General features: G+C 44.5%; 1 protein-coding gene and 1 long non-coding RNA gene across 3 annotated transcripts in view; one reads left to right on the top strand and one right to left on the bottom strand.

The window, feature by feature from the left end:
- LOC137522479 (uncharacterized) overlaps positions 1–10,227 on the top strand; it is an 18,262-nt gene extending 8,035 nt beyond the window's left edge. Inside the window, exon 3 of the long non-coding RNA XR_011022306.1 lies at positions 9,965–10,227. This is a non-coding gene — a long non-coding RNA (uncharacterized lncRNA). The remainder of the gene's footprint in view (positions 1–9,964) is intronic.
- A 177,376-nt stretch (positions 10,228–187,603) lies between these two features.
- BRINP2 (BMP/retinoic acid inducible neural specific 2) lies at positions 187,604–687,643 on the bottom strand. 2 transcript variants are annotated; one of them, XM_068239642.1, is made up of 9 exons: positions 686,825–687,643; positions 681,302–681,393; positions 621,679–621,974; positions 547,557–547,741; positions 443,223–443,404; positions 280,793–280,898; positions 246,565–246,801; positions 220,111–220,333; positions 187,604–190,245 (listed from the first exon to the last, which is right to left on the bottom strand). In XM_068239642.1, the coding sequence occupies exons 3-9, from the start codon at positions 621,921–621,923 to the stop codon at positions 189,132–189,134; spliced, it is 2,292 nt and encodes a 763-aa protein (XP_068095743.1). In that variant the 5' UTR covers positions 621,924–621,974; positions 681,302–681,393; positions 686,825–687,643; the 3' UTR covers positions 187,604–189,131. The 2 variants fall into 2 exon arrangements, with proteins under 2 accessions (XP_068095743.1, XP_068095744.1); XM_068239643.1 differs by lacking the exon at positions 681,302–681,393.
- Between the last annotated feature and the right edge of the window lie 465,790 nt (positions 687,644–1,153,433).

The raw sequence follows: 1,153,433 nt of genomic DNA, 5'->3' as shown, positions 1-1,153,433 counted from the left end.
TCCCCCAGTAACAGACAGCCATTTCCCACATGTAGAGGTGACAGCGCTGATAGAGCTTAAAGAAAATCTGTAACGAAGAAAACTCCCCTAGGGGGTACTCTACTCGGGTGGGGGAAGCCTCCGGATCCTATTGCGGCTTCCCCCGTCCTCATCGGTCCCACGGCGGCGGCAACGTAAATATTTACCATTTGGCTCCAGCACCGGCGCAGTATCCGCTACTTCCCACGGAGATAGGTGGAAATAGTAAGTCTCCTCCACCTGCGCAGTAGAGCGGACCCGACGGAGATCGGCTATTTCCGCCTATGTCCATCAGAAGAGCCGCAACAGCGCCCCCGCTGGAGCCTGGAAAGGTAAATATTGAACAGGCTGTCGGGTCTGTTGGGCCGCTGTTTGGAGGGCTCCAGAGAGACCCCCGTGGGACAGAGGAGGATGGGGGAAGCCTCATTAGGATCCGGAGGCTTTCCCCCACCCGAGGTGAGTACCCCCAAGGGGACGTTTTTGGTTTTACAGTGTCTCTTTAAAGAAGAACTCAAGTGAAAATAATGTAATTAAAAAAGTGCTTTATTTTTACAATAATTATGTATAAATGATTTAGGCAGTGTTTTCCCATTGTAAAATCTTTCCTCTCCATGATTTACATTCTGACATTTATCACATGGTGACATTTTTACTGCTGGCAGGTGATGTCAGTGGAAGGAGATGCTGTTTGCTTTTTTGTCAGTCGGAAACAGCTGTAAACACAATGCAACAAGGCTCCCACAGTATGATGTCAGAACCATGGTCCTGACATCACACTGTGAGAGGCAGTGGCGTAGCTATGGAGATACGGACCCAGATGCGAGTTTTACATTGGGTCCTCCAGCACTCTATACATAACACTTGATACGGCGCAGCAAAACCTGCCAAGGTCATCCACAGTATTAGAGGCGCAAGAAGGGGATGGAGAACAGTTTGGTAATGATTGTTACTATTCAAAGCATCTATAGAAGTGGTTATTTCCAGCACAGGACCAATATAAACAGCTAATACTTTGGTTGAGGAAGGGCCCCATGGGGACCCTCTGGCCCAAGGGCCCCGATGCAGTCGCTACCTTTGCAACCCCTATTGCTACGCCACTGGTGGGAGGCAGTGGTGTAGCTAAGAAGCTATGGGCCCCAGTGCAAGCTTAGCATTGGGGCCCCCCATGAATGCTATAAATAACAATTGATACAACACACCAAAACCAATCAACAACAACCACAGTGTCAGAGGTGCAAGAAGGGGATGGGAAACTGTGTGTTAATGATCACTACTATTCAAATCAACTATAGAAGTGAATATTATCAGCACAGGACCAATAAAGAGTTAATACTGTGTTTGAGGGGTGGGCCCTTCAGGGCCCCTCTAGCCCAAGGGCCCCGATGCAGTCGCTACCTCTGCACCCCCTATTGGTACACCACTGGTGGGAGGGGTTTCACCACAATATCAGCCATACAGAGCCCCCTGATGATCCGTTTTTTTAAAAAGAAAAGATTTCTCATGGGAAAGGGGGTATCAGCTACTGATTGGGATGAAGTTCAATTCTTGGTTACGGTTTCTCATTAACTTTCTCCGTGCAGTCCATCATCAAGGCTTCCGCTCTCTGAACTGACCAGCACTTTTCTCTGCCCCTCACATTAAGTGATCCTGGAGAGAAGAGCTGCTGCATGGTCCCAGTTAGATGCTTAAAGGAATACTGTAGGGGGGTCGGGGGAAAATGAGTTGAACTTACCTGGGGTTTCGAATGGTCCCCCGCAGACATACTGTGCCCGCACAGCCACTCACTGATGCTCCGGTTCACTTTTGGAATTTCAGACTTTAAAGTCTGAAAACCACTGCTCCTGCATTGCCATGTCCTTGCTACCACTGATGTCACCAGGAGCGTACTGCGCAGGGCCAGTATGGTCTGTGCCTGTGCAGTACGCTCCTGGTGACATCAGCGGGAGCGAGGACACAGCAACGCAGGCGCCGTGGTTTTCAGACTTTACAGTCTGAAATTCCAGAAGTGAACCGGAGGCTGGGCCGGAGCATCGATGAATGGCTGCGCGGGCACAGGATGTCTGCGGGGGACCATTAGAAGCCCCAGGTAAGTACAATTCATTTTCCCCCGACCCCCCTACAGTATTTCTTTAACCTCTAAAGAAGATAGGGGGAATCTATATAAAGAACATCTTAGATGCTATGGAACAGTGCCCCGTAAACGTTACCTCCAGAGAACCCCCTAGTGAATTGCAAATGGTGGTGTGAATAGTTTGGTCTGCTTTAGACAGATAATGGGTACAGTTCAGCCTACACGTCTCTGGTCTCATCTGCTAACTGTACAGAGGATCTGAGAAAACAACGAAACAATGTCTTCCAGAGGTGCTGCTGAAACACAAATACTTTCTAATCCTGTCTGTCCTTTCATTCCGCTATTGATTTGTTCTTTTCCTACAGCGCACTACATTAACAAATCCTATTTGTTTCCAGATTACTTTATGTTTAGGAGCACAGCCTCGATAATTCTTACAACTTCAAAAGTTCTGAAATCTACAGCTTTGCGGTTAGCAGAGGAAATTAATAGTAAATATGAGCAATGTTTTCTAAAAGTCTACTGTAGATTTCTGATTGAGCGTAGACAGCTAATTTTATATATTGTCAGAATCAGTAGCTTCCGTCTTCATTGCACAGCAGTGATGGTCAATGAGATTAGGGATGGTCGGAAATGCCCATTTCTGATTGCATAGCAATCCTGTTTTCTGCCAGTGCCAATTACCAATTCTGCAGATTTCAAATTTCCGTTTCCGAATTCCGTTTTCCAAGAAGTCTTTTTTTGTGGTCATTTTTTTGCATTCTCTAATTCGCCAAATACTTCCTAGTTGACTCAAGAGTATTGGACCAGTCACAGAATGCATAATTTACCGTGGTAATCGGAATACCATGGAAATGCTCTGTAGTATCCAAGTCTTGTGATTGGTCTAAAATTACGGCGCGGCGGCACTTCCGGGTCTGCGGCTACACAGACGAATCTCATATGGGATTCGCAGCCTCTCGCACCATTTCGGATGCCAATGTCTGCCAAATCTCTAGCACGAGCGCACAATTTGCCTGTGGGGAAACTCTGCGGATTTGGCTCGGAAACTGCGCCAGTGGAAACGGGCCCTGAATGAACATCCCTGAATGAGATTCTATAAGTTCAGGCTTTGCATGCAAATGGTATGCATCTTGGAACTAAGCCTATTTAAATTGTCAGGATGTGCATTTGGTCCATTTCTAGGCCGCATAACATTTACATGCAAGAGAGGAGGGACCCAAATGAAGCCCCAGAAAAGGCCTCAGATAACTAAAGACAAAATGAATTGCTCGCCTTGCTTAACCTTGAAAAATATATCGATTAGGAATGCCCATTCCCCGGAATTGAAGTTTTTCGCATTTCCAATTAGAAATCGCATTTCCGCATCGGAATGCAGAGCAGAACGCAGAAATTTGCATGCAGAATGTGGATTTTTCGCTAACCGCTAAGAATAAATAAATAAACCATAAGAGAATGCATAGGACCGCAGAACGCAAAAAATGTTTTGCATTAACCGCCGCAGGGGATCACATGGCCCCGGGAGGATTTTTTAAAATAAAAAGTGTTGTATATTGTTAAGCTAGCACTTCGCTAGCTAACCATGTGCCCAACGTCCCTCCGGTCCCCACCGATCGTCGCCGTAATACGTACCCCCCAGGGATCCCGCGATGGTGCAGCCTCCCAATCAGCTCCAGAAATTTTCGAAACGGACTGTGGAATGTGACATTTTTCTCACATCTGAACGCAGAATTACGCAGAAATACGTAGTAGGAGGAACGTGGAAAGTGGTACCAGTAATCGGGATTGGTGGAAAATGGAATTTTGTCGGAAGCGGAAATCTGCATTTCCGGCCATCCCTAACAGACGCCTGCATCGGGTTGGGCACCGGCGGGTTACCTGAAATGCAGGCGGGTTTGGGTACCCATTTTGATTTAATCGGGTTGTGGGTCGGGTGCAGGTAGCGGTTCTGTGAATGCGGGCCGGGTGCGAGTACCAGATTCACCAGAAAGCGGGTTGTGGGTCGGGTGCGGCTAGCGGAGCTGCGGGTGCGGTTCTGGAAATTAGACCACCCCAGGCCTCTAAGATTCCCTAATATCTACAAATGAATTTTTTGCTAAGGTTTTCGTTTGCATTTTGTTTCCTACTTGAAACAGTCTGCACATGGCTACACTACTGCAAGTACTTTATAGGGAAAAACAGACATTTTTTCTTAGTGGTGCTTCAAAGAGATGGGATTGCAGGTTATCTTGGTACATTTTGCAAAACCAATAATAAAAGTCTCCTCTCCGAGCACAAAAGAGTCTGAAAAGTCAATGGCCAAAAGATTACTTAGGACAGAAAAAAAAGAGAATGCACCGTCAAGGTTCCACTTGCATTTTCACAGCTAAATTATATATTCTGAGCCGCAGTTTTATACCATGATCCATGAAGGAGAAAGCATTTCAGGGGCCGGTGATGCTGATGGAAGACAGAGAAATGATCACGGTGAAGAGTTTCGGCAACTAATAGAACAGATTGATGGAAAACTATCAGAAAAAGCCGTCACATTAGCAGCATTATGGCGTGCTCTGCATCACTTCTTTTAGAACACTTTCCCTGCTGTGATGGAATAAAATAACACACCAAAAGATGTTGCTTGAACACAAAGTTCATACAATTTTTTCAAACAGAACCCTAATTTTAAAGCAAACCTGAACTAGACCTTCTTCCACTGAACCAGAGCCATATTAACTGATAGGCAATACAGGCAGTAGCCGGGGGCACTGTAAGTTTTGAGGGGGCCCAATTTTAAGCACTTCCCCTCCCACGGGACGAATAACTTCTTCCCTGCAAAATGCCATAACTGCTTGCTGGGGCGTAGCTACTACGTCCCTCCCTGCCGCGTGGTCCTGCTTGCCCCCTCCTTCCCCCGATGCTGAGCGGATCGTTCAGAAACAGCCTTATCAGTCTGCCGACAGTGCGTACACATGCGCTACTGTCGCCTGAAAGTCCGCCCAGCGGGAGGGTCTGATGGACCCGTCGTTGGCGGCCATAGTGCGTGTGTACGCACCTTAAGTCCCTGTGTGAATGACTGTAGCCATCTATGAGTCAGCTCCGCCTTTCACAAAGATCGTCCAAGCGTTGCTTCCTGTTTGTGTATTAATAATAATAATAATCTGAACATTTATATAGCGCTTTTCTCCTGTCGGACTCAAAGAGCTCAAGAGCTGCAGCCACTGGGATGCGCTCAAGAGTCCACCCTGCAGTGTTAGGAAGTTTTGCCTTGAACTCCCATACTGAATAGGTACTTGACCTAGCCAGGATTCAAACCATGGTCTCCCATGTCAAAGGCAGAGCCCTTAACCAGTACACTATCCAGCCAGTACTGGATAGTGTACTTTAATACTATGCATGCGGAAGACAGCTATGACTCGGACCAAGCTACTAGGATCTTGTGGCCAAATAGTAAAATTACAGTCACATTTTTTTTCAATAAAGGACATATTTTTACCTTATTTTTCATTTGTTTACATTTAAAATTAACCCCTGACCTCTCACACTCCCCATAAGCTACCAAAACTTTTTTTTTAAACAAATTACAAATTAAAAAAAAATTCATAAATAGTTTCCTTAGGGACTGAACTTTTTTTTTAATGTGTATGTAAAGAGGGTATATTACTGTTACTTTATAAAGTATGGGCTTGTAATTAGGGATGGACCCAAAACTGAAAAAACACACCTTTATTTCCAAATAAAATATTGGCGCCATACATTGTACTAGGGAAATAATTGCAATAATTGGGACAAATGGGGAAATAAAATATGTGGGTTTTAATAATGGTAGCATGTATTATTTTAAAACTATAATGGCTAAAAACAGAAATAATACATTTTTTTCAATTTTTTTTTATTATTCCCATTAAAATGCAGTTAGAATAAAATAGTTCTTAGCAAAAATACCCCCCAAAGAAAGCCTAATTGGTGGCACCCCCCCCCCCCCTAAGATATAGATTGTTTTGTTGTGATATGTAGTAATAAAGTTACAGGCAAATTAATGGAAGGAGCGCCATGGAATTGAATTTTCCGTATTTCTCAGAAAACGCAAAAAATGGAACTCGGAAATCTGATTTAGGCAATTCAGTAATTTTAGCCCAATCACAGAACTCTGAAGCATTGGACCAATTGGAGAATGCAGAATTTTTCAGCAAAATTTGGATTACTGCAGTAATTTTAGACCAATCAAAAAACTCTGATACTACTGTGTATTCCTTGATTCTTGTGATTGGTCTAAAACTTCCATGGTATTCCAATTACCGCATTAAAGTATGCATTCTCTGATTGGTTAAAAAACTTCTGAGTCATCTTGGAAGTATTTATCAGAGAATGCAAAAAATAGCAAAAAAGACTTCTGGAAAGCCAACAAAATGGAAACCAGAAACTGGAAAATCGGAAATTTGTCATTCAGTATTGGCGGGAATCCAAATTTCCACGGAATCAGAAATTGGTGGCAAAGTCCACAGAATGGTGGATTTTTCTAATCAATTTTTATGATAATTGAATGGTGTGTGGTAGATTGTCAATTTATTAATATTTACACCCAGGCAATTTTCTCAGAGTTTCCAATCATTTTTATCATCATTTATCAAAATGGATTGCTGTTCTTGAATTGAACAGATATTTAAAAAAATGTATGGTGTGTGGCCAGCTTAAGAAATCCTTGAGTCTAATAAGATGCATTACTAGTACTGAGGGGTCAGCCCCCTATTGCAGGGCAGAGAATAATGCCCCAACTTCTTACCCTCTCTCCCCTATTGGAGCTCCATCTGTAGCCTCTGATTGCAGCTGTACATTCTCCTCTCATTAAAGTGGACCTGAACTCTTGCTCAGGACAGAAGGAAAACAGGGAGAAATACACCCTGTATGTATTTAGAGAGTTTACCATGTCTAATTCCCCCTTATCTGTGACTAAGCACAAGTTGTAATTTCATCCCTCTGCTGTGTCAGCTGGCTACCTCGGCAGAGCAGCTAATTTGTAAACACAGGATTTTAACTCTACGTCTGCTTTCATGAAAGCAAGAGGTAAACACACTGCAGATTTATTGCAGTTTTTGCGTCAGCTGTAACAATGAAATATTTTTCTTTAAAGAGAACCCGAGGTGTGTTTAAAGAATGTTATCTGCATACAGAGGCTGGATCTGCCTACACAGCCCAGCCTCTGTTGCTATCCCAAACCCCCCTAAGGTCCCCCTGCACTCTGCAATCCCTCATAAATCACAGCCATGCTGTGAGGCTGTGTTTACATCTGTAGTGTCAGTCTCAGCTGCTCCCCTGCCTCCTGCATAGCTCCGGTCCCTGCCCCCGTCCCTTCCCTCCAATCAGCAGAGAGGGAAGTGATGCAGGCGGGGACCGGAGTTCTGCAGGAGGCGGGGAGAGCAACAGACTGACACTATAGAGATAAACACAGCCAGCTCTGACAAGCTGTTTGTCAGCAGCGTGGCTGTGATTTATGAGGAATTGCAGAGTGCAGGGGGGCCTTAGGGGGGTTTGGGATAGCAACAGAGGCTGGGCTGTATAGGCAGATCCAGCCTTTGTATGCAGATAATATTCTTCAAACCCACCTCGGGTTCTCTTTAAAGGTTGTTATGCTGTTGCATATCTTTTAGAGTAGAGAGGAAGTTCTGAGTTTAGGTCTACTTGAGTCTTCTATCTACACTCTCTAATATCACAGAAGCAGTGACCACAAAACATGGAGTCTCAAGAAGACTGGAGCTACTACCCTCTTTCCCTGAAATTAAGCCATCCCCTGAAAGTAAGCCCTAGCAGGAATTTCGAGCATGCTCAGAATATAAGCTCTACCCCGAAAGTAAGCCCTAGCTGCAGTAAGGGGAAAAAGTATGGTAACTTGTGTTTCTACTCAACCCGATGGTCAGAACTAATGCGGTATCGATTCCCGCTCGTCCCTGCGGGCGCTGCTAATCAGCCGCTTGTTTCTTCCCATTGTTCTCTCCGCCGATATCGAGCGCAGTATCGATCCGGCGGGGTATCGGACAGGTTGGATCTTATCAATCGAGCCATCAGTGGCTCGATTATCTGACCGTGTATGCCCAGCATAAGGCTCCGTCACTGGGCCAATCACTGCACTCACTGCTACTCAGCGAGTGCAGTGATTGGCCCAATAAAAGAGCCATGGTCCCACCTACGAGAACATTGGCTCTAGTAGAAAAACAAGTTACCAAACTTCTTCCCCATAGGCTGAAGATCGGGGACACAGCAGCATGGAGCTGGGGGGAAGAAGATGATTAGGGTGACATTGCAGGACACGGGGGACAGCGGGACATGGAGATAGGGGGACATTGGAGGACACAGCAGGCACCAGGAGGACATAGGGTTACATGGCACACAGGAGTTTAGGGGATAGAGAGGAGGACACAGCTACAGAGGGGACACCAGAAGGACACTAAAGGTTTGTGGGAGACACAGGGGCACACAAGGTGGATACAGCAGAGGAAGAGTTGGCACAGTGGGGAAGGCAGGAGGACCCACAGCACAGGAACTTGTGTGTTCATAGAAATATAAGACATCCACTGAAAATAAGCCCTAGCACAACATTTGAAGCAAAAAGTAATAATTATTTTTGGGAAAACATGGTAAGAGGGTGATGAATGCAGGAGAATAATGACTGCAGTGTGCGAAGACAGATAGGTGTACAATACCTGAAATACAAGGTGTACAATACGGAAATGCAGATTTCCGAATCCGTAGAAATTCCTATTTACGTCAATGGTGATTACTGATTTCCAATTTGCGTTTGCTGATTTCCAAGTAGTATTTTTTGTTTTTCCTTTTTTGCATTCTCTAATTGGCCAAATACTTCTGAATTGACTCTGCATTCCCTGACTGTCTTGGCACCCGGTTGCAGCTAATAAACATTATACTTAATAGTAGGGCCCCAAATTGTCTGCTTCCGTTTATAAATGGATGGTCCCGGAGGTGGGGGTGAAGTAAGATAGGGGCATGTGTATATTTTACTATCGATAATTACAGGATATTGGGGGAGCCCACTCATTGTGCTTAGCCCATACACATTATATACAGGTTTGAGTGAAGTGTCATTTCTTGTTGAGCATTGCTGCAGGGTGCAGTGGCAGCCCGGATATACAGCGGCTATTTCAGCTTATCTTGTTCCTGACTATATAATGAACCCAGAGGCAAGGATAGGATGGCCTCAAGGTAAGTCCGCTCCAAATGGTTATCTGCTGTCGCGTATGTCCAAATGCATATGCTGTCATTGTTAAAAAACATCATTGGCAAAGCATTTTAGCATCCCATACGCCCAGGGCCGGATTTGTACTTTTTACCGCCCTAGGCCGACTTTACCGTCTGTATGTGCGTTATCTCTGTGTGCCCCAATGAGAATTCCCTTACTTCCCATCTTTGGTTTCACAGACAATAGCTATTTTAGTAATATGCATATAGATTAAAAGTTATGTTTTCCTTAAGAACTTTTATGTTATGCTTGCCATTTCATTAATGATGGACCCAGTTAGGCTGATGTGTACCTGCAGCATAGAGCTTACAGGTCTTGCTGGAATGACACAAGTACAGCACACAGAGTTCAAAGGTTAAAGCTGTCCTTGTAGATAGGGATGGCTGCATAGGACAGCTTTACTGCCCCTCAATGAGCCGCCCCTATATTTCTAGTGCCCTAGGCCATGGCCTATGTGGCCTTGCCAGAAATCCGGCTCTGCATACGCCTGCAGACATGTTGAACCAATAGGTCTGTGTTTAATTTATTTTAGAGACACTTTGTTGGGATTTAAACTTGAGTATGATTTCTGATAGCCATGTCTGATCTCTCCTGCAGAGATTTTAGCCTTTGTTGCTAAAAACAAATGTTTGTCTGGCTTCTTACAGGCAGGTATTTTTTGGCTTGGCAAAGCTGCGTGTTCTGTACTGTGGAGACGGGAGGCGAAGGAAAAGCAGGAGGCTTCCTAATGTGGGCAAGTGCAAACCTTTTGGATGAAAAAAAAATCAGTTTGGCTTGCTTCCTATTCACCCAAGTTATCTCAGGCACACAAGACAGGAGATATATGACCAGTTATTAGACTGTCGCCCTAAATAATCCCCAATGCTTGTTTTCCCCCAAAGAAAACTTTATTGTCTGTACAGCCCTCAGCTCTGACTTCCATTTTCTGATATGCCAAAAATAAACGTTCTTTATTGTTCACAGAACTTCTCATAAATGACTTATTTAACACCTAATTGATAGAAATAACCTTTCTGAAACTCAGAATCCTTTCTCTGCTCTAAAAGATTGATCACATCATAGAGCAGGCATGGGAAAACTTGGCCCTCCAGCTATTAAGGAACTACAAATCCCACAATGCATTTGCCTTTATGAGTCATGACTGTGGCTGTCAGACTCCTGCAATGCATTGTGGGACTTGTAGTTTCTCAACAGCTGGAGGGCCAAGTTTGCCTATGCCTGGCATAGAGCCTACTGGGAGAAAAAAAAATGTAGCAGAACAGAATTCAAACAGTTGAGCAGCAACTTCTTCAGTGGGAGGCTTAACAACCTATGCTGAGGAAGTGATTACATTATATTTTGATTATTTTTCCTTATCAGCCACAGTTAGCAAACATTTCTGTCAGGAGAAAACTAACTTAAAATATCTAGTGCCAGCTACACATAATACAAATCTGTGGCAGATTTACCTGCCAGATCGATTTTTTCCAACATGTCTGATCTGAATATCGATCGATTTTTCCGAATGATTTCCATAAAATTGAATGGAAATTAATAGAAAAATCGATCAGAAAATCGAGCGATATTCAGATCGGACATGTTGGGAAAAAAACGATCTGGCAGGTAAATCTACCAGAATATTGTATTGTGTGTACCTAGCATAAGTAATTTCTCTGCTCCAGATGATGTAGATAAAGCACTGGTTTATAAATCTGTGCTAAATTAAGCAGGGGTGCCCCCCTGGACCCTCCCCCAACATATTCAGCCCCAGGGCACTTGAGCCACCGTGCCCCCCAGATCTTCCCCTTTAACTTTACTGTGGCCCCCAGAGCCCCTGCACTGTTTATGTCAGAATAGCAACTCACCTATCCCAGCACGCTGTTCCATCCATGCTCCCCGTCTTCATCCCCACTGGCTGCCTCTTTCCCATCCATGCTCCCCATCTTCGTACCCGCTGGCTGCCTCTTCTCCATCCATACTCCCTGTCTCCATTTCCGCTAGCTACCTCTTCTCCATCCATGCTTCCTGTCTCCATCCCTGCTGGCTGCCTCTTCTCCATCCATGCGCCCCATATCCATCCCCGCTGGCTTCCTCTTCTCCATCTATGCTCCCCCTCTCCATTCCTGTTGGCTGCCTCTTCTCCATCCATGCTCCCCGTCCTCATCCCCATTGGCTGCCTCATCCCCGCTGGCTGCCCACTGGCTGCCTCCCCATCCTCATCCCTGCTGGCTACCTCTTCTACACCTATGCTCCCCATCCTCATCCCCACTGGCTGCCTCTTCTCCATCCATGCTCTCCGTCTCCATTCCCGCTGGCTGCCTCTTCTCCATCCATGCTCCCCATCTCCATCCTCGCTGGCTGCCTCTCCTCCATCCATGCTCCTCGTCTCCATTCCCGCTGGCTGCCTCTTCTCCCTCCATGCTCCCTGTCTCCATCCCCACTGGCTGCATCTTCTCCATCCATTTTTGTAGCACAAGGAAAGGCAAATTGCCACTAGATGTTAGATTGAGAGCTCGGGAGCCTCAGAATCAATGTATAACAAAAGGATAAGAGATCCGGGCACCAGTTGCTTTGCAAGTCACCTATTTATTGGCTCCCAATACCTTCAAAACATACAAGCAATAAATCCTGGCCTTAAAGCCATTTCGCAGAAAACCTGCTTCTTCAGAGGCAGCGGATTATATCTTCTCTATCCATGCTTCCTGTCTGTATCCCCGGTGGCTGCCTCTTCTCCACGACTCTGTGCTTGTTATTGTATAATGACTGGTCATGGAGAAGAGGCAGCCAGCGGGAATGGGAACATGACTAGAGCAGAGCACCGGGATAGGTGAGTTGCTATTCAGACAAATCCATGCAGGGGGCACAAGTCAGAGGGAGGCCTGGGGCCCTGCAGTACTCAGGGACCCTGGAACCTGTTAAGCTTGGGGGTGTAATCTCCACAGTCAGCATACAACACATAAGCTGACGTGAAGGAGGTACACACACCAGCACAAGGGATCAGGATATCCCCAGTTTAGTGGAGGAGAGGACTGACTCCAATAGGAGATTGTGGTGCACAGAGCCGGTGCAGATCTGAACAGCCACAAACACTTTCGTAATAACGTCTCAGCGCAAAGTAGCGCTGAGCGCATAAACCAGGACTGAGGAGATCAGGACAGGTAGACAGAATGAACGCTTGCCAGCTAGCGATTACTTAGCGACAGCAAGCGTCCAAAACCAGACAGACTGGAATGAGGCAGCCAATGCGTTGCGGCGATGGCGTGCCTCACAAAGACAGGACAGGAGAGACAGGAAATAGCAGGATCGAGATAGATGAACGTAACACAGATAAATATACAATAAGTATGTTTTCCTAGCGTATTACAATTACAGCTATCAATGAAACTATTCGTAACGTCTGACTAACATATGTATATATTGGCAATGAACCGATATATGACATAAGCAGGAACTCTGACTAAGACTGAAGTAATACAGGGAACAGGACTCAGAAGGATTCGCTATCTCTTCGCAGAGATGAACGCAATCCACAAACAGGACCAGGAACAGGATTCAGAAGGATTCGTTATCTCTTCGCAGAGATGAACGCAATCCACAAACAGGACCAGGAACAGGATAACTAGCTCAGCACGGGTGTTCACGATACGCGCAAACTACCAAAACGTGCTGGAAAACTGACTAACTGAACACAGGAAATAAACAGTTCGTGTACGTATATATCAGCGACACTGATATATTAACGTAACACGAATACAAGGAAAATAACAAAATGCGCAAGTATGCGTATATATTGGCGATGAACCAATATATGACACAAGACAAGCAAGTAGCAACTTCTAGAACAAGAGCAGAACTAGGAGGACTCGCTGACCCCTTCGCAGGAGTCAGCGCAGTCCACACGGACCAGGAACGAGGTGGGGCACGAGCAGAGTAACAGATAGAGTCTGAAACTATGATAGCCCATGAGACATTGCAGGAAGCAGTTCTTTATACTGAGGTCATCCAATGGGAGCAGACCTGCAGATTCCCACACAAGTGAATGGTAATTAATCACAGGCTGATAGCAGGAAAAGGCAGACAATGATATGCAGCCTGCAGGAAAGGGACCGCCCCTCCACTGCAGCAGACAATGTTTGTTTACACAAAAGCATATTAAACTGTCATAAACTTCAGAGCGACTGCAGATGGAATCAGCAACTAGTTTAAGTGCAAACCAAACTATGCAAGCAAATGCATGTAATGACATTAGAACTGCTTGGTTTGCAATACCAGTGCAGTCAGCAGTAAACGCTGCAGAAGCGATCATAACAGTACCCCCTCCCTTAAACGCGGCCTCTGGACGCCTATGAAAACTGACATATTTCTCCTGAACCACCCAAACCAAAAAATCAGAAGTGGGAAATCCAGCAAACTGATCTGACTGAAAATTCATGAAGGTCGGATCCGTCCGACAAAACCAAATTCCCGAATCAGTCTCACCAAAACTAGACCAATTGGAACCAGAACCTACCGAACCATGCCCGTCAGCACTACAAGCCTCAGTGTGACACCCATCAGAACCACGACTTCCAGAAAACAACCCCAAGAAACTCTCTGCGCGATACCCACCGCCTTCCAAGGACTGTCCAAAAACGCCAAAGCCTTTGCAATGCCCACCGGAACTGTCCCTACCAACACAAAACCCACCGTTGAACCAGTCCAAGGTACCAGGACAAGTTTCCTCAGAGATCTCCCAGAACACTTGGAAGCTCCAAAGAGATCCCCACAGGTCAGAACGCCCCTTAGGCTCACATGGAGAACTATCAAGAACCCCTATGGAACCCAGGGCAACTCCAGAGTCAGGGTCACAAGGACAAACATCAAGATCAGGGCTTTTAGGGACCAGAACCATCTCCGGGCATGCAGGCCAACCGGCAACATCAGAACATGTCTCCACTAGGGAAGCACGTGAGCACGCTAACACAGACACATCTGGGCAGTCTGGCATACGAAGCACATCTGGGCACACCGGCACAAGAGAAACCTCTGGGCATGTCAAGGAACTGCGAACCTCAAAGTCAGTCAAGACAGGACCGAAACCAGAACTGGGCAAAAAAAATTCATCATGACTAGACTTCATAGTTACTGGATTCTCACTAAAAACTGCAGGATCAGACTTAGATGTCGCTGATTCCAGCAGGGTTATTAACAAATCATGTTCAGGGGCATTTACAAGACAGGGCAAATCTTCTGATGTATGCACTGAACTAGACAGGGTTCCCATAGCTTCTTCTGGACTAGACAGAGACTCATCAAATACACTGGACTGGAGCTCATGAAGGGCTGCAAAACAAGTCAATATTGCAGCAATCCCCACTGAACTAGGCAAAACTGAGTAACCCACTGGACAGGAAGGGGGCTCTGGAACTTCTGCCACACCGGCCAGAGAACCAGAATTTTCCAGGATACAGGGCTGGGTTTCAGAAACACTCATTAACCCGGACTGAAATTCTGAGATTTCTATTATTTTTTCCAGCGAGTCAGAATTATCCATGTTACAGGGCAAGACTTTTGAAACATTCAGAGGACAGGGCTGGAGTTCCTCGGCTGTTACAACACTGGAGAGGGACTCAACAACATTGGTTAAATCAGACTGTGTACAGGGCAAGGTATCTAACACACTTGCTGACGAGGACAATATTTCAATGGCTTCTGCTTCGCTGGGCAGAAATTCATCAAGTTTTATTAGAGCAGACTGTAATTCCAAAACAGCTGCTAGACAAGTGAATATTACTGCAACACCAACTGAGGTAAGCAGTGCTTCAGCCTCCTCTGCTAAAGGGTTTAAAGTATCCAAAGTACTGGGTGAAGCATAAGACTCTGCGACCACAGCTTCACTGGACAGGATCACTGAACAGTCCATATTGCAGGGCAAAACCATGGAAGCACCTGCTGGACAGCATAATGATTCTGTGACCTGAGTTTCATTGGAGAGATCTACTGCACAATTCATGGTACAGGGCAAATTTATTGGAAAATTTTCTGAACAAGGTAATAATTCTGTGATTTCAGGTTCACATAGCAGATGCTCTGAGCTATTCACGAAACTAGAGCGAGGTGTAGAAACAGGAAGATCAAGACACAATGTTTGCGCATCTGAATCACCATTCATTTGTAAAATTGGAAAATTCAGATGCTGGGGTTCTGAGTTTACTAGACAGGATTGCTGGGACTCGGAAACTGATGTAGTGCATCTATTGGCATCTGCTGGATCAGACAGGAGTTGAACTTTATTAACACAGGTAATTTCTGCAGAAGTGTTTGCAGAGACAGGCAAGATTTTTCTGGTGTCTGTTTCACTAAACAAAGAGTCATGAGTACTGGCTAGGCTGGACTCGAAAGTCAGCAGGACCTCTGGGTCCTCTGCTGAGAAATTTGTGCAGGGCAAGATTAAGGAAGTATTAGTAATTTCTGTCTTACTGGGAAGTAACACTGAGTTATCCATGGTACAGGGTGGAATTACAGGAACTTCAATTTCACACAAAAGGAGCTCAGAATCACTCGCTGAATCAGCCAAAGGTGCTGAAGCAGGCGAGTCCTCAGGAACTGAGGAAGTGGAACAATCTCCACTTGACAGTGTGTCTTCCCTGGTATCAACTGATTGAATTGCATAAAAATCGTCCAGAATCATTCTCCACACATCGATCAATGGAGCCACAAAGTCATACCCACACACACCAGTTTTTATTAGGTTATAAGCAGACTTAATGCATGCATTCAATACTAATTCACTTTTTGCACTGTAAAACTGACAAAATGAACTTGCATCTTTCTTCCATTCATAGACCAGAGCTTCCATCTCTCCTTTCTCAAATGGAGGATCCCATGCATATTTAACAGCTGAGCATTCCGGCTGATCATAGTTTGCAAATGTGTTAGTGGCAGAAACATACATTGGGTTATTTAGCAGGTGATTGGCCGATTTCTTATTCCTAAGGATCTCCAATACCTGTAGCAAGTATTGAACTGTAGTGTATGCAAATTTCCCTTGCTGCACGAATAAATTGATCTGTTCAATACTCTGTAATATATCTTCATAATCATATTCAGATAATTCATTTAAACAAGAACCTTTATTTTCCCTGGCTAGCAATGAAAGTTCATTAGTAGTTTCATAGGTCCATTTGACTCCCCTGAATGGTGACTGAATTTCATTATCTGCTAATGGTGGAGTCTCGTTACAGATCTGATGCGCAGTCGCCAAGGGCAACGACTCCGCTGATTGTAACGCTTTTCTTTTGGAGCGTTTACGTTTGGCTTTAGACCCTGCTGCCTTAGCAGAAGAAAAGTTATCAGAACAATTATCTGCTTGTTGATTATTTTTGTAGGCAGTAGAAGGAGCAGCTGATTGACAAGCTGCCAGGAGCTTATCAAAAGGGCTAGGCAAATCGGTTTTGCGCAGCCAGTTATGGATCACAAACGCTAGAAATTCCAGTGGTCTTTCTTTTAAATTGGTATGATCCAAGACATCGTAGGCCCACTGAAACAATCTTCCCTTAAATAAAACATAAACTAGCTGGGGGGCCCACGTTGAAACAGGAGTAGCCTGGAGCTCAGGATTGGCCAGGAACCTGGCACATTCAGAAAAAAACTCATTTTCTGTTTCAGAATTGAGCTTCTCAAATTTCTTAAAGGAACAGGAACCAAAACAAACAGTGTCATTTTTGCTGGGAACCCCCCCCCACAATGGGGATTGGTAATGGGGCTATCATAATGTTAAGCTTGGGGGTGTAATCTCCACAGTCAGCATACAACACATAAGCTGACGTGAAGGAGGTACACACACCAGCACAAGGGATCAGGATATCCCCAGTTTAGTGGAGGAGAGGACTGACTCCAATAGGAGATTGTGGTGCACAGAGCCGGTGCAGATCTGAACAGCCACAAACACTTTCGTAATAACGTCTCAGCGCAAAGTAGCGCTGAGCGCATAAACCAGGACTGAGGAGATCAGGACAGGTAGACAGAATGAACGCTTGCCAGCTAGCGATTACTTAGCGACAGCAAGCGTCCAAAACCAGACAGACTGGAATGAGGCAGCCAATGCGTTGCGGCGATGGCGTGCCTCACAAAGACAGGACAGGAGAGACAGGAAATAGCAGGATCGAGATAGATGAACGTAACACAGATAAATATACAATAAGTATGTTTTCCTAGCGTATTACAATTACAGCTATCAATGAAACTATTCGTAACGTCTGACTAACATATGTATATATTGGCAATGAACCGATATATGACATAAGCAGGAACTCTGACTAAGACTGAAGTAATACAGGGAACAGGACTCAGAAGGATTCGCTATCTCTTCGCAGAGATGAACGCAATCCACAAACAGGACCAGGAACAGGATTCATTATCTCTTCGCAGAGATGAACGCAATCCACAAACAGGACCAGGAACAGGATAACTAGCTCAGCACGGGTGTTCACGATACGCGCAAACTACCAAAACGTGCTGGAAAACTGACTAACTGAACACAGGAAATAAACAGTTAGTGTACGTATATATCAGCGACACTGATATATTAACGTAACACGAATACAAGGAAAATAACAAAATGCGCAAGTATGCGTATATATTGGCGATGAACCAATATATGACACAAGACAAGCAAGTAGCAACTTCTAGAACAAGAGCAGAACTAGGAGGACTCGCTGACCCCTTCGCAGGAGTCAGCGCAGTCCACACGGACCAGGAACGAGGTGGGGCACGAGCAGAGTAACAGATAGAGTCTGAAACTATGATAGCCCATGAGACATTGCAGGAAGCAGTTCTTTATACTGAGGTCATCCAATGGGAGCAGACCTGCAGATTCCCACACAAGTGAATGGTAATTAATCACAGGCTGATAGCAGGAAAAGGCAGACAATGATATGCAGCCTGCAGGAAAGGGACCGCCCCTCCACTGCAGCAGACAATGTTTGTTTACACAAAAGCATATTAAACTGTCATAAACTTCAGAGCGACTGCAGATGGAATCAGCAACTAGTTTAAGTGCAAACCAAACTATGCAAGCAAATGCATGTAATGACATTAGAACTGCTTGGTTTGCAATACCAGTGCAGTCAGCAGTAAACGCTGCAGAAGCGATCATAACAGAACCATTGCCCCCTTTGCCTCTATAGTAGCGCTGGCCCTACTTGCAATAAACAAAATCTAGATAAAACAGAGACACAGACAGGTCCAGGGTTAGATTAGTGGTAAATGAACACCTATTTTTCTCATCATGCCCAATGTCACTTTAGGTACAGGGCTGCTCATCTGGATTCCGGGTACTCGAACTACCGTGATACTCGAACTTTTTTTGGTACTCGAATTCGGAATAGCAATTCCGGATCGCTGAGTGATTATCCGAGTTCTATCCGAGTGAACTCGAGTAGGCATTAGGTATCCGGCCGGATACTAGTTCGAGTAGCCGGATTCCGGATAGCATAACTATGGAAATGACGTCCATTGACGTCATTGAGCCAATCAGAGGGCTCCAAGCCGAGGCCCTAGCAACCAGTGACAGAGGGGAACCCTGGCCAGCCCCTCCTGTATATAAGGCGAGCGCCATGTTCAGAATCTCGTCCTTGCTTGTGACTGCTCACTGAGAGATATCTCCAATGCTGTTGGCCTAGAAAGTGCTTCTCAAACGGTGAAAACCTAGCGTTTTGAGTGCTAAACACCTTCACCTCACCACTGTTGTATTGTTTTTTAGTTAGCTAGCTTGTGTATTTTGATTTGAGTTAGTGACAGTGAGACTCAGTGCTGCAGCAGCTGCTAGTTAGGGCCTGTGTGTGCGCAGGCCAGGCCTGCTGCTGGTAGTGCTATAAGCCTTAGCTACAGTATAGGTTAGGGATTAGATTACTGTGTTATTGTGTAGTTAGTACTACTAGTTAGTTGTTAGAGTAGTACTGTGTTAGCTTACTACAGATTACTTCAGTGCTGCTGTGCTGAGTCAGTGTGACAGATAGACAGTTAGTGTGCACTATCTTCTACTCTGCTGTCTGTCACTCCATTAGGTGAAGTTCTATTACTGTGCTACTATCTACCACTGATTTTCTTTAAAGTACAAGTACCCCGATTTTAATAAAGTACAAGTACCCTACTTCATCTGGTCACATCATCACATATAAGTTGTACTATGTCTGCTGGCACTGGCAGCCGGGGGAGGGGCAGAAGAGCCAAGAGAAGAGGTTCTGGAGCATCAGTGTCCATTCCGCCGCTAGCCACAGGCCATCCAGCTGTTAGGGGGAGTCACGCTGCAGAGGTGCAGCAGCGTGTAGTGTCCATTTTTCAGCAGGGTCGTCGGCGCAAATTGGAGGAGAAAGACGCAGAGCCTGTGATGGATCTGATGGTGGATGAGCAGGCCACCACCTGCTCTACAACAGAGACCTCCACCCCACCACCACTCCTGTTCGCAGGAGCAGCAGCAGCCACCCAGCAGGGCCTGGGGACTCGGCCATCATCATGTCGACCCCAGCAGGCAGCCTACTCTCAGTTAGCACGCTTTTCACTCCAGGCACCGCAAGCGCAATCAGGGCTGTTACCAGCGAGTTTGAGGAGAATATTCTGGGCGCATTGGGCTATGTGGAGGAGTCACAGATGCAGACAGTGGGTTTTTTTTTTTGGGGGGGGGGGGGGTCCTTGCATGTGGCAGCAGAAGAGGAGTTTGGGGTGTCATCATCCCAGCAGCAGTCGTTTGAGGAGGGGGAGTATGATGTTGATAACGAGATTAAGGACCGTGACTACCATCCACAGGAGGGGGATGTCAGCTTTGAGGAGGAGGAGAATGCGTCGGTGGGTCTGGAACGGAGGATCAGCATTGCAGACGTTGGCAGTAGTGTTGGGCGAACAGTGTTCGCCACTGTTCGGGTTCTGCAGAACATCACCCTGTTCGGGTGATGTTCAAGTTCGGCCGAACACCTAATGGTGTTCGGCCAAACTGTTCGGCCATATGGCCGAACTAAGAGCGCATGGCTAGCGCTGTGATTGGCCGAACGGGTCACGTGTAGTGTTGGGCGAACATCTAGATGTTCGGGTTCGGGCCGAACATGGCCGCGATGTTCGGGTGTTCGAGCCGCACTCCGAACATAATGGAAGTCAATGGGGACCCGAACTTTTGTGCTTTGTAAAGCCTCCTTACATGCTACATACCCCAAATTTACAGGGTATGTGCACCTTGGGAGTGGGTACAAGAGGAAACAAAATTTAGCAAAAAGAGCTTATAGTTTTTGAGAAAATCGATTTTAAAGTTTCAAAGGGAAAACTGTCTTTTAAATGCGGGAAATGTCTGTTTTCTTTGCACAGGTAACATGTTTTTTGTCGGCATGCAGTCATAAATGTAATACATATAAGAGGTTCCAGGAAAAGGGACCGGTAACGCTAACCCAGCAGCAGCACACGTGATGGAACAGGAGGAGGGTGGCGCAGGAGGAGAAGGCCACGCTTTGAGACACAACAACCCAGGCCTTGCATGAGGACAAGAAGCGTGCGGATAGCAATTTGCATTTTGTCGCCATGCAGTCATAAATGTAATACAGATGAGAGGTTCAATAAACAGGGACCGGAAACGCTAACCCATCACAGATGTTCATTGTTCATGTTACTTGGTTGGGGTCCGGGAGTGTTGCGTAGTCGTTTCCAATCCAGGATTGATTCATTTTAATTTGAGTCAGACGGTCTGCATTTGCTGTGGAGAGGCGGATACGCCGATCTGTGACGATGCCTCCAGCAGCACTAAAACAGCGTTCCGACATAACGCTGGCTGCCGGGCAAACCAGCACCTCTATTGCGTACATTGCCAGTTTGTGCCAGGTGTCTAGCTTCGATACCCAATAGTTGAAGGGTGCAGATGGATTGTTCAACACAGCTATGCCATCTGACATGTAGTCCTTGACCATCTTCTCCAGGCGATCGGTGTTGGAGGTGGATCTGCACGCTTGCTGTTCTGTGTGCTGCTGCATGGGTGTCAGAAAATTTTCCCACTCCAAGGACACTGCCGATACCATTCCCTTTTGGGCACTAGCTGCGGCTTGTGTTGTTTGCTGCCCTCCTGGTCGTCCTGGGTTTGCGGAAGTCAGTCTGTCGGCGTACAACTGGCTAGAGGAGGGGGAGGATGTCAATCTCCTCTTTAAAGTCTCCACAAGGGCCTGCTGGTATTCTTCCATTTTGACCTCTGAATCTCACGAAATGTCTGAATCTCACGAAATGTCTCATGCAGGTAGAAAACATATTGTTAGACTTGGATTCCAAAGATGGGGTCCCTACATCTCTGCAAACCAGAGTTACAGGGGTCCAAAATTGGTAAAATCCCCCATAGGATTTCATTGCCTCCCTATTTCACTTTCCAAAATCTCACATCTTTTCAAAGGGCAATGGCTCAGCAGTACCAAATTTTCTAGCATTGTAGGGACCCTTAGGGGGAACATGACTGGTGAGTTTCGGGCCCCTAGGCCGAAGAGGTCATAGCCTAGGGTCACAAAAACCTGTTTATTTGGGCAATTTCAATGGTGGCGAGTCTGACGTACATAAATCGCAGCAATGGCCGTGAGCAACGTCTGAATCTCACGAAATGTCTGATGCAGGTAGAAGACATATTGTTAGACTTGGATTCCAAAGATGGGGTCCCTACATCTCTGCAAACCAGAGTTACAGGGCTCCAAATTTGGTAAAATCCCCCATAGGCTTTCATTGGGCCTCCTATTTACAGTTCCAAAATCTCACATCTTTTCAAAGGTCAATTGCTCAGCAGTACCAAATTTTCTAGCATTGTAGGGACCCTTAGGGGGATCATGACTGGTGAGTTTTGCCACTGCTGAGCCATTGCCCTTTGAAATGGTGTGAGATTTTGGAACGGTAAATAGGAGGCCCAATGAAAGCCTATGGGGGATTTTACCAATTTTGGAGCCCTGTAACTCTGGTTTGCAGAGATGTAGGGACCCCATCTTTGGAATCCAAGTCTAACAATATGTCTTCTACCTGCATGAGACATTTCGTGAAATTCAGACGTTGCTAACGGCCATGGCTGAGATTTATGTACGTCACCATCACTACCATTGAAATAGCCCAAATAAACAGGTTTTTGTGACCCTAGGCGATGACCTCTTCGGCCTAGGACTGCATTGAACGCGACCCACGCATTGTGCACATTCTGGACAACACCAATTACTGGGTTTATACCCATCTGGATCCACGGTACAAACACAATGTTCCAAAACTGCTTGAAGAAAGAGTCCGACAGGTCAAAATGGAAGAATACCAGCAGGCCCTTGTGGAGACTTTAAAGAGGAGATTGACATCCTCCCCCTCCTCTAGCCAGTTGTACGCCGACAGACTGACTTCCGCAAACCCAGGACGACCAGGAGGGCAGCAAACAACACAAGCCGCAGCTAGTGCCCAAAAGGGAATGGTATCGGCAGTGTCCTTGGAGTGGGAAAATTTTCTGACACCCATGCAGCAGCACACAGAACAGCAAGCGTGCAGATCCACCTCCAACACCGATCGCCTGGAGAAGATGGTCAAGGACTACATGTCAGATGGCATAGCTGTGTTGAACAATCCATCTGCACCCTTCAACTATTGGGTATCGAAGCTAGACACCTGGCACAAACTGGCAATGTACGCAATAGAGGTGCTGGCTTGCCCGGCAGCCAGCGTTATGTCGGAACGCTGTTTTAGTGCTGCCAGAGGCATCGTCACAGATCGGCGTATCCGCCTCTCCACAGAAAATGCAGACCGTCTCACTCAAATTAAAATGAATCAATCCTGGATTGGAAACGACTACGCAACACTCCCGGACCCCAACCAAGTAACATGAACAATGAACATCTGTGATGGGTTAGCGTTTCCGGTCCCTGTTTATTGAACCTCTCATCTGTATTACATTTATGACTGCATGGCGACAAAATGCAAATTGCTATCCGCACGCTTCTTGTCCTCATGCAAGGCCTGGGTTGTTGTGTCTCAAAGCGTGGCCTTCTCCTCCTGCGCCACCCTCCTCCTGTTCCATCACGTGTGCTGCTGCTGGGTTAGCGTTACCTGTCCCTTTTCCTGGAACCTCTTATATGTATTACATTTATGACTGCATGCCGACAAAAAGCATGTTACAAAGAAAACAGACATTTCCCGCATTTAAAAGACAGTTTTCCCTTTGAAACTTTAAAATCGATTTTCTCAAAAACTATAAGCTCTTTTTGCTATTTTTTTTCCTCTTGTACCCACTCCCAAGGTGCACATACCCTGTAAATTTGGGGTATGTAGCATGTAAGGAGGCTTTACAAAGCACAAAAGTTCGGGTCCCCATTGACTTCCATTATGTTCGGAGTTCGGCTCGAACACCCGAACATCGCGGCCATGTTCGGCCTGTTCGGCCCGAACCCGAACATCTAGATGTTCGCCCAACACTAGTTGGCAGGAGCAGCAGTGAGCGTGGAATGCGGGACCCACAGCCTGCTGCTTCATCTTCTGCCGCTACCACCATCCGCACCACTTAACCCGGGCCCCAACCACCACAGGGAGAAAAGCAGCAGCAGCATCCCATTCAGGGCGTAAGGGAAAGCTCTTATCCTCAAACTGGCAGTTCTTCACTCTGCCCACAGTGGACAGCAAGTTTGCCACATGCAATGTGTGCAATCTTAAGCTGAGCAGAGGTTGTGACCCCTCCAAATATGGCACCTCCAGTTTCATTACCCATCTGGTTGAGCATGAAGAGTTCAAGAGGCTGAAGGAAGTTGGGGCTGGCAGTGGTCAGCAGCAGAACCCCCTCTGCCACTCCTGCTGAGTCTGCTGACACTGAGGCCTGTTCAGGCAGCCAGTCCTCAGTGGCTTCCTCTGCTCCTTCCTCCGCTTCCCATGCAAGCCATAAACACCGCCAGACCCTTTTGAGCGAGTCCTCCTTCCTTGTCAGGGCTCAGCCTCTGGGCAGCCGTCGCATCCGCCAGCTGAACGGCTTGCTTGCACACACCATGTCCTCCCAGCTCCTGCCGTACTCGTTTGTGCAGGAGGGGAGCGACAAGCATGCACTCCTGCAGTGTGCAGCACCAGATTGGTTAATCCCCAGCACTGCACCGCTTTGCGATGGCCAATGTGGAACATGGGCTGGTTCATGCGGTGGGTGAGCGAGTCCATGTGACCATGGACTCATGGAGCAGCAGGTCCGGGACAGGCCGCTACCTGTCCTTCATGGCTCATTGGGTCAGTTTAGTTGAAGGGGGTAAAGAGGGGACAGCAGCATCGGGCATAACAGCAGCACCAGCAGTAACCCAGTGGGTGGTGCCACCCCACAGCAGGGTCAGGGGAAGTGCAGCAGGTCCAGCACACCCGCCGCCAAACACCCCGCCTAAGCAGCAGCGTTAAGCCTCGCCACTGCCAAGCGCTGCTGGAGATGGTCAGCCTGGGGAAGCACAAACTGACGGCAGCCAACATGCTTCGCTACCTCCGGGAGCAGGAGAAGAATTGACTGACCCCCAGAGGCCTGAGAGTCGGAGAGGTGGTCAACCTGGTTGCCGCCATCCACAGGGGAAACCTCACCCACATCCCCTGTCTGGCCCACGTCCTGAACCTGGTGGTGCAGAGATTTCTTTGCACCTACCAGGGGATGGACACTTTTTTGGGAGCGGCAAGGAAAACTGTGGGCCATTTCAATTGCTCGGGTGGTGCCACAGCATCCCTGGATGCCCTGCAACTGGAGCTGAAACTGCCACGGCACCGGCTGATCATTGACGTTCCAACACAATGGAACTCCACCCTGGCCATGTTGGAGCGGCTGGTTGAACAGAGGCAGGCTGTCAACCAGTACCTGGGCAATGCCACTGTGGCCGCCACCATCTCTGGGACCGGCACCACCAATCTTCCGCCCATCATCCCCAGAGCTGACTGGGGGCTCATGCAGCAGGTGTGCTGGCTCCCTTCCTGGAGGCCACCAACATGGTCAGCTTGGACCGTGCATTGGTGTGTGAGTGGGTGCCCCTGGTTTGCATGCTGGGCCCTCTTTGCTCTGCTGGAAGAGGCAGAGGCAGCCATGACCCAGCAGGAGCAGCAGCCAGCGGCACAGCCACAGTCCACCTCTGTGGGGGACAAGGAGGAGGGCTTGGAGTTGGAGGTCTCTGACCTTGATGATGAGGGGGCACAGCCGAGTACAGCTTCAGTGGTGCGGGGGTGGAGAGAGCAGGAGGAGGCTCAGGGATCAGAGAAGGAGGAGGACCGCACTGTCGACTCTGGGGGTGCAGATGATGTGTCAGCAGAGATGGCGTCCCTCTCCCCCATGGCAGTGCACATGTTCCAGCCAGCACAGCAGCAGGTGCCTGCGTCCAGCAGCAGCAGGCGCCCAACAAACCTGTTGTCTCTGACAAAGGCGCTTTACACCACGTTGGTACAGCTGCCTACAGAGGAGGTGCCTGCAGCAGCATCCTCCTCTAGTCAAAGCCAGCGCCTGACCCAGATGGTGGCAGAGTACAGCGGGCTTGACACCAACACCCCTGTGGACCCCTTGGAGTAGTGGGTCAAGCGCCTGGATATCTGGAGCAGTATGCCCTAGAAGTGCTGTCTTGCCCGCCTTCCAGAGTGCTGTCAAAGAGGTGCTTCAGTGTGGCCGGTGGAGTGCTCAACGAGAAGCGCTCTTGTCTGTCCACCCAGTCTGTGGACAGTCTGACGTTTTTCTGAAGATCAACCAGGCTTGCGTGGTTGGTGAGTTCCTGGCCCCTGTTGTTGGCAAGAGGGGGACATGAAGTGGCTGGGGATCACTATTCCTGCCTTACCACCCTTTACCACCACAACCTCCTGGCTCCGTCCTGATTAATAAGCCTGTTCACAATGGTGCCACATGTTACACTCCTCCTCCTCCTGTCTCCTGCTGCCTGTGCTGCTCCCACCGCCAGGGTGCTACAGGCCACTGCTGCTGCTACCACCTATATTATGCCCAAAACACAATTGCTGTGTAATTTTTTGGAGGTTTCTGGGATGAAAACTGTGCTGACCAAGTTGTGGGGAGGCCCCAACTGCGGTAGTAGGACCGCTTCCTGGAACCTCTCGGTTGTTATGGTTTAACTGTGCCATGGTACCAACACTAGGTGCCATGGTAGACTATATGTGCTGCATGCCAGCCACACGTTACACTCCTCCTCCTCCTCCTGTCTCCTGCTCTTGCCTCTTGCTGCCTGTGCTGCTCCCACCACCAGGGTGCATCTACCTCCTCCTCCTCCTGCTGCTGTCTGTGTTTCCCACTGCCAAGGACCACACAGAACAAATCTTCTGCTGCCACTGCCGGTCTGCCATCACCAGCTATTACGCCACTACAATAGCTGCATCTACCTCCTCCTGCTGCTGTCTCAGCCTGTGTTTCCCACTGCCAGGGTCCACACAGAACACATCTTCTGCTGCCAGTCTGCCACCAGCTATTACGCCACTACAATAGCTGTATATTGTTGGAAAAAAAACTGTGTCATTTTTTTGAGATGTCTGGGCTGAAAACTGAGATGTCCCAGTTGTATATTGGACACAATGTAGGCTTTACGACCGCTGCCTAGAACCTCCTGAGTCCTGATGTTAATTTACAGCCATTTCTTTTATTTATTTATTTTTATTATTATTATTATTATACCTCCCCACATAAACAATTGCTGTTTGTCTTTTTAAAAAAAAACATGATGCTTCATGCATCATTTACTATAAAAGACGTTTAGGAAGGAATTTAAAGGCCAGTTCCGGATTTCAGTTCGAATTCCGGATTTTCCGGATAATGGGTTCGGATATCCGGATCGACTCGAGTAGGTGAATAGTAAGAATTCAGATATACGGTCTTATTCGGTTTTCCGGCTATCCGGATTCGAACCCACCCGGATACGAAAAAGTGGTATCTGAGCAGCCCTGTTTAGGTACAGTTAAGCTGTTGCATAAGCCTATTACTACAGTATTACATTTACCCTTTAAAGAATTCCTGACCTATTCCTAAACTAGTTCTAGTTCTATTTCTTGCAGTGCTGATGGAAAGGGAAATAAAAGGATGAGTGGTTTTATGTTAATCCCATGTAACCTGCTATATGAACAGTGCAGATGTAACATATCAGAGACAGGTACAGTGCAGTAATGGGGGAGAGGTGGGAGTGTGTTTGCTTACAGGTATGAATGGACTGCCTGGGCTGGCTGACAAACTAATTCATAGCTGCTGCTGCAGTGTAACTACAGAGGGAGCAGATCAATAATGCAGTATATACTGCATTATTGATTTTAGGATATTTTAAAGCACAACCCCATTGATATAAAAGAAGCATCTGAGCTGCCCACCCTCATCAGAAGTTACATTTTTCAATATAATGTTAACAGCAATCATCCATTCTTTGTCCTCTGCGGACATTCACACTAGCAGGTTCCTGACATAAGGCATTGCTGAGCTGATGTTACTTCCACGCTTTCCGAGAACAAGGAAGAACAAACATTGCAAAGAATACTCTTTTCACTTCTGCAGTTTGATCCCTGACTTGTCTGTCTCAGCTTCGTATGTGGTGTATATATATATGTATATATATATATATATATATATATATATATATATATATATATATATGTATACATACATATATACTTTAGCTGTGGTGTGTCTGAATCGATTCCAGAAAATAGTGAATGCATTAACTGCTCTGGGATACACTAGCAATGGATGAGTCAGCCACTGTTTAGGCTGCATATATTCCAGAGATATCAATGCATGCATTCTCTTGCCTGTGCTGATTTTCAGCACACAACAGTCATGTACTGCTGCCAGGAGCAAGGCTGGGAGCGGGACTGTTTCTGGACATATTGGTGCCCTAGGCAAAGCACTCCTTGTTTGTTCAGTTTTTTTCTATGCGGGGTATGCAGTGCTGGTTCTCTCATGAAGCAAGGTAAAACATTTGCATCAGGCGCAAAGATTTCAGGGGCAGCATCTTTGTACTGTGTGTACCTTCGTGAGGAGGAATGGAGTGGCTGAGGGGAGCAGTTTGTTTGTCACAGACTCACAGCCAGCCAGTGTGCTATTGTGTTGAGCTGCAGAATGTGAGAACATTAAATGAAGCAGAGTTGTCAAGTGCACTGCGATCATTGCAAATCAGGGGGTTTGGGGGAGGCGTGCGCATCCTCACAAGTGGCAGCAAATAGTCTAGAACTGGCCCTGGGGGCAGGCCCGGATTTATGTTACAGGAGCCTATAGGCACAGATCTCTTGACACCCTAGGCTTCACCCTCCATGATCCTACAAACCCCCTTAGAACCACACGGCAAGTGAGCTGGTTAGTCCAGCTGTCACTTCTCCCTTACCTCTATAGGTGAAGCCACACTCTCGGGCCAGCCATCCAATGTGGAATGGCAGGTATGCAGGAAAAACTAATGCTAGGCACCACAGGATCAAAGGTTTGCAAAAGGATGTCTAGATCCGCACCACCTTCAGCAATGAATCTTCATTTATTGGTATAAAAAGACATACAATTAAAACATAGAATAATAGGGCAAGACAGTCCACTGTTTCAGGCTCCTGCCCAGTTCTAAGCGTTACACACGTCAATACAGACATATATATACACAGTGTGTCCAATCAGAAAAGACATGCAAATGTGAGGACCCGATGGGGAACTGCTAATAATTTAAATGTGTAAACCATGCCCACTACAGAAACAAACCTTGTGATTGGTGACATATATTACTATATTTACACTCAGCAAAAAACTTTCCCAAGACGATCAGGATGGTGTAATGATCTTAATAGATACCTGCATAGCATTCCAGGATATCAAAGGTCAGTAGGAGGCAGGGACCGGCGCCAAAAAATACATATCTACGCCACAATAAACTTACTCATTGGCAAAATAACTCCTCCCATCCCTAGACCACTCTTCAGCAGAGCATCACGGGAGAGGAAACCGCCGACCAATGAGCGCAGTCAGAGGCGGACGACGCCGAAAAACACTCAAATGCCGACCTATCACAGACGCAGCCACAGGAGGTAGACGCCACCCAATCAGCATTGTTGGAGGCAGACGCCGCCGTATAACAATAAGCCGCCAACCAATTACACGCGCCGCTACCCCTATAGGGGCAGAACAAAAATTATAATTAAATTGTATTAAGATCATTATACCATCCTGATCGTCTTGGGAAAGTTTTTTGCTGAGTGTGAATATAGTAATATATGTGACCAATCACAGGGTATGTGAAACGATATGTGTCAGCAAGAACAGAGTTCTGATTATTAGGTGATCTGCAGTATCACCTATAATACAGATATATACTTGATTATACGGTGATCTGCAGAATCACCTATAATACAGGTATATCAGACAGCTGATGTGACAACAAATAGCAATGTGTGATTGGTGCAACAGTAGTACTGATAGGTTTTGTAATATCTCACCAGAGGAGCTGGTGGATACTAACAGTACAGTGCCCCTCAACAGAGTCAAGGGCCCTCTGGTGAGAGTAGAGTGGTATGACAGATGGGGTTCGGCAACAGACAGACAGATGCAGTACAAAATCGGAAGGCAGAGACAGGAAGGTATAAACAGGCAGAGTCGGCAGCTAGATCAGATGGGCAGAAGTACAGAATCACTGAGCAGAAGAGTAGTCAGAACGAGCCAGATTCATGCACAAATAATAACACAGTAATGTATAATCTTTAAGGCTATCAAACAATTCCTATCTTGTGTGAAATCCCCGGTTTCCTCCCGGATCAAAGCACACCGGAACTATCTAAGAGTCTGAGCGCTAACACCAAGTATTTGCAACAGCAGACAAGTTGCGAGTAATTCAGATAGGCTTATGAAGCAGAGGAGACCCCTCTGGCACGCCCCCTCCTATAAGCCAATGAGGAGCGACAAGTGTCTCCTCTGACATCAGCCGATCCTCCGGTCAGCTGACGCGCCTCCTCCCCACATAAAGGTCCTGTCTGTGCGCTCGCACATGCGACAAAGCAACCCTATGTGCAACTGACAGACTCGTCCGCGGCGTGCTAGACGCCTGAGGCACGGATACATTGCTAGACAGGGAGCTGGAGGCAGCTGCGGTGGTAGCGCTGTTCACCGCGGCTGCCTCTCCAACGTTTGTTACAGTATGTTTCTGAAGTGGGCATGGTGTACACATTTAAATTAGCAGTTCCCCATTAGGTCCTCGCATTTGCATGTCTTTTCTGATTGGACACACTGTGTATATATAAGAGTGAACAGAGGCGCTAGCAGGATAAAAGGTACTAAAAAGTTTAAAATTCCTCAGGAGGTGGTGGTGGACTCGCCTCCTTGAAGTAGACAAGATACTGTCAGCTTTTTAACAACAACAGATTTATTTATATACTCCAGACAACCATGCAACGCGTTTCGCAGGTATATTCCTGCTTCCTCAGGCAATAACAAATAGGAGTACATGCAGTACAGTCTCAAGGTCACAATAAGCGCCTCGTGACCTTGAGACTGTACTGCGTGTACTCCTATTTGTTATTGCCTGAGGAAGCAGGAATATACCTGCGAAACGCGTTGCATGGTTGTCTGGAGTATATAAATAAACATGTTGTTGTTGTTAAAAAGCTGATAACATTAAGTAATTATACTTACAAATATGGGTCACCACTAAGGTAACCACTGTGAATGCAAGTGGGGAATATATAACCTGACCCCACTCAGGTTAGAAAGTCGCCCTCTTTAAAGAAACGAGGAAACACAACCCTCTTCCACGGGTGGACTTCAAATTAAAGAACAAATGGAACAAATGGAAAGAGTAAAAACAATACTTTTAAAAATGATAAACATGGGAGGTAGTGGTGGACTTACCTCCCCATAGAAGACACAGGTATATGTGAGTGTAGTTAAAAAAAGGCGTTAAAGGAATACTATCGAAGTTGAACAAATTCTAACAGCAGTATGAATCAATATACCAATAAAAGTTAGAGTAAACACGGCATATGATTTTGCTGCGCTGTGTGTCTTTTTTTTAATCTACCTTTCTGACGGCGTCCCCTGTGCAAACTGACGGCGTCGGATTTTGGAGCAGGTCATTATGCTAGAGGTGATTCTTCTAGCTGTGTACAATGTGGAATGACCCATTGTGATGTTCCCCCACAGCAGATTGAGTGGTGCAGCGCGCGACCCGCATCTACAAGTTAGGAGCGAGAGGAGAGACAACCGCTCTCGTTCCTAGTCTTTTCAGCCACTCTGATTGGTCTGCTGGGCTGCCCTGCTTCCGAGGCAGACTTCCGTGTTCAGCGCTGCCGCCGCGTCATTGATTGTTGCTACACGACGGCAAGCTAATAAGGCGGAGGAGCGAGCGTCATTGCTCCGAAGTTACAGGAGCCGAAGAGGAGGACTTACATATACCTGCATATACTTGTATATACCTGTGTCTTCTATGGGGAGGTAAGTCCACCTCTACCTCCCATTTTTATCATTTTTAAAATGATTGTTTTTACTCTTTTCGGGCCTCTGTTCCAGTTTTTCGTCTCACTACCATGTGTACGGGGATTTAGGCAAACAACCTACAAGAGTAGTTGTGTGCTGCAGAGGACAAAGGTAGCATAGCTACTTACAGCACTTTACACTGAAAATTTAGCAGCAGATGGTAAGCAGATTAGCATGCTTTGTACATTTTAAGTCATAAAAAAAAAAAAAAAAAGTGAAAAGGCAAAAGAAAAAAAAACAGGAGTTCAATTACCCTTAAAGCGTTACAATTTCCCTTGTAAACAGATGCAATCCTTCAAAATCACAAATACGATACCACAACACTAGAAAACACAACATAGAAGCATAATAAATAACTTTAAAACTCATTCTGCTTGTCAATAAAGCTTTCACACCTATTTACTCGGAACTGGTTTTGTGCCTGATCTAAGTTTATGCATCAGCCAATTAGCAGTTGTTCATTATATAAATGGGTCATTTACAGTAGCTGGAGGTATTGATTGTCGTCATGAATACATGAACCTGTTTATGCTATGTCTGCTTGCCAATATCTTCATAATATATTTCTGCATTCCCTGTTGTAGGACATTTTTAGCTGGGCGTGACATCCATACAAATAGAATACAGAGGCAAGTGATGTGTTGAGGAACCACAGGAAGGACACATGCAAGTTAATTTTTAAAGGGTACCCGAGCTGAAGCTTGGGTTCAAAAAGAGATATTTATCTAAACAGAGGGAAGCTTTAGAATTTTATTGAGACTTTCCTCCGTGCTCTGATGTCTCCCCCTCAGGGCTTGATTCACAAAGCGGCTCTAACTGTTAGTACGCCTGTGAAAAACCCCTTAGCACGTCTAAACGAGCTTTACGCGCGCAAAACTTTATGAGCGTAAAACTTTACGCGCACACTGCACAGAGCGCAGGGAGCTCTGCGCGAAGTGCCCATTAAAGCCTATGGGACTTAGCACGCGCATAGGACTTTGCGCTAACAAAACTTTGCACGCGGTACTTAGCGCGCGATCTGATTGAGAAAACCGGTGCTGACCTACTTAGCACCCTGGTTAGTGCGCCTAAAGACTTTAGCCGTGCTAAGTAGGTTAGCACTGCATCGTGAATCAAGCCCTTAGTCAGCACAGCCCCTCCACATTGGGGCCCCACTTCTCTCCTGCTATGAGTAGTACTAGCGCGAACACAGCGGCACATGCGCAGTGGAACGGAGCTGCTTGTACACGTGCTCACGTGACTTCTGCGCATGTGTGCCCACACTGATGGAGGAGGAGGTGCAAGGCCCTGATATGTTTGCCAACAATGACTTGTTGCCAGTCTTCTGGGGTGGCGCACTCAGCGAGGAGGGACTTTAGAGCACTGAGGGAAGCCTCAATAGGATCCTTAGGCTTCCTTCTCTTCAGATAAATATCTCATTTTGTACCCGAGCTTCGGCTCGGGTACATTTTAAGCAAAAGACATTTGTCATTAATTAGACTGGTTCTAACTGTCAAACAAAATCACACAACTGGGTTGATTATGGTGGTCAGGGGCAGAACAATTGCCCCCGCAATGGATGCAGCCATGCTGGGGCCCATGGGGGAGAGAAGCCTGAGGGTGCTCGCAGCTCTGGGACCCAACCAGGGCTGTTTTTAGTGGCAGGAGGGGGTGCAGCATAGGAGGAGGAGCAGCGGGCACACACAGCTCCCTCTACTCAGGTTTCCCCTTCAGTGCTCCTCCTCCAGAAAATACAGCAGCGGCTGGGCAGGGAACATGGACTCACCTCCTGCGTTCCATGCGACGAAGCTCGGGTCTTCTCTGCAGTGTCTGATTAACTCAGGAAATGGAGTGAGGTGCTGCAGAGAAGACTGGAGCTCCATCATATGGAACAAACATGGGGAGTTTGCATTCCCTTTCCAGTCGATGCTGTTATTTCTGGAGGGAGGAGCGTTAAAGGGGCAGCTAAAGGGGAGGAAGGGGGAGTTGGGTCCCCTCCCTGCCGTTGTGTGTGCCCGCTGCTCCCCATCATAACTCTGGGACACCTATAACTGGAGACCTATACTGTGGGCACCTATACCTGGCTATACTGGGGGCACCTATACCTGGCTATACTGGGGGCTCCTATAATTGGCTATCTATACTGGGGGCACCTATACCTGGCTATACTGAGGGCACCTAAACTAGGCTTCCTATACCGGGGCACCGATACCTGGCTACCTATACTGGGGTCACCTATAAATGGCTATCTATACTGGGGGCACCTATACCTGGCTATACTGGGGGCACCAATACTTTGCTACCTATACTGGGGGCACCGATACCTGGCTACCTATACTGGGGCACCTATAACTGGCTATACTGAGGCCACCTAAACTAGGCTTCCTATACTGGGGCACCTATACCTGGTTACCTATACTGGGGGCACCATTAACTGGCTATCTATACTGGAGGCACCTATACCTGGCTATACTGGGGGAACCTATTCCTGGCAATACTGGGGGAAACTATCCCTGGCTATCTATACTGGGGGAACCTATACCTGGCTATCTATACTACAGCACCTGTACCTGGCTACCTATACTGATATCTATACCAATTGCAATTGGTTTCAGTTTTTTTATCATTTTTTTGCATTCTCTGATGCAAACAATGACTAATAAAGTACTCCTCAAAAATCGGAAATCAGAAAAAAGGAAATCGGAAAATTGGAAAAACTGAGAATCAGAAAACGGAAAAACGGAAATTGTCATTAGCCAAAATCAGAATTTCCGCACAATTGGAAATAGGCATTTCAGACCATCCCTATTTAGCATGCCTGTTGATGGAATTAGCAGGCAGCAAAAAGCTTTGGCGAGGGCTAAAATCAGGTGACCTTTCATGCTTGATAGAGTGACTGTCACATGTTTATATTATATTTTCCATTGAATGACGATCGTCTTTTTTCTCCTCCGCGTTCTTTACCCGGCCAATGTATTACACGATAACAAGCATGAAGGAGAATTTCAAGTGCCTTTGCCGGCCTGTCATTTAGTGTAATTCAGTGTGAATAAAGCAGCCTACATGCTTTTCTTCATCCCCAGCCAGCTGACACAATAGCTCCCTCTCGTACAATGCATAAAATGACTAAAATAAATATACATGCTGCGCACAGCAAATACCAGCAGAGAAAAGAGCACGTGGCACACTGGCATAGTCCACATGCATGCATGCCTTGTGCTGCTAGGTCCAAGCATATTTCTTGTATTATACTCACAGGGAAACAAGATATCATTAAGATGAACATTTGGTGTTAGAATATGAAAATGAGCAGGATTATCCAATTCCCTTAGACCGGGGATAACCGCTGACTACAGGGTGATGCCTGGCACGGTACAAGTTAATTGGATGCTTTGAGTGAGAGAAAAGTCAGGGCCCAGCTTGGTTGGATCTGCAGTCTTACATTATTAAAGTTCACAGGCGGCTATGTGCGTCTAACTAGGAGGATGATAGGAGGACCTAGGTGGTGGGGTAAAGGTGAATTGAACAAGCTGACTCTGAGAAATCATTGGTACTCTGGAGAAAACTAGGCTTTGCGTTCTCTCTCTGGTTTTATAGATACAGTGGGATGGCAAAGTCTTCAGCATCTGTTGTGTATCAGGATTCAAGAATAGACTAACGAGCATCAGGCTAATCAGGCTCTTGCCTTAGGTTGCCTCGGAATATTTGGCCAGCATCGGGCTCGTGCGTGCCACGGCTAAATGCTAGAATGTCAATATGTTTCCAGTAAATGTCTCCAAAGCTGCGTGTTTGTGCAGATCTGGCCTGTATGACTGGGATATCACTGCTGGGGGAAGAAGTCTCAGATCTTAAAGCCAGACACCAGGCGCAGTTCTGAATATGCCATTTGATAACATGTAAGCAAAGTATCGAAATATAACATTTTTTTGCCAAACCAGGCTTCTTCAGCTAACAACACTGTTTAAAGAATTAAGTCGTGTTACTGAAAGCTGCCAAGCTGGAGGAGTCAATAGCAGACTTGAATGCTTGGGCAGGAATGCTAGTTTGCTTAGCCTCATCATGCGGCACGGACTAGAGTATAGACCGAGCACGCTGAGAAGTCGTGCTCTAGAACCTAGGTTCTCAACGTGTGGTACGCGTACCCCAGGGGGTACTTCTGATGGTTCCAGGGGGTACTCAGGCTTGATATACTTAACCGAGAATTACAAATTTAGAGTTTTAGAAAATGATAAATCTTATTTAAACAACATCAAATTAGTGTTTTAGCTAATTGAAAGCAATAGTAAATGCTTGGAAATTGTTTAGAACCAATTATCATGTAATACGATTAAATATATATTTGTCAAGGGGTACTTGTGATAATGTTTACTATGCCAAGGGGTACTTGGTGAGTACAGGGTTTTAAAAGGGGTACATACCAATAAAATGTTGAGAAACACTGCTCTAGAAGTCTGCACCATAGGAATTGACTGGTGGAAGCAAATTTGTTTGATAATAACTTATCAAAGGGCTTGTTATTATTATTTTTTAGTTATTTTGCACCAACTTCTTCCAAAGAGCTGTAAAAAATAGTAGGGAGCATAGATACATAAGAAGTTCAAAACTCTGTACACCCAGGACATTCAGCAATACAAATACATACATATTTGATGTGCGGTTTAAGACGTCACCAATAGGTACATGTTCATATGAAAAATTACAGCGGGAACAAGAATCACTAGGGGCAGATCCCTGCCCTTGTAAGTTTATATTCTCGAGTAAGGATGTCAAACTAAATCACATTAGGGGCCAAAATCTAAATCCTAGTCTAAGTCACACAATTTTTTATCAGGATTTAACGTTTATTGTACAGTCTGAAATTAAGTGGCATAACTATAGTGACCATGGGGGCAGCTCCTCCCCCTTCTGCAGAGTAGCGTAGTAAAGCAGTTTAATATTTACATGCTCCAGTGCTGCTTCAGGTCTCCTCTGGTTTTCCTGACAACCACATGCTCTATGCTGCATACCTCCGTCTCCTGAGGCATGTCACGTGATCGGGAAGAGAAGGTATGCAGCTTAGAGCATGTGACTTCCAGGAAGAACAGAAAATACACAATGCATCACTGGAGCAGTTTATGCATCACTGGAGCATATTACACAGCTTTGCTGCGATACTCTGCTGGGAGATGGTGTTGGGGGGGAGGTGTGCCCCTTCACTGCCTCTTTGGATACAGGAGCGGCAGGGGGTGGCTGTTCAGGTAATATGTGTTTTTTTTACAGTCATTGGTTGGCTCAGGTTCTCTTTAAGGATTACTTACGATTTATGGGAATAGAGAAAGGATTTCCTGATCCATTTTCCCACCTTTCATATAATCCCATGCTACTATCTGGAATGGTTAAATAACAATAACATTTGTAAAGTGCTTTTCTACAATAGGACCCAAGACGTTTGCAGATATCTTATTTCTAGTCATTGTCTCTGGCAGTGATAGTTATCAGGCTTGGATCACAAAAGGCGGAACTAAGCCAGACCGGGTAGTATATCCTATGTACTGTACCTGCTCTGGCAAACCATTAAGGTGTAATGACTGTACAGGACAAAAAAGTGCCATATATTGGGTGTATGGAAAAGAATCCGCTATCTGTAAAAAAAATGTGTAAGTCACAAAAGCTGTTTTGGCATTGTAACGGACAAGTCGGGATACTTTACAAACATACATTGTACATGGGCCCATAGGAACTTGGTCCTCCAGTCTGGGAAACGGTCCAGCAGATGACCTAGTGTGACCTGACCCTTAGGCTTTGTCTAGCTCTCCTCCTCTACATTTCTCCTCAGTAATAAAGCTCCTTAGTTTTAGAAATGGTCAATGAGAATTTCGAGCTGATGCAAATGTTATGTTAACTCTATGCAAATTTAAGATAACCTTTGCACCGCTGAGTTAGCACCGCTTTGTGCTGGTTATCGCACGCAATCGCGCGATTCCGCACGCAGCGCCCATAGGGTTTAATGGGCGCCTTCGCGCGCACCGCACAACTTTGCGTGCGGGAATTTCGCGCGAGTTTCTTCTTATCACGTCTAAACTGAGTTTAGGCGTGATAAAGGGCTTTTTTAACCGGCGTGCAAAATGTTTGCACCGCTTTGTGAATCAGGCCCATTGTGCCATAGCATAAAGTGTTGTGAGAGTGATATGGAGGCTGCTATATTTATTTCCTTGTAAACAATATTAGTTGCCTGGAAGCCCAGTTGGAGTCAAAAACCTGGAACAAGCATATGGCTATGGCTAATCCAGTAAAACCTGAGTTAGGTTATCTGATCTGCACAGGGCCGAATTTCTGAAAAGGCCACAAACGCCCGTGCCTTGGGCAGCTGTAGCCCAAGAGGGCAGCTGAACATGAAAGAGAAGTTGCTACATATAAAAGGGAGGATGCAAATTGGCAGCAACACATCAAAAAGGGAAACTGATCCCAAGGGAGGTGTTCATGAAAGAGAGGGGCTGTTGTAGATGAATGATACACAAGGAATAGTCAGCTGCACATGGAATGGGAGGGGTGGTGCTGCACATGAAAGGGGAGCCTCAACATACTTCACCTAGGGGCACACACAGGGTCTATGGCTAAAAGTACAAGAACAGGACAACTGCCATGCAACTGGTATTGTTTAAAATAGAGCTCCCCAACCCTGTCCTCAAGGCCCACTAAACAGTACATGTTTTGCAGAAAACCACAAACATGCACAGGTGAGGTAATAAGTGTCTCAGCAGAGCTGATTAAAGAGACACTGAAGCGGAAAAAAAAATATGCTATATGAATTGGTTGTGTACTATGAATAATTACTAGAAGATTAGCAGCAAAGAAAATATTCTCCTATTTTTATTTTCAGGTATATAGTGTTTTTTCTAACATTGCATCATTCTATAATATGTGCAGATTACACAACACTCAGCATTCAAAATGATTCTTTCAGAGCAGTCTGTGAACTAATGACCTCTCCTCTGGCAGAGAAAAAGAAAATTGTTCACTAACAGTTGAGATAATAAAAGTCAGAAGACAGCTCTCTCCACGACTTTGAAAGTCGTAGAGCTGAATGTCTTTTTTGCATAGAGATAACAACTGGAGTTTCTTAACTCTTCCTGTACTGGAAACAATTAGACTGATGTATCTGATCTTAATGTTTTATTTCTTCTTAACTGTACTTCACATACAAATCATAATATCATCATTTATTTTTTTCGCTTCAGTGTCTCTTTAACTACCTGTGTGGATTTCCACAAAACATGCACTGTTGGTGGGCCTTGAGGACAGGGTGGGGGAACACTGCTTTAAAAGGAAAAAAAATATGGCAGCCTCCACATCACTCTCACCTCGGTATTCCTTTAAGATTGTAGCAGAAGTGGGTAAAGTGCGGTCATGCATGAACTCCTGCTTCCGATACCTGCAGCAGTAGTTCATTTTACAATTAGATGGCGTTGGTCAAAAGGGGAAATCAATATTCAGGCAGGTCTGCTGATTGACCAGTTTTTCCTTTGGACATATTGATCAATTCACACAGATAGAAAACAAACACGAATGTATAAAACAGTTTTCATTTAAAAACAAAATTCATTCCAGCAGCGGCTGTGATTTTTACAAGCAAAGTCGCAAGATATTCACCTGATTGGTTCAGCAGATGGCGAAGCAAATTTACAATTGTTCGAGCAATAATTTTTTACCAGAAACTCTTTAGCAAATGAAAGCATATGGACAGTTTCCCACTTTTCTTCTCCCTCCATTTCCCTGTCCACCTGCATATGGCAAATAGAGCCTATCTGAGATATAAAAGCCGATCTAAATATCATTTGCTGTTTCTTAAAATCACTATTAGAATGATCTCAGCTCAGTCAGTCCTCATCACTGTTTCATTATACATAAGCAGACTCGGAGGATTTATCACTGCCAGGTAATGAGAATTAAAGACACATTCACACTGGAAGCACTGCAGAAATGCTGGTGCTGATTGGTGATTTTGTAGGAAGTGCTTAGTGCCATCTGATGCTTTCAGCTAGTGCTTAACTAGCACACAACCACTATTTTGTTAATATTTTGGAAGTTCTTGCCACAGTCTGATACGTCCCAGGTGTGAGTTGCAAATTGTTGCCCTCTAAGGGCCCATTTCCACTTGCGATGGAATGCGATGGGATCATCGCACCGCATCCCACCACATGTATTTCCGGTTTCGGCCTGGACGCGGCCACTAATCTGCACTAATGGGATCCGGATGCGTGCTGCTAGAATCTGTGGCACGTTGCAGATTCTCGTATCGCACCGCACCGGACAGCACAAACAGAATGCAATGGAAGCTGTTCCATTGCCGTGCATTCGTTTCAGATCTGGTGCAGTGCGATAACCACACCGCACTGCGCCGATGGAAATGGGCCCTAATAATAAAAAAAATATATATATTTTTAAATCATTCATGTTGAACAGGCTCCTTTATTTGTGTTGCTCGAAGACGTGCTTAACATGTTTAACTACCTAACGACCGCATCACGCCAAAGCCCTAAGACTGCCTAACGCCAATTGGTGTCAAGTCCTGGGGCCGGTTACTACAGAAGATCGCGCAGGCTGCATCTCCTGCTTGGGGGCTTGGGGGGCAGAGTTTTGGGGGGCGGGTTTTCAGGAAGGGGGAAAAAAAGTAAATACTAAATTTTATTTAAAAAAAAAAACATTTATAACCAAAAAAGATAAACAATGGGGGGGCGATCAGACCCCACCAACATAGAGCTCTGTTGGTGAGGAGAAAAAGGGGGATTCACTTGTGGGCTGTGTTGTGTGGCCCTGCAGTGAGCCCTTAAAGCTGCAGGGGCCAATTTAGTGAAAATTGGCCTGGTCTGTAGGGGGGTTTAACACTGCAGTCCTCAAGAGGTTAATTGATTGGCTTAAAGAACAAGTGACACCCATGCTAACCTAGAAATAAGAAACACATATATAAGTAGATAAATACTACTTCTACTTACATAAGAGATGTATTGCATTGTCCACATTATGATTCCTGTAAATTTTATAAAGGAAAAATAGAGAATCATATTCTAGACAGTTTCTATCCTGGTTACCTTTGAATGAAGCTAATCCTGACATCATTTCCTCTCTCACTCTTTTTTTCTCCTCTTGCTAATTGTGTATTTGTTACCCGCCCTCCTCCCAGAGTCTTCAGACACTCCCACTGAGGTCTATACTAGGAAGTGCACTGTCTTATGTCATTGGGGGGGGGGGGGGGGAATTAAGGGAAGAAGAGGAATATATTGTAGATAAAAAGACCCCCTAGCATGCAACTGTTTTGCTAGCCGATAGCAATGGCAATTAAAGGGCCAGTGCTCCTAAGGTATGTGATAACTCCAAACCATAACAGCAAAAAAAGTTTTGAAAGTTTTGAATGCAGGATTAGCATATTTATCACTTAATATACTCAGACCAGTTGCTGTTGAAATTTGATTTTTATGGTGACAATCCACCTTTAACAACTAAAAATATTCGAGCTCTACTATTTTCTGTTTTTCTCCACCAGTTTTTCTCCAATTAAGACATTTTTGGTAGGTGTAGTTTCACCACTAAAGGGCTGGTATGGCAGAAGATGGCACCAAAGTTGCAAGTGAAGAAAGCACTTTGGCAGGGCTGGCACATTGATTCATTAATAAAAACAAACACTTATATCGCGCTTTTCCAGAGCCAGAGCTGCAGCCACTAGGACACGCTCTATAGGCAGTAGCAGTGTTAGGGAGACTTTCCCAAGGTCTCCTGCTGAATAGGTACTGGCTTACAGAACAGGCAGAGCCAAGATTCGAACCCTGGTTTCCCGTGTCAGAGGCAGAGGCCTTAACCATTACACTATCCAGTCACTCAGAACTATCACATATAAGTTAAAGTGAGAGGAATATGGAAGCACCGTCAGCAGCACCAACCACCTATAGGGATGAGAGTGTGCTTCCACAATTTTTAAACATATGTGCCAAAGATGTACCAGTCAGTTCACATTGCCTGTTCAGGCAGATACGAATGAGCAATCACTTGTATGAACCATCCCTAAGACATTTGCAGCCAGGTAACAATTTGTAGTGAATATCCTACAACCTTCAGCCAGTAGTCCATATGAGAAACACATATTAGGTCCATGCTGTCTTTGTTTTGGAGGTTTCCAAGCTGGAGCTTAAAGAGGAACTCCAGTTAACCACTTGAGGACCACAGTCTTTTCGCCCTTTAAGGACCAGAGCCTTTTTTCCCATTCAGACCACTGCAGCTTTCATGGTTTATTGCTCGGTCATACAACCTACCACCTAAATGAATTTTACCTCCTTTTCTTGTCACTAATACAGCTTTCTTTTGGTGCTATTTGATTGCTGCTGCGAGTTTTAGTTTTTATTATATTCATCAAAAAACACATGAATTTTGACAAAAAAATGACTTTTTTAACTTTCTGTGCTGACATTTTTCAAATAAAGTAAAATTTCCTATACATTTGAGCGCGAAAGTTATTCTGCTACATGTCTTTGATTAAAAAAAAAAAACATTCAGTGTATATTTATTGGATTGGGTAAAAGTTATAGCGTTTACAAACTATGGTGCCATAAGTGAATTTTCCCATTTTGAAGCATCTCTGCCTTTTCTAACCACCTGTCATGTTTCATGAGGTGCTAAAATTCCAGGATAGTATAAATACCCCCCCAAATGACCCCATTTTGGAAAGAAGACATCCCAAAGTATTCAGTGAGAGGCATGGTGAGTTCATAGAAGATTTTATTTTTTGTCACAAGTTAGCGGAAAATGACACTTTGTGACAAAAAAAAAAAGTTTCCATTTCTTCTAACTTGCGACAAAAAAAAATGAAATCTGCCACGAACTCACTATGCTCCTCTCTGAATACCTTGAAGTGTCTACTTTCCAAAATGGGGTCATTTGTGGGGTGTGTTCACTGTCCTGGCATTTTGGGGGGGGCTAATTGTAAGCACCCCTGTAAAGCCTAAAGATGCTCATTGGACTTTGGGCCCCTTAGCCCCAAAAAATCTTCTATGAACTCACCATACTCCTAACAGAATACCTTGGGGTGTCTTCTTTCTAAAATGGGGTCACTTGTAGGGTTCCTACACTGCCCTGGCATTTTAGGGGCCCTAAACCGTGATGAGTAGTCTAGAATCCAAATGCCTCAAAATGACCTGTGAATAGGACGTTAGGCCCCTTAGCGCACCTAGGTTGCAAAAAAGTGTCACACATGTGGTATCGCCGTACTCAGAAGAAGTAGTATAATGTGTTTTGGGGTGTATTTTTATACATACCCATGCTGGGTGGGAGAAATCTCTCTGTAAATGGACAATTGTGTGTAAAAAAAAATCAAACAATTGTCATTTACAGAGATATTTCTCCCACCCAGCATCTGTATGTGCAAAAATACACCACAAAACACATTATTCTACTTCTTCTGAGTACGGCGGTACTACATGTGTGGCACTTTTTTGCACCCTAACTGCGCTAAGGGGCCCAAAGTCCAATGAGTACCTTTAGGATTTCACAGGTCACCCCACAAATGACCCCATTTTAGAAAGAAGACACCCAAAGGTATTCCGTTAGGAGTATGGTGAGTTCATAGAAGATTTTATTTTTTGTCACAAGTTAGCGGAAAATGACACTTTGTGAAAAAACACAATTAAAATCAATTTCCGCTAACTTGTGACAAAAAAAAAAATCTTCTATGAACTCACCATACTCCTAACGGAATACCTTGGGGTGTCTTCTTTCTAAAATGGGGTCATTTGTGGGGTTCCTATACTGTCCTGGAATTTTAGGGGCCCTAAACCGTGAGGAGTAGTCTTGAAACCAAATGTCGCAAAATGACCTGTGAAATCCTAAAGGTACTCATTGGACTTTGGGCCCCTTAGCGCAGTTAGGGTGCAAAAAAGTGCCACACAAGTGGTATCGCCGTACTCAGGAGAAGTAGTATAATGTGTTTTGGGGTGTATTTTTACACATACCCATGCTGAGTGGGAGAAATATCTCTGTGAATAGACAATTGTGTGTAAAAAAAATTAAAAATTGTCATTTACGGAGATATTTCTCCCACCCAGCATGGGTATGTGTAAAAATACACCCCAAAACACATTATACTACTTCTCCTGAGTACGGCAATACCACATGTGTGGCACAATGAGTACCTTTAGGATTTCAAGGGTCATTTTGAGGCATTTGTTTTCTAGACTACTCCTCACGGTTTAGGGCCCCTAAAATGCCAGGGCAGTATAGGAACCCCACAAGTGACCCCATTTTAGAAAGAAGACACCCCAAGGTATTCCATTAGGTGTATGGTGAGTTCATAGAAGATTTTATTTTTTGTCACAAGTTAGTGAAAAATGACACTTTGTGAAAAAAACAATAAAAATCAATTTCTGCTAACTTTTGATAAAAAAATAAAATCTTCTATGAACTCGTCATACACCTAACAGAATACCTTGGGGGGGTCTTTTTTCTAAAATGGGGTCACTTGTGGGGTTCCTATACTGCCCTGGCATTTTACGGGCCCAAAACCGTGAGTAGTCTGGAAACCAAATTTCTCAAAATGACTGTTCAGGGGTATAAGCATCTGCAAATTTTGATGACAGGTGGTCTATGAGGGGGCAAATTTTGTGGAACCGGTCATAAGCAGGGTGGCCTCTTAGATGACAGGTTGTATTGGGCATGATCTGATGGATAGGAATGCTAGGGGGGTGACAGGAGGTGATTGATGGGTGTCTCCAGGGGCGCCTTTACCTACTGACCACCCAGGCAGCGGCTTGGAGCGGCTTTGATGGGGAAGGCGCAATAAATTACTGTCAGTCCAAGGGGAAATAACAATTCCTGTCCTGAAAGACCATTGTAAGGGACTGGAGAGAAAAAGATTTCCTTCTGTTTTAAGAAGGCAAATTACACCAAGCTTTGCTGTTTTAGTAGGAGGGCATTTGGTTCCTTTTATCCCCCTATACATTCCTAGTAGGAGTAGCTTGGGTCACCCTGAGCTGCTTGGTTACTCTGCTCTTTTCACAAATAGCCTTCTGCTAAGTCACTAAAGAATCATTCAGAGTTCAGAATTATAGATACTCCCTAAGAAGAAGGTGTCTGGTTTATAGCTGTTCTCTGCCCCTCCACAGAGGTGACAGCGCCCTACCCCCAAATGTTACTGAGTCTGCAGAGGGAGTGAGACAAACAAACAAACAAACAGTAAACTCTGCAGACAGCTGTGTGCTCTGCTAGAATGTGTGATGATCCGCTCAGCTGGCTGCACAGGCAGACATCTGTTTGTCCATTCCTCTAGTCTGTGGGCTGCAGGTCTCTGGAACAGAGACCTGTCTTTTCATTGCAAGTTTCTGTTCTGTTCTCTTGCTGGGGAATTTGCATACATTCGTTATGCAAATCCTCTACCTGCCTTCTTTGATGACTGGCACTATAAGAGCTTTATGTTTCCCAGAATGCTTGGCTGGTCATTTCCCTTCCATGCTCAGTTCCTGATGGACACTGCTGGAGTGTCAGCCATTGCTATCTAGTATAGTTAATTCCTGGGGGTTGCTTTAGGCTCCCCTTCTAGCCCAGTCAGGTTGTATTATCTGTATTGCCTGTTCTGTCTTGTCTTGCCTGTTTGCCATTGTCCTGTCCCTATGGTGGTTGACAGGAAATGGTTCTGATCTATGTTCTTGGAGTATAGCTGGTGCAGCGGTTGCTACCAGCTATCTCTTCTGTTCTGTCTTCTGGGATCGCGCTAGCTACTTTGTGCTAGCGCTGGGGATCCTTCTGTTCTGTCTCCTGGGATCGCGCTAGCTACTTTGTGCGAGCGCTGGGGATCCTTCTGTTCTGTCTTGTCGGTCGCGATTGCGCTGTCACCAGCGGCGGTTGATAGCGAATCGTTCTGTCTTGCTGAGATCGCACTAGCCGCTAGCGTTAGCGGCTGTGGATCTTTCTGATCTGTGTTCCTGCTTGGATCACACTTGCTCTGGCGGAAGAGCGGTGGATCCTTCCTGCCTAGTTCTTGTTTTTCGTGTGTCTGTCTTGTCCGCTGCGCTTGCTACAGGCTTGGTGAGGTAACCGTTAAGCAAGCGCTCGCGTCCTCTGTTTCATGTTTGTCTGTTTATGGTTAGTTAGGCGTGCTTGTCTCTATTGTGCTTATCACGTGGAGATCGCGCATAACCGCGTGCACTGTTGCGAATGAGTGCGGTGTTCGCGGTTAGCTAGCGGTTGTTATTTTCCGTATCTCCTTATTGTATTTGCTGTGCCTTTGCTACCCTCGTATTCTATTCTGTTCTGCCTTGTGTCACGTCTCGCGATCGCACCTCTCGCGATCGCGTTCCTATTTCGTATCTGCTGTTGTGTGTGCGCGGTCGCGGAGTGGCGACTGGATTGGCGCACACACATACAACCTATCCCTTTTGCTCAATCTCATTCGCAATCGCCTCTCTTGCGATTGCGTTCTGCGCTTCGTACAATTCCTGTCTGGCACTTGTGGAGGTACAGAGGATTGGTTCCTCTGCACTCCCCAGCGCCATCTGCCGACAGGAATTTCCCTCTACAGGTGCGTAGCACCTTTTGCTGGGTTCCTGCAAATTATACGCTTGTGGAGGATCTCCGCCGTGTCAGCGCACGCGTTGTGCGCTGATCACGGGGAAAGTTCCACAATCGTGACAGAATGTCTGCATGTCTAGATGTCAGGACAATCGCCATGACTAGCTATGGAGTGGTAGGATCATCTGATCCTCTCCCCTACACAGCCTGCACTTCTCCCTGAATTCAACAGGACAGTGTTTGAAGTGTGTAATGGACACAGTGGGGGTTGCAGGTTTTGTCTTTTATTGTGCGTGAGTGAATAGGAGGGCAGCATCTAAATCTCAAACAATGATAATGGACATGTAAGCAATGTGTGTAATTACATCCATCACTACTTATAATTGAAGATGGCATAATAATGTATTTCCATTAATGCTGTCTGTTGGCCCTCTCTCTAATGCTATGTACCACCTCACGATTTTTCCAACGATTTTCCTGATGTTCATCAATTTATTTTTTTTGAGCGACAAGTAGTCATTTACACGATGTCATGACATCGCTTAGCGTTGTGTGGTGAAAAGTGACCGTCACTGAGGATCAAGTAAAGTACTGAGGTCGCTTGACTTCTCATTCGTGCCCGTCCTGTAATGTCACGTGACATCTCACATACCCGCTGGCAGGAAGATGAATCGCTGGACGCTTGTCATGAGGGACACCTCGCTGGATCCATCTTCCTGTGTTGTTGCAGTCACTGTGGTGAGTGTGGAGCTTAACTTTGCTTGCCCTCACCCTCTGCTCATGCTCCCTCTCCCACTGTCTCCCTGACCAAACAACTGCTACTTGGGGAACAATCTGCACAACTATGTACACTAGTCTGAGCACTCTTCAGGGGAGCCAGTAGCATTTGGAACTATTATTGTGTATTTATGTAGCACTGACATCTTCAGCACTTTACAGAGTACATAGTCATGTCACTGACTGCTCACTGGAGCTTACAATTTCATCCCTACCATAGTCAAACTGTAATGTCCGACCATATTATTATCATGTATTTACATAGCACTGACATCTTCTGCAGTACTTTATATAGCACTGACATCTTCTGCAGTACTTTACAGAGTACATAGTCATGTCACTGACTGTCCTCAGAGTAGCTCACAATCTAATCCTACCATAGTCACAGTCTAATGTCCTACCATATTATTATTATGTATTTATATAGCACTGACATCTTCTGCAGCACTTTACAGAGTACATAGTCATGTCACTGACTGTCCCCAGAGGAGCTCACAATCTAATCCTACCATAGTCATAGTCTAATGTCCTACCATATTATTATTATGTCTTTATATAGCACTGACATCTTCTGCAGCACTGTAGAGAGTACATAGTGATGTCACTGACTGTCCTCAGAGGAGCTCACAATCTAACCCTACCATAGTCATAGTATAATGTCCTACCATATTATTATTGTTTATTTATATAGCACTGACATCTCCTGAAGCACTTTACAGAGTACATAGTCATGTCACTGACTGTCCTCAGAGGAGCTCACAGTCTAATCCCTACCATAGTTATAGTCTAATATTTTCAATATAGGATTGTTTTGGGGTAAACCAGTTGACTTATTAGTATGTTTTTTAGGATGCAGGAAATGTCTGAAGTGTCTGAAGACAGAAACTCCATGCAGATTTTGCCCTGGCCAATGTTCAAGCCTAGGACTCAGCACTAAAATGCAGTAGTGGTACCCACTGAGCCTCTATTCTACTCATAGATATCTGCTCATCCATGTCATCAATTCTGACCCTCTACTACCCTTCCTCCCTCCATTCTACTTCTCTTCTCTTGTATCACTTACACTACAAACACACTGTGCTTATCTCCAGAATGGATTATGAATCAAACTATTAGGCCCAGTGCACACCAAAACTGCTAGCAGATCCTCAAAACGCTAGCGGTTTTGGAGCAGATTTCAGAGCGATTCTAGGCATGTTTAGAGACATTTTCTAAACATGCCGAGCGTTTTTGTGAAGCAGATTACAAATATTGTTACAGTAAGAGCTGTTACTGAACAGCTTCTGTAACAAATTCGCCTGGAAAACTGCTCTGATCTAGCGTTTTTCAGAGCGGTTTGCATTTTTCCTATACTTTACATTGAGGCAGAATCGCTTCTGCAAACCGCAAATGTGCAGCAGGAGCCACGTTTGCGGTTTGCTAAAAACCTCAAACAGCTGGTGTGCACCATCCCATGGAAATACATTAGCCAAGCGTTTTCACAGACAAATGCGGTTGGCGGATCGCTGCTAAAACCGCTCGGTGTGCACTGGGCCTTAAACCACCTTACCATATCAGCCCTTCAATGTCATGATATACCCACTCTAGTCCTACCCTAACAGGTGGTAACATATTTGCATATCTCATAATGTTTGTGAAAAATTATTTTGAAAGTAAGAATGTCTTGCTTGATAATCCAATCTTGCAATGTGACTGCCATTGGAACTTGTAGTGTGGATGCTGTATTTGAGGTGCATACTGGCAGCATGTGCTGTATGGCATACAATGCTGATCATCCACAAGGCAAACTTAGGCAGCTGCCTAGGGTCTAGAGAGAGTTTAGGGGCCTGGTGGTTGCTAGCCCCCACCAAATCTAACTAAATAAGCCAGGTGACCATCAGTGGAGGGCAAAGTGTTATCTTGCCTAGGGCCCCATTTCATAGTTATCCCTCTCTGATGCGTACGTACAAAAAGGGCGCCTGGACAAAAAGGGCGCGGGGTGTAAACTCTAAATAATAATTAATCATTAATAGGGTTTATAAAAATAGTGTGCTATATTTCGTTTACAAATAAAGTTTAACAAAATTATAAATCATTAAATAATGTTTATAAAATCGGAAATTGTGAAAACGTTAATCTTCCCTATTTCTAAAGTGAAACTTATAATTACGTTTATTAAAAAAACAATAATATATGTTTAATTGTTATAATTGTATATTATTGTGAATAACCTTCATTTATGGTTTGTTCTTATAATAAAATCTGAAAATATTCTTTATAACGATGATATAAATATAAGTACGTTCGTAATAAGTGTTGTAAAACATTAGTAATTATTACTAAAATTTGACTAAAACTATATCTAAGCCTACTCTTACACAGAACCCTCCCTGTACCTATCCCTAACCCCTAGACCCCCCTGTTGGTGCCTAAACCTAAGACCCCCCTGTTGGTGCCTGAGTAACCCTCCCTGTACCTACCCCTAACCCCTAGACCCCCCTGTTGGTGCCTAAACCTAAGACCCCCCTGTTGGTGCCTAAACCTAAGACCCCCCTGTTGGTGCCTAAACCTAAGACCCCCCTGTTGGTGCCTAAACCTAAGACCCCCCTGTTGGTGCCTAAACCTAAGACTCCCCTGTTGGTGCCTAAACCTAAGACCCCCCTGTTAGTGCCTAAACCTAAGACCCCCCTTTATTATGTGGATAATAATGTTTTACAAATTGTGACTCCAAAAAATATATTCCAATTTACATTACGTACTGATCACTTTATTTTGTGAATAATGTTTTAAAAACAGTAAGGGATAAAACTTTAAATAAAAAAGTATATTGCAATTTACATTACGTACTGATCGCTTTATTTTGTGAATAATGTTTTAAAAACAGTAAGGGATACAACTTTAAATAATGTTTTAATTATTTAAATAAGATAAATATATTTAGTATTTTCATAAACGTTATTCGGCACGGGTGCATTTTATAAACGTAAATCAACACAAGCTCAGTTATAAATCATTAAACAGCTCCGGGCGCCGTTTGTAAACTTTATTTAGCTCCGGGCGCCGTTTGTAAACTTTATTTAGCTCCGGCGCCCTTTTTTCCTGCTCGGCGCCCATTAAACGTTATTTATTATGGGAGTGAATGGCGGCGCCCTTTTTGTCCACTAGCTGCCTGCGCCCTTTTTTCCCAGCTCCCTCTCTGATGGCTTATATCATGTGTGAAGTGTTCTATAATGTATATGATTTTTGTTTTATTTTTTATGGGGGGGCGCCACAGGATTTCTTGCCTGGAGTGACAAGAAGGCTAGAGGCGCCCCTGGGTGTCTCAGGGGGTGGTTAGAGGGGAAAATAGATGCAATCAATGCACTGAGGAGGTGATCAGAAGGGGGTCTGAGGGGGGTCTGAGGGTTTGTCCGAGTGATCAAGAGCCCACACGGGGCAAATTAGGGCCTGATCTGATGGGTAGGTGTGCTAGGGGGTGACAGGTGGTGACAGGAGGTGATTGATGCGTGTCTCAAGGTGTGATTCGAGGGGGGAAATAGATGCAAGCAATGCACTGGCGAGGCGATCAGGGCTGGGGTCTGAGGGCGTTCTGAGGGTGTGGGTGGGTGATTGGGTGCCCTTGGGGCAGATAGGGATCTAATCTGATGGGTAACAGTGACAGGTGGTGATAGGGGGTGATTGATGGGTAATTAGTGGGTGTTTAGGGTAGAGAACAGATGTAAACACTGCACTTGGGAGGTGATCTGACGTCGGATCTGCGGGCGATCTATTGATGTGGGTGGGTGATCAGATTGCCCGCAAGGGGCAGGTTAGGGGCTGATTGATGGGTGGCAGTGACAGGGGGTGATTGATGGGTGATTGACAGGTGATTGGCAGGTGATCAGGGGGGATAGATGCATACAGTACACGGGGGGGGGGTCTGGGGAGAATCTGAGGGGTGGGGGGGTGATCAGGAGGGAGCAGGGGGCAGTTTAGGATTAAAAAAAAATAGCATTGACAGAAAGTGACAGGGAGTGATTGATGGGTGATTAGGCAGGTGATTGGGTGCTAACAGTGGTCTGGGGGGTGGGCAGGGGGGGGGGGGTCTGAGGGGTGCTGTGGGCGATCAGGGGGCAGGGGGGGGGGGGCAAATCAGTGTGCTTGGGAGCAGACTAGGGTGGCTGCAGCCTGCCCTGGTGGTCCCTCGGACACTGGGACCACCAGGGCAGGAGGCAGCCAGTATAATAGGCTTTGTATACATTACAAAGCCTATTATACATGTTACATGCGGCAATCCGGATGCTAGTAACCCACCGGCGCTTCTGAACGGCCGGCGGGTTACAGCACGAGGGGGGCGGAGCCTGTCGCCGACGGCTGATCGCGTCACGAATGACGCGATCGCCGCATAACCACGCCTGCCGCCGCCTCCGCCGATGGGCGTATTGCGGTCGTTTAAGCCCTGTCTTTGCCGCCGCCCATCGGCTGGGGGCAGTCGGCAAGTGGTTAAAATAACACAATAAAAAAGGTACTTCATTTTTACAATAATTATGTATAAATGATTTAGTCAGTGTTTGCCCATTGTAAAATCTTTTAAATCCCTGATTTACATTCTGACATTTATTACATGGTGACATTTTTTACTGTTGGCAGGTGATGAAGCTGCTGCATGCTTTTTTGGCAGCTGTAAACAGCTATTTCCCACAATGCAGCAAGGTTCACAGACAGGAAACTGCCAAGAGTACGTACTTTTCTTGTTTCTTGTGGGAGGGGTTTCACCACAATATCAGCCATACAGCGCCCCCTGATGGTCTGTTTGTGAAAAGGAATAGATTTCTCATGTAAAAGGGGGTATCAGCTACTGATTGGGATAAAGTTCAATTATTAGTCGAAGTTTCTCTTTAAAACTTACTGCCATGGACAAGAGATTCCTGTGAGGGCATCCTGAGGTCAGGCTTGCTCACAGAACAGAATTTGCAACACCAATGTCAGAAGTCCACAGCTGATGGTACCGCTGCTGCTGCGTGTTTCCCTGCTGTGGGTAGCAGATCTCTGACATGTAGAAGAAACATCTCTGCCAACATAAAAATGTACAAGCTTAAATGGCTGAATTATTCATTGGTTTAAAAAGCAATAACAAAAAAAGAGTGGCAAAGACTACAAGAAATGTTGCAGCATTATACAAATTCCACATGAATAAATACGGGGCTTTAAATTAACAAATAGTCTTTTATTCTTCTTCCTTCAAAGTTTCTTCAAGATTGCGGACAAACATGCGAACACAATTTCGGAATTCCAAATCTCAAAAAGACTGCCTGACACGTGTTTCACGGTCAAAGACCGCTTCCTCAGAGGCATACAGTATACACACACATCTGTTAAAAAACATATACAGTATAGGGTTGCCACCTTTAGGGTAAAAAAATACCGGCCTGTGGGTGTGGCCTGAGGGGTGTGGTCTAAAAGTGGGAGTGGTTTGTCGCGGACTTTTTAAAGGACAACTGACCTGAGAGGGATATGGAGGCTGCCATAATTTATTTACAAATGCACATTTCCTGGCTGTCCTGCTGATCCTCTGCCTCTAGCTATAGCCCCTGAACAAGCATGCAGATCAGATTTTTCTGACTAAAAGTCTGACAAGATTAGCTGCATGCTTGTTTCGGGTGTTTGATGCAGACATACTAATGCCAGAAAGCTTAGCTGGAGAGCCAGGCAACTGGCTTTGTTTAAAAGGAAATCAATATGGCAGCCTCCTTATCCCTCTCTCAGGTCAGTTGACCTTTAATGCTAGGTACACACTATACAATTTTCTGACTATTTCCAACAGGTCCGATCGATTTTCTGATTGATTTTCTGTTTATTTCTATGGAAAAAAATAGTCAGTCTGACAGTAAATCAGTCAGAAAATGGTATAGTATGTACCTAGCATTAGGCTAGATCTGGGTCTCTTAGAGGCAGCATTAAAGGGTACCTACACTAAGAAGGAAATGGCTTTTTCCTTTTAAAATAATACCAGTTGCCTGACTCTCCTGCTGATCCTGTGTCTCTAATACTTCTAGCCACAGCCCCTGAACAAGCATGCAGATCAGGTGCTCTGACTGAAGTCAGACTGGATTAGCTGCATGCTTGTTTCAGGCGTGTGATTCAGCCACTACTGCAGCCAAAGAGATCAGCAGGGTTGCCAGGCAACTGGTATTGTTTAAAAGGAAACATCCATATACATCTCAGTTTAGGTTCCCTTTAATGGGTGTATTTATATTTACCCGGGGAGCTTCCTCCAGCCCCATGAGGTGCCTGGGTTCCCTAGCCAGCTGCTTCATTCACTTGATATGCTCCCCCAGTAATATCTGGCTGGCCGCGCTCTTCTGTGTCATGCGTCTACCCCTGTAGTGCTCCCGCAGCGGAGAGCATTCTGCTCCTGTGCAGTAGCGGCCGGGTCGTGTATATGCAGAAGCACATGGCTGGCCGTGATTGTCCAGATTACCGGGGGAGGCGAGAATATCAAGTGAACAGAGAGGCTGCAAGCAAGCCCACACACCTCATGGGGCTGGAAAAAGCCCCCAGGTAAGTATAAATACACCCAATAATAACATTTCAAGCATCAAGTCCTGGGGGAGGACGCTGAATGATGGAGTGGAGTTCCGAGATTAGCCTGCCTGCTTGCGATCGTGGGCGGCAGGCTGTTACACATAAAAAAAAAAATTGTTTATTTACACAGGGGCGGGGGAAGCGGGAAGAGCAAAGTTTCAACTCACCTTCCTCATTCCCCACACACAGCCTCTATCTTCATCCTGTCCCGGCATCTGTTGCATTGGTAAGAGCTCCCCCTGTGATGACATGCTGTTACGTCATCACAGGGGGCACTGTTACCATCGCAAAAGATGCTGGGACAGGATGAAGATAGAGGCTGCTGTGCGGGGATCGAGGAAGGTGAGTTGAAGCTTCGCTCCGGCCGCTTCCCCCACCCCTCCTGCCCAGGGTCGGACTGGGACACTAAGGGTCCACCAGATAAGTTTAAGCCTGAGGCCCACATGCTCAGCCCCCTACCACCTCCCGATTTGGAGCTCACATACGGATTTTGAGCAGATGTCAGTGCTATATAAATACATAATTTGGTAGGACATCAGACTATGACAATGGTAGGGAATAGGTTGTGAGCTCTTCTGAGGACCGTCCATGACAAGGCTATGCAGGTGCTGGATTCACTGTCGTGGGATATGGTTACCTGCGGCGTGTGCATGTAACCATCAGATTCATACCTCAGATCAGCAGCGACCAGAGAGAGGCAGAGTAGGGTGCACACTACCCACCTGGACCTAGTGCACTTCACATGCAGAAAGTGACCAATTACGTCACTTCCACATTTGAAGTGTCCACGTCCTGCACATAGTGTGCGCCCTGCTCTGCCTCTATCTGGTCGCCTGAAGTATAAAGAGAGGCAGTGGGGATTGGGAGCCACACTACGCGGGGGATGGGGGGAGGCGCCATAAGAGAGCAGCGCTGGTGCTATGGCAACTGGCACCTGCACCATTTTTAAAGCATACCTCCCAACAGGACAGGAAAAAAGGGCCAAAAGTGCATACTAGCAGCAGTGACCGAGGGACTGGAGTCGCGCCGGCGGAGCAGGTAATGTGTGCCGCTCTATTGTGTCGGTCGTCGGGCACTCGAACGCCGCTAGCGACGTGTTCCCTACCCGCGGGGGATCGACGGTAATTTTCCGCACGGAGCGATCGGACGAAATGGATCGAAATTCGGCGTGTAGCGCGAACGATTGGCAGCAGATTCGATCCAAGTGATCGAATCTGCTGTCGAAACCGCGGCAAATTGGGCCAGTGTATGGCCAGCTTAAGGGGTGCTTTTCTTCTAAGTGAACAGCAGTGACCAGTTAAACAGCAAGTGGGATGGAATACTATAAATCAGGTCTTCCTTTTTCTTAGGGCCCTTTTCCACCAGCGCTGGCTGAATCGCAAAACCGCAAACCGCTAGCGATTTTACAATCGCTACGGTTTGCTTTTTAACATAGGAATTGCAGGAGGTCATTTCCACTACCGCGATTCGCTTTTGTCGGGAACGCGAACGCACGGCGGAGCGATAATTGCCACGATTTTGCTATGCAGTGCATAGCATAGCAAAATCGCGGCCGCAAACGTCGGGGGAATCGCCGGTTTTGCGATTCAGCAATCGCTAGCGTTCAGCATGAACGCTAGCGATTGCAGGTGGAAAAGGGCCCTTAGTGATAAAACAAGTTTGTGCCAGAGACATTGGAACACTTGATTAATGTGTATCCCATTCTCAAATTAGCTCACTGCAGGGGTTCCCTTTACAACAGGACCACAATGCTGATAACAAGCACTCTCCTCTCCATGCAACAACACATAATCTCACCCTGAAAAGCTATAAAAAAAACCGGCAAAGCTTATCAGCTGCTGTTAATGAAAGCACCAGCACTTTGAAGGACTTTACCTACTTCCAGGCTCTCTCTACTCCAGAGTGACAGCAGCACATTGAGCCAGGCCAGATCACAGCAGGGACTGTGAAGTCTCCATTCAGAAGTCGCTGCCCGGGCATGAAGGAGGGGAGAGGGGAGGGCCCTCCTGAATCTGCACTCACTCGCACAGCTCACTCTCTGTCCTCATGTGAGAGAACTACAAGCAGTGCAGGGCAGAGGTGATCCCAGCTGACTTCTCTGCAGTGCACATGATTTCTGTAGTGCAGAACTGCGCGGGCTTCTTTGAAATGCTGCCCCTCCCTCCACTTCTTATTGGACATTTGGAGCCACAACAGCAACAGCATTGGCTAGTCGTAAGCTGCTGCTGCTGCTGCTATTGGCCAAACTCCTGATCTGTGAGGAGAGGAGGGCGGGTCTAGTCTCTGCTCCGTGACAGGGAAAATGTGACATTCAGCGTCTCCCCCTCTGCACTTGTGGAAGTTGGAACAGTCTGTCCAAATTACCGGGCAGATACATTGCCGGTAATAACATTTTTCCGGCAGCGGCTTTTTAATTGATTTTACGGCTGGGCCGGGGAGATACCGGCTGGGTGGCAACCCTAATACAGTACGAATTGTACAAATTATTACATACCAGCCAAGGTCTATGTGTATGTCAGGATACAGGAACTAGATTAAGAAAACTTTATCTTACCAACTGTCGACCCTCAAAAGGTTTGTAACTGCAATCTGCAAAAATTGCTTAAATGCCATAAATGCTAATTCGAGAACTGAGCCTAAACAGGCAAAAAATAATATTAAAAATGATAATAAAAGGGAGAACAAGATTCCCAACCACCTTCAATAAGTTTATAGAAAGCCAGTGCTCCAAAGTGAAAAATAATAATAATCTATCACCATAGATGCTCCAAGCGCCAGGTTACACAAGCTGTACCCACCTGGACATGCAGGTGCACTAGTGCAAATCACTATTAAGTGCTACAGGGCATCAGAAAAAACTACAAGCTCACACTACCTATAATATAGCAATTAATGATTTTGTCAGCTATAAGATGTTTCTGTAAATTTAATGACCTTATACTGTACGGAATATGTGTATCACAGGGACAGACTTTGTCATTTTAGGAATTTGAGAATTTATATACTCTCTCCATACATTGTGTCTAAAACTGTCATTTAACATTATAGGATAATATTAGCTAGTTAATTTTTTTAACCCCCTCTCTTCCCCCCCCCCCTTCCCTGTTTTTCTATATATGCGTTAATTGTCATGAGTCACTTGCCCCCTGGTGAGAGGTATTTTTGTAGGACATAAAATACCTATTATATATGCATACACTATGCCATCTTATAATTTATCTGTAGATGGCGCTGTGGTCATAAAATAAGTGTGCTACTGCAGGTGTTGCCGTACTAGCGCAGGAGCGGTTCAGCCGCACTCGTGCACAGAGGAAAGGGTGACAATGAACCAAACTAAAGGAGGGCCCTAGCTAGTGCTGTTGAGGTCATGGAGGATGTGGAAAGCCTCTGAAGCAGGGGCGTGTACCATTAAATCACCCCCCCCCCCAGCAAAACTTTGATGGATCCCCACAATGTTTACACCCTTTCACTTGCCTACTCCTTGGGAGACTCACAACCAGGGGCCCATCTTGCAAGGGTCATAAAATAAGTGTGGACATTGTAATCTTCACACCCATAGAAAGTTTAGCCGCAAAAACACCTGATCTGAAAAATTGGACCCCTTCATCAGAGTGAGTGAATTAGCAGTGGGGACACCCTTAAAGCTCTGGCCCACTTGCAGTCGCAGGGGCTGCTCACCTGTAGTTATGCCCCCTGCTCTGAAGGATACAGAGGCTTCCCTATTCTTAGGTAAGTATCTAACTTTTTTCTAACCCCCTTTGGGTTTGCTTTAGAATTGACAGCAAGTTCCTTTCTCCCTAAATGCTGTGGACACAGACAGTATTTGTACAGTGACAGGGGATGATGAAAAACTATTTAGGACACTGTGGCAGCCCCTTCCTGGCTGTAAAATGGACAAAACTGAATAAGCTCCACACATCAGTGACAATGACCTCAATTCACTAAGATCATGCTGGAGATAATAAGGCAAGAGAGAACTTACCTCCACACAGAGAGAGAGAGAGTTATTTTATCTCTTTATTCCTTAAGTTACCTCCTCTGTAGTTGTTACCTCCTCTGTAGTTGTTACCTCCTCTGTAGTTGTTACCTCCTCTGTAGTTGTTACCTCCTCTGTAGTTAAAGCTGTTTAAAACTCGGGCACAATTTTCAACAAAAATGTGTTTTCCTACTTTTGATAACCCATACAATTATCATATTTACTTTTGTGCACAAGTATTATTATTATTCATTTAGTTATTATAACTTCCCAAAGTTCATTTAATTTACTTTGAAAGCTGCTGGTGCATTTTATTTAGAACTGTTGTCATTCTGTTGTAAATGCTGCCAGAAGTTATTTCTGATCTTTTTTTCACTTCAGGACTCATCAGCTGAAGTCCTGCACAGCCAGAGAATGTTTACATAAATGTATAAAGTAAAGAATGTGTACACAAGATAAGATTATAAGAAGTTTGGATGTGGGTTCTCCCTGCAAAAGAAAGAGTCAGCCCGGTGATGTAACCCTTTGAATGCTGTTTTATTTAAAAAAAACATTGTGTTAGCATAAAATGTTTCCTGAATACGACATGCCTCATCACCATGGTGATCACTATAGAAACGTTATTAAAGGCAGGGGATAAGCTTAGTGAATTGAGGCCATTGTCACAGTGAATGCAATGTTTTACAAAAAAAAATCCTTCAAGTCCTTTTCTGCCTCTTGTAATAACGTCTAAATGCTGTTGAATAAACCCCTTGAGCATCAAGATTAATGCAAATAGATGTTTTCCCTACAAAACATTTTGGTCAGTGGTGTAACTACATATTATGGAGGCCCTCTGCAAACCTTTGATGGGACCCCCAATATTCACATCCTTTCCCTTGTTGGCTCTCACAGCCTCGGGGCCAACCTTGCAAGGGCCATAAATCAATGTGGACATCAAAATCATCACACCCATAATGAGTGTAGCCACAAAAACATCCAACCTGAAGAATGGTGCCCTTTAGGCAGTAGTAAAGTAGGAGATAGTAAAGTAGTAGTTGGGGCCCCCTTACAGCTCAGGCCCCCCTGCAGGCACAGGGGTTGCCCCCTCTAGTGATGCCCCCTCTAGCTACGCCCCTGATTTTGGCTATCCCTGCCATACAGCTTTAACCTAACAGCTTGACTCCCAGGCTGCAAATGCTGATGCTTGCTAAATGGCTAGTATTAAAATTCCTTGGGTAGTGCACAGCTGTCCAATAGGATGCTTCTAACCACAAAAATGGTGGCGTCCACGTGGTTCTCCTTACATGGCCCTGCTTAGTGCTATCTTTTGCTTGGCAGCTGTGAGGCCTAGTTAACCTCTTGAGGACTGCAGTGCCAAGTAAACCCCCCTAGTGACCAGGCCATTTTTATTAAAATAGGCCACTGCAGCTTTAAGGCTAAGCTGCAGGGCCGCACAACACAGCACACAAGTGATTCCCCCCCCCCCCCTTTTCTCCCCACCAACAGAGCTCTCTGTTGGTGGGGTCTGATCGCCCCCAGATTTTTTTTTTTTTTTTTTTTTACAAATATTTTTGTTACTGTTTTTTATTAAAAACAGTATGTGTGATGATTTGCTCAGCTGCCTGTGCAGGCAGCCAGCCTTTTGACCATTGTTTTGATTTGCATGCTGCAGGACTCTGGAAAGAAGAGCTTCTGTCAGTTTTGCAGCTTGTGCTTGCAGAGGAATTTGCATATGTTGTCATGCAAATTGCCTGGCCACATTCATTGGAGGCGTGTACTATAAGTACTATGTCTTTCCCACAATGCTTCGCTGTTCATAAGGATTTCGTCCTATGTAACACTCCTGGTGGGGTGTCAGCCTTGCTCTCTGTTTGAACATCAGCTTAGAGTAATTCCTAAATCTGCGCTAGGCAGATTTCCCTAGTGCTGTTAGGATTGTATTATCTGTATTGCCTGTTCTGTCTTGTCTTGCCTGTTTGCCATTGTCCTGTCCCTATGGTGGTTGACAGGAAATGGTTCTGATCTCTGTTCTTGGAGTATAGCTGGTGCAGCGGTTGCTACCAGCTATCTCTTCTGTTCTGTCTCCTGGGATCGCACTAGCTACTTTTTGCTAGTGCCGGGGATCCTTCTGTTCTGTCTCCTGGGATCGCGCTAGCTACTTTTCGCTAGCGCTGGGGATCCTTCTGTTCTGTCTTCTGGGATCGCGCTGGCCACTTTTCGCTGGCGCTGGGGATCCTTCTGTTCTGCTACTCTGTACTTGGATCGCGCTAGCCACTTTTCGCTAGTGCTGTGGATCCTATCTCTCGCTTGTCCCTGTTTTCGTGTGTCTGTCTGCTACGCTTGCTGGAGGCTCGGTGAGGTAACCGTTAAGCAAGCGCTCGCATCCTCTGTTTCATGTTTGTCTGTTAATGGTTAGTTAGGCGTGCTTGTCTCTATTGTGCTTATCACGTGGAGACCGCGCATAACAGCGTGCACTGTTGTGAATGAGTGCGGTGTTCGCGGTTAGCTAGCATTTGTTATTTTCCGTATCTCCTCATTGTATTATTTGCTGTGCCTTTGCTAACCTCGTATTCTGTTCTGATCTGCCTTGTGTCTTGTCTGGCGATCGCACCTCTCGCGATCGCGTTCCTATTTCATATCTGCTGTTGTGTGTGTGCGGTTGCGGGGTGGCGACTGGATTGGCACACACACATACAACCTGTCCCTTTGCTCATTCTCATTCGCAATCGCCTCTCTTGCGATTGCGTCCTGCGTTTTGTACAATTCCTGTCTGGCATTTGTGGAGGTACAGAGGATTGGTTCCTCTGCACTCCCCAGCGCCATCTGCCAACAGGAATTTTCCCTCTACGGGTGCGTAGCACCTTTTGCTGGGTTCCTGCAAATTATACGCTTGTGGAGGATTTCCGCCGTGTCAGTGCACGCGTTGTGCGCTGATCACGGGGAAAGTTCCACAATCGTTACAGTATGTGTCTTTAAATCTATTCCCTCCCTCCCCACAGCCAGCCAATTATGGTGATTGGCTGTCATAGGCTTCTGCCTATGAGAGCCGATCACTCTCTTGTCCACCAGGGGGACAGCCGTGTCACATGCCTGTCCCCAGTACAGCGCTGCTGCCGATCGCAGCGCTGTACATGCAAATAGACAGCGATCACGCCTTCTAACAGTCTCCCGAGTGGCAATAGCCGCTCGGAGGCTGAAGGCGGGGCGGAGCCCTGCCCCCCCAAGCAGGAAATGCGTGCGCAGCCTGCGCGCGGTCTCCTGCATTAGCTGGCCCCAGGAATTTACGCTAATTGGCGTTAGGCGGTCCTGGGGCTGCTGCCGCGGCCACGCCCATCGGCATGACGTGGTCGGCAAGAGGTTAAAGCAAACCTGAAGCGAAAATGAACTTATGAGATAATGAATTGTATGTGCAGTACAGCTAAGAAATAGAGGATTAGTAGCAAAGAAAAGTCTCATATTTTTTCCAGTACAGGAAGAGTTAAAAAAAAGTTCAGTTATCTATGCAAAAGACCTTCTCTGAGCTATTCGACTCACTGGGTTGAATACAGTCCTGTTTTCTGAATCACTTAAGCATCCAAGAAACAGTGAAAGACAGCTTGGATAAGGTTTTACTGCTGATGGTCATTATTTCTGCTTTGTTTTATAGCTTAAAATACAACAGGCTTGATTCACTAAGACAAATAGCATGCCTTATCCAAGTTAACACGCCTTATCAGAGATAACACGCCTTATCCGAGTTAACACGCCTTATTAAAGTTAACACATCTTGGCCTTGATTCATCAAGACTTATCGAATTGGTTAACGACAGTTTGGTAAAATACCGAATTCGTTAAGTTGATTTCAGGATTCATCAAATTTATCTACAGCTGTTAGCGAGCATTCGGTAATAATTCGGTAATCATTCGTTAGTGATGCGTTAAAACGGAAGAAAGTGCAATTCATGACAATTAAAGTGGGCGTGGTTTAGCGTTACATTTAGGATTAGTTATCTCCTTCACTGCTCTGTCGTTATTCCTGTCAGATCATTGCTGACAGAGAAGATGGAGCCATTTGAAGTGATTATGTATCAGCTGAGAGTGATTCAAAGGTGCAGAAGGGCAAGAATAAGGTCTAGAACCATATCAATTTGCAAGAGAATAGATTTATTTGCTATAACAGGACATTATATTTGTGAAAATCGGCCCAGCGGGCCCTGTGAGCAATCCTCCTGCGCAGGTTACCCCGAGCTCAGCTCGGGATAACCGGCAAAGAGGTTAAACCAGAACATAAAGAGAACCTCCATTCTCCACTGTTTGACAGTCTTGGAGGACCTTGGTAAAGTTAAAGAAAACCTGTACTCAGAATGTCCTCTCTGCTCTAAAAGATACACAACAGCATAATAACCTTTAAACAAAAAACATTTCTTTGTTACAACTGATACAAATCCTAAAAAAAAAATCTGCACTGTTTCTAGTACTTCCTGCTTTCACTGAAGCAGACATATTGTTAACATCCTGTGCTTTCAAATGAGCTTATCTGCTAACTCTGCTGTCATGTGACACGGGGAGAGATCGAATTACAACTTGTGATTAGACACAAATGAAGAGGAATTAAACAGGCTAAACTCTTTAAATACATCCAAGGTGCATTCCTCTATGTTTTCCTTCTGTCCTGTGTAAGAGTGCAGGTCCACTTTAAGACCATTGTTTCCAAGCATGCTCCTAAAGCTTGGCCTTCCAAATATCTCCTCATTTTACCTCCATCCTATCAGGAGACCTCATTACATGACTTCATAGAAAGGTCATCACAGAATGCACAATGAGCCCTCATCACCTCCAGTCATTAACATCTCCCTGACCTAACTGGAGTTCTTTTTACTCTGCATGTTCATATTAAAATGAGCCTCTCTGTTTAATATAAACTACGTTTTATTCATTTTATTTATTTATTTATTTTTATAATTAAAGTTTTTATTAGAACAGGTTCAGCAATTGTACATACAAATCCAGTGTACATATAAAAAAGAATGCTTAACTGTAACGGCACAACAAGCAAGATAACAATAAAGCATATTGTGATTAGAGAGAACTGTTATCCAACATATGCTAATATATTCATTTTATTTTTTAATGTCATTTTATTGGTGTATAATATAATTATTGGTAGTGATTTTCTGAATTAAATTCATTTTCACTTAAAAAGAAAAAAAAAAAAAGTTACTGAATTTCACCCCATACTCACCTACAATCATGCAAAACAATGTTTTTTGTAAAAAAAAATACAGACTGCCCTGCTTTGTATTAGCAGAGGGAGCTTTATTTCACTATCTACAGATAACATCTTTAGTCGAGTGTAATTACTTCTTACCTTCTCTTGACCTAATGAACGGTGTTCCATTAGGATTCCCTTTAACACTTCTACGCGGTCTACCTCATATTTCATCGGCTGCTTTGCATTAAAGGGATCAAATTAATATTCCAGGACAATCTGCATTCCATTGCGGTGTAGGCTTAACCTTTAAAGGGATGTGATCCTTGCAAAATATGTGCTTACCCTGTATATAATAACGTTCTACTGTAGTACATCTCCACGTCTGCTTGGACTCTTAAAAATCTGATATATGAGAGTCCTGGGTCCGTTTTAATGAATTAGACTTCCCTGCCCCCACTGTTTGTTTTCTTCCTGGAATACTCCTCTTACCAAGTCAGCAGAGAAATTGAGAAGTAAAGTAAGACAGTTAAAGGGTATAGAAAGGCCTAAAGTTTAAAGGCCAAAGTTAAAGGGTATAGAAAAATCTGGAAGGTCTTCACCAGTGGTCCTCAAACTACGGCCCACAGGCCGAATGCGGCCCCCTGATGCTTTTTCACTGGCCCCCAAACACAAAATGTATAATATATAGATGTGGCCCACTGTACCTTTAAGTGTTGGTGGCTCGTACATGGAATAGCAGTGCTGGCACCACCCATCCACATACCGTAGAAGCCAGTGAGCAGTAAATCGCTGTCTTCCAATCCAATTCTGCATCAGGTGACACTGCTGGATGGCAGTTTGTCATCTGGGTATGCTTCACTGTCTGGTGCAAAAAGACATTCTTCGGGTGCCGCATGACTGAATGGCTGCAGCTGGGAGGTCTCCTCGGGGGCATGATTGGGGGAATCAATACCTAGATTGAATGAAATGTTTTTGAACATCACCTTATGTATGTCCCCCCAGCAGCCTTAAGTATTTTGACCCAGCCCTTGGCCAAAAAAGTTTGGGGACCCCTGATCTACACACTTGGTAGTATCCAGTGATGCTCGGATACCCCTTTTTATCATTCGAGTTAAGTCGAATTCGAATAGTAAATTATTCGAGTTAGGTTGAATATTCGAGTTGCATATTTTTTACTATTCGATTCGACCTCGGTATTCGAGCTCACTATTCGAGTCGGTATTCGAGCTCATTATTCGAGCTGACTATTCGAATTAGCCTTAAATAGCTTCCAACACTTGTTTTGGGGGTGAATGATGCAAGAAACATCCTTTTTTTCCAAGTAACATCAGCAAGTGATTATGTGGGGATGTTCCTTTAAAAAAAAAAAGTTTGAATGAGAAGGTGTGTCCAAAATTCTGTTCAATACTGTATATACTTCTTCTTCTTCTTCTTTATCTTCTATATCTTCTTTTTCTTCTTCTTCTTCTTCTTCTTCTTCTTCTTCTTCTTCTTCTTCTTCTTCTTCTTCCTCTTCTATTTCTTCTATTTCTTCTTCTTCTTCTATTTCTTCTATTTCTTCTATTTCTTCTTCTTCTTCTATTTTTTCTATATCTTCTTCTTCTTCTTCTTCTTCTTCTTCTTCTTCTTCTTCTTCTTCTATATCTTCTTCTTCTTCTTCTTCTATATCTTCTTCTATATCTTCTTCTTCTTCTTCTTCTTCTTCTTCTATATCTTCTTCTTCTTCTTCTTCTTCTTCTTCTTCATCTTCTTCATCTTCTTCTTCTATTTCTTCTATATCTTCTTCTTCTATTTCTTATATATCTTCTTCTTCTATTTCTTATATATCTTCTTCTTCTATTTCTTATATATCTTCTTCTTCTTCTTCTTCTATATCTTCTTATTCTTCTATATCTTCTTCTTCTATATCTTCTTTTTCTTCTTCTTTTTCTATATCTTCTTCTTATTATTATTTTTCTATATCTTCTTCTTCTTCTTTTTCTATATCTTCTTCTTCTTCTTGTTCTATATCTTCTTCTTCTTCTTGTTCTATATCTTCTTCTTCTTTTTCTATATCGTCTTCTTCTTCTATATCTTCTTCTTCTTTTTCTTCTTCACTTCTTTCTCTTCTATATCTTTTTTTTTAAAAGAAATGCAGCTATTTTTGAGCGTAATAAATAGCTGGTGGCGCATGGTGGAAGCGCCATTGTATGTGCTCCCTGGCAGTGGAAACACACAGACAGCAGGAGGTAAATTCAGCAGCAGGAGGAGGAGGATGAGTGTGTGGCAGCAGGCAGTCAATGAGGCAGGCAGCGAGACATAATAGCCCTGGTACCTAGCGGTGGTACCAGGCCGTAAATACACAGCATGAGGTTCCAGACAGCGGTCATGAAGCCCACATCGTGTCCAATACACAACTGGGACAACACATTGTTCAACCCGGACACCTCTAAAAATAATATCACAAAGTATTAAATAGTATATTTTTTTTTTTTAAAGAAATGCAGCTATTTTTGAGCGTAATAAATAGCTGGTGGCGCATGGTGGAAGCACCATTGTATGTGCTCCCTGGCAGTGGAAACACACAGACAGCAGGAGGTAAATTCAGCAGCAGCAGGAGGAGGAGGAGGATGAGTGTGTGGCAGTGGCAGCAGGCAGTCAATGAGGCAGGCAGCAAGACATAATAGGCTGTGGTACCTAGAGGTAATACCAGGCCGTAAATACACAGCATGAGGTTCCAGACAGCGGTCGTGAAGCCCACATTGTGTCCAATACACAACTGGAGCAACACAGTTTTCAACCCGGACACCTCTAAAAATAATATCACAAAGTATTAAAAAGTATATATTTTTTTTTTAAAGAAATGCAGCTATTTTTGAGCGTAATAAATAGCTGGTGGCGCATGGTGGAAGCGCCATTGTATGTGCTCCCTGGCAGTGGAAACATACAGACAGCAGGAGGTAAATTCAGCAGCAGGAGGAGGAGGAGGAGGAGGATGAGTGTGTGGCAGTGGCAGTCAATGAGGCAGGCAGCGAGACATAATAGGCTGTGGTACCTAGCGGTGATACCAGGTCGTAAATACACAGCATGAAGTCCCAGACAGCGGTCGTGCAGCCCACATCGTGTCCAATACACAACTGGGACAACACAGTTTTCAACCCGGGCACCTCCGAAAAATTAAACCTTTTTTTTTATTCAATTTTTTTTTTTTTTACAGCAAATTACACAGATATAGCTATTGTTGGACGTAATAGCTGGTGGCAGAGTGGCAGCAGAAGGTAATTCTGTGTACCCTGGCAGTGGGAAACACAGACAGACAGCAGCAGCAGGAGGAATGGAGGAGTAGTGTGAGTGTGGCAGCAGGCAGGCAGCGTGACATAATAGCCCTGGTACCTAGCGGTGATACCAGGGCTGTAAATAAACACAACAGGAGGTCCCAGGCAGCAGTCGTGCAGCCCACATCGTGTCCAATACACAACTGGGACAACACAGTTTTCAACCCGGGCACCTCAGAAAAATTAAACCTTTTTTTTTTATTTAATTTTTTTTTTTACAGCAAATTACACAGATATAGCTATTGTTGGACGTAATAGCAGGTGGCAGAGTGGCAGCAGAAGGTAATTCTGTGTACCCTGGCAGTGGGAAACACAGACAGACAGCAGCAGCAGGAGGAATGGAGGAGTAGTGTGAGTGTGGCAGCAGGCAGGCAGCGTGACATAATAGCCCTGGTACCTAGCGGTGATACCAGGGCTGTAAATAAACACAACAGGAGGTCCCAGACAGCGGTCATGCAGCCCACATCGTGCCCAATACACAACTGGGACAACACAGTTTTCAACCCGGGCACCTCCGAAAAATTAAACCTTTTTTTTTTATTTTTTTATTTTTTTTACAGCAAATTACACAGATATAGCTATTGTTGGATGTATCAGCTGGTGGCAGAGTGGCAGCAGAAGGTAATTCTGTGTACCCTGGCAGTGGGAAACACAGAAAGACAGCAGAAGGGCAGTACACAGCAGCCCACTGTTGGTGTAAAATGTGTGGCTGCAGGCGACGTAATAGTCAAAGTGAACCAGGCTGGCTTAGTGAGCAAGAGCCAGGAGATGGTAAAGGGTGGTAAGGCATATTAACGATGGTTCCGGCACCCACTTCATGTCCCCCTCTCGCCGACAACAGGGGCCAGGAACTCGCCTTCCACCCACGCCTGGTTCATCTTGAGAAACGTCAGTCTGTCCACAGACTTGTGGGACAGACGTGAGCGTTTCTCGGTGACCACGCCACCAGCTGCACTGAAGCAGCGCTCGGACAGCACGCTGGAAGGGGGACAGGACAGCACTTCCAGGGCGTACTGCGCCAGCTCGCTCCAGATCTCCAGGCGCTTGACCCAATACTCCATGGGATCAACAGGGGCATCGCTGTCAAGCCCGCTGTAGGACCCCATGTAGTCAGCCACCATGCGGGTCAGGCGCTGGCTGTGACCGGAGGAGGATGCTGCTGCATGCACCTCCTCGCTAGTCACTGCTGGAGCCTCTACAGTCCTGTAGAGCTCGTTGCTGAGAGACAGCAGGTCTGTGGTGCGCTTGCTGCTGGATGCAGGCACCTGCTGCTGCCTCTGTGCTGGCTGGACAGGGGGGGTGGATGGCTGGGGGAAGGCTTCCTCCAAGCGCTCAACAAGGGCCTGCTGCAAGCTCCTTATTTGTTGCGCTGGGTCTCCTCCTGCAGGAGGCAGGAACTGGCTCAACTTCCCCTTGAGGCGCGGGTCCAACATCATCCTGATCCAGATGTCCTCCCTCTGCTTCATCTGGATCACCATGGGGTCCTTGCGCAGGCACCTCAGCATGTGCGCTGCCATTGGGAAGAGGCGGGCCACGTGTGCTGGCACATCGACGGCAGTGCTGTCCTCATTCTCCTCCTCTGCCGCCTCATCCTCTCTCCACCCCCGCACCAACTCAGCTGCACTGTGCTGATCCCCCTCATCAGCAGCAAGGTCAGGGACCTCCACCAAGTCCTCCTCCTCCTCCCCCTCAGAGGTGGACTGTGCAGCTGCATGCCGCTCCTGCTGTCCAAGGCTGCCACTCCCTGTTCCAGGAAAGCATCGAGGGCCCTGTCCAGCAGACAAACCAGGGGCACCCACTCGCACACCATAGCATGGTCCCTGCTCACCATGTTGGTGGCCTGCAGAAAGGGAGCCAGCACTAAGCACACCTGCTGCATGTGCCCCCAGTCGTCATCGGGGACGATGGACGGGATGTTGCTGGTCTTGTCCCTTTTCTGAGCGGCAGACACAGTGGCCAGGGCAAGGTACTGGTTGACAGCGTGCTTCCGTTCAACCAGACGCTCCAACATCACCAGGGTGGAGTTCCAGCGAGTTGGAACGTCAAGGATCAGCCGATGGCGTGGAAGCTCCAGCTCCTTTTGCACGTCTTCCAGGCTCGCAGAGGCTGCAGACGAGCGCCGGAAGTGACGCACAACATTCCTTGCCATTTCCAGCAGTTCGCCCATCCCCTGGTAGGTGCGCAAGAACTTCTGCACCACCAGGTTCAGCACGTGGGCAAGACAGGGGATGTGGGTCAGGTTTCCCCTGTCGATTGCGGCAACCAGATTGGCCCCATTGTCGGCCACCACCTCTCCGACTCTGAGGCCTCTGGGGGTCAGCCAACTCCTCTCCTGCTCCAGGAGTTTGGCCAACACATGGGTTGCCATCAGTTTAGTCTTCCCAAGGCTGACCAACTGCAGCAGCGCTTAGCAGTGGTGTAGCTTCACGCTGCTGCTGAGGCGGGGGGTTTGGCCAGGTGTGCCGGAGGATGGCAGAGGATCGGAGGAACCTGCTGCAGTTCCCCTGACCCTGCGGGGTGGCACCACCCACTGTGTTGCTGCTGCTGCTGTGCCCGCTGCTGCTCTCCCATCATCACCCCCTTCCACCAAGCTGACCCAGTGGACAGTGAAGGACAGGTAGCGGCCTGTCCCGAAGCAGCTGCTCCAGGAGTCCATGGTGACGTGGACCCTTTTCCCAACCGCGTGCTCCAGTCCTCGCTCCACATTGGCCATCACAAAGCGGTGCAGTGCAGGCATGACCTGGCGGGCAAAGAAGTGTCTGCTGGGGAGCTGCCAGTCTGGGGCTGCACAAGCAAGCAGCGCACGCATGTCGCTCCCCTCCTGCACGAGCGTGTACGGCAGGAGTTGGGAGCACATCGCCCGTGCCAGCAAGCCGTTCAGCTGCCGCACGCGACGGCTGCTGGGAGGCAGAGCCCTAACCACCCCCTGGAAGGACTCGCTCAAAAGGCTCTGGCGTCGCCTTTTGCTGGCACGGGAATCACTGGAGGGAGCAGAGGAGGCCACTGAGGACTGGCTGCCAGAACAGGCCTAAGTGTCGGTGGCAGGAGTTGCAGAGGGGGGAGGAGCAATGCGTTTCCGCACTCCTGCTGATGGTGCTGGAGGAGCAGGAGGGCGGGTGGCTGCTGTTGCTGCTGCTGCTGCTGCTGCTGCTGAAGGCTGTGCAGTGGTGGGTGTGGTGCCACTGCCAGCGCCAGATGCCTTCACCCTCTTGAACTCCTCAAGCTGGTGGTAATGTTTAGCAGCAAGATGGTTCAGAAGAGAGCTGGTGCTGAACTTTAAGGTTCCGCTGACAGTGGTTGCAAGTGGCGTACTTGCTGTCGACTGGGGGCATGGTGAAAAATTGCCAGATTGGTGACGTGAAATACCCCCTACGGACTGGAGTCGCTGCTGCCTGTCTCCCTGTGGTGGTTGGGGGGGGGGGGGGCTTGGGTGCAGCTGGTGGTAGTACTGGCAGATGCTGCTGCTGCTGAGCCTGAGACACCAGCAGGCTGTGGGACCTGCCTACTGCTGCCAATGCTTGCAATGATGCGCCTCCTTGCAAGGCCCACAAGCGCATCCTCCTCCTCCTCCTCAGAGCTGCTGATCATGACATCCCCAGGAGCTGGTGGCACCCAGTCTTTGTCCGTCACAGTGTCATCATCATCCTCATCCTCCCCCTCCTGAAACATGTCCTGCTGGGATGATGACCCCCCAAACTCCTCTCCTGATGCCTGGATGGGCTGCTTGACTGTCGCCACAGTCTTGCTGTCCAATCCCTCCTCCCCCAAAGTGCCCATCAGCATCTCCTCCTCAAAATCGCCAACAACAGCAGACAATTTTCTCATGATGCCTGGGGTCAAAATACTGCTGAATGACAGGTCGCCAACTTGTGATGGTGAACTGGCCTCCTCCCCAGGCCCTGCTGGGTGGCTGCTACGAACAGGGGTGGTGGTGGTGGTGGTGGAGGCCTCGATGCAGAGCTAATGGCGGGCTGCTCATCCTCCATCATCAGTTGCACCACAGTGGCTGCATCCTTTTCCTCAATGGGACGTTTCCGACCCGGCTGGAGGAAAATAGGAGCAGGTACTACACGCTGCTGCTGCTGTGTCTCTGCAGCGTGAGTTGCAGATGATCCTGCTGGGTGCCCAAGGCGTCCATGGCCAGTGGCTATAGGCGGAATGTTAGCCACTGACGCAGCTGCTGCTGCTGCGGAAATGTGCATGGTGGCGCGGCTTGCCACAATGCTGCTCCCTCTCCTCCTGATTCCCTTGCTGCCCTTCCCCTTGCCCAAACCGCGCTGGCTGCCACTTCCAGACATCTTAGATGTTTTGGGAGTAAACAAAAAAGTTTTTTAAAAGGGCGGGTGAAAAAGTGGGGTACTTTAATGGAGTGGGTTGGTGGGTGAGGTGACACTAATCACTAAGTGATTAGATTGCTAAGTGATTACTAGTACAGTACAAATACAAAATACAATAATAAGTAATCAGTGAGTGTGAACAGTGAACAGTGAGTGTGTCCCCTAGTACACTAGTAAAACTAGAAAATGCAATAATCAGTAGTAGTAATCAGATGATTCAGTAGAAGGAAATAGAGTGTGTGTACTGTACACTACAGACAGTGCACGCACACACACACGCAGGAGCTATGAACAGTGACAGTGAGTGTCCCTAGTACAGTACAACTACAAAATACAATAATCAGTAGTAATTAAAGGACACACAGGGTAGAGTACACAACAGAAATAGATGAGAAATAAACAGAGTACAGTCAGGAGGACAGCTGCCCACACAGGCAAGGCCCTGAGGCCTAAAGCTGTGTAAGCTTGCCTGCAGCAGCAGCTGTCTCTATGTAACACACAAACTACTAACTAAAATACAATCTCTATCTAGCTAACAACAATATAGGTGTGTATAGCAGGTGTATGTGAGCAAAAACGCTAGGTGATTGACCACAATAGAGCACTTGGTAAGCCAAAGCACAAAGGAGCAGATCTCTCTCTGTACAAGTCTCAAGCATGGACGGAAAAACCGAACATGGCGGCCGCTATTTATAGGGTAGGGGCTGGCCAGGGTCCCCCTCTGTGATTGGCTGCCAACAGAGGGCCTGGGAGCCCTCTGATTGGCTCTAAGGACATCAATCTGGGCAATGACGCTATTCGAGCTCGGTATTCGAGCTCGAATACCGCTGTTTGCTCGAATAGCTCGAATAGTGAATGGGATATTCGAGTGAACTCGAATAGCCCATTCGAATTGCTGCAGCTATTCGAGCTCGAATACAGAGCTTGAATAGCTGAAAAAGAGCTCAAATATTCCAGCTACTCGAATATTCGAGCTCTGCTGAGCATCCCTGGTAGTATCTAATTTGAAGTTTATTCACATCATATACCAGATGTCCATTCATAAAATCAATGACTATTTTGGGGTCACAGCAGGTCCATTCTGTTTTGATACCTTGAAAAGCTGCTGCACTGAAATGGTCATTGTGAATGATGATGTGAATAAAACTTAAAATTAGATATTACTGAGTGTGCAGTCCCTCTGGATAAAAGGAAATTAATGCTCCATATCCCTTTTACTTTGGGTTCCCTTTAAAGGACAACTGAAGTGATGCATATATGGTGGCTCTCATTTTTAGTTCTTTTTCAGCAATACTAGTTGCTGGGCTGCCCTGCTTCTCCTCTGCTTCTAATATTTTCCACCATAGACCCTGAAGAAGCATGCAGCAGATCAGGTGTTTTTGACATTGTCAGATCTGACAAGATTGGCTGCATGCTTGTTTCTGGTGTTATTTAGTCACTACTGCAGCCAGTAGACCAGCAGGGCTGCCTAGCAGCAGGTATTGTTTTAAAGGAAATAATTATGGCAGCCTCCGTATTATTCCAACTACAGTTGTCCTTTAAAGAATTACAGAGTTAAGATCATTAACCACTAGACGACCGCGTCACACCGATGGGCGTGGCCGCAGCGGCAGCCCCAGGACTGCCTAACGCCGATTGCCGTAAAGTCCTGGGGCTTGCATTTGCAGGAGATTGCACGCAGGCTGCGTGCGCATCTCTTGCTTGGTGGGCGGAGCAAAGCTCTGCCTTCAGTCTCCGAGTGGCGATTGCCGCTTGGGAGACTGTAAAGGCAAAACTGACGCTTAATTGTAATTTACAGCGCTGCGATCTGCAGTACAGCGCTGTACTGGGGAAAGCCTTGTGACATGGCTGTCCCCCTGGGGCAATAGAGAACGATCGGCTCTCATAGGCTGAAGCCTATGCTTGCCGATCGCCGTTATTGGCTGCCTGGGGGGTGGGAGGGAGAGAGGGAAAAAAATATTCTAAAGAATACACAAATTTAATTAAAAAAAAAAAGAATAAAGCTCTGTTGTTGGGGACAGAAGGGGGGGGGGGGGATCACTTGTGTGCTGTGTTGTGCGGCCCTGCAGCTTGGCCTTAAAGCTGCAGTGACCCATTTTGCACAGAATGGCCTGGCCACTGGGGGGTTTAAGCCCATGGTCCTCAAGAGGTTAAAGTATTCTACAAGAATCCAAAACACGAAAAGAAAACAGCCATGCAGGGGCATATCTGGGCAATATTGTGCCTATGGCACACACTGAATTTGCGCCCCCACCCAGGTTAGAGCTCTCTACCCCTCTAAAAACAGCATCCTTTTTTACGTACCTTAGTTACGGTTGTGTTTTTTTTGGGCCAGGGATATTGCTGAAGTTACTTTTTTGGAAATGTCTCCCTCTTTGTACTCTATTCTATACTAACTAAATACTAACTTTCCCCTCTTTTAATCAAGTAGCAATAGGTGCATCAAGATAAAATAATTTTAGCCAAGTGCGCACTATATACGTAAATTAAGTAGCTATGTTCCCCAGATAACAGAATTAATCTGATCTGAGGCCTGAGTGATGGGGAGGTACAGCAGCAGGCATGGCACCCCTGACACTGTGGGGCCCATGGCAAAAGCCATGCTTGTACCCCTCTAGATACGTCCCTGCAACCATGCTTAATTTTAGCCTAAGTCCAGTTAACAGGCGTCTTCTACAATTGTTTACCACTGGAGGGGTGCACTGTCCTTAGATTACCCCAATGCGGTTCTTCAAATACCACTTTTATACAGTAGTTAGTAGAAAAGTGGTATTCTACAAGAATGGAAGGAATAAAAGTTTTACAGTTACAAAGTACATCTTATGCTTTTCACTTGCAATCTGCAGTAAGGCGTAGTTGAGTGCTCAACCCCAAGCTAAACCTTCAGCATTATACGTAGGGGAGAGGGGGACCACGATCATGAAATATTACAGGACCTAATGCACACAACCTAACATTACAGTACATTACAGTGCAGATCATGCAAAATGCTGAAACAAATGGGGAATTAAAGCTAGGCTGTGTTTCACAAAGGCGCAATCAAAGCCTTTGCGCACTGCAATGTGCCACAAAGCCATTTCCTGAGCGCCGCTCTTTGTTCGACAAATCAAAGGTTATCATGAATTTGTGCCATTGGAATTCTCTGCCAATCTACGATTAAGGTTTCTTTGATGGGAATATTGTGAGCGCCGAATGTCGTGAAGTCGGGTTATGGAAGGCAGTCCAGCAAAGCTGCATGCTTCTTCTTTTTATAATGGAAAATCAGAAAAAAATCCCACATATTTGTATCACGAGTGATGCCATAGCACTGCGGTTTTTTGTAAGGCATTTCGGCTTTGCTACTAAGTGCCGACAATCAGACTTTTATGCTAAAAGGTACAGTGAAAGCTTTTTTCTTTTCTTTGTAACAGTGATCTTGCATGCTAAATAATGTTTTAGTTGTGGGTTTCAAGGCAAATCAGCCTTAGCAATGCATGCTAGGTATCCATAATTCCTGTATAATATAAGAGTACTGTGACTACCTGCGTATAGTATAGGCTAAATACTAATTCAATAGGACTTTTGTGCATTTCAAGCTATACTGCAACTTATTGCTGAGAAAAAAACAATCCCTTGAAAGGAATCTGAAGCCTATTTAAAATAAAAAATAAAAAAAAGATACTCACTGAAGGAGAGAGAAGGCTCTGGGTCCCTATACAGCCTTCCCGTTCCTACTACAGTCCCTGCGTTCCACCGCTGGCTCCCCCACTAGCAGTTTCTGAAGTCTTCCGGAGCCCAAGTGCTCCTGAAGCTGGGCCACTGTGTGCTGTGCATGGGCGAGCATGCGCACTAAAGCATGCGCAATAGCACGAGCATGCACACGAGCACTGCGCACTCGGGCAGGGAGGAGCCAGTGGAGGAGCCAGTGGTGGAATAAGTGGACCATGAGAGGAACAGGAAGTCTCTATAGGGCCCAGAGCCTTCCCTCGCCTTAGGTGAATATCTGTATGTTTTGTTTTTGTTTTCAAATATGCTTCAGACTCACTTTGTAAGGCCTGACAGGTTATGTTCCCAATCAGTCTCTATGCCCCAATCTAGTGCCGCAGCTCTGAGCTCGGCCCACGTCTTCACCTATAGACAAGTCCCTGCTTGAACAGGACACTAAATACGTCTCCTGACTTCGGTTACCCTCAGGTCTTAACGTGCAAGGCATACAAACTGAAGGAGAGAGAACAACAACCTGCTAGGACCCCACTAAGGCTAGTAACACAGTTCAGATAGTTCACAAGTATCACACAGGGAAATTACCTTGATTCAGGAGGATGAGGCCCTCCATGTCGATTGCCAGTAATGACAGATGTATGAGGATCAGGCAGTGAGGGATCCAGACAGATTTGCGAGAGTTCATGCAAGTGCACATGCAACGTTATCCAACAGGCAGTGAATGCTCCAGGCAAGGAGAGAGTGCATGCAAGTCCACATGCAACGTTATTCAACAGGCAGTAAATGCTCCAGGCAAGGAGAGAGTTCATGCAAGGATCACATGCAAGATTATTCAGTATGCAAGGATTAGTTCAGGCTTACATAGAGTCAGTGTCCAGTAACTTAGCAAAGGTCAGTCCAGGCAGCAACACAATTACAAAGGGATTCCATGAAAGGTCTCTGTAAGGAGCGCCTTGTACATATAAAAAGTCTTCCAATACAGGAATATGATAACAATGTAGACTTAGTGCAATAATCAACAATATTCAGGCAACAACATGATCGTTTCGGGGACACAAGGCCCTTCGTCAGGCCAATGCACAAAGCATGTGGACAATGCATGACAGGAGCATCAGAGAGCAACGAACTTGGACATCTGCACCAACCAGAAGTATATTGCACAATCCTAATGGCGGGTGTACAGTTGACCCAGCTGCTAAAACTCCTGTTGGTGGTTGGTGCAGATGTCCAAGTTCATGTTCTCTGATGCTCCTGTCATGCATTGTCCACATGCTTTGTGCATTGTCCTGACGAAGGACCTTGTGTCCCCGAAACAATTGTGTTGTTGCCTGAATATTGTTGATTATTGCACTAAGTCTACATTGTTGTCATATTCCTGTATTGGAAGACTTTTTATATTTACAAGGAGCTCCTTACAGAGACCTTTTATGGAATCCCTTTGTAATTGTGTCAATAAAGATTTTTGATATTTTTTGTACCGTAAGACCTTGCAAGACTTCGTATGTTTTCACTTCATAGTCCTTTTTATCAACATAGAGCCCTGCACATTCCACACCTCCGATGGATCCAACTCGGGATTACTGCTCTGAGCTGCAGGTTTCCTTCCCGAGTCTGACTCAGATTACCGCTAAGGAGGTTAAAGTGGCTGTAGTGAGGGATTTGGAGGCTGCAAAATGTATTGATTGCCTGGCTGCCCTGCTGATCCTCTACTTCCAAAGCTTCAAGCCAGTAACCCAGAACAAGTATACAGATCAGGTGCAAAGTTTGACCACACTGGCTGCATGCTTATTTCTGGTGTGTGATCAACACAGTACAGGCAAGCTTGGTTCCAAATAAAATACATATGGCAGCCTCCATATCCCACCTGCTACAGGTACACTTTAAACTTAAAAGCTATTTGCTTTAGTCCAGGATCACCACATGGACAGACACCTAGGACTAGTTATCAGCTGTTACTTACCAACCAGCATCAGTGATCTAGAGCAGGAGTGTCAAACTCTTATTTTTGTCTCTGGCATCTCAGGGGGCAGAGTGCCACCATGAATAGGCAGAATATACCCCTGGGCATCCTACAGGAAAGAGTACTGCAATTCCATGTTGATTTTCGTTGTATCTGTTTCAAACACAGTGCAAAGTAATCTATTGTAACAAGTCAAAGCTGGCACTAAAGTATCCCGCTGTTGATCTTCTTGAGCTTCATACCAATATTTTCAAGAAATCTTCTGCAGCTGTGCACAATAAATTGTTATATTTTTGCAATGCTCTACAAGCTGGCATCCAACTTGGCTCTGCTGTAAGAAAACTCATTGTGTGATTTAGCAGTTTGCCCTTTCAAACCCTTTCATACCTACTAAGCCAACAATCCAACAGTCTCAGCATCATGTGTTTGGTCTGTAAACCTCAGAAATCATCTTTTGAAAGTGGTCTGTGTTCACTAGCTGTCTGGAAGCAACACTGAAGATGCAGGGGGTTACCTAGCAATGTTTTAATACAAATGGAAATTTGCTTTAAAGGATGAGAGAACTAAAAATAAAAGTATGGAAACTAGCTACCTCTGCCAGGAATCTAGTATATGTATGGCAACTGGCAATTTCCTCCTCCTCGATGGTTCAACCAGAGATCTGGATTGGTACATCATCTTGGTTGGGCGCATGCTGACTTTATTATTCTCTAACTAACTCCTCCTCAGTGGCATACCTAAGGTATTTGACTGATTATTTACAGACAAATCAACCCCCCTTCCCCATCAAACCATTTTTATTTTTTTTTGAGTGGGTGGTTGAGGGGATGGTGCGCTAAGTGCGTAGTGGCAAATTTTTTGGGGAAAAGGAGTTAGTTCAAAGCGCTGAAAAATAAATGTGGCCATGGCAGGATGTGCGCTGAGCTAACTGTAATGTAGAAATATATCTCAAAGGCAAAGGGTTCAAGTCTCCTCCCACACCCATAATAAGGCAGTGTAAAAAAAAAAAAAACACACACTCAAATTAGCATTTCCCCATGACATAGTGGAATGGGAGATTTGCATCATGGATGTGCAGATGATAAATCTACAGAAACTGTGTGATGCTAATGCTATTGTGTCAATGTGGACCAACATCTCTGAGGAATGCCATGAAGAATTAAGGCAGTTTTGGGGGGGAAAGGGGTCAAACTCAGTATTCGCAAGACACACCTAATAAAGTGGCAGCAAAACATATACATTTTCCTGTCGTGTTTCTCTTGGTTCATGCATTAGCATACCAGTATTCATGAGCCAAATGCTGTAACAATGACCCCAACGTGTCAAACACAGCCACAATGACATCATATATTAAACGCAGGATGTGTTATCTCCAACACATGAAATGCAGCAAACAATGCCTCTGACCCATGCAATGCAGCAAATGTTACCCGACACATGCATGCAGACAAAAGCTATCTCTGACACACTAAATGCAGCAAACATTACCTGCGACACATAATCCAGCAAATGTTACCTCTGATACATAAAATGCAGTAAACATTGGGCTTGATTCACTAACCGGCGCTAAGTGTTAGCGCCGGAGTAAAAAAGAGTTTTCCGGCTCTGAGCCGGTTAGTGAGCCTTATCTGAGGTTAGTGTGCCTTATCTGAGTTAGTGGGCCTTATCTGAACTTAGTGCCCCTTAAGTAGCTTTGTGTACACTAAATAGCTTTGTGCACACTAAAAGATGCACAAAGCTACATTGCACACTGCAGATAAGGCACACTAATCTCAGATAAGGCACACTAACTCAGATAAGGCACACTAACCTAAGATAACCTCAGATAAGGTTAGTGCTGTTGTTTGTGCCCACTAAGTGATAAGGCACACTAACCGGCTTAGCGCCGGTTAGTGAATTAAGCCCATTATCTCCTACACATGTAATGCAGCAAATGTTACCTCTGATAAATGAAATGCAGCAAACTTTATCTCATACAAATGTAATGCAGCAAATGTTACCTCCAATAGATGAAATGCAGCAAACTTTATCTCCGACACATGTAGTGCAGCAAACATTACCTCAGATACATGAAATGCAGCAGATATTATCTCCGCGTCAGAGATAAATGTGCAGCATTGTGGGTTATTGTGAGTCATCATGGATGACATGTCAGAGATGGATGCACACAGAGGAGCCTGGCTCTTCTACTGACCACATATGCTATTACTCCATTGTTACCTGATGAAGCGGTATCAAACTTGCGAAACGTGTTGCATTGTCCCCTGGAGTATGTAAATAAACTTGTTGTTAACAAACACACTGGCAATTGTTGTGTCTGCTTGGAGGAGATAAGTCTACCACTGCCTCCTCATTTTTTCAACTTTTTAGATACTTCTATCTTTTTGGCGCCTCTGTGTCCATACTATGTTATATCAAGTCCACCCCTAGTGGAGGGGTGTTACCCCCTTTTTTTCCTCATCTACGGATAACGACTTCTTAATCCTGAGTGGGATCAGGTCTAATCTCCCCACCTGCCTATACAGTGGTTGCCTTTGAGGTAACCCTGCTTTGTGAGTATAGCTAATTACTCTGTCTTACTTAATTTCAACTACCAGTACATCCTACACTATATTTGGCTATCATCGTAAGAGAACAGAGGCGCTTGCAGGATAAAAGGTAATAAAAGTTTTAAAATTTGCTGGGAGGCAGTGGTGGACTTACCTCCGGAAAGCAGACTCAAAATACTGTCTGAATTAAACAAATACATGTATTATTGGTACCCCAAAAGATTTAGCGCGTTTTGCAGGCACAGCCCGCTTCATTAGGCAATAAGATAGGGGACAAACTTTGGACAAAGACAAAAGACATAAAAGACATTGCTGTAGCGAGCCGCATGAAATAAACGAAGTATGTAGTATCATGTAATTTGTATGCAACATTTTCACAATATAAACACTGTATATGAGGTTACACAATTAAAACAAGGGTGACAGACTCTAGCAGTATAAACTATACTTGGCTATCGGTGTCCTTACTCTGTGTTCTATTTTTAGTAGAATACAGAGGCACCAAAATATAATAAAATAATTAAAAGCTGTTTAAAATGGGAGGTAATTGGTGGAATTACCTCCCCGTAGAAGACATACACTGGGATGTTCAGCAAAATTTTACACACAGAGGAGATCTTGCCCGCACTGATGACATTTTTTTGCTCTTTGTTGTATTTTTTCCTGAGGATGCAAGAAACGCGTTGCAGCTTGTATTTGGAGTACAAAATAAATGTTAAACTTTTGCTGAACTACTAAAAGTTGTTATCCACCTGGGTGGATGGGTGAATTTTTGCCCTAATTTCCTATTACTACAGAGAGTGACTTCTTCTTTACCAGCATCTGAGTCACAGCCCAGTAACAAGCAGCAGCCAGTGAAGTTGTGATCACCTGTTCTGCATACTCATTCTTCTTCAGTGATTCAGATATAGGGATGATCGGAAAGTGCAATTTCCGATTCTGCGGAATTCCGTACGCATTGAATTCCGTAACCGTTACATTCCTTCGGATTTTTGCGAATTTCCACGTTCCGACGAAAAAATTTCAGTAATCTTAATTTAAACCTCGTTTTTGATAAATCGTAATCCATGGGACCTAGTGGCTGTTCCACCAGTCTTTTTTTTTTTTTTTTGCAGCAGCAGGAGTTGTTGCATAGGCTATGGGACCTAGATGTGGTTCCACGGCGGTCATTATAAGTTTGGTTTGGAGCAGCAGGAGTTGTCGTGTAAGCCATGGGACCTAGAGGTGGTTCCACGGCGGTCATTATAAGTTTGATTTGGAGCAGCAGGAGTTGTTGCATAAGCCATGGGATCTAGAGGTGGTTCCACGGCGGTCATTATAAGTTTGGTTTGGAGCAGCAGGATTTGTCGCATAAGCCATGGGACCTAGAGGTGGTTCCGTGGCGGTCATTATAAGTTTAGTTTGGAGCAGCAGGTGTTGTTCGGTAGGCCATGGGACCTAGAGGTGGTTCCACGGCGGTCATTATAAGTTTGGTTTGGAGCAGCAGGATTTGTCGCGTAAGCCATGGGACCTAGAGGTGGTTCCGCGGCGGACATTATAAGTTTAGTTTGGAGCAGCAGGTGTTGTCGCGTAGGCCATGGGACTTAGAGGTGGTTCCAAGGCGGTCATTATAAGTTTGGTTTGAAGCAGCAGGTGTTGTCGCGTAGGCCATGGGACCTAGAGGTGGTTCCACGGCGGTCATTATAAGTTTGGTTTGGAGCAGCAGGAGTTGTCGCGTAAGCCATGGGACCTAGAGGTGGTTCCGTGGCGGTCATTATAAGTTTAGTTTGGAGCAGCAGGTGTTGTCGCGTAGGCCATGGAACCTAGAGGTGGTTCCAAGGCGGTCATTATAAGTTTGGTTTGGAGCAGCAGGAGTTGTTGCATAAGTCATGGGATCTAGAGGTGGTTCCACGGCGGTCATTATAAGTTTTGTTTGGAGCAGCAGGAGTTGTCGTGTAAGCCATGGGACCTAGAGGTGGTTCCAAGGCGGTCATTATAAGTTTGGTTTGGAGCAGCAGGAGTTGTTGCATAAGCCATGGGATCTAGAGGTGGTTCCACGGCGGTCATTATAAGTTTGGTTTGGAGCAGCAGGATTTGTCGCGTAAGCCATGTGACCTAGAGGTGGTTCCGCGGCGGTCATTATAAGTTTAGTTTGGAGCAGCAGGTGTTGTCGCGTAGGCCATGGGACCTAGAGGTGGTTCCAAGGCGGTCATTATAAGTTTGGTTTGGAGCAGCAGGAGTTGTCGCGTAAGCCATGGGACCTAGAGGTGGTTCCGCGGCGGTCATTATAAGTTTAGTTTGGAGCAGCAGGTGTTGTTGCGTAGGCCATGGGACCTAGAGGTGGTTCCAAGGCGGTCATTATAAGTTTGGTTTGGAGCAGCAGGAGTTGTCGCGTAAGCCATGGGACCTAGAGGTGGTTCCGCGGCGGTCATTATAAGTTTGGTTTGGAGCAGCAGGAGTTGTCGCATAGGCTATGGGACCTAGAGGTGGTTCCAAGGCGGTCATTACAATTACAATTGGTGCTGAAATAATTCAGATTTTCATGCAGAAATCCTGCTGGTTGGTTTTTGTTAAGCCTCTACTTGGTGCTGAAAATCCGATTTTCATGCAGAAATCTTGTTGTTTTCACGTTAAGCTTCTTCTAGGGTCTTCCTTGTGATTGGCGTTAAAAAATCCGCATTCCGACGGAATTACGCATAGCAATTCCGGAATTACGTCGGAACGGTATAGCAATTCCGTTCTGAATCGCGGAAAACGGAATTCCACGGAATGCGGTGAGCATCCCTATTCAGATAGTATGAAATGCAAAGGATCAGCACCACAGCCAGGCAAGTAGCATTCTTAATACATATCTACTTATTTAAAAGTTTTCTTCCCACTCTCCTTTCGAACTAACTCCAAAGCTGGCCTCCCCTCCCTGAAACCTCCCGCCCGCAACACCACCACCACCCTTTTAATCACCAATACGCCTGAAAGTTCCCAGCGATGGCAGCATTCTGGAGGTTCTGTTTAGATCTCTGATGGATTCTGGAGCCAGGTCACTGCATTAAAGTTATAGCTCTGACATCTAAAAGGATTGGTAGTGCTTAGCAGCCACAAACAGGTTATCTCACTTTACGATAATGCACTGCTTTTGTCTTCAGCAGGCAGAACTCGTTGTGCTGTAAATATTTGACTTGCTTTGATCTCCCTCTCCAAGCAGAGAAGATAGAAACTAAAAGCAGAAGTCCTCTTTTACTATCTCACACTGCCCCCTAGTGACAAGTGCCTATAAATACGCATTAAAGTAGTATTAATTAGAAGCTATGAAATCTAACAAAAATAAATAAAGAATTGTACTAAAATAAATTGGCCTGGAGCGCTTGCAAGCCTTTAAATAAATTGGCTGCTAAAGGGCTAAGTCACCCACCTCTTTCCTTTACAGGTAATTTGAGAGGGGCATAGCTGTCATAGCCACAGGTCTGCCATCAAGTATGTGCAGTAACTGGGGAGCATAGCTGGAGTGGAGGGGCAAAGGTCTCATTTTATATGTATGGGGGGTGCAACAATGTGGGAGCAATAAATGGCATTTTGGGATGCAGTTTGAGGGTTTGTGGGGTGAGGGTGGATTCGGGAAAGCGTTGGCTTAACTCCAGGGTCTGACTGACCAAATGGTGATGTCTACAGACCCCAAAGATTTTCACTCTTGTACATTTTTATAGAAGGGGGATGGGGTGTAAGTTGTGGGAGTGCTTTATAGCGGACCTGAACTCAGAACGTCCTCTCTGCTCTAAAATATAAGCAACAACGCACTAACCTTTAAAGAAAAAAATGTCGTTGTTACAGCTGATACAAATCCTGCAATAAATCTGCAGTGTGTCTACTTACTGCTTTCATGGAAGCAGACATACTGTTAACATCCCATGTCTACATATTAGCTTCTCTGCCGTGGCAGATTAGACAGGCTAAACTCTCTAAATACATACAGTGTGCATTTCTCTGTTTTCTTTCTGTTCTGTGCAAGAGTTCAGGTCCACTTTAAGGGTAGGTTAGTTAAAAAGAAAAGAAACAAGGCTGAAAAAGCAAGTAAGCAACATGACCTTCAATGCTAGTGTAGGTTTCCTTTAATATAAGCAAATTGTGAATTTGCATCACAATCATTATTTCTTCGAGGCGCTAAAGAAAGAGTCACAGGATCTTCAGATCTCTGCCAAGCCAGCTACTGCTTGATGACAAGTTGAGTTGTAAATCAGGAAAGAAAATATTCAATTGAAGGCGAGTACTGCACGTCGGTGTGGCTGGGGGAAGGGTAAAGGATAGCTTGACGGCTTGAATATACACATAAAGTAAAAGTTTTGTGGCCTTGCCAGAACTGTTCTCAAAGGGCTTGCATTAGTGATAGGTCAGAGAGGCAACATTCTGCAAAGCTCTCTAAAAGAAAAATGACTGGTGGGGTAATCAGTGTGTTTCACTTGCAGACGATATATCTTATTTTAGGGCACAATTCCAAGATGACAGGCAGCCAGAAAGTGCTAACTGGCCCTGCATAGTTAACCCTGTCCTTAGTTAAAGTGAAATTCTACCTTTGTTGAAAACAAATGCTGTCATACTTACAGCCATGTTCACAGTGCGTTGCGTTCCCTGCGACAGCATTAATGCAACGGATTAAGACAGTGGCGTCGCATGTTATGCTCGCGCTTTGCTGTGAAGCATACAATGAAAAGTATGCTTCACTTGTACTGTTAGCCATGGGAGGACTGGCCAGGGGGGAAGGGGGGAGATTTCCCCCCAGGCTACCTCTCACTTTATGATTAATAATAATGATTTATGATATTATGATTTAGGGCTGGTACAGTGCCTGGCACTTTCATGTTTGTGCATAAGGCAATGTGAACCACTGGGCTGTATGAGGGAAATAAAAGCCCAATTACAGAGCAATTAGAGGGCGGGCAAGCTGGTAAATATACACAGCATGATGCAGAGCAGCGGCTTGCCTGCAGGGTCCATGGGAAAAAAAATCTGTCTAGTCTCTCTAGCACTCTCCGGTAAACACAGGGGAGGCGGCATCTGCTTCTACATTAAGGCCTCTTGGTGCACAAACACATCCATCATAGACAACCGCTGTTCCCCAGACATTGAGCTCCTAGCCATCAACTGCAGACCGCAGTACTCTCCAAGAGAGTTCTCCTCCTACATTCTTGTGGGTGTTTACATCCCCCCTAGCGCAAACACCAAGATCGCGCTGGGCATGCTCAGCGACATCATCTCACGGTGGGAGACATCCCTCCCAGACTCCCTCTTCATCATCTGTGGGGACTTCAACAGCGCGAACCTCCGCACGGAGATGCCTCGCTACAAACAGCACATCACTTGCCCCACCAGGGATCAAAACACCCTGGACCATTGCTACACGGTCCTCAAAGACGCATACAAGCCCACTCGTCGGGCACCCCTAGGCAACTCTGACCACTGTCTAATCCACCTCATACCCACCTACAGGAGACACCTTGAGTCTTCCAAGCCAGTCTTCAAGACCGTAAGAAAGTGGACAGAGGATGCTAAGCTGCAGCTACAGGCCTGCTTTGATTGCACCGACTAGGAGGTCCTTCAAGCACCCTGCCTGGAAGAATGGACGGAGAACGTCATCTCCTACATCAGCTTCTGCGAGGAGTTGTGCATTCCCACAAAGACATTTAGGGTCTACCCTAACAACAAGCCTTGGTTTAATGGCAAGCTACGCCGGCTCCGGAAAATCAAGGAAGTAGCGCACAAGTCCGGCACACCGGAGGAGTTCAAGGCAGCCAGGTACACCCTTAAGCGCGAACTTGGTGCGGCAAAGAAGGACTCAGCCTTCGATCCAACAATGCACGGGAGGTCTGGCAAGGCCTCAGGGCAGCCACGAACTTCAAACCTCCTCCTCAACACGCTCCCCCGAGCCTTGCACTAGCTGAAAAACTAAACGAATTCTACTGTAGGTTTGAAAACCAACCCTCCACCATTGGCGACCACGGAGCCACCCCCAGGGCACCCCCCTCAACCACTTCCCCTAGCGAAGACAGGGCCCTCCCAGTACCGTTAGAAGTCCAAGCGACCGACGTTCTCGGGCACCTCCGGAAACTGAATCCAAGGAAAGCCTCTGGTCCAGACGGCGTGTCATCCATGTGCCTGAGAACATGCGCTAGCCAGCTAGCCCCTGTACTGACTGCCATTTTTCAGACCTCCTTGGCAAGGGGTAGAGTACCCTCCTGCCACAAAAGGTCCACCATCATCCCTGTACCAAAAAAAACAGGGGACACGGACCTCAACAACTACAGACCCGTTGCCCTGACCCCTACTGTCATGAAGATCTTTGAAAAACTGGTCCTCAGACATCTGAAAGCCTCCACCGATGCTCTCCTAGATCCACTTCAATTTGCATATAGAGCAAACAGGTCCACAGAGGATGCCATCAACATCAGCCTGGAATTCATCATGGAACATCTGGACAGACCCAACACCTACGCTAGGATCCTCTTCTTAGACTTCAGCTCTGCCTTTAATACAATCAGTCCGGTCATCCTGCACAACAACTTAGCGCAACTCGGACTTGATCGAACTCTCTGCGATTGGATCAAAGACTTTCTCACAAACAGGACGCAACAGGTCAAACTCGGCAGCTGCCTCTCCCGAGTGAGGACCACAAACACTGGTGCCCCCCAAGGCTGCGTACTGTCCCCGATCCTTTTTTCCCTATATACGAACGGATGCACCTCAACTGCCGACTGTGTAAAGGTCATCAAATTTGCGGATGACACCACCGTACTAGGACTCATCAGGGGAGGGGATGAACGCTCCTACCACAGTGAGATCGAGCGCATCTGCAACTGGTGCAAGGATAACATGCTCGTCCTTAATGCTGCAAAGACTGTCGAGCTGGTTGTGGATTTCAGGAAGCGCCCTCCCCCACTTAACCCGACCTTCATCGCAGGCACAGAGGTCACCAGAGTATCAAGTGTTCGGTTCTTGGGCACCACCATCACAAATGACTTGAGATGGAGAGAAAACACCACTAAATGCCAAAAGAAGGCTCAACAACGGCTGTTCTTCCTAAGACAGCTAAGGAAGTTTGGCATGCCGCAGGAGCTGATGTCAAGCTTCTACACTGCCACCATCGAGTCTATCCTGTGCTCCTCCATCATCGTGTGGTATGGCGGCGCCACCACAAGTGACAAGTACAGACTACATAGAGTTATCAAGGCCGCAGAAAGAATTATCGGTACACCCTTGCCACCACTGGACCTCCTCCATGCTTCCAGGCTGAGAACAAGGGCAAATAGGATCACGCAAGACCCCCTCCACCCCGGCGGTCGCTTTTTCAACCGCATGCGCTCCGACCACCGCTATAGAGCTATTTCCACCAAAACCTCCAGACATAGAAACTCCTTTTTCCCCCAAGCAGTGTGCCTTCTGAACTCGAGCCATGCACACAGCAAAGCCAAATAGCAGGTCTGACACCCAGACCTAAATAGCCTGTAGGTACTCAACCTGGGGCGATTCTTCATTTCATTGTACTTGCACCTAGGACTTATTAACCAAATTGCAGGACCAGCTGCTACGTTCTATGTATGTTCATTTTGCACATGGACTCGTACTACTACGTTTTTCAATGCCTGCATCTGTTCCTCAATGCATTTCTGTATTGCTACTTGCTAGTTATGTTCTGTTGTTGTTGTTGTTGTTGTTGTCGTACTATGCTCTATGCCAATGTGTACCACAAATAATTCCGGGTGCGGCAACCGCTGCACTTGGCGAAATAAATTGATTCTGATTCTGATTCTGATTTTTAAAATGACTGCATGTGTACAGCTAGGGTATTTTCTAGGTTGAAACGTTTTTAACAGTCACTAGACTCTAGAAGGGCTGCTAGCAGGTGAATTCTGATGATAAATTCTGAACGCAATGGAAACCCCGGCCGTTGTAACTCAAAATGTATTATGTACCCCCCTGGTGCCAGTGCATCATAGTTTACCTGTCACGCTGTCCCTCAAGGGTTCTTACTGTATTTCCCATGTGACTACTGGAATATAGCACGAGGGGCACATGTGTGATGTCATTTGGGCTTGGGCTACCGTGATAACGGGCCTCTAGTTTGTGTTTTCCCTCCAGGCCAAAAGGTCCCAGTCCTCCCCTGCTGTTAGCGCACGTGTAGCTGTAATGCACTACATGCATTGCCTTATGATGCCACAACCCATTAAACCGCAATGCTCCCGCCACACTGTGAACATCTCATAGGTGATGCATTGCAGTGCAGTGAACCATTTTACACCGCAAGCAACGCACCACTGTGGAGATTGCCTTATACACAGTGGCGTAGCAATAGGGGTTGCAGAGGTAGCGACCGCATCGGGGCCCTTGGGTCAGAGGGGCCCCTAGGGGCCCTCTCTCAAGCACAGTATTTGCTCTCTATTGGCCATGTGTTGGTAATAATCACTTCTATAGATGCTTTAAATAGTAGTAATCATTAACAAACTGTTTACTATCCCCTTCTTGCACCTCTGACACTGTTTTTGTCCTTTGCAGGTTGTGGTGCGCTCTATCAATTGTTATGTATAGAGTGCTTGGGGGGGTCCCATGTAAAACTTGCACCGGGGCCCATAGCTCCTTAGCTACGCCACTGCTTATACACCTGTATTTGTCAGCAGTGATGCTCGGATACCCCTTTTTATTATTCGAGTTGGTCGAATTCGAATAGTAAATTATTCGAATTCGGTCGAATATTCGAGTCGAATATTTTTTGCTATTCGATTCGACCTCGGACTTCGAGCTCACTATTCGAGTCGGTATTCGAGCTCATTATTCGAGCTGACTATTCGAATTGGCCTTAAATAGCTTCCAACACTTGTTTTGAGGGTGAATGATGCAAGAAACATCTTTTTTCCCAAGTAACAACAGCAAGTGATTATGTGGGGATGCTCCTTTAAAAAAAAAGGTGGAAAGAGAAGAGAAGTTGTGTCCAAAATTCTGTTCAGTAGTGTATATACTTCTTCTTCTTCTTCTTCTTCTTTATCTTCTATATCTTCTTCTTCTTCTTCTATATCTTCTTCTTCTTCTTCTATATCTTCTTCTTCTTCTTCATTTTCTTCTTCTTCTTCTATATCTTCTTCTTCTATATCTTCTTCTTCTTCTATATCTTCTTCTTCTTCTTCTTCTTCATCTTCTTCTTCTTCTTCATCTTCTGCATCTTCTTCTTCTTCATCTTCTTCTTCTTCATCTTCTTCATCTTCTTCATCTTCATCTTCTTCATCATCTTCTTCTTCATCGTCTTCTTCTTCATCGTCTTCTTCTTCTTCTTCTTCTTCATCTTCTTCATCATCTTCTTCATCTTCTTTATCATCTTCTTCTTCATCGTCTTCTTCTTCTTCTTCATCATATTCATCTTCTTCATCTTCTTCTTCATCTTCTTCATCTTCATCTTCTTCTTCATCTTCTTCATCTTCTTCATCTTCTTCTTCTATATCTATTTTCTATATCTTCTTTTTCTATATCCTCTTATTATTATTATTTTTCTATTTCGTCTTCTTCTTTTTCTATATCTTCTTCTTCTTCTATATCGTCTTCTTCTTCACTTATTTCTCTTTTATATATATATTTTTTAAAGAAATGCAGCTATTTTTGAGCGTAATAAATAGCTGGTGGTGCACGCATGTTGGAAGCGCCATTGTATGTGCTCCCTGGCAGTGGAAACACACAGACAGCATGAGGTAAATTCAGCAGCAGCAGCAGGAGGAGGAGGATGATTGTGTGGCAGCAGGCAGTCAATGAGGCAGGCAGCGAGACATAATAGGCTGTGTGGTACCTAGCGGTGGTACCAGGCCGTAAATACACAGCATGAGGTTCCAGACAGCGGTCGTGAAGCCCACATCATGTCCAATACACAACTGGGACAACACAGTTTTCAACCCGGACACCTCTAAAAATAATATCACAAAGTATTAATAAAAGAATATATATTTTTTTTGTTTTTTTAAAGAAATGCAGCTATTTTTGAGCATAATAAATAGCTGGTGGCGCACGCATGTTGGAAGCGCCATTGTATGTGCTCCCTGGCAGTGGAAACACACAGACAGCAGGAGGTAAATTCAGCAGCAGGAGGAGGAGGATGAGTGTGTGGCAGCAGGCAGTCAGGTAGGTAGGCAGCGTGACATAATAGCCCTGGTACCTAGCGTTGATACCAGGGCTGTAAATAAACACAACAGGAGGTCCCAGACAGCGGTCGTGCAGCCCACATCGTGTCCAATACACAACTGGGACAACACAGTTTTCAACCCGGGCACCTCAGAAAAATTAAACCTTTTTTTTTTTTTTTAATGGTTTACTTTTTTTTTTTTTTTTTACAGCAAATTACACAGATATAGCTATTGTTGGACGTAATAGCTGGTGGCAGAGCGGCAGCAGAAGGTAATTCTGTGTACCCTGGCAGTGGGAAACACAGACAGACAGACAGCAGAAGGGCAGTACACAGCAGCCCACTGTAGATGTAAAATGTGTGGCTGCAGGCGACGTAATAGTCAAAGTGAACCAGGCTGGCTTAGTGAGCAGGAGGCAGGAGGTGGTAAAGGGTGGTAAGGCACATTAATGATGGTTCTTCCGGCAGCCAGTTCATGTCCCCCTCTCGCCGACAACAGGGGCCAGGAACTCGCCTTCCACCCACGCCTGGTTCATCTTGGGAAACGTCAGTCTGTCCACAGACTTGTGAGACAGACGTGAGCATTTCTCAGTGACCACGCCACCAGCTGCACTGAAGCAGCGCTCGGACAGCACGCTGGAAGGGGGGCAGGACAGCACTTCCAGGACGTACTGCACCAGCTCGCTCCAGATCTCCAGGTGCTTGAGCCAATACTCCATGGGATCAACAGGGGCATCGCTGTCAAGCCCGCTGTAGGACCCCATGTAGTCAGCCACCATTCGGGTCAGGCGCTGGCTGTGACCGGAGGAGGATGCTGCTGCATGCACCTCCTCTCTAGTCACTGCTGCCGGAGCCTCTACAGTCCTGTAGAGCTCGTTGCTGAGAGACAGCAGGTCTGTGGGGCGCTTGCTGCTGGATGCAGGCACCTGCTGCTGCCTCTGTGCTGGCTGGACAGTGGGGGTGGAAGGCTGGGGAAGGCTTCCTCCAAGCGCTCAACAAGGGCCTGCTGCAAGCTCCTTATTTGTTGCGCTGGCTCTCCTCCTGCAGGCGGCAGGAAATGGCTCAACTTCCCCTTGAGGCGTGGGTCCAACATCATGCTGATCCAGATGTCCTCCCTCTGCTTCATCTGGATCACCCTGGGGTCCTTGCGCAGGCACGTCAGCATGTGCGCTGCCATTGGGAAGAGGCGGGCCACGTGTGCTGGCACATCGACGGCAGTGCTGCCCTCATCCTCCTCCTCTGCCTCCTCAGCCTCATCCTCTCTCCACCCCCGCACCAACTCAGCTGCACTGTGCTGATCCCCCTCATCAGCAGCAAGGTCAGGGACCTCCACCAAGTCCTCCTCCTCCTCCCCCTCAGAGGTGGACTGTGCAGCTGCTTGCCGCTCCTGCTGGTCCAAGGCTGCCGCTCCCTGTTCCAGCAAAGCATCAAGGGCCCTGTTCAGCAGACAAACCAGGGGCACCCACTCGCAGACCATAGCATGGTCCCTGCTCACCATGTTAGTGGCCTGCAGAAAGGGAGCCAGCACTAAGCACACCTGCTGCATGTGCCTCCAGTCATCATCGGGGACGATGGACGGGATGTTGCTGGTCTTGTCCCTTCTCTGAGCGGCGGAAACAGTGGCCTGGGCAAGGTACTGGTTGACAGCGTGCTTCTGTTCAACCAGACGCTCCAACATCGCCAGGGTGGAGTTCCAGCGAGTTGGAACGTCAAGGATCAGCCGATGGCGTGGCAGCTCCAGCTCCTTTTGCACGTCTTCCAGGCTCGCACAGGCTGCAGCCGAGCGCCGGAAGTGACGCACAATGTTCCTTGCCATTTCCAGCAGTTCGCCCATCCCCTGGTAGGTGCGCAAGAACTTCTGCACCACCAGGTTCAGCACGTGGGCAAGACAGGGGATGTGGGTCAGGTTTCCCCTGTCTATTGCGGCAACCAGATTGGCCCCATTGTCGGCCACCACCTCTCCGACTCTGAGGCCTCTGGGGGTCAGCCAAATCCTCTCCTGCTCCTGGAGTTTGGCCAACACATGGGTTGCCGTCAGTTTGGTCTTCCCAAGGCTGAAGAAGTGCAGCAGTGCTTGGCAGTGGCGGACTTTCACGCTGCTGCTGAGGCGGGGGGTTTGGCCAGGTGTGCCGGAGGATGGCAGAGGATCGGAGGAACCTGCTGCAGTTCCCCTGACCCTGCAGGGTGGCACCACCCACTGTGTTGCTGCTGCTGCTGTGCCCGCTGCTGCTCTCCCATCCTCACCCCCTTCCACCAAGCTGACCCAGTGGACAGTGAAGGACAGGTAGCGGCCTGTCCCGAAGCGGCTGCTCCAGGAGTCCATGGTGACGTGGACCCTTTCACCAACCGCGTGCTCCAGCCCTCGCTCCACATTGGCCATCACAAAGCAGTGCAGTGCAGGAATGGCCTTGCGGGCGAAGAAGTGTCTGCTGGGGAGCTGCCAGTCTGGGGCTGGACAAGCAAGCAGCGCACGCATGTCGCTCCCCTCCTGCACGAGCGTGTACGGCAGGAGTTGGGACTGGAGCACATGGCCCGTGCCAGCACGCGACGGCTGCTGGGAGGCAGAGCCCTAACCACCCCCTGGAAGGACTCGCTCAAAAGGCTCTGGCGTGGCCTTTTGCTGGCACGGGAATCAGCGGACACAGCAGAGGAGGCCACTGAGGACTGGCTGCCAGAACAGGCCTCAGTGTCGGCGGCAGGAGTTGCAGAGGGGGGAGGAGCAGTGCATTTCCGCACTCCTGCTGGTGCTGCTGGAGGAGCAGGAGGGCGGGTGGCTGCTGTTGCTGCTGCTGCTGCTGAAGGCTGTGCAGTGATGGGTGTGGTGCCACTGCCAGCACCAGATGCCTTCAGCCTCTGGAACTCCTCATGCTGGTGGAAATGTTTCGCAGCAAGGTGGTTGATGAGCAAGCTGGTGCTGAACTTTAAGGGGTCTGCACCTCTGCTCAACTTTCGCTGACAGTGGTTGCAAGTGGCGTACTTGCTGTACACTGTGGGCATGGTGAAAAATCGCCAGATTGGTGACAAAAACAACCCCCTACGGCCTGGAGCCGCTGCTGCCTGTCTCCCTGTGGTGGTTGGGGCGGGGGCTTGGGTGCAGCTGGTGGTGGTACTGGCAGATGCTGCTGCTGCTGCTGCTGCTGAGCCTGAGACACCAGCAGGCTGTGGGACCTGCCTACTGCTGCCAATGCTTGCAATGATGCGCCTCCTTGCAAGGCCCACAAGCGCATCCTCCTCCTCCTCCTCAGAGCTGCTGATGATGACATCCCCAGGTGCTGGTGGTGGCGGCACCCAGTCTTTGTCTGTCACCACATCATCATCATCATCATCATCCTCCCCCTCCTGAAACATGTCCTGCTGGGATGATGACCCCCCAAACTCCTCTCCTGATGCATGGATGGGCTGCTTGACTGTCGCCACAGTCTTGCTGTCCAATCCCTCATCCCCAAAGTGCCCATCAGCATCTCCTCCTCCAAATCGCCAACAACAGCAGACAATACCCTGATGGTGCCTGGGGTAAAAATACTGCTGAGTGACAGGTCGCCAACTTGTGACGGTGAACTGGCCTCCTCCCCAGGCCCTGCTGGGCGGCTGCTGCGAACAGGGGTGGTGGTGGTGGTGAGGGTGGAGGCCTCGGATGCAGAGCTGATGGCGGGCTGCTCATCCTCCGTCATCAGTTGCACCACAGTGTCTGCATCCTTTTCCTCAATGGGACGTTTCCGACCCGGCTGGAGGAAAATAGGAGCAGGTACTACACGCTGCTGCTGCTGCTGCTGTGTCTCTGCAGCGTGAGTTGCTCCTGCTGGGCGGCGCCCAAGGCGTCCACGGCCAGTGGCTATAGGAGGAATGTTAGCCACTGACGCAGCTGCTGCTGCTGCGGAACTGTGCATGGTGGCGCGGCCGCGGCTTGCCACAATGCTGCTCCCTCTCCTCTTGATTCCCTTGCTGCCCTTCCCCTTGCCCAAACCGCGCTGGCTGCCACTTCCAGACATCTTTGATGTTTTGGGCGTAAACAAAAAAGTTTTTTAAAAGGGCGGATGAAAAAGTGGGGTACTTTAATGGAGTGGGTTGGTGGGTGAGGTGACACTAATCACTAAGTGATTAGATCGCTAAGTGATTACTAGTACAGTACTAATACAAAATACAATAATTCAGTAATCAGTATAAGTGTGAACAGTGAACAGTGAGTGTGTCCCCTAGTACACTAACTAGAAAATACAATAATCAGTAGTAATCAGATTAAGTAGAAGGAAATAGAGTGTGTGTGTGTACTGAGTGCACGCACACACACACGCAGGAGCTAGTCTATGAACAGTGACTGAGTGTCCCTAGTAGTAAGTAGTAAGTAAGTGTACAACTAGAAATTACAATAATCAGTAGTAATCAGAAGGAAATAGAGTGTGTGTACTGACAGTGCACGCACACACACACGCAGCGTAGGAGCTAGCCTATGAACAGTGACTGAGTGTCCCTAGTAGTAAGTAGTTACTAGTAAGTACAACTAGAAATTACAATAATCAATAGTAATCAGAAGGAAATAGAGTGTGTGTACTGTACAGACAGTGCACGCACACACACACGCAGGAGCTAGCCTATGAACAGTGACTGAGTGTCCCTAGTAGTAAGTAGTAAGTAAATGTACAACTAGAAATTACAATAATCAATAGTAAAAAAAGTAGGGATGGGACGAATCCACAATTTCTTCGAATCCGAATCCGGATCCGAATCTAAAAAGGTTCTCGAATATCTCGAACCTTTCGAATCCCGAATCTAACGAATCCTGCACATACGAATTGTGCGATCCGTGGTATAGTTGCCCGCAGTATAGGTAGCGAGGTAAAGGTGCCTTCAGTATAGCTAGCTAGGTATGGGTGCCTTCAATATTGGTAGCTTTCAGTATAGGTAGCAAGGTATATGGGCCTTCAGTATAGGTAGAAAGGTATATGGGCCTTCAGTATAGGTAGCAGGGTATATAGGCCTTCAGTATAGGTAGCAGGGTATATGTGCCTTCAGTATAGGTAGCAGGGTATATGGGCCTTCAGTATAGGTAGCAGGGTATATGGGCCTTCAGTATAGGTAGCAGGGTATAGGGGCCTTCAGTATAGATAGCAGGGTATATGTGCCTTCAGTATAGGTAGCAGGGTATATGGGCCTTCAGTATAGGTAGCAGGGTATATGGGCCTTCAGTATAGGTAGCAGGGTATAGGGGCCTTCAGTATAGGTAGCAGGGTATAGGGGCCTTCAGTATAGATAGCAGGGTATATGTGCCTTCAGTATAGGTAGCAGGGTATATAGGCCTTCAGTATAGGTAGCAAGGTATATGTGCCTTCAGTATAGGTAGCAGGGTATATGGGCCTTCAGTATAGGTAGCAGGGTATATGGGCCTTCAGTATAGGTAGCAGGGTATATGGGCCTTCAGTATAGGTAGCAGGGTATATGAGCCTTCAGTATAGGTAGCAGGGTATAGGGGCCTTCAGTATAGATAGCAGGGTATATGTGCCTTCAGTATAGGTAGCAGGGTATATAGGCCTTCAGTATAGGTAGCAAGGTATATGTGCCTTCAGTATAGGTAGCAGGGTATATGGGCCTTCAGTATAGGTAGCAGGGTATATGGGCCTTCAGTATAGGTAGCAGGGTATATGGGCCTTCAGTATAGGTAGCAGGGTATATGGGCCTTCAGTATAGGTAGCAGGGTATAGGGGCCTTCAGTATAGGTAGCAGGGTATATGGGCCTTCAGTATAGGTAGCAGGGTATATAGAGGCCTTAAGTATAGGTAGGTATGTAGGTAGGTATAGGGGCCTTTAGGTAGGTAAAGGGACCTTCAGTATAGGTAGCAGGGTATAGGGCCTTCAGTATAGGTAACAGGGTATAGGGCCTTCAGTATAGGTAACAGGGTATATAGAGGCCTTAAGTATAGGTAGGTATGTAGGTAGGTATAGGGGCCTTTAGGTAGGTAAAGGGACCTTCAGTATAGGTAGCAGGGTATAGGGCCTTAAGTATAGGTAGGTATGTAGGTAGGTAGGTATAGGGGCCTTTAGGTAGGTAGGTATAGGGGCCTTTAGGTAGGTAGGTAGGTACGTATAGGGGGCCTTTAGGTAGGTAGGTAAGTATAGTGGCCGGTAGGTAGGTATAGTGTCCTGTAGGTAGGTAGGTAGTTAAAGGGACCTTCAGTATATGTAGCAGGGTATAGGGCCTTAAGTATAGGTAGGTATGTAGGTAGGTAGGTAGGTATAGGGGCCTTTAGGTAGGTAGGTATAGGGGCCTTTAGGTAGGTAGGCACGTATAGGGGGCCTTTAAGTAAGTAGGTAGGTATAGAGGCCTGTAGGTAGGTATAGGGGCCTTTAGGTAGGTAGGTAGTTAAAGGGACCTTCAGTATAGGTAGCAGGGTATAAGGCCTTAAGTATAGGTAGGTATGTAGGTAGGTAGGTATAGGGGCCTTTAGGTAGGTAGGTATAGGGGCCTTTAGGTAGGTAGGCACGTATAGGGGGCCTTTAGGTAGGTAGGTATAGAGGCCTTTAGGTAGGTATAGGGGCCTTTAGGTAGGTAGGTACATATAGGGGGCCTTTAGGTAGGTATAGGGGCCTTTAGGTAGGTAGGTATAGAGGCCTTTAGGTAGGTATAGGGGCCTTTAGGTAGGTAGGTACATATAGGGGGCCTTTAGGTAGGTATAGGGGCCTGTAGGTATAGTGGTAGGTAGGTAGTATAGGGGGCCTTTAGGTAGGTATAGGGGCCTGTAGGTAGGTAGGTATAGTGCCCGGTAGGTAGGTAGGTACGTATAGGGGGCCTTTAGGTAGGTATAGTGGCAGGTAGGTAGGTAAAGTGGTAGGTAGGTAGGTAGGTAGGTAGGTAGGTAGGTAGGTAGGTGTCGCTCCCCCCCCCCCCCCGTGCCTCCTCTGCTCACCCCCATGGCCTCCTCCGTCCCCCGTGCCTCCTCGCTCACCCCTGCATAAGTGTCAAGTCAACTCACATGTCCAGTGGAGCGCAGACAGAGCGGCAGACCTCGTCCTTACTTCTCGGTTCCCTCTAGTGGCCGGACCGGCTTTTACTGATGACGTCATTGTAAAAGCCGTCACTAGAGGGAACCAGGAAGTCAGCGAGAGGTCTGCCGCTCTGTCTGCGCTCCACTGGACGGGTGAGTTGATACAAAGTATGCGGGCGGCCGGGCGGAGGAGGCGCGGGTCGGTCGGAGGAGGCGCGGGTCGGAGGAAGACGAGTGCGAGCGGCGGATGCGCGGCGATGCAGCGTCGGGATTCGGCGGATTCGTAAAGTGGAAAATGGCGTCGGGATTCGAATCCACGAATCTCGAATATTTCCCAATATTCGAGGGATTCGTGGATTCGCCGGATTCGTCGTCCCATCTCTAAAAAAAAGAGATATCAGCAGCACCGCTACAGTGAAAAAGTTAGCTCTTTTATTAGTGCAGTAAAATCATGTGGCAAAGATAGAGCTGGAGGCAACTACAGCCCGCTGTTTCGAAGCGACATGCTTCTTCTTCAAGTTGCAAGCTCATAATGACAATTGACAAACAATGTTCTCATACCTTCTTAAATATGGCCACACATTCAAATGTCATCCAATCCACAAATGAGACTTGAGAAGTGACCAATCAGAGCAGACCAAAAGAATAGAGGACCTGATGGGGAACTTCAGTACACAGGAAGTACAACCCACAAGTGACCTCACTGCAAGAAAACACTCCCATGAGAAAAACGGCTGCTAAACCACACCCAAAACGGACCTGATGGGGAACTGCCATGTACGCGTAAAAATCACCTGATGCGTAAAAATGTACGCATAAACCCCAAACGCGAAAACGCATGAAAACAATATGCTAAAGGCATCCACACTGAATGCCAACAAGAAAAGACGCGTAAAAAGCGTAAAAATATATGCAAAAAATCTAGGAACGCGTGGAAGAATAACGCGTAAAAACCTCTGAATAAATGCTAACAAAGCGTACGCGTAAAAAGATGGGAGTGGCGTATAAACATACGCAAATAGTTAAAGTAAACTGTGCATAACACTACATGTAAAAAAATTACAAAAGACAAAAACCAGTAAAATATACATATGCAAAAATGTACAAATATTGATATGCTCTGATTGGTCACCGCTCATGCATAAACATAAAGAACCTTAATCACATAAGATATAGAAAAGTACAGGAACAACCTTAAGAAAATGTTATCTCAGAATTTAAATACTAGATGCATCCCATAAATTATTCCAAAAATTGCCTTGCAACTTGAAGAAGAAGCATGTCACTTCGAAACAGCGGGCTGTAGTTGCCTCCAGCTCTATCTTTGCCACATGATTTTACTGCACTAATAAAAGAGCTAACTTTTTCACTGTAGCGGTGCTGCTGATATCTCTTTTTTTGCTATTTTTGAACTTGATGAGCAACAAGTTCTGATCAGCTATAGCACGCTTGTCTCCATTGAGAGTGCTGGGTCAAACCACTTGTTTGCAATAGTCAATAGTAATCAGAAGGAAATAGAGTGTGTGTACTGAGTGCACGCACACACACACGCAGGAGCTAGCCTATGAACAGTGACTGAGTTTCCCTAGTAGTAAGTAGTTAGTAAGTACAACTAGAAATTACAATAATCAATAGTAATCAGAAGGAAATAAAGTGTGTGTACTGTACAGACAGTGCACGCACACACGCAGGAGCTATGAACAAACAGTGACAGTGAGTGTCCTAGTACAGTTACTACAAAATACAATCACTCAGTAGTAAAGGTAGGACAGCAGAAACACTGGTATAATAAACTAACAGAGGACAGTCACAGGAGGACAGCTGCCCACACAGGCAAGGCCCTGAGGCCTAAAGCAGTGTAAGCTTGCCTGCAGCAGCTGTGTCTGTCTCTATGTAACACACAAGCTACTAACTAAAATACAATGTCTATCTAACTAACAACAATATAGGTGTGTATAGGAGGTGTATGTGAGCAAAAACGCTAGGTAGTTGACCACAATAAAGCTCTTGCTAAGCCAAAGCACAAAGGAGCAGATCTCTCTCTGTACAAAGTCAGGCAAGGACGGAAAAACGGAACATGGCGGCCGCTATTTATAGGGTAGGGGCTGGCCAGGGTCCCCCTCTGTGATTGGCTGCCATCAGAGGGCCAGGGAGCCCTCTGATTGGCTCTAAGGATATCAATCTGGGCTATGACCCTATTCGAGCTCGGTATTTGAGCTCGAATAGCGCTGTTAACTCGAATAGCTCGAATAGTGAATGGGCTATTCGAGTTCACTCGAATAGCCCATTCGAGTAGCTGCTGAATAGCCCATTTCGAGCTCGAATAGCTGAAAAAAGAGCTCGAATATTCGAGCTACTCGAATATTCGAGCTCTGCTGAGCACCACTGTTTGTCAGTCATACACAAATAATTTCATGCTGGTTTTTTTTCAGTTTTTAAGCTGCTGTGCATGGCTTAACCTATTAGCAGCCCTGCACGCATTATCTCGAGATAAATAATGCATGCCAGGGCGTCTTCAAACAGCATATACTGTTCAGCTGCCTAATGCAGCATTGCATAGCGGTGTAGGGAGCGTCTTTATATTTACATGTTCCGGGCTGCTGGATAGACTTTTCCTCTTCATCTATCGGTGGCGTTGCACTCCCGGAGCTGTGTCCGATTTTGTGCTGCCCTAAAACTTACACTGCCCCGCATGTGCAGTACAATCCTGTGCTGCGAGATTTCCTATTCTTTTATTTTGAAGGTAATATCTCCACAGCCACGCCTACACACTTCACAAACTTTGAGGATATGGAGGGTACCCCCGAACTGTCTCTGTGCCAAATTGCAACACCCCAGTCCCACTGGTTCCTGAGATAGATTTGTTTACTCTATCTCAGGAACCAGTGGGTTTTGGGCACTGCAATTTGGCACAGAGGTAGTTCTGGGGGAGGTCCTCTCCATACCTTCAAAAGTTTTGGAGTGTAGGAGGTGTGGCTGCAGAGCTGGGCCGAGGCATAGGCGAGAGCGGCTCCAGCCTTAGGACGCAGTGTAGGAGGGGGCACACAACTCACTCAGCTATCATTCCCTATTGTGTTTGAAGCAGAGAGAAATAAGAAAAGGAGATGCATGGCAGTGACTGCAAGCCAGATAACTGGAGATTAAGGTAATGGGGGCCCTACAGCGCCTCTTAGATTAATAGAAATAAGTGTGTGACGGCTGGGGTGGGAGGGATGGTAGGGCACACTTTGGTGTCTCAGCCTTGGGTGCTGGAAGACCTTGTCCTAGCTCTGCGTGGCTGTGGAGATATTTGGGGTAATATGTTTCAATTTTCCACTGAGCATGTATGTTAGACCAGAAGGCAGCTCTAGGGTAGCACAATCAGACACGCCACTGGCATCCTCTGCGGACTTCCGATCACATGATATGACATGTGATGGTAACCCAGGGGATGGTGTCAGCATTCCAGTGCCATCCGTTGGTGGAAGGGGGGTGATGGAAGTGACTCTGCCCTCTTCATAATGAAACAAATCCTTTGGTTTCCTCCTGGTCCACTCTTCTGTGTTCCACTAAAATATCGCCAGTAGCGGGGTACTGCTCATGCACAGACTGGGCAGCACATGCGCAGGAGCATGTGCAGGTAAGTAAAATGGAAGGTTTACTTTAAAGTTGTATTACATTCTGATGGGACCATATTTGTCCTACAATGCAAAACGCACAAGAATGCGCTGTATCATTTACTAAGACTATAGTAGGATGGATGATATATTACACAAGAGGGACCCATTTATTATTGTTATCTGCCTGCAGTTTTGGGTAACAAGTTTGTCAGTTCTCCTCTTTCTTTATAATAAATCTAAAGTAACTATATATGTCATTCCCATTGATTTACTGGTCTGCAGAAGTTCACACGAACTCGAAGAGAAGAGCTTTCAAAAACTCTAAAATGCAAGTTTCAAGAAGTTAGCCAGCTTTTACATTCTTCTGTTTTAGGGAGGTAAATATTTGAAAATTCGTTCGATACCCAAAATTCAATAGTATAAACGCATAAATTCTGCACTTTACAAGCTGGTAAGTAGAGAAATTTAAGGCGAGTACCAACCTACAAGACTAAATTTGTCAGCAGTTACTTTCATATAGATAAAACATAACCACACATTATACAAGCTCTCTTCTTCCATACAAAAAAACCCCTAATAATCCCGTGCACAGGTGCATTTTAAAATTAGTTCAACCCTATAATAACTAGAGGGAAAGCTGGTTTGCACACAACTAAATCTGCAAAAAAAAAACCTTAAAGAGAAACCAAGGCGGGGTTCTGACAACTGCACACAGAGGCTGGGTCTGCCCATACTGCCCAGCCTCTGTTGCTATCTCAATCCCCCCTAAGTTCCCCCTACGCTCTGCTATGCCCCATAAATCACAGCCACGCTGTTGACACGCAGCGGGCTGTGTTTACATCTGCAGCTGTCACTCTCGCCGCTCCCCCCGCCTCCTCCATAGCTCCGGTCCCTGCCCGCGTCCCTTCCCTCCAATCAGCGGAAGGGACGCGGGCGGGGACCAGAGCTATGCAGGAGGCGGGGGTGTGAGAGTGACACTAATAGGTAAACACAGCCTGCTGCGACACGCTGCGTGTCGACAGCATGGCTGTGATTTATGGGGGCATAGCAGAGCGCAGGGGGGACCTGGGGGGATACTACATAGCAACAGAGCCTGGGCAATATAAGCAGACCCAGCCTCTGTGTGCAGATAGCATTGTCCGAACCCCACCTCGGGTTCTCTTTAAAGCAAACCGCCACTCAATGAACTATAAAAATACAAAAGCTTTATCGTTCAGCCAATCGGCTATTAGTAGCCAATTAGCTAGTACTTCCGCCACCACTTAAGAGTTAAAATTAGCCAATCAGCTATTAGTAGCTGAACAGCTAGTATTTCAGTCACTAGTTTGACACATTGGACTCTAGGGGTTAGTGCTAGGTATTAGAAAAGTGGTTAGTGGTAGGCATCAGGAGTGGGAGGATTAGTATTAGGCACTAGGAGGGTGGTTAGTGTTAGGCACGGGGGGGGGGGGGGGTATTAGTGTTAGGCATTAGGAGGGTAAGTGTTAAAATAGGGGACTGGGTAAGTCAAAAGGAAAATATTGGTAGTATTACATTACTGATATTTTCACTATTGACTTCACATGGTTAATGGGTGGCATCGTAATATGTACTTCAACTTTCCTGTGCTTGTTTATAAAATATTTATCATGTAGACAGAGATATTGTTACAGTATCAGAGACTATATGGCAATCTTTGCACTAAGAACCCCCTCACACGTCTATCTTCTGCTAACTGTTATCCCCTGCAGTTCCCTGTGCTGTCCCCATATTGCTGAAGTGCACTTTAGGTCTGAAACCCACTAGGAATTGCTGCAGTGCTTTTAAATTGCGGCAGTGCTGTGTGCAGCGATTTCTAGGACTCGCATTTCGCTCTGATTTGTGCTCACATTTCGCTCTGATTTGTAAGGGCTGTACAGTAAACTGTACATCGCTTCCAATTAGCATTTTTTGATTTTTGTTTTTAAATAAACTTTATTATTCTTATCAGGTGTCCCGATGTCTGGCTTCTGTCCATAGCCCCGCCCCCTAATAGATGAGGTCATAGGTAAGGGCTGGGCAAACCTTGCATGGCCCGGGCTACATGCTGCAGACCGCGGGCCTCACTCCTTAAATTTCTCCCCTCCTCCCTCTCTGTAGAGCTGCGGCTATACTGGGGGCTGGGGTGCCTACATATGTCCACTGTCTGTGAATTACACTGGTGCTAAGTTCATTTGGCTCTAGCCATGGTCCGTCATTTTTACCCTGGAGGAACCCTGCAAATAACTTTTGGATCTCAAGGAACCCCTGCAAACAATTTTTTAATCTCGAGGAACCCCTACACTTATTTTTCTGGAGGCATAGGCCTCAATTCACTTAATAACGTTTGTATAGTTATCACCATGGTGATGAGGCATGTAGAATCCAGGAAACATTTTACCTCAGGCAAACCTGAAGTTAACTCTTCTGTCTTTAAGTTAACTCTTCAATCCTTAAAATAACTCCAGAATTCTAAAGTTAAAGACAGGCTGTTAATTAATTGCGTGTGAAAATAACTACAGAGGAGGTAACTTAACTACAGAGGAGGTAACTTAAGGAATGAAGAGATAAGATAACTATCTCATTGTGTGGTGGTAAGTTTTATTTTGCCTTATTATCTCCAGCATGATCTTAGTGAATTGAGGCTAAAAGTAGGTGAGACTGTTTAACTGTTTATTTCACTAACTCCTATTACACTGCCACTCATTATACTGTGCTTATTATTATTCTGACCCCCAATTTAGTGATTATTTTTACAGTACCACCTATTATAATGTGCTCTATTATATTTCCCCAACGATGGGAGAAAATGCCAAGGAACCCCTGCAGAGTCCTCAAGGAACCTTGGTTGAGAAAGCCTGTTCTATGAAAATCTAATTTGTGTATTTCTCTATAGCCTTTGCCAATTGTATCTATTAATATAAAATCTCTGAATGTTGAAAACATTTTTAAAAAATTCCATGAAGAGTTGGTATTTACTTTCCCATTAGGTTTTCCAGAAGCTGCACTTGAGTGTGTTTAATCAGAGCAACTCAATTACTAAAGGCATAAAGCAGGTATAAACAACTTTATTCGTTTCTGACTACAGACAGACGAATACCTCGTATAAATAAATAATAATCATGGTTAATAATGGTTTTGTCATTTTTTACTTTGCTAGAATACAGCGCGAAAAACAAATCTTAAGCCTGTTGGTCCTTTAAAGAGCCCCTGTTGCATCCAACCCTCCAGCTGCCTTCATAATTAATGTTTGGATGGAGTGACCTATTAAGCATTAAAGTGCTGATCGAGTGAAATATTAGCGAGTCAAAGCACTGTATGGTGCATGATAAATATGTGAAGCCGGAACGTCGGGCTGGGCGGAGGGATGGATTTGGTTGGAAGCTGGAATTGATTGTGCAGTCAGGTGGGGAAATGAGACGGGTGAAGAAAAAAGCCCGGACAATTAGTGCATGACCTGCTATGCCGAGGTCTCATGGAGAGAAGAGTCAGAGGATCACTGAGCCCCAACCATCAGCAAACAAGCCAAGCAGGAGAGAGAGAAGGGAGGCAGGGGGTTGGCAGACAGCTCCGCTCTCGCTGTTACTGACGGCTTTTATCATCGAGGTTTTTTTTTTACAGGGAATAAGTTAATAAAATGATACAGCAGATGTCTCGAGGAGTGAAGCAAACAGTATTCTGCAGGCTTCTAACTACATCACAGGAATACAAGTTAATATTTTTTATTTACCTCTCACAATCCATTTTAAGATTATATGAGAAGCTTGAGGCTATCTAGGGTCATGTTTTTCTTAAAGTGTACCTGAGCTGAAGCTTGGGTCAAAAAGGAAATACTTAATGAAGGAGAGGGAAACCTCTGGATCATGTTGAGGAGTCCCATAGTATCCTCTGGTCCTCCGTTGTTGCTTGCGGACTCCCCAAAGATCTCAAACAAGGGCTCGGAAATCTGATCGGGGCTGTGCACTTCTTTAAGCACGAGTGTGGGTGTATTGCACCTGCACAAGTACAGCTATGACTGTGCAGTAAGCCGGAGCCATGGGCTCTGTGTTACTGCACAGGTTCGGCCGTGCTCATTCATGTTCAGCACGTCCGTGCTTGTGCCAGAAAAGGAGCGTGACCCCAATGTTAAGCAGGGTCCCGGTGAGCGATGACAGAAGAGAGGAGGACCCAGAATCCTCTGTAGGATCCAGATGCTTTCCTCTTCTTAGGTAAGTATTTCCTTTTTGACCCCAAATTTGGCTCAGGTACACTTTAAAGTGTAACTCCAGCCAAACTTTGCATTTTGATTTTGAATAGAATGGGGAAAAGGGAAAACAACCTCTGGTAAGTGATTCCTGATTCCCTCTCCCAATAAATGTTGTCATTGGGGGCACATGCACTGGTAGGAACACTTACACATATAGTACAGTATATATTGCAACCCACCCAGTCAATGAATATTTTTACAATATTATTTTAGAGCAATTTAGTCATTGTTTGCTCATTGTAAAATCTGATTGAAATTTTGTAATTAAATTTAACAGAGATGCTGGCATTATTACCACTGGCAAGGTGAATAACAGTAGAATAATATATCCTATGAAGTGAGCAGAAGCATCACATGATCTCTCAGAGTGCTGTGGGGGAGAAGGCTGCAGGACATCATAGCCTAGGCCAAACATCACTGGGAGGTGATACATACCAATATACAGCAATATATAGATATAAGAAGTGTTCATGATGCTGAAACTAGGATAAATAAGATACAATGAATATCCTGAAATACCTACAGTATATGTCATTAAATTTACTCTTATATTATTTTTAAAAACTGAAGGCGTTGACAACAAGCTCCATGGGCTGGGCTGCTTCTCCTTCTTGGCATCATCATACTGTTCAATCTATAAAATGGCGAGGTACACACTGAAGTGACTGAAAAGATTGTACTTTGCAGCTAGGAAAGTCTATGTTGCAGAACGTGGCTGGTGAGAGGGCTCCCTAGAATGTTTTTTTTTTTTTTTTTGTTACTACCAAATTTTTTTTTGTTAGCTGATGAAGGAGTGTATGAACTGTTCAAAACAGACTGTTACTGCTTCAATTGGGATTATACTCCCAAAACTAAAATTTAATTAACTACATAAAAGAATATTTAAAAGCATTCCCAAGCCTTCCCTGTGCGTAAAATCGTTTATTTCCACTGCAGAGAGCAGTAGACTCTTGCTTATCTCTGGCCATCTGTAAATGTAATCATTGCCGGCTGGAGCTCTGCATGTCTTCACTCTGCCCTGCTCACTCTGCTGAATAGATATATATAGAGCGACACAGACTCTGCAGTATGATACCGAGCAGTATGAGCATTACTGCTCAGTGCACAATTGCATTAGAGTCAATGGCACTGCAATGATCTATTATAGATTGTTGCGGTAGTGGTGTAGTGATCACCAAAACCCCAGTAACATACTTCCTGTCCAGCAAGAAGCATGTCACTGAGTGGGGAGCGGAGCTAGGGAAATTTCCCTGTCTGTGTTGTCTACCATAGAGTGTAAAAAATAAATAGCGTGGTTCGATGTGTGAAAGTAACCTTAAGGCTTGTACTCATGCATGTTCTTGGCTGAGGCGACCAGTTAGGTTCACCTCTGCTGAGAATCTAGTGTGTGTACATCAAGGGCGCGTGACCAAACTCCCTCAATGCGTTAGTAAGAGATAAGACTGCCTCCATAGCAACAGAATGCATCACTACATTGCAGGCTAGTGACCCATCTATACAACATTGGGCTCTGAACTGTGGCTCAAGGGATTGAGTCACAATCCCTGCGGACGACTTAAATTTAACGTGTATTCACTTTGGAGTGAACCAGAGTCGAAGCTCAGGTACAAAATCACATACTTACCTAAGAAAGTGATCATAACATGATATGGAGGAATGCAGGCAGTATCCCTGCGTAGTTTGTTAGGAACACAAGGTTATATAGAGGAAGGAAAACAGACCCATTATGGCATCAATTCACTAAGCGGTAATGCATTCGGTAATGCTGAAAAGAGCTGATTTTACAGAATACTTTCTCAAATTCCAATTCACTAAACCTATTATCGCAAAGAAAATTAGGATTACCAACTAGAGGGGTAAATTACCGACTTGCGCTTTAAAAACCTCAAGAAACTGCAATTTACAAAGATTTAGGCTTTCGGTAAACCGGGCAAAGTGTTCGATATTTTTCTCCAGCTGTTGCCAGCCGATAACTCACTCTCTCCATGCTCTCTCCATGAAAATCTGTATACTGTTATACAGAAGAGCTCCCCTTGGTGGCAGTAGAACATCTAAACCATGGGTCTACAAACTTTTTTGGTCAAGAGCCTGGTCAACATACTTTAAACTGCTGGGGGTGCCGGAAAATACATTAACGGATGTTAAAAAAACATTTAATTAAATCTAGGTATTGATTCCCCCCAATCATGCCGGGAGGGGAACTCCCAACAGCACTCGCCATTCAGTCATGCGGTGCCCGAAGAACGTCTTTGTGCACCATACAGTGAAGCATACCCAGGTGACAACCTGCCATCCAGTTTGACAGCAGTCTTACTTGATGCAGAATTGGATTGGAAGGCAGCGAATTACTGCTCGCTGGCTTCTATGGTATGTTGATGTGTGGTGCCAGCACTGCTATTCTATATGCAGGCTGCCAATATTTAAAGGTGCAGTGGGCCATATCTATAAGTTATACATTTTGTGTTTCGAGGCCAGTGAAAAAGGATTGGGGGGCCGCATTCGGCCTGCGGGCCTTATTTTGAGGACCACTGATCTAAAGGGATGTCAGAGATGCACTGGACAGAAAACCCAGACTCATACACCCAGCCAGGGATGGTCGTAGTCAGCCAACTTCGCTACGCTGGAACTACACATAGTTTTACGCAATTACGCTTTGCCGAACTCATTTGTAGTTCACTTCGCAATACACATGTTAACTACGTGTAGCATCCGTAAACTACGAGTAACGGTACTTCGCTATGCGTAAATTCGTAAGCGTAGTTTTGAAACTTCGCCTACGAACTACGATGCATAGATGTGAACTACGATGCATAAATTTGCACTGACGTAGTTTCTGCTCATCCCTGCACCCAGCTCCCTGCGTCACCGCTGACCTGCTCCACAGCTGGTAAGTGAGACTACCGAGAAAGGCTTAGTGAATTTAAGCATATTTGTTCAGTAAATTACTGAACTTCTACCGCATGGGAGGAAATCTTAATGAATTTGAAAAAAAAAGTGTAAGATACCGAATGCTTTATTTTTTCGACCTAAAGAATTTTACTGAACTGCCTTAAGTGAATTGAGGCCACAAGATGATAACCTGTACTGAGGAACGTCATATGGGTCTATGAACCGATGTGTAGAATCTCCACCTTATTTGTTGGACGCATGATGTGATATTTAGTAATGAAGACATAACATTGTGTTCCCAACTAATGAGGTGATGACACTGTACACCACATGAACGTTCCCGCTTTATTTCTCAATTTAATGTTATGTTCTCAACAAATTAGGTGGGAATAACATGCATCATGTGAAAGAACCATCTCCTCTCCGCCACATGACATGTTATCTACAAATTAGAGCTACCGTGCGCCGTGTGAAAAGTTCAACACGTTTCTTAATATAGCATTATGTTCCCAACAAATAAGGTGAAGATCACATACAGCATCTGATCTGACAGGTCCTTCTCCATCATTTCACATGACATTATGTTCTCAGCAAATTGGGAGGTTATTGTGTATACCATGTGAAAAGTATGTCTCCTGGGTATAATGTTATATGCCCCCCCCCCTCCCCCCGACACTCTATTGTCCCTTTGTAAAAATGTGGCCCTGCATTTCCCTCTGTGGAGACTGATGAAGAGATTCTCTCTCTTTGTTTTTTGTCACTGCCTTGCTTTGGCTTAGTAGTGAGTCAGACAGACATATTGGCCTCAATTCCTTAAAGTGGACCCAAATTAAAAATACAACACTTTAGAAATAAAATCTATTTTCTAAATTATAATAATAAATAGCAGCCTTTTTTCAGCTGCATGCAGACAAATATAAAATATTTTACATTTATTGGAGGAACCCCTCCCTTCCTTTCATACTGCCGGGACAGAATCCAGCAAACTGGTGGAGTAGCTGGTGTCCAGCAAAGGAGGGATTGCTAATGGCTGCCACCTGTATAACCCTAGTTATGAAAAGAGAAGGGTGAAAAGCATGCACTGAAATGCTCATAGGCTTGATGGAGTGTTTATTTATCTTTGTATGTGTCAGAGCGGTGCAACTAAATATTTTAAATTAAAAAAATTTTTTGGTTTTGGTCCACTTTAAGCATTACGTCATTTGGTAATGCAGAAAACAGCTTATTTTACCAATCACATTGCCAAATGCCAATTCACTAAACCTTTTACCGCACCGATAAGCAAAATTACCGACTGTTAGGTACCAACTTGTGCAGTAAATACCTGAAGAAATGTCAAGAAATTGCAATTCACAAAGATTAAGGCATTCGGTAAATCAAGAGAAAGTGTTTCGGTATTTACCTCCAGCTCTGACCAGCCCATAATGCACACTCTCTATGCGGTAACATATTGACAGATTAATCAGACAGTCAATAGCGAGAGCCTGGCAGCCAATAGGGAGGGCCATAGAGCCCTGCTTCTCACCTGATTTGGTCCGATACCCTGGAAGGCAGGACTTCAGTCCAGCAGAGCAGCAGAAGAAGACATTTTTCTGCACTCCTTTAGATGTGAATATCTGTATGTGCTTATACAGAAGAGCTCCCCCTGGTGGCTGCAGCACATCTAAAAGGATGTTGAGGATGCACTGGGCATAAAACCCAGACTCATGTACACAGAGTTAAAGCTTGCTGCCTGACCTGCTTCACAGCTGGTAAGGGAGACTTACCGCGCAGGGCTTAGTGAACTGAAGCATGTTTGTTTGGTAAATTACGGAACTTCTATCACATGAATTTGGGAAAAAAAGGTGTAAAATACCAAATGCTGCATTTTACCAACCTAAATTATTTCACCGAACTGCCCTTAGTGCATTGAGCCCATTATACAGGGTTGGCCGTTTATATGGATACACCTTAATAAAATGGGATTGGTTGGTGATTTTAACTTCCTGTTTGTGGCACATTAATATATGTGAGGGGGGAAACTTTTCAAGATGGGTGGTGACCATGGCAGTCATTTTGAAGTTGGCCATTTTGAATGCATTTTTTTTAATAGAAAGAGGGTCATGTGACACATCAAACTTATTGGGAATTTCAGAAGAAAAACAATGGTGTGCTTGGTTTTAACGTAACTTTATTCTTTCATGAGTTATTTACAAGTTTCTGACCACTTATAAAATGTGTTCAATGTGCTGCCCACATGCTAGCACAGACGTCCAGTATGCTAGCACAAATGCTAGCACAGGCTTCCATTATCCGTAGTTTTAGGTGCTGCACATCTCATATCTTCACAGCATAGACAATTGCCTTCAGATGACCCCCAAAGATAAAAGTCTAAGGGGGTCAGATCGGGAGACCTTGGGGACCATTCAACTGGCTCACGGCGACCATTCCACTTTCCAAAACAAAATACATATATCCAGGCACATCGCATCTAGTTAGGACATTAAATAAGTTAAGGAAAGGGAGGTGCTGAAGGGGGTGTGGCTAGAAAACAGCAAAAATCTATTAACCCTTCGCACTCTCACATGCAAATGTTCAAACAAATGCATTCACAGATTCACTCATCCAGGCACAACTGTTATCCCTACAGCTAAGTTAAAAGCCGGGATTTAGTTCACAGAAGAATGCATTCTTATGCTTAGTCACCTATACTGTGCAGAAGTACCCAGGTAAACATAGGTGTCCTAACTCTGGCCCTGTAACATGCATAGTGCAGATATGCAAACACATTCATTGCATCAAACCTATCAATGGATTAGGAGCACACATCCTGACGTCCTCTCCTGGGACAGACAGTGCATCTTACCAATCGCACAAGGGAGCTAACGTAATGTATCCATGTGCACCATGCACATACACCAGCATAAGCTGTGTGCATGCTGACAAACACCTACAGGGGAAGGAGGGAGTGCACCGAATTAGACCCTAGCCACAGGGGTCAGTAACAAGAACAAAATACATATATCCAGGCACATCGCATCTAGTTAGGACATTAAATAAGTTAAGGAAAGGGAGGTGCTGAAGGGGGTGTGGCTAGAAAACAGCAAAAATCTATTAACCCTTCGCACTCATATATATGTATTTTGTTCTTGTTACTGACCCCTGTGGCTAGGGTCTAATTCAGTGCACTCCCTCCTTCCCCTTGTGCGATTGGTAAGATGCACTATCTGTCCCAGGAGAGGACGTCAGGATGTGTGCTCCTAATCCATTGATAGGTTTGATGCAATGAATGTGTTTGCATGTCTGCACTATGCATGTTACAGGGCCAGAGTTAGGACACCTATGTTTACCTGGATACTTCTGCGCAGTATAGGTGACTAAGCACAGGGACGGATCTAGGGAGGGGGCAGACGGGTCTCTTGCCCCAGGCGCAGTTTGTTGAATTCTTAAAAAGGCGGCAAAATTTGGATGGGGAATGGCAGTTTAGGCATCAAAAAAATGATCTTTAGGCATCAAAACCGGACCTTTAGGCGCCAAAACTGGATGGGGAATGGCAGTTTAGGTGCCAAAACCTGACCTTTAGGCACCAAAACTAGATGGGGAGTGGCAGCTTAGGCGCCAAAACCTGACCTTTAGGCGCCAAAACCTGACCTTGCCCCAGGCGCAACTTGGTCTAGATCCATCCCTAAATAAGCATAAGAATGCATTCTTCTGTGAACTAAAACCCCGGCTGTTAACTTAGCTGTAGGGATAACAGTTGTGCCTGGATGAATGAATCTGTGAATGTATTTGTTTGAACATTTGCATGTGAGAGTGCGAAGGGTTAATAGATTTTTGCTGTTTTCTAGCCACACCCCCTTCAGCACCTACCTTTCCTTAACTTATTTAATGTCCTAACTAGATGCGATGTGCCTGGATATATGTATTTTGTTCTTTTTACTGACCCCTGTGGCTAGGGTCTAATTCAGTGCACTCCCTCCTTCCCCTGTATGTGTTTGTCAGCATGCACACAGCTTATGCTGGTGTATGTGCATGGTGCACATGGATACATTACGTTAGCTCCCTTGTGCGATTGGTAAGATGCACTATCTGTCCCAGGAGAGGACGTCAGGATGTGTGCTCCTAATCCATTGATAGGTTTGATGCAATGAATGTGTTTGCATGTCTGCACTATGCATGTTACAGGGCCAGAGTTAGGACACCTATGTTTACCTGGGTACTTCTGCGCAGTATAGGTGACTAAGCATAAGAATGCATTCTTCTGTGAACTAAATCCCGGCTTTTAACTTAGCTGTAGGGATAACAGTTGTGCTTGGATGAGTGAATCTGTGAATGCATTTGTTTGAACATTTGCATGTAAGAGTGCGAAGGATTAATAGATTTTTGCAATCCACTTTCCAGGAAACTGTTCATCTAGGAATGCTTGGACCTAACCTGACACCCATAATGTGGTGGTGCACCATCTTGCTGGAAAAACTCAGGGAACGTGCCAGCTTCAGTGCATAAAGAGGGAAACACATCATCATGTAGCGATTTGAATGGCCCCCAAGGTCTCCCGGTCTGACCCCCTTAGACTTTTATCTTTGGGGTCATATGAAACTACGGATACTGAAAGCCCGTGCTAGCATTTCTCCTGTGGTGTTGCTATCAGTGTGTGAAGAGTGGGAGAAGAGGGTTGCATTGATAATCCAACACAATGGGCAGCACATTGAACACATTTTATAAGTGGTCAGAAACTTGTAAATAACTGATGAAAGAATAAAGTTATGTTAAAACCAAGCACACCATTGTTTTTCTTGTGAAATTTCAAATAAGTTTGATGTGTCACATGATCCTCTTCCTATTGAAAAAACAAAAGTTGGATTCAAAATGGTCGACTTCAAAATGGCCGCCATGGTCACCACCCATCTTGAAAAGTTTACACCCCCCCACATATACTAATGTGCCACAAACAGGAAGTTAATATCACCAACCATTACCATTTTATTAAGGTGTTTCCATATAAATGGCCCACCCTGTATACTGTATAAGGCCCGGTTCACACTTGCGGTTCTCTGCCAAACGGACCGGATGACCTGACCGGATCCGGACCGGATCCAGATCGGAACCGTACGGTTCTGATCCGGATCCGATCCGGATCCGGTCAGATTGCATCAGGTGTGCATCAGGATGCGATCCGGATCCGTTTGGCAAAAGAGAGTAGAAATAAAATAAAAATGTTGGGGTCTGGGAGGTCAGCAGAAGGTGGACCTGTGGAATCAGACCCTCCGCTGTTTAGAACTCACCTCCACCTCCGACATACTGCCACATCTCCAGCACGTTAAACGTCACTGCTGCTCCACTCCAAAATGCTTGCCCATGTGTCCCCATCCAAATCGCCGTTACAATACGCATAGGAAGTGGGGTAGAACATCCGGATTTTATAGCCAGTGTGTTGTGCGCTCTCCGGTTCTCATTGGTTTGTATTGGTCGGATGGTGCAGTCCGGCTCCGCTCCGGATACGTCTGCCGGAGGAGCCGGACCAAAAAATAGAGCATGTTGGGTCTTACGCCGGAGTCCGGATCTGGTCCGGATCCGGTCCGGACGAAACGGACGCATGTGAACGGAGGCATAGACTTTCATTGCTATGCCGTGCGTCCGTTCCGTCCGTTCCGCATGCGGTCCGGCTCCGGCACGGCGATTCCGGACGGCGACCGCTAATGTGAACCGGGCCTAAGAGTCATCCAGAACAGTCATTTGCTTTTATCTGCTGCACAAGGTATTTTTTTTTTCAGTGTAATTTAACTTGTATGTGTTTAATCTCTTCTCTCCCTGCACCACTGTTATGTGACTGCAGAATGTTGGTAACCTGTTTGTTCAGCAGCATTAACATAACCCCCCTCCCCTGTCCCACCATCTCATAGAGGAAAATGCAATGTAGAGAGAGAATCAGAACCAGCACCAGAAGTCTGACTGTCAGTTTGAGAAACAGTGGGAGCAAAAGGCTGTGCCTTCAGAAAACAGATCCAATCGTATTCAAAAGAGTGGAGAGATCCAGGCACCAACCTGCATTCCAAGCGTCACCTTTATTAATTTGTCATACTAAACGACATCACAGGGCACAGAGATAGTCATAGAGCTGTTTCACAGGGAAACCCTGCTTCCTCAGCAGCAGTAAATTACATACAATTTGTCAAATAACAGAGTGTACACTTATATAACCTAGAAGGCTTACTGCTTCTGCAGACCGCCTCCCACTACCGAATGCACGCCGAAACTAGGCACCACCCCAAGCCACTCGTCCGGCTGCGGGCGTTATTATGCCCATCTCGGTAATGTGTAGAGGGAATCCCCGCTTCCACCTATGTCACGTGTGATGTCAGGCTGCTGCACCCGCCGGCCAATAGGAACTGCAGTATTAGCTGGAGGTGGAATTGGTTGCCGGGTACAAGGCAACCAGTTCAGGAACGTGGTATACCTGTATGGTGAGAGGCAAAGGAGATTACATTAAAATTACATTAGGAGATTATCTGTACAGCATACATTTAAACATTGGCAGAACTCCAGCATATTAAAGACAACTAGATCTAAATATATTGACCATGTCATACAGATTGCTTCAAACGTAGTGCACTTAGGATATTTCCCCATAATACCCAGCAGATTAGGCATTGGTGGGGTTAGGGGTCTTCATTGTTGGACAATGCCGGGAGGGGTCTTCATTATTGGACAATGCCGGGGGGGGGGGGGGGGTTCTTCAATGTTGGACAATGCTGGAAGGGAGGGTCTTCATTGTTTGACAATGGCGGGCGGAGGGGGGGGGGATCTTAGGGTTAGGCATTGGCAAGGGGGTTCTTAGGGTTAGGCAATGTCAGGGGGGTTAGGGTAAGGCATCAAGAGGGAGGACTCACAGGGCCGCCATCAGAAATTTTGGGGCCCCTCACAAATCATCAGTCCGCCCCCCCCCCCCCCCCCACAAACTGAGAAATGTGCGTAGCCATTACATGTTGGCAGAGCTAGTTGGAGGCTTAATCACGAATAACCACTGTGGATACTCGTGATTCAAGTTAGCCCTAATTGCCACAGCTGAGCGGCTAGATGCGGCGGGGTTAATTACCCAGAACGCCGCTCTCCGCCCAGCGTTTCAACGAGGTGCAAGTGTCCGAATGGACGCGTTGCAAGCCTCGATATCGAGCACTTCCTCCTTCAAGCCGGAAGGAGGAAGTGCTCCATCATTTTTTTTAGAACCTCCCAGTTTTATTTTCTGTTTAAAAAAAACTAAAAAAGTAGGTTTAATGCTATGTCTCATATGGTAATGATTCAGCTTTTCCCATAGTCTCGCAGTTAGCAATCATGCGACCCCCAACAAGACAAATTCAGCAATCATGAGGCCCCCAACAAACCATGAGGCCCCCAACAAGACAAATTCAGCAATCATGAGGCCCCCAACAAGACAAATTCAGCAATCATGAGGCCCCCAACAAGACAAATTAAGCAATCGTGAGACCCCCAACAAGACAAATTCAGCAATCATGAGGCCCCCAACAAATCATGAGGCCCCCAACAAGACAAATTCAGCAATCTTGAGGCTCCCAACAAATCATGAGGCCCCCAACAAGTAAAAATTCAATCATTAGGCCCCCAACAAGACAAATTCAGCAGTCATGAGGCACATAAATAGACAGCATTTCACATAAATAGGCAGAATGCCCCCTTATTATGGTAGACACCTCTCACCTGGATTCTGACAGGGACCCCCAGGTTAGGTAGTGAGTGACATGGAGCCCTTTAGGCAGTGAGTGACAGGGAGCCCTTTTAGGTAGTGAGTGAGTGACAGGGAGCCCCTTTAGGTAGTGAGTGAGTGACAGGGAGCCCCTTTAGGTAGTGAGTGAGTAACAGGGAGCCCCTTTAGGTAGTGAGTGAGTGCCAGGGAGCCCCTTTAGGTAGTGAGTGAGTGCCAGGGAGCCCCTTTAGGTAGTGAGTGAGTGCCAGGGAGCCCCTTTAGGTAGTGATTGCCACGGAGCCCCTTTAGGTAGTGAGTGAGTGCCAGGGAGCCCCTTTAGGTAGTGAGTGAGTGACAGGGAGCCCCTTTAGGTAGTGAGTGCCAGGGAGCCCCTTTAGGTAGTGAGTGAGTGCCAGGGAGCCCCTTTAGGTAGTGAGTGAGTGACAGGGAGCCCCTTTAGGTAGTGAGTGAGTGACAGGGAGCCCCTTTAGGTAGTGAGTGAGTGACAGGGAGCCCCTTTAGCTAGTGAGTGAGTGACAGGGAGCCCCTTTAGGCAGTGAGTGAGTGACAGGGAGCCCCTTTAGCTAGTGAGTGAGTGCCAGGGAACCCCTTTAGGTAGTGAGTGAGTGACAGGGAGCCCCTTTAGCTAGTGAGTGAGTGCCAGAGAGCCCCTTTAGGCAGTGAGTGAGTGACAGGGAGCCCCTTTAGCTAGTGAGTGAGTGCCAGGGAGCCCCTTTAGGCAGTGAGTGAGTGCCAGGGAGCCCCTTTAGGCAGTGAGTGAGTGACAGGGAGCCCCTTTAGCTAGTGAGTGAGTGCCAGGGAGCCCCTTTAGGCAATTAGTGAGTGCCAGGGAGCCCCTTTAGGCAGTGAGTGGGTGCCAGGGAGCCCCTTTAGGGAGTGAGTGAGTGACAGGGAGCCCCTTTAGCTAGTGAGTGAGTGACAGGGAGGCCCTTTAGCTAGTGAGTGACAGGGAGCCCCTTTAGGTAGTGAGTGAGTGCCAGGGAGCCCCTTTAGCTAGTGAGTGAGTGCCAGGGAGCCCCTTTAGGTAGTGAGTGCCAGGGAGCCCCTTTAGCTAGTGAGTGAGTGACAGGGAGGCCCTTTAGCTAGTGAGTGACAGGGAGCCCCCCCCCCCCCCAGCCGCCGCCGCTGCTTCCCCTACCTTGCCAGCAGCCCAGCGCCAGACCTCAAGATCAGCGGCGACCCGACCAGTAAGAGCGGGCGTCGGATGCACCCACTCTATATGCGGAAGTGATGTCACTTCCGCATATCAGTGCGGGCGCTGGGTCCTAGCGCCCGCACTATTGTCGCCGCCTGATCGGGGTCTGACGCGGCGGCGGCTAGAGGGATGGAGGGAGGGAGCAGCGGCCAGAGGGGTTGAGCGACGGCCGGGCGGCACCCGCAGCACCCGACAGGGCCTCGGCGGGGATGGGGCCCCCTTGCAGGCCCCGGGCCCGTGACGGGAGTCACGGATGTCCCCCCCTGATGGCGGGCCTGAGGACTCATGTGATATTAAGGCTTCGTTAGGCCTTAGAAAAATATCGGTAAACATTACCAACATTTTACTGAACATTTTTTCCAACATTCACCAACATTTTTTCTAACATTCACCAACATTTTTTCTGAATTACTCACTAATTCATAGTGCAATATTCATAATTTACCAATAGTCTACTTGCGGTTATCTCCTATGCCCAAATTCCCATGGCCCCCATTTTAAATGCATGTGTCCAAGTGATGGGCTTAATACCCAAAGAAATTACTTCTTGCCAACACCTGTTTGTCTTCATGACACTGATCTGCTATACAATGATGTGTCCGCCTTGACAGATGCCACAACATACGCTTTCATCTCACCTTGTGCAATGCAGCTCCTCATCTATTCATACTATTCTTTTGATGTTACAGTACCTGCCAAGCAAAGCCCATAAAGAGACAGAAAAGACCCTTTGAACAAAGGTTCCTCTCCAGGTGCACAGGTGAAGGGATGTACTGTAATTCTTACAGGGTGAATCATTTCTTTACAAATGAATTCCAAGTAACCACCAGTACTGAGAACTAATCCTTTGCTAATCCTATGTCTGTAATGCATTATGGGTCACTGAGAGCAAGCTTAAAGATCAGATGTTATAAAATCACCAAGAATCCACAGGGTTGCACGCTAAAAGATGTATGGGAACCCATTGAACAGCAGTGAATTCTTCTATCGAACAATCGATTTCCTGGTAGCTTGACAATTGGATTGCAAAACTTGAAAAGCAAATGCACACTCCCAGCTAGCACATTCCTACCTTATATCTGATCAGCAGATGCCTGTCAGCCAATCAGGTGCAATGGTATACACCCTTTGTCTGCCGTCTCAAAACTAGCAGGAATTTCATAAATTGCATAAATTTAGCAGCATTGGCAGCAGCCAACCCTGGGCATCACTCTGATCTTTCGGAATTGCTAGCAGTACTATGGAAAGGATAAGATCTACAGCAAGGCACCTAATAGACTCTAATAGACTGTGGGGTGGGGGGTGGTTGGAAGAAGCCCCAGGTAAATAACCCCCCCCCAAAAAAAAAAAAAAAAAACTTGGTATTTCTTTATAACCTATGGGCCTTGCTGGGAAATGAACAAAAGATTAAATAAAAAATCCAACATACATGTGTGTATGAGGGTTTGGCATTACTATTCAATTGTTAACCAGATGGGAAATCATCCAGAAAGACTTACCACAAGAAAGCAGTGATGCCCCAATCACGAATTTGAGTAAATCCGGCCAGGGCAGAATCGAAATCCGGATAGGTCGTGATCGTAATCCGGATTTGAATCGGAGCTCCGAATTCGACTCGGATTTTAGCCGTGATAATGATTACATGTAGAATCCGTGATCACGACCGTGATCACGGATTTGACTTTAACGTTAATAGCAAAGCCCCCATATGTGCTACAATCGCCAAAATTGCAGAGATTATAAAGGTTATCAGTGGCTACAACTTCAAAAAAAATGTCAAAAAGACTTTATAGTTTTTGAGAAAATCGAATTTAACGTTTCAAATGAAAAAAGTATTCGTGATTAAAAACCACCAAAACCAGCCGACTTTAGCGGTTAATAGCAAAGCCCCCTTACATGATTTAAACACCAAATTAGCAGGATATGCTAACTAGAACAGTGGGAACAAGGGGAATTTTTTTCGAAAAGACCTTATAGTTTTTGAGAAAATCGATTTGAAAGTTTCAAAGGAAAAAAGTAAACATGTAAATGCGGTAAATGACAGTTATGCTGGGTACACACAATGCGATTTCCCGCTCGATCAGCGGGATCGATCGATTATTTCCGACATGTTCAATCGGGTTTCGATTGATACAGCCGTCGATTTTGCATACTTAACAGCATAACTGTTATTTACCACATTTAAATGTATACTATTTCCCTTTGAAACTTTAAAATCAATTTTCTCAAAAACTATAAAGTCTTTTTTCCCTCTTGTTCCATAATTTTTTTCCTCTTGTTCCCACTGTTCTACTTAAAGGGGCACTCCAGCGAAAAATTTAAAGATTTAAAATATGTGCAAACATATACAAATAAGAAGTACCGGTACATTTTTTCCAGAGTAAAATGAGGCATAAATTACTTTTCTCCTATGTTGCTGTCACTTACAGTAGGCAGTAGAAATCTGACAGAAGTGACAGGTTTTGGACTAGTCCATCTCTTCATAGGGGATTCTCAGGGATTTATTTATTTTCAAAAGCACTTAGTGAATGTCAGTTGCTCTGTCTAACTGCCAAAAAGCTGTGTAGCGAGCAGGGAGGCTAGCCAGCATCATTGTTTAAATCTTTTTTTAGGGAATATCTTTATAAAGAATAAAAGAATCCCCTTTGAAGAGATGGACTAGTCCAAAACCTGTCACTTCTGTCAGATTTCTACTGAATACTGTAAGTGACAGGAACATAGGAGAAAAGTAATTTATGCCTCATTTTACTCTGGAAAAAATGTACTTCTTATTTGTATATGTTTGCACATATTTTAAATTTTACAATTTTTCGCTGTAGTGCCCCTTTGACATATCCTGCAAATTTGGTGTTTATATCATGTAAGGGGGCTTTGCTATTAAGCGTTAAAGTCGGCGTGTTTTCAGGTTATATAATCACGGCCGTGATCACTGCTAAATCCGTGATCACGAGCCGGATTTAGACCACGATCATGTGTGCATTCGGAACTGAATCCGTGATCGAGATGCAATCACGAATTCGGAATCGGACCTAGTGATCGGGAAAAAAAAGCTTGTGATCATGGGCAGAGATGTTGCGAACGGTTCCCGAACCGTTCGCCAGACGAACATCTCAAAATCTGTGGGGCTTCTACTACTTCCGGGTCGCAATGACGCCTGCGCTGCCCGACGGAGCGCGTCCTAGATCACACTCCTGTTGCCGGGCACTTTCTGCGCATGTGCGTGACGTCATGAGTGATGCCACGCTCATACGCAGAGAGTGCCTGGCAACAGGAGCGCAATCTAGGACGCGCTCCGTCGGGCAGCGCAGGCGTACTACTCCGGGTCATTGCGACCCGGAAGTAGTAGAAGGCCCAGAAAGATTTGCCCGTCGAATGGTTCGTCCATCTCTAATCACGGGAAAGCAACACTGCAAGAAAGGTTGGTCACAGATCCTCACCTGTGTCAGGTCTTCCGCTGGAAGTATATGTAACATATTGTATTGGATATTACGTAGATGTTGTTTAGCTTAGTCATTCATGATTCATAAGACATCAATTGATGTCAGCAGTGTAGGAGGAAGTGTGTGTCAGAATTTCCTCATTAATAAATGCAAATATCCCAAACAAATCTGAAATAACATACGCCATATGTTTTACTGATCTTTTAGAGAAAGACATGCTGAGATAACGTAAGAGTATAAATTCCTACACATTTCCATTAAAGTGACACTGAAGCGAAAAATAAATAACCATAATATAATGAATTGTATGTGTGGTACGGATAATTAACAGAACATTAGTAGCAAACAAAAGAGGCTCATGTTTTTATTTTCAGCTATATAGCTTTTTCCATAGCATTGCATCATTCTATCATGTTTGCAACTTACAAACCATGCTGGATTTTAAAATATGAAACAAAGCAGAGCTATTGATCCTTTAAAGGGTCACTGAGGAGTGCCCGAATTTAAAAGAATACACTTACCTGGGGCTTCTTCCAGCTCACCGTAGGTGGCGAGGTCACGCGGCTTCTCTCCTTCAGCCTCCGCCGGTCCCCCGTTACCGGCGACACCCGGGCAGGGTGTCGGGCCGGCTCTTCCTGGTTAATGACGCATGGCGTCATCACACCAGCTGCTGGAAAACCGTGCATGTGCAGACCTGTCACGTCAGCCACTGTGATGACGTGAAGCAGCTGGTGTGATGACGCCATGCGTCATTAACCAGGAAGAGCCGGCCCCACACCCTGCCCAGGTGTCGCTGGTTGTCGCCGCCGGTAACGGGGGCCAGTGGAGGCTGAACGAGAAGAGCCAGGAGGACGCCGCAGGACCTCGCCGCCTACGGTGAGCTGGAAGAAGCCCCAGGTAAGTGTATTCTTTTAAATTCGGGCACTCCTCAGTGTCCCTTTAAACTTCCCTGCAGTAAAAATATTATCAGAAGCTGTCTGTCACTGTTTCTTTGAAGTATAAAAAACAGCACTGTAGTGGACTAAACTGATCAGAGAGCTCAGAGATGCTCTTTTGCATAGATAACAAGTGAAGTTACTTAACTCTTTCTGTACTGGAAACAATATGAGACTGGTTTCTGTGTTACTAATGTTCTATTTTTAGGCTGTACTACACATACAAATCATTATCTCATAACTAAAGTTTATTTTCACTTCATATTCCCTTTCAAGGGGACCTAAACTCAGAACTTCTTCTACGCTCTAAACAATACACAACAGCACAATAACATTAAAAAAAAAAAAAACTTTCTTTGTTACAGTAGATACAAATCCTACAATAAATCTGCCTTTTTTCTACTTCCTACTTTAATGGAAGCAGACATATTGTTAACATCCATTGCTTTCACATGAGCTTATGGGGAACAAGAAAACAAGGGTGCGCTCCTATGGTGCATTAACTTTTTATTTAATCATTCCACGCTAAAAACAATTGCACTTACAATGTATGTGCAGGTTTTGCACATGTAGGGGGCTGCCAGCGAGTATCACCCACATCTTGAGCCTGGCCAGGGCTTCAAGGATCCGTTTGCGATGGAGACCGGAAGAAGGCGTGGCTAAGCGCCGAAACGCGTTGTGACGATCAGACGGCTAGCCGAGAAGTGTAGGCAGGGCCGGGCCGAGGCATAGGCTGGAGAGGCTCCAGCCTCAGGGCACAGTGTAGGAGGGGGCGCAGAATTCATTCAGCTGTCATTTCTGATTGTGTTTGAAGCAGAAAGAAATAAGAAAAGGGGACACATGGCAGTGACTGCAAAGCCAGATAACTAGATATTAAGGTGTTGGGGAGGTTGTGGGCCCTGTGGCGCCTCTTAGTCTAATAGCAATCAGTGTGTGACGGCTGGGGTGGGAGGGATGGAGGGGCGCACTTTGGTGTCTCAGCCTTGGGTGCTGGAGGACCTCGTACCGGCTCTGAGTGTAGGAGCCGGTGGTTGGTCCCCAGTTCCCTTGCTCTCCATCGCAAACGGATCCTTGAAGCCCTGGCCAGGCTCAAGATGTGGGTGATACTCGCTGGCGGCCCCCTACATGTGCAAAACCTGCACATACATTGCAAGTGCAATTGTTTTTAGTGTGGAATGATTAAATAAAAAGTTAATGCACCATAGGAGCGCACCCTTGTTTTCTTGTTCCCCATACGCTAGATTTCTGGCACCACCCAGTGGAGGGAGCAGCACCGTGGGCATTACACACTTTTAAAGGGCCATACCTAGCTGAAGCTAGCGCAGGATATACAACCTTTCTTTTCTTTTTCACATGAGCTTATCTCCTTATCTGCCGTGGCAGTCAACTGACACAGGGGAGGCATAAAATTACAACTTGTGATAAGACACAGATGAAGGGTCATTAGCCGCCTGGGCATTACGGACCAGCTCAGCTCGTTCAGTAATGCCGCAGTGCACTGCTCAGGCCCTGGTGGGCCGATTTGCACAATTTTTTTTCAAACACGCAGCTACCACTTTGCTTGCTGCATGTTTGTTCCGCTCACCGCCGCCGCTCGCCACGATCCGCCACTACCCGCCGCTACCCGCCGTGAAAGAGGCCCCACTGCAGACCCCTTGTGCAGCCTGGCCAATCACCGCCAGGCTGCGCTATGGGGTGGATCCGGACTCCCCCTGACGTCACGACGTTGATGACGTCATCACAATCGTCACCATGGCGACGAGGGAAGCCCATACAGGAGATCCCGTTCAGAACGGTTCCTGTTAGGTATTTGTGCCGGCGGTGATCGGAGGGGTGAGTGGCAAAGCGAAGGGAGGGGGGAAGCATGTAGCTAGCGCTAGGCTAGCTACATGTTAAAAAAAAATAGCTTCAAAAAACCCTCCCGCGGCCGTGCGCTGCAATAAATCAGAACACCAGGGAGGTTAAACAGACTCGCACACGTTTGTAGTGCAGTGTTAGGCTCACACTGCGCAAGTAGCAATTTTTCACGTTCACACATTTAAAAAAGCCTCTGCGTCAAAAAAATGTATTTTGGGGTGAAAATGTTGCCATTGCCATTCCGCCATGCCACTGCCCTTGTTGTGGACAGTTTTGGCACCTTTTTAAAATAAATTGTTGCTGCAAATATGCCCTGAAGGTTTCCAAAGTCCATCTGCCATTAAAGGGAACCAGACATGAACCTAGACGGGAAAATGAAAAAGCTTTTATACATACCTGGGGCTTCCTCCAGCCCCATACGCTCTGATCGATCCCATGCCGCCGTCCTCTGCTGCCCGCATTTACGAGAACCGGCTCCCGTCACTGACGTCATCGGAGCCAGCCACGCAGGAGAAGTGCGCCCTCTACGTATCTCTCCATACACTGCTGCAGAGATACGCAAAGAGCGCACTTCCCTTACACTTAGACTGGCTCCGACTGACGGAACAGCGGAGAGGCGGTTATCGTAGCTGCGGGCAGAGTAGGATGGCTCCGTGGGATCAATCAGAGCGTATGGGGCTGGAGGAAGCTCCAGGTATGTATAAAATCTTTTTGCTGTTCATCTATGGTTCCCTTTAAAGTCAACAGGGTCCGTCACAAACGTTTGGTTCGTCAACAATCACAGAAACATTTGTGAATGGTCTGTGAACAGTTGTTTTGGTAAAGTTTGTCCATAACTAGTCAGAAGTAAAGATGTTGACCTGCAGGCTCACACAGTGGCTCAAACAAAATGAAGGAACTAAACAGCAAGCATCACTAATTTCTTGAACTATCTTCTATTTTTTTTACTGTCTCACTTTGCGATGTCCTGGTCTATTTTTTCCCCTATGACTATCTTTGTGTAGTTCCCATTAAAGCAAACCTGAAACAAAGATAAACTTATGAGATAATGAATTGTACGTGTAGTACAGCTAAGAAATAGAACAGTAGTATCAAACAAAAGAGTCTCATATTGTTTTCCAGTACAAAGAGTACTGGAAGAGTTAAAGAGAATCTGTATTGTTAAAATCGCTCAAAAGTAAACATACCAGTGCGTTAGGGGACATCTCCTATTACCCTTTGTCACAATTTTGCCGCTCCCCGCCGCATTAAAAGTGGTTAAAAACAGTTTTTAAAAGTTTGTTTATAAACAAACAAAATGGCCACCAAAACAGAAAGTAGGTTGATGTACAGCATGTCCACACATAGAAAATACATCCATACACAAGCAGGCTGTATACACCCTTCCTTTTGTATCTCAAGAGATCATTGTGTGTGTTTATTTACCCCTTCTGCTCTCATGCACTGAAGTTTCAGGCTGGTCTTTTCTTCTTGCAAACAGCTTTGCCCTTGTCTGTAATCCTCAGTATGTGAAAGCCCAGCCAGCTCAGAGGACGATTTATCCAGCTTGTAAAAGATAAGAGAGAAGAGAGAATCTGCCATAATCTAAATAACACACAGGCAGTGTGCAGAGAGGGGCCTGGAGGGGGGAGATTCATCACAGAACCACAACACTGAAGAACTTGGCAGCCTTCCAGACACAGGCCGACAAGTCTGACAGGGGAAAGATACATTGATTTATTGCAGAGACTGTTATAGTAGAAAGTGCTGCAGTAAGCCAGAACACATTAGAATAGCTTTTGGAACTTGTAGGATGATAAAAAACAGGATGCAATTTTTGTTACGGAGTCACTTTAAGAAACTTCAGTTATTATCTATGCAATAGAGCATCTCTGAGCTCTTTGACCCAACTTTGGTCAAAGACAGTCCTGTTTGCTGAAGCACTTAAACAAACAAGAAACAGTGAGAGGCAACTTGAGATAAGGTTTTAGTGGGTCATTAGCTCTGCTCTGTTTTATAGCTTAAAATATAGAGTGTGGTTTGTAAACTGTAGATATGACATAATGATGCAATGTTATAAAAAAAAACTATAAAATGAAAATACAAATAAGAGATTATTTTCTTAGCTACTTATGTTCTATTCATTATCTGTACTACACATACAATTAATTATATTATACTTTTTTTTTCACTTCAACTTTGCTTTAAATTCTCTTTTTGTACCTTACAACGTCTTAGGGCTCGTTCAGACTATGCGCGCTGCTGTGCGCATTTTGCCAGTGCGCATAGTGTGTGACACGCAAGAACGGTAGACGGGCATAGACAGCCCTTCTACCGTTCCCATCATATGCGCTGTTGCATGCATTTTGGGGAATTGCAGCGCAGATCCCATTGATTGCATTGATTGAACTATGCAGCGCATAGTAGTGCAGATGGCATGCGATCGTATGCATTGCGTTCCGATCGCACAGCCATCTGCGCTAAATGATGTGAACAAGGCCTAACACTGTAAGAATGAAACACAGACTTTCGTTGGTTGTTTCTCCTTCAGACAGTTTGACGAATAAAGGAATCAGTGGTCTTTGCAGAGCTTAAAGCTAGAAATCTGTATTTACAAAATATGCTTGTAACAACATAAAACCCTGAATGTAATTCCTTATTGCTCTCTAATACTCAGGAGAGTCCCTGTAGACTCCGCAACAGGAACCATATCATCTCTCTAATTCTCTTCATCAGTTTTTTTCCTGGAACATTTACCATACATATATATGTGTTTCTATATACATCATGCACACCTTTACAACCATCAGCGTAAAATACATTCTCGCTGCTTCCACCATGTTCCCTCCGGGTGCCCGGAGAGCACGATAAACGAGGATTAAATTGTTTTTATAAAGCCTCACTTTTGTATTTATTGCATCTTACGTTTAGATGATAGAGCGCCTTATGCGATTGGACTGTTTCTGATTGTCAAAAGGATTCTGATCTATTCTCAGGCGGCTGTCTGTTCCCGTTCCTGCTACAGCGCTCAGCATTGCGATTTCTATTGTCTGGAACTCCGAACGTTCGGCTAATTAGAGCAGCCTGGAGATTGATGATGTATATATGCTATAGATAAATCACATCTGAACATAGTTGGTCTGATAAATGTTTTTATCACAAAGAATTTATCACAATCTGTTATTAGGGTGAGAGTATGCAGTAAACTGAGCAAGTCTGTATAAGGTGTGTGTGTGTGTGTGTGTGTGTGTGTGTGTGTGTGTGTGTGTGTGTGTGTGTGTGTATGGTTATGTGTGTGTGTGTGTATGTGTATGGTTGTGTGTGTGTGTGTATGTGTGTGTGTGTGTGTGTGTGTGTGTGTGTGTGGTTATGTGTGTGTGTATGGTTATGTGTGTGTGTGTGTGTGTGTGTATGGTTATGTGTGTGTGTGTGTGTGTATGGTTATGTGTGTGTGTGTGTGTGTGTGTGTGTGTGTGTGTGTGTGTGTGTGTGTGTGTGTGTATGGTTATGTGTGTGTGTGTGTGTGTGTATGGTTATGTGTGTGTGTGTGTGTGTGTGTGTGTGTATGGTTATGTGTGTGTGTGTGTGTGTGTGTATGGTTATGTGTGTGTGTGTATGTGTATGGTTATGTGTGTGTGCGTGTATGTGTATGGTTATGTGTGTGTGTGTGTGTGTGTGTGTGTGTGCACGCGCGCGCGCTCGCGCGCGTGTGTATGTGTATGGTTATGTGTGTGTCTGTGTGTGTGTATATATATATATTTATATTTATATATATATATATTTATATATATACAGTGCTGCCCATAATTATTCAAATGGCAAATTTTGATTTAACATTACTTTTATTCAACCAGCAATGGCCTTGTAGCCCTTCTCTGACTTCTCTGACTTGTGAGCAGCCACAATGCGCACCTGCAGGTCCTCCTTTGTCTTAGCCATAACTGTTCACAAACAAACTGCAGATAACTGCTGTTTTCATCTGTTGAGTTGATTAAAACAGCTGTTCCCAATTAATCAGGGTAATTAGGATGCTTTAGAACAGCTTGGACTATTTAGAATGGTATAGATTATAGAACTTTGGATTTTCCCACAGGCTGTGACAGTTTGTGGAGGGTATGAATAATTTTAGACTGGACACTTTTTGCTGAAATGCACATAACAGCTGAGAAATGTTTTTTTTTCCCTCCAATAATGCCTCTTGTTCATCGTCAAAAAATTACTTGCTGGTTAAGGGCTTTGGGCGTCCTAACTAGGGTGCTAACTAGGTTAGCATTGTTTTGTAAATCAGATCGCGCGCAAAATCCCGTGTGCAAAGCACAGTGCGGTGCGCGCAAAACGTCGTATCGTGGTACAATAAAAACCGAGCACCCGATGCGACCTTATAGACGCATCGGATGCACCGTTTTTATCGCAACGCGATGCAACGTTTCGCGCGCACGCAAAATTTTTTGCGCGGGACTTTGCAAGCGAGTGCTAGTTATCACGGCCAAACTGACTTTAGGAGTGAAGAGGAGCTTTTCACAAGCATGCTAACAGTTAGCACCGCTTTGTAAATCAAGCCCTAAAAGCAACTTTAAGTCAAAATTTGCTAGGGGTATGAATAATTATGGGAAACACTGTGTATGTATATATATACACACACATACACACAGTGGGATGCGAAAGTAAAATTAGGCAGGTGCGTACATTTGGGCACTGTTGTCATTTTATTGATTTCAAAACCTTTAGAACTAATTATTGGAACTCAAATTGGCTTGGTAAGCTCACTCAGTGACCCCTGACCTACATACACAGGTGAATCCAATTATGAGAAAGAGTATTTAAGGGGGTAATTTGCAAGTTTCCCATCATGGTTTAGGGGAAGGATACAGAAAGCTGTCTCATAGATTTCAGCTGTCTGTTTCCACAGTTAGGAGCATATTGAGGAAATGGAAGACCACAGGCTCAGTTCAAGTTAAGGCTCGAAGTGGCAGGCCAAGAAAAATCTCAGATAGACAGAAGCGTTGAATGGTGAGAACAGTCAGAGTCAACCCACAGACTGGTTTAGGGGAAGGATACAGAAAGCTGTCTCAGAGATTTCCGCTGTCTGTTTCCACAGTTAGGAACATATTGAGAAAATGGAAGAAGCACCAAAGACCTACAACATCACCTTGCTGCTGATGGAGTGCATCGTTCAACCATTTGGCGCACTTTACTCAAGAAGATGCTTTATGCGAGAGTGATGCAGAGGAAGCCACTTCTCCACCCACAGCACAAACAGAGCCGCTCGAGGTATGATAAAGCACATTTGGACAAGCCAGCTTCATTTTGGAATAAGGTGATGTGGACTGATGAAACTAAAATTGAGTTATTTGGGCATAACAAGGGGCGTTATGCATGGAGGAAAAAGAACACAGCATTCCAAGAAAAACACCTGCTACCTACAGTAAAATATAGTGGAGGTTCCATCATGCTGTGGGGCTGTGTGGCCAGTGCAGGGTCTGGGAATCTTGTCAAAGTTGAATGATGCATGGATTCCACTCAGTATCAGCAGATTCTGGAGACCAATGTCCAGGGATCAGAGACAAAGCTGAAGTTGCGCAGGGGCTGGATCTTTCAACAAGACAAAGACCCTAAACACTGCTCAAAATTCACTAAGCCATTCATGCAGAGGAACAAGTACAACATTCTGGATTGGCCATCTCCGTCCCCAGACCTGAATATAATTGAAAATCTGTGGTGTGAGTTAAAGAGAGCTGTCCATGCTCGGAAGCCATAAAACCTGAATGAATTAGAGATGTTTTGTAAAGAGGAATGGTCTGAAATACCTTCAACCAGAATCCAGACTCTCATTGGAACCTACAGGAAGTGTTTAGAGGCTGTAATTTCTGCAAAAGGAGGATCTACTTAATATTGATTTCATTTCTTTTTTGTGGTGCCCAAATTTATGCACCTGCCTAATTATGTTTAAACAATTATTGCGCACTTCATGTAAATCCAATAAACTTTATTTCACTTCTCAAATATCACTGTTTGGGTCTCCTATATGATATATTTAACTGACATTTTTTATAATAACAACCAACGATTTATACAGGAAAATCATGAAGATTAACAAGGTTGCCCAAACGTTTGCATTCCCACTGTATATATATATATTAAGTATAACTTGTCATTCATCACACACTGTTATTATGTCATTCGTCTGTGAATGTTGCCAAGCAATGACCAAGATTATATTATACTGCAGAATGGTATTATTCAGTGACATTAAGTGACATGCCAAACTATAACAATGTCCAACAGGACTTCCTTTACAACAGGACTTTTTTGAAGGCTAAACAACAAGATGTTGTACAAGGGGTGGTGGTTAAAGATGCTCAATCAGACTCCACGGAAATGACATTTTCGCATTTCCGATCGCAAAGAAATACAGAAATACTGTATTAATGCAACTCTGTGATTTTAGCCCAATTGCAGAACTCGAAAGCAATGGACCAATCAGAGAATGCAGAGTCAACTCGGAAGTATTTGGCTAATCAGAGAATGCAAAAAATGACCAAAAAAGAGACTCCTCAGTAATCAGAATTGGAAAACGGAAATTTGCATTAGCGTAAATCAGAATTTCTGCATAATCAGAAATCGGCATTTCCAACCATCCCTAGTAGTGGTGGTGGTGGTGGGGGGAGTGGGGGTGGGTGGTAGTGTTGCACATGAATGAAAATGGCATCTCCGGTTTAAAGGAAATGTCCGCCAGATTAACCTGTGCAAGCTCTACTTACCTGCTCTGCTTCCTCCAGCCCCATGCAGCTGACATGTCCCACGCCGCAGCTCTGCTCTCAGCTACCTGCCCGTGGTCCCCGCCTGTGCAGAGGCCGACCTCGCGAGGTTGTCCTCTACTGCGCCTGTATGAGCGCTGCTGTAAATCATTCACACGTGGTGTGGAGTGTACTGTGCAGAACTCCTTGCCTATTGTTTTGTTTTTCTATGTAAGGTTTACAAATTCACCATTGGCACTTTCAGTCTCACCGCCCCTTCCATATTAAAGATTAGTTAGTGCTTGTGACAGGCATTTGTTCATTTTTCATACTTTTATCTACATGATTGTGTAATAGTGACATCATCACTATATCTTTAGATCTTTAGTGTGACAGAGCTAAACATGCATGCATACTTTTTATGTATAAAGATGAAATGACATAGTATAAATTGTGTTCAACATTTTTATTCAATACATCACCTTAATAAAAGTAAATGAAAAATGAGTTTGTTTCAAGGTGTTAACATCCCAAAAAAAAGCCTCCCGTGATGTTCTTACCCAGGGCTTCCTCCAGCCCCTTGCAGCCGACATGTCCCGTGCCGCAGCTCCACTCCCAGCCGCAAGCCCGGGGTCCCCACCGGAGCAGAGGCCGACTTCGAGGATGTCCTCTACTGTGCCTGCGCAAGTGCCGATGTCAATGAAGTCCACATTGTCTGAAGTGTACTGCGCAGGCGCAGTAGTTCTGTAGTAGTACAAATCGCCACAAAAATAAAATATCAAAAATGTAATTTTTCATGCCGGCTTTGAGGGGTAATTTGGGCTTCTGCAGCGCCCGATAAACATAGCTGCCCAAATTTCCCCTCAATACCACTATTTCAATGGGCCCCTATGACGCAAAATTCTGCTGCAAGCGGGTGCCCAAATTTAACACTTCCCTTTTTTTAGACCCTTTTCAAACTCCTAAACTTCTGACATCTCACACCCCTTGGCCAGCTATCAATAGAATAAGAAGAAAATAAGGGCTGATTGCTAATGGGTTCCAATTACAGTTTGTAAAAGTACAAGCCTGCTCATCATATCAGCAGGTGCAACAGTGGTAAGACAGTAATTACACGCTAATGTTTTTAATAGAAGAGAAACAATAGTGGAGCATATGCAGAAGACATATTTCAGTGGAAATTATATTAAAACTGCACAGGTAATTATACAGTGACAGCAGCGCAACATGAGCCAGATCCTGAAATGGAGGTACCTTCATTCTCCCTGAACTTCTGTTGGCTGATCTCCGGGGAGCTGCAGCTTGCCAAGCCTGGGCCTCACGCGGAGAATTTGTAAGAAAAGAGACATCGAAATATTTTATCTGCAGCAAGAAATCTGATTTCAGCACATTTATGTGCAAAGGTGCTGCAAAGCTCAATGAAAAAGAGATCTGATATGACTACAATAAAGTGAAATTGGTTACCTTTCGGGTTCTATGCTTTCCATATCATCATCGCTTCTGTTTTGCACAGCCTTATTGAATATAGGTGCACCTGTTATCTTTCCTTAGCAAATCAATGCTGTGACTCGTTGGAATGTAAACATTATTTGTCATCTTCAAAGCCGTGCCTCCCATCTGTTCCTCCTGCTCAGAGTAGGAAGCATGTTAAAGGAAGGCGTGCATGAAATAGAGGAGCTAGGAAAAATAGGTATGGAGTGAAACCGATATACAGTAAGTCTAAACAATAAATACCGATATGAATTGGGCACCAGATAAAAATGAAAAAATATTTACAGTGAATGCCGAGAGTAAAACATTGATAATTGTTAAAGAGAATCTGTACTCTAATATTCTTACAATAAAAAGCATACCATTCTATTCATTCTTTTCTCCTGTGCCCCTCTGTGCTGTTTCTGTCACTCTCTGCTGCAATCCTGGCTTGTAATTAACAGTTTTAGGCAGTGTTTACAAACAAACTAACCAGCTTCTAATAGGCTCAGCTAAGCATAGTGTGTGAGTCATTCAGAGTATGCAGGGGGCCTGCAGAGGGTGTGTATCGCTTCTACCAATCACAAGCAGCCCTGCACATTCCACACAATCAAGCTTTAGCCCGACAAACAGGACAGAGGAAAGATACATTGATTTATTACAGAGACAGTGCAGTTAGGAAAGACTGCAGTAAGCCAGAGCAGATTAGAACAGGCATAGGAACTTATAGGATAGAAGAACTAAGGCTGAAAAATTTGTTACAGAGTCTCTTTAACGATATATTAGTACAACTAAACCTACCCTACTCTCAAACAGAGCCCTCCTCCCCAATGCTTAACCTAAAATCCCACTTCTTAAGGCTAACCCTAAACCCCCCTTCCTGACGCTAAACCCTATACCCTCCTTTCCTGATGCCTAACCCTAAAATCCCCCCTTTCTTAGGCCTAACCCTAACCCCCCCTCCTGATGCTGAACCCTAAACCTCCCTCTACCTGACACCTAACCCTAAAACCCCCTTTACTGACACAAAACCCTAAAACCCCTCATCTGACGCCTAACCTTAAAAGCTCCCTTTCTGATACACCCTTTTTATCAACTAACCCTAAAACCCTCCTTCCTGACGCCTAACCCTAAAACCCCAATTCCTGATGCCTAACACTAAAATACCCCTTCTTATCAACTAACCCTAAAACACCCCTTCCTGGTGCCTAACCCTTTAAAAAACCCTCTTCCTGGTGCCTAACCCTAAAACCCCTCTTCCTTACACCTAACCCTAAAACCCCCTTTCCTGATGCCTAACCATGCCTAACCCTAAAAACCCCCTTCCTTACAACTAACCCTAAAACCCCCTTTCCTGATGCCTAACCATGCCTAACCCTAAAAACCCTTCCTGACGCCTAACCCATAAACCCTAATTCCTGATGCCTAACCCTAAAATCCCCCTTCTTATCAACTAACCCTAAAACCCCCCTTCCTATCACACAACCTTAAAACCCACCTTTCTAACCTTATAATTTTCAAAATGATAAATTTCAAAATGATAACTTTCAAAAACAAAAAAATCAAGACAAAACATTTAAAAAACGATAGTGTTCTAATTTTCAAAAACAATGAATTTTGCTTAGACAGGCCCAGTGACCACTACTTATTGGGCGCCCAAATACCTGCTTTGGGTGTCCAATAGCCGATATTTGCATTAGTGCCTATGAGGCACCCAAATTGCCTATTAGCCGCAGTCACCCCAATTTCCTGCTTCCATAGGAATTCTCTAATTTTGTTGAGGCTGACCCAAGGCACAAACATCTTCCCAGCACTGGGATTCCTGGCAGAATTTGCTTTTGATCTCGGTATAATCTTCTTCGTTAGCTGTTGTCAAAGTATTTGCTCAGGAATAAAGATCAGTTCTCCTGCACACATTGCTCCTGCATGAAGGATGCATGTAGAAACACATGTTCAGTTTATTAGGTGATTGGTTTGTACTTTTGTAATTGGCTGCTCACGACCGGCATCCGCAGGAAGCAAAAGGAATACGAGATCTTGTGATCGTGACCAGCAAATCAGAGAAGTGCAAAACAATCACCTGGTAAACTGATTATTTTCTTGTTTATGAATTCACCTTGCAAATGAAATTTTTTTAAGACAATTAGCCAGTTTTAGGCAAGGGCCTCTTCAGCTAGCAGCAGGCAGCATGGTGGTGTAGGGTATAGCACTCTTGCCTTGCAGCAAGAGGGCCCCTGTTTCAAATCTGACCCAGGACACTATCTGCAGAGTTTGTAAGTTCTCCTTGTGTTTTCAAGGGTTTCCTTTGGGTACTCCGATTTTCTTCCACATCTCAAAAATATACAAATAGGTTATTTGGCTGCTTAGCACTCATTTAGGTGGTCCAGGCTGCACGAGGGTGGCTCCCTTGATGCTTCTGGGGTCAAGGGGATCATAAGGACTACAGTCGCTCTAATGTTCTAGCGGATCACAAGTTAACATACACTTCATTTACTATGCCCTTTAACTGCTGGGAAAATTCCAGAAAATGATGTGAAGCCTATGGGGAATTAGCTTCTGATAGTCAACTAGCCTAATCAGAGTCAACATGTGGATACTTGTTAAAGACACTAAAAACTAAAAGTTTAAGGCTAGCTGCACACATAACATAACATGAAAGGCCGCGTTTTATGTTTTTTGCTGCATTTTTACTGCACTTTTGGTGTGTTTGCGTTAGCGGGTTTTTTTTTTACCACAGATGGTTTTTCAAGCGTTTTGTGTGCGTTTTAATGCGTTTGCGGTTCCCATATACAAAACGCATATGCATTTTTCATGCGTTTTACAATTGTGTTTTATGCAAATTAATTGGAAGACAACTGGAAGCGGAAATACATAAAACCTTTTTTTAACGCATAGAAAAACGCATGGAAAATGCATAAGCGGTTTGTATATGCAAACCGCAAATGCAATAAAATGCATGCAAGACACTTTTTGCATAGTATGCAACAAAACCTGCGTTTTTAAAAATGCACGTTTCAAAACACATAGAAGTTTTTGATATAAGTTTTCCCCCGCGGCCCAAAGACTTCCATTAGCGGCAAAAACGCAGCGTTTTCCGCAACGCTTGCGTTTCTGCTAAGTGTGCACCCAGCCTCAATGGGAGAAAAATTTGATACTGTTTGGAAGAGGAAAGCCTTTTGCTCTTCCCACATCCTCCTCCAGAACACCACTTCTTGCAGTGACCCTTTGAAACTTTGTGGCTGTGCTCCCGTATGGGAACGAGCATGGCTGCACTGCGCAGGGTGGCTTGCCCCTGCGCAATATCATGGAGTCACTTGTGCTCAGCAGGAAAACCCAAGCCCGAGCAGCTCCTTGCTTCTGGGCAGGCGTGAGGCATCCTGCTCAGTGCAGACATGCTCATTCTCGGACGGGAGCACGACCGCACCCACTCTCCAACATGTCCTTTTCAAAGAGGCTCGGGGGGTTCCATTGCTGAAGTGGTTAGGTGGAGGAGGACAGTAGAAGCCTCTGGATTATCCAGAGACACTCCTCTACTCAGGTAGGTACCCATCAGGGGTGTAACTAGAGGGGAGCAGCCCCTGCCACTGCAGGGGGCAGAGCTGTAAGGGGGCTCTAACTACTACTACACTCCCTCTGATAAAGAGATACAGCTTTCAAATCAGGAGTTTTTGAGGCTACACTTGTTATGGGTGTGAAGATTATGATAGTTACACTTGTTTTATGACCCTTGCTAGACGGGCCACCAGGCTGTGAGGATCACCAGGAGTAGGCAATGGAAAGGGTGTAAACACTGGGGGCCCCATCAAAGTTTTGCTAGGGGGAGAAGCATGATTTGTACCGATTGGTACTGATTTAGGGCACCTTTTTCCCCTACAGGCAGGGGCATAGCAATAGGGGTTGCAGAGGTTGCGAACACATCGGGGCCCTTGGGCCAGAGGTGCCCCAAAGGGTCCTCCCTCATCTACAGTTTTAGCTCTCCATTGGTCCTGTGCTCATAATAGTCACTTCTATAGATACTTTGAATAGTGGTGATCATTAACAAACCGTTCCCCACCCCCTTCTTGCACCTCTGATACTGTAGTTGCCATTGGCAGGTTTTGGTGCACCATATCAATTGTTATGTATAGATTGCTTGGGGGGGCTCCATTGTAAAACTTGCATCGGGGCCCACAGCTCCTTAGCTACGCCACTGCCTACAGGTACACTTTAAGGCCTACCATCAAATTCATTGCCTGTTTTGCCTGATGTAATGGTACAATCAAAAGAAATCAGCCAAGACTAGAGAGATACCCAATTCTGACTTTGACAAAATTCCTTTGGCAGACCCTTTTTTTCCAAGATGGATTCCAACTTCATTAGCATTTTTGCTTTTTGTGCTGCCAGATTTGATAAATGCCAAATTTATAGCTTGTTAGTAGAAAATCTATAGAGGGTTGTAAAGCGAGCTTGAGAGATCACAGCCTGCAGCAGCGTTCTGTGCTGCCGAAAGTGGCTGGTGGGGAATCGGCCCTGGCCAGGTACTTGAAAAAAAAAAGTTATTTTTCCTAACTTCAGATGTTCCTTTTCACTGATAAAGATTTCTCTGCAACTGAGAAATTACACAGCGCTAGGAAAGTATGTCTTCCTGAACCTGGGATTCGTAACCAAGAAACAAAGTCAAAGAATCTAGAGAGATGTACTTTTGTGCCTCAGTAATCAGAACAAGTCAAAGCAAATAAGTTACAGATGAAAAATGCAGCAGGTTACATATGAAGAAAATAAATCGGAGGGGTGCTACAAGGGAAGGGCCCCACCGGAAAGGCCGTTACATTTTTCATGAGCTTTTCATCCAATTTTCATGCATTGGCTGCTTATAGATGCAAAGCCGGTATGAGCTGCAGTCACATGACTGGAGAAAATGGCCCGAGAACAAAGCATGACTTGTTTTCTTGTACATCTCTTTCTCTGTGTCCCAGAGGTCTGCCTTGTGCCTCTCCTCACTGTTTTGTTCTCAAGCAGCCGTGTAGAAGCAAGATGTGGAGTCAGCTGCTGACAGCAACTCACCTCTTCTCACTGACGCATTACAATATACATCATTATGCTAATGCGCTTTCACCACAGCCACCTGCATCAGGATGCACGCCGTTCCCTCTCCCATACATTGCCGTAATAAATTATGCTGTAATACATATATCTGTATTGGTTCTATTAGCATTTTAAGCCCTCGCAGCAAAGAGCTACACAGCTTTAAGTGAAAATCCTGAACAGTTATGTTGTTTTCAGCTGTGTAATGGCTGGTTCATATGGAGGATTTTGCTGGCAGCTACCAAGTGGTTGCTGCACACTTCAGACGCTGATCTGTTGTCATTCAGTTGTCTTACCATGCAACCAAATTGAGGCGTTCGTGTCTGCCACAGACAGCACTTTTGTGCCAGTGGTTGGGACAAGTGTGGTGAATAGATGTTGCATGCAGTGCACTACCTGTTCAGAGGCACATACACTTAGCTCCCAACTGTCCCACTTTTGCAGGGACAGTTCCTCTTTGGGAGCTCTGTCCATCTGTCCCTCTTTCCTCCTCATTTGTCCCTCTTTCTATGTAAATATATATATTTCTCTCTATATATATATATATATATATATATATATATATATATATATATATATATATATATATATATATATATATATATATATATATATACAGTGGTGTATTAGTCTTCTCAGACAGCACACCAAAACCGCCCGTAAGCCGTGCAGGGTCTAGTCGGTGCGGCTGACACCAACTTGATGCAATCCAATGAAAGATGACCAGCACCGGCTGTTTCTTAAGAAAGCAGGATTTTATTCACTCCAGACATCCGTGAATAAACATAGCTCCAGACATCCAGTGATATTCAAGATGTAATTATAGCTCTAGTATAGTAAGCTCTTTTCGAACGGGAACACCGTTCTTTGTCAAGTGAATAGCATATGCTCGTTCGAAACGGCGTCCGTTGTGTGGGCGGACCTGGCTGCAGGGGGGACATCTCCTACTGCCATGTAGGACCCTTTCCCTCTGTATGCATCTAAGAGCTTACTATACTAGAGCTATAATTACATCTTGAATATCACTGGATGTCTGGAGCTATGTTTATTCACGGATGTCTGGAGTGAATAAAATCCTGCTTTCTTAAGAAACAGCCGGTGCTGGTCATCTTTCATTGGATTATATACAGTGGTGTGAAAAACTATTTGCCCCCTTCCTGATTTCTTATTCTTTTGCATGTTTGTCACACTTAAATGTTTCTGCTCATCAAAAACCGTTAACTATTAGTCAAAGATAACATAATTGAACACAAAATGCAGTTTTAATTGATGGTTTTTATTATTTAGTGAGAAAAAAAACTCAAAACCTACATGGCCCTGTGTGAAAAAGTTATTGCCCCCCTTGTTAAAAAATAACCTAACTGTGGTTTATCACACCTGAGTTCAATTTCTGTAGTCAGCCCCAGACCTAATTACTGCCACACCTGTTTCAATCAAGAAATCACTTAAATAGGAGATATCTGAAACAGAGAAGTAGACCAAAAGCACCTCAAAAGCTAGACATCATGCCAAGATCCAAAGAAATTCATGAACAAATGAAAACAAAAGTACTGCAATTGAGATCTATCAGTCTGGTAAAGGTTATAAAGCCATTTCTAAAGCTTTGGGACTCCAGCGAACCACAGTGAGAGCCATTATCCACAAATGGCAAAAACATGGAACAGTGAAGAACCTTCCCAGGAGTGGCCAGCCGACCAACATTACCCCAAGAGCGCGGAGAAAACTCATCCGAGAGGCCGCAAAAGACCCCAGGACAACATCTAAAGAGCTGCAGGCCTCACTTGCCTCAATTAAGGTCAGTGTTCACGACTCCACCATAAGAAAGAGACGGGGCAAAAACGGCCTGAATGGCAGATATCCAAGGTGCAAACCACTTTTAAGCAAAAAGAACATTAAGGCTCGTCTCAATTTTGCTAAAAAACATCTCAATGATTGCCAAGACTTTTTGGAAAATACCTTGTGGACCGACGAGACAAAAGTTGAACTTTTTGGAAGGTGCGTGTCCCATTACATCTGGCGTAGAAGTAACACAGCATTTCAGCAAAAGAACATCATACCAACAGTAAAATATGGTGGTGGTAGTGTGATGGTCTGGGGTTGTTTTGCTGCTTCAGGACCTGGAAGGCTTGCTGTGATAGATGGAACCATGAATTCTACTGTCTACCAAAAAATCCTGAAGGAGAATGTCCGGCCATCTGTTTCTCAACTCAAGCTGAAGCGATCTTGGGTGCTGCAGCAGGACAATGACCCAAAACACACCAGCAAATACACCTCTGAATGGCTGAAGAAAAACAAAATGAAGACTTTGGAGTCGCCTAGTCAAAGTCCTGACCTGAATCCTATTGAGATGTTGTGGCATGACCTTAAAAAGGCGGTTCATGCTAGAAAACCCTCAAATAAAGCTCAATTACAACAATTCTGCAAAGATGAGTGGGCTAAAATTCCTCCAGAGTGCTGTAAAAGACTTGTTGCAAGTAATCGCAAACGCTTGATTGCAGTTATTGCTGCTAAGGGTGGCCCAACCAGTTATTAGGTTCAGGGGGCAATTTCTTTCTCACACAGGGCCATGTAGGTTTTGAGTTATTTTTCTCACTAAATAATAAAAACCATCATTTAAAATTGCATTTTGTGTTCAATTATGTTATCTTTGACTAATAGTTAACGGTTTTTGATGAGCAGAAACATTTAAGTGTGACAAACATGCAAAAGAATAAGAAATCAGGAAGGGGGCAAATAGTTTTTCACACCACTGTATATACTATATATTTCTCTACTAAAAATGTGTTTGATTGACTCTAAACTTTATTCATATCCTTTAAATGTATATGTTTCTATTTTAAAATGTTAATATGAAGGAAAATGAACCAGGATAGAAAGGACCAGTGTGGTTTGAATTATAAAACAACATATTTTTCTTATGAAATCTTTATGGTATGCATTACTATGGGTGTGATGGGAGCGTGATCAGGGGTGTGGCAGGGGTGTGGCTTAAGCGTCCCTCTTTCTCATCTTAAAAAGTTAAGAGGTATGCATACATATCGTATATGCAGCACTGTTTGAGCACTATTCCATATGGGCAGCATGGTGGGGAAGTGGATAGCACTCTCACCTTGTGGTGCTGGGTCCCTGGCTCAAATCTGCATGGAGTTTGTATGGTCTTCCTGTGTCTGTGTGGGTTTCCTCCAGGCACTCTGGTTTCCTTCCACATCCCAAAAACATATAAATAAGTTAATTGACTTCATCTTAAATTGGCCCTAGACTATGATGGACATATGACTTTGGTTGGAATTAGATTATGAGCACCTCTGAAGAACAATTAAAGGACAGCTGAAGTGAGGTATATGGAGGCTATACTGTGAGCCTGCAAGATGGCTGAACATCCCATCAGAGAGGAGAAAAGAGAAGCACTTTTACAGCATTCTACTTGTGACTCTTCATGTTGGGGGAACTGCCGAATACTGGTTGTACATCTAGCTATCTGACTTGGGAAGGGGGGAGGGGGTACTGGGGGCCCATCTGGCACGCTAACGTGTAGAAGGGACTACCCAATACTGGGGGACATCTGGCTATCTAAACTGAGCAAAGGGCTACCTAATACTGGGGGTACATGTGGCTATTGAACCTGGGTGGGGGGTACCTAATACTGGGGGAACATCTGGCTATCTACACTGAGGAGTGGTCTACCTAATACTAGGGGTACATATGGCTATCTACAATGAGGAGTGGTCCACCTAATATTAGACATTTTCTGTATCATTAGTGTCTTCAAACAAATCTTTCTTTATTCAAAATTGCTCATACAAAAGGTCCCTCATAACCAATAAAAAAGAGCAGATCTGCAGTATTCCACCTAGCTGTATCACAGGTGTAGCGGCGTAACACCGCTCGGGAGACGGAAGTGACGTCACTGCTCTGCTCTGCTCATCAGTAGTATCGGCCACCCACCTGCCTTCGTCAGATCATAGTGGGTGGCTGTTTACATCTCCATTTTAAAAGTCCTGGCAGTAAAATTAATTTGCATACTCCTCCCATTGTTAGCTTTGCCTCCTGGGCCAGACATTGTTCATAGATTGCACATAGTGCACGTCATGCAGCATTGTGGATTACTTAAAGGGCTCCTCTTCTTTTTTAGGAAAGATCATTAGTGGGTATTATTATTGAGGCAGTTCTATGCTCTATGAATTATCTTGAATGCTCTATGAATTCCTTGTTTATTATTCTATTACACTTTGCTATACTATTATATTTTGGCAGTTTCATTCAAAGTCCGCCCAAACTCTCGACAAGAAGCTATACCAAATTGAATCTAGTTGGATATTTAGCTTGGGAACTGTCATCCCCCAAGGTTTGAACTCTGACCTACCCCTAGCCCCATTCTTACCCACTTAGACGTCCTATTGTAACGATCGGTGTCAGCACACAGAGATAATCTGATTGTTGATGATCTGCAGAATCATCAACAATACAGATGTATACTCGATTATGGATGATCTGCAGAATCACCAATAATACAAGTATGACTAACCTCTGGACACCTTAATGAGATAAATGTATTGGATGAACTGGAGGCTATCTCCCAAGGAGCGGGAGATAAGAGACTCGGCCAAGATCCACCTGAGGGGCAGGTGACCCCTGGCAGTGCAGAAACTATCTCTTGATAGTGAGGACCTGGTAACCAGGGATAACAGTATTAAAGAGACACTGAAGCGAAAAAAAAATGATGATATTATGATTTGTATGTGTAGCACAGCTAAGAAATAAAACATTAAGATCAGATACATCAGTGTAATTGTTTCCAGTACAGGAAGAGTTGAGAAACTCCAGTTGTTATCTCTATGCAAACAAGCCATTAAGCTCTCTGACTAAGTTAGTCGTGGAGAGGGCTGTTATCTGACTTTTATTATCTCAACTGTTCCTGGACTATTTACTTTTCCTCTGCTAGAGGAGAGGTCATTACTTCACAGACTGCTCTGAAAGACTCATTTTGAATGCTGAGTGTTGTGTAATCTGCACATATTATAGAATGATGCAGCGTTAGAAAAAACACTATATACCTGAAAATAAAAGTATGAGAATATTTTCTTTGCTGCTAATCTTCTAGTAATTATTCATAGTACACAACCAATTCACTATATCATATTTTTTTTTCGCTTCAGTGTCTCTTTAAGTGGTGAACTGTACTGCAGCCAGAGGGAGGGACCACTGGCTGCTAACAGGCCGGACTCTCTGAGGAGCGGGAGTCCTGGTTGCAGCTGACACCTGACGGAATGGTGTCACTGCTAATACTGATAGACTGAGCACTCAGGGAGAGTGACAGCTAGGATAGTCGGGCAGGCCAGGTCGGCAACACACGAGCAGATGAGGTACAGAGACAGAAGACTGATTCGGCAACCGGTACAGGCAGGGTCTGGCAACAGGTAGACAGATATGCAGAGGTACCGAATCAAAAAGCGAGAGAAAGGTCGACAGAGCAAATAGTCATAACATATAAATATAACAGAGTCGTAGACTGGGGTGTGAGATCCTTGATCTCGACACCCGGAAACTAGTCTAGAGTAACACAGTAATGACACAGAGTCCCTAAGCTGGGTGTGAGGTCTTCGGTCACAACACCCTGGAACTGGTCTAAAGTATAACACAGCAATGACACAGTATCCCTAAGCTTGGGTGTGAGGTCCGTGGTCTCAACACCCTGGAACTGGTGTAAAGTATAACACAGCAATGACACAGTTTCCCTAAGCTTGGGTGTGAGGTCCGTGGTCTCAACACCCTGGAACTGGTTTAAAGTATAACACAGCAATGACACAGTTTCCCTAAGCTTGGGTGTGAGATCCGTGGTCTCAACACACTGGAACTGGTCTAAAGTATAACACAGTAATGACACAGTTTCCCTAAGCTTGGGTGTGAGGTCCGTGGTCTCAACACCCTGGAACTGGTCTAACATATAACACAAACGTATTTCACAGAGGTGCCAAGCAACTTCTAGACTACATGCTGTGTATTGCTCCTGTCCTTTATTGCCTGAGGAAGCGGGTCCATGCCTGCGAAACGCGTTGCGACTTTTTTGGGAGTAAATTAATAAATTGTATATTTTTTGAATTTCGACAGTACTTGTGTCTGTTTATGGTTGGCTGGTCCACCACCGCAACCGAAACAATTTTAAACTTTTTAGCATCTTTTATCCTACCGGCTACAGTAATGACACAGTTTCCCTAAGCTTGGGTGTGAGGTCCGTGGTCTCAACACCCTGGAACTGGTCTAACATATAACACAAACGTATTCTGGCTAAGTGTGAATTCCCAGGTCCTCCTGGTTCTAACACACTGTGGGATCTGACTGGTCTGAGTGCTCACACGTAAGTATTCGTAACGGCAGACAACCAGCAACTGACAGGCAAGAAGTATATATAGAGCAGCGCTCCTCAGCGCCGCCCAGCCCCACTTAGCCAATCACCTACTAAGCTTGGATCAGCTGATCGTCTTGATCAGCTGATCCCTCTCCTATTGGCATAAAGGTCCTGCGTAGCTCTCCATCTGTGTGCACTACTAGGCTCAGACACACCAGACGCACGCTGCTGTGCGGAAAACGCCGGCCTGAACGCGGAGACGCTGTCAGGCCGCGCGGCGGTGTCTCCGCAATCCATTACACCTATTCATGTAATTTTTATGACACACATCCCTGTGGACTAAAGCATTTTTATGTTTTGACACTGAGTTGGGAGAGATATAATAACAACTAATTAGTTAGAGTGTGTATGATTAGTTAGAGTGTGTATGATGGTAGTTTGGGTGATGTGTGATCCCTGTATATTTGATCATATTGTTATAGATCTTTGGCGGACTTTGAATGAAACTGCCAAAATATGATAGTATAGCAAAGTGTAATAGTATAATAAACAAGGTAAAATTCATAGAGCATAGAACTACCTCAATAATAATACCCACTAATGATCTTTCCTAAAAAAGAAGAGGAGCCCTTTAAGTAATCCACAATGCTGCATGACGTGCACTATGTGCAATCTGTGAACAATGTCTGGCCCAGGAGGCAAAGCTAACAATGGGAGGAGTATGCAAATTAATTTTACTGCCAGGAATGTTAAAATGGAGATGTAAACAGCCACCCACTATCATCTGACGAAGGCTGGTGGGCGGCCGATACTAGTGATGAGCAGAGCAGAGCAGTGACGTCACTTCCGTCTCCCGAGCGGTGTTACGCCGCTACACCTGAAGTAACACGCTTTGCAGGCAAATGGACATACTAGCAGGAGGATACAGTGTGGAGTGGCTGGAGCGGGGAAAAGAGGACAACTGCAAGGACTGTGTACACGGACCTAAGTGGAACAGAGCCAACACATTGAGGTGTTGAGAGCCCTCAGTGGCAACCCGTCCTTGCAGCTTTGTATGTGCAGTATGTGCTATCACACTTAAGCATTACCACAAGCGCTGGTTATTAGAATCCTGAAAGCCTATTGCCTGCTTGCTTATGGAACTTTATGGTGTCACACAGACAGCAACCACTGAGGACAGTGTTGTCATCCGGAATATCAGTGGGCAGATAATTTGCTGGCTGCAGACAGCTTATTGATACTCCCGGGAGTTACACAGAACTGTCAGTAATGGATGTGCATGTGTGAAGTGGGAGATTGGATGAGTGACACAGCCGGGTGTGATACAGCTAGGTGGAATACTGCAGATCTGCTCTTTTTAATGGGTTATGAATGGCCTTTTGTATGAGCTATTTTGAATAAAGAAAGATTTGTTTGAAGACACTAATGATACAGTAAATTTCTTGCAATCGATGAATTTCACTAGTGGTTCCCGGGTATACATATCATAACTATCAGTTTAGGCGCAGGATATTTTTTGGTGGTTTTCCACCTAATACTAGGGGTACATCTGGCTATCTAACATGGGGAAGGGGGCTGCCTAATACTAGGGGAACATCTGGCTAGCTAAACTGAGGAGGGGGCTACCTAATACTGGGAGAACATTTGGCTATTAAACCTGGGGAGGGGGGTATCTAATTACAGGGTATACATCTGGCTATCTAACCTGGGGAGGGGGGCTGGGCTGCCTAATGCTGGGGTTAGATCTGGCTACCTGTACTTGGACAGGCACATTCCTCTAGTGCTGAAGAACCTTATCCCAGGCCTGGCATGAACATACCCTTATGCTTAATGTGTGTAGAATGAGAAGGTTTCTGACTCAATGCAACCAATAGTTTTTAGGCTGTTTAGTCGCAAGAAGTTCCCTCCCTTACCAAGTAAATTTGAATCAATGCTCACTAGGAAACATAACTTTTAATCTATATCATAAAATTTAGAGAAAGCCAAGTAACATTCACATCCATCGTGTGTACTGCATAATTTATCAAGCTATCTCATATATTCAGTACAAATGCATGCAGCTAATATTGCATTCAGATAATGTCAGTATACAAAGCCCGACGTACATTTCCCAGCCAAAGGCTGCTTTTTCAGAGGGCAATAATGAGTGTTGTAAACATGTATATTTGATAGCCAAACATGCAGCTTGAATATAATAATAAATACAATTTACATATACTGAACCACAAATCATACATTTAGAGCATCGCAAGCGACAGACTTAAGACTCTCATCAATGTATAATAATGATTCCACCATACCTATGAGGAGAAATCTGTGTGGGAAACTGTGAGGTCATCCTGGGTAGTCTGAAATGCTTTACTCTTCATATATGCCTATTAACCACTTCACCACTGAGGGGGTTTACCCCCTGACCACCAGAGCAATTTTCACCTTTCAGCGCTCCTTCCATTTATTCGTCTATAACTTTATCATTACTTATCACAATTAAACGATCTATATCTTGTTTTTTCCACCACTAATTAGGCTTTCTTTAGGTGGGACATTATGCCAAGAATTATTTTATTCTAAATGTGTTTTAATGGGAAAATAGGAAAAATCTTGGAACACATTAATTATTTTTCAGTTTTCGGCCATTTTAGTTTTTAATTAATGCATGCTACTGTAATTAAAACCCATGAAATGTATTTGCCCTTTTGTCCCGGTTATAAAACCGTTTAAATTATGTCCCTATCACAATGTTTTATGCCAATATTTTATTTGGAAATAAAGGTGCATTTTTTTCAGTTTTGCGTCCATCCCTAATTACAAGCCCATAGTTTATAAAGTAACAGTGTTGTACCCTCCTGACATAAATATTTAAAAAGTTCAGTCCCTAAGGTAACTATTTATGTATTTTTTTTTTATTGTACATTTTTTTTATTTTTTTTTAATTACAAAAAAAAAAATTGGGAGTGTGGGAGGTAATAATTTTTTGTGTAAAAGTAATTTATTTGTATGTGAAAAATGTGTAGGGTGTAGTTTTACTATTTGGCCACAAGATGGCCACAGTAACTTTTTGTTTTAATGCAACCTCCAAGCGTCCTTCCGGAAGCTTGGAGGAAGTACTTGGAGGCTGGGTAAGTGTGTTTACTTTTCACAATGATCACGCTGCTCATCGGAGAGCAGCGGATCATTGCAGAGCTTAGATCAACAAACGGGAATGGATTTTCCCGTTCATTGATCTCCGGGCGAGCGGGCGGCGGCGTGTTTACTAGCGGCGGGCGGCGTGTTTACGAGCGGGAGCGCGGACAGCGGCGGGAACGCGGAAAGTACGGATTTCTCCGTCCCTGGGGGTTAAAGGATGGAAAAAGGGACGGAGAAATTCGTACGGGCGGGGGGAAAGTGGTTAATTTGTGCTGGAAAGGTAACAGAAGAAACAGGTTGGAGAGGAGGTGTAAGGTAGGAAAGAGAGTAGAAAGGTAACAAAAATTCTTCTTGCACCTCCCTCCTAACCCAGCTCATCTATTCCATGTCCTATTATTAGCTAAAGCAGGGGCCTGGTGGAACCCTAATGACTTAAAGGGAGAGACCTGGGAGGTCCATACAGCCAGCTCTGGCCCTATGGAAGCACCAGCCCTTATTATTTGTACTAAAACAGGGGTGGGGGCGTCCAATGCATAAAAAATAGGATAATAATGAAGCAATTCATTTTAAAAACAGAAGTAATCTTACCTCTCTTGAAGAATTTGGACCAGTTTATTGAAAAAAGGTATTTTATTTGAGCACACTCAACGCATTTCACGGGTGATTGCCCGATTCCTCTGGTCAGTAAAAAAATACAGGTGCCTTAACTGCTATGGCTGTGTTGTGAGCAAGATAGAGGTGTTCATGCTTGCTACACAGCCATAGCAGTTAAAGGACAACTGAAGTGAGAGGGATATAGAGGCTGCCATATGTATTCCTTTTAAAGGGAACCTGAGATGAAGAGGAAAAAAAATCTTACATACCTGGGGCTTCCTCCAGCCTGCTCCGGCCTGATCGCCCCCTTGGCACCATTCTCCGCTTTCTGTATTCTTTGTAGGGGGCTCTTGGTATTTTGGCCATCGGGCTTCCTGCGCATGCGTGGCATGGCTGCACACACCCACCCTGCCACGCTCCGGTCGCCTGGAGCTTTCTGCACCTGCAGTACTACCGCGCAGGTGCAGAACTCTTCTGCCCGCGGGAGTGAGACAGGAGAACGCACGCAGTCGCACTGTGCATGCGCCTACTAGGCCTGACTGGCTGAAGATACCGTGACCCCTTATGGAAGATCGAGGAGGCGGAGGACGGCGCAGAGGGAGCGAACAGGCCGGAGGGACCTGGTGAAAGCCCCAGGTATATATACATTTTTTTTCTATTCATCTCCGGTACACTTTAAGCCATCCCCCAGGTGAGAGCTGATTGATCCATTTTCAAGTTGCATACATTTGCATTCAGAATTTGCATGAATTGCATCAACTTATTTCCGTCTCAATGACCATATATAATGAAAACTATTAAATGCGTTTTATGATGAGCACAGGCCTTTAGTGAATCAGGTCATCGCTGTTTTGAAGCTTCATCCATGACCCAGTCATGCCAAATCATAACAAGTCATCTCTAATGCATTTCACTGTATGTGCAGTTTTCCTGAAAGGTAAAATTTGATTAGTTTCTTCTGATCATTAAAATGCACACCTGGTCATTGCTCTTTGCTCTTGTTGTGTCTTGTTTATGTGATGACTTCCATGGTTTTCCCACATCTGTTTCGTTCTCTTTGTGGATGGGATTATGTCTTTCTTCACAGCCTAGTCCTTACTATATTCTCCATGCCAGATATGAAAAGTCATCGCTAATTCATTTCCCTATATGTGCCGTTTTGAGATTACATCTTTGTCTATTATAACAATCATCTGCTGTTTAATAGCGAGCTCTCTGTCGTGCCATAAGGGACTGGCAGCCATTTCCTCTACAAAAATTTTTTTAATTAGCTGGTGAATAGAAACAAAAGCAGTAAACATACTTAGTTCAGGATGTTATGATGTAGACCTTTTGTATAATGTATCAATTATTTTGCTTTGTAAAAGACATAATTTTTGCTCATCCATTTCAGAACAATGGTTGAACAAACAGGCTTAGCTTCACACAGCCCTAGAAAAGGGAATATGTTGGATATGTGTGATCACAGTACAGTTATTTAACATAAACACTCACATTGTTATTGTAACCCCAATCTTTTGCTAACGACAACATTTCTTTCTATGTCCCAGCAATCCCTGTAATATAACTCCACCCATGCTCAGTTCCCCATCCTGATTTTCCTGTAATGTAAAATACTTTTCCATTGTATGTCCGAACCCCCACTGGCCCCCCACCCCTCCCCCCTGACCAAAAAAGAAATATTACCCAATTACTTAATGCCTAATGGTTCAAATGGTTCAAGTTAATACTGTTTTACTATGGTTGTTTTCTTTGGGTCTAGCATTAGGCTCCTACCTGGTAGAGTGGGTGTCTCAGTTTTAAGTTTGGTTGGTAGACCAACACCAGCATTTATTTGTGCTGTAGAAACAATGTATATTATATTTACACTATACTCCAATACCTGGGTGCAGTTATCTGTGTATTGTGTAAATATAGTATAGCATATAGTATACTGTAGTAATATATAGTATACAGTATATACAGTAGTATAACCAGTATAGTAATATAGTATAAATAGTTTATAAATAGTTAATAAATGTATACAATTTATAAATAGTTTATACACCACAAATGCTGGAGTTGTTGCATCACTAAGGACTTCAGACTTGCCTAAGGTCCTAGGAACACTGGTGTGTTGTGTTGCTGATTTTAGCAATGCGCGTATGTGTGCAATACACAAGGACATCAGACTACACTGTCTGATAGCAATGCTCAGCTCTACTAGCTGGATGGGACTGTGCTGCAACGCAGGTTACAGTTAACACAGCTATCTTTGTCAGCAACACAATGCATTACTGCGCCCAAGTCCATAGACAGAGCCTGTCCCAGATGCAAGATACACCTGTTACCTATCTATATATGTAAAGTAGTCACACAGCTATAGTATAGAAAACAAATATAAAGGGTTGCAGCACTCCTCATTGCTGTTCATCTGCACTTAAAGAGACACCGAAACGGGAAAAAATATATGATATAATGAATTGGCTGTGTAGTACGGATAATTACTAGAACATTAGTAGCAAATAAAATATTCTCATATTTTTATTTTCAGCTACATAGTTTTTTTTTTATAACATTGCATCATTCTCTAATATTTGCAGTTTACACACTACTCAGCATTCTAAATGATTTTACAGAGCAGGCCAGTGAACTTTTGAACTGTCCTCTGCAAAGAAAAAGAAAATACAGTGACTGACAGTTGAGATAACAAGCTTCAGAAGACAGAGCTCTCTGCAACTTTGAAACTTTGAAAGTCATGAAGCTCAATAGCTCTTTTGCATAGATAACAACTGGCGTTTCTTAACTCTTCCTGTACTGGAAACAATATTAGACTTATGTCTCTGCTCCTAATATTTTAAAAATCATTATATCATATTTTTTTTTTGCTTCAGTGTCTCTTTAAAGCACCACCTCTGCTCTAGCATTGAACTAACAGGAACACTGGAATTCTTGATGACCTGGTCCTGTTGTTAACATACAGCACTCCTTGGCGAATACGGCTATTTCAGCGCCTGGTGCTCAGCTCCGAGCGCCATCATTTCTCTAGGCGCAAGGGAAATTTAGGGACCTGGCGGTTGCCAGACCCCAAATTACACCTCCCTCCAAGTTGATACAATTTAGAGGGGGAATAGTATTTAGTGTCGCCAGGGATTTGAGTGGCAGCAGGGAGAGCTGTCCTTCAGCTCACCCTGCGCCCAGCTCACCAGCGGTGCCATAACACGTATGCCTCCTTGGAGCTCCAGGGTGGACTTCAAGCCTCCATTATTAATACAGCCCTCTGATGTTGTCCTCTGACCAGCAATGACTTTGGAGGTGGTTCTTCTGAAAATGACATCCATAGGAAATAATGACCATTGCATCACAAACCTCATCTCAAGAGGGGGGGTGACAGAGGGCTGAATTTTTATCTGTGAGATTGAGGCCAGGCAACAGGGCAGACTTTCAGGCCATACCAGGTGCCGCAAGTAAATAGCAGCTTAGATGGGGACTGGCTTTTTGCTGCAGTTATTGGGAAAATGGATTGATGAACTTATGTTTTTGCCTTTGCCTATCTTGTAATGCTAGTAGATTAAAAAATGCCTCCTTTCCAAACCAATTAGGTCTCGTCATTAATCATAAGCCTGGTAAACAAGCCATTTCACTAAACCTGCATTTCATGCAATCCTATTAACCCTCGTCCTTTCTGCAGTTATCTCTGCAGTTCACACTGCCATCAATTCTGCATACCGGGTCACAGAGAAATTTCTAAGACTGCCAATAAAACATCACTCCCAGGGTAAATGCCGGAGAGAAAGTGGTTTAATCTACAATCAACTCATGGCTGCCGTTGAGGGCATTGTGTGAATAAACAGGTTATTAAACAGCAACTGCAAACACGTGTTCCACTGAGTGGAGTGACAGCGCTCATTGTTCCAGTAATCAGTCACTGGCACTGGGACTGATGTTTTATTGGTTGCTGAGATGGAAGCGATATCCAGCTGTATGGATTCACATGCAGGCCTCGTAGCCAGGAAAGAAATCACTCGTCCAAAGAATGACTGAACACATGCATAAAACAGACAGCCTGCGATAACTATAGTTATGTAAAGCTGAAGATACATTACTCTGCCTCTGATAGCAGTACAGCATGTGCCATGGTGGGAGTTTAAAGGAGGTCTCCAGACAAGGATAAAAGAACAGCAAATATCATAGCTACATAGTTAGTTTGGTTGAAAAAAGACATCTGTTCATCAAATTCAACCCCCCCCCCCCCAAAAAAAAAAACAAAAAACAAACAAACACCATCCTGAACCCGCACATATCCCAGTTGATCCAGGGAAAGGTGAAAAACCTTACAAGGCCAATTAACCTTAAAAGGGAAAATTGCTTTCCCGAATCCAGATGGCAGCCAGATAAATCCCTGGATCAACTCTACCGAGAATTACCTAGTAAAACCATAGCCGTGGATGCCCTTCAATGCAAGGAACACATCCAAGCCCTCTTTAAATGCAGATATAGAGTTTGCCATACCTACTTCCTGAGGTAAGATATTCCAGTCTTAGTCCACATATATCCGCGTACTCTAATTTTCATCAGTTAAATACGGCATTTATTAAAATAAAATTAGGGAATAGAATGACCACATTATATTTTTGGTGAGTCAAATGAGATTCTGCAGCTAGAAATCCCGTTTTAAATATGTGGTCATGTGACATAAAGCAGTTCAGCTGGAAACCTTAAAGTAAGAGAACCTGTACTGAGTAAAAATATTTAAAATAAACACATGAGGTAACTTCAAATGAACATTACATAGTTACTTTGCCATCAGTTCCTTTCAGAAGCTCACCATTTTCTTCTGACAATAATCCCTTCCAGTTCTGACAATATTTTGTCAGATCTGAAATATATCAGTTGCTGTCAATAAAATATCAGTTGCTGTCAATAAAATATCAGTTGCTGTCAGTTATAGCTGAGAGGAAAACTGATGTACCAGGTAATGTCCATGTTTCCCTATAGCTCAAGTGGGCGATGTTACAGTTTAACTGTGTGCTGACCAGAAAGCTGTTATGGGTAATGGCCATTTCCAAAATGGAGGACGGAAAATTCCCTTGATCACAGTGAACAAACAGGACACGGGACAGGAGAAAGACACTGAGGAGTAGACTACATGGAAGGCAAGTATGACTTGTGTATGCTTATTTTGACTTTTAATTTTCAGTTCAGGTTTTCTTTAAAGTACCCCTGACCCGGTTCACCCCTCCCCTTAAACTTTTACCATTGTTTTAATGCTGGTGCTGCGACTAGCACACAGCCCCATTCTCCCCCTTCCTGTGCCGCCTATAAACCTGGCAAAACGTCGATTATAAGCTGGGAGAAAGTGACAGTTCTTCATCCACGCTGTGCGTCCATAACTCAGCCCCCTCCACCTGCCACTTTAGTTCCTATCTGATTAATTACAAACAGTGCGCAGGGGAGCTGCGCTGTGTGGGAGCTTGTGATGATTGAGATTGGATATCCTTCCAACCTCAATTACTACATGCCTGCACACAGTTCAACTCCCCTGCTGTGTGTAATAATTCAAATAGGAACTAAAGCGGCAGGAGGAGGGAGTGGAGTTATGGATGCACAGTGGGGTGGAACAGCTGTCACTTTCTTCCCGCTTATAATTATTGCCAGAACGGGGCCACAGGAGGCGTTAGAGGGGTGCTGTGTGCTGTAACAAAGTCACAGAACCAGTAATAAAACAATGCTAAAAGTATATTCGACCAGGTCGGGGGTACTTTAAGAACCGACTCTGTGGATAGAACTGTTTGGCTCGACATCGTCATCCTGTTCAAAATGCAACAGGCGGGGCACAGGCAGAATACAGACAGAAGGCTGCACTGTTAACCTGGCCAGCACTTCCATAGTGGCAAACTGAGCAACTGCCTAGGGTCTCCAAGCCAGCTGCCCCAAGTGTATAGTGCTTCCTGGGGTCCCTGGGGTCCCTGCTGAGAATTTGGCAGTGGTACAAGTCACTTGTCCATCCAGCGAGCTCCTCCATCAGTCTGTGTGCTCCCCATCTTCATCCCCATTGGCTGCATCTTCTCAGTGACCCGGCAGCATGTTATGTGCACCTGGTCACTGCGAAGAGTCACGGACGGGGATGAAGACAGGGAGCACACAGACTTATGGAGAAGAGCATGAAATAAATAAATAAAAAAATAAATAAAATAAGAGCACCGGCCAGCCGACAGTTGAGTTTCTCCCCTGCCAAATTATCTGCAGGCCCCACTACATACAGTGGAACCTTGGTTTGTGAGGACAATTCATTCCGGAAACATGCTTGTAATCCAAAGCACTCTTATATCAAAGCAAATTTCCCCATAAGGATTAATGGAAACCCAGTTGATTTGTTCCACAATCCAAAAACAGTTATAGTAAAATATTATAAAATAAAAATGTAAACAAGACTTTCACTATAACTAACAAAATCATTGCCATCTGTTGGCTCACCCCAATCTTTTTTGTGTGTCACTTTAACAAAATACTTTTGAGGACTTCATGGAAATGTGACTTTGCACAGTCTCTACATTCAGATTAAGTACAATTAAGTACAATCCTGCAGCACCAAAGGGAAAATAACTATCGGCTCAGTTGTGATGACGTGATGTATGTATACTTTTTGTTTTGCTGGCATATCAAGACGTTGCTTGTATATCAAGTCAACATTTTACAAACATTTTTGCTTGTATTGCAAAGTGTCTCAATTCAAGGTTTTTCTGTTCCTGGATATTGGGAAAACCACAAACAGGGGAGGGGTTAAGGGGCCCCATGTCATTGTTGCCCAGGGCCCCTTTGAGCCTAGAACTAGCCCTGCCTGTGGAAGTATGTAGCACAGAAAGTGACAGTCAGTGATAGTCAGTAGCTGATACCGTTTTTCCCATGATAAATATTTTCCTTTTCTCAAATAGAGCATCAGGGTGGTCTGTATGGCTGATATTATGGTGAAATCCCTCCCACAGTGTGATGTCATGAGTCATGACCAAGGTCCTGACAGTTTTCTATCAGTGAACCTCGTTGCATTGTGGGAAATAACAGGTTTTTTCAATTGCTAAGCAAGCAGAATTTCCCACCGTGCACAGAACTCTCAGAACTAAAGATGTCACCACCTGTGATACATTTCAGAATGTAAATCAGTGTGAAGAAAGATTTTACAATGGCCAAACATTGACTAAATAATCTATAAATGAACAATGTAAAACATAAGCAATTTTATTCATTATGTTATTTTTACTACAAGTCCTCTTTAACCTATTTTGGTTCCTGGACGTAGTTTCTACGTCCAGGAACCATGCGCGCTACCGCGCGCCCCCGCGGCCGATTGTGCGCGTGCACGCGCACTCCTGGCCGCGGATTCGGTAGCCAAGGAATCAATGTATCGGGCTACGGAGCCCGATCATTGATTCCTCTCCCCCGCTGAAAAAGCGACAGCTTCTCTCGGAAGCTGAGCTTTTTCTGGCCGTCTTCTTCCTGATGCGTCACTCTAAGCGCGTGCTACACTTAGAGTGACGTCATGTAAAAAAACTCATGGCCGCCATCTTGTGGCCAAAAAGTAATACTACACCTGAAAAAAAACAAAAAACAGAATTAACACACATTTACATTATAAATCTATTGTTTACCTCCCACCCTCCCAAAAGTACCCAAATAAAATGTTTAGTATAAAAAAAAAAAAACATTACAATAAAAAAAAAAAACATGTAAATATTTACCTAAGGGTCTAAACTTTTTAAATATCAATGTAAAGATGAAATATTTCTATATTTTTTTTATTTTAAACTTGTAAATAGTGATAGATGCAAAATGGAAAAAATGCACCTTTATTTTCAAATAAAATATTGTCGCCATACATTGTGATAGGGACATAATTTTAATGGTGTAATAACCGGGACATATGGACAAATACAATACGCGAGTTTTAATTATGGAGGCATGTATTATTTTAAAACTATAATGGCTGAAAACTGAGAAATAATGAATTTTTCCATTTTTTTCTTATTCTTCCTGTTGAAATGCATTTACAGTAAAGTGGCTCTTAGCAAAATGTACCCCCCAAAGAAAGCCTAATTGGTGGCGGAAAAAACAAGATATAGATCAGTGCATTGTGATAAGTAGTGATAAAGTCATAGGCTAATGAATGGGAGGTGAACATTTCGCACGTGAAAACGACGGAACCTGAATGGGTTAAATTGAGATTACATCATCTCACCAGCCATTCACCCCTACAAAGCTTGCATTTGATGCTTTGGAAACATTTAAATGTCAAACTATGGCACACATGCACAAAAATATCATTGTGCAGCATGTAGAGATTGACTTTTGGCCACTGGACTGATGGGTAATTCTACCCGGCCCTGTCAGTGCAGAAGCTGTACCCATATATAGTTATGTGGCAGAGTGCAGTTGTTGGGCTTCGGATAGGATGGGGTTAAAGAGCTAAGAAGAAATAAAAAAGATTATTTCATTAAATATGCTTCTTTTTAATATGAGGCTGTACACCAAAAGTCAGTGCCATAGCTGAATCTGTGTTGGAAACGATGCACACATGTATGCTTTAAATGATTTCTACTCTTATTCACTGTCTTTGCACAAATCTCATAGAATGAATGTGACTATTTATGAGAGCATTGAAAACTTTCCACATCATCTTATTCACCAATTGTAATCTGGAAAAATCTGGAAACATTCGCTGCAGGAGTACCACTGGGTGTGCTTAAGAGCATCTTAACAGCAACATGTGGGTGGCTGTTTTGCTCTGAGAGAAAAAAAATCATGTATACCGTGAATGCTGAGAGAAAGGACGAACCACATTTGTTACAAAAGGCTAGGTTGGCTTAAAGGAAGCCTCAAATCAAAAATTATTAAAACATTTATACTTACTTGGGGCTTCCTTCGGCCCCTTTATGTTGTTGGCTCCTCGCCGTCCTTCCAGGAAGCTCTGATCATCCTCTGGGCGGCACAGTCTCTTATTCCAGATGCTGCAAGTCCTGCTGTAAGGCACATGCATGGCCGTGGCCTACCCATCACACTCCTGTCACTGGGCGCATTCTGTGCAGGCGCAGAACACTCCAGGCAATGGGAGCACAATGGGGGCAAGTGCAGCCAGGCTACGCATGAGCAGTAGAGCATGACTAAGCCAACTGCAAGTAGAAACCGGGCTAGCCAGCGGATGATCGTAGTGGCCTGAGAGGAAAGTTAGAAAGCTAACGGCCTAAAAGGGGTGAAAGGAAGTTAAGTTAAGTATACAAATGCTTTAATAATGTTTCCTCAGGTACACTTTAATAACAATAACAATAATGTATAACAATATAACATTCAACTGCAAAACTAAAGCAAATGCAAACATAATTGGGCAGCACGGTGGCGTAGTGGTTAGCACTTTTGTCTTGCATCACTGGGTCCCCAATTCGAATCCCCCATGTCAAAAATCTGCAAGGAGTTTGTATGCACTCCCCGTGTCTGTGTGGGTTTCCTCTGGGTACTCAGGTTTCCTCCCCCCCCAAAAAAATACAGATAATTTAATTGGCTTCCCCCTAAATTGGCCCTAGACTACAATACATACTCTACACGACACATACATAGACATATTACTATGGTAGGGATTAGATTGTGAGCCCCTCTGAGGGACAGTTAACTGACAAAAACAATATACTTTGTACAGCGCTGCGGAAGATGTCGGTGCTATATAAATAATAAGTAATAATAATAATAATTGGATAAGTAATAAGTACAAAATGCTTATCTTTGGACTGAGGACCCTGTTGATCTTTCATGCATCAGAAGTGTCTGAATCACACACCTTAAACAAGCATGTGGCAAATGCAGTCAAAAGTAAAGTGTACCCAAGGCTAACCTAAAGACAAAAATGAGATACTTACCAAAGAAGAGGAAAGCTTTTGCATCCTCCAAAAACGTCCCACATCCTCCTGGCTCCCACTGTTTCTGCGCCTGGTTTCCGGCAAGAGCTTGTAAGATATGCTATGTGGGGCGCTTCTCTTCATGCATGAGTGCACGAGTACGGCCATGCCTGTGCAGTATGCCAAAGCCCCTCATACTTGAGTGGCTCCACGTTACTGGTGGGGCTGTTTCCCACAGGCGCAGTACGACCGTACTTGTGCATAAAGAGGAGCGTGGTCACAATCACCAAGGGGGTCGAGTGCAGCAGGAGGACTTGGGAAGGCGGAGCCAAAGGCTTCCCTCTTCTTTAGTATCTAATTTTTGTCTTTAGGTTCACCTTGGCTTTTCCTCAAGTCAAACCACTGATCTGCATTCTTGTTCAGAGTCTATGACTAAAATGATCAGAGGCAGAGGATCAGCAGGACTGCCAGACAATTTGCATTGCTTGAAAGGAAATAATAAATATGACAGGCTCCATAGCCTTCGTATGTCAGTTGTCCTTTAACCCGTTAGCATCTTCAAACAAAATATTTAGTTTAAAGATACACAAGTCAGCAGAACTTGTTGTGTCTAATGGGGGTCATGCAGAGTGGCGCACGGAGTGGTTCTAGAGTTACCTGTTGCGTACGCTGGACCGCCTTCTCCTCTTCATCCACTAGCGACATTGCACTACCGGCATGCTCCTCTGACTCCCAATCACGTTATTACATGCGATTGGGGCTCAGAAGATAGTGTCAGCCATGCAGCGCCACCCGGTGGTGGAAGAGGGTTGAAGGCACACTTCCACAGAGCCAGGAAAATGTTGGATCTGCAGCCAAATAAAGTTTTATTTTATTTAAAAGATTAAGGACAGTTGTGATTTAGGGGGTAGGTTTGGTGTCACCGTTAGCATCATTGTTATTTGACCAACACTTATAATCACATATCAAATGCAATGCGTTTATGCTGCAATCATACGGTCACAGTGACACGTTAGCAGCCCAGTGCAGTAGGATCTGTCACCATAACGCCAGGCATGCTGTGCATTGTGTGCGTTTACTGTTGTGGTGAGATATATACTTTTTATGCACTGTATGCTTCACAGTAAGCACTGCATCCAATATAGCATACCTACATACCCAGCAAAAGTTTGATGTTGCCCCACAATGTTCCTGCCCTTTCCCTTGCCTCCCCTTTATGTCCTTCATGGCCTTGGGGCCCATCTCACAAGGGTAATAAAACAAGTGCGTCCATCATGATCTTCACACCCATAACACGTGTAGCCACAGAAACATCTGATCTGAAGTATAGTCCCTTGTATCAAAGGGATGGAAGGTTAGTAGCTGGAGCCCCCAACAGCTCCAGGCCCCCCTGCGATTGAAGGAGCTGTTCTCCTCTAGTTACGCCTCTGAATGCATTGCATGCTTAAAGCTAATGGGAACCGTTTTTTTTTTTTAAAGTCAGATACTCACCTAAGGAGAGGGAGCCTCTGGGCCCCATAGAGCATTCCCTCTCCTCTCCCGGGGCCCACTGCTGTCCTGGCTCCCCCATAGCAGTCAAATACCGCTATCTCCCGGCCGAAGGGAGGCTTCAGAAATGCTTCGGGAGCCCGAGTGCTCCCGAAGACGGGCCGCTCTACACTGCGCACGCGCCCTCTATGATGCACTCGCGTGTGCACCGCCTGTCTTCGGGAGGACTCGGCTCCCGAAGACTTCCTAAGTCCCCTCGGCGGGGGATGCGAACGGAGGAGCCAGCGCAGCACCGGGGGCACCGGGGGTTACATTACGGGGGTTACGGGGTTACATTAGCTTTAATGCGCTGTGCGATGTTTCCTTTACACTGCATTGCAATCTTTTTTTTTTTTACAGGATATGTAACACATCTCCCCAGATTATTTTTAGTATGAATTTTAGTGAAAATGTTGCAGTTAGTGTTTACATTTTTTATTTTGGTGCAAAAAAAAAAAAAAAAAGTAAAATAACTCATGCTGAGTACTACAACTGTCAGAATCTAATTTACCATGTTGCAGTCGGACCCTGTAGGTTTCGGTTACATCTTTCAAAATACGTAATGTGGAAAATGTAAGTTTTTCCCTGTGTTGTGCGGCTTTGGAGAGCGCGCCCAGCTGTTCCAGGGAACTTCTCATGCAGAGGGTGAAGTCTATTTGCCTAGAGCAGAACACTCCACTAGACTGATGAGCCTCGGCTTACACCACTTTGATTTTCTGCCTCATGTTCTTGATGAAATTGATGCTGACACCTAGTAGTCCATCTAGTTTCCCTTTTCACATCTGCGCCATGGGACCAGTTACGGAACAAAATGAGCACCAGTTAAGGAGTGAAATGAATACATCCTTGCTAGTCTTCCTCTGTGCGTAGCTGAGACTGAAGGGGTTAAGGAAGTCTGGCAGTGTTGTACTGCTGTACTTCCCGAACTGAGGACAAGACAGAAGCAATACTTAAAGAGGACCTGTTACAAACATGCATTTGTGTAATAGCTAGATTCTTCACTCCACTCGTTTAACAGGGAGGCTGATTCACAAAACGTATGAATTATCTCAGCTTACTTGTTTTTCAGTTATCTATATAGAACCCTTTAAATTAAACCAGTAAGTTAAAAAAAAATAATTCTTATGTCAGTATGGGGAAGACTCTGGATGCTAATAGTCGATCTCAATAGGCTTCCCCGATCCTCTTTGACCCCTCTGTTTCCCCCTGGGACCCTCTTTATCTCCACAGATGTGCTCCCCTGCATGTATGAGCGTGGCCACACTACGCAGGCTTCAGTGAGTTCATACCTCGTAGTAACACTAAACCGTTCATGCACTGAGAAAAAATACATGCATGAGTGGCTTCGTGCTACTGCGCAGGCGCGGGCCGTACTTTGCTCCTGGTCTTCGCTCGTAAATGGAAGGGAGCGAAAGTGTGAGCAATCTTCAACTTCAACATCAAAGATTGTTCAGGGGTAGGAATGGTTGGAAATACCGATTTCCGATTCCGCAGAATTTCCAATTTACACCAACGCCCATTACCGATTCTGCGGATTTCCGATTCCGCAGGTTTCTAAGGAGTCTCTTTTTTGGTCATTTTTTTTTTTTTTTGCATTTTCTGATCAGCCAAGAGTTGCCTCTGCATTCTCTGATTGGTCCAATTGTTCCCAGTTCTGTGATTGGGCTAAAATTGACCGCGTCCCAGCAATGCAGTATTTCTGCAGAAATCCGTTTTCTATTTTCCGACTGATCAAAAATATGGAAATGTAATTTCTGCAGGATTCAAATGAGCATCCCTATTCAGATGGCCCCAGCACAGCACAGGAGGGTAAGCCCCCTCCTGAGGTTATAGTTAGACTTTAAAGTGTACTTGAGAAGAGAAGCATCTCAGCTTCCACACTAACCTGGGGCTTCCTTAAAGTGAACCTTAAGTCAAATAAAAAAAAAAGAGTTTTAATCACCTGGGGCTTCCCTCAGCCCCCTGCAGCTGATCGGTGCCCACGTAGAGTCGCTCCGATCCTCCTGGACCCGCTGGCGGCCACTTCTGGTTTCGCCGTCAGCTGCCGACAGGCTGGGAACGCGAGTTCCCAGCCACAATAGCACCCTCTATGCTGCTATTGCGGCAAGAAAGGCCGCAATAACAGCATAGTGGGTGCTATTGTGGCTGGGAACGCGAAGAATCACTCTCGTTCCCAGCCTGTCGGTGGCTGATGGCGAAACTGGAAGTGGCCGCCAGCGGGTCCAGGAGGATCGGAGCGACTCTCAGGGGCAAACGCAGGATTTTTAAGGGGGGGGGGGGTTCCTGAAAGGTCCAGAAGCACGTATGTCCCGAGTGCTTCCGAATACAGGTGGCTCCATACTGCCCATGCACAAAAGTGCGCTGGCGTATTACGGAGCTGCCTATCTTTGGAAGTACTCAAGGACACTAGTGTTTCTGAGGGCTTCTGGTAGCAGCAAATGTGAACGGGGTACAGCGCTGGAACATCTCCTCAACAGAGGAACAGGAGATAGACTTAGTTTGGACAATTCAGTGGAATATGCTACATAGTTTCACATAGCGCAAGCGATACCCATATGATGCAGGGATATATGCATCTGCGGAAGATGTCGGCGCTACATAAATACTAAATAATAATATTTTGCCTCACCAGGATTGCACTTTTATTTAGCTTTCCTGTAAGACAAGAACACACAGTCAGCTCTAGGGGAAGAGGGAAACAAAGGTGAATGAGGGAGGGCTGGTGCACACCAAGAGTGCTTCTGAGCGTTTTTCAAATCAACAGTGATTTGAAAAGCGCTTGGCTAATGTTACCCTATGTGGGTGTTCCCACAGCAGCGTTGTGATTTTTTCAAAATCGCAGGTATACTGCATGTAGCATGTTTTTGAGCAATTCATTCAAAAATCGCTCTGAAAATCACTTCACAAAATCACACTCACATATTGCTAGCGATTGCTATTGTCATTTTGGCGTTGCACTAGCCCAGAGAGAGGAGTGGAGAAATTGAGAATAGCCTGAGATGGAGCAGAGAACTTATCTGTATTGCAGTCCCACATCACACAGGCTACTTGCCTGTAATCGGACTCCTGTCCCTGTCAGTCTCTCACACAAGTCAGAAAGAAGCCCTCCTGGAGTCTAGGGACTGTCAAAAACTTTTCAGCTTGTTATCCACACCTTATCCACACATGCAGTCATTATAACAATGGGAGACCAGACAGATGTTTGCCCACAGACCCTGAGTCCAGGCAAGCTCTGCATCATGCTGTGCATATTTACCAGCTTGCCTGCACTCTAATTTCATCATGTCTGACACTTCTGTGCTGTGGAGAGTCCAGGACTCCATAATCAACATTCTCTCACTGCAGGCTGCATCTTCTTGTGAGGGTTGTGAGGGAAGCTCGGCTGCCTCTCTCATTCTATTAGCTGGAGGGAGGCACCAGAAGTAAGAAGGGAGGGAGAATGAAGCTGTTTATATTATGCAGGCTTCCCTGGCTGAATACACAGCTCAGTGCAGGGGGGAGGTTCCAGACACCCGGAATAGCCCCCTGAGTTCGCCAGTGACTCTACGTGGGCACCGATCAGCTGCAGGGGGCTGAGGGAAGCCCCAGGTGAGTAAAACTCATTTTTTTATTTGACTTAAGTGCCACTTTAAGCCCCTTAAGGCCACTCGCCACTCACCGTATCCCCGGGTGGCTCCTGTCACTTGCAATTCAGCCTGAAAGCCTGGCCGAGATGCACTTCAATGCGCATGCGTGAACCGGCCAGGCACGCTCCCCTATCAGGCTCACGTGGCTGCGAGGGTTCTCCCAGGCACGGGAGTGCAATGGGGGAGCGTGCCTGCCGCAACTCGGCCAGGCTTTTAGAGTGAATTATGAGGGAACGGAGCCACCCTGTTAGACAGCGAGGGATAAGCGGCCTTAAGGGGGCTTAAGGAAGCTCCAGGAAAGTATAGAACCTGAGACATTCCTCGTCTCAGGCTCCCTTTAAGCACCCAAGAAGCAAAAAAAAAAACAAAAACAAAAAACTTCAATATAAGGGTGAAAAATAATACTGCAGTGATGTGCCCAGAAAGAAGTGGTCAGCTGTCTGCTCATTATAAATCCACAGCCACAGATCCTAACGAAAGTCCAGACAAAGTCCCTACAGAGAGACTATAAATTGGCCCAATGCTTGAAAAATCCCCAGAACTCTAAGGCCTTATTCACGCCTAAAAACGTGAACTTTGTACCCTTTTTTTTCCCCTCCCGACGCTCCACTGCGCACTGCGTTTTTGTAAAACGCACTTTTTCAAAGCGGTTTTCTAATTCCCTGCTTGGGACCTGTTATCCCTTCTGATTTCATTGGCTCTTGACCCTGTGCTCATTGTGAGCCAATCACAGTATCACAGTGATCACAGGGTCAGCAGCCAAGAGCTCTGCTGTGTCATACTGACAGTAGAGCGAATGGGCTTCAGTGGCAGGCAGTGGCGTAGCTAAAAAACCGTGGGCCCCGGTGCAAGTTTAGAATTGGGCCCCCCCAAACATGCTATAAATAACAATTGATACAACACACCAAAACCAATCAAGGACAACCACAGTGTCAGAGGAGCAAGAAGGGGATGGGAAACTGTGTGTTAATGATCACTACTATTCAAATCAACTAAATAAATTAATATTATCAGCACAGGAACAATAAAGAGCTAATACAGTGTTTGAGGGGTGGGTCCCTCTGGGCCCCTCTAGCCCAAGGGCCCTGATGTGGTCGTTACCTCTGCACCCCCTATTGCTACACCACTGGCAGCAGGAGAGCACCGCGAAGGGGCAAGATAGACGTGTCTGTGCGGCATGACGATAGTGAGCGCGTTTTTTTCAGACAGAAGTGTCTGGTCCTTATGTGGCCAGAGACTTCTGGTACTGAAGTGATGAAAAATAGCCCTAAAACAACCTGTGATTAAGTGTTTTAGTTTTGCAGACTTATTATAGTTTTTATTTTGTATCAGTGATTGATTTTTGTATTACTTATAATATAATACAGTATTAGAAAAAGGAAAAGAAAAGTAGAAATAGTTGTTTGTTTATGCTTGTGTTGTATAGCACTGTGATTCCTGTCTTGAGGAGGAGCCTTTATCTATGTGACATACTCACTGCGGCTTGACCCCTTCCTAGCGCGGAAAGCTCTGTGATTCAATTGTTACTGAAGGATACAGAAAGCCCGTAATTTGTTACTGGTGACATTTGTCTTGGTGGCAGCTGGGCTTTAATGGCACCACATTGATTTATTAAGGTTTGATCACTTTTACCACTGGCCACTCATGCATACGGAGACACTCGGTGTCGAGCGTCCGCACTTCAGAGATCCAAGTGCTGCATCCAGCAGAGGCTTAAGTTATTTGTCTTCCATTTATTTTGATAGATAAGAGAACCTTTAGCGCCCCACTATATTCATATAATGGTTTCTGCAATACTGTAAGGTCAAGAGGAGCAAGGAATGTTGGGAGTCCTAAGAGAAGAAGTAACCTATTTCACCCAGATGGTTCTAGTGTGTCTCTCTTGACAAATCATTTTCATTAGCATCAGAATTAGAGAAGTCCCTGTAGCAAACACACAATGGCAGTAGACTATCTACTTTGATCATGAATAGGTGCTATTGTTGGAATACAGACATGTATGCTCTCCTGCTGAAATTTCTCCATTGTCTTGACCTTTTTCCAATCCTGATTCCCTCACCAAGGCTAACCCATCTCCTGCTTTATTCCTCACACTAGCCAGTGCCTTTTTTGCCCAACACTAACCTTAAAGCAAACCTGAACTGAAAATAAACAATTTCATCTATCCTCCTACTCTTAAATATGCCTTTCCTTTTTTTTTCCCACTTAGAATCCTACGGTTTTATTTTCTGTATCAAAGCTAAAAAAAAAACAGGTTTCATGTTTTATTGTTTCAGCTGAATAACAGTCTTTCAGTGTCTGAGAGCTGAAATCTATTATTACTACTATTATCATTATTACTACTGTTACTATTATCTACTATTGACTTTTTTACTTGCGGGAGTTTTTTGGCTGTAATTAGCAATCAGTGAGGGTTATGCTATAGTCCATCTAGGTCCAGTCTAAAGAGACCGTAATTTCCATATCTGAATGTTAACTCTCTCAGTGAAAAAATGGAAAGCATGAATACAGCCTAATTATATGCAGGAAGGGAACTGTACATACATAATTGTCTCATCATAGTGTATATTCAGAAAACATTGGTAAAGTTGCCAGGCACAGAGAATACACAGCAATTTTACCGCTGCTTCTGACAGTAAGGTAGTGTGTGTTGCGCAGTTAGCACAACCCACATTATATAGGCATTGCGCATATGGCCAGTGTATTGTATGCTCCGTATAGGGCATGGTGCTCTTGCATGCAATGATGCTAGGGTTAGCCTTGACAAGGGATTCAGGCTCAGGAAAGGTCAGGAAAAAAGATATACTTGTTTCCTTCCTACAAATAACCCATGTCCAGTTGTTTGCTGCTTGGATTCCAGCAGTGAAAGCATACATGCCTGTATTCCAACAGTGGCACCTATTCATGATGAAAGTAGATAGTCTACTGCCATTGTGTGTTTGCTACAGGGACTTCTCCAATTCTGATGTTAATGAAAATGATTCATAAAGAGGGACACACTTGAACCATCTGGGTTACTTTTTTGGGTCGCAGTGACAATGGTCACTACCTGTCAGAAGTAACTTTAAACTTGTGGTGCACTCCGTGTGCACTGAAATTTTGTCAACATTTAATGAATACACCCCTATGTTAAATCCCAGTTCAGGTACCCTTTAAAGCCCAACTTAACTCAAAAACAAAACGGGAAAATTCCAATGGCCTACAACTGAGCACTTCTTCATACAGATTTAGGACATCTAGAGCTTATTTTTTCTGTTAGGAGAATGGGGTCTTACACCTCCTTCCTATGAACAAAGTAACATATGATATTACCAATGTTTTCTTTATCAGATTGTTTTCTCGCCCAGAACAGATATCAAAAGTAATGTAATGGGCAACAACACAAGGTAAGCTGCATGCTTTAAGGTGTTGAGCGTCCCCATACAATTAAACACAAGGGCACACATGTAATTACCTTTTTCTCCTGAGTTTTCTCCTTGGTGATATTTTTTTTTATTCAAAATACATTTTCAGCACTTTGCAATTCAAAAAGTACCACAAAGAAGGTGAAACAGTACTATTAAAGTTATTTTAAGTATTTTCTCGCTTGCTTGCGGTTTCAAAGACATTTTATTGCTAAGGTGTACAAATATGAGCTAGATCTAGGACTGTTTCTTGTCCTTGTGACCCCTCTAATGGTGCATGTTTTGCAGGCAACTTCACCTATGTCCCAGCTACATGGAATCCACCTAGCTGAGACACTAACTACTCCACCTATACATAGGTGAGGTGGCCTGCAAAACATGCACCTCTGGGTGGTCATGAGGGCAGGTTTGAGAAACATTGTACTAAGAAAAACCGTAGGAGAAAAAGTTATTTGCATATGGGCTAAGGAACGCTTCTCTTTCTGTCAATGGCCTCAATTCACTAAGCTTATCTCCTGTCTTTAATAACATTTCTAGAGTGGTCACCATGGTGATGAGGCATGTCGTATTCAGGGAACATTTTATCTCAGGCAAACCTAAAGTTATCTCTTCTGTCTTTAAGTTAACTCTTCAATCCTTAAAATAACTCCACAGTAAAAGACAGGCTGTTTATTAACTGTGTGTGAAAATAACTACAGAGGAGGTAAATTAACTACAGAGGAGGTAACGTAACTACAGAGGAGGTAACTTAAGGAATGAAGAGATAAGATAACTCTCTTACTGTGTGGAGGTAAGTTTTCTCTTGCCTTATCTCCAACATGATCTTAGTGAATTGAGGCCATTCTCTCAAGTAAACATAATGGGAGATACGGGACAGACCCCCTTGTGTTACTGTAATGTATAATGGGGTACTTTATTACTAGCCGCCCAAAGCTGGGTGGGGTAGCCAAAGATTGTTGTCACATGTCTGAGAGATTAGTTGTGTACAGGTTCAATGTTGAATGAATGTGGGGGAACACTTTACTGCTTCTTGAATGATTAATGTTAGCTTAGTTCTGGATAATCAGTAGGACTTGAGGGAAATGTCTGTGACCTCTTTAAAAGTACCAAATTACAGAAGATTAAGACTGAGAGCAAATGACCAACAACAGCAATTTGGATTAAAATATAAGGTATTTCCAAGGGTTGTTTATTAGGCAAGAAGTGCAGGTTTTGCAATCGTTGTGCCTCCTTGTGCTCAGCTTGAAGAGGAATGGAAAGCAGGATATAAACTGGAATACAAATGAGTTCGTTAGTAAATCAGGCTCACAGTCTACCAAAGTAACTGAGCGAAAATACATAAAAATCACATTTTGTAAAACGTGGCCATTCATACAGGAAAAAACAGCTCTGTTTATCTTTCCGAGCCCAAATTATAGTATAACAATTTTCCTTCCTAATTGAACTTGTAACCCAGGTGAGTAAATTATGTAATTATGCAAATGGCATGGTCTGTGGCACAGCAGCTAATGTGCCTCTCGTCTGAGGTCAATTATGTCAAGGTAAGGTCAGTGTGGGATAGCCGAACGCTAGCAGGATGGATGGTGTTTATTCTGTGCTCCAGATATAGACTGGATCTGTGGAGGAGAGAATTTTCTAAATCCTGGCAGGACATTGTGTATACAGTTGTCTTTGTTCCTGATGGTCCTTATAGCTGGATGGTGCCCAGAATTTATCCTGGAGAAAAAGAGTTTAGCTTGGCCTTACACTACTCGATTTGTGGTATGGATGTCCAGCTGATTCGATCATAATGATAGCATCTGCCAGATTTCGATGCCACAAGGTCATCGCCCGATCGATAGATCCAATCAATTTTGATCAATCTGGCATGCTGCAAAGATCTTCCTTTAAAAAGTGCTCAGTTGGGTGGTGACATTCCAATGACTGATGGACCCCCAGCTGGTTTCCCCACCAAATAGTGATTGTCATCTCCAACGCTAAAACATATCTCACATCCAACATTTCTCACTTAGGACACAACTAAAATGTTAATACATGCTTATAATGTCTCGTCTGGACTATCGTAACATACTTCTCTGTGGACTACCAACTAACAGACTGCCACAGCTCCAATCTGTACTGAACTCAGCTGCTCAACTCATTCATCTCTGTTTTTGCTCTTCCTCTGCTGCTCCTCTCTGTCAAACTCTTCACTGGCTGTCAATTAAACAGAGGATACATTCCAAACTCTTAACCCTAACCTACAAAGCTCTTCACAATCTCTCTTCCCTGTACATCTCCTCACTAGTTTCCAGATACCAATCCAACTGCAATCTCAGATCTGCACAAAAGCTTATTTTGTCCTATAGAATCATCACCTCACATTTACATATACAAGACTTCTCGCGTTCTTCACCTCTACTCTGGAATCCCTTTCCACAACATGTCACTTTCCAACCTTTGATTTCTTTAACCGCTCCCACAAGACTCACTTTTTCCGACATGCATTCGCTCTACCTTAGGCCACTCCACATTTGACCTCTGACCAAGTTGTACTCCTTACTAGATGACCTAAAAACACACTGCCTCTAGGTATGAGCATTTTATACTACCCCACCTCTTGTTTTCCCACTATTCCTTTAGATTGAAAGCTCAAACGGGCAGGGCTCTCTCAACCTTGGAGTTTGTTGCACATTGTATTTATCATGTTACTTTTGTCACATCTGCATTTTGTACCACTTCTGCATTTTGTATATTGGTGTACACCATTGTTTGGCTGAGAGCACACTTTTCATAATTGCATGCGTTTTTCAGGAGTGCACTACAGGAACACATATGGAACTCTGCAAAGTGGGCTGCCAGCCTTTATGTTCTGATTCCCAGGTCCAGGGCCATTTTATTGCAGCAGAATTAACCTTTAACATTTACCTGAACCAAATGGCATGTGAATCTGTACTGTGGGGGAGAAGAGTCATTTAACGCAGCTTCAAGAACTTCATGGAAAAGATGCAAAATCTCCGTTTATAACTTTGTGAGGTTCTTTTAAGCTGGTGTTACAGAATCACTGCAGGCCATATCTGGACAAGACAGGTAGTTTGGGTGCAATGCATGGGTGATAAAGTGGCTGCCAACTTAGGCCCCAACTCTGTAGCCAAATTCCAGGTAGCAGCAATAACTCCAGGTAATGACGGTGACTGGGGGGATAGTGATGGTGGAGTTTATCTGTTGTGACTCTCGTTAGTAGTGGTGGATAGCAGCGGTGTTAGTGTGTTAGGTATAGATGGGGGAGTACAATTTCTGCAACATTACTGTTATTCTATCGGTAACATTTCGAGCCCATTTAAACTTGTGGTTGTGAAGAAACGCGGAAGAGCCGCCGCTATAAGTCAGCGGGAGGCGGCTCTTTCCGCGCATGGCATGGCGGAACGCGGAAAAACCGCTGCGCCTGACGCAGCGGTTAGCGCGCATGGGCCTGTTGCGAACAGTCTGACCCAGCGCAGGGAGGCCGCCGCCGGTGCTGATGGCGGTGCGACCAACCCCGCGCACAGGTCAGCGAGCACATTGCAAGACAGTACTGGTGTGGCTGGGACTGATAGTCCACCAAGGTTCAGAATGACGCGCGTGTGCGCAGAGAGGCAGAACTTATATGGCAGTCAGAAAAGGGTCAGCTGACCAAGCCGGTCAGCTGACAACCCTGCTTCGTTTCATTGGTCCAGCACTTAGGGAGGGGCTGGAGAGTGTTTTAGTATATATACTGCTGGCTGTTCAGTTGCTGGTTGTCTGGCGTTGCGATCACTATGTGGTAGCACACAGACCTGAGTCAGATCCTAGAGTGTGCTGGGACCAGCTGGAGCTGTTATCCTACACTTAGCTAGATTCTGTTGATAGTCTAAAGTAGTAGTTTGATTGTGATTATCTGTTATGACCTTTTGCTTGCCTGACTATTCTTCTGAACTCTGATCCTGTACCTTGCTATTCTGATACTCTGTTGCCGAACCCCGGCTCGCCCTAAGACTCCGCATCTGCCTCCTGATTCTGTACCTCGATATTTCTGATACCCTGTTGCCGAACCCTGCTTGTTTATTAGACCCCGCATCTGCCTTCTGAATCTGTACGGTATCTGTCTGTGTGGTTACGACCTGGTTTGTCCGACCTCGAGAACCGACCTTACTGTTAGAGGCGGTTCCCAGTCCTGATAGTGACACTCCCTCCTGAGTGTCACTCTTGGTTTGTCCTTCCTACTCTCAGCCTGACTCCTCCCCCCGGGAGAGTTCAGGTCTTTGGAAGGAATTTGTGCAGTACTCCTTACTGCTCTGAGGCCTAGTCCTCTAAGTATTACGGTTGCACCAAACACTCCTACTCTACTCAGGTGTCCAGAGGTTCGCTTATATATCTGATTATCGGTGATACTGCAGATCATCAATAATCTGGTATATATCTGTATTCCCAGTGATACTGCAGATCACCGGTAATCAGATCCTCTCTGTGTTACACTGATCGTTACAGTGGTGCTTTTAAATGTATGCTTTCTGGGAATAGAAAAACCCTACATGTACTTTTCTTTATATTTCAACATTTTTATAAATACCCTTGTTTGTACTCAACACCACCAGCCGAAATAGAACACTGGGACCATGTCACAGCCAACCTCAATGTCTAGCAGCCACCTCCCTCCCTTATACAATTCACTTGTGTCTTGTGCCCCCCTCCCTCCCTTATACAATTCCCTTGTGTTTTGTGCCCCCCTCCCTCCCCTATATAGATCCCTAATATCTACTGTAGTGATCCTCCCTCCCTAAAACAGTTCCCTGGTGTCTAGTGATCCTCCCTCCCCTATGGAGTCCCCTGGTGTTTAGTGATCCTCTCTCCCTACAGAGGTCCATGTTGTCTAATGATCCTCTCACCCCTATACAGTCCCCTGGTGTTTAGTGATCCGCCTCCCTACCCTACACAGTTCCCTATTGTCTAGTGGCCCCCTTCCTCCCCTATACAGTGCCCTGGTGTCTAGTAGCCTCTGCTCTCCACTATACAGTTCCCCAATGTCTAGTGCCCCTCCACCCCCGCTTCCTCCCCTATAACGTCCCCTAGTTTCTTGTGGTTCCCCTACCTCCCCTTAACAGTTTGCTGGTGTCTAGTGGTCATCCCTCATACCTACCTAGTTTCCTGGTGACTAGTAATACCCCCTCCCCCTCACTTTCCCCTATAGAGTTCACTGTAGTCTAGTGTTTCCCCCCTCTTTCCCCCATATGGCTTCCCTGGTGATCTAGATCTTCACCTCCAATATAGCTTTCCTGGTGGTCTAGAGTGGGCCAAAGTGGATCATAATGCAAAGGGGGAAAGCACTAGTAGGCCAAATTACACTGGCTCTGCACGCCAGAGTTTGACATGTATGTATTAGAGGCAGAGGATCAGCAGGACAGGCAAGCAATGTGCATTGTTTCAAAATGAAAAAAAATATGGCAGCCTCCAAATCCCTCTTACCTCATATTTCCTTCAATAAAGCAGTTCCGGACATACAGCGAGTAATTGTATACAATGTAATGACACAGGAATGGCTCTGATCCTGTCACAAGAAATGTGTAATATACTTCAGAAATTCAATGTGACAGAGCCAAGGTAATCACTTCTTGAACACTTTCCATGGTGTCTATTGTGAGTGGGATCTGACATCGGCCCAAACTCTCCGCTCCAACATTTACCTCAGCCGCAATTAACTCCTGTTAACCCCCCCATGTAAAGTTTACAGGCAAATAATGAAGGATGACATTTTAACGGGGGCTGGAATCTACTCAGCTGTGACATTTTCACCTTAATATTCATGTATCGCTGTGTCCATTTATCTCCATTTTTGATAAATGTCATTCGAAGTGCTCACTAGTGAAACTGACATCAATTGTAATTTGCACAGAAGCTGTATCAGAGGTATTCTTGTATTCTATAAAATGGAACAAAAAATTGTATAGGTTGCCTTTAGCAATCAGTCGGGTTCCAGATGTCATTTCCCAGCTGGTGTTTGAACTTGAAAGAGCAACGCTTTTTCCTTTCTTGTCCCGCAGCAGTACAAAAAAGCACTTTGATTTGGGAGAAAGGAGACAGGCAAGTATTGCTGTCTCATGTAATGCTCAATGTATCCGAACAACACCACAGGGCCGATTCATTAAGACAAAGGAAACCGTAGCAAAAGTGCAGCATATTGCAATCAATCAGAATGCTTGTTTCATTTAGCAGCTTAAATCTGATTGGTTGCTCCTGGCAACTAGTCCGCTTTACCCCACCTCTGTAAATCTGCCCTGGATGTATTCAGCTTGTACCAGTTTATTAAGGGCTCACTCACATTATGAAACACAGGTAGCCGTGCATTTGGACCACAACAAATGTGATCCCATGCTGTCTGCGTTGCCGTCCATTGCACTGTCTATCCCATTCAATACAGTGAATGAGCCAGTGCTGTGTTTTGACAAAACATGTGTGCAGAAGTGCGTTATTGCAAACCACTGCACTGCACAGCACAATAGTGAGAATGTCAGACAGTGATGTCTATGCACTTCTGAAGTTCTTGCGTATCGCGTATCACACATTATACGGGTAGACAAAATGCATATATTGTGAACAAGGCCTTACATGGAAATTGCACTTTAATTGAGAAAAACTCAATAAAGCTATATATGTCCCTCCTTCTCTCCCACCCTTCTCCCTCTGCAGAGTGCAAACGGAGCATATTAGAGGAGACTCATGGTTCCCAACTTGCAAGTGCTGATATCTCACTTCCCCAGCATGCCCCCAGAGTCCTCTCGTCGGCTACAGCATCATGTCCATGGCAGCAGTGACAGCACGTACCGACGCTGTTGCCAACGAGATGATGCCGTAACCGAGGAGAGGATGCCTGGGGCGCGCTGCAGAAGTGAGTTGTTAGCACTGGTATGTGGGGAGCCACCTCTTATACGCTCCACTCTCATTCTGCAGAGGAAGGGGACGGGGACATTTTGGGCAGAGGATTTACATTCCCCACCTACATGACAAGAACAAAGCGATTTTTTTTAAAAAATCCTCCTTCCCCTTCTGTGGCTATAGATCAGGGGTCCCCAAACGAGGGTCGTGTCAGCATACTTCCGACTGCTGGGGGGCCGGAGTATACATAAAACGATGTATTTGCAGGCCAGACAGTGAAGCATACCCAGGTGACAACCTGAAGTCCAATTGGACAGCAGTGTCACCTGATGTGGAATTTGATTGGAAGCCAGCGAATTACTGCTTTCTGGCTTCCATGTGGATGGGTGGTGCCAGCACTACTATTCTATATGGGGAACACCAATATTTAAAGATGTAGCTGACCACATCTATAAGTAATACATTTTGTGTCTGGGGGGCCGGTAATAAAGCTTCAGGGGGCCGCATTCGGCCTGCGGCCTTAGTTTGAGGACCAATGCTGTAGACAGACGCGTAGCTTGGGGGGGTCGGAGTAGGACAAGTGCCCCCGGGCGCATGGTTGCCAAGGGCGCCCAGCTGCAGTGTCCTTTTTTTTTCTCCTTTAAAATGTATTATTTCTTCAGCGCCAGCGGCGCCGGTCGAGTCTCCCCACTCAGTGACGTCACAAGTGACGTCACACGTCATCGCCGCACCGCCGCGCAGCGTCCATAGCAGTGGGACGCTGCGCAGAGCGGCAGAGAGCAGACAGAGGCGCCGCCAGCCAGAGCCAGCCCCATCCTTCCTAGACAGCGTGGTCGGAGGCTCGGAGCTGGACTGGATAAATCAGCCAGCCCAGGGCTGCCAGGCGGAGAGGAGGACGGTGACCAGAAGCAGAGCGCACCCGCACAGCACTGTCTGTATGGGGATATTGATGGTGAGTGAAGCGTGGCAGAGGGACTCTGGGGCGCTATACTGGGGCACTATACTACCTATATACTGGGCACTATACTAGCTATACTGGGGAACTGCCTACCTATACTGGGCATTTTACTAGCTATACTGGGGCACCACCTACCCATACTGAGCACTATACTAGCTATACTGGGGCCCTACCTACCTATACTGGGCACTATACGAGCTATACTGGGGCCCTACCTATACTGGGCATTTTACTAGCTATACTGGGGCACTACCTACCCATACTGAGCACTATACTAGCTATACTATACTAGCTCGTATAGTGCCCAGAATAGGTAGGTAGGGACCTACCTATTCTGGGCACTATACAAGCTATACTGGGGCCCTACCTACCTATACTGGGCATTTTAATAGCTATACTGGGGCACTACCTACCCATACTAGGCACTATACTAGCTATACTGGGGCACTACCTACCCATACTAGGCACTATACTAGCTATACTGGGGCCCTACCTACCTATACTGGGCACTATACTAGCTATACTGGGGCCCTACCTACCTATACTGGGCACTATACTAGCTATACTGGGGCCCTGTCTACCTATACTGGGCACTATACTAGCTATACTGGGGCCCTACCTACCTATACTGGGCACTATACTAGCTATACTGGGGCCCTACCTACCTATACTGGGCACTATACTAGCTATACTGGGGCCCTGCCTACCTATACTGGGCACTATACTAGCTATACTGGGGCACTACCTACCCATACTGGGAACTATACGCGGTGCAGTCTTCACCTTAGGGGGCGCATTAATAGTCTTTGTCCCCGGGCGCTGAAAGCCCTAGCTACGCGATGGGCTGTAGATGGTTCAGTGGAGAGAAGTGAGGTCAAGTCAGTGGCTGCGCTCCCTGATCGAGCTCCGCACAGCAATATGAATCTCAATACATGGTGGATATAATGACTGCTGTTTCAACATTAAAATCTTTACATGCATGGAATTCAGTTTAACACAACTGGAAAACCTACTCATACATTCCTCATATGTCCCCCCCCCCCTTTGCAGTCTGTACTAGCCTCTGGCACCTGAGGTTATCTACCCAAATCTTTTGATCAGATGCTGCTGTGTATGTTGGAGGCCCAGTGTAGCCTAATAGCCAGATCAATCTTAATTAATGCATGCTCTGGATACTCTCTCTAGCAAAAGTTTTGTTTGAGAACCTGCTTTGTGTGGATCATTTCTGTTAGCCCATATACACTTGCCAGCCACATAAGGTCATCCAAAGAGATTTTTTTAATACGTTTTCAGATACTTTTTTTAAGTGAATACAAGAGTCCCATGACTTGCGCCAATAAGCCACTGTTCTGTACTGCTGCAGATGCCAGCACCAAAGTTACACTCATCAAACCCTCCCCTAGTGAGCAGAATACACTGATTACCAGATATCTAAACAGAATATGTGTATGATGAAAGACTGCCCAAAATAATGAAGAATGTTTTTTTAGATGACCATTACACCCAGGCCTCTAGGATGAATGGACATCCATACACAAAGCAGTTTGTTTTTGCCAAGACACAGGCTCTAGAAGAACAAAGTATCAGCCAAGAAATACTGTAGATTAACAAACCTTCCCCATTCTCCAGGATTTTATGCCCCAGTCTTAATTCTAAACATTGGGTTACATTGGGTTCCAGAGTTTTAGAAGACATGGGCTAATGGGACACATAGAGGAACTTCTGGTTAAATTTACCTAGTCTTATTTAATAACAATGGGCATAAATCCACCCACCACATGATGCTGCAATTGAAATACTTGACATATTTATGCTGGTGTAATGTAAACTGTTATTTTGCTTCAGGTACCATGTTCAGAAAAACGATGTATCAAAATGTCAGTTGTCCACTTTGTGCCGACTGAAACAATAACCTACCATAACATCGCCTTAGTATGACATGTCTTCTGATCTTACTCCTAAAGTAGTTTAGGTACCGAGGAGAGTAAAGAGTGCTTTTTATCATCTTGACTAAGACTCATAGGTTGTTGCTATCTTCTAAGCTGTTTTAATTTGTAGTGTTCCAAGACCATGAGTGGAAATCTGGTGAGTTAGGTTGTCTTTGGCATGTTAAGTACTACCTAACTTTGACCAAATCTTCTAACCAAAGCCAAACATGGGCATAACATTAATTAGAAATGAAATGACTCATTCACACATGTGTGCTTTACATGCCATATTTACTCCTTCACCTACATCATGAAAACCAATGGTTTTGGTGTAAAGCACAGTTTTTTGTATCAAAAATAGACTTAAAATAAATGCAAAGCCCACCTAAATTAAACATGAATCTTTACCATCCTTACCCCTAACCTCACCTCCCTAGCTACCAAAATATCACCATCCTTATCTAGAGGTTTCAACAGCTTTGATGGTACCAAGATCCCAAAGTGCAAGGAATGATCATCTTAACCTACATACTCACCTACCAATCACCTGTCGAGGTCTCCTGGAACTCTGCCACCGAAGGGATCGGTTACTGATGACTGCAGTGCGACAGAGCACACGCGATGCTGTACATACACGTCATCAGCCTCTGGTGAAGGGACAGTGAGCACATGTGACAAACAGGCTTCCGGGGGCTTCAGCAATCGTCATGTGGCAGCTGTACCTACACTGGTCTGACCACCCCATTCTCAGCCATAGTGGTTACCATGGCCAAGTTCAGATTAGTGTGGGTATAGACCTTAACTCTCTCCAGCCATGTCTATCCTGTATATCCATACCATTAATGAAATATAGATCCTTTACATGTGTTACTGAGCTGTGCAGCTTAGTGCTTTATGTTCGCTGAAAAATAGACAGTTGGAAGGTTTCATCCAAAGGATTACTGGACAGGAAGACAGCTGTTGAGTTAAAGCTATTACTACATTCTCTACCACCCTCAGTATAAATATATTCGCTTGCTATAATCTCCTTAATCTTTCACATGTTCAAATGTTATTAAAGCATATTTACATAAACCAGTTTATGAAATGATGTAAATGTTTGCTTTGCAACTCTTCCATCTCATGTTGTGTTGGCAACTTTCCAATATCTTTGTTGCATGTGAAGCTTATTTGGAGACAAAGATAAGGAAAATATTTATACAGTAGAGTCCCAGTTATCCGGAACTCATCTATCCAGCTGTCTCTCAACCAACCAGCACAAATCCCCGGCAGTACTCACAGTGGTGAAGGCCAATTTTTGTGCGCTCTGCTGTGCGTAAAGACTGGGTGCCATGGCTCCACCAAGGTTTATTTAGCTTCAATTACTGTATTTTAACATTTAATACAGAGTTCATGGTATGTAAAGTATATAGAGTGGGGTATAGTACTTTATTTGCTGCAGGCCTATTTTTAACATTGAGTCTCAAGCAACCAGAATGCACACTCATCCAGCATCTGTTGATGTTGATCTGTCGGATAACCAAGACTCTACTGTGTTTGTGTTTTCAAATTTGTGCATCAAGAGGACAAAATGACCTGTGGCATTCTTGTGTGATCATGGCAGGGAAGCTAAGTTAAAGAGGAACTCCAGTGAAAATAATGTAATAAAAAAGTGCTCAATTTTTACAATTATGTATAAATGATTTAGTCAGTGTTTGCTCATTGTAAAATCTTTCCTCTCCCTGATTTACATTTGACATTTATCACATGGTGACATTTTTACTGCTGGCAGTTGATGTCACTGGAAGGAGATGCTGCTTGCTTTTTTGGCACATGTAAACAGCTGTTATTTCCCACAATGCAACAAGGATCTTACATTGTGATGTCAGTACCTCAGTGCTGTGAGGCGCTGACATCACATTGTGGGAGGGGTTTCACCACAAAATCAGCCATACAGTGCCCTCTGATGATCCGTTTGAGAAAATGAATAGACTTCTCATGGGAAAGGGGGTATCAGCTACTGATTGGGATGAAGTTCAATTCTTGGTTACGGTTTCTCTTTAAATGCTCCACCTTCATTCCAACTGAAACCATTTGTGGAATTCTACTTTAATTGAATACTTCTAGCAACCCTTTTACTTCCTGTGTCTGCCTTTGTCAGGTGTCTGCCTTTGTCAGTATACAGGAATCAAGTCTGAGGAAGGCTTCATAGCTGAAAGCTTACTCTTTTTTCTTTTATGTTAGCCAATAAATGGTATCATCCTTACCTTACCTTACCTTTCAGGTACAACAAAGAAGTGTTCTGTATATACCAGGAGCAGCCTTAGAAACGAGGACAAGTATGACTCATAGATTGTAAAAAAAGTATCTGGTTACTGTGTAATCAGTCACTTTAGATGGTACAATGTATGACTTCTGCAGATATAACAGTACACTGCAATCAAACACAAAGATGAGTCATTGAAATACATATGGGCGTAGATTTTCCCTGCCATTTTTCATCCCTAGGAGGCAGGTAGGTGTGATCATCCTCTTGGCTTACAGCTCCCAGAGTACAGGATGCTGGGGTGGAAATTTTAACCATGACATCTTAAAAAAATATCCCCTGCATCACATAACCTGATATCAACCCCCACTTTACTCTATTATCAACCGTGTCTTGTGATGGACCATGTCTTGTGTCTTGTGTGTCTATGTCTTATGATGGACCATGGGCACAGAGAGAGAACCATGAAAGCTTTTTGGAATCCAGATCAGTTCCTCTCCATAGGTGAGTATCAAACTTTTTTTTTCCAAGGGTCTTCAGTTACACTTTGAGCCTAGCCCTCACCTTCAAAGAATATTTTACTTAACAACCAATCTATCACTTATAATAACCTTTCCCCGTACTTCAATATGAACCACTAATGGAATATTTTCTCACTGTAAGAGGCACACTGATTTGACTATATGATCTCTCACACAGTGAGGGATACCACCGCCTCTAGTACAAGCTACAAAGATATCAAAGTGAGTGTGGGGAAAGTTTTTCTGTATTTTACTGGACAATGTCTTAGCCTTAAATCAACAGCATATCTTTGTGGCAGCTTTGGCCATTTCTAATAACCAAGATGGTACTCTGACACTGCCAAGATTTCAATATAGATACACCATTGATAAAAACTGGAAAATACCGCTGCCCTTTTATAAATAACAAAATATCAAACTTCCCTAACCTGCCCTGACCTACCCGACCTCCCTCAATACTTACCTATCATGATTCAGAGAAATGATAATAATGCTCTCTGTCAAAAATTGGGGAATTAGATAACTTGATGTATCCAGGATTCCCCAAATGTTTGGAAAGTGGAAGTGCATCTATGCTCTGGCTTTAAAGGGACACTGTAGGGAGGTCAGGGGAAAATGAGTTGAAGTTACCCGGGGCTTCTAATGGTCCCCCGCAGGCATCCTGAGCCCGCGCAGCCACTCCCCAATGCTCTGGCCCCGCCTCCGGTTCTTTTCTGGAATTTCAGACTTTAAAGTCTGAAAACCACTGCACCTGCGTTGCCGTGTCCTCACTCCCGCTGATGGCACCAGGAGCGTACTGCGCAGGCCCAGTACGGTCTGTGCCTGCGCCGTGCGCTCCTGGTAACATCAGGGGAAGCGAGGACACGGCAATGCAGTCTGAAATTCCAGAAGTGAACCGGAGGCGGGGCCGGAGCATCGGTGAGTGGCTGTGCGGGCGCAGGATGCCTGCGGGGGACCATTAGAAGCCCCGGGTAACTTCAACTCATTTTTACCCTGACCACTCCTACAGTATCCGTTTAAGATGGTCAGATGGAAGAAGGTCATCTGCAGAGGTCCAAGGAGTAACGGCGCACCACAGGAAATTGGCCAAGTAAGGGAATTCACCACCCATATCGCACTCTGCATAAAAAGAGGTTGCTCCACCAGACCGACCATACTTTCAGCTGATAAATGAGTGCTTTATTGCATGCTTTACAAAAGAAGGCTTCGCAGAGGAAAAAACACAACGTTTCCGGCACAGTGCCCTTTGTCAAGTGTCTGACACTTAACAAAGAGCACTGCACCTGAAACATTGTGTTTTCTGTACTGTGAAGTCTTCCTTTGTAAAGAATGCAATAAAGCATGAATTTATCAGCTGAAAGTCTGGTCTGGTGGAAAACCTCTTTTATGTGAGGTCAGTATCTACATAGAAAGTGTGATAGATACCACTGGATTGGGGGATGTTGGGGAAGTATATTGAGTGAATGGTGATACCTGGCGTCAGCTTTTGGTCCAAGCTCCAACACAGTAAGGTTAGTTTAGAACATTGGAGCTCATTACTGGTTTATTGTAAAACCCGCACAAATCTACGGCACCACTGTAAAACTCTGACATGTCTATTTTTATATTTTTCTTATGTAATTAAACTGTGCAAATAAAGTTGGTAGCTTGTACAGCTGTCTCGTTTTACAGAGCACAATATGCTCCAGAGCACTGGGAGGTTCAATAATATAACTAGCTAAAAAGTAAAAAAAACTGCTATTGTCAATAGGCAGTGATCATATGCTGGCTGTTGCTGTCTAAATCTACAGAAGACTGTTGGCAGACAAAATCTAATTGGGTTCTAAGGTCAGCACAGCAATCTTTATATGCTACAGATTTTACAAATGAGTTTGTAAGACAAAAACTTTTCATCTAGAAAAAACTCACATATTCTGTTAAAGTTTAACAATATTTCACGTACTTTGTAAGGTGGAAAGACATGATCCCTCTACTCATTCGCCATGACAATTAGCACACACGATACAATGAAATGATCCAATTTTACAGCAATTCGATAAAAACAATCGGATCTCCTGAAAAAAATCGAAAGCTTTTTTTTCATTTGACTGAAAAATCCGATCGGATTTCCCGGTTTTTATCTATCCGGAATGCCAGATATTTTTCTTCAATTTCTCTAAAGATTGCATGGTGTGTGTTAGATTGTCAATTTAATAATATACACACCCAAACAATTTTCTCAGAGTTTCCAATCATTTTTATCATAATTGGGGAAAAATTGAACATAGGTGTGTGATACATTGGTCATATTTTTGAAATGTTACAATCAGCCAGAAAAATTGATTGCAATTCTGACATTGAACAGATATTTAAAAATTGTATGGTGTGTGGCCACCTTAAGCTATCACAGTCTATACAACACTTTTTGATGCACAAAGTGTGTGCTCTAAACCAGTGTTTCACAAAAATGTTTACAGCATGTAGCACTTTATTGACAGCCATGGTGGCACAGAAGATATGTTTGTGGGGGTTTCTTCTGGGCACTCTGGTTTCCTCCACATCTCAAAAACAAAATAAGTTAACTGGTTTCTGCGAAATTGGCATATGACTATGGTAGGGATTAGACTCGGAGCTCCTGTGAGGGACAGTTAATAACATGACTATGTGATGTGGAAGATGGGGCTATATGCAACAACCTGTCTAATTCTCCTTTATCTGCTAGTAATAAGCCATTGTATTTTGAGCTCTCAGCTCTGTCTGATCTGTGCCAAGGTTTGTGCTGTTCTGAAAGGCTATATGTAAGCACAGGGGGTAAACTATTACTGTGCTCCTATGAACAGGAAGTAACCACTCTGCAGAATCTCGGTAGGAGTTCTGTGGGCTGTAGCAAATAATTTTTTTTCTGTAAGGTTATTATGCTGTTGCTTATCTTTTAAAGCAGAGAGGAAGTCCTGGGTTTAGGTCCCCTTTAAGAGCAGTTGGTGAAACAATGAGGGTGCATAACTTAACTGGGGGATAGCGGTGAAACAAGGGGACAGAGCAAGGACTGGAAAGTCTTTATGGGATCCCTCTCCATAGGTGATCAAACTCTTTTTGGGGAGCCATGTCACATTTACTTTATAAAGGTGCCCATTAACGGCACAATTTTTCACCAAATGCGATCTTTCGATGCAATTTGAATGATTGTAAGTAATTTGAAGGCAACTATCGATTGTTCACATTTACTGAACGATTCTTTCTTCAAATTCGATCATAAATTCCAACTTTCGGATCTACGTGGTTTTAAGTTTTTACATATGTTTGGAGCATACGTTTCCAGTCCGTGGAAATGTATGCCCGGGGGGGGTAGCGCCGAACTGGAGGTGGAAGCAGCCAGAACAGGGGTGGCAGCGGGCAGCGGGCTTGTCCTCCCCTCCCTCACCTGGGTCCCCCACCGCCTCTCCTCTCCAGCTACTTGCGTAAAAAAAATTTAATGTTCGCAGTGAGCGGGGATGCTTACCTTCTCTCTTTGCATTCCACCGCTCGCTGCTAGACTTCCTGCAATGTCACCCACCGGCATTGCAGGAAGTGACGCGGCGAGCCCAGGAAGTAGAGAGAAGGTAAGCGCTTCCATGCTCGCTGCGAACATTACATTTTAACAAGTTTTTGCACAAATAGCTGGAGGGGGAGCAAAGATGGGGGACCCAGGTGAGGGGGGGGGGGGTGCTGCCCGCTGCCACCCCCGTCATGGCTGCTTCCCCCTCTAGCATGGCAGCCCCCTCCCCACCCACAGGCTGTGACACAGAAATAGATCAGTTTCTGTGTCCAAAACTGCCTGTTTAGAGGGGGATCCATTTTTCTATTGCCTGCCACTACCCCTCCGTGTATCCGGATCCATGTGTGGTCCGTGAAGTCCCCACAAATCCGGACTGTCTGTTTAGTTTTTCAAAACGGATTCCCCTGAACGCAGACGGATCCGTTTTGAAACTGTGTAGAAGGCTGCTATTTTTAACACTGGTATCCGTGGCTCCCTTTTTGATGCAGGCCGAAAAACTGAGCCACGGATACGTTTTTTATGCAAGTGTGAACCTACTCTAAGGCGGTAACTTGCAATTTTCACAGTTATAATTAGGAAGGACATGATGGGTTTATTGTCATACAGGCACCTTCTTGTGGGCCCAGTAAAGATCCTCTCGAGTGGGGCACAATTGGCCATCGTTGCTAACAAAATGAAGGGGAGAGCATTGCTGTAATTCTCCATACACAAAAACTGCTGGAAAGGCTGTACTTACATGTGTAATTCCACTTGCTGTTTACATGAATATACTGTACAATTCACCTTGTGTATAAAGGCCTGATTAATCTGTTATTCATAGCCTTGCTAATATTCAGATTCCCATTCATGCAACAGATGCTCAGTTGCTCCTTTACACTTTAGGTCACCTCTCTTGTCTGGCCAGGCTTCCACTGCTCAGTCTGGGAGTAACACATAAACTGACAGGAGTGAGGCAGGCTTGTAGACAATATAAAACATAATGTTGGAGTCTGCTGGAAACCTTCATGGAATTGGGGATGAAGTGTAATACACTAAAAGGAAAAAACACACAAATAGTGCAGTATATCACGATAAATGGTGAATTGTTGGAGGACAGATGAGTAATGCTCACAAAAGTGGGTTGCAGATGGGCAACTGAACACTTCTGACAGGTGGAGATGCACAACCCCGACTCCACTCGGGTTGCCAGGGGACCTGGAGATGGTCGCTCTCTTGCAAAAGCCTCAATTGAGCCACATTTAAGGCACATTGAGAGGCACCACGAAATGCGTTGCCTGAGCTTTGTATTAATAAAAAAAAAATCATTCTATATGAATTTGTCATCATTGAGGCAAGCCACCTCATTTTTTTGTTCATTTTTATTTTGGTTTTAATGTATTTTATTCTTCCTGGGTGCCTCTTTTCCCATACCCGTCATGGAGTTGCACAGCACACCTTTCTTGTTAAAAAGCAGATTAATCTGAATTATTCTTGTACATTAATGGATACAGGTGAGCATTTAACCATATTCACAGTGCTCATCTCTAGACCTTCAGGACTGCATCAGTTACATTGTACAGCACATCCCATTACTTGTATTGTTGTTGACTCAGTCTTTGAAACAGTCTGTATGCATGTTAGATTAGTTTGGCTCTGTAATATTAACAAGCTGACACATCATTGCATTCCAGAAGTTCTGGAGGTGTGTTTAGCTAACAGGGACAACAAAGAGATGATTTGCATATTCAGCAGTGATGTATTGTGGGAGCTCATTCCCAGAGCTCACTCTAACCTGAATGATCACAAATACCTTGTTTTAAGAAGGCAACCTTCTATTTTGCATAGTATTTAGTAAGGAGGCTTTTTGATCTCTTTCAGTCCTTTATACACTCCTCGGACTCCTGGTTCACCATGAGCTTGCTGGACAATCTGTAACTCTGGGAGTTTCAACTCATGTCCATATTAATCCATGCCATGCACCGATGAGGATGTGTTTCTCTATCATGGACAACAAGAGATGATTTGCATAATCAGCAGTAATGAATTGTGGGAGACATCATATGCTCACTCCAATCTGAATAAATGCAAATACCTTTTGTTTTAAGAAGCTAAACTTCTGTTTTGTACAGCATTTCAGTAAGGAGGCTTTTTGGCCTCTTTCAGCCCCTTACACACTCCTAGAAGTTCTGGTTCATCATGAGCTTACTGGGCAATCTGTAACTCTTGTTGACCCAGCAAAGGCAAATACGTGTATTTCCTTGTAAATGTGATTAGATTCGGGCAAAATTGTGAGATTTTCTGGCTATGATTCTTGTGCTAAACATAGATCTAGTCATTGCTTCTAAATGTTATTAAAATGATTTTTAAAGTGAACCTCCGGACTAAAAATCGACTCAGCAGCACTGAAAAGGCGTGGTGTTTCTTTAACAGTTTCACAGCATCAGAACTTTGTTTCTCTTATACAAGCCTCCTTTTTAGCTGCACAGAAGAAAACTGCCCGGGCTTTTCCCCCCTGATGCTGTACAAAGCATGATGGGACTTCTGATTTTGTTGTTCTCGTTCTGCTGTTTTGGTGCAAATTTTTTTTTTATTACATTTTGACATTTGACATTTGAAGCATATCGTGTGCAGCTGGGAGGGGTAATCAGGACAGTTGGAACTGTGTCTCCTGCTTCTTGTCACCTCCTTTCAACCAAAAAGATGGCTGCCCCCATGACAAAGATGGCAGCCCCCATGAATCACAAACATTTGCCTGTTCTTTTAAAACAGGGTGGGTAAGAGATGATATTACCTATCTATTCTAATTAACATAACTAATGTAACTTGATGACAGTATGTTTGTTTAGGCTGAAGTTCCCCTTTAAGGAGATTCAACCTGCTTTAGATCACCACCAATTGGTGTCCATGAAATGCCAAGAATACAGTTTGTTACCTCTGTGCTTATTTTACTTGGAGTGAATTTAGCATTAGGCAAGGTAGATCTTCGTCTTCAGAGCTTGGAGATGTCTCAACAGCCTGGAGCAGAGCTCATCATTTTTACTTACCAAAGCTTAGGAGCCGAAGCTGAGATGTTGGAGATGCTGCAGACTTGGAATCAGAATGAAACTAAGCTCCAGAGCTTGTAGCTGAAACTAACATCCCACAGATGGTCTTATTGTTTTTTGCGAGCATTCAAGTTCTTTAAAAAAAAAGTTTAGTTTTTATTCCTCAGTATACAGTATGTGTACAAGGAGCACACAACAATTTTACCATTACTTACAGTAATGGAATTATTGTAAAGTCCTTCTGTTTTAAGAAGGCAAACCAAACTAAGCATTGCTTTTTAGTAGGAGGGCTTTTCGGTCTCTTTTAGTCCCCTATACTCTCCTTGTGGTTTTGGGTCACCCCGAGCTGCTTGGTTACTGTGTAGAGTGGAGGAGAATCAATTTATCTAAGCTCTATTTGTGGTGTCTAAGTAAGTGACTCCTTAGGGCTTGTCACAGAGGCAAATGGGTCACTAGAAACTAATAATAGCAACTAGTTGTAGTGCCTGAAAAATAATGCTAGTGACGAGGGTTGATGATTCATATCCCCCCCAACACCACACTCCAGCACTGAACCCATGGACAGGGTCAGGGGAAGTGCACTTATTTGCACTTCATAGCTTGTTTCCAGAGACTCTACATCTTTTCAGCTTAGGAAGGGTAAAGTGTGGAGTTACATGAAGTGCAAGAAAGTGAACTCTCCCTAGTCCTGTCCTGGAACTGTCCGCAGGTTCAGTGCTGAATGGTGCTGAAATGTGGTGTTCAGGTGAATTGGGAACGATGTTCAAATCTTAATACCAACACTAGTCACTAGCACTATTGTTCAACCCAGACAACTGATTTTACTGCTCTCTTCAGTCACTGCAAGATATAACCGAGCGATATACATCAGACCTACAGGGACAGAAGAGGTGACAGGCAGAAAGAGGTTGCACAGAAACAAAGGCATGATGTCCGTAAAAGGAAAAGAGCAGAACTGCTGATGGCATTATTTTGAAGTGGTCCATTGCTGATCATACTAGGTGGTCTGACAAATGCGTGTCTCATTCATCATACTTACATGTACATTACAATTTGCTGCTAATTGTTCTACACAGTTATTCTACAAAATAATTCATATTTATAAGTGCTTTTGAGTGCTGTGTTCTTTTACTGAAGCATGAATCTGAGTTCATTTTTATGCTTCTATAATAGCAAAATAGCCAAAATGTAAAACTAACCTGGACAGCCACTTAATTACTTGTCAAGCACTATGGAACCTGAAGATGAGTTTTACTGAGTCATTTGAAGCCACAGTCTAAAGGGTTTTAAAAGGTACCTGAGATGACATGTGACATGATGAGATAAACATGTGTATGTGCAGTGCAAAACATATTAATAACCAGGCTGTTTTACTTGTTTTATTTTGCTGCCTGAAAGAGCTAATTTTAGGCATGGAAGTGACAGCTTCTGTCTTGGTGGTACCTTGTTGGGAATATAGTAAACATCACTATAAGCAAAATTGCAGCCATTCAAGTTTTCCTGGCAGAATTCAACTCCTGAGAGCAGAGGGAGACTAAAAGGTCAATAGTTCATGCATTTTAATTTAGGACACTTAATAGGCTGCCACTAAACAGAGACAACAAAACATGCATTTAGTTTTGTAAATGTTTAAATATAAAATAAAACCATGGGATATCTAAAACAATCATTTTTAGGAGTAGGAGGATAAATACAATTGTTTATCTCATCAGTTTATTTTCACCTCGGGTTCACTTTAAAGAGTCCTGACTCCTTATATGTTCCAGCGCACAGCTGAAGGAGGCGCTCCTGAGCTGAGAAACATAGTGTAGTGCCAAGCCTTGGATTGGTATATTTTCTTTTTTCAATTTAATCAAAAATTCTCTCAGTCTATTTATTGTATAAAAAACAAAAAAAGTAGATAAATCAATATGTGCGTGGGCAGGAAATATTAAACAGAGGAGAAGGAGGTTGGTCCAGGAAATTTTGTGATTTCTGGAAAATTTCTGTAACCTGCACCTGAACCCAAAAACTGAGCACGGTTTTATTCTCCAAAGGGTCCAAAGGTTCTGCACTAGTGGGGTGGTCCTTAGTGGTGACAAGAGTAAATTGCATTAAAGGGAATGTATAGGTTATTTTTTCAACATGTTTCTTTTGTTTACTTAATTGTTGTGTTTAATACTAATATAATATATATTATATACTAATATAATACTAATATATATTATAGATATGATATCATATTTTCCACCGTATAAGACACACTTTTTCTCACAAAAAAATGGGAAGGATAAGTCCCAGCGCCTTATACAGCAAAGGCAGGGAATCCCCAACGAACGAACGCCCGCCAATACGAACCCGACTCGCTGCCACGGCGTGGATTCCCTGCCTGCTCCCCGGCGTATCTCTGCTCACCCCCTGTGTCTCCAGACACCCCCTCCCCCCTGGTGTTAATCGCGACATTAGTTCAAGCCGCTCACTAGAGTGAGCAGTGTAGGGGAGACGGCTGTCTGCATTCATCGTGGGCGCAAGGAGAAGGTAATCTCCTGCTATGCTACTCACTGCAACACCTGGGGGGGGGGGGGGGGCAGGAGACCCAGGGGGCGAGTGGAGGCACAAGAGGGAAGGGAAGGGGACACAGTAGGCACCCAGGGGGGGGACACAAGAGGCACCCATGAGGGGGACACAGGAGGCACCCATGAGGGGCCGTTTCCACTAGCGCGGAAACCGGACCGAATCCGCAGAGTTTCCCCACAGGCAAATCGCGTGGGGAAACTATGCCCCGTCGGCTGAATCGCTTGCGCTAGCGATTCGGCAGGCATCTCCATCCGAAAATATGCGAATCCCATAGCCGTGTGCAAGACACAGACCCGGAAGTGCCGCCGTCTTGCAGACGCATGCGACACAAGTGGAAACGGGCCCTGAGGGGGACACATGAGGCATCCATGAGAGGGTCAGGAGGACATGCGGTGGAATACAGGAGGACACTTGGGGAGATATGAGGGACACATGGGGGGACACAGAGAACACCATCTGGGGAAGAACATGTACAAGACGCTTCTGGAACATGGACGCATCAGGTTTAGTATATTTTTTCCCCGTTTTTTGCCCTCTAAACTTGGGTGTGTCTTATATTCCGGAGAGTCTTATACGGCTGAAAATACGGTATATACCATATGAAATATTACAAATAAACATTAATTTGGATTTAGAGCACCATTTGATTGTTTGTAAGGAGGAAAAGAGCTTGCGTTACTATTGCAGCACACAAGTTGCTGACCTTATAAAGCAGGTTTCTTGGCACGGTAAACCCTGTCATTCTCTATTAATCTTATTTTGAAGAAGACCTGAACTCAGAACTCTTTCTCTGCTCTAAAAGATAAGCAACAGTATAATAACTTTTAAAGGCAAACATTTCTTTGTTACAGCTTACAGAGCTCCTGCAATAAATCTGCAGTGTGTATACTTATTGCATTCACGGAAGCAGGCAAAGGGATAACATCCTGTGTTTACATATTAGCTGTGTCTGCTGACTGGCACATTTCTGTGCTGACACAGCTGAGAGATCAAATTACACTTGTGATTACTTGAAGATGAGAGGGAATTAGACATGCTCTTCTCTCTGTTTTCCTTGTGTCCTGTGCATGAGTTCAGGTCCACTTTAACTACACAACTATAACACATAAAATCATTCTGGTACTTACAAAGCTTGCCAGTCAAGCCAGCAGGTGGAGCTCTAAACAAATATTTATTTTTTATAATTTTTCCTGATTAAAAACATAAAGAAAAATACTGTTACAAAATGTATTTTAGTACCACATGGTAGAAATAAAAGAAAATTGACAAAAATATCACTATGCATTCCTTTTAAAAAATCAATCTCAGCCTCTCATAGTTGATGTGGGTTTAGATGATGCCCAGCTCATCAGTGATTGCCTACGTAAAGAGGAACTTTACTAAATAGAACTCAATTAATAAAATGGCTTATTTTTAACAGTATTACTTTATAAATTATTTAGTCAATGTTTTTCTTTCCTCACCGACTTACAGTCCTAAAGAGACACTAAAGCGAAAAAAATTTATGATATAATGAATTAATTGTGTAGTACGGATAATTACTAGAACATTAGTAGCAAAGAAAATATTCTTATATTTTTATTTTCAGTTATATAGTGTTTTTTATAACATTGCATCATTCTCTAATATTTGCAGTCTACACACTACTCAGCATTCTAAATGATTTTACAGAGCAGGCCAGAACTGTCCTCTGGAGAGAAAAAGAAGATACAATGACTGACACTTGAGATAACAAGCTTCAGTAGACAGAGCTCTCTGCGACTTTGAAAGTTGTGGAGCTCAATGGCTCTTTTGCATAGATAACTGGAGTTTCTTAACTCTTCCTGTACTGGAAACAATATTACACTTATGTCTCTGCTCCTAATGTTTTATTTCTTAGCTGTACTGTACTACACATACACCTTAATATATCCTATTTTTTATTTTCGCTTCAGTGTCTCTTTCAATGTATCACAGGTAATATCTTTACTACTGCAAGTTGCATAACTGCAGTGATGTTTGTTTGTTGTGTGTTCCAAAGTGGGCAGAAATAACACCTGTATCAGGATACTTAGTGGCTTTATTTCTCTTGTTTCATAGTGTTGTACTCCTGTCTATATCCTGATGAAGTGGGTTGAGCCCGCGAAATGCGTTGCATTTAATTGGAGTATGTGGTTAAACTTTTTTATGTGCTGAAAAATCAACATTTTCTTGTGTTTCCATTGGGGAGGTGAGTCCACCTACCGCCTTCCTATTTTTAAACTTTTTACCTATTTTTATACTACTGGCGCCTCTGTAACTTTGCTTACACACTGTGTCCTCCCCTGGTGGAGGGGATTTGGCCCCTTTTTCCGATCTACAAAGAGCGACTTCTTAATCCTGAATGGGGACAGGTCTAATCTCCCCATCTGCCTATACAGTGATTGCCTGGAAGGTAACCCACCTTTGTGAGTATAACTTCTATAATATTACTTTTTGTCCTAACCTCTCAGTACATACTGCACTATACTGAGCTCTCGGTGTCTCCCCACCCTTACTTAGAAATAACACCTGGTCTCCCAGAGTGCACTGGGAGGAGAAGGTAAACATCACTGGTGAGGTTGCATACCAATTTGCAGCAATACTGTATATAGATGTAGAAAGTGTTTCTGATGCTGAAACCAGGAAAATCAATGTAAAATTGGGTATCCTGAATAATATATTGCATTCTACTATATGTTTTTACAGTGCCTCTAAGGTTTATATCTTACACCACACCATCTAAAAATGAGAAATACATTTTTGTCAGAGCCCCACATTTGACACTATTGTGGAATGCATTTGGAAAGAAACAAGAAATGTCCAAAAAGCAAGTAGTAATCAGGACCTTGTAATAAACAAAGCCCAGAGATCGAGTATAGAGGAGGTAAATTGCTTCAAAACAGAGACGTCTACAAAGCTTTCTCGTCTTTATTGAGCCCTGTTTGAGATACAAATATCTGAAAACACATGGCCACAGGTAGGCTATAAATCACCTTATGGCACATTCAAACAAAATGGGACTTTCGTGCCGAATGGCTTAGAAAATAACCAATAATCTTTTGTCATGCTCAACAGTGCATAATTAGTTAAACCTGTGTCCATTGATAGAAAGTATTTACTAGATGCCAATACGATCTCCGTCTGACCTTGAAGAAGCCATATTATCTCTGCTAGGCTTACAGACACTTATTTCAGAATAGGCTGTATTCTCGAGACAGTCACTCAGTGAGCCTCTGTTTCCCTGGTACTGATCCGCATTCATTACCAGGCCTACGTACAAATTAAATATCACTAAATTGCATCAGGGACTACAGCGCTCCCTTCCCGTGTTGTCTTAAGCCCATACACACAAAAGACCTGGGTATTCGTAAACACACACTAAACCCTGTGTCCACACAGACACACGCAGAATGTGTACTTATTCAAAACATTGACACACACTAGTCACTGGAAAGTCTTGTATTTTTTGTTTTTCTTGTGCTTTTTTGCCAGTTTTTGCAAATTTCACAAACCTTTTACAAGCTCCATTAACCCCCTTTGTACCAGGTGACACCCGCACACACACACACACCTTTGCAGGTGTCACTGGTAGCAATAATAAGGCTTTAGGAGATAGTGTTATTCTGTTAGGTTCGGCTAACAGTAAGTTGGATAAATACCCAGTTCTGTAGAGTTTTGACTTCCAGATGCTTATGTACATTTAAATTTGACACTTTAAAATAATCCTGGTACTACATATTTATTTTTCTCTATTTACTTCACCTTTGCCCCATTGGACCATCTGGACATGTTCTACTGCAAACTCCTCAACTGTTCTTCCATATTAAAAGACAGAAAAATAATGCAGTGTCATTAGTGGGTTCCTTTCAATATGGCTTAAGCTGTGATAATGTCGAGTTCGGACATTGGTTTAATGTTCACAGCTTTGTCCTCCAGCTTGGGCACTCTTGGCTTGCCAAAATATACTGCACTAACCATGACATTCATGAACATATCACTGTAGGTTGGACATCATTCCGTTTGCACAATTAAATTTAGAAAGCATTGGACTATAATAACATATAACATTTCTCACTGCATCCTTTGTTTGGCAGATTTAACCATTTCGGGGTTCTGCTGCTCCTGTTGAAAGAAGGCGCAGACCCAGTGACTACTGAAGTGGTAAGAAGAACGGACTTCACAAAAGGAAGACACTGTACATAGATTTCAGGCCTGATTAGACCTTCTGTATATATCAAAGAGGTTAACAAATCAACTGACTTCTAGCTGCAGAGCTTTGTTGTCTCGTATGTAGAACCATTGGGAAGCTGACTGCTGAATATAGAAAGCTGGGCCTGTATTCTTCCCACCTCGTTGCTGCTCATTTTTAGTCGGTGTCTCAGCAAGCAATTAAACAGATCCAGCTTACGGGCACCAGGAGGGGACAAGAAATTGACCCGCTTCCTCAGCTCTTGCATTTCCATAAGTGCTGCTTCTCTGGATCCAGGTTGCTCAATTTTTTGAGCTAAGCCCCTGATTGCCTCTGGATCAAAGGGCACGCTATAGCCAAAGGCATGAAGGCCATCAACACGCACATACTCAGGATCTTCTAATTTGTCATCCAAAGTCTGTCTGTCAGTCCATTCTGCTGAGTCTTCCTCTCCTTCTTCTTCAAGAGGATTGCTTCTCATGTAAAAATGGACAGTCTCGAAAAATGATCGCCACCGGTGGCCTAAAGTCAAAGTCCAGTTCTGGCAGCGGTCTGCTCCTTCCATGTCCCAAGTTTTCTCCCAACTTGGGTAACCTTGTTCACCTGCAGGTAACAACCAGCTTTCAGAGTGGCTCCCTCCAAAGGGATTAACATACACTGTTACTTGTGGATCTCTGGTCCCATTTCCAGCAAGACAGAGGCGCATTGAAAGTCCAAGAAGCATATGCAACTGCCTTGGCCAGTGTTTGTTGCTCTTGCAGGTCAGGAGCATGCGCTTCCTGCCTCCCATCTGAAACCACATGCCAAGTCGTAGATCTCCAGAAATAAAGAATGCTGGGGCTCTCAAGCGTCCATCCTGTTTTAGGAGCAAATATTTAACCTCCAGATCCTGGAGACTACCTTCTGTCCCTAGGTAAGGTTCTGAGGACTCGGGTACTGAAGGCACACATAGGCCTTGAGCTGAGAGAGTGTATCCAGGGTTGCAGCTGGCACACTGGGTGTAGTGTACTGCTGAACAGAGGGAACACAGTAGACCTGGCCCCTGGATGCAGGGAATGTTCCCTTGGCAGTTGGGATGCTGGAAAGTGCAGGTACAGCTGTGGGACGCCTCTAGAAAACTGCCCGACACTAGAGAGGCACTGCAGTACAGGAGAGACTGTATTCGATGCCACCAATAAGAAACAGATCTGTAGATAAAAAAAAAAAAATGAATAATGTATACATCATGTATAAAGCACAACATAAAAGGAGGTATTTGGTAAAATAGTACATATAGCAACTATGATGCACAAACTATTGCAATAGCAAGCCAGCCAATTAAAATCCAGTTTGTGGAAGTTATTTCAGAAAAAGATTTATGTCTCTGATGTAGATTTTGTGAACCTGAGATATGGTAAGACCTCATATTATGTAGCTATGGTCCTTACAGACCCATTGCAGTTTCAAACAGGGCTCTGCTGTGCAGTCAGAGGCAAATCTAACTGGAACACAACAGAAGGTCCAGCCCTCCCATGGGCGTACGTTAAAAAGGGGCACTGGGAAAAAAGGGCGCAGGGTTTTAAACGATAAACATGGATAATGTTTAAAAATATAATGTACTATATTTCGTTTAAAAATAATGTTTTATAAAGTTATAAATCATTAAATAATGTGCATGAAATCGGCAATTGTGAAAACGTTAATCTTCCGTTTAAAAAGTGAAATGTATAATAACGTTAAAAAAAAAATTAGTAAGTAACCCTCCCTGTACCTACCCCTAACCCCTAGACCCCCGTATTGGTGCCTAAACCTAAGACCCCCCTGGTGGTGCCTAAACCTAAGACCCCCCTGGTGGTGCTTAAACTTAAGACCCCCCTGGTGGTGCCTACACCTAAGACCCCCCTGGTGGTGCCTAAACCTAAGACCCCCCCTGGTGGTGCCTAAACCTAAGACCCCCCTGGTGGTGCCTACACCTAAGACCCCCCCTGGTGGTGCCTAAACCTAAGACCCCCCTGGTGGTGCCTAAACCTAAGACCCCCCTAGTGGTGCCTAAACCTAAGACCCCCCTGGTGGTGCCTGAACCTAAGACTCCCCTGATGGTGCCTAACCCTAAGACCCCCCTGATGGTGCCTAAACCTAAGACCCTCCTTAGTGATCACTGTATTGTGTGTAGAATAATGTTATAAAAACAGTAAGGGATAAAATATATTACAATTTACGTTACGTACTGATCGCTTTATTTTGTGAATAATAATGTTTTACAAACAGTAAGGGATAACATTTAAAATAATGTTTTATTGAAATAGGAAACGTAAATCATCACAAGCAGTTATAAAACATTAAAAATCTTTGGGCGCCGTTGGAAAACGTTATTATTCTCGGGCGCCCTTTTTTCCTGTTCGGCGCCCAGTAAACGATATTTATTATGGGAGTGAATGGCGGCGCCCGATTTGTCCACTAGCCTCCTGCGCCCTTTTTTACTGTTTCCCTCCCATGGTGTCCAAGGTCAGGAATCTGTATTGTGGCTGGATAATGTAATGGTTAAAGGGACTCCGAGCAGTGCAGAAACTATGGAAAGATGCATATCATTTTAAAGCTCTCTTTCTCCTCTTTCCAATGATATATAAACCGCCACCCTACGCCTTTTAGTTTTCGCTATTTTCGTGATTGAAATTGCCGCGGCCGCAAATTCAATCGCGAAAATAGAGAAAACTAAAAGGCGTAGGGCGACGATTTAGGTGTCATCAGAAAGAGGAGAAAGAGAGCTTTAAAATGATATCCATCTTTCCATAGTTACATTGTATTACACAGGGCGACTTTTTCCTAAATTCAGCAGCTCCATTCTGCTGAATGGAGCTGCTGACACTGGGGAAAGTGTCGTCCTGTGTAATACAAGTAACTATGGAAAGATGGATATCATCAAGCTCTCTTTCTACTCTTTCTGGCGACACTTAAATCGTCATCCTACGCCTTTTAGTTTTCTCTATTTTCGCGATTGAAATCGCGGCCGTGGCAATTTCAATCGCGAAAATAGCGAAAACTAAAAGGCGTAGGGCGGCGGTTTATATATCATTGGAAAGAGGAGAAAGAGAGCTTTAAAATGATATGCATCTTTCCATAGTTTCTGCACTGCTCGGAGTCCCTTTAAGGGCTCTGCCTTTGGTACAGGAGACCTGGGTTAAAATCTTGGCTTTTCCTGTTCAGTAAGCCAGCACCTATTCAGCAAGGAGTACTTTGGCTAGACTCCCTAACACTGCTACAGCCCTTGGTCCTGTGCTTGTAATAATCACTTCTATAGATGCTTTGAATAGTAGTAACCATTCACAAGCTGTTCCCCATCCCCTTCTTGCACCTCTGACACTGTGGTTGTCCTTAGCAGGTTTTGGTGTGCCATATCAATTGTTATATATAGGGGGAGTAAAACTAACATTGGGGCTCAGAGCTCCTTGGCTACGCCACTGAGTCTTACCACCAACTTCTGAGCTCTTCAAACCTACTTCAGGTTTGCTTTGAATTTGAAGGGTTGTTATCTGTCTGAAGTGAGCCTAAGATAGAATATGAACTACCGGTAATCTATATAGGTTTGTTACATGGCTACAGCACATGACTGCAGAACCTTTTCAGAATAATTACTCTTTAAAATAAAAAAAAAACTGTTTATTTTGGCAGCCAAGGAGGAACATTGTGCTCTCATGATTAGTGCTTCTGTTTGTGTTCAGTCAAAAGTGAAATTCTCTTCCAATATTGAGAATTCAATTCAGGATCATTCAAACTCAACATCTGCAATATTTGGGGGAAGATTCAGTGGGCTGTGTGATAGTGCCTAGAGGTTTGTCTGTTTTATAAGGCATTCTGTCCTCCACTGACACTGTGAATTTGGATCACTCATCTCTAACCCCTCTTTGTTCTCTTTTCCAAGTATTTTTCCAGGGACACGCTTCTACTGAATTTTTATACCACAGCATACATGTAATTAAGGTGCTGGGAAATTTAAGAGCAAGGTAAAGCCAAAAAAAGTCTCACCCTGCTTCTGCAAAAGTCCTGGCGGCGTTAATTACTTTTCTCCCTCCAGGCCACCATTGACACTGGGGTAAGATGTAATTCAGCTTCTGACTATTGCTCTCAGCAGATTAGCAATGGAATCACCAGCCACACGGGAAGTCCTACTTCCTCTCTGACTTCAGCGGTTCTTCATGTGACCCGGCAGCATGTAACAGGCCACATGAGGCACCACTGTAGCCGTGGATGCAGGATGCTGGATGGCAATGCCATCGCTGGCGCACAGAGAGCAGGTGGGTGAAGCGCCACTATAAATCTAGGGAGGGGGAGACGGCAAGTGTGAGGAGGAGGGCATTTGGGAAGGGAAACTTGTTGCCGCCCTGAAGCAAGTGATTCATTTTGCTTCATGGAAGAGCTGTCCCTGGCTCTGAGGCCTGGGTAATAGCCCAGTTGCCCTAATAAAAGCTCGGGCCCTCATTGGTTTGCTTACTGCAATTCCGAAAGATTTGATTTCAAGTAATTTGTTTGTTTAGAAAGTAATACAAATAAATCAGAAAAATTTGCAAAGCCTTAATATCCTCAGCCTCCTCCAGGAATACTTCCTAAACCTGTTTCTACAGATTTACATCGTAGATATTTCTGAAATCCAGCAGAGCACGGTGTCAGTAGTCTGGAAATATCAATTGCGGTGCATAAAACAAATATCCAGTTAGAATAACACATGTGCCTGCGTTAATGCATTTTGTGCCTTAGGTTCTGTAATTAAGCAGAAATTGAGTTAGAGCAAGCGTGGATGCTGGTGAGAGCAGATGCTTGAGCTGAACTTCACTAGTACGGGCTTTATCTACAGTTATACAGTAACTCGTACCGAGAGAATGAAACTTCCTTGTTGCGAAGATGTACAGTGCCAGCCAAAGTGGATTTGTGTGTTTACTCTCATAATTAAAATGACTGCGCCTCCTTAAAGGTCATTCCTGAGATAAATATAGCAGCCTAACTAATTAAATATAACAATGTTAACACAAAAGGTTATATTTCTTTCATTTGTTGGCAGATGTGCCGTAGATTATTTTTTTGTTTTATTTCCGAGGGAGGCCTAAGTGTTTATTGTGTACTCATCAGTGCATAAACAACTTTGATTTAGACTGTGAATGTATGGATCACGCTCTAATATTGTTTAAAGCAGCACACTGGCATTAAAAGTAAATGTACTGTAACATGGACATTGCTCTCTCTCTTATTGTATCTTGCTGAATTTGCAGACCAAACCATTTAGGTTTACTTTTACAACATGTGCTCTACAACTGTGTTTTGATCCACAATGCCATTGGTTGTCTAAGGGGTATATTCAGTAAACAGTGCTAAAAGCAAGGTCTGTACTGATGAAGGGAACACATCTAGGGAGGGCCCAGCATGATAAGGCTGGCTGTAGGGTAATGGACATGATGGGGTTAAAGAGAAAGCTGGGATACATTTTTCCCGGGGTAGAGATGAGTGACAGGACCTGGGAGCCTGGAATATGAGAGGAAGGGGAGGGGTTTTTCCTACACAGGAGTGAGGAACTGGAAGTTGGAAGCCACGCCCACCCACCCCTTTTATTTTATGCTCATTCATGTGTGTTTGGGTGTTTTTTATGGTCTTTGCTATTGCAGCCATAGGGGTAAGGCCTCCGGAGGTTGGTCGGTAAATCTACTGGTGAGGTCTTTGCCTTGGTGCAGACACCTCAGTTAAAATATGGTCTGCTTCAAATTTAAAGGTTATGTGGTGGCAAGCAGCTGTGCCCAAGACAGAGCTTGTGTCTGGGGGCCAGTTTAATCAGGCTGCTTGCCAATATTGGTGTAAGTCTCCAGATCCCTTACCTCTGTGTGTTTTGGTTTAACAGTTTACAGTTTATAAAGTAATTTTATAAGGTTTATATTTTATTAATAAAATGGGCTGCTTTGGCCTGTAACTTCCAAAGAGCAAGCAGTACAAGTGTTCTTTTATAGGTTAAGTGGGGATTTGGGTCAACAGGCAGTACATTGGTCTATAAGACATGCCTCCTATCAGTATATGAAGCATAATGCACAGTATAATATCAATGTGCCTACCTAAGTAACAATATTTGCTCGTGCTATGTAACTTGCGTAGGTACTAGTAATTTTCATGCGTGTTACCTGCGCACAGCAATGTTACTGCTGTTTGTTTCTCCCTGTTCAACTTGGTGCTGTACAAATTAAAATTAACAACGATAATGCACTGACAAAAGATGTGCTATTGGCATGTCATCTAATAAAGTAATGTCTTTTACTACTTGAATGTTTGTTTGGAAATGGTGAACACATGATCTATGTCCCCTATGTGTTAGATTTAATGCCCTCTGGGTTGGCTCATGGCCAGAACTTCGAGCAAAGCCACAAAGGCCATGGACTAGGGTATAAGAAAACAAGGGGTGGGCTGCTGGCAGAGGGCTGGCACTAGCAGGTAACCTTCTGAACATTCACAGCAGTCAGGCTGGCTGCGTTCTGGTCTGATTTTCAGAATGCTGGCATTTTGACAATCCGAAAGTCATCACCTTTTCATTCTTCTCCCAAAAGCGATGCAGCTAAGCTAGTGGGTGCAACTGCAATCACACAACCACCAATTCACAAACTACTCAGCATCTCAAACTATAATCTAATTTGACACAGGTGACAGTAGCAAGTCCTAACCACATAGTGGATCATTTTCTATTTAACGTATTCCAATTTTGCTAGGCCTTTTAGGATATCCCCAGTGGAACTGCATGGAGATCTTTGAAAATGGCTTAGTACATCTGGCCTAAGGTCAGAGATGGATTAAGATATAATGAGGCCCTATGCAAGGTAGTAGATTTGGGCCCCCCCTTGCGGTCCCTTTTGGTAAGCTGAAGTGGGGAGCGGTCAAAGAAGGTGGCAGGTGGACCTCTTGAAGGCCCCAAACACCCGACTAGGTTGCCTGGTGGATGATCCTGCTCTGCCAGAGGTCTTTAGCTAGAATTACACACAGCAGCCTTAAAGGATACCCGAACTGAAATGTGACATAATGAGATAGACATATATAAAAACCGGTGCACGGCAGCTCGCTCCCATCCTTTCCTCCATCTACACCAGGTCCCTCCAGGAAAGCAAAGTCCCTGTGTGCTTCAAAAAGTCCACCATCATCCCTGTCCCCAAGAAGCAGGGAATCTCCGACCTGAACAACTACAGACCTGTGGCATTAACATCTGTCATCATGAAAACATTCGAGAGGGTGGTCCTGTCCCACCTTAAGCTTTCTACCTCGGCGCTACTGGACCCGCTACAGTTTGCGTATAGAGCGAACAGATCCACTGATGATGCCATCAACATCTGCCTGGAGCTTACAAACAACCACCTGGACAAACTGAACTCATATGTCAGAATCCTCCTGCTGGACTTCAGCTCAGCATTTAACACCATCTGCCCCTGCATACTCCAAAACAATCTCATGGCACTGAATGTCCACCCCACCCTTTACTTATGGATTACACACTTCCTGACCAACAGGTCCCAAGCTGTCAAACTGGGGGATATCTCGTCTCATCCGAGGACAACAAACACAGGGGCTCCACAAGGCTGTGTTCTGTCACCGATCCTGTTCTCCCTCTATACAAACAACTGCAGATCCACTGTGGACTCTGTAAAAGTCATAAAATTCGCTGATGATACCACCATTGTTGGCCTTATAACAAACAATGACGAGCAGGACTATCGTCGCGAGGTTGACAGAATTTGCCAGTGGTGTAAGGAGAACAGGCTGGTCCTCAACACAGCCAAGACCGTGGAGCTGATAGTGGACTTCAGGAAGAAGGCGCCCACTCCACCACCAATCTACATTGATGGCACAGAGGTGGCAAGAGTGGCTAGTGTCCGCCTTCTGGGCACTACCATCTCTAAAGACCTGAACTGGAAGGCAAACACCGCCTTGACCCAGAGGAAAGCACAACAGAGGCTGTTTTTCCTCCGCCAACTGAAGAAGTTTGGCATGGCTCAGGAGCTGCTGACGAACTTCTACACAGCTACCATTGAGTCCGTCCTCTGCTCATCCATCCTAGTCTGGTACACTGGCTCCACCAACAGCGACAGATACAAGCTCCAGAGGGTCATTAGATCGGCAGAGAGAATCATCGGTAGACCTCTCCCCTCACTCGACCTCCTCCACATCTCCAGATTACGATCTAGAGCACTGAGAATTGCCAGTGACCCCTCACACCCGGGCCACCGCTTTTTCAGCCGGCTCCATTCAGGCCGCAGGTTTCGAGCCATTTACACCAGAACTTCGAGGCACAGAGACTCCTTTTTCCCCTCTGCTGTCAACCTTCTAAACTCCCTTCATCTCTAACGCTTACCCCCCCCCCCCCCCTCCCAAATGCTGCAGTTGCCGGCCTGATGGACTGTCTAGTATAAAACTGTTTAAACTGCACCCTGCGAACTACCGCTATACCGCTGCTCGTCAAACTATTAATATGTACTACTGATTATACTGTATGTTTTGATATGTCTATGCCTTATACTGTACCATTGTATGACTATGCTTCTTTTCTTATGTTGATACTACTCTCACTCTCTCTCTGAGCAATTGTATGTGCCAAACCCAATTCCGGGCACGACCCAGTCTTGCTTGGCGATTAAAAAGATTTCTGATTCTGATTTCTGATTCTGATATATGTACAGAGCCAAGCACACAAATAACTATGCTGTGTTCCTTTTTTTCTTTCTCTGCCTGACAGAGTTAAATAACAGGTATGTAAGTGGCTGACTCAGTCCTGACTCAGACAGGAAGTGACTGCAGTGTGACCCTCACTGATAAGAAATTCCCCTTTTTTACCTCTTGCTCTCAGAAGCCATTTTCTGCCAGGAAAGTGTTTTATAGTTGGAATTTCTTATCAGTGAGGGTCACAGTGTAGTCACTTCCTGTCTGAGTCAGGACTGAGTCAGCCACTTGAATACCTTATATTTAACTCTTTCAGGCAGAGAAATAAAAAAAGGAACACAGCATAGTTCTTTGTGTGCTAGGCACTGTACATATACATGTCTATCTCATTATGTCACATTTCCGTTGGGGTATCCTATAAGCTGCAAGGCTAGGATGCTAACCACTTAGCTGTCATGCTGCCCTGTTTTGTATTTTTTTCTGAAGCCATGTTAGTAAGCTTGCATGTACAGCATATAGGTTCCAGGTTCTGTATTTCAGTGACCTCATGTGTTTTGCTTTCATTCTATTTTGTGTTTTGGGATTTTATTTCCTTTTCTGTGCCTTTATGGGTCTGTTCATTCCATTTTAAGCCTGATATTCTTTCTTCAATCTCTCAGGCTCAGCGTCCATGAAAATAATAATAAAAAAAGTAATATTTCTCAGACAGCTTTAAAGGGCATAAATTCGCCTCTTTTATCTTAGCCACAGAACGCCCGGAATTAGTGACCTCACTGCTGTCAGCACTTTCTACCGAAGCTTGCGTGTTAAACACTCTAAGCTGAAGAATCAAGCCGTGACTTTTAGCAGCGCAGAAAAATAACAGTGATGTACAGAGGGTTAGATGCTGTATTATCCATGGTAACAGACCTGGCCACAAAATATATTCTGCTGTGCAACACTGTATTTTCAAACATAAGCTGGTGTAAGTGCAGGTGAATCAGAGGTGGGCATGTTTGCTTTACCAGCACTACAGTTTTTGTCAGTGTTGTAGCTGCTTCTCCCCCAATGATTGCTTAAATAAATAAGCTTGATTGCTTAATATATAAATACATTGCAAAATGAGAAGTTGAAAGGTAGAAAAGGGATCAATAAATGATTGATATTCACCATGGCATTTGTTCATGTTGTTTGATCCTCAATCAGCCTGCAAGTCATCATCTTTACTACTGGCAGATATGAAAAAAAAAGACAGCACCAACTGCCATTATGTCTAACCACACCCCCAAACAATGCAATAGGCTAAAAGGTTTTAATATGGATATACATATGCACTGAGGAAGATAGTGGTTGCTTGGCAGTTCGAAGCAGTTGTTATTTCCCACAATGCAACAAGGCTCACAGACAGGAAACTGTCAGGACCTAGGTCCTGACATCACACTGTGGGAGGGGTTTCACCACAATATCATCTATACAGACCCCCCACCCTCCCCAATGATCTATTTGAGAAAAGGTAAAGATTTGTCATGGGAAAGGGGGTGTCAGCTATTGACTGGGATAAAGTTCGATCCTTGGTCACAGTTTAAGGATGAGTCCACACTATGTCAGATCGAAAAACCTGGCTGGTCACAGCAAACTGTACATCCACTACCATTTTGGTATCCAATGGTGTTCACTGTGGAACCAACAGAGAGCAAGAGACTTGTGTGAGACCTAGCCAAATGCGAAGGACAAATAGAGGCGGAGTTCTACTCAAGGTAGACTTTAAGAAATGGTATATTATCTGTATCTTGAAGTAACAGACCAGTTTATCACACTATGGGGCATAATAACTAGTTGCAAAATGGCTGTGCGCACAGCAGTTTTACGGGTACTTGCATTGTTTGTATAGTGCGCATTCAAGTAGCATAATGCACAGTAGCCTAGCAATACGTGTATTACCTGGGTAATGCAGGTTATGCTAACTGCGCAATATGTGCTACAGAAATGGTATAATGGTAAAATTGCCATGTGCTGTCTATCGGTGGCACTGCTGGTGGTGTAGTTATTGGGAGTGGATCATGCTTACTCATAGTTTTTTTTCCTTTTAGGTACCTTTAAACAAGATAAATCTAGACAAACATTCACCTCAATTCCTCTTACTGGTGCTTTACCAACAGTGCCTGTATTTGAACTACACTAGATTAGACTTGACAAAGAGCTATTATGAATGGAGACACGTAGAAACTTGTTACTTTTACCTCTGGACTTAATAATGTGTCTTTTGTACCTTGCGTAGTACTGATTGTCTGATGGAAAAGGACCTTAGAAAGGAAACTACGGGAGACAGACACAAAAGGCCTGGCTAAGTAAGGCTGTGCTGAGCAGGAAAACCCTGGAGAACAAAAGCCATCCTTCAAACATAGCATGGAGTGATGTATCCAAAACTGTCTGCAAACATTGCCAGTAATCACCTGGGTCATATTAGACCACAGAAAGGGTTCTTAAAGGGCAGCAGTACATTATTGTTTACGTGACCACAGCCATGTGCATTACACCTACAGAAATAGCTTATATAAATGAATTCAGCCTGGGATTATTGCAGTGAAAGGGAGCACACAGGTATAGTAGCACAAATGTAAATGTATTAACCATTCAGCATTCCCACTATGATCTGTTATGATCTTATATGACCCAAGACTGAGCCACTGTACACGCAGTGATTTTAAATAAAGATAGGCCTGGTTTGGTATGCTCTCCTTCTCAGTAAAGCCCTAAAGAACTGAATTGAACTCTTGCACAGGACAGAAAGAAAACTTAGAGAAATTAACCCTGTATGTATTTAGAGAGTTTAGCCTGTCTAATTCCCCCTCATCTGTGACTAATCACCATTGTAATGCCCTTCAACTGTGTCAGCTCAGGAATCTCCTCTGCCAAGGCAGAGATGCTAATTTGTAAACACAGCATGTTAACCCTATGTCTGCTTCCATAAAAGCAGGAAGCAGACACTCTGCAGATTTATTGCAGGATTTGTATCAGCTCTAACAAACAAATGTTTTTCTTTAAAGGTTATTACGTTGTTGTGTATCTTTTAGAGCAGGGAGGAAGTTCTGAGTTGAGGTCCACTTTAAGAAAGACCTATTAACAGCAGGTACATTGGGGGTTCTCAGGTCTCTAACAATAAAAAATGGATTGCAATTTGCTCTACTGATCAGAGAGTAATTTTGGACTGAGCACAGTTATTGTACATACTTTACTATAAGTAAAAAAATATAAAAATGTAGGGCCTTTTCTTCTATATGGACATAGGAAAAAAGTGGCTGACACTAGATGGCGCTGTCACTGATAAAATCTGACACAGTTTCATCATGTTCAGATCAAAGTTCCGGACTATGAGCCACACTCTGACCGCTGCCGGCCACATCCCCTGCTGCTGAGCTACATAATATAAATATTACAAGGGCGAATTAGGGCAGATCACAAGGATGGGAAGTGAGGCTGCAGATTGTTATATGCAATAAACAAGCCTTTATCCAGTAAGTGGAAACCCCCCTGCGTGGCTCCTTTAGCTTACAGTGTACACTATTGTTGCTCGTTTTATCCCCCAGCCAGGAAGTGTCGCTGCTGCCTTCACTGGCATTGGGACGGAGCTACTGTTGGAGCGCAAAGAAGCCAGGAACAGGAAGTCTGGGTATCAGCTGACCAGAGGACGTCATGGTCAGACCGAATCCACGCTGAGCTGAGCGGAGGTGCGCTCCTGGATATCGGGATTACAGCAAGATTTGTGCACAGAAAGAGGCATTAACCACCCGTATGGCCGGAAGAGGTACTGTATTGCTCCTTTTTTCCTACTGCATCAGCTGGTTTGGCCTGTTGTGGAGCGGCAGCACAATTGCAGGTTAACTTATCCAATTTGCTGATTCTGGTGCGCTGAGGTATTACTGTTTATTCAGATCACAAGGATGCTGCTACCAGATCTGGTCCGGCACAGTGTCCATCTATGAAGATCAAAGTGTCGGATAAAGTCAGACACTTTGATTCCCTCCAGCAGCTTGGAGCGCCACATAGTAGTAATAAAATTACGCTGCAGCTCATGCAAGGGGGGCAGAGCTACAGTACGCGAGCTGGCCCTGCATTGCCCTTCCGGGGGGAAGCCTAATTCAGGCCACAAGTGTAAAAAGGGCCTAAGGCGCCTTTTACACTTAATCAGGTGCTCTCAGTTACAACTGAAAGAAAACTGATGTTCAAAGTAATGCCCATGTTTTCCTATGGCACCTTTCACACTTAACACGTTTTACAATTAAACTTTCACACTTAAATCTTTTTTACAATGCACTGCTATGTAAAAAATGCATACTAACGCGTACCAACACGTACTAACGCACACCAACTGATTAAGTGTAAAGGGGGCCTGAAGGTAACGCGAAGCAAACCTCGGGTAACAAAAGGCATACTTACCAAAGAAGAGGGAAGCCTCTGGATCCTGTAGAGCCTTCCGTCACCTCCTCGCCGTTTGGCTATTAGAACCTTTTGGGACCTTTTGGAACATTGGGGGCATCACTCATCTTCTGGCATAAGTGTGGCTGGGCTGCACCCATGTGAGCACGGGCGCGCCTGCGCAGTAGCATGGAGCCACTCATGTACAGGTATCTCCGGCTTACTACGCAGGTGCAGCCGTACTGGCTAAGGTGCAGTATGGCAAAGCTCTTGACTGACGAGGAGCATAGCTCTAATCTTCGGGATGGGTGGGGGAGGGGATGGAGAGGGAGGTGTGTGCGCTCAGCAACAGAGGACTAGAGGACAGAGTGGGAAGCCTTTATAGGATCCAGAGACTTCCCTCTCCTTAAGTAATTGTGTCTTATTTAGCCGGTTGTTGGCCTCGGGTACATTTTAACAGTCAAAACCTTTGACACTCCTAATTCCCACTTTCTGTTACAAACAGTGTGTAATCACTGTTTTTATAGGCACATACAAATCAAGAAAGCAAGCCAAACTATTGTTTTCTATTATTCCTTTCGCTATACAGGTTCAAGGAAAAAGCTCTGCATTTTTCTCAACAACAGCGCAATTTCCCTTTAAGATGTAAATGGCGTCTTATGTTTTTCGAGCACACGGTAACTACAGGTTTCCTCTGCCATGAAGTCAATCTCTTTCACGTGTATATCTAAAGACAATAAAAAGATTAGAGTTCTGCTGTCAATGACCGCAATGTCACAGGAAATGGAGGCTCTCTACGCTGAATGCCTAATGCAATTTCTAGGAAATATGAAGACATCGCATTGAGGCTCGATGGCCCATAATCCTCCATGTGATACAATTTGCTGTGATTTTTTTTGCCTGGAGCTCACCAATAGCTTTAACCAGGCTAATTAAGATTGACAGCATGCACCTCGTACATCATTACATTTATACCCGATGTGATCTATTTCACAAAGCAAATTGAAAAATAAACTTTTGTTGTGCACAGTGTGCTGCAGTATCGGATTACAAAAATAAGGACAAAACAGTGAGAGGTGCTTATTGAGTTAGCGGTATTGACTGGCGCGCTGAATCATCACTCATCGGAGTGAGAACACCCGTGTGTTTGTTATATTGCTCTATTACTGTATGTGATCACAGAGTATGTCAGCGTGTTATGTGTAATGAATATGGTCACCAGGTGAACAAGCGTTAACTCTTTTCACGTCCATTAAGCTTGCCATTTACAGCACTACGGAGAGGCGCAGCGTGTGGAGAAATGTACCTGGCAGCAGCGAGACGCTCTCTGCGGGGGCTGCATAGCGTAGGAATAGTGTGACCTCACCTTTTGTTGTGGGTGTCCGCTGTCCTCAGCACTCTTGTACTGCCTGTCTTTGTACTAGATGATATTTTGCTCCCATCTCCAACTCATTCCAAAAACACACACACACACACACACCAGGCGTTATAGCTACTTCTTAAAGGATAAGTGAGGTGACAAATTAAATGTAATGTTACTTACCCGGGGCCGCAGCTGCGGTCGACCCCCGATGGGTTGGCGTCTTCTGCACATGCAGGGCACCAGCGAGCGCCCATGCACGAACGCGCACACGTCATCTGGAGCATAATGTGTGGGATTGTTCGTGCAGGCGCTCGCATGCCCAGAAGACGTCGACTCATCAGTAGTCAGTAATCCTTAGAGGCTGCCAGCGGAACCTTGGAGAAGACCGGAGCTGTGGTGAGGGGCACAAATGACTTCTAGGGCCTGGAAGAAGCCTTAGGTAAGCGAAACTGCAGTACATGTAATTTCATCTTTTCAAATAAATCTGTTCCTGAGAACTTATTACCAGTTCTCCTAGACACCCATACTTTCATTGTCATAATTATTACCAGTTTGCCTTGAGCCCAAGATACCATCCCTCCTCTAACACCACGCTAAGCAGGTTTTTTAACTTTTCTCGGGCTGCTGATCCATACCCAGTGTTGTAACAATAGCTCCCTCAACCCTTGCCATTGCAGGGGGCCGAGTACTAAGGAGGCCTGATACTGTGTGCAGAGCAGAGCAGCGGAAGTGGCATACATGACCTTGTTCCAGTGCAGTGACATGTCCTCTTTTCTCTGTAGTGCTGTACAGCATCTCTCCTTGTGGCTGTTTGTGCATGTCACGTGACATCCATCAAGGGCTGCTAGGAGAGATGCTGTACGGTGCTACAGTGAAAAAAGGAATGAGGGTATTTCACTCCACTGGAACAAGATCTGCACATTGAAGAGGACCAGGCCCCCTTAGCCTAACCCACTGCGGTCTTGTGGGGGAGGCAGGGGTAAGCAGTGTTGCCAACCTTGGAAATACATTTTTACTGACAAAGCACAAACAAATTACTGAAAGAACACTTTTTTTTTACTGACTTCTAATATTACTGAAATTAAATGGAAGATATCACACAAGCGCCCCAAGTGCAATACACCGGCAACCACGTGGGGCGTGAATGAGGAAGAAGAGTGCGGTGGTGGACTGTATTAATGCACTGCATCTGGGGGGGGGGGGGGAGTGAGGGACACTTTGATACATTTACATTTGGGGTATTTGACCGGGGGGTTTCCGTCACGTTTGTTCTCGATTATCGCAGCCCTTGCCGCTGCATGCACCCGATCGAGCATGCTAACCTGAGATTTTCCAGCATGTCCGATTGATACATGCGATCGATACATGCAACCAATTTTGGCCCGAAATTGGTTTGATTGTCAATAAGGCATGTTCTTGGTGGTACCGATTTTTATAATATCAATAATAATTGTCTTATCTGATGGTCGATCGGCCGCCAAGTCTACAGATGTATGGCCACCTTTAGCTAGAGCAGTGTACATTCCACAGTGATACGTGAACTGATAAGCAGTAAGTTCTGTGATCTTCTGAGAAAGAGAGAGGTTTTTTTTACTGACACCACAAAGTTTTTTATGGACTTTACTGACAGCCCAAATTTGTTGACTTTTTTACTGACTGTCAGTAAATTTACTGACGGTTGGCAACACTGGGGGTACTAAGCAGGGGGCCTGGCCATCTGAATTTTGCGGGGAGGCCCTCTAAGCTCATATTTCACCCCTGCTTCCCCTTCTCCCATCACTTACACGCCCCTCCACCCCTAACACTGACCTCCGGAGGCAGGAAATTTGGGCGCATGAGGCAGGTGGACAAAAAGGGCGCCGCCATTCACTCCTATAATAAATATCGTTTAATGGGCGCCCAACAGGAAAAAAGGGCGCCGGAGAAAAATAACGTTTTACAAGCGGCGCCTGGAGACTTTTAATGTTTTATAACTGTTTCTCATGATTACACATTATTTATTGATTTATAATTTTTTAAACATTATTTTTAAACGAAAAACAGTACAATATTTTTTTAAAACATTATTTTTAAACGAAAAACAGCACAATATTTTTTTAAAACGATATTAATGCTTAGCACAGGGGGGTCTTAGGTTTAGGCACCACCAGGGGGGTCTTAGGTTTAGGCACCACCAGGGGGTCTTAGGTTTAGGCACCACCAGGGAGGTCTTAGGTTTAGGCACCACCAGGGGGGTCTAGGGGTTAGGGATTGGTACAGGGAGGGTTCTGTGTGAGAGTAGGGTTAGGTATAGTTTTAGTAAAATTCTTATTAATCTTTTATAAAACGTTATTATACATTTCACTTTTTAAACAGGGAAGATTAACGTTTTTACAATTACCGATTTCATATACATTATTTAATGATTTATAACTTTATAAAACATTATTTTTAAACGAAATATAGCACATTTTTTTTTAAACGTTATTCATGCTTATCGTTTAAAACCCTGCGCCCTTTTTTCCCGATGCCCTTTTTTAACATACGCCTGACCTCCGCCCTCCTCAACTCCATACACTAACCTTCACTACCAACACTAATCTCCCCCCTCCATTCCCAATGCTAATTTTCCCCTCTCCATCCTAATAGTAACCTCCCCTCTCTCCACTCCTAACACTAACCTTCACTGTAACTACCACTAACTCTTTTTGAGTTTAAATACAGTGTAGTCAAATGCAGTCATAACTGATGCATTAACTTGTCTTGCCGCTAAATAAATTGAGCTACTGTATAGCTAAACTCATTACCGATGCACTCGCTTGTCCTGCTGCTACATATGAGTTTGGCTACCTGATAGCTGAACTCATTAACAATCATTTCTTTTATCCCTGCTACACCGTGCGCCTGGCTATATCAATGCTAAGCAGCCCATGCTGTCATGCCCACCCTATCGCAGAGCCCCCATGCCAAATCTAAGCATCCAACTTCCTCATTGCTTTAGATTATCATTGCTGTCTATGGTGAGCCGAAATATGACAGGTACCCCATGTGCCAAAACGCCCTATTTTGATCCCCTTTTCCTGTAATTTAGCTCCTGTAATACTCTCAGAAAAGATCAAATGAATAATGGTGTAATGGAGTAAAATAAAAGTACATAAGATGAGGCAATGGAGTAAAACCAAAATACAGTAGCATCCTGGTTATCTGGAACCCAACTAACCAGCAGTCTCAACCAACCAGCACAAATCACTGGTAGTACTCACAGTGCAGAAGGCCACCTTCTTAGGCGGTGTGGGGGCTCTGTTGTGCCTAAGGACTGGGTTCCACAGCTCCACCAAGGTTAATATAGTTATATAGTGTATTTTAACACTTAACACAGAGTTCATGGTACTTATATAGAGTGGGGTATAGTACTGTATGAGCTAGGCCTCAACAATTGGGGTTGATTTATTAAAGGAAATATCGTGAGCAATCTCCTGTTATTTGCACTATTGAACCAGCGCATCTTAATGTTAGGTCCCTGCGTGCTAAATGTGCTAGTGGCAGAGTAGCGTGCGTAAGTAAGAAACAGGGACTACTTACAATAGGCGCACAGTAGTGATGTATCCCCACCACGATACTTCACTAGCACACCTGATACTATGTTAGTAGCAGCCACACTAGTAAAGTATAGCAGTAGCAATACTTCACTACCGTGCAGCTATTATAAGTAGCCCCCGTTGCTTACTAACGCACGCTACGCTGCCACTAGCACGCTTAGCGCGCAGGGACCTAACATTAAGATGCGATCGTTCAATAGCGCAAATAACAGGCGATTGCTCACGCTATTTCCTTTAATGAATCAACCCCAATGAGTCTCAAGCAACTAGAAAGCATACTTATCTGGCATCAAGCAATCCCCCTTGGCGCCAGATTACTGAGATTCTACTGTAGTATAATGTACCTGGAAAAGACTTGACAATCATTAGTGCAAGAGTGGAGTAGACAAGTGTCGTCCTACCTCCGTACCGGGTTACAGGCTGCTCACTGTGGCAACAATTTGAGATTGAATTAACAAATTTAGAGACACTGAAGCGAAAAAAAAAATTATGATATTATGATTTGTATGTGTAGTACAGCTAAGAAAAAAACCATTAAGATCAGATACATCAGTCTAATTGTTTCCAGTACAGGGAGAGTTGAGAAACTCCAGTTGTTATCTCTATGCAAAAAAGCTATTAAGCTCTCCGACTAACTTACGGTAGTCATGGAGAGGGCTGTTATCTGACTTTTATTATCTCAACTGTAATTGAACTGTTTACTTTTCCTCTGCTAGAGGAGAGTTCATTACTTCACAGACTGCTCTGAAAGACTCATTTTGAATGCTGAGTGTTGTGTAATCTGCACATATTATAGAATGATGCAATGTTAGAAAAAACACTATATACCTGAAAATAAAAATATGAGAATATTTTCTTTTCTGCTAATCTTCTAGTAATTATTCATAGTACACAACCAATTCATTATATCATATATTTTTTTTCGCTTCAGTGTCTCTTTAAGTTACAAGTGCACTCATCCTTTATGTTACTGCCAATATTTGGTTTTCTGATGAAGATCGTTTTGGAAATTGCTTCTTCCCAGAATCCTCTTGTCATCTCACTCAGCTTCAGCTATTAACCATCTCCTTTTTAAAGGTGAGGGTGATTACATAATTAAGCTGTAATTAAACCTGAATCTAATTGTGTCTGCCATGATGATGTATCCCATACAGTAGGCGCTCCCTCTGGGGAATTGCTTCCTTCTTAGAAAGGTCAAAGGGATTTCTGTTTTTCTTGAAAAAAAAGCATTTGGAGAGCAATTAAGGCCTGAAAAAAAATATGTTGATGAGCAGCTAACCTACAATATGCCTTGCTTGACAGACTGTTTTGTAGTGAGCATATGCATAATGGATCAGCAGAAAGGTGAGATGCTGTTATTTGCATTTCTCTTCCCAGAAGCCTTTGCTTTTTGCTAATAAACAAGTATGGCACTTTCAGTGATGCATCTAGCTGTTCTGTGAGAAAATCACATCAGCGATCTTGAAAAAAAAAATCATTATGCTCGATCTAACATCTTAAAAAAAGGTCACTACTAACACAGTACTTATTACTTTGTAGTAACAGTGAACAATTTCCTTCAGAGTCTGTCTAACAACTGGAAATTGAAACGTGGGAGTGTTGTTTTTTTTTTTTTTTTTTGTTCTTTTCTCATACCACCCAAGTTTTTTTCTTCTCATTTTTTAGATTTGATTTTAATCGTGTTGAAGAACACTTTTTTCTACTCTCTATTCTTCTTTTCTGCACTACACTGTATACACAGAATACACTTTATCAGAAGTTCTGCATGCTTGAAAACTAGGTTACCCAACTGTGAAGGGCTATGTACACATACCCATAGACATCAGAGTCCAGTCAGTCAACGTTAAATCCACATAGACACACCCGGACAAGCACGTGACCAAGTGTCAACTGACCAAAAATGGCTGTAGTGCCTGTCCTACCATCCCCTCTGCACCCACCTGCTTCCACCTGTTACTTCCTCAGCTATATGTGGATTTGAATAAAGCAGCACCTTAGACAGTGCCCAGTTCTTGTCTTTCATCTGGTACTTTCTGATCTACTTTGTTTGCTAGTGCCATGAGTACGGCCAACTGGAGCACTTACCCATGGGAAGATAAGATAAGTGAGATTGTTATTTTTATTGCCATTTGGTATTGTTGCCTAGCAATTTCTTTGGATGCTGTTACTGAATAAACTTACATGATGTCCTCCTCATCATCAAAGAAAACGATGACTGGATTACAGCGTTTATAGAGCACCTTCCAATCTACCCGTAAAGCTACATTTGTTAGCTCAAAAATATGGTGTTCACAAGATCTTCCTGAGTCACAGAACTAAAATGGCCGTAACACAAAGCACCAAGATTGTGGAATTCAGTTTTTATCATTATTACAGCCTCATGGGATTGGGTGGCTGGTGTGTATAGAGGTCCTCAGCACTTTGCAGCTTGCACAAGGATACATTCCCTTCTTGGTACAAAACAGTCAGCAAATTGCTATATACCGGTATATATTATGATCGGCATGTGAGGCATAAGCTGTACACCTGCAGAACTCTGTGTTAGAAGCTAAAAGCTAAATCAAAACTAAGCGCTGTAGTTAATCCCGTCTTTGCAAGCCCCCACTTTCATAAATGTCCCCTTCTGACTTTCACAATGAGAAACTCTAATTTGAAAGCTGCAATTTTTTTTTTCAGTTCCAGAAACGGACTGCAATATAAGAGATAAAACCTGTGTTCCCGAGTGATTTGTCCTCACTAACATGCATAAATCTAATTTACTGTAAGCATACATCTCCATAGGATGTGGGACTCCCTGATCATGAATATAATAGCTGGATTAGTCAGCCTTTGCTCCAGTGAATTATTATTGGTCAGAGTTAGGTATGAGAGGTACATTACTTTCCATAGCTAAATTGGTTGTAATGACTTCTTCTTCTAAGTGTTAACACATATTTCAATATTAGCAGATGTTACGGACTATATTTTATGGGCATCCCAAGACCATTAACTCCATATCCTCGAAAATGAGAATTGGACCCGAGACCAATGGAGCATTGAAGGGAAGAAAGATTGTAAGTGCTCAAACTCATATGAAAATAATTAAAAATAATTATAACACTGATTTAGAAGAAATAAACATGAACATTAAACCACTTGACTGGTCTGCGTAAGATCTGTCGAACATACAACCATGTTTCTAATACTAAGGACTAAATGCTGAAGGAAAAACCGGAATATGTTCTCTACGTTTCCAAGCTCTTTGTTTCTGAATATACCCAGAACCAAGAATTGACAGGAAGACTAGCTTTCATGCATGCTGGCCCTTGTGTGAGTATATGGCTGTAGAATGGATGGTAGACTCAAAGTACTTTGGGGTTGACTTTCAAGATATATCCAAAGTTAAGTGGAACAAATATGGAGCATTTGCCTAGCGACTAGCGTAACCAATTAGGTTTCAGTTATTAATGAAAAAAAATTCTGATTGGTTGTTCTAGGCTAGTGTTGTTTAAAAAACTTTGTGTCCAATCCGGCGGCCAATTGGTCGAACAGAACGGGATCTTTGGGTTAATCGAACACTGACCAAATTCGAATTGTATTCGAAATCAATGTTGCCAGAATTCGTAGTTAATAGCAAAGCTCCCGTACATGCGAAAATCTCCAAATTTGTTTGGTATGTTATGGAGAACAGGGGGATCAAGGGGAACGTTTTTTTTTTTTTTTTGTTTGTTTTTTTAAACCTTAGAGATTTTTAGAAAATTGATTTTAAAGTTACGATAGGAAAAATTTATTTTTTTACTGTGAATGCGGTTAAATAACAGATAATGTAACTACCTATCGGTAATAAAATTTACATATATATCAACAGAAAGAGCAGTGATTTTCCAGCCGGGATTTCCAGGTGGTCAGTGTCCAGTTCCCACTGTTCTTCTTATCATACTCAGCACATTTGGTGATTCTTGCAAGTATGGGGATTTGCTATTAACTGCAAATGGCCCACTGGTCATCAGTGGTGCTCAAATACCCCTTTTCAAAATTCGAGTTAGGTCGAATTCGAATAGTAAATTATTCGAGGTCAGTCGAATATTCGAGTCGAATAATTTTTACTATTCGATTCGACCTCGGAATTCGAGCTCACTATTCGAGTCGGTATTCGAGCTCATTATTCGAGCTGACTATTCGAAATGGCTTTAAATAGCTTCCAACACTTGTTTTGAGGGTGAATGATGCAAGAAACCTCTTTTTTTCCAAGTAACAACAGCAAGTGATTATGTGGGGATGTTCCTTTAAAAAAAAAAAGTTGAAAAGAGAAGTTGTGTCCAGAAATTTGTTCAGTACTGTATATACTTCTTCTTCTTCTTCTTCTTTATCTTCTATATCTTCTTCTTCTTCTTCTTCTATATCTTCTTCTTCTATATCTTCTTCTTCTATATCTTCTTCTATATCTTCTTCTTCTTTTATATTGTCTTCTTCTTCTTCTTCATCTTCTTCATCATCATCTTCTTCTTCATCTTCTTTTTCTTCATCTTCTTCATCTTCTTCATCTTCTTCTTCATCTTCTTCATCTTCTTCTTCATCTTCTTCATCTTCTTCTTCTTCATCCTCTTCATCTTTTTCATCTTCATCTTCTTCATCTTCTTCTTCTTCTTCATCTTCTTCATCTTCTTCATCTTCTTCTTCATCTTCTTCTTCTTCATCTTCTTCATCTTCTTCTTCATCTTCATCTTCTTCTTCATCTTTTTCATCTTCTTCTTCTTCTTCATCTTCATCTTCTTCTTCTTCTTCATCATCTTCTTCTTCTTCATCTTCTTCATCTTCTTCATCATCTTCATCTTCTTCTTCTTCATCTTCTTCTTCTTCATCTTCTTCTTCATCTTCTTCTTCTTCATCTTCTTCTTCTTCATCTTCTTCATCTTCATCTTCTTCTTCATCTTCATCTTCATCTTCTTCTTCTTCTTCTTCTTCTTCTTCTTCTTCTTCTTCTTCTTCTTCTTCTTCTTCTTCTTCTTCTTCATCTTCTTCATCTTCTTCTATATCGTCTTCTTCTTCACTTATTTCTCTTTTCAAATTTTTTTTTTAAAGAAATGCAGCTATTTTTGAGCGTAACAAATAGCTGGTGGCGCACGCATGTTGGAAGCGCCATTGTATGTGCTCCCTGGCAGTGGAAACACACAGACAGCAGGAGGTAAATTCAGCAGCAGGAGGAGGAGGATGAGTGTGTGGCAGCAGGCAGTCAATGAGGCAGGCAGCGTGACATAATAGCCCTGGTACCTAGCGGTGATACCAGGGCTGTAAATAAACACAGCAGGCAGGAGGTCCCAGACAGCGGTCGTGCAGCCCACATTGTGTCCAATACACAACTGGGACAACACAGTTTTCAACCCGGGCACCTCAGAAAAATTAAACCTTTTTTTTTGTAATGGTTTTGTAGTTTTGGTTTTACAACCAATTACACAGATATAGCTATTTTTTGACGTAATAGCTGGTGGCAGAGTGGCAGCAGAAGGTAAATCTGTGTACCCTGGCGTTGGGAAACACAGACAGACAGACAGCAGCAGCAGCAGGAGGAATGGAGGAGTAATTATGTGTGCAGCTATTGTTTGACGTAATAGCTGGTGGCAGACTGGCAGCAGAAGGTAATTCTGTGTACCCTGGCAGTGGGAAACACAGACAGACAGCAGCAGCAGGAGGAATGGAGGAGTAGTGTGAGTGTGGCAGCAGGTAGGCAGCGTGACATAATAGCCCTGGTACCTAGCGGTGATACCAGGCCGTAAATGAACACAACAGGAGGTCCCAGACAACGGTCGTGCAGCCCACATCATGTCCAATACACAACTGGGACAACACAGTTTTCAACCCGGGCACCTCAGAAAAATTAAACCTTTTTTTTTTTTTTAATGGTTTTTTGGTTTTGTTTGTAAAACAAATTACACAGATATATAGCTATTGTTTGACGTAATAGCTGGTGGCAGAGTGGCAGCAGAAGGTAAATCTGTGTACCCTGGCAGTGGGAAACACAGACAGACAGCAGAAGGGCAGTACACAGCAGCCCACTGTAGGTGTAAAATGTGTGGCTGCAGGCGACGTAATAGTCAAAGTGAACCAGGCTGGCTTAGTGAGCAGGAGCCAGGAGGTGGTAAAGGGTGGTAAGGCACATTAACGATGGTTCTTAGCCAGTTCATGTCCCCCTCTCGCCGACAACAGGGGCCAGGAACTCGCCTTCCACCCACGCCTGGTTCATCTTGAGAAACGTCAGTCTGTCCACAGACTTGTGAGACAGACGTGAGCGTTTCTCGGTGACCACACCACCAGCTGCACTGAAGCAGCGCTCGGACAGCACGCTGGAAGGGGGGCAGGACAGCACTTCCAGGGCGTACTGCGCCAGCTCGCTCCAGATCTCCAGGCGCTTGACCCAATACTCCATGGGATCAACAGGGGCATCGCTGTCAAGCCCGCTGTAGGACCCCATGTAGTCAGCCACAATGCGGGTAAGGGCTTGGCTGTGACCGGAGGAGGATGCTGCTGCATCATGCACCTCCTCTCTAGTCACTGCTGCCGGAGCCTCTACAGTCCTGTAGAGCTCGTGGCTGAGAGACAGCAGGTCTGTGGGGCGCTTGCTGCTGGATGCAGGCACCTGCTGCTGCCTCTGTGCTGGCTGCTGGACAGTGGGGGTGGAAGGCTGGGGGAAGGCTTCCTCCAAGCGCTCAACAAGGGCCTGCTGCAAGCTCCTTATTTGTTGCGCTGGGTCTCCTCCTGCAGGCGGCAGGAACTGGCTCAACTTCCCCTTGAGGCGTGGGTCCAACATCATGCTGATCCAGATGTCCTCCCTCTGCTTCATCTGGATCACCCTGGGGTCTCTGCGCAGGCACGTCAGCATGTGCGCTGCCATTGGGAAGAGGCGGGCCACGTCTGCTGGCACATCGACGGCAGTGCTGCTGTCCTCATCCTCCTCCTCTGCCTCGTCAGCCTCATCCTCTCTCCACCCCCGCACCAACTCAGCTGCACTGTGCTGCTCCCCCTCATCAGCAGCAAGGTCAGGGACCTCCACCAAGTCCTCCTCCTCCTCCCCCTCAGAGGTGGACTGTGCAGCTGCTTGCCGCTCCTGCTGGTCCAAGGCTGCCGCTCCCTGTTCCAGCAAAGCATCGAGGGCCCTGTTCAGCAGACAAACCAGGGGCACCCACTCGCAGACCATAGCATGGTCCCTGCTCACCATGTTAGTGGCCTGCAGAAAGGGAGCCAGCACTAAGCACACCTGCTGCATGTGCCTCCAGTCATCATCGGGGACGATGGACGGGATGTTGCTGGTCTTGTCCCTTCTCTGAGCGGCGGAAACAGTGGCCAGGGCAAGGTACTGGTTGACAGCGTGCTTCTGTTCAACCAGACGCTCCAACATCGCCAGGGTGGAGTTCCAGCGAGTCGGAACGTCAAGGATCAGCCGATGGCGTGGCAGATCCATCTCCTTTTGCACGTCTTCCAGGCTCGCACAGGCTGCAGCCGAGCGCCGGAAGTGACGCACAACGTTCCTTGCCGTTTCCAGCAGTTCGCCCATCCCCTGGTAGGTGCGCAAGAACTTCTGCACCACCAGGTTCAGCACGTGGGCAAGACAGGGGATGTGGGTCAGGTTTCCCCTGTCTATTGCGGCAACCAGATTGGCCCCATTGTCGGCCACCACCTCTCCGACTCTGAGGCCTCTGGGGGTCAGCCAAATCCTCTCCTGCTCCTGGAGTTTGGCCAACACATGGGTTGCCGTCAGCTTGGTCTTCCCAAGGCTGACCAAGTGCAGCAGCGCTTGGCAGTGGCGGGCCTTCACGCTGCTGCTGAGACGGGGGGTTTGGCCAGGTGTGCCGGAGGATGGCAGAGGATCGGAGGAACCTGCTGCAGTTCCCCTGACCCTGCGGGGTGGCACCACCCACTGTGTTGCTGCTGCTGCTGTGCCCGCTGCTGCTCTCCCATCCTCACCCCCTTCCACCAAGCTGACCCAGTGGACAGTGAAGGACAGGTAGCGGCCTGTCCCGAAGCGGCTGCTCCAGGAGTCCATGGTGACGTGGACCCTTTCACCAACCGCGTGCTCCAGCCCTCGCTCCACATTGGCCATCACAAAGCGGTGCAGTGCAGGAATGGCCTTGCGGGAGAAAAAGTGTCTGCTGGGGAGCTGCCAGTCTGGGGCTGCGCAAGCAAGCAGCGCACGAATGTCGCTCCCCTCCTGCACGAGCGTGTACGGCAGGAGTTGGGAGCACATGGCCCGTGCCAGCAAGCCGTTCAGCTGCCGCACGCGACGGCTGCTGGGAGGCAGAGCCCTAACCACCCCCTGGAAGGACTCGCTCAAAAGGCTCTGGCGTGGCCTTTTGCTGGCACGGGAATCAGCAGACACAGCGGAGGAGGCCACTGAGGACTGGCTGCCAGAACAGGCCTCAGTGTCGGCGGCAGGAGTTGCAGAGGGGGGAGGAGCAGTGCGTTTCCGCACTCCTGCTGGTGCTGCTGGAGGAGCAGGAGGGCGGGTGGCTGCTGTTGCTGCTGCTGCTGCTGCTGAAGGCTGTGCAGTGATGGGTGTGGTGCCACTGCCAGCACCAGATGCCTTCAGCCTCTGGAACTCCTCATGCTGGTGGAAATGTTTCGCAGAAAGGTGGTTGATGAGCGAGCTGGTGCTGAACTTTAAGGGGTCTGCACCTCTGCTCAACTTCCGCTGACAGTGGTTGCAAGTGGCGTACTTGCTGTACACAGTGGGCATGGTGAAATATCGCCAGATTGGTGACAGAAACATCCCCCTACGGCATGGAAGCACTGCTGCCTGTCTCCCTGTGGTGGTTGGGGGGGGGGCTTGGGTGCGGCTGGTGGTGGTACTGGCAGATGCTGCTGCTGCTGCTGAGCCTGAGACACCAGCAGGCTGTGGGACCTGCCTACTGCTGCCAATGCTTGCAATGATGCGCCTCCTTGCAAGGCCCACAAGCGCATCCTCCTCCTCCTCCTCAGAGCTGCTGAGGACGACATCCCCTGGAGGTGGTGGCGCCCAGTCTCTGTCTGTCACCGGGTCATCATCATCCTCCCCCTCCTGAAACATGTCCTGCTGGGATGATGACCCCCCAAACTCCTCTCCTGATGCATGGATGGGCTGCTTGACTGCCGCCACAGTCTTGCTGTCCAATCCCTCATCCCCCAAAGTGCCCATCAGCATCTCCTCCTCAAAATCGCCAACAACAGCAGACAATACCCTGATGGTGCCTGGGGTAAAAAGACTGCTGAGTGACAGGTCGGCGACTGACGGTGAACTGGCCTCCTCCCCAGGCCCTGCTGGGCGGCTGCTGTGAACAGGGGTGGTGGTGGTGGTGGTGGTGAGGGTGGAGGCCTCGGATGCAGAGCTGATGGCGGGCTGCTCATCCTCCGTCATGAGTTGCACCACAGTGTCTGCATGCTTTTCCTCAATGGGACGTTTCCGACCCGGCTGGAGGAAAATCGGAGCAGGTGCTACACGCTGCTGCTGCTGTGTCTCTGCAGCGTGAGTTGCAGATGCTCCTGCTGGGCGGCGCCCAAGGCGTCCACGGCCAGTGGCTATGGGAGGAATGTTAGCCACTGACGCTGCTGCTGCTGCTGCGGAACTGTGCATGGTGGCGCGGCCGCGGCCTGCCACAATGCTGCTCCCTCTCCTCCTGATTCCCTTGCTGCCCTTCCCCTTGCCCAAACCGCGCTGGCTGCCACTTCCAGACATCTTCGATGTTTTGGGCGTATAGACAAAAGTTTTTTAAAAGGGCGGGTGAAAAGTGGGGTACTTTAATGGAGTGGGTTGGTGGGTGAGGTGACTGAGTGAGTGTCCCTAGTACAGTAAGTAAGTAGTAACAGTCAGGAAGTACAACTAGCAGTTACAATAATCAGTAGTAATCACAAGTAAATTTAGTGTGTGTACACTACAGACAGTGAGTGCACGCACGCGCAAACACGCGCAGGAGCTAGCCTATGAACAGTGACTGAGTGAGTGTCCCTAGTACAGTAAGTAAGTAAGTAGTAACAGTCAGTAAGTACAACTAACTAATTACAATAATCAATCAGTTATCAGAAGGAAATAGAGTGTGTGTAGTGTGTGTACACAGACAGTGAGTGCACACACGCAGGAGCTAGTAGCCTATGAACAGTGACTGAGTGTCCTAGACTCCTAGTACAGTAAGAGTAAGTAGTAACAGTAAGTACAACTAACTAATTACAATAATCAATCAGTTATCAGAAGGAAATAGAGTGTGTGACTGTGTGTAGTGTGTGTACACAGACAGTGAGTGCACACACGCAGGAGCTAGTAGCCTATGAACAGTGACTGAGTGTCCTAGACTCCTAGTACAGTAAGAGTAAGTAGTAACAGTAAGTACAAACAACTAACTAATTACAATAATCAATCAGTTATCAGAAGGAAATAGAGTGTGTGTAGTGTGTGTACACAGACAGTGAGTGCACACACGCAGGAGCTAGTAGACTATGAACAGTGACTGAGTGTCCTAGACTCCTAGTACAGTAAGAGTAAGTAGTAACAGTAAGTACAACTAACTAATTACAATAAGCAATCAGTTATCAGAAGGAAATAGAGTGTGTGTAGTGTGTGTACACAGACAGTGAGTGCACACACGCAGGAGCTAGTAGCCTATGAACAGTGACTGAGTGTCCTAGACTCCTAGTACAGTAAGAGTAAGTAGTAACAGTAAGTACAAACAACTAACTAATTACAATAATCAATCAGTTATCAGAAGGAAATAGAGTGTGTGTAGTGTGTGTACACAGACAGTGAGTGCACACACGCAGGAGCTAGTAGACTATGAACAGTGACTGAGTGTCCTAGACTCCTAGTACAGTAAGAGTAAGTAGTAACAGTAAGTACAACTAACTAATTACAATAAGCAATCAGTTATCAGAAGGAAATAGAGTGTGTGTAGTGTGTGTACACAGACAATGAGTGCACACACGCAGGAGCTAGTAGACTATGAACAGTGACTGAGTGTCCTAGACTCCTAGTACAGTAAGAGTAAGTAGTAACAGTAAGTACAACTAACTAATTACAATAATCAATCAGTTATCAGAAGGAAATAGAGTGTGTGTAGTGTGTGTACACAGACAGTGAGTGCACACACGCAGGAGCTAGTAGCCTATGAACAGTGACTGAGTGTCCTAGACTCCTAGTACAGTAAGAGTAAGTAGTAACAGTAAGTACAAACAACTAACTAATTACAATAATCAATCAGTTATCAGAAGATAATAGAGTGTGTGTAGTGTGTGTACACAGACAGTGAGTGCACACACGCAGGAGCTAGTAGCCTATGAACAGTGACTGAGTGTCCTAGACTCCTAGTACAGTAAGTAGTAACAGTAAGTACAACTAACTAATTACAATAATCAATCAGTTATCAGAAGGAAATAGAGTGAGTGTAGTGTGTACACAGACAGTGAGTGCACACACGCAGGAGCTAGTAGCCTATGAACAGTGACTGAGTGTCCTAGACTCCTAGTACAGTAAGTAGTAACAGTAAGTACAACTAACTAATTACAATAATCAATTACAATAATCAATCAGTTATCAGAAGGAAATAGAGTGTGTGTAGTGTGTACACAGAAAGTGAGTGCACACACGCAGGAGCAGCTAGTAGCCTATGAACAGTGACAGTGAGTGTCCTAGTACAGTTACAGTATATAACTACAATACTAATACAATCAGTAGTAAAGGACAGCAGAAATACTGGTATAGAATAGAGAGAAATAAACAGAGGACAGGAGGACAGCTGCCCACACAGGCAAGGCCCTGAGGCCTAAAGCTGTAAGCCTGCAGCAGCTGGCCTGTCTCTATGTAACACAAAAGCTACTAACTAAAATACAATGTCTAACTAACTAACAACAATATAGGTGTGTATAGGAGGTGTATGTGAGCAAAAACGCTAGGTAAATGACCACAATAGAGCTCTTGCTAAGCCAAAGCACAAAGGAGCAACTCTCTCCCTGTACAAGTCTCAGGCAAGCACGGAGAAACCTAACATGGCGGCCGCTATTTATAGGGTAGGGGCTGGCCAGGGTCCCCCTCTGTGATTGGCTGCCGTCAGAGGGCCTGGGAGCCCTCTGATTGGCTCTAAGGACATCAATCTGGGCTATGACGCTATTCGAGCTCGGTACCGAGCTCGAATAGCGCCGTTTTGCTCGAATAGCTCGAATAGTGAATGGGCTATTCGAGTGTACTCGAATAGCCCATTCGAATAGCTACAGCTATTCGGAGCTCGAATACCGAGCTCGAATAGCTGGAAAAGAGCTCGAATATTCGAGCTACTCGAATATTCGAGCTCTGCTGAGCACCACTGCTGGTCATACAGGTTGATTTGCAGAGCATCATAACGCTGTAGCACGAGTCTTTACACGCATGCTTGATCCAGGTGTGCATGGCCTGATTTGAAACAAGGCCACAAAAGCCATGGCCTAGGGCACCAGCGATCAAGGTATGGGCAGAGGGCTGGCACACTAAGGTAGTTTAGCTGCCAGGCATGTAAATCACAGCAGTCACCAACACAGTCTGCAGCTACCCTGCTTCCACGGGGCAAGCAGTGGAGCCCTGTGCTCCCCCCATCCTGTGCTGTGCTCCACCCAAACACAGCACAGGACCAGTTAAGTACAAAGAATTAGAGGAGCACAAAACAGGAGCACAGGACCAGGGCAACAAACAGGACAGGGGGAGCACACAGGACAAGGTGGTTGGAGGAGCCTGGGGGGCCTTGGGCGGTAAATTATCCAAATCTGGCCCTGCAGGTATGTGATTACTGAAGCCCAAAAATCAGCATTACAGCCATGCAATTTTATTTTTTTTTTCAATTAAATAAACATGGCTGTCTCCATGATACTCTCACCATAGGTTTTCTTTAATAATGCTGGATATAGGAAACACTGGACAATGTACCAGGTCTACGCACAACCTACACATTTCCGCATTTCGTCATAAGATCAGCAGAACATGAATTGTTGATCTGTACTGTTGCCATGATGACTGCATTTTGCACATAACTAAAACTCTGCATGCTGCCTAACCAACTGAACACAACTGCTCGTCCACCCCATGTAATAATATAAGCTTTTCTCACCTCTCTCTCAGTAACGTGTACTGAGGCTGACGTAGGCAGTGTTTACTCAGGTTAATCAGACGGCGCATCTGCCGCTGCGATTTGGTCAATAGTTGTTTGAAGCCCACCCTTAGCTGCTCGTAGCGCCGTGTGAGGTGAAGGTCTGCGTTCCACAGTCTGGAAATGGTTGTGATGTTGAGGAAACGATCTGTAGGCAGATTCTTCATGAATGTCCGAAATTCCACTGCAAAGAATAGCAAACAAAAAAAAACCGAAAACATCAGAACACAGAGCGTATCAATGGTTTATTTACTTCACTTTCAGCTGATGCATGATATTACTGGGCTCAGTTTTGTGTATTTTTATTACGTCTGTCACCTGCCTAAAACAGCACCAGGTGCATTTTATAAACCAAACTCCCCAGTGTATTTGAAATCTCAAAGTTGTTGTCCTGTGCTCATATTGCCCCATAATAAATGGAATTTGTTATTGAAGAGGGGGAAGTTGCTGGGTGGTGGTGTTTAGCCGTCTTTAGGTTACCCTAGTGATGCCCAGAGGGCCATCATTACTTCCCATAATGCACTGCGCCGGTTACTTGGGGACTTGTGCCAGGATGAAGGAAGCCAGAGTTCGGATATGAGTTGCTACAGGTGTCCTGAGAGACATGTAAAACAGCCATTACTGCTCCTGTGTGTTAACAAATCCTATTGATTTCTTGGTGACAGGCATAGTTTCCAACCACAGCACAGCAATATTAGACTTTGCCCTGAACTGTTTTTGTACTTATTCTTAGCTACTGTATGCGCTGGGAAAAAAGGGCGCATGCCGCTAGTGGACAAAAAGGGCGCCGCCATTCACTCCCATAATAAATAGCGTTTAATGGGCGCCGAGTAGGAAAAAAGGGCGCCGGAGCTAAATAAAGTTTATAAACGGCGCCAGGAGCTAAATAAAGTTTACAAACGGCGCCCGGCGATGTTTAATGATTTATAACTGAACTTGTGGTGATTTACGTTTATAAAATGCACCCGTGCCGAATAACGTTTATGAAAATACTAAACATATTTATCTTATTTAAATAATTAAAACATTATTTAAAGTTTTATCCCTTACTGTTTGTAAAACATTATTATTCACAAAATAAAGCGATCAGTACGTAACGTAAATTGCTAAATATTTTTTGAATCCACAATTAGTAAAACATTATTATCCACATAATAAAGGGGGGTCTTAGGTTTAGGCACCAACAGGGGGGTCTTAGGTTTAGGCACCAATAGGGGGTTCTAGGGGTTAGGGGTAGGTACAGGGAGGGGTACTTAGGCAACAACAGGGGGGGGTCTTAGGTTTAGGCACCAACAGGGGGGTCTTAGGTTTAGGCACCAACAGGGGGGTCTTAGGTTTAGGCATTAACAGGGGGGTCTTAGGTTTAGGCACCAACAGGGGGGTCTTAGGTTTAGGCACCAACAGGGGGGTCTTAGGTTTAGGCACCAAGAGGGGGGTCTAGGGGTTAGGGGTAGGTACAGGGAGGGTTACTTAGGCACCAACAGGGGGGTCTTAGGTTTAGGCACCAACAGGGGGTCTTAGGTTTAGGCACCAACAGGGGGGTCTTAGGTTTAGGCACCAACAGGGGGGTCTTAGGTTTAGGCACCAATAGGGGGGTCTTAGGTTTAGGCACCAACAGGGGAGTCTAGGGGTTAGGGATAGGTACAGGTAGGGTTCTGTGTAAGAGTAGGCTTAGGTATAGTTTTAGTAAAATTTTAGTAATAATTACTAATGTATTACAACACTTATTACGAACGTAGTTATATTTATATCATCTTTATAAACAATATTTTCAGATTTTATTATAAGAACAAACCATAAATGACGGTTATTCACAATAATATACAATTATAACAATTAAACATATATTATTGGTTTTTTATAAACGTAATTATAAGTTTAACTTTTGAAACAGGGAAGATTAACGTTTTCACAATTTCCGATTTCATAAACATTATTTAATGATTTATAATTTTGTTAAACATTATTTGTAAACGAAATATAGCACACTATATTTATAAACCCTATTAATGATTAATTATTATTTAGAGTTTACACCCCGCGCCCTTTTTGTCCAGGCGCCCTTTTTGTACGTACGCACTGTATGCTTCAAAAAAAACTTCAACTGAGGTCTTGCTCAATAATAAAATGCACCTGAATGATTTATTTTACACCATTTCACGTACAAGTGTGCCAGCTGCCGTATGCACTGTATACGTTACTACACTGTGTTTGAATTGATAGAAAGTAAGCTGCAGTCTGTACTGATCTCTAAATGAATGATGCCCTAAAACTTTCCTTAATGCTTCTGTGTGGTTAAAATTACTCTTTAAAATCATTTGCAAGTCCCTGTTGACATGCTCGAAATACAGTGGGATGCAAAAGTTTGGCCAACCTTGTTAATCGTCATGATTTTCCTGTAGAAATCGTTGGTTGCTACGATAAAACAACTCTCAAACGACCTGAAGAAAAAGACTCCACCATCATGGTTTAGGGGAAGGATACAGAAAGCTGTCTCAGACATTTCAGCTGTCTGTTTCCACAGTTAGGAACATTTTGAGGAAATGGAAGACCACAGGCTCAGTTCAAGTTAAGGCTCGAAGTGGCAGACCAAATAAAATCTCAGATAGACAGAAGCGACAAATCGTGAGAACAGTCAGAGTCAACCCACAGACCAGCACCAAAGACCTACAACATCATCTTGCTGCAGATGGAGTCACTGTGCATCGTTCAACCATTCGGCGCACTTTACACAAGGAGATGCTGTATGCAGAGGAAGCCTTTTCTCTGCCTACATCACAAACAGAGCCGCTTGAGGTATGCTAAAACACGTTTGGACAAGCCAGCTTCCTTTTGGAATAAGGTGCTGTGGACTGATGAAACTAAAATTCAGTTATTCCACAGCATTCCAAAAAAAACACCTGCTACTTACAGTAAAATATAGTGGTGGTTCCATCATGTTGTGGGGCTGTGTGGCCAGTGCAGGGACTAGGAATCTTGTCAAAGTTGATGGGCGCATAGATTCCACTCCGTATCAGCAGATTCTGGAGACCAATGTCCAGGAATCAGTGACAAAGCTGAAGCTGAAGCTAAACACTGCTCAAAATTCACATTCATGCAGAGGAACAAGTACAACGTTCTGGAATGGCCATCTCAGTCCCCAGACCTGAATATAATTGAAAATCTGTGGTTTGAGTTAAAGAGAGCTGTCCATGCTTGGAAGCCATCAAACCTGAATGGACTAGAGACCAGAGGAATGGTCCAAAATACCTTCAACCAGAATCCAGACTTTCCTTGGAACCTACAGGAAGCATTCGTTTTTGCAAAAGGAGTATCTACTAAATATTGATTTAATTTCTTTTTTTGTGGTGCCCAAATTTATGCACCTGCCTAATTTTGTTAAAACAATTATTGCACACTTTCTGTAAATCCAATAAACTTAATTTCACTTCTCAAGTATTACTGTGTGTGTCTCCTGTATGATATATTTAACTGACATTTTATTATCGTAACAACCAACGATTTAAACAGGAAAATCATGACAATTAACAAGGTTGCCCAAACTTTCGCATCCCACTGTATATTCCAACACCGATAACATGGCTGCTGTGGCCATATATTTAGGTAAACACCGGTAAAGATAAGCTTGAATTTCAAGAAAAAAGGCAAAATCCATAACTGCCACACTGCCCCTGCACAGTAACTCGGGCTGGACTTTGGTGGAAAGAAAACAAACCAAATTGGGTCTTTGCTCGCTCATGTACAGTAGCATGTACCCCATTGGGGGCTTGTCAACAGTTCGGTGGAGGGAATTTCTCCCCTACAATCACACTTTAATGCATGACTTATCTCTCCTACTGTTGTATGCAGACATCTTTTCCCCCAGTGTATACTGATCTCGGCTGCTCAACTCAACCACTTTTCTCACTCGTCAACTGCTTCCATCCATTTTAATTGCTTGCCGATTAACCAAAGGATCTACTTCAATCTCTAACCTAAAAAGCTTTCAACAATCTCCCCATAGAACTCCTCACTAGTTTCCAGATACCATTCCAACTGCAGTTTCTGCTATGCTCATGGTCTTCTTTTGTCCATCTCAAGAATCACCTCCCTAAATTCATACATACAGGACTTCTCATGAGCCTCTCCCTTTCTCTGGAATTCCCCAAAACACATCTCTTCAACACTTTAATTGCACCCTCAAAACTTCCCTTTTCAGTCAAGAATATGATCTAACCTTACTTATTTTCAGCCTCTGTACAAGCTATGCTTCTTGTTGAATATCATTGAGAAATGCACCAACACTGTAAACAGCTTGCAAGAGAAGGGATTTCTCCATTTCGTTTCTCGTACTTTTTTTGTACATTTTTTATAATCACAATATATTTCTGTCACTGTAACAATTGTGTTTACCAGTTCTGTATTTGTATGTACCCATGTTTGTTTCCTACTCTGTGCAGTACTACGTAAGATGATGGCATTAGTGATGAGTAAGCACAGTTTTGGGACATGTATTTGTGGTAGCAGGAAGTGTCAGGAGGATAGGTCTAGGTCCATTTCTAGGGGCGAGCAAGGCAGGTCCCTGTGTGCAGTGCAGTGCCATAAGGGGCAGCAGCATGGTCGCAGATGGAGAAAGGGGGACATCTGATCCTGGGCTCAGCATATGGGGGTGCAGCATGGGACGCATCAGTAGCAGTGCTTCTCTCATCTCTTTTGGCCATGCGCCTTCAGCACTCACCACTCACCTTTTGCTCTAGTGCCCAGCATCTTGATCTTCTCACATCATGAGTCAGAGGTGAGCGGTGAGAGGATGTATACACAATGCTGGAGGAGGATAGAGAAGCACTGCTACTGATGCTTGATACTTTACATAGACTGAGCTGAGGGAGCACAGGAGGGGGAGGCCACTAACACCACCAGGAAAGCTATATTGGAGAGGGGGCTACATCCAGCTACCTATATTATGGGGGTCATCTGGCTGCCTATACAGGAGGAGGGGGCTGCATCCAGCTACCTATACTGTGGAGGTCATCTGGCTGCTTATACTGGAGGGGGGGACAAAATCTAGCTTACTACACTGCAGAGGTCATCTGGCTGCCTATACTGGCGGAGGAGGCTACATCCAGCTACCTATACTGCGGAGGTCATCTGGCTGCCTATACTGGGGGGGGGGGCTACAATCTAGCTACCTATATTGCAGGGGTCATGTGGCTGCCTATTGTGAGGAAACATCCTGCTATCTATACTGGGGGGGTTCAACATCTGGCTATTTATGCTGCAGGAATCATCTGGAGTTGTATTGTGCTCAATAATTATTGTGAGGGGACATCTGGCTACCAATACTGGGGGCACCTCTGGCTATTTCCTCGCAACAGTGGACTTGAGTCTGCCAGGGTTGGGTATTTTTACACCCTTATTCTAGATGCTATAAGGTCTAGAAACTGCCCTGGATGAGAAATGAGCGCCACCAAGGCAAGAGGACACCATCCAGGTAAACTAACTCTCTCTGCCATTGCCCCTCCTTGGAAACAAGTGGAAACAATTTCACATTTCATGCTTGCTCATCCTTAGATGGTACTATATTATTATTATCATTTAGTATTTCTATAATGCTGACATCTTCCGCAGTGCTGACCTCTTCCACAGCGCTGTACAGAATATATAGTCATGTCACTAACTGTCCCTCAGAGGGGCTCACAATCTAATCCCTACCATAGTCATAGGTCTATGTATGTATTGTGTAGTTTATGTATTGTAGACTAGGGCCTATTTACGGAGGAAGCCTATGAACTTAATTGTATGTTTTTGGTGAAGTGGGAGGAAACCAGAGTGCCCGGAGGAAACCGCCGCAGACATGGGGAGAACATACAAACTCTGTGCAAAAAGTGTCCTGGCTGGGATTCAAACCGGGGATCCAGCGTTGCAAGGCGAGAGAGCTAGCCATTACGCAACCATGCACTATATAAACCATCACTAATCATCACCGTAATAGCCGGAGGTACCGACTCTGCTGTGTATGCAACCGGTGTGCTCATGCTACTGCAGCCTCCCCCTCTACACAGTGAACAAATCACAAACGTGACAGAATGTTTATGCCAATATTAATATTTCACCTTGACTTGCATGTAGCATTAATATTCTCAGCACATTACAAGACAGTATCAGTATAGTCAGTGTCTACATCTACCTGAACTTTGCACTCTTATGATATTTTCTAATAAGGCCGTAGACACATTTCGAGTAAGAAGATAACCCTGAGGGACGACATGGTAAATTGTCCTACTGTGAGTGTTTAAATAAGCTTTCCCCAGGATATAGGCCGGTCACCTTCACCATCACTTCGGGCAGATGGGAAGATATGCTAAGCGATAGTTTTTAGCCACTTATTTTATTCCTAGTGTCCCGTGCAGCACCGACATGTCTATTAGTCCGAGGCCTCTGGAACTGGAGCTGTCAGCTGTCTCCTCAGTATCCCAACGATTTGAGCATGCTGCTGTTGCCATGGCGACATCTTTCACATTATTAACGGGACAGATGCTACATGCAGAACCTGTCAGATGCTCTGGACTCTTTTGCTGAGCAGCAAGGAACTCTGCAGGAGATGGACTATCCCAAGAGGACTCCAACCAAAACACAAACTCTGCATAAGGGGTAAACGTGTACACTAAGGCACAGTGGCCCCTATTTATCAGAGATAAGGCCTGTAACCGATCAGCTGATAAGGAACTAGAAATTCAAATGCCTAACATAAATTCCTGTTTGCCCTGGACACTATTTCTCAATATTTGTGTAGCCTATACCTCTGAGTCTTTATGAAAGACAGTGTTTGCAAAGAGCCCCTGCTGTGAGATACATAATCTCAAGTGCATCTTGGTGACGTACATTTAAAAAGGGGGCTCTGTGATTTAGGCAGAAGATCATGCCGATAACTACAGCCAATAGTAGATCTGTACTGTTGCCGGTATTCCAATATTGGCTTCCCTACAATAAAACTAATCCCCCCACCCCACTTACGACTAACACTAACTAAGCCGATAACAAGTGCTGTGCCGAAGCCAATCTAGGCTTGAGCTACATGATAGCCAAGCCGCAGCACCTGATTACTTACCCCCACCACTATCCCATGTTCAGCTAAACAATAGACAAATTTGGGGTGCTTGATTACTCACCCCCACCACTATCCGGTGTTCGGCCACACTAAGAGACAAAGTTTGGGTACTCACCTCGTCGCTGTCTTCGTCAGTACCCAAGGTTCAGCTGTATGCTTGCCGCACCCTGGCACCCAAAGAACCCCATGCACAATTACTAATCCAACTGCCGCTATCTCCGCTAGTATTTGGAGTTTGGCTACATGATAGAACACATTAAATGGCTCCCACCTCTGCCTCCACCAGTAACTGAGTTCAGCTGCACAATAGCCAAGGCTGGATTTATACTTTTTGTGCACCTAGACAAAGTATGTTGTGGTTCCCCTTGCGCAGTAGTGCCCCTCCCATGCCATGTGTAGCCCCCTCTTCCATGTGTAACATCCGTGTACTGCAGACCATTTCTTTCATGAACAGCTCCCTTGAGCATCAGTTTCCCTTTTTCATGTGTTGCTCCCTATTTGAAGCCTCCTCTTTCATTTGTAGCAACTCCTCTTTCATGTCCTGGTGCCCCCTCGTGCTGCAGCCGCTCAAGGCCCAGTCCTTTGTGGCCTTTCCAGAAATTCTGACAATAGCCGAGCCTCAGTGCCCAAATTACTCAGTCCACACTGCTATAGCCGCGAATGGCATTGTGGTTTATGGCAGCGCCTGATTTACCGATTGGGTTATGCGCCCTGCTTCAACCTTGATACATATAGCCGAGACATAGGCCTCGGCGCTAAGCCGGTTAGGAGGCCTTAACAGTCAGTGGGTGCAAACCACAGTGTTAGGTGGTTTGCGCCCACAGGACCACCCACAACGGCGGGACAGTAATAGTGCGCAGTGCGACAATAACGTTGCAGTCGCTGACTTGTAAACGTTGCACCCGGTGCGACAAAAATGGCGCATCAGGTGCCCCAGAAATAGCACATCGATGCGCCGCTTCTGGGGCACCTGATGCACCGTTTTTGTTGCATCGGGTGCGACGTTTACAAGGCAGCAGACGTTATCGCGCACTGTTACTGTCCCGCCGTGCGATGTGGGTGGCCTTGTGCGCGATGTAGCTTTGCAGGACTATTAGTGCCCACAAAGCTATTTATGGGGCACTAAGCGGCTGTTCACTCCGGCGCTATCACTTAGCGCCGGTTAGTGAATCAAGCCTATAATCTATAACTGTATTAAGGTTTTACAAACATTCCTTTATGCTTTTAATTAGCTTACAATACTTATTCAGGTTTGTTTATAAATGCTTTATGAATTTTAATCTCAAAATGTACTTTAAAGAATTGACTGTGACAAGTTCAAGTACCCCCTGAGTCCAACATAAGTACCTCCTGGGGTAGATTCACTGCATGTTGAGACACTACACTATACAACCCACAGTAGCTGTTATTAAGAAACTGAGCGGTGGTTTTTACCTGTAGATTCAAGTTCTATAAGTCGGTTGCGTATCAATTCACCTATTCCAGTCTGCTTTTCACACAGATCATTAATGCAAATCACATAAATTGTATTAATTTTGGCTTTCCATTCATGTATTTATATTAGAAAACATTTCATCTTTGTGAACTCTTTCTTTTATATTACTAGAAATATTGTGTTTGCTGTGCAGATCTGTAAAATATTCCCATCACTAAAGCCCAACAGATCTTGGGCCTCATTCAATTCAAAGAGTAAGAAAAATGAACTTGTGTGCAGGGTCGGTTCTTAGATGCAGCAAGGTGTTGCATGTGTTACAGGGCATCAGCCAATAGAGGTCGGCACCACGGCAAACATGGAAGTATGTACTCACACACTGTACAGCCAGTGGCGGACATACATCTTCCTGTGCAGGCCGTGCAGCATCAGCCTCTCTTTATTCTGGAGCGTGCAACCCACAGAAAAAGCATAGGTAGAGCCGACAGCTCTAGAAGGGGAGGAGACGGAGGTGAGCCAGCAGCAGCACACACGCAGACAGTGTGCTCCTGCAACTGCTGAGAGGACCAGCCTAAGTCTAGAGGAAAGGCGGGCAGAGGGAGAGAGGAAGAAAGAAGCTTCAAAAGGGAGGGGGTGAGAACCTCAGTCCAGAAGAATGCCAGGCAGAAAATTATAGAAAGAAACAAACTTCAGAAGGAAGGGGTAGAAAGGGAGACTTGAGTCAGAAACATCTGCTCTGCAATGCTTGTTCAGGGTCTATGGCTAAAGGGATTTGAGTTCCGTAACCTTCTCACTTTCTGGTGTGCTTTAAGTTCTTCCAGAGTTTGCCAAAAATCTATGCCTTGTTGGGTGCTGCTATCCCTGCCAGCGCATAGATTTTCAATCAGCCACGCCACACAGTTTTGTTGCTCCTGCGGGTTTGCGAATTGCACAGTTGTTCTGTTGCTGCAGCCCACTCTTGATCTCTTGATTACTGTGAGCCATCCACAATAATCACGTCTATCTACACAGGTAAAACTTTGGTCCTTAAGGGGTCAAAGACGTCCAGTTCTGAAGCAAGGGCGTAGCAATAGCCCCTTTAAGGGATGCATCTGCAGGGGGGCCCAGAAGCAGCAGGTGGCCCCGTGGTGGAGAAGGTACTTTTCCCTGTCCTGAGAGACTGACAACTAAGGGCACGGAGAGAAAAAGCTTTCTGCTCTCTGCACAATTGTTTTAATGACTGCATATGCTCAGCCACTGATAAGGAATCATACAAAGTTTTGCAGACACAGATTTGTAGACAGTCCCTATTCAGTGTGCGGCAGGCCCTTGTGTACAGAGCCCAGCCCCCAACCCCTCTATCCCTCCCCAAGTGCTGTGTACTGTAGTGATGCTGGAGAGGTCTGTAGAGCCGGTTCTGCTCTATCAGAGATGGACAGAGTTAGTGTAATAAGCTGAGGCTAGGAGCACACTTGTCTGTCAGTTTTCTGTGTATAAATTCGTAATTGTCACTGCACCAATGGTAATTTGATGTGCTGCAATCGCCTCTGGAGTCACAAGTTGTCTGTCAATTACTCCATCAGATTCGCACCATCTAAAATACTTTTATTTATCAATCTTCTTTAAAACGTTACAACATGTTAAAAGTCCACATGTGGTTGTGCACCATACAATGACGCACAGGCGTTTCGGGCCGTCCTCGGTCCTTTATCAAATCATGACAGACCCACATATGCATTGCTTCACTGCTGTCAGTTTTTATCTTCATGGGGAAAACACACTGAAGTGTGCAGTAGCCAATTGAATAACGTTGGTTCTCAAGCAGCGGGGGGGGGGGGGGGGGTCCAAAGCTTCGCAGAGGGGCACAGTGAATTCTAGTTACTACCCTGTTATGGAGTGATTAAAATTGGATTTTTGCAAGGTGGGAGATGATTTCCCCCAAGTGTTTCATAGTTTCCCCAATGATAAGTAGCACATGGGCTGTTATTGTTAAAACCACCTTGGCGGTAATGACGAGCTCAGCTTGTCCATTACCACCGCGGTGGATTTCTCAGGCCCTACTGGGTCAATTTTCTTAATTTTTTTTTTGCTAGCTGCGTGCTATGTACTTCCGCCGCTACCCGACGTGTAACACGCCACTTCCCCCCCCCCCCCCCCCCCCGAGACCCCTGCGTAGCCTGGCCAATCAGTGCCAGGCAGCGCTGAGTGGTGGATCGGGACTCCCTCTGACGTCATGACATCGGTGACATCATCACGATCATCGCCAGGGCGACGGGGGAAGCCAAACAGGAAATCCCGTTCTGAACGGGATTTCCTGTTTGCTCTGATCACCGGAGGCAATCGGAAGGGGCGGGGGGGCTGCGCTGGGCTAGCTACATGATTTAACAAAAAATAAATAAAGATACCGCTGCGCCGCCACCCTGGTGCAATTAATAGAACGCCAGGGTGGTTAATGCTTGTTGGAACAAGCAAAATATGTTTACAGAGGGGATGAGGAGTTCAGAAGGATTGGCCATGCTGTTTTTTTAATTAATGACTAAATGAACAGTTGAAATGTAATTCTGAGATAAGCAAAATGGTTTGTTTTTTTTACCTAGATTGAAAAAGTACAAAAAAACCTTGTCCCTATTCAGTCTTAATTTTTGCTAAAAAATAAAAATTTTGTACATCTTAAAGCAAAATGAACATGATTTTTTTTTTAAAATGAACCTCACCATAATGTAGGTTCGTAATAGCGTGTCATTGGAGAGCTGAGCTGGGGGTTGGGTGAGAGCAATAACTTACCTATGGGGAAGCTGCTCCTGTACCTTGGAAAGGTCCTGTATATCAGGCATTTCAGCACCACCCAAGGGCTAGTAGAATTATTTTTTTAAGAATTGAGATTCAGTTGCGGTTTACAGTACTTAAAGTTTAAACCCCAACTATAGTACTTTAAACCCAGACTTGCACTCTTTCACATTCTAGGTAGCCTAAAAGTGCCCACTAATGATAAAATATTTCATGTCACATCTATGTAATATGAGGGACTACATAAAGTATCTGTACAAGGTACGGTATATTCAATGAGTTAACTGTTCTATTACATAGACTTAGTGACATTGTACAATCAAGATTGCATCATTGTACAAAAGAAAATGGAGAAACCGAGAGCCCACAATAGTGTAGTATGTTTGACTTAATGAGTAAACGTTTAAGGAGGATAAATGATACTCACAAACAAGGGTTACCACTGATAAGGCAGGTGGGGAGATTAAACCTGAGCCCACTCAAGTTAAGAAGTCACTCTCTGTAGAGAGAAAAAGTAGGAGATGACCCTCCTCCACCAAGGGAGGACTAGAAACATACACTGTAAATTTGAACAGAGGTGCCAACACAAGAAAACAATTATTAAAAGCCATTTAAAAAGGGATGTAGTGGTGGACTTACCTCCCCAAAAGTAGACAAGATTCTGTAGAATTTGGTCAACAATTTGCTTTATTTGAATGCTCCACAATGCAATGCGTTTCACAGGTATAATCCTGCTTCATCAGGTAGATATCAGAGCAAATGCAATATGTCCAGGAACTAGCCAAGCACTTCTGCTTTTAAACAGCTTTTAGCAAATGTTATTCTTGTGTTGGCCCCATTTTTATGGTTTTCCAAGACTGTATCATTAGTAGGCACTTTCACAAGTAAAAAAGCATACAGACATGATTGATTGGTATGCATTTCCAGTTTCACACTTCACACTTCAGCAAAGGATAATGGGAGTGGAGCACATAGCAAACAATCAAGTAGCAGCTTTCATTTTGTAACATTCAGTTTGCCGAGGCAGCAAAGCCTGGGAAAAAAGAACCAGCTCGTATGTCCATATTAAGACTAGTATGTCAACTGCATTAACTTCATTTGTTTCATCTCCCATTCGTCTACTCGTACACACAGCCAAATATGGTTGTTAACCGCTGAAGCAATGCATCTGATTAACAACAAACTTTTCCATTTAACAAGGATCATTTTTTTGACATCTGTACTTAAAGTACCTGTGGTAATGTTGAACGCATTAGATGAGTTTTCAGAAATGACTCATTAGCTCAAGATAATTTCCATTCCATTATAAACAGTACAGATCTGGTTAGTTAAAATCTCACAGAAGCAATATTTGATATCTCTCTTTATAAATGTGTTTTGATAAGTGAAATCTTGTCATACAGTATGTTTTGCAGCTCAGGGCCACGATCAGCTTGTCTCTCCTGATGGGGATCGATCACAGAATGGAATAAGATGAATGAGTCCCACGGCTTCACAGCCAGCCAACGCTGCAGGCAACGTCCAGAATTCTGCAGAAGCCACTCAGCACTCTCTTTTGGTGCTGGCGTCTGTAGTTCTCAGCAGGCATGCCGGTTTCATGCATGAGCTGCCTTTTGTGTGCCACCTCAGGCTAATCATGTAAATTACATTTTCAGAAGATGCAGCAGGACATTGAAGCCAAAAAGAGGCAATTCAGTTTTCCAGGCAAAATAATTCTTAGAAAAAAAACTGCTATATATCAAGCACAGTTAAGATGTACATCAATAAAGCAAACATGACAGATACGTCTATGCAGCCACATTGCCATGCCTGCAATGTTATTATGTCCAAACTGGGCCCATCTGAGCCCCAGTGGTGTCTCCACATTCAACTAGACCTCATGGTATGAAATACAGCCCACAACCCTCCTGACTTTTAGTGGTGTCTCCAAATGCATCAGAACCTTCAGGCATGAGGTCCAGCCACACCCCCTCTGACTACCAGTGTCTACAAATTCAACTGCAACTGTTGGTATGAAGTCCAGCCACAATCCCGGTGACTTCCAGAGATGCCTACAAATTCAATTGCATCTGCTGGTGTGAAATACAGCCACAATACCTCTGGCTGTCAATGGCATCTTCAAATCTAACTTTGCTTTCTGGCATGAAGTGCATCCACACCCCCTCTGATTCTCTGTCGTGTTTCCAAATTCAACTGGACCTCCTGGTGTGAAGTCCTCTGACTTGTAGTAGTGTCTCCAAATTCAAATGGACCTTCTGGTTTGAAGTCCATCTATAACCTCTCAGACTTCTAATGTTGTCTCCAAAGTCAAATGGGTGATTGAAGGAGTGCTGGTACACTAGAGTGAGAAGCTGACCTGGCATTAGCTCATGTGCTGTAGCTCTGCCCCCTTTGCATGCCCACCAGTGTAATAACGATATTACGTGGCTCAGCATGGTACCGAAGGGGATCAAAGTGTTGGACGTTGACATTTTGGCTGAGGCCATGCCAGAATAGATCTGGCAACGACACCCCTAACAGCGAGTCCGAATGCACTCTTGTAATATTTAAATTACATGGCACAGAGTGAGGGGCCCGTGGGGGCTTATATTGGAAAATAACAATGTTGGGCACAGTCCGACACAGGATTTCTCCAAACAACTCCACACTAGATTTGCGGGATCACTTACAATCTCCAATACACTTCAATGTAAACAGGGCTGTGAGTCATAGTTGGAACCATTTTTGGGCACCTGAAGTCAGAGTCGTTGGCTTCATAAACCAAGTAGTTGGAGTCGAATGATTTTTGTACCAACTCAACAGCCCTGGTAAGTATTAGACTAATGAGTCGGAGAAATTTTGGGTACCTGGAGTCAGAGTCAGGTAGTTTCATAAACTGAAGAGTCGGAGTTGGATGATTTTTGTACTGACTCCACAGCCCTGAATGTAAGAGTGCTCTAGTAATTCAGGCCCCCTTCAAAGTATCCTCAGGCCTTCTGCCTTTCAGGACTTCTGCCTATCAGGCCATGTTAGGAACAAGGTGGGATTTGCAACAGGGGTGGGTAATGAACCTGTGAATGCTGGACTTGCAGTAAGGTTCCTGAGACAGAAACCCTTGTAGATTGAAAAGTGGTTTCTTCCTTACTTTAAATGAAAAGCCAGGTATGTATGACAGCACAAGGCCTCTTGGATCCTCCCACTGCGCTAGTAAACCTGCATGCGCAGGTAAATATATTAGCACTGACAACACTAATATTCCGCTACAAACAAAATCACAGAAGCAAATTGTTATGGGAGAGTTTAAATCAAAGTATACGTCTTCAATTTTATGCTCCGGTGGTCCCTCCATCCTGCGTCTAACCGCCCAGATCAGCCCGATAGCAGTGCCCATTCTGCTTAAGACTTATTTATGACACGTTTTCCTATGTAACTAAGCACAGCTTGTTAATCATGCAGTGAAATATTTCTAGATGCCGGTAAAAATATCCCTTGGAAGAGCATGAAAGGATGTTTTTAAACGCTTGTCTCTTGTTGTGTGAAACAGAATTCCCCTGGTAAATATATGAAGTTTATCCACAGAAAAGGAACCAAATTGTAAATGAAACATTCGCAGATTGAATCAGAGTCATCTATATACAGAATATGTCTGTTTGCAATCAATCATCAAGTGGGATTACATTTGAAGATAAAGGTTATGGATTCATAAAAAAAAAAAGGTACGAGGTTGCTCTGTTTTTATCGCGAAGCTGATTTATTGGTGTCTAGAGAGGCATCTGTCTGTTATAAAGGAAAAATAAAGCTCAGTCGAATTAAATAAAAACAAAATATTATTTATTTAAGCAGATTTCTTTAATTCCGAGCCAGGTTTTTTTTCTGATAGACAGAAGACAAGATGCATATGAAATGTAAACATCAGAAAGTCGCTGTAATCAAAAGCACATTCGTTGTGGAGATGAAGATATCTTTGAAAATCCTCTCTTTTCAAATTGATCAGTGTGAATCAGCTTATTGAACTGCCTGGATCATACATACACCCAGTGATGTAACTATAAACCATTGGGGACCCCCAGCAAAACTTTGAGGGGCCCCCAATGTTCACACCCTTTCCCTTGCTTACCCCTTATGAGCCACACAGCTTGCACAGCCTGGGGGAAATCTTGCAAGGTACAAATAGTGTGGACATAATCTTCCCACCCATAACAAGTGTAGCCACAAAAACATCTGATCTGAAGGATGTACCCCTTTATCGGAGGAAGTGAAGTAGTAGTTGGAGATGGACCCCTTACAACTCTAGGCCAACCTATGGTCACAGAGGCTGCTCCCCTGTAGTTACGTCCCTGCTTACACCTCATTACTAAGGGCTGCAGGTTGGCTTGTGCTCAGCATTGCACTGCACTAAGACCTCATTTATATAAAAGTGAAGCATGAAACTGAGTGGGGATAGGTGGAGTAAACCATAACTTGGTTGGGCTCCCGATGATCAAAGGGTAATTAGACAGGGTGTTAGACAGGGTTAGTGTTCAGGTGGCCATACACTTATAGATTTGCAGCAGATTCGACCATCAGATACAATTCTGTCAGATGCCTATCAGGTCGAATCTGACAGGAATGTATCTGATGTGTGCCACACAGTAGGAATAGAATTTCAATAGATTTCAGAATGAAATCGATTAAAAATTTGATCGAAATGCAGTGTTCCACCATTCGATCCAATGCAACCGCCAGCAGCCGATCGACCCAGATTTTCAGTCTGGACCAATCGATCAAAATCGTCCGGAAATTAATCGATCTGCTGATCAATCATGCTTTCTGCTGCATTGAATTCTAGCTGATTCGATCAAAACGGTCGAATCGGCCTTCGATCGATGGCTAAAATCGACTAGAGTATGGCCTGCTTTGGGAGGTGGATTTATGGGGGTTCACTTAGGACTCAGCCAAACTATAAGCACTTTTATGAGCGCTTGTGATTGATTAGCACTTTCTGAGCGCTTTTTAACAATCGCTCCCATTCACTTTCATTAAAATTGCAGTAAAAATTGTGTAAAAATTGCTGCAATTTTTACAGGATTTTTACTGCAATTTTAATGAAAGTGAATGGGAGCGATTTTTAAAAAGCGCTCAGAAAGCACTAATCAATCACAAGCGCTCAGAAAAGCACTTATAGTATGGCTGAGCCCTGTGTGGGATCATTTAGGATGGCCATTCATGTTGGTAGAGTAAGTCAGCCCTTCCCATGGGTTTATATGAAAAGGGCGCCTGTAAAAAAGGGCGCCTGGTGGAGCCCATGTATACCAACTTCGGCTACAAAAAAGGCGCCTGGTGTAGCCCATATAAAAACTTCGGCTACAAAAAAAAAGACGCCTGGTGTAGCCCATATAAAAACTTCGGCTACAAAAAAATTCCGGGATGTGTCAATTACTATTCCCCCTCCAGGCCACCATGGATAGTGGAGGAATGAAATAAATCGGCTTCCAGCACTTGTAGCCCATATAAAAACTTCGACTAGAAAAAAAACTCCGGGATGTGTTAATTACTATTCCCCCTCCAGGCTGCCATGGATAGTGGGGTAATGAAATAATTCGGCATCCAGCACTTGTAGCCCATATAAAAACTTCGGCTAGAAAAAATACTCCGGGATGTGTTAATTACTATTCCCCCTCCAGGCCGCCATGGATAGTGGGGGAATGAAATAATTTGGCTTCCAGCGCTTGTAGCCCATATAAAAACGTAGGCTACAAAAAAGGCGCCTGGTGTAGCCCATATAAAAACTTCAGCTACAAAAAAAAAAGGGCAATAATATGGGCTACAAAGGTGCACCCTACTGTAGCCGAAAACCTTGTAGCCAAAAAAAATATGGGCTTCAAAGGGGCACCCTATTGTAGCCGAAAACCTTGTAGCCAGAAAAATATGGGCTACAAAGGGGAGCCCGCTTGTAGCCTATATCAAAACTCGGGCGCCCTTTTCTACACCTTGTAGCCCATATTTCCAGAAATAACATTGATGTCTATGGCGGCACCCTTTTCATACAGGCAGCTCAGGCGCCCTTTTCAACCGATACCCTTCCCACCCATTGGTAGTTGTTTTCTGTTAGCTACCTAAAATGTTGCATCTTTGGGCGGAGGGGTCCACAATGTTTAGTTACAGCAGATGTTCAGTGTTAGTGTAAGGGGTAGGAAGCATTTGAAGTTTTTTTCCTTTGTAAAAGGGGTGGGCGGGTTCTTGACAGTGTGTCATGGAAATTTGGCTGTCAAGTCCTTGGGAATGTTGTGATATTGGGACATATGCACAGTTTTAACATTACTTAAAGTGACAAGGTAGTACACATCGCACAGTTAGTACAGAGCCCACATTACCCAGGTAACACGAGCATTGCTAAGGTAACATGCATTACACTACTTGCATAGCGCACATTAGCCAATGCACACATTACCTGGCTAAAGCGGATTGTGCGAATTACACACTCTCTTGCCAACCTGCTCCCTGTGCATGGCAATTTTACCATCCTTCTGTGCATGGCCCAATTGTTGTACTTTATGGTCTGGTGATCTGTTTTATTCAGAGTTGTTGTCCCACATGGAATTTCATAGGGTACTACTACTCACTGAGCTGGTGCTTGAGGGTGGCTGGTTCCATAGACTTGTTTACTGTTGGATTATACAGGCATATTCAAAGACTTGCTTATATTGGTGGTTCTCATATTTAAATGTTAAAGTGATTGTCCGGCAAAAAAAAAAAATGAGTTTCACTTACCTGGGGCTTCTACCATCCCCATGCAGCCATCCTGTGCCCTCGTAGTCACTCACAGGGCCGGGCCAAGGCATAGGCTGGAGAGGCTCCAGCCTCAGGGCGCAGTGTAGGAGGGGGCGCAGAATTCATTCAGCTGTCATTTCTAATTGTGTTTGAAGCAGAAAGAAATAAGAAAAGGGGATACATGGCAGTGACTGCAAGCCAGATAATTAGATATTAAGGTGTTGGGGAGGTTGTGGGCCCTGTGGCGCCTCTTAGTCTAATAGCAATCAGTGTGTGACGGCTGGGGTGGGAGGGATGGAGGGGCGCACTTTGGTGTCTCAGCCTTGGGTGCTGGAGGACCTTGTCCCGGCTCTGGTCACTCACTGCTGCTCCGGTCCCCCTCCGCCAGCTAGTTTTATTTTTGCCGACCTCGGGGGTTGGCGGGCCGCATTGTGTAAATCTATACGCATTCCCGCTGGTGCTGGAACATTAACACATATGCTTTACGCGTTACTGGTTCAGTAATGCGTAAAAAGGTATGTGTTAATGTTTCTGCACCATCAGGAATGCGTAAAAATGTATGCAATGCGGCCCGCTAACCCTCGAGGTCGGCAAAAACAAAACTAGCTGGTGGCGGGGGACTGGAGCAGCAGTGAGTGACTACGGGGGCACAGGATGGCTGCATGGGGATGGTAGAAGCCCCAGGTTAGTGAAACTCTTTTTTTTTCTTTTTTTTTTGCTGGACGTTCCCTTTAACATTTTTTCTGCATTATTTACATTTGTAATTTTTTTGTTCTTTTTTTGTTTTATTGTATTAGAGTTATTTATAATAAAGCTGTGGCCTATTTACTTTCAACAGAATGTACCTTTTGTTGTTTCAGTTATCAATGACTGTCTAAACAAAATCTTAAAAAGAAAGTACAGATCTGATTTGTTGTTGTAAGCAACAGGCATATTGGTTTTATATCAGAAATTCTGGTAGGAGACTGGAAGCAGGTGATTTGGGCGCCCAGTGCTTAGCGTTGAGGGCCAAAGCTGGCCGCCAGCATAGCACTATTGCTATGCTACGCACCCCACGTAAGGGTAATTTTTGGGATCCCGCGATCACCAGACCCCAAATTACACCTCCCTCCAACTTGGAGGAGGTATAGGGCTTGATTCACTAACCGGCGCTAAGTGTTAGCGCCGGAGTAAAAAAGAGTTTTCCGGCGCTAAGCCGGTTAGTGTGCCTTATCTGAGGTTAGTGTGCCTTATCTGAGTTAGTGTGCCTTATCTGAGGTTAGTGTGCCTTATCTGAACTTAGTGCCCCTTAAAGAGACACTGAAGCGAAAAAAAAAATATGATATTATGATTTGTATGTGTAGTACAGCTAAGAAATAAAACATTAAGATCAGATACATCAGTCTAATTGTTTCCAGTACAGGAAGAGCTAAGAAACTCCAGTTGTTATCTCTATGCAAAAAAGCCATTAATCTCTACGACTAAGTTAGTCGTGGAGAGGGCTGTTATCTGACTTTTATTATCTCAACTGTAAGTGAACTGTTTTCTTTTTATCTGCTAGAGGTGAAGTCATTACTTCACAGACTGCTCTGAAAGACTCATTTTGAATGCTGAGTGTTGTGTAATCTGCACATATTAGAGAATGATGCAATGTTAGAAAACACACTATATACCTGAAAATAAAAGTATGAGAATATTTTCTTTGCTGCTAATCTTCTAGTAATTATTCATAGTACACAACCAATTCATTATATCATATTTTTTTTTCGCTTCAGTGTCTCTTTAACCTTCTTGGCGGTAACCCCGAACGTAGTTCGGGGTAAGCCGCCGGAGGGTGCCGCTCAGGCCCTGCTGGGCCGATTTGTTTAATTTTTTTTTTGCTGGACGCAGCTAGCACTTTGCTAGCTGCGCCAGCACCCTGATCGCCGCCGCCGCGCGCCCGATCGCCGCTATACGGTGCGGCGCGCGCCCCCCCCCCCAGACCCCGTGCGCTGCCTGGCCAATCAGTGCCAGGCAGCGCCGAGGGGTGGCCCGGGACTCCCAATGACGACCCGACGTCAGTGACGTCGGTGACGTCATTCCGCCCCGTCGCCATGGCGACGGGGGAAGCCCTCCAGGAAATCCCGTTCTTTGAACGGGATTTCCTGATCGGAGATCGCCGAAGGCGATCGAAGAGGGCGGGGGGATGCCGCTGAGCAGCGGCTATCATGTAGCGAGCCCTGGGCTCGCTACATGATATAGAAAAAAAAAAATTAAAAAAAAACTGCCGCGCTGCCTCCTGGCGTATTTTTTTATACCGCCAGGAGGGTTAAGTAGCTTTGTGCATACTAAGAGATGCACAAAGCTACATCGCGCACTGCACCGCGCACAGCATAATGCGCCGATCTTTGCTCACAGTGCAAAGCGATGCGACGGTGTAGTGCGCGATGTAGCTTTGTGCATCTTTTAGTGTGCACAAAGCTACTTAAGGGGCACTAAGTTCAGATAAGGCACACTAACCTCAGATAAGGTTAGCGCTGTAGTTTGTGCCCACTAAGTGATAAGGCACACTAACCGGCTTAGTGCCGGTTAGTGAATCAAGGCCATAGTATTTAACGCTGTGGATTATTTGAGCAGCAGCAGGGTAAGCCGTCATTTGGCTCACCCTGCGTCCAGCTCACCGGCAGCGGGACAATACGTATGCAGAAGACACGCTAATTTTCTGAGGTGATGCTAATTTTGTTGCAATTTGCAGTAACTGCATTTAACTGGCTCAATTCCTAACTACATACAGAGTGCTATAAAATGTGCATTACTAACTATAAAATGTGCATCAACTCAAAAAACAAGCATCTCATCGACCATCTGAGGTCCAATGTCTGTCTTGGCCTTTTGCAACAACTACCTTCTGTACAAGCAAGACTTTACAGCTGGCTTTTTCTGAAATAAAGGTGGTAACTAAATTCTGCAATTTCTGTAAAACACAAAATGATGTGCTCATAAAATAGGACCTGTAACTAAATTTCAATTCCTGCATCATCTTTTATATTAAGAGATAATTAAATCGACTGCTTTAATTATTATCCATTACTTAGCCGAGAGAAAACATGCTACATCCAATGAGGGAAGCTGGTTACAAACCTGAAATAAACAATTACACAGTCAGGGAGAGGAGGAGAGAAGCACCCTACCCCATAGAGCTCACAATCAAACTGGCAGCCCAAAGAGCTCACAGTCCAAGAGACAGGTAGGGATGTTCATTCAGATTCCGCAGAATTGAAATTTCCACATTTCCGATTGGAAATCAGCGTTTCCGAGCGGAAAACGGATTTCCATTGAAATAGCGCATTACCGCAACTCTGTAATTTTAACCCGATCACAGAACTCAGAAGCAATGGACCAATAAGAGAATGCAGAATTGTTCCACGAAAATCCGATTACCACAGTAATTTTACACCAATTACAAACCTCAGATCCTACAGAGTATTTCAGAGTCTTGTGATTGGCCTAAAATTTCTGTGGCATTCCAAGTACTGTGGTAAAATTCTACATTCTCTGATTGGTCCATAAGTGCATAAAGGTGAGAGAGGAAGTCACTGGGTCACTTCTGCTGCCCATAGAATATTTAATTCCTATATTTGTATTGCACTTTTCTCCTGTCGGACTCAAAGCGCTTGCAAGGCAGCCACTACAGTGCACTCAGTAGGCTGCAGCAGTTTTAGGGAGTCTTGCCCAGGGTCTCCTACTGAATAGGTGCTGGCTTACTGAACAGGAAGAGCTGTGATTTGAACCCTGGTTGACTAAATGAGAGGAAGAACACTAAGGGCTCTTTCACATCAGAGCTTGCGTTGGAGAACGCTCAAAGCATACGTTTTGTTGTATGCGTTTTATGCGTTTTGCACTGCAGTGCACTGCAGTGAGTGTGCGTTTTTAATCCGTTTTCAATGCGTTACAGGACATAGGAAAACGCAGGTAATTTTTTTTTCTTTTAGTTTTCAACTTTCTACATTGTTCCTCTGTTGCATTCTGGGACTGATTGCCTGCGTTAACGGATTAAAAACGCGCATAGTGTGCGTTTTACATTGACTAACATTGTAACGCATAAAGCTAGCGTTGGCCGAAAAACTGCGCCTGGGTGCAGTGTAACGCAACGCACAAAAAGGCTGCGTTATATGTGAAAGCTAAAATGAAAGTCTATGGACTTTCATTTCACCTTGGGTAACGCAAACTTTATCCTTTGCGTTGAAACGCAGAAAATCTGCCCTAATGTGAAAGAGCCCTTAACCAGTACACTATCCAGCCACAGCCAATTTACCAATATTTACCAATCATTGCTTCCACACATAATAAAAAATCCTCTTGGTCAGACATTTGCCACTTTCCTTACGTGTGCAAGCAATGGTCACCGAATCATAGATTGTGGAAGCCCAGCCTTTTATAATATGTGCTAGAAATTATTGGGTGTTTCCGCCTTTCATTGCTGGTTAATTTGGAATGGAATAGCAGCTCTGCTATCTCTATAGCTGTAAAAGTGCCATTAACATTAAATATTACTTGTGCTGGCTAGTAGACTGCAGTTGTAGAGGATAGATTTAATTATTTTTAATATCAAAGATAAAGTAGAAATCTGGACCTAATTCTAGTCTTTGCTTTACTGTGTATATATATCCTATACAACAAAATGCAAGTGTCCCTGCGTCATCAACTGAATGGTTGTGCGTCCCTGGCTTTTTTGTTCTGAGCATGTGCGCAGTTAGGACACAGGGCCGGATCATCTGACAGTTTGCTGTGTGTGGTTCACAGAGGTTCTTATTGCATTGTGGGAAATAACAGCTTTTTCCAACTGCCAAGCAAGCAGCTCCCTGTGTGCATATACTTCAGACAGTGGTGGGGAAGAAGCAAGCGGGATGCGTATGTGCGCGCACTGCGAGGGGTAGCGGCTGTGACCTAGCGCCCATTTTCTAACGTGCGGGCCTTTTTACTGGTATATATTTATATATATATAAATAACTAAATTTGGATAACACAACTATCACTATAGTGCTCGGGCAAAGACAGCTGGCGGAAGAAGTGAGGGATATAAGTACAAACTTTGAATCTTTCTACTGTTAAAAAAAATCATACCTTATCTATTTGAATATGACACATTATGCAACATTTGATGCTGGGAATTAATGAATAGTTCTTTTTACATGTATTCCAAGGTTTTGCATCATATACTAAACATGTTTGTTTCTTGAGAAGGACCAGAGGATGTGACACAGGAGCATATGTCACCTGTCTTAATTAAAGGGCAATTAAACTAAGTTTTCAGCATTTTCAGTCATGTAATCTATTGACATTTTTTTTTAATTAAGTACAATGTTAGAGATAGCTATATTCTCTATGGCATGCTGCTAGGAAGCTACAGAGGTACTAAGTGCAACCAGGTACTTGTTGTCACAGGTGGGTATGTTAGAGTTTGTGCTTCACTAAGGGGGAGAAGACAGAGACAGGAAGAGGAGTTATTGGCTCCAAATGACAATCACAGTGTGGAGATTTTCATTGGAAGACCACACTAAAGACAGGATACTCAGCTACAATACAGAAAAAATATATACTAGTAAGTAAAGAGGGTAAAGGTGTCCATCGATGATACATTCTTGAAGAACAAAAAGTTGGTAGAGACCTCTCACACTATTCCGGGAGCCAGGACCAGGATGGCCAATCCGACTGTAAACTTCAACAAGGAGATGCCCGCACAATGTCCGTAAAAACGCAAGTTTCTTTATTATGAACGTATCCAAGATCACCGTATCATACAACTGATCATACAACAAGTTGTATGATGTGGTGATATTGGTTACGTCCATAATAAAGAAACTTGCGTTTTTACGGACATTGTGCGGGCATCTCCTTGTTGAATGATACATTCTAGATTCTACAATCCGACCATATCTACGCAATATGAGGGACCACCTAAAGTATCATTTCAGAGTATAATCTCTCAGATTACCCTTCTAATACATAGATTTGGTGTGATTGTACCAACAAGATTGTATCATCGATGGGCACCTTTATACCACCTGATTATACAGGTGAGTGGCATTAAGCCAGAACAATTGATTTTTTTTCTCTCGCCATAATTCCACTGTAATTTGCAAATTGACTGCAGCTCTTGTGCCATCTAGAGGATGAATTCACTTGTTTCAGTTGGACAGGTTCCATTTTTAATTTTTCCCTCTGCTCGAAAAATTAACTCCCAAGTAAAAATATTTAAAGATTGTGAGTTGCATACATCAGCGGCTGTAAGCCATCAGCAGACAGGAACAATAGAAGCCGTGTACACACGATGGCAGTTCTTGGCAGAGGAGGCTGGTGGGGTTGCCTTCACTGGGTATTTAGCATGTGTACAGCAGCCATAGGGGATCAGCTCAGCCAAGTGCCCTCTCCCCGCCCATGAAGTCATGTGCCACTTCATTGCACCCCCCCCCCCTCAAAACATCTGTACAGAACTTGGCCCAAACTATCACCCAGCAGGCCAGGTGCCAAACCCTGATGGGCAACATTTGTTGTGTGTGAGCATCCAGGTTTAGGGTGTGTAGAGAAGTAACTGTTGTCCTTAACAATCATGCTTCGATCATTAGGGTGACAACTCAGAAAGTGAGTGTTATATAGACCTGCCATTTGGCTATAGACATGTGGCGTGTACTGCAATGGAGAAGGGAGGAGCTTCCAGGGCAGGGTAAGCACAACACTTGCAGCTGTATAACATGTCCGTGATTTTCCTTCAACAATACCGTGCATTTCATGCATGTTTTAATGTGTGCTTTATGAACCATAGTCCACTGGCACTTGACTGCAGTCTCTGGTAATTACATGTGATTTGTGGTTTTAAGCAGCAGAAACTCTTAAACGTACTCAAATTGCAGTAGAGTTCTAAACAAATGCGTGTGTCACTATTGGAAAGCATTACAAGTGATTCCACATTGTGAAAATAGGCAAATTTCCAAAATATTTCCAATATATCCAACATCTTACCTTGGGCATGCTATTAGGGAGTGCTATTAGGGCTAAACATGCATTGCTGTGGTAACACACAGTGCACTGTGCTAATTGGGTAGCACGCATCGCCCCCTGCCGTTACTACCAATACCACTGCCCTGCACCTCCTGCACACAATTTCACTCAAGTTGCTTTGTGCATCCGGCCCCTTGTCGGTACATTTCAAGATACAGCTCTCCTGAACACTGAGGTAATAAATAAGCAAGGTGTGATAATTCACGATAATTCATTGTAGATGAGCTTTACACAACTGGGAGCCGTACACGAAAGATGCCGGAAAGCCACCAGGGGTTACAGGAAGGTTAGGAGATGGCGCTGGAGGCTTGGGGAGTATTTTATGCTGCGCATGTGGTTTGCCAGGGTAGTGCACGTTACACTACTTGCATGGCAGGTGTTACACTACCAACACACACATTGCTTAGATAACGAGAGTTGCACTAATTAAACAACGCATGTTACCAGATTTACGTAGTATGCGTTGTGCAATTAGTGCAACTCTCGTTACCACAGAAAGCAGGTTGTGCTAACTGCACAGTACGAGTAAGATTGACATGCACTGCATTTGCAATTGTTTCCTAAATATGCCCTTTAGTTTTTTATGGAGTTTTTGACTGTAAACATGCTAATTCTGTAGGTAAGAAGTGTTTAACCCGGGGAAAAGAGGTAGACTCACAAAACATGAATCATCTCTACTTATCTGTTTTAACTTACGGTTTAGCTCTATCTGTCTTAACGCATGATTTATCTCCCCTTGGTTTGAATCACTAACTTGCATCTGCATCTGGTGGCACAATAAGCATAACCCACATGACCAAGTAGGGACGGTCAATGAGATGCAAATAATTTCGAGTTGATGCAGGATTATGCTAATCTTGTATGCAAATTTATCCAGCTGGGAAATGGACAAATCAAATTTTACTTTATTGGTTCATGTTCAAGCTACATAAATTTGCATACAAAATTTGCATAACGAGGCATCAACTTAAAATGATTTGCATTTCATTGACCATCCAGAGACCTAAGTTATAGGAGTGTTACTAGGGTAATGTGTGTTACGCTACTTGTGTACCTAAGGGATATTATAATTGCGGAACGCTTGCTACACTAATGGGAGAATTGCAGTGCGGTGTCTATGCACGGTAATCTCACCATTAGTTAGTAAATGAGGCCCCTTATCCGTCTTAACTAGTGACTGATTTATGTCCCCTTATCAGTTTATCGTATGAATCATCTCTTCCCATCTGTTTATTTCAAGATTTACAGTATCTCTCCTTAGTGTTGAGTTGGAAAATAAGTAAAGTAAGATAATTAGTAAGAAAGGTTTTGTGACCAAACTTCATCATAAAACGTTTCCTTTTTTAGTTTTCTTTTCCATCAAAACCTCTGCTTAGCAACTTACTAGATTCCTCAAACTCTTTGTTTTGGCCGACTGCCTGTTCCTGCGTCTGTGTCAGGCTCTTCTCCAGGATCTGGATGTCCTCCGCAGGGCAGTTGCATTGTGGGTAGGCAGGATCACAGTGGCACCAACATTCGCCTCCTTGGCACTCCATCCTTCCTTGGGAGTTGCATGAAATGTAGGACAGAGCAGCCCTCACGAATCTCACCCTCAAGTACTGGGGAAGCAGCACCTGCAGGCCTGGGAATGATAAGACAGACATAGTCCCAATTAGAAGCATAAGGAAATGAATTCCCTCTGAATCCTTGTATGAATACATCTCAACGCTAGCGCATTCATCTCTATAGTGCTGAAGGGGCATTCATCTCCATATAAACCCTGCTGGTCTCATGCTAGGAATTCTAGGAATAGACTATGAGCACGTTCCCCTTCCAAAGCTAATTAGCAGGCACTGTAACTATTATTTATGGGCATCACCTATTAAAACCAGGTGCACACTTTGTACCTATCTCAGTCTGCCTGCCAGAGCTACCGAAGAAAACTCCGTAGCTCACCTCCTATTGGCTGAGAGACCCAGAAGCTCTAGTTAATTACAGCAGCGTGAACATCAATGTCTGATCTAACAAAGGATCCCTGGGAATATAACCTTGCTTCTATTTTAAGTATAAATAATAAATGCAAAGGGGAAAAAAAAGTACAAGTATTTTATTGGTAAACATCTTTGCATACAATAAATTGGATGTGATTGTGCATTCATATCAGGTCCGCACTTGCCTGCAAGCGCCTCGCTGACAGAGAAGCTAAATTGTACTGTGCCTATTTCCGAGTGCCCAGTGCTGGAGCGAGCTAGCATAAAATAAACCCAGTGACTTAGAGAAGAAAAAACCAGGAGAGGAAATAAAAGAAGAGGAAAGTTTTTAGGCCGTTGTGTTTTGACTGATTTAAGACAGATGAGTTGAATTGTACCTAGCGTTGCAAGCATGGGTAGCTATGCAAGAAGTCCGAGTTCACTAACGGTTTCATTAATTTTTCAGGAAGTCTTGTATCCCGACAACACAGTTTGTTCTCTTTTATTTCACAAGAGAGGTCTGTGTTTGGGATCTTAAACAGTCTTTTCTTGTTTACAAGTCGCCAGAAAGCCTCTAGCAGCTTATCTCCAGACAGAAGGATAATGCGGAGGGGTGGAGGCGTCCTCTGATAAAAGCACAAACGGCAACTTTCTAGACTTCAGTGATGGTTTTAGGTAGGAAAGGGAACCTGTTACGGTACAAGTAGGGGAGCTTTTTTTTGCCTTTTTGTTTTAGCTCAATTACCGTAAACTTAAAGAGTACCTCCAGTTTAAATGACAGAGCTCTGCCTTAATGATCCAGGATTGGGGGTCTCTCAGGGTTAACTACTTATCTGATCAGCTGTAATTCGCTTGCAAGTGACAGTCCGGTGTTACTCCTCAGCAATGCAGTCGCCACCATGTTTCCAAAGTCTGACAAAGCTCTTCAGAAACCTCTCCCTGCATTGCCACAGCTTATCAGGAAAGTAATTAACACTAAGAACACCCAATCCTGAAGCATGACAGGCTCTGTCTTTTAGACTGAAGGTACTCTATTAGACAAGGCACATTTTGAAAGCTATGCTTGCCTGAAGCTCTGCACCTATTCATATGCATACACAGAGATCAACCATTCCAGAACATCCCCTTTATTATCTCACTAGTAGACATAAGCCCACCACCGCTGCATGTCACTGCGCATGCACCCGCCACCGCTCATGCACAAGCACCGCATGCGGGCACCAGTCCAGCTCCTTGGCCCCGTCCTCCTGTTCCAATGGCTGTCCATGCGGCACATGGGCAGTAGCGCAAACCCACGGATGCAGGGACACAGGGACATGAGTGTACGCAGGGACAGTTAGGTTTTATTGTATAGGATAGCTGCGGTGGCATAGCTAAGGAAATGGAGGCTTATTTGATAAGCAGTGAAACTGTGCCCTGGGTAGGAAGGGATGGAGCAAGCTTTTACATTTAGGGGTGTGGCCTACCTAAAGTAGGCAAATAAGAACCAGATGGTGCAAATGGCAGCCATACAGTAACATATAAATACGTCAGCAGTTACTTATCCACCCAAACAACATAACAGGACAGAATGTTACCACTGAAAGACAGTAACAGATAGACCCTTATGACAACCATATGCAATGGCTTTCTGTCCCTAGATCCTATCCAATCTCCCAGAGATGATAGATGCCCCATGGTAGTATGTCAGGTACAGAGACCATGCGTGCCACACCCTAGACACACCTATGCATAGCAGGAGTACACAGCAACAGATGCAAAGATAACCCTTTGTGCCCTGCACACTGACCTGTAAAACACTCTTACACAGCAGAGCACATACCGAGAATTGGTAAGGCACAGACTAAATTATCTAAGTCTCAAATGAGCAGACAGATTTATAGCTTACAAGTCTAGTGGCCCCTTTAGCTATTTTTGAAGTTTAAATGTAACGATCGGTGTAACACAGAGAGGGTCTGATTATTGGTGATCTGCAGTATCACCGATAATCAGATATATTACTAACCTCTGGATACCTGAGTGATATGAGTGTTTGGTGCAACAGTAATACTTTGAGGACAGTACCTGGAGAACAGGTACAAGGGCAGTAAGGAATACTGCACCAGAGAACAAGTACCTTCCAGTAGCCTGGGAATCTCCCAGAGGGAGGAGTCAGGCTGGGAGTAGGAAGGACCAGAACGTGAGTGACACCAATAGGAAGATGTCACTGACACATCTGTGAACTATCTCTTAACTGGAGAGATAGTTCTCAAGGTCGGGCAAGCCAGGTCGGCAACACACGGACAGATGAAGTACAAGGACAGGAGACTGATTCGGTAATCCTAAAGCACGCAGGGTTCAGCAACAGAATATCAGATATAGCGAAGTACCGAATCAGTGATCAGAAGAGTGGTCAGGAAAGCAGAAAGTCATAACAGATAATAAACAATGCCTAATCTCGGGTGTGAGCTCCTTGATCATCAACACCCTGGAACTAGTCTGACATATAACAGAATGGTAACACAAGTCCCTAGTCTTTGGTGTGAGGTCCTTGATCTTCAACACCCTGGAACTAGTCTGACATATAACAGAATGGTAACACCAGTCCCTAATCTTGGGTGTGAGCTCCGTGATCATCAACACCCTGGAACTAGTCTGAAGTATAACAGAATGGTAACACAGATTCTGACAAAAGGTCTGAGTGCTTCCACGTAGTGATCACAACGGCAGACAACCAGAGAATGACCAGCACCCAGTATATATAGTACAGCGCTCTCCAGCGCCTCCTCTAAGTGCTGGACCAATGGGAACTGGTTGCCTCGTCACAGCTGACTCCCTTCTGGCTGTCATAAAAGTTCTGCTTCTCAGCGCGCGCGCCTCCTTCTGAACCTGTGTGGACTATCAGTCCCAGCCACACCAGACATGTGTTGTGTACCACCCGCCAAGCTGGACACGGAACCAGCCGCACCGCCATCAGGGCATGCGGCGGTTTCTCCGCGTTCTGCCATACTAGCCGATGTAGGCCTACGCGTGCAAGCCGCTGCGTTAGACGCGGAATCAGCCGCCTTGTTCTGAGCACACGCGGCGGCTTTTCCGCGTTTTCTCACAGTACCCCCCCTCTGAGGAGTGGACTCCTGACAGCTCCTACCCGGTTTCTCAGGATGTACGGCGTGGAACTCCCTCTTTAATTCATCCGCATGCATGCGGCAATCAGGTACCCATGTTCTTTCCTCAATGCCATAACCCTTCCAGTGAACCAAATACTGTACTGAGTTCTGTACAATATGTGAGTCTAAAATCTTTTCCACTTCATACTCAGGTTGGTCATCCACCATAACAGGGGGAGGAGGAGTGGAATCTACATGCACTGCTGGCTTAAGCAGGGATACATGGAACGATCTCACACCACGCATGCTGGCAGGAAGATCAATGGCATAAGTAACATTGTTGATTTTCCTGGTTACTGGGAAAGGACCCACAAATCTGGGTCCTAGCTTGGGTGAAGGCTGTTTTAGAGCCAAATGACGAGTGGACACCCAGACCAAGTCTCCTGGCCGGAACTTCCACTCTATGGAACGTTTCTTGTCAGCTTGTCCTTTCTGACTCTGAAAAGCCTTCTCTAGATTCTTTTTCAAATTCCCCAAATGTTTTTAAATGACTTTTGCCAAGCCTCCAAAGCTGGAAACGGAGTAGAAGCTACTGGCAAAGGGGAGAACCTAGGCAACCTTCCTGTTACCACCTGGAATGGAGAGAATCCAGAAGAAGAGCTTTTCAAATTATTGTGTGCAAATTCTGCAAACGGCAAGAACTTGACCCAATCAGTCTGTGCATCCGCAACATAACACCTTAGAAACTGTTCCAGAGATTGATTAATTCTCTCGGTCTGACCATTGGTCTGTGGGTGGTAGCCCGACGAAAATGAAAGTTCCATGCCCAACTGATGACATAATGCCCTCCAAAATTTAGAAACAAATTGGACTCCCCGATCTGACACTATATTTTCTGGAATGCCATGCAGCCGGAAGATATGCAGGATGAAGAGATCGGCCAACTCCTGGGCCGAGGGGAGTCCTTTCAGGGGCACGAAATGGGCCATTTTACTGAATCTGTCGACTACCACCCAAATGACCGACATGCCCTCAGACTTCGGGAGTTCACCCACAAAATCCATGGACAAATGGGTCCATGGTTCACTTGGGGTGGGTAAAGGCTGCAATGTTCCCACAGGTGCCTGACGGGAGGGTTTACTTCTTGCACATTCTCTCACATACTCCTTGCAGTCAGTTGCCAATGAAGGCCACCATGCACACCTAGCAACAAGGTCCTGTGTTCTGGTGGCACCAGGATGTCCAGCATTTTTGTGGGAGTGGAACATCTGCAATATCTGGAAGCGAAATGGCAACGGTACAAACATGACCCCTTCAGGCTTTCCTTCAGGGACATCCTGCTGGAAGGGACTTAAAGTTTCAGTCCAGTTCCTCCAGGTTTCTGTGGCTGCCAATACCACTTTCTGTGGGATAATGGTCTCTGGGTCTGAGGGCTGTGCTGTCTCTGGTTCGAAACATCTGGATAAAGCGTCTGCTTTAATGTTTTTACTACCCGGGGTGTACGTAATTATAAATCTGAATCTCGAGAAAAACAGTGACCACCGAGCCTGTCGGGGACTCAATCTCTTAGTCCCCTCGATGTATTCCAAATTTTTGTGATCAGTGTAAACTGTAATCGTATGTTCTGCTCCTTCTAGCCAATTACGCCATTCTTCAAAGGCCAATTTAATGGCTAGGAGCTCCCTGTTGCCTATATCGTAGTTTTTCTCTGCGGGTGAAAATCTACGGGAGAAATAGGCACACGGGTGTAACCTTCCCTGCAACCCAGAACGCTGAGACAGCACAGCCCCTACCCCAACCTCTGAGGCATCTACCTCCACAATAAAGGGATAGGAGATGTCGACGTGTCACAAAATGGGTGCAGTACAAAACAATTCCTTCAGGGTGGAGAAAGCAGCAAGAGCTTTGGGGGACCAGTGGTTAGTATCTGCCCCTTTCTTTGTGAGGCTGGTGAGGGGTGCGATGACAGTGGAGTACCCCTTTATGAACCTTCTATAGTAGTTAGCGAACCCTAAGAATCTCTGGAGAGCCTTCAGTCCCACTGGCTGAGGCCACTCCAGAACAGCAGAGACTTTGGCAGGGTCCATAGAAAGGCCCGAGGTTGAAATTATGTACCCCAGAAAGGCGACAGATGTTACCTCAAAAATGCATTTCTCCAATTTGGCATATAACATGTTTTGTCTCAGCTTACGCAACACAAACCTGACATGATCCCTATGCTCTGAGAGGCTGGCTGAGAAGATTAGTATATCATCTAAGTATACCAGGACAAATTTTCCTCAAACCTCTCTGAACACCTCATTGATGAGCTCCTGAAAGACGGCCGGGGCGTTACATAACTCGAAAGGCATCACCAGGTACTCGTAATGCCCATCGGGTGTGTTAAAGGCCGTCTTCCACTCATCGCCCTCTCTGATCCGTACAAGGTTGTGTGCACCCCGCAAATCCAACTTTGAGAAAATCTTAGCATTGGTGACCTGCGTAAACAAATCGTCTATCAAAGGCAATGGATAGCGATTTTTTACTGTGATTTTATTCAGGCCCCGATAATCAATGCACGGCCGAAGGCCTACGTCTTTTTTCTTTACAAAAAAGAAACCTGCTCCAGCAGGCGACCGGGAAGGGCGAATGAACCCTTTAGCTAAGTTTTCATGGATATATTCCTGCATGGCCAATTTTTCGGGCCCAGATAAATTGTAGAGATGACCTCTAGGGGGTATACAACCAGACCGGAGATCAATAGGACAATCGAAAGGGCGGTGTGGAGGAAGTTTATCGGCTGACTTAGGACAAAACACGCCTGCAAACTCAGAATACTGATCTGACAATCCCTCCACGTGAATCTTGGTCTCACCCAAGGTTACCTTCGCTAAACAATGATGAAAACAATGGGAAGACCAGCTCGTTAGCTGACCAGTGGCCCAATTAATATGAGGTGAGTGAAGTTGTGACCAAGGCATGCCAAGAATGATCGTGGAGGTTGTCATTCGTAACACAAAGAAAAGCAAATTTTCTCTATGCAACACCCCGATTGTGACTCCCACTTCTGGAGTCTGTGACAGAGGACTGTTACCCTGCAGAGGGGAATCTTCTACTGCAGTAACCTGAATCGGTGGTTTTACCGGGGTGACCGGAATACCCAACTTTTTAGCAAATTCGTAATCCATAAAATTAGCCGCTGAGCCTAAGTTAATGAAGGCTTCAGTGACTTCAGACCTATCTTCCCACGAAATAGTACAGGGAAGAAGCAAACGTTTATCATCTAGGGGTAAAAACTGCACGCCCAGGGCATTACCCCCAACTACACCTAGGCAGTAGCGTTTCCCGACTTCTTAGGGCAATTCTGCACTCTATGACCCCCCTCTGCACAATAAAGACAGAGCTGCTCTGATTTTCTGCGTTTCCGCTCCACTTGAGTCAACTTTGACCGACCAATCTGTATTGGCTCTGGTGGAGTTGAAGCGGGTGGAGGTGGAGTCACTGATGGTGCAGCGTGGGACACCATTCTCACGTGGTTTTTACCCCGGGTCTGTCTCTGATAGCGCAGCCGGAGATCTATTCTGATGGCCGATGAAATGGCCTCATCAATGGACTTAGGTTCAGGCTGACTTAACATAAGATCGGAGACCTCGTCTGACAACACTGATAAAAAAACTATCTAAAAGGGCAAATGTGACCCACCTGGCCGATACTGACCATCTCCTAAATTCAGCAGCATAATCTTCAACCGGACTTTTGCCTTGACGTAACAGTTTGAGCTTCCGCTCAGAAGTCGAGGCAATGTCTGGATCATCGTAAATGATAGCCATAGCTTTAAAAAATTCCTCTACAGAGGTTAGGGCCTGGTGACCGATGGGAAGGCTATACGCCCAGGTCTGAGAATCGCCTGATAACAAAGTTTTAATAAAGGTAACCCTTTGGGCCATAGTTCCTGAAGAATTAGGTCTTAACTCAAAGTATGATAACACTCTACTTCTAAAATTTCGGAAGTCAGATCTGTGACCAGAACATTTTTCAGGTACAGGCATGCGTATGTCTGTGCTAGGAGGAGATCGCACTTCATTCACAGCCGTCTGTAGGGGTTTCTATAGATCCAGACAAAGCGTTAATAACCGTCTGGTGGCAGCCCAGCACTTGATTGATGTTTTCCACCGAAGGTGAGTGCGTCCATTTGTATTTGGTCTGCCGTTCTGTAACGATCGGTGTAACACAGAGAGGGTCTGATTATTGGTGATCTGCAGTATCACCAAAAATACAGATATATACACCTGATTATTGATGATCTGCAGTATCACCCATAATCAGATATATTACTAACCTCTGGACACCTGAGTGATATGAGTGTTTGGTGCAACAGTAATACTTTGAGGACAGTACCTGGAGAACAGGTACAAGGGCAGTAAGGAATACTGCACCAGAGAACAAGTACCTTCCAGGAGCCTGGGAATCTCCCAGAGGGAGGAGTCAGGCTGGGAGTAGGAAGGACCAGAATGTGAGTGACACCAATAGGAAGATGTCACTGACAGATCTGTGAACTATCTCTTAACTGGAGAGATAGTTCTCAAGGTCAGGCAAGCCAGGTCGGCAACACACGGACAGATGAAGTACAAGGACAGGAGACTAATTTGGTAATCCTAAAGCACACAGGGTTCAGCAACAGAATATCAGGTATAGCGAAGTACCGAATCAGTGATCAGAAGAGTGGTCAGGAAAGCAGAAGGTCATAACAGATAATAAACAATGCCTAGTCTCGAGCTCCTTGATCATCAACACCCTGGAACTAGTCTGGCATATAACAGAATGGTAACACAAGTCCCTAGTCTTGGGTGTGAGGTCCTTGATCTTCAACACCCTGGAACCAGTCTGAAGTATAACAGAATGGTAACTCAATTCCCTAGTCTTGGGTGTGAGGTCCTTGATCATCAACACCCTGGAACTAGTCTGACATATAACAGAATGGTAACACAAGTCCCTAATCTTGGGTGTGAGCTCCGTGATCATCAACACCTTGGAACTAGTCTGAAGTATAACAGAATGGTAACACAGATTCTGACGAAAGGTCTAAATGCTTCCACGTAGTGATCGCAATGGCAGACAACCAGAGAATGACCAGCACCCAGTATATATAGCACAGCGCTCTCCAGTGCCTCCTCTAAGTGCTGGACCAATGGGAACTGGTTGCCTCGTCAGCTGACCAGCTTGGTCAGCTGACTCCCTTCTGGCTGTCATAAAAGTTCTGCCTCTCAGCGCGCGCGCATCCTTCTGAACCTGTGTGGACTATCAGTCCCAGCCACACCAGACATGTGTTGTGTACTACCCGCCGCGCTGGACGCGGAACCAGCCGCACCGCCATCAGGGCATGCGGCGGTTTCTCCGCGTTCCACTATACTAGCCGATGTAGGCCTACGCGTGCAAGCCGCCGCGTTAGACGCGGAATAAGCCGCCTTGTTCTGAGCACACGCGGCGGCTTTTCCGCATTTTCTCACATTAAATAATTGAGTTCACGCAAGCAAGGGGAGCTGTGCTGTGGTAATCCTATGGAGGGCCCAGAATTTAAATGGAAGAGGAGGTGCTGAGGGAAATGGCCAATTCACATACAAACAACAATAAACACTCTGCACTCACTCACATCAAGCAGGAACTCTAGTAATGATAAAAACAACTTGCATGAAATTCGCACTCAGTTGCACTATTTTGCATGAAATTGCATTCAGTTGCATTAATGGAGGATGGTCGCTTCCTAAATGGTTTGCATGCAAAGGATTTTGTACTAGACCCTTATACTGCAATGAGGTCATCCTATCAAAAGGGACCCTACTCTTCGCTGACTGGTGTGGGTAGAGTAGAGTGTGAGTAGAGTAGGGTGTAAATGTTACAAACGTTTCCATTTGGCTGCATGAAATTACAGCCGGAAGGCGCTCATGGCCAGCATGCAATTCAATCTCTAGTGTGTTACTGTAGCAACAGTCACGGTACGCGAGTACCATGGGTCTCGCTAATCACGTAACTCGCAATACACTGCTGGTGGTAGTACCGGTAATGCAGTTGGGCGCTGTCTCCAAATAACAATATTACCGCTGGTTAGTGCATCAGTTCCCTTGTCTTTTAATTAGGTAGTTATTTCCGCATATCGTTTTTTAAGCTATAGGTGAAACAGACATAAATACATTCAGTTTGCAGTTTTCTTTAAAAGATTTTGTTCTCTTGAAATTGAAAAACTGAAATCTTCTATAACAAATTGGGCAGGCTGGCTTGACTTCAAATATTCATTGGAAATTCAAATATCGGTAGTAAAATGATTTACCCTAAAGAAAGACCTGGTTGGATCACCATTTTTTCAGTTCTAGAGTAATTCGTCTTTGCTACCTTCCACCTATTTACCCACCCTAACACTCCATTTCTCTTTCTTTCAGTGATTAACTTGTGTTAAAGGACAACTGAAGTGAGAAGTATATTTAAACAATACTAGTTGCCTGGCAGCCCTGCTGATCTATTTGGCTGTAGCAGTGTCTACATCACACACCTAAAACAAGCATGCAGCTTGTCAGATCTGACAATAATGTCAGAAACACCTGATCCGCTGCATGCTTGTTCAGGGTCTGTGGATGAAAGTATTAGAGGCGCAGGAAAAGCAGGCTAGCCAGTCAACTGGTATTGTTTAAAAGGAAATACATATGTCAGACTCCATATCCCTCTTGCATCAGTTGTCCTTTAAAGAGAACCCGAGGCGGGGTTCTGAGAATAAAATCCCCATACAGAGGCTGGGTCTGTCTATAGAGCCCAGCGTTTGTTGCTATTTAGATCGCCCCTAAGCCCCCCTGTGCTCTGCAATCCCCCCCGTAAATAACAGCCGCGCTGCTGACACACAGCTTGTCAGAGCGGGCTGTGTTTTTTTTTTGTAACGTCAGTCTCCGCTCTACCCCGCCTCCTGCATCGCTCCGGTTCCTGCCCGTGTCCCTTCCCTCCCCGCTGATTGGAGGGAAGGGACGTGGGCGGGGACCGGAGCTCTGCAGGAGGCGGGGAGAGCGGAGACTGACGTTACAAAGGTAAACACAGCCCGCGCAGCGCGGCTGTGATTTATGGGGTCTACCTGAGCGCAGGGGGGATTTAGGGGCGATCTAAATAGCAACAGAGGCTGGGCTCTATAGGCAGACCCAGCCTCTGTATGGGGATTTCGCTGTGAGAACCCCGCCTCTGGTTCTCTTTAATGAAGCTGTATCCACATATCATACCAAGACTCTTGCTCCTCTGTAACCCTTTTTTGTTGGATCACAGAAGCAATTCTATGTCGCTTTAGGGACATGTTCATTTACATTTGCAGGAAGCATACTGTCTTTTTCATATGTTCATAATGTCACTATATACTTTGTCAGTTGCCTTTTCCTTGTGACTACCTGTCTTTTTCTCTTTCTCCTTTAAAGTTAAAATAAAATAAAAATATTGTGAAGTTGAAAGAACACATGGAGTGAGATGAATATGGAAGATGTCGTTAGTGAATTTCATTTAGAAATAAAATGCTTCTTGTCTGTCTGTTGTCCTTATCCTTTACCCTTCAGATAGAACTGACAGCAGACTCTAGTAGCTCTGTGGAATGTCTCACATTTAGCTAAGCAGCCACTGGAAACAATGAGGGTGGACGGCTTTGAACCATTGCCTCAAAAAGCTGATTGAATGGCCATTTTCAGAAATAATAGCAATAAAAAAATACTTATGTGGAAGCTTTAATAAAGGGTTATTTAAAGGAACACTATCATGAAAATCATAAAATACATGTAAACACATACAAATAAGAAGTGCATTTCTTCCAGAGCTAGAAATTACTTTTCTCTTATGTTCCAGTCACTTACAGTAAGTAGTAGAATTCAGATATATCTGACAGGTTTTGGACTAGCCCATCTCCTCATGGGGGTGGGGGCCCATCTCTTCATGGGGGTGGGGTTCTCATGGTTTTCTTTATTTTTAAAAGCAGTTAGTGATTGGCAGTTGCTCTGTCCAACTGTTAAAATCGTGTGCAGCGTGCAAGGAGGCCAGCCTCTTTGTGTAAGGGCCCGTTTCCACTTCTTAGTGATGCGAAGACTAGTCCACAACCTGTCAGTTATGTGAGATTTCTGCTACCTACTGTAAGTGACAGCAACACAGGAGAAAAGTAATGAATGGCTTCTTTTACTCTGGAAGGAACGCACTTCTTAATTATATGGGTTTACATGTATTTTAAGTTTTACAATTTTTCAGGATAGTGGTCCTTTAAATAAAAAATCCTGGATGTGATCACAGCAAATCAGACCTTTGCAAATCTATCAGCTGATCAAACAAATCACATGATTTTCCATGCGTTCGCTAATTACTGACTACAGTATACAGAAAAGGATAGACGTACAGTGACAAGGTTGCCTCACACTGGCACAATCAGCCAGTCACATGACAATGTCAGTCAATCAGAAAGTACAATTCAGAGATTCAGGCCACCACTTCTTCAGTTGGCTCCCCTCAGGCCAGAGGTTTCAGTCCATTGCCACCAGGACCCCAAGACACAAGAGCAGCTTTGTCCCCGCAGCTGTCAACTTTCTGAACTCTCTCTACGTAATCTCCTCCCCTCCCCCCCCCCCCTCCACTTCGAGTCAAACAATATCATGCTTGCTGAAACACATGGTACATAAATGTGTTCAAGTTCTTGAATTTTAAATCAATGTGTTTCTGTGAGCTGTGCCAACCTGCTTTGCTCTGCATGTGAATTGGTGTTCTTCTGACGTATTCTGTGTGTCCTATCCTATAGTTGTATCTTGTACATGCCAAGCCCAATTCCAGGCACGACCCAGTCATGCTTTGCGAAATAAAGATTCTGATTTTGAGAGAGCAACTCTGAATTGCTGTTTGCCGAAACTCTGGGACTCAGTGCCCTTTCATACTGGCGCAAATTGCCGCACTGCTACCAGAGCCTAATGAAACCCTATGTGGAAGTTCATACTTCCCACCAAGCGGTAAAGTGGCAAATTTAACACTGGCGCAGAACTACCTTACCGCATGGGACCCGCTGCGATCGTCCAGGAAGTCATGTTAGTCTATGGCAACGCTTTTTTAAAACAAAGCTGACGTCACAGCACGCATGTGTGGAAGCGTATTTTTACTAGATGCTTCCGTGCACTTCCGCATACCCGAGGCAGGAAGTGACTGCAAGCGCGCATCACTTCCTACTTGGCTGATTGTCAGACAGTGAACACCGTGTACTAGTGTTTTTTGAAGGCCTGTTTTTGGCAGTGCGGCCGGCGCGATGCACCACATCACTGACACAAAAAAAAAGGGTGAAACCAGCCTTAGGCTACTAAGTAGTAGTGTAGACAAAAATGGAAGAAATGGCAATGGCAGAATAGGAATAGCAGTGGAAGCAGCGGGATATGGATTTATGGCCTCACAGCACAGGGCCCTGCCTGGGGGGCATCAATTTACATTTGACTACAATATGAATTTAGGTTTTTAAAAATAAAAAGTATAAAAAAAAATAAAAGTGTAATGGGAATGAATTATTTCTTAATCATAATCATAATTGAAGTCACATCAAAATGCACAACTCATTTTAGTGCTCAGAAGGGTAATTCTTTATGTATTTATATATGCATTTAAAAGTATTGTATATGTATTATGCATGCATGCATGCATTTATTTATTTTTGCTAAAGCAAGGTCCAGACTTCCCTAAACCGAAGGATGAAATCAGTTTTCAGTGAAAGCTGCTGAGTAGTTTCTGGGGACCATTAACCAAACTAGAGAATTTCAGAGAATTTCACAGCAATACATGACTTATTAACAAAAACAAAGGAAAGTACACTTTAGGCCTCTTTCGCACTGTATGCTGAAAAACTGACAGGAACACTCCAGGGAAAAAAAGTAAGCAGTTAAAATCTGGCTGAATCGGCAGGCTTTGGACTAGTCTATCTCCTCATGGGGGATTCTCAGAGTTTTCAAAAGCATTTCCTGGATGGCAGGTTGACCGCCAAAACAGTAAGATACCAGCCAGCCTCCCTACAATCTTGCACACCATTTTGTCAGTGAGACTTATAAACTGTCTTTCAGGAAATGGTTTTGAAAACAAAACCCTGAGAATCCTCCATGAATTAGTCCAAGACCTGTCACCTCTTTGAACTGCTTACTTTTTTGCTGAAGTGGTCCTTAACTAGTTAACCACTAAGGGTTTTTCCCTTTAAGGACTAGAGCAATTTTCACTTTCAGTGCTCCTCCCTTTCATTCGCCAATAACTTAATCACTACTTATCACAACAAAATGATTTACCAGTATTTCTGTGATGATTTGCTCAGCTGCCTGTGCAGACAGGCAGCCCTTTGACCATTGTGTAAGTTTGCATGCTGCAGGACTCTGGAAAGAAGAGTTTCTGTCAGTTTTGCAGCTTGTGCTTGCAGAGGAATTTGCATACGTTGTCATGCAAATTGCCTGGCCACATTCATTGGAGGCGTGTACTATAAGTACTATGTCTTTCCCACAATGCTTGGCTGGTCATTTCCCTTCCATGCTCAGTTCCTGATGGACACTGCTGGAGTGTCAGCCATTGCTATCTAGTATAGTTAATTCCTGGGGGTTGCTTTAGGCTCCCCTTCTAGCCCAGTCAGGTTGTATTATCTGTATTGCCTGTTCTGTCTTGTCTTGCCTGTTTGCCATTGTCCTGTCCCTATGGTGGTTGACAGGAAATGGTTCTGATCTATGTTCTTGGAGTATAGCTGGTGCAGCGGTTGCTGCCAGCTATCTCTTCTGTTCTGTTTCCTGGGATCGCGCTAGCTACTTTGTGCTAGCGCTGGGGATCCTTCTGTTCTGTTTCCTGGGATCGCGCTAGCTACTTTGTGCGAGCGCTGGGGATCCTTCTGTTCTGTCTTGTCGGTCGCGATTGCGCTGTCACCAACGGCGGTTGATAGCGAATCGTTCTGTCTTGCTGAGATCGCACTAGCCGCTAGCGTTAGCGGCTGTGGATCTTTCTGATCTGTGTTCCTGCTTGGATCACACTTGCTCTGGCGGAAGAGCGGTGGATCCTTCCTGCCTAGTTCTTGTTTTTCGTGTGTCTGTCTTGTCCGCTGCGCTTGCTACAGGCTCGGTGAGGTAACCGTTAAGCAAGCGCTCACGTCCCCTGTTTCATGTTTGTCTGTTTATGGTTAGTTAGGCGTGCTTGTCTCTATTGTGCTTATCACGTGGAGATCGCGCATAACCGCGTGCACTGTTGCGAATGAGTGCGGTGTTCGTGGTTAGCTAGCGGTTGTTATTTTCCGTATCTCCTTATTGTATTTGCTGTGCCTTTGCTACCCTCGTATTCTATTCTGTTCTGCCTTGTGTCACGTCTCGCGATCGCACCTCTCGCGATCGCGTTCCTATTTCGTATCTGCTGTTGTGTGTGCGCGGTCGCGGAGTGGCGTCTGGATTGGCGCACACACATACAACCTATCCCTTTTGCTCAATCTCATTCACAATCGCCTCTCTTGCGATTGCGTTCTACGCTTCGTACAATTCCTGTCTGGCACTTGTGGAGGTACAGAGGATTGGTTCCTCTGCACTCCCCAGCGCCATCTGGCGACAGGAATTTCCCTCTACAGGTGCGTAGCACCTTTTGCTGGGTTCCTGCAAATTATACGCTTGTGGAGGATCTCCGCCGTGTCAGCGCACGCGTTGTGCGCTGATCACGGGGAAAGTTCCACAATCGTGACAGAATGACCAGCCCAACCCAAAACCCCAGTGTAGACGGAATTTCCGATTTGTACGATTTTGTCGAATATGGCTCTTGTACCTTTAAGAGATTTAAAAAACTTGAACCTGAATCAGCAGACGAATTTTTGTCTGAGTGTACGAAACTGTTAGCGAACCCTGAATTCCAATGCACCCCAGTGTCTACCTGGGCCCCCCAAATGGTCTACATTCTGTTGGGGGGCGAAATGTCAATGTGGGGTTATGATGTGTTAGATCTCCTGAGTCAAAGACCCCTGGAATTCTTGGCCTTTTTAATTCACAATTGGCTGAGATTACCTCAATTACCATACCCCCTTAATGAGTTGTTGTCAGCAGCTCAATCAGCTGTTCCATCTACTCTTTCATCCATAAAGCAGCCATCCAAAGCCTCTAAGTCTAAACGTAAAAGATCTAGGAAGGCTTCCCAGTGGAAAGATCCATTGCCCCTAGCAACCACAGATAGAGAGGTTATTTCTGTCAAGTCTGAAATGGGCAAAACCATACAGTATGATAATGATGTTTATAATGCATCTGCTGATCAGTTTCCAGGTTTTCTGCCCCAATCCAAAGCTTATGTGGATCCTGCTATAGGTAGGATCGCACACTACATTAAAGCAGTTAAAAAATCTTTTCTTGTTCCTGAACTCCACCCCTATGGAGATTATTTGGATACTGGCCTGTTTGAACCCCCATTTGCTTCCTGGGATGTTGGGGCCCTGCTGGAGGAATTCGATTTTGATTGGAAAGCCTTTTGCGATTTTTACATCGCAAAAAGCGAAGATGTCTTGAATGCTTGTCTTGACTCTATGTACCTTCTGATTGATTCCGATGAATGTGACAAGGATGATGTGGATCTGGTGATCTATGTATGGCAAACGATTTTGGATGAGTTGCACACACACCAACCAATTGATTCCAATAAAGAGACATCGTTGTCGGATGATTGTTCCTGCCTTTCTGGGGTAAAGCATGTGAGTCTTGACTTTGTGCAATCTGAAATGAATGAGTGTGCCGCTGTGGTTGATTCCTGTGCGAATCCTGAAGGATTCGCTCCTGACAGTGTGCAGTTTGAATCTGTGCGATCTGATGCCTGTTTCTCGGATGTTCCTGCAGATTGTGATCGGCATGAGTCTGCCGGTTTCCTCAAGGATGTGTGGGATCCTTTGTCATTTAGAAACAGATCTTTGAGATCTTCCGTCTGTGACCCTGCTATGGGGAAAGTTTCTCGACTGTGCAGCGTCAAAAGTAAAATTAATATGCCTAATAAAGCTTGTCCTGTTGATGTCACTATTTCTTCTGCAGATGAGTCTTTGTCTCACCCTGTTCACACCTGTAAGGGCCCGTTGCCTGGGGACAGTTGCTCCAGCGTTTCGGTCCTAGATGCCTTGCAGTCTGCTCCGCAGATCGCGGAGGTTTGCGCTATAGAAGCGTCAGTTTCACAACCTAAAGTGAATTTTGATTCGCAGGTTTTGCGTTCTGATTCCTCGGATTCGACATTGTTAGCCGAATCTAAGAGTGAGACAGCGCTTCGGTTTTGCGAATCTGATGCTGAACCCTCTTTGCCTTATTCAGAGACGCTTTCTCTGAACCTGCCCTGTACCATGAATAACAATATGATGTCCAATCACACTGACATTTGTGAGTCCCTTTCTTGCTCTGAGGGAAGTTTTGACTCTCCACCCTGTACTCTGGATGAGTCAACATTGCCTTGTACAATATCTCCTGCCCTGCCCCTAGAGGCTCGTCTAGGTATTGCTGCTATTTTTACTTGTTTTTCTGCAGTTTTGGAGTTACAAGCTAGTTTGACTGCCACACAGAATTCTGGGTACAGTGAGAATGAAGTTAGGGAGTCAGTGTGTGTTCCAGTAAATATACCTGTACATTCCCCTCATGATGATGAGATCCAGTCTCAGGTTATGGTGGAACCATTCCTGGGACATCTGCCCTGTCCACAAAATAAAGTTCCAGTTTTGCCCTGTAACATGGATAGTTCAGAATCCTTTTTAGAAAACTTGAAAAATGATGCTCCTGAGGTCTTGTTGGATGTTCTGGAGGTCTCCGAGTTCCTCCCAAAGGGTGCAGAACTTGTAGGAGATGTCTCCTGCCCCCCAAGTTCTTCTGAGGGGTTACCCTCTTCCGTAGGCATTGCTGCCTTGCTGGCTACCTTTTCAGCTCTGATGGAGCTTCACTCATATGTAGTCAAAGATGATATTATTGTCACAGAAATTTCTGAATTTGTATCCGAGTTTTCTTTTGGAAGTCCAGTGCCTGTGACCTCCACTCATGATGATTCTCTGTCCGGTACTGGTTTTGGTCTTGTCGTGCTGGACTCTGAGGTTGGCAGTTCCCCGACATGTCCTGAGGGTTCTCCTGTGCTGGTGTACCCCAGTGTGCTCTGTGACCCAGAAAGCCCAAGTGTGTCTCGGTTACCAGCGTACTCAGATGCTTCCTCGGTGGAGACATGCTCTGATATGGCCTGCCTGCTTGCATGCCCAGAAGTGGTCCCTGAAAGTCTTGATCTTGATGGGTGTCCTAGTAATTCTGAATCCGGAATTGTCATTGGTTCCATGGGGGTTCTTGGTAATTCTCCATGTGAGCCTGGTGATTGTTCTGCCCTCTTGGGATCTCTGTGGAGCTTCAAAAGGTTCTGGGAGATTCCGGGAGAAATTTTGCTTGGTACACTGGATAAGATCAACGGTGGCTTTTGTGTTGTAAGGGACACTTCGAACAGGTATTGTGGCAGGTTTGGTATTTTCGGACGCTCCGTGGAAGGTGGTGGGTATTGTCTGGAGGGTGTCGATGGCTTCTTCTCTGGCGTTCACAGTCCTGATGGGTGTTATACTGAGACTGGTAGTACTGATGGGCATGTTTCGGTGGGTTCTGTTTCCGATGAGGTCGGTTTCGGGTGGACTGACTCTGGAATTGGACCTTGTCGGGCTGCCCCGACCTTCATGAGTCTTCAGTTTGAGTCTGTTGCTAATAGCAGTTTTGGGGGTCGTCTGGAATTCGACCCTGGAGGGGGGGGTACTGTGATGATTTGCTCAGCTGCCTGTGCAGACAGGCAGCCCTTTGACCATTGTGTAAGTTTGCATGCTGCAGGACTCTGGAAAGAAGAGTTTCTGTCAGTTTTGCAGCTTGTGCTTGCAGAGGAATTTGCATACGTTGTCATGCAAATTGCCTGGCCACATTCATTGGAGGCGTGTACTATAAGTACTATGTCTTTCCCACAATGCTTGGCTGGTCATTTCCCTTCCATGCTCAGTTCCTGATGGACACTGCTGGAGTGTCAGCCATTGCTATCTAGTATAGTTAATTCCTGGGGGTTGCTTTAGGCTCCCCTTCTAGCCCAGTCAGGTTGTATTATCTGTATTGCCTGTTCTGTCTTGTCTTGCCTGTTTGCCATTGTCCTGTCCCTATGGTGGTTGACAGGAAATGGTTCTGATCTATGTTCTTGGAGTATAGCTGGTGCAGCGGTTGCTGCCAGCTATCTCTTCTGTTCTGTTTCCTGGGATCGCGCTAGCTACTTTGTGCTAGCGCTGGGGATCCTTCTGTTCTGTTTCCTGGGATCGCGCTAGCTACTTTGTGCGAGCGCTGGGGATCCTTCTGTTCTGTCTTGTCGGTCGCGATTGCGCTGTCACCAACGGCGGTTGATAGCGAATCGTTCTGTCTTGCTGAGATCGCACTAGCCGCTAGCGTTAGCGGCTGTGGATCTTTCTGATCTGTGTTCCTGCTTGGATCACACTTGCTCTGGCGGAAGAGCGGTGGATCCTTCCTGCCTAGTTCTTGTTTTTCGTGTGTCTGTCTTGTCCGCTGCGCTTGCTACAGGCTCGGTGAGGTAACCGTTAAGCAAGCGCTCACGTCCCCTGTTTCATGTTTGTCTGTTTATGGTTAGTTAGGCGTGCTTGTCTCTATTGTGCTTATCACGTGGAGATCGCGCATAACCGCGTGCACTGTTGCGAATGAGTGCGGTGTTCGTGGTTAGCTAGCGGTTGTTATTTTCCGTATCTCCTTATTGTATTTGCTGTGCCTTTGCTACCCTCGTATTCTATTCTGTTCTGCCTTGTGTCACGTCTCGCGATCGCACCTCTCGCGATCGCGTTCCTATTTCGTATCTGCTGTTGTGTGTGCGCGGTCGCGGAGTGGCGTCTGGATTGGCGCACACACATACAACCTATCCCTTTTGCTCAATCTCATTCACAATCGCCTCTCTTGCGATTGCGTTCTACGCTTCGTACAATTCCTGTCTGGCACTTGTGGAGGTACAGAGGATTGGTTCCTCTGCACTCCCCAGCGCCATCTGGCGACAGGAATTTCCCTCTACAGGTGCGTAGCACCTTTTGCTGGGTTCCTGCAAATTATACGCTTGTGGAGGATCTCCGCCGTGTCAGCGCACGCGTTGTGCGCTGATCACGGGGAAAGTTCCACAATCGTGACAATTTCTTGGGATTTTTTGCCACCAATCAGTCTTTTTTGGGTGGTACATTTTGCTGAGAATTATTTTATTCTAAATGCATTTACTGGAAATAATAAAACAAATGGAAAAAACATTTCTCAGTTTTTGGCCATTATAGTTTTAAAATAAAATGTTCTACTATGGGTAAAACCCACATATTTTATTTGCCCATTTGACCTGGTTATTACAATGTTTAAAATATTTCCCTAGTACAATGTATGGTGACAATATTTTATTTGAAAATACTGGTGTATTTTTCTGTTTTGCATCCATAACTAATTACCAACCCATAATTGCAAAAATACAGTAATATACCCTTGTGACATACATACTAAAAAAGTTCAGTCCCTAAAGAAACTATTTATGTAATTTTTTTTATTGACTTTTTTTTTATATCCACATTTTATTTGGGTAACTATGGGAGAGTTGGGGAGGAATGGGGTTAACGTTAATGGTATATGTGTGTATTCTATTTAAAAAAAAATGTATGCAGGTTTAATTTTACTAGAAAGGTAATGTATTACATGCATGGGGCATCGGGGGACAGTGCCGGGGGTTTTGTTGCAATCGTCGTGAAATTTCACGCTGTTCCTGTCGCACACCCGATCGAGCAACATCTTGCAGCATGCATGATCGAGTATGCAACCAATTTCAGGGCCGAAATTGGTCGCTTTGTTGGTCGGGCATGTACTTGGCGGCACCAATCGGCCAAGTCGATGTATGGCCACCTTTATAGTCAAATGCTATGTGACTGGGACTCCAGCTCTCTTTTAGCCTGTAATATCAGTGACAAGCAGGTTATTTGATGGACTTTGGGGACCTATGGTTACCTATCTACTGCCTGTGGCTTGCACTGGTGTGCCACGATAAACCTTTTTGTACACTGTGAAACTCTTGCAATAAAAGAAAAAGGATATTTTTGCAAGATTAATCAGAGTTTGCTGGTTTCCTCTATATTGCTGCTTACGGTCCTGCCTGGTGTTCTACATTTCACTGTATGCTACGCAACACAGGGATAATGTGGAGTGCTGCTTTCCCAATCCATTGCACTGCATTCTTGCTGTTACAGGTAAAGCAATGCTTTGCCCACTGTGAATGTAGCATTAGGGGCCTTTTATACTTAATGCGGTTTAGTGCATTGTTGTGCATTTCATTTAAAAGAACACTAGAACACTATCAATTAACATTTTTTTTTTTCAATTGAGATAGGAACAGTTTGGAGAGTACTGGTGTATTCATTTGAATGACTATATCTTTGTTTACTGTTATCTAATTTCTTCCAAACTTCAGTGTCACCAAAACTGATGCTGAGTGAACCATGAGGGGAGGGGGATTCCCTCACAATACATCGGTTAACCCTAAATGAGAGAAAGCTCTCAGAGAGCTGTCTGCTGAGAGCAGAGGAAATGTATCTTATGTATAGCATAAACATTTGTAATAGTGTGTGAAACCGTAACTCACACAACTCTTCTTCAATATTACATTGTTCCTAGTATGTCAGAATGCTGAGATTCATACCTTTGCATATGAGACATTCCAAGCGCAGCTAAAATCTACACAAAATGGCAATTACAACTTTTGCCCCTGACATTTAACATGAAAAGTAGAAACATGTTTATACAGCTACTTAGACGTTATTTGTACACTAGTGACCTTAGCCCGTTTAAAAACAGGCTAGATCTGCCACTACTCCACTGTGCACATACGCGCCCGCCCGCACACGTCACGCGTGCATGCCCGCCGCACGCGCACACACCGGCCCTTTCTGGCCCCGTCCTCCCTCAGCTCTCCTCAGTGTCTCTGTCCCTCCCTGCACAGGCGCAGTAGTGCTAAACATGAGACACACACACACACACAGGAAGTGCAGGGCCGCAGAGACACTTGCACATTAATATATAGGATTGTCATTTTAGAACACTTATGGTGGCCATACATGGTACAATAAAAACGTTCGATTATCCCGTTTATTCGATCTAAATGATCAAATCAAATGAAAGTTGAACATTTTTTTTTTTCGATCAAAAAATTTGACCGATTATCCAGTTTTTTCGAGAAAAATCAGATCGGAGATGCTGGAAAAATCTTATATTAGATCTAACGGAATAATCAAACTAAATTATGTAATCGAAAACAAATGAAAAATTGTACCTTTAGTTTGATAATGTTCCTTTAATGCATTTTTTCCTCCATAGCAGTGCATTGTGAAAAAGCTTCAGTTTTCCGTTTTATAGTGTGCAAGAGGCCATAGGGAAACATTGACACTGGACTGCACATCAATTGTTCTTTCTGACAACAACTGACATAGTGTAAAATGATCTTTAGGGTCCTTTTACACTATATCAGTTGCTCTCAGTTATAACTTTCAAAGTAATGTCCATCTTTTCCTATAGCTCATTCACACTATACGCATTTCAACTGAAAGCTTTTTCACAATGCACTGCTATGCAAAGTTAAAATGCATCAGTTTTTTAGAATATAGTGTAAAAGAAGCATTAGGGTCCTTTTACACTATACCAGTTGCTGTCAGTTATAACTGAAAGGACAACTGATGTGCAAGGTAATGCCCATGTTTCTCCATGGCTCAGTTTACATTATATTCCTTTTAACGTAAAGCTTTTGCACAATACACAACTATGGGTAGTTAAAGAACATCAGTTTTTCAGTGTGTGGTGGAAAAGAGGTCTCAACGTTGGAAAAAAGGAATAGAAGGAAGGCTTTTTATTTACAGGTGAGTTGTTTGCAGGATCCCAGCATTGGTCCGCTAGGCAGGGCGACAAATTGCTTCTCTGTTTTGCCTCAGAGGCAGCACAATACTGAGATGGACTTGTTGCAGCAACAGGACCTCTATTCCCTGGTGCTGCCAAATGTTCATTTGTTTGCACCTGGGCTTTATTAGGGAACACCTGATATATTTCCTTGTCAGCCTTCATAAAGAAAAACATGATTTCAAAGCATCCTTCTTGCTGCAGAACCTCACTGAATCTCATTAGGATACACAATGCAGGCTTACATAGTGCAAACTAGAATTAATAACCTTGCTGTTGTATTTACTATTCTGACATGAATAGGAATGTGTGTACATGAACCGGACACCTGGGGCCTACCCTCCCTCTCGCTGCAGTCTTCATTAATTCATCAATTCCTCGACAGCCAGTGGGTGGTGCTTACAGTCTGAGGCCTCATTCACATTGTTAACGTAGAATGGACATGCGATCGGAACGCAACACACATGATCGCACGCCATCGGTGCTGCTGTGCACTGCTGATCACACGGCATCTGCGCTGCTGTGCACTGCTGATTACACGCCATCTGCACTGCTGTGCACTGCTGATCACACGGCATCTGCGCTGCTGTGCACTGCTGATCACATGCCATCTGCACTGCTGATCACACCCCATCTGCACTGCTGATCACACCCCACCTGCACTGCTGATCACACCACATCTGCACTGCTGTGCACTGCTGATCACACGCCATCTGCACTGCTGTGCACTGCTGATCACATGCCATCTGCACTGCTGATCACACCCCATCTGCACTGCTGTGCACTGCTGATCACACCCCACCTGCACTGCTGATCACACCACATCTGCACTGCTGTGCACTGCTGATCACACGCCATCTGCACTGCTGTGCACTGCTGATCACATGCCATCTGCACTGCTGTGCACTGCCGATCACATGCCATCTGCACTGCTGATCACACGCCATCTGCACTGCTGTGCACTGCTGATCACACACCATCTGCGCTGCTGTGCGCTGCTAATCACATGGCATCTGCACTGCTGTGCACTGCTGATCACTCGCCATCTGCACTGCTGTGCACTGCTGATCACACACCATCTGCACTGCTTTGCACTGCTGATCACACGCCATCTGCGCTGCTGTGCACTGCTGATCACACGCCATCTGCGCTGCTGTGCACTGCTGATCACACGCCATCTGCACTGCTGTGCACTGCTGATCACACGCCATCTGCGCTGCTGTGCACTGCTGATCACACGCCATCTGCACTGCTGATCACACTCCATCTGCACTGCTGTGCACTGCTGAACACACGCCATCTGCACTGCTGTGCACTGCTGATCACACTCCATCAGCACTGCTGATCACATGCCATCTGCACTTCTGTGCACTGCTGATCACACGCCATCTGCGCTGCTGTGCCCTGTGCTTGGCCGAAAAATGCATGCAGCAGTACAGTAGTGCATTTCACTGCTGCCCAGAGCACATGATCTGAAAGCCTGAAATGCTGTAAGTGAGGCTGTAGGCCAAATCTGAGTTCCAGTCACAGGTCTTCTTTCCTGGAGTTCTCACACAGAGAATAACCTGGTCCATAAAAGCACTAAGGGTTGGTTCACACTGGGGGGTGATTGGGTTACACTTAGGACCGGGGTTCACATTGGGCGCTTGCCCGCCACTTCCCAGAAATCGAGTTCGGGTCTTGCGTAATTTCATGCCGACTTTGGCAGTGATTAGCAAAGCCCCCATACATGGTAGTGACCACACATTGCTACATATGTTAAGGAGAATAGTGGGAACAGGTCCAAAAAAATAATTTTTCAAAAAGACTTTGTAGTTTAAGAGAAAATCGATTTTAAACATGCAAAGAAAAAAACATTTTTAAACAAAAAAATGCCAGTTTAAAAAACCATTTTCTTTGCATATTTAAAATCGATTTTCTCAAAAACTACAAGGTCTTTTTTTTTTAACTTGTACGCAATACTCTCCGAAAACATATGTAGCAATTTTGGTAGCAATAGAATGTATGGGGGCTTTGCTAGTAACCGCTAAAGTCGGCACAACATTTCGCGAAATTGTGCGAAAATTATGCAAAATTATTAAAGATTACTATTAGATACAAAATGAATTACAATTTTCTCAGAAATTTCGCATTATCATTACAATGCTTAACTGCAAATTTTGAAGCAAACTTTCGGGCCACTACTGTCCAACGCAGCCCACCGCAACGTGTCACTGTAAACGTAGTCATAGGCTAGCTCAAGTATTGAGTTATGCATAAACAGAGTTCAGCTTAGTTTAAAAAAATCCACTTCAATTCAGAAATAAGCAGTTACCTGAATTTAGTGATGGCTCGAACCTCTGATTTTAGGTTCGCCAACCTCGAACTTCCGCAAAAGTTCGGGTTCGCGCAAACTTTGCGAACCTCAATAGATTTCAATGGGCAGGCAAACTTTCAAAACTTCAAACACTAATTCTGGCCACAAAAGTGATGGAAAAGATGTTTCAAGGGGTCTACCACCTGGAGGGGGGCATGGTGGAGTGGGATACACACCAAAAGTCCCGGGGAAAATTACGGATTTGACGCAGAGCAGGGTTTTAAAGAGACACTGAAGCGAAAAAAAATTATGATAATATGATTTGTATGTGTAGTACAGCTAAGAAATAAAACATTAAGATCAGATACATCAGTCTAATTGTTTCCAGTACAGGAAGAGTTAAGAAACTCCAGTTGTTATCTCTATGCAAACAAGCCATTAACTCTCCTCTGACTAATGGTACGTACACACTTGCGATAACTATCGTTTGCAAGGAACGATAGTTACCAGACGAACGATATTGGAAAGATTGGAATGCAACGATGGGATGCAGCGATCATCATACACATTGTAATGATCGTTCTCGCAGAAAAGAACGATCAGAAGGAAATGTTGCGTATATATTTATATAAAATTTAAAAAAAAAACACTAACATGGAGTTACAATAGATACAAATATATGATTGTTAACTTGAAAACAAAGTTTAATTGAAATGAGCAATGTAACAATCTTTACGGCTGCGCTACAAAGGAAGTACTGAAGCTGGGCAGAATTCAAGGCAGGCGCATTGGCCCTTGTAACGATCGTTCTCGGCCGATGTCTGTACACACTATAGTTTTGTAACGATTGTCGGTAGATACGATCTGTCAGGTTGGATATCTTCATCTTCCCGATGTCGTTCTTTTGTCGTTCGTATTAATGATCGTTGGGTAAAGTTCTTTCCCCGATTGTCGGCCGAATGATCGTTAATTAGCTGTTTCAAGCGACCGTAGTCGCCAGTGTGTACGCAGCATAAGTCTTAGTCATGGAGAGGGCTGTTATCTGACTTTTATTATCTCAACTGTAAGTGAACTGTTTACTTTTCCTCTGCTAGAGAAGAGGTCATTACTTCACAGACTGCTCTGAAAGACTCATTTTGAATGCTGAGTGTTGTGTAATCTACACATATTAGAGAATGATGAAATGTTAGAAAAAACACTATATACCTGAAAATAAAAGTATGAGAATATTTTCTTTGCTGCCAATCTTCTAGTAATTATTCATAGTACACAACCAATTCACTATATCATATTTTTTTTTTTTTTCGCTTCAGTGTCTCTTTAAGGGCAGAGATCACATTGCATGCTAAATTGGAGGCATAAAATGCTTGAAAACATCTTGCATGTGTATACATCAATCAGGGAGTGTAATTAGAGTACTGCTTCACACTGACAGAATAAACTCACTGTGTAATACACCCCAAACAGCTGTTTGTGTAGTGATGGCCATGCTGGACTGGTGCCCACCATGCGAGAGTGCAGGCAATGACGGTTTTCAAGCCCATATGGTCGCCAGGCTGAGGTAGCTCAATGACAGAACAACCGTGACTGTCCAGCTGATCAAATTTGGTCTGTCCACAATGAAGCAACGACCTTATTATCTTGGCTCAGGTGTGCCCTCCAACACACTCATATAGCCGGCGGTCATTGCTTCATTGTGATACGCAAGCCCCTTCACCGCGGCAAGGTAACGATCATGAAGGGGAATTGACACATGTACATGCCTTTTGTTTTGTTGTTGCTGCCGCAGTGCAGCCAGAAAAATTAGGCAGACACGTACACACACCAGAAAAAATTGTTATTGTTTTTGTTAGCGGCTGCTGCTATCAGCGGCCCTAAAAATTCAGGAATCCACCTGGAGTCCTGGACCTTGTTGGTGGTGGCGGAGAAGGCAGTCAAGCAGCCTGCGGGGGACTGACTTAGTCTTCGGGCAGGCCTGACCGTGCTTTGTAGACCAGGCATGTGTAATTAGAGTACTGCTTCACACTGACAGAATAAACTCACTGTGTAATACACCCCAAACAGCTGTTTGTGTAGTGATGGCCATGCTGGACTGGTGCCCACCATGCGAGAGTGCAGGCAATGACGGTTTTCAAGCCCATATGGTCGCCAGGCTGAGGTAGCTCAATGACAGAACAACCGTGACTGTCCAGCTGATCAAATTTGGTCTGTCCACAATGAAGCAACGACCTTATTATCTTGGCTCAGGTGTGCCCTCCAACACACTCATATAGCCGGCGGTCATTGCTTCATTGTGATACGCAAGCCCCTTCACCGCGGCAAGGTAACGATCATGAAGGGGAATTGACACATGTACATGCCTTTTGTTTTGTTGTTGCTGCCGCAGTGCAGCCAGAAAAATTAGGCAGACACGTACACACACCAGAAAAAATTGTTATTGTTTTTGTTAGCGGCTGCTGCTATCAGCGGCCCTAAAAATTCAGGAATCCACCTGGAGTCCTGGACCTTGTTGGTGGTGGCGGAGAAGGCAGTCAAGCAGCCTGCGGGGGACTGACTTAGTCTTCGGGCAGGCCTGACCGTGCTTTGTAGACCAGGCATCCATGGTCAGATGGACCCTTGACCCAACGCTGTGTGCCAGAGATGACACCACTTGCCTTTCAACATCACAGTACAGTTTGGGTATCGCCTTTTTTGAGAAATGATTGCGGCCTGGCAGGTGCGTTTCTAGGTTCCTGGGAGAAAAGAGAGTGCGAATGGGGGTGGTCATGCCGTGGAAAGTGGGCGTGGTCATAGGTGGGGCCAAATGTACATGAATATAGCAGTGGCGTAACTTAAATATATTCAATAGGTAGTATTTCACATAAATAAGCCCCTCACCTGGCTTCTGTCTTGTCTTGTCTTCGGCTGGCTGGCCTGTGTGCTGTACTCAGCTGGCGGTTATGCTGGGCTGCCTGGCTGGTGGTTATGCTATGCTATGCTGTGCTGGCCTAGCTGGTGATGATGCTGTGCTGGCATTGCTGGTAGTGATGCTGTGCCGGCCTGGCTGACAGTGATGCTGTGCCAGCTTGGCTGGCAGTGATGTTGAGCCGGCCTGGCTTTGCTAGGTGACTTGCTGGGGGCTTTGCTGGGCTGGGCAATTTGCTGGGGGCATTTTGGGGGACTTTGTTGGGCTGGGGATTAGATAGGTAGCTTCCCCCAGTATACAGTAGTTAGGTATCTTACCCCAGTATAGATTAGATAGGTAGCTCCCCCAGTATAGATTAGATAGGTAGCTGTCCCCCAGTATAGATTAGATAGGTAGCTGTCCCCCAGTATCAGTGCTGATCGTAATGGAAAAAGCTACGCTTACGGATCATTACGCGTAATTTTACGCTATTACGCATTACGAAATTACGCTTACGGCATAGACATTCAATTTCGGTACATGTCTGTAATTACGCATTGCCCTTACGCAATTACGCGTAAGAATACCGTAATTCAAGTTGTTACGTTATAGGCTTACGCGTAAATTCCTACTAGCAATTAATGCGTAAGGTCATGCTGCCAAGCGGAAAAGTTGACGCATGGATCAATGTTAGGTAGCCGCCGACTTTAAGGGTTAATAGCAAAGCCCCCTTAAGTGCTAAGAGCCTCAAATTTGGAGAATATATTAAGGAGATCAGAAGGAATAAGAGGGAAAATTTTTTTTTCAAAAAGACCTTATAGTTTTTGAGAAAATCGATGTTAAAGTTTCAAAGGAAAAATAGATACATTTAAAAACCCGCCGACTTTAACGGTTAATAGCAAAGCCTGCTTAAAATTTAGAAACACCAAATTTACAGGGTATATTAAGGGGATCAGTGGGAATAAGAGGAAAAAATTTTTTTTCAAAAAGACCTTATAGTTTTTGAGAAAATCGATTTTTAAGTTTCAAGGGCAAAAATGTCTTTTAAATGCGGAAAATGTCAGTTTTTTTTGCACAGGTAACAATAGTGTTTTATTTTCATAGATTCCCCCAAGTGGGAAGAGTTTTACTTACTTCGTTCTGAGTGTGGGAAATATAAAAAAAAAACGACGTGGGGTCCCCCCTCCCAGACCTCTTTAACCCCTTGTCCCCCATGCAGACTGGGATAGCCAGAATGCGGAGCACCGGCCGCGTGGGGCTCCGCACCCTGACTATACCAGCCCGCATGGTCCATGGATTGGGGGGTCTCGGAAGGGGAGGGGCAGCCAAGCTTTCCCCTCCCCCTCCGAGCCCTTGTCCAATCCAAGGACAAGGGGCTCTTCTCCACCTCCGATGGGCGGTGGAGGTGGAGGCCGCGATTTCCTGGGGGGGAGGTTCATGGTGGCATCTGGGAGTCCCCTTTAAAAAGGGGTCCCCCAGATGCCCACCCCCCCTCCCAGGAGAAATGAGTATAGAGGTACTTGTACCCCTTACCCATTTCCTTTAAGAGTTAAAAGTAAATAAACACACAGACACTTTGAAAAAGTATTTTAATTGAACAAAAAACATAACCACGAAAAAAGTCCTTTAATATTCTTAATTAACCATTAATACTTACCTGTCCCTTTAAAAGCCAGTTCCCACGCAATATCCTCGGAAATATACTAATCAGTTACAATGTAACAAAGCTATTACAATGTAACAACTTTGTTACTTTGTAACACCACCGCACCCGACGTCACTCGCCGCCACCGCCGCGTCTGCGCTGACCCGACAGAGCTCTGAGCTATATAGCTCAGAGCTCCCTAAGCATCTTTGTATTTGGGCTCCAAGGAGCCCCATTGGTCCTTAGCAGACCAATGGGGTTCCTTTAAATCAGAAGGAACCCCATTGGTCTGCTAAGGACCAATGGGGCTCCTTGGAGCCCAAATACAAAGATGCTAAGAGAGCTCTGAGCTATATAGCTCAGAGCTCTGTCGGGTCCGTGCGGGACGCTAAGTCCCCGCCGCCTCCCGCTGTCCTCCCCGCCTCTTCCACATGTCACCCACATGTCACCCACATGTGGGTGACATGTGGGTGACAGATGTGGGCGGGGCTGACAGCGGGAGGCGGCGGGGACTTAGCGTCCCGCACTGACCCGACAGAGCTCTGAGCTATATAGCTCAGAGCTCTCTTAGCATCTTTGTATTTGGGCTCCAAGGAGCCCCATTGGTCCTTAGCAGACCAATGGGGTTCCTTCTGATTTAAAGGAACCCCATTGGTCTGCTAAGGACCAATGGGGCTCCTTGGAGCCCAAATACAAAGATGCTTAGGGAGCTCTGAGCTATATAGCTCAGAGCTCTGTCGGGTCAGCGCAGACGCGGCGGTGGCGGCGAGTGACGTCGGGTGCGGTGGTGTTACAAAGTAACAAAGTTGTTACATTGTAATAGCTTTGTTACATTGTAACTGATTAGTATATTTCCGAGGATATTGCGTGGGAACTGGCTTTTAAAGGGACAGGTAAGTATTAATGGTTAATTAAGAATATTAAAGGACTTTTTTCGTGGTTATGTTTTTTGTTCAATTAAAATACTTTTTCAAAGTGTCTGTGTGTTTATTTACTTTTAACTCTTAAAGGAAATGGGTAAGGGGTACAAGTACCTCTATACTCATTTCTCCTGGGAGGGGGGGTGGGCATCTGGGGGACCCCTTTTTAAAGGGGACTCCCAGATGCCACCATGAACCTCCCCCCCAGGAAATCGCGGCCTCCACCTCCACCGCCCATCGGAGGTGGAGAAGAGCCCCTTGTCCTTGGATTGGACAAGGGCTCGGAGGGGGAGGGGAAAGCTTGGCTGCCCCTCCCCTTCCGAGACCCCCCAATCCATGGACCATGCGGGCTGGTATAGTCAGGGTGCGGAGCCCCACGCGGCCGGTGCTCCGCATTCTGGCTATCCCAGTCTGCATGGGGGACAAGGGGTTAAAGAGGTCTGGGAAGGGGGACCCCACGTCGTTTTTTTTTTTAATATTTCCCACACTCAGAACGAAGTAAGTAAAACTCTTCCCACTTGGGGGAATCTATGAAAATAAAACACTATTGTTACCTGTGCAAAAAAAACTGACATTTTCCGCATTTAAAAGACATTTTTGCCCTTGAAACTTAAAAATCGATTTTCTCAAAAACTATAAGGTCTTTTTGAAAAAATTTTTTTTCCTCTTATTCCCACTGATCCCCTTAATATACCCTGTAAATTTGGTGTTTCTAAATTTTAAGCAGGCTTTGCTATTAACCGTTAAAGTCGGCGGGTTTTTAAATGTATCTAATTTTCCTTTGAAACTTTAACATCGATTTTCTCAAAAACTATAAAGTCTTTTTGAAAAAAATTTTTTTCCTCTTATTCCTTCTGATCTCCTTAATATATTCTCCAAATTTGAGGCTCTTAGCACTTAAGGGGGCTTTGCTATTAACCCTTAAAGTCGGCGGCTTTTTTATATTATACGGGAGCGTAATATTACGCGATTACGGCAGACTGTGTAATTTCAATGGGAGTTTACTGTCTTACGCGTAATTTGTTACGCGTAAAACGTAACCCACGGTCTACGCGTAATTAATTACGCGTAATACCGTAACCTTACACGTAACGCTTACGGTGCATTTGTAGTGAATTACGATGCGTAATTACGCTAATGCGTAATTTCGGCCCAGCACTGCCCAGTATAGATTAGATAGGTAGCTGTCCCCCAGTATAGATTAGATAGGCAGCTTCCCTCAGTATAGATTAGATAGGCAGCTTCCCCCAGTATAGATTAGATAGGCAGCTTCCCTCAGTATAGATTAGATAGGCAGCTTCTCCCAGTGTAGATTAGATAGGCAGCTTCCCCCAGTATAGATTAGATAAGCAGCTTCCCCCAGTATAGATTAGATAAACAGCTTCCCCTAGTATAGATTAAATAGGCAGTTTCCCCAAGTATAGATTAGATAGGCAGCTTCCCCTAGTATAGATTAGCTGGCAGCTTCCCCCAGTGTACATTGGATAGGCAGCTTCCCGCAGTGTAGGTTAGATAGGCGGGGTGCTGAGCGGCGGGGGGAGCAGGCAGTTCAAAACTCACCTTCCAATCGGATTGATGCATGCACAGCTTCCATGTGCTTCCGACTTCCGTCGCCTTGGTTACAGCGCCCTCTGTGATGACATTGGTCACGTCATCACAAGGGGCGCTGTAACCAAGGTGACGGACGCTGGTGGGAGGAAGTCGGAAACGGGAAGCACATGGAAGCTATGCTGGTATGGTATAACAATGTGCAGTCACACAGGTGCAGTGAAAGGTATGCAGTGACTGCGGGTATGGTATAACAATATGCAGTCACACAGGTGCAGTGAAAAGTTATGCAGTGACTGGTATTACAATACAACGTGCAGCTGTCACACACACAGGTGCAGTGAACAGGTATGCAGTGGCTGGTATATAAAACTGTGTGCTGTAACACAGGTGCAGTGAAAGGTATGCACGGACTGGTAACAATACAATGTGCAGCAGTCACACACACAGGTGCAGTGAACAGGTATGCAGTGACTGATATATAAAACTGTGTGCTGTCACACAGGTGCAGTGAAAGGTATGCACGGACTGGTATCAATACAATGTGTAGCTGTCACACACACATGTGCAGTGAAAAGGTAGGCACTGAATGTATAGCAATAGCAATAGCAGTATAGCAATTACAGTAGCAAGGGCCAGCTGCAACAGACAGGGCAGTATATGCAGGTGTCAGTGGGCCACCCAAAAAAAAATCCACATCACAAGAACATTAGCTCTCAAAAGAGCTGTTTTGGGGTGCTTTTCAGCAACAAATATCAGCAAGGAGCAAGCTAACAGACCTCCTAACTATCGCTTTCCCTCTCTCTCCAATGTCTCTCCCTTCTCTCACTAATACTGCAGCACACAGAGTGAGAACATGGCTGATGCTGCTGCCTTATATAAGGGGGGGGGGGGCTCCAGGAGGGAGTGCAGCTTGATTGGCTGCTATGTGTCTGCTGACTGTGATGTAGAGGGTCAAAGCTTAGCCCAATGATGTAGTATAGGGGGCGGGTCCAACTCGCATAAAGTTTGCATTCGATTGTGAACGCGAACCACCGATGTTCGCGCAAATAAGTTTGCATGCGAACAGTTTGGTCCATCTCTACCTGACTTATCTTGCTAGGAGAAAGGGCAATTATTATGTCAACTTGCTTACCTAAATATTGTGCACAGAAACACTTTTTCCACAGTGATCCTAACAAAGACTGGAGATGCTATTTTTTTTTTACTTTCATTGCAGCTTGGAATTAGGACAACCCAATAAGCAGTAAGTGCATTTCATTGGCATTATGAGTTTAATTAAATTTGCGGAAAAGTAGAAAGTATTACCATCACATTGACCATTTTGGAAGGTACACACACACAACCAATCTTGATTGGCTAATTTTACCACCTGCATGTAGCATGATGGCTGACAAATTTTGAATACTTTGAGCAGATTGTGTAGGTAAGCTCTCATACTACATGGAAGTGGTGACTTGGCCAATCAAGATTGGATGTGTCGACACATCTTAAAGGTGCCCAGTAACGGTACAAATTTCAGTGAAAAATCCCCAAATCAATCAGATAAATGTGACCAGATTAGCAGAAAATAAACCTCGTTATGTCCCAAATGGAGTGCAAACTATTCAAAATAAATGCGAAATAGCCTAGAGAAACAGGGGGAACAGGCATATACTGTTATCTGCCTTGATGCCTACCGCTCAACCTGTTCTCCTCTCTGCCCCCACAGTCTACCTAAATGCCCCTCCGGCAGCCTCTTCTGGGTCGCCGAAGTCGGGGCACTATTTTGCAGGCACTGGCTGGACTGCACGTGTCCTACAGCGCACACCCCTGAATGAACTGTGCATGCGTATGACATAGTGACATTACACGCATACGCAAAGTGCTCAAGAGCCTAACTCCGGCGACCCAGAGGAGGCTGCCGAAGGGGCATTTAGGTAGACTGCGGAGGCAGAGAGGTAACACTATATGCCTACGACCCTCATTTCTCTAGGTTATTTCACATTTGGTGGCCTTTAATAATAATTCAGTTGATCGGAAAAATGTTTTTTTATAATCGGTAGTGATGGATAGAAAGTATAAATTCGTTTGTTGATGGTGAAATAATCAATTTATAGCTGATCACTAGGGTAATTGTTCGCTGAAAATTGTTCCGTTAATTAGAGCCAGTGTAAAAAATAAGTAACAATTGTCCCTGCTCTGAGCACCAGGGCAGGGAATCCCCAACATTGCTTTGTGTAGTCATTCACAATCAGGATTCTGGGCGCGGTCCCACATTTTTGGTTGTCACCTTGGAAACGCTTGGTCAGCCACAGCTGCTATCATGCACGATGTATGAGTGCAAAGAAAAGAAAACATTATCCTTACCAAGAAGCTGCACTTTACTCTCAGGACCCATCACCAACACAGAGCTGACGGAATCCAGGTTGTCGTAGTTACTGCATCCGAGGGGACCAGTCCTCGTCTCGGTTACCTGTATAGAAACGACAGTGAGTTAAGAGCGGAAAATTATAAAATTCAATTATTTTTCTGCTGTTAAGGACATCAATTATTTGCTTCCAATTCAAATCCCTAACTACTTCACTTGTCTTATGCCATTGCCTGACATTGCCTTGACCTGAACACAAATTATGTATGCTTTTCCCAACAGATAAATCAGAGCTATGCACAGCAAATGACTAATTTCCTATTCATTTTCAGACTGTTCTGCAATGAAGCTTTTTAATGGGCCAGACAGTTTTTCTTTTTTTTCCACCACATGTTAAGAAATGCTAAATTTCCCTTTCTTTTGACAAAAGCCATTCTGCAGATTTCTACGTTCTGATCATAATAATTACAAATGTTAAAAAAAAACAGCATACAGCAATACACACCGATGCAAAAGGGTAAGACAAGACCTGCTTTTAAGAGGTCGCGAGGATGAAGAATTATATGAATTGTATGCTGCTTTTCAAAATGTTGACAAAACCTGCGCAGTGCTTACTGCTGTTATAATGGCATGACCTCGCTTCAGTCACATTCTAACAAAGTGCCTGTTAGGCTTCATTCTCTCTAACAACCCGAAGGCAGCGTCTCAGAACACAAACAATAGTCAGGGAAATTGCTTTGGTGAATTTAGCATAGGCACCGCAGCAACTTACATGCAGAGTAGTATGGATCCAGTGCAGACTGCTGGGCCTGCTTGGGGATTAAAGATTACCTTTTTTTTCTGTTGAAATACATTGATGCAAGTTATAAGGATTTATAATTAACTTCTTTGTCAATACAATTTTTTTTTTAAATTGATGGACATGCTCTCGACAGCCCCCTCCTACCCTTACCTTGTTACCAGTGGCGTAGCTAAGGAGCTGTGGGCCCCGATGCAGGTTTTACATTGGGGCCCCCAAGCACTCTATACATAACAATTGATACGGTGCACTAAAACCTGCCAATAGCAACGGCAGTGTCCGAGGTGCAAGAAAGGAGGGGGGAGCAGTTTGATAATGATTACCACAATTCAAAGTATTTATAGAAATGATTATTATGAGCACAGGACCAATAGAGAGCTAATATTGAAGTTGAGGGAGGGCCCCTCGGGCCCAAGGGCCCCGATGCGGTCGCAACCTCTGCACCCCCTATTGCTATGCTCCTGCTTGTTCCCCTTTTTAGGAAGGTCTCTCTCGGTTATAGTAATAGGTCAGGATACACTTGATTGAGTTTTGGGTAAAATGAATATTGATATTTTTATAGGCTCATGTTTACATGTAGGATCTATTGCAGCGGTGTAACTAGAGGGGAGCAGCCATTGCGATCGCAGGGGGGCCCAGAGCTGTGGGGGGCCCCAACTACTAACCATCCCTTCCTCCGATACAAGGGACTATCCTTCAGATAAGCTGTTTTTGTGGCTGCACTTGTTATGGGTGTGAAGATCATGATGGCCACACTTGTTATATGACCCTTGTGAGATGGGCCCCAAGGCAGTGAAGGGCATCAAGGGGAGGCAAGGGAAGGGGTGTGAGTATTGGGGGGGGCAATCAAAGTTTTGCTGGTGGGCCCCATGAATTGTAGTTATGCCGCTGATCTATTGGTATGTAGCTGATCTCTCTTTAGCCTTGGATAGGCAATGTGTGGCTATGGAGCCCTACGTCCACCAGCTAGCAAGACTTGTGTCCTTTTATTTCCACATTGAAGAGAAATAGTTTCTTGGCAACGTAATAGAAAAAATGGTAAAATGGAAAATCTACATGTGATTTGGTCATTCAGCATGACATAGATCTGCTGGAGTTGCACCAATCTTCGCTACCGCTGCCGTTGCCACAGAGATAGTAAACAATGATGCAGGGAAGTTATTTCCTTTGCATGGCGAGTTACAGAAGTTAGTGGGTGGGGCACCAGTGGCCGCACGCTGGGGCTTTGTTTACAGTTTCCAAGACAACAAGGGAGGAGTGTGAAACAGACGACTTAAAGTCCACCCACCCATCACCTGCCTGTGCTGTGATCAAGCCTACTGCATGCGAAATGGCCATTGTTACCGACCACTAGTCCCCCGCATCCACCCCTTGTAACCCTCACCGTAGCATACATCACAGCTTGAAGCATTAATCTGTGCTCTAACAGCTAGATGGATTATCGCATGACATGTAACTGTGTGAATTATGATTAAACAAGCTCCTTTGCAATTATTTCGGCTGGTGCACGTCTTTCATCCCATCAGAACAACATAGAGTTAACAGCAATGGCTCGAAAGTCTGTGATCAGCTAAAGACAGCTCTTGGCACTCTGAAATCTGAGGTCAGCAACAAGGTCACAGAAAGGTCTATAGAACAACCTAAAAAATAAAAAAAACAAACTAAAAACTGTCTGCAAACTCTGATTTTGTTTCCTTGTAGCTGACAAAGACGTCAGATTTTGTGTACATAGTCAATATGCGAAAAATCAAATAATGCATTTTTTGCTCACATTTACATAATAAATCATGATTAAATCCACTCTATTGTACATGAGTAAGAAGTATGAACATGTACAGGGATACCAGAATCCCGAATGCCTATTTACAGTCCATACACAAACACATCCACTTATAACTTCTTGGCAGACTCAGAGTACACCCACCTGTGCTTTCAGCTAAAATAGAGTAAATACAGACCTGGAGTTACAGTAAGGTTGCCATTACCAGGCACAGAGTGATAGAGGAGGAGCATACAAGGAATGAAGTATGTTTTTAAAATATACATGTTCCATATTTGTAGTGCTAAAACCCTTTTGTTTTGAAATTATTTTTAATATAAAACTGTAACAAATACAAACACATGTCCTATGTGTCTAGTATGCCATCTGCTGATGGAACCCCTTCCCCCATTAAAAGCAAGAAGTTTTAAATCAGGATGATACCATTTATTGGCTAACTAAAAATTAATAAAAATAAGTAAGCTTTCGGCCGTGCAGCCTTCGTCGGGATTACATCCTGTTAGTTTGCAGGCTGGTGGTACAGACAGCTATATACATCCAACATCACACGGTACAATACCCTACTGCTTCCCCCATTAAGACTCCGTGCTTGACTTGAAGCTCCAGTTCTCTTGATTGCAGGCTTGCAAGTTTAACGAGTGTACGGAGGAAAGTCCACCCTCTTCGAGATCTTCCACTCAACTAGCTTCCTGCCAGAAGCCCCATGACTTTTTATAAACTCAGTGACATGCTACAAGTCAAGGCCCCATTCACACTTGCGTTTTGCCTTGCAAACGGACCGGATCCTGATCGGATCCTGATCGGATCAGGACCTGATCCTGATCGGAACCGTACGGTTCCGATCAGGATCCGATCAGGATCCGGTCCGTTTGCATCAGGCATGCATCAGGCTGCCATCAGGATCCGTGGGCAAAAAATAGCGAAATTAAATAAAAAAATGTTGGGGTCAGCAGAAGGTGCACCTGGTGCACCTGTAGAATCAGGTTCCTCCGCTGTAGGCCTCACCTCCACCTCCGACATTCTGCCAAAACAGCTCCAGCATGTCTGTCACTGCTGCTCCACTCCAGACATGCTTGGCCCATGTGTCCCCATCCGAAATGGCCGCTTGGATACGCATAGGAAGTGGGGTAGAATGTCAGGTTTTTGTAGGCAGTGTGTTCTGTGCCTTCCGTTCCCCATTGGTTTCTGTATGCCTGATGGTGCTGTCAGGCTCCGGTCAGGCTCCGGTCAGGATGCGTGGGCAGGAGATCCGGACCCAAAAAATAGCGCATGTTGGAAAAGAGTCCGGAGTCCGGATCCGATCCGACTCCGGTACGTACGGAACGGACGCGTGTGAACGTCCGCATAGACTTTACATTGCTATGCGGAACGTACGTTCCGTTTGTACAGTATGCGTTCCGGATCCGATCCGGAAAATCCTGATAGCGAACGCTAATGTGAACCGGGCCTAACCCTGAAAATGGAAGGTACTATGGAAAATTAAAGTAAGCTCCTTAGGGGACACAGTTAGTTGAGCAAACAGGAACTTCAAGAGGCTGGTCCTTCTTCCAGCAAGCTGACAAGACTGCAATTGAGAGGACAGAAGCCAAACTGCAATCAAGCCTTCTTGGAGTTCCTCTTATTTGGGAAGGCTAAAAAAGCAGCAAGAAAGCCAGAACTCTTTGGATTAGCTCTGTGACCAGTAAGGGCCCGTTTCCACTAGTGCGGTGCAATTTCTTTGCGGAAAATGCATAAACAAATCTGCATGCGGATGCAAATTCGCATGCGTTTGTATGCAAATTTTCATGCGAATTCGCATGCGTTTTCGTGTATCTTTGTAAGTATGCGAATTTAGCCATATCAGTGCCTGTGTGCATTTACATTGATTTTACACAAAAACGTATGCAAATTTGCATGAAAATTCACAAAGCAAAAATGCATGTGAATTTCCTATTAATTACATTACATGCGAATTGCACACTAGCCTTGCGGTGTGCAAATTCTGATGGCTCTGTTGTGCAGATTTTTCCTGCACAGTGAAACGCTCAGTTTTCCTGACAAGTGGAAACAGGCCTATTGACTATAATTGGCTATGGGAATCTGCATGCAGATTCGCTTTAGTGGAAACGGGCCCTAAGTAAGATGGTATTAGTGTACATCTGGAGACTGGAGTGTTATTTATTTTTACTTTTGTCAAGGCCAGAGACTGAAAGTCCTGACAGGTTATTTAGACAGAGTTCTCTATAGCAGCTATGCATGGACAAAGGGCTTCTCCTCCTGTCTTCTTGTGTCTTTTTATGGAAGCAAAATCAATAATACAATTGTTTCATTCACCAGGGACAACTTTTAAAGTATTCTGTAAAGATCCTTTAAGAAGGAGCTAAGCCCAACTTCTTACCAGCATACTTAAATGCACAAGGAAAGAAGAAGTGCATAGTTGGAAATCGCCCACACCAGGGATCACAGCGCTATCAACATTAATAATTTATGGTTGACAATAAACACACAATGGAGAAATATAGTTACAGACGAAGCCAACATTAATAACTGTTACGGCAGAAGTTGGAGAGCACCGTATGAAAGGGTTGCTGCAGCCAGAAAAGTGATAACGGCTGAGAAGTGGGCTATTAGACTCACATTTAGCCTGGAGCTAAAGTAATCCCGGAAGTAACACAGTGAAGTGTGATAGGATTAAAGAACTTGAAAAGCTAAATTAAAGGAGAAATGCAGAAAAGAAAACCATTGGAAAATATAATACCATGCTGCGTGCACTATTCATGGAGTGGAACTCCAGTTAAACTTTCTTCTAGGAAAGTTTTGGATAGAGAGCGACAACTGCCTATAGTGACATTGCGTACCTCCAACTTGTTCAAGAGAAGCCACAGTAGCAGGGACAAAACAAAGTGAAATCTTGCTCAGCTGGGTCGGGGGAAATCAGCGGTCTGTTGGGGTCGTTCACACTCTAGCAGCTTAGAACCCGGCTGTGTAGTGGGCTTGGTCAGGAGAGCCAAAAGCAGAGAAAAGAAGCACTCCGTAGTGTAAAAACATTTTATTGAGAAATATGGGCAATACAAATACACTCAGTGTAGTGGTAAAAGCAGGTATGTAGATGGGCATATAGTCCTTCATTGTGTCCTGGGTGGTTGCAGTGGACCAGATAGAACGCATTTCAGTGTATCCACACCTTCATCAGGTAACAAAGGCGTGGATACACCTAAACGCGTTGTGGAGTCACCAGAGTGCAGTAGTGGGGCACCTAGGATCCCATTCCATCTGGTCTACAAACTGCTGATAGCCACGGAGGTTTGAGGCTGCACCTACCCAGCACACATTGAAGGGCTATTTGCCCATCTACATGCCTGCTTTTACCAATATACAGTAAGTGTATTTTCCTGTGCATATTGCTCAATAAAAGGTTGTTACACTATGGAGCGGTGCTATTGTCTCTCCGGCAGAAGCAGGAAGCTGGCTGAACAAATCTCTGAGTTAAATGTGGACAGTGAGGTGTTGCGCTTCTAAGTCATATACTGTCGCACAATACAGACCGACAAAGCATGCGCACTAGTGAATACTAGACCTTACATAAAAATGACATTCGTACAGTGGAAATGTCTCACCTGGGATTGTAGCTTATGCAAAAGCTCAGGAGAGTTGTCCTCAAAGCCTGGGAACATTTAGTTCCACAGCTGGAGAATCAATCTGTGATCGAGACACTTGCAGGTACCAGACCAGTTTCAGAAATGAGGGAGAACTATAGATAATGGGATTTGGTTCTAAAGCAGGGTCCTTCCTTAAACAGTATCAGTTGGCAGCTATATTTCAGGATATAAATTATTTAAATTGGCATTTAGTTCCGCAAAACAAACCTGGACTAAATTTACCTTCACTTGATCTCATTTTTCTCCCCTGCTCTGCCCAACTGAATAACTTTGTGTTATTTATGGACATTGCCAACTGGCTTGCCTGGCTAGATAATGGGGAATGCCATCTTGATCGCTACAAATTTTTAAAGTCACACTACAGGCAGTTCACACCCTTTTTGTGCCATTAAACAGGCGGTGTCTGTTTTTAAGTGTGCTTGACATAAATCTGTCACTTGGGGTAAGGATGGGTAAGGGTATCTCAAGACTGGGACACCACAGACTCTCAAAGGTATATAATCCTGGCTCAGAGGAGAACCTATAGATAAGTTTTACTTAAAAGACAAGTAATTTGGGTGCCGTGTGGCGCCTAGTAATTTGGCCGCTGCCATAGACTGCAATGTTAATTGCGGCGTAATTGCTCCAGCGTCACCTGGTGTATAATTTGGCTATCAAACATAGCCAACATTATGGTAAAGAATGGAGGGGTATTGTTAAGTGAAGGGTTAACAGTATGGATAGTTTTAGGAGTAGCTAGTGGAATGATTAGTTTTAAGAGAAGACAAAGACAAACATTTATATAGCACTTTTCTCCTGGCGGACTCAAAGTGCCAGAGCTGCAGCCACTAGGACGCGCTCTATAGGCAGTAGCAGTGTTAGGGAGACTTGCCTAAGGTCTCCTGCTGAATAGGTGCTGGCTTACTGAACAGGCAGAGTCGAGATTTGAACCCTGGTCTCCCATGTCAGAGGCAGAGCCCTTAACCATTACACTATCCAGCCATACTGGAGAAGGTAGAAGCCTTTATAGAATATTGGCAGCATTTCTGATATTCTACCAGCAACGTCACCTTTTTTCATGTATGTGTGTAGCTATTAAAACTGATGACCCTGTAAATGATGAAACAGAGCAGAGCTAATATACCTTTGAACTTCCTGGCAGAAAAACAAGAAACAGTGAGAGACAGGTTGAGATAAGTGCTTAAGAAAATAGCATTGCTCTCTGACTAAATTAGTCAGAGAGCTCAGAGGAGCTCTATTGCATAGATAGCTAACTCTTTTGCATAGATAACTGTAATGATCTGCGCTGCTGTCTGCACAGGCAGACAGCTGTTTGACCATTTGTTAGGTCTGAGTGCTGAAGGTCCTTGGAAAAGAGATCTGTCGCCACTCTGCAAGCTGCAGAGTTGCTGTTCTGGGGAGGAATTTGCATCCACTTGTCATGCAAATTGCCTAGCTGCGTCCTCTGATGGCTTGCAGTATAAAAAACATTTCCTCTCAGAATCCCTTGCTGGTCATGATGGTTTGTTCCTGCTAACTTACCTGGAGTCTCAGCCTTTGCTAATTGTTTGCTAAGATTATCTTATAGTAATTCCTTGGGAGTGCACTAGGCATTCCTTCTAGCGTAGTCAGGTTGTTGTATTATCTGTATTGCCTTGTACTGTCTATCTGTTGTGATTGTCTTGTCGCCAGGAAATCATTCTGTCTGTTGGGATCGCATTCGCCCTAGCGGTAGTGGCGGTGGTTCCTTCTGTACTCTGTCTTAGGGGTGCAAGCCAGAGCAGCGGTTGCTACTGGTAGTCCCATCTGTCTGTCTGTCTGGATCGCATTCGCTCTAGCGGTAGTGGCGGTGGTTCCTTCTGTACTCTGTCTGGGAGTGTAGGCCAGAGCTGCAGTTGCTACTGGTTACTCCTTCTGTCTGTCTTGTCTGGAACGAACGCTTGCTGTAGGCTCGGTGAGGTAACCGTTTAGCATCATTTGGGTTCTCTATTCATTTTCCTGTTACATTGGTTAGTTAGGGTTGGCGTGTTTTGTCTGTGTTGCGCTTTTCGTGCAGAGACCGCGCCATTAGCGTGCTTTGTCGCTGTTGTGCTTTTTGTGCGGCGACCACGTTTAGCGAGTGCGTTTGTTATTTTCCTTGGCGTTCTGATCATTGTCATTTGTTGTGTCCTTCTTGCTACACTTGTGCTCTGTCTTTATTCGGTCTTGTGTCACTGTTGGCAATCGCCACTCTTGCGATTGCGTTCCCACTTGGTTTCCGCTGTTGTGTGTTCACCGTCGCCGGGTGGCAACTAGATTGGTGGACACACATACATTCTGTCGCTGTGCTCACTCTCTCTCTCTGAGGGCTATCTTGACCTGCATTGTTGCAATTCACACAATTCCCAACTGGCATCTGTGGCAGTGCAGAGGGGTTGTTCCTCTGCACCCCACAGCTCCATCTGCCGGTGGGAATTTACCTCTACAAGTGCATTACACCAAAGCTGGGTTCTGTCGTTTTATACGCTTGTGGAGGACTTCCGCAGTGTCAGCGCACATCTTGTGTGCTGACCACAAAGATAATTCCACAATCGTTACAATAACTAACTCATCCTGTACTGGAAATAATATGGGACTCATTTCTGTGCTACTAATGTTCTATTCCTTAGCTGAACTACACATACAAATCATCATCTCATAAGTTTATTTTCACTTTATTTAAGCATCTATATAATACAGGCCATACTACACTATAGTGAGCTTCTGGTGTCCCTGTATTTTTTGGGAACCCTATTGGTACTCCTCTCCCAAATGTGTTATCCTGACATCCCTAACTAAAAATATAAGCAATACTCATCAGTAATGAGGGTTTTGTAATTGGCTTGGACTCGTCAGCTCTGTGCTAAGTCAAACAATGATGAAAAATATGTATGTATTTTATCCACTAAAAATTGATTATATGGCACTAAACTTTACATCCATCCTCTAAAAATATTATATTGCTTATATTCAAAAGCTGATATAAAGCAAACGAAGTGAGGAAGGAACGTGCCAACGCTAGAAAGCCAATAATGAAACAGCGCTTTTTGCTTACAGACTCTTCGCTGCCTGTGTGACATTGACGTGCGTCTTTTGCCCTCTTTCTCATTACAGGAAATTGAGACGTACTCGAAAATTCATTACAGCACGCTATGGGGAAGGGAAATAGTTAAATCTACTGTAAAGCCATTCACAAATATGGCATACTGGTAATAATCACGATCCCCGTATTGCACAATGTCGATGTGAAGACAGCAGATGGTATATGATGAGTATGATGGACTATTGTTGGGAGGACAACACATTTCAGCATGTTTGCGCGTGACGGCTTTCAAAGTGAGCAATATGGATGTGACGTATTGTCTGAGTGTAATCAGCCAGAGAGGACGGGGATGCTGAAGACGTTCTATGCTGGACCGCGGTGGGAGAAGTGGTGCTTGACGAATTGTCATCACAGATTCCAATAGAAGACCACCAAAGACAGAGGCCAAAGGATGTCACAAAAGAGAATCACGATGTGGGAGTATTTTGGCTGGTGACAATCAGCAGAAGATGTGGTGAGGAAAATCTGGGGAGGTCATGAATTAAACAGGTCAAGCAGCCATTAGAAAAGAAAAAAAACATACCATATATAGAAGTACAATCAAGATGCACAAATATAAAATGTTTTCTGGCTCCTGTGTCGATACAAACTGTCAGATTTTGCTTTTATCTGTGGGCAAACTACTGGACTAACTTATGGCAAATAAATCATGTTTATATTATCTGGTTAGGAGCCCCTTCTCCAGCCGTTTCCTGTAGCGCAGAGTTTGAGCAGAATATTGTTGAGATAGGCAGCTGGTCTGACCACAGAGCCTGCTATTAAGCTCATCAGCTTGGATGCTTTATGCTGGGCATAGACGGTTCGTTTTATATTATCAATCGAGCTGCTTATGGCTCGATCGATAATATTCAACCTGTCCGATCACCGCGGCGGGTCAATACCACGCTCGACCCCCGCAGGTGGACAATGGTAGAAACGAAACACTGATAAGGATGTGCCCGCTGAGACAAGCGAGGATCGATCCGCGCGCACGTGCGGACGAGCGGTGACGCACCGGCATCGAGCCGCTGGCTCGATACCGGTGCATAAACAAACCGTCTATGCCCAGCATTAGGTTGCAACTAGCCCAGCCCACAGTATCTGGATAATGCAAACCTAGCGTAACTCATTACCCAGGTACTGCAGAATTCATGAATTGTGCATCCTGCAGGGAATTGGAGAGGGGGCATTATCTAACTTTATCCAAACCAGGGCCAGATTTCTACTCTTTACTGCCCAAGGCCACTGTTACCAGCCACCCTTCAGTATAGGTAGCCTGATGACCCCCCCCCCCCCTCTCCAGTATTAGTTACCAGATGACTCCCTTATTCCACCCCTTTCCCCCTCCTCCTTCAGTATAGGTAGCCAGCTTGCCTCCACACTGCAGCAGCCATCAATGTCACCGACATCTCCACTCTTCTCCAGAGCAGAAACTCTGTCTCTATCAGCCACCACAGTCAGGCACTTGCCTAATCTCCCTGCTTGCAAATGCTGCACCAGTTTAGCTTGCTACCCACCCGCTCCTTGCTCCTGTGGTGCCCTAGGCCATGGCCTAGCGGCCTTGGCCTAAATCTGGCCCTACCAAACCTATTGCACTTGTGGTGCTATTTTATGCGAAATTGTTTTGATGGGTCCCTGCTATTCCGGACCCACAATGTGCGTATTACTGGTAATATCTCTGTGCTCGTATTTTACTGCTTTTTGAAGAACAAATATGGTAAGGGCCCGTTTCCACTTGTGCAGTGTGGAATCATCGCAGAAACTGCATTAACGAATGCGGATGCAAATTCGTTAGTATTTGTATGAAAATTTTACGGCAAATTTGCATACGATTTTGCATATGTTTGTATGTATGCGAATTTAAACCATGTCAGTGCCTGTGTGCTTTTATATTGGGTTTATGCGAAATCGTACGCTAATTTGCATAGAAAATTCACATAGTGAAACCGCATGCAAATTTCCTATTAAATACATTGTATGCAAATTTGCAGTGTGCAAATTCTGATGGCTCTGCTGTGCAGATTTTTCCTGCACACAAAACCGCTAAGAAATCCTGACAAGTGGAAACAGCCCCATCCACTTGTATTGCCTATGCGAATTTGCATGCGGGAAATGCATGCAAATTCGTGATAGTGGAGATGAGCCCTAATCTGCATTTCAAACACTTACTGCACTATCCCAGCAGTTTGTATCGCCTATGTGTGGAGTAGGATACCTCTGGCTGCAGCATAACATTGTTTAAAGAGAAACTCCAACCTAGAATTGAATTTTATCCCAATCAGTAGCTGATACCCCCTTTTACATGAAAAATATAATGTTTTTCACAAACAGACCATCAGGGGGCGCTGTATGACTGATTTTGTGCTGAAACCCCTCCCACAAGAAGCTCTGAGTACCGCAGTACTTTTGGCAGTTTGTTACAATGTAACAAGGTTCACAGACAGGAATTAGCTGTTTACAGCTGTCTCTAACAGCCAAAACAGCTAGGAGCAGCTACATAACCTGCCCACAATAAAAATGTCACCATGTAATAAATGTCAGAATGTAAATCGGGGAGAGGAAAGATTTTACAATGAGCAAACACTGACTAAATCATTTATACATAATTATGGTAAAAAATGAAGCACTTTTTTGACTACATTATTTTCACTGGAGTTCCTCTTTAATGCACAAGTAGAGAAGGGCTTGTACTTTTCATGCTATAATTGTGCAACACACACTACTCTTCTAGTGAAAGTACTGGTAAAACTGACATGAGCTATCTGCACACAGAAATTTTACTGACTTCAAGTAAATCAACCTCTATGTTACATTCCATAGCCCAAGTAAAACACTGATGGAAGATGCTCCAATAAAAGGGGAAAGAGGGTGTAAGAGGTGATGAAGAAGTCAGGGGGTCATCAAAAGCAAAAGAGGTAAAAAGGGTGCTGGAAGCTCCCTGGTAAAAACAGTGCCAAGGTGGCAATGTTAATAGTCATGATCAATGGATAGTGGGAGCCCATGGCTATTAGCTGTAATAGGCACCATGGCCACCTGCCAAACTGCAGCAATAAACAATGGGCGCAGTGATGGTGGTGGTGGGAGGGGGTTTGACTAGTGTTAGGGGGCTGTTGTAAGGATAGGCACTCCCAGGGGTGTTTTAGGGTTAGGCAGCTCCAGGGGTCCTTAGTGCTTGGCAGCGCCGCGGGGGGATACTAGTAGCAACTATCTCCAACTCCCTTTTTACAGAGAGTCCTTTTTACATATACACCATCATAAGACCTATGGGTGATAATTTGAAATTAGAGTTTCAGATGAATTAGTACAGAGTTTTGATATAATTTGTCTGTATAAAAGAGGAAAGCAATGTTACACACGCAAAAAAACAGGTGGATTATGTTACTACGTCAAAAATAATCTTACTCTATGAAATACTGCCAACACCACTGCTGTCTTATGTTTTGGCAATTTTTACTAGCCTGTAGTGTAGTGTTGTGTTAAGTGTGAGACTAGTGAGGTACTTGTCCTAATCTGCAAGCACTCAGAATCCCAGGACTTATTCTTGTGGGAAAATACAGTCACTGTCAGAAGCAGGCTTTAGAGGAGTCATTATGATTTAATCCACAGGCCAAAAGTGTCTAATTCATCCAAGCTCCCTTTAATTAATCACAAATATGAATTACGTTTTGCAGCTGGTAAAGAAATGAATGAGCTAAAACATGCACAAAACTGTATCATTTAGAAGCGCTAGTAGCTATAACAATTGAATAAATTCCATCTGGCATCCATTTTGTTGAGGACTTTGCAAGATTACCAGACAATGGCTGACCCAGGGAAATCTTTGGCAATGTTGGAATAGGGATTCTATATACTAACCACAAATTTTGCACGTATGCTTGGGACCTGTGGGCCGCAGCTTAGTGTGGGTGGCTTAAAGTGTACAGTGACTTAGTGTGAGTGGTGCAGTTGTGTGTGGGAGTTTAGTTTGGGCGGTGGCTTAGTGCGGCAGTTGTGGTGTGCACATGCAGCTGCTTCCGTGCATACTTAAGTATACATGGATGCATTTGCGGGTGACAGCTAAGGGTGGGCAGCACAGTTGGGGGCCATGGTTTAGTGGAGTAGTGACTTAGGCTGATTTTCCCCTTGGAAATGTGATTGAATGTAAAATTGCACTGCACTTCCATCTATTTCGACGTTGCCAGATTATCCACTGGGTACATGCAAAAAAGCGCTAAAAATCATCAAGGCCGGCAATTGCGATTCGAGGTAATGACCAGATGTGATTGGAGCCACATAATCACGTAGAGAGAAAAGTTGGGGTTAGGCATCGGTTTGGGGTTTGTTAGGGTTCAGCATCGGCAGAAGGGGTTGGCTAGGGTTAGTCATCGATAGAGGAAGGGCTCTGTGTGAAAATAGGGTTAGGTTTAGCTTTGGTAAAAATCTGCAACATTTAATTAGCACTGCACAATAATAGAATATTAGTTATTTTACCGATATTCTACTAGCGGCTTTTTCCGGTTCCAAAATTCCCTCATGCCCTTTTTTGCATGTACGTGATGAGACCATGCAGCAAAGTCTGACAGTAGAATCTGGAAGCCCTAGCAAGCTCGACTTTTCATAGTCAATCACCTCTTGGTTTTATCGTAAAATTGCCTCCTCCATGCCATGAAGGATAAAGTAGACTTGTAAAGTAGACTTGTGCAGCACTGCTATCTATTTAGGGCTATTTTACAATGATAGCAAGTTTCCTTTAATTAGTTAACCACAAAAGGTTTCTTCTCCATAGGGACCAGAGCAATTTTCACCTTTCAGCGCTCTTCCCATTCATTTGCCAACAACTAAATCAATAGTTCTCCAATTAGGTTTTCTTTGTATGATATTTTTGCTAAGAATTATTTTAATCTAGATGCATTTTAATAGAAATAATAACAAAAAAAAATGGAAAAAAAATCATTATTTCTATGTTTCCGGCTATTCCAGTCTTAAAATAAACGTTCTACTGTGAATAAAAGCTACACACTTTATTTGCCCATTTGTCCCAGTTACTACAAAATGTAAAATGTTTCCCTAGTACTAATAGTAGTAATATATGGCGACAATATTTTATTTGGAAATAAAGGTGTATTTTTTCTGTTTTGCGTCCATCCCTAATTACAAGCCCATATTTGCAAAAATAACAGTAATATACCCTAACGACATATATATTAAAAAATGTTAGTCCCTAAGGTAACTATTTATGTATTATTTTTAAATGTTACTTTTATGAAAATGTTTTATTTTGGTAACTATGGGAGAGTGGGGGAGATAAGGGGTTAATTTGAATGTACGTATTTAAATGTAATGTGTTAGGGTGTAATTCACTATTTGGCCACTAGATGCCTCTACTTCCTCTGTGTACTGAACAGTACACAGAGGAAGTAATGTGTATGTATTACATGTGTTACTTTCATTTTTGTCAATGACCGCAGGCATCTGAATGGTCCTGGCAGTCACTGACACAGGCACTTAGATTGCGCTCAGGAGAGTAGATGAAGTCCTGCAGGGTGTAGATATACTGCACGCTGTGCAGTAACTAGTAGTAAACAGTGTAACTAGTTGTGACAGCGGTAATTGGAAGCCCTAGCAAACAGCAGTCTTTATTGGCAGTGTTGGTTTTATCATAAAATGGCCGGCTCAATGCCAAGTACACTTATTTAAGTTTGAGCTACTAGAATGTCTTCAGAATCTGAGATGTCCTTTTGTCCTCCTGCAGTTTTTTTTTTCTTTAGTCACCTCTGGCATGACATTGTTGAATTCAGACAGTACACTTGAAATGATTGCGCCTGAGCATGGCCGGACACCCAAGCCAAACATCACTAAGATGGATGCTACGGGGCCAAATGGTCAAATGATGTAAATCAGAGCACTTAGTACCATGCAGATGGCACAGACTATGAAAGATGCAGAATCACCCTTTTTTCTGTGCTAGTTATCTGATTAAGAGATGATTAGAAAAAAAAAACATTATGCAGAGCCAGAATGGTGCAGTATATTAAAAAAGAAGAAGAAGAAGAAAAGAAATACCACATAATTAAACTCAGCAGATGATTGCTTTGGTATCAGCTTAATCAAAATCTAATGGAAGCACACATAAAAATACCACAGTCCCAGGCTGTCCCACATTTCTTTAAGGCTTCTTTTCTGGAACATTCTCCTGCTGATTCCAGAGATTCTAACGTATCTTCTTTCTCATCTCATAACATGAATAGGTACAACAATACGGAACACCTCCTTTACAATCTGTTTCAATCGCAATATTCACCTCAAAAGGCCGGTCCACCTAGAATTGATATTTTCCACTTTGGTAGGTGCTGAGTTATATCACCTATCTGTGGAAAGTCTTTCAGGGGTGGGATATTTGCGCTAAAAGCCGGATTAAACTCAAAATAAAAATCATATTAAAATGAAAAAGTGCCCTTAAAATATACATTTGATCTGTTTTACACTGTAATAAAGCATGATTCCAGCCTTACTTATAAATCTTTGATTCTCAAACTCCTTTGTAAACTCTATGGAGAGAATGAGCTGCTGTGCATTCTGGGGCAGTTTTTTTTTTCTATCCCTACAGCCTGAGAGATGCCGAAAGCTTCCTCTGAGTTTTAATGTATGATCTGCAGTACCGTCCATCTCTGCATCAATCAAACTTTCTGAGTGCTATCATAGACAGAGGCAGCTGCAGATCATTAGTTAAAAGTGCTGGAGGAAGCCTTGGAAATCTTCAGGGTCTCTCAGGCTGCAGGGATAGGAAAATAAACTTTCCCAGAATACACAGCAGCTTGTTTTTGGCATAGACTCATAAAGGGTTGAGAATTAAAGAGTTAGCAGTAAGGCTAGAATCATTCTTTATTTACCATGAAAACTGATAATATATGTTTGCAATAGCCACTTTTTTCATTGTGATATGATTTTTATTTTGCGTTTCATCCCACTTTAAGTGCTCAAGTCTAAAAGTCCATAACATCAGCTACTAGGGGGCTTCAAAATGGGATGGAGCATTAGAATCCAAAGCACTGGTGACCAATGCTGAGGAGCAGTGAGACTTTTACCACCTCAGTTACCCTCTGGGTGGGAGTTTATCTGTTAGGCTTACACTCCAATGTTAAAATGTGCACAGTATTTTCATAGCATGAACAATAGGCTAAGGAAAGTGCTTTAGGATAACATGCATTAGAGCAGAGAGATGTAAACATGTCCACACAACTATATGGGCAGATAGTTTCTAATGCGTGTAATGTGGTAATGCCTGTATAGTGCAAAACTTATAAGGTTGAAGACAAAGGGGGGGTTGAATCTGTGGAGGACATCCTTAATTGGATATTTAGATGTCTACAAAGCATGAGCCCACATTAAATTACATTTCAGATACTATGACTATACTGCTGCACAAATAATACGTTTTTTTTATATGCCTATTTAGATTTCAGTGGTACTTTTATGTTTATTTCAGTCAAACCTATCTCTCATTAGAGATGGCCCGAACGGTTCGCACACAAATTTATTTGTGCAAACAACGTGGATTCGCGTTCGCGGCTAAACGCGAACCTTTAGCGCGACCGGCCCGCCCTCTATACTACATCATTGGGCTAAACTTTGACCTTCTACATCACAGTCAGCTGCACTCCCTCCTTGAGCCCCCCCCCCCCCCTTATAAAAGGCAAAAAGGCAGCAGCATTGGCCATGTTCTCACTCTGTGTGCTGCTGTTTTAGTGAGAGAAGGGAGAGAGGTTGCTGCAGAGATAGGGAAAGCTTAGTCAGGCTCTTGTTAGCTTGCTCCTTGCTGATATTTGTTGCTGAAAAGCACCACCAAAACAGCTCTTTTGAGAGCTAATGTTCTTGTGATGTGGTTTTTTTGTGTGTGTGGCCCACTGACACTGCATATACAGCCCTGTCTGTCGCAGCTGGCCCTTGCTAATTGCTATACTGTGCCAGGCCCAGCACATTCAGCACACCTTTTCACTGCACCTGTGTGACTGCACATTGTATCATACCACCAGGAGTCACTGCATTCCTTTCACTGCACCTGTGACTGCACACTGTATCATACCACCAGCAGTCACTGCATACCTTTCACTGCACCTGTGTGACTGCACATTGTATTATACCAGCAGTCACTTCATACCTTTCACTGCACCTGTGTGACTGCACATTGTATTATAGCAGCAGTCAGTGCATACCTTTCACTGCACCTGTGTGACTGCACATTGTATCATACCATCAGCAGTCACTGCATACCTTTCACTGCACCTGTGTGGCTGCACATTGTATCATACCACCAGCAGTCAGTGCATTCCTTTCACTGCACCTGTGTGACTGCACATTGTATTATACTAGCAGTCAGTGCATACCTTTCACTGCACCTGTGTGACTGCACATTGTATTATACCAGCAGTCACTGCATACATTTTCACTGCACCTGTGTGACTGCACATTGTATCATACCACCAGCAGTCACTGCATACCTTTCACTGCACCTGTGTGACTGCACATTGTATCATATACCATCAGTCACTGCATACCTTTTCACTGCACCTGTGTGACTGCACATTGTATCATATCACCAGCAGTCAGTGCATACCTTTCACTGCACCTGTGTGACTGCACATTGTATTATAGCAGCAGTCAGTGCATACCTTTCACTGCACCTGTGTGACTGCACATTGTATTATACCACCAGCAGTCAGTGCATACCTTTCACTGCACCTGTGTGACTGAAAATGATATTATACCAGTAGTCAGTGCATACCTTTCACTGCACCTGTGTGACTGCACATTGTATTATACCAGCAGTCGGTGCATACCTTTCACTGCCATTTCTCAGGTTCCCATTCCGGACCCAAATTGAACCCTGATTCCCATACCTTTCACTGCATCTGTGTGACTGCACACTGTATTATACCAGCGGTTCCTACTCCTCTGCCCACAGCAGCCAGGTGTCCGTTAAGGAAATCTTTGGGTGGAAGAAGCCAATGTCTGCCAGTCACCCCCTTGCCTGGCATCTGACAGCTGGCTTGGCGAAACTGTTAGCTAGCCAGCTGTTGCCATACCAGCTGGTGGACTCTGAGGCCTACCGAAAATTTGTGGTGATTGGGACACTGCAGTGGAAGATACCAGGCAGCAATTATTTTTCAAAAAGGCGATACCCAAACTGTACCGTGATGTTGAAATGCAAGTGGTGTCATCTCTGGCACACAGCGTTGGGTCAAGGGTCAATCTGACTAAAGATGCCTGGTCTGCAAAGCACGGTCAGGGAAGGTACATTACTTATACAGCACATTGGGTCCTTCCTTGGATGTGTGGTGGTAGCCATTTCTCAGGCTCCCACTCCGCACCCCTGGACTAATGGGTGCGCAGGCTTGACCTGTGGCCAGAGCTGTCACAATTTGCCATCCAACTTCTGGCTTGCCCTGCCTTTAGGCGGAGACAATCGGCGCAGATGCAGTCCAGCCGCTCTCGCTCCCCCATCTCACTCCAGTGGCTGGTAGTGTACTGCACAGGCGCAGGATGTTCCAGGCTGGGCCGAGCATGCGCAGTGTGCCCCAAACCAAAGGACTTTCTGGGCCAAATGGCAGAGGATCCAGGCGGCGCAGGAGGACAGCGAGGGAACGATCAGTCTGGAGGAGGCTAATTTTTGTTATATCCCCCATCTTAGGTTCCCTTTTTAAACGCAAAAAAACTGTTAACCCCGCCGCTGCACTGAGCTCCATTATGATTTTGGTTGCCACTTGCCAGCATGCACTAATAAATATATAATTTTAGTACTCTGGATTTGCACTTCAGATGTTTTCTATTGGATTAAACCACTAAAGACTAAGTTGGTGGCAGGAATCTCAGCCGTTATATTTGGTCAATGCCCTAATTAAAAAAAAATGAAGCTGTACATTCTCATATAAATGTATTAGCAGCTGAGTTACAGTGAGCATCAGAGAGGACATCAATTGGTGAAGTGCTCTTCTGTTAAGACTCTGTGAAGACTTATAGATTACAGAGCAGGATCTGTCCTTTTCTCATTAAAAGGTTTCTCAAGGATTTTTTTGTTGTTGGCATTTTTTTAATTTATTTTTAACCCTTAATGGGAATTAGTAAGGACTACACCCTTGGTAAGAATTAGTACACGTTATTTTTTGAGATAGACGGCACACCTCCCCCAGTGCAAAGCACTCCCACCAATCTTGCAAGGCATGTGTGGCTGGTGTGATAAAATAAGTAAGGGGGTTGCCAAGCAGGGGCATTGCTGGTCCAAAAGATCAGTGGCACGTGCTCCTGATCTATTTGGGGTGCCCTGGATGTACCCCAGGCAGAGTCAGAGCTGTATAGCCTCTATGGGGGCATGCTAGGAGCTGTGGTGCCTCAGTTGGGAGTGTGCTGGGTGCTGTGGTGCCTCTATGTTGGCATATTCAGTGCTATGGTGTTGTGATGCCTTTGTGGGGGCATGCTGGGTGCTGTGATGCATCTATAGGGACATGCTGGGTACTGTGGCACCATGATGGTTGCTGTGGTGCCTCTATGTGGGCATGCTGAGTGCTGTGGTGCCATGCTGGGTGCTGCGATGCCTTTATGGGTGCATGCAGTGAGCTGTTATTCATCTATAAGGGCATGCTGGGAGTTGTGGTGCCTCAATGGGAGGCCCATGGGAGCATGGGAGGGGGTCCTCTAGAAGGTCAGGGAATTCTATGGGCGAACTGTCAGATAACCTGGCGGCAGGTCAGTCTGCACAGCATATTTATGCTGCATTTTTTTTTGTATTAATGGAGAGGAGGCATCATCTAAAATTTTGCTGGGCAGCCCTACTTAGACCACTGTTAAGTTCATGTAACTTTGTCTCCACCTGTGACCACACCCACATTCAGGTGCATGGCCACACCCATTTTAGGGCTGGAGTGCCCAAGAGTGCCCTGGATCTCTTAGGATGCTAGCAACACCCCTGTTGTCAAGGATACATGTCTGGAAGAGTAACTTTTATGCAATGTAGGCAGTATGGTGGGGTAGTGGATTGCACTCTCACCTCGTAGGGCTGTGTGCCTATTTTGCATCCCAGCCAGGGCACTAACTGCATGGAGTTTGTGTGTTTGCTCCGGGCACTCTGGTTTCCTCCCACATCCCCAAAACATGCAGATAAGTTAAATGGGTTCTCTCAAACCTGGCTCTAGATTACGATGGACCATGGCAGGGATAAGATTGTGAGCAGTTAGTGACAAGACTATATACTCTATACATTGCTGCGGAAGATGTTGGCACTTTATAAATACTAAATAATAATGCAGTACACATTTATTAAAGAAAAACAGGAAAAGTGGAAATGCCTACAGAGGGGAAGTGGGATAACCTGAAAAATGGTATTTCACAGAGAAAAGTTAAGGTCTATAGCTATTCATGCTTCTGAGAAAAAAAGCAAATACCTTAAAGGGACTCCGAGCTCTGGCTAAAATAAAAATGTTCACTTACCAGGGGCTTTCTGCAGCCCAGTGCTGGTCGGGACGTCCCACGCCGGCCTCCTGGCTCTTCTCCCCACGGCTGTCCATATAGGGCTGTCCGGCGGCTCCCCGGGCGACACTGGCCGAGTGTCGGGGCTCCTTCTTCCGCAAACCTCATCAATGACGTCGCACGCCGGCCGCCTCAAGTCATCACGGCGGCTTGCGTGACAGTACGGCACATGCGCGATTTAATCGCGCATGCGTCGTGCTGTCACGCCGGCCGCCGTGATGACGCGAGGCGGCCAGCGTGCGACGTCGTTGATGAGGTTTGCGGAAGAAGGAGCCCCGACACTAAGCCAGTGTCTCCTGGGGAGCCGCCGATCAGCCCTATATGGACAGCCGTGGGGAGAAGAGCCAGGAGGCCGGCGTGCGACATCATTGATGAGGTTTGCGGAAGAAGGAGCCCTGACACTCGGCCAGTGTCGCCCAGGGAGCCGCCGGACAGCCCTATATGGACAGCCGTGGGGAGAAGAGCCAGGAGGCCGGCGTGGGACGTCCCGACCAGCACTGGGCTGCAGAAAGCCCCTGGTAAGTGAACATTTTTATTTTAGCCAGAGACAAGTTACTTGTTATAGTTCGTTTTTCATCTCGGATCCGCTTTAACTTATCTGTATGTTTTGGGGATGTTCGAGGAAATCAGAGTGCCCAACAAAACCCACAAAGACACAGGGAGAACATACAAACTCTGTGCAGATAGTGCCCCGGCTTGGATTTAAACCAGGGACCCAGCGCTGCAAGGTGAGAGTGCTAACCACTATGCTACCGTGCTGCCCAGCGTACACCTTAATATAATTATCAGAACTACTGATTTGACAAGTACTTGGCACCCTTTATATCCTTTCGCAAGAGGATCCCTTTAATGTTGCCTGTTTATGAACCTCCCCTACTATGTCCTTTCCCTCTGTGTTTCCTAATGAACTCATCCTTTCTCAGAAAAACATGTGATATTAAGGTGAAACATATTAGCAAGAGAAAATTATCTACATTTCGCATTACAGCCAAACCAACAGCCTCCAGGAAAACATAGCACTATGATTAATACATACATCACTATTTTTTCCTACCGCTCCCTGAGGTGCCACAGAAAACCCCTTCAAAACAATACATTAAGAAAAATGATGGGGATTTTTCTTTTCTCCCTTCCTCCAGTTTATAAGTGCTTAAAAGTGTAAACACAAAACCAGACTCCCAGAGGAACCCTATCTCAGTGTCCTCAGTTCACCAGCCTAGCTTTATGGCCCGTTTCTGCAGTCTGCCTCAAAGACTAAAGGTCTCAGATCAAACATGGCGGGGCAATGTGCTCACATCGGAGGAGATATGTTCCTAGCTATGATCAAATTAGCCCACTCAGACATTAGTGTACTCACGCTACAGTCTCTTTTAAGAACTGCATGCTATTATTGATGATCCCCAACTGGAGTTCATTAGCCCGAGGCTTCATAAGTTTAACTGTTCTTTTCCGAGGAACCTTAATCAGCGCAGTGCTAATATCAACTACTTCAATGATTATTTTTTGCTAGGGCTGAATCGCTAATGACAGTCATTCATCCCATCTTCCCTGCGTGTTTCATTTCACATCAATGGGCGAAAGTGGCTTTGTAGTGCCGGTTCCAAGCAGAGCGGGAAGGGGCTAGGACCTCCAGCAGGGTTTTCCCTGTGTTTTCTTGGTGTAAGGCATTACTTCAAGAATCTAGGCTCCTACCTATGGTTCGGATTTTACATCTTTCCATTCAGCTGACATTGATCTCCTACAGGTACTGATTTCCCTTTTTTTTCTAGCTAATCAAGTTTGAAATGTTGGGGGAAACTTATAGAGCTGCACACAGCCATATGGCTGCATCTAACATAACAGTAGACCTGGATAATTAACCTTCCTAGCGGTATGATTACCTCCGGATTTTAGGATCTAAAAGCGGTGCAATTTTTTCAAAAATCATTTAGACCCTAAAAGCAGGGAAAAACATCATACCGCTACACAGATCTGTGGCAGCCTTGCACTGACTCACCTATCCTGGATCCAGCGCTGCAATTCTCCCTCCGTCTACCAGGTGGTGCTCTACCCCTATAGTGACATTGCCATCTATTGTCATGACGACAGACGACAATCTCACCAGTGGGATAGAGAGCTTCCAAGGACCGGTAGAACAATGGCTGCCAGCGACTTCATCTGGGGAGGGGAGTTAAGGTGGCCATTAACTGTCCAATTTGTAGCGAAAAATCGTTTGAGCGATCAGAAATTCTAATCGTATTGGTTGTAAACAATCTTTGTTGGTGGGCACAATCAATTACATATGATTATAAAATCAGTCGCCCAATTGGATTTTTTGTTGTTAGCTGTGATTGATAGGAAGCAATGATTGGTTCACTGATGGTTTAGTGAACAATTTAACTTCCGATCAGAATTTCTGATCGCTCAATTTTTCACTAGACATTGGCCAGTTAGTGGCCACCTTAAGAGTGCCACACTGCACTGTTCATCCATAACTCCTGTTGGCTACGACGAGTCAGGCTCAGGGTTACTGCTCTGAGCTGTGGAATTCCGGCTCGAGCCTGACTCGGGATTACCGCTAAGGAGGTTAGTGGGCAGAACAGTTTATTCACTTTTTTTCCTTTCAGTGGTGTCTCATCACACAAGGGATCTTTCCATTCTACACAATCTCCTACTTTTCCTTTAGGGTAGAAGAAACACACTAGGCAGAATCGCATATGCGTTTTCCACTATGTGCTATGGAAAATGCATATGCGATTCTGCCTAGTGTGTTCCTACACTTAGTAATATTATAGGTGATAGCAGCTTATTGCTTAATCCAGGCTTACAGCTTAAAGGATAATTGTACTTTTACATTTTTAAACACAGGAAGCTTTAGCATTCAAAGCGATGGTTTCTGCTGTTTAAGCACAGAGCCAAACCATAGCAGTTTTTGGGGAGTTTTCATCTATATAGCTAAGGGTACTATTCAGAAAAAAAAATGGCTACTAAATTGCAATTTTTTTCATTTTCAATTTGTAAAATATGATTGGTACTTTTATAGCACCATATTTATAAAAGAGTGAGCATATTTGACCAACTGGCGTGCAAGGTTCAATGAAAAATTGAGGCATTAAAAGCACAGTTAATAGTAGATTTGGCAAACATATGACATAGGAATTCTTCCTACTCAAAATCTACTAGGATGAAAAGAGGAGACGATCTTGAGAGGGATGATTTTAAGTGACCCTGAGTAGCAATATTATTTTTGGATGATATTTGTGACTTGGTCTTGGGGAGAGGACCTAGAGATGGGCCTGCCTATCTACCTTCCCTGTTCCTTTATCTTCCTATGACAACGTCCTGACTTCTGCAAGCGCCTGATATTTTTTACGGCGATGCATATATTCATGGGCTTTTGGCGGAGGGAGGGGGAGTTAAGGCTAGGCGGTTAGGGTTAGGTGTGGGGTCAGTTTGGGTTAAACATCGGTAGAAGGTTGGTTACGGTTAGGCATCAGCAGGGGATTTGGTTAGTGTTAGGCATCTGCAGGAGTGTTGATTAGGGCTAGGCATCTGCGGGGGGGGGGGGGGGGGGGGAGGGAGGCTGTGTTAGGGTTGGGCACAGGTAAAGGGAGGGCTCTGTTTGGAAATACAGTTAGGGTTATCTTTAGTAAAACATCAGTAATATTTAAAGATATTTTACTATCAGAGTTAGCCCTGCACAGTAGTAGAATATTGGTCATTTTATTGATACTCTAGTACCAGTGACTATTTCCAGTGCCTAAATTTCCCTCGTGCCTTTTTTGCATGTACGCCATTAGATGTAGCTCCAGACCAGTAAGGCCCGGTTCACACTGGCAATTTAGTGGCAAATGGCTTGGATCTGAATAGCGGTCGATCGGATCAGTTTTTACTCCGTTTCCGTTCCGCTGCTTCCATTTCGTTTCCCCACATCCCCCCAGACCCCAAAGTGGATTTTGCTCCTTAGAACGGTTCATTTCTTCACTAGTGTGTCTGTTTTTTAAATGTCCCCAATGCAGAGCTTCAGAATCCGTTTCCGTTCCGCTGGCCTCAGCGGTTCGGAAACATTTCTCCAGGAGGAAACTTGCTGATTACTGTTCAGCGGATCGTGCGGAATGGATTCGACAGATGTGAATGGATCCATAGGTTAACATTGGATCCATCCATTCTGATCCGTTCCCTTCAGATCCAGGAACAGACCATTTTTAAATGCTAATATGAATTGGGCATAATGCCAGTTCACTGCATGACTGATTTGTTTCTGTATGCAGATATGAGACACAACGGAAGTCTATAGCTTACAGAAGTCTGCAGCACAGAGCCTTTTCCTGCACTAAAGCCTATTTTGCCTGCAGGCATGCTTCCAGCTAGTTTCGGACTACAGGCCAGCTTCCATGGCACAGCTGGAGCAGCCTGATATACCATCAATTCAATATACTACAATTCAGAATACTACTGCCCTATTTCACTTCCTATTTACTTTGAATGACATAATTATGAAGAAACCAGACCTGGTCACATGACCATGATTTTCAGGCAAAAATGGTAACAGCATAATAATATGGCTTCTGAAATATGATTTCTACAAATTATAATCTAAATCAGGGGTCTCCAAACTTTTTTAGTCAAGGGCTGGGGTCAACTTACTTTAGACTGCTGGGGGGCCGGAGTATACATAAAATTATGTAGAAAAACATTACATTGAACCAAGTTAGTGTAAACAGTGCCTGAAACGCAATCCCACACAAGCAAAGCAATTAGTGTTCAAGATACATATTTTCAAAAGTCCCCCCCAAACAACCCTCTTTCTCCAGTAATTGCAAGGACCTCAAATTATCCACCCCTACACACATGCACACACACTGCTTTTATATTACCTCTAACCACCCAAACCCCCACCACCACAACCACAATGTTTTTGTGCACCAGAGACAGTGAAGCATACCCAGGTGACAACCTCCCATACAATTGGACAGCAGTGCCACCTAATGCGGAATTGGGTTGGAAGCCAGCAAATTACTTCTTGCTGGCTTCCATGAGGAAACGTGGTGCCAGCACTGCCTTCGCCTCTATAAGTAATACATTTTGTGTGCGGAGGGCCGGTAAAATAGCCTCAGGGGGCCGCATTCGGCCCGCGGGCCTTAGTTTGAGGACCACTGATCTAAATCATAGTCACTCACAAGACCCCCACGCAATGGCTTAGCTAAGGAGCTATGGGCCCCGAGGCAAGTTTTACATTGGGGTCCCCCATGCACTCTATACATAACAATTGATATGACGCACCAAAACCTGCCAATGGCAACTACAGTGCAGAGGTGCAAGAAGGGAATGGGAGCAGTTTTTTTAATGATTACCACTATTCAAAGTATCTATAGAAGTGTTTATTATGCGCACAGGACCAATAGAAAGCTAATACTGCAGCTGAGGGAGGGCCCCTCAAGGTTCCTCTGGCCCAAGGGCCCCGATGCGGTCACAACCTCTTGCGCCCCTGCCCCCACGCCTATGTGTGCAAAACCTTGGCATGTGTGCAAGTTAAAACTGTTAAAATATCTTTTCAAAGTTGCAAAGAAACAGATAAGGTCCTTAAACTGCTTTTTGTAATCTAACACTGATACTGGCATTTGATTTGATGGATGGGGGGGGGGGGGGGGGGAGGATATATTTTTCCTTTGAATTCAATCTTAGAATAGTATAAACACAGGGAGCTTATGCCATTAATATTCCGCAGATCTCATCACCTGCCACTTAGATGTAGAAATGTCAGGCAGGCTGATTTTCCCATGGATGCACAAAATTGAACTTGGGGCACAAATATTATTTAACATTTTAAAAGTGTCTGCTATCTGTACTATATAAAGAACAATCTACTTCCCCTGATTGATTTGGATTTGCATAATTGAGGGCGATTATTATGAAGTGCTATATTATAGAAGGATCACTTGTACAGCGTACTGAAAGGGTGGGATTTTTCCCCTTTATTTCAAAAATATACACAGAGCTAAAAATGAGGGTCACACACAACTTAAAGCAAACCTGAAGTTAATCCGAGATAAACTTTTACTCATTGCATAATTGTGTTCCTTTCATATAGTTTATAGGGCATTCCTCAAGCCAAATACTTTTTTTGTTTTGTTTTAATACTCTAATTCTCTATAAACTAAACAAGTCTCGCCCACCGCTCCTTTTGTGCCTAGGCACTATAGCAAGGGCTTATGGGAGCTCAGTCTGGGCAGGAGGAGAAGGAGGTTACTAGCCATTGATTTCAGAGGCAGAGGGCAGGAGGGAGGAGAGGGGACTGAATTTACACACAGGCAAGCTGATAGCATCTCCAACCCTCAGCCTGTGACAATGTGACAAACAGAACATGGTTGCCCTCATTGTATCACAGGAATAAATAATCATAAACTTTTGAAGGTGTTTGCAGCTAGATTTGCTGTGTAAACTAAATCTAAACTTTAGATAAGATATATAGACAATTTACTTGTTATCGTTAGTTTTTCATCTCGGATCCACTTTAAAGTGATTTTGTAGCGATTGCGGTTTTTTATTAAAAAGTGAACTCAAGATGGATTCTCCCCTGAGATAAATATGATAAATATCTGGCTCAGGCACTACTAATGCCAGAAGATCAACAGCACAGCCAGGCAACTGGTATTGTTTAAAAGTATATCAATATGGCAGCCTCCATATCACGCTCACCTCGGGTTCACTTAAAGGCACTTTACAGTGAAATTCCTGGGAGGAATGTCAGGGGTAATGTCTTCTGTACACATATTATGTGGTTACCAGTGAACAGAAACCTGTCAATCAGATAAGCATCAAGCTCATGTGTCTTAACTGCATTTTACTTCTCCGTCTAGAATGCAGCTTTATTTCTGACATTACTATTGAACTGCATGAGGAGGTGTAATTACCAGTGGCAATTGCTGGAGACAGTGAAAGGTCTGCCATTTAAGTGGATAGAAAGCCCACATGATGCTTTGCAGACTTCTATCCTCTTCATGTAACTCAACCACTTCTCCATTTAAAATCTGGCTTTGACTGACGACAGCCATGATTGTTTCCCAATGGCCGTAAATGATGCTCAAGTCAGACTCTGGAAGATATGCAGGCGTAAGGATTTAAGGTACTAGTTTCTACTTTTGCTATACTCTCTCTTTATGCACCTCCACCCAATAGTGTAAGATTGTATAGAGTCCAGGCTGTGTCCCAATGCCCTGCTAGGACAGGACCATGAAACCATACTGAGGAAACACATACAATTTACTCTCTCTCTCTCTCTCTCTCTCTCTCTCTCTCTCTCTCTCTCTCTCTCTCTCTCTCTCTCTCTCTCTCTCTCTCTCTCTCTCTATATATATATATATATATATATATATATAAAATCAATAGAGGGATTAAGATAGATGTCATGGAAAAGATGAGACATTTGTTAAATTAACAATTATGAGAGTCTTTAGTGAGTTATAATGGCCCTCCAATGCCTTCAAGTATTTTGTTCTGGATCTATGTATCGTCATATTGGAACAAGGTCATAAGAACGGCCTTGTACTTACACAGAGAGAAATTGAGGGGGAGAATGAAAAAAGAGAGAAAAAGAGTTAGCAGTAAACAGAGAGTCAGAAAGGAATATAGGGAGGAGGAGAAAGAGAGGGAAAAAAACTAAAACAGAGAAAAAAAAAATGTGTGTGTCTGTGTGTTGGGGGGGGGGGCATTTATTCTTTGACTATCACCAAGAATCACATTAACAGTCACTGTACAGATTGCAGGATTAGGGGTTGGGCTATACCTCACAGGGGAGCAACTAATTTAATAGTCAATCCCCTAAAAGACAGGATTAACAGTTCAAACATATACCTACTATAAGCACTGTAAAAGTACAAAGTGCAGTACCTACAGCAACCAATCCGATCTTACATCACCCCCCCCCCCCCCCACACGCATAGCAACAAAAAATGCATTGCTAGCCTGCAGACTAGTGAAGCGTCTTTATAGTGTTGGTCCTGCAAGAGTGCCATAGGGACCGAGCACTGGCATAACAATAGGGGATGCGACCCCTGCCATCGCGGGGGGGGGGGGGGGGGGCAGGGCCCCCCTAGGGCCCGCTCAGGGACTTTTGGGGGGCAGGAGGGGTCGCAGCATAAGAGGAGAGTGTGGCAGATTGGTGGGGAGGGGGGAACTTTCCCCCCCTCCCTCACTTCGGGCTCTCCTCTCAGCGCTCCCCTCCTGAAATCATGCAACGGAAGAGCTCCGGCGAGAAGGAGGTAATGAGTCATCCTGCCGCCACCGCCGCTGCTGCCACGAACACCACCAATGATTGCAGGAGGGGGAGAGCCCGAGGTGAGGGAGGGGGAAGGGGGATTTCCCCCCGCCCCACCGATCTGCAACACTCTCCTCTAATGCTCCTCTTGCTGAGTGACATGCCTCATACATGTGTATGAGGTTTAACCATTTAGAGTTTGAAAAAATGCCAACCCTGATGACACAAACACAATGAATTCTGCAGCTATAATCAGAACTGTGTTTTTTTTTTGTGCATTAATAAAACAATGCTATTTGGGTACTCTATGTAGAATATAGCAGAGATAAGATCACGTGAAGGAAAGTTTACTTTTTAACTACTGAAAACTAATGCTCAGTTTTGTATGACTGGGTGAAATAACTAACCAGGGACCACAACGGCCCTGGGCATTCATAACCCCCAGAAGGCATGAATACATTTCGGATCTCCGCTGAATACAATTACCATCTCTCCCGCTTTTGTGTGACGGCCAATGTTCCTGACTCCAGTCCTAACAGTAGCAGCATTGTGAAATGAGCTTTTCACCCTATAGTGGATAAATTAATGTTTTGCTCCATTAAGGAAGACATTTCTCAATTTAACACTTATGCATTGCAAGCCTCCACATGTTCTGTTCCACAGCACAATGGTGACAAGAGACTTTTTCTCCCAACACATTTGTAAGTAAGATAAATGTGACTAAGGAAATTCTCTTTCTACCTTCGCACGGAAACATATAATTAACAAATGCTTTCAGGGGCCCGCGTCTCACGGCACGGCGAGCTGACGGATTGAAAAGATCCGCAAGAACCGTCGTTGGAACGTGGATAAGGACAAAGTGGAGGGGAAGGCTGTTAATGTATTACAAATAATTAGTGCAGATGAATTAACAGCAGGCAATGAAATGCAGAGATGTGCAGGAAAAATGGGCTGTAAACATCTGAATACAATAAACTATGCACATTAGTTGCCTAAATAAGTAATTAAAACACAAAGCCTGTAAAGGAAGATGGAAACATTTGTGATGATGGGTCATACCCTTTGTTGGCAACACATTAAGATTTTCAAAACATTTTCTAGTATATTAGGCCCTTAAAGTGAACCCACGTTCAATCCTTTGAAGTAAACCAAACCTGTGAAAAAATATATCGTAGGCTGCCATCTAATGATTGCTTCATATCTGGTTTTAAGATATTTTTTCTTTCCCCTGAAATTACCATTTTTATTACAGGTATCAGGGCCAGATTTACCCTAAAGCACTGTAGACATGTGCCTACAGGCGCCTGATGATGGAAAGGCGGCTCACTCCCCTCTCTAAGTGCCTCCCATCCACCTTGCCTACACAGAGTCTTGAGCAGAACCTAAATGAGATAATACTCACCTGGGTCTCAGCATTCCACTGAGCAGATCTCTCTTCAGTTGAGGGTACCTCTAGGTACCTACTACTAAAGGGCACCTGTAGCTACCTATGACAGGCAAGGGAAGTAAGGTAGAAGAGTCAGCTGGGCCAGCCAGCACACTTTCGTTACGGTTCAGCGGGTGTAGGTTGATGGAGTGTGAAGTCTAGGGCGCTAGGACATCTGTGCCTATAGGCTCCTGTGATGTAAATCCGCGCCTAACAGGTATAGAGTCAAACTTCAGTTGTTCCCGCCCCTTCCACACTCATTAAGATGCTTCAATTGGCCGAATGTCACCATCTCTAATCATGTGATACTGCTGACAGGACTAGTGGTAACCAGGCTTCATTTAAAGAGAAACTCCGACCAAGAATTTAACTTTATCCCAATCAGTAGCTGATACCCCCTTTTACATGAAAAATATAATGATTTTCACAAACAGACCATCAGGGGGCGCTGTATGACTGATTTTGTGCTGAAACCCCTCCCACAAGAGGCTCTGGTACTGTACGGTACTCTGGGCAAACTGCCACAATGTAACAATGTTCACAGACAGGAAATGGCTGTTTACAACTGTCTGCAAGGCCAGAACAGCTAGGAGCAGCTTACATAACCTGCCCACAGTAAAAACGTCACCATGTAATACATGTCAGAATGTGAATCTGGGAGAGGAAAGATTTTACAATGAGCAAACACTGCCTAAATCATTTATACATAATTATGGTAAAAATGAAGCACTTTTTTTATTACATTATTTTCACTGGAGTTCCTCTTTAAGGTGTGTACAAACCGTTGATGGATGTGACCCGTCGGGGATTAGGACCCGCTCCCCTTGGGTGACATCACTGGGCTGAGCTGCACAGATGCTTGTCAGCTATGTAGCTGATGAAATGCTGTGCTGCTATGTGAGGAGGTGGAAAGACAATGTAGAGGCATGTGCGTGACGTCACACAGCAGGTGATGGAGTGGCGTGAACAATAGGATCAGGTAACTCGGGGGGGGGGGGGGGGGGGTGTTAATCTGCCAGGCTGACTGCTTTCGGCCACAGGGGCACAAGCCTCTGTACACATGCATGATTATCAGCTGAGATGGTCATTATCGCCCACCTCAGTCGACTTTAGTCAGGTGTGTGTATGAGCCTTTAGCCTAGAACAGTTGTTCCCGTAAGAGAGATAAAACTGCACCTCAATGGATTACTTCTTGATGGTGAAAGACATATAGTCCAAAGTGTTAAGGCTCATACACATGCTAGACTGTTTTCAGCCTAAGTGGCTGGATGAAGCCATTGTGGCTATAAGCAAATAACATTAGTACAGGTTTTCCTCAAGATGCTGGTGTTGCCTTATTTTCAGGGTGGGTGATTGGTGGGAGACAAAATCTGCAGGTAAATAGTGTGTGTGCAAGCACCTTATACCTTACAGGAGAAATCAATCAAAACAAGCTTAAAGGAACACTGAGATGAAAAAACAGGAGAAAGAGTCCATGCATAGGTGTCAGCACATTTGCAAACACTTACCAAGGTGTTGGCTCTCTCCCAAGAGGCTCTGTCTGCTTGTAAATCCACTCGATACAGGCTGAGTAAATCAGCAACCTTTGAACCAGATCTGGTTACGCAGTGTCACAGTGCCTTCCGATTAACTGCTCAATGTGATGTGCGTGCACATGGTGAGATTGCAGGGGGCGTGGACAGAGCAGTGACACTGCACATGCACGGCACAACTACATTTGATTCAAAGGTCGCTGACTTTCTTTTTTGCGGCCTACAGTATACCAGACCAATTTGCAAGCAGATGGAAGAAGACTGACACCTTGGTAAGTGTTTACAAACGTGCCAACACCTATGCAGAGCCTCTGTTCCACCTGTTTTTTCGTCTTTATATTCCTTTAAAAATTACCCTCAAACCGTAACCCAAAAAGATAAAAGTGAAAAATTACATAACAATGAACTTGTCATTGACATCATGGAAAAAGAGAGATTGCATTTGGAGGCGTCAATTTACATATCAACAGCAGATCCAAAAACAATGCCAGAGTCGCTTTCTCACAGCTATGACTAATCTAGGGACTGTATTTGCTCCAAATAAGAACTAGGATGAGTGACATACTTTCTGAAAAAACAAGTTCACTATTTTATGGCAGTGAGATATGGCCCATGACTAAAAATGGGAGGCTGTCAATACTTTTGTGCATTTGTGTAATTCCTACACTGTTCACCTGATTTGGATGTAAATACCCTGAAATTAAAGCTGACAGTCTGCAGTTAAAGCGCATCATGTTCGTTTCATTTCAAATCCATTGTGTTTGTGTATAGAGCCAAAAATGTTAGAATTGTGTCGATGTCTCAATATTTATGGACCTGACTGTATATGTCCTCAGTTGATTTTTGGTATTGATAGTATGAGGTGATCAAAATTTACTCTCCCCCAAAAAAATATTAAAAGAAAAAAACTGAGTACTGCTTTCAGTCTTGAGAAAATACCGCAGAGAAAGGCATGACAAAGGGAAGACCTGGAAGGAAGTAAAAGCATTTGGAAAGCAGTGCAGTAACTCAAGTCCAAAAGTCTTTGTATAGAAAGAATAGTATATAGGTGGCCATACACCTACCAACTTGGCAGCTGATCGACCATCCAATTTGATAATTATCAAATTTAATGAAAATGGCTGCCACTACAAGCATCAATTTGACTAATTTCATGCTGAAATTGGGCGAAGTATCAATGGGACATGTCGGGAAATCTCGGTCAATCGTGGTCAATACCCTTGCCACTGTCCCTTCAAAATGTTTTCTGTACCCCCGCATCTACAGTATACTTTACCTGTCATGCCATCAACCAAGAGTCTGGCTGTATTTCCACATTCAGTTCCCATGTGACCGGCATATAGCATGTGGGGCGCATGTGACATCACACACGCACTCCCCATACTTTATATCACTGTAACAGCAAGCATGACATTTCAGTTATCAAGACATTCAGCACGTGATGAAGGTCTTGACGACCAAAACATCATGCTTGCTGTTACTGTGATAAAAAGTAAAGCAAAGTTTGCAACTCATGCAGGTGGAGGTTTCTATACAGGGCTGGATTTACCATAAGGCACTGTAGGCACGCGCCTACAGGCGCCTGATGATGGAAAGGTGGGTCACTCCCCTCCCCAAGTACCTCCCTCCTTCCCTGTGCAGAGTCTCAAAAGCAGAGTGAAAATGAGAGGTTACTCTCTGCATTTCACTGACCAGATCTCCCTTCAGTCAGGGGCACCACTAAGTACTTAAAGAGAATCTGTATTGTTAAAATCGCACAAAAGTAAACATACCAGTGCGTTAGGGGACATCTCCTATTACCCTCTGTCACAATTTCGCCGCTCCCCGCCACATTAAAAGTGGTTAAAAACAGTTTTAAAAAGTTTGTTTATAAACAAACAAAATGGCCACCAAAACAGGAAGTAGGATGATGTACAGTATGTCTACACATAGAAAATACACCCATACACAAGCAGGCTGTATACACCCTTTCTTTTGAATCTCAAGAGATCAATTGTGTGTTTCTTTCCCGCTGCAGCTCTCATGCACTGAAGTGTTAGGCTGCTCGTTTCTTGCTGCAAACAGCTCTGCCCTTGTCTGTAATTCCTCAGTATGTGAAAGCCCAGCCAGCTCAGAGGACGATTTATCCAGCTTGTAAAAGATAAGAGAGAAGAGAGAAGCTGCCCTAATCTAAATAACACACAGGCAGTGTGCATAGAGGGGCCAGGAGGGGGGAGTGCATAGCAGAACCATAACACTGAAGAACTTGGCAGCCTTCCAGACACAGGGCGACAAGTCCGGCAGGGGAGAGATAAGCTGATTTATTACAGAGATGGTGATAGTAGAAAGTGCTGCAGTTAGCCAGAGCACATTAGAATAGGTTTTGGAACTTGTAGAATGATAAAAAACAGGATGCAATTTTTGTTACAGAGTCTCTTTAAAGAACACCTGAACTGAAAATTAAAAGTCAAAATAAGCATACACAAGCCATACTTACCTCCCATGTAGTCTACTCCTCAATCTCTTTCTCCTCTCCCACATCCTGTTTGTCCACTGTGATCAAGGGAATTCTCCATCCTCCATTTTGAAAATGGCCATTACCCCATAACGGCTTTCTGGTCAGCACACTGTTAAACTGTAACACCGTCCACTTGAGCCATAGGGAAACATGCACATTACCGGGCACATCAGTTGTCCACTCAGCTATAACTGACAGCAACTGATATATAACTGACAGCAACTGATATATTTCAGTTCTGACAAAATGTTGTCAGAACTGGAAGGAATCATTGTCATTTTTGTCAGAAGAAAATGGTGAGCTTCTGAGAGGAACTGATGGCAAGGTAACTATTTAATGTTCATTTGAAGTTACCTCATGTGTTTATTTTAAATAATTTTACTCAGTACCAGTTCCCTTTAAGGGTACTTCTGTCTACCTAATACTAAGGGGCACCTGTAGCTACCTATAATGGGCAAGGGAAGTATGGGAGAAGTGACAGCTAAGTCAGCAAGCACACTTTCAGTGCAGTTCGGCGGGTGTTTGTAGGTTTATGGAGGGTGAAGCCTAGGGTGCCAGGACATCTGTGCCTATAGGCTGCTTGCACACCAAGACGTTACAGGCGCACGTTAGTGCGCCTGTAACGCTCCCCCAACGCACAGCAATGTAACACAAGTGGGCTGTTCACACAGCCCACGTTGCGTTACATGTAACGCTGCACGTTCTGTGCAAAGTGCAGCATGCTACGGCGTTGGAGCGGCTATAGCCGCGTTAGACTGTTTGCACATGCGCAGTGGGGGGCGGAGGAGGCGGGGAGAGCCAGCTACAGTAGCCGCGCACATGGCTACTTAATATTCACTGCACTGGCGGGCGCTGATTGGCCGGCGGGACCACGTGATGCGGAGTGTCTCGCTCCGCATCACGTGGTCCCACTGGCCAATCAGCGCCACTCTGGGAGACATTATAGGACTCGAGCCGCCTAACGCGGCTCACTCTACCGTCGGCTCTTGCAGCACCATACGTTGTGTTAGGTGCACGTTATGCGACCTTAACGTGCCACCTAATGCAACGTCTTGGTGTGCAAGAAGCCATAGGCCCCTGTGATGTAAATCCGTGCCTGTTTCTATAACTTCTACTGTGCGGTGACTGAGTAAAGTAACACACTTTTTGGACTTCTAAGGGTGGGCTGTCATGTCATAACTAGGAACCTCTGCAGTGCCTTATGGGTAGGAGGCATGGACATACAGCACCCATTCTCCTCTGGCATATCTACAATCGGGTGGCTGTTACAGTTATTAAAACTCCTCATATTCTTCTCATTGAAGGGGTATGTGGCTATAGCACAGAGGGGACACAGCTGCATGTGTGCCATTGTAAGTGGCAGTGCAAAAGTTCACAGCATGTGTTGCAAAGCAACGCTGCCACCAGTTGGCAGTGTGAAACCGGCCTTAAAGGACAACCGAGGTGACATGTGACAAGATGAGATAGACGTGTATGTATAGTGCCTAGCACACAGATAACTATGCTGTGTTCCTTTTTTTTTCTTTCTCTGCCCGAAAGAATTAAACATCAGGTATGTAAGTGACAGTTTCTATCTGGGTTGAGACCAGGTTGGACCGGGTCAGACTATAGCATAACCCTCGCTGATAAGTAATTACAGCCATAAAAAAATGTTCCTGTCAGGAAATGGCTTCTGAGAGCAGGAAAGAGATAAAATGGGTCAATAATTATGATTTAAGCTCTAGCATACTTTAATGAATGTGTTATTGAGCAGGGACAATGAAACAATAAAAACTTAATAACCAGATTTAAAAATAAAATGAAATTTGTGGGATATTTAAAAAAAAGTCTTTTTAGGAGAAGGAGGATAGATACATTTGTTTTTCTCATCAGTTTATTTTCACCTCGGTTGTCCTTTAAAGTTTTCAAACTCCTTTTAAGTACAGCTGAAACTAGTTTTTAAAACTGAAGCGGTAACAAAAGTCTGGCCTAGTCATGGTTTGCATAAGCCTCATATAAATAACAGTTATGTAATACATTTGTATTCAGTGGCCAATTCATATAAGATGACTGTAAATGCTTTTTATGTAGAGTTTAATAGACGTGTATGAAGACGGCCATCCTTGCTCAGTAAACAGTGACAGAGCGGTCAGTTTTACAGCGGTCAGTTTTAACAGATCCATTAGCACTTCTGCAAGTGCCAATTAAAAGATGCAGGTTGGCACGTTTTTACTGAGTAACCGGGAAGCTTGACTGATAACGATATATTGGCTATATTACTGTATCTTCATGGCCTGATCTCCATTCAGCTCTGCAGCCATGTATACTGTCGGAGGCTGCTTTCAGACATTGCCAAGTATACCTTCATGCTTCATATATGACATTTTCAATTTGGGGGTTTATCTATTCTTTACATAATCCTGAATGTCTCATTAATGCAAATCTCTTGCAACACTATGACTAGAGTTGCTGGCTGACTTATTAAAAGGCAGCAAAGTTCTCAGGCTTGCCATTAAAATGATTAGTTTAGAAAAGCACTTTTCCATCCATTAAATAAAGCTACCGAATGCAAATGTTTGTCCACAAGTTTTGCAGCATTTCAGAGCTTATCATACACTCACTGTTAATAGACTCATGATTGGCTGCAACCCCAGAACCAAATTTGCATAGAAGGTCTCATGACTTTTGTATTCATAATGGTTTTCTTTTTGTTTGTTTTTTTTACTGTGGATTAAATATCAACTAACTTGATTTTTTTTTTAAATTTTGGAGAGAAGTGAATGTAGTGAAAAAAACCTAAAATATAGGGGTCAGCACTCTCGCCTGGGTCGGCTGGGTCCCCGGTTTGACTCCCAGCCAGGAACTATTTGCAAGGAGTTTGTATGTTCTCCTTGTGTCTGTGTGGGTTTCCTCCGGGCACTCTGGAGTTCTCCCACATCCCAAAAACATACAGATAAGTTAAGTGGCTTCTCCCTAATTTGGCCCTAGACTACAATACATACACTACATGATATAAGCATATGACTATGGTAGGGCTTAGATTGTGAGCTCCTCTGAGGGACAGTTAAGGGACGAGACAATATATTCTGTACAGCGCTGCAGAAGATGTCAGCGCTATATAAATACTAAATAATAATAATATTTGGTTATGGAGAGGTAAGGTTCTGGATCCCATAGAGCCTCCCCTGTCCTCTCTGTGTCCTGGTTCCAGCGCTGTCCCCTGTTTAAATCAGCTGCCTCCTTGAGCCCTCAGAAGGCTTCTAAAGCACTCGCATCCTTGAAGATGGTAAACTCCATACTGTGCATGTGCAAAGGCTTCTGAGGATCCCGGAAGGTTTACTCAACAAGATGGTAAAATACTTACAACAGGGGTGACAGCGCTGTACCGAGGACACAGGGAGAGGACTGGGCAGGCTTTTTTGTGCTTCAGTTTTATTTTAATGGTACAAAGTGAGGGAGATTCTTCCAGGTGGGGATAAAGATAGAAATGAAAATAAACCTGAAGTAAGAAAACCCACTTCATGTTTGATACTTACCTTAGTAGAGAAAAGGCTTTGGATAGTATACAGTGGCGTAGGGCCCGCGGTCGCAACGGTCGCCTTGGCGACCGGGCCCGGCTCCTGAAGAGGCGGGGGAGGGGCCCGGGGGGCCCATGTCCGTTTGAAGGGCCGTGCGGCCCGTGCGCACTATTGGGAGGGGGGAGCCGCAGCCGCGGGGAGGGCAGCCTGACCTCTCCCTCCCTTCCTCTCCCCGGGCCCCCCCCCCCCTCAGATGCAGAGTGAGCGCGCACGGAAGCGCTGTAGGCAGAACTCACCTCCCTGCGTTCCAATCGCCGCTGATCTCCTCTCTGCATAGAAGCTGATACACACACTGCTTCCGGCTAAACAGGAAGCAGTGTATGTATCAGCATCTATACAGAGCAGGAGGAGATCAGCGGCGATTGGAACCAGGGACGGAGGTGAGTTCTGCCTACAGCGCTTCCGTGCGTGCTCACTCTGCATCTGAGGGGGGGGGGGGGGGCCCGGGGAGAGGAAGGGAGGGAGAGGTCGGGCTGCCCTCCCCGCGGCTGCAGCTCTCCCCTCCATTATGGGGGGGGGGGGCGTACCTACTGTGACAAAGTCGATACCCAGGAGGTAATCGATTTGTCCCAGGTTGTGTTGGATGGGAGGTACATTCCACCTGGGATCAGACGCTACATCCAGTAGCAGCTCCGGAATAAAAAGGTTTTGGCTGTCTGTCACATGGACAGAGGTTAAAAACCTTACTTGGGTCCGGAGCTGACCAGATGCAGAGTGGGCGGGCGCATCTGGTCGCCAGATCCTGGGTGGATCGATTGCTCTGTGTATGTGGGCTTCTGCTGGAGAAGGCTCACACAGGGTTAACAGAGCAGCTTTGAAAGGCTGGAGTAGGAGGAGAGAGAGTGGGTGTGACCAGCAAGGTCTGGAAGTCTGCTGAGAAAGACTTCACGTTTGATTCCAGGAAGCTGGTTTTTGCTCTGGAGAGAAAGTGCAGGCTGCACATGGAGTTTGGTGTGTTCCTGATATTGAAAGCTGAATGTAAGCTGCTGGCCTGTACTGGCCTTTTTGTTTTCATTTGAACTGTACTTTACAAACTGCCAAAAGACTGCTGTTTAAGAAGCCTGCTGTCCAATAAACTATTGTTTGTTTTGGAAAATACACCTGTCTGTGCTGCTATCTCCCGCTGAGTACTCACCATTTGCAGCTGATCCCTCACAATTGGTGCTCGGATGCGGGCAACTTAGCATGCCTACAGCGACAGTGTGTTTGGCGCAAGAGTTAAAAATTTGAACAGCAGCATGGATGAAATGGTGAAGCAGCTGGTGTTGGCGAATGCGGCCTTGCAACAGGCTAATGCTGAGCAGCGGAAAACGAACACAGCCCTGCAACAACATACAGAGGCAGTACAGCAGCAAGCGGTTGCCCTGTGTGAGAGTCTGGCTGCAGCTGCGGAGGCCGATCGTCATACTGCTGAGGCTGACAGGAAAGCAGTGAGTGAGTTGGTGCAACAACTGGTGGCTCGGAACCAAGAGGGACAGCTGCTGGTACCTGGCAGTGGAGGCACGATCCGCGCAAGCCACTTCTTGCAGAAGCTGACTCCTCATGATGACGTCGAGGCGTTCCTCCATACCTTTGAGAGGACAGCGGAGAGGGAAGCCTGGCCTAAAACGCAATGGGCAGGATTGGTAGCGCCATTCCTGACTGGGGATGCTCAAAAGGCCTACTTCGACCTTGCCCTAGAGGATGCTAAAGACTACGACAAGCTGAAGGAGGAGATCCTGCGTAGACTTGGTGTCACCCCGGCGGTGCGAGCCCAGCGAGTTCACCAGTGGTCCTATTCAGCCGGATGCTCTCCAAGGTCCCAGATGCACGATCTAATCCACTTGGTAAAGAAGTGGTTGGAACCTGAGAAGTTAACAGCTCCGGAGGTCGTCGAAAGAGTTACCATTGACCGTTTCTTGCGCTCCCTACCGCCGGCTTTGCGAAGGTGGGTGAGTCATGCAGATCCACAGTCAGCTGATGAACTCATTGCGCTGCTGGAACGTTATCTGGCTGCAGAGGACTCTTTGGCTTGGGCCACAGGACAGCGCTCAGCTACCCGGAGACTGGCAGCACCCCAGGGAACTGGTAAGACAAAAGCTGACTTTGTGGGGGGTGTGGTCAGTGAGCCAAGCTCTGCAGGCCGAGGTCGACCAGGCACAATGGTAAGAAGTCGATCCCCGGTACAATGTTGGCAATGTAAAGAGTGGGGACATATTGCTGCTAACTGTCCTCAGGCAGTTGAACCCATGGAGTGCGATTACACTCGTCGCAGGTCCTTGTTTGCGCGACCTGTGTATATCGCAAGCTGTGACTCTCATTTGGCGGTGGTAAAAATTGCTGGAAAAACTGTCCAGGCTCTCTTAGACTCTGGTAGCTTGGTGACCCTGGTGCATTCCAGTTTAGTGGACCCGGCCTGGCTGGGGAATCGTCGGGTCACAGTACAATGTGTTCATGGGGACTCTAAACAATACCCCACCGCCCTTCTCACCATTGAAACAAACTGTGGACCGGCCACTCAGGAAATAGTGGTGAGCCCGAACTTGGCACATAGTGTCATCCTGGGGAGGGACTTTCCACTGTTCTGGAACTTGTGGGAAGGGGATAACTGTGGAGGCTCAAGAGAGCTGGAATCTAAAAATAATACAGAAATTGATGGTAATGAAATGTTTTCTCCCTTGGAGGTGTTTGCTGGGGACTCTGAGTTATCCCCAGAGACCTCTGAGGGCTCGGTCCTACCAGAGCTGGAGGTTTCTCGGGATAACTTTGGGACGGCCCAGCTAAGGGATCCTACGCTGGCAAAAGCGTGGGAAAATGTCAAGGTGTTGAACGGTGAACCCCAAGTGGTCGGGGCTGAGAAAGCATTTCCTCATTTGGCGGTACAATCAGACTTGCTGTACCAGGTTTGTAAAATTCAGGGTGAGGTTGTGGAACAACTCGTAGTGCCTAAGTCGTATCGCACAATGGTCCTAGACCTAGCGCACAAACATGCCCTGGGGGGACATTTGGGTACCGAAAAAACTAGGGACCGAGTCCTACAGCGATTCTTTTGGCCTGGGGTACATGGAGATGTAAAAGCTTACTGTGAATCCTGTCCCGAATGCCAAAGATGTGCTCCAGCTCCCCATTTTCGAAGTCCGCTCGTCCCCTTGCCCATTATCGAAGTTCCCTTCGAAAGGATAGCCATGGACCTAGTTGGGCCATTGGTTCGATCCGCACGCGGTCACCAATACATTCTGGTGGTAGTGGACTATGCCACTCGTTACCCAGAAGCGGTTCCCCTGAGAAATACGTCGTCTAAAGTGATTGCACGTGAGTTGTTCCACATGTTCACCAGAGTAGGTTTGCCAAAGGAAATTTTGACAGACCAGGGTACCCCATTTATGTCAAAATTGATGAAAGAAGTGTGTAAACTGATGAAGATCGATCAGATTCGTACTTCAGTGTACCACCCTCAAACGGACGGGCTTGTGGAAAGATTCAACAAAACCTTAAAAAATATGTTAAAGAAAGTAGTGGACAAGGACGGCAAAGATTGGGATTGCCTTTTGCCCTACTTAATGTTTGCAATTCGGGAGGTCCCTCAGTCTTCCACAGGTTTTTCGCCGTTTGAGTTGTTGTATGGGCGATGCCCACGGGGAATCTTGGATATAGCCAAAGAAACCTGGGAGCAAGAGGCCACCCCCTACAGAAGTATTGTTGAACATGTGTCTGGCATGCAAGATAGGATTGCAGCAGTGATGCCTTTAGTCAGAGAGCATTTGCAACATGCCCAGGAGGCGCAGTCTCGTGTTTATAATAAGTCAGCAAAGGTGCGAGCGTTCAGTCCTGGGGATCGGGTCCTGGTGTTGGTTCCCACGGTTGAAAGCAAGTTTTTGGCTAAGTGGCAAGGACCATATGAGATTATTGAGAAGGTAGGGGAGGTGAATTACCGAGTTTACCAACCTGGCCGGAGGAAGCCGGAACAGATTTACCATGTGAATTTACTGAAGCCCTGGAAAGAGAGGGTGGCTCTTGCAGCTTCCCAGGTTACTCAAGAATCCACCAAGGGTGGAATAGAGCTGGTACAGGTGGCTGAGGCGCTGTCTGTTTCACAGAAACGGGAGGTCCGAGAGTTCCTCTTACGGAATCGAGAGGTGTTCTTGGAACTTCCGGGTTGTACCCAAGTCATCAGGCATGATATTGTGACTGAGCCCCATGTACAGGTCCGCCTTAAACCTTATCGAATACCTGAAGCTCGCAGACAGGCCATAGCAGGGGAAGTAGAAAGAATGCTGGAACTGGGGGTTATTGAGGAGTCCAACAGCGAATGGAATAGCCCCATAGTTCTAGTTCCGAAGCCTGACGGATCCATTCGTTTCTGTAATGACTTCAGAAAATTGAATGAGGTGTCAAAATTTGATGCCTACCCTATGCCAAGGGTAGATGAGTTAGTCGAAAGGCTGGGCCCCGCAAGATATGTCACCACCTTAGATCTGACCCGGGGATATTGGCAGGTGCCCTTATCTGAATCAGCCAAGGAGAAGACAGCCTTCTCGACTCCCCAAGGGCTGTTTCAGTATGTCAGGATGCCGTTTGGGTTGCAAGGGGCCCCAGCCACCTTTCAAAGGATGATGGACAAGATCCTCAGGCCGCATCAGCGGTATGCTGCGGCTTATTTGGACGACGTTGTCGTCTTCAGTACAGATTGGGAAAGCCACCTTCCAAAAGTCCAGGCGGTCCTGGATGCCATTAGAAAGGCGGGGCTGACAGCGAACCCCAAGAAGTGTGCAGTAGGGTTGGAGGAGGCTCGTTACCTGGGGTACACAATTGGGAGAGGTCTGATTAAGCCCCAAGTGCAGAAAGTGGAGGCCATAAGGGACTGGCCTAGGCCTACCACGAAAAAGCAGGTCAGGACCTTCTTAGGCTTGGTGGGCTATTATAGGAGGTTCATTCCAAATTTTGCCACTTTGGCCACTCCCATTACAAACCTCACAAAAGGGAAAAGTTCCTCCATGGGTGCATGGGGACAGGAGGCTGAAGAAGCCTTTCAAGGTCTTAAGGAGACATTGTGCAGGGGTCCAGTCTTGATCACGCCTGATTTTAAAAAAGAGTTTCTGGTACAGACAGATGCTTCAGCTGTGGGGTTAGGAGCAGTCCTATCCCAAATCGTCAATGGAGAGGAGCACCCAGTTGTGTATCTGAGTCGAAGGCTGACCGCAGCCGAAGAAAGATATAGTATCGTGGAGCGGGAGTGTCTGGCCATCAAGTGGGCACTCGAGGCTCTGCGGTACTATCTCTTGGGCCGTCGCTTTCGCCTCATTACCGACCATGCTCCTCTCACATGGATGTCTCAAAACAAGGAGAAAAATGCAAGGGTAACGCGCTGGTTTCTGGCATTACAGCCCTTTAATTTTTCTGTGGAGCACAGAGCTGGAAGACTGCATGGCAATGCAGATGCTCTATCAAGGGCATTCTGTCTTGCCGCAGACTGTGTCCGATCCCACGGGATCGAACAGAGGGGGGGAGTATGTGACAAAGTCGATACCCAGGAGGTAATCGATTTGTCCCAGGTTGTGTTGGATGGGAGGTACATTCCACCTGGGATCAGACGCTACATCCAGTAGCAGCTCCGGAATAAAAAGGTTTTGGCTGTCTGTCACATGGACAGAGGTTAAAAAACCTTACTTGGGTCCGGAGCTGACCAGATGCAGAGTGGGCGGGCGCATCTGGTCGCCAGATCCTGGGTGGATCGATTGCTCTGTGTATGTGGGCTTCTGCTGGAGAAGGCTCACACAGGGTTAACAGAGCAGCTTTGAAAGGCTGGAGTAGGAGGAGAGAGAGTGGGTGTGACCAGCAAGGTCTGGAAGTCTGCTGAGAAAGACTTCACCTTTGATTCCAGGAAGCTGGTTTTTGCTCTGGAGAGAAAGTGCAGGCTGCACATGGAGTTTGGTGTGTTCCTGATATTGAAAGCTGAATGTAAGCTGCTGGCCTGTACTGGCCTTTTTGTTTTCATTTGAACTGTACTTTACAAACTGCCAAAAGACTGCTGTTTAAGAAGCCTGCTGTCCAATAAACTATTGTTTGTTTTGGAAAATACACCTGTCTGTGCTGCTATCTCCCGCTGAGTACTCACCATTTGCAGCTGATCCCTCACACTACCTACCTACCTACCCTATCCTAGGGGGCAGCTACCTACCTAACCTATCCTGAGGGGCAGCTACCTACTCTAACCTATCCTGGGGGGGCAGCTACCTACCTAACCTATCCTGGGGGGCAGCTACCTACCTAACCTATCCTGGGGGCAGCTACCTAATCTAACCTATCCTGGGGGGCAGCTACCTAATCTATTCTGGGGGGCAGCTACCTAATCTATCCTGGGGGCAGCTACCTAATCTATCCTGGGGGACAGCTACCTAATCTATCCTGGGGGGGGGGGGGCAGCTACCTAATCTATCCTGGGAGGCAGCTACCTACCTAACCTATCTTGGGGAGGCAGCTACCTACCTAACCTATCCTGGGGGGCAGCTACCTACCTAACCTATCCTGGGGGGCAGCTACCTAATCTAACCTATCCTGGGGGGCAGCTACCTAATCTAACCTATCCTGGGGGGCAGCTACCTAATCTAACCTATCCTGGGGGGCAGCTACCTAATCTATCCTGGGGGGCAGCTACCTAATCTATCCTGGGGGCAGCTACCTAATCTATCCTGGAGGGACAGCTACCTACCTAACCTATCCTGGGGGGGCAGCTACCTACCTATCCTGGGGGGCAGCTACCTACCTAACCTATCCTGGGGGGAAGCTACCTAATTTAACCTATCCTGGGGGGCAGATACCTAATCTATCCTGGGGGGCAGCTACCTAACCTATCCTGGGGGGCAGCTACCTACTCTAACCTATCCTGGGGGGCAGCTACCTACTCTAACCTATCCTGGGGGGCAGCTACCTAATCTAACCTATCCTGGGGGGCAGCTACCTAATCTATCCTGGGGGGGGGCAGCTACCTAATCTATCCTGGGGGGCAGCTACCTATTCTATCCTGGGGGGCAGCTACCTACTCTAACCTATCCTGGGGGGCAGCTACCTAATCTATCCTGGGGGGGCAGCTACCTAATCTATCCTGGGGGGCAGCTACCTATTCTATCCTGGGGGGCAGCTACCTACTCTAACCTATCCTGCGGGGCAGCCACCTACCCTAATCTGTCCTGGGGGGCAGCTACCTAATCTATCCTGGGGGGCAGCTACCTAATCTATCCTGGGGGGCAGCTACCTAATCTATCCTGGGGGGCAGCTACCTAATCTAACCTATACTGGGGGGCAGCTACCTAATCTAACCTATAATGGGGGGCAGCTACCTAATCTAACCTATACTGGGGGGAACCTACCTAATCTAACCTATACTGGGGGGGGGGCACCTACCTATCTAACCTATACTGGGGGGCAGCTACCTCATCTAACCTATACTGGGGGGCACCTACCTCATCTAACCTTATACTGGGGGGCACCTACCTCATCTAACCTATACTGGGGGGCAGCTACCTATCTAACCTATACTGGGGGCACTTACTTATCTAACCTGTATTCGGGGCACCTAGCTAGCCTATACAGGTGGCAACTATACTGGCTACCTATATTGGAGGCACCTACCTAACTAACCTATACTGGGGGCACCTACCTATCTAACCTATGCTGGGGGCAACTATTCTGGCTACTTATTTTAGAGGCACCCACCTAGCTAACCTGTACTGGGGGCACCTATCTATCTAACTTATACCGGCGGCGCCTGCCTATCTAACCTATACTGGGGGCAACTATACTGGCTACCTATGCCGGAGGCAACTATACTGGCTTACCTATGCCTGGCTACCTATACTGGGGGGACCTATAGCTGGCTATAGGGATTTGGATATGTGTGTGCGTCGGGTGTTGCCGGGGGAGGGGGGGCTGTTGTTGCCAGGGGGGGGGGGGGGGCACATCCAGATTCCGCATCGGGGCCCAGAGGTTTGTAGCTACCCCACTGATAGTATAGAACCTTCCTGTTCTTTTGTAGTTCTACTGCTGTCCACCAAATAGCACCTCGGAAATACTAGAGTCCACCAGTAGTTCCAAGGAGGAGTGCATTGCTATTATGCTTGTGCAATTCCAGACTTGCGCATGCGTGGTATTACTTCATTCGCTCTTAGAACTCCTCAGGGACATGATTAGTTCCAAAGAGCTATTCAACGAAGAAGGTTACACTACACAGGTACAACGGGTCAGAAGGTGGAATGGTAAGGCTCTATACTATTTAGAGCCTTCCCTCTACAAATTAAAGGGAAACTTCAGCCTAAACAAACATACTGTCATTAAGTTATATTAGTTATGTTAATTAAAATACATAGGTAATATAATCTCTTTCCCGTCCTGTTTTAAAAGTACAGGCAAATGTTTGTGATTTCACGGGGGCAGCCATCTTTTTGGTTGAAAGAAGGTGACAGGCAGCATGAGACACAGTTCCAACTGTCCTGTGTCCTGATCACCCCTCCCAGCTGCACGCTCTAGGCTTCAAATCCCCCCCCCCCCCCCCCCCAAAAAAAAATTGCACCAAAACAGCAGAAGGAGAACAACATCAGAAATCCCATCATGCTTTGCACAGCATCAGGGGAAAAATACCAGGGTAGTTTTCTTCTTTGCAGTTGAAAATGAGGCTTGAGTAAAAAAAAACAAAGTTCTGATGCTGTGAAACTGTTAAAGAAACACCAAGCCTTTTCAGCACTGCTGAGTAGATTTTTAGTCTGAAGGTTCACTTTGAGATTGGAACTGACATGTGGGAAGGGCATTACAATGAAATTCCTCCCAACCAATTACCTCATGAGGGTCAGTGAGTCCGTCAGTGTTTTCTGGAAATTGCTGCAACATAACTGTGCTAAATAAATGCTTATGCTTAAAGGACAACTGAAGTGAGAGGGATATGGAGGATGCCGAATGTAATATCTTTTAAGAAATACCAGTTGCCTGGCTGTGCTGCTGATCCTCTGCCTCTAATTCTTTTAGCCATAGACCCTGAATAAGCATGCAGCAGGTGTTTGTGCCAATGTTGTCAGATCTGACAAGATTAGCTGCATGCTTGTTTCTGGTTTGATTCAGAAAACTACTGAAGCCAAATAATGTAGATCAGCAGGATAGCCAGACAACTGGTATTGTTTAAAAGGAAATAAAAACGTCAGTCTCCATACTCTTATCAAGTTGTCCTTATAAATAATTAAATAATACAAATATATGCATATTATGATCCCTTTGGCCCACATGGGGTCAGGGCCGGGCCGAGGCATAGGCTGGAGAGGCTCCAGCCTCAGGGCGCAGTGTAGGAGGGGGCGCACAATTTATTCAGCTGTCATTCCTAATTGTGTTTGAAGCAGAAAGAAATAAGAAAAGTGGATACATGGCAGTGACTGCAAGCCAGATAACTAGATATTGAGGTGTTGGGGAGGTTGTGGGCCCTGTGGCCCTCTTAGTCTAATAGCAATCAGTGTGTGACGGCTGGGGTGGGAGGGATGGAGGGGCACACTTTGCTGTCTCAGCCTTGGGTGCTGGAGGACCTTGTCCCTGCTCTGCATGGGGTTAACAAAAATGGCAGCTGAAGGCTTATCCACTTGGGGCCGTGCAGCTCTGTCAGATGGTGAGAGACGGGATTAGCATTCCGGGTGAGAAACTCAAATTCCAAAGATTTGCTTTTTATAATTAGCATCTTGCTTGGCAGTTCGGAAGCCGCCAGTGCAGGCAGAGGAGGGTAAGCCATACAGTCTGAGTAATAAATATTAAATCAATACATACGTACTTAGAAGCTGAATAATTTTATGTACAATGCGCAATCTGTCTCTAAAGGAAATAGGTTTCGCCACGGCGAGAGCCTTACATCTTGCAAGGCTTGTGTATCGCGGACTGGACAGAAAAATAAGACAAATAAAATATTAAAGCCAACATAAATGGTTGTGTGAAAATTCAAATTCAGTAGATCAGAGGGCATAAATGTTGAAAATTTGCCATGCAGATCAAAAGACGGACTACGGGAAGGCAGACGTATATAGAATAATTTAGCTGTCGGCGCGGAGGGTTGAATGGCAGCCAAAGATCTAATAGAATAGGTGGTAAAGGGTGAGGAGGGAATTTACATCACAGAGAATCATGGCGTGGTGGACCTCATAGCCTTCAGCATCCTGCAGCAATGCATATGGAGGAAGTCACGCCAATGTCTTTCTGCTCCAAGGACTAAGGCGAAGCTCGGGCAGAGAATCCCCAATAGTGATAATAATCAGAGAAGCCATCTATAACCACTATAACCTGCTTCTTCAATTAGAGCCATGCGATACACCTGACTGCATCAACATTGCCAAGACTTCCTCATATGACAACCTTTGCTTAAAGGACCACTATCGCGAAAATCATAAAACTTATAGGGGCACTATGGCGAAAAATTTGAAAATGTAAAATATGTGCAAACATAGACAAATAAGAAGTACATTTTTACTAGAGTAAAATGAGCCATAAATTACTTTTCTCCTACGTTGCTGTCACTTACAGTAGGCAGTAAAAATCTGACAGAAGCGACAGGTTTTGGACTAGTCCATCTCTTCATAGGGGATTCTCAGCAAGGCTTTTATTCTTTATAAAGATATTCCCTAAAAAGGATTTAAACAATGATGCTGGCCAGCTTCCCTGCTCGCTACACAGTTTTTTGGGCAGTTGGACAGAGCAACCGCCATTCACTAAGTGCTTTTGAAAATAAATAAATGCCTGAGACTCCCCCCATGAAGAGATGGACTAGTCCAAAACCTGTCGGTTCTGTCAGATTTCTCCTACCTACTGTAAGTGACAGCAACATAGGAGAAAAGTAATTTATGGCTCATTTTACTCTGGAAAAAAACATACTTTTTATTTGGTTGTGTTTGCACATATTTTATATTTTACAATTTTTTGCCATAGTGCCCCATTGACATACAGGTAAACACATACAAATAAGAAGTACGTTTCTTCCAGAATAAAATAAGCCATAAATTACTTTTCTCCTATGTTGCTGTCACTTACAGTAGGTAGTAAAAATCTGATATTACCGATAGGTTTTGGACTAGCCCATCTCCTCATAGGGGATTCTCAGGGTTTTTTTTATTATTAAATTCACTATTTACTTAGTGAAAGGCAGTTTCTTAGTCCAACTGCCAGAATAGTGCGCAGTGAGCAGGGAAGCTGGCCAGCATTGTTGTATAAATCCCTTTCATGGACTGTCTTTACAAAGAATAAGAGTCTTGCTGAGAATCCCCCATGAAGAGATGGACTAGCCCAAAACCTGTCGGTTCTGTCAGATTTCTACTACCTACTGTAAGTGACAGCAACATATGAGAAAAGTAAATTATGGCTCATTTTATTCCGGAGGAAAAATACTTCTTATTTTTATGTTTACACTCATTTTATTTTTTTCATGATTGTGGTCCTTTAATACAGCATGCCTGCTTTCTTTCTTTAATTGCTCGACATCAGCAATGACTTATGCCTTCCTCTAGCACAAATAGGATGACAACAGGAGACAGAGGTAATTGCATCAAAAGATGCATTCTATAAATCAGCCAATTACTGTACGTATAAATGCCACCAAGAATGCCGAAAACGAGCACCCGGTCCCAAACCGTGAGGAATTTACATTAGAAACTGTAATATTAGGAGGTGAAAGGCGCACTCAATCGTCTCTGGAAGTAAATGTACACTACATTACAATCTCATTATATGTAATTTTGCAGCCTGCTTTTGTATCGGAGGCAGATCTTCTCTCAGCGAGGCTTTCCCAACAAAAACATGTTGTGCTGTAAAAATGTATTTATGGAATTACTTAACACCTGATATTAGAGGAAACGGCTGCTATGCATTCTTCTACTGTATAATACGAGTGCGCAAATCAGAAGCTGGTGGGGGGAGAGTTCTTTTCTTGCTGATAGGAAACAAAGAACTGGTGTTCTTTGAAAAACTTTAGAAAAGCTCACTTGCATCTGTTTTATGAAAAAAACATTTTGCTTCTATTATAATGTTACGCACTTAGAGGGAAAAGGCTTGCCTGCCGAAAACTCAGGGACAATGAATATTGTATACACAGAATTTATATCAAGCCTTATCAAACAACCGATCTGACCAGTGGCGGACAAAGCCAACAGTGGGCTCCTGTGTAGAATAAAGTGTAGGGGTCATCATGTGAGGGGGCGTGGTTATAACAGATAATGGTTGGAGCCAAAAAGTGACAAAACATAAACGTATCAGAACCTAATCTGCATTCTGCACTGTATCAATGCAGCACATATTTTAAACCTATTCATTATGTCTCATACACAAGTCGGCCACAAGTCTCTGCATGTGAAAATGTGTTAGACTGTAAATGGTCCAAAAACTACATAATAATAATAATAATAATAATAATAATCATCATCATCATCATCATCATCTCCTCTATGGGTGCGCGTGCGGCAAGAGGGTGCGCTCGCTTGCCGCGGACAGCGGTGAAAGACCTAGAGCCAGTTTTTAAACGGGCTTAGGTCAGCTAGTAATAATAATAATTATAAATTATTATTAATATTATTATTATGCACTTATATCTCCCACAGTCCATTTTACATAGTCATATCACTGATCATCCTCAGAGAAGCTGACAATCTAATCCTACCATAGTCATAGTCTAATGTCCTACCATACTATTATTATGTATTTATATAGTGGCGGAATCTTCTGCAGCATTTTACAGAGTACATAGTCATGTCACTGACTGTCTTCAGAGGAGCTCACAATCTGCATAGACATATACACAAACCTAGAGGATAATCTGGGCCTGACTGTGATGGAGCATGGGCCCCAGAGGCTATGGGCCTGCACGGGCATACGTCTGCCATGGTCTCACAACACACAAAATCAGTGTCGCCCGTAATGATCCTGGCTTGCTCATTAGGTTAACATTGTCGAAATGTATGCATCAAAACAGGAAAAAAAGGGCACCGCAGGCACCTTGGAAGAAGAGGCGCCGACATAGGCTCCCGTGATAAAAGCCGCGATTTGCTGCAATTTGTGGAAATTTTGGGGCATGGTATACATGTATCAGCTTACACAACAAGTGTAGTTAATTGCTGGTTTATTGGCAGTATGTACATACAATACGATAATTGTCGCGGAAGTCAATTGCCGATTTAGCGGCAGTGCTTCCTTTGTGCACAATATTCATTGTGTTAATTCTTGCAGCACTCAAATGCCGAATTAGCGTTAGTAGACGCTTTGATGACAATATTTATTATAGTAAAGCTTTGTGGTCCATGCACTGTTACACCGTGTAATAAAGCATTTATCCTTTCCTCAAACCCTCAAATGTTAACTAAGAGCAGTGATAAAACTATTCCATATAGCAGGCTAGTTTTTATAAAGATATTCGAGAGGGTGTGGGAAAGGTGAATGCTTTATTACATATGGAGCAGAATGTTACAGCATTGCAGCTGCAGTCCTGGCCACAAAGAGTTAATATCGCTCAGTAACTGAAGGAAGAGGCGGGACGACCTGGTGATGGCCTTTAGGTCTGTGGAGTCAGTGCAAAAATAACTCCTCAGTTTGGGATTCCATCAACTCAGACTCCTCTAATTTGCATATAACAATCTTGTTGAATGAAAGTATGTAACATAAAAGGCATTTCCTCATTTGTTTACATTTTGTGGACTAAGCAATGCTATTAATGTATATGTTACGGTCAGAACCCGAAGTGTGGCCACTTCGCGTTCTGGCCAGCCACTTCGGGTTCTGGCCGGCCAATGTGCGAAGTGGCCGCAGCGCAGCGGCCAATGTTAGAAATGGCATGATGACACATAAGTAACAATGTATTTTATGGCCGTCACGCTGCGGCCAAATGTATTAGAAGTCTTGCACTGCCTCCTCTCCTCCTCCCCCCGCCTCTCTCATCTCCCTGCCTCCTATACAATATACGGAGCAGCCGGCGGGGACACGCGTATCCCCGAGAGTCGTTCGTCGCGGCAGGGGAATCCTGCCGTTCCTGCAGAGCGGGTGCTGGCAGAAGCAATGTCTGCAGCCTCCCCGCTCTGCTGCCCTGCTGCAACAAACGACTCTTCGGGACACGCGTGTCCCCGCTGGCTGCTCCGTATGTGGTATAGGAGGCAGGGAGAGGAGAGAGGAAATTGACCAACTTCCGCGTGTGTCCCCGCCGGCTGCTCCGTATGTGGTATAGGAGGCAGGGAGAAGAGAGAGGCGGGGGGAGGAGGAGAGGAGGCAGTGCGAGACTTCTAATACATTTGGCCGCAGCGTGACGGCCATAAAATACATTGTACCTTATGTGTCATCATGCCATTTCTAACAGTGGCCGCTGCGCTGCGGCCACTTCGCACATTGGCCGGCCAGAACCCGAAGTGGCTGGCCAGAACGCGAAGTGGCCACACTTCGGGTTCTGGCCGTAACATATATAAAAGTTATTTATGATGACTATTATCAGAGAAATGGATACATCATTTTATCATATTTTCTCTTTTAATTGCAGTTTAAAGTTATTAAGAGGCGGAGTTGGTGCATTTTTCCCGACTCCAGGTAACCATGAATTGCTCCGACTCCACAGCCCTGTGTGTATAGCTGCATATTTTGTGAAGTGCTTTCTGGGTCATGTGTTATGTATTTCTCTGCAATGGATGCATCAAATACGAAAGCTATGTGATTAATGGCATAATGCCCTATTAGCCATTACTAACAATGAAATATTCGAAGGTGGTGAAATAAGGCTTTAAAAAGTCCCTTCGATAAGTAATAACCTGTGAATAAATGCCTTACTGACACCGCCAGACAAGTCAGCCACTTACAGTGGACTGTTTTGACCTTACCGCTGCTTATCAGTGCAAGATAATGGTTTCTAATAAATTCTTTGTACTCTCCCAGCATTACAGAGAAGCAGACAGTATTTTTTGCATGTAGTCTATAGAGTACAGAAGCACACCTAGGATGATTAATGAGATTGCTGTAGCTTATTATTATTTATCGTACAGCTAGAATTCCTGAAAAAAAAAAAAGTTCCCATACCTTCATCCCATTATACCCAGCGTGAGAGAACACTCTGCAAAATTAATGTTTTCTTTATTTTAATGAAGAAAAAGCCAGGAGCAAGAACCCTTGCCCAACCTTTTTATGCACGCTGTTAATGGAAATAATGAAAAATAACATTATGCAGTTTCAAGTGTGATTAGATTACCATAATTTGTTTGCAAATAAATGCAAAAAGCCTTGATTCGCCCTCAGTGTCATATTCCCTGGCATTAGCGACATATCTGCTGAATTCTTCTCCAGGGATAAAACAATTTACCAGAGGGACCCACACTGCGTGTCAGCTTCCGATCCTGCCCTGAAAGAAGGTTTTTAGTCAGCGTTGTGGAACCCCGCAGACAATAGGAGGTGGTACGTGCTGCCACACCTGACGTCATCAGGGCCTTATCCTGGATGACTGCCCTGTCAACACACCCACTTGCCTTAGTGGTATGCTCTTATCCCCCATATTTCAATCCTGCTCTGAAAGAAGGTGATCAGTCAGCGTTGTGGAACCCCGCAGACAATAGGAGGTGGTACGTGCTGCCACACCTGACGCCATCAGGGCCTTATCCTGGGTGACTGCCCTGTCAACACACCCACTTGCCTTAGTGGTATGCTCTTATCCCCCATATTTCAATCCTGCTCTGAAAGAAGGTGATCAGTCAGCGTTGTGGAACCCCGCAGACAATAGGAGGTGGTACGTGCTGCCACATCTGATGCCATCAGGGCCTATACTGGGTGACTGCCCTATCAACACACCTGCTTGCTTTAGTGGTATGCTCTTATGCCCCATATTGGGCTCTATTCATAAAACATTTGTGGGGAAAAAAAATCTTGGAGGGAAAACACTGCATTGGTATTTTAGACTTTTGTGTGCTAATTCATAAAATGTTTACACTTGCGATGAGAGGTCGGGGAATTCCCGCACTAAACTAGCGGTGCTGCCTGAGTTGATACATTTTCTCTGTGCAGAGAAAGGGTTACTATAAAGGAGGCAGCCCCAGCATCTCTTTAGATGTGCATTTTTTTTTAAACTGCCTCTCCTTGCCCTGAATCTTCTCTGAATCTGTCTATTAGTCTTTCTAAACAATCTATTTAATTGCCGCAGCTTAGAAGAACTTTAAGAAATTCTGTTGTGAAATTTATCTGAAAACAAGTACCCAAGGGGTTAAAAAACACAGCCTTGGTATTCTGGGATGCCTTGTTTGCTCTGCTCTCACTGCTGCTGCCTGGGAGGTCAGTCTCTCCATTAGCTTGCCTGTTATCAGCATGCTTATCGCATTATCTAAACAGCCGGTATTCTCCGTCCCAATTCCGCTTGCTCTAATCTTTATGAATTGACATGTAGTGACATGTGCTGTGATAATCACTGCATAAGGCGGTAATTTCCCCGCACTGCTCAGGAATGTCAGCTTTTCATGTGGAAACAGCTTTTATGAATGGACACTTTGCTAAATGGTCGGTAAAGTCAGCTGTTTTGAGCATTACCGCATGCAGGAATGCTTTCTGAATAGAGGCCATTGTGATCCTGCCCTGAAAGAAGGTTTTCAGTGTTGTGGATCCCCACAGACAATAGGAGATGGTACGCGCTTCCACACCTGATGCCATCAGGGCCTTATACTGGAAGACTTCCCTGCCAACACACCTGCTTGCCTTAGTGGTATGCTCTTATTCCCTGTATGCTGGTGTTCAGGGCTGGTTCTTCCATGAAGCAAAGTGAATCACGTGCTTCAGGGCAGCAACAATTAGAGGGCAGCAAGAGGTGACTTCCCTCCCCAAATGTCCCCCTCCTGGCACTCTGTCTCTCCCCCTCCCTAGATGCGAGGCGCTGCGTCAGTCACCTGCTCTCAGCATTCCAGCGATGGATTCTCCAGCTGTAATCCATATTTTTCAGCAAACGTATAATTCATTTGTCGCAATTCGTAGTGTCGCCTCATAATTTTGCACTAACTCATAATTTTGTGTGTAATTTTGTGGTTACTCGTAATTTTGCGTAATTCTTTGGAATTAGCGTAATTTATCGGAAAAAAAACCATAATTACAAAAAAATAATGTGATTCATTAAGTACGCATAAGCGAAATTTACCATTATCATCACTATACAATGCGATCTGAATAATCTGATCTAAATTTAATTGACCAAAAATTGTACAGTCACCTTTAGTGACAGCTTTAGTGACAGCGGCTTAAAAATCTACATTCAACCAGATTTCTGCGCTCAATATTTCCAGTCGATTTTCAATCAGGGGATTATTGTTTATCCCATAAAATCGCGTAGAGTATTCTTCTTAGTCTGAACGTAATTTGCATGAAGTATTGCAGCTCGCAATAACATATTGCTGACATTTTGTTTCCATAAACTTAATTCGGTGCATATAGGGAAATACGAAGAGACCTGACCCCGGTGCATCTCAAGCTGACATGTGCAATCAGCATGCCTGATAGAGAGTGATGTATTCTGAGCAGTATGCAGAGCACAGCTGCGGAGGCTGGGTTTCTTAACTGCCTTGTGCGCAGTGGAGATCTGTAGGAAAGTACTTATTTAAATGTACTCAAACTGATTATGGGCAGCACTTGCAGAACTGATTATAAACAGAGGTGCTATAGCAGCGGGGGCACTACGCGTTTCTTTAATCATGCCTTGAGGTGACCACTGTGTCAATTACAGCCTATCTCAGCAGTGCTACAGAGAAGAATTGGTGAAAATGAAACTAATGGAAGATGACCATTACTGGTGAACTAAGCGGGGAAGTGGTTCTCATTTCTCAAGCCTACATTTCACTGTAATAGGGTTTTCAGCAGCGGACAGATTGAAGCTATATAAAATGATAGCAAGTGAGTACAAAAGCTTGGCTGATGATGATTATTAGGTTCCCACCAGCCCATAACCTTACAGCTGTGTTTTGTAGTTATGGAGGCAGGATAACCAAAACTAAGTTTATTTACAGGATTCACCAACTCTTTACATAAACAGCATGGTCGTAACAATCACCCCTGCGATCTCTGCCATCGCAGGGGGGGGGGCAGAAGCTTTGGGGGACCTTCCACCTCCCTCTCCCTGACCACAAGTGCAGCCAATTAGCAAGAAAATCTCCCTGTTCACTCATAAAAAAGTGTACAGGAGCATGCATGATTTTTTTCCTGCTTTCAGACACTGCTTAACAGCAAGACACTCTCTGCTGCCATTCGCATTGTTGCGTTATCCTGCGGTAAAACAGGGTAATACAAAGCACACTTACAAGGCAAGTGTAAAAGGGGCCTAAAGGTGTCATAGTGTGACTTGGTAGATGACGGTGGCCACAGCCCTGAAGAATGGTGATAGATGTTAGCAAAATTAGAATCTGAAGAGGCAGGAGTAAGAACCATCCCTCCCCAATCCCATCATCCTTTGTTCAGACTCTCAACTGTGATGATATTTAAAGAAAGGATTTAATGTGAATTTAAGTCAACTTTGATTCAAATAGTCTCCAACGCAACCGCTTATAGCCCCAACTGTGAACACAGTGAACAGTAGCTAAAATATCTCACAAGTATATCTGAAGAATCTTGGCAACTACGTATATATGAATAGAAAGAACTCAAATTTATTCATATTCAGCTAAGATGCAAACAGATTATTCCGTTGAAATAGGGAGAGATGCTGTGCTCATTATGAACCGTGGGTTGTCAACAAGGACATTTAATCGATCTATGAATGAATATACTTATGTAAATAAAGATATGCTTGAGGAAAGAATGCAAAGTCTTAAGCGTGTCATTTGCATCTTTTATTGTTTCTACATCTATGTGTTTAATGTGCCACAATAATTTCCTGGCTGCAAGGTTAATGGTTGATGTGTTTTTTGGTTTTATTTGTTTACTACCCTCGTTGTTTACCAGTAAGTTCTTTGAATCTGAAAGCTCTAGGTCATTCATTCCTATTTTTTTTTTCTACCAATGTTTTTCATGGCTTTGACAGGAAAAATCATCATGCGCAATAATTAAGGGCTTGATTCACAAAGCATTGATAACCCAGTTAAAGACTTTAGGCGTGATAAGTTTACATAAGTTTAGATCACAACGTCCCGCGCGCAAAGAAGCGCCATTAAACTCTATGCGATGTTTCGTGCACCAGACTTTGCTAGCGCAAAACTTTTGATCAGCTGTGCACTGCGGTGCTAACCCAGTTGGTGCTATAGTTATCACGCCTAAACTTATCATGCCTAAACTTATCATGCCTAAACTTATCACGCCTAAACTTATCATGCCTAAACTTATCACGCCTAAACTTATCACGCCTAAACTTATCACGCCTAAACTTATCACGCCTAAACTTATTATGCCTAAACTTATCATGCCTAAACTGAGTTTAGGCGTGATAAGGTGCCTTTCACCAGCGTGCTAAAAGTTTGCACCGCTTTGTGAATCAGGCCCATAGTATTTGTCCATTTTTTTTTCAGTTTAATTCATTAAGTGAAACTTAAAATAGATACATTTTAATTAGATATATATAGAACATTGGTGTGTGTATGTTGGAATATATATTTCAAAATTCCTAGTATCTGGCAGCGGCGGGGATCGCCTGATGCCGGATACATGTGCTTGCCAGGGTTCGAGCAACCGGTCAAAAAAGCACCCCCTCCCAGCATGCAGGATAAAATATTTATCAAGCCTCCAGCGACGTCCTGTAGCACCAGACGGGCTCCTGGTGGCTTTCTGGCGTTCTTCACAGTGGGACGTTGCATTTGATGCAACGTTAAGGTCGCATAACGTGCCCCTAATGCAACGCATTGAAAGACTATAACTTGGACGTTATAGTACATTCTTTAGCCCTGTGTTTGGTGCGCCGTTTTCGTCGCACAGTGATGGAATGGAAATTGCGCATGCGTTACACTAAAGAAAAAAACACCTTACTGTACATGTGCAACACACATAACGCAGCAAACGTATTGCTAAACGCACAGCATTTTCTAAATATTGCTACACGTTACACAAAACGTAACGTGTGCACTGTGAATGTCGCACAGACTTTGTATTGCTGTGCGTTAATCTGTGTAATAAAATTTTCTAATGTGCGGCTTTAACGTCGCACTGTGAAAGAGGCGTAAAGGCAGTAGATCAACAGGACAGCCAGGCAATGTGCATTGTTTAAGACAAAAACAAGGCAAATAACGTTTATATTGCACTTTTCTCCTGGCGGACTCAAAGTGCCAGAACTGCAGCCACTAGACATGTTATATAGGCGGTATAAGTGGGCAATAAAAAGAGAAAATTATTTTGGCTTCAGAATGTCTTTAACTGATTTTTTTTTCTGCTAAGCAATACAAATGGCTTTCTATGATGAAGGATGAAACTTTCAAATTGCAAAAACTACGTCTCCTGATTTGATAACTGACAATTTTAGACTTGTTTATTTCGGCAGGAAAGTGAGATACCTTTTCTGCTTAAAAGCTTGTCAATCAAAGCAGCAGGTGAGGTGCAAAAATCAATCACTCACTTCATCCATTTCCTATGTTCCTAATATTTTTTAAGGCACGGTAAAAAATAACTGGGTATGTAAAAATACTTAACATTTCCTTTAGATTTCACTGAAAAAGCCTATTAACATTTATCTTCATGCAAATTGCATATTTCAGTGTGGGTGGCTGGGTGCTGGTTTCTTATATTTCGGACCATAATTATCAGGTTTGCGCACAGCATCCAAAGCAGGACAGGAGTTTTTCTTTTTAAATAAATACATTGAAAATCTATTAAAGGACCACTATCGCAAAAAATGAAAATTTAAAATACATGTAAACACATACAAATAAGAAGTATGTTTCTTCCAGAGTAAGATGAGCCATAGATTACTTTTCTCCGACACTTACAGTAAGAAGTAGAAATCTGACATTACCGACAGGTTTTGGGCTAGTCCATCTCTTCATGGGGGATTCTCAGCACGACCTTTATTTTTCACTCTCTGAAAAGCGTCTATACAAAGATGCTGGCCAGCCTCCCTACTCACCGTACACTTTTTTGGCAGTTAGTGAATAGTGCTATTCACTAAGTGAATTTAAAAATAATGAAAACCTTGAAAATGCCCCACGAGGACATGGGCTTGTCCAAAAACCTGTTGGTTCTGTCAGATTTGTATTACCTACTGTAAGTGACAACAACATAAGAGAGAAGTAATTTATGGCTCATTTTACTTTGGAAGAAATGTACTTTGTATTTGTATGTGTTTACATGTATTTAAAATTATATGATTTTTGCAAAAGTGGTCCTTTAAAGAAAATTCTTATTGTGGCCTCATGACTGCAAACAGACAACTTTTGATTTACAAGGTCTGAATATTGCGCTGTATGGCCCAGGTGAAGGCTACAATCATTGCAACCATTGACTACCTAATAGCTGACAATTTAACAAAGTCCACCTTTTCAGGATCATTTATGCCATCTTCACTGGAGATACTTGGGATTAAAGTGACACTGAAAAAAACCTAATGATATAATGAATTGCATGGGTAGTACAGATAATTCATAGAGCATTAGTAGCAAGAGTCTCAAAATTTTTTTTCAGTTATAGAGCTTTTGTTTTATAACATTACTTCATTCTCTAATATTTGCAGTTTACAAACAACCCTCTGTAGTTTAAACTATGATACAGCAGAGCTAATGACCCTTCAAACTTTCCTGCAGTAAAACCTTAAACAAACAAGAAACAATGAGAGACAGATTGAGATAAGGGCTTTAGAAAACAGCACTGTAGCCAACCAAATTTGGTCGGAGAGCTCGGAGAAGCTCTTTTGCTTAGATAACAACTGCCGTTTCTTAACTCTTACTGTACTGGAAACAATATGAGACTCATATCAAAGCTACTAATTCTCTATTTTGTTAGCTGTACTACACATACAATTCATTACATCATAAGTTTATTTTCACTTTAGATTCCCTTTAAATGGAACTGCCTATGGCCTCAATTCACTAAGATCATGCTGGAGATAATAAGGCAAGAGAAAACTTACCTCCACACAGTGAGATAGTTATCTTATCTCTTCATTCCTTAAGTTACCTCCTCTGTAGTTAATTTACCTCCTCTGTAGTTAATTTACCTCCTCTGTAGTTATTTTCACATGCAGTTAATAAACAGCCTGTCTTTAAGTCTGGAGTTATTTTAAGGATCGAAGAGTTAACTTAAAGACAGAAGAGTTAACTTTAGGTTTGCCTGAGGTAAAATATTTCCTGAATACTACATGCCTCGTCACCAAGGTGATAACTCTAGAAATGTTATTAAAGACAGGAGATAAGCTTAGTGAATTGAGGACTTTGTCTTTCAGTAATATGAATGCCTGAAGAAGGGGACTACAGATCATTGAAAGCTAGCATGATGATTTTTTTTAGTAAGTCACTGAAGGGTATCATTTTTAGATTTTTTTTCCCATGCATGTATGCATCTTAAATATTATGCTTTTGCGCTCTTTCATGTGCAGTGGAATAAAGAAGACTGTGCCGCCTTTTTAGCATGAAGGGTATTGTTGCTATTTTTGTCGTCTTTTGCTTTTAAACAGAAGGTGTGGGAACTGTGTTCTACACTCAGTGTATGTATTATTTCAATTACTCAGCAACATATGGGCTCTTCTCAGACTATGTGCACTGGAGGGAACCTCTAGCATATGTATAACCAAATTATGGGATACTCTTAAGAGCACGATAGAGATTAGCAGCTATTGGGTTCAGTGCAAATCTTGACACCGTGTTTATTGCGTAATTCTACATTTTCTGTACTTAATCGATTTCACACCGAGTTGGTTGGAATGTACGTCCTTCATGTGGCTGCGTGGCTCTGACAGGACGTAGATTTCAACAAATGTCACCGCACAGTCACGCCGCTCCTGCCAATTGCGCTGTTCTCTCCCCGCCGCAATATATAGACGAGTGTGTATATGATGGCCGAGCTGTGTGAGCCGGTCAGGAGCCAATTTCATTGGCCCCTGACTCTGTCATCACTGTAAGCCAATCCTAATGGCTTACACTAATTGACAGGGTCAGGAGCCAATGAAAGCGCCTCCTCATCATAGAGACAGCAGAGAGGGGAACCTGCGGTTTTGGGGCGAGCAGTGTGACCAACAAGAGCAGCGGGACTGCGCTGAGATTCATCGGTAAGCGCTGTCTTGCTGTACCAGCCGTCTCTGGTCTCCAATAAAAAAACTGCCGAAATCCAGTAAAGTAACCTTGAGTGCCATGTTTTTGCAGTAGGGGTGCCTCTGTTTATTTAGGCTTAAAGGTAACCTTACGTCTGATAAAAAAAGACATTTACTCACCTGGGGCTTCCCTCAGGCCCCTGCAGCCGATTGGTGCCCTCGCCGTGTCTCGGAGATCGTCCCGTCCTCGCCGGCGACCACTTCCGGTTTCGCCGTCAGGACCCGACAGGCATGGGAACGCGAGTAATTCTTCGCGTTTTCAGCCACAATATCGCCCCCTATGCTGCTATTGTGGCCAGGAGGCCGCAATAGCAGCATAGGGGGAGATGTTATGGCTGGGAACGCGAATAATCACTCGCGTTCCCATGCCGGTCGGCTGGTGACGGCCAAAACAGAAGTGGTCGCCGGCGAGGAAGGGAGGATCTCTGAGACACGGCGAGGGCACCGATCGGCTGCAGGGGGCTGAGGGAAGCCCCAGGTGAGTAAACGTCATTTTTTTTAATCAGACTTAAGGTTGTCTTTAACATGGGCATACATTAGTAGATTTTTTGCAATAATAACCTGCTGATTAGATGATTTGATCGAACCAGCTAGGAATCGATGCTGCAAACAATTCTTGATCAACTGACTTTCGGACAAAATCGATCGTTCTGATCATTTGTCTGGTAAATTGTGGTTGATCGGCAGTGGATAGGAAAAGCATCACTACTAGCAGGGTTTGATTTTGCAATGAGTGATGCAGCAGCAGGAGCTACTCTCACTTGTCCACCGTTCTGGTGTCTTCTCTCCCCACTGGCCACTTCCTCTTTCCACTTCTGTGTACCCAGGCGCCTATGATTTGTAACTAACACCAAAGGCCTCTAGTGGTCACCTAAGGTACATGCCATGTTTCCCCTAGCGCCTGTCCTCACGTCACACAGGTGCCCAGGACTTGGTAGTAAAGAGACAGTAGCCATCAGGGAAAGCAAAGACTGGGACCTGAAATGTATTACAGGTGGTGACATCATTAGTCCCGTCAGGTGATCTCTGCAGAGGCGCTGGGTATAATTCTGATCTGCAGATGTTATATGCTCCTACCTTATTGCCTGATGAGGCAGGGCCATACCTGTGAAACGTGTTGCACAAAATTCTGGAGTGTGTAAATTAATTTTTTCTTGACTGTCAAAATCAACAGTTCCCTGTGTCTGCTTGGAGGAGGTAAGTCCACGACTACCTCCTCTACATAGTAATTTTAAGCATTTTAGTCCTTTTAATTCTTTTGGCGCCTCTGTTTGCTTTATACAGTAATTGAGTCCACACTTGGTGGAGGGGTGTTCCCCTTTTTCCTTATCTACGGAGAGCGACTTCTTAATCCTGAGTGGGGATAGGTCTAATCTCCCCACCTGCATTGACAGTGGTCGCCTTTGAGGTGACCCTGGTTAGTGAGTATTATTTACTTGCTTTACATATTTCAGTATTTCCAGTACTTATTACTCTATATAGGGCTCTCGGCGTCCCGTTTTTGTATATCTGCAAAAAGTTTGTTTACTGAGAGTTCTAAAGCAAGTGCAAAAGATATGTGGTCTCCCAGAATGCTCTGGGGGAGAAAATTACACCTAGGCAGGCATCACTGGAAGGCAGGGCTACATAAGCATATACAGCAAAAAATATAGGCATAGGAAGTATTTCTGATGCTGAAACCAGGAAAATTACCATAAAAGTGTGTATCCTGAATAATTTACTGCATTCTAAAATATGTCACTATGGTGCCTCTGTAATGAATACAGGCACCCCATCCATGGATTATTGTAAATGGCATTATACAGTCAACCTCACCTCTGTGAATAATGCATAGATGTGGAGACCTCAACAGACTAACAATGTAAAGTTACCACCACTGCATCTAGAGAAGATATATAGGGCAGTGAACAGACTGAGGATATAAAGTGCCATTCCTAGCCCAGAGAGTCCCATATAGCTGATAGAGGCGCTATGGGAATTGCTGTCCTATAAAATGTCTGTACAGTCCTTGTGCTCTTCACATGTATTTATTTATTTGTGTAAACTGCAACTTCTCTACACTTAAAAGAGTCATCAGGCAATATAAACTATAAACTACAATATAAACTACTCCCCGATCAACTTACCTGGGGCTTCCTCCAGCCCCTTGCAGCTCACATGTCCCATGCCGCAACTCCGCTCCGGGGTCCCCGCCGGTGCAGAGGCTGACCTCAAGGTTGTCCTTACTGAGCCCGTGTGAAGCGCCGCTGTCTATCAAGTCCACATTGTCCGCAGCGTACTGCGCAGGCGCAGAAATACTGTGTCTGTGCAGTAAGCTGCGGACAACGTGAACCTGATCGACAGCTGCGCAGGCGCAGTAGAGGAGGTCAGCCTCTGCACACGTGCAGACCCCGGGCTGGCGGCTGCAATCGGATATGCGGTGTGGGACATGTCGGCTGCAATGGGCTGGAGGAAGTCCCAGGTAAGTATATCACGGGGCAGGAAATGTTGCTTTATGCTTCCTTTAAAGCAGAGGTCTACCCTGACTCATTATTACATAATACAATGCCCACTACCTACCTCTCATAGTGGGGGACTTTGGCACTGCAACTTGGAAAGTTTCTGTTCTTTGTCTTTGAGAAATTCTGTATTGATATAAGGCAGAATTCTTCTCTTTTCAGGTGGTGGTGGTGGTGGTGGGGGGGGGGGTGTCTTACCGTGGTTGTAACTGCCTAGAAAAGTCACAGAAATGCTAACAGCACATGGCTTGTCTGATGACTCAATTTGCTAATTACTGCAATGGCTTACTTTAGAGTTGCATTATTCAGCAGACCACTTATGTACAGGGCTGGAGTCACCAAGGCACTGTAGGCACATGCCTACAGGCGCCTGATGATGGAAAGGCGGCTCACTCCCCTCCCTGATTGCCTCCCTCTCTTCGCCCCCTGTGCAGAGGCCCAATTCGAGTTTAAATGAGAGGCTACTCACCTGACTCTCAGCATTCCACTGATGAGTTCCACCTTGAACTGGCGGGGAGGAACCTCTAGCTACCTAATACTTTGGGTCAACTCTAGCTATTTAATACTAAGAGAACCTCTGGCTACCTACTATTAAATGGCATCTGTAGCTTGCTAAGCCAGGAAAGGGAAGTAAGGGAGGAGGGAGAGCTGGGCCAGTTCGGTGGAGGTTTGTAGGTTCATGGAGGGCAAAGTCTAGGGTGCCAGGAGATCTGTGCCTATAGGCTCAAGTGATGTAAAACTGGGCATGCTTATGCAAGAAGATAGGAAACACTGCAAAGTTACAGAGCTGACCAAACTTTAGAGAGTGCACCAAAATGTATCGATTTCAGGCAAAAATAGTGGTGGCCAATCGACTATCCAATTTGATAATTATTATGCCACCAAGAGCATGCATGATTGACACTGGGACCAATTTTGGTCCAAAAATTGGACATGCTGCAAGATGTCGGGCCATCATGGTAGATCAGGTTTATGGAGGTATCAGGGTGAGCAACAAATGCAACAAAACCCCTAACACTGCTCCCCCAGTGTTTGCATTTATACATTACCATTTCTGTGTCGCCCACTGTGCGGTACCTGTCCGTCTTCGGAATCCCCCACTGTTCCGTTAGCGGCAGGGGGCTTGCGTGATGTCATGCACATGCCACGGGCTATATGCCAGCGGTGTGTCTAGCCCTAATGAAAGAGTGGGGGATTCAAAAGATTGATAGGCACTGCGTAGTGGGCATCACAAAACGGGTAATGTATGAATGCACAAATGGGGGCACATTTTCACACTAGGGAGGCAACGGCAAGGTGGTGGATGTGGCGGACGTGGCAGACTTTGACAACTCCCAAGAGATTTCATCTGAAATTGATCGGAATCGGTCTCCTGTGTACGGGAAGCCGACAGATCACTCTCTAATCAGGTTCGATCAGAGAGAAATTTGTCTATAGGTTAAATCTGCCCATCACAGCTAGATGTATGGGCAACTTTAGAGCTCACAGGCCCTATTAGACCTCTTAACGTAGGAGGCTAAACTGAAGGCTTGTAGGGTAGTTCAGCCTCTTATCTGCTGGCCACCGAATACCTTACAGCTACAATTAAATACAGCCAAATGGCAGAGTTGGAAACCCCACCTGTGCCAGTCTTTGGCACACAGTGTGATTGCCTGGCAGGAAAGAAAAGTGTGTGTCCATGCTCAGATATGACTCAATATGGTGACTACCTATACCATGCCCATGCTGACCCCTAGCAAGCACCCGGCTAGTGCACAGAAGCAGCTGACAGGTGCCGAATTTAACGTCTTCAGCCTCTCGTGTGAAAGAGACCTTAGACATTTACAGCTCCTCCCAAACTAAAATAAAACATATTCAATAATATTACTGTAAATGACAAGATTCCCAGGTATTTATGCTATATTAATGGCATATCATTTTGTTTTGGCAGCTTCCATGTAGATACTGTACAAGCCCACTTTAACCCATGGCATACTACGAAGAAAGATCTAAAATGCTTTTTTCCTACTGCACAGAATTTGTTTAGTTCTTTCTTATTACTGTATAAGTACGAGGCAATGCTCAGCTCTTCCTAGCCTTGCGGATCCAGGGAATCTGGCTCCTCTATGTCTGCAGTAGTTACGCCACCGCTCCTGCCTTGCGTAAACGGCCCTTCCCCCACTATCAAAAAGTCGGGAAAAGCAGATAGGAAATTGTCATCACAAACATCAGTAATATACTGCCTGAATAATCGTGACACTGTTTTGGTAGCAATTTTACAACCTCCATCCTCTGATTTACTGTTCCTGCAGATTTCCACTTCACTACTGTATTACTTGAGCACCACGCCGGAGTTCTATCTTATGTCTTCTTGAATTATTTTCTGTTTGAGTGCTGACTGCTGAGCTCTCCGGTTGAGTTCGGGAGGAGGGGAGGGCGCCGGCTCCATATGCATAAATCTGATTACTACGATCTTTGGGCCTTTTTCCATGTTCACGACGCCGTGAGACTTCTATACCTACTCTTGTACCACCTGTCCTATTACATTTTTGGTTGCCATCTGACCTGGCGCACTGACTTATTAATAATTCATTTGGTAATGTTTTTGTTCTTTGATGCTTTGGATTTTAAATCATGGCTTTTGAATATTTATGCACGTCCGACCTTGTGAATTTCCAATTTTACAAAAGCCTTTTATATTTTGCTTCAATTATAGGTTAACTAAATTACGGCACTTCCGACTTAAATTGCGGATTCAAAAAAATAACACGCCATTGGCTTGATATTTACAGACAGGTAATTATTTAAATTTTGGCTGCATTGTGCATTAAGGAAACGTGCCTTTAATTTTGGAGAATGCTCTGTACACGGCGAGATATGCCAATTTGTCATTTATCAATGGGCAATTGAGCTTAATCTATCAGGTAATGAGACTTCAGTGGTAGTATTGGAATGGCTGGATAACTGTAAAAGATAAAGACGGCTTTATTTAAGATGATATATGGATGCTAAGGTGTACATTGTCTTCTTATACGGATGTACTTTATCACAAATTTTATAAGAGTAATATTATTTGTGCGGCATAACACTATTCTACAGTCACATCAGGAAAAGACACACAATGTAATATCTGTACAGTACTAGAGTTCATTTGCTAAAGTAATAGTTGGAAAGGTGTAAATTGTACCTTAGGTGCCCTCCATGGAACAGCATCATATAAGGGGTCACATATATGTTGGTAGTAACAGCATTATTAGTTAAACTGCAATACAGTAAAGCAACCACAAGATGTCACAGTCTGTAAAGTGAGGTGATGAGCTCTATGGCATTTTGATTTTCCTGTATTCTTTCTGTGTTCCTCTCTATTCTAAGCAAGCTGCATTACCTGATGGTGGTGTATGAAATATCTCTGCATGTTTTTCTTCAGTATAGAGTTCTAACTTGTTATACTGGGCCTATCTGCGTGTACAGACCACTCTGCTCCATGAATTTGCAAACTATTGGTAAAGTTAGTATGTGCAGGAAGCTGATCATGTAGCTTGCACTGTACAATGTGTGTAATGTGCATCATCCTACTAAAATGGGCAATATCTAGTAATGCAGGTTGCGCTAAGTGCGCAACATGTGCAACATAGTCAGCATAAGTAACGGTAGATCTTCAAGCCAAAGATTACAGTGCTCACCCCTCATACCAGTCTCAAACAAGGAAGGATATTATAGCTCTTATTACCGGGAGCGTTTAGCGCACGCGTGGTTCATTCTTTTGAAAGCTGCGCATGTGAGGAGGTGCACGGAATGGGGCCACACATCTGCAGTAGCTTCCAGTCACAGATATTTCAGAGTTGGCAGTGGCACAATGAAGGGCACCCAGAAGATACCGAGGGACCTTACACACTGGGGGGCTGAAAGATGTTCCAGATAAGTAAAAATCCCCTTTTTAAAAAACTTTTTTAAAAGTTTACGCGTGCTTTAAAGTGAACCTCCAGACTAAAAATTGACTCCGCAGCACTGGAAAGGCCTGGTGTTTCTTTAACTGTTTCACAGCATCAGAACTTTTTTTCTCTTATACAAGCCTCATTTTTAGCTGCACAGAAAAAAACTGCCCGGGCATTTTTCCCCTATTGCTGTGCAAAGCATGATGGGATTTCTGATGTTGTTGTTCTCGTTCTGCTGTTTTGGTGCAATTTTTTTTTTTTTACATTTTGAATTTGACATTTGAAGCCTAGTGTGTGCAGCTGGGAGGGGTGATCAGGACACAGGACAGTTAGAACTGTGTCTCCTGCTCCCTGTCACCTCCTTTCAACCAAAAAGATGGCTGCCCCCATGACAAAGATGGCAGCCCCCATGAATCACAAACATTTGCCTGTTCTTTTAAAACAGGGTGGGTAAGAGATTATATTACCTATCTATTCTAATTAACATAACTAATGTAACTTAATGACAGTATGCTTGTTTAGGCTGAAGTTCCCCTTTAATGGGTAAAGTGGCAGTGCTCGTAAAAAATTAATAAATCTGGTGCACAAGTCCCTGATAAGACTAAGTTCACCTCGGGGGTCAGCCCAAGGGAAGGCAGGTTGAAAAAGGTTAACGTATTTAGATTAAGAACAACCGCCACTCACCTGAACTTTATATCAAATATGATATAAAGTCAGGTGAGTGACAGTTGTTCTTAATCTAAATAAAGTGGCAGTGTTCCCCTGTCATTATTAACAGTACAGTACTGCCTTTTAGTGTATCAAGTCATGCACACAATGCATACATTATTCTACAAAAATTCTCAAACGCATAAACGTATAAACACATATCACATTATTTTCGTAAGGCAAGTTACATGAACTACCGGTTTGTAACGTGTTAGGTTGGCTGTGTAACACGCAGTACAATAATTTACGTATGCTGTTGGCGCATATAAATGTTACCAAGCCTTATTAATACACCTCCATGTGAGGTAATTCATACGTTTTCTGATTTAACACTACAGTGCCTACTGCAAGGATGGCATGTTTGTATGGCACTTTTTTCCCTCAAATTACAGTATACACTTTCAAAAACAGCCACTATTGGAATGACTGGGGAGTAAATCATACCAGTAGCAACTTGGGCAATTTAATGGTAGGAGGAAAAAAGGGCGCCCCGTCTAAGGGTGGACGAAAAGGGTACCGCCATAGACTCTATTGTAATTATCATTAATATGGCGAAAAAAGCAGAAAAAAGGGTGCCGAGATAAACAACGTTAGAACATTAACCTCTTTAGCGGTAACCCCGAGTCAGGCTCGGGACAGAAATCCACAGCTCAGATTGGTAATCCCGAGTTGGATCCAGTGCGGGTGTGGAATGTGTAGGGCTGCCACAGAGCTATCTAGCGGTATGATTTTTAGGGTCTAAAAGCTTGTAAAAAAATTGCACTGCTTTTGAACAATAAAATCTGGAAATGATCATACCGCCACTGAGGTTAAAGTTTTTGAAGTATGTTATAGTTTTACAAGCTTGCAATGTTATAGTTTTTATCATATTATTTTGTCTGTATGTATAGATTTTACGTTATCAAAGATATTATCGTTTCTATGTGTAAAAGGGTGTTTCTGCAGAGGTAGTGGTTAGGGTTAGGCACCATCAGGGGGAGTGGTTAGGGTTACGCACCACCAGGGTGAGTGGTTAGCGTTAGGCGACACCCGGGCAGCGGTTAGTTTTAGGCAACACCAAGAGGGGTGGTTAGGGTTAGGCACCACCAGGGAGGTGGTTAGGGTTAGGCACCACTGGGAGGGGTTAGGCACCACCTGGGGGGTGGTTAAGGTTAGGCACCACCAGGCAAGTGGTTAGTTTTAGGCACCACCAGGGGAGAGTTCTGTGTGAGAGTAGGGTTGGGTTAAGCTGTAATGTTGAATTACATAACGATTTTTAACGTTAATATATTTTAGTTATTATTACCCATCAGTTTTTACAACTGTATTTATCGTTAACCAAGTTTGACAACAATGTTTATCGTTATCAGATTTCGTTATCTACCGGTGCCATTTCGTTATCCAGCCAGGCCCTTTTTTCACGATGCCCTTTTTTTCATGCATGCAATTTATTCCTTTTGTTACCAATGTCATGTATTAAAGGTTGTGGGGTTAAAAATAAACAGCTCGTAGGTCCAATAGCTGCCAAAAGCTTGTTTTTTTTTTTTTTTTTATTAAATTTTGCTGACCCTCCACTGTTTGTTGAAGTCATCCAAATAGCTGTACAGCCACCTGAGTATTTGTACAATGTTTTGTCCCAATCTCCACTCCTCTCTGTGCCCAGTCATTTTTTGGGGAAACACTCGAGGCATCACATATCTAATAACCCTCCTGAGCTCTCCATAAAAAAGAAATGTAATGTCCCCTGTGATAGTAATACGATAAAAGAAAAACTACAATGCAAGATACAAAAAAAGTTAATAAAATAATTCAATGTCTGCCCAGTTTAAGGTGACTGTGAACTCTGCAATAAAACTATAACCTGTAGACTACAAGGTGCTTGCTGTGACAGCAATGTAGGTGCTTATTTATGAAGATGCCTTTGCCTTAAAAATACATACTTGTGATTCTTTCATTGGTTAGCCAGATCCCATGATGTGAGTGAGCAGGAACATTGCATGATCTCCTAGAGTTCTCTGAGGGACAAGGCTGCATGACATGATAGCCTAGGGCTAAACATCACGAGGGGTGTGTGTGTGTGTGTGTGTGTGTGGGGGGGGGGGGTGTTACATACCAATATACATGGCTGGATTTAAGGCAAGGTCACAAAGGCCATGGCCTAGGGCACTAGGAAACAAGGGGAGGGCAGCAGACTGGCAAACATGTAAATCACAGTGGTCACAGACCACTAGTCTATTGCCCAGAATCTTCATCTGCTTATGCTGCGTGTAATCACGCTACCCATGAGGAGAGGCTGGGCACTAGAGCGAGAAGTGGGCAGTGACAATATGGACAACAAACATCTGTAGGAGGTGAGAGAAGCACAGTTACTGCTATACATATACTCAGCTGTATATACTGGGCTGGGAGGAGCACAGGATAGGGAAGGGGGGAACAGTGAAGCATAGGACAGGAGGGAACACAGAACAGAATTGGAGGTAGCACAGCACAGACAGGTCTAGCACACGGGATGGTTGGAGCACAGGGAGAGGGGGCTTTGGTAACAATGGGCCTTGGGCGGAAATATGTTTAAATCTGGCCCTGGTAATATATAGCTTTAAGAAGTGTTTTTGAAGTTTGAAACCAGGATACTTTAGTTTAAAATGGGTATCCTAAATAATTAAGTTCCCCTCAATGGGCTCTATTCACAAAGGGCAGGACGGTAAAATAATTGCCTTCGGTAAAATACCTCATCTGGTATTTTACACCTTTTCTCCAAATTCACTAAAGTTTTCCCTCATGAGGCAGAAGTTCTGTAATTTACCGAACAAACATGCCTTAATTCACGAATCCCTGCTCGGTAAGTGTTACTTACCATCATGTAGCAGGCAGGGAAGCTGTGTGTAGGACTCGGAGGTTTTCCCTACAGTGCAACCCTGTTATCCCTTTAGATGTGCTGCAGCCTTCAGGGGGAGCTCTTCTGTATGCCACACTACAAATAAGCACATCTAAAGGGATGCTTTCTGAAAATTGCCCTCCTCTGCTTTGCTACACTGAAAGCCCCACCCAATTACCCTTCGCTTCAAATCAGCATGAGAAGCAGGCTGTGTTGCTCTCCCTATTGGCTGCCTGGCTCTCCCCAAAGGCTGTCTGTCAAGTCCACCGCACAGAGACAGCATGGGGAGAGCCAGTTATCGGCTGCTGTGAGCTGGAGAAAAAAAAAATCTTTATGAATTGACATTTCTTGACATTTCTAAAGGCAATTATCGCACAAGTCGGTAATTTACTTTACTAGTCGGTAATGTTTATTTTCTGTGCGGTGATCGGTTTAGTGAATTGGAATGTGGCAAGCTGATCGGTAAAATCAGCTGTTTTCAGCATTACCAAATGCGGTAATGCTTTGTGAATAGAGCACTATGTCTTTACAGTTCCTCTACAAGCAAATATGGCTGCCCCATTGTATTCTACATTAAACTTTAGACAGAACCAGGCTTTTTTAAAGACAAGTTGAAATAAATGATTTATGTTAAGCTGGCTATTGTTATTCTGTAAGCAAAAAGAGTTTAGCGCCTTATGCTGACACCCTGTCTATCAGAATCTGCAAGTTTCAGCTCTTTCCGCGCTGAACTTTATTTGTGTTTCGCCGTCCTGTTCCAGGTACAGCTTCTGCCTAGGGGTGGAAGTAAACTATCCTCTAGTGATTTTCCATCTGCTCTCATGCAGGCTTTGGTTAGTTCTATTTCTGAATCTCTAGCAGGCTGTGGTGCTGCCCAGGAGCTGAGGAGACAGAGGTCAGGCGCCTGCCCTCCACAGCCACGAATCGATGGAGCACCTTTCCTAGAGCACGCCTGTTATGGAACTCCAGCCTGTACTGCTCAGGCTGCCAAAATGTAATAAGTGACATTCTTATCTCAGCATGGCAGCGTTTCAATATATTGAACAGCACACCCTGCTGCGGTGCCCTAGATTGCTCAGTTAGAGTCTTTAAGTCCCAGGGGGCCGTGGGAAGGTGACACCACCATGCACAGCATCATTATTGGCCTGTTGTGTGACAGCTTTGGAAACAGAACACTTGAAGGGAAACTATGCAGTGTTAGATAGGTAAACACCACAAAATCAATGCATGCAATTATGTATATAGTTAAACAAATGTCAGTTTTTACATGATTCATGGCTGTTTCTTGCATACAAATATTTAACCATGCAGGCAGCACCAAATTCACCTCTCATTATGCGATAGCTGTAGCCACTAATTCCAAGAGCGATACTGGCTCAAATGCAGTGATCACTCAATATCGTTAACACTACCACAATTTATGCATATCCGTTATGTGCCGCTTTGTATACTATGTATATTGCAGCTGGTGAAAAGCCTTTCCACTGCCTGAAGGCTGTAATCCGCTATCAAAAGCGTTAATTTTGATGCAAGCAATGTTAGAGCAATACATCTTATGCAAGTAATGTAATGCAGATCAGTGAATAATGGCGCACAGCGCCTATGCATACAAATGGCGATGCATTAAAAAGATATGCTTATCGCTATTTATCGTTATTACTGCATAATAACGGCGCACAGGGAAAAAAGATGAAAAACGGCACACAGTAACGTTATTTATCAATAGCTCACCTACATAAGCCAAACTGCAGACATTATTTAACTGCAAAACGGTGAATGGATTTAATGTAACAACACTGTCAAGGTTAGGGTTAGGCACCACCAGGGGAGATTTAGGGTTAGGCTCCACCAGGGAGGTCTTAGGGTTAGGCACCACCACAGGGTGCTTAGGATTAAGCACCACCAGGGGGGTCTTAGGGTTAGGCACCACCAAGAGGGTGGTTAGGGTTAGGCACCACCAGGGGGGTGGTTAGAGTTAGGCACCACCAGGGGGGTGGTTAGAAATAGGCACCACCAGGTGGGTGGTTAGGGTTAGGCACCACCAGGGGGGTGGTTAGGGTTAGGCACCACCAGGGGGGTGGTTAGGGTTAGGCACCACCAGGAGGGTGGTTAGGGTTAGGCACCACCAGGGGGTGGTTAGGGTTATGCACCACCAGGGGGTCTTAGGGTTAGGCACCACCAGGGGGGATTTAGGGGTTAGGGATAGTTACAGAGAGGGTTCTGAGTGTTAACGCTAAATAACAATAAGGCTTTAACGTTAAACAGCGATAAGCGACAAACGGATTAGCAGCAACACCGTGCGCCATTATTCACAGGCGCCATTTTCAGATGGATCCGTGTAATGTACATACTCTAGTAATCCTCACGTCACCTAGGTAATGTGAGTCATGCTAATTATGCAATGCAAGCTACCTTACCATGTGCTCCCTGTGCACACCAACTTTACTTTTGTGCTTATGCCAAGGCCGGATTTATACTTTTTATGCCCCCGGGCCAAGCATGGCGTGGCTCCCCTTTCATGTACAGCAGTGCCGCTCGCTTTCCATCTGCAGCCCCCTGTTCCATGTGTATCATGCATCTACTGTAGCCATTCTCTTCATGGACAGCTCATCAGTTTCCCTTTTCCCTGTATTGCTCCCCATTTGCAGCCTCCTCTTTTCAATGTGACAACTCCTCTTTTATGTTCAGGTGCCGCCTTGGGCTGCTGCCACCCAAGGCCCTGGGCTTTGTGGCCTTTCCAGTAATCCAGCCCTGGCTTATGCTCTGTTGGGATGGATCCAATGCATATAAGTATTTATTGTATTTATATTATCCTTCATTCATATTCTTGCTAGGTGCTTCGTATATATGCATATGGCAAAAATGTTTGCATTGATATTCAAGTGATTGAACTTAATAGTAATGTGGGGTAGGTAAAGCCACTCTGGTGTTGGCATGTACCTACTAGGCCTAATGGGAAATCCAGCCATTCGTGAGAATCACTCACAAGTCACAAATAGCAAAGCATAAATGGAGTGGAGTGGGGGAGTGAGTTAGGAGCTCTTTACTGTTTTAAAGCCGGTCTGTTCAAACACTAGAATTATGGAAGTACACATTTACTACAATAGTGCTTTTTTAATTTCATGAAAGTGCTGAAACATCATTTAAAAAAAAAACATTACATTCCCCAAATAAAGCTGATTTAAATCTTGTGATTGGAGTTCTGCTTTAAAGGAACCTAAAGTGAGATCAATGTGTAACATTGAACAAAAGCTTCTTCATCTTGTAAAATACTCGCTGCAACTGTTTAGTAGCTTTTTGCAGAGAATCTAGCAGACACGCCTTATTTTTACCCACATGCGCCAGCCTCTGCTCCAATGCATGATACATAGAGTATGGTATGTGGGTGGTTGTGGGCGTGGCTACACACCTGCCTTAGTAAGTACAAGTGAAGACTAGGAAGTGGTAGAACTGACACCTGCAGCCTCAATTTTAAAATCAAGCACCCCCAGGTAGCAAGTAAGGCAAGACACAATACAACCTTATTCTAAAGTCCTGTACACATGGTAGATTAAAGTCGTCTGATAAATAATGTCCACCTCTGCCGATAATGTGGCATGTGTACAGCAGCCCTCGAAGGCCACACGGCCAGCGATCTGCCAAGCAGGTCAATATGGCCCAAATGATAGCTGATAGCTTTGTTCCCCCACTCGCCCTGTCTGCCAAGTAAAGTTACATCTGCCCCGCTCCGTCCCTCAACCCTCCCGAAGAAAAACAGTGGTGCCGATCATCTGATTGTCCGTACTGAGCAAGTGCTTAACTTTTGCACCAGTGTTGCTCCAATTCCCCTTGGGTTTGATAAATCTGCTTCTGTGTCTGGCCCGTACACATGCTAGATGGATACCTCTCAATGATGATTAGGATCCGATCCCTTGTTCAATATCGCTGGGAATGTGTGTGTGTGTGTGTGTGTGTGCCCCCCCCCCCCTCGCCCCCCCCCCCCCCCCACACACACACACACATTCTAACAAAACATGTAGCTAGCCTGCAGGCTAACTATGGGTCTGTACAGCCTTGGCCCAGCGATATTGAACAAGGGGTCGGGTCCCAACCATCATTGAGAGGTATCCATCTAGCATGTGTACGGGCCAGACACAGAAGCAGATTTATCAAACGCAAGGGGAATTGGAGCAACACTGGTGCAAAAGTTAAGCACTTGCTCAGTACGGCCAATCATATGATGGGCACCACTGTTTTTCTTCGCACTTATTCTGCTAAATCTCCTCCACAGAGTCAAATATAAATCAGGTTTGCTTAGAACCATTCCTAATAGTGTCCACACATACAGACCTGCAATGTTCTAGTCAACTACATCATTCTATCAAATAGACTGGAAGTCTAGCGTTTTAATTACAATCTTTTCTGTTCAGTTCTATACACATCTTGATCTGTCGTTGAAATGATCAAAATGGATGGACATTTTTAATTTACTTTTGATCAAATTGCCTTGTTTGCCTTACGGCCGCTTTCAGTTTACTTTATTGAAAATAATCAAAATATTCTGAAATGTTGTCATTTGTATGGGCACCTATCACAGAGACGAGCAATTTCCCTCAATTATTTTGCCTGTCAGGAAAAATCTTGTTCAATAAAGGAAGCAGAAGAAGCCTCAATGCCTTCTTTATGAATGCGATTGCTCATTTCTGAAGGTTAGGCTTGTTAAAAGTGAATCAGAAGTGAAAGTAAAGTGATGAGATATGCAAGTGTATCTATAGCCCTAATCCTTCACAGGAGCCCCATATGGTTATTAAAAATAATGGAAGTTATTATTTGGAAATACTTTGCACCCTCCTATCACTGGCGTACACTTCATGGGGCCCCCTAGAAAAGCTTTGATAGGGGCCCCTAATGTCCACACCCTTTCCCTTACCTACCACTGGTGACCTTCACAGCCCGGGGGGCCATCTTACAAGGGTCATTAACAAGTGCGGTCATCAGGATCCTCACACCCATAACAAGCGTAGCCACAAAGTGGAGTTTGGTCCCCTGTATCAGAGGAAGTGAAGGTTAGTACTAGAGGGCTTCCCACAGTTTTGCCCCCCCCTGCAATCACAGGTGCTGCTCCCCTATAGTTATGCCCCTGCCTCATATTGGATCATAGGGGTGTATTCATTATACAGCAGTAAAATATTCTGCAGGGGACGCCTAGCAATTTTACCAGTACTTCCAACAGATACATAAGCTTCAATTCACTAAGCATTACTGCATTCAGCTGATTTTACCAAACATTGTGTAAATACCAATTCACTAAGGATGTTATTGCGTTAAAAAGTAAAAGTACCGCCTAGTGAGGAAAATTAATTAATTTTGCGAAAAAAGGTCAATTCACATAGAAGATAGGTGATTCGCATGCTCATACATGCACTACAACCAGCATTTTTATTGAGGGATGGACAAGGTCAAAACAAGATACATCCACTAAACAACTGATGCATATCAGGCTCTTAGTCTGCCCTTAGTCAACTATGACTAAGGGCGGAATGTGAGCCCGATACGCATCAATTGTTTTGACCTTGTCCATCCATCAATAACAATGATGGTTTTAGTGCAAATGTGAGCATGTGGATCACCTTTCTTCTCCTAATATACATATGTGCTTTCAAATCCTAATTATGGGTGCGCAGGTGCTGAATAATATGGATGGAGAATTAATCGATAATAAATGGATCAATATTTTATTATAAAAGTCAAAATTACATGCATAATCCACATGCATTACCCTCAATCACACTGTATCCACACATGCATGGGAGTCATATGGTGTCCATTAAAAAATGTGTAAATTACATATATACTTAGAGACTCTGCAGGGTTTTTCTTTAAAAATACTAAAAGACTGAAAGAGTATCTCTAATCAATCCCACAGTTCCATGGCTGTTATCAGCTTTCCCTGTATATGTATATGTCCCAAACAAATTGTTGTCCACAAATATGCACTATATATACTGTTTGGTGGGTTTTGAAAAAAAGGTTGATGTCACCTGACACTGTGGTATTCCTGATGCTTAGTTCGTTTTGAACTCCCGACCTGAGTAGCGGCGAGCTACGCTTTGATCTCCGTGGCTCCACGTAGGTACTGGACGGTGTCACCGGCCGAGTTCTCCTATAGTCTCGCGGGATGACATCTGAAGTTGATGCTAAAAAATCTGCTGTTTATTTCAACTCTTGCAATCCAGGAAGCGCTGTGGAACGCATCCAATCCAGGAAGCGCCGTGGAACGCAAAACAGCAAGGTGAAAACCCGGAGCTTAACACAAAATAGAGCGGACCAATACGCAGCTCCATACCACTGGGAAAAGACGTGACGTCACCGCGCAGGAGCGCTCTGAGTTGTATGACTGGAGAGTCCGGCGAGTTCCCGCGAGACTATAGGAGAACTCGGCCGGTGACACCGTCCAGTACCTACGTGGAGCCACGGAGATCAAAGCGTAGCTCGCCGCTACTCAGGTCGGGAGTTCAAAACGAACTAAGCATCAGGAATACCACAGTGTCAACAAATCAATGCAAAGCTGACCTCCAGTCTCAGATCCTCACCAGGCATACAACTGGCACAGCACCCTACAATCTCAGCTCACCACCTGTACAACAACAAGCACCTTAGCAAACAAGGAGTCAGCCTCCTTGCAAAGGAGTTTAAGGACATGGTACTTGATAGACCTCAGAGACCCCAAGATAGACCTAATCCAACACACAGATGGCAAACTCCAATAAAGCGTTACCAAAGAGAGCCGCCACAAACACAACAAATGCGGAGGAAACCGCCTGACCCACAATGGCAACACGGAACAAGGGAGGACAGAAACACGGTGGAAATCAGGACTTTGTGTAGCACTTTATATAGTATACTGATGCGACACCCCGAAAATATTGAGTCCTATGACAATCCCTGCTCATTACAAGGTATACAGACCTAAAATGACATCACTCATTATCAGTAGCTGGAACATTCAAGGGCTGAATGCCTCAGCTTTTGGATGCAAAACAAATGATCCAGACTTTAAAAAGAGACTTGAAAACATTGATATTCAAATCCTCCTGGAGACATGGACCCGGGCAGAGGATGAATCTCTTGCACCCATGGGATACAGGGAATTCTCTGTATCTTCACAGAAAAACAAGAACGTTAAACAGGGTCGTCGTTCAGGAGGCATACTAATCTGGTACAAGGAGGAGCTTACAGAGCACATTAAAGCTATCAAACGAGGAGACAGCCACATCTGGATCAAAATAAACAGCTCCATCCTCACCTCTCAGTCTGACATGTACCTGTGTGCAGCATATATCCCCCCAACAGAGTCCCCTTACTACAAACCTGATATTTATGAGGTCCTACAAAGAGAAGCCAGCCACTTCCAGTCTCAGGGCAGAGTACTCATCTATGGAGACCTCAATGCGAGAACAGGCACAGAGAAGGACTATCTGACCTCTGAGGGAAACGCATACATACTTGGAGGAGAGAGCTACTACCAGGAACCAATGCAGACAGCAAGAAACAGCTATGACAAGACAGTAAACAAAAGCGGGAAAGCCCTGTTGAACCTGTGTCGGAGCCTTGGCCTATACATAATGAATGGGCGAACCAGGGGTGACTCTCTTGGGAGATTCACTATGAACTCACACGTAGGCAGCAGTGTGGTAGATTATGCTGTCACAGACACAGATCCCATAAACATCAATGCCCTCATAGTCACCCCTGAAACACACCTGTCAGACCACAGCCAAATCCTGCTGTACCTGAAATCCACCGACAAACCAACCACACAGCAGCCTCATCAGACCGGTCTCTACAAGCTGCCACCACCCCTCAAATGGCCCAAACAGTCTGCCACCGAATACACCAACATGACCAAAACTGCCAAAATCCAAGAACTGCTGACAAACTTTTATAACAACCCATATGAACCAAACCAACAAGGTGTCAGCCATGCAGTGAAGGACTTCAGTAACATCCTACATACCATGGCAGTACAAGCAGGCCTCAAGCAGACCAACTTCAAGAGATCCACAAATAAACAGTCCCAAAAATGGTTTGACAGTGAATGCAAGGCTCTACGTAATTCGCTAAGGGCAGCCTCTAACCAAAAACACAGAGACCCCAACAACCGAGACCTAAGGGAAACCCATGACCACCTACAGAGACAATACAAAGACACCCTCAGGCAGAAAAAACAGAGCCACATCTCCCACAAACTCCAACAGCTGGAGGACTCCCTCCAAGACAACTCATTCTGGGAGACCTGGAACCATATCGGTGCAAAGCCTAAAAAAAGCCCTCTTCATATCCAAAATGGCCACATCTGGCTCCACTACTTCAGGAACCTCTACAAAGACATCCCAGAAAATGCCCAAACCCTGGAGCAGAAACAAATAGCCGCAAAACTGAAGGACATGGAGGAGACAATCAAGGACTTTCAAAACCCTCTGGATACACCAATCACGGTGCAGGAAATAAGAGAAAGAACAAAGCTGATAAAATGTAAGAAGGCTAGCGGTACCGATGGCATCCTGCCAGAGATGATCAAATACAGCCCCCCGGACATACATGAGGCACTCGCAAGACTATTCAACCTTATCCTGAGGGCGGGCTCCTTTCCTCAGGCCTGGAGTGAAGGCCTCATAACACCCATCTACAAGAATGGAGACAGATATGATCCAGCAAACTACAGAGGAATCTGTGTCAGCAGCACACTGGGGAAACTGTTTAACAGCATATTCAATAAGAGGATCCTCTCCTTCCTCACACAGCAGGACGTACTCAGCAAAAGCCAAGCCGGGTTCATGCCAAACCACCGCACAACCGACCACATCTACACACTGCACAGCCTCATCAAGACCCATGTCCACAACTCACGTGGCAAAATACACGCTTGCTTCGTTGATTTTAAGAAGGCGTTTGACTCAGTGTGGCACCCAGGCCTTTTCCTAAAACTCCTAGAGAGTGGAATAGGAGGAAAAACCTATGATGTCATCAAGAGTTCATATACTGGGAACCAATGCAGTGTGAAAGTAGATGGGAAGAGAAGTGCGTTCTTCAAGCAGGGTCGAGGAGTCAGGCAGGGCTGCAGTCTGAGCCCAACACTCTTTAACATATACATTAACCAACTGGCTGTAGCCCTGGAATCCTTCCCAGCTCCAGGCCTCCTCCTGCATGACCGTGAGGTGAAGTTCCTGCTGTATGCAGATGACCTTGTGCTGCTCTCCCCAACAGAGAAAGGACTACAGGACAGCCTGTCAGTATTGGAGACTTTCTGTACCACATGGGCACTGCCCATCAACCCAAAGAAGACAAAAGTGATGGTGTTCCAGAGGAAGAATGGAAATAAAACCCCTACCTCCTCATTTATATTAAATGGCTCCCCACTGGTGTCCACTAACAGCTGCACCTACCTGGGGCTGGAGATCAACCAATCAGGAAGCTTTAAACCAGCAGTACAGGCCCTGAAAGACAAAGCCCGCAGAACATTTTATGCCATCAGAAGACAGCTTTACCACCTAAAACCACCAGTGAGAGTGTGGGCAAAGATATTCGACAGCATCATCACCCCAATCTTGCTCTATAGCAGTGAGGTATGGGGCCCGGTCACCTACCCTGACCAATCAAAATGGGACTCCAGCCCAACAGAAATCTTCCATCTAGAGTTCTGCAAGTATCTCCTCCAAGTCCATCGAAGCACTTCAAACTCAGCTTGCCGGGCAGAGCTAGGCAGGTTCCCACTATGGCTTACTATCCAGCAGAGGGCACTCTCATACTGGGCGCATATACAGAGCAGCAACCCCAGCACTTACCACCATAAAGCCTCACTGAGCCAGGGGGGCGAGGCCATACCACGCGCTCTCAAGCAAAGCATCAGCAGCCAGCCCAGCCAAGGCCACCAACACAGGCTGACAAAAGCCCAAATAAAACAGACTATAGAAAGCTGCAAGGAACGATACATAGAGGAATGGAGAAGTGACATAAAGAATTCCAAGAAACTCGCTGTCTATCAATCACTACAGAGGGAGTACACAATGGCTCCATATCTGGGGAGGCTACATCACCACAAAGACAGACAGGTCTTGAGTTTGTACCGTCTGAGTGCCCACAGCCTGGAGATAGAGACAGGGCGGCACAGACAGACATGGAAGCCCCGGGAGGAGAGACTGTGCAGACAATGCGACCAGGAGGTCTTGGAGGATGAGGCCCACTTCCTGCTACACTGCAGCAAATATGCACCTGTGAGGACCGCCCACTTCCAGAGACTCTCCGCCCACATCCAGGATTTTACCTCCACAGATGAGGAGCGGAAACTCTACATCCTACTGGGGGAGGAGGAAACAACCGTGCAAATGGCTGCCCGATATGTCACAGCCTGCCACCAACTGAGAGGAACATGATACCACATGGACTGTATTCCCCCCCAATACCCCCCTATGGACTGTATATCCCAGTCCCCCATGCTGCCCCTTACATCATCCACACACCTATGGACTATATACCCCAACTCCCTATATCCTTCCCTATTCCCACAACCCCCCCCCCCCATGTTAATGTTTTGTCTTGTTTTGCTTTGGCAATGCTAAATGTATTTGGTCCTGCCAATAAAGCTTTTTGGATTTGGATTTGGATTTGGTGTCAGGTGACATCAACCTTTTTTTCAAAACCCACCAAACAGTATATATAGTGCATATTTGTGGACAACAATTTGTTTGGGACATATACATATACAGGGAAAGCTGATAACAGCCATGGAACTGTGGGATTGATTAGAGATACTCTTTCAGTCTTTTAGTATTTTTAAAGAAAAACCCTGCAGAGTCTCTAAGTATATATGTAATTTACACATTTTTTAATGGACACCATATGACTCCCATGCATGTGTGGATACAGTGTGATTGAGGGTAATGCATGTGGATTATGCATGTAATTTTGACTTTTATAATAAAATATTGATCCATTTATTATCGATTAATTCTCCATCCATATTATTCAGCACCTGCGCACCCATAATTAGGATTTGAAAGTAGTGTTTTTTAAGGTGGGAGGAGGGGGATACCCACCTCATCTGGGAAGCAGCAGGTGGGCAGTATCAGGATCTTTTTAGCTTTATTCAGGCAGCGCCATCTAACTTTTGTTGTGTAATATACATATGTGGCCTGCTTGATCCAACACCAGTGAGCAACTAACTCAGGGGTGGAGCGTTTGGACTTCTCTCTACTCACAAAGATTAGAGTATTTGGTAAAACAAGTGAGATGTTTGGTATTTAAAGACCAACCTAGAGCTGTTGGTAACAAACAATCAGTATTTGGTAAATTGGCAGACAAAGAGACAGCCAACTGGAAGAGCCACCTAGTCCTACTCCTCACTAGTGATGTAACGAACATCAAATTTTCGGTTACCGCAAATGTTTGTGAAACGTCCATTCGCTGTGGGACTTTAGCGGTTAATAGCAAAACCTCCTTACGTGCTAGAAACACCATATTTCCCACAGTCAGAACAAGAACTTTAAAATCGATTTTCACCAAAACATTAAGGTCTTTTTGATTTTTTTCCTCGTGTACCCATTTTTCTCCTCCATATAACCTGCAAATTTGGTGTTTCTAGCACGTAAGGGGGCCTTGCTATCAACCGCTAAAGTTGGCGGCCATTTAAACATTTCCCACACTCAGATTGAGAAGTTTGAAATCGATTTTCTCAAAAACTATAAGGTCTTTTTGAAAAGGTTTGATGTTTCTAGCATGTAAAGGGACTTTGCTATTAACCGCCAAATTTGGCGGCCATTGACTCAAATGTAAAATACTAACTCAAATAAAAAAAATATATATATGCGTTAAACGCGAATGACGAAAAGCCCAAGTTCACCGGCAACTGTCTGCCGGCAGACTGTTCAGGCCATCTCTACTCCTTACTCCACTGGTACCGATGTACTGCTGGGCGCGACTTCACAAAGCAAAAAAATAAAATAAAACAAGATGCAGGAGCCGGGCACATTCATGGAGGCTTATCTGTATCCCTTTAGACATGCAAATCTATGACTGATACACAGAAGAGGGCCCTATAGTGGCATACAATAAAAACCTGTCACCCAGCCCCTGTGTTCTACCTCCCTTCATCAAACTAATGCCACCTGTATCAAAGCAAATCACTTTCCTAGATCACAGCCCACTCTGTGCAGCCATTAAAAGGACCCTGAACTGTCAATAAAAATGAAATTGGTACTAACCTGGGGCTTCCTCCAGCCCACCGTCCTCCTGGCTCCTCTCCTGCTCCTGCTGGCGGCTCCATTACCGGCCAGCATGACAGTCCTGCGCATGCGCAGTTCATACGTAAAAAAAAACACACATGCACAGGACTGTCACGCTGGCCGGCGTGATGACGTGTAGTGGACGGCGTAATGACGTATACCGTGCCCATTCAGGAAGTGTTCTGCTGACCTTCAGCTCGAAAGTTGCCGGTAACGGAGCCGCTAGCGGGACCTGGAGAGGAGCCAGGGGGATCTCGCGCCCTACAGTGAGCTGGAGGATTTTTATTGACAGCTCAGGGGTCCTTTAAGCATAGTAACATCATATTCTGTTCAGTCAGAGGGAGCTGTACATGTTAGGGTAAAAAGCTATCTGCTGCTCAAGGTCAGTGCAGCTGTCAGACAGAATCTTATGCTTTTTTCTGCTCATACAAACAGAAGCTTATCTTCTTCACCTTTCCATACATCAAGAAAAGTGAGTGTGGTGCAGTCCTCTTTGTATAATCCAATTGAAAGGGCTCTAGGGGAAAGTGTAAGTAAATGTATTAACCACCGCAGGTACTTAAAAAAAAAAAAAGACTGCATTGTGTTCCTAGAAATTATACCGGTATTGCAAATCTACTGAAACAGTGGGGAACTGTTGATTGTAAGTCCATTATAAATATATATAGCCTGGATTTTATACAAAAAAAGTTATTTCAATGCTCAAAGGGGAAATATTTTCCTGGGTGTTAACAACTAAGCAATGCAATTCCTCTCTGCAGCACGGATTAATAACATGCTGTATATTCCAGACTCACAAAGAACAAGAAGGATTTTAAAATTATAACCATTTTTCTCCTTCTGCATCATAGTACAATGGCTTTGATTTCAAAAACAGTGGCAATGGCAGTTATTTTATCTCCAGATGGGGTGTAAAGTGCCGGAAAAGCAGTTGGGAATATGGAGGCATCTAAGATGTTCTATTTGAATTTAAGGCAATTACAAAGAGAAAAGCTGTTATAATTTCAAATAACTCACAAATTACTTCACATTCTTTATGAAGTGAGCTCATAGTCTACAAAGGCACACAATGCAACTGCCTCCACTTCTCTTGCCTTCACATAAAAGCGTAAAAACTGATAACAGCGATCAGACATCTGTTGATCTATAGCATTAGGTAGACAGACAGTCATATAGGGAAGCAGGAAAAAAGCTAATGGACGAAAAAGGCGCTGCCTTAGACTTTAATGCAAGTATCGGTTAAAAAAAAGCAGAATAAGGGCACCTGATAAATATCGTTAACAACATTAGAACATTAACCTTCTGCCGACCGCGTCACGCCAATTGGCGTAAAGTCCTGGGGCTCTGTTTTGCAGGAGATCGCGCGCAGGCTGCGCGCGCATCTCCTGCTTGGGGAGCGGAGCTCCGCCTTGCCTTCAGTCTCCGAGCTGCTATTGCCATTCGGGAGACTGTTAGACGGCGTGATCGCCGTCTATTTACAAGGTGCAGCGCTGCGATCAGCAGCAGCGCTGCACTGGGGACAGCCGTGTGACACGGCTGTCCCCCTGGGGGACAAGAGAGCAATCGGCTCTCATAGGCAGAAGCCTATGACAGCCGATCGCCATAATTGGATGGCTGTGGGGAGGGAGGGAAGAAATTTAAAGAAACAGGGGTTTAAAAAAAACAACAAACAAAACAATAATATTTATTATAAAAAAATAAACATGGGGGGAGCGATCAGACCCCACCAACAAAGAGCTCTGTTGGTGGGGAAAAAAGGGGGGGGGGGGGGAGGATCACGTGTGTGCTGTGTTGTGCGGCCCTGCAGCTTGGCCTTAAAGCTGCAGTGGCCAATTTTGCTAAAAATGGCCTGGTCACTAGGGGGGGGGGGGGGGGGGTTAGCACTGCAGTCCTCAAGTGGTTAAAGTTTTTAAAGTATGTTATCTTTTTAGAAGCTTGCAACGTTATAGTTTTTGTCATATTATTTTGTATGTACAGATTTTACGTTATCAAATATATTATCATTTCTATGTGTAAAAGGGTGTTTCTGCAGGGGGAGTGGTTAAGGTTAGGCACCAACCGGGGGGGGCGGTTGGGGTTAGGCAACACCGGAGGGTGATTAAGGTTAGGCAACACTGATGGTTAACACAAGGGGGGGGTGGTTAGGGTTAGGCAACATTGGGGGGATTAGGCACCACGGGGGGGGGTCTGTTGGTTAGGGTCAGGCACCACCAGGGGAGTGGTTAGTTTTAGGCTTCACCAGGGAAGGGTTCTGTGTAAGAGTAGGGTAGGGTTAAGCAATATTGTTGAATTACGTATCAATTTTTAACATTAATATATTTTTGTTATCAACTCTCGTCTGTTTTAAAACAGTTTTTATCGTTAACCAATTTCGTTAACAATGTTTATTGTTATTGAGATTGGGGGAACACCCCTCCACCAAGGGTGGATATGTGCAGTATAATGTAGTATGGATACAGAGGCGCCAGAAGGATAAAAAGATCTAAAACAGTTAAAAGTGAGAAGGTAGTGGTGGACTTACCTCCTCTGGGCAGACACAAGAAAATGCCGATTAATTTTCAGCAAAACTATTTATTTACATACTTCAGTAAAATACAATGTGTTTTGCGGGAGTAACCCGCTTCCTCAGGCAATAAGATGGAGCCTATACAAAACAGGTCTGGTACTATGCCATGCACCAGGTAATTGTAATGTTCATGGGCAGCACACATCAATTTTTCCAATACAGCAGGTACGTGACTCAGTCGCATAATTGCACAATGTGTGCATATCATCCCTGGAGTAAGTATTGGTATAACTGCTGTGCGCTGCTTGCCCACAGCAACCATGAAACTTTAGTGAATTAACCTCATAGATAGACAGGCAGATAAATAGTAGGGGCTTAACTATCATGGGGCTCCCAGTGGTCAAATAACAGTGCAGCCACCATGACTCCCCCCGCCAAAAATAGATCCATTGGCCTTCAGCCAAAACGTTACAGTGTTCAAAAACCAAACTTTTTTGCAATATAATTTTAAATGCACTTGCTGTTATAACTACGTTTCAGTTATTAAAAAAAATAAATCTGCCCAAGCGCCCACTTTAAAGAGGAACTATCAGCCATACTATCTCAGAAAAAACAACAACAATTATATAAGTAGATAAATACTTGCTCTACTTACATATCATATGTATTGCACTGTCCACATTTTGATTTTAGTGATTTTTCTATAGTAAAAAAAAGAAAAAATCCTTGCTAGGATTCTCCATTTTAACTGTATCTATTTTGAAGCCAATCCTGATGTCATTTCCTCCCTTAGTTAAGCCTGAAAGGAAAGGAAAGAAGCAACAAAAGACAACCCAGCATGCCCTGCAACTTCCTTTGTGCGGCAATGTACCAAATAAGAGTCAGGTAAACTGGGGAATGATCACTTATCAAAAAGAAAAGTAATAGTGATTTTTAACTTTTGGATTGCACGGTTAGCATATTTATTACTTGTTTACCAGATAAAAATGAAGAATTGATTTCTTATTTCATTTATTTATACTTTGATGAGATTTACCTGTAATGAGAGAATCTAGCATATGTACAGTGGCCCGGGATGCCCCATGTTGCATTGGTGAGCAATTTGTGGGGCAGATAAACTTACCCGAGCACTGGCCAAGGACATTGTCCTCTCCACTCTCTCCGCCCTCTCTTTGTGTGCTTCTCCCTCAGGCCTCCTACCCCCTCATAGCAACAGAAAGCATCTAGAGGCTAGCAACACTTTATATTAAACTGACAAAATCTTAATTTTGAAAACTACTGTAAAGGGTTTACTTAACTTAGATCTTTATGATCCTACTGTGCAACACTCTCATTTATAAGGGTTCAAGTAGTATAAGTTATATACCATACCTAGGTCCCCTGGCTTTTAATCTTGCCATTGCCAGTGATGGAGGAAGAGGCTAACTGCTGGTGTGAGGTAGCTGATCAGATAAGTTGCTGCTGAAACCTGATCTGTACAGCTCAGAAATCATGAGTTTTGTTCCAAACACAGTCTGCCTGAGCAGGGACCTTAGGGACAGTGTGAGAGAAGGTAAACCAGTATTTAGCTTTGTTTTACAAGGCATTGTTTGCTGTTTCACTGGTGCAGTTGAAGTGAGGGGGTGGCAGCAATGTTTACACTGTAAACTTAATGAATACAAGGAACGATCTTCCTCCAAGTTACCTCTTTTACTGCAGCACTGGTCACGGCCAATGACACACGCATGACCCACCCTCAGATTGGAGCGGGGTCCAAACTACTGGAACAGTTTGCAAGAAGAGCAATGTAAGTCCCCTCACATCATGCTGATGCTGCCCATGATAATACTGCCATAGTGCATATGACAGTATAAAGGGGACCAGGAATAGCAGCTGGGATGATTAGAGAAATGGAGGGGGTAGTTAGAGTGAAACTCTTACCTTAAAATAAACATTAGGTGAAAATAAATTGATGAAAAAACAATTGTATCTATCCTCCTTCTCCTTAAAAATGCATTTTTCTTTTTAGATATCCCACAGCTTTATTTTGTTTTTAAATCTACTTTTTAAGCTTTTACTGTTTCATTGGCTCTGCTCAATGACACATGCATTGAAGTATGCCAGAGCTACAATCTATGAACTTTTGACCCCTTTTATCTTTTTCCTGTGCTCAGAAGTTTATTTTCTGCCAGGAAAGTGTTTTATGGTTGTAATTTCTTATCAGTAAAGGTCACTCTGCAGTCCAACCCGGTCCCAACCCGGACAGAAACTGTCACTTGTCACATCTGATTTTTATTTCTTTGAGGCAGAGAAAGAAAAAAAGGAACGCCGCATAGTTTTTCTTGTGCTAGGCACTGTACATACACATTTCTTTCTCACGTCACATATCACCTCCTATATCCTTTAAAGTGCCAATTAACAATGTAATTTTTATCAAACTTACTTTCTATAAGGTCTTTCACATCAACAAAAAAAGATAATAAAAATAAATCCACAGCATTAAAGAATCCAACTTGCGACCATATGTAATCTAGTTATGGTCGTATCTATGAAAACAATCTTCTCTGTTTTGATACAATACGATCTGACTAATCTGATTGAAAATATTATAATTCAACATAAATTGTGCCATTAATGGGCGCATTTACGGAGTTAAAATGGGCAAAAGGGCAGTTCAGTCCAACTGTAAAACTGCACCGTTTGGGGGGCAGATTGCACACATTTTTCTAGCATGCATTATAGAGACTTTGGTGTGCTTTTATCCTCTGCATACAAGCTCTGCAGTAAATCCAAACTCCCGGAAGGGTACCGATGCATTATGCAAATAATTCTGTCACCTTTTCAGTTAGTCTGTTTGATCGACACGCATCAGAGATTCTGTGCTTCTCCCAAATGCATTAATGCAGTTTTTTATTTTTATTTTTTTGAGGGGAAAAACTGGTTTTAGGTTTATGTAAAGCAACACTTTCTTTACCAGCTGAAATCTCCAAGGTAAACAGTGAGAGGTGTGTACTAATAACATCCGGAAATACAGTACTAACAACTTATTTTAAACTTCTCCTAAGGCCTTGTTCACTTAATTAACGCAGAATGGCTGTGTGATGGGAACACAACGCGCACGATCACACACTATCCGCGCACCTGTGCGCTGCTGTTCCCATTTACTACTGTGAATAGGTCAACCCTGCGCTTGGCCGAAAAATGCATGCAGAAGTGCGATAGTGTTTTAACATACCTGCTATACAAACTGTGGCTACAAATAGCGGGCACTTTACCCCGACTTGGCCTTTGGTGCCCAAATTACCGGCCGCTAATTGCAGCTGTTGACATAATGATACTGTTTTTACCAGGTCGCCTCTAGTGGCCTTTTTACCTGTTTCGCTCCACACTAGAGCCGGATTTACAATAAGGCACTGTAGGCACGTGCCTACATGTGCCTGATGATAGAAAGGCGGCTCCCTCCCCTCCCCGAGTGCCTGCCTTACCTATGCAACAGTTTGAGCGGAGTGTAAATGAGAAGACACTCACCCGGATCTTGGCATTCCAGTGACCAGATCTCCCTTCAGTTGCGGGCACCTCTAGGTACTTAATACTGAGGATAGCTCTGGCTACCTAATACTAATGGGCACCTGTAACTTCCTATGATGGACAAGGGAAGTAAGGGAAAAGTGGGAGCTGGGCGGGTGTTTGAAGGTAATGGAGGGCTATGGTGCCAGGACATCTTTGCCTATATAGGCTCCTGTTATGTAAACTTGCTTCACACCTTTATTTCAGTTTTCTAGACTTCATTCTACTACGCGTAAGTGGACGTACCCGAGGCGGTCACAGACAGAGGTGACTAGAATAGAAGGCCACCAGCCCTACATAAAGTAGCTGGTGCAGATATTAATGAATGTGTGTAATAAATAAGAGCTACTATCAGTCAGCATGGGATAAATGAGATTGCTGGGCAAAGGAGCGCTGATAAATCAGAACAGAAGAGAAAATGAATATTCTTTGCGATCCCAGCACATGTTCACTCGCAGGCCGTAAATCTAAGCAGCCCTCATGCCAGAGATCAAAATGAAGCACATCTGATCCCACAAAGAGGTCTGTGGGAAGAACAAGGCTTTGATGACCTCTAATGAAGTGTTAACAAGGTGATGACACTGAATGCACTTCACGCTTGCTGCTGTGACTTATATCCCTGTTACTGGATAACTTCTCATTTGTAGGCACAAATTGCCCTATTTTGTCTCTCTTTTTACTTTCTTTTACTAGAACTGAATTACGTATATTTCTGGGGCTGACTGACACAGTAATTAAAGTATACCTGAAGTGAGAGTGCTATGGAGGCTGCCATATTGTTTTCCTTTCAGGCCCCTTGCACATATAGCCCGTCACGTTGCGGTACTTTCCTCTGCGGCTCCTCCACCACAGCTTGTCGCAGTGGCCATTTATCTCAATAAGACTGGCCACAGTATCCGCAGTGCGACGCAATGCAACAGAAGTGCTTCGGACAGGGACGCAGACTTTGCAGTGCGTTACCAAGCCATAAGAGCAGTACCGCTTGGCACACAATAGCACTGGAGTCAATGGCACTGCATCAATCTATTATCTAATTCAGTGAGGTACTTCCTGTCCAGCAGGGGGCACGTCACAGAGAGAGAGGGGGCGGAGCTACGCAAATCACCCTGTTGGCGCAGTCTGACGCAAGGTGTATGAAATAGGAAATGGTGCGGTGGGTTATACTGCCACAGGGCAATTACACTGCACCAAGGGATTGATTCACTAAACCGTGATAACTCAAATATCACACCTTATCAAAGATATCACACCTTATCAAAGATATCACACCTTATCAAAGATATCACACCTTATCAAAGATATCACACCTTGGGCTTGATTCACTAAACCGTGATAACTCATTTCACAGCAACGCTAGTGTTTTCGCGTGCAATTGCAATACACAAATTTCCACGATTGCGCATGTAAATTTGCTATTGTGTGCGGAAATTCGCGATTGCCCGTGAAAACGCACGCAAAACCGCTTCCGCGTCCGTGATATGGGTTATCACGGTTTAGTGAATCAAAACCCTTATCAAAGTTAACACACCTTATCAGAGTAGCATAGCGAGCGCTACAAACTTATGCCGGCTAATTGGCAATGGCACTCATCCTGCCCTGAGTCCCTGCGGGTTTGTAGCGCTTGCTATGCTACTCTGATAAGGCATGTTAACTCTGACAAGGTGTGATATATTTGATAAGGTGTGATATTTGAGTTATCACGGTTTAGTGAATCAAGCCCCAGGTGTGCAATTAGCCTTAAAGGAATACTATCAATTCACATATTTTTTTCAATTGACACAGGAATTGTTTGGGAAGTGCTGCTAAGTACTGGTGTATACATTTTAGTAGCAACTTTTTTGTTTACTGTTAGCAAAATACTTTCAAACTTTACTGACGCCAAAACTGACGGCTGACTGAGCCATGAGGAGAGGGGAAATTCCCCTCACACTTGATCAGTTAACTCTGTGTAGCTCTGTGTGTGACAGAGAAGAGAGCTCCCAACAGCTGCAGCTCCTGTGTCTTGTGTTTCTGACTGAAGTGTCTGAAGAGAGCAGAGGAAATGTAACTAATTGTCACAGCTTTTCATACTGTTTTTGATTTCAGCGTTTGATATGTTTTATATTTGCTTTCTGTAGTCTGATATGCAACACTGGCTGTGCATTGAAGCAGACACCCCTTCTGCAATTGATTTGTCACAATATAGCTAAATCCTACCCTCAATAAATTACAGTTTTTGCCTCTGATATTTAACATGAAAAGTAAGAAAATGTTTACACAGCTACTTAGACATTATTTGCACACTGTCATTTTAGAACACTTGGGTATCGATAGTATTCCTTTAAGCAATATCAGTTGCCTGGCACTCCTGTTGATCTATTTGGCTGCAGTAGTGTCTGAATCACACATCTGAAACAAGCATGCAGCTAATTCAGTCATTAGACAGATGCATCTGATCTGCATGGTTGTTCAGGGTCTATGGCTAATAGTATTAGAAACAGAGGCTCATCAGGACAGTTAGGCAATCTGCATTGTTTAAAGGGAAATAAAATAAATAATGTTTTTCACACTACCCAAAAGCTGTGTTTTACAGGACCATTATTACAGAAAAATGTAAAATAATTTATCCCAGAGTAGGATGCACTATAAACTACTTTTTCATATGTTGCTGTCACTTACAGTATATAGTAAAAATATGACTGGTTTTGGACTGATCAATCTCCTCATGGGGGATTCTCAGGGTTTTCTTCATTTTCAAAAGCACTTTCTGGATGGCAGTTGCTCCATCAAAGAGCTACAGTAGTGAGCAAACAAGTAGGGAGGCAAAATGGCATCTTTATATGCAAAACATAACCTTTCCAGGGAGTGCTTTTGTAAAAAATAAAAGAACCATTGAAAGCCCCCCCTATTAGTGATGATCATAATGTGCTAATTACAATTTAGCAAAACTTTGTGTAATGTTCGTAATTACGATGGAAAAATTGTAAGCACAAAAAATGATACCTGGTAAATTTACCAGAACGCCCAACATTGAGGTAGTGCGCATTGTGCAATTAGCACAACCCATAGTACCTAGGTATCAAGCAGGCAAGTTAGAAGCCTGCTAGCGGCAGAAGTTTCTGTGACACCATAGACGCCCATTGGGTGCTATTTGTAGCCGTATTGCCACAGGCACCCAAATTTCTACATATTGCTGATTCTTTGAGAGCCTTCGGTGGGACTGAAAATGTGCCTTTTTGCGGATTTGTTTCCCACAGATTGGCAGTGGGGTGATGGGGGGGTTAAGGTTAGTCATGAGATTGGGGTGGTTAAGGTTAGCTGTGGGGCGTGGGTGGTTAAGGTTAGCTGCAGTGGGTGGTTGTTAATGTTGGGGGGGGTTAAAGTTATCCATGGGTGGGTGGTGGTTATGCTTAGTCGGGGAAGGGGGTTAAGGTTAGGCATCGGTAGTCGGATGTTTCATTGTGAGAATGGGGTTATGTTTAGCGATATTAAAATATTGGTCTTCATTACTGGTATTTTACTATCAACATTTGCACGGTAACAATAGAATGTCAGTAAATTTACCAATATTCTACTATCGGCTTTTCTGGTTGACCAAATTGACAGGTTCCCCTTGTACGGCATTACCACGGTACTGCACTCTACTGTACGCTATGAAAGTATCATAGTGTGGGCTACCCTGCTAATGTGCATATTACCTAGGTAATGCGGATCACGCTAATTGCGCAATGCATACTACTTCGCTGTCCGTAGTACCGGTGATATTTCCATGAGCTCTCTGAGCTTGGCAGTTTCACATTTGCTGAACAACACAATTCATTGTCACTTGTTCTTTAGCTTGAGTAATTTAAATGCATTTCTAAAGCCTTGGCAAATCAGCTAAATTTAGTGAATTTGTTTAGTCTCCATCTACACAAAGCTGATTTGAAATTGCTACCTGGAGCTCTGATCTAAGCTAAAACCACTTTGCAAAAGCCAATAGCTGAAGGTTATATATTGTTAAGTGAGAATTCCGCCTAAAATGAGCGGTGCTACGGATCATAGTGTTGGCTGCACTAGGAGACGGTATAAATGTAAATACCTGGGAGATCGCTATACGGGATTGTCACCGCAAGAGTTCATGTGCTGTTCGGTAAGCCTGCGGACTATTATTGAGATGTTCCTGTGGAGATCCTGGAGTAAACAGGAGAAGTTCTATAAAGTGTGACCTGAAGAGAATGCCTGAATATGTCATTATTGGCACATTCTCCCAGCTTCACTGGCACAGTCAGCAAGGCTCGATATTCCAGACTGCAGCTTCAGAGGGGAGAGCTTCCCTCTGAACAGTTTGAAATGATAAATAAATAAGAACGCACTGCTCACATGTTGGTGACACACTCATGAATAATATATATGCACTGTGTGTATTTACTAAATTCTCATTTTTAGCAAGAAACACTGCCACCCTATGGTAAAATGGACTTGATTTAAACTCTGGGTATTTTTTTTCCAGCCTTGACTGTATTCTGAATATATGCCTGTTTTTATATTGCTGAATCTATTGTTATTCAACAGATTTCCTCTCATTTTCTGTTTCATTATTGATCAAAAACTATTAAGGAGCGGCGCAGGGATAAGAGTATGAAAGAGGAAAATTAGTGTACACGTGCATGAACAAAAATAAATTACATTTCCCCCCAACAACAAAATAACAAATCCTGTCACAAAGGCATGTAACTCTGACAGGGGAAGGCATTTGTGACAACCTTTGTTATTTTGTTGGTGGGGGAGTTTACTTATCGTTGTTCATGCACTGTGCACACTATTTGCCTCTGACAAAGCTCAACCTTCGTGCGAAACATGTTAGTCTAAGTCTAGTTGTGTCCTTGTATTGCACTTCTACCTTCTACCCACTTTTGTCTGTTGGGCCAGTGAACTCTCTGGCTGGCCATGTTTAACAGACCCAGGGGGGATTGAGGGTTATATCTTAATAATGCTTTATCCACACTTTATCAGCTGACGTGTCCACACTTAATCACGTCCTAACTGACAATAATTAGAGGAGCATGACTTACAAATGTGCTACCTAACCCTATCACTGTCCACTTTGCATGTTATGTATATTTTCTTTAATACTTTATCTGATTGAATATGATTTTAATGCACAGCCAATAAAAGTAAAATTTTAGGTACATTAGGACTTCCCCTTCCCCCTTGCAGGATACATGCTGCACACTGTTTCATTATTGGAAAAGTTGGGAAACATCACAAAGTACAGATTTCTACTTGCCTTCCCAATAATGCAATTTTATATAGTGTATGTAGTAAAAAGAAAAATCTCTAGTCATGTGACCTACACTGCTTTAGTGCTTTTTCTTGACCAGCTGATGGGCTGTCTACCAGCACTCACCAGAAACTTGTCTTCAGGACTGTGCAACCGTCTAATGCCACACCATTACCTCCCATTCATCCTGATAAGAGGGTAAGGAGTGGCAGGGCTTTCATATTATTCCTTTAGAATACTAAATAGAAGGGATGGTGAATGAATGCTCAGCCGTACCCTGTTAATATGAGGCACCTTTACTCATGGAGAAGAGGATCAATTGGCAACAGCACAAGTCACATGACCACACTACATAAACATGAAATTAAGTGATTTCCAGATTTTCTTTCAATATAAGGCATAATATAGGGGGGCAGTACATTTGAAGGTGGAATTGGGTTTTAGTAATAACACAAATTCATGACAGCTGACCACAAAGTTTGATTCCTTACCACAATAATTAAATAAAGATGTCCATATGAATTAAACCCAGTGGTCCCCAATTTATCTCTAGAGAAGATAAGGCATTGAAAAAAAAATCTTCTGGCACTATTCCCCTTTAGGTGGCTTTTCTACATAGTGACCAGCGAGTGTTGCAAAGTCCTGCCTTTCACTTCCAGTTAACTAGTGGTGCTTAAAAACCCTTCCTCTCACCCCTGCTATACAGTATTAACACCACTATTACCAGGGCTGGATTTACATCTTCGGCTCCTGTAGGCATAGAAATTCTGGATCCCTAACACTCTGCTCTCTGCCAAACTCTCAAAACCTGATGCAAACAATGGTTCACCTACCAAATAGAGTGTCAGCCTGGCCATCACATCTTCCCTTCATCATCGTAGAGCCATTCAACTGTAGCTGCACTGATGTCACTACCCCTGGAGCACAGAGAGCTGGGAAAGCAGGCTGGATGGCACTTGCCCATCCAACTCACCATCCAACTCTCTATGCTCCCTTGGTGGTGACCACTGACCAGCCCACCAAGGGATGCAAAGAGTGCTAGATGTCGACTGGATGGGCAGTACCATCCAGCCCACCCATTCAGTTCTCTATGCTACATGCACGGAGCAGGGCTGGTCAGGGCCGAAGAGGAATAGAGAGCTAGATGGGCCTCCCCATTCATCCCTGTATGCTTTGGGGGCAGTGATATTAGCATTACTCCAGGGTGGTGAGCCCCGTATTGCAAACCCGCGACAGATGCCTCTCAGCACACTGGCACCAAGCCAAGTGTGCCTAGTATTAAATCTGGCCCTGACTATGACCATGTGAAGGAACCTAGCATCGCTAGATAAACCCAACAACAATGAGCCTGAAACTTACTCCCTAAACCTACAAGCTTCTGGTCAGGTGATCAGATTTTAAGCTGCAGAACTCTTATTTCGCACAAAAAAGGACACTTTAACACTGTGTTTATTAATCTACTAGATATTGTCTTTAGATCTTTATTTGGAGATGCTATTTAAGGCATTGCCGTTGATCCTTTGCAGATTTCAGTATTCATTTCCGGTGAAGAGGATAATTAACTAGAAGGATAAGTGTTTGTTAGGCTGCCTGTAATTCAGTTTTAATAAACAGTAAAAAATAAGGTATCCATTGCTTAGCTTCAAGGTCAAGAGGCTGTTGGGAGCTACATCATCAGCGGCTGAAAGCCCCAGAAGTCTCATAGCTTATCCTAGTCTGATCTCACTAACAGTTTGTGTTATTTTAGAAATTCTGCTAGTGGGAATGTTGATGGTTTAGAGATCAGCATATTCACCTCACTGCTCTGAAGTCCTGTGTGTGATCTTTGTCTTTTCCCCTAAAACATACTCACGGTCGATTTAATCGGCATGAGGGCCCTGGGGCAAAGGTTACTTGGGGGCCTCCTACCTCCCGAGCATGGTCCCCAAAGCAAGCTGCCAGTCCCTCCACCCCAGTGGTCTCTCCCTGACTGCTCCCTGGGGTCGTGCACAATGTGTAGCTGCATTATAATAACACCTGTCTTGATGGCTGCTACTTATGTGCTCTGTTGTCAGCATTGTTTCCTGACTCTTCTCCATATGATGCATGTTAAGCGCAAATAACCAGTGCCCGGCAGTGGGATGAAGACAGAGCCTGCATAGAGCAGCTGCAGGGACAGGTGAGTTATCACAATGCAGCTACACATCGTGCAGGAGACTCGGGAGGAGATGATCTTGGGGGATCTGGTGGTTCGGGGGGCTTGGCAGGAATTGGGGGGCCTGGGGCAATTGCACCATTTGCCTCAATGACAGCGCCAACCCTGCAAATAATAGGTAAAATGGCTTTACCCAACATTGACCTAGAATGTCTTTGTGATTTTAGAATATAGAACAGTGAGTGGATGAGTTTTTTCATTCTTCTTTTGTAAAGCTCTGCATGATGCGTCAGAGCTATGAAAGTTCAGGAAATGAATAATAAAAGAGCACAGGTGAGTTAATCACTGATTCACCTAAGCTGATAGATTTCCCTGTGCTCTTGGCTGGTGATTTACATAACACACACCATCGATGACGCAAACAACAGGTTTTGGAACCCCAACTTCCTAAACTGGAGGCTGCTCCTCAGAGAGAAGGGTGATAAACATCACAAATCATGAGCTACTCAAGTCACATTATTATAGCAGGGATAGCCAATAAACTAGGCTCTTTACTCATAATACTTGTGGCAAAAAGGAGAAAAGGCCGGTACTGCTGGCAATAAACTTTTAATTAAATCAATGTGGAACTTTAAAACATCTTGCAATGCATAATACATTGTTCACATACCTGTGCGAATGTATAAGCAGTAAATGAAGGTGGGTGCAGGCTGCTGATAGCCTGATGGCCGTTTCACATGGGTGCACTTCTATAGAGGCAGTCTATGTGCGTGAAATGGCCATTAGACTATCAGTGCCCTAGACTACTGGTGTCACTAGGGGGGTGCGGTAGGTAAAGACCGCACCAGGTGTCACTAGCAGAGGGGGTGACACAAAGCTCCAGGCTTAGGGAGAGTGGAGTAAAACTATGTAAATATTTTTTTTTTAATACAAAAAAATATTATTTACATTTACTACAAAAAAAAACCTTTTATTAGTTTTGTTTAGCCTGGTGCAGTTGGAGGTTTGTGGGGTAAGAGAGGGGTGACAGTGAGTTTCCGCACTGAGTGAAACAAACCCTGGTGATGCCTCTGCCCTGGATGCACCTTCATTAGCTGCTTGTACACATGCACTGGTATGTGGACATTTGACTATGCATTGCACAATGTTTTGATGTTCCACGTTGATTGAATTAAAAGTTTATTGCCAGCAGTGTTGGCCTTTCCTCCTCTGTGCCACATTTGATCTGGTTTTCACATGGTCAGAGTATGCATACAACAATACATACAGAAAGATACAGCAAGCTGGTGACCCACCTCCCACTCTTATGCCAACATTTTTCTTTGATCATCTTTATACTATATAAGATGTCCTTCTGTATCCTAACACAGAAGGCTACACACGAGGGCACATTTATATTAACACATAACCAGCATGAGAGTGCCTTGGGCTGGCTAACCACAACACTTTTTCAGTAGCTTTTATTTAGAATTATACCCGTATGTGTAATGACTACACAAATTGTATCTCTAAGTCTAGTAATGTTGTTTGTAACTCCAACCACAGTGACACCGCCGAAGACAGTGACAATGCACTGCCTAAGGCCACCTGTACTCTGTGACATATTTACTGATTTGAACTTTGAACATTCATGCTGCAACATAAAAACATTTCTCTGTTCAGTACTAGGCCCAGAACGCGAAAGGATAACTGGTAATTTGCTCAGTGTGTTCTCTTGATATACCTCTGTACACATTTGGGAGAGTCATCCAATTTATAAAGCCATTTTGCCAGAGTATTTAGTCATTGGATAAGTGGCTGGCAAGGGGGAAGGGGTGACAGATAAGTAAATGTCATAGGAGGTGGGGGTATATAAATGGTTGGCACAGGAGTAGAGGGTTAATAAGTGGCTTGCAGAACTGTGGAAGTTAGGAAGCTAGCAGAGGAGTGGATGATTGACAAGTGACTTTCACAGGAGTGGGGTTAGACAAGTGGCTGGCAGATAAATGGAGGACAGATAAATGAGGATAGATGTGAGAGAACGCGGAAAAGCCGTCGCATGTGCTACTGAGGAGGCGGCTGATACCGCGTCCAATGCGGTGGTTTGCATGCGGAAGCGTGTGTCTGGTAGCAGGGCAGAACACGGAAAAGCCGCAGCATGCAACAACAGTAAGGCGGCTGGTTCCGCGTCCAGCGTGGCGGTTTGCACGCGGCAGCGTGTGTCTGGTGTGGCTGAGTCTGTTAGTGCACACAGGCTTAGGAATACGCGCGCGCGCTGAGAGGCAGAATTCTTATACTGGGCAGAGAGAGTCAGCTGATCACGCCGATCAGCTGACTCCAGAGCAGGATACTATTGGTTGATCAATTAGGGGTGGTGCTGGAGAGCACTACTCCATATATGGTTACTGCTGGCCAGTTGCGGGTTGTCTGCCGTTGCGAACACTACGTGGAAGCACTCAGACCTTAGTCAGATCCAACAGTGTGTTTGAACCAGGTGGACCTGGGAATTCACACTGAGCCAGATTACTTGAACTGTTATTCTGTTTATGCTTAAGCTAGTTCCAGGGTGTAGAGACCAAGGACCTCACACCCAGACTAGGGAACTGTATCATCATTTGTGTTTTACTCCAGACTAGTTCCAGGGTGCTGAGACCACGGACCTCGCACTCAGACTAGGGAACTGTATTATCATTTGTGTTATACTCCAGACTAGTTCCAGGGTGCTGAGACCACGGACCTCGCACCCAAGACTAGAGAACTTGTGCGATCATTTTGTTATACATCAGACTAGTTCCAGGGTGGAGAGACCACGGACCTCACACCCAGACTAGGCATTGTTGATATCTGTTATGACTTATTGCTTTCTTGACTACTCTTCTGTCCTCTGATTCGGTACCTCGGATATCTGATATTCCGTTGCCAGACCCTGCTTGCCTTGGATACCGAATCAGCCTTCTGTCTTTGTACTTTATCGGTCTGTGTGTTACCGACCAGGCGTGTCCGACCTCGAGAGCTATCTCTCCTCTTAAAAGTCTCCAGACCAGATAGTGACATCCACCTTCAGGTGTCACTCACTCTCTGGCCCTTCCTGTCTCCAGCCTGACTCCACCCCTTGGAGAGTCTCAGGCTGCTGGAAGGTTCCTGTACTCTCAGAGCAGTGTTCCTTTACTGCCTAATATCACCTGCCCAGCAGGTGCATTACTCAAAGTAATCACTGTTACACCAAACACTTACATACCTATAGGTGTCCAGAGGTTAGCAATATATCTGTATTATCTGTGATTCTGCAGATCATCAATAATCAGGTATATATCTGCATTCTTGGTGATACTGCAGATCACCAATGATCAGATTCTCTCTGCGTGCTGACACCCATCGTTACAATAGATAAGTGGCTTGTAGAGATTTGGAGGGTAGATAAATGGAAGTAAGGGGGGGGGGGTAGATATGTAGATTAACTTGCCTGACAGAGTGGCGGTTGATAATTGGCTGGCACAGGAGTGGGGGATGGGAGTTGATAAAGTGACTGGCACGGGAGTCGTAGATAGCTAGATATCTACAGTAGAGGGGTATTGAGGGTTCAGGGGTGTATTCACTAAACATGGTAAAGCAGAATGTATAAGCAGTAAATACATTATGAACAATATTTAAATATGTAAAACATTACCATGCGCAACTAAATAATGACAGTTACTAACATACAGCAATATATTGCACAAATACGTAATGCACAAAAGGTGACTTAACTTTTGTCTCGGTTAGGTGAGTTTACACTTGTGACACGTGATATACAGTACATACTGTAAGCATTACACACTATATCATCATTTCCCATGTTAAACTGTTTTAAAGGGTGTATGCGGTATTCCCATTAGGCTCTCCTTATTGTGACAACCACAGTTTAGTGAATATACCTCTAAATAGGCGACTGGCAAAGAAAAGTGAAAGTAGATAATTGGCTGGTAGATTTCCACACACAACCACCCCTAGGATTTATTGAGAATGCTCCAAAAAGAGTAGACATCTAATGAGTGGCAGTTGTGTGGGGAAAAAAAGTGTATTGTTTATGTCAGAGGAGGATGACCAGACTGGTTTCAGATGATAAAAAAGCAATAGTAGCTGAAATAACCACTTGTTAATACCAAAGGATGCAGAAAACCATATCTGAACACACAACACATCACACCTTAAAACAGATGAGCTCCAACAGCAGAATACCACATTACGTGCCACTCAGCTAATAACAGGAGAGTGAGGCTACACTTCCTTTCTTGGGTTCCTTAGTACCAACTGAGTATCAATTACATGGCACCACAACCTACCTGTGCATTGTTGCTGACCATGTCCACCCCTTTATGACCACCGAGCACCTGTCTTCTGGTGGCTACTTCCAGTAGGATAAAGCACCCTGTCACAAAAGCTCACATCATCTCAAATTGTTTTTTGTTTAACATGACATTGCTGAGTTCTCTGTACTTCCATGTTTTCCGCAGTCAGCAGGTTTCAATCCAACAGAGCAGCTTTGGGATGTGGTGAAACAGGAAATCAGCCAACAAATGTGCAACAACTGTGTGATGCCATCATGTCAGTATGGACCAAAAACCAGAGCACATGGACCTGAAATAGGGGTTGCTACATATGGAAGAGAAGGTTGCAAATGAGGAGCAATATATGAAAAAGGGAAGCTGTTGCCCAAGGGAGCTGCGCATGAAAGAAAGGGGTTGTCATACATGGATGTTACATGTGAAAGAGGGTGCTACATGTGGAATGGGAGGGGTGTTGCCACACGTGGAAGGGGACCCTAACATATATGGCCTAGGGGTGGAAAAGTATAAATCAGGCCTTGCTAAATTCTCTGAAGGATATTTCCAACATCTTGGCCATGCCATGAAGAATTAAGAGACAGTTCTGAAGGCAAAATGGGGTCTAACAAAGTATTAGTGGCCAGTGAACGTATATCTGAACAGGAAGTGATAGAAATTCTCACAGATGAGGGCAAAGAACAGCAATAAATATCCAACAGACGTGCTAGCTCCCCCAACCCCCCCTCCCTCTTCACCCCATCCCTCCCCTCCCCCCGGCCAAGACACATTTTTTCCAGAATTTCAGTCTTATGAAGAAAAAAATACATGATCTCCAAAGTGGAAAACAGAGAATATTAATTGGAATTAAATCTGAAACATAAATTCTTTGTGTTGCATTCTCTGCAATTCCCAGTGCTGTCACGTAAAATTAACAGGATGGAAGAGTCCAATCTCCCTGCCTCATTACAAATATAAAGACCCGATTTCAGCGGTGGGCTGAGTGTGAAGCCGGCGCCGGTGCCAGGAACAAGTCTTGCTGCAGCACTTCTCCTATAAACGGATGCCGAACACGGGCATAATTGTTAATGAGGTCATGGAATGTTGGCAGGCTGTGGCTTAAATCAGAATAATAGTCAAGATTTATTGAGAACCATTTACAGATTTAAAATCTGTTCTGTGCAACTGACATAAATTTAAGATTATGTGTATCCAGTTTCCAATTTTTCACAGTGGTGCAGCTTTTTAAAATTAAATTGGACACACAGGTGTTTGATCATTCCAAGTAAACAAAGCCACTTGCACAGTATATTAGGGCAGGCCAAGAAAGCGACACCTGAAAGTTTCTCTGCATCTTTTTAGCAAAGCAGCTTATTTTAATATATCAGTGATCGTCAAGGGTCACAGAGGCATGTTCTCTGCCTCATGACATGCCCCTGTGTCCCCCCACTGCCGATGTCTGCCCCCCACCGCTATAGCCCCCCCCCCCCCCCCCCGAAATTAGCAACAATATTTGTCGCTATCTGGGAGTGTTATGGGAGGAAAGGGATTCCCTGCTCAAATGCCCGGTGCCCACTAGGGGTGTTCCTGCAGGCTTCCCAGAGCTGTCATTGGGCAGCTTTCTCTCCCTGGCTGCACCTCCTGCCTCTCCCCCCGCCTCCCTGTATGCTGGGAGAGAGAGAGCTCTCTCCTTCCAGCGCCGTGACCCAGAGGTCACGAAAGTGGGCCCTAGCAGGCCAACGGAGAAGCAAAGAGTGGCGGTGGTGATTGGCTACCTGATCCACCCAGCACCCTGGATCAGGAGGCCTAGGGTTTTTTTTAATTATATGAGCCCACCTCGGGCTCTCTTTCAGAGATTATGGGTGGGGTCAGCTTGGCAGAAAAATTGGGATACAGAGCTATGTTAGATGGTAAATTACATACCTCTGTGTCCTTTTTTCTCTGCACTCCATCCCCCCTGGCCGCCGCACTTGCCAAAGGAAGGGGTGTTCTTTGCAGTAGAGGGAAGCCCTCTTCGGAGTCAAAAATGCCCCTTCCCCACCTCTCCCCGCCCATTCACTGGCACTCCCCACCCCACACCTTCCCCTTACTTTCCTCTCTGTGAGAGAAGCACAGAGTGGAGGTGTGGCTTTGTGAACCCAGGGTCTCGGGCATTTTTTTTTTTAGTCAGACATATTGTCACAAGTTCTTCTGCCTCTGAAGAAGTGGCCTATGAGAAGGCCGTGAAACGTGCGTCAGGCTGTCAGTTACAAAACACATTTAACTCGGGACAATACATGTTTTTTATTGAACTTGGTCTGTTTGAATTTTATGAATTGTTTCTTATTAAAAGTTATGTTTTATTTATATACATCACAGGCCATGAAACCCTCCTTCCACTGAAATTTCTTGATACATGTTTGTATTTACATTCATTATTTTTTCATTAACACATGCAAAAAAAAAGAATGAAAAAAATGAACTGTAGTGTTGCAGTCACTCTTTGAAGATGACACAATGATAAATATATTACTGCTGACTTTTTATATATAGCAAAAATTATTAAGTTATACAAAAGTACATTTATAAATCAACTGGGACTTGTAGTTCTATAGCATATATCATACCTCTAATAACGCACCAATATAACTGTCAGTGGTGCTCAAATACCCCTTTTTAAAATTCGAGTTTGGTCGAATTCGAATAGTAAATTATTCGAGGTCAGTCGAATATTCGAGTCGAATAAATTTTACTATTCGATTCGACCTCGGACTTCGAGCTCACTATTCGAGTCGGTATTCGAGCTCATTATTCGAGCTGACTATTCGAATTGGCCTTAAATAGCTTCCCAACACTTGTTTTGAGGGTTAATGATGCAAGAAACATATTTTTTTCCAAGTGACAACAGCAAGTGATTATGTGGGGATGTTCCTTTAAAAAAAAAAAAAGGTGAAAAGAGAAGTTGTGTCCAGAATTTTGTTCAGTACTGTATATACTTCTTCTTCTTCTTCTTCTTCTTTATCTTCTATATCTTCTTCTTCTTCTTCTATATCTTCTTCTTCTTCTTCATCTTCTTCTTCTTCTTCTTCATCTTCTTCATCTTCATCTTCTTCATCTTCATCTTCTTCATCTTCATCTTCTTCATCTTCTTCTTCATCTTCTTCATCTTCTTCATCTTCATCTTCTTCATCTTCTTCTTCATCTTCTTCATCTTCATCTTCTTCATCTTCTTCTTCTTCTTCTTCTTCTTCATCTTCTTCTTCATCTTCTTCATCTTCTTCTTCATCTTCTTCATCTTCATCTTCTTCATCTTCTTCTTCATCTTCTTCATCTTCTTCTTCTTCTTCTTCTTATTCATCTTCTTCATCTTCTTCTTCTTCTTCTTCATCTTCTTCATCTTCATCTTCTTCTATATCGTCTTCTTCGTCACTTATTTCTCTTTTCATTTTTTTTTTTTTTAAAGAAATGCAGCTATTTTTGAGCGTAACAACAAATAGCTGGTGGCGCACGCATGTTGGAAGCGCCATTGTATGTGCTCCCTGGCAGTGGAAACACACAGACAGCAGGAGGTAAATTTAGCAGCAGGAGGAGGAGGATGAGTGTGTGGCAGCATGCAGTCAATGAGGCAGGCAGCGTGACATAATAGCCCTGGTACCTAGCGGTGATACCATGGCTGTAAATAAACACAACAGGAGGTCCCAGACAGCGGTCGTGCAGCCCACATTGTGTCCAATACACAACTGGGACAACACAGTTTTCAACCCGGGCACCGCAGAAAAATTAAACCTTTTTTTGTAATGGTTTTGTAGTTTTGGTTTTACAACCAATTACACAGATATATAGCTATTTTTTGACGTAATAGCTGGTGGCAGAGTGGCAGCAGAAGGTAAATCTGTGTACCCTGGCGGTGGGAAACACAGACAGACAGCAGCAGCAGCAGGAGGAGGAATGGAGGAGAGTAATTATGTGAGCAGCTATTGTTTGACGTAATAGCTGGTGGCAGTGTGGCAGCAGAAGGTAATTCTGTGTACCCTGGCAGTGGGAAACACAGACAGACAGCAGCAGCAGGAGGAATGGAGGAGTAGTGTGAGTGTGGCAGCAGGTAGGCAGCGTGACATAATAGCCCTGGTACCTAGCGGTGATACCAGGGCCGTAAATAAACACAACAGGAGGTCCCAGACAGCGGTCGTGCAGCCCACATTGTGTCCAATACACAACTGGGACAACACAGTTTTCAACCCGGGCACCGCAGAAAAATTAAACCTTTTTTTGTAATGGTTTTGTAGTTTTGGTTTTACAACCAATTACACAGATATATAGCTATTTTTTGACGTAATAGCTGGTGGCAGAGTGGCAGCAGAAGGTAAATCTGTGTACCCTGGCGGTGGGAAACACAGACAGACAGCAGCAGCAGCAGGAGGAGGAATGGAGGAGAGTAATTATGTGAGCAGCTATTGTTTGACGTAATAGCTGGTGGCAGCAGAAGGTAATTCTGTGTACCCTGGCAGTGGGAAACACAGACAGACAGCAGCAGCAGGAGGAATGGAGGAGTAGTGTGAGTGTGGCAGCAGGTAGGCAGCGTGACATAATAGCCCTGGTACCTAGCGGTGATACCAGGGCCGTAAATAAACACAACAGGAGGTCCCAGACAGCGGTCGTGCAGCCCACATTGTGTCCAATACACAACTGGGACAACACAGTTTTCAACCCGGGCACCTCAGAAAAATTAAACCTTTTTTTTTTTTTAATGGTTTTTTGGTTTTTGGTTTTACAACCAATTTAGCTATTTTTGGACGTAATAGCTGGTGGCAGAGTGGCAGCAGAAGAAGGTAATTCTGTGTACCCTGGCAGTGGGAAACACAGACAGACAGCAGCAGCAGGAGGAGGAATGGAGGAGTAGGCGAGCAGCTATTGTTTGACGTAATAGCTGGTGGCAGAGTGGCAGCAGAAGGTAAATCATCTGTGTACCCTGGCAGTGGGAAACACAGACAGACAGCAGCAGCAGCAGCAGGAGGAGGTATGGAGGAGCAGTGTGAGTGTGGCAGCAGGTAGGCAGCGTGACATAATAGCCTTGGTACCTAGCGGTGATACCAGGGCCGTAAATAAACACAACAGGAGGTCCCAGACAGCGGTCGTGCAGCCCACATTGTGTCCAATACACAACTGGGACAACACAGTTTTCAACCCGGGCACCTCAGAAAAATTAAACCTTTTTTTTTTTTTAATGGTTTTTTGGTTTTTGGTTTTACAACCAATTTAGCTATTTTTGGACGTAATAGCTGGTGGCAGAGTGGCAGCAGAAGAAGGTAATTCTGTGTACCCTGGCAGTGGGAAACACAGACAGACAGCAGCAGCAGGAGGAGGAATGGAGGAGTAGGCGAGCAGCTATTGTTTGACGTAATAGCTGGTGGCAGAGTGGCAGCAGAAGGTAAATCATCTGTGTACCCTGGCAGTGGGAAACACAGACAGACAGCAGCAGCAGCAGCAGGAGGAGGTATGGAGGAGCAGTGTGAGTGTGGCAGCAGGTAGGCAGCGTGACATAATAGCCCTGGTACCTAGCGGTGATACCAGGGCCGTAAATAAACACAACAGGAGGTCCCAGACAGCGGTCGTGCAGCCCACATTGTGTCCAATACACAACTGGAACAACACAGTTTTCAACCCGGGCACCTCAGAAAAATTAAACCTTTTTTTTTTTTAATGGTTTGTTTGGTTTCGGTTTTGCAACCAATATAGCTATTGTTTGACGTAATAGCTGGTGGCAGAGTGGCAGCAGAAGAAGGTCATTCTGTGTACCCTGGCAGTGGGAAACACAGACAGACAGCAGAAGGGCAGTACACAGCAGCCCACTGTAGGTGTAAAATGTGTGGCTGCAGGCGACGTAATAGTCAAAGTGAACCAGGCTGGCTTAGTGAGCAGGAGCCAGGAGGTGGTAAAGGGTGGTAAGGCACATTAACGATGGTTCCGGCAGCCAGTTCATGTCCCCCTCTCGCCGACAACAGGGGCCAGGAACTCGCCTTCCACCCACGCCTGGTTCATCTTGAGAAACGTCAGTCTGTCCACAGACTTGTGAGACAGACGTGAGCGTTTCTCGGTGACCACGCCACCAGCTGCACTGAAGCAGCGCTCGGACAGCACGCTGGAAGGGGGGCAGGACAGCACTTCCAGGGCGTACTGCGCCAGCTCGCTCCAGATCTCCATGCGCTTGACCCAATACTCCATGGGATCAACAGGGGCATCGCTGTCAAGCCCGCTGTACGACCCCATGTAGTCAGCCACCATGCGGGTCAGGCGCTGGCTGTGACCGGAGGAGGATGCTGCTGCATGCATCTCCTCTCTAGTCACTGCTGCCGGAGCCTCTACAGTCCTGTAGAGCTCGTGGCTGAGAGACAGCAGGTCTGTGGGGCGCTTGCTGCTGCTGGATGCAGGCACCTGCTGCTGCCTCTGTGCTGGCTGCTGGACAGTGGGGGTGGAAGGCTGGGGGAAGGCTTCCTCCAAGCGCTCAACAAGGGCCTGCTGCAAGCTCCTTATTTGTTGCGCTGGGTCTCCTCCTGCAGGCGGCAGGAACTGGCTCAACTTCCCCTTGAGGCGTGGGTCCAACATCATGCTGATCCAGATGTCCTCCCTCTGCTTCATCTGGATCACCCTGGGGTCCCTGCGCAGGCACGCCAGCATGTGCGCTGCCATTGGGAAGAGGCGGGCCACGTCTGCTGGCACATCGACGTCAGTGCTGTCCTCATCCTCCTCCTCTGCCGCCTCATCCTCTCTCCACCCCCGCACCAACTCAGCTGCGCTGTGCTGATCCCCCTCATCAGCAGCCAGGTCAGGGACCTCCACCAAGTCCTCCTCCTCCTCCCCCTCAGAGGTGGACTGCGCAGCTGGTTGCCGCTCCTGCTGGTCCAAGGCTGCCGCTCCCTGTTCCAGCAAACCATCGAGGGCCCTGTTCAGCAGAGAAACCAGGGGCACCCACTCGCAGACCATAGCATGGTCCCTGCTCACCATGTTTGTGGCCTGCAGGAAGGGAGCCAGCACAAAGCACACCTGCTGCATGTGCCTCCAGTCATCATCGGGGACGATGGACGGGATGTTGCTGGTCTTGTCCCTTCTCCGAGCTGCGGAAACAGTGGCCAGGGCAAGGTACTGGTTGACAGCGTGCCTCTGTTCAACCAGACGCTCCAACATCGCCAGGGTGGAGTTCCAGCGAGTCGGAACGTCAATGATCAGCCGATGGCGTGGCAGATCCAGCTCCTTTTGCACGTCTTCCAGGCTCGCACAGGCTGCAGCCGAGCGCCGGAAGTGACGCACAACATTCCTTGCCGTTTCCAGCAGTTCGCCCATCCCCTGGTAGGTGCGCAGGAACTTCTGCACCACCAGGTTCAGCACGTGGGCAAGACAGGGGATGTGGGTCAGGTTTCCCCTGTCTATGGCAGCAACCAGATTGGCCCCATTGTCGGACACCACCTCTCCGACTCTGAGGCCTCTGGGGGTCAGCCAAATCCTCTCCTGCTCCTGGAGTTTGGCCAACACGTGGGCTGCCGTCAGCTTGGTCTTGCCAAGGCTGACCAAGTGCAGCAGCGCTTGGCAGTGGCGGGCCTTCACGCTGCTGCTGAGGCGGGGGGTTTGGCCAGGTGTGGCGGAGGATGGCAGAGGATCGGAGGAACCCGCTGCAGTTCCCCTGACCCTGCGGGGTGGCACCACCCACTGCGTTGCTGCTGCTGCTGCTGCTGTGCCCGCTGCTGCTCTCCCATCCTCACCCCCTTCCACCAAGCTGACCCAGTGGACAGTGAAGGACAGGTAGCGGCCTGTCCCGAAGCGGCTGCTCCAGGAGTCCATGGTGACGTGGACCCTTTCACCAACCGCGTGCTCCAGCCCTCGCTCCACATTGGCCATCACAAAGCGGTGCAGTGCTGGAATGGCCTTGCGGGAGAAAAAGTGTCTGCTGGGGAGCTGCCAGTCTGGGGCTGCACAAGCAAGCAGCGCCCGCATGTCGCTCCCCTCCTGCACGAGCGTGTACGGCAGGAGTTGGGAGCACATGGCCCGTGCCAGCAAGCCGTTCAGCTGCCGCACGCGACGGCTGCTGGGAGGCAGAGCCCTAACCACCCCCTGGAAGGACTCGCTCAAAAGGCTCTGGCGTGGCCTTTTGCTGACACGGGAATCACCAGACACAGCGGAGGAGGCCACTGAGGACTGGCTGCCAGAACAGGCCTCAGTGTCGGCGGCAGGAGTTGCAGAGGGGGGAGGAGCAGTGCGTTTCCGCACTCCTGCTGGTGCTGCTGGAGGAGCAGGAGGGCGGGTGGCTGCTGTTGCTGCTGCTGAAGGCTGTGCAGTGATAGGTGTGGTGCCACTGCCAGCACCAGATGCCTTCAGCCTCTGGAACTCCTCATGCTGGTGGAAATGTTTAGCCGCAAGGTGGTTGATCAGCGAGCTGGTGCTGAACTTTAAGGGGTCTGCACCTCTGCTCAACTTCCGCTGACAGTGGTTGCAAGTGGCGTACTTGCTGTACACAGTGGGCATGGTGAAAAAGCGCCAGATTGGTGACAGAAACATCCCCCTACGGCATGGAAGCGCTGCTGCCTGTCTCCCTGTGGTGGTTGGGGGGGGGGCTTGGGTGCGGCTGGTGGTGGTACTGGCTGATGCTGCTGCTGCTGCTGCTGAGCCTGAGACACCAGCAGGCTGTGGGTCGCTGCCAATGCTTGCAATGATGCGCCTCCTTGCAAGGCCCACAAGCGCATCCTCCTCCTCCTCCGAGCTGCTGAGGACGACATCCCCTGGAGGTGGTGGCACCCAGTCTCTGTCTGTCACCGGGTCATCAACATCATCCTCCCCCTCCTCAAACATGTCCTGCTGGGATGATGACCCCCCAAACTCCTCTCCTGATGCATGGATGGGCTGCTTGACTGTCGCCACAGTCTTGCTGTCCAATCCCTCATCCCCCAAAGTGCCCATCAGCATCTCCTCCTCAAAATCGCCAACAACAGCAGACAATTGACTCATCATGCCTGGGGTCAAAAGAGTGCTGAATGAGAGGTCGGCGACTGACGGTGAACTGGCCTCCTCCCCAGACCCTGCTGGGCGGCTGCTGCGAACAGGGGTGGTGGTGGTGGTGGTGGTGAGGGTGGAGGCCTCGGATGCAGAGCTGATGGCGGGCTGCTCATCCTCCGTCATGAGTTGCACCACAGTGTCTGCATCCTTTTCCTCAATGGGACGTTTCCGACCCGGCTGGAGGAAAATCGGAGCAGGTGCTACACGCTGCTGCTGCTGTGTCTCTGCAGCGTGAGTTGCAGATGCTCCTGCTGGGCGGCGCCCAAGGCGTCCACGGCCAGTGGCTATGGGAGGAATGTTAGCCACTGACGCTGCTGCTGCTGCTGCGGAACTGTGCATGGTGGCGCGCCCGCGGCCGCGGCTTGCCACAATGCTGCTCCCTCTCCTCCTGATTCCCTTGCTGCCCTTCCCCTTGCCCAAACCGCGCTGGCTGCCACTTCCAGACATCTTCAATGTTTTGGGCGTATAGACAAAAGTTTTTTAAAAGGGCGGGTGAAAAGTGGGGTACTTTAATGGAGTGGGTTGGTTGGTGAGGTGACTGAGTGAGTGTCCCCTAGTACAGTAAGTAAGTAGTAACAGTCAGGAAGTACAACTAGCAGTTACAATAATCAGTAGTAATCACAAGTAAATTTAGTGTGTGTACACTCAGACAGTGAGTGCACGCAGGCAGGAGCTAGTAGCCTATGAACACAGTGACTGAGTGTCCTAGACTCCTAGTACAGTAAGAGTAAGTAGTAGCAGTAAGAAGAACTAACTAATTACAATAATCAATCAGCGATCAGAAGGAAATGGAGTGTGGGTGTGTGTACACTCAGACACTGAGTGCACGCACGCAGGAGCTAGTAGCCTATGAACACAGTGACTGAGTGTCCTAGACTCCTAGTACAGTAAGAGTAAGTAATAACAGTAAGTAGAACTAACTAATTACAATAATCAATCAGCGATCAGAAGGAAATGGAGTGTGGGTGTGTGTACACTCAGACACTGAGTGCACGCACGCAGGAGCTAGTAGCCTATGAACACAGTGACTGAGTGTCCTAGACTCCTAGTACAGTAAGAGTAAGTAGTAACAGTAAGAAGAACTAACTAATTACAATAATCAATCAGCGATCAGAAGGAAATGGAGTGTGGGTGTGTGTACACTCAGACACTGAGTGCACGCACGCAGGAGCTAGTAGCCTATGAACACAGTGACTGAGTGTCCTAGACTCCTAGTACAGTAAGAGTAAGTAATAACAGTAAGTAGAACTAACTAATTACAATAATCAATCAGCGATCAGAAGGAAATGGAGTGTGGGTGTGTGTACACTCAGACACTGAGTGCACGCACGCAGGAGCTAGTAGCCTATGAACACAGTGACTGAGTGTCCTAGACTCCTAGTACAGTAAGAGTAAGTAATAACAGTAAGTAGAACTAACTAATTACAATAATCAATCAGCGATCAGAAGGAAATGGAGTGTGGGTGTGTGTACACTCAGACAGTGAGTGCACGCACGCAGGAGCTAGTAGCCTATGAACACAGTGACTGAGTGTCCTAGACTCCTAGTACAGTAAGAGTAAGTAATAATAGTAAGTAGAACTAACTAATTACAATAATCAGTCAGCGATCAGAAGGAAATGGAGTGTGGGTGTGTGTACACTCAGACAGTGAGTGCACGCACGCAGGAGCTAGTAGCCTATGAACACAGTGACTGAGTGTCCTAGACTCCTAGTACAGTAAGAGTAAGTAATAACAGTAAGTAGAACTAACTAATTACAATAATCAATCAGCGATCAGAAGGAAATGGAGTGTGGGTGTGTGTACACTCAGACAGTGAGTGCACGCACGCAGGAGCTAGTAGCCTATGAACACAGTGACTGAGTGTCCTAGACTCCTAGTACAGTAAGAGTAAGTAATAACAGTAAGTAGAACTAACTAATTACAATAATCAATCAGCGATCAGAAGGAAATGGAGTGTGGGTGTGTGTACACTCAGACAGTGAGTGCACGCACGCAGGAGCTAGTAGCCTATGAACACAGTGACTGAGTGTCCTAGACTCCTAGTACAGTAAGAGTAAGTAATAACAGTAAGTAGAACTAACTAATTACAATAATCAATCAGCGATCAGAAGGAAATGGAGTGTGGGTGTGTGTACACTCAGACAGTGAGTGCACGCACGCAGGAGCTAGTAGCCTATGAACACAGTGACTGAGTGTCCTAGACTCCTAGTACAGTAAGAGTAAGTAATAACAGTAAGTAGAACTAACTAATTACAATAATCAATCAGCGATCAGAAGGAAATGGAGTGTGGGTGTGTGTACACTCAGACAGTGAGTGCACGCACGCAGGAGCTAGTAGCCTATGAACACAGTGACTGAGTGTCCTAGACTCCTAGTACAGTAAGAGTAAGTAGTAACAGTAAGAAGAACTAACTAATTACAATAATCAATCAGCGATCAGAAGGAAATGGAGTGTGGGTGTGTGTACACTCAGACACTGAGTGCACGCACGCAGGAGCTAGTAGCCTATGAACACAGTGACTGAGTGTCCTAGACTCCTAGTACAGTAAGAGTAAGTAATAACAGTAAGTAGAACTAACTAATTACAATAATCAATCAGCGATCAGAAGGAAATGGAGTGTGGGTGTGTGTACACTCAGACAGTGAGTGCACGCACGCAGGAGCTAGTAGCCTATGAACACAGTGACTGAGTGTCCTAGACTCCTAGTACAGTAAGAGTAAGTAATAACAGTAAGTAGAACTAACTAATTACAATAATCAATCAGCGATCAGAAGGAAATGGAGTGTGGGTGTGTGTACACTCAGACAGTGAGTGCACGCACGCAGGAGCTAGTAGCCTATGAACACAGTGACTGAGTGTCCTAGACTCCTAGTACAGTAAGAGTAAGTAATAACAGTAAGTAGAACTAACTAATTACAATAATCAATCAGCGATCAGAAGGAAATGGAGTGTGGGTGTGTGTACACTCAGACAGTGAGTGCACGCACGCAGGAGCTAGTAGCCTATGAACACAGTGACTGAGTGTCCTAGACTCCTAGTACAGTAAGAGTAAGTAATAACAGTAAGTAGAACTAACTAATTACAATAATCAATCAGCGATCAGAAGGAAATGGAGTGTGGGTGTGTGTACACTCAGACAGTGAGTGCACGCACGCAGGAGCTAGTAGCCTATGAACACAGTGACTGAGTGTCCTAGACTCCTAGTACAGTAAGAGTAAGTAGTAACAGTAAGAAGAACTAACTAATTACAATAATCAATTAGCGATCAGAAGGAAATGGAGTGTGGGTGTGTGTACACTCAGACAGTGAGTGCACGCACGCAGCAGCTAGTAGCCTATGAACACAGTGACTGAGTGTCCTAGACTCCTAGTACAGTAAGAGTAAGTAATAACAGTAAGTAGAACTAACTAATTACAATAATCAATCAGCGATCAGAAGGAAATGGAGTGTGGGTGTGTGTACACTCAGACAGTGAGTGCACGCACGCAGGAGCTAGTAGCCTATGAACACAGTGACTGAGTGTCCTAGACTCCTAGTACAGTAAGAGTAAGTAGTAACAGTAAGAAGAACTAACTAATTACAATAATCAATCAGCGATCAGAAGGAAATGGAGTGTGGGTGTGTGAACACTCAGACAGTGAGTGCACGCAGGCAGGAGCTAGTAGCCTATGAACACAGTGACTGAGTGTCCTAGACTCCTAGTACAGTAAGAGTAAGTAGTAACACCAGTAAGTAGAACTAACTAATTACAATAATCAATCAGCGATCAGAAGGAAATGGAGTGTGGGTGTGTGTACACTCAGACAGTGAGTGCACGCAGGCAGGAGCTAGTAGCCTATGAACACAGTGACTCAGTGTCCTAGACTCCTAGTACAGTAAGAGTGAGTAAGTACAAGTAGTAACAGTAAGTAGAACTAACTAATTACAATAATCAATCAGCGATCAGAAGGAAATAGAGTGTGTGTTGTGTGTGTACACTCAGACAGTGAGTGCGCACACGCAGGAGGTAGTAGTAGCCTATATGAACAGTGACAGTGAGTGTCCCTACGGGTACAGTAAGAGTAAGTAGTAAGTAAGTACAACTAACAATAATCAAACAGTAATGAGAAGGAAATAGAGTGTGTGTACACACAGACAGTGAGTGAGTGCACACACGCAGGAGCTAGCTAGTAGCCTATAAACAGTGACAGTCAGTGAGTGTCCTACTCCTAGTACAGTATAACTACAATACTATTAGTAAAGGACAGCAGAAATACTGGTATAGAATATGAGAGAAATAAACAGAGGACAGCTGCCCACAGAGGCAAGGCCCCCCTGAGGCCTAAACCTGTAAGCTTGCAGCAGCTGCCTGTCTCTAATGTAACACACAAGCTACTAACTAAAATACAATGTCTATCTAACTAACAACAATATAGGTGTATATGGCAGGTGTAGGTGAGCAAAAACGCTAGGTAAATGACCACAATAGAGCACTTGCTAAGCCAAAGCACAAAGGAGCAACTCTCTCTCTGTACAAGTCTCAGGCAAGCATGGAGAAACGGAACATGGCGGCCGCTATTTATAGGGTAGGGGCTGGCCAGGGTCCCCCTCTGTGATTGGCTGCCGTCAGAGGGCCTGGGAGCCCTCTGATTGGCTCTAAGGACATCAATCTGGGCTATGACGCTATTCGAGCTCGGTACCGAGCTCGAATAGCGCCGGGTGGCTCGAATAGCTCGAATAGTGAATGGGCTATTCGAGTGTACTCGGATAGCCCATTCGAATAGCTCCAGCTATTCGGAGCTCGAATACCGAGCTCGAATAGCTGAAAAAGAGCTCGAATATTCGAACTACTCGAATATTCGAGCTCTGCTGAGCACCACTGATAACTGTATCCTCCGTAGTGCTGATCTCATTTCTGCATTTCACAAGTTAATATTCATAAAATGTAAAAACATTACCTTCCCAAAATGCAGGTCTGTGATTGCTGAACTTGTGGTAAAATGACACAAAATGTAAAAATGTGTTTGAAATGTTGTAATAGAGGTCAGTCTGCAATTTCTTATCTCCATTCTTCTTTATCTTGCTTGTAAGAGCAACCCTTTCTACTCAGCAAATCATTTATTAGTTGCTAATGGGATACAGAAACATTTCTGAGAAATTTGATCTCACGTATTGAGTCAAAGACACCAATTTTCATCATTATGGAAATGTCTCTGGTCTTGGCACATGCGGCACGAGGCCATGCTTACGGGGATAGCAAATTGGCTGTTTTCTAGTCAACCAGGTGCTAATGTCTGGGGGATGCATTCATTATACAGCGGGGTTGATTTACTTAGATTCATCCGAGCTAGAGAACATTAGTGATCTTACAAACGTGGACTACATTTTTTTTTTCAAGAAATTGTCATCTAATATGTTAATAACAATTTAGCAGCCTTTGCTTGGGTTACGTTGGACCATCCACCTCTTTGTGGTGAATGAGCAGTCCATAGTCAAACCTTCTCCCACATTGCTTGCTGGCAAGTGGAATGGCACTGTTCGGGGTGTAGGGGCCATGGTTGCAGCAGTCGCCTGTTTGACCGGGCCCCTGGTCCTCCCCACATGTTGCGTGGGGGAGTGCAGCGGCTCGCGCACCAGCAGCAGCCACTGAGGGGGCAATAATTACTCACTTTGCCATGATCCAAGCGCTACATCTACTTACTTCTTCCCGTCTTGCGTTCCAGCTCACAGTAACAGCGCCCCCTGGTAACAGCGCCCGGCTGCTGGTACACGTGCATTTGCCTTCCCCCTCCGCCTGACTAGTGACTACCTATGCCGAGCAACTTATCCCTGCCTATCTATACAAAGGCACCTATACCTGGCTATCTAACTTGAGGCACCTATACCTGGCTATCTAAATTGAGGCAGCTAATCCTATCTGTCTATATTGATGCAACTAATCCTGACTATCTATACCGCGGCACCTACCTATACTGGGGCACCTATTCCTGGCTACCTATGCTGAGGCACCTATTCCTGACTACCTATACTGAGGCACCTCTTTCTTGCTATCTATACAGTGAGCATCTATTCCTGGCTGCCTATACTGAGGCACCTATGCCTTGCTACCTTTACTGAGGCACCTAATACTGGTTACCTATACTGGGAGCACCTATTATTGGGTTACCTATACTGGAGAACCTATACCTGGTTACCAAAACTGGGGGCCTCTATTCCTGGCTACCTATACTGGGGGCACCTATTCCTAGCTACCTATACTGGGGCAAATATTCCTGGCTACCTATACTGGGGCACATATTCCTGGCAACCTATACTGTAGGTGCCTATACCTGGCTATCTAATGTAGGGTGGGGGGGACCCGGGTCCAAATTCCACATCAGGGCCCCGAGATCTGTAGCTATGCCACTAGCACTGCTGCCCATTCATTTTGCACTTATAAAGGTGGCCATACATCAGGCGACTTGGCGGCCAATCGACCATCCGATTCTATTATTATAATCAGATCGGATGAAAACCAGTGCCGCCAAGTGCATGACAGATCGACAATGCAACCAATTTTGGGCCAAAATTTGTCACATGAATCGGTCATACAGGCCGCAAGATAAAAGGACAACTTGCTCAATCAGGTGCATGTGGTAATGGCGAGCGATACCGGGACAAGCAACAAACATGACAAAACCCTCGATGCTGCCCTCCCTAATGTGCAATGTGCCCCCTCAGTGCACTATACATCATCTGTCCATGGCTGCTGCTTGTCCGCCGCCGGCTCCAGGCACAGCCCTTGGTCCATACATGCGGCCAAAATGGCTGCTGGATTAACGTGGGTACATGTTTGACATCACACATGTACCGACGTGTACGGCGGCAACCACGTGTGTATAGACCAAGGACTGCACTCAAAGCTGGCGGCGGCCATGGACAGGTGATGTATAGTGCACTGGGCACTGGGAGGCACATTGCACATTAGGGGGACAGTGTCGGGACGGCGAGTTGGCAGATGCGGCGTCAAGAGTCCGATTCCAGATTGACCTCAATATGAAACTGTTCGGGAATCGGTCTGCGGTGTATGGGCAGCCGACAGATCTCTCTAATCAGATTCGATTAGAGATAGATCTGTCTCCTGGTCGAATCTGTCCATCATCACTAGATGTATGGCTACCTTAAAACCTAATTGCCTTCAAGAAGCAACTTTTATGTCCTTAAACGGTGGCTAGTGTCTTCTGTATTGAGGTTGTATTTGTGGAAGAGCCAGCCTCCTCATGTTTCTTTTAGACAACTATCAGGGTGAGCTATTGAGATCTAATAGACATACAGGACAATCTCCACAAAATCCCAAGATAATAAATCTCTTGGAGATGCAACTGCAGAGGTTATTTGCTTCCTCAAAGTCATAGATGTGCAGTCACAAATGACAGGGCTATCCTTTGAGACACTGGAGACATTGTATCCCATCACCTAGAGTTTGTGGTATGTGATGTTTTAGCAAACAAGTGGTCTTATCTATTTGTCATAAATTAGCTAGCATCCCTGTGAGACCCTTCTGAGGTTGTAATTAAGGCTCTAATGAAAATTATTTATGTTTGCAAAACATTTTTTCTCCTCTGAATGTCCAGTATATATAAGCTGTTAAACAGAAACAAAGTCTGAAGAAGGCTTATTGACTGAACTTTTTGTTTACCTCTAAGTTACCTAATAAATGGTATTTTCCTGATTCAAAAATGTCTTGCTTTTACTGATGGCTAACACAGTACAATATTCCTCTGTTCCAACATTATGTAGATTTCCAAAGGGGAGAAAATATAAATTCACTAGATGGTATAATACACAAGTACCAGTAAGTCTTTTATAAGTAAACCTGCACAGTTATGCTAATTTAATGTATTAATTAGTATTCAAAGTCTTGCATAATTCAATTAGTGACTGGTTCTCATTAGCTAATCTAAAGGGGCATTTGCTGCCACTGACTTTCGTGTGTACATGTTTCTTGCCTCCGCAGCCAGCTTCTAAATCAAAAAATCAGCTTTATCTCAGATAAGCAAATATAATACAAGAAACCTATTATGCAAATAGGATTCTCCGGGAAAACATGACACCATCTCCCATCGCCAAATGTTATATTTGCTATGTTTGACATGTTTTGCTTTTTTTATTACAGAAAGTATGTTTTACAGTTTGCAATCCTGTGTATTTGCCCTGGAGATCCATCCGTTGTTCTATCATTGCCATATCATTTACATTTGGCTTACTACCTTCAGATAAATGCCATTACGTGTTTTAATATGCAGGAGAGAAATGAGAAATCTTCTGATATTTACTGGCAAAGTCAATAACTGCAGGGGGCTGTAACTATACTTTACTGAAGATCTCAATCAAACCAAGGTGTTCATTCTACAGATTCTGGTGAGCATACAAAAGAGGTCCTTGTGCTCATGAATGATAGCTTATAGTAATGATGGCTGTGCTCACAATATCAATTGCAAAGGGGATCTGTCACACCCAGAACCTCACGTCTATAAGCTGACTTATTCATTAGGCCTGACTCCTGGAGGCCAATTAGGCCAACAGAGACCATTCTAGGGCATCCCTCCTGTACAGTACTGATTTACATCTATTCTTCTAATGTTTTTCATTACACCTATCACAGCCCATCAGTGCAGCTCTGAAAATACAAGACACTGAACATTTATATTGTGGTGGACTCAAAGCGCCAAAGTTGCAAGCACTAGGGCATGCTCAGTAGGCAGTAGCAGTGTTAGGAGCAGGCCAGTTTCTAGGGCCGTGCGGCACGTGCGGCCACCCCAGGTCACTATTGGGTGGGGGGAAGCTACAGGTGCCGGTTTCACCTGCCTGGGATATTTGTTTGTAGCTTTATTTAATTGCCTTGTCTCTTCACACAGCAGCTCTGCGCTAGCAGGAAGGTAGCCACAATAACTGTCAATTTCACTTCAAGAGTCTCCCTGTTCTCCAATAAAGCCTTCTTCTTCCTTATTGTTTTTATATGTTCCTGTTACCACTAGTGGTATGTAACACAATAACAAATATATGCTATACATTGTGATCCAAGTATGCAGTTGAGGTTTGTATAGCGATGCACTGCATTGTGCAGTACAAAGCTAGTGATGGAGGCGGCACGATCAATACTAGAAAGGATTTCTGCTGAAATATTGTCTATTATCTGATTAACTAAACTGGTAGACTAGGTAAACAATCAATATCAAGAAGAATATTGGTAATTTACCACACATCTTCAAGAATATGGACAGATTAGCTGTAAGTACAACATAAAGTATAGTTTTAACATATAAACCCTGTTTATATAACATATAACGCTGCTTGTTCGTTACTACAGTTTCGGCTGTTTCACACTGTGGGTGATTTAGCAGCGATTGCACTGTGATTGCAGATGATTGGAAAATCAGTTTTGCAGTCTCCCCACAGAAGCATTCCCACTGCCGCATTTGCAATTGCATAGAGATCGCAAGTTCTGCATATTGCGCTTCGGTAGCACTCATGAAAAAAAGTGTCCAAATCGCAATTGTGATTTCACAGAGATCTTTGGTGTGAAATAGCCAATAGACTGGGTTTGTATCAATCACTGCGGACTGCATTAAAATGTGCGTTCATATGCAAGATGTAAGGTTTTATTTTTCAAACATGCGAAAACACAAACACTTTGGGAGCACTCGTGAAAAATCATGGCCAAATCGCAATTGCGATTCTACAGCTATTTTTGATGTGAAATAACCCATAGACAGGGTTCGTATTAATCACTGCACAAAAAGTTAACTTTTTTTGTGTTAAAATTTGCATTCAAATGCTAGATGTAAGGTTTTTTTTCCAAACAGGCAAAAAAACTGACGCAATTTTGCCAATTTTAGCATAAATGCGCTTCTCCATTGGCTTTCAAATACATTTTTCCACATTTGCAACTTTCATGTGAATTTTAAAAAGTGTGAATCCTGCTTTATTCTTTAAATTACAAAAAAAAAAAAAAAAAGTGTGAAGCAATGATACATGTTTATAGCATTTTTATTTCCTTTTATTCATTTTTTGTGAAACAGGAACTGCGCTTCAACTTTGATAACAAAGTCTTGTTTTGTTGGCAGAAACAGTTAATATCCTTTTCTTAGTTGTATGCAGCTTTCCTTACAAACCATCCTCAGGTGTATCCACGGCGATGTTTTTATGTGTCTGCCGCCTGTTGACGTTCCTCAGCTTCACGGTATTCAGCTTGTTCCCACTATTGTGTGTTCTGTCTTGCTAACACCACATGATCCATTGAGCTGCACAGACCGAACTAACAAAGACTCTGTGATAGATACTTACACACCCTGCTGTGCACCTGCCTTGTCTGGCTCCTGCACATAGCTGACCCTATACTGGATCCTCACCGGTGTCAACTGTTGTCCTTTTCTGCTACCTACGGAGGGGGCTGCTACTCAAGTTTGACAACCCATCCCGAATTCTCATTATTTTATGCATCTCGGCTCCTGCCAAGAAGTATCAGAAAGCTTATTTCCTGCTAAAGTTATATTCCGCTCTACCGTGAGGAGTAATATGCTGTGCTTCTTCTGAAGAGAACTGCGTAAAATCTAATTCTTAGCTTATAACAAGAATTTCATATATTTCTGCTTTTGTTGTGAGTTCCCATATGGTCTGCAGTTGCTGCTTTCTTGACAGTTCTCTTAGTTTAAACTACAGCTCTAGCTTGCCGCTAAGCTCCAGCAGACTTCTCTGTTCTGGGCCCTCCCAACCTGTCTCCATCACTTCAGAGATGTGCAAGTCTATTGAACCCATGCTGAGCATCTTAAAGTAGTTTTTTTTTTTTTTATCCATCACAAATGTATCCAGGACTTGTGTTCTACGGCCTTTGGGCTTCTAGAGCTACAGGATTTGAAGAGCTAATTCCTCACACAAACATATTCTATCAACGCAAAGCTACATTCTCTGAATTTATCTCTGACTGGAAGCATTGATTATTGGGTGCCAGACAGGTTTTCCAGAAAGCACCTCATGGATCTGACCTTTGTCTTATGAAGTATGGGAGGTGCAGTACTAATGCAATCTTAATGGACAACTGAACTGAGAGGAATACGGATGCTACCATATTTATTTATTTTTAAACCATACCAGTTGCCTGGCAGCGCTGCTGATCTCTTTGGCTACAGTAATTATCCAGAACTCAACTAACCAGCAGTCTCAACCAACCAGAATAAGTTGCCGGCAGTACTCCCAGTGGTGAAGGCCAACATCTTAGGATTTTTGTAGGCTCTACTGTGCTTAAAGCGGTATTGTCACCATAAAAATCAAATCATTTTATCTATAATATATTCCTCCTCTTCCATTCATTTCCCTGCCTAGCTTTCTTATCTGAAACACCTCTGCTCACTTGTGTTTGCAAGAAAGGCTGAGGTGACTCAGTGATTGGAGGATAAGACAGTGTAGTTCCTATTATACACCTCAGTGGGAGTGTCTGAAGACTCTGGGAGGAGGGCAGCTAATGAATACACAATGAGCAAGAGAAGGGGGGGGGGGGGGACAAGAGTCAGGGAGGATATGATGTCAGCATTAGCTTGGCTTTAGTATTGTATTAACTAGATCTATTTTTAACATTGAGCCTCAAGCAACCAGAAAACACACTTATCCAGCATCAGCCGACTACCGTGGATGTCGGATAACCGAGACTTCACTGTATCTTGATCCCACATCTGAAACAAGCATGGGGCTATTTCATACAGACTTCAGTCAGAAACATCTGAACTGAATGCTTGGTTAGGGTCTATGACTAATGAGGCGGATGATCAGTAGGGCAGCCAGGCAACTAGTATTGTTTAAAAAGAAATAATTATGGCAGTCTCCATATCCCTCTCAGTTCAGATGTCTTAAAGAAGATCTCTGGGAATTAACACCAATTTATGAATAAACCACGTTTTAGAAAACATTAAAAACATAAAGGATAGGACATGAAATTGACATTTTTATATAGTCATGGCAGCCAGCCAATCAAACTGGTAATTCGGTGGCTGGATAGTGTAATGGTTAGTGTAATGGTTAAGGGATCTGCCTCTGAGGTCGGAGACCTGGGTTCAAATCTCGGTTCTTCCTATTCAGTAAGCCAGCACCTAGTAGGAGACCTTGGGCAAGACTCCCTAACACTGCTACTACCTACTGAGTGCGCTCTAGTGGCTGCTTTGCAAGCGCTTTGAGTCCGACAGGAGAAAAGTGCTATGCAAAAATAGGAATTATCTACATATAGTTTTGAATTCCCTCCTTAATATTTTGTAATCCTTATGCTAGCTCTTAGTGCTCTCCAGCCTAGGAGAAGGAAGTCATCAGGCTGTATCGGGTCCCATGTGCCTGTAGTGTCCTCCACAGTAGTTCCCTGTGTTATAGTCTCCAATATTACAGTGACACTTGTTACAGTGTCCCCCATAACAGCCCTCTTCCACCCATTATAATAATGGAGAGAGAGACAGCAATGCTGTGGTTTGGGTGGACTAACCCATATATACTTAGTCTAGGTACATACAATACTCTAAGGTACTTGGATTTGTGACTATTTTTACAAATTTGTTGTGTGGGGACTATTAATTTGTGCAATGTAATAAGGGTCTATATACAATGGTCTCAATTCTAATAGGGTTATCAAACAAATGACCTAATGCAAGGTACTTTACCTCATGAGGTAATGACATTTAGCAATTCTGGCAGGTTTTAGTCATGTTTTACATCGTGAGGTAAATTATGAGGTAATTCATGAGGTAATTTGCATTAATTTTACCAAAAATAGCTATTCTCATGGAAATTAGGGGGAATGCTAGCACATAATTTATCAATCAGTTTAAAATCTGCCTGTACCTGGAGGTAAAGTCAATTTGTATGTATTTTGCAGTTTTTAGTGGCGTTCCTATTCAGGCTGGGTAATAGAAAAGAATAGTAGAAATACAACTCCAAATATTTACTGGATTTTTTATTTTATTTTTATAAGGGCCCGTTCACACTTCAAATTGCAGAACGCCAGTTGCGGGAGTGATTTTCCCGCGAATAGCGTGGAAAAATCATTGGACACTGCGGCGGTTTTGGAGCGATCGCGATTAGCATGCTATGCACGCTAATCACGATCGCTAATCGCGGAACGCCCGTCGCCGGCAAAGCACTGCATGCAGCGCGGTTGCGGTTATCGCTAACCGCAACCGCGGCAGTGAGAACACTGCCACTCGCTACATTGTGTAGCGGTTCTTGCAGAACAGCTAGCAGTTTGCCGTGAGTGGGAATTGCGCGATTCCCGCTCAGGTGAGAACGGGCCCTAAGGGATGCCTATAAATATACTTTACATAGGTTGCTACAGAATCAAATACACCTTCCCTCCTCAAAAAAAAAAAAATCTTCCAAAGACTATCCTAACTTATGGAAAACAATTAAAGACTACTATTATTTATTTACTGCATGCTTAACGCTGAAATGCCTCATGTTTCACCTCATTTTATGCATTTACCTCATGTTTTACCTCATGTTCTGAAATAGAGAAAAATCTTTCAGAATTGCTAAAAAAAAAAGAGGAAAATACCGCATGAAGTATTTTACCAACAAAAAAAATATTTACCTCACATAGCTACCAGAATTGAGGCCAATATGTCTATGCATACTAACAATATGTATGTGAATGTTATACTGTATTTATAAAAGTGCTTTATCTTTTGCTGTGTTTTTTTTTTTTTCTGTTTTTTTCCCTCTGTTTTATTTTATTTTTAATGACCATGTTTTTACTTTCTTTGTCACAAGGGGCTTACATCGCCTTTATGTGACAGTAGGTACTGGTGACAGGTTTTCAGGCCCTGTCACTTGAAAAGATCAGATAAAGACAGCTCCCAATCTCCGTCACTTAGCGGCAGCCACTGACCTACTGACTTGTGACTCAAAATGCCCTGGAAAGAACAACTGCGAGTTCACTGTGCGGACAGATCAATATGAACCGACAGAAAAGTTCAAAAGTTCACGGCTGCCTGTCTGCAGCCACTCTGACACACTGCTGTGGCTGTGACCATCCGGAAGGTAAGCCAGCTAGGGAAGGAGAGATAGGTGTTGGCAGGCTCCGGCAGCGCTGATTGTAGGTGGAGCAATAGTGGCAGGTGACAGATGTGACAAGACAGCTGGAGAACTGCACAAACGACCTCTAAACATTTTTCCGTGGCTGAACATTCCTGTTAGAGAAGTCAGTATTAACTGAATATGTATGAATAAGTTTATTTTAACCCCTTGCTGGCCATGAAAATGTAGCACGCTATTGGCCTTAAATTCAGATGCAGACATAACAATATATCTATGTCCTTGATATTTCCATAGCCATATATTTTCACGCCCTTGGTAGCAAAAGTGTTAAAGTGCATCTGAACTCATGCATCAGATATTGTTATACGCTAGATGGAACTGCACGAAAATATGAATATAATGGAAATATGTTCTCTGCTACCGTCTATGCCTGTTTCTGTTTTAATGATTTTGGTATCACTAGAGGCAAATGTATTTGTGGAGGCCAGCACAGTGTAGTGTGTATTTTGTGAGTTATGAATCCTGTGCATCGTTCCAACAGTTTGGTATGTCTACGGGGTGGCATTGTGATGAACTTTACGCCAGGAGGATGCACAAATTATGAACTTCTCCTTCCTAACTCTTGAGCTTCCAATACCATAAACCCTTCCCATAACTAGTGCAAGCTTCCATCTCCCTTTATTCCCCATGACAATGGCAAACACCCCCCCCCCCCCCCGTCAACATGTCAGCTATCCTATTAAAGAGGAGCTGCAACCGTTTAACATCATTCCAATCAGAAGTTGATGCCCCCTTTCCCGCAAGGCAAGACATCATTACCTTTTCTTAAATAGATCATCAGGGGGCTCTGTAAGGCTCATATTGTGGTGAGAACCCCTCCCACAGTGTGATGTCAGGACCCTAATCCTGACAGTTTCCTATCTGTGAGCCTTGTTGCATTGTGGGAAATAACAGGTGTTTACAGCTGCCAAGCAACCAGTATCTTCCTCAGTGCATATGTAGATGTACAAAAAACAAAACAAAACAAAACATTGCATTGTTAGGGGGTACGGCTATAGATAATGGCAGTTGGTTCTGTCTGTTTTTTTAATGCTTTCCAGTAGTAAAGATGATGACGTGCAAGCTGATTGTGAATTGCATGGCGAATATTAATCATTTCCCTTCAGTTTTTTATCTTTAACTAAGTTTGCAATGTATTGATTTATTTTTTTTCCTTTTTCGCTAAAGTTCCTTTTTAGAGATGTCCCCGGAAATCAACATCCTCACACAAAGGTCATCAAAGCAGTAATATCCGAAACCACCACTGAACAATGATTTGGCCCATGAGCTAGCACCACACTGAGACCTCCTTCTTGAACTCAAACATGGCACAATAAAAAAAAATAATGATGTTGATTTGATTGACCTTGACCATGCTTGGGGAACACAAGCCAAGACAAAGAATGTGTATATTGCGCTTTTCTCCTGGCTGACTCAAAGCCCCAGAGCTGCAGCCACTAGGACATGCTCTATAGGCTAGTGTTAGGGAGTCTTGCCCAAGGTCTCCTACTGAATAGGCGTTGGTTTACTAAACAGGAAGAGCCAAGATTCAAACCCAGGTTTCCCATGTCAGAGGCAGAGCCCTTAATCATTACACTATCCAAGACTTTAGTGCTGATAGCGTGCAATACAGACACACTTTTTTTTTCTACTGAATGTTCCATGTTTAATAACGTGTTATAGGGGGCAAAACTATATTCCACATTGCTTCTTAGTAGGAGGGCTTTTTGTTCTCTTTTAGCCACTTACACTTTCCCAGTGGTTCTAGGTCATCATGAGCTATCTGGGTATTCTGTAAGAAAGGGTTAAAAATCCCCCAGCAGAGATACGGTCTCAAGCCGTCCAGTTGTCTTGCCGGATGAGATATCTCTACTCCGGAATGTTGGCAGCAGCTGTCTGCTGTATGCAAACATTTAGTTCTATTAAATGTGATTGTCTCCTATTGTCTGCCAGTTATCCTCCATTCTCCTCACCAGTATTAGCTGTCTACCCCCAGTACAAGGCTCATTTCTGCGCTCCGCATCGCCGTGTATTAGATCTTGTGTATTCCGAGCCATCTGTTTGCAGCTGATGGAGGAAGGCTCAGTATACCATCTCCACACAGTAACTTCATTATCGGAGAATAAAGCTTGATCACAATGGAGCTCAGATGAAGCTTCCCCAGTTTGCACAGAGATTTTTCTTCTGAGCGTTCCGAAACGCCCTTGGGAATGTTTTTGGTTTAACCATTTCGCAGCAGTTACCCTCCTCATCAAACCTTCCCAAATAATCAGATTCCATTGCTCTCCCCTCTAACCGGCCCTCGGGGGACATATTTTGTGTCTCCAGGTAATTTTTCCATGAACCTTTGTAAGTGATAAAGAGTTTCTAAATGGTGCTCTATATTTTCACAGCATACTTCTCTTTCCTGTTGCTAGGATGCCACTCCACATTCACATCTACTTGAGGCTTTTGTAATTGTCCTTTAATCAGTCCATAGAATCCTTTCAATGTCACTTGTTGTGACTCACTACGTTTCAGTACTACAAGGTCGCAGGGATCTCTATTCAAGAATAGACATAACAAATATAACAATGTTCAAAAACAGGCATTTAAAAAAATCTAAAATCATTTTTCCATCGTTTCCCTGTCTCCCGGAAGCGTTCTGCGAATTGAATAGCATGTCACAGCGACACAAAAGTAAGAACATATGCCGCATACAAGAGAGGTACAATACTTCAGCCTACACAAGCTGGCATGCAGCAAGAGATCTTCAAATGTAAATATACGTATCTCTTTCAAGCAGAACTAAACTTTAAATCCCAGCTCAAGGCAAAGATCTGAATATGCTATGAGCAAAGTGCAATGTTACCATTTTTTTCAGGAGGAAATGAGGCCCTACACAGCTATACATTTTATTTTTAAAATGTGGTTGTCTGTTACTACTTGCCTCAGTATAATCATGCTATTCATACTGCAAAGGGGAGGAGTCAGAGGGAATTTTTTTCCTTTTTGGGGCTAATTGGACCATGCCTTGTAAGGGTTTTTCGCCTTCCTCTGGATCAACAGGGATATGTGAGGGAGCAGGCTGGTGTTGTACTTTGTTCTCTGGTTGAACTCGATGGACCATTATCTTTTTTCAACCCAAATAACTATTTAACTATGTAACAATAGCCCCTGCCCTTGCAGGGGAAGGAAGGCTAGGAGGACCCACTTCTGCACTTGAGACATAGAGCAGCCAGGGCTGGACTTACAGCTCTGAGGCCTGTAGGCACAGGCATTCTGGTGCCCTAAGCTCCACCCCTGAAAATAGACCACACCCCAAGTAAAAATATTCTGAACTCTAATTCCTGCTTTATGTCATTAACTGTCCTTTAGAATCTTACACTCTAACAACTGGTTCAGATCATCCTTAGTGACAAAGATTAGGGTGTACATGCCTGAGGTCAGTGATATGGGGCAGCATGCTCCTGAGGCCAGTGATCTGAGGGGGGGGGGCACCTCTCCCACATAAGGCACCTGTAGGCACGTGCCTACAGTGCCTATGGAAAATCCAGTCCCTAGTCGCAGCCACATAAATGACCTGCTTCTAGCGGTGGCACAGATCCCCTTCACTCCTCTTCAGTGTACAAGCGCCATACAGCCTATCACCATGGGTCTCCTGTCCTGTATGTTTGGAAATGGGCTTCAAGTAACCCTTTACTAAGAGGGATGGGATAGGGCTGCATTTTTTTCCTTTTAAACTATGCCCGTTTTCTGGCCGTCATACTAATCCTGTGTCTCTAATACTTTCAGCCACTGACCCCAAACAAATATGATCATAAGGTGCTGTGACTAATGTCTGGCCATGCTTGTTTCACTGAAGCCAAAAGGATGAGGTAGACTACTAGACTATTGACATTGTTTAAAAGGATATAATTATGGAAGCTACCATATACCTCTCTCTAGAGTGTCCCTTTAAGCTAAACACTCACGATAGGGTCAGCGTCTATTCTGACTGAATCTGCATATAAGTACCTGCTTCCCACAGAATGAATCTTGAGGCTACAAAATAATTCTGAAACAACGAAAATCCTATTTCCATAGGCAAAATGGGGGTTTTGAACCTCAACAAATAATACAAAACTGGATAACTGAATAAAACCTATCCTGATCCCCAAGTTCAATCAATCTAGCCCAAATTGTCCCTCTGATCTTCAAGTTAGCCACACCGTAAGAATTTCAAGGCACTATCGGCACTATCGGCTTAATAAACGTGCCAGTTACCTTGCCAATACCCAGTGAGCTTACAAATAGTACTTTGATCACTAATTGCCTAAGATAAAGATAAAGCAAATACAACAGAGAACTTCTCTATGCAAACTTCTATGATTGCAAGTAGGAGAGAGCAAATGTTCTTCACTGGAGAGATTTTTAGATGAACTGGTTATAACCCACTCACCTAATAGCAGCTACCAATACGTTAGAGAGGGAATGATCAATCAGGCACGTTAGATAACTTGTCCTGACTGATATTGTTCTCTTGGAGGTTAAAGCTGCTCCTACATTGGCTGATAAGGAAGCAGTTTTGGTCATCAGATAGATGCCTTTCTGACTGAATTTGATCATAGAGGGATCTATTGCTGACATATATCTGCATACAAAATGCCAATAGATTTCACCCCCCCCCTCCCTCCGGACCAGTGGTCAGTGTAGTTTTGGCTAATCTGTCCACTGGTGCGCCTCCTCCTCTGTGTCTTTCTCCATTGTACCCCGTGACCCCAAAGCATGTATGTAAAGTCAGTACATAGATGGGGTCACAGGGATACAGGCAACCCCAAAAACAATAAAGAGGAGACACGGACATAGGAGGAGTATGCAGCGCACAGGTGAGCCAAAGCTTCACTGCAACACTCGTCATGAATCGTGGGGATGCACAATACATATGGGGGAAGATCAGCCAGGGGTCCATTGGTCATCAAGAAATCGAATGGCGATAATTGAGATCATTCCAGCATGCCAGATCAATCATTTTGATTGATTTTGGACAGATATTGAACTAAACAATGACCAGGCAGCCACATTGCGGCATTGATCTCTGCCAGATTTGATCATTATGATTGAAACCTGTGGGATATAAATACTGTAACTATATTAATGTATGGGTACCTTAAAGAGAAACCATAACCAAAAATTTAACTTCATCCCAATCAGTAGCTGGGACCCCCTTTCCCATGAGAAATCTTTACCTTTTCTCAAACAGATCATCAGGGGGCTCTGTATGGATGATATTCTGGTTGAAACCTCTCCCACAGTGTGATGTCAGGACCATGGATCTGACATCACACTGTGTGAACCTTGTTGCAGTGTGAGAAATAATTGTTTACAGCTGTTTCCAACTGCCAAAAAAGCAAGCAGCCTCTCCTTCCACTGACATCAGCTGCCAGCAGTAAAAATGTTGGCATGTGATAAATGTTAGAATGTAAATCAGAGAAAGGAAAGAACACTGACTAAATCATTTATACATAATTATTGTAAAAATGAAGAACTTTTTCATTACATTATTTTCACTGGAGTTCCTCTTTAACAGCTCCAAAAGTATTGTCCGCTCGTTCTTGGCTACCCCCAACCATATTTGACAACAGGACTATACAAGAATGCTAGTCTGAGTGTTCATTTTTATGAATAAATCTGCCAGCAGGAAGCACTGAGCACATTAAAGCAATCTTATACTATTGACCACCTTACTATTCCCAAGAGCAGGCTATACTTAACAGATATCTCACTGGTTTTTATGGGCTAGCACACACTGCTCTTTGTACTGATCTGTTGAACAGGCCTGATCAGTAAGTCATAATGTGACTGGCTGTTTCACGTAACATCAGCATTCGTTTTATGTAGAATATAAAGCCTGTCTGTCTTAGCTGATCATCTGCATCCTCATGAAATCTCACTCTCCCAGTGGCTTCATCCACGGCGCATAGGCAGCAGATGTACTAAGAGGGTATTTATAACAACAAGAAAATTGCTAGAGATGGAAACCGAGGTGACCTAGGGATGTTCTCTTTACAGATGGAATAATCTCCCCACAGATGTGACAGGGCTTCGTACGGAAAAACAAACTAAAGCATGTCTGCCATTACCATATGGGCCTTGTAGCGAATCAGGAGAAATAGAGGAAAAATTACAACTCTATAAACAGATGCAAAACCATTAAAAATACGAACAAATCTACACATTAGGTATAACACGGTCTGCTGTTGGAACATGGCTAAAACACCCCAATTGTACCTTATTGGAGTGGAATCACACAGAGATTTAATTTACTAATGAAACTCAGATAAGATGGGTGCATTAACGAGTGAAGCCCATTATAGCTAAATGCAGCTGAAAACAACGCATGTATATGCATTTATCACAGGGAGCAGATAAAACGGTAAGGCAGTAAATGTACAACACAAAACAAACGGCTTCTCAAAGCTGTCCCTTCTAGTAAACAAAAAGAGCACTATACCGCTATTATTAGATGGTGTGCCATCTGTCTGTGTTTGCAGCTACCCCTTCAGTCCCTGATTTTAAACACTTGTAACAGGTCCTCTTTGCTGCCTTCCTATGATATGTCCCCACCCTGGAATACTGAAGTGGAGCGGGGCAGGGAAACCTCTGGATTTGCCTCTACTTAGTAAGTACCCATTTGGGGCACTTTTTCCCTTCAGGTACACTTTAATATATAAATATAGCATTTCCACTAAACTAATTAAATTGTACAGTACAGCTGTAGCACATGTAACCAAGCTGCTGCTGAAATTAGACACGCAAAGTATTATCAGAGTTTAAAATGTTACTCGACTAACCAAAAACCAAAAATCAGATCAGTGAACCAATGTCTGCACAGCAGAATGTCAAAAGTCACTGTTAAAACCCAAACAAGAAATAGTACTGAGTAAAACAAATTACACTATATGCAGTTCACATTATTAAAGGAGAGCTCCTTAAGAGTTTGAACTATAGCTTACAAGAGAATTCTAAAAGTATGTCTTACAACAGACATCAAGGAAACCCACTGACAGCTGTAGCTCAGAGGAGAGTCCAAATGATCAGCTAAACAGGTACTGGGAATTTAACTTTAACTCTGAAAGCAAAAGCTGATTGACTAGTTATTTTGAGACACAGCATGACAGATTTCACATATAAAAAAACATCTGGGCACTTCGAGTTCTGACTGGCCAATATGCGAATTCAAAAATCAATTCATTGATAATCAAGTACTTGTCAGAATTCTGATTGAGGAATTTTTCTGTTGAATAAATTGATCAGCTCTCATATTGCGTATGAGAGGAATCGGCGCGGGAGACTTGGGTGCAGAAAACAGCCGGTATATGGCTGATCCTGCTGCTGCACAAGTCCCAGCCATAATAAATACTATTCCCCCTCCAGGCCGCCATGGATGGCGGGGAATGAAATAATACGGCTTCCAGCAATTGCTGGAAGCCGAATTATTGTGTTTTAAAAGTAACTTCAGCTCTGTCTTCTGACGGCGCCGAAGTCACTCACTGCTGCGCCCAAGTCTCCTGTGCTGGAATAAAAGTGTTGGCTCATATTATATACTGCAAAGTCTACGGATTATGTATATAATGATGCCTTTCGGATAGAGTAACACTTTATGACTTCAACTTGGATTCCCTCTTCCAACCATTAGACTGGAATTTCTATTGCCTTCCAGTGGTGAAGTAAAGGGCGTCTATGCATTAAGAAGCGTATTCCTGCCAACGTGATCCCATTCTTCTATGCACAATACAAGATGCTGTATTCCACAAGAGTTATTCTGCATATAATGGACACATCCGGCACTTTCTAAAGTTTAATAATCAACTCCTCCAACAAAGGCAAGGTAGATTGATTGTGCTTTCTCACATCACATTTGATGTCTGTTCAAACACCGCCTCTTGTACTCTCATCTTGTTGCCTTTTAAGTTTGTTCTTCTAAAAGTATAGGGAGCAACCATACAAGACATATATAATACATCAAGGACAGCGCGTGACGGAGCTGGCCGTGATACTACAAAGCAATGTAATTAGGGCTGCTAAAATGGCATATGCAAATCTGGAATCAGATAATTATATCCCTATGTCTCTCGGCATGATCTTTACATGAGGTAAGGAGGCACATTAATCAAATTGTCCAAAGCGCCATGTGTGTGAACCATGTTATCTTGCCTTCTGGATAACCAGCAGCCACTGAAGTAAACACTTTCACAGAACTCCATCCAAGCATGAAAAGAACTGTTACTTTTTATGTGATTACATGAGTGGAAAACGCTTGACTTTGCAGCTCTCACGCTCCAAAAATGATTCCTACAGGACCGTTCTGTAATACTTGACTACTTCTTGGCTGTCCAATTTAAAGGATGACTTAAAGTTTGAATAGAATTTTTTTTTGTCCATACATCTATGTACATAGCAAGGATTTTGACAAACACCGTGTAAGTCCTGGCAGACCTCTTGCCTTCCTTGATCCTCTATACCCCCATCTAATATCACGATCTTCCCCTAAATAACAAGCCCCGCATGAACAGAAGACAAGTAGCATCTACCCGACTACAGTTACCCCGCAGGACTTCAGCGTGCAAGGTCTAGAAATTGAGGCCGGGAAGCCCAGAGTACCACCAGGACCCACAGGGCAGAAGTACAGGCAACAGGAGAATAGAGTTCAATGTAGTAAAACAGGCTTGGGTCCAGAGGTGTACCTACCATAAGACTGCAGGTGCTCACAGCACCGGGAGTAGCCATGGCTAAGGGTGCCGCTGTGGTACTCAGCCACTGTGTTCTTCCATAGTTTGGGCAACATTCAGGAAAATAGCAGCAGGCAGTGCAAGGGACTATACTACTTCCTGCACTAGATGTAGCACCCCCCCCCCCCTTTCCTGTCCCATAGGCCATGTGTCTCCTTGCTCTCCACACACAGCCTGCAGTGAGTGAATGTGCAGAGCAGCAGGGTGAGTGGAGAGAATGATAGCCGTGCTGCATCCGGTACATTAGCAGGGAGAGGTGGCAGGATGTGTTTAGTGCTTCAGAAGTTGCCTCTAATTAGAACCCATGTGCGCTGGCTGCTGTAATACTAGAGTGCAATAGACTATTGATTATTTATTCTGATCAGAGTAATTAATCAATAATGCAGGGCAGTCTGCTTTTGCAGAGGACTGGGATACAGGTGCTGATAGCCAACTTCTGTAGTGATCAGAGAAGCAAGCTCCTGGCAATTCAGATTAGCTTGATTGCAGGTAATCTTATCTCTTTTCCCAGCTCCCCCTCCCCCCCCCCCCTGTTGTCTTCCCCCATGACCCTTTTCTCTTTTCAGATTTGTCTGAAATGGGGTGTCTGTAAATAATCAGCACCGGGTGTGAAATTCCCTAGATACGCCACTGCTTGGGTCATACACATAAAATACTTAAAGAGGATCTGTAACATCAAAAGATCCCCTGGGGGGTACTCACCTCGGGTGGGGGAAGCCTCCGGATCCTAATGAGGCTTCCCACGCCGTCCTCTGTCCCACGGGGGTCTCGCTGCAGCCCTCCGTACAAGATGACGTCATTATTTACCTTCCCGGCTCCTGCGCAGGCGCTCTGACGGCTGTCGGCTCCGAACTACACGGAAATACCTGATCGCCGTCGGGTCTGCTCTACTGCGCAGGCGCAAGTTTCCGGCACCTGCGCAGTAGAGCGGACCCGACTGAGATTGGGTATTTCCGTGTAGTTCGGAGCGGAAAGCAGCCACAGCGCCCCCGCTGGAGCCTGCAAAGGTAAATATTGATTTTACAGTCGGCTCTGTCGCCGGCTGTTCGGAGGGCTGCAGCGAGACCCCCGTGGGACAGAGGACGGCGTGGGAAGCCTCATTAGGATCCGGAGGCTTCCCCCACCCGAGGTGAGTACCCCCAGGGGATCTTTTTGACGTTACAGACTCTCTTTAAAGGATACCAGAGCCCAAACACACATGAGAAACTGGGGTAGCAGGCATGTATGGTGAGCTGCCCTGATGCTCACTGCTCCCCCGTTCACCTTTCTGCCCAATCATTTACCTGCAATGGCCCCATGGTCCTGTCTTCTGGATGGCCGGGTTGGCAGCATTGCAGCTTTCTGGCCGAGCTGCACGTGCGCCATAGGATGCAACCTCTGCCGACACGCGTACATCAGTACGGAACCCCCGGCCGGGAGCGCTCTGCGCTTGCATGTGACGTATATCCACAAAGCAGTATATTATAATAGCCCAAAACAGATACTACAACGTTTTATACATAGAAGGTGGAAAGCAAGCCCACTTCTTATTGGTTGTTTAAAACATACGTGAAAGAAGACATCACTGCGAAGTAAACCATGACCAGCTGAATAGCCAATAGCAACACTGAGTGTGGAAAGGGTAGAGCCTTCACCTACGAAAGCAAATGATTTCCTTGTCAACTTTTAAAATGACCCAGTGGGTAGATTATACTCCTACAAAAATCTGGGCCATGACTAATATTTAAGCTCTAGCTCATACACCTTTTTCTAATTGCTTATCAAATATAATCAATAAAAAATGCCTTCATTAATTATCAAAATTAAAAAATTAAGTGCTGGCTGCAAACTATGAGTGGTAGGGATGGCAATGCTTAGGAGAACTCATGGAGAAGCATATGATCAGTTTGATCAGCTAATAGATTGATAAAGTTCTGATTTGCTGTGATGACTTCCTGGTTTAACTCATGATCATGACCAGCAAATCAAAGCATTACAAATCTGTCAGACTGATCACATGCTCCTCTATGGATTTTCCTAAGCATTGCCATCCCTAATGAATGGCCACAGGGACTACTGTATAAACAGCTGCAGTTCCTTCCACTCTCACTTACTTCCATGAACAATCCAGCCCCCTGCAGTCACTGACTTTCTATCCACTGGCAGTAAGTTCCTAAGGAGGAGTGGCTGCAAAAGGGATCAATCAGCTCCTTCATGCTAACCCTGTCACTGCTGGAAAATAGGGGAGTGGACAACTGAAAGAAGCAGGGCAGAGTGATGGGTGAAGGAAGTGGCAGGTTCACTTTATAGTCAGATGATGAAAACAAATGGCAGTAACCAGGGCCGGCCCTAGACTTTTTGCCGCCTGATGCAAGTTTTGAAAAATATCAAAAGTACCTATGTTTGAGACCCTTATAAAAAAAACAAAACAAAAAGCAAATTAGAGACTACAGCTTACAAAAAGGCATGAAAAATTCAATAATATAGTAAACGTGAGCACTACCAGAAGCTTATACTTTAGTGGTTGGGAAGAGAAAAGTTCCACATTATCAAAGTCCTAAACCTTTTCCCATTTTATTCAAAAGTACAATAAAATAGTTTTCTTTACTTTAGCTTCAAAATAATGTACCAAACATGGCCAAAAGCAAAAGAAAGAGCAACAAAAGAAAAAAAGAAAAGAACAAGATAACACCATAGCAAAAGATAATGGGAAGAATTATGAGAGCAGACTTTGCAGAAACAGCGTACCGAGTTGGCTTAGGTAAAGGTAAGTGGAACGTTTAAAGCTGTTTCAAGTTGGACACAACATTTCCAAGAAGACCAAACTGAAATTTTTTTGGCACAAGCCTCCATCAACATAGCAGAAAGCTCCTCATCGGCTAAGGCTATATTTGAACTCATTACTTTTTCCCTATTTTTTTCTCATAGTTTATTCCATGAAAACAATAATAGTGGCTGTTTTTTTGTTGGGTTTTGTTCAGAAATTCAATTCATAATACAACACAGCTACACAGACATCGTTCCCCCAAATTTTCTCAACCATTCACCTTATAAAACTGTTTATATAATGTCAAGCATTTACTTCAGCTATATCAGTTAATCCTTGACCTGGCTGGGATGCGAACCGAGGACCCAGCGCTGCAAGGCAAGAGTGCTAACCACTACGCCACCGTGCTGCCCATACATGACTTATTTATCACCTAATTGATAAAAATAACCTTTCAGCACATTTACAAGCAAAATAATCACCTAAAGTAAGTTTGTCCTTCACTTCATTTCAATATTTCTTCTCTTACCTTAATTATATTAGATTTTTGCTCTTTGGGAGCTTAAACACCCATAACATACATAAGGTGAAAACAGGAAAACAGGTGAAAAAGTTTTGTAAATCATGCCCAATGTGTTTATAGATGATAGTTAACTTCTGGAAACTAGTGATTAACAAGCCTTTATAAGTCAGTGTGACGGTAGCGAGAAACGGTTGAACCTGGAATTCAGCAGCTCTTAATCACTTCTCCTGCCACCTACACCCACATGGTGCAATGGTAAACCACCGAAGTCTACACAACCTATGCACACATACGTGGCTGAGGACAGTTATGACTCTCATGGTGCTACATATAGCAGTTTTTTTTACAGCCCTTAAAGAACAAGTGACACCCATGCTAACCTAGAAATAAGAAACACATATAAACATAGATAAATACTAGTTCTACTTACATAACAGATGTATTGCACTGTCCACCTTATGATTCCTGTGAATTTTATAAAAGAAAAGCAGAGAATCCTATTCTAGACAGTTTACATCTTAGTTACCTTTGACTGAAGCTAATCCTGACATAATTTCCTCCCTCACTCTTTTTTCTCCTCTTGCTGATTGTGTATCCGTTACCTACCCGCCTCCCAGAGTCTTCAGACACTCCCGCTGAGGTCTATACTAGAAAGTGCACTGTCTTATGTCATTAGAAGGAGTGGGAAATAAAGGGAAGAGGAGGAATATATTATAGATTTAAAAAAAAAACCCAGCATGCAATTGTTTTGCCAGCCGATGGCAATGGCAATTAAAGGGCCAGTGCTCCTAAGGTATGTGATAACTCCAGAAGAAACCTTTTTTTTTGAAAGTTTTGAATTCAGGATTAGCATCTTTTCGGGCATCCCCGAAAAATGTGCCAACAGGCTGGGCGCAGGTTCAGTAGCACCTGCAGCATGCGGTGATATTTGCCTTTGAGATCAAGCGCAGGCGCAGTACCATTTTCCCCCTAGGGCTTTAGCCGTGCCTGATCGGGAGCGCTCTATTGCACAGGCACAAGATGCCTGCGCGTACATCAAAAGAGGGCGTCGGGAAAAAAGGGCGCGTGGTGTAAACGATAAGCAGTATTATCGTTTATAAAAATATTGTGTAGAATTTCGTTTACAAATAGTGTTTTAAGAATTTATAAATCATTACATAATGTGTATGAGATCGGCAATTCTTAAAACGTTAATCTTCCCTGTTTCTAAACTGAAACTTATATTTACGTTTGTTAAAAACCCTCCCTGTACCTATCCCTAACCCCTAGACCCCCTGTTGGTGCCTAAACCTAAGACCCCCCTGGTGGTGCCTAAAAATAAGACCCCCCTGGTGGTGCCTAAACCTAAGACCCCCCTGGTGGTGCCTAAACCTAAGACCCCCCTGGTGGTGCCTAAACCTAAGACCCCCCTGGTGGTGCCTAAACCTAAGACCCCCCTGGTGGTGCCTAAACCTAAGACCCCCCTGGTGGTGCCTAAACCTAAGACCCCCCTGGGGGTGCCTAAACCTAAGACCCCCCTGGTGGTGCCTAAACCTAAGACCCCCTGGTGGTGCCTAAACCTAAGACCCCCCTGGTGGTGCCTAAACCTAAGACCCCCCTGGTGGTGCCTAAACCTAAGACCCCCCTGGTGGTGCCTAAACCTAAGACCCCCCTGGTGGTGCCTAAACCTAAGACCCCCCCTGGTGGTGCCTAAACCTAAGACCCCCCTGGTGGTGCCTAAACCTAAGACCCCTCTGGTGGTGCCTAAACCTAAGACCCCCCTGGTGGTGCCTAAACCTAAGACCCCCCTGGTGGTGCCTAAACCTAAGACCCCTCTGGTGGTGCCTAAACCTAAGACCCCTCTGGTGGTGCCTAAACCTAAGACCCCCCTGGTGGTGCCTAAACCTAAGACCCCTCTGGTGGTGCCTAAACCTAAGACCCCCCTGGTGGTGCCTAAACCTAAGACCCCTGTGGTGGTGCCTAAACCTAAGACCCCTCTGGTGGTGCCTAAACCTAAGACCCCCCTGGTGGTGCCTAAACCTAAGACCCCTCTGGTGGTGCCTAAACCTAAGACCCCCTATGGATAATAATGTTTTAGAAATGTTTTAGAAATAGTGATTTAGTATCTTTATAAACGTTATTCGTCACGGGCTCATTTTGTAAAGTTAAATCATCACAAGCACACTTATAAAACCTTAAAAATCTCCGGGCGCCGTTTGTAAAACGTTAATCTCCGGTGCCTTTTTTCCCTGTTCGACGCCCATTAAACGATATTTATAATGGGAGTGAATGGGGCGCCCTTTTTATCCATTTGTCTCATGCGCCCAAATCTCCTGCTTCCGATGCCTGCACCTCCTCAGTAGAATGGATCAGTAGGATGGATCTGATCGGGCTTGGCTATTTCTGCCAGAGCCTGAGGGGAAAAATGGTACTGCGCCAGTGCTGGATCTCAAAGGTAAATATTGCCATCTGCTGCTGATTGAGGGAGCCATCACTACCTGGATCAGTGCTGCACAGGAGAAAGGGGGAAGCCTCATTAGAAACCAAAGGCCCCCCCACCCGGGGTAAGTAACACGCCCTCCCACGGGAACTTTTGTTTATTACAGGTTGTCTTTAAATCCAACATCTCTTAGTTATAGAATTAGCATTTTTATGCTTAAAATTACATAAAACACTATCTTATTTACAATATATTCAAAATCTGTATTTTCATTTGGTTAGCCTGTAGCAGCCAGCATTACTCTGTTAAGTATTGCTTTATGTTTACAGCTTTATGCAGCAGATGTTTTAGAACAGAATAAACCTTGCACACAACCAACCCGTATCTAGATTTAATGTAGTTATTTTCAGAAGCTACTATCGTTCTTCAATTCTTACATCAACCCAGCTAGTATTAAATGATTGCACATCCTTTACTAATGGGGCGACACTGTATAATGTATTGTAAATGTTGGATGATTAAAGTAATGGAATAGGTTGAAATGAACAAGAACACAGACATGACCACAGATGCATTAGTGGACAGGACACAGTTTTTCTTAACTTATCCCCAATTATACTCTACTTAGACATTCTCTGCAGTCTGATTTCTGTTTTAGTATGCTCATATGGCCCACAATAGCAGAATGTTAGCTCTACCAAGGAAAAAAAAAGTCTGCTGGAAAAAAAAAATCTGTGTAGGCACAACAGATAAGATATAGACGAATGAGTCTTGTGCAAGCTATACACCACTTCTTTTAATGAAGCGTACGGGGAACGCAGACATAAGCCGAAAATGAGACGCTTGGAGCATTTTTGGCCAAAATGTTCCAGCTCTGACAAAAGAAGGCAAAAATATAAAGGGAAAGAAGTATTCGATGTTTAGACTACATATATAGGTTTTAATACTGTTTAGTAATATTTAAACAAGAAAGATTTACATGGCAAATGTCCACATTTAAGAATAACTTTATCTAACATTGGGTAGGGTTTTCATTATTTTAATCTGATATTTTAACCCATCTAAAGTACAAAGAAAATAAATAAATAAAAATATATACAATTAAATTGCATTCAGTATGTGACGGAATTCATGCCCTGACAAAGCCCAAGTGCTGTGGGCGAAACTAGTTGGGATTTCAGCAGTCATCACCCATCCCACTGCAATCACCAAGATGGCCTCTATTGTTCGATCAGTGCTGATTACTTATGCTTATGTGCCCTCACATGGATCCACTGAATGCTGTATACGTGCGGGTCTGTCTTGCTGTCCATGTTTGTGCCCATGGCTGATATTGTGCTGAAACTCCTCCCACAGTTTGACGTCAGGACCATGCTCCCGACAGTTTGCTGTCTGTGAGCCTCAAAAACGAACATTCCACACAGATCAACTGGCAGAACTAAATATGTTGCCATCTGTGATAAATTTCAGAACGTAAATCAGGTAGAGTCATTTTTTTTTACAAACACTGACTAAATAATCTATAAATGAATATTGTAAAACAATAAGCAATTTTATTCATGATGTCATTTTCACTAACGTTCATATTTAAGGTTAACATGGTGAGATAACACTGAACTATCCTCTGCAAGGTGAAGGTTGCAGATTTAGATTGTACCTGATTTCATGGATTGGTTGTTTTAAGCCAGAAATTTTCACTGTTTATTTAGTAAGGCTGACGGGTGCAGCTTAGCAGTAGACACAAGCAACTGAATAAAAACAATCATTTTGCCTGCCATTTTGTAAATATCACTTCCAACATGCACACATAATGGGTATACAAACTGCAAAACACCAATTACATCCATTACCTTAATAAAGAAAGAAAACATATATTTGCTACAGCAAAATCATTTTATTGAACATCTATTATGTTATCTTAGACTTGGCACACAAGCTCACTCGTCTCACTAAATGGCTGTAATTGACAAAGGCTAAAATACGTTTTTTTACATGAGAATAAAATAAAGGAAACTAACTGTGATGATTGGTTAGCATTGTTTGAGCGCGACCGTATTCGATTAGCCCTCAGTTTGGCCGCAAAGGCCAAAAATCCAGCATTAAAATTAAACCAAATCCAATTGCCTTTAAAGTCAACAGTGACATAAATCAGATGGGCTGTTTAGCAGTCTGGATGACAGCCTTGCCCTAGTGGGGGCTTTCAAGGGAGGGGCTGCTGTGATGTTATGGATCACAGCAGCCAGATTTTGAGAAGGAACATAATCGACTAAATTAGACCTCTTATAACTTTCCAAAATTAGCTAAACTCCTTCAGAGTAAAAAAAAAATCTGATTGGTCACATTAGCCCTATATCTTCCTACAGGACCTCCATTTATGGTTTGTCTTGATTTGTATATTTACACCTTACTGATAGCTAAGACACTGATAGTCCAGGATGCCTTGGTTAAGCAAGGGCTTTGCCGTGGCCAATCAAGGGCTTTGTTTTAGGGCAGGCGCAGATGGCCATCTGAACTAGCAGCTGCCCGGCACCTTCTTTAACCCTATTTGACTACCTTTGCCAGCATTCTCCATCATTTGCTCCGCGTGTCACGTTTTTTACTCCTCCCACCAGGCAATATGGAAGAGCTGCGTTTGGCAGGTTGCATACAGGGGAAAAAAATGAAACAGGAGAAATCAGGGTCAAAACACAGCTTTTACACAAACAACGGTAAGCAATAGTAAATGAAGGTACCAAGCGCTGTCCATTCATTTGAAAAGGAAGAGCGATGAGCGCCATGGCCATCATTTACCGCCCCACAAGCGTCCATGTGAACCAGCCCTTAAATGTCTACCTCTAGACTTAGAATCATATAATGGCCTAATGGCTTATAATGAAATTCCTCCAGGAGATTGCTGGAGGAGGAGACTGCTGTCAATCACTTTAAACACGCAGTTCTCTTGACCCATCTTGTGTGTGTTGGGGTATGGTGAAGTGGCATAACCTTTTTTCACCCCTAGAAAAAGATTAGTTAACGATAACGAATTTTAAAGAACTATCACCAGAGCAGTGGCAAATCCATAGTGATTAGTGCAATTTTTTATTTAAACTCAGAATACAGCGATGGAGAACGCTGTCCTGAAATATGTCATTGGACCAGCTATGCCCATATTAGTTGTTTAAACTCTAACTCTAGAGACTAGGTCTGGAGTTAGAATTTAGCTATATGGGGTGTGATTTAATGAACATGGGGGTTAAATTGAACATGATAAGTGCCCCCTGTCCTGTTATCTTTTAGATAAGTGCCCCCACCTATATTTGAAACCCCGGTCTCCTCCACACTAGTGTTACATAATTAATATGGCACAAGTTGCTACTATACTAGTTAACTACAAGTGCAGTGAGCGATGGGCCATCATTACTGGATGCTGGATTTACATTGTTGGGATATCATAGATACTAAATACAATGCCAGATAGCTTGCTTGATGGATAGATCACTGGAATAAGTGACTGAATTCCCTTTTTCAGAAGACAACAATAAGTAAAGAGGCGCTATTCGTGACCTTGAGACTATACTGTGTACTCCTATCTGTTTATTGCCTGAGGAATCGGGAACATACCCGTGAAACGCGTTGCACTGTTTGTTTTGGAGTATATTAATAAACCTGTTGTCATAAAACTGACGGTATCTTGTCTGCTTCGGGAAGGCGAGTCCACCACCACCTCCTGAGGGATTTTAAGCCTTTTAGAACCTTTTATCCGGCTGGCGCCTCTGTTCACTCCTACATTAACAATAAAGTTTGTTTAAAAGACAAAGACAAGTAGGAGTTTGTGTTTTTATTGTGTTAAAAGATTGTATTTCATAGTATGTGTGAATTTTTACTAATATTAACTATTTGTGAGGGAGGGGAAGGTGTACTATGTATCATCCTGGAAAGAGGTAGATATATGGTCAGTGCCAATAAAGGGGACATCCAGATTCCACCATAAGCATCTCAATGCCTCTATTACTCTCACATTATTTTTGGTGAAGAAGAACTCCTTGTTCTTCAACAATGAGACAAGCGGGTAAGGCTTTGCCACTCCCTTTTGCAAGGGACATCTCTAATGTGATGTAAAGACATCTGGTTTGGTTAGGGTACTGATGCATGTGTGCACTTCGCTTTCTTTTTTCCCCCCTCCATTACTTGCCTTTTATATGGGAAGCTTCATGGGTGATTTTGGCTATAACACTGAGACAATTATGTAACTATATTTCCATAGTAGCAACCACTATGTACACGCTAATTCAGAACGGGGACAGGCAAAAATGGCGCACAGCGCCAATAGTGTCAGAATGGCGCTGCACTTAAAACGATATTTATCGTTTTATATGTTAATTTTTTTTTGCAGTGATCGGGCTGGAGAGGCAGTGGGCTGGCAGCGGGGGTCGGGCTGGAGAGACAGCGGGGTGGAGGGAGGATTACGCAGCATGTGTATACATTACCTCGTCCCGGCTGGCGATCGCTCCTTCACTTCATAGCTTGCACGAGTCCTGCATCCAGCCAATCACCATGCGGAAACTGAAGCCGCATGGTGATTGGCTGGATGCAGGACTCGTGCAAGCTATGAAGTGAAGGAGCGATCGCTGGCCGGGAGGAGGTAATGTATACACATGCTGCGTAATCCTCCCTCCACCCCGCTGTCTCTCCAGCCCGACCCCCGCTGCCAGCCCACTGCCCACTGCCTCTCCACCCTGACCCCGCTGAAAGCCCGCTGCCTCTCCATCCTGACCTCGCTGCCAGCCTGCTGTCTCTCCAGCCCGACCTCCGCTGCCAGCCCGACCCCCTCTGCTAGCTCCCTGCATTGTTCAATGGCACACCGTTCTGCTGTTTTATAAAACGCTATTTACCATTTTAATGTATTTACATTAAAACGGTAAATAGCGTTTTATAATCGGCAGAACGGTGCGCCATTATTTCCTCCGCGCCATTTTTTACTGTATGCATTCAGAACTGCATGGCCTTTTGCAAATCAGTGGCTGAATCCATAAATGGCTAAAACAGCTAATCTAAACAAATCTAGAAAGTGGTTAGCTACATAATGTATGGAGTATGAGGAGTGCAGTCTATCTATTCTTTTATCGACAATTGAGCCCTGTGTATTATGAAGCAGTAGCATCGTTTGAAAAAAAAATGGAGGGAACTGAGTGGTGGTTGACAATGACCAAGAGAGAGAGCCATATACAATTTGGCTGGGGGCTGGATTGCGCCTCTAGTCTCTGTGCTGAACAAACCATCTACAGACATTTTCACATTTTTGTAGACCTGTCCTAAAAATGTTCCAAATATACAATTACCTAACTAACTGACTCCATGAGTACATAATTCAACTAAACAGAGGGGGGAAAAAAAACAGGGACTCCGGGAGCACACTATGGTGCAGTATGTCAGTAATATTGGTGAATTATTGTAGTTTTATGAGTGGATACTCACAAGCTTGGATTACTGAATTCAGCAACCACCAGTATAGTATGTGGGAAAGTACCATCCCCAATCGTCCTTCAGATTGGGGTCGCGACTCGCCAGTCCAAAAAGCGAAGTGTGAGGAACATAAAATTCAAACCCCCCATAAGTGGTGACTAAACATCAGAAGAAAAACAAAATGAGGTGACTATATAGGCCTCAATTCACGGAGCATTATCAAACGTTTATCAAACACTTTATCAAACGTTTGATAATTTACCTCATGGGTAAAATCGCATTTTGAATTCACTAAGGTGTTATATATTTGTTGAACGTTTTATCGGTAAAACATTCGATAAATATATAACACCTTAGTGAATTTAAAATGAGATTTTACCCATGAGGTAAATGATCAAACGTTTGATAAAGTGTTTGATAAACGTTTGATAATGCTCCGTGAATTGAGGCCAAAGGCACTCAGAGCTTTGCTAAAACAGCTGGCTGGGGCACTTATTTGACCTGAAGAAGTGGCATCACACCACACAACACATTGTCGTGTGTGCTGTTCTTTGAGAGAAATACATTTATGAAAAATTGTTCAGTTTTTCTACCAGAAGGCAGGTGAAAACTTGCCTTTTTTATCTGGATTTTAATTATTTTATCATCATTTTGGTGCCTCTGTTTGCTTTTCTTCTGACATAATGCAACTGAGCTATCCAGTGGCACTTTAGATTTTTTTTACATAAATAAAAAAATACAATCAAAGTACTTTCATCCCCATGCTCGTTGATGCACAAAAAGCTCCATTAGATTGGTGTAACTATTCTACATAAAGCAAATTCTTCATTCAGCAGTATAAATATAACTAAAAGTACACAGAGTTACGGATTACAGAAGTGCACTTGCTATTGAAATTACTTTGTCACTAAATTGTGGACTTATCTAAGTGATCACAAGCCAGGTGGCTCCATCATTAGCACATAGCGGCATCTGTTGTGAGGATTGATCAGTGTCTGTTGGTAATAGGTCTCCCTTGCGTACAACGCATAGATCCCAGCCATGGGTCTTCTTAGAGCACAAAGAGCTAGGAAGACTCCACTGTAAAGCAACCATTAGGTAACTGGAAACACGAGCGACAAGTGGTGAAACAGACAAATTGCCAGATCGGAACAAACACAATTAGAAAAAAAAAAACCTCTGAACTAGCTCATTTTCGGAACAGAAGGGAGCTGGCTGCTTTTTAATGAGTGGCAAGTTCATTAACAGGGCCAATGTTGCATTAATAATGTCGCTACAGCAGCTTTCCCTTTGCTGATACACTGCTCCATTAACCCCTTCCGCTCACAATGCAGTCACTTCTGCCCCATTAATTTTTTTTCATACTTAGGGCACCCAAAGGAAATCATCTTATGCATAACCATACAAAAATAAATATTTGTTGCCGCCTGTGTTGATTAAAGCCATCAGTTGATGTACTGCTCAGCAGAAAAGCTTAATTTTGCCGCGTGCATGTCTTGGTAATAGTTGTCTCCCGGTTCCCTTATACATTAAGTAATGGCATTTGTACGGAGCCATCCTCTGTACAATGACACCTCTCCCATGCCCCCACCTCTTGGTTTCCTTGTAGAGTATACTATGATGTACTCAAGGCCAGCCTATCCCCTATTCTCGCCATAATTATATTTTTGGAACCCAGAATGGAGAGTAAAAGCATAGCAGGCAGGGTTGTGCATGCAAAACAACATTGCACAATTTCTGTCCATGTGGCTACTGGAAAGACATAGATATTAGAAATATAATAGGACAAAGTCAGGCATGTCTTCTGGAATTTCTCTGTTCTCCACTTCTGTTCAGCAGTTTTCGGCACATGCCTCTCATCCATGTATAAAGTACAAATTCACTCTGTGAATGCACAAGCCTATTTAAAGCAGACGGAAACTATGAAAATTGCAGAAAGCATCTCTTTTAGTAGCATTAAAAAAATTGTAGGCAGGTCTGAATGACTTGTCTCTCTCGAAGTCCTTGAAGTTCTTTGTCCATCCAATAAAGGTAGCATGGTTTCTGCTGAAAAAGACTTGCCCAAGTTCAGCAAAAGGTGAAAGAACGAAATTTGGGCACCCTCAAGTGGCAGAAAGTTGGGCGCTTCTAATGAATAGTGGCTATGCTGTGAACTTTGGGCGAAAGCGGCACCTGATAAATAGCAGGCACCAGGGTCGCCCTCAATGCAAAAAATGGCAAAATATGGCTACCAATAGGTGGTGCATTTGTAGCTTTCATTTTTGCAGTGGATTGGTGGTGGGGGTCAGTTGAGGTTAGTCATGCGTGGGGGGAAGGTTGGGGTTATCCATGGGGAGGAGGTGGGGCTAAGGTTAAAAGTGTGGCAGTGGAAGGTTAAGATTAGGCGTGGATAGAGGGTGGTTAAGGTTAGCCATGGGAGGGTTAAGGTTAGGCATCGGGGTTGGGGGGGGGGGGTTAAGTTTAGGTATTCTAGAGGAAAGGTTCTGTGTGAGAGTGGGGTTAGATTTTGCTGTATTAAAATATTGGTACATTTTACTGATATTTATTTAATGAAGAATACCACTGTAAATAGTAGAATATCGATAAAATACTGATATTCGACTATCGGCTATTTCACAAATATCAATGAACCTCTATTTCATGCATGGGTGATTGGCTGCCTGTACTAGTGACTCAGTCCTTTTTGGTCCCCTTACCCATCTGGAGCCGTTTGTGTAAAATGGCATGCCGAGATAGCTGACACCTAACTGACTCGAAAGGTAGAAATTGCAATCAACAAAAAAGATAGGCAAGTTCTTCAGATTTATCTTCACCCTATTTAACATCACAGGGGATGATTTGACTTAAGAAATATTATTATTAGAGAATAGATTTGCATTAAAGACCAGTTCCAATGGCTCGCTTATTAGATCACTGAAGAGCTCCGACTGTGAGAAGTACTTTGTGTCGCCACAGCCTCGTTATATCATGAAAGGTTTTGTAGCTAGATTTCCAACCTCGTCATTTATTTTACATTACAGGTATTCATCTGAGGACATGTGATGCTATTATGTCAGCTGTGGTTGTACAGCCAGAATCTACAAGAGGCATTCCAGAAGAAGCCAACAAGTGATTCATCATTTAATCAACCAAAACTAAACATTGGTTTTGGCATAGATGACCTTTATGTTTTAGGTTCTGGGCAGAATATAAGGAACCTAAGCCCTGCTTGTGCTCTGGGAGCAGTGTTGCTCACAAATTTTCACCAAATTCATTTTCACAAAGGATTTTGAATTTTGAGAAAATTTTCGCAATATGGCAAAAATTTGCAAAAACTTGGAAATTCTTTATTTTTACAGGAGAAAATTATTATTCTTCCCACGAAAACTCATTTTACCACAAAAAAGTGAAAAATTATTTATTTTAGCACGAAAAATTGCAAACTTATTACAAAAATAATTTTCGATGGAATTTTTGCTCAAAGGTCGAATTTAACATTAGTTTTACAAAAATAAATGCGAAAAGAATATCTGCATTTTCAGTCATCACTGCCTGGAAGTCATGACTATCTGTCGAAGTTTGGCTTATAAGCACTGTGGCCTAAATTCACTAAGCAGTTTAGACTAGTTTACAGATGGTTTTTAGTCTACTGTTGGTTTGGTGTAATGTTTTAGACCTGTTTTTAGACCTGGTCTAACAGGGAGTAACCACGCCCACTTTTTCTGACAGAGATTAAACCAGCTGATTTCTTGTCGGTAAAGTAATTCTGTGAGGTATTTTAGATTTCAGGATGGAACCTTTTGAATTAATTATGCAGGAGTTTAATTGTATGCAGAGGAGAGCTAATCAAATGAGAAGGATGTCAGTCCTAGCTACTTGTTTGTGAATTGCATCTTTTGATCATTTCCCCTGCTTTACCCACCTAATTACCAAATGGTTTAGACCAGGTCTAAAAACAGGTCTAAAACAATTGGTAATAGTGAATTCCCCTTTGATGCAACTAACCAAATCATCAGTAGACTAAAAACCATCAGTAGACTAGTCTAAACTGCTTAGTGAATTGAGGCCTATGAAGCAGCGGTCTTGCATTTACTGTTTGATGGTTTCTCAAAGTAGAGTGTAATCTGAGAAATCATGGAGAAATGTGGTCAGTTTGATCATCATCACTGCTAGCTAAACCACGTGATCATCATCAGTCACATCTCTCACGTAAATAGTAATCAAATTGATCACATTCTTCTTTTACACTCAATCATTTCCTGTAGAAAGTTGGCTGCGTTGCAAGTTGGCAGGACCTGCTCTAATGTTTTCTAGATTATTCTTTCTAGCTTCTTTTCATTCTATTTGCAAAAACTGTCAACAGCAGAGTACCCTCTGGAAGTGCTTCTCAGTGGGTTCAGGCAGAGGCATAACTACAAATCATAGGGCAAAACGTTGATGGTGCCCACCAATGTTCACACCCTTTCCCGTGCTTACCCCTGGTGACCCTCACAGTATGGGAGCCCATCTTGCAAGGTATCATAAAACAAGTGTGACCATCATAATCTTCACAATCATAACAAGTGTAGCCACAAAAACACCTGGGCCCATAAGCAATTTATTTTTTATCCTGAGTATTCTCCTAGGAAATAATTTTTTATCCTCTATGTAGAATAATTTTTCAGAATTTTGCAATTGAAAAAGTACCAAAAGTAGGTGTAAAAGTACTATCAAAACTATTTCTGAGGAAATGTCAGGCAACCGCCCCCCCCTCCCCCAACCACCACCACCACTCTACTTACCCGAGCCTTCGCTCTCAGCCGTCGGCCCGGGATCCCCGCTGGTGCAGAGACCGACCTCGTGCAGGTGCAGTAGAGGACAACCTCGGCCTCTGCACCGGCGGGGACCCAGGGCCAGGGAATGAGAGCGGAGTTAGGGCATGGGACATGTTGGCTGCAAGGAGCTGGAGGAAACCCCGGGTAAGTAGAGCGGGGGGGGGGGTGTTTATTTGCCTGACACTTTCTTTAAGTATTTTCTTGCTCGCTGGTGAGTTAACCTCCCTGGCGTTCTGGGTAATGCGTACGTAAGTACCCATTACCCATTTTGTTAAAAAAAAAATTTCCGCTTGCTGTAGCTAGCGTATTGCTAGCTACAGCAGTACGCCACGCTGTCCGCATCCACCCTCCCAATCCCCGCCGGCCCTACTTACGCGTCCGAGATCCCGCTAGAAGCGTGACTTCCTATCGTCGCTTCTCCCGTCGCCATGGTGATGATCGGACATGACGTCATGACATCATGGGGAGCTCCGATCCTTGCCATTGTGGCGGTGATTCGGGGGGGGGGGCAGCCCCTTTAGCGGCGCATCGCGGCGGATCGGTGGGTAGCGGCGGCGATCGGACAGAACATTTAGCTAGCAAAGTGCTAGCTACATGTTCTAAAAAAAAGTAAGTAAAAAGACCCTCCAGGGGTTGAGCAATCCTCCTTGGCGTACATGGACGAGCTGAGCTCGTCCATACCGCCAAGGAGGTTAAAATGCATTTCATTGACAAGTTTGAAAATATCACCTAGGAGAAAACTCTGGAGTAAAAGTTACTTGCATATGGGCCCTGATCTGAAGGATGGACCCCCTTTATCAGAGGAGGCAGTGATGTAGTAGTTGGGTCCTCCTCACAGCTCTAGGCCTCCCTGCGGTTGCAGGTGCTGCTCCCGTGTAGTTACTCCCCTGTGTTCAGGAAACCCTAAAGACAATCTTGGTCAATCTGTGCTAAACATAGTCAACAACAAGCGAAGATCATTTGCTCTGTAAATCCATGTTTGCCTGTAGTCTTAGAACCCTTCCTCCTTGTTTTCTAGCCTAAAATAGTTGTTAAGAAATGAAAGTGTACATGAAGCATACTTACCTCTGTTGTCAATCCTTTTACAGCCCACCATTGCAGTGCTGGGTCCCTCTTGTGGCCGTGTTTCCACCGTGTATGAGCATCTCCAAACTGCACATAAGCAAGTAAGGTCTGCCCATACCCAGTAGAATGAAGGGCCTGTGCATGGAAAAAAAAGCCATGTATGAGCAAATTCTTTCTACTGGACATGTGTGACCATTACTTGTGTATGCCCAGTCCAGATGAACTTGCACACGGCCAAGAGGCCAGCCACAGCCCACAAGTAGAAGAGGATCCTATGCAGTAACAGTGAGCTGAGAACTTTCACTCCTTTATTTGCTCAGTAATTACTCAATTACAAGTCAATCAGATCATTTGCTCTGAAACTAACAATGTTAGCAATTAGCTTCAGTGTAGATATGCCATCAAATGATATTAAAGCAGTTATATATTGTTTCAGATTAATTTTTAATTGTGATTAATGCTTTAGGACAAAACTGTAATCTTGACTTTCTTCCCACTTTAAAATGATTTTTCTCTTTTGAATCTGAAGCCAGCTAAACATTTCCATAAGTGATAGTAGATTCAGGCCACCTTTCTTTAGCGAAATCTGTCTTCCCTCTGTGTAATCTGTTAATATTTAGCTGCACAGAGCTCTGGAGGCTTTGTTACTTATTGTCAACACCTGCACTAATCCATTAACAGTCAGAAACCCTGCATTGTGGAATGGTTGTGTTTGTGATGGTCATAGAAACAATGTAATCATGTTGACGGACAAACTGAGTAGCTCTCAATCACAGTGGAATTGTAGTGCCATTATAACTGTTCAACTGTGAGACAAAGGTTGCATGGAATGATCAGAGGCAGTAATGGCATTTTAATTTATAGATCTGATCCAGAAAAAAATCTATAAAAGCTCTTTAGCTCAGTTATGAATTTGGTCAGGTCAGTACACCATGTTTTAATGTCACACGTGTTATTAGTGGTCTCTGTGGAATGGCCACATGCTAGTTAGAAGATGGAATTGCATCACTACTTTAAACAAAACAAAGGCCCACATTAAAGCATCAGGATATGAAAGCCTGGTCAATAAGTTTATAGATAGCAACACAAAGAAAAGGCTCATACACACACCGCATTTTTCCAAACCTCCGGTCATTTGGACGTCAAATCGGGCGTGTGTACAGTCGGTTGTTCAGCTGATAACGCTGGTTTTGACGAATCCACTTGGCGGATTGGTAAAAACCAGCGTTATCAGCTGAACGACCGACTGCACACACGCCCGATTTGACGTCCAAATAACCAGAGGTTTGGAAAAATCCGATGTGTGTATGTCCCTCTAGAAAGAAGGTCTTATTATACAATGTTTACTTATATCAAGCAAAGCAGTGGTATAAACATTTGTGTAGTCCCCTGTAATCAGTGTGGCCCCTTAAGGTAGCCATACATCTAGTGATGATGGGCAGATTTGACCAAGAGACAAATCTCTTTGATTGAATCTGATTAGAGAGAGATCTGTCAGCTGCCCATACACCACAGGCCGATTTCTGATCAATTACATGATGAAATTGTGACACCGCATCTGTCCAACCTCGTCGCCCCATCCTGTGCCCCCTAATGTGCAATGTGCCCCCTTAGTTCCCAGTGCACTTTACATTACCTGTCCGTGGCTGCCACTTGCCTTGGCACAGCCTTTGCTCCATACACGTTCCCTACGTTGTTGCTGGGGTACACGTGGTCGTGTCTGTGATGTCACACATGCACCCACGTTACTCCGGCAACCACATGGTGTGCATGTATGGACCAAGGACTGCGCACTGAGCCAGCATTGGACAAACGGCATGCACAAACAGGTAATGCATAGTCCACGGGGGGTGGGGCACATTAGGGGGACAGCGTTGGGGGTTTCGTTGCGTTTCCTCGCTTGTCCCGATACTGCTCGCTGATACCGCCACACACCAGATCGAACAGGTCGGCCCTACATCTTTTAGCATGTCCGACTGATTCATGTGACCAATTTCGACCTGAAATTGGTCGCACCGTCGATCAGGCTTGCACTTCGCGGCACCGATTTTCATCCGATTTGATTATAATAATCGAATCAATGGTCAATTGGCTGCCAAGTCATCTGATGTATGTCCACCTTTAGTTTCACTGTACTCCTTAGCTTTGAGCTGCTGTCTCCCCTCTTTAAAAGCTGCCACTGGGCTTAGTCACAGCTACCGTGCATGCTCTGTTCTGTTTGCACACCTCCTCAATCATGCTTCTGAGTAGCAGTGCACAGAAGCCGTGTTCGGGGCGCATTCCCAAACAAGAAGCAGGACCGCCATTAGGAAACCATGCAGGCAGGACAGAGAATGTGCACGTGCCATGTTTGAGGCCAGTCACTGCTTTTAAAGTTAGAGACAGCAGAAAAATGGAGGGGGGATAAAGGAACTGAGAAACCACTTAGAATATAGAGGTCTGGAAGAAGCCCCAGATATGGTCACATCATGTTTTTTTGTTTCAGTTTAGGTGTGCTTTAAAGTGCCCTTTAAAAGGGCATTAGGGGCCACTGTACACATACTAGATTCTTGTCAGAGGCAGTCGTTATTGACCACCTCGGTCGAGTGTACAAGGCTTTAGCATCCTCATGCTGCTCGTTGTCTTTGGGGATCCCTCGCCATCCTCCGAGACTTCTCTGTTGTCCTGTGGAGACAGAGCGCAACTGGAAAATTTCAGATGCTGACCACAGAACAACTGGGAGAAGCCTGTGAAGAAGATGGCAAGGGAGCCCTTGGCCTGCATGGGGCTGACAGAAGCCCCAGGTAAGTATAAATGCTGCATTACTATTCACCTCAGGTGCACTTTAAGGCTGCACTCACACTATGCATATCTCCTGTACATTGCTAGCTATTCAGCATGCTTATATGGTATATTAATGAAAAAATGGGCTCTGGACATCGTATGTGATCCGTGCATACATGTGTGCATTTACATTCTCATGTTTCTGTAACTACATATGCAAGCAGAAACACAACATTAAATGATTTTATGATTTGCTTGCTTTAAGCTGAGGATTAAAATTCAAAGATAAGCACTATAATAAGTTAATAAAAGAGTACCTAAAGTGAAAATAGACAGAGCCTGTAATGACTGGCTCTGTCTGTATAATGGAGGATCAGGAGGCGGCTGCAGGGCAAAATACTCACCTGTCCTGACGTCATCCATCCAGGCAGGTGATTGCGTCACCCCCCTGTCCGAATGGGCCCAGGCACTTTTTTTTTCAATCGCCGCCAGGGCTCTGTGCACAACCACCTGCCACGGCTGATTGGTGGCTACCAAGCGGCCATGCAGGTAGAGGTTTCCGCACGCTATTTGCAGTCTTCGGAAAAATGGCCACAATCACAATGCCAAGGAGGGGGTCGGAGCATCTCTTTCTGCCTGAAGACTTTAGGACACATTATGTATATAACCCCACACCCCCACCCATCCGTCCTCATGCAGCCAGAGCTTGTCATTACAAGCATTCATTTCACTGGAAGTATTCTTTAACCATTTATGCCGCCCGGAGGTGATTGTCACGTCCAGTCGGCTGCTTTACAGCTGGTGCACGCTTCTGCGTGCCGTGCCGCACGCCCCCCCCCCCCCCCCGGTAGCCCGGAGATCAATAATTGATGTTCCCTTTCATTGATCTAAGTCCCCGGCAGAAAACCAACGGCTTCTCATCAGAGGCCGCAGTCTTTCGGACATAAAAAAAATATGCTTCCTGAAAGTGATCAGTACGCTTCCAGGGCTTAAAAAAAAATCTCACTGAAAACTACAAAAAAAACTACATCTACATATATTTTAATAAAATAAACCCACATTATTACATTTAAAATTAACTGTTTACCTCCCACACCAAAATTGTAATAAAAAAAAAATTATAATAAAAAAAACAAACAACCCCCCCCCAATAAATAGTTACCTAAGGGTCTGAACTTTTTTAATATGCATGTGAAGAGGGTATATTGCGAACATTAAAATTATAAGCTTGTAAATAGTGATGGATGCAAAACTAAAAAAAATGCACCTATATTTCCAAATAAAATATTGGCGCCATACAATTGTGATAGGGACATAATTTAAAAGGTGTAGTAACCGGGACAAATGGGAAAATAAAGTACATAGGTTTTAATTATGGTAGCATGTATTATTTTAAAGCTATAATCTCCGAAAACTGAGAAATAATGCATTTTTAAAAATGTTTTCTTAATATTCCTGTTGAAAGGCATTTAGAGATAATAATTCTTAGCAAAATGTACCACCCAAAGAAAGCCTTATTGGAGGTGGAAAAAACAAGATATAGGTCAATGCATTGTGATAATTAGTGATAAAGTTATTGGCGAATGAATGGGAGGTGAAAACTGCTCTGATACATAAAGTGAAAAATACCTGTGGGCTGAAATGGTAAACAATAAGAATAAAAAAAATAGTGTTAAATCACAAATAAGATCTATGTATTTATTCTATACATGTTAATTGAACTAAAATAAAAACAAGCATTTGCTTTTAAAATTCAAAAGCTAATAAAAACTAAAATGATGATTTAGAATTGCCAATAACAGTGGTGTAGTTACTGAGTGTCGAGTCTCTGTGAGGATTTTACACTGATCTTCCCTAGCACTGTATATATTAATGGCATGATACAGAGTGCCAAAACCAGATTTCCAAGGACAGTCCCACTATGAGAAAGGTCTGAGCAGGAAGCCAGAACAGCTTTTATTGAGTGACTACCACTATTCAAAGGACATATAAAAGTGAACAATACTACTATAGCAGCACCAATAAAGAGCTAATGCAAAAGGGGCCCAGATGCAGCAACTGCCTTTGCATCGCCTACTGCCTTAAAGTGAACCTCCAGACTAAAAATCTACTCAGCAGCACTGAAGAGGCTTGGTGTTTCTTTATCAGTTTCACAGCATCAAAACTTTGTTTTTCTTGCCCGATCCTCATTTTTAGCTGCACAGAAGAAAACTGCCCAGGCATTTTCCCCTGTTGCTGTGCAAAGCATGATGGGATTTCTGATGTTGTTGTTCTCCTTCTGCTGTTTTGACACAAATTTGTTTTTTTTTCTATTTTTAATTTGAGATTTGAAGCCTAGCGTGCGCACAGCTGGGAGGGGTGATCAGGACACAGGACATTTGGAACTGTGTCTCATGCTCCTTGTCACCTCCTTTTAACCAAAGAGATGGCTGTCCCCATGAAAAAGATGGCTGCCCCCATGAAATCACAGGGTGGGTAAGAGATTATATTACCTATCTATTTAATTAGCATAGCTAACAGTATGTTTGTTTAGGCTGAAGTTCCCCTTTAAAATATGAAAATGAAAATTACTACTTAAAGTGGAACTCTAAGTACCACTACAAAACTAACTTTCAAGGTTGCTATTTGCCTCCTCGGAAGGTTGCCTCCTCTTCCTGCTGCTCTTTTTAAAGGGGAACTTTAGCCTAAACAAACATACTGTCATTAAGGGCCCTTTTCCACTAGAGCGATTGTGATTGCTGAATCGCAAAATCGCAAATCGCTAGTGATTTTTAAATCGCTAGGGTTGTTACTTTATCATAGAAATCATGAGAAGTATTTTCCACTATAGTGATTCGATTTGGAAATCGCTAATCGCAAATCGCAATCGCTTGCTGGAGCGATTTTTACAATGATAATGCAATGCAAATGAAAATCGCAAATCGCAATCGCATAACAGAATTAATGAAAAATCGCAATCGCAATCACTGGCGTTTGTGATTTGTGATTGCGATTGCTAGTGGAAAAGGGCCCTAAGTTACATTAGTTATGTTAATTAGAATAGATAGGTAATATAATTTTTTACCCACCCTGTTTTAAAAGAACAGGCAAATGTTTGTGATTCATGGGGGCTGCCATCTTTGTCATGGGGGCAGCCATCTTTTTGGTTGAAAGGAGGTGACAAGGAGCAGGAGACACAGTTACAACTGTCCTGTGTCCTGATTACCCCTCGCTAGGCTTCAAATGTCAAATTCAAAATGTAAAAAAAAAAAAAAAAATTGCACCAAAACAGCAGAACGAGAGCAACAACATCAGAAATCCCATCATGCTTTGCACAGCATCAGGGGAAAAAAGCCCGGGCAGTTTTCTTCTGTGCAGCTAAAAATGAGGCTTGGATAAGAGAAACAAAGTTCTGATGCTGTGAAACTGTTAAAGAAACACCAGGCCTTTTCAGTGCTGCTGAGTCGATTTTTATTTCGGAGGTTCACTTTAAGCCTTTTACATGTGACTTGATTCCTCATGCAAAAGTGCAGGCTAAGGCTGAGGGACACAGAGCATCACAGAGTTTGCAGTGTGAGTGGGGAGGACAATGCCCTTGGCCATCACTTGTCAGTGATCAGTCTGCCAGGTGCAGAACTTGCCAAAGTGTTGAGTGGAATTGGGGGCCACTGTACACACTGTACACCACTCCATTCTTGTAAAGTGTTCTGTTGCTATGCAGGAGGGACACACCAATGAAGCAATGCAAAATTGATGTCAGGTGGTGGGCGTGGTGAGTGTGGAGGACAATGCCCTTGGATGACACTCAGCCGAAGCAATCTGCCAGGCTGATTGTTGACCGAGATGTTGGGGGGCTTTGATTGGCCACTGTACACGTGGTTGTAAACGTGGTTGTTATTGGCAGTTTTGGCCGAGTTTCATCTATTGTGTATGAGAATTTATTCTTTCTTCATCAGGCCCTTTGTCTCTCGGCACCACTGTGTGAAGATACTGCAGTGTGCTTTTCCAAAAAGATCCCCACTACTGCTTTTTCCGGTACTCAGTGGTAAAGTCTTGGATTGACAGGCTGCTTCCCCCTTACCAGAGTGCTTACCAGAAGGAGCAGGACAAATGGACTTTGCAGAACAGATAAGAGCGGCCGACTTCCCTGTCGGACAGAGTAACAAGGAACCTGCAAAACGAGTGCAGGGATCAGAAAGAGTCTTCCTGAAGCTATTAGTATCCTCTTTTCTCCCCACAAGTAATTTTATATTCCTGCACAGAGATGAACATCTTCACATTCCATTATTAAAATAATTGAAGCCTACAGCACTGCGTAAAGGAAGATCTCCTCAATAAAATACATGGTTATACCACAGCTTTGCCTGTTATTTGCGGGTGATCACTGCGGCTATCTGCTGCATGCTATCATTGCATAGCGATGACTTGTGAATAGTTAAATCCAATTAAAATTATATTCCACCTTTATTGAGAAATAAGCAATCCCATCAGTTCAGATCTACATTATCAGGACTCATGGCACATATTATTTTCAAATGGCCTTACCTTGTGTATTTGCATTCGGATGCTCAGCTGTACCACATTTGCTCGTACAAATTCTATCAAAACTGGGATTGTCAGAACTTCCTGCCAGTCACTCAAAAGGCCCATACACACGCCGGGCAGATCGCTCAAACTCCCCCTTATCAAGCGAACGACAGCCTGTACACACGCCCGATTTAGCGGGCGAGCGACGGAACGACGGGACGTTCAAACGACCCGTCGTTCGCGAAAATCCGACGTGTGTATGGGCCTAAACTGTGCAGGTGTGGAAAACAAGAAACAATTGTTCCTGGCCTGTGCAGCTCATTACTTATGCAAGAAGGCAAAGCTAAACTGGGGCAGCGCAAGGTACAGACTTCAGATTAGATTGTTCCCCAACCCTGTCCTCAAGGCCCACCAACAGTGCATGTTTTGTGGAAATCCACAGAGGCAGTTAATCAGCTCTGCTGAGACACTAATTACCTCACCTGTGCATGTTTGTGGTTTTCTGCAAAATATGTACTGTTGGTGGGCCTTGAGGACAGGGTTGGGGAACTCTGGATTAGAAGATACATTTAGTTTGGGCAGTGAATTGTGGAAATTCATAGCTGGCGGCAGACTGAAAAAAAAATGTAATTTTGCTAAAGAGCCAAAACATTTGTGAACCCTGATATGCATTTATAGCAAATGTTTTCAGCATATGAGATATATACGTATGTATGTATGTATGTATGTATCTATCTACTGTATCTACACACACACACACACAATTGCACTGTAGATGACGTTATTTACATATAGCTGTCACTTACTGTATGTGTTTTTAAAAAAGATGGTTCTTAGCTGTTACCAAAGCATTTTGGACCAGTTCGTCTTATCGTGGGGGGCCTAACAGTTTCCTTTATTCTTTTAAAAGCACTCCCTGGCAAGGATCTCTGCAGATACTGTATGTCAGACATTCAGACCTCTTGCTCACACGCTTTTGGACTGGGCAACTGTCATTCAGTAAGTGCTTTTAAAAATAAAGAAAACTCTAAGATATCCCCCCAATCTCCATTAGAAAATAGACTATTCCAAAACCTGTCTGTAAAAGATCAGAACCATCAGATTAGAAACAATCACTGTAGGTGACAGCTACTTAGAAAGAAATTCATTTGCAGTGCATTTTACTTTGGAGCAAATATACTTTTTATGCATACAGTTTTTCATCATAGTGCCCCTTTAAAGGCTGAATGAAGAATCAGACAGTAGGGATATTGGTGACTAGCTCAGCACTGTCTTGCATGTTGTACCTCTCAGGGCAGTTGAACATGTACAGAGTTCTGACGGTGGACCCTCTGCTGCCTCTGCACAACCAGACTCCCCACACAGATCAACACTAGTTGGCATTGCCACCTAGCATTCGTAGATGGGAAGCAACAAAACAGATACATTGGCCTCAATTCATAAAGCATTACCTCATGCGGTAATGCTGAAAACAGCAGACTTTGCCGAGCACTTAGCAAGTGTCAATTCATAGAGGCTGTTACTAGAGTTGGGCCGAACCTCCGATTTTAGGTTCGCGAACCGGGTTCGCGAACTTTCGCGGAAGGTTCGGTTCGCGTTAAAGTTCGCGAACCGCAATAGACTTCAATGGGGATGCGAACTTTGAAAAAAAAAAAAATTATGCTGGCCACAAAAGTGATGGAAAAGATGTTTCAAGGGGTCTAACACCTGGAGGGGGGCATGGCGGAGTGGGATACACGCCAAAAGTCACCGGGAAAAATCTGGATTTGACGCAAAGCAGCGTTTTAAGGGCAGAAATCACATTGAATGCTAAATGACAGGCCTAAAGTGCTTTAAAACATCTTGCATGTGTATACATCAATCAGGGAGTGTAATTAAGGTACTGCTTCACACTGACACACCAAACTCCACTGAACAGAACAGGTATGCAGTGGCGGGTTCACTGAACAGAACAGGTATGCAGTGGCGGGTCCACTGAACAGGTATACAGTGGCGGGTCCACTGAACAGAACAGGTATGCAGTGGCGGGTTCACTAAACAGGTATACAGTGGCGGGTCCACTGAACAGAACAGGTATGCAGTGGCGGGTTCACTGAACAGAACAGGTATGCAGTGGCGGGTCCACTGAACAGGTATACAGTGGCGGGTCCACTGAACAGAACAGGTATGCAGTGGCGGGTTCACTAAACAGGTATACAGTGGCGGGTCCACTGAACAGAACAGGTATGCAGTGGTGGGTTCACAGAACAGGTATGCAGTGGCAGGATCAATGAACAGGTATGCAGTGGCAGGATCACTGAACAGGTATGCAGTGGCAGGATCAATGAACAGGTATGCAGTGGCAGGATCAATGAACAGGTATGCAGTGGCAGGATCAATGAACAGGTATGCAGTGGCAGGATCACTGAACAGGTATGCAGTGGCAGGATCAATGAACAGGTATGCAGTGGCAGGATCAATGAACAGGTATGCAGTGGCAGGATCAATGAACAGGTATGCAGTGGCAGGATCACTGAACAGGTATGCAGTGGCAGGATCAATGAACAGGTATGCAGTGGCAGGATCAATGAACAGGTATGCAGTGGCAGGATCAATGAACAGGTATGCAGTGGCAGGATCAATGAACAGGTATGCAGTGGCAGGATCAATGAACAGGTATGCAGTGGCAGGATCAATGAACAGGTATGCAGTGGCAGGATCACTGAACAGGTATGCAGTGGCAGGATCAATGAACAGGTATGCAGTGGCAGGATCAATGAACAGGTATGCAGTGGCAGGATCAATGAACAGGTATGCAGCCAGGGACAAGCTAAGGCTAACTAATCTTTCCCTATGAGAGACTGCAGTAGCTCGCCCTACTCTAACTAATGCAGGCACACGAGTGGCCACGGCCGCCGCTGCCTGCCTATATAAGGGGGGGTGGGGCTCCAGGGGCTAGTGTAGCCTAATTGGCTACACTGGGCCTGCTGACTGTGATGTAGAGGGTCAAAGTTGACCCTCAGTGCATTATGGGGCGAACCGCAATGGGGCGAACTTTTCCGCAATAAAGTTCGCGTGCGGTACCCGCACGCGAACCACCTAGGTTCGCGCGAACCAGGTTCGCCGGCGAACCGTTCGGCCCAACTCTAGCTGTTACCGCATGAAAAACTGAAATTACCGAGCAGTGAGGTAAATTACCGACTTGGCTGTAATTACCTCCAACGCATGTCAGTAAATTGTCAGCAGATGTCAATTCATAAAGCCTTCAACAAGCGGTAAGTCAGACTATAATTACCGACACCTCTGGTGAGGTCTTTACAATGGAAGTCTCCTTCTGTGCAGGGAGCCGAAGTCTCTGTGAGTCAAAGTCTCTGTGAGTCTGTGCAGGGAACCGGAGTCTCTATGAGTCTGTGCAGGGAGCCTCTCTGTGAGTCTGTGCAGGGAGCCAAAGTCTCTGTGAGTCTGTGCAGGGAGCCGAAGTCTCTGTGAGTCTGTGCAGGAAACGGTAATCACAGCTTGTAACAAAAGAGAGATATCGCCACTCTTCTACTGTACCGCTCAATAGGCTGCAGTAATTTAAGGAACTTCAAAGGCAGCAGTGAAAATCTTTATGAATTAGCACACAAAGGTCTAAAATATCGAATGCAGTATTTTCCCTCTGCAAAGCCTTTTATGAATTAAGGCCATTATCTTAGAGGGGAGCAGGCTGTACACTTATATCATGTAGTACACTAATATCATGTAGCTCTGGTGTGGTAAGACATACAGGGCAGTGCTGAACTAGCCAGAACACGCCCTAGTTTTTTTTTTAGGACCACTATCGCGCAAATTGTAAAATTTTAAATGCATTTAATCACATAAAAATAAGAAGTACATTTCTTCCAGAGTAAAATAAGCCATAAATTACTTTTCTCCTATGTTGCTATCACTTACAGTAGGTAGTAGAAATTTGACATTACCGACAGGTTTTGGACTAGCCCATCACCTCATGGGGGATTCTCATGGTTTTGTTTAGTTTCAAAAGCACTTAGCGAAGGGCAGTTTCTCCGTCCAACTGCCAAAAAAAGTTTGCAGCGAACAGGGAGGCTGTCCAGCATCTTTGTATACATTTTTGCTTCAAGGAGTGTCTTTATAGAGAATAATGGCCATGCTTAGAATCCCCTATGGAGAGATGGACTAGTCCAAAACCTGTCGGTAATGTCAGATTTCTACTACTTGCTGTAAGTGACAGCAACATAGGAGAAAAGTAATTCATGGCTCATTTTACTCTGAAAGAAAAGTAATTCTTATTTGTATACGTTTACTTATATTTTACATTTTACAATTTTTGCGATAGTGGTCCTTTAATAAAGACTTTTGGGGTTATAATAAGCAATGTGTGATTGGCTTTTATTCTTCATATATAGTGCAACATGATTTTTCTAGCACAGCAGTGGATTGCCGCTCAATGCGGATTTCATAAAGTAGGCCCGTTGTGTATTACGTCTGGTAGATATACAATTCCTGCACATTAATACAGCTTTCACTTTTCATTTAGCTTCGGCTTAAGCTGGGCTTGATACACATTTTCTCGTTCCTCATGTAGCAACCTAAAATAGCAGAGCAGCCCCCTTTCCGCCTCCACCTCACGGTAGGTAGACTTTTGAAATCTGATCCGCGGCGAACATCATGGAACTGCTGCATATCTAGCTCTTCTGTCAAAGTCCTGCTTTATCTTTCCTCAAGCCCCAGGCAACAAAACTAGTTTGCTGGGCCTACGAGGCAGGAGACGCGCACCTGAAAGTATTCTGAGGGAGCATCACTTTTATAATCATCACATCTGAAGAATATTGCATTCCATTACATTAACTTCCTGATTCTATCTAAAAATACCATCAGGGGATTGGTAGGATAATGAACTTCCTTCAGATAATCAACCACAAGGCAATTTTCCTACCGAGAAACCCCTTGCAGAGCAAACAGATCAAACAGCTTTCCATTGACAGGCCCGTTTGATTCGGCCCTGTAAATCCTTGCCTTGTTGCATCCTGGGAATTATGCCGCTGTCCCACAAAACATCTCCTAATAAAACTCTGCGCTGAAACTCCCGGCTCCTCACGCAGCAGAGGTGTTAATCACTGCTATCTAACAGACTTACGGAGGCTATTGCTTCATTAACCCCTGCTCTGTGTACCTTAATGGCTCCCGTGGTGATCTGAATGTGGTGCAGCTGCCTCAGCGCACTCTCCCGGTCCATGAAATATGAAGCTGCCAGCTGGTGTAGAGTGTCCAGCGTAGGGGCCGAATTGTTCCCACGCACACCCGCTTCTCTTTTCAGTCTTCCCTTATCCACAAACATGGTGAGGGATTCTTCGCCTGAAATTACAAACAAAAAAAATATTCACATGATTACTTGCTTGTGAGAAGAGACAAACTATTACATGTTTCCCTGTGAATTCTCCTTGCACAAGAATGTCTTCTAGTCAAACAGATCGTTTCTACTCTTGCTACATTTCAAGGTGGCCTTTTCTACAAATCTTAGTGGATCTAAACTCAGAATTTCCTCTTGGGTTTTAAAAAAAATGCCACAGCATGATAACCTTTATGGAAAAAATGTATTTATTACGATTTATAGAAATTCTAACTGCAATTTTACTTGGTTTCACATTAGCAGAAGGTACTGAAAGAGTTAAAAAGAACCCGAGGTGGGATTTAATTATGTTAGTGGGGCACAGAGGCTGGTTGTGCACACTAACACCAGCCTCTGTTGCCCCATGGTGTGCCTCCAGGATCCCCCTGGGCGCCGCTATACCCCCTGCAGTGCTAGCGACACACAGTGTGTTCCCAGCACAATGTTTACCTATGCCTGTCTGTTAGCGCCGCTCCCCCGCCTCCTCCGTATCGGCGCTACCCGCCAGCGTCACTTCCCTCCCATCAGCGGGAGGGAAGGGACGCGGGAGGGTAGCGCCGATACGGAGGAGGCAGGGGAACGGCGCTAACAGACAGGCATAGGTAAACATTGTGCTGGCGACACGCTGTGTGTCGCTAGCACTGCGGGGGTATAGCGGCGCGCAGGGGGATCCTGGAGGCACACCATGGGGCAACAGAGGCTGGTGTTAGTGTGCACAACCAGCCTCTGTGCCCTACTAACATAATTAAATCCCACCTCGGGTTCTCTTTAAACCTCAGTGGTTATCTTATGGAGAGCTGCTTAGGCAGAGCTCTCCTGCAGTCTATTCACAGTTGCTGATAAGAATTAATTAGGCATGTTTATCTGTCTAAACAAATGGGGAAAAAGGAGCAGTGGGTTTCTTCAGCAGCTATAAGGCTCCCTGCACACTGCAAATCTGTTTTTCGATTCGGATTCAGGTTCCGTTTCCGATTTTCAATTCCGATTTTCCCTGAATACATTCAACAGAAAAACGGATCAGAAAACGCAGTATGCAGTAAAGATTAAAAATTGGAATTGGAAGTAAAAACCAATTAAAAAGCGGAATCTGAATCGGAAATGCATGCAGTGTGCAAGAGGCCTAAGTGGAATGAAGACTTTTGATTGTGTGCTGTGCAAGAGTTCGGGTCCACTTTAAGAAAAATTGGGGCTATTGCCAAGCCAGCCAAGTACACTTACATTTTTAGAGTTCTTCCAAAAACTAATTACACATGGATTACTAACATGGGTTTCTATCTGTTTCAAAAAATGTCCAATTATTTTATAGCAAATTATATATAAATCAATTATGTATACAAATGTTATTAACATTTTTTTCAAAATAAATAATACAACTTTCTGCTCTATCAATTCACAGATTCTTATGAATTTAAAACTGTTCGTCAGGATTACCTGAGGAAGCCCAGTGGGCAGGCGATACTAGTGGTGACATGGGTAGTGCGGTGACGTCAAAACCAGTGTCAACCCAGAAGCATACCTGCGTGCGTCAGCAGGAGCCGTTGATTACAGCGTGGAGTGGACAGAGTGAGCCTGCATAATGTGCAAAGTGCCCAGTGACGTTGTAAGCCAGCACAGTGGCATATGGACAACCCGCACAAGGAGGTGAGGGCCCTGACGGGCGTCCTAGACAAGCACTACATTTCGTTATGGATAGAATCTCCACTAGTATTGATAATGCTGACTAACAGAATATAAGTTGTTTCAACATATGAACTGGCTCAAGAGCTCACACTACGGTAGCCTATTCTGGTATCAGCACACCAAGATGTCTGCATATTAAACTTGGAGAACAGTTGATACAGCAGCTAGTTGCAAACAACTTGTTGAACTCCCAGGAGTATATTGGATATTTGAGCATGTGTTGGGTAAATGTGTTGGAGTGTGACACAGCCGGCTGTGATTTAGTTAGGCCCCGTTCACACTTGCGTTTCTGTAAAGAACGGACCGGATGACCAGATCCGATCCGGATCCGGTCCGTTTGCATACGTATTGATACGGCTGCGATCCGGATCCGTTCGGTAAAAGAGATACAAACTATATAAATATTGTTGGGGTCTGGGAGGTCAGCAGAAGGTGCACATGTAGAATCAGGTCCTCCGCTGTGTAGAGCCTCACCTCCACGTCCGACATATAATGCCAAACAGCTCCAGCACAAAGTCACTGCTGCTCCACTCCAGAAATGCTGGGCCCATGTGTCCTCATCCAAAATGGCCGCTAGAAAACGCATAGGAAATGGAGTAGAACGTCAGGTTTTTATAGCCAGTGTGTTCTGTGCTTTCCGTTTCCCATTGGTTTCTATGCACGGATGGTGCAGTCAGGCTCCGGTCCGGGTGTGTCGGCCGGATGATCCAGACCCAAAAATAGAGCATGTTGGAAAAGTGTCCGGAGTCCGGATCCGATCCGGCTCCGTTCCTTACGGAACGGACGCGTGTGAACGGCCGCATAGACTTTGCATTGCTACGCGGAACGTCTGTTCCATTTGTACAGTATACGGTCCGGATCCGATCAGGCGAATCCGGACAGCGGACGCTAATGTGAACCGACCTTAGGCTGGGGAAAATTGCAACGTTACCCACGTTTAGAGAAGTTGGGGGTGTTTATGTTTAACAGGCATTAATAAAACTTGACAAGTGTTTATGAGCAGGGGCTCAGGGCAGGACGAGTGGAGCTCTCGTCATTGCCAATTAGCAGGCATAAGTTTGTAGTGCGCACTATGCTACTCTGATAAGGCATGTTATCTCTGATAAGGCGTGTTAACTCGGATAAGGCATGCTATTTGTCTTAGTGAATCAAGCCCTTTGGGAGGGGGTTCACCAGAGTTTCAGCCACACACACCCCCCTCATAATTTATTCAAGAAAAAGGTAAAGATTTCTCGTTGGAAAGGAGGTATCAGCTACTGATTGTAATGAAGTTTAATCCTTGGTTAGAGCTTCTCTTTAAGTTCCCAGGCCAATTTCTTTATAATAGCAATGATGACAGGCCTTCCTTTTCCTTCTTGGAATTAATTTTATATTACAGAGAATGCATTAGATGTGTAGGATCACTCTGATGCAGCAGCAAAGATGACCTCAAAGAATATAAATCGGCAGCAAGTAACTCTGCCCACCATAATCTACTTCTAACCAACGTATATGTGTTAGGGTCACTGACCCATAAAAGGGATACATGAATAAACTGCGTGCTTGCAAACTGCAGACGTGGCCATCATGAGTTTAGATCAAATCTGTTTGAAATTTAAGCAAGTATTGATCACATGGGTCAGTCCTATGAGGCCCAATACATCGCTTACTTATCTACAAAGTAGGTCTGAGCAAGCCTGACCTCCAACTGGTTGCTTTACCGTGCTTTATTGATATTTACACTAAAAAAGCTACTCTTTCTTCATAAGCATAGCTGGACAGCACACTGCAAAACCGGCGTGGCGCTTAAGTCATTATAGAACTCTCTATGACGATGCTTAGCAACACAATTGCTTTTCAGCATATGTCACTCGCTGGATACACATTCAATGTATTGTATGCTGTTCCAGGAAGACACAGCAGCCTCCTAGAAACCATACTTGTGTTAGCAGCGTGTCAAGTGCTCTGCGTTTAGAGGTCACTTATTTCTAATCTCCATACTATTCTTCCTAGAGACTGCTACCTCTCCCACCCCTGCTGTAATTGCACTGAACTCCGACGATACACAAACAAATTAGGCAGGTAAATAATCATTGAAAAGATCTTTCTTTTCCTCCCTAGCGAGCATCCTGCTCTGTCTCGTCCCATATAATAATAGCCACGGAGACAGGATGTCTGAGTGTCACCTCCTCTGCTGAGGGGACGTTTCTGACAAGTGCGGTGGATGTAACCGCGTTGATGATATGTTATCCGCGTAGCTGCATGTGCACGTTATCCGAACAGGCGCCGTCTCTCTGGGAGGGAGGAGGGAGGGGGCGGCAAGAGGTTAAGAAGGTGTGAGAGAGGAGAGGGATGGTGGGAGGCAGATGAATGACAGGAGGAAGGTGACTGGAAGATGAGGATGACAGCTATAGAGAAATGGAAAGACATCAAGTGCAAACACTGCAGATATTCATTATCCTCGAGGCGCAACTCCACTCAAAACATAACGACCCATTCATATCTCAGAACGTGTCCATTTGAAAAGGGCGCCTGGAAAAAAGGGCACCAGGTGTAGCCCATATATGCCAAATTCGGCTATAGAAAGGGTGCCGCATTTGCGACTGAGCGATCAGTTAAATTGGCTATGGACCATGCGTACTGTAGTAAATAGCTTGGCGTTTTTCTCTGTGGAGAGAAAGGAGGCCGGGCCAGGTGCCGGAAGTCGGGTGATGCAGGGACTTAGGGACGGCAGTGCGGGAAAAGGCTTCTCAGGTAAATATAACTTTTAGTACCAGCGGGGACATGCAATCGCATCACCTTTGACATAGCCGGTGTACAGGGGCGGTGCTACCATAAAGGCAAAGAGGGCAATTGCCCCGGAGCCCCTGAGCGATTGCTGGGGCCCCTCAGGTCTCTGTCTGACTTGTTTTTGTTTGACTCGTGCCCCATGGATCCCCTGCAAAGTTTGGTCAGCAAAGCAACTCACCTGTCCTGGCTTGCTGCTCCGTTTGCGCTTCCTGTACTCATCCCTGCTGGATTCCACTACTCCATGGCACACAGGGGCGCCTCTAGCCATTTTGTCACTCCAGGCGAGAAAACCTGTGGCGCCCCCCCCCCCCTTCAGCCACATGAAACCCCCCCCCCCCCCCCCCCCACACACACACACAATATTATACTATAATGATAAAGGCTGCTCGTCCCTCGCCATCTCCCTGGGTGACTTCTGTCACCTGCAGTTGTCCGAGAAAGCCTGGCTGCACTCCATCACGCATGTGTGGCTCGCCAGGCGTGCTCCCGTCCCTGTACTTGTACTGCGCAAGCACAGATCATGCCCAGGGACAGAAGCGCACCTGGAAGGGCCGCACATGTGTGACTGAGCGCAACTCGGCCAGGCTTTCGGGGACAATTATGGGTGACTGGAGTCACCCAGGGAAATGGCAAGGAACGAGCAGCCCTAACGTGTTTAAGGAAGCCTACGGTAAGTATTGTACCAAAGACGCTGCTTGTCTCTGGACTTTAAACAACAACATTTCTTTGTTACAGCTGATACAAATCTTAAAATAAATCATCACTTGTTCTACTTCCTGCTTTCATGGAGGCATACATATTGTTAACATCCTGTGCTTTCTAATGAGCTTATCTGCTGTGGTGGCATGGCAGTCAGGTAACACAGGGAGGATCAAATTACAACTTGCGATTACTAATAAATGAGGGGGAATGAAACAGGCTAAATCTAAATACATACAGGGTGCATTTCTCCACATGTTCCTTCTGTCCTGTGTAAGAGTTCAGGTCCACTTTTTTTATTGATACAGCAGTGATCACATCATCACAACTGTCTTTAGCCTACTAGTATGGGCTCGCTTACCTTAGCTGCCTCAGCATGCAGCCACTTGTTTGGGGGTCCGGGAGGAGAAGGGGGAGAGAGAGAGCAGAACACATGCCAAGGGGGGGCTCAGCAGGGGGCACAGACACAGTAGTCGTGCTCGTGGTGCAAGCTCCCTGTCCCCTCAGGCATGCAGCGCCGGCGCCAGCCAGGAGAGTCACGCTGGCTTCAGGTGGGGGGCGGAGTTAGAGGCGGCGGTCGGACACGCAGTAAACAAACTGCGACTGCTGCTAGGGAGAGGAGCGGTGGGCGGGCAAGGAGATTTGGAGGAGGTGGAGTGCAGTGGGCGGGAGTCGGGACTCTCCACCGAGATTCTATTGGCTGGGCCTGGGCGGGGGGGGCGTCATAGAAGCGGCAGAGGCAGAGAGAGCACCACGTGGTGTAAATAAACCACGAGCGCCGCCGCCGACAAGCGCAGCTGATTTTAAGAGCGGCGACCAGCCGCACGCAGCCCCCTCCACAGCAGCGCGCCCCCCTCCCTTCATGCCGCTCCAAGCACCTGCTTGTAATGACAGCAGGTAAAGGCGCCCCTGATGGCACAGTAAGCTTGAGGGGGGAGATCTGAAGGGACAGCACCGACTCATGGGCTCTGGGGGGTGAATATGCTGGGTGGGAGAGGGGGGGGGGGGCTAGGTTAATTTTGCCCTGGGATCCCATTGGAGCTTGAACCGGCCCTGCCAGTGTAGTAGTAAAAACTATGCCGCATCAGGTTTAAGTAGCCACAAGTGTGGCATATATTTTACTATGGGTTGTCCCAAAGTAGTTAATTACAATGGTAATATATGGTTTGAATACAGGCCTGGATTTACATCATAGGATCCTATAGGCACAGATGTCCTGGCACCCTAGACTTCACCCTCCATGGATCTACAAACCCCCGCTGAAGCGCACTACAAGTATGCTGGCTGGCCCAACTGTCACTTCTCTCTTACTTCTCTTACCCGTCATAGGTAGCAGCTACAGGTGTCCTTCAGTATTAAGAAGCTAGAGGTGCCCCCGACTGAAGGGAGATCTCATCAATGGAAAGCCGAGAGCTGGGTGACTAACCTCATTTACAATCAACTCAAGACTCTGTTTAAGGAGGGGATTAAGCTGCCTTTCCATTACCAGGCTCCTGTAGGCACATGCCTACAGTGCCTTATGGTAAATCCGGCCCTGTTTGAATACTTATCTCTACCACCCTACAGTGATGATTCACAGCTCCATGCAAAAAGAGCCTCAGATCACATTTGCAAAATGGCAAAGAATTGCATGAAAATCACAGACACAGTCAGGGCCTTGTGTAGTTCTGCAACCTTTAAACAAAAAAAATGTTCTTCATTCAGTTTCAATACAACCAGAGGCATTCTCCACTTTCAAAGTGGCAAACACTCTTTGGTTAGATGATTGGGTCAGAGCACATTTAAAATGCCAGTGAGTGTGGGGTATTTCTGGTATGCAGCGGTTACTGCCTACTGAAAGTGCTCAAAGGTAAGAACATGGTCATAGGTGCCCAAGGTTCATTGATGAAGAGGAAAAGCTAGTCCTGCTGGGCAGATGCCACAGGAATAACTGCTGTAGCACTAATTGCGGAAATATAGTATTTTGTCCATAAGTGCACTGTAGCCTGATGCATAGAGACCACTCAGAAAGCCCATGATGAACTCCTGTCCACTGCCAGCACTGCCTACAATGGAACTGCCCTTTAAAGGGTACCTCAAGTCAGTAACACTTCTGCTAACAAAAACTATGGGCAATGTTCGAAAAGAACTCTAAATATACATATTGTTTACACATTTTATATTGCATTCTAGTGACAATGACTTTTTCACTGTTTACTTCTATAACAACGAGCTGTTATAACAGTACTGACTCCCTGCTTGACCTAGCTGTGCCCCTCTAGCGTAAACACATAGGAGCTCTGAGGCAGATATATCCCTTCAATGATTTAAAGGGAACCTGAAATGAGAGGTATATGGACGCTGCCATATTTATTTCCTTTTTAAACAATACTAGATGCCTGGCAGCCATGCTGATCTATTTGACTGCAGTAGTGTCTGACTCACACCAGAAATAAGCATGCAGTTAATCTTGTCAGATTTGACAAAAATGTCAGAAACAACTGATCTGCTGCATGCTTGTTCAGGGTCTATGGCTAAAAGTATTAGAGGCAGATAATCAGCAGGATAGCCAGGCAACTGGAATTGCTTAAATAGAAATAAATTTGGCAATCTTCATATAACTCTCACTTCAGGTGTCAACTTTTACTTTGAATAATATACTCTGCAGGAAAAAAGATATTTTCAGGAATTTCAGAAAGAAAATGGCAGCCTCCGTGAAGACAGCACCTTCAGAAATATGACTGCAGGATGAGATGACATTGTTCACAAGTGAGAGATGAACTCAAGTAAAGGAAAGTTCAGTGCAGGTTTGCTTTAAAATATTGATATGAGATGTTATTAAATATATTGTACACAGATTATAGTAAATATATTCAATTTACGGACATCACTTGAAAAAAGAAAGAAAGGTAGCTCAAGAAATAATAAGATCTGCCAGGCTTGCATGACAAACACTGAGTACAACAACAAACACGATATTGAACTAAAAGGAAATGATGCAGCTACGAGTAGATTACAAATGACAGACACAGGGGGATCCATTTGTCAAGGCCAGGAAAGCATGTTAATTCTCATCGCAACCGCACGGAAATATTTCTTACCTTTTACCACATTCGTCAAAGCCCTCATGAGAAGCTTGTGAACATTTGTCTGAAAATCAATGTGCAAAATAATCAGGGTTTATACTGAATCAATGCTTTATTCCGACTTGTGAACATATCCGTTCAGCGCTAAGGAAGGGACATCCTGGTCCTTAATAACCTGGAAGGGTTAAGATGCCACCCCCCTGCAACCCCCTCCACCCCTCCCCCCCGAAAGCAGACCTACAGTACACTCATAACGTTATATCAATAGAACAGCTGTCCAAGAAAAGGTTTAGAGTGACGTCTTGAAGAATTGCATGCTGTGTTGCAGCGCAGTACCCTTCCCGGCTGCATCCTTGCTGCAAGCTCATGCAAGTCTATGGAGACTTGCACAGTTTGCGCGAAGTGACGCAGAGCACCAGAAGTATCAAAATTGCTGCAATCCTGATACAAAGATCTGCAGTGCATTACCGTATGATCCATGCAGTAATGCAAGTCAATCTGAGACGCAGTAAGCAGAGCCAGGCCGAGACAGAGGCGAGAGAGGTGAGAGAGGCTCCAGTCTCAGGGCGCAGTGTAGGAGGGGGCGCACAACTCACTCAGCTATCATTCTTCTATTGTGTTTGAAGCAGAGAGAAATAAGAAAAGGGGATACTGTAGATGGCAGTGACTGCTACCTAGATAACTAGAGATTAAGGTGTTCGGGGCCCTGGGGAGCCTCTTAGTCTAATAGGAAGCAGTGTGTGATGGCTGGGGTGGGAGGGATTGAGGGGCGCAATTTGGTATCTCAGCCTTGGGTGCTGGAGGACCTTGTCCCAGCTGTGGTAGTGTGTGCGATGGGAGTGCAGTGCGATGCGGCGCACATGTGTGGACTGACTGGAATCACAGTGACTTACTTTCTGTCCAGCAGCGCTCAGTCAGTAATTTGGACACCGTCAAAAGACAAAGCTAAAATTACGATAAAAATGGTGTATTTCAGCAGCCAGCGATAGCTGACAGACGAATTACACCTTATCCCTGAGTCAACAGCAACCTGAAGGGGGAATAATAATTACCGCCGCCAGGAAATTTACATGAGCAAGGTGAGACATTTTTTTGCTTTACCCTGAACCCAAATTTACAGGCACCTTAATTACATAAATACCCCCGGCGACTGCCTATCGCCGTGTCCCACCCCCTTTCAAGCAAGCTCTTCCATACGGACCCATCGATCATTTTGATCAATTTCAGCTGGAAATCAATTGAAATTTTGATAAAGAGGCCACGCTGAGACGTCATCTTAAACTGATTAGTGTATGGGCGCCTTAATTTACACAATTTTGAAATAATGCCGGATTAGCCATTTCGTATGGTTTACAAAATTAAAAAAAAAATAGGATTAGTTATGTAGGTAGTATAAATGTATCTCCTTAAATTACTCTTGTTTAGTCTGATGTGGTAGATAGATGTGGCGCCCCTTATTTATTGCTTCAATAATGCCACGTTTGAGCTGTATATATGCTACATTCCAGAAGACTGCCGTCCTGCTCTCAGCTGACATCTCGCGGTTTTGATTAGTGTGCAGAGGGGCTCCATGTTTCATTCACCAAAATATGCATACAGAACACAACTACGAAATCTAGACATTACTATGAATTTCAAATGGCAAAGCATTGCTTATTTCATGTGAAATGTGATTTACACCAGCTCCTCTTCGAACACAATTCTTGTGTAAATTGAAAAACGGCTGTAAGCAGATTTTCCTTACTTTGCCAGGTTGAATCCAACACTGGTCTGTTGTTGCCTGTCTAAACATAAACCCTAAATCAGACATGCAACTATAGGGTGGATAACTGCGAGGGGAGTCAGATCTGTGAGAGGACCCAAACTACTTATTCTTCCTCCCTGTGTTGTACTGTAGCCGTTCCTGAATCCAGGCCAGTTACTGTTGTGGCCACACATGTTATTGGTGGGGAAATCAGTGGCCACACTTGTTGACCCCGGATGGATTGGCCCTAAGGGGCCATGGCCATCACTAGAGAAGGTAGTGAAAATTTGGTGGCCCAATCAAAGTGTTGCTAGGGTGCCCAGTTCTTTGTAGTTACTTTCACGACGAAACTGGACCTTCTGACTCAGTGAATCAGGTGGATCCAGTGATAAACTGGATCTGTTGCTACTTACGAGTGTTCCATTCACTTGTGATCAAAAACTTCTTCAACAAAGAAGAGAGAAGAGATAATTCAGTCATGTGATCTTGGCTCTGTTTAGCTAAGTGGTTTCAGCTCACATTTTGGACATGCCTGCCACCGCAGATTTTAGTGATGGACTTTTTCATTAGCTTAGTATTTTGGAGGTTTTTGATTAATTTTTGAGAATGGTTAGACGTTACAGTTAAATGCCAGGTGGGGAGGATGATTTCTGGGAGGGGGCGCTGCTAGGGTATAGAAGGGTAACAGTGGTATATGATAGTGGGAGGAAATGGCTGGGGCAGGGGATATTCTTCATCTTTTTTTCGGCTAAACACAGCGCTGCACTGACAGCTCCTCTTCTGAAACTAACAGCGCCAAGTAACGAGAAAACAAACTTACACGTATTGGGATTGACTCCCTAATAGCCTGGAATCCGTGTGAAGACTTGTTCACAGCACTTGCATGACTATTAGCATTCTATCCCCAACACTGATAGCTACAGACAGTTACGGACCACACCAGGAACAGCAGACTATTTCCCAATAGGTACAAAGGATGCTTCACAAGCTACGGAAAACATTACGGAGCAAAACAGCCGGTACATTCCACTTACAATATTAATATCTCTCTGCCCTGCCGTATAAATTGTCAGAAAATAAAAACTACTCTGTAAAACCTCATCTTGGAATAGCAACGCATGAGACCTCACACAAAGCTAACAGCTCGTTTGTACATTTTCTCTGAAATTCACAACTGTCAACTGGCTGGGCAGATACAGGTGAGAAAATGTGCTCTTGTATGCGCATAATTATACTCATTTTCCTGCAACGTGACTTTGATGTATAAACCAGCATTATGGATTACCATACCATAAATGGAGGAAGAAAAATGTAAAACAAATTATTCACTGGATCCTGCCGCGTGCCGAGTGACTAGCAAAGACATGTGAGGATGGAACTGAGCATGCAGGCAGTGCCTGGGATATGTCATGTGTAGTGACGTGGTAGATGCTTAGGTTAATCCCACCAGGAATCTAAAACTAACCTGATGAATATCTGTAAACTGGATCACATGCTGGATTCTTGACTGATGCCCTGGCCTGCAAAGGTAGAGAACAGTAGAAAGCAGTGGAGACATTGGCCTCAATTCACTAAGCTTATCTCCTGTCTTTAATAATGTTTCTTGAGTTATCACTATGGTGATAAGGAATGTAGTATTCAAGAAACATTTTACCTCAGGCAAACCTAAAGTTAATTCTTCTGTCTTTGAGTTAAGGTGAGATCTCTAAAGTTAACTCTTCAATCCTTAAAATAACTCCAGAATTCTAAAGTTTATTAACCTCCTGAGCGGTATGGACGAGCTCAGCTCGTCCATCACCGCCGGAGGCTGCCGCTCAGGCCCTGCTGGGCCGATTTTTATCAAATAAAGTGCAGCACACGCAGCCGGCACTTTGCCAGCCGCGTGTGCTGCCTGATCGCCGCCGCTCTGCGGCGATTCACCGCGAGCAGCGGCGAAAGAGGGCCCCCCTAGCCGCCTGAGCCCTGCGCAGCCGGAACAAAAAGTTCCGGCCAGCGCTAAGGGCTGGATCGGAGGCGGCTGACGTCAGGACGTCGGCTGACGTCCATGACGTCACTCCGCTCGTCGCCATGGCGACGATCTAAGCAAAACAAGGAAGGCCGCTCATTGCGGCCTTCCTTGTTTATTATGGGCGCCGGAGGCGATCGGAAGAACGCCTCCGGAGCGCCCTCTAGTGGGCTTTCATGCAGCCAACTTTCAGTTGGCTGCATGAAATAGTTTTTTTTAATTAAAAAAAAACCCTCCCGCAGCCTCCCTGGCGATCTCAATAGAACGCCGAGGAGGTTAAGGCCTCAATTCACTAAGCTTAACTCCTGTCTTTAATAACTCTTCTGAGCTGTTTTACAGTTATCACAATTATATCACCATGGTGATAACTGTAAAACAGCTCAGAAGAGTTATTAAAGACAGGAGTTAAAGAGAACCCGAGGTGTGTTTAAAGAATGTTATCTGCATACAGAGGCTGGATCTGCTTATACAGCCCAGCCTCTGTTGCTATCCCAAACCCCACTAAGGTCCCCCTGCACTCTGCAATCCCTCATAAATCACAGCCGTGCTGTGAGGCTGTGTTTACATCTGTAGTGTCAGTCTCAGCTGCTCCCCCGCCTTTTGCATAGCTCCGGTCCCTACCCCCGTCCCTTCCCTCCAATCAGCAGGGAGGGAAGGGATGCAGGCGGGGACTGGAGTTCTGCAGGAGGCGGGGAGAGCAGCAGACTGACACTATAGAGATAAACACAGCCAGCTCTGACAAGCTGTTTGTCAGCAGCATGGCTGTGATTTGTGAGGGATTGCAGAGTGCAGGGGGACCTTAGGGGGGTTTGGGATAGCAATAGAGGCTGGGCTGTATAGGCAGATCCAGCCTCTGTATGCAGATAATATTCTTCAAACCCACCTCGGGTTCTCTTTAAGCTTAGTGAATTGAGGCCTTTAAAGACAGGCTGTTAATTAACTGCATGTGAAAATAACTACAGAGGAGGTGACTAAACTACAGAGGAGGCAGCTTAAGGAATGAAGAGATAAGATAGCTCTCTCACTGGGCCATATGTAATTAACTTTTTCACCTGAGTTTTCTCCTAGGAGATAATTTTCCATCTTCGATTTAAAATAACTTTCCTGTACTTTTCTACTAAAAAAGTACCAAAAAGTAGGTGAAAAGGTGATATCAAAATTATTTTGAGTATTTTCTTGCTTACTGGTGGCTTAAAAGGCATTTTATTAACAAGTTAAAAAATGTCACCAAGGAGGAAACTCAGAAGAAAAAGGGAATTGCGTATGGCCCACTGTGTGGTGGCAAGTTATCTCTTGCCTTATTATCTCCAGCATGATCTTAGTGAATTGAGGCCAATGGTGTAATTATAGCCTCTGACTTATGTGACTGTAGACAGACCCGGGGCAAAGCAGGATTATCCACCTGGGAACCTAGGCAGTTGCTTGGGTCCCAGTGGGTGTCAAGGGGTAAACCTGTCACCTTCTTTGACCTTGCTCCACTTTAGCTTACCAAAATGACCACAAGGAGGCCCCAAATTGACTACCTTGTCTAGGGCCCCATTACTTCTTAATCCATCTCTGACCCAAGGACACACTGGAGCCCATCCTTATAACGTCTGAGCTACCTGCATGAGTGTTTGACTTTGCATTGGCCAAAAATTGTCACAGCGTAAATAATGTATGCGTTAAAATTGTATACGTTATAATTGCTTTGACCTGGTCAACCTCTTTATATACTCTCCCATTGGGGCAATTTAACTTATTAGTATAGAGTTTGTCCTCTGTTTTTGTTGTTTCTAGTTAAAATACCATAAGTCATTTTGATTTTTTTTTTACTTTTATGTTGATATTATACAAAACTAGCTAAAGCAAATACAGGTGGAAAATGAAAAGAAGAGAGAGTTATTAGGAGATGCAAGAGTCTGCTGCTCTCTTCTTCTGCGTACGTTATTGCTGTCTGTGGTATGTAAGGGATTTTATAAGTTTGGTGGGTACACATTGTATGGAGTATAGTAAGGAGATGAGTGTGCAGTTTTCTTAAGCGTCTGTGTATGTATGAGTGTATACTGTATGTGCATTTTTTATAATAAGAATGTAAAGTTGATGTTGGAGGCATTACACATGAATGTCTCGTATAAATACTTACTGGAAAGGGTTGTCTGCAGAATTCAGAACAGAGAATGTATGATGGAAAATATTCCAGCACTCCAGGGCCACATGTCAGATATATGTTTTATTAAATGCCCTAGTTGTTATTTAATGAATGTTGTGTGGAACATGTCATACTTTGCAATGCACAATGTTTTGTGCTTTAGTGCAGCACAAACCATTTTTGCATTACTCATTTGTATTACTTGACTATGTGGATTTACAGTGCTGCTGACTTCCTCAGCTACCATTGATTATTGCTTGAATGGACTAAGCCAGTGACGTAACAATACCCACCACAGGGAGCACTGTTATATTTACCTAGCCTCCTCATCCCTCATGCCTCTGTGTGCTGTATGCTGAGATCCTCCGGCTCCCAAAGCATGTAATGTCATCAGGAGCCTCAGGGGGGCAGCATATAGCATGTGGCTCTGGGGAGGATAAGGAGGCCAGAAGAAGCTTGGACTAGGTGAATGAAATATAACACTGCTCTCTGCACTTTTTTTCTGCATGGTGCGGGGTGGGAGTGGGTAAGGAAAATGGAGCAGTTCACCACTACTGTGGTCTCTGTCTGCCCATGAGGTGTGTGTGTGTGTGTGTGTGGGGGGGGGGGGGGGGGGGCACTCCCACTCTGCTGGTATCTACCTACCCTTAATGCACAGATCTGAATGATGTGACTGACTTTTCCAAAGGTACTGGCAGAATCATATATGACAATTTTGTGAGTGATGGCATGGTCTCCTATTCACATCTGATAAAAATAAAAAAGGGTAAACTTGGGCTTTACAAGTTTTGTGAGGGACTTTCTTCAGTGGTTGGTCCCAGATAAAGCAGAGATGATTATTAGATGATATTCTTGAAAAAAAAATATATAAAATAATGACCTATTTTTTTTTTCAGAATTACAGAAGAAAACAAAATAAAAACAAATCTTTGTTTTCTTCTATAATTCTTCAAAAATTAGACTGCTGTTAGTGCTATTTAAAGATTATTATTATTATTATTTAGTATTTATATAGCGCCGACATATTACGCAGCGCTGTACAGTGTATATATATATATATCTTGTCACTAACTGTCCCTCAAAGGAGCTCACAATCTAATCCCTACCATTGCCATATGTCTATATTATGTAGTGTAAGTACTGTAGTCTAGGGTAAATTTTAGAGGGAGCCAATTAACGTATCTGTATGTTTTTGGAATGTGGGAGATAACCGGAGTGCCCGGAGGAAACCCACGCAGACACGGAGAGAACATACAAACTCTTTGCAGATAGTGCCCTGGCTGGGATTCGAACCAGGGACCCAGCACTGCAAGGTGAGAGAGCTAACCACTACGCCACCGTGCTGCCCGATCATTATTAAGATCATTATTTTATATAATTTGTACTCATCTTCCTCAATGCTCACACTTTATAAATAAAGCAACCATCACCATCTACAACCCTCCCTCCATACCATAGTATGAGAGTGTGGCAACTATAACCCCCTACTTCTACCCTGTAACAAGTGTAGCCATCACCCTCCCCTCTTAAAAAGTGCTGCCTATGGGGATAAGAATAAGAAATTGGGGAGGGTGGAGAAGGTATTGGCAGGAAGAGATTTGGGTAGTGCTTTCTGGCTTCCTGGGAGATATAGAGGACTGCCCCCTAAGGTAACGGTTTGGGTGCAGAATACGTTGAAATTTTGAGTTCGGATAAAGGGTAAGATGGGATGGGTTAAAGAGTGGTCTCCTCTGGCTCCTTTTCTTTTATTTTTCAAACCAGGTTTGGAATATAATTTTTTTGGGGTACTTGGAATAGGGAGGGTGGATTAAGATTACATCAAGTACTGAATGGTAGGTCCTTTAAATATTACCCCCCCCCCCTTCCTTTTTTCGTTATCTACAGAGAGCGACTTCTTAATCCTGAGTGGGGACAGATCTAATCTCCCCACCTGCATTTACAGTGGTTGCCTTTGGGGTGACCCTTGTTTGTGAGTATTGCTTACTTACTTTACATAATTCACCTAATCCACTACGCACTACACTTTATTGGGCTCTCGGTGTCCCATCTTTGTATTTGTTCAAAATGGATGGGCTGGATTGAATTGATGGTTTCTGATAAATAAAAGGAGTTTGTGGACTCTGGTGGGAGAGGTGCTTGATGGGAGGATTTGGTTTGAAGGAGGGTGGTTGGGTTGAAGTTGCTTTTGTTTTCTTTTTATTTTATTTATTTTTATTTGAGGTATAATTTATTCTTTGGGCAAATGTTATGTTCTTGTACTCTGGTTGGTTGAGTTGTGATCTTTTTGATCTTTTGTATAAGTAAAATTGAATTATATGAAAAAAAAAAAAAGTGCTGCCATGATTCTCCTCTTCTATAGCAAGTGCCACCACCTCATCCCTATAACAAGTTTGGCCAGCATAACTCTCCCCCCTCCCCATAATAAGTAGTGCAGCTAGCAGAACTTACTCCCACCTCAATCACAATTGCGGCCTGTAGCCTTTTCACCCAAAAACATATATGAAGCCTTCCGCCATTCATCCATAAAGCCACTTTCCTGCCATCCCCTTCGCCTGACTCCCAGGCAGGGAAAGTTCCCCAGACATCCCCTTCCCTCCCTTGGGTTCCTCTCCTGTGCTCCACAACAGCCACTAGGGATGGTTGAAAATGCCCATTTCCGATTCCATTGTTCTGATTTCGTTTTTTTTTTCTTTTTTTTAATTTTCCCATTTTTGAAGAGTATTTTATTTGTCATTTTTTTTTTTTTTTTTGCATCATACAATGGAAAAAATGCCAAAAGAATCGGAAAACAGAAAATTGGAATCTTGTGCTTCTGCGGTAATATGATTTTTGCAGAAAAATTATGCATTCCCTGATTGGTCCAATACTGCCGAGATCTGTGATTGGGCCAAAATGACCCATTTTTTGCAGAATTCTGATTTCCGAATTATGATCGGAAAAGCTGATTTCCAAATGGAAATGCAGAAATTTCAATTTCACAGAATCCGAATGAACACCCCTAGCAGCCACCTCCTTACTCCATTACAGAGAGCGGGAGCAGCAACGGGTAGTCGCAACAGAGGGTGGGAAGTCCCAGGGCCCCTCCCCACCACGCCAACCAGCAGTTGCAGTTGCTGCTTTCCTGGTATTAACACCAGTTTTTCATTCTCCAATATCCATTCAAATGTGATTTCTTTGCCACCGTACAAGGCTAGAATGCATGTGATGGAACGATATGTTACTCTTGGCAAACACAAGCTTCACTACAAAATTACATAGACTGGAATTTTTTACAGTTCTCTTAAAGAATATTGCCGTGGTAATATTCAAGGAGTCTGTTTAATTTCTGTTGAGTTTCTTGTCTTAGAGAAAACCCTTGATAAGTGTTATGACAACTTTAAGAAGTTGACAGGAATAAGTTAGAAACACTGCATTATTCCTATGCTGGTGGATAACAAAAACAACCTCAGTATCTTCTAACTTTACAGAACACAGAGTGAGATCCAAACCATCTGTTCTGACTGACAGACAAAAGGATGATGTTGCCCACATCTCCGACTTTCAGGATTGGATGTGTACGGGAAACAACAGAAGTGAATTGTATATAGACTCTTACAATCTACCTGGTCCTGTCACATCAATTCATACTATCAGATACTGAAAGAACATCAATTTTGACAACACACGTTAGCTTCCGAATGCTAAAAATTGTAATGGCAATTACCTCTGAAATGTGCTGGTGGGAGACAAAGGAGTGGAATATTTTTATTATTATTATTTTTGGCCATCAGTCAAGCATTTGAATGAAAAAAGCAAAGTTTAAAATCTCCAGAAAACTATGCAGCAGCATTCTTGTTCCCCACTGTGGGAATCTTAATGGATTGACCACAATCATATGATCATGCGGCAGAGTGCAGCACTGCCAAGGTCATATGCATAGCGCCACCCCCTCTACCCGCACACCATTTGCCCCCCCCCCCCTCACTCAGTGACATACTTCCTGCTGGACCGGAAGTACATCACTGGGATTCCCGGTTCCCCCATTGTATTTATGTTATTGTTCGCATGCGTGCCGCCAACATATTCAACCCCTCCCGACTGCCTAACGCTGATCGGATGGCAGCCCCAGGACCGCTTAACGCCAAAAGGCGTCAAATCCTGGGACAGAGTTTTGCAGGGGATCACGCGCGCATGCTCCGTCATTAGTCTAATAGCGGCGATCGCTGTATATTACACAGCGAAACTGCCATCTATTTACATTGTACAAAGGCTGCGATCTTTGGGAGCGCTGTACTGGGGACAGCCGTGTCATTCGGTTGTCCCTGGGGAGGCTCAGAAAGAGATCAGCTCTCATAGGCTGATGCCTATGAGAGCTGATCGCTGGGATTGGCTGTCGGGGGGAGGGAAGGAGGCAGGAAAAACAAAATAAAGACAAAATAGACAAATGTATTAAAAATAAAAGTACTAAATAAGCAAAAAAATGAATAAACATCACAGCATCGATCAGAGCCCACCAACAGAAAGCTCTGTTGGTGGGCAGAAAAGGGGGGGGGATTCATATGTGTGCTAAGTTGTGTGGCTCTGCAGCGAGCTCTCAAAGCTGCAGAGCACTGAAGAGCTAGGAATACCCTAGCGCCACCCGTTGACTTACATTAGCTGCTGCTACGTCGCCCCGGAAGTCCAACAATAATGCGATGTTGACTTAGTGGCGGGCCAGCGGCCGATCAGGCACTTCCAGTGCAACGCGACACAGTAAGTGTGCCTTGTCATTGTGTTACTCTGCGGCAAAACAGGGCACCGAAACGCACACTTGCACACTTAGGCCACACTTGCTGGCCTAAAACGAATCTGAAACAATGAAAAAAACAGATCAAGAAGAACAATGAAAAAAAGTCAGATGTTTTCCTATGCGGAATGAAGGCTCTGGATCCCATAGAGCCTTCCTGGTCCTCTCCCCGTGTCTTCGGTCCACCACTGTTCCCCATTAAAATGATACATCTTCAGGACTTCTCAGAAGGCTTCAGAAATACGTGCGTCCCCAAGTGCTAATGAAGAGGGGCACATCTGTAGACATCCCCAGACGGGACTTGCCTGTGTGCAGTACGGACCCACTTGTCCGTGGAAGTACTCAAAGACGCAAATACTTTTGAAGCCTTCATGAGGACTCCTGAAGGTGCATTAGACCATTTGGTTGAATAACTTCACCAAGGGACAGCGGTGGAAAGAGGACTCGGAGAGAGTATCGGGAAGTCTCTATGAGATCCAAAGCCTTCCCTCTACATAGGTGAATATTTAACTTTTCTCTTTAGCGTTACTTCAGTATTGTTTTAAACTCCCCTTTTCCACATTTCCTTTCTGTTGCTGCTGATCCCTGGCGGCACTAGACTAGACTATATAAACTCTACCCTCTTTGCTCTAAGCAATTCTCTTTCCAACTCTGCTGGCTCTCTGAGACATGCAGGCCCTGATTCAATAAACTTGATGTTATCTTATCTACAAAACACATTTTCAGCTGCTAGCAAGTGAAAATGTACTAAAAAGTAGGTAGGAAAAGTAAACTTAAATAAATGTGTAGCACTTTTGTGCTTGCTGGAGGTTGCAATGTTGTTTTATTGATGAGATGTGGATATATCTCCTGTGGAAACAACAATTTATTGAATTAGGGTCACACACTGCTTCAATGGATGAATCCACCTTATATTACCAGAGGCAGTTTTAGCTGTTTTCTGCATTACTATGCCTGCTCTCCAGTCCCCTTTTGCTATCACTAAAGGTGTACTATACAAATAACAGTACAAACTGTATGTGTATGAACAAGTTATAAATATAAGATAAATGCTGGTGAAGTTGCCATGCCCACATGGCAATTTTACTGCTGCTTATGCTAACAAGAGATAAATGCTGGTGAAGTTGCCATGCACACATGGCAATTTTATTGTTGCTTATGCTAACAAGGTAGTGTGCATTGTGCAATAAGCGCAGTACGCATTACCTAACTAACATAGGTGTTGCTAGGGAAACTGTAACGAACAGCAACTTTACTGGTGTTTTCTGAATATGCCACAAAAGTAATAGCTTTACATTTCATATATTCCTTTGGTGCAATACTTTTTAAATGTTTTCTCTACCTGTTGCCCACCTAAGCAGGCATGACTGCCATGTCTTATATTTACAGGGGCTAATATATGCAATCATCTGTGTTAGTACATATGTTAGTACTTCTGTCTTAGGATAATTCGCTCCCTTTAAGTAGTGGTGTAACAGAGAGGTGGTGTCTGTACACGTGATTGGCTCAGCAGTTTTCAAATCCTGGTCGTATGATTGGCCATTGTTATGAGGCATTGATAAATAAGCATGGCTCATGCTATTATGGGCTGATAAAGGCAACTTAAAGAGGATCTATAACCAAGGATTGAACTTGATCCCAATCAGTAGCTGATACCCCTTTCCCATGAGAAATATTTTCCTTTTGTCAAACAGATCATTCAGGGGGCTCTGTATGCTTGATATAAATTTGGGCCTGGACCAATCTGCCTGAATAAAATAACTGTAAAATGGTGACTCCTTCATTGTGGCTTCTGTAGGGGGGGGGAGGGGGGGGGACAGAAACATAAACTGCTGCGGGGAAATCATCTCATTGGTGTCCATTAAAACTATAAGAAGGAAGTGTATAAATCAACCCATTACATGCCCGAAAATTAAAGTTTTGGTGAAGCTGTCACTTCTAAAGCAAATGGCGTCCTCTGACATAGAGACATGCATGGAATGCTGCACGATGTGCCACAACCTCGCTGAAAGTCTCATTCCCTTTTATCCGCAGAAAGCAGATGATCATCTCACGGCTGAGCAGAGACTTTCCAACAAGCCGGAAAATATGCATGTGATAACAAGTGCTTCCAACATACAAATGGGCTTGTTATGGCTCTGATCTTAAAGTGCACCCGTCTGGGCTTCCAACATTCGTGAACTGCCAATGCAGCTGAAAACTCCCAGAATTAACACAACAGGCTATCCTCCCTTTACTCCCTGCTAAGAAGACAAGACGCTATTTTAATGTTGGAAATGTCTCTGTTTACTTTACTTTGCAGCAGAAATCCAGCAGTCATGTGGTCATTTACTGGAGCATCCCTTATTAGGAGATACTAGGCTCCACCCTGTTCCAGGAGACTTGTTGTCTGGACAGCGATGGCCTAAATAGGCACACATCCTTGTCAGTTGATATAGGAGGGAGTATAGTGATAGCCTATCTATGCCCTCCTAGCTCATGCTTCCCATACAGAAAACAATGAGAAGGAGGGTTATTGGTAGCACAAGTCATGCCCTCTACCAAAACGCAGATCCATAATTCTAACAAGGAGGAAGTAGTGTTGGGCGAACATCTAGATGTTCGGGTTCGGGCCGAACAGGCCGAACATGGCCGCGATGTTCGGGTGTTCGACCCGAACTCCGAACATAATGGAAGTCAATGGGGACCCGAACTTTTGTGGTTTGTAAAGCCTCCTTACATGCTACATACCCCAAATTTACAGGGTATGTGCACCTTGGGAGTGGGTACAAGAGGAAAAAAAAAATTTGCAAAAAGAGCTTATAGTTTTTGAGAAAATCGATTTTAAAGTTTCAAAGGGAAAACTGTCTTTTAAATGCGGGAAATGTCTGTTTTCTTTGCACAGGTAACATGTTTTTTGTCGGCATGCAGTCATAAATGTAATACATATAAGAGGTTCCAGGAAAAGGGACCGGTAACGCTAACCCAGCAGCAGCACACGTGATGGAACAGGAGGAGGCGCAGGAGGAGAAGGCCACGCTTTGTGAGACACAACAACCCCGGCCTTGCATGAGGGCAAGAAGCGTGCGGATAGCATGCTTTGTACCGCCATGCAGTCATAAATGTAATAAAGATAAGAGGTTCCATAAACAGGGACCGGCAACGCTAACCCAGCAGCAGCAGCAGCAGCAGCAGACGTGATGGAACAGGAGCAGGTGCAGGAGGAGAAGGCCACGCTTTGTGAGACACAACAACCCAGGCCTTGCATGAGGGCAAGAAGCGTGCGGATAGCATGCTTTGTACCGCCATGCAGTCATAAATGTAATAAAGATAAGAGGTTCCATAAACAGGGAGCGGCAACGCTAACCCAGCAGCAGCAGCAGACGTGATGGAACAGGAGCAGGCGCAGGAGGAGAAGGCCACGCTTTTTGAGACGCAACCCAGGCCTTGCATGAGGACAAAAAGCGTGCGGATATAGCAATGCTTTTTGCCGCCATGCAGTCATAAATGTAATACAGATGAGAGGTTCAATAAACAGGGACTGGAAATGCTAACCCAGCAGCAGCAGACGTGATGGAACAGGACTAGGAGCAGGCGCAGGAGGAGAAGGCCAAGCTTTTTGAGACACAACAACACAGGCCTTGCATGAGGACAAAAAGCGTGCGGATATAGCAATGCTTTTTGCCGCCATGCAGTCATAAGTGTAATACAGATGAGAGGTTCAATAAACAGGGACCGGAAACGCTAAACCATCCCAGATGTTCATTGGTCATGTTACTTGGTTGGGGTCCTGGAGTGTTGCGTAGTCGTTTCCAATCCAGGATTGATTCATTTTAATTTGAGTCAGACGGTCTGCATTTTCTGTGGAGAGGCGGATACGCCGATCTGTGACGATGCCTCCGGCAGCACTGAAACAGCGTTCCGACATAACGCTGGCTGCCGGGCAAGCCAGCACCTCTATTGCGTACATTGCCAGTTCGTGCCAGGTGTCTAGCTTCGATACCCAATAGTTGAAGGGTGCAGATGGATTGTTAGACACAGCTACGTCATCTGACATGTAGTCCTTGACCATCTTCTCCAGGCGATCGGTGTTGGAGGTGGATCTGCACGCTTGCTGTTCTGTGGGCTGCTGCTGCATGGGTGTCAGAAAATTTTCCCACTCCAAGGACACTGCCGATACCATTCCCTTTTGGGTACTAGCTGCGGCTTGCGTTGTTTGCTGCCCTCCTGGTCGTCCTGGGTTTGCGGAAGTCAGTCTGTCTGCGTACAACTGGCTAGAGGAGGGGGAGGATGTCAATCTCCTCTCTAAAGTCTCCACAAGGGCCTGCTGGTATTCTTCCATTTTGACCTGTCTGACTCTTTCTTCAAGCAGTTTTGGAACATTGTGTTTGTACCGTGGATCCAGAAGGGTATAAACCCAGTAATTGGTGTTGTCCAGAATGCGCACAATGCGTGGGTCACGTTCAATGCAGTCTAGCATGAATTGAGCCATGTGTGCCAGAGTCCTACCAGAATCCTCATCATCCTCTTGTGAGCGTTGTGATAGTTGTTGTGATGCATCATAGTCGTCACCTTCCTCCTGGTCTGCTTCTGCTGACCATTCGCGTTGAATTGTGGAAGTCCAACGTGCACCGCTCTGGCCCTCGTCAGTGGTGGCATGAAATTCCTGCTCCAACTCCAGCTGTTCCTCCTCCTCTTCTTCGTCATAGCTGCTGGGGCCAGCGTTCCCTGAGGCGGATGGCCTGATGTTGGTACCATCACGCTGATCGTTTTCTCCTTCAGATTCCCCCAGTTGCATCATGACAGCTGTTTCCTTGATTTTTAACATCGACCTCTTCAGTAAACACAGCAGTGGTATGGTAATGCTGACTGAAGAGTTGTCACTGCTCACAAGCAACGTGGATTGCTCAAAATTTTGGAGGACTTGGCAGAGGTCCAACATGTTGGCCCAATCGGATCCACAGAAGCTTGGCAGCTGGCCGGATGCGCCTCGGTACTGCGCCGTCATGTACTGGACCACTGCACTCTTCTGCTCGCAAAAGCGGGCTAGCATGTGCAGCGTAGAATTCCAGCGCGTAGGGACATCACACAGCAAGCGATGGTGGGGGAGATTGAAGCGCTCCTGCATCTTGGCGAGTGCCCCCGAAGCAGTACTGGAAGTTCTACAATGTTTGGCCACTCGACGCACCTTCAACAGAAGATCGGCCACGCCTGGGTATGTCCTCAGGAACCGCTGAACTACTAGGTTCATCACGTGCGCCAGGCAAGGGATGTGTGTCAGCTTAGCCAACCTTAAAGCGCGAATGAGATTACTCCCATTATCACACACAACCATGCCCGGTTTCAGGTCCAGCGGTGCCAGCCACAAATCCGTCTGTTCCTTTATTCCCTTCCAAATTTCCTCCCCTGTGTGCTGCTTATCCCCAAGGCAGATTAGCTTCAGCAACGCTTGCTGACGCATGCCAACAGCTGTGCTGCACTGCTTCCACGATCCTACTGCTGCTGGGTTAGCGTTTCCGGATGAGGTACAGCTTTGAGATGCGTTGGAGGAGAAGGAGTCAGAGAGGTAGGTGCTGCTGTTATCCAGTGGGAGGGACGGCGGTGCAGCTGTTTGTGGCGTGGGCAACACCCGTGCCGTAGCAGGTGAGGAATCGCTGCCAGGCTCCACAAGGTTCACCCAGTGCGCGGTAAGGGAGATGTATCGACCCTGGCCGAACGCACTCGTCCAGGTGTCAGTGGTGAGGTGAACCTTGCAGGCAACGGCATTCTTCAAGCTTCGGGTTATTTTGCTGACCACGTGCTCATGCAACTCAGGCACTGCAGAGCGTGCAAAGTGGTAGCGGCTGGGAACCACGTAACGTGGGATGGCCACTGACATCATGCCCTTGAAGCTGTTTGTCTCCACCAATCGATATGGCAGCATTTCGCAGGCCAGAAGCTTGGCTATGCTGGCTGTTACTGCCACGGCCCGGGGGTCATTTGCTGGCAATTTCCTCTTGCGCTCAAACATCTCCGACACAGACAACTGAACCGTAGCGCTGCACACGGAAGGGCTGTTGGTTGTTGTGTTTGAAGAACACTGGGAGACCTCAAGAGCACTACTCCGGAAAGTGACAGTGTCAGCGTCGTCTGATGTTTGTGAATGTTGTGAACCACGCAATGGCTGGGCTACTGCTGCTGCTGAGGCGGGTCTGGTGAACCCAAGGGAGGCAGTGTTGTTTCTGGTACCCTGTCCTGACGCGTTTGCCCAAAGAGTGGGATGTTTGGATAGCATGTGACGGCTCATGCTGGTGGTGGAGAGGTTGTTAATACTTTTCCCCCTGCTCAGGCGGGTCTTGCACACCTTGCAAATCGCCATGGTAACATCCTCAGTGCAGTCTTCAAAGAAAGCCCAGACTTTGGAGCACCTGCCTCCTTGCTGGCGATTTCTGTTTGCTCCTCTTTTGCCTCTCACTTGAACTTCCACGCTTGTGGTGCCTGAAATTGCGCGCCGCCTACCTTGTGGCACAAGGCGAGCTCGTGCAGCAGTGGGTTCTTCAACAGACTCATCTGTGCTGCTGCTACGACGGCGATGTTCTCGTTCACAAACAAAATCTGGGTCTCTGTCCACATTGTCCATACCCTCCTCTTCCATCTCCTCAAACTCGTCATATGTCATTGTGGGCCGCCGCCGTGGAGTAGAGCTCCCCACAACAACCTCTGCGCAGCACACTCCAACGTCGTCTTCCAGATCTTGTCGGCCGACCTCCTGCAATTGCAACCCCTCCTGCCCAAATTGCTCTGGGATTTGGGTTTCCGAGTCCTCTTCGGACTCGCCTTGTATTTCAGTGCGCGGTGCATTTCCCACAGTTAACGGTTGTGAATCCAGGCACAACATTTCTGGCTGTTCCTCCATTGACCTTTGAAAGGTGGAAGTTTGTTGGGCTGGGAATAGCTCCTGCGAATACCCCATTGTGTCCTGAGGTAATTCATCGGACTGGTTATCTGGCAGTTGTGTGCGTGGTGTCGCTGCCGGTTGTGTCAGCTTTGTGCCCACTGGCTCCTTGTAACTGGCTGAGGACTCGGACCTCGTGCGTGATGTGCTGGTGCTGCTTAACCCACTGCTGGACGCTTGAGAGGTCATCCAAGTAATTATCTGGTCCTGTTCTTTTGGATTTGTGAGGGTTGTTGTCCTGGACAACATGGGCGGTATTGAGTGGGTTTTCTTGGGTGCTCCCCTGTGGCCTGTACGTGAACCGTCAGGGGAAACACCTCTTCCCTTGCCCCTCCCTCTTTCACCGGATTTCTTCCTCATTTCACTTATCCTTACAGTACACGCTGACTGGCAGCAGTACAGTGGCAGTACAGAAATGCTATACAGTACCACTATTCCCAGCAGCGACACAGAGCACAATGCTATACAGTGACGGGTGAGCGGTGTACCACTATTCCCAGCAGCGACACAGAGCACAATGCTATACAGTGGCGGGTGAGCGGTGTACCACTATTCCCAGCAGACACAGAACAGTACACAGAATGCTATATAGTGTGGCTGAACGAGCGGTGTACCACTATTCCCAGCAGACACAGAACAGTACACAGAATGCTATATAGTGTGGCTGAACGAGCGGTGTACTACTGTTCCCAGCAGACACAGAACAGTACACAGAATGCTATATAGTGTGGCTGAACGAGCGGTGTACTACTGTTCCCAGCAGACACAGAACAGTACACAGAATGCTATATAGTGTGGCTGAGCGAGCGGTGTACCACTATTCCCAGCAGACACAGAACAGTACACAGAATGCTATATAGTGTGGCTGAACGAGCGTTGTACCACTATTCCCAGCAGACACAGAACAGTACACAGAATGCTATATAGTGTGGCTGAACGAGCGGTGTACCACTATTCCCAGCAGACACAGAACAGTACACAGAATGCTATATAGTGTGGCTGAACGAGCGGTGTACTACTGTTCCCAGCAGACACAGAACAGTACACAGAATGCTATATAGTGTGGCTGAACGAGCGGTGTACTACTGTTCCCAGCAGACACAGAACAGTACACAGAATGCTATATAGTGTGGCTGAACGAGCGGTGTACTACTGTTCCCAGCAGACACAGAACAGTACACAGAATGCTATATAGTGTGGCTGAAAGAGCGGTGTACTACTGTTCCCAGCAGACACAGAACAGTACACAGAATGCTATATAGTGTGGCTGAACGAGCGGTGTACCACTATCCCCAGCAGACACAGAACAGTACACAGAATGCTATATAGTGTGGCTGAACGAGCGGTGTACTACTGTTCCCAGCAGACACAGAACAGTACACAGAATGCTATATAGTGTGGCTGAACGAGCGGTGTACTACTGTTCCCAGCAGACACAGAACAGTACACAGAATGCTATATAGTGTGGCTGAACGAGCGGTGTACTACTGTTCCCAGCAGACACAGAACAGTACACAGAATGCTATATAGTGTGGCTGAAAGAGCGGTGTACTACTGTTCCCAGCAGACACAGAACAGTACACAGAATGCTATATAGTGTGGCTGAACGAGCGGTGTACCACTATCCCCAGCAGACACAGAACAGTACACAGAATGCTATATAGTGTGGCTGAACGAGCGGTGTACTACTGTTCCCAGCAGACACAGAACAGTACACAGAATGCTATATAGTGTGGCTGAACGAGCGGTGTACTACTGTTCCCAGCAGACACAGAACAGTACACAGAATGCTATATAGTGTGGCTGAACGAGCGGTGTACTACTGTTCCCAGCAGACACAGAACAGTACACAGAATGCTATATAGTGTGGCTGAACGAGCGGTGTACCACTATTCCCAGCAGACACAGAACAGTACACAGAATGCTATATAGTGTGGCTGAACGAGCGGTGTACTACTGTTCCCAGCAGTGACACACAATGACTGGGGGGGACCCTGGCTAGCGTGGCTGGAGCGCGAACTACCCTGCCTGCCTACCCAAAGCTAAACCCACAGACAAATGGCGGAGATATGACGTGGTTCGGGTATTTATTTACCCGAACCACGTGACCGTTCGGCCAATCAGAGCGCGTTCGGGTCCGAACCACGTGACCCGTTCGGCCAATCACAGCGCTAGCCGAACGTTCGGGGAACGTTCGGCCATGCGCTCTTAGTTCGGCCATGTGGCCGAACGGTTTGGCCGAGCACCGTCAGGTGTTCGGCCGAACTCGAACATCACCCGAACAGGGTGATGTTCTGCAGAACCCGAACAGTGGCGAACACTGTTCGCCCAACACTAGGAGGAAGTAACACCATAGTAGGCAGCCAGTTGACCATAAAATGTCGACCTAAACGCAGGTCAAGTAGACACCTTTCACTAAAACAAATACTTATCTATAAAACAAATACTCTGGCCTCCGCTTCAGACCCATCTCCACCAGAACCACAGGGGACAGGAACTCCTTCTTCCCTCAGACTGTCTTTCTCCTGAACTCAACCCCCTCTCCTGCAAAATTCCCTTGTTTCCCTTTCCTGCCCTCAACCATTCTCTGCATGCCGTTTCTGTCTTGTATGCCCCCTCTCTGTAATGCCTAAATCCTGTTGCAAACATCTGCTAATTGCACTGTTGTCCAATGCCGTGTGTACCATAAATAATTCCAGGTGCAACTTCGGTCACACTTGGTAAATAGAGCTGAATCTGATTCTGATCTTAGCTGGTCATCAGGACATATTTTGTGAAATCCTTGAAAAGAGGTATAAAGAAATTCTGTCATAAAAGAGAAATTGAGGTTGACATTGTTGACCTACTTCTGAACAAGCTTTTTTTTTTATTTTTGCCTGGATGTAATGCCATACCTCCCAACTTTTTGAGATGAGAACGAGGGACACTTAAGCCATGCCCCTGTCACACTCCTAGTCACGCATACCATAAAGATTTCATTAGGAAAATATTTTGTTTTATAATTCAAACCACCCTGGTCCTTTATTTCCTGGTCCATTTTCCTTAATACTAACATTTTAAAATTACTAATATATCAATTTAAAGGATGGGAATAAAGTTTAGAGTCAATCAAACACATTTTTTAGTAGAGAAATATATATATTTACATAGAAAGAGGAACAAAGTCCTGAAAGAGGGACAAATGAGGAGGAAAGAGGGACAGGGCTCCCAAAGAGGGACTGGATGGGACTCTGAAGGCCCGCACCCACTATGCAATCTTCCCAACAATTTTTCCAACAACCGGCAATTTTTTGAGCGACGAGCTAGCATTTCCGCGATCTCATGACATGGGTACAGGCTCGCGATCATGTGAACGTTTAGCGATCAGTAGTTATAACGACTGTCCTGGTGGATCAGATCTGTGAGATCCCCATCAAGAACTGCGGTCGCTTGACTTCTCACTCATCCCTGTCGTGTGACGCCGCCTGCGTAAACCTGCCGGCCGGAGGATGGATCGTGGAACGCTCGTCATCAGGGGGACATTACTGGATTCATCTTTTCCATCAGGTGGTATTTCACTTAATCCTCTCCCAACCACCTAACGCTGATGGGCGGTGGGAGGGTGGCGCCGCCAGGACCGCCTAACGCCAACTGGCATCAACTCCTGGAGGTGGAGATTAGCAGGGAATGCATGCACATGCCGCGTTACCTGCTGTGACGTAAGTGGGGATCCGTGATCAGCCTGCCAGCCGATCAAGTGCAGCGCTGTACAGGGGACTTCAGTGTCACTTAACTGTCCCCAGGAGTGTCTCACAATTGAATCCCTCTCATAGGTTGAGGCCTATGAGAGGTGATTGTAGTGGTGGGATCTCGGGGGAGGTAATAGCTTTTTTTATTTAAAAAAAAAATAAAAATTGATTTAAAAAAAATTGACATTACAGCTGCAATCAGATACCAACAGGAAGCTCTGTTGGTGGGAAGAAAAGGAAGTAAGATTCATTTGGCTGCTAAGTTGTATGACCGAGCAATAAACTGTTAAAGCTGGACAGTGCTAAATTGTAAAAAAAAAAATGGCCTGGTCACTGGGGGGGGGGGGGGGGGGGGGTGTAAACCTCTGGTCCTCAAGAGTTAAGTCAAATAAGTCAAAGAAAGTCAAAGTATCTATTCATCTATTTAGAGTGATATTCTGATCACGTGTCAGTGCATTAAATACCATGCTTGCAGATTGCTCCACTGCCTCTGCATACACTGGCACTGTAGATTATACATGCTTATTACCAGTAGTTATTGTAGTATTCTAGGGCTCAACACAAACATGTTAAACAGCTGAGAGACATTCTGGGGGAGATAGAAAACTAAGGCACTGGAAAGCTGGAGTAGACTTTAGAGGAACCTGGAAAGTTTGAAGGCAACACAGGGAACACCAGAAGGCATGGATACACTAAAGAGCAACAGCAAAACTGTAGTACATACCAGAGGCGTAGCTAGGGGTTTCAGCACCCAGGGACAAAGTCAGTTTGTGCGCCCCCTCGTGACAAGGTGTAAACCATAAGGGGGTCCATCTTGCTTTCCCAGAAATGTTTGAGTTCAAGAATAATTTCCTACATGTCCGATCTGCTCCTGATTAAGAACAGGATCAATTTTCAGATCAGCACTGGACAAAATCGATCTGGTTCTTGATCAGTAGCAGATCGGACATGCCAGAAATGATCGATTTGACCCACTGATCTGGCAGGATATTGCATCGTGTGTACCAGGCATTAGTAAGTTGGGAGATATGCAGAAATACACATGAGCTACTTTGCTGATGCAAACATGGAAAGTGCTTATTACAGCAGGGAGATAAAATAGAACAAAACTCCAGGGCAGAGAGCAGGAAGAAGCAGGGGAGAAGATTGGATCCTTCTTTCCCACCTTCTTTCATAGACTATTAGACGGTGACACATAAGGGAAAGTAAAACCTGTAACCCGCCGATACAGATCTACCCCTGAACCCCCCCCCCCCCCTTCTCCCAGCTACTCCTCTGGTACATAATACAGGGATATACAAGAGGCAGCAGAGAGATCCCTATCCTCTATGAAAAGCTCTTGCCTGCAGTTTTTATTGTACAGGATGCCAGCAGAACAAGTAATAACCAAACAAAACAGTTGCTCAGCTGAGGCTCTGCTTTACTTGCTGCAATTCCCTGAATAACTAAAGCAAGATACAACAAAACAGCCTTTTCTCAGGAACACAACACAGCAATGTACAGATTTGCTGGTTTTCAAAGAGGTCTGTTCACTTGCAGCTCTGGGAACCAACTGAGCTGCTGCCATAGAGATGGTCAGGGAGATGCAGATGATTCCAGTTCGCACAGTTTGTGCAAATTGTATGCAGATTAAAATTGGGACACTGAAAATCATCAAGAAGTTCAATCAATTGGCCCATTGCCAAGTTGTATTACATTTACATGGAAGCTGGAATTATTTGCATGTCATTCATTATCTCTATTCTTCCCCATTAACCAGTTTGCCACTAAGGGGTCTTTCCCCTTATGGACCAGAGCAATTTTAACCTTTCAGTGCCCCTCCCATTCATTTGTCAATAACTTTATCACTACTTATCACATATTTTATTTATTTATTTATTGTATTTATAAAGAACCAACATATTACGCAGCGCTGACATATACAGGGAGTGCAGAATTATTAGGCAAATGAGTATTTTAACCACATCATCCTCTTTATGCATGTTGTCTTACTCCAAGCTGTATAGGCTCGAAAGCCTACTACCAATTAAGCATATTAGGTGATGTGCATCTCTGTAATGAGAAGGGGTGTGGTCTAATCACATCAACGCCCTATATCAGATGTGCATAATTATTAGGCAACTTCCTTTCCTTTGGCAAAATGGGTCAAAAGAAGGACTTGACAGGCTCAGAAAAGTCAAAAATAGTGAGATATCTTGCAGAGGGATGCAGCACTCTTAAAATTGCAAATTTTCTGAAGCGTGATCATCGAACAATCAAGCGTTTCATTCAAAATAGTCAACAGGGTCGCAAGGAGCAAAATAACTGCCCATGAACTGAGAAAAGTCAAGCGTGCAGCTGCCAAGATGCCACTTGCCACCAGTTTGGCCATATTTCAGAGCTGCAACATCACTGGAGTGCCCAAAAGCACAAGGTGTGCAATACTCAGAGACATGGCCAAGGTAAGAAAGGCTGAAAGACGACCACCACTGAACAAGACACACAAGTTGAAACGTCAAGACTGGGCCAAGAAATATCTCAAGACTGATTTTTCTAAGGTTTTATGGACTGAAGAAATGAGAGTGAGTCTTGATGGGCCAGATGGATGGGCCCATGGCTGGATTGGTAAAGGGCAGAAAGGTTCAGTCCGACTCAGACGCCAGCAAGGTGGAGGTGGAGTACTGGTTTGGGCTGGTATCATCAAAGATGAGCTTGTGGGGCCTTTTCGGGTTGAGGATGGAGTCAAGCTCAACTCCTAGTCCTACTTCCAGTTTCTGGAAGACATCTTCTTCAAGCAGTGGTACAGGAAGAAGTCTGCATCCTTCAAGAAAAACATGATTTTTATGCAGGACAATGCTCCATCACACGCGTCCAAGTACTCCACAGCGTGGCTGGCAAGAAAGGGTATAAAAGAAGAAAAACTAATGACATGGCCTCCTTGTTCACCTGATCTGAACCCCATTGAGCACCTGAGGTCCATCATAAAATGTGAGATTTACAAGGAGGGAAAACAGTACACCTCTCTGAACAGTGTCTGGGAGGCTGTGGTTGCTGCTGCACGCAATGTTGATGGTGAACAGATCAAAACACTGACAGAATCCATGGATGGCAGGCTTTTGAGTGTCCTTGCAAAGAAAGGTGGCTATATTGGTCACTGATTTGTTTTTGTTTTGTTTTTGAATGTCAGAAATGTATATTTGTGAATGTTGAGATGTTATATTGGTTTCACTGGTAAAAATAAATAATTGAAATGGGTATATATTTGTTTTTTGTTAAGTTGCCTAATAATTATGCACAGTAATGGTCACCTGCACATACAGATATCCCCCTAACATCACTCAAACTAAAAACAAACTAAAAACTACTTTCAAAAATATTCAGCTTTGATATTAATGAGTTTTTTGGGTCCATTGAGGACATGGTTGTTGTTCAATAATAAAATTATTCCTCAAAGATACAACTTGTCTAATAATTCTGCATGCCCTGTAAATTATCTATACCTTGTTTTGTTTTTGTCACAAATTGGGCTTTGTTTGGGTGGCAAGTTTTGCTAAGAATGATTTTATTTCATATGCATTTTTTCCATCAGATGCGATCTTTCAACGCAATTTTTCCGATCGAAAGTAATGGGAAGGCAATTATCGATTAGTGCATTTTCTTTCTTCCATTTCAATTGTAAAATCCAACTTTTGTATTGATTACATTTTCTGATCCAGTCAACCATAGCCTTTTACATTGATTTTTGAAACACACTGCATTTTTCAGTACATTTGATTGTAAAAGTCGCATCAAAAAAAAAAATCGCATCTGATGGAAAATTGTACCTTTAATGGGCACCTTTAGGCTGACTGGTTTTATATGCTATCTGTGCTCCACTCGCACAGATGTAAAATCCAGAATTGGAGCTATCCTGCCAGACTCCAGGGCCCAAACCCACATTTTTGCAAGACCAACATATCTTTTCTTTTGCTGGAGTCTTGATACATAAAGTATTAAAAACCAATATTTTTCCTGCATGTACAAGGACACCGTTACAATATATTTTATTTATCAATTAACCACCTACCAAGTTTTTAAGTAGAAAAAACTAAAATAAACAAATAATTGTAGTGACCGCCCTTTGTCTTTAAAGTGAACCTCCAGACTAAAAATCTACTAAGCAGAACTGAAAAGGCTTGATGTTTCTTTAACAGTTTCACAGCATCAGAACTTTGCTTTTCTTATAGAAGTCTAATTTTTAGCTGCATTTTTAGCTAAGTTCCGCCCCATCAAAGAAAACTGCCCAGGCTTTTTTCCCCCTGATGCTGTGCAAAGCATGATGGGATTTTTTATGTTGTTATTCACGTTGTCTAGCAACTGGGAGGGGTGATCAGGACACAGGACAGTTGGAAATGTGTCTCATGCTCCCCGTCACCTCCTTTCAAACAGAAAGATGGCTGCCCTCATGAAATCACAAACCTTTGCCTGTTCATTTAAAACAGGGTGGGTAAGAGATTATATTTCCTATTTTAATTAACATAACTAATGTAACTTATTGACAGTGTGTTTGTTTAGGCTGAAGTTCCTCTTTAACAGAGCATCAATTAAAGAAGCACTGTCATGACACACAGAATATAATACATTATTCAGAATACCCAATTTTACTTTAATTATCCTGATCTCAGCATCAGAAAAAACACTTCCTGTATCTACACTCACCTACAGGATTATTAGGAACACCATATTAATATTTGACCCCCTTTCGCCTTCAGAACTGCTTTAATTCTATGTGGAATTGATTCAACAAGGTGCTGAAAGCATTCTTTAGAAATGTTGGCCCATATTGATAGGATAGCATCTTGCAGTTGATGGAGATTTGTGGGATGCACATCCAGGGCTCGAAGCTCCCGTTCCATCATATCCCAAAGATGCTCTATTGGGTGACTGTGGGGGTCATTTTAGTACAGTGAACTCATTGTCATGTTCAAGAAACCAATTTGAAATGATTCGAGCTTTGTGACATGGTGCATTATCCTGCTGGAAGTAGCCATCAGAGGATGGGTACATGGTGGTCATGAAGGGATGGACGTGGTCAGAAACAATGTTTAGGTAGCTCGTGGCATTTAAACAATGCCCAATTGGCACTAAGGAGCCTGAAGTGTGCCAAGAAAACATCCCCCACACCATTACACCACCACCACCAGCCTGCACAGTGGTAAAAAAGCATGATGGATCCATGTTCTCATTCTGTTTACGCCAAATTCTGACTCTATCGAGACTCATCAGACCAGGCAACATTTTTCCAGTCTTCAACTGTCCAATTTTGGTGAGCTTGTGCAAATTGTAGCCTCTTTTTCCTATTTGTAGTGGAGATGAGCGTTAGCCGGTGGAGTCTTCTGCTGTTGTAGCCCATCCACCTCAAGGTTGTGCGTGTTGTGGCTTCACAAATGCTTCGCTGCATACCTTGGTTGTAATGAGTGGTTATTTCAGTCATTGTTGCTCTTCTTTCAGCTTGCATCAGTCGGCCCATTCTCCTCTGACCTCTAGCATCAACAAGGCATTTCCGCCCACAGGACTGCCGCATACTGGATGTTTTTTCTCTTTTCACACCATTCTTTGTAAACCCTCGAAATGGCTGTGCGTGAAAATCCCAGTAACTGAGCAAATTGTTAAATACTCAGACCGGCCCATCTGGCACCAACAACCATGCCACGCTCAAAATTGCTTAAATCACCTTTCTTTCCCATTCTGACATTCAGTTTGGAGTTCAGGAGATGGTCTTGACCAGGACCACACCCCTAAAAGCATTGAAGCAACTGCCATGTGACTGGTTGATTAGATAATTGCATTAATGAGAAATTGAACAGGTGTTCCTAATAATCCTTTAGGTGAGTGTATATATTGCTGTGTATTGATATGCAAACCCGCCCTTCCAGTGATGTTTAACCTAGGCTATTTACTTATGTAGTCTTCTCCTCCCAGAGAATTCTGGGCGACCAGATGTTGTAGTGTAATGCTGTAGATTTTTCATAGTGGCTAAACACTGACTAAATAATTTATAAAGTAATACTGTAAAAAAATAAGTAATTTTCATTAAGTTATGTTCACTAATGTTTCTCAGTAACTTCTTCCATGTGCAATCACAACGCCGGAGTACTGCGTGTGCACATTTGTTCCCTTTATTCTATGGAATATAGTGGTTAAGGAGCTTAGAAGGTAGACCAAGCCATATTCACTGAACATCAGTAAAGCTGCCATATGCAGAGATCATCTTACCATTTCTTATGCCAACTACAGCTACCAGCTAGGTTGTAAAGTGCTTTGAGTCAGGAGTTGCTAGGGTAGTGCATGCTACGCTACTTGCGCAATGGGTGCTACTTTGTCCCATAAGCAATGGTAAAAATCCCATCCGTTCTTGCCACTTTACCATTCTCTTGTGCATATACCCCCATGTTAAATGTCACTTTAGGTATCCTATAAAGAGGAACTTTAGCAAACAGAGGGAACAAATAAATCAATATATTGCAAACTGAGAAGTAAAAAAATAGAAAAGAGATCAGGAAATGATTTATATTTACCATGATATTTGTTCATATTGTTTGATCTGCAATCACCCTGCATGTAATCATCTTTACTACTGACAGACAAGAAAAAGGAACAGACAGCATCACTGCCATACTCTGTAACCACACCCACTAACAAAGGGGTAGGCTAAAAGGTTGGTTTTTTATAGATATACATATGCACAGAGGGAGATACTGGTTGCTTGGCAGTTGGAAACAGCCATTATTTCCCAAGGCAACAAGGCTAACAGACAGGAAACGTAGGTCATGACATCACACTGTGGGAGGGTTTTCATCCCAATATCAACCATACAGTCCTCCTGATGATCTTTTTGAGAAAAGGTAAAGATTTCTCATGAGAAGGTGGGTATCAGCTACTGATTGGGATGGAGTTCAATACATGGTTACAGAAACTGTTTAAAATATAAAAGGTGTCTGTAACATGAAGTTATTATGTTCTGTGCAGTACAGATCTTTTGTTTGCTTTAGAGAAGGAAGCCTAGACACACCTTATTGAGTTACTCAGCCTGCGTGTGTACTGTGAACATCGAGCATCCCAGCAAACAATAAACTCTGATAGTGCAAACATGAGTTATTTTCTAAAGCGACAGGCTCTGCAACGCCGCTGCACATCACAAATGGCTGCTCTGACTGTGAAGACGGCAGGTACACTTTATTTTCAGCACCGTATCTGGCTGGTGGAAGAAAATCTAAGTCTGGAGAGAAGGTAATGCAGTCAGGGAGAAAACAAACAAAGCATGACATATTAAGGTGAGATTCATGGAGCATCGGTAACAGCAGGATCCTGTCAATGATCTGAAAGCAGCCAAGAGGAAAACACTGCTCTATACTTTCTAATAAAAAGTAACAGCCCAATTAGATTATTTTCTGCTGAATTTAGAAACGCTTATTAGACATCAGCTCCGGATCCATCTTTTAAAATATTTATTTGCGATTTAAAGGGCAAATTTCCTCCGCACTGCAGAAATCATCCTCTGAAACCAGATAACAAACTGTCTCTATTATTAAACGCGATGACACGAAAATGAAAGTTTATATTCACAAATAAAGGCGAGAAAGAAATGTATTTCAACTCGCTGGCAATCAGACTCTACATTAAAACCCGTTGTTAAAGTGGACCTATACTGTGCGGGGACGCGGCTGAAAGCTACACTTATTAAAAAACTCCAACTGAAAACCAAATTATCCATGAAGTAATATCTGTGAATGCGCGTTGCTCACATCTGTGGCTCTACTGGCATGGGAGCAGCCATACTGATCTGTTCCCAGGATTTGGGTAACAGCTTTCTCCTAGCGGTAGGTAATACTAATGCTCCTCTCCCCCTCTGTGAGGGTGGTTACATAGTACAGATAACATCATTCTCCCAAAATGCAAATAAATTGTACAGTCACTCATACATACATTCAAACTTAGCATACACACGTCTGATTTTTTTACAGACTGTAGTTTGGATCAGACGTCTGAACGACTTTTCCAGCAAAAAGTCGTTGGACCGTCACATACACAGGGACGATAAGACGAACGACAAACTGAGAGGACAGTCGCTCAACAGACTGAAAAGCGGAGTCCGTCGTTCGTTGAGAAGCGTACACACGAAAGGATTAATTAACGACAATACAGTGTACGTCACAAAGTGCTCTGCGTGATGACGGTAAACGTCTAGACGTTCAGACGCTGTGACGTTTGAACGTCATGTCGCAAACCTTTCATAATAAAAGGCAAGACTGTTTGCCAGATCTGCACGTGTGTATTAGCTTATCAGATTGTTAGAGGGAGTGTTTATAAATAATGGCAATTGGTGCTGTCTCCTTCCCCCTCCCCCCTCGTCTGATAGCAGTAAAGAAGATCACCTGCAAGCTCACAGTAAACAAGTTGTAAGGGCTGGTTCACATTGGGACGATTCTTCAGCGCTTTGCTGATTGCCGGCGATCCGCGAAGCGCTGCTACAATGTATGGCTATGGATACATTTACACTGCAGCGGTTGTGATTTCGATTAATCGCAAACGCGCTGCATGCAGCATTTTGGGGGCGATTGCTCTGTGATTCTTGTTCTATTGAATGGAAATCACAAGCGCAAATCGTGCTGAATCGCAAGATTTTGCCCGCAAATCGCGATCACAGAGCCGAACGCAATCGCAGGCTAAGCGCCAAGTGTGAACCCTTACAGCAAGTGAATGAATCATTTCTCGGTCTACTTTTTTTAACTTCTCACTTTGCAGTGTGTTGATTTACTTTCCCCTCTACTATCTTTCAGTCAAGTATATCTATAAGTTGAATTTGTAGGTAAGTCAGAACATTGTGATCCCCTCCTATCTATGTCTCCAGTCTCCCCCTCAGTCCTCTTGTGCCTCCACTGTACCTTCAGCGTCCCCCTCTGCCCTCTGTGTCTGCACTGTGCCTCCTTTGTTACCGTATTTACTTACTGCTGAAACTGTCCCATGGAGCTCCAACAGGCTTTCTGTGCTCTCCTTCTTCTTTGGAGTTGTTGCAACAGGCATTCCATGTGTATCAACAGGTTGTTTTTAACTATGGATGTTTATAACCCAGGAGGTACAGTTTTGTTTATGAACTGGCTCAACTGGGATATGTGAGAGTGCAGGAGACAAAGATACCTAATGCTTGTTTATTTGAATTTTTTTTGTTTTTGTTTTTTAATCTGGTTGAACGTCTTTTTTTCAACCAAACTATGTAACTTATACTGTAACACCAGACGTTAGTTTCTGGAAAGTGTCTGCAACACCTCAACCAAATAACTGTGTGTGCTAGGGCTCAAAACAAGAGCAATTATATGGTAGAAGAAGAAAGCCCTTAAAAAATAGCACCTCCCACCGCCGTGGGAGGTGCTTTTTTAAGGGCTTTCTTCTTCTACCATATAGTAACACCAGACGTTAACAATTTAAATAGACCCATAAGGTGCAAATGGGGAGATCACTCTCTGTTAATCATCGGCCACAGCAGCATGACCACACAACCGACCACCCATACAAAGAATGAATGAGCTCTGGGCATTGGACAGCGTTTTCTTAACCTCTTGACGACCAGCTAACGCCGATTGGCGTAAACTGGTCGTCTGCAAGTTTCCATGGAAACGGCCGCTCGTTCGAGCGGCCTTTCCATGTCCATTCACGGAGGCTGTCTCCGTGAACAGCCGGAGAGCCGCCGATCGCGGCTCTCCGGCAAAATGTAAACACGCGGGGAAGAAATCCCCGCTGTTTACATCATACGGCGCTGCTGCGCAGCAGCGCCGTAAGCCAGATCGGCGATCCCCGGCCTCTGATTGGCCGGGGATCGCCGGCATATGATAGGCTGAAGCCTATCCTTCAATGCGCAGGACGGATAACCGTCCTGCGCAGGCCATGGAGGGAGAGGGAGGGACGGGAAGCCAGGGAGCGCCGAAAACGCTGCGGAGGGGGTCTTTGAAGAGCCCCCCCCGCAAAGCGCAGAGAGCCGGCGGCGATCAGACCCCCCCAGCAGGACATCCCCCTAGTGGGGAAAAAAGGGGGTAAGTCTGATCGCCCTGGCTAAAACCTGATCTGTGCTGCGGGCTGGAGAGCCTACGCAGCACAGATCAGCCAGAAAGCCACTGGTCGGCAAGTGGTTAAGGAATAATCATGGGCTTTCCACACATACATCAGATTCTCGCCCTAAGTAGTCTTTATCGACTGTCCCTTATTCCAGTGTGTGTATGTATGATCTTAAAGAGAACCCGAGGTGGGTTTGAAGAATATTATCTGCATACAGAGGCTGGATCTGCCTATACAGCCCAGCCTCTGTTGCTATCCCAAACCCCCCTAAGGTCCCCCTGCACTCTGCAATCCCTCATAAATCACAGCCACTCTGCTGACAAACAGCTTGTCAGAGCTGGCTGTGTTTATCTCTATAGTGTCAGTCTGCTGCTCGTCCCGCCTCCTGCAGAACTCCAGTCCCCGCCTGCATCCCTTCCCTCCCTGCTGATTGGAGGGAAGGGACGGGGGCAGGGACTGGAGCTATGCAGGAGGCGGGGGAGCAGCTGAGACTGACACTACAGATGTAAACACAGCCTCACAGCACGGCTGTGATTTATGAGGGATTGCAGAGTGCAGGGGGACCTTAGTGGGATTTGGGATAGCAACAGAGGCTGGGCTGTATAGGCAGATCCAGCCTCTGTATGCAGATAACATTCTTTAAACACACCTCGGGTTCTCTTTAACACAGGGGTGCTGCTAAGGTTTTTGTGGCCTCTAGTGCCACATCATTTGTGCTCCCCCCTCATCAGAGGCCCCTTTCCCCATTATAATAGGAATCCAAAGGAGCCCCCCATATAGGGCATTAGTGTAAAGTGGGGCGTATGTAGCATGATCCTTCTGGCTCCCCATCCACAACATTCACTCACCTGCAGGTTGTCAGCGACACAAAAAGTAGAGAGCAGCACATAGTAACTGTGCAGCACACCTTACATGCAGGAAATGAGCAATGACCTCACTTCCGCATCTGACGTGTACTCTGTGGTTGCTGAGTCGCTCTCCCCTCTGTTCACATTTGTCACTGATCTGAGGTCTGTGCATGAGTGACGAGGAGGCAGGGATGGTCGTACAAGTCCCAATCAGAGCAGCCTTGCAGCACGGGAGGCCCCTGCTGTGGGTGAGGCCCCAAGTAGCCGTTTGATTCGTCTATCCCTAGCTACCAGTGTTGCTTGCGAATTTTCGCCAAAGTAATTTTCGCATCGAAAATCCCATTTTCGAATTTAGCGAAGTTTCGTGAAAATCTTCAGAAATATTTGCGTTTTTGAACAGCATCGAAAATTGAAGAAACTTCACTGTATGCAGACGTTTATGCCCTTATGCGGAAAAATGTCCGCAATAATCCGCAAGAAACTTCGCTGTATGCGGAAGCTTATGCCCTTATGCGGAAAAATGTCCGCAATAAGCCGCAAGAAACTTCGCTGTATGCGGAAGCTTATGCCCTTATGCGGAAAAATGTCCGCAATAAGCCGCAAGAAACTTCGCTTTATGCGGACGCTTATGCCTTTATGCGGAAAAATTTCCGCAATAATCCTCAAGAAACGTCACTGTATGCGGATGCTTATGCCCTTATGTGGAAAAATGTCCGCAATAATCCGCTAACACATGCGTATAGACGCAGTTACCGCACGCGTACGATACTACGACTACGCGGAAATACGTACGCGATGAACTACAAATTAAACATGAAAATAACGGGCATTAGGCGAAAATTAACGCGAAAATATTTGATCGAAAATTCGCCTGTCGAAACGAAATTAGGTGAACATTTGGCGAAAAGAATTTTTGCATTTTCGCTCATCACTGCTAGCTACATCTCTGTCTCAATACAATCCACCTGGTTGAGAGTGTTCATGTTGTAGCCAGTCACTCAGTTGCAGCAAGCATGGAAAACAAGATCTCTTGCCTTGCCACTCATACAGGAACAGGAAATACCGGGGCTGCTTTACTGGATAAAAGAGTACAAAGAAGATGCATTTTGTGCTTATGGTCAGTCTTGGAAAGTTATAACTTATAACTGCAAATTCAAATGAAAAGGTGGCTTTTAGTGACATTAAAACACAATAACAGAAGTCAAAAACTAATGATGCTCTACTCTTGACACGAGCTATCAGCAATTACATTTTTAGATTGCTTTCCACGGTAATGATGCATCACCTCTCATTTTTTTGCAGTGCCCTATAGGATGGGGGCATCGTTCAGACTGCCAGGATGCTGCTGAACCTTGATGAGCATTGCCTGGCAGTCTGGGGCCAGCTTTACAGAAGGGCAGCAGTCACATGACCCCTCGATACGGAGATATTAAAGCACAGTTTATAATTAGTATAGTATTGTTTTGCATTGCTGGTCACGGGGCCTGCTATCTGTAAAACGTACATGACACTGAGCCTGCTATCTGTAAAATCTACATTTTACTAAATTCTACTTTAAAGGGAATCTGAAGTGAAAATAAACCTATTGTATGTGTCAGGGGAGGACTGGGGCCTTTTGGCCTGGGGGGGGAAACACAAACTAGAGGCCCGTTTTCATGGCAGCCCTAGCCCAAATGATGTCAAACATGCTCCCCACATGCTATATGCCGACGGTCACGTGGGGCGCCAATGCAGAAATACAGCAAGGACACTTGAGGGACAGCGTGACAGGTAAAGTATAATGCACAGGCATCGGGGGGGGGGGGGGGGCACATAATATATTTTGAGGGACAGTGGCCCAGGTTTCCGTCACATTCATCGTTTGTGATTGCTGCACTTGATCGAACACATCGACCTGAGATTTCCCAGCATCTCAGATCAATACATTCAACTAACTTCCACCCCAAATCAGTCAAATTGTTGATTGGGCATGCGCAGCACAGGTTTTCATCTGATTCAATAATAATTATCGAAAAGATTGGTGGATCGGCCAGCCCTAAATCATTACATGAGAGGCAGCCTGGGGGGAAATCTCCCCCCTTCCCCCCTGGCCAGTCCTTGCCTGGTATGTGTAGTACAGCAAAGAATTAGAACATTAGTAGCACAGATATGAGTATCATATTGTTTCCAGTTAGGAAGAGTTAGGACACTTTGGTTGTTATCTATGCAAAAGAGCTTCTCTGAGCTCTCCGACCCAACTTGGGTCGGCTACAGTGCTGTTTTCTGAAGCACTTATATCAACCTGTCTCTCACTGTTTCTTTTTTGTTTTACTGCCAGGAAGTTCAAAGGGTCATTAGCTCTGCTCTGTTTCATCATTTAAAGAGACTCTGTAACGAAACAAAGTTCCTCTGGAGGGTACTCACCTCGGTAGGGGGAAGCCTCTGGACCCTATCAAGGCATCCCCCGTCCTCCTGTGTCCCACGGCAGTCTCGCTGCAGCCCACGGGACACACAGCCGACAATTTGTCAGGCGGTGCAATATTTACCGTTCCTGGTTCCAGCAGGGGCACTGTTGCGGCTCTTCTGACGGAGATAGGCGAAAAAAGCTGATCTCCGTCGAGTCCGCTGTACTGCGCAAGCGCAGGAGACTTGCGACTGCGCAGCAGAGCTGCCTGACAGCGATCTGCTATTTCCGCCTATCTGTGAGGCGGAGAGCCGATACTGCGCCTGCGCTGAAGCCCGGGAGGTAAATATTTACATCCCCGCCGTTCCAGGAGGATTGCCGCCGTGGGACCGAGGAGGACGGGGGAAGCCTCAATAGGATCCGGAGGCTTCCCCCACCCGAGGTGAGTACCCCCCAGGGGAACTTTCTTCGTTACAGATTTTCTTTAACCACTTGAGGACCACAGTGGTAAACCCCCCTAAAGACCAAGCTATTTTTTTCATAACTGGCCACTGCAGCTTTAAGGCCAAGCACAGCACACTAGTGATTCCCCCCCTTTTCTCCCCACCAACAGAGCTCTCTGTTTGTGGGGTCTGATTCCTGGTTTTCCCCATCTTATTCCTGTTGTTCCGTACATGGGCGCCACACTGCCACCGCCAGCTGTTGAATTTGCGGTAGCTCGGAGATGGATCAGGCACTTCTGGCTCAACTCGACGCAGTAAATGTGCTAGGCCCCATTGCCATTGCATTACCCTGTGGTAAAACGGGGTAACGCAGCACAGGTTTGCAAGGCAAGTGTAAAAGAGACCTAACTTCCCATTGTAGAATGTATAAACTGAACTCTCTATTGTCATTTTTCGGCTGCACATGATTGGTTGTTGTTACAGGTAAAACATTAGGTCCTCCTATTTCTTCCGGTGTCTAGGCATAGACCTTTCATGATAAAACGCCGTATTCCTAGCCTGCGTGTTCCCTGACTACAATAGCTATTTCCTGACACCGTCTATAACTCAGGCAATTTTGTCAATTTGTAGCATTTTATCTTGTCCTATTATCATTATTTTTCTCCATTTTAACCTCCATCAAGGCTGAATTGAGACAACTATCCTGGACTCCTGTGAAGAAAATCCATCTATCTCTCTTGACTACATACTAAGGCAATAAGTTATTTAGAAAACAAGGGGTCCTTGATCATAAATACTCTGCTTTCAGTCTCAGGTGCCGTACTAATCTCTCAGCGTGACAAGCAAGCCCTGATGCTGGCTTCATAGCAGCAAAACAAAACACATGTGACTCTTCAGCCTCGCGGGAGACCCTCCACTTTTCTCATGACAGCAAACTGAAAAATGTACCTGAACTTCATATACAAAATATCCACAAAGGCCTGGGCCTTGGGCAGCTGCAGCCCAAGGGAGCACCTGAACATGAAAGAGGGGCTGCTACATATGAAAGGGAGGCTGAAAATGGGGAGCAGCACATGAAAAAGAGAAGCTGATGCCCAAGTGGGCTGTTCATGAAAGAAAGAGGCATGGATGATATACATAGAAGAGGAAGTTGCACATGGAATGGGAGCGGCGTTGCTGCACATGAGAGGGAATCCACAACATACTCGAAATAGGGGCACAAAAAGTATAAATCCAGCCTTGTTAATATATCTTTAAAGTGAACCCGGGGTGAGAGTGATATGGAGGCTGCCATATTTATTTTCTTACAATACTAGTTGCCAGGCAGCCCTGCTGATCTATTTGGCTGCAGTAGTGAACTGAATTACACCAGAAACAAGCATGCAGCTAATCTTGTCAGTTCTGACAATATTGTCAGAAACCCCCGACCTGCTGCATGCTTGTTCAGGGTCTGTGGTTGAAAGTATTAGAGGCAGAGGACCAGCAGGGCAGCCAGGCAACTGGTATTGCTTAAAAGGATATACATATGTAAGCCTCCATATTATTCTCACCTCGGGTTCCCTTTAAAAAAAATAGTTGTTGTATGTTCTCTTCTGGAGCTTGATTAGCTGCATACCTTTACTTTATTTCTGTGAAGTCCAATTGCTCAGATGTTACCCTGTAACCTGCCAGCAAGAGTGCTGGCAGTGAGTGGGAGTATTGGAAGAATGGGCATTCACAGTTACAAAATAAAGGAATGCAGTTCAACGTGTTTCAGAGAGGAACATAAAAATAGTTTTTAAAACCACATCCTGGGAAAAGCAAACTAATAAGTCCACTAATGATCTGCACAGTATAGAAAATATAGTGAATATATTGCACTCACAGAAATATTAATGGAAAGTACAATGGTACTACCTAGCTAATCCTCACCCACTGCTGACATTTTCTGATAAGTGGGTTCCTGTATCAAATCAAGGCTGCCACCATCTAAAAAACATGAACCGCAAAAGCAACGGCAAAAATGCAAATGCAAACAATGCAGGATTTTTTTTGCATTTGCAATTCTGGGAGAGATGCTCTCAATAGCACTTGCGATTTTGGAACCAGGAGCAGAGAGCCGAGTCTGCAGTGTAATGACCCCAGGGACACGGCTTTTTTTTAATTTTATTTTTTTTATAAAACTGAAACTAAAGCATCAAACTATACAGAAGTGGCAGGGAACGGTGGTGGGAAGGAACCCCTGGATCAGGTAGTATGTTTTTTTTTTTTATATACTACCGTATTATGCTGACACGGGTTCTCTTTAAAGAGACTCTGTAACAATAAAAACGTCCCCTGGGGGTACTCACCTCGGGAGGGGGAAGACTCCGGATCCTAATGAGGCTTCCCCCGTCCTCCTCTGGACCACGGGGTCTCGCTGCAGCCCTCCGAACAGTGGCCCGACAGACTCAACAGCCTGTTCAATATTTGCCTTTCCAGGCTCCAGCGGGGGCGCTGTTGCAGCTCTTCTGACGGAGAGAGGCGGAAATAGCTGATCTCCGTCGGGTCCGCTCTACTGTACAGGCGCAGGAGACTTGCACCTGCGCAGTAGAGTGGCCCGACGGAGATCGGCTATTTCCGCCTCTCTCCGTCAGAAGAGCGGATACTGTGCCTGCGCTGGAGCCACGGAGGTAAATATTTACATCGCCGCCGCTCTGGGAGGATTTTCGCCGCCACCGTGGGACCGAGGAGGACGGGGGAAGCCTCAATAGGATCCGGAGGCTTCCCCCACCCGAGGTGAGTACCCCCCAGGGGACTTTTTTTTTTGTCACAGATTTTCTTTAACTAAAAAATAATAATAAATAAATAAATAAATCATCCAATAAGAAATGTCTTATTTAACTTACCTATCCTGTTGTTTTTAGTCTTCACTGTCAGATGTATGAGAAATGTGATATGAAAAAAGGAAGAATATTTCCACTCCTTTCCATCCTTACTGTTTCACTGATGTCAAAAATGACAAAAGTTTTTTTTCACCCCAGCTCATTGTTAATTTTCCCTCCCTACTGCCACAGCTTACTGTCCCTCCCACAGCAAATATCACTTATGCTGGGAATAAACAGTTCGTTCTTGAGGTGGTTAGATGGTTCGATAGATAATTTCCGACATGTCCGATCTCCCTTTCCATCCTTTTGCCGCGCAAATTCTGACAGTTGTGAATTGAAAAAGATAAGAAAAACGAGCAGAATATAATCGACTGCAGAATCGAGCAGCCAAAACGATTGAGAGGAGAATCGAGAGCCAGAAACGAACCGTGTATTCCCGGCAATAGACAACAGGCTTGCAACACTGTGTAAACACTTAAAGGCTGGGGGGGGGGGGGGGGGGGGGAGCTTAAATTAACTTCTGCTCATAGTGTCCTTATCTTATCTGCAATATGAAGCTTTCTGTTATTTGCATGCTGAGATATGCTTTTTAATGTAGTTAATGAAATAATGAAAATAAAAACCTTCCCACAATCCCACTGGCACTGCACAGCAGCTGCAGTTGGGCAAAGGCACCCAGACCAGGTGAAAAAAAAAAAAAAAAAAAAAAGAAAACAGGATACATATAGGAACCTATTTTAGAAAAAAAGGAGGTTATATATATTTTTGGGCACTCACTATTTTTTGGCATTTTTTTATTTTATTATGTTTATTACACCATCTTTAAAAGAAGTCCAGTACTTGGCTAAATGATGAGTTCTACTCTATTCTACTGTAGTATGAAAAAGTGTTTTGCTTCAGAAAGGGAGTCAAACAGGACACTGCACAGAGCAGTCTGCTGCAGTGACATCAGCTTCCACCTGCCTTCACAGGGATACCTAATACAAGTGAATAGGAGCTGCACTGCTCTGCAGCCAGGTGGTAGCTGCTGTCTCTGCAGCACACTGTTCTGTTGTGCAGAGACCTCCATCCAGCACCCTCACTGAACAAAGGGGGAAACAAATCAGTCTGTTAATGGTTAATAAGGACAAACTCTAGCAGTTATTTTGCTACCAGGGTTTGGTTGTGCTTTAAATCATTTTAATTACACTTAAATATAAGTATACTAATATGTGAATGATTTATTTATGAATGGCAGCTACTGTAACTTCAAGGGCTTGGGAGCAGGATTATGATGACATTTTTTAGCCAATTAATACGCAGCAGGAAATTGGAATGGTGTTTGATGTGGCTGCAGTAAGAATAACAAAAATATCATTGCTACCAGATATATTCTAATAAAGAACTAACCATTCTGCGACACATAACAATGAGTAAGAAGAAGCTTAGAGCACCTGTGCCTCCTCATTTTCTTGGCATTCTATTTATCATTGTCCATTTTCTGGGACTTCAGGGTGACTTTCAAGCCTGATTTCAGGATCTTTTTATTCTGTTTTTTTTATTTATTTTTTCATTATTTTACTTTTCAATAACATGTGAATAGACCTTTTACTGCTTTCTGTGTCCCCATTGGAGAGAATATCCATCAATTGCTATACCTGGCACAAGTTTTCCTTGTTTATATATTTGTCTGCTTTGTCTGTACAGTTTTAACATTTGGGCCTCGATTCATAAACAGCAGTGTGATGAAAAAAATCTTGTCGGGAAAATACCGCACTCGGTATTTTACCGGTCTGTGTGCTAATTCATAAAGATTTCCCCAGCTGCCCTTGGAGGTCGGTAAATTACCGCAGCCCATTGAGCGGTAGAGTAGAGCAGTGTCCCGATTCCCTCTTTACCCTGCAGAAATGAATCACACAGACGGCTCTCTCTGGCTCTCCCACTGATGACTCAGACAGATGAGTCACACAGTCTTTCCCTGCCTGCAGAAATTACTCACACAGACGGCTCTTTCCACTGATGACTCAGACAGATGAGTCACACAGTCTTTCCCTGCCTGCTGAAATGATTCACATAGAGGGCTCTCTGGCTCTCTCCACAGATGAATCAAACAGACTTCGGCTCTCTGCATTTTGCATTAATCAGAGCTGTCAGAGCTGTCGGTAACTTGTTAAGACCTCACCAGAGTTGTCGGTAACTACCGCCAGGCTTACCGCTTGTTGAAGGCTTTATGAATTGACACTTGCTGACGATTTACTGACATGTGTTGTCGGTAACTGCAGCCAAGTCGGTAATTTATCTCCCTGGTCGGTAATGTCAGCTTTTCATGCGGTAACAGCCTTTATGAATTGACATTTTGCTAAGTGGTCGGTAAAGTCTGCTGTTTTCAGCAGTACAGCATGAGGTAATGCTTTATGAATCGAGGCCTTAGTGTGGGGCTGCCAGGTAAATTAAATATCAAAGGTGCTGTCAGGAATACATGAAAAAAACAGTAATTTCATGGGTCCTTTCACAAATAATCAGATACACTTAACCACTTAAGTACCAGTGGTCTCTGCCCCTTAAAGTAGTATAAAACCCTGACATAATATTCAATAAAAACCTGTTTTCCTACTTGTTATATGCCATACGGTTATCATATTTGCTTTTGTGCGTGTACATAAGTATTATTATTGATTTAGAAAATACAAGTTTCCAAAGTACACTTTTTTTGCTTTGAGAGCTGACTTTGCATTTTATTCATAACTGTTTTTTTTCATGTTGAAATATAAGCAGAAATACTTTCTGACTGTCTGTCTGGCCCGGAGCACACCAAAAACCGCTAGCAGATCCGCAAAATGCTAGCAGATTTTGAAACGCTTTTTCTTATTTTTCTGTAGAGTTTCAGCTAGCATTTTGCGGTTTTGGGAAGCGGTTTTGGTGTAGTAGATTTCATATATTGTTACAGTAAAGCTGTTACTGAACAGCTTCTGTAACAAAAACACCTGCAAAACCGCTCTGAACTGCCGTTTTTCAGAGCGGTTTGCGTTTTTCCTATACTTTACATTGGAGGCAGAAACGCCTCCGCAATCCAAAATCTGCAGCAGCCCGGGAGTATGCGTTTCTGCAAAACGCCTCCCGCTCTGGTGTGCACCAGCCCATTGAAATACATTACCCAAGCGTATCCGCAGCCGCAAGTGGATCGCAAAACGCAGCCAAACCGCTCTGGTGTGCACTAGGCCTCTTTGTTCAGGAAACTGCAGTTTCAGAGAAGTGTTTGCTTACATTCCTCACTTGATACAAGTAAACACAAGATAACAGATTCAGAATCGTCCAGCTTTCCCGGCACTGAGCTTTTCTGTCCTGTGTTTAACCCTTTGAATGCTGTTCTAGTAAAAAAAAAATTGCTGGTAGTATATAATATGCTGTAAATAATGTTTTAGAGCCAAGAAGAATTGCTGGGTTTCCTTCCGCTTTAAGGACCAGAGACCGCTGGTGCAAGAAACGGCGGAATAGCAACCAATACCGACGAATCGCCACACATACCCGCCGCAATCGCCGTTATCGCCACACATCGGGAACCTGGGCCACCTGCTCTGCTGTCTCTATGACAGCAGAATTCCTGTGAGCCGGTGAGGAGCCTGCCTATCAGGGCCGGGCCGAGGCATAGGCTGGAGAGGCTCCAGCCTCAGGGCGCAGTGTAGGAGGGGGCGCACAATTCATTCAGCTGTCATTCCTAATTGTGTTTGAAGCAGAAAGAAATAAGAAAAGGGGATACATAGCAGTGACTGCAAGCCAGATAACTAGATATTAATGTGTTGGGGAGGTTGTGGGCCCTGTGGCCCTCTTAGTCTAATAGCAATCAGTGTGTGACGGCTGGGGTGGGAGGGATGGAGGGGCGCACTTTGTTGTCTCAGCCTTGGGTGCTGGAGGACCTTGTCCCAGCTCTGCTGCCTATCAATGTAAGCCAATGGGAGCCGGTTACATTAATAGACAGGGTCAGGAGCCCATGAAATGGGCGCCTGACCCGCTCGCAGGGCTCTGCCATTATAGAGAGACAGCAGCGAGATCATCGGGAGTGACGAAAGCGAAGAGAACACGCAGCGTTTGGTGGATTGAAATCTACGCCCTGCCAGCCAGGTATCCATCGAAACAGGGAGTAGATTTCAATCATCAAGGTCCTAAAGTAGTTAAGCAAAATAGTTCTGTCACTGTACAAAGGAAGCGGTTGTAACTTTGGGGTAGATTCATTAAACTGCAGTAAGCAAAATAACGTGTAAAATTGTACACATCGATGAGTACAGTGTAACGCATTGCATGTAATGGATTGCATTCTGCTCTACTCATCATGAGGTAAGAAGTTTACGCACAATATTTTGCTTACAGCAGTCTAGTGAATACACCCCTTTTTGTCTTACCAGGGTTAGACACCTGGCAAAATAAATAACAGTTTGTGTTAGGGATTTTCTTCACTAGGAAATGCGAGTGCAGTTCTGTGGCGATCCGATCGCATTCCTCCTAATTTTCACTACTGCAATTTTAACTGCAGTTGGGCTACTATGTTCAGTTTTAAGATGCCCATTAGCGATACAATTCTTTAATCAGATGCAATCTTTTGACGCACTTTTTGTGATTGAAAGTAATTGGAAGGTAATTACCGATTATTCCCATAAATGAGCCGATTAGGACATTTTCTCTCTTCAAATACAATCATAAAATCCAACTTTTGGATTGACGGAATTTCAGTTCCAATCGACCAAGGAATGTTTTCACATCGATTTTTACAAAACACTGCGCTGTGATGAAAGTATTGTACCGTTCATGGGCACCTTAAGAGCTCAACCGCACCCAATATGCCGTAGGACGACAATTGTGCTCAGGACATAATTACGCTGCAAATGGATGGCATTACTTGAAACGGTGTCCGCCAATTCCATCGGTTTAACTGTACCGTGAGTTTTCCGATCCATTAGCGATCAGAATCAGATGGCAAAACTCAAGGTAGAGGAAAAGAGCCCTTAGCGTTTAAGAAATATGGGATATGCTAATATCCTGTGTAACTCACACCTATTCCATGTAAAGCCCACCTTTTTCTATGTATTCCGCACTAAATGGGATGGTTTTGCTCTAGTCTTGTACTCATTCACGGGACCATCCAAACTTGCACTAAAAAATACACTGTAACATGCTGGATGGCCATGAGTTTATCGTAGCGCCACTGCAATTAGTTGATCCGGAGGGGGCAGCAGGAGCCTCCAGCCAAATGAAATGAAGCCACTGATCCAGCTGAGTAGTTTCACTTCTTAATACCATCTTATAATTGTAAGCCTATGTCAGCAGGTGTTTCTTGTAACTGTTACTAAGTAATCTTCCATGTAATCTCTCCACAATAAATATCCCACACTTCTCATTTTGAACGATTGATCTTCTGATTACTGCCGGCTGTGAACCCAGAAAACATGGGAAGGGATGAGGAAGGTTGGAAAATGCGTAAGGTCTCCACACTTATGTGTGCTGAATAAACCTATTTGTTGTTCTTAGCCTACCAGACCTGATAAGGCGAGCGCTGGAAAAACAGTGCAGGAGATTTGGGTGCAGCCGGGGCCACCATAGGCCGTAATAAGAATTATGCAGGAGCAGGGTAAGACGTATATCGGCTGTATCCTGCGCCCAAATTTCCCGGCGGCTGAATTATATGTATGCTGATATGGTAAGACTAACACATGTTTATTCACTCGCAAACAAATGTTAAGAGTTGTGTTAAGTGGTGCCAGTGCTCATCTTTTAGTCCAAGTTTATTAGAAAGTGCAGATATGTTTGACATAAAAATACTGCAGGTAAATTAAAACATATGCCTTGCGTCACACACCTGAATTTATGTCATTATGTGTGAAAACTTAAAAAGGTCACTTGAAAGACACAGAACTACCAAGAAGGGAACATTGATAATAGCACTAAGCTCTAGCAGCAGAACAAACTGTTTTACTGGAGGCTTTCAAATGACACTTAGGGCTCGATTCCATATGAGCGCTTTCAGCCAGGCTTATGGAAACGTGATCGCAGGGACATCAGAGAGCGCATAGACTGCACTGTGTGATGTTTCCATACATGCACTGCACTTCACTGCTGAATCGCAGCGCAGGGTTGCCTGCATTTTGGCCCATTTGCGCCCGCAGTCCCATTCATTACAATGAATGGGTTCACAAGCTCTGCCCCCCGGGGAATCAAGTGCAATGCAGATCCGCAATATATATATATATTAGTATTTATATAGCACTGACCATCTTCCACAGCGCTGTACAGTGTATAGTCTTGTCACTTAACTGTCCCTCACTGTAACTCACATTCCAGTCCCTATCAAAGTCATATGTACATCATAGTCCATGGCCAATTTAGGGGGAAGCCAATGAATATATGCATGTATACTGTGAGGTTCAGGGCAGATGTCTGCATGTTTCTGGTGTGAATTTGGAGGAAAAGGTACCGGATAGTGAATGTTGCAGGTTAGCAGCACCAATATCATGCAGATTAGTTTAGGATCTAGGACTGGCGTGTATTGGGAGAAGGGTGGTCCTTACATGCCACTCCTCCAAGTCCAGGCCTGCGTCTGGCAGAGGGAGCATAGCTCCCAACTGTCCCTTTTTTGGAGGGACAGTCCCTCTTTGGGAGCTCTGTCCCCTTTTCCTCCTCATTTGTCCCTCTTTCAGGACGGTGTCTCTCTTTCTATGTAAATATATACATTTCTCTACTAAAATGTGTTTGATTGACTCAAAACTTTATTCCCATCCTTTAAATTGATATATTACTAATTTTAAAATGTTACTATAAAGGAAAATGAATCAGGATAGAAAGAACCAGTGTGGTTTGAGCTATAAAACAACATATTTTTCTTATGAAATCGTTATGGTATGCGTGACTAGGGGTGTGGTGGGGCGTGATCAGGGGTGTGGCAGGGGTGTGGCTTAAGTGACCCTCTTTCTCATCTCTAAAGGTTGGGAGGTATGAGAGGGAGGGTTAACCAGCTCACTTGCTGCAGTTGCATCATTTGCATAAGAAGCTGCATTCCTCAGTATGCAGTGGGCTGTGTGTGGAGCAAGGAAGCTCCTGAAAGGCTGTGCAGCAAAGAGGGCTGCCAGGCCTGGTGCAGCAAAGGGGGCTGCCAGGCCTGGTGCAGCAGAGAAGTTGCTGAAGTGCTGGAGGGAGTTGGACTCCAGTACTTGTAATCCAGGAGAAGCCTGGAAAGGTGAGTGGCTGAGGACTGCCATTAGGCCTGTGACAGGGTGTCACTTAAGAGTAGGGATGCTTATTCTGATTTCACTGAATAGAAATTTCCGAATCTCCAACTGGAAATCTGACTTTCCGATCGGAAAACGGAACTTGGAAATCGGATTTCTACAGAAATACTGCATTACCACAACTCGGTAATTTTAGGTCAATTGCTGAACTCAAAATTAATGGACCAATCAGAGAATGCAGAATCAACTCAAAAGTATTTGGCCAATGCAAAAAATGACAAAAAACAAAACACTACTCGGAAATCAGAAACCGATTGGAAATTGGATTGGGGGGGGGGAGCAGCGCGGTACGGCGGGTAGCGGCGAATCAGCGCGGAGCGGCGGCGATCGGTATATACACGCAGCTAGCAAAGTGCTAGCTGCGTGCAACAAAAAAAAAATTATGCAAATCGGCCCACCAGGGCCTGAGAAATCCTCTGTGGCGGCTTACCCCGAGCTCAGCTCGGGATTATCCCCCAGAGGGTTAATAAGAACTCTACACTCATAACATGAAACGGAGAGCAGTGAGAAGTACTGGAAAGCTGTAGCTGACACATATTAGAGGCAGGGGGTGTTGCTAGGATTCCAGACGATCTGTGGCTCCTCTGGGAACTAACCAGGGATGAGCAGAAACTACGGCAGTGCAAATTTTCGCATCGTAGTTCGCATCTACGCATCGTAGTTCGTAGGCGAAGTCTCAAAACTACGCATACGAATTTACGCGCAGCGAAGTACCGTTACGCGTAGTTTACGCCCCTACATGTAGTTCCCATGTGTATTGCGAAGTAAACTACGAATGCATTATTTGCGTCTATTTTTCCGCGTACGATTGTATGCATACAAAATTACGCATTGGAAAGGGTAATGTACGCATAGAAAAGTTACTGTTGCAAACCTTTGCAGAGGAATTCATGCGTACATTTTCATGCATACTGGCATAAGCGTCCGCATGTACTATGCTACGCACTACGCATAATTGCGTATTTTAATGCGTATTCTACGAAATGCATACAAAGCAATTATTTGGTTTTGAAGCCGTAGTTTGGCGAAGCGTAATTGCGTAAAACTACGCGTAGTTCCAGCGTAGCGAAGTTGGCTGACTACGACCATCCCTGGAACTAACAGAAGGAAATGAGAGGAGCACACTTTGCAGCATGATAATAATGGAAACTTGTTATGACAGATTGCAGGCACGAGTATATAAAGGGTATAACATAAGCTTGTGAACGTAGGCTATATGCTTAACCCTTACCCATATAATATGCCTAATAAGTCACTGGGCCACAAGCAAGCATTATAGGCAAGCTGCCCATGACACAGTGGCACACATCCTTTTAAGGGGGAAAGATTTTTACTTCTAAAATTTCAAAATTTACAAAGAAAAAAAATAAAAACAGAATTTGTGCAGTAACCTACCAACCAAGCAGTGTCTGTGAAAACTCAATACTATATTGAGTTTATTAACCAAGATATATAGCTCTTTGCTCAAAACATCTTAGGACCAAGTATGAAACACACAAGAATAATATCAGTGACAGATGAACTCATAACTTGTGCGGTGCTAACCTTATGTCCTTCCTCTAATAACCATTGTCTGCACCACATTGGGGCCAGTGGGTCCCTTTCCCTAGCTGGCGCTTACTGTGACCACCTGAATGCCCCCCACATTCATGCTCAATTCTAGAGCAGCCCAGTTCCAGCAGCAATCAACCTTTCAAATTTCCCTGCCTGTGTCCCTCTGACAGGCACATTTAGGAAAGGCCCCTGGAAATTTGTAAGCTGGATGTAGCCGCTACAAGCAGAATTGTATAACCAGTTGAAATTTCAAATTAAAAAAAAAAAGTAATCGGTTTTACTGTCGGTCTACTAATTTCTTATCGTATGTACCAACGACTTGGCTGTTGTAATGTAAAACCTTCTATTGGACCTTTAGTGGAACATCAGGTTCGGTTAAATTTGAGCTGGTGATGAAGCCACTATACCCAACCAGTAGAAGTGGCTGTAAGATTTGGACGCTCGTTTTAATCATCCGTGCCACAATAATGTGTCTTCCGCTATCAGTCATTCATTGCAGTAGTGGCTATAGGAAACTGAATTGATTCTTGCGGTAAGATCTGGTCTGTCTAACAAACCTCCGCTGCTATTTTAACCACCTCCATTATTTTAACCTTTGCCGCGATCTTAACCACCCCCGCTTTCTGCTGCTTGAAGTCCTGAACTCTGTGTGGCAACACTTCCTCCTCCTGAATGATAGCCATAGCTCAGCTATATAACAGCCAAACTTTGGCACCCAAAATGTCCAGTTTGTCCTGCCTTAGGCAGAATTTTACATTGCATTCTATGACGGTGCCCAAGTTCCCAGGCCCACTATGCACCCACAGTGGGTGGGACACTTGAGGAAGGGTCAGTAGACTCGTAACATGTAGTGTGTCTTGCTCAATAAACTACAAACGCAAGTTTGGAGCCTGTGGAGTGCCTTTTTCTATATATGCACCCACATTGCCTGCATTGCTTCAGAGTCTCACGCTTCTCACATTTTCTCTGCTCTTCCCGGCGGAAGTGCCATAAGTGGGTAATGGACAGAGCAGATTGTGAACAGTGGGGCAAAACTATGAGCAAGAATGAGTGAGTCAATATACTGATCAGTTATTAATACCATATACTGCAATATGTGCTCTGCAGCAAGGAGAAAGAGACTTGGAGCAGTCTAACAACAACTCTAAAGCCAATGCACCAGACTAAATAGTCCAACAAGTATACAGAATACCAGAGAACCAGGACCAAGAGGAATTTAAATTTAACTCCAGACAGACATGTTTTTCTAGTTCTAGAAAGTCTCTCAATAGAAGACCATGTTTTCATCATTGCAAAAGCCCCTTCATAAGATCATATGAAGTAAATTACTGTTAAAGTATTTGTTCAGTTAAAGCTATAATCTCAAACAGCTCAGTCTGTGCTCTTTGAGACCCACGCCTTTTAAAAATGAACTGAAGTGAAAACAACACATCACATCATCATTGGCCACCCACCACATCTTTTTCATATGATTGTTGCTTCATCTGTGGTTATCATCTGTTAGTGTTGCCCCATCTTCGCTTGTGGCTAAATAAGCCAATAGCAGTAAGGCATTTCTTGCCACATTTGTCGCAGATAAAATGTGAATCTGACGCCGCGGCCGAAGTGATGCAAAGTCTTTCTGCTTTAGAAAGAAAGCCAGATTTTGTTGTGTCTTTTAGAGCTGATACTTAGGTCTTGACGCCATAAGGATCTAATTTCAGCACGTTTCTCCCAGCCTCCAGTATTGATGCCAAAGCAATCCATATCATGCTTGCAAGAATTGATGCACAGTTCATCCAACTAGTCTTTTTGCATGCGCAATTTGACCCAACAGAACCTGTTGAGGTAATCTTTCTGAGTCCATTATATATACGTGACCCAGCCAGCGGCGTCTTCTCTGCCATTATTGCCATGATACTGGTACAGTGTGTATTCGAGAGAACAGCCTCATTGCTCATTTTGTCCTTCCATGTGACTCCCAAAATAGATTAGACAGCACATTTGGAAATCATTTAGTTGGTGTTCTTGTTTGCTGTATGTTGTTCATGTCTCTGCTGCATACAAAAGAGTGTTCAGGATGCAAGTCTGGTACACAAGGTTTTTTTGTTTTTCCTTAACCATTTCGGGACCGGCTGCCTAACCCCCCTTAAGGACCAGGCATTTTGCGGCGTGAGGGGGGTGTGCACGTTTGGGGGGAGTCAGGTGGATGGATCCCCTCTGTGGCTGGCTGGGCAGTGTCACCCCATGGTGGCAGGTGTCCCCCCTTTTGCCAGCAGCCATCACTCACCTTCCAGGCTTCAGCAATGAGCCGCAGTAGCCCCCTCTTCTCCGGCCGGCATCTCTGCTCCTAATGCCGCTCAGTTCCGGGTTGTGGCTTGATGACGTCATCAAGTCGGGACCCAGAACTGAGCGGCATTAGGAGCATAGATGCTGGTCAGAGCAGAGGGGGGTGCCGATCGTAGCAGGATTGGCAGGGAGGTGAGTGGATTCTCTTCCCTCCCCCCCCCCCCCCCCGCCGGCGCCGCTGTCAAAGTGATCACTACGATCCGCCGGCGATTGTAGTGATCACGTGATCAGCAGCCATACGCAATTGCTGCTGATCACTGAGGGGAGATGTCACCTGTCATATGACAGCTTAATCTCCCCTCTCCGGTGCTCACGATCGGGCGGTTCATTAGGGTGGACGTTGAATCAACGTCCAGTCAGGGCGGCAGCACCACGTGCTGGACGTAGATTCAACCTACGTCAGTCCCCAAAAGGTTAAATGCGAGCATGAAGCATCCCAAACGTTGTTGATGCCTTGCTGATGTGAGAGTCTATTTCTTTGCTATTGGATAGTGCAGATGTTGTTGTGGAGCCAGGATAACAAAAATGTTCAACAACTTCAAAAGTAGCACCATCCAACATGATGTTGGGCTGCTGGTCTGTTCCTTGAACCATAACAACGGTCTTTCTGGCGTTGACACATAGAAAATAGTTGCCAGGCACAACAAAATCCTGTAATAAGTTGCTGCAGCTCCTTTTCTTAGTTTGCGACAAGTGCTGAAGCCTATGACAGCCGATCACCGTGATTGGCTGGCGGCGGGTGGGCGGGAGGGAGAGGGAGAATAAATAAAAAAATATGTACATTTAATAAAAATAAATAATAATAAATATTTGCAAAAAAAACAAACAACTGGGGGGGGGCGATCAGACCCCACCAACAGAGAGCTCTGTTGGTGGGGAGCAAGGGGGGGGGGGGAATTACTTGTGTGCTGTGTTGTGGGGCCCTGCAGCTTGGCCTTAAAGCTGCAGGGCTGTATAGAAAAAAGATTTTATACATACCTGGGGCTTCTTTCAGCCCCATAAGCCTGGTTTGCTCCCACTCCGCCATTCTCCGTTTCCTGGATCCGCCGGTACCGGGCCCATCACTTCCGGCGGACACGGCCAATTGTCCGCATCACAGGGGCTCCCTCCATACCCGTACGCATGCGGCTGCGCAGTAAGCAGCCACACGCGTACCTGTATGGAGGGAGCCCCCTGTGATGCAGAGAATTGGCCGCGCCCGCCGGCCGACTGGCCGACTCGCGGCAATGGCGGGACCCGGTACCGGTGGATCCAGGCAGCGGAGGACGGCAGCGTGGGAGCGATCCAGGCATATGGGGCTGGAGGAAGCCCCAGGTATGTATAAAAGCGTTTCTTCGTCCTCTCTGGTTCCCTTTAAGCCATCCGGGGCCACCAAAATATGTGCTGGTGGGAAGACTGCCATTACACCCCCCTCCCCTTCCATATGATAGCCGCCTGGCCTCTACACTGCTGTATGTGGTCAGGAAGGCATGAGAAGAGATGTGGCTAAACAAGGTAGTCCAGTTGTCCTCAGGGCACACCAGAGCTCAGGAGAGCCCCATTATGGGGAATAAAACTGCAATAGTGAAAAGGTTGCTTATTATACAGTTGTACTATAGATGTTCATTATACAAATAGCTTTCGTCTTTCTACTGGGCTGTTGTCAGATCACCTGGTGAAATCCTTAAAAAGGTTTTTCTTCTCAAGCTTGAGAAGCTGCTTTTCAAGTAAAAATAGTATCATTTGCTATAATTTGCGTACTCTGCTAATTGAGCCATCAGATGGCGTATTAAGCTCTGCATTTGGAGCCAGGCTCTAATGAAAGTGCGGAAGCTAGCAACTTCAGGCAGCAACAGCAGCTGTCCTACTTTTTTATCGTGACAGGTTCACTTTAAGATATGAGCAATAATGAGCTTGTCCAAGCCTGGGAAGCCTCATTATCACTGCAGAGATCTTCTCCCGGTAGCTCGGTGATCAGGAAGACGGCAGGCAGTTGTCTCATCTCACCGTCATCTGCAGCCGTCCCAAGACTCAAACTTTTCATAAAACCAGCTTGAAAAAAAACACATTTTTTGAAAGGCTCGCCATACTTGATGATGCACGCAATCCATAGCCTCTTATTCCCACCGCGATGTGTCACACAGGCAAAATAATATAGCAACCGCACATACATAAAACATCTCGAAAGAATACGTTAACACAAACTTAGCGGATTATTTATCACTCCTAGATTAGGTAAATACTTAATGAAGCTTCTTTTTTTTTTTTTCAACCAGAAAATGCACTAATTAGCTAACAATATTATTTCACATCCCATGCTGCTAAGATTTTAGTAATATCATTTGAACTAACGGAGCACAAACAAGCTAATAGAAAAAAAATACATATTCACAAATAAAATATAATTAGAATATAAGTCTAATGCAGGGAATGTAAATGTAATGCTCCGCAATGTAAACTGCTTGACACCAGAGGAGATCTGAAGAAATAATGTTTAAATTATACCCCTGGTGGGCCTGATTCAATTAAAATAATTATGTCACACCACAATGATTATGGAGTTGTCACAAACACTGAGAGAGCCGTGAAAAGTCTCCTGGTCCCTCCACCTCTAGCTGAGCTCATCCTGATTTATACTTGTTGCTCAGACAGAAGAAGCCATTTTGCCTGTCTGTGGTGTCACAGGTTGCCACTGACTGGATGAGATGAGTTTAATGCTGTGAATACACGGTACGTTTCTGTACCGTGTATCGAGCCGCTGGCTCGATTACGGTGCGTCCCCGCGCGCCTGGATTGATTCCCGTTCGTCCCCGCGGGCGCTTCCTTATCTTCTGCTTCGTTTATTCTTTTGTCCTGCCTGCCGGTATCGAGCGCGGAATCGATCCGGCGGGGTATCGGACACGTCGGATATTATCAATCGAGCCATCAGAGGCCCGATTGATAATAAAAAAAACGTACCATGTATTCACAGCATCAAGCAGCAGGAACAGCCATACTATCTGAAAAAAAAAACAACAACATATATATATATATATATATATATATATAGTAAGTAGATAAACACTTGTTCTACTTACATAACATATGTATTGTACTGTCCTTGTTTTGATTTCAGTGAATTTAACCACTTTACCCCCATGCGTACGAATTTCTCCATCCCTTTTTCCATCCTTTCACCCCCAGGGATGGAGAAATCCGTACTTTCCGCGCTCCCGCCGCTGCCTGCGCTCCCGCTTGCTCTAGCTAGCACTCCCGCTCGTAAACATGCCGCTGGCCGCTCGCCCGGAGATCAATGAACAGGAAAATCCATTCCCGTTCGTTGATCTAAGCCCTGTGATGATCCGCTGCTTCTCCGATAAGCAGCGCGATCATTGTGGAAAAAAAAAACTTTCACAGCCTCCTAGTTTTCCTGCAAGCGTCCGGAAGGACGCTTGCAGGTCGCATTATACAAAAGGTTACTGTTGCCATCTTGTGGCCAAATAGTAAAACTACACCCTAAAGCATTTTTCACATACAAATAAATTAGTTCTACACAAAAAATTAACTCCTTACCTCCCACACTCCCCAATTTTTTTTTTTTTTTGTACTAAAAAAAAAAAAAATTACAATAAAAAAAACAAAACACATAAATAGTTACCTTAGGGACTGAACTTTTTAAATATTTATGTCAAAAGGGTATAACACTGCTACTTTATAAACTATGGGCTTGTAATTAGGGATGGATGCAAAACTGAAAAAAAAAATCACCTTTATTTCCAAATAAAATATTGGCGCCAAACATTGTGATAGGGACATAAGTTAAACGGTTTTATAACCGGGACAAATGGGCAAATACATTTCATATGTTTTAATTACAGTAGCATGCATTATTTAAAAACTATAAAGGCCGAAAACTGAAAAATAATACATTTTCCCCACATTTTATCCTATTTTCCCATTAAAACACATTTAGAATAAAATAATTCTTGGCATAATGTCCCACCTAAAGAAAGCCTAATTGGTGGCGAAAAAAACAAGATATAGTTCATTTCATTGCGATACGTAATAATAAAGTTATAGACGAATGTATGGAAGAAGCGCTGAAAGGTGAAAATTGCTCTGGTGGTCAAGGGGTAAAACCCCTCATGTGGGAAATGGTTAATGTAGTGAATAAATAGAAAACCGTTTCAGGCATTTCCCATCTTTACTGTTACTGACTGAATCTTGATATCATCTCCTCCCTTATTCTTTTCTTCTAGAAACCTCACTGTCATATCTAGCTTGCTTTGTAAACATGTGAGCACAGCATAGATGGTATTTCAGCAGCTACTGCAAAGAGCTGAGGTGCATTTCCCTTCTCAGCCTCCTGTCACACTAAACTGCCCTCAGCCAATTAGCAAGGAGTAGGAATGCGGGAGGAGAGATAACAAGCTTGCTTGTCCCTTAAGCCGCATCTACACGAGTAGATGCGGCCGCGATGCTCCTTATCAATCGAGCCGCTGATGCGGCTCGATTGATAAGATCCGACAGGACGGATCTTCTCACCGCCGATTCCCTGCTCGATCCCCGAGAGGGGACAATGGCAGGGAATCGTGTGGGAGATAAGCGGCGCCGGCGGGGACGAGCGGGCACGAGCGGGGAATCGAATGCGGCGCACGCGCGGCGAGCGGGGACGCGGCGGGCACGCGGAAGAGGCGATCCGGCGGCTAATCGAGCCGCCGGATCGCTTCAATGTCCCATGGTGTAGATGGGGCTTTACAATGTACCAGAATAGAGCCAGGCTGACTGAGATAAGATTCCTTACATTAGAATGCTTGCAATGCAGACTGCATGTAGCCTGCATAATAAACACAAAGCAGTATATAAATGGAATCTGAAGTAACTGAGTCAAGTGCAAAACTGCAGAGGTGTGGATTTGTTGCTGGTGTCTCTGTGTTTCAGGTTTATAGGAAGTTTTGGCGTCACAACATTGTCCTGCAGATGGTTTAAGCATTTTTTTGGCTCTGTTCACAATCATGTGACTAAACCTAACTCACCCCTCCATGCCTAAAACATTTTTTTACCTCTGATGAAAACCTTTTTTCTAACCTTAAAGTGAACCTCCGGACTAAAAATCTACTCAGCAGAACTGAAAAGGCTTGGTGTTTCTTTGACAGTTTCACAGCATCAGAACTTTGTTTTTCTTACCAAAGCATCATTTTAGCTGCATTTTTAGCTAAGCTCCACCCATCAAAGAAAACTGCCCGGGCTTTTTTCCCCTGATGCTGTGCAAAGCATGATGGGTTTTCCTATGTTGTTATTCACGATGCCTAGAAACTGGGAGGGGTGATCAGCACACAGGACAGTTGGAACTGTGTCTCATGCTCCCTGTCACCTCCTTTCAACCAAAAAGATGGCTGCCCTCATGAAATCAAACATTTGCCTGTTCTTTTAAAACAGGGTATGTAAGAGATTATATTACCTATCTATTTTGATTAACATAACTAATGTAACTTAATGACAGTATGTTTGTTTAGGCTGAAGATCCTCTTTAAAGAGACTCTGTCACAAAAATGTCACCGGGCAGAGCTGTCTGCAGGAAGAAACAATCAGCCTGTCACTCTTCAGTGGATGAGAGCTGCAGGGGATAAACACATAAATAATCTATTGAGATTCAAAAGGAAGGCTGTATACAGCCTGCTTGTGTATGGATGTATTTTCTATGTGTGGACATACTGTACATCAACCTACTTCCGGCTTTGGTAGCCATTTTGTTTGTTTATAAACAAACTTTTTAAAACTGTTTTTGACCACTTTTAGGGCTTGATTCACCAAAGAGTTCGTGATCGCGAATTTTCGCGCTAATTGATAATGGTTTCACGCGCAAATGCGAATTTTTTTAGTTAAAACAATATCGATTTTGCGCAAAAATTTGCGTTTGCGCGCTAAAACGTTATCGTTTCACATGAACATTCGCGATCGCGCGCAATGCGAAAATTCGCACGAAAACGGCCGTGCTAAGAGTTAGCACTCTTTCGTGAATCAAGCCCTTAATGTGGCGGGGAGTGGCGAAATTGTGACAGAGGGGAATAGGAGATGTCCCCTAACGCACTGGTATGTTTACTTCTGTGCGATTTTAACAATACAGATTCTCTTTAAGGCCCCTTCTACACACTTGTTTTTTGCCAGGATTTGCGTCAGTGCAATGAGATCAGCGGGGACATCTGAATTGCATAGCCTGCACTGTCTGATGTTCCCATACATGTGTTGGGATTCATTGTGATTTACTACAAACGCATTGCGATTTCCATTTATTGCAATGAACTAATCACAATCGAATCAAAAATGGCACTGGAACTGGAATGCTGGACTAACACCGTCACCATACCTTTCTTGTGTCCCCCTTCCTATTGCCTAGCTTGAACCTCCACTTCTTCATGAAAGTTTCCTTCCTGCTAAAAAAACCCATCCTGACACCTAACCCTAACCTTACCCTTAACAAAAATGTCCTTCCTGATGTGTAACCTTAATGTCCTAATTAATAAAGAAAATCTCCTTGTACCCTACTAGCCTACTACCCTTGGCCCAAACAGAGGTTATATTTAAATACCAGCACCAAATCACCTTGTTTCTCTCCCTCAAGACTCATGCAGGAATCCACAGTGAAACCATGCAAATGGAATTGAGAACCTTCAATGTATATGAGAGCTGGCAACACTGAATGTATTTCTTGCAATATGCTGCATGCTTGGAAACCATTCCATCTGGTAAGCTTGGGTCCACTTAAACAAATCCATTGCAATGGTGTTTAGCTACAAAGCAAGCACAGACTTAAAGTACCATCTCAGATGAAGAATGGTTTTCCTCCACGTTGCCTCTAGTTAAGCTCTTGGAAAATCCCAGTGTGAATTGACTAGTAGATCTAGCCAATCAGCATGCAAAGACTAGTCTCGTGTGTGTCTGAGCAGTTCCAACCGGCCAGAACGATAGCATCTAGAAGATTTCCCACTGTTGTTTAGCCACTAGCAAAGGAATCCCCCATGTGCCTAAGTTCAAAGCTCTTCATCCTGGCTTGTAGTAGCTATTCTTAGCCAAAGCCATGTAGAAACACGACAAGAACATGAGCCTCACAGATAACCAGGGCACATTAAAGAAGACATCTTATCAGAGTTCTGAGGATGGGCATTAAATATTTCAGGAGTATTGAACAGTTCTGCTATACTCTATAGGGTGATGGAAGCACTCAGAAAAGGCACTGTGGGAGATTCAATCTGTATAAATGCTGTAAGATTTCTTTTATCTTGTTTGCTTACATCTTCAGCAACGTTGGTATCACGTGATTTACGGATCCCATCTGTGCACTGAGTGGAAACTACTACAGGAATACAATGAATTTATTCATTGCTCTTAAAAATATCTGCTAACATATGGCCAGCTGCATGCACATAAATTTCATCAGAAATTGCATATGTGATACAAATCTAGGCGTGGATGCCACAGATGTTGTCTGTTGGGTACTTGTAACACACTATCTGCATGGTGAATCAGTAAAGTAGTCTTTTGGGTCATTTATCAGTTCACTAATGTTCTGCTCACTCAGTGGTTGCACACTCGGCAGTCATGCTTTCGTAGCATGATGTTAAAGGCCTCGGTAATGGCATGTAGGGGATTTGTGTCATAATATAAAAGCATTGCCCCATGGAGGATCCATAATAATCCCATACCAGCTCACAATTAAATTGAAGCTGTAGTTACCGTATATGGTAATGGAACTGCCATACTTATTCTCTATTAAAAAAAAAATGAAACACTCCATATGCCTGGCAGTTGCATTGTTGAACAACATATTTCTTTAATGTGTGAGTCACATAACCAGAACCATAATGACATACAATAGACTGTAATAAATAATTAATTCAGCATAGCCATTTTACCTTTATCATCTTGGTTTTAGCATCATAAGCACTTTTTACCTAATATCTACATATTGATATAAATTGGTATGTAACCCCATTGTCCCATTAATGCTTAGTTTCGGTTATGATGTCACACAGCCTTCTGCCCCAGAGCACTCTGGGAGATCAGGTGATGTTCTTGCTGTGTATATAACTTAATTAATAAAATTGTTTATTTTCATATATTCATTTATAAATGTATTAAGTCGCTGTTTCTTAATTGTCAAATCTTACCTCAGCCTTCTTTATATTATTAAAGTGTATCTAAGATAAATGGATATAAAAGTTTTAACATACCTAGGGCTTCCTCCAGCCCCCTCCGCACCATTTGCTCCCACGCCGTCTTCCTCCGCCTTCTCGTTTGCCCAGTAGAAGCCCCAATAGCTTAGCCAGTCAGAGCCAGTGAGTGCAGGCCCAGTTTGCTCATGTGCGCACCCTCATCTCGCTCCCGTGGCTGAGAGCATTCTGTGCCTGAGCAATAGTACTGTACAGGCGCACACGTGGCCAGTGATGCGCATGCACAGTACACCACAAATGGTGAAGCTGACTGGCTTCTACTGGCCAAGCGTGGAGGCGGAAGAAGATGGTGTGGGAGTGATCGGTGCAGAGGGGGCTGGAGGAAACTCCAGGTATCTATAAAACTTTTATATCCATTTGCCCCAGGTTTCCTTTAAATGTCTAAGAAATGCTGGCAGCTTTACCGCTGGCAATGTGAATCATTGCAGAATGCATTTGTGAAGTGAGCAGGATAATGACATGATCTTGCAGAGTGCTCTGGGGGAAAGGGCTGCATGACATCATAGCCTAGGCTAAACATCACTGGGGGGAGGGTTACATACCAATATATACATAAGAAGTGTTTTGGAAACCAGGATTACTAAGGTTAATATAGGTATGCTGAATAATTGATTACATTTTACTATATGTCATCATGGTTCCTCTTTAATGCTGGCTTACTTAAGTCCATTCTTTGTACAGGTCACCAAAAATGCCTAAACATCAGAAAGACACCAAGACAATGATTAATTTTAAGGAAATAGGACATTCCACATTCTTCATTCTGTAAGGTTTCCTTTAAACTGGAAGTATAAGAGAAAAATGTAGATGAAATTTACCATTGAACTTCCTCCCAATCAGTAGCCAAAACCCCCTTTCCCATGAGAAATTTTTGCCTTTTCTCCAATAGATCATCAGGGTGATCTGTGTGGCTGATATTGTGGTGGAACCCCTCCCACAGTGTGATGTCACTGCAGTTCCTCTTAAACACTATGCCCACCCATTGGAGTGAACTGTAAGCTGTGAAATTAATTTCACAGAAAAAAATAGTGGTTATTTGTCTGTTTCTTTTTTTATGAAAAGCTGTGCTTTATATAGGTTTTCAAAGAAGACATACATACATCAGGTCATGGGTCGTGCTCACTTTTTCTCCCTTGCATCTGTACTAGCACAGATGATACTATGTTCGGAACAAGCACAACTATCCCCCCACTCAAGATTAACTATGAATTGCCACTGTAGCTGATCCCTGGCTCTTTACAGGAAGATGTAGATCATCAAGGATGGAAAGTCTCTGTTGGCAATGGTGATCTCATTGGCCAATCGAAGGCTAGTTTCACACAATGCTTCCTCTTTACATAAACATGTGGTGTTTGGCTACATCGTGTGTTGCAATATTATGGTGAAATTTTCTAGTGCCCCCTCCAGCAGCTCTGTAGGGCGCCCATGGTGTGCATGAGAATTCCAGGCAGAGAATCAGGGCTTCCTTTGATTTCTGGTAGGTATTTTGGACCACCTGTGGCTAATGGCAGTGAATAAAAGGTACTGTGACTTCCTCGGTAGAGTGAGTACAACTTGTGAGTTCTGAGGGTGATTTAGTGAAGCAAGTGGTTTCATCAAAAGCAGGCACCCCATAGCAGCAATGTTATGGTGTGCGAGGCGCGTAAAAGTAATTTGGGGCTCCAGCAATCGCTGGACCACGAATTACACCTCTCTCCAAGTTGCGACGACTTGGAGGGGGTATAGTACTTAATGCCTTCGGGGAGTTTAGCAGCAGCAAGTAGAACCATCATTCAGCTCTCCCGCCGCCCAACTCAACAGAGGAGTACTAATATGTACGCTGTTTTAAGGCCCACTGCGACTTCTATAAGAGATATGGCTTCCTGTTACTGCTAGGACAGACTTAGGCCTATAAAAGGCAAAATAGGGACCTACATTGTCTCCCACCTGATTCCAACTAGTGTTGGGCGAACAGTGTTAGCCACTGTTCGGGTGATGTTCGAGTTCAGCCGAACACCTGATGGTGTTCGGCCTTTTAGTTCGGGTTCGCCCGAACTGCTCAATGCCCGGCCGAACAGGGCCCCTGTAACTTTACGCAAACTTTTTTATGGGGAAGCAGGCAGAGGGGGGAGCGCTAGCGCCTAGCAGAGGGGGTGGGGGGAATTTCCGACCCCCCCCCCCCCGCGATCGGGGCATGCTCCCCCCTTATGCCTGCGACCCCATAGGGGGGCCGTATTGCGGCATGTTCGGGTCCCCATTGACTTGCATTGAGTTCGGGGTTCGGGCCGAACATGCCGAACATCTGGCCCATGTTCGGCCTGTTCGGCCCGAACCCGAACATCCAGGTGTTCGCCCAACACTAATTCCAACCATCCTACTGAAATTTCACTCCTGTATGCTGGCCACAAACTAAGCACAGTTTCAACTGCTGTCCACCACTATTCAGAAGAGGACTGGGAACATGGAAGTAGGGATCAGTGGAAACTGCAACTTTGTGTAGATGGTAGACTGGATCAAGAGGAGCAGTGGTGCATAAAGGGTCAGGTGAGTATCACAGTGTAGCCCCATATTTCTACCAGCACAGTGGCGTAGTGGTTAGCGCTCTCGCCTTGCAACGCTGAGTCTCTGGTTCGAATCCCAGCCAGGTCAACATCTGCAAGAAGTTTGTATGTTCTCCCCTTGTATGCGTGGGTTTCCTCCAGGCACTCTGGTTTCATACCACATCCCAAAAACATACAGATCATTTAATTGGCTTCCCCCTAAATTGGCCGTAGACTACAATACATGCACTGACTACATGATACATACATAGACATGTGACTATGGTAGGGATTAGATTGTGAGCCTCTCTAAGGGACAGTTAGTGACAAGACAATATACTCTGTACAGCTCTGCGGAAGATGTCGGTGCTATAAATAATAACTATAAATAATACCAGCAGTCATCTTAAGAAGAGAGCCACCAAGATTATTATTTAATAATAACAAATACCAGCAGTCATAAATGGCTCTGAAGAAGCCCAATTTATGTTCAAAGTAGCTGGACTGCCAATTGCCTCCCTTCAGTTCAGTCCTCCTCTTGACCTAACCCCTAAGATCAGCATGGAGAATATCAGCTTTAGGACCCGCAGTAAAGGAGCCATTTAGAAGGAGATAAATGAAGCAAAAGGAGCTAAGACCTTTTTTTTTTTTTTTTTTTTTTTTGCTTTTTACAAACGTGCATTATTTCTTCATGCCTTGTGCAACTCATTTCATATGCAGAAAACCCAGGTGTCCAAAACCAGGGCCATGCAGAGGATCCTCAAGGAGTGGTGCTCAAATTTGAAAAAGGGGCCCTAATCAATCAATCAATAATTTGTGCTAAATTGTGTATGTAATACCCCTCTCCAGAAAGCAGTATTAGGCAGTCTTAGCTCCCCCCCCCCCCTCCTTTATAGCAGTATCAGGTAGACTTTTGTGTCTCCTTCCAACCAAGTCTTTTGGCTCCACCACCTTCAAATCAGCAGTGATAGTAGATGCCCACTATTAAATTGGGCAGCCTGATGTAGACATGGACTCACCTATCATGACTGAAATCTCTGTCCCTCCTGATCAGCACCCAAGCTCATTTAGGCTCATTTTAGGCAAAGAAAAAGCAGGTGCAAAACTGCAGTAAATGCAAAGGTGCAGTGGGGGCTCAGATGCAGTGGGTGGTAAAATACAAAGGTCAAGTTTGTGCTAACTTGCAGTGGGTGCTGAAGTGCCAAAGTACAGTCTGTGTCAAGCCGCAGTGGGTACCAAGGTGTTTATTTTCAGTGGGCCCAAAACCACACACTTTTATTCTGTATTTCCGTGCAGCTAAATTTCTCAAACATCCCTCAAACATTCATGCAAAGTGTTAATGATAATTATGTCTAGAACAGGCACGCCACCAGTAAATAAACACGTCTTATATACTGGCTATATGCCGCTCTATAGAATGCCCCATTAGGAACATACAGCGCCAGTGTGCTTCTTGTCCTTCTTATGCAGGTCACACTCTGGCATTTCTGTTCATCTTTAATAAGCACATGTTTACATATAAATGCCTTCAACTATGCTTAGAAAAAAGATACATGAAAACGCCTGATCAAAGCTAGAGGTGAAGAAAACACAATCCTCAGTTAAAAAAAAATAACATAAACCAGTTTTCACCTGTGAAAGAACTGGAATTATTCCCCCACTTCCTTTGTATATGTTCATGTACCATGGGAGTAGCTGCTATGAAATCATTATGATAAAATGTGCCGGAATGTCACAGCCTATGCTAAAAATATCCCAAACACACAAAGGGAAGTTAAACTGAAAGATATTTTACAGCCACAAGCATGGAGGCAAAGCACAAACACATCGGGTACACTGCAATCCAGGGTATACAGCCAGCACAGCCAGAACTAATCTGAACATTGGTTAGTCAAGCCTAGACTCTGCAAAAAGAGCTAATAAGTCAATGTCAGGGAGAGAGAATAGCAGAGCGGGGACACATCTTGCTAACCTTGCTGTAAGTGCACACCATATTCAGGAAAGAAAGCTGATATCTATACACTGAAATAAAGTAATCATAACTGAGATGACAGCTATGCATTGTGATACTGCCGTATTTATACAGAACGGATGTGATCTCCATGCACAAGTGGGGAAAATATGTCAAATACATGCAGAGGCATGACAATAGCCATACAGGATACAGTAAATTGATTTTTTTTCTTTTTCTACATTTTTGATTGATCTTTTTATGATATTATCTTTAATGAGAATCTATATAAAATAGAAGGAAATACAGTATTAACAATAATTTACCATACAACTCTGATGCTATCTAAATTATACAAATAAAATTGTCAGCCCTAAGGTCATTGTTGCATGGAAAGTATAGATGGCTGTCACCAGGTCAGTTTCTTTCTGGCCATTTTGGTGCCCCAGGCGAGGCACATTTTGCCTTTCCTTCCTTATATATTATTGGTTTTCCTGACACCAATAATGAATTAATAGGTTATTTGCAGATTAAATTATGTTATCTCTCAAAACATATCTAGAAAGCTTACGTAAATTATTACTGGGCTAGAGACACTGGCCCTCCTTCAACCCACGTAACAAACCATTCCTATCATTATGAGGGGTGGGAAGTCACAAATAATACTGTTTATACACAGCCTATATCTTTACAGGTCAGAATAATGTTGTGGAAATCCATTAGAGTTGTAAAACTCAATACAGACCAAATCTAAAACATGTACAAATTAGTAGGTTAATAGCACCTCCCATATCATTGTTGTGTTATTCAGGCATCTTTTGCTATGTTAATTAGCAGTCCCTATTTGGGTGTTAAAATTAATTGCTATCCATCTCTTATTGGAACTAACAGTAGGGATAGCTCTGTGGTGCCCCCTCTAGCAGGTGTCACCCCAGGCATCTGCCTAGTTTTCTTATGTCTAAAAACGTCCCACCCTGTCACCGTGGAGATGGCTAGTTTTATCAGAGCTGTTAGTTATGTGTGTCAAGTGCAGTCTAGACGAGGCCACCACCATGATAGGAAAAAACAATCCCTAAATAATTTTTACATACATAGGCATCTATGCAATTACTCTGGTGTTTGTGCAGGCCACTGCTCAATAGATCTACCTGTTTCACTGTGATAGCTATGTCAGCCGTTGCTCACATGGGAGTGGATACTACCAACTGTACTCCCTGTGGATATGTACGATCCCTCCTTTCTGTAAAATGAACATGTTCTTGCAGTAGACTACGTTTTAAGAATGTGAACGGTGCAATACATTTTGGCTATTTCTTTGTGCACACCTATGAATCGATGAACCAAACAGAGAAAGGGGGTTTCTGGGTATCTTTAATATCAAACCATATACTGCTGCTATGGTTTCCAGCAACTTTCATAAGAGAAAAAAAAGCGTATACCAGCTGCAGCCCGCAGTTGTAAGATAATGGCATTTAGTTACAAAATGAGTCATATAGTGATGATTAGGGATAGTCAATGAGATGCTAATCATTTTGAGTTGATGTAAAGCATATGCAAATTTAAAAAGCTTAAAAATGGAGCAATGAAATATAACAATATTGAATATGATTGGTTCGTTTTTAAGATGCATAAAATCTGCATTAATTCAGAATTATTAACATTAATTGGGCAGCCCTAGTGATGATAGATGTGACATACATATTGATACTAATGTGGATTAACATGTTAGAGTCTTAAACTACAAACACATGCATGATTAAAGTCTGCTAATGACTGGCTCAGCTAATTATCAGGCATGTGTACGGTAGTCCCCAACCCCCGCCCTGCAAGTGATCCACCAATTGTTCATCCGCCTCCCCGCACAGGAACAGAGCACATCAACAGCTACTGTATACAGCTCAGTTTTGTACGCACCTTTAGTCTATGTATGAGGCTATTTAGAAGGCTAAAAAAATAACTTATCTGAGGCTGTGATAAATGATGAAGTGTAATTGTATTACTCATTTTTCTTCTATTTTACAGCACAGTCTTGTCTCCTACCACCATTTACACAGAAATAGGTAATCAGAAACCAGTTCTCTTTATTTAGTGTTTTAACAGTAGAGTGTTGTTCCGTGTTAGCCATCAGTAAAAGGAAGAAGTTGTGAATCCAGATGATACAATTTATTGGCTAACTTAGAGATAAATAAAAAGTAAGCTTTTTGCTAATAAGCCTTCATCTGACTTAGTTGAGTATATTCAGGAACTAAGGGTGCGTACAGACATGCTACTATAGTCGTTTGAAACGATCGTTACCGACGGCATTGCCCGACGATCATTCGTAAAAAGTGCACAAGCGATCATTAAAACGACCGACCAACGAGATATGTCATTGGTAAAGAACGATCCATTCTGCCAGATCTTTTCCAACGACCATAGTTCAAAAAGTAATGTCTGTACAACGATCGGTCGTTGATCGTTCGTTCTCAAAGCTTTGCACATGCTCAAACAGTTCTTTTTGACACTTGTGTTTGAAATCAGTTTATACATCATGTTGACCCTCAGTCGGATGAAGGCTTATTAGCCGAAAGGTTACTTTTTATTTATCTCTAAGTTAGCCAATAAATGGTATATTATTGATTCAAAACTTCTTAATGTTTGCAACAGTTGAATAGAACTTTGTACAGTGCCACGAAATATATGTGGCGCTTTATAAATCAACAATAATGATAATGGTAGAAGGATAATTATGAGTGTAGAGAGTAATTTTAACTCTGTAGAAACAGTTAGGAAAGATATAGGCAGAGATCAGCACATGTTGTAGCCTGTTTACTATTTTAAGTAGTAACCACTTCAGCCTACAGGGTTAAGATTTTTTTTTTACATCTGAGCAACTTTCACCTCCCATTCATTTGCCAATAACTTTATCACTACTCATCACAATGAATTGATCTATAGCTTGTTTTTTCCGCCACCAATTAGGCTTTCTGTGGGTGATACATTTTGCTGAGAATTAATTTATTCTAAATTCATTTTAACAGGAATATTAAGAAAGAAATGGAAAAAAAATCATTATTGCTCAGTTTTTGGCCATTATAGTTTGAAATTAATACATGCTACCATAATTAAAACCTATGTACTTTATTTACCAATTTCTCCAGCTTATTACACCATTTAAATTATGCCCCTATCACAATGTATGCCGCCTTTTTTTCAATTTGCGTCCATCACTATTTAGAAGCCCATAATTTAATAAATCATATTGATATACTCCTTTGACATGAATATTTAAAAAGTTCAGACCCTTAGGTAACTATTTATGTTTTTTTTTTATTATTGTAATTTTTTATTTTATTTTTTATTAAAACTTGTATGTGGGTATTTTTGGTGTGGGAGGTAAACAGGGGATTTTAAATGTGTAAAAATGTATTTCTTTAATAAAATGTGGTTTGGGGTGTCGTTTTACTATTTGGCCACAAGATGGCCACAGTCAAAAAGTCCTGAGAGCAATCGATCTTGCTCCCAGGAAGAAGAAAGAAGACCAGAGCTCAGAAAAACCGCAGCGTCTGAAGAGACGCTGTCGGCTTTTCTCCGGGGGGTCCGATCAATGAAAGGGATCTATAATCCCTTTCATTGATGGCTGGGCTAACGGCCGGCGGCGGGAGCGCGCACAGGGGGGGGGGGCCCGGGAGCGCGCGCGACCCACGGGAGTGCGTGCAGCCTAACTGGACGAAAATTTTCGTCCAGTTAGGGTGAAGGCACAGAGTAATAGCTTATGCTTAACCTAATCGAGTTGACATGTCTGTGTCTTTTGAATGGGCTAAACGAATAATGCAAAATCCAAACCAGTGACTCCCTTTTCCTCTCTCCTAGCAGAGTAAATTAAAGGGACCTATCTTGTTTACTCGCCTATACTCCTGGGGAATGCATTGAATGCCACTGATGCTTATTTGTATAAAAAAGACAAGAATGATGTTCATGATCTTTATGGATGAATAACATTTTCTTTGGAAACATTTTCTTTGGGAAAAAAAAAAGTTTTTTAGATATGATAAATTGTTTGAAAACCACATCAGCAATTGTTTGCAAACTATATAAAAATCAATTTGTGCAAACGTAATACATAAAGTTTAAAATAATATTCTTTTCCTCTTTGGGCAAGTCCGGTAGACTGAAAATGCCAGAATATAAGGCTCACTAGAGAACTCTGGTAGCCGTGTACATTTTCAGGATAGACAAACTGACAGCTGGACTTCAATAAAGTGGCTTTAAAACTCAATCATACAGTGCATCTCCCACTGACTCTCCTGTTGAGATAAAACTGAGATTTTCACTTAAAGATAGCAAGCATGAAAAGGTCGGTGCGTGATTGTTCTTTCCAACTAGTGGTAGATTTAAAAAAAAAAAAAAAAATCATGTAAGGTTCTAATTTAGTAAAGTGGGAGAAAAGTGGAAAGCTTAGAAGGTGATTTTACTTTGGTTAAGAAAAACCTCAATGATTTCACTTTAGCTCTGAATTTGGCTTTATATATTGCAAGGATTAACCCTTTATCAGCCAATTTATTAAGAAGCTTACAAGAGCTCCTGGCCAAATTATATTAGCACATTTTTTTTCTTTCGTATTTGTTACATCCCCTGCTTCTAATTGGTAATGCTGTAATGTGTATGTATGGCCACTTGTCACTAGGGGGCAGGGTGAGACAATACCAGATGACTTCTGCTTTCAGTTTCTATATTTTCTGCTAGAGAGAGAGATCAAAGCATTCCAAGAATTTACATCACAAGTTCTGCTGACTGAGGTCAAAAGCAGTGCACTTATCTCAAACAAGATAACTCTATTGAAGCTGCTAATGGGTTAATGGCAAACATTGTTTCAAGGAGGCATGCAGCTAGGACCTTGCATGCGCAGTAGGGGACTAAACTGTAGCTAACTGTGGTAAAATTATGCAGGAGAACAGAGGCGCCAAAAGGATACAAGGAAGCTAAATGAGCTTAAAAACCAAATTCTTGAAAGAGGTGCCTGGCTCTTCTACTGACCACATGCTATTGCTCCATTGTTATCGCCTGATGAAGCGGGATCAAACCTGTGAAATGCGTTGCATATTTGGAGTTCATAAATAAAATATATTGACTGTCTTCACTACAGTCGTTGTGTGTCTACTTGGAGGAGGTAAGCCCACCACTACCTCCTCTATTTACCAAGAATTTGGTTTTTAAGCTCATTTAGCTTCCTTTTATCCTTTTGGCGCCTCTGTTCTCCTGCATAACATTGAGTCCACCCTGGGTGGAGGGTTGAACCCCCTTTTTCTCATCTACAGAGAGCGACTTCTTATTCCTGAGTGGGGTCAGGAAAATCTCCCCACCTGCCTTTACAGTGGTTGCCTAATGGTAACCCTGGTTTGTGAGTATTATTATTTACCCTATCTAATAACCATTTACCAGTACATATTACACTATTGGGGCTCTTGGTGTTCCTTGTTTTTAACTGTGGTAAAATGAATGGGACCGGAGGGGAGCCCACATTAGTATAAATCCTTTTGTTTGTTTGGTATACGGTACATTTGAAAACACTTTTTTTTCTCCCGAATAAAATGGAATTTCTCCATAAGAGGGAAACTTCAGCATATCTGATATTAAGTTTCATCTCAGCACAGTTATAAACGAGGATGATTTTCTCTGTTTTGCAGAAGGTTGAAGAAGAGGTCAAAATCACTATACTGACTGGACCGTGTTAGTCTGTCCTCCATGCAGCAAGCTCCCTATTTCAAACTGACAGCATTGTGCACTGCAAAAGAGGACCCCCCCCCTCTCTTCTAGAATAATGAAGAAAATGGGCGGTTGTGAAACAACAAACGTGGGTACTTCTAAAAGATGCAATTAAAAATATCTGGCTGGATTGCAGCATTAGCAATATGTTTCAACAGCATGAGCTGAGAGAACAGAAGTAAAACAGTTGTATTAACATCAACTATTCTAAAACAAGCACATAACCTCAGATAACACCTGTTGTCATATGCTTTATTTAAGTCTCCATATGGCAGTTTTTGTAAGTGGAAAGTACTTACTTTTTTTGTGATTAAAGAAAGAGAACAAATATTATTGATAAAAAGTCAAAAAGCCACCATGATCTATGATGTAGGGGCTCTGGAAGAGAGAGGCGGAAAAGTTGCAGAATGTTTGTTTGTTGTGCGCACCGAAGTAAGCAGAAACAACACCTGGCCTCCCAGAATGCACTGGGGCAGAAGGCTGCATAACTAAACAGCTTAGGCTAAAGATCAGCGGGAGGACAGGGTTTCATACAATTATACAGCAGTGTATTAATATAGGAAGTGATTCGGATGCTGAAACCAGGGCAAACGAAATAGCCCAGGATAAATATCAGTTGCGGAGCGTGGCAATATACAAATATACAGTAATATATTAATATGGGAAGTGTTTCTGATGCTGAAACCAGGGCTAACTAAATAGCCTAAGCTAAATATAAGTGTGGGGGGGGGGGGGCGTGGTTATGAACAAATATACAGCAATATATTAATATAGGAAGTGTTTCTCTTGATGAAACCAGGAAAATTAGCATAAAATTGGTTATCATGGATAATATATTTTTACTAGAATTGTAATTGTGCCTCTTTAAGTTTCCTGTATGCAGTGTTACATAGTTACATAGTTATTTTGGTTGAAAAAAGACATACGTCCATCGAGTTCAACCAGTATAAAGTACAACACCAGCCTGCTCCCTCACATATCCCTGTTGATCCAGAGGAAGGCGAAAAAACCCTTACAAGGCATGGTCCAATTAGCCCCTAAAGGGAAAGATTCCTTCCCGACTCCAGATGGCAATCAGATAAAATCCCTGGATCAACATCATTAGGCATTACCTAGTAATTGTAGCCATGGATGTCTTTCAACGCAAGGAAAGCATCTAAGCCCCCTTTAAATGCAGGTATAGAGTTTGCCATAACGACTTCCTGTGGCAATGCATTCCACATCTTAATCACTCTTACTGTAAAGAACCCTTTCCTAAATAAATGGTTAAAAAGTTTTTCCTCCATGCGCAGATCATGTCCTCTAGTCCTTTGAGAAGGCCTAGGGACAAAAAGCTCATCCGCCAAGGTATTATATTGCCCTCTGATGTATTTATACATGTTAATTCGATCCCCTCTAAGGCGTCTTTTCTCTAGACTAAATAAACCCAGTTTATCTAACCTTTCTCGATAAGTGAGACCTTCCATCCCACGTATCAATTTTGTTGCTCGTCTCTGCACCTGCTCTAAAACTGCAATATCTTTTTTGTAATGTGGTGCCCAGAACTGAATTCCATATTCCAGATGTGGCCTTACTAGAGAGTTAAACAGGGGCAATATTATGCTAGCATCTCGAGTTTTTATTTCCCTTTTAATGCATCCCAAAATTTTGTTAGCTTTAGCTGCAGCTGCTTGGCATTGAGTACGATTATTTGACTTGTTGTCAATGAGTACTCCTAAGTCCTTCTCCAAGTTTGATGTCCCCAACTGTATCCCATTTATTTTGTATGGTGCTAGACCATTAGTACGTCCAAAATGCATGACCTTACATTTGTCAACATTGAATTTCATCTGCCATGTATGTGCCCATATAGCCACCCTATCCAGATCCTGTTGCAATATGACACTATCTTCCTGAGAGTTGATGATTCTGCACAATTTTGTATCATCTGCAAAAATAGCAACATTGCTCACTACTGCATCTACTAGGTCATTAATAAATAAATTGAAGAGCACTGGACCCAGAACAGACCCCTGTGGGACCCCACTGCTAACAGTCTCCCATTTTGAGTACGATCCATTGTGTTATTGATGGTGATAGTGTGTGCATTTGGTGCATGCGGTTAATATGCATGGATACGTTGGATGTGTGCTAAGGCCAAATATTAGAATACACTGGTAAAGTAAAATTACTAGGATTTTACAATTGGCTTTGCGACTTAAATTTCAGCAGGGATTTTTACGTTACTCTATTCTTTAAAGTGAACCTGAACTGTAAAATTATTAAAATTGTAAAATTATTTAAAACAAACACATGGTGTACCTGCAAATGAATAGTACATACTTACCTCGCCAGCAGTTCATCATTTTCTTCTTACAATGATTCCTAACAGTTCTGACAAGATTTTGTCAGAACTGAAATATATCAGTTGTTGTCAGTTAAAACTGAAAAGACCCCTGATGAGCAAGGCAATGTCCATGTTTCCCTTGGTTCAAGTGGGATATTACAGAGGACAGAGAATTCCATTGATCAAAGTGAACAAACAGGACACAGGAGAGGAGACTAAACGGGAGGTAAGTGTGACATGTGTATGTTTAATCTGACTTTTAATTTACGTTTGCTTTAAGGGTCTCTTTCTGACTATGACTTTGTTAATGGCAACAGGATGTTTTGATGCATCGCTTTCCACTGCTGCCAACGTGCTTGCGTGTGCATCCGTGTGTTTTATTTAGAGTAGATTTATTTATTTTACAACTATAGGGGATATAATTGGAGAAATAGTGTATTTTTCATGTTTTTTTCCCATTAAAATGCATAGAAAGTAAAGTAATTACTGAAAACAAAATATCACCCCCAAAAAGCCTAATTTGTGGTGTAAAAAAGCAAGATATCATTAATTTTGGTGTGATAAGTAGTGATAAAGTTATTTGTAAATGAAAGGTAAGAAGCACTGAAATGTGAAAATTGATCTGGTCCACAAGGGAAAAAAAACCTTTGTTGTGAAGTGGTTAAGCCATATACAGCAATCTCAGTTTTCTAAACTAAACGGATTCTGAATTACCGTATTTTTAGGACTATCAGATGCTCCGGACTATAAGATGCACCAAGGTTTAGGCAAAAATCAGGGAAAAAATACTAAACTTGGTGCATCTATGGTGCAGGGGCCTCTTATGGACCTTTTCCCCCCAAGCTGTCTGTAAGCTAGTCTATATAAGCTACACTGCCTACCTACACTACACTAACCCCTGCTGCACCCACCAGTTACACTACATTACCCTACACTTTACTAACCCCTGCTGCTCCACCAGTTAAGCTACACAGCCCTGCACTACACTAACACTCCTCTACGTTGAACTTACACTACACACTACACTGTATTTAACCACTTCAGGATTCTGCGTAGGCTTAAGTACGCCCCTGAATCCTGAAGTGGTTTCCATGGAAACGGCCGCTCGTATGAGCGGCCGTTCCATGTCAGTTCACGGAGGGTGTCTCTGTGAACACCCTGCGAGCCTCCGATCGCAACTCGCAGGGTAAATGTAAACACACGGGGAAGATCTTCCCCGGTGTTTACGTATATACGGCGCTGCTGCGCAGCAGCGCCGTAGAGGAGATCGGCGATCCCCGGCCTCTTATTGGCCGGGGATCGCTGGCATCTGATAGGCTAAAGCCTATCCCATCAGGCACAGGACGGCAATCCGTCCTGCGCCGCTCAGAGGGGGAGGGAGAGGGAGGGAAGGGGAAGGAGGCCAGGAAGCGCTGAGGAGGGGGGCTTTGAAGAGCCCCCGCAAGCGCAAGCAGCCGACGGCGATCAGACCCCCCCAGCAGGACATCCCCCTAGTGGGGAAAAAAGGGGGGAAGTCTGATCGGCCTGGCTGCTATCTGATCGGTGCTGCGGGCTGGAGAGCCTACGCAGCACCGATCAGCAAAACCACCCGAAACCCGGAAGTGGTTAACTAATACTACACTAACACTTCACTACACTAACACTTCACTACAATAACACTTCACTACAATAACACTTCACTACAATAACACTTCACTACAATAACACTTCACTACAATAACACTTCAACTCTCACCTGATCCTTCGCTGCGCTCCTCTCCCCCTCGCTCCGGTGCTGTTAAGCAGATGTACTCCTCTTCTCCTCCTACTGCTCTACAACTCCGGGTCTTCCATACTTCCTGATTCTGTACTCCCTCATTAGTGGTTGTTAGTGTAACCTCAGCAGCGCACGCACGCCGTATGTCATGCTTAACCCCGGCGCACATGCACCACTGAGGGTACAGTAATAACCACTAATGAGAAAGTACGGCACCAGGAAGTACGGAGGACCCGGAACTGTATATCACCAGGCGGCTGCAGTATACTGGGATATCACCAGCAGCTGCAGGAAGAGATGAGGAGCACATCTGCATCAAAAGGACCAGAGCGAGGGGGAGAGGAGCGTGGCGGCAGGATCAGGTAAGTGCTTTCCTGTGCACTCTGCACCACATTTTACCATATCTGCAGAATATATGGCACACCAACTCCCCTCTCCCCCCCTCGTCTTATATTCCGAAAACCACTGTAACTTTTATGGCTCCTGAATATATTAAGTAACATTTAATACATTTTGTACAGGATTCTTGAAAACAGCCATGTACATAATATATCAAAAGCAGCAGAGTTTAACTTATAAATAAATAGCAGTCTGTAATCAATGACGGCTCTGTTATAATTTTTTTTCTGCCTGTCGCCTTGTTCAGTCGGGACTACATTTCATGTAATTACTTTTTGTATTGTAGGAAGTTTGTAATAATGTACTGCTGTTTACCAAATAGAAGTTTTTCAACTTGTTTCAAAATGTTGATCGATTCAGTACTGTATGAAACATTGGTCAATTATGCTGAGGTTATGTCTTTGTTGTTTTTTCCTTCTTTCCGCCTTGAATTGAAATGTACCATGGCATACGTTAGACTTTTATGACTAGCGAAAGTGACCTGTTTGTTGTTTGGGATTGTGTAATTAGTTGACGTACATCTGCGTGAAAGGTGATGATTTATGTTGCGGAAAGAGTGTAATTACAAGGTGTAATGAGGTGGGTTGGCCTGGAAAGTTAATAATAAGTCAGATCACTTCTCTCACAGGAAGAGACTTCCTCTCTGTTCCAAAAATAAGGGTTATTATTATGAGGAGGAAACATCACATTATATATTTATTTATTTGGTATTGTATTGCGTCATGGAAAAGGAAGGATCCGTTGTTCGTTGTATTCTTGTGTGATTTTTTATACCGAGGGTACAAGGGTTTAGGAACTATAGTTCCCTAACAAATGAGCATTGCTTTGTAGTTATCGCTGTTTAGCCTAAAAGTAAATCGAGAATATTTATACTGAAAAATGTTTTACTCAGTCTACCTTATATGTACTGGTTAAAAGTGGGAAGGGGGGAGGGGGAGTTGGAGTTAAGGTTAAGTGTAGGGATGATCGGAAAGTGCAATTTCTGATTCCACGGAAATCCGGAATTCTGTCAGAACGAAATTCCGTTACATTCCGGCGGTATTTCGGCGGTACAATTTTAGTAATCTCACTTGAAACCTCTTTTTTTAAACATCGTAGGCCATGGGACCTAGTGGCTGTTACACTGGTGATTTTTTTTTTTTTGGAGCAGCAGGAGTTGTCGTAGGCCATGGGACCTAGAGGTGGTTCCACGACAGTCATAAAAAAATGTAGTTTGCAGCAGCAGGAGTTGTCGTAGGCCATGGGACCTAGAGGAGGTTCCACGGCAGTCATACAATTTTTTTGTTTGCAGCAGCAGGAGTTGTCGTAGGCCAATTATTGTAATGTAGTCATCTTATTATTGTATTGTATAATTATCTTATGAATCAATGAGAGGGGCCTTGTAATTGTCACTGATCCTCCATGACTCGTTCATTTTTATGAACGCTAGTATGTCCACATTGTCTGTGGACAGACGGGTCCGTTGGTCGGTGACCACTTCACCTGCAGCGCTAAATACTCGCTCAGAAATAACACTGGCGGCGGGGCATGCAAGAACCTCCAGTGCATACTGAGAGAGTTCAGGCCAGGAGGTATCCAGTTGCTTTGTCCAATACTCCATGCGGTCATCCATGGGGTCATCAATACTCTCCATATTGTCTGGAGCACTGGCCGACCCCAAGTTCACCATACGGGCCAGCCGCTGGCAGTGACCACTTTGTCCGCTGGTGGTGCTGCTGCTAGAAGAAGTATCTGGCATTGGCTGATAAAATTCCTTCAGCATACTCAGCAGGTTCACAGATTGGCTATTGGTGCTGCTGCTGGGCGTGGGACCACCAAACCTTTGCTGAGTGTGATGAGGCTTGGTAGCTTGGGCCCGGGATACAGGTGCAGGAAACGCATCTTCTACCCAACAAAGAAGGGCATCCTGAATGTTGCTAATCCTGGCGTCTGCTTGGGAGGGGGGTATGAACTGGCGCATTTTCCCCTTGCACCGGGGATCTAAGATGGTGGCCATTCACATGTCGAGCCTTGATTTTAGAGTTTTAATCCGGGGGTCCTTACGGAGGCACTGGAGCATATGTGCAGCCATAGGTAAGAGATGTCTGCCATTTATCACCTCTTCCTGGCTGTCAGAACTGTTGTCATGCTCCAGCTCCACATCATCTGAATATTCTTCTCACCCCCGGACAATGGGCTCTTCCGCTTCCACAAGCTCTGCCTCCTCATCCCGGACTGGAGCATGCTCACTCATTCCCCCACTTGACTGACCACTGTTCAGTAGGGCTTCCTCCCCCTGTTCGAGCAGTTTGTCAAGAGCCTTGTCTAGCATGAAGACAAGAGGGAGCACCTCTGATATGCTGCAGTGCTCCTCACTGACCACTTTTTTGCGTGCACGTGGAAACAGTGGTGCGACCTGTTCTAGCACCTCGATTCTCAGCATTGGACTGACAGACGGGAAAGCACTTGCAGGCTGCTGGTTCCTGATCTAAATAATCCACAGCACTCTTCGCCTCCTGCTCTGTCAATATTTTCCTGCGTGTGAACACAGGGAAGACATCTCTGACCAGGGGGGAATACTTCCTGCTGCTACTGCCACCCTCAACCTGATCACGTACTTGACGTGATCCACCAACACCATCAACACTCCCATTTCCTTTTAGGAGTGGCAGGAAATTGCTGCTGCTCTCGCTCCATTATTTTGGGGCCATAAACTTTATTGGGGAAGGGGTATGAGCGACAGAACAGATCAGAAAATAAGGGGGTGAAATAAAGAAAATAAATCAAAAAAACAAAATAAAGAAAACAAAAAACAAAAACAAAATGAACTTAGAAAACAAAAAGAAAACTTGCACTACACTCAACTAATCAATCACCTAACTCACTCTCACTCTGTCAAACACTAAGCCTGCGGCCTGGCTGGCTCTGTCTAACCCTCTCCACACAGCAACTAGTACTAGCACACTATACTACAATCTATCACTCAAACTAACTATCTACTGTCACTCTCTCAGTCACAAAAACACCGAGCTACTACTACTTCTAATATAGCTCACACTCTATCTAACTTTCTCTCACAGAGTCTTCAAAAAGACTTTTGGTTTATATACAGTCTTTAAAAAGACTTTTGTTTTATGTTAAAACAACTAAAATGGGTCTGTCTCTCCTCTTTCTGTAACACCAGACTGAAACCCACAAGCTTCGTGACTGCACAGCTCTCTTATATACAAAATGGGTGGGGTAGCTGCTGATAGGTAGCTAGGGAGCTGGTTGATAACGTAGGATTGGTTGGTTTTTCTTAAGACTCTAATTGGTGCAGAAATTCCTATTTTCATGCAGAAATCGTGTTGTTTTCACTTAGAAGCTTCTGTCTAGGGTCTTCCTTCTGATTGGCTGAAAAAATCCGCATTCCAACGGAATTCCCCATAGCAATTCTGGAATTTCCGCTTAGCGCTATAGCAATTCAGTTCTGATGCGACGGAACGGAATTGCCAATTTCCGACCGGAATCGCGGAAAACGGAATTCAGCGGAATGCGGTGAGCACCCTTAGTTAAGTATGTGTGTTGGTAGCCCTGGCGTGAGGTGTTAAGGTTAGTCTCTGACACAGGAGCTTCGAATCTTGGCTCTTCCTGTGCAGTAATCCAGCACTTATTCAGTGAGGAGACCTTGGGCAAGACTCCCTAACACTGCTACTGCCTATAGAGTGCGTCCTAGTGGCAGCAACTCTGGTGATTTGAGTTCGCCAGAATATAATTGTTCAGTTAAAGTGGAAACAGCGGGTAGTATCGCCAGAAATTTGCGCGCCCATAATTATCATTTGTGCATGTGTATTAATTATCATTGCAGGGTTTTTTTTCTTCATTTTGTGGCAGGAAAAGGGGAGGGGGGTTAAGATTAAGTGTGTGTGTGGGGTGTTAAGGTTAAGTGTGTGTGTGTGGGGGGGGGGGGATGGGGGTTGAGGGTAGCCCTGGGGTTGGGTGTAAGGTTAGCCATGGGGTGCGTGGTTAAGGTTAGCCATGGGGGGGTTAAAATGAGGCATCAGTAGTGGGAGGGTTCAGTGTCAGAACGGGGTCAGGTTTAGTTGTAGTAAAATATGAGTATTATTTACCAAAATTTTACTATCGTAATCTACACTTTGAAAAGGTAGAATATCTGTAAATTTGCCAATATTCTTCTTGCCGAAATTGAGTGCCCAATTTTCCCCACGCCTCTTTTTCATGTACGCGTTAAAGTGGCCTTCATACTGCTTTTCACATATTTGGTTAAAGTGGATCCGAGGTGAACTTTTACTCATTGCATAATCGTGTTCCTTTCCTATTGTTTATAGGGCGTTCCTCAAGCCAAATATGTTTTTGTTTTTGTTTTAATACTCTAATTCCCTGTAAACTAAATAAACCACGCCCACAGGTTATCAGAGAGCATTGGCAGTAGCAAGGGCTCATGGGAGCTCAGTCTTGGCAGGAGGAGGTGTTACTAGCCATTGATTTCAGAGGCAGAGGGGAGGAGCGAGGAGGGGGGATTTGGTTTTTTCACAGGCTTAGTGATCAAGATACAGATAAGCCTGCCTCTGTGTAATGTTTACAAACAACATGGCTGCTGTCATTGTATCACAGGAAGAAATAATAATTTTCTATTAAAGCTGTTTGCAGCTATATTTGCTGTGTAAACTATCTAAACTTCAGATAAGATATATCGACAAGTTACTTGTTATAGTTAGTTTTTCATCTCGGATCCGCTTTAAGTTGCATCATATTTCTGGCAATGTTTCAAAGCTTTTCACTAGTTACTGTATATTTCATATTGTGACCATTCTTTGCAATAAAAATATATATTAACAGCTCAATAAAAAGTACTGCAAGAATTGAAAAAAAAAAAAAGTACTTGTCTAAAACTTTCGTTCTGAATCCACTGTTCCGGGACACCAAAAAAGTATGAGACTTTGCAGGAAAAACTCTTATCTTCAACTCAAACTTCTGAAACACCTCATAACTCTCCTATGCATACAATTATTTTTATCATATTACCCTGCATAGCAAACAGCACAAACAAAATAAAAAATCCGTTCTAATACTTGACTCCAGTTTAATCAAATACACAGTTATGTTAAATCTAACTTACCAACTAGTATAAATTAAATACTAGAATCTGATTTATACATGTCATTATCTAAAACTGCTAAACCGGGCATCTCCTACTAGGCAAAATTATTCAGACAAACATTTTACTAGTCAAGACAACATTTATATTCTGCTTTTCTCTTTGCTGACTCAAAGCGCTTGAGCTGTAGCCACCAGGGTGCGCTCTATAGGCAGTTAAGAAGTTAAAAAATATAAGAAAGTTCAAGAAATGATTGATATTTGCCATGTAAATTGTTCATGTTATTTGATCCAGAATGAACGTGCATGTCATCGTCTTTACTACTGGCAGACATGAAAAAAAACAGACAGCTCCAACTGCCATTATTTATTACCCCACCCACTAACATGTTGATAGGCTAAAAGGATGTTGTTTTATAGATATACATACTGTATGCACAGAGGGAAATACTGCTTGCTTGGCACTTACAAACAGCCACAGTTCAACAAGTTTCACAGACAGGAAACTGCCCTGACATCACACTGTGGGAGGGGTTTTACCACAATATCAGCCGTAAAGATCCCCCTGATGATCTACTCGAGAAACGGTAAAGATTTCTCATGGGAAAGGGGGTATCAGCTACTAATTGGAATTAAGTTCAAGTCTTGATAAGAGTTCCTCTTTAACATTTGTCACTCCTCAAAAACAGCTAGCTATGATTAAGAAGCCATGTTTCTGCTCCGATACGCGGGAGATATTTTACTGTGTTGTCCACTAAAGCTGCAATAAAGATTGGACTTTTACTTCACCACCGGAGCAGCAGGATTCCTTCTTTGGATTGACTCCTCAAAAACAATTAAGAACGAATTTAGAATAAAGTAGCTCATTTTTTTCCCTTGCTGAAAACTGCAGATAGAGATAAGATTGATTACCAGACCGAAACAAACTAAAACCATTTTTCTGTTTTCTGTCCTGTACTTATACCCTTTTTTCCCCCCTTTCTTTCTCCTCCCTTTTTATTTTTCTGTTCCTGTAACCTTTTGTCTTTCAATTCTCCACAGATCCTCTCTGTACCTCCCTATCAAACCGCTACCTTCGTTAATTAGCTTTCTTTGCCTCTTCTTTGTATTGTTTTTTCTCCTCAAGCTATGATGTAAGTCTACCGATCTAAATTTAAGTTAGAGACAGTCAGGGAGCTCTTGGTGGGTCAGAGAGCTTCTGAGCTCAAGGAAAAAAGGAAAAAAAATGCCTCAGTGATTTTCATTTTTAGTTCCCCTTATTGTAAGCGTTACACTGTGTTCTTCAGATAACTTCACATGGAACAGGTCTGGACTTGCTAGGTCAGACCACGAACCTTTAGAAATCATTCAGTTTCCAGAAAACTCTTTAAGTATGGCCAAAGTGGTCAAAGCAAAAGACAAGAAATGCCATTGCACTGCATGTAGCTCAAACATTTTTAAGTTCACAGCAAAATGTTCAGAGCTTACTTCACAGTTAAATATCTTTTTAGACTGGTTGGGAATATAGTCATTATTACTGAAATGTCACTATACATTTCCAGCAAAAGCTCTTCATTCTGTCAAATCTTCTCTAAGCCTAAAACTGAACCAGTTTCACAGAATTTTGTCCAAAGTCTAAAAAAATAGATAATATGAGCACTAGCAAAAACTTGTTTATGCCAGCCACACCGCACTCACCGAGTAAGTAGAGTAAAGGTGGGTATTCGTTTGGGTGCTGAGTATTGTGGTTGAAGGTTCTAGGAAGTTGTATTGGAATGGCTTGAAATATATACAGAATAATCTCGTTATAACATACTCAAAATTATTCAACCCCCACTGAAATTGAGTGTTTTGGCCATTTTGACATTGATTTTAATTACTTCAGTCATCTTGTTTACAATTAAATCAAAGAGGCACTTGTAAGTCAGACAAATATAACATAACATTTATAATGAAATAACCACAAATGTCTTTTCTGTGCTCACATCATTATCAGTTTTATTCAACCCCCAAGTGACATTCATTCTTAGTGCTTAGTACAACATCCTTTTCCAGCTTTTAAACGTGAAACATAGCTTGACACAAGTGTTTTGCAGCGATCTACGGGTATCTTAGCCCATTCTTCATGGGAAAAAGCCTCCAGTTCAGTCACATTCTTTGGCTTGCGCGCTGCAACTGCTTTCTTTAAGTCCCACCAGAGGTTCTCAATCGGATTTAAGTCTGGTGACTGTGATGGCCACTCCAAAATGTTCCAGCCTTTAATCTGCAACCATGCTCTAGTGGACTTGGAAGTATGCTTGGGATCATTGTCCTGTTGAAAGGTCCAATGTCTCCCAAACATCAGGTTTGCGATGGACTGCATCGCATTTTCATCCAATATTTCCTGGTACTACTGAAGAGAATTCATGGTACCTTGCACACGCTGACGCTTCCCTGTACCTGCAGAAGCAAAACAGTCCCAAAGCATGATTGACCCTCCACCATGCTACTGACATTCTGACGACAGTTTCACGTGAGAACAAGCTGTCATCAGACTGATAAGACGGATTTTGACTGATCCGCTCAGTGGGACAATATATGAGACAATACCACATGAAACATTATTTTCTTAGCTGATACACGGAAAATTAAATGGCAGGATTCTAAAAAAGTTATTTTTCGGATTTGGAGAATAAATACAGTTGTTTATCTCATCAGTTTATTTTTACTTTGGGTTTCCTTTAAGTTTCTATCTATAAGTAGATACGCTTAATAATATATTTAATAGCCTGAGGAGTACCGGAAGAGAATTTGCTTACAAGGAACAGATCTGTTCTTGGGTTAAAGTTATATAAAAATGTCAGATTTATTATTATTCACCAGGAAATAATACATTTCCCAAATCACCTAAACTCTCTCACAATGTTAATAAGGCCGATCCTTGGAGACCATACATGAATTGGGAGATTGTCGGCATAAAGAGCTAGTTTGTAATGAGATTAGCCCACATGAATCCAGTGAATAGAAAGGTTAGCTCTCATGATAACCTCACCCAAGTGCTCCATTGTGTGGATGAATAATGGGGGGGACAAGGGGCATTCTCGTCATGTGTCATTTGTTATTTAAAGAACACCATTGATAGTCTCTTTGACACTTGGGTGGCTGTAGAAAGCTATATATATATCTATATATATTTTTTTATTAAGTCTTCTAATAGATACATTTGGGCAAAGGTTGTTTTTAGAAATTGCCAGTTGACCCAATCAAATGCCTACTCTATATTAATGGTGAAAATACAGGCTGAAAAGACTTCTAGTCCCTCCCCTCTTGCTGTAGCCCACTTAATCGGTGCAGATAAGAAACGAATCAGGTTGCCTCAATCTGAGAGTGATAATCGTTGCCTATATTTTGGCATTTAGACTTTATGCGTGAGATGGGACATTAAACTGCTCCTTGTATCACATGAATATGTGCTTGAAGATATGTTTTCAGCAAATGGGCAAGTTAAGGGAACTAAATTACAAATCCTACAAAAGGAAGAAAACACTGAGAGCCCAATATAGTGTAGTATGTATTGGAGAAGGTAGAAGATGTAGGTAAGTAAAATAATACTCACAAACCAGGGTTACCCGATTAGGCAACCACTATAAATGCAGGTGGGGAGATTAAGACCTGTCCCCACTCAGGATTAAGAAGTCGCGCTCTGTAGATCGGAAAGAAGGGGGTATATCCGCCCTCCACCAGGGGTGGGCACAAGTATCGCAGGAAGTGAACAGAGGCGCCAACAGGATAAAATATGTTAAAAACTCTAAAAATGCTAGGGAGGCAGTGGTGGACTTACCTCCCTGAAGCAGACATTTTTCAAAAGTTTAAATTTATTGACATACTCCAGAAAACAAAGCTGCAACGCGTTTCGCAGGTATTTCCCACTTCCTCGGGCAATAACACAAAGAAGTATCTAACAGTAATATGTCATGATAACGCCTAGCGCCTCTGTCTTACAAATCCTGGTGAAGAACGGTGTTAAAAAGGTTATGTAAGTTATATAGAACGAGGGTGTCAACCCAATTGGATCGGCTGCCTTTCTAACAGGCAATGAGGAGATTGCTGAGACAATCCCAATCTCAGTAAATTGTGCATTTAAAGTGACACTAAAGCAAAAATAAACTTATGATATAATGAACTGTATGTGTAGTACAGCTTAGAAATAGAACATTAGTAGCAAAGAAAAGAGTCTCAAATTGTTTCCAGTACAGGAAGAGTTAAGAAACTTCAGATGTTATTTATGCAAAAGAGCTTCTCTAAGCTCTCTGACCCAACTTGGGTCCTACAGTGTTTTCTGAAGCACTTATCTCAACCTGTCTCTCACTGTTTCTTGTTTGTTTAAGGTTTCACTGCAGTAAAGTTCCAAGGGGCATTAGCTTTGCTCTGTTTTATAGTTTAAAATACAGTGTGTGGTTTGTAAGCTGCAAATATGACAGAATGATGCAATGTTTTAAAAAAAGCTAAATAACTAAAGAAAAAAATATGAGACCTTTTCTTTGCTACTAATGTTCTACATTATCCATATTACATATATGATTCATTATATCATAAGTTTTTTCGCTTCAGGTTTGCTTTGAATAGCTTCTTTAAAGTGGACTGAAAGGTAGCATTTCTACTTTGCTCTTAAAGATTCCTCACAGCTTGAAAGCTACTATCCATGCCCCAAAAAAATCTAGCAGAACATCACTGAAATGGTTAAACAAAGCACTTTCTCCTGCTATTCGGCTTCAAATCTGCATCCAAACTGTAGATAACAGTATATTTTTTACTTGTTAAACACAAATGTATCAACACTGGAATGTAAACAACCACTCTCTGAGAAACTGTCTCTGCTTCAGGCACACACAGAGTTCAGAATAGCTCATTAGAAGATTTTAATATATAATAAAAAGCAGTTATAATAGAAAAAAAATAAAATGCAATGCCAACTTTCAGGGTAAGAAAACATAAACAGACAATATTACGGGTGCACAAAAGCAAATATGGTAACTGTATGAGTAATAAAAAGTAGGAAAACACATTTTTATAGAATATTATGTCAGAGTTTCAGACAACTTTAAAATACACCCCTGCCACCATGACCCAGGGCCACCACAATTCCCCAAGGGGCACCTGGGGCATCGAGCAACAGTGTAATCTTTACTTTACACAAAAAAAAAAAAACAACATACAGATAAACAGTAGTGCTCTACAGTCCTCCCACACCAGGTAATTGAAATGGCTAGCAGCTGACAGCAAAGCTCTAAACCTAAAATATTCCTTCTACTAGATGGCGAGAAAATATACAAATTCTTATATATAGAGGAGAAGGGTAGAAATGTCCTCTGTGTTTTAAAAGGATTTAAATTACTTCTCAGTAAGGTGCTCTGCAGATATATGTGAGTGCTCCATTAATTAGGGACGTGTCATTACTCGATAAAGCTCGAGAAAAATCATGTAAAATTATAGACTTTCAGACCAGATTGGAGGAATTTAAGAAGTAGAAAGGGCTCTTAGAGGTTCAAGTTATTTATAAAGCGTAAATACATCCAGTAAACAGCTGTAGAGCGAATAAACAACACTCTGCATGAAAACACATTTCTCCCGCTACACTACGATACTAGCAGTAGGAGAAAAAAAGAAATGGAACTTCGTATTCTCTCTCATCTCCCACAGCATGTAGAATTATAATAGTTAAAAAAGCATAATGCTGCAGGCAACTTATTCCACCACTTTTACCCCAAGTGTATGTGTCCCAGTTAATGTTTTAATGTTTATACTAGTTTAGTTTTTACTTCTATAAGGTTTATACTGCTGCCTATGTCTAAGGTGGGTTGATTTTTCCTCACTTCCTGTTTTTTTTTAATCTGAGGACTCTGCTAGAACCTGAACATATTTTTCATATTCGAAGTGTCTCTGCCAAGTATCAGCATGCAATGCACTAAAGGCTGGTGAAGGTGGCACTGGGCGAATTAGGTCATTTGGGCACAGGGATCGCCAGGAATCTAATAAATGCCTGTGTTATTTATCGGTTATTGGCGACGGGCGCCCAATCAGTGAGTTGGGCGCCCAATGTGGGTTGTGGGCAATAGACTACCACACTGGAATGAATGGTAGTAGCTGATCTGCTACATCAAGCAGTTTGAGAGTGTGGTTAACAAGGTTCGGTTTAGGCACTTAGAGGTGGGGGTTAAGCATGAGTTGGGATGGATGCATGCATGGATCTGCATTAAATGCTGATGTGGCCAGTTAAAAAGGAACTATCTGAACAGTCTCCTAACATTAACCCTACCCTGACCCTACTCTCCTAATACTACCACTAAATGTCATTTCATTCAAGGGCACCCCAAAGGTTTGAACCAAAAGCCTTGTCCTAGTATGTGATTGCTGTTACTGGACATTTGATTCTCAGGCAGAGGAATCTTTGACTAAAAACAGGGAAAGCCACAGTGGTATAAGGATCACTGTAGCAGCTGCTATGGGGCCTGTAGCCAAGGGGGGGGGGGGGGGGGGTCCAGCAGTTTCGGGCAGGGATAAGGGGGTCCACTATTGACCCTCTGAATTGTAAATAGTGGAGTGCTGAAGAGAAATGTCATACCTCTCTGGGCTCCACCGCGGAGCTACTTTACCCATAGTGCCCTCATATCAATGACTACAGTGCACTACAGAGCACTATAATCATAGAAACTTGGATGCATAGAGAAGGTACATCAGGAGTGGAGCCTGGAGAGGTATGTTACTTCTATCCTGATATCTCTCTATACTTCTATACTGAGGGGTTACCTGGGGCACAAAGGTAACTTATACATTTTCTTTTTTTTGGAGGGGGGGGGGGGGGGGCAATCACAATTTTTGCTATGGGGCTCCTTGATTTTTAGCTAAGCCCAGTGGGGTAGTGTAACGAGTGCAGCTGCGGCGAACGGCATCGCCGTCGCAGCTGCCTCTGTTCCCCTGCCCGTCCCGCCGGTGTCTAGGACGCCGAGGACGGGGCTGTTATTTACCCATAGGGTCGCTGTCTCGCGCGGGCGCACGCACAGACAGGACCTTTATGCTAGGAGAAGACTCGTCAGCTGACCGGCTGGTCAGCTGACCTCAGAGGAGACTCACAGCGCCCCAGATTGGCTGTGAGCAGGGGGCTTGCCAGTGAGGTCTCCTCTGCTTCTTAAGCCTCCGGGCTTCAGTCTGGCGCTGTCTGCTGTCGTGAATACTTCAGTGTTAGCGCTCAGACCTTAGACTAGATCCCAGGTGTTGAAACCAAGGACTTCATACCTAGACTAGGATATTGCTATGTTATTGATTATCTGTGTTTGATTCTGGCTATATTCTGACCTTGCATCTGCTCATTGATTCTGTACTTCTGCCTATCTGACTTGTTGCTGAACCTCTGCCTGTTTACCCGTTATCCTTTGCCTCACGATTCTGTTTCGATACTTCCTCTCTGTTGCCGAACTTAGCCTGTCTGACCACTCTGTCCTCACCAGTGGGTCTAGCCTCTGGTGAGGAATTTCTAGTATAGAATCATCTGCTCCTCAGGTGATCATTAGTTGCAGTACTGTTTGTAACTCCTGCTCCTCAGGTGTTTACTAGGCTGCAGTACAGTCTGAATCACCCGCTCCTCGGGAGATTCTATCTCTTCCTTAAAGTGACTAATAGTACCTTGCCAGCTCCACTGGTAAGGTCTAGCTAAACTATTTGGTCACGAGCTCTGCTCCTAGTAGATTGTCACCTAAACTGATAGTACCTTACCAGCTCCTCTGGTAAGGTTTTGCCAAACTATACAGTTGTCGTGACTGATGGTACCTTACCAGCCTCTCTGGTAAGGTCTGACCAAATTATACGGTTTCTGTAGCTGATAGTACCTTGCCAGCCCCTCTGGGAAGGTTTAGCCAAGTTATACAGTTACCGTATCTGATAGTACGTAGCCATCCCCTCTGGAAGGTCTGGCTGTACATATCAGTGCTCTCGCAGCTAGGGCCCACCAGCACCTCTGGAGAGGCCTAGCCTTATTGATTCTGAGGCTCATCAGCTCCACTGATGAGCACTCGTTATTTATTCGTCAGTAGTCCCTAGCCAGCTCCTCTGGTAAGGACTAGTTAGCCTATTTTCTGTATTCTCGCTGTTAGTACCTTCTCCAGTCCTCTGGGAAGGTCTGTTCAAAGCTGTACAGTCAGTGTACTGATAGTACCTTACCAGCCCCTCTGGTAAGGCTTTGCAAACTATTAAAGTTACGGTTGCACCAAGCACTACACTCATATCATCCTTGAAGCTATACTAGTATTATTGGTTATTCTGCAAATCACCACATAATCACCATATGATCAGACATCTGAGTTGCTACGCCCAACCGTTACACGTAGGAGCTATGGGCCCCGGTGCAAATTTTACATGGGGCTCCCCAAGCACTCTTTACATAACAATTGATATGGTGCACCAGAACCTGCCAAGGACAACCACAGTGTCAGAGGTGCAAGTAGGGGATGGGAAACAGCTTGTTAATGATTACAACTATTTAGAGCATCTATAGAAGTGATTATTACCAGCACAGGACCAATAGAGAGCTAATACTGTGTTTGAGGAAGGCCCCTTAGGACCAAGGGGCCCAATGCGGTCGCAACCTCTGCAACCCCCATTGCTACGCCCCTGGAAAGGTGCACACATATTTGTGTAAATGGAGAAGGCATGTAAGCTGGATCATCCCTGCATAGATGATGAATTGATTTGATCTTGGCTGCATTTGGCTGGCAGATACATTTATTCATCTGTTATTGCTGCACATCGTTATCCACTGTACATAGCTTGTAAATAAATCTAAGCAGTAGCTGGCCAATATCTCTCCAGTCTCTGTCAAACAGCGAGTCCCAGAAAGTTCAGCATATGTATATTGCTGCAAGTGGAGGAGCCAAAGGCTAAACTAATCTAGACCAAAGTCTAGTCCACAGAGTAACATCAATTGATGCCAGCTTCATTCATTATATATGCGATAATTGTGCACCCCAGCAGCCTCCTGTGTGCATTAATATTAATGACGCAGTAAGTTATCATACTGCGATAGCAGATATATGATGGTGCGAGGCTCAGGCTGCATTTTTCGATATAAAGCATAAACTCGTGATATAAATGAACTCCAGTAATGTGCGGAAGTGTGAATGATGATGTCACGCAGGGCCGGGCCGAGGCATAGGCTGGAGAGGCTCCAGCCTCAGGGCGCAGGGTAGGAGGGGGCGCAGAATTCATTCAGCTGTCATTCCTAATTGTGTTTGAAGCAGAAAAAAATAAGAAAAGGGGATACAAGGCAGTGACTGCAAGCCAGATAACTAGATATTAAGGTGTTGGGGAGGTTGTGTGCCCTGTGGCGCCTCTTAGTCTAATAGCAATCACTGTGTGGTGGTTGGGGTGGGAGGGATGGAGGGGCGCACTTTGGTGTCTCAGCCTTGGGTGCTGGAGGACCTTGTCCCGGGTCACGGATGCCTCGCGCTCGCTCCCTTCCTCTCTCGTTTTCCTTGCACAAAATGGGAAGTATTATTCCAGTCGCAGAAATGGAGCAGCATAGTTTTCAATGTGGAATGGCTGAATTTCAATAATCTACTATTACAGCTAATTGTTTTTATTATAACCAGCAATTGTTGTTACAAAAAAAGCTTCATTACACTTTTTGTTCTGCTCTCTGATTCTGACAGAGTTTAGTAGTATTTAAATGTGAAGTTCACATGAATATTGTGCGCGTACAGTGTCATGTGTGCGAGGGTGCAGTGTCATATGCCCTGGTGTAATGTGGGGGTGCAGAGTCATATGTGAGAGGGTGCAGTGTCATATGCCTTGGTGTAATGTGGGGGTGCAGAGTCATATGCCCTGGTGTAATGTGGGGGTGCAGAGTCATATGCCCTGGTGTAATGTGGGGGTGTGGTGTCATGTGTCCTGGTGTAATGTGGGGGTGCAGTGTTATACATGCTGGTGTAATAATGTGAGAGTACAGTGTCATATGGGAGAGGGTGCAGTGTCATATGTCCTGGTGTAATGTTGAGGTACAGTGTTATATGTGCTGGTGTAATGTGCACGTACAGTGTCATGTGTGAGAGGGTGCAGAGTCATATGCCCTGGTGTAATGTTGGGGTACACTGTTATATGTGCGTACAGTGTAATGTGCGCGTACAGTGTCATGTGTGAGAGGGTGCAGTCATATGTCCTGGTGTAATGTTGGGGTACAGTGTTATATGTGCTGGTGTAATGTGCGCGTACAGTGTCATGTGTGAGAGGGTGCAGTCATATGTCCTGGTGTAATGTTGGGGTACAGTGTTATATGTGCTGGTGTAATGTGTGCGTACAGTGTGATGTGTGAGAGGGTGCAGTCATATGTCCTGGTGTAATGTTGGGGTACAGTGTTATATGTGCTGGTGTAATGTGCGCGTACAGTGTCATGTGTGAGAGGGTGCAGTCATATGTCCTGGTGTAATGTTGGGGTACAGTGTTATATGTGCTGGTGTAATGTGCGCATACAGTGTCATGTGTGAGAGGGTGCAGTCATATGTCCTGGTGTAATGTTGGGGTACAGTGTTATATGTGCTGGTGTAATGTGCGCGTACAGTGTCATGTGTGAGATGGTGCAGAGTCATATGTCCTGGTGTAATGTTGGGGTACACTGTTATATGTGCGTACAGTGTCATGTGTGAGAAGAAGCAGTGTCATATGCCCTGGTATAATATGGGGGTGCAGTGGTATACAAGCAGGTGTAATGTGGGGGTGCAGTGGTATACAAGCGGATGTAATGTTGGGGTACAGTGGTATATGCGCGTACAGTGTCATGTGTGAGAGGGTGCAGTCATATGTCCTGGTGTACTGTTGGGGTACAGTGTTATATGTGCTGGTGTAATGTGCGCGTACAGTGTCATGTGTGAGAGGGTGCAGTCATATGTCCTGGTGTAATGTTGGGGTACAGTGGTATATGCGCGTACAGTGTCATGTGTGAGAGGGTGCAGTCATATGTCCTGGTGTAATGTTGGGGTACAGTGTTATATGTGCTGGTGTAATGTGCGCGTACAGTGTCATGTGTGAGAGGGTGCAGTCATATGTCCTGGTGTAATGTTGGGGTACAGTGTTATATGTTCTGGTGTAATGTGCGCATACAGTGTCATGTGTGAGAGGGTGCAGTCATATGTCCTGGTGTAATGTTGGGGTACAGTGTTATATGTGCTGGTGTAATGTGTGCGTACTGTGTCATGTGTGAGAGGGTGCAGAGTCATATGTCCTGGTGTAATGTTGGGGTACACTGTTATATGTGCGTACAGTGTAATGTGTGAGAATAAGCAGTGTCATATGCCCTGGTATAATATGGGGGTGCAGTGGTATACAAGCAGGTGTAATGTGGGGGTGCAGTGGTATACATGTGGGTGTAATGTGGGGGTGCAATGTTATACATGCGGGTGTAATAATGTGAGGGTACAGTGTCATGTGTGAGAGTGTGCAGAGTCATATGTCCTGGTGTAATGTTGAGGTACAGTGTTATATGTGCTGGTGTAATGTGCGCGTACAGTGTCATGTGTGAGAGGGTGCAGAGTCATATGTCCTGGTGTAATGTTGGGGTACGGTGTTATATGTGCTGGTGTAATGTGCGCGTACAGTGTCATGTGTGAGAGGGTGCAGAGTCATATGTCCTGGTGTAATGTTGGGGTACAGTGTTATATGTGCTGGTGTAATGTGCGCGTACAGTGTCATGTGTGAGAGGGTGCAGAGTCATATGTCCTGGTGTAATGTGGGGGTGCAGTGTCATACGTCCTGGTGTAATGTGGGGGTGCAGTGTTATACATGCTGGTGTAATAATGTGAGAATACAGTGTCATATGGGAGAGGGTGCAGTGTCATATGTCCTGGTGTACTGTTGGGGTACGGTGTTATATGTGCTGGTGTAATGTGCGCGTACAGTGTCATGTGTGAGAGGGTGCAGTCATATGTCCTGGTGTAATGCTGGGGTACAGTGTTATATGTGCTGGTGTAATGTGCGCGTACAGTGTCATGTGTGAGAGGGTGCAGTCATATGTCCTGGTGTAATGTTGGGGTACAGTGTTATATGTGCTGGTGTAATGTGCGCATACAGTGTCATGTGTGAGAGGGTGCAGTCATATGTCCTGGTGTAATGTTGGGGTACAGTGTTATATGTGCTGGTGTAATGTGCGCGTACAGTGTCATGTGTGAGATGGCGCAGAGTCATATGTCCTGGTGTAATGTTGGGGTACACTGTTATATGTGCGTACAGTGTCATGTGTGAGAAGAAGCAGTGTCATATGCCCTGGTATAATATGGGGGTGCAGTGGTATACAAGCGGGTGTAATGTGGGGGTGCAGTGGTATACAAGCGGGTGTAATGTTGGGGTACAGTGGTATATGCGCGTACAGTGTCATGTGTGAGAGGGTGCAGTCATATGTCCTGGTGTACTGTTGGGGTACAGTGTTATATGTGCTGGTGTAATGTGCGCGTACAGTGTCATGTGTGAGAGGGTGCAGTCATATGTCCTGGTGTAATGTTGGGGTACAGTGTTATATGTGCTGGTGTAATGTGTGCGTACTGTGTCGTGTGTGAGAGGGTGCAGAGTCATATGTCCTGGTGTAATGTTGGGGTACACTGTTATATGTGCGTACAGTGTAATGTGTGAGAAGAAGCAGTGTCATATGCCCTGGTATAATATGAAGGGTGCAGTGGTATACAAGCGGGTGTAATGTGGGGGTGCAGTGGTATACATGTGGGTGTAATGTGGGGGTGCAATGTTATACATGCGGGTGTAATAATGTGAGGGTACAGTGTCATGTGTGAGAGTGTGCAGAGTCATATGTCCTGGTGTAATGTTGAGGTACAGTGTTATATGTGCTGGTGTAATGTGCGCGTACAGTGTCATGTGTGAGAGGGTGCAGAGTCATATGTCCTGGTGTAATATTGGGGTACGGTGTTATATGTGCTGGTGTAATGTGCGCGTACAGTGTCATGTGTGAGAGGGTGCAGAGTCATATGTCCTGGTGTAATGTTGGGGTACAGTGTTATATGTGCTGGTGTAATGTGCGCGTACAGTGTCATGTGTGAGAGGGTGCAGAGTCATATGTCCTGGTCTAATGTGGGGGTGCGGTGTCATACGTCCTGGTGTAATGTGGGGGTGCAGTGTTATACATGCTGATGTAATAATGTGAGAATACAGTGTCATATGGGAGAGGGTGCAGTGTCATATGTCCTGGTGTAATGTTGGGGTACGGTGTTATATGTGCTGGTGTAATGTGCGCGTACAGTGTCATGTGTGAGGGGGTGCAGAGTCATATGTCCTGGTGTAATGTGGGGGTGCGGTGTCATACGTCCTGGTGTAATGTGGGGGTGCGGTGTCATACGTCCTCGTGTAATGTGGGGGTGCAGTGTTATACATGCTGGTGTAATAATGTGAGAATACAGTGTCATGTGTGAGAGGGTGCAGTGTCATATGTCCTGGTGTAATGTTGGGGTACGGTGTTATATGTGCTGGTGTAATGTGCGTGTACAGTGTCATGTGTGAGGGGGTGCAGAGTCATATGTCCTGGTGTAATGTTGGGGTACGGTGTTATATGTGCTGGTGTAATGTGCGCGTACAGTGTCATGTGTGAGAGGGTGCAGAGTCATATGTCCTGGTGTAATGTTGGGGTACACTGTTATATGTGCGTACAGTGTCATGTGTGAGAAGAAGCAGTGTCATATGCCCTGGTATAATATGGGGGTGCAGTGGTATACAAGCGGGTGTAATGTGGGGGTGCAGTGGTATACATGCGGGTGTAATGTGGGGGTGCAATGTTATACATGCGGGTGTAATAATGTGTGGGTACAGTGTCATATGGGAGAAGGTGCGGTGTTATATGTCCTGGTGTAATGTGGGGGTGCGGTGTCATACGTCCTGGTGTAATGTGGGGGTGCAGTGTTATACATGCTGGTGTAATAATGTGAGGGTACAGTGTCATATGGGAGAGGGTGTGGTGTCATTTGTCCTGGTGTAACGTGGCAGTACGGTGTCAGTGTCATATGCCATGGTATAATGTGGGGTTGCAGTGCTCCCTGGGTCACAAGGGTGGATAAATTAAGGCAGTGATGCTCCTAATTATTGTATACCAGATTGACATATGCATTAACTTGGTAGAGTGGGTTGCGCTAATTGCGCAATGCGCACAACATGTCGGTAGTACCGGTAAAACTACTGTGTGCAGTTTCACCAACATTTGCTAAATACACCCCCATGTTTAGAATTAGTAACTGCTTTGTAAGCAGGTAGGTGAAAAGACTAGGCCTTTAGGTGGGTTAAAGCATATTTTGGGCTAAGCCAAGGTTGTCCCTTTTTAGTCCACTTCACATTTTACGTGCTGAACCAAACCTCGTCTCATTAATTTCCATTTGTTAATTAGAGCAATGATATTACGTGTGAGGTTCCTGGCTCTTGACGACTGGAGTTAGATAACCCTGGGTTAATTCCAGGGTTCACTTGTAACCCCCAGGAGCGGATACAAATTGGAGCAGCGGCACAAAGACTGCATAATTCCACTAACTGAAAAGTTCTATTACACAGCCTTATGCTGGCCACACATTTCAGCTGTGATTGTTCAATGGCACTTTTGATTTGATGAAACTATTACATCTATGCATCATCAGACTGGCAAAGTATTACTGTGTGATTAAATGCAAGTATTTTACCGAATGGGAAAGCTGAGGAATCTTGACAGCCTTGAATGGTATTGATCACTGTAAAGCATTGCAGCATTTTAGATTCTTTTGCGATTGTTTTAAAATTGATAATGTAAGGAGATTGGTTTAAAATCAACTATTTTCAAAAGAATTGTGCGCTTAGCACGGACACCACAATGGCTGCATTAAACCGTTGTTCACTTTACAGGACAACTGTAGCGAGAAGCATACAGAGGCTGCCATATTTATTTCCTGTTAAACAATACCAGTTGCCTGGCAACCCTGCTGATCTGTTTGGCTGCAGTAGTGTCTGAATTACACCAGAAACAAGCATTCCGCTAATCTTGTCAGATCTGACAATAATGTCAGAAACTCATGATATGTTGCATGCTTATTCAGGGTCTATGGCTAAAAGTTTTAGAGGCAGAGGGACAGCAGGATAGCCAGGCAACTGGTATTGCTTAAAAAGAAATAAATATGGCAGCCCCATATACCTCTCGCTACAGACTTGGATTCCATGGCTACCCCAAGGTTAAAGTGTACCAGAGTTAAAAAAATTTTCTGCGATTTAACAACACTGCTGCGATTTTTCCCGCGATCGCATTTAGCGCTTCTATAGCACTGAAACGCAATCGCCAGGAAATCGCCTGAAAATGGTGCAGGCTACACGTTTGCGTTTGGCGATTTGCATTAGTCGCCGGTGATTAACGCAAATCGCTCAAGTAAGAATGGGCCCATAGGGTACCGTATTATAGCACTAGCGCTTTAAAAAGCGCTAGCGCTTGAGCGTTTTTTGCCGAAATCGCCAGCAAAACACTCAAGTGTGAATGGGTCCTTATACATACCTGGGGCTTTCTTCAGCCCCATCCGCACACATTGCTCCCACGCCGCCGTTCTCAGTCCTCTGTAGCGCCGATACCGGGTCCCATCACTTCAGCCAGTCGCAGCCAGTCTGACGTAAGAGAAGTGCACTCTTTGCGTATCTCTCCAGCAGCCGCTGGAGAGATACGTAGAGGGCCCACTTTTCCTGCGTAGACTGGCCCAGACTGGCTGAAGTTCCGGGACCAGGTACCGGCGCTGCAGAAGACTGAGGACGGTGGCGAGGGAGAGATCTGTGCGGATGGGGTTGGAGAAAGCGGAAGTGCATGGAAGCGTATTGTTAAAATACACTTCCACGCATGTGCGCCGCAACACCAATAATTTAAAAATCCCCGCGTCGCCATAGAGTAACATGACTTCCGACCTGACGGAGAGCGACGCAAGTACACATGCTAACGTAGTTTTGTCCTAGAGTCGGGGATGTGGCGAAAAAACATCACTTCCATCGTATCACGCCGTACCGTAGCAGTATCAAAGTCTCCATAGACTTTCATTGCCCGGCGGTGGGGTGCGGTAAACATACCGCCCTGCCCCAGTGTGAAAGGGCCCTAAAAGTATTAAAGGAAGAGGATCAGCAGGACATCCAGGCAACCGGTATCACTAGGACCTTTTTCCACTACACAGCTGAATCGCTAGTGATTTTTAAATCACTACAGTTGCTACTTTATCACAGAAATCATGAGAAGTATTTTCCACTATAGTGATTCGATTTGAATCTGGAACGATTTTAAGAGGAATAATGCAATGCAAATGAAAAATCGCGATCGCATAACAAAATTAATGAAAAATCGCAATCTTTGGCGTTTGTGATTGTGATTGCTAGTGGAAAAGGGCCCTTAAAATGAAATAAATATGGCAGTCTCCATATACCCCTAGCTTCAGTTGTCCTTTAAGCTGCCAAACCCACCATGACAGCAAGTAGCAGTGCTGGATGGTGTGTACCTCTAGGACCTTTTCTAGTGTTAATAGGTTCTTATAGTTTCACAGTGCCATAAGATAGCCTGGGTACAGATGTGTTTCATCACCGGGTTCTGATGGTCTGCAGAAATCTCCCTTTGAAACAGCTCAGTCCAGGTTTCCTGCTACCATTGAGTACACAACTATTGCACTTACTGTATTATTCTCCTCTACCTTCAATTGGACAAATCTACCCCAGAAACTGATAATTGTCATCCAAAACAGAAATAAAGTATGGAAAAAGGGTTCCCAACAGCCAATAAAGAGTTGCAAACTTGTGTAAACCTGAAGTGAAAATAAACTGATGAGATAAACACTTGTATCTGTAGTAATGATCCTACAAAGGACTTTCCTAGAATCCCGTAATTTATTCGAGAGAGTTAAAAAAATCTATGTTTGATGATCTCGCCTATCCACTCCTTTACTTTATGTGTATTTGTTCATTCAGCTACCATACAGAGTAACGAAGACCTGTGAACACTGGCGTAACAATAGGGGATGTGACCCCGACGTGGGGGGGGGGGGGGAGCCCGCTCAGGGACTTTTGTGGGGCAGGAGGGGTCGCAGCATAAGAGGAGAGCGTGGGCGCAGATCGGTGGGGAGGGGGGGACACATTCCCCGACCCCCTCCCTCACCTCGGGCTCTCCTCTCAGTACTTTCCCTCCTGCAATCATTGGTGGCAGCAGCGGCGGCAGGCAGGCTGAACACATACCTCCTTAGCGGCGGAGGTCTTCCGATCTCTAAGAGCTTCATGCTACTTCCTGTTTACACAGGAAGTTAAATAAAGCACTTAGTGATCGGAAGACCTCCGGCGAGAAGGAGGTATGTGCTCAGCCTGCCTGCCGCAGCCCGCTGCCACCAATGATTGCAGGAGGAGGGAAAGCACTGAGAGGAGAGCATGAGGTGAGGGAGGGGGTTGGGGAATGTGTCCCCCCCTCCTCACCGATCTGCGGCCACGCTCTCCCCTTATGCTGCGGCCCCTCCCGCCCCACAAAAGTCCCTGAGCGGGCCCTAGGGGTGGGGGAAGCCCTTTTTTTTTTTGCAGGGGGGCCAGGGGATTTCTAGGTATGCCCCTGCCTGTGAAAGTACTTTTCCGCTTCCCTGCTGCCAGGAGTGTTTGTTACACCCACACACAAGTTTTATGACCTCTTATTAGTTTTCAGAGAGAATTGTGCTGAAGTCTAATTTCAATTAACTGGAGAGAGACTAAGATGTATTACGCACGATTGTTAAGCTACAGACAAAATAAGAGAAAGGGAAAACAGCCACATTGCTATTGTAATTAGGGTTGGCATGTATATACATTCCTTATCCCATCATGCTCATTGTCACTACAGGAAACCATTTGAGCAAAAGACTTCTAAGAACCTGAACCTGAGTTGCATGAAACACCAACCACAACTCAACTCACCTTTATCCATACTATGGCACATCACTAAAGCTACGTACCCAGATAAGGGCAGATAGATTGGGGATCTCCGCCAAACGAACAATAATTTCCCTGATCCATTTGGCCGAATCTGCAAGTGACGTTTGTGGCAGCGAAAGTGAAAAATCATATGAATGATCGTTGACACGATTGCTGTAAAACCCACGCAAGTCAATGAAGATCTAAATAATACTCAACAACTTAATTAGACATATCAGTCAATCAAAAACAAATTATTGCCATGAGCGGAGTGCGCCGTTAATCATTGTTTAACACATTTTTGTTAAAAGATGTTGCACGATAATGTACAAAAAATAATTTGTTGTGCAAAATCATTAGTAAAAATCGCTAAGTGGATATGGGCCTTTAGTGGGGTTCTTATATAATAATCGCTAAGTGGGTATGGGCCTTTAGTGGAGTTCTTATATAATAATCACTAAGTGGGTATGGGCCTTTAGTGGAGTTCTTATATAATAATCGCTAAGTGGGTATGGGCCTTTAGTGGAGTTCTTATATAATAATCGCTAAGTGGGTATGGGCCTTTAGTGGAGTTCTTATATAATAGGGCCATCAATGTTTTCCTAAGGTAGTGCTTCAAGTTCACATTTTCGATTCTAAATACTATTATATTATCATTTTGTATTATAATTAAAACTTAATTACTCCTTCTTTTAAAGATTAGATTGTATGTTAGTGTGCTGGAATTATTCTCTGAATTGACAAAAAAAGCCCCTGGCTATGTAAAGATAAAGCACAAACATGATAAAGAAAGACACATTGTCACACATCTGTCCTTGCGGGATGTTGTCACCTGTGTGATCTGTTGCCATGGTGAAAGGGCGAAGTGCTTTTGATCTCACCGATATCAGGTACGGAATAAACACAGTCGGTGACATTATCTCTAGTTCTTTGCATCCCCAAGAAAGTTTCCTGTGTTAAGTGCGTGTGTAAAGCCTCAGGATCATTTCAAGCACATAAAGCCGGGGTTTTTGCATTGTGCAGGTTGTTAGACTCACCTCCGAGCACAGCAGACAGCAGAATATGCGTGCCATACTTCTTTATCAGGTTCTCTGTAATCTGAGCTGCAGAGGGTCTCCTCCCCAGCTGTCGGATGGTGCGCACAAACTCTGGAGCCAGCGTGAGATTGGGAAACTCCTTACTCTCCAACGCCATGTTCTTTACCTTCCAGCGACCAAACTCCCTGCCAAACAGACAACACAACACAAAAACATTAAAGAGGAACTGTAGATAAAATAACGTAATTAATAAAATAGCTTATTTTTTTTACTACTTTTGTTTATAAATTATGTAGTCAGTGTTTGTCCATTGGAAGATCAATCTTCACCCTGATTCAATTAATTACAATAATGAAAATTATCACACATCGTGACATCTTTAGTCCTGTCAGGTGCAGCTCTGTGGAATGTTTGTTTACAGATATTCTGAAGCCAATGAAAAAAATGCCTGGTCTGTCAGAATCTTCTGGGATTGGGAGGAGAATTCCACATAGCTAAACAGCCTAGGCTAGACATACCAGTATGCAGCAATAAAATAGGAGGAGTTTCTGATGCTAAAACCAGGAAAAGTACTGTGACAGTGGGAATCCTGAATAATTTACTGCATTCTACTTTATGCCACTACAGGGCGTCTTTAAAACTAACAGCCTACCAATCCAGGTGGGCATTATACAGAACATGGGATTCTGGGATGCATAAAACAGGACATGAAATCACAAGCTGCTGGTCTACTACTCCTTCTGTATACATCCCGTGAGGCCACCTAATTTAGGGCACTACACTGAAGTAAGGGCATACTAGTATTTATGCCACTGACATAGCGTGCCTTGTGCAAGTAGCCCAACTTACTGTATATATTCGCGTATAAGCCTAATTTTTCAACATAAAAAATGTGCTTAAAAGTTACCCCCTCGGCTTATATGTGAGTCAATGGAGCAAAACAGATGATGCAGCAGGTTTTTTTTACAGGCAGAGGAGTGTAAGGATTGTGCACTAGTGATCCTGCTCTTGCCAGCTGGCTCCCTGCTGTGTCCGTGCCCTCCATTCCCTGTAACATGGTGTGCAGAGTCTGCTGCTCAAGACTACCTGTGTCTCCTGGCTTGTGGATCAGAGCATGCAAGCAACATGTCAGCGGTGCAATGATCAGGGATTCTTCCTGTGTGGCAATCGCTGTGTCTAATATCTATGACACCATCTAGTGGCCTCTTCAGACACAGCTGTATCATCCTTGGGGCACATCTGGCTATGGGTAAGGAGGGATGACTGGTACTGGGGGAACATCTGGCTACTGTGGATGGGGCTATACTGGGGGGGGGGGGCTTATACACGAGCCAATAACTTTTTCTTGGTTTCTGAGGGAAAAGTGGGTGCTTCAGCTTATACATGGGTCGGCTTATTTGCGAGTATATACAGGTATGCTTCCTAGCAGGGGCATAACTACAAATCATGGGCCCCCCCAGCAAAACTGATGGGGCCCCAATGTTCCCACCCTTTATCTTATCTCTCTCATGTGACACAGCCTGTGGGCCCATCTTGCAAGGGTCATAAAACAAGTGTGGCTATCATAATTTTTACACCCATAACAAGTGTAACCACAAAAACACCTGATCTGAACTATGGACCCCTTTATCGGAGGGAGTGAAGTAGTAGTTGGGCCCCCCAGCAGTCGCAGTGGGTGCTCCGTTAGTTACGCCCATGTTCCCTAGGTAACATTTGGTTTGCTACTATAGCACATGCTGCGCTACTTGAGTAACAGGCATTACACTGGTAATACAAGCATTATGTAGGTAATGTAAGTTATGTAGGTTAAGCTATCGTGCAACTTGGGCCATATCAGTGGCACAAGTACATGGTAATTTTACAGCTATTTAGTGGACATGCATCTATCTAATAGGGTATAAATAAACATATGTATACATACACTGAGCAGCCTTAACTTTAAACTCACTAACAGGTGGCACAAATAACTTTAATTATCTCATTACAATGGCACCTGTCAATGAGTGGGATAAATTAGGCACAGAGTAAATAGTCTGTTTATAAAGCCTCATTTATACTATGTCAGTTTCTTGTTTTTGCATGTTACTGCAATGCAGAAAGGCATTAGAACTGACAGGCCGAGTTAATCATTGGGCTCAATCACATCTAACATATTTTCATGTTTGTAATGAAGAAGAAAAAATAAATTAACCTAAAAGTGTACTGCTCTTTTCCACAGACCATGCACATTTTTTTTTGTATTTAATGTATTACAAGTAGCCATGGACATATACATTCTAACACATATGAACGCGCATTTGTCACAAATCACCTGTGCAAAAATGCATGCATATTAATAAGTGTGAATGAGGTGGTTACTAATGTGTGGGAAGCGGGAAAAATTAAGGCACCTAAAGATCTTAACAACTCTAACGACAGTCAAACTGTGACGGCTAGATGAAAGATTTATCCTTGGGTGTAATTAGAGGGGAGCAGCACCTGTGAATGCAGAGGGCCCAGAGCTGTGGGGGCCACTACTCCTAACCTTCCATTCTTCCAATACAAGGTACTATACTTCAGATCTGGTGTTTCTGTGGCTACACCCATTAGGGGTATGAAGATCATGATGGCCACACTAGTTTTATGACCTTGGGCTTGATTCACAAAGCGGTGCTAACCTACTTAGCACGTCTAAAGTCTTTAGACGCGCTAACCAGGGTGCTAAGTAGGTTAGCACCGGATTTCTCAATCAGATCGCGCGGTAACTTTGCGCGCGCAAAGTTTTACGCGCGCAAAGTTTTATGCGCGCTAAGTCCCATAGGCTTTAATGGGCACTTCGCGCGGAGCGCCCTGCGCTCTGTGCAGTACGCGCGTAAAGTTTTACGCGCATAAAGTTTTGCGCGCGTAAAGTTTTATGCGCGAAAAGTTTGTTTAGACGTGCTAAGGGGGTTTTCACAGGCGTGCTAACAGTTAGCACCGCTTTGTGAATCAAGCCCCTTGTGAGATGGGCCCCAAGGGGTTAAAGAGAATCTGTACTGTCCGATTTGTAGAATAAAAAAACGTACCAATGGAGTCACTGTGATCTCCTGGATCCTACTTTGCCATTTCTGCCGCTCCTTGCCGTGATCCTGGCTTTTAATCGCCAGTTTTAGGCAGTGTTTACAAACGAAAAACATGGCCGCTAACCAGGAAGTGATGTGTGTGTGTGTGTGTGTGTGTGTGTATATATATATATATATATATATATATATATACATATATATATATATATATATATATATATATATATATATATATATATATACAGTGGGTTGCATAAGTATTCGGCCCCCTTGAAGTTTTCCACATTTTGTCACATTACTGCCACAAACATGAATCAATTTTATTGGAATTCCACATGAAAGACCAGCACAAAGTGGTGTACATGTGAGAAGTGGAATGAAAATCATACATGATTCCAAATATTTTTTACAAATAAACTGGTGTGTGCATAATTATTCGGCCCCCTTTGATCTGAGTGCACCTGTGTGTAATCTAATGTCAGTACAAATACAGCTGCTCTGTGAGGGCCTCAGAGGTTGTCTAAGAGAATATTGGGAGCAACAACACCGTGAAGTCCAAAGAACACACAACACAGGTCAGGGATCAAGTTATTGAGAAATTTAAAGCAGGCTTAGGCTACAAAAATTTTTCCAAAGCCTTGAACATCCCACGGAGCTCTGTTCAAGCGATCATTCAGAAACGGAAGGAGTAAGGCACAAATGTAAACCTACCAAGACAAGGCCATTCACCTAAACTCACAGGCCGAACAAGGAGAGCGCTGATCAGAAATACAGTCAAGAGGCCCATGGTGACTCTGGATGAGCTGCAGAGATCTACAGCTCAGGTGGGAGACTCTGCCCATAGGACAACTATTAGTCATGCACTGTACAAAGTTGTCCTTTATGGAAGAGTGGCAAGAAGAAAGGCATTGTTAACAGAAAGCATAAGAAGTCCTGTTTGCAGTTTGCCACAAGCCATGTGGGGGACACAGCAACCATGTGGAAGAAGATGCTCTGGTCAGATGAGACCAAAATTGAACTTTTTGGCCAAAATGCAAAAAGCTATGTGTGGTGAAAAACTAACACTGCACATCACTCTGAACACACAACCCCCATTGTCAAATATGGTGGTGGCAGCATCATGCTCGGGGTGCATCTCTTCAGCAGGGACAGGGAAGCTGGTTAGAGTTGATGGGAAGATGGATGGAGCCAAATACAGGGCAAACTTGGAAGAAAACCTCTTGGAGACTGCAAAAGACTTGAGACTGGGGCGGAGGTTCACCTTCCAGCAGGACAATAACCCTAAACATAAAGCCAGGGCAACAATGGAATGGTTTAAAACAAAACATATCTATGTGTTAGAATGCAGGTTTTATGCATCATAAGTAATATTGTATTTCTGCCAGTCACGGGGGATTTTGAGGGTGGGAGTACAGGAGTACATATGCATACATATGCATGAGGGGTGGGTATTTGAGCACTGCTAGCCAATCCTGACCCATAGCCCCTGATGAGTCAAGAGACGAAACGTGTAGGGCGTGGCTTAAACGGGCAGGAAGCGGCAGTGCATAAGGAGACGTCCTGAACTTTTAATATTGATATGCTGAATTGTATCTTCGTTTGTGAGTAGCGCTACTTATCTTTTTATACCTGAATAAAAGGGTTTTATGCTATATTAAGCTTTTAGTTGCAGTGAGCTGTATCTTTTGGCTGGAAGCTGGGAAAGTTTATCCACGAGTGGGCTGAAGTTGCTGGGTAGCACGAGATCGTGCACACACGTTGTGGAGCTGTCTGTGATCTGGGCAGCCTATTTATCAGGTGAGCACGGTCCCGGAAGGTGGGGGTGACACGGTGTGCTATTGGTGGCCCCCATAATTTAGAACACGGTGATACATCCCGGCAAGGGGCTACTTCCCAATACCAGTCATACAGCCTGCGCAATGATTTTTTTAACTGTGTTTTTTTGGGAGATCTACCTATGAACCGCATTTGAAGATAAGTGAATGATCGTTTGGAATCACATGCTGTGTTAGCTGTCTGTGGGTCTGGGCAGCCATAGCGTAAGGTGAGAGCAATCACCGCGGGTGGTGGTGTGCACAACGAGTGGTGATATCGTGTAAAACTGTGCACGGGCCATAGTTGGTGGAAGATTGCTTGATTGTTTTGGCAACCTATGCGATGAAGATTTTTTGTCTTTTTGTTTCCTTTTCTGCATGAGATGCATTGGGTTGAAGATTGAAGAGGATTATATCATTTTTGAGTACTGTGGGATTTGGGACTTCCACACCTTTAGTGGACTGTGAGGCAGCGCATAGTGTGTTATAGAAGTTACAAACATTTCTGTTGCCAACTGATTCATTGCTTCAATTTCATTGAGCAGACACAGGTTTGAGCGGTCCGTGCATGATAACTCCCGATACTGCATACGCTGCATATGCTGACGGAATCAATGAAAGTCTATGGGATAGGACAGTGTTTGTTCTCACTAGGCTGTTTGCCATACAATATATGTTTATCTGCTTCTTCTGTTCATCTGTCACATTCACCTTCTGCAGTCACATTCTGCCTCCTCCTATTACCTCCTACCTTGTCACCTTATATCTTCTTTTGTCACCTCCAGCCTTGTCACCTTCTTCCTTGACAGTTTTGTCAACTGACTTGCTACCTTCTGCCTTGTCAAGATATATATGTGACGTCAACTGTCAAACCACGGAGGAAGTCATGTGATGGTCTGGGGCTGTTTTGCTGGATCCAGGGTCGGGGACAAGTACAGAGTGAGAGGCACCCAGAACCATCATGGTATCACAGTAACCTGCAATGTTATGCAGCATCCTCTGGTATGCGTCTAGTTGATCAGGGACTCGTCCTTCAGTAAGATAATGACCCACAACATTCAAGTTCAAGCTATGTCAGAACTACCTTAGGAAAAAAGGAGAATATGGTGGGCTTGTAAACATGAAGGGGCTTGCACAGTTTCCAAAATTAAACCTTATTTAGCTGGTTAGTGATGAGCTGGACAGAAGACTGCCCCATATTTGTGGGAACCTCTGCAACAAAGTTGAGAAGACATTTATAAAGAATATTTGATTTTCAGTGCAGAAAGAATGAGTGTGTTTAGCTGTTAAATCGATCTAAAGTGTCTACTTTGATGAGTGAATAATTTAGAATATGCTTTGGTTCATTCATGGATTCCATAATTTGTCAACTTCAAATGTGTACTTGTTCTATCCTTTCTTTTCAGAGTTACATCCTCACAGCCTGGAAGCCCATCTTGCGATGGTCATTAAACATGTGTGGACATCATAATGTATAATTGTGAACTGGACACTTTTTGTTCAAATGTAAATAAAAGCTTTGAAATGTTTTTTTTCCCTCAATAATGCCTCTTGTACATCATCTTATTATCTTTTGGGAGACACCTATGTCATTTCCTATCAAAAAATAACTTGCTGGTTGAACAAAAGTAACTTTTACAGGCTGCTTTCACAGTGGGACGTTACAGGCGCACGTTAGAGCAGCCTGTAACGCAGCCCAACTCACAGTAATGAAGAAACAATGGGCTGTTCACAGTGCCCACGCTCCGTTACAGTGTAACGCTGGACGTTTAAAGAAGGTGCAGCATGCTGTGCGTTACACGTGGTTTTAGCCGCGTTAGACTGTTTGCACATGCTCAGTAATGTGTGTTTTTTTTATTTTTTCGTGCAGGAGAAGAGGAGGGGAGAGTCTGTTATTGTGGCCAGCCACATGGCTAATTAATATGCACTGCACTGGCCGCTTATTGGCTGGCGGGACCACGTGATGCGGAGTGTTCTGATCACGTGGTCTCCACAGTCTTTTGTCGCATGCGTATCCGATAGTGTGCATCAAAAAGTATGCATCACGGACGCTTCAAGAGACGCATAACGCGACTCTATATAATGTCCAACTTCAAAGCTCACATGCGTTGCATTAGGGGCACGTTATGCGACCTTAACGTCGCATCTAACGCAACGTCTTAGTGGGAAAGAGCCCTAAGTCATAATTTGCCCAATTTGCCAGGGGTATGAATAATTACGTGCAGCACTATATATATATATACAGTGGGTTGCAAAAGTATTCGGCCCCCTTGAAATGTTCCACATTTTGTCATATTACTGCCACAAACATGAATACATTTTATTGGAATGCCACATGAAAGACAAACACAAAGTGGTGTACAAATGAGATGTGGAGCGAAAATCATACATGATTTCAAACATTTTTTCCAAATAAATAACTGCAAAGTGGTGTGTGCATAATTATTCGGCCCCCTTTGATCTGAGTGCAGTCAGTTGAATATAGTCATTGCCTGATGAGTGCTAATGACTAAATAGAATGCACCTGTGTGTAATCTAATGTCAGTACAAATGCAGCTGCTCTGTGAGGGCTTTAGAGGTTGTCTAAGAGAATATTGGGAGCAACAACACCGTGAAGTCCAAAGAACAGACAAGACAGGTCCAAGACAGGTCATGGATCAAGTTATTGAGAAAGTTAAAGCAGGCTTAGGCTACAAAAAGATTTCCAAAGCCTTGAACATCCCACGGAGCACTGTTCAAGCGATCATTCAGAAATGGAAGGAGTATGGCACAACTGTAAACCTACCAAGACAAAGCCGTTCACCTAAACTCACAGGCCGAACAAGTAGAGCGCTGATCGGAAATGCTGTCAAGAGGCCTATGGTGACTCTGGACGAGCTGCAGAGATCTACAGCTCAGGTGGGAGACTCTGTCCATAGGACAACTATTAGTCATGCACTGTACAAAGTTGGCCTTTATGGAAGAGTGGCAAGAAGAAAGGCATTGTTAACAGAAAGTATAAGAAGTCCCGTTTGCAGTTTGCCACAAGCCATGTGAGGGACACAGCAACCATGTGGAAGAAGGTGCTCTGGTCAGATGAGACCAAAATGGAACTTTTTGGCCAAAATGCAAAACGCTATGTGTGGCAGAAAACTAACACTGCACATCACTCTGAACACACCAACCCCCACCTGTCAAATATGGTGGTGGCAGCATCATGCTCGGGGTGTGCATCTCTTCAGCAGGGACAGGGAAGCTGGTCAGAGTTGATGGGAAGATGGATGGAGCCAAATACAGGGCAAACTTGGAAGAAAACTGTAAAGAAACGCGGAAAAGCCGCTGCTTCTCAGGGTGAGGCGGCTGTTTCCGCGTTCAGCATGGCGTCACAACGCAGAAAAACCGCCGCATGCCGCATAGGCAGAGCGGCGGAATCCGCCGCTGGTGTAGGGAGCGGTGCGGCGGCTCCCACGCTCGGTCCGATGGATACATTACAAGACAGTACTGGTGTGGCGGGGACTGATAGTCCACCAAGATTCAGAGTGACGCGCGCGCGCAGAGGCAGAGCTTATATAACAGCCAGAAGTTAGTCAGCTGACCAGGCTGGTCAGCTGACATTTTCTACAACTCTCATTGGTCCAGCAATTAGGGAGGGGCCTGGAGAGTGTCTGTGTATATATACTGCTGGCTGTTCAGTTGCTGGTGGTCTGGCGTTGCGATCACTACGTGGTAGCACGCAGACCTGAGTCGGATCCGAAAGTGTGCCGGGACCAGCTGGAGCTGTAATCCTACACTTAGCTAGAGATTGTTGATAGTTTAAAGTACTAGTTTGATTGTGATTATCTGTTATGACCTTCTGCCTGCCTGACCATTCTCCTGAACTCTGATCCTGTACTTTGCCTTTCTGATACTCTGTTGCCGAACCCCGGCTCGTCCTTAGTCTCTGCATCTGAATTCCGATTTTGTACCTCGATATTTCTGATACCCTGTTGCCGAACCCTGCCTGTGCTTTAGACTCCGCCTTTGCCTTCTGATTCTGTACCTTGTCTGTCCGTGTGGTTACGACCTGATCTGTCCGACCTCGAGAACCGACCTTACTGTTAGAGGCGGTTCCCAGTCCTGAAAATGACACTTCCTCTTGAGTGTCACTCCCGTTCTGACATTCCTTCTCTCAGCCTGACTCCTCCCTCCGGGAGAGTCCAGAAGGAATTGTGCAGTACTCCTTACTGCGCTGAGGCAGAGTCCTCTCAATATTACTGTTTGCACCAAACACTCTACTCAGGTGTCCAGAGGTTAGCTTGTATATCTGATTATCGGTGATACTGCAGATCATCAATAATCGGGTATATATCTGTATTGCCAGTGATACTGCAGATCACCGGTAATCAGATCCTCTCTGTGTTACACCGATCGTTACAGAACGCCAGACCCAAAAAACAGATGGACGCACGCACTGACCCTCTGGGTGTGCTTGCCACTTCGGTGGATAACATCCATCAAGCACTGGGCCAGCACAAAGCATTAATTGATGCCCTATCAGGCTCTGTGCGAACCCTCTAGACGTCAGTTGATGAGGTGCGATCCCCTCCTAGTGATGACATACGTATGCCCGTACCTGATAAATTTTCCGGCCACAAGTCTGACTTCCGGAATTTTAAGAGTAGAGTGTTATCATATTTCGATCCTCAGGGACTGAGGCCCAACGGGTCATATTTATTAAAACCTTGCTATCTGGTGACTCCCAGACCTGGGCGTACAATTTGCCTGCCGGTGACTTAGCCCTTACCTCTGTGGAGGAGTTCTTTAAAGCCATGGCAGTAATTTACAACGATCCAGGCCTTGCCTCGACTTCTAAGCGGAAGCTCAAGCTTTTGCGTCAAGGCAAAGGTCCGGTCGAAGATTATGCGGCTGAATTTAGAAGGTGGTCAGTTACAGCTAGGTGGGACACCTATGCCCTGTTGGACTGCTTTTTGTCAGGCCTATCTGATGAGGTCTCTGATCTAATGTTGAGTCAGCCCGAGCCCAGAACCATTGATGAGGCCATTTCATCGGCCATTCGCATTGACCGCAGGCTGCGCTACCAAAAGCAGACCAGGGGTAGTTCCCGTGTCAGAACGATGTCTTACGCCACAGCTCCAGTGACTCCACCTCCTACTCCGGTCTTGCCTCCACCCGAGCCGATGCAGATTGGTCGGTCAAAACTGACCCAGGTGGAGCGAAGACGGAGAATGACCGAACAGCTGTGTCTGTATTGTGCTGAAGGGGGGCATAGAGTACGAGGCTGTCCCAATAAACCGGGAAACGCTACCGCCTAGGAGTTGTAGGGGGTAACACCCTAGGCGTACGACTTTTACCCCTAGAAGAAAAACGGTTGCTTCTTCCCTGTACCGTCACGTGGGAAGATAAGACCGAGGTCATGGAAGCCTTTATCGATTCAGGCTCCGCGGCAAATTTTATGGATTTTGAGTTTGCTAAGAGATTGTGTTTTCCGCTCACACCAGTACAACCACCCATGCAGGTTACGGCAGTGGATGACTCTCCTCTGCAAGGGAATCACCCACTGTCTCAGACACCAGAGGTGGGAGTCACCATAGGGGTACTGCACTGGGAAAAGTTACAGTTCTTTGTATTGCATATGACAACCTCCACCATTATACTCGGCATGCCGTGGTTGCACCTACATTCTCCACACATTGATTGGGCCACCGGCCAACTAATTTCTTGGTCAGCACACTGCTTTCAGCAATGTTTAGGGAAGGTGACATTGGGCCAAACCAGGGTTCATGTACAGGGGGTACCTGAGCAATATTTGGAATACTCTGATGTATTCTGTACCAAGGCAGAAGACAAATTACCCCCACATCGTTCTTTCGATTGCCCCATTGATATCCTTTCAGGTTGTATGCCCCCTCGGGGTCATTTGTACAATTTATCTGGGCCAGAAAAGTTGGCTATGCAAGAATATATCCGTGAGAATTTGGCCAAGGGCTTCATTCGCCCGTCCCGATCGCCTGCTGGAGCAGGTTTCTTTTTTGTTAAAAAGAAAGACGGGGGCCTGTGGCCCTGTATTGATTACCGGGGACTAAATAAAATCACGGTGAAGAATCGCTATCCGTTGCCCCTGATAGACGATTTATTTACACAGGTCACCGACGCTAAGATCTTCTCAAAGCTGGATTTGCAGGGCGCGTACAACCTGGTACGCATAAGAAAGGGCGATGAGTGGAAAACGGCCTTTAACACGCCAGATGGGCATTACGAGTACCTGGTGATGCCCTTTGGGTTATGTAATGCCCCGGCCGTTTTCCAGGAACTCATCAACAAGGTCTTCAGAGAGGTGTTGGGGAGATTTGTTCTAGTCTATCTAGACGATATACTTGTTTTCTCCAACAACCTCGCTGAGCACAGAACGTATGTAAAATTTGTATTAAACAAACTAAGGCAAAACTCACTTTACGCTAAACTTGAGAAGTGTATTTTTGAAGTAACATCTGTCGCCTTTCTGGGGTACATAATTTCCACCACGGGCCTGTCTATGGACCCCGCCAAAGTCTCCGCTGTTTTGGAATGGCCTCAGCCGGTTGGGTTGAAGTCTTTACAGCGGTTTTTAGGCTTTGCGAATTATTATAGAAGGTTCATAAAGGGGTATTCCACGGTCATTGCACCCCTCACCTGTCTTATGAAAAAAGGGGCAGATACCACCCACTGGTCTCCTGAAGCATTAAGTGCTTTCTCCACTTTAAAAGATTTGTTTTGTTCCGCACCCATCCTGAGACATGTAGACACCTCTTATCCTTTTATTGTTGAGGTAGATGCCTCGGAGGTTGGGGTAGGGGCTGTGCTGTCTCAGCGGTCAGGGTTGCAGGGAAGGCTACACCCTTGTGCTTATTTCTCTCGTAGGTTCTCTCCGGCAGAGAGAAACTACGATATAGGCAACAGAGAGCTTCTTGCCATTAAACTTGCTTTTGAGGAGTGGCGTCACTGGCTGGAAGGAGCAAAACATATGATTACTGTATACATGGATCACAAGAATTTAGAATACATCAAGGGGGCTAAGAGATTAAGTCCCCGTCAGGCTCGATGGTCTTTATTTTTTTCGAGGTTGAGGTTCGTAATTACGTATACCCCGGGTAGCAAGAACATTAAGGCAGATGCCCTGTCCAGATGCTTTGAGTTGGAGACAGCACAGCCCTCTGCCCCAGAGACCATTATCCCACAGAATTTGGTGCTAGCAGTAACGGAGACTTGGGAAGACTGGACAGAGACCTTGAGTCCTTTTCAGCAGGATGTCCCTGAGGGGAAGCCTGAGGGGGTTTTATTTGTGCCTCTGCCATTCCATCTCCGGGTGCTACAGATGTTCCATTCACACAAGAATGCGGGACATCCTGGGGCATCTAGAACGCAGGATCTTGTGGCCAGGTGTGCTTGGTGGCCTTCTCTGGCAGCTGACTGCAAAGAATTTGTTAAGGAATGTGCAGTATGTGCTAAAAGCAAACCCTCCCGGCTGGCACCTGTAGGTACGTTGCAGCCTTTACCCACCCCGAGTGAGCCATGGACCCACTTATCCATGGATTTTGTGGGTGAGCTTCCCAGGTCAGAGGGCATGTCGGTCATTTGGGTGGTAGTCGACCGCTTCAGCAAGAAGGCCCATTTTGTGCCCTTGAAAGGACTCCCCTCGGCCCAGAAATTGGCCAACTTGTTTATCATACACGTGTTCCGGCTGCACGGCATTCCGGAAAACATAGTGTCCGATCGGGGAGTCCAATTCGTGTCTAGATTCTGGAGGGCATTCTACCACCAAATGGGCATGAAGCTGTCTTTTTCATCAGGCTACCACCCACAGACCAATGGTCAGACGGAGAGGGTCAACCAGTCATTAGAGCAGTTTTTGAGATGCTACGTTGCAGAGGCGCAGAATGACTGGGTAAAATTTTTGCCCTTTGCAGAATTTGCACAAAATAATTTGAAAAGTTCTTCCACCGGATTTTCTCCGTTCCAGGTAGTGTCTGGAAGATTGCCCAAATTTTCACCATTACCAGTGGCCCCCACTCCGTTTCCAGCTCTGGAGGCCTGGCAAAGGTCTTTTAAAGACATTTGGCGGACGGTGAGAGACAGTTTGGAAAAGGCGTTTCTGAGTCAGAAGGGTCAAGCTGACAAGAAACGGTCTTTGGAGTGGAGATTCCAACCAGGAGACTTGGTTTGGGTATTCACACGTCACTTGACCCTGAAACAGCCCTCAGACAAGTTGGGTCCCAGGTTTGTCGGTCCTTTCCCGATAGCCAGAAAGATCAACAATGTCACTTATGCTGTGGATCTTCCGGCCAGCATGCGGGGCGTAAGATCTTTCCACGTTTCCCTGCTTAAACCTGCAGTCCATGTGGGTCCCACTCCTCCTCCTCCTGTGATGGTGGATGAGAAACCTGAGTATGAGGTAGAGAAAATATTAGACTCACGCATGGTCCAGAATTCGGTACAATATCTGGTGCATTGGAGAGGGTATGGCATTGAGGAGTGACAATGGGTACCGGGGACTCGCATGCATGCGGACGAGTTAAGGAAGGAGTTTCATGCCTTACATCCCGAGAAACCTGGGAGGAGTTGTCCGGAGTCCACTCCTCAGGGGGGGGTACTGTGAAGAAACGCGGAAAAGCCGCCGCTTCTCAGGGTGAGGCGGCTGTTTCCGCGTCCAGCATGGCGTCACAACGCGGAAAAACCGTCGCATGCCGCATTGGCAGAGCGGCGGAATCCGCATTGGGAGCAGCGGAATCCGCATTGGGAGCGGCGGAATCCGCATTGGAGGCTGCGGACTTGCCGCAGGGCAGTGTCCCTGACAAGGGGGCTGAGCGTGGGGAAGCCGCCGCTGGTGTAGGGAGCAGTGCGGCGGCTCCCACGCTCGGTCCGATGGATACATTGCAAGACAGTACTGGTGTGGCGGGGACTGATAGTGCACCAAGATTCAGAGTGACACGCGCGCGCAGAGGCAGAGCTTATATAACAGCCAGAAGTTAGTCAGCTGACCAGGCTGGTCAGCTGACATTTTCTACAACTCTCATTGGTCCAGCAATTAGGGAGGGGCCTGGAGAGTGTCTGTGTATATATACTGCTGGCTGTTCAGTTGCTGGTGGTCTGGCGTTGCGATCACTACGTGGTAGCACGCAGACCTGAGTCAAATCCGAAAGTGTGCCGGGACCAGCTGGAGCTGTAATCCTACACTTAGCTAGAGATTGTTGATAGTTTAAAGTACTAGTTTGATTGTGATTATCTGTTATGACCTTCTGCCTGCCTGACCATTCTCCTGAACTCTGATCCTGTACTTTGCCTTTCTGATACTCTGTTGCCGAACCCCGGCTCGTCCTTAGACTCTGCATCTGCCTTCCGATTTTGTACCTCGATATTTCTGATACCCTGTTGCCGAACCCTGCCTGTGCTTTAGACTCCGCCTTTGCCTTCTGATTCTGTACCTTGTCTGTCCGTGTGGTTACGACCTGATCTGTCCGACCTCGAGAACCGACCTTACTGTTATAGGCGGTTCCCAGTCCTGATAGTGACACTTCCTCTTGAGTGTCACTCTCGTTCTGACATTCCTTCTCTCAGCCTGACTCCTCCCTTCGGGAGAGTCCAGAAGGAATTGTGCAGTACTCCTTACTGCGCTGAGGCACAGTCCTCTCAATATTACTGTTTGCACCAAACACTCTACTCAGGTGTCCAGAGGTTAGCTTGTATATCTGATTATCGGTGATACTGCAGATCATCAATAATCGGGTATATATCTGTATTGCCAGTGATACTGCAGATCACCGGTAATCAGATCCTCTCTGTGTTACACCGATCGTTACAAAAACCTCTTGGAGACTGCAAAAGACTAGAGACTGGGGCGGAGGTTCCAGCAGGACAATGACCCTAAACATAAAGCCAGGGCAACAATGGAATGGTTTAAAACAAAACATATCTATGTGTTAGAATGGCCCAGTCAAAGTCCAGATCTAAATCCAATCGAGAATCTGTGGCGAGATCTGAAAACTGCTGTTCAGTCCATCTAATCAGACTTAGCTGGAGCTGTCTTGCAAAGAAAAATTGCAAAGAAGAATGGGCAAGGATTTCAGTCTCTAGATGTGCAAAGCTGGTAGAGACATACCCTAAAAGACTGGCAGCTGTAATTGCAGCAAAAGGTTCTACAAAGTATTGACTCAGGGGGCCAAATAATTACGCACACCCCACTTTGCAGTTATTTATTTGTAAAAAATGTTTGGAATCATGTATGATTTTCGATCCACTTCTCACATGTACACCACTTTGTATTGGTCTTTCATGTGGAATTCCAATAAAATTGATGCATGTTTGTGGCAGTAATGTGACAAAATGTTAAAAACTTCAAGGGGGTCTGAATACTTTTGCAACCCACTGTATATACACTATATATATATATATATATATATATATATATATATATATATATATATATATATATATATATATATCACCTGACATCCCTTTTCTGAAGCTCACAGTGTTCCTGCTTAAGATGAAAAAGTGGCATTTTACTTTTTTTCAAATAACAATGACTTGGTAATGCTGACTTATAAACTATTAATTCAAAGGAAGCCTGGATTTTCCTAGGCCCACATTACATTTTATTTCTGGATAACTTGTTCCTCAATGCAACAAAGCTGGATAGGTATGAATCAGGCATTATGCAGATGGGTAATTCAGTCACAGAGTGAAAAGACGAAGAATAGCTGTGTTATGAGGATGTTAGATACCAAACTCATGTTAGATTTTTCACTGATGCAAAGATATTGCTAAAAACCAGTGCACCTGAGACTAGATCTAAACTGAGGCCGCCTCATCTTATACAGTAACACTGTATGTCCCTCTGTATTATACAAGCGACACAGTCTCAGATATTTTTATTTATCTTGCCTAGTTTTAACATGCAGGCCCTCTACCCGAGGGTTCTATTGAGAAGTGCTTCCAGTGTATTTCAGTATCTATTATTAGATAGACCTTTAAAACGTGTATTCAGAGGGTTGAGCTGACAAGTCAAGAGTATGTGGAATGGCGTTATAAAAGAGACAGTTCTTGAAAAATAACATGCAGGCAAGTCCTTGAGCTATGAAATATACAGAACCTTCGTGGTACAAAACCTGCCGGCTGAGAGTACTTTGACAATGGTAGAAAAGCCAGAGAGACGGAGAGCAATAGGTGCCAAAATAATTTCATGAAGTAAAAAAAAATACTATTTATGTAATAGATTTGCAAAATAAATGACAAAGCTTACGTTATTTTCCTCATTTTTTGTAACTAACCTCTCCTTAGTCCTCCAACAAACCCAATACTTAACCCCCCATAACTTCAATGTCCCCCATACTGACCTCTTAGAGCCACTTAGAGCCACCAAATGTAATACGGAGCTAACAATGTTCTACAGACTCCTCTTTCTACTAAACCTATCCTTACACAATCCTAGAAACCTCTTAGCTGCACTACTCCCAGATTTATGCATTCTCAGCCCAATACGTTTATAAATGCCGCAATGGAATTCGGGCATGGATTGTGAGGGGAGTTCAAATACTGAAAACATACTGTTATCACATATTCACATCGTTACCCTTCTCTTACCTCCCCCTACCCTATCCTCTATCACAAAACCTTCTACCGGTGTGATACACCTTACACTAACCTTCTTACCGATTTTCTTAACAATAACCTCCTTATCAATGAGCATAATACACTAACCCTCTAACTAGGTGAAACTTATCGATTACTATTACATCTTACAAAACAGTTGTTGAAGCCGGCGCTGTTTACTGATCATTTCCCAAACAGTTGCCAGGGCCAATGCCACCAACCGATCATTTTCTGTCGCAAGCCAAACCTTCTAACAAACTCAAGCACCCTGAAACCACATGGCCTCAATTTAAAATCGCAGTCTATGGTACTGCCTTAACACACCCCTACCCATCATGGCAAAATTGACAAATGTATTCTCAAACACATTCACAACATTCTCAAACACATTCACATTCTCAAACACCCCATGCACATCTCATGCAATAGCCAACTATTAGACTGCAGCAACATTTTAAATCTTTTCAAGTACCACTTTTAACTACGAAATCAATTGTGGGAAAAATTAACATTTCAATCAGCTTTGGCTAGTTTATGAGCAGATGCTTTGCAAATCATTTTGTAAGACCATTTAGCATTCTTTCTCTTTATTCTTTATTTTTGTTATTTTTTACTTAGACCGATGCATTTCAGCAAGTATCATTTTCACATGGCTCGTTAACAGTTGTAATGAAAATGTATGGAATATTGAGCAGTATGTCTGGAAAAAAGGATTACAGCCTGTGAAAAGCAACACTCAAGATGTGTGAACAAGCGGTTTCTTTTGACATAATTGAAGAATTTGTTCCAAAGAAGCCACGTGAGTCATTTTGCCTACAATTAGTAAATGATCATCAGAAGGTTACGACTATCGTGAGTACTGATGTCATGCTGACCTCCACGCTCAGCATTCAGCTTGTTACGGGTCTCATTTATAGAAAAATAAATGTGGTGGTTCAAACCCTGCTTCGTGCACCTGAACTCCCCCCTTCCCACCCCACTATAGACCCTACTTGGTGCCCCTGTAGCCCCCTCTGCTGAAGCCCACTCTGTGCAGAATTTTAGGTCTGGTTCACTTTCATTTAAGCTCACGGCTGTAAACAAATTTCAAAACGAAAATATATAAATTGAGATTCAAATATACATAATTAGGAAGTCTAGAAACTGATGTGTTCTTTGTTCTCATAGCCAATTAGAGTACAGCTACAACTGTAGAAATCGCACTCCTTATCACTGCTTCTTGGCAGCACTATTTTGTCTTGATCAAAGCCTTAATGTATTTAATGGGTGCTTCGGGGGATGTTGTTTTTGTTATGTGTTCTGTCACTTAACATTTTAAAACTTTTACAAATTGACTCAGGACAGAAAAAAAACCTATTATAGACTGAAGCATGAAGATGCTAATAAAATAAAAATCAAAACACAATTTCTCAACAAAACTCAAATTCTGATTTACAGAAAAACAACAAGGTGACATATTTGCAAAAGTTTGATAAAGTTGCAATGCGTAGATAGCAGCAATTTCAGTTACTTACGCTGACAAGTTAGTAAGCATTGCGCAATTAGCGCAATCTTGTTTAGTTTGGGATGTTGTGTTAACCGCTGATGATCTGTGAGTTTTTAGCCCAGGTGCCTTAAAATTTTTCTTTGTATATTCGCCCAGCCTTGTGAGCTTCTCATGTGATGGTTGTCAGCCTGATTGAGTTACTACTAACTTTTTGCTGTGTATTGTTTGGTGTGTGCAGAGGCAGAGGGGGATCTGCTGGTGGTTCCCCCCAATATCAGCCTACATCCTATGAGTTAGGGGCTCAAGGCCCTGTGTGTAACCTCAGATAAGTTTGCTCTCAGGCTTTTTATTCCATATCGGATGTGTCCAATTGTGTGTACGTTCATACTATGTGTAGGATGCAGATGCATCCAGCATTACCGTAGGGACCCCGCTAGGATACAGGCCTTGACACCAGCAGAGGCGGGTCAGAGAATAATGGCGCACAGCGCCTATGCTTTAAAATGGCACCGCATTGAAAACATACGCTTAACTCTATTTAACAATAGTACTGCATAATAATGGCACGCGGAGAAAAATGAAGAAAAACAGTGTACAGTGACGTTATTTATCAATAGCGCCGTACATAAGTCAAACAGCAGATGTTATTTAACTGCAAAACGGCGAATGGATTTAATGTAACACTGGTAAAAATTCTAAAGATGTCCCAGATTGAGGATTTAAAGAACACATATTAACGTTATTAACGTTATCAACTTGGTTCAAGTAATGTGCAGTACTGTAAACGTTAACTAACTTTAATACACTGTGACTGTGCAGGATTGGAGGTTTTAAATTAAAAAAAATCTTAACGTTAACAACGTTAGCTAATTTGTACCTGTAATGTACAGTACTCTTATCATTAATTAACTCTAATACACTTTGACTTTGCAGGATCGGACTGCGCACTGCATTACATTTTAAATATAGCTAAAAATTTATATACTTGGATGTGTTTATATGTAAATATCAATTTTTATAATTAAATTAAAATTTACCCCCTGTGATTGTGTATCGGTGAGCAATTTTTTTTCCTCTTTAATAACGAAATACATTGTGACATAACTTAGACTAACTTTAGTGCAAGTACTTTAAATGAATTCGAATCTAATGTAATATTTAATAAAACATTATATTTTATTTTATATAAATACATATATATATATATATATATATATATATATATATATATATATATTCCTCCTCCTACTCTTTATTTTATTAAAAACAAATTGTGAAAAAATGGTGTCCTTGGTTTTTTAGAAGACGCTTTTAAAACGGTAATTAACAATTTAGTGTTATTGTTAATTAACAATAAGCGAAAGACGGATTAGTGGCATTACCATGCACCATTATTCCCAGGCGCCATTTTTGTATGTACCCAGCTGAGGGACTTAACCCATATGCTATTGTGAATGCTGTGTTAGCCGCTGGCGATCTGTGAGTTTTGAGCCCACGGCCCATATGCAAATAACTTTTCTCCTAGGTAATGTTTTCACATCTTGTCAACTAAATGCTTTTTAAACCACCGCAAGCAGGAAACTATTCAAAATAATTTTGATAGTACTTTTGCACCTCCTTTTTGGTGGTTTCTCAATTGTGAAATGCTGAAAAATTATTTTAAAAGATGGAAAATTATCTCTTAGGAGAAAACTTGGGAGAAAAACGTAATTGCATAGGGGCCTAGGTCTCTTTAAATTTTGTTAGTGTGACCCAGATTATCTATGTAACACAATTTGTTTTAGGACAACATGCGCTACGCTCCCTGCAATTCTTTTTTAACTTTGTACATAACCCTGCTGGCGTCCCTCACCTTTACAGCAACCACATTAACCATAACAGGAGAATTGCAACGGCGGCAACAAGGAATTCAGTGCAAAAGAGAAAGCAAGGCCTCTTCAAGAAGCAGGAGTTTCACACAATGTGCACCAAGGCGGGTGAGTCCCTGTGGGGCCCTGTGTCTGCGATTATAGCTGGCGCCAGGGCTGGTTCTAGACTTTTTACTGCCTAAGGCAAACTTGTTGAGGATGCACCCCCTGATTTGGAATGATCGCACAGCATTTGACAATTTACTCTGCCACATTTATTGTTCTCACATGACACGCTGCCGCTCAACACAATAGCACGCTGGCTGGCTGTAAGTCTGTGACAAACAAACTGCTCACCCTCAGCCATTTTATTCCTCCTCATTCAAGACAGCAGTGCCGCCACCTCCCTTCTGCTGTGAAAGTCAAATGAAACAGTTCTGCTCTCCTGCCATCCCACCTCCTCACTCACTGTTAGACTCCCTACACAGCACAAGCTGATGATGACCTCTTCACCTTGCTTGCTCTCCTCTCACTTCTCCTCCTACTCTGACTGCATGCTGTAAGTGTAAACACAAAGTACAAATATGCTGCCCCTGTAATCTCTGTGCCTGATGCAAGCGTTTCACCTTGCTTCATGAGGGAACGGGCCCTGGCTTGCGCCCTTTTCAACAGCTCCTGGACAAGTTGGGCACATTAGCAAGCCTAAAGACATACTGGAGACCATCCTTACTGTATATATATAAAAATGGCTTACATACAAGCTGGAATTCTTGGCATCTCATTCACCGCCTCTAGAGACTGAAGGGAGAACTTCACACTTCTACAATTCGTACCTTTCATGTTTCCCAGGTCCTTTTTGTCCGCAGTTACTTAACGCAACCGTAATTATTCCCAAACCTGAAAATCAATACCTTACACAAAAAAACAGACACCCTGTGGTGCCAGAATAAACCTTAACTTTTATCTATCGACCCATTCTGAGTGCTCTACAATCCAAAGAGCAGGCTTTGTTCCTAAGTGACCCATCAACAGGCCTCAGCATTGTCATAAAGGAAGTTGCAGGCATGTCAGAGAGTTGACATAGCGTAGACAATTTACCCAGCTCTGGAAGCAAGGGAAGTTCTCATACAGTAATCAGCGAAGTAAACAGGCCTGTTGTTGTGTAAGACTTTTCATTCACAGGTTGCTGTAGGAGTACAGGTTAAAGCCCAGCTAAACCCAAAATTAAACTAAGGCTGTTCTAGCCACAATCATGCTGATAAGCAGTTATTAATGAAGTCACAAGGTTGCCAAAATTACTTATTCATTACTGAAATGTGCGTCTCAAGTACAACTTGCTTGCTGTTCTCTCTAGATTTATCTGTGGACTGGGTCATTGGTTATGGGCTGACACTTGAGACCACAGCCCAAACCATTAATACTATTTCTATTACATTAAAATATAAATGCTTAAATTGTGACCTAAAACATGTTGGCTTTTATTTGAAGTTAACCTCAAAACATAACAATAAATGTGAACCTACCTCAACACATGCCAACCAACCACCTGAACATACCTGTATGTCCATCAGAAACAGGAAATTTGGGCATCCGCTAGCGAAGAAAGCTTGGGTGCCACCACTGAAATATCGTCAATGACTGGAATTTTGGGCACCCTTGGTGTCCAATAAATATCAAGAGTTGGGGATGCCCACACAATACAAAATAGAACTACAAATAGCGGGCGCTTGAATATTGCCAGTGGCAAGGACCGGTTAAGGTTAGATACATTTACAGGTGCCTTTTTTGATGTACACATGTTCATCTGACAAAGCTGGATGACCATTCCTCAACTAAACAAAACTATGGCTAAAGACAATAAAGTGGATGATCCTCTCTGCTAAAATAGCTGCCCTCTTTTCTAGAGCAACAGACACCTGCCCGAATAGGCCAGGTTATAGCCATGCAGAAGGGTAATCAGGGATTGGACACCTGTGCAGTCACTAAGCCACTGTCACCAGGGAGAAAAGAAGTACAGCGTATAGTTGTATGAAACTCAAAATAACATCATTATCATCTGCCACTGCTACACACACCAGCGTGTGTACATGTGGATTGTCAGCCACAAAATCAAATTCCATTTAAACACTGCACTGTGTTAATAATGCTGCCAGGAATCTCACCCTGCAGTGCAAGCTCTCCTATCTATTCAGGAATGTCTCTGCTGTAATTATCTTATCTCAAGGCATTGAGAGCGGGAAGCTTGTCATTTCTCCTCCCACATTCCTGCTTCTCATTGATTGGGCTGAGCACACTGCAGTGTGATAGGCTTGGCTCTTGTGCTCACATGTGGTTAGAAAGCAAGCCAGAATGACACAGCAGATTGAAGGAGAACTAAGAAAAGAAATGACATCAGGATTTAGCTTCAGCTTGTGCGGAAAAGGCATAACAAACTGCCAGGAAAATAATTATTTTCATTTACTACATAAAATTCACTGAAATCAAAACGTGGACAGTACAATACATCTGTTTTGTAAGTAGATCAAGTATTTATCTACTTATATATGTGTTTTTTTTCATGGCATAGTACGGCTGACTCTCTTGCTTTAATACTATGCCATTGGAAAGCATATTTAGATTTCACTGAAGATAATTAAAAACATTGCTGTTGTATGTAGGACAAAGAATCATATTGTCTTGTAATTAAATAATTGCTGATCTATTTTTCAGCTGCCCCAGTGTGCAAGTAGACTAAATGTAACATTCGACTTCTGCTGTATTTTATTACTTGAAAGCCCAAAACTTCACAAAATAAACTAAATAAATACCATATAAATTAAATATTAAATAAACCACATTATCTCATTTCAAAAGAAAGTTTTGGCCTAAATAATAAAATAATGTATTATGCAAAATTCTAGGCACTCAACCCAACCCCCCCCCCCCCCCCCCAAACTAATCTAATTGATTAAAAAGAGCAATATAGCTTTCCTTTAAACAGTAGTATCGGCAAAATGATTTAATGTAAAAGGTCTGCTTAAACAGTAGAGAAACAGGCAGAGAACATGAGCCGTATCTTTGACAATATCAAAAGAATAGATGAAGAGGTTCATAAGAATGATTGATGAGGCAGACGGCTAAACCAGATTGATCAGACAAACAAATAAATTACAGTCACAGAATATATAAACGAGGCATATGCCAGAAAGATATACTAGGCAAACAAGATTTCAGGATAAATAAGGATTTGTATGTAATTATGTTCAAATATTGGTTACTATGCCGCATCTGTATCAGATGAAGAGCTCAATACTATCATTTCCGGCTAATCTGTAAGTATGCTTTAAAAGCGTACATTTAGAACAAGCACGGATGAATCCTGCACAAGATATTACTGGTATTGAAAATATTGGTAATATCTACACTTTCTCCCTTCCTCACACAAAGCTGTCCTCCCACTCCCTAACACTAACCTCCCCTCTCGATGTCTGACACTAACCTCTCCTCTCCATGCCTAACACTCACCTCCCCTCTCCATGCCTGACACTAACCTCTCCTCTCCATGCCTAACACTAACCTCCTCCTCTTCTCTGCCTAATACTAATTTCTCTATGTCTAACATTAAGCTCCCCTTAAACCTCCCCTATCTATGCCTAACACCAATCTAATCTCTCCATGCCTAACACTAACCTCCTCTCTCTACAGTATTCCTAACACTAACCTCCCCCTCTTCTCTGCCTAATACGAGCCTCTTCTCTCCTCTGCCTGTCCCTGACACTACCCTCCCCCCCCCCCATGCCTAACAATAACCTCTCATCTGCCTAACACTAGCCTCCTCTCTCCTCTGCCTGACACTAACCTCCCCTCTCCATGCCTACTGCTTAACACTAACCTTCCCTTTTCATGCCTAACACAAACCTCCACTATCTATGCCTGACACTAGCCTCCTCCTCTTATCTACCTAATACTAACTTTTATATGCCCAACACTAAGCTCCCCTCAAACCTCCCCTCTCTATGCCTAACACTAATCTCCTCTCTCTATGCCTAACAATATCCTCCTCTCTCTATGCCTAACACTAACCTCCCCTCTCTATGCCTAACACTAACCCCCCTCTTTATGCCTAACACTAACTTCCTCTCTCTATGCCTAACACTAACCTCCCCTCTCCATGCCTAAATCTAACCTTCTTTCTCTATGCCTAACACTAATCTCCCCCACTTTTCTGCCAAACACTAACCTCTCTATGCCTAACACTAACCTCCCCTCTCTTTGCCTAACACTAACCCCCCCTCTCTATATCTAACATTAACCTCCTCTCTCTATGCCTAACACTAACCTCCTAACCATAGCTGAAATTTGCACTGTGGTCTATGGAACTGCTGTAGCATGCCTGTCGCCTTTGTGTCCAAAAACTCTGTTTCTACTTTACTCAATGGAAGAACATAAGATGAAAATTCCAAAAGAACATAGAAGTATACAAAAGATGAAGTCAATACTAGTATAGAAACGAAGAAATGACATGAAAGAGAAAATAAAAGTATAAACAAGCAGAAGTATAAACAAAGAGAATAAGTATAAAGAAAAAGAAGGATAAAGACACAAACTGAAAAGTACAGATGACAATAATAGGCCAAAAATATATGTATACACTCACCAAAAGAATTATTAGGAACACCTGTTCAATTTCTCATTAATGCAATTATCTAATCAACCAATCACATGGCAGTTGCTTCAATGCATTTAGGGGTGTGGTCCTGGTCAAGAATCTCCTGAACTCCAAACTGAATGTCAGAATGGGAAAGTAAGGTGATTTAATCAATTTTGAGCGTGGCATGGTTGTTGGTGCCAGATGGGCCGGTCTGAGTATTTCCCAATCTGCTCAGTTACTGGAATTTTCATGCACAACCATTTCTAGGGTTTACAAATAATGGTGTGAACAGGGAAAAACATCCAGCATGCGGCAGTCCTGTGGGCAAAAATGCCTTGTTGATGCTAGAAGTCAGAGGAGAATGGGCCGACTGATTCAAGCTGAAAGAAGAGCAACGTTGACTGAAATAACCACTCGTTACAACCAAGGTATGCAGCAAAGCATTTGTGAAGCCACAACATGCACAACCTTGAGGCGGATGATGCTACAACAGCAGAAGACCCCACTGGGTACCACTCATCTCCACTACAAATAGGAAAAAGAGGCTACAATTTGCATGAGCTCAACAAAATTTGACAGTTGAAGACTGGAAAAATGTTGCCTGGTCTGAAGAGTCTTGATAGAGTCAGAATTTGGCATAAACAGAATGAGAACATGGATCCATCATGCCTTGTTACCACTGTTCAGGCTGGTGGTGGTGTAATGGTGTGGGGGATGTTTTCTTGGCACACTTTAGGCCCCTTAGTGCCAACTGGGCATCGTTTAAATGCCACTGACTACCTGGGCATTGTTTCTGACAATGTCCATCCCTTAATGACCACCATGTACCCATCCTCTGATAGCTACTTCCAGTAGGATAATGCACCATGTCACAAAGCTCGAACCATTTCAAATTGGTTTCTTGAACATGAGTTCACTGTACTAAAATGGCCCCCACAGTCACCAAATCTCAACCCAATAGAGCAGTGGTCCTCAAACTAAGGCCTGCGGGCCGAATGCGGTCCCCTGAGGCTTTTTCACTGGCCCCCTACTCACAAAATATATTACTTATAGATGCAGTCCACTGCATCCTTAAATATTGGTATCTCGCATATAGAATAGCAGTGCTGGTACCATCAATCCACAGGGAAGCCAGCGAGCAGTCATTCGCTGGCTTCCAATCCAATTCCGCATCAGGTAACACTGCTGTCCAATTGGAAGACAGGTTGCTCCCTGAGTATGTTTCACTGTCTGGCGAAAAGAGTTTTTTACTATCTGCACATGCTGTATTGGGGGCATAATATCTGTTTTGGTTAAATGGGAGACAAAAGGGCTGCACGTGTAAAGAGGTAATAGTTTACACTACCTAGGTTCAATGTAATGTTTTCTACATCTTATCATGTATACTCCGGCCCCCCATTAGTTTGAAGTATGTTGAACCGGCCCTTGACGGAAAAAGTTTGGTGACCCCTGCAATAGAGCATCTTTGGGATGTGATGGAACGGGAGCTTCGTGCCCTGAATGTGAATCCCACAAATCTCCATCAACTGCAAGATGCTATGCTATCAATATGGGCCAACATTTCTAAAGAATGCTTTCAACACCATGTTGAATCAATGCCACGTAGAATTAAGGCAGAGCTGAAAAAACGTATTAGTATGGTGTTCCTAATAATCCTTTAGGTGAGTGTATATTTATATTATATACTATAATATTTATATTAAAATACAATATTTGTCTTTTTAATACATATGCATTTTTACATTTAACGCTTTTTTATAAACAAAAAAGAGTATATATTGCAGAATCGCAATCGATGTGATGCAGTCATATTCCATTCGATTTCCACTACTGCGATTTGCGATTGTGATTCTGCATTTGCGCCATGATCTATGGTGATGTACAGTATGACTGCGCTATCGCTATGCACTTTTTCTGCTCTCCTAAACAAAGAATAGGGATGCAAATGCACCAAAGATTTTGCAGACCAGCAATTGCGATTTTTAAATACTCCATTTTAAGTGTGGCTATTTTGAAGCCAATCCTGAAGTCATTTCCTGCCCTACTCTCCTTTGCCTGATTTGCCCACTCTTCACTATAGAAAGTGCATTGTTTCAGCCTGAGAAATATTGGCCAATCAAAGAGGAACAGGGGTGTGGGAGGGGAAAACAGGAGGGAAAGAGGCTTCAACCAATCAGGCTGCATTAGTTACGTCTGAGGGGAAATAGAGAAGCAAAAAAGGACAACCCAGCATGCCCTGCAACTTCCTTTTTGTGTACCAAATGTTGTGTGTACCAAATAAGAGCCAAGTAAACTGGGGGATGATCATTTATCAACAAGAAAAGTAATAGTGATTTTAACTTTTGGATTGCCTGGTTAGCATCCTTATTACTTGTTTACCAGATAACAATAAAGAATTGATTTTTTATTTCATGCCCGATAATTACCACATCCCACGTGCAGTGGCTGTTTATGAGAACTCCTTCCTGCACTAATAACAGCATATAAATGTCCCATAAACGCGGCGTCACACCAGTGCAGTGGTTGCAGGTGACAGAGGTCTATGCACACGACATAATATAGATATATGGAAATGGTAGGGATTAGATTGTGAGCTCCTTTGAGGGACAGTTAGTAACAAGACAATATATATATACACTGTACAGCGCTGCGTAATATGTCGGCGCTATATAAATACTAAATAATAATAATAATAATAATAATAATAACTGTATCGGACACTCACAATGATATTTTTATTACGCCAGTTGCTTCTAGTAACGTAACAAGCAAAGGCATACAGCGTGTTGGAAATGTAAAATATGTGCATGAAATGATTTGGGCGAGGGGACGTTATTACACTCGGGCTCAGATATTCATTCTCCCACCGTTAACATGATTACAGAAAGGTGAACCTCTATTATGTTACCTATTAAAACAGGGACAAGTAAGAGGAGCTCTAATAAAAAATCCAGCCTTTTTTTTCTCATTCTGATAAAAGTTTAAAGCCTAAAGGCATCGGAATCAGTGCCACTAATGTTGCCATGGCAACCTTTAATATGATAGGAAATGAAAATAGCCGGGGAAAAAATATATATTTTCCCCTCCTTGTGTCGCTTTCACTGGTAAAGTTCTAAAATGTAAAAAGGAAAGGGGGGGGGGGGGGGGGGAGAAGGGGGGGGGGAAAGTTTGTCTTCCATAGACTTGCTTACATATTTATGCAACACATAAAAGCCGGTATGAGAAAACGCGGCTCTCAGGGTATATTTATTTTCTTAATACGAATAATGAGAAGCTGGAGCTCAGGAAGAAAGTCAGAGAATGTGATTTTAATAATGTATTGTGGCTGAGTAAGATGTACTTCTGCAATATTGCTCTCTCTTAGTCTGCCTTTCATCTGCATTTTCTCCGCACCCCCTGATCTATTCTGCTTTTTTATGACCATTTATCTTCTTCCTTTCACTTAAAGACATATCATAGGTAGGAGAAAAAAAATTCTATGTTCAAGAACTGCTGATTTGTGAAGAGACCCTGTCACGAATAGGGATCAGGGATGGTCAATTAGATTATTTGTATTAGTATTGTGTAATTAAAGCAGACCTGAACTCAGAACTTCCTCTCTGCTCTAAAAGATATGAAACAGTATTATAACCTTTTAAGAAAAACATTTCTTTGTTACAGCGGATACAAACCCTACAATGAATCTGCACTGTTTCTACTTCCTGCTTTCATGGAAGCAGACATATTGTTAACATCCTGTGCGATCAAATGAGCTAATCTACTGTGGCAGTCATCTGACACGGGGAGAGATCAAATTACAACATGCGATTAGACAAAAATGAAGGGGAATTAGCAGGCCCGGATTTATATCTCAGGAGCCTATAGGCACAGATGTCCTGGTTCTTTAGACCACGCTCTCCATAAACCTACAAACAACCGCTGAACCGCACCACAACTGTGCAGGCTGGCCCAGCTGTCACTCCTCCCTTACTTCGCCTGCCTGTCATAGGTAGCTACAGGTGCTCCTCAGTATTAGGTAACCTGAAGTACCCTCAGTATTAAGTAGCTAGAGGAGCCCCTGAATGTAGGGAGATTTAGTCAGTGGAATGCTGAGAGCAGGGTGAGTAACCTCTCATGTACACTCTCATCAGGACTCTGCATAGGGAAGGAGGCACTCCGGCAGGGGAGTGAGACGCCTTTCCATCATCAGGCGCCTGTAGGCAGGTGCGTACAGTGCCTTATGGTAAATCCGGCACTGGGAATTAGACATGCCAAACTCTCTAAATACATACAGGGTGCGTTTCTCTATGTTTTCATTCAGTCCTGTGCAAGAGTTCAGGTCCACTTTAAATAGTGATGACATCTTCAGCAGGCCTTCACATAGTGTATATAGGCATGTCACTAACTGTACATCGGTAGAGGGAAGTCTTAGAGTTAGGCATCAGCAGAGGGAGGTCTTAGGGCTAGACATCGGATTTGGTAGAAGAAGGTCTTAGGGTTAGGCATCGGTAGAGAGAAGTCTTAGAGTTAGGCATCTGTAGAGGGAGGTCTTAGGGTTAGGCATCGGTAGAGGGAGGTCTTATGGTTAGGCATCGGTAGAGGGAGGTCTTAGGGTTAGGCATCAGTCATGGAGATCTTAGGTTTAGGCATCGGTAGAGGGAGGTCTTATGGTTAGGCATCGGTAGAGGGAGGTCTTAGGTTTAGGCATCGGTAGAGGGAGGTCTTAGGGTTAGGCATCGGTAGAGGGAATCCTTAGGGTGGGCATTGGTAGAGGGAGGTCTTAAGTTTAGGCATCGGTAGAGGGAGGTCTTAGGTTTAGGCATCGGTAGAGGAAGGTCTTAGGGTTAGGCATCGGTAGAGGGAGGTCTTAGGGTTAGGCATCAGTCGTGGAGATCTTAGGTTTAGGCATCGGTAGAGGAAGGTCTTAGGGTTAGACATCGGTAGAGGGAGGTCTTAGGGTTAGGCATCAGTAGAGGGAAGTCTTAGGGTTAGACATTGGTAGAGGGAGGTCTTAGGGTTAGGCATCGGTAGAGGGAGGTCTTTGAGTTAGGCATTAGTAGAGGGAGGTCTTAGGTTTAGGCATTGGTAGAGGGAGGTCTTAGGGTTAGGCATCGGTAGAGGGAGGTCTTAGGATTAGGCATTGGAAGAGGGAGGGTTCTGTGTGAGAGTACGGTTAGGTTAAGACATAGTAAAATATCAGTAAATATATTTTTGCTATTGGAATTGAGTAGTAGAATATCCCTGATTTACTGATATTCTAGTAGCAGCGATTCTCAGTGACCTTTTTTCCAGGCGCCTTTTTACAGGAATGCCAGAGAGATAGCAGTTCTCCTTGATCCAGTAATGTGCTGCTTATATAGGTGTTCTGCTCCTTGCAGTTCACCTGCCAGGGACCCCAATAGTGCTTTGGAGGACTGATCCTTCTGCTATTGTTTTTGTTGCGGTTTGTGGTGTGAAAAGGAGAGTGTTGGCTAGATTTGGGCATCAACGAGGAGGGTTAGTATTAGGGTAAAGGGTTGGAAGCAATTTAGATTTAAAAGGTATAACTAGGAGATCAAGGTTAATGGAGGGGGGGGGGAGGGGTTAGCAATAGGCTTTAGAAAGTTGCTAAGAATATGGATGAAGGAGAAGTAATCACTGGCGTAACAATAGGCGAAGCAGCCACTGCCCCCCTGGGGTCCGCTCATGGACGTTTTGGGGGGGCAGGAGGGGTCGCAGCATGAGGGGAGAGCAGGCGCGGAGCTAGGGGGGGGTCGGGGTAGGACACGTGCCCCGGGGCGCTAGGTCCCCAAGGGCGCCCAGCTGACTCTGAGCTGCGTGTGCTTTTTTGTTTTTTTTGGGACAGCTCTGCCGCCCCCGCTCCACATCCGGCCCTGCTGTGCATCGGATACTACATCGCGTCCGCTTATCCCAACTGCGATGCCACCCCACTCTGCTCTACATCTCTCCGACTCTGTCGGCATTACAACCCCTGTGACAGGGGGAAGGGGCGGTGTGCGTAAACTTCCGTCGGGGCTCTCTAGGTAAAGTGTAGCCGCTCAAGCATGAGCTTTATCTTCGGAGAGGTGTGACGGAGCAGGCTTCAGCTGGAGAGAGAGTGTGGGATGTCCCCCAGGCCCCCACCTCAGGAGGAAACTTCAAAGGCTGCCTGCGCTGGTAAAGTATTTTTTTTTCTTCTTTGGGCTGTTGGATTGTCCGGAGGTTAGAGAGGGGGCATTGTACAATGTGTGTACATTGTGGTGTGTGCCAGAGTATGTGTGTGTACAGTGTGTACAGTGTGTGTATGTGTGTGTACAGTGTGTGCCAGAGTGTGTGTGTCCACAGTGTGTGTGTCCACGGTGTGTGCGTACAGAGTGTGTGCGTACAGAGTGTGTGCGTACAGAGTGTGTGCGTACAGAGTGTGTGTGTCCACAGTGTGTGTGTCCACAGTGTGTGTGTCCACAGTGTGTGTGTCCACAGTGTGTGGGTGTACCAAAGTGTTTGTGTGTGTGTGTGTGTGTGTGTGTGTGTACCCACAGTGTGAGCGTGCGTGTCTTTGTGTCCACAATTTGTGTGCCAGAGCTTGTGTACCTACAGTGTGTCTCAAAGTGTGTGTATGTGTGTATTTGTGTCAGAGTATGTATGTGTGTGTGTGTTTTGTTTTTTTTAAAAGGCATGCTTTCTGGGGAAAGGAAGGGGGTTGTTGTGGGTTGAGGAGGTGTTGTCCAGGCCATTGGCTGCTTAGGAGAAGCACCCCTGGGGAAAAGAAAGGGTAGTCGGGTGCCGCAGCCGCTGCTCTGGTCTGGACCAGACCAGAGTAGCGGCAAATCCATTGCGCGCTGCGACGAGACGGAGGTAAGTTTCGCCCGCCGCTGCCAGCCACCCGGACATTACTTCTGGAGGGGACAGCGAGTGAGGGAGAGCCCCCTAAGGTGAGGGAAGGGGGGAGATGGCCCCCCTTCCTCACCACTGCTCACAGCTCCCTCCACTGCGCTGGTCTCCTCCGGCTGGGGGGCACACCTCACTACCTATTTTGGGGACATATACCCCCCGGCTACATATACTGGGCACATATACCCCTGGCTACATATACTGGGCACATATACCCCTGGCTACATATATACTGGGCACATATACCCCCTGACTACATATACTGGGCACATATACCCCTGGCTACATATACTGGGCACATATACCCCTGGCTACCTGTTCTGTGGACATTTCTACCCCTGGCTACCTGTTCTGGGGACATTATACCGCTGGCCACCTATTCTGGGGACATCTATACTGCTGGCCACCTATTCTGGGGACACCTATAGACCTGGGGCTACCTATTTTTGGGGAACCACTGCTGTCAGATTGAGTGTATTTTGGGGAACTGCTGCCAGGTGAGAGGTGTCTACCATATTAAGGGGGCATCTGCCTATTTATGTGAAATGCTGTCTATTTATGTGCCTCATGACTGCTGAATTTGTCTTGTTGGGGGCCTCATGGTTACTGAATTTGTCTTGTTGGGGGCCTCATGATTTGTTGGGGGTTCTCAAGATTGCTGAATTTGTCTTGTTGGGGGCCTCATGATTGCTAAATTTGTCTTGTTGGGGGCCTCATGATTGCTGAGTTGGTCATGTTGGGGGCCTCATGATTGCTCATTTTGTCTTGATGGGAGGGGGGGGGGGGGCTCATGATTGCTGAATTTGTCTTGGAACATGCTGGAAGGTACATACTGAGGGAGGGTGGGTGAGCGTGAGCCTGCTAACTTCCTGTACATTTGGCTCCACCCATAACCACGCCCACAATTAATGTGGTCACGCCCCTTTTGGTGCGGCGCACCCTTCACCTTAGGGGGCGCATTAATAGTCTTTGTCCCCGGGCGCTGAAAGCCCTAGCTACGCCTCAGGGGGAGAGCTGTGCACATCAGCGGGGAGGGGGCAGTCCCCCCCTCACCTCGGGCCCTCCCCTCTGTGCTCCCCTCCTGCATCTATCTAAAGGGCAGCAGCGGCGCGGCAGCAGTTATAATTACCTCCATTCACCACTGGTGGAGTTTTAACAGGAAGTAATGTGAAGCCCTTGCAGATCAGTGACCTCTGGTGGTGAATGGAGGTAATTATAGCTGCCGCCGTTGCTGCTGCCCGTTAGATAGATGCAGGAGGGGAGTGCAGAGGGAAGAGCCCAAAGTGAGGGAGGGGGGACTGTCCCTACCCTCCCCGCTGATGTGCAAAGCTCTCCCCTCAAGCTGCGACCCCTCCTGCCCCCCCCCCCAAAATGGCCACGAGCGGGCCCCAGGGGGGAGGGCGCTCAAATTCTTGCAGGGGGGCCCGGGGACTTCTAGTTACGCCCCTGGAAGTAATGATAAGTATAACACCACCAATAACTATGTTGCATACTTGAATTATACAAGTGTTGGAAATTATTTTTGGTATTTCATTTTGGGAATCATTCATGATAAATGGATCAATGCTGACTCTATATGTACCTTCTTGAGGAACTCTGCTCTTAATATGCTATGAAGTGTTTGCACGACAATAACAAAAAAAAATGTGTTGATTCACTGGCCATTTGCTGGCATTAATAAAAGTGCGACAAGAAGAATTCACAAAGCCTGCCCTGTAGCAGTGTCTGCATGGACAGAAAACCTTATGTAGCGTAATCTTGGGATTCTAGCTATAGAGCCTATATTGTTTGTTAAATAGACAACAAACATCCTACACTAAGGTGTTTGGAAAGCTACGTATTTCATGGTGGATAAATCAGAGACAATCCTGCCTATCTCTGACCTTAATCCAACAAGCTGTCTTGCACTATGCTCTCCCTCCCAGGTGAGCTGCAGAATGAGGCAAGCTGGGAGAAAGCTTCTTTTTATACTAGCAGGACGGGAACAATGTTCAGGCCACATTCTGCATGGTTGATTAGCTCTGGGCAGGTCACATTGGTTTACACGGAAGGTACATTGTGTTACAAACCAGCTCTGAACTCCACAAATTCAGATTTATTCTGCGAATTCCAAACCTGTGAAACTCAGACTGAACTTAAAGGATTTCAGCCTTCAGTCGTTTTCACTTTATGCATCCGAGCATTGTTCACCTCCCATTCATTAGCCTATAACTTTATCACTACTTATCACAATGAACTGATCTATATCTTGTTTTTTCCGCCACCAATTAGGCTTTCTTTGGGTGGTACATTTTGCTAAGAGCCACTTTACTGTAAATGCATTCTAACAGGAAGAATAAGAAAAAAAACGGAATAAAATGCATTATTTCTCAGTTTTAGCCATTATAGTTTTAAAATAATATATGCCTCCATAATTAAAACTCACGTATTGTATGTGCCCATTTGTCCCGGTTTTTACACCGTTTAAATTATGTCCATATCACAATGTATGGCGACAATATTTTATTTGGAAATTAAGGTGCATTTTTTCCATTTTGCATCCATCACTATTTACAAGTTTAAAATTGAAAAAAATAAAAAATAGAAATATTTCATCTTTACATTGATATTTACAAAGTTTAGACCCTTAGGTAAATATTTACTTTTTTTTTTTTTTATTGTAATTTTTTTTTTTTTTTATATATTAAACATTTTATTTGCGTATTTTTGGGAGGGTGGGATGTAAACAGTAATTTTTTTCTGTAAATATGTGTTGATTTGTATTTTTTTTTACATTTAGTTGTAGTTTTACTAGCCATGAGTTTGTTTACATGACGTCACTCTAAGCGTAACATATACGCTTAAAGGGGCGCATGGGGACGCGAGAGCTTCCGAGAGAAGCTGTCGCTTTTTCTGTGGGGGAGAGCAATCAGTGATCGGGCACCATAGCCCGATTCATTGATTCCTGGGGTAACGATCCGCGACTGGGCGTGCGTACACGCGTGCGATCGGCCGCGGGAGCGGGCGGACGCGCACATGGTCTTCTGGATTTAGCTACTATGTCCAGGAGGCAAAAGTGGTTAAAGAAAACATGAGGTGACGTGACATAAGGAGATAGACATGTGCAAGTACAGTGCCTAGCACACAAACAACTATGCTGTGTTACTTTTTTTTATTTCTGCCAGAAAGAGTTACACATCAGGAATGCAAGTGATAGTTTCTGTCCAGTCGGAACCTGACTATAGCGTAACCCTCACTGATAAGGAATGACAGCCATAAAACAATTTCCTGGCAGAGAATGGCTTCTGAGAGCAGGAAAAAGATTAAAAGGGTCAATAGTGTATAGATTTTAGCTCTGGCATTCTTCAATGAATGTGTCATTAAGCGGAGACAATGAAACGGAGCAGAGACAATGAAACAAAAACTTAAAACGTTGATTTATATACAGTGGGTTGCAAAAGTATTTGGCCCCCTTGACGGTTTCCACATTTTGTCATATTACTGCCACAAACATGAATCAATTTTATTGGAATTCTACGTGCAAGACCAATACAAAGTGGTGTACATGTGAGAAGTGGAATGAAAATCATACATCATTCCAAATATTTTTTACAAATAAATAACTGCAAAGTGGTGTGTGCATAATTATTCGGCCCCCTTTGATCTGAGTGCAGTCAGTTGCCTATAGACATTGCCTGATGAGTGCTAATTACTAACTAGAGTGCACCTGTGTGTAATCTAATGCCAGTACAAATACAGCTGCTCTGTGAGGGCCTCAGAGGTTGTCTAAGAGAATATTGGGAGCAACAACACCGTGAAGTCCAAAGAACACACCAGACAGGTCAGGGATCAAGTTATTGAGGAATTTAAAGCAGGCTTAGGCTACAAAAAGATTTCCAAAGCCTTGAACATCCCACGGAGCACTGTTCAAGCGATCATTCAGAGATGGGAGTATGGCTCAACTGTAAACCTACCAAGACAAGGCCATACACCTAAACTCACAGGCCGAACAAGGAGAGCGCTGATCAGAAATGCAGTCAAGAGGCCCATGGTGACTCTGGACGAGCTGCAGAGATCTACAGCTTAGATGGGAGACTCTGTCCATAGGACAACTATTAGTCGTGCACTGCACAAAGTTGGCCTTTATGGAAGAGTGGCAAGAAGAAAGGCACTGTTAACTAGGGATGCTCATTCGGATTCCGCGGAAATGCAATTTCCGAAATTCCGATCGGAAATTGCATATCCGCATCGGAATACGGAAATCGGTAATGCAAGTGCGTTAGGTGGATTTCCGCTGGAAATTAATCGTGGAATTTCGGCCCGACTTTAACATTGATTTTATCAAAAACTATAAGGTCTTTTTGAAAACTCTTTTTTTGCATCTTGTTCAGAAGATTCTGTTTAATAAAGCCTGAAAATGTGGTGTTTCTAGGACTTACGGGGGCTTTGCTATTAACCGCTAAATTCGGCGGATTTTTACTGTAATGTAAAATGCAGAAAATCTGCTTCTGCCTATTTTCTGCATTTACATTACTGGAAAAATCCGCCGACTTTAACGGTTAATAGCAAAGTCCCCGTACGTCCTAGAAACAACAAATTTTCAGAGTTTATTAAACAGAATCTTCTGAACAAGATGCAAAAAAAGTTTTCAAAAAGACCTTATAGTTTTTAAGAAAATCAATGTTAAAATCGGGCGGAATTTCCGCGATTTCTGGCGGAAATTCCGCATTGGAATGTGGAAATTGGTAGCGGAAAGCGGAATCGGTATTTGGCAATGGCGGAATGCGGCATTACCGTGGAATCAGAAATTGGCATTCCCTATTGTTAACAGAAAGCATAAGAAGTCCCGTTTGCAGTTTGCCACAAGCCATGTGGGGGACACAGCAACCATGTGGAAGAAGGTGCTCTGGTCAGTTGAGACCAAAATGGAACTTTTTGACCAAAATGCAAAACGCTATGTGTGGCGGAAAACTATGGTGGTGGCAGCATCATGCTCGGGGGGTGCATCTCTTCAGCAGGGACAGGGAAGCTGGTCAGAGTTGATGGGAAGATGGATGGAGCAAAATACAGGGCAAACTTGGAAGAAAACCTCTTGGAGTCTGAAAAAGACTTGAGATTGGGGCGGAGGTTCACCTTCCAGCAGGACAATGACCCTAAACATAAAGCTAGGGCAACAATGGAATGGTTTAAAACAAAACATATCTACAGTGGTGTGAAAAACTATTTGCCCCCTTCCTGATTTCTTATTCTTTTGCATGTTTGTCACACTTAAATGTTTCTGCTCATCAAAAACCGTTAACTATTAGTCAAAGATAACATAATTGAACACAAAATGCAATTTTAAATGATGGTTTTTATTATTTAGTGAGAAAAAAACCTCAAAACCTACATGGCCCTGTGTGAAAAAGAAATTGCCCCCTGAACCTAATAACTGGTTGGGCCACCCTTAGCAGCAATAACTGCAATCAAGCGTTTGCGATAACTTGCAACAAGTCTTTTACAGCGCTCTGGAGGAATTTTGGTCCACTCATCTTTGCAGAATTGTTGTAATTCAGCTTTATTTGAGGGTTTTCTAGCATGAACCTCCTTTTTAAGGTCATGCCACAACATCTCAATAGGATTCAGGTCAGGACTTTGACTAGGCCACTCCAAAGTCTTCGTTTTGTTTTTCTTCAGCCATTCAGAGGTGGATTTGCTGGTGTGTTTTGGGTCATTGTCCTGCTGCAGCACCCAAGATCGCTTCAGCTTGAGTTGACGAACAGATGGCCGGACATTCTCCTTCAGGATTTTTTGGTAGACAGTAGAATTCATGGTTCCATCTATCACAGCAAGCCTTCCAGGTCCTGAAGCAGCAAAACAACCCCAGACCATCACACTAGCACCACCATATTTTACTGTTGGTATGATGTTCTTTTGCTGAAATGTTGTGTTACTTCTACGCCAGATGTTACGGGACACGCACCTTCCAAAAAGTTCAACTTTTGTCTCGTCGGTCCACAAGGTATTTTCCCAAAAGTCTTGGCAATCATTGAGATGTTTTTTTTAGCAAAATTGAGACGAGCCTTAATGTTCTTTTTGCTTAAAAGTGGTTTGCGCCTTGGATATCTGCCATGCAGGCCGTTTTTGCCCAGTCTCTTTCTTATGGTGGAGTCGTGAACACTGACCTTAATTTAGTCAAGAGAGGCCTGCAGTTCTTTAGATGTTGTCCTGGGGTCTTTTGTGGCCTCTCGGATGAGTTTTCTCTGCGCTCTTGGGGTAATTTTGGACGGCCGGCCACTCCTGGGAAGGTTCATCACTGTTACATGTTTTTGCCATTTGTGGATAATGGCTCTCACTGTGGTTCGCTGGAGTCCCAAAGCTTTAGAAATGGCTTTATAACCTTTACCAGACTGATAGATCTCAATTACAGTACTTTTGTTCTCATTTGTTCCTGAATTTCTTTGGATCTTGGCATGATGTCTAGCTTTTGAGGTGCTTTTGGTCTACTTCTCTGTGTCAGATAGCTTCTATTTAAGTGATTTCTTGATTGAAACAGGTGTGGCAGTAATCAGGCCTGGGGGTAACTACAGAAATTGAACTCAGGTGTGATAAACCACAGTTATTTTTTAACAAGGGGGGCAATCACTTTTTCACAAGGGGCCATGTAGATTTGGAGTTATTTTTCTCACTAAATAATAAAAACCATCATTTAAAAGTGCATTTTGTGTTCAATTATGTTATCTTTGACTAATAGTTAACGGTTTTTGATGAGCAGAAACATTTAAGTGTGACAAACATGCAAAAGAATAAGAAATCAGGAAGGGGGCAAATAGTTTTTCACACCACTGTATGTGTTAGAATATCCCAGTCAAAGTCCAGATCTAAATCCAATCGAGAATCTGTGGCAAGATCTAAAAACTGCTGTTCACAAACACTGTCCATCTAATCTGACTGAGCTGGAGCTGTTTTGCAAAGAAGAATGGGCAAGGATTTCAGTCTCTAGATGTGCAAAGCTGGTAGAGACATACCCTAAAAGACTGGCAGCTGTAGTTGCAGCAAAAGGTGGTTCTACAAAGTATTGACTCAGGGGGCCAAATAATTACGCACACCTCACTTTGCAGTTATTTATTTGTAAAAAATGTTTGGAATCATGTATGATTTTCTATCCACTTCTCACGGGTACACCACTTTGTATTGGTCTGTCACGTGGAATTCCAATAAAATTGATGCATGTTTGTGGCAGTAATGTGACAAAATGTGGAAAACTTCAAGGGGGCCGAATACTTTTGCAACCCACTGTATAAAATAAAACAGTGGGATATCTAAAAAGTATTTTTTTAGGAGGAGGACAGATACAATTGGTTATCTCATTAGTTTATTTTTACCTTGTGTATCCTTTAAGCCTCATATACACGTACAAGGACTATTGCCTGGGCGGGATCGTGACTCAATCACTCAGGCAACAGTTTTGGGGCGGGGCTGTACAGATGTGTCACTAGCTTCCTGCCCAGCAAAGCACTCTGTTGCTATGGAGGGGAGAGCCAGCCAGTGATCGGCCAGGCTGGCAAAGTCATCGAGAGGTACACATGTTAGATGTCCAACAGGGGATGCCCACCTTGGCTAAAAACCATCTAGTGTATGTACAACTTACAAGGCTTAAAGGACACCTGAGGTGAAAATAAACTAATGAAATCAACAATTGTATCTATCCTCCTTTTCCTGAAAATGACTTTTTAAAATATTCCACAGTTTTATTTTTTATTTTGAAATTTACTTTTTAAGTTTTTACTGATTTATTGTTTTTGCTCAATGACACATTCATTGAAGTATGCCAGACCTAAAATCTATGAACTATTAACTCTTTTTATCTCTTTCCTGCTCTCAGAAGCCATCTTCTGCTAGGAAAGTGTTTTTTAGTTGGAATTTCTTATCAGTGATGGTCACACTGTTGTCTGACCCAGTCCTGACTCAGACAGCAACTGCCACTTACATACCTGATGTTTAACTCTTTCAGGCAGAGAAAGAAAAAAGGAACACACCATAGTTATTTGTGTGCTTGGCACTGTACATACATGTCTCATCTTATCATGTCACATGTCATCCTTTAAGTTGCTTTCAAATTTTGCAATCAATTGTTTTGTTCCATTCTTCCCTCTTATGAACCCATGAAGGCTGATATAGCCAGAAAAAACAAAGCTGGACAGTGGGGATCCTGCCACATGGAGAATATCAGCCTGCATAGTCTATGACATGGAAAGAGCTCCTCAAGTGAGCGGCAAAGTGCTATTGTCCTTGTCAAGGACTAGAAGCTCAGCCCCACCTCGTATGATGCATCTTAGCCTGTTTAATCCACTTCCACAAAATCTGTAATATACCACAAATGGGTGACAAATGTAATGCTGGCCATGAGAGAAAGGTGTCAGGACACACTGAGCATTGCAGCTTGCTACATATGAAGTTGTGCAGCCTCAGACCAGCCAGAGTGCCCATGCTGATCCAATCCACCATCAAAAGTGCATACAATGTGCATGTGAACACCGGGGGTGGACTATGAAGCAGTGGTTGAACGTGGCTTGGTGTGATAAATCACATATTTTGGGCTTGATTCACTAAGCATAGCGCCAAGTAACAGAGCGAGTTAGCTACTGTTATGCGCACTAGTGAATCAGTGAGCCTTATTTCTGTCTCCCTGCGTGCTAATGGCAGTGTAGCAAGCGTAATCAGGGGAGCTGAAACTCAGAGCACGCTATGCTGCTGAACTGCAGCCAGTGGCGTAGCTAAGGCGCTGCGGACCCCGATGCAAAACTTGCATCGGGGCCCCCCACAAGCACTCTACACATAATTGATACGGCCCACCAAAACCTGCCAATAGCTACTACAGTGTCAGAGGTGCAAGAAGGGAATGCGGAGCTGTTTTTTCATGATTACCACTATTCAAAGTATCTATAGAAGTGATTATTATGAGCACAGGACCAATAGAAAGCTAATACTACAGATGAGGAAGGGATAGTAACTTAAAGGAAACCAGAGACCCTGGAAAGTAAAGACCCAGGGTTTCCTCCCATGTGCAGGCAAGTCTGCCATGTGCCTGTGCCAGTCTGCAACGATCCTCCATTCCCCCGCAGCGGATACGTTTTTTTTTTGCCGACTCATAGTCGGCGGGCGACTATGCCCGCGCAGCCCTGGCCACACCTATCCTTTTTCGGGTTCCCGTCCCCAATAGCGTCCGGCGCGGGCACAGGACAGCTGCAGGGGGCTGCTAGAAGCCCCAGGTAAGTTAAACTTTTTTTTTTAGGTGGCTTAAGTATCCTTTTAATTATAATCTTTCATATGCACTGATCAACCCAAACATGAATACCATCTATTGAAAGAACAACTGAAGCAAGAGGGATATGGCAGCTGCCATATTTATTTCCTTTTAAGCAATACCAGTTGCCCGGCTTTCCTGCTGATTCTCTTCCTCTAATACTGGTTTGAGTATCCCTTTAAGTGTTAGTTATCCTTTACAGTCAAGCTGTGGTCATAAAAGTAGATTTCAGACCTTGCTCCTAGACTGTACTCTTAATCCTAAATCGATCAGCTTTCACTAAGAAAATGAATTGAAATACATTTCTAATATCCCTTCCCAAGAAATAAGGTATTGACAACCATCATCACATTTGTATGTGCAACAATTACTTTTACATTGAATCATATATTGATTGTTTTCATATGAGTAGCTAAAAACACCATTTCTCTTCTTTAATTGTACATCCCCGCTGCAGACTCAGCAGCAACTTGCTGTTGTATGTGTGGAAGTAACTATGGCCCCCTCGAGAAATCTCCTTCCTGTCCCTCCTCCGTCACTACAAGGCCCCAAGAGAGGCATAGAGGCCCCGCTGGCACAGAGGTGGAAACAATACAACACCTCCACCCTCCCTCTTTCTCTCCATGGCACCAGGGTACCATGGCAACAGGTGTGGCAGAACTGATGGCACCAGATGCTCAGTGTGCCCACTTCTCAGCTGGCAGTATCTGAGTTTTACTGGCTGCTCCAATAAGAAGGTACCTGCCATAAAGCTTATGGAGAATAAAAACAGCACATTGTCAGTCTGTTTATTGCTGAGATTATAATAGATTTTGGGCACATCGTCTTTGCTGGCACAGGCGCACTGGTTTATTTTGTCCTTTGCTCCAGGACTTCTAGTTCAGCTTGCTTTGAAATCTGGCTGTCAAGAACCTGTGTGCAGCGTTGTGTGACTCGGAGAGCAGCGCGCAGGAAGCTGTGACCCCCATCTGCAGAGAGCTCTTTGGCTATAGACACATCTATACCGTCCTCTCGTGTTGTCTTTGCGCTTATCTGCAACCAGCGGCATGTGACAGCTCGGTGATGGATAACACTCAGTTTCACATTGAGAGACACATCTTCTTGCGTCCGCTGATCTATGATAATGTGCTCACTGTGTGCTGGTGTGAGACTGTGAGCTCCCTTTGAGCTGTGATCTGATTATCCGATCCCTATGTGTACAGCTCGCTGCATGTACTCATTTACCACCATAGGCTTGCTGTGGGCAGCATGATGTTAGTTTTCTGTGAATATTCACACTATAAGATTTGTTTTCCCCCTTTCCTGATGGCTGATTATCTGCTCCTCTGAGTAGTAAAGCCTTCAACAATTTTTATCAAACTAGTCAAGCAATCAAATGAAAACCAGTCAAACCTAAGTTGATACGTGTATGATTAGCTTCATGGTAATTAAGATTCATGGCAAACAATTTAACGCATTAAACTATGCATATCGATCTAGGCATAAATTGCTATTGTCAAATAAAGCTGTTGTTCGAATTCTTCTTCTCCATGTGCTTTTGAACCTGAACAGCCACGTTCAGCGCCATTTCAGCACTGGACAGGTGGACTGGGTGTGTTCCATTTAGCTCTGATATTTCCTCTTTCCAGCTTGGAATCAGAAAGAATCAGAGCTAAACGAAACTCACCCCACCCTGCTGTCCGGTGCTGAAATAATGCTGAATGTGGCTGTTCAGGTTCCGAACCCCGTGGTCACTGGTCACGAAATCAGACAACAATACTACTGTCAAAATTAGAAATAACAAGGTATTTAAAAAGGAACTATAACCAAGGATTGAACGTCATCCCAATCAATAACCAATACCCCCTTTCCCATGAGAAATCTTTTTTTTCTCGAATAGATCATCATGCCATATGTAATTAAAATTAGTTAAAGTGATCCAGAGCCAAAGCTTGGGATCAAATTCAGATACGTACCTGAAGAGAGGGAAGCCTCAGGATCCTACCAAGGATTCCCTTTTTACTCTGTGATCCCCCGTTGCTGAGCTCCTCTTCCTATAGCTTGGCCGCGCAGTAGCCGCGCGAGCCCACTCATGCATGTGCAGTAGCACGGAGCCCACGGCTCGGCTTACTGTGCATGCGCGGGGAGGCTCAGCTGGCTATTACATGACCATGCTATAGAAAGAGGAGCTGCACCACCTCGATGTGATTAGGGACATTGCCTTGCCGCTAATCTTTCGGGGTCCGCGCTCTGCAACAGGGGGCAATAGAGTAGTGAGGGAAGCCTCAATAAGGTCCCTCTCTTTAGGTAAGTATCTAATTGTGCACCCAATCTTTGGCTCGGGTACTCTTTAACCACTTGCCGACCGCGCACTCATACCGCGCGTCGGCAAAGTGGCAGCTGCAGGACCAGCGACGCAGTTCTGCGTCACCGGCTGCAGGCTAATTAATCAGGAAGCAGCTGCTCGCGCGAGCGGCTGCTTCCTGTCAATTCACGGCGGGGGGCTCCGTGAATAGCCTGCGGGCCGCCGATCGCGGCTCGCAGGCTAAATGTAAACACAAGCGGAAATAATCCGGCAGATCAGCAATCCCTGGCCAATCAGCGGCCGGGGATCGCCACCATGTGACAGGGGACACACACAGGCTGCACAGGACGGATAGCGTCCTGTGCAGCCCCGATCACCAGGGGGCCAGGTAGGAGAGGGGGAAGCGGAATTTCGCCACGGAGGGGGGCTTTGAGGTGCCCCCCGCCAGCCACACGCAGGCAGGAGAGATCGGACCCCCCCAGCACATCATCCCCCTAGTGGGGAAAAAAGGGGGGTGATCTGATCTCTCTGCCTGGTGTTTGATCTGTGCTGGGGGCTGTAGAGCCCACCCAGCACAGATCACTCAACACAGCGCTGGTCCTTAAGGGGGGGTAAAGGGGGGGTCCTCAAGTGGTTAATAGGAAACTAATGGTTTAGATCTGATACAAATTTTACTTGTCAGTATAATAAAACAAAATGCTATCTGCATCACACCTTTCATCCATTTTTCCCTGTATTGTAATAATCCTTCAAATGTCAAATTAAATACTGCATGATTCCTTAAAATACTGAATGAGGTTAAACGCTTACTAAATTGTCATACAGCTTTTTTGGTAAATTAAAGAAATATTGCTGAATGTTTGAAAGTCTTGATACCGCACAAAGCAGAACTTCGCAGCTCTAAAAGATAAGCAGCAGCATAATAACCTTATGCTGTATGATGTAAACATTTCTTTGTTACAGCTGATAGAAATCCTGCAATAAATCTGCAGTGCATCTACTTCCTGCTTTCATGGAAGCAGACATATTGTTAACATCCTGTGTTTACAAATGAGCTTTCTGCCGTGGCAGTCATCAGACACGGGGAGAGATCAAATTACAACTTGAGCTTAGTCACAGATAAGGGGGAATTAGACAGGTTAAACTCTCTAAGTACCTATAGGGTGCATTTCTCTATGTTTTCCTTCTGTCCAGTGCAAGAGTTCAGGTCTACTTTAAAGGGAACCAGAACTGAGTATAATTATTTAAAATAAACACATGATGTAGCTGCAAATGAATATTACATACTTATCTCGCCATCAGTTCCTTTCAGAAGCTCACCATTTTCTTCTAGCAGTGATCCCTTCCAGTTCTGACACGATTTTGTCAGAACTGAAATATACCAGTTGACCAGTTGCTGTCAGTTATATATCAGTTGCTATCAGTTAATGTCCATGTTTTCCTATGGCTCAAGTGGGCGATATAACAGTTTAACCGTGTACTGACCAGGAAGCTGTTATGGGGTATTGGCCATTTTCAATATGGAGGACGGAGAATTCCATCAATCACAGTGGACAAACAGGACGCAGGAGAGGAGAAAGAGATTGCTGAGCAGACTACATTGGAGGCAAGTATGACCTGTGTATTGTTATTTTGAATTTTTATTTTCAGTTCAGGTTCTCTTTAAAGCCCTCTGTGTCACTGGGACCCCGCCCCCCCACCTTTCACTGAAACAGCTAGGCTACATATAATTTTGCCTTCTTGCAAACATCAACTTTAAATAAACAAGTACTCCTGTAAATCATATTGGGCTGTATCCTACTTATTTTTCTCCTGAGTTCTCTCCAAGTTAATATTTTCAAACCTTGCCAATAAAATACTTTTAAAGTTCCCAGCAGGCAACACGTTACTGAAAATAGGTTTGATATGAACTTTTTACCTACTTTTTAGTACCTTTTCAATTGCTGAATACTGAAAAAATTACTTTTTAGATAAGATAAAAAAAATAAGTTTTTAAATGAGTTCAAGGAATGTAATTGTGCAATAAAGTGCATTACCTTGTAGCTGCTGGCATACTTATATTTATTTGGAACTTGCATGTGTTTTACCAGCGTGCTCCTACTGAGTAGTGGTAATTGACAGAAGGGCTCCCTTAATTGACATTATATTTACATGAAAAATTATCTCCTAGGAGAAAACTCAGGAGAAAAGTTAATATGAATGATGTTGTCCAGTTTCTGCTCAGTTGGTGAATATGTAAATTATTCCATTATGACCTTTAAAAGCAAGGCATACAGCCATAGCCATTGCTAATGCTATATAGTATTTTTATTTACCGTACTATTAATTTGTTAAAGCCATATAACCTAACCTAACTCACAGCCAGCTGTTTCAGGCTAAGTTTGTCTTCATCAGTGGCAGGCATAGGTTGATGTAGCTCTATGAATAGGACTTGGAAGACATAAGTTCTGTAAATAAACAGGCTATACTGCAGATTACACTCCAGAGGCTCTGAGCATTTTGCGGACTTTGTGTGTGTGTGTGTGTGTGGGGGGGGGGGGGGGGGACACCCACTCCTGAAGGCATGGTAAAGTAACTCCAACTGGGGGGACAGTTAAGGACTGAGGGCACACAGAGGACCAGGAAGCCTCTATGGGATCCAGAGCCTTCCCTTTCCATAGGTGAATATCTAACTTTTTTTCTTTCAAGGCACACAGGGGTTACTTGTACTTGTCATAGTCAATTTATTATAGTAAGCTTTTAAAGACCAAAAAATGATAAGTCCTATAAAAGAATCTGAGCAATTATGTATATAGTTAAGTAGAAGAATCAAGCAGTGTGTGAAAAAGATTTATATCCAATTAGCGGGGACTTGAGATGATGTAGATCCCGAAAGGAAGTACTAGTCCAATGTGGTCAATAATAAAGAGGTCTATTCCATAATAATGTTAAGGAACACTGGACTAGAACATCATAGTGGCACCAAAAATAATAAAACATTAAAAACAGAGAATAAGTATTAGCTTGCCCGTCAAGATCAACTGCAAATTATACAACAACTTTATTTAGCAGCTCAAGAAGAAATGTTTTGTGGTTTGTTCATCTAACTTTGTTAAGTGCTAAACTGATGAGGGCACTAGTGAGCTAAGCACCCAGCTGACAAATGCCATCACCTTGGCAATTAATAGCATGAAGAAGTAGAGTGATCAACCAAGGAAATGTGTTGTCTCGAGGTGCTAAATAAAGTTGTGACTTAATTAAAGTTTTGTGTCTTCTTGAGAAGTAATCCAACACTTAATATCCCCTTGTAAACTGATTTCATTAATTAATGTGGTAATCAGTGCTTTGACTCTCTAATATAATTACCCAAATGTAGCAATCCACAGCTTCATCCACTTGAATGGGGTCTCAGACTGCATTTGGTGATTGGCTGTTTTCCTTCAAAACTTGGTTACCATTGACTTCTGTTCCCTCTGCCCGTTGCCACTTTTTAAAGTGCCAAAAGTGGCAGCAGGGTGTCTGGAAGAACACTGTTCTCCACTATGCTCCTCCTCACATTCTCTACTTTCAAAAACAAGCTCCTACATCTCATTTTCTAAGGGTACAATGGTTAATTTGCAAATATTCAGCAGTGATGCACTGGCAGACATCTCAAGCTCACTCCAACCTGAATAATCGCAAATTCTTTCTGTTTTAAGAAAGCAAACTTTTGTTTTTTCTTAACATCTTAGTAATGGGGCTTTTAGGACCATTGTAGTCCCTTACACACTCCAATGAGTTCTGGGTCACCATGGGCTTGCTGGTTAGTCTGTACATCTCTTTAGGGGAGACTTGTCCTCTTTTTGTCAGAGCTGAAAGTGAAGGGAATTATATCAAGAGAAAGATCCAGAGAATATTTACTCAATGAGGTTCTAACCCTTTTCTTCTCTATCTAAAACAAATATATAAAAACGTGAACTCTGTACAACCTGTCAAGTATCAGCCACAAATGTACCTTCCATGTTCCTCCAAGCTTTATTTTTCCAGTGAAGGCCAGTTCTTATAGCAGCATTACGCTGCAGCACAAGGATTTATGCACATTATAGTTTATGGGTATACAAGTCTTACCACTCAACACTTAACATGTGTTAATTATTAAACACATAACATAATGGGTGAGCAAGCAAATAACAGGTGCAATGTTTTTGCTTTGCCATGTATTATATGATGGCTTGATATATTTATGCATCATATAGCTAATGGCTGTTAAGTTTTGAGCAGTAAGACTATATTTGCGTAAATTGTTACATAGCATAATGTGTAAACCCATGCCTTACAGAGTAATATTGCTTTGTGAAAAGTGACTTGGATAAGGGCCATTGTATCAATGAGGTACTGATAGGCATGCATCTAAAAATTGTGTGAGGAACTTTGGGGGGCAGGGTGAGTCGGGAGATGGCTCAACCTGCTCTAGCTAATCTCCTATTCCCACCCTGACTACCAAATATTTTAGTTCCTCATGTAATTTGGGCTCCAGGTGGTTTTGGTGCCCAAATTACACAGTTTTTCTTGTATGGTAATTTGTGTGCCAACTATTGCCAGCACCCAAGATACTCAGTCAAAGCGGCTATAGCCATAATTCACATTATGGTCTATGGCAGCATCCGAATTGCAATTTACCTGTCTCAACCTATGGACCATACCACACATAACAGCTGCTAGGGGGTCCAGAATTGGCAGTAAGCCCAGGTTGTCCCTAACCTGTTCACTAAACCAATATATTTTTTCTTTATTTTGCAATCTTCCACCCTTTGGTGACGAATACCTTGTATGTACATAGCCCACTAGAGCTATTGGAGTGAGTTGGGATGTACTGGTGTTATCAGTAGTAAACGGAGGTGACAGGCTGCCAAGCACAGCTTTTCTGCAGGTTTTGTATCTGTGGAGGCACTGTATGGTAATTTGTGCTCCAGCTACAGCCATAGCCCAAAATATGCGTTGAGTGCTGCTACAGCCGTAATTCATATTATGGTCTAAGGCGGCACCAAAATTGCAGGCACTGCAAAGACAGGGCCGGATTCAAGCAAACGCCACATAGGCCATGGCCTAGGGCACCACAGAATCAAGGGCGGGTGGGCAGCAGACTATACTAGGGTGATGGGAAGGTCATCTGGCTACCTATACTGGAGGGAGGGGGTCATCAGGATATCTATATGAAAGGGAGGGGAGGGTCATCTGGATTCTTATACTAGTGGAAAGGGGAAGGGGTCATCAGGATACCTATACTGGAGGGAAGGGGGGGGGTCATCAGGTTATCTTAACTGGAGGGGGGGGGAGAGTCATATGGCTATCTATACTGAAGGGTCATCAGGATATATATACTGGGGAGGGGGCGGCTGCTTTGGGTAGTAAAGAGTACAAATCCGGCCCTGTGCACAGTGCCCAATTAACCTGTCTAGACCTATGGACCATACCACACATAACGGCTGCTAGGGGGTCCAGAATAGGCAGCAAGCCCAGTTGTCCCTGACCTGTTCAATATATATATATATATATATATATATATATACACACACACACACACACACACACACACACACACACACACACACATATATATATATTGCAATCTTCCACTCTTTGGCGAGCTTGTATTCAAATAGTTCACTATAGCTAATGGAGTAGGTTTGGGATGCACTGGTATCGCAGTAGTAAACTGAGGTGATGGGCTGCCAAGCACAGCTTTTCAGCAGGTTTGGTATCTGTGGAGGTACTTATTATGGCTCTCTGTGTGCACACACTGTATGCACCAAACACTGTATGTGACTATACATTGCCATGTTCACTTATGTCTTTAGAGAAAGGGAAAAGAAAATCATCATCACTCAAGTGTGCCTAAAGCCAGGGCTGTTGCAATATTTCTCCGTGGGGCCCCACAATTACTAGCTATGCCTCTGCAAGTTATGTCTACGGAATTCAATATAAACGTCTGGCTGAGGAAACAGAGGAATGCCAACCTGTGCCTTGAATGAAAATCAGAAAATAAGGTATAGTTCTCCTAATAAGGGGCTGCTAACAATGTGTGCTACTTTGCTGCACACTGGCTTTGTCCTTTGCATTCCCTTCCTGAATAACCCTGAACATGTTCTTGGCAGACCCGGGACTGCTGATCTGATGATGAAATCGCGCAGGCATCACATTCACTGATTCCGGGGTCCTGACACCTCTGCCGGTCAGGCAAGCCGCTCTCGGCTGCGCGCTGCCGTAATCCTGAATATGCATGATTTTCTGCCATTAAGACTCGCTGAGACAAGTGCTCGGAGGGCGTTTAGTCAGGATTTGTTCGAGCGAAGCTCCAGGCAGAACACCACCTGAGCTAACTGCTTGGAAAATCATGAATGTTCCATATGAAGGCATTCTGCCGCATATAATGCTGCTATGAACAAAGAGACATTTCCCTGAATGTTTTTTTCCTCACACCACATGCTGCTCTGAGACGACGCGGGCAAGTAGCGTGTGTGTGCTCCAGTGCGCGGCTGTAAGCAGCGTTGTGCACTGATCTGTGCATGCAGCTATCTCTGACATCATCCCGTGTGCGGTGATCTACATCAGCTTCCCACTGCACATCGTGTGTGTCCCCTGATCTGTGTCACTGTCATGTGTGTTCTCATTCAGTTCCCCTTCCTAGGCTAAATCCCTTAGGTGTATATCTTTCATGTGTATAGCTCTATGTACACAGAGACAAGTCATTTATCCTCAGATCTGGAAAGACTTCCCCTGTGTGCATATTGGTCTGTCACAACTTCCTCTATATTCGCTGAGCTATGACTATCACACCTTGTGTGCGCTGATCTGGAACTGTCACATTGATGTGTGCACTGATAAGCATTATTAAAAGAATGATGGCTACATTTTTATAGGAGTGTTACAGCTGCATTGTTATGGGATATATTACAGTTGCTCTAATTAGATAAGGGAAATACAGGTTGCTGTTGTTATGGGGACTGGTACTATCACTATGTCAACACTTAAGAGGACATTATAGCTGCACTTGTTATATGGGAGAAATGAGAGAAATTATGATTGCACTTGTTACGGGGAAAGTGCATTATTGTTGTGATGAGTAATAACGGATGCAGATTAAATAACTGTAACTAAATGTATTAACAAGCTTCGGCAGCTCTCTACATAAAGCAGCAGTTTCCTCCATGTGTCCAGCATACATACAAACAGGAACCAACAACCAGTGCTGCTCATCCAGATTCCAACTTTTTTCAGCTATCCGATTCGGATTCCGGATTTATGTGCAAATCCGGATAGCTATCTGCGGATATTTGGTCGCATACCCAGATATCCGCGGATATCCGGCGGATATCCGTATCCGAATACTGTAACTAAGGAGATTACATCATTGAACCAATCAGAGGGTTCCCAGCAGAAGCCCTAGCAACCAATCACAGAGGGGAACCCTGGCCAGTCCCACCTGACCTCATTGAGCCAATCAGAGGGCTCCCAGCCTAAGCCCTGGCACCCAATCACAGAAAGGAACCCTGGCCAGGCCCCCCCTGTATAATAAGGAGGGCTGCCATGATGAGAAATATCGTCCTTGCTTGTGAATGCTCACTGAGAGACATGCTCCAGTGCTGCTGGCCTAGCAAGTGCTGTACACAGTGATAAACCTAAAGCTGTTCAGTGATTAACCCCTTCACTATCACTACACTATTGATGTATTGTTAATTAGCTTGATTTCATTGTGTGACAGTCAGAGTGTGTGCTGCAGGGCTGCTGCAGCTGCTCTGTGTCTGTGTGTGTGCTGTGCACAGACCAGGCCAGCTGCTGCCTGCTGGCCAGCTATTAGCCTTAGCTAGCTACAGTATAGGTTAGGTTAGGGATTAGGGAATAGGATTACTGTGTTATTGTGTAGTTAGTACTGTAGTACTGCAGTCAGTGCTAGTAGTTGTTAGAGTAGTAGTACTACTGTGTTAGCTTACTACAGAACTGCTGTGCTGCTGAGCAGTGCCAGTGTATTTATTTATTTATTGTATTTATAAAGCGCCAACATAATATGCAGCGCTGACAGTTAGTGTCTCCTCTGCTGTCTGACTGTCACTCGGCACATGGCACTTGGCAGGTGGCCCTTGGCACTTGGCCCTTGAAACTTGTCACTTTGCACGTAGCCCTTGGCACTTTTCACGTGGCCCTTGGCACTTTGCACGTGGCACTTTGCATGTGGCACTTGGCACGTGGCCCTTGGCACTTTGCACGTGGCCCTTGGCACTTTGCACATGGCACTTGGCACATGGCCCTTGGCACTTTGCATGTCGCACTTTGCACGTGGCACTTGGCACGTAGCCACTGGCACTTTGCACGTGGCACTTTGCACGTGGCACTTTGCATGTGGCAAGTGGCACTTGGCCCGTGTCACGTGCAAAGTGCCAAGTGCCACGTGCCAAGTGCAAGGTGCCACGTGCCAAGTGTTAAGTGCCACGTGCCAAGTGCAAAGTGCCATGTGCAAAGTGCCAAGTGCAAAGTGCAAAGTGCCATGTGCCAAATGCAAAGTGCCAAGTGCCACATGTCAAGTGCCACTGCCAAGTGCCATGTCCGGCATGCTCCTGGCAGACGTCACACCTGCTGCTGCTGCATTGCCCTGTTCCTGCTGCCTTTGCTGCTCCCACCACCAGGGTGCCACAGGCCACTGCTGCTGTGCTGATAAAAACCTATATTTACCCCAAAACACAATTGCTGCGTAATTTTTTGGAGGTGTCTGGGCTGAAAACTGCCATGTCCCAGTTGTGCAGTTGGACTTTGGACACAATGTGGGCTGCACGACCCCTGTCTGGAACCTAGTCCTGATGTTAATTGACAGCCATTTTTTTTGGGAGGGGGGGATTTTAAGTCCCCACATCATCAATTAGTGTTTCCCTTTAAAAAATAATGATTCTACATGCCTCATTTACCCTAAAAAACGTTTTTAAAACAATTTAAAGGCCACTTCCGGTTTTTCTATCCAGATGACCGATACCCCGGATACTGAGGTCGGATATCTGATTCGGATTCGGATCAGAAAAGTTTGAACTCGGATATCTGACCCGGATTGAAAAGGGGTATCCGAGCAGCACTACTAACAACACACAGCAGTACAGATCATCTTATCAACAATGCAAGTAGAACAGTGTAATCTGTAGACCAGATGTAAGAACACCACAATTATGGCTACACTTGTTAGATGGATAAAATGTTGACTGCACTTGTTATTGTGAACATTACAGCTGCTCTTTTTACATTGGGGAAATAATGGCAGGACATCTTATGGGAGGGTATGATGAGAGCTCTTGTAAGATTGGAGAAATGGCTGCTCATTACACAATATAAATGGATGCTACACATTGGCCTCAATTCACAAAGCCTTATTGCATGTGGTCATGCAGAAAACAGGTGATTTTACCCAACATTTAGTGAAATGTCAATTTACTAACGCTGTTACTGAAAGGACACTTAAATTACCGACCAGTGAGGTAAGTTAACGATTCTACTGACACCCAGCTATGTTGCTCCCCTGCCGATCCCATTGTTCGCGCCCCCCCCCCCCCCCCCACTGCTCTTCGACCCTCCGTAGCCCCTCGCATAGCAACATAGCGCTTCATCAGCTACATAGCTGACACGTGTGTGTGCAGCCTGGCCCAGCATTGTTCTCCAAGGTTCTGATCCCCAACGAGTGACATCCGTCAAAAGGTGTGTACGCCCCTTTAGACGGGAGACTGCACATGGAAGAGATGGCCTTCTCTATGTATCAGAAAGAGGTGCTGTACATGGAAGATGCACATGTAAAGATGACTGTATGTGGAATGGAAGGGGATAAAACATAGAATGGGCAGGCTGCTTCCCAAGGGGCCTTCACATGGGAGAGAAGGGCCTCAGTACAAGGAGAAAGGGGCTGCTGCACATGGAGGCTGCACATGTAAGAGGAGGCTGCACATAGAAAGGGAGCAAGATGTAAGGGGAAGGAGGGATTGGTACACACAGAAAGATGACTACAACAAAAATGGTCAAAAGGCCTGGCCCTGTATGACCTCTTTGTGTGCATCATATTAGCTTCCTGTGTGCAGTGACCTATACCTATCACTTCAGGTGTGCAGTGATGTGTGACTATCACCTGTGCACGTACTGACCTGTGAGTATCAGCTCCCTGTGTGCACTGATCTGTGACTATCACCTCTATGTGTGCACCGATCTGTAAGCCTGAGCTGCCTGTGTGCATTGATCTGTGACTACCAGCTCTTTATGCACATTAACATTTGATCCCAACCCTGTTTGCGCACTGCGCTGCCCCGGAGCCTGCACTGTGCCGTTAATTGAAGAAGATCCTGTTCTCGTCACTGCCAGTTTCCTCATTTCAGCCTTTCATTGTTCACCTCTCAACATCACCCCCACGTCTGCAGCTGCACATCCTCCATGTTTACAGTTCTATAAATACCTTATTCTTGTACACACTGCCTTACTTTCATGCTGTCCGCGAACTTGCTAATCAAAATGCAGCGCATGACTCATGATTCAAAGCCTAGTGTAATTCTGACAGCCAACCGGGAGTGCTGCACTGAGATTCCCAGCTTCCTAACAGGCACTGCTCACTAACACTGCATTGTACACTAACACCTGTCTATACTGCTGACAGTTGTGTCGTCACCTATTCATAGCCCTGTATCTATAATCCTTATTGAAGCGGTGTGTGTGGTATGTAAGGGTTAACAGCCAAGTGATAATTAGCTGGGGATAGACACTGCTCTTTCTGCCACCTGATACAGGAAATGACATGTGGTGTGTATCCAAGATAACTACCTCAATATCTCACCTCCCGCCCCTCTGTGCCAAAGAGCCTTCCACTTATCTTGCCTCGTTGTTTCTGATACCATTGATCTTTCTTGGAAAAAAAAAACGGAAAGTGTCAGTACAGATTAACCATGTCTTGCCACGTGATGCCATTGCTACCTGTGGATTCTATGGCAGGTCATGAAATATTGCTCCAAGGTCACAGCAACTGCGACCTCTAAATTCTGTTCACATCCGACAGAACGTCTAAAGATCAAGCGGGGAGGCTTTATCCAACACTGCTCCCTAAGCTGCTCTGCCTTCTTCATCCGCCTCATTTTCTCGTACACGCATTCACAGCGCGGTCTGCGTAGAACCAAAGCCAGTGCAAACTTGGGGATTTTTTTCAGATCCTACATTTCAAGGTATTTTAAAAACAAGTGCAAATTCCTTCTTTGCTCTCTCATTTTAATGCTCTTTGATACTTTGCCAGTGAAGCTGCAATTTCCACCACTGACCATCCGGGCGCAGAGCCAAGCCAAAGCAAAGCCATCTTAAAGTGGACCTGAACTCAGGACTTCCTCTCTTCTCTAAAAGATACGCAACAGCATAATATCCTTTACCAAGTTCACAACCGCGTCACGCTGATGGGCATGATCATGGCGGCAGCCCCAGAACAGCCTAACGCTGATCAGTGTGCAGTCCTGGGGGCGTGTTTTGCAGGAGATCGCGTGTGCCGTCTATTTAGTCTGTACAGCGCTGCAATCTACGGCAGCGCTGTACTGGGGACAGCCGTGGGACGCAGGAGAGCAATCAGCTGTCATAGGCTGGCAGAGGGAGGGAGGGGTGTAAAATAATAAAAAAAATAGCTTTTTTAATTAAAAAATAATAATAATATATATTTATTTAAAAAAAACAGACATCCTGGGAGCCATCACAGCCCACCAACAGAAAGCAATGTTGGTGGGCAGAAAAGAGGGGGAGGAATCACTTGTGTGCTAGTTGTACGGCCCAGCTGCAGTGGCCTATTTTGTAAAAAAAAAATGGCCTGGTCACTGGGGGGGAGTTAAGCCCTGGGTCCTCAAGTGGTTAAAGAAAAACATTTCTTTGTTACAGTTGATAGTGTGGTTTGCCTTCTTAAAACAGAGGGAATTTGCGATAATTCAGCTTTAAGTGAACATCTGTAGTTACCTACAATGCACCACCACAATTTTTTCAGATTTCTCACACTTAGAACATTCCCCAAAAACAAAATGTTTAATATTTTTTTTAAATATTGTTTCCCACTATCTTTTTAACATATCCTGCAAATTTGGTATTGCTAGGATGTAAGGGGCCTTTGCTATTAACTGCTGGAAAATATTTCCCATGATCTGTCATTGACTGGCATTTAAATGTATCGTTTTTTCCTTCGAACTTTTAAAATCGATTTTCTTAAAAAGTATAAGGTCTTTTTGAAAAAAAAAATTTCCCCTTGCTCCCACTTTTCTTCTTAACATAACCTGCAAATTTGGTGATTCTGGCATTTAAGGGGTTTTTCTATTAACCCTTAAAGTTGTCGGGTTTTGGGCGACGGTAGTTGAATCCGAATTTGTGATCACGGGTTTAACACCCGTGATCACGGCCCAATTCGAGAGTAAAATTCGGATACATTCAAATTCGTGATCGGTATCGATCTTTGAATTCGACTTCTGGATTCATAAAAAACTGGGTAACGGGTAAATTAGAAATTTGCAAATTTGGAGAGCAACCCTGGATGGGAAGGTCTAGAACACTAAGGCCTGGTGCACACCAGAGGAGTTTTTCTGAGCGTTTTTAGTTTTTGAAACCTCTTGCTAATGTTATCCTATGTGTCTGTGCACACTGGAGTGATGAGGTTTTGTAAAAAAAAAACATAGCATTACATTGGGAAGAGGTTTTGAAACCTCTAGCGTTTGGGGAGCTTTCCTGGTGTGTCTCAGCCCTAAGGGCTGGAAGAGTTAATGCTAAAGTGGTCATACATAATCAAATTTCTGGCAGGTGTGGTTACTTTGATTAAATCTGCCAGCAGGGGTGTAGCAATAGGGGTAGCAGAGGTAGCAACTGCATCGGGGCCCTGAGCCAGAGGGGCCCCGAAGGGCACTCCCTCAACTGCAATATTGGTCCTGTGCTCATAATAATCTATTCTATAGATATTTGAATAGTGGCAATCATTAACAAACTGTTCCCCATCCCCTTCTTTTCACCTCAGACACTGTAGTTGCCATTGGCAGGTTTTGGTGCACCGTATCAATTGTTATGTATAGAATGCTTGGGGGGCCCCATTGTAAAACTTGCATCGGGGCACAAGGCTCCTTAGCTACGCCATTGGCTGCCAGTGATTGATAGACCCCGGCAAACTGCCTGAAAATCTTTTTATCAGTTTCAGGAGTTTAGTGATAGAAAGCATGATCTGTATTGACTGTAAATGTTTTTCGGTTAGGCGGGGGGAGGGTGGCACGGCATTGATGGCCACATAAGTTTGTACACAATGTGCAACGCCAGTGGTGGTAGTGGTTTCATTGATTCTAGAAATGAATAGTGCATGGATGTAAATTGATTGCTTCTCCCGTTTACAGGCAGGGGTCGATCAATCTTTTGCTGGATTATTCTGCTACTGAACTGTGTGTGGCTAGATGGAAGTTCCACGTAAGTGTAGGTTTTGTTTAGGCCAGGGCAGAAGTGGTTAGCTTCAGTGGCGTAGCTAAGAAGCCGTGGGCCCCGGTGCAAGTTTAGCATTGGGGCCCCCCAAGCACACTATACATAACAATTGATGCGGCGCACCAAAACCAGTCAAGGACAACCAGAGGTGCAAGATGGAGATGGGAAAATGTGTGTTAATGATCACTACTATTCAAATCAACTATAGAAGTGAATATTATCAGCACAGGATCAATAAAGAGCTAATACTATGTTTGAGGGGTGGGCCTCAATGTGGTTGCTACCTCTGCACCCCCTATTGCTACGCCACTGGTTAGCTGGCTAGACAAAACTGTAGTCTCTGACAACATCAGTGATCTGTACATGATTCAGCATCACCATGGGAGAAATGTACTACTGAATACAATGAATAAGTTCATCCTGTGAAGCAAGTAGCAGGACCTAGAGGTAGCTGCAATACATTCATAGCCAGGGACAGACTTGCCTTCAGACTAGTCAAGGATGCTGCCACAGGTGGTACAAAAACATCTATAATTCAATGTATTCTATTTTTTTTTAAGCTGCGATTGTGCGTGTTCTGCCGCAGACTGTAAAATGCATACAGTTCCACAGGCTAAGTCAATAGCCTCGTTCTGAAACGCTCGCTCATTCACATTTTTCAGCTTTCTGCTTTTTCCCACGTGATGTGCTCATTCCTAATTACAGTATATGCCACCGCAAACAACAAAATCACAGAATGATCGCTGCAAAACTTTTGCGGAAAACATGATAGCAAAAGCCGATGGAGACCCACGAATCGCAGGAGAAGATGGCCCTGCAAGTGTCTTCCCTTAATCATCCTGACTATATCTGAGCTTCTAGGAATGGCAACTATACAGCAGAGAAGGGCACTTCCTGTAGTGGTTAACGTTAAAATGTAATAGTGTGTGGGTAAAGCCATGTTAACAGTGGTGTGTTGCAGTGGAGCATAATGGGCGCTTTGCAAAATTGCTTGCCAAACTGCACCACCTATGCAACCTATTCATAGTGCGGCAGGTGCATTACGGTATAACAGAGTGCGGCATGGTAATGCATTGTAAAACATGTCAGTTAACGGTTACAGTGAAGCATACTTTTCTTTGACTGCATGCTTCGCTGTATGCAATGCAGCGATTGGATAATTTGCAGCTCCGCTTTTTCTCGATCCATTGCATTCCTGCTGTTACAGGGAATACAACGCACACTGTGAATGTTGCCTTATGTATATATACACAATATAGTATTGTTATTATTATATTTATACAGAGTATATTGTCTTGTCACTTAACTGTCCCTCAGAGGGGCTCACAATCTAATCCCTACCATAGTCTTATGTCTATGTATACTGTATATCGTGTAATGTATGTATCGTGGTCTAGGGCCAATTTAGGGGGAAGCTAATAAACTTCTCTGTATGTCTTTGGGATGAGGGAGGAAACCGGAGTGCCCGAAGGAAACTCACACAGACGCGGGGAGAACATACAAACTCCATGCAGATAGTGCCCTGGCTGGGTTTCAAACCCGGGGACCCAGTGCTGCAAGGCATCAGTGCTAACCACTATGCTACACTAAAATGACAGACACAGAACATGTATGTAGATCAGGTGCTGTGACTAAAGTATGACGACAGTGGCCACATGCACATATGCATATGACATCATGTTTCATTACCACTAATTAGTGAACGGCACCTCTGGTTGACCTATGGAAGTAAACTGCCAGACAATAGAGAGATAACCTTTCACGAAGCTGAACTATAGTACTGTAGTGCTTATCGGCTCACAAAGCCATGCACATGCAGCACTAAAAACTGTGTTTGACAAAAGTTCCAGCTGAAAGAGATTTGCCAAACGCCAGAGAGTGTAGGCAGGCTGTCGCTCAGTTCAAACCTGCTCTACTGTTTACAAAGACGACAGCCAGAACAATTCATTGCACTCCTCCACGGTGCTTAGCATTGGCAAGAATAGTGATGAGCAAAAAACTGAAATTTTTTTTCTCATGATTTTTTTTACGTTTCTTTCTTCCTGTCAAAGGAAGTTTGATCGTTTCAAGAGAAACTCCGACGAAGAATTGAACTTTATCCCGATCAGTAGCTGGTACCCCCCTTTTACATGAGAAATCTATTCCTTTTCACAAACAGACCATCAGGGGGTGCTGTATGGCTGATATTGTGGTGAAACCCCTCCCACAAGAAACCCCTCCCAAAAGAAATTCTGAGTACTACTCCTGGCAGTTTCCTGTCTGTGAAACTTGCTGCATTGTGGGAAACAGCTGTTTACAGCTGTTTCCAACTGCCAAAAAACCATGCAGCAGCTACATCACCTGCCAGCAGTAAAAATGTCACCATGTGATAAATGTCAAATGTAAGTCAGGGATTTAAAAGATTTTACAGTGGGCAAACACTGACTAAATCATTTATACATAATTATTGTAAAAATGAAGCACTTTTTTAATTACATTATTTTCACTGGAGTTCCTCTTTAAGAAAAATATTATGAATTCGTATTTTTTTTTTTCTATTGCTTAAAGAGGAACTCCAGTGAAAATAATGTAATAAAAAAGTGCTTCATTTTTACAATAATTATGTATAAATGATTTAGTCAGTGTTTGCTCATTGTAAAATCTTTCCTCTCCCTGATTTACATTCTGACATTTATTACATGGTGACATTTTTACTCTGGGCAGGATATGTAGCTGCTGCTAGCTGTTTACAGCTATTTCCTGTCTCTGAACATTGTTACATTGTGGCAGTTTGCCAGGAGCACCGGGGTCCTCAGAGTTTCTTGTGGGAGGGGTTTCACCACAATATCAGTCATACAGCGCCCCCTGATGGTCTGTTTGTGAAAAGCAATATATTTCTCATGTAAAAGGGGGTATAAGCTACTGATTGGGATAAAGTAAAATTCTTGGTTGGAGTTCCTCTATAAGTGGGGTGGAGCGAGCATGTGACAAATAAGAAAAACAAACTTCTCAAAATGTACACTAATAATTGTGTCAGCAAAGTATGTTAAAATAGGGGAGGAAGGGGGAGGAGAAGTGTGCCACTTTTTCTCGACTGATGCAGAACGTTTAACCTAAAATAATGCAAAAGGGTGTCATCCTGCTGTCCAACTCCAAATAAGTGTACCCAGGGGGGGACATCTGAAGTGTCCAGGGGGTACTTGGGGCCATGGGAGTAGCAATCACCACGCGACCCCTGCCACCGTAGGGGGGCCCAGAGGCTTTGGGGGCTCCTCCTCCTTTCTTTCCACAACCACAAGTGCTGCCAATTAGCAAAGAAACTTCCCCATTCACTCAAAAAAAACGGATGCAGGAGCGTGTGTAATGTTTTCCTGCTTCTAGAGACAGAAACGCTCTCTGCTGCCATTCACTGGCTCCCAATCACGTGGTGTTCGGGGAACAAGGGAGCCCCATGCTATCATTTTGCAGGGGGGCCCTATTAAGTCTAGTTACGCCCCTGCTTGTGGCTTGATGTTGTTAATTAAATATAACAAATTTAGTTGATAAAATGATAAAACATACAGTATGTAGACAACTCCAAATTAGCTAATTAAAAGCAATGGACCACTTTTTTTGTTATTATTTTTTTAATTATATAGCTCCAAAATCTTCCTTACATAGTGCAAAACAAATATTGGGAAATATATATATATATATATATATATATATATATATATATATATATATATATATATATATATATATATATATATATATAATTGAAGTTGAAGACAGTGGACTTGATTCACAAAAGAGTGCTAACTGTTAGCACGGCCGTTTTCGCATGAATTTTCGCGTTTGCGCGCGATCGCGAAACGATAACGATTTTGCGGGAAAATTCATGTTTGCGCGCACAAACGTTTAATTGCACTCTTTTGTCACTCAAGCCCAGTGTATGATAATTACATCCAGCAATACAAGCGAAAATACATACTGTGCATAGGTAATATGTTTTTTTGTGATACCGTCTTTCCCCGAAAATAAGACACTGTCTTATATTAATTTTTGCTCTAAAAGATGTGCTGGGGCTTATTTTCAGGGGATGTCTCATATTTCTATTAGGAAGTGTCTCAGCAGAACATTTCCTGCTCTTTTGTATTGTGATGTTTATGGATTTGAAAGTATGCTACTGTACTGATCAGGCACCTGCCCTGTCTCCTCTGCACACAGCTGATAACCTTGCTGTGTGCTGGGATGACAGGATCAGTGTCCGATTGGCACTGTACTGCTGTGTTCCCACTTACTGGCTGCCTCTTCCTCCTCTAACTTCTGCTAGGGCTTATTTTCGGGGTAGGGCTTATATTTCAAGCATGTTCAAAATTCCAGGTAGGGCTTATTTTCAGGGTAGGTCTTATTTTCAGAGAAAGAGGGTATCACTAAAATTGGTACAGGTACAGTTGATAAGATAAATTACTGTAAAATAAGGAACAATAGGAGGAGGTCCCTGCCCTTGCAAGCTTACAATCTAGAGCAGGCTTTCTCAACCAGGGTTCCTTGAGTGCTCTGCAGGGGTCCCCTGGCATTTTCCCCCATTGTGGGGAAAGTATAATAGAGCACATTATAATAGGGAGTACTGTAAAAAGAAGCACTAAATTGGAGGTTAAAATAATAATGAGCACATTAATAAAAAGCACTAGGAAAAGGAGACAGTATAATGAAGGGAACTGTAATAGGGGGTCATGAAATAAACAGCCACACCTACTTTTAAAGACCACGCCTCCTGCAAAATAAATGCAGGGGTTCCTTGAGACCCAAAATTATTTGCAGGGTTCCTCCAGGGTAGAAAGGTTGAGATAAGCTGCTCTAGAGGGTAATTTTATCTGTGTTACGGGGTACCTGAGATAATATTTGCCATACCAGATGGTACTTTGTGAGCACATTCAGTGATGATTGTGACGTGCTAATTACAATTTTGAGAACTCTCACTTCATTTTCGTAATTACTATTATGATTGTAATGGAAAAATTGTAATCACAAAAAATTACGCAAAATTTTGCATAATTACGACCATACACACATTTTTCATAATTACAATCATTTTTGGAATTACGATCATTTTTTAGATTGCATTTTTATAATTACTAAAATGTTCATAATTACAGGTATTCTTTGGGATGAATTGTCTTGTAAAACACAGAACTATGATTTTGTGCTGCCTTTAATCTTGTTATTTTGTGTTATCTTCTTGTTTTACAAGAAATTATGAGTAACTCGAAATTAAACACAAAATTACATTTTAATGCGAAATTATGACACAAAATTAAGAATTACGAATTTTTTGATAATTACGAATTACAATTTTATGTCGTAACTGCAAACTTTGTGTTGTTATTATAAAAACACAAACTTTTGGCTTATCACTAGAGCACAGGCTTTCAGAAGCGGTACATAATAATGCAATGTTGAGAAACACTGGTCTAGCCAACACAAACCGGTGGTCTGCAGGAAAAGGTGACTGTGGGAATGTAGCCCGTTCCAAGCTTATCAGCCCACATGGCTTTCAATGGCCCATCAGTAATTCAGGTAGCACAATTTTTTTTTGCCATAAAATGGTCATTTATTGTAAATGTTGTCACCCAGTGATCTCTTAGTATGAACCAGCCAGGGTTAAATATTTACAATTGTCATAACACACATTCTTATTATATTATTATTATTATAGATTATAGAACCACCAGCTCTAGATGAGTAAAAACTGGTGAGCAACATCCTGGATTTGAGAGGGTGTGGCTGACATGGACTTACACAGTTGCTGGATTTACCATAAGGCACTGTAGGCACGTGCCTTCAGGCGGCTGATGATATAAAGGTGGCTTACTCCTTTTCCCGAGCGCCTCCTTCCCTATGCAGAGTCACGAGCAGAGTGTAAATGAGAGGCTCCTCACTCATTTCTCAGCATTCCACAGACAAGATCTCTCTACAGTCAGGGGTACCTATTTAATACTGAGGTTACTGTGGCTACCCACTACTAAGATGCATCTGTAGTTACCTATGATGGGCAAGAGAAGTAAGGGAAAAGTGACAGCTGGGACAGCCAGCACGTTTGTGGTGCAGTTTGGCGGGGGTTTGTAGGTTTTGTGAAGGGCAAAGTCTAAGGTGCCAGGACATCTGTGCCTATAGGCTCCCTTGATATAAATCCGGGCCTGGTTGTAATACATTCTAAGTATATTTTAAAACCTATTTTACTTCACAATTTCGCAAATGCTATTGATGTTTATTTATTTATTTTTTTACTTCTAACCCCGTGTGAATCAGAGGTCAACAAAGACACTATCACCTATTTACCTGGTTATAGGACAGTTAACTCTTCAGAAGGGTGTGGGGAGGGGTGGTCTCTGCCTGGCTATCTAGAAGGCAATAAACCTCTATGTTGCCACATGTCCTTTTATGGCCCATACTCACGGGCTACATTTGTGGCCTGTCGCTAGCACACGGGAGCGTGTGCGCGACAGGCCGGCGACAGCTCGTTGCCAGGTCCCTCCGCATACACACGGCGGAGGGACCTGGCAACTGACGCGAAGGAAGCTGTCGCTGATGTTCCTCCCCCTGCCGGAAGCTCAGGGTATTCCCTGCTGGTTGCTGTCGCTAGTCCGCATACACACGCGGACTAGTGACAGTTGCGGCGAAGTTGAGGCGGCAACTGTCGCCGGGCGATTGACTGTGCCAATCGCCTGGCGACAGCAGCGACGAGCGATGGTTCAGGGTGCGTGCCCGTGTTGTGCCTCATACTCACGGGCGGCCTGTCGCCGCAACACGCGCGTGCCGCGTAGCCTGTGAGTATGGGCCATTAGGGTGAGCAGATGTGGGGAAGGGTTTATTGCCTCTGAGCAATGGGCCGAGGGAGGGTTCAGACGAAGAGCCTCTTCTCGGCACATACCACCGGCCTCAAAGTGCCTGACTTAGGCCACATACAGACATCAGACCATAGTCTTTGGAAAATGAAAGATCACAGACCAATCTTACCACCCTTCCTGTAGTATAAGAGCCATACCTTCACAGTCTTTTCTATGGAGCTGAACTCCCCATCAGGAAAAATCTTGGCAAGATGCTGCACACAAAGATGCTGTACAGACACAAAAGATCAGTATCTGCAAAAGATCTGTTCCTGCCAAAAATCCATTCCTGCAAATTGCAATGATAGTCTATGAGATCTGCAGATCATCATACACACATGATTTAACTGACATTCATCTGCAGATCAGATCCACCAGGATGGATTTTCAGATCTGCAGATCTGCAGATGAATGTCAGTTAAATCATGTGTGTATGATGATCTGCAGATCTCATAGACTCTCATTGCAATTTGCAGGAATGGATTTTTGGCAGGAACAGATCTTTTGCAGATACTGATCTTTTGTGTCTGTACAGCATCTGTGTGTGCAGCATCTTGCAATGATTTTTTTCTGATGTGGAGTTCAGCTCCATAGAAAAGACTGTGTAGAGTATAGCTCTCATACTACATGAAGGGTGGTAAGATTGGTCTGTGATCTTTCATTTTCCAAAGACTATGGTCTGATGTCTGTATGTGGCCTAAAGGTGGCCACACACAATACAATAAAAAGATCTGATTTTACGGCAATTTGATAAAAAAGGAAAATCAGATTTCCTGAAGAATTGAAAGCTTCTTTTTTTAATTATTATTATTCACGCAAGAAATCTGATTGGATTTCTCGTTTTTATTTGATAAAAGTTAATCAGGAATGGTGGATTTTCATGATTAATTTTTATTAAATTGAATGGGGTGTGGTGGTAGAATGGCAATTTATTAATGTATACACTCAATTTTCTCAGAGTTTCAAATCATTTCTTTCAAAATTGGGTAAAAAATTTAACAAACGTGTCTGTAGTACATTGGTCAGATTTTTATAATATTACAATCAGTCAGAAAAATTGATTGCAATTCTTAAATTGAACAGATATTTAAAACATATGGTGTGTGACCAGCTTTAGGATCCACTTAAGCAGCAATGGTTAGTCCATGGCTCGGCGATCTCCAGACCCTGCAGTACTTCCCCCTCTGAGTTGCTACGACCCGGAGGGGGAATAGTATTTAGCGCCGCCGGGAATTTCAGCAGCAGCAGGATAATTCCGCTCGCCCTGCGCCAAGCTGACGGGCGGAGTACTGACAGGTATGCGGGTTCAGAACTTACTAGGGAGATGTTTTTCCTCCAGACATGTTGGGTGCATGAAAAAAAGGGCGCCAGGAAAAAGAGCCCGACTGGATAACAAATTGGAGCCGGTGGATAACGAAATCTCAATAACGATAGACATCGTTAAGGAAATTGGTTAACGATTAATACTATTTTAAAACAGATGGGAAATGATAACGAAAGTATATTAGTTAAAAATTGTTACGTAATGCAACAATACAGCTTAACCCAACCCTACTCTCACACTGAACCCTCCCCTAGTGGTGCTTAAAACTAACCACCCCTCCCCAGTGGTGCCTAACCCTAACCACCCACCCTGGTGGTGCCTAACCCCAACCAACCCCCGGCTGTTGCCTAACCCTAACCACAATCGCTGGGGGTGCCTAACCCTAACCACTCCCCCTGCACATAGAAAATATCTTTGATAACCTAAAATCTGTACATACAAAAAAAAATAATATGACGAAAACTATAACGTTGCTAGCTTCTAAAACGATAACATATTTCAAAAGCTTTAATGTTCTAAAATTGTTAACGATATTTCTCGGGTGCCCTTTTTTTCTGCTTTTTTTTTGCTGTATTAACAATAAATACATTTCATTCACTAGTCGCCGGCGACCTTTTTGTCCTGCTTTCGCCATGTTGCTTGCAACCATAGCCTGTAGATGGGCTTTAAAGCAGGCCTATTACCTGCATTCAGTTTAGTGTCTGACTATATAAATGTTTTTTTTTCACCATATATACTAATAATATTCTTTTGCCAAAAGCAGTAGCCTGATTTATAAAGACAGGTGCACAAATAATGGAAGTAAATGTGACATGGTTGCTCAGGGCAACCAGAGACAATTCAGCTGTAAAATGAAACTTGATTCCGATTGGTTGCTGTGAGCATTTGCCCCAGGGCTTCTTTGACTCTCTCTTGGTAAATCAGCCCCAGTATGCTATATTTGTAAAATATTACCGTGGAGCTCTTATCAGAAAACTTTGCCTAGATGGTAATTTCAAAGTCTCCCTCACAGGGGCATTGTGAGGGAGTGACGTCATCTGCAAATCAGTTTATTAAGGCATAGATCGGGGCCTGATAATTTGGGCACCACCATAGGTCACTGTAGAAATTGCGGCTATTAAAGCAGCAAGGCAGTAATTTGGATGCCGGCTAAATAGTGACATTGGCAGGTGCTGGAGTCCCTATACTACAGTGGAACTCCAGCTTTGAAATTCAGCAGCGGGTTCCAGCACGGGTATCGTAATCTGCGTGCTGGATCAGCTGCGGCTATGGCGGATGCCCTTAAAATGTGGCTATGGCAGGCACCAGAGTTCCACTATAAATAGCGTAACTTCAGCTTTCAAATTTTACAGCAGGAGCAGCCCCAGGAAGGTAATTTGGGCATTGGTAGAATAGCAGCTACAGCGTCAAATCAAGTCCATAGATACCCCACAGATTCTTTTCCTTTGATAACTGGTCCAAATGCACAGGGAGGAAGTAATAATGACCAAAATAGAGGCATCAGAGTAGCACTTTGCAAGCAGTACTATGAATCCTAAGGGTGGGCCTGGATGACACTATTGCTGCTGCCCCTTCAACATCTGACTGCACCAATTAAGCAGTTACCTCCTCCCTAGTACCTAAGCCTCCCATTCCACCATAAGTCTCCTTACCTGCGTGTACCATCTGTTTACACCATCTGTACACCCACATTTTGAAGTAATAGGAATATTAGTTGTATATACAGTGTAGCAGGTTGGTTGTATCCTTTTAGTGTGCATTCTTACTCCTGATTGGGTGTTCACTTTACTGGAGAAAAAAATATTCCTATTGCATGATGGGTAGATGGGGGATATTATGATTACTTGCCTTTTAACCACTTAATGACATGCTGACTTATAAAAACATCCTGCTAGAGCCTCTTAATGGCTCCAGGATGTTTTTATAAGTCAGACAGTGCTGCTGCCGCTGTGCGCGTGCATGTGCGCGCTCCCGCGGATGTGCTTGCACGCTCCTGCGGGTGCACGTGCATTCCCGTGCATGTGAAAATTGTGAAACTCCCCCCCCAAAAAAAATACACCTTTATTTACAAACGATGTATTGTCACCATACTTGTACTAGAGACATAATTAAAATCTTGTAATAACCTAGACAAATAGGCAGATAAAATGTGTGGGTTTTATGCACAGTAGCAGTGTTTATATTAAAACCATGGGGGATGAAATTGGGAGAAATAGTGTATTTTTTTATTTTTTTCCTTGTTTTCCCTTTAAAATGCATGGAAAATAAACTAATTACTGAAAACAAATATCAACCCCAAAAAGCCCAATTGGTGGTGAAAAAAAACAAGATATAAATCATTTCATTGTGATTAGTAGTGATTAAGCTATTGGCAAATGAAAGGGATGAGCACTGAAAGGTGAAAAGTGGTTAAAGGACAAATGGAATATTGTGTTGGGCATTAGCACTGAATGCGGAATATGTAGAATTATTAGAGTTAATTGCTGCTGGGGAGAGACCTGTTATAATTAACTACGGCTGTCCATAGAGACTTGGGATCTTTCGTGCTTGTCAGTATGTGTGCAGCTGAAGAGTGTGCATTTTACTAAACTGTAATGTATTTTGATGAAGCAGATAGTACAAATACGGACAGGTGTGAACAAGCCCATGCCATTATAGTCAGATAAGGCTAAAGTACATTTAATGCAAACCTGAAGAAAAAAAATCAGCTTATGATATAATGAATTGTATGTGTAGTAAAGCTAAGAAATAGAACATTAGTGGCAAAGAAATAAGTCAACACAGGAAGAGTTAAAAAAAACTTTTTTGAGCTCTTCCACCCATACAGGCCTGTTTTTCTGAAGCACTTAAACAGAAGAGAAACAGTGAGAGACAGCTTGTGATAAGGTTTTACTGCAGGAGAGTTCAAAGGGTCATTATTTCTGTTTTTGTTTTATAGCTTGAAAGGGCCATATCCTATTCCAGGTGAAAAGTTGCAGATGCAAGCTACTTATCACCTTGTCATCGCACGAGATTTACTGGAAAATCCTATTGCCAGTTTCCTTTGTCCGATTGCTGATCGTTAGAGAGCATTATTAAGGCGAAAGCGTGAGCGATGCTCTCATGTCCTGGGTGATAGAGAGCGAGGGCTTGCGCTGTGGTGCTGTCCTTCAGAACCATGGCACTGCTCCCTCACTCCCCAGAGATGCACGAACAACCATTGAACATCCGCTGCCATCTTCTGCCACTGCATGCTCCCCATTTTTTATTTATGTTGCAGTAAATTTGCATTAGTTAAGCAATATACAGAACTTTGTGCATTGCTGATTACCGGTAATGCAAATTTACTATCCTTTGAATGAAACAGTGCAATAAATATATTGAAAGTACTTTGTGGCTTCTGGTAACCCCTTATTGCCAGCAGAGTAGTAACTCCTCTTCCAGCAAAAAGCAGGCCACATAACCCGTCCCACCTTCTCCAACTGCTAATAGAGATGAATTGTTTATGGGCAGCACAACTTAAAGTTCCTCTGAACCAGGGACAGAACCATAAATAAAGTTAATTTTCTAGGGTTTTCTATCCTTAGTCCACTTCATATTCAAAAGGATCCTCTAGTCAAATACAAAACCCAGGAAGCTCCACCTAACGGCTGCACAAGACTCAGAACTAAGCAGACGCAAGTTCCAAGTTGCGCAAGAATAGCGAATGTATGCATTCGTCCATGAGTGCTTTTTTTCACTGTGCAGGTGTAGTTTGAAACGCACAATGTTTTTGGGGTGCCTAAATTATGCCTCCATGCCTCGTGGCCTTGATGCCACTATTGGTTTTTTAATTCAATGGGTGCTTATGGTTGCACTGGAAAAATAGCGTTTGATTTTTGTGTGTGTGTGCCAATTGACGGTGGGGGTGTGGGGATTGGTTAAGGTTAGGCGTGTGAAGTGTGGTTAAGGTAAACATGGGGTGGTTAAGGTTAGGCGTGGGGGGGTGGTTAAGGTTAGGTGTGGAGGGGTGGGTGGTTAATGTTAGGCGTGGGGGAGTGGTTAAGGTTAGGCGTCAGGTAGGGTGTTTGTGAAAGGAGCAGGGATGGGTGATTGGGTTTTGGCATCAGAAAGGGTATTTGTGCGGGGGGGCATTAAATGTTAGGCATCAAGAAGGGTGTCTGTGCGTGGGGGGGGGGGTGGAACGAATAGGGTTAGACGTCAAAGGGGGAGAGTTCTCTGTGAGCGTAGGATTAGGTCTAGCTATAGTAAAATATTGGTGTTTAATACCCGTATTTTATGGACTTTCTTTACATTTTTAATAGTAGAATATCTGTAAATTTACCAATATTCTACTATCAACTTTTCTGAGCGCCCAAATTTCCAGACGCCCTTTTATTACGTATGCAGAGAGAATAACCATATGATTAGGCGCTGTCCTTGCATTGAAGGTGCGTAGACCTGAGCCCAGTACCTAACACAGTAGAAAGTGGTCCGTACACTCTATCATTTAACCAATTTAGTGTCTTCCAGAGAGTCTATACACATATACGTCTGTAACACACTAATGCAGTTTATTCCAGAGAGTCCATACAAATATAGGTCTGTAATCTGTGTTACAGATGTATATGTGTATGGACTCCGTGGAATACACCAAATAGGTTGAATTTATAGAGTATGCGGACCATTGTCTACTGGGTACACTTTAAAGAGCCAGGATTTTATGACTAGGCTTCTGAGATGGGAGAGCGATTTACTTCATAGCTACAGATGTGTATAGACACCTTAGCTCTCCCTTACTAAAAATAAAATCAAGCTGTCAGTTCTATCACAGGCAAACTTTGACCATTCACTGTGTGGTGTAGCTGAGCCTCAGGCTGGATGGAGATATGCAGCTGCTTACACACAACTCCTCCACTCTCATCAATTTTGTTTTGATGCTGCTCTCAAAAAGACGACATCAAACTCTATTTAGATCACGATGATTTATGAATCGCATCTGTTCGCAATCTGTGCAGCCGACAACTTTTTCGATTTCCAGGGACAGTTGTAGGATCTGAACATTTGTCCGTTAAAATGCCTATTTTTCAGCTTTGATTAACCATATGATAAGAGCTTGTGCTTCATAATCTTTGTATGTTAAAGTGCACCTGTCACAAGCTTAAAAGGTTGATGTGTGTGTACTGATGCACTATACGCAGCTTCACTTGCCAGATACTCTCAACAGTGGGACAATAATAGTGGCTATTTAAAGTGAACCTCCGGACTAAAAATCTACTCAGCAGAACTGAAAAGGCTTGTTGTTTCTTTAACAGTTTCACAGCATCAGAACAGACCACAGCATTGGTATTTTCTTACCAAAGCATCATTTTTAGCTGCATTTTTAGCTAAACTCCACCCATCAAAGAAAACTGCCCGGGCTTTTTTTCCCTGATGCTGTGCAAAGCATGATGGGATTTCCTATGTTGATGTTCAAATTGCCTAGCAACTGGGAGGGTTGCTCAGGACACAGGACAATTGGAACGGTGTCTCATGCTCCCTGTCACCTCCTTTCAACCAAAAAGATGGCTGCCCTCATGAAATCAAACATTTGCCTGTTCTTTTAAAACAGGGTGGGTAAGAGATTATATTACCTATCTATTTTAATTGACATAACTAATGTAACTTAATGACAGTTTGTTTGTTTAGGCTGAAGTTCCTCTTTAACCCAAGAGAGTCCTGGAGTACAAAGTATAGGCAGCCTTCACACTTACTGTATACCTGTGATTTTGGGCATCGTTATTCTTTCTGCGTTCTCATTTTTTTGTTTGTGCACATTTTTAAAGCGAATTTCCAGAATGTAATTTTTTTGTGCATACCAATGAAGTTGACTTACATGAAACATGTATGTATGTGTATGTGAAGTATGTGAGTGCACATTTTTACACTGAAATACGCAAATCCCAATAACTTGCACTGTATGTAATTCGTATGTCCGGTGTGAAAGAAAAGCATACATGCTCGCCACATTTTTTTCTGCAGAAAATTTGCATCCAAAATTTGCACAGCAACATAAGTTAAATGTGATGCCATTGACTTGCATCAAATATGCGTGTTTTATCAAAAAAGGAAGTCACACGTATTTTATTATACAGTAAGTGAAAGGGGTCTTATTCTAGCTGTGAAGTTCCCAGGCCTTGGAGTTCTGATGTCAAAATTTGAGCAGCGCCATTCTTAATGGACACAGGGAAGGTCAAAATGGTCTGAAACACGGAACCCAGTTTATCTTTTCAGGGGCTCACTACACAGGTGTTACTGTAAAGGTTCATACACACCTACCTTTATCTGTCCAACTATCTGCCAAACTTGTCTGTTAAAGAGACACTGAAGCGAGAATAATTCTCGCTTCAGAGCTCATAGTTAGCAGGGGCATGTGTGCCCGCTATCCCGCGGCTAAACGGGGGTCTCTTCAGCCCCAACCCCCCCCCCCCCCCGCAAAATCAATGACCAAATTGGTCGTAGATTTTGCTGCTCCTAGAGGCAGGGCTAACGGCTGCAGCCCTGCCTCTAGTCGCGTCTATCAGCGGCGCATCGCCGCCTCTCCCCCGCCCCTCTCAGTGAAGGAAGACTGAGAGGGGCGGGGGAGAGGCGGAGATACGCGCTGACAGACGCGCGTGGGGCAGGGCTGCGGCGGTTAGCCCTGCCTCAATCCGGAAGAGATCCCCCACTGCTCGGAGGGGATTTCGGGGGGTCAGGGACCCTTGTTTAGCCGCAGGATATCGGCGGTTTAGCAGGGGCACACATGCCCCTGCTAACTATGAGCTCTGAAGCGAGATTTATTCTCGCTTCAGAGTCTCTTTAAGCCCCATTCACACGCTCAACAGCGGTCAATTGTCAAACAGCTTTTGTTGTGAAACAAGTTGAAACATCTAAACAAAGTATTTTGCCATTGTTCAAAAAGCTGATAAGACTGATAAGAAGTCAATACAACAGTTGGATTGACTTCTTATCAGTCTTACCAGCTGTTTGAATAATGGCAAAATACTTTTTTTTAGTTGTCTCAACTTGTTTCACAACAAAAGTTGTATGGGGCTTAAAGGGAAGGTTCAGGGACAATAAAAAAAAAAAATCCAAATCCACTTACCTGGGGCTTCCTCCAGCCCGTGGCAAGCAGGAGGTGCCCTCGGCGCCGCTCCGCAGGCTCCCGGTGGTCTCTGGTGGCCGACTCGACCTGGCCAGGTCGGGCTTCTTCTGCGCTCCATTATGCGTTTCACGCCGGCACGCTGACGTCATCGGACGTCCTCCGGGCTGTACTGCGCAGGCTCAGAACTACTGAGCCTGCGCAGTACAGCCCGGAGGACGTCCGATGACGTCAGCGCACCGGCGTGAAACGCATAATGGAGCGCAGAAGAAGCCCGACCTGGCCAGGTCGAGTCGGCCACCAGAGACCACCAGGAGCCTGCGGAGCAGCGCCGAGGGCACCTCCTGCCTGCCACGGGCTGGAGGAAGCCCCAGGTAAGTGGATTTGGAATTTTTTTTATTGTCCCTGAATCTTCCCATTAACAGATAAGTTTGGCAGATAGTTGGACAGATAGTTGGTAGGTGTGTATGAACCCTAACTGTTTAAGTGTCTGGTTGAAGGTGTCTTTACAATTTCTAGGTAAAGATGGTAGAATAGCCTTGTGTGTTGATCATTATCTACCCACCTGCTGTGGAATTAATAAATGTTCTCCCCAATGGGGCCACAAACAGCAAAAGAAACTCAAACAAGTTTGGAAGACTTTTCTAATTTTTCGAAATAACCCCTTACCTATATGTATAATCACATTCAGTGAGCACATAATCTATTTTGAGTAACATTACTGGGTGCTAAAACCTAAAAGCAGCTCACTACATTCCATTGGATCCAAAGAATCTATTCATGGTGTTGGGTTTCCAGCACACACTCCCATTTCCTCCAACCTCTCAAAAACATACAGGTAGGTTAACTGGCATACCATCAAGTTGTCCATAGGGTATACCGTAGTAGGGACATTAGACCATGACTATAGGAGCAATAGTTGTAAGCTCCCCTGAAGCATAAGGGGCATGTATTCTATAAAGTGTTCAGGAAAATATTAAAGCTATTTAAATGCACAATAGTGATAATGAAATAATAAACAGTTAAGGCGCTGGAACTTGCTTGGAACCAAAAATTGGACAGAAGAGCCATCATACATATGTGGAACATGTTTTATTTTGTATGACTGGCAGTAGCTACCTACTGGCCATCAGAAAATGGATTAAATCCATTGTTTGCCTATATGATTGGCCGGCCAGAGATCAGACTGTGGCCTAAGGAGTGAGAGGCAGTCTGGAATGGAGTTATTTACATAAAATGTCGCATTTTCGAGCAGCTGTATGCCCAGTTGGAGCTCTTTCTGAGGCCTAGGCAGAACAGCTTTTGTTCCAGCACTGCAGAGTTGCTGCATCTACACTGCTGTGAGGTGAGAGGTGATTTGCAGAATGAGCCTTGTCAGTAGTGTCCACGCTTCACTTCTCACCAGTCAGTCTGTAGGCACAAGGCACAGATGATCTGACAGTTATATTCTCCTCATCTCCTGCTTTCTCTCTCTTCCTCATTCCTCACAGCTAAATCCGTTTTAAAGCATAAATGATCATTCACTGCTGTAAACTTCTAGAGCTACAAGAACCAGCAAGCCCAGAGTCTGAATAAGTGATGGGAAAACATAAACTTGTTTTTATGGCACAGAAAGGGATGTACTCATAAATATCTGTAAATTTGCCACGCCCAGAGAATGCACAGCAATTTTACTAGCACTTCCAACAGTACATAGTTTATATTGCGCAATTAGCGCAACAGATGTTACTTAGGTAGCACATATGTTGCCAGGGTAACAAATGCTTTGCTATTTGCATTTCATTTTTTTTTGGGGGGGGGGGGGGGGGGTATGGGCCACAGAAATCTTTTTTTTCTTTTTTTAGTAAAATGGAACAATCAATCAGTTTGTTTGCATCATATATGGTCACCTTGCCAGTGACCTAATATACAGTCACCTTAACACTGACTAATGACTAACAGGAAGGTCCTGGACTATGACTTTCCCTGTCCTTCAAAACTTTTGAGACTATATGTAACTGAATACCAGGGTAGGCAGTTACAATCAAATAGGCAGCAGCTTAATTGTTTTCTTGGGGCAATGGCACACAGACAATTTCAACACCAGTACAGTTATAGGTCCTCTACTGGAGATGAGGTGGGGGTAAAAGTGGCGGACCAACATTACCAGTGCGCTGGGTTGGGGAGTAACGGATGTCTTGAGCCATAATGGTTACAAGCAGCCCTGACATATTGGATCCCAGTGGCCTGTGTCCAAATCCAGCACTTACAAGAGACACTCATCGACAACAATATCCACATAGTCCCTTTTAACTACTTTACTGATTCGCAAGGCTTCACATAGCATCATCAAACTGTGAGCGATAGGTCCAGTTATCATTATAGGAGTTAAAATAGTGACAGGGGTACTTAAACCATTATTTAAACCAGTAATTAAAGTGCAAAATAACTAATCTATAGTCTAATTAATGAACATGCTGCAATCAGTCATGTAATGATCTTTGTTTTCTCAAAGGCAATAAAACGTGTGATTCATTCAAATACATCAGCTCTGTAGCATCGAAGATGTCATATATGTACTTATTTCATTGCTTGCATGTAGAATAAAAGTAATGATAGACTCTTACCTGTGCACTCGATACCTGGTGGTATACCCTTGTTGGTAGCGCTCAGCAAAGTCCACATACTGTTGGGACCCATGGAATGGACCCCTGTTACTGAGCAACCAGTCCAGTGATGCTTGCCCGGGTGAAGCGGCCAAGCCATGCTGCCTAGAAATCGTGGCTGTGGCAGATGCCAAACACAGCATTACAGACAGCCAAGTCAGCACCAGCCATGCCCAGTCAGAGCGGGTGTACAGGTGCCACCTCATGCTTCTCGTACGCAGCCAAATGCTTCATTCTCCCCCTCACAGCCTCTCTCCCTAAAACAAAAGAAAAGAAACATTAGTTTCAGGCAGGACACCCCTTAAAAAATAATGTCAAATACTATTCAAAGCCCATTTCCAGTTTTTAGAAAAATGTTTTAGAGTTTTATCTCCTGAGTTCTCTGCTAGGTGATATTTTCAAACTTGTCAATAAAATGCATTTTTAAGCCACCAGCAAGCAAGAAAATACTCAAAATAATTTTCATAGTCATTTTTCATCCATTTTTTGGGTACTTTTTTTTATTATAAAATGCTGAAAAGTTATTTTAAAACGAAGTTGAAAAATTATCTAGAAAGAGAAATTTTGCATATAGGAATGCGTCTCTAACATTATTAGAGTGATTTTCTCTCACTTCCTGTTCGTGAGACCCCAACGGAGGTTTCTGGCTTTAATATAAAAACAGACAGTTCCAGAAACAGGAGATGAGGGACAACAACGGAACTAGTCAAGGATTATGACACTTTGTACTTGTTGCTGCCCCTGTTACATTCAGTGAGAGCTTTCAGTTTCCTGTCTGAAGAGAATGAAAGAATTCAAACAGACGTTGACAGCAATACAAATCCAAATGTGGTTCTAACCCTTTATCACACTATGCAAAATAAAAACAGAACATTTTCTGGAGTTGAGATGTAAATTGTGTAACATTTGATAGGATAAAAATGTCAACAGCATTCAGCACTGTTTCAGTTACAATGCATAGTTACTATGCAAATTGCACATATAAAGTACAGCTGAGTTTAAACTTGAGGGACATCTTAAGTGAGCGGAATATGGTGGCTGACACATTTATTTCCCTTGAAACAATACCAGTTGCTTGTAAATCAGGGAGAGGAAAGATTTTACAATGGGCAAACTATGACTAAATAATGTATAAATCAATATTGTAAAAAATAAGCAATTTTATTGATTACTTCCTATTTAAATGTCACCCCCCCAAAAAATCACAGAAATATTTGGTTATGGCTCATATTCAGTGAACCTGGTTGTCACGTAGTATCAGTACTGGCAAACTGACTGCTTCTTCTGCATCTACAATAAGGTAGGTGGCAGCCTATACAGGAAAATACCACAAGTGGTCAGCTATTGCCTTCGTTTTGCTTTATATCCTGTGTGCCCAGGAAGTGACATAAATTTAGGAACTCGCTAATCAATATTCAGTATTCAGGCTTACAGTTCCACCATACTGCTTTCTATAGTCTACAAATGTTGAAAAAAAAAACATTGTTTGGCAATGAAGGTTTGTGAATGGCAGAATGGGACAGAAAGGAGTGACAGGATAAGTTATAGAGCAAAATAAGGCTGGCTAAATCTTAAAGTCAAACAGTTATGTAATCCTGAAGTTAAGAAAGCGTATGTATTTGCAATTCATTTAGGATGCATTTAGGTGTTCGCATTGTGTTTGGCCTGAGCCAGCCACCCACTGACTTCAAAGCAATCATGAAAAAAACTTCAAACACAATATAACAGAGCAGCCAGTATTTAAAAAATGCAACATAAGCCAAACAACTCTGAATGTATGTAAACGCAAGTTTACCTTCTTTAATAAGAATTTGTTAAAAAGTTGAATCCCACGTTTATGGTGTGCTCAAGGTGCTTGGGAATTGCAGTTCTATTGGAGCTATTTGTACCAGAAGGCTATCTGAAGTAGGACAGGCATGTTAAGATTAGTGTGTGTTATGGAAAGTGTGTAGTGAATTGGGTTCACAATGAAGTAATTATGTGTATGTGCAGTTCCAGACCTACATACTGTACAACTAGGCTATGTTTCTTTTTCTCACTGTGAGGGTTAAAGCAGCAGGGACAGCCATACTAACCCAGGGAAAAAACAACAACACAAATATAAGTAGATAAATACTTGTTCTACTTACATAATATATGTATTGTACTGTCCACGTTTTCAATTCAGTAAATTGTATATAGTAAATAGAGAGAAAACTAGTCCTGGCACTTTTCATTTTTACTTCTTGTGACTGAAGCCTATCCTGATGTAATTTCCTCCCTTACTCTTTTTTTCCCCCTAGAAACTGCACTGTCATATTTAGCTAGCTTTGTAAACACCTGTTAGCGCAGCATAGCTCATATTTTAGCAGCTTCTCCCCTTCTCAGCCTTAAAGTGAATGTTTACCGTTCAAAAAAAGGAAAAGTCAGATACTCACCTAAGGAGAGGGAAGGCTCGGTCCTAATGAGCCTTCCCTCTCCTCTCCCGGTGCCCGGTCCCGCGCAGGATCCCCCGTGGCAGTATTCGACCAGTTTGGTCAAATACTGCCACTTCCGCATGCCGAAGGGAGAATTCTGAAGCTTTCAGGAGCACTCGGGATCCCGATGACGTGGCCGCTCCATACTACGCATGCGCAAGCGCCCTCTATGACGCGCTCGCGCGTACGTAGTATGGAGCGGCCCGTCTTCGGAAGCCCGAGTGCTCCCTAAGACCTCCGAAGTCCCTGCGGCGGCGGACGCGAACGGGGGAGCCTGCGCAGCACCGAGGGCACCGGGAGAGGAGAGGGAAGGCTCATTAGGACTGAGCCTTCCCTCGCCTTAGGTGAATATCTGACTTTTCCTTTTTTTAAACGGTACCCATTGGCTTTAAGTCACACTGAACAGCCATTCAGTGAGGAGCAGAAATCTGGGTGGGGAGATAACAAGCTTCCTTTTTGTCGGCAATGTACCAAATAGAGCCAGGCTGACTGAGATGAGATTTATTACTGCAGAAACACATATGATTAGATTGGAATGCTTGCAGTGCAGCAGGGTAAGGTTGCAGGCTGCATAATAAACAAAGCAGTGGGTAACTGGAATTTAATTTTTTGGCTGATAATCCAGCTTTAAGAATCCAGGGCTGTAAATGAAACTTTCTCTGCAGTCGGACAGTGACCAAACCGCAGTGGAATGCTCACTGTTAACCAATTAGGGTTAGACATAGAATACCTAAAGGTAGCTGCAGACAGTTGAGGTACTTGCACCTAAGAAGCATCTGTTTTCAAACATCTATAACTAGCGCCCGCTTTTATTAGCATACATGACACAGGTGTGCACATATCTTTCATGTGAGTTGAGAGCTCTTCATGCACTCAGATACTGACTAGGGATGGTCGGAAATGCCAATTTCCAATTCCGCGGTAAATCCGCATTCCGCCATTGCCAATTACTGATTCCGCTTTCCGCTACCAATTTCCGCATTCCAATGCGGAATTTCCACCGGAAATCGCGGAAATTCCGCCCCACTTTAACATCGATTTTCTCAAAAACTATAAGGTCTTTTTGAAAACTGTTTTTTGCATCTTGTTCACAAGATTCTGTTTAATAAAAATTTGGTGTTTCTAGGACTTACGGGGGTTTTGCTATTAACCGCTAAAGTCGGCGGATTTTTACTGTAATGTAAAATGCAGAAAATGGGCAGATGCAGATTTTCTGCATTTTACATTACAGTAAAAATCTGCGGTTAATAGCAAAGCCCCCGTAAGTCCTAGAAACACCAAATTTTCAGGGTTTATTAAACTGAATCTTGTGAACAATATGCAAAAAAAGCTTTCAAAAAGACCTTATAGTTTTTGAGAAAATCGATGTTAAAGTCAGCAGAAATTTCCGTGATTTCCGGCGGAAATCCGCCTACCGCACTTGCATTACCGATTTCCGCATTCCAATGCGGAAATGCAATTTCCGATTGGAATTTCGGAAATTGCATTTCCGCGGAATCCGAATGAGCATCCCTAATACTGACTGTTATTGATGGTCGTGGTTTAGACCACAAGCCATGTGCAGTAGATCTACCTCTTCCTGCTTCCTGAGCTTGGCCATTGACCCTGTTCCACGATGAAAAGTTGGGTTAACCGGTCATACAGTTTAAGAAGGCATAAAGGGGTGGGGTTTACTGCAGAAGGAGCAGGGTAAACGATAAACAGTAGATAGTTGACCGTTCATGAACTATGTGCTCCTGGGTCACATACATGAAGGTACATGTAGAAGTCTGCAGACACCTGGCAGTACTTGCTTATGATATTTTTAAGCAGGTTAAAGAAAAAGACATACGTTCATCTTTAGCCATGGCACTGGTACTATTGGACTATGGAAATATCAGTACACATAGCACAGCATATGTGACTTTAATATGCCAGCTTAGGTCACATGATGTTGAATCAGAGTGCTATGGGATAGCTTAGCTATATTTTTACTTCGGTTTTCTAACCTAAAAAAATGTAAATACCGTATTTACCATCCATGAGGATTAGGCCATTGCTGACTCCTATTTGAAAATGCTACTTGCATGGCTTTTGGGGTATTTTGTGCTTTTAAGATATAAGGGTGCTTGTAGCAATAAAATGCAATATACATTACTGATTCATTCTGCTGAATTAATCTGAGAACTTCCTAGCTGCTTATTTCTCAGAAACGCTTGACTCCAATCATTTCAATTTTGATATCTAAATTATTTTTTTGTTGTCTTCTGAAAAGCAGAGAGAATGTCCCGCCAGCCACAAAAACAACTCTGTAATAGCAGTAAAGGGTCTGCTTGGATAATCTTACAGAAGTAAGGGGAACCTGCACCTACTACAATACCTGTAGGTCATATCTTATCAGGGTACTTATAGTAAAGTGGTCTTATGCACATTTTATACATAAGTGTTTGTTTTTAGATATTGCAGTTTGTTTGAAAGGGCTGCTTGCTGTTGCATTAAAGCTGTATAAAACCCTGACATAATATTCAACAAAAACATGTTTTCCTACTTTTTATATGCCATACGGTTATCATATTTGCATTTGTGCATAAGTATTATTATTCATTTAGAAATTAAAAGTTCCCAAAAGTACAGTTTTTTGCTTTGAGAGCTGACTTTGTATTTTATTAATAACTGATTTTATTCATTATGTATTGAAGGCATAAATGCTTTGAGCTACTGTCTGTGTCCAGGAGCTTCTCCACAGTCAGAGAATGTGTCACATTATCTAAACTTTGGATGCCTCCAGATTTCTCTGCACTGAACTTTGAAGTCCTGTGTGTAACCCTTTGAGTGCTGTTCTAGTAAAAAAAAATGCTGGTTGTATATAATATGCTGTAAAAAATTTTTTAGAGTAAAGAAGAAATGCTGGGTTTCATTCCGCTTTAAGAAGAACTGGACCATTTAGATTTATATATGTGTGTGTGTGTGTGTGTGTGTGTGTGTGTGTGTGTGTGTGTGTGCGTGCGTGCGTGCGTGCGTGCGTGCGTGTGTGTGTATGTATATATATATATACTGTATTTGTGTGAGTGTTCTTTTAATCACCAACAAACATTTCAAGCACTGGTTCCAAATTGTGGTTTTTTTTATGTGGTTTTTTTTTTTAAAGTAGGACTTGCCAACAGGTGTGGCATATCATAAACACCATGCACCTTTAAAAACAGGCTATGAGCTAATGAAACACATTGCTTCCAATCCAATTCACTTGTTCTAAGTTTTATCCTAATATTTCATCTTCTGTTTAAAGAGTAACTGTAGTGAGATAAAAAAAAATGCCCCTACGTGGTATTTACCTGTTGAGGGGGAAGACTTTGGATACTAATGAAGATTCCTTCATAGTCCTTAGCACCCCTGATCCAGCTTTGGCCCCATGGAAAGTCAGCCGGCAAGGGCTTGTCAACAGATTTTGCAGGTGCATTACGGTTTCCATTACTGGATCCTCTAAACACGAGTGCAAGGCGCCGATGGGGATCGGCAATTTTCTGCCAGACCCCGAGCCACAAGCAGCTACTGTGCCTGCGCGAGTCTCACAGATGTCAATATTGTGGTGGACATTTCTCTGGGGGAGCCAGTGCTAGTCGGGGCTGCTGAGAAGCCTTGTTAGGATCCAGTGGATTCCCCCTCCCGGAGCAAGTACCCCCCTATTTCCCAACAGGTTTCCTTAAAAGTAACTTTTGCACTCTGCAAATGAAAAAATACCAAACTAGTAGGTAAAAAAGTACTGTCAAAATTATTCAGGGTATTTTGTCGCTTTAACCACTTGAGGACCCACCCTTTACCCCCCTTAAGGACCAGCGCTGTTTTAGCTGATCTGTGCTGGGTGGGCTGTGCAGCCCCCAGCACAGATCAAACACCAGGCAGAGCGATCAGATGGCCCCCCTTTTTTCCCCACTAGGGGGATGATGTGCTGGGGGGGTCTGATCGCTCCTGCCTGATGGGTGTTGCGGGGGGGGGGCACCTCAAAGCCCCCCTCCGCGGCGAGATTCCCCCCCTTCCTCTCCTCCCTTCCCCGGAGATCCGAGGCTGCACAGGAACAGATCTGTCCTGTGCAGCCTCTAACAGGCTGTCATGTGACAGCGATCCCCGGCCGCTGATTGGCCGGGGATCGCTGATCTGGTACAACGCTGCTACTGTTAGCAGCGTTGTACAAATGTAAACAAAGCGGATTATTTCCGCTTGTGTTTACATTTAGCCTGCGAGCCGCGATCGGCGGCCCGCAGGCTATTCACGGAGCCCCCCGTCGTGAATTGACAGGAAGCAGCCGCTCGCGCGAGCGGCTGCTTCCTGATTAATTAGCCTGCAGCCGGCGACGCAGTACTGCGTCGCTGGTCCTGCAGCTGCCACTTTGCCGACGCGCGTTATGAGTGCGTGGTCGGCAAGTGGTTAAAGAGAACCCGAGGTGGGTTTTAAGAATGCCATTAGGACACAGAGGCTGGTTCTGCATACAATGACCAGCCTCCGTTACTATACTGTGTACCTCTGAGTGTCTGTCACCACCGCTCCCCTGCCTCCTCTACAGCGCCGCTCCCCACCTGCGTTCCTTCCCTCCAATGAGCGGGGAGGGAAGGGACGTGGGCGCTATAGAGGCGGGGGAGCGGTGGTGACAGACACTCAGAGGTAAACAGCCTGCTAGCGACACACTGCATGTTGCTAGCATGGCGGTTTTATTTATGGGGGACAGCAGTGTGCGGGGGTGGGGGGGGGGCCACAGTAATGTAACAGAGGCTGGTCATTGTATGCAGAACCAGCCTCTGTGTCCTAATGGCATTCTTAAAACCCATTTAAATAATATTGTGATAATATTACCTAGGAGAAACTTTGGAGAAAAAGTGAATTGGATTGGGCCCATGGATTGGCCAATGATGTGTTTGGAGTTAATTCTGCCTCTCATTATGTTTTTTTACTATAAATGTCTAATCTTATCTAAATGTCTTGTGCCTGTGGGTGGCTCTTAAAACCATAGTAGAATTATATTTTTGGAAATATATGTTTGGAAATATTTCCAAAACATGTAATTATAGATTTTTTTGGTTCTTTTTTTATATATATATTGTGAAATATATGTGTGATATTTACAAATAAAGTCATTGCTTGAAAACAACCTGTCCATTGTAAGTCCATTTTACAGTATTTATGTATGAATTGGAAACCTATTAACAGCATAAATGAATCTTTGTAACTGTCAGAGATTGGGCACAAATGCATGCAGGCTCTGAAATGTCACTTTATAGCTTCCATACATTGTTTGCATTTTTATTTTGTAGGGGTAAGGAAGGTCACAATGAAGCATGAACAGAATGTACTACAACTGAATCATGCTTGAACAGATACAAATTCCAAATAGTTTCTATGGAAAAACACATTCCAGTTTCACTTAAACCCCTTACTTAGCCTTCCACGGTTTAAATGATATGAGAGTACATTTACAACATTTTCTACATTGTGCATCTGCACTTTTTGCAATAAATATATTGAAAGTACTGCATCTGACTGGTTGGTTCCGGTAGCTTCTTACAGTCAGGAGATTGGGAGCATATAGAAGATCACCTGATCCCATCCAAGCCCACCCACTGTTAAAATGTATGAACTCTTTGTGGTCAGCACTGCAGCCTTCTTATCTTCCTGTATAGTTTCTACCTGCTCAGCAAGTAATAAGATTATGTTAAGCTCTGGCTTTAGTGCTGGCCACAAAGAGTTTATCTCTCCGCAGCAAAGGGAGGAAGAGGGAAAAACTGTCTGCTGTCCCCTCCCAGCTGCTCCCTGACTACCTCCTGTGGGAAATGATGGGAAATAATTTTAACCATTGCCAACTGCTATCTATATCATATTTACTCCTCGTCAGATATCTAATTCACCCATAGCAAATACAGCCATAATTGTTATGCTGGAGGTTGGGTCTGGCAAGGGTCGTATGCAAGGTTTGCTATATACAATTTGTTTTCACAACCACAGCAGGGTTTCATGTCTTTTAAACACTTTTTTGATACGAGTACAATACTTCTAATGTTGTGACTTCTGAGATTTGGCACTGTATATGATCACACTTTTGGTCAATAAACAGTCCAAAATACATTAGAGTTTGAAACCCAAAGATTGGTATGACAACACCAGCCAACATAAAAATATATATACACACACACACACACATTTTTTTTTCTTTTTTTAAGATCACAATGGCGGCCTCTATATTACATTAACTTTAAGTAATTCTGGGAATTATGCCACACATTGAAACATTGTTATTTAAGAGGAACTGTAACCAAAAATGTAACTTCATTCCAATCGGTAGTTGATACCCCCTTTCCCACAAGGTATCTTTACCTTTCCTCAAATAGATCATCGTGGTTTCTGTGTGCTTGATATTGTGGTGAAACCCCTCCCACAGTGTGATGTCATGACCGTGGTCCTGACAGTTTGCAGCCTGTGAGCCTCACTGCACTGTGGGAAATAACGGCTTTTTCCAACTGCCAAGCAAGCAGTAATTCCCTCTCTGCATAGAACGCTCAATAACAAATATTCCGTACAGATCACCTGGCAGAACTAAAGATGTCACCACCAGTGATACATTTCAGAATGCAAATCAGGGAGAGGAAAGCTTTTACAATGGGCAAACACTGACTAAAAGATCTATAAATGAATATTGTACACAATAATACATTTGTAACGAGTACTGACTTGGCGGCTGCTGACACACAGGGGGTGTCTGCAGCAGCCTTTCTCCCTGGCTCTCAAGTGTCATCCGTTCCCTCGGCGTCTAGTACGCCGGGAACGGTGCTATCTCCAGCTCATAGGGTTTCTGTCTCGCGCGGGTGCACGCGGAGACAGGACCTTTATGCGGGCAGAAGGCGCGTCAGCTGACCTGCCGGTCGGCTGATGTCACGGGTGACTCTCGCCGCTCGGATTGGCTGATTCCGAGGTGGGAGTGGCTGGGAGTCTCCCTCTGCTTCATAAGCCTTCATGCGCCATTCACTCACTGTCTGCTGTCGTGAATACTTTGCGTTAGCGCTCAGACCTTAGACTAGTATCCGGTGTGCTTTGATCTGGGAGGAAACCAGGGATTTCACACAAGACTAGGACTATTGTCATATTATTGTTATTGATTACCTGTGTATGATTCTGGCTATTCTCTGACCTTGCCTCTGCTTAACGTTTCTGTACTTCTGCCTATCTGACTAGTTGCTGAACCTCTGCCTGATTACTCGTTACTCTTCTGCCTCACGATTCTGATATATAATTACTCACCAGCTCTTCTGGTGAGGTTTATCTTCATTGCTCTGATAGTGATTGATAGTACCTTTCCAGCTCCTCTGGGAAGGTTTGGCTAAACTATACAGTCACCTTCTTTGCTAGTACCTTGCCAGCTCCTCTGGTAAAGGACTAGTTATACTATTTCTGTACTCTCACTGTAGTACCTTTCCAAGCTCCTCTGGAAAGGTCTGCTCAAACTATACAGTTTGTGTACCGATAGTACCTTACCAGCTCCTTTGGTAAGGTCTCGCAAAACTATTAAAGTTACGGTTGCACCAAGCACTACTCTCACAGTATCTTGCCCGCTATACTTGTATTATTGGTGATTCTGCAGATCACCACATAATCAGGTATAGGGCCTGATTCACAAAGCGGTGCTAACCCAGTTAGAGACTTTGGGCCTGATTCACAAAGCGGTGCAAACAGTTAGCACGCTGGTAAAAAGCCCTTTATCATGCCTAAACTCAGTTTAGGCATGATACGTTTAGGTGTGATAAGTTTAGGTGTGATAAGTTTAGGCATGATAAGTTTAGGTGTGATAAGTTTAAGCACCAACTGGGTTAGCACCGCAGTGCACAACTGATCAAAAGTTTTGCGCTAGCAAAGTCTGGTGCACTTCGCATAGAATTTAATGGCGCTGCTTTGCGTGCGGGACTTTGCGCACGATCTAAACTTATCTAAACTTATCATGCCTAAACTTATCACGCCTAAACTTATCATGCCTAAGCTGGCTTTTCACCAACGTGGTGCAATGGTTATCATGCCTAAAGTCTCTAACTGGGTTAGCACCGCTTTGTGAATCGAGCCCTTTGGGCGTGATAACCAAAAGCCAGTTTAGGCGTGATAAGTTTAAGCATGATAAGTTTAGGCATGATAAGTTTAGATAAGTTTAGATCGCGCACAAAGTCCCGCACGCAAAGCAGCGCCATTAAACTCTATGCGAAGTGCACCAGACTTTGCTAGCACAAAACTTTTGATCAGCTGTGCACTGCGGTGCTAACCCAGTTGGTGCTTAAACTTATCACACCTAAATTTATCGCACCTAAACTTATCACACCTAAACTTATCATGCCTAAACTTATCACACCTAAACTGTGTTTAGACGTGATAAAGGGCTTTTCACCAGCGTGCTAACTGTTAGCACCACTTTGTAAATCAGGCCCTTAGTGTCTGTATTATTGGTGATACTGCAAAACACCTAATAATCAGACGTCTGAGTTATAACACCCAACCGTTACAACATTTTACTAATTATGTTATTTTCACTACAGTTCCTTTTTAAGAAGGGCATAGATCTTTAAATAAAGTACAATATATCAGTGGATTATTGAGTTAATAGAAGATCACATGACCCTTTTTATTTAATTCTCCGACTCAACTTCTAACTGCTGCTGATTGGTCGAATAAGTCGCGGAGGTACATAGAAACAACAGAACACGGCAACCTGACCACATAAAGCATATTTATTCCATTATGTGAAACACTTGCAAGCACTCAAACCCGCTTACAATTTCCGTCTTTATATACTGCGAGTTCTTCTGTGTTTACTTTGTGTAATCACTCCTGACAATACCAATAGTTCAGTATTTCTCTCCGCGAGAAGTTAAAATAGCCGCCATTAACATTCATTAAAATAGCTGCGGTTACCATAGAGACTGCCGGTGGGAGCAGCCAAATAAGTTTGAAGAAGTGAAAAGGCTTCATCTTTTTTTTTCTTCTTACTTTTTTTTTTTTTAAGTAAAAACCTATTAATGTAATTACTTTTCTTACGAACACTCAGTCACCTTTAATTTAAAAATTTCACTTAATTACTTTTTGCATACATCAAAAATGAGTGTTTTAGTGTAGGATCCGGGCTTATTAAATTTCTCTTCTATCAAAGTACGTAAAAGGCCTTGGCGCCGCATTAAACCTTTAAAATTGAATAAGTATCCTCCACAGCGCTATTTATATCAAGCACTCCCACATTACATAACCCAGTTATACTTTTAGATAAACAGCAATCCCTCCTCGCAGAAAAAAAAGAAACACAAAAATTCCCACGGCAACAGATTTACCAAAAGAGATGAAATTGTAGCAAAAGTGAAGCAGGTGGCCAGATTGAGGGCTGTGATTGGTTGCTCTGAGCTCCACCCTCGTGTTTACCCTTCACTTGTTTTGCTAATCATAATTTAAAAAAAGGCCCCTATTGGAGCATGAAGTATAAAATGTGTTTAGGATGAAACATACAATAACTTGTTGCCCTTAGCAATTACTAAGAATACCTGCTTTAGTTTAAAATTGCATAAAAGATGGAGCCCGGAGGATAGGTAAGTTATTTCTGCCCTGCAAACTGCCAATGTTTCGCCCCTGTTAACCCCCTTAGGCAGGCCAGTTAGTTGAGACTTCTGGATGCCTGAGTTTCGAATAATGGGGACTTTGCTGTATGTTCTCAGGACATATCTCATCAGGACTGTAGATGCAGATACATGACTTTGTCCCTAAAACATGTTTGTGTCATGGATAGGTACATAAGCTAGATGACACGTAGCCAAGGCAGACACTAAGAACTGTCTCAGCTGATAATCTAGCAGAGGACTTAAAAGAAAAAAATGTGTTTATTTGTTAAACCCCACCTTTCCTGATTTAGTCCCATCAATTCATTTCAACTGTGCCAACAATGTGTGAGGACCTCATCCCCGAGAACCGGAGTTGGACATCCCTTTTCTAGCACGTATTCAGAAGCCTCCCAGCATCACCTAAAGGGCACACAGAGCGTACGCAAACTTGTCACAGCTCAATCTATTTAATGACGATTTAAAGAGACACTTAAGCCAGAAAAAAAAATAGTTTTACTCACCTGGGGCTTCTACCAGCCCCTTGCAGCAGTCCTGTGCCCTCGCAGCCACTCACTAATCCTCTGGTCCCCCGCTGCCAGCTAGTTTCGTTTTTGCCGACAGGTCCGTCAGGACTGGCCACGCATAGCTTTTTTCCGCATTACCGACTGTAATTAGCGCTATTGCGGGCCGCAACGCGTACAAAAATACGCGTTGCCGCATTACGCACGCATAGAAATGCAGCAAGGCATATTTTTGTAAGCGTTGCGGCCCACAATAGCGCTAATTACAGTCGGGAATGCGGAAAAGGTTACGCGTGGCCAGTCCTGACGGGCCTGTCGGCAAAAACGAAACTAGCTGGCAGCGGGGGACCAGAGGATTAGTGAGTGGCTGCGAGGGCACAGGACTGCTGCAGGGGGCTGGTAGAAGCCCCAGGTGAGTAAAACTCATTTTTTTTCTGACTTAAGGTTCACTTTAAGATAAAAAAAAAATAGAAATCATGTCTAAAATAAACCCAGTATTTATAGTTAATTAAAAGCATCAGGGAATGCTTGAAAAGTATTCATACACAATTATGCATTATTTCTAAGACATATATTTTCCGGCGTATAAGACACACTTTTATGCAACAAAAAATTGGGAGAAAAAGGAGGGGGGCAGAAGACACAAGGGTTAGGGAAAGGGGGCAAGCGCGGGGGGGGGGAGCGGGCACACACTGGGACACAGGAGGACACATGGGGAAACATAAGCCACACAGGAGGACACATGGGGAGACATAAGCCACACAGGAGGACACATGGGGAAACATAAGCCACACAGGAGGACACAGGGGGAGACATAAGCCACACAGGAGGACACATGGGGAGACATAAGCCACACAGGAGGACACATGGGGAAACATAAGCCACACAGGAGGACACAGGGGGAGACATAAGCCACACAGGAGGACACATGGCGGAGACATAAGCCAAAAAGGAGGACACAGGGGAAGACATAACCCACACAGGAGGACACATGGGGGCAGGGTTGCCAAGCGTCCGTCAAAGTACGGGCAGTCCGTACTGAAGACAGGAAATTTCCCTTGTCCGTAGTTGCCCATATTTTCAATTAGGCGTCCGTACAAAACAGTTAACACGCCGCAATCTTGTGTGCGCACCACGGCTACAGGCAACCTGGTCCCCGAGCAGCACGCCGGGCAGCTCTGTATTTCCTACTTCTCTCTGGCCCTCCAATCAGCTTTGCTCTTTCTGGTGCTTCTGCCACTCTCCAGCCAATGAGAGAGAGAGAGCAAGAGAAGCAGTCTATAGAGCCCCCCCGCCCTCCCTGTGTAGGGGGCAGAGAGAGCTGGGTCCGCTCCGACAGAGCCTTTCTGTCCCTTCCTGAGCCTGCCACAACTGTGACCTCCTGTCCTGACTGCCAGCCTACCACCACAGCATGCAGGAGCAGTGCAAGTACTGGACCGAGTGAGGGAGAGTCACCACTCAGAGCCTGCTGCCTCCCTGGACCCTACCTGAGAGATGACCGGCGGTAAGGAATAACCTCCAGGGCCAGCTCCATCATGCCTGCCTGGGCCCAGTGCCTGAACGTTGAATGCTATGTGGAGGGAGGGCTGCCCGGGGGTTGGGGTGCTAAGCAGCACAGCAGCACAGGTGTTAGACCTGCCATTGTGTGTGTAAAATATATATATATATATATATATATATATATATATATATATATATATATATATATATATATATATATATAAATATATATATATATATATATATATATACTGTATATATATACAGTATATATGTACACAGAAGGGATAGGTTAATTTTTCAGAGAGGGGGCAGCTATGTTTCTCTCCTCCTAAAAAGCACAAGATGTTTCCTTTTAAACCTCGCTGCTGACTCCGCCCCGCCATCCATCCAAAACTCTTGGGGTGTCCAGATTTTTTGACGATTTTGTCCTGGAAAAATAAGAAATTGGGTTGGCAACCCTGCATGGGGGAGACATGGGCCACACAGGAGGACACATGGCGGAGACATGGGCCACACAGGAGGACACATGGTGGAGACATGGGCCACACAGGAGGATACATGGGGCACACAGCAGGACACAGGAGCCCACAGGAGAGGAGACATGGGAAGAGTTGAGCTGAAATTTTCGTAATTTCGCATTACTATAATTACGCATGCGAAATTTGCGATTACGATGCGAAATTAGCGTAGCGAAATTGCCATTAAAATCGTAATTGAAAATACCGTAAGCGTAATTTTCAACGCGAAATTTCGCGTTTCGTTCATGCCGTAATTTCGCATTAAACGCTACCGTAATTTCGCGTTAAACCGTAATGCTCCGTATAATATAAAAAAGCCGCCGACTTTAAGGGTTAATAGCAAAGCCCCCTTAAATGCTAAGAGCCTCAAATTTGGAGAATATATTAAGGAGATCAGGAGGAATAAGAGGAAATTTTTTTTTTTCAAAAAGACCTTATAGTTTTTGAGAAAATCGATGTTAAAGTTTCAAAGTAAAAATGTATACATTTAAAAACCCGCCGACTTTAACGGTTAATAGCAAAGCCTGCTTAAAGTTTAGGAACACCAAATTCCTAGGGTATATTAAGGGGATCAGTGGGAATAAGAGGAAAAAAATTTTTTCAAAAAGACCTTATAGTTTTTGAGAAAATCGATTTTTAAGTTTCAAGGACAAAAATGTCTTTTAAATGCGGAAAATGTCAGTTTTTTTTGCACAGGTAACAATAGTGTATTATTTTCATAGATTCCCCCAAGTGGGAAGAGTTTTACTTACTTCGTTCTGAGTGTGGGAAATATAAAAAAAAAACGACGTGGGGTCCCCCCTCCCAGACCTCTTTAACCCCTTGTCCCCCATGCAGGCTGGGATAGCCAGAATGCGGAGCACCGGCCGCGTGGGGCTCTGCACCCTGACTATACCAGCCCGCATGGTCCATGGATTGGGGGGTCTCGGAAGGGGAGGGGCAGCCAAGCTTTCCCCTCCCCCTCTGAGCCCTTGTCCAATCCAAGGACAAGGGGCTCTTCTCCACCTCCGATGGGCGGTGGAGGTGGAGGCCGCGATTTCCTGGGTGGGGGTTCATGGTGGAATCTGGGAGTCCCCTTTAAAAAGGGGTCCCCCAGATGCCCACCCCCCCTCCCAGGAGAAATGAGTATAGAGGTACTTGTACCCCTTACCCATTTCCTTTAAGAGTTAAAAGTAAATAAACACACAAACACATAGAAAAAGTATTTTAATTGAACAAAAAACATAACCACGAAAAAAGTCCTTTAATATTCTTAATTAACCATTAATACTTACCTGTCCCTTTAAATAAATGATCCCACGCAATATCCTCGGAAATGTTCTATCAGTTACAATGTAACAAAGTTATTACAATGTAACAACTTTGTTACATTGTAACTACGCCGCACCCGACGTCACTCACCGCCGCCGCCGCCACCGCGTCTGTGCTGCAGGACCCGACAGAAGGGTCCTCGAAAGCATCTTTGTATTTGGGCTCCAAGGAGCCCCATTGGTCCTTAGCAGACCAATGGGGTTCCTTCTGATTTGAAGGAACCCCATTGGTCTGCTAAGGACCAATGGGGCTCCTTGGAGCCCAAATACAAAGATGCTTTAGAGAGCTCTGAGCTATATAGCTCAGAGCTCTGTCGGGTCCGTGCAGGACGCTAAGTCCCCGCCGGCTCCGCTGCCCTCCCCGCCTCTCCCACATGTCACCCACATGTCACCCACATGTGGGTGACATGTGGGTGACAGATGTGGGCGGGGTGGACAGCGGGAGCTGCGGGGACTTAGCGTCCTGCACGGACGCGTATGCGGCAGCTGAGCGGCGAGTGGCGTCGGGTGCGGCGTAGTTACAATGTAACAAAGTTGTTACATTGTAATAACTTTGTTACATTGTAACTGATAGAACATTTCCGAGGATATTGCGTGGGATCATTTATTTAAAGGGACAGGTAAGTATTAATGGTTAATTAAGAATATTAAAGGACTTTTTTGGTGGTTATGTTTTTTGTTCAATTAAAATACTTTTTCTATGTGTTTGTGTGTTTATTTACTTTTAACTCTTAAAGGAAATGGGTAAGGGGTACAAGTACCTTTATACTCATTTCTCCTGGGAGGGGGGGTGGGCATCTGGGGGACCCCTTTTTAAAGGGGACTCCCAGATTCCACCATGAACCCCCCACCCAGGAAATCGCGGCCTCCACCTCCACCGCCCATCGGAGGTGGAGAAGAGCCCCTTGTCCTCGGATTGGACAAGGGCTCGGAGGGGGAGGGGAAAGCTTGGCTGCCCCTCCCCTTCCGAGACCCCCCAATCCATGGACCATGCGGGCTGGTATAGTCAGGGTGCGGAGCCCCACGCGGCCGGTGCTCCGCATTCTGGCTACCCCAGCCTGCATGGGGGACAAGGGGTTAAAGAGGTCTGGGAGGGGGGACCCCACGTCGTTTTTTTTTATATTTCCCACACTCAGAACGAAGTAAGTAAAACTCTTCCCACTTGGGGGAATCTATAAAAATAATACACTATTGTTACCTGTGCAAAAAAAACTGACATTTTCCGCATTTAAAAGACATTTTTGTCCTTGAAACTTAAAAATCGATTTTCTCAAAAACTATAAGGTCTTTTTGAAAAAAAAAATTTTCCTCTTATTCCCACTGATCCCCTTAATATACCCTAGGAATTTGGTGTTCCTAAACTTTAAGCAGGCTTTGCTATTAACCGTTAAAGTCGGCGGGTTTTTAAATGTATACATTTTTACTTTGAAACTTTAACATCGATTTTCTCAAAAACTATAACGTCTTTTTGAAAAAAAATTTGTTTCCTCTTATTCCTCCTGATCTCCTTAATATATTCTCCAAATTTGAGGCTCTTAGCATTTAAGGGGGCTTTGCTATTAACCCTTAAAGTCGGCGGCTTTTTTATATTATACGGAGCGTTACGGTTTAACGCGAAATTACGGTAGCGTTTAATGCGAATTTACGGCATGAACAAATAACCATTGTAATGCGAAAATTACGCGAAAATTACGCTTACGCGAAATTTCGCGAAATCCTTCTTCATTACGATTATGTACTTACGGCCATAATCGTAATTACACTAATTACGCGAAATTTCGCGAAATCGTAATTAGGTCATTACGCTCATCTCTAGACATGGGTCACACAGGAGGACACATGGCGGAGACATGGGCCACACAGGAGGACACATGGGAGAGACATGGGCCACACAGGAGCACACATGGGGCACACAGCAGGACACAGGAGACATGGGGGAGACATACGGCACACAGGAGCTTATATATTTTTTACCTTGTTTTTTTGGCCCTCTAAACCTGGGTGCATCTTATATTCCGGAGTTTCATATATTGCAGAAAATATGGTAATAAAGTAGTACTTGAGATGATGTTACCCACTGAAGGGGGTATTTAGCCAACACTGTCATTAATGAAGGAATATATGTTCCAATAATGTTGATCACTAATAATGTTAATCACTGTTTATCCATCACTAAGTTAGCCAATAAATGGTATCATCCTGATTCAAAACTTCTTGCTTTTACTCATGGCTAACACGGTACAACACTTTACTGCTTCCAATAATGTTGAGAAACACTTCTATACAACATGCACTCTGGTAAGCATGTTACTTGCTGCTCATGACACATTGATTGATTGAAGTATATTTTAAGTAAATCCAAGATTGCTTTAAGTATGTATATTTAAAAAAAAAATCCTATTTGCATGAAAATATTTGAAGGAAGAGCTTTACGGTGACAGGCTTTTCAAGCCTATAGACTCCTGAGATGTGACCCCCGTCACTGTAAGAGGAGTTGTAACTTGTGGTAAGGCTTTGTTTCCACTAATAGTCTGAAAACACAATTTTTGGCACACTACATACGAGTCCGATTTTTTATACGTCCGATTTTTTTATTCCGATTAAAAGACGTTGCAACATGTACTTTTTTAAATCAGAATCAAAAATCGGACGTATAAAAAAATCAGAATTGCATGTAGTGTGCAAGAGGCCTACCTGTGCACTATTGTGGTGTTCATACTGTACATCTGTAAAGGCATCTACACCAGATTATCTAGACTGTTGTGGATTGTTAGCTCTCAAGCCAATAGTGGTAGGATGGGGATCTAAAGACTTGCTCCTCAGTTTAGAGGAGATAGTGTACTCTGTTCAGCCCTTGCATACTCTATTACTGTTGATTTGAGTGCAAGTTGCTGTGCCTTATAATTTTACTGCCAGGCTTCACTGTAGACCATTTTAAATTGGAAATGAGTGCTTACTAATCTGTGTTTTGAATGTTATAATTTGATAATTAACAAACTGAACATGTTGTTCTTGTTTAAAGAAGCTTTTGTAACAAGAGGGGAATACAGTAGGTGGTGCTCCGTAGGGATGGCCCTGCAGATGCTTTACAAGAATACTAGAGATGGCCCTACCTAGGAGAACTCATGGAGAAGCATGTGATCACTTTGATCAGCTGATAGATTTGTAAAGTTCTAATTTGCTTTGATGACTTCTTGGTGTAACACGTGATTATGACCAGAAGATCGGATCCTTCTAAATCTATCAGCTGATCACATGCTTCTTCATGAGTTCTCCTAGGTAGGGCCATTCCTAGTGTTCATGGATAAGCATCTGCATAACATTATCTAGACTGTTATGGATCGTTGGCTCCTGTTTACTGCCTGGCTAGGGACACGGAATGAAAGTGCTGCTTATGTAGAGAGTTGGTGAATCTTGTAAATAAACTACATTTCAATTATACTGCGTCAGTGACTACTGAACACAACAACTACCAATTTTGGTTGGTCTTGTTTAGTCCCTCTGAATTGTATGGAACAGGACACAATTGTGCTTATGCATGCTCTGTGTTTGTGGTTCAGTAATAAAGGCATCAGAAATATGGACTTTATAGGGACAAACCTGTGTCCTGATTTCTCAAAAAGTTGAAAAAGAAAACTGTTGGAGGCGCCCTAAAATTCTTATAGTGCAATTACAAAATAGAAGTAGGAGTAGTTCGGTCTTACCTCCTTCAAGGAACAAACCACATGAGGTAGATATAATGTTTATTGATACACATAGGACAACGCATTTCACGGGTACTATCCTGCTTCCTCAAAGTGCCTAAGCTGCAGCAGTCATGAGTGTGGGCGCCTCTATCTTCTTGAAAAGTGGATCAGAGTGAATGTAGTGAGAAGAGTGGTGCAGATCTGGATTGAGGGATACTGAATTTTTACACCGCGATTCTCAACACAATACACTCAAAATATAAAGTATACAAATCTGATAGCTTAATGGGCTATAATTCTGAGTATGAAGTACCTTATTTTCATCTAGTGTTATTGCATTTATCCCTTTGTGTCTATACCATATAATTAGGCAATTACACACAAAAGAAAAAAAAAGGGCCGAAAACAAAAAATCAATTTACCTGCAGGTATGTCGCTTTTCAATGAAATGGATATTAGGTAAACAAAATTATACTATTAGTTTAAAAAAACACTTTTGAATACTGAGTGTTTTGTTTGGAATCCTCTTGTTGAAACCCATTAATAGGTCAAAGTTATTAGCACATCTAAGAAGGTACTTTAAAAGGCAAAACATTCCAATTTTTAAATTGAACGTATTTTCTTCCTGATTTGAGAGCAGAAACTGAAGCTCATTATCTAGTTTAAAAGATGCAATTGAAACAACACACCATGTGCTTAGGAAGCAAGCGAATTAATTACATTTTATTAGACTATGACTATACTAGGGACTACTGGATTGTGAGATTCTCCGAAGGACACTTAGTACCAGGACAAATAATAATCATAATACTATACGTACATTCATCTATATTAAATTCATAATCAAAGACTCATTTTAAGTTATCCAAAATATATCTTGGCTTGCAGCACTGAGTCCCCATTTCGAATCTCAAAAGCACGGAGTTTGTATGTTCTCCTCATGTCTGTGTGGGTTTCCTCTGAGCACTATGGTTTCCTCCCACACCCCAAAAACATACAGATAAGTTAACTGTTACCATCCTAAATTGACCCTAGACTATGATACATACATTACACAGGAGGATACATATATAGGTATAGGACTATGGTAGGCATTAGATTGTGAGCCCCTTTAAAGGAACAGATAAGTGACAAGACCATATTTTCTGTACAGCGCTGAAGAAGATGTTGGCACAAAATAAAGTACTAAAATAATGAAAATAACACTATCCCATTAAATCCCTTTTTTTATCAAGAGTGGAGAGAATGTAAGGATCTTGATCACCACCAGGAGATGTCTTGTTGCCACCACCAGGAGATGTCACCAATGGACCTCCTACACCACAGGTATCAAAATCAAGGCCCCCGTTCCAAACTGAAACACATCACCATTTTATGTGACTTGCAGGAGCTTTAAGTGTGCACGGTTGTCTCAAATAAGTTATCAGCTAATTTAAACCCATAAACTACATCTCCTGCAATGCACTTCAATGTCATGACCCTCAAAGTGACAGCCTGTCACTAAAGTGAGGTGTTTATACTTCAGCGTCTCACAGCTGGTTTTTCAACGAGATTAGAGTTATCAACAGTCAATCTCAGAATGTCCAAGAGAAGAAACAATGACGTAGAAGGAAGATAATTTAATGAAAGATGGAAAGAGTATACATGGTCATGCTTCGACAAGACAAACCAGTATTTTTGTGTTTTAATGGTGGTGTCTGTGTCGGCTGCGAAGGAGTACAATATATGCTGTCATTTTAAAACCAACATGGAGTGACGTATGTTAAATATACAGTACTCTTCAAGAAAAACATTGAATTGTCCAACAGTCAATGTAGTTGGAAACCAAAACAAATGATTATATTGCGTTAACAAAATATCCTACTTTGTAATTGTAACAATAATATTATTTTGCTTGATGCTAATGTTGATAATATGGTTAAAGAGAAACAAATAAAATAAAACAATATATACTTATATATTCATATTTCGATTATTAAGGGAAAAATGTGTTGCACTCCGATCACTTTCTCATTTGCTTGAACAATTGTTAGTTTGAGACTGATCAGTACATTTTAAATCTTAAACAATTAACATTTTGGCCCACAATGTAGTATGTGTTTTAGATTTTGGCTCCTTATGTAACTGAATTCAACACCCCTGGCCTATGTAAATGTGAAAAATAACTGATTTACACACACATATATACATATTTCCCACTCCCATGTGCATCTGCAGGATTTCTCAAGAGTCGCCCCCATCCTCTGGTGCTCCCTTCCACCACCCATCTCAGTTTTACCCCATCCTTCAACACATTCAAGCAAGCCCTCAAAACTCACCTCTTCAAGGTGGCCAACCTACCCCCATCGCACAGTAAGCCTTTGGCAGGATGCTCCCTTCCCTGGTGTATTCTACGCGATCATGTGCTCCTTTCCTATGACCACCCCGTACTTGTATTACTGGACCTACCTAACCAGCCCAAAATCACATGATCATGTATTTTGTACTGTTTGCCTTATATAGCTTTATCCTATGTTGTATAACATTGTTATATCTGCCATCCTTTGTATCATTGTATGTATTTGTTGTCCATCTATTGATAAAATAAATAATAATAATATACTGTAATGTGAAATGAAGAGATCCTTTAAATAAAGCCAACTGTACTACTGTCTACTTGATACACAAGGTGGAAATAAAAAAATAAAGACAAAAAAACACCTCTTTCAGAGGAAAGAAGGCATGCAAATTGTCCAGAAGTTTTACATGTGCGACAAGCAGAGACGAGCATGACAGATGAGCAGAAGATAACTATTCATCAGGGAAAGAGGCATGATGGAGCAGTTAGAGACATTTTTTTGCAGACTGCATAAAGGAACAATGACTCTAAACCTGCCGTCAGATAGAGAAGAGAAATGAATTGGCATCTGCTGTATGATATGCCAGGAAACACGTATAAGTGATTCATTTCACAATAGCGACATTCATCAGTATTACAGCAGGTTGTTCCCTCTGCAAAATATCAGATCAGGTGTTTAAGTGTTTGCCATACAGGTGGAGACATAGCAGAAGATGGTGCCAATCCTGATAAGTACTGCTGGCCTGGGCTGAGTGTACATTATATTTTCTGCTCACTTTATATACAGTATGTTACGGCCAGAACCCGGGATCTGGCCGGCCAATGTGCGAACTGGCCGCTGCGCTGCGGCCAATGTTAGAAATGGAATGTTTCCCTCTGAACTTCAATGTGTTTTCTGGCCGTCTCTGGCCAAATGTATCAAAAGTTACTTATTTAATGAAATGAAGCCGGCGGCTTCCGTTCTCTCTCCTCCCCCCTGCCTCCTCTCCTCCCCAATACTAGCAGCAGGGGGAGGGGGGGGACATGTGTCCCCCAGAGTCGTTTGTCGCGGCAGGCAATCCTGCCGTTCCTGCAGAGCGGGTGCTGGCAGAAGCGATGTCTGCAGCCTCCCCGCTCTGCTTCCCTGCAGCCACAAACGACTCTGGGGGGACACGCATGTGTGTCTCCCCCCCCCGCAGCGCCCATAGGAGAGATAGAGAGACAAGGGGAGGAGAGATAGCTGAAACCGGCGGCTTCATCCGTTAATTGCCGTCGGCTTCATTTCATTAAATGAAGTAACTTTTGATACATTTGGGCAGAGACGGCCAGAAAACACATTAAACTTCAGAAGGAAACATTCCATTTCTAACATTGGCCGCAGCGCAGCGGCCAGTTCGCACATTGACCGGCCAGAACGCGAAGTGGCCGGCCAGAACGGGAAGTGGTCACACTTCGGGTTCTGGCCGTAACATATATAATACATGCCACCAGGGCAGTGCCTGACCTATTTGGTGCCCCAGTCACAACAACCTAGTGACGCCTCCCCCCCCCCCCCTTCCCTGCATTCACAGGCACACTCTATGGAGAATGAAGGAAGAGGTAAGTGGGGTAAAATCAGCCAAGGATTACACTACAGGGAACACTGGGAAGCTAAATGATATCATAGGTACCACAAAAAGCTGTACAATAGAACGCTTTGCACTGTAGACTGTTTAAAACAGAATTGTATTACTACAGGGGGTATAGTATTGTACCCTACTCACTAGTGGGTGTGCCAGACTTTTGCCTAGACTGCCTGTACCCAGAAACAGCTCTGCATACCACTCCATATTCCCACCCTCTATGTTAAAGTTATAATGTGCAAACTAGCAGCAGTTCTGCTCAAAGCATGGTATAATATGCTGCATTTGCAAATATAGCACAATAAGCCTAACAGTGCAAGGAAATGATTCTGATGAAATCCCACTCTCACTAGACATTTGCTAGGAATATGAAGCAGTGCTGCAAAAACATTTTTGCAGTTTAATATTATCGGAAATAACCTCTCTATTTCAATTTACAGCCAGCTATCAATTTCAAAACCAACTGTAAGCACAAACTGTATTTATTTGCTACCTTGGAAATTGTGCACTAATCTGTGTTTCAGTTCAGCCAGTGCAGCTATTTCCTTTCATTGCATGAGCTGCATAAAGCGTGAACTCTTGATAGTTATTTTCTACACCTGTGCTAATTGACTGACTGGCAGCAACATTAATATTTGCAAGCCGATAGACTGTTAGGATCATGATGGAGGAGATAGGTTAATGTGTCCTCAGATAGATGCACGGCAAGGTATTCCATTTGAAATATTAAGTGGCATTAATCCTAACTATTTGTAGAGTTGAACTGAGGGCATGGCTTGTTTCTCAACCCAGGTACAATTTCACTTTAAAGTAGTAAGGTCTGTGCTGCGCAGACAGAAGCAGTGCTGCTCAGTGCTTGGGGTAATAAACTGCAATTGCAAAACTACCGTAGTGGTCCCTACAGACAGCACAGGTTAGTGAGGATGATGAGTGGTTTACAATACAGCCTTATACTATCACGAGACGTCTCTGCTTAAAGGTGACCTGAGATGTCAGGTACTGCAGTATGTATACTTACCTGGGGCTTCCTCCAGCCCCATGTAGCGTGTGGGCTCCCTCACCCTCCTCCCTGACCGCTTCATTCTCCCTGAGTCACCTAGGCTAATTTGGCTAGTTGTTCTTATCTGCACTTCATGGTAGGTCTGTGTGCGTGCCCCTGATGCCTTCCAGTGGCCAGAAGCGCAACGTGCACACTTGCAAGCGCAGAAGAGCACAACTGGCGGAGGTGACCACGGGAGAACAGAGCAGACGGGGAGAATGGCAAGAGAGTCTACGGACCACATGGGGCTGAAGAGCATGACTGGCCAAATTAGCAGAGATGACTGCGGAAGAATGGAGCGGCCGGGGAGAAATGCAAGGGAGCAGGGGCGTAGCAATAGCCATAGCAGCCATAGCAGGTGCTATGGGGCCCTGGAGCATAAGGGGCCCACGTGGTGCTTAATGTATTCACCATTAACTCTGGTGTTTCTCTACCCTCTGACTTTGTGTCAGTGCCCATGATACCATGTAACTATGTCCAGTGTTGTTTGCATGAGAATGTAAATTGCCCAGTGAACTCATATCCATAGGGTTGGGGCAGGTGGCATTGTTTAAGAGTGCCTACATCCGAGGGCCTCATGAAAGTTTTGCTTTGGGGCCCCATGATGTCTGCAAGGGTCGCCCATGAACCCCATAGGGTTGGAGGAAGCCCCAGGTAAGTATAAATACTGCTGCACCTGCAATCTCAGGTACACTTTAACAGGTTGACACAGTCCCTGCCTTTTCTAAGATCTAATACAGGATCCTATAAATGCTGTTCTTTCACTCTGTATTGCCTCAGCATCACTGAGATGAAGAAGGAGAAGTCAAATATTTTTTAAATGAAAGTGGAAGTTATTTTTAGTGATATTATTATTTATTTATATAGTGCTGACATAGCAGTTCCACAGAGTACATAATCACACAGCTAAAGGCTTTCTTACACTAAACGTGATTTGCTGCATTTTGCAATCCGTTTCCAATTACATGCAAATCACAAAACGCAAGGTCATCTTCAAGGTAATAAAAATCGTGTGAACTCTTTTATACCATTGCGATCCAATTTGCAAACCTCCTTCAGGCCTCTTTTACACTGTGTGCATATTTGGGGCTCGATTTATTAAAGCGTGTTAATGCTTATCACGGTAATAAGCGCTTTTGCGTTCGATTTCAAGTGTGCAAACCTTTACGCGCGATAACTAATGACTTCCTTTGCAAAGACGGGATATCACGTGATAAACATCAGTATCACGTGATATCACTGCACACAGCACATCACGCGATCCGCTTGAAACTTTGTGCGCGATCAGCGTAGCACCACTGCTGATTTCAGTACCAGTTCTGCTTAACACGCGAAGCGCCGTAATTATCACGTGAAAAGCGTGTGAAGCGCAACGGCGTACATGCGATAAAAATGATCACGCGATCGCTAAACTTTTCACAATGGTTTGCGCGTGAAAAGCTTTAACACGTGATAACTGTGTTATCACACTTTAGTAAATCGAGCCCTTGGTGTTACTTGTGATGGTATTCTGATTGCATGCAAATGTGACTCACAAAATGCAAGAATAGTGTAGAAATAAAGAAAATCGCATATAGTAATTTATATTAGTGCATTTGCAATTTTTTAAAATTGCAATCGCATGGTATGCTGCCTTTTGCCTGCAATTCCTGCTGCCCAAGCAAAATCGCCAACAAATCGCATTGCAAAATTGTAAACGCAATTGCATTGCATTTGCATTTTGCAATGCTACATTTCTTCTGCCTTCCTAACATCCAGAGAAAACTGCAAATGCAACCGTGGAAAAATAGCATTAAAATAGTGTTGGTATTCAAATTTGGCATAATTAATTTTGGGCACTCAAATACTGCTGAACACCACACTTCAGCACCATTTCAGTACAGAACAAGTGTACAGGGTCAGGGGGAGGTCACAATGGGCTTGATTCACTAAGACAAATAGCATGCCCTTTCAGAGTTATGCGCCTTATCAGAGTTAACACGCCTTATCAGAGCCTACACGCCTTATCAGCGTAGCATAGCGAGTGCTACGGCTAAGGGCAGGACGAGTGGAGCTCTCGTCATTGCCAATTAGCAGGCATAAGTTTGTATAGCTCGTTATGCTACTCTGATAAGGTGTGTTGACTCTGATAAGGCATGTTAACTCTGAAATGCACTGTGAAGTGAAAGTAGTGACCTCCCCCTGACCCTGTCCACTTGTTCGGTACTGAAATAGTACTAAAGGTAAAGGGTGGTGTTTAGCAGTACCAAGGTGATCTGAATATGTTATGCCAAATTCAAACACCAACACAAATTTCAAAATCACAAGAAAAATGCAATGCAATTGCATTTGTGATGTGCAGTATAAAAGATCCTTCACTGACAGAACATAGTTAAAGGACCACTACAGTGAATAAAGTAAGCAGTTAAAATAAGACAAAACCAACAAGTTTTTGACTAGTCCATCTCCTCAGGGTTTTCTTTGTTTTTAAATGCATTCCTTGAGCGGCAGTTGCCAAGTCTAACTGCCCAAATAGTGTGCAAGTAAGTAGGGAGGCTGGTATCTTACTATGTTGGCAGTTAGACTTAGGCCCGGTTCACACTGGCAATTAAGTGGCAAACAGATGCGTGAAAATGGATCTGATTACCGGTCGATCGGATCAATTTTCACTCCATTGCCATTCAGCTGCTTCTGTTCCCTTTCCCCATATCCCCCCAGATCCCCATCACCAACCTGGATTTTGCTGTTTAGAACGGTCCATTTCTTTACTATTGTGTAGAAAAATTCCGTTTTCTCACTGCCCCCAATTTTATTCAGCTTCCTTTTCTGTTCCGTTGGGCTCAGGGGTCCGGAAAAATTGCTGCAGAATCAATTTTGCAGTTCATTCAGTAGATCGTGCAGAACAGATCCGTTTTAACAGACCAATGAGAACGGATCCATAGGTTCCATAGGTTAACATCGGACCCATTCGCAACCTTTAGGATCCGTTCCGTTATGATCTGCAAACAGGTTTTTTCCACCAGGGTGAACTGTGCCTTGGCAACTGCTGTTTAGGAATTTTATTGAAAACAAAGAAAACCCTGAGAATCCCCCATAAGGAGACGGACTAGTCCCAAACCTGGCTGTTCGTCAGATTTTAAGTGCTTACTTTTTCTGCTATAGTGGTTCTTTAATTCTCTGGCTTGGGCCATATACTAGGTGAATAAGGCATCGGAGAAGATACCTGCGACTACAAACATCCTGTGCTCATTCCTGCCTGCTGACTGAGTGCTTCAGTTGATCAGGGTATTAGGGGATAGCATGCTGAATTCTTCCACAAACATTGCTGTTCTTCTGGTCTGACTTTCCAAATCGAATGACAAAGCTTTGAGGAAGAATTAATTTTAACCCTAATCCAAACACCAGTGCTATCTGTTGGAGCAGTAGAATCCCTTTATAGTAAACTTCAAGGGACCAGGAAAAGAAGTTTACTATATCAGAGGTTTACTATATCAGAATTGGTCATACATTGTATATTTATACAGACACATTTGCTGGGACCTGAGTGAGGACTGAGTTTACTATATCCATAGGTTTACTTTATCGATATTCTACTGCATATGGGCTTAAAAATAAGTAAGGACCGGGAATAAAGTCTGATGAAATCATTGTAACTATGCAGCAAATTTGCACAGTAATATATATATATATATATATATATATACACAGTATATATATATATATATATATATATATATATATATATATATATATATATATATATATATTCTAACCAAACGTGGAGATTAGATTTAAAAAGAACTACTTAGTGGGTTTATGGAAGAGAATTGTTACCAGAAAGGGATTGATATTAAAGGGACCACGAGCAGTACATTATAACAGGCAGACTAACTTACCTGGGGCTTCCTCCAGCCCCTCGTAGTTAATGAAATCCCCCGGTGTCCTCTGGGCTCCCTCTGTTCTGCTCCCAGTGACTCTGTTAGAGTGGTGACTTTGGCCGCTCAGCGCCCATTTTGCTTGCACATCTGTCACCGTAAGCATCCTGCGCACACGCAGTTCATTCTTTCAAGAACTGAGCATGTGCAGGACACTTATGGCGAAGGGTGTGTGAACGAGATGGGCACACGGAGGGGAGACATTACGGAGGGGAAAACACATTCAAGTGTGCACTAGCCAATTGAATAACATAGGTTCTCAGTCTACCTGTGCAGAAAGTTTCGCAGGGTGGCCCAGTGATTTCTAGTTACGCCTCTGATGGTCAAAGTTAAGCATCAGGATTTCAGCCTCCATTAGTGGAGGGATGGGGGAACACGGTGAAATTAAACACCAAAAACGGACAAAAATGGCATCACAAAGATGTTCGGCAATTGCACAGCTGAAACCTGGCACCTAATCCTCCTACACCAAAGGCGAGCGCACCTTTCTCAGTGACAGATGAGGTCCTGCTGAGTATGCAGCCTTAGCAGCGCTATTTAGGTGTGCAGCCATCCAGGACAGCATTGCTTTAACTTGTGATCTCGGACCACGGCTTTAACATTCATTCTCCTTTTAGGAAGAGCCCATGTGACTCATTCTTTTTGGCATCAACCATCAATGTTACCAGAGCCAGAATAGGTGTTGACTGTAATAAACAGAAACTTGGCACGAGTCTGAATGAACCTTCTTTTCTAAAGACGTATCCATTCCCCAGCAAGACACATAAAACTAATCTCAGAGAAAAAAAAAGAAAAAAACAATCATTTTTCCACTGTCGTCTCACAGATTATTGTGCTTTAAGTGCTCGTCCTAATGCTTTCAGCACTGGCAGCATCACCGCTACTAAATGACATTTTCTAAGCTGAAAAAAAAACCTCAAATCAAAAGCTGCAAACACTTTCTGATTGATCTGCAGTGCTGAAAACACTTAAAAATAATATTCTAAACTGTCGGTTGGCTCGAAGTTTTCCATTGTACCAGCACAGAACTGAACTTCAGGCCGACAGCTAAACAAACTGCTTAAATAAAGAATACTGTTTACATGCCATGTCTCTCTCGACAGCCGTTCTTTTGTAATAAAATCCCTTCTCCCTTTCTCTTAAAAAAAGGCCTGATATACGGTTGTGTGTGTGGTGAGTGTATTTATCTATTAAAGGGCCTGATATACTGATTTACTAAACCAAAGGAATAAAAACGGCAATGCTTCGGCTAAGCAATAGCCAGGAAATGCAAGACTGGTGAAACGCGATCGTGCCCTACTCAGCCTTTGATGCGGCTGCGATGTCCTGTGGACTCTCTGCCTGTGGAGCTGTCATCATTTCCACTGAAATAAACAGAAAATATTCATAATCAGGGCTGGATATACCATAAGGCACTGTAGGCAAGTGCCTAGAAGCACCTGATGATGGAAAGGCAGCTCACTGCCCTCCTTTTATGGCCTCCCTTCCTCCTTCCCTATGCAGAGTTCAGAGCTGAGCATAAATGAGAGGTTACTCACCCAGCTCTTGAGATTCCACTGATGAGTTCTCCTTACAGTCGGGGGCACCACTAGCTACTTAAAGAGGAACTCCAGTGAAAATCGTAATAAAAAAAGTGCTTCATTTTTACAATAATGATGTATAAATGATTTAGTCAGTGTTTGCCCATTGTAAAATCTTTTAAATCCCTGATTCACATTTTGACATTTATCACATGGTGACATTTTTACTGTTGGCAGGTGATGTAGCTGCTGCATGCTTTTTTGGCAGTTGGAAACAGCTGTAAACAACTATTTCCCACAATGCAACAAGGTTCACAGACAGAAAACTGCCAAAAGCACCACGGTACTCAGAGCTTCTTGTAGGAGGGATTTCACCACAATATCAGTCATACAGCGCCCCCTGGTGGTCTGTTTGTGAAAAGGAATAGATTACTCATGTAAAAGGGGGTATCAGCTACTGATTGGGATAAAGTTCAATTCTTGGTCGGAGTTTCTCTTTAATACTGGGGGCACCTCTGGCTACCTAATGCTAAGGGACACCAGTAGCTACCTATGACGGGCAAGGGACGTAAGGGAGAAGTGACAGCTGAGACACCCAGCACACTTGCGGTGCAGTTTGACAGGTGTTTGCAGGGCCAAGTCTTGGGTGTCAAGACATCCATGCCTTTTGGCTCCTGGGATGTAAATCCAGGCCTGATCTGCATGCTTGTTCAGGGTCTATGGCTAAAAGTCTTAAAGAGCAACTGACCTGAGGGGGGTGCGGAGGCTGAGTATGTATTACCCCTTCGTCATTCAGTTGGGCGCATGTTGAGCCAAAAGATGGCTCACCTTGCTACTGCTGAAAGTCGAGGGTAATGTTAAAAACTATTCCCCCTCCGAGTTGTAGCAATTCGGGGGAGACAAGTAATTTGTTGTTAGGCTGTTGCCAATACACAAAATACAGAGTTTTCTTGAGAAACCCCCCTGCGCCACTGTAGAACGTTTAACATTACGGTCTATGCCAACACCACAATTACAGTGATTTGAGGCAGATGCTTTTGGTGCAGTGCTCGCCGACCGTTTTGGTGCCAGGGCTGCATGTCTGATTTGAGCACCCAGAGTTATAGCCAGGCGCCACACAGTTTACTAAAAAAAAGGTGTGTGCCTCTGAGTTGCTATAATAACCAGTGTGGCTTGGAGTTTGTGCAGGAGCAGGGTAAGCCAATTTTCAGCTTCACCCTGTGCCGAAATGTCCCACGCTGATAATAAATGTACTCGATTTGAGGAGTCTCCCTGTGCCACTATATCCATAATTTACATTACGGTCTACGGCGGCACCGTAGTCAGGCGCTACGTGGTGCCGTTCAGGCGTCGAGATGACCTGACTCGCTTCAGGTGTGCTTTACGTTTGAACTAACCTTACTATGAAAGAAAAGCAACTATGAAATAAAGAAGCAGTGTTTTTTGACAAATGAAAATGTATATTTTGTTCATAAATTCTTTAAGGAGTGCATGACTGGAGGTGTGTCAGGGAGGTGTCCGGAGGTGGGTGGGGCTGTTTTTCATATTTATGTGCTCGCCCCCTCCTATCATGGCAAAGTTTGCTTTGGTAGGTTTGTCATTTGCACCTGCTATTTACTGTAGTGCTGTATAATAGTGCGTCATAAGATGTTCCAATATTAATAATAAGTGCTTCCTCCTCTCAGAATGTTTGGGGGTGGAGAAATCTTATTCTCCAAAATATCTGTTGCCAGTCCTATGATTCTCAAGCCAGACAGCTCCTTGGCCTCATCATAGCTCCCAACTGTCCCTCTTTTGGAGGGACAGTCCCTCTTGGGGAGCTTTTTCCCTCTGTCCCTCTTTCCTCCTCATTAGTCCCTCTTTCAGGACTTTGTCCCTCTTTCAATGTAAGTATATATATTTCTCTACTAAAAAATGTGTTTGATTGACTCTAAACTTTATTCCCATCCTTTAAATTGATGTATTACTAATTGCAAAATGTTACAATGAAGGAAAATGAAGCAGGATAGAAAGGACCAGTGTGGTTTGAATTATAAAACAACATATTTTTCTTATAAAATCTTTATGGTATGCGTGACTAGGGGGTGTGGTGGGGGCGTGATCAGGGGTGTGGCATGGGGTGTGGCTTAAGTGTCCCTCTTTCTCATCTCAAAAAGTTGGGAGGTATGGCCTCATGTATCTTGCCTAGACTGTAAATAAATACAAAGTGGTCAGGGCAGGTCCAACTTGCTGATTGGACAGTCAAAGCAGCTGAGTACTGATGACATCATCACTGTTGTCTCTCATTCTGTAATCAAGCTTCCTGTGTACTGTGCTGTCCTTCCTTCTCTCAGTATGAGTGGTACTGTGCAAAGCACTACAAGAGGCTGGTAAACGGAAAGTTGCAGGTACTTACAGAAGCTGTATATATAAAAAAAATATTTCATAGCTTTTCAGTCAGTGCCTAATTGGAATAAATGGCGCTTTAATATTTGCCTCGAGTTAAGCTTTAAAATTCAAGAGAACTAGATTACACAAAGGTAAAGAGAATAAAAAGAAAGTAGAAAGGTCACACTCTAACTTGTGCTCTTTTGAATATTTATCAAAGCACTTCAGAAATCTGCATTCTTCCATGTTTCCTCATTAATAAAAGCTTCAGGCTGGAGTAAGGTAATGTTGAAGAACTTAGACATCACAGAAGTAGGATGCATAAGCAGCACTGAGGCCTGCATCTCCCAGCCTTCCAGGATAAAGTGTCACAGAGTAAGAGCAATGCAGGTGGGTTCTTTATCAAGTGACCATCACTACATGACCGAAGGCATCAAACACAGATGGGCTGGTGGTATCAGCAGTGGTAAAGTTCCCAATAATCAAGTCCGGTACTTCCAGGTACTTCTTTGCTGTTGCCCCATTACTCCTTGCACTCCCGTCTTTCTCTCCGCTGGGTGCATCTTGTCAGTGACTCGGCTGGCGCTATATTATTATGTAATAACATGGGCGGGTCACAGAGGAGAAGCACCCCTGCAAGGATAAAGCTAAGCGTGCACAGAGTAATGGAGGAGCTTGCCGGCCAGATAGGTGAGTCGCTATCCTGACGGAAACTGCAAGGACCCTGGGGACCACTATATAGTGGGGAAAAAGGCCTGGAGTGGCCTGGAAGCCAACTTGGGGGCATACATTTCAAAATTATGCGTGTTAATTTGGCTAGAATATACCGATATTCTTTTACTTAATTGATATAGTGAAATATTAGTAATATTTGTTGATATCTCAATATGGCTTAACCTCTCCCTACTGTCAGAACCCTCCTCCAGTGGGCAACTAATATCCTCCCCGGACAACTAATCACTCTCCCGACAACTAATAACCCCCCCTCGGATGAATAATAACACCCCCCCCCCCCCCAGGACAACTATTAACTTTCCATGGTGCCTAACCGTAAGCCCCCCAAGAGGACAAAAACGGTCGCCCGCTCAGTAGTGGGGGCCAGGATGGCCCACAATGCAAACTGCAACTGCTAATAGTGGATGCTTTGCATCACAGAGATGCACAGTGGCACTAATGGAAATGGGACCTTATATAAGACATTATCAGGGGAAGGCGCAGGGAGAGCTTCTAAAATACACAAGTTACTTGTAATATTTGATGTTACTAGCTAAAGACACATTTACAGTATATCAAGCCTTTCTCCTGGGAGACTCAAAGTGCTACAGGGCTGCAGCTAATTAGGGCGTGCAGCCAGGTGACAAAGATTATTAGGGAGCTTTGCCCAAAGACTCCTTACTACATTTTGCTTTTACACACTGGCTTGAGCCGGGATTTGAACCCTGGTCAAAGGCTCAAATCTCACATCAAAGGCAACAACTTTACCAGTATACTATCCGGCTGACAGACAGACAAACAAAACAAAACAAAACAAAAACTACAGCACATATGCAATGAACTTTTTCTCCTGTGTTTTCTCTGAGGAGATAATTTTTCATCTTCTATTTAAAATAACTTTCCAGCACAGAATTCAACTGAAAAAGTACCTAAAAGTAGGTGTCAAAGTACTATCAAAATTATTTTGAGTATTTTTTTTGCTTTTTGTTGACTTTGAAGGACAACTGTAACAAGAGGGATATGAAGGTTGCCATATTAACTTCCTTTTAAGCAATACCAATTGCCTGGCTGTCCTGCTGATGCTCTGCCCCTAATACTTTTACCCACAGCCCCTGAACAAGCATGCAGCAGATCAGGTGTTTTTGACATTATTGACAGCTCTGACAAGATTAGCTGCATGCTTGTTTCTGGTGTTATTCAGAGACTACTGCAGCCAAATAGACCAGCAGGGGTTCCAGGCAACTGGTATTGCTTAAGAGGAAATAAACATGGCAGCCTCCATATACTTCTCACTTCAGTTGTCCTTTAATGGCATTTTATTAGCAAGTTTGAAAATATCACCTAGGAGAAAACTCAGGACAAAAAGGTAATTTCATATGGGCCTACATGTCCAAAGTCAGCTTCCACTGTGTGGACCAATGATCAGTAGAAATGGCCCAAACAGTTTACCGGTGACTTAAGCAGTATTCTGCAAACATCAGCTGTTCGCATTCACGGCGAATAGCGAACATTTGGTGTGTTCGATTCGCCACCTATACATCATCATTGAGCTAAACTTTGACCTCTTACCTCACAGTCAGCAGACACATGGCAGCCAATCAGCTTGCACCCCTTCCTGGACCCCCCACCTTCCTATCAAAAAAAGCAGTTGCGGTGGCCATATTGGATTAATTGTCTGCTGGCTGCTGACTGTTAGTGAGAGCAGGGACAGACTTGCTGCAAATAGGTAGGGAAAGCATTAGCTAGGCCTGTGTTCTTGTTCCTCACTTGCTGTGAAAGCACTTCAAACAACCCTATTGAGGGCTAGCACATCAGTCTCCTGTGTTTTTTTGTGTGTGTGACTCTCCACAGCCCACTGACCCCCAGAGCTGTGTGCACACTACTGCTGTTGCTACATTAATTTACAGGCACAGTACCACTCCAGTGCATTATTATTTCACTGTATTCTGATAGTACTATTGTATCTCTCCATATATGAAACACCACAGCCCACTAACACCCAGAGCTGTGCATAATGTGATTTCTGCCCTTTAGGGATTAAAAACCGACACTTTGCGTCATGGACCCCCCTCTTTTGGCATGGACCCCCCCTCTGGCATGCCACAGTCCAGGTGTTAGACCCCTTGAAACAATTTTTTCATCACTGTTGTGGCCAGAAACTGTCTTTGCAGGTTTTAAAATTCGCCTGCCCATTGAAGTCTATAGCGGTTCGCCATATTCGCGAACATTTGCAGAAGTTTGCGTTCGCCAACAGAAAATTCTATGTTCGCGACATCTCTAATGATCAGGGCCATTCAGGTATCACCATACCAGCCCCTCTACCTAATGAGGCTTTTTTAGCCTATTGTTCCGATTTACTGAGGCCTCTCCAGATATCTTCATGCACATGCAGCAGGGGATTCAGATCATAGTCAGGGTTCCTGAGAGGTGTGGGAATTAGTAGCTGTGTGGCTTCCAGTGGTTGCAGCATCCACATTAAAAGCCTTTCCCCGGCTAATACATCCAGGACGGCTTATTTCTCACTGTGCATGCCCCCGTGAGACCGCAATCACACAGCTGCTAATGATCTAACCTTCAGTAACCCTCTCTGGGTTTCAGTGGGTGTGACCTGTGGGTTATAGATTTTACCACATATTAGCCAACAATTTATGAAAAAACACCCATAGCTGTTAAGAAAAAACTACTATAGGCTTTAAAGTGGACTAAATCCATTTGAAGTAAAGATTTACATATACTATCTGATAGTAACCACAGTTTTATCAAACGAGGTTTCTTCAACCAAAAGTCCTGATTTGGACATGCGAGTTGAAGCAGCACAGGTAAAGGAGTTAAAGTCATGTTTTTCAGGGGGGGACCTCTGACTACCTAATACAGGGGGGGCTCTGACGACCTAATACTTAAGGGTCCTCTGACTACCTAATACTGGGGGGACCTCTGACTACCTAATACTTAAAGGTCCTCTGACTACCTAATACTTACGGGTCCTCTGACTACCTAATACTGGGGGGGGGGGGGACCTCTGACCACCTAATACTGAGGGTTCCTCTGACTACCTAATATTGGGGGACCTTTGACTACCTAATACTGGGGGGGGGGGACTTCTGACTACCTAATCCTGGGGGGACCTCTGACTACCTAATACTGGGGGACCTCTGACTACCTAATACTGGGGGAATTTCTGACTACCTAATACTGAGGGGTCCTCTGACTACCTAATACTGGGGGGACCTCTGACTACCTAATACTTAAGGGTCCTCTGACTACCTAATACTGGGGGACCTTTGACTACCTAATACTGGGGGACCTTTGACTACCTAATACTGGGGGACCTCTGACTACCTAATACTGGGGGACCTCTGACTACCTAATACTGGGGGGTCCTCTGACTACCTAAAACTGGGGGACCTCTGACTACCTAATACTGCCGGGGGGGGGGGGGGGGCACCACTGATTGCCTAATACTGGGGTGCACCTCTGACTCCCTAATACTGGGGGACACCTCTAGCTACCTAGTACAGGAGGGACCACCGGCTATCTAATACTGGGGAAAACCCAAGCTTATACTGGCAAAGGCCTCTAGCTACCTAATACTGGGGGGACCTCTGACTACCTAATACTGTTGTACACCTCTGTCTACCTAATAGTGGGGTACACCTCTGCCTACCTAATACTGGGGTGACCTCTGATTACATAATACTGTAGGAAACCTCTAGCTAAATACTGGGGGGGGGGGAACTTATTAACTTATTAACTAATATAGTATTGGGGGGGCACCTCCAAATACCTAATACTGGGGAGAACCTCTGGCTACCAAATAGTCTGAAAATACTACAATATATCCTCTGTATATTTCATTTTAAGCCATGTCTTTTAAATTGCATGTATTTACATCCACCTTTCACGCCACTCGTTACATGCTCGACTCACTCTGTCCCTCCTGGTGTGTCTGTCCCTCTTTCTCCTTTTGAAATTATTATTATTATTTTATTATTATTTAGTATTTATATAGCGCCGACATCTTACGCAGCGCTGTACAGTACATATATATTAAGAGGTATGATTTTCTCCTGCTCCCCACTGTTCTGTCTGCCTCAGTGTCTTTCTGTAGCTGTACTTACAACAGTGTGCCTGTGTCATCGCAGCATCCAGCAGGTGCACTGCACACAAGGAGCAGCAGCCTGTGAGTTGCCAGTGCCAAGCAACCACAATAACTAGAACAGTTCTCTGACTCCAGCCACGCAAAAGCATGCATGCATCTTACTTCCTGTGATTATTGTAGCCCCACCCCCTGACTCACTCTGTCATCATCAGTACTGTGCCTCTTCTCTGCGCCCACTCTTCAGCCCTGCAGCAGCCAGTAACTCCCAGCAGTCCAGAGAGCACAGTGCAAGTGCAGTGCACTGCAGCGCCAGGGAGGGAGCAGCAAGACAGAGCAGAGCAGCTATTACAGCTCTGTGCAGCCATCACATCACTGTGTATGTGACTGAATTCACTCCACTGAATAAAACCAGTAAGTATTAACAACTTGAGGGCCATAGGCTTAACCTCCCCCCCCCCCCCCCCCCCTCCCCTGGTGACAAGCACACTTCAGTTTTAACAGTGTGCTGCATGGCAATACAACTAAGCACACAAATGAATCTGCCCTCCTCTTCTTGCCACCAACAATCAATACTTTCCCCGTCCTCTCATAGGCATCAGTGAGCCGCTCAGAGGGCCAGCTAAGTGTCCCTTGTACAGCGCCTCGCAGCACTGTACAGATGTAAACAAAGAGGATATCATTTTTTTTTTTCACTTTAATGGCCGGCCAACCGCGATCCCGGGCTGGCAAGCCGATGGCAGAGCTCCGTATCTCTGCAGGGAAGGATCATTCATGCACCTTCCCTGCTAATCCCCACCCACCACTCTTGAAGCCGATCTGCATTAGGCAGTCCTGGGGCTGCCACCCTCCCGCCGCCGATCGGCGTTAGACGGTTGGGAGGCGTTCAAGTGTCATGGGTGACACTGACATGTTGTACGACTATACAGAAATCCCATTTTTCATTTTTGGTCAAATCTTCTTAAGTTGATTGTACGAACTCCAGCTATTCCAAACCGATCAATCCACATACCGGTAGACTTTCTTCCGACATTCCCATAAAATAGATCTGATCAGAGAGGGATCTACTGCTGTCACACACTGCACATCGATTTGTGGGGCCCCTTTCACACTTGCCTTGCAAGTGTGCATTGCGTTACCCTGTTTTACCCCTGGGTAATGCAACAATAATGCAAGGCAATGGGGTCTAGCACACTTACGACATTGCTTTGCGCTGGAAGTGCTCGATTTGCCTGCTGCAAAGTCAACAACGCATTATCGTCAAACTTCCGTGGCGACGCAGAAATGTTAAATATGTTGGCAGCGGTGGTGCGGAGCGATGGGAGCAGGACAGAGAATCCCAGTGAAGTACTTCCTGTCCAGCAGGGAATGCGTGGGGGCCGGTGCAATGCATATGACCCTGTCAGCGCACTCTGCCGCAGGTTCATATGAATGATGTTTTGTGCGTTGCGATGGGGGCACAGCATTGCACCATGAACGCAACGGCCAGGTATAAATCCGGCCTAATAGATTTTAGCAAAAATCTATTAAGAAATCAATAGTACTGCTGCTCCCCCTGGTGCTTCCCCTGGTTATCATGCTAACCAGGGCCCCTGCAGTGTACCGTAGCGATGTAACTCTCACCTGTCCGTCCGATGTGCTGCCTCCTGTGTGCTTCTGACATCCCCTAGCGCCCGTACTTTCAGTCCCGGCAGCATGTATATACTCACTCTGGGTCAAGGAGAATTGGCACCTGGTGATGAGTACTCTGGAGGTAGACTGCCAGCCAGACAGGTGAGTGTGACTTCTGCCCCAGGGAGAAGTATTAGCAAGGGGACATTCGGGGAGCTGTCACAGCTCCAGGCCCCTCTCATAGATACCACTGCGCACCGCCCTTCCCAACCTTTCAACCACCAAAAAAGGTCCTGACCGATCTGAAATGTAAGTAGATTTCGGCCAATAACTAATCTAAACTAGGAACAGAAGGCAATTTTGAATCATCAGTTCTCAGCAGATTTGATCACAGTGATCAAATCTGCCAGGGTATATCGGCTGACCAGTGTATGGGCACTTCCGATTGGAATTCAATCAGATCATGATCGATGCTTTCCCTACACAGGTCAGTCAGTTCAACAGAAATCGAACACGAATCAAAATGCAAGGGTAGTGAAATGCTATGGGACATCAATTCTGCCCCCCACCCCCACCCCACCCCCAGCATGGGTATTTACCAATATGTCTAATCAGATTTTTGATCTATAAACAGGTTTGATTCAATAAAAAAAAACAGTTAATTTGATATCTCAGGGCAATAGAATACAGCTTTGATAAAAGTACTGACCATAAAAATTTACATTCTTAACATTTATCACAGGTGACAACATCTTAAGGCCCCATTCACGCTTGAGCGTTTTGCCGGCGATTTCGTCAAAACGCTCAAACACTAGCGCTTTTGAAAGCACTAGTGTAATAAAACCCTATGGGCCCGTTCTGACTTGGGGGATTTGCGCTAATCGCCGCAAATCGCCCAAAATCGTGAAACGCAAACGCGTAGCCGGCACTATTTTCAGGCGATTTCCCGGCGATCGCGTTTCAGTGCTATAGAAGCGCTAAACGCGATCGCGGAGAAATCGCTGCACAGTCCAGTGATTTTTCCATGTAAAATCATGGAAAAATCACTCCCGCAAAACGCCGCCAAAAGTCGCCGGCGTTTTGCGCTTTTAAGTGTGAATGGGGCCTTACTGCTGGCAAGGAGCATCACTGCGGATGGAACATTTGTTTACTGTGTTCTGAAGCCAGTAGAAATAATACCTGGTCTCCCAGAATCCTCTGGGAGCAGACATATCTAAACAGCCTAGGCTAGGCTATGACATCACTGAATGGGCAGAGCTGCATACCAATATACAGCAACCTATACATACAGGAAGGCTTTGTTCACGTCTAAAATCGATGACGCCAGAGATTTTCGATTTTGTGAGTGATTTTTTTTCCTCTCCCGGCGCTTACCTGCGTGCTTTTGATTTTTTTTTTTAAAGCGCTCTTCTAATTTTCGATTTGTTTATTCACTTCCTAACGCAAATCAGGAAGTGAACTCTTTGACCCGGAAAAGAATAAATACAATGCATTTATTTTTAAAAGTGCTGGGGAAATCACTATACCAAGCGCTTTATCAAGCGTTTTGCGATTTCCCTATACCTGCCATTATAGGGAAATCGCCCCAAAAATGGTACAGGCAGCGCTTTGCTGAGCGGATCAGAAACGAACCGCTCAGATGTGAACACTCTCAAAGGGAATCATTGCACAAGCGTTTTTAGGGCGATTTTGAAAATGCACAATGCCCTAGGCGTGAACAAGCTCGAAGCGTTTCTGATGCTGAAACCAGGATAATTAATGTAAAATTGGGTATCCTGAATCATTTTCTTCATTCTGCTATATGTCACTACAGTGCTTCTTTAAAAACGTAATGTGCTTCTTTCAATCTATCCAGCACCGTAGAAGATACCATATGAAGCTAGCCGTACACTGGCCGATTATGACCTGATATGGCAAACAAACCCATCAATCTCTATTAGAATTTGATTGGATAGTGATTGGTTGATCTTAATAGATTTCAACAGAAATCAATGGAACACTGATCAAAATGTAACCCTTGTACTGCTTGATACAGTGTAAAGCCTGGTACACACATCCATTTTTCATTGGCCAATTTTACCACTTCCATGTAACATGAGGGCTTACCTATACAATCTGTTCATGGTATTCAAAGTCTGTTAGGCCTCATACTACATGGAGGTGCTAACATTGATCAGTGATTGGCTGATCAAAATTGGATGTGTGTATGCACCTGTAAGTTGGCCACTAACGATGCAATTTCTATCAAAAAATCGTTCGAATGATCAGATAATTCTGAAATATCATAAAACATTGTTCACTACACCATCAATGAACCAATCTTTGCTTCTTATCTCTCACAACCGACAGGAAAGTCTAAATCTTGGTTCGACGGAAATCCAATCGGTGGACTGTTTTTATAATCATTCGTAATCGATAGTGCCCATCAATGGAGATCATTTACAACCAATCCGATCACATCCAATCAGAATTACCTGATCACTTGAATAATTTTTTGCTAGTAATTGGACCATTAGTGGCCACCTTTAGGCTATTAAAGATCAACACCGGCACCAATTTTAATTACCAATTAAAACCTGTAGCAGTCCTATATTTTATATAGCACAGTATTTTTCCACAATATTAAAGGATACCCGAACTGACATGTGACATGATGAGATAGACATGTGTATGTACAGTGCCTAGCACACAAATAACTATGCTGTGTTCCATTTTTTCTTTCTCTGTCTGAAAGAGGTAAATGTCAGGTATGTAAGTGGCTGACTCAGTCCTGACTCAGACAGGAAGTGACTACAGTGTGACCCTTACTGATAAGAAATTCCAACTATAAAACACTTTCCTAGCACAAAATGGCTTCTGAGAGCAAGAAAGAAGTAAAAAGGGGAATTTTCTTATCAGTGAGGGTCACACTGTAGTCACTTCCTGTCTGAGTCAGGACTAAGTCAGCCACTTACATACCTGAAATTTAACTCTTTCAGGCAAAGAAAGAAAAAAATGAACACAGCATAGTTATTTGTGTGCTAGGCACTGTGTATACCCATGTCTATTTCATCATGTCACATGTCAGTTCGGGTATCCTTCAAGTAATCCATACATAGCAAGCATCAGCTTTGTCAACTTTGTAGTTTTCATGTAGTGCTATAATTTATTAATTAAAAGAATAACAACATTCCCTTCCTTCCTTTCTTAGCTAACATTTTCTAAAAGTTAGGTGTCATAGGGGGGGGGGGCACACAATATCAGTGTTTATCGTCGGTGCCATTTTTCCTTCCATACTGATATCCATGTGCCACTACTTACTGCTGCAGTATGCACAGTTTCTAAGGCAACAGTACTCCAAACAGAGAACACTGACTGCTGTTGGCAGAGTTGCCTAGAAGAACGATCGAATCCTCCTGTCATTTCTGGAGGCCGTTAGCTAGCTAGAAATGTTTTAATAACATTAAATGGCAATAAAAAAGTGTGAAGTACCCATCTATATTTACAGCATCTTTATAAAGGCAGTGAAATATTCCCTGTAATGATACAATTCACTAGAAAAACAGGAAATGCAAATCACCAGTGCTCCATTTTGGAAATAACACGCTGCTGCTATTTTATAGGAACGCCTCACAGCTGTAATATATTGTTATCTCTTAAAAAACAAACCGCGCAGTTTAATAGATGGAGCTGTGCGAAGGTCTCCTTTGAACCTCTTGTAAACAGCCCAGGAACGGTTTAGGCGCCCACATTTCACAGTGTAATCTGTTCACATGAACGCAAGCCAGGTGCTAACTTTAATGTATGAAGAAGGTACTTTTGTTTTATGAGTCTCTGAAAGCATTCTTATGTACAAATGGAGCATCTGCCAATACTGTATGCCACGGCGGAGGGGTGAGTGCTTTTAAAAAAGCACAAGGTGAGGGCAAAAACAAGCATTGCATCCCTCTCATGGCTAGAGGATACATTTTTAATCTGGTTGCGGCCTGCAGTGATTTACAATGCATTAGACTGCTGACCCCTGTGGCGCAGAAACAGATAACAGCGCGAGCCCCTACTTGGAGACACAGTCATATATTTAGCTGCATCGCTCCCCACCTGAGGCGGCTGCCTTCCTATGGATGTAGGGGACAGGGACAGTCACTGTGTCAGAGGCGCCTCTCTATATGGGCAGTTTAGTGTCAGAGGCACCAGGTAGCGATGGAAAATTTAATGGATTGTGAAATAGACATTTTCACTGTCCTCTTATTGCTACTGAGGGAATTGTTCCGAAGTGTTCTGCTGCTGCAAACCTATGTACAGTATATATAGACACACACACACACACACACACACACACACACACACACACACACACACACACACTATACACACACACACACACACACTATACACACACTACACACACACACACACACACACACACACACTATACTACAGGTGGAATAGGGGTTCTGTAACAGCGTTTCACTGGGGTCTATTCTATTATGCCCCGATGCCGCGTGTCCTCGTTTACCAAGATGGCCAATGACATGCTAATTCGAGTCAGAATTGATCTTATCTCGCCAAGCATGACTGGGTCGTGCCCAGAACTGGATTTGGCAACAGCAGGGCACAGTGAAAGTAATACAACAGTGTAAGTAAAACGATGCAGATTTACAGAAAACACCAACTTGTTACAGATGTTAAAAACAGTAATAGTAGAGCAACCTGTAGCAAGAAGGTAACAATTGGAACAGCTACAGACTAGGGATGGGGGGAGGGGGGGCTAGGATTAGCGATTGCAGAGGTAATAGGGGCGTGGACAGAATTCAAGAGTCTACCGACTGCAGGGAAAAAAGTGATCCTACGCCTTGTGGTCATGGCAGAGATGGCCCAGTACCTCTGGCCTGATTGGAGCTTGCTGAGGAAGGTATGGCCTAGGTAGGAGTGGTCACCTGCACTTTAAGTTGCTCTAGAGCAGTGGTCCCCAACCTTTTTTGACCCAAGGACCGCTTCGACATCAGGCAGTTTTTCAAAGGACCGGTGTGTGCGTGCGCGTGTGGTACCGCGGAGGGGGGGTGTCTGGGGTGCTGTTCTATGGACAGTGTCAGCACATAAGCAAGCCCTGGAAGCCCCAGCCCCTAGCCACCAACCTAAATCACCCTCAGCACTTTGGATTTTATTTTATTTGCTGATGGGGCAGTGCTCACTGGTGGAGTATGGAGCAATGCACAAGATACATTTGGTGTGCAGGTAGAGAAGGTGAGGGGGTACTGCCTGGGCTTCCCTATCTACTGGTGCAGTCACCTCCAGCCTTTCCTGCCCTCATCTGCCTCCCCACATTCACTTATACACTTTCCTCCTCTTCACATTTGTTTTTACCCTTACCTCCTCCACTCACTCACGTCTACCCTTCCCTTCCATTCTATTTACATTAACTTTTTGCCTCAGCTGCTTACCTCTGTGCATACTCTGTGGCTGGCAAGAAACCAGAGCGTCATTCGCACTGCTGCCACCCAGTGTCCATTTAGACAAAAAACATTCTGCTTTACAAATTACTGACACCAGGTGGCAGCAGTAAGAAAGGCTACAGACAGCTTTGTTTCTCTTCAGCATCCTGGTTCCTGCAGAGACTAGCGTCTCTGTGAATTCAAGTCAGACGGCCCAGGTCACCGCAGTCGGCGGCCCAGTAGTGGGCCACGGACCGGGGGTTGGGGACCCCTGCAAGCACAGTCTGGTGTTTTAGATGAGGTCTATAAGGTGAAATTGGATAATTCTCTCTGCTGAGCTGATGACCCTCTGAATTTTGATGAAGGAGCCAGCATACCAGACCAGGATGGACGAACAAAGACTTGACTCGGTTGTGGAGTAAAATGTTAAAGTGCATGGAAGATGAAGATGGAGGTCGGCACTGCTGCTATTGGCTTTTAATGGGGCTTTACAACATCAAAAAGGTGTACAGCTTGTGCATACAAAATGATGGATAGGATAAGTGCACATACCCGGGGCTTGACACTTAGCACGACAGTGATAAGCAGCTTTGCACGTGATATCATGCACGTGTAAAGGTATGACTTCGCGCGAACGGCGTTACGCTTCGCACGCAAAGTACCATTATCACGTGCTAAGTATCATTATCACGTGAAGTCCCTGCAGATCACGCGAACGGTATATAGATAATGAATTATTACTGTATACAGTACATTACGCGGCGCGCGTTAAAAACTTTGCATGCGCCTTATTACATTAATTCACATGTTAAGCACCATTGCTGATTTCATTGCCAAACTTTATCCTATGATTGCGTGAAGCGCCATAGCTTTCAATGGCATTCTGCACTTAGCGCGCAAAGCGTAACGCCGTTCGCACGATAAAACTTAACGCGCAAACTGTTCGCACGCATAATGCTTTGCATGCTCATTTGCAAAGCCTTTACACATGATAACTGAGTTATCATGCTTTAGTGAATCAAGCCCTAGTCATAACGCGACGAACGGTGGCAGTGGGTGCAGGGCACTGCGTTGCCTGACAGCCGTTTCGCGCACTCGGCGCTTTTACGGAGGCATGAAGAACAATGTTAACTGTATGCAGCTAAGAGTAGGGCCAAACTGGTGCACTTCCTGTTTATTCTGATTGGCCAAATTCAGATTTTAAATTTAGGTACAACTATCTGGGAGTTACAGACAAGACAAATAACATTTATATCGCGCTTTTCTCCTGGCAGACTCAAAGCACCAGAGCAGCAGCCACTAGGGTGCGCTCTATAGGCAGTAGCAGTGGTAGGGAGACTTGCCAAAGGTCTCCTACTGAATAGGTGCTAGCAGGGCCGGATTTCTGGCAAGGCCACGTAGGCCATGGCCTAGGGCACCAGAAATTTAGGGGCGGCTCAGTGAGGGGCAGTAAAGCTATTCTATGGAGCCATCCCTATCTACAAGGACAGCTTTAACCTTTGAACTATCTGTCCTGTACTTTTGTCATCCCTGCAAGACCTGTAAGCTCTGTCCTGCAGGTACACATCAGCCTAACTCTCATGGTGACACAATGGGTACATCATTAAAGAGATGGCAAACATAACATAAAAGTTCTTAAAGTGAACCTCCGGACTAAAAATCGACTCAGCAGCACTGAAAAGGCCTGGTGTTTCTTTAACAGTTTCACAGCATCAGAACTTTGTTTCTCTTATCCAAGCCTCATTTTTAGCTGCACAGAAGAAAACTGCCCGGGCTTTTTTTCCCTGATGCTGTGCAAAGCATGATGGTATTTCTGATGTTGTTGCTCTCGTTCTGCTGTTTTGGTGCAAATTTTTTTTTTTTACATTTTGAATTTGACATTTGAAGCCTAGCGTGTGCAGCTGGGAGGGGTTATCAGGACACAGGACAGTTGGACCTGTGTCTCCTGCTCCTTGTCACCTCTTTTCAACCAAAAAGATGGCTGCCCCCATGACAAAGATGGCAGCCCCCATGAATCACAAACATTTGCCCGTTCTTTTAAAACAGGATGGGTAAAAAATTATATTACCTATCTATTCTAATTAACATAACTAATGTCACTTAATGACGGTATGTTTGTTTAGGCTGAAATTCCCCTTTAAGGAAAACATAACTTATCTACACGCATATTACTAAAATAGTTATTGTCTGTGGCATCCAATGATGGAGAGTAAGGAGAATTCTCATTGGGACACACAGAGATAACAACCAAACAGACGGTATAGTTGGCCTTGGGCAGTAAAAAGTACAAATCCGGCCCTGGGTGCTAGCTTAATGAACAGGCAGAGCTGAGATTCGAACCCTGGTCTCCCATGTCAGAGGCAGAGCCCTTAACCATTCCAGCCACACGCAGGATTACAGGATGTTACAGGATGTGCACAATGACAGACATGAAAAAACTCCAAGTATCATTGGGGTCTAATTTTCCCACGGAGTATCATTATTGGCACACTGAAACAGGATATATATGTTGATTACATCACGATACTGTTCAAGGCCACAAAGAGGATGACACAGACTTAATTTCTCTGAGAATATTTCAGCCTGCAGCAATGACAGCTACTTCCTGCACCACGGGCTATTTTTGAGCCCCTGATCAGGTACTTCAACAGGGATTTAGTTGACACCAGCTAATCAAACGACTTATAAAAAAAAAATAAGCTACACAACTTTTGAGATTTTAGGAGGATGATCTTTCAAGTGCATCTTGTTCATCATCTCCATCTCTACCAGGCGCCAGGCCCTGGTGCCTGGTACAGGGTTACCTAACATGTAGGTATCAAAAGGGTGGATTGAAATGCCGCAGGCTGCAGCTGTGGTTTAACACTGCTAAGGCAGGTTGTACAATTTCCTTGATATGCAGAAAGCACGTAGGGATGTTCTGCTACAACGGTGGGCACTTAGTGCTGTGACATTGTTCCCATCTGTGCCCTGCGGGAACTGAAATGACTGGTTACACGGCAGCACAGGGGACTCGTAAGAACACATCACTCCGCTCAGCTCACGCAGCTTCATGCTGTTGTCCTGTACATTTCAAAACGCGGTGATGTTAGACTCAGCAGTATATCTTCTGCCCCTTATGTAATACATTGTAGCAGTTTAAGAGTCTTAGCAATATCTTCGCAATATAATGTGCTATAAAGCATCTCAGTTAGGAGCCGCACAGATCTTCACCTTTAAAATTCGAATTGCTGACATGCGAGCGCCCCCGTGCAATCCCATTCTGTTCTTTCATTGACACAATTCTTGCAGTTTGTAAAGTGGTTGACACCTCTTTGGTCCATGCGTCCGTTGACAATGTACAACCATCATCATCAGTAGAGAAGGTGGAGACACAACATTTGAAAATTCTGCTTCTTGGTCCCTGATCTGATTTCAAAGGGTAGCTTATGTCAATGGTTCCTGTGATTGTAAGAACCCCTGTGATTGTAACAACCGGAGGCTTATCTAAAAGACAAAAGAAGACCAGGAGCCCAATGGGGCAGAATCGTGCAAGATTCCGAAAAGCAAAATGCTAAGGATGTGTATACTCACAAAGGTGGGTTGCAAATCCTTGCAACCACCATCAGAGCAGACCGAAAATGAAGCATCCCCGCTCGGTTTTATAGGTCTGTAACAGGAACTGGTCAGTCGCAATCCAAATGTTCTTTAGGACTAACTAAAAAAAGTCACCTCTAAAGAGGTATGACAAACAACTAAAACGGGTGGAGGTGCCCAATGCATAAAAGATAGGCTAATAAAGCTGTTGATCTTATAAACAGAGATGAAGAATTTTGACCAGTCTCTTGAAAAAAAAAGGTCTTTTATTTGAGCATATAAAATTGACAATGTTTTCGTGGGTGCTTGCCCGCTTACTCAGGTCAGCAAAATACAGGTGCCCTAACTGCTTCGGCTGTGTAGCAAGCAATAGGGTCAGGTTAGGAGACAGTAAAATATCTGAAAAAGTTCCAGTATTTTACTGTCATTATTACATACTGTAGAACCTAATAGTAGAATATCGTTAATTTCACCTGCTTAAAGGGGCACTATTGCTAATTTGATCTTTTTCAGACCCTTTAACATACATATGTCTCTTTGTAGTAATGTTATGGCACAGTAAATAGTCCAATATAAATGTAATTGTTCACTGCCACTAATGATATATAGCCAGGCAGTCACGTCAGTAGCTTTCCCTTCCCGACGCCAATGCAGGACTATACCATTGTATAGTAGGGAGGCATCTGTTATTGATGGTAAGAGCTGCCGTTATTTGAATCCCCTCTGGGCAGCTTATTTGCCTCTCTCCGCCTTGTAACTGCACTAATGTGCAGTTACTCTGCTCACAGCAGCTGCCGTAAAGCTTAGGACGCAGCCTCCTCCGTACAGCGCTGGCTGTGTGCGCTGTGTGGCGATTCGCTGCCCGGCCGACAAGGACTACGCAGTGCAGAAGCCGATCGGGTTGCCATAGAAACGGACAACAATAGGTGTTCGTTTCATTGCCAGCTTAGTGAAAGGGGTCCTTAGCGGCTGGGCAGCGAATCACCACACAGCGCACACAGCCAGCGCTGTACGGAGGAGGCTGCGTCCTACGATTTACGGCAGCTGCTGTGAGCAGAGTAACTGCACATTAGTGCAGTTACAAGGCGGAGAAAAGTAAATAAGCTGCCCAGAGGGGATTCAAATAACGGCAGCTCTTACCATCAATGACAGATGCCTCCCTACTATACAATGGTATAGTCCTGCATTGGCGTCGGAAAGGGAAAGCTACTGACGTGACTGCCTGGCTATAAATCATTAGTGGCAGTGAACAATTACATTTATATTGGACTATATACTGTGCCATAACATTACTACAAAGAGACATGTATGTTAAAGGGTCTGAAAAAGATCAAATTAGCAATAGTGCCCCTTTAATTTTAGCGGCTATTTCCAGAGCCAAAATGACCTTTGCACCCTTTTTACATATATGCTTAATGAATGGGAGTATTTGTGATTTAGAGTAGGAGGGAACTCTTTGCCTGTTCTTTTGGTTTGTATAAATTATGCTTTGATAGATTAGACCAGTGGTCCTCAAACTAAGGCCCGTGGGCCGAATGCGGCCCCCTGAGGCTTTTTTACCGGCCCCCATACACAAAATGTATTACTTATAGATGCGGTCAGCTACATCTTTAAATATTGGTGGTCCACAAATAGATAATTTTATGTACCGTACACTCTGGCCCCTCAGCAGTCTGAAATATGTTAACCCGGCCTTCGATCCAAAACGTTTGGGAACCCCTGGATTCACAACACAAGAGAGTTTCAGTGAAGCCTCATGTATTGGTTGAAGGTGTTGCGCAAATATGCTAAGTTGTAAAAAAAAATGTTGCTAAATGTAAAAAAAAGGATCCTTACACCTGGCTATTTTTTCCATGGGTTGAAGACATTACCTACCGAAATAAAACTATTTACTTGCTACCTAATAATCAGACTAACCAGCAAGCTCATGGTGACCCAGAACTCATTGGGGTGTGTAAGGGACTACAATGGTCCTAAAAGCCCCCTTACTAAGATGTTAAGAAAAACAAAAGTTTGCTTTCTTAAAACAGAAAGAATTTGCGATAATTCAGGTTGGAGCGAGCTTGGGATGTCTCCCAGTGCATCACTGCTGAATATATGCAAATTAACCATTGTACCCTTAGAAGCTAAACACACCTCCAGAACTGCTGGAATGCAATGATGTGTCAGTTTGTTAATTTGTACAGAGCCATAATAATCCAACATGCACACAGGCTGTTTCGGATTGTTTGATCCTCATCATGCCATGCACTGATGAGGATCAAACAATCCGAAACAGCCTGTATGCATGTTGGATTATTATGGCTCTGTACAAATTAACAAGCTGACACATCATTGCATTCCAGCGGTTCTGGAGGTGTGTTTAGCTTCTAAGGGTACAATGGTTAATTTGCATATATTCAGCAGTGGTGCCCTGAGAGACATCTCAAGCTCGCTCCAGCCTGAATTATCGCAAATTCTACCTAATAATCCATAGGGACAATAGTAAAAAAAGATCAAATGCTTCTAGCTTGATTGGGTATTATGAGATAGTTTAATCACAGGCGAATGCCCATCTCTCCTGACACTTGAAAGATCATATTACCTCCTGCAGTTCAGGCTCCCATCTATGGCTCAGCAGACATAGTGTGACCTAAGTCCTGTGGCAGCTATTACATTGCTGAAAGTAAACAGCCATTGTTATTAGGGTGAATGGGTCAGTGTTGCTGGATTAATCACAGTGTAGACAAAGCTGAAATACAGGTTTGATGTTGTGCTAAGAAAGTGAACCATAAAAATTATGTAATGTCTATATTCTGTCTGGCTTGTTAGGCCTATTATAAGATCTGTAATCTTTGTTGTAATGATGCATGAAACATCGACATTATTTTCTGCCATAACTGCATTTTAAATCAAACCTGACTGAAAATAAACTGAGGGAATAAACAATGGTATTTTTCTATGGTCCTACTATTAATAGCACCTTTCTAAAATCCAACTGTTTTATTTTGTGTTTAAAAGTTAAAAACATATGTTTTGTATTTATTGTCTCAACTGAATGACAGTCTTTTATAGTCCCACAGCTCCCATCTTGACCTATTGACCTGCACTCAGAAATACACTGAGAAGTGTTTATGTGGCACTCAAGAGTTTTATGGCTTGTAATTAGTTATCTGTGAGCATTACTTAAAGAGACACTGAAGCGAAAAAAAAATGATGATATTATGATTTGTATGTGTAGTACAGCTAAGAAAAAAACCATTAAGATCAGATACATCAGTCTAATTGTTTCCAGTGCAGGAAGAGTTGAGAAACTCCAGTTGTTATCTCTATGCAAAAAAAGCTATTAAGCTCTCCGACCAACTTGGTCGTGGAGAGGGCTGTTATCTGACTTTTATTATCTCAACTGTAATTGAACTGTTTACTTTTCCTCTAGCAAAGGAGAGTTTATTACTTCACAGACTGCTCTGAAAGACTCATTTTGAATGCTGAGTGTTGTGTAATCTGGACATATTATAGAGTGATGCAATGTTAGAAAAAAACACTATATACCTGAAAATAAAAATATGAGAATATTTTCTTTGCTGCTAATCTTCTAGTAATTATTCATAGTACACAACCAATTCATTATATCATATATTTTTTTCGCTTCAGTGTCTCTTTAAGGCCTGGGACCCACAGGCAGTGTTGCTTGCGAATTTTAGCCAAATTCATGTTTACATCGAAATTGCCATTTTCGATTTTGAGAAAATATTCACAAAAATACATTGTATTTTTACAATAAGGTCAAGGAAAATAAATTTTTCTTTCCAATGTAGAAAACAGCACATTTTACATTATTTTCGTGAAAGTGAATACGAAAAGAATATTGGAATTTTTGCTCATCGCTGCCCACAAGAGGTCATTTGCGGGAAATTGCAAAGTGTCTGGGATCACTCCTAGTGCTTGGAAGAACAAAGAGAAATCGAGAGCCCAATATGGTGTAGTATTGTTAAGTTGGTTGTGGTTTAAAGCAAAATATTAAGAAATACTCACAAACATGGGTTACCCATAGGCAACCACTTCAAATGCAGGTGGGGAGTATTAGAACCTGACCCCACTCAGGTTATTAAGATGTCGCTCTCTGTAGATAGGAAACGGGGTAGCACCCCTCCACCGAGGGTGGAATCAAGATTTCAGCAAGGCTTGGTGTACAGAGGCGCCAGAGTAGAATAAAAATGTTTAAAAACCGTCTAAAAGAGGGGGATGTTCAGGTGGACTTACCTCCCTCAAAAATATAGAACTCAATTGAGTCACAATATATCAATACAAAAATCGTTTTATTTAACTCCACTTAGTGCAACGCGTTTCGCAGGTGTGGTCCTGCTTCATCAGGCAAACAGGAGTATAACTCAATGGGTCTAGATGCAGAAGTGAGCGCCTCTGTGCAGGCACAGGATGTCTGCGGGGGACCATTAGAAGCCCCGGGTAAGTTCAACTCATTTTCCCCCAACCCCCCTACAGTATTCCTTTAATCCTTACAGTGAGAAAAAGGAATGCAGTCTAGTTCTATGTAGGCTTGGGACTTTACATACACATTTTTATCTCATCATGTCACATATGAGTTCAGGTACCCTTTACAAATGTCTGTATTCATTTTATCAAGCTGTTGATGGCCTATCATAGATAAAGCTGAAATCAAAACAAACAAATACGTTTTCTGCTAAAATACGGTATAATTGAAATAGCTCACCTACTAAATAGGTTCACGAGTCTTTCCAGCCAGTCCTGTGTCTAACCCCTTTCTCTTGTAAGCCCGCTAACCGATAAAATGTGAATAAACATCACAGTGATGATAAGCCCCCAAATTAAGCACATAACACATGAGATAACGTTTTAAAAGGGAAATTCACTTTTGCTAAGAAAGAAATAAAAATGTGTTTAATGAATAAGCGCCAAGCATTATTTCAGGCAGCTTGATTATTTTGTTTTTAAAACAATTTTGTTTTAAAATAATATTTTGCTACTAGTCAAGAAGTTAAAATAATTAGTAAGACCCGGTACACACTTTCAATTATGATTGGCCAATCACTGACCAATGTTACCACCTCTATGTAGTTTGAGGGTTTACCTGCAGACTCTGCTCATAATATGCAATATCAGTTGATTCTCATACTGCATAGACGTGGCAAAATCGGTCAGTGATTGGCCAATCATAATTGAAAGTGTGTACCAGGCTTTACAATGGCTCCTGCAACTTATTGCCCTCATGGTAGGATAGAAGTTTACAGACAGCTTTATGGCAACAGTGCTCCAAACAGCCTACACAGAATAATCCTGCCAAAGTTACAAAGAAGAAGAATTGGAGTTACCGTAACGGTCAGTTTTGGAGTTGGCTGTAGATCAAAAAAGAAATATAATTTTAATGACACCAAAGAGCAAAAAATAAATAAATGGAAAACGTGTGTGTCACACATCTACATTATTGGCAGTTTTATGATAAAAAGTGGATTTTCCATTTCCAAAGGGTCACTACTTTTTCCCCAATCATTTTTTATATTATGCATTTTCAATACAAATGAAGGGTAAAAATAAATAAATAAAAAATATACTGTTTTCTCAGTTTATATCCACTATAGTTTTAAAAGACACCTGAACTGAAAGGGATATGGAGGCAGACATATTTATTTTCTTTTAAACAATACCAGTTGCCTGGCTCTGCTGCTGATCTCTTTAGCTGCTCCTGAAACAAGCATGCAGCTAAACCAGTGAGGCTGCATTTCCACTTGTGCGGTGCGGAATCGCCGGGAAATCACCGCAGACGAAATCGCATGCGGGTGCGATTTTGCATGCGTTTTTTCCCGCAATTTCGCATGCGATTTCGCATAGGGTAGTAGGTGGGCGATTTTAACCATGTCACTGCCTGTGTAAATTAACATCACCTCCTATGCGAAATCGCATGCGAAATCGCGGGGAAAAACGCATGCCAAAATCGCATGCGATTTCCCTATTAGATACATTGTATGCGATTCGCTTTGCGGTGTGCGGGGAGCGAATTCTGACGGCTCTGCCATGCAGATTTTCCCCGCACACAAAAACGCTCCGTACAACGCACAAGTGGAAACAGGCCCATGCACTTGTATTGGCTGTGCGAATCCGCATGCGGACAACGCATGCGGATTCGCTATAGTGGAAATGAGCCCTAAGACTTCACTCAGAAACATCAGATCTGCATGCTTGTTCTGGGTCTATGGCTAAACGTATTAGAGGCAGAGGATCAGCAGGACAACCAGGCAACTGGTATTTTTTGAAAGGAAATAAATATGGCAGCCGCCACATTCCTTTCAGTTTAGGTGTACTTTGAAATATATGCAGTGCTAGTGTAGATAAAACACATATTGTAATTGGCTATTTATTATCACACACACCAATAATAAATAGAAAATACCGCTAGAATGAAGCAGAATTAGAGGAAACTAACAACAATTTTTATTATAATCCCAGGGGAAAACCCAGGATTTTCAAGGGGGGGATTCCTGAAAGGTCTCCCTCAGTGATGCACAGCATCATGCTGGGTACACACAATGCAATTTCCCATCCGACTGACAGGACCTGACAATTACTTCCCAAATGTCCAATCTGCTCCTGATCAACAACAGGATTGATCAGAAGCAGTTTGGATACAGATAATAATGAGGACAGCCGAAACATTGGTAAGGAAGTGTCCACTGATCCCCAGACACGGCACCAGCCCTGGTCTGAGGGGGGATTCTGGGCAGCTGTAATCCCTCCCTGCGTTTGCCTATGAATCCACCCTATGTTTAGATCCCATTCTCTGTATAAAGGTGCCTCACTCCACGTGTCACCCTTTGTCCCTAATTAGTGCTCCCTGTTAGTCTACCCCTATTACAGAACCTCCAGATATAATGCACCCTACAAAGTTGCTTTCTGTTCCTCCTCCTCTCTCCACAGAACAGGACTAGCTACTTGGAATTAGGCAAACAGCAATTCTTCCAAAATTGTCAAACAAAATAATCACTAATTATTGTTTCAGATGATTTTTATTGACGTTGTGCATGTCGCTTAAGCCGCAAAGATGTGTCTACTCATCAGTTCATTGTTTACAGATAGGAGAACAAGTTCCTTTGTAAAGAAACAAAATACTATAAGGGCTATGGCCCACTAAAGTGATTTTAGCAGCATGTGGGACCGCAAACTATCGCTGGCGTTTATAAAAGCACTATGCTAATGAAAGTCATTTGGGGCAAACCGACAGGAGCATTTGCGATTAAACAAATCGCAATCGCTGGAGCCTGCAGCATTTTTGGAGCGATTGCGCTCCAATACGAAAGATAGGAACGCTGCAAAAATGCTTTTCATTTACTGTACAAAAGCGATTTTGCAGCAATTTTACTACACAAACCCCCCAAAAAGGGATATTGCCAATTGCGATGGCAAATCACTCTGCAAACACAAGCACTAAAATAAAATAGTTTTAAAAATTGCCAGATATTGCTCTTAAAGGGACTCAGAGCTGGATATTTAAAAAGATTTTATACATACCTGGGCCTTCCCTCAGCCCCATCCGCTCCGATCGCTCCCACGCCGCCGTCTTCCGCTGCCCGCAGCTTCGGGAACTGGGTCCCGTCACTGACGTCAGTCACGGCCAGCTATGCAGGAGAAGTGCGCCCTCTATGTATCTCTCCAGCAGCTGTTGGAGAGATGAGCAAACAGCGCACTTTTCTTATGTTAGACTGGCTCCGACTGATGGAAGTGCGGGGACCCGGTTCCCGAAGCTGCTGGCAGCGGAGGACGGCGACGTGGGAGCGATCGGAGTGAATGGGGTTGGAGGAAGCTACAGGTATGTATAAAATCTTTACAATTATTCAGCTCTGGTACACTTTAAATCTCTGTACAAAATGCTAGCAAAAGCGCTAAGCGACTGCAATTAATGATCTGGCAGTGGGTGCCTAGCCTTAAACTATGACCAGTAAATGGTTGTACCTCCAGACCAGCTAATCACTCCTGCACAGAGTTTCTAAGCAATAGTAAGACACAAATCTGTGTTTACAGTCTGCTGTCTTATTTTTTACAAAAAGGTTTGCTCCAGTAAAGATGATTAAGATTACTTACAATAAAACAAGCAGGAAACACTGTGTTGCATCTCTATATATATAATGAGGGGTGTTGCTAGGATCCTAAGAGATCCGGGGCACTTTTGGCCACTCCAGATGGAAAATGGGTGTGGCCACGCACCAGAATGTGGGTGTGATCATGGGTGGAGCTAAAATTACATGAACTTAACAGTGGTCTTAGTAGGCCTGCCCAGGAAAATATTGGGTGAGAGCTCCCTCTCCATTAATACAAAAAAATGCAGCACATCACATACTGTAAATAGGCAGTATCACTTAAACCTAACTAGCCACAGTTACCTGGCTTCTGTGCTGAATAGTCTGGTCTGCTGCAAGGTTATCTGGCAGCTCCACCATAGTATTCCCTGACCTTTTAGTGGACCCTCCCTCATCCTCCCACTGGCCTCCCATTGAGGCACCACAACGTCCAGCATTCCTCTATAGAAGACACACAGCTCCCTGCATGCCCCCTTAAAAGCATAACCGCGCCCAGCACAGCACCCAATAGGCACACAGAGGCACCACATCACCTCGTATACACCCGTTTGATGCACCACAGCTCCCAGCATGCCCAACATTGAGACACCACACCTGACTCTGCCTGGGGGACATCCCCGAATAAATCCAGGGCATGTTTTCAATAACTGAAACATTGTGCCGCAGTGTCTCCAAGCATTATAAAAGTCAGTGTTTACCACCGGCTTAGAGATCAATTTAAACGTGCAGATACTGTATAGGTTTTAATTGTGACATTGGAAAACTGGAGTACCAATGAAATTCCCAGATAAGAGTTAAGAACTCCAACATAGTATTGATGGTGGCAGCCGTACAAAGTACCCCCGTGGGGTGTGGCCCAGCAGTACCGCTGCTCTGCTTCTAAGACAGATATAGTGGGCAAACTGTTGTCTCTGGTAACCAGAAAAAGATGAAATGGGGTCTTAGGCAAGATAGTACTTTTTGCCCGGTGCTGATGGTCACCTGGCTTTTTTAGTTGGATTTGTGGGGGCTAGCATTCACTGGGCCCCTAGACTCACTCCAGGCCCTAGGCAGCCGTTGTTGTTTATCTAGCTCTGCTGGTAACTGCTGCCTGTTTTATCAACATTAAAGGACCACTAAAATTAAAACATGTATCATTTAAAATGCATGTATACATATACAGGCTCATGCACATGTGAAACTTAATGCATGACCAACTGCATGTCATGATCAGCTGCACACCTTGTTGTTTACATACCAAGGGCTTGATTCACAAAGCGGTGCTAACAGTTAGCACGCTGGTGAAAAGTCCTTTATCACGCCTAAGCTCAGTTTAGGCGTGATAAGTTTAGGTGTGATAAGTTTAGGTGTGATAAGTTTAGGTGTGATAAGTTTAGGCGTGATAACGATAGCACCAACTGGGTTAGCACCGCAGTGCACAGCTGATCAAAAGTTTTGCGCTAGCAAAGTCTGGTGCACTTCGCATAGAGTTTAATGGTGCTGATTTGCATGCAGGACTTTGCGCGCGATCTAAACTTATCTAAACTTATCACGCTTAAACTTATCACGCCTAAACTTATCACGCCTAAACTGACTTTTCACCCGCATGGTGCAATGGTTATCATGCCTAAAGTCTTTTAGGCGTGCTAACTGGGTTAGCACCGCTTTGTGAATCAAGCCCCAAGTATGTACACACGCGCTGATCAACTAGACAACCATCTCGTTGAAATATCTAAATACTGTGCGCACCAACATGTCCGTATTCAAAACCAACAAGTTATTCAAACTACTTGTACACACGTGCCCAACCTGCACAATAGTTGGTCAGTTGATCATTCATTTGGATTGGGCAATCCGCCTGTTATCAGTTGGATGTCTTGTCTTTTGCCAGGGTACACACACCCAACTATCATCCAACAGACCAAGTTTAGATGATAGTTGGATGGAATATTTGCACGTGTGTATGAGCCTCAAGAGATACATTTGTCTCAGAGTAAAATGCATTGTAAATTACTTTTTTCATATGCAGCTCTCACTTACAATAGGTATTATTATTCTCATGGCTGAACCCAACAGGTTTTAGGCTAGTCCACCTCCTCATGGGGTGTTCTGAAAGTTTGCTCTATTCTTTTTCAAAGTGCACTCTGAAAAGGACGGACACAAATATGCCAACTGGCCATCCTGTTCATGTGCACTCTATTCTGCGAGTGACCATGCCATTGCTATTCCTGGACTGCTATTGAAAATAAAGGAAGCATTGATGATCCCCCATGAAGAGATGGACTAGTTGAAAACCTGTCAGTAAGAGTGTCATTGCTTTCATATTGATACTACCTACCGTAGGTGGCAACTAAACTGGAAAACAGACTATTACAATGTTTTTTGTTCTGGGACCAGCATACCTATTATATGTATGTGAACACAATATTTCATATATCAAACTTCTGCCATATCTGGCCTGATGGTTGACCAATAACACTGCTACTCTGAAATAAAAGTACTAAGAATCTTAAGTTCCCAGCTGTAATTGTCTAGCCTTAAATAAAACCAAAGGAACAAGGGGGTGATTCCTAGAAGTATTTTAGAGTTTTGTCCTGGGCCGGAGTATGCAAGCCCTGCAGTGTGGTGGCAGAGAGGCGGGGCATTCATCAGTGATGGGCTACTGGCCAAGATCATTGCAAGCGGGCCATCTGATCACCTCCAATCATGGCAGTGTTCCTATTGTGTTACTTTTGGTATAATAAATCTTTTCACATGAGAATCTGTGCCCCCTTCATACTCAACACCTCCCCCCGCCCTTGTGTTTTACAATCCAGATCAAGACTGCTACACCTGGTCTGCATGATGATCACCAGCAGTGGTCGAACATGAGGTCTGCTGGATAGAAGTTGCAGAGGTTCAGAATGCTGCTAATCTCCTGCATCAGCCACTGTAATGGCTCTTTACCGGTAATACAATGTACAATACTTGGAGGAAGGCCAGGATCTGCACAGGGACTCATGGCCCTTCAGTTATGTTACATATCCCCACTGTGACATCCAGCATGCTGATATAACTGTAGCACAGCTCTAACACTGCTATCAGCAGTTTTTCATGCTAGGTGCACACGATGCAATTTCCCATCAGATGGACAGGTAATTGTGCAGGAAGTTGCATCATGTGTACATGCTCAAACTGCACTCAAACGATAACGGGATGGATTTTCAGATGATTGCATCAGAAAGTTATCAAAGAAGTAAGAAATAATCGGTTCGTCCCATCGGTCTGACGGGAATCAGCGTTACTGATTTTACTGCCCTGATGAGATCCTCCTAAACATACTGTATAATCTGTACACCAGCTCTACTGTGTCTGCATCCTTGTGCGTTAGCTTTACCTACATGACTTGTAGATCATGTCTGAGCATCCCTCATCCTGTATAATCTGTACATCAGCTCTACTGTCTCTGCATCCCTATGCGATAGCTTTACTCATATGACTTGTAGACCAGGTCTGAGCATCTCTCAGCCAGTATAATCTGTACACCAGCTCTAATGTCTGCATCCCCGTGTGATAGCTTTACTTACATTACTTTTAGATCAGTTTGAGCATGGCTCGGTCTGTATATCTTCTACACCAGCTCTACTGTCTCTGTGGTCCTAATTGACAGCTTTACTTACATGACTTGTAGATCATGTCTGAGCATCATTTAGCCTGTATAATCTGTACAACAGCACTAATGTCTCTGCATCCCTGTGTGATAGCTTTACTTACATGACTTGTAGATCAGGTCTGAGCATCGCTCTGTACTCTCCTTTCTGTTCCCTCCTGCTTCTCGGCCACACACAGACAGAAGAAGGGATATTCTATGTAGAAAGCAATGATCAGAGATTGTTACAGATCGTGGATACGTAAGTGAAGCTTCCACACAGAAATGGGCATCAGTGGAGGATTTGCAAGGGGAGAAGTGCACAAAGCCACCAGATCCCAACCTGTATTAATATTCAATTTTTATTTAAAACTTTAAAGAGAACCCGAGGTGTGTTTAAAGAATGTTATCTGCATACAGAGGCTGGATCTGCCTATACAGCCCAGCCTCTGTTGCTATCCCAAACCCCACTAAGGTCCCCCTGCACTCTGCAATCCCTCATAAATCACAGCTGTGCTGTGAGGCTGTGTTTACATCTGTAGTGTCAGTCTCAGATGCTTCCCCGCCTCCTGCATAGCTCCGGTCCCTGCCCCCGTCCCTTCCCTCCAATCAGCAGGGAGGGAAGGGATGCAGGCGGGGACTGGAGTTCTGCAGGAGGCGGGGAGAGCAGCAGACTGACACTATAGAGATAAACACAGCCAGCTCTGACAAGCTGTTTGTCAGCAGCGTGGCTGTGATTTATGAGGGATTGCAGAGTGCAGGGGGACCTTAGGGGGGTTTGGGATAGCAACAGAGGCTGGGCTGTATAGGCAGATCCAGCCTCTGTATGCAGATAATATTCTTCAAATCCACCTCGGGTTCTCTTTAAAGGCATTTCACATAGCCAGGGCAAGCAATATGTCTCAGGCCTATGAGCTTTCTATAGGTTTGTGCATTTCTGGACTATGAAGCTGGGTTGTTGGACGCTCGCTAAAATATAGAATGGCCTGCAGGAGCTTACTGTTTGTTTGAAAGTCATGGCGGAGCAAACACAGTGCAGAAATAAAAGTGCTGGTGTACAGTGTATACAACATACGGAAGGGGGAACACTTGTAAACAATAAGCAGCTAATCGGGTTCTCAAGCTCATCAGGTAGCAAATTCTGCAGGGTTTTGTGCTGCATCAATATGTTATTTGGGGGGAAAGTTAATACAGTTATTAGTGCGCTTATCTTATAATAAGTATCTTATTGCCTTTTGCATTAGAATCTAAACACATAATCACTGCTTATGGTGGCCACTAATAATCCAATCTTTTTTTTATCCAATCTTACTTTTTCTATGTAATATGTAAAAGGGAACTGGCTAAATTATCAATTCGATATATTCACTCAATTTACTTTTATACTAAATAGCTTTGGTAAAATTGGATGAAAAAGATGTGATCATTAGTGGCCACTTTTAGACTTTCACTGGCCCATCTGTGGGAATCACTGACCCAAAGCATATTTGCAGTAAGATTTATAGAGCACCGATAGTGGCAACTATTCTATAGAGAGAAAAAAGACAATTTGAAAAGTTCACAACACTTTTTGTTTTCTTATTACAGTATTCCATCTTCCAACACACTCATTTCTTTGTTGAAAACCTAATGACACCACAATAATTGTTTAAGCAAATGAGTACACCAAGAAATAAAAGGGGCATTTTCTTAAATGCTTAATAAGTATTTAACTCCAGCTACAGAAACCGTTTACATGTGAGCACAAAAAGCGCTGGTAGTTTGATAATGTGCTTATAAATTGATTGTTGGTCCTTAACTTGACAATTGCTATCAATGTCAATGAAATGCCCTCTTCCCTGGTTCTGCTAGAGTGCAGATTAAAGTCCAGCACTTCCTCTAACTATGGCCTGAGCTTACTAAGATACTGGCATCAGAAACAAGGTGTTTGTTTTGCACTGAGAGGCGTTTCCTCTTGGCATAGGATACAGTCAAACTGCCAAATGTAGCCATCCTTGTGCTACAAACAGAAACAAATACAGAAAGAAGGGGAGCAGGTTGATGATCACACCAAACACAAAGCAAGAACGTCAAGAGAAAACTGCAGGGGGCAAAGACAATGTCATCTGGCTGGTAGGTACCTCTGTAATAAACACCAGAGCGCAGGGACTATAAAACAAAAGCACTAAAGATGGCTAAATTGCTTTAAATGGAAAGAACACAGTAATAGTTAAATATACCTTAGTGCCCTGTAACCATGAAGATTTTGTTTTAATTATTGAAAAAGCAGTACTTCCAAGTGTTCACACAATTTTTTCGTTAAGACTTTCAAAAAGTCTTGTTCAATGACTAGACATGAAAAGAGTTTGATCACCTCAAAGTTGTGCACCAAGAAACCTCAACAGCTCCCTCATTGCCTCCTGTAGACTGTAGCGGGCAAATCTGTAAATATCGGGGGACCCCTTCAAAGTTTTGCTGGAAGGCCCCCTTAATTGTAGTTACGCCACTGTCCTTTGCCTTTAATATCTTGTGAATCACTGGCCCCGAGTAAGACGCAGATCAGGTGATGTGACTCTTCTCTAACTCAACTGGTTGTGTATTTGTTCCAGGTGCGTGGCTCAGAAACTGCTGAAGATCAGTGTACCAGCTAAGTAACATTTCAAAAACAGGATAGCAACATGGCAGCCTCCATATTCTCAATTCAAATTTCACTGAAACTTAACTTATTGCTAAAAACAACTGCTTATTGCTGCAGTTAACTTAAATGTGCATTTTTTGGTCAGTTGAGTACAGTCCTCAAAAAATGTAACCTTCCCTCTCAAAAAAAAAAAATGGGGAAAAACTCTTATCATACTAGCTTATTCAGTAAAAGTGGGTAATGAATGGCTAGCATCCAACCCGAAACCAAAGTTCAAAAATGAACTAAACTCTGATTGGGTATTTTGGACCACTACTCCTGGTCCACTGCTCTTTGTACAACTGATCAACCCTACTAAAAGTGTTTTACCAAATGATGAAAACAAAATTCTCCAATACCATCCACTCATCAAAGAAAAAATATCAATATATTTTGAGAAATTATAGCGTTGCCAATGCCAGCCTTTCATTTGTTGAGTACTTCAAAACTCCAGTCCAGACCAGCACAAATACCACCATGTTCTGCAAACATTACAATCCCAGAATAACTCCCTATCATAGAGTGCCCTCGGGTGGAGGCGTGCAATCCACTAGGCACTGAGGAACTACAAACCTCAGCATGACCACCTCTACAGCTGAAGAGTCTCTGTTGCTCATAACGCTCCTTAGCCTTGCTCTTATTCTGCTGCTTGAGAAGCTCAAAGAATATCTCAGCAGTAGGATGGAAATCTTGTATTGTGTCACTGGCATACGGCTCAGCCTTTTACTGGAAAGGCGAGGGTTAGTGAAAGCATGTGAGCTGCTATCAATCACTTCCCCCGAGTCAAGAAGATGACACCCAATGTATAATAACGACTGCTAGGAAAAAGCTGCGACTCCGCTCCCTGCCGCTCACAATGCTTTCTGCTCCAGGATAAATGGAGGTTTTCCCTGGCAGATACATCATTGTTTTAATGTAATCAATACACCAAAGGAAGTCTAGAACTGATTGTGCCTACACTGCACCGCCACAGCCAGCCTCCCCTGCTTAGAAGGCTGTGTGGGTACCAAGTGACTGCAAGAGTCCTTTCTCATGCAAAATGTGACAAGAACTAGCCTGCCCTAACTCACTAACGCTGCCCAGAATGTACCAGCCAGCCATCAGATGATATTGCAGCTGCTCTGTACACCAATGGAAATTCTCAATGAATTTATAACCGGGAAAAAAAAAAGAAATCCTACAATGGAACTGAAATGAGACTACCATCCCAGAATGTATAAAAAGGGTATTAAGCTTATCAACCTATAGACAGCAGCGCCGTCCAGTCCTCAGCTGCATGGCGGGATGTCACTTAGCTAAAGCATTTAAACAGGCCTTGGTGCCTTTATAATTTTCCATAAACAACCTGTTATGTGGCCAGAGGGCACAGGGGGGAACTCTAATTTGCCTACAGGAGCGTGACAGCACAGCTGTGGCTCCATACAGGATGCCATTCATCAAGAACATTAAGTCATCTCCATGCTCATTCATTTTTTTCCTTTTATTTTTCCAAAAACGGCCTGCAGTGCCCTCAGAGACCTTGAGCTAGAGCAGATTCAGGTGTTACAAAAAGCATATACTCGTATATAGAAGCAATATCTATGAAGAGCCTTAGCTGATGCTGGTGAACCTCTGATATGTTTACATTCCTCACTGAATCTCTCCTTTTTCCATTACTGAACAACACTGGTTGCCCAGGACTGAAGCAGCTGTCTATTAAAATGGAGATTGACATGGTAGAGCTCTCATACCTGTCCTCAAGCTTCTGCTTGGTAGATCTCTTCAAAGGAGCACACTAATAGATAGCTAATTGGTTTAATCAGTGCTTAACCCACCTGTGTCCTGGAGAGGGAATCCACAGAACATGCCCAGTTAGTAAGGCGTGGGGACAGTTTTAAGAGCCCTTAGTCTAGACCTTGCCCCACCTTGAGAAGACTTAGAAACTTGCCTGTGGTTATTATGGAACTGGAGACTCTTATTAGCTAAAGTAATTATAGACAACTGAATTCTGCTGGTTGTTTAGGATGTCCAAAGACTTGTTCTGGAGTTGGCAAACCTCCTAAATCTTTGAGGGACACATGAATCTGAGCTAATCAGGAGGACAAGGCCAGTTTGCTATGTGAAACAACAAAGCTGCTGCAGGAGCTCTTTAAGGAGTTCACAATAGTGTTCCTCAGAACATCCTTCCTCTTTGTGCACCAACACTCTGTGACTGACAGCCGCACTAACAAAAGAGGTCCTGTTTTGGCGATGGGCTTGGGTCCCTCAAGTCATTCTGGCCAACAGGAGAAGTGCATCCCCCCCTGCACTGCCTATGTCTAAATACCCAAGCAGGAGGAACGGTTAATGGCCTGCTAGTTAAGACTCTGAGATGAATCTAAAGCAAGTCTAAAAATACCCCTGCGCTGCCACAGAAGACGGATTCAGCAGCACTGGACCCTCTAGCAGTTATGGGGGGTAACACAACCTCTGTTCTGGAGGGTTATTAGATTTTCTGCAGTGCATTGAGACCGTAAAACCCAGCGATAAAGTGATTAATGGAGCAATGCCTTGTGGGTCTCTTTAGCAAGGAACAGGTCAATGGACTCGTGCCCTACAGCATTATTGCAGGGAAAAAAGTTTAACCCATTCATGGGTCTTTGTGGCTTCCTAGGAAACCACCAAAGCAAAGGTGAAGTGGAAGCCAGGGTGCCAGCTCTACACCCTTTCCCCTTCCCAAGAATGACTTCAGTATTCTATAAATAATGCCATGCAGTGTTGCCCAAACATAATGAACACGTACACTCCTGTGTCATCCTATGGAGCATCTATGCAACACCATTTGTTTGTGCTACAACTGGAAACTATCCACTTCTAACCTCCAGCCATTCCAGCTCTTTACAGCTGATGGGAATCCTATCTCCTTTGCAGACTTAAATGCTAACCCTGCCAGCCTATTCAGCTGCCTTTGTTGTTTCAAACACTAGAACAAGATAAAGCTTTTAGCATGCAAACCATTCAAGCAGCAACTTACCCAAAGGGCAATATCAAAGGGGGCCCCCTCACCACCTTGGCACTGCCAATCAAATGTCCGCTGCAGCTTTGCCCACATAGAGACGAAAATGAATAAAAAAATAAGATACAAATTGAGGAAATGATCCAGCGACAGCTCTCTGTAGATACTGGCTGGTCCTCGATTCTTTCTACTTTCCCAGATACCAGATTGAAAGTTCAGGAACTGCAGATCAGCTGAACATCATCAATCCTCTTCTTTTCTTGCCAATGTCAGAGGAAAAATCCAAGAGCACAGAGCAGGAGAATCCTGGGGGGCCAACAACAAGCTGGATGTCCGGGTCAAAAAGTCACCTGGGGACAGAGGAGGATGAGGAGCACGGCACCCCGGCACCCCCTGCAAGGCAATCAGCTGTGTGCTTGCGAATGTGTGCCTGGATGTTGGCATGTCCTGGGCTCTGCTAGATGTCAATCATGGTGGGGAATGTGTGGAGGAGCACGGCATACATCCCTCCTATAAGGTCACTGCTAGGAGCCTCCAGCATCTCTTTTTACAACGGATCAAGATCTGTCTGTTCCCCATTGTCTTGGCATGAAGCTGATGATCATCCAGCCAGACGATCTACAAGAGTCTGTGTAATCATCATAGTGAGATTTATATAACTGTGCTTCTTCCTCCCATTTCTCCTCCTTCTTGCCTCCTTTTCTTTCTCCCCCTTCAATAAAATCCCCCTGAGTTTTTTCCTCTGTGTGTGTGTCTCTCCCTCTCTCTCGGCTCCTAAGTGTGTTACCTGCAGGATTCACTCGCGAGCACCAGCTCAGCATCAGCACCAGTTCAGCTCCAGCATCAGCACCAAGTCAGTGTGAAAACTCTCTCTCTCCATCCATCGCATGCCTGTCCCGCTGCAGCCAATGGCACAGAAAGGCACGCCCCCGCCGCACGACCATTGGCCCAATCCCTCCCTGGGGCGACACTTGATTGGATGACTTCAGGCTCCGAGCTTTAACCCACTCTGAGCTCTTTTTTTTTTCTGGAGCATCAGCTCTGAACAATATCTTACAGAGAATTGCAGCAGGGGAGGGGTGGAAGGGGGGGTGCTGCAGCTGCCTTTGGATTTACAAATCTATTACGTCTCTTATTTCCACTTAAAGTAGCTGAGTTTGAAACCAATTGTTCTACTATCCCTGTTCCTTAATGTAGTAGGACGCCCAGGAGATAATAGATCATGCAATAACAATTCAGAACAGCTATTCCTCCTCGGCGCAGGTTGTGGTGCTGTTAAAAGGGACGGAGCTGTAAAGTGGAATGACAATTATTTTTCTTTGATGCCAATCTGGATGAAATATTGATGCAAGAACTCAGTTACGTTTGATCACTTTCTTAGCTGGCATGCTTTGAGATTAGGAAGTTATTGCTTAGCACACCTTAAAGAGAATCTGTATTGTTAAAATCACACAAAAGTAAACATACCAGTGTGTTAGGGGACATCTCCTATTACCCTCTGTCACAATTTCGCCGCTCCCCGCCGCATTAAAAGTGGTTAAAAACAGTTTTAAAAAGTTTGTTTATAAACAAACAAAATGGCCACCAAAACAGGAAGTAGGTAGATGTACAGTATGTCCACACATAGAAAATACATCCATACACAAGCAGGCTGTATACAGCCTTCCTTTTGAATCTCAAGAGATCATTTGTGTGTTTCTTTCCCCCTGCATCTCTCATGCACTGAAGTTTCAGGCTGCTCTTTTCTTCCTGCAAACAGCTTTGCCCTTGTCTGTAATTCCTCACTATGTCAAAGCCCAGCCAGCTAAGAGGACAATTTATCCAGCTTGTAAAAGATAAGAGAGAAGAGAGAAGCTGCTCTAATCTAAATAACACACAGGCAGTGTGCATAGAGGGGCCTGGAAGGGGGAGTTCATAGCAGAACCACAACACTGAAGAACTTGGCAGCCTTCCAGACACAGGCTGACAAGTCTGACAAGAGAGAGATAAGTTGATTTATTACAGAGACTGTGATAGTACAAAGTGCTGCAGTAAGCCAGAACACATTAGAATAGCTTTTGGAACTTGTAGGATGATAAAAAACAGGATGCAATTTTTGTTACGGAGTCTCTTTAAGTTGCACTGATCAGAACTGCAGAGGTGATAGGAAGGTGCCTCTGGCAGACCACATTCTGCCTTCTAAGGACATCTGAGATGCTGCTTGTTGATCAGTGCTTGTGTAATCAGCCCTAATTGCTTGTAACATGCTGGAGACATGAGAGCCAGCTTTCAGGGCTGCATAGCTCTCGTGATGTGCTGGGAATACTTGTGAACGTTCTAATGATTTCCAACGGTGTTCATTCAGGGCAGATTCAGGTCAACTCATTATTCACACCCCTTCATCTTCCTTCTTGCTCTTCCTACCTCTTGGCTGCCTTAAACATCTGATTGTTTACAAATAATACTTTAGCCACTCCTGACTTCTCCAAAATCTTCTGATGTCTGCCTCACTGACTCACAACTTCTGCCCCTGTTCAGTTTCAAGAATTTTGGAAGGCTGCCTGTTCTTACTTTCTGGAACTCCCTCCTTTCTGCTTTTAAAGTGAACCCAAGGTGAGAGTGAAATGGGGCTGCCATATGTGTTTCCTTTTAAACAGTATCATAGCTAAGGAGCTCTGAAAGCCCTGCTGATATATTTGGCTGCAGCAGTGTCTGAATAACACCAGAAACAAGCATGTAGCTCAGTTCTGACAGTATTGTCAGAAACACCTGATCTGCTGTATGCTTGTTCCAGGTCTATCGCTGGAAGTATTAGAGGCGGAGGATCAGCAGGACAGCCAGGTAACTAGTGTTGCTTAAAGGGTAATAAATATGGCAGCCGCCATATAACTCTCACCTCGGGTTCACTTTAAAGTAACCCAGAGACAATTTGGAGGAAAGGATTTTTACTTAAAGCGGACCTGAACTCAGAACTTCCTGTCTGCGCTAAAAGATAAGCAACAGCATAATAAACTTTAAATAATAATATTTATTTTGTTACAGCTTATACAAATCCTGCAATAAATCTACAGTGTGTCTTCCTGCTTTCATGGAAGCAGACATAGTGTTAACATACTTTGCTTGCAAATTAGTTGCTCTGCCAAGTTGGCTGAGAGATCAAATTACAGCTGTGATTGAGGACAGATGAAAGGGAATTATACAGGTTAAACTCAATACAGGGTGCATTTCTATGTTTTCCTTCTGTCTTGTGCAAGAGTTCAGTTCCACTTTAACTGGGGCTTCCTCCAGCCCACTTTAGTTCATCTACATCTTTGGTGTCCCCTTATTTGCACCACTACCACCATCCACTACCACTCCACCACTACCACCATCCTCCATCATCTAGACAGTCTGTCATTACATTTTGACCTCAAGTACTCTTTAACCGCTTCCGGTCCACGTTGGTAGAAATCTTCATCCTAGAGGTGGCTGTGGGGCTCTGACAGGAGGTAGATTTCTCCTTCCCCACTGCGTGCTTCCGCCGCTACCGCTGTTCTCCCCGCTCTGCACCCGCCACAGGTTCACTTGTCCTGCCGTCTATAAGTCACTTTCATTGGCGCCTGACCGTATGATCACAGTGAGCCAATCACATTGGCTTACATTGATAGACAGGGTCAGGAGCCAAAGAAAGCGGCTCCTGACCAGCTGACAGCGCTTATAGCAGTGAGAGGGGCCTGCAGCGATGGGAGAGCATTATCACCAGCGAGAGCGACAGGTATGTGCGGCGATTCATCGGGAGGCGCCATTTTCTGGTACCAGCAGCCTCTGATCCTTAAGGGACCAGAGACTGCTGGTATGCAAAGGGTTAACGAAAGTGGCGTAATTGACTTTACAGGGCTGATATGGAGAGAACATACCAACTCCTTGCAAATAGTGTACTGGCTGGGATTTGATCTGGGGACCCAGAGCTGCAAGGTAAGAGTGCTATCCACTACACCACTGTGCTCATTAAAAGGTGCTAGTGCACGGCTCTTGCTATCTTTAGGCTTGGCCAGTAGAGAGCTTACACATGCCCAGTTCACAGGTGCTAAGACTGGGGTGACTAGGGTTCAGTTGGAGGATCCAGTATTTAGTATAAAGGACAACTGAAATTAGAGGTATATGGAGGCTGCCATATTAATTTTATTTTAAACAATACCAGTTTCCTCGCTGTCCTGCTGGTCTATTTGGCTGCAGTAGTGTCTGAATCACACCAGAAACATGCATGCAGCTAATCTTGTCAGATCTGACAAAATTGTTTCAAACACCTGATCTGCTGCATGCTTGTTCAAGGTCTATGGCTAAAAGCTTTAGAGGCAGAGGATCATCAGCACCGTCAGGCAACTTAAAAGGAAATAAATATGGCAGCGTCCATATACCGGTATCTCTCACTTCAGTTGTCCTTTAAGCAGTGTACATGTTTTCAATAATTGTCGCCTGGCTGCTTGGTTGCCTTTTCTTGTCTATGGACAGGGGAGGGTGGAGAATGAATGAGAAGTGTCCTGCTGATGGCACTTCATTAGGAATACAATAATAGTTGTTTTTTTAGTGATGTTACCTGACAGATTATTAATTACATTGTCAATGATGGTGGAGCACATTAGATATATGAATACCATTTCCACAAATGATCTGTCTGGCTACCAATAAACTGAAGAAATGCTAATGTGTATGTAGCTTTAGGCTAGTTTCACACCAGTGTTGCTTGGATACCCCCGATCACGAATTCGAGTAATTCAAAATCCAGATATGCTGTGATCGTGATTTGAAACAGAATTCCGAATTCGACTTGGATTTTAGCCGTGGTTGCATGTAGAATCCCTGATCACGGCCAAGGCAGTGATTGACAGCGCCGCTCGCGCAGGCGCAGTACAGGCCGACCTGGAGGTCGCTCTGACGTCTTTGTCGGGGACCTGGACGGAGCTGCGGCGAACGGCTAACTGCAGAGCTGCGGCGAGGGACATGCTGGGAGCTTGGGGCTGGAGGAAGCCCCCAGTAAGTACCACTTATTTTATCCATTTTCGCCTGATGACGCCTTTAAGAAGAACAGTGGGAACAAGAAGAAGAAAATGTTTTCGAAAAGTTCTTATAGTTTTTGAGAAAATTGATTTTGAAGTTTCAAAGGAAAAAAGTATACATTTAAATGTGGTAAATACATTAACTGTCATTTACCGCATTTAAATGTATACTTTTTTCCTTTGAAACTTTGAAATTGATTTTCTCAAAAACTTTAAGGTCTTTTTGAAAAAAAAAATCCCCTTGTTTCCCACTGTTCTACTTAACATACAGTATCCTGCAAATTTGGTGTGTTTAGCATGTAAGGGGGCTTTGCTATAAACCGCTAAAGTTGGCGGGTTTTCAGGTAATAATCATGGCCGTGATCATGAGCCGGATTTGGACCACGTTAACGGGTGAATTTGGAACTGACTCCGTGATCGAGAGGCGATCCTGAGCTCGTGATGAGCAACACTGTTTCACGCTGGTGCATTACATTATACAGTACATATAACTAATTTGCTGTGGCATGCGATGTAACGTAGGCAACTGACCAATGTGCACCTTCATTGACTAACATTGCGTGTCAACGTTTGCGCTTGTAGCAATGCATGTTCTGTACTGTAACAGCTGGGTCCGGTACACAACAGCGGAACTGATTAATTGTTCATAGACTTTTAATTGCACCCTGGGCCGCCATCAAAAATTTTGGGGCCCCTCACACATCATCAGGCCTGGGCCCCCCTCCCTGGGCCCACCCACTGTTTTCTGTGCTTGCCCACTTACTACCACCCCTCCCTGTGTCCGTGGGCGAAGTGCGCTGCGGCAAAAAATGTGCATGGCTCTGACACTGCAGAATGCGTCATGCACAGCATGATGCGGCAAAAAGTGGGCATGACCATGGCATATTGTGGGTGGAGCCAACTATAGGTGGTGCCCCGGTATAGGTAGCCTGGTATAGTTGCCCCCAGTATAGGTAGCCTGGTATGGGTGGTGCACCAGTATAGGTTAGCCAGGTACAAGTGCCCCAGTATAGGTAGCAAGATATAGGCGCCCCAGGATAAGTAGCCAAGTATAGGTGGTGTCCCAGTATAAGTAGTCAGGTATAGGTGGTGCCCCAGTATAGGTAGCTAGGTATAGGTGGTTCCAGCCCTAGTATAGGTAGCCAGGTATAGGTGTTGGCCCAGTATAGGTAGCCTGTAGCCAGATATAGGTGGTGCTCCAGTATAGAAAGTCCGCTGTAGCGGGCTCACTCATCTGCTCCTCACATTCAAGCGCTGATGTCACTCTTCTCTTAGTGCTGGAACGCAGTTTGCTGGTTAGTGAGCCACAGGCCCGCAGCCAGCACATGCAGCCCTTACAGCGCTTTGGGAGGGGCCCAGGGCCCCCAGAAGTACTGGGCCCCTCACTGCAGTGTCTGTTATCCCCCCCTGATGGCTGCCCTGATTGCACCACATTGCAGTGCGTTAAACAGTGTCCACTGCAATGCACCGCCTTAGTATGAAAGTACCATTAGTCTTGCCTCTGCGTTTCAAACAAGTTCTTGCAATGTAGACTGTTGGAAATACCTATTCCGATTAGTTTTTTTTTTGTCATATTTTGCATTCTTTTATTGGCCAAATACTTCTGAGTTGACTCTGCATTCTCTGATTGGACCAGTGCTTCCGAGCTTTGTGTTTGGGCTAATATTATCGAGTTGCAGTAATGTGGTTCCACAGAAATCTGATTTCCGAGTCCTGATCGGAAATGTGGACATTTCCTTTCCGCGGAATCCAAACTAGCATCCCTACTAGTGTTGGGCGAACAGTGTTCGCCACTGTTCGGGTTCTGCAGAACATCACCCTGTTCGGGTGATGTTCGAGTTCGGCCGAACACCTGACGGTGCTCGGCCAAACCGTTCGGCCACATGGCCGAACTAAGAGCGCATGGCCGAACGTTCCCCGAACGTTCGGCTAGCGCTGTGATTGGCCGAACGGGTCACGTGGTTCGGACCCGAACGCGCTCTGATTGGCCGAACGGTCACGTGGTTCGGGTAAATAAATACCCGAACCACGTCATATCTCCGCCATTTGTCTGTGGGTTTAGCTTTGGGTAGGCAGGCAGGGTAGTTCGCGCTCCAGCCACGCTAGCCAGGGTCCCCCCCAGTCATTGTGTGTCACTGCTGGGAACAGTAGTACACCGCTCGTTCAGCCACACTATATAGCATTCTGTGTACTGTTCTGTGTCTGCTGGGAATAGTGGTACACCGCTCGTTCAGCCACACTATATAGCATTCTGTGTACTGTTCTGTGTCTGCTGGGAACAGTAGTACACCGCTCGTTCAGCCACACTATATAGCATTCTGTGTACTGTTCTGTGTCTGCTGGGAACAGTAGTACACCGCTCGTTCAGCCACACTATATAGCATTCTGTGTACTGTTCTGTGTCTGCTGGGAACAGTAGTACACCGCTCGTTCAGCCACACTATATAGCATTCTGTGTACTGTTCTGTGTCTGCTGGGGATAGTGGTACACCGCTCGTTCAGCCACACTATATAGCATTCTGTGTACTGTTCTGTGTCTGCTGGGAACAGTAGTACACCGCTCTTTCAGCCACACTATATAGCATTCTGTGTACTGTTCTGTGTCTGCTGGGAACAGTAGTACACCGCTCGTTCAGCCACACTATATAGCATTCTGTGTACTGTTCTGTGTCTGCTGGGAACAGTAGTACACCGCTCGTTCAGCCACACTATATAGCATTCTGTGTACTGTTCTGTGTCTGCTGGGAACAGTAGTACACCGCTCGTTCAGCCACACTATATAGCATTCTGTGTACTGTTCTGTGTCTGCTGGGAATAGTGGTACACCGCTCGTTCAGCCACACTATATAGCATTCTGTGTACTGTTCTGTGTCTGCTGGGAATAGTGGTACAACGCTCGTTCAGCCACACTATATAGCATTCTGTGTACTGTTCTGTGTCTGCTGGGAATAGTGGTACACCGCTCGCTCAGCCACACTATATAGCATTCTGTGTACTGTTCTGTGTCTGCTGGGAACAGTAGTACACCGCTCGTTCAGCCACACTATATAGCATTCTGTGTACTGTTCTGTGTCTGCTGGGAACAGTAGTACACCGCTCGTTCAGCCACACTATATAGCATTCTGTGTACTGTTCTGTGTCTGCTGGGAATAGTGGTACACCGCTCGTTCAGCCACACTATATAGCATTCTGTGTACTGTTCTGTGTCTGCTGGGAATAGTGGTACACCGCTCACCCGCCACTGTATAGCATTGTGCTCTGTGTCGCTGCTGGGAATAGTGGTACACCGCTCACCCGTCACTGTATAGCATTGTGCTCTGTGTCGCTGCTGGGAATAGTGGTACTGTATAGCATTTCTGTACTGCCACTGTACTGCTGCCAGTCAGCGTGTACTGTAAGGATAAGTGAAATGAGGAAGAAATCCGGTGAAAGAGGGAGGGGCAAGGGAAGAGGTGTTTCCCCTGACGGTTCACGTACAGGCCACAGGGGAGCACCCAAGAAAACCCACTCAATACCGCCCATGTTGTCCAGGACAACAACCCTCACAAATCCAAAAGAACAGGACCAGATAATTACTTGGATGACCTCTCAAGCGTCCAGCAGTGGGTTAAGCAGCACCAGCACATCACGCACGAGGTCCGAGTCCTCAGCCAGTTACAAGGAGCCAGTGGGCACAAAGCTGACACAACCGGCAGCGACACCACGCACACAACTGCCAGATAACCAGTCCGATGAATTACCTCAGGACACAATGGGGTATTCGCAGGAGCTATTCCCAGCCCAACAAACTTCCACCTTTCAAAGGTCAATGGAGGAACAGCCAGAAATGTTGTGCCTGGATTCACAACCGTTAACTGTGGGAAATGCACCGCGCACTGAAATACAAGGCGAGTCCGAAGAGGACTCGGAAACCCAAATCCCAGAGCAATTTGGGCAGGAGGGGTTGCAATTGCAGGAGGTCGGCCGACAAGATCTGGAAGACGACGTTGGAGTGTGCTGCGCAGAGGTTGTTGTGGGGAGCTCTACTCCACGGCGGCGGCCCACAATGACATATGACGAGTTTGAGGAGATGGAAGAGGAGGGTATGGACAATGTGGACAGAGACCCAGATTTTGTTTGTGAACGAGAACATCGCCGTCGTAGCAGCAGCACAGATGAGTCTGTTGAAGAACCCACTGCTGCACGAGCTCGCCTTGTGCCACAAGGTAGGCGGCGCGCAATTTCAGGCACCACAAGCGTGGAAGTTCAAGTGAGAGGCAAAAGAGGAGCAAACAGAAATCGCCAGCAAGGAGGCAGGTGCTCCAAAGTCTGGGCTTTCTTTGAAGACTGCACTGAGGATGTTACCATGGCGATTTGCAAGGTGTGCAAGACCCGCCTGAGCAGGGGGAAAAGTATTAACAACCTCTCCACCACCAGCATGAGCCGTCACATGCTATCCAAACATCCCACTCTTTGGGCAAACGCGTCAGGACAGGGTACCAGAAACAACACTGCCTCCCTTGGGTTCACCAGACCCGCCTCAGCAGCAGCAGTAGCCCAGCCATTGCGTGGTTCACAACATTCACAAACATCAGACGACGCTGACACTGTCACTTTCCGGAGTAGTGCTCTTGAGGTCTCCCAGTGTTCTTCAAACACAACAACCAACAGCCCTTCCGTGTGCAGCGCTACGGTTCAGTTGTCTGTGTCGGAGATGTTTGAGCGCAAGAGGAAATTGCCAGCAAATGACCCCCGGGCCGTGGCAGTAACAGCCAGCATAGCCAAGCTTCTGGCCTGCGAAATGCTGCCATATCGATTGGTGGAGACAAACAGCTTCAAGGGCATGATGTCAGTGGCCATCCCACGTTACGTGGTTCCCAGCCGCTACCACTTTGCACGCTCTGCAGTGCCTGAGTTGCATGAGCACGTGGTCAGCAAAATAACCCGAAGCTTGAAGAATGCCGTTGCCTGCAAGGTTCACCTCACCACTGACACCTGGACGAGTGCGTTCGGCCAGGGTCGATACATCTCCCTTACCGCGCACTGGGTGAACCTTGTGGAGCCTGGCAGCGATTCCTCACCTGCTACGGCACGGGTGTTGCCCACGCCACAAACAGCTGCACCGCCGTCCCTCCCACTGGATAACAGCAGCACCTACCTCTCTGACTCCTTCTCCTCCAACGCATCTCAAAGCTGTACCTCATCCGGAAACGCTAACCCAGCAGCAGTAGGATCGTGGAAGCAGTGCAGCACAGCTGTTGGCATGCGTCAGCAAGCGTTGCTGAAGCTAATCTGCCTTGGGGATAAGCAGCACACAGGGGAGGAAATTTGGAAGGGAATAAAGGAACAGACGGATTTGTGGCTGGCACCGCTGGACCTGAAACCGGGCATGGTTGTGTGTGATAATGGGAGTAATCTCATTCGCGCTTTAAGGTTGGCTAAGCTGACACACATCCCTTGCCTGGCGCACGTGATGAACCTAGTAGTTCAGCGGTTCCTGAGGACATACCCAGGCGTGGCCGATCTTCTGTTGAAGGTGCGTCGAGTGGCCAAACATTGTAGAACTTCCAGTACTGCTTCGGGGGCACTCGCCAAGATGCAGGAGCGCTTCAATCTCCCCCACCATCGCTTGCTGTGTGATGTCCCTACGCGCTGGAATTCTACGCTGCACATGCTAGCCCGCTTTTGCGAGCAGAAGAGTGCAGTGGTCCAGTACATGACGGCGCAGTACCGAGGCGCATCCGGCCAGCTGCCAAGCTTCTGTGGATCCGATTGGGCCAACATGTTGGACCTCTGCCAAGTCCTCCAAAATTTTGAGCAATCCACGTTGCTTGTGAGCAGTGACAACTCTTCAGTCAGCATTACCATACCACTGCTGTGTTTACTGAAGAGGTCGATGTTAAAAATCAAGGAAACAGCTGTCATGATGCAACTGGGGGAATCTGAAGGAGAAAACGATCAGCGTGATGGTACCAACATCAGGCCATCCGCCTCAGGGAACGCTGGCCCCAGCAGCTATGACGAAGAAGAGGAGGAGGAACAGCTGGAGTTGGAGCAGGAATTTCATGCCACCACTGACGAGGGCCAGAGCGGTGCACGTTGGACTTCCACAATTCAACGCGAATGGTCAGCAGAAGCAGACCAGGAGGAAGGTGACGACTATGATGCATCACAACAACTATCACAACGCTCACAAGAGGATGATGAGGATTCTGGTAGGACTCTGGCACACATGGCTCAATTCATGCTAGACTGCATTGAACGTGACCCACGCATTGTGCGCATTCTGGACAACACCAATTACTGGGTTTATACCCTTCTGGATCCACGGTACAAACACAATGTTCCAAAACTGCTTGAAGAAAGAGTCAGACAGGTCAAAATGGAAGAATACCAGCAGGCCCTTGTGGAGACTTTAGAGAGGAGATTGACATCCTCCCCCTCCTCTAGCCAGTTGTACGCAGACAGACTGACTTCCGCAAACCCAGGACGACCAGGAGGGCAGCAAACAACGCAAGCCGCAGCTAGTACCCAAAAGGGAATGGTATCGGCAGTGTCCTTGGAGTGGGAAAATTTTCTGACACCCATGCAGCAGCAGCCCACAGAACAGCAAGCGTGCAGATCCACCTCCAACACCGATCGCCTGGAGAAGATGGTCAAGGACTACATGTCAGATGACGTAGCTGTGTCTAACAATCCATCTGCACCCTTCAACTATTGGGTATCGAAGCTAGACACCTGGCACGAACTGGCAATGTACGCAATAGAGGTGCTGGCTTGCCCGGCAGCCAGCGTTATGTCGGAACGCTGTTTCAGTGCTGCCGGAGGCATCGTCACAGATCGGCGTATCCGCCTCTCCACAGAAAATGCAGACCGTCTGACTCAAATTAAAATGAATCAATCCTGGATTGGAAACGACTACGCAATACTCCAGGACCCCAACCAAGTAACATGACCAATGAACATCTGGGATGGTTTAGCGTTTCCGGTCCCTGTTTATTGAACCTCTCATCTGTATTACACTTATGACTGCATGGCGGCAAAAAGCATTGCTATATCCGCACGCTTTTTGTCCTCATGCAAGGCCTGTGTTGTTGTGTCTCAAAAAGCTTGGCCTTCTCCTCCTGCGCCTGCTCCTAGTCCTGTTCCATCACGTCTGCTGCTGCTGGGTTAGCATTTCCAGTCCCTGTTTATTGAACCTCTCATCTGTATTACATTTATGACTGCATGGCGGCAAAAAGCATTGCTATATCCGCACGCTTTTTGTCCTCATGCAAGGCCTGGGTTGCGTCTCAAAAAGCGTGGCCTTCTCCTCCTGCGCCTGCTCCTGTTCCATCACGTCTGCTGCTGCTGCTGGGTTAGCGTTGCCGCTCCCTGTTTATGGAACCTCTTATCTTTATTACATTTATGACTGCATGGCGGTACAAAGCATGCTATCCGCACGCTTCTTGCCCTCATGCAAGGCCTGGGTTGTTGTGTCTCACAAAGCGTGGCCTTCTCCTCCTGCACCTGCTCCTGTTCCATCACGTCTGCTGCTGCTGCTGCTGCTGCTGGGTTAGCGTTGCCGGTCCCTGTTTATGGAACCTCTTATCTTTATTACATTTATGACTGCATGGCGGTACAAAGCATGCTATCCGCACGCTTCTTGCCCTCATGCAAGGCCGGGGTTGTTGTGTCTCACAAAGCGTGGCCTTCTCCTCCTGCGCCTCCTCCTGTTCCATCACGTGTGCTGCTGCTGGGTTAGCGTTACCGGTCCCTTTTCCTGGAACCTCTTATATGTATTACATTTATGACTGCATGCCGACAAAAAACATGTTACCTGTGCAAAGAAAACAGACATTTCCCGCATTTAAAAGACAGTTTTCCCTTTGAAACTTTAAAATCGATTTTCTCAAAAACTATAAGCTCTTTTTGCAAATTTTTTTTTTCCTCTTGTACCCACTCCCAAGGTGCACATACCCTGTAAATTTGGGGTATGTAGCATGTAAGGAGGCTTTACAAACCACAAAAGTTCGGGTCCCCATTGACTTCCATTATGTTCGGAGTTCGGGTCGAACACCCGAACATCGCGGCCATGTTCGGCCTGTTCGGCCCGAACCCGAACATCTAGATGTTCGCCCAACACTAATCCCTACCCACCTCTTCAAATTCGTCTTTCCAACTCCCGCTATGCCTCTCTTAGGCCTAGAACCCACTACAAATCACAACTTTGAACTAGCGTTTGTTAGCCATTTCATGAGCGTTTTCCATCAATTTTGGTAGCGAATTTAAAAAGTGTAAGCTTTTGCCAGTGATTGTGATATCGATTAGCGATTTTAATTCTGATTGGTCCTTTCAAATTATTATACTTTATTGTAATTTAAAATCGCACACAAATCACTATGTGTAGTGATTTGCCAGCGCTTATATACCTTATATTGGAGTGCCAACGCTCCCAAAATGCTGCATGTTCTGCGAATTGTGGAATTTGTTACATTCATTTTCATTGGCAGAGCATTTAGTGAAATCGCTAGCCATTTAGAGCGATCCCTAAATGCTCAAAAAAGCGCTCTAGTGGGTTCCAGGCCTTACACACGTCCACCAATGTTCAAGATCAACTCCACAACTTGACCGACCCCATGTCAAACTGCTTACATGACTTGTATTTTCTGCCCACCAACCAACAGAACGACCATCTGCATACTGCGTGTGCAAGTGGAATGATGGACTGCACGATATGGTCGCATTCAAAACTAGCTCATGTCGCTCAAACGGCTTGTACACACATGACCAACTGCATGATGGCAGCCCAACAGTCGTGTGAGTTTATTGGAGCACCCGCCTGTTATCAGTCGCTCGTCTAGTCTTTTGCCACGCATACACACACCTGATTATCATCCAATGGAGCAAAATCAGACGATTTGTTGGACGTTTGTACGGGCCTTTATACCTACCCTGGTAATTAACCAGTAGCCACACAGTCCCATTTCCCTTGCCTGTTTTGTATCTTGTGTTACCTTCCTGTTATGCTGTAAACTTCATTATACCTCTTTTCCTTTTGTGACACAGTTGTCATTAAGCATGAAAGCCATATTCATTCCCTTTTTTTCAAAAAATCCCTGTTGCCTGGTTGAACTGTTTGTCTTTTATCTTCAATCATGTCTGAGCTGGAACAATCATGCAGCCTGGGCCAGATTTCTAGAAAGGCCATAGCGGCTCGGGTCTTAGGTGACTGGACCTCTAGGGGGAACCTGAACATGAAAGTTGTTACATATGAAAGAGGAGGCTGAAAATGGGGAGCAACACATGAAAAGTGGAAACCAATGCCCAAAGGAGCTGTTCATGAAGCAGAGGGACTGCAATACATGGATGATATGCATGGAAGAGGGGGCTGCACAGGATTGGGAGCAGCGCTGCTGTACATGAAAGGGTAGCCACAGCATACTTGGCCTAGGGGCACAAAGAGTATAAATCCGGCCTTGCAGCCAACAGAGTTACAGTTGGGATTGGCCACATCTTTTGCATGCCTATCAGTCAGTCAGTGGTTCTGAACATTCTCCGGTGTGCCAGGACCCTTAGGCTGCTTTCATATGTATACTTTGCACCGGCTCACACATTCAATGCAATATATGCAAGCCTCCAGCACACTGTCCGCTGCAGCCATGTATGGTGGAGGCGTGACATTCATTTGATGAATGGTAATGCACTCCACTGTCTGGATAAATGTGCCCGGCAGTACATCAGCACAGTAGGCAGTGCCACAATGCATATACAGTATGGGAACAGGTCCATGCAAATGCATGGGCACCTTATACATTGTTTGTTATCTGCTGTCCAAAGTAAAAAAAAAAAAATCTGACAAAGAGCATGCAGTGCTAGCAGAGACTACTGAAATCAAAAGATCTGAATGACAACCAGAGAGGTATTTTTTAGAAGATGTGAGCCTCCAAAATCCTATTACTACAAGCTTCCTTTAATCCTTTCTGTACCCACACAGATGAAATTTATTGTTGAGAAATGTAAGATTATGTGTCTTAGATGTCCCATTGGCAGAGCACCATGTAAAATAAATGGCATTCAGCTGGGAACATCAGACTAGAGCCTGGTACACACTTTCAATTATGATTGGGCAATCACTGACCAATTTTGCCACCTCCATGTAGTATTAGGATCAACAGATATTGAATACTATAAACAGATTGTGTCAGTAAATAATCATGCTACATGGAGGTGGTAAAATTGGTCAGTGAGTGCTGCAGTGGCAGAAGCCCAGAGGGTCTCCACCTCCCTGCATTGAAGCTAGGAGGCGACCCTGCATTAGAGGGAGGGGTGTTCAGTAGTCTTGCCCCCATTGCACATGCGCCAGCATAATGACGCAGTGCAGCATGATGCCAGACACTTAGATTGTCACAGGGTGATGCCGGACTAGATCCATATATATATAGCGCCCCTAGTGATGAGCCCAAATGCACCAACATAATATATAAATTATGTGGCAAAGTGGTGACCAATGTAATATTTATATTATGTGGCACAGCGGTGGAGGATGGGGCTGGAAGCATTCAAAGTGTAGAACCTTGATATAAAGAAGCTGAGGCTGTGACCGATTTTATTCAGCAACAGTGCCACCTAGCGTAAGACATTTTTGGTATGTCCGACATTGGACCTATGTTGGGAAAGGCCAACGTCAAACATAGTCTGACATAGGATTGGAAAAGGTTAACATGTAAAAACACCCACAAGGTCCATCTTAAAGCTTGGAAAATAAGCCTTTTGTCACATGATTTGTACAAAGGACAAGAGAACATGGTCTACCGAGTGTTGAAGAATGGAGAGTTTACCACCTGTGTGGAAAGGTGTGTGATTAAAACGTGAAATATCTTATCACAGGAAGAAATTACCGTGAATTCTGTATACGTATATAAAAAAAATTAAAGAAATGAGTTGGACGCGTTCTTAAAGTGTACCTGAGAAAGGGGACTAAAAAAATGATAGCGAACTGGAGCTCCCTCCAGCTGCCTTCAGGTTGTTCACTCCCTCGCCATCCTCTTGGGCCGCCTGCATCCTTCGCTACCCAGCCCAGTAATACCTTCAGTCGAGGCACATGTGCAGTCCTCCCACCACCTCTCCTGTCGCTGGCATGAGTGTGCAGGTGCTGAACACTCCCGGCCATGGGAGCACAAAGGGGGCACCCGGCTAGGCTGCACATGTGCCGACTGCCTCTGACTATAGGAATTACCCGGGAAGCTAGCGGAGGAACCATGCGGTCGGGAGGATGATGAGGGAGCAAACAGCCTGAAGGGGGCTGGAGAAAGCCTAAGTTCTTTATACATTTTTTTTTAGTTCCCCTTTTCAGGTTTCCTTTAACTTTGGTGAGCACCCACAGCTATGAGTGCTGGATGTAGGAAGATGATACCTTGAACCAGTCAGAGAGATAATTTGTGAAGTTGAACATTATGAACATGTTTTTCAAACTTAGTCAGGCCCGGTTTTACATCACAGGAGCCTATAGGCACAGATGTCCCGGCACCCTAGATTTCACCCTCCATGAACTTACAAACAACCGAACCACACCGTAAGGGCGCTGGCTGGCCCAGCTGTCACTTCTCCCTTAGTTCCCTTTCCCATCATAGGTCTCTACAGGTCTTCCTTAGTATTAGGAAGCCAGAGCTATCCTCACTATTATGTAACTAGAGGTGACCAAAGTATTAGGTCGCTAGAGGTGTTCCAGACAGAAAGGAGATCAGGTCACTGGAATGCCAAGAGGCAGGTGAGTAACTTCTCATTTACACTCTGCTCTGGACTCTGCATAGGTAGGGGAGACACCTGGGGAAGGGAGTGAGACGCCTTTTCATCATCAGGTGCCTGTAGGCACGTGCCTACAGTGCCTTATGGTACATCCGGCCCAGAACATAGATAACTATGTAACTATATGTGACTCCAGTTCAGCACAGCTTTATTTCATGCTGTAACTGTAGTACTAAGGAGTTGTTCTTTAGGTGAGTCCTCATGCACTCATCGTGATGTTACTGCCTCTGTAGAGGTCAGGAGCCCTTGTGCAATTGCCCCCCTTTGCCTGTGCGCCGGCCCTGGGTGGGAGCCAACAGGACATGGGAAGACTGCAGGATCAAGAGGCTTTCCTCTTCTTAGGTAAGTATCTGGGTTTTTCAATTCTCTTTGCCTCTGGTACACTTTAACGGCAAGCTCAGTCTCGTATAGTCCCTCCCCCGTGCTCCAGGTACATAGCGGTGACTGCAGCCCACCCTTTCCAGTCCCTTGTGCAACGCATAATAAGAAATAAACACTCTTTGCTGTGATAGTTACAGTACATTTCCTTTAACGTCCGCTTCAGAAGTGCCTTTCCTAACAGTATGCAAAATATTAGTCATTTAATTCTAGCTGTTGAATTGCAGTGCTTCTTTATAGAAAAATATTTAAGCTGCGAGGAACAGAACAGACAATGAGCATTTCCGTTGGGTTTAAGACAGCTGCTTCCATTATGTAGTTTTCCTGCTCCATTCTGTCTTGTTTCTGTGCATGGTAAACATGCAGTTTGGCGATAATTATGCTGCCCATCATGTAATGCCTGGAAATGAGGTGGCCTCCCTATTTTCTGCAAGCTGGTAATGGGCCGAGGACATGCTTATCATGGGAAAGGTGTAGCCTCTCTTATAGCGATGTGCTTTAGAGATTCTGGAGCGACATTAATAACGCCTGGCACATGGGCTCATTCAATGCCCTTTAATTGTCAACAGACAATCTTCAATGAGGATAATTGTATTAACCCCTTTACAGGAGATGATGTAGTGAAGTATGTTTAACTTAGGAAGGTCACCTTGACACATGAAGAAAGAAGCGTAATTCCAAGAAACGCACTTATTATGGGATAATTACAGCATAAAAGCACTTTAAAGAGAGCCTGTCATTGCAAAATGGGATCAGATTACTGTTGCATCCCAGCTTGAAGCACGGCAGTCTTCATAATAACCTGTGGACAATCATGACGGTACTTAACCTCCTGAGCATTACGCCGCTCAGAAGGTTTTGTTACTTTTTGCCTGATTATTAAAGAATTGTGCCAAATGACTGTAAACGCTCTAGCTAGCACTAGGCTAGCTAGCAAAAGTGTCCGGCACCCTCCACTCCCCGCCGCTTTCCCGTTTATACATTACCCAGCCTGGATCCAGCGATCGGCGCAGCCTTCTCGGACAGCTCCGGTCTTCTCTATGGGGAGGATCGCACATGACGTCATGCGCAAACCCGATCCACCCCATAGAGAGACCGGAGCTGTGCCGGGAGGCTGCGCGATCGCTGGATCGGGGGGGGGGGGGGGTATTGTATAAACGGAGGGATCGGGGGGATCGCAGGGGAGCGGTGGGTGCCCAACACTTTTACTAGCTAGCCTAGTGCTAGCTAGAGCATTTACAGTCATTTGGCACAATTATTTAATTATGGGGGACTCCTGGGGCCACAGAGCCAGGGGCGTCTCACCCACCAGGCAAGTATAGGCGGTTGCCTGGGGCGCCATGAGGTGGTGAGGTGCCATGAGGTGGTGAGGCGCATTCCCCCGCCGCTGCTACCGTGACCATGTTTTTTTTTTTTTTATATATATTATATTACCTCCCGACTCAGTCCCCGGTGCTCGGCACGCTACCATGTGCTCAGCAGTGCCTCCACCTCCACTTCTCCCCAGCCAATAGAGCAATCAATACTGCTCTTCTCTGCCAGGCCCCTTCTTTAAAGCCGTGCCCCTTCTTCTCAGTAGCCACACAGGTAAAGTGTTTACCCCGTGTGGCCCAGCCTTTAACTCCGCCCCACGCCAGTCAAACCAGGAGCCAGCGGCCAGCCAGCTTATGCCCCCGACAGTCTAACCCCCCACCTGTGTCACTGGCTGCACACAGACACTGGAGCGAGACAGCCAGGGGACAGATGCAGTCACAGAGAGAAGAATGTGATGTGTCCGTGTTGGAGCCCCGCCCCCGCACAAGACAGCAACACAGCCCGGGAGAAGGGAAGTTTCTGCTCCAGAGTAGTGATGGGATTTCCGGCTCTTTTCAGAGAATCGACTCTTCTGAATCGGCTCCCATTAAAGAGCCGGCTCTCACGGCTCTGAATCGGCTCTTCATTAAATATCACTAAACACCACTCAGAATCGGAGTAAAAGCCCCGCCCCCATCTCCATGACAATTCCAGACTGCTTCTCCGACTGGGGCAATCCCTCCTGCTACTGCTCTGCTCCGCCCCATACACTCCTACAAGCTGCAAGAGGAGGACTACATCTCCCAACATGCCTCAGCGCCCTTTAGCGCAGAGCAAAGCAGAGCTCTGTGGGGCAGCTGAGGCATCGGCTCTTTCAAAACTGAGAACCGGCTCTTGTCGTTCACAGCAAAGAGCCGGCTCTTAGAGCCGGCTTGTTGGCGAACGACCCATCACTACTCCAGAAATGATAAGCTGCATGCACAGGCAGAAGAGAAGGTATGCAGGCAGGCTGCTAAGAACACTTCCTGTCCTGTGTGCAGACTCCCAGTACTGTTATAACTGCTAGAATGTGCCCTGCTCTTTTGATACTAGAGTTTTCTTTGAAAGCTGGTTAGGCTGTAGGCTGGTAAAGCTGTAAACCTGTGCTTTAGTGCTGTGCTGTCTCTCCCTCTCCCCTCTCTGTTCCTCTGCCCCCTCTTCCATCTTATGCTGACTCTACCCCTCTCTGTTCCTCTGCACTCTCTTCCATTGTATGCTCGGCTTTATGTTTGTTTACGTGTATTTTCTGGTGAAACGCTTCCACATTACGATTATTTTCTGACAACGCTGCCCCATTACGATTATTTTCTGGTTAAACGCTGCTGCCCTATGATTAATTTCTGGTGAAATGCTGCTGCAATAAGTGTATTTTCTGGTGAAACGCTGCCACCTTACGAATATTTTCCGGTGAACTGCTGCTGCAATAAGTGTATTTTCTGGTGAAACACTGCCACATTACGATTATTTTCTGGTGAATTACGATTCTGAATTTATGATAATTACTATTATTTTCTGATGAAACACTGCCGCATTATGATTATTTTCTGGTGAAACGATGCTGCATTATGATTATTTTCCTGGGGGGGGAGGGACTTGGGGGGGACACCACAGGTTTTCTCGCCTGGAGTGACAAAATGACTAGAGGCACCCCTGCACAGAGCGGTATGCCCGACATAGGGCATACCACTAAGGAGGTTAAAGTGGTATGAAACTCACAGTTCTTCTTTGCTCTTAAAGATTATTTACAGCATAAAATTTACTAACACACAAAAAAAATAAATAAAAGAAAATTAGCAGAACCCCATTCAAGTGGTTTAACACAGCCCTTTCTTCTGCTACAGAAAGCTTGCTGCAGCATCTGAAGAAGGTGATAACATCATCTTCTGTTTACATTCCTTTGTCTGCCACAATTAGTATACATTTCTAGCTCTGCTGAAAAGGAGCTCTCTCTCCCGTAGAAGCAGAGAGCAGAGAAGCGATCACTAGAAAGCAGTTATGCAATAAAATGCAATGGCAGCTTTCAGAACAGATAGACTGTACTTTGGTAGCTTGTAATTTGTAAACAAACAATATTACTTGTATACAAAAGCAAATATGGTAACTGTATGGGTAATAAAAAGTAGGAAAACACATGACAGAGTTTTATCCCACTTTTAAAGGAAATCTGAAACCCATTCAATAGAATCATTTCCCATCCTCCCAGGCAGCTCTGTTTTTCTTCAGTCCCATTACAAAGTCTTCAGTCATACCAGCTGGGCTGGACGTCCACTGGCGTATCCAGACGGGGGTTCTGGATGTATGGAACACCCCCCTGAGACTCCTGTACCTTTTAAAAAAAATTCCCTGAAATCGCTGAATTAGACAAACTGGTAAATGTACAGAGGCTGCATCTTGTTAAACAAGGTGAACATTTTTTGACAGTCCCTAGACTCCAGGAGGTCTGCTTTCTGACTTGTGTGAGAGACTGGCAGGGACAGAAGTCCTATTACAGGCAAGTAGCCTCTGTGTGATGTGGGACTGCAATACAGATAATGCTCCATCTCAGGCTATTCTCAATTTCTCTCCACTCCTCTTCTCTCTGGGCTAGTGCACGCCAAAATCACAATAGCAATCGCTAGCAATTAGTAAGTGCGATTTTCAGAGCGATTTCTGAATAAATCACCCAAAAAAATGCTGCATGCGGTATACCTGCGATTTTGAAAAAATCACAACGCTGCTGTGGGAACACCCACAAAGGGTAACATTAGCCAAGCGCTTTTCAAATCAATGTTGATTTGAAAAACGCTCAGAAGCCCTCTTGGTGTGCACCAGCCCTCCCTCATTCACCTTTGTTTCCCTCTTCCCCTAGTGCTGGCTGGCTGTGTCTTCTTGTCATACAGGAAAGCTAAATAAAAGTGCAACCCTGGTGAGGCAAATTATTATTATTTAGTATTTATATAGCGCCGCCATCTTCCGCAGATGCATATATCCCTGCATCATATGGGTATCGCTTGCGCTATGTGACATGTGACATATTCCACTGAATTGTCCAAACTAAGTCTATCTCCCGTTCCTCTCTCGGGGAGTTGTTCCAGCGCTGTCCCCTGTTCAAATTTGCTGCTTCCAGAAACCCTCAGAAACACTAGTGTCCTTGAGTACTTCCAAAGATAGGCAGCTCCGTAATACGCCAGCGCACTTTTGTGCATGGGCAGTATGGAGCCACCTGTATTCGGAAGCACTCGGGGACATAAGTGCTTCTGGACCTTTCAGGAATCCCCCCCTTAAAAATCCTGCGTTTGCCCCTGGACGTCCCCCCCCCCCCCCCCCTTCCACACACACACACACACACGTAATGCTCCTGTGGCAGGAGAGTTCTGTGCTTGCGCAGGTAGTACTGGAGGCAGTGTCGCGAGCAGTCTCAATCTATTTTGATTGCAGGCAGAGCTGGGACAAGGTCCTTCAGCACCCAAGGCTGAGACACCAAAGTGCGCCCCTCCATCCCTCCGCCCCAGCCGTCACACACTGATTGCTACTAGACTAAGAGGCGCCCCAGGGCCCCCAACCTCCCCAATACCTTAATCTCTAGTTATCTGACTTGCAGTCACTGCCATGTATCCCCTTTTCCTATTTATTTCTGCATCAAACACAATTGGGAATGACAACTGAATGAATTGTGCGCCCCCTCCTACACTGCGCCCTGAGGCTGGAGCCTCTCCAGCCTCTGCCTCGGCCCAGCCCTGATTGCAGGGTTGGGATTCGGGAGCTACCTGACACTGCTAACTGTGGCTGTATGACAGAACTGTTTGAATCTAACTTGATCATGCTGTTCTAACTCCAGCAATGCTGCATCTCTGTCCAAACATACAGGCTGCATCTGAAAGTGGTGCCTCCAGGCCCAGATTTACCTCACAGGAGCCCGTAGGCACAGATTAGTGTTGATCGAACAGTGTTCGACACTGTTAGTCATTCCCCGAATATCGAGGTGTTCAGGTCCGGCTCGAGCTCAGCCAAGTACCGCATGGTGCTCGGCCGCGCTGTTCGGGGACCCACAAGGGCCCGTTTTGGGGGGCTGGAGGGATGCAGGCTGCGTCCCCTCCAGCAGGCATGCTCGGGTCCCCATTGACTACAATTAGGCTCGGTGTTCAGCCGAATATCCCGAACATGGACCATGTTCGGCCAATGCCGACCCAATCCCGAATATCTGGGTGTTCGATCAACACTAGCACAGATGTCCTGGCACCTTAGACTTTGCCCTCCATAAACCTGCAAACCCCCACCAAACTGCACCGCAAGTGTGCTGGCTGTCCTAGCTCTCACTTCTCCTTTACTTCCGCTGCCTGTCATAGGTAGCTAAAGATGCACCTTAGTATTAGGTAGCCAGGGGTACCCTCCATATTAAATTGCTAGAGGTGCCCCCAAGTATTAAGTGGCTAGAGGAACTGCAGTAATAAGTAGCTAGAGGTGCCCCAGACTGAAGGGAGATCCTGTCAGTGGAATGCCAAGAGCAGGGTGAGTAAACTCTCATTTACTGTCTCATTAGGACTCTGCATAGGGAAGGAGGGAGGGAGGCGCTTGAGGAGGGGAGTGAGCCACCTTTTCATCATCTGGCGCCTGTAGGCATGTGCCTACAGTGCCTTATGGTAAATCTGGCCCTGGGCACCTCCCTCAGTTGTATCTGGTTACATATTATCTTGGTAAATATAGAATTTTGTCAACTGTTTTTATAGCAGCTGCCAGCTTTGGCTCAAAAGTTTTTCTTGAGGGCTCAGTCATTTCTTGTTGTTACATCCCGGCCTCTGGCCATCTTTTCTATCCCTACCCATTGGTAAGCACAGGAGACATTATGGTATTGAGTATTTCTACAATGAAGTGTTTCTCCTGTATACATCCTATATATGTTCAAGGTTTATCAAAGTATTGTGATGAACAGAAACGGGGGTTGGGCGGCGAGATACACAATGTATTATGTCTTTACAATGTGGTATCTTAGTAAATAAATCTGCATGAAGCTAGGTACTGTATACACTGTGCTATTTTTAAATAGATTAGACATTGCCTTATACAATGTTGCATTATTATTTTTTTCAGATTCAAAATCCATCAGAATGATCTCCTTATTGTCTGAGCAGCGATGCCATTGTGTTCCTCTGTGTAGAGTTCCTATACAGGTTCACACTGTTTACGTGTTCATGTCTTGGCTAATCCCCGGCTCTTAAGTGGCATACCTCCTGCATGTTCACATTCCTAGAGCTGCTTATCCCCAGAGTGTGCTAACTGACTGCTGGGAGAACAGAAGTGGGCTCTATAACAGAGGTTTGTATTGTCTCCAGTAATGTCACCGTAGGCGGAACAATTCATTATCATCACTGGATATTCACTTCTTTTCTATACAGCTGAAAAAAGGAGAAAGACGATCCAGTCAAATTTCAAAACTTGCAATTTAGAACTTAGAATAAAGTTATTTAGTGAAAGGTGAACATGGTCTAAAGTATGTGTGCACACCAGGCATGGTCGGAATAGCCCATTTCCGTTTCCGGCACAATTCCGAATTCCGCCATATAGAAATTCCAGAAATTCCGTTACCTTTCCATTCCGACGGTATACCGGGTCAGTTCCGCGGAATTCCGACTTATACGGAATTCTGTCGGAAAAATTTTAATCTCTCTCTCTCTCTCTCTCTCTCTCTCTCTCTCTCTCTCTCTCTCTCTCTCTCTCTCTCTCTCTCTCTCTCTCTCTCTCTCTCTCTCTCTCTCTCTCTCTCTCTCTCTCTCTCTCTCTCTCTCTCTCTCTCTCTCTCTCTCTTCTCTCTCTCTCTCTCTCTCTCTCTCTCTCTCTCTCTCTCTCTCTCTCTCTCTCTCTCTCTCTCTCTCTCTCTCTCTCTCTCTCTCTCTCTCTCTCTCTCTCTCTCTCTCTCTCTCTCTCTCTCTCTCTCTCTCTCTCTCTCTCTAATGCAGTAGGGAATTGCAGATTTTCAAAACAGCTTATATACCATAAACCATATATGCTATATATACCATATATATAGCAGCTTATATAGCATAGCATAAACCATACTTCCATTATGATCAATTCGATAGAAAAAGTAGCATGATTAAGGATTTGTACTTTTTGAAAAGCATGCTTATATACCATAGCTGGGATTTGAACCCAGGACCTAGTGTGTAGCAGGTATCTATCTTAACCTCTAGACCATGACCCACACTACATGCTAAAGCTGGCGGTAGCATAAACCATACTTCCATTATGATCAATTCGATAGAAAAAGTAGCATGATTAAGGATTTTTACTTTTTGAAAAACAGCTTATATACCATAGCTGGGATTTGAACCCAGGACCTAGTGTGTAGCAGGTATCTGTCTTAACCTCTAGACCATGACCCACACTACATGCTAAAGCTGGCGGTAGCATAAACCATACTTCCATTATGATCAATTCGATAGAAAAAGTAGCATGATTAAGGATTTGTACTTTTTGAAAAGCATGCTTATATACCATAGCTGGGATTTGAACCCAGGACCTAGTGTGTAGCAGGTATCTATCTTAACCTCTAGACCATGACCCACACTACATGCTAAAGCTGGCGGTAGCATAAACCATACTTCCATTATGATCAATTCGATAGAAAAAGTAGCATGATTAAGGATTTTTACTTTTTGAAAAACAGCTTATATACCATAGCTGGGATTTGAACCCAGGACCTAGTGTGTAGCAGGTATCTGTCTTAACCTCTAGACCATGACCCACACTACATGCTAAAGCTGGCGGTAGCATAAACCATACTTCCATTATGATCAATTCGATAGAAAAAGTAGCATGATTAAGGATTTGTACTTTTTGAAAAGCATGCTTATATACCATAGCTGGGATTTGAACCCAGGACCTAGTGTGTAGCAGGTATCTATCTTAACCTCTAGACCATGACCCACACTACATGCTAAAGCTGGCGGTAGCATAAACCATACTTCCATTATGATCAATTCGATAGAAAAAAGTAGCATGATTAAGGATTTTTACTTTTTGAAAAACAGCTTATATACCATAGCTGGGATTTGAACCCAGGACCTAGTGTGTAGCAGGTATCTGTCTTAACCTCTAGACCATGACCCACACTACATGCTAAAGCTGGCGGTAGCATAAACCATACTTCCATTATGATCAATTCGATAGAAAAAGTAGCATGATTAAGGATTTGTACTTTTTGAAAAGCATGCTTATATGCCATAGCTGGGATTTGAACCCAGGACCTAGTGTGTAGCAGTTATCTGTCTTAACCTCTAGACCATGAACCACACTGCATGGTAGTAGGTATCTGTCTTACCCTCTAGACCAGGGGTCCCCAAACGTTTTGGGTTGAGGGCCAGGTCAACATACTTCAGACCGCTGGTGGGCCGGAGTAAACATAAAATGATGTAGAAGTCTTTGCGGACCAGACAGTGAAGCATACCCAGGTGACAATCTGCAAGCCAATTGGACAGCAGTGTCACCTGATGTGGAATTTGATTGGAAACCAGCAAAATTTCTGCTTTCTGGCTTCCATGTGGATGGGGGGTGCTGCACTGCTATTCCATATGTGGACCACCAATATTTAAAGATGTAGCTGACTGCATTTATAAGCAATACATTTTCTGTGTGGGGGGCCGGTAAGAAAGCCTTAGGGGGCCACATTCGGCCCGCGGGCCTTAGTTTGAGGACCACTGCTCTTGACCATCAACCACACTCAGGGCCAGGCTTTAGCATGTAGTGTGGTCAGAGGTGGGACAAGGTCCTTCAGCACCCAAGGCTGAGACAGCAAAGTGCGCCCCCCCATCCCTCCCACCCCAGCTGTCACACACTGATTGCTATTACACTAAGAGGTGCCCCAGGGCCCCCACCCCCAACACCTTAATCTCTACTTATCTGGCTTGCAGTCGCTGCTATGTATCCCCTTTTATTATTTCTTTCTGCTTCAAACACAATTGGGAATGACAGCTGAATGAATTGTGCACCCCCTCCTACACTGCGCCCTGAGGCTGCAGCCTCTCCAGCCTCAGCCTTACTAGTGGGTAAGACAGATACCTACTAACATGCAGTGTGGTTCATGGTCTAGAGGATAAGACAGATACCTGCTACACACTAGGTCCTGGGTTCAAATCCCAGCTATGGCATATAAGTATGCTTTTCAAAAAGTACAAATCCTTAATCATGCTACTTTTTCTATCGAATTGATCATAATGGAAGTATGGTTTATGCTACCCGCCAGCTTTAGCATGGGGGGAGAGAGAGAGAGAGAGAGAGAGAGAGAGAGAGAGAGAGAGAGAGAGAGAGAGAGAGAGAGAGAGAGAGAGAGAGAGAGAGAGAGAGAGAGAGAGAGAGAGAGAGAGAGAGAGAGAGAGAGAGAGAGAGAGAGAGAGAGAGAGAGAGAGAGAGAGAGAGAGAGAGAGAGAGAGAGAGAGAGAGAGAGAGAGAGAGAGAGAGAGAGAGAGAGAGAGAGAGAGAGAGAGAGAGAGAGAGAGAGAGAGAGAGAGAGAGAGAGAGAGAGAGAGAGAGAGATTTTTTTTTGTGCTTATTCGGAAAATTCCGACGGAATATAACATTTCCGCGGAATTCCGTTTGAGAGGCAAAGGAATTCCGATTTAACTACTGGAATCGGAATTAACCTAATTCCGGCCGGAATCACGGAATTAATAATTCAACGGAATTTTCCGAGCATCCCTAGTGCACACGAATGCTACATCCATATCTGCCTGTAAAGTGTACCTGTAGGGGAAAAAAAAGTTCCTCCAAGGGGTAACCGTCTCATTAGAGACCGTGGCTGGATAGTGTAATGGTTAAAGGGTAGGTTCAGGGACTATGAAAAAAAAAAATCCACATCTACTTACCCGGGACTTCCTCCAGCCCGTGGCAGGCAGGAGGTGCCCTCGGCGCCGCTCCGAAGACTCCCGGTGGTCTCTGGTGGCGCACCAGACCTGGCCAGGCCGGCGGCCAGGTCGGGCTTCTTCTGCGCTCCAATCTGCGTTTCACGCGGGCACGCTGACGCCATCGGACGTCCTCCGGGCTGTACTGCGCAGGCTCAGAACTACTGAGCATGCGCAGTACAGCCCGGAGGACGTCCGATGATGTCAGCGTGCACCAGTGAGACGCAGATTGGAGCGCAGAAGAAGCCCGACCTGGTCGCCGGCCTGGCCAGGTCGGGCGCGCCACCGGAGACCACCGGGAGCCTGCGGAGAGGCGCCGAGGGCACCGCCTGCCTGCCACGGGCTGGAGGAAGTCCCAGGTAAGTGGATGTGGATTTTTATTTTTTTTTCATAGTCCCTGAACCTACCCTTTAAGGGCTCTGCTTCTAACTCAGGAGACCTGGGTTCGAACTTTGTATCACCGTAGGCGGAACAATTCATTATCATCACTGGATATTCACTTCTTTTCTATACAGCTGAAAAAAGGAGAAAGACGATCAAGTCAAATTTCAAAACTTGCAATTTAGAACTTAGAATAAAGTTATTTAGTGAAAGGTGAACATGGTCTAAAGTATGTGTGCACACGAATGCTACATCCATATCTGCCTGTAAAGTGTACCTGTAGGGGAAAAAAAAGTTCCTCCAAGGGGTAACCGTCTCATTAGAGACCGTGGCTGGATAGTATAATGGTTAAAGGGAAGGTTCAGGGACTATGAAAAAAAAAATCCACATCTACTTACCTGGGGCTTCCTCCAGCCCGTGGCAGGCAGGAGGTGCCCTCGGCGCCGCTCCGAAGACTCCCGGTGGTCTCTGGTGGCGCACAAGGCCGGCGGCCAGGTCGGGCTTCTTCTGCGCTCGAATCTGCGTTTCACGCGGGCGCGCTGACGCCATCGGACGTCCGATGACGTCAGCGTGCACCAGTGAGACGCAGATTGGAGCGCAGAAGAAGCCCGACCTGGTCGCCGGCCTGGCCAGGTCGGGCGCGCCACCGGAGACCACCGGGAGCCTGCGGAGAGGCGCCGAGGGCACCGCCTGCCTGCCACGGGCTGGAGGAAGTCCCAGGTAAGTGGATGTGGATTTTTATTTTTTTTTCATAGTCCCTGAACCTACCCTTTAAGGGCTCTGCTTCTAACTCAGGAGACCTGGGTTCGAACTTTGTATCTTCCTGTTCAGTAAGCCAGCACCTATTTAGTAAGGAGTCATTGGGCTAGACTCCTTAACACTGCTACTGCCTACTGAGTGTGCCCTAGTGGCTGCAGCTTAAGCACTTGGAGTCCGCTAGGAGTCATTTCTTGTCTCTAGATCCGCCATAGGCCTCCACCAGACTGTTCCATCACTATTCACTCTGAAAGGGGTTTGCCAATGGCTCGTGCCTGCTCAGAAGCACGGACCTGCTTGGGTTACAGTGGAAAAAGCAGAGCCCAATCAGGTCTGTGATACTGCGCATGCGTTAGCTGTCTGAGCCTGCACAGTAGCATGGAACCGAATGGGCTTGGGTTTTTCAACGAAAGCCAGAGTGGATCTATGCCACTGCAGAGGTGCAGTGCAGGTGCAAGCTTCACTAATCTCATCGCTGGAACAGCCTGGTGGAGAGGAAAGGAGGAAGAATCCCTTTTCTCTGGTAAGGATCAGATTAAAAGCTCACAGGTTTCCTTTAAAAACAGAAAGCATTTAACATGAGGTGGAAACTCTTTCCTGTTATTATACCCTCTACCCTTTCATGAAGACTTTCCCAGTGTAGTAGCAAAAAGGGATGCAGACAGAGGTTGCGACTACAGCAGAGCATCTTGACCTGAGGAGCCCACTAAGAGCTCTCATTCAACCACTGTATTTGGTTTTTATTGGCACTATGCTGGTTAGGGATGGAGGCTTGTGCCTGGTTTATGTTGGGATTCAGAGGTTCTCGAGCCTGGTGTCTGCCATCACTTACTCATGTGCTTGCTATTCTCCCACTATTCCGCACCACAAAAAGTTTGCCCATTATAGAGCTGGGCCTCCTGATCCCGGGCCAGCACTCTTCTACCACTTCCCTTGCCCACTCATTCACCTTGCACAGGAGACAGGCTGTTGTCACCACCAGTGCAGAGGGAGAAGAGAGAGCTGAATGGGCAGCTAGATGGGCGATGTGTAGAAGATCAGTCCTTTGTTTGGCTACGTTCACTGAGCACACAGCCAAATAGAAGGCTGCCCCCCTATAGGTATTCAGTGGGGTTCAGGTTTTGGCTCTCTGCCAGCTATACAAGGACAGACATGCAACCCACAAATATCAGAGTGATATTGGACGTCAACACATGATCTAATCATACTAATGGCTATGCCACTTTGGTGATTCCTAGCTTGGCAACACAGTCACAATTAGGGAAAGCGAGGGAGACCACTTCACAATTAGGGAAAGCGAGGGAGACCACTTCACAATTAGGGAAAGCGAGGGAGACCACTTCTCATTTCAAAATGTGAACAGTTTAGATCCCTGATTTCACATTTTTGGGGAGCCCACACCACAGGAAGTGGCAATTTCTTCTGCCCAATCTACCAAACTGCCAATCTCTATTTTTGTATTTATGAATTGCCTTCAACCTCTAAATAATCCCAGGGTCTCGGGTTATAAGTAGAGTGTCACTGTTCTTGACCAGTCAGAGTACTAAACTTGCTGGCATTACAAAGTAAAATCATACCTGAGCTTAAATATTCTTAGATAAATAATTGTTTATGTAGCAGTAATGATACTTGGACCTTTCCTGGGGTCTCATTTTCTTATTTTCAGTTAATTTGCTGAAATTGTAAGTCTGAAGCGTTAACAGCACCCATGTCACTGTGGTGTAAAATCGGTATCATGCTGTTGCTTTCGCATCAGATACAACACTTCTGGCGTATTGCATTGCACCGCGGCAGATATGAAATGTCCCTTACACTTTCATTGCTTTAGCGTTACCCTGCGGTAAAATAGGGTAATGCAAAGAAATGAAAATGCCCTGGAGTGAAAGGGGCCTTAATTTTATTAGAGATGGCCCGAACCTCCGATTTTATGTTCGCAAACCGGGTCCACGAAAAATGTTCGATTCGCGTGAACTTTCCCAAACCGCAATAGACTTCAATGGGGAGGCGAACTTTGAAAACTAGAAACATTTATGCTGGCCACAAAAGTGATGGAAAAGATGTTTCAAGGGGTCTAACACCTGGAGGGGGCATGGCGGAGAGGGATGGACGCCAAAAGTCCCGGGTAAAAATCTGGATTTGACGCAAAGCAGCGTTTTAAGGGCAGAAATCACATTGAATGCTAAATTGCAGGCCTAAAGTGCTTTAAAACATCTTGCATGTGTATACATCAATCGGGGAGTGTAATTAGAGTACTGCTTCACACTGACACATCAAACTCACTGTGTAACGCACCGCAAACCGCTGTTTGTGTAGTGATGACCGTGCTGGACTGGTGCGCACCATGGCCAGAGTGCAGGCTATGGCGGTTTTCAAGCCCAAATGGTCGCCGGGCTGTGGTAGCTCAACAGTGACTGTCCAGCTGATCAAATTTGGTCCACAATGAGACCTTATTATCTTAGGTGTGCCAGAAAAATTAGGCAGGCATGTACACGCGCCAGAAAAATTATTATAGCGGTTGCTGCTAGCAACGGCCTTAAAAAATTCAGGAATCCACCTGGAGTCCTGGACCCTGTTGGTGATGGCGAAGAAGGCAGTCAAGAGGCCTGCAGGCAGAGATGCTGTGTGGGGAGCGACTTAGTCTTGGGGCAGGCAGTCACACGGCGTGCAGGCAGAGATGCTGTGTGGGGACTGACTTAGTCTTCGGGTGGGCAGTAGCCCTCCGGGATCCATGCCTCATTCATTTTGATAAAGGTGAGGTACTGAACACTTTTGTGACTTAAGCGACTTCTCTTCTCTGTGAAAATGCCTCTAGCTGCGCTGAAGGTCCTTTCTGACAGGACGCTTGAGGCAGGACAAGACAGAAGTTAGATGGCAAATTGGGACAGCTCTGGCCACAGGTCAAGCCTGCGCACCAAGTAGTCCAAGGGTTCATTGCGGCTCACAGTGTCTACATCCACACTTAAGGCCAGGCAGTCGCCTACCTGCTGGTCGAGGCGTTGGTGGAGGGTGGATCCCAAGGCGAGGCTTTGGACTAAAGAATGTCCGCATGTTCGACATCACCGTGAGATCGCTGGAGCGTCCTGTCTTTGCCTGCGTGGACATGGGAGGAGGATTACTGGCAGTGGTACCTTTATTCCGTTGTGTTGTGACATCACCCTTAAATACATTGTAAAGCATAGTTGCCAGCTTGTTCTGCATGTGCATCCGTTCTGCCTTCAGGTGAGTTGGTAACATGTCCGCCACTTTGTGCCTATACCGAGAGTCTAGTAGCATGGCCACCCACGTCTAGCAGCACAAGCCCCTTGCAACGCCTACTGCGGTTGTTCTTCTGCCGCCGCCTCCTCCTCCTTCTCCAAAGAAACACCTTCCTCATCATCCGAGTCTGACTCCTCTTCCCCACATGACTCTTCCTCCTCTTCCTCCTCCCCCCTCTGTGCTGCCGCAGGTGTTGAGGAAACACCTGGTTCTGATGAGAATTTATCCCACAACGCTTCTTCTCGTAACTGTTCCTGTTCATGCTCCTCCACAGCTTGTTCCACCACTCTACGCACGGCCGGCTCCAGGAAGTAAGCGTACGGGATCAAGTCGCTGATGGTGCCTTCACTGCGACTCACCAGGTTGGTCACCTCCTCAAATGGCCGCATGAGCCTGCATGCATTTCGCATCAGTGTCCAGTTGTTGGGCCAGAACATCCCCATTTCCCCAGATTGTGTCCTTTTACTGTAATTGTAGAGGTACTGGGTGACGGCTTTCTCCTGTTCTAGCAGGTGAGAGAACATGACCAGAGTCGAATTCCAGCGAGTCGGGCTATCACAAATCAAGTGTCTCACTGGCAAGTTGTTTCTCTGCTGAATGTCCGCAAAGCGTGCCATGGCCGTGTAAGACCGCCTTAAATGCCCACACAACTTCCTGGCCTGCTTCAGGACGTCCTCTAAGCCTGGGTACTTTGACACAATTCTTTGAATGACTAGATTCAGCACATGTGCCATGCAGGATACATGTGTCAGCTTTCCCAAATTCAAGGCGGAAATAAGATTGCTGTCGTTGTCACACACCACGTTGCCGATCTCAAGCTGGTGCGGGGTCAGCCACTGATCCACCTGTTTGTTAAGAGCAGCCAGAAGAGCTGGTCCAGTGTGACTCTCTGCTTTGAGGCAAGACATGTCTAAGATGGCGTGACACCGTCATACCTGGCATGCAGCATAGGCCCTGGGGAGATGGGGCTGTGTAGCTGGAGAGGAGATTGCAGCACCTGTAGAGTTGAACTGCCACTCAGCCAAGGAGGAGGATGATAGCGAAGAGGAAGTAGCAGGAGGAGTAGGAGGAGAAGGAGAGGAGGTGGCAGGAGGCCTGCCTGCAAGCCGTGGAGGTGTCACAAGTTGGTCCGCTGCACAGCCACGTACTCGCTGCTAGCCATCGGTCACCAGGTTGACCCAATGGGCTGTGTAAGTAATGTATCTGCCCTGACCATGCTTGACAGACCAGGCATCCGTGGTCAGATGGACCCTTGACCCAACGCTGTGTGCCAGAGATGATGCCACTTGCCTCTCAACTTCACGGTACAGTTTGGGTATCGCCTTTTTAGAGAAATAATTGCGGCCTGGTATCTTCCACTGCGGTGTCCCAATGGCCACAAATTTACAGGAAGGCCTCTGATTCCACCAGCTTGTATGGTAACAGCTGGCGAGCTAACAGTTCCGCCAAGCCAGCTGTCAGACGCCGGGCAAGGGGGTGACCGATCAAAGATTTCCTTTGCGGACACCTGGCTGCTGTGGGCAGAGGAGCAGGAACCGCTCAAGGGCAGAGGCGGAGTGGAGTAGGGTGGCTGTGAAGGTGCAAGGGAGAAAGCGGCTGAAGATGCTGCACCTGAAGAAGGAAGAGGAGAAGGAGGGTGGCTTTGCTTTTGTGTGCTGCTTTTGCTCAGGTGCTCTTCCCATTGCAGTTTGTGCCTTTTCTGCAGGTGACTTCGTAAGGCACTTGTCCCTACGTGGGTGTTGGCCTCTCCACGGCTCAATTTTTGGAGGCAGAGAGAACAGATGGCATTGCTCTGATCTGAGGCAGACACATTAAAACATTTCCAAACCGCTGAGGCCCCCTGGGGTGATGGCACTATGGTGGCATCGGCAGCTGACGTTGAAGGGCATGTTGGCTGGTGCCGGACACTGCCACCAGCTGTTTCTGACGACAAGCTCCTCCTGCTTCTTTCAGCAACTCATCTCCTCCTACTCCTCACTGGCTCCCCCTCTGAACTGTCCCCTTGGTCATCTTGTCTCTTAGGATCCCACGTGGTATCCATGTCATAGTCATCATCATAATCATCCTGCCCAGCTTCGCTTGCCTCAGACACCTCCAAAACTGCACCAACAGCAGGTACTTCATCATCCTCATCCTCACAGGTTACGTCCATAGTGTCGCCGCCTAACTCAGACATATGAGGTGGTGTAACTTGCTTAACGCCTTCATCTGGTTGTAACAATAATGGCTGTGAATCAGTTAATTCCCCACCAATTAACTCCTGTGAAGTGTCAAATGCAGCGTCTGTGGTGCTTGTAGTTGCGCTGATGGCTGTGGAAGATGAGGTGTTCTGTGTTAAATAGTCAACCACGTCCTGACAATCTTGGGAGTTGTTGGGACGTGCCTTCTTCTGAGCACTGTACTTTGGGCCAGGGCCACACAAAATCACATCAACACGACCTCGCACACACCTGCCGGATGGCCTTCCTCTGGGTCTGCCTCTACCTCTGCCTCTACCTGTTTTGTCCGTTTTGTCCATATCGGTATATCACACTGCGTGTGCTCACGTAGGTAGGTGGGTGCACTGAACACAACAGGTAGGTATATGCAGTGATGGGTATTACAATGTGCACCTGTCACACACAGACAGGTACCGGACAGGCACCTGAAGTGAACAACAGGTAGGTATATGCAGTGATGGGTATTACAATGTGCACCTGTCACACACAGACTGGTACCGGACAGGGACAGTGACACTGCGTGCACTGACATAGGTGGGTGGGTGTACTGAAGTTAACAACAGCAGGTAGAAAGGTAGAAGACCGAGAGCCCAATATGGTGTAGTATGTATTAGACGGGAATGGGGTGCAGTATGAAGTGTAAGTAATATACTCACAAACCCGGGTTGCCTACGGAGCAACCACTGTTCAGGCAGGTGGGGAGAACAAGCCTGTCCCCACTCAGGATTAAGACGTCGCTCTCTGTAGATAGGAGGAAATGTTAGGGTAGATCACCCTTCCACCAAGGGTGGACTTCTGGATGCGCAAAGGTGTACAGAGGCGCCGGTAGGATAAAAGTTGCTAAAAGGTTTAAAATTGTTTCGGTTGTGGTGGTGGACCAGCCAACCATAAACAGACAAAGTGCTGTTGATATTCAAAAATTATGCAATTTATTCAATTACTCCCAATGGAATAATCGCAACGCGTTTCACGGGCATGGACCCGCTTCTTCAGGCAATAAAGGACAGGAGCAATACACAGCGTGTAGTCTAGGGGTTGCTTGGCACCTCTGTGACAGAGGTGCCAAGCAACCCCTAGACTACACGCACACACACAGGTTGTCACTGAATGTGCTGGGCCTGGCAGTGGCACACACAGTAGGAATTACCAAGGCTGTCTATGCAACACAAGTGTCAGTGGGACACACACACAAAAAAAAAAAAACGGATCACAAGAACAAGATTAGCTCTCAAAAGAGCTGTTGAGGGGTGCTTTTTTAGCAATAAGAATCAGCAAGGAGCAAGCTAACAAGCCTACAAGAGCCTAACTAATCTTTTCCTATGAGAGTCTGCAGCAGCTTTCCCTTCTCTAATTACTGCAGGCACACGAGTGAGTAAAAAAGGGGGGGGGGGGGGGGGCTCCAGGAGGGAGTTTTGCCTAATTGGCTACAATGTGTCTGCCGACTGTGATGTAGAGGGTCAATCGACGTTCCGGTAAAGTTCACAGTTCTCTGCGATTACGAACCCCGGAAGTTCGCCGGGAACCATTCACCGGCGAACCGTTTGGGCCATCTCGAAATTTTATGCGCCATGCGTGCTGATCTTGCTCAGAGTAGCAGTGCTCCCACTCATGGTTTTTTTAACTTAATATTATTTATTTGAAAACAAAAAAAAGCTGAGTTATATTTATTAAAAGGACTCAAAGCGCTCAAGAGCTGCAGCCACTGGGACGCGCTCAAGAGGCCACCCTGCAGTGTTAGGAAGTCTTGCCTTGAACTCCTTTCTGATAGATACTTGACCTAGCCAGGATTCTAACCCTGGTCTCCCATGTCAAAGGCAGAGCCCTTAACCAGTACACTATCCAGCCAGACTTGCCTCTGTGTCCCCTATGCACGGCTCTCAACCCACCCACGCTGTGCTTTCGCACCCTGAAATTGGCAGCAAGCTGCTTGTCAGCAGTCTTGAGGGAAAGGGGCAATCCTTGTAGGTGAGACACTCCTGCAAAACGCCCACTTGGGCATTAGGAACACCCCTTCTCCAGCTCTGATTGGGTAGCTCTGCTTCTCCCCTGCCTCTCCCACACTGCTCCCCTGTCTCGCTGCTCTGTGTTGTGACTAGTGTTGGGCGAACAGTGTTCGCCACTGTTCGGGGTTCTGCAGAACATCACCCTGTTCGGGTGATGTTCGCGTTCGGCCGAACACCTGATGGTGTTCGGCCTTTTAAGTTCGGGTTCGCCCCGAACTTCTAATGGCCGCCGAACAGGGCCGAACAGGGCCCTGTTCGGCCGAATACTGCCCCCCTATGGGGTCGCAGGCATAAGGGGGGAGCATGCCCCGATCGCGGGGGGGGGGTCGGAAATTCCCCCCACCCCCTCCGCTAGCGCTCCCCCCTCTGCCCGCTTCCCCATTCAAAAGTTTAAGCAAAGTACCTGTAGTGGATGGCCTGGCAGTGGGCGGCACTGTGGAGTGAGGAGGAGGAGTCCGGAGAGTGACGAGTTGAGGGAGGCCGGGCAGCGGGCGTGAGGTCAGAGAAAGGGCGGAAGTACCACAAGGGTACTTCCGCTGAACCGCCCGCTGCCCGGCCTCCCTCAACTCGTCACTCTCCGGACTCCTCCTCCTCACTCCACAGTGCCGCCCACTGCCAGGCCATCCACTACAGGTACTTTGCTTAAACTTTTGAATGGGGAAGCGGGCAGAGGGGGGAGCGCTAGCGGAGGGGGTGGGGGGAATTTCCGACCCCCCCCCCCGCGATCGGGGCATGCTCCCCCCTTATGCCTGCGACCCCATATGGCCCCCAAAAGCTGGATGTTCGGAAAGTTCGGGGTTCGGCCCGAACATGCCGAACATCTCGGCCATGTTCGGCGAACTTTCCCGAACCCGAACATCCAGGTGTTCGCCCATCACTAGTTGTGACACACACAACCAGAGCTGCAGCAGGGGTCAAGCCCATGTTTTTTTTTGTTCTTTCAACCAAGAATGGTTTTAATATACGGTAACTTATTAGCACTCTGCAACTGTAAAAGTAACAAAAATTAGGTAAGAACAAGTACTGTCAAAAATATTGGTATTTTCTTGCTTGCTGGCAGCTTAAAGAAAACATGTAACTAAAAAAAGTTCCCCTGGTGGGTACTCCCCTCAAGTGGGGGAAGCCTCCGGATCCTATCGAGGCTTTCCCCGTCCTCCTGTGTCCCACGGCGGTCTCGCTGTGCCCCTCCGAATAGCGGGATGTAAATATTTACCTTCCCGGCTCAAACGCAGGCGCAGTATCGGCTCTCCGCTCGGAGATAGGCGGAAATAGCCGATTGCTGTCGGTCTGCTCTACTGCCTGCGTAGTAGAGCGGACCCGGCAGAGATCGGCTATTTCTGCCTATCTCTGTGCTGAGAGCCACAACAGCGCCCCCGCTGAAACAGGTAAAGGTGAACATATCAAGCCTTGTCAGGCTTGTCGAGCCAGGATTTCGGTCCGCTTCAGGGGAGCCAGCGCTGGATTGCCTGCAGCTACAGTAATGAGGGAAGCCCCATTAGGACCCTGAGGCTTCACCTCTTATTGTCATTTGCCTAATGGTTTGCTGTCTGCTCATTGTACAATCCCTCTCGGCATTAATATTGTATATATATGGCAAGTTTTCTCCTCTTCCCCCCCTTTTTTTTTTTTTTTTTTTTTTTTTTTATCTGTATTGGGTTTATTTTCATTGCCTGTCACATTATTTATTTACACGCATCTATGCTTGCTGATGTTCTATAGGCGATTGTGCTATATTTGTGCACTATTAGCACATTAGGTTTGTTTGTATTTTTTATATTTCTCTGTATATTTTTTCACATTTCATTTTTTAAGGGGTTCATATTCGTGTAGTTGGTTTTGCCAGGGAGATCCAGATCTCTCTCTCTTTTATTGTTTTGTTTTTTTGCTGTGTATTGCACAGGAACTTCCCGTGGTAGGTCATTTAGATGCAGTTCAGCATGGTCTGTACTATATATCCTTATACATTACATATTTGTGTGTGTTGTTCAGCTTTATGGTATTCATAAACGTCATTGTTTTATAATATTCTTGATTAGTTTGGTTAGGTCCTAGTCATGGGAATTCCTTTGGTGTGTCTTATCGTCTTACTGATATACCTGCTTATCGGATTAATTTTCTTTCCTTATCTGTCCTATGAATTTTCTCTCCTTATAACGGAGGTGTACAATAACTAAGATACTGTATGTTTAGTGAATCAACCTAAAGGTAAGATTATTCATAAGTTAAAGAGAAACTCCGACCAAAAATTGAACTTTATCCCAATCAGTAGAAAGTGAGGTCCGCACAATGTCGGTAGGATCAAACTGGCTTTATTAAATCAATCACATAAAGGCTAAAATCCAACACCACACGCTGACATGTTTCGGACGTTACACATCCTTAATCAAAGCATAGGTGCAAGTGAACAAGGGTGGTCTTTAGGTAAAGTGGCACCACACCCGGTAACACATGCTCAAGACTCCACCCTCACAAAGAAGTGTATCATAAAAAATTGGGGAATGCCCCAATCACTATAATTAGAATAAAAACATATACAAAGTATAAATACATATGATTGAATATGTTGGAAGAAAACCACAGCAATAAATATGGCATGAAATAACACAGTACTGTATGTATTATATAGGACAAACCAAAGTAAAAAATTAAAGCAAAACACAAACAGTACCGCTATCAGGTAACTGAGTGTAGGTCCCATCTAGCATTAAGGCCTCTTGATGAACGCGTTCCTAACTGGAGAGCCAATATGCTTCTCGAGTGAGGAGACGTTTGTAGACGTCACCTCCTCTCAAGTGTCTGCTGACACGCTCTATGCCCTGAAATGAAAAAGAGGACATATCCCCTGAGTGGACCGATCTAAAATGCTTGGCCACATTGGATATCTCCAAAGTAAGCCAGCCAGCCCCCCTATAGTGTTCACCTATCCGTTGTCTGAGGTGTCGAGTGGTACACCCCACATATTGTAATTGGCATAAAGAACATGAAATGAGGTAGACAACGGACTTTGTATGACAATTTATGTATTGTTTGATAGGAAACGTTTTCCCATTGGAAAAGGAAATAACAGAACGAGTGGAATTGTGGACACCACAGTAGTTACAAGTGGAAAAATGACATCTATAGGAGCCAAGGGTAGTTAACCAACACGGTCGCTGAGCAAACTGGGGGACAAATAGCTCCACAATGTAGGGGCCTTTCTGCTAGCAAAACTGACCCCCTGTTTGAGAATCACATTAAGAGTATCATCAGCCTGCAATACTGGCAGACATCTTTTGACAATCTGTGTAACCTGTCTGTACTCCTGACTATATGTGGTTACAAATACTGTGTCCTTATTGGATCATAAATGTATCCCACGAGAACTGGGATGTAAAAGTTCATCCCTAGTTCTCATAAGGGCTTGTCTTCTCCCCCTCTGTATCATCGAATTAGAGTACCCACGTTCTGCAAGACGGAAGCCTACAGTGTCCAACTCCACCCCAAGAACCGAGACATCAGAGCAATTTCTGCGAATCCGAACGGACTCGCCCACCGGAACCGCCCAGATAGTATAAAACGGATGGCAGCTATTTGCTTCAGGGTGGAGTTGCCACCGCAGGGTTTGCAGTATGTACTGGAGACCACAGAGGCTAGAACGGAGTCACCCCTAAGGGTAAGGTCGAGGTAATTGACCTCTATGGACGACCATTGAAAGGTGAAAACAAGATTCAGAGTGTTAATGTTAAGGAAGTCAACAAACTTCACGGCCTCGTCGTGCGTGCCGTCCCAAACGACCAACAGGTCATCTATGTACCTGCTGTACCACACAATATGACTCGAAAAAATGTTGGAATCACTAAACAAGTGGAGCTCCTCCCACCAACCCATGTATAGGTTGGCAAGTGAGGGAGAAAACTTTGCACCCATCGATGCTCCACAGCGCTGCAAATAAAAATCAGAGTCAAAAAGAAAATAATTGTGGGTAAGCAGATAATGGACAGCACGCCCGACGAAAAACTGAAGGTCATCCGAGAAAGCAGAATATCTAGCCATATGAAAATCTAAAGCATCTAGTGCTAAAGAATGAGGGATGCATGAATATAAAGATTTTACATCAATAGCGATCCAACTGTAATTATCACGCCATTGAAAATGCTGTAGACTACTAAGCACATGCTTAGGGCCTGATTCACAAAGCGGTGCTAACAGTTAGCACCCTGGTGAAAAGCCCTTTATCACGCCTAAACTCAGTTTAGGCATGATAAGTTTAGGTGTGATAAGTTTAGGTGTGATAAGTTTAGGCATGATAAGTTAAGGTGTGATAAGTTTAGGCATGATAAGTTTAAGCACCAACTGCGTTGGCACCGCAGTGCACAGCTGATCAAAAGTTTTGCGCTAGCAAAGTCTGGTGCACTTTGCATAGAGTTTAATGGCGCTGCTTTGCGTGCGGGACTTTGCACGCTATCTACACTTATCTAAACTTAGCATGCCTAAACTTATCACACCTAAACTTATCACACCTAAACTTATCACGCCTAAACTGGCTTTTCACCAGTGTGGTGCAAAGGTTATCATGCCTAAAGTCTTTTAGGCGTGATAACTGAGTTATCACCGCTTTGTGAATCAGGCCCTTAGTGTCTCGTATGTAACTGGGAAAACGTCGCACTAGGGGTTGTAGATGTTCATCTACCCAATTTCCCAGGCGTTCCGCCAGAGAACCAATGCCGGCAACAATCGGCCTTCCCTCCGGGGGAAAGCCCTGTTTGTGGATCTTGGGCAGATGATGAAACACTGGTATAATGGGAGATGGAACGGCCAGATATTGTGCTAAACGCTTGGAAATCACTCCCAGGCATTCACCAAAAGACAAAAGAGAACGCAACTGATTATCAAATTCGGAGGTAGGGTCGCCTTTCAGAGGAGAGTAGGTGGCCGCATCATGGAGCTGTCTAAGTGCCTCAGCACGATAAACCTCAGCATCCAATACGACCACCGCTCCCCCCTTGTCGGCGCTCCTAATAACTATACGTGCGTTCTCCTTGAGGGAGGAAAGAGCCTGCTTCTCAGCAGAGGAAAGATTACCATGAGAATTAGTATTGCCAGAGGTGGCAAGCTCAAGTAATTCCATCTCTATAGTGTCTTGAAAAGCATCCACGGGAGGGCTACGAGCAGCCGAAGGATAGAAATCTGGGTTGAGGATGGAAATAGGCCTGACATCCCCTTCAGAAACCAGGGGTACCGTCTCAGTGAGCAATTGTTCCAAGGACAACTGAGACTTAGTGTCCCTAAAGTCTCTTATATCAGACAAGGCCGCATCCCTATTACTATTTCACCAGAGTCCCCATCCGCTGTCTGCCCATCCCTAAAGTGCTTCCTAAGAAGAATGGACCTCACAAATCTATTAACATCCAAAAGTGTTGCGAACAGGGCCGGCCCGCTCATGAGGCGGGGGTGAAACATTTGCCTCAGCCGGCAAACTTCTAGGGGCGGCACCCGCCCGTCCGTGGGTGCGGGGCGGCCGCCGAGCCGGAGGGGTAGCGGGCAGGGCCGGCCCTGGTTGCGAACACATCAAAATGTGTGGTGGGGGCAAAAGAAAGCCCCCGTGAAAGTAATGTGATCTCAGAGGTTGTCAGAATGGTAGCAGAAAGGTTAACAACAGTGTGGTCATGTGGGACTATGGGCCTATGTCTCCTATGTTTCACACTGCCTCTCCTCGACCTTTTTTCCTTCTGTATCTGTGGAATTTTTTGTGTTGAAGGGGCAAGGGGAGAAGGGGCTTCTGGTTTTTTGATACAGGATAATTAGATGGTATAGTTGGGGTAGGATGTGCACCAGAGTTCGGACCTCCCAGAGCTCCCAGCGCAGGAACTGCAGAGCCATCCGATAGTTCAGACTGAGAGTCTGAAGTCTCGATTGAGCTGAAAGTGACTTTCTTAAAAGGTTTAGTTTTAGGGCGCCGAGTGGTAGGTCTGGGGGACCGAAAAGAAGTCTCCCACCTACCCCACTCATAAACGACGCCCTTCTTGTAATCATTAATGTCACGGAGATATTTCACTCGTTTGGTATCGGTGATCAAAGACTCCAAGCGCGACACGTTATCTATAAGTTTTTTATTTAATTCATCATACTGCTGTAAGTTCGTGTCGAGCCTTGCGAGAGTCTGTTTGACCTCCGAGTAGCTGATGCCCCCTTTTACATGAGAGATCTATTCCTTTTCACAAACAGACCAACAGGCGCTGTATGACTGATATTGTGGTGAAACCCCTCCCACAAGTAACCCCTCCCACAAGAAAAGTTTGAACTTTTGTGGGAAATAGTTGTTTACAGCTGTGTCCAACTGCCAAAAACCATGCAGCAGCTACATCACCTGCCAACAGTAAAATGTTCACTGGAGTTCCTCTTTAAAGAGGAACTGTAACCAAGGATTGAACTTCATTCCAATCAGTATCTGATACCCCCATTCCCATGAGAAATCTTAACCTTTTCTAGAATAGATCATCAGAGGGGGTCTGTATGGCTGACATTGTGGTGAAACCCCTCCCACAGAGTGATGTCATGAATGACCATAGTCGTGACAGTTTGCTCTCTGTGAACCTTATTGCATTGTGGGAAATAATGGCTTTTTCCAATTGCCAAGCAAGCAACATCTCACTCTATGCATAAAACTCTCAGTAAATGAACATTCTGTACAGATCACCTGGCAGAACTAAAGATGTCACCACCAGTGATACATTTCAGAATGTAAATCAGGGAGAGGAAAGATACAATGGGCAAACACTGACTAAATAATCTATAAATGAATATTATAAACAATAAGCAATTTTATTAATTAGGTTATTTTCACCACAGTTCCTCTTTAACCACTTTCCCTCCCCTGGGATGAGTATCTACGTCCCTGCTTTACCCTCCTCCCCCCCCCCCCCCGGGACAAGGAACGATGTCCCTTGCTGCGCGCTCCCGCTGGCCCCCCTCGTGCTCACACGCTTGTTACCGCCACGGATCGCTAGATGGGAGATCAATGAATGGAAAAGCAGTTCCCAATCACTGATCTAAGTCCCCGTGTGAATGGCCATGGCCAGCAATGAGATGGTGCCATCATACACCAAAAACGATACTTACACGTCCACGTATTACTTCCTGTTTGCGTAGTAATACTACGCATGGGAAAGGTATGCGCAAAAACATCTTGTGGCCAAATAGTAAAATTACATGTACAAACATTTTTTTTTAATGAAAAGATTTTTTTTTACATTTTAAACTAACCTCTTACCTCCCACACTCCCCATTAGTTACCCCCCAAAATAAATAAATACATATACAATAAAAAAAATACATAAATAGTTCCTTAGGGACTGACCTTTTTTTAATATGTATGTCAAGAAGGTATATTACTGTTACTTTTTAAATTACGGGCTTATAATTAGTGATGGACACAAAACTGAAAAAATGCACCTTTATTTCCAAATAAAATATTGGCGCCATACATTGTGATAGGGAAATATTTTAAACTTTGCAATAACAGGGACAAATGGGCAAATAAAATGTGTGAGTTTTAATTACAGTAGCATGTATTATTTTAAAGATATAATGGCCGAAATTTGAGAAATAATGCATGTTTTCAATTTTTTTTTCTTATTATTCCTTCTTATTAAAACGCTGTTAGAATAAAATAATTAGCATGGAATGGAAGGAGCGCTAACAGGTGAAAATTGCTCTGTTTTTTTTTAAGGGGAGAAACCCTTGGAGGTAAAGTGGTTAACAGTGATGAGAAAGGTAAATTCATAAGATCAAAATAAATTAAGAGGAGCTAATTCAAGAGATAAAACAGATAAGGAGAGAGTAAAGGTGGCCATACACAGGTAGATGGCCGCCCAATGTGCCCAAAAGATAGATCCCTCTCTGATCGAAATCTGATCAGGGAGAGGTCTATTCCTGCCACACACTGCAAATGGATTTTTAATAGATTTAGTCTGGAAGTCTATAGAAAATCTATGGAACTGCTGCAGCAGGGTTGGTTGACAGGTCCCCCAGATCTCCCCCATCTAATAGTGATCCCTGGGAGCCCCTGCAGTGTGCTCACTCCCGTTCTTCCTCCTTCATTCCCGCTGGCCAGTGGCCACTTGTTCTATGTGAACTGGCAGCATGGTACGTGACTAAGTACATGTAGCCAGGTCACACATGCGTGCAACACTGCCACCGCCAACATATTTAAAATGTATGAGTTGTTCATTGACTTTCATTACTTCCACTGTATCACTCTGGAAGTCGGCTGGTAACGCGCTGTTGACTTTGTGGCAGGACGGCCTAAAGGCTAAACAAATGTCATTAGTGTGGATAGTATTTAAGCATCTTTTAGACTGAAACTATAAAGGCCCATAGACACATCCAATTTGTATCTGCAGATGACTGGCCAATTTTGCCACTTCCATGTAATATGAGAGCATATCTATACTTTATGTTCAGTCAATTCATAGTATTCAAACTATATGGCACTGGTAAAATTGGCCAGTCATCTGCAAATTAAAATTGGATGTGTGTACGGAGTCTTATGCTTGGTACACACTTTCAATCATGGTTGGCCAATCACTGACTAACTTTACCACCTCAACAAAGGGTCAACCGATATTGAACACTGTACTATGAGCAAATTGTGTAGGTAAACCCCCATGCTACATGGATATGGTAAAATCGGTCAGTGATTGGCCGATCTTAATTGAAAGTATGTACCAGGCTTTAGTCTGAAGACTAAAACTACTGCATAGGAAACAATTACAATTATGATTGGCCAATCACTTACCAATTTTAACACCTCCATGTAGTGTGAGGGTCAAAAGATACAGAATACCATGAGCAGATTGTGTAGGTAAACTGTCATACTACATGGATGTGGTAAAATTGGTCAGTGATTGGCCAATTATAATTGATTGTGTTTACCATGCTTATGAAACTGAAACTGCTAGTGTCTGGAGATCCTATCATCTTCTTTTTATTCAGCCACAGCTATGAAGCTGGTAAATCCACACATCGGCTACAACTAGTGGTGCAAGGTGGAAAACACTTTTATCTTGGATGGGTTTAAATAAGGAACCTGCATTCTTCCAAGATGGAGTCAAGCTTTCGATCTGTCCGCTGCCAGCTATGACCCACAGTAACCTCCAATCATATCTGGCAACAGAATAACTATAATTAGAAGCTGCAAGGTAAGTGAGTGTGACATAGTGACATCATATAGGCAGAATAATGTACCAGCACTCCGAGTGTAAGTATACTATGAGCTGAAGAATCACTAGTGGAGCAAAAATTGAGGCAAATAATAATGTCAGTGATGCTGTGCTATGAGCCCATGTCTTTTTTTTTTACCTATAATACTACTAGGGTGTTCCCAAGATATCTCAGTAACTCATGGTTGACGGGGCACACAGAAACTTGCCATTTCCCCTTTATTATCTGCAGAATGGATCATCTTTGCAGCTGGGCTTCGGCAGAGCTGTTTCAGCATCGGCTGTTGGAGTAAGTCTTTGGTCAGGACTTCTCATAACAGAATGCTATGCAAGTAGATGCAGGTGCTGGTCCATGTGCTGTTTGTTTTTCAGTTATAGAAGACCTGCATAGCTGGGTCAAGGTTGTCATAGTATACCATATGCTTAGAGTCTATGTGACCCTTCTTTGTGGTTCTGCAGTGCGGAGAAAAGTACATAGCAGCAGCACTCGGCTATGGTTCAAACAAAGCCGTCCAGCCACATTTTAGAAATTCACCAGTCAGTCCTTTAGTGAAGTTGCAGGATTGTGCCACACAACAGCGGTGTAACTACAATTCATGGGGCCCTCGAAACTTTGATGGGGCCCTCCAATGTTCACACCCTTTCCTATCGTCCCTTGGTCTCTTCCATGGCCTGGAGGCCCATCTCACAAGGTCATAAAACAAGTGTTGCTATCATGTTCTTCACACCCATAACAAGTGTAGCCACAAAAACACCAGATCTGAAGGATAGTCCCCTGTATCAGAGGGAGGGCACATCAACAACAAAACATTTATAAAGTGCTTCTCTCCCAAAGGACCCAAGTGGGAAGGATAGTAGTTAGGGCACCCCACAGCTCTGCCCCCCTATCCCCCCACTCCACCCCGATAGCGGGGGCTGCTCCCCTCTAATTACACCCCTGCCACAAATGTTCTGTGCCTCTCTGCATTCTGCTCCTGTCTAATTATCACACTGCAGGTCAGAGAAATGAAAACGATCTGGTATGTGTTCCTAACCTGTATACAGGAGAGCAACAATAGCTCCAATGACCATTGCTGTCGTGAGGGGCCCAAGGGCTAAAGCCTCGTACACACGATTGATTAAAGTCGGTTTGATTAAAGTTAGCTGAGGCGGCTGATAATGACTGCCTCACCCTATAATCAGGCGGATCAGCTTAGCCAAGCAACGTCCGATAGCATAGTGCACTACGCTCCCAGCCCGCAATGCCGTCTGTGTCGAGGTGCAGACGGGAGTGGAAAATACTTTTCCTATCAGCAGAGTGCCTCTCTTCACTGTAGCCGCCATACAGCCTTGCAGCACCTGATGAATGTCACATGACATGCAGAGACTACGACAGTCTCACGGCAAGGCAGTCCCACTGAAGAGAGGAGGACCTGTGACTCCGCTCAAAGAATTTAAAGTTTAACACTCCGCTCTGCTCCCAGATTACCAGAACCATTGCATTTTACAGATTACCAAAGCCAGCTTTCCAGAGATGACCACTGTGTGAGAGAGAGCTGCAAGCATAGGAGATGGAATGCTTTAGATTGCTATAAATTATATTCAACGCATATAGTACTAAGACTGCACCAATAAAATGCTAATGTAGCAACTGGAGGAGGGCCTTAGCCCAAGTGGGTTCATCAGGTGTAGCCATGATGTGGGCCTGATGTGGTCACAACCTTTGCATCCCCTGTTGATAGTGCTACATGTCTGTGGGAAACTTACCTAAATCTATCGCTGATTCTGTGGACCAGGCTAATTCATTCTGAAAAATGCTAAGGTTCTCAATTATGTGATCTCTGGAAATTCCATAGCCTCCATTTTCTTTTTTGATACTACCGGCCCTGTAATTACAATGCATGTGCAGACCTGGGTGGTACATGCATCTTTGAAAGGTTGCCATGGATTGCTGCTTTTTATAGCCCATGTTCTGTATCCACAACAACCTGTTTGTTGTTTTCAAATTTGTCTTGTTGCTTACTTGCATGCTTGGCTTAATTTGTAACCTTTTACTCTGCTTATTTTTATGACTCTTACTCTGGTTCTCAATTTACTGGTCATAGTCTATGAAACAACACCCAAATACCTTTCTTTCTCATCCTTGGCTTCTTCCACAAGCCTCTGGTTTCGACGTAGTGTATAAACATGTGATCCTAATTTACAGACACACATACATAGATGGAGTAGATAGATAGATAGATAGATAGATAGATAGATAGATAGATAGATAGATAGATAGATAGATAGATAGATAGATAGATAGATAGATCGATAGATAGATAGATAGACAGATCCTGAAATAATGCACTACGCATGTGATGTGAGCCAGAAGCGGTATTGTTGTACACGCCAGATCTAGTGTTTAACCTTTTGGCCGGAGTTACCTTGGCCACTGCACACATTTAGACACATCATCCAGTGAATCTGGCCATCTGCAAGCTCTAGGCTGTATGAGAAGTTCAGCCCGTGTTTGGCATTGCTTTTTATTTTTAGCATTTTAAACAGTGTAAACCAAAGCACTTTTACGCTATGAGAGCAGCATATCTTTCTCTTCTGGAAGTGTAAACTACCAGTTGAATACCTGAGGAAGCGGGCTGAGACCCACGGAACGCATCACAATTTTTTGGATTAAATAATAAAAGAAATGTTGATGAAAATATTTTCCTGACCCTTTCATGGGGAGGTAAGGTCTACTCCCTTATGTTTTTGCCATTTTAGTGCATTTTATCCTGATTGGCGCCTCTGTGTTACCTGTATTTATTACTGATTGAATAGGTAACCCACGGAGGAGCCCAGCAGATTGCCAGACTGGCAGGGCGTGGCCTGCACCCACTTGCGAAGACGGGCCCAGGGCAACCGCCGGCATTTTTGAGTCGTGAATCTGAAGAGGGGATATAGTACATAAATTAACCCCGATATCCAGCTGAAGGACTACTTTTGAAAGTTGTCATGGGTGTAACAATCACCCCTGTGACCCCTGCCATTGCAGGGGGGCCCAGAGGCTTTGGGGCACCTCCTCCTCCCTCTCCCCAACTGCAAGTGCCGCCTCCCTGTTCACTCACAGAAACAAAGAGCATATGTAATTTTTCCTGCTTCTAGATGTGGAACACTCTGCTGCCATTCGCAAGCTCCTGGTCATGTGACCCACATTGGGTTCGGGGACCAAGGGGGTCCCATGCTATAATTTTTGCAGGGGGGGCCTATTAAGTCTAGTTGAAAGTTATAATTTATAGAATCGTCCTGCCAGTGACTGAGCGCTTTTTTCCCTAATAGAGACTTTAGAAGATGTAATCACTTAAAACAATAACGTCCAACTTTGGCTATAGCTCTAACAACGCCATTTGAAAGCAGACTGCTCAAATGCTGCGTTTTGGCTCTGACTAAGCTTTTGTGGCAAAACATTGTTGTAAAGGGTAAATAAAGCCTTCAGTAGAGTTAGCAGCTTACTCTATGGCAGCGGTGGCGAACCTATGGCTCGCGTGTCGGGCCTGGCACGCGTAGCCTAATCTGCTGGCACGCCACTGCTGCTTATGAACTGGCCGCAGCGTCTATTAGGCGCCGCCGTGCCAGTTCATAGCCCGCAGCCCCGCAGTCTCCCGGGAGGCAGACCAGGGCTACGGCAAGATGGCCGCCGAAACCCGGTACTGGAGACTATTTGCAGGTGAAATGCGGCCCACTGTGTTATTTTCTGCTAAATGCTATGTTCCCCACATTGTGTTTATTTACTGTGAAATGCTGCCCACTGCGTTTGTTTTCTGGGGAATTGTGGCCCACTGCGTTTGTTTTCTGGTGAAATGCTGCCCGCTGCGTTTGTTTTCTGGTGAAATGCTGCCCGCTGCATTTGTTTTCTGGTGAAATGCTGCCCGCTGCGTTTGTCTTCTGGTGAAATGCTGCCCGCTGCGTTTGTCTTCTGGTGAAATGTGGCCCACTGCGTTTGTTTTCTGGTGAAATGCTGCCCGCTGCGTTTGTCTTCTGGTGAAATGCTGCCCGTTGCGTTTGTTTTCTGGTGAAATGTGGCCCACTGCGTTTGTTTTCTGGTGAATTGTGGCCCACTGCGTTTGTTTTCTGGTGAATTGTGGCCCACTGCGTTTGTTTTCTGGTGAAATGCTGCCCGCTGCGTTTGTTTTCTGGTGAAATGCTGCCCGCTGCGTTTGTTTTCTGGTGAAATGTGGCCCACTGCGTTTGTTTTCTGGTGAATTGTGGCCCACTGCGTTTATTTTCTGGTGAAATGTGGCCCACTGCGTTTGTTTTCTGGAGAATTGTGGCCCACTGCGTTGGTTTTCTAGTGAAATGCTGCCCGCTGCGTTTGTCTTCTGGTGAAATGTGGCCCACTACGTCTGTTTTCTGGTGAAATGCTGCCTGCTGCGTTTATTTTCCACTGAAATGTGACCCACTGCGTTTATTTTCTGGTGAAATGTGGCCCACTGCGTTTGTTTTCTGGTGAAATGCTGTCCGCTGCGTTTATTTTCTGGTGAAATGCTGCCCGCTGCGTTTGTTTTCTGGTGAAATGTGGCCCACTGCGTTTGTTTTCTGGTGAAATGCTGCCCGTTGCGTTTGTTTTCTGGGAAAATGCTGCCCGCTGCGTTTGTTTTCTGGGGAAATGCTGCCCGTTGCGTTTGTTTTCTGGTGAAATGGGGCCCACTGCGTTTATTTTCTGGAGAAATGCTGCCCGTTGTGTTTGTTTTCTGGTGAAATGTGGCCCACTGCGTTTATTTTCTGGTGAAATGCTGCCCGCTGCGTTTGTTTTCTGGTGAATTGTGGCCCACTGCGTTTATTTTCTGGTGAAATGCTGCCCACTACGTCTGTTTTCTGGTGAAATGCTGCCTGCTGCGTTTATTTTCTGGTGAAATGTGGCCCACTGCGTTTATTTTCTGGTGAAATGTGGCCCACTGCGTCTGTTTTCTGGTGAAATGTGGCCCACTGCGTTTATTTTCTGGAGAAATGCTGCCCGCTGCGTTTGTTTTCTGGTGAAATGTGGTCCACTGCGTTTATTTTCTCTTGAAATGTGGCCCACTGCGTCTATTTTCTGGTGAAATGTGGCCCACTGCGTTTGTTTTCTGGTGAAATGTGGCCCACATTGCAAGATTTTCTGCTGAAATGTTGCACACATTGCGTTTATTTTCTGGTATCTGGGGTAACTGTTGCTGCATTTATTATTAAGGGCTAATTCACACTACAGAACGTATGCACGAATGCGATTTCATGCATGCGCTGCCAACGCACAGGGATCGCACGGAATGCACGTTGTGGTGCGCTAAAGCGTGGACGTCGGCAGCTGTACCCATCGGGGAAACATATGCGTTGTGCGTTAAAATGTTCCCAGATGCGTTACAACGAAACGCATGGGAACGCACACCTGTAGTGTGAATGGTAACATGGAAGTCTATTGACTTTCATGTTACCATATGAATCTTACATTATGTGCGTTGCGTCAAAACTGACAGCACATAGTGTGAATGAGCCCTTAATGGTCATAGTTGGCTATATTTGCTGCTTTGGTGGTTACGGCGGGTATAAATAGCATCATACAGTTTCTGCACACCCATGATGCAAATCCTCGTTTCACCACATCATGGCGGAAACACTGCTTTCTTATGCCCCGCTGTTTCATCATTACGTTAGCTCCCCCCATACAATATCATGACCACTCCCATTTTTCAGCGCGCGCCGCATCCCCGCCCCCCATTGGCACTCGGAGGTAAATAAGTCGGTGTTAGGTCGCAGTTTGGGCACTCGGCCTCTGAAAGGTTAGCCATCACTGCTCTATGGCAAGCTTTCTGCTGTGTTTGTGTCATCATGTATTTTCCTAAATGAAAGTCTGCAATCTCCAGAGCGCATGAAAATCTAAAAAGCTTAATTTAGGAAACAGGTACAGCATAAAAATGCCTAACGTGTTTGGACTGTACGTAATCATAGGGCTGATGATTAAGGACGCACAGTCCAAAACACGTTAGCCCTTATGGGGCTTGACTGCAGCCTGATTTCTTGCACTTCCAGTTGAAGTGAGTAAGGTTGAGCAGCGGCTGTGGACACACAAATGCATCATTATGTAATTGAGAGATTGCAAGAGACAGAACAGCCCAGAGTAGCTGACAGATCTGAAAGTCTGTTCTCCTGGACATTGCTGAAGAAGGGGCTCCTAATCATTACTTTAAAGGAAAACTTATTAAAATGCAAAAAATGGATACTTACCGGTAACCTCAGGAGAGGAAAGCCTCTGAATCTTCCAGATTCCAAATCCTCCTCCATCACGCCATTCCAGTGCTGAGGCTGCCAAAGTGCCTTCGCAGTAGCACGGACCTATTTGGGCTTCGGCAAAAAATGCGGAGCCTTGTTGGGTCCTTGGCACTGTGCAGGTGGCTTGCGTATGCATAGTAGCACGGACCCAATCAAGTCAAGCCCGTGCACGTCCTTGCTACTGCGCAATCTCTTGTTGACAGTTTTGCAGTGTGGACAGCTTTAGAATGGCGGAGGAGGATGGGGTAGCATCTGGAGGACCAAGAGGCTTCCCTCTCCCAAGGTAAGTACCCGTTTGGGGCAGGTTTTTTTCTCCCAGGTTCCCTTTAAGGGTGAAAGGGTAATTTCTGAAATGTTCTTCAAACAGTGGAGCCTGTATATGGATGAAAACCAGCTCCACCGCTGAATGTCTACACAAATTTCATTCAGACAAACTTTTGTGCCTGGAGTTGTCCTTTAAGTATACCATTATATCCTAATAACATTAAAGTTTATTGATTGTTAATTACTTTTTCCCAGCCTTCTTTAAAAGACCGAGATTATGTGTTCCTAAATGCAAGGTAGAGCAATAAGCTCCTGTTAAAGTGTGCTAATGTGCCCCCTTCAGGGTAATGGCACAGAGTGGAGGTGCGTGTTTTACTCTGGAGTTGGTCCATTAAAGGCACCAGGAATTTTTAATGTGCTTCCTATGTAATTGTACTGCTAGGCAGCACAGTGGGAAAAGTGGCTTATCAAGGGCAAATGAAAAAAGTCAGCTTGGTGTAAATCTCTTCATTTTCTACATGCTGGTAAGGCTGTATCTGACTATATTACATCTAATGGGAATGGAAATATTGGCTAACACTAAGTACAGATGCGTACATACAAAAAAGGTGCCTGGAAATTTGGGCACCCAGTAATGCCAGTAGTAAAATGTTGGTATTTAATACCGATATTTTACTATTTAAAGAGACTCTGTAACAAAATGTTGAGCCTTATTTCTTCTATCCTATAAGTTCCTATGCCTGTTCTAATGTGCTCTGGCATACTGCAGCCTTTTCTAGTTGCACTGTCTCTGTAATAAATCTTATCTTCTTTCCTCTGTCGGCTCTGTCGGGCTCAGGCTGGAATGTGTGGAATGTGCAGCACTGCTTGTGATAGGCAGAAGCTTTACACACCCTTTCCAAGCTCTCCTCTCAGCCTATCACATGCTGGTTATCAGCCATGTCTTTTGTTTGTAAACACTGCCTAAAACTGGCAATTACAAGCCAGGACTACAGCAGGGAGTGGCAGAAACAGCACAGAGGGGCCCAGGAGAACATAATGAATAGAATGGTATGCTTTTTATTGTAAGAATTTTAGAGTAAAGATTCTCATTAAGTGTTCTTTCCATGCCGTAGCTCAAAATGATCAAAATCATGTATATACCTTAAACGAGGTGAATCTTCAGTATTCTAATGAGGCTTCTCTCATTGATGTGAAACCTGAGCATGCCCCCTCCTTCACATCGGGACTGCGCAGCTCTTCTTCCTGAAATGTTGCGGAGCTGTAGCTGCGTGAGTCTTCCGCCACATGTGCTGTACCATCGAGCCCGCGGCTCCGGCTTACTGCGTATGCACGAGTGGGCTAGGTCGGCTATTGCATGGCCACACTGGAGGAAGAAGACATTGTGACTAATCTTCTTAGGGGGCCACGCTCAGCAACAGTGGACTTCGGAGCAGGGAGGAAAGGTTCAATAGGAACCTGAGCCTCCACTCTCTTAAGGTAAGTATCTAATTTTCTACGTGAATCACAGAATCCTCCCAACCGATGCCTAACCTTAACCTCCCCACACACAAACACACACATACACATACACTACCTGCTTGTTAACCTAAACACACACAACGCCGCAGACTCTATCTACCCATTGCCTGATGTCTAAATCTCACCCAACCCCCCCCCCCCCCCCCCACACACACACACACTACCTGCCTAATGCCTACCCCCCCCCCCCCCACACACACACACACACACACACACACGCAGTACCTGCCTTTTGCCTAAACCTAACACCCCCTTCCAGCACACACTACCTGCCTAATGCCTAACCACCCCCTCCAACACACACACACTACCTGCCTAATACCTAACACCGTCACCCACCCCATGCACACACTTCCACAAAGAAAAAATAAACGCTAATTTACCAGGCACCCAAATTTCCGCTCCAGGGCCCAAATACCTATAAAATACATTGGCACCTATGATGTCGCCCAATTAGTTCACTTGCTGCATGTGCTTAAATTAACTGGTTCGAAGTATAGATATGCTAACTAAGCTTTAGCTAAGTAGACATGTGTATGTGTAATGGCCTTTATGACGTTGTCTGCTATTTTCTACGCATTTTCTTTTATTTGGTAATGATTTGCATGTAAATCATAGGAAGGGCATTAATGCAGTTATCAATAAAATATATTGTGATTTTATAAGGTAAGTAAGGTACGCATGCCATAATTGCCTTACCAGGTGCTGCAAAAACTGTGAAAGGTTGTGTTGCTGTTGTGATTAGGATTATAGTTGAAGTCACTTTCTTTACAAATATTGCTCATTCCATCCAGTTTGGTGAGAAAAAGAAAACAAGTTACAGAGATGTTTGAGGAAAACTCAGGGAACCTGACTGGCCGTCCCTAAATGCCCTTGACATTTAGAACTTACTTCAGATAAGTCTTTGTTGGTGTAAGCACAAAACTTCAGCACTTCTCCCATGGAATACAATTGAATTCACTTTTTTGAAACATCCATGAAAAAACAGCACAAAGCTGGTGAGGAAGTCTTAAAGTGAAATCGCCTAATATTGAGTGAGTGTGAATCCACATCATCTTATAAAAAACACACATATTCGTAGAAAATATAAAATACATTATACCCTGGATGTCTCTGTTATCAACTAATATATTGACTATTTATGGTATTTGTGGACAAGAAAGATGGTTGAGGGGAAAGGTTCGTAAGAGAAAACCTAGCAGCAAAAGAGATCTACTTACCTCGGGCTTCCTCCAGCCCCTGGCAGCTGACCTGTGCCCTCACCACAGCTCCGTTGGCTCCCGGTTCCCTGTGGTGCAGATGCCGACCTGGCGAGGTCCTCCATCTTCTTGCGTTCTACTGTGTGGCTCATTGAGTCGCACTGAATTCATCCAGGCTGTTCTGCACAGGCGCAGAACTACTGCGCATGCGCAGCACAGTCCGGATGACGTCAGCACAACTCTGACTCTGAGAGCCGCTCGCGCAGGGGCAGTCGACTTTTTGCACCAGAGGGGACCCTGGACCACCAGCGGGGAGCGAAGATGCTGCGTGGGCACAGGACAACTGACAGAGGCTGGAGAAAGCCCCAGGTAAGTGGATTTTTTTATTTATTAACTCCTTTAAGGCAAGTTATGAAGAATGATTTGTGACCCAATCTGTTGCTATGGAGAGGTAGAGGCGCACAATAGAGAGGTTTCTGACAGAAGGGCTGAGGAGAAGAACAATACACTCAACTGCCAATCCAAAACTCTCATCTATGTATCAGGATAGTGTACTGGTTAAGGGCTCTGCCTTTGACATGGGAGACCAGGGTTCGAATCCTGGCCAGGTCAAGTACCTATTCAGTAGGGAGTTCAAGGCAAGACTCCTTAACACTGCAGGGTGGCCTCTTGAGCGTGTCCCAGTGGCTGCAGCTCTTGAGCACTTTGAGTCCGACAGGAGAAAAGCGCTATACAAATGTTCGGATTATTATAGGAAGAAAGTACACATGCTGGATTTTTGCCAGAGAGAGTTACAACCAGCAGTCACAGGGGGCCCAGTGCTGTGGGGGTCCCAGCTACCAACCTTCCCTTCCTCTGATACAGGGGACTATACTTCAGATCAGGCGTTTTAGTGGCTACACTTGATGTGGGTGTGAAGCTCATGCTGGTCATAATTGTTTTATGACCCTCGTAAGATGGGCCCCAAGGGGAGGCAAGGGAAGGGGTGTGAACAATAGAGGGGGCCTCATTAAAGCTTTACTGGGAACCCCATTAATTGTAGTTAACCTGCTTGGCGTTCTGATTCCCGCGGGAACGTTTTTTGCACATTTTTTTTTATCATGTAGCTAGCCTAGCGCTCGCTACATGATTCCCCTCTCCCTGCGGCGTCCTTCCCTGCCCTCTGATCGCTGCCGGTGCAATCACCCATCCGGAAATCCCGTTCTGAACGGGATTTTCTGGAGGGCTTCCCCCGTTGCCATGGCGACGAACATCGTAACGTCATCGACGTCATGACGTCACAGGGAGTCCCGATCCACCCCTCAGCGCTGCCTGGCACTGATTGTCCAGGCAGCACACGGGGTTTCGGGGGGGGGGGGGGGACTGTATCACGGCGGGTAGCGGCGGATCGGCGGGTAGCGGCGGTGATCAGGTAGGACACGTATTTAAAAAAAAAATATTCAAACCGGCCCAGCGGGGCCTGAGCGGTGACCTCCGGCGTCTCTGGACGAGCGTAGCTTTAGCCACAACTATCTCTCTAGCATGTGTATGACACTTTAGGAATGGGGTAATCAAAGTTGTCAGGAAGGGCATTTAATTAGCCCAATACCTAGCTGCCTACCATTGACATTAGAATATCAGCATCTTATTGACAATGGTTGTTCTTTTTTCAGTCTGTTCTAGAAATCCTTATGGAAAATATAAAGTAGAGATGAAAAAAAAAAAAACTCAAAAATAAAAATGGTCTATAAAATTGGATAGCAAAATGGCTAATTTAATTAATAAAAAAATTGCACATAAAGAAGCCTTGAGAATCAATGTGCCCTGCTGCAAGCCAAACCTGTTTATTTTATTTTTCATCCGTCAGATAGATCAGAAAACAGAAAACAGGCTCAGCTATTATGTAGTGGCTCTAAGAAATACCAATCTAATTAGCTCTATTGAGCGAGTGGGTATTTATTAAAACACTATTAAGTATATTTATATATTTAATTAGAAAGTCTTTTTATAGTACGGAGAAGAAGCATATGCGAATGCAGCTATTGACCTTTTTGTTCCCTTGCCAACCTCCCCTTTATTTGTTTTTGTGTTACTTATACGTTCAGCCGTAAAAATACATGAATCCAGCGTGCGGAAATCACAAAGCATTACGGGGAAGGGTGTAATTTATGCTTTGTATATACATTGCCACTGCGCATTTAAAGGCCACAGCATGTCATACCTCGCTATCTTGATGATTCCTGAGTTAAGATTCAGATGCAAGGTTATTTTGTATCTTGCAAGACCAGAAATTGAATGTTAGTGTGGCAAATTGAAAACATTAGGCACCTAAAAACAACGTTACATCCAAACATTTCATGAGTGCTGTTCGGTTGGATGACCTTGACCGATGGCAGTCAGACTGGGCAACATCTGTACTTAGAACTGTATATAACCTTGAAGGCCAAAGCCAAGAGATATATCAGAAGATGCTGCAGGGATTATACTACAGAAAAAGTACATACAAAATGCCAGAAAAGGTATGCAAATTTGGATACTCAGTGGTCGTCTGAGTTGCAAACACCCACAAGCAGGGCAAGATTTATCATAAGGGACTGTAGGCACAGGCACCAGCCTATAGACATCTGGTGATGGAAAGGGGGCTCACTCACCTCCCCTAGTGCATCCCTACCTCCTTCCCTATGCAGAGTCCTGAGTGAGTATACATGAGAGTTACTCACCCCAGCTCTCAGCATTCCAGGGCTTTGTAGATTCATGGAGGTTGATGTCTAGGGTGCCAGGACATCTGTGCCTATAGACTCCTGCAATGTAAATCAGGACCTGCCCACAAGTGAGGGGCACAAGCCTATCCCCATTTGGACCAGTAGGTTCCAGAAAAAATCTCACTTCAATATGAAAATAAAAAAGAGGTGGACAGTAAAAAAAACGAAAAAAAAAAAAAACACCCAACCTGGAATTATCTCCAGTAAAACACCAAGCTTATTAAGATATGGTAGTGTTTATTGGAAACTGAAATGGGCTATACATTTTTTCAGGTCAGGTTTGTCATGAATTTTTCATGAAAATGGATGTGAAAAGAATATCGGCATTTTTGCTCGCTTATCACTGCTATGGAATACGCTGGGCGCTATCACCTAGCATCTGCCCCCGTATCTGGATGAATCTCCGGAGGTGACACCTTTTTGGGAGAAATCAGTGATCACTTCTGTGACTTCATATTTCTTCTCCCCTTTTTAACTTAGTCACTTCCTTATAAACAGTGATGTAAGAAAAAAATAATAATTCTTTTTTAAATATGGATCACAATGACAAACTGCATATTTTGTGTAAGTTTAGTTATTTGCCATTGTCTTATAAACAAATTGATTGCACATTGTATGCAGCTTGGAATTGGACTTATCAAATGGACTTGGGGCAAAATTCAGTAAAGATCAGTAAAGTTGTGCCCCACGCATTGCCATTTTATAATTTCATTCATCTACTGCATAGCGCCAGTTGAGCAAGTAAGGTGATGCAAGTTACCCAGGTAACATAAGCATTGTTATAGTAATGCATTTTACCCTAGCAATGTTCAAGTTATCTACAGTAGGTACCACAAGTCATCCCAATAACCCAACTCGGCTTATGTAGTCAGAGTACGTAAAAGTAAAATTGCTTCCTGCGCATGGCAACTTTACCCAGCTTTGATCTAATGAAAGGTTTGGATTCTTTTCCATTTTATGACCTGATTAAGGGCCTTTTTCCACTAGCAATCGCTAGTGTTTGCGCTAAACGCTAGCAATTCCGATTCAGCAAAGTACCACATTTTCCCGGCGAATGCGATCGCGATTTTGCTGTGCAATGAACTGCATAGCAAAATCGTGGCAAAAATCATTCTGCGGCGTGGTCGCGCTTAAGTAAAAAAGGAATCGCGTTAGTGGAAATTACCTACCGCGATTCCTATGTTATTACGCAAACCGCAGCGATTTAAAAATCACTAGCGATTTGCGATTTTGCGATTCAGCATCGCAATTGCCGCTAGTGAAAAAGGGCCCTGTGGGCCTATTTCCACTACACGTAGATTCTGGATGCAGAAAACTGACTCCAATGAATGCCTATGGGAAATCTGCATCGGAAAAATTGTTTTTAGTCGAAACAGGCTCATAGGCTTACATTGGAGTCAGTTTTTCTGCATCTAGAATCAGCATGTAGTGGAAACAGGCCCTAAAGACCTCCCAGCTAAATCCAAAGCATCACTAGAAAACTGCAAAAAAGTTGTATGTTCTCACAATGAGATTGGAGATTGGAGTTAGATATTAGTAAGAAGAAGGGAAAGATGTAGTCATAGCTCATCTATTTGCCATACGTATTAGTAGGCCCCGGTGGGCTGGGCGCAGGGTGAGCTGAATAACGACTCTCCCTGCGGCCTCTCAAATCCCCGGTTGCGTTAAATACTATTCTCCTCCAAATCATCACAACTCGGAGGGATGATTAATTTGGGGTCCACAAAATTCCCCATATTACATGCCTTGCGCACTATAGCATTACTGCTATAACGGCGCCTAGTTTTGGCACACCGCGCTTTGATCCATCGGGTGAAGCACCGCATACACTGAAAAAGCAATCAATACAAAACTGCTAGTTGAATATCGGTAATATCACTTTACCCATCTTAAAGCGGTATAAAACCCTGACATAATATTCAATAAAAACATGTTTTCCTACTTTTTATATGCCATACAGTTAGCATATTTGCTTTTGTGCATAAGTATTATTATTCATTTAGAAATTATAGGTTTCCAAAGTACACTTTTTTTACTCTGAGAGCTTACTTTGCATTTTATTCATAACTGCATTATTCATGGTCCAACTTAAGCATAAAGGCTTTCTGATTGTCTCACTGTCTTTAGGAGACCCAGCAGTGTCAGAGAAGGCTTTGTTTACATTCCTCACTTGATACAGTTAAACACAAGATAACATTATCTACAACTTTGGATGAGTCCAGCTCTGCTGGCAGGGAAGCTTCTAAAGCCTGTGTTAACCCTTTGAATGCTGTTCTAGTAGAAAAAAATTATGGCTGTATATAATATGCTGTAAATAATCTATTAGAGCAAAGTAGGTATGCTGGGTTTCATTCCGCTTTAAAGCTTATGGCTTACCTAGCATCATAGTTACATAGTATATAGTTATTTGGGTTGAAAAAAGACATACGTCGATCGAGTTCAACCAGAAAATAAAGTACAACAACAGCCTGAATCCTCACATATGCCTATTGATCCAGGGGAAGGCGAAAAACCAGGCATGGTCCGATTAGTCCCAAAAAGGGAAAAAAAATCTTCCTGACTCCAGATGGCAATCAGATAAAATCCCTGGATCAACACCACTGGGCATTTCCTAGTAATTATAGCCATGGATGTCTTTCAATACAAAGAAAGCATCTAAGCCCCCTTTAAACGCAGATATAAAATTTGCAATAACTACTTCCTGTGGCAATGCATTCCACATTTTAATCACTATTGCTGTAAAGAACCCCTTCCTAAATCCAACATTGGCAATAGTTAACATAGGCAATAGAAAAGTGACAGGTGTACTTTAAATAACTATGGTTTTTAATAAGTCTTTCAACTTTTACATCTAGGAATTAGCAATGTTTTCCACTCGGAAACCTCTCCTTGTGTTGTCTGTAAGGTACCCAGTCAAGAATGAACACTCCTTTCCATTGTGTCAGGAGTTGGCAAACAAGCATTTCAGTAGATCTGACTACTTTCTTGGGAGGTAGTTGGGAAATACTTTAGGGACATTTAAAACATTTGTCGTTGAATTGTAAAGCTGTCTGGAAGGTACCGTTACTGTATAATCCCTTCTTCAGTGCTTCCATGACAAGTCAAGTATGTGGACTCCATGCAAGTTTGAATTGTGTAAGATCCTTAAACAGACCCGTTTCTAGGGCCGTGCGGCCCGTGCGGGCGCCCTGGGCGCCGAAGGACTGTGGGTGCAGTAATGGAGGGGGGAGCCGCCGCCGCGGGGAGGGCAGCCCTCCCTCTCCCTCCCTCTCCTCTCCGGGCGCCCTCCGTGCTCCCCCCTCCGAGTCTGACTGCACAGGAAGCGCTGTATACAGAGCGCATTAGCGCAACTCACCTCCCTCCCTGGTTCCAATCGCCGCCGGTCTACTCTTCTCTTCATAGCCGCTCATACACAAGCTGCTTCCTGTTTACCCGGAAGCAGCGTGTCAGCGGCTATGAGGAGAAGACAGAAGAGGAGACCGGCGGCGATTGGAACCAGGGAGGTAGGTGAGTTGGGCTAATGCGCTCTGTATACAGCGCTTCCTGTGCAGTCAGACTCAGAGGGGGGAGCACGGAGGGCGCCTGGAGAGGAAGGGAGGGAGAGGTCGGGCTTCCCTCCCCGCGGCTGCGGCTCCCCCCTCCATTATGGGGGGGCAGCTTCCTATCTAACCTATACTGGGGGGCACCTACCTAATCTAACCTATACTGGGGGGCACCTACCTAATCTAACCTATACTGGGGGGCAGCTACCTATCCTATACTGGGGGGGGGCACCTACCTAATCTAACCTATACTGGGGGGCAGCTACCTAATCTAACCTATACTGGGGGGCACCTACCTAATCTAACCTATACTGGGGGGCAGCTACCTATCTAACATATACTGGGGGGGGCACCTACCTAATCTAACCTATACTGGGGGGCACCTACCTAATCTAACCTATACTGGGGGGCACCTACCTAATCTAACCACACTGGGAGGGCACCTACCTAATCTAACCTATACTGGGGGGCACCTACCTAATCTAACCTATATTGGGAGGAAGCTACCTATCTAACCTATACTGGGGGGCACCTACCTAATCTAACCTATACTGGGGGGCACCTACCTAATCTAACCTATACTGGGGGGCACCTACCTAATCTTACCACACTGGGGGGCACCTACCTAATCTAACCACACTGGGGGGCACCTACCTAATCTAACCTATACTGGAGGGCCCCTACCTATCTAACCTGTATTGGGGGCACCTACCTACCTAGCTTATACTGGTGGCAACTATACTGGCTACCTATATTGGAGGCACCTACCTAACTAACCTATACTGGGGGCACCTACCTATCTAACCTAGGATGGGGGCAACTATTCTGACTCCCTATATTAGGGGCACCTACCTATCTAACCTATACCGGGGGCACCTGCCTATCTAACCTATACTGGGGGCGACTATACCGGCTACCTATACTGGAGGCACCTACCTGGCTAGCCTATACTGGGGCACCTATGCCTGGCTACCTATACTATGCCTAGCTACCTATACTGAGGGGGCCTATGGCTGGCTACCTATACTGAGTGCAACTAGACCTGGCTAACCTACACTGCGGACATGTATACCTGGCTTTGTGGGGGGGGGGGGGGGGGCACAATTTTAACCCTCGCCCTGGGTGTACTTTAGCCTAGAAACTGCCCTGTCCTTAAACTTAGGAACAAAGAGATCATAGAGGTGTGCTAAGCCAAAGCACCCGGTACATAAACAGTCAAGTATAGGTTCAGGCTAGCACACCAACTTCGGGATGCAAACAATTCTGTTTATTGCTTCATCAGCACATATACATAGCAATTGTTTCGGGCCATGGCGGGTCCCCTTCTTCAGAAAGTACAGACAAATAATTCACCTAAATGTAGACATCTTAGACATGATTAAAAGAACCCTGCAACCACGTCATCATTGTTATTATTACTATTATTATTTAGTATTTAAAGAGTGCCGACATCTTCAGCAGCGCTGTACAGAGTATACTGTCTTGTTTCGTAACCGTCCCTCAGAGGGGCTCACAATCTAATCCCTATCATAGTCATATGTCTATGTATGTATCACAGTCTAATGCTGGGAACACACTTTTCGTTTTTGCAGCAGCATCGTTCCGATAGATGCCTTCGATAGATACATTCCGTCATGTCCGATTCTCTGTTCGATTGAAAAACGAGCGGAAGATAACAGAATCGAGGAGAGAATCGATCGCATGGAGAATCGACCGCAAAAAACGTATTGCGTGTTTCTAGCATAAGGTCAATTTAGGGGAAAGCCAATTAACTTATCTGTATGTTTTTGGGATGTGGGAGCAAACGTGATTGTCCAGAGGAAATCCATGCAGACACAGGGAGAACATACAAACTCTGTGCAGTTAGTACACTGGATGGGTTTCGAACCAAGAACCCAGCACTGCAAGGTGAGAATGCTAATCGTTGCGCCACTGTGCTGCCCTGTGTTATAAACTTGAATTTGATTTTGGGTGTTCATTACAGTTATTTTAAGTTTCCAATTTTACATTTTAATCTTAATCATGTTTTAGTTCTGTTTTGAGCAAGCAACTCATTATCCAAAAGCTGTTTTAGTAGAAAACAATATAATTAATGTTTAACCAAGAGTAAAGTTATTAAAAAGTAATTTATTATTAATTAGAGGTAAAATTATATGTTCAGAAGAGAAAAACCCAAGTCACTTAGGGCAACATTTTAGCAACAGAATTTGAAAAAAGTATTGGACCTGTGACACCCAGGATCTGCTGCACTAATGTAATCTTGGATTGGGATTCATGAAAGGTCAGACGTCATGCTGAACAACTAGCCTGGAAAAGTGTGTAATTATCTATTGCAAGGGTTTGCAACACACCTCTGGTTTGTATCAAGTGAAATATTGGTTGTGTAATTGCCATAATGTGAACACATGCAGATTAACCACTTGCGTACCAGCAGTCTCTGGGGTGGCCCCTTAAAGATCAAAAACTGCTGGTACCAAAACATGACTCTTATGGATGAATTGCCACACGGACCCGCCACTTTTGCCATTGACGACAGTCACCCATCGTCGGCTCCTCTGTCATCATAGCCACAGCAGAACGAGTGGCCTGGGGCTATAAGTGAGCGGTGCGATTATCAGTAGCAGCGGGGCCATGTGAGCGTGGTAATTGAAATCTACGCCCTTGCAGAAATAAGCAGCCACAAACAGGGCGTAGATTTCAATTACCACAGTCCGGAAGCAGTTAAAAAGGTTTTTTTGTTTGTTTGTATCTTCCAATGAAATCCAAAACTCTGAAGTTGTGCAAAAAAGAATTACTCTGTCCCTTTCAAGCAAAATGGACATTTATAACCTCCTATGTGTACACCTTTAATGCAAATAGGACTTCTATAAAAGTCCTGCTATTCTGCTAAAGCACGTAAGCATGTTCAGTGGGAGCATGGACTGAAGTGCTTAAAGTGGTATGAAACTCAGCAGCATTTCTTCTTTGCCCTAAAAGTTTATTTACAGCATAATACATACTAGCACAAAACAAATGTTAGCAGAACAGCATGCAAACAGTTAAACACAGCACTTTCTTCTTCAGTGGAAAGCATCTGAGGAGCTGATAACATCATCTTTTGTTTACCTTCCTTTCTCAGCTACAATTAGTATACAATCCTGGCAGAGCTGAAACTGACGGCACACGTAGTAGAAGCAGGGAGAGCTGAGAAGTGATTACTGATTACATTATAATATTTAAATATAGCAATTATGCAGCAAAATGCAATGGTAGCTTTCAGTGCAGATAAACTGTATTTTGGTAACTTGTAATTTTTAAATGGACAATAATACTTGTGCACAAAAGCAAATATGATAACTGTATGGCATATAAAAAGTAGGAAAGACGTTGTTATTAAATATTATGTTTATGAGTTTAATCCTGCTTTAAAAAGTCACACAACTAAAATTACACAACCAACCGCTAATTTTTTAACCTTTGATGCAAACTTAAAATAAAAATAAACAAATATAAAATATCGTAATCCAACAGAGGATTTTCATTGAATCCCATATTCTTATTTCTTATTCCCTGACTAAACTAGACCTTTTAAAGCTCTTTCTGTCGCAGGCACACAACTCCCACACAGACAAGTCTTGATAAGACATGCTAACTCTGATAAGGCATGTTAACTCTGATAAGGCATGCTAGTTGTCTTAGTGGAACAAGCTCGTTGTGACTAATATTTTAGAGCAGAGATGTAGTTCTAAGTTTAGTACCACTTCTAAGGCAATGTTGTTTCCAGTAGTAAATTATGGTTGTGAGAATTGGGCTATACATAAGGCTATGCACTCAAAAATGGATTCCTTAAAATTGCAGTGTGATTAGTATCTTGACAGAACTGTAAGAAAATCAAATTAATCGGTTCTTAAAGAGAATCTGTAAAGAAAAAAGTGCCCCTATGGGGTACTTACCTCAGGAGGGGAAAGCCTCTGGATCCCCACCCTCCTGTGGATTGGGGGATCCACCGGCACTGACTCGGCTCTTCCTGAAAATCCGCTGCCAAACCTGGCGGCAGATGCAAATTTTTCCCTTTGAGATCCAGCACCGTGGCAGTACTATCTTCCCCCTCAGGCTCCAGCAGAAATAGCTGAGCCCAAACAGTCCTTTTTACTGTTCAGGAGCAAGATGCCTGCACAGTAGAGTGGACCGAATCGGGCCCAGCTATTTCCGCCAGAGCCCGAGGGTGAGGCGCCTGCACTGGATCCCAAACGTAAATATTGCCGTCTGCTGCTGTCCAGGGGTCCCAGTGCTGGATCCATGCTGCACAGGAGCAAGGGAGAAGCCTCACTTGGATCCAAAAGTTCTCCAAAGGCTCTTTTTTTTCTTACAGGTTCTCTTTAAAGCTCAACTAAACCCTGGTAGTAACATTGCTGCCAGGGTTTGCCCCCAAAATCTATGTATGCTAAAGCACGTCTTACCTGCTAAGTAATGCCCTTTATTCATTAGAGTGCTCTGATCAGTCTCTCCACAGAACAGCAGAACGGAGCCATGAGAGCTGCGTCCTCTTGCCTTACAGCAGTCTGCCTCCCAATCACTTGCATTAGGATGCATTAGAAGGCTTTAGCATACATAGTTTATGGGGGCAAACCCTAGCAAGGACCTTGCTGCCAGGCTTTAGTTAGGCTTTAGAGAAATAAAAGTAGATTGCCTACAAGAAGGATTTATAGTTAAGTTAAAGCACAAGTACTCTGGCCACGTAATGCAGAAAGCAGGTTCTCTAAAGAAGACCTTGATGCTGGGAATTGCTGGAAAGCATCTCTAGCAAATAGCAGGCAGTGCTGCTTTATAAATATGGATTTTGTGTAAAAGGTCTCTCTTTACATATTGCTGTAGCCGCTTATAGTTTTCCCAATAATATTTGAATATTTTTAAGCTGTAATAGCGTCAGAGGAAAAAAAAATAATTATGGTCAGGGATGCTCATCCGGATTCCAGATATCCGGGTAACTTGGATATCCGAACTTTTTTATGCTATCTGATTCGGATCCCAGATTTTTTACAAAATCTGGCTAGCTATCTGCGGATATTTGGCCACATAACGCCGATATCCGGGGATATTGCGGATATCCGGATCCGAAATACTGTAACTAAGGAGATGACGTCCTGGAGCCAATCAAAGGGCTCCCAGCAGAAGCCCTAGCAACCAATCACAGAGGGGAACCATGGCCAGCCCCACCTGACCTCATTGAGCCAATCAGAGGGCTCCCAGCCTAAACCCTGGCACCCAATCACAGAAAGGAACACTGGCCAGCCCCCCTGTATAATAAGGAGGGCTGCCATGATGAGACATATCGTCTTAGCTTGCTGAATGCTCACTGAGAGACATGCTCCAGTGCTGGTGGCCGGGCAACTAAGGGCTGTACACAGTTATAAACCTAAAGCTGTTCAGTGATTAACCCCTTCACTACTATCACTAAACTATTGTTAAATCGTTAATTAGCTTGATTGATGTCATAGTGTGACAGTCAGAATGTGTGCTCCAGTGCTGCTGGGCCTAGTAGCAAGGGCTGTACACAGTGATACGCTGTTCAGTGATTAACCCCTTCACTACTATCACTAAACTATTGTTAAATTGTTAATTAGCTTTATTGATGTCATTGTATGACAGTCAGAGTGTGTGCTCCAGTGCTGCTGGCCTAGCAGTGATAAACCGAAAGTTGTTCAGTGATTAACCCCTTCACTATCACTACACTATTGTTAAATCATTAATTAGCTTGATGTCATTTGTGTGACAGTCAGAGTGTGTGCTGCAGGCAGCTGCTATGTGTCTTTGTGTGTGCTGTGCACAGGCCAGGCCAGCTGCTGCCTGCTGGCCAGCTATTAGCCTTAGGTATAGGTTAGGCTAGGGATTAGTGGATAGAATTACTGTGTTATTGTGTAGTTAGTACTGTAGTACTGCAGTCATGTGCCAAGTGCCACATGACATGTGCCAAGTGACACGTGCCACGTGACACATGCTAAGTGCCAATTGCCACGTGCCCTGTCCGGCATGCTCCTGGCACACGTTACACCTGCTGCTGCTGCATTACCCTGCTCCTGCTGCCTGTGCAGCTCCCTCCGCCAGGCCAGGGTGCCACGGGCCACTGATACCACCTATATTTTACCCAAAACACAATTGCAGCGTAATTTTTTGGAGGTGTCTTGGCTGAAAACTGTCATGTCCCAGTTGTGCGGTTGGACTTTGGACACAATGTGGGCTGCAAGACCGCTGTCTGGAACCTAGGCCTAATGTTAATTGACAGCCATTTTTTTTGGGGGGGGGGGGGGGGGATTTTAAGTCCTCACATCATTAATTAGTGTTCCCCTTTAAAAAATAATGATGCTACATGCCTCATTTACCCTAAAAAACGTTTTTAAAGCAATTTAAAGGGCACTTCCGTTTTTTCTATCCGGATATCTGAATCCACCCGGATAGCCCGGATAATGCGTTCGGATATCCACATGAACGCAGATATGTGAACGATCAGATTCGGATATCCGATCCGGATATCTGGGTATCCGGATCCGAATCAATTCAGATTTTGAAAAGGGGTATCTGAACACCCCTGATTATGGTGTCTTTTGTCACAATCTGCAAGTCTTTTTTTACAGCAGTACTTAACCCTTTCGGGACCGGCCGCCTTAAGGACCAGGTGTTTTTGCTGAAAGGGGGGGGGGGCGCATTTGGGGGGTTAGGGCAGCCGTATCCCTGCAGGGTCTTGCTGGGCAGTGTCCTCCCATGGTGGCCAGGTGTCCCCCGTTCTTGCAGACCACATCACTCACCTTCCAGGCTCCAGCGACGAGCCGCAACGGACCCCTCTGCTCTGACCGGCATCTCTGCTCCTACTGCTGCTCAGCTCCGGGACGCGGCTTGATGACGTCATCAAGCCGGGACCCGGCGCTGACGTCAAAAGGAGCAGAGATGCCTGCAAGAGCGGTGGGGAGCGCCGATTGTCGCGGGAACGACAGGGAGGTGAGTGGATCCTCTTTTTTCCCCCCTACCCCGGCAGCTGTCAAATTGATCACTACGATCCGCCGGCGATCGTAGTGATCACGTGATCAGCAGCCATACGCGATGGCTGCTGATCACTGAGGGGAGATGTCAGCTATCATATAACAGCTTAATCTCCCCTCTCCGGTGCACACGATCGCGTCGGGACAGTTCGTTAGCGCGGATGTTGAGTCAATGGCCAGTCAGGGTGGCAGCACCACCTGCTGGACGTATATTCAACCTACGTCGGTCCCAAAAAGGTTAATCACTAAAAGTGTGCTTTTTGGAAATATTCTGTTTTTTTTTTTTTTTTTTTTAGTGGGGAGTGGACCAATGGAGTAAAAAACTAAACATGGACACCAGGAGCCCCTGATAGTGGCAATGAGCCAAATAAGGGCTTGTACACACCAAGAGCGGTTCTGAGCATTTTAAAAAAACGATAGCGCTTTGAAAAGCGCTTGGCTAACGTATTTCAACGAGATGGAGCACACCAGAGCGATTTGTTTTTTCCCCAAATGCAAACTCGGGTCCTGCAGCATTTTTGCCAATTTCAGCCTCAATGTTAAGTATAGTATAGGAAAGTGGAAAATCGCTCTGAAAAGCACTAGATAAGATTTTCCAAGCGTTTTTTGTTACAGAAGCTGTTCAAATACAGCTCTACTGTAACAAAATATGAAAAACCCGCCTCCAGAACACTCCAAAAATCGCTAGGCATGTTTAGAAAATCACTCTGCACATGTCTAGATTCACTCTGAAAAATCAATTCAAAAAGAGCTGAGCGTTTGCGATTACGCTAGCGCTTTTTGGTGTGCACTGGGCCTAACAGTATGAAATATACTCACAAATATGGGTTGCTGCAAGACACAACCACAGTATGAAAGCCAGTGAGGAAAACCCGTCCTCACTCTGGCTCTTGTCTCTATGATGTCACGGGTCGCACTCCAGAAGAAGATAGGTTCTAGAGGTGCAAGGCCCCGTAACACTATCCCACTCCAGTATATGGGGGCTGGCAGGGATTTGTACTTTTTACCGCCCAAGGCCACTGGCACTAGTGACAAACTGCAAACCCCCTACCACAGACACACACTTTTATTGGTCCCAGTAATCAATGTATTTAAAGATGCTTATTAACGATGCAATTTATACTGAACGATCAGTCCTCCGATTGATTGGGTTGGACAGTGTTGATGTTGCCAATTGACTACAAACGACCAATTTGTCAATCGTTTGTCTATCGTTTTATCAATCTGTTTTGTGGATCAATTTCTTCTGAAATGATAGGAATTCTTATCATTTTTATTACATTTATAGAATGTATGTGCCAAATCGATGCTTTCTGCTCTGATAGGTTGGAGCTGGATTCAAAGATTGGCCGACTGTGAGGATCACTGACTGCTCAGGTCACAGACAATAAGCTGCCCAAGTTTGCTGCTCCCGACTGCTGCAGTTCACTTTTAGCAGCTTGACTGCGGGCCCGTAGCCCGCCCCTTCCTTCTTGGTGCCCTAGGCTATGACGCTTGTGGCCTTGCCTGAAATCCGGCCATGGGGCCTGGTGTAATTAACACTTGGAGGGATGAGGCGCCCCAAAAAAATAAAATGAATGGCATGTAAAAGAAATACAAAGAGTTGACTTAAAACAAGTGTTTATCCTTCTGGGAGCGCCTCCTAGCAGGATAAAAACTCGTTTTAAGACACTTTTCTTACTGATCTTATGAAATGGGCTGTGATTCACAAAACCTTGTGTACTTCCCTAAGAGTAAGATCCACTGACCCAAAACAGGCCAGGCAGCACATGCAGGGCCAGTGCTGCCATTCAGGAAAAGGGGACAATTGCCCCAGGGTCCCTGCACATTCAGACGCTGCCAAATTGTATCTTGCACTGCTTCCCGAGCCCCTGCACATGTAGCTGCAGATGAATAAGCCACCCGTCCAAGCACTGCTCCGCCTGTGCCTTCTCCAGCCATGCTCCCTACCTTTTATCTTTCACCCAGCACATGTTACACAGAGCATTCACTGGTTGGAGAAGAGACAGGCAGCATGACTGGAGAAGGCACAGATGGAGCAGTGCCAGAGTGATGGGTTATTCATCTGCAGCTACATGTGCAGGGGCCCGGGATCAGTGAGGGAGACAACTTTGGGGGGGGGGGGGGTCTGGTGGTGCTGGGCCCCTGCAGCGGTCAGGGGAGACCATGGGGGGTGGGCGACCCCAGCTTAAGTTTGCCCTGAGCCCCCTTAATCCGGCCATGAGCACCAGTGGGTTGTAAGACCACCTCCAAGCCTCTCTGGCAATCTGCTACCCCCGCTGTGTATTTTTCCCTCGTCCTACCTTCAGCACACCTACAGGCAGAGATGCATAGCAAGAATGTCAGAGCAGCCTGAAACACATCATTGTGCTGGCATGCAACTTTCCCAGTTGCAGAAATGTCTGGCCTCTCTGATTGCCAACCAGGGTTTTCCCACTTGTACTAAGTCATCTTTTGATAGGGGATCAGATACTTATTTCACTCATTACATTGTACATCAAGCTCTTACTTTGGTGCTCTTGGTTTTTGAGGTTTCTTATGTTGTTATCCTGTCTCTCACAGCTACAATGAACATTCCATTACAATTATAGGCTAGTCATTTATTGGTAAGAGGGCAAACAACCAAAATCAGCGGAGAATCAGCAGAGAATCAAATACTCCTTTCTCTCATTGTACTGTATGTTAATTGGTCATTCACACTTGCGGGAATCTGAGTTTTGCTATTTTTTATTTTTTTTTTACGTGTGCAGTTTTCCAGTATTTGTCTGAATTCATATGTGAGTATACATTTGTGATTTTTCTGTGAATGTAAAAATTTTTTATGAAAGGCTAACTTCAAAATCATGCCAGATTGTTTGTGCAAAACTCTTTTATTTATTTATTTATTTATTTTAATTTTGCAATCCCATTGACTTGCATAGAAACACAAATTGCACATTTAAAAAAGCATCTAAATTTTAAATGCAGAAAAATCACAGAGCACAATTTATATATGAATGTATGAATCATTGCGATGCCATTGAAATACAATATATGAGTGTCGATTGCCAGTTTGCAAAAATGCAAAACGTATGCTAAATCTGATGATAAGTGTGCATTATTATTGAGAAGGAGGAAATGGGAAGATATTGTCAAGGCAGAGAACATATATTTGCAGATGGCAAATCACACATGGCTGTACTGCTCATTGAAGTCAATGACCCCACCCGGAAACACCCATTGTTGGCGTTTCCTCAAATTTAGCATTTGCGTTTTTGAAACACAGCTTTCAGCTTTTAACCACAATTACAACGTATTCAGCTGCATTCAAAAAATTGTCGAATGAATGTGAAAAATTGCAGGTGGAAAACACAGTTGCTAATTACAGTACGATGGAAGTCTGGGAATGATAGGGAAAAACATCCCTGCAAGTGTTTTCCCTGCCTAAAGGTCCGTACACACGCCGGACTTTTGGCAACGACGGGTCCGTCGTTGCCTCCCGCTGGGTGGGCGTGCCAGCGACAGTCCGGCGTGTGTACGCTCTGTCGTCAGACTGACACGGCTGTTTCTGAGCGATCCGCCGGGCGGATCGCTCAGAAACAGCCGTATCAGTCTGACGACAGAGCGTACACACGCCGGACTGTCGCTGGCACGCCCACCCAGCGGGAGGCAACGACGGACCCGTCGTTGCCAAAAGTCCGGCGTGTGTACGGACCTTAAGAGAAACAGAATCCAGGTCATTCATTGTAACTCTGAACTGTGCATAGAATGTCAATAATAATTTGAGGCATTCAGTTTGAGATGGGTTTATTTGTATGCATACATATTTGTATAACTTTACCCAACACTCCTTAAGGCCTCATTCACATCATACGCGCTTTTGTGCACATTTGGAAGCGCGTATGACGTGGTGATGACATGCAAGAATGGTAGAAGGGCATAGACAGCCCTTCTGCCGTTCACATCAAATGCGCTGTACGATGCACTATGATGCACTTGCGTACTGCTGCCTGCATTTTGCCCACAAGTGCAGAGCAGACCCATCACTGTCAATGGATGGAACAAGCAGTGCAGCGGATAGCGGCACAGATGGCGTGCGAACGTATGCGTTGCGTTCTGATTGCACAGCCATCTGCGCTGTGTAGATGCAAACGAGGCCTTTATGTTGCTCTGACTAGAAGTTCAGGCTGATAGCTAGTAGAATTCAGCAGTATGCTTTGAACGGGTCGGTTGTGGGTAAAGTTATACATATTTGTATAACTTTACCCAACACTCCTTAACCTCCTTGCCGGTTATCCCGAGCTCAGCTCGGGGTAACCTGCGCAGGAGGATTTCTCAGGCCCCGCTGGGCAGATTTGCATAATTTTTTGTTTGTTACAAGCAGCTAGCACTTTGCTAGCTGCTTATAACTTCCGATCGCCGCCGCTCACCGCCGATCCGCCGCAATCCGCCGCGCCGAGCCGCCTCCCCCCCCCAGACCCCTGCGCAGCCTGGCCAATCAGGGCCAGGCAGCGCTGAGGGGTGGATTGGGATTCCCTATGACGTCCTGACGTCGATGACGTTGGTGACTTCATCCCGCCCCGTCGCCATGGCGACCGCAGAAGCCCAGCAGGAAATCCCGTTCTGAACGGGATTTCCTGCTTACTCCAATCGCCGGAAGCGATCGGAGTGGCTGCAGAGCTGCCGCTGCTCAGCGGCTATCATGTAGCGAGCCCTGGGCTCGCTACATGATTTAAAAAAAAAAATATTAAAAAAAAAGTGCTGCGCACCCTTCTTGCCGGGGGAATTAGACCGGCAAGGAGGTTAAAGAGAACCCGAGGCGGGGTTCTAACAATGCAATCCACATACAGAGGCTGGGTCTGCCTATACAGCCCAGCCTCTGTTGCTATTTCAATCCCCCCTAACTTCCCCCTGCACTCTGTAATCAGCCATAAATAACAGCCGCGCTGCTGACAAACAGCGTGTCAGAGCGGGCTGTGTTTACATCTGTCCTGTCAGTCTGCCGCTCCCCCCGCCTCCTGCAGAGCTCCGGTCCCCGCCCGCTGATTGGAGGGAAGGGACGCGAGCGGGGACGGAGCTCTGCAGGAGGCGGGGGGAGCAGCAAACTGACAGGACAGATGTAAACACAGTCCGCTCTGACACGCTGTCGGCTGTGATTTATGGCTGATTGCAGAGTGCAGGGAGAAGTTAGGGGGGATTGAAATAGCAACAGAGGCTGGGCAGTATAGGCAGACCCAGCCTCTGTATGTGGATTGCAATGTTAGAACCCCACCTTGGGTTCTCTTTAAACATTGCTGTGACTAGAAGTTCAGGCTGATAGCTAGTAGAATTCAGCAGCATGCTTTGAACGGGTCAGTTGTGGCTTTGTTCCTGAACAGATTTAGCAAGTTAGCCAAACAAGTTTACTGTAAGCTGCAGTGATTAAATGATACCAGTACACTAAAGCAAGTTTATCAGCCACAACATCAAATTCCATTTACCCACTGCTTTGTGTTTAATATGTAGTACACATGCAATCTGCATTGCAAGCATTCCAATATAATCATAAATGTGTGTGCTGTAATTAATCTTATCTCAGTCAGCCTGGCTCTATTTGGGTACATTGCTGAGGAGAGGGAAGCTTGTTATCTCCCCTTCCACATTCCTGCTCCTCACTGATTGGCTGAAGGCAGTTCAGCGTGACAGGCTGAGAAGGAAAATACACCTCACCCCTCTGCAGAAACTGCTGAAATATGATCTACAGTATGTTGTGCTCACATGTGTTTACAACGAAAGCTAGATATGACAGTGCAGTTTCTAGGGGAAAAAAGAGTGAGGGAGGAAATGACATCAGGATTGGCTTCAGTCAGAGGCAGTAAAGATGGCACATGCCTGGAATAGTTTTCTCTTCATTTACTATATTCAATTCACTGAAATCAAAATGTGGAAATTACACAATACATGTGTTATGTAAGTAAAAAAAGGTATTTATCTACTTATTATATATATGTGTTTTTCCTGGGATAGTATGGCTGTCCCTGAAAGGTACCTTAGAAGGCAATCTACAAACATACAAAATGCCAATTCAGCTTTGAATCTGCGCAAAGCAAATCTTATCTTCATCAGATACTTCTTTGTTCTGGATCAGCTATCTGTTAAAGTATTTATAAATGTTTTAAAAGAAAGTAAAACAATGTATATTAACTAAACCAGAAGCAAAATGTAATTTATTTATTATAACTATAGCAAACAAATAATGTGCCAGTAATTTGCAATATGAAATTCCACGTCTCGGGTGCGGCACAGCAGTAATAACCGCTAAAGCGGAGGAACAGTAAAATTACCTTTACAACAAAAATGAAAAAAAGGAAATAGATGCAGTCAGCTGAAGATGAAATAAATCAATAAAAAGGAATTAAAGTATATCAGGTGGTGCTTGAAAACAGAAGTTTATAATTTAAAACACACATTAACTGCCAACCATAAAATGGGCTAAAATGAAGCAAAATTTATTTTATCATTGTAAATATATTCTGACTTAATTATTTATTGATTTGGGTAACTTATTACGGTGAAATAGTTAATTGTGTAGCTGTAGTTAATGGGAGTCCGGGCATTTTGTGTGAGTGTCAGTGATGTTTTGAAATGTTTGTCTTCACTTTTCACTCAAAAGTTGCCCGAGGTGAGAAAACCATCAAGGATAACATTTCCCTGTTATAAAATGAGAGTTGCCTGGCTCATTTAATGTTCCATAAAACATTAAATAAAATAAAAGTATTTCCTAAGTGTATCAATTACTGCAATTCAAATATGTTTTTTCCCCCACACATACAGTTGCTGCTAAGGATCCATTAATATGCTTTTTCTATCCTTCAAAAGTTTGTCTATTGTTCGTCAAGGGGACACATTATTATCTGTGGATCTGTTGACCTGGACTCTTGCACAGGATTGAAGAAATACTTAGAGAAATGCTCCTAATTTGTATTTGGAGTTTGGCCTGTTTAATTGCCCCTCATTGGTGTATCACAAGCTGTAATTTGATCTCTCCCCTGTGTCACATGACTGCCTATGGCAATAAGGACATTTGAAGGCATAGGAGGTTAACAATATGTCTGCTGCCATGAATCAGGAAGTAGAAACAGTGCTGATTTATTTTAGGATTTGTATCAGATGTAACAAAAATGTTTTTTTGTTTAAAGGTTATTATGCTGTTGCGTATCTTTTAGAGCAGAGAGGACGTTCTGAGTTCAGGTCCGCTTTAAGATGGTCGTACATATATTGATTTGATAGCCGATCAACCATCCGATTCCATAATTATTATGGAATTGGATGAAAATTGATGCCGCCAAGGGTTTGCCCGATTGACAATAGGACCAATTTTGAGCAAAAATGGGTCAAATGTATAAATTGGACATGCTGCAAGATGTGAGGCCTTCATGGTAGATCGAGCGGGATTTATTGCCTCCTTTGACAGAATAACACTTAATATTATGAGTCATGTGGCATAGCGTTGCTCATAGGGTAGAGTACCATACTGGCACCACAAGTGAGGGTGACTGGAAGAATACCCAAAAAGAAAAAAAAAAACAGACAACGGGAGCCCAAATGGTGCAATGCATCACAAAGAACGGAATAATGATAAAAGTACCGTATTTTTCGGAATATAAGACGCACTTTTTCTTCCCCAAAACTGGGGGGAAAAAGTGGGTGCGTCTTATATTCCAAAGGTACGGTATTTTCGCCCCATAACATACTTACCGGATCCTGCCGCCGCGATCCTCGCCTCCTTCGTCTGTCCGCCGTCATCCAATGTCGCAGCAGCCGTCATCAGAGGGTCCAGCAATCCCATCCAGTATCCCCGCTCTTTAAGTGTCCAAGTCGCCGGCTCCTCTTCACTGCAGTCATGCTTGTATGCAGGCTCGCGGTGATCACGCGCTGCCTGGGCCGCCTTCCTCCATAGTTACGGCGTCCTCTTCTTAGATACAGTGCCCTCTTCTGTGTGACGAGCGGCGCACGTGCGCCGCTCGTCACGCAGAAGGGGGCACTGTAACTAAGAAGAGGACGCCGTAACGATGGAGGAAGTCGGCCCCGGCAGCGCGTAATCACCGCGTGATTACCACGAGGCTGCATCAGGGCCGGATTTCTGGGCAGGCCTCCAAGGCCGGTTCCTAGGGCGGAGAATTCTTAGGGCGACTGAGAAGTAACTTGTGTGTCCCACCGTCACCTCAGTTCCTTCTGTATGTAGCCGCCCGCATTGCTTAGCACATTGCAGCATGTTGTGTGTGTGCACAGCGGGCGGCTAGGCGGAAGCCAGGGAAGTTAGCAGGATCAGCTGATTAGAGCAGGCAGCGACAGCATAGAGGAGTGCTGCACGGAGGTCTCACCACGCTGCTGAGGCAGTCAGAAATCCCAGAGCGCTGGCAGAGAAGGAGACAGACCTCTGTGCATAGCCACAGCAACTTTGTGTATACACTCCCCCCTCCCTCCTTTCAGTACCGACAGCAAAGCACGGGGGAGGGAGAGAGTGCTGAAATCATCCAAACTGCACGTCGGGAGAAGCTGAAGCAGGACTCTGACTGTACAGATAGAATAGATCAGGAAGCTGAAGGATCGGGTGTCTGGATTTTAGAATAACTTCTTCTGCTGCAGACACAGTGACTTCAAGCCTGTGTGAGTACCTACCTGATCCTGACCTCCCATCCAGGAAGCAGCATTAGATGGTGACCCCTTTGTCCCCTCCACCCACCATAGAGGCACTACAGCTCATAGCATGCTCCCCTGTATAGATGCACTACAGCTCCTAGCAAGCCCCCTCTATAGAGGCACTACAGCTCCCAGCATGCCCCCCCTAATGGAGGGACTATAGCTCCCAGCATGCCCACCTATACAGAGGCACTACAGGTCCCAGCATGCCCCCTCTATAGAGGCACTACAGCTCCCAGCATGCCCACCTATACAGAGGCACTACAGCTTCTAGCATGCCCCCTCTGCAGAGGCACTACAGCTCCCAGCATGCCCCCTCTATAGAGGCACTATAGCTCCCAGCATGCCTACCTATACAGAGGCATTACAGCTCCTAGCATGCCCCCTCTACAGAGGCACTACAGCTCCCAGCATGCCACCCTCTATAGAGGCACTACAGCTCCCAGCATGCCTACCTATACAGAGGCAGTACAGCTCCCAGCATGCCACCCTCTATAGAGGTACTACATCTCCCAGAATGTCCACCTATATAGAGGTACTACAGCTCCTAGCATGCACCTCCTCATAGTACTGGGGTGTCCCCCATGTCACCAGAGCCAGCTGGTAGACCCCTTCCCTCTATGTGTATAGTCATCCATGATGCTTTTGCAGAGTATTCGCAGTGGAGTGCCCTCATCTGTCCCTCTGATGCACTCTTCTGGGTGCCTCAGTCTTCATCAACGCAGACGCCTTATCTCCATGACCCAGGTGCACATGAGTAATGTACATGCCGCCAGGTCATGGAGATGAGGCATCCACAAGGATGAGGCACACAGACGGAAGGAGGAGCATGCCGATTGGACAGGTGAGTGCTCCCCACTGCGAATACTGTGCAGGGCACCGCGGACCACTATACACATAGGGGGGTTAGGGTCGGCAGCCTGCTCTTGGGCCCTGGGGACACCCCAATACTATATGGAGGGGAATGCTGGGAGCTGTGGTGCCTCTATGGAGAGGTGGACCATGCTGGGAACTGTAGTGCTTCTATGGAGGGGCAAACTGGAAGCTGTGGCGCTTCTATAGGTGGGGGGGGGGGGGCGCATGCTGGGAGCTGTTTGCCCCTATGGAAACAGGGGCCCTGGCTAGCCCTTCAATTGTTGCCATCCCCTACCCTGGCTGACTTATTTACCCTGAACACCCCCTCAGTTCTGACCGTCCTTCTCTATCTTCTCTATCCTTTCTTACCTCACCCCAGCCTGACTGATCTCTCCTCACCATGACCACCTCTTCAGTTTTAACTGCCCCTTACCTACCTTACACCAGCCTTTCTGTCCCTAATGCCTGGTACACACAATGAGATTTTCTGGCAGATTTACTGTCAGATCGATTATTTCCAACATGTCCAATCTGATTTCCGATCGATGTTCCATAGAAGTAAACGGAAAATCGATCAGAAATCATATTGGACATATTGGAAATAATCAGTCTGACAGGAAATCTGCCAGAAAATCTCATTGTGTCTGCCAGGCATTAGTTCTGTCCCTCTGCATGCATACAGCTCCTCTAGTTGACCTTCCTCAGTTCTAACTGCCTTATTCCATACACATGCACACACACACATACACTGTGGCCAAGTGTATCTGTACTGCGCACGTGCAAATAAGGTTTGCATATGCTCAGTAAAATGAAATGCTTGTGCATGGAGGAAAAAAAACAGTACACAAGTGCCTTAGTTCTACTGAGCATGTACCAACTTTACTTGTACATGCCCAGTATGGACACACTCGCCTACAGCCAAGCTTGAACACTGCAGAATCCCATTTGACCAGAGAGGGACCCAGTGCTGAAACGGTGGGGTGTAAGATGATTTCTACAGTTGTTTCAGTTAAAGTTTTGTGTTTGCTGGGAGGAGAAAAGTGTGTGTGTGGTTGATGAGGATGCTGTTAGGAGGGGGGGGGGCGGCCAGTTACAGCGGGCCTTGGGCGGCAAAAAGTAGAAATCCGGCCCTGGGCTGCATACAAGCATGACTGCAGCGAAGAGGAGCCGGCACCCTGGACACTTAAAGAGCCGGGATACTGGATGGGAATGCTGGACCCTCTGATGACACCTAATGGGACCCTCAGATGATGGCTGCTGCGAGTCTCGGGTGATGGCAGGCAGATGGAGGAGGGGGAGGATCGCGGTGACAGGGTCAGGTGAGATGCAGCAGGGGTGTAGTGTAGTTTGGGTTGGCTGGAGGGGTTAGTTAGTGAAGTGTAGTGTAGTTTGGGTTGGCTGGAGGGGTTACTTAGTGAAGTGTAGTTTCGGTTGGCTGCAGGTGTTAGTGAGGGAAGTGTAGTATACTGTAGTGTAGTGTAGTGTAGTGTAGTTGTAGTAGGGGTTAGTGAAGTAATGTGTAGTTGGTGGGGGCAGCAGGGGTAAGGGAAGTGTAGTGTAGCAGGTGTTAGTATAGATGGGCAGTGTAGCTTAGATAAAGACAGTTTTGGGGGAGTTAGAGGTCCATAAGAAGCCCCTACACCATAGACGCACCTAGGTTTAGTTTATTTTTTTTTCCTGATTTTTGCCCTCTAAATCTAGGTGCGTCTTATATGCCGGAGCGTCTTATATTCCGAAAAATACGGTAACATTATGTGTTGTGACATAAGGTTTCACGAGGAGCAACCAAACAGTAGATGTAGGTGGAAATTGTATACAGTAAACCCAGATTTCAACAGAGCAAGAGTACGTAAGTGTGGCACATCCCATAGAAATAGTGAGCTATTGTGAAAAGTCACACTGGCAAAGATGCTTTCTGACCATCTGGCTGCACTTATTATGCGTACCTGCTGTAGTTGGACGTGTGCTCCGCAAACAATATGCAAGAAGAAACAGTTCAAATCAAACCACAAAGATCACAGAGGCGTGCACCTTCCATCCAAGGATTTAAAGAAAACTTGAACTGAAAATTAAAAGTCAAAATAAGCATACACGAGTCATACTTACCTCCCGTGTAGTCTACTCCTCAATCGTTTTCTCCTCTCCCGCGTCCTGTTTTGTCCACTGTGATCAAGGGAATTCTCCGTCCTCCATTTTGAAAATGGCCATTACCCCATAACAGCTTTCTGGTCAGCACACTGTAACATCGTCCACTTGAGCCATAGGAACACATGGGATATTACTGGGCACATCAGTTGTCCAATCAGCTATAACTGACAGCAACTGATATATAACTGACAGCAACTGATATATTTCAGTTCTGACAAAATGTTGTCAGAACTGGAAGGGATTATTGTCAGAAGAAAATGGTGAGCTTCTGAGAGGAACTGATGGCAAAGTAACTATTTAATGTTCATTTGAAGTTACCTCATGTGTTTATTTTAAATAATTTTACTCAGTACAGGTTCCCTTTAAGCACTTCACAACTGAGAGGTTTTATCCCTTGAGCACCAGAGCAATTTTTACCTTTCAGCGCTCCTTCCATTCATTCGTCTATAACTTTATCATTACTTATCGCAATGAAATTAACTATATCTTGTTTTTTTCGCCACCAATTAGGCTTTCTTTAGGTGGGACATTATGCCAAGAATTATTTTATTCTAAATGTGTTTTAATGGGAAAATAGGAAAAAATGTGGGAAAAAAATCATTATTTTTCAGTTTTCTGCCATTATAGTTTTTAAATAATGCATGCTACTGTAATTCAAACCCATGAAATGTAGTTGCCCATTTGTCCCGGTTATAAAACCGTTTAAATTATGTCCCTATCACAATGTTTGGCGCCAATATTTTATTTGGAAATAAAGGTGCATGTTTTTCAGTTTTGCGTCCATCCCTAATTACAAGCCCATAGTTTCTAAAGTAACAGTGTTATACCCTCTTGACATAAATATTTAAAAAGTTCAGTCCCTAAGGTAACTATGTATTTTTTTTTATTGTAATTTTTTATTTTTTATTACCAAAAAATAAAAAAATTGGGGAGTGTGGGAGGTAATGAGTTAATTTTGTGTAAACCTATTGTATTTGTATATGAAAAATGCTTTAGGGTGTAGTTTTACTATTTGTCCACAAGATGGCCACAGTAACTTTTTGTTTATGCGACCTGCAAGCGTACAGGAAGTACGCTTGCAGGAAGTGTTATGAGGCTAGGAAACTGTTTTTTTTTTTTCACAATGATCGCTGCTTCTCATAGAAGCAGCTGATCATTGCGGGGGCTTAGATCAATGAACGGGAATGGTTTTTCCTGTTCATTGATCTCCGGGCGAACGGGCGGCGGCGTGCACGAGAGCGGGAGCACACGCACGAGCGAGTGGGAGCACGGGCAGCGGCGAGAGCACAGGAGGGGCGGATATCTCCGTCCCTGGGGATGAAAGGATGGAAAAAGGGACGGAGATATCCACACCGCTAGGGGTAAAGTGGTTAATTCCACAATGGTGATAGTGTTACAGTATAATCTGCTTCATTTCATCTAAGTGCTAAGCCTTACAACATTTGTGCAAACATGGGTGGGTCTTACATGTCCATAGTGTAACTGGTCATCAGGTAGGAGGTGGGTGGTGGGCACAGAAGGTGGCGAGCGATGGCCGTTTCGCGTCTCCTGACGCTTGGTCACCCTGCGTACCACAATAACATATATTTATTTTGGTCGGTTTGGGTAATACCCATTAAAAGTATTGCAGTTATTTTGATACACAGGCAGCTAGTTAAAGAGACGCTGAAGTCTCCTTAAAATCACGTTTTTATTTTAAAAACCTATTAAGTATGATTTCCCTAACTAAAACGCTGCATCCCCGCGGCTGAAATCTAACTAAATCCCCCCAAACTCCCCGGGGCACACTGCGGTGAGCACTTCCGTGAGAGGCAGAGCTTTCAGCTGCAGCTCTGCCTCTACACCCATCTATCAGCGCATATCTCCGCCTCCGCCCACCCCTCTCAGTCTTCCTTCAATGAGAGGGGCAGAGGATGGGATGGCGGAGATACTCGCTGATAGAAGCGTGTAGAGGCAGAGCTCCAGCTGAAAGCTCTGCCTCTCACGGAAGCGCACAGGGTAGAAAAATCCATGACCAAGAAAGTCGGGGATTTTGCGAGGGGAGTTTGGGGGGATTTAGTTAGATTTCAGCCGCAGGGATGCGGTGTTTTAGTTAGGGCAAACATACTTAAGAGGTTTTTTTAAATAAACCAAAGGATGGTGACCTTTATTAATCGATAGGAACACTATCGATTAACATTTTTTTTTTTTCAATTGAGATAGGAAATGTTTGGGAAGTGCTGCTAATTACTGCTGTAAACATTTTAATTATTATTTCTTTGTTTACTGTTATCTAATTCCTTTAACACTTTTCTGATGGCAGTCTTTTCTAATTTGAAACCAGAGTGAGCCATGGGGGCATGGGGGGGAATTCCCTCACAGTGCATCTGTTAACCTCCTGCAGTGAGCTCAGTCAGCAGCAGGCAGAGCGTTCTCTCACAGAGAGCAGAGGAAATGTATCTTATGTGCAACATAAACATTTGTTTATACAGCTTTTCTCTCTGATATTTAACATGAAAAGTAGGAAAATGTTTACACAGCTACTTAGACATTATTTGTACATTGTCATTGTAGAACACTTGGGTATTGATAATGTTCCTTTAACATCATTCAGACAAGAAGGAATAAGTACGACTGCTTTGTTTTGCCCACCTCATATTGTGAACCCCCCGATGTTGCTCATCACTGTCCAATCAGCATATGGAAGTCTGTATTTGTTTGACATTTATGTCCAAGTCTATTGTCTGTTTATGTTTCCCAGGAGATAGGCCAGTCAGGTTGATGGCCTAGCTTGGCTGAGCTAAATTTCACATCTTTGGCAGGTAAGATACAGTACAGTGTTTGGTTATCGGACACCAGCAGGAGCAGTTGATGCCGGGTAAGTGTGCTTTCTGTTTGCTTGACTCAATGTTATAAATAGTATAATACTACACCTGACCCCACTATGAATACATACCCTGAGCTCTGTGTTAAATGGTAAAATATAGTGATTGAAAGTGTAGTGTAATAACCTTGGGGGAGCCATAAAACCCAATCTTTCAGCACAGCATAAGAAGTTGTCCTTCACCACTGTAAATACTGCTGGAGATTTGTGTCAGTTGGTTGAGACTGCCGGTTAGTTGCGTTCCAGATAACAGGACTCTTCTGTACCTAACTGTGCATTCAACAGTTTGTCTGAAGTTTTTGTAAGGATCTTTATCATACATGTGCTCTGAAGACACAAGGCCATTTCTGTCTGTTTTGATGCAGAAGGCGAGGCACTCCCTATCAACCTCCTCCCTCCCCAGGCTACTTATATCACATTACAAAAATTGCAATAAAATCTCATCTTTTGCAAGATTTACAAAGAACATTTGAATTTGTTTTGTTTGTTTACCAAATTCTGCTATTTCATTGCATTGCATTGGAACAATCAATAAAGAAGAAATCTAAAGCAATTAAAATGTTAATTATCACATTATTGGTACCTGCTAATGAGGTTGCCATTGGTATACTAATCAAGAGTGCCAAAAGATGTAATTGGTCCCTAGGCAAGGCAGTAGATTTGGGGCCCCCTTGTGGTTCTTTTTTTGGAAAGCTGAAGTGGAGAGAGGTCAGAGAAGGAGGCTGTTGCTGATGGGCCCCTTGAAATCCACTGGGCCCCAGGCACCTGCCTAGGTTGCCTGGTGGATGATCCTGCTGTGCAGAAGACGCTGTGTTTCACTGCGTTTGTACAGTATGTGTTCCGCAAATGCTGGTAGTGTTGCGTAATATGCAGGCTGGCTGCCAAAACGCACATAATGAAAGTCTATGGTAACACATATGCATTGCGTTTTTCATTTTTTTAATGCATTTTTAATTAAGAAAGTCAAGATCTCTGATGCGTTTCCACTTCCTGATGTTTTCCTAGTGATTTGCATATGCGTTTTTCCATTAGCGAACCGCAAATGCATTAAAGCACATGAAAAACGCATCTGCGTAAAAAAACATGAATGCAAAATGCACCAAAAATGCGGTAAAAACGCAATCGCAAATGCACCATCTGAAAACGCTACTTTTTCACACCATGTCATATGTGAACCCAGCCTCGCTCTCCAGCGTCCTCTTCAGCAGGTGGTGCCTTAGGTAAGTGCTTAGTTCACTTGTACCTTCTCATACAATCAACAATTAGCATTATACTAAAACATTACTGCAGAAAGAAGCTTCTGAGATGGATCATTGCCTTCTTCAGCTTTTGTCAGATCCATTCAGGGGTTGGTGTTACAGCTAAGTGTGAAGGGGTAGTTCAGTGGTATTTTACAAACTAGAAAACCTATTGGCTGTTCACAAAGGTCCATGTGGCTCTTGGGTAGAAAGACTTGAGCAACTTTTTAACCAGAAGACGGCCCAGTGCACACCAACAACCTCTAGCAGATCTGCAAAACGCTAGAGGTTTTTGAAGCAGATTTCAGAACGATTCTAGGCATGTTTAGAGAGGTTTTCTAAACATGCCTAGTGTTGTTTGGAGCGTTTTTGTGTAGCAGATTTCAAATATTGTTACAGTAAAGCTGTTACTTAACAGCTACTGTAACCAAAACGCCAGGAAAACCGCTCTGATCTAGCGTTTTTCAGAGCTGTTTTGTGTTTTCCACTCTCCTATACTTAACATTGAGGCAGAAACGCCTCAGAAATCTAAAAAATGCTGCAGCCCCCGAGTTTGCGTTTGTGGAAAAAAACAAACTGCTCTGGTGTGCACCATCCTATTCACTTTCATTAGCCAAGCGGTTTTCCCCCTGCAAGCGTTTTAAAAACCGCCCCAAACCTCTCTGGTGTGCACTGTGCACCAGCCCTATGAGTGGTTTTTTTTTTAAAAAATTCAAATAAGAAATTTTATTAGGCATACATAAAAAGAAGAGAAAATACAGATCTGCCAGTATAAAATGTGAAAACATCAAATACATGTAAACAGGTATAGTTTATGCACAAGGAGATGTGAAATCTTGCTCTACTTGGTCAAAGGAAGAACAGCAGGGGTGGTTGTTGCTCACACTCTAGCAGCATTTGTGAAACCCGGCTGTGTAGTGGGCTTTGGCAGGGGAGACAAAAGGCAGAGAGGAAGAGCACTCCTAGTGTGACGTTTTATTTGAAAAAGGCGCATTAACAGTTACATTTACTGTGTAGAAATAAAAAACTAGGTCGGCATGAAGCCCTTGAAAATGTCCTGGGTGGGTGCAGCCTCGAACCACCGTGGCCAATGGCAGTGGGTGAACCAGATGGAGAGTGGTGCCTGGGTGCCCCGCTGTTGGACTTTCGTGACCTTGAGACTATACTGTGTACTCCTATCTGTTTATTGCCTGAGGAAGCGGGAACATACCCGTGAAACGCATTGCACTGTTTGTTTTGGAGTTGTGAGACAACGCGGAAGAGCCGCCGCCATAAGCCAGCGGCAGGCGGCTCTTTCCGCACACAGTGACGCTGCACACAGAGAGGCAGCCGCCTCCTCTCAGTATGAGGCGGCTGTCCCCGTGCAGGTCTCAGCAGAGCGCGGAGAAACCGCCGCGTTAGCGCGCATGCCCCCGCTGCGGAGGCACCGCAGAGCGGGGCTGGTGTGGCTGGGACACGTAGTTCCTCTGGATTTAGAGTGACGCGCGCGTGTGCACTCAGGCAGGCTTTTTGTGGAAGCCAGAGGTAGTCAGCTGACCAGGCTGGTTAGCTGACTCTGGTTCCACTCCTCATTGGTCCAGCACTTAGGGAGGTGCTGGAGAGGTGCCTGTGTATATATACTGCAGGCTGTTCAGTTGCTGATTGTCTGGCGTTGCGATCACATACGTGGGAGCACCCAGATCCGTAGTCAGATCCGCAAGTGTGCCGGGACCAGCTGGAGCTGTAATCCTACACTTAGCTAGATTCTGTTGATAGCTAAAGTACTAGTTTGATTGTGATTATCTGTTATGACTTTTGCCTGCCTGACTATCCTCCTGAACTCTGATCTTGTACCTTGATATTTCTGATACTATGTTGCCGAACCCCGGCTCGTCCTTAGACTCCGCTTCTGCCTCCTGATCTTGTACCTCGATATTTCAGATACCCTGTTGCCGAACCCTGCCTGTACCTCGACTCCGCCTTTGCCTCCTGATCTTGTACCTCGATATTTCTGATACCCTGTTGCCGAACCCTGCCTGTACCTCGACTCCGCCTTTGCCTCCTGATACTGTACTTTATCTGTCCGTGTGTGTACAACCTGGCTTGTCCGACCTCGAGAACCGACCTTACTGTTAGAGGCGGTTCCTCGTTCTGTTAGTGACACTTCCTTCAAAGTGTTACTGTCAGACAATCCTTCCTACTCTTAGCCTGACTCCTCCCGTCTTGGAGAGTTCAGGTCTTCGGAAGGAATTGGTGCAGTACTCCTTACTGCGCTGAGGCTTAGTCCTCAAAGTGTTACTGTTACACCCAACACTACACTCTACTCAGGTGAACAGAGGTTAGCTGGTATATCGGATTATCGGTGATACTGCAGATTACTTATAATCTGGTATACATCTGTATTCCCAGTGATTCTGCAGATCACCGGTAATCAGATCCTCTCTGTGCTTCACCGATCGTTACAGGAGTATATTAATAAACCTGTTGTCATAAAACTGACGGTATCTTGTCTGCTTCGGGGAGGCGAGTCCACCACCACCTCCTGAGGGATTTTAAGCCTTTTAGAACCTTTTATCCTGCTGGTGCCTCTGTTCACTCTTACATTATAAATATCCACCACTGGTGGAGGGGTTGATCCCCATTTTTCCTTATCTACAGAGAGCGACTTTTAATCCTGAGTGAGGACAGGTCTAATCTCCTCACCTGCCTATACAGTGGATACCTAGGCGGTAACCCACGTTTGTGAGTATATACATTATATACTTTTCATTTCCAACCCCTTGTTTTGCATACTACACTATATTGGGCTCTCGGTATTTCTTTTGTCTTTTTCGTGTGTTGGTGATGTCATGCGATTTGGAGTATCCATGCCTTCATCAGACCTGACCTGGATTCATATGTTAGTCACTGAGGAATTGATGACCTTTGCTTAGTTATCAGTGAGCAGAGAACAGGCTAATTGTATGTAATTTTGGGACTGTACCAGTGGCGTAGCTAAGAAGCTGTGGGCCCCGGTGCAAGTTTAGCATTGGGGCCCCCCAAGCACTCTATACATAACAATTGATACTGCGCACCAAAACCAATTAAGGAAAACCACAGTGTCAGAGGTGCAAGAAGGGGATGGAAAACTGTGTATTAATGATCACTACTATTCAAATCAACTATAGAAGTGAATATTATCAGCACAGGACCAATAAAGAGCTAATACTGTGTTTAAGAGGTGAGCCTCTCGGGGCCCCTCTAGCCCAAGGGCCCCGATGCGGTTGCTACCTCTGCACCCCCTATTGCTACACTACTGGACTGTACATATACATGTTTATTTTATCATGCCACTACAGGTACTTTTAATTGCAAATCAGCATCTGATGAGAACAGATTGCTCCATTTGCTGTCTCGCTTTTGCGCAACTTCCAACTTGCTTTAAACAGGCAGTTGAGAATGTAGATACTCCTGCAGAGTTCAGACAATTTCCATATAACTGCACATGATGGCAACAGCAAGAATTCAGTCTGTTCTATCAAACACCTAAAAAACGTTAGATATGGCATAAATGTGAGCAAGGGCAGCCTTTTTTACGGCTAAGGAAATTGTGAATTGTGATCTTTCCTTTAGTTTAGCTCCTCTCTAATCTCCGGTTATCACAAAAGCATTCATCCGTAGTATAGAGCCAATTATTGTCTATACTCCATTTTCCTATGCAATTATTTCTGAATTCATTCTAGAAACATTAGAATATTCATTTGCAGTATCGAATGAATTCTTTTAGATGCGGAGATACTCGGCCGCGTTACAGAATCACTTTCTAAGGAGAGCTGAATCTTCACGTTTGGTATTTCATTCCTGGAAATGTCAGAATATTTACCTGGGCTTTAGAATTAAAATCCTGCTGACCCCGGAACATTTATCTGTGGGCCGGAATACATTGCTGGAGACACTGGAGGATTTATTTCCGCAATACAATTAATTCTTAAAGATGCTGAAATATTCCTCCGTGCTAGAAAAAGGATTTTCTGGAAACTCCCCAATACTAATCTGTGCAAGGGAGGAGGGCTGAGAGACAGCCGAATATTTATGATTGCCATTGAATTAATTTCTGGATGGAAAGATCCACCCTAGAAAAAAATACATATAGAGGGTTTTAAAAAGATCTCAGAATCAGCCCTCAAATCATGCAATGTCTAAAAATTAATACTCCTAGTATCCGAAAACTAGCTCAGATCACATGACGCTTTCTTGTAACAACACTATGACACTTCCAGTGATCTGTGAGTGGACATTGCTGGGAACAGGGCCAAATTTTCAATAAGGCACTGTAGGCATGTGCCTACAGGCACATTATGTGGGAGAGGTGGCACCCCTCCTCAGATCACTGGCCTAAAGAGCTTACAGTCTGATTCCTGCCTCATATCACTAACCGCAGGTATTTAGACCCTAATCCTTGTCTCATGTCACTAAGGATGATATGAGACAGTGATTAGCGTTTAAGATTCTAAGGACAGTTAGTGACATAAGGAAGGGATTAGAGTTCTGAATGTTTTTACTTGGGGGTGTGGCCTGTGTTCAGGGGTGGAGTTTAGGGCACCAGAACGCCTGTGCCTACAGGCCTTTGAGTTGTAAATCTGGCCCTGGCTGGGAGTAATAAACTATAAATGATAGGTATCAAGTGTCATCGCAAACATATATAACTTTATTGTATCAAAAATAGGGATAACATTTGGACATACATTTAAAAAGGGAAGGAAAAGTGTTGCAGAGTTTGCAAATAACACATTCCTGGCCGGCCAATAAATCATGCATGCCAGGTCACTCAGCTCATCCAACTGTACATAATAGTCACTTCCTAAAATTCAAAAAAAGTGCCAGTAGATCAAACACGCTGGATGGAAAAAGATGGTTGGATCTCACCCGCAATGTCGATCACTTTGCAGCTCTGCAGATTTCCTCCGACAAGTCATGGGGATGTGTTGGGGTCCTTTCTGATTTGCCGCTGTGGGATGGTTAGCCAGCTTAGCGTTGCATGGACCGAAGGCTGACTGGCATCCCAGTTCAGCACATACTGCGCTCTCCACTCTCGTCTGTACGCCGGCCCAATTACCCGCAGAGGCTTTTGGGTGTCCTTTTCCGGCTGAGAGCAGACAGAGCGGCCTAGCGTGTAGCAAACTCCGCCCACCAACGCGTTTTACGCCCTGAAGAAACGCCCACGGCATGAAACGCGTTGGTGGAGTTTGCTACACGCCAGGCCGCCCTATCTGCTCTCAGCCAGAAAAGGACACCCAAAAGCCTCTGTGGGTAATAGGGCCGGCGTCCAGATGAGAGAAGCGTGGAGAGCGCAGTATGTGCTGAACTGGGACGCCAGTCAGCCTTCGGTTCACGCAACGCTAAGCTGGCTAACCATCCCACAGCAGCAAATCAGAAAGGGCCCCAACACATCCCCATGACCTGTCGGAGGAAATCTGCAGCGCTGCAAAGTGATCGACATTGCAGGTGAGATTCAGCCATCTTTTTCATTCAGCCTGTTTGATCTACTGGCACTTCTTTCTGAATTCTAGGAAGTGACTATTATGTACAGTTGGATATCTGATCTGCAGTCTGAGAATATATTTCTGGATGCAGTGCTATAGCCATCCATTCGGACATTCTAGATACATCAACTTATTTCCATATATATTATTGGTAGCACTGTTATATGATTAGTCAGACTGGGGGTGCTAGTATGAGCTGAGTGAGCTGGCATGCATGATTTATTGGCCGGACAGGAATGTGTTATTTGCAAACTCTGCAACACTTATCCTTCCCTTTTTAAATGTATGTCCCAATTTAGTCCCTATTTTTTTTTTTTAAGTCTTTTTATTGTTTTCCAACAACACAACACAAACCGCATGACAATCGACAGTGCAAAATGATTAGAAGTATACATCAAAAATATCAGTACATAACTTTCATATGAACAATATCAATAAAGACAGTGAGATACAGAGGTACGTTATTACATTCCCATCAGTACAGTGACAGTCAGTGCAGAATGAAGGAATAACTATAAAATATCAATAATATGAGGCGTAATATCCATATTGTCACTGGTTGAGCCAATGCATCGAGTCCACACACCCCATACTTTATCAAATTTAGAACTAGATCCTCTAATCATCCATGTTAATTGATAGAACGGTAGAACTGAATTTATCAATTGTTTCCAGACCGATAAAGAGGGTTCAGAAGGTTTTTTCCAGTCTATAGCTATTGTTTTCCTGGCATAAAAACACAGCAGACGGACTAGGGTTTTTTTCTTGTTGCTTAATAGAACATCCTCCAACATTCCTAAAATGCAGTGTTTATAAGAGGAGACCACATGAATACCGAGCTCATCATTTATAAATTGTAAGGCTTTATTCCAAAAGGACTGTATCAGTGAGCAGTCCCAAGTCATATGCTTAAAATTACCGGGGCAGTGCCCACATCTCCAGCAAGCGTCACTGGAGTCTGGCGAAAATTTAGAAATCTTTTGAGGAGTATAGTAGGTTTGATGGAGCCAACGCATCTGTATGAGTTTGTCTCTAGAGCTTATTACAGTCTTCATATAGGTCTCCTCAAAATCTGCCCATTCTAAAGGAGTGATTCCTTCCCCCCAGTCCTCCCACTTAGTTCTAACAGTGGCCAGTTTAGATCTGTATATTGAAGTGAGTAGATTAGAGTAAAATTTGGTTATTAGTTTACTGGAATCCTTATTCAATAGCCCCGATTCAACAATGCCCGGGCGCAGCACCACATTAAGACTACCAAATTGGGATTTAGTTGCATGGCGGAGTTGGAAATATTGAAGACGGGCTGATATTGGTAAGTGAAATTCACTCGCAAATTGAGGCCAGGACTTAAATTTATCATTAGTGAAGAGGTGATTAAGGTATTTTACCCCTCTTTTAATCCAAAAACCTATATTCTCCATAGACTGAAATTCTGGTAAATTAGGGTTGCACCAGAGAGGAGCACTAGGGGAGTATGGCGTCCTACCTTCACCCACTAACTTCTGGCATTTATAGAAGATGTTAAGGGAATATTTTAATATTTCCACCCCCGAAGAGGAAAATCCCTCCCCTCTATAGATGAAGCTACATAAGGTCTCATATGAATATGCAATGTCAGCCTCCGTGTCTAAGGATGCATCATCTCTAATGAAGTGTAGCCACCTATACACATACGTTAACTGGGCCGCAAAATAATATATCTGAAAATGAGGTAGCGCAAGACCGCCTTTGCTTACTGGTAGGCGTAACGTATTCAACGACAATCTAGGAGCTCTATTGGCCCAGAGAAAGTTTTTTACCATAGAGTTTATTTTTGCGAATATCTGATTCTGAACCCAAATGGGAGACATAAGCAAAACATAAAGAAGTTTAGGGGCCACTATCATCTTTATAGTGTTGACTCTACCCATAAGGTCCAGGGGCAGAGAAGACCATCTGTTTAATTTATCCTCTATATTTTGTATAACTGGGAGTAAGTTCAATTTAATATAATCATTATTACAGGGTGTAATGCAGATACCTAAGTACTTGAAGGAAAGGCTGACTTGCAGTGGAAAATCTTTTGGTAGAGAGTTTGGGGGTAGTGAATCCACCGGACACAGAATAGATTTGGCCCAGTTTACTTTTAGACCGGAGATATTCCCAAACCTCTCATACACCTCCAGCACTCTGTTTGATGACAACCCAGGTCCATCTAAATATAAGAGAACGTCATCCGCGTATAGCGAAATTTTTTCGTGAACATTTTTAATAACCCAACCACCTATACCCGGATCCTCTCTAATATAGGCGGCCAAAGGCTCCATAGCCAACGCAAACAGCAGGGGTGACAGAGGACACCCCTGCCTGGTGCCCCTCCCGATATCAAATGCAGTGGATAAGTGGCCATTAACCCGGACCCGGGCACAAGGTTTTGTGTATAGTATTTTCACCCACTTCTTAAATGTATCCCCAAATCGAAATGCTGTAAGAACCTCCAGTAAATATTGCCACGAAACAGTATCAAATGCCTTGTTAGTATCCAAAGCAAGGAGAATTCTAGAGCCTGAGTTATTATGAGAGTACTGGAGGTTAGTAAAGAGTCGTCTAAGATTCAATTTAGTAGAGCGGGAGGGAATAAATCCGGACTGGTCCTGGAAAACTAGTTTCTCAATCACCAGCTTTAGTCTACTGGCTAAAATTTTTGCTAAAATTTTTATATCTGAATTTAACAAAGAAATGGGACGATAGGAGTCACAATGGTCTGGGTTTTTCCCGGGTTTAAAGAGTAATGTAATATGTGCTTCTCGCATAGAGTCTGGCAGAATATCCGTCGCCAGGGCATTGTTGAACGTTTGAAGTAAGGCAGGGGCAGATGAAGAAGAGCTTTTTAGGTACCACTCAGATGGGATGCCATCTGGGCCTGGTGCTTTATATGGTTTTAGCTCTTTTATTGCTGCAATGATTTCTTCTAGGGTCAAGGGGGCGTCTAAGAGCTGTCTATCTTCAGCATTCACACTTGGCAGATGACATTCAAGCAAAAAACCGCGCAAAGACCGCTGGTCACACATTGAGGATTGTTTATATAAATTGCTATAAAATAGCCTAAATTCTTCCAGTATACTCTCGGAAGTACAACATTCAAGTCCATTCGCTGAGATGATTCTAGGAATGGCAGTGGATGAGTATTGGGCTCTAAGCATAGAGGCCAAGAGTCTACTGGATTTGTTTCCACATTCAAACATTCTTTGGTGAGTGAGAAACTCACGTCTTTTGGCCCTTTTTAGCAAGGTTAGTTCATGGTCCCTTCTTGCTTTGGCCCAGCGTAAATAATTATCGGTAGTAGGGGATTGTTCATATTCCGACTTTACAGAGGTCATAATGTTTTCAGTTTTGCCTATATAGGCTTCATCATTCTTCAGCGTAATCCCTTTAATATGGGAAAAATGACCTCTGAGAGCCGCCTTAGAAGCATCCCAGATAATAGCCTGAGAGGCAGTGCCCTCATTCAGGTGCCAATATTCAGTCATCCTGGATAGACAGTGGTTGACCACAGTTTCATCCTGTAACCAAACATGACCCATTTTCCAGGAGCCAGCATGTGACTGGGACAAGGAGCCAACTATGCAGAGGACGGGAGTGTGATCAGAGATTCCATGGGGTTTATACTCTAATGTTTTGACTTTTTTTTTTCACATTAGAAATTTTTATTGATTTTTGAGATAAAGGTGGTACACTTATATCAAAGCATTTGAAATATAAACCAACATTCTGTACATATATAAAAGATACGTGGATAGTGACAGTCATATGAACCAAATTTGGTTATCCTCATTGCACAAAAAACCTGAATGTACTTTTCAGAGGACAGGTAGATCCATAAAAAAAAAAAAAAAAAGGTTCGAGCTGACTGCTCGCATATCCATCGTTTTCAGAAAGAGAATAGGAGAGAAATTGAGAAAGGAGAGGAGTGAAGCAAGTCATCAACATAGAGATAAAAGAACAGTAAGAGCAGTATTAAAGTCACTAATCTTATGGTCTAAGCTTGCCAATCACCTGTTTGTAATCATCCGAATCTTTAAATAGGAACCAGCAAGCCCAGGTATGAACAAATTGGTCAGCTTTGTCTTGTGAAGACAGAATAATTTCTTCCATCTGGGCAATGCCATCCACCCTCGCCCACCACTGGGCTACAGAGGGGGCTGCAGGGTCTTTCCAAAGTAAGGGAATTAATGCTCTGGCAGCATTGAGAAGATGGGGTACAATCGTTTTTTTGTACGACCTATGTGGAGTTGGACAGCAGTGGAGCAATAAAGCTTCAGGAGAGAAGGGCAGTTCTATTGAAGAGATTGCCACTGTCCATTTGTGGACCTTTTTCCAGTAGGAGGAAAGGTGAGGACAAGACCAAAAAATGTGCAGTAAGTTTGCTTTGGGGGCATTACACCTCCAGCATGTGTCTGGAATCTCTGGAGCAAATTTACTGAGAAGAGCAGGCGTTCTATACCAAAAAGTAAGGATTTTAAACCCTTGTTCTTGGGTTGATACATTGAGAGTGGACATGTGGGTCAGTAAGATGATGGAATTCCATTGCTCCTCTGACAGGGGTTTCCCCAAAGCCTCCTCCCATTTTGCCTGGTAGGGGAGGGTGGACGGCATGCCCATAGTGACCAACAAATCATATAGTAGTGAAATGGTGTGTCTGTGGGGTCCAGGTTGCATCAAAGATTGCTCAAGGGGAGTTAACGGTCTGCTTGCCCCACATTTGTGTTTTGGATCTCTCAAAAAGCTATTAATTTGAAGGTAAGCCCAAAAGGGGAATTTGCCTGAGGTCATTGCTTGACTGACAGTGGATATGTCCTTGATTTCCTTGTTATGTACAAAATCTCTAAGTCTGGGGATGTTAGATGAAGCCCAGTTGTGGGCAAAAGACGAGAACTGCCCTGGTGGGAATGCTGGGTTGTCTCTGACTGGTGTTAAAGGGCCAATGAGGGAAGATCCCTCCTCTTTAGAAAACAGGTTTCTAAAGACCCTAGTGGAGGCTAGGATAAAGGGGTGGGATTGTTCACATATTTTAACCCTTGGGCCGTTGATCCATGGCAGGGCCTGCAAAGAGACTGGGGAGAATGTTCTTTCAATGGCGACCCATTGTTTAGTCGAGTTGGGGTTGCACCATTCGAAAAGTCTGCTGAGGACAGCCGCCTGGTGGTACGTCATCAAATCTGGGAGCCCCGCTCCCCCCTGAATTTTAGGGAGCTTAAGGATGCTATGGCGTAGTCGTGGGGTTTTATTGCCCCAGATAAATGCCGAAATCTTAGCTTGAAGAGATTTCAAAAATGGTTTGGTAAGAGCAATAGGGAGAACTTGGCAGACATATAAAAATTTTGGGAGTAGAGTCATCTTTACTGATGCTATCCGTCCAAACCATGACAGGTATGGTTTGTTCCCCCACGCAGCGATCTCAGCAGACAGTTTGGAGTGCAGGGGTTCAAAGTTTAATTTGAAAATAAGGTTAAGATCTCTAGGGATGTAAACCCCAAGGTATTTAATGGCCTGGCTGGCCCAGCGAAAAGGGAAGGCATTTTTACATTGGCCAAAAGAGTTTGGGGGCAGAGAGATATTCATTGCTTCTGATTTTTGAAAATGTATTTTGAAGTTGGATAGGATTTGGAATTCTTTAAAACGGTTCATAAGGGTGGGCAGAGAGATTGCTGGATTGGTTATGAAAAATAAAAGGTCGTCCGCAAAGGCTGCAACCTTGAACTCCCCCTGAGCAACCCTAACACCACCAATATCCGGGTCTTGCCTAATCATGTTCAGGAAAAGTTCCAGGGTGATTATGAAGAGGAGGGGGGATAGGGGGCACCCCTGCCTTGTGCCATTGGCAATCTCAAATGGGTCTGAGAGGAAGCCGTTAACCTTTACCCTTGCGGAGGGTTTGAAATAGAGAGAATGAAGCCAGTGTAGGAATTGAGGGCGAATCCCCAGGCCCCTAAGTACCGAAAACATGTAATCCCAGGCAATCCGATCAAAAGCTTTTTCCGCGTCTGTTGAAAGCAACATGCCTGGGATTCCATGTCTTCTGAGGTAGGCTATGAGCCCCACCGCTTTCATAGTGTTGTCTTTTCCTTCTCTGTCTGGAACAAAACCTGACTGATCTAGGTGTATTAGACTTGGAATGAATTCAATGAGACGGTTAGCTAAAATTTTTGCAAAAAGCTTTGCGTCCACATTGAGCAGTGATATGGGGCGGTAACTTGAACATTGCCCAGGATCCTTCCCCTCTTTAGGAATGACGGCTATGTGGGCACTCAGAAAGTGAATAGAAGGGTTAGTGTCTTGGTCTATGTCATTGAATGCATCAACAAAGCGTCTAGCTAGTATTCGTTTAAAGAGTTTGTAGTAGGCGACCGTGAAGCCGTCAGGGCCTGGGGATTTGCCTGGTTGCATAGTTTTTAGAGCATCCCAGAATTCCTCTTTAGTGATAGGGGCTTCCAGGCTGACTGTGTCTTCCTCAGAGAGCTTCTTTAAGCCAAACTTAGTAACAAAATCAGATAATATGGATTCCCTGTGAGGTGTGGTAAGAGAAGGGTTGTAGGCAGGAGGGAGATTGTAAAGATCTTTGTAGTATTTACGAAATTCCTCTGCAATCTTGTCAGTTGAGTGAAGCTTACTTTGAGGCGTTGGGCAAATAACTTTAACTCGTGTCTGGGCTGACTGCTTACGAAGGGCCCTTGCAAGCAATCTCCCACATTTGTTGCCTGCTTCATAAAACACCTTTCTCGTCATCAAGAACTTACGTTTAGCAATAATATTAAGCTCGGAAAGTAATGAAGATCTGACTTGGGTAAGCTCTTGAAGGGTTTGGGCCGCTAACGTCTGCTTGTGGGCTGCCTCCAACTTCTTGATTTGAGACATAAATCCCTCTATTCTGGCATTTCGCTCCTTTTTAAGTCTGGAGCCCAGACTGATAAGGTGACCCCTCAGCACTGGTTTGTGGGCTTCCCATAAGACCATTTTGCTGGGTGCAGTGGCAGCGTTTAGATTAAAGTATGATTTGATTTCTTGCGCTATACCTGGCTGGTGTTCCAGATTAGTAAGGAGGTATGGGTTTAGACGCCAGTTCCACGAATTGTGAATTGTGTCTGGTAGTTGCAGAGTTAGGAAAATCGGATTGTGGTCAGTGAAAGTTTTGACTCCTATCTCAGCAGATTTCAAGAGAGGAAGATCCCTTTGTTGCAAAAAGAAGTAGTCAATACGGGTGTGTTTATTATGTAAACCCGAGAAAAACGTGTAGTCTTTGACTGTGGGATGGGATAGCCTCCAGACATCTAACAGTGTCAGGTCATCCAACTTTTTTCTAATAAAACGCAAATGTTTGTAATTGATGGATGATGAGCCATTAGAAGTGTCAAGTAATGGCTCCAAAGAAATATTGAGGTCACCACCAACAATTAGAATGCCTTCCTGAAATTGTTGTAGATCGTTGAGTACTTTAGCAAGGAAGGAAGGTTGTTTCTGGTTGGGCGCATACAAGTTGGCTAAGGTGACACTTCTATTCCCAGCCTTCCCTTTAAGAAAAAGGAATCTTCCCTCTGGGTCTGCCTTGGTTTCACTGACCTCCAATTCCAGAGACTTGTGGACTATAATAGCCACTCCTTTCTTTTTGCCCTCAGGGGCTGTAGCATGGAAGATTTGTGTGTATCTATGATTCTTAATTGCGGGTATATAGTTTTGCTTAAGGTGGGTTTCCTGAAGGAAACCTATCTGCACCTTTTCTTTTTGGAGGAAGCCCAACAGGTGTGACCTCTTCTCAGGGGTATTCAGCCCATTTACATTGATAGACACAAATCTCCATTCCAGGGGGATTGGACGTGTAGCATCTATGTGGATTGGCATATGCTCAGACATATTCAATATCTCTTTAAGGACCTAGGGCCTCTACAGAGAGAAGTAAGAGGGAGGGGAGAGAGAAACAAAGAAGGAAAAATAAAAGAGTGAGAGGAGAGAGTAGCTAAGCTAGAGAGCTCAAGAAACGAGAAAAAGCCACCACACAGGGAAGTCCTAGAAGAAGATCCCTGTGGAGAATTTATGGAGGTATTTAGTGGTGTTGATCAATGTCAACTTGGGGGGAATTGAGGTCAGCAGAGGAGATTAAATGGGTCACAACAGGTTTGTACTCACTCCCCCCCGGCCACCTATATCACGAACTATAACAAAAGATTAATCAGACCAGGTTCCTCGTCCCAAGCCACCCCCAAGGACGGCAGGAACCCCTAAACAGGATCAACTTTTTAAACATATTAAACACATTATTTAGTAACCAACTTCGCTTTCAACAAAGTACACTCGGGAAATTAAGGCACTTGCATGAAGAGCATGAAGAACATATCAGCCTTTAACAGAATCCGCCCCAGGAGAACGACCAGGGGGGGAGACGTCCCGCCATGTCCGACCCATAAAACTGGGCCAAGGACAATTGGCGCGACATCCCCCCAGCCGTCGATCCCCCAACTTCCAACCCTCCTCCCCCACAACTCCATGTGTTTTTTTTGTGATCCCAAGGGACGTAGAGTAGATGTTAAACTAAAACTTAAATATAACATTTGTGTGCTGACATATAATGATAATAACAAGCAAGGCCTGGCGTTTCTGCATACTACAGGCTGTCTTTTAGCCACATTACACTTAGAGAGGGTGAGGCTAGGGGGTCACATCAGAATCCCGTTCTGTGGCACTGACTTTCAACGGGGGGTCAATATGTGGGCGAGTGAGGGAGAGGGGGGCCCCCATGGGGGAGTCTTCTGCAAGAAAAAGAGGGGTAATTCAGGTATCTTAAGCAAGTCTAAGTTCACTTATCCATCTAGGGCTTGATTCACAAAGCGGTGCTAACTGTTAGCACGCCTGTGAAAACCCCCTTAGCACGTCTAAACAAACTTTTCGCGCATAAAACTTTACGCGCGCAAAACTTTATGCGCGTAAAACTTTACGCGCGTACTGCACAGAGCGCAGGGCGCACCGCGCGAAGTGCCCATTAAAGCCTATGGGACTTAGCGCGCGTAAAACTTTGCGCGCGTAAAACTTTACGCGCGCAAAGTTAGCGCACGATCTGATTGAGAAATCCGGTGCTAACCTACTTAGCACCCTGGTTAGCGCCTCTAAAGACTTTAGACGTGCTAAGTAGGTTAGCACCGCTTTGTGAATCAAGCCCCTTGTGTCTTCTGCGTGTAGAACGGCATCGGGAGTCTTCAGAGGAGGAGGAGGAATTAGATTTAGATCTCTTGGGTGCCTGTGGGCTCACATTAGTACTTGCGAAGAAAGAGTCTCTTTCCTTGTAAATCTCTTCTGGCAGAAGGAAGTCTGCGTACCATTCTGGCACCTCCGGGCACTGGATTCCAAGAACCTGGCAGAAAGCATAGAGTTCATCCGGGAATCTAAGAGTTGCCGCTTTGTTGCCCACCGATGCCACAAGCGCAAAGGGGAACTTCCAGCGATATTGAATTTTCTTGTCCTGAAGGAACTTCAGCAGTGGTTTTAGTGCCCGTCTATTAGTTAAGGTAATCGGGGATAGGTCTTGATAAATCCCAACAGATGTTTCATTGAAGATTATGTCCTCTTGGTTTCTCGCAGCTCGCATTATGGATTCTTTGAGGGGGAAAGATTGCAGACAACAAATAACATCTCTGGGTGCGTCATTATCACTTCCCCTCGGTTTCAGGGCTCTGTGCGCTCTCACAAAATCTATGTGTTCCTCTTTAGGTTTCTCCAAGACCCCATTAAAGATGGCCGTCAGGGCTGGGACGATGTCGTTAGGTGAAACCGTCTCAGGCAGGCCTTTCACCCTAATGTTGCATCTCCTCCCCCTGTTGTCCAAGTCCTCAATCTGCCGGTTAGCTTCTATGAGTTTGGCGTTGTGCATACAAATAGCTCTGGCTGCTGCGTTTGAGGTTCGGGCCTGGTATCTGCTCTCTCTTTCCAGCCCGTCCACACGTCCCGCAATGGCCGCCATCTCCTCCCTGATTTCTAGCGTGGCTGCAGCTAGCGCGGACTTAATCTCCGTTGCTAAGTCTCTCATGTCCCTTACCGTGAGGGAGCGGTTGAGAAGATCCTCTGTGGGGGGGTCCTCTGCTCGGGAGCTGGACTCGGAGCCTGGTCCCGGAGCGGGCGCCATCTTGGGTGTAGGCCGCGGTGCGCAGTGGACGGTCGGATCAGGTCCAGGTCAGCGTTTGGGTGGTCCGATGTGGGTAAAGCCAGCTCCAGGGGCTGTCCGGGGTGGCTAGAATTGCAAGTGTCTAGTCCGGTTGGTCTGTAGAGGCAGCGAAGGTGACCGTTGGGGGAGAGTCAGAGCGGAGCTCTAGCAATGTGCGTCCATTCTTCTCCGGCGCTAAGCCACGCCCCCTAATGTTTTGACTTTGTTTAATGAATCGTGTGAGCCCATGACTAAATCCAACCGGGCCATGGAACCCGAGGAGTCAGAAAAACAGGAGTATATGGTCTTATCTGGGTTACGCCATCTCCAAATATCGAGCAGATTATGTTTTTTTACCCAATCCCCAAAAGAGGATTGGCCTCTATGCTTGCCTGGGCTAGACTTATCCATAGTGTGATCTAAGACAGCGTTGAAATCACCACATAATAAAATAGGGCTGGATGGTAGGCCATGTATGACTGAAATTAACTTATCCAAAACGGAAACATGGAATGGAGGGGGAACATACACTTAAGCCACAGTTAGAGGGTGACCCTCATATAGTAACTGTATAACAACATATCGCCCTAGTTGATCATGAAGTACTGACAGGATCTTGATAGGGGCATTTTTAGCAATTAGGATAACTGTGCCTCGGGAATATGTGGAGAATTGAGATGCATACACATTAGCGATCCAGGGTTTCTTCAACGCTGCCAGCCTAGAACCCACCAAGTGTGTCTCCTGCAAACACATGATATGAGGGCTAAACTTCTTTAAATGATCAAAAACTAATCGTCTCTTAATGGGATGGTTCATACCTCTGACATTCCATGAAATCAGACGGAGATCAGCCATTGTCTAAAATCAAGCATGTTACGTTACTAAACTGTAAAGTAAGTAATAGCAGAAAGGGATTCATATCATATGCACTGTCAATTGTACCCAGATCCCACCCCCCAACCAGTTCCCAACAAACCCTAACCCACCCCGCAAGTTGTCCCCAACCACAACCCGCTTTACTACCCAACTTGTGCAGCATTAGTGAGGCGTGAGACTAGAGTCGAAACTCCAGATCTCCACTGAGTTACACAATTAAATTCCCCATGTCAGCATTTCTTTTGAATCATAAATCTAGCATTTAAAGGCCTTATCAATAAAAGTGCAGGTGAACAGTTGCATAGTACAAGAAAGATATCCATTGATCCATAATATCACCCGTTTAAGCGCAGAGCCCTCCCCCTGCAATACCCACCAGAACTAACAGAGCTACGCAGCTAAATTGTTTATACTGCAAATTTCCGCTTAGTAATTAAACGCATATTTATTAACTACACTCCTATAAGGAAAAAGAGTATTAGGTATCGCATGTCTGCATTTCAAACACAGCAGTATATAACAATATTGTTTTAGAAGAGAAACCCATAACATATTGAACCTGAGAGTTTAACTGCTAAAAGAGGCAGCAATGGCATAGCAAAGGGTCCCATTCTTAGAGAGCAAAAATGAACGGTTCATAGGGAGAAAAAGAGAAGCAGCATAATAGCGTGAGTCAAATCCATTAGCGGTTTTGTTGGCGCCTACGCTGTCGGTCAGTTCCTTTACCCTCAAGCCAGCGTGTGGCTTCATCAGGAGAGGCAAAAAATAGGACTTTATCCTCAGAGATAATTCTCAACTTCGCCGGAAACATCATACTGTAGGAAATTTGCTTTTCACGCAGCAACTTTTTCACGTCAAAAAAGGCAAGCCTCTGCTTTTGTATTTCGACTGAAAAGTCTTGGTAAATATGAATCTGGACATCATTATACTTCAGTGGGTCTTGTAACTGCCTAGTGGCTTTCAGGATGTCATTTTTATCCCTGTAGTTTAGGAATTTGGCTATCAGTGGACGCGGTTGCGCTCCTGGCTTGGGCGGGCCGCCAGGGATCCTATGCGCCCGCTCAATTGAGAACATTCTAGAAGGTTGAAAATCAGGCAAAGCAGAAGTAATCCAATTTTCCAGAAAAACTTCAGGAGATAACCCTTCCGACCAGGGCTGGATTTACAGCTCCGGAGCCTATAGGCACATACCCTCCGGCGCCCTAATCTCCGCCCCTTAACAGGCCACACCCCCACTGTTTTGAAATGTAGGCTGATACTAGCAGGAGTCAGTGGTGGTAGGTGGGTGGAAGAGTGCGGCAGGTAGGTATAGAGTGCACAGTAAATAGTCAGTGGGGGTAGAAAGGTGGGAGAGTGCAGTGGGTAGGTACAGAGATCTCAGAGGGAAGTCAATGGGGGTAGGTAAGTGGGAGAGTGCAGCAAGTAAGCATAGAGAGCAGAGAAAGGAGTCAGTGGGATTAGGGAAGTGGGAGAGTGCAGCAGGTAGGTGTAGAGGGCACAGAGAGGAGTCAGTGGGGGTAGGCAGGTGGGAGAGTGCAGCAGGTAGTTACAGAGAGCAGAGAGAGGAGTCAGTGGGGGTAGGTAGGTGGGAGAGCACAACATGTAGGTGTAGAGGGCACAGAGAGGAGTCACTGGGGGTAGGTAGGTGGGAGAGTGCAGCAGGTAGCTACAGAGAGCAGAGAGACGATGCAGTGGGAGTAGGCAGGTGGAAGAGTGCAGCAGGTAGCTACAGAGAGCAGAGAGAGGAGTCAGTGGAGGTAGGTAGGTGGGAGAGTGCAGCAGGTAGCTACAGAGAGCAGAGAGAGGAGTCAGTGGGGGTAGGTAGGTGGGAGAGTGCTACAGGTCGGTGTAGAAGGCACAGAGAGGAGTCAGTGGGGGTAGGTAGGTGGGAGAGTGCAGTAGGTAGGTACAGAGAGAGGATGTAGTGGGAGTAGGTAGGTGGGAGAGTACAGTAGGTGGGTGTAGAGGGCACAGAGAGGAGATAGTGGGGGTAGGTAGCTGGGAGAGTGTAGTAGGTAGGTATAAAGATCAGAGAGAGGAGTCAGTGGGGGTAGGTAAGTGGGAGAACACAGCAGGTAGGTATAAAGCAGAGAGAGGAGTCAGTGGGGGTAGGTCGGTAGGTAGGTGGGAGAGCAAAATAGCAACAGCATAATAACCTTTAAAAAAACATTTTGTAACAGCTGATACAAATCCTGCAATAAATCTGCAGTTTGTCTACTTCCTGCTTTCATGGAAGTAGACATATTGTTATCTCTGCCATGGCACCCAGCTGAGACAGAGGAGAGATCAATTTACTATTAAGCACAGATGACAGGGAATTAGACAGGCTAAACTCTCTTAACACTTACAGGGTCCTTCTGTCCTGTAAGAGTTCAGGTCACTGTGCAGGAGTTCATTCAGGTCCACTGACGGCGGTGTTGGAGTGGGCGGGGTTCCCGGTGGAGGGGCGGACTTGCGGCAGATTCAAATTCTTCTTCTCCCAATTGCCCCGAGGATCCAGATAGCGGCTGAGGGGGACTCGGTGGGCAGAAGAAGGACTCAGAGGATGGAGAAGGACAGCCGGATCTGAAGGAGCGGTGGCGGCAGGTTCCAGCGGCGGCGGCATCAGCAGCGAGCAGCACATTTAATAGGATGCTCACCGGGGTTGACGTCACTCAGCAGCGCCCGCTGCGTCCCCTCCACGGTCACACACTGTAACCATGGCGAGGACGCAGGGGGCGCTGCTGAGTGACGTCAATGCTAAACACCAGGAGCCGATAAGCATCCTTTCATCCGTGCCGCTTGCTGCTGCCGGGCGATGGAGCCACCCGCCATCGCTGCCGCTGGTATAGAGGGTGGGAAGGAGGGAGGGAGAAAGAGAAGGAAGCACTTTTGGTGGCCAGTGCGGCACCCGCCCCTTACAAATGGCTCCGCCTCTAGGCACGTGCCTATAGTGCCTATTGGTAAATCCGGCCCTGCTTCCGACTTTTCGGGAAAGCCTACAAATCTTAAGTTACTCCTCCTGGATCTGTTCTCCAGATCTGTAAGTTTGGCAGTATGAGCATCTGCTAGTTTGCCTTGATATGCCAGGTCTGTGTGCATAGGCCTGACTTCGTTTTCTAACTCCCCAATCCTCCTTTCTGTCTCCTTTGCACGATCTCTCATTTTAGACATATCTGCTTTAACAAATGACAGTTCTGTTTGCACTGTGTCAAATTTGCCAGTGATGAAAGATTTGAGTTCAGATATAGCTTCTAATAGCTGCAATCTGGATGGCTCTTCTGCTGCGTCAGAGCTTATATCAGCAATGGCCGTTGGTGAGGCTGTGCCTTCTCCAGCTCCAGACTCAGACATGTACTCACTGCGATCCTCATTGGGAGAGACAGGGTAGGAGGCCGGGCAGATTTCTAAGTCCAGCGGCAGGGTGTCATCCAGAGCGGACCGTTCGGAGGCTCCAGGGAGCGGACTGCCGCCATCTTGTGCAGCTCCGTGGGCAAACTTAGCCAGCCGCTCAGTGACGGGTCGCGGCGCTTTGGCAGCAGATTTCTGCATTTCTGGAGGCAGCCCAGCAGCAGCAGGTCACGGCCGGGCAGTGAGGAGTGGAAACGCCGACAAAAGGTGCAGGATTTTCGGCAGGATCAGTGAAGATATGAGGAGCTAAGAGCCGCGCGTCCTCACAGCTCCATAGCCAGGCCACGCCCTCTAGTCCCTATTTTTGATACAATAAAGTTATATATGTTTGCGATGACACTTGATACCTATCATTTATAGTTTATTAGTTCCACGAACTGTTGTGTTGGTACCAGTAGGATTGGAGTGATCCTAATTTTGTGACAGGGAGGTCTGCATCCTGACCCCTGGTCATAAAAAACAAGTTACACCTGCTGTTTTGGATCAGAGTCAAGGGCGTAGCAATAGTCATAGTAGCCATAGCAGTTGCTATAGGGCCCTGGAGTAGAGGGGGCCCAGGTGGTACTTGATGTATTTACCAATTTTATTGTGTTCCTCCACCCCATGATTTTATCTAAGTGCCCATGGACTATATGCATTGTAGATCACATGAGAATGCAAATCTCCCAGTTAACTCATATACATAGGTAGGTGGCATTTCTCTAGAATGCCTACATTTTATCACCCCATGAAAGTTTTGCTATGGGGCCCCGTACTGTCCAGCTACACCACTGATCAGAGTCTTCTTGACTTCTTTTGAATCACCTGGCTGGGAGTAACCTAAATTACACAAAACAATAAGTGATATAATAAAGAACAGTGTACGGGACTTGGAGCATCTCATCAACATTTAAAGGGAACATGAAGCAAGAAGCATATGGAGGCTGCCATATATAGGCTGCCATATTTATACCAGTTGCCTGGCAGCCCTGCTGATCTATTTGGCTGCAGTAGTGTCTGAATCACATCAGAAACAAACATGCAGCTGATCTTCTCAATCGATTTTGACAAAATCAATTGATTAGTTCGACAAAAATATCAAAAACACCTGATCTGATGTATGGTTGTTCAGGGTCTACAGCTGAAGGCAGAGGATCAGCTGGACACTGGACAGCCAGGCAACTGGTATTGCTTGAAATGAATTAAATATGGCAGCCTACATATTCTTCTCACTTTAGGTGTCCTTTAAAGAGACTGCCCTGTGCATCATCCTCCGGATGCTGGAGGAAAAAAAATAGCAGTTTTCATGTTTCTTCCAATATAGGTTTCACTTTAATTACCAATGTAGAACTTAGAAGAAACTCTGTGAACTCATGCTGAAAATTGGAAGTACATTACATATGGAGATGGCCCAAACGGATCGAACTGATCGCTGGCGGACAGTATTCTGCAAACTTCCGCTGTTCACATTCGAACATGCGAACAGCGAACATTTGGCGTGTTTGACCCGCCCCCTATATATCATCAGTGATCTAAACTTTAACCCCTTACCTCACAGTCAGCAACACATGACAGCCAATCAGCAAGCCCCCCCTCCTGGACCCCCCCACCCCCTTTTAAAATGCACTTGAGGTAGCCATATTGGATTCATTCTCTGCTGGTTGCTGACTGTCAGTAAGAGCACGGTCAGACTTGCTACAGATAGGAAGGGAAAGCATTAGCTAGGCCTGTGTTCTTGTTCCTTACTTGCTGTGAAAGCACCCCAAACAACCCTTTTGAGGGCTAGCACCTCGGTCTCCTGTGTTTTTTGTGTGTGTGACACTCCACAGCCCACTGACACCCATGGCTGTTCACACTACTGCTATTTGTTGCCACATTAAGTTTCAGGCAAATAGTACCACTCCAGTGCAGTATTTTGTACTGTATTCTTATAATACTGTACATTTCTCTGTGTGTGACACTCCACACCCCACTGACACGCAGAGCTGTGCACAATACTTCTATTGTGGCCATATTACGTTTCAGGCACAGAGTACCACTCAAGTGTATTATTTGTAGGTATGTAATGTGATTTCTGCCCTTTAGCGATCAACTACTTAAAGACCGCCCCACGCCAATGGACGTGGTCACGGTGGCAAACCCAGGACCGCCTAACGCTAATTGGAGTCAAGTCCTGGGGCTGCATTTTGCAGGAGACCGCGCACAGGCTGCGCGCACATCTCCTGATAGGGGGGGCGGAGCTCCGCCCCCTCTTCAGTCTCCGATCGCCGCTCGGAAGACTGTTATACAGCGTGATAGCCGTCTATTTACATGTACATCGCTGCGATCGGCAGCAGTGCTGTACTGTGGACAGCCGTGTGACACGGCTGTCCCCTCCTGAGACTGGGGAGTGATCGGCTGTCATAGGCTGAAGCCTATTACAGCTGATCACCCTGATAGGGGAGCACAAATTTAAAAAAAAAGCAAAATGTATAAAAAATAAATAAAATAAATATTTATAAAAAAAATAATAAAAAACTGTGCAGCGATCAGACCCCACCAACAGAGAGCTCTGTTGGTGGGAAGAAAAGGGGGGAGGATAACTTGTGTGCTGTGTTGTGCGGCCCTGCAGCTTGGCCTTAAAGCTGCAGTGGCCAATTAATACTAAAAAGGCCTGGTCTTTAGGGGGATTTAACACTGCGTTCATCAAGTGGTTACAACACGACTGCGTAAACTCCATAATTTTTGGTGGGACTTTTGGCATGGACCCCCTCCGGCATGCCACAGATGTTAGACCCCTTGAAACAACTTTTCACTTCTGTGACCAGAAACAGTCTGTGAAGGATTTAAAAATTGCCCGCCAATTGAAGTCTATGGTGGTTCACCGAATTCGCATGTTCGCGAACATTTGCGGAAGTGCCATTCTCCTCCAGCTCCTGCCATGTGCGGTTCCCGTGTTTGAAAATTGGATGAGTGGTTATACCTGGCTTCATGTTGTCTAGATGTTTATTAAGAACATGCGTTAACTATACAGATTTGTCTCTATTTGTGGAGGCCTGATGAAGGGTCTATCCCGAAACAAGTCGGCGTTGTCGCCTCAATGTGTACAACTGCACTAATCTTGATGTTAACAACTGATGCATTTTTGCCATTCTTTGCTATGGAAAATGTTACCTGAAGGATATTTTTTATGAACATTTTTGCACAAGTGTTGTCTTCAATAAAAATCTTTTGTATTTTTGCATATAAATTCTTCAAGTTTCTTCAGTTTTTTTGCTATATATATCCATTTACTGGTATTAAGTCTATGTAGGTGTTGTGGCACACCTGAAAGGATGTTATCATTTTTTGTTTCCCTGCATACGGATTAATATGATAACAGGCAGGGCCAGGCCTCAGAGGGCGAGAGAGGCCCCAGCCTCAGGGCGCAGTGTAGGAGGGGGCACACAACTCACTCAGCTATCATTCCCCTATTGTGTTTGAAGCAGAGAGAAATAAGAAAAGGGGATACATGGCATTGACTTCAAGCCAGATAACTAGAGATTAAGGTGTTGCAGGGGTTGGGGGCTCTGGAGTGCCTCTTAGTCTAATAGCAACCTGTGTGAAGGCTGGGGTGGGAGGGATGGAGGATAGTACATTGGTGTCTCAGCCTTGGGTGCTGGAGGACCTTGTCCTGGGTCTGATAACAGGCACTTGTTCATTTAAAATATCTAGGAGAAGAGCGGGGAAGGGGGAAACCCTACCCTTGTGTGCTTATAATCTAGTGCACAGGTGTTGAACTCAAGTCCTCCAGGGCCGTATCCATGCCATATTCTTGCCATATCCATGCCAGTGTTTAGGATGGACTGAGAAATGTATTCGACTTGATGAACTGCACCTTTCCTGATTCAGTCCCATCAATTCATTTGAGCTGTGCCAAAAATGTGGGAGGACCTCGGCCCTTGAGGAGTGGAGTTTGAGATCCCTGATTGTAGAGTGAAATATGCATTAAGATTGTACAAGACTTAATAATGGAACATTGGAACATATGTGCTAAATGTCCATAAAACTGAACGCGTGGCGCTAATAGAGTAACGAGTGGTGCTCCCCTGACATGATGGGCAGTAGAATTGCCATGCACTGCCTGGCAAAATGACTGACCTTTCATGAATCAGGCCCATATTACTTGAGCTCACAAGCTCTGAGGCCCCTTTCACACTCTTGTGGTGCGATTGTTAGAAGATCACACCGCAACGGTCACGACAAGTCACACAGTGCGTTATAGTTCCAGTGCCACCAAATGCTTTCCATTGAAAGTTTGCTTCACTTCCGGGGTTACCATGCACGACACTCTGAAGCTCTTGCGGTGCCACCACGGGACCCAGCGCAACGTGATCAATGTGCTAGCCCCGTAGGGCTATCACTACTTCTGGAACAGGATGCAGAAGTTTTGAATGATGTACCACAATAAGTGTAAAGGGATTCTTATTGGTCAATATTATAAGCTGAGGACCTAATTATTCAGAATGAAATTTAAAATCAGAATTGGAGAAGTATTCTAAACTGTTTTCAAGTATTTATTTTTAAATAAGTTTTAAACTGAGAAGGAGACCTGGAAAAGGGTAGGTAAAAAAGGGTGACTGTCATTTTGGCATTTCTATAGACTGTAACGTGAATGACGACTATATCGGTGCTTCGAGGGTAATTTGGGCACTGGCAACAGATGGAGCCCAAATTAGGGAATAAAACTGTGCAATTCAGCCACCAGCAATAGCCAGAAGCCGAAATGCATCTTACCCCGCTTCCATGGCGGCTTGGAGGGGGAAAAGTAATCTACGCCGCAGGGAAATTTGCAATAGTAGAGTGAGCCGTTTTTCGGCTTCACCCTCCGCCTTAAATTTTCCGGGTGCCCTTTTTACATATACGTGGCCTGGAAGGCATATGGAGGATTTTGTAGGAGCCTGTAACGATTGGTGTCAGCACACAGAGTGAATCTGATTATTGATGATCTGCAGTATCACCAATAATACAGATGTTATACTTGATTATATGGTGATCTGCAGAATCACCAATAATGCAAGTATAGCTTGACACAGGACACCTAATGTAGTGTGAGTGTTTGGTGCAACAGTAAGAAAGGTTTTCTCCCGAGGAGCAGGAGATACAGACACCGCTGCAGCCAAGGCTTACCCGAAGAGCAGGGAATTGGGCTGCGTTGCAGCCAGTGGACACCTGAGGTGCAGGTGGCCTCTGACTGTGTAAATACTAACCTCCTTAATAGGAGAAGATGGAGATTGTACTGCAGCCAGGGATTCCCTGATGGATCGGGAATCAGACTGTACTGCAGCCAAGGATTCCCTGATGGGCTGGGAATCAGACTGTACTGCAGCCAGTGGACTCTATAGGTAAAGTCCCCTGACTGGGCTGTAAGAAGGACTTCCTGAGGAGCAGTCAGCCTTTACAGCTAATGGACACCTATAGAATTGGTGTCACGAGGAGTACAGTGAGGCTGCTCACCCAAGAGATGAGTGACAGCCAGAAGGGTCATACAGGCCAGGTCGACAACACACGAGCAGATCAGGTACAGAGACAGAAGACTGATACGGTATCCGGGTACAAGCAAGGTTGGCAACAGAAAGACAGATAGGCAAGGTACCGAATCAGTAAGCAGGAGAGTGGTTAGCAAAGCCAGGGATCATAACAGATATCGATATAGCACAACCCTAGTCTGAGGTGTGAGGTCCTTGGTCTCAACACCGGGAACTAGTCTGAAGTATAACAGTAATAACACAGTAATCTCCTAGACTTGGGTGTGAGGTCCTTGGTCTCAACACCTGGGAACTAGTCTAAAGTATAACAGTAATTTCCTAAAGCGTAATCTGGCTAAGTGTGAATTCCCAGTTCCTACTGGTTCTAACACACTGTAAGATCTGACTGGGGTCTGAGTGCTCACACGTGAGTATTCGCAACGGCAGACAACCTGCAACTGACAAGCAAGCCCTATATATACCCACAGCGCTCCACAGCGCCGCCCTAGACACTCAGCCAATCCAGAGTCCAGCTGGGATCAGCTGATTGGCCTGATCAGCTGAATCCCCCTCTGCCGGCACAAATGTCCTGTCGCCTGGCGCGCAACTCTCCATCTGTGTGCACCAGAAGGACCAGGCGAACCAGAGACATGTTGCTGCACGGAAAACGCCGCCGGCTTGAACGCGGAGACGGCCGCCTTGCCGCTTGTCCGCGCAGCGGCAGTTCCGCTATTCATTACAGGGCCTAATGAGACTCACAGGGTGGTTTAACTATTAGAAAAACACAGTGGAGTGTGGTGACTCTCATCCTACCCACTTGAAATACCCAATTGTGCGGAGAAGTTACCTTGTAAAGCAAAAAAATCTGATTGAACATTTGAAGTGTATGGAGATTGGAGTTCATTATTCTTCACTGCACATCTCTTTTCCTGAAGCATCCCAAAGTGTTGAAATATACAAAGGTTCAAATAATACAACAAGCCAATATCTCATGCTAGCGAGTTGTCATTGTTAGAGTACTTAGAGTCAGAATATTACAAATTCCTGATTCTAACTGCCTCTCTTTAAGAATTTTCCCTTTTGAGAGTTCATAATGAAGACAGTCATGAAGAAAAAAGAGGCTGTTGGGAGATATGAAGAGAGGGTGCTGGAGTTGTTAGAGAAGAAGACATTATTTTGCAGGAGCATTATATTATATGCCTGGATATTGTGTATTGCTATGGTGAGGGTTGCTAGTCAACATGCCAAGAAAATACTGCTTGTGATTTGTGGCCTTGCACTTCTTTCTGTTCCATTGTTTGCATTTTTCTTCCATAGTCTACTTTTTGAATTACAGTAGCTCTGTTTTCTTTCTCTGAATGCAGAAACTTTGTTCCTAGACCTTGCTGTACATGAAATGGCAGTGAGGGTCATCTATAGAGTGACTGGATCTCTGACTTTTTAGTTTTCTGCTTTACCAACAACACTTATTTGGTGTTTTATATACCCTCACTCCTATAGGCCCTTGTAATGGATTGCGGAGACACCACCGCGCGGTCTGACAGCGAGGCGGCTGGTTCCACGTTCAGACCGGCGGTTTCTCCGCAGCAGCATGCGTCTGGTTTGTCTGAGCCTAGTAGTGCACACAGATGGAGAGCTACGCGCGCGCACGCTAACAGGCAGGCCCTTTATGCCAATAGGAGAGGGATCAGCTGATCAGGACGATCAGCTGATCCCAGCAGAGTAGGTGATTGGCTGAATGGGACTGGGTGGCGCTGAGGAGCGCTCTGCTATATATACTTCTTGCTTGTCAGTTGCTGGTTGTCTGCCGTTGCGAATGCTTATGTGTTAGCACTCAGACCTTAGTCAGATCCTTCAGTGTGTTAGAACCAGGTGGACCTGGGAATTTACACTTAGCCAGATTACTGTGTTATTACTGGGTTATACTTTAGACCAGTTCCAGGGTGTAGAGACCACGGACCTCACACCCAAGACTAGGGATACTGTGTCATTGCTGTGTTATACTTTAGACCAGTTCCAGGGTGTAGAGACCACAGACCTCACACCCAAGATTAGGGATACTGTGTCATTGCTGTGTTATTCTGTAGATCGGTCCCTGAGTGTTGAGACCATGGACCTCACACTCTAGACTAGGCCTCTGCTTGATTTCTGTTATGACCTATTGCCTTCTTGACTCTGCTCCTGCTCTCTGATTTGGTACCTTTGCATATCTGATTACCTGTTGCCAACCCTGCCTGTCCCTGGTTACCGAATCAGCCTTCTGTCTCTGTACTTTATCTGCTCGTGTGTTGCCGACCCGGCCTGACCGATCCTTCTACCTGTGACACCCCCCGGTGGGGTGTCCAGTAGCTGCAGGGACTCCCTGTCTCTTTGAGGGACCTCCCTGCAATCCAGTCAGGGACTCAATCTCATAGAAGTCCTTTGACTGCAGTTGAGTCTGATTCACAGCTGTTCAGGGAATCACTGACTCTCCGTGTATATCCAACCTACCAGGAGATACTCATTATACGGTCTAGGGTCACCTGCTCCTCAGGTGATCCAGGCTCATATACTGTTGCACCAAACACTTACACTTATCAGGTGTTATACTTATTATTGGTGATTCTGCAGATCATCAATAATCAGGTATAAATCTGTATTCTTGGTGATACTGCAGATCACCAATAATCAGATTCTCTCTGTGTGCCGACACTGATCATTACAGCCCTCCTGCCATGAGGCAAAGTAAAATGCTCGTGATTGAAAAGAATCCAAATCCACTGAAGTCAATGAGGTCAGAATTTGGGATGGCCGTTTGGATTCCTGAGAGTTTTACATTCTAGCCTTCATATTTGGTCTTCTATAACATATTACGTTAGTCCTTCAAAAAAACTGACCACCTCAATAACATATAAGCCATGGGTTGGCAAGGAAAGGCCAGAAAAAAGAGAACAATGACTGTACAGCCCCACCTATGAGAACCCTACCATACTGCTTGACTGACAACATAAAGAGGGAGGGATAACTGCAGGGACCTATCAGCAGTCCACAATACCATATACATATGAGCAAATTTTTTGGAGGAAGGGCTAGTTTTGGAGGGAGGGAAAGAAGCCTCTCCACTCCATTGTTCCTAAGGTGTGCTGAGCCATTGAGTGTGGTCTTATGCTTCCTGAACAATACCAACAATACCAGTGCATTTTTAAAACTTTAAACTTCTAGTGGGAATGGATATCGGGTTCACTGCTTGCCTTCTGGGTGCAAGATGATGCTGTAGCCCCGTTTTTGTCAGTGTTTGACTCATGGTACGGTTACAGGATACCAAAGACCCACCTCATGTCAGCCACATCTAAGTGCAGCTGTGCATATGTGGAGTGTCAACACGTAACATACCTAACAAGCTCTTTTTGGATATGTTTTGGTGGCCCATGTATGGCAGCGGTGAGGGCCAGGGCGGTGTGGTAAGCCTCTGCAGGACACAGAGGCTTCCCTCTTCATCTAAGTTATTTTTTTTTTTTGCCTCACCTCGGATACACACTATAGCACTAATATTGGTTCAGGGGAACACAAAGGCTACCTAGTACTAATATCTTAAGGGGGCACAAAGGCAATCGATACTACTGATATTTGAAGACTCAAAGGCTACCTAATACCAATGTCTTGGTCTGAGGCTCTAGCCAGAAGCTCTGAATTGGTATATCTCAGGAAATAGCTGGCACAGAGGCTCAAGACCTGGGACTGAAGTCAGTTATTGGATATATCTAATGAAGGAGCTCACACAAAGAATAAAACAAGCTCTGCCCACAAGTGCTTACAGTGCTGCAAACCACAGACCCAGATCATGTATACATATCCAACTACTCCTTGACCTCTCTAACCACATGCTGGTTTCATGTATGTGACACAGATAATGTAATACTAGAGGCAGAAGTGTAGCAGGACAGCTAATCAACTGGCATTGCTTTCAAGGGAAATAAGTATGGCAGCCTCCACAACCCTCCCACTACAGGGTCACTTTAACCACTTCAGCCTACAGGGTTGACATTTTTTTGCATCTGAGCAACTTTCACCTCCCAATCATTTGCCAATAACTTTATCACTACTCTGCACAATTATTGGATCTATATCTTGTTTTTTCCGCCACCAATTAGGCTTTCTGTAGGTGATACATTTTGCTGAAAATTAATTTATTCTAAATCAATTTTAACAGGAATGTTAAGAAAGAATTGGAAAAAATTATTATTTCTCAGCTTTTGGCCATTATAGTTTGAAATTCATACATGCTACCATAATTAAAACCCATGTACTTTATTTGCCAATTTGTCCTGCTTATTACACCATTTAAATTATGTCCCTATCACAATGTATGGCGCCGATATTTTATTTGGAAGTAAAGGTGCAATTTTTCAATTTGCGTCCATCACTATTTACAAGCCCATAATTTTTAAAAAATATATTTATACACTCCTTTGACATGCATATTTATAAAGTTCAGACCCTTAGGTAACTATTTATGTTTTTTTTTTAATTATTATTAATGTAAATAGTTTTTTTTTTAATTAAAAATTGTATGTGGGTAATTTTTGGGGAAGCGGGAAAAAAGGGCGCAGGCCGCTAGTGGACAAAAAGGGCGCCGCCATTCACTCTCATAATAAATAACGTTTAATGGGCGCCGAGCAGGAAAAAAGGGCGCAGGACATAAATAACGTTTACGAACGGCGCCAGGAGATTTTTAATGATTTATAAGTGTGCTTGTGGTGATTTACGTTTATAAAATGCACCCGTGCCGAATAACGTTTATAAAAATACTAAACATATTTATTTTATTTAACTAATTAAAACATTATTTAAAGTTTTATCCCTTACTGTTTGTAAAACATTATTATTCACAAAATAAAGCGATCAGTACGTAACGTAAATTGCAAAATATTTTTTGCATCCACAATTAGTAAAACATTATTATCCACATAATAAAGGGGGGTCTTAGGTTTAGGCACCACCAGGGGGGTCTTAGGTTTAGGCACCAACAGGGGGGTTTAGGTTTAGGCACCAACAGGGGGGTCTTAGGTTTAGGCACCAACAGGGGGGTCTTAGGTTTAGGCACCAACAGGGGGGTCTTAGGTTTAGGCACCAACAGGGGGGTCTTAGGTTTAGGCACTAACAGGGGGGTCTTAGGTTTAGGCACCAACAGGGGGGTCTTAGGTTTAGGCACCACCAGGGGGGTCTTAGGTTTAGGCACCAACAGGGGGTCTTAGGTTTAGGCACCAACAGGGGGGTCTTAGGTTTAGGCACCACCTGGGGGGTCTTAGGTTTAGGCACCACCAGGGGGGTCTTAGGTTTAGGCACCAACAGGGGGGTCTAGGGGTTAGGTATAGGTACAGGGAGGGTTCTGTGTAAGAGTAGGCTTAGGTATAGTTTTAGTAAAATTTTAGTAATAATTACTAATGTTTTACAACACTTATTACGAATGTAGTTATATTTATATCATTGTTATAAAGAATATTTTCAGATTTTATTATAAGAACAAACCATAAATGAAGGTTATTCACAATAATATACAATTATAACAATTAAACACATATTATTGTTTTTTTAATAAACGTAATTATAAGTTTACCTTTTGAAACAGGAAAGAATAACGTTTTCACAATTTCCGATTTCATAAACATTATTTAATGATTTATAATTTTGTTAAACATTATTTGTAAACGAAATATAGCACACTATTTTTATAAACCCTATTAATGATTAATTATTATTTAGAGTTTACACCCCGCGCCCTTTTTGTCCGGGCGCCCTTTTTGTACGTACGCATTTTTGGTGTGGGAGGTAAACAGTTATTTTTTAATGTAAAAAAGTGTATTTGTGTAATGTAAAATGTATGTGGGTGTAATTTACTATTTGGCCACAAGATGGCCACAGTCAAATAGTCCTGGGAGCGATCGAGCTCACTCCCAGGAAGAAGATTGAAGCAGGGGAACTTTTTGGAACGCAGAAAAGCTGCAGCGTCTGGAGAGACGCTGTCGGCTTTTCTCCGAGGGGATCCGATCAGTGAAAGGGATCTATAATCCCGTCTACGGGAGCATGATTAGGAGGCGTACAGATCAGGGCCACGCAACAGAATGAAACTATGTGGGGGACCAGAGGATCGGTTTGTCCCGGCGCGTGCACAGAGCGGCTGCAAGGGGCTGATAAAAGCCCAGGTAAGTAAAACTGTTTGTTTGTATTTTTACTTTTTTTTTTAATACAAAAGGGTATTACTGTATACTAATGCGGTAATCCTCAAAGGCGTGTTTTTGGTTATGCGGCCCGCACCGCTGCCACCAGTGCACAAGCAGCGGGCCTTAAAGCCCTGTATACAAGCTAGAGGGCACTTAGCCAGGGCAAGTCGTCAAGGTGATAGCTGCCTAGAATCTAGCATGTGTACATCCTCCCCAGTGTGGAGTGCTGGGTCATCTTGGCCAAGCACATTGTTCTCCTTTACCCTTCCCGCTGGAAGCCACTCTGTTGTGTATATCGCGCCGTCAACCTCTATCCCCTTCAATAGCAACAGAACATCTGTACAGCACTCTGCCCCAATCACTGAAGTTGACATTCTTCTTGCATTAAAAAAAAAAACCTTTTAAAAACTTGTCAAATTGAGTTACCTATTGGGGGGCTGCTCCATAGCCCCCAGCCTATATGGACCCCTCCGCTTTCTATTCCCCAGATTCACAGGTTCCTGCAATTTTGTCCAATGTGCCAGGCAGCTGCGATGCATGCCAGGGATCAGGGCTGGGCCGAGGCGAAAAGGCTCCAGCCTAGGCGCAGTGCAGGAGGGGGCGCACAACTCACTCAGCTATCATTCTACTATTGTGTTTAGTTAAAGCAGAGAGAAATAAGAAAAAGGGATACATGGCAGTGACTACAAGCCATATAACTAGAGTTTAACCTCCTTAGCAGTATGCCCAACACTGTGTCGGGCAAGCCACTCGCTAACCTCAGGAGTCCCTAGGTATAAATCTAATAGATTGCATGCCTGCAAAGAAAGGGATTAGCTAGCACTAGGCTAGCTAGTATAGGTGGCCAGCACCCCCTGATCGCCCCCGATCCAGCTGCTTATACATTACCCAGCCTGGTTCCAGCGATCGGCGCAGCCTCCCCGCACAGCTCTGGTCTTCTCTGTGGGGAGGATCGTGACTATGCATGACGTCATGACGTTGGTGCTGGCCACCTATACTAGCTAGCCTAGTGCAAACTAAACCTTTTGCAGGCATGCAATCTATTAGATTTATACGGGGGGACTCTGAGGCTGCAAAACCTCCTGAGCGGCGTAATGCTCAGGAGGTTAAGGTGTTGGGGGTCTCAACAAAACTTTAACTTTAACTGTTTTGAGGCACCAACAACATACACTGATTAGGATAGAGTCTGTAAAGAACTCTCCATGTCAGCCTGAGTCTATGTAGGTGTTAAGTAAACCAAGAGACTTATCTATTTGCAGTAAAGAACTCACAATCCTTGCAAGACCCCTTGTAATTAATATATCTGGGTGACACTTAAATTTGCAAAAAAAATCTCTCTACCGCCTCCTCCTTCTGATTGTATGTTCTAACAGTCTGAAGAATGCTTACTGGCTGAAATCTTACTGTTTTTCTTTTAAAGTATCCAATCAATGTTAATATACTGATTCAAAACTACAAGCTCTATTCTGCAGCAATGCTTATCGACTAAGATAAGGATTTACACACACAGTTTTTCTCTCCCTCTCCCTTATGCCTCTTCCCCTTCCACTTGCTTGTCAGACACAGGCTGGGGGCTGGAAAATGTGTTTGTGATCTGTCCACACAGGAGCAGCTTGCTAGCATGTAAGGATTAAAGCATGCCAACAAACTAGCCAAGTACATTTGTAGGTAACTTTTCTTATAATAGCACCATCACTTGGACAATGTGCTCTGCTCAAAAGCCTCTGAGTTCTGTTTGTGATATGTAGAAGCTTTCCAGAGGCGCTCAGTGTGGTTTTGATGCTGTTAAGCTGTATGATCCTTTTTGATTGGCCTGATGAAGCGGGATTGAGCCTGTGAAACGCGTTGCCTATTTTTACTGTGGAGTGTAAATAAATTGTTGTTTGACTGTTGATGCCACAGTCCTTTCTTTGTTTGCTTTGTCCGCATGGATGGGATAGGTCCACCACTGCCCCATCGGTTTTAAGCTTGTTTAAGTGACTTTTATTCTATTGGCGCCTCTGGAAAGCTTCTACATATTGCTAAGTCCACCCTTGGCGGAGGGTTGTACGCATCTTTTTTCCATCTACAGAGAGCGACTTTTAATCCTGAGTGCGGTCAGGTTAATCTCCCCACCTGCCTTCACAGTGGTTGCCTAATGGTAACCCTGGTTTGTGAGTATTAAATAGTTATATTACTCATTATTAACCCTCCTGGCGGTTAATTTTTTTCTGCCACATAGGCAGAAATCCCTTTTTTTTTTCGTTTCATTTAAAGCTACCAGAGTGGTAGCTACATGAAACACCACTAGAGGGCGCATGTGTCCCTCTAGTGCGATCGTTGCCGCCATCAATATCAAACAGGGGAACGCGTATATAACGCGTTCCCCTGTTTGGCTTCTCCTGTCGCCATGGCGACGATCGGAATGACGTCATGGACGTCAGCCGACGTACTGACGTTAGATGCCTCCGATCCAGCCCATAGCGCTGCCTGGAACTCATTGGTCAGGGCAGTGCAGGGCTTTGGCGGGGGGGGGGCCCTCTTCAGCCACTGCGTGCGGGCAATCGCCGTAGAGCGGCTGCTATCAAGCTGTGCGCGCAGCTAGCAAAGTGCTAGCTGCGCGCACAGCACTTTAAATGGGGCAAATCGCCCCACCAGGGGCAGAGATATCCTCCTACCGCCAGAAAGGTTAAGTTTCATCTATACAATATCACACTATTGGGCTCCCCCTCCCTTTATTCTGTTTGTGATGTTTACATTTGCTTCCCACCATTGCTGGAACTAGCTAGCCTTAATTTTATCACCTGAGTTAGGTAAAAACCATCTAAGGCTTACCATACAAAAATTGACTTTCATCACTCATCTGAAGCTGGAGTCACCACCACAACTCCTACCGTGTTTCCCCAAATATATGACACTGGCCCATATGCAATTCACTTTTTCTCCTAAGTTTTTTCCAAGGTGATATTTTCACACCTTAGGGTTGATTCACAAAAGCGAGATCACTGCTATCACAGCAGTTATCGCGTGATAGCAGTTATCACGCTTTTGTGAATCAACCCCTCGTCATAAAATTACTTTTACACCGCCAGAAAGCAAGAAAATACTCCAAATAATTTTGATAGTACCTTTTTACAAACTTTTGGGAACTTTTTCAGTTGTAAAATGCTGAAAAGTTAATATAAAGAGGAGATAAAAATTATCTCTTAGGAGATAACTCTGGAGAAAAAGGGAATTACATATGGGCCACTGTGTTATATTCTTCTTGGGAGAAAAACAAGTACTAGGGCTTATTTATTGGCGAATCTCTTACTGCACCTCCAGTGTGGCTGCATCCCCCTCCATTCACTTATAATTACTCCGGTATCATAGCATGTCAGTGCTGTGACCTCCGCACAGGAACATGACCATGCTCACCTATGTCACAATCAATGTGGAGCGTGGTCAAGTTCCTGTGGGGAGGTCACAGGACTGACATGCTATGATACCGGAGTAACTATATGCGAACGGAGGGGCACGCAGCTACAAGCAAGGTGCAGTAAGAGACTGCATACCTCCCCATACACATAGCATCCTTAGCTAGGGCTTATTTTTTTTTGGGGGGGGGGGGGGGGGGTTTGAATTATATTTCAAGTCTGCTTGAAATATAAGCTAGGGCTTATTTTTAGGGGAGGTCTTTGTGCGGTAGGTAAGTAAATGCTGCACACAATCACCACTCCCCCACCCCAAAGCCAGAGATTTTAAAATCCTACGTTTTCAGAAGCTTTAATGGGGCCCAATTTAAGCGGCTTGCTAGCAAGTCAAATTCCATTTACCCACTGCTCTGTGTTTATTATGCAGTCTACAATCTGCTGTAATGAATCTTATCTCAGTTAGCCTGGCTTTATTTTGTACATTGTACAAGGCTAAGAAGGGAAATATACCTCACCCCTCTGCAGAAGCTGCTGAAATACGATCTATGCTGTGCTCACATGTGATTACAAAGCAAGTTAGATATGACAATACAGTTTCTAAGAGGAAAAAAAGAGTAAGGGAGGAAATGAAATCAGGATTGGCTTCAGTCAGAGGCAGTAAAGATGGAAAATGCTTGAAACTGTTTTCTCTTTACTTACTATATAACATTCACTGAAATCAAAAGGTTAGGCGGTATAATACATATGTTATGTAAGTAGAACTAGTATTTATCTACTTATATGTGTGGTTTTTTTTGTGTCCTGGGATAGTATGGCTGTCCCTGCTGATTTAATATTACAAATTACAGAGATATTACAGACAAAGGGGACACAAAGGCTGCTTTCATAGAGACAGGTACTCTTCAACAGCAAACCCTTTGCAAATAACAAGGACCAGACAAGCATTTGGCTTTCAGAAAACTGCACTGAGTTACAGCACTCGTTCCCTACCCCAAATATTACCCATTGATTTTCAACAGCTCCACCGCTTGAGATTCAGGAAAATAAATGTAGGGAGATGATATATTGTATTTTAGTGTAGTTCAAGCTCTGAATGTTTTCCTTCTTTCGTCTCATCCATTCGTTAATCCTGTCCCTTGGAATAAGTAAATCTCCTACAGAAGCCATGCAGCATTTCACAGCAATGAAGGAATAATACAAAAGGCATAATACAATTTACAATAGGTGACATGGCCTGGTAAATCTGAAGCCGCTTATGCCATAGAAAAAAGTAAAAGGAACCCAGAATTAATGGTGTTGTCATCAGCATAATTAAAGAAACACTAATTCACGAGAAATACTGTTGCCTTAGGAATAACAGTGTACTTAAAATTCTCTCGTTTCTCTTTTTTTATATCTGTGTATCTGTGGGCGCAATCAGGACGTTTTTTTTTTAATAATCAGGAAAACACAGATGTGTGCCTGGGGGGCCTGACGCTACGGGGAGCGCAACAGGAATAACATTTATCATTTTTTGCCTCATGATTTTCCTGTTTTATGGTAGCTTTTGGAAACTTGTTGATAAATCCAATGTTTGTTGATGCTGAGCAATGGTTAGAATGGTTAGAAGATTCTCTCTGTAGAGAAGTGATGACGTGTGGCCGGTCACTTCCTCTGCCTCATGGGGCAGATCATTCACAAGGCACCCATGGCTGCAAAGCCGGCACTACCATATCGGCAACCTGGGCATGCCCCCGGGGCCTTGAGATGGCCAGAACACTATCTGCACAGAGCATGTATGTTTTCCCTGTGTTTGCATAGGTTTTCTCCAGTTGCCTCAAAACTTTATAGGTAAATTGGTAAGTTAATTGTCTTCTCCCAAAACTGGCCTAAAGGTGTCCATTAACGGTCCAATTTCTAGCAAAAAATCGTTTGAGCGATCAGAAATTCTTCAGAAAATTATCTCAGTTGGTGGGCACAATTGATTATGAACGATTATAAATATAGTCGTCCGATTGGATTTTTGTCAAACCAAAATTTGGATTTTTCTTGATTGGTTATGATAGATAGGAAGCAAAGATTGGTTTGTTGACGGTGTAGTGTACGATTTTTCTTCCAATCAGAATTTTTGATCAATCAAATGTTTTTTCGCTAGAAATTGGACCATTAGTGGCCACCTTTATGCAAGTAGTAGTACAAAAGATGCAATGTATCATCTGAATGACGGGATTGGACAATCATTTTTGACATGTCCGATCTGCTTCCAACCAATAACAGGATAGCTTTTGCTAAATTATCCTGGGAAAATCGATCCCTTTATCGATCGGGAGCAGTTTACACAAGATACAACTTTCTGTCAGATTACCTGACGACCAGACAGGAAGTTGAATCGTGTGTACCTATCATTAGACTATAACAAACGTACTGTGTGACTATTAGGGTTTTTATTGTGAACCCCTCAAAGGGACAGACAATAATAAAGATTATATGCTGTGTAAAGCACTGCGAAAGATGTCAGTGCTGTATAAATACATTTTTTTGCATGAGACTGGAAATAAAGATAAAGTAAAGTGATTTAAAGAAAACCTGTAATAATATATTGTATAGTAGAACGGGCAGCACGGTGACGTAGTGGTTAGCGTTCTTGCCTTGCAACGCTGGATCCCCGGTTCAAATCCCAGCCAGGTCAATATATGCAAGGAGTTTGTATGTTCTCCCTGTATCTACGTGGGTTTCCTCCGGGTATTCCGGTTTCCTCCCACATCCCAAAAACATACAGATAAGTTAATTGGCTTCCCCTAAAAAAATTGGCCCTAGACTACGATACATACACTACACAATACATACATAGATAATGGACTATGGTAGGGATTAGATTGTGAGCCCCTCAGAGGGACAGTTAAGTGACAAGACAATATATACTCTGTACAGCGCTGCGGAAGATGTTGGTGCTATAAAAATACTAAATAATAATAATAATAAATTATTCAGGATACCCACTTTTAAGGTCATTTTCCGGGTTTCAGCATCAGATACACTTCCTATTTCTATATATTGCTGTATATTGGTATGTAGCCCCAACCTCCCAGTTACACTTAGCCTAGGCTAATTAATTATGCGGAATTCTCCCCCAGAATATTCTGGGAGATTAGGTATATTTTCTACTGACTTTAGAACACTCAGTATCCAAACATTCCACAGAGATCACCTGCCAGTATTAAAGATGCTGCCACCTGTAATACATTTTCACTACACATACTGTATATACTCGAGTATAAGTCTAGAAATGTAGGTCTAATTCACTTCATAAAAGTATAGGGGTCGACTTATACACGAGTCACCGGCAACATTGAGCACACTGAGTAATGTGCGTACTAATAGTGACATTCCCTTTTGCAGCAATTTTCTCAGTGGTACGTGATACGTTGAGGAAAGGAAATGCCAAGAAAACACAGGTCTGTAAATCCTGGCCACAACAATTAACAAGGAAAGAGGCAGGGGGGTGATACTGGGCTGCATAAAAGGGAGTGAATAATTGAAACACTGGGGGGCCTGGAGGAGGTATTGGCTGCACTTAGGGGACAGGAGGGGTTAATGGCTGCAATACTGTATGCAGTGCAGTCATTAACCCCTCCTGAGCCCCAAGTGCAGCCATTAACTTTGCTGGGTAGACTTATACTTGAGTAAATAAAGCATTCCAGCTTTAGAGGGTTGAATATTGGAATCAACTTATACACAAGGTCGACTTGTATTCTAGTATATATGGTAGTAAAGGTTGTGCCCTGAATGCACCTGCACAAGAAATCTGTTCTGACCCTGAGTACTAGTCCAGCTGCAGAGAGCATACACTATCAGTGGGGATTGGTTACTAGAACAAATCACCACTGCAATGCTGCATACATGTCAGAGTTTTCGTTCTGCTACACTATGACAGCCAAAGGCTCGGCTCATGTTCGCTACCCTTCTTGGCACATTCGAAATGTCAAGCAACATTTCATGAAAGCGCTAAGTACCACTTCTGTTCTTTTCACAGCTGCAAAACACTGTCCTGCCAAAACACACATATGGTTTAAGAACTGCTGTTATCATTTAATATCATCTGCCCTGAAGTGGCTTTTCCACTTGGAGGGGGTGACTTAGTAAGGGAGATGCAGCAATGCGAGCTGAAGGGAAGCCCGGCTTAACTGAAATGTACTATTATGCAGAGAAGTCCCTAGATTTTCTAAATCCCATGCAAAGCTCAGCTTTGCTGCCCTTCACTGCACATCAACTGTGTTCCCAGTATAACTGATTTATAAAGCAGGAGACGTGCCCAACAAATCAATCCCAGACATTGTATTTTTTTTTTTTTTTTGGTATTGTAAGGCCATCCTGAGGAAAACAGGGCGTCCTTCCCTATGAGATATGTTGCAGAACATTGACAACGAAAGTCTTTTTTTTTTGTTACCTGTTTAAAGTAGGATTAAACTCCCAAACGAAAATGTCAGTAACTACTCTTACAAAGAACATTTGAAAGCATTTCCAAGCAATCCGTGTGTGTAAAAACTTTTACTTTCACTGCAATTCAGGTTTGCTTATCTGTGGCTAATTGGCAAATGTAATCATTGCCGGCCAGGAGACACTTTCTGCCTGTGTCTCCACTCTGCTCCTTCCTCCCTCCCTCTGCTAAATAGACACATTGCCCTGGTAACAGCTGAGTTACTTCAGCAGAAAAGGAAGTGGGCAGACTGAAGATACAGGCCAACAATGTATACATTTGTTGATTATCCAGAGATAAGCCAGACTGTACTGCTCTCTGGATGGATGGACATGAAGAGAGTTCAAGAGTTTTACTGCCGAGGGGAAAAACTGTTTCTATGTCTTGAGGTCCCTGGTGGAGATGACACATTCTCATATATACCCAATCCCTGGACCTTGTTCTGCTGATAATTGTTATAGTTGTCTCTGCCTTCCTATTAATGACTCCCTAACTTTATTGTCTGTTGTGTAATATTTGTGATTGGCAGTGATCATCTGCCACCTGCCTTAGTTCTCGTCCTGTATTAAACTATGCTTCTGATCAATGGCATAGCTAAGGAGCTACAGGTCCAAGAGTTTTACACTGGCTCCCCAGTCGCACAAGCTCTCTCTATATAACAATTGATATAGAGCATCAAAACCTGCCAAGGACAGTCATCGTGAGAGGTCACCAAATGTTATAGTGGCTTATCTTGATCCTATGTCCTCTGAATTTCTGTGGTAAATTTTTATTATTCATTCAATAACATATATTGAAACAGAAAGCCTGGGTGGGAAAGGGGTTAATACATTGGTTGAAGGAGGGCACTTGGTGGGACCATCTGATCCTGGGGCACCAGTGTAGTCACAACCTCTGCTAGTGAGGACAAGAAGTTCTCCTATACGGGATATTTCCACTGGTCCAAGGAAAAAAAGAAGTTGAGACCACCAAAGCCATCAGCTTCTGACCAACCTGGAGAATGTTTATGAAAAGTTCACCAATTCTTAGTGTGTACTTTGGTGAAGTTCAGTGGATGTCTTTAGGCTCTTCACTATTTCTTTTAATCTTCACGCCTAACTGGTGCCACAGACGAGCAGCCTGAGAGATATCTCCTAGTTTCCATTTTAATTTCTGTTACATTATGCAGAATGCGGGCGGCGGCAGGAATGGAGGGGCAGGGTCAGGAATCTCCGAGAGACAAATGATGTTGGTGAGTGATTCATCCTGCACGCCATCCATTCCCTGGGTGGGAAAGGGGTTAATACATTGGTTGAAGGAGGGCACTTGGTGGGACCATCTGATCCTGGGGCACCAGTGTAGTCACAACCTCTGCTAGTAAGGACAAGAAGTTCTCCTATACGGGATATTTCCACTGGTCCAAGGAAAAAAAGAAGTTGAGACCACCAAAGCCATCAGCTTCTGACCAACCTGGAGAATGTTTATGAAAAGTTCACCAATTCTTAGTGTGTACTTTGGTGAAGTTCAGTGGATGTCTTTAGGCTCTTCACTATTTCTTTTAATCTTCACGCCTCACAGACGAGCAGCCTGAGAGATATCTCCTAGTTTCCATTTTAATTTCTGTTACATTATGCAGAATTCGGGCGGCGGCAGGAATGGAGGGGCAGGGTCAGGAATCTCCGAGAGACAAATGATGTTGGTGAGTGATTCATCCTGCACGCCATCCATTCAAAGTTTAAGTATCAGCTTTGGTTGATCTAACCTTCAAAATAAAGATTATTATTATTATATGTAAAATACAGTGCGATCCAAAGTACACCACTCATTTCATTCTTGAGGAATACCGTCCTTAAAAAAGGAGCACGTCCTTGTCTAGATGATATCAGTATCGCTTGTGGGCATGACTATAGATGAGAACACGGTCCTAGCTAGGCGTTGAATGCCCATTTTTTTTAATATAGATTTTGTGTAATGGAGATTTATAATATTCATGATGGCCGCACCAACAGAGACCCCTTGTGCATTCCTACAAGCTCCTTTCAATTATTCCGGGGCTGCGGCGGCTGCTTCTCTCTAGCCGATGACAGCAGCCCGGACGAGGCAAGAGAGTTTCGTCAGAGTGGCCAGGCATGAAAGAGCCTCCTTGTGAATTTAAGTGGGGATGTCAGAGAAGGCAACCTCTAGTCCATGACTGAAATGACAGATGAATCGAGGCGTAGGCTGCTAAATACTGCAATATTTATTCCTTGGGAAAGGGGGGGGGGGGGGGAGGAGAAATAAGAGATGGTTGGATCAATCTTCTGTTGATAATGGATTCTTAGCACAACCGTTTCATCATCTGTGGTCGTAGCTCCACTCACAACCAATAGCGGGTCACATGGGTGAGGGAGAAACATTACACGTTTTCATTTTACCTTTTAATAATATAACTGGGTAGCTAGGAGAGCGCTAACTGGCCTGGAGCCAACTTGCAAGGTGAAAGGTTGCGGCAAGTAAAAGGGACAAGTTGATGCCTGTCAGCTTTTATTTCTGCTTTATTTCCAGCTTCTCCTGGGATTTGTAGATTCTTTTGTTCTGCATAAAAAGGACATGAAATTAGAATGGATGAACACATTCCGACAACCTTGGTTTAGTGAGCTGTACAAAACTGCACCGTGTTTAAAAAGAAAAAAAAAAGTAGGGGAAGATGGGAGGGAATTTAATGTGAAGCTTTGCTTAAATGGCAACTCCAATTAAAAATGAAATACTTCTCTTCAAGCAGTTTAATGCTCATCACCTTACAGTAAAGTCTTTTTTCATTTTCTTTGCAGCTGAAACTTGTCATTGTCCTCCAAGATATGCAGACTCTTTAACATAAAGAATGCGATCACTTTTTTGAGCTTGCAGTTATTTTTTGTGTGTGCCACAATTCCCCCCCCCCCTCCCCCCTGCAATAAATCACACATAAACCTAGGATAGCCGTCAACCAAAATCAACATTCCTGATTATTTTGAGTAACTGTTTATAAACAATCATTAGACAGTTATTCTGTGATGAGTTGCCTGTCCTGTTTTATGGAGAGGTTGAATGGAGGCAGGACGCACAATGGGTGTGTCCTCCAAGGTGTCATCCAAGGATTTTCCAGTCAAAGGATAGGTGAACATTGATATCTAGAGACTCCTGTACAAACACACAGCCAAAAAAATCTCAAACATTTAAAAGACTACTATCATGAAAAAAAAAAGTATAAAAGTTAAAATACATATGTACACATACTTAGAAAAAGTATTTTTTTCCAAGAGTAAAATACTATATAATTTTTTTTTTATATTTCCTATGTTGCTTTCTTTAACATTAGGCAGTACAAAATGTGAGAGATCTGACAAGTGCATCTCCTCATGGGGAATTCTCAGCATTTTCTTTAATCTTCACAAAAGCACTCTATGGAAAGGATCCATACAACGGTGCTGAACAGTCTCCCTACTCGCTTGCGTGATATTTTGGCGGTTAGACTTAGACTGAACAACTGCAATTCAGTAGAGGCTTTTGGAAATAAAGAATACCCTGAGAATCCCCATGAGGGGATGGTTTAGTCCAAAACCTGTCAAATGAGTCAGATTTGTACAACCTATTATAACCATTAACAATGCAATCCCATGTACTATTAATAGCAGAAACGATCAGACATGCCCACTAACAGACAAAATACTGCTTTTCGGATCTATCTCATCAATCTGATGGAAACTGTTCAGCAGTTTTTCGTACTTTAGTGGACACAACACATTGGTTCCTATCAATCATAATATTCAAATTGAACAATAGATTGTATGTAGGATTGTACTGTATCATTAATGGACACCTTAAGTGACTGCGACATAGGAAAAATACATTTAAAGTGTAAAGTACATTGTTGAAAGATCTGGTGTACTGAACCCCTGCTGGAAGCAAGCCCGTTGTGTGTTGCAGCATCATCCCTGTTCCCTGGCAACAGAATGCTTTGCGTGGCTGTAGCCTAGTACAGTACTCAGCTCTGAACCGTCATCCAAGGGATCGAATACTAGCCCTTAGGGACCACAGTCATTGTATGTGCGTATGCATTGCACCCTAAGGGCTTGATTCACAAAAGGGTTCTAACTTAGCACGCCTAAAAGCCCCTTAGCACGCCTAACTCCCTTTAGGATGCGCAAAGTTTCCCGCGTAACGTTTAGCACTGCCCGGTGTCCGCAAAATGACACACCAGGTGCGATCAAAATGTTGTACCGGGTGCGCCTAAAACATCGCACCGGGTGCGCCCGAAACGTTGCACGGTGCGATGTTTTGGGCGCAACCGGTGCAGCGTTTTGCGCAAACCAGGCAGCGCTAAACTTTGCGCGCAGTCAATAAAAGCTTTAGGGCATGCTAACTGAAGTGCTTAGCACCCTAGTTAGCCCGCCCAAAGCTTTTAGGCGCGCTAACTGAGTTAGCACCCGTGAATCGAGACCTAAGAGTTAAAACATAAACCCCAAAGCACTCATCTGTGATGTGTCAAAAACAGTGAAGTAAAGTTATAAGCAGGGTGCTGGTTAAATACCAATATCTGCTGATCCAGAACCAAGGTAGTTTCAGTCTAACAAAAGCAGCACCTCACAATAAGAGACTGCTGAAATAGCCCAGGGCTGGTTCTGTCTGCTTCCTTTGCACAAACACATTTTCTTCCATAGAGATATACCCTTGATTAGAGCTTCAATTGTACATGGTCAGGCGCTCCTATCCCAGCCACTTCCTGCATCATAGCCACCCATCAGTGTAGACCGTACTTGTCTTATCTGCCCCACCCACCACCCCACTGTAGACTGTACTTGTCTTATATGCCCCCCCACCACCCCACTGTAGACCATACTTGTCTTATATGCCCCACCCACCACCCCGCTGTAGACCATACTTGTCTTATCTGCCCCACCCACCACCCCACTGTAGACCATACTTGTCTTATCTGCCCCACCCACCACCCCACTGTAGACCGTACTTGTCTTATCTGCCCCACCCACCCACCACTCCACTGTAGACTGTACTTGTCTTGTCTGCCCCAGGCACTACCCCACTGTAGACTATACTTGTATTATCTGCCCCACTCACCACCCCACTGTAGACCGTACTTGTCTTGTCTGCCCCACGCACTACCCCACTGTAGACCATACTTGTATTATCTGCCCCACCCACCACCCCACTGTAGACCATACTTGTATTATCTGCCCCACCCACCACCCCACTGTAAACCATACTTGTATTATCTGCCCCACTCACCACCCCACTGTAGACTGTAATTGTCTTATCTGCCCCACCCACCACCGCGCTGTAGACCGTACTTGTCTTATCTGCCCCACCCACCACTCCAGTGTAGACTGTACTTGTCTTATCTGCCCCATCCACCACCTCACTGTAGACTGTACTTGTCTTATCTGCCCTACCCACCACCCCGCTGTAGACCATACTTGTCTTATCTGCCTCACTCACCACCCCGCTGTAGACCGTACTTGTCTTATCTGCCCCATCCACCACCCCACTGTAGACCGTACTTGTCTTATCTGCCTCACTCATCACCCCGCTGTAGGCCATACTTGTCTTATCTGCCCCATCCACCACCCCACTGTAGACCATACTTGTCTTATCTGCCCCACTACCACCCCACTGTAGACTGTACTTGTCTTTTCTGCCCCACCCACCACCCCGCTGTAGACCATACTTGTCTTATCTGCCCCACTCACCACCCCACTGTAGACTGTACTTGTCTTATCTGCCCTACCCACCACCCCGCTGTAGACCATACTTGTCTTATCTGCCCCACTCAGCACCCCACTGTAGACTGTACTTGTCTTATCTGCCCTACCCACCAACCCGCTGTAGACCATACTTGTCTTATCTGCCTCACTCACCACCCCACTGTAGACTGTAATTGTCTTATCTGCCCCACCCACCACCCTGCTGTAGACCATACTTGTCTTATCTGCCTCACTCACCACCCCAATGTAAACTGTAATTGTCTTATCTGCCCTACCCACCACCCCGCTGTAGACCATACTTGTCTTATCTGCCTCACTCACCACCCCACTGTAGACTGTAATTGTCTTATCTGCCCCACCCACCACCCTGCTGTAGACCATACTTGTCTTATCTGCCCCATCCACCACTCTGTTGTAGACCGTACTTGTCTTATCTGCCCCACCCACCACCCCACTGTAGACAATACTTGTCTTATCTGCCCCACCCACCACCCCACTGCAGACTGTACTTGTCTTATCTGCCCCACCGACTACCCCACTGTAGACCATACGTGTCTTATCTGCCCCACCCACCACCCCGCTGTAGACCGTATTTGTCTTATCTGCGCCACTCATCAACCCGCTATAGACCGTACTTGTCTTATCTGCCCCACCCACCCCCTTTGAAAAGCATGATGATGTATGCCCAGCAGCACCCCTATCCACAATATCAAAATATTATTTGTTTACCTTGTTTTATCTACTCGTCACCAACATTTTTAGACTGCTATAAATACTGACAGTTTTATGTCTTTAAACTTTAAACAAATATACAAAAAACTGCATTATGAGTTATATGTGATTTTTTTGTAAAGCAGCAGGGGATGTTGAACTTTATGTTTCCTCCGCAATTTTAATAAGCTCAGAAGAAGGGTACAGTATGTATAGTGTAGCACAGGTGGATTAATCTCAGTCTCAGTAATGGTATTGATTTACACGTTCAGGCATGTTTGTTATTAATTCCCGGCCTGGTAACAGCTCCCTGTAGACACATAGCAGCAACATCGCTTTAAATATTTAATTTTAGAGGCAGGTGGGATCCAACTCTTTTCATTAATAACAGCCATTATGTACACTTTCCAAAATTTCTGATGACCAAAGAGGGATGTTTAAAAAGTGAACTTCTTCTGGAAGCCAAGAAAATATATATTATTGTAAAAGTGTTAGTTGGGATTGAAAACTCTGATTATACCCACTCACTGCCTGGTCCTTCAGTAACAACAGCAGGTACCAGGATCTGTAAAATGAAATAAAAGGATAATGTTAAATAGCATTAAATCACAGAATGACTGTTGTAGCTTCCAAATAAACAGGGCTTAATTTATAAAAAAAAAAAAAAAAACCCTGTGATTGCTAAAAAATAATGTTTTCATAAACAAGAACGCCATGTGCATTTTCGATAATGTGCGTATATGCAGTGCTCACTGCTCATAAGCAGCATTGGTTTTTGAATTAAGAACATTGTTCTGAATTAATCTGAACACACTTTAGCACCATTCAGCACTGAACCTGTGGACAGGGTCAGGGGACGTTTACTTACTTGTTCTTAAAGTGTAACTGTCGGGCATAAAATTAAAAATCACTTTATTTTTATCTGGTAAACAAGTAATATGGATGCTCACCAGGCAATCCAAAAGTTAAAAATCACTATTACTTTTCTTGTTGATAAATGAACGATCAATCCTCAGTTTACCTGACTCTTATTTGGTACATTGCCACACAAAAGAAGTTGCAGGGCATGCTGGGTTGTCCTTTTTTGCTTCTCTACTTTCCCCTCAGACTTAACTAATGCAGTCTGATTGGCTGAAGCCTCTTTCCCTCCTGTTGTCCCCTCCCACACCTCTGTTCCTTTCCAACTGGCCATTATTTCTTATGCTGAGAAAATGCACTTTCTATTGCAGAGCTGGGTGGGAGTGCCTGATGATTGGGAGGAGAGCGGGCAATGCATACACAATCAGGCAGAGGAGAGGAGAGTAAGGGAGGAATTACATCAGGATTGGCTTAAAAAAATGGAGAGTCCTAAAGGTGGCCATACATGGTACAATTTTTCATTTTTTTTCGATTAGATAATTTGGTTCGATTATTCCGTGAGATCAAATATAAAGATTTTTCCAGCATGTCCGATCAGATTTTTCTAGAAAAAACGGGATAATCGTTCAAATTTCTTGATCGAAAAAAAAATATTTTCAACTTTCATTCAATTCGATCATTTAGATCGAATAAATGGGAAAAACGAACGTTTTTATTGTATCGTGTATGGGCGCCATAAGAAGGATTTTCTCTTTTTTTATTACAAAAAAAACAAAACACTAAAATCAAAATGTGGACAGTGCAATACATATGTTATGTAACTAGAGCAAGTATTTATCTACTTACAGTATATATGTGTTTTTTTTTTTCTGAGATAGTATGACTGACAGCTCCAATACTTCCATTCTTTCAGAAGGAGGAAGTATAGAGTCACATGACATGACCCTTTCCGCAGGTTCAGTGCTGAAATGTTCTGAATTTGATCAACAACACTGCTTGTAAGCCAGCTGACGATAGCTGGAGATGCTGCTGCATATTAAAGATGTAAGGAAGAGTTATACACATTTTCCATGACATCTTTAGCAACTTTAAGTTTTCTGTTCCTCTGTACTATGTTAAAGGGATACTGTAAGGGGGTCGGGGGAAAATGAGTTGAACTTACCCGGGGCTTGTAATGGTCCCCTGAAGGCATCCTGTGCCCGCGCAGCCACTCACCGATGCTCCGGCCCCGCCTCCGGTTCACTTCTGTAATTTCTAACTTTAAAGTCAGAAAACCCCTGCGCCTGCGTTGCCGTGTCCTCGCTTCCCCTGATGTCACCAGGAGCGTACTGCGCAGGCACAGACCATACTGGGCTTGTGCTATACACTCCTGGTGACATCAGCGGGAACGAGGACACAGTAACGCAGGCGCAGGGGTTTTCTGACTTTAAAGTCGGAAATTCCAGAAGTGAGCCAGTGGTGGGGCCGGAGCATCGGTGAGTGGCTGCGCGGGCACAGGATGTCTGCGGGGGACCATTACAAGCCACGGGTAAGTTCAACTCATTTTCCCCTGACCCCCCTACAGTATTCCTTTAAGTTCAGGAAGATGGAGTCTGTGAGTCTAGTGCTCCACTACCTTAGTAATACCAGCTTGCATGAAAGAAAACAAAATCCACGTACCTGGGGCTTCCTCCAGCCCCTGGCTGCCATCCTGTGCCCTCGCCACAGTTCAAGTGGCTCCCGGTGTCCTGCACTGCAGAAGCCGACCTGTAGTTCTGCGCCTGCGCAGTACAGACCTGATGACGTCAGCCGGACCACGTGACCCGCACCATAGAGTGCACAGGAAGCCGACCAAGATGCCGACCTGGGGAGGAGCCACTTGAGCTGAGGTGAGGGCACAGGACGGCAGCCAGGGGCGGGAGGAAGCCTCAGGTAAGTGGATTTTGTTTTTATTTTTAGAGCTTGGACCTTCCCTTTAACAGTGAGAGGTACAGTGCAGGGTCATGTGTAGAACCTGGCCTAGAAAAATTCACCTGCAATTTTTATGTTCATCTGTAACTGTTCAAGAGGAACTGTAGTGAAAATAACGTAGTTCATAAATTTTTTTTTTTTTTTTTTTTTTTTTTTTACCATTATCAAATTATTTATTCAGTGTCTGCCTACTGTAAATTTTCCCCATCTTGATTTACATTCTAAAATTTAGCACCGATGGATCTAATTGTTAGTTGCTGCTCTGGGGAATGTTTGTTTCTGAGAATTCCGAAGCCAGTGAAAATAACGCCTAGTCTTCCAGAATGTTCTGGGAGGAGATTTCTGCATAGCTAAACAGCCTAGGCTATGTATCACTGATAGTAAGGTTACATATCAATATACCTCAATATAAAGAAAATAGGAAGTGTTTCTGTTAGGGATGGTCTGCAGAAATTTTGATTTCCGCCAATGCTGATTACCGATTTTCGCGGATTTCCGATTGGTTTCGGATTTCCAAGTTCGGATTTCCGAGTACTGTTTTTTTGTCATTTTTTGCATTCTCTGATTGGCGAAATACTTTCGAGTTGTTTCTGCATTCTCTGATTGGTCCAATGTTTCCAAGTTCTGTGATTGGCCTAAAATTACCGAATTGCAGTAATGCAGTATTTCTTCAGAAATCCGATTTACAAGTTCCGTTTTCCGATTTCCGAGTTCAGCTCGGAAATTCAGATTAACGATCGGAAATTCGGAAATTTCAATTCCGCGAAATCCAAATGAGCATCCCTATTTCTGATGCTGAAACCAGGAAAATTACTGTAAAAGTGTCCTGAATAATTCACTGTATTCTAGTACATATACAGTGCCTCTTTAAGTTCTGAAGGGGCATATTCACTAAAATGCGGGTATCAGAAAAATGTGCATTATGTCTTACCGCATGATTAGTAGAGTATAATGCATTACATTACATGCAGTGCACTGCGCTCTATTCACCGTGCGGTAAGACTATACAAACATTAAGCTGCTTACTGTAGTTTAGTGAATATACCCCTTCATCTCTAAATCTATTTTTTGCATATTTTTTATGCTTATCATTTGCATCCTTCATTTGCATTCTTCCTTGCTTCAACTGTAATGCTTTTATTAGCTCATTTGAATTAGTAATAATAATTTAGAGTAATAATAATAGAGCACCTTTAATTCACTATACACTTTTGCACACGGTGTGTGTGTGTGTATGTGTGTTTTTTTCTTTTCTTTTTTTTTAGCTTTTTAAACCTTTAAGGCAGTTTATCAGTGACCTCTTTTACCCATTTACCTGCATGGGAGCAGATTTTTGGCCTATCCTTATTATTAAATGGGAGCTTCCAGATTCCATATAAATCCCATTCTATTACCTTATCTCCTTCTTGGCATCAGCGGAGTGGGTAAGACCCCATGTCCTTAATGTTGGATTAGAATGCTGTGGTGTAATGATCCACTCAGCTGTCTGCACAGACAGACAGCTGTTTGACCATTCCTTAAGTCTGAGGGCTGCAGGTCTCTGGAAAAGAGACCCGTCTTTACTTTGCAAGTTTCAGACTTGCTCTGCTACTGAGGAATTTGCATACACTTGTCATGCAAATTGCCTAGCTGCCTCCTTTGAAGGCTTGCAGTATAAATACCATGTTCTCCCAGGATCCTTTTCTGGTCATGATGGTTTATTCCTGCTAACACCTGGAGTGTCAGCCTTTGCTATTGGTTGCTAAAGATTATCTTAGAGTAATTCCTTGGGACTGCACTAGGCATCCCTTCTAGTGCAGTCAGGTTGCATTATTTGTATTGCCTTGTTCTGTTTCTCTGCCTCGATTGTCTTGTCGCCAGCGGCGGTCGACAGGAGGTCGTTCTGTCTATCTGGGAGTGTAGGCCAGAGCTGCGGTTGCTGCTGGCTGCTCCATCTGTTTGTCTGTCTGGATCGCATCCGCTCTAGCGGTAGCAGCGATGGTTCCTTCCGTGTTCTGCCTTAGGGGTGCTGGCCAGAGCAGCGGTTGCTACTGGTAGCCCCATCTGTTTGTCTGTCTTGTCTGGTACGAACGCTTGCTGTAGGCTCAGTGAGGTAACCGTTTAGCAAGCGTTCGCGTTCTCTATTTTCGTGTTTGTGTACTTTGGTTAGTTAGGGTGGCACGCTTATCACTGGGCGCCTATCGCGCGGTGATTGTGCTTAAACGCGTTCGCTGTTGCGAATGAGTGCGGTGTTCGCGGTTAGCTAGCGTTTGTTATTTTCCTTGTTGTTCTATTGTTGTTGCTTGCTGTGCCTTTCTTGCTACTCTCGTGCTCTGTCCTGCTCGGTCTTGTGTCACTATTGGCAATCGCCACTCTTGCGATTGCGTTCCCACTTCGTTTCTGCTGTTGTGTGTTCACTGTCACTGGGTGGCGACTAGATTGGTGGACACACATACATTCTGTCCCTGTGCTCATTCTCATTAGCAATCGTCATCTCTTGCGATTGCGTTCTCACTTGGTTTCCGCTGTTGTGTGTTCGCCATCGCTGGGTGGCGACCAGATTGGTGGACATACATACACCCCATCTCTGTGCTTATTCTGTCTTGTGTCACTGTTAGCAATCGCCATCTCTTGCGATTGCATTCTCACTTGGTTTCCACTGTTGTGTGTTCGCCGTCGCTGGGTGGCGACCAGATTGGTGAACATGCATACATCCCATCTCTGTGCTTATTCTGTCTTGTGTCGCTGTTGGCAATAGCCATCCCTTGCGATTGCTTTCCCACTTGGTCTTCACTGTTGTGTGTTCGCCGTCGCGGGGTGGCAACCAGATTGGTGGACACACATACATTCTGTCTCTGTGCTCTCTCTCTCTTTAAGGGCTATCTTGACCTGCATTGCTTCCCCTCGTACAATTCCTATCTGGCATCTGTGACAGTACAGAGAGGTTGTTCCTCTGTTCTCCACAGCTCCATCTGCTGGCAGGAATTCCCCTCTACTGGTGCATTGCACCATTGCTGGGTTCTCTCAGATTATACGCTTGTGGAGGATTTCCGCAGTGTCAGCGCGCTGACCACGGAAATAATTCCACAATCGTTACAGTATGACCAGCCAAACCGAAATTCCCAGTGTAGAGGGAATTTCCAATTTGTACGATTTTGTCGAATATGGTTCTTGTATCTTTAAGAGGTTTAAGATACTGAACTCTGAAACCAGAGATGACTTTATATCAGAGTGTTCTAGATTCTTGGCAAATTCAGAATTCCAGGCCACCAAAATTTCCACTTGGAGTGCTCAGATTGCGTACAATCTTCTCCAAGGAGATCTGTTTGTTTGGGCTGCGGAGTATGCCAGACACAAGAATCTGAGACATAACCCTCGCAGATTTCTTGCTTACTTGTTTTCTCGTAAGCTTGGAATTCCCATGCCATGCTATTTCTATGAGTTTTTTTCCTGCAGTGCAAGATGATGATCAGATTGGTTTATAAAATACCTCTCAGTCATTACCATATGCTAATGAGTTGTTGGTTGTAGCCCAGTCTGATGATTCAGTAATTCCCTGTAGATCTATTCAGCTCCAAGGTTCTTTTTCATCTGATCAGCTGCAATCCAATGCGTGAAGATGAACAGGAAAGAATCTAGGAAGGTTTCCAAGCTGAAAGATCCGTTGCCCATAGCAACTACAAATAAAGAAATTATTTCTGTAAAGTCTGAAATGTGGAAAACCCTTGAATGTGATGAATCCAGAGAGACTTCTCAGTCTCAGGTTTTCTTGCCCCAAGCTAAAGCATATGTGGAGCCTATGATAGGCAGAATTATTTGGTATATTAAAGGTGTAAGAAAATCTATGCATATTCCTGATCCCAACCCATATGAATCTTACCTTGATACAGGCTTGTTTGAGCCTCCATTTGCTTCATGGGAGATTGGGGCTTTGATTGGGGAGTTTGAGTTTGATTGGAAGGCATTTTGCAATTTTTACCCGAGGGGGGTGTCTAGCAGGTTCTGTCAGTCTGCACGGAAAGGGAATCATTTGTTTCCAGGAAGTAGCTCTGCTGAGAAGCTGCTGCACGTGACTGCATGTGTTTGAACTGATGATTTTGTGTTAATGCCGAAAATCCTTCATCCTTCGATATTTGAAAACGGATCCGTTGACTGGATTGGGCCATGTGTACAGGTTGTAAAATTGTTCTGACGTCACACGAAGCAATGAGGACTATCGCTTGGAGGAAAGTTTGAAGTTCAAGCGGGAGAGCCGCAGCGGAAACGGGACGCCGTCACCGCAGCAGGAGGAACACCGCTGGGTGTTGAACCCGATAGGCATATTTACAACTTGGATAACGTGAGTGCGCATTCAGCGCAGGGCATCTTTTTATGTGTTAAAGATTTTATGCTATGTTCAATTTTATTATATTTTATGAGGCATTGGATTAAAACCTATGGAATTCAACTATCACTGAGTCGTTGGCTGATATATACCTGAGATCTAGACCCACCTGGATTTGAGGTGGTGTGGATCTGGTGAGCGTGTAATTCTTAAGGGGATTTCGTGGATTTTTGCACCTGCAGTGGAGCACAAGTGGAGCACTTTGGCACTTTGAGTGTTTAAGATACGTTGCTATTATAACAGGAATACACTATGTGCAGTTTGTTTAATTTTATAGGTGGCACGTTATAAGAAGAGGAGCGCTGACTCATTAAAATAATTTTGAAGGAGATTGTTGCTGACTGTACAGGAAAGCAAATTTTTTTTTAAATAATTAGGATCATGCCAGGTGTATCTTTGTCGAAGCGATTAGTAGCTACTACATTTTTACAGTAATTTAAACACAGTATCATTGTGCTGTTAAATTTATGTAGCGATGTCCATTCACAGAGTCACAGAAGACTGTCAGCAATGCCATTGCTGGCACCAGATACTCCCCATACCAGTCCATTGTTAGCTACAGATCACTGTCCATTAGCAATCTGTAGATGCTATTTCATCAGCTGCCAAAAGTCACTTCCTCACTAGCAATTTCTTAGCAACATGTTGCAGCAATATGTCACAGCCTTTTGAAGGCATGTCACAACAGAAAAGACACCTACAGACTGATTTATTAACCTGGCATAAATACAGAAGTTCAGAAAAACAGCGACTGCATATTTGCTAAACTAAAATAGCCCCTTATGTGCACGCTAAAGTGCAGGCATGTGGCCTCTGCGCTCGCACATCAGGAATCCTATATAATAATCCCCCTGTGTCCCTGTCTCCTCCTTTGTCCCTGTGTCCATGCTTTTTTGCCCATGCGGACGTATGGGCGCGTCGGGAGGACGTGTGTGCATGCGGGCACGTAGGTGCTCGAGCACTGCGGGCGATGTGTGCGCGCTTGGAGCTGACATGCGGCCGTTGCTGGCGGTTTCGGGGGGGGGGGGGGTGTGAGAGTGGCCTAGAGCCCAATTTTAAACAGGCTTAGGTCTACTAGTTTACAATATAAGTCCTGGCCATGGCTATGCTCCCTATGATGGCTGCAGTTATTGCCAGCTGGCAAAGTTGTTGCTGCAGTATATTAAAACACACAGAGTTGTTTTAATAAACATTTTGCCAGTGATGATGATAACACATACCTAATAGTTATAACAGGTTAAAAATACATTTTTATGTTAAAATAAATAAATAAAATCAACAAAGCACCCCCCTTTCCTTCCAACCTTGCTGCGTACGAAGATTGCAGGGTGGAATATCTACAGAAGGTGGAGTCTGTGAGCAAAGGGCTCTATCCCTGACCAAAATAATCCCACATGGATTTTAAAAATGGGTGTACCTTCCTGGGGGGAGAATTCCCACTCCCCTTACATAGCATCACTCTCCCCCAAATGTTAAGGAAAATGGGCTACTCCCTTTCCTGATACTCAGTAAGAGGTGGGGGTAATACCAAGCATGAGACTTCTAGTGCTATCTGTTCTCTCCCTTAAAGGGAACCACAAAGGAATGCTTTGGTAAAATAGAAAAAAGATTTTATACATACCTGGGGCTTCTTCCAGCCCCATAAGCCTGGATCGCTCTCACGCCGCCATCCTCCGCTTCCTGGATCCGCCTGTACAGGGCCTTCACTACCGGCAGACATGGCCAATTGTCCGCATCACAGGGGCTCTCTCCATACCCGTATGCATGTGGCTGCACAGTAAGCAGCCACACGCGTACCTCTATGGAGGGAGCCCCCTGTGATGAAGAGAATTGGCCGCGTCCGCCGGCCGACTGGCCGACTCGCGGCAATGACGGGACCCGGTACCGGCGGGTCCAGGCAGCGGAGGACGGCGGCGTGGGAGCGATCCAGGCGTATGGGGCTGGAGGAAGCCCCAGGTATGTATAAAAGCTTTCTTCATCCGCCAGGAGGCAGCGCAGCAGTTTTTTTTTTATTATTATATCATGTAGCGAGCCCAGGGCTCGCTACATGATAGCCGCTGCTCAGCGGCATCCCCCCGCCCGCTTCGATCACCTTCGGCGATCTCCGATCAGGAAATCCCGTACAAAGAACGGGATTTCCTGGAGGGCTTCCGTTCGGGGTTACCGCCAAGGAGGTTAAAGAGAATCTGTATTGTTAAAATCACACAAAAGTAAACATACCAGTGTGTTAGGGGACATCTCCTATTACCCTCTGTCACAATTTCGCCGCTCCCCGCCGCATTAAAAGTGGTTAAAAACAGTTTTAAAAAGTTTGTTTATAAACAAACAAAATGGCCACCAAAACAGGAAGTAGGTAGATGTACAGTATGTCCACACATAGAAAATACATCCATACACAAGCAGGCTGTATACAGCCTTCCTTTTGAATCTCAAGAGATCATTTGTGTGTTTCTTTCCCCCTGCATCTCTCATGCACTGAAGTTTCAGGCTGCTCTTTTCTTCCTGCAAACAGCTTTGCCCTTGTCTGTAATTCCTCACTATGTCAAAGCCCAGCCAGCTAAGAGGACAATTTATCCAGCTTGTAAAAGATAAGAGAGAAGAGAGAAGCTGCTCTAATCTAAATAACACACAGGCAGTGTGCATAGAGGGGCCTGGAAGGGGGAGTTCATAGCAGAACCACAACACTGAAGAACTTGGCAGCCTTCCAGACACAGGCTGACAAGTCTGACAAGAAAGAGATAAGTTGATTTATTACAGAGACTGTGATAGTACAAAGTGCTGCAGTAAGCCAGAACACATTAGAATAGCTTTTGGAACTTGTAGGATGATAAAAAACAGGATGCAATTTTTGTTACGGAGTCTCTTTAAAGGACCAATATTGCGAATTCAAGGTTCATTTTATAATGGCATTATAAGAAAAGCAATATTTTACTATGCATGGCTGTATCTTTTTTCAGAGAGAAAACAACCTTCCAGTCACTACTCACTTGCTTGTGGGGTTTAGAAGAAACCATGTTTAGCATAGGTAAACAGAAGACAGATTAACTCCTTTATGCTCAGAACAGGAAAGAAGCTGTTCCCCTGTTTTTGTAAACAAACCCACATAGAGATGTCAGGAATTACCCCAGCTTTGTTTTTTTGGTTTTTTTTATCATCTAATTGTTTTACTGCCTTCTGATAGTGGAGCAAAACAGGTCTCTGTGTAAATTACAACTGAGAGGAATATAGAGGAGAGGAATGTGATTTGTAGCACTCCACTTTGGCTACTGAGGGACTTACTGATTAGAGAGGAAATAAAAACATTATTTTTTTTCATTATTTAAAAAATGTATTACAGTATGTTGAGATAAAATAATATACCCTCAAAAACCCAAGCAAGGGCAAAAACATGAAACATCTAAAAAATGTGAATACTAAAGCAGATCAATAAATAAATATAGGCACATAGAACTTGTCATAAAATGTTTAGCCTTTTTAGCAGATAAATAAAGAATGACGTATAATAACAAGTATCCAATATCAACAAATCTGCTAGCCTGAAGAAAAGAAGGGGCCACATCTATCAAACCTCTTAAACAAAAAATAATATTAGCCAACTTCTCTTGCCGGAAATTATATGGAAAAAGAAAACAAACAACTAAGAGCAAAGGAGAGAATACAAATATAATACATTAGAAAATAAAACATGAAATAAAGAAGAAATAAGAAAAAAAAGAGAAATCATCAAACATCACTACCTCTAGAAACAGTAAGTAGAATCATTGGCCCATATGCTTTTTCTCCTGTGTTTTCTCCTAGGAGATCATTTTTCAACTTGTATTTAAAATAATTTTTCAGCACTTTGCAATTGAAAAAGTACCAAAAAGTAGGTGAAGAAGTACTCTCAAAATTATTTTGAGTATTTTCTTGCTTGCTGATGGCTTAAAAAATATTTTATTGACAAGTTGTGAAAATATCACCGAGGAGAAAACTCTGGAGAAACAGTGAATTGCATATGGGCCATAGACTCATAGTGGTAGAGTGATCATCTGAGTATTTGAACTCAAACCAGAGTGATCAGGTGAGAATATATTTGCTCTATACGATCCTGAGATTCTATTCGTCCTGCAGCTTCTGTTCAGCCCAATTCCCACATTCCTTCCTATACACTGTTCCTGAATGCCCTTGATGCATATTTATTATAGTGATGTGTACATCAGAAGTTGTGGTATCCTACCTAATAAAACCTCTCTGTCGCTGCATTCAGCAGTTTGCAGCGTCCCTGTGTCCCTGGTAATTTGTTACTGCGCATGTGCGCAGTAGCGTACATCTGGAGGGACCAGGGAGGGAGGTTGGTGGGCGGGCAGTTGCGTGCGCGCGGCAGGTGTGCGCGCATGCCCAGTGACTGGTGGCAGCGTTAAAAAAAAGACCTAGAGCCTGTTTTTGTACGGGCTTGGGTCTACTAGTTGTAAATAAATTAGTACTTTAAGGAAATTAAAAATGCACTCAAAGCTGCCAATTTTGATCCAGAAGTTTGAACCACTAACAATTGCCAATATTCTACGCAGATCCCTCAAGTTCCCAGACATTTGGCTGAAAAATTCCAGGACAACAAAGACATACACCACTCACAGAAGTGGGGAGAATCCTCAAGCTCCCAGGCCTTTGGCCAAAGACAGCAAGGATAATAAAGATATACCTCACTCACAGGAGTGGGAAGAACCCTCAAACTGCCAGGTTTTTAGCCGAAGACCTCAAGGACAATAAAAACATATACCACTCACAGAAATGGGAAGAGAATTATGTATATGTACATATATGTATATATAGTAAATATAATCTATATATGATCTCCAATACTTTGCTACTTTGTGGAATTCTTCTTTGAACTGCTCAGCAAAGTTCAGGTAGTCAGCAATTCCTTGGGGAGCAGTCTTCCCTAATAATAGGATCTTTCGATATGCTAAGTACTCAATAAATGTCTCGTATATTTTGCTACATATCATACAGAATATTTAAGCAATGGGAAAGACAACTTTCCAGCAAAGAAAACATTATCAGGAATCCCAGTAGTGTTTATGCAAATGATTGCTAATGAGATATTGCACATTCATTTGTCCTCTACTTAACGTGCAGATCATTAAATGACACTTAAACGTGCTTTTATCATCTTATACATTCTGATAGAATGCGTTTGGCCCGGATTCTTAGCAGCAATCAGTGGCCACAAGTGAGAAGACACAACAGACTGCTGAATGATGCAAAAGTTGGCATAATATACTTCTGCATGCAGCGGAGGTAAATTATCAAATTAGATCCTTTCTGCTTGAATGTACTGTCTAAACTTTGATCAATACTTGGTTAGAAGGTGTGAGATCAAAACTGTTTTTAAGTCCTTTAGATTAATAACTTCCCTTCCCTAAGTCTTTTTCATATATTAAGCGAGGTAGTAAACTAAAGGTTAAACAGTATCTTATTATTATGAAATGTAGGCAGGTGGTAATGAGCGTAGCAGGTAAAAACGACACAGGAGCAGTGCTGAAAAAAAGAGTGCCACCATCAGAGGCAATAGTAAAAGCCATGATTAGTGGCAATAAATGACAATTATGGCGCCCATTAAATAACACCCATAATTATTATTCATTACCGCTAATTGCAGCTTTTACTATTGCCGCCTATGGCGGCAGTTGGGCGGTTAAGGTGGGTTAATATTAAGCACCAGGCGGGTGGGTTAAGGTTAGGCACCAGGGGGGAGTGGTTAAGGTTAGGCACCAAGATCAGTATCGGGGAGGGGGGGGAGGGGGCTTAGGGATAGGGATAGGTAGAGTAGAATTAGGTTAGGTCAGGTCGTAGTAAAATATCGCTAAAGATTACCAATATTTTACAATAAGAATCATGTAAAAAAAGGTTGGTAATTTTCAAATAGCTTCAGTCTCTGGGCGCTATTTTTATAGGTATACGGCAATATGATATTAACTCTTTAACACCCACTGACCCTATTTGTTTGTTTAGTACTGATATAGCGATGAAATGTGCTGTTCGGGAGAATTTGGGTGTTCAGAATTCTATAACATTAATTCAAACACCAGCACTATCTATAAGAACAACCCATGGAGAAGCATGTGCTGAGTTTGAACAGGTGATCTGTTTGAAAGCTCTAATTTGCTGTGATCACATCCTGCTTTAGCACATGATCATGACTAGCAAATCAGAGACTAACAAATCTATCACCTGATCAAACTGATCATGTTCTTTATACTTTTGCAAAGATGGGTTTTTCTATTCCTTTTCATTTGATCATGTTCTCCGTAGGTTCTCATAGACATGATCATCACTACTGCCAGTCACAGAAACTTGCACAAACTGATCACATGCTTTTCTGTGGGTTCTCATAGACATGACCATCACTAATGCCAGTCACAGAAACTTGCACAAACTGACAAACTGATCACATGCTTCTTCGTGGGAATTTATAGACATAACCATCACTACTGCAAGTCACAGAAACTTGCACAACCTGATTACATGCTTCTCTGTGGGTTCTCATAGACATGACCATCACTAATGCCAGTCACAGAAACTTGCACAAACTGACAAACTGATCACATGCTTCTTCGTGGGAATTTATAGACATAACCATCACTACTGCAAGTCACAGAAACTTGCACAACCTGATTACATGCTTCTCTGTGGGTTCTCATAGACATGACCATCACTAATGCCAGTCACAGAAACTTGCACAAACTGACAAACTGATCACATGCTTCTTCGTGGGAATTTATAGACATAACCATCACTACTGCAAGTCACAGAAACTTGCACAACCTGATTACATGCTTCTCCGTGGGTTCTCATAGACATGACCACCACTTCTGCCAGTCACAGAAACTTGCAATCAGCCTAATCTGCAGTCTCAGCTCTGTCACTGATTGGCTGATGAGCTTATCATCAACAGTCACACAATTGTTGGCAATATTTTACCAGCTGCACCTTTCTGGTTACCAGTTTCTACATTTCCAGTCAGCTTCCTCAGCAATCCAAAGGAGTGATTTCTGAATGGATTTTGCAAACATAACTTTCTTTCCCATCCTCATTGCAGCCAGAAATGTTCCATAAAAGGCTCATTAACCCCAGTTCATTGTATAATAAAACAGAAATGTATGGAAACTGGCACCGTGATAAAACAGTAAGCTACAATGCATTACCAAAGTTGTGCTCAAAGGCAGATTAGATATTTAAAAGAAAAATATGATATTCAATGTAGCATCGTCATCAAGCATTAAAATGCATGCTGTGTTGTCTAGCGCAAGTGCCATCTATCTGTCTAAACATTCATAAGCCTTATTCTCCTCTCTTGTTGTTAATCCTATAGAATCCATACTGAAGCTGTCATCTAATGGCTATGAAATGCATGTTAATTGCAAGGCGCTGCCAATAACCATGTCAATATTTAGAAGATGTATTTTAGGAATGGACTATGTTTCCAGAATAAACACAGTGGGATGCGGTGTTGCTACAAAAGCAATGTACACAGGAGGTTCTATCTGCAATGCAATGTGCAGCTTATAAAACCTAAGACCCTTGCCGCCAAAAAAGTTATATACACTATAATACGCATGAGCGTGTCTACGAGGGTAATAGAAAAGAATTACAGCCGTCAAATATTCACATTTTGTTACTTTGCAGCTATGCTGGAAACACACGTACAAAATATTTTGTTTCCAGCTGTAGTAGCTCAGTGCATTATCTAATAGCCAAGGAAGGGATATACTTGCAATACCTCCGATTTTTTTTTAATACAACTATGGATACAGAGATGACTAAATGATTATCTATCTCACTAAAAATGCTTATAAACTCACCTTTCCATTGCACACCAAGCTAGCTGGCTTCCACCTATAATCAACTATATCTGGAGCATTCCAGTGCTTGGCAGTGCAAATGAAAGCAAACAATCAGCTATGGGCAGCAAGGCTTTGTCAGAAGCTCTCAAGGAGACAGGCACAAGCCAGAAGATAGATTCAAATGATTCATTACCCATTAAGAAATTAAAATGATTTATGAACTCATAGGACCACAGTGAAGTCTATAATTAAAAAGTGGGACGTTTTTGATACTATTCAGACCATTCAGGGATCAGGCCCTTCCTCAAAACTGGATGTTAGAGCAAAGCTTAAACTGGTCAGAAAGTTTACCAAGAGATCTGTGACTGCTTTGAAGACGTTACTGGAATTTACTGGCACATAAGAGTGGTCATTGTGTGCATGTAACAAAAGTATCATAAGTGCTTCTTAAATGTCGCTTGCATGGAAGGGTTGCAAGAAAGACAACAATTCTTAGGAAAGGACAAATTAAAGGACAACTGTAACTGCCTAAAAAAAAAGTTAAATACTCACCTAAGAGGAGGAAAGGTTCTGGATCCCTTAGAGCCTTCCCTTTCCTCTATGTGCCCCCTCCTTTCACCGTGGGACCCCTCATCAAATCTCCCATCAGCTGTGTCTCCAGGTCTCCTTGGAAGAACTTGGGTCTCCAAGTACTTCTGAAGATGAACGACACTGTACTGTGCACGCAAGAGTCTGTGTTCGCTTGTGCGCTGTACAGAGCTGCTCATGTTTGAAAGTACTTGGAGTTCCAAATACTTCCTGGGCCTTCCAAGAAGACCCAAAGGCCTCTTCAACATTAAAATCTGAAGAGTTGTGAATACTATTGTTGCCCCAGTGCCTTTTAATGTCACAATGTCTTGAAGGGTGGAGGAAAACTGGTAAATGTTCTTCCTTGCCTGCCCTGGATAGACCCCGCACTTCCAATTTATGGAAAATTTTCAGAAAGACTTGAAGATTGAAATCTTCAGAATTACTTGAATAATGCAGTCCACTAATGGTCACCATCCAATCCAATTGACCTTCAACAGTTTTCTAATTAAGAGAGGGCAAATACATCACGGTAAAATTTAGCAACGCTGGTAAGGTAATGCCCCAACATGCTCAATTCTGCAATCAAAGCAAAAAGTGGTTCCACAAAGTTCTGACATGGGGGTAATCCTTTATCCATCTCAGTGATTTTTTCAGTTTTTTTAATGTGTTTATTTATCTTCCTGGATTTTTGTTATTATATTTTTCATTTGGACGCTATAAGTTGCATTGAATAAATGCTGCTGGGCAAATTGATTATTTTTGTGTGTCTTCATTGTTTTTTTTTTTTTTTTTGCAGTGAACATAGAAATTGAAACATAGAAGGTTAAACTTACACTGTAGCTTTTATTGCAGCCTTTGGGCCTAGCATAAAATAATTTGATAAGCACAAGAACTCAACAATGAAATACATGTTCTGTTGGCCTTGCTAGGTTTTATAGAGTGTCTTTGTATTGGCATATTGTCACTGTCCGCTATTGAACAACCAACAATAGGAAAATGTGATGATGGAACAAATTGAAGGATATACTGTTCTTTTATATTTTTTGCGTAATACGTTTTAAAGGTAGGAAGCATGGCAGGTAAAGGATTAGACATGGTCTTTTAGGGCACTGAGTTCCACTACCACCAAGGACACTATGTTCATGGAGTTTGTTGTTTGCTCTTACAGCCTTTTATACAGTTGCACAATATTTGCATGCATGGCGTTTTGCCACCCCAGTCTTTTTAGGGCAGGGTGAGATGAATGACGCCCCCCACTGCTGCCGCACAAATTGTGGGCGGTGTTAACTACTAATCCGCCTCCGAGTTGTAGCAACTCAGAGGGAGAAGCCATTCATGGTCCGGTTATCACTGGATTCCCAAATTACCCTTGCGCGGCCAAACATTATGTCTATGACGGCTCCCAGGTCAGGCTCAGCGTGGTGCAGTGTGCACACCAAATACGATCTGCTTTGCAATTTTTCCCGCAACCCAAAAACATACCAAACTTCTAAATGGCTTCCTCCTGGCTTACCCTGGACTAAGGCATAGATATCAGTCCCATTTTGCAACAGATGTGCTTTGCATCCACCCAGAGTACGTAGTATCTCTTCCTCATGCTCCTCCATGCTAAAGGTGATGAGTGACCCTCCTCAGTTCCATTTCACCTGCATTTTCATGAAATATTGATTGCTTTAAAAATCTGAAAATTGTAGTTAACAGGGGGTGGAATTGGAGGAAAAAGGAACCCAAAGTAGGGATTAGGAGGCTGATATATGTATTTATTTTTAAGCAACACAACCTGCCTGGCAGTCCTGCTGACCCTTTGCCTTTAATGCTGGGAACACACAATGAGATTTTTAAATTGATTTACTGTCCGATCTTATTTCCGATCGATTTTCTTACCTTTTCTTATCAATTTCCATTCACTTCTATGAGAAATCAACCAGAAAAACGATCGAAAATAAGATCAAACTTGTCGGAAATAATCTATCTGCTGACTAAACTTATGGTGTATTTCCGGCATAATACTTTTAGCCATATACCCTGAACAAGCATGCAGATCAGATGTTTCTGATAAAAATCTGAGAAGATTAGCTGCATTCTTGTTTTTAGGTGTGTGGTTCAGACACTGCTTACCTGAAAGACCAACAGGACTGCTAGGCAACTAGTACTGTTTAAAAAGAAATAAATATGGCAGCCTTCATAGACTTCTCACTTCAGGTTACCTTTAAACTGATACTTAAAGAGAAACCGAGGCGTGTTTGAAGAATTTGATCTGAATACAGAGGCTGGATCTGCCTATACAGCCCATCCTCTGTTGGTATTCTAAAACCCCCTAATGTCCCCCTGCACTCTGAAATCAGATATAGATCACAGCTGCGCTGTGCGGCTGTGTGTATATCTGTAGTGTCAGTCTCGGCTGCTCCCCCGCCTCCTGCAGAGCTCCGGTCCCTGCTCCCCTCCCTTCCCTCTAATCAGCGAGGAGGGAAGGGAGGCAGGCGGGGACCGGAGTTCTGCAAGAGGTGGGGAGAGCAGCAGACTGACACTATAGAGAAAAACACAGCCGCTGCGACACGCTGTGTGTCGACAGCACGGCTGTGATTTATGAGGGATTGCAGCGTGCAGGGGGACCTTAGGGGGGTTTGGAATATCAACAGAGGCTGGGCTGTATAGGCAGATCCAGCCTCACTATGCAGATCAAATTCTTCAAACCCACCTCGGGTTCTCTTTAAAGGACATCTGAGGCGAAAAAATAAAATAAAAAGAGAGATAAATTATATCTATCCTCCTCCTCCTAAAAATACTTTTTTGTAGTTATTCCACAGTTTTATTTTATATTTAAATTAAATGTAATTTTTAAGTTTTTACTGTTTCATGGCCTCTTATCAATAACAAATTCATTGAAGTATGCCAGAGCTAAAATCTATGAACTATTGTCTTTTTTTATCTCTTTTCTACCATCAGAAGCCATTTTCTGCTAAAGTGTTTTATGGCTGTAATTCCTTATCAATGAGGGTTACGCTAATGTCCGACCCAGTGGCGAACTTGACAGAAACGGTCACTTGAATACCTGATGTTTAACTCTTTCAGGCAGCTGCCTCCGTTCCCCTGCCCGTCCCTCTGTCGTCTAGGACGCCGAAGTCGAGTCGTTCGTTTGAAGATAGGGTCCCTGTCTCGCGCGGGGGCGCGCACAGATGGGACCTTTATGCGAGGAGGAGGCTCGTCAGCTGACCGGCTGACCTCAGAGGAGACTCACGGCGCCCAGGATTGGCTGAGTGCAGGGGGCATGCCAGTGAGGTCTCCTCTGCTTCTTAAGCCTCCGAGCTTCAGTCTGGCGCTGTCTGCTGTCGTGAATACCTCTCGTGTTAGCGCTCAGACCTTAGACTAGATCCCAGGTGTTGAAACCAAGGACTTCACACCTAGACTAGGATATTATTACATTGTTATTGATTATTCTGTGTATGATTCTGGCTATCCTCTGACTTCACTCTAAGCATACTGATTCTGTACCTCTGCCCATCTGATTAGTTGCTGAACCTCTACCTGATTACTGTGTACTCTTCTGCCTTACGATTATATTCTGATTCTGTCCTCTCTGTTGCCAACCCTTGCCTGTCTGACCATTCTACCCACCAGTGGGCCCTTGCCACTGGTGAGGTGTTAGCTTCTCCAGCTCCTCTGGTGAAGTTATTTGCTAGTGACCGGTGGCTCCTGCTCCTAGGCTGCAGTACAGTCTGAAATGCCTGCTCCTCAGGGTGATCACTAGTTACAGTACTGTTTGTACCTCCTTCTCCTAGGCTGCAGTACAGTCTGAATCGCCTGCTCCTCAGGTGATCACTAGGCTGCAGTACAGTCTTGTTATCCTGCCCCTCAGGTGATCACTAGGCTGCAGTACTGTCTGAATCCCCCGCTCCTCGGGAGGTTCTATCGCTTCAGTGTTAGTATCTCCAGCTTGCTGGATTGGTACTTTATTATACGGTCAGGGTACCGATAGTACCTCACCAGCCCCTCTGGTGAGGCCTCGCCAAACTATTAAAGTTACTGTACTCTAGTACCCAGTCAGTGTACTGATAGTACCTCACCAGCCCCTCTGGTGAGGCCTCGCCAAACTATTAAAGTTACTGTACTCTAGTACACAGTCAGTGTACTGATAGTACCTCACCAGCCCCTCGGGTGAGGTCTCGTCAAACTATTAAGTTACGGTTGCACCAAGCACTACTCACTCAGCTCCTTGTGCTGCTATACTGGTATTGGTGATTCTGCAGATCACACATAATCAGGTATAGTGTCTGCATTTTTGGTGATTCTGCAGAGCACCAAATAATCAGACATCTGAGCTGCGACACCCTACTGTTACACCAGGGAGGTGAGTGAGAGCAGGGGCCTGGAAACATGATTGGTTCCTGATTTTAGGGTCTGAAATGTTCAGAAAAGAACCTAAAATCTGGGAATAATCATACAGCCAGGGAGGTTAATCACCCCTAATGCTCATATGCGCTGAAGCTGTCAAACTATTAATATTTTTCAGGAAAAAAAGTTACACAAAATATAACACCATCATTACCCCTCACCAGCACCACCACCAAGCAATATCCACTCCTTAATTCACTATGGAGGTTACCGTATTTTTCGGAATATAAGACGCACTTTTTCTTCCCCAAAACTAGGGGGAAAAAGTGGGTGCGTCTTATATTCTAAAGGTACGGTATTTGGGCCCCAAAACATACTTACCGGTTCCTGCAGCCGCGATCCTGTCCTCCTCCGTCTGACTGCCGCCATCCAAGGGTCATCCGAGGGTCCCAGCTGTGGTCATCTGAGGGTCCCAGCCATCCCATCCAGAATCCCGGCTCTTCAGTGTCCCAGTCGCCAGATCGTCTTCACTGCAGACAGCAGCCATGCGGTAATCACGCGCTGCTGCCTCGCCGACATCCTCCATGGTAACGGCGTCCTCTTCCTAGTTACGGTGCCCCCTTCTGTGTGACGAGCGGCGCATGTGCGCCGGGTCACGCATGACTTCAGGCGCACGTGCGCCGGGGTCACGCATGACGTCAGGCGCACATGCGCTGCTCGTCACACAGAAGGAGGCACCGTAACTAGGAAGAGGACGCCATTACCATGGAGGATGTCGGCGAGGCAGCAGCGCGTGATTACCGCATGGCTGCTGTCTGCAGTGAAGACGATCTGGCGACTGGGACACTGAAGAGACGGGATTCTGGATGGGATGGCTGGGACCCTCAGATGACCACAGTTGGGACCCTCAGATGACCCTTGGAAGTCGGCAGTCAGGCGGAGGAGGACAGGATCGCGGCAGCAGGATCAGGTGAGATGCTGCAGGGGCAAAGTGTAGTGTAGTTTGTGTTGGGTGCAGGATTTAGTTAGTGTAGTGTAGTTTGGGTTGGCTGCAGGGGTTAGTTAGTGAAGTGTAGTGTAGTGTAGTTTGGGTTTCTACAGGGGTTACTTAGTGAAGTGTAGTGTAGTTTGGGTTGGCTGCAGGGGTTAGTTCGTGTAGTGTAGTGTAGTTTAGTTGGTGGGGGCAGCAGGGGTAAGTGAAGTGTAGTGTAGCAGGATTTAGTGTAGATGAGCAGTTCAGCTTAGATAGAGACAGTTTTGGGGGGTTTAAAGGTCCATAAGACACCCCTGCAACATAGACGCACCTAGGTTTAGTTTTTTTTTTTTTTCCTGATTTTTACCTTCTAAATCTAGGTGCGTCTTATATGCCGGAGCGTCTTATATTCCGCAAAATACGGTAAGTGGCAAAAAAAAGTGGAGTCAGCAAGCATGGGGCTCCACTTCCAGCCAAAATAGTGTTTAGCATTGATGGAAGATACCTTGCACAGCAGGGGCAGAAAAACCTCCAACCCCCTTAACAAGAAGCTCTTAGCCATCTTTTGTTCCCAACAGAAGGTTAAAATAATAAAATTTAGGCTTCCTGTTCCCTTAATAACAGGACAACTGTAATGATCGCTGCTGCAGCAGGCATTGCTGGAAGTAGTAGTGCTGCAGCTCAGGTAGTTCTGATCTCTTTTCATGCAAGCTGCATAGCTTTGTCTGCCTTTCCCTGCTGTCAGCTTGTGACTGATTATCATTCACCTGTGTGGGAATCTGCATGTCTGCTCCCATTGGATGACCTCAGTATAAAGATCTGCTTCCTGCAGGACTCCTCGGGTTTTCATAGCTTCAGTTTAAGCCTGTCTTGCTGTCGCTTCAGCCCCGATCGTGTTTCTTGTTCTAAAGATACTTTGCTGTTTTTGCATCATATATTGGTTCATTGCCCATATATATGCATACCAGCACGTTTATTATTTTCCTTGTATTCGTGTTACGTTGATACATCAGTGTCGCTGATGTATACGTACACGAACTGTTTATATCCTGTGTGCAGTTAGTCAGCTTTCCAGCACGTTTTGGTAGTTTGCGCGTATCGTGAGCACCCGTGCTGAGCTAGTATCCTGCTCCTGGTCCTGTTCGTGGATTGCGTTCATCTCTGCGAGGAGATAACGAATCCTTCTGAATCCTGTCCTGTTACCGTTTGTGGATTGCGTTCATCTCTGCGAAGAGATAACGAATCCTTCTGAATCCTGTTCTGTTACTGTTTGTGGATTGCGTTCATCTCTGCGAAGAGATAACGAATCCTTCTGAATCCTGTCCTGTTACCGTTTGTGGATTGCGTTCATCTCTGCGAAGAGATAGCGAATCCTTCTGAGTCCTGTTCCCTGTATTTCTCCAGTCCTAGTCAGCGTTCCTGCTTATGTCATATATCGGTTCATTGCCGATATATACATATGTTAGTCAGACGTTACAAATAGTTTCATTGATAGCTGTAATTGTAATACGCTAGGAAAACATACTTATTGTATATTTGTCTGTGTTACGTTCATCTATCTTGATCCTGCTATTCTGTCCTGTCTTTGTGAGGCACGCCATCGCTGCAATCGCATTGGCTGCCTCATTCCAGTCTGTCTTGTTTTGGACGCTTGCTGTCGCTAAGTAGCCGCTAGCTAGCAAGCGTTCATTCTGTCTACCTGTCCTGATCTCCTCAGTTCTGGTTTATGCGCTCAGCGCTACTTTGCGCTGAGACGTTATAACGAAAGCATTGTTTGTGGCTGTCAGATCTGCACCTGCTCTGTGCGCCACAATCTCCTATTGGAGTCAGTCCTCCCCTCCACTATACTAGGGATAGCCTGTTTCCTTGTCCTGGTGTGTGTACCTCCTCCACGCCAGCTCATGCGTTGCATGCTGACTGTGGAGAATACACCACCAAGCCTTACATTATGAAAACCCCATTACCAATCCCCATTGTGGGGGGGATTCCCAGAAAGTATGACACTGTTAATTATGGTTTCTGTTCCTTTAAGAAATTTGAAGAACTTAACTCTGAAACAGAAAATGAGTTTTTCTCTGAATGTGCCAGGTTCCTGGCCAATCCCGATCTCCAAGCGACTCCTGTTTCAACCTGGGCACTCCAACTAAGTTATATTTTGTTTAAAGGGGAATTATTCCAGTGGGCATTTGATGTTCTCAATCATTCCGATTTGAAAGAGAGACCACTGGAATTTCTAGCGTTTGTGATCCATAACTGGTTGCGCATAGATCCATTGCCTTTTCCTCTTAATTAACTCCTGGCAGCAGGCCAATCAGCTTCTCCTTCAATTGCTTGCAATTCAAAGTGATCGTGCAGCACTCTCCTTTTGCTTCCGATTGGATGTGCCTCGGTCTAACTGCCAGCACTGCAGCGATATCCAAAGATATAAGAAATGACCGGCACCATCCGTATTCTTTGCTCTTTTATTGTATAAGGTTAGCCATCAGCAAACATAGCCATCAGCAGCAACGTTTCGGAGGAGAACCTCCTTTGTCAAGCAAGGCATAGTATAAACACATAGATAAATGACATCACTTATATACTCACATGTCAGAATGAACGACCTATCAAGAGCAGCAACACTACTGCCCAATCGCTCAGGTCTATATTAAACACGGACCTGATGGAAGACTCTATGTCCGTTCACCCATTGGACGCCAAGTCTCTCCCCCCCCACCCTCTCTACATCACCAAGCAGTGCGCGTCTCTCCTTCCCAACGCATGCGCAATACCACTCGCACAGCGTCACCGCAGCCCGCCCTTGGCGGACCTGACGGAGAACTGTGCCGGGTGACGTGGTGCGTAGGCGGCATCTATGCCGCATACGCCCCCATCATTGCGCAGCCAGTGGGATCTAAGCCGGAACATCGGGGCTCCTCCCCTAGAGGTCGAGCTCCAAGTCCAGCCGGTCCCACCTCGTTGTTGCTATAGCGATGGTTACGGAGAAACGCCACCAGCATTATTCATGCGTGTATACATTCCATAACACGTATTTTATTACTAAATAGAACCAGACATGTATCTATAAGAACATTTTGATACACAGGGAAGTTATAGCGTATAGTAGGTTCCCAATCAAGACCTAGAATTAATTGACAATAGAAGTCATATCAAAACAAATAAAATAATGAAAATACAAAAATGAATAATTAAATAAAAAAATAATAAAATAATAAAATAATAAATAAAAATAAAAAATAAAAAAATAAAAAATAAAAAATAAACCAATACTAATACAAATAAAATAAAAATAAAAAATAAAAAATGAAATAAATAAAACTAAACTAAAACATAAAATGAAATGTATAAAATAAAATAAAAATATTTTTTTTTAAATTATTTTTATCATTATTCATTTTATATTTTTATTTTATTTTATATATTTCATTTTATGTTTTAGTTTAGCTTTATTTATTTCATTTTTTTTTTATTTTTTTTTTATTTTATTTGTATTAGTATTGGTTTATTTTTTATTTTTTATTGTTTAATTTTTATTTTTTTTATTTTTTATTTTTATTTTTTATTTTTTTATTTATTATTTTATTATTTTATTATTTTTTTATTTAATTATTCATTTTTGTATTTTCATTATTTTATTTGTTTTGATATGACTTCTATTGTCAATTAATTCTAGGTCTTGATTGGGAACCTACTATACGCTATAACTTCCCTGTGTATCAAAATGTTCTTATAGATACATGTCTGGTTCTATTTAGTAATAAAATACGTGTTATGGAATGTATACACGCATGTGTAATGCTGGTGGCGTTTCTCCGTAACCATCGCTATAGCAACAACGAGGTGGGACCGGCTGGACTTGGAGCTCGGCCTCTAGGGGAGGAGCCCCGATGTTCCGGCTTAGATCCCACTGGCTGCGCAATGATGGGGGCGTATGCGGCATAGATGCCACCTACGCACCACGTCACCCGGCACAGTTCTCCGTCAGGTCCGCCAAGGGCGGGCTGCGGTGACGCTGTGCGAGTGGTATTGCGCATGCGTTGGGAAGGAGAGACGCGCACTGCTTGGTGATGTAGAGAGGGTGGGAGGGGAGAGACTTGGCGTCCAATGGGTGAACGGACATAGAGTCTTCCATCAGGTCCGTGTTTAATATAGACCTGAGCGATTGGGCAGTAGTGTTGCTGCTCTTGATAGGTCGTTCATTCTGACATGTGAGTATATAAGTGATGTCATTTATCTATGTGTTTATACTATGCCTTGCTTGACAAAGGAGGTTCTCCTCCGAAACGTTGCTGCTAATGGCTATGTTTGCTGATGGCTAACCTTATACAATAAAAGAGCAAAGAATACGGATGGTGCCGGTCATTTCTTATATCTTTGGATATCGCTGCAGTGCTGGCAGTTAGACCGAGGCACATCCAATCGGAAGCAAAAGGAGAGTGCTGCACGATCACTTTGAATTGGATTGATTGACAGCACAACGTGCTTACACCTTCAGCTGTTATCAACATGGAGGACGCTGATCTAGATACCCTCACATTCTCCTACACACCAGAGGAAACTTCTAAGATTATTTCGTAAGTTTCACATGAAGTTGCATTCTTAAATGCGTCTGATGAAGCTATTCGTCGACAGATACAAAAAGTTGCCAAACTACACATCACGTTTGAGCTGCATGCCAAAACCTTGGCTGAATATCGTAGAGTTGGACGCATACCGAGAGGCATGCGGGCACATGTGGCTCCGATCATGTTCCCTTCTGATAAAAATTTTTGTGATACCTGGTCACACATCTGGAACAGGGCATCATTTGATGCCATGGTTCTCACCATACAGAGAATCCAAGAGGAATTGCCTAAACTTACACAAACGAGAATTGAGTTGAAAGACAAGCTAAAACAGGCAATCTCGGTGGAAGCTTATGCCCAGTTCGAAGATGAACTAGTGACCTACCTTGATGCTCACCAAAAGAACGTGGAAACTATCAAGCGTGATAAATATCAGCGGGATGAATATGACTATACAGTTGGTTATGTGTATGCTTGGCAGCGACCTGGAGGTAAACCAAGGGTACCACGTAGACCCAGGGTGGGCAAGGTCCCTGTTACTGGTCAAGATGAGCAACAATCTCAATCTACTGATTTTTTGACCAGCTCTTCACAAGAAGCACTGTCAGACGTTCCAGGAAGTGCAGGGGAGGGCGCAGGAGGAGGAACCATAAAGGCCAGGTTAAGATCCAGACAGACCCGTCCATACCAGAGGAGAATGTAGTGGTAAACATATCCTCTGTTCAGCTGACGCCGACACAAATGGCTGCTCTCAATCATGGATTATCATTTTCTCCGACGTATAGGCCGGATCCCCTAGAGATCGACATAGAGCTACAGCGGTTCTTTAGGAATATTAAGTTAAAGTATTATTTCTCTATACCAAGGGATTTCATGATGACGGCTGCCCCACGGAGTGAAGAAGAAATACTCAGTTTGGACAATTTGGGGCTGAGGACTAAATCAAGCTTTCAACCACCTTCCTGTCAGATTATAGATTTATTCATACAGAAAGTACAGGGAGAAATAGATACCTTGTTGCGGAGGACGGATAAGATGGCATGTAGAGTATTTAATAATCTGAGCAGGAATGAAAACGAGGCTCTTAAAGAATTGATGGAAAATCCACAGCTGACTATTAAGCCAGCAGATAAAGGAGGGGCAGTCGTCGTCATGGATACTGTCAGTTATAAAAATGAGATTAGGAGACAACTTGCTGATCGGGGAACTTATCGACCACTGAATGGAGATCCCTTAAGAGACATCCAACGTAGGATACAGGACATTGTATCTAGGGCATCAGAAGATGGTCTTATCAATGTCAAACTGGCCAATTATTTAGTACAGATAGATATTATCACTCCTGTTCTGTATACATGTCCTAAAATTCATAAGACATTGGACAATCCTCCCGGCCGCCCTATAGTGGCTGGTGTAGAGTCAGTATTCTCACCTATAGCAAAATATCTTGATAAGGTTTTGAGACCCTATGTGGCAGGGCAGAAGTCATACCTTAGGGACACCCAGATGTTTCTAAATGTGATTAGGGATATTGAGCCCATATAGGGAGACTGTTTATTGGTTACGATGGATGTGGAGAGCCTCTACACCTCCATCCCACATGATGGAGGTGTAGAGGCTGTCAAATATATGTTGGAGGTGGCCTCTGATTTTAATCAGCAACATATTAGATTTGTCTGTGATTTATTGGAACTAGTTTTGAGTTATAATTATTTTCGTTTTGAAGATGATTTCTTTATGCAAATTAAGGGGACGGCAATGGGGTCGAACGTGGCCCCTACCTATGCAAACATTTTTATGGGTGTATATGAGGAGATGCACATATACACTAATACTCTGTTTAAACGGTATGCCACTCAGTGGCTCAGATACATAGATGATGTGTTTTGCATGTGGGCGGGGCCACGTTCGACCCTGGATGTCTTTATGGCAGAGATAGTGTCCTGTAACACGGACATACGGTTTACAGTACATAGTTCTGAAAAACAGATACCTTTCTTGGATGTTATGGGGATTAGAGAAGGAGATAGTTTAGTCACCGACCTTTATACTAAGCCAACGGATGTCAACTCCCTATTGCAATTTGGGAGTTTCCATCCCTTGGCCACTAAGAGAGCAATTCCTTTGAGTCAGTTTAAGAGAGTACATACCATAGTGTCGGATCAGAGACAGAGAGAAGTTAGGATGAAGGAAATGTCTGTTAAATTTTTGAGGAGAGGATATCCAGGTGCAATAGTAGAAGGGGCAGCGGCAAGAATCGGTGGTGGAGCGGGAGGTCGACAATGTGGGAGACTCTCTGATAGGGTGCCTTTTGTATCTAAATTCAATACAGAAAGCTATAATATAGCTAAAATTATTAAGCAACATTGGCACCTTCTATCGGACAGTTTCCCTCATATTAATGAGTTCAATAATGTTCCCATTTTTTCCTATAAAAAGGCACCGTCCCTGCGGGACAAATTGGTACATGCAGATATAGAGAAAACTAGAGCTGACCGATGTGGGCTGACCCGCAGGGGCACCTATCCGTGTTTAAATTGTGTTCACTGTAGCTCTGTTATCAAGGGGGATACCATTGTACACCCCCACAGGGGTACTAAATTTAAGATTAAAGGTTGTTATTCATGTGATTCCACGTTTGTGGTACATGCCCTAAAGTGTCCCTGTGGGTTAGTCTACGTTGGTCAGACTACACAAAAAATTAAGATTAGACTTTCGTCTCATAAACACGCTATACGAGAAAAACTTATGGATCAGGCAGCGGCATATCATTTTGCCCAGGCCTCACACACTGTAAGTCAATTGAGATACATGATCCTTGAACAGGTACTGCCCCCTAGGAGAGGTGGGAATAGGGTTAAAAAACTTCTATACAGAGAGGCGTATTGGATTAAAAAATTAGATTCCATGGAACCTAGGGGCCTCAATAGAGAGTTGGACTTGATTCCCTTTATATAAATTGTCGGCCTACCTGCTCTACCCCATGATGTCCTTGTAGCTGATTCCAGTATTATTATTTTTATCATTATTCATTTTTTTATATTTTTATTTTATTTTATATATTTCATTTTATGTTTTAGTTTAGTTTTATTTATTTCATTTTTTATTTTTTATTTTTTATTTTTATTTTATTTGTATTAGTATTGGTTTATTTTTTTTTTTTTTTTTAATTTTTTTTTTTTTTTAATTTTTTTTTTTTTTTTATTTAATTATATATATTAAATAAAAATTTAAAATATTTTTTATTATTTTATTATTTTTTTATTTAATTATTCATTTTTGTATTTTCATTATTTTATTTGTTTTGATATGACTTCTATTGTCAATTAATTCTAGGTCTTGATTGGGAACCTACTATACGCTATAACTTCCCTGTGTATCAAAATGTTCTTATAGATACATGTCTGGTTCTATTTAGTAATAAAATACGTGTTATGGAATGTATACACGCATGTGTAATGCTGGTGGCGTTTCTCCGTAACCATCGCTATAGCAACAACGAGGTGGGACCGGCTGGACTTGGAGCTCGGCCTCTAGGGGAGGAGCCCCGATGTTCCGGCTTAGATCCCACTGGCTGCGCAATGATGGGGGCGTATGCGGCATAGATGCCGCCTACGCACCACGTCACCCGGCACAGTTCTCCGTCAGGTCCGCCAAGGGCGGGCTGCGGTGACGCTGTGCGAGTGGTATTGCGCATGCGTTGGGAAGGAGAGACGCGCACTGCTTGGTGATGTAGAGAGGGTGGGAGGGGAGAGACTTGGCGTCCAATGGGTGAACGGACATAGAGTCTTCCATCAGGTCCGTGTTTAATATAGACCTGAGCGATTGGGCAGTAGTGTTGCTGCTCTTGATAGGTCGTTCATTCTGACATGTGAGTATATAAGTGATGTCATTTATCTATGTGTTTATACTATGCCTTGCTTGACAAAGGAGGTTCTCCTCCGAAACGTTGCTGCTGATGGCTATGTTTGCTGATGGTTAACCTTATACAATAAAAGAGCAAAGAATACGGATGGTGCCGGTCATTTCTTATACCTTCAATTGCTTGCAAAAATGTTCAGCAAGCAGAAAGTGTTACTGATAATTTTCCTGCAGCCTTGAATAAATCACCAAAAACAGCAGGGTCTAAGGCAAAACGCAAACGTTCTAAGAAACGTGTCCGATCTGCAGAGTCGTTATCCTTAGCGACTTAGACCTATAATGAGATTCTGCCATTAACAGAAAATGAAATGCAATTGTCTTTCAGGGGAGTTAAATGGACTTATGAAACTACTAATGAACTTTCCTCCCTGGCTAGGGAAAATAAAGATTTTTGTTTAAAAGAATTATCTGAGTATGATTATGAGGAGATAATACAGAGTATTGAACAAATCAACTTATTTGTGAAGCAAGGAAAGTTTGCATACACTACAGTTCAGCACTTGCTACAGGTATTGGAGATTCTTAGAAATAAGGAATCTGCCAATCACCTGCTAATTAACCCAATATATGTCCCTGCTACAATCATATCTGCAAACCATGATCTGCCTGTTAAGTATGCTTGGAATCCTCCATTTGAGAAAGGAGAGATGGAAGCTCTGGTCAATGAATGGAAGAATGATTCAAGTTCATTTTGTCAATTTTACAGTGCAAAAAGTGAATTAGTATTGAATGCATGCATTAAGTCTGCCTATAACCTAATAAAAACTGGTGTGTGTGGGTATGACTTTGTGGCTCCATTGATTGATGTGTGGGAACTGATTTTGGATGATTTTTATGTGACTCCGAATTCGCAAATTTGGCGTTCTGACCCGCCTGCTTCAGCACCTTTGGCTGATTCAGCAGGTGATTCGGAGCTCTTTTTGTGTGAAATTGAAGTTCCTGCAATTCCACCCTGTACCATGGATAACTCAGTGTTACTTACCAGTAAAACAGAAGCCACTGATACATTCTTAACCTTGCCCTGCGCAAATTTCTCAGCAGAGAATCCAGAGGTCCTGCTGACTTCCGAGTCCAGCCTAGCCAGTACTCATGACTCTTTGTTCAGTGAAACAGACACCAGAAAAATCTTGCCTGCCTCTGCAAACACTTCTGCAGAAATTACCTGTGTTAATAAAGTTCAACTCCTGTCTGATCCAGCAGATGCCAATAGATGCACTACATCAGTTTCCGAGTCCCAGCAATCCTGTCTAGAAACCTCAGAACCCCAGCATCTGAATTTTCCAATTTTATAAATGAATGGTGATTCAGATGCGCAAACATTGTGTCTTGATCTTCCTGTTTCTACACCTCGCTCTAGTTTCGTGAATAGCTCAGAGCATCTGCTATGTGAACCTGAAATCGCAGAATTATTACCTTGTTCAGAAAATGTTCCAATAAATTTGCCCTGTATCGTGAATAGCTCAGAGCATCTGCTATGTGGACCTGAAATCGTAGAATTATTACCTTGTTCAGAAAATGTTCCAGTAAATTTGCCCTGTACCATGAATTGTGCAGTAGATCTCTCCAATGAAACTCAGGTCACAGAATCATTATGCTGTCCAGCAGGTGCTTCCATGGTTTTGCCCTGCAATATGGACTGTTCAGTGATCCTGTCCAGTGAAGCTGTGGTCGCAGAGTCTTATGCTTCACCCATTACTTTGGATACTTCAAACCCTCTAGCAGAGGAGTCTGAGGCACTGCTTACCTCAGTTGGTGTTGCAGTAATATTCACTTGTCTAGCAGCTGTTTTGGAATTACAGTCTACTCTAATAAAACTTGATGAATTTCTGCCCAGCAAAGCAGAAGCCATTGAAATATTGTCCTCGTCAGCAAGTGTGTTAGATACCTTGCCCTGTACACAGTCTGATTTAACCAATGTTGTTGAGTCCCTCTCCAGTGTTGTAACAGCCGAGGAACTCCAGCCCTGTCCTCTGAATGTTTCAAAAGTCTTGCCCTGTAACATGGATAATTCTGATTCTCTGGTCAAAATAATAGAAATCTCAGAATTTCAGTCCGGTCTGATGAGTGTTCCTGAAACCCAGCCCTGTATCCTGAAAGATTCTGGTTCTCTGGCCGCTGTTGCAGAGGTTCCAGAGTCCCATTCCTGTCCAGGTAATTCCTCAGTTTTGCCTAGTCCAGTGGGGGCTGCTGCAATACTGACTTGTTCTGCAGCACCTCATGAGCTCCAATCCAGTGTATTAGATGAGTCTCTGTCCAGTCCAGAGGTAGTTGTGGAGTCCCTATCTGGTTCAGTGCATACATCAGAAGATTTGTCCTGTCTTGTTAGTGCCCCTGAATCTGATTTGTTACTGACTTTGCTGGAATCAGCGACATCTAAGTCTGATCCTGCATTCTCGTGTAAAAGTCCAGTAGTTGCGAAGTCTAGTCATGATGATTTTTTTTGGGCCAGTCCTGGTTTTGGTCCTGTCTTGGCTGACCCTGAGGCTCACAGTTCCTTGACATGCCCAGAGGTTTCTCTTGTGCCGGTGTGCCCAGATGTTCTTTGTGTGCCAGAATGCCCAAGTGTGTCTAAGGTGTTAGCGTGCTCTGATGCTTCCTTAGTGGGAACATGTTCTGATGTTGCCAGTCTGCCTGCATGCCCAGAGATGGTTCTGGTCCCTGAAAGAACTGATCTTGATGTTTGTCCTTGTGGCCCTGACTCGGGAATTGCCCTAGGTTCCATAGGGGTTCTTGATAGTTCTCCATGTGAGCCTAAGGGGCGTTCTGACCTATGGAGATCTCTTTGGAGCTTCAAGGTGTTCTGGGAGGTCTCTGAGAAAACTTGTCCTGGTGCCTTGGACTGGTTCAACAGTGGGTTTTGTGTTGGTAAAGACAGTCCCGGTGGGCATTGCAAAGGCTTTGGCGTTTTTGAACGGTTCCTGGAAGGCGGTGGGTATCGCTCAGGGAGTTTCGGAGAGCTTTCTTCTGGAAATCATGGTTCTGATGGGTGTCACACTGGGGCTTGTAGTACTGATGGGCATGGTTCTGTAGGTTCTGGTTTTGATGGGTCCAGTCTTGTGGGGACTGATTCTGGAATTCGGTCTTGCCGGGCTGTCCCGGTCATCATGAATTATCAGTCAGACTGTTTTGTTGGGAATTTCAGTTTTGAAAAGCGTCTGGAATCCGCTTTTAAGGGCGGGGGTACTGTAATGATCGCTGCTGCAGCAGGCATTGCTGGAAGTAGTAGTGCTGCAGCTCAGGTAGTTCTGATCTCTTTTCATGCAAGCTGCATAGCTTTGTCTGCCTTTCCCTGCTGTCAGCTTGTGACTGATTATCATTCACCTGTGTGGGAATCTGCATGTCTGCTCCCATTGGATGACCTCAGTATAAAGATCTGCTTCCTGCAGGACTCCTCGGGTTTTCATAGCTTCAGTTTAAGCCTGTCTTGCTGTCGCTTCAGCCCCCGATCGTGTTTCTTGTTCTAAAGATACTTTGCTGGTTTTGCATCATATATCGGTTCATTGCCCATATATATGCATACTAGCACGTTTATTATTTTCCTTGTATTCGTGTTACGTTGATACATCAGTGTCGCTGATGTATACGTACACGAACTGTTTATATCCTGTGTGCAGTTAGTCAGCTTTCTAGCACGTTTTGGTAGTTTGCGCGTATCGTGAGCACCCGTGCTGAGCTAGTATCCTGCTCCTGGTCCTGTTCGTGGATTGCGTTCATCTCTGCGAGGAGATAACGAATCCTTCTGAATCCTGTCCTGTTACCGTTTGTGGATTGCGTTCATCTCTGCGAAGAGATAACGAATCCTTCTGAATCCTGTTCTGTTACTGTTTGTGGATTGCGTTCATCTCTGCGAAGAGATAGCGAATCCTTCTGAGTCCTGTTCCCTGTATTTCTCCAGTCCTAGTCAGCGTTCCTGCTTATGTCATATATCGGTTTATTGCCGATATATACATATGTTAGTCAGACGTTACAAATAGTTTCATTGATAGCTGTAATTGTAATACGCTAGGAAAACATACTTATTGTATATTTGTCTGTGTTACGTTCATCTATCTTGATCCTGCTGTTTCCTGACTATCATGTCCTGTCTTTGTGAGGCACGCCATCGCTGCAATCGCATTGGCTGCCTCATTCCAGTCTGTCTTGTTTTGGACGCTTGCTGTCGCTAAGTAGCCGCTAGCTAGCAAGCGTTCATTCTGTCTACCTGTCCTGATCTCCTCAGTTCTGGTTTATGCGCTCAGCGCTACTTTGCGCTGAGACGTTATAACGAAAGCATTGTTTGTGGCTGTCAGATCTCTGCACCTGCTCTGTGCGCCACAATCTCCTATTGGAGTCAGTCCTCCCCTCCACTATACTAGGGATAGCCTGTTTCCTTGTGCTGGTGTGTGTACCTCCTCCACGCCAGCTCATGCGTTGCATGCTGACTGTGGAGAATACACCACCAAGCCTTACAACAACCAAATAGGCACCTCTACTCTGGTAATTAATATATAAAAGGAATCTTTTATCAAACCCTTCTACTATTTTCTTTAAAGTTGTTAGTTTCCTTGTTGCTTGAAATTGTCTTTTATGTGGCTTGATAAAATGTCATAGCCAACATCCTCTGGTGGGTTGTCTGCTTGATTGCAAACGCCTTTGTTGACTACAACGATGCTACCAGCAGTGTCTGTCCTGTTTGAACTCTGGAGCTCAGCTGATGTAATCCCACCCGACCTGCCTACATTGATAGACTCAGCAGATCGATGCAGCAGGTGATGCCACTATGTCCTGTCAGTGGCAGCTGGAAATTCAAAGCTGCTTAATAATAAGGAAAAATATTAAATATTAATATCATACTTATTAGAGCTAGCTGAGACATGTTAGAAATGTTCCCCGGACTTTTTGATTTTTCAAATCTACATTCTACAGGATGTTTTTTTCACTAAATGCACTGCATGGACCTGAAGCTGTGAATCAGGCCTACCTGATGGTAGCAGCGTGGTCTGTCTGCAGGCTGTAGTATTATACTTTTATATTCCTGCATTTTTGGGCAGTGGGCAGCTGGCTGCTACTGCAGCCATGCACAATTCAGTTGAGGACCTAATATGGAGGCTGCCATATTTATTTCCTTTTAATCAGTACCAGTTGCCTGGCAGTCCTGCTGATCTTTCTAGCATCAGTGGTGTCTGAATCACACACCAGAAACAAGCATGTGGCAAATCCAGTCAAACTTAAGGGGATACCTAAAGAGACACTGTAGCGAAAAAAATATATATGATATTATGATTTGTATGTGTAGTACAGCTAAGAAATAAAACATTAAGATCAAATACATCAGTCTAATTGTTTCCAGTACAGGAAGAGTTAAGAAACGCCAGTTGTTATCTCTATGCAAAAAAGCCATTAAGTTCTAAGACTTTCAAAGTTGTGGAGAGGGCTGTTATCTGACTGTTATTATCTCAACTGTTAGTGAACACATTTCTTTTTCTCTGCCAGAGGAGAGGTCATTAGTTCACAGACTGCTCTGAAAGAATCATTTTGAATGCTGAGTGTTGTGTAATCTGCACATATTATAAAATGATGCAATGTTAGAAAAAACACTATATACCTGAAAATAAAAGTATGAGAATATTTTCTTTGCTGCCAATCTTCTAGTAATTATTCATAGTACACAACCAATTCATTATATCATATTTTTTTTTTCGCTTCAGTGGGATAGAAAAAAATAGATTCACTTATCAGGGGCTTCTACCAGCCACCTGCAGCCGTCCTGTGCCCGTGCAGCCACTCACTGATGCTCCGGTCTCCCGCCGTGGGCTTGTTTTTGCCAACTGGGAGTCAGCAGGCAACTATGCTTGCGCAGCTCAGGTTACGCATACCCTTATTGTCCGCAATAGCGTCCTGCACCTGGGCAGGGTGCTATTGCGGAAGGCAATGCGAAGAAGGATAGGCGTGGCCAGAGCTGCGCAGGTGCAGTGGCCTGCCAACTCCCAGCTGGTGAAAGCGAAACTAAAGGTGGCCATACATGGCACAATTTTTCAATTAGATAATTTAGTTCGATTATTCTGTTAGATCGAATATAAAGATTTTTCCAGCATGTCCGATCATTTTTCCCGAAAAAACGGGATAATCGTTCGAATTTCTTGATCGAAAAAAAAAATATTTTCAACTTTCATTCAATTCGATCATTTAGATCGAATAAACGGGAAAATCGAACGTTTTTATTGTACCGTGTATGGCCACCATAAGATCAGAGACCGGAGCATCGGTGAGTGGCTGCACGGGCGCAGGACGGCTGCAGGGGGTATCTGACATTTGATCTGCATGCTTGTTCAGGGTCTATGACTAATGGTGGCCATACATGGTACAATAAAAACATTTGATTATCCCGTTTATTCGATCTAAATGATCAAATCGAATGAAAGTTGAAAATATTTTTTTTTTCGATCAAGAAATTCGAACGATTATCCCGTTTTTTTTGAGAAAAATCAGATCAGACATGCTGGAAAAAATCTTTATATTCGATGTAACGGAATAATCAAACTAAATTATCGAATAAAAAAAATGAAAAATTGTACCATGTATGGGCACCCTTAAAGTATTAGAGGCAGAGGATCAGCAGAAAAGCCAGGCAATATGCATTGTTTTGAAAAGAAAGCAATGTGGCAGCCTCCATATCCCTCTTAGCAGTGGTGTAGCTGAGGAGCTTGGCGTTTAGGAGTTTTACATGGCGGTGTTCTTGGAGTTTTACATGGGGTCCCAAGTACTATATGAAATTATATTGACCCAAACCAAACATTTTTTTAATTCAAAATATTTAGTTGCACCACTCTGACACATACAAAGATAAATAAACACTCCTTCAAGCCTATGAGTATTTCAGTGCATGCTTTTCACCCTTCTCTTTTCATAACCGGGGTTACACAGGTGGCAGCCATTAGCAATTCCTCCTTTGCTGGACACCATCTACTCCATCAGTTTGCCGGATTCTATCCTGGCAACATGAAAGGAAGGGAGGGGTTTCTCCAATAAATGTAAAATATTTTATATTTTTCATCGTGCAGCTGAAAAAAAGGCTGCTATTTATTATTATAATTTAGAAAATAGATTTTATTTCTGAAATCTTGTATTTTTAATTTGGGTCCACTTTAATATGAAGCCCCAAAACCTACCAAAGTCACTTTGGGCCTGATTCACAAAGCGGTGATAACTCAGTTATCACGCCTAAAAGACTTTAGGCATGATAACCTTTGCACCACACTGGTGAAAAGCCAGTTTAGGCATGATAAGTTTAGGTGTGATAAGTTTAGGTGTGATAAGTTTAGGCATGCTAAGTTTAGATAAGTGTAGATAGCGTGCAAAGTCCCGCACGCAAAGCAGCGCCATTAAACTCTATCATAGAGGTGTAATCAGAGTAAGGAAACAGTTAAAGAGAACCTGTACTGAGTAAAAATATTTAAAATAAACACATGAGGTAACTTTAAATGAACATTACATAGTTACCTTGCCATCAGTTCCTCTCAGAAGCTCACCATTTTCTTCTGACAATAACCCCTTCCAGTTCTGACAATATTTTGTCAGATCTGAAATATATCAGTTGCTGTCAGTAAAATATCAGTTGCTGTCAGTTACAGCTGAGAGGAAAACTGATGTACCAGGTAAATGTCCATGTTTCCCTATGGCTCAAGTGGGCAATGTTACAGTTTTAACTGTGTGCTGACCAGAAAGCTGTTATGGGTAATGACCATTTTCAAAAAGGAAGGATGGAAAATTCCCTTGATCACAGTGGACAAACAGGATGCGGGACAGGAGAAAGACACTGAGGAGTAGACTACATGGAAGGTAAGTATGACTTGTGTATGCTTATTTTGACTTTTAATTTTCAATTCAGGTTTTCTTTAACCTCCCTGGCGGTCTATTAAAAACCGCCAGGGGGCAGCAGAGTAGTTTTTTTTTATTTATTTTTTTTTAAATCATGTAGCGAGCCCAGGGCTATACATGATAGACGCTGTGCAGCGGCATCCCCCCGCCCTCTTTGATCGCCTCTGGCGATCTCCGATCAGGAAATCGCGTTCAAAGAAGAGGGTTTCCTGGAGGGCTTTCCCCGTCGCCATGGCGACAGGCGGCATGACGTCACCGACATCATCGACGTCGTGACGTCATTGGGAGTCCTGATCTACCCCTCAGCGCTGCCTGGCACTGATCAGAGTGCACATGCAGCTAGCAAAGTGCTAGCTGCGTGTTGCAAAGGAAAAAGTGTGCAAATCGGCCCACCAGGGCCTGAGAAATCCTCCTGCTCGGCATAGCGGCATAGCCTGGAGGTTAAAGAATACTACTACTCATTGCACATATAGAGGTGTTCATTACCAGCTTAACACTAATGAAAAGTTAATAAGATGAATGAAGAATGGCCCCTAATGAGCCCTTTTAGTCCAGGGACCCCAGTGTAGTCACTACCCCTGCATCCTCTATTGCTACGCCACTGCCTCTCAGCTCAGTTGTCTTTTAAGTTGAAAAGTACTGAAAAAGGAAACAGTGCAAGCACATTTCCCTGCACACTGTTGGCCACCATAGAGGCCAGTTTGCAGCCCACCAGTGCATTTTTGGAATAAGTGAGAATTGTGATGCCCAGTGGTGTCACTTGTAACAGCACTGTTAATGTAAAGGCATGCAGTGTGTCAAAAGCATGACGTACAAAAAAACTTAAATTCTCTCTCTCAAAAAAAAAAAAAAAAAAAAAGAGTTTGTAATTTTGACTCATTACTGATTTATAGGAAAGAGATAAAAGTAATGTCTATTACTGGTGTTATTCAACTTCAATTCAATTTGCCTCATCACAAACAAGTTCACAGGTATGAATTTTTTAAACCTGTGGACTTGAAACATAGTGCATTATAATTTATTTTGCAACTGATGCATAACACTTGCACAAATGTTTACCCCCTAGCCAAACAAGTACAAATCACAAAACATAATTGCAGACACAAAAAACAGCAACAAACCACATGCTGGGAAATGTTTTTGCAAATTGCAGTGGAAAAAAGGCTGTTTAGCATTTGGCGATGTAAGATGTTGCATAAGCTCACTGGCTCCAGCCTGCTGATCACCTGACATCTAACTGCTAAACCGCAACCAGCACAACTGCCATCTTCATGTTTGCTATTTCCCTGCATCAGTGTTTTACTACAGCTAACATCTGGAAATATGCCTGAAGAAGGGGACTAGATCCCAGAAAGCTTGCATTAAAGAGACTCTGAAGCGACAATAAATCTCGCTTCAGAGCTCATAGTTAGCAGGGGCATGTGTGCCCCTGCTAAACCGCCGCCATCGCGCCGCTAAATGGGGGTTCCTTCACCCCCAAACCCACCCCCGCAAGACTTGGTCGCAAAGTTGGTCGTTCGTGGAGGCAGGGCTAACAGCTGCAGCCCTGCCTCCAGTCGCGTCTATCAGCGGCGCATCGCCGCCTCTCCCCCGCCCCTCTCAGTGAAGGAAGACTGAGAGGGGCGGGGGAGAGGTGGAGATACGCGCTGACAGACGCGCGTGGGGCAGGGCTGCGGCGGTTAGCCCTGCCCCAACCAGGAAGCGCTTCCCCGCTGCACCGAGGGTATTTGGGGGTGAAGGGACCCCCGTTAAGCCGCGGGATAGCGGCGTTTTAGCAGGGGCACACATGCCCCTGCTATCTATGAGGTCTAAAGCGAGATTTATTCTCGCTTCAGACTCTCTTTAAAAGGTATTACTTTTACAAGACTTTGTTTTTTTCTACCTACATATATTGTTTGGCTAACACTGTACAGAAACATTTTTACTACTATCGGCGATGTAAGATGAAATGCTAAAGGATGAACAAAATATGAAAAAAGGCATTTTTTTGCTGACTTCTAGAACACTAAAACAGTCAAATATTCTGTATTTTTCCCAGTTTAAATGATACATTAATTGTCTGTTGGCGGTGAAGAAATAACAAAACACAAAAAATGGCTTTTTTTGTTATATCTCCCTAAAGAACTAAAATATTACCATACATGTATTAGAGGAAATGGCAGAGAAATAGACTGTTGGCTTTGCAGGAATTACAAACATGAAAAAAGACTACTTATATACTAAATTGCTAGAATTATATATATATATTTCTTACAGAGGTAAGGACGGAAGTATGGCTGTACATAAGCAAGAAAACACGAACTGCAATTATATTGGGTACATTAGTGTTTATGATGCACACTAACAACCATTGTAATTCTGTTAAGTACATTTAGACTGCTGCCAATCACTATACTGCTGCTGATTATTACTTCAAACTTCTGGAAAAGCAACAAGTAGAAAAATCACACTCAAATGCAATTTAGTAATGCTACAGCCCTGTCTATGATAACCAAATCCTTCCTTTGTTGTCCCTAAGGGTCGGTTCACACTTGTATCAAAACCATAACTGTGGCTGTTTTTTTTCCCTGGACAAAAACAGGAGCACGGATACCAATGTTAAAAACAGCGGGCGTCTTTACACACTGCAAAAAACGGATCCGTCGGCTCTGTTTTAGTAAACTGAACGGATTTTGCAGATTTTCACGGAGCCCGGGTACCCGCAGAGGCAATGAAAGGCAATCTATATATATAAAATTGTGTGTGTGTGTGTGTGTGTGTGTGTGTGTGTGTGTGTGTGTGTGTGTGTGTGTGTGTGTGTGTGTGTGTGTGTGTGTGTGTGTGTGTGTGTGTGTGTGTGTGTGTGTGTGTGTGTGTGTGTGTGTGCAGTGCAGTTTCTAGGCTAAAATTCACCCAGGGCGAGTGTGTAAAAATTGCGCCCCCCCCCCCCCAAGCAAGGTATGGGTGCCCGCAGTATAGGTTAGCCAGGTCTAGTTGCACTTAGTATAGGTCCCCCCAGTATAGGTAGCCAAGAATAGGTATCCCAGTATAGGTAGCCAGGCATAGGTGAGCCAGTATATTTGCCCCGCTATAGGTTAGCCAGGTAGGTGCCTCCAGTATAGGTAGCCAGTATAGTTGCCCCCAGTATAGGTTAGATAGGCAGGCGCCCCCGGTATAAGTTAGTTAGGTAGGTGCCCCAGTAAAGGTTAGCTAGGTGGGTGCCTCTAATATAGGTAGCCAGAATAGTTGCCCCCAGCATAGGTTAGATAGGTAGGTTCCCCCCAGTATAGGTTAGATGGGTAGCTGTCCCCCAGTATAGGTTAGATTAGGTAGGTGCCCCCCAGTATAGGTTAGATTAGGTAGCTGCTCCCCAGTATAGGTTAGATTAGGTAGCTGCCCCCCAGCGTAGGTTAGATTAAGTAGGTGCCCCCAGTGTAGGTTAGATTAGGTAGGTGCCCCCCAGTGTAGGTTAGATTAGGTAGCTGCCCCCCAGTATAGGTTAGATTAGGTAGCTGCCCCCAGCATAGGTTAGATTAAGTAGGTGCCCCCCAGTGTAGGTTAGATTAGGTAGGTGCCCCCCAGTGTAGGTTAGATTAGGTAGGTGCCCCCCAGTGTAGGTTAGATTAGGTAGGTGCCCCCCAGTGTAGGTTAGATTAGGTAGGTGCCCCCCAGTGTAGGTTAGATAGGTAGGTGCCCCCCAGCGTAGGTTTGATTAGGTAGCTGCCCCCCAGTATAGGTTAGATTAGGTTGGTGCCCCCCAGGGTAGGTTACATTAGGTAGGTGCCCCCCAGGGTAGGTTACATTAGGTAGGTGCCCCCCAATAGGATAGATAGGTAGGTGCCCCCCAGCGTAGGTTAGATTAGGTAGGTGCCCCCCAGGGTAGGTTAGATAGGTAGCTGTCCCCCATAATGGAGGGGGGAGCCGGAGCCGCGGGGAGGGCAACCCGACCTCTCCCTCCCTCTCCTGGGCCGCCCTCCGTGCTCCCCCCTCAGATATTGAGCGCAGCAGCAGCAGCAGCCAGGGAGGAAGCGCTGTAAACAACATACCTCCCTGCGTTCCAAGCGCTGCTCTCTCGCCGCCGGTCTCTTCCTCTCTGCCGCCTATACGATGATGCACACACTAGTTCCGGCTAACAGGAACCAGCGTGTGCATCATCGTATAGGCGGCAGAGAGGAAGAGACCGGCGGCGAGAGAGCAGCGCTTGGAACGCAGGGAGGTATGTTGTTTACAGTGCTTCCTCCCTGGCTGCTGCTGCTGCTGCGCTCAACATCTGAGGGGGGAGCACGGAGGGCGGCCCGGGGAGAGGGAGGGAGGGAGAGGTCGGGCTGCCCTCCCAGCGGCTCCGGCTCCCCCCTCCATTTCAGCGCCCACCTCCCAACAGCGCCCCGGGCGGCGGCACGGGCCGCACGGCGCTAAAAACGGGCCTGTGTGTGTGTGTGCGTGCGTGCGTGCGTGTGTGTGTGTGTGTATGTGCCGCGATCACTCGAAAACGGCTTGACCAATTTGAACGAAACTTGGTATACAGATCCCTTACTACCTGGGATGATAGGTTCTGGGGGTCTCGTGCCCCCCCTGCACACCTGGGCGGAGCTACAAGCAGCAAATCAGATTTCAACCATTCATGTCAATGGAAAAAATGTAAAAGGCTGCCATTCTCACAGTAATCAAGCCAGAGTCCCCACACTTGGCACAGTTGGTATAGAAAAAAGTGACTGTGTGTTCAGTTTACAAAAAGTGGGTGGAGCCAAAAACAAATTTTACTGGGAAAATATAAACTGCAGCTATTCTTACACCGTTAATGGCAGGGAGCTCAAACTTTGCACAGTTGGTCACTGGGTGGATGAGATTAAGATTTTGGAAGGTGGGTGGAGCCTACAACAGCCAATTAAAATTCACCTTTTGATTTTCAAAGGGAATATTTAAGCTGCTACCATTCTTATACTGTTAATAGCACATCCCTCAAACCTGGTACAGTTGGTCACTGAGTGACTAGGGTTCAAACTCAGAAAGAGGCGGAGCCACAAACAGCCAATCAGATTTGTTTATTTTTCAATGGGAATATACAAAGTATTGATACCAAGGACCCCAAGCTCATAAACTTGATAACTGAGTGACTGTATGTCAAGGTTAGAAAAAGTGGGCAGTGCCAACAACTACATTTTTGACATGGGAAAATATAAACTCCAACCATTTTTACACTGTTAATTGCAGGGTTCCCAAACTTGACACAGTTGGCCACTGGGAGACTGGGATTAAAATTCAGAAATGTAGGTGGAGCCTACAACAGCCACTCAAAATTCACCAATTGATTTTCAAGGGGAATATTTACATTGCTACCATTCTTACACGGTTAATGGCAGAGGCCTCAAACCTGATACAGTCAGTCATTGGGTGACTGGGGTCCAAATTCACTAAAGAGGGTGGAGCCAGAAACAGCCAATCATATTTGTTAGATTGATTTCAGCCATTCTGTCATTGGCAGGGTTCTCAAAATTGACACAGTTGGCCACTGGGTGACTGTGACTAATATTCAGGAAAGTGGGTGAAGCCTACAACAGCTAATCATAATTCACCTATTGTGAATTACACTGTTAATGGCAGGCAGGGGCGGCGCTACACTGGGGCTTGCCGGGGCTAAAGCCCCAGCTGACAAACTGTAAGCCTCCCCCAAAGCCCCCCCAGAGCTGAGTGGACTTAAAAAAAAAACCTTTCCCTCATGCTGCTGCTGCTTAAATGTTCTGCCCTCATCAGTGTGGTTGTTAGCTCAATTTATTTGTAGCATGTGCAGTGCCGGTATCAGCCCCATTGTGCCCCGAACGGGCATTTCTACTGTACAAAATAGTCCCGATTGCTGCATATTTACACTAGCTGAGTCAAAGGCGTAAAGATACAGGATTTTGCAGCTGCAAGGCGGAAGGATACAGTTTCAGCTGACAGCGCGAGTGTTTGAAAAGCTTTTAGGAAGGAAGAATTGAAGAAGAGAGGAGGAGAAGCAGGAGGCTGGAGGAATGTCTGATGCTGGAGTCAGAAATCAGCGGTGTCTGTGAGTGTTTCTCCTCCACGACTTCACTCACACCACCAGTGGACAAAAGGGCAGATCATGGATGTCTGATAGCTGACACCAGGGAGAGAAGCAGACATGGAGGGATTACTAGTGACTAGTGTGAGTCTGACATCCAGGGAGAAGCAGCAGCAGGATATACACTGTGAAAGCAAGCAGGGATTCTGGGCATACATTAGAATAGATGACAGATCACCAAGTAAATTTCTCTTAGCATGCGGTGAACTTGGTTATTCTGCTGTGCAGGGAATGCAGTCACACATCCTCACCATACACTGAAAATAATGCACTTTACCTGACTGCTTAATTGCTAACTTGTTGCCTATTATATGAATGATATGGTGCAAAATCATTTTGTGGGGCACAGGGTGCCTAATTGCTATATGGGAAACGTCTACTTATTAAGTGGTATGTGTCACTAATTGCTGTGTGCTCTGCTACCTTACTACTTCCTACTATCCATCTGCTACCTTACTACTGTGCAGAGGGATACGCTGCCTAACTGCCATGCAGGGGTATAAATGGGGGATATATGCAGTCCTATTGCTATGTGATGGATGCATAATTACTGTACTATGTGGGACATATGCAGCTGTATTACTATGTGGTAGATGTAGTGCCTAACTGCTAACTGGGGGATTTGCTGCCTAGAAATTGCTATGTGTGAGATATTTTGGCTGTTATGTGGGAAGATTCTATAGGAGACTTCGGAGCTGGTCTACTTTAGGGGGCCCAGCAGGAAAACTAGCTAACGTGATTGGGTGGATGGCATGCTCTTGAACTTATAGGTTTCAGATAGGTTGTAATAAACTACACCCACGTTGTTCAGCCAGTCACAATGCTCGGTGCGGTAAAGGGTGCTGTGATTGGAGAGCTGTTCCCTATGACGTTTCCTGCTGGGTCCCCTAAAGTAGACTAGCTCTGAGACTTCTAGCCTTATTTTTTTTGTTGTGGTGACATATAACCTGTCATTGCCATGCCCAAAAACACCACAGCATGTTGCACGGTTTCCTTTTATTGGTGCCCAGAAGTGCCCCGAATCTTTTGAGATGCTGGCAACGCACTTGCCCCTCATTCTCCCCTGTGGTGGTGCTGCTGCCACCGCTAACTCACCTCAGATCGGCGGAGAGCAGTAGACAGGAATCAGCCAGATCAGCGCATAGCAGCCGCACGGTGGACTTTAAATGCTGGACGTGACCAATGTCACTTCCTGCATTTGAATTCACCGCGTGGCTGCAATGCGCTGTTCTGGCTGACTCCTATCTCCTGCTCGCCGCCGATCTGAGGTGTGTTAGCGTCAGCAGCAGCACCACCATAGGGGAGAATGAGGGGGGGGGGGATATATTTAAGCAGCCACGGGCGATGCAACGGTAGATGGCTTCTTCCTCCTCCACGCCCCCAGACGGACCCAGGACCATGGGAGCCACATACTTCTCTTGCTGCCACTCAAGTACCAGCTGCTTTGGGGTCCTGGGCTGAAGGATGAGGTCAGTGCTAGAGGCAGGAATGAGATGTGCTGCTGGGGTTACAGAGGGACATGGGTGTGATATGCTGGGGGAGGGGGGGGTGGCTGGAGTGTGATGTTTTTGGGGGGACAGATGTGTGATGTACTGAAGGGGACAGGTGTGTGATGTACTGTAGGGGACAGTGAAGTGATGTGCTGGAGGGGACTGGGGTGTGATGTGCTGGAGGGGACTGGGGTGTGATGTGCTGAGGGGGGCAGTATTGGCATGTTCTGGAGAGGACAGGGGTGTGATTTTCTGGGAGTACAGGGGTTTTGTGCTGGAGGGGACATAGGTGTCGTGTGCTTGGGAGACAGGGGTGTCATGACACCCCTGTCCCCCCAGCTCACAATACCCCCTGTCCTCCCAGCATGACACCCCTGTCCCTCTGTTTCCTCAGCATACATTTACTGGTGAAAGGCTGTCTGTCATTATGTGCATTTACTGGTGAAAAGCTGTCTCTTATGTGCATTTACTGGTGAAACGCTGTCTCTCATTACGTGCATTTACTGGTGAAATGCTGTCTGGGGAAACGCTGTCCCTCATTACATGCATTTACTGGTGAAACGCTGTCTCTCATTATGTGCATTTGCTGGTGAAATGCTGTCTGGGGAAATGCTGTCCCTCATTACATGCATTTACTGGTGAAAGGCTGTCTGTCATCATGTGCATTTACTGGTGAAAAGCTGTCTCTTATGTGCATTTACTGGTGAAACTCTGTCTCTCATTACGTGCATTTACTGGTGAAATGCTGTCTCTCATTACATGCATTTACTGGGGAAACGCTGTCTGTCATAATGTGCATTTACTGGTGAAAGGCTGTCTGTCATTGCGTGCATTAACTGGTGAAAAGCTGTCTCTCATTACATGATTGTTGATTGATGCTTTTACAGGTGAAACACTGTGTCTTACGTGCATTTACTGGAGAAACGCTGTCTATCATTACGTGCATTTGCTGGGGAAACGCTGTCTGTCATTATGTGCATTTACTTTATATTTTTTTTTATGCAACTACATTAGCTGGTACAAATACATTACAGTTAGCCCCTCCCACACGATGTCATGATCACACCCACAGGTTCGCTGCGGCACGCTTCGAGCGTCGCAAATTCCCCCCATGAGCCCCACCTGCCAGCCATTGTGCCCCTCTTGAGCCCCCCCAGAAATCTGAAGCTGGAGCCGCCACTGATGGCAGGGTTCTTAAACTTTGCACAGTTGGTCACTGGGTGACTGGGATTATTATTTAGAAAAGTTGGTGAAGCCTACAAAAGTGAATCAAACTTCACCTATTGCTTGTCAAGGGGAATATTTAATTGCTACCATTCTTGCGCTGTTAATGGCACAGGCCTCAAACCTGGTACAGTTGGTTATTGGGTAACTGGGGTTAAAATTCAGAAAAGGGGGTGGAGTCACAAACAGCCAATCAGATTTTTTTCATTTCAATGCAAATTATTGATGCCAAAGACGGCAAAGCTCACAAACTTGGTCATTGAGTAATTGTGTGTTAGGGTTTGACAAAGTGGGCGGAGCCAACACCAGCCAAATACATACCTGGGCAACGCCGGACAATCAGCTAGTGAAAGATAAAAACGGATTTCCCTCTACACAGAGAGCCTTGCAGACAAAACGGATGCCAAAGCAGATTGCCTACTGCCTGCTCCTCCCCTCAGTGTCATCTTTGTGGACCTCTTTATCCGATAGAAAACACACAGGAAGGAAGGACACGTTTTTTTCACATATGTTTAAATGGACTGTAAATGTATGCTGCAAAAGCACAACATTTTGAAAAACGGATCAGTTTTTAGAAAAACGGATCCGTTTAAAAAGTATTTCGATCTGCAGCCTGACAAGTGTGGACCGACCCTTACTGGCCAATACAGCTGACTATCACATAAATTCATAAAGCATTACCGCATGCGTTATCGCCCAAGTGGTAAATTACCGCATGGTATGATGTTGATAGTGGATTCATAAAATGTAACGCATGTTTTACCGCATGCGGTAATAGTGCGGTAATGAAAACGTTGTTTGTGTCGTAAATTGAATGAAGTGTATTAATGAAAAAAAAGGGGGAGTAAGGAAGCGATAAATAACATGTTGTTATCGCCAACAAAGACCTGGCGAGTTTGCTCTACACAGTAGCATTTTAGGTGACAAATGGAGCCCTTGCAGCTTAATGTTATGGAATTTTTAAGGATACAGAGGAGGAAGGGTGGTTGTAATATCATCCAGGCTCTTAGAAATCGTACAGAGTTAGGTAATTTATAAGAATGATTATATATATTATACATATCTAAAAATATATATATATAATAATGTATACCCTCCTTGGGGGGAGGGTTAAAATTAGCAGTGTGTATTTGTGTGTATTTGTGTGTGTGTGTGTGTGTGGGGGGGGGGGGGGGTGATTAACCACTGAAGTACCAGCGGTCTCTGCCCCCTTAATTGTCAGGCAAAAAAAAAAAAATGAGTTTCACTTACCTGGGGCTTCTACCAGCCAAATGCAGCCATCCTATGCCCTCGTAGTCACTCACTGCTGCTCCAGTCCCCCACTGCCAGCTAGTTTCGTTTTTGCCAACCTCGGGGTCGGCAGGCTGCATTGCTTACATTTTTTAGCATTCCCACTGGTGCAGGAACATTAACGTATACATTGTTTCGCGTTAGCGGTGCAACACTAACAAATTTTAGCGTTGCATCACTAAAGCACTACTAATGTATGCGTTAATGTTCCTGCACCAGCGGGAATGCTACGAGGGCACAGGATGGCTGCATGGGGCTAGTAGAAGCCCCAGGTAAGTGAAACTCATTTTTTTTGCATGATAATTCCTTTAAAGAGAACCCGAGGTGTGTTTAAAGAATGTTATCTGCATACAGAGGCTGGATCTGCCTATACAGCCCAGCCTCTGTTGCTATCCCAAACCCCACTAAGGTCCCCCTGCAATCCCTCATAAATCACAGCCATGCTGTGAGGCTGTGTTTACATCTGTAGTGTCAGTCTCAGCTGCTCCCCCGCCTCCTGCATAGCTCCGGTCCCTGCCCCGTCCCTTCCCTCCAATTAGCAGGGAGGGAAGGGATGCAGGCGGGGACTGGAGTTCTGCAGGAGGCGGGGAGAGCAGCAGACTGACACTATAGAGATAAACACAGCCAGCTCTGACAAGCTGTTTGTCAGCAGCGTGGCTGTGATTTATGAGGGATTGCAGAGTGCAGGGGGACCTTAGTGGGGTTTGGGATAGCAACAGAGGCTGGGCTGTATAGGCACATCCAGCCTCTGTATGCAGATAATATTCTTCAAACCCACCTCGGGTTCTCTTTAAGGACCAGAGGCCGCTGGTACCGGAAACGGCGGAACACCGACGCATAACGACGAATCGGTGAACATACCCGCTGCAATTGCTGTCACCAACGCACATTGGGAACCTGGGCCTCCCACTCTACCGTCTCTATCATGGCAGAGTTCCTTTGAGCCGCCCAGGAGCCGCTTTCATTGGCTCCTGACCCTGTCTTTCAATGTAAGCCAATGGGAGTTCCTCACATGAAATGGGCTCCTGACCTGCTCACAGGGCTCTGGGGTCATAGAGATAGGCAGAGCAAGTGAGCTGCGGCAAGAGACGGCGGGGATTCAGCGCCGAGATTGACAAGAACGGTGGATGCACGCAGCAGCATTAAAATCTACACCCTGGTAGTCAGACATCAAAACAGGGCATAGATTTCAATCATCAAAATCTGGAAGTAGTTAAAATAAACCTGAGACCCCCCCCCCCATAAAAGTTTTATACATACCTGGGGCTTCCTCCAGCCCCCTTCAGGCTGATTGGTCCCTCACCGCCCACCTACGCTGCCTGGATCCTCCGCTACGTGGCCCAGTTACTTCGCAAGTCAGGCGTGCTACGCATGCTCGGCCTGGCCATGCGCGCGTACACGTGCCACATCGAGCTCCTGTTTCTGGAAGATTTCTGCGCCTCTCTGTATATGTAGAGAGACAAAGAAAAAAAAAGTATGTATGAAATGACACTTTTAATACCTTCGGTGCAGCCTTTGTAACCAACGACACAAAAAATACAGGGGGAATTTAGAAGACCTTACAATACAGTAAAATCATATACTGTTGCCATGGCTTCCATAAAGCTTACAGGAAAATTGAAAGCAGCTGCAAACCAAAATTAAAAGGTCATGTTTAACAATGTACCGTTACAAAATGATTTGTGTAGTGTTGATGACATATGCTACATACATTTTTATACTAAACTTTATTTTTATCCTCAAAGTGAACTCAAGGTGAAAATAAACTGATACGATTTGTATCTATCCAGCTTCTAAAATGCACTTTTTTTTTAGATATGACACAGTTATTGAAGGTTTAAAAACGGAAAAGAAGTAGATTTAGATTTAAAACGTAGTTTCATTGCCTCTGCTCAATGACACAGTCTTCCAAGTGCCCCAAAGTTAAAATATATGAACTTTTTTTTAACTATACCCCGGCACTCAGAAGCTGTTCTCTTCCAAGTGTTTTATGGCTGTAATTCCCAATCGGTGAGGGTTACACTATAATCTGACTAGAAAAGAAACACATATATATCCAGGCACATCACCTCTAGTTAGGACATTTAAATGTCTGCACTATGCATGTTACAGGGATAGAGTTAGGACACCTATGATTACCTAGGTACTTCTGCGCAGTGTAGGCGAATAAGCAAGGGAATGCATTCTTTTGTGAACTAAAGGTGGCCATACACTTATAGATTTGCAGCGGATTCGACCATCAGATAGCTTTCTGTCAGATGCCTCTCAAGTCGAATCTGACAGGAATCTATCTGATGTGTGCTGCACACTAGGAACAGATTTCCAATAGGTTTCAGAATCAAATCTATTGGAAATATATTGGAAATTGATCTAAATGCATTATTGGTCCAGTAGATCCAATGCAACTCTATGGGCCATCGATCTGCTGCCAGCAGCAGATCGACCTAGATTTTCCATCCTGTCAGATAGATCAAATCGAAATGGATCGATCAATAGATTTGATAGAATCGATTTCTGATAGATTCCATAGATTCGATCGATGGCTGAAATCGACCAATGTATGGGCCCCTTAATACTGCGGCTTTTAACTTAGCTGTAGGGAGAACAGTGGTGCCTGGATGAGTGAATCTGTGAATGCATTTGTTTGAACATTTTCATGCAAATGTGCAAAGGGTTAATTTGTTTTGCTATAATCTGAATAGGTCCTGACTGGAGAGACACTGTCACTTGCAAAACCTGGAGGTTAGCTCTTTCAGGTAGAAAAAAAAGAGAAGGAATAAAGCCTAGTTATTTGTATGCTTGACACTGTACATGTGTGTATTTCTCATCATGTCACATCTCCTTGGTCAGGTACACTTTAAAGGCCAAGTCAAGGCAAATGGTTTTCTAGTTTTATGCAGGTAGGTTGTGGCAGCGCCTGTTTCTACGTGTGTAAATGGGACATGATTACCTAAATAATTGTAAAGTATCTGGCCAGAAGCCCCTTCAGTAGCCACTTCCTGAATCATAGACTTCCACAGTCATAAGCTGCAGTCTTCTAAGAGAGCTCTGTCTGTGCCCACCTACTCACAGTTTAAGCAGCATGATGATGAACCACACAAAAGCAGCCTATCCCCTCTTCCTGTTAACTTATTGTGGAAGTATACTACCAAATTTTGCTACTAAATTTTTAGCTTCAGCAGGCTCTGAAATGGTCACATAATGCTTCCTGAGCTTTCTGAATAGCATATACACAGTAGATCTGTGTTGCGTTGGGCTTTAACCAAAGCAGATGTCTTCCTGGTTTATGGTGTGTGCTGCAGAACCAGCCCTACCTTGCAGTGTAATGAACTTTACTGAAAAATTTAGACTATTTAAAATTAATGAACAGATAACAATAATGTGAGCAGAGCAAACAGATACAACGAGCAGAAGACGGGAATTGATGTAGATACTGCTATCCCCACAGTGTACTTCGCTTGAGACTGCAAAACTACAGTCACATAAAGCGTCGTAACATATAGCAAAATTACTGTTATAATAACTGTTTTAACCCCTTCCCATCACTGAGCAGAATGCTTATATTTCTACAGCACATTAGCCGTGATCACGGTGACTGCTGAAACAAACGTCTCTTTGTCGTTCAAACTTCAAACTGGGTAGGAAAGGGTTAAAGCCTCGTGACTTAAAGTGTACCAGAGCTGTCGTAAAAAGAAGATTTAATACTCACCTACTGCTTCCTCCAGCAGCATAAACACTTCTGAGTCCCATGCTGTCCTCCTGCGGGCCGGAGCTACCAAAGGAAAAAATAGGCAACTGCCCTAGGGACCCAGAGCCTGTAGGGGCCACCAAGGTGTCCCTCCCCCATCTTAACTGTTGCTCCCCAGGGTCTCTGCAGAGTCTTTCAAGTTGGGAGGTGATTGGGGGACCCCTGAGCAGCCAGCGCAGGGGTCCAGGAAGGAAGTTTGGCTGCAACAAAGGGCCTTTAATGACGCTTTTTGGTCGGGGGGTGTCTGTTGGGGGGCCCCCAGGCTATTTTTGCCCTAGGGCCCAACTGTTACTTGAACCGGCCCTGGCCGCAATCAGCGCCGGTAACTGGCTTAGTCGGGTCCAGTTTGGGTCTTCTGCGCATGCACAGTAGATCTAGACTGACGCGACTGAGCCAGTTACAGGGGCTGATCGCGGCTGAATGGCAGACTGCAGGAGGACAACATGGGACTCAGAAGTGTTTATGCTGCTGGAGGAAGCAGTGGGTGAGTATCAAATTTTCCTTTTTACGACAGCTCTGGTTTACTTTAAATAAGGCTGCTTTAACCACCTTACGACCACCTAACGGCAACTGGTGGCCGCAAGGTGGCTCCTCCAGGACCACCTAACGCGGATTGGCATCAAGTCCTGCGGGAGGAGATTAGAAGGGATCGCAAGCGCGTAGTAGTTAAAAAAAGTTATAAATAGAATATAATCAAATAAACATATAAGCAAATTGCAAACAAGTTTTTTCATCTGTCCTCCATTTGAACAGTTTTTAGCATGCCTGTAATTTACTTTTATAGAGTGCGTGGCTCCTTTCAACAGTTCTACATTGGTAGTTTTTATGATCTCCTCTTTTTTATCTAGACCTTTTATTGATAACATGTTAATACAGTAGTCATGATCTCCAGCAGCAGTCATAACAAGTAGCGGCACTGACAGAAGCTAGTGATCAGCAGCAACAACCGGACATATTGCACAGGGATAGCAGGAGAAGAAAAGAATAGACAGCAAGAGGTGCACTTGTTGGACCTCTCACTGCAGCCTGTTTGGCTCGTTACATCCTTTTGCTGCATTGCAGAGTGTTAACCATTCACAGGATTGTGGATCAATTTCACCATTAGTTAGTGATTATGCCTCTTGGTTAGCTTGAGGCACCACAACAACAAATTTCGTTGTACAATTTCGGTTGTTACAATGACAATAAAGATTTTCTATTCTATTCTATTCTACCAGTAGTAGAATGAAGTAGACTATTGAGATGCCGGGCTCACTAACTAATCATTTGAGATCTTTCTCTCTGTATTTTCCTGATGAAGCCAGAACCTAGTCCCGAGAAACGCGTTTCATTTTATGAGAGTGGTTTATTGGAGTATTACAGTTACCGGCAATTATCTTATCTTTGAGCTTTCCTTGGGAGGAGACCAGATTTACCTTCTATTTTTTAAACTGCTCTTAAAAATGACATTTGTTCGGCTCCTCTGAAAATATAAGTATTAGTAAAATATTTAGGATACCCAATTTTACATTAGGGTTTCAGCTTCAGAAACACAATATCTACATATTGCTGTATATTTGGATGTAACCCCTCCCTCCCAGTGATTCTTAGCATAGGCTAGAATGTCACAAAGCCTTCACCTCCCAGTGCACTCTGGGAGGCCAGGTGTTGTTTCTGCACACTTCAGAACACACTACAAACATTCTGCTGTGCTACACCTTGCCAGCAGTAAAAATGTCCCCACCTGTGATCAAATTCAGAACGTAGTTCAGGGAGAGGAAAATTATACAATGGGAAGCACTGATTAAATAATTTATAACTGAATATTGCAAAATATAAGAAATTGTAATTATTACGTTACATTCAGTAAAGTTCTTCTTTAATATTTAGCTAAAGCAGAGTGCCCAAACTTTTTAGGCCAAGGGCCATATCACCATACTTGAGAGTGCTGGGAAGCTGAACTAGCGAAACACAATTTTGTCTGATTGCCATTAGGTACACTATGCCTGTGACATTGGGTCAAATAAAACATTTACATGGGAAACAACCCATATACTGTATACAGTTAGCATGTCCCTTTCAGTATGCAGGCATAGTGCTAGCCTACTGGCACAGTGGCAGCTGCTATTCAGTGGCTGCTACTGCTACAGTGGAGGCTGATTACCTACAGATGAGCAAATGAAGAGGCAGAGTGTCGGTACAGGGCGACAACTGCATGCAACACTGCAGCTATGGCCTATGGCAGGGGCGCCTCTAGCCTTTTTGTCACTCCAGGTGAGAAAAACTCTGGCATCCCCCACCCCCATGGCGCCCCCCCCCCCCCAGAAAATAATTGTAATGCGGCAGCGTTTCAGCAGAAATTACACTTATTGCAGCAGCATTTCAGCAGAAAATACATGTAAGGAAGAAGGCACACAGGGGGACATAGGGAGGCACAAGGGGACAGAAGGAGGCACAATGGGGGGGCAGAATGAGACTCAAAGGAGGACAGAAGAAGGCACAGGTGGACAAAAGGAGGTACACAGAGGGGCAGCGGGAGATACAGGGGGACAGAAAAAGGCATGAGGGCCAGAACGAGGCACAAAAGAGGACAGAAGGAGGAACAGGGGGACAGAAGGAGGCACAAGGTGGGGCAGGAAGCGGCACAATGGGGACAGATTGAGGCACAGGAGGAAAGAAGGAAGCACATAAGGGACAGAAGGAGGCACAAATGGGACAGAAGAAGGCACAATGGGGGACAGAAAAAAAACAAAGGTGGGGGGGCAGAAGGAAGCACAGGGAGATAGTAAAAGGCACAAAGGGGGACAGAAGATGGCAGAGGGGAATGTAAGGAGGCACAGGGAGACAGAAGGAGGCAGAGCCACAGGGAGACAGAAGAAGGCACAAATGGACACAGAAGGAGACATAGGGGGACAAAGGAAGGCGCAGGGTACAGAGGTAGCACATGGGGACTGAAGAGGCACATGAAAAACAGAAGGAGGCACAAAGGGAGACAGAAGGAGGCACATGAGGACAGAAGGAGGCAGAGTGGGACTGAAGGAGGAACAGGGGGCAGAGGTAGCACAGGGGGACACATAAGGCAAAGGGGACATAAGGAGGCACAAAGGGGCACAGAAGGAGGCAGAGGTGGCACAGGGGGACTGAAGGAGGCACATTGAGACAGAAGAAGACGAACAGGGGTTCAGACATGGCACAAAAGACAGTAGGAGGCACAAAAGGGACAGAAGGAGGCACAAAGAGGGGAAGAAGGATGCACAAGGCACAGAGGTGGCAGCTGCCTGCAACTTACGCTAAGTAGATGCAGCAGAAGCAAGTAATAGAACAGCCAAGAGGTGGGGCTTAGTTTGGAGGCAGGGCTTAATCCAGCAACATGGCGCCCCCAGGACCAATGGCACTCCAGGCAATGGCCTGTACTGCCTATGCCTAGAGGCGCCCCTGGCCTACGGGACACATGGAATTAAACTGTAAAGAGCTTTGGGGGCCAACAGAAAAGGCTTGGCTAGCCGCAAAACATGTTAGGATATACTCATCTTAAAGAGGACCTAAACTCAAAACTTCCTCTCTGCTCTAAAAGATAAGCAAACGCTTAATAACCTTTAAGAAAAAAACATTTCTTTGTTACAACTTATAGAAATGCTACAAAAAGCCAGCAGTGTTTACTTACTGGACTTCCTGGGAGCTGAGAAAGGGTTAACCTTTAGTAGTTAAATATTAGCACAGAATCTCGGCACATGGCGGCACAGCTGACAGCCTTGATTTACACTTGCTGGTTACTGGCTAATATCAGTTACTGTAATTTGACAGAGGATCTCTCTAAACGCACACAGAGTGAACTTCTTAGCAAATATATGTGCTTTGATCATTGTTGTGCAATATTTATTTACTCCCATGAATCTATTAGTTTATCTGGGTAATTTGGCCTCCTCTTTAAACATACCATTAAAGAGACTCTGAAGTCTCATAAAATTCAGCTTTTTATTGCAAAAATCTCTTTAACATTATTGCCCTAACTAAAATGCTGCATCCCCGCGGCTGAACACTAACTAAATCCCCCCAAACTCCCCAGGGAGCGCTTCCGTGAGAGGCAGAGCTTTCAGTTGCAGCTCTGCCTCTACACGCGTCTTTCAGCGCGGATCAACGCCTCCGCCCACCCCTCTCAGTCTTCCTTTTTTTAAAGGGGAGGAGGAGAGGCGGAGATACGCGCTGATTGCCGCGTATGGAGGCAGAGCTGCAGCTAAAAGCTCTGCCTCCCAGGGCAGCAAAATCCACAGCCAAGAAAGTCGTGGATTTTGCGAGGGGAGTTAGGGGGGGTTTAGTTAGAGTTCAGCTGCAGGGAGGCGGCGTTTTAGTTGGGGCAATAATGTTAAAGAGATTTTTGCAATAAAAAGCTGAATTTTATGAGACTTCAGAGTCTCTTTAAGTAATGTGTTTACTGACCAGCTTAGCTGCAGACTAGTGTGAGTCTTTGGTAGGGACAGATATTTTGGGGACAGATGTGAATGGTTATGTGTGTTTTATAAAGCGCTGTGTTGATGCTTTAAAATAGCAGGACATTATATTAAATGCTGCTGGTCCATACCACCTGCTCCTGGGACACAAGGTCACCTCAAGTGGTGTCTCCATTCTAAGTGGGCCTAATGGTGCATTTCTCTGGTGATGGTGTGATTAATGATATGGGCCTTGAGGGTTGTTCACACAGCCAAAGCTTTCACTGTTGTAGCTGCAGCTATTTCCTCTGTCCTTTTATGCTGCTGGTTACTGCCTCATGGTAGACTCAGTGCAGCCTTTTATATAAGTAAGAGGATAATACATTGATGCTGCATTACAGGTGAGGAAACATTTCTGATTGGTATTTTGTTAAATGTTGCTGATTGTATTTCCCAGGCAGTTACAGTTATGCTCAACAGGAGGAGATGGCAGCGCTTCCAAATGCAGGCTGCACCCGAATTGACCAACTGCATAGATGTCCAGAGCCCAATACACAGGCAGATTACACAACTTGCATTGAAAGCAGATGCAACCAATGGAGGGCGTTAGCTTCCAATAAACAGTTTGCGAGCAGATTGTTCAGTACTAGACTCTTCCACGTTGAGGGGTCCTCACAAAAGAGACCTAACCTCTAACTAAAAATTAAAAACACAGAACATAAACCTGGGGCAGCTAGCCATAAAATGGTGTACACATTTTCCAAAAATTGGCAGCACTCCTAATCAGGTTGCAACTGAATTAAAACCAACAGAGGTGTTTGCCCCCTAGAGACTTAAATACACACATTGAATACAAATCAAATGCAAACTATGCACTAAGCCCTAAACTAGAAAAATTGAATGCAAACTGATGCACATGAATGTAGCTAGCCACAAGTAGGCTTACATTTTCGGAATCTGTGCGCAAACTGTTTATTGGAAGCTAACGTCCCCCATTGGTTGCATCTGTTTTGAATGCAAGTTGTGTAATCTGCCCGTGTATTGGGCTCTGCACATGTATGCAGCTGGTATATTCAGGTGCAGCCTGAATTTGGAAGCACTGCCATTTTCTCCTGTTGTACAAAAATGTAAGTCTACTTGTAGCTAACTGCATTCATGTGCATCAGTTTGCATTCAAGTTATCTAGTTTAGGTTATATTTTGCATCTGATTTGTATTCAATCACCTCTGTTGGATTGTTAATGCAACCCTCTTCTCCCACTCTTCACACACTGAAGATACGAGATGTGCAGCACCTGAAACTACGAATACTGGAAGCTAGTGCCTGCATTTCTCCTGTGGTGTTGCTATCAGTGTATGAAGAGTGGGATAAGAGGGTTGCATTGACAATCCAACACAATGGGCAGCACATTGAACACATTTTCTAAGTGATCAGTGACTTGTAAATAACTCATGAAAGAATAAAGTTACGATAAAACCAAGCACACCATTGTTTTTCTTGTGAAATTCCCAATTAGTTTGATGTGTCACATGACCCTCTTCCTATTGAAAAAACTAAAGTTGGATTCATAACGGCCGACTTCAAAAGGCCACCATGGTCACCACCCATCTTGAAAAGTTTCCCCCTCACATATACTAATGTGCCACAAACAGGAAGTTAATATCACCAACCATTCCCATTTTATTAAGGCATATCCATATAAATGCCCCCTTCCCCCTGTACTTTGAAAAAAGACAGATGTGAGTGGAGTCTCAGATCTGCATATGACCTTCCTTATGGCTCCTCTAGAATTACATCCTCGCATTCACGTATGCAAGACTTTGCACGTGCTTCACCCCTATTCTGGGTTGCCCTTCCACAATACATCCATCACTCTCCAACCTTTGATATCGTTAAACGCTCCCCTTAAAACTCACTTTTCTGACAAGCATACGCTTTACCTTATGCCGTTCCCCCTTTGATCTAAGGCCAAGTTGCACTCCTACTAGATATCCTAAAAACACACTGCCTCTGGCTGGGTTCACATATGCGTAAAATGTAGCGTTTTTGGCATGTGCGTTGCATTTGTGTGTTTTTGTTGCGTTTTATTGTGTTTTTGATGCATTTTGCTGCATTTGTACACGCTTGCGGTTAGCTAATAGAAAACGCATATGCGTTTTGTATGCATTTTTCATGTGTTTTTCTATCGCGTTTTATGCAAATCACAAGAAAGTCAACAGGAAGAGAAAATGCATCACGAAATAATTTTTAAGCAAAACGCATGAAAAAACACATGAAATACGCATACCATGCATTCCCAATGACTTTCATTATGTGCATTTTGGCAGCCATCCTGCATATTATACAACACTGCTGCAGGGTTGCTCTCCAGGACTCCCGAATGCGAATCTACCCGAAAATTCGGGTAGATTTTCCGCGTTGCCGAAGTCGAACCTGAAGGTTTCCGCGCCATGCCGAATCTGAATGGGAAGGTTCCCGAATATGCGCACTCGAATTCGGCCAGATGACGCTGTGGGTTCGGCTTCGGGATTCGGGAGTGACGTGGGCCAATGAGAAGTCCTCCAGCCGAGGCCCTGGCAACCCTAGCAACCAATCAGAGGAGGGGAGCCTGGCCCTCCCCTCCACTATATAAGGTGGCGGCTGTCTTGCGGAGCCACGTACTTGCTGTGTGACTTGTGTGGTACTGAGAGTAACTCCAGTGCTGCTGCGTCTGAGCAAGTGCATTCTTGTGCTAAACCTAGCATTTGCTTCCTATTCACCTCCTAAACACATTGATTGTACTCATACATAGATAGATAGTAATTTGATTGTTTGTAGTCAGCTTAGTGTATAGTGTACTGTGCTAGGCTAGTGTTAGTCTGTGTGCAGGCTAGGCCTGCTAGCCTAGGGCAGCCTTAGCCTACTACTATCTTAGGTAGATTAGGGATTATAGTTAGTTGTGTACAGTACTAGTACTAGTTTAGTTAATTTGTACTGCTGTAGTCTGTTAGTTTATAGCTTCAGTACTGTGTTAGTTAATAGTTAGTTACTGACTGTGTACAGGCCAGCAAGTATCTGTTGTGATCTGTGACAGACAGTCATCTGCCCGACCCTATTGATTGATTGCGTCCGACCGTGTGTGACTGACTTTAATTGTCACCCACTGTCTGTCACATGACTTAGTTATTGTGTAGTACACTAGCGATTTATAGTTAGTTGCCTACTACTACCCGTTCAGTTAATTTCTATTTTATACTGTTAGTCTGTGAGTTTATTAGCTTCTGTACTGTGTGATAAATAATAGTTACATCACAGGCCAGCATCCGTTGTGACCTGTGATTGTCATCTGCCTGACCCTATTGATTGATTGCGTCTGACCGTGTGTGACCGACTTTAATTGTCACTCACTGTCTGGCACACAACTTAGTTATTGTGTAGTACACTATTCAGGTACCATTAAAATTTGTTTTTCGATATAACAATCAGCACAAAGCTAATCAGAGGCGTAGTGATAGTGGCTGGATGGTGTGATGGTTAAGGGCTCTGCGACTTACCAAACACACAGGAGATACTCACTTCCCAAACAGTTCTCTGCTGCTTATATAAAGCCTGCAGGCTGCTTGTAAGCCAATCAAGAAGTGCACATACACATGACACCTAGTCTGCAGTGATTAATTCAAACAGAAGCTGAGCTACTCAGCTAGTAATTGGAGAGGGTTTCAGTTGCATATAGACAATGGCTATATGGCCAGCAGGGGGCACCAGCGTGCAGGATATACCCTCTCATCTGCCCCCCTCCTAACTAAACTGCATGGGAATCTACAATAAAATTAAAAACAATAATGGTGCACAAGCCAGCCTGGGGCCCCAGGAACTCTCACTGCCCGGGGCCCCAGAACCAGCATGCAACACCATATGTGAGCGCAGCCAAGCCCTGGATCTGCCACACCCAGGAGCTTGTCCCCAACTGCTCTGAGACTTACCAAACACACAGGAGATACTCACTTCCCAAACAGTTCTCTGCTGCTTATATAAAGCCTGCAGGCTGCTTGTAAGCCAATCAAGAAGTGCACATACACATGACACCTAGTCTGCAGTGATTAATTCAAACAGAAGCTGAGCTACTCAGCTAGTAATTGGAGAGGGTTTCAGTTGCATATAGACAATGGCTATATGGCCAGCAGGGGGCACCAGTGTGCAGGATATACCCTCTCATCTGCCCCCCTCCTAACTAAACTGCATGGGAATCTACAATAAAATTAAAAACAATAATGGTGCACAAGCCAGCCTGGGTGTGGCAGATCCAGGGCTTGGCTGCGCTCACATATGGTGTTGCATGCTGGTTCTGGGGCCCCGGGCAGTGAGAGTTCCTGGGGCCCCAGGCTGGCTTGTGCACCATTATTGTTCTTAATTTTATTGTAGATTCCCATGCAGTTTAGTTAGGAGGGGGGCAGATGAGAGGGTATATCCTGCACGCTGGTGCCCCCTGCTGGCCATATAGCCATTGTCTATATGCAACTGAAACCCTCTCCAATTACTAGCTGAGTAGCTCAGCTTCTGTTTGAATTAATCACTGCAGACTAGGTGTCATGTGTATGTGCACTTCTTGATTGGCTTACAAGCAGCCTGCAGGCTTTATATAAGCAGCAGAGAACTGTTTGGGAAGTGAGTATCTCCTGTGTGTTTGGTAAGTCTCAGAGCAGTTGGGGACAAGCTCCTGGGTGTGGCAGATCCAGGGCTTGGCTGCGCTCACATATGGTGTTGCATGCTGGTTCTGGGGCCCCGGGCAGTGAGAGTTCCTGGGGCCCCAGGCTGGCTTGTGCACCATTATTGTTTTTAGGTTAAGGGCTCTGCCTCTGACACAGGAGACCAGGGTTCGAATCTCGGCTCTGCCTGTTCAGTAAGCCTGCACCTATTCAGCAGGAGACCTTAGGCAAGTCTCCCTAACACTGCTTCTGCCTATAGAGTGCATCCTAGTGGCTGCAGCTCTCGCGCTTTGAGTCCGCCAGGAGAAAAGCACTATATAAGTGTTTGTCTTTGATAGGGGATGCAGTGACTGCATCGAGCTCTTGGGCCAGAGGGGTCCTGAGACGTTCTGCTTCAAGCACAGTATTAGCTCTTTATTGGTCCTGTGCTGGTAATGATTGCCTCTATAGATGCTTTGAATAGTAGTAATCATCAACAAACTGTACCCCATCCCCTTCTTGCACCTTCTTGCACCTCTGACACTGTGGTTGTCCTGGTTGTCCTTGGCAGGTTTTAGTAGGGCGGGGGGGGGGGGTCTGTACCAGATGACTGCTGTCTTCTGAAGTGCTCCTGGGGTATGCTCATTGCTCCTCCTCCCCTCTCCATAGAGCAGACATGTGAAGCCAGCCTCACTGCATAGAATACTCTTCCATATCTGTGGCCAGCTTTAGCTTTTCTGCATAGAAATAGCTCACTGATTACTTCTTTTCCACAGAACTCCTCTGTTCGCAAACACCTTCTGTGCAACATCAACCTGGATTGATTGATTGTATTTTGTCCCGTTGCTCTAGGGAGTCATGTCTAGCTCTCTCTCTCTCTCTCTCTCTGTACCTGAGAATCACACCATCAATGACAAAACTACAATGTCCTTCTCGGAGCACAAAAATGCCTCATTCAAATCAGCCATGACTTATTTTGTACTCTTTCACCACAAAAGGAGAACAATGTCATTGTTTACACAAACTGTTCTGTCAAAAAGCTATATTTATGTTTTTTGCAAGCATGCTGGTTTGAAATGGTTCGAGTGCAAAACTGCACTGTTAGGTCAGCTTTTACAAAACATTTCCGCAATTTACTAACACTATAAATAAACTAGGGGGTTTTATCTATAATGGGGCTTGCTAAATGTTTTTGTTGAAAAGAGGTTGGTGAGCATGGGCAGCGCCAGGGGGGTGCTTTGGGGTGCTGAAGCACCCCCTAAAATATTCAAAGCACCCCCTTAGCACCCCTGCGTCGCCGCTCCGCTCTTCCTCCCTGCTCCGTCAGAGCTACAAGAAAATGGCCACCAACCTCCACAAATGCAGACATCGGCGGCCATTTTCTTGTAGCTATCTAACTACAGAGGGAGAGGAGGCGGGGAGAAGAGCCTGGCTGTGACGCAGGAGAGGAGTTGGCAGCGGAAATAGAGGTCGCGGCCGCCAGCTTAGAAGAATACATGAGCGACGGTCGCAGCAATGGAGGGGGGAGCAGGCTGGGGCAGCTATACTACCTATACTGGGGCAGCTATACCATCCATACTGGGGCAGCTATACTATTCATACTGGGGCAGCTATACTATTCATACTGGGGCATCTATACTATTCATACTGGGGCAGCTATACTATTCATACTGGGGCATCTATACTATTCATACTGGGGCAGCTATACTATTTATACTGGTGCAGCTATACTATTCATACTGGGGCAGCTATGCTATTCATACTGGGGCAGCTATACTATTCATACTGGGACATCTATACCACCCATACTGGGGCAGCTATAATATTCATACTGGGGCATCTATACCACCCATACTGGGACAGCTATACTATTCATACTGGTGCAGCTATACTATTCATACTGGTGCAGCTATACTATTCATACTGGGGCAGCTATACTATTCATACTGGGACATCTATACCACCCATACTGGGGCAGCTACACTATTCATACTGGGGCATCTATACCACCCATACTGGGGCAGTGATACTATTCATACTGGGGCAGCTATACCACCCATTCTGGGGCAGCTATACTATTCATACTAGGGCATCTATACTACCCATACTGGGGCAGCTATACTCCTTATACTTGGGCATCATACCAACCATATTGGGGCAGCTATACTATTCATACTGGGGCAGCTATACTACCTATACTGGGGCAGCTGTAATCCTTATACTTGGGCAGCTATACCACCCATACTGGGGCATCTATACTATTCATACTGGGGCAGCTATATTACCCCTACTGGGGCAGCTATACTACCTATACTGGTGCAGCTATATTACCTATACTGAGGAATCTATACTACCTAGACTGGGGCAGCTATACTACCTATACTGGGGCAGCTATACTTCCTATACTGGGGCAGCTATATTACCTATACTGGGGCATCTATACTACCCATACTGGGGCAGCTATACTACTTATACTGGGGAGCTATACTGGGGCAGCTATAGTACCTATACTGGGGCAGCTATAGTACCTATACTGGGGCAGCTATAGTACCTATACTGGGGCATCTATAGTACCTATACTGGGGCAGCTATATTACCTATACTGAGGCATCTATACTACCCATACTGGGGCAGCTATACTTCTTATACTGGGTAGCTATACTACCTATACTGGGCCAACTTTATTACCTATACACGCCCACTTTCCAGTGCACAGACACGCCCCTTTTTTGACCATGCCCCCTTTTTGGCCATGCCGCAGCTACCCCTAGAAAAGATCCAGCACCTGCATAGCACCCCCTAAAAAAATGTCCTGTTGGTAAAGCACACGGTGTCAAAATCATCCACTCCTCGAGTTATCATAACAAATCTCTCTGCACATGCCTAGTTTGGTCCCCGGTAAATCACCTCATATCCCTCTGTGGCTTGTCACTGAAAGCATATTGGACAGGTGCCAGATGCAGGTGTGTGTGTGTATGTGTGTGGGGGGGGGGGCATGGTGACAGCCGACAGGGAAGGTGCATCACTAGAAAACCAGAGAAGCCTCTCAGGGGGAAAAAGTATCCCCTATTGGTGCAACACAAGTCCCAGCCAGCCCTCCTATACCCTGTATTGTGGCACTACATGCCCCAACAGCACTTATTAGTGCAACATGAGTCCCAGTCGGCCCTCCTATACCCTCTATGGTGGCACTACATGCCCCAGCAGCCCCTATTACTGACCACTACAATACCATGAACACCTGTATGGGCTGCTAATACAACCTGATAATTTTTCGACTTACTACCCTATTGATTGACCCTACCAGCTTAGACCGGGTAGCATAACTTGACAAAGCATGCCAAATAGACACTGCAACGGCACCCAAGGGTGAAATGGATTGAGTCTACCTCTTCATTATGCAGTAATGTGCTTCTGGTGCCTTTGTGGTTAAACTAATTTTCAGTCTCCGCTAAGTCTTCTTGAAGGACTCTAAAGTCACACACTGTAGTGACATCCATTCTTGAACTGGAGGGGTTAATCCACATTCGGCTATAAGAGAAAGAGATGGCATTAAGAGGGACTTGAAGGTAAAACAAACAGAGTCCTCATTTGCATGTCTGCACCCAGAATCTCACTACGGTACATGAATTTTATGTTCCGTTTGATGTTCAGGATTAAAATAGGCTGACGTTCGCTTTGTGAGGACGGCGGATTTTTTTTTTTTGCCTTTTGTCCTTCCGTTTATCATTAAGCAGATGGGCACTTACAATCCCCTTTTGACCGCTTTACAAAATCATGATCGCCATTCCAATTTACAACGCAAATAAAAGATTCCTCATCCCGTTTCTGAAAGCAACAGTTGACCACAGGGAGATGTTTGTTTTCTAAGGTTTATTTGATTTTGTTATTTCTTTTTAATGTGCCGCATCCCAGACATGGGCATGATGCAAATACTTACATCAGATGGCCGTTAAATAAAATGGAAATGGGGATCAAAGTTAAGCAAGACAAATTATAATAATTGCAGACATAAGAAACCAATAAGTAAAAGTTGAACTCATGCCAAACGGATGAATGCACAAAAAAATAAATTTATTTATGAGAACTGTTAAGTTATTGGTTATTCTGATTATCCGTTCATATCATTCACACACCGCTGCTGCACTGCATTATAAGGTTGGTGACCTCACTTTTCTTAGTGGCATTGGAGTAATGAAACCTGGTCTTCTTCACTGTCCCACCTTAAAGGGAATCTGAAGTGAAAATAAACTTATGAGATAGTGAATTGTAGGTGTAGTACAGCTAAGAAATAAAACATTAGTAGCACAGATATGAATCTCATATTGTTTCCAGCACAGGAAGTGTTAAGAAACTTCACTTGTTATCTATGCAAAGAGCTTCTCTGAGCTCTCCGACCCAACTTGGGTCGAAGACAATGCTGTTTTCAGAAGCACTTATACATCAAAGAAACAATGCAAGACAGCTTCTCATAAGATTTTACTGCAGGGAAGTTCAAAGGGTCTTTAGCTCTGCTCTGTTTCATATAACAGATATAAAATACAGAGCGTACTTTGTAAACTGCATTTATGACAGAATGATGCAATGTTGTAAAAAAGAAGCTATATAACTGAAAATAAAAATATGACATTCTTTTCTTTGCTACTAATGTCCTATTAAGTATCCGTACTACACCTACAATTCATTATATCATTTTTTTATTTTTTTTTGCTTTAGTGTTACTTTAATCAATAAACAATGAAGGTGCATCATCTCTACTTCTTGCTGGCTTTCCATATGCAGCAGACTTTGTGGCACCTGAAAACACAACAAAGCTCAGTTTCATTGTAGAGAAGTTCTCCCATCTTTTTTCCTTTACTGCTTCCTAGCTATAAGATGAAAATAAGTTAAAAGCAACATAGTAGTGCACTCACAATAGTAAAACTTCAATGCGCATATAAAAAATAGGATGTCCTCACCGCCGCCTTCCTCCACCAGCGTCTCCACACTCCGCACCTGAGGCCCCGCCCTACCGTTTTTCGTCAAAGACTCATCAGGGGCATGCCATTGGTCGGCCAATGGCATGCCCCTGACCAATGGCATGCCCCTGATGAGTCTTTGACGAAACCGGTAGGTAAGATCTTTTTGAAATTTTTTGACTTGTTTCCAGTATTCCCCTTAACATATGTAGCAAGTTTGGTGATGATAGCATGTATGGAGACTACTAACTGCCAAAGTCGGCACGAAACTACGCAAAACTTTGCAGAATTACGTGAAATTATGGATGGATTATGTTTACATTTATTATTAATTTTCCCAAAATTTTGTATTCAAATTTTGCATCGTACTTGCAAATTACAATGTGAAATTACAACTATGCGAAACTTGTGTTCATCACTACCCAAAACCCAACAGCATGCCAGTAAGATCACTGGTTTCCATCCAAATATTTGCAATAGACTTTATAACTATAACTATAGTAGGAATTAAATGGAGATCTCCTCTGGGGATTGTTGTTGACATGATGTGTTCATTTTAAAGTGTTGCAGAAAATGTCAGTGCTATATAAAAGCTTAATAACAATACTCAATCCAGGTCAAGGCCGTCACCTGCAATCTCTCATTGAACTCGACGAGATTGGGCTTCCTGCACGCTCCTGCCACACTTTCTCTTGCATGTTGCCTGTAATTTAATTAGACACGTCTACCACAGAGGCATCTAATTAAAGTACAGGTAATGCATTAGGAGAAAAGTGATGAGAGAGCACACAATGCCTGCAGGAACTTCAGATTTGATGAGGTCAAAGATAACTTGCAATGGCCACAGCCTGGACTGAGAAGTGAGAACATGAAACACATACCCCCTCACAGGTGATAGCTTCTGCACTTGACTGCAGTAATTATGCTTTATAAATAAGGTAAGGAGTTTAATAGTTAGACAATAACAAAAAAAAAAAGCTTAAATGATGGTAAGGTGAAGTCTGGGGAGATGGGGGCATACATGTAAAAAAGGCGCCTGAAAAACAGGGGGCTGGATGTAGTAGATAATCGTGATTTGGTTTATGAAAGGACAACGTATGTAGCTGATAAATGGGAATTTGTTTATAAAAGGGCACTGGATGTAGCCGATAAACGTGATTTTGTTTATAAAAGGGCACCCTCCATGGTGGTGCCTAACATTACCCCCCCCCCCCCCTCTTATGGTTGTGTCTAACCTTAACCCCCTTCATTGGCACCTAACCTTAACCTACCCAAGCAGAGGAGAAAATAGCAGAAGAATGATGAATACAGCTTTTAAAGGTGAACCCGTATGCTCAATATGTAATCATTCTGGACACTTTCTATTTTCAGGCACGTCTGTTGGTCTCTAGAGATGGCCCAACTATTTCGCTGATTAGCACTATTCGGCGAAGATCGTGTATTCGCGCTTGCCGTCAGCAGTGAGCACATGGCGTCATTGGCCTAAACTTTGACCCTTCACAGTCAGCAGGCACATGGCAGCCAATCAGCCTGAACTCCCTCACGGACCCACCCACCCCCTATAAAAATGCTGCTGCGACCGCCATGTTCCAGTCTGTCTTCAGCTGGATCAGAGAGAGGAAGAGAGCTTGCTGGAGATAGAGAAAGCGTTAGCTAGGCTTGTTTATTTTGATCCCCGCTGGCTAATGGCTGTTTAATCACACCAAACAGCCCTTCTGAGGGCTACTTCATCCTTCTGCTGTTTTTTTTTCGTGTGTGTGTGCGCGACACTCCACAGCCCACAGGCACCCACGATTGTGCCCAGGGCCCACTACAAGCACAAAAGTGCTCCAGGGCCTCTGTTATTATCACTAAATTGTGTTTGAACTGTTGAAGCATATTCTCAGTGTTTGTCCAGAGCACACTGGCACTGACCCACAGCTGTGCCCACTTCTAGTGATATTATTTAATCGTGTTTGTGTGCCACACATTTGATCTGTCAGTGTGAAGCAGGCATAACCCTTACATTACCACTCTGGACATTTAAAAGCAGTATTTTATTCCTCAAATGTAGGAATGTACTGTGATTTCTGCCGTTTATGGATTAATACCCGACACTGCATCTGCGTCAACTCCGTAATTTGTGGTGGGACTTTTGGCATGGATCCCCCTCCGGCATGCCCCTATCTAGGTGTTAAACCCTTTGAACAAGTTTTCCATCACTTTTGTGGCCAGAAACGTTGTTTTTGTAGGTTTTTTAATTCGTCTGCCCATTGAAGTCTATGGAGATTCGCCTGTTCGTGAACATTTGCGGAAGTTCACGTTCATCGTTTGCGAATGGAAAATTTGATGATTGTGACATCTCTATTGGTCTCCACTTCTCCAGCTGCCACAAATGCTCTATACAATTTGCTGTATAGTAGGCTAATATCTTCCCTGCATGTTCTGGCAGCTCTAGGCAGTAGACTAGCCTTTGGGCAAGTTAGCCCTCAACTGCATTAGGAGGTGGATCTACTCTATGATTACTCAAGGATCTGTAACGCATATGGGCATAACTATAGGGGAGCAGCCCCTACGATCACAAGGGGGGCTCAGAGCTGGGGGAAGACCCCAACAACTAACCTTCCCTTCCTCTGATACAGGGGACTATACTTCAGATCAGATGTTGCTGTGGTTACGGCTATGGTTATGGGTGTGGAGATCATGATGGCCACACTTGATGAATGACCCTTGTAAGATGGAATCGCAGGCCAGGAAGGGAGGCAAGGGAAGTTGTGTGAGCATTGGTGGCCCTTACTAAAGTGGCTCCATGAATTGTAGTTATGCCACTGGGTGTGCAGGTTGATATCTTACCTCATTTCGAGTAACAAGGATGGTTGCAGGTGACAAAAGTTTTTTCAAGCTGATGTACAAAAAATATGCCCAAGCAGCAAGGATTTTCTCAAAAGAAATTGTGCTTAAAGAGAATCTGTATTGTTAAAATCGCACAAAAGTAAACATACCAGTGCGTTAGAGGACATCTCCTATTACCCTCTGTCACAATGTCGCCGCTCCCCGCCGCATTAAAAGTAGTCAAAAACAGTTTTAAAAAGTTTGTTTATACACAAACAAAATGGCCACCAAAGCAGGAAGTAGGTTGATGTACAGTATGTCCACACATAGAAAATGCATCCATACACAAGCAGGCTGTATACATTTGTGTGTTTACCTTCTGTCCCCCTGCAGCTCTCATCCACTGAATACTAGTGACAGGCTGTGAGGCTTAATGGTTCTCCCTGCAGACAGCTCTGCCCTGTCTGTAATTCCTCAGTATGTGTCAGCCCAGCTGCTTTCACAGCCTAACAGAGGAGGATTTTTATCCACCTCTCTTCTGTCACCGATAAGAGAGCAGAGACGCTGCTGGCTTATGTAAATAACACATACACTGAAGTGTGCATAGAGGGGCCTGGAGAGGGGTGTGCATAACAGATCAGCACGGAAGAGTTGGCAGCCTTCCAGACACAGGGCGACAAGTCCGACAGGGGAAAGATACATTGATTTATTACAGAGATGGTAATAGTAGAAAGTGCTGCAGTAATCCAGAGCACATTAGAATAGGTTTAGGAACTTGTAGGATGGTAGAAAAAAGGATGACATTTTTGTTACAGAGTCTCTTTAAAGAAACTATTACTGCATGTATCTGCTGACACGTGAGTATGGACTGACATGGTTGCTTGCTGATGGCCTCTGCAATGGAACCCTGTTGGTTTTGTTCCCTCTACCAGGATGTTGCTGCTATAACAATGTTTTTGCATAAGCCTTAGAATATGATAGTGAGCTGAACAGTAACCAGCAGTCCTGCTAATACAAATCATCTACTGAACCCTCTGACCATATTAGGAGATAGGTTATTTCTACTTCTGAATGTACAGTTGGTCTCCCACATACAAAAAGTGACCTTAGTGGCTCGGTGGAGCAGGAGCTGACGTTTGTCAATAAGAGTGGCAGTTATTGCAGAGCCCACACAAAGGAACAATGGGATTTCTGTAAATAGTTGCAGTCCTACTGCTATTCTTATTTTATTTTTTTATAATTGTACAGCCATGCTTCTAAAGAGAAGTCAACTTAAAGCATAAAAACCAAAATGATTCAAACCAAAAATGCCTTTGATTACACTGAATTACTTGTTTTGCTTCCCGATTACCAACAGTCACCAAAGCTTCTGCATTTACTGTCTGTTGCAACAGAATCCTTAAAGTGGCCATACACTAATAGATGGGCACCAGATCGGCCATCTGATAAATCCCGCTCTGACTGAAAATGATCTATTAGCTGCCCACACACTGTACATACATTTTCAATAGATTCCAGCATGAACGCTATTGAAAATCTGTGAAGCTGCCACTTGCGAGGCCCCAGGTCTGCCCCATCTAATGTGTACCATTCAGATGTAGTCAGCAGAGCTCTCACCTGTCCACTGATGTCTACCTCCCCACCTCCCCCATTTTCCCTTGTCTTCTCTCCATACCATGGCACTACACCCTGTGTCTTTTCCCCCTGGGGGCCTGTGTCATCTGACAGATGCTAGAAGCCAAACACTAGGGGTTCTGGGATAAACGCCATAACATGGAGAGAAGACACAGGAGAACAGGCATGGATTTACCTCACAGGAGCCTATAGGCACACATGTCCTGGCAATCCCCACCAAATTATAGCTGAAAGTCAATTGATGAAGCATATTTTGTGGCATTTGTAGCAGATTTGATCAGAGTGATTTAATCTGCTGGATATGGACAAGGAAAAGTGACAAAATCATGGCCACCTTTATGCCACCTCATGCACCCTGCAAAGGCTCCATCATTAGTTATAGCTAAATGTGTATGTCACTGCTCACACATTTGAGAGTGTAATAGACTGATTTTTGTGTAGAAAAATCTGTAAAGCAGTAACTTCCCAATAAGCTATTTGAAAATAATCCTATTCTTTGAAATATCTATGTAAATAACAGGCTGAAATACAGAATCAGGATTTGGGCTATCTATTGCCTGAGTCTGTTTAAGTTTAGCAACTTGTTGACCTGGGGAAAGTACCTAAGGGGAGGCTCATGGCTTGGCTGCCTCATTCTCATCAGACATGATGCAGGCAGAGGAAGCATGCTCATGGAGTTCTTCTTTATAATTCCCTTTTTCAGGTATTTTATCCATACTTTGAGCTCAAAGTGAATTCAGTGATTGCTAGACAGTTATTGTATGTTATATGAACAACTTATGAACATGGTGAATGTATGTGAAGTAGATATTTGCTGTGGTTAAACTGAGCAGTGCTGTATGTGTTATATATCAGGCAGCTAGCCATTCAGCCATTTTAGTGTATAGGTGTTATCTATCAGGGAGTTATACTGTATATTAGAAAGCTAGCTAATTCAGTCATTTCAGTACTATATGTGCTATATATTAAGCTACCAGCACTCAGCCATGTTAGTGATTTGCAGAAGAAGAGCAGATCAGGCCTCACAGCCAGTATGTAATGTGTGTGTTCACATGAAGCCTTATAACTCACAGATCTGTAGGAATAATGTGTTTATTGTAAATGCATTAGAGCTAGTGTGCAGCCACATGTGTGTTTAGTGACTCCCTGCAGTCAGCCATGCTGGAACCACGTGTCACAGGGAATCTATGCAGTTATGAAGATCAGCCAGCAAAGTTAATGCATCTTTATCAGCAAGAATTGCTTTTGTATTTGCACTTTTATATGACTGTTAAATGGACGAGAACTGGATGTTATTGTGGAAAAGTTCTTATTGAAAACCTTTTTCTATGCTATATAAGATTTTATTTGAATAAACATTCTCATCAGACATGATGCAGGCAGAGGAAGCATGCTCATGGAGTCCTTATTTATAATTCCCTTTTTCAGGGTGTAACATTTTGGAGGTCCCACCGAGATGAATGTGATGAGGATTAGCTGCCCAGACAGACATCCCTAATCATCATTCAACTTCACACACACTGATTGCCAGAGAGAACAGAGTGGTCGTGGTGGTTCAACAGCTGTGGAAGGAGAGACTTGCATGTGATCTGAGGTTAACGAATAGTGCCAGGAGAGCTGCGCTGTCTATCCTACAGGAAAAGGTTGAACATCAGACTAAATTTGTCCCAGGGCTAGGAATCGCGATGAAATCATCAGGTGTTGAGGACTTGAAAGTACAAGTGGGCGGTGCCTTGTATGCATTATCCAAAGATGCTTTGCTGGAAATATGTGACTTTTTATCTATTGCTGGTCCATCATCTAAAAATGTAGTAGATAAAAGTCGGTCATTTATAATCTTGCATATTATGAGTTATCTGGAGAGGGAAGAGTTATGTGAACTAGAAGATCAGGGCATGTCTGAGTTACTCATGCTACAGGATAAAGTGAAAGAGCTTCAACAATCTTATGGGGATAGTGTACAAAAGCAGGCAGCTTCAGAGGAGACACAGGCAGATGTGGTACAGGGACAGATTGTTCCTCTCTCAGAAGCTGAACAGTTGAAAAAAGAGATAGAAGCACTACAATTGAAATTAACATTATCACTGCAGGAGCAGAGAAATCAGATCAGTGAAGCAAAAAAGTCAGTGAGGGGAGGAGATAACCGTTTGAATGAAGGCCATGTTCCCGCTCAGCAGATTTTTCAGCATCATGTTCCTTTGCAGTGGGGTAGAGAATTTAAAATATCAGGTCAGATAGGTCAGCCAGGCCAAAAGGACAAACTGACTTTTTCTAGCTTAGCCCACCAAATTGAGCAGGGAATCAGTAAGAGGTTTCCTGAAATAGAAATTGTTGATGCAGTGATTAGGGCAATAGCACCAGATTTGCAGCTGCGCAGCTACCTGGAGGGTAAGACCAACCTTACTTTGCCCACTTTGAGGAGAATTCTCAGATCTCATTACCAAGAGAAGGGTGCAACAGAATTGTACAAGCAACTGACATCAGAGGTACAAAGTAGTAAAGAAGACCCACAGACTTTCTTGATCCGTGCCTTTGATTTAAGACAAAAAATCCTGTTTGCTTCCCAGGAGGCAGAATCTGGTCTAAGATATGATCCTGTACTGGTACAGAGTATGTTTCTTCATACTGTCTTAACAGGTTTGCAAAATGACAACATCAGAAGTGACCTTCAACCATTCCTGCAGCAAACAACAACAAGTGATGAACTGTTTCTGGAGAAACTCAACATTGCCTGTGCAAATGAAGCAGAGAGACAGAACAAAAAGAAGCTACTCACCCCACAACGACCAGCCACAGTGCACTCAGTCCAATCAGAGACACCTACAGCTACAAAAGGTAAAAGCACTCACATGTGCCAAACTAGTAACACTCAATCTGAGGTACTAAGTGAACTGAAAGAAATGCGTTCTGACCTAGCTTTATTAAAAAACCTGGGTGCGGAAGTTGCACAGATCAGAGAATCGATTCAACAACCTACCACTGTACAGACACAGTATCAGACACCACCTGCAGTAAAGGAGTGTATACCCCCTCAACAGTTACAGTATTCTCCAGAAAGCTGTTTGTTTCCCCAAGAACCGAGACAGATGGCCACTACCCCCTATCAACAAAGGTTTAGACCTCAACGCCTATATCCTTCTTCAGCATATGCCCCTCTGAGAAAGTGTATTTGGTGTCAGCAAAATGGAAATGAATATTGCAGTCATTGTTACCGATGTGGAAGTAGTGAGCACTTCCTTGCAGGATGCAAAGCGAGAGGTACAAGACTAAACAAAGATGATCGTTTAAATGGGAGATGGTTACTTCCACGGGACAGGGAGTAACCAATAGGAGAAGAATGTCCCAACCATATTGTTTCCACTGTGGTGTTCAGGGGAGAGATCAGAAGCTCAGCCGATGTACATCTTGTAAGAAAGCTACCTATTGTTCAAAAATCTGTCAAGCTGAACATTGGCCTCAACACAGGAAATCGTGTGGACAGTATCATGGTCCACCAGTGCATGCCAGCAGCCCTAGAAAGGAGGATAGTCATTCCCGCCTTGTCACTCTGGTAGGGAAACAGTGTATAGCTGAGTGCTACATACAGGGGCATAGAACACGAGCATTATGGGATACGGGCTCCCAAGTATCCATTGTTGATGAAGAATGGAAAAAGAGATATTTGCCAGATGTGAAGTTAAGAGACATTTATGAGTTACTTGATGCTTCTGAGGATTTGAAGATCACAGCTGCTAATGGACAGAGCATCCCTTATTTAGGATTCATCGAAGTTACATTTGGATTAGCTACAGATAACGATGACCTCACTGAACTTGTTGTCCCCATCTTAGTGATGAAGGGTGGAAAGCTCTCCAAACCTATTATAGGCTTTAATGTTATTGAGCGATAGTTAAATCTAGCGCCACAGCACAAGTATCGGCAACAAAAAGAGAGCAACTGCATGAGACACTAAGAGCCACCTTCCCAAACCTTGAGAGAGAAAGTGTCACTGCCTTCATAGATATGGTGACAACTGAGCAACCATGCGACTATGTAGTGAGAACGACCAAAGAGAAAGTCATCGTGCCAAGGCACACCTCTGTTCAGATAGATTGTAAAGTGCAAACCCAATCATTAACTAAGGACACTACAGTTCTCTTTGAGCCAGATATCAGTCCCCAGTGGCCTGAAGGACTTGAGTTTTGTGAGACGTTAGTAACGCTGAGAAGTGGTGTGTTGCCTTATATTGTCCTTACTGTACAAAACCCAACTAACCATGACATTGAGTTATTAGGAAGAACTGTAATAGGTACTGTACAGCATGTTCAAGCTGTGTATCCAGATACCATCTTGGAGAAACCCAATAAAAGCCTTCCAGTGTCAGTGAGTCAAGTAAAAGCAGGAAGCGAGCAAGTTGCTGATACTCCATGGGATCCCCCAATTGACCTGAGCCACTTGGGTGAATTCGAAAAAGAGGTGGTACGGAAACTACTTCGTGAAGAATGTTCTTCTTTCTCCAAATCAGATGACGATATTGGAAGCATTGGGAAGCTAAAGTTAAGAATCTCCTTGAGTGATATGAATCCTGTAGCGCGCACATACATATCCACACCGAAGCCACTCTACAAAGAAATGAAAGACTATCTTCACAACCTTATTATGCAAGGATGGGTACAAAAATCCTGCTCATCTTATGCTTCACCAGTTGTCTGCGTAAGAAAAAAAGATGGTAGCCTACGCTTGTGCATAGATTTCAGAGAACTGAATAAGAAGACTCACCCTGATAGACAACCAATTCCTCGAGTACAAGACATCCTGGATAGCCTTGGTGGCCACTCATGGTTTTCATTACTGGATCAGGGAAAAGCCTACCATCAAGGGTTTATGGAAGAAGACAGCAGACACTTGACTGCATTTGTGACCCCATGGGGCCTGTATGAATGGATAAGAATTCCTTTCGGGTTAATGAATGCGCCTGCAGCTTTCCAACGTTGTATGGAAGAATGTTTGGAAGATGTACGAGACAACATATGTATACCCTACTTGGACGATACATTGGTGTACAGTCAGTCATTTGAGGAACATGTGAATCATGTCAGAGAAGTACTTCAGAGGTTGAGGAAGTATGGAATAAAGCTGAAGCCTAAGAAGTGTGAACTGTTTAAACGTGAGGTGCGCTATTTAGGAAGAATTGTTTCATCTGAAGGTAGCAAGATGGATCCAGCTGACACTATTGCAGTAAGAGCTTTAAAGGAGAAGAGACCAAGCACTGTGGGAGAATTACGTGCCATCATGGGCTTGTTAAGCTATTACGGACAGTACATACCAAACTTTTCTCGTATTGCTGGACCACTTTATGATTTGTTGAAAGGGACCACAGAAGACCATATACCACAAAGCGGCATGAGTACACGAAAAGTTCCAACGAAGAGAAAAGGAGTGTCATCACATAAATTGATTAACTGGACGGAAAAACATCAATGTACCTTGGAAGAATTGATAGACTGTCTAGTTGAGCCACCAGTCCTTGGTTTTCCAGATTTTTCCCAGCCGTTTATCCTCCACACAGATGCCTCCAATCAAGGCCTCGGTGCAGTTCTATATCAACAACAAGAGGGAAGACTTCGTGTGATAGCCTATGGCTCCCGGACTTTAACTGCAGCTGAACGGAATTACCATCTCCACTCTGGAAAATTGGAATTCCTTGCTTTGAAGTGGGCCATTACAGAAAAATTTAGAGACTACCTGTATTATGCACCAACGTTCACAGTGTACACTGATAACAATCCACTCACATATGTGCTATCGAGTGCCAAGCTAAACGCCACTGGATACAGATGGGTAGCAGAACTTGCAGATTTCCATTTCACCATTCGTTACCGACCTGGTAAAGAAAATGTGGATGCAGATTCGTTGTCAAGAATGCCATTGAGAGGGTGATGGAACAATGTACTGAAGAATTATCATCTGATTGTGTGGCAGCAACAATCCAAGCTATTGAGGCTCAAGACTCTAATCTACCGTGGGTTTGCCTAGCAGTTACAGATACCCAAAGTACAGGAGTGATTGATGAAATAGGTAAACCATTTTCAGTTGATGAAATTCGACGAGCACAGCAAGATGACAAGCACATTGGCCCAATAATACAGTGCAAGGTGAAGAACCATAAGCCATCAGGTTACGAACTGAATTCTCTTAGCAAGCAAAGCAAGTGTCTACTTCGCAACTGGGAAAGACTATATATTGATGAAAAAGGAATTCTCCAAAGAAGAACATTGAACAAGACACAACTTGTATTACCTGAAGAATACAAGGTTACCGTGTTAAAGGAATTACATGATGAGATGGGCCATCAAGGTATTGACAGAACACTATCATTGATCCGGGATAGATTCTTTTGGCCTTACATGCAGAAGGAAGTTGAACATTATGTGGCAAGAACGTGTACCTGTTTGAAACAAAAGACGCCATGCAAAGAAACACGAGCACCTCTTACAAGTATTGTGACAACACAGCCATTTGAACTTGTGTCAATAGATTTTCTCCACTTAGACAAATGTAAAGGTGGATATGAATATATCCTGATAATCATCGATCACTTTACTCGTTTTGCTCAAGCTTATGCCACCACCTCAAAGTCTGCTAAAACAGTTGCTGATCGAATCTTCAACGATTATGCTCTAAAGTATGGAATGCCTATGCGAATACATCATGATCAAGGCGGTGAATTTGAAAATCAGCTTTTTGCTCAGTTGAAAAAGAACTGTGGTGTACTAGGATCAAGGACAACACCGTATCACCCCCAAGGAAATGGACAAGTGGAACGGTTCAACAGAACATTGTTACAGATGCTTAGGACTCTTACTGAGAAACAGAAGACAAACTGGAAAGAATCTTTGAATAAGCTTGTCTATGCATATAATTGCACACGATGTGAAGTAACAGGCTTTTCCCCTTTTTACCTCCTTTTTGGAAGATCTCCAAGATTGCCTATTGACCTCTTGTTTGGACTTACCTCAGAGACAGGAAAACCTGATCATCGAGCATACATGGAAAAATGGAAACAAGAAATGCAGGATGCATATGAAATAGTGCGAGAGAATATGAAAAAGTCAACAGAGAGAAGTAAGAAACATTATAATGGAAGAATAAGAAGCTCAGTCTTGTGTCCAGGTGACCGTGTCCTAGTCAAAAACCTGACGCCTAGAGGAGGTACTGGAAAGCTCCGTAGTCATTGGGAAGAGAACATTCATGTTGTGATTCGTCAAGTTGGAAAAGATCTCCCAGTCTATGAAATCAAACCTGAGCAGGGTAGAGGAAGATCAAGGATCATGCATCGCAATCTCTTGTTACCATGTGATTATTTACCACTGGAAGTTCAACCAAAACCACCAGTTAAACAGAAGGAAAGAAAGAAAGAGCTAGATCACAAAGACACAAATCAAGAGGAAGAAGATGAGGAAGAAGAATATGTGTACTATTACCATCCGGTAACGCAGCCTCAAGAGCTCAATGATGATAGAATTAGTGAGACTACTAATGCACACGTGGATAGTGAGCAAGAGACATCTGCACTTAACAATGAACTGAATGAGCTGGATGAAGAAGCTCCTTTGACCAATACAAGTGAGCCTGAGATACTACAAGAGACTGTTGAGCAAGAAGATAATCCAAGGGAGGATGAACAATCAGTTGAGATGCAGGGTGAGGTTCTAGTATCCCAATCTCCAAATTCAGTTGAAGATCACACACAAGTCCATAGCTTACCCAGGAGAGAAAGGCGAGCTCCTAAAGTCTTTACTTATGACCAACTGGGAACGCCAACATGCTATAATGTAGTGAATGCCAATGAAATGCTTTACCAATATTATCCCATGCCAATTAGAGGGGTTGAACCAATGACAATGTGGTCTAATCCATTTCAGATCTACCAACCAACATTTCTACAGGCATACTAGAAGTCAAACTGTGTTCGTTATGAAGCATAGTTAGAGATTTCAGACCCTAAAGAAGAGTTCTAAGAATATGTATGAGGCGTAGCTGTGTGCTGTTGATATAGCTAACCAAATTGATCACTGTATAGTGCAGATAAGTTACCAGAATGCCTGGGGTTGAGAAATTGTCTATTTAAAGTATGTGTAGATGTCGGGACGCCATCTAATTTTGCAGGGGAGAGTGTAATAGACTGATTTTTGTGTAGAAAAATCTGTAAAGCAGTAACTTCCCAATAAGCTATTTGAAAATAATCCTATTCTTTGAAATATCTATGTAAATAACAGGCTGAAATACAGAATCAGGATTTGGGCTATCTATTGCCTGAGTCTGTTTAAGTTTAGCAACTTGTTGACCTGGGGAAAGTACCTAAGGGGAGGCTCATGGCTTGGCTGCCTCATTCTCATCAGACATGATGCAGGCAGAGGAAGCATGCTCATGGAGTTCTTCTTTATAATTCCCTTTTTCAGGTATTTTATCCATACTTTGAGCTCAAAGTGAATTCAGTGATTGCTAGACAGTTATTGTATGTTATATGAACAACTTATGAACATGTTGAATGTATGTGAAGTAGATATTTGCTGTGGTTAAACTGAGCAGTGCTGTATGTGTTATATATCAGGCAGCTAGCCATTCAGCCATTTTAGTGTATAGGTGTTATCTATCGGGGAGTTATACTGTATATTAGAAAGCTAGCTAATTCAGTCATTTCAGTACTATATGTGCTATATATTAAGCTACCAGCACTCAGCCATGTTAGTGATTTGCAGAAGAAGAGCAGATCAGGCCTCACAGCCAGTATGTAATGTGTGTGTTCACATGAAGCCTTATAACTCACAGATCTGTAGGAATAATGTGTTTATTGTAAATGCATTAGAGCTAGTGTGCAGCCACATGTGTGTTTAGTGACTCCCTGCAGTCAGCCATGCTGGAACCACGTGTCACAGGGAATCTATGCAGTTATGAAGATCAGCCAGCAAAGTTAATGCATCTTTATCAGCAAGAATTGCTTTTGTATTTGCACTTTTATATGACTGTTAAATGGACGAGAACTGGATGTTATTGTGGAAAAGTTCTTATTGAAAACCTTTTTCTATGCTATATAAGATTTTATTTGAATAAACATTCTCATCAGACATGATGCAGGCAGAGGAAGCATGCTCATGGAGTCCTTATTTATAATTCCCTTTTTCAGGGTGTAACAAGAGCTTGCAAACATATCTTTGTTCTTTTATCTGCACATCACATCTGATCTTTGATCAGACAGGAATTCCATGGACTTCAAACCTCAATAATTATTTCAGACACAATGCATAGATAGCAGATATGTGAATTGGATCACTCATTAGTAAGTAATAGATATGGAGTAGCTATCAGACCAGCATTACTAATATATACACTCACTGAGCACTTAATTAGCAACATTCATTTGGAATACTAATATTGGGTAGCCAGGGCCTCCCTTTCCTCCCTTCGCTATCAAACCAACTTCATTCCACAAATTCCATGAAAATATATTTTAGATTCTAATGCATCTACTTTTCTACCACATCACTAACCATCACCAGCCTGAACTGTTGACACATAGCAGGTTGGGACCATGATTTCATGTTTTTGACCCCATATTTTGTGCACCAGTTTGTCCTAATAATACGTTTTGTGCTGTCCAATTGTTTTATGCCTGTGCCCACTGCAACTACAGCTTTCTGTTCTTGGCAGACAGAAATTGGTCCCAACATGGGCTAACTTGTTTTGCACTATGAGCTGCTTCTGTACTGGTCAAAGTTGGGAAAAGTGGTCATCTGAACTACCGTAAAACTGTTTGACCATTGTCCTCTGGTGCCTTTTGTAAACAAGGTGTTTTGAGCCCCCAAACTGCATACATTTGAAGTTACTGCTTGGAAGTTTGGATGAGGATATTACCTATAGTTAGTGTATCAGTAATAACTCTACACATTTTCATCTCTTATTCTCACACTAACCTCCCCATTAGCTCCTAACACTCATAACATCATAACATTAACCTCCAGGGCCGGATTTGTACTCTTTACCACCCAAGGCCACTGTCATCAGCCGCTCCCCTCCAGTATAAGTAGCGAGATGACCCCCTCCCCTTCCCTCCAGTATAGGTAGCCAGATGTCCCCTCCCCCCTTCCCTCCAGTATAGGTAGCGAGATGACCCCTCTCCCCTTTCCTTCACTATAGGTAGCCAGATGACTCCCTTAATCCCTCCTGTTCCCACCCCCTTTCAGTTTAGGTAGCCAACTTGCCTTCACACCGCAGCAGCCATCAGTTATCACTAATTTCTCCTCTCGTCTCCAGTGCAGAAGCTTCCTCTTCCTTTCCATCTAAAATGCTGCCCAAGTCCATAGCTGCCGGCCGCAATGCAAACGTGCACAGAGAGCAAGGTGGCTGCTGCACAGGCAGCTGGCAGCAGAGTACTCCGGTCAGGCGCTCACCTGATCTCTTTGCATTGCAGCATTTGCAAGCTTGCACTTGTTTAGCCTGCTGCTTTGGTGCCTTGCTCCTGTGGTGCCCTAGGCAATTGCCTAGGTTGCCTTGCCCTAAATCCGGCCCTGTTAACCTCACTCTAAACTCCTATAACCTTATCTCTCTCCATACCTAATACTAGGTTTATATCCCCTGGAGCTATTTTCTAGCCGCATCACATTCCCATTTCCTCACACTGAGTTACCGGCTGCTATCTGCCTTTGGCTACATTGAAATTGAACTTCTTACTGATCTGCGCACTATCTCGCTGCTATCTGAGTTTGACTGCAGTGTAGCTGAACTTATTATAAAAACATGCGCCATCACAGCCGCTCCCCCTTAGAGATGGTGGGAACCTCCGATTTTAGGTTCTCAAACCGAGTTGGCAAACTTCTGGAAACGTTTGGTTCGCGTGAACTTTCGCGAACCGCAATAGACTTCAATGGGGAGGCGAACTTTGAAAACTAGAAACACTTATGCTGGCCAGAGAAGTGATGGAAAAGATGTTTCAAGGGGTCTAACATCTGAGTTTTTGCATGGATGAGTGGGATAGATGCCAAAAGTCCCCGGGAAAAATCTGGATTTGACACAAAGCAGCGTGTTAAGGGCAGAAATCACATTGCATGCTAAATTGGAGGCCTAAAGTGCTTTAAAACATCTTGCATGTGCATACATCAATCAGGGAGTGTAATTAGAGTACTGCTTCACACTGACACACCAAACCCACTGTGTAACGCACCGCAAACAGCTGTTTGTGTTGTGACGGCCGTGCTGGACTGGTGTGCACCATGGCGAGAGTGCAGGCGATAGCGGTTTTCAAGCCCATATGGTCGCCAGGCTGAGGTAGCTCAATTACAGAACAACAGTGATTGTCCAGCTGATCGAATTTGGTCTGTCCACAATGAAGCAACGACCTTATTATCTTTGGTGTGCCACCCCCCGAGCCACTCATATAGCCGGCGGTCATTGCTTCATTGTGATACGCAAGCCCCTTCACCGCGGCAAGGTAACGATCACGAAGGGGCAGGGGCGTAACAAGGTCCCGCCGGGCCCCTCTGCAGAAATACTGAGCGGGCCCCCCCCCCGGGTCCTGCTTGGGGCCATTTTGGGGGGCTGGAGGGGTCGCAGCATGAGGGGAAAGCCAGGCCTCACCTCGGGCTCTACCCTCTGCATTGTTAGGCTTGGTGGGCTTATTCTCCACAGTCAGCATGCAACACATAAGCTGACGTGAAGGAGGTACACCCACCAGCACAAGGAATCAGGATATCCCCAGTTTAGTGGAGGAGAGGACTGACTCCAATAGGAGATTGTGGTGCACAGAGCCGGTGCAGATCCAAACAGCCACAAACAATACCTTCGTGATAATGTCTCAGCGCAAAGTAGCGCTGAGCGCATAAACCAGGACTGAGGAGATCAGGACAGGTAGACAGAATGAACGCTTGCTTAACTAGCCACTACTCAGTGACAGCAAGCGTCCACAACAAGACAGACTGGAATGAGGCAGCCAATGCGTTGCAGCGATGGCGTGCCTCACAAAGACAGGCCAGGATAGTCAGGAAATAGGAGGATCAAGATAGATGAACGTAACACAGACAAATATACAATACGCATGTTTTCCTAGCGTATTACAATTACAGCTATCAATGAAACTATTTGTAACGTCTGACTAACATATGTATATATCGGCAATGAACCGATATATGACATAAGCAGGAACACTGACTAGGACTGGAGCAATTCCAGGGAACAGGACTCAGAAGGATTCGCTATCTCTTCGCAGAGATGAACGCAATCCACAAACAGAACCAGGAGCAGGATACTAACTCAGCACGAGTGATCACGATACGCACAAACTACCAAAACGTGCTGGAAGGCTGACTAACTGAACACAGGAAATAAACAGTTCGTGTACGTATATATCAGCGACACTGATGTATCAACGTAACACGAATACAAGGAAAATAACAAAATGTGCAAGTATGCGTATATATTGGCGATGAACCAATATATGACACAAGACAAGCAGAGTAACAACTTCTAGAACAAGAGCAGAACTAGGAGGACTCGCTGACCCCTTCGCAGGAGTCAGCGCAGTCCACACGGACTAGGAACGAGGTGGGGCACGAGCAGAGTAACAGACAGAATCTGAGACTATGGTAGCCCATGGAGCATTGCAGGAAGCAGTTCTTTATACTGAGGTCATCCAATGGGAGCAGACCTGCAGATTCCCACACAAGTGAATGGTAATTAATCACAGGCTGACAGCAGGAAAAGGCAGACAATGATATGCAGCCTGCAGGAAAGGGATTGCCACTCCATTGCAGCAGACAATGTTTGTTTACACAAAAGCATATTAAACTGTCATTAACTTCAGAGCGACTGCAGATGGAATCAGCAACTAGTTTAAGTGCAAACCAAACTATACAAGCAAATGCATGTAATGACATCAGAACTGCTTGGGTTGCAATACCACTGCAGCCAGCAGTAAACGCTGCAGAAGCGATCGTAACATGCATGCTGTGACCCCTCCAGCCCCCCAAAACGGCCCCAAGCAGGGCCCAGGGGGGGGCCCGGGCCTTCCGCGGGGGCAGGGGCTGCAGGCCCTATTGTTACACCAGTGTGAAGGGGAATTGACACATGGACATGCCTTTTGTTTTGTTGTTGCAGCCACAGTGCAGCTAGAACAATTAGGCAAGCATGTACACGCACCAGAAAAATTACTATAGCGGCCGCTGCTAGCAGCGGCCTTAAAAATTCAGGAATCCGCTTGGAGTCCTAGTGGACCCTGTTGGTGGTGAGGAAGAAGGCAGTCAAGCGACCTGCAGGCAGAGATGCTGTGTGGGGACTGAATTAGTCTTCGGGCAGGCCTGAGCGTGCTTTGCAGACCAGGCATCCGTGGTCAGATGGACCCTTGACCCAATGCAGTGTGCCAGAGATGTCACCACTTGCCTTTCAACATCACGGTACAGTTTAGGTATCGCCTTTTTTGAGAAAAAATTGCGGCCTGGTATCTTCCACTGTGGTGTGTGGCTTTGCTTCAGGCATGGTCGGAAGAGCCAATTTCCGATTCTGCATACTGCCACTACCGATATTCCGCTACCGTTTCATTCCGATGGAATTCCTGAGCTGTCGGAAAAATTTTTAAATCTCTCTCCTTCCTCCTCCTCCTTCTCCTCCTCCTCCTCCTCCATGCTTTTCAAAAAGTACCAATCCTTAATCATGCTACTTTTTCTATTGAATTGATCATAATGGTAGTATGGTTTATGCTAGGCCAGCTTTACCATGTAGTGTGGTTCATGGTCTAGAGCTTAAGACAGATACCTACTAGCTACTACACACTGCATCCTGGGTTCAAATCCCAGCTATGGTATATAAGCATGCTTTTCAAAAAGTACCAATCCTTAATCATGCTATTTTTTCTATTGAATTGATCATAATGGTAGTATGGTTTATGCTAGGACAGCTTTGCCATGTAGTGTGGTTCATGGTCTAGAGGTTAAGACAGATACCTACTAGCTACTACACACTGCATCCTGGGTTCAAATCCCAGCTATGGTATATAAGCATGCTTTTCAAAAAGTACCAATCCTTAATCATGCTACTTTTTCTATTGAATTGATCATAATGGTAGTATGGTTTATGCTAGGACAGCTTTACCATGTAGTGTGGTTCATGGTCTAGAGGTTAAGACAAATACCTACTAGCTACTACACACTGCATCCTGGGTTCAAATCCCAGCTATGGTATATAAGCTTTTTTGAAAATCTGCAATTCCCTACTGGATGATATAAGAGGATGGATGGATGGATGGGAGACAGAGAGAGACAGAGAGAGACAGAGATTTTTGATGTTATTCCGGAAATTTCCGTCGGAATTATAAAATTTCCGCGGAATTCCGTTTGAGATATATAGAAATTCCGTTCCGACTAACAAAATCGGAATTATTAATTCCGACCGGAATCACGGAATTAATAATTCCGCTGAATTTTTCGACCATCCCTACTTTGCTTTTGTGTGCTGTTTTTCCTCAGGTGGTCATCCCATTGCAGTTTGTGCTTTGTAATCATGTGCCTTCGTAAGGTAGTTATCCCTACACGGGTCTTGGTCTTTCCACAGCTCAATTTTCGGTGGCAGAGAGTACAGATGGCATTGCTCTCATCTGAGGCAGACACACAAAAACATTTCCACACTGCTGAGCCCTTGGGTGATGGCACTTTGGTGGTGACTAGTGTTGGGCGAACAGTGTTCGCCACTGTTCGGGTTCTGCAGAACATCACTCTGTTCGGGTGATGTTCGAGTTCGGCCGAACATCTGATGGTGTTCGGCCAAACCGTTCGGCCACATGGCCGAACTAAGAGCGCATGGCCGAACGTTCCCCGAACGTTCGGCTAGCGCTGTGATTGGCCGAACGGGTCACGTGGTTCGGACCCGAACGCGCTCTGATTGGCCGAACTGTCACGTGGTTCGGGTAAATAAATACCCGAACCACGTCATATCTCCGCCATTTGTCTGTGGGTTTAGCTTTGGGTAGGCAGGCAGGGTAGTTCGCGCTCCAGCCACGCTAGCCAGGGTCCCCCCAGTCATTGTGTTGCTGCTGGGAATAGTAGTACACCGCTCGCTCAGCCACACTATATAGCATTCTGTTTACTGCCACTCTGTGTACCTCGCTCAGCCACACTATATAGCATTCTGTTTACTGTTCTGTCTGCTGGGAATAGTAGTACACCGCTCGCTCAGCCACACTATATAGCATTGTGTTTACTGCCACTCTGTGTACCTCGCTCAGCCACACTATATAGCATTCTGTTTACTGCCACTCTGTGTCTGCTGGGAATAGTAGTACACCGCTCGCTCAGCCACACTATATAGCATTCTGTTTACTGCCACTCTGTGTACCTCGCTCAGCCACACTATATAGCATTCTGTTTACTGCCACTCTGTGTCTGCTGGGAATAGTAGTACACCGCTCACCCGCCACTGTATAGCATTGTGCTCTGTGTCGCTGCTGGGAATAGTGGTACACCGCTCAGCTACACTATATAGCATTCTGTTTACTGTTCTGTGTCTGCTGGGAATAGTAGTACACCGCTCGCTCAGCCACACTATATAGCATTCTGTTTACTGCCAATCTGTGTACCTCGCTCAGCCACACTATATAGCATTCTGTTTACTGTTCTGTGTCTGCTGGGAATAGTAGTACACCGCTCGCTCAGCCACACTATATAGCATTCTGTTTACTGCCACTCTGTGTCTGCTGGGAATAGTAGTACACCGCTCGCTCAGCCACACTATATAGCATTCTGTTTACTGCCACTCTGTGTACCTCGCTCAGCCACACTATATAGCATTCTGTTTACTGCCACTCTGTGTCTGCTGGGAATAGTAGTACACCGCTCACCCGCCACTGTATAGCATTGTGCTCTGTGTCGCTGCTGGAAATAGTGGTACACCGCTCACCCGCTACTGTATAGCATTGTGCTCTGTGTCGCTGCTGGGAATAGTGGTACACCGCTCAGCCACACAATATAGCATTCTGTTTACTGTTCTGTGTCTGCTGGGAATAGTAGTACACCGCTCGCTCAGCCACACTATATAGCATTCTGTTTACTGCCACTCTGTGTCTGCTGGGAATAGTAGTACACTGCTCGCTCAGCCACACTATATAGCATTGTGTTTACTGTCACTCTGTGTACCTCGCTCAGCCACACTATATAGCATTGTGTTTACTGCCACTCTGTGTCTGCTGGGAACAGTACTACACCACTCGCTCAGCCACACTATATAGCATTGTGTTTACTGCCACTCTGTGTACCTCGCTCAGCCACACTATATAGCATTGTGTTTACTGCCACTCTCTGTCTGCTGGGAACAGTAGTACACCGCTCGCTCAGCCACACTATATAGCATTGTGTTTACTGCCACTCTGTGTCTGCTGGGAACAGTAGTACACTGCCGCTCACTCAGTCACCCCATTACTATACAGCATTGCTGGGATCTGTAGTACTCTGCTCACCCACCCATACCATTGTACTGCCAGTCACTGTGTATATTGCTGGGATCTGTAGTACTTCACTCACCGTCAACCACTATATAGCATTGCGTACTCTGCCAGTCAGTGTGTATATTGCTGGGATCAGTAATACTCCACTCAACGTCAACCACTATATGAGCTCACCATGAGTTCCTCAGAGACCTCCGCTGTGAGCAGCACTCCCAACAACAGCAACAGCCAACGTCCCACACAAGCTATAACATCCACCCCAGCAGCCAGTGGTCAGCAGCAGCCCTCCCCGGAGGAGAACGTTGTGTCCATCGGTCCGGCGCCAGAGCGATTATTGAGGGCTGCCATTGAGGAGATGATGGGGCCTGATGTGGAGGAGGAGGTCGGGCTCAGGCCAGCATCCCAAGTTAATGTTGAGGACGATGAGGGGTCTGTGTCTGGGGATGTTGGGGTGGCAGAGGTGGTGGGTGGGTCAGACTCAGGAGAAGAGTTGTATGATGAGGATGATGATCGGGACCATCTGTATGTGCCTCAGAGTCCGACCCCGGAAAACATGTTGTATCGTGTGTTAAGGTACTAAAATCTGCGTTCCCACTTCCCAGTACTGCCCGGGTCCACGGATCCATATAATTTTTTGGGCAGCACTATCAAACTGTGGTACTATGAGTGAGTTGCCATGGTCCTTCTGTGCTGTCACACTCACCGTCTGTCTGCAAATGGATTGTTCAACACAGCTACGCCATCTGACATGTAGTCCTTGACCATCTTCTCCAGGCGATTGGTGTTGAAGGACGTGGAACTGCCCGATTGCTGTTCTGTGGGCTGCTGCATGGGTGTCAGAAAATGTTCCCACTCCAAGGACACTGCCAATACCATTCCCTTTTGGGCACTAGCAGCAGCTTGTGTTCTTTGCTGCCCTCCTGGTCCTCCTGGGTTTGCTGAAGTCAGTCTGTCGGCGTACAACTGGCTAGAGAAGGAGGAGGATGTCAATCTCCTCTCTAAAGTCTCCATCCTCAAGGGCCTGCTGGAATTGTTCCATTTTTGACCTGTCTGACACTTTCTTCAATCAGTTTTTTAACATTGTGTTTGTATAAACTGGGTATAAACCCAGTAATTGGTGTTGTCCAGAATAATGAATAATAATGAATAGTGAATAATGCGCGGGCCGCGTTCAATGCAGTCTAGCATGAATTGAGCCATGTGTGCCAGAGAATCCTGCCAGACTCCTCTGTCTTCATCTTCTTGTGAGCGTTGTGATTGTTGTGATGCACCATATTCGTCACCAGCATCACTTTCTTCCTCTGCTGCTGTCCATTCCCGCTAAATTGTGGAAGTACAACGTGCACCGCTCTGTCCCTCGGCAGTGGGGGCATCCAATTCCTGCTCCAACTCCAGCTGTTCCTCGTCCTGTTCTTTGTCATAGCTGGGACCAGCGTTTCCTGAGGCAGGTTGCCTGATGTTGGTATCATCACGCTGATCGTTTTCATCTTCAGATTCCCCCACTTGCATCATGCCAGCGGTTTCCATCTTCAACATTGATTTCTTCAGTAAACACAGCAGTGGTATTGTAATGCTGACTGTAGAGTTGTCACTGCTCAGTCACAAGCAACGTGGATTGCTCAAAATTTTGGAGGACTTGGCAGAGATCCAACATGGTGGCCCAATCAGATCCACAGAAGCTTGGTAGCTAGCTGCTGGAATGCGCCTCGGCACTGCACAAAAGCGTGCTGCCATGTGCAGCGTAGAATTCCAGCGCGTAGGGAGGGACATCACCCAGCGAGCGATGGTGCGCTAGATTAAAGCGCTCCTGCATCTCTTGGTGAGTCCTTCAGAAGCGGTACTGGACTTTTAAAAATGTTTTTTTTCCCTTCAACAGAAGATCTGCCACGTTGGAGTGAGGAGGACGCCGCCGACCCCGACACCAAGCTGAACCCCGGCGAACTCCAAGCAGAGGATCTTCAGGAACCCTCAAGGCTTTGAGCAAGCTGAGGAGGATCAGCAGTCCCGACGAGACCTCTCCTCATATGTGACTGTGTGCAGTGGAGTAGAGCTCCCCAGAACAACCTCTCACTTGTCACTTTGTCACTGGTCACTTTGTCATTTTGTCACTTTGTCACTTTGTCACTTGTCACTTTGTCATTTTGTCATTTTGTCACTTTGTCAGTCACTTTGTCACTTTGTCACTTGTCACTTGGTCACTTGTCACTTGGTCACTTGGTCACTTGTCCAGATGATCTTGGTACACCTCCTGCGATTCAAATTCCTGCACACATTGCTCTGGGATTTGGGTGTGATGAATGATGCATCTAACTGGCCACCGGAGGCATTTAAGGCCTTCAAAACATTGAAAGCAGCTTTCTGTTCCGCCCCCATTTTGCGTCATGTTGAGTTGTTGACGTCATGTTCATCCTCGGCCTCGCCTTGCATTTCAGTGCGAGGTGCATTTTCCACAGAAAAAGGTTGTGAATCCGGGCACAACATTTGTGGCTGTTCCATTGACCTTTCACAGGTAGAAGATTGTGGGGGTGGGAATAGCTCCTCCGAATAGCCCATTGTGTCCTGAAAACTACTCATTGCATTGCTTTGCGCACGCATTTTTTTGTCCTCATGCAAGGCCTGAGTTGCGCCTGAAAGCGTGGCCTTCTCCTCCTGCGCCTCCTCCTGTTCCATCACGTCTGCTGCTGCTGGGTTAGCGTTGCCGCCCGGTCCCTGTTTATTGAACCTCTTATCTTTATTACATTTATGACTGCATGGCGGTACAAAGCATGCTATCCGCACGCTTCTTGTCCTCATGCAAGGCCTGGGTTGTTGTGTCTCAAAGCGTGGCCTTCTCCTCCTGCGCCTCCTCCTGTTCCATCACGTGTGCTGCTGCTGCTGCTGGGTTAGCGTTGCCGGTCCCTGTTTATGGAACCTCTCATCTTTATTACATTTATGACTGCATAGCGGTAAAAAGCATGCTATCCGCACGCTTCTTGTCCTCATGCAAGGCCTGGGTTGTTGTGTCTCAAAAAGCGTGGCCTTCTCCTCCTGCGCCTCCTCCTCCTGTTCCATCACGTGTGCTGCTGCTGGTGCTGGGTTAGCGTTACCGGTGCCTTTTCCTGGAACCTCTTCTCTGTATTACATTTATGACTGCATGGCGACAAAAAGCACGTTACCTGTGCAAAGAAACATGACATTTTCCACATTTAAAAGACAGTTTTTCCTTTGAAACTTTACAATCAATTTTCTCAAAAACTATAAGCTCTTTTTCAAATATTTTTTTCCTCTTGTACCCACTCCCAATGTGCACATACCCTGCAAATTTGGGGTATGTAGCATGTAAGGAAGCTTTACAAAGCACGAAAGTTCGGGTCCCCATTGACTTCCATTATGTTCGGAGTTCGGCGCGAACACCCGAACATCGCGGCGATGTTCGGCGAACGTTCGCGAATCCGAACATCTAGGTGTTCGCCCAACACTAGTGGTGACGGCCGACTGAGTGTTAAGTGGGGTGCCAGAATCAGAGCAGGAGGAGGAAGATATGTCACACTTCCGTGCGGAGGTGCTCTGTGTTAAAACTACGTCCTCCTGACAATATTGGGGGTTGATGGCACGTCCCTTCTTCTGAACACTGTACTTTGGTCGAGGGCCGCACGAAATCACAATGACCTCGAACAGACCTGCCAGGTGGCCTGCCTCTGGCTCTGCCTTTTGTTTTGTCCATATTGGGGGGGATGAAGTGAAAGGTATGCACTGACTTGTACGGTTAAACAGGTGCAGTGAACAGGTATGCACGGAGTGGTATATCACACTGCGTGTGCTCACGTGGGTTGGTGGGTGCACTGAACAACAGGTAGGTAGGTATATGCAGTGCTGCTGGGTAGTACAAATGTGCACTTGTCACACACATGTACCCTGAACAGGTACAGTGACTGGTGGTATTAAATATATCACACTACGTGCGCTCACGTGGGTAGGTGGGTGCACTGAACAACAGGTAGGTAGGTATTAGTGTTGGGCGAACATCTAGATGTTCGGGTTCGGGCCGAACAGGCCGAACATGGCCGCGATGTTCGGGTGTTCGAGCCGAACTCCGAACATAATGGAAGTCAATGTGGACCCGAACTTTCGTGCTTTGTAAAGCCTCCTTACATGCTACATACCCCAAATTTACAGGGTATGTGCACATTGGGAATGGGTACAAGAGGAAAAAAAATTAGCAAAAAGAGCTTATAGTTTTTGAGAAAATCGATTTTAAAGTTTCAAAGGGAAAACTGTCTTTTAAATGCGGGAAATGTCTGTTTTCTTTGCACAGGTAACATGCTTTTTGTCGGCATGCAGTCATAAATGTAATACATATAAGAGGTTCCAGGAAAAGGGACCGGTAACGCTAACCCAGCAGCAGCACACGTGATGGAACAGGAGGAGGACGGCGCAGGAGGAGAAGGCCACGCTTTGAGACACAACAACCCAGGCCTTGCATGAGGACAAGAAGCGTGCGGATAGCAATTTGCATTTTGTCGCCATGCAGTCATAAATGAAATACAGATGAGTGGTTCAATAAACAGGGACCGGAAACGCTAACCCATCACAGATGTTCATTGTTCATGTTACTTGGTTGGGGTCAGGGAGTGTTGCGTAGTCGTTTCGAATCCAGGATTGATTCATTTTAATTTGAGTCAGACGGACTGCATTTTCTGTGGAGAGGCGGATACGCCGATCTGTGACGATGCCTCCGGCAGCACTGAAACAGCGTTCCGACATAACGCTGGCTGCCGGGCAAGCCAGCACCTCTATTGCGTACATTGCCAGTTCGTGCCAGGTGTCTAGCTTCGATACCCAATAGTTGAAGGGTGCAGATGGATTGTTCAACACAGCTATGCCATCTGACATGTAGTCCTTGACCATCTTCTCCAGGCGATCGGTGTTGGAGGTGGATCTGCACGCTTGCTGTTCTGTGTGCTGCTGCATGGGTGTCAGAAAATTTTCCCACTCCAAGGACACTGCCGATACCATTCCCTTTTGGGCACTAGCTGCGGCTTGTGTTGTTTGCTGCCCTCCTGGTCGTCCTGGGTTTGCGGAAGTCAGTCTGTTGGCGTACAACTGGCTAGAGGAGGGGGAGGATGTCAATCTCCTCTCTAAAGTCTCCACAAGGGCCTGCTGGTATTCTTCCATTTTGACCTGTCTGACTCTTTCTTCAAGCAGTTTTGGAACATTGTGTTTGTACCGTGGATCCAGAAGGGTATAAACCCAGTAATTGGTGTTGTCCAGAATGCGCACAATGCGTGGGTCGCGTTCAATGCAGTCCTAGGCCGAAGAGGTCATAGCCTAGGGTCACAAAAACCTGTTTATTTGGGCAATTTCAATGGTAGTGATGCTGACGTACATAAATCTCAGCCATGGCCGTTAGCAACGTCTGAATTTCACGAAATGTCTCATGCAGGTAGAAGACATATTGTTAGACTTGGATTCCAAAGATGGGGTCCCTACATCTCTGCAAACCAGAGTTACAGGGGTCCAAAATTGGTAAAATCCCCCATAGGCTTTCATTGCCTCCCTATTTCACTTTCCAAAATCTCACATCTTTTCAAAGGGCAATTGCTCAGCAGTGGCAAATTTTCTTGCATTGTAGGGACCCTTAGGGGGAACATGACTGGTGAGTTTCGGGCCCCTAGGCCGAAGAGGTCATAGCCTAGGGTCACAAAAACCTGTTTATTTGGGCTATTTCAATGGTAGTGATGCTGACGTACATAAATCTCAGCCATGGCCGTTAGCAACGTCTGAATTTCACGAAATGTCTCATGCAGGTAGAAGACATATTGTTAGACTTGGATTCCAAAGATGGGGTCCCTACATATCTGCAAACCAGAGTTACAGGGGTCCAAAATTGGTAAAATCCCCCATAGGCTTTCATTGCCTCCCTATTTCACTTTCCAAAATCTCACATCTTTTCAAAGGGCAATTGCTCAGCAGTGGCAAATTTTCTAGCATTGTAGGGACCCTTAGGGGGAACATGACTGGTGAGTTTCGGGCCCCTAGGCCAAAGAGGTCATAGCCTAGGGTCACAAAATCCTGTTTATTTGGTCAATTTCAATGGTAGTGTCACGATCGGTGTAGCAGAGAGGGTCTGATTCTCGGTGATCTGCAGTATCACTGGGAATACAGATATATATCCGATTATTGATGATCTGCAGTATCACCGATAAACCGATATAACGCTAACCTCTGAACACCTGAGTAGTGTGAGTGCTTGGTGCAACAGTAATACCGTGAGGACTAAGCCTCAGAAACAAGTGCCGTACTGTATGAAGTACTGCAGCAATACAGATTCCTTCCGAAGGCCTGGACTCTCCCAGGGGAGGAGTCAGGCGGAGCGTAGGAAGGACAGAACGTGAGTGACACCTAGGAGAGGGCGTCACGAACAGATCTGGGAACTGCCTCTAACAGCAAGGTCAGTTCTCGAAGTCGGGCAAGCCAGGTCGTAACACACGGACAGATACAGTACAGATACAGAAAGCAGAGGCGGAGTCTAATAAACAGGCAGGGTTCGGCAACAGGGTATCAGAAATATCAGGGTACAAGATCAGAATACAGAAGAATAGTAACAAGCATGGGGAACCTGAGGAGCGAGTTCCCAATGAATACAGGATGGGCCCCGAGGCAGCAAATACAAAGCTGGCCCTGTGGAGCAGGTGCCCAACAAATACAGAGCTGGCCCTATGGGGCAGGTGCCCAGCAAATACAGAGCTGGCCCTGTGGAGTAGGTGCCCAGAACATACAAAGCTGGCCCTGTGGAGCAGGTGCCCAGAACATACAAGGCATGAACTATCTCCTAGTGATAGAGATAGTTTTCAGGGTCAGGAAGGCCCTGGGGCGCAGGTGCCCAGCGAATACAGAGCTGGCCCTGTGGAGCAGGTGCCCAGCGAATACAGAGCTGGCCCTGTGAAGCAGGTGCCCAGTACATACAGAACTGGCCCTGTGGAGCAGGTGCCCAGAACATACAAAGCATGAACTATCTCCTAGTGATAGAGATAGTTCTCAGGGTCAGGAAGGCCCTGGGGCGCAGGTGCCCAGCGAATACAGAGCTGGCCCTGTGGAGCAGGTGCCCAGCGAATACAGAGCTGGCCCTGTGGAGCAGGTGCCCAGCGAATACAAAGCTGGCCCTGTGAAGCAGATGCCCAGCACATACAAGGCATGAACTATCTCCTAGTGATAGAGATAGTTCTCAGGGTCGGGAAGGCCAGGTCGGCAACTCACAGACAAACAAAGTACAGGATCAGAAGACAGAGGCAGAGTCAGGGGCAAGCGGAGGTTGGCAACGGAGTATCAGAAAGGCAAGGTGCAGAATCAGATATCAGGAGAGTAGTCAGACAGGCAGAAAGTCATAACAGATAATCACAATCAAACTAGTACTTTAAGCTATCAACAGAATCTAGCTAAGTGTAGGATTACAGCTCCAGCTGGTCCCGGCACACTTAAGGATCTGACTAAGGGTCTGCGTGCTCCCACATTGTGATCGCAACGACAGGCAACCAGCAACTGACCAAGCAGCAGAATATATAGTTGATGGACACTGCCGCCCCGCCCGAACCATTCAGCCAATCATGAGACCTGCAGGAATCAGCTGACCTTCCTGATCAGCTGACACTTCCCTTGCTTGTATAAAGGTCCTGGATTCAGGCCCGCGCGTGCATAGCTCTCCATCTGCCTAAGTGCACTAACAGACCCAGCCACACCAAGCACACGCTGCTGCATGCAAACAGCCGCTTTGCTGTCAGGACATGCGGCGGCTTTTCTGCGTTCCACCACACACCCAGACGCGAGCAAACCGCCGCATAGGACGCGGAGTCAGCCGCCTAGCTCTTGGCACACGCGGCGGCTTTCCGCGTTTCCTCACAGGTAGTGATGCTGACGTACATAAATCTCAGCCATGGCCGTTAGCAACGTCTGAATTTCACGAAATGTCTCATGCAGGTAGAAGACATATTGTTAGACTTGGATTCCAAAGATGGGGTCCCTACATCTCTGCAAACCAGAGTTACAGGGGTGCAAAATTGGTAAAATCCCCCATAGGCTTTCATTGCCTCCCTATTTCACTTTCCAAAATCTCATATATTTTCAAAGGGCAATGGCTCAGCAGTACCAAATTTTCTAGCATTGTAGGGACTCTTAGGGGGATCATGACTGGTGAGTTTTGCCACTGCTGAGCCATTGCCCTTTGAAATGGTGTGAGATTTTGGAACGGTAAATAGTAGGCCCAATGAAAGCCTAAAGGGGATTTTACCAATTTTGGAGCCCTGTAACTCTGGTTTGCAGAGATGTAGAGACCCCATCTTTGGAATCCAAGTCTAACAATATGTCTTCTACCTGCATGAGACATTTCGTGAGATTCAGACGTTGCTAACGGCCATTGCTGCGATTTATGTACGTCAGACTCGCCACCATTGAAATTGCCCAAATAAACAGGTTTTTGTGACCCTAGGCTATGACCTCTTCGGCCTAGGGGCCCGAAACTCACCAGTCATGTTCCCCCTAAGGGTCCCTACAATGCTAGAAAATTTGCCACTGCTGAGCAATTGCCCTTTGAAAAGATGTGAGATTTTGGAAAGTGAAATAGGGAGGCAATGAAAGCCTATGGGGGATTTTACCAATTTTGGACCCCTGTAACTCTGGTTTGCAGAGATGTAGGGACCCCATCTTTGGAATCCAAGTCTAACAATATGTCTTCTACCTGCATGAGACATTTCGTGAAATTCAGACGTTGCTAACGGCCATGGCTGAGATTTATGTACGTCAGCATCACTACCATTGAAATAGCCCAAATAAACAGGTTTTTGTGACCCTAGGCTATGACCTCTTCGGCCTAGGGGCCCGAAACTCACCAGTTATGATCCCCCTAACAGTTCCTACAATGCTAGAAAATTTGCCACTGCTGAGCAATTGCCCTTTGAAAAGATGTGAGATTTTGGAACTGTAAATAGGAGGCCCAATGAAAGCCTATGGGGGATTTTACCAAATTTGGAGCCCTGTAACTCTGGTTTGCAGAGATGTAGGGAACCCATCTTTGGAGCCCAAGTCTAACAATATGTCTTCTACATGCATGAGACATTTCGTGAGATTCAGACGTTGCTAACGGCCATTGCTGCGATTTATGTACGTCAGACTCGCCACTATTGAAATTGCCCAAATAAACAGGTTTTTGTGACCCTAGGCTATGACCTCTTCGGCCTAGGGGCCCGAAACTCACCAGTCATGTTCCCCCTAAGGGTCCCTACAATGCTATAAAATTTGCCACTGCTGAGCCATTGCCCTTTGAAAAGATGTGAGATTTTGGAAAGTGAAATAGGGAGGCAATGAAAGCCTATAGGGGATTTTACCAATTTTGGACCCCTGTAACTCTGGTTTGCAGAGATGTAGGGACCCCATCTTTGGAATCCAAGTCTAACAATATGTCTTCTACCTGCATGAGACATTTCGTGAAATTCAGACGTTGCTAACGGCCATGGCTGAGATTTATGTACGTCAGCATCACTACCATTGAAATTGCCCAAATAAACAGGTTTTTGTGACCCTAGGCTATGACCTCTTCGGCCTAGGACTGCATTGAACGCGACCCACGCATTGTGCGCATTCTGGACAACACCAATTACTGGGTTTATACCCTTCTGGATCCACGGTACAAACACAATGTTCCAAAACTGCTTGAAGAAAGAGTCAGACAGGTCAAAATGGAAGAATACCAGCAGGCCCTTGTGGAGACTTTAGAGAGGAGATTGACATCCTCCCCCTCCTCTAGCCAGTTGTACGCCGACAGACTGACTTCCGCAAACCCAGGACGACCAGGAGGGCAGCAAACGACACAAGCCGCAGCTAGTGCCCAAAAGGGAATGGTATCGGCAGTGTCCTTTTTTCTGACACCCATGCAGCAGCACACAGAACAGCAAGCGTGCAGATCCACCTCCAACACCGATCGCCTGGAGAAGATGGTCAAGGACTACATGTCAGATGGCATAGCTGTGTTGAACAATCCATCTGCACCCTTCAACTATTGGGTATCGAAGCTAGACACCTGGCACGAACTGGCAATGTACGCAATAGAGGTGCTGGCTTGCCCGGCAGCCAGCGTTATGTCGGAACGCTGTTTCAGTGCTGCCGGAGGCATCGTCACAGATCGGCGTATCCGCCTCCCCACAGAAAATGCAGACCGTCTGACTCAAATTAAAATGAATCAATCCTGGATTGGAAACGACTACGCAACACTCCCGGACCCCAACCAAGTAACATGAACAATGAACATCTGTGATGGGTTAGCGTTTCCGGTCCCTGTTTATTGAACCTCTCATCTGTATTACATTTATGACTGCATGGCGACAAAATGCAAATTGCTATCCGCACGCTTCTTGTCCTCATGCAAGGCCTGGGTTGTTGTGTCTCAAAGCGTGGCCTTCTCCTCCTGCGCCGCCCTCCTCCTGTTCCATCACGTGTGCTGCTGCTGGGTTAGTGTTACCGGTCCCTTTTCCTGGAACCTCTCATCTGTATTACATTTATGACTGCATGCCGACAAAATGCAAATTGCTATCCGCACGCTTCTTGTCCTCATGCAAGGCCTGGGTTGTTGTGTCTCAAAGCGTGGCCTTCTCCTCCTGCGCCGCCCTTCTCCTGTTCCATCACGTGTGCTGCTGCTGGGTTAGCGTTACCGGTCCCGTTTCCTGGAACCTCTCATCTGTATTACATTTATGACTGCATGCCGACAAAATGCAAATTGCTATCCGCATGCTTCTTGTCCTCATGCAAGGCCTGGGTTGTTGTGTCTCAAAGCGTGGCCTTCTCCTCCTGCGCCGCCCTCCTCCTGTTCCATCACGTGTGCTGCTGCTGGGTTAGCGTTACCGGTCCCTTTTCCTGGAACCTCTTATCTGTATTACATTTATGACTGCATGCCGACAAAAAGCATGTTACCTGTGCAAAGAAAACAGACATTTCCCGCATTTAAAAGACAGTTTTCCCTTTGAAACTTTGAAATCGATTTTCTCAAAAACTATAAGCTCTTTTTGGTAATTTTTTTTCCTCTTGTACCCACTCCCAAGGTGCACATACCCTGTAAATTTGGGGTATGTAGCATGTAAGGAGGCTTTACAAAGTACGAAAGTTCGGGTCCCTATTGACTTCCATTATGTTCGGAGTTCGGCTCGAACACCCGAACATCGCGGCCATGTTCGGCCCGAACCCGAACATCTAGATGTTCGCCCAACACTACACGTGGCCCGTTCGGCCAATCACAGCGCTAGCTGAACGTTCGGGTAACGTTCGGCCATGCGCTCTTAGTTCGGCCATATGGCCGAACAGTTTGGCCGAACACCATCAGGTGTTCGGCCGAACTCGAACATCACCCAAACAGGGTGATGTTCTGCAGAACCCGAACAGTGGCGAACACTGTTCGCCCAACACTAGTAGGTATATGCAGTGCTGCTGGGTAGCACAAATGTGTGCCTGTCACACACATACCGTGAACAGGTACAGTGACTGGTGGTATTAAATAGCACACTGCGTGCGCTCACGTAGGTACGTGGGTGCACTGAACAACAGGTAGGTATATGTAGTGCTGCTGGGTAGTACAAATGTCCACCTGTCACACACACGTACCGTGAACAGGTGGTAAGTAGGTGACAAAGCAGCTGCTTTGGAAACACATCCCGATTCTTAAATTAGGTGCTGCCATAGACCACAATGTAATCTGGGGCTATGGCAGCATTGACTGAGTAAATTGGTTGCTGGGGATACTAGCACAGCAGGTAGCGGGGGTGGATTATTGGCACCTAGGGTTCGGTTGCTATATACCTGATGTTTTTATACCGCTGCAGGGTTCAGCTACTATACAGCCAAAATCAAGATATAGGCTTATAAAGCCAAACTATAGATATTGGCAATCACAAGAAACCTCCTTAGCGGTAAACCCAAGTCAGGCTCGGGACGGAAATCCGCAGCTCAGAGTGGTAATCCTGAGTTGGATGCATCTGAGGGTTGGAATGTGCAGGGTTGCCACAGATCTATCTAGCAGTATGATTTTTAGGGTCTAAAAGCTTAAGGAAAACATTGCACCGCTTTTGGGCAATACAATCTGGAAATAATCATACCGCCAGGGAGGTTAATTAGTGCCAGAGTATGTCTATCATATAGCCAAACACTGGACTGACTGTGGTGCACCACTTAGCTACACAGGTTAGTGTTAGGCATCAGTAGCGGGAAAGTAATATAAGGCATAGGTAGATGGGAGGTAGGTGTAAGTGGGGGTTAGTGTTAGGCATAGCTGAGGGTTAGTGTGAGGTATAGGTTCTGGGTTAGTGTGAGGTATAGGCAACAGAAGCTGATAGTAGAATATTATTATAGTATTGCGTTACAGTTATTAAAGTCATTGGCAACAGCAGTTATTCCTGTGAGTTTATCTGCATACCGCCAGCAAAATGTTCTCACTCAGATCCCTTCACTGGGCAAAACCAGAAACGTTTTATAATTCCATTGTTCATCAAAAGGCAAAATGGTCATTATTTTGCATATTGTATTTATGTTACTGATTCCATTATCTTTTTTATACTGCCCTTCCGAAACAGCCAAAAACCTTCATAAGAAGTAAAAAAAACTGTGATTTGTTTTTCTTTCTCAGCCATCATCTCACTTTCTGCAAGGCTACAGGCGCACAATAAATATTTGAGTTCCCGAGCCTTGACGCATTCTATTGTACAAGCAGCAAACCGCCATAAAAGCCGAAGAAACAAACACAAGTAAGTCAATTGTTCATCCGTGATCTGGAAATACCACCCTCCCTGCAGGTCAATGGCTCCCGTGAAACCTCTGATGGAGGAGAGGATGGCTTGCGTTTGACACAAAGGCTGTTTTGCAGAGAGGGCGAGAGAATGACGGTCCTCTGGAGCTAATTGTTGAATTTCTCTGAAAGAAGTGCTGATGAATTACCAGAACATTTATGTGTAAATTGTCCTAGTGTTCCGTTCCGAGGGCAAAGCCACATAATGAAAGCCAAGGAATAATTTTTATTTGATTTTAATGTGGCCACCTTAAGCTGTATAAAAGCAGGAGCAGCTGCAATAATTCTCCCATCTCTAAGTGCATGTACTTATGAGTGCAGACGTATGAATACAGCATCCAACTTCAATTAGTCTGCCTTACGCTACACTAATCCTGTTTTAAAACACCTTTGCATCTCGGCCATAATCTTTATTTTTAGATTCAATTTTCACAGGGAATCTTGTGGGCACAATTTACTTGCCCAATTTACTTGCCCAATCAAGCTTGCAATCTAATTTTTAGAACCCTGAATACAGGAAAATACGTGGCTTTTCATAGACCAGCTTTCTTAATCCAGCTTTGACTGTCTCCATCAGTAGCTTATAGACTGATTTGTTTTGGTTTTGCTCTAACTTGTCTTTCTTTCTCCTTTTTTATTCACGTTTTAAAGGAAACATTTTTGCATAGGTTATCTGTTTAATCTGTTTGACCATCCCCTTTGATGATGTATTGCTCAGGTGCTCCCAAAGACAGGCAGCTCTGTACTGCACTTGCGTGAGTGTGCCAAAGAGCGTGCTCGCGCAGGTGCAGTACGGAGCCGCCCATCTTTTGGGAGCACTCGGGATCCCGAAGACATCCAAAGCCTCCAGTGGTGGCAAAGAGAGGTATTTAACCGATTGGTCGAATACTGCTAACAGGGGTGACAGCGCTAGAACAAGGGGACCAAGAGAATATGGAGGCTCTATAGGACCCAGAGCCTTACCTCTCCAGAGGTAAGTATCTATTTGTTTGTTTTTTTAATTTCAGTTTACATTCTCTTTAAAGCACACTTGACTCGAGGCAAAGCTACCTAAGGTAAAAACTGAAGTATGTGGATCTAAATACCTCTGTGCACTGTCTGTTCCTCTCCTTGTTGCCCCCTAGCACTGTAATCATTACTTGAAAATGTAAAATTTTTGCTCTGATGTCATGCTTCAATCACGGCATGAATGCGGTGGTGGGAGTATTGTCATGTTATGCCATTTCCTCATGTCTCTGGGGAACTACTGGACGTCACTTCTTGGACAGAAGCTGGAGAAAGACCTTACATTGAAGTGTGCTACTACTCAGAAATGCAGGAAAGAAGTGGGCACTGGTGAGATTCATAGTATGAATATTTTTACAAGCCAGCAGCACATAAAGATACTGTAGTCTGAATAAAATAAAGCCTGACTATGTTTTTTATTGTATTTAAATTATTTTCCACAAGTTTAAAAGAGACGCTAATAATTAAAGAAGTTGGTGTGTACTCACGAAACATGTTGTTTACAAAGCATAATAAATGGGGATCTGGAAGTCAAGAAAACAGGGCAAGTCCTGACCCTGATAACTCAGTGCAACAGATGAGAGAGGATACCTGGACTGGACGTAGATAACAGTAATCTAAGCAATTGAGCACAGCCCCAGTAGCAGATAGAGCAGTGAGAAGACACTCATAAAGGTCCGTACACACGCCGGACTGGAGGCAACGACGGGTCCGTCCTCACCTCCCGCTGGGTGGACATTCCAACGACAGTCCGGCGGGAGGTGACGACGGACCCGTCGTTGCCTCCAGTCCGGCGTGTGTATGGAGCTTAAGGCAACAGAACAGCAAGCTGACCAAACACACATACCGACTGGTAACACTCAGTACTCAAGCCTTAAAGTGCAAAAGGAGATGGTGAGGCACAGCTTACATAAAAAGCCCTTTATTGCAACCAGGGTAGATACAGTGGCATAAGCGGTGAGGGTGACAAACAAGCCTGACAGCTGTTTCGTGCTAGATGCGCTACATCAGAGGCTAAACTGTTACTCAAGCCTCTTCTGATTAAACATAGGTACAGTATTCCTTAGAATAGCTGCAGCCTCTTAACAATGAAACAAACAGGGAAAAGACAGCATGCATATCCAGGCCTTTAAACCTAAAAAACAGCTTCCTCACACCTTCTATGTCAGTGACACCAATAACAGAACACCCAAAGCAGAAACACTTGTTTTAAATGAAATATTGAAAGAAAGTGAGTGAAGGAAGTAGCAAAGATTCAAGATCTGTGTAAGACCACTCATCTGCAAGTTCCACAAGGGATCCCCAGCTTTCTGCCAGTGGCTAGAGGCGCATGTAATACTGCTATTAAAGGAATTCCCCCACTGAACCTTATCTGATTCACAAACAGAAATGGAAGGTAAATTATTCAGGCTTGCTCAAGACTGTATGCTACCAAAGCAGATTTGAAATCATTACTATCTGAAGTAAGAGATGTCCGTCAATCAGAAACAGCCTCCTCCAGAGTATGCTTTCAGCTCATGGGTAAACTCCAAAGAAGATGATCTACAAGCCATCAAACCTAAAATAAACAAGGTCCAAAACAAAGTTATAGTGCAAGCCTCAGCTCTTTAGGATTTTTGATCAAGAGTATCTCAGTAACAGAGATCACAAAAACACTGAGTCAGAGGCCTAGCAGCCATTGAAGAAAAGGACTTGAAAGTCACCCTACGAGTTACTCTGTATTCGGTGATATGCTTGCCTGACATCTCACAGCATATGGAGATGGAGAGAGCTCACAGAGCCCTTAGGCTAAACAAAGCTCCAACCAGACTAAGAGATGTAATTTGCTGGGTGTCAGATTATGCTTTTAAGGAACAAATAATGCGCAAGACAAGAAAACTAAAATATACAAATGTTTAAGAAATGCAGATACAGATATCTTCAGACCTTATTTGCATCCAAAATAGGTGCTTTAGGGCGTGGAAATCAGCAAGTGTCTAGTACATGCCTGTAGAATGTATCAATACGGTGCCCATATCACTGCCAGTGCCTGGTTAATTCTGTATTAATAGTAACTGATTGGCTACAAAAGTAGAAAGTAGCCGACTGAATATTAGGTAGGGATTGTTTTTTTAATATTAGGTAGCCGATTGTTTATTTTGAAGCCGGTCGGTTACAATAGTGGTTGTTTCAGCGCTGGGGGCAGGTTAGTGTTAGGAACTTGGAGGGGGTGGGGGTTAGTATCAGGCATTACGTGTGTGTGTGTGGGGGGGGGGGGGGGGTTAGTGTGCGGCACTAGGAGGGGAGGGTTCAAGTGAAAATAGGTGCCGGATATGTGCATGGACTTTCCTGGTCAATGGAATTTGGAGAACTGGGCGGGTTTGGTCCCGCTCCACTTTTATAGGACCTGAGTTTTGGGCTCTCACTACCTGGAAAGTAGGTGTGTTTAAGGCGGGGTTACCTCCTAATCAGCAGGTTGCCGCCCCCAGACTCAGAGCAAAAAATGTAACATTTATGAATTCTCTGTGTGACTCCGTCCCAGATTGGCGCATCGCAAATCCCAGGCTATATTCATAAGCGGCCTGCGACCCTGTATCAAATGAGGCTACACATGCCTATTCTATCGCATTCGCTCTACGCAGGCCGGATAAAGTGGTTTTCCTACGGATTCCTGACAGTTAGAAAATTGTAGTTCAGGTGAATGATATAACTGCGCTATGGGTATCCGAAAATGTAATTTTTGTGTTTCTGCGACAAACCTATTCTGAATTATTAATACATTAAAGTTTCCTTTGTTTGAGTCTATGAGTTTGGAGGGAGCTCTTATCTGGCCAGTTCGAGCTGGCTTTCTTTTGGGAGAGGGCTGAAGCAGGAAATGGTCCTCAGCAGGAGGTCAGCCAGGTGTGAAATTCCTTTCCATGTTATCAGGACACTGGATATGGGGTGAGGGGCTTTTGCTTTCAGTGAGAAGAGAGCAAAAGGAAAGGTATTTGTTTTTATCTACACAGGACTGACAGTAATGGGCTGGACCATTACGCAAGTCTTTGGCGATTGCGCACGACTTTCTGTAATGTTCGCCACACCTCCCCCCATAAATTGGGTGCACGGAATAGGTCTGCCAGACCTGATCCACGCGCCTACTGAAAGTGTTCTCGAGTTTCTTACTTGACCGTACTTTGGACAACTCACCAGAGGCATAAGGCCTCATGGTCCGGTGTGTCCCAGTGTCCGCTTCGCGGACGGTGCGATGCACACCAACAGGCTTACCTCTAAAGGCCTGGCTGGGTTTGCGTAGCGCTTCCTGTAAGGGAGAGAGTCGGTGGCTGACATCCGGGTCACTTCCTGACTCTCGGGTGTCAGCCTGCGAATCTGGAAGCAGCGTGGCATACCCCTGTTTTAACTGACTACACCTTGGCACAACATTTTGGTCAGCACAACCTAGATGGACATTAGAGCACATTTTAAAAAACGAATTAGCCTTCACCTGGGTGGCGAGGCTTGTCCCTTCTCCAGGAAGGATAGAGGGTGGACCTCTGGGCAGTTTTGCACTGGGTTGCTTCTGCAAGGGGAAGACATGCAAGGGGGAGACAGGGAAGGCACTGCCTGTCTCCACCAGCTGTTTGGTAACAGCAGGCAATAGTGGAGCACTCTGGCTGTCATAGCAGGAGGGGGCAGCACGGTGGTGTAGTGGTTAGCGCTCTTGCCTTGCAGCGCTGGGTCCCTGGTTCGAATCCCAGCCAGGGCACTATCTGCAAAGAGTGTGTATGTTCTCTCCGTGTCTGCGTGGGTTTCCTCCGGGCACTCCGGTTTCCCCCCACATTCCAAAAACATACAGATAAGTTAATTGGCTCCCCCTAAAAAATTGGCCCCAGACTACAGTACTTACAGTACATAATATAGATATATGGCAATGGTAGGGATTAGATTGTGAGCTCCTTTGAGGGACAGTTAGTGACAAGACAATATATATATACACTGTACAGCGCTGCGTAATATGATGGCGCTATATAAATACTAAATAATAATAATAATAATAAATTACCAATTTGTTTCACTAGCAGCAATGCCAGATGACTACCTCAGTGCCGCAATATGTACTGTACATGTTTGCATCATCCTACAACCAAAAAAAGAATCCTACAATCATTTGAGACTCAAATCTTTTATACTTGGAAAATGCATTTAAACAATATTTTGTACAAAAGCAAAATGAGTTACAAAGCAACAAAGTATGCTGCCATGGATACATTGATTCAATTATTACTCAAATCAGACATCCATGACAAGCTAAGCAAATGAATAAGAATTAAAAAGAGCACATAACAAACTTTATTTGTGGATGTGTCAATTTAAATTCAAACCAATTAAAAATGAATAAAACCAGCGGGACGGAGCTGACAAGAAATAAATAAATCAGACTGATAATAATCAACAAGTAACCTGGGTCAAGGTTTACACAAAGTTTAAGAACCAGTATCACAAATGTCAAAAATACCTGTGCAATGAGCATACAACTTTGATAAAGAAAGTGTTTACCTTGAAGTTCAATGTAATACTGTGTCGCAGACCTACATCTCCAGACCTCCTGTATCTCACCCGTATCGCAGGAAACAACCGCTTCGTCGGAGCCTCACATTGGACTTCACAGTGAACACTTTATCACGTCCTTGATTGACATTGTGTGTGTGTTAGTCATTCATTTTCATACTGCACTTTATTCAAGTGACTTGTGGAGATTTACATATCAATTATATTACCACATGCAAAGTTGTATGCTCATGCTGCAAAGGTATTTTTATTCTTTGGACATTTGTGAATGTGATACTGTTTTTTTTAATTTTGTGGATACCCCAGGTTATCTTGTAGATTGATTATTGTTCATGGGTATATTTCTTGTCAGCTCTGTCCCGATGTTTTTTTTTCTTCCATTTTTTAATTGGTTTTCATTTTAAAGGAATTGTCAGCCAAATAATGCTGCCCCATGATATACTTACCCAGGGATTCCTCCAGTCCTTGCAGCCGACATGCCCCTCGCAGCATCTCCGCTCACAGCCACCGGCCCAGGGTCCCCGCTGGTGCAGAGGCCGACTTCCTCTACTGCGCCTGCACGAGCACCGCTATCCGTCAAGTCCACATTGTCCGCAGTGTACTGCGCAGACACAGAACTACTGCGCCTGTGCAGTACACTGTGGCCAATGTGGACTTGATTGACAGCGGTGGTCATGTAGGCGCTATCGAGGAATGACCTAGAGGTCGGTCCTCTGCCCCGGCGGCGTCCCCAAGCCGGCAGCTCGGAGCGAAGCTGCAGCGAGGGACATGTCAGCTGCAAGGGGCTGGAGGAAGCACCAGGTAAGTGTATCATGGGGCAGCATTATTTGGCTGACAATTCCTTTAAGGGACATAAAGTTCATGAAGTAGGACTCTCTTTTTTATTCTTATTTATTTGTGTAGCTTTGACATGGATGTCTGATTTGAGTGATAATTGAAACAATAATCTAACACAAATATGTCATCGGTCTCTATTGTATCCACCGTGTGGGGACAGAGAAGGCCATAATTCATGGGTAGTGGCTGTTTATCATTTTTGATAATTATATTAAACAGCAGCTGGCTAAAGAAAAAAAATAACTAACTCAGTTGGAGAGGAAATTGATGATTAACCCAACAGTATGTAATTAATTTACAGAAAATAGCAACTATATGATCTAGATTAAAATAACTAGCTGTGTGCAAACTTAAAAAGGGACTGATAAAGCTGAGACAATTATTATAATGAAAAAAAAAAAGAAATAAATGTTACGCAGCCCTAATTAATGAACGTGTACAAAAGTAAAATAATGAACGACAGCAAGTACAGTACACTGATTAAAAATACTGTAGGGAAGGAAAATAAGCAAAATCAGATTTTCAACATATGTAATACTTACTTGTATTCCTGGGTAGTACAAACTCCTTTACAGGTAGAGATGGCCGAACTGCGAACATATAGCGTGTTTGACCCGGCCCCTATACATCATCATGGAGCCACACTTTGACCCCCTACCTCACAGTAAACAGATACATGGCAGTTAATCAGCTAGAACCCCCATCTGGACCCCCCTATTAAAAAGCAGCTGTGGTGGCCATATTGGATTCATTCTCTGCTAGCTACTGACTGTTAGTGAGGGCAGGGTCAGACTTGCTGCAGTTAGGTAGGGAAAGCATTAGCTAGGCCTGTGCTCTTGTTCCTCACTTGCTGTGAAAGCACCCCAAACAGCCCTACTGAGGACTAGCACATCAGTCTCCTGTGGGTTTTTTTGTGTGTGACATGCCACTGCCCACTGACACCCATGGCTGTGTGCACATTATTGCTGTTGCTACATTAAGTTGCAGTTCTCTGTGTGTCTCTATTGCATTTCTCTGTGTGTGAGAGTCCACAGCTCACACCCAGAGCTGTGTGCACATTACTGCTTTTGTTGTTGCCTCATTAAGTTGCATGCACAGAGCCCCTCCAGGGCAGTATTATTTCACTGCATTCTGATAGTACTGTTGCATTTTTCTGTGTGTGACACTCCACAGCCCACTGACACTCAGAGCTATGCACACTACTACTATTATTGCTACATTAAGTTGCATGCACAGTACCACTCCAGTGGATTATTTGTAGGAATGTAATGTTACTTCTGCCCTTTAGGGATTAAAACCCAACTTTGCGTCAAATCCGTAATTTTTGGTGGGACTTTTGGCATGGACCCCCCTCTGGCATGCCACAGCCCTGGTGTTAGACCCCTTGAAACAACTTTTCAATTACTTTTGTGGCCAGAAACATCTTTGAAGGTTTTTAAAATTTGCCTGCCCAATGAAGTCTATGGCAGTTCGCCAGGTTCGCATGTTTGCAAACATTTGCAGAAGTTCGCATTCACTGTTCCCAAATGAAAAATTCTATGTTCGTGACATCTCTATTTACAGGGCAGAAAATAGGCCTAGATGAGCTGTAACACCAAATCAATTTACACCTACAATGTCTTTGCTAAATTTAAAGGGACTCATTTATACATACCTTCCTCCAGCCCCATCCGCTCAGATCGCTCCCACGCCCCGCCATCTTCTGCTGTCTACAGCTTCGGGAACCAGGTCCCGTCACTGCTGTCAGTCGGCTCCAGTCTACGCACGAGAAGTGCGCCCTCTACGTATCTCTCCAGCAGCTGCTGTACAAAGAATATATTGTCTGGTCATTACCTATCCTTCGGAGGAGCTCACAATCTAACCCCTACCATAGTCGTATGTCTATGTGTGTATCATGTTGTGTATTTATTGTAGTCTAGGGCCAATTTAGAGGGAAGGCAATTAGCTTATCTTTAAGTTCCAGGAAACTGGAATGCCTGGAGGAAACCCACACAGACAAGAGGAAATAAATACTCTGTGCAGATGTTGACCTGGCTGGGATTGGAACCGGGACCCAACGCTGCAAGGCAAGAGCGCTAACCACTACGCCACCATGCTGCCCATTAGTGCCTCACACCCGATCATCCCCTTTTAATTGATTTAGGCCAGAAATCCATTGAAATTATGATTGATCTCTGGCAGATTCAATCATAATGACTGAATCTAAATTTAGATTTATAGAATATATCTTAATAATCTGGTCAACAAGTGAGGAGGATGTTCTTCAATTCCACAGGAACTTCAATGCCTTTCCTTCTATTCTTACGTTCTTTATTTTTTTACAAATTAGTAGGTTTGGTTTGAGTAAATGAGAATAGGTGCGGATAAAAGGTTTATCTACCATCCAGTGGAGGTATTAATGAAAGGCGCAGAATAAATTACTGTATGTCTTTTGTACTCTTAGATTATTATTATTATTATTATTAAGTATTTATATAGCGCCGACATATTACGCAGCGCTGTACAGTGTATATATATATCTTGTCACTAACTGTCCCTCAAAGGAGCTCACAATCTAATCCCTACCATTGCCATATGTCTATATTATGTATTGTAAGTACTGTAGTCTAGGGACAATTTTTTTTTTATGGGGAGCCAATTAACTTATCCGTATGTTTTTGGAATGTGGGAGGAAACCGGAGTGCCCGGAGGAAACCCACGCAGACACGGAGAGAACATACACACTCTTTGCAGATAGTGCCCTGGCTGGGATTCGAACCAGGGACCCAGCGCTGCAAGGCAAGAGCGCTAACCACTACGCCACCGTGCTGCCCTAGATGACTGGATGTAAGGATACATAAAGCATTACATAAAGCATTACATAAAGGAAAGAGAAACCCTACGTCTGAAAAATAGAAGTTAAAAAATGTAGAACTTTCTGTAACTAAAGACTAAATAAAGAATACAATTTAACATTTTTTGACTTGTCTCTAATGTTTGAAAATATTGAGAAAACACACGGTTAAGATGTGTCTAGCAGGTCTTCGGCTGAAAGCTGGCGGTGGGTGTGATAGTTTGCTGTTTTTTTTCTCTGTTTTGAAAATTAGTTTATTTTGGAAATAAAAAAGAATGTTATTTAATGAAAAGTCAGAGACTGCTTCCATCACACATCAAATGGTCAGCAGATCAGAAGCGTGTAACAAGCTATCCTATATAATAATTGACAGTTGTAATTATGCACGCCATGGACGCCGCTGCTGCGTGCCTGCCCATAATTAACACAGCTGTACCTGCATGCACAACAGCTGAGCCCATCTCATGCATAAGCCTGCACTAAGCTTTTGCCCACCCCCAAAGCCATAGAACTAAGCCACAACCCACAAGCATGCACTGTACTGCCACCCACCTGCCCAAAGCCAGAGCACTAAGTCACTGCTCACAAACCTGGACTATGCCGGCCCCCCCCCCTGGCCAAAGCGACAGCACTAAGCCACCACCCACAAGCCCAGACTATGCCACCACTTATTCGCCCAAAGCCAGAACACTAAGCCACCACCCACAAGCCCGCACTGTACTGCCACCCACCCGGCCAAAGCCAGAGCACTAAGCCAAGCCACTCCTCACAAGCCTGGACTATGCCGCTGCCCACTCTCCCAAAGCCAGAGCACTAAGCCACTGCTCATAAGCCTGGACTATGCCACCGCCCACTCTCCCAAAGCCAGAGCACTAAGCTACTGCTCACAAGTCTGGACTATGCCGCCGCCCACTCTCCCAAAGCCAGAGCACTAAGCCAAGCCACTCCTCACAAGCCTGGACTATGCCGCTGCCCACTCTCCCAAAGCCAGAGCACTAAGCCACTGCTCATAAGCCTGGACTATGCCGCCGCCCACTCTCCCAAAGCCAGAGCCCTAAGCCACTGCTCACAAGTCTGGACTATGCTGCCGCCCACCCTCCCAAAGCCAGAGCACTAAGCCACTGCTCACAAGCCTGGACTAGACTATGCCGCCGCCCACCCTCCCAAAATGCCAGAGCACTAGGTTACCACCCCCAAGCCAGGACTATTTCACCGCCCACCATCCCAAGGTAAGATCACTAAGCCACCGAGATAAAAAGAGGGCAAGAGAGGAGAAGACAGAAAGGTTAAAAGAGGGAAGAAGAGAGAGTGGAAGCATTGAAGCATTGTGGTGTGCGTGCAGGTTCATCTGTGCATGTGAATATGTGGTGTGCGAACAGGTTCATCTGTGCATGTGATTCTGTGATGTGTGCACAGGTGCATCCATGCATGTGATTGTGTGGTATGTGTGCAGGTGCGTCTGTGCATGTGATTCTGAGTTGTGAGTGCAGATGTGTCCTTTCATGTGATTGTGTGGTATGTGTGCAGGTGCGTCCTTGCATGTGATTCTGAGTTGTGAGTGCAGGTGTGTCCATGCATGTGTTTCTGTGATGTGTGCACAGGTGCATCCATGCATGTGATTGTGTGTTATGTGTGCAGGTGCGTCCATGCATGTGATTGTGTGTTGTGAGTGCAGGTGTGTCCGTGCATGTGATCCTGTAGTGTGTGTAGGTGCATCCATGCATGTGATTGTGTGGTATGTGTGCAGGTGCGTCCAACCATGTGATTGTGTGTTGTAAGTGCAGATGTGTCCGTGCATGTGATCCTGTGGTGTGTGTAGGTGCATCCATGCATGTGATTGTGTGGTATGTGTGCAGGTGCGTCCATGCATGTGATTGTGTGTTGTGAGTGCAGGTGTGTCCATGCATGTGATCCTGTGGTGTGTGTAGGTGCATCCATGCATGTGATTGTGTGGTATGTGTGCAGGTGCGTCCATGCATGTGATTGTGTGTTGTGACTGCAGGTGTGTCCGTCCATGCGATCCTGTGGTGTGTGTAGGTGCATCCATGCATGTGATTGTGTGGTATGTGTGCAGGTGCGTCCATGCATGTGATCCTGTGTTGTGTGTGCAGATGCATCCGTGCATTTGTTTCTGTGATGTGTGCACAGGTGCTTCTATGCATGCAATTCCGTGATGAGCACGCAGGATCATCCAAGCATGCGATTTTCAGAGAATCGGGGCTTTATTGGTGTTATATAATCAGTTAAAGCGGAGCCAAACCTAACTTTTTTAATTCAAAATATTTAGTTGCACCACTCTGACACATACAAAGATAAATAAACACTCCTTCAAGCCTATGAGCATTTCAGTGCAAGCTTTTCACCCTTCTCTTTTCATAACTAGGGTTATACAGGTGGCAGCCATTAGCAATTCTTCCTTTGCCAGACACCTGCTACTCCACCAGTTTGCCGGATTCTGTCCCAGCAATATGAAAGGAAGGGAGGGGTTCCTCCATTAAATGTAAAATATTTTATATTTGTCATCATGCAGCTGAAAAAAGGCTGCTATTTATTATTATAATTTAGAAAATAGATTTTATTTCTGAAATCTTGTATTTTTAATTTGGGTCCACTTTAAGCATCATTTGAACGACATGCAAAATCAGACAGCAAGGTGAAGCGTTTGACAAAAACATAAAGAATAAATAATAATAACTATTACTATTAAATAGGCAGTTTTTTCTTTAAATTTTCCTTTAACAAAGAAAAAAAAATAAAAAATGAACAGCAACGTTACTTACTAGGTTAGAATATCATCTTTTTTCCCCCAATGCAAGGATAATTACATATCTCGATTTTCATATATCAATGGACAAAACAGTCATATTATTTGCAAACATTGTGCTAAGCATGGAACAATTCCACTGATACCTGTGTATTCTCCTGCTCCTATTAGATATTTTCCTCTCTTACATTCTCCTGACGTGTGACATTATTGTGAAATACTTTGGGGCCTGAGCAAAAACCTGGTGTTTTTGAATGTCACAGTCTTTTGTCCTCTGATATTTACTGAGCTTCTTAGCTGGGAACAATTCTTTCTAAAAGCATCAAACTGACAAGCTGTGACTTTTTCTGTTCTTTTCACCGTTTCAATACTTCTGCTATGTGTGTTTTATATTTATTATATTATTGGCTGCCTGATTTTATTCATTGTGTTCTTTAAAGCTCGGCTCTGTTGTACTTTATTATTTTCCCGTCAGACCTGTAAAAGTGTGTTAAATCTGAACAAAAGAAGTTCCTACAGAATTAAGTGGAGTTTGCTAAAATAGTACGGTATTAATATTTAATTGGTAATAAAGTGGTTTTAATAGCTATTAATTAAATATGCTTTGCTGAGATACATTTTAATAATACAAAACCTTAATAAAATTAAAGTAGAACATATTCCCTAGGTGGGTTTTTTTTGTATTTTGTAAAATAATTGAAACAGTGCTATCATAATATTTTAATATTAATGTGTTTTTTTTATATGTAAGAGGCGGAAAACTTGACATATTTAATGCCTTGAGTGTTGCTTGCAAGTTTTGATCCTCTGGTGTGAACTATTGAGAATCATGTCGAAATGGCCGGTCTGCTGACCCACCAGTGGATTTTCTCATTTAATTAATAAGAATGATCTCTGAAATGAAATCTATCAGAATTAAGTTTGTACACATACATGTATTTCTTATAGGAGCAAATTCACTAACTAATGGTAACTTTGCCATGCACAATCTGGTACTTTCTGCATTTACATAGAGCCCATTGCGCAATTCGTGTTACCCACATTACCTAGGTGATGCTCAGTATGCAACTAGCATAGCGCATGGTACCCTAGCAAAGTGCACATTACCTAGGTAACACGGATTGTGCTAACTGCGCAATGTGCATTACATAAATGGTGTAACAGTAAGGTTGCTGTAATATGTTTGCACACAGCAATTAGTTAATGAATATGCCACATCGTTTTCTGCTGGCAAGTGTTTACTCTATTTCACTGAGATGTATATATGTATAAAAAGTCTATAATGCAGCAGCACGGCACCCAGTGCAGTATGAATGCCAGAAAACCCTCTGTATAACTCAGTGTGACTCACCCTAGATTCAACAGGCATAGCTTTCTTGCTCTATTTCATTTGTTAGGTTTTTTCATAATTATTTATCAAGATACTAATATCTGGTTTAGGTGTCTTCTGCAGCGCTTTACGTATAGTCTTGTCACTAACTGTCCCTCAGAGGGACGTACAATCTAATCCCTGCCTGCAGTCATTTGTGCATTATAGTCTAGTGTCAATTTAAGGAGGTGTGGGAGAAAACTGGAGGCCTTGGAATAAACCCATGTAGACACGGAGAGAACATACAAACTCCATGCAGATACAGTATGTACCCTGGCAGGGGTTTGAACCAGGGAGGGATCCAGTGCTATCCACTGTGCCACATTGCCACCTATTTATAGGTATGTTTTTGTGATTTTACAGTCCCTTGCCAATTATGGTTGGCGTCCATTAGATCACATCCCCTTTACAGCCTAGTCCACAGAAAAGATAGCATAGACAGGTAACAACTTTATTAGTTTGTTTGTAGTAGAACTAAACCATCGAGTAGTGAGAAAATTATTGTACATTTTCATTTGATTATTTCCAGTATAGTCCAGTATAGTCTAAGATACCCAAGTGGTGTTACACTGGGGTGAGCAGTTAAGAGAAAGTGTAGGATGAATCATTCTAGTCTCAATGGGAGAATGGCAACTAGAAAGAAACTAAATCAAAAATGGCTAAAGAGGGTAGATTGAGCAGAAAGGCAGATGGGCAAGGAGGCGGTGGGTGAAGGAGTTATAGGGCCTTATGTCACCATAGTGGTACAGCTACAGAGCCACAGGCCCCTATGCAGTTTTTTTATGGTGACACTTATATTTTTCCCAGCACTGTATACATTATATTGCCATGATACCTATCAAGTACCAAAATCTAGTAAATAATAAGCACCAGGCATCAAATACCATAGGTATGCCACTGAGTCATGGCAACCTCTGCATCCCTTGTTGCCATGCTACTGGGTTGGTGATAGGTAGGCATAAGCTTCCAAATTTCCAAATGTATCGGAACAGAAATAGATGTGGCTCCCAGCAGAGGGGGTTAGCGCTCCCTGGTTGTCCCCCCCCGGCCACAGTGCTCCACGACACGTTCCATCTCTCCTACACTTCCTCCTTCTGGCTCCCGATTTCCGAATTCGGAAGCTTATCCCTCGTTATAGGTTGAGAAGCAGCACAGTTTTCTTTTTATACAGTAAAAAATATTAGCTCACCGTGCACAATCTGCTGCATAGGAATGAAATTACAAGGAGTTCATGGACATTCATGTATCTAACTGTTCTGTGCTCCCACTTTGAAAGGTGAAAAATGTTTGCATAACGCGTATTGATTGCTAGACTTGTAGGTCATGTTGGCTTCTTAGTAAGAAGCAAGCTGGAGAAAGAAGAGCATGTTCAGTAATATCCATCTATCAACTAATTAAAACACACATTGCAAAACATAGAAGCAAGGCTTAAAAACTGATTGAGTTACAATGAGGCTATAGGATACAAAATAAGCAGTAGATAAATCATTCAAAAACGCTACTGGACAATGGCTTCTGTAACCCCACCTGATGGTAACATACAACCACAAATTTGGTGTTCCAAGGTGATTTGTCATTTTACTAAATGACCCAAATGTGCAAGTGATGCTAATTGCATAAGCCCTTGAAAACACAACCCCCCCCCCCCTCACTTACCATAACAGAGAAAGTAATTTGAGTTTTAGGAAAGGGAAGTTAGTTGATAAACATCATCCCAGGGGAAATCAATTGAAATTTCTACATAAAACAAAAGCAGCTAGAGATCATTAGTAAATGTAAAGATGTAGACTACAAAGTCCTTTATACTACCTTCCCAATAACTCATTTCATCAATATCGAGTTGGGAGGTAAGACTGACACCGACCCTAGCTTGACCTTGGAAATTAGTCCAAATGATTTTCTTGGATATGTTGAAGACACGGCTAATGAAACGGTTGTGCGGATTTACATTTTTACCAGTGAATTTTTATGGATTATGTTAACCACTATTAGAATCATAATAATAAAGTTCTTATGGGTTTAGAATTTCCTATCCTAGTTGACCACTATTGGAAAATTGGAGAAACAGAAATCAGTAAAACGGAAAATTGGAAAAATAGAAAATCGTAAAAATAGGAAAAATGGGAATCGGAAATTTGAATTTCCACTAAATCAGAAATGGGTATTTCTGACCATTCGCAATCCTATAACTTTACCCTTTTGTGTCTTGGAATTGTATTTATTTAATAGCTTGCTCTCTGTTATACATTTTATTCATCATGTTAAATCTGTCATTGTAATCACCAGGTCTGTATTTTGTACCAGTGTCCATATTTGATATATTATCGTTGTCTGTATCATTATGTACCCCTTGTTTGTTTTACTATTTTGTATAGCGCCACGGAATATGTTGGCGCTATATACACTCGCCTAAAGGATTATTAGGAACACCTGTTCAATTTCTCATTAATGCTATTATCTAATCAACCAATCACATGGCACTTGCTTCAATGCATTTAGGGGGGTGGGCCTGGTCAAGACAATCTCCTGAACTTCAAATTGAATGTCAGAATGGGAAAGAAAGGTGATTTAAGCAATTTTGAGCGTGGCATGGTTGTTGGTGCCAGATGGGCCGGTCTGAGTATTTCACAATCTGCTCAGTTACTGGGATTTTCACACACAACCATTACTAGGGTTTACAAAGAATGGTGTGAAAAGGGTAAAACATCCAGTATGCAGAAGTCCTGTGGGTGAAAATGCCTTGTTGATGCTAGAGGTCAGAGGAGAATGGGCCGACTGATTCAAGCTGATAGAAGAGCAACGTTGACTGAAATAACCACTCATTACAACCGAGGTATGCAGCAAAGCATTTGTGAAGCCACATCTTTGGGATGTGATGGAACGGGAGTTTCGTGCCCTGGATGTGCATCTCACAAATCTCCATCAACTGCAAGATGCTCTCCTATCAATATGGGCCAACATTTTTTAAAGAATGTTTTCAGCACCTTGTTGAATCAATGCCATGTAGAATTAAGGCAGTTCTGAAGGTGAAAGGGGGTCAAACACTGTATTAGTATGGTGTTCCTAATAATCCATTAGGTGAGTGTAAATAAATAATAATATAACTTTAACCACTACTGGATAATATGTCATTTTAAAACTTCCTGTTGGTCATTCTTAATGGATCAACAGATGTTTTAAAACGTCCTCCACCACCGCTGCCATGCAGGCGCGCATGCTGCTCATATGTGTAGGAACACGGAGAGCCACGATTGGTGAAAGGGAACAAGTATTCCCTGAACCAATCAAAGTACCTGCAAGCCAAAGATCATGGCTTCAACAAGAAGCCAGTGATCTTTTCTGTAACAACACTGTCTGTGTGCTTGTCCACTTGCCGACCAGGGCTTTCTGCACTGATCGGTGCTGCGTGGGCTCTCCAGCCCGCAGCACCGATCAGGAGTGAGCCAGGGTGATCAGAACCCCTCTTTTTCCCCCACTAGGGGGATGTCCTGCTGGGGGGGTCTGATCTCTGCCGGCTGCAGTTGCTTAGCGGGGGGGCTCTTCAATGCCCTCCTCCGCAGCGTTCTCCGCCGTCTCTCCCACTCCCTCCCTTTCCTTCCCCCTGTGAGCTGCGCAGGACGGATTTCCGTCCTGCGCATTGAAGGATAGGCTTCAGCCTATCATATGCCGGCGATCCCCGGCCAATCAGAGGCCGGGGATCGCCGATCTGCCTTACGGCGCTGCTGCGCAGCAGCACCGCATGATGTAAACAGCGGGGATTTCTTCCCCGCCTGTTTACATTTTGCCGGCGAGCCGCGATCGGCGGCTCTCCGGCTGTTCACGGAGACACCCTCCGTGAACTGACATGGAAAGGCCGTTTCCATGGTAACCCGCAGACGACCAGTTTACGCCAATCGGCGTTAGCTGGTCGTCAAGAGGTTAAAGCGCACAGAGTAGTGAGTGTGAGGAAATCTAGTGGTAAATAAAATCATAAAAAGGTAAAAATACACATTTTACACTTTTTAAATTAAATAAAAATAAATGAATACCTCTCTCCCCCCTCCCCTGCCCCCACAATTACCAAAATCAAGCACTTGTATAAAACATATGACAGTATTTTAAAAAAAGAAAATCATAAATTGTTACATTAGGGACTACAGTACTCTTTTTTACACTTGGTAAAAGTCAAGAAAAAAAAAAACAAATACACCTTTAATTCAAAATAATATATTGTCACCATACTACATTGTACTGGGAACATAATTTATGCATTGTAATAACTGGGACAAATAATCAAATGAAAAATGTGTGTTTTATTTGCAGTAGCATTGTTTATTTTAAAAGTATAGGGGATGGAATTGGAGAAATAGCATCTTTTCTCATTTTTCCCCAAGTCTTCCCTTTAAATTGAATAGAAAATAAAGTAATTACTGAAAACAAATCTCACCCCTAAAAAAGGCCTAATTTGTGGTGAAAAACACAAGATATATTCGTTTCGGTGTGATAAGAAGTGATACAATTATTAGCGAATGAAAGGGAGGAGCGTTGACGGGTGAAAATTGCTCTTGTCTATTAGGGTGAAAACTCTTGGTGGTGAAGTGGTTGAAGAATAATCACCATCTGCAGTATTTTGTGTCCCAGTGTTCACCATTTCAGTGGCCATTACCTGTAATATACCCAGAATTGCTTTATTTTTATTTTAAAGGGATACTGTAGGGGGGTCGGGGGAAAATGAGCTGAACTTACCCAGGGCTTCTAATGGTCCCCCACAGACGTCCTGTGCCCGCACAGCCACTCACCGATGCTCCGGCCCCGCCTCCAGTTCACTTCTGGAATTTCTGACTTTAAAGTCAGAAAACCACTGCGCCTGCACGGACGCGCCCTCGCTCCCGCTGATGTCACCAGGAGTGTACTGCGCAGACACAGACCATACTGGGCCTGCGCTGTGCGCTCTTGATGACATCAGCGGGATCGAGGACACGGCAACGCAGGCGCAGTGGTTTCCAGACTTTAAAGTCTGAAATTCCAGAAGTGAACCGGATGCGGGGCCGGAGCATCGGTGAGTGGCTGCGCCAACACAGGATGTCTGCGGGGGACCGTTAGAAGCCCCGGGTAAGTTCAACTCATTTTCCCCTGACCCCCCTACAGTATCCCTTTAAGTTAGAACCCACTTCAGGTTTGCTTTTAAAGGTTAATTAGGGAAATACAAACATAAGGGGAAAAGCTATTGGTCACTCGCAGCAAGTCTACACAAATAATTGTCTCTAATTATCATTAAAAAAAAACATGATAAGCACAACAAGAATACTAAAGCAGGGTGTGGATTGCAATAAACATGCCAGAGACTTACATAAAGGTTGCCAATCACCTCCACATTGGAAATTAACACTGCCAATTTACTGTAATGTGTGCTTTCACTGATCGAGCCTCTGGAACTCAAATTACTTCCATTTCATGTTCATTTTCTCAAGATTATAATTGTGATCTTTGAGAGATGAAGAGTGGTTTCCTGATGGACAGTACAAGTGCATTAAGTTATGCAAACTGCAGAAAACATGAGCCCTCATTTCATGATCTAGACACAGCAGTCATAAGGCTAATATAACATAACAAGGCTAAAATACCATTCATGTACTAACAATGGATGCAGCACAGATCTAGTAAAAGATCTATCACCTCAACTTATATCAAACCAGTAGCCAGCACTCTAAGGCAAGATGTGCCATTAGTGATGATGATGAATGTAATCTAATTACAATTACACAAAATTTCACATCATTTTTTGCAATTATACCCATACGTTATTACAATTTGGACTTTCAATTCATTTTGCATAATCCATTCGTAATTTTGCGTAATGAAGTGAAATTTCACTTGATTTTTTCCGAGTTTAGCGGTTAATTGCTACGTACATTAAGAGAAATAGCGGAAAGAAGACCTTGTAGTTCTTGAGTAAATTAATAGTAAATGCAAAGGATAAATGGTTTTGAAGTTGTCTTTTTCTAAGTTAAAAAAACATTTTTTCTTTGCATTTTCAAATTCGATTTTCTCAAAAACTACAAGGTCTTTTTGGGAACTTTTCACTTTGGGAACTTTTTGGGAAAATTTCACTTGATTTTTTCCGAGTTTAGCGGTTAATTGCTACGTACATTAAGAGAAATAGCGGAAAGAAGACCTTGTAGTTCTTGAGTAAATTAATAGTAAATGCAAAGGATAAATGGTTTTGAAGTTGTCTTTTTCTAAGTTAAAAAAACATTTTTTCTTTGCATTTTCAAATTCGATTTTCTCAAAAACTACAAGGTCTTTTTGGGAACTTTTTTGCCTTATTCCCACTATTCCCCTTAACAAATCTAACAACTTTGGTGGTGATAGCATGTATGGAGGCGAGTCAGAATGAAATGATGCAACACTGCAATTTATGTTTACAAATGGAATTAATTATGACTTGTCCCATAATTTGCATTATGACTTTGCATTGTAATTGCAAATTATGATGCAAAATTACGATTATGCAAAATTCACGCTCATCACTACATGCAATGGCTTTACTTCAGAGGTGGAACATCCACTCCAAAATAGAATCTTTTGTATCATTTGTAGTCAGTGGTGAAAGGGAACCACCACCATCTGTAGTCATCATTGCTGGCAGTGGTGATATAGTAAATATCGGTCTCTTGGCCAATTTGCTGAATGCACTCCCAGAGGTGGGAGTCAATGTTGGACAATGTAAATAAATAAACAAAAAGGGCGATTTCGCTGTCTATTTACCTACACAGCGCTGCGATCTACAGCAGCGCTGTACTGGGGACAGCCGTGTGCTGAAGCCTATCACAGCCGATCGCTGTGACAGGCTGGCTGGGGGAGGGACGGAGGGAATGTAAATAAAAAAATATGATTTTTAATTAAAAAAAAACCACATCAATGTTTATAAACAATCAAACAACTTACAGAGAGCTCTGTTAGTGGGGGAAAAAAGGGGGGGGGGGAGAATCACTTGTGTGCTGTGCCGTGTGGCCCTGCAGCTTGGCCTTAAAGCTGCAGTGGCCAATTACACAAAAAACGGCCTGGTCTTTAGGGGGGGGGGGGGGGTTACCACTGTGGTCCTCAAGAGGTTAAAATAGACTGCACTTAGATAAGTTCAATCTGTCCAATCTGGAGACGACTTTTGTATAACTCTGGCCTGTCTGTGGGTGATGTATTGTGATGCCATTTCTGGTCTCTTCATGCAGCAGTTGTGTCTTCTCTATTTAAGAGCCCTACAAGTCCTCAGCAATGCCAGAGCTTTGTGCTGCTTGACCTGAGTCTCTGGTTATCCCTGATCTGTCCCTGTGTGCTGCTGATCTGTTACCGAACCTTGTATTCTGTCCTGACCTTGCCTGCTGCTTTCTGCATTGTGCCTGGTTATATATGTGTATATTCTCATATATTTTTGGTGTGTTTAGTTAGTTAGGCTCTAGAGTTTGGTGTGCACACTGTATTTTGGTACCTTTGCATGCATTTTGTATATAGAGCTCTTTACAATACACATTATTGCACAATATTTCCTATCTCAGTCTCAGTGTTTGCTGCAAACTGTAGTCATTCCCTGGTCACCTGTCCAGTTTCATGACAGCACCTCTGAATGGGAAAACAGTGTGCTGTCATCTGCAGTAAAAGGAGGAAATGAAGAGCACCAATCTGTGCTCTATTCTTTATCCTATGAACTTATTCAAAGAAAAATTGAAAGTTAAATAGTTACATTTGTATTGTAGGATACCGAGTCATGTACGTAATAGGAGTGGCAGCTGCAAACAGCTAACACCTGTATTTGTGTAAAAAATAAGGCATGTTTGCAGCTGTGGGAGGTATGGACAGGAAGGGCACATAAAAAGGCAAGGCAGTCCTTAATCGGCCCTTGTATACAGATGAAAAAGGTGCCAAAACGATTAAAATAAATTAAAACCATAAAAACAATGAAGTAGATCTTACCTCCCCATAAACAATTTAGCAAAATACTGTCATCAAAATTCTTTGATGAAGCAGCTGCTGTTAGTGTGACGCCTCCATGCTTGTTACGAGCTAACAGCAGATGCTCCTGTTTTCTCTGCCTGAGAAAGTGGGTTGAGTCTTACGAAATGCATCACAATTTTTAGAGTACAAAATAAAGAATTTTGATTTTAGTATTTTGCTGAATCGTTTATGGGGAGGTGAAATCTACTTCACTCTGTTTTTACGTTTTTCATTATTTTATTTATTTTTGGCACCTCTGTTTTATCTGTATACATTGTATCAAGTCCACCGCTGGTGGAGGGGTCTACCCCATTTTCTTCTACTTCTACAGAGAGCGAGAACTTAACCCTTTGGGGAAGGAGTTCAAGTTCTCTCCTTGCCTGAAAAGTGGTTACCTATTGGTAGCCCAAACTAGTGAGTATATCTCCATACACATTCTGCAAAAACATTTTTGGTCTTGAATTACTACACCAATGCTTCTAAAACCTGTCCTCGTGACTCCCAAACGGTGCATGTTTTGCAGGCAACCTCACCTATGCACAGTTGGGGTAATAATTGTCTCAGCTATATGGAATCCGCCTAGCTGAGACACTAATTACCCCACCTGTGCATGGGTGAGGTTGCCTGCAAAACATCCAGCATTGAGGAGTCACGAGGACAGGTTTGAGAAACAATGTAATACACCATAGAGGGCTCTCAGTTTTCTCCTTGTATCTCCAGAATCGGCTCTTGTTCCTTGAGTTTCACATATGTGCTGTAAAGGTTAATCTTGTGCACATTTTATATTATTGTGCTATTGCAAAGGTTTATTTATTTATTTTTTTTAAAAAGGCCAATCCCATTTGTTTTCAGATTTGCGAAGCTAAGTGAAGATGGGGCAGAGTAGCAACCCGTTTGTCAAATCTGTTTTTGGAAAATTTGCTCATCCCTACTGTCTAGATGGGCTATCATGAGGGGAGAAGGATGAGAACCAATGTATAATTCAGGCCTAAGTCTGCCTCTATAAGCAGTTGGACTGAGGGTTACTCTAAAAGTTCTACCTCAGCAGTTGCTTTAAGGTGTTAATTGAAGCCCCGGTTCCTATTTGCATTATCCGCTTAGGTCAGGCTGTATCAGAATAATAGAAAGGTCACACGTTTCCTACAAGGCACACAAAAATCATCTTTGTATGCAGGCCTAATGAGGTGTTTGGTTGGAAATTTACACATATTTTTTATTCTTGCTCCCAATATCAGACATATTATTAAATATATATATTATAGCTCGACAGCTGGAGGCAAAACAAGTAGCAGCTTTACACAAACAGGCGAGCAAAGACCTGAATAAATGATCCTTGTGAATAACATCTGCAAGTAGCAATAATTCATTGCTTATCCAGTGGAGGAGAGAACTTCTACCAGCTCTTTATTCCCAAAGCCAATCTCTTTTTTTGCCGTCATTGTCAAATATCTGGACTTTAATTAGCTTGGGTCTAATTATATCTGTGCTGTGGTGGCCTGCTCAATATCCAGTAAGTCCTCCTTGTTTGTATAGGTGATCCCTCACCCATCTGCTCTTGCATTCATCATTCGGAAACATTTATTATTGCTAATGATTCGGTGTTATTGTGAACAGTGCTTTCTCTGGCTCTGCTCTGAAGTGAGTTCTGCCCACTCAGGAACTCATTTGCTGTTTGCAAGTTTACTGAACTCCAAAGGGGAAAACCTTGAGCGAAGTAAACGAACAAGAGTAAAAAGCTTAAAGGACTACTATTGCAAAAAAATGTAAAGTTTGAAATTCATACATGTAAAATGTACTTTTCTCCTAGAGTAAAATTCACTATACAGTATTTTTCCTATGTTGCTGTCACTTACAGTAGGCAGTAAGTCCTACTAGTCCATTTCCTTATGGGGGATTCTCAGTACCTGCTTTATTTTTTACAAAAGAACCCACTGGAAAGGATCTATCCAAAATGTCAGCTAGCTTCCCTACTTGTTTGCACACTATTTTCCCATTTGGGTTGAGCAACTGCAGTTTAATAGGTGCTTTTATAAATAAAGAAATAACTGAGAATCCCCCGAGAGGAGATGGACTAGTCCAAAACCTGCCAGATCAATCAGATTTCCACTGCCTATTGTAAATTACTGCAACATAGGAAAAACAGTAATGTATGGTGTGTTTTACTGTAGGAGAAATATACATTTTATATGTAGGTATTTTACATTTTACATTTTTTGTGATAATTGTCCTTTAAAGCGGAATGAAACCCAGCATTTCTTCTTTGCTCTAATAGATTATTTACAGCATATTACATACAACCAGCAATTTTTTTTTTACTAGAACAGCATTCAAAGGGTTACACACAGGACTTCAATGTTCAGTGCAGAGAAATCTAGACTCATCCGAAGTTGTAGATAATGTTATGTTATATGTTTAATTGTATCGAGAGAGGAATGTAAATAAACACTTCTCCTACACTGCTGGGTCCCCTGAACAAAGTCAGACAATTTAAAAAGCATTTCTGCTTGTTAGAACAAGAATAAAGCTGTTATAAATAAAATGAAAAGTCAGTTCACAGTTCAAAAAAAGTGTACTTTGGGAACGTATAACTTCTAAATGAATACTAAAGCAAATATGATAACCGTATGGCATATAAAAAGTAGGAAAACATGTTTTTATTGAATATTATTTTATTTATTTATTTATTGTATTTATAAAGTGCCAACATATTACGCAGCGCTGGACATTAGTTTAGGTTACAGACAATATTTAGGGGTGACATACAGCAATAAGACAATACAAGAATACATGCAAACTAGATCACACAGCACAGTATGAGTACAAGGTAATGCTTAGTCAGTCACTGGTTGGGAGCATGGAGATTAGGCAAGTTGAGTTCACTCAAATGCATAGCATGGGTGTACAGTAATGGAGGTGCATGATCAGGTAGGATACAAAAGGAGGAGGACCCTGCCCAAAGGCTTACAATCTAGAGACAGAGGTAGGGACACGAAAGGTAGGAGAATATTATGTCATGGGTTTTAGACCGCTTTAAGTACAGAAGGCAATAGAATAAGCAACACCAAAGCAAAAGATGCAGCAGAGACTGCAGTTATTACAGGTCCCTTTTTGGGGCAGCCAGAGCACGCTTTTCTACCTATGGCAACAGAATTGTACTGACCCACCCCTTCCACATGCAGCTTCTATCTGGCCAGTCCCCTGTTCCATCATACCCCTTTCCCAAAGCCACCTTCCTCTTGCATGTGTAGTTCACCCTCTTTGATACTCAACAACACCACCCCAGCACTCTTCCATGTGGGGTTCCTTTGGAGCTGTAATGATCCGCTCAGCTGGATGCACTGGCAGACAGCTGTTTGACCATTCCTCTAGTCTGTGGGCTGCAGGTCTCTGCACGAGAGACCTGTCTTTCCATTACAAGTTTCTGGTCTGTTCTGCTGCTGAGGAATTTGCATACACTCGTTATGCAAATCCCCTACCTGCATCCGTTGATGACTGGCAATATAAAGAGCTATGTTTCCCAGAGTCCTTGGCTGGTCATAAGGGTTAGTCCTGTGGGACACTCTTGGAGTGTCAGCCTTGCTCATTGTTTGAAGATTAGTTTAGAGTAATTCCTGGAACTGCACTAGGCAGATTCCCTAGTGCAGTTAGGATTGCATATCTGTTTTGTTTGTCTGTTGCGATTGTCCTGTCCCAGCGGTGGTCGACAGGAAGTCGTTCTGATCTTTGTTCTTGGAGTATAGCTGGAGCAGCGGTTGCTACCAGCTATCTCATCTGATCTGTCTTGCCAGGATCGCACTCGCCTTGCGCTAGTGCTGTGGATCCGTCTGATCTCCATCTCTCTTTCTATACTTGGATCGCACTAGCCGCTTGCGCTAGTGCTGTGGATCCTTCTGTTCTGTCTTCCTGGATCACACTAGCCTCTTGCGCTAGTGCTGTGGATCCTATCTCTCGCTTATTCCTGTTTTCGTGTATCTGTCTTGTCTGCTACGAACGCTTGCTGGAGGCTCGGTGAGGTAACCGTTAAGCAAGCGCTCGCGTCCTCTGTTTCATGTTTGTCTGTCGGTGGTTAGTTAGGCGTGCTTGTCTCTGTTGTGCTTATCACGCGGAGACTGCGCATAAACGCGTGCACTGTTGCGAATGAGTGCGGTGTTCGCGTTTAGCTAGCGTTTGTTATTTTCCTTATCTTCTCATTGTATGATTTGCTGTGCCTTTGCTACTCTCGTGCTCTGCCTTGCTGTAGCCTTGTGTCACCTCTGGCAATCGCCTCTCTCGATTGCGTTCCTGCTTCATATCTGCTGTTGTGTATGCACCGTCGTGGGTTGGCGACTAGTTTGGTGCACACACATACAATCTGTCCCTTTGCTCAATCTCATTTGCAATCGCTTCTCAGGCGATTGCGTTCTCACTCGGTTTCCTTTGTTGTGTGTCCGCCATCGCAAGTGGCGGCTAGATTGGTGGACATACATACATTCATCATCTGTGCTTATTCGATCTTGTGTCGCTGTTAGCAATCGCCATCTCTGGCGATTGCTTTCTCACTTTGTCTTCATGGTTGTGTGTTCATCGTCGCAGGGTGGCGACTAGTTTGGTGAACACGCATACCCCTGATGATTTGTAATCATCAAATTACGATTTCGCGAAATGTCGTGTACATCAGTTACGCTTAGAATAGTGGGTACAAGTCAAAAAAAAATTGTGCAAAAAGACCTTACAGTTTTTGAGAAACTCAATTTTAAAAATGCAGGTAAAAAATGGTTTTAAAACTTTAAAAAAATGACAGTTTAAAAACCATTTTTCTTTGTATTTTTAAAATCGAGTTTCTCAAAAACTACAAGGTCTTTTTGAAAAATCATTTTTGTGACTTATACCCACTATCCTGCTTAGCATATGTAGCAATAGCAAGTATGGGGACTTTGCTATTAACCTCTAAAATTGTCACAAATTTACTCTAAATGTTGAAATACTACTATTACATATGAAATTAATTATGAGTTTCTCTGAAATTTCGCATTACAATTACGACGCGTATTGCGAATTTCGGCCCACCACTGCTCCTTAGTTTTCTCCAAGTTGATATTTTCACACGTTGTCAATAAAACATTTTAAGCCCCCAGCAAGTAAGAAAATACACAAATTAACGTTAACAGTATTTTTATACTACTTTTGGTACTTTTTCAATTGCAAAATGTGGAAAAGTTGTTTTAAAAAGAAAATGAAAAATTGTCTCCTAGGAGAAAACTTAGGAGAAAAAGTGAATTGCATATGGGCCAATGAGTCCTAACGTAGAACTGTTGGCAAATCAGCGTTGCCTGGAGTCTGCAATCCACCCTCGTATAAAGCTTAGCAACAGTTTTAAGAAGTGGCTGCAAGTACCTTTCTGGAACGCATTAATGCTCGGTTCACAGTGGTCAGTTGTATAACTCACGCGTTATAATGACTGTGAACTTCAATGGAGACTGACCGTAGACTTTAATGCAAAGCCTGCATGTAGCGAGTTAGGATAACGCGATCAGTTACTGTGAACAGGCCCATAGGATTGTATGGGCAGTGAGTTGACATACAGAATTTTCCTGCAACGCAACTGACCACTGTGAATCGCCTCCCATAACTGTTAAATATGTAGGTTTCCTATAACTGAAATTTTGGGAAGAGGTCACATGCAGTTTGTAAATCATTAAAAAGGTAGTTATATCCTTATTTATTTGGAGTCTTATATTGGGTTGTACAAAGGATCAAAGTCAGCAATGATTTGTCCCTTTAAGAGATAGCATACGCAGACCTTTGACTTCAGCTTCATGTCAATTTAACTTTAGGTTGTCTTCAGTTTAACTTCAGGTTGACCTCAGGTCGACCCCAATTTCCCTTTTGCTAGCATAGCCGGAACATGAACTAATGTCAAACTGAATGTGAACAGCAATCAAACTGAAATGAAAGGGCCATGTACACCAGCCCTTTGTAATATTGGGTAAAGCGGTTGTAGAGGCAAGGATTATTAGTGCTGCTAAGGTCAGGCAGCTATAAGACCAAACAAGATGCTAAGGATAAAAACAGTGGTAACATTAGATTGTGACAATGAGTTGAATCAGAATTTCTAAGGAAAGAGGTTACTGAAGCTATAGAAGACCATCATCAGCTGCAGAGTCAAGGGTGAAACTATGGTCAGATCAGCAGATCAGATGACAGCTACAGAGCCCAGCAACATGGAAGCCCAGCATTGCCTGGCTATATAATTACTTATGTATTAAGTGCTTCCCTGTTTCTCTGAAAATAAGACCCAGCAAGATTTTTGCAGGATTTTTGAGGATTCTCAAAATGTAAGCGCTACTTCAAAAATAACTACTAATTATAGTTAATAAAAATGTAAACAGTGTCCAGGCAGCTTCGGTATACACCTAAAAAAGTAAAATCAGTGGGCAATTGAATGCAGCACAGATAGACCATTCACGAAGGAATGCAGATAACGCCAAATGAATTACACTCTAAAGACCCCACTAGACCCAAAGCCTTAAAGAGACTCCGTAACAAAAATTGCATCCTGTTTTTTATCATCCTACAAGTTCCAAAAGCTATTCTAATGTGTTCTGGCTTACTGCAGCACTTTCTACTATCACAGTCTCTGTAATAAATCAATGTATCTTTCCCCTGTCAGACTTGTCAGCCTGTGTCTGGAAGGCTGCCAAGTTCTTCAGTGTTGTGGTTCTGCTATGAACTCCCCCTTCCAGGCCCCTCTATGCACACTGCCTGTGTATTATTTAGATTAGGGCAGCTTCTCTCTTCTCTCTTATCTTTTACAAGTTGGATAAATCGTCCTCTGAGCTGGCTGGGCTTTCACATACTGAAGAATTACAGACAAGGGCAAAGCTGTTTGCAGGAAGAAACAAGCAGCCTGAAACTTCAGTGCATGAGAACAGGGGAAAGAAACACACACATGATCTCTTGAGATTCAAAAGGAAGGCTGTATACAGCCTGCTTGTGTATGGATGTATTTTCTATGTGTGGACATACTGTACATCAACCTACTTCCTGTTTTGGTGGCCATTTTGTTTGTTTACAAACAAACTTTTTAAAACTGTTTTTAACCACTTTTAATGCGGTGAGGAGCGGCGAAATTGTGACAGAGGGTAATAGGAGATGTCCCCTGACGCACTGGTATGTTTACTTTTGTGCGATTTTAACAATACAGATTCTCTTTAAAGGTTAGCAAGTGTCAGGCCCTCTGTAAATGTAAATTGCTGTGCATGGAAAAAGGAAATAGTCACAAATAATTCATGATGGAATTCAGGCCGGATCTACACCTGGCTATAGCGTTGCAGTGCAATGCTCTAACACAATCGCATCACACTGCAACGCCGAAAAATATCTTTCCTATGACCCTGTGGCAGAGTACAACGACAGGGTCATATGCATAGCGCCGATCCCCCACCTCCGCCCCGCACGCCATTTGCTTCCCCTCGCCCAATGACTTACTTCCTGCTGGATAGGAAGCATGCCATTTGGATTCCCGGGTTTCCCTGTCAAAATCAAGTCATTCCACGCATATGTGCCGAACTGCCAACGTATTTACATTTTCTGCATTGCCCATTGACTTGCATGCATTCCACCTCTGCTACGTTGCCGCAGAGGTTTGATGGTAACATGCTGTTGACTTTGCGGCAGGTCGGCAGCTGATCGGGAACTTCCGGTGCAACGCAAAGTGTGCATGGCCTTGCATTGTCATTGTGTTACGCTTACGCGTGGATTCACGACCATTTTGACGCATTCCGCCTCGGACACACTAAGCAGTGAATAGATTTTCAACCACGAAAATCTACTTCGGCTTCGCGTGAATGCGAACAGAAATCCGCATTCACGCTCGTGAAACCCGGCGCTGAAGTCGTGGTTTGCGGAAATGTGTCAAACTATGCGGAAGTGACACATTGCAGGCCAATCAGAGTGCCCCAGCCAGGCCCTAGCAACCAATCACAGGAGGGGAGCTATGCCCTCCCCTCCTGAATATAAAGCGGCGGCCATGATGGAAAAGCTCTGTCCTTGCTAGACTGTGGTGCTGAGAGGATTATCTCCAGGCCATTGTTGTTTGAGCAAGTGCATTTATTGTGTTAAAAACAAAGCGGTTTTTTTTGCTAACACTGCTCTTATACTGTACACAGTTAGCTAGTCAGTGAGTGATTGCTGTAGTTAGTTGTAGTCAGTGTAGTGTAGTGGGAGTGTGGGAGTCTAGTGATTATTTAACTGTGTGTAGTGCAGGCAGGTTCAGTGCTGCAGTGTAGTCAGTGTAGTGGGAGTGGGGATTATCTGTGTGTAGTGCAGGCAGGCAGGTTAGTGCAACTGCAGTGTTCACTTGTATATTCCAGTGACAGTTATACACTTGTACTATTTGCAGGCAGCCAGTCACACCACCGGCGCCGCCACTCTCTGCCAGCGCTGTTCATTCATTCTGTCAGTGACCTTGTGCCGTGCCCAGTGCCCACTGCTCGCTCGCTGGCATATGAGCATCTCATTACACAGTGTGACATCCTTGTGTGCCCACTGCATCCTTCAGTGACCTAGTTGTATATCCAGTGCCCACTGCTGTGCCCACTGCATCCTTCAGTGACCTTGTGCTTTGCCCACTGCATCCTTCAGTGATCTAGTTGTATATCCAGTGCCCACTGCTGTGCCCACTGCATCCTTCAGTGACCTTGTACTGTGCCCACTGCATCCTTCGGTGACCTAGTTGTATATCCAGTGCCCACTGCTGTGCCCACTGCATCCTTCAGTGACCTTGTACTGTGCCCACTGCATCCTTCAGTGACCTTGTACTGTGCCCACTGCATCCTTCAGTGACCTAGTTGTATATCCAGTGCTCACTGCTGTGCCCACTGCATCCTTCAGTGACCTTGTACTGTGCCCACTGCATCCTTCAGTGACCTAGGTGTATATCCAGTGCCCACTGCTGTGCCCACTGCATCCTTCAGTGACCTTGTACTGTGCCCACTGCATCCTTCAGTGACATTGTGCTGTGCCCACTGCATCCTTCAGTGACCTAGTTGTATATCCAGTGCCCACTGCTGTGCCCACTGCATCCTTCAGTGACCTTGTACTGTGCCCACTGCATCCTTCAGTGACCTAGTTGTATATCCAGTGCCCACTGCTGTGCCCACTGCATCCTTCAGTGACCTTGTACTGTGCCCACTGCATCCTTCAGTGACCTAGTTGTATATCCAGTGCCCACTGCTGTGCCCACTGCATCCTTCAGTGACCTTATACTGTGCCCACTGCATCCTTCAGTGACCTAGTTGTATATCCAGTGCCCACTGCTGTGCCCACTGCATCCTTCAGTGACCTTGTACTGTGCCCACTGCATCCTTCAGTGCCGTTGTACTGTGCCTGGTGCATCCTTCAGTGACCTTGTACTGTGCCCACTGCATCCAGTGATTCATTACTAGCAACATGTCTGGCAGGGTTTCGCGGGGTGAGAGGAAAGGGAGTTCAATTGCCTCAGCCACTTCTGGGACTGCTCCACGTCCAGGGAGAGGACGCCCAGCTGTACGTGGTCGTGATGCAGCAGAAAGGGGGGCAGCAAAGCCTGGGCCAAGTCAGCGGACGCCATTGTCCAAATATTTTAAAGTTTCTGGTCCCCGTGTGGTGGTTGAGCAAATGGAACCTGACGTACTCATGGACATCATGACTTCCTCCCAGACCTCTACTGTGAGCACCATTCCAAGCAGCAGCAGCAGCCAACGTCCCACGCTTGTTGTGACATCCACCCCAGCACCCACTGGTCAGCAGCCCTCCCAGGATGACAGCGTTCTGTCCCTCAGTCCGGCTTCTGGGAACCTGCTGATGCAAGAAGCTCAGGACTTACTGGGGACTGATGTGGCAGAGATTGAGATCGGGCCACAATCACAAGCGTTGTTGAGTTCTGGTGATGAAGAAGAGGGGTCTGTGTCTGGGGATGTAGGGACAGAAGAGGAGGCGGTGGAGTCAGAGGAAGAGCTGGATTATGAAGATGCTGCTGATGATGACGACGTTGTGGACCCTAACTATGTGCAGCCTGCTGAGTCCATGGAAGAATGGTCAGAGGCAGAGCAGGATGACGAGTCACCTCGGCCTAGGCAAGGATATCGCCATATGTCAGGCAGGGGCAGGGGCATCGGCAGCAGTGGGCGTGGAGGAAGTAGACAGGACACTGCTTCAGCCGGCACCACCACCATGCAACCCCCGGCAACTACTACCACACATTGTTCCGCTGCACCCTCTGCTAGTGGGGGCCGCAGTAAATTAAAGTCACCAGTGTGGGATTGCTTTGAGGAATGCACTGATGACAAAAGGTATGCGGTGTGCAGGTTATGCAGCAAAAGATTGAGCCGTGGGAAAAGTCTGAGCAAGATGGGTACCTCATCCCTCCAGGGCCACCTGAGAAGCCACCACTGCCGCGAGTATGCGGAGTTTAAGAGGAAGCAGGCACTGCTGGCAGGGGTTCCTGAGAGCATAAGGCCCACCAGCGCAGCAGCATCATCCCTCCGTCAGGGTCGTGAATCCCCCACAGCAGCAGCAGTAGTAGCACGCAAGCGCTCTTCCACCTCGGCGACTCAGGACACAGACATTGAGGCTGGCAGCCAGTGTTCGTCTCTCTCCTCTGTCTCCCCTGCATCCCAGCGTCGTCAGACCCTGCTGAGTGACACCTTTCAGGGTCTGACCAAGCCTCTGCCTCCAAGCCACAGGCGGATCTGCAAACTAAATGGCTTGCTGGCCCGGGCCATGGCATCACAGCTGCTTCCCTACTCCCTGGTGCAGGAGGGGAGCGCCATGCGGACGCTGCTCCAATTTGGCATCCCAGAGTGGCAAGTCCCCAGTCACCACTATTTCAGCAGGAGCGCGATCCCAGCACTCCACAAGTTTGCGGTGGAAAACGTGGCCCGTTCCCTGGACTACTCTGTGGGCAAGCGGGTCCACGTGACCATGGACTCGTGGAGTAGCAGATTTGGGACAGGTCGCTACCTGTCCTTTACGGCCCACTGGGTGACACTGATGGAAGGGAGGGAGGACAAGAGCGCATCAGCCCAGCTAGTGGTGCCACCACGCGGGATCAGGGGGGATGCAGAAGGGTCCTGTCACGACACTCCCTCTGCACCCGGAAAGCAAGCCCGCCTCGGCAGCAGCAGCGCCAAGCCTCGGCACTGCCAAGCCCTTTTAAAATTGGTGACCCTGGGGAAGGAGAGGCTTACGGCCACCAACGTCCTGGCCGCCCTCAGGAAGCAGGAGCGGAGGTGGCTGACCCCCAGAGGCCTGGAAGTGGGGTATGTGGCAGCCGATAACGGGGCCAACCTGGTGGCAGCAGTGCAGCAGGGAAACCTCCAGCACATCCCCTGCTTGGCCCACGTGCTCAATCTTGTGGTGCAGCGCTTCTTGCGCACCTACCAGGGGATGAGCGAGCTGCTGCAGGATGCCCGGGCGGTGGTACGCTTTTTCCGCCTGTCAGCCACTGCCTCTGCACTCTTGTCCACCTTACAGCAGCAGTATGGAAGGCCACAACACCGGATGATCATCGACATGCCAGTTCGCTGGAATTCGACTCTGGCCATGTTGGAGCGGCTGTGTCAGCACAGGCTGGCTCTTAGGGCCTACATGCTAGACCCAAGTGTCCCCAGCAACCAGCAAGTCCCCATGATTACTGCCACTCAGTGGACACTGATGCAGCAAGTATGCCTGGTGCTGAGTCCCTTCCTGGAGGCAACCAAGATGGTCAGTGAGGAGCGGGCCTCTGTGTGCCAGTGGGTGCCCTTGGTTTGTCTACTGGAGCAGGCAATGGACAATTTAATTGAGCGTGGGGATGAAGCCCTGAGGCAGTTGGAAGAACAGGAGCAGATGGCAGCACAGTCCAGCTCAGAGGAGGGCTCACAGCAGGTAGTGGAAGAGTTGGAGGTCCCTAACCTGAATGAGGAGGAGGAGCAGAGTGCAGCAGGCGTTGTACGTGGATGGCGGTTTGAGGAGGACAACGACATGGCACAGGAAGAGGACAGGCATGCGTTATGGGACAATGGCGAGGACGAGGAAGATCTTGCTGGCAGGGCCCACTTGTTTCCCATGGCTGTGCACATGTTGCGCTGCCTTCGTAGGGACCCCCGGGTGATCCAGATGCGTTCAAGGGAGGACATCTGGATTACCTTGATGCTTGATCCCCGTCTGAAAGGGAAGCTGGGAGACTTAATGACGCCATCCACCACCGAGCAACGCACAAGGGAGTTGAAGGAGGCCCTTGTGCGCAGACTACTGGAAGCATTCCCCCAGCCTTCCACCCCCACTGTAACTGCTCTGCCAAGCCAGCAAGAGGTGCCTGCCATTGCCACTAGCAGCACAACAACAACCACCAGCAGCAGCAGCAGCAGCAACTGGCGCCCCGGAGACCTGAAGAGCCTAAGCAAGAGCCTGTATGCAGTGCAGCAGCCCAGAACAGAGGTGCCCGCCACAGCATCCACCACCAACCAGCACAAGCAACGACTGACCACCATGGTGTCTGACTATATGGGGTCATCCAGCGGGCTCAATGACACCGACAGCCCCGTGGACCCCTTGGAGTACTGGGTCAAGAGACTGGACATCTGGAGCGAGCTTTCGCAGTACGCCCTGGAACTCCTATCCTGCCCTCCTTCCAGTGTCCTCTCAGAGAGATGCTTTAGTGCGGCCGGTGGCGTGGTCACAGAGAAGTGCTCTCGGCTCTCCCACGCCTCTGTGGACAAACTCACCTTCCTGAAAATCAACCAGGCTTGGGTGGAAGGTGAGTTCCTGGCCCCTATTGTCGGACACAGGGGGACATGAAGTGGCTGCTGCATGTGCTGTTGTTAACTATGCCTGCCTTTATAAAGACAGTTACTACCTGCCTAGTGCCTACCTTGGTTAATTTTTTGGTGTTATGGTACTACTACCAGTAAGTTGCCATGGTCCTCCTTCTGAGCTGCTGAACTGACCGCCCGCTTTGTCCTCCTGACTCAGTCGCTACTACACTCTGCGTTCACACTGCCCGGGTCACTGGGTGCATTTAATTTTTTGGCCAGCACTATGACGCTGTGCTGCTACTACTAGAACCAGTATGTTGCCATGGTCCTTCTGTGCTGCTGAATTGACCGCCGGCATTGTCCTCCTCCTCCTGACTCACTCGCTTCCACCAATGTACTCTGTCTGCGTTCACACTGCCCGGGTCACCGGGTGCATTTAATTTTTTGGCCAGCACTGTGACGCTGTGCTGCTACTGCTACTACTACCACCAGTATGTTGGCATGGTCCTTCTGTGCTGCTGCTGCTGAACTGACCGCCCGCATTGTCCTCCTTCTCCTGACTCAGTCGCTTCCCGCTGCTGCACTCTGCGTTCACACTGCCCGGGTCACCAGGTGCATTTAATTTTTTGGCCAGCACTATGACGCTGTGCTGCTACTACTAGCACCAGTATGTTGCCATGGTCCTTCTGTGCTGCTGCTGCTGAACTGAACGCCCGCTTTGTCCTCCTCCTGACTCAGTCGCTACCACGGTACCACCAATGTACTCTGTCTGCGTTATCACGGCCCGGGTCACCCGGGTGCATTTAATTTTTTGGCCAGCACTATGACGCTGTGCTGCTACTACTAGCACCAGTATGTTGCCATGGTCCTTCTGTGCTGCTGCTGCTGCTGCTGAACTGAACGCCCGCTTTGTCCTCCTCCTCCTCCTCCTCCTGACTCAGTCGCTTCCACCAATGTACTCTGTCTGCGTTCACACTGCCCGGGTCACCGGGTGCATTTAATTTTTTGGCCAGCACTATGACGCTGTGCTGCTACTACTAGCACCAGTATGTTGCCATGGTCCTTCTGTGCTGCTGAATTGACCGCCGGCATTGTCCTCCTCCTCCTGACTCACTCGCTTCCACCAATGTACTCTGTCTGCGTTCACACTGCCCGGGTCACCGGGTGCATTTAATTTTTTGGCCAGCACTATGACGCTGTGCTGCTACTACTACTACCAGTATGTTGCCGTGGTCCTTCTATGCTGCTGAACTGACCGCCCGCATAGTCCTTCTCCTGACTCAGTCGCTACCACCACTGCACTCTGGGTTCACACTGCCCGTGTCCACTGACAACTCTGCTGCGATGTCATTGCTAATTGCTGCAAAAAAAACAAAAAAAAATTACAAAAACCTCTCTGGGGCCTTTTTGGCGTCAGCCACTCATCCTCCTCCAGCGGTACCTTCGCCGCCAAGTGCCATTGGAACTCGCCTTCACCTCTTTGACTGCTTAACGCGTATATCCCTTTTTAAAACCACTTATTACCAATTAATAGCCCCATTTAAAGTGTTGATTTCACTTTAAAATCCATTTTCTCTAGAAAAAAAAATTTGGGGGGAATTTTTTATGTTGAAGTTATGTTGCCCCTTATCACCTCGATAATCCATGCAATTTGGGGGATTGTAGCATGTATGGGGGCTTTGTTATTAACGTTAAAAGAAAATCCGCCTCCGGGCGGGAATCCACGCGTGATTACGCCATTCACGGCAGAAAATCCGCGTGGTTGCGTGGACGCGGACGAAAATCCGCATGCGGCGGGGCCGAACACGGATTTTTTTTTGCAACCACGCGGATTGCCGAATTCATGGATGAGGCACATCCGAGCATCCCTGAGTAAGAAAACACCTGAAATTAAGCTCTAACATATCTTCTGGGGACAAAAATGAATATAAAACCTTATTTTCATGGAAACAACGTAGTATTTGTTTAAAAAAAAAAATGCAGTTAAAATATGGAAAATTCTATATAACTATTTTATAAGCAATAAAAATATGCATTATTCTGCAGTGTTTTTTTCATTTGTTTTATAGGAGGTGCAGGTCCAGGGGTGTAACTATAGATCAAGCCTCCCAGCAAAACTTTGATGGTGCCCTCCAATATTTACACCATTTCCCTTGCCAACCACGTGTGATCCTCACAGCCTATCTGACAAGGGCCATAAAACAAGTGTGGACATCGCAATCATCATACCCATAACAAGTGTAGGCACAAAAACACCTGAAGGATGGTCCCCTTTATTGGAGGCAGTGAAGTAGTAGTTGGGGCCCCCTTACAGCTCTGGGCCCCCCATGACCACAGGGGCTGCTCCTCTGTAGTTACACTCCTGTGCAGGTCTCCCTACAACAATCAACTTTAAAGATGGATAATCAGGTGATGCAGAGGTTGCGATCCATCTTATTAGCTTTTTATTGGTACTATGCTGATAATGAACACCTCTATATATGCATTGCATAGTGGTAATCCTTAACCCTTTCAGGACCGGCCTCCTAACCCCTCCTAAGGACCAGGCAATTTTGCATGGGGGGGGTGCGTTTGGGAGGGTCAGGCAGCTTGATCCCTGTTAGGGCTAGCTGGGCATGGTGTCCCTCTTGTAGACAGGTGTTCCCCCTGTAGCCAGCAGTCTTCACTCACCTCCCGGGTTCATCCCGGTTCGTACTGACACTAAGTTCCAGGTCGTGGCTTGATGACGTCATCAAGCCTGGAACTGACACTTACAGAGCGGAAATGGCAGGCGGTGTAAATCCTACTCCGCATCAGGCTTAGACAGCCACAAGTGCAGCGTAAGATTTACCTACGGTGGTCCCCAAAAGGTTAACAAGCTATTTTCTTACTCTGATTACACCTTTTTGACACTGTAGCTTTCCTTGATAAGTTATGGGCTCCCTATCAATAGAGTGCCTGGGGCCCCATGTAAAACTTGCACCAGGGCCTCAAGCTCTTTAGTTACACCACTGATCAGGGATGCTGCATTTATTTTGCTATAAGAACACTGTTGTATGGAGCTCCAGTAGTGTATGCTATGCGGCTTAGTATCAGTCACTTAATATGTATTAAGAAATGAATTTGCACATTTATAATAAATATAATCTTCATCAAACTAATATATACGCGGTTCCAGCTCATCTTTCAGACTGCAGCGAACATTATGCTTATTCTGTTTATATAGCGCTGACACTTTTGCAATGGTGGTTTACAAGGAGTGCTGAACCAATCATATTACAATTTACTCTCCTCACCTCAGTCTAGGATGAGGTTGGAGGGATGACAGCCAAGTTAACAGTGTGCTCTTCTCGTGTGGGAGGAAAGTGAGGAAACCCCACAAGAACTTTAAGAAGTAAGAACATACAAACTCCATGCAGATAGTACCCCTGACAGTAGTCAAGCATGGAATCCTAGAGCTATTTGGTGTTATTGTTAGATTGTCCCTACACAATTTGAACCCTGGATGTAAAAAGGACTTGCTGAAACTGCACCACACCTTTCACCACCTCAGATCAGCAGGATCCATAAACTTGGTCACTACCAGAGAGCACCTCAAAACCTTTGGAGCTAGAACTTTCTGCCATGCTGCCCCTACCCTTTGGAACTCCCTACCACACCCAGTAAAGGCAGCTCCATCCCAGCCACCTGCTTAGCCTGGCATTTGCAGACTAATCGCATTCTCCCTCTGTACCACACAATTTACCAATCAACCAATTACTGGTCTGAGCCATGCTTATGTGCTTTGAGTCCTAAGGAAGAAACATGGTTTACAAATGTTGTTTGTTGTTGATGTTGTTATTACTAACCACTTCGGAACCTAGCTGCCCACAGCAAACAATGACACAGCTATAGAGCAGTGGGTGCCAGTGCAAATTTTACACTCCACCCCCCTCCCCTCCCCACCATGTGTATATAATTATGTATAATTATCACCTGAACAGGCCACCAAAACAAGCTTTCTGTGGATAGTTACTGTGAGAGTGATTATCAGAGGAAGATTGTTAATATTACTGCTAGTCAAAGAATATACAGAGGTGACCATTACAACACCAATCAATGAAAAGCTAACGAAGTAACTGGAGGATGGTCCTATGTGGACCCCTCATGTTTTGGGGCGCCAGTGTGTCTGCAGGCACCGGATCACCTATTACTATGCCATCCACAACAAATCCTTTGCAATGTTATTGCTTTAGAAACGCTCATCTGAAACCAGAGCTAAGAGAAAGTGAACATTTAAAGCTAACTAAGGCGCCATTCACCCGCCTCAAATACTACTCTGGCACTTTTATTCGGCCTGAGGAAGTGGGCATACACTCACAAAACGTGTTGCCAGTGCATAAGGGCCCTTTTCCACCAGCGCAAACTGGCTGAATCGGAAAGACGCAAACTGCTAGCGATTTTACAATCGCTATGGTTTGCTTTTTAACATAGGAATCGCGGTAGGTCATTTCCACTACCGCGATTCGTTTTTTACGGGAACGCGAATGCGCGGCTGAGCGATATTTGCCGCGATTTTGCTATGCAGTGCATAGCATAGCAAAATCGCGGTCGCAAACGTTGTGGAATCGCCGGTAATTGCGATTCAGCAATCGCTAGCGTTCAGCGTGAACGCTAGCGACTGCTAGTGGAAAAGGGCCCTAATAGCTTGTTGTTCTTTACACTGATTTGTCTTAATTAAGGTAAGCCACCTCATTTTTTTCTTTTCATTTTTTAACATAGTTTCATCATGTCTTGAGTGCCTCTCCCGCCCCTTCCCCTCCCCCCCCTTGTATCTCAAGCTAATAGGTTATTTTGAAGCCTATGGCTAAATTTTTTGCAGAGAAGTGCTGTCAAATAGACTTCTCTAAAGCTTGGTAATTGTGGCTCTTCAGTTGCTTTCCACTGCTGGTCAACTCACTGTCGGAGAGACACATAGAGAGCGCACTTCTCTTGCCTCAGACTGGCCGTGACTGGACGAGGTTACGGGACCTGGTAACGGTGATACAGAAGGATGAGGATGGCGGCATGGGGCTGGATGAAGCCCCAGGTATGCATACAATTTGTATTTTTTATTGTCTCTGGTTTCCTTTAAAGTCCAGCACCAAACCTAAGATTATGCATGGCATACTGTAGGATACAAGACATTATATAAAACTCTGCTGGGGTTGTTAAGTAAAGTAGTCTGCACAATGGCTTCAATTCACTAGCATTAGCAAGGAAATGAACAGCGCTACTTAAAAACAGGCAAGTGCCTACCTGCAAAAGAGTGCAAGCCCCACTTGTGGGATATAATACACACCGAGCATACACATGACCTGTCTACCACTGGAGGAGGATGTTAGTTTCCTGTAACAGCTTGCATGCAACCTATTAAGTACTAGTCCCTCCCACTGCGAAGAAGTCGATCCTCCATGGGAGGGGCCTAACACTAACTAAATCCTAACCTATGTATATGCATAGCCTGGGTGCGGCTAATCAAATAGCCAGGCTATGTACTTAATAGGTTGCATGCAAGCTGTTACAGGAAACTAACATCCTCCTCCAGTGGTAGACAGGTCATGTGTATGCTCGGTGTGTATTATATCCCACAAGTGGGGCTTGCACTCTTTTGCAGGTAGGCACTTGCCTGTTTTTAAGTAGCGCTGTTCATTTCCTTGCTATGTACTAATTTATTTCGTTTTTGGTCAGCTGCTCCCACTTAACAGCCATGCTTTTGGTGTATATGCAGAGCTTCTGTTTGGGTTCAAGGTGCGTTTGTAGTTTCTGAGGGGGGCTCAGCGCACCTCTGATTGGAGGCCATTCGGAGGCGGCCTGGTGTTGCGCTGATCCACATTTTGCGCAATTCACTAGCATTGCCCCATTCAGTAAAGAAGAAAACAGATGATTTTACTGGGCATCCTGCAAAATATCAATTCACTAAGGCTATTAACCAGCCTGGCGGTATGAATGAGCTCAGCTCGCCCATCACCGCCAAAGGCTGCCGCTCAGGCCCTGCTGGGCCGATTTTCATGAAATAAAAAGGTGCACACGCAGCCAGCACTTTGCCAGCCGCGTGTGCTACCTGATCGCCGCCGCAGCGTGATGATGCGCCGCGTGCAGCGGCGAAAGAGGGTCCCCCCAGCCGCCCGAGCCCAGTGCAGCTGGACCAAACAGTTCCGGCCAGTGCTAAGGGCTGGATCGGAGGCGGCTGACGTCAGGACGTCGGCTGACGTCCATGACGTCACTCCGCTCGTCGCCATGGCAATGAGGAAAGCAAAACAAAAAACAAAACGTTGCGGCCTCTCTTGTTACTTCTGATCGCCGGAGGCGATCAGAAGTACGCATCAGGAGTGCCCTCTAGTGGGCTTTCATGCAGCCAACTTTCAGTTGGCGGCATGCAATAGTTTTTTTAAAAGCGGAATATAACCCTGTATTTCAACTTTGCTCTAAAACATTATTTACAGCATATTATATGCAAAAAGCATTTTTTTTTTTTTACTAGACCAGCATTGGAAGGGTTAAACACAGAGGTTTTAAGTTCCGTGCAGACGTTCAGGTAGTTACATTCTATTTAGTTATATGTATATATTTAGAAATGTTACACACTCTTTGACTGTCCTCCAACTCCTTCTCAGTGAGAGAGATGAGTCACAATAAACACTTAGATACATTTTATGTAAACAAAAAGTATCTAACTCAAGATCGGATGCGTCTGCAAAAATCTCCAGGGACTTTAAAGCCCTGTGTAACCCTTCCAATGCTGGTCTAGTAAAAAAAAAATGCTGGTTGCATATAATATACTGTAAATAATGTTTTAGAGCAAAGTTGAAATGCAGGGTTATATTCCGCTTTAAGTAAAAAAAAAACGGCCGGTCGCCAGCCTGGCGATCTTAATAGAACGCCAGGCTGGTTAATGTGCTAAAAAGTATTATTGACTAGTGAGGTAAATTACTGATTTGTATGGTAAATATCTCAATTCATGTTTATTCACAAACATTAGAGCATGCTAAAATGTTTGGCATTTAAGACCAGCCTGGACTTGCCGATAACTAGCAGTCTGCATTCAGTAAACTGGACAAAAGAGACAGCCAATAAGAAGAGCCACCTGGTCCTGCTACTCATTGGTCCTGCTACTACCCCATTTGATCTGATGCACTGCAGGGTGGGACATCACTAGAGATGGCTCAAACCTCCGATTTTAAGTTCGTGAACCTCAAACGCGAACTTCCGCAAAAGTTCGCGAACTGGCGAACTTCGCAAATCGCAATAGACTTCAATGGGGAGGTGAACTTTTAAAACTACAAACACTAATTCTAGCCACAAAAGGGATGGAAAAGACGTTTCAAGGGGTCTAACACCTGGAGGGGGGCATGGCGGAGTGGGATACACACCAAAAGTCAGGGGGAAAATTACGGGTTTGATGCACAGCAGGGTTTTAAGGGCAGAAATCTTATTGCATTGCTAAATTGGAGGCATAAAATGCTTTAAAACATCTTGCATGTGTATACATCAATCAGGTAATGTTATTAGTGTACTGCTTCACACTGACGCACCAAACTCACTGGGTAATGCCCTGCAAACAGATTTTTGTGTAGTGATGGACTGGTGCTCACAATGGCGAAAATTGCTCTTCCTCAGTGATGTCAGGTAATGTCTGTCTGCCTTATCAACTTTCGAATGTTCTTTCTCTACCATTATTAAAGCTTACATCTATTTTTTTAAATTACTTTTTCTGCTGTCTGTTCAGTTTCTTCAACGAGAATCTGTTATGGAGGACAAGTCTGCCATTCATTAAACTGTGTGATAAACTTTCCATATTTCATTTCTCAGTACCATGGTGACCACGGGTAACAGCCAGGGAATCAGCGTTCGATTTCAGTCCGGAGTGGGAGCCTGAGAAAATGGCTACCACCACACATCCAAGGAAGGACCCAATGTGCTGTATAAGTAATGTACCTGCCCTGACCGTGCTGTGCAGACCAGGAATCTGTGTTCAGATGGACCCTTGACCCAACGCTGTGTGCCAGAGATGACACCACTTGCCTTTCAACATCACGGTACAGTTTGGGTATCACCTTTTTTGAAAAAAAATTTGCGGCCTGGTTAACTGCTGGTATAATACAATGTGCAGTCACACAGGTGCAGTGAAAGGTATGCACTGACTGCTGGTATAATACAATGTGCAGTCAAAGATGCAGTGAAAGATATGCACTGACTGGTATATAAAACAGTTTGCAGTCACAAAGGTGCAGTGAAAGGTATGCAGTGACTGCTGGTATAACAATGTGCAGTTACACAGTTGCAGTGAAAAGGTTGCAATGACTGCTGGTACAACAATGTGCAGTAACACAGGTGCAGTGAAAATGGATGCACTGACTGCTGGTATATAAAACAGTGACCGGTATATAAAACAATGTGCAGTCACACAGATGCAGTGAAAGGTTTGCAGTGATTGGTATTATAATACAATGTACAGCAGTCACACAGGTGCAATGAAAAGGTATGTAGTGACTGCTGGTATAACAATGTGCAGTCACACAGTTGCAGGGAAAAGGTTGCAGTGACTGCTGGAATAGCAATGTGCAGTAACACAGGTGCAGTGAAAGGTATGCAGTGACTGCTGGTATAACAATGTGCAGTCACACAGGTGCAGTGAATGTGCTGAATGTGCTGGGCCTGGCACAGTATAGCTGCGACAGACAGGGCTGTATATGCAGTGTCAGTGGACCACACAAAAAAATAAAGAGACAAGAACATTAGCTCTCAAAAGAGCTGTTTTGGGGTGCTTTTCAGCAACAAATATCAGCAAGAGGCAAGCTAACAGACCTCCTAGCTAGCACTTTCCCTGTCTCTCCAATGTCTCTCCCTTCTCTCACTAATACGGCAGCACACAGAGTGAGAAAATGGCCAACGCTGCTGCCTTATATAAGGGGGGGGGGGGGCTCCAGGAGGGAGTGCAGCCTGATTGGCTGCCATGTGTCTGCTGACTGTGATGTAGAGGGGCAACATTTAGCCCAATGATGTAGTATAGATGGCGGGTCGAACTTGCATAAAGTTTGCGATTCGACGTGAATGCGAACCCGCGTTGTTCACGCGAACAAGTTCACATGTGAACCGTTCGCGCCATCCCTAGACATCACAGAGAAAGAAAAAACAAGAAAAAAAAAACAACAAGAGAAAGAGAATCAGCTGGTGAAACTTTAACATTACCAAGCAGGTCTTAATGAATTAAAGCAACATTTATGGTCTAAAATACTGAATGCATATTTTTTACCGACCTGTTTTTTTTTTTTTACCGAACAGCCTTAGTGAATTGAGGCTAGAGAGCAAAGTAACTTGTGGCAACCAATCACATTTTTATGTTTTTCCCATTTGTCTGAAGCAAGTGCTGATCCCTGCACGTGTCCCCTTATCTCAAATGTCTGCAATGCATGTAAACAAATTTTCAGACCCCCTTTTATAAATAAACGCGATAGGTATTCTTTCTTTGCATGTATTCCCTTGGCCAAAATTGTTCTGCTGACTAATATCTAGTGTGAGTACAAGACATGGAATTACACACTGCAGGATATGTCATTAATTTTAATGCTTATTTACTCTGTTCCTAGTGGACACTCGCGACTCATGTCTCATTCTAACAGCAGCAAATTCACACCCTATCAACCTTCTGCTTACCGCGTTGAACTATTTCGGATTATTAATGTGCCGTTTTTGTGAAGACACGCTGGTGATGCCCATATTAAGCATCATGAACACTTTTTGCTGTAGGTTTATTGAGGTTCCATAGAGGCTGTATTTCCAGAGACTGGAATACTGTTTTTCCCAGTACAAATATGTTCACCCTCTGGCCCGAGAACATTGAGTTTACAAGGTCATGCACTCATTAAAAGAACCGTAGATAGCAGCAGAACAGAGGGTTCCATGAGGATTTTTCAGCGGGAGTTTACGGATGAAAACATAATTCCTTTTCTGAAGACAAATTCTCAACTGAATAACAATTATTCTCATTTCTAACAAGGAAGATGTTTAAATTAGCAAAACTGATGCATTTTATACCCTGTAACATAATGTTTTTAATCTGTTTCCTAGTACTGCAGTTGTGACAGCCCCAGAAATAGGTTAAGGTGAAATGGAAGGCATAGGCCTTCACTGCTGTCCACCATGCCTCTTGGCACCCTTAAAGTCCTAGGACTTTGCCTTGGCTGACTTGGGGATGATCTAGCTTTGAACAACCCGAAAAAATGTCATATATTAAGTCTCTAGGCCTGAACCTCTTGAAATGCTGAGGAAGAAATGTAGTGACCTATCTATTACTCACACCTTAATCAGAGCTCTCACATACAGTATGCCCGCAGTATTGTAGAACAGATATTCCCGATTTGTTATTTGGAAGAAAACATTTTTTTTCTGCTATATTTCACATAGCTGAAAGGATGTAGGCCAAGGAATTGAAGAATCTGTGGGTCGAGAAACCCAAGGGAGACACATCCCAACAGCCAATAGTGTAATAAGTCAAAACACCCGAATATGTAGGAAATAAGAAATAAACTCACAAATTTCAGGTTGCAGCAATTTTGCAACCACCAATAAGGCTTACAAAGGATTTTCCAATTTCCCACCCTGTTCAGGTTTGCGAAGCTTGTAAGATAGTCGCACTCCTGGTAGTTAGGTATGTCTTGGCTTAAAAGTAAGAACTACTCTAAGAATCTAAGAACTATTAAAAAGAGAGAGTTGTAGTTGGCTTACCTATCCTCAAGATCTAACACCCCCCCCCCCCCCAATATGACCGTTTTCTTTCAGATGTTTATTGCACATAGTAAGGTCAGATGACAACGTGTTTTGCTGGTATTTCCCACTTCCTCAGGTCAATTAACAACCACCAAAAGTGTGCCATTGGCCCCAAGCGTTGTGAGGGGGGGCAGAGAGTGCTCCACCCATGTGATGTCATGGCCACACCCATTTTTTGCCAGGTGGGATAGCCTCATACTGGCTATTTTTGAGATTTTCAGGAGAGGTAAGCCAACTATAGCTCTAATTTTTAAACCTGTTTTATTATTTTGGGTGCCTGCACCCATCAGTATGTTCCTTGGGTACTCTGCTGACAAGTTTACATTATGTGATTATGTGAGGCCAATGAGATGCAAAAAAATCTGTCTTGCATGCAAGTTTCATGCATTTTGTGTGCAGCTTGTAATTGGGCCAATCAAACATAGTAGGACCAGAATTACATAAGGCCCCAAAGTGGCACACCTTTCCTCAGGTTTTGGAATGCTATGACTTGGGTGGCTAGCAGCACCACCATACCATATACAGAAGTAGTAGAAAGCCAGGTCAGCACACCAGTGAAGTTTCAAAAGTTACATAAACATTACTGCATATAGTAAGAATCCACATCCAATGACAATCTGCGGCAATATGGAAAGTGATTGCCAATTGCCATACATGTAAGTGATCCTTACTATAGCATATCCAGTAATGTTTATGGCAGGGGTGCCCATTAGGTAGATTGCGATCTACCGGTAGATCACAAGGACTTCATGGTAGATCCTGTCCCTACTACATTTTCTATTCCGTATATGCAAGTGTGCTCCTAAAATTGTACAGAGGTAGATCATTTTGACTTGCTAATTTTTAAAGTATCTCACAAGCTACTTTACGAAAAGGTGTACGAAGGGGTGTCTTTATTACAGCAATTGAGCGTTGCATATTTAGGATTGATCACTGTATCTGCCTACATTGTGCTTTGAGAAAGGGGACCCCACGGGGCCCCAAAACAATTGTCAGCTGTATATTTGAGCGTCAATCATTACAGATTATTATTACCAGCATCTCATTGACCCTCTCTTCTATTTTGCTAGAGGGGAACTCTACTGACCTTCTTGTGACAGATCTACGAAAGCAGTAGTAAGCATCAGACCGCAGCACAATACATTTTATACAGCCGTTTGTTGATAACGATGGCAGGATATGATAACACCAATTTAACCTCCTTAGCGGTAACCCCGTGCTGGACACGGGGTAAGCCACCGGAAGGTGCCGCTCAGGCCCTGCTGGGCCGATTTACATAATTTTTTTTTCAAACACGCAGCTAGCACTTTGCTAGCTGCGTGTTTGGTCTGATCACTGCCGCCCGCCGCTGATGCGCCGCTACCCGCTGCAGATGCCGGGCCCCCCCCGCATACCCCTTGCGCAGCCTGGCCAATCGGAGCCAGGCTGCGCTCTGGGGTGGATCGGGACTCCCTGTGATGTCACGACGTCCATGACGTCGATGACGTCACTCCGTTCGTCGCCATGGCAACGGGGGAAGCCCTCAAGGAAATCCCGTTCAGAACGGGATTTCCTTATGGGCAAGCGGCGCCGGCGGCGATCGGGGCATACGGGGGGACGCCGCAGGGAGGGGGGAAGCATGTAGCTAGCGCTAGGCTAGCTACATGCTAAAAAAAAGGTGAAAAAAAACCTCCTGCGGCCACGCAGCCGCGGGAGTCATACCGCCAGGGGGGTTAACGTGATAGAGGGCTATTGAAATTTGTACTGCCCAATTTCTATAAAATCTGTGCGCACAACATATATGTCTTCTTATTCTGGCTATTCAGGGCCGGCGCTACCATTAAGGCGAGGGGGGCAATTGCCCCCGCACCACAGAGCCCAGGGGGGCCCCCCAACCCTGACTCATCTTCACAATTTAACATTTTTAATTTCTCTGGCTGGGCTGCCACGGCCATTAGCTGGGCAGGCAGTGGAAGGAGAAAAGGCCTCCCCGAGTGCTCCCCCCCCCTCTCCCCAATATGCAGAGTGATGCCAGCGGAAGTGAAACTCACCTGTCAGTGCAGTCGGGAACTTCTGCAAGTCTTCTCCTCATCCCACAGTTCTGTGTCTACTCTCTGCTGCCCCCTAATGGCACCTCTTATTACTGCGCCACTGGATTAGAGGATATATGGACTGTGGGAGAAGACTTGCAGAAGTTTCCAGCAGTGCTGACAGGTGAGTTTTACTATCACTTCCGCCGACATCACTCTGCATTTTGGGGGGGGTGACTACCTAAAACAGGGGGGCAGCTGGCTATCTGAACTAGGGGGAGGCTACCTAATACTTGTGAGCACATCTAGTACTGGGAGAGGCTTGTGGGCACATTTCGCTATATGTACTGTAGGGGACAATGTAATCCTTAGGGGGGGGGGGCATCTAGCTATAATGGGGGGAGGCTTTCTAGTCCTGGGGACACATCTTATTATATATACTGGGGGGTGGGGCTGTGCCTAATTCTGGGGACAAAACTATCTATACTGGTGGGGGGGCTACCTAATCCTTGGAGGCGCATCTAACTATCTATACTGGGGGGGGGGGGGCTACCTAACCCTGGGGCCAGATCTGGCTATCTATACCTGGGGTGGAGCAACCTATGGCAGTACAGTGATTGGGGGGGTCAGGAGGGCCCCCAAGTTACTTTTGCCCCGGGGCCCCATAGGAGTTACAACCGGCCATTCAGGGAGCAGCCCTTTCCAGGAAAAACTATAACAAGCCTGTAAACTCATCTGCATATTTGCTCCAAGTTACATAGCTATATAGTTAATTTGGTTAAAAAAAAAAACATCCATCAAGTTCAACCAGAGGAAAAAAAATACATAATAATAATAATAAAAAACCCATCTGCACATGGGTCAGCTTTGAAAGGCTTGGCCACTTAGCCACTTAGCCTTAAAAGGGAAAAAAAACTCCCAGACTCTAGATGGCAGTCAGATAAATCCCTGGATCAACTCTCCCAGGAATGACCTAGTAATTATATGCCCTTCAATGCAAGGAAAGCATCCAAGCCTTCTTTAAATGCAGATATAGAGTTTGCCTTAACTACTTCTTGAGGTAAGAGTTAATGATTCATAATATATTGCAGACAGAGGATCAGAAACACTGGTCCACATGACAGCCCAGGGGCCCCAGGTCTCTCTCACTCACTGGGGCCCCCAAACCACCATGCGACACCTAGAGGGAAGTGCGGGCAAGCCCTGGACCTCTCACCTCCAGGGAACTCACCCCGCCACCTCTAAACTGAATGCCAACTGCAACAAACACAATTGCTAACTTCCAGTCAGAGCAATATCCTGCCTCTATCTGGCCAGCAGACGCTAGTCAGCCAATCAGGTGCACTGTCATACACCCTTTGCCTGCTGTACCATACCTAGCAGGAATTACATAGATTAGCATTCAGGTGGGAGGCTTCGGTTGGACGCTATCGTGAATTGCGTCGTTTACAGGGACGCCCCGTGTAGGCACATCTCCCACACGGTCCCCTCCCTAACCACTCACCTGTCAACCGCATCCTAGAAGCTGCAAAAAATAAATTTAAAATCACAAACACTGGTCCACATGACAGCCCAGGGGCCCCAGGTCTCTCTCACTCACTGGGGCCCCCAAACCACCATGCGACACCTAGAGGGAAGTGCGGGCAAGCCCTGGACCTCTCACCTCCAGGGAACTCACCCCACCACCTCTAAACTGAATGCCAACTGCAACAAACACAATTGCTAACTTCCAGTCAGAGCAATATCCTGCCTCTATCTGGCCAGCAGACGCTAGTCAGCCAATCAGGTGCACTGTCATACACCCTTTGCCTGCTGTACCATACTGTGATGATTTGCTCAGCTGCCTGTGCAGGCAGCCAGCCTTTTGACCATTGTGTAGGTTTGCATGCTGCAGGACTCTGGAAAGAAGAACTTCTGTCAGTTTTGCAGCTTGTGCTTGCAGAGGAATTTGCATACGTTGTCATGCAAATTGCCTGGCCACATTCATTGGAGGCGTGTACTATAAGTACTATGTCTTTCCCACAATGCTTCGCTGTTCATAAGGATTTTTTCCTGTGTAACACTCCTGCCGGGAGTGTCAGCCATGCTCTTTGTTTGAAGTTCAGCTTAGAGTAATTCCTGAATCTGCGCTAGGCAGGTTTTCCCTAGTGCAGTTAGGATTGTATTATCTGTTTGTATGTTCTGTTGCCATTGTCCTGTCCCAACGGTGGTCGAGAGGAAATGGTTCTGATCTCTGTTCTTGGAGTATAGCTGGTGCAGAGGTTGCTATCAGCTATCTCTTCTGTTCTGTCTCCTGGGATCGCGCTAGCTACTTTTTGCTAGCACTGGGAATCCTTCTGTTCTGCAACTCTGTCTCCTGGGATCACGCTAGCCACTTTTCGCTGGCGCTGGGGATCCTTCTGTTCTGTCTCCTGGGATCGCGCTAGCCACTTTTCGCTAGCGCTGGGGATCCTTCTGTTCTGTCTCCTGGGATCGCGCTAGCCACTTTTCGCTAGCGCTGGGGATCCTATCGCTCGCTTGTCCCTGTTTTCGTGTGTCTGTCTTGTCTGCTACGCTTGCTGGAGGCTCGGAGAGGTAACCGTTAAGCAAGTGTAGGCGTCCTCTGTTTCATGTTTGTCTGTCAATGGTTAGTTAGGCGTGCTTGTCTCTATTGTGCTTATCACGTGGAGACCGCGCATAACTGCGTGCACTGTTGCGAATGAGTGCGGTGTCCGCGGTTAGCTAGCGTTTGTTATTTTCCTTGTTATTCTCATTGTATTATTTGCTGTGCCTTTGCTAACCTCGTATTCTGTTCTGATCTGCCTTGTGTCACGTCTGCCGATCGCACCTCTCGCAATGGCGTTCCTATTTCATATCTGCTGTTGTGTGTGCACGGTCGCGGGGTGGCGACTAGATTGCCGCACACACATACAATCTGTCCCTTTGCTCGTTCTCATTCGCAATCGCCTCTCTTGCGATTGCGTTCTGCGCTTCGTACAAATTCCTGTCTGGCATTTGTGGAGGTACAGAGGATTGGTTCCTCTGCACTCCCCAGCGCCATCTGCTGACAGGAATTTTCCCTCTACGGGTGCGTAGCACCTTTTGCTGGGTGCCTGCAATTACACGCTTGTGGAGGATTTCCGCCGTGATCAGCGCACGCGTTGTGCGCTGATCACGGAGAAAGTTCCACAACCGTTACACATACCTAGCAGGAATTACATAGATTAGCATTCAGGTGGGAGGCTTCAGTTGGACACAATCGTGAATTGCGTCGTTTACAGGGACGCCCCGTGTAGGCACATCTCCCACACGGTCCCCTCCCTAACCACTCACCTGTCAACCGCATCCTAGAAGCTGCAAAAAATAAATTTAAAATCACAAACACTGGTCCACATGACAGCCCAGGAGCCCCAGGTCTCTCTCACTCACTGGGGCCCCCAAACCACCATGTGACACCTAGAGGGAAGTGCAGGCAAGCCCTGGACCTCTCACCTCCAGGGAACTCACCCCACCACTTCTAAACTGAATGCCAACTGCAACAAACACAATTGCTAACTTCCAGTCAGAGCAATATCCTGCCTCTATCTGGTCAGCAGACGCTAGTCAGCCAATCAGGTGCACTGTCATATACCCTTTGCCTGCTGTACCATACCTAGCAGGAATTACATAGATTAGCATTCAGGTGGGAGGCTTCGGTTGGACACAATCGTGAATTGCGTCGTTTACAGGGACGCCCCGTGTAGGCATATCTCCCACACGGTCCCCTCCCTAACCACTCACCTGTCAACCGCATCCTAGAAGCTGCAAAAAATAAATTTAAAATCACAAACACTGGTCCACATGACAGCCCAGGGGCCCCAGGTCTCTCTCACTCACTGGGGCCCCCAAACCACCATGCGACACCTAGAGGGAAGTGCGGGCAAGCCCTGGACCTCTCACCTCCAGGGAACTCACCCCACCACCTCTAAACTGAATGCCAACTGCAACAAACACAATTGCTAACTTCCAGTCAGAGCAATATCCTGCCTCTATCTGGCCAGCAGACGCTAGTCAGCCAATCAGGTGCACGGTCATATACCCTTTGCCTGCTGTACCATACCTAGCAGGAATTACATAGATTAGCATTCCCTCTAGGTGTTGCATGGTGGTTTGGGGGCCCCAGTGAGTGAGAGAGACCTGGGGCCCCTGGGCTGTCATGTGGACCAGTGTTTGTGATTTTAAATTTATTTTTTGCAGCTTCTAGGATGCGGTTGGTTAGGGAGGGGACCGTGTGGGAGATGTGCCTACATGGGGCGTCCCTGTAAACGACGCAATTCACGATTGCGTCCAACTGAAGCCTCCCACCTGAATGCTAATCTATGTAATTCCTGCTAGGTATGGTACAGCAGGCAAAGGGTATATGACAGTGCACCTGATTGGCTGACTAGCGTCTGCTGGCCAGATAGAGGCAGGATATTGCTCTGACTGGAAGGTAGCAATTGTGTTTGAGACAGAGGATCAGCTCAACCTAAGTAAATAACAGATTTTTTTTGTTGTGACACATTTTTTTTTTTGGGGGGGGGGGGGGGGATGATCAAATATCCCAAGCACTAGTTGCTGTGAATGATGATAGTAGTTGACAAGGCTGTTTCTAGGCACAGGCTGTCTAGGCAACGCCCTGAAGTGCGCTTCTAATGTTCATGGTGTCATACTGCAAACTCTGTACTGAAGAAAGTCTGTTTCAGATAGTTGCCTTGCACAGCACAATATGTTCCAGCTTCTATAGCGTTATAGTGTCAGGTCTTGCAGCTTTCCAGTGTCCTCTCCTATGTAATCTAATCCTTGACTGTTGCCACCCCACTTATACTGTCTCCTCCCCTCTCCAAAAAGTGTGCATATGTATATGGGGGCAAGGCCAGGTTTATACTTTTTGTGCCCCAGGCCAAGTATGTTGCTGCTCCCCTTTCTTGTGCAGCAGCGCCCCACCCATTCCATGTGCAGCCCCCTCTTCCATGTGTGATATCAAAATATAGCAGCCCCTCTCTTTCATGTACTGCTACCCTGAGCATCAGTTTCCCTATTTCATGTGTTGTTCTCCATGTTCAGCCTCCTCTTTTATTTGTAATATACCCCCTTGCATGCCCAGGTGTCCTTTTGACTGCAGCGGCCGATAGCACAGGCCTTTGTGGCCTTTCTAGAAATCCGGCCCTGCATATATGTGTGTGTGTGCGGGGGGGGGGGGGGGGGGGGGCGGTGGGTCAGAGGTTTAATTAACTCAAAGTGCACAGATGATATAGATAGCAGTCTACAGATAACAGTTCCAATTATATATGAAATCTTATTATCCCTTGGAAATATCTTCAAAAAAAAAAGTCCACGACACAAGTATGCCTTGCTAAATGAGCCACCACACCCAGAAGATGGAGCACTCACCCTTAAGATGTGACCCTCTATAAGATTGGGTCGTCAGCGCCTGCAGGGCAATCAAGGCCTCCCCCTGCCTGTCACGGACTCTCCAATCAGATTATCTCCCTGTCACTGTAGAGCAATCTTGATTCACCTTTCACCTCAAAGTATAAGCCAATAATAAGTATAAATTTATAAAAAAAATTCTGATAGAACACTCACATGTAAGTAGCTTTTAAAATCAGCACAGAGTTTTAACAGGCTCTACCCCGATCGTGGGCCATCTGGCTGGCTCCTGGTGCGCTGTGTGCCCACTGTTGCTCCAGAGACGGTGTGCCACATTTTATCCCATGCGTTCCACGTTGGTGCGTCTTAGGCCCTACCGGGGGTCAGAGGTTGTTATGTGCGGGGCACCCGTTACATCAGGAATGGCCCTGCTAATTGGCATTATTAAAAGTTTGTTTAGATAAGTAGGTAAGGCTGTCTAGAAGGCTGCCCTACCACCACTTTCTGTATTTTAGCACCATATCAAGCTTCCTTTAACAAAATAGAGCACAGTAATTATATATTAGGGATTATTTTATAGAACAGTGGGAACCAGAGGAGATGTTCCTATAAGTGGCGGAGAGAGAACATTTTAACCATAGGGAGACGTTCCCATATAGGCAGCATCTCAGTTATTATTTTTTTCCGCAAAGGCTATCATTGAGGCTCCGAGACTTTCTGTTCATAAGGGAAGTGATGAAATAACAGGAATTATTTCTTTAGGGAACATTGCTGTTTCATTTCACACCCCTCCCCCCCCCCCCCTTTTATAGAGAAGGATTATTAATGCGGTGATTTTTTTTTGAAGATGGCGCACTGTGACTATGAGGATACAGTCTAGAAAAGTAAGCATTTTAATAACAGTAATTACTCCTTAGGTGAAAGCGCATTAGAGCTCAGAGGATACGTTCTCATACAGACAGACTTTCTCTAATTGTGATGATTTTTTTTCTTAGTCATAATAGCAAAGCGCTTTCAAGGTCCAACCCCATTTGGCCAACAGTTTTTCTTTTTCATCTTTATAACACATTTAATATTTTAATTTCAAATAATTCTCTTCATTTTTTCCCCCTTTATTTTCTAAAGCTGTGCAGTTACCGCACAAATCTTTTTTTTTTTTTAACCCTCTCTCTGTCTCTCTATGTCTCTCTCTGAAATACTCTGACACTGTCCAGGTTGTCTACATAGTATTTATAACTCAGTAGGGCATAAGCTTCTAGCTAATCTCTTACAAAAGGCCAAACAGATTAGGAGTTCTGTACAAGAAAGGTAGTCATATATCAGTCAACTTGGCAGCCGATCGACCATCCGATTTGATAATAATAATTAATCATTGAATCGGATAAAAATCGGTGCCGCCAAGAGAATGCCCAATCAACGATGCAACCAATTTTAGACCAAAATTGGTAGCATTCATCAATCTGCTGCTAGATGTCGGGCCATTGTGGTTGATCTGGTACGCGGCGGTAACTGCGAGCAATTTCGGGATGAAGGACAAACGTGACATTCATTAGGATAAAAGGATAAAAGCATATAATTAAAAGTTTTACAATTCTTCAGGAGGCGGTGGTGGACTCACCTCCCTAAAGCAGACAAAATACCGTGGATAAGGTACAAGCAAATGTATTCATATACTCCAACAAATAATGCAACGCGTTTCACAGGTATATTCCCGCTTCTTCAGGCAATAACAACAAGGGAGTATGCACAGTATATACTGTAGACCTTGAGACTATACTGTGCATACTGCGTTGTTGTTATCATGTGTAAAATGCTTTAGGGTGTAGTTTACTATTTGGCCACAAGATGGCCACAGTGAGTCTGTTTACAAGCGACCTGTAAGTGTCCGGAAGGACGCTTACAGGAAGCAGTAGGAGGCTGGGAGAATCACAATGATCACGCTGTTTCTAATAGAAGCAGCGGATCATTGTGGGGGCTCATTCCCATTCATTGATCTCCGGGCGAGTGGGCGGCGGCATGCACGAGCTGCGGGTGCGCGCGCACAAGCGGCGGTAGTGCGGACAGCGGCGGTAGTGCGGAAGGTATGGATTTCTCCGTCCCTGGGGGTGAAAGGATGGAAAAAGGGACGGAGAAATTCGTACCGCCGGGGGTAAAGTGGTTAATCGTGCTTAATAAATAATTTAATCCTTTTACATAACATTAACCCTGTGGTTTAGGTTCTTCCATCTGGAGTGGTAAAGACACTTCCCTCCCCCTATTATTATCTTTTGTTTAAGTAATTTTGAGTGTGGAGTCGCACTTACTTGGCTTCCTTCCATCAATCTCAGATGGTCAGGTGTGCAGATCCAATAGTCCGGGACACCATGGGACTCAAACTGTAGCAAATGAAGAGAAAGATCCGCACCACCTTCAGAAAAGCTTAGTCTATTTTATTGGAAAAAGACATACACAAGTTTAAAAATAACTTTAACCACTTTCCCCACCACTACAGTATATCTACGTCAGCTGTGGCGCCCTCCAAGCCACAGCGACGTAGATATACTGACCTGGCTGCAGCCCAGCTGTGCACGGTCGGGTGCTCTTTAGGTGGAAGGGAACATGCTCCCTTTTGGCCAATTAGTATACCCTCCTCCCATGAATGATCGCTGCAGTAGTGAACTGCAGCGATCCTTCATCTGTCCCCCTCGGCGCACAAATAGTTAATAAAAAGGCACAAGCAAGCAGCCACACTCACCTACCTCAGTCCTGCGACAATCCTGAAGCCTGATCCTCCGATCACTGCTCTACAGTCAGCCGCATATTGCCGGAAACCCGGGTCCCGGCTTGATGACATCATCATGCCGGGACCCGGGTTACCGGCAATATGCGGCTGACTGCAGAGCGGGGATCAGAGGATCAGGCTTCAGGATAATCGCAGGACCGAGGTAAGGTGAGTGAGACTGCCTGCTTGTGCATTTTTATTTACTATCTCTGCACGGAGGGGGCTGCCTGATGGGGGGGGGGGGCAACTGGCTATAGATTCTTGGGGGGAGGGGGATTTGCAAAGGGGGGTATACATGTTTACAGTAGGCCATCTGAGTAACCAAGGGGAGGGGGGGTTTTACAAATGTTGTACATCTGGGCACCTGGGGGGGAGGGGGGGGGGCATACCTTAATACTGGGGGCATGTTTGGCTATAATGGGGGGCAGCGCTAATCCTGGGGGTACATCTGGCCATAATGGGGGTAATCCTGATCTGGGGACACATCTGGCTATAAAGAGGGGCACTATTCCTGGGGGTGCATCTGTCAATCTATTCTGGGGGTGGCAAACTCGGGACACATCTGGCTATGCTGGGGGGGGCTGATATTGGGGACACATCTGGCTATACTGGGGGGTGGGGTGATACTGGGGACACATCTGGATATCTATACTGGGGCGACTTTAACTGGTGGCACAGTTTTTATGTCAATCACACTTTTTATTTTTAAACAGAAATTGGTCAAAATTGAGAAATAGTAAAAATGTTTTTATTTTCCCCCCCTTTTTCCCATTAACATGCATAGAGAGGAACATTTTACTTGGGACCAAATACCCCCCAATGAAAGCTTAGTTTGTCTTGAAAAAAAAGATATATAGATCATTTATGTGGCACGATTACAGATTAAGTTATTGGTGATTAAACAGGGACACCGCTAAAGCATCAAAACTGCTCTGGTCAATAAGGGGAAGACAAGGTCTGGATGGGAAGTGGTTAAGGCAGGACAGTCCACTGTTTCGGGCTCCTGCCCATCTTCATGCTGCTGCAGAACTAGGCAGCATGAAGATGGGCAGGAGCCCGAAACAGTGGACTGTCCTGCCTTAAAGTTCTTTTTAAACTTGTGTATGTCTTTTTCCAATAAAATAGACTAAGCTTTTCTGAAGGTGGTGCGAATCTTTCTCTTCATTTGCTATCTTTTGTTTAAGCACATTACCTATCTTTGGGCACTTCAACCCCCCCCCCCCCCCCGTACTAGACTGCTGTTAAGTTCATGTAAATGTGGCCCCACCCATGACCACACCCACATTCTGTTGAATGGCCACACCCATTTTCTGTCTGGAGTACCTAAGGATCCTAGCAATGCCCCTGATCATAGCCCTGCATGGGGTATTGCAAGGATTAAACACCTAAAACACCTAATTCCTTCAGAGGATCTTCCAACCCTAGTTCATGCCTTCGTCACATCAAGGTTAGACTACTGCAACGTCCTCTACACAGGCCTGCATAAGAAAGACTTACGCCGCCTGCAATTAGTACAGAATGCCGCCGCAAGGCTGTTAACGAGCCAACCCCGCCATTGCCACATAACACCAACCCTGAGCTCACTCCACTGGCTACCGATAAAATGGAGAATTCTGTTTAAGATTGGCTTACTGACATTCAAATCCTTGCACAATCTGGGCCCTGGATACCTGAAGGACTTGTTGCAACTACTTCACACCCCCCACAATCTTAGATCAAAAGGACGTAACACCTTGGTCACCCCCAGAGTCCACCTCAAAACCTTTGGAGACATAGCCTTTTGTCATGCTGCCCCTACACTTTGGAACTCCCTGCCACACCCAATCAGGACAGCCCCATCCCTGGAAACATTTAAGTCTAAACTGAAAACCTACCTTTTCAGTCTGGCATTCATGAACATCTGACTATCTCCTCTGTAACACAACCCAGCCTGAAACCCTGTATTAATCTGAGACACAGCTATGCGCTTTGAGTCCTATGGGAGAAAAGCGCTTTACAAATGTTATTGTATTATTATTATTGTATTGTATTACTATGGACACACACAGTTGTTCACAGAAGAGGTCTGTTCATGGCAGACACATCTGTTACTTGTAAACCATCAACAATCTAAGGACAGCATTTCCACCAGTCTAAAAAGTACCAAAAATTCATATGGTACCCAGAGATGGATTAGGATGTAATGGGGCCCAAGCAAGTTAGTAGATATGCCTTTGTGGTCCTTTGGGTAAGCTGAAGTGAAGAGAGGTCAAATAAGGCAGCAGAAGGGCCCCTTAACACCTACTAGGCCCCAAGCACCTACCTAGGTTGCCTGGTGGGTAATTCTGCTCTAACTGTACTGGCAGGTCAGGCTGAATACACAGGAATTTTGACTTCCCCAGCAGCTTTATAAATTATTTATTCCAATGGGACTGAACATCAAATTCTTCAGTTGTTATGTAAGGAATTTTTTTTAGCTTTTTTTTTTATCCAATGTATGTTTTTCTCTGTCATGATTTATTTAGATTGGGTGGATTATGTTTCATAAACCTTCCAGGAATACACGGCAGTGTCTCCTATCAATTTTATATAAGCAGTGATAATAATCCCTGAGACTGGAGAGAGGGTATCAGCGGTGAGGCTCTCGCTTCCTTACTAGAATCTCTCTCCACCAGCGACTTTACGCTTAACATTTGGGAAGGGAAGGTTGTTACAACAATTATTACATTCAGAAGCACATTGATGCCATTGGGTGATAAGGTTGTTTTTCCTGTAAGAATTGTCCTCGTTGCAAAGCATTGCCATCTGTCATGTGTGACAGCCAGGTGTAGCAAGCGGCAGAGAGTCTTCTATTTGTTCGGATGTGAAAATACACCAGGAGGTGATAGAAGCACGAAGGCTTGGTGTTACTTTAAAGCTTAAAAGGAAGAAACCGTGATTAACCGAGTTACTTTGTGTGCCTCGCACAGATTTTTGCCACAAAAAATTGCATTTCTTTTAAATGCCAGCGAGAAAGATGCCTTTGTCTGCTCTCTCGAAACAATAAATCACGGGAGGGAAAAAAAGTGCACAAATGAGAATAGGAATAAAAAACTCAACTTCAGCAATGGATTGTGGAAGTTGGGCAGAGGTGGTCAGTACTCCTGTGGGAAATGGTGGCATAGTGATTAGCACTCTTACCTTGCAGAACTAGGTAATAGGTTTGAATCCCAATCAGGACAATATCTGTAAGGAGTTTGTATGTTCTCTCTGGGTTTGCGTGGGTTTCCTCTGGGTCCGGGCACTCAGGTTTCCTCCCACATCCCCCCAAAAATACAGATTTTGTATTACAAAATTGGCAGGTAGGCTTCCCCTAAATTGGCCCTCGACTATGATGGATGTATAAATATATGGTAGGGATTGGATTGTGAGTCCCTTCTAAGGGACAGTTAGTGACAAGTGTACTGTGTAAAACTCACACTTCCTGGGAGTAGACATATTAGCATAACAATTTACCATAATATACAGTATAAAGCCCCATACCAATAGTTGGATTGACGTCTTATCAGTTGTTCGAACAATAACAAACAACTTTTTTGTTGTTGTTTCAACTTGTTTCACAACAAACGTTGTTTGATAATTGTGCTGCATAAAAGACCAATGCTGAGTGTGTGTATGGGGCTTAAGACTACACACCCACAAACTACTCAGTCAAGCTACCACCACACTTTTAGTTACACACGCAACACACCTCCAGTTGAGATCCCACCAGGCTTCCATTCATGCTACCACGACAACTCCTTTAATACTACATCATACTTAAATATAGGGCCTGATTAGAACTCCAGTGGTGCATCAGTCAAGCTTCCAGTCACACCTCTGCCACACCCTTCAGTCAATTTTCACTATACTTCCAGACATACTTCCACCACAACTCCTTTTATGCTCCACCAACCACCACACCTCTGGCCAGGCTCCCATTACAGCTTCAGTGATGCATCCATAAAGCGTCCAATCACACCTCTGCCACACCTCCAGTTATGTTTCACCAGACTTCCAGATATACTGCCACCACAACTCTTTTAACCCTTTACCACATATCTGGACAGGCAGCCATTGCAGATTCAGTGACGCACCCATTAAGCATCCAGTCACAGCTCTGTCAAACCTCCAGTCATGTTTCACCAGACTTCCAGACATAATTTGAGTCACTGGCCCAGAATAAGCATACAGATTAGATGCTTTGACCATGGTCTGACTCCACTGGTTGCATGTTTGTTGCAAGTGTGTGACTCAAAAGTAACTAAAGCCAAAAGCTTAGCTAGACAACCAGGCAACTGGCACTGATTATAAAGGAATAAAAATGGCAGACTCCATATCCCCCTCACTTTAGGTTCCCTTCAAAGGTTATATGTATAAAGTGTCTGTTTTTTGGACCATAGTGGTGAAGATACATTTGTATGTTAGATTGTAAACCTATGTTGCAGGGTCCTCTTTGCCAATACTTGGCATTTTGCCACCAAATCACTTTGGTGCAGGGTGAGCTGAATAACGGCTCACTCAGCTGCTGCTGAAATACCGGGTGGAGTTAATTACTATTCCCCCTCCATATCGTAGCAACTTGGAGGGAGAAGTAATTCAGGGTCCAGCAATCACCAGCACCTGAATTACACTGCTGTGTAGCCATAGACATAACGTTATGTCTATGGCAGCGCCTAGGTCAGGCACAGCACAGGGAAGAGTGCGCACCAAAATGACAGGCCTTGTTCTGTGACGCATGCTCTTCTCCGCCATCATATGGACCGAGTGACTCGACTTCTTTATTGCACACCCTTGTTTAACCACTTCAGCCCGCAGGTGTTTTCACCTTCAGGTTGGAAGCAATTTTCCCCTGCCAGCATTCCTCCCATTCATTCGCCAATAACTTTATCACTACTCATCACACCAGCCAAACATCATGGGGCCCCATAGCAAAACTTTCATGGGGCCCTCGGATGTAGGCACTCTTAAGCAATGCCACATGCCCCTACCCTATGGACATAAATTCATTGGGCAATTTACATTCTCTTCCAATCAACACTGGACATAGTTTATGAGCAGTAAGGCAAAGTCAGAGGGTGGAGAAACACAAGAAAGTTAATGGTGAATACATTAAATATCACCTGGGCCCCTTATGCTCCAGGGCCCCACAACACCTGCTATGGCTGTTATGGCTATTACTATGCCCCTGCATCACGCGTAAATTATCTATATCTTGTTTTTTTTTTTGCCACAAATTAAGCTTTTTGTGAGCGATACTTGTTTTCAGTTATTACTTTATTTTCTATGCATTTTATAAGCAAATACACAAAAAATACACAATTTCTCCAATCCCATCCCCTATAGTTTTAAAATGAACAATGCTACTATAAATAAAACCCACCGATTTTATTTGCCCATTAGTCCCGACTATCACAACATTTAAATTATGTTCCTAGTACAATGTATGGCGTCATTATATTACTTGGTATTAACCACTTTACCCCCGGCGGTACGAATTTCTCCGTCCTTTTTTCCATCCTTTCACCCCCAGGGACGGAGAAATCCGTACCTTCCGCGCTACCGCCGCTGTCCGCGCTCCCGCTGCTCGTGCGCGCGCACCCGCCGCTCGTGCACGGCGCCGCCCGCTCGCCTGGAGATCAATGAACAGGAAAATCCATTCCCGTTCGTTGATCTAAGCCCCCGCAATGATCCGCTGCTTCTATTAGAAACAGTGCGATCATTGTGATTCTCCCAGCCTCCTACTGCTTCCTGTAAGCGTCCTTCCGGACACTTACAGGTCGCATGTAAACAGACTCACTGTCGCCATCTTGTGGACAAATAGTAAACTACACCCTAAAGCATTTTACACATACAATTACATTGGATTACACAATAAATTAACTCATTACCTCCCACACTCCCCAATTTTTTTTTTTTTTTTTTTAGTAATTAAAAAAAAAAAAAATACAATAAAAAAAAACATAACTAGTTACCTTAGGGACTGAACTTTTTAAATATTTATGTCAAGAGGGTATAACACTGTTACTTTATAAACTATGGGCTTGTAATTAGGGATGGACGCAAAACTGAAAAAAATGCACCTTTATTTCCAAATAAAATATTGGCGCCAAACATTGTGATAGGGACATAATTTAAACGGTTTTATAACCGGGACAAATGGGCAAATACAATTCATGGGTTTTAATTACAGTAGCATGCATTATGTAAAAACTATAATGGCCCAAAACTGAAAAATAATAATTTTTTCCCACATTTTTTCCTATTTTCCCATTAAAACACATTTAGAATAAAATAATTCTTGGCATAATGTCCCACCTAAAGAAAGCCTAATTGGTGGTGAAAAAAACAAGATATAGTTAATTTCATTGCGATAAGTAATAATAAAGTTATAGACGAATGAATGGATGGAGCGTTGAAAGGTGCAAATTGCTCTGGTGTTCAAGGGGTAAAACCCCTCAGTGGTGAAGTGGTTAAAGGTGTAATTTTTTTCCCATCAATTGTCAGCCCTTAATGTATGTACTAAAATAATAGTAATATACCCTCATGACATACATGTTAATGAAAAGCTAAGTCCCTAAGACAACTATTTATGGATGTTTTTTTAAAGTGATTTAATTATATTAATTTTTTTCATAAAAAAAAAAAAAATCTGTGGTGTGTAATTCAGCTTTTCGCTGCTGGATGGTACTAGAAACACTCCCTGGTTTACCAGGAAGTGTTTTGTTTGTTTGTTTTTTTCACTTTCATTCATGTTCATTCTTATGAATGGGCATGGCCCCTGATCGGGGTCATGTCCATTCATTACAGGCACTGCAATTGGTTCAGGGAAGTCTTGCTTCCCTTCCTCAATGGCCGAAATGGAAAACTGCCAGGGTGCGCAGGGCCGCAGCCCCGCGCATGTAACCACCGCTTAAACACTGGATGAGAATACTCATCCAGTTTGCCTTTAGCTGCGCCTATCTGGACGAGATTACTCGTAAATGTTGCATCACTGTTTTGTGTACCATTGTGTAACACTATAATGGCGCTGTGTAGCATTGTTTAACATTGCATTGTCTTCCCTATCTATTGTACAGCACTGCATAATATGTTAGCGCTTTATAAACAAAGTTTAATAATATGTTTGGTTCTATGGGTTATTAATTACTGGTAGTTTTACATTTTCTGTAAAGCAATGCTTCGTTTCCAAACTCTCCAACCTTTGTAATCTTTAAGCGCTGCCTCAAAATTCACTTTTTTGAAAAGCATATGCTTTAACTTAGGCCATTCCCCTTCAGCCTCTGGCCAAATTGTACTCCCTCATAAAAATAACCTTAACATACACTGCCTTTAGGTATACACATTGTATAATACCTATTGTATATTAAACCACCTCCCTATTCCTTTAGATTGTAAGCTCACAAGGGCAGGGCTCTCTCACCCTTTTGTGTCTTGGAGTTTGTAACACAGTTTTCTCATCATGTTAAACTGGACACTGTAATTACTGTCTACCAATTCTGTATTATAAGCATCAGTGTATATTTTTGTGTATACAATTGTCTGTATTATTATGTACCTCATGTTTGTTTTGGTACAGACTAACCAGTAAGCTCATGGTGACCCAGAACTCATTGGAGTGTGTGAGGGGCTACAATGGTCCTAAAAGCCCCCTTACTAAAATGCTAACAAAAACAAAAGTTTGCTTTCTTAAAACAGAAAGAATTTGCGATAATTCAGGTTGGAGTGAGCTTGAGATGTCTCCCAGTGCATCACTGCTGAATATATGCAAATTAACCATTGTTACCCTTAGAAGCCAAACACACCTCCAGAACCGCTGGAATGCAATGATGTGTCAGCTTGTTAATTTGTACAGAGCCATAATAATCCAACATGCATACAGACTATTTCGGATTGTTTGTTCCTCATCAGTGCATGCCATGGATTCATTTGGCTCTATGGAGTAGGGCTTGTAACACTGAGAGGTACAGACTAACCAGCAAGCTCATGGTGAACCAGAACTCATTGGAGTGTGTGAGGGGCTACAATGGTCCTAAACGCCCCCTTACTAAAATGCTAAGAAAAACAAAATTAACAAGCTGACACATCATTGCATTCCAGCGGTTCTGGAGGCGTGCTTAGCTTCTAAGGGTAACAGTGGTTAATTTGCATATATTCAGCAGTGATGCACTGGGAGACTGTAACGATCGGTGTCAGCACACAGAGAGAATCTGATTATTGGTGATCTGCAGTATCACCAAGAATACAGATATATACCTGATTATTGATGATCTGCAGAATCACCAATAATACAGATATAGTACTAACAGTGGTGTAGCTAAGGAGCTGTGGGCCCCGATGCAAGTTTTACATGGGGGCCCCCCAAGCACTCTATACTTAACAATTGATACGGCGCACCAAAATCTTCCAATGGCAACTACAGTGTCAGAGGTGCAAGAAGGGGGTGGGAAATAGCTTGTTAATGATTACCACTATTCAAAGTATCTATAGAAGTGATTATTATGAGCACAGGACCACTAGAGAGCTAATACTGCAGTTGAGGGAGGGCCCTTCAGGGCCCCTCTGGCCCAAGGGCCCCGAGGCGGTCGCAACCTCTGCAACCCCTATTGCTACGCCCCTGAGTACTAACCTCTGGACACCTGTATATATCGTGAGTGTTTGGTGCAACATTATTTACTTTGAGTAATCCACCTGATGAGCAGGTGGTCCTTGGCAGCGTGGGCAACACTGCTCTTTTGAGAAGCACGAGAACCTTCCAGCAGCCTGAGATCATCCAAGGGGTGGAGTCTCAGGCTGAAGGTAGGAAGGACCAGTGAGTGAGTGACACCTATAGTTTGATGCCACTAGCTGATCTGGAGGCTATCTCCTAAAGGAGAGAGATAGCTCTCGAGGTCGGGCAAGCCAGGTCGGCAACACACAGACAGACAAAGTACAAAGACAGAAGGCTGATTCGGTATCCAAGGAAGGCAGGGTTGGCAACGGATGATCAGATATGCGTGGTACCGAATCAGCGAGCGGAGAGGTAGTCAGGAAAGCAATAGGTCATAACAGATATCAAACAATGCCTAGTCTTGGGTGTGAGGTCCGTGGTCTCTACACCCTGGAACTAGTCTGATGTATAACAGAATGATACACAAGTTCCCTAATCTTGGGTGTGAGGTCCGTGGTCTCTACACTCTGGAACTAGTCTGAAGTATAACAGAATGATACACAAGTTCCCTAATCTTGGGTGTGAGGTCCGTGGTCTCAACACCCTGGAACTAGTCTGAAGTATAACAGAATGATACACAAGTTCCCTAATCTTGGATGTGAGGTCCGTGATCTCAACACCCTGGAACTAGTCTGAAGTATAACACAATAATAACACAGTAGTAATCTGGCTCAGTGTGAATTCCCAGGTCTTCCTGGTTCAAACACACTGTTGGATCTGACTAAGGTCTGAGTGCTTCCACGTAGTGTTCGCAACGGCAGACAACTTGCGACTGTCCAGCAGTAACTATATATAGAGTAGCGCTCTCTGGCGCCACCCCTAAGTGATAGACTAATAGCCACTTGCTCTGAGGTCAGCTGACCAGCCTGGTCAGCTGATCCCCCCTTGACCGTCATAAAAGTTCTGCCTCTCAGCGCGCGCGCGCGTGCGTATTCCTGAATCTGTGTGAACTAACAGACCCAGCCACACCAGATGCATGCTGCTTCGTACAAACCGCCGCACTGGACGCGGAACCAGCCGCCTTGCTATCAGTACACGCGGCGGCTTTTCCGCGTTCTCTCACAGTACCAGACACATGCTTCTGCGTGCAAACCGCCGTGCTGGACGCGGAATTAGCCGCCTTGCTGTCAGCACACGCGGCGGCTTTTCCGCCTTTTCTCACAGAGACATCTCAAGCTCACTCCAACCTGAAGTATCGCAAATTCTTTCTGTTTTAAGAAAGCAAACTTTTGTTTTTCATGCTTGTTTTATTACTCTGTATAGAATATGTTGGCGCTTTATCAATCAACAATAATAATCATTTTGAATACAAATAAAATGCTAAGCTATCTCCGTTCCAGTATAAAGTATATTTTTGTATAACAATATATATTAAAGTAGAACTTAAACCAAGGATTAAACTTCATTCCAATCAGGAACGGATCTCCCCTTTCTCACAAGAAATATTTACCTTTTCTCAAATAGATCATCAGGGGAGTCTGTAGGGCTGATATTGTAGTAAAACCCCTCCCACAGTGTGATGCAGTGGCGTAGCAATAGGAGGTGCAGAGGTTGCAGCCGCATCTGGGCCCTTGGGCCAGAGGGGCCCCGAGGGACCCATCGTGAACCACAGTATTAGCTCTTTATTGGTCCTGTGCTGATAATATTCACTTCTATAGATGCTAACAAACTGTTTTACAGTTTAACAACTGTTTCCTATCCCCTTCTTGCACCTCTGGCACTGTAGTTGTCCTTGGCAGGTTTTGCTGCGCCAAATCAATTGTTATGTATAGAGTGTTTGGGTGGCCCCAACGTAAAACTTGCACCGGGGCCCACAGCTCACAGCTTCTTAGCTACGCAACTGACCTAGGCCCTGATAGTCTGCTGTCTCTGAACCTCGTTGCATTGTGGGAAATGGCTTTTTCCAACTTCCAAGCAAGAAAAGTCTCCCTCTGTGCATAGAACTCTCAGTAACTAACATTCCGAACAAATCACCTGACAGAACTAAAAATGTCACCTCCAGTGATACATTTCAAAATGCAAATCAGGGAGAGGAAAGATTTTACAATGAGCAACCACTGACCAAATAGTCTATAAATGAATGTTGTAAAAAATAAGCAATTTTATTCATGTTATTTTCAGTTCCTTTTTGAGGATCACATGTTGTAGTCTGTAACTCCATGTACAAGAGGAAGAGGATCAGGATATATGATGAAGTTAAGCTTTTGTCAAGTCCTTTTTGAGTCATTTTTTTAACAAAAATATGTAATGGAGCTTCATAAGATGCACATCACATATCTAAAAAATAGGAATTTTCATAAAAATAAGTTGCTCGTGAATGTAAAACATTTGGCAGAAATGTGTTTTCTCATGCTATGTACTGTGGCAAATATTCTCAGCTTTGCTAAAATAAGACACTTATATAAAAATGATGGCAAAATGAAAATACCCATGTTTGGTCATCACATCATCCAGGCAAGTAGTAGGAAGACAGTGATGGCAGCCTCTACGTTCTCCTCACTTCATGCCATTTTGCAGATACAGAAACCAGATGAAGTTACTTTGCTATATCCCTGCATGGCACATTGTCCCCCTAAAGTTGCTTATATTTCATTTTACAAATCCCTTGTCATGCCCATCTAAATGTCATTTCTCTATGCTTACAGGAATAGGCAGATCTTCCCCTGGGGCAGTTAACTACCAGGGAGAGAAGTCCTCACAAAAATAAATTTCAGCTGAAAGTGCAAATATATACGTAGGATGAAAATGTCAAACTCAAATACAGTTTTACAACCGATGATTAAGTTCCTTTCTGAGAAGACGCAGACTTGTTTGGCTTGACGTCTTTCTGCAGTATTTTGTGATGCTTCTTTTTCTGGAGAAATAATGTCGGAAACACTGGCTGGATGCATCAAAAATGGCACAGCGGTATCACACTTTCATGGATGAACTTTAAGGTTTTTTATAATAAAGGCATTTTATCAGTGGCGTAGCTAAGGAGCTGTGGGCCCCGATGCAAGTTTTACATTGGGGCCCCCCAAGCACTCTATACATAATCTGCCAATGGCAACTACAGTGTCAGAGGTGCAGTTTGTTAATGATTATCACAATTCAAAGTATCTATAGAAGTGATTATAATGAGCACAGGAGCAATAGAGAGTGAATACTGTAGTTGAGGAAGGGCCCTTCGGGGCCCCTCTGGCCCAAGGGCCCCAATGCGGTCGCTACCTCTGCACCCCCTATTGCTACGCCCCTGCATTTTATATGTGGAAGTGCGATGAGTCACTAGTCTCATGCACCATTTCTACAACTACATCAAAAACGGGGCCTGGAAATTCGGGCGCCCAGAAAAGTGGATAGTAGAATATCGGTAAATTTACCGATATTCTACTATTACAGTAAAAAAAAAACAATACTAAAATATCGCATACGTATTATTCCACAATGGTGTAAAATACTATTCCCCCCTCTGAGTCATCGCAACGACACCTACTTTCGGTACTCGGCACTGAGCACCGTGCACCATCATACCCTGATTCGTAAAATATCGGTAATAAATATTGATATTTTTCGACAGCTAAACATATCCTGTTCTCACACTGAACTCTCACTCTACCGCTCTACCTATAACTAACCTTATCCAACACAATTCCCCCTCCCTCCCCCCCCCCCCCAATGGGGGCCAAACTTCCACCGCTAGCGGTTACCCAAATGTCCTGCTTCCAGTTTCTACTTGGTAGAAGAACTGGCTGGGCATATAGTGTTTAGCTTTAAAATGACCATTCAATGTCCCAGTTACAGAATGCCTTTTTATTGACTATAACAATATTTATGTAAATACCAATAGGTAACAGGTTTTAGGGGCAATCTGATGTCTTTCGGTACAATGAGTAGAAGACTCCCCACTAACGTATTCTGCATCCATGCCCACCCTTTTCTTTCTATTTTTTATCATTGCATCTCATGTCCATGGTTGGAGACACATCCAAAACACATAGGTTGGGTAGGCATGGGAGGAAATGGTGTCCCAACACACAACTCTGCTCAGCAAATTTTGTCTGGCAACACCCTCCCAAAGCCCCTCCCACTGCCTAATCCCTAAGCATGAACTGGATGGACCCATCACATTCTTTATTTTTCAGTTGTTAGTGTATTCTCATAACAATGGCAGCCATGGACAGCATTCAAGGGGTTCTATCCCAATGATCACCTTACACCTGACACAATGTATAACAGTACAGATGCTTGGATTAAGGACACATGCTGGGACAGAATTCAGAGAACTCTATTGCTTGCCGTTTGTTCCATCTGGATTAAAGCTTGCAAGAATTTATTAAATCATCAGAGACTGTCATAAATGTATTTTAGTCCTCCCAAAAATGTTTAACCCCCCCCCCCCACACCCCACAATAAATCATTTGCGGATATCAAACAATGAATTTTACCTTTCAATATTGTTTGTTCTTAGAACTTCTTTCATGATTCAACAATGGAGTATAAGCTTCATCTACCTATCTGCCAACCCTGATTTATCCAGTGTGAAACAGATTTCAAAGAAACAGGTTTCAAATGAGGAAACTCTATTTAAGATTCTCACTTGCCCTTCCTACCCCAAAGCATGCTGCAATTTACTGCAGGAAAAAAATCTTGAGTACTTCCATCACTGTATTGATTCCTGGAGTCTAAGAAGGTTACTGTCAAGAACTTCACCCACCTCCCCTTATTTTGAAGTAGGTTCAAAGGCTGTGCTTGGTCAAAGACTCCTCTTGAGCCCATCAGAGGCCCAGCAATAATCTATGTTACTATGTATTTTATTTTTTTGACCTTTCTCTCTTGCAGGGCATTAACACAATACCTGTTTGTGTATAGATTTTATTTCCACTCAAAGGGCCAACTTTTAATCAACTTTACCTCCCCGCTGAATTAACTACTGCTCATAATTTTTCTTCAAGTTATAGGCCTCTCTGTTTAAATCATTTAACATCCAGACATTTACCTTTTAGGCTTATCAACCAAAATCTAACATACAGTCAAAATGAAACAACCAGACCCTGAAACAATAAATTCACACATTTACCATTTGCCTTCAAAAATATCCTTTGTGGAACTCTCTTATAACAAATCCCTATCTGCATTTGTCAACTTGCTGGACTACCTTCCAGATGAATTATGGTTTCTACCCTTGTCTGTATCCTGTGTTTCCTGAGGTATCTAGGTCAATTGTATCTCAAGACTTTACTAACCAGATTTACCAAGGAGCCGACTACTCTGTACCAATTAAGAGGCTGCTCTGGCCAGTTATAAAGAAAGAACACAATCTGGTGGCCAAGAGTGTTTTTTAACAACCATTATCAAAGTACATTTAATTTCTAAAAAGCTAAGACCCACATTTTTAGGACTCTTCAATGTTGTCAAAAAAGTCAAAGAAATAGTCCACCTTCCAAATGCCTACATGATTAATCTCATCTTCTATGTTTCCTTGCTCCAACTATTCCACCCTTAGATTCCTCAACTAGCCAAGAATTGCTTTCATTGTCAACTTAAAAATGCTCACTTAAAGAGAATGCTGCTGCAATCCTGGCTTGTAATTGCCAGATTTAGGCAGTGTTTACAAATAAAAAACATGGCTGCTAACCAACATGTGATAGGCTGAGAGAAGCTCAGTCTGTGACTCATACAGAGCCTGGAGGGGGCATGGAGAGGGTGTGTATAACTTCTACCCATCACAGCAGAGCAGCACATTCCTGCCTGAGCCGACAAAGGAAAGAAGATTAGATTATATAACAGAGATAATACAGCCACTGTGCAACTGGGAAAGGCTGCAGTAAGACAGACCACATTAGAACAAGTATAGGAACTTAAAGGATAGAAGAAATAAGGCTGAAAATTTTGTTACAGACTCTCTTTAAAGTCTTTCCAGAAACCTAGGGAGAGATGGTGTGGTCCTTTTTCAGTTTTAACATGTGCACATGCTGACCTGTGCATTGTTCTGCCCATTGATATTGGTGGATGTCCACGGTGGAATGGGAGACATGCTGGGCAGTAAGGAGAACCTAGCACAGACCATCTTAGCTGGAAAATCCCTGTACCAACTCCAGTTTACTATTGGTTGTTCCTTTGTTTATAAATACATTTTGAATTAGCTAAAAAATAGCTAAAATAAAGTAAAACAGTTAAAAAGAGTAGGTTCACTGGCCTCTTCACAACCTTTATAGAACAACTTTTATTCATATTCCATAATTCCTTTTGAAATGGATTTACATTCCTAATAGGTTGCCAAGAGAAAATAAAAGACAAATTAGTTTGACTTCAAATACGAATGTATTAAAAGATACAGAAGGCTAATAAAGCACCCTAGATCTCCTAGAAGAGCATGCATATATATGTCATGATTCATCTGTATTAGCTCATAATTTTATTTTCATTAGGTAAAAGTGTGTGTAAAAATCCAACATGGCATAAAAGAAGCCAGCAAATCTGGACTGGATTTTTGTGATAAAATAATCTATTATGTGGCAAATGTTTACAATGCTCATCTTAGATCTATCCTAAAAGGCCAGTGAATTAGAATTCGTGCTACTGCAGTCACTTGCATGTATAGTACCTACAACAAGCTATTGGGCCTAATCCAATTCATTTTTTCTCCTAAGCTTCCTCCCAGGAGACATTTTTTCATCTTCTGTTTAAATACATTTTCAGCACTCTGCTCAATAAATGGGAAAGTTCCCTGAGGTTTAGCAGGGGTACATTTTTGGAACGCAAGGGTGCAACCATTTTCCACCTTTTCTTTAATAATTTTTATTTTAATTTGGCCCAGGATAGCTGGCTCTCTTACTTTCTTCTTGCTTACTCCAACCTTAGCAAGTCAACTCAAATGTCTCTCTACCTTTAAAAAACAAGCGACACCCATGCTAACCCAAAAATAAAAAACACATATATAAGTAGATAAATACCACTTCTACTTACATAACAGATGTATTGTGCTATCCACGTAATGATTCCTGTGAATTTTATAAAGAAAAAGCAGAAAATCCTATTCTAGGCAGTGGCCATCTTGCCAAGCTAATGCTGACATCATATCCTCCCTAACTCTTGTTCCCCCCTCCTCCCTTCTCTTGCTTGTTGTGTATTGATTAGCTGCCCTCCTCCCAGAGTCTTCAGACACTCCCACTGAGGTGTATACTAGGAAGTGCACTGTCTTTATTTTATTTACACATCCAATCACTGAGTCACCTCAGCCTTGCTTGTAAACACAAATAATCAGAGGGTGTTTCTGATAAGCAGCTAGGCAGGGAAATAAATGGAAGAGGAGGAATATACAGGGCCGGATTTCCGCACCGGCCACCTAGGCCAGTTCCTAGGGCGGAAACCTGCCGACAGGAGAGATGGGGCGGGTGTCGCATGCTAGCCGCAGATCAGTTGTTGTTTGGTAACCTGCTCTGCTGCCGCGTTGTCCCCCCAGTCTCTCCTGCATTCTGCACGCAGGAAATCGCCCTCCCCTCCTCTGCACTCTGACACTGAGGGAGGAGGGGCTGAGCAGAGAAGCCAAGCCGGGAGATTCAGTTGTTTCAGGAAGATGGGCGGCTACTCTCTATGCTTGATGGCAGCACTGTGAGAGGGAAGGGAGGGAGAGAGCCTAGAGAGAAGTGTCCGCAGAATAGAAAGCATTTTTCAGACTAGAAACACGTGGTGCCTGCCTGGTCCTGTGGAATGACTGACCAGCTGGAATGTCTCTCTCCCCCCTCCCCCTCCTCTTTCCCGAGAGCCTGTGACTCCCGATGCTGCTAAAACAGGGCTGCCTGGTGCTCCCTTCCGTCCTCCTGTAGCCTGGCTTCAATCTCTTCGCTCCATGCTGCCCTGTCACTCTTTTCACTTTTCATCACTTTAAACAGGTAGAATAGTTTCCCCTTCTCCTCCTCCCACAGTCATTTGTCTTGCTATGCATAGCACAGCTATTCTCACTTCACAGTCACACCTGGGTTTATTTCCTAGGTTGTTCTTTTTGTTATTGCACTTTTAGTATTGTGAGATCAGTGGTTCACTCTGTTATTTTATTAAGTATATTGAGGTTGATTCATGAAATGTTAACGCGCTAAACCGCAAGGGTTAAACCAGTGAGCGCACGCTACTATCAGCGTAGCGTGTGGCTTAAAGGAAAAGTCCTGCGCAGTACCGTCTTTTTGATGTCAGCGAGCCCATGTGTCCAGCGCCGTGGAACGCAGCAGCAGGCGACCCAGAACCCGACCTGGCGAGGTCTGCTTTGCCAGCGCAGGAGACCGGGAGCCATCGGAGCTGCGGCGAGGGCACAGGACGGCTGCAGGACCATCGCACTGTACTTCAAAAGGAACACGCGTAGCTTAAGCCGCCACTGGTTTGACCCATGCGGCTTAGCACGTTAACATTTCATTAATCAGTCTAATTATATCTATTTTTGAGCACCAGCACTTTCTCCCTGCAGCTAGTGTATATGCATAAGAGCACTTTTTAAAGTTGACTACAAATGTATTATTACACTTGTTTTTATCTAATTGACCCCACCTGATTAGTTTGCAGAGCTCTTAGTACTTATGGGTTGTTGTTAAGGTGCGTATACACCTGTGACTGATGTCGCCTGTCCAGGATCAAGACCCAATCCTCTCAGGCAATATCGCTGGGCTGGACTGTATAGATGCGTGTCAGCTGTGTAGGCATTCTGTTGCCATACAGGGGGGCAGAGGGAAAACAGAGCGGCATGTGAGTGACGTCACACAGCAGGTGGGGGAGTGGCATGCATCTAATCCTACCATAGTCATAGTCTAATGTCCTACATTATTATTATGTATTTGTATAGTGCTAACATCTTCTGCAGCACTTTACAGAGTACATAGTCATGTCACTGACTGTCCTCAGAGGAGCTCACACTCTAATCCCACCATAGTCATAGTCTAATGTCCTGCCATATTATTATTATGTATTTATATAGCACTGGCATCTTCTGCAGCACATTACAGAGTACATAGTCATGTTACTAACTGCCCCTCAGAGGAGCTCACAATCTAATCCTACCCAGTGGTGCTCAGCAGAGCTCGAATATTCGAGTAGCTCGAATATTCGAACTCCTTTTTCAGCTATTCGAGCTCGAATACCGAGCTCGAATAGCTGCAGCTACTCGAATGGGCTATTCGAGTGAACTCGAATAGCCCATTCACTATTCGAGCTATTCGATCAAACAGCGCTATTCGAGCTCGAATACCGAGCTCGAATAGCATCATAGCCCAGATTGATGTCCTTAGAGCCAATCAGAGGGCTCCCAGGCCCTCTGACGGCAGCCAATCACAGAGGGGGACCCTGGCCAGCATCTACCCTATAAATAGCGGCCGCCATCTTCCGTGTTTCCGTCCTTGCCTGACTTTGTACAGAGAGAGATCTGCTCCTTTGTGCTTTGGCTTAGCAAGAGCTTTATTGTGGTCAACTACCTAGCGTTTTTGCTCACATACACCTCCTATACACACCTATATTGTTGTTAGTTAGTTAGATAGACATTGTATTTTAGTTAGTAGCTTGTGTGTTACATAGAGACAGACACAGCTGCTGCAGGCAAACTTACACTGCTTTAGGCCTCAGGGCCTTGCCTGTGTGGGCAGCTGTCCTCCTGTCCTCTGTTAGTTTATTATACCAGTGTTTCTGCTGTCCTACCTTTACTACTGAGTGATTGTATTTTGTAGTAACTGTACTAGGACACTCACTGTCACTGTTTGTTCATAGCTCCTGCGTGTGTGCGTGCACAGTACACACACTCTATTTCCTTCTGATTACTATTGATTATTGTAATTTCTAGTTGTACTTACTAACTACTTACTACTAGGGACACTCAGTCACTGTTCATAGGCTAGCTCCTGCGCTGCGTGTGTATGTGCGTGCACTGTCAGTACACACACTCTATTTCCTTCTGATTACTACTGATTATTGTAATTTCTCATTGTACACTTACTTACTACTTACTACTAGGGACACTCAGTCACTGTTCATAGGCTAGCTCCTGCGTGTGTGTGTGCGTGCACTCAGTACACACACACACTCTATTTCCTTCTACTTAATCTGATTACTACTGATTATTGTATTTTCTAGTTAGTGTACTAGGGGACACACTCACTGTTCACTGTTCACACTTATACTGATTACTGAATTATTGTATTTTGTATTAGTACTGTACTAGTAATCACTTAGCGATCTAATCACTTAGTGATTAGTGTCACCTCACCCACCAACCCACTCCATTAAAGTACCCCACTTTTTCACCCGCCCTTTTAAAAAACTTTTTTGTTTACGCCCAAAACATCAAAGATGTCTGGAAGTGGCAGCCAGCGCGGTTTGGGCAAGGGGAAGGGCAGCAAGGGAATCAAGAGGAGAGGAAGCAGCATTGTGGCAAGCCGCGGCCGCGCCACCATGCACAGTTCCGCAGCAGCAGCAGCTGCGTCAGTGGCTAACATTCCTCCTATAGCCACTGGCCGTGGACGCCTTGGGCGCCGCCCAGCAGGAGCAACTCACGCTGCAGAGACACAGCAGCAGCAGCAGCAGCGTGTAGTACCTGCTCCTATTTTCCTCTAGCCGGGTCTGAAACGTCCCATTGAGGAAAAGGATGCAGACACTGTGGTGCAACTGATGACGGAGGATGAGCAGCCCGCCATCAGCTCTGAATCCGAGGCCTCCACCCTCACCACCACCACCCCTGTTCGCAATCACAGCAGCCGCCCAGCAGGGCCTGGGGAGGAGGCCAGTTCACCGTCAGTCGCCGACCTGTCATTTAGCAGTCTTTTGACCCCAGGCATCATGAGTAAATTGTCTGCTGTTGTTGGCGATCTTGAGGAGGAGATGCTGATGGGCACTTTAGGGGAGGAGGGATTGGACAGCAAGACTGTGGCGACAGTCAAGCAGCCCATCCATGCATCAGGAGAGGAGTTTGGGGGGTCATCATCCCAGCAGGACATGTTTCAGGAGGGGGATGATGATGATGATGACACGGTGACAGACAAAGACTGGGTGCCACCAGCTTCAGGGGATGTCGTCATCAGCAGCTCTGAGGAGGAGGAGGAGGATGCGCTTGAGGGGCCTTGCAAGGAGGCGCATCATTGCAAGCATTGGCAGCAGTAGGCAGGTCCCACAGCCTGCTGGTGTCTCAGGCTCAGCAGCAGCAGCAGCAGCATCTGCCAGTACCACCACCAGCCGCACCCAAGCCCCCGCCCCAACCACCACAGGGAGACAGGCAGCAGCGGCTCCAGGCCGTAGGGGGTTGTTTTTGTCACCAATCTGGCGATTTTTCACCATGCCCACAGTGTACAGCAAGCACACCACTTGCAACCACTGTCAGCGGAAGTTGAGCAGAGGTGCAGACCCCTTAAAGTTCAGCACCAGCTCACTCATCAACCACCTTGCTGCGAAACATTTCCACCAGCATGAGGAGTTCCAGAGGCTGAAGGCATCTGGTGCTGGCAGTGGCACCACACCCATCACTGCACAGCTTTCAGCAGCAGCAGCAGCAACAGCAGCCACCCACCCTCCTGCTCCTCCAGCAGCACCAGCAGGAGTGCAGAAACGCATTGCTCCTCCCCCCTCTGCAACTCCTGCCGCCGACACTGAGGCCTGTTCTGGCAGCCAGTCCTCAGTGGCCTCCTCTGCTGTGTCCGCTGATTCCCGTGCCAGCAAAAGGCCACGCCAGAGCCTTTTGAGCGAGTCCTTCCAGGGGGTGGTTAGGGCTCTGCCTCCCAGCAGCCGTCGCGTGCGTCAGCTGAACGGCTTGCTGGCACGGGCCATGTGCTCCCAACTCCTGCCGTAGACGCTCGTGCAGGAGGGGAGCGACATGCGTGCGCTGCTTGCTTGTGCAGCCCCAGACTGGCAGCTCCCCAGCAGACACTTTTTTGCCCGCAAGGCCATTCCTGCACTGCACCGCTTTGTGATGGCCAATGTGGAGCGAGGGCTGGAGCATGCGGTTGGTAAAAGGGTCCATGTCACCATGGACTCCTGGAGCACCCGCTTCGGGACAGGCCGCTACCTGTCCTTCACTGTCCACTGGGTCAGCTTGGTGGAAGGGGGTGAGAATGGGAGAGCAGCAGCGGGCACAGCAGCAGCAGCAACACAGTGGGTGGTGCCACCCCGCAGGGTCAGGGGAACTGCAGCAGGTTCCTCCGGATCTCTGCCATCCTCCAGGACACTTGGCCAAACCCCCCGCCTCAGCAGCAGCGTGAAGGCCCGCCACTGCCAAGCGCTGCTGCAGTTGGTCAGCCTTGGGAAGACCAAACTGACGGAAACCCTTGTGTTGGCCAAACTCCAGGAGCAGGAGAGGATTTGGCTGACTCCCAGAGGCCTCAGAGTCGGAGAGGTGGTGGCCGACAATGGGGCCAATCTGGTTGCACGCAATTGACAGGGGAAACCTGACCCACATCCCCTGTCTTGCCCACGTGCTGAACCTGGTGGTGCAGAAGTTCTTGCACACCTACCAGGGGATGGGCGAACTGCTGGAAACGGCAAGGAACGTTGTGCGTCACTTCCGGCGCTCGGCTGCAGCCTGTGCGAGCCTGGAAGACGTGCAAAAGGAGCTGGAGCTGCCACGCCATCGGCTGATCCTTGACGTTCCAACTCGCTGGAACTCCACCCTGGCGATGTTGGAGCGTCTGGTTGAACAGAAGCACGCTGTCAACCAGTACCTTGCCCAGGCCACTGTTTCCGCCGCTCAGAGAAGGGACAAGACCAGCAACATCCCGTCCATCATCCCCGATGATGACTGGAGGCACATGCAGCAGGTGTGCTTAGTGCTAGCTCCCTTTCTGCAGGCCACTAACATGGTGAGCAGGGACTAGTGTTGGGCGAACAGTGTTCGCCACTGTTCGGGTTCTGCAGAACATCACCCTGTTCGGGTGATGTTCGAGTTCGGCCGAACACCTGGTGGTTGGCCGAACGGGTCACGTGGTTCGGACCCCGAACGCGCTCTGATTGGCCGAACGGGTCACGTGGTTCGGCCCGAACGCGCTCTGATTGGCCGAACGGTCACGTGGTTCGGGTAAATAAATACCCGAACCACGTCATATCTCTGCCATTTGTCTGTGGGTTTAGCTTTGGGTAGGCAGGCAGGGTAGTTCGCGCTCCAGCCACGCTAGCCAGGGTCCCCCCAGTCATTGTGTGTCGCTGCTGGGAACAGTAGTACACCGCTCGCTCAGCCACACTATATAGCATTGTGTGTACTGCCACTGTGTACCTCGCTCAGCCACGCTATATATAGCATTGTTTACTGCCACTGTGTGTACACGGCTCAGCCAGACTATATAGCATTGTGTGTACTGCCACTCTGTGTACACCGCTCAGCCAGACTATATAGCATTGTTTACTGCCACTCTGTGTACACCGCTCAGCCAGACTATATAGCATTGTGTGTACTGCCACTCTGTGTACACCGCTCAGCCAGACTATAAAGCATTGTGTGTACTGCCACTCTGTGTACACCGCTCAGCCAGACTATATAGCATTGTGTGTACTGCCACTCTGTGTACACCGCTCAGCCAGACTATGTAGCATTGTTTACTGCCACTCTGTATACACCGCTCAGCCAGACTATATAGCATAGTGTACACCGCTCAGCCAGACTATATAGCATTGTTTACTGCCACTCTGTGTACACTGCTCAGCCAGACTATATAGCATTGTGTGTACTGCCACTCTGTGTACACCGCTCAGCCAGACTATATAGCATTGTGTGTACTGCCACTGTGTGTACACCGCTCAGCCAGACTATATAGCATTGTGTGTACTGCCACTCTGTGTACACCGCTCAGCCAGACTATATAGCATTGTTTACTGCCACTGTGTGTACACGGCTCAGCCAGACTATATAGCATTGTGTGTACTGCCACTCTGTGTACACCGCTCAGCCAGACTATATAGCATTGTTTACTGCCACTCTGTGTACACCGCTCAGCCAGACTATATAGCATTGTGTGTACTGCCACTCTGTGTACACGGCTCAGCCAGACTATATAGCATTGTGTGTACTGCCACTCTGTGTACACCGCTCAGCTAGACTATATAGCATTGTGTGTACTGCCACTCTGTGTACACCGCTCAGCCAGACTATATAGCATTGTGTGTACTGCCACTGTGTGTACACCGCTCAGCCAGACTATATAGCATTGTGTGTACTGCCACTCTGTGTACACCGCTCAGCCAGACTATATAGCATTGTGTGTACTGCCACTCTGTGTACACCGCTCAGCCATACTATATAGCATTGTTTACTGCCACTCTGTATACACCGCTCAGCCAGACTATATAGCATTGTGGACACCGCTCAGCCAGACTATATAGCATTGTTTACTGCCACTCTGTGTACACCGCTCAGCCAGACTATATAGCATTGTGTGTACTGCCACTGTGTGTACACCGCTCAGCCAGACTATATAGCATTGTGTGTACTGCCACTCTGTGTACACGGCTCAGCCAGACTATATAGCATTGTGTGTACTGCCACTCTGTGTACACCGCTCAGCCAGACTATATAGCATTGTGTGTACTGCCACTGTGTGTACACCGCTCAGCCAGACTATATAGCATTGTGTGTACTGCCACTCTGTGTACACCGCTCAGCCAGACTATATAGCATTGTGTTTACTGCCACTCTGTGTACACCGCTCAGCCAGACTATATAGCATTGTGTGTACTGCCACTCTGTGTACACCGCTCAGCCAGACTATATAGCATTGTTTACTGCCACTCTGTATACACCGCTCAGCCAGACTATATAGCATTGTGTACACCGCTCAGCCAGACTATATAGCATTGTTTACTGCCACTCTGTGTACACCGCTTAGCCAGACTATATAGCATTGTGTGTACTGCCACTGTGTGTACACCGCTCAGCCAGACTATATAGCATTGTGTGTACTGCCACTCTGTGTACACGGCTCAGCCAGACTATATAACATTGTGTGTACTGCCACTCTGTGTACACCGCTCAGCCAGACTATATAGCATTGTGTGTACTGCCACTCTGTGTACACCGCCCAGCCAGACTATATAGAATTGTGTGTACTGCCACTGTGTGTACACCGCTCAGCCAGACTATATAGCATTGTGTGTACTGCCACTCTGTGTACACCGCTCAGCCAGACTATATAGCGTTGTGTTTACTGCCACTCTGTGTACACCGCTCAGCCACACTATATAGCATTGCGTACTCTGCCAGTCAGTGTGTATATTGCTGGGATCAGTAATACTCCACTCACCGCCAACCACTATATGAGCTCACCATGAGTTCCTCAGAGACCTCCGCTGTGAGCAGCACTCCCAACAACAGCAACAGCCAACGCCCCACGCAAGCTATAACATCCACCCCAGCAGCCAGTGGTCAGCAGCAGCCCTCCCCGGAGGAGAACGTTGTGTCCATCGGTCCGTCGCCAGAGCGATTAATGAGGGTTGCCATTGAGGAGATGATGGGGCCTGATGTGGAGAAGGAGGTCTGGCTCAGGCCAGCATCCCAAGTTAATGTTGAGGACGATGAGGGGTCTGTGTCTGGGGATGTTGGGGTGGCAGAGGTGGTGGGTGGGTCAGACTCAGGAGAAGAGTTGTATGATGAGGATGATGATCGGGACCATCTGTATGTGCCTCAGAGTCCGACCCCGGAAAACATGTTGTATCGTGTGTTTAGGTACTAAAATCTGCGTTCCCACTTCCCAGTACTGCCCGGGTCCATGGATCCATATAATTTTTTGGGCAGCACTATCAAACTGTGGTACTATGAGTGAGTTGCCATGGTCCTTCTGTGCTGTCACACTCACCGTCTGTCTGCAGATTGATTGTTCAACACAGCTACGCCATCTGACATGTAGACCTTGACCATCTTCTCCAGGCGATTGGTGTTGGAGGACGTGGAACTGCCCGATTGCTGTTCTGTGGGCTGCTGCATGGGTGTAAGAAAATGTTCCCACTCCAAGGACACTGCCAATACCATTCCCTTTTGGGCACTAGCAGCAGCTTGTGTTCTTTGCTGCCCTCCTGGTCCTCCTGGGTTTGCTGAAGTCAGTCTGTCGGCGTACAACTGGCTAGAGAAGGAGGAGGATGTCAATCTCCTCTCTAAAGTCTCCATCCTCAAGGGCCTGCTGGAATTGTTCCATTTTTGACCTGTCTGACACTTTCTTCAATCAGTTTTTTAACATTGTGTTTGTATAAACTGGGTATAAACCCAGTAATTGGTGTTGTCCAGAATAATGAATAATAATGAATAGTGAATAATGCACGGGCCGCGTTCAATGCAGTCTAGCATGAATTGAGCCATGTGTGCCAGAGAATCCTGCCAGACTCCTCTGTCTTCATGTTCTTGTGAGCGTTGTGATTGTTGTGATGCACCATATTCGTCACCAGCATCACTTTCTTCCTCTTCTGCTGTCCATTCCCGATAAATTGTGGAAGTCCAACGTGCACCGCTCTGTCCCTCGGCAGTGGGGGCATCCAATTCCTGCTCCAACTCCAGCTGTTCCTCGTCCTGTTCTTTGTCATAGCTGGGACCAGCGTTTCCTGAGGCAGGTTGCCTGATGTTGGTATCATCACGCTGATCGTTTTCATCTTCAGATTCCCCCACTTGCATCATGCCAGCGGTTTCCATCTTCAACATTGATTTCTTCAGTAAACACAGCAGTGGTATTGTAATGCTGACTGTAGAGTTGTCACTGCTCAGTCACAAGCAACGTGGATTGCTCAAAATTTTGGAGGACTTGGCAGAGATCCAACATGGTGGCCCAATCAGATCCACAGAAACTTGGTAGCTAGCTGCTGGAATGCGCCTCGGCACTGCGCAAAAGCGTGCTAGCATGTGCAGCGTAGAATTCCAGCGCGTAGTGAGGGACATCACCCAGCGAGCGATGGTGCGCTAGATTGAAGCGCTCCTGCATCTCTTGGTGAGTCCTTCAGAAGCGGTACTGGACTTTTAAAAATGTTTTTTTTTTCCTTCAACAGAAGATCTGCCACGTTGGAGTGAGGAGGACGCCGCCGACCCCGACACCAAGCTGAACCCCGGCGAACTCCAAGCAGAGGATCTTCAGGAACCCTCAAGGCTTTGAGCAAGCTGAGGAGGATCAGCAGTCCCGACGAGACCTCTCCTCATATGTGACTGTGGGCAGTGGAGTAGAGCTCCCCAGAACAACCTCACACTTGTCACTTTGTCACTGGTCACTTTGTCACTTTGTCACTTTGTCACTTGTCGCTTTGTCACTTGTCACTTTGTCACTTGCCACTTTGTCATTTTGTCACTTGTCACTTTGTCACTTGTCACTTTGTCACTGGTCACTTTGTCACTTTGTCACTTTTCACTTGTCACTTGTCACTTTGTCACTTGTCACTTGTCATTTTGTCACTTTGTCATTTTGTCACTTCGTCAGTCACTTTGTCACTTTGTCACTGGTCACTTTTCACTTTGTCACTTGTCACTTGGTCACTTGTCACTTGGTCACTTGGTCACTTGGTCACTTGTCCAGATGATCTCGGTACACCTCCTGCGATTCAAATTCCTGCACACATTGCTCTGGGATTTGGGTGTGATGAATGATGCATCTAACTGGCCACCGGAGGCAATTAAGGCCTTCAAAACATTGAAAGCAGCTTTCTGTTCCGCCCCCATTTTGCGTCATGTTGAGTTGTTGACGTCATGTTCATCCTCGGCCTCGCCTTGCATTTCAGTGCGAGGTGCATTTTCCACAGAAAAAGGTTGTGAATCCGGGCACAACATTTGTGGCTGTTCCATTGACCTTTCACAGGTAGAAGACAGGCATGGTCGGAAGAGCCAATTTCCGATTCCGCGGTAATTCCGCATACCGCCACTACCGAAATTCCGCTTCCGCTACATTCCGGTGGAATTCCACGGAATTCCGCGGAATTCCGCGGTATTCCGCCACGTGCACTTTCCGTATTTTTAAACGGACTTCCGTAATTTTTAAACGGATTTCCGTAAATTTAGGAGGAAACACTCAATCGCTCATTTGAAATATCTATTGTTAATAAAGTTGATTTGTATTTTGTAAATTTGGATAAAAAAAATGTTGAAACCGTTATTTTAGCGCAGTAACTCTCCGCTGATTATGATTGGTCAACTCATTCCGCATCTCCTGATTGGTCAATTCATTCCGATTCCGATTTTGCCGGAATTCCGAATTCCGGATTGCAAATTCCGAATTCCGGATTGCAAATTCCGAATTCCGCGGAACCATGCGGAAACCCCAATTCTGGCGGAATTTCGGAATTTTAGCTTCCGCGGAATTCGGAAGCCCATGCCTGGTAGAAGATTGTGGGGGTGGGAATAGCTCCTCAGAATAGCCCATTGTGTCCTGAAAACTACTCATTGCATTGCTTTGCGCACGCATTTTTTTGTCCTCATGCAAGGCCTGAGTTGCGCCTGAAAGCGTGGCCTTCTCCTCCTGCGCCTCCTCCTGTTCCATCACGTCTGCTGCTGCTGGGTTAGCGTTGCCGCGTGGTCCCTGTTTATTGAACCACTTATCTTTATTATATTTATGACTGCATGGCGGTACAAAGCATGCTATCCGCACGCTTCTTGTCCTCATGCAAGGCCTGGGTTGTTGTGTCTCACAAAGCGTGGCCTTCTCCTCCTGCGCCTCCTCCTGTTCCATCACGTCTGCTGCTGCTGGGTTAGCGTTGCCGCGTGGTCCCTGTTTATTGAACCACTTATCTTTATTACATTTATGACTGCATGGCGGTACAAAGCATGCTATCCGCACGCTTCTTGTCCTCATGCAAGGCCTGGGCTGTTGTGCCTCAAAAAGCGGGGCCTTTTCCTCCTGCGCCTCCTCCTCCTGTTCCATCACGTGTGCTGCTGCTGGTGCTGGGTTAGTGTTACCGGTCCCTTTTCCTGGAACCTCTTCTCTGTATTACATTTATGACTGCATGGCGAAAAAAAGCATGTTACCTGTGCAAAGAAACATGACATTTTCCACATTTAAAAGACAGTTTTTCCTTTGAAACTTTACAATCAATTTTCTCAAAAACTATAAGCTCTTTTTCAAATATTTTTTTTCCTCTTGTACCCACTCCCAAGGTGCACATACCCTGCTAATTTGGGGTATGTAGCATGTAAGGAAGCTTTACAAAGCACGAAAGTTCGGGTCCCCATTGACTTCCATTATGTTCGGAGTTCGGCGCGAACACCCGAACATCGCGGCGATGTTCGGCGAACGTTCGCGAACCCGAACATCTAGGTGTTCGCCCAACACTAGCAGGGACCATGCTATGGTCTGCGAGTGGGTGCCCCTGGTTTGTCTGCTGAACAGGGCCCTTGATGCTTTGCTGGAACAGGGAGCGGCAACCTTGGACCAGCAGGAGCGGCAAGCAGCTGCACAGTCCACCTCTGAGGGGGAGGAGGAGGAGGACTTGGTGGAGGTCCCTGACCTTGCTGCTGATGAGGGGGATCAGCACAGCGCAGCTGAGTTGGTGCGGGGGTGGAGAGAGGATGAGGCGGCAGAGGAGGAGGATGAGGACAGCACTGCCGTCGATGTGCCAGCACACGTGGCCCGCCTCTTCCCAATGGCAGCGCACATGCTGACGTGCCTGCGCAAGGACCCCAGGGTGATCCAGATGAAGCAGAGGGAGGACATCTGGATCAGCATGATGTTGGACCCACGCCTCAAGGGGAAGTTGAGCCAGTTCCTGCCGCCTGCAGGAGGAGACCCAGCGCAACAAATAAGGAGCTTGCAGCAGGCCCTTGTTGAGCGCTTGGAGGAAGCCTTCCCCCAGCCTTCCACCCCCACTGTCCAGCCAGCACAGAGGCAGCAGCAGGTGCCTGCATCCAGCAGCAAGCGCCCCACAGACCTGCTGTCTCTCAGCAACGAGCTCTACAGGACTGTAGAGGCTCCGGCAGCAGTGACTAGAGAGGAGGTGCATGCAGCATCCTCCTCCTCCGGTCACAGCCAGCGCCTGACCCGAATGGTGGCTGACTACATGGGGTCCTACAGCGGGCTTGACAGCGATGCCCCTGTTGATTCCCATGGAGTATTGGGTCAAGCGCCTGGAGATCTGGAGCGAGCTGGCGCAGTACGCCCTGGAAGTGCTGTCCTGCCTCCCTTCCAGCGTGCTGTCCGAGCGCTGCTTCAGTGCAGCTGGTGGCGTGGTCACCGAGAAACGCTCACGTCTGTCTCACAAGTCTGTGGACAGACTGACGTTTCTCAAGATGAACCAGGCGTGGGTGGAAGGCGAGTTCCTGGCCCCTGTTGTCGGCGAGAGGGGGACATGAACTGGCTGCCGGAAGAACCATCGTTAATGTGCCTTACCACCCTTTACCACCTCCTGGCTCCTGCTCACTAAGCCAGCCTGGTTCACTTTGACTATTACGTCGCCTGCAGCCACACATTTTACATCTACGGTGGGCTGCTGTGTACTGCCCTTCTGCTGTCTGTCTGTCTGTGTTTCCCACTGCCAGGGTACACAGATTTACCTTCTGCTGCCGCTCTGCCACCAGCTATTACGTCAAACAATAGCTGCCCCTGCTGCCTGTATTTACCTTTAAAAAAAAAAAAAAGGTTTAATTTTTCGGAGGTGCACGGGTTGAAAACTGTGTTGTCCCAGTTGTGTATTGGACACGATGTGGGCTGCACGACCGCTGTCTGGGACCTCCTGTTGTGTTTATTTACAGCCCTGGTATCAACGCTAGGTACCAGGGCTATTATGTCACGCTGCCTACCTACCTGCTGCCACACTCACACTACTCTCCTCCATTCCTCCTGCTGCTGCTTCTGCCTGTCTGTGTTTCCCACTGCCAAGGGTACACAGATTTTACCTTCTGCTGCCACTCTGCCACCAGCTATTACGTCAAACAATAGCTATATCTGTGTAATTTGCTGTAAAAAAAAAAAAAAAGTAAACCATTAAAAAAAAAAAAAAAAAGGTTTAATTTTTCTGAGGTGCCCGGGTTGAAAACTGTGTTGTCCCAGTTGTGTATTGGACACGATGTGGGCTGCACGACCGCTGTCTGGGACCTCCTGTTGTGTTTATTTACAGCCCTGGTATCAACGCTAGGTACCAGGGCTATTATGTTACGCTGCCTACCTACCTGCTGCCACACTCACACTACTCTCCTCCATTCCTCCTGCTGCTGCTGCTGCCTGTCTGTGTTTCCCACTGCCAAGGGTACACAGATTTTACCTTCTGCTGCCACTCTGCCACCAGCTATTACGTCCAACAATAGCTATATCTGTGTAATTTGCTGTAAAAAAAAAAAAAAAAAGTAAACCATTAAAAAAAAAAAAAAAAAAAGTTTATTTTTTCTGAGGTGCCCGGGTTGAAAACTGTGTTGTCCCAGTTGTGTATTGGACACGATGTGGGCTGCATGACCGCTGTCTGGGACCTCCTGTTGTGTTTATTTACAGCCCTGGTATCAACGCTAGGTACCAGGGCTATTATGTCACGCTGCCTACCTACCTGCTGCCACACTCACACTACTCTCCTCCATTCCTCCTGCTGCTGCTGCTGCCTGTCTGTGTTTCCCACTGCCAGGGTACACAGATTTTACCTTCTGCTGCCACTCTGCCACCAGCTATTACGTCAAACAATAGCTATATCTGTGTAATTTGCTGTAAAAAAAAAAAAAAAGTAAACCATTAAAAAAAAAAAAAAACTTTAATTTTTCTGAGGTGCCCGGGTTGAAAACTGTGTTGTCCCAGTTGTGTATTGGACACGATGTGGGCTGCACGACCACTGTCTGGGACCTCCTGTTCTGTTTATTTACAGCCCTGGTATCAACGCTAGGTACCAGGGCTATTATGTCACGCTGCCTACCTACCTGCTGCCACACTCACACTACTCCTCCATTCCTCCTGCTGCTGCTGCTGCCTGTCTGTGTTTCCCACTGCCAAGGGTACACAGATTTTACCTTCTGCTGCCACTCTGCCACCAGCTATTACGTCCAACAATAGCTACTCTCATTACTCCTCCATTCCTCCTGCTGCTGCTGCTGTCTGTCTGTGTTTCTCACTGCCAGGGTACACAGAATTACCTTCTGCTGCCACTCTGCCACCAGCTATTACGTCCAACAATAGCTACTCTCATTACTCCTCCATTCCTCCTGCTGCTGCTGCTGTCTGTCTGTGTTTCCCACTGCCAGGGTACACAGAATTACCTTCTGCTGCCACTCTGCCACCAGCTATTACGTCCAACAATACTGTAGCTATATCTGTGTAATTTGCTGTAAAAAAAAAAACACAGTAAACCATTAAAAAAAAAAAAAAGGTTTAATTTTTCTGAGGTGCCCGGGTTGAAAACTGTGTTGTGCCAGTTGTGTATTGGACACGATGTGGGCTGCACAGCCGCTGTCTGGGACCTCCTGTTGTGTTTATTTACAGCCCTGGTATCAATGCTAGGTACCAGGGCTATTATGTCACGCTGCCTACCTACCTGACTGCCTGCTGCCACACACTCATCCTCCTCCTCCTGCTGCTGAATTTACCTCCTGCTGTCTGTGTGTTTCCACTGCCAGGGAGCACATACAATGGCGCTTCCAACATGCGTGCGCCACCAGCTATTTATTACGCTCAAAAATAGCTGCATTTCTTTAAAAAAACAAAAAAAATATATATTCTTTTTATTAATACTTTGTGATATTATTTTTAGAGGTGTCCGGGTTGAAAACTGTGTTGTCCCAGTTGTGTATTGGACATGATGTGGGCTTCACGACCGCTGTCTGGAACCTCATGCTGTGTATTTACGGCCTGGTACCACCGCTAGGTACCACACAGCCTATTATGTCTCGCTGCCTGCCTCATTGACTGCCTGCTGCCACACAATCATCCTCCTCCTCCTGCTGCTGCTGCTGAATTTACCTCATGCTGTCTGTGTGTTTCCACTGCTAGGGAGCACATACAATGGCGCTTCCAACATGCGTGCGCCACCAGCTATTTATTACGCTCAAAAATAGCTGCATTTCTTTAAAAAAAAATATATAAAAGAGAAATAAGTGAAGAAGAAGAAGACGATATAGAAAAAGAAGAAGATATAGAAAAAGAAGAAGACAAAATAGAAAAATAATAATAAGAAGAGGATATAGAAAAAGAAGATATAGAAAATGAAGATATAGAAGAAGAAGATGAAGAAGATGAAGAAGAAGATGAAGAAGATGAAGATGAAGAAGATGAAGAAGAAGAAGAAGACGATGAAGAAGAAGAAGAAGACGATGAAGAAGAAGATGATGAAGAAGATGAAGATGAAGAAGATGAAGAAGAAGAAGAAGATGAAGAAGAAGAAGAAGAAGAAGAAGATGATGAAGAAGAAGAAGAAGAAGAAGATGAAGAAGAAGAAGAAGATATAGAAGAAGAAGATATAGAAGAAGAAGATATAGAAGAAGAAGAAGAAGAAGATGATATAGAAGAAGAAGATATAGAAGAAGAAGAAGAAAATGAAGAAGAAGAAGATATAGAAGAAGAAGAAGAAGAAGATATAGAAGAAGAAGAAGATATAGAAGATAAAGAAGAAGAAGAAGAAGAAGAAGAAGAAGAAGAAGACGAAGTATATACACTACTGAACAGAATTTTGGACACAACTTCTCTTCTCTTTCCACCTTTTTTTTTAAAGGAACATCCCCACATAATCACTTGCTGTTGTTACTTGAAAAAAAAGATGTTTCTTGCATCATTCACCCTCAAAACAAGTGTTGGAAGCTATTTAAGGCCAATTCGAATAGTCAGCTCGAATAATGAGCTCGAATACCGACTCGAATAGTGAGCTCGAAGTCCGAGGTCGAATCGTATAGTAAAAAATATTCGACTTGAATATTCGACCGAATTCAAATAATTTACTATTCGAATTCGACCAAACTCGAATAATAAAAAGGGGTATCCGAGCATCACTGATCCTACCATATTATTATTATGTATTTATATAGCACTGACAGATTCTGCAGCACTTTACAGAGTACATAGTCATGTTACTGACTGTTCTCAGGGGAGCTCACAATCTACTCCTGCCATAGTCAAAGTCTAATGTCCTACCACATTATTAATATGTATTTATGTAGCACTGACATTTTCTGCAGCACTGTACAGAGTACATAGTCACCATTTACAGTAATTTAAAGGACCTCTATAGTAAAAAAAGTAGGCAGTGAAAATCTGACCGAACCGACAGGTTTTGGGCCATTCCATCTCCTCATGGGGGATTCTCAGGGTTTTCTTTTGTTTTCATCAGCATTTCCTGAACAGCAGTTTAATGATACCAGCCAGCTTCTCTACTCACTTGCACACCATTTTGTCAGTTAGACTTTGCAAATGCTGTTCAGGAAATGCTGTTTAAAACAAAACCCTGAGAATCCCCATGAGGAGATGGACTGGTTTTGTCAGATTTTAACGCCTACTTTTTTCATGATAGTGGTCCTTTAATCACCTTAACATTGTGATCAGCAAAGGTTCCCGTACACACACTGTAATGATCGCTGCTGCAGCAGCTATTGTTGGAAGTAGTGCTGCAGCTCAGGCAGTTCTGATCTATTTCCATGCAAGTTGCATAGCTTTGTCTGTCTTTCCCTGCTGTCAGCTTGTGACTGATTATCATTCACCTGTGTGGGAATCTGCATGTCTGCTCCCATTGGATGACCTCAGTATAAAGATCTGCTTCCTGCAGGGTTTCCTTGGGTTTTCATAGCTTCAGCTTAAGCCTGTCTTGCTGTCGCTTTAGCCCCCGATCGTGTTTCTTGTTAAAGATACTTTGCTGGTCTTTGCATCATATATTGGTTCATTGCCAATATATATGCATACCAGCACGTTTATTATTTTCCTTGTATTTGTGTTACGTTAATATATCAGTGTTGCTGATATATACGTACACGAACTGTTTATTTCCTGTGTTCAGTTAGTCAGTTTTCCAGCACGTTTTGGTAGTTTGCGCGTACCGTGAACACCCGTGCTGAGCTAGTTATCCTGTTCCTGGTCCTGTTTGTGGATTGCGTTCATCTCTGCGAAGAGATAACGAATCCTTCTGAATCCTGTTCTGTTACTGTTTGTGGATTGCGTTCATCTCTGCGAAGAGATAACGAATCCTTCTGAATCCTGTTCTGTTACCGTTTGTGGATTGCGTTCATCTCTGCGAAGAGATAGCGAATCCTTCTGAGCCCTGTTCCCTGTTTTGCTCCAGTGTTAGTCAGTGTTCCTGCTTATGTCATATATCGGTTCATTGCCGATATATACATATGTTAGTCAGACGTTACAAATAGTTTCATTGATAGCTGTAATTGTAATACGCTAGGAATACATACTTATTGTATATTTATCTGTGTTATGTTCATCTATCTCAATCCTGCTATTTTCTGACTATCCTGTCCTGTCTTTGTGAGGCACGCCATCGCCGCATCGCATTGGCTGCCTCATTCCAGTCTGTCTGGTTTTGGACGCTTGCTGTCGCTAAGTAGCCGCTAGCTAGCAAGCGTTCATTCTGTCTACCTGTCCTGATCTCCTCAGTTCCGGTGTATGCGCTCAGCGCTACTTTGCGCTGAGACGTTATACGAAAGCATTGTTTGTGGCTGTCAGATCTGCACCGGCTCTGTGCGCCACAATCTCCTATTGGAGTCAGTCCTCCCCTCCACTATACTAGGGATAGCCTGTTTCCTGGTGCTAGTGTGTGTACCTCCTCCACGTCAGCTCATGCGTTGCATGCTGACTGTGGAGAATACACCACCAAGCCTTACATTATGAAAACCCCATTACCAATCCCCATTGTGGGGGGGATTCCCAGAAAGTATGACACTGTTAATTATGGTTCCTGTTCCTTTAAGAAATTTGAAGAACTTAGCTCTGAAACAGAAAATGAGTTTTTCTCTGAATGTGCCAGGTTCCTGACCAATCCTGATCTCCAAGCGACTCCTGTTTCAACCTGGGCACTCCAACTAAGTTATATTTTGTTTAAAGGGGAATTATTCCAGTGGGCATTTGATGTTCTCAATCATTCCGATTTGAAAGATAGACCGCTGGAATTTCTAGCGTTTGTGATCCATAACTGGTTGCGCATAGATCCATTGCCTTTTCCTCTTAATGAACTCCTGGCAGCAGGCCAATCAGCTGCTCCTTCAATTGCTTGCAAGAATGAGCAGCAAGCAGAAAGTGTTACTGATAATTTTCCTGCAGCTTTGAATAAATCACCAAAAACCGCAAGGTCAAAGGCAAAACGCAAACGTTCTAAGAAACGTGTCCAATCTGCAGAATCATTATCCTTAGCGACTGAGACCTATAATGAGATTCTGCCATTAACAGATAATGAAATGCAATTGTCTTTCAGGGGAGTTAAATGGACTTATGAAACTACTAATGAACTTTCCTCCCTGGCTAGGGAAAATAAAGATTTTTGTTTAAAAGAATTATCTGAGTATGATTATGATGAGATATTACAGAGTATTGAACAAATCAACTTATTTGTGAACCAAGGGAAGTTTGCATACACTACAGTTCAACACTTGCTACAGGTATTGGAAATTCTTAAGAATAAGGAATCTGCCAATCACCTGCTAATTAACCCTATACATGTGCCTGCCACAATCATATCTGCAGACTGTGATCAGCCTAAATGTTTCGCTGTTAAGTATGCATGGGATCCTCCATTCGAGAGGGGAGAGATGGAAGCCCTGGTCTGTGAATGGAAGAATGATTCAAGTTCATTTTGTCAATTTTACAGTGCAAAAAGTGAAATGGTATTGAACGCATGCATTAAGTCAGCCTATAACCTAATAGAGGCTGGTGTGTGTAGGTATGACCGTGTGGCTCCCTTGATTGATGTGTGGGAACTGATTTTGGATGATTTTTATGTGACTCCGAATTCGCAAATTTGGCGTTCTGACCCGCCTGCTTCAGCACCTTTGGCTGATTCAGCAGGTGATTCGGAGCTCTTTTTGTGTGAAATTGAAGTTCCTGCAATTCCACCCTGTACCATGGATAACTCAGTGTTACTTCCCAGTAAAACAGAAGCCACTGATACATTCTTAACCTTGCCCTGCGCAAATTTCTCAGCAGAGAATCCAGAGGTCCTGCTGACTTCCGAGTCCAGCCTAGCCAGTACTCATGACTCTTTGTTTAGTGAAACAGACACCAGAAAAATCTTGCCTGTCTCTGCAAACACTTCTGCAGAAATTACCTGTGTTAATAAAGTTCAACTCCTGTCTGATCCAGCAGATGCCAGTAGGTGCACTGCATCAGTTTCCGAATCCCAGCAATCCTGTCTAGTAAACTCAGAACCCCAGCATCTGAATTTTCCAATTTTACAAATGAATGGTGATTCAGATGCGCAAACATTGTGTCTTGATCTTCCTGTTTCTACACCTCGCTCTAGTTTCGTGAATAGCTCAGAGCATCTGCTATGTGAACCTGAAATCGCAGAATTATTACCTTGTTCAGAAAATTTTCCAATAAATTTGCCCTGTACCATGAATTGTGCAGTAGATCTCTCCAATGAAACTCAGGTCACAGAATCATTATGCTGTCCAGCAGGTGCTTCCATGGTTTTGCCCTGCAATATGGACTGTTCAGTGATCCTGTCCAGTGAAGCTGTGGTCGCAGAGTCTTATGCTTCACCCAGTACTTTGGATACTTTAAACCCTCTAGCAGAGGAGGCTGAAGCACTGCTTACCTCAGTTGGTGTTGCAGTAATATTCACTTGTCTAGCAGCTGTTTTGGAATTAAAGTCTGCTCTAATAAAACTTGATGAATTTCTGCCCAGCAAAGCAGAAGCCATTGAAATATTGTCCTCGTCAGCAAGTGTGTCAGATACCTTGCCCTGTACACAGTCTGATTTAACCAATGTTGAGTCCCTCTCCAGTGTTGTAACAGCCGAGGAACTCCAGCCCTGTCCTCTGAATGTTTCAGAAGTCTTGCCCTGTAACATGGATAATTCTGATTCTCTGGTCAAAATAATAGAAATCTCAGAATTTCAGTCCGGTCTGATGAGTGTTCCTGAAACCCAGCCCTGTATCCTGAAAGATTCTGGTTCTCTGGCCGCTGTGGCAGAGGTTCCAGAGTTCCCTTCCTGTCCAGGGAATTCCTCAGTTTTGCCTAGTCCAGTGGGGGCTGCTGCAATACTGACTTGTTCTGCAGCGCCTCATGAGCTCCAATCCAGTGTATTAAATGAGTCTCTGTCCAGTCCAGAGGTAGTTGTGGAGTCCCTGTCTGGTTCAGTGCATACATCAGAAGATTTGTCCTGTCTTGTTAGTGCCCCTGAATCTGATTTGTTACTGACTTTGCTGGAATCAGCGACATCTAAGTCTGATCCAGCATTCTCGTGTAAAAGTCCAGTAGTTGCGAAGTTTAGTCATGATGATTTTTTTTTGGCCAGTCCTGGTTTTGGTCCTGTCTTGGCTGACCCTGAGGCTCACAGTTCCTTGACATGCCCAGAGGTTTCTCTTGTGCCGGTGTGCCCAGATGTTCTTTGTGTGCCAGAATGCCCAAGTGTGTCTAAGGTGTTAGCGTGCTCTGATGCTTCCTTAGTGGGAACACGTTCTGATATTGCCAGTCTGCCTGCATGCCCAGAGATGGTTCTGGTCCCTGAAAGCCCTGATATTGATGTTTGTCCTTGTGGCCCTGACTCGGGAATTGCCCTAGGTTCCATAGGGGTTCTTGATGGTTCTCCATGTGAGCCTAAGGGGCATTCTGACCTATGGAGATCTCTTTGGAGCTTCAAGGTGTTCTGGGAGGTCTCTGAGAAAACTTGTCCTGGTGCCTTGGACTGGTTCAACAGTGGGTTTTGTGTTGGTAAAGACAGTACCGGTGGGCATTGCAAAGGCTTTGGCGTTTCTGAACGGTTCCTGGAAGGCGGTGGGTATCGCTCAGGGAGTTTCGGAGGGCTTTCTTCTGGAAATCATGGTTCTGATGGGTGTCACACTGGGGCTTGTAGTACTGATGGGCATGGTTCTGTAGGTTCTGGTTCTGATGGGTCCAGTCTTGTGGGGACTGATTCTGGAATTCGGTCTTGCCGGGCTGTCCCGGTCATCATGAATTACCAGTCAGACTGTTTTGTTGGAAATTTCAGTTTTGAAAAGCGTCTGGAATCCACTTTTAAAGGCGGGGGTACTGTAATGATCGCTGCTGCAGCAGCTATTGTTGGAAGTAGTGCTGCAGCTCAGGCAGTTCTGATCTATTTCCATGCAAGTTGCATAGCTTTGTCTGTCTTTCCCTGCTGTCAGCTTGTGACTGATTATCATTCACCTGTGTGGGAATCTGCATGTCTGCTCCCATTGGATGACCTCAGTATAAAGATCTGCTTCCTGCAGGGTTTCCTTGGGTTTTCATAGCTTCAGCTTAAGCCTGTCTTGCTGTCGCTTTAGCCCCCGATCGTGTTTCTTGTTAAAGATACTTTGCTGGTCTTTGCATCATATATTGGTTCATTGCCAATATATATGCATACCAGCACGTTTATTATTTTCCTTGTATTTGTGTTACGTTAATATATCAGTGTTGCTGATATATACGTACACGAACTGTTTATTTCCTGTGTTCAGTTAGTCAGTTTTCCAGCACGTTTTGGTAGTTTGCGCGTACCGTGAACACCCGTGCTGAGCTAGTTATCCTGTTCCTGGTCCTGTTTGTGGATTGCGTTCATCTCTGCGAAGAGATAACGAATCCTTCTGAATCCTGTTCTGTTACTGTTTGTGGATTGCGTTCATCTCTGCGAAGAGATAACGAATCCTTCTGAGCCCTGTTCCCTGTTTTGCTCCAGTGTTAGTCAGCGTTCCTGCTTATGTCATATATCGGTTCATTGCCGATATATACATATGTTAGTCAGACGTTACAAATAGTTTCATTGATAGCTGTAATTGTAATACGCTAGGAATACATACTTATTGTATATTTATCTGTGTTATGTTCATCTATCTCAATCCTGCTATTTTCTGACTATCCTGTCCTGTCTTTGTGAGGCACGCCATCGCCGCATCGCATTGGCTGCCTCATTCCAGTCTGTCTGGTTTTGGACGCTTGCTGTCGCTAAGTAGCCGCTAGCTAGCAAGCGTTCATTCTGTCTACCTGTCCTGATCTCCTCAGTTCCGGTGTATGCGCTCAGCGCTACTTTGCGCTGAGACGTAATACGAAAGCATTGTTTGTGGCTGTCAGATCTGCACCGGCTCTGTGCGCCACAATCTCCTATTGGAGTCAGTCCTCCCCTCCACTATACTAGGGATAGCCTGTTTCCTGGTGCTAGTGTGTGTACCTCCTCCACGTCAGCTCATGCGTTGCATGCTGACTGTGGAGAATACACCACCAAGCCTTACACACACATTGATTTTCTTGATTCCCTGCAGATTCATTCACTCTGATCAAATCAAATGGAAATCAATTTCTTTAAATATTTTATTTGATTGATTTTGACCAAAAATCGATCTAAAGTATTGATCAAACAGGATTCATAGGTCCATTATGGATGGAGCAGGAGTGTCCGATGTTTAATAGGCCATAGCGTTGCACTGTATCAAACAGTGCAGCCCTGGGGTTCGATCAATTTTCAATTGATTCCGTGCTGGAATCTATTAAAAATTAATGTGTTGTGTGTTGTAGGAATCAATGCCTTGTGAAATTATTCCTTTCAGCTAGGAGTCGATCGCTTTGGAACATTGGGTAGAAATCTATAACTGTATGGTCAGCTTAACTCTAACCTGATGCTTAGTTTTAACCCTTTTCCTATAATGGTATTCTCAAATTGCCAAATGGCCTAGCTTTTAATCTTTCCTAACCACTTTTTTTTTGTAAGTACCTAACCCTAACAACCTGATCTATTAGTATTTATAACCTCCTCCCTTTCCTATGTCCGATAACCCTATCCTAACCACGCTGTTGTCATGGGGCGGCTGGAGGTAATGGGCCTTGGGCGGTAAAGAGTACAAATCCGGGCCTGGGAATATATTATAGATAAAAAGAACTCCCAGCATTCAACTCTTTGGCACTGTTTGGCACCTGGGCCAGTGCTCCTAAAGTATGTGATAACTACAAACCATAACAGCAGAAAAAGTTTTGCAAGTTTTGAATGCAGGATTAGCATCTTTATCACTTAATACACTCAGACCAGTTGCTGTTGAAATTTGATTTTTATGATGACAATACCGCTTTAATGATTGCCTCCTCTTTAGTGTACACCAATGAAAAATATTGCCTGGCTGCAACACCTGTTTGTTTCATACTATCCAAAGCTAACATGGTGGTACAACTGCTGGTTGAAAAGCTAGCGTAATGAATAAAAAAGTTAAAGTACATTGCAAAAACTAAACTGTAAAAAACAAACACAAAAACCTACCTGCATTTCACTTTTTTTTTTTGTCACTTTAGACTATTAAGGGCAATAGAAGACAAAGGCCTCAATTCACTAAGATCATGCTGGAGATAATAAGGCAAGAGAAAACTTACCCCCACACAGTGAGAGCGTTATCTTATCTCTTCATTCCTTACGTTACCTCTTTTGTAGTTAATTTGCCTCCTCTGTAGTTAAGTTACCTCCTCTGTAGTTAAGTTACCTCCTCTGTAGTTAAGTTACCTCCTCTGTAGTTATTTTCAAATGCAGTTAATGAACAGCCTGTCTTTAACTCTGGATTTATTTTAAGGATTAAAGAGTTAACTTAAAGACAGAAGAGTTAACTTTAGGTTTGCCTGAGGTAAAATGTTTCCTGAATACTACATGCCTTATCACCATGGTAACAACTCTAGAAGAGTTATTAAAGACAAGAGATAAGCTTAGTGAATTGAGGCCAATCTCTGTTTGGTTATCCCTGGTTGGTTCTTTCTGTTCTTGTCTCATCAAACAAGCCTGCAGCATCTAAAACCTTTATTTAAAAATTCATAAAAGGGTTAAAATACAATCTTCATGTCACTAACATCAATCACTCCCAAGAGATGACATGTATGGATAATAATAACAATAGAGAACTTTGGGGGTTCGCGTTCGCCTGCATCAGGCGAACTTTTGCGGAAGTTCGATTCGCCCCATAATGCTGTATTGAGCAACATTTTTACCCTCCATTTCACTGTCAGCAGACATGTTATTGTCAAACACACTGCTTTCAGTGCTAGAGAACCCGCCCTTCAAGCTAGGTCCTTTATACCATTTGACTCAGTTGTCTGCCTACACTAATTAGTTATGGGACAGCTGCTACACACTCTGCTAGGGAGATTTTAATTGGCCTCCTCCCTCCTCCCACCTCCCTCCTCCCACCTCCCACCTCCCTCCTCCCACCTCCCTCCAAAGTAAGTGAAGCTAGCCTAAAATTTAACATTTATGCTCAATGCAATAGAACCATTAGGTTGCTTAAAGGAGAACTGTAGTGAGAGGTATATGGAGGCTGCCATATTGATTTCCTTTTAAGCTATACCAGTTGCCTGGCAGCCCTGCTGATCTATTTGGCTGCAGTGATAATAATAATCCAAACATTTGTATAGTGCTTTTCTCCTGTCGGACTCAAAGCGCTCAAGAGCTGCAAGCCACAGGGACGCGCTCAAGAGTCCACCCTGCAGTGTTAGGGAGTCTTTTTTTCTCTTGTATTGAGCATAAATAGTAAATTTTAGGCCAGCAATTTCAGGCCAGCTTCAGTTGGTATAGTGGTTAGTGTGCTTGTCCACCATACAGTGAGACCCAGGTTCAAATCCCAGCCAATATGAGTTGGCTTTTATGCTACAAATCCTTAAAGGGAACCTAAACGGAGAAGGATATGGATTTTTCCTTTTAAAATAATACCAGTTGCCTGAATCGCCTGCTGATCCTGTGTCTCTAATACTTTTAGCCACAGCCCCTGAACAAGCATGCAGATCAGGTGCTCTAACTGAAGTCAGACTGGATTAGCTGCATGCTTGTTTCAGGGTGTGATTCAGCCACTATTGCAGTCACAAAGATCAGCTGGACTGCCAGGCAACTGGTATTGTTTACAGGAAACATCCATATCATTCTCAGTTAAGGTTCCCTTTAAAGGAGAACTGTAGTGAAAGGTATATGGAGGCTACCATATTGATTTCCTTTTAAGCAATACCAGTTACCTGGCTATCCTGCAGATCCTCTGCCTCCAATACTTTTAGCCCTAGACCCTGAACAAGCATGCAGCAGATCTGGTGTTTGACATTTTTGTAAGATCTGACAAGATTAGCTGCATGCTTGTTTCTGGTGTGATTCACACTACAGTGGCTGGAAAGTGTACTGGTTAAGGGCTCTGCCTTTGACATGGGAGACCAGGGTTTGAATCCTGGCTGGGTCAAGTACCTATTCAGTAAAGAGTTCAAGGCAAGACTCCCTAACACTGCAGGGTTGCCTCTTGAGCGCGTCCCTGTGACTTGCAGCTCTTGAGCGCTTTGAGTCCGACAGGAGAAAAGCACTATACAAATGTTTGGATTATTATTATTACTGCAGCCAAATAGATCAGCAGGGCTGCCAGGCAACTGGTATAGCTTAAAAGGAAATCAATATGGCAGCCTCCATATACCTCTCACTACAGTTCTCCTTTAAGCAACCTAATGGTTCTATTGCATTGAGCATAAATGTTAAATTTTAGGCTAGCTTCACTTACTTCTGTAGTGGTACAGTGCTTAGGGTGACATGCCCACCACACAGTGAGATCTGGGTTCGATTCCCAGCTATGGTATGATGTATACTCATGTATGTATCCCCAGCTATGGTATGATGTATACTCATGTATGTATTCCCAGCTATGGTATGATGTACCAGCTATGGTATGATGCATACTGGTTTTTAAAATAGTATAATTCCCTGGCAGAAGAGACCCTCCTCCCTCCGGTAGGAGGGAGGAGGCCAATTAAAATTTCCCTAGCAGAGTGTGTAGCAGCTGTCCCATAACTAATTAGTGTAGGTAGGCAAATGGTATAAAGGACCTTGCTTGGAGGAGGAGGAGGAGGAGGAGGAGGGTGGATGGGTCCTCCAGCAGTGATGTGTATTTCACTCAATTAGGTGGGGCTCCAGGTATTAGAGCTTTTGAAACATGTTTTCTATCATTTTTCCAGTTGATAGAATTTTTTAAAACTTTAAAAGTTCGCCTCCCCATTGAAGTCTATTGCGGTTCGCGAACTTTTTCGCGAACCGAACCTTTCGCGGAAGTTCGCGAACAGGGTTCGCGAACCTAAAATCAGAGGTTCGGCCCATCTCTAAATAACAATAGCTCTTCAAAAGAAATTGGAAGCCAGCTTGGAGTAGTGCTGTGTTTTTGAGCCTACATTTACCAAGCTTCCTACTAGCTTGGCAAAGTAAGGTCTCTAGCAAAGTAGTTACAAAATAAACACTTGGTGCTAAATTCACAGAGTCCATTATCACATGATCAGTAAAGGGAGTGTCACGCTCGGTGGCATCTTCTCCACAGTCAGCACGACATGCATAACCTGACGTAAAGGAGGTACACACGCTAGCACAAGGAACCAGGATATCCCCAGTTTTGTGGAGGAGAGGACTGACTCCGACAGGAGATGCGGTGCACAGAGCAGGTGTAGATCCGAACAGCCACAAACAATCCTTTCACTATAATGGCTCAGCGCAGGGTATCGCTGAGCGCATAGACCAGAACTCAGAAGATCAGGACAGGTAACAGAATGAACGCTTGCTTAACTAGTCACTGCTTTAAGAGACAGCAAGCGTCCAAGACAAGACAAACTGAATGAGGCAGCCAATGCGATTGCAGCGGTGGCGTGCCTCACAAGGACAGGACAGAATAGTCGGGAAATAGAGTCAAAGAAGGCAGACTTAATATACACAAATATACAATAGGTATGATTTCCTAGCGTATTACGGTTACAGCTATCAATGAACTACAAACGACTAACTGACATCTATATATCAGCGATAAACCGATATATGACATAAGCAAGGAACACTAACTAAGAACTGGAGCAGGACTAGGAAGGATTCGCTACTTCTACGCAGAAGTGAGCGCAATTCACGCAACGCAACAGGAACAGGTTAGCTAAGCACGGGTGATCACGATACACGCAACCTACCAAAACATGCTGGAAGCTGACTGACTGAACACAGGATATAAACAGTTCGTGTACGTATATATCAGCGACACTGATGTGTTAACGTAACACGAATACAAGGAAAATAACAAACGTGCTAGTATGCATATATATCGTAGATGAACCAATATATGATGCAAGACCAGCAAAGTAACATTAGAACTAGAAACACGATCTGGGGCCAAAGCAGCAGCAAGACAGGCTTATGCTGAAGCTATGATAGCCCATGGAGCACTGCAGGAAGCAGTCCCTTATACTGAGGTCATCCAATGGGAGCAGACATGCAGATTCCCACACAGGTGAATGGTAATCAATCACAGGCTGACAGCAGGAAAAGGCAGACAATGATATGCAGCCTGCAAGAAAGGGATTGTAGCTCCATTGCAACAGACAATGTTTGTTTTCACAAAAGCATATTAACCTGTCATTAACTTCAGAGCGACTGCAGATGGAATCAACGCTCAGTGTAAGCACACGCAAAACTATGCGAGCAAATGCACGCAAAGAAATCAAAAACTGCTTGCCTTCAGTAAAACTGCAGCCAGCAGTACATGCTGCAGAAGTGATCATGACAGGGAGATAAACAGACCTGATGGAGAATTACACCAGCTGAAAAACAGACATCCTGAATATCAAGAACAAGTTCCAATAGAAAACCAAATCCAAAGTACGCCTTAAAAAAGAGGGCAGCCAATCAAATTTAAATTTTAGAATATGAAGTAGCAAACCTTATGGAGGACTCAATAGCAATCAATAAAAAAAAATCAAACTGCCGCCACCCACAGAGGAGCAACCAATGGAAGAGGCGCTGACATTGCAGATGTATACTATTGCAGCATCATAACTTTTGATAACATAGATTTTTAGATCTCGCTGGTCCCTGTGGAAGCATGTATTTTCCATGGTATATATCAGTATGGAGATAAACTTGAGAGACTAAGGGGCATTTTGAACACCAGGGCCCATACGCAATATACTGTACTTTTTCTCCTGACTTTTCTCCTTGGAGATCATTTTTCATCTTTTTAAATTAACTTTTAAGCACCTTGCAACTGAAAAAGTACCAACGAGTATGTGAAAAAGCTCTATCACCATTACTTTTTGTATTTTCTCGCTTGCTGTTGGTTTAAAAGGCATTTTATTGATCAGGTGTAAAAATATCAACTAGGAGAAAACTCAGGAGAAAAGGTCAATTGCAAGTAGGCCCAAGTTCCTTTGCAATGAAATGGACAATATCATCGCATCACAACGTGATGCAATGATATTCATATGGAGCTTCTACATCTAGTGCAGTGTGTTTCGGTGTTTTGAGTTCCGCCACACTTACTCACAGCATGCTGTGTGTTATCCGGGTAATGCATGCGTTTACAGTGGCAATGGGGCATACTTTCATTGCACTGTATGCCTCACTACTTGGTTGCACTGCAACGCTACTGTGCAATGCAACTTTTTGACTACAGGGTGGGCCATTTATATGGATACACCTTAATAAAATGGGAATGATTGGTGATATTAACTTCCTGTTTGTGGCACATTAGTATATGTGAGGGGGGAAACTTTTCAAGATGGGTGGTGATCGCGGCCATTTTGAAGTCGGCCATTTTGAATCCAACTTTTGTTTTTTCAATAGGAAGAGGATCATGCGACACATCAAACTTATGGGGAATTTCACAAGAAAAACAATGGTGTGCTTGGTTTTAATGTAGCTTTATTCTTTCATAAGTTATTTACAAGTTTCTGATCACTTATAAAATGTATTCAATGTGCTGCCCATTGTGTTGGATTGTCAATGCAACCCTCTTCAAAATGGCCGCCATGATCACCACCCATCTTGAAAAGTTTCCCCCCTCACATATACCAATATGCCACAAACAGGAAGTTAATATCATCAACCATCCCCATTTTATTAAGGTGTATCCATATAAATGGCCCACCCTGTACTTTGTGTTGCATTGTTATTGTAACGCAATGGACTCGGGGTGTAAAGGTCCCTAAAACCTGCCATACTCTGATGTGATTTTGTTATCTTTTTGTATCTGCTATGTTTTTCTGCTTGGTTTGTAGAAGCACCAGTACTTATAAAATTGGGTAGATGTTTAGGTACTTAACCTTACTATTCCGTTTGTTGCCTAGCAACGGTCTACTTAGTTACTTATATTCACTATATTGTGGCACAAACACCCACATACTGTTTCCTTTCAGGCACAATATCACAATTCAAATGTTAACTATAAACATGAGCCTTTTGGTTGATTCTTTTTGAACCCATCTCGTTCATGCATTGCTGAATACTGCAAATTATAGTATTAATACAGAAATGTGTGTTTTATCACTATAAACACCTACACCGTATCTGAACATGCTCTGGTGTGAAATGGCTTTGATCGCCGCACTAGCAGCAATGAAAATATAGAGTCCATTAATCCGTGTACAAATTAATTTAGAATTCAGGAGCCAGTTTGTCCAGTCCAGGAGCCAGGAGGAAAATGCCTTTTGGTCATTGTACCGCCGCTGCCAGCCCCCTGCTCTGCGCTGCACCCCCTTAAAAGATTGCCAGGCTAGCAACAATCTGCTTGTTGCTAGCTGGATTTATTTATGTGAGGCTGTTAGTCAGCCTCGTAGCATCTCCGCTTGGATTCAAGGCTCCCCCCGCCACTCCCCGCCTCTGTTAGCTTCCACCAATATGAAGCCAAGCCGCGACCTTGGAAGTACTTCCTGGGTCATGGCTTGGCTTCCTATTGGTGGAAGCTAACAGAGGCAGGGAGAGCCTGCAATCGAGGGCAAGATGCTACGAGGCTGACTGACAGCCTCACATAAATAAGCCAGCTAGCAACAGGCAGATTGTCGTTAGGCTGGTGATTAGGGTTGCCAGGTCGGCTGATGGAGAAAACCGGACAGGGGGTGGAGTTAGGTGTGGAGTTAGGGGCGGAGTCAGAAGCGCACTTTTATGTAGAGTGGGGCTAAGCAATGGGCTTTTTTTAAAAAAAATGTATAGTATTTATATCGCACTGACATCTTCTGCAGCACATTACAGAGTACATAGCCATGTCACTAACTGTCCTCACCAGTAGTACTGGTCCAGTGCACATAAGAGACAGCTTTTCACCAGTAACTGCACATTATAAGAGACACCTTTTCGCCAGTAAATGCACATAATAAGAGACAGCTTTTCCCCAGTAAATGCACAAGAGACAGCTTTTCACCAGTAAATGCACATAATAAGACACAGCTTTTCACCAGTAAATGCACATAATAAGAGACAGCTTTTCACCAGCAAATGCACAAAAGAGACAGCTTTTCACCACTAAATGCACATAATGACAAACAGCCAGTGTTCCCAGTATATGTAGCCAGGGATATATGTGCCCAGTATATGTAGCCAGGGGGTATATATGTCCCAGTATATGTAGGCAGGGGTGTAAATGTCCCAGTATACATAGGCAGGGGTATATATGTCCCAGTATATGTAGCCAGGGGGTATATGTGCCCAGAATAGGTAGCCAGGGGGTATATGTGCCCAGAATAGGTAGCCAGGAGCTATATGTGCCCAGAATAGGTAGCCAGGGGCTATATGTGCCCAGAATAGGTAGCCAGGGGCTATATGTGCCCAGAATAGGTAGCCAGGGGCTATATGTGCCCGGAATAGGTAGCCAGGGGCTATATGTGCCCGGAATAGGTAGCCAGGGGGTATATGTGCCCAGAATAGGTAGCCAGGGGGTATATGTGCCCGGAATAGGTAGCCAGGGGCTATATGTGCCCAGAATAGGTTAGGTAGACAGGTGCCCCCCGCCCCCCCCCCCCCCCCGCAGGAGGAGAACAGTGCAGCAGAGAGAGAGCTGGGAGCAGCGGTGGAGAAGGGGGGCAATCTCCCCCCCCCCTTCCCTCACCTTAGGGTGCTCTCTCTCCCCCGCTGTCTCCTCCAATATGATGTGCAGGCTGGCGGGTGGCTGCGGGCGGAACTTACCTCTGTGTCGCAGGCGCCGGAAGTTCGGGTCCCGCAGCCGCTGAGATTCGACTCAAAAAAGATCCGGATCAAAGATTCGAATCATTCATGAGCCGGACAACACTATTCAGACTGATTAGTGTTGTCCGGCTCATGAATGATTCGGATCTTTGATCCGGATCTTTTTTGAGTCGAATCTCAGCGGCTGCGGGACCCGAACTTCCGGCGCTGGAGCGACACAGAGGTAAGTTCCGCCTGCAGCCACTCGCCAGCCTGCACATCATCCTGGAGGAGACAGCGGGGGAGAGAGAGCACCCTAAGGTGAGGGAAGGGGGGGGGGTGAGATTGCTCCCCTTCTCCACCGCTGCTCCCAGCTCTCTCTCTGCTGCGCTGTTCTCCTCCTGCGCTGCGGGGGGGGGCTCTAAACCGGACAACTTAATTGTCCGGTTTAGCATGCCTTTTTGCACCGGACACAGCGCACAAAAACCGGACTGTCCGGTGTAAAACCGGACACCTGGCAACCCTACTGGTGACCTTTTAAGCTCGGCGCAGGGGGGGGTTGGGCTGGCAGCGGCGGTTCATTGACCCACCCTGAGGCATGTCATTGTGCAAACAACATGCCTCTGGGTCCTATTAGGGTTATTATATGCCACCTCGGGTTCTCTTTAAAGGGACACTAAAGTCAAACAAAAAAAATGAGTTTTACTCACCTAGGGCTTCCAATAGCCCCCTGCAGCTGTCCGGTGCCCTCGCCGTCTCCCTCCGATCCTCCTGGCCCCGCCAGCAGCCACTTCCTGATTCGGTGACAGGAGCTGACAGGCTGGGGACGCGAGTGATTATTCGCGTTTCCAGACACATTAGCACCCTCTATGCTGCTATATGGTATATGATATATGCTATAGCAGCATAGATGGCGTTATTGTGGCCAGGAACGTAAAGAATCACTCGCGTCCCCAGCCTGTCAGCTCCTGTCACCGAAACCGGAAGTGGCTGCTGGCGGGGCCAGGAGGATCGGAGGGAGATGGTGAGGGCACCGGACAGCTGCAGCGGGCTATTGGAAGCTCTAGGTGAGTAAAACTAATTTTTTTTGTTTGACTTAAGTATCCCTTTAAGGTGTACCTCTAGGAAAAAAAAGTGCCCAATTTAGATGCTTGCCTCAGTAGAAACAGACAGACTCAGTCTGATCACTAACTGTCCCTCAGAGAGGCTCATAATCTAATCCGTACTATAGACTCAGTAGTGCAGCTGCAAAGTCATGGGCCCCAGTGCAAATTTTACTCTGGGCACTCACCAGCATTCTATGCATGATAATATCATGAAACAGATTACCAAAATCAGCCTTCCAATGACAGCCTGTATGTAAGAGAAGTGTAAGCATAGGGAATGGTTTGTTAATAGGTACTCCTATTCAAAGCACAAATAAAAGTGATGATTACCACTACAGCATCAATAAAGCGACTGGGGGAGGCCCTTGTGTCCCCAAGCCACAAGCTCTGCATCTCCTATTGCTATGCCACGCCATAAAATTCTGGGGAAGTCCTTTAACTTATCTATGCTAATTTTCATAATGTTTTGCGTTCCATTCAAAAAGCTGTAATTGGAGTAATCTAATGCCTAGTCCAATGACAGGGTCAGTGAGAGAAAAAGAGAGGTGAATTGTCTACAGTGCGGTGGCAAACTGTTATAAAAAGCATTCTTTACAGCAGTATGAGAAGGTTTTAGGACCTCTGTCAGATTTTTACCGATGTCTGTAAATCTGCTAAAAGGATTTGTGTCCAGGACTTTGTCCTGTTTCTCCAGCTTATAACTAGGCTTGATTTCTGAGCAGGCAGGTAGGCCTGGTGCACACCAAAAACCGCTAGCAGATCCGCAAAATGCTAGCAGATTTTGAAACGCTTTTTCTTCTTTTTCTGTAGCGTTTCAGCTAGCGTTTTGCGGTTTTGTGTAGCGGTTTTGGTGTAGTAGATTTCCTGTATTGTTACAGTAAAGCTGTTACTGAACAGCTACTGTAACAAAAAACTCCTGGCAAACCGCTCTGAAGTGCCGTTTTTCAGAGCGGTTTGCGTTTTTCCTATACTTAACATTGAGGCAGAAACGCATCCGCAATCCAAAATCTGCTGCAGCCCGGGAGTATGCGTTTCTGCAAAACGCCTCCCGCTCTGGTGTGCACCAGCCCATTGAAATACATTACCCTAGCGGATCCGCACCCGCAGGAGGATCGCAAACCGCAGCGGAAACGCTCTGGTGTGCACTAGGCCGTACTCCAGATATCAACGTTATACGGTTTGTAAGCACAGTCAACATCAGTTCAAAATGTGGGCTAACCCTTCCAAAGCTGCATTCATGTAATTAAGGTGTCGGGAAATTTGGAAGCAGGGCAAAGAAAAAAAAACAACTCCCCCTGCTTCTGCAAAAATCCTGGTGGCATTAATTAATATCCCCCCTCCAAGCCACCATGAACTTAGGGGGAAATACATAATTTGGCTTCCAGCTCTTGCTGGCAGCCAAAGTACACTGTTTTTATAGTAATTTTGGCACCGTCGTTTGATGGCTCCCAAATTAATGTCTGAGCGTGGCTATAGCCGAAATTCACACCACGACCTATGGAGGCGCATGGTGTGCCCAAACTTCCTGCACTGTTTTTGCCTGTCTTGTCCAAAGCTATCCCAAGGTAAAGTAAACATTTTTCTGGAGCTACTGTATATTTTAAGTGAAGATATCGCGAGGTTTAGAAAATGAATATCCTGTATAAGTGATAAATGTCTGTAAGGTGATCATAAACAAGAGGATGTTGAAACTCTCTATGCCTAAACCTAGAATCAAATCAATGAGGGCAACGAAAATTACACATTCACCCAAAAGATTAAATTACTGAGTAGACAAATAATTATTTAATAGTTTTTTTTTAGTAATTCATGTTTAATACAATTTGCACATTATTTCTCAAGGTTCTTAAATTTGTCCAACAAAAATTGAATGTCTGGTCACTAAATTACTGCTCAGTAGCTTTCACGACTATATAATTGTAATATTTCCCCCATCAAACTCTTTTGAAGGTTTGAAGACAATAGCAAGTCAGAAGGCATCTGATGAGTAAAGTGGATGGTCTACACACTCAATACCCATAGTATTCAAAGTATCCTTTAGCAGCTTTGTGAATAACAAACAAACAAAGAACATTTTTATCGCGCTTTTCTCCTGGGCGGACTCAAAGCGCCAGAGCTGCAGCCACTAGGACGTGCTCTATAGGCAGTAGCAGTGTTAGGGAGACTTGCCCAAGGTCTCCTACTGGATAGGTGCTGGCTTACTGAACAGGCAGAGCCAAGATTTGAACCCTGGTCTCCTGCGTCAGAGGCAGAGCCCTTAACTATCCAGCCACTAGAATAGATGGATTGTCCTGCAAAACAAGAACATTTGTTGTTGAGCTTTCAACTCTGTTTTACTTTAAACACCAACCTTAATTTTCAAAGCTTGGTAGAGTAGGATTCTACACTAACTGTTTGGCACATAGTCAATCATCAAAGCTCTATTCTTATCCCCAAAAAATGGTCATGACCTTTCCTGCTGTCTTTTTCGGTCTTAAATTTCTTCACTCGCCCAGCCACTGCAAGAACTACCGGTATCATTTTGTCTCCTAATTTTGGTGGTGTAGACAAGTTTCATTAAGTTTGATAAGTCATTCCAATAAAAGGATCACTAGATCTCTCGAAATGTATTAAAATCAACTTACAGGTGACCATTCGAGACTGACATCTTCTGCATACCCAACTGCTTATGATTCCTGCACCCGAGGCACTCCCTTCATATTTCTAGTGCCTCAGCAATTGTTTTGGCTGAAAAATTAGCACAATGCTACATACTGCATGATGATGACATTTCCAATCATATTTCTAATCACAATTATATTGACATACATTTCAGATTTTGGAAAGAGAATTGAGTTAAGAACTTATGAAAGGTGTGTGTGTGTGTGTGTGTGTGTGTGTGTGTGTGTGTGTGTGTGTGTGTGTGTGTGTGTGTGTGTGTGTGTGTGTGTGTGTGTGTGTGTGTGTGTGTGTGTGTGTGTGTGTGTGTGTGTGTGTGTGTGTGTGTGTGTGTGTGTGTGTGTGTGTGTGTCATGCATGAGAATTGACCAATTGAATGAAGCCTAGGTGGGATCAGATTGGTCTACTTCCAAGCTGCATTAACTTGGATAGTTTTGCATTTGCATTTGCATTTGACCATCCCTACATATGGGCTTACACAATTCCACAGTGCTTTATACAGTACAATCACATTCCGTCATGTCACGCTAATTGTTTCTTACATGGGATCTCACCATCTCATGGGGTCAATTTTTATAGGTAAAAACAGTTACCCTACCAATATGAGCACGAGACAGGTGGTTTTGGCATGCACTGGCAGCCATGTAGCGCCTGCTTTGACAGTAGCCATAGATGTAATGTTATTATAGCTATAACGGTACAACAAGATTTTCAATGTAATTTGGATACCGGCAATAGCCGAACCCCGATTTACATGACCCTCTAAGTTGCTATGTCGTGGAGGGGGAATAGTAGCCCGGAATTTCAGCGGCAGGAGGGCAAGCCATCAATTCGGCTCACCCTGCGCTCAACCCGGCAATGAAATAATATGTACACGTGTGTGCACTCTACATACGATAGCTTGGTTACAGTTCTGTATATCTACCCCCATCCAGCTAAGATCATCATTCCCGTCTGTAAGTCTAATTTGCTGGACAAGTGGGTCAGGCAGCCACCCTCCCCAGAGATATCCCTACTTGCCATTCTAATGGAAAAATGCAGACTAAAGGCATTGGACCAGCTGATCTAGGTCAGATCTTAATACAAACAGATAAGCTCATTTCTGCCTATTATTATATTTCATCCAATCATACATTATACTTCCAAAACAGCCCACAGCCTGTTTAAAAGCCTACTTGTCTACCACTTTTGAGAAGATTCTATTATTGTAAATAATTTCTCAATTCCGGTTGCAGCTAGCTCGTACCAATGTATGTAAACGTTACATTACTCTAATCTAGACATATTGCCATTTTGCTTCTCTGTAAATGTGCTCTAGAGATTGCATTGCCTGCATAACGCCTCATTACAATAACTCTGCCCTTCAGTGCATCATTGCATACCACGCATTACTATAGAACCTACATGATAGCATCGACTTGTTGTGTCTGCTCATGTTCTTGTTTATTGTGCTTAACTCTGTGATACAGGATCCGATATCACTGTGGGGAAATCTTAAAGCAAAACCGTACTTTTTATTTGTGCATTTTTCCCATAACCACAGCTCTAGTTCTAGAAATAAGATATCAAAATCCTGATTGGTGGATACCGAAATTAGGATTATTTTACAGGTATGGGGGATCTGAATATGTATTTGTCTTCTTTCTTTTCGTATTAACTAGTGCAAAAAAAAAAAACATAGCGTTCTTTATCTAGAAATACCAAGCAAGAAACCAAGCTTAAGTAGACTCATACATATACACTGTAAACTATCTCCTAAAGAGAGGTACTACACTACTTCCACCTGCAGCTAGCAGAGAAAACTAGCGACATTCCTTTAGTTTACTCTGCCTAGTTTTATTTCGCTTACCCTGTTGTGTTCAGCCTGGCTTACCAGAGCCCATTGTTCTATGATTAAAATACATGTCGTGCAGGTGGGAGGGTGTCATAGGTCACTTACCACACCCTTTGTTTCAACTGGCTGTGTGGCTCCGTTCCCCTGTTTCAACCCCCCCCCCCCCCCGTTGTGGCTCCTGAGTAGCCCGTCCAGTATGGGAATACTGTGCCATGCATGCACAGTATTTCCTTTCATCTGTCCTGTGAAGATGCTACTCCGTCTTTCCTTATCGCGCCTGCTCGCTGCCAGCCTGCAGGCGTCCTGGTGTGCAAGCTCCACGGCCCTCTGCAGTAGGGAAGACAGAGCAGCGCGTTCACAGGGTAGAAGAAAGGAAATACTGTGCATGCACGGCGCAGTATTTCCATACTGGACGGGTTGGTTGGGAGCTGCAATGGGTGGTTAAAACGGGGGAACGGAGCCACACAGATTGAAACAAAGGGAGCGGTAAGTGGCCTATGAAACCCTTCATAGTTACATAGTTACATAGTTATTTTGGTTGAAAAAAGACATACGTCCATCGAGTTCAACCAGTATAAAGTACAACACCAGCCTGCTCCCTCACATATCCCTGTTGATCCAGAGGCATCTGTAAGGTTGACCCTTACAAGGCATGGTCCAATTAGCCCCTAAAGGGAAAAATTCCTTCCCGACTCCAGATGGCAATCAGATAAAATCCCTGGATCAACATCATTAGGCATTACCTAGTAATTGTAGCCATGGATGTCTTTCAACGCAAGGAAAGCATCTAAGCCCCCTTTAAATGCAGGTATAGAGTTTGCCATAACGACTTCCTGTGGCAATGCATTCCACATCTTAATCACTCTAACTGTAAAGAACCCTTTCCTAAATAAATGGCTAAAACGTTTTTCCTTCATGCGCAGATCATGTCCTCTAGTCCTTTGAGAAGGCCTAGGGACAAAAAGCTCATCCGCCAAGCTATTATATTGCCCTCTGATGTATTTATACATGTTAATTAGATCCCCTCTAAGGCGTCTTTTCTCTAGACTAAATAAACCCAGTTTATCTAACCTTTCTTGATAAGTGAGACCTTCCATCCCACGTATCAATTTTGTTGCTCGTCTCTGCACCTGCTCTAAAACTGCAATATCTTTTTTGTAATGTGGTGCCCAGAACTGAATTCCATATTCCAGATGTGGCCTTACTAGAGAGTTAAACAGGGGCAATATTATGCTAGCATCTCGAGTTTTTATTTCCCTTCTAATGCATCCCAAATTTTTTTTAGCTTTAGCTGCAGCTGCTTGGCATTGAGTACGATTATTTAACTTGTTGTCAATGAGTACTCCTAAGTCCTTCTCCAAGTTTGATGTCCCCAACTGTATCCCATTTATTTTGTATGGTGCTAGACCATTAGTACGTCCAAAATGCATGACTTTACATTTGTCAACATTGAATTTCATCTGCCATGTATGTGCCCATATAGCCATCCTATCCAGATCCTGTTGCAATATGACACTATCTTCCTGAGAGTTGATGATTCTGCACAATTTTGTATCATCTGCAAAAATAGCAACATTGCTCACTACTGCATCTACTAGGTCATTAATAAAGAGCACTGGACCCAGAATAGACCCCTGTGGGACCCCACTGCTAACAGTCTCCCATTTTGAGTACGATCCATTGACCACAACTCTTGGTTTTCTGTCCATTAGCCATTTCCTTATCCATGAACACAGACTCTTCTCCAGTCTATGCATCCTCAACTTTTGCACCAGACTTTTGTGGGGAACAGTGTTGAAGGCCTTTGCAAAGTCCAAGTATATCACATCTACAGCATTCCCAATATCCATATTAGCATTCACTACCTCATAAAAGCTGAGCATGTTAGTCAAACAGGACCTGTCTTTAGAAAACCCATGTTGATGCTGAGAAATAAGATTATTTTCTACTATGAAGTCATGTATAGTATCTCTTAGTAACCCCTCAAATAGTTTGCATACAACTGATGTTAAGCGTACAGGTCTATAATTTCCTGGATCTGATTTTTTGCCCTTCTTAAATAATGGGAAAATGTGGGCTGTACGCCAATCCACTGGGACTCTGCCAGTTGCAAGAGAGTCACAAAAGATAAGATAAAGGGGTTTATCTATAACTGAACTTAATTCCCTTAGGACCCGAGGATGCATGCCATGACAAGGCACCTGCTATTTTTAATTTATTTAGTCTTGCCTTCACTTCTTCCTGCGTTAAGTATTTAATATTACAGTTAGAAGATTGAGACTCTTCCGCCTCTGTAGTTTGCAACAGTGTTGTTTCTTTTGTGAAGACAGAAGCAAAGAAAGCATTTAATAACTCTGCCTTACCTTGGTCATCCATCATTGAGTTCCCACCCTCATCCTTTAGGAGTCCTATACAGTCAACCTTTCTTTTTTTAGAGTTAATGTACTTGTAAAACTTTTTTGGGTTAGATTTGATATCCTTAGCGATTTGTTTTTCAGCTTCAATCTTTGCCTGCCTAATTTCTTTTTTACAATTTTTATTGCACTCCTTATAATTGCTTAGTGCAGCCTCGGTCCCCCCCTGTTTTAAGACCTTATAGGCATTCTTTTTCCTCTTCATTTTATCTTTAACCTTTCTATTCATCCGTAGAGGCCTTTTTTTATTCCTAGACATTTTGTTTCCATATGGGATATACATACTACAATATTGATTGAGTATAAGTTTAAAAGCTTGCCATTTCGCTTCAGTGTCTTCCCCTTGTAGTACATTATCCCAGTTCACCAAACTTAGTGCCTGCCTAATTTGATTGAACTTTCTTTTCTAAAATTCATAGTTTTAGTGGTCCCGCTGCCCCGTGGCCTATCAGTCACCAGATCAAACGTTATCATGTTGTGATCACTATTTCCCAAATGTTCTTGAACCTGCACATTTGATACATTATCTGGTCTATTAGAAATGATCAGATCCAGTAACGCATTCCCCCTAGTTGGTTCAGTTACCATTTGAGTCAAGTAATTGTCCTGTAGTGCTGCTAGAAATCTGCTGCTTTTACCAGAATGGGTAGCCTCAATACTCCAGTCAATGTCTGGAAAGTTGAAGTCGCCCATAATTATGACCTCATTTTTACTTGCAGCTTTTTCAATCTGCTGTAGTAATCGCAGTTCTGCAGCTTCATTAATAAGGCCTGTAGCATACCCCAATAAGCAATTGGCAACTTTTATTTCCACCATGAATATTTACCCAAACGGACTCCACATCTTTGCAATCTTCCCCCATCTCATCGTTGAGGACAGCTGTAAGAGAATTCTTAACAAAGGGACAAACCCCTCCACCTTTTTTCCCTGTTCTATCCCTCCTAAACACATTGTATCCTTTTAAATTAGCTATCCAGTCATGGCTTTCATCCATCCATGTCTCGTTATTCCCACAATGTCATAGCCTTTGTCATTCAGAATGAACTCTAGTTCGTCTATTTTATTTGCAAGGCTCCGAGCATTGGTTACCATGCACTTTATATTTTTACCACCACATTTACCAATTTTGTTTACATGAAATGGGCTACTTGAATTTTTACCAACCTCCTTAATCTTTACACTGTCCCCACCCCCCACTCCACCCTCCATAATAATAGGTTCCCACTGTCTTTTTACCTCATCTTGTCTACGTATTGAGACTTTATCCTCCCGCCTCCCCCCAGATCCTAGTTTAAAATCTCCTCCAACCGTTTAGCCATCTTCTCCCCCAATGCAGCTGCACCCTCCCCATTAAGGTGCAGCCCATCCCTGCTGTAGAACCTGTAGCCGACTGCAAAGTCTGCCCAGTTCTCCAGGAACCCAAACCCTTCCTTCCTACACCAATTTCTCAGCCACTTATTTAACTCCCTAAGCTCGCTCTGTCTCTCAGATGTAGCACGTGGCACCTGCACAACACGTATTTTAATCATAGAACGTTGGGCTCTGGTATCCTTTAAACAGGAACCATCAGAGCCTGCTGGAAGATGACCATTCCCACTGGGTTTTCCAGGTCTGCTGTACAGGAACTACTTGGTTGCACTCCTTAGAAGTTCTTTAGGGTAACCACCACTAAAAACTATAACCTCCCATCAGAGGTGTATCAATTCACAATAGACAGTGTCAGAGATGCCCGTTATATAAAACATTTAAAACTAAAGCTTAAGAAGAGGAGGAAGTGTTGGACTTACCTCTATTGAAGAATTAGGTCAGTACTACTGGACAAAGGGTTTTATTCAAAGGGTAACGCATTTCACGAGAACTTGCCTGCTTCTTCAGGTCATTTCTGATTACACTGCCTCAGAAACAGCTGAAAGCCATGCAAGGCAGTTTACAGTGATGCATGTAGAGCTTCAGCACATTAACACCAGCATTAAAACAAATATGTCACAGTTATACAACTTTTTAAAACACTTGAAATATTAAGCAATGATTTGTTAGGGATTGGTTATCTCATGGAAAGAGAAGGTACCAAATATCACTGTAGATAAGCCAACTTATAGTGACTGCAGAAATGGTTCAAAAGTTGGGTGGTTGGCTTCTCTGCGGGTGATATATGCAGATGACATGTGTGCAGCCCCCTCCCCAGCTCCAGGCTCATTGCAGTCACATGACAGTGAGTCTGGAGCGCTAGCGGCCCATACAAAGGCTGCGAGGATGCAAGCAGGAGCAGGCTCCAATATCTACTCTTCATTCATTGCCGCACTCCAATGCACACACTGTATGGGTAGTTACAGCTGCACATTGGGGGGGGGGGGGGGGGGGGGGTCGGCATATCAGAGAGTCATAGCTTTTGCCCTATTTTATAGACCAAAAAAGGTTTATCCAGTAAAGGATTAGGATGAAATGGGGCCCTAAGCAAGATAGCAGTTTTTGCCCAGTGCTGATGGTCACCTGGATTTTTTTGTTAGAGTTGGTGAGGGCTAGCATCCACTCGGCCCCTCGACTCTCCCCAGGCCCTAGGCAGCTGCCTATAATTGCCTTGTGGATGATCCGGCTCTGGGTTTATCCATGAGCAGGCCTATGCACAAGTATATATGTTATGCTTTAGAGATCAGGTCTGACTCATGTTCTCTCTATAGCGCTGAAATATTATGTCAGCAAATGCTTAGCGGAGAGGCAAAGTGATTGCTCCAAAATGCAAACGTGTCTCTAATACCTAATGTGCAAAGCTATAGTTATACAATACAGTAATGTAAATATCAGCCAGTGAGCAAATAAAATGAAAATCACATCAACAGTTACACTGAGGCGAGCAATGCAATAAAAACCACAACGTCTCTGCTCACTGAAAAGACACTATAGAGACCCTTTAAGCACACGGTATATGAATATCTATTAATAGAGAGATAGATGCTGTCCATACATGATTTATAGAATTGGCTGCACTGACAATAAAAGACTGGATAGACACGGGGATATGCAATACAGCAGAGGCACAATGGGACAATAGCTTGCACTCAGTAAAGGCTTTACTGCAGTGGAATGGCCAAATTATTCTGTGCAGAAACATCATACAGATGAAACTCAGGTGAAGTCCGAGGATTACAGAGTCTGTTTCAAGACCTGTTTTTTTTATTTGTATGTCTATAGAGAACAATGCAGCTTTATATGACTTTCATTTGGATTACCGGATGAAGGTGGTCCTTTACCAATCTAGAGTATACAATCACCCATCTTATCAAGAATCAGTGCTACATCCGTGGATTATTACTGTTATTTTAAATATATTTAGTATTTACTTATATAGCACTGACATCTTCCGCAGCGCTTTACATAGTATACAGGCTTACCATTAACTGTCCCTCAGAGGGGCTCACAATCTAATCTCTATCATAGTCATATGTCCATCGTAGTCTAAAGCCCAATCTACACGATACGATTCTTGTATGATTCAATTACGATTCTATTTACGATCCGATTAAATCCAACATGTCCAATCAGGATTCGATTCAATTCAATTCGATTTGCCATTGCAAAACAATGGCAAATCGAATTGAATCCAATCGAATCCCGATCGGACATGTCGGATTTAATCGGATTGCAAATAGAATTGTAATTGAATCGTACAAAGAATCGTATCATGTAGATGGGGCTAAAATACCCATACACACACATTTACATTTGGTTGAGGTGGCCACTATGACCCCCTCGTCCGTAGCCCCCAACTGCCATCCAGCAAGCGACCATCTAGTTGAGTCAACTTGCCTGAGTGACAGCCACTTCCATTGTGCATGCCACTCTCCTGCCTGCAAAGTGACATCATGCATGCACCTCTATGTCAGCCCTATGCCCTTCCCCCCCAATTAGCACTAGAGCGCGTCGTCAGCTATACATCTGGCTTCATGTCTGTACAGCATCAGCCCAGTGATGTCGCCCGACAGGCAACATTAGTCATAGGTGTGCACTCAACTTTATTAACGTAATGTATTTTTATGGGGCATGGAGAAAACCCACGCATACATGGGGAAAATATACAAACTCCATGCAGATAGTTTCTGGGCCCGGTAGAGAATCAGCACAACAAGTTGAGAGTCTTATCCACTATGCCACCATGCCACCCATTATTATTACATTACTAGCTAGAGATTGCCCGAACCTCCGATTTTCGGTTTGCGAACCGGGTTCGCGAACTTCCGCGAAAGTTCGGTTTGAGCGAACTTTTGCGAACCACAATAGACTTCAATGGGGAGGCGAACTTTGAAAACTAGAAAAATGTATGCTGGCCAGAAAAGTGATGGAAAAGATGTTTCAAGAGGTCTAACACCTGGAGGGGGACATGGCGGAGTGGGATAGATGCCAAAAGTCCCGGGGAAAAATCTGGATTTGACGCAAAGCAGCGTTTTAAGGGCAGAAATCACATTGAATGCTAAATTGCAGACCTAAGGTGCTTTAAAACATCTTGCATGTGTATACATCAATCAGGGAGTGTAATTAGAGTTCTGCTTCACACTGACGCACCAAACTCACTGTGTAACGCACCGCAAACAGCTGTTTGTGTAGTGACGCTGTGCTGGTCTGGTGCGCACCATGGTCAGAGTGCAGGCCGTGGCGGTATTCAAGCCCATATGGTCGCCGCCTGTGATAGCTCAATGATAGAACAACAGTGACTGTTCAGCTGATCAAATTTGGTCTGTCCACAATGAAGCAACAACCTTATTGTTGGTGTGCCACCCCCCGAGACACTCATATAGCCGGCGGTCATTGCTTCATTACGATACGCAAGCCACTTCACCGCAGCAAGGTAATGATCACGAAGGGGAATGGCCACATGTACATGCTTTTTGTTTTGTTGTTGCAGCTGCAGTGCAGCCCAAAAAATTAGGCAGGCATGTACACGCACCAGAAAAATTATTATAGCATAAAAATTCTGGAATCCGCCTGGAGTCCTGGACCCTGTTGGTGGTGGCGGAGCGGAGAAGGCAGTCAAGTGGCCTGCGGGCAGAGATGCTGTGTGGAGAGCGACTTAGTCTTGGGGCAGGCAGTCAGTCACACGGCGTGCAGGCAGAGATGCTGTGTGTAGGGGACTGACTTAGTCTTGGGGCGGGCAGTAGTCCTCTGGGATCCATGCCTCATTCATTTTGATAAAGGTGAGGTACTGAACACTTTTGTGACTTAGGCGACTTCTCTTCTCAGTGACAATGCCTCCAGCTGCACTGAAGGTCCTTTCTGACAGGACGCTTGAGGCAGGGCAAGACAGAACTTGGATGGCAAATTGGGACTGCTCTGGCCACAGGTCAAGCCTGCGCACCCAGTAGTCCAAGGGTTCATCGCTGCTCATAGTGTCTACATCCACACTTAAGGCCAGGTAGTCGGCTACCTGCCGGTCCAGGCATTGGTGGAGGGTGGATCCGGAAAGGCTAAGGTGAGGCGTTGGACTAAAGAATGTCTGCATGTCCGACATCACCATCAGATTGCTGGAGCATCCTGTCCTTGCCTGCATGGACATGGGAGAAGGATTATTGGCAGTGGTACCTTTATTGCATTGTGCTGTGACATCACCCTTAAACGCATTGTAAAGCATAGTTGCCAGCTTGTTCTGCATGTGCTGCATTCTTTCTGCCTACTGGTGAGTTGGTAACATGTCCGCCACTTTGTGCCTATACCGAGGGTCTAGTAGCGTGGCCACCCAGTACAGCTCATTCCTCTTTTTTATACCCTTAACAGCCTGGACAGCATGAAAGATGCCATCTGCACAAAGTTGGATCCAGACGTACTATCCATCTCCTCTTGCTCTTCCTCAGTTACGTCAGGTAAGGCCTCCTCCTCCCCCCAGCCACGAACAATAACACGGGAACGTCGAGCAGCACAAGCCCCATCGACACCTGCTGCAGCTGTTCTTCTGCCGCCGCCTCCACCTCCTCCACAGAAACACCTTCCTCATCATCCGAGTCTGACTCCTCTTCCCCACACGACTCTTCCTCCTCTTCCCCCCCTATGCTGCCGCAGGTATTGAGAAAACATCTGATTCTGATGAAAATTGTTCCCACAACTGTTCCTGTCATAACTGTTCCTGTTCACGCTCCTCCACAGCTTGATCCACCACTCTACACACGGCACGCTCCAGGAAGTAAGCGTACGGGATCAAGGCGCTGATGGTGCCTTCACTGCGACTCACCAGGTTGGTCACCTCCTCAAACGGCCGCATGGGCCTGCATGCATTTCGCATCAGTGTCCAGTTGTTGGGCCAGAACATCCACATCTCCCCAGATTGTGTCCTTTCACTGTAATTGTACAGGTACTGGGTGACGGCTTTCTCCTGTTCTAGCAGGCGAGAGAACATGACCAGGGTCGAATTCCAGCGAGTCGGGCTATCACATATCAAGCATCTCACCAGCAAGTTGTTTCTCCGCTGAATGTCCGCAAAGCATGCCATGGCCGTGTAAGACCGCCTGAAATGCCCACACAACTTCCTGGCCTGCTTCAGGACGTCCTCTAAGCTTTGGTACTTTGACACAAATCTTTGAATGACTAGATTGAACACATGTGCCATGCAGGGTACATGTCTCAGCTTTCCCAAATTCAATGCGGAAAGGAGATTGCTGCCATTGTCACACACCACGTTGCCTATCTCCAGCTGGTGCAGGGTCAGCCACTGATTCACCTGTTTGTTAAGAGCAGCCAGGAGAGCTGCTCCAGTGTGACTCTCCGCTTTGAGGCAAGACATGTCTAAGATGGAGTGACACTGTCGTACCTGGCATGCAGCATAGGCCCTGGGGAGATGGGGCTGTGTAGCTGGAGAGGAGATCACAGCACCAGTAGAGTTGAACTGCCACTCAGCCAAGGAGGAGGAGGAGGACAACATAGAAGAGGATGTAGCAGGAGGAGAGGAGGTGGCAGGAGGCCTGCCTGCAAGCCGTGGAGGTGTCACAAGTTGGTCCTCTGCACAGCCATGAACTCCCTGCTTGCCATCAGTCACCAGGTTGACCCAATGGGCTGTGTAAGTTATGTACCTGCCCTGACCGTGCTTGGCAGACCAGGCATCCGTGGTCAGGTGGACCCTTAACCCAATGCTGTGTGCCAGAGATGACACCACTTGCCTCTCCACTTCACGGTACAGTTTGGGTATCGCCTTTTTAGAGAAATAATTGCGGCCTGGTATCTTCCGCTGCGGTGTTCCAATGGCCACAAATTTATGGAAGGCCTCAGAGTCCACCAGCTTGCATGGTAACAGCTGGCGAGCTAACAGTTCCACCAAGCCAGCTGTCAGACGCCGGGCAAGGGGGTGACTGGCAGAAATTGTCTTCTTCCGCTCAAAAATTTCCTTCTCTTTCCATTGCAGTTTGTGCCTTTTCTCCATGCGTCTTTGTAAAGCACTTGTCACTACGTGAGTGTTGACCTTTCCACGGCTCAATTTTTGGAGGCAGAGAGAACAGACGGCATTGCTCAGATCTGAGGCAGACACACTAAAAAATGTCCAAACCGCTGAGCCCCCCTGGGGTGATGGCACTATGGTGGCATCAGCAGCTGACTTTGAAGGGCATGTTGGCTGGCTGTACATAGGTGGCGATACATTGCGCCGGACACTGCCACCAGCTGTTTCTGATGACGAGCTCCCCCTGCTTCTTTCAGGAACTCATCTCCTTCTACTCCTCTCTGACTCCCCCTCTGAACTGTCCCCTTGGTCATCTTGTCTCTTAGGAACCCATGTGGGATCCGTATCATCATAATCATCATAATCATCCTGCCCAGCTTCTCTTGGCTCAGACACCTCCAAAAATGCACCAACAGCAGGTACTTCATCATCCTCCTCCTCACACGTTACGTCCATAGTGTCGCTGCCTAACTCAGACATATGAGGTGGTGTAACTTGCTTAGCGCCTTCATTTGGTTGTAACAATAATGGTTGTGAATCAGTTAATTCTCCAACAATTAACTCCTGCGAAGTGTCAAATGCAGCGGATGTGGTGCTTGTAGTAGCACTGGTGGCTGCGGAAGATGAGGTGTTCTGTGTTAAATAGTCAACCACGTCCTGACAATCTTGGGAGTTGATGGGATGTGCCTTCTTCTGAGCACTGTACTTTGGGCCAGGGCCGCACGAAATCACATCAACACGACCTCCCACAGACCTGCTGGGTGGCCTTCCTCTGGGTCTGCCTCTATCTCTGCCTCTACCTGTTTTGTCCGTTGTGTCCATATCGGGGGGGGGGGGGGGGGGTGAAGTGAAAGGTATGCACTGACTTGACTAATACAATGTGCAGTCACAAAGGTGCAGTTAACAGATATGCACGGAGTGATATATCACACTGCGTGCACTCACGTAGGTAGGTGGGTGCACTGAACACAACAGGTAGGTATATGCAGTAATGGGTATTACAATGTGCACCTGTCACACACAGACAGGTAGAGGACAGGCACAGTGACACTGCGTGCGCTCAACTCATGTAGGTAGGTGGGTGCACTGTGAACAACAGGTAGGTAGGTATATGCAGTAATGGGTATTACAATGTGCACCTGTCACACACAGACAGATAGCGGACAGGCACAGTGACTCTGCGTGCGCTCAACTCATGTAGGTAGGTGGGTGCACTGTGAACAACAGGTAGGTAGCTAGGTAGGTAGGTATATGCAGTACGGGGTATTACAATGTGCACCTGTCACACACACAGGTAGTCACTGAATGTGCTGGGCCTGGCAGTGGCACACACACAGTATGAATTATCAAGGCTGTCTATGCAACACAAGTGTCAGTGGGACACACAGAAAAAAAAATAGATCATAAGAACAAGATTAGCTCTCAAAAGAGCTGTTGTGGGGTGCTATTTTAGCAATGAGAATCAGCAAGGAGCAAGCTAAGAAGCCTACAAGAGCCTAACTAATCTTTCCCTATGAGAGTCTGCAGCAGCTGTCCCTTCTCTATTTAGGCACCCGAGTGAGTAAAATGGCCGGCGATGCCTGCCTTTTATAAGGGGGGAAGTGGCTCCAGGAGGGAGTGTAGCCTGATTGGCTATAATGTGCCTGCTGACTGTGATGTAGACAAAGTTGACCCTAATGGTGCATTATGTGGGCGAACAAAACTTCTGGTAAAGTTCGCGGTTCTCCGCGATCGTGAACCCCCAGAAGTTCGCCGGCGAACCGTTTGGGCCATCTCTATTACTAGCTGTCAGGTCTGTTACATTAAAGAGAGCTAGTATATGTGCCACTGTGTTGCGCATGCATGCTCCTTTAGCCCATGCGTGCACACTTGCCAACAGCCACAACCTCTGCTCACCGCGGCCTTGGTTCTGCGCATGCAGTCTTCAGTGGAACACACAGACACGAGTGGAAGCAGACACCTGGCCCCATATGCAATTCACTTTTTCACCTGAGTTTTCTCCTAGGAGATAATTTTTCATCTTCGATTTAAAACAACTTTTCAGCACTTTTCAACTAAAAAAGTACCAAAAAGTAGGTGAAAAAGTACTATCAAATTGTATTGAGTATTGTCTTGCTTTGTAGTGGCTTAAAAGGCATTTTGTTGACAAGTTTAAAATTATCACCTAGGAGAAAACTCAGGTGAAAAGGTGAATTGCATATGGGCCCAGGTGTTTTGTTAGGTAGGATAATATCACAATTATAATGCTTATAAAATCTTTACAATTCAAATCACAAACTGTCCCCCAGTTAGGCTCACTACATACTCTCCCTATCATACCTATATTACTGCAAATGTTTCACTAGGGGAAGAATCAGTTAACCTACTTGTATATCTTTTAAAGAGAGACCGAGGTGGGCTCATAAAAAAAACAAAAAAAAACAAAAACTATGCTACCTGATCCAGGGGGCTGAGCGAATCAGGTAGCCGCAAATACTGCTACTCCTGTGGGCCGCACTGGCCCACTTTCACTTTCGTGACCTCTGGGTCACGACGCTGGAAGGAGAGAGATCTTTCTCCCAGCATGCAGGGAGGCAGGGGAGCGGCATGTGGAATGACCAAGGAACGTTAGCTGCCCTATGGCATCTATTGAAAACCTGCAGGAACTCCCCTAGCGGGTGTTTTGAACAGGGAATCCCTCTACTCTATTTAGCCTCTGGCGTTGCGACAAATATTGGGGGCTATAGTCCGGGGAGCAGAGAGTGGTGGTGTGGGGAAAAAGAGGCATGTCATCAGGCAGAAAACATGCATCTGTATCTTATCTGCTCCCCCCCACACACGCACACGCACACCACCTCAGGTTCTCTTTAAGGTTGTAAGAACAAACCAGAATCCTGAAGTGAAATAAGGTGCGTGATTGCATGTCTTTTACCTCACATAATTAGACCTACCTCTACCACATGATAAATGCAGTGTTGTGATAGAATTGTGATATCTGTCACATAACATGGAGCCTTTTCAGCTTGTTCTTTGTTCCGACCCCGCCCTCCCGACCCCCAGCCTCTAAAAGTGCCCTGAAAAACCCACAAAGTAAGTAGCGGTGTTATTCACAGAGATTAGGTCCAACCAGATACATTTTAGATAAAATAATCAAGTAGTTACATGCCTCATGATAATTCATCAAGTAGTCAAATGGCAGCAAATTTTCCAACAAAATGAAATCAAATTGGCGGCAGATATCCCCACAAAATGCAATTAGATTGGCGGAAGATACCCCCACAAAATGCAGTCATATTGGTGGCAGATATCCCCACAAATGCCATTCGATTGGCGGCAGATATCCCCACAAATGCAATTCGATTGGCGACAGATATCCCCACAAAAGCAATTAGATTGGCGGCAGATTTCCCAACAAAATACAATCAGATTGGCGGCAGATATCCCCAGAGAATGCAATCAGATTGGTGGCAGATTTCCCCACAAAATGCAATTTGATTGGCAGCAGATATCCCCACAAAGGCAATTAGATTGGCGGCAGATATCCCCACAAAGGCAATTAGATTGGCGGCAGATTTCCCCACAAATACAATCTTATTGGCAGCAGATTTCCTGACAAATGCGACGAGATTGGCAGCACATTTCCCCACAAATGTGACGAGATTGGCAGATTTCCTCACAAATGCAATGAGATTGGCAGCAGATTTCCCCACAAATGCGATGAGATTGGCAGCCGATTTCCTCACAAATGCAACAAGATTGGCAGCAGATATCCCCAAAAATACAATCTTATTGGCAGCAGATTTCCCCACAAATGCGACGAGATTGGTAGCAGATTTCCCTACAAAGGCAGGTCCCCAGTTAGTGGGGGTCCCAGAGCTGAGGAGAGGGGCACAGCGCAGGAAGGGGGGAAATTGTGCACAGAGCGGTGGGGAGGGGGGGAAGTCTCTCCCCCCCTCCCTCACCTAGGGGCCTCCCCTTCCGCGCTCCCCCTCCCTCCAAAAGTGCAGCCAGCCAGCGGCAGCAGAGACTCAGCGAAGAATCACTTACCGGCAATGATCAGAGCAAATGCGCTGCGTGCCGCTGGGCTGGTCTCCGTCTCCTGCACTGACCAATCACGCTCTCGCAGGAAGTACCGCGAGAGCGTGATTGATCAGTGCAGGAGACGGAGACAAGCCCAGCCCAGCGGCACGCAGCGCAATTGCTCTGATCATTGCCGGTAAGTGATTCCTCGCTGAGTCGCTGCTGCCGCTGGGGGGCTGCACTTTTGGAGGGAGGGGGAGCGCAGAAGGGGGGGGGGGCCTAGGTGAGGGAAGGGGGGGGAGACTTCCCCCCTCCCCGCCGCTCTGTGCACAATTTCCCCCCTTCCTGCGCTGTGCCCCTCTCCTCAGTTCTGGGAGCCTCAGGAGGCGGGCTGGTCGGGGCTTCCAGCAGTCAGGAAAATACCTCACTGTTTTCCCCCTGCATGTCGGTAATTTAACGACTGTAAGCAGCAAGTGCGAAAATGTACCAGAATTAAGAGAAGCAAAAAAAATAACGTGTGAGGTATTTTCCCGACTGCTGATTACTTTGCCTCGCACAGCTACCAGAATTGAGCCCAATGAATTGTATGTGTAGTGCGGATAATTACTAGAACATTAGTAGCAAAGAAAATATTCTCATGGTATTATTTTCAGTTATATAGTTTTTTTTTATAACATTGCATCATTCTCTAATATTTGCAGTTTACACACTACTCAGCATTCTAAATGATTTTACAGAGCAGGCTAGTGAACTTTTGAACTATCCTCTGCAGAGAAAAAGAAAATACAATGACTGACACTTGAGATAATAAGCTTCAGAAGACAGAGCTCTCTGCGACTTTGAAAGTCGTGGAGCTCAATCGCTCTTTTGCATAGATAACAACTGGAGTTTCTTAACTCTTCCTGTACTGGAAACAATATGAGACTTATGTCTCTGCTCTTAATTTTTTATTTCTTAGCTGTACTACACATACAAAATATTATATCATAATTTTTTTTTCGCTTCAGTGTCTCTTTAAAAAAAAGGCTTTTCTTGAGCTTACGGAGAAACCAGCAGTCGCTGCTCTAAACAAATATCACATTTTCATTTGCAATGTTTAATATTTTCCTGAAGGAAATAAAAACTTTAACTTTGAAAAAACTATTTTTGTACTATACGTTATAAAGAAATAAAAAGGTAAAAAACATGTTTTCTTTAAAGTCTTTTTTTTCCCTTAAATCTTTTGGTAACATATACATTTGGCGTCATGCTGTGCTCATTTCCCCCAACATATTTGCCTTGTGCCCCTACAGCTTTTGCTGATAGTTTTTCCTTTAGTAGACCAACTTTTATTTCTGTATGAGATCACCAGCTCAATTGAACAAAAGCCATCAAACCTCCCTAGCCTAACTGCATGGTTTCCAGAGCGACAAGCTTCAAAGTCGTTTATAGAGAAGATAGATTCTGTATCACAATGTTTTTTTCTAATATTTTCATCATACATCATGGCCTCGCACTTATCTCTATTTTTGGCGTATCGAATCTAAAAAAAAAAAGAAAGAAACAAAAGGCAAGCAGTGAGACACATGAAATGGACATCCTGGAGAGTCTCTGTGCTGCCCTGCCAGGATATAGTATTCCTTGGGCTGCCTCCTCCTCCACACAAGCAAGTCCTGTGCTGCGCAATACCAGCGTACAGATCCCCTGAAGAAAAATAGGTGAGTGTCATGCATATTCATACGTATGTTAGAGGAACTGCAGCATTTAGAGATGCCCCAGTGCTCAAGCCATGGGATGTAGCATAGAAAAATGAAAAGGTCAGCGCCCAAGTGGGACCCTGATGTTGAATGATTAATAAACCTACACTCTCCTTAATCTCCACACCAAGTCTCGTCATTAATTTATATGCACACAACTAAACTGTATGTGCACGCTGAATTTATATACCTATATATCTTAGTTTATCTGCATATATATATATATATATATATATATATATACTATATATGTGTATATTTATATATATATATATAATACAGCATATATGCAGTATATGTTTGTACGTAACATGGCATACAATGCGCCATGAAAAAAAGGGCCTGGCTGGATAACGAAATGGCGCTGGTGGATAACGAGATCTGATAACGATAAACATCGTTGTTAAACTTGGTTAACGATAAATACTGTTGTAAAAACAGGCGGGAAATAATAATGAAAAGATATTAACATTAAAAATTGTTACATAATTGAACAATACAGCTTAACCCAACCCTACTCTCACATAGAACCCTCCCCTGGTGGTGCCTAAAAATAACACTCCCCTGGTGGCGCTTAACCCTAACCACCCCCACGGAGGTGCCTGACCCTGACCACTCCCCCTGGTGTTGACTGAAACTAACCACTGCCCGGGTAGTGCCTAACCCTAACTACACCCCTGGTGATGCCTCACCCCAACCACTCCCTCTGCAGAAACACCCTTTTACACATAGAAACGATATCTTGATAACATGAAATCTGTACATACAAACAAAATAATATAATAAAAACTATAACGTTTCACTTTCTAAAACTATAACATATTTCAAAAACTTTAATGTTCTAATGTTGTAAACGATATTTATCGCGGCGCCCTATTCTCTGCTTTTTTTGCCGTATTAACGATAATTGCATTAGAGTCTATGGCGGCGCCCTTTTCTTCCACCCTCAGTTGGCGCCCTTTTTTCCTACCGCGCACAATAACGTGAGGATTATCCAGGTAATGCAGTTGCGCTAACTGCACAATGTGTGCTATGTAGTACAGTAAAATTGCCATGTGCTGCCTGCTCACAGCAATCTTTCTGATGTGAATTTGGCACAATCTATCTATCAATTGAGGTGTTCAAGTTCCTAACTGTGTTTTGCATTTTTACCATATGGAAATATCACCATGGATACCCAATAAAGTTAGTGAATTATGGTTCAGTGTTAGTCGTGGAGCAGAAATGCAAACATCTGATCAAACCAACGTTGATTCCGTTACTACCTTCAATGACTAACTACATGGTTTATTGCAAGCTTTTGAAACGTTAAGTTTCTTTGTCGGTCATGATACAGAACTGTACGATTTCTGATCCAGTTCTGTATAATGCCTGAAGAAGAAACTTAATGTTTAGAAAGCTTGGAATATACCATGTACAGTAAGTCATTAAAAGGTATTGCAGGAATCAACGCTTATTGGTTTGATGTCTTCAAATAAAGTTAGTAGTAGCAATGGGGTACCCTAAATAAAAAAAAAAAATGTTTAAAGAGAATCTGTATTGTTAAAATCGCTCAAAAGTAAACATACCAGTGCGTTAGGGGACATCTCCTATTACCCTCTGTCACAATTTCGCCGCTCCTCGCCGCATTAAAAGTGGTTAAAAACAGTTTTAAAAAGTTTGTTTGTAAACAAACAAAATGGCCACCAAAACAGGAAGTAGGTTGATGTACAGTATGTCCACACATAGAAAATACATCCATACATAAGCAGGCTGTATACAGCATTCCGTTTGAATCTCAAGAGATCATTTGTGTGTTTCTTTCCCCCATGCACTGAAGTTTCAGGCTGCTCTTTTCTTCCTGCAAACAGCTTTGCCCTTGTTTGTAATTCCTCAGTATGTGAAAGCCCAGCCAGCTCAGAGGACGATTTATCCAGCTGATTAGAGCAGCTTCTCTCTTCTCTCTTATCTAAATAACACACAGGCAGTGTGCATAGAGGGGCCAGAAAGGGTGAGTTCATAGCAGAACCACAACACTGAAGAACTTGGCAGCCTTCCAGACACAGGCCGACAAGTCTGACAGGGGAAAGATACATTGATTTATTACAGAGACTGACATAGTAGAAAGTGCTGCAGTTAGCCAGAACACATTAGAATAGCTTTTGGAACATGTAGGATGATAAAAAACAGGATGCAATTTTTGTTACGGAGTCTCTTTAAGGCATTTTCCATTTATACTTCTTCTGACTGAAGCTAATCCTGATGTAATTTCCTCCCTTTCTCTTTTTTTTCCCCTCCACGAAACTGCACTGTCATATCTAGCTTGCTTTGGAAACATGTGAGCACAGCATCAGATTTCATCAGCTTCACTCTGAACTGTCCTTAGCCAATCAGTAAGGAGCAGGAATGTGGGAGAGGAGATGGCAAGCTTCCCTCTCATCGGCAATGTACCAAAGAGAGCCAGACTGCCTGAGATAAGATTTATTAGAGCAGACTAGTTGATAAACACAGAGCAGTGGGTAAATGGAATTTGATTTTGTGGCTGACAATCCCGCTTTAAAAGGAATCTGAAGTGACAATAAACTTATGAGATAATGATTTGTATGTTTAGTACAGCTAAGAAATAGAACATTAGTAGCACAGATATGAGTCTCATATTTCTTCCAGTACAGGAGGAGTTAAAAAACTTCAGCTGTTATCTATGCAAAAGAGCTTCTCTGAGCTCTCCGACCTAACTTGATTGACTACAGTGCTCATTTCTGAAGCACTAATTCCAACCCGTCTCTCACTATTTCTTATTTGTTTATAAGGACTCAGAGACGAAAAAGTATAATAAATGTATACATACTTGGGGCTTCCTCCAGCCCCATCAGCATGAATCACTCCCACGCTGCCATTCTCTGCCACCTCTATCGCTGGTACCGGGTCTCGGCACTTCCGCCAGTTGTACACATGTGCAGGGACTCTCTCTGTCTCGCCGGCGCCTGCTTTACCCAGGCGCCTGTGTAGTTACAGTATGGAGAGTGCGCACTGCGCTTGTGTGGACTGGTCCTGACTGGCCGAAATGACGGGCCCGGTACCGGCGATAGAGGCGGCGGAGGACGGTGGCATGGGAACAATCCATGCTGATGGGGCTGGAGGAAGAGGTATGTATAAATGTTTTATACTTTTCGTCTCTGAGTCTCTTTAAGGATTTACTGCAGGAAAGTTCAAAGTCAGGGGCGTAGAAGTAGGGGCTGTAGAGGTTGCGACCGCATAGGGGCCCGAAGGGCCCTCCCTCAGCAACAGTTTTAGCTCTCTATTGGTCCTGTGCTCATAATAATCACTTCTATGGATACTTTGAATAGTGGTAATCATTAACAAACTGTTCCCCATCCCCTTCTTGTACCTCTGACACTGTAGTTGCCATTGGCAGGTTTTGGTACGCCGTATCAATTGTTATGTATACAGTGGTTTGCAAAAGTATTCGGCCCCCTTGAAGTTTTCCACATTTTGTCACATTACTGCAACAAACATGAATCAATTGTATTGGAATTCGACGTGAAAGACCAATACAAAGTGGTGTACACGTGAGAAGTGGAACGAAAATCATACATGATTCCAAACATTTTTTACAAATCAATAACTGCAAAGTGGGGTGTGCGTAATTATTCAGCCCCCTTTGGTCTGAGTGCAGTCAGTTGCCCATAGACATTGCCTGATGAGTGTTAATGACTAAATAGAGTGCACCTGTGTGTAATCTAATGTCAGTAGAAATACAGCTGCTCTGTGACGGCCTTAGAGGTTGTCTAAGAGAATCTTGGGAGCAACAACACCACAAAGTCCAAAGAACACACCAGACAGGTTAGGGATAAAGTTATTGAGAAATTTAAAGCAAGCTTAGGCTACAAAAAGATTTCCAAAGCCTTGAACATCCCACGGAGCACCGTTCAAGCGATCATTCAGAAATGGAAGGAGTATGGCACAACTGTAAACCTACCAAGACAATGCCGTCCACCTAAACGCACAGGCCGAACAAGGAGAGCGCTGATCAGAAATGCAGTCAAGAGGCCCATGGTGACTCTGGACGAGCTGCAGAGATCTACAGCTCAGGTGGGGGAATCTGTCCATAGGACAACTATTAGTCGTGCACTGCACAAAGTTGGCCTTTATGGAAGAGTGGCAAGAAGAAGAAGCCATTGTTAACAGAAAAGTATAAGAAGTCCCATTTGCAGTTTGCCACAAGCCATGTGGGGGACACAGCAAACATGTGGAAGAAGGTGCTCTTGTCAGATGAGACCAAAATTGAACATTTTGGCCAAAATGCAAAACGCTATGTGTGGCGGAAAACTAACACTGCACATCACTCAGAACACACCATCCCCACTGTCAAATATGGTGGTGGCAGCATCATGCTCTGGGGGTGCTTCTCTTCAGCAGGGACAGGGAAGCTGGTCAGAGTTGATGGAAAGATGGATGGAGCCAGATACAGGGCAATCTTGGAAGAAAACCTCTTGGAGTCTGCAAAAGACTTGAGACTGGGGCGGAGGTTCACCTTCCAGCAGGACAATGACCCTAAACATAAAGCCAGGGCAACAATGGAATGGTTTAATTCAAAACATTTCCATGTGTTAGAATGGCCCAGTCAAAGTCCAGATCTAAATCCAATCGAGAATCTGTGGCAAGATCTGAAAACTGCTGTTCACAAACGCTATCCATCTAATCTGACTGAGCTGGAGCTGTTTTGCAAGAAAGAATGGGCAAGGATTTCAGTCTCTAGATGTGCCAAGCTGGTAGAGACATACCCTAAAAGACTGGCAGCTGTAATTGCAGCAAAAGGTGGTTCTACGAAGTATTGACTTAGGGGGCTGAATAATTAAGCACACCCCACTTTGCAGTTATTGATTTGTAAAAAATGTTTGGAATCATGTATGATTTTCATTCCACTTCTCACGTGTACACCACTTTGTATTGGTCTTTCCAATAAAATTAATTCATGTTTGTGGCAGTAATGTGACAAAATGTGGAAAACTTCAAGGGGGCCGAATACTTTTGCAAACCACTGTAGAGTGCTTGGGGGGCCCCATTGTAAAACTTGCATCGGGGCCCACCGCTCCTTAGCTACGCCACGGTTCAAATAGTCATTAGCTCTACTTCTTTTTCATAGTTTGAAATACAGATTGTAGTTTGTAAACTGCAAATATTAGAGACTGATGCAATGTTATAAAAAAAAAAAAGCTATATAAATGAAAATAAAAATATGAGACTTTTTTATGCTACTAATGTTCTATCTATTATCCATACTACACATACAACTCATTATATCATAAGTCGGATATCCGACCATATTACCCACGGGTACCCGACCTATTTGGGTATCCAGATAGAAAAACTGGAAGTACCCTTTAAATAGCTTTAAAAAGGGTTTTTATGGTAAATGATGCATGTAGCATCATGCTTTTTTTTAAAGGGAAACGCTAATTTATTATTTGGAGGACATAAAATGAAAAAGAAAAAAAAGAAAAAAAGCTGTCAATTAACATCAGGACTAGGTTTCAGACAGCGGTCGTGCAGCCCACATTGGGCTTGATTCACAAAGCGGTGCTAACTGTTAGCACGCCTGTGAAAAACCCCTTAGCACGTCTAAACAAGCTTTTCGCGTATAAAACTTTACGCGCGCAAAACTTTATGCGCGTAAAACTTTACGCGCGTACTGCACAAAGCGGAGGGCACACCGCGCGAAGTGCCCATTAAAGCCTATGGGATTTAGCGCGCGTAAAACTTTGCGCGCATAAAACTTTACGTGCGCAAAGTTAGCGTGCGATCTGATTGAGAAATCCGGTGCTAACCTACTTAGCACCCTGGTTAGCGTGTCTAAAGACTTTAGACGTGCTAAGTAGGTTAGCACCGCTTTGTGAATCAAGCCCATTGTGTCCAAAGTCCAATCGCACAACTGGGACATGACAGTTTTCAGCCCAGACACCTCCAAGAAATGACACCGCAATTGTGTTTTGGGTTGAATATAGGTGGTGGTATCAGCAGCAGTGGCCTGTGGCATCGTGGCGGTGGGAGCCAGCGCCAGCTGGCTTCAGCCTCTTGAACTCCTCATGCTCAACAACATGTTTTTTGGCCAGATGTGTGTTGAAGCTGGAGGTGCCATACTTGTAGGGGTCACAACCTCTGCTCATCTGTAGTTTGCACACATTGCATATGGCAAACTTGCAGTGAAAAAACGCCAGATTGGGGAGGTCCTGCAGCCTGAATGGGATGCTGCGGCTTTTCTCCCTGTGGTGGTTGGGGGTTAAGTGGTGCGGCTGGTGGTAGCGGCAGAAGGATGTGGTGGGTCCCGCATTCCACGGCCACTGTCTGCAATGCTGATCCTCCGTGCCAAACCCACCGACGCATCCTCCTCCTCAGAGTCAGAGCTGACATCCACATCCTGTGGATGGTAGTCATAGTCCTTCATCCCATCATCAACATCATACCCCCTCTCCTCAAAACCCAGAACATCCTCCTCAAACTCCTTGCAGATAACAGCCCTGAGTTCAATCGTGGAGCCTGGAGCGAAAAGCTCGCTGACTGAGGGTAGGCTGCCCGCTGGAGTCGACACTGACACGGCAGACCTTCTGAGGGTGGCCGTAATGTTGCTCCCTGTCCTCTTGCCCTTGCTGCCCCTCCCATTGGCTGCCGATGCCAGAAGACATAGTACAACTTACGTGATGATGATGTCACCAGATGATGTGGGGTACTTTTACTTTAATGAAATCGGGGTTGGACTTTAAATCAAATCAGCACGGAGTGACAGACCGCAGAGTAGAGGACAGACAGTGCACTCTGTCTAACTGTCACACTGACAATGCTCAGCACAGCAGCACTGCAGTAATCTGTAGTAAGCTAACACAGTACTACTCTCTCTAAAAACTAACTGCAGTACTAACTAACTATATAATACAATACAATAACACAGTAATCCTATTCCCTAACCTATACTGTCCTGCTGGCCTGCACAGCACACACAGACACAGACAGGACTTAACTGCATACCTCCCAACATTTAACTTTTAGAAAACGGGACACTTAGGCCACACCCATGGCCACACCCCCAACCCCCTAGACATGCCCACCAAAAAGTTTTTCAAATATTTTTAACTAATAATTATATTAATTACTCCCGAAAGGGGAGGCGCGTGAGGGTGCCAGTGGGTGGGGAGGTGGCTCAATGACATAATCTCCCTTGTTACAGTACCCGGATCCGGATATCCGTAGGTTATCTGCAGGTACCCGGATTATGCGGCCAGATACTCGCATAGAGCTATCCGGATCCAGCCCCAGGTATCCGGAATCCGGATCCGACCGGATAACGGAAAAATGGTCGGATACCCGGGTTTACCCGGGTACCCGGATCCGGATGAGCATGACTGCTGTCATTGTCATACCACACAGTCCCCAACACATTCAGTAGCCGCTTGTACAGATATCAATCATATACAGAGGTATCATGTTACTGATTATTAAGCTTCATATCTCAGGCTGATGGATTTGACTGGCTTGCTGACGGCTTTGCCTAAAATAAATAAGAGCCCCCAGACTAATTGGAAAATAGGATATGTTTTAAAACGAGGAGCTGATTAAATCACTAAGTATTGCTAATTAACACTTTTACATTCTTTATTTGTAATGCGAGAGCAGCTAATTTGCAGCACAGTATCAGACAGTGTTGAAAATGACGTCTGTGCCCACCCTCTCAACTTCATTATGTTAACTAACAGAACAGCTTTCACATAGCCAAGGCTGGCTGTTTTCAGTCACCACTAGAAATTTACACTGAGCTGTTACAGACACAATGAGATATATTTGCCCTTTGTCTTCTTGTTTATTTTTGCATCTCATTATAGGTTGCTTCCTTCATACACACACACTACACACACACACACACACACACACTGTATACACAATCGTGGTCACACACATACACACACAAGACACTCATACTGTATATACACAACTGTGTTCACACACACACACACACACACACACACACACACACACACACACACACACACACACACACACACACTGTACACACAATCGTGGTCACACACATACACACACAAGACACTCATACTGTATACACAACTGTGTTCACACACACACACACACACACACACACTGTACACACAATCGTGGTCACACACATACACACACAACACAATCATACTGTATACACAATTGTGTTCACACACACACACACACACAAAAAAAACCCACACATACTGTATACACAACTGTGGTCACACACATACATAACACACATACACACACACACATACTGTATACACAACCGTGGTTACACACATACAGACACATAGGCACAGACACACACACAATGTATACACAACCGTGGTCACACACACACACACACACACACACACACACACACACACACACACACACACACACACACACACACACACACACACACACACACACACACACCTGGTGAATTAGAGAGGTGAAAGGTGAGTAGCATGCAGAGTCTGCAGCAACAGAAGGACAGCAACACAACAAATTACAGCAGAATTCACTGCAGGGCCATCACAAAGCAAATCCGAACGCACGGCAAAACGGACTTTGCATAGGATGGGCTTTAGCAGCAAGAGACCATCAAGAGTGTCTTTGACATCACAAAAAAAGTAGGAAAAGACACCTGTTGTGGGCCCTTGCCACCTTGTTCAATCAGTCCCAAATCAGTTTGAGGAACATCAATCAGAGTTTAACCTACTTGAAAGTCGATAGATCACTTCAAAGCTTTGAAACGCCTTCATGCAATGTGACCCGACTTAAGCCCCATCTACACCATACAATCTTTTGTCTGATTTGATTAAATTCGATTCAATTCATTGATTCGATTCAATCCCACATGTCGGATCGGGATTCAATTCGATTCAATTTGCCATTGCAAAACAATGGCAAATTGAAATGACTCGAATCCTGATCGGACATGTCGTATTGAATCAAATCGAATCAATGACTCGAATTGAATTAATTTGAATCGGACAAAAAATTGTATGGTGTAGATGGGTCTTTAGAGCTGTCACTATGTCAGCATAGGCCAACATTCAGCAATGGTATCAGCATCTTGCTGAGTCCATGAGTAAAGTGCTATTTTTTGAAGCACTTCATACATCAAAGAAACAGTGAAAAACAGCTTCAGATAAGATTTTACTGCACGGAAGTTCAGAGGGTCATTAGCTCTGCTCTGTTTCATAGTAAGTAAAATACAATGGAGTTGATTCACTATAACAAATAGTGTGCCTTATCAGAGTTAGCATGTCTTATCAGAGTACCATAGCGCGCGCTATGAACTTATGCCTGCTAATTGGCAATGACGAGGGCTCCACTCGTCCTGCTCTGAGCCCCTGTGGGTCCAATCACTTTAAAGGACATTATCCCCGCACTTTGATTGGCCCAATAGGCTGTCTGTCAAGTTTCCTGTCAAGTGAAAGGCAGCCTATTGAGCCAATCAAAGTTCAGAGATAATGTCCTTTAAAGAGATTGGACCTGCAGGGGCTCAGGGCAGGATGAGTGGAGCTCTCGTCATTGCCAATTAGCAGGCGTACATTCATAGCGCTCGCTATGCTACTCTGATAAGGCACGCTAACTCTGATAAGACACATGAACTCTGACAAGGCACGCTATTTGTTATAGTGAATCAAGCCTAATGTGTGGTTTGTATTTGCAGATAGGACAGAATGATGCAGTGTAATAAATAAAGCTATATATCAGAAAATACAAATATGAGACTATTTTCTTTGCTAATGAAACCATAAAGAAGAGAATTGGCTCTTGGGTGCATGAAAAATTATTAAATATAAGCTTTATTGTAAAATAGTAGAAAAAACACACATAAAGACTGTACAATAATACATAAACCCCCCTAAACAATACTAAAATGTTAAACCTCCACTCAGCTGGGCATGTAAACCACTGAATCGATACGGGGCTGCAGTCCCCCAAAAACCTCTTTAAATGCTTAAAGGCAGTTCAATGTGATGGCTAAACAGCAAATTCATGCAACATGTATGGGTTGATGCATTGGCAAAAAATGAGCATGAACATGAAGTCACAGGGCCTGTGGTAAAAATAAGCAGCTGGTGATCTGATATCAAACATGGATCCAAGGTCTCCAATCATGTATTGCCAAATGAAATGTAGTGTCAGTTCATCATACCATGCAGGAAAATGAAGCAGAGATCCTTATTGTAATCAACTATTGCCAACAGCATCTTTCATATGGCCAGGAGGGACAGGTGATCAAATCCTCCAAATGCTGATATGGACTGTGAGTCCCCCACTCGCAGGGACAAGCATAGATAGGTAAGTAGCAATGATATGAATGTAGCAAGGCAAAGCAAAGCCATACATGACCGGTCCATGCAGGAAAATTCTGGCCATGCAACTTAAGCAAAGCAGGTCCAAGCAGTGCAAATGCAAAGCAAAGCCATCAAGATCGCATAGTTACCAGTCCTTAAGTACTGCTGCCGTGTGGATAAATGAGAGGATAAGGTCCAGTGGAGATTCTTATGGCATGCCCAGCATGGTGAGGTAGCTGTCAGTGGTGCCTGACATGTTTCGCCGCACTAGCGGCCTTTTCAAAGGCGAGACAGCAGAGAAATGCCTGAAGACGCCGTCCATGCGTCTTTTAAGCGTTGTAATGTCCGCCTTCCGCTCACGCCAACCACCACCGCGTCATCGCGCACGCCCGTCCAAGCTACGGCGGGCGCGTGCGCAGTGTGTCACTGGAGCGCAAGAGCGCTCCAACATAGCAAAACCCGGATGTGCGCGCCGCAACAAACGGGGATGCTCTTTGTGACCAATGCGCATGGCGAGGACCCGAGGGGAGGGGGCGGGAAGAGACGAACCACAACACCCAAATGCAGACCCCCTACAGAATTGCATATCATGTATTATATTAGCATACAAACATATCCAAAAATAGACAAATTGGCATAATCATATGAAAAACTGAAAGGGTTACCAACAAATAAGACTGGACTGGAAATCCGGCTCCCATTGTAAATAACCGGATCTCGTTGGATCTTTGATCTAAAGGCTACTGAAAATAAGGGGTTAAATGATAGTATTAATTATCGAGTATTTTTACCTAAATAGAGTTCCAAGTTCTTTCCTTTGCCTCCCCAATACTTACATCTCGACTCTCCTCTCCCCCCTGCTGCGCTTATATTTCTTCTTATTGCTGGCACTTTTTTGGCCATATTAGTTGATCGGGGTTATGTACTTATGTGGACCCATATACTCGTATGTGGGCGCATTCGTGCCCCGCTTTCCGGTTATTTACAATGGGAGCCGGATTTCCAGTCCAGTCTTATTTGTTGGTAACCCTTTGGGGTTCATGGATGGTTTGTATGTCGATTGGTGGCAGCCCCGGACGTGAAAGGGCTTACACTGATTGACATTTACATTCAATTTTATTTTCAGTTTTTCATATGATTATGCCAATTTGTCTATTTTTGGATATGTTTGTATGCTAATATAATACATGATATGCAATTCTGTAGGGGGTCTGCATTTGGGTGTTGTGGTTCGTCTCTTCCCGCCCCCTCCCCTCGGGTCCTCGCCATGCGCATTGGTCACAAAGAGCATCCCCGTTTGTTGCGGCGCGCACATCCGGGTTTTGCTATGTTGGAGCGCTCTTGCGCTCCAGTGACACACTGCGCACGCGCCCGCCGTAGCTTGGACGGGCGTGCGCGATGACGCGGTGGTGGTTGGCGTGAGCGGAAGGCGGACATTACAACGCTTAAAAGACGCATGGACGGCGTCTTCAGGCATTTCTCTGCTGTCTCGCCTTTGAAAAGGCCGCTAGTGCGGCGAAACATGTCAGGCACCACTGACAGCTACCTCACCATGCTGGGCATGCCATAAGAATCTCCACTGGACCTTATCCTCTCATTTATCCACACGGCAGCAGTACTTAAGGACTGGTAACTATGCGATCTTGATGGCTTTGCTTTGCATTTGCACTGCTTGGACCTGCTTTGCTTAAGTTGCATGGCCAGAATTTTCCTGCATGGACCGGTCATGTATGGCTTTGCTTTGCCTTGCTACATTCATATCATTGCTACTTACCTATCTATGCTTGTCCCTGCGAGTGGGGGACTCACAGTCCATATCAGCATTTGGAGGATTTGATCACCTGTCCCTCCTGGCCATATGAAAGATGCTGTTGGCAATAGTTGATTACAATAAGGATCTCTGCTTCATTTTCCTGCATGGTATGATGAACTGACACTACATTTCATTTGGCAATACATGATTGGAGACCTTGGATCCATGTTTGATATCAGATCACCAGCTGCTTATTTTTACCACAGGCCCTGTGACTTCATGTTCATGCTCATTTTTTGCCAATGCATCAACCCATACATGTTGCATGAATTTGCTGTTTAGCCATCACATTGAACTGCCTTTAAGCATTTAAAGAGGTTTTTGGGGGACTGCAGCCCCGTATCGATTCAGTGGTTTACATGCCCAGCTGAGTGGAGGTTTAACATTTTAGTATTGTTTAGGGGGGTTTATGTATTATTGTACAGTCTTTATGTGTGTTTTTTCTACTATTTTACAATAAAGCTTATATTTAATAATTTTTCATGCACCCAAGAGCCAATTCTCTTCTTTATGGTTTCATTATATATTCTTGTTGGCATGGTGCATGAGAAATTTTCATTTATTTTTCTTATTTTACAAAGATCTGATCACCCAGGTTTATTAATTCAATTGCCTGCTCATTGATCCTTACACTGAGCCGTTTATTCAAATATTTTCTTTGCTACTAATGTTCTATCAATTATCCGTACTACACGCATATGTAGCAGTACGCTGTTGGTGAGTTGGGCGCAGGGCGATCTGAATGACGGCTCTCCTTGCTGCCGCTAAACTCCCCGGCGGCGTTAAATACAATAATATTCCCCTCGCAAGTCTTTGCAATTTGAAAAGAGGTGAAATTCAGAGTCCGGTGATTGCCAGAGCCCCGAATTACTCTTACTGTCTGCGCCCCGAGCAGCATATTGCTGCTATGGGGCACCTAGTTTTGGCACCTTTCACCGAAACCATCTGCTTGGTAGTACACATGCAATTCATTATATCATACGTTTTTCTCTTCAGTGTCACTTTAAGTCAGCCGCCTGTAAGCGTATTCAGTATGGGTAGACTCTGATAAATGTGCAGCCCGTTTAATGCTCAGCTGCATTCAACCTCAAAACTGCCGAAACTCTTGTACAGAAATGTAGCAATATGCAAACATAATGCATTGCTCTATTAGCATTAACACGCCTCATTTTATTTACTCCAGTTCGTCAGCACAAGCGTCCAGAAATGTCATCACTTTTCATACACACAACCCGCCCCTTTTACGTTCTATGCGGTGGGAAAGTAAAACTCGATTAGCATCCGATCTAGCTCAGTGGACATGAGAATCTTCCTGCTCACTGATATATACGCTGCTTTTCTGCCTCCAGTGATTTTACTTGTATAGTGTAAGTAAGTGACATTGCTGATTATGTGTGCAGCCTGCAAACGTGTTGAATTATTAGAACACCAACCAAGGAAATGAATGAAAGTAGGAAAAAAAAACAATTTGCCCGAGGTTTCAATTGTGTGTGGTTATTTTATGGCTTATAGACAGATCCCATATGAATACAACAACTCAAATACTCAACTTAAGGCTGCACTGTATTGAAAAGACTTTTTATTGTACTTTATTTTATTGAGGGTTTTTTTTTCCAGAAAGTTTAGAAATTGATAATTTTACAATTTTACAATGGTTTTAAAGGACTCACGAGGTGAAATATGAAATCTTACTTGTCTGGTGCTTCTTCCAGCCCCTAGAAGTCATTTGGGTCCGGCGCTGCTCAGGTCCTCTTCAGTGTCCCGCTGGCTGCCTCCCGGGTGAAGAAGATGACGATCCACCGGGGGCGGCTATCCTTAGAGGCTGCCAGCGGAACACTGGAGCAGACCAGAGCTGCAGCTAGGGACCCAAATGACGTCTTGGGGCTGGAAGAAGCCCCAGGTAGGTAAAACCAGATTTCATATTTTGCCTCATTGGTTCTTTAAAAGGAACCCGAGGTAAACGACATATGGAGGCTGACACATTTGTTTCATTTTAAACACTTGAGGACCGCAGCTAAACCCCCCCTAAAGACCAGGCCATTTTTACCTAAATAGGCCACTGCAGCTTTAAGGGCTCGCTGCAGGGCCGCATAACTTAACTCAGCACACAAGTGATTCCCCCCGCCCCCTTTTCTGCCCACCAACAGAGCTCTCTGATGTAGTGTAGTGAAAACCAATCCCAATGTGATTTTTGTGCGGCTTATAGACTAACATTTTTTGTTATGTGTAATTCTGCAAAGTGTGCTCCTTGCCTTGCCTTAGAGGCAGAGGACCAGCAGGACAGCCAAGCAATGAGCATTGTTTACAAGGAAATAAATATGTCAGCATTAATATAGCATTGGCTCTCACCTCAAGTTCTCTTTAAAGGGACCCTGCACAGAGAAAAAAAAAAAGCAAATCTGTACTTACCCAGGGCTTCTTCCAGCTTCCCTTAGCCAACAAGATCCCACAAGGTCCTCTGAATCTCCACTGTGGCCCCGCTAGTGGCTCCATTATGTGTGCCACTTCAGCCATGCATGTGTAGTTTAGTCTTTTGAGAACCCCCACCCCCATGTGCAGGCAATTATGGCGACGGACGTGTGAGTCGCGAGTGTGAATTCGGCCGAAGTCGTGCACCTAATGGAGCAACCAACAGGACCATAGAAGGGACCCAGAGGATGCAGAGGGACCTTGAGGGCTACAGGGGCTGGAGGAAGCCCCAGGTAAATTTGGATTTTTTTTTCTGCTCAGGGTCCCCTTAAAGTGTATCTGGAGTGGTTAAAAAATGCATTGCCATTGCCTCATATATCCGTAACTTTTATAGTCCCCATTATTGGCCACAAAAAGGAGCTGTGCTGGTATCTCAGTGACTTTTTGCCCGGTCTACATGTTATTTTTCACCTAACATCCTGTGAATGCATTTTTAAGCTTTTGTCTGTATCCAATATCCAAGATTTATACACACTATGCCAGTGCACCTTTGTGTATTCTGTCATCATCATTCTTCGGAGGTTGAAACACGAGAGTACCAAATAACTGCAAATTTAACCTGAGCACAAACTCGCTAACAGAGGTAGGTAGAGAGAGTTTACGGGATAAAATGATGAAAGAAGCTTCTGAAGACAATAAAACTTCAACCAAGTGATGATAAATGCTTAAATGAGATAGATGAAGAACACCTGCGGGAGAGATCTAAGCTGGATGCGTGAGCAAGGCAACCCAACTAACTATAAACACAAAAGGAACAGAAGAACAATGAAGGAAGAAAAAAATATAGTAAGGAAATGTATAGCTTTTCTTCTCTGGCTGCCAGAGATGAAGCAAAGTAAAACCAGGTACTCTTATTTTGAAAAATGATAAGCAGCTAAGTAGAATCTGAAGCAGTGATTACATTGTCATGAAGGTCAGGTTTTTGAGGATGATTCAGTGGGCAGCTTCTAGCATTTGTTTTGGACAGTACTTCTTCTCGATGCCACTGTCGACTAAAAGATGGTGGAGGCTGAAGGGAGATGAACAGCTTAAGTCTATAAGCTATCAGCAACTCTGGACTTTCTGTTGACGTAATTGAGTAGAAGTTGTCATAATGAGAAACCATCAAGTATTCCCATGTGTAGTTAGCTGATTTTTTTTTTTCTGCAGCAAAGTCAGTCCGTCATCAGGTTCATCAGATGTCAGTTTGGTGTTCCGGTGACAGGTCTGTGATTAATACTTTAAAACCTTTAAAATGAATATCCTCTTGGCCTCTTATTATCTTGTGAGATCTCTATTCTATTTTAAAATAATGGAATCCGAGACTAATACCTCTTGGCCAGTGGGTTATGATTGCGTAGTGGGGTAGGTCAAAGATGAGTTCACAATCAAGTCATAAGTACAGAAGGCATCTTTCATATCTTTCAGTGTGTTAAATGATTCAAAGATACCCTAATTAGAATAGTATCTCTTCTGGCTCTATTGACCTAAAAGGTTCAGACTGCTCAGAAATCATATTCAGCAATCTCCAACACCCTCTATCAATAAAACTGCTCTGCTCATTCTGGTAGGCACGTAGAATGGGGGCGTGCTACCATTATGGCCCATAGCCTATATATTCTTCTCCTGTGTTTTCTCCAATAAAAATATTTTCAAACCTTACCAATAAAATACCTTTAAAACATACCCAATGTGAAGGGGTATAGAAAATCGGACGTTATGTTAGTGTATGGAGGTGTGCAGTGTCTTACCACAGCTCCCTTGAGGCTATGCCCCCCTCCGTTCGCCTGTAAACAGCTCCGGTATTATGGAGGCGCATTCAATACCCTTTGACCCAGATATAAAATGCCACGCATGTGCTGTTACTGTATGCCACGTCAGCTCCTTTGTGACCACGCCAGGGATGTATCAGCACATGCATATGCGCACATTGACCATGAGCATGGTCACAAAAAAGCCAACCTGGCATACAGCGCATGTGGGGCATAGTATATCCAGGTCAGAAGGCACTAACTGTGCCAACCATCTGCAAGATACTGGAGCAATTTACAGGCGAACGGAGGGGGACACAGCCACAATGGAGGTGTGGTAAGAGATTGCTCACCTCCTAATTCACTAACATAGCGCCCAATTTTCTATACCCCATCACATCGGGTATAAAGCTACCAACATGCAAGGAATTACTCAAAAGAATTTTACTATTATTTTTTAACCTACTTTTTAGTACTTTTTCATTTGCTAAGTGCTGAAAACCTATTTTTTAGATAAGACAAAAAATGTCATCACATCTTGAGCCCCTAGGGAGATTCCAGGGGCATGGAACACATGCCATGAACAGGAAAAAAGGGCGCCGGCTGAGGGTGGACGAAAAGGGCGCTGCCATAGACTTTAATGCATTTATCGTTAATACGACGCCCAAAGCCAAAAAAAAGGTGCCCAATAAATATCGTTAACAACATTAGAACATTAAAGTTTTTTAAATATGTTATTGTTTTAGAAGCTTGCAACATTATAGTTTTTGTAATATTATTTTGTTTGTATGTACAGATTTTACATTATCAAATATGTTATAGTTTCTATGTGTGTAAGAGTGTTTCTGCAGGGGAGTGGTTGGTTTTAGGCACCACCAGGGGAGGGTTCTGTGTGAGAGTAGGGTTAGATTAATCTGTCTGTCTGATTAATCTCCTGTCTGTTTTTAAAATGGTATTTATCGTTAACCAAATTTGTTAACAATGTTTATCGTTGTTGAGATCTCGTTATTCACTGCACCAATTCGTTACCCAGCCACGCCCTTTTTTTCTGGTGCCCTTTTTCATGTACTTGGGATCACAGTTGTCCATATTACAGGCATTTTGCTGCACTACAATTATTATTTTTCATCTGTGTTAAAAGATTAAAAAAACAGACAAAATCACAGTGAAAATAAAATATCATGGGCAGGAAACGCAAATGAAAACATGATAGCAGCATGATGTAAAAACTAAAAAATAGCAGCGATATCACACTTGCTAGTGTGTTCCCTGCCTGAGACACTCATGAGTGGTGGCTGTCAAATTATGATGAATCTTTGAGTAACTCAGAAGCATTAATATAAGTGTAGATTAGGCAATTGTGTCTCTACATTAAGACAAATAAGAAAAAACTTTGTTCATTTTATTTCCAAATTCAAAAAGATTTAACAACTGCAACCAGAGGAAAATCTGTACAAAAAAAAGAACTAAAACAGGCATTAATAGCACCAACAATGAATCAACCCTCTATAATTCTTTTGTAGCGTTGGTGTTCGAATTCGTCATCTCAAACAATTCTAATACTTCTGAACACCACACTACAGCACCATTCAGTACTCAGCAAGCGGACAGGGTCAGGGGGAGGTCAATTACTTGTGCTTCATGGTGTGTTTCAAGTAATTACAATACTTCCTCCTTTCAGGCTTTGGAAAAAGGAAGTAAAAGAGTCACATGGAACGCACCGTCAAGCGGTAAGTAAGTAAGTGAACTACCTGGCTCTGTCTGCTTGTTTGGTACTGATATGGTGCTGAAGTGTGATGTTCAGGAGTATTTGGGTGTTCTGAATTCGATATGCCAAAGCCAGACAGTAACCCTACTCTTTTTTTCACTATGCTGCACTATAATGGGGCATTTGCAATCTTTTTAAGGGCCCATACACACTAGAGCATTTTGCCGGCGATTTTGGCAAAATGCTCAAGCGCTAGCGCTTTTTAAAGCACTAGTGCAATAATACCCAATGGGCCCATTCTCACTTGGGCGATTTGCGTTAATCGCCAGCGATTAACGCAAATCGCCAAATGCAAACGTGTAGCCTGCACCATTTTCAGGCGATTTCCCGGCAATCGCGTTTAGTGCTATAGAAGCGCTAATCGTGGTCACGGAAAAATCGCTGCAGTGTCCAGTGATTTTTCAGCGTTAATTGTGGAAAAATCAGATTGGGTGTGCACGGCTGGGCCGCACATGCTCAGTACACCCCGACTGGCTACGGAGAATGGGGCTGCTACCGGGGGATCTAGGAAGCTTTGGACTGTGGAGAGGGAGTAATCTGCACGGAAGAGGTTGGAGGAAGCCCCAGGTTTGTACAAAACTTTACTTCCCCCTCTTCTCAGGTTCACTTTAAATGCTTCAGAAAACAGGACTGTATGTGTCCCTGTGGGTCAAAGTGCTTAGAGAAGCTATTTTGCATAGATAACAACTGAAGTTTTTTTAACTCTTCCTGTACTGGAAAACAACATGAGACATTTTCCTTTGCTGCTAATTATTATTATTTCTCAACTTTCCTACACATACAATTCCTTATCTCATAAGTTTATTTTCGTTTCAGGTTTGCTTTAATATTCCTGCTATTCCTCTAAAATCTACTTTGAAATAAATTAATATGAAAAAGCAGTAACACAAACATGAATTTAAAAACTGTATAATCCATTTCACGTGGATGCGGTCCCAGCCATTAGTTTACTAGCCTCAAAGGGCAGTTAAATGCAGTCACCACTTTTAGCCCTCGTTTATGTATATTAAGCTCTCACTTTCAAACTTGATCAATAACCGGCTCGCTCTTTAAGCACAGTTATGATCCGCCCGTACTCTGGGGCTGCTCGCCTTCAGCTCACCACTGCTTGTCTCCTTGTATTGACACCTATACACATGAGTAGTGTTCTCAGGCTTAAGGCCCTCCTTTATGATGGTCACATAGCTGGAAAATGCATTACTAGCTCAATATCCATCAATCTTAAGAGCTGAGTTAGGAATCACTTACATACGGAAATGATTCAATATATGAAAAATGATATTGCTCTCAGTCAATCAATGGCTGTATTAGAGATCATTACCCATACATTAAAGGCAACCCACAGAGTGCTAGACATGCTGTGTAACATGTGCCAGAACACAGCAATCACCGCACAGGTAGACTATACCGTATATCATAAGCTTTATCGAAAAGGTATACATGCTGTTTTGTTACATTTTTTTTATTTAATATATTACATTTATTTTGATTTTTTTTAAATCAGACTACAATTAAAGGGTACCTGAAGTGGCATGTGACATGATTGGATAAACATGTATCTCTAGAGCCCCTGAAGTTTTGTTTAAAAAAATCTACAGTATCGTATCAGCTCGAGTCAGAGCTGAGACTTGACCTCCGCCGATATGCTTTAAGTCAGAGCTGAGACTTGACCTCAGCCGATATGCTTCAAGTCAGAGCTGAGACTTGACCTCAGCCGATATGCTTCAAGTCAGAGCTGAGACTTGACCTCAGCCGATATACTTCAACTCAGAGCTGAGACTTGACCTCCGCCGATATGCTTTAAGTCAGAGCTGAGACTTGACCTCAGCTGATATGCTTCAAGTCAGAGCTGAGACTTGACCTCCGCCGATATGCTTTAAGTCAGAGCTGAGACTTGAGCTTATATGCTGATGTAGAATTATTGTCTGATTGGGTGGGGGTCTTTTTTTGTTTTTTATACATTAACACTGATGTTATGTCTGTTTGTACTCCTGATGAAGCCCATCTTAGGTGAAACATGTTGAGTTAGATACGTCACTGTACATAGTGCACACCCTTGTTTATTTCACTTATATGTTAGACCTAAAGCAGTTGCTGGTTGCAAGTGTTACTAACCCAGTGAAACACTACAGCAGCACATCAACATATTTCTGATAGTGCTTCATTCAAGCGTATGTGCTTTTATATATAAAATATATACCAGGCAGTCCTGACAAATGTACTTATGATTAGTGAGATAAAAGAACAATCAGCAGCTAGAGATGCATAATGCCTGCAATTTCCCGTCAGAATACTATGCAATTTCCCATCAGATTTACGGGTCAAACTGATTATTTCTGAAAGGTTCAATCTAAATTTCTGATTTTTTTAATCAATTTTTTACAGAAGTGATCGAAAAATCGATCAGAAAAAAGGTTCAGAAATCAGATCGCACCCTTCAATCTGACAAGGTGCATACCAGGCATAACAGGCAGCCAGTGAGGTGATTACACATCTCCATGACTAACTAGCTAACTAAGCCAGAATCTGGTTTGAATCTGCAGTGTTTCCCACATACAAGAGAGGTGGGGAAACAAGGGAAACACTGCCTATGTCTATCTCTCTTATGGCTTGGCATCCAAATCACACTTTGGTGTGGATCTTGACGGCATGGTTCAGTTTTGTGCAGCATGTAGCCAAATCCCTAAGCTGTGCATGGCACCATGGCTTAGCATTTCGGCAGGTACGCAGCAGACTGGAAGCCTTGGCTGCTAGTGGGAACCGGCTCTCAAGGCTGGATCATTAGGGGTGATTGTGGGTCGTTTCCTGCCAGACACAGTGCTTGCCATTAAATTATTACCCATTCAAGTAAAGTCTCCCTCCTCCCCGATGCAGGAAGTAATGCAGTCTGTTACATTTTAATCAGACAGAGGGCTAGTACTAGAGGTGATGTGCTCCCTAATATACATCATTTTTTCTTTAAAAAGTTGTTTTTCGCAATACTGACCTCTAATAATGTGGCCAATCTATTAAAGCAGCAGGTACATTTTGACTGTAGTTACCCTTTAAGTCAAGAAATTCTTTATGCAGCCGGGAGATAGATAAGCCTCCCTGATAAATCGTTATTGCAATAACAATATGCCTATTTGTAACAAACTCTTTAAGCCTGCCCTAATTCTGTAGGCCCGAGATTGTATGTCAGATTGACCTGTCACTTTCCATTATTTATCTCCAAAATGATGTTTTAATGTAGCCGTCTTCATTGTTTCTCTAGCTTTTCCCATTAATTTATGGTGATTATTGCTTCTGTATTCCTTGCGGCACATATAATAGTCGCTACGGCCGACCCAGTAAAGACACTTTGTACATAGCAATGACCTCCACCCGCTCGCTGGCCTGAACGTTGTAATGTTCCCGCTTACATAACAGCCTTGTACAGGTTCTTGTTTTTTAATTGTGTCGCCAAGACTGAAAAATCCTCCGCCGTGGATTACAAGGGAAATAAAAATCCCAGCAGTAGTATCAAGAGAGCAGGCATGTTCAGAGCCCGGCTGTTCCACAGGGACAAGAGTGATTATACTGCATTGCATCCAGAGACTACCAGTAAGGACATGTGCTTGGTTTGAAGACTCATTAGTGGCAGGAAACCTCACAGTGACAAGATCTGGTGGGGTCAGAGAAGCCAGCAACTACTCAGTATTCTGCTTGTGCACTCTGAGGACTTTCTAATGTGCCGTAAGTGTAAAATGAAGAAAAATCCAGACAATTAGTTACTTGTTTGTCAGTTAAAAGAAAACACATAATATCCAGTATGAATCCTTGTTTTAATTAACTTGATATGTTGACGATGGATCAAAGCAGATATCTGAAGGGTTGGTATGGATTTTTTCGCCTCGGCTTTGACAAGCGCTGAAATGCCTGCCGCTAATTTATCTATATGAGTGCAGTATTTGTCAGATGTGATATTTGGGGAGTTAGGGTCTTGGTTCACAGCGCACAGTTGCATTGTGGAATAATTCTGCAAGTCAAGTCACTGCCCATACAACTCTATGAGCCTGTTCACAGGTAGCATGTGGACTTTGTATTAAAGTCCATGTTCAAGTCTCCATTTTCAGTTCACACTGGTGCGTGTGTTATGCAACTGACTCAGGGCCGGATTCACATCCGAGGAACCTATAGGCACTGATGTCCTGGCACCCTAGACTTCGCCCTTCAGGAACCTACAAACCCCCACCGAACTGCACTGCAAGTGTGCTGGCCCTCCCACCTGTGACTTTCTACCTTACTTCCCCTGCTTATCAGGTAGCTACAGGTATCCTAGCATTAGGTATCCAGAGGTACCCTCAGTATTAAGTAATTAGTGATGCCCCTGACTGAAAGGAGATCTCGTCAGTGGAATGTCAAGAGCAGGGTGAGTGACTTCTCATTTCCACTCTCCTCAGGACTCTGCATAGGGAAGGAGGGAGGGGAGTGAGCCGCCTTTCCATCATCAGGCGCCTGTAGGCACATGCCTACAGTGCCTTATGGAAAATTTGGCCCTGAACTGACCACTGTAAAACTAGCCTAACTCCGGGAAAAGAGCGAAGCTGAGTTATGATATGTTGTGTCAGAAGCAGTTACTGGTAAGCATGGGCTCCTGTGGAGCACACCCATGCTGAACCCCACAATCAAAGAACTACAATTATCTTACATACATCTAGTCCCATTTATTTATGATCTCTATGCAAAAAAAGTCACTTCTTCTTTTTTCTGTGCAAGTAAGCCTTTCATCACCAAACTCGCAGAACAGGCACATGCCCTTTCAGGAGGCCTGAGAGAATAGTCATGTGTAATGTGATCTCTAGAGATTGTCTTGGGTGACAACTTTGGTATGAGTGCTGTACAGACACGCTGCCCTTTTCTATTCTTACATGGGAAGGGGAGGACAAGCAACTGTCACCCTGTTTTGGAAACTTAAGAGAATGTTCTTGTGCCAATAATAGTAGTCAGAGGCACTTGACAGTCTAGATTTTTGCTAAGACAATTATGAACAATTATTCTGGGGAAGGAACATGTAAAGTGTGTACATAAAGTCAGACAGACCTTGCAAATAACCACAGTGTTTGCGTTGAGGGACATTAGGGAGAGAGATGCATGCATCTAAAAAGGGCACCACAGTAATTAGGGCATCAGGGAAAGCAGGGGGAGGGGTAACATTGTTGCGCCTTAAGAGTTCTACTTTAATACCAAGTAATTGTAAGTTTGTAAGCAGAAAAAACTGTTTGGAGCATACTTCTGTATTTAAGTAATTCATCATTAAAACAACAAAAACATTTTCATTTTTATATCTATACGCATTGGTACTCAAATGAACAAAAGTTGACAGTACTTTTTTTTTTTTAAACAGTAAAGTGTGTGCAACCTAAGCATAGACTGATATGCTTGTCATAGCCTAGGGCCATTGAATTACTGTAATTAGTGTTGGTGTTTGAACTTGGCATAGCGAATTAGAAATACCTGAATACTCCCAATTACCTCTGTTCAGCACCAAACAAGCGGACAGGGTCAGGAGGAGTTCACTGGCTTGTGTGTCATGTTTAGTTTCACAGGATTCTGCTCTCTACTCTGCTTTCTACTTCCGGTGTGGAAGGAGGAAACATGGAGTAAAGTGAAACGCCAACACTACAATTAACCCATTGGTATAAAAAGTGTAGATAATATCAAGGCATGGAAAACAAAAATCTGTGAAGCAAGAGTACTCACTACTTCACCATCTTGCTAGAATGAAGGACCTCTGGATACCTTCACCAACTCATTGAGGGGCTCAAGAAAAGATGGATCAGGATGTGGTTGGGTTCACACATAAAAGGAGTTCAGTCCTGTCCTGTCAGTGTTTGACAGTTGGCATCAGTTTTGTATGAGTTTTCTATGGCTTGATTCTCACATAAATCTGTACATTTCCAGTCCTGTCCCGTCCTCTTCTTTCAGTTTTGCATCATTTTTGTATACGTTTTATATGACTCGGGTTTGTTCACACATAAAGGGTGTACAGTTCCAATCCTGTCAGGTAAAACTGTTAGAAAGCTGATGCAAAACTGAAAGGACAGGCAGGGCCGGGACAAGCTTCTCCAGCACTAGAGGCAGAGATCTTGAGTTGTGCCCCCCCCCCCCCCCCCCATCAATTGTGCCTGCCCCAGTATGGGTAGCAAAAGTGTACCTACTATTTGGAAGACCCCCGGCCAGTTTAAATAGCCAGATGTACCAACAGTATTAAGTAGCTCTCCACCCGTGTCCCTCCTCCCGACACCATTGCAGCCCTGTGCCCAGAGGCTGGAGCCTATCCTGCCTCTGCCTCGGTCCAGCCCTGAGACAGGACATGACACAACAGGACAGGACTGGACCGGAAAAGTACAGATTTATGTGTGAGCCAAGCCTTAGCAATAGTAGCAAGCATATTCTGACTGCCTACTGGCCCAATCCTCCATTAGGCCCTGTCTGTGCGGTCTGATTTGTATTAAATGGTTCATAACATGCAAACAAAACTGACTACAATTTTCCAAGCAAAAATTCAAACTACTCATATAGACACGACACAATAGTCATTCTGCCTGTTTTTAGCCACACTGTGCATAGATATCATGCCTGTGCGCTAAATAATTGGCTGAACAGGTTAAACATCCTGCTCTGACTGCTCCCCAGCCCCCTCTCCCACCACCACTCAGATTAGCATCATCACAAACATTTGCTGGCCTCTCACTTCTCGTTTCCTTTCTCCCTCTATAGGACAAGTGTTTATGCTTGGCCACGAGTCTCTGAGTCTATGGAGGAGACAGTGTGCCATGGACACAGTCAGTCTGTGGCTACACAATGGATAGGCCTTTGCTATCTCTGGGCACACTGAGGAGGAAACAGCATCTGACAGTTCTCTATAAAAGCCGTTTCACTAGCACATTGATGTACAGTGCCTCGCTCTATAAACACAACCGCCTGGAAAACTGTACACAGTGCAGGTGGCCTAGCCTGGTTAATATTCTCCACAGGCATCCAATATGCTAATTCCACTGTCTGACATATAGATTGACACTAGAGGGCACACTTGTAAATCAGTAAATGAAGCCCGATCTCAACAATTATGATGTAGAAAGCAAGGAAAATAGAGGGAAAGAAAAGGCAAAACTGTATACTATTATGTATGAATGTGGTGTCATTTTATATCATCACATTTGTTGTATAATTCTATATAATTTCATACAGCAATGAGGCATGTTTATATTCCTTAAAAAAGAAATTACATTTGCTTTATTAACATTATATAAAAAACATAAAGTTAACAATTTGTTGTTTTATCAAAGTATCAAACCTATTAAAGATTTATTAAACAAATAAAAAATTGAGTACAGTATGCAATCAGGATGCTGAGTTTGCACATATCTTGGGTTTTCTAATAAGAAATCCCAGTCACTGCCTATAATACTTGGGCACCCTCTTCCCTCTCTTGCTATTATCAATTAGTGTTGGTATTGTTGTTGTTATTAATAATAATAATAATATTATTAATAATAATAATATTACTACAACTACCGGTACTATTACTACTACCATTGTTTTATTACTAATCTAATATTACCAATATTACTCATCTTCATTGTGTCAATGTACTCATAACTGCTAACATATTACACAGTCCTGTATAATAACTAATAAGGGATAAAATAACATGTCTTGGAACCATGCATATGCCGGTGGTTCGCGTTCACCATCTAAGGCGAACTTTTCCGGAAGTTTGGTTCGCCCCATAATGAACCATTAGGGTCAACTTTGACACTCTACATCACAGTCAGCAGGCACATTGTAGCAAATCAGGCTACACTCCATCCTGGAGCCACTCCCCCCTTATAAAAGGCAGGCACCGCCGGCCATTACACTCACTCGTGTGCCTGCACTAACTAGAGAAGGGACAGCTGCTGTAGACTCTCTCATAGGGAAAGATTAGTTAGGCTCTTGTAGGCTTGTTAGCTTGCTCATGGCTGATTTCTTATTGGTAAAATAGCACCCCACAACAGCTCTTTTGAGAGCTAATCTTGTTCTTCTGATCTTTTTTTTCTGTGTCCCACTGACACTTGTGTTGCATAGACAGCCTTGCTAATTCATACTGTGTGTGTGCCACTGCCAGCCAGGCCCAGCACATGCAGTAACTACTTGTGTATTTGACAGGTGCACATTGTAATACCCAGTACTGCATATACCTACCTGTTGTGTTCAGTGCACCCACCTCATCACTGCATATACCTACCTGTTGTGTTCAGTGCACCCACCTACCTACGTGAGGGCATGCAGTGTGATATACCACTCCGTGCATACCTGTTAACTGCACCTGTGTGACTGCACATTATATTAGCCATTACCCATGGTCACTCGCAATGGCAGACTTGCCCTCCACAAAAGATTCTCGTTACAGGTAATACAGTTTATCAGTGTCATCTACAGCAGGGCCTCGAAAGTCCTCCTGTAATGTTATTTTTGGTCACTACCTCGGGATGTGCATGCCATTCCCGCTGCCTTCCTTGGATGTGTGGTAGCCGTTCCTGCTCCTTTGCCCACAGCGTGCCTGCTGCCTTCCTTGGATGTGCGGTGGTGGTAGCCAGTTCTCAGGCTCCCACTCTGGACCGGAATCGAACCCTGATTCCCCAGCCATTACCCATGGTCACTCGCAATGGCAGACTTGCTCTCCATAACAGATTTTTGTTACAGGCAGTGAACAGCCAGCAGAAAAAGTAATTTAAAAAAATAGATGTAAGCTTTAACAATGGTAGAGAAAGAACCATTGAAAGTTGATAAGGCAGTCAGACATTACCTGACATCACTGAGTGAGGAAGAGCAATCTGGCCATGGTGCGTAACCAGTCCAGCACGGCCGTCACTACGCAAACAGCTGTTTGCGGTGCATTACACAGTGAGTTTGGTGTGTCAGTGTGAAGCAGTACTCTAATTACACTCCCTGATTGATGTATACACATGCAAGATGTTTTAAAGCACTTTAGACCTGCAATTTAGCATTCAATGTGATTTCTGCCCTTAAAACGCTGCTTTGCGTCACATCCAGATTTTTCCCCGGGACTTTGGGCATGTATCCCACTCCGCCATGCCCCCCTCCAGTTGTTAGACCCCTTGAAACATCTTTTCCATCACTTTTGTGGCCAGCATAATTTTTTCTAGTTTTTAAAGTTCGCCTCCCCATTGAAGTCTATTGCGGTTCGCAAAAGTTCACGCAAACCAAGCTTTCGCAGTAGGTTCGTGAACCCGGTTCGCGAACCGAAAATTGGAGGTTCGGGCCATCTCTAGTAACTATTCATTCCTTCAAAATGTACCTAAAGTGACACAAGATCTGAAGCAAATATCATGTGTATGTACCGTCCCAATCCTACTTGGAACTAGACTGAGATCCTTTGTTTTATCACTGTAAGTGTTAAAGGGGTTCTTTCGGGAATGAGGAAAAAAATAAAAAGTGGTTTATGCATTAACTATTAAACATCCTTCTAAAATAGTGTAAAAAGTTTTCTTTTTAAATGAATGGTTTCATCAATACAACATGTAATGTAAACAGTGACGGATGACGGACTGGGAGGCTAATCCATTTGTTAGGGGTGGTTTTTTTTTTAACTTTCATTTCACAACCATAACTCCTGCCTACCTAAGGCAAAAAACTAGGTAGGCAGGAGTTATGGTTGTGAAATGAAAGTTAAAAAAAAAAAAAAACACCCCTAACAAATGGATTAGCCTCCCAGTCCGTTATCCGTCACTATTTACATTGTATGTTGTATTGATGAAACCATTCATTTTTTTTAAAACACTTTTTACACTATTTTAGAAGGATGTTTAATAGTTTATGCATAAACCACTTTTTTATTTTTTTACTCATTCACAAAAGAACCCCTTTAAGGATCCAGGGCTCTAAATGACAGTTTCTCAGAAGCTGGACTACAGTCATACTGCAACGTAATTTCGTAACAAACAAAATCCTTGAGCTTCCACTCCAGAGAAAAAACAGTTACTTCCACAAAGCTTTACACTCCTTCCTAGTGTTCATGCACTGGGCTGCTCCAAAATAAAGAAATGCAAAACATCTAAAGAAAGAAGGAGCGCTCCATAGTGCATTACCAAACAGTTTAGCTTTATTTCGCAAAGTAAATGGATACTTACAGAATGTATGATAAAAATGCGCCTATCAGTGGTAAGGCCAACCGTTACACCTCTCTGCAGCTATGGTACACGCGCTGTGGCCAGCAGTGCGGTCTCCGATCTTCCTGGGTCGTCTTGAGAGGTGGTGGGCGGGGTCTAGTGTCGGTGTGCATATGACGTCATTACGCATTTCGGCGCACTGCGACTTCGTCAGATCATCTGACGATGTTTTACAACGTAATTTCCACTGATAACTAATAAGGGTTGTATAACTCTGTGTGGATGGTAGAAGCACATCTATGTGCAAGGAACAGATAAGTTAAAAAGTTAAAGCTTTGCCTATATGGGAGCTTAACAACATAAACAAAAACTGAAAAAACTGCTGTCATGTATCGGAAAAAGTCAAAATGTATATTTTGAAACCCAAAATAAGACTGTAGGATTCCAAGAAAGTGCAATTTAGAAGTAGGTCTATCAATACAACCATGACCTCAGATGTGCTTTAAGATATTCACTAGGATATGTGTAACGGCAGTATATATATATATATATATATATATATATATATATATATATATATATATATATATATATATATATAGGCATTGACATAAGATTCCTGAAGCTGGTTACCTATCGGCTACTATAATGTCATTTTACAAGGCTATAGATATGGTTGCAAATGATGTGATCATTCATGCAATGGAAATGTGTACGGCAGTTAGTGCCCTTTTTTATTCTTCTGCATGTGATCTGAATGGCTGTACAACAGGCATAAATAATAAAAGGCAAAAAAAATATAAGAGACATAAACAAAGCACAAAAAAAGAGAAAATTTCATAACATGCTGTTTCGGTGATAAAAATGTTTATTAGGCAATATGCCTGCAGCATATAGGGCTGTATAAATCTTTTATCTCTCCAGTTGTGTGCCATGAAATGCCTCTCTCTCCACATCAAGCTTCTGCCTTTTAGCGCTATACAATTCTGTCCAGTCTTTCCGCAACTATAGCTATTCATAGAAATAGCCCCCCAAATTTTTTCCTGTCACTTTAAGGCAGAGGCTATAATGTAAACCAATTTCAGCCTTCAAATTATATCTGTAATTGGGTACTCAGAGAAAGATCTCATCAAGCCACACAGCCCCTTCGCCTGTGAGGTCACCTCCTGTGACCTCATTCCTTCAGCATAGCACTTCTATTCATAATAGTGACCTGCTTACAATTACCCTGCTCTTATTGGCTGGTATTATCGGCCAATCACACAAAGGCTAAACTATAAATAAATTACACAGTATTTACGGTTTGGCTCTACAGTGTTTTTTCTTAGACCCTTCCCTTTTTTTTCTAAACCACTGTAGATTAGGCAGCAGGACTGACAACTGAGGGAGAGGTTAGAAAGCAGAGCGTGGCCACAAGACTCTCCCCAGTTCGATAAATATACATTATTTATTCAACATATCATTCTCTGTGGGCTGATGGAAAGCCATCTAGTCTACCATTAGCTCTGAGTATAATAAAGACAGGACATTGACTGTGCTTGAAGAGAGTCTAGCGGCCTGGCAGATGCTAGCCCCCATCACGTCTTACTAAAAAAAAGCCAGGCGATCAACAGTGATGGCCAAAAACTACTATCTTGCTTAAAGAGACTCTGTAACAAAATGTTCAGCCTTATTTCTTCTACCCTATAAGTTCCTATTCCTGTTCTAATGTGCTCTGTCTTACTGCGGCCTTTCCTAGTTGCACAGTGGCTGTATTATCTCTGTTATATAATCTAATCTTCTTTCCTCTGACGGCTTTGTCGGCTCAGGCACTCAGGCAGGAATGTACTGGTCTGCTTGTGATAGAATAGAAGCTATACACACCCTCTCCACGCCCCCTGCAGGCTCTGTGTGAGTCACAGACTGAGTTCCTCTCAGCCTATCACACTCTGGTTAGCAGCCATGTCTTGTGTTTGTAAACACTGCCTAAAACTGGCAATTACAAGCCAGGATCACAGCAGGGAGTGGCAGAAACAGCACAGAGGGGCCCAGGAGCACATAATAAATAGAAGGGTATGCTTTTTATTGTAAGAATTTTAGAGTACAGATTCTCTTTAATACCCATTTCATCTTAAAGTGGTCTGAAAGCCAGCATTCCTACTTTGCTCTAAGAGGTTCTTCACAGCTATCCCAGAATTTTTTTTTAGCAGAACATCACTGAAATGATTAAACAAAAGCACTTTGTCCTGCTATTCAGCTTCAAATCGGCATCCAAACTGGAGATAACAGTATATTTGTTTACATTCCAATGTTGTTACAATGTGTGTAAACACAGTCTAACAAGTGAAAAGGAACTCTCTGTGCTTCACACACACACACACACACAGTTCAGAAAAGCTCATTAGAAGATTTTAACCTCCCTAGCGTTCTGGACGAGCTGCGCTAGAGGGCGCCGCTCAGGCCCCGCTAGGCCGATTTTGATAATTTTTTTTTTCAAACACGCAGCTAGCAGTTTGCTAGCTGCATGTTTGCCCCGATCGCTGCCGCTTGCCGCTGATCCGCCGCTACCCGACGCGAAAGAGGGCCCCCCCCGCAGACCCCGTGCACAGCCTGGCCAATCGCCACCAGGCTGCGCTTTGGGGTGGATCGGGAGTCCAGTGACGTCACGACATCGATAACATCGATGACGTCACTCCGGTTGTCGTCATGGGAAGCCCTAAGGAAATCCCGTTCAGAACGGGATTTCCTTATGTGCGTGATCGCCGGCGGCGATCAGAAGGGTGGGAGGGAGAGAGGAGGAAGGGGAGAATAATGCGGCCGCGGGAATTGAAACGCCCAGCAGGTTAATATATAATAAAAAGCAGCTGGAATAAAATGCAATGCCAGCTTTCAGGGTACAATAAACTACACTTTGGAAACTTGTGATTTGTAAACAGACAATATTACTTATGCACAAAGGCAAATATGATAACTGTATGAGTAATAAAAAGTAGGAAAACACATTTTTATTGAATGTTATGTTGGAGTTTCAGACCACTTTAATCCTTTTTCGCCATACTACACAAACTATATTTGCCGTAGATGCCTCATGATCAAGTCTTCACTTACTGTTCTATATCCAAGCACTGACATGTTACACAAGCCTGCTAACAGACCCTATACCTACATAGAATGTGGCAGGTTATTTTGGCAGTCACAAAATAGATGGAAGGGCCCTAGCACTTAAGTGGTTAATGTTTTTTTAAAGGGAAGGTCCAAGCAAAATAAAAAAATGAGTTTCACTTACCTGGGGCTTCTACCAGCCCCATGCAGCCATCCTGTGCCCTTGTAGTCACTCACTGCTGCTCCAGTCCCCCGCTGGCAGCTTGCCGACCTCGGAGGTCAGGGCTGCATTGCATACATTTTTACACATTCCCGCTAGTGCAGGAACATTAACACATACATTTTTATGCGTTACTGGTTCAATGCGTACATTTTTACGCATTAATATTAAACCAGTAATGCGTAAAAATGTATGCGTTAATGTTCCTGCACTAACGGGAATGCGTAAAAATGTACGCAATGCGGCCCGCCGACCTCCGAGGTTGGCAAGCTGCCAGCGGGGGACTGGAGCAGCAGTGAGGGACTACGAGGGCACAGGATGGCTGCATGGGGCTGGTAGAAGCCCCAGGCAGGGATGGTCGTAGTCAGCCAACTTCGCTACGCTGGAAATACGTGTAGTTTTACGCAATTACGCTTCGCCAAACTACGGCTTCGAAAACAAATATTTGCTTCCTATGCATTTCGTAGAATGCGCGTTAAAATACGCAATTACGCGCAGTGCAAAGCGTAGTGTATGCGGATACTTATGCCCATATGCAGAAAATTGTACGCATTAATTTCTTTATAAATGCATACAATGGTAACCCTTATGCGTACATTCCTCTTTCCAATGCGTAAATTTGTATGCATATAACCGCATGTGGAAAATTAGACGCGAGTAACACATTCGTAGTTCACTACGCAATACACATGTTAACTACGCATAGTGGGCGTAAGCTACGCGTAGCGGTATTTCGCTACGCGTAAATTCGTAAGCGTAGTTTTGAAACTTCGCCTTTGAACTACGATGCGTAGATGCGAACTACGATGCATAAATTCGCACTGACGTAGTTTCTGCTCATCCCTGGCCCCAGGTAAGTGAAACTCATTTTTTTATTTTGCTTGGACCTTCCCTTTAAGTCAAAGGAAAGGGCATACAGCTTTAAGTGAGCTGAATTGACACAGTGGCTTCAATTCATCAAGCATTACCGCATTCGGTAATGCTGAAAACAGCTGACTTAACGAAGCACTTTAGAAAATGTTAATTCATCAAAGCTGTTACCGAATGAGAAGCTGAAATGACACAGCAATGAGATAAATTACCGACATGTGCTCAACAAATGTTAATTCATCAAGGTTCCCACATTCGCTAACACATTCGGTGTTTATCTCAAGCTCTCCCCTGTCGTTACAGGCTTCGAAAGCCTTCTGTGTGAATGTTTTCATGATTAGCAGGAGCAGGCAGCCAATAGAAACAGCCCCTGTTCTCCTGCAAGTGCCGCTGATAGGTCACACAGGCTTCTCCACACAAGCTTTCAGACCCCCCAAGCAGTGAGCAGAGAGAACGGGTCAAAATATATCCCCAGATTCCCTTCGGTGGTGTAACCCTTTCAGGCCCTGTTTGATAATGCAAAGATGCTGGTGGTGAAATCACCAAGCATGGCATTTGTAATGTCTCCAGGAACTTTATCTACGTTGTGGCAAATAAATAAAATGTTAAGAAAGACTGATCGACAGATTCAGAGCAGCTGAGGCAGTATAAATAACAGTAACTATAACACCTTTACATCACAAAGGGATGTCTGGATGCCTTCTATTGTTATCAGCTTGTAACAACACACGGACATTCCAAGCTGCTCTGCACCACTCTGCTGTTATCTAACAGCCTTTGATGAACTGAAGCCGTAGTACTTCGGTAACTTAACGAACCTCTACCACACATGGGAAAATATTGATGAATTAGCACAGTGAAGTGTAAAATACCGAATGCGGTATTTTAAGGACTGGGGTTTTGTTATCGAACACCCTTTGATGAATTGAAGCCACAGCCTGTTGTGAAATGTAACAGTTTACATTATACCCGGCAATTATTCTCTGAAATCTGCAATTCACAAGGTGTGTGTTATGGTCTCAAAGCCTATTTATTTCCTGTCACTGCTTCTGAATGAGCAGATCAATAGTATGCATGATAGCTTTATCCTGTCTGATTGTGTGTACATAACCCCCTTTGCAGGGACACCTGAGACTAATTTCAACTCTCCTGATACACTGCAATATACACATGGGGGGACTGACACATCAGGTTAGGGGAGGGGTTAACACCACACAAAGGACTGAAGAAGAGTAGAGGAGGCATCATGCTGTTTGCTAAATGCTTCTATATCAAGCTATGTAGCCAACGACCACAGCTTAATACTCTTATTGCAATGTTTTGTGTACTGTGCAGCTTGGTACTCATGCAGGAAGAGGAGAGTTACTTTAGAAAGCACACCAAAATGTAACAATTTCATTGTTAGAAAAAAAGAAAATGCTATTTGTGTTTGATATTTGTGACATTTTTAGCTGGCTACATACTGTAACTGCAAAATAATGCTAATGTCATTAAAGAGAAACTGTAACTAAGAACTGATTTTCATCACAATCAGTAGCTGATACCCCCTTTCCCATGAGAAACCTTTTCCTTTTCACAAACGGATCATCAGGGGACTTTGTATGGCTGATATTGTGTTGAAACCCCTCCCACAGTGTGATGACAGAACCATTGTTGTGACATCACACTGCGGGAGCCTTGTTGCATTGCAGGAAATAACAGCTGTTTACAGCTGTTTCCAACAGCCAAAAAAGCAAGCAACATCTTCCACTGACATCATCTGCCAGCAGTAAAAATGTCACCTTGTGATTAATGTCAGTATGTAAATCAGGGAGAGGAAAGCCTTTACAATGAGCAAACACTGACTAAATCATTTATACACATAATTATTGTAAAAACTGAAGCACTTTTTTATTACAATATTTTCACTGGAGTTCCTTTTTAAAATTGAAAAAAAATTACGTCTGTAGCACGGATACAAAAGTGGAACATCACCATTTCCAGAATGACATTTGTTTTAACCTCCCTAGCGTTCTGGACGAGCTAGGCTCGTCCAGAGACGCCGGAGGTGACCACTCAGGCCCCGCTGGGCCGATTTGAATAATTAAAAAAAAAAAAACACGCAGCAAGCACTTTGCTTGCTGCGTGTCTTACCCGATCGCCACCGCCCGCCGCTGATCCGCCGCTACCCGCCGCGATGTAGGGCCCCCCCAGCCGAGACCCCGTGCGCTGCCTGGCCAATCAGTGCCAGGCAGCGCGGAGGGGTGGATCGGGTCTCCCTGTGACGTCACAACGTTGCCGATGTCGATGACGTCACGACGTGCGTCGCCATGGCGACGGGGGAAGCCCTCCAGGAAATCCTGTTCAGAACAGGATTTCCGGACGGGTCATTGCGCCGGCGGCGATCGGAGGGGTGGGAGGGACGCCGCAGGGAGGGGGGAATCATGTAGCTAGCGCTAGGCTAGCTACATGAAAAATTTAAAAAAATATGTGCAAAAAACGTTCCCGCGGCCGCAGGGCCACAGGAATCAGAACGCCAGGCAGGTTAAGGGTGAAATGGAAAAGGGCTAGAACCACACAACCTGATAAGGCGGCGGCCCTCTGGCAGCCCAGTTTGCCAGACAAATAGTCAAACTGCTTGGACATGTTCACAAACGGGCATATATCCGAGACAGGCCGTCTAGGTGCACATCGCTCGCCGCATAGCACCTGAGTGCGGCACAGCTATAGCAGTGATACTATAGTTCGCTGCCCGCGCACGGGTAATTCAGGGATCTAATGAGTGCCGGACCCCAAATTACTTCTCATGCCGAGTTGCTACAACTTGGGGGGGGGGGGGAATGTAATTAATGCCACCCAGAATTTCCCCAGCAGCAGGGTGAGCCGTCATTTGGCTCACCCTGCGCCAAAGTGACCGGGCAGGAAAGTGCCATATATGCCATATCCCACCCATGCACATGCAATCTCAATTCTATTGGCCATTCCAGCCCACCTGAAAGGTCTTGCTGGGTATTATGGGAAAATAGTTTGCCCCTGGAAAATGTGGCAAAAAGTTTACATTTGGCAGCAAGAGCATGGAAATTCCACCGCGACCTGACAGGCCATTATTGACACAGGAATTAACATATTTCTATCTGTGCCGCCACAGCAGAGTTTTATCCTTTGTTCCTGTTCTTTGTAACAGAGGTGTGATTAAGAAAGGGACTAAAATTCTCTTTATTACAAGCTGAGACATCAATGAAAGCCTGACAGGACGAATCATTTCATTGCACCTAAGGAAATATTCTATGCTTTCAATGTAAATGTATTGGTTGCAGCATATCGTAGGCACAGCCTGCAAAATGTGGGTGCAACGATATCATTTTGGGCTCAAACATACAGTATTTTTTGGACCATAAGACATTGTGGACCATAAGATGCACTTAGGTTTAGAGGACAAAAACGGGAGAAAATATATATAAAAAAAATACTAATCCTGGTGCGATCATGATGCAGGGGTGTCTTGTGGTTCTTTATTATGTCCTCCTCGTACCTTTTGTGTCCGCCTGTGTCCTCCTCTGTCTCTCCTATGCCCCTCTGTGTCCCTCTGTATCCTTCCAATGTCCCCCGCCCCCGTCCTTCCTGTGTCTGTCTGTGCCGCCCTGTGTCCCTCTGTGTAGCCCTGTGTCCCTCTGTATCATGTCTTTACATCTGTCCTGTGATTCTCCCCCTATTTTTTGAGGAGAAAAAGTGTATCTTATAGACTAATAAAATATGGTAATTTAATGTTTATTGTATTGTGTTTATTGGGGCAGCGCGGTGGCGTAGTGGTTAGCGCTCTCGCCTTGCAGCGCTGGGTCCCTGATTCCAATCCCAGCCAGGTCAACATCTGCAAGCAGTTTGTATGTTTTCCCCGTGTCTGCGTGGGTTTCCTCCGGGTACTGTGGGTTTCCTCCCACAGCCCAAAAACATACAGATAAGTTAATTGGCTTCCCCCTAAAATTGGCCCTAGACTGTGCTACATACACTACACGACATAGGACTATGGTAGGGATTCGATTGTGAGCTCCTCTGAGGGACAGTTAGTGACAAGACTATATTCTCTGTACAGCGCTGCGTAAGATGTCGGTGCTATATAAATACTAAATAATAATAATAATAATTGTATATCAAAATGATTATACAGTATATACTGTTACAATGATATTATTTGTCACAACAGTTTAACAATTTGTAAAAATAGAGCGTGGTGTTATGATATACCGGTTATAAGCCATAACGGTTATACATACTGTCACAACAATATTGGTAGCCACAAAAGTTTAATGGTTTCAGGGAGGTTATTGTTGGACATAGATGGTGGAGGTTAGTGTTAGACATAGGTAAGGGACTATGAGAGTGTTAGACATAGATGGTGGAGGTTAGTGTTAGTCATAGGTAGGGGGGTTAGTGTTATACATATATAGTGTGAATTTAGTGTTAGGTGCAGGTAGAGGGTAGGTTAGTTTAAGGCATATGTAGGGGGTAGGTGAGTGTTGGGCATTGATGCGGGGAAGATCCATGTGAGAATAGGATAAGATAAGTCAGTGCTTTCCAACCTTGTGGACATGCTCCCCGGAGTCTTGGTCTGGAGGGGGTGGAGCAGCAATGTCCTGGCTTGGGGCAATGTTGAGAAAGAGGTGGGCATGGCAGAAGTAGTGAGAGGAAGTGGAGTGACACAGCAAACAGACTGGCAACAGCAAGAGCTCTCAAGGAACGGATGCGGCCTGCGGGCCGCCATGTGGACAGCTCTGAGATAAGGATATACTAGAAAACAATTCCCAGTAGAGATTGCTAGTAGATAAGATAAGTAGATAAGAAAAAGTAAAATTACCAACATTGTACTATCCAGATGTGATGGATTGCGGAGAAACCGCCGCGCGTTCTGACAGTGAGGCGGCGGTGTCCGCGTACAGAGCGGCGGTTTCCCCGCAGCAAGCCAGCAACATGCGTCTAGTTTGTCTGGACCTAGTAGTGCACACAGGTGGAGAGCTACGCGCGCGCGTGCCGCAAGACAGGCGCTTTATGCCAATAGGAGAAGGGTCAGCTGATCGAGGTGGTCAGCTGATCCCAGCTCAGTAGGTGATTGGTTGATAGGAGCTGGGCGGCGCTGTGGAGCGCTTTGCTATATATATATCTCTTGCCGTTCAGTTGCTGGTTGTCTGGCGTTGCGAATGCCTATGTGTTAGCACTCAGACCTTAGTCAGATGCTTCAGTGTGGTGGAACCAGGTGGACCTGGGAATCCACACTTAGCCAGTTCTCTGTATTATTATCTGTGTTATTCCTTAGACAAGTTCCAGGGTGTAGAGACCACGGACCTCACACCCCAGACTAGGAATACTGTATATCATCTGTTATTCCTTAGACAAGTTCCAGGGTGTAGAGACCACGGACCTCACACCCCAGACTAGGAATACTGTATATCATCTGTGTTATTCCTTAGACCAGTTCCAGGGTGTAGAGACCACGGACCTCACACCCAGACTAGGGAACTTGTGTTATCATTCTGTTATACATCAGACTAGTTCCAGGGTGTAGAGACCAAGGACCTCACACCCAGACTAGGCATTGTTTGTTATCTGTACACTGCAGTAAGTAATTGCACCCGGCACCCAGCTGGTTATCTTGAGGGTTGGCCTCTCTGCAGGAGCTTGTACACGTATACACGTAATAACAATGCTTCACTTAATCCACACACTCCTCCATAAGCTGTAAAGGTCATAGCATGAGACGTGCAACAAGTACAGTAGTGCAGAGCACAACTAAAGGACATAAAGCACATAAAGAGATGACTGTGCACCTGTCTCTTTAAGACCTTTTATTCAGTAAACAGCATACAGCCACGAATGCAACAGTTTGACAAATAGTAAAGATGCATCAAACCTGGGTGGGGGAGGGTGTCTGGTGAGCTGGGAAGGGTGACCAGGGGGTGAACAGGACGGCACTACAGCCGTTTCACGCCAGAATCGGCGCATGCTCACGTGCAATGTCCTTAGAGAGTCAGCGCCGTGCGGCTCCCTTCATAGGACCTTCAGCCAATGAGACAGCGCCGGAGGCGCAGCCTGAAGGTCCTATGAAGGGAGCCGCACGGCGCTGTCTCTCTAAGGACATTGCACGTGAGCAAGCGCCGGTTCTGGCGTGAAACGGCTGTAGTGCCGTCCTGTTCACCCCCTGGTCACCCTTCCCAGCTCACCAGACACCCTCCCCCACCCAGGTTTGATGCATCTTTACTATTTGTCAAACTGTTGCATTCGTGGCTGTATGCTGTTTACTGAATAAAAGGTCTTAAAGAGACACGTGCACAGTCATCTCTTTATGTGCTTTGTTTGTTATCTGTTATGACTTATTGCTTTCCTGACTACTCTTCTGATCTCTGATTCGGTACCTTGCATATCTGATTTTCCGTTGCCAAACCCTGCCTGCCTTTGGATACCGAATCAGCCTTCTGTCTTTGTACCTTGCCTGTCCGTGTGTTGCCGACCTAGCTTGCCCGACCTTGAGAGCTATCTCTCCCCTTAAGAGATAGTCTCCAGACCTGCTAGTGACATCCACCTTCCAGGTGTAACTCACTCACAGGTCCTTCCTACCTTCAACCTGGGACTCTACCCCTTTGGAGGTCTCAGGCTGCTCAGAAGGCAGCATTGCTTATACTGCCAAAGACCACCTGCTCCTCGGGTGGTCTCACTCAAGTCATTACTGTTGCACCTAAACACTCACAATATATACAGATGTCCAGAGGTTAGTGATATATCTGTAGTATTGGTGATTCTGCAGATCATCCATAATCAGGTATAGATCTGTATTCTTGGTGATACTGCAGATCACCAATAATCAGATTCTCTCTGTGTGCTGACACCGATCGTTACACCAGAATAGCCGCTAGTAGAATAACAGTAATATTAGCCATAAATTAATATCAACAATATTTGGGTCCAAATTCCCTTGTGCATCTTTTCAATAGATGCTGACTGGCTGTCTATCATTCAAGCTCCCTAACAAATTCTCGGCTCTAGTTAGGCTCTCAGACCCTCGAAAAGATCCATGTTCGCTAGATCTTTAACTTTTTATAAAGTACATGTCTTGCCAACAGTGACCTGTCTATGTGGAAAGAAGAACCAAAGGCAATGTATTCCTTTATGCCGTCTCTAGAGCCGTCTCTATCTATGAAACCTTCCCTGTAAGGTTCTTCCATCTCCCCCGCTTATCATCCTATAGACACAATGATCAAATGTGAAATACCGGAATATGAGAAAATCTGCAAATGGTGAAATCATGCAGATTTCTTATACTGTATGATAATGTATCAGAATATCCTCTGTGAGAGTACTCCGTTCCCTCTGCTTATTTCTCACGGGAATCTCAATCCTGCCATATAAAGTGGAGATTTACATTTTTAAAAAGGGACCTATCGCTGAAACTACACTTCTCGGGAATCACTCTGGGCATTAACCCATTCATTTCCAGATCATTTGTGATTATCATCCTATATAAAAGAACAATACAAACAACAATTCTTCTGTTTTGTTTGGAGTTTTTGTGTTTCTTTTTTTTTTTTTACAAAATCAAAAAGAAGAGTTCAAGAAGAAAACCATGTTCTTTCAACTCAGTTTTATCCCGTGCAGGTATTTTAGCAAATTGTATTTTTTAGCTTGGTAACCTGCTGCACAGACACCAGCCACTGTTAAAGTGTACTACCTAGATGGGAATGTTAGCCTGCTGCAATCGTTTTCCCTCTCTGCACAGTAATTACTCAAATGATTTATGCAGAAATGTTTTAGAAGAATTTATACAAATAAGGATTGCTCATCACAGGCAGCAGCAGGAGGTGCAATCAATGCCTGTCAGCCAGAGCCAAATTAAGGCTAAATGGGGCCCTAAGCAAAGTAACTGATTTTCCCCCCCCCCCCCATATTGGAATGGGAAGATGCAGCTGCTGTGTGCACAGTAACATGCTGGACACACCGGGGCAGCCGCTCTACTGGTTGCTATGGGCAACAGCCCGCTTTCCTCGGTGGGTGCACAATGCATGGAATAGCAGCGCCAACATGCAGAGGGAGAGATGAATGGCCGGGACATTGTCACTCGGGGCACCCCTGTAAAGAGGGTGCCAGATATAACAGCAGCAGCACTTTCCCCCTGCAACTCCAGACTGGCAATAACAGAAAGCTCTGGACACCACCAACCTGGAAGCCGCACCCCAGACTGAATTACATAACCACCCCCACCACCACCATCACCACCGAACAACCAATTTCCTCGCTAACTAGACAGCCACATCCACCATGCAGCCTCCATCCCAGTGAATATGATAGTCCAGCAGAGAAGGGCAGCCGCAGCAGGGGAAAATGACAGCACCAGATGACTCACATTCACCTATTGCGATCCAAGCAATAGAGGTCCCGTCATCCGGAGCCCATCTGTCTCCTCTAGAGTGCCGCTGCTCTGTTACTACTACTATTACTACTTCCTGTCTGATCTCAGAATCAGGAAGTTCAGAGCAAGCAGCGGCACCGTAGAGGAGACAGATGGGTTTCGGATGATGGGACCTCTATCGCTTGTATCATGGATAGGTGAGTGGGCGTTTGTCATCTGCTGTTATCATTCCTGCCCACTGCAGCTGTGGTTCTCTGTGGGAAGGAAGGGAGGAGCGGGCAGCAGCAGAGCGCACAGTAGCAGGAGAGTGACCCAGGAGGAGAGCCCGGCTCTGAAGATGGTCAGCAGCGGGCGGTGTCCTTTGACAGGATGGCGAGGGCTGGACTATGTGCTGATGGGGCCCCTTTGACTCTGAATGGGGGGCCCCCAAGCGACTGCTTCTGTTGCTTGGTCAGTAATCCGGTCCTGCTGTCAGCTGCTTCGTGCACCAGCTAGATACTTTCTAAGGCCTGGCATGGGCAGTAGACAGATATTCATTGTATGGCATCACATCTGAACTTGGATACACCTACATAAGGGGACGTTACCATAAGGGCTACCTGTGCAATTGCCCCAGGGCCCCAAGATGGCTGCCCCCCAGGTCACTCCCCAACTTAAAGGGAACCTTAACTGAGAGAGATATGGATGTTTCCTTTTAAACAATACCAGTTGCCTGACAGCCCTGCTGATCTCTTTGGCTATAGTGGTGGCTGCATCACACACCTGAAGCAAGCATGCAGCTAATCCAGTCTGACTTCAGTCAGAGCACCTGATCTGCATGCTTGTTGAGGGGCTGTGGCTAATAGTAGAGACGCAGGATCAGCAGGAAAGTCAGGCAACTAATATTATTTTAAAAGGATAAAACCCATATCCTTCTTAGTTTAGGTTCCCTTTAACTATGCTCCCGGGGGCCCCTGCAAAGTCTTCAGTACTGTGACTCACCTGTCATGCCATCAGGCTCGTCTATCAGTCCATGGCTCTTTGCAATCTTGAGGTCTAATGGACTGACAGAGGAGTGCGTCAGCGGCGCAGGTAAGTTGCAAAAGACTCTATGGGGGGGCCCAGGGACCACAGTTAAGTTGGGGGAGACCTTGGCGGAAAGACATCTTGCTAGGGGGCCCTTAGGGGTAATTTGGCAGCAAAAAGGAGACTCCTAATGCTGCTTTGGGGAAGGGGGTTAGGTCTTTTGGGGAGGAGTGTGTCAGGCTGGGGGGGGCAGGTTAAATTTGCCTAAAGGCCCTCTTGTACCTAAGACTGGCCCTGCACTTTCACTCAGATATGACATAAGGTGGTTTCTTGCTGCTGGGTAACCGGACAGAATGTCAAATGCTAATACACGTTGGGTTACAAACATTTAACTGCATGAAATTGTGAAAAAAGGAACTCAGTGGCCAGCACTGTCCAACAAGCATGCAGTTTAGTCTACTATGTGAAAGAGGACTTACAAACCCATCAATAAAAGAGAGATAAACATGTCACTTTGCACTGTTTTATGCAAGAAAAAAAAATACTTTAAACCTACTTATTAAAATTCAGTGAGGCCCACTGATAGTGTCACATCACTTGATCTCACTGGAGTAGCTCCGTCCCCTTTCAGGTAGCCAGTATTGTTCTTGTATAAAGGGCTGCAGTTTCCAGTCTTTTCTTTAGTAAGGGTAAAAAAGCTATTCCCTCAAAATTCCAGGTCACATGACTGACATAAGGAGGAGTTGGAGAGTGGGAAGACTGAAGTGGAACATCACTTCTCTTTGCAGTTATTTTCTTCCTTTTCAAAAAGACTTAAGCCTATTATAATTAGGTCAGTGTTGTTTTTTTTTTGTGATCTATGTTTAAGTACAGCAATTCTGGGGAGCGAAATGCCTTCAAGAGTATGTGATGAAATTATGTAGTGTTGTCATGGCTGCAAAGTAGTGAAATTTGAATTGCCTACATTTTTTAAGTAATAGGCTATAAATTGAATTTTTATTTTTGTTTCAGCATTTAAGCATATCTGAAGGGACATGTGACATGATGAGACAAACATAGGTACATATATTACTACCCCAATAAGATATTCTCTGCAGTCCCTTTTGGTTTTCCAGTACAGCAACAAATAAAAAATGAGAGTTGTTATCTATGTAAAAGAGTTTGTGAACAGCTTGTCAAATTCAGTCTGGTTTACTAAAAAGTAAATAGAGGTTAAAAAAGCTGAGAAACAGTGAGATAGGGTTTCTAATGATGTTAAAGTGCAGGAAAGCTCGATAAGGGCCATTAGTTATCTTTCTCTTTCAGCTAAACAGCAACTCTGACAGTGTGATCCAATCTTAACCACTTTCACCTCATGGACATAGTAGCTACGTCCAGGAGGCCATGTGCGCTCCCGCATGCTCCCGCGGCCGATCGTGCGTGTGCAGGCGCGCTCCCAGCCGCGGATCAATAGCCCAGGAATCAGTGAATCGGGCTATGGTGCCCGATTACTGATTCCTCTCCCCCACAGAAAAAGCGACAGCTTCTCTCGGGAGCTTCGCTTTTTCTGACTCCTACGTCCCCCAACATCGCTCTAAGTGTACATGTTACACTTAGAGTGACGTCAGGTAAACAAACTCATGGCTGCCATCTTATGGCCAAAAAGTAAAACTACAACTAAATGTAAAAAAATAAATAAAAATGAACACAAATTTACAAAAAAAATATTACTGTTTACATCCCACCCTCCCAAAAATACCCAAATAAAATGTTTAATAAAAAAAAAAAAAACCATTACAATGATAAAAAAAAACATGTAAATATTTATCTAAGGGTCTAAACTTTTAAATATCAGTGTAAAGATGAAATATTTCTTTTTTTTTTTTTTTAATTATAAGCCTGTAAGTAAAATGCACTTTGGATGCAAAATTGCAAAAATGCACTTTTATTTCCAAACAAAATATTGTCGCTATACATTGTGATAGAGACATAATTTAAACGGTGTAATAACCGGGACAAATGGGCAAATACAATACGTGAGTTTTAATTATGGAGGCATGTATTATTTTAAAACTTCGTGTTAAAATGCATTTACAGTAAAGTGGCTCTTAGCAGAATGTACCACCCAAAGAAAGCCTAATTGGTGGCGGAAAAAACAAGATATAGATCAGTTCATTGTGATAAGTAGTGACAAAGTTATAGGCTAATGAATGGGAAGTGAACATTGCTCGGATGCATAAAGTGAAAACGACTGAAGGCTGAAGTGGTTAAAATGGACCTAAACTCAAAACTTCCTCTCTGCTCTAAAAGATAAGTAACAGCATCATAACTTTTAAAGAAAAACATATACAGTAGCAAGAAAAAGTATGTGAACCCTATGGAATTATATGGATTTCTGCCCAAATTGGACATAAAAAGTGATCTTCATCTAAGTCACAATAGACAATCAAAGTCTATTTAAACTAATACCACGCAAACAATTAAATGTTTCCATGTTTTTATTGAACACACCATTTAAACATTCACAGTGCCGGTGGAAAAAGTATGTGAAACTCATTACTAATAAATCCATGAGGCCGCTGGAGAGATACGTAAAGAGCGCACTTCTCTTGTGCAGACTGTCCGCATCTGGCAGAACTTACGGGACCCGGTAGCGGAGCTGGAGAAGGCTGAGGACAGCGGCGTGGGAGCAATCTGTGCGCATGGGGCTGGAGGAAGCCTCAGGTATATATAAAACTTTTATAGCGGCTCTGGTTTCCATTAAAGTATAAAATGGCCTAGGAAGTATGCATGTGCAGAATTGTCCCATTATTTACATGAAATATGTTGAATGCTACTGCTGCAACTACTTTTAATGGAAAATATATTTTTACTGTTAATTGACTACCAATAAAATTGACTGTTTTGTTTAGATGGCGGTGCCATTTGGTTGTGAGCTCCTCTGGGACACAGACTAGTGCGAATGGTTCTATTAACTCTGTAAATAGCTGTGTAATGTGTCAGCCTACATGAATATGGAAAATAAGAGCACATGTGGTCAATTACATGTTTTCTAATTGGTCTTTGGCTAAGCTTGATGAAAGCTGTCTTTTTTTTCTGCACAAATTCCCATATGTGCGCATGGTTTGAATCTTTGGTAATGTTAATTGGATGCAGAATCTGCTAAAACTTTATACATGCGTGCGTGCTTGTTTTATAATTCAGAGACCCACTGCTGTTAGGTGGTCTCCGTGCAAATCAGAACAGCCTCGCTTTCATCTACTTTATTCTTCAAACGTATGATTTAAAGCAAACCTACCACTGAAATCTCCCATGAATCAACAGGACACAATTAGGAGTTATCAAACAGTATTTTTTAATAAGTAAATAAAAAACAAATCTGTTGCACACCGTTATTAAAGGGAACCAGTGGCGAGAGGTATATAGAGGCTGACATGTTCATTATATTTTAAAGGACACCCAAGGTGAAAATATACTAATGAAATAAACAATTGTATTTATCCTCCTTCTCCTAAAAATGACTTTTTAAGATATTCCACAGTTTAATTTATATTTAACCAGTTCACCCCCAAGGGTTTTTACTCTAACGGACCAGAGCAATTTTCACTTGTCAGTGCTCCTCCCTTTTATTCCCTAATAACTTTATTACTACTTATTACAAGAAAATGATCTATACCTTGTTTTGTTCGCCACCAATTAGACTTTCTGTGGGTAGTACATTTTGCTAAGAATTTTTTTATTCTAAATGCGTTTAAATGGGAAAAAAAACAAAAAAATGAAAAAAAAATCATTATTTCTCAGTTTTCAGCCATTATAGTTTTAAAATTAAACATTCTCCTGTGGATAAAACAAACACATTTTATTTGCCCAGTTGTCCCGTTTATTAAACCGTTTAAATTATGTCCCTATCACAATGTATGGCGACAATATATTGTTTTGAAATATAGGTGTTATTTTTCTGTTTGTTTTTTTTTGCCCCTATATAATAAATTAAAATAATTTCCCCCCATAAAATATAGATTAAAAAAGCTGAGTCCCTAAGGCAACTATTTATTTATTTATTTTAAGCTGTTTTTTTTTTTTACAAGTGGTTTTTTTTTTGGGGGGGGGAGGGTTGTAAGTGTAATTATATTAATTTTATTAATAGTGTGTATGTACTTGCATATGTATCTGCTTTGTATGTGTAATATACTTTTTGGCCACAAGATGGCGCTAGTGAACACTCTCCCATATAGGAAGTGATCACTTTTTTTTTTTTTTTACTCTTTATTAAACTTTAACAGTTTCCTGTTTTATGAATGGACGCGCCCGCTGTTCGCGGTCGCGTCCATTCACTCCAGGCAGTGCGATTGGGTAGAGGACCTCTCGGTCCTCTTCCCCAATCACCCAGCACGGGAACCCGATGGAAACGGCGGCGGTAGCGGCGCGCACACGTGCGGAGCGGCGGCGGGAACGCGCAACGTATTAAAACGTCATGTTGCCATTAACAGGCAAAAGCATGACGTTTTAATACGCTAGGTTGCCGGTAAATGGTTAAATCTACATTTTAAGTTTTTACTGTTTTATTGTTTTTGCACAATGACACATTCATTGAAGTATGCCAGAGCTAAAATTTATTGCCCCTTTTTATCTCTTTCCTGCTCTCAGAAGCCATTTTCTGCAAGGAAAGTGTTTTATAGTTGTAAATTCTTATCAGTGAGGGTCACACTGTAGTGTTATCCAGTCCTAATTCAGACAAAAACTGCCACTTACTGTGCATAGCATAACTAATGTTTAACTCTTTCTGGCAGAGGAGAAAAAACAAGGAAAACAGCATAGTTATTTGTGTGCAAGGCACTGTCTTCTCCAAGCACCCAGACCAACACTGCAGGCTCCAATGGATAAAGCGGTGTGCCAAGGTCCTCACCCCGGTACCAAGGGGTCACAACAATACAACCAGCAAAGGACCGGCACCACACAACCTATTGTATAGCTCTTCTTAATGCTGTATTGAAATAAGCATGATAGCAACGACAGACGCTGTTTCGGCCTCCTGAGTCCTTAGGCCTTTTTCAAGTTGCTCAGTGATCATCAAGATGATGATCACTGGTTGTATTGTTGTGCAAGGCACTGTACATGACATGTCTATCTCATCATGTCACATTGGGTATACTTTAAATAATGCACATTGCCTGGCTGTCATCCTGATCCTCTGACTCTAATACTTAAAGCCATAGACCCTGAACAAGCAATGCGGATCAGATGTCTATGACATATCTGACAAGATTAACTGCATGCTTGTTTCAGGTGTTCGATTTTTTAGACCCTACTGACCAGAAAGATCAGCCGGACTGCCAGGCAACTGGTATTCTTTAAAAGGAAATAAATATAGCAGCCTCCATAGGTTTCTCACCTCAGGTGGTTCTTTTTAGAAAACATGTTTCTAATAAGCTCTGTCATGTAACCCGCAACCTAGGCTACCGAGAACAATGCCAACCATTTTTCCTGAGCGTTCAACATAAATTTTGAGGCAATATGCTGAAATTCTAGCAGGTAGCAATGCCTCCTGATAGAATATTGCTAAGTTTACCGATATTCTACTATCTGCTATAGTAAAATATCATTCACTTTACCAGTATTCTACTATCTTCTGTAGCAGAATTTTGCCCTCTGCACCCTAATTCTCACTTGAACTCTATGCATAAGGGCTGGTTTCCATTACAAAGTAATGCGAATGCGGCTACCTAGCCGCATCGCATCACTTCCACCGCCGGCCACATCACTTCCGCATCTCCCGATGCGGAAGTCAATGGAGGAGATGGGACGAGGCTGCGGGCGGTTGCAGCCGTGCGAGAATTTGCAGCTTGCTGCAGATTCTCGGATCGCTCCGCACAACATGCACGCAGTGGAAACTCTTCCATTGGCGTGCATGTGTTTCAGCATACATGCGGTGCGATGTGGCTATGTAGCCGCATCGCACCGCTCCTAGTGGAATCGGACCCTAACTCTAACCACCCCTCACTAACCCCTAACCACCCTCCACCTACTCCTCACACGAATCACCTTTACCTACGCCTAACACTGGATCCCCCCCCCCCACACTCTCGCTATTTTGCACCTCAGTTCGACAACACTATGGCCTGACTCTGTTAAACTACTGCTCTGAGCATGGCCACCATTTCTACAGAGTTACACTACTATGCAGCGGAACTCTGCTGCAGCTAAAATACCTATATCTAGAGCAGGGGTGTCGAACTCAAATACAAAGTGGGCCAAAATTGAGCTCTGGGACCAAGTCATGGGGCTGACCTCAATGTCTAGTGGCCACTTTTCTCACTTATAACGTTCCCTGGTGTCTAATAGCCCCCTCCATCCCCTATACAGTTTCCTGATGTTTAGTGGTCCTGTCTCCATCTATACAATTCCCTGATGTTTAATGGTCCTCCCTTCCCCTATACAGTTGCCTGGTGTCTGGTGGTCCTCTTCCCTCTCCTATACAGTTCCCTGGTATTTAGTGCTGTCCCCCCTCCCAATATGGCTTCCCTGGTTATCTATGGCTTATCCTCGATTCGTTCCTGGAGGTTTAGAGTGGGTCAAACATAATGCAAAGTGGGGAAACCACCTGAGGGCTAAATCTAATGGCTCTGAGGGCCAGATTTAGCCCACGGGCTGGAGTTCGACATGTATGACCTAGAGTTAGGCTTTAAAAAGAACCAGAGGTGTGAGACCTATGAAAGCTGCCATATTTATTTCCTTTTAAACAATACCAGTTGCCTGGCAGCCCTGCTGATCTTTCTGGTCAGTAGTGTCTGAATCACACACACCTGAAACACGCATGCAGCTAATTTTGTCAGATTTGTCATAGACATCTGATCTGCAAGCTTAATCAGGGCCTATGGCTTAAAGGGGAACTGAAGTAAGAGGTATACGGAGGCTGCCATATTTATTTCCTTTTAATCAATACCAGTTGCCTGGCAGCCCTGCTGGTCTATTTCTCTGCAGTAGTATCTGAATAACACCAGAAACAAGCATGCAGCTAGTCTTGTCAGATCTGACTTTAAAGTCTGAAACACCTGATCTGCTGCATGCTTGCTCAGGGGCTATGGCTAATAGTATTAGAGGAAGAGGATCAGCAGGGCTGCCAGGCAACTGGTATTGCTTAAAAGGAAATAAACATGGCAGCCTCCATATACCTCTCTCTTTAGCTCCCCTTTAAGTAATAGAGGCAGAGGATCAGCAGGAGTCAGGACAGCCAGGCAATGTGCACTATTTAAAAGAAAAAAGGCATGTCAGCCTCCATATCCGTCTCACCTCGGGTTCCCTTTAAGCCAAAAATTATATAAAAAAAAAAGGAGTGGGAAGGATCTGGGTCCTATAGAGCCTTCCTGTTCCTCTCCTTGTCATTCCTGTGCTAGCTTCTCCATTAGCAGTCTCTGACCCATTGGTTGGAGACTGCTCTCTTCCACTGTCTGTGGGAGGTTTTGGAAGTCTTCAGGAGCACTTGGGCTCCCGAAGACAGACTTTCTCCATACTGCGCACGCACTCGCAGTACAGAGCCGCCCATCTTTGGGAGCACTCGGGCTCCTGAAGACTGCTGAAGCCTCCTGCAGCGAAAGGTTTAAACGGAGGAGCCTGCGGGGGAACGAAGGGATGAGGAGAGGAGCCAGAGCTCTGTACCCAGAGCCTTCCCTCTTCTTAGCTAAGTATCTTTTCTTTTTCTGGCTTCAGAATCACTTTAACTACTTGCTGACCGCCTAACACCGATCGGCATAAAGTCCTGGGGCTTCATTTTGCAGGAGATCGCACGCTGCCCGCGCATCTCCGCTTGGTAGGCGATCGCCGCTCGGAGACGGAGGCGGTTTTGTTATACGGCAAATCCGCCCTCTAATTAGCGTGTACAGTGCTGTGATCTACAGCAGCGCTGTACTGGGGAAAGCCGTGTGGCTCCATAGTCTCGGCGGTGATCCGCTGTCATAGGCTGAAGCCTATGACAGCCGATCACAGTGATTGGCTGGGCGACGGAGGGAGGGCAGGGCCACAGTATACATAATTAAAAAAATACACAATTTTTATAAAAAGTAAAACATATAGATATTTATAAAAACAAACAAACATTGGGGGAGTGATCAGACCCCACCAGCAGAGAGCTCTGTTGGTGGGGAGAAAAATGGGGGAGGAATCACTTGTGTGCAGCGTTGTGAGGCCCTGCAGTGAGGCCTTAAAGCTGCAGTGGCCTATTTTACACAAAATGGCTTGGACTTTAGGGGGGTTTAACACTGTGGTCCTCAAGAAGTTAAAGATGATCTTTATTGAAAGGGGGAAAAATAAATAAACCAACACATTGCAAAGTGAGAAGTTAAAAAATAGAAGAGAGATCAAGGAATTATTGATATTCCCCGTGTAATTTATTCATATTGTTTGATCCACAATCAGGCTGCACATAATCATCTTTACTACTGGCAGACATGAAAAAAAACCAGACAGCACCAACTGCCATAGTGCCATTATTTATAACCACGCCCCCTAAAAATACGATAGGCTAAAAGGTTGTTGATTTTATAGATATACATATTCTCCCTCTTTGCATATGTATATCTATAAAATGGCTTGCCAGTTGGAAAAAGACGTTATCTCCCGTAATGCACCACAGCTCACAGAAAGGAAACTGTCAGGACCTAGGTCCTGACATCACGCTATGGGAGGGGTTTCACCACAATATCAGCCATACAGATACCCTTGATGATCTATTCAAAAAAAGGTAAAGATTTCTCATGGGAAAGGGGGTATCAGCTACTATTTGGAATGAACTCCAATCCTTGGTTACAGTTCCCCTTTAAGTTTATTCTTAACAGTGATATCCTGCCAAGAAACTGCCAAGAGCTTGCATGCCTAATGTGATTTTGTTGTGGAGAAGGAACAGCAAACAGCGCTGGAAGCTCCTGTGTAGGAAAAGTAAAGGCGCCTAAAGCGAACGGTGCTGCTAAAGAGTTGAACCACTTTATTATGCTGCTGGAATGAGGCAAAGTTTGTGTCCACAACATCTTACCATATGACATCAGCTGCACTCTTGGCTTTGAAAAAAATAAGCACAACATACTTCAAGGTTAATTCTCCAGTCTCTTTCAAGGCATGCTGAAAAATTTGACGTGACAGGTGCACTTTGAAGAAGTTGCTGTCAGTTTTGTTTCAGATGTTTTATTGTGTGTCATTTTTCTCTCTCTGTTTTGCCATTGGCAATATTTACAAAGAAGAAAGCACAAGCAAATTGAAGGAGTATTGTTGCAGCTTTAAAAGGAAACACTTTGACACTGCAGCTTTGCCATTAATGAAAAAAGTAATTAATCATTAAAGTTCCTCCCTGTATTTAAAATATGGTCTTCAGGCAAATCACCATTTGATGTGTTAATAAGCAGCCCAGGAATGATTTATGTTAACTGGAGAAGCAGAAAGCATCAAGGCTGCCCCTAGCAACCAATCAAACTCCAGCTGCTCATTTTCTAATGTAGGCTGGAAAGTCATTGAAACACCTAATTGGTTGTAATAGGCAATATAGAACACCTCTTTCCCCCAATTTATGGAAATGAAAAACAGGACTGTTTCTAGTGACAATGGGGCATAGTTAACCTGGCATTAGGGTAGGTACAGAGGCGTAGTTATGGGTGGCATGGTGCAACATATGTCCCTGGGCGCAGCACTGTGAGGGCACTGTGAGCGAGAGAGGTGGCTCGCTGGCCACCCGAAGTGCTTCCGCTTCTCTCCCTCCCTCTGTAGAGGAGTGCGGTAACAGTAAAAACAGCAGAAGACTCACCGTCTCCAAAGTCATTTCATGCCCAGTGTCCTCTCTTTGGTAACAGCAGCGTGACAAAGGACCAAGGACCATCCAAGGAGATGACGCTGGGCACGCTGCAAAGAGAGATGACGGCATCACCAAAATGTTGAAACAGGTGAATTTTGTGCTGTTATTAACACATCTGGCTATCTATAGGGAGGATGTGCAAATCTGGCAGGGGTGCACACCTGGCTATCTTAATTGGGGAAGGAAGCACATATGGCTGTCTAAATAGGGGGAAGGGGGCACATCTGACTATCTAAACAGCATTTGTACATTTGGCTCTGCCCATGACCACCCCCACATTCTGGTGCATGGCCACACCTATTTTTTGTACAGGGTTGTCCAGAGGAGGTAGCAAATAGTTGTCTTTGTCCCACTGAAAACCCTAGCTATACTTCTGGGTTGGTGTTCCTTTATTTCTGGAGAATCTCCCCCCATGGCCATCTGTGTCAACTGCCAGAGCCCCCAGGTCTCCCTGACTGAATTTGATTTTGAGGTGAGACAAAAGTGTAGAGGTTTGCAGAGAGGAACCGCAGATGAAGAACAACGAGAAGCCTAGATAGGTCTAGCTGCAGTATGCATGATTGTCAATGTCAGAGTCTAGTTAGAAGAATACCAAATAAGAGCAGGTTGCAGCAGTCGAGATTAACAAGAACGTGTACAAAGAGTTTGGTAGTCTGTGGAAAAAGGAAAGGGTGTAATTTGTAAATGTTGAGCAATAGAGGTAAGTGGTAAGACCTAGAGGTACAATGTATAAATATTTTGGAAGCCCAAAGTTAACAGTAATAAATTAACGATAGAAGTTAAAGAGAATCTGTATTGTTAAAATCGCACAAAAGTAAACATACCAGTGCGTTAGGGGACATCTCCTATTGCCCTCTGTCACAATTTCGCCGCTCCTCGCCGCATTAAAAGTGGTTAAAAACAGTTTTTAAAAGTTTGTTTATAAACAAACAAAATGGCCACCAAAACAGGAAGTAGGTTGATGTGCAGTATGTCCACACATAGAAAATACATCCATACACAAGCAGGCTGTATACAGCCTTCCTTTTGAATCTCAAGAGATCATTGTGTGTTTCTTTCCCCCTGCATCTCTCATGCACTGGAGTTTCAGGCTGCTCGTTTCTTCTTGCAAACAGCTTTGCCCTTGTCTGTAATTCCTCACTATGTGAAAGCCCAGCCAGCTCAGAGGATGATTTATCCAGCTTGTAAAAGATAAGAGAGAAGAGAGAAGCTGCCCTAATCTAAATAATACACAGGCAGTGTGCATAGAGGGGCCTGGAAGGGGGAGTTTATAGCAGAACCACAACACTGAAGAACTTGGCAGCCTTCCAGACACAGGCTGACAAGTCTGACAAGAGAGAGATAAGTTGATTTATTACAGAGACAGTGATAGTATAAAGTGCTGCAGTAAACTAGAACACATTAGAATAGCTTTTTGAACTTGTAGGATGATAAAAAACAGGATGCAATTTTTGTTACGGAGTCTCTTTAAGTAAAGCAATAGCAAACAAGTTAACAATAACGAACGTTGATTTCGGTAATACCTTTAATGAATAATTGTACATGAATTCTTGCAATCTTTTGAAACGTAGTTTCTGCTTCAGGCATTATACAGAACTGGATCAGAACGCGTGTATGAAAAAAGGGCACCATGAAAACATTTACCCGGCTGGATAACGAAATGGCGCTGGTGGATAATGAAATCTGATAACGATAAACATCTTTGTCAAACTTGATTACCGATAAATACCGTTGTAAAAACAGATGGGGAATAATAATGAAAATATATTAACGTTAAAAATCGTTATGTAATTCAACAATACTGCTTAACCCAACCCTACTCTCACATAGAACCCTCCCCTGGTGGTGACTAAAACTAACCACTCTCTTGGTGGCGCCTAACCCTAACCACCCCCCTTTCCCCAGTGGTGTCTAACTCAAACCCCTCGGTGGTGCCTAATCCTAACCCCCCCCCCCCCTGGTGTTGCCTAAAACTAACCGCCACCCGGGTGGTACCTAACCTTAACCACTCCCCCTGGTGGTGCCTAACCCTAATCACTCCTTCTGCAGAAACACCCTTTTAGACATAGAAACGATAATGTCTTTGATAACATAAAATCTGTACATACAAACAAGAAATAATGATAAAAACTATAACGTTGTAAGCTTTTAAAATTATAACATACTTCAAAAACTTTAATGTTCTAATGTTGTTAATGATATTTATCACTGCGTCTTTTTTCTTCTTTTTTCGCCGTATTAACGATAAATGCATTAACCTGCTAACACAGGGACATCTGGGGGACATGTTGGAACCGCCTGGGGATCAAACACAAATGCAAGACCAACATGCACTACATTTCAGGGATGGTCGTAGTCAGCCAACTTCGCTACGCTGGAACTACGCGTAGTTTTCCGCGATTACGCTTCGCTAACTACGGCTTCGAAATCAGAAACTTCGCTACGTTTGCATTTCGTGGACTACGCGTTAAAATACGGAGGCTTCGTGTAGTGTGAAGCGTAGTTGATGCAGACGCTTATGCCCTTATGCGGAAAAATTTCCGCAATAATCCGCTTACTATGCGCATGGGTAAACTAATATATGTGTACATTCCACCTTCCAATGCGGAATTGTATACTTATAGAAGGGCAATAATATTTCTTCGCATGCGCAATGATCCGTATAGACGCAGTTACCGCACGCGTAGTTGACTTCGCTATACGTATGTCAACTACGCGTAGCGGGCGAAGCTTCGCATAGCGGTACTACGACTACGCGGAAATACGTATGCGAAGTTTTTAAACTTCGTCTATGAACTACGATGCGTAGTTGCGGACTACGATGCGTAGATTCGCGCTGGCGTAGTTTACGAGCAACCTTGATACATTTCTGTTTGGGTAAAAAAATCGAATAGCACCAGTAGGAATGGGGCACCCTGGTGTCTTGTAATTGCCAGAGCACTAGCAAAGCACATATGACATGATCCAATTTTCAAATCAAAATGTGGCCAGTGGAAGGGCAACACAATCTCAAGGGTTCCTGTTATGTCAATGATCCAGATAGACATGTTTACGTTAAAAACAGATCTAATGAAGAGTCTAATCATATTACAATCCTTCTAGATATGGAACTGGCACCTTGTTTGCATCTCCAGACTCCAGCATATCTCTGAAGTATCTGGAAATATTTTATGTATCATTACAAGCCACCTGTACTAGTTTGACAGTAATTTGTACGTTCTTTCTTGTAAGTGATGTGAAAGAGAGAGTAAGTCAGCATGTAGGCTTTTGTCCCATTGTTCGGGCAGAAAGTTTTTCCCCAGTGCCATCTCCCAGTAAGTTAGAAAAGGTAGTTTTTCCTGAAAAGCACTCTCTCAGCATCCCGTATATTGATAAACTAAAGTGTTCTGGCTTAGCCTGTTCTAAGCATAAAGCTTCAAAAGCAGTCAGTTCTCTGTGGTGTTTATTGGATAGCTTGACGTAATTACAAAAGCTACAGAACTGTCTTCTCACAAGACAGTTTTTACTAAAAAAAAAAAAAACCTGTCTATAAAAGTGGGAGTCCTGGATTCTGTTGAATTTCTATCCTTCAGTTTTTCCATGTAATCCTCTGAAGTTATATGACCACACCTTTTGCCAATTGGGGGGGGGGGGGGTTGTTGAGGAATTTGGGGTGCAATGTTGCCAAAGATTAGAATTCAGGGTGCTAGGGAATGTAAATAAAACGTGAACAATGATGGAGTCAAACAGTCCCCACATGATTACATCATGAACCAATCTGGCAAGGAAAGTGATAGGCACTAGTGCTATGGGGGTAAAAATATATCTGAGTGAGTGATAAGACATACAATTATCAGATATAGGCACGGTTGGAACCGCATGCGGCTGAACGCTGTCAAGGACTGACATCAATTTCATTGGGGTGTTTATTCCCAATGACATTTTACACAGTGCCATTAAAGGGACTCCGAGCAGTGCAGAAACTATGGAAAGATGCATATCATTTTAAAGCTCTCTTTCTCCTCTTCCCAATGATATATAAACCGCTGCCCTACGCCTTTTAGTTTTTGCTATTTTCTCGATTGAAATTGCTGCGGCCGCGATTTCAATCGTGAAAATAAAGAAAACTAAAAGGCGTAGGGCGTCGATTTAGGTGTCGCCAGAAAGAGGAGAAAGAGAGCTTTAAAATGTTATCCATCTTTCCATAGTTACTTGTATTACACAGGACTACACTTTCCCCAGTGTCAGCAGCTCCATTCAGCAGAAAAAGTCGGCCTGTGTAATACAATGTAACTATGGAAAGATGGATATCATTTTAAAGCTCTCTTTCTCCTCTTTCTGGCGACACCTAAATCGTTGCCCTACGCCTTTTAGTTTTCTTTATTTTCGCGATTGAAATCGCGGCCGCGGCAATTTCAATCGTGAAAATAGCGAAAACTAAAAGGTGTAGGGCAGCGGTTTATATATCATTGGGAAGAGGAGAAAGAGAGCTTTAAAATGATATGCATCTTTCCATAGTTTCTGCACTGCTCGGAGTCCCTTTAAAGTGGGATTATACTCAAAATTACATTTTTGCTTTAAAATATTAAACACAATAAGAAAAACAAATATGAAAAAACTATAAGACTTGGTCTAATGTCATTTGAATACATATTTACACCTCAATAAAGCTGATTGATATTATTGTCAGCTGAGGGGCAAATTATCAGTTATACTTATAATTAAGTAAATATTAAGCAAACAAAGAAGACATTGACCTCAATTCACTAAGCTTATCTGCTGTCTTTAATAAAGTTTAATAACGTTTCTGAGCTGTTTCTAGAGTTATCACCATGGTGATAAGGCAGTGCTGTCCAACTGGCGCCAGCGGGCCGCATCCGGCCCGCCAGACCTCCTGCTGCAGGCATCCTGCCGCCTGCTCCATGCAGTGATGACGGCACGGGAGGACTTTTTTTTTAAAACCTCTTTCCCTCGTCCTGCTGGAATGTCCATAATTACTGCCCCCCCTCGTTCTACCCTGGGCTGCTGCCGCCGCTAACACACCTCAGATCGGCGGCGAGCAGGAGATAGGAACCATCCAGACCTGCGCATAGCAGCCGCACTGTGGACTTTAACTGCTGGACTTGACCAATGATCTCACTTCCTGCATTTGAATTCGCCGCACGGCTGCTATACGCTGGTCTGGACAGTTCCTAACTCCTGCTCGCCACCGATCTGAGGTGTGTTAGCAGCGGCAGTAGCCCAGGGTAGAACGAGGAGGGGGGGGGGGGCAGTAATTACGTACATTCCAGCAGGATGAGCAGCAGCACAGGAAAGAACGAGGGGGGAGAACAGGTGAGGGGGGAGGGGGCGGATGGCTGTAAATATGTACATTTATCAATCTGATTGCATTTTGTGGGGAAATCTGCTAACAATCTGATTGCATTTAGTGGGGAAATCTGCTGCCAATCTGATTGCATTTTGTGGGGAAATATGCTGCCAATTTGATTGCTTTTTGTGGGTAAATATGCTACCAACCTGATTGCATTGTGTGGGGAAATATGCTGACAATCTGATTGCATTTTGTGGGGAAATCTGCTGACAATCTGATTGCATTTTGTGGGGAAATCTGCTGACAATCTGAATGCATTTTGTGGGGAAATCTGCTGACAATCAGATTGCATTTTGTGGGTGTAATGATCCGCTCAGCTGGCTGCACAGGCAGACAGCTGTTAGACCATTCCTCTAGTCTGTGGGCTGCAGATCTCTGGAAGAGAGACCTGTCTTTTCTTTGCAAGTTTCTGATCTGCTCTGCTGCTGAGGGATTTGCATACATTGGTTATGCAAATCACCTAGCTGCCTCCTTTGTGGGTGAAAGGTTGTAATAATGTGCTGCTTAAATCACCCCGATATTAAAATATATACAGCACATCACAATTTCTTAAAAATGACATCATTGCTTCAACTAGTCAGCAGCACATTCCTCCAGACAGTGCTTTACAGATACATTAATAATTAACACTCTAGAAGTTCCAGGCACCTGAATACAAAACCTGTATTTCAATACCCAGTTGGTATATTACCATACAAGCCACTGTGACAGAGATCTGAAGACTCAGACCTATTCATGCATTGTTGTTAAAAAACCTGGTCTATTGAGAAATTAACACATGTAACAAAGTCTACCTCTGCCAGTTGTTTACAGAATAACAAATCCTATTGTCTCTGCTGTCTGTACCATGTCTATGCTATTGTTTCAAATATTTTCTATGTGCACTCCGGTCTAATCTGGTTTTTCCCTAACATCAGGGTGTATATAAGATTGACCTGTAAATAAAGATTTCAGATGCTGTTCCACCAATTTAAGTGTTTGTGGTTCTGTATCTCCCAGCTGGAAGAGAGGGTATTCACTTGGATTGGGGGAGAACTTTAACCTGGGTTGCAGATTATTCTGCTAAGTCATCTTGTAGCTGCCTCCGCTGAAATTGAGCTAACAGTTTGGTGTCGAGAAGTTGGATCCGCCATATACAGTATCGGGTGAGTAATTCTATTTTTTGATTACCACCCTATACTGTCAGAGCGGATTAATAGAACCCGGAGGGAAAGTGCTTCTGTAGCGCCTCTCCCAGGAATCTGATATTCCTAAAGTAAATAGCGGGTCTGATGCCCCAATTAAGAAAGCAGTACTGTGTGTCTAAGTGAATATTCTCTCTAAACCTTGTATATTGTTGTATAGTCGCTTAAGTGAATTTTAGTTATATAAGATTGCATGTTACTGTAAAGATTTGTGCATAATGGGAAAGTCTCAAAGGTAAGGGGACTCCCAAGGGTTATTTTTGATTTATGATGTATCATATTCTGTGATGCTGTTTAATGCGGATATATAGATTTGTAAGTTTTAGAAAGAATCATGTTCCACAATTTGCTTTGAATCTTATTTCTGACTAACTCTATTTAGGAGTTTCATTTTTTTTTCTCGGAGACACTCAGCAGTTGCAGGTGTCTCTCTGGACCAGGACATTTTGAATGGGCATTGCGGCCGCAGGATAACTTTTTTTATCAGTCCCTCCAAAATGTTCTGGCCTGGCTACTAGATGTTTCTGAGCCTTTTCTTCTAATTACTATAAATGTGTTTGTCTATCTCCTCTCACTGTAGTTTCTGTGGAACTGTGATTTAAATTGCTTGTGTATGACTGGTTGCACTTTTTCAGCTAGGTTGTACTTTAAATATGCATCTCTGGACATCTGCTCAGAGTTGTTGCAGGTTTCTACCCCCTCCCTCCATGTATTGGGAGAGACTTGTGTTAATGCTTTTGTTTTTTCTCTTTCCTCTTCCCTGAAAAGACTGGGGGCAATGAGGAGAGTGTCAGGAAACAGAAACAAAAGAAGATCCCAGCTATATGTTGTTTGTCTGTTTGTGTATGTGTCTGTGCACAGAGAGTATCCAAATATTTTTTTTAGAGTTAGGAATAAACCTCTTAATTTAATTGATCGTTTTTTTCTACAGTCAGAAAAGTCAAAAGCTAAATTATTGTTGGAGTCTAAGGTATGCGGACTGTGGTTATGTAAATGTGCATGTGTTGTCTTTCTTTGTCTACTATAGGAGAGGGTTTGTAAATTGTCTTGAGGCAAGGCAGGTGAGATTGAATGTGTAATTGGTTTTCACCTCATATAATGAATGACCCATGCACAAAGTTGCTGGCCATTGTGATGTTTTGAATTTAGTGTTTTGCAAAGGAAACAATTTATTTCGGGTGAACCAGATGTAACATGTCTTAAAATTTGTAATTTAAAGTTGGTTATAAAAAATTAACATACGGAAAGGCATGTTCCATCTGAAGTTTTTTGTTTTTCATGTGGGTTTTTTTTTTTTTGTCAGGTATTTTTGCATATACCTGAGAATTCAAAGCACACAACAGTTTTGCTGTCAATGGGTGAATTAGGTTTGTAAATCTTCCAGTAGGAATTAAGTTGCTGTGAATGAAATGTAATCATTTTAACTTGAGCTTGCACTCATGCCGATATGAATGTAATGTAGAGATTGTGTCCAAAATCATCTTGCTCAAATTACTAGAAGTTATGCTCATGCCAGGTTTTCTGTTCATATTGCCAAGAATAATGCAAACAATTGTGTGAATGTTTGGGTACGTGTATAATATTAATGGTGATGAGTCCCTTAAGCAAAGTGACATACTTATATTTTTTCACTTGTAATTGTGTAAAATTCTAACAAATGCTTTTACAGCAATTTCTTTGTTGGTTTCTGGTCTGTCTCTGGTTACAATCTGAGGGGTGTGGGAAACAAACCCTGGTGTTGTGCATTTGAGGAGGGTTTTGAACAGCAGACGTTGACCCCCTGTACCACCTACTGTGCACAGGGTGAGATGGGGGGCCAACTAAACCTGCAAGTGGCTGAATCACACAGCCTCATAACCCGGCCCACATCAGTGTTCTACCATGCCTGGAGAGGGTGGAGACAAATATGTCATGTAAAATACTTATTGGTTGATTTGATTGTAATTGTCTCCATATGTCTGTTTGTATTGATACTGTGCTGTATAAAGCAAGGTCAGAGAAATGTGTTTAAGTGTCAGAACTCTATAGTACTAGGATTTACAGACAGTATGATGTTAGTAAAAGAAATTTGAATAGAGAGAGTAACCTTTGTCAAAAATATTGTTACATAGCTACGCATGTGGTAAATAGGTTGCACACACCCACTAAGCTGTTTAACTTCTTATTACCATTGAGGACCTCTACATAACTGCTTTGATTGAGACTGAGCTATCAATTACTTGGCTCATGCAGTTTGACAAACCTTGAACTCTTGTCTGATTCATCTTTACTAATTTGCCTGCACAAGTGTTCTTTATTACCTGTTCACTTGGAGACCTGCCTGTGATATCACCTGATTATGGAATACTTTGGAGATCATCTGATATGATTCTCCTGCACTGATGCAGCCCTAGAAGGATGACCCTCTGCTGTAAGGATGAGCCCTTCCTGCACCTGCCCTCCTCCTGTGTTGGTGATGGCTGCTTCAAGCCTTTCTTTTGTGTCATCCTTTGGGAAGAACTCCGCCTCTGCTGTTGCAACTGTGAGGTTTCTCAACTGGGATGAGAAGTTGAGTCTGCCCTTCCCTGCCTTCTACAACCTGGCTGCAATTGCTACATCCTTGTTATAAATCTGTTTCCATTTCTTTTGTGGGTGCCCAATGCCATACAATGAAACTGCTAACAAAAAGGCACTGGGTGTAGCCACGGTGATTACACGGCCAGCTCTCAGCCGCCACTGTCTGTTTGCCCCGAGACAGTGAGAGCTTGGCAGAAAAACATCTGCATTCATCATGAGGGCTTGTGGTGATGAATTCACCGTCCTCCTTCACCCTTCAAATGAACAATATTCTACTCTGCAATAATGAACTGACATTTCCTGGACCCACTCGAGGATCATTTTTTTTTCCAAAATGCATTAAGGAGTTCTAACCTTATGGGTGAGGTGTGGCTTTAGGCAACCTGTTACAGTTTACCACATTCAGTTTTCCATTAAGTTATGCAGGGCTAGATTAGGATGATATACTAGCAAAGCTAACTACTGTTAATTCATCGTGTAGTTGTGTAACCCTTTAAACTGTATATTGTATTTGTGTACCAATGACAACACTAACTCATTGATCTCTAACATACATAGAGCTGTGCATAGTATCTAAGTGATCCCGCCCTTTCCTTTAGAAAAGGTTGGGATCAAAGGTTGGGTTGAAAGGTTGTAATAATGTGCTGCTTAAATCACCCCGATATTAAAATATATACAGCACATCACAATTTCTTAAAAATGACATCATTGCTTCAACTAGTCAGCAGCACATTCCTCCAGACAGTGCTTTACAGATACATTAATAATTAACACTCTAGAAGTTCCAGGCACCTGAATACAAAACCTGTATTTCAATACCCAGTTGGTATATTACCATACAAGCCACTGTGACAGAGATCTGAAGACTCAGACCTATTCATGCATTGTTGTTAAAAAACCTGGTCTATTGAGAAATTAACACATGTAACAAAGTCTACCTCTGCCAGTTGTTTACAGAATAACAAATCCTATTGTCTCTGCTGTCTGTACCATGTCTATGCTATTGTTTCAAATATTTTCTATGTGCACTCCGGTCTAATCTGGTTTTTCCCTAACATCAGGGTGTATATAAGATTGACCTGTAAATAAAGATTTCAGATGCTGTTCCACCAATTTAAGTGTTTGTGGTTCTGTATCTCCCAGCTGGAAGAGAGGGTATTCACTTGGATTGGGGGAGAACTTTAACCTGGGTTGCAGATTATTCTGCTAAGTCATCTTGTAGCTGCCTCCGCTGAAATTGAGCTAACAGTGGGCTGGCAGTATAAGAAGCTGTGTTTTTCCCAGAGTCCTTTGCTGGTCATTCCTTCATGGTTTGTTGAAACACTCCTTGAGTGTCAGCCATGCTATTTCTTGTTAAAGTTATCTTAGAGTAATTCTTGGGACTGCACTAGGCAGCTTCCCTAGTGCAGTCAGGTTATTATCTGTTTTGTCAGTATTGCCTCTCTATTGCGATTGTCCTGTCGCCAACGGTGGTTGTCAGGAAATCGTTCTGTCTGTCTGGGGTGCTAACCAGAGCAGCGGCTGCTACTGGTAGCCCCTTCTGTTCATCTGTCTGTCTTGCTTGGATCGCACTAGCCTCTAGTGGTAGTGGCTGTGGATCCTTCTGATCTGCTTTCTTGGAGTATAGCTGGAGCAGCGGTTGCTACCTGCTATCTCATCTGTCTGTCTTGCTTGGATCGCACTAGCCCCTAGCGGTAGTGGCTGTGGATCCTTCTGATTTGCTTTCTTGTCCCTGTACCCGGATCGCACTCGCTCTGGCGGAAAGAGCAGTGGATCCTGCTAACTCTGTTGCTGTACTTGGATCGCACTCGCTCTGGCGGAAAGAGCAGTGGATCTTATCTGACCTATTCCTGTTTTCTGTTGGTCTGTCTGTCTTGTCGTAACCGTTAAGCAAGCGCTCACGTCCTCTGTTTCGTGTTGGTATGTCGGTGGTTAGTTAGGCGTGCTTGTCTCTGAGATCGCGCTGTAAACGCGTTTGCTGTTGCGAATGAGTGCGGTGTTCGCGTTTAGTTAGCGTTAGTTATTTTCTTTATCATTCTCATTGTATTATTTGTTGTGCCTTTGCTCTGCTCCTGGTTTACCTCTGTTCTGTCTTCTGTCACTTGTGGCAATCGCTACTCTTGCGATTGCGTTCCTACTTTGCTTCTGTGGTTGTGTGTTCAGCGTTGCTGGTTGGCGACTAGATTGGTGCATACACATTCACCCTGTCTCTGTGCTCTCTCTTTAAGGGCTATCTTGCCCTACCCGGTTGCAATTCAGACACTTCTCATCTGGCATCTGTGGTAGCGCGGAGACCTTGCTCCTCTGCGCTCCACAGCTCCACCTGCCGGTGAGAATTTCCCTCTACTGGTGCTTGCACCAAAGCTGGGTTCTCCCCTTCATACGCTTGTGGAGGATTTCCGCCGTGTCAGCGCATGCCTTGTGCGCTGATCACGGAGATTATTCCGCAATCGTTACAGTGGGGAAATCTGCTACCAATCTGATTGCATTTTGTGGGGAAATCTGCTGACAATCTGATTGCATTTTGTGGGGAAATCTGCTATCACTTTAACTTTAAAAGTAGATTTAAAATATAAAATAAAACGGTGGAATATCTTAAAAAGTCATTTTTAGGAGAAGGAGGATAGATACAATTGTTTATTTCATCAGTTTATTTTTACCTCGGGTGTCCTATAAGCAATCAACGGTCAATGTGTTTGAATTTACTTTTTGTTAGACTGGAACTGTCCATTTGTTTTCTCGGTGCTGTAAAAGAACACTAAGGGCCGGTTCACACGGGCGGCAGGCGGCGTTGGGGCGGCCAGGAAGTCGTGTCGTCCTGTGACGTCCTGTTCGCTGGCGGCAGTACTGAGATCGTCGCGATCGGCGTTTCTCCTCCCCGCAGGGGGACATGAAGCCGCGTCGGCTAGCCGTCCCTGGACGTCGCATGCGGCTTCTAGGGACGGCCGAAACGACGCGTTAAATCGGGATTGGAACGCCGCGCTTATGCTATCGATGGTAATCGACGGTAATGCTAAACGCTCCCATTCACTTGAATGGGAGCGTTTAGCCGATGGGTCCCGAACGCTTGGCGGTAGACGCCGCCTGCCGTCCGTGTGAACCGGCCCTAACACTAATACCCAAAGTATACCTAGAAACGACAAGGCAAATAACATAGTGTCTAACACATGTTACATACGGCTAGGTGGGTGGCGTGACCTTAATGAGTTCTCCTCCAGATACTGATTATAGAATGGTATTTGCATAATGATATACTTGTTGAACTACCGGTAATTACACAAACCAAGACCGTTTAATTAAATTAAATAAAGATGAAGCATTAATGTAAATGGACATGTGCTTGTTTCAACAATCAGATGATGTTGTTTATCTCTTAATAGATATACAGCCAATTTCACAGCGCACACCGGCCTTTTGTGTAGTTTCAACAGGGATGGGGCCAGGACCGAATTTTCGGAAAGACCACCATGGCTCAGGTCTAGGACAGGTGCTGGGGAAAGGGATAGCTGGACATGGAAGACATGGAAAAGGAGACTACAAATGGTAAAGAAGTCTGCAAATGAGGAACACCACATGGATATCACACGTGGAAGAGGGGGCTGCACATGGAATGAAAGGGGGATACTTGTATATGGATATCACACGTGGAAGAGGGGGCTGCACATGGAATGAAAGGGGGATACTTGTATATGGATGTCACACATGGAAGAGGGGGCTGCACATGGAATGAAAAGGGGACACTTGTATATGGATGTCACACATGGAAGAAGGGGCTGCACATGGAATGAAAAGGGGACACTTGTATATGGATGTCGCACATGGAAGAGGGGGCTGCACATGGAATGAAAAGGGGACACTTGTATATGGATGTCACACATGGAAGAAGGGGCTGCACATGGAATGAAAGGAGGATACTTGTATATGGATGTCACACGTGGAAGAGGGGGCTGCATATGGAATGAAAGGAGGCAGTGGCGGACATACGGCCGTGCAGGCTGTGCCGCCGCACGAGGGCCCCTGAAGTTCCGCTGCTTCAGGGGCCCATTAAGTATTGCAGGTTTTTTTTTATTTAAATTTTTTTTTTTTTATGTATTATTTTTTTAACCTGGGGGGCCCAACTCCTGTCCTCCCCCCTCACCTCGCCCCCCCCCCCCTCATGCGGCGGGAGAGCGGAAAATACAAGAAGTCTCCGGCCGGGGCGGCAGCTGCCGCTTGGTCTCCAACTTGGAGACATATCGGAAACTAAGCAGCAGCTGCCTCTAGCGTCTGCTGCAGCCCCGGCCGGAGACTTCCTGTATTTTCTGCTCTCCCGCCGGCTGCAGCGCATACCGGGAGGGGGGCCCCGAGGTGAGTGAGGGAGGATAGGAGTCGGGCCCCCCACCCGGATAGCTACCCACCCGGCTACCTTACCCACCCACCCGGCTACCTACCCCGCTACCTAACCATCCACCCGGCTACCTACCCGGCTACCTAACCAGGCTACCTACCCACCCACCCGGCTACCTAGCTACCCACCCGGCTACCTAACCACCCTGCCGGCTATCTACCTGGCTACCTACCCACCCGGCTACCTAACCACCCTGCCGGCTATCTACCTGGCTACCTACCCACCCGGCTACCTACCCACCCACCCGGCTACCTAACCACCCTGCCGGCTACCTACCTGGCTACCTACCCACCCGGCTACCTAACCACCCTGCCGGCTATCTACCTGGCTACCTACCCACCTGGCTACCTACCCACCCGGCTACCTAGCTACCCACCCGGCTACCTAACCACCCTGCCGGCTATCTACCTGGCTACCTACCCACCCGGCTACCTACCCACCCGGCTACCTAGCTACCCACCCGGCTACCTAACCACCCTGCCGGCTACCTACCTACCTGGCTACCTACCCACCCACCTGGCTACCTACACACCCACCCGGCTACCTTACCCACCCACCCGGCTACCTACCCCGCTACCTAACCATCCACCCAGCTACCTACCCGGCTACCTAACCAGGCTACCTACCCACCCACCCGGCTACCTAGCTACCCACCCGGCTACCTAACCACCCTGCCGGCTATCTACCTGGCTACCTACCCACCCGGCTACCTACCCACCCGGCTACCTAGCTACCCACCCGGCTACCTAACCACCCTGCCGGCTATCTACCTGGCTACCTACCCACCCGGCTACCTACCCACCCGGCTACCTAGCTACCCACCCGGCTACCTAACCACCCTGCCGGCTACCTACCTACCCGGCTACCTACCCACCCACCCGGCTACCTAACCACCCACCCGGCTACCTACCCACCCGGATACCTACCTACCCACCCGGCTGCCTAACCACCCGGCTACCTACCTACCCACCCGGCTACCTACCCACCCGGATACCTAACCACCCACCCGGCTACCTACACACCCACCCGGCTACCTACCTACCCACCAGGCTACCTACCTACCTACCCACCCGGCTACCTACCCACCCACCCAGCTACCTAACCACCCACCTACCCACCCACCAGGCTACCTACCCACCCGCCTACCCAGCCACCCACCAGGCTACCCACCCGGCTACCCAGCCACCAACCAGGCTACTTACCCACCCGGCTAAGGGCTACCTACCTACCCACCCGGCTGCCTACCTACCCACCAGGCTACCTATCCACCCAACCACCCATGGGAGCTGCGCGCCGGATGGAGGCTGGGACAGGAGGTCTGCTGCTGCAGGTGAGTAAATGTTTTTTTTTTATTATTTATTTTAGCAGGTGTATGTTCTGGGCAGGTCTGCCACATGATTGCGTGTATGTTCTGGGCAGGTCTGCCACATGATTGCGTGTATGTTCTGGGCAGGTCTGCCACATGATTGCATGTATGTTCTGGGCAAATTTGCTACATGATTGCATGTGTTTTCTGGGCAAATCTGCCGACATGATTGCACGTATTTTCTGGGCATATCTGCCGACATGATTGCAGGTATTTTCTGGGCATATCTGCCGACATGATTGCAGGTATTTTCTGGGCATATCTGCCGACATGATTGCACGTATTTTCTGGGCATATCTGCCGACATGATTGCACGTATTTTCTGGGCATATCTGCCGACATCATTGCACGTATTTTCTGGGCATATCTGCCGACATCATTGCACGTATTTTCTGGGCATATCTGCCGACATCATTGCACGTATTTTCTGGGCATATCTGCCGACATCATTGCACGTATTTTCTGGGCATATCTGCCGACATCATTGCACGTATTTTCTGGGCATATCTGCCGACATCATTGCACGTATTTTCTGGGCAAATCTGCCGTCATGATTGAATGTATTTTCTGGGCAAATCTGCTCACATTATGTGTATTTTCTTGAGAAAACCTGCACAATTATGTGAATTTTCTGGGGAAAGGGTCACCAAAACTTGGGCCCACTGTCTTTGCGTTGCACTTTTCAAGGGAACCTGAGGTGAGAATAATATTGAGGCTGCCATATTTCTCTCCTTTTAAGCAATACCAGTTGCCTGGTTGCCGTTCTGGTCCTCTGCCTCTTATTCTTTCAACCATAGACCCTGAACAAGCATGCAGCAGGTCAGGGGTTTCTGACAATATTGTCAGAACTGAGAAGATTAAGCTGCATGCTTGTTGCTGGTGTAATTCAGTTTATTACTGCAGCCAAATAGATCAGCAGGGCCGCCAGGCAACTAGTATTGTTTAAAAGGAAATAAATATGGCAGCCTCCATATCACTCTCACCCCGGGATCACTTTAAATTACAGTTAGCTCCGCCCTTATCCGGTCATTGCCACGCCCATTTTTTGCCGCGGCGCTTAGCGCCGCAGGTTCTATCCACGCCCATTTTTTAACGCGGCGCGCTTAGCGCGCCGCAGGTTATAGCCGCACCCATTTTTTGCCACGGTCAGGGGGCCCACAATTCATATTTTGCACAGGGGCCCACTGCTGCCTGTGTCCGCCACTGAAAGGAGGATAATTGTATATGGATGTCACACATGGAAGAGGGGGCTGCACATGGAATGAAAGGGGGATACTTGTATATGGATGTCACACATGGAAGAGGGGGCTGCACATGGAATGAAATGGGGCACTTGTATATGGATATCACACGTGGAAGAGGGGGCTGCACATGGAATGAAAGGGGGACACTTGTATATGGATGTCACACATGGAAGAGGGGGCTGCACATGGAATGAAAGGGGGATACTTGTATATGGATATCATACGTGGAAGAGGGGGCTGCACATGGAATGAAAGGGGGACACTTGTATATGGATGTCGCACATGGAAGAGGGGGCTGCACATGGAATGAAAGGGAGATACTTGTATATGGATATCACACGTGGAAGAGGGGGCTGCACATGGAATGAAAGGGGGACACTTGTATATGGATGTCACACATGGAAGAGGGGGTTGCACATGGAATGAAAAGGGGACACTTGTATATGGATGTCACACATGGAAGAGGGGGTTGCACATGGAATGAAAAGGGGACACTTGTATATGGATGTCGCACATGGAAGAGGGGGCTGCACATGGAATGAAAGCGGGATACTTGTATATGGATGTCACACATAGAAGAGGGGGCTGCACATGGAATGAAAATGGGACACTTGTATATGGATGTCGCACATGGAAGAGGGGGCTGCACATGCAATGAAAGGGGGACACTTGTATATGGATATCACACGTGGAAGAGGGGGCTGCACATGGAATGAAAGGGGGGCTCTTGTATATGGATGTCACACATGGAAGAGGGGGCTGCACATGGAATGAAAGGGGGACACTTGTATATGGATGTCACAAATAGATAGATTCCAATGCAGCAATCAGCGATTGGCTATTCCCCAAAGAAGGCAACTTTGAAGATTCACTGTAGTTAAATATAAAACAAAGAAAGATCTCTCTAAGATCACAGAATACTGATTGAACATTGTCCTAACCAGGACAGGTCTCACCTGATAGTGGTGTGGATGTCAAGAGTGCCCAGCCAGTATCAGCATTTGTCCCCTTTAAGGGGCAGTCGGTGACTGGGCTTCCTCCTCTGTCGCCTCTTGTAGGGAATCCATGTGGATTTCCACCCTCCCTCCCCCGCCAGCCAATGGCAGATCGCTCCTGTGGGTCCCAGGGGGATAGTCGTGTCACACGGCTGTCCCCAGTACAGCGATACCGTAGATCTCATCGATGTACCATGCACGTCTCCCAGCGGAGCTCCGTCATTCAAGCGGGGATGATTGCGCATCGGCGCATGTGATCCCCTGCAATTTCTGCCCCCAGGACTCCACGCCAATTGGCGTTGAGTGGTCCTGGGGCTGCCACCGCGTTCACGCTAATTGGCATGGAGTGGTCGGCAAGAAGTTAAACATGTAACAAGGGACTGCACATGAAATGGGAGGGGTGGTGCTGTACATGTAAGGGGTTCAACAAGAAAGCCTACATAAGGGCAGAAAACATGTAAATCTAGCCTCATATAAAAGTATTTTGATCTTTTGACTTTATACTGTGCGGAGCTGATGTTAGCGTATTGTCATCACTCAAGCAAAGGTTACTCTTGCCATCTAATAGTACATTTTTGTAACTCTAACCCACGTTTGCTGGCCTATGCAACGGATTCTATAATGTTCCCTAGCTTGGGGGAGAATTAATAATCTTGGCCTCAAATTAAAATATTTAAGCTTGATAATGAAAATATTGGTATGAAAAAAAGTGAAGAACAGCAACCCTTAAAGAGAACCCAAGGATGATGCTAACAAAAAGATAGAAACTTACCTACAAAGAAGCTTCTTATGTCCACCACCACTGCCCTCTGGAAGTTCACAACAGTGCTCCTCTTTGTGTGGCCGAGCTGCACCTGCACGAGTACAGCTATGGCTGAGCTACAGCACGTGGATGGGCGGCTCTGGCTTACTGCCCAGGCGTGGCCATACTCACACAGCACAGGACAGCCATGCTTGTATGAGGCGGGCAGCGCGACCACGTTAATATATCTGCCAACCCTTTGTCGGATATGTTCAGGGGGTCTGTGTGTGGCAACAGTGGGGCCGAGAAGGACACAAAAAGCCTCTGGAAGATCCAAAAGGTTTCCCTCTTCGTAGATCAGTTTCTATTTTTTTTGTTCCAATCTACCTTGGGTTCACTGTCTTTAACCCACCAGTTTCTTTACACTGTATATCAATATTAAAATCTATTACTACTAAATAAGGATGTAACAAAAAAAATCTTTTTTTTTTTTATGCTTGCTTAATTATTTTAATTCTATAATAGCTTGTCAGCTCCCCCTTGATTATTGTTTCAGAGAGAAGCTGTGTTTCTTTATTGTGTCAGTGTAACATGAGCATGATGTGGTATCTACAGCCCTGGGAAGTATTATTTGTCTTTTGTTTTAAGCATATTTTTACTTTAAGTGTACCTAAAGTGTTTTTAAAAGGACTCAGTGCTCACGATACTTAAAAGATTTATACATACTTGTGGCTTCCTCCAGCCCCATAAGCTCTGATCGTTCCCGCGCAGACAGTATACACAGGAGAAGTGCGCTCTTTGCCTATCTCTCCAGCAGCTGCTGGAGAGATACGTAGAGGGCGCACTACTTTTACACCAGACTGACTCAGACTGACCGAAGTGCGGGGACCCGGTACAGAAGACTGAGGATGGCGGCGTGGGGGCGATCGGAGCTTATGGGGCTGGAGGAAGCCGCAGGTATGTCTAAGGGCCCGTTTCCATTAGTGCGGTGCGAATCACCGGGATTCCACCGCTGACGAAATCGCATGCGGATGCGATTCCGCGTGCGTTTTTTGCCGCGATTTCGCATGCGATTTCGCATAGGCAGGATATATGCGAATTTAACCATGTCACTGCCTGGTTCAATTTGCATTAGTTTTCGTGCGAATTCGCACGCGAAATCGCGGCAAAAAACGCATGTGCGTTTTCCCTATTAAATACATAGCCTGCGAATCGCCTGCATTCCTCACGCAGGCGAATTCTGCAGGCCCTACCGTGCAGAAAAATCCTGCACAGAAAAACGCACCAAAAAACTGACAAGTGGAAACAGTCTCATCCACTTGTATTGGTTATGCGAATCCGCATGCAGACAACGCATGCGGATTCGCTCTAGTGGAAACGGGCCCTAAAACTTTTTAGTTCCCTGAGCTCTGGTACACTTTAAATGCTTAAGAGTAAATACACCCTCAGGTAGGTATAATATAAGGCTACGTTCACACTAGGGTGTTGGGTAACTTGTAAAAAATATGATGTAGGATCAGTGCTGTGGGTTGCGGGTGGCCCTGGGTAAATATTTACACTAATCACTGGCAAAATCTCTGTTGCCCAAGTTTACAATAGGTTTATTTTACTGGTTACCTACACTAAAGCCTAGTACCCATGGTAGATATTCCTCGCCTGACATAATACAGTAGAGTCTTGGTTATCCAGAACTTAACTAACCAGCGATCTCAACCACCCATCACAAATCACAGATAGTAACCACAGTGGTGAAAGCCAGCTTCTTAGGCTGTTTGTAGGCTCCACTGGGTTCCACGGCTCCCCAAGTTTCATATACTTTAAATTCATGTATTTTAGCATTTAATACAGAGGTAATGGTATGAGTTGGGTATAGTAGTGTATTAGCTAGGCCAATTTTTAACATGGGATCTCCAGCACCAAGAAAGCACAATTGTTCGGCAATCCCTGTCGTGTCAAGTAACCACGACTCTATTGTAATCTGGTGTGATTTAGTCACAGAATGAAAGGGAACCTGAGGCAAGAGTGATGTGGATGATCCCATATTTATTTTCTTTTAAACAATACCAGTTGCCTGGCAGTCCTCCTGTTCCTGTGTCTCTAATACTTTTAGCCATAGACCCTGAACACACATAGGCAGGTAAGGACTCTGCTGACTCAGGTCTTACTGATTTGGCATATGCTTGTTTCAGGGTTTTGACTCAGACACACACTACTCATGCCAAAAGATCATCAGAATTGTCAGGTAACTGGCATTATTTACAAGGAAACAAATATGGTAACCTCCATGTCACTCTTACCTTGGATTCCCTTTAACCAGCTGAGCGGTCTGGACGAGCTCAGCTCGTCCAACACCGCCAGCGGCTGCCGCTCAGGCCCTGCTGGGCCGATTTTAATGAAATAAAAAGCAGCACACGCAGCCGGCACTTTGCCAGCCGCGTGTGCTGCCTGATCGCCGCCGCTCTGCGGCGATTCGCCGCGAGCAGCGGCGAAAGAGGGCCCCCCTAGCCGCCTGAGCCCTGCGCAGCCGGAACAAAAAGTTCCGGCCAGCGCTAAGGGCTGGATCGGAGGCGGCTGACGTCAGGACGTCGGCTGACGTCGATGACGTCACTCCGCTCGTCGCTATGGCGACGATATAAGCAAAACAAGGAAGGCCGCTCATTGCGGCCTTCCTTGTTTATTCTGGGCGCCGGAGGCGATCGGAAGATCGCCTCCGGAGCGCCCTCTAGTGGGCTTTCATGCAGCCAACTTTCAGTTGGCTGCATGAAATAGTTTTTTTTTTATTTAAAAAAAACCCTCCCGCAGCCACCCTGGCGATTTAATCAGAACGCCAGGGTGGTTAAGTATGTACATATGCCTCACAACTTCATGCAGCAATCCCCCATGGTAGGTAAGCAACAAGCAATCGGCATAGTCCTGTTTTGTTAACCTTGATACAGGACGCCACATGCTTATTGTCATCCATCGTCCCTCCTACCCTCTGTACAACCAGCAAAATGATAAAGCCTGATTCCTTATCAAGCCTTTTCCCTGAGAGGTGCCCTCTCTATGCCACTTTCGGACATTTTCCCCCCTTCCCACAAGTTTTCAGCTGCTGCTTCAGCAAAAACAAAGTGCCCTATATTTGGCTGAATACAGTAAGTAATGTAACCAGCGGATCGATAATGCGAAGGAATTAACATCACACTTCATATAAAGGAGAAAAATGACTTAATTAAAAAACGTAACTCAAATAAGCCGGGGAGACTATAGATATATCAAAAGTGGATCATCATATACCAGGAGTGTATCATATATAAGGAGACGCTGCAGGGTAGGAGCAGCATGGCAGATAATGGGAGAGCAGGGTGGTGGCAGAACGCAGAGACAGCTTCAGGCATTCTGTTCCAAGAATAAAGATGACCCTTTACCTTTTATATGGAGATATAGCAGGCAGCGCTCTTAACAAATTCCGAGAGGTCCCAGTTTTGCTGTAAGACACTGTAACTCTTCCGTGATTGCAGATTGCCACATTGTCCCTTTCATGCCCTCTCCCTGATTGGAGTGATGCTCTAGAAAGGAAGTGGAGCTTTACAGGGAGTATGAAAGAATTAGTGAGCAAGTTTTTATCAGGCAGACACAACACAGACTTTTAAGGTGGAACGTCTGACAAGCCGATAAGAAATACGAAGACGTGAGCAGCTTTATGCGCCTGAGGAATTGCAATGCATCTATATTTTAAACCCATTAAATATATCTTTTAAAGTGGACCTGAACTCTTGCACAGGACAGAAGGTAAACATAGAGAAATGCACCCTGTATGTACAGTATTTAGAGAGTTTAGCCCGTCTAATTCCCCATTTCTGTGAATAATTACAAGTTGTAATTTGATCTCTCAGCTGTGTTAGCTCAGGAATCTTGGCTGCCTCTGCAGAGCAGCTAATTTGGAAACACGGGATGTTAACCCTATGTCTGCTTCCATGAATGCAGGAAGTAGAACCACTGCAGATTTATTGCAGGATTTGTATCAGCTGTAACTAAGACTTTTTTTTTCTTTAAAGGTTATTGGGCTTAATTTACAAAAGAGTGCTAACTGTTAGCATGGCTGTTTTCGCGCGAATTTTCGCGTTTGCACGCGATCGCAAAATTTCGTGCGCAATTAACCGGTACGCGCGCAAACGTGAATTTTCGTGCGAAACCGTTAACGATTTTGAGTAAAAATTTGCTTTGCGCTCGAAAACGATTAAAACGCGAAAACAGCTGTGCTAACAGTTAGGACTCTTGTGAATCAAGCCCATTATGTTGTTGTGTATCTTTCAGAGTAGAGAGGAAGTTCTGAGTTCAGGTCAGCTTTAAACCCATAAATTAATGAATCGTTTACTTAAATGCTATATAACACTGCCCAGTCAGGTGTCCCATGTAAGTTAAAGTGGCCTTCTGCTGTAAATTCCGAAGTGAAAAAGAGCCAAAATGATACTTACTATGACTGTCCTTCCTCTTTATTTTACTCAATGCACCAACGGCTGACTACTTCATTAAGCAACAGGGAAGCATTGTGACCAGGGGCGTAACTACAGGGGAGCAGCTCCTGCAATTGCAGGGGGGCCTAGTCTAGTCAGTGTCGGATTTACCATAAGGTACTGTAGGCACGTGACTACAGGCACCTGATGATGTAAAGGTGGTTCACTCCCCTCCCCTAGTGCCACCCTCCTTCCCTATGTAGAGTCCTGAGCAGGAGGTTACGCGCCCAGCTCTCTACATTCCCCTGATAAGATCTCCCTTCAGTGGGGGCACCACTAACTACTGAGGGTACCTCTGGTTACCTCAGTTACCTAAGCTATAGCTTTTCTGAGCGCTTTGTGATTTTAAAAGTTTCTGCTAATGCTATCCTATGTGTGTGCACACTGGAGCAATGTGATTTAGTAAAAATCCTCCATTGCATTGCATTAGCAAGAGTTTTTAAAATCCCTAGCGTTTAAAAAGCTCTTGTGGTGTGCACCAGCCCTATGTGGATTCCATGTAGCTGAGACACTTATTACCCCACCTGTGCATATGTGAGGTTGTCAGTAGAGTTGGGCCGAACGGTTCGCCTGCGAACGGTTCCACGCGAACTTCGGTGGTTCGCGTTCGCGTCCCGCAGCGAACCTTTGCGGAAGTTCGGTTCGCCCCATAATGCACATGGAGGGTCAACTTTGACCCTCTACATCACAGTCAGCAGGCCCAGTGTAGCCAATTAGGCTACACTAGCCCCTGGAGCCCCACCCCCCCTTATATAAGGCAGGCAGCGGCGGCCATTACGGTCACTCGTGTGCTGCCTGCGTTAGTGAGAGTAGGGCGAGCTGCTGCAGACTGTCTCTCAGGGAAAGATTATTTAGGCTTAACTTGTTCCTGTCTGGCTGCATACCTGTTCTGTGAACCCACCACTGCATACCTGTGCTGTGAACCCACCACTGCATACCTGTGCTGTGAACCCACCACTGCATACCTGTGCTGTGAACCCACCACTGCATACCTGTGCTGTGAACCCACCACTGCATACCTGTGCTGTGAACCCACCACTGCATACCTGTTCAGTGAACCCACCACTGCATACCTGTGCTGTGAACCCACCACTGCATACCTGTTCAGTGAACCTGCCACTGCATACCTGTTCTGTTCAGTGGACCCGCCACTGTATACCTGTTCATTGAACCCACCACTGCATACCTGTGCTGTGAACCCACCACTGCATACCTGTGCTGTGAACCCACCACTGCATACCTGTTCTGTGAACCCACCACTGCATACCTGTTCAGTGAACCCGCCACTGCATACCTGTTCTGTTCAGTGGACCCACCACTGTATACCTGTTCAGTGAACCCGCCACTGCATACCTGTTCTGTTCAGTGGACCCGCCACTGTATACCTGTTCAGTGAACCCGCCACTGCATACCTGTTCTGTTCAGTGGACCTGCCACTGTATACCTGTTCAGTGAACCCGCCACTGCATACCTGTTCTGTTCAGTGAACCCGCCACTGAATACCTGTTGTGTTCTTTGAACCTGCCACTGCATACCTGTTCTGTGAACCCGCCACTGTATACCTGTTCTGTTTAGTGAACCCGCCACTGCATACCTGTTCTGTTCAGTGGACCCGCCACTGTATACCTGTTCAGTGAACCCGCCACTGCATACCTGTTCTGTTCAGTGGACCCGCCACTGTATACCTGTTCAGTGAACCCGCCACTGTATACCTGTTCTGTTTAGTTAACCCGCCACTGCATACCTGTTCTGTTCAGTGGACCCGCCACTGTATACCTGTTCAGTGAACCCGCCACTGCATACCTGTTGTGTTCAGTGAACCTGCCACTGCATACCTGTTCTGTGAACCCGCCACTGTATACCTGTTCTGTTTAGTGAACCCGCCACTGCATACCTGTTCTGTTCAGTGGACCCGCCACTGTATACCTGTTCAGTGAACCCGCCACTGCATACCTGTTGTGTTCAGTGAACCTGCCACTGCATACCTGTTCTGTGAACCCGCCACTGTATACCTGTTCTGTTTAGTGAACCCGCCACTGCATACCTGTTCTGTTCAGTGGACCCGCCACTGTATACCTGTTCAGTGAACCCGCCACTGCATACCTGTTCTGTTCAGTGGACCCGCCACTGTATACCTGTTCAGTGAACCCGCCACTGTATACCTGTTCTGTTTAGTGAACCCGCCACTGCATACCTGTTCTGTTCAGTGGACCCGCCACTGTATACCTGTTCAGTGAACCCGCCACTGCATACCTGTTGTGTTCAGTGAACCCGCCACTGCATACCTGTTGTGTTCAGTGAACCTGCCACTGCATACCTGTTCTGTGAACCCGCCACTGTATACCTGTTCTGTTTAGTGAACCCGCCACTGTATACCTGTTCTGTTTAGTGAACCCGCCACTGCATACCTGTTCTGTTCAGTGGACCCGCCACTGTATACCTGTTCTGTTTAGTGAACCCACCACTGCATACCTGTTGTGTTCAGTGAACCTGCCACTGTATACCTGTTGTGTTTAGTGAACCCGCCACTGCATACCTGTTCTGTTCAGTGGACCCGCCACTGTATACCTGTTCTGTTTAGTGAACCCGCCACTGCATACCTGTTGTGTTCAGTGAACCTGCCACTGCATACCTGTTCTGTGAACCCGCCACTGTATACCTGTTCTGTTCAGTGAACCCACCGCATCAGTGCGCATACCTGTGCAGTTAAGTGAACCCACCTACCTACGTGAGTGCACGCAGTGTGATATACCACTCCGTGCATACCCGATATGGACAAAACAGGTAGAGGAAGAGGTAGTGCCAGAGCCAGAGGAAGGCCACCCGGCAGGTCTGCGCGAGGTCGTGTAAATGTAATTTCGTGTGGACCTGGCCCACAGTACAGTGCTCGGAAGAAGGCACGTCCCATCACCTCCCAAGATTGTCAGGACGTGGTTGAGTATTTAGCGACACAGAACACCTCATCTTGCTCAGCCACCAGCGCTACTACTAGCACCACTTCCGCTGCATTTGACACTTCGCAAGAATTATTTAGTGGTGAAATCACTGATGCACAGCCATTGTTGTTACAGCCAGATGAATTTTCACCAGCTCATATGTCTGAGTTACGCGGCAACACTATGGATGTAACGTGTCAGGAGGATGAAGGACCTACTGATGGTGCAAGTTTGGATTTGTCTGAGGCAAGCGAAGCTGGGCAGGATGACTACGATGATGACGGTAATAGGGATCCTCTGTATGTTCCCAATAGAGGAGATGAAGAGGGGGACAGTTCAGAGGGGGAGTCAGAGAGTAGTAGGAGGAGAGAAGTTGCTGAAAGAAGCTGGGGCAGCTCTTCATCAGAAACAGCTGGTGGCAGAGTCCGGCACCATGTATCGCCACCTATGTACAGCCAGCCAACTTGCCCTTCAGCATCAGCTGCTGAGGTCCCCATAGTGCCCACATCCCAGGGTGGCTCAGCGGTGTGGAAATTTTTTAATGTGTGTGCCTCAGATCGGACCAAAGCCATCTGTTCGCTCTGCCAACAAAAATTGAGCCGTGGAAAGGCCAACACTCACGTAGGGACAAGTGCCTTACGAAGGCACCTGGAGAAAAGGCACAAACAGCAATGGGATGGCCACCTGAGCAAAAGCAGCAGCAGCACACAAAAGCAAAGCCACCCTCCTTCTCCTCTTCCTCCTCCATCAGGTGCATTATCTGCTTCTGCCGCTTTCTCCCTTCCACCTTCACAGGCACCCTCCTCCACTCCGCCTCTGCCCTTGAGCGGTTCCTGCTCCTCTGCCCACAGCAGCAGTCAGGTGTCCGTGAAGGAAATGTTTGAGCGGAAGAAGCCAATTTCGGCCAGTCACCCCTTTGCCCGGCGTCTGACAGCTGGCGTGGCGGAACTGTTAGCTCGGCAGCTGTTACCATACCGGCTGGTGGACTCTGAGGCCTTCCGTAAATTTGTGGCCATCGGAACACCGCAGTGGAAGATGCCAGGCCGCACTTATTTTTCGATAAAGGCCATACCCCAACTGCACCGTGAAGTTGAGAGGCAAGTGGTGTCATCTCTTGCGAAGAGCGTTGGGTCAAGGGTACACCTGACCACGGATGCCTGGTCTGCCAAGCACGGGCAGGGCCGCTACATTACCTACACAGCCCATTGGGTGAACCTGGTGGTGAACGATGGCAAGCAGGGCGCAGCGGACCAAATTGTGACACCTCCACGGCTTGCAGGCAGGCCTCCTGCCACCTCCTCTCCTCCTGCTACATGCTCTTTGCTGTCCTCCTCCACCTTGGCTGAGTGGCAGTTCTCCTCTCCAGCTACACAGCCCCAGCTCCGCAGGGCCTATGCTGCATGCCAGGTAAGACGGTGTCACGCCATCTTAGACATGTCTTGTCTCAAAGCGGAGAGTCACACTGGAGCAGCTCTCCTGGCTGCTCTTAAGAAACAGGTGGATGAGTGGCTGACCCCGCACCACCTGGAGATAGGCAACGTGGTGTGCGACAACGGCAGTAATCTGCTTGCCGCTTTGCATATGGGGAAGCTGACACACATACCCTGCATGGCACATGTCATGAATCTAGTGGTTCAAAGATTTGTGGCAAAGTACCCTGGCTTAGCGAATGTCCTGAAGCAGGCCAGGAAGTTCTGTGGGCATTTGAGGCGGTCTTACACAGCCATGGCACGCTTTGCGGAAATTCAGCGCAAAAACAACATGCCGGTGAGACGCCTCATTTGCGATAGCCCGACTCGCTGGAACTCGACCCTGCTCATGTTCTCCCGCCTGCTAGAACAGAAGAAAGCCGTGACCCACTACCTCTACAACTACAGTAGAATGAAACAGTCTGGGAAGATGGGGATGTTCTGGCCCGACAACTGGACACTGATGGAAAATGCATGCAGGCTCATGCGGCCGTTTGAGGAGGTGACCAACCTGGTGAGCCGCAGTGAGGGCACCATCAGCGACTTAATTCCCTACGCTTACTTCTTGGAGCGTGCTGTGCGTAGAGTGGCGGATGAAGCTGTGAATGAGCGTGACCAGGAACCGTTACGGCAGGAACAGGCATGGGACCAATTTTCATCAGACCCAGCTGTTTCCTCAACACCTGCGGCAGCACAGAGGGGGGAGGAGGAGGAAGAAGAGAAGTCGTGTGCAGAAGACGAGTCAGACTCAGAGGATTTTGAGCAAGGTGTTTCTTTGGGGGAGGAGGAGGAGGAGGAGGAGGAGGGGACAGCGGCAGGAGAACAACCTCAGCAGGCATCGCAAGGGGCTTGTGCTGCTCAACCTTCCCGTGGTATTGTTCGCGGCTGGGGGGAGGAGGTTGACTTACCTGACGTCACTGAGGAAGAGCAAGAGGAGATGGAGGGTACTGGATCCGACTTTGTGCAGATGTCGTCTTTTATGCTGTCCTGCCTGTTGAGGGACCCCCGTATAAAAAACCTCAAGGGGAATGAGCTGTACTGGGTGGCCACACTACTAGACCCTCGGTACAGGCACAAAGTGGCGGACCTGTTACCAACTCACCGGAAGGTGGAAAGGATGCAGCACATGCAGAACCAGCTGTCAACTATGCTTTACAATGCCTTTAAGGGTGATGTGACGGCACAACGCCAGCAAGGTACCACTGCCACTAATCCTCCTCCCGTGTCCACGCAGTCAAAGACAGGACGCTCCAGCGATCTCATGGTGATGTCGGACATGCGGACGTTCTTTAGTCCAACGCCTCGCCGTAGCCCTTCCGGATCCACCCTCCACCAATGCCTGGAGCGGCAGGTAGCCGACTACCTGGCCTTAAGTGTGGATGTAGACACTGCTGTGAACAGCGATGAGGAACCCTTGAACTACTGGGTGCGCAGGCTTGACCTGTGGCCAGAGCTGTCCCAATTTGCCATCCAACTTCTCTCCTGCCCTGCCGCAAGCGTCCTGTCAGAAAGGACCTTCAGCGCAGCTGGAGGCATTGTCACAGAGAAGAGAAGTCGCCTAAGTCACAAAAGTGTTAAGTACCTCACCTTTATCAAAATGAATGAGGCATGGATCCCGGAGGGCTGCTGCCCGCCCCAAGACTAAGTCAGTCCCCGCACTCACAGCATCTCTGCCTGCACGCCGTGTGACTGGCTGCCTGGCCTGCCCCAAGAAGACTAAGTCGCTCCCAGTCCCTCCACACAGCATGTCTGCCTGCAGGCCGCTTGACTACCTTCTCCGCCACCACCAACAGGGTCCGGGACTCCAGGCGGATTGCTGAATTTTTTAGGCCGCTGCTAGCAGCGGCCGCTGTAATAATTTTTCTGGTGCGTGTACATGACTGCCTAATTTTTCTGGCTGCACTGCGGGCAGCTGCAACAACAAAAGAAAAGGCATGTACATGCGCCCATTCCCCTTCGTGATCATTACCTTGCCGTGGTGAAGGGGCTTGCGTATCACAATGAAGCAATGACCGGCGCCTAGATGAGTGTCTCGGGGGGCACACCCACGATAATAAGGTCGTTGCCTTATTGTGGTCAGACCAAATTTGATCAGCTGGACAGTCACTGTTCTGTCATTCAGCTACATCAGCCAGGCGACCATATGGGCTGTAAAGCCACCAAAACCTGCACTCTCGCCATGGTGCGCACCAGTCCAGCACGGCCGTCACTACACAAACAGCTGTTTGCGGTGCGTTACACGGTGAGTTTGGTGTGTCAGTGTGAAGCAGTACCTTAATTACACTACCTGATTGATGTATACACATGCAAGATGTTTGAAAGCACTTTAGGCCTGTCATTTAGCATTCAATGTGATTTCTGCCCTTAAAACGCTGCTTTGCGTCAAATCCAGATTTTTCCCCGGGACTTTTGGCATGTATCCCACTCCGCCATGCCCCCCTCCAGGTGTTAGACCCCTTGAAACATCTTTTCCATCACTTTTGTGGCCAGCATAATTATTTTTTTTTTTCAAAGTTCGCATCCCCATTGAAGTCTATTGCGGTTCGCGAACTTTAACGCGAACCGAACCTTCCGCGGAAGTTCGCGAACCATGTTCGCGAACCTAAAATCGGAGGTTCGGCCCAACTACTTGCCAGCAAAACATGCACCGTTGGGGAGAATAAGAATACTTACTGTACAGCTCAGTGACAGATAGAGCTGCTGAAACTAAGTGTACATTTAAGAACGGTGCCGTAGTAGTTTGGGCGACAGAGAAACCTGCTAGTGGAATATTGGTAAAATGAATGATATTCCAATACTTAAAGGAATACTGCAGGGGTCGGGGGAAAATGAGTTGAATTCACCCAGGGCTTCTAATGGTCCCCCTCAGACATCCTGTGCCCTCGTGCGCAGCCACTCACCGATGCTCCGGGCCCCGCCTCCGTTTCACTTCTGGAATTTCAGACTTTAAAGTCTGAAAACCACTGCGCCTGCGCAGCAACGCCCTCCCTCCCGCTGACGTCACAAAGAGTTTATTGCGCATGCCCAATATGGTCTGTGCCTGCGCAGTACGCTCCTGGTGACATCAGCGGGAGCGAGGACACGGCAACGCAGGCAAAGTGGTTTTAAGACTTTAAAGTCTGAAATTCCAGAAGTGAACTGGAGGCGGGTCCCAGAGCATCGGTGAGTGGCTGTGCGGGCACAGGATGTCTGCGGGGGACCATAGAAGACCCGGGTAAGTTCAACTCATTTTCCCCCGACCCCCCTACAGTATTCCTTTAATTTGGATAGTAACATTTCTAGTGCATATTTAACATCTAACCTAACCCTGTTCTAACTTGAGCCTTCCTTTTACCAAAGCCTCACACTAACCGCCTCCCCCTGCTGCAATATTTGCAGATTTTCAAGGCTAACACCATCCTACTCTCAAACGAGCAGTACCTCTACTGATGCCGAGCCCTAACCGATCCCCCGTGCAGCAAAATGTTTATATTTATGCCTAACCCTAACCTACTCTCACACAAACCCTGTACTGATGCCTAACCAATCCCCTTGCCATAAAATGCCTAACTCTTACCAACCCCCCAACCAATCCCTGACCCTAACCCTAACCAATGCCCTGACACAAAATGCCTAACCCTAACCACCACCCCTTCCCCGATGCCTAACCCTAACTGCCCCTCCTTTGCAATCCTCGCCGATTCTGTTATGATTTGCCGTTAAATAACTGACACAGTAGTTTGGGTGCCACCAAAGGCACCTATGTTAATAGCCACAAGGAGCAGCTATAAATGGAAATTTAATGCCAGTGCTGCCATGAATAGCGAGTGCTGGTTCGCCACTAAGTATCCGCTGTGGCAGTTTGGGAATCATCATAGGCACCCATGTTATTAGCCAAGATTAGCGGCAATAAGTATAAATTTGGGCACCAAAGGTCCAAACACCGAAGTCACCCAAATTGCGGCTATATACATAGGCACCTAAGGCAGCGCCCAAACTAACATAATAGTGCCTCCTGCACCAAATTACCTACTTCAGAAACTAAATTGATTAACCCTTTAAGCACCTTTTTTGCAAGAGTTTGTTCTTAGAACTTATTATAGCGTGGGTGGCTAATCTATTGGAGTAGATTCAACTGTAGTTCCCTTTTCTTATATATTTTTTTTTTGGGGGGAGGTGGTCTGGGCTCTTCAAGATGAAGTACAGTTACAAAGCAATGCGCACCCTCTTCAAATCCATCACTAGATTTCAGTGGAAAGCTGAAGCTGCAGACAGGGCATTAAGAGAAATAATGAACTGTATTTAAAGAGACACTGACGTGAAAAAAGAAATTATGATGTAATGAATTGGTAGTGTAGTACAGATAATTACTAGAATATTGGTAGCAAAAAAAAAAGATTCTCATATTTTTATTTTCAGTTATATAGTGTTTTTTTTATAGTATTGCATCAATCTCTAATACTGTATTTGCAGTTTGCACACAACTCAGCATTCTAAATGGTTTTACAGAGCAGGCCAGTGAACTTTTGAACTGTCCTCTGGAGAGAAAAAGAAAATACAATGACTGACACTTGAGATAATAAACTTCAGAAGACAGAACTCTCTGCGACTTTGAAAGTTGTGGAGCTCAATGGCTCTTTTGCATAGATAACAACTGGAGTTTAACTCTTCCTGTACTGGAAACAATATTAGACTTATGTCTCTGCTCCTAATGTTTTATTTTTTAGCTGTTCTACACATACAAATCATTATATCATTTTTTTTTCACTTCAGTGTCTCTTTAATTAAAGCGGACCTAAACCCAGGACTCCCTCTCCGCTTTAAAAGGTAAGCAACAGCATATTAACCTTTGCAGAAAAAAGTCTTTGTTACAGCTTATAGAGCTCCTTCAGAGATGCTGCAATGTGACTACTTCCTGGTTTGCTGGGAGAACAGAATGGGTTAAACTCCTGTGTTTACATATAGCCTGGACGGCACAGTTCAGACAGATATGACAGCTTAAATACAATGGCTCATTACTAACAGATAAGGGAGAATTAGACAAGATGTTATTTCTAAATACAAACAGGGTGGGTTTCTCTGTGTTTTCCTTCTCTCCTGTGGAAGAGTTTAGGTCCTCTTTAAATGGTACAATAATATATTTAGCAGAGGACTGCATGGTAAAAATAGCCATGTAGCAAAACTTTGAAAAGCAAATAGCAATAAAGTTATCTAAGGAGAGGAGAAAAAAAAAAGAAAGAAAGAAATGAATTGGCTGCCGAGAATGTTAAGCATGCATTACAAACCTGTTCTAGGTGGAACTCATTATAAAGGTGAACTTGCACTTTAAAGAAGACGAGAAGGCACACAGCCAAGTCAAGGAAATAAGCCAAAATGGAGATTTTCAGTGGCAGGAAAGATGCAACCTTGCATGTTTTACAGCTGAGCCAGGTCTCAGACGAATCTTCTATCAGTGCACAACTCTATGTGTAAAAGTCAGCCAGACCTTTTTAATATTTCATGTTTGATTCCCTTTAAGAAGACGGTGAAGCAGAGATGGGAGATAAGACAGAGCAGAGACTGACTTATACGTGGGCCCAGATCCAGGAACAAACACCTGTCGCTCAGGCTCAACTTCTGAGCTGGATCTAAAGCAGGCCACTCAAATGTCAATCTGACCGGGCAAATATATTAAAGTACACCTGTCATGTACGGACATCAAATGGGCATTTTTAATAATCTGAATTCAGGAATATGGTAGGCACTGTGGCTGACACCCTTTAAAAGCAGAAAATTGTTTAGTGCCATATCAGCCTACGAGAACTACGTGGGCGGAAAACACACAAAAAAAGATTGAAAAAATGGTAAAGGCAATGAAAAAATGAGATCTAGAGTGCCTTTAACACAGCAGCAAGTTTTTTTTCTTACAAACTCAGTAGATGGAAAGAAACAGCAACAACATAACCGCTTTTGAGTTCTAATTAACCTTTCGGTAGAGGAGAGTAGTGAGTAGGGTGGTAATAGGCATTGGTCAGCTGGGAGGATGCTAGCTTGCTTTTAGTGGATGAGGTTAGGACACCAAATTGATGGAGGACAGGGGGAGGTAACAATTAGTTACCTCCCATAATGCACCTGCCCTCCCGTTTTTAAGAGTTACTTCCAGTTAGAGAGCAGACAAGGCACCATCCACTGCTTAGAAGTTTATTCAGCAATCCAGCACCAACAAGACATACACAACAAACTTTCAGTAAGACACCAGCTTAACAGCTCCGCTTCCTCGGAGACCACAAAGTGTATATGTACAGTGTGGCCTCTGAAGAAGCGGGACTATCTGCAAAACGGCTGTTAGGCAAGTAGGTTGGTTTGCAGGAAAGAGGGGAAGAGAGAAAATGGGTTAAAGCCCGATTCACATTGGTCTTAAAAATGGTCTGTTTAGAAGAGCTAAAGGGACCAGATTCTATTGGAGGTGAACTGATCCTATGATAATCCATGGGATCCATTCACATTGCTTCATTAGAACGGATCCGTTCTGCCTACTAACGGAAAAAATAAAAAACTGATGCCAAATAAAAACTGACCATTCCATGGAACAGTTGTTAACCGGATCAGTGTGAACCAGGCCTAAATCGAAGGGTGTTGTGTTTGTTGAGTGTGTGAATGCTGCTGGGTCAGGATCACTTCTTTGGCATATTTACAGAGGTATGTTGAAGTGACTGAGTGCAGGATATCCGATACATACCGTTTTGCAAAAGTATTTTTTCATGTTTTGTAGCCTCACAACCTGGAATTAAAATGTACTGTTTGCCCCATTTCACTGACAGAGTAAGCTTAGAACTGCAAAAAATATATTATTTGGTAAAAACCCAAATTATCTGGCCCCAACAGGGATCGGCTAATGCCGAATAAGTGTAGCTTCTGGTTGCTTGAGAGTTACTGTTAAAAATAGGCCTAGCTAAAAACAGTACTATACCCCACACTGTAGACTTACCATAAACTCTGTATTAATGTTGAAATACAGTGATTAAAAACAAATTAAAGACAAAGGACAGACTTAACTTAACTTCCCTGGCGGTATGATTATTTCTGGATTTTTTTGGGTCTAAAAGGGGTGCAATTTTTTTTAACATGCTTTCAGACCCTAAAACCAGGAAAAAATCATACCGCTGAGAGATCTGTGGCAGCCCAGCATTTAGGGCCCATTCACACTTATGTGATTAGCGGGCAATTACCGCTAATTGCTAAAGTGCTAGCGCTTTTTAAAGCGCTATTGCTTTGTTATCCTTCCATAATCACTGCCAAGATTGGCGCCGATCACGGGCGTTTTGCGATTAGCGCCATTTGCAAATGTGTAACCTGCAGCATTTTCTGGGCGATTCTGGAGTGGTTGCGGTACAGTGCTTATAAAACACTGACCGCGATCACTCTGGAATCGCGGAAGTGTCCAGTGATTTTTACTGCGTTAGGTGCGGTAAAATCACTTGCGCAAAACAGAAGTGCAAATCGCTCCCATTTTGCCGTTTTAGATGTGAACGCACCTCCCTGGGATCAGTGCTACAATTCTCCTTCCGTCCTACCGGTAACCCTGTAGTGAGATTGCTGTCTGTCATCATGACGACAGACGATGATCTCACCAGAGGGATGCAGAGCCTCCGAGGACCGGAAGGAGAAAGGCTACCGACGTCTGGATCCCAGGGGAGGGGAGCTGAATCACCCATTGCACGCTGCACTCTGCACTGATCTCCCGACAGCTACCACGAGTCAGGCTCAGGGTTATAGCTCTGAGCTGCATTTTTCTGCTCCGAGTCTGACTCAGGGTAACTACCAATGAGGTTAATGTAACAGAGGTTTATTTATGTATAAATAAGTGTAAATGTGGAATTATGAGTCCTGCAAAGCCAGGAAAATTTGGTTAACTGAGTTCTGGGTAACAAGGGTTTTATTGTAACTGAAAATTTTAGTGTGTGTATAACTATTTACCCATTCTGAAAAAAATGTGTTAATATTGACAGATCACGTGACATTTAGAATGCACACAGGTGGACTTAATTTCACTAAGCATGCAAAGTTTGAAGGTAATTAGTTACACCAGGACTTTTTAGGGGCTTCATGGCAAATTGGGGTACAAATACACATGCTACATTTTCAGGATGTTATTTTTTTTTATTATAATTCGATTTTATATATATATTTTTTCTCATTTCTCTTCACCAATCATCACCAACTTAGATTCTTTTATGCAGCATGAAGATCCACCACCACCACATAAAATAAAATTAAGAAACATTAAAACTACAGGTCGAATGTAACAAAACAGACACGGGGTGAGGGTTTGTCCTAGAGGGTGAGTATCTTTAAAAGGCACTACGCATTCGGCTAAATTGTACCTTTCATAGAGGACATGCAAATAGACTACAAATGTATTGAGCAAAAGACAATACGCCTGATTCGCTGCAACACCTTCAAAGATCTCTAAGCATCTTCTGGGAGGATATAACAAGCAACCTAGCAAATCTAGACTGAATTGTTACAAAATGTCCTACTATTATGTGGTAAAAGATTGCTGCACTGAGCTAAGAGGGGTTGCTAAAAGGTTACTAAATTATCAGTTGCGTGATTGAAGTCTCATTCAGGTGCCCACGGTAAGAACTTCTTGTTAATAAATTCTGGCTTTCCAGTTTTTACTTTAAAAAGAAAATAAATCTTGCTGTGATGCAACTGCAATAACACACAACACATTCACTAATTCACAGACTTCTCAGTAACCCTGACCATGATCTGATATGACCCAAGTGGGGGTAGCCAATCCTAAAGACGTGATGGCAGATCATTTTTAAGTAATCCAGGTTTCTATCATCCTGTATGATATCCCAGAAGTGCGGAAAACAGGCGATGTTGACTAGCATGCTAATGGAAACTAATTGTTAAATAGCAGAGGAAAGTCGCCATTTAAGTTGGGAACTGGTCATTTAGCTGTGAGAGATGAACTGAATGTTGCCCCCTTCCTTTTACAGAATACCCCTAAAGTTATGGAGCATGTGGGCTGGTATTGCTCTGTGGGAGGATCCTCGTGCTCGCCGGATCTCCTTTGCCTGGTTAATACCGACCTACATTGTGGAAAAGGGATAATAAGAACTGTGGGTTGAGTCACAAAGGTTTTTTATTAATATAAAAAAACACACTTTATAAACACTGCATATTGACATACCTAGTGCTGATAAAAATGCATCACACTGTACTATAGCTGCTGTCAGCCTTCTGGGCCACGTGACATATGGTAATATGTGCATATGTGTGCACTACCTCCTTATTCATTGCAACAGAGCAGTGTGATAAAACACTGGCTTTGATTCACTAAAGTGTGATAACTGCTATCACAGCAGTTATCACGCGAGCTGCCGTGCATTACTTCATGTGATAAGCAAAGATTTGTGCACGATCACGAGTGCTTTTCACGTGAAAAGTGCACGTGATTGTATGCAAACCTTTGCTTATCACGGTTACCAAGGTTTGGGCGCGGCAGCTCGTGTGATAACTGCTGTGATAGCAGTTATCACACTTTAGAGAATCGAGCCCACTGTGAGACAGAGCTTTTAATCCTTCACTACTTCATTGAAAACTAAAGGTGTCCACTAATGGTTCAATTTCCCAAATGATTGATCAATAAATGGTACTGGTCTGAACCAATCTTTCTGGTCCACTAACAGAAAGGGAACATGTACCTAAATCCAATCTGATCAATGGAATCGAACCAGATCACTTCCTATATCTATATTGCTGTATAATCAGGGATAGGGAAGATTTTACAAATGGGTAATATTGACAAAATAATGTATAAGGCTACTTTTCCACCAAGACGCAACGTTTAGGGGACGTTAAGGTTGCATAACGTGCCCCTAACGCAACGCCTGGTGGTGTTGAAGTTGGACGTCAGATTGAGCCGCGTTATGCGGCTCTCAAAGCAGCCGCTCCAAGTTAGTGATGGGAAGTCCGAATCTTTTTAAGGATTCAGATCATTCGAATCGGATCATTGAAAAGATCCGGATCTTTGAACCAAATCATTTGAATCATTTTACTAGGGAAGCAGACTGGGGGTGAAATGACTAGCAGGACAGGACTTTCCCTGCACTGTACATTCTGTATGTTCCTGTTTCTTCCAGACAGACATCCACTGTGAACCGAATCTTTCATTATGATGAACCGGATGATTCGACTCACATGATCCGGACAACACTAGGAGTTGCACCACGAGTCACCACAGTGAGTGAAGTGAATATTAATTAGCCATGTGGCTAGTCACTGAGCATGTGCAAACAATCTAACGCAGCTCTATAGGGGTATAACATACAGCATGCTGCACTTTCATTTAACGTGCAGCGTTATACCCTAACGCAACGTGTGCACTGTGAACAGCACATTGATTTTACAGTGCTGTGAGTTAAGCTGCGTTACTGGCTGCTGTAACGTGGGATTTTAACGTCCCACTGTGAAACCAGCCTAAATGAATATTGTAAAATACAAGCAATTTTAATAATTAAGTTGAATTCAGTATAATCCTCTGTAATTCATATAAAGCAGAATATTGTTGAAAGAAATGCTAATTTGGGGTGTGATTATTTTTCTTTCCCCAGTGATTAGTTCATCATTAAAAATGAACCTAATAAAAAAAAAACAATTATTAATTATTATTATTAATTATACACCAAAATGACAGCCTTTTTAAACATTTAATGAACACATTTAATGCATTTATTGGGTCCGATTCTGAAAAAATATACTTTTAAATCTAAAAAATATTATGTAAGAATATTTTTGGTTATCATTTGCAGACAGCAGGTGGAGCTTGAAGCATCATTTGTAACATTTTAGAGCCGAGATTTGATTACCGTACTTACACTACGCACTATGAAATTAATGGAAATAGACAACTGTCTGCTTTCCAGTCATAATTGAATGTCCAGCATATTTGCTTTTTGAAGTTTACTGTCACCAAATTAGTAGTAGTGGAGTTCTGTACTGTGTTAGGCCGTTTTCACACTGCTAACCTGCGGTTAAATGTGGTGGAAATATGCTTCAGTGCACGTGCGCCGCAACACGAATGCCAAACAAATTTTACAAAAATCTGTGTTGCCATAGACTTACATGACTCCCGGTACACTGAACGTCACCACGGACGCTGCCCACTAACGTCCTGCTCTTCCTGTGTTGCCCGTGTGTGAAAGACTTCCAGTGCATCGCATTGCATCGTGAAGGTATGACATTCCCCATAGACTTTCATTGGTGTAGTGTTACCCTGCAGCAAAACAGGGTAATGCAATGCGCCAGTGTGAAAGGGTCCTTAGGACCAGTTAAAACTATTGCGCCTGCGTAGAACGCTCCAGAACACGTGAGGGTGATTGACAGCGGTGCTCACGCAGGCGTAGTAGAGGTCGACCTGGCAAAGTCACCTTCTGAAACGGAGCGGATGGAGTGAGGGACATAGCTGCTGCCAAGGGCTGGGGGAAGCCCCAGGTAAGTAGAATTCATTTTTTTTTAGGTCCTTGAATGTTTCCTTTAAAGGACAACTGAGGTGACATGATGAGATAGACATGTATATGTATAGTGCCAAGCACACAAATAACTATGCTGTGTTCCTTTTTTTCTATCTATGCCTGAAAGAGTTAAACATCAGATATGAAAGTAACAGTTTCTATCCGGGTTGGGACTGGGTCAGACTATAGCATAACCCTCACTGATAAGTAATTACATCCATAAAACACTTTCCTGTCAGTAAATGGCTTCTGAGAGCAGGATGAGATAAAAAGGGTCAATAGTTCATATATTTGAGCTCTGGCATACTTCAATGAAGGTGTCACTTAGCAGAGACAATGAAACAGTAAAAACGTAAAAATTAGATTTAAATATAAAATAAAACTGTAGGATATCTAAAAAAAAGTCATTTTTAGGAGAAGGAGGATAGACACAATTTTTTATCTCATCAGTTTATTCTAACCTTGGATGACCTTTAAGAAATAGATTAAAATTACATATTCCTTTTCAGACTCCTCTCTCGTGTACCGAATCTTAAAAGCACAACTTACAGTACATTTATTTTTGACATAAGAAGGAAGCACATATGTAATTTTGCTAATGTTGATAGATTAATATTAGCATATGCTGTGAAAGTGTTTATACAAAAAATCAAATGTTTTCTATATATTTGAAACAAATAAAAACAAATACCTGTTTTTTTAACTGCCAGCTTTTGCATTTATAATAAACTCTTATTTTATTAATATTTTGTAAAGCTACATCTGTAATTATTGGTGGGAATTAATTTATCTGTCACTAAAAGCAGCTGTGGCAGCTATGAAAATGCAGATTTGTTTATTACAGAGGCAAAATGATGTACCTTTCTGCTTACAAAACTTGTCAATCAAACTAGCAGATGGAGATCCAAAAATAAAAGTCATTATTTTAAAATATTTCATATGTTACCAAAAATCAAATCAAAATCATTAAAATCATTATACAGTATATAATGCTCATGTATGTATTTGGTTTGTTGTTGGGTTCCAACCACTTTTACTAACCTTGACACTCAGTCAGTCAATGACCAAGTTTGAGAGCTTTGGGGTCCATGGCATGAATAATGTGAGGATGGGGGTAGTTTAAATGTACCCATTGAAATCAATCAAACAAATCTGTTTGTGGCTCCACCCATTTTCAGAATTTGAACCAAAGTCGCCCAATTCGGGCTTGCAGAAAAACAAAAAAACAAGAGAAGACCGGGAGCCCAATCTGGTGTATTATCGCTAGTATTTTGAGCGAGATCTTTTAGTTGTTGAAATTATACTCACAAAGCTGGGTTGCGGCAAGAGGCAACCACTCTAAGACAGCATTTGGAGAAGTACTGTCTCCACTCGGCCTTGTAACTGTTGGGTGAAGTTTGCTGCTCCTTAAAAAGAACCACCAGAGGTGATTGGATCCCCGAACGCGGGTAGATAGCAGAGTAGTAGGAGGCGCCCAGATCAATAAAGTACCGTATTTTTCGGATAAGACGCTCTGGACTATAAGAAGCACCTAGGTTTAGAGGACAAGGAAAAAAATAATATACTAAACCTGGTGTGTCCATGGTGCAGGGGCGTCTTATGGACCTTTCCCCAACAATTATTATGTCCCCCTTGTGCCTTCCTTGTACCTCATGTTCCCCTCTATCCCTTTGTGTCCTTTGCCCTCTTATGTCTTCTGTCCCTCTTGTGTCCTCTGGTGTCTTCCTGTGTCCTCCTTCCTCTGTCCCCATGTGTCCTATACCCTGTCCCCCTGCCCTCCTTCCTCCATCCCCGTGTCCTGACTTCCTCTGTCCTGCATATCCTAGAGTCTTCATGTCCCCTGTGCATTAAATACATACAACATGCAGCTGCAGCTTTACTCAGCTGTCCCCAGTGTCTTGAATACATTCATACATCTGAGAAAAGCTGCAGCTGCATGTTGTATGTATTTAATGCACAGGGGACATGAAGTCTCTAGAATATGCAGGACAGAGGTGGACACAGACACTGGACACAGGGGGAAGGAGGTGAAGGTACCAATAATGTAGTATTCGGACTATAAGACACAGTGACCCCCCCCCCCACACACACACACACACACACTTTTTGGGGAGAAAAAGTGCGTCTTATAGTCTGAAAAATATGGTATGTCTTAATGATAGCAATATCTCTATTAAAATAAATAAATATAATTTGGTCCTACCTTAAGCATTCAATAGGCCTTGGCAAAATAAAGGACATTTATTGAGCACTTAAAAAGCACTTGGGCACCCAAAACTGGAGAAGATGCTAAATCAGGCACTATACTCGAACCTGAGGAAGCGGCTTACGCTGTGAAACGTGTTGTCTTTTTAAGTGCTCAATAAATGTCCTTTATTTTACAAAGGCCTACTGAATTCTTAAGGTAGGACCAAATTATATTTATTTATTTTAATAGAGATATTGCTATCATTAAGACATACTTTATTGATCTGGACGCCTCCTACTACTCTGCTATCAAAGTCATCTGCCATTACCAGTGTAAGAGTGGAGCAATTTAAAAATTCCCCTTGAAAACAATAGGTGATTTTTGATTGGCTGTTGTAGGATCCACCCACTTTCCTGAATATTAATCCCAGTCACTCAGTGATCAGCTGTGCCACGTTTGAGAACCCTGCAACTAACAGTGTAAGAATGGCTGCAGTTTCAATTTTCCCATTTAAAAAATTGGTTGTTGTTGGCTCTGCCTACTTTTATAACCTTGACACACAGTCACTTAATGAAGAAGTTTGTGAGCTTTGGGGTCCTTGGCATCAATAATGTGAGAAGGTAAGCAGTTTATCAATCAAACCAATCTGATTGGCTGTTTGTGGCCATGTCTCCATTTCAGAATTTGAACGCCAGTCACCCAATGAGTCACACAGTGTGTATGAATGGCAGCAATTTAAATATTCCCCTTGCAAATCAGTAGGTGAACTGTTGTAGACTCAAACCCACTTTCCTGAATATTAATCCCAGTCGCCCAGTGACAAACTGTGGCAAGTTAGAGAACCCTACCATTAACAGTGCTATAATGGCTGCAGTTTATATTTTCCCATTTAAAGTGAATGGCTGAAATTTGATTGGCTGTTTTATGCTCTGCTCACGTTCCCTTAATTTTCAACCTCGGCCCCCAAATGACCAACTGTTGTCAAGTTTGGGGACTCTGGCTTTATTACTTTAAGAATGTCAGAGTTCTAAATGTTCCCATTGAGGTCAATGGGTGAAATCTGATTGCCTGTTTGTGGTTCACACATATATTTAGTGGCTTGCAAAAGTACTTGGCCCCCTTGAAGTTTTCCACATTTTGTCACATTACTGCCACAAACATTACTGCCACAAACATGAATCAATTTTATTGGAATTCCACGTGAAAGACCAATACAAAGTGGTGTACATGTGAAAAGTGGAACGAAAATCATACATCATTCCAAACATTTTTACAAATAAATAACTGCAAAGCGGGGTGTGCGTAATTATTCGGCCCCCTGAGTCAATACTTTATAGAACTACCTTTTGCTGCAACTACAGCTGCCAGTCTTTTAGGGTATGTCTCTACCAGCTTTGCACATCTAGAGACTGAAATCCTTGCCCATTCTTCTTTGCAAAACAGCTCCAGCTCAGTCAAATTAGATGGACAGCGTTTGTGAACAGTAGTTTTCAGATCTTGCCACAAATTCTCGATTGGATTTAGATCTGGACTTTTACTGGGCCATTCTAACACATGGATATGTTTTGTTTTAAACCACTCCATTGTTGCCTTGGCTTTATGTTTAGGGTCATTGTCCTGCTGGAAGGTGAACCTCCGCCCCAGTCTCAAGTCTTTTGCAGTCTCCAAGAGGTTTTCTTCTAAGTTTGCCCTGTATTTGGCTCCATCCAACTTCTCATCAACTCTGACCATCTTCCCTGTCCCTGCTGAAGAGATGCACCCCCCCTCCCCCCCGAGCATGATGCTGCCACCACCATATTTGACAGGGGGATGGTGTGTTCAGAGTGATGTGCAGTGTTAGTTTTCCACCACACGTAACGTTTTTCATTTTGGCCAAAAAGTTCCATTTTGGTCTCATCTGACCAGAGCACCTTCTTCCACATGTTTGCTGTGTCCCCCACATGGCTTGTGGCAAACTGCAAACGGGACTTCTTATGCTTTCTGTTAACAATGCCTTTCTTCTTGCCAATCTTCCATAAAGGCCAACTTTGTACAGTGCATGACTAATAGTTGTCCTTTGGACAGAGTCTCCCACCTGAGCTGTAGATTTCTGCAGCTCGTCCAGAGTCACCATTGGCCTCTTGACTGCATTTCTGATCAGCGCTCTCCTTGTTCGGCCTGTGAGTTTAGGTGGACGGCCTTGTCTTGGTAGGTTTACAGTTGTGCCATTATCCTTCCATTTCTGAATGACCGCTTGAACAGTGCTCCGTGGGATTTTCAAGGCTTTGTAAATCTTTTTGTAGCCTAAGCCTGCTTTAAATTTTTCAATAACTTGATCCCTGACCTGTCTTGTGTGTTCTTTGGACTTCACAGTGTTGTTGCTCCCAATATTCTCTTAAACAACCTCTGAGGCCCCCACAGAGCAGCTATATTTGTACTGACATTAGATTACACACAGGTGCACTCTTTTTGGTCATTAGCACTCATCAAGCAATGTCTATAGGCAACTGACTGCACTCAGGGGGGCGAATAATTATGCACACACCACTTTGCAGTTATTTATTTGTAAAAAAAATGTTTGGAATCATGTATGATTTTCGTTCCACTTCTCACATGTACACCACTTTGTGTTGGTCTTTCATGTGGAATTCCAATAAAATTGTTTCATGTTTGTGGCAGTAATATGACAAAATGTGGAAAACTTCAAGGGGGCCAAATACTTGTGCAACCCACTGTATATATATATATATATATATATATATATATATATATATATATATATATATATATATATATATATATATATATATATGAATAATGACATGATACATTACCCTTACAATGCTCTGTATTGACATGGACAAATGTTATAAAAAAGAGCCGGGCACGTTTATGAAATTTGGTGCAGGTATGACAAGTAGCGAGGTTAGAGGTTAATCCGTGGTTTAATTTGTTGTCAATAAGTAAAAGAGAATATTGACTGGATAATATTGACTATGTTAACTGATCCTGCAAAAAGAGAAAGTAAAAAAGGTAAAGAAAGGAAACAAATAAAAAAAAAATCAACAAAACTAGAATCTGTTTTACTGGAAGTGTTTTATGTGGCTGTTGGTTTCATGACAGACAGCTACTTTTAATCTCTCAATTTTCCTCTGAGAGTTATTGTCCTGCCCTTTGAGCTTCTAACAGGCAGGATATTATCTTCATTAAGTGGCGGAGTGACCACTACTATTATTTTGCACCCCTTGAGTCCTCCTCAGTTCAAAGGTCACTTAGGATACTATTTGAATGGTGTTTACTGTATATGTTCTCTACATGTTTGCATGGGTTTCCACCTTCATCCCCCCCAAAATATACTGAGAAGTTGTTTTTTATCCCAAAATTGTGGTAGAGCCATAAGAATGTGGTAGGCATTAGATTATGAGCTCCTCTGAGGAACAGTCAGTGAGTGACATGACTATGTTAGGGATTAGATTGTGAGTTCCTCTGAAGAACAGTCAGTGACATGACTAAGCACTTGTAAAGTGCCAGATGTCAGAGCGATATAAAGTGCAAGAAACATCCATAGCATTAATGTTTGTACATGTGCATGGCCCCGATAAATGCTGGGGATGGTCCCACACCTTACAGTATTTGAAATGAGGAATACAGGTAGTCGCCGGTTTGTGATCATGCAAAGTACAAACGGTCTGGATAGTTGTTACAAATGTAGCATCAGCTCCAATAATTTCACTTCTATGATGAAGGGTGACTGACCGAAGGAGGCACATGGGGGCACAGAAGGAAAAGAGAAGGCACAAAGGGGGCACAGGGGGGGGCAGAAGTATGCACATATGCATGGAGGAGACACAGGAGGGGCACAAGGGGACAGAAGGAGGCACAGAGGAGGGCTAGGATAAATGGAGTAGGCACAGAGGGGCATATTAGGGAGAGGCACAGAGGGGGCAGAGTAATAGGAGGTGGCACAGGGGGACAGGATTAGGTCAAAGGGAGCATTAGGGGACAGTAGGTGTCACTGGAGGCACAGGGGGATAAAAAGAGAACAGAGGGGGATGCTGGTAATACAATAATAATAATTCCAGTATTTGTATATCGCTTTTCTCCTGTCGGACCCAAAGCACTTGCGAGGCAGCCACTAGAGCGCATTCAGTAGGTAGTAACAGTGTCAAGTCTGGGACCCACTACAAAGCACAAAGCGCAATCGCAATCGCTAGTGGTTTGTGGTAGCGCTTTGCAAGTGATTTTGGAAGTGATTTCCCTGCTCCTACACAATACATTAGAATGGAAATGCTCCCAAAATGCTGCATGTCCTGCGATTGCAATTTCCCTAATTGCAATCTCTCTAGTGGAATCTTCTCCATCCACTTACACTGCAAAGCATTTGGGGAAATCACTAGCGATTGAAAGCGATCCCAAAATGCTGCCAAAAAATCTCTAGTAGGTCCCAGTCCTCAGGTAGTCTTGCGCAAGAACTCCTTACCGAATAGTTGCTGGCTTACTGAAATAGGAAGCGACGAGATTTGAACCCAGATCTCCCATGTCAGAGGCAGAGCCGATAACCATTACACTATCCAGCCAACAATACAACAATAATAAAAATAATTTATTACTGGATAAACAAGTGGCAACATTATTTAGTTACATGTGTTTCCGGTAGCCGTATACTGCACTGGACCACACACACATACATGTTAGGTCCATAAATACTTGAAAAACAGACAGACAGGGAGGCACAGTGGGACCCTGGAGTCACAGGAGATGCAGAGGTGGCATGAAGAGGGACACTGGAGACATGTGTGGGCACTGTGTTACTAGTTCTTAAATACAAATTAGGCTTAAAAATTCACCTGCAGTCCCCATCTCATTTATTAGCTATGAGGAATAGTTTTGCTCTACTTCCAGTAAGTCAACCCTCAGCATTTTACTCGGTAGACTAAAAAGAAACTTGCACTGTTTTTAAGTGCCAAAGAATTCCTTTTTATGTGTTTCATATCCAGGGCTGCTCAAATCCAATCCGGGAGACATCCGGATAGTTGCTATCCGGAAGTCTCCCAGTAAACCTCTGCGGAGTGGGCGGGGGGGGTCAATCTTACCTGTCTGACGTCTTCTTCGTCCTTCCCTCGGCGCCTCCCACGATGCGGCCCAAGCGGCGGTCACGTGATTGGAAACACTTCCTCCTTCCGGGTTGAAGGAGGAAGTGTTTGTAATCACGTGATGCGCGTGGAGCGAATCGTGGGAGGCGCCGAGGGACGGACGAAGAAGAAATCAGACAGGTAAGATTGATCCCCCCGGCCCACGCAGTTTAGTGTGGATTTCTAGAACTGCACTACAATTAACCATTTACCGACATCCTAACGTATTAAAACGTCATGCTTACCGCTATTAACGGCAACATGACGTTTTAATACTTCGCGCATTCCCGCCGCTGCTACCACCGTGTGCACGCCGCTACCGCCGCTGTTTCCGTCGGGATCCCGTGCTGGGTGATTGGGGAAGAAGACCGAATGGTCCTCTACCCAATCGCATTGCCTGGAGTGAATGGACGCAAACAGCGGCTACGTCCATTCACAAAACAGGAAATGTAACAATTAAATAAGGTGTAAAAAAAAAAAAATGAACACTTCCTATAACTTCCTATAATCTTGTGGCCAAAAAGTATATTACACCTACTAAATACATACATTTTGAAGTACATACACATCATTAATAAAATTACACTTCCAACCCTCCCCCCCCCCCAAAAAAAAAACACTTGTAAAAAAAAATCAGCTTAAAAAAAATAAATAAATAGTTTCCTTAGGGACTCAGCTTTTTTTAATCTAAATTTTATGGGGGAAAATTAATTTTAATTTATTACATAGGGGCTTGTAATTATGGACAGAACAAAAAAAAAAAAAAAAAAAAACAGAAAAATAACACTTATATTTCAAAATAATATACTGTCGCACTACCTTGTGATAGGGACATAATTTAAATGGTTTAATAATCGGGACCACTGGGCAAATAAAACGTGTTTGTTTTATCCACAGGAGAATGTTTAATTTTAAAACTATAATGGCTGAAACCTGAGAAATAATGATTTTTTTTCTTTTTTTTTTCTGTTTTTCTCATTAAAACGCATTTAGAATAAAAAAATTCTTAGCAAAATGTACTATCCACAGAAAGCCTAATTGGTGCCGAAAAAAACGAGGTATAGATCATTTTCTTGTGATAAGTAGTAATAAATGTATTAGGGAATAAAAGGGAGGAGCACTGACAACTGAAAATTGCTCTGGTCCGTTAGGATAAAAACCCTTGTGGGGTGAACTGGTTAAGGAAAGTGAAAATGCATCCCTAAACTGCCGCAGATTAAGAATTGCTTAATAGCACTTCTACAGAGTGTACAGTGTAGGCTAAGCATGATTTGTGAAGTGCTCCTGCCACCTGTTGAATCCTGTGAAGCCGTTCTGTGCTATACCATTCCAGTGCCGGGCATTGATGCAATACAACAGTTGTATTGGTTATCTCAGCAACAGCAATTTCCCTCACACATTGGTACTGTCTGAGAAACCTTCCTAACTCCTCTTATTTCTAACAGTTTAGGAAGGAAACTGCACTATTTTGTGATTTCTTACGATATCTGAGACAGTTCCACACGGATTTCTAAAAACCTACCAATATTTAGTCTCAGACACGCTTGATAAATGTTCCCCACTGTCTTATTAATGATCTAATAAAAGGTGTATTTGTGGAATTGGGAATAACAAGAAGAAGCAGTTAACTTTTCTATTCTAAAGTGCAGTAATAAAAAAAAAACGCAAGCAAAAATAAACGATGTGCGATTTCTGAGTGAGTTATTGAATTCAATGACCAGTGTGGCAATGCACATTTTGTGGCACAGAAAGACAGTGAATTTAAATCTAGTGGAACACTTCTGAAAACATCTGAAAAAAAAAATCCACCAGTGATCTTGAGCCAGCCTAGCAGAATGTGAGGGTCTCCTGAACAGCATGGTAGAAAATCCATATATCCCGGTCCTTTTTCCTTGTTTATGGCTTGGTTTACACACAAATATGTACATTTTCGGTCCAGTCCAGTCCTATCCTGTCCTGTCAGTTTTGCATCAGTTTTCTATTAGTTTTACCTGACTGGGGTGGAAATGTACACCTTTTATGTGTGATCACACCCACAGAAAACTAATACAAAAGTGATACAAAACTGACAGGACGGAAGTCACGGAACTGGACACCTTTTTATGTGTGAGCCCAGCCTACATGTAATCACTACCAAAGGTGCTTTATGTACTGTAAATGTAACACTAAGTTGAAATATAACAAAAACAATATTGTTTTAAAATCTTTTTTTAAAATGTACTGTATACTATTTTTTTACAAGGTGCCCTACATGAGCGTGTATTGTCCTTGTTTGTCCATGTAGCTTATCTGTAAATTATTTATATAATGCCACAGAAAATGTTCATGCTTTATAAATCAATAATAATAAGGTGGAACAATATCACTTATTCCTAGGGTAGGACAAACATAGAGAAAGAGCTGTGGATTATTTTTACACTACAATCCTAACATCTTAATGTCTTAAAAAAAATGTTTTACTTAAAGGGAAGCTTAAGTGACATGATGAGACTAACATGTCTATGTACAGTGCAAGGCATACAAATAACTAGGCTGTGTTTCTTTTCTTCTTTCTTTGCCTGAAAGAGTTAATATTCAGCTATGCAAATGACAGTTTTTCTCCAGTTGGGACCCAGTTTGACTATAGAGTCCCCTCACTGATAAGGAAGAAATTACAGCCTTCTGACAGCAGACCAATGGTTAACCTTAACCACCCTCCCTCCTACGGCTAACCTTAATCCTCCTACCCCCATGGCTTGCTTTAAATCTCCTCCCCCATGGCTGACCTTAATCCTCCTACCCCCCACGGCTAACCATAACCACCGGCTACCCTTAATCCTCCTACTCTCCATGACTAGCCTTAACCCCCCCTAGCCAAACTTAATCCTCCTACTCTCCATGGCTAATCTTAACCCACCCCCTCACGGCTAACCTTAATCCTCCTACCCCCCACAGCTAGCCTTTACCCCACCACGGCCAAACTTAATCCTCCTACCCTCCACGGCGAGCCTTAACCCCCCCCCCCCCCCCCCACAGCCAAATTTAATCCTCCTACCCTCCATGGCTAGCTTTAACCCTCCCCCTTCCCACGGCCAAACTTAATGGTCCTACCTTCCACGGCTAGCCTTAACCCTCCCTCCCCCCCATGGCCAAATGTAATCCTCCTACCCCCCTCGGCTAACCTTAATCCTCCCCCCATGGCCAAATGTAATCCTCCTACCCTGCATGGCTAAGCTCAACCCTTCTCCTCACAGCTTACCTTAACTTGCCTCCCCCCACAGCTAAACGTATCCCTTCTACTCCCTGCGGGTAACCTTAGCCTTCCCCTACCCCCCAAGGCTAATCTTAACCATCCCCGCAAAAAAAACCTCTGCAAATACATCAATTTTTGGGGCATCATTATAAGGTAGTAGAATATCAGTCATTTTTCCTATATTTTACCAATATTCTACTAGTGGTTATTGGGCACCTTTTTTACATGTACACTACAGAGCAGGGACATATCATGCATAGCATTATATTCACAACATGGCCGTTACAATGGAAACCATGATTACATGGATGGACACAAAGGATCGTACATCTGATACGGTATGATATCCACGTCAGTAGCTCAGCGAGAGCGTGGACCTAGCCTTGGAAGGTGGTGGAAGAGTATGTGTGGTGATGGACTTTAACTAACAGAAGGTTTGCTGCAGCTAATTACGTACAGGGAGAGCGGAGAGAAACCTAGGTCCAGCTCTAATGCTACATGAGTTTTTCCACCTTTGACCCAAATATTTCTTTTCTTTTTTTAACTTTCTAATGATTTAAAAGATTAGCTATCATTTTCAATCCCAGGAGAGAGAAATTAATTACGACTTACCACTTTTCAGTCCTAGGTAACAAGTTCAGTGTTGTTTATGTACTATTGATACTGTAGCATATACTGCGGAGCAAGGATTGCTTGTCTATTGATGCTCCCCAATTGCTTTAATTAATAGTCAAGAACAAGCTGTCTTTCTGAAAAAAAAAAAAGATTGTGTGGGTGAGTTTTGTAAACAAGTCCGGATACAAAGGCAACACATAAATGGGCAAGAGATAGCACACATAATGCCCAGGTGCCAGAATGTAATTGCACAACATAAACCATACTATTACTGCACTAATTACGGGTCAAATCCTCAGCGAATGCAGCAGCCCTATAAGCTCTATACAGGCAGCCAAAACAACAAGCAAAACAAAATGAGTGTGCAACTAAAATACACAGTCACCACCATTATCTGTGCTTCAGTGTTCACTGTAACACTATGGGGTTCTGTTTCATAGATTGTTGCAAAGGTGATTTTGAAGGGAAGGTATCCCTGAACTAATAAAAATGCATTATTTCATATACAATCGTAGGAGATTCTCAGTGCTGAGCTTTGGTTTGACTATAAAAGATCTACCTATGCATAAAGAGAAATGGCACTGCCCAGCTGCCTCCTTAGGCCTCCAGAGACACTGCACTGCTGTCATTTTTGTGGGGGTCCCTGCCATGACAGCTGATAATCCTGGTAAGGACAAGGGGAGGAAAAGAGACGCCCAAGGGTATGATAAAACTACATAAAAAATATATATATATAAGAAATAAAAATAAAGAAAAAAAATAAGAAAAATGGACCAGGAGGCCGTTTCGATGAAGACAAATTCATATAAACAATGAATTTTATTATGCACTGGCAACAAGTTTCGGGTGTCTGTGCCCACATCCTCAGGCCAATTGCACTGCCCAAAAAGTGCTTTCAGTCAAGACTTGAGCACCTTGTGCTTCAGCACTTTTTGGGCATCTTAATTGGCTGGGTGCCTCTTCTCCTCACCTTGTGCTTGTTTGCCCTCCTTTGGAGGGGTGTTCCTTGGCCTTTTAGAGTTCTGCCTCCATTAGGATCAGTTATTGTCTTTTTAATAAGGAGTGCAGCTGCATCCAGTGTTCCTGGATACCCGAGTGGAGTCGGGTTTCTTATCATCTCCACCTGCTTATAGTGGTTGGTATCACCCTTAGCAACCTTCCTTTGTGAGTACCATTTTTCTTTCCAATCTATCTACCTACTGTCTGTGACATATTGCACTACTCGAGCTCCCGTTGTCTTTGTGTGTTTTTTCTTTCCAGGGTGTCCACTCATCCACCCCACCTACAATTATGGCAAGGGCCAGTGTGAAGTACATACAGTACTTGCACATGATCAGCAGTGGACTGGTGTGGTCTGTACTACTTTGTGAACTGTGCATTTGCAACATTGGCACTAGTGATGTAGTGAGACTCAGGGATGGATTTCTGGAAAGACTACAGAGGACTGTGCTTTGGGCAGCTGCTGGATTTAGAAGAGGAGCTGATGCATTTGGAAGAGGAGGCTTTCAGTGGAAAAGGTGGAAATTTGGGGTACACAATATCACACATGGAATGGGAGGGCAGCTGATGCATATAGAAGGGGAACTACAAGAAAAATTGCCTGTGAAGAAAAGCTTAAATCTGGTCTTTGCAAGTTTAACGTTAACAGGAAAGGCTGAGAGTGTGAGCAGTGATGTACAGCTCATGGTTAAATGTGCAGACCACTCATGCCCACCACTGAGCACATAACTGAAAGACAATGGGAGGAAGGAGGTGCCCCCCTCAAAAAAAAGCTAAAAACACTTGGACAATGGGTTTTGCAGGTACACTACCACTTCCTCAGGTCAATGCAGGAAGTATAGCATGCATGGCTAGGAGTGCCTATTAGCTACACAACTAAATGGCCCATCAATGATTTACTTTCAGGGTTGTAATTAGAACCATTTTACGTAAACAATAAGGATTTATTTACATGTCTTCACCCATTTTCTTGCAATGTTGCATTGTGGGAATTTTATTTCAGACGAGAGAAAATAGCTACATGTGGTAACCTTAAGTGTCAAAGTGGATATCCAGCCTAAGAAAATGGAAATGCTGAGGTCCGAGATAGAGAGGGCAAAATGGCATGTTTTGTCTTCAGGAATGGCCGTGGTACTGGTACAGAGTACAGGGCAGGTAATAGTAACTTTTTCTTGCAGGAGGACCCTGGCATTTTCATTTTCAGGTTGGATATCCACTTTAAATCAGGTAATACTGTGTGCTTTTGTGTGTCTTAAAAAAGATTCCTTTATTTCACTACATAATATCCTGCTGGATCTAAGCAGAGGAATGATTTCAGTTGATGAGGCTGCATATTAAAATTTTGATAGGACAGCCCGAGCTAGACTTATATGAGCAATCATGTCCTGCATCAGATATGGATATACAGTAAGTGAGAATGGTGTAACCTACAATACATATAGTTCATGCACACTTATCGGTAAATAGGTGGTTAATGACAAGGCAGGTCTTGCCCCTGTTTGTACCAATTGAGCATCCCACACTGGTCACCTCCTGCATCTTTTCCCAGAGATCCTCATCTCAGTGGACCTGAACTCTTGCACAGAACAGCAAGGAAACAGAGAGAAATGCACCCTGTATGTAGAGAGTATAGCCTGTCTAATTCCCCCCAAATCTGTGGCTAATCACAACTGTAATTTGATCTCTCAGCTCTGCCAGCTCAGGAATCTCTTCTGCCATGGCAGAGCTGCTAATTTGTAAACACAGGATGTGAACAATATGTCTTTCAACTGTAAAAAAGAAATGTTTTTCTTTAAAGGTTATAATGCTTTTGCGTATCTTGTACAGCAGTGAGGACGTTCTGAATTCAGGTCCGCTTTAAGCATGAATATCTGGTAGCTATAGAGACACACAAAAAGAGAAGTGGACACCTTAGAGACAAAAAGAGCACCCCTTCCCCACTTGCCCTGGGCTCTATAGCAACTGCTAGGGCAACTATGCCCCATATCTATTGATATGTCCTGTATACTGTAAATAAACAAGAAGAAGTATGAAAGATAAGTTAACTTTGAGTAAAAAAGCTATTAAACCATTTAACCTCTTGAGGACCCACCCTTTACCCCCCCCCCCCTTAAGGACCAGCGCTGTTTTAGCTGATCTGTGCTGGGTGGGCTGGGCAGCCCCCAGCACAGATCAGGGTGCAGGCAGAGCGACCAGATCGCCCCCTTTTTTCCCCACTAGGGGGATGATGTGCTGGGGGGGTCTGATCGCTCCTGCCTGATGGGTGTTGCGGGGGGGGGGGGGTACCTCAAAGCCCCCCTCCGCGGCGAGATTCCTCCCCTCCCTCTCCTCCCTGTCCCCCCTGGTGATCTGGGCTGCACAAGACGCTATCCGTCCTGTGCAGCCAGTGACAGGCTGTCCCCTATCACATGGCGGCGATCCCCGGCCGCTGATTGGCCGGGGATTGCCGATCTGCAGCAGCGCCGTACAATGTAAACAAAGCGGATTATTTCCGCTTGTGTTTACATTTAGCCTGCTAAACCGCGATCGGCGGCCCGCAGGCTATTCACGGAGCCCCCCGCCGTGAATTGACAGGAAGCAGCCGCTCGCGCGAGCGGCTGCTTCCTGATTAATTAGCCTGCAGCCGGCGACGCAGAACTGCGTCGCTGGTCCTGCAGCTGCCACTTTGCCGACGCGCGGTATGAGTGCGCGGTCGGCAAGTGGTTAATATAGCTTCTCTAGTTAGAAGCAGTGAATCAATACATTCAAGTGAAAGGAATCCCATCCCAACTCTCAATTTTGATTGGACATCAGTAAAATCCTAATTAGAGCTCTAGCTAAGGCAATGCTCTCCTGGGTTTGAAGTACAACAGAACAGTCAGCATCCCAGTCTCCCTTCAGACAAACACACATCTCATAATTGTTAGCTGGAAGACATATAAATCTTTCAGTTAGTCCTTGCCACTATTCCTATGTACAACAGTAACTGTTCATTGCCCTTTTTAAAAGATAACCTTATAAAATAAAACACCACGTGGAAAGACATGTGAAAAGTGTTCTGTGGGAAAACTAAATCGACAAGCTTAAACATTGCAGCTGCATATTTAGCCTTGAAGGGGGGAGTCTAATTACTTTTCCTTATAAAAACGTTTTTCTACACATCCCTCAGTGTAATCCCGAAAAGAAGAGAACACCAAGAGCCCAATATAGTGTAGTATGTACTGGTAATGGAAGATTAATAGAGTCATTCAAAATGTAATGCTCACAAACCAGGGTTACCATTAGGCAACCACTGTCAAGGCAGGTGGGGAGATTGTCCTGACCCCACTCAGGATTAAGAAGTCGCTCTCTGTAGTAGAAGAAGGAAGTGGGTACAACCCTCCCCCTATGGTGGACTCAATGTAGCAATAAGATAACAGATGCGCCAAAAGGATAAAAGGGACTAAATGAGCTTAAAAACCAATTTGGTCAGTGGTGGACTTACCCCCTCCAAGCAGATGTCCGCCACCTGGACCCAGGAACAATGGCAGCTGAGCTTCCTCTCAGGACACCACCAATGATGCTTTCACCGCTGCCGCCCAGAGCCAGGAACATTGCAGCTCAGTCACATGTGCCATCAGCTGGAGCTGCCCACGTGAAATCCGGCTCATGCAGCAGCCTGGCCCCTGTGTCCCATCTCTTGCACTGATGTCCCTGCTTCACACCATGACCCTGCCACTCTAAAGAGGACCCAGGATGCCATCTCTATCTGCAATAGCCCAATACCTTCAACCTCTCCCCTAGGATTAGTAAGCATGAGAAATGCATTTGTAGCTTAGTGTAGGCAGTGGGGGTTTTGCTGCTTAGTGTACGCAGTGGGAGTATTGGAGCTGTGTGTAGCCAGTGGGGGTATTGTGGCTTAGTGTAGGCAGTGGGGGTATTGCAGCTTAGTGTAGGCAGTAGGAGTATTGGAGCTGTGTGTAGCCAGTGGGGGTATGGTAGCTTAGTGTAGGCAGTGGGAGTATTGGAGCTGTGTGTAGCCAGTGGGGGTATTGTGGCTTAGTGTAGGCAGTGGGGGTATTTTAGCTTAATGTAGGCAGTGGGGGTATTGGAGTTCAGTGTAGGCAATTTGTGTATTGGAGCTTAGTGTAGGCAAGTAGGCAGTGGGGGCATTTGTAGCTTAATGTAGGCAGTAGGGACATTGTAGTTTAGTGTAAGTTTTGGGGGCAGCAGGGGTTAGTGTAGTTAGTGGAACCACAGGGGTTAGTGTAGCTTTGCAGTGTAGATTAGAAAGAGACACTTTGGGGGGAAAGGTCCATGAGATGCCTCTGCACTATATCTGCACCAGGTTTAGTATTTTGTTTTTTTCCCTGATTTTTGCCTTCTAAACCTAGGTGCGTCTTACAGTCCAAAAAATACGGTAATTCTATCTGGACGGATGTATCCGTCTCTCCTGCTGATCTCGCCACTTAATCCCCGCCATCTCTTGCTGCAGCTCATTGGCTCTGCCTGTCTCTATGACGGCAGAGCCCTGTGAGCGAGTCAGGAGCTGATTTCATTGGCTCCTGACCCTGTCTATCGACGTAAGTCGCTCCCATTGGCTCACATTAATAGGCAGGGTCAGGAGTAGAGATGGCCCGAACCGTTCGCGGGCGAATCTCTATGGGCACTGTACTAGTTCCGGGTCGCTATGACCCGAAGCAGTACGCCTGCGCTGGCCCGGCGCTGGCCCGAAAACACATTTGAATTTCCTATTAAATACATTGTATGCGATTCGCATAGTGGTATTCGGTATGCGAATTCTGCGGGGTCTACCGTGCATATTTTTTCTGCACAGAAAAACACTCAGAAATCCTGACAAGTGGAAACAGGCCCATCCACTTGTATTGTCTATGCGAATCTGCATGCAGGAAACGTATGCAGATTCGCTCTAGTGGAAACGGGCCCTCAAGGTTTCCTTTAAGGTCTGAGTCATAAATTGTGTCTGGCCATTTCTGTCGCACTAAGCGAAGTGCTGACAATACCAGTTGCAAGATGGTAGCTCTCATGCTGAAAGAATACAAGAAAAAAATGCTGAAAAATCAGCTATGTGTAAGAAATATCAAGGGATTCCAGTTCATTAAATGCATTGGAGCTGGGACCAGAGACGTAAGAATATGAAGTACAAATGTTATCCCTATGGACGGGCCTCATCAGCAGAACCAATCTCTCACCTTTAGTGGTAGCCCAACCCAACAATAGCCGGACTAACATTAATCCTCCCAAGATTTTATTAAATTGGGTGTCATGGGTTTTTTTTTCCCAGCACTATTGAGAGTCAGGCTGTAAATGCTCTGTTCAATATATTAGAGCCTCTTTTATCCCCTGATGGTTTCATGCAACATAGATTTGTATATACAATGCCCTCCTATCACTGTAATTAATTTGTGAACACCAGCTGGATGCAACCGCATAGCTCCAAGTAAGTGCGAGGTAGCGTAACACTGGAGCGCACAGACAAATGCTTCAAAGATTTATTAAGCTAGGCACAGTTATGTGCCCTCATTAGCTCTCATACATTTATCAGTGTTCTGCACCATGTTTTCATCTTCAAAGAGAATGCATAGCAGTGGGATACATAAACGGAAGATATTTTAGTGTCTAGCCATATTACGGATATGCACTATAGGTTCGGTTCCTTTCCCTCTGAAAGACAAAAGCTATGGTTAAATAAGAATTCAATTAAGTGTACATATAGCTTCCTCATTTAGTCCTAATCACTAACTTATAAATTATCAGTGTGATTCTGCCATCAAAAGATATTGGCTTTTCAGAATTCCTATTACTCCAAATACCACTAGCATGTAACACATCGATGTGACTGAGGTATGTCCCTACCGAAGTCACTGGCTGTGGCTGCTGGTTGACTGTTGATTACTTAAAAGTTGCCTGAAGTGAGAGAGGGATAAGGTGGCTGCCATATTGATTTCCTGTTAAACAATACCAGTTGCCTGGCAATCCTGCTGATCTCTTTGGCTGCAGTAGTGTCTGAATCACACACACCTGAAACAAGCATGTGGCCAATCCAGTCAGACTTCAGTCAGAAACATCTGATCTGCATGCTTGTTCTGGGTCTATGGCTAACAGTATTAGAGGCAGAGGATCAGCAGGACAGCCAGGCAACTGGTATTTTTTAAAGGATACGTGAGATGCGATAATAAAGAAAAGTTCTTCCAACCCCTAGAAGTCTATTAGTGCCCACACAGTAGTTCTACTCTTCTTCATGCCACCACTACGCCCTCTGTAAGAGCACGGCCCGCTGCTGGGTCAGGTTCCTTTGCACATGCGGGTGTGCCATGCACCTTTCATGATCGTGCTCCCGTCACCAAGAGCGCTTGCGCAATTAAAGTCTTTGTCAACCGCGCAAGTACGGAGTTCACTCCTGGAGTGTGATCGGGAGAGGTGGGTGGCCTTTACCTGTACTGGGAGTGGAGGGCACTCTCTGCCTACCTATACCAGAGGGAGCTCTCTCTGGCTACCTGTACTGGAGGTAGCACCTTCTGGCTACCTATACTGAGAAGAGAACTCTCTAGCTACCTAAATGGGGGTGAGGGCACTCTCTGGCTACCTGTACTGGGAGTGAGGGCACTCTCTGCCTACCTGTACCAGAGGGAGCTCTCTCTAGCTACCTGTTACCTGTACTGGAGGTAGCACCTTCTGGCTACCTATACTGAGTAGAGAACTTTCTAGCTACCTATATTGGGGTGAGGGCACTCTCTGGCTACCTGTACTGGGACTGAGGGCACTCTCTGCCTACCTGTACCAGAGGGAGCTCTCTCTAGCTACCTGTACTGGAGGTAGCACCTTCTGGCTACCTATACTGAGTAGAGAACTTTCTAGTAGTTAAACAATAAGACAGGGAGCACACTTGATCCTCTGTTTTTGCGGGTGTTTTGGGGGTTTCTAACGCTCTTCAATCGCTCCGTGATTTTCATGATTTTCCGCATTGTGACAAAATAGATTGTAACTTGGAATTTACATACGTGTAGAAAGAAATCAGATGGCTGTCCAATTTTAAACGCCCAAATGGAACGTGGAAAATTCCAGAGTGGACCTTTAACTTCAGTGGTCAGTGTGGCAGTGCGCATTTTCCCATGCGTGGCATAACACACAACTGTGCTACCTGCATGAGCAACATGTGTCATTGGGCTTCATTCAATAAGACAAATAGCATGCCTTATCAAAGTCAACACACCTTATTAAAGGTTTCACGCCTTATCAGAGTAGCATAGCGGGCACTACGAACCCGCAGGGGCTCAGGGCAGTACGAGTGGAGCTCTCAGCATTACCAATTAGCAGGCATAAGTTTGCTATGCTACTCTGATAAGGTGTGTTCACTTTGATAAGGCAAGTTATTTCTGATAAGGCATGCTATTTGTCTTAGTGAATCAAGCTGTATGTGTTCAATAACACTTGCATAATTTAAGATGCTATAGGTTACAATCTCCAGAGCATAAACTTTTTGCTGGCCTCTCATAACTGGCTTTTGATGGATTTTATCTAGATATGTTTTATGAGAAAGGGTCTCGTCTGAAATGTACAAGATTTTTTTGTGTGTTCTAATTTGTTCTGAGTATCCCATTCCAATATTGTTATTTCTTTTAGACTCTACGAGATTGGGGATTATTCTCACAGATTTTTGTTGAACATCGGTGGTTTTCCCAGAGGGCTGAAGACAAACAAATAAAAATGAAAACTGACTGCAGTAAACAGTTCTTGTTTTTTTATGAAATATAGGTTATGGCAGTGGCACTTCACTCAGGTACTCAAACAAACAATGACTACAGCCAGGATATCAGCCAAGCATATAGACATAAACATAGTAATACAAGATTAGGGTACGATGACCCAAAAAGAATGCTCTGTGATTCAAGTAAAGTCTTTTGCTATCTCACACTGAAAAGATGTACTGTAACATATTGTGGCAGACAGTAGTCATCTCAGACACAGATCAGCTAATTTCAGGATAGTGCTGATCGTTTGGGTGCCACCACAGAGCGTAACGAGAATTACAGCTGTAGCGCTGCTCAGTGACTAATTTGGGTGCTGGTGTTTGCCAGAGATCACAGGTAATTCAGCCACCAGCAATACCCGGTGCACAAATTACATGTCCCCCATAAGTTGCAGCAACTCGGTGGGGGAATAGTAGTTAATACAGCTTGAGTTTCAGCAGAAGCTGAGTGTGCCATCTTTCAGCTTCCCCCTGTGCCCAAATTTTCCTGTGGCCATTTTAAATGTATGCCTCAGACAGACAAAGGTAAAGTGGAAAAGTGAGTGTACCATTAAAGTATACTCCTACTAACAACCATTTTGTACTGACATAATTAATAAATCAGTGTTTTTATCTATGCAAATACTAGCAGAACAGTAAAACAAATGCAGCCCTGGCTCTCCTGATAAATAAATAGGCCAAAAAACCTGGGGACCGCCTAACGCCAATGGGCATGGCCGCGGTGGCAGCCCCAGGACCGCCTGGCACCAATTGGCCTCAAGTCCTTGGGCTGTAGTTTACCAGGGAACGGCCGCGCGCATGCGCTATCGTTCCCTGCCACGTCACGGAACGGAGTTCCATGATTATCCTGCTAGCCGCAATCCACGCTGTTTGTAAACCAAAGGGGAAAGAAATCCCCTTTGTTTACATCCATACAGTGCTGCAGTCCCCGGCAGTGCTGTACGAGATCGGCGATCCCTGTCCTCTGATTGGCCGGGGGGGAGGAGGGAGGGAGAAACAGCCACATAGAGGCTTAGAAAAATGGCCACAGCGATCGGACACCTCCAGCGGCATGTCTCCTTAGGGACAAAAAAGGAGGTGAGCCAGATCGCTGGGCTCCATAGCTGGGCTGTGCAGGAGGCTGAAAAGAGGCTGGAAATCCACAAACGACCAGCCGCCGACTATTGGCGTTAGCTGGTCGTTATGTGGTTAACCGGTTCAGCCCCACAGTGTCGAAAACCTCATGCATCTGAGCAACGATTACCTCCCATTCATTCGCCAATAACATTATCGCTACTTATAACAATGAATTGACCTATATCTTGTTTTTCTACATTTTGCTAAGAATTATTTTTTTCTAAATCCATTTTAACAGGAAGATTAAGAAAGAAATGAAAAAAATGCATTTTGGCCATTATAGTTTGAAATTAATATATGCTACCGTAATTAAAACTCATGTATTTTATTTGCCCAATTGTCCCAGTTATTACACTGTTTAAATTTTGTCACTATCACAATGTATGGCGCTGATATTTTATTTAGAAATAAAGGTGCATTTTTTCAATTTGCGTCCATCACTATTTACAAGCTTATAATTTACAATAATATAATAATTTACTCCCTTGATATGCATATTTAAAAAGTTCAGACCCTTAGGTAACTATTTACATTATTTTTGTTTTTTTAATTAAAAAAAATTAATTTTATTTTTTATTATAAAATGTATTTGGGTAATTTTTGGTGTGGGAGGGGAACAGCTAATTTTAAATGTAAAATAATGTAATTGTTTCTTGAAAATGTATGTGGGGGTAGTTTACTATTTGGCCACAACACGGCCACAGACAAAAAAGTCCTGGATGTGAACGATCAAGCATCCAGGAACTAGAAAGAGGACGGGATTTTTTTTTTTGGCAGAAAGAAGGCGGTTTCTGATGAGAGATCGTCGTTTTTTCTGCGGGGCACTTAGATCGGTGAATGGGAACTATATTCATATTCACTAATCAGGGGGCCAGCGGCAGGCGGCGGGAGTGCGCACGGGAGCGTGCTCAATCACACGCACCGCACAGCAGCAGCAGCAGAGCCTATCTGGACAAACATGCTCGTCCAGATAGGCTGAACTGGTTAACTATGTGTTCACAAAAATTAAAAAAAACTGTCTGGCGCCCTCCAACAGGGCCATATTTATCAAAGCATTACCAACAGTTTTTACTTCTGAAACAGTTCTAACCAGCATGGGAACTGTTCTGCATGATAATAAGAAACTTCTTAAATCCTCTTTAATAGCAGGAGCTTAGTGTGAATCCATCACTAAACTGCCGCAATTAACAAGTGCTTAATAGCACTTTTACAAATTGTGCAGCAGTGCAGCCTAGGCATGATTTGTGAAATGCTCCTCCCCCTGCTGAATTCCTCGCTCAGAGCCTGCTGGTATATATACAGTAGATGTAATGGTTACCTCAGCAACAGCAATTTTCCTCACACACTGCACTGTCTGAGAGATCTTCCTAACACCTCCTATTTTAGAAAAGTTTAAGAAGGAACTGCACTATCAGGTGATTTCTTAATATGTCTGAGACTATTTTGCACAGTTTTTTAAAAACCTACCAATATTTTGTCTCAGACAATCTTGATAAATGTCCCCCACAGAGCCCACCTGATTACCTAATATAGGTGATGAGTAGGTAGAGGCAGAAGTTTGGCCAACTACTGTTCAGTCCAGCCAGGTAGAATCTGCCATTCAAACAGAAATGTAGCACCACAAACCCATCCAACTAAGTAATGAAAATGTGTATTGCAAGAATGGTTTATGTGTAATGCACAAACTTTTGTATATATTGTATACAATATACATTTAAGTCATAAGTCAGGTAACTGTCATGAATGTTTACCTGGGGGGCACACTAAAGGAAGATATGTTGGCCAGGAGGACATCCAGGGCAGCAGGAGGACATCCAGGACAGAAGCCCAATGGGAATACCAGAGAAAACTGACCAGAGTATGATTTATGACCTGGGGTGGAGAGCACATAGTGACAAAGGCCACAAACAATTTCACAGCTTTCATTTAAAAGTGAACATGATATTTTGAACAATTGAAATGCCATTAGAAATATACAGTAGCTAAGTGGAGCAACATTTTGCTTTTAACAGCAAACATTGTTAAAAAATTGGCAGCCGCCTTCCATGCTTGATATGGTACAGTATAAATGTTGTAAAATAAGCTCCTGATGACACATCAATAATACAGAATGCCCAGGTAGCTCATGGTCAACCACAACCATTAACCCATTCAGGTTCCGTCGTTTTCACGTGAGAAATGTTCACCTTCCATTCATTAGCCTATAACTTTATCACTACTTATCACAATGCACTGATCTATATCTTGTTTTTTCCGCCACCAATTAGGCTTTCTTTGGGGGGTACATTTTGCTAAGAGCCACTTTACTGTAAATGCATTTTAACAGGAAGAATAAGAAAAAAATGGAAAAATTCATTATTTCTCAGTTTTTAGCCATTATAGTTTTAAAATAATACATGCCTCCATAATGAAAACTCACGTATTGTATTTGCCCATATGTCCCGGTTATTACGCCGTTAAAATTATGTCCCTATCACAATGTATGGCGACAATATTTTATTTGGAAATAAAGGTGCATTTTTTCCATTTTGCATCTATCACTATTTACAAGTTTAAAATAAAAAAATATAGAAATATTTCATCTTTACATTGATATTTAAAAAGTTTAGACCCTTAGGTAAATATTTACATGTTTTTTTTTTTTTTTATTGTAATGTTTTTTTTTTTTTTTTATAGTAAACATTTTATTTGGGTAGTTTTGGGAGGGTGGGAGGTAAACAATAGATTTATAATGTAAATGTGTGTTAATTTTTATTTTTTTATTTTTACAGGTGTAGTATTACTTTTTGGCCACAAGATGGCGGCCATGAGTTTGTTTACATGACGTCACTCTAAGCGTAACACACGCTTAGAGTGACTCATCGGAGAGGGAATGGCCAGAAAAGGCGCAGCTTCCGAGAGAAGCTGTCGCTTTTTCAGCGGGGGAGAGGAATCAATGATCGGGCACCATAGCCCGATACATTGATTCCGTGGCTACCGAATCCGCGGCCGGGAGTGCGCGTGCATGCACGCGATCGGCCGCGGGAGCGCGCGGTAGTGCGCATGGTTCCTGGACGTAGAAACTACGTCCAGGAACCAAAATAGGTTAAGAAAGTATGAGGGACTAAAAGAGACCAAAACTACTACTAAAAACAACACTGAGTATGATTTGCCTTCTTAAAGGGCATATCAGGAAATCAGATTTACTTTCCTGGGGTTTCCACCAGCCCTTAGAAGCATTTGTGTCCCTCGCTACAGCTCCTCGCTCAGACAGAGTGTCGTGGGGTCCCCTCTGTAGTGGCCACAGACCACTAGGTTGGCAGCTTCTGCGCATGCTTGAGCACACCTCTTGCAGTTGAACTTCTGTGGCCAGGAGCATTCTGCGCAGGTGCAGCACTTCTGAATGCTTTCGGCCATGGGAGAGTGACTATGAGTGGTGTGTCCCCGCACATGCACAGAAGCCACCGTCCTGGCCGGGTCGACGGCTGCTACGGAGAGGACTACAGGGGATTGGCTAAAAGCGGAGCTGCAGCAAGGGACACATTAGCTTCTAAGGGCTGGAGGAAGCCTTGGGTAAGTAAATCTGATTTTTTTTGTGCCTCATGTATCCTTTAAAACAAAAGATTTTAAATGAGCAACAGTGTTTTCCCATGGTGCATCACTCCTGAATATGCAAATCATCTTTTTGTGCCCCTGAAGCCAGGCTCACATGCAGAACTGCTGGTGCATAGCTCATACATTTTACAGAGCCACATCAAACCAACATGCATACATCCTGTTTCAGACTCTCTGGTCCCAGAAGGATCTGGGTCACCATGAGCTAACTGGGCCTTCTTTAGTACTAGTCCAAGCCCTATCACATAGAGCCACATCAATCCCTGCCATGTGCACTGATGAGGACCAGAAGTCCGAAACAGGCAGCCTGCATGTTTGGCTAATGTGGCTCTGTACGATTTATTAGCAGTTCTGGGTCTGAGCCTGGCCTCAGGGGCATAAAGAGAACATTTGC

The sequence above is a fragment of the Hyperolius riggenbachi genome, chromosome 6 (genome assembly GCF_040937935.1).
Source record: "Hyperolius riggenbachi isolate aHypRig1 chromosome 6, aHypRig1.pri, whole genome shotgun sequence".
Classification (NCBI taxonomy): Eukaryota; Metazoa; Chordata; class Amphibia; order Anura; family Hyperoliidae; genus Hyperolius; species Hyperolius riggenbachi.
Note: the sequence above shows the minus strand (reverse complement) of the source record. Positions and strands in the feature narration are given on the sequence as shown.

Excerpts from the sequence above, each read along its gene's own strand:
- BRINP2 (XM_068239642.1), bottom strand. The coding sequence starts at position 621,923 with ATGAGGTGGCACCTGTACACCCGCTCTGACTGGGCATGGCTGGTGCTG. Across the intron at positions 280,899-443,222 it reads TCACCACGGGAGCCATTAAG|GTAACCGAGACGAGGACTGG; the intron begins GTACACAGAGCA and ends GTTTCTATACAG. Across the intron at positions 190,246-220,110 it reads TACACGTTACTGAGAGAGAG|ATCTGTTTCTTATTGGTGGC; the intron begins GTGAGAAAAGCT and ends TTTTATCTACAG.